We start from the raw sequence: 1,124,706 nt of genomic DNA on the forward strand, positions 1-1,124,706 counted from the left end.
ACCATAGATGATACACTCTCAGGAAACAAAGAGTATTGATTTCTCTCATCCATCTTTGCTTTTACAGCAGTCAAGAATAAAGGTCTGCTTTCCTCTATACAGGACTTTGCAATGCCTGAACAATGTATTATTATGACTGTTCCTGACGTTATCTTATTTTTTCTAACTAATTAATTTCGAGAGATAGCAAGAGAGAGAGATAGCTCAAGCCGGAGAGGGGCAGAGAGAAAGGGATACAGACTCACAAGCAGGTTCCATACTGTCAGCACAGAGCCCAAAGAGGGACTTGACCTCGAGATCAAGACCTGAACCTAATCAAGAGTCGGTCATTTAACAAATTGAGGCACCCACGCACCCCTGTGCTATTTTAGATGGTAAAGATTTCTGATGAGCTTTTTCCTTCAGCATTTAAGGATTTCTTTTGAGAAATTTCTCTTCTATCAAAAGACAAGAGAATCATACATATTTTCCCCTTTCTTTATTTGTGTCTGTGAACTGCTTTGAGTGACAGAAAGTAAGCAAGTTGAGCCAAGGTGATGATTTTTACCCGTCTTCTTACCCCAAATTAATAACTTGTGCAGAATCCAGATCAGGGAGGTAAAGATGACTGGTGATGAATGCATTGGGAAAGTATTTACTTTTTTTGTGCCTGCTTTTGCAAACAAGTAAAGAAAGAAAGAAAGCAGATAAATTAAAACAATGTTAATATAAGTGGGCATCTCATTAACTTTTCTAATTCTTCTTCTTTTGGGAAATAAAAAAAATGCTTCTCAATTAGCCCAATTCTCCTTGTGACATAAACAACCTATAGATGATTGCTGAAGTTTTTCTTTGTGAATATCCCTCCTATCAAAAGGCTCCATAATTACTTGAAGTGGCACCTGAAATGTTCTTGACAATTTGTGATTTTCACAAATAAATATTTTTCTCTATCTTATTTGTTGAACAAATATTTGCTGAATGCTTCCTATGGTGAAACACAATACCAGTCACCAAAGAGGCTCACTATTATGTTTGTTACTGTAAGTTTCTTACTCCAAGTATGATTCGTTGTTACTAAGATTTCTAAACTTAACTGTTATCAGAAGTTTCCACATCAGGCTAGATATAAAGAAAACAAAGCTCTAAGTTCTAAATTGGAAAGCTTCAAACTTTGAGTTTTAAATCGGTAAGAATATGGTTTTTTTTTTTCAGGTCCATGAGTCAGAAGAAAAGGCCAAGTCAAGGATTGTTTTTAAGATCCTACAAAAAAAAAAAAAAAAAAAAGAAAAGAAAAATCTAGAACATAAGTCTTGTTTGGTGGTTGAGATAGTTCTTTTTCCTTCTTAATCTGATTTAAAAAACCTGTGTATTTCTTTATTTCATGTTCAGATTTATTTTTCATGGTTTTTTTTTTCTGAACAATGGCTATTAGTAATGAATATCAAACTGATTGAGGTCATCCTTTTCTTTGCTCAGCTTTGGCTTTTTGGCAGCCGAACTGGTACCCTGGCTACACACAGAAAAATGATGGGAGCTGAAATGTGGAGCCACCACATATGACGACAGAACCTTTTCCAAGGGCAACAAGCAGGCTTCACTTAGCATTCAGCGTTTGGAAGCATGCTCGTTATTTTAACTAGATTAAAAATATACAGGAACCCAAAATATAATTAGGCAAAGCCTGGAGGAAAACATAAATATGACAGGTGAATACAACAAAGATGACTTTGAGACACATGATCTAGTTGATCTCTTTCTCTCCAACATATTAATTGAAAAAAAAAAGGCAGATGTCACATAGTGAACTATTTAACTTTCTACAGCGTACCCACAGCTCCAATAACATTAAGCAATTGGGATACTGAGCAGCATTTGAATAATGCAGCCTTTCCTTATACAAAGTTTCCTTGATAAGGGGCAAAAATTACATTTCAGATTCTGCTCTATCTCTTGTATCTGTGCTATAAATTGTCCTCAGATTAGTGTCATTAATCATATTTTGTGGACAAAGAAATGAGATACACAGTAAGGAATGAGGTTTTTTTTTTTGAAGATCTTAAAAGTTTGGGAGTTATGAAAGATTTTACTTTACCAGCTTCTAATTCTTACTAATTAAAAAAAATCCATTCCCTAAATTACAAAGGATTTATGTAAAAACAACAGTAAAAATTAGAAAATGGTGTCACCCTCACTTGGCTTTCCTTTATGAATAATAGTGATGTATGACGACAGATGGTAGCTATGTTTGTGGCAAGCACAGCATACATATAGGGTTGTTGAATCACTATGTTGTATAGACGAAACTAATGTAACATTGTCAACCATACTCAATAATTAGAATCACCTACTGCTATTGAATCTAACACTTTTATTAGAAAGGCATTTTCATTTTAATGAGAAAGTTATATATAGCTTATGTGAAGACAGAGTCAAACAATTTGGTCGCACAAAAATAATAATTTTATATAGATATCTCATGTTTTTATCTGCAAAGCAGACACTCTCTACTAGGGAGACTTTACCTAAAATCTTATTCTACTCTTTAAATTCTGAAGGCATAAGCAAAATGCTTTCTTGCCTACCAGCAGTCTACTCCTTCACCGTTATGGATTGACTATTGGGCAGGAGGACAAGTTTTAGATCTAACTTCGCAAACCAGCAATTATAGGTAATGTGAATGGGATTATTCACATGCAAAAGACATTCTTTCTGCCACACTACCTAGAAATGTTAGCTTTAGAAAACTACATGAGTATGTTTGCAAGATGGAAAAAACATTTATTTGTAGTTCAAAGAAATAAAAAGAAATAATATACCAGAGGGGTAAGCCTGTGAACTGATGCTGAGTAATGTGTTCCTTGCTTATTGGGAGGCTGAATTCATACTTCCTAGATGTTTGGGAATTAAAAGCTGAAAATAAAATAGTGGAAATTGATCCCAAGGAAAAAAAAAAAGAAGAAAACATCAAACCTAAAGCCAGCAGAAGGAAATAAAATAATATTAGAGAAAAGTAAAATAGAAAAAAAATGAACCAAAAGTTATTTGAAGGATCAGCAAAATGAACAAACCTTTAGCTAGAATGACCAAGAAAAAAACTCAGAAGCCTAAAGTCCATTCCCTAATTCAAAATCCATCCCCTTATCTACAATGAAGTATGAAAATGTGGACATTACTGCTGACCTTACAGAAACTAAAAGGATTACAAGAGAAGTGTATGAGCAACTGTATGCCAACAAATCAGACAACTTGGATTAAATGGACAAATTCTTAAAAAAACAAACAAACCATAAACTAGTGAAACTAGCTGAGGAAGAAAGAGAAAACTTGAATGGCTGTATAACAGGTAAAAAGACTGAATTAATGGGGCACCTGGGTGGCTCAGTTGGTTAGGCGTCCAACTCTTGGTTTTGGATCAGGCCATGATCTCACAGCTAGTGGGTTCAAGCCCCACATCAGGCTCCATGCTGGCAATGCAGAGGCTGCTTGGGATTCTCTGTCTGTCTCTCTCAAAATAAACATTGTTTTAAAAAGATTGAATTAGTAATGTCAAAAACTTCTCACAAAGAAAAAATCATAGCCAAATGTCTTTGCTGGTGAATTACACCAAACATGCAAAGAAGAATTAATACCTATTACGCACAACTTCTTTGAATAATAGAAGACAGGACACATTTCTTAACCCATTCTATAGAGCTCTGATAACAACACCAAAGACATAATAACAAAAGAAAGGTAGAAACCAATTTCTCTTATGAATATAGAGGCAAAAATTCTCAACAAAATACAAATGAACAGAATCCAGCAACATATAGGCCAAGTATTATTCAGCATTATAAACTGAGATTTATCCCAGGATTAAAGGTTGTCTTACCATCAGAAAATTTGTGTTATAACTCATTAATATAATAAGGAACAAAACCACATGGTTACAATAGATCCAAGGAAAGTATGTGAGGATATCCAACAACCTCTATTATAAAAACAGAGTAGGAGTATATGAAATTCCCTCAACATGATAAAGAGGATCTATAGAAAACCCACACCTAACATCATACTGTTGAAAGACTAAAATTCGTTCCCTCCGTGATCAGGTGTGACACAAGACTGTCCACTGTTGCAACTTCTATTCAACTTTGTACTGGAGGTTTTATTCGGGGCAATTATGCAATCTAATGAAATAAAAGGCATCCATCCGGATTGGAAAGAAGTAAAACTATGTCTGTTTTCAGATGGAGTAATCTTGTATATAGAATATCCTAAGGAATACACTAAAATGTTGTTAGAAATAATAAATTAGTTCACCAAAGTTCAAGATCCACATCAATACAAAAGAAGGAAAATTCAAGAGTATTTCTATAGTAGTAATAAACAATCCAAAACCAAAATTAAACCAGGCTTTCATGATAGGTGCTTGAAGGGCTAAGACCATTCTCCTCCATTCATTACCTATGAGAAAGATTCTGTCTTGTACATGTACCAGCTTCTAGATGATTATAAAAGAAGGAGACTTCTGTTTCATGCCAGAGTCCAGTGAGTCTCCTCCAGGAGAGAAGAAGCCAGGAGGAGTTGTAGTTGGCCTGGTAGGTAAACATGTGGAATACATGAAGCTCCAAAAGAATTGGCATGGTCATCCACCAAGTGGAAGCCAAACCCTCTATGTATTTCATCAAGTTTGATGATGATTTCCCTGTCTATGTCTATGAGTTGATGAAAAGGTCCTGTTAGGATAAACTTTGCCACATTTCTGAAAACAAGTGCATACATTGTAGACATGCAAAATAATGTTACTTTTCAGTGTATTGAAAGTTCAAGGGTCCCTGTTAATTCAAGATCTTTGCCAGTATAACTGTTTTGTTCTGAAAAATGAAAATTTATGTGGACATGAAAAAAAATTAAGAAAACAATTACATTTACAGTAACATCAAGAGAATGAACACTTAGAAACAAATTTAGCAAAATAAATGCAAAATATATATTCTGAAAACTACAAAACATTATTGATAGAAATTAAAGGTCTAAATAAATGGAAAGATCTTACACTATCACAAATAAGGCTTAAAATGGTAAGATGGCAATATTCTTCAAACTGATCTATACATTTATTCAACACAGTCCTTATCAAAACACCAGCTGGCTTCTTTGCAGTTGATGAACTGATCCTAAAATTCACATGGAAATTCAAAGGACCAAGAATAGCCTAAACAATCTTGAAAAATAACAAAGTTGGGGTACTCACATATTCAATTTCAAAGCTTACTACAGAGTTACAGCAGTCAAGACAGTGTAGTATTTGCATAGGGACAGACTTATAGATTGATGGAATAGATTTCCGAATATGGAAATAATTCATTATGTGCATTTTTCCGTAAGAGTTTAAAGTATAGTCTCTTCAACAAGTGGTACTTAGAAAACTATCTATATATAAAAGAAAAACTTGAACCCCTGCCTCACAGTATACACACAAATTAACTTAAATAAATAAAACATTTAAATGAAAACACTGAAAGCTGTAAAGCTCTTAAAAGAAAAATATAGGAGCAAATCTTTGTCACCTTGGGATAGGCAAAGACTTCTTAGATAGGACAACAAAAGTACAAGTGACAATAGAAACAATGGATAAATTGGACTTCATCAATATTAAAATGTTTTGTGCTCCAAAGGAAATCAAGTAAGTGAAAATACAATTCACAGAAAGAAGAAAAATTAGCAAATTCTGTATCTCTTAGGCTCTGGTAAATTATTTGCACCCAGAATATATAAAGAGATATATTTCAAAAATAAAAAGACAAACAACCCAATTTAAAAAATAAAAATTTACAAATAAGCAAAAATTGAAAGAATAAGCAAAGCATCTGAATAGATATTTCCAAAGAAAACAAATGGCCAATAAGTACATGAAAAATGCTTAACATCATTAGCTGTTTGGGCAATTTAAATCAAAATCACAATGAGACACTACTTTACATCCACTAAGATGGCTAAAATAAAAAATACAAATAGTAACAAGTGTTGACAAGGACATGGAACTTTTATACATTGTTGGTGGGAAACTAAAATAGTGCAGCCATTTGGAAAGTTCTCCAAAGAGTTGACATATATAGAAAACTAACACTCAGCAACTTGCCTCACAGCTATATATACTCTAGAGAAATGAAAACATGTGTCCTCACAAAAATTTGTACATGAATGCTTACAGCAGCATTATTTACATTAGCTACAAAGTAGAAACAGCCCAAGGTCTATTAAGCAATGAATGAATAAATAAAGTGTAGTATATCTATACAATGGAATATCATCCAACCATAAAAATGAATTTCTCTACTCAATAGTTACCCAACGGGTACAAAAATAGTGATTTGAATGGACACATGCACCACAGTGTTTATAGCAGTGCTATCAACAATAGCCAGGTATGGAAAGAGCCCAAATGGCCACTGACTGATGAATGGATTAAGAAGATGTGGTATATATACACAATGGAATATTACTCAGCCATAAAAAAGAATGAAATCTTGCCATTTGAAACATGGATGGAGCTGGAAAGTATAATGTTAAGCGAAATAGGTCGGAGAAAGACAAGTACCATATGATTTCATTCATAGGTGGAATTTAAGAAGAAAAACAAATGAACATAGGAAGAAAAAAAAGAGAGGAAAACCAAGAAACATACTTTTAGAGAACAAACTGATGGTTCCTTGAGGGGAGGTGGGTGGGAGATGGGTTAAACAGGTGATGGGTATTAAGGAGGGCACTTGTGATGAGCACCAGGCGTTGTGTATAAGTGACATATCACTAACTTCTACACCTAAAGTAATATTACCCTATTACTCTTTATGTTAACTAATTGGAATTTAAATAAAAAGTTGGAAATAAGCAAAAAAAAAAACACAAAAAAAACGACCCATGAATTTCTGATATATGATCTCTAACATGAATAAAACTTGGTAATATTATGCTAAGTCAAATAAGTTGGTCTCAAAAGACCACATATTGCATTATCCTCCTTAAATGAAATGTCAGAATAGGTAAAATAATAGTAAGCACAAGAATGATGGCTGCCTAAAAGAGAGGGATGGTGTAATTGAGGCAAATGGGAAGTGGCTGCTAAGGGGTACAGGGTTTCTTTTCAGGGTGATGAAATGGCCTAAAATTGTTTGTGCTCTGTGAATATTCTAAAAAAGCATTAAATTGTACACTGGATAGATTGTACCATATGTGAATTACATCTCAATAAAGCTGTTTCACAGGTGGGTGCGTGTGCGCATATGCGCACACACACACACACACACACACACACACACACACACACACACACTACAAAGGGCCCAGTTCAGGAATTCTATGGTAAGATTTGGAAAAAAAAAAAAATCTATCGTTCTATCTTTCCTTTCTTTCTTTCTAAAAAGAGAGTGAGGGGGAGGGGTGGAAAGAGAGGGAGGAAGAGAACGGTCCCAAGCAGACTCCTTGCATAACTGGACGCGTGGCTCAAACCCACGAACCATGAGATTATGACCTGAGGCAAAGTTGGATGCTTAACTGACTAAGCAACTCAGGCGCCCCTGGAAAAAAAACCAAATTTTAAAACACCTTGAAGAACCATTTCCATGGCCAAGGGCTTCCAGAATTCTCACAAGTAAAACTTCAGGGAGGACAAGCTCACCGTCTCCAATTACAAAAACACTTGAGGAAACAACACACCAAGGAAAAGTCAATTGCAAACACCACAAATAGAGTATTATTAACCACCAGAGCATCACATATCTGAATAAAGTTTACTCTAGGAATGGAAAATAGTCATTTAAATATAATAGTCAATTCATCTGTTGAGTAACAAATCAAATATAGTTGAACTCATCTCTTGATAGGCCAGCAAACAAAAATTAGTAAGCATAGAGAGGTTTGACAGACTTGGGCTAATGCGTGTTTATAGATCTCTACACACAAACTTTATTTTCCAGAGTATAAGAAACATCAATGAATACTGCACATATCCTATGCCAAAAGCAAGTATTGATGAAGCTGTATTAGGCACAGAGTAGTTCTATAAATCTGCCTAGATCCTTGTCTAATAAACACTGCATTCTGTTTGCACCCAGATAATCTAGCTTGAGAAACCTTCATTTTAATCACCAGATCATACTGGATGTAAGCTAACTTACTTTGACAAAGGGTCCCTGCCGACCAGCCATTACAAACATCATAATTAATAGTTAAGTATCCGATGCCATCCCCTTAAAGTCATTTATACAAGATATCTACTTTCACACTTTCCATTCAAACAGTAGAAAAATACCATAAGAAAACTGAAGGAAATGTACATAGTAGGGGGAAAATGACAAAACTGACACCAAATTGAAATCACGTAACTGTCTACATGTACTATTTACATAGAGAACCCAAAAAACACATTAAAACTGAAGAAAGACATCAGTGAGGTGGAAAAGTTCAATGTAGAAAAACCAGCAGCATTTCTATAACAGTACGAAAATATTAAAATGCCAATTATAATGGATACAAGAACGCTAATAGAACCAAGGAAGAAACCTACTAAAAAGTTCAAACTTAATTAAAAAAAATAACATTATAATTAAGGAATTTTCTTATTTGAGTAGAGTTGACAATGTCACAACAGTTTCAGGTGTACAACACAGTGATTCGACAAGTTGCTACATTATGCCGTGCTCACAAGTGCAGCTACCATCTGTCAGCATACAACACTATTATCATATCATTGACTATGAGCCTTATGCTGTGTCCTTTATTACCATGATTTATTCATTCTATAACTGGAAGCCTGTATCTCCTATCTCCCTTCATCCATTTTGCCCCTCTGGCAACTACCAGTGTTTTTCTCTATATTTACGAGCCTGATTCTGCTTTTTTGTTTGTGTATTCATATTCTTTTATTCCACACACGAGTAAAATCTTATGGTATCTGTGTCAGTCTGACATATTTCATTTAGCACAATATGCTTTCTGTCCATCTGTGTTGTCATCTCATCCTTTTTATGGCTGCGTAATATTTTATGGTATAACTATATCAGATCTTCCTTAGCCATTCACTTGTTGAGAGATACTTGGGTTGCTTCCGTATCTTGGCTATTGTAAATAATCTTGCAACAAATGTAAAGGGGTACGTATCTTTTCAAATTAGTGTTCGTTTTCTTTGAGTAAATACCCAGTAGTGGAATTACTGGATCATACAGTATTTCTACTTTTAACGTTTTGATGAACCTCCATACTGATTCAGTGGCTGACCCAGTTTGGATTCCCACCAACAGTGCACATGGGTTCTTTTTTCTCCATATCCTCGCCAACGCTTACTCTTTCTTGTCATTTTGATGTTAGCCATTCTGACTGATGTGAGATAATATCTTATGGTTCCAATTTGCATTTCCCATATGATATTTCCCATATGATTTAGTGATAGCATCTTCTTCCACGTTCTGTTGGCCATCTGTAGGTCATCTTTGGGAAAATGTCTGTTTGGATTCTGTGCCCATTTTTTAAATTGAAGTGTTTGTGTTTTGGTGTTGAGTTACTAATTTCCTTATATATTTTGCATGATGACTCCTTATCAAATATATCATTTGCAAGTATCTTCTCCCATTCGCTAGGTGGTGAAACCATAAAAATATCAGAAGAGAACACAAGCACTAATTTCTCTGACAATGGCCAAAGCAACATTTTTCTAGATATGTCTTCCAAGGCAAGGAAAACAAAAGAAAAAAATAAACTATTGGGACAACATCAAAATAAAAAGCTTTTTGCAGAGCAAAAGAAACTATCAACAAAACAAAAAAACCTAATTAAGAAATTTTTAAAAAATCACAGTAAATTTAGATATTTACCATGCTTGTGGGTTTAACAATTTAATACTGTACAAGCAGCAATCAATGTATGATGAAACAAAATATCAAGATAATTTTTACAAGAAACTAGACAAACTAAGTATAAATTTATATAAAACAAAATAGAACCAAGAATATGCAAGACAAGTTTTGTTAAAAATAATATAAACTTAAATCACCCTAATAGCCAAAAAAAATGTACTTTATACACTCACACATATTTCCTTTATCCATTTATACACTGACGGACGTTTGTTATGTTTCTATATTTTGACTACGTGAATAATTCTGTAATGAAAAGGGGAATGCAGATGTCTTTGTGATCTTGACTTCAATTCTTTAGAATATGTACCTAGACATGGGATTGCAAGATCATATGATAATTCTATTTTTAATGTTATCAGGAAACTTCATACAGTTTCCATTAGCTCCTGAACCATTTTACATTCCCACCAACAGTGGACAAAGAACTCATCTCTCCACAATCTCACCAATAATTATTTTTCTTGATAAAAATCATCCTAAAAAATACGTGGTGATATATCATTGTGGTTTTGATTTGCATTTATTTATTAGTTACGTGAACACCATTTAATACACCTGTTGGCCATTTCGATGTCTTCTTTGAGAAATATCTATTCAAATCTTTTTTTTTGTTTGTTTTTTTGAGCAAGCGAGAGAGGGGCTGTAAGAGGCCTGTAAGCAAACTGCACGTCCAGCACATAGCCCAATATGGGGTTCGATGTCATGACCATGAAATCATGATCTGAGCCCAAATCAAGAGTTGGATGCTTAGCTGACTAAGCCACACAGGTGCCCCTCAAATCCTCATTATTAAATAGGGTTATTTGTCCTTCACTATGGAGTTGTAGGAGTTCCTTATATATTTTATATATTAGCCCCTTATCAGATAGAGTGTTTACAAATATTTTCTTATATTCAACTGCTTGCCTTTCATCCTGTTGGTTGTTTCCTAAGCTAGGCACAAGCCATTTGGTTTGATGAGGACTCGCTTGTTTACTTTTTCTATACTTGCCTGTGCTTTTGGTGTCATGTCCAAGAAATCACTGACAAGACCAATGTCAAGGACTTTCACCCCTATGTCTTCTTTTAGCAGTTGGATAGTTTCAGGTGTTATATTTAGGTTTTTAATCTCTTTTCAGCTTATTTTTTGTAAGGCGTAAGACAAGGAGTCAATTTCAATCTTTTGCATGTGGAGGTCTATTGTTCCCAGACCATTTATAGAAAAGGATATCATTTCACCATTGTATGGTCTTGGCACCCATGTGAAAGACCAGTTAACTATGCATGCGTGACTTTATTTATGGATTCTATTCTGTTCCATTGGTTTATATATATGTCTTATGCCAATATTATACTGTTTTAATTTCTGTAGCTTTGTTGTATATTTTGACAACAGGAAGAGTGATGTCTCTAACTCTGTTCTTCTCAAGCTTGCTTTGGCAATTTGGAAAACTTTAGGGGTTCCATAAGAATTTTAGGATACTCTCACCTCTTGGTTAAGTATATTCCTAACTATTTTATTTTTACTGATACTATTGTAAATGAGATTTTCTTAATTTTGCTTTTGGGTATTTCCTTATTGGGGTATAGAAATGCAACTGATTTATGTATATTGATTTTGTAACTTGCAATTTGACTAAATTTGTTGGTTAGTTCTAATTTGGGGGAATAGGATACGTTTAAGGTTTTCTACATATGAGATCATTAGTCTGCAAAGACAGATAATTTTACTTCTTTCTTCTCAACTTGGATTTTTATGTCTTTTATTCTCTAATTGCTGTGGCTAGGATTTCCAGTACTATGTGACTGTAAGTGGCAAGAGTACGTGTCTTGGCATGTTCTTGATTTTAGAGAAAAAGCTTTTAGTTTTCATCAGTGAATACAATGTTAGCTGTGGTCTTGTCCTACCTGACCCTTGTTATGTTGAGGTATGTTCCTTCCACACCCAACTTGTTGGAAGTTTTATCATGAAAGGACAGTCAATTTTGTCAAATGCTTTTTATACATCTTTTGAAGTTATCATATGATTTTTATCCTATATTCTGTTAACGTGATATATCACAGTAATTGATTTTCACATGTCGAAACATCCTTCCATTCTAGGGATAAATCCCACTTGGTTATGGAGTATGATCCTTTTAATGAACTGCAGACATCAGTTTTCCAGTATTTTGTTCTGGATTTCTACATCTACATTCATTAGGAATATTGGTCTACAGTTTTCTTAAAAGTGTCTTTGTCTGGCTTTTGGTATCAGGGTAATGCTGCCCTCGTAAGTTGAGTTTGAAAGTGTTTCCTCCTTTTGTAAATTTTTGGAAGATATTGATAAGGACTAGTGTTAATTTCCTAAATGTTTAGGAGAATTCACCAGTGAAGGCTGAGAATCCACTAGTGAATTCTGGTTTTAGAAATGTATTTGTTGGCAGGTTCACGATCCAATCTCAGTAATTGTAGGTCTGTTAAGATTTCCTATTTCTTCATGATTTCAGTCTTGGTAGATTGTATATATCTAGAATTATTAATTTCTTCTCAGTTTTCCAATTTGTTGGTGTGATATTGGTCACAGTAATCTGCTAAAGCTATTTTATTTCTGTGACAAGAATTTTAATATCTTCTCTTTCATTTGTCACTTGAGCCTTCCTTTTTTGTTAGTTGGTCTGGCTAAAAATTGGTCAATTTTGATTATCTTTTCTAAAAACCAACTCTTAGTTTCAATCATTTTTATTTTTTGATTCTCTATTTTACTACTTCTGCTGTCATCTTGATGTTATGTTTATTTATTTTTGAGAGTGAGAATATGAACAAGCCGGGGAGGGGCAGAGAGAGAGAAAGACATAGAATCCAAAGCAGGCTCCAGGCTCTGAGCTGTCAGCACAGAGCCTGACATGGGGCTCGAACTCACTGACTGCAAGATCATGACCTGAGCTGAAGTCAGACAACTGAACCAACAACTAAGCCACCCAGACACCCCTGTGCTGTCATCTTTATTATTTCCTTCCTTATGCTAACTTTTGGATGTGTTTCTCTTTTTCTAGTTCCTTGAGGTGTAAGGTTACATTATTTATTTGAGATCTTCTTTTTTAAAATGTAGGTGTTTATCACTATTAAATTTCCTTTCAGACCTGCTTTGGCTACATCCTGTAGTTTTGTTTCTTGTGTTTTAATTTTCATTTATCTGGAGATATTCACTCATTTCTCTTCTGATTCTTCCTTGACCCATTGGTTGTTCAGGATTATGCTATTTAATTTCCACATATTTGTAAATTTTAAAACTTTTCGACCATATTAATTTCTGGCTTCATTGTACTTTGGTCACAAAAGACATTCAGTGTTATTTCAGTCTCCTTAAATTTGTTAAGAGCTGTGTTGTGACCAAACATGTGGGTTATCTTGGAGAGTCATCCATGAGCACTGGAGAAAGAATGTATCATGCTGTTGTTATGTGGAATATTCTGTATATGTTTCTCAGGTCCCTTTGGTCTATAGAATTGTTTTAAGTCTACTGTTGTCTGACTGATTTTCTGTCTGAACCATTTACTTTGGTTGGAACTGGAGTATTGAAATCTACTATTATTTTATTGCTGTCTGTTTCTTTGTGCAGTGCTATCAATGTATGCCTTATATATTTAGGTGCTCTAAAGTTGGAGATATATATGTATAGTCCTGAGGATATGATCCTTTCTTAATTATGTAATACACAAAATAAATATTTTGAAATCTATTCATACTGTTACATATATAAACTATTCATTTTTAAAGCTGAGAAGTATGTCATTTTACAAATGTATCCATTTACCTGTTGATGGTGTTTGGGTTATTTGCAACTTGTGGCTATTACAAATGAAGCTGTTATGAACATTCAGCTATATGACTTTGTATGAACATATGCTTTCATTTATTTAAAAAAATAAAGGAGTGAAATGGGTAGGCCAAATGATAAATATATTTAACTTGTTTTAAAAAAAATGACTGAAATGTTCTTAATAGTCAGTATGCCATTTTACATTCCTACCAGTATGGTATAAGAGTTCTTTATGGGATTTTGATTTTTGAGTTGATGAATTCTGCGAAAATTGTTTTAGTAACAGTTGCTGAGCTCCATAAATACACTGAAATCCATTTAATTGTACACTTTATATTGGTGAACTATATGGTATGTAAATTGTATGTCAATAAAACTATTACAAAAAAAGAACCTGATTCTTTGAGACGATCAATTAAATTGAACCAACTCTAGCTACAGTGATCAGGAAAAAAAGAAGATATAAATTAATCTTAGGAATGAGATCAATGACATCACCACAACTCTGCATATATTAAAAGGATAATAGGGAAAACAAACAATTTTATCCTGATAAATTCTACAACTTAGATTAAACATAAATTTCTTAAAGACAAATGACCAAGGCTCAAGAAGAAACAAATAACCTAAATATCTTTATAAATAAGAAAAGTAATTTTTAGTTAAAAACTGTTTCATAAAAGAAACCCCAGGCCTAGTGGATTCACTCGTAAATTCTACTAAATATCTAGCAAAGGAATAGCAACACAGATTTTCTTACAGAAAATCCAAATGGAAGCAATAATTCCCAACTCATATTATGAGACCAGCATTACTACCCTGATCCAAAAACCAAAGACGTCACAGAAAACTACAAACCAATATCCCTCACAAAGAGACAGCAACATAGTAAAAAGTAATACAATGTAATGGTTTGATCATTTTGTTCCTTTTTTATAGTAACTATCTATGAAGGCTATGAAGTGTTCTCAAAACAAGGAATTAAACAGTATCCCATTTGTCTTAAATTGTGTTATTTACAGTAAAAAATGCAAGTGGGATCCAGATGGAAGGTGGAAGGTGGAAGGTGGAAGGTCCTGAGCCCACCCCCTCTAATGGTCACACCAAAATCCACAATTACACATATAACAACTATCTCTGAGAACAACTGTGTATGAAGACTAGCAGAACTGATCATATACAACAAAGGTATAAAGAAAAGACCACACTGACAGGGGTACGGGGCAAGAACATTATTTAGCAAGGACCCAGGTACCGGATGTAGTGACCTACAAGCAGGAGTGATATAAAAACTGTAAATGCCCTCACTAAGGAGTTTGGGCCATAGATTGGGCTCCACAGCCCAGGACAAGTGCACAGAGAAGATGAGCATCTGTAACAACGGACTTTGGAAAGCAATGGGGCTTATGTCCATGAGAGCTAGAAGGCAGTAGGAATCTGAAAATTCATCCTTAAAGGGTCCATGCATCATCTCACTTGCTCTAAGTCCCAGCAGGGGCAACACTTTGAAAAGTACCTAGGTTACATGTAAAAAAAGATACAACAACTAATGTGTTGTATGTGCTAGAGAGGCAGGGATCTGTTGGAACATTTTCTGGGGACTGAGGCATAAAGGGCACTTTTTTTGGGTGGGGGGGTCATTTTCCTTCTACCTAGCTCACCCAGTGCTGACAGTTTCCATTTCTGACACTTATCTACTGTGCTGGCATTGCTTGCCCCATCCCAGCATTTCCTGTAAGACTCACCCTGACCAGCTTGCCCATCCAGCCTAAACACCTGTCAACTAGCTTACTACCCCACCACTTCTGGAGTACCCTCAGGTGGTGTCTGATCCCCTCCCAAGTGCCTCTTCACTAATGGGCCAGCCCAGCACACGGAAAGGCCTACCAGAGATACTGCCAGATTTCATAGCAAACTATGCCAGAGAACTTTCCTGCCCATCAGCATGCCTACAGATGTTGTAGCCATGCCTGGTAACCAGCTGAGCTGCAGGCCAACCTTGCATACCAGCATACCTATAGTAGTCATGGCTGTTTTTTACAAACAGTTATAAGGGACAACTATGCACATTGGTTAGTCTACATCAGTCACAACCTAGCCACAAAAAAGAGTGAACACAACTCACACAAGGGGCAACTTGGGACACATGGTTTGGATGACCAGCAGGTTTGTGCTACTGGGCATTGCAGGATAACTTCTGCATAAAATGGTTCCTTCAATATCAGGAGTCATAACTTATTACCTACCAAATAAGAACAAACAGAGAGTTAAACAAAATGAGGAGAAAGATGACTATATTCCAAAGGAAAGAACCAGACAACACCTGGAAAAAGAACTAAACAAAATGAAGACAAGCAAACTACCTGATAAGGAGTTCAAAGTCATGGTTATGAAGATGCTTATCAAACTTAGAATGGATGAACACAGTGAGAAATCCAACGAGAACAACAAAGAAAATATCAGAGCTGAAGAATACAATAAATGAAGTGAAGTATGCACTTGAGAGAACCAACAGTAGATAAATGAAGCAGAAGAATGGATTAGTGATCTAGAAGACAAGGTAGTGGAATCACCCAAGTGAAACAGCAAGAAGAAAAAAGAATTTAAATAAATGAGGATTGTTCCAGAGACCTCTGAGACTATTTTAAGCATGCTAATATTCATATTATAAAGATCCCAGAAGAAGAAAGAGAAGTGGACAGGAAATAATTTGAAAAATTAATGGCAGAAAATTTCTTTAATCTGGCCAAGAAAATAAATATTCAAGTCCAGGAATCACAGAGAATGCCATGTAACATAAACCCGAAAGATAAACACCAAGGTACATTACAATCAAAGTGTCAAAAGTTAAAGAGAAAATCTTAAAAGTAGGAAAATAAAAGCAACTAGTTACATACAAAAGAACTCCATGAGTCTATCAGCTAATTTACCAGCAGAAACTTTAAATGCCAGGAGTAGTACAACAGATTCAACGTTCTGAAAGAAAAAGACGTACAACCAAGAATACACTACCCAGAAAAGTTATTACCCAGTATTGAAAGAGATATAAGGAGTTTCTCAGATAAGCAAAAGAGAAATTCATCAACAAGAGTTTTGCAGAAATGTTGAAGAGACTTCTTCAAATGGAAAGTAAAGGCCATAACTAGAAATAAGGTGGAAAAAGTCTTACTGACAAAGGTAAACATATGTTAAAGGTAGTGGGTCAACGACCTACATAGCTAGTGTATATATTAAAAGTCTAAACCTACAATAATTAGCCAAGGGATATACAAATAAGAAGATGTAAAATATGATGCCAACAACATAAAATATTGGGGAAGCAGTAAAAATGTGGTACTTTTAGAGTGCATTGAAACTTGAGTGATACTTGTAATTGACTGCTGTATACATAGGATATTACATGTGAACCCAATGGTAACAAAATATCTGTAGAAGATAAATAAAAAATAAAGAGAAAGCAGAGCACCTGGGTGGCTCATTTGGTTAAGCATCCAACTCTTGATTTCAGCTCAGGTTGTGATCTCATGGCTCGTGGGTTTGAGTCCCACATCAGTCTCCATGCTGTCAGAGTGGAGCCTGCTTGGGATTCTCTCCCACTCTGTGTGCTATTCCCCACTACAATGCCTCTATCTCTCTCAAAGTAAATAAATAAGCTTTAACAAATTTTTAAAAATAGAGATAAAGGAACATAAACCTAACACTAAAGAAAGTCACTAAGTCACAAGGGAAGACACCAAAGAAGAAAGAGAAGAAACTACAAAAAACAACCAGAAAACAACACAAAATGACAATAAATACAAATCTATCAATAATTACTTTAAATGTACATGCACTAAATGCTACAATCAAGATATGAGGAGTGGCTGAATTGATTAACAAAAAAACAAAAACAAAAACAAAAAAACAAGATCCATATATATTCTGCCTATAAGAGCCTCACATCTAAAGATACACACAGACTGAAAGTAAAGGGATGGAAAGAGATACTCCATGTGAATAGAAAAGAAAACTAAGCTGGGATAACAATACTTACATGAGTCAAAATTGACATTAAAACAAACACTGAAAAAAAAAAGGCAAAGATGGGCATCACATAATGATAAAGAGATCAGTCCAAAAGAGGATATGTAACACTTGTAAATATCTAGGCACCCAACATAGGGGGCATCTAAACACATAAAGCAAATATTAAGAGACATAAAGGAGAAACTGACAGCAATACAATGATAACAGGGGACTTTAATACCATACTTACATAAGTAGATAGTCTAGACAGAAAATAATAAGGAAACATTGGCCTTAAGTGACACATAAAGACCAGATGGATTTAATAGATATATACATTGCATTCCAGCAAAAACTACTAGAATACATTCTTTTTTAAGTACACATGAAACATTCTTTAGAATAGATAATACATTAGAACCACAAGTGTCAATAAATTGAAGAAAGTTGAAGTCATGTCACGCATCTTTTCTGACCATAATGGTAAGACACTAGAAATCAATTTTAAGAAGAAAGCTGGAGAAAACACAAACATGTGAAGGCTAAACATGTTACTAAACCACCAGTGTCAACAAAGAAATCAAAAAAGAAAGAAAAAAAAACATCTTGAAACAAATGAAAAAGAAAAAGTTTCCAAAATTTATGGGATGCAGCAAAGGAAGGAAGAAGCTTATAGCAAAATAAGCCCACTTCAAGAATAAACTATAAAAGAAATTAAGAAGACAATCCCATTTACAATTACATCAAAAAGAATAAAATACCCAGGAATAAATTCAACCAAAGAGGTGAATCCCTGTACTCTGATATCTATAAGATTATTGATAAAAAATATTAAACATGACACAAATAGGGGCGCCTGGGTGGCTCAGCGGGTTGGGCGTCTGACTTCGGCTCAGGTCATGATCTCACAGTTTGTGAGTTAGAGCCCTGCATCGGGCTCTGTGCTGACAGCTCAGAGCCTGAAACCTGCTTCGGATTCTGTGTCTCCCTCTCTTTCTGCCTCTCCCCCACTTGTGCTCTGTGTCTCTCTCTCTCAAAAATAAAATTTAAAATGTTAAAAAAAAAGACACAAATAGATGCAAAGATGTACCATGCTCATAGACTAGAAGAATTAATATTGTTAAAACGTCCATACTATCCAAAGCAATCTATACATTCGATGCAATCCCTATCAAAATTCCAGGGGTATTTTTCAGTGAAATGGAACAATCTTAACGTTTGTACGGAACCACCAAAGACCTGGAATAGCCAAAAATGTTGACAAAGTCGAACAAAGCAGGAGATATCAGACCTACTGATTTCAGGGGCGCCTGGGTGGCGCAGTCGGTTAAGCGTCCGACTTCAGCCAGGTCACCATCTCGCGGTCCGTGAGTTCGAGCCCCGCCTCAGGCTCTGGGCTGATGGCTCAGAGCCTGGAGCCTGTTTCCGATTCTGTGTCTCCCTCTCTCTCTGCCCCTGTCTCTCTCTGTCCCAAAAATAAATAAACGTTGAAAAAAAAAAAAAAACAAAACAGACAGAACAGTGGAACAGAATAGAGAGCTCAAAAATAAACCTATGTATAAATGGACAATTAATTTAAGACAAAGTAGGCAAGAACATACAGTGGGGAAAAGACAGTCTCTTCAACAAATGGTGCTGGCCACACTGGACAACTATATGCAAAAGAATAAAACTGGACCGCTTTTTTATACATATATAGGCAAATATATGTATATATAAAGGCATATATAAAGGCAACAAAAGCAGAAATAAACATATAAAATGTTCATAACATATATTTACATATATAAATATACACATATAAACATATATAAATGTTTATAAATGCATAAAGGCAACAAAAGCATAAATAAACAAATGGTACTTATGAAACAAAAAGGCTTCTGTACAGCAAAGGAAACCATCAACAAGACAGACAACCTACTGAAGGGGAGAAAATATTTGCAAATCATATAACTTATAAGAGGGTAAGATGCAAAATATATAAAAACACGCAACTCAATATTAAAAAACAAACAGTCCAATTAAAAGCGGGTAGAGGACATGAATATGTATTTTTTCAAGAATGACAAATGGCCAACAAACATATGACGAGGTGCTCAATGTTACCAGTTATTGGGGAAATGCAAACCAAAACCACAATGAGATATTACCTTAATTCTTTCAGCATTGCTATTATCAAAAAGGTATGAAAGAACAAGGGTTGGTGAGGATGTGGACAAATGGAACCCTTGCACACTGTTCGTGGGATTGCAAAATGGTGCAGCCACGATGAAAAAGAGTATGGGGTTTCCTCAAAAAAATGAAAAGTAGAACTACCAAATCATCTAGCAAACCTATTTCTGTTACTTATCTGAAGAAAACAGAAAGATACCCCTATGTTCACTGCATCATTATTTACACTAGCTAAGATATGGAGGAAACCTAAACACCCACCAGTAGATAAAAGGAAGATGTGGGGCACCTGAATGGCTCAGTTGGTTGAGCATCCGGCTCTTGATTTCAGCTCAGGTCATGATCTCACAGTTTGTAGGACTGAACCCCACATCAGGGTCTGCACTGACAGCACAGAGCCTGCTTGGGATTCTCTCTCTCCCTCTCTCTCCCTGCCCTTCCCAGTTGCATTTGCACTATCCCTCTAAAATAAACCCTAAAAAAAATTTGTTTAAAGCAAGATGTGGTGTATATATGTGTGTGCACACATATACACATGTGCATGCAGTGGAATATTATTTGGGCATGAAAAATGAAATCTTTCCATTTGCAACGACATGGATGGATCTAGAGGGTATTAGGCTAACACAATAAGTCAAAGACAAATATGCTCTTTCACTTATATGTGGAATTTAAAAAAGAAAATACACAGACAAAACAAAACAGAAATAGATTTATTGATACAGAGAACGATCTGGTGGTTTCCGGGGGTGAGGATGGGAAAGGAATGGGCAAGATAGAGGACGGGGATTAAAAGGTACAAACTTTCAGTTTTAAAATGAATAAGACAGGGGATACAATGTACAGCATACAAAATATAGTTAATAATGTTACAACTTTGTATGCATTTATCTTGGTGCTCACTTTATAATATATATAAATGTTGAGTCATTATGTTGTACACCTGAATGTAATGTTGTTTGCCAGCCACAATTCAGTAAAAAAATAAAAGGAGGTATAAGGAAAAATGCAATTGCATTTTTATTTCTTCCTTTAACCCAAAGTGGCAATCATATCAAATTTTCAAAGTCCGATGAAGATTTTCTTATATTTTTATGATTGTTTTCTATATTTTACTCTTTTTTATAGAATGTGACAGATCGTATTTCTTCTTTTTGGAATTTGTTTACTTTATTGCCTAACATATAGATATTCTATGAATATGCAAAGATAACTTGAATGGAAGATTTTGGAGGGGCCCTCTTTATATTAATTTCCATTGACACCTTAAGAATTTTTATGTAATTTCTAGGTAGTTTGGAAATTTTAGTTATGTTTTTACTACTGATTCTAGCTTAAAGTCAGTGCAGTTAGAGAAGAGATTCTGAATTACTGCAATCATTGGAATGTAATCAGGTTTTCTTCTGGTTCCAGGATATGCTAATTTTAAAAAATATTTTGTGCACATTTGTACAGAATGTAAATCGTTAATTGCTGGGAGATGTGTTATACATATGCCAGTTAGGTCAAGGTTGGTGGTTGTGTTGATTAGAACTTCTGTATTTTCTTCTGATTTTTTTCTGCTTCTGCCAACTCTTGAGAGGAAGGAGTTAACGTTTCCAACTGTAATTTGATCATGGATTAGTCCATTAACTTCTTTTGGTTCTACTAACTTTGGTTCTTCATAGTGTCAAACTAAGTTTTTACACGGATGTCCTCCTTTGACTTTGGCTTATCCATACCTCTAGACTTTGTTGTTCCAAGGAAATGAAATGCTGCTTGAAACTTTCAGGAGCCCTGTAATTTACTTTTAGAACTATCTACATCTGCTACTTACATTACCTCTTGTGTTCTTTCTTAAATCGCTCCAAATGGCACTAAATTTGGAAGACAGAGTTTCCTTCTGTGTTGAAATTGTGGCTATATCCTACTTTCATTGAAGACAATGTTTTATTTTTAGTTTTATTTTTGCAGGTTTTGTAGAGCTCCCATGAGTGTAGACTAGAAATATCTACATTTGATATCATTAGCACCAGCAGTCTCAAGAATAATGGGCTTTAGAGGTATATAGATATAAATGCGAAATAGTCTTCCACTTAGTACCTGATTCATTAAAAATGTTTATTTTTATTTTACCAAACGGGAACGTTCCTCTTAGAGTGGTTTTTAAAGGCAGGAGGGCAGAAGATTGCTAATAGCTGACTCAAGCATTATTGGCAACTGTTGAGGTTTTACGTCTCCAAGATGCAGAGACTTCCGCTTTTGAGCTGTTTGTGGCATTGCTTTTGAGGCAAACTATGTTGCATGGAGTCTGGGCATTTGAGAACTGGTATGTCGTTTCACCACTCTAATGAGGGGGCAAGAATTGTTTAATATAGATCATTATTTAAGCAGCATTCTCATTTTAATCAATTTATAAATTATGTACACGAATTTATAGTCCTATAGAAGAATAGCATGTAGAGATTTATTTTGTTGGTATGAAATCCTAGGGAACAGTGTGCTGCAGTAACATACCTGAAACCATTTTATGAGTTCCTATCCACCTGCTCCAGGAAGAAGCAACAGTTTTCATAATTAGACTTACAATCTTTGCTTCTCAAACCAGAAGTGCACTATTTTGCGGAGTGGGTTCATTAGTGGAAGGTACGTAACATCCATCTTGCAACTAACTTTAGTTAGAACCTTTAATTAATGGCCAAAGAATCTGCTTTATCTTTTAAAAGGATAGAATCTAATTGTGATTCAAATTAAACAGTCCAATGAAAGTGACCACAAAGCAATTGATCAAAACTAATGGGTGAGTAGTTTTGCCTTCATTAAATAAACCTCTTGTTTATTTAGCATAAATGCCTTAAGATACTTAACTCAGGTTATCGATCTATCAGAACCTCTAAAGGAACAATAGCCATTATTGTTGGGGCTATTTCTAAAAAAGAGAATTGAGCTAAAAAAACTTTAAGGTCCATCTTCTCACTTTTCTATTCCACAAACGTTTATAACATTTCTTAAGTATAATATATGTTGGGGATAAAAATGAATAATGCAGCCCAGCACAATAGAAGGCAGAACAGTAAAAAGAACGGTGAATTTTGCCATCTTGAAATGATCATTTTCAATGGATCCTATCCTTCATGCTTTTCTTCCAAAATGTCCTTTCTAAATAATAACTTAATAAAAACTTCTCTTTTTTTGTATTATGGATGGTGTGTTGACTCTCATTATTTTTAAAGCTATAGATTATAATAAGCAGTATTATTTAGCTTACCCTAGTGTTTAGGTCAAAGAATGAGGAGGTTCGTGGCAACTGGGATTTGAATCGGTGGGATAATTTTCAGTAGGCTCCCTCTCTCACTCATATATATAAGTTTATATATAACTTCTATATAAGTTTATATATAACTCATATATAAGTTTATATTCTCCATCTCATTTTCTCACTCCTCAACACAGGAATTGTAAGCAGCTAAAGTTATATGTAGTTATAAGCAGAGCCATTCAAAATTCACCCAAGCTTCAGTTCACAATTTGTTTGGGGGACTAAACAACAGATTAGACTCTTGAAAGACTCTTGAACACATTCTATGGAAATATGGGTGACTACCGAGAATATTTTTTTTAATGACAATATATTTCTCTTCTTGCTTTGCTTATCCCCTCTCCCAAACAAAGTATCTAAACCGTCTCATGGTAGAACAGATAAATTACCATATAAAAAAGCTGTATTTTATTTTAAGATAGAATTCAACATCTCCATGTCTTTTAATTGTAAAAAATATAAGATTATATAGATTATATTTGGGAGAAAAAATACTAACCAAAAATACAAGGAATAAAGTATAAAATTAAAAATGACAGACTGCTTACCACAAAACAAATCTTCAGAGAAAGAATTTATACTAGTTCTGGGTATTTTTTAATTAAAGAGATGGTTGGTCTTTTTTTTTTTTTTTATGAAGTTTATTGACAAATTGGTTTCCATACAACACCCAGTGCTCATCCCAAAAGGTGCCCTCCTCAATACCCATCACCCACCCGCCCCTCCCTCCCACCCCCCATCAACCCTCAGTTTGTTCTCAGTTTTTAACAGTCTCTTATGCTTTGGCTCTCTCCCACTCTAACGTCCTTTTTTTTTTTTTTTTTTCCTTCCCCTCCCCCATGGGTTCCTGTTAAGTTTCTCAGGATCCACATAAGAGTGAAACCATATGGTATCTGTCTTTCTCTGTATGGCTTATTTCACTTAGCATCACACTCTCCAGTTCCATCCACGTGGCTACAAAAGGCCATATTTCATTCTTTCTCATTGCCACGTAGTATTCCATTGTGTATATAAACCACAATTTCTTTATCCATTCATCAGTTGATGGACATTTAGGCTCTTTCCATAATTTGGCTATTGTTGAGAGTGCTGCTATGAACATTGGGGTACAAGTGCCCCTATGCATCAGTACTCCTGTATCCCTTGGGTAGATTCCTAGCAGTGCTATTGCTGGGTCATAGGGTAGGTCTATTTTTAATTTTCTGAGGAACCTCCACACTGCTTTCCAGAGCGGCTGCACCTTAGAGGAGAAAGCAGGAAAAGACCTCTCTGACCTCAGCCGTAGCAATCTCTTACTCGACACATCCCCAAAGGCAAGGGAATTAAAAGCAAAAGTGAATTACTGGGACCTTATGAAGATAAAAAGCTTCTGCACAGCAAAGGAAACAACCAACAAAACTAAAAGGCAACCAACGGAATGGGAAAAGATATTTGCAAATGACATATCGGACAAAGGGCTAGTATCTAAAATCTATAAAGAGCTCACCAAACTCCACACACGAAAAACAAATAACCCAGTGAAGAAATGGGCAGAAAACATGAATAGACACTTCTCTAAAGAAGACATCCAGATGGCCAACAGGCACATGAAAAGATGTTCATGGTTGGTCTTTTAAAATATTATTCTAATAAATCCTTATTTCAAAGTGTTCGCTTTTATGTTTACCTTTTTTCCTGAAAAATTATGAAAAATTCTATAAATTCTTAAATACAATTTATTTAAGTTTGTTTATTTTATATTTGAGAGGGAGAGAGCACAAGTGGAGGAGGAGCAGAGAGAGAGAGAGAGACAGACAGACAGACACAGAATCCAAAGAAGGCTTCAGGCTCTGACCTGTCAGCACAGAGCCCAACGCAGAACTCAAACCCACAAACAGTGAGATCGTGACCTGAGCCGAAGTCTGACACTTAACCGACTGAGCTACCCAGGCACCACTCTATAAATTCTTTATAGAAGAAACAAAAATCTACTGAAAATATGGTAATTTGCTTTCCTTATTTATGTTTACCATATTATAAGTACTTTTCTTAGTCTTTCCTTTAATATGTTTTCCTATGTCAAAGAGAAAGCAAAAATTTACAATAGACTTCCACAACCATAAATTGTTGCTCGATTATTCTCAATAAGTCCCAAGCCACCCTATATGCCAGGCATTGTTGTAGACAGTTGGGATTTGTGAGTGAGCAAGACAAGAATCCCTAACCTGTGGAGCTTATGTTCCAGAAGGACAAACAGATCATCCACAATATATGTGATAAGCTAATAACTTAGACCGAATGTTAGTAATTTTATGCATGTGTGTTTGTATGTATGTTTCAACACTAATGTTTTTTTTTTTAATTTACTTTTTCTTTCCAACTTTTTATTTAAATTCCAGTTAACGTACAGTGTAATATTGGTTTCAGGAGAATTCAGTGATTCATAACTTACATACAACACCCAGTGCTCATCCCAACAAGTGCCCTCCTTAATACTCATCACTTATTTAACCCAACCCTTCTCCACCTCCCCTCTAGTAACCCTGTTTGTTCTCTATAGTTACGAGTCTGTTTCCTGGTTTGCCTTTCTTTTTGTCTTCCATTACACTCTGTTCACATATTTTGTTTCTTAAACTCTACATATGAGTGAAGCTATATGGTATTTGTCTTTCTCCAATTTATTTGGCCTAGCATAATACTCTCTATCTCTTCCATGTCATCGCAGATGGCAAGATTTCATTCTTTCTGAAGGATCAGTACTATATAACAGAATACACACACACACACACACACACACACACACACACACACCACATCTTCTTTATCCATTCATCAGTTGATGGACATTTGGACTCTTTCCATATTTTTTTGTTTATTGTTGATAATGCTGCTATAGACATCAGGGTGCATGTGTCCCTTCAAATCAGTATTTCTGTATCCTTCAGGTAAATCCCTCGTAGTGCAATTGCTGGATCATAGGACAGTCCTATTTTTAACTTTTAGAGGAACCTGTACACTGTTTTCTGGAGTGGCTGCACCAGTTTGCATTCTCACCAACAGGGAAAGAGGGTTCTCCTTTCTTTGCATCCTTGCCGGCACCTGTTGTTTCCTGTGTTGTTAATTCTAACTGGTGTGAGTTGACACCTCACTGTGGTTTTGATTTGTATTTCTCTGACGGTGAGTGATGGTGCATGTCTCTTCATGTGTCTGTTGGCCTTGTGTATATCCTCTTTGGAAAAATGTCTATTCATGTCTCCTGCCCATTTTTTAACTGGATTATTTGATTTTGAGGCATTGAGTTTTATAAGTTCCTTATATATTTTGGAAATTAACCCTTTATCAGATAGGTTATTTGGAAATATCTTCTCCCATTCCATAGCAATGTGATAGGCCATGGGGGCAAAAAAGTTGAAGAGGTTTCAGGAAAGTCAAGAGCATGAAAGGCAGGGTGAGAAGTGACTGTAAAGTGGGGAATCCAAGTAGGCCCTATTGCGAGGGTGCTATTTGGGCAAAGACTTGAAGTCAGTGAGGGTCTAACCTGTGCAGCAGTCTGAAAGAAAAATTTGCCAGGTGAAGGGGCAGTGACTGCAAAGGTTCTTACTCAAAGGTGAGGTTTCCAAGGAACATGAAAGAGTCCAGGGGACCTGAAGCAGAGCAAACAAGAAGAATCACAGGAGCAGAGCTGAGAGAGGCTGTGCACCAGGGGTGCTCAAAACTTTAGTGTGCATAACAATTACCACAGAGCCTGTTCAAGATCCCTAGGACTCCCTCCCAGAGGTTCCTATTGAGAAGCTCAGGCCTAGGGCTCTGAATTTTAACCAGCACAACTCACTCAACACTGAGGATTTGGATATCAGTGCTACTCAGTAAGTACTCTGAGAAGTACTTAAGGGCCATTGTAAAAACATTGGCTTTTATTAGGAGTCAAATCAGATTTCTTGCATGGTTTTGAGCAGACAAGTGTCAGAGCCTGACTTAAATTTTAAACCAGTCATTTTGGTTGCTGTGTTGAGAGTAGGAAATAGAACAATGAAAAGATCCAATAGCAAATAAGGCACTTAAGAGCAATCCAGGTGAGAGATAATGGTGGTGTGGATGAGAATGACAGTAGAGGGGATGGTGAAAGTGCATTCTGGGTAATTTTCAAAGTAAAGCCAAAACATTTGGTAACAATTTGTACGTGGATAGTGGAAGCAGAACAGGCATCAAAAATGATCCCAAGTCTTTTGCTCTGTACAAGTCAAAGTTCGTTGATGTCGGTGGGAATGCAAACTGGTGCAGCCACTCTGGAAAACAGCATGGAGGTTCCTCAAAAAATTAAAAATAGAACTACCCTACGACTCAGCAATAGCATTGCTAGGAATTTATCCAAAGGATACAGGAGTGCTGATTCATTAGGGGCACATGTACCCCAATGTTTATAGCAGCACTTTCAACAACAGCCAAATTATGGAAAGAGCCTAAATGTCCATCATCTGATGAATGGATAAAGAAGATGTGGTTTATATATACAAGGGAATACTACCTGGCAATGAGAAAGAATGAAATCCTTCCATTTGCAACAATGTGGATGGAACTGGAGGGTATTATGCTTAGTAAAATAAGTCAGCCAGAGAAAGACAGATATATGTTTTCACCCATGTGTGGAACTTGAGAAACTTAAGAGAAGACCATGGGGGAAGGGAAGGGGAAGACAGTTTCAAACAGAGAGGGAGGCAAACCATAAGAGACTCTAAATACAGAGAACAAACTGAGGGTTGATGGGGGGGCAGGGTAGAGGGGAAAATGGGTGATGGGCATTGAGGAGGACACTTGTTAGGATGAGCACTGGGTGTTATATGTAAGCGATGAACCACAGGAGTCTACCCCAAAAACCCAGAGCACATCATATACACTGTATGTTAGCTGACTTGACAATAAATTATATTATTTTAAAAAAAAGGCTGTAAACAGAAAAAAAAAAAGATCCCAAGTTTTTTGCTCTGTACAAGTCAAAGTTTGTAATCAACAGAGATGTGAAAAGCCAAAAGAAAAGAAAATTTGTTTTTTTTTTTTTTTTTACCGCAAGAGACTTACTTTATTTTTTTTTTATATATGAAATTTATTGACAAACTGGTTTCCATATACCACCCAGTGCTCATCCCAAAAGGTGCCCTCCTCAATACCCATCACCCACCCTCCCCTCCCTCCCACCCCCCATCAACCCTCAGTTTGTTCTCAGTTTTTAAGAGTCTCTTATGCTTTGGCTCTCTCCCACTCTAACCTCCTTTTTTTTTTTTTTTTCCCCTCTCCCATGGGTTTCTGATAAGTTTCTCAGGATCCACATAAGAGTGAAACCATATGGTATCTGTCTTTCTCTGTATGGCTTATTTCACTTAGCATCACACTCTCCAGTTCCATCCACGTTGCTACAAAAGGCCATATTTCATTTTTTCTCATTGCCACATAGTATTCCATTGTGTATATATATACCACAATTTCTTTATCCATTCATCAGTTGATGGACATTTAGGCTCTTTCCATAATTTGGCTATTGTTGAGAGTGCTGCTATGAACATTGGGGTACAAGTGCTCCTATGCATCAGTACTCCTGTATCCCTTGGATAAATTCCTAGCAGTGCTATTGCTGGGTCATAGGGTAGGTCTATTTTTAATTTTCTGAGGAACCTCCACACTGCTTTCCAGAGCGGCTGCACCAATTTGCATTCCCACCAACAGTGCAGGAGTGTTCCCGTTTCTCCACATCCTCTCCAGCATCTATAGTCTCCTGATTTGTTCATTTTGGCCACTCTGACTGGCGTGAGGTGATACCTGAGTGTGGTTTTGATTTGTATAAGAAAAGAAAATTTGAATGATAAGACCAGGAGTTCCATTTTGGAAATATAAACCTTGAGATGTCTATAGAACATGTAAGTGGGGAGTCAAGCTGACAGTTGGAAACACATCTGAAGTTTGTGAGAGAGGTCTGAATTTAAAAATACACTTTTGGGAGTCATTACTATACAGATGAATGAGCTGAAACAAGGAAATAAATGGAGAAGAGAGGAAGCCCCAAAACTAGTCTTGGGGCTCCTCCACATCTGTCAGAAAGGGAAGACTGGAAGGAAGGGAAGAAAGTAAGAGAACCACAAGAGTACTCTAGGAGTCAAGCAAGAAAAGTTCATCAGGGAAAAGGGGTTCTCCCAAACACAGTGGGAGTCTAGGCTCTGAACTGACATCGGTCCAGTTTTTAGTTTCCTCCCTTAAATCAGAGGAAGCAGACCAGACCTTATTTGCAAATTATTATCCATATCTGTTCTCACTTCTCTGCGGAATATGTGAAGGACTGACACAAGGCATTCTTCTAAGTCAGAACTAAGACAGCAAAGTGGTCAGCCCTACTCATAAAAGCTAAAAGGTGACTGAAAACCCACAGACTCCTATGACAAGAGATGAGGAGCAGAGACATAAACCTCCGAGGTCCAAAGGAGACATTTGGGTGAGACTCTTTGGGAAATTAGGACATTCAAAAACCATATATATGGGCGAATTTAGAAAGCTATGCACAGCCCCGGCAGAACCCACACCAAACACATTATAATGAAACTTTCAAAAGTCAACGAGGATGAGAATTTTGAAAGTAGCCAGAAGCAATTCATCATGTACAAGGGAGCCTCAGTAAGGTGATCAGCTGCGTTTCTCATTAGAAACCTTGGAGACGAGGTGGTCAGATAACATATGTAAGGTGGTGAATGAAAGAAAAAAATCCTATCATCTGAGAATCTTATATCCATTAAAACTTTCCTTAGAAATGAAGGAGAGAGTACTAGGATCTCAGATAAACAAAAAATGAAGGAGTTACTTCTCACTAACCTTGACCTACAAGATAGGTTAAGAGAGTATCTTCAGGTTGAAATAAATGGATCCTGCACTATAACTTACAGCCATATAAAGAAACGAAAACAAATACAAATATGAAAGCAGTATTATTTTAATTTTGGTTTGTAATTACACTTTTTATTTTCTACACTATTTAAAAAAACACAAAAATAATGATAAATGTTATTGGGTATAGTATAAAAAGATGTAATTTGTGAAACTACATAAAAGAGGATACAGCTATACAGCTTTTTTGTTATTATGTGATTGAAGTTAAGTTGGTATCCTTTCAAAATAGATTGTTATTAACTTTAGGAGGTCATATGTAAATCTCATGGCAACCTCAGAGAAAATAGCTGTAGAATATATACAAAAAGAAATGAGAAGGGAATTAAAATGAGTCACTATAAAAAATCAAGTAGGCACCAGCCCTCTAGAGTCTCCAGTCTCCAGGGTAAGGTTCCCCTCCCCCACCATTCCTGCCGTGGGTTCTCCAGGTGTCCACAGTCCCCTCTGATCCACCTCCTGTCTTTCCCCATCCTCCACACCTGGCACTGGTCTTACACCCCACTTCCTGCCTTAGCCCTTCACCCTCCACGGCAAGGTGTCTTGGCCGCAGGTGCCAAGAATGACAGTAGAGGAAAACTTTGGGAGAAAGGCGGTTGGTGTCCAATAGCAGCAGCAGGTCTGGGGTCGTGCCCGGGAAGCTTCCATCACAGGCAACGGTGTCCATACTTGCAACGCGTCGGTAGTCATGGTTGGTGTCGGCCTCAAGGCAGTGGCACTGTGGCCACCCTGTCATTCCCCCCTCCTCCCCACCCCCCATCCAGATACCCTTTCACTCAAAGGTTTAAAGACCCTTGGGGGTGCCTGTCAGCCTCCAGTGGGGGTGGTTGGGCCATTGTGGAGACAGGAGACCAACCCCCAGGCCCTAGGTGTTGGCTAGCAACATGGTTCTTTGGTTCTTGGGGACCTCCAGAGGGTGCTCCCTGGAGGGGAAAAAAATCAACTAAATACAGAAGGCAGTAAGAGAGAAAACAAAGAACAAAAACTATAAGGCCTATCAAATATTTAAATGGCAAAAATAAATCTCTCCTTGTTAGTAATCAATTTAAATGTAAATGGATTATGGGGCGCCTGGGTGGCGCAGTCGGTTAAGCGTCCGACTTCAGCCAGGTCACGATCTTGCGGTCCGTGAGTTCGAGCCCCGCGTGGGACTCTGTGCTGACGGCTCAGAGCCTGGAGCCTGTTTCCGATTCTGTGTCTCCCTCTCTCTCTGCCCCTCCCTCGTTCATGCTCTGTCTCTCTCTGTCCCAAAAATAAATAAACGTTGAAAAAAAAATTAAATGTAAATGGATTAAACTTAACAAAAAAAGACAAAGACAGGCAGAATAGACTTAAAAAAAAACATGATCTAACTATAGTTTCTTAGTTTCTCTATCCCAAATCTTACCTTCCCTCATTCTGAGTATGGGTTGTACGGTTTATAGTGGTATATCAAAAGCTGAGGTCACTGGTAACCATCCAGCAGTTTAGAAGTCACACAATAGTGCTCTGAAGAGTAGCCTCAAGGGGCGCCTGGGTGGCGCAGTCGGTTAAGCGTCCGACTTCAGCCAGGTCACGATCTCGCGGTCTGTGAGTTCGAGCCCTGCGTCAGGCTCTGGGCTGATGGCTCAGAGCCTGGAGCCTGTTTCCGATTCTGTGTCTCCCTCTCTCTCTGCCCCTCCCCCGTTCATGCTCTGTCTCTCTCTGTCCCAAATAAATAAATAAACGTTGAAAAAAATTTTTTTAAAAAATAAAAAAGAGTAGCCTCAAACAATTACCACAAAACATCCTTTCAGTTTCCTTTCTAAAGCATATACTGTAGTCAACCAAAACACAGGACGAACCCCACTGCAACAATTTAATAAAATTATAAGAGCAAAAAGTTCTATTTTCAAAATACCGAAACCTAAAGGCAAATAGTTTGAAAGTGAATGTAACGAAAAATATATTCCATGTAAATAGTGACAACAAGAATGGACTTTAAGTAACAATTTCTTAGAAGAGAAAAACAAGGACATTATATGTTGCTACAAAGTCACCTCATAATGAAAATGTAATAATCATCAACATTACATGCACCAATAAAACAGTGACCCCCAAAATATATAAAGAAAACACTGATATAATTTTAGGAAGAAATATACAGCTCTGCAATAATTGGAGACTTCAATACTCCACTTCCAATAACGTATATAAAAACCAGACAAGATTAATAAGGAGCTAGGGGACTTGAACAATCCTACAAGCCAGCTGGACCTAAGTGATATTCACAGAATATTCTACCCACCAACAGCTGAATACACATTTTTCTCAAGTGCACATGGAGCATTCTCCATGAGAGACCATATGGTAGATCACAGAAAAGCCTTAATAAATTGTTAAAAATTGATGTTATACAAAGTATATTTTCAGATTAAAAAATAAAACTGAAAGTCAAAAACAGAGGGAAACTGGAGAATTCACAAACAGGTGGAAATCTACCAACACACTTTTAAGCAACAAATGAGTCAAGAAGAAATCACAGGAGAAACAGAATGACGTCTGGAAACAAACCAAACACAATATATCAACATTTGTGTAATGCAGCCAGTTGTAAGAGTAAAATTTTTTAATGTAAATGCATCCATTAAAAAAGAGGAAGAATCTCAAATCAGTACCCTAACTTTACACCATAACAGATGAGAAAAGGAAGGATAAACTAAACCCAAAGCTAGCACAAGGATGGGAATGCAGATGAAATGGGTAAATTTCTAGAAATATGCGATGTACCAAAACTCCAAAAGAAAGTGAAAACTGGAATAGATCTATAACTAGTAAGAAGATTGTTCCCGAGAACAACAAAAAGACCTGGACTATATGGCTTCACTGGTGAATTCAGCAAACATTTAAAGAAGAATTATCACCTATGCTTCTCAAACTCTTTCAAAAAATCAGCAAGGAGGGAGCACTTTCTAACTCATTCTATGAGGCTAGCATTGCTACAATACCAAAGCCAAAGACACTGCAAGAAACCTACACACCAATATCCCTCATGATTACTGCTACAGAAATCCTCAACAAGATTCTAGTGCAGAATACAGCAGCATGTTAGAAAAAATATATACCATGAACAGGTGGATTTATTATTGGAATGCAAAGATGGTTCAACATATAAAATATGTCATTATAATATAACACATTAATAGAATGAAGTCATAAAACTGCATAAATATCTCAATTTTTAAAACAAAAGCATTTCCAAAAATCTGACATCCTTTCATGATTAAAAATAAAAATAATAAACCAGAAATAGAAACATCCTCAACATAATAAAGGCCATTTTGAAAAATCCACAGCTAACATATTTAATGCTTTCCCTCTAAGATCAGGAACAAGACAAAAATGTCTTTACTTTTTTCTTTTAATGTTTGTTTGCTTATTTTGAGAGAGAGTACATGAGAGTGCTGGAGGGGCAGAGAGAGAGGGAGAGAGAGAGAGAATCCCAAGCAAGCTCCATGCTCAGTGCAAAGCCTAACATGGGGCTCAATCTGTGAGATCTCTCCCTGAGCCAAAATCAAGAGTTGGATGCTTAACCCACTGAGCCACTCAGGCGCTCTAAGAATGTCTTTACTTTTGGGGCGCCTGGGTGGCGCAGTCGGTTAAGCGTCCGACTTCAGCCAGGTCACGATCTCGCGGTCCGTGAGTTCGAGCCCCGCGTCAGGCTCTGGGCTGATGGCTCAGAGCCTGGAGCCTGTTTCCGATTCTGTGTCTCCCTCTCTCTCTGCCCCTCCCCCATTCATGCTGTGTCTCTCTCTGTCCCCAAAATAAATAAACATTAAAAAAAAAAAATTTAAAAAAAGAATGTCTTTACTTTTGACACATTTATTCAGCATAGTGTGGCTCTGATCAGAGCAATTAGGCAGAAAATAATTAATCAAAAAGAAAAGAAAAAATACATAAAAGTAACCCACATTAGAAAGGAAGAAGTAAAATTACCTCTGTTAATAGATGACATGATCTTATATGTAAAGATTACATATAAGATTGCAGCAAAGTAGAACTCAAACAAATTCAGCAAAGTTGCAGAACAGAAAAACAAAAATCAGTTGTATTTGTATTCACTGGGAATGAACTATCTTAAAAGGAAATTAAGAAAACAATTTCAATTTACCATATCATTAAAAAGAATAACATACTTAGGAATAAATTCATCCAAGAAGGCAAAAAAAAAAAACCTGGTACACTAAAAACTACAAAATTCCTGAAATAAACTAAAGAAGATGAAAATGAAATGAGATTTTCTCTGCTCATGGATCAAAAAACACAATGTTTTCAAAAAGTCTTCCCGTTCCTGTTCAACTTGAATTGTTACATTTCCATGTTTTCATAATTTTATGAAATGCTGGTCAATATAGGACACAAGACTGAAAGTTTCAGCCAAGGCAGTTTGTCATGTTTAAAATGTTATTTTCGTTTGGTTTGGGGGGGGGGTCTTTGAGTATAGCTCACATTTCTTTCTAGTGCTATAGAGTAAATTATACAGGAAAAAACTACGGTCAAAGGAATAGCAAAATTATCTTGGAAAATAAGAGTGGTGACATATGTTTTTGGTTCTCACAAATGCCATCTTAATAATATAGACTGCTAGATTGAATTGTACTGTATATTTTTCATTAAATACATTAGGGGAATTTTTACTATTTCCTTTAAAGATGATTATAGTTTTCATTGAAGTTCTTGTTTTGAAATATATACATGTATATTTAATATCCAAAGTTTCTGCATTATTGAAAAAAAATGTCCATGTTTCTAATGCTAGCTCTAATGCTTTTTAAAAAAATGTAATCTCATGTGTAGGTTTTAATTTTGCAAAGCATCATGCAAGATACACAGAGTAAGTTTTTTAAATTTAGGTAGACCCATTAGATCCTATATGCTATTCAGCTTTACCGTTATTTGAAAGAGTTTACTGGGAATCTTAAATTGTTCTACAAACTTGAGCGTGAAAAACTAATCGCAGAGTCCAGAAGGTATTAGAGAATTTATCAAAGATTATGAGATTTTTGCACACATTTCTCTTTCCCACTCCAATCTCAGCAAAAAGCAGGAGTTTAATGCACACAAACCACTGCCAAGTGACATTCTGTATCTGCTTTCCCAAGTACATTTCAATCTGCCATATGCCAAAGATATTTCTATGCATTAATCCCAATTATGTGATAATATCTATTTGTAGAGTTCAACAAACAGTTCTGTGGGATGAGTAGCCACATTTTGTAAGCAAATTGGCTGCAGAAACAACTACTCATATGAAAATAGTAACAAAATTAAAGCGTGCAGTAACTTTGTAAGTCAGGGAAACTTTAGCATTTTATTATGAGAATTGTGGCTTTCCCATAATATGGTGTCTATGGTTTTAATTTTCAAGGGTCTATACTTTGGAAGTTCATAAATAACAGTAACAAAAACAGAAGAGCACTGATTCATTCCAAGATAGAGGAAAATGAATATCCAACCGTGAACTTATCTTTCCTAATGAGGAATTAAGAAGGAACATGTAGATATTTTTAAGGTACATGCAATAAATGCCTTATTTATACATTTTTGAATAAAGCTCAGAGAGACAGTGGAAATCAAAAGGAGATGAATTTTCTTTTTTGCACACAATTTCAGTCCCTAAATTACGAGAAGCAAAAATAAAACCAATGAACCAGCCTTATAAGAAATGAAGTGGGAGTGGACCTGTCACATTCATTTAATTTTAAGAAATTCCTGAAAGTGATGCTCATTTGTCTGTCTTGTTCTTAAGGTGTGGATCTGTTCTTAAGGTGCAGATAGCAATGAAGGTGCACAATCTTTGAGTAATATGTTTGTAAACTGATTCTTAGTTTCCAATTTGGCAGGTTATTGTCTTACTCTGCTGGACTACTTAGTCTATCACCTCGATACTCAATATTCTCACTCCCATTTATTAAATTTCTTCTTAATTTTTTTCCTTCCTCTCCATAATGTCTCCATAATGTCTGGTCTTTGATATCAGATAATTCTTTTTCTTTCCCATCCAATTAAATTTTTTGCTTCCTTTCCCCCAATAAACTTCCTTTTATGATATAGAACTGTCACATTATCCCATAGCATTTTAATGCTTTTGTTCTCTTCTTGTATATTTTTCATGTTTGTTTGCAACAAGAATGGGCATTTTAGCTTTCAATTTTCTAGAGACTGCTTGCCTAAGTAATGTAACAGGAGTTTTTTAAACAGCCTTATTCTGAATTCATACTCTTTTGGTGACTGTGATTCTAAGAATACTGTGAAATGTGGGGCGATGTGAATTTTGGAATGACTTTTGATACAAAAGTAAGAGAAGATGAGAACTTAGGTTAAGAATTTACTTTAAAAATGTTTTTTTTTTGGAGATACTAGGAAGATGGCGGCGTAGGAGGACGCTGGGCTCACCGCGCGTCCTGCTGATCACTTAGATTCCACCTACACCTGCCTAAATAACCCAGAAAACCGCCAGAGGATTAGCAGAACAGAGTCACCGGACCCAAGTGCAGACGAGAGGCCCACGGAAGAGGGTAGGAAGGGCGGCGAGGCGGTGCGCGCTCCACGGACTGGCGGGAGGGAGCCGGGGCGGAGGGGCGGCTCGCCGGCCAAGCAGAGCCCCCGAGTCCGGCTTGCAAAAGCGGAGGGGCCTGACGGACTGTGTTCCGACAGCAAGCGCGACTTAGCGTCTGGGAGGTCATAAGTTAACAGCTCTGCTCGGAAAGCGGGAAGGCTGGAGGACAAAGGGAGGGTGAGCTGCGGAGCCCCCGGACGACAGAGCTCAGTTTGGCGGGGAACAAAGGCGCTCTCCAGCGCCATCTCCCCCGCCCATCCCCCAGCCAAAATCCCAAAGGGAACCGGCTCCGGCCAGGGAAATTGCTCGCTCCGCGCGAACACCCAACTCTGTGCTTCTGCGGAGCCAAACCTCCGGCAGCGATCTGACTCCCTCCGGCTGCACAGGGCCCCTCCTGAAGTGGATCACCTAAGGAGAAGCGAGCTAAGCCTGCCCCCCCTGCCGCCGTGCACCTTGCCTTCCCACCCCAGCTAATACGCCAGATCCCCAGCATCACAAGCCTGGCAGTGTGCAAGTAGCCCAGACGGGCCACGCCACCCCACAGTGAATCCCGCCCCTAGGAGAGGGGAAGAGAAGGCACACACCAGTCTGACTGTGGCCCCAGCGGTGGGCTGGGGGCAGACATCAGGTCGGACTGCGGCCCCGCCCACCAACTCCAGTTATACACCACAGCACAGGGGAAGTGCCCTGCAGGCCCTCACCACACCAGGGACTATCCAAAATGACCAAGCGGAAGAATTCCCCCCAGAAGAATCTCCAGGAAATAACAACAGCTAATGAACTGATCAAAAAGGATTTAAATAATATAACAGAAAGTGAATTTAGAATAATAGTCATAAAATTAATCGCTGGGCTGGAAAACAGCATACAGGACAGCAGAGAATCTCTTGCTACAGACATCAGGGGACTAATGAACAGGCACGAGGAGCTGAAAAACGCTTTAAAGGAAATGGAAAACAAAATGCAAACCGCCACAGCTCAGATGGAAGAGGCAGAGGAGAGAATAGGTGAACTAGAAGATAAAGTTATGGAAAAAGAGGAAGCTGAGAAAAAGAGAGATAAAAAAATCCAGGAGTATGAGGGGAAAATTAGAGAACTAAGTGATACACTAAAAAGAAATAATTTACGCATAATTGGTATCCCAGAGGAGGAAGAGAGAGGGAAAGGTGCTGAAGGGGTACTTGAAGAAATCATAGCTGAGAACTTCCCTGAACTGGGGAAGGAAAAAGGAATTGAAATCCAAGAGGCACAGAGAACTCCCTTCAGACGTAACTTGAATCGATCTTCTGCACGACATATCATAGTGAAACTGGCAAAATACAAGGATAAAGAGAAAATTCTGAAAGCAGCAAGGGGTAAACGTGCCCTCACATATAAAGGGAGACCTATAAGACTCGTGACTGATCTCTCTTTTGAAACTTGGCAGGCCAGAAAGAATTGGCACGAGATTTTCAGGGTGCTAGACAGCAAAAATATGCAGCCAAGAATCCTTTATCCAGCAAGTCTGTCATTTAGAATAGAAGGAGAGATAAAGGTCTTCCCAAACAAACAAAAACTGAAGGAATTTGTCACCACTAAACCAGCCCTACAAGAGATCCTAAGGGGGACCCTGTGAGACAAAGTACCAGAGACATCACTACAAGCATAAAACATACAGACATCACAATGACTCTAAACCCGTATCTTTCTATAATAACACTGAATGTAAATGGATTAAATGCGCCAACCAAAAGACATAGGGTATCAGAATGGATAAAAAAACAAGACCCATCTATTTGCTGTCTACAAGAGACTCATTTTAGACCTGAGGACACCTTTAGATTGAGAGTGAGGGGATGGAGAACTATTTATCATGCTACTGGAAGCCAGAAGAAAGCTGGAGTAGCCATACTTATATCAGACAAACTAGACTTTAAATTAAAGGCTGTAACAAGAGATGAAGAAGGACATTATATAATAGTTACAGGGTCTATCCATCAGGAAGAGCTAACAATTATAAATGTCTATGCGCCGAATACCGGAGCCCCCAAATATATAAAACAATTACTCATAAACATAAGCAACCTTATTGATAAGAATGTGGTAATTGCTGGGGACTTTAACACCCCACTTACAGAAATGGATAGATCATCTAGACACACGGTCAATAAAGAAACAAGGGCCCTGAATGAGACACTGGATCAGATGGACTTGACAGATATATTTAGAACTCTGCATCCCAAAGCAACAGAATATACCTTCTTCTCGAGTGCACATGGAACATTCTCCAAGATAGATCATATACTGGGTCACAAATCAGCCCTTCATAAGTTTACAAGAATTGAAATTATACCATGCATACTTTCAGACCACAATGCTATGAAGCTTGAAGTCAACCACAGGAAAAAGTCTGGAAAACCTCCAAAAGCATGGAGGTTAAAGAACACCCTACTCACGAATGAGTGGGTCAACCAGGCAATTAGAGAAGAAATCAAAAAATATATGGAAACAAACGAAAATGAAAATACAACAATCCAAACGCTTTGGGACGCAGCGAAGGCAGTCCTGAGAGGAAAATACATCGCAATCCAGGCCTATCTCAAGAAACAAGAAAAATCCCAAATACAAAATCTAACAGCACACCTAAAGGAAATAGAAGCAGAACAGCAAAGGCAGCCTAAACCCAGCAGAAGAAGAGAAATAATAAAGATCAGAGCAGAAATAAACAATATAGAATCTAAAAAAACTGTAGAGCAGATCAACGAAACCAAGAGTTGGTTTTTTGAAAAAATAAACAAAATTGACAAACCTCTAGCCAGGCTTCTCAAAAAGAAAAGGGAGATGACCCAAATAGATAAAATCATGAATGAAAATGGAATTATTACAACCAATCCCTCAGAGATACAAACAATTATCAGGGAATACTATGAAAAATTATATGCCAACAAATTGGACAACCTGGAAGAAATGGACAAATTCCTGAACACCCACACTCTTCCAAAACTCAATCAGGAGGAAATAGAAAGCTTGAACAGACCCATAACCAGCGAAGAAATTGAATCGGTTATCAAAAATCTCCCAACAAATAAGAGTCCAGGACCAGATGGCTTCCCAGGGGAGTTCTACCAGACGTTTAAAGCAGAGATAATACCTATCCTTCTCAAGCTATTCCAAGAAATAGAAAGGGAAGGAAAACTTCCAGACTCATTCTATGAAGCCAGTATTACTTTGATTCCTAAACCAGACAGAGACCCAGTAAAAAAAGAGAACTACAGGCCAATATCCCTGATGAATATGGATGCCAAAATTCTCAATAAGATACTAGCAAATCGAATTCAACAGCATATAAAAAGAATTATTCACCATGATCAAGTGGGATTCATTCCTGGGATGCAGGGCTGGTTCAACATTCGCAAATCAATCAACGTGATACATCACATTAACAAAAAAAAAGAGAAGAACCATATGATCCTGTCAATCGATGCAGAAAAGGCCTTTGATAAAATCCAGCACCCTTTCTTAATAAAAACCCTTGAGAAAGTCGGGATAGAAGGAACATACTTAAAGATCATAAAAGCCATTTATGAAAAGCCCACAGCTAACATCATCCTCAACGGGGAAAAACTGAGAGCTTTTTCCCTGAGATCAGGAACACGACAGGGATGCCCACTCTCACCGTTGTTATTTAACATAGTGCTGGAAGTTCTAGCATCAGCAATCAGACAACAAAAGGCAATCAAAGGCATCAAAATTGGCAAAGATGAAGTCAAGCTTTCGCTTTTTGCAGATGACATGATATTATACATGGAAAATCCGATAGACTCCACCAAAAGTCTGCTAGAACTGATACATGAATTCAGCAAAGTTGCAGGATACAAAATCAATGTACAGAAATCAGTTGCATTCTTATACACTAACAATGAAGCAACAGAAAGACAAATAAAGAAACTGATCCCATTCACAATTGCACCAAAAAGCATAAAATACCTAGGAATAAATCTAACCAAAGATGTAAAGGATCTGTATGCTGAAAATTATAGAAAGCTTATGAAGGTAATTGAAGAAGATTTAAAGAAATGGAAAGACATTCCCTGCTCATGGATTGGAAAAATAAATATTGTCAAAATGTCAATACTACCCAAAGCTATCTACACATTCAATGCAATCCCAATCAAAATTGCACCAGCATTCTTCTCGAAACTAGAACAAGCAATCCTAAAATTCATATGGAACCACAAAAGGCCCCGAATAGCCAAAGGAATTTTGAAGAAGAAGACCAAAGCAGGAGGCATCACAATCCCAGACTTCAGCCTCTACTACAAAGCTGTCATCATCAAGACAGCATGGTATTGGCACAAAAACAGACACACAGACCAATGGAATAGAATAGAAACCCCAGAACTAGACCCACAAACATATGGCCAACTCATCTTTGACAAAGCAGGAAAGAACATCCAATGGAAAAAAGACAGCCTCTTTAACAAATGGTGCTGGGAGATCTGGACAGCAACATGCAGAAGGTTGAAACTAGACCACTTTCTCACACCATTTACAAAAATAAACTCAAAATGGATAAAGGACCTAAATGTGAGACAGGAAACCATCAGAACCTTAGAGGAGAAAGCAGGAAAAGACCTCTCTGACCTCAGCCGTAGCAATCTCTTACTCGACACATCCCCAAAGGCAAGGGAATTAAAAGCAAAAGTGAATTACTGGGACCTTATGAAGATAAAAAGCTTCTGCACAGCAAAGGAAACAACCAACAAAACTAAAAGACAACCAACGGAATGGGAAAAGATATTTGCAAATGACATATCGGACAAAGGGCTAGTATCTAAAATCTATAAAGAGCTCACCAAACTCCACACCCGAAAAACAAATAACCCAGTGAAGAAATGGGCAGAAAACATGAATAGACACTTCTCTAAAGAAGACATCCAGATGGCCAACAGGCACATGAAAAGATGTTCAGCGTCGCTCCTTATCAGGGAAATACAAATCAAAACCACACTCAGGTATCACCTCACGCCAGTCAGAGTGGCCAAAATGAACAAATCAGGAGACTATAGATGCTGGAGAGGATGTGGAGAAACGGGAACCCTCTTGCACTGTTGGTGGGAATGCAAATTGGTGCAGCCGCTCTGGAAAACAGTGTGGAGGTTCCTCAGAAAATTAAAAATAGACCTACCCTATGACCCAGCAATAGCACTGCTAGGAATCTACCCAAGGGATACAGGAGTACTGATGCATAGGGGCACTTGTACCCCAATGTTCATAGCAGCACTCTCAACAATAGCCAAATTATGGAAAGAGCCTAAATGTCCATCAACTGATGAATGGATAAAGAAATTGTGGTTTATATACACAATGGAATACTACGTGGCAATGAGAAAAAATGAAATATGGCCTTTTGTAGCAACGTGGATGGAACTGGAGAGTGTGATGCTAAGTGAAATAAGCCATACAGAGAAAGACAGATACCATATGGTTTCACTCTTATGTGGATCCTGAGAAACTCAACAGGAACCCATGGGGGAGGGGAAGGGAGAAAAAAAAAAAGACGTTAGAGTGGGAGAGAGCCAAAGCATAAGAGACTGTTAAAAACTGAGAACAAACTGAGGGTTGATGGGGGGTGGGAGGGAGGGGCGGGTGGGTGATGGGTATTGAGGAGGGCACCTTTTGGGATGAGCACTGGGTGTTATATGGAAACCAATTTGTCAATAAACTTCATAAAAAAAAAAAAAAAAAAAAAAAAATGTTTTTTTTTTCATGTCCCAAGGAAAACTAAATTCCATTAATGGGACTATCAGTTTAATTATATATTAGGGTTATAGCTGTAAATAACTGAAACCCCAACAGTCATTTAAATAAAGAGAGATATACAGTTAATTTCCTCATATAACAAAAAAGTCCAAAGATCAGCAATCAAGGATGATGCAACTGTTCAACAATGTCATTGATCCAAACTCTTTCCACCTTTTCACTCTTTGATGTGAAGGCCTTAATAATCCTAGATCATTAGCTATGGGCCTTACAGGTCATTTTCTAGACGAAACAAAAAGGGAAGAAGCAGATCAAAGGGAGAAAAGAATTTTCTCCTTGAGGAACAGGGACTCAACTTGGCTGAGTCTCACGATCCAAAAATGTATCCCTCATCGTCTTCACCTGAGTTTTGCCTGGAAGAAGTGAGTATTTTAACTTTCCAGACTCCTCAGTTAATAAAGACAATAAACAAGTGACTTGCTCATGGTTTCTGAGTAGCCAATTCACAGTCCCCTTCTGTTAATGGCAGGTCCATCAAAAACTAATGCCTTCCTTCCATTGTAGGGCTATTGCCGAGAAATCGCTGCCTAGATAGAAACTAAGTATTACTGTTTACCGTCACAATGCTCACTATATTCAGGAGGCGCCATGTATGGAATACAAGCAAAAGTGATGAATGTTACTTTGAGGCCAGCGTTTTGGGGGAATGCTAGATTTATTTTCCATACCCAAGGCTGTCGATTGACCATTTGGGTCCCCCTAGCCCCAAAGGATATGTGCTCTTTCTTCTAAAGGAAACCCCAGAGAGTAACTTGTCCCCACTTGCCATGCGAGGACACAGAGACCAGGTGACTGTCTCTAAATCAGGAAGCAGATTCTCACCAGACACTGAATCTGCTGGCACCCAGATCTCTTGTACTTTCCACCCTTCAAAACTGTGATAAATAAATTTCTGTTGTTTATAAGCCACCCGTTATATAGTAATTTGTTACAGCAGTCCAAATGGACTAAGACACCTGTCCTTCAACTGCCAGGGGGAAAGGATTCCGTGATTTGCGGCAACAGTGGAGCCACAAGATGAAAGAACTGTTGGGTTCTAAATTTCTATGTCTAGGAGAGTTACTGTTGACAGTAACTCTTGCATATGAATATTCTGGGGGTAAGAAATAGTCCTCTATTTCATTAATCCACTGAAAGTTAGGGGTTCTGACAGTTTCAACTAAACACCCCAGATATGTTCTTTTAGGTAGTATGTAATGTTAATATTTAATACGGATTTTATAATCTTAGTAGGGTTTTGTCTTTCCAACGATACCCTCTACTAGCAAAGATTTCTATTCTTCCTTAGTGTTCTACTCATGCTTCATGGTTACCAAGCCAAGATAAGAAATTTCCTTCTTTTGTTTTCCTTGCACTATAACTGAGGAAACCTAATGACAGGTTGGGACTGCATATTTACAAATGGTTATCCTTAAGGTCTATATAATATTTATCAAAGAGTTGCAAATTGTATTATTCACCAATAATGTGGCCTTTTAAGGGGACAATACATACTGCTTTTGCTGTAACCATTCTATTACATACTTTTGTGTTCAAACACAGAGAAAAATGTATCAGTTCTGTATTTCACACACACACACACACACACACACACACACACACACACACACAGCTTAACTTGTAGGTGATGATGGATTGTGTGAAGAAAAATAGATGGAAAACATAAATGTGATATATCTCAGCAAAGATTTATCTTCTAATCTCTGTAATACTGAGCATTGGTTGACAACAGTATACAAGTCATTGGGTAAAACAAAAACTAAAACTACACAAGTCCAAGAAAATCACCAAACCTGGACTGAAAAAGCAACTATCAAAATGATACTAACATATTTAAAACAACAATAATATATGAATTTCTGGGTTAGCATGTGAATACACTTGGTGTCCTTACTGTTAACAACTAAATACCAGTGTCAAATCTGTAAAGATGGTCCAAAAGTTTTTAAAAAATCCACTATTAACTGATATTAAAGATAAAAATACTAAAAAGTAAAAATATTACTGTGCCATAGAAATTAAAAGGATCTTAACAGATTACTATAAACAATTATTTACAGATCTGATACGATAAGAGACATAAATTCCCAGAGTCATGCAATTTATCAAGACTAAAATATGAAGAAATAAAAAATCTTAACATCTATAACAAACAAGTAAAGATAATGAATGAGGAAGCAATAACTTTGCAACAATAAAGTCAAAACCAGATGGCTTCAATGATAGATATTACTTCACCTTTAAAGAATAATTAATGCCAATAATTCTCAAAATTTCCCATAAAATTGAAGAGTAAGGAATACTTTCCAACTCATTTTATGAGACCAGAATTACTATACTATCAAACCCAAACAAAGACATTGCAAGGAAAGAAAACTATAGGCCACTATCTTTGAAGAACATAGATGCAAAAATCCTCAACAAAGTATAAGTAAACGGAAATCAACAACTTGTTAAAAGGATCATACACCATGACCATGTAGGAAGTATCCTTGAGATGCTGGTACAAAAATAAATTATGTGATACATATCATTAACATAATAAAGGACACAAATCACATAATCATCTCAATAGATGCAGAAAAAAGATTTGAGGGGCATCTGGGTGGCTTAGTGGGTTAAACGTCCAACTGCAGCTCAGGTCATGATCCCACAGCTCGTGAGTTCAAGCCCTGCATCAGTCTCTGTGCTGACAGCTCTGAGATTGGAGCCTGCTTCGGATTCTGTGTCTCCCTCTCTTTCTGGTCCCTTTCCCCTCTTGTGTTCTGTCTCTCAGAAACAAATAAACATTTAAAAAAATTTTTTAAATTAAAAACAGAACCATGATATGACCCAGCAATCCCACTGGGAATAAATCTATATATTAAATCAAATAATTTAAATCAGCATCTCAAAAAGATATTAATACTCCCATATTCATGGCAGCATTATTCACAATAGTCATGACATTGAAACAACCTATATGTCCATTGACAAATGAATGGATAAAGAAAATGTGGTATGCAATGGAATATAATTCAACCTTAGAGGGAAATCCTGCAACATGGATAAGCCTGGAGGACATTATGCTAAATGAAAAAATCCAGTAACAGAAGGACAAATCTTGCATTACTCTACTTACAAGAATGATCTACAACAGTCAAAATGCTAGAAGCAGAGAGTGGAATGGTTATTACCAAGGTTGGGAGGAGGGGAAATGGGGAGTTTGGTTCATAAATTTTCATTTGTGCAAGATAAATAAAAGCTAAAATCTTCAGGAAGTGATTATGTCTATGGTTAACAATACTGTCTTGTACATTTAAAAATGTTAAAGGATAGCTCTCACATTAAGTATTCTTATCACCATAAAAACAATTATTTAGAAATCAAAAAATGTTATTTTACTGGGGTACACAGGTGGCTCAGTTGGTTAAGCATCAGACTCTTGATTTCAGCTCAAGTCACGATCTCAGGGTTTGTGAGATTAAGCCACACTTAGGGCTCTGCCCTGACATGTGGAGCCTGCTTGGGATTCTCTCTCCCTCTGTCTCTACCCCTTCCCCCAGGTACATATGCACACTCTCTCAAAATAAATAAACATTAAAAAATGTTATTGCACCAAGCAACTGCAAATTAGTAATTTTATAATAATCACAAGCAGATTAAACAAAGGATTGGAAATGAGGAGAGCAGAAATTAGAAGCACTAAAAAAATACAAAGTTCATCGGAAGTTATTAATGTGCTTTTGAGTTTGATACTTAGAGAAAAACATGGTTGAGAAAAGTTACTAGTAGAAATAAAGGTAGGATTTTTTTTTCAAAGCAAACAGAACATAGCTTCGGTAGAAGGTAAAGAAAACAACTTGAAAATTAAAAAACAGAATTCCTAAGTTCATATAAACACAACTTGAGTTTGTGGAGTACTACAAATTCTTTATCTTATTTATAGCATTGATTACATAACTGTATATGGTTTGCCAAATTGATCAATCTGGACACATGAGGATGAATTTAAATGTATGTAAATCATAGTTTAATAAAACTACTTAAAACATTTATAGAAAGCAAACTGACAGCAAATTAGGAGTAGAAGCAAAGATTTTCAATTTGGTAAAGTATTTCTATAAAAACCTATAACTAACATCAAACTTAATGATAGGAGACTGAAGGGCGCCTGGGTGGCTCAGTTGGTTAAGCATCTGACTTTGGCTCAGGTCATGATCTCAGGGTTCAGGAGTTTCAGCCCTGCATCCGGCTCTGTGCTGACAGCTGGAGCCTGGAGCCTGGAGCCTGGTTTGGATTCTGTGTCTCCCTCTCCCTCTGCCCCTCCCCCGCTCACGCTCAGTCTCTCTCTGTCTCTCTCTCTTTCTCCCTCTCTCAAAACTAAACAAACATTTTAAAAAGTTATAAAAAATGATAGAAGACTGAATACTTTCCTCTTAAGTTTGGGAATAAACCAAGAACCTCCCTTTCATCATTTCTATCCAGTACTATAATGGAAATCTTTGCCAGTGAACAAAGGAATATAAAGAAATAAAAAGTGTAAGGATTGGAAGAAAAGAACAAAAATATATTTACTCTGAAATGATGATAGGGTACCTAAAAAATTCTAATAAAACTACAAAAACACTTAAGGGATAATTTAGAAAGGTCGTACCAAAAAAAGTAAACGTTAAAAAAAAAAAAGACTTATATGTAAATAAACTAGCAATGAGCAAAAGGGAAAAGTAATTTTAAAACTGTATTATTTACAATAGCATTTAAAAATATAAAGTATTTAGAAATAAATTATATAAGTACAGCCTTGAATATTGAATACTTTAAAAATGTAGAGCTATGCCATATTGATGGATCAGAAAATTCAATCTTGTTAGGATTATAATTCACAAAAGATTAGCCAATTGCAAAATTTACATAGAAAATGAAAATGACTTAAAATAATGAAAACTATTGTAAGACAACAAAAAATTGGAGAACTTACACTAACAGATATTCAGAGAGTGTGTTATTAAGAATAAATGGAACGTAAAAAATGAAGTAGAAAGATACCCATTCATGTATAATCAATTTATCTTGAAAAGAAGTGTCATAGCAATTCAACAGGTAAGGGAAAACTTTTTCAACTACTGATTCTAGAGCAACTAGATATCAAACAGAAAAAAAGATGAATTTCTACCTCTATTTCAAACTGCACAAAAGTTAATTTTAGATGTGTCATAGATTAAATGAAAGCTTAAAAGTATCAGACTTCTGGAAGAAAATCATTGGAGGCTATTTCTATGATCTTAGGTTAAACAGAGAGATTTTCTTTTAGGTTAGATACAAAAAACACAAACTTAAAAAATAGAATTTGGCAAGTTGATAATTGGTAAATTTAACATCAACAAAATTAAAACTTGTGCTTGTCAAAGGATACCACTAAGAAAATGAATAGGAGAGCTACATATTGGGAAATACTACTCTCAAAACATCTATCAGGCAAAGGTGTTGTTTATAGGATATATACACACATCTTACAAGTCAAAAATGGAAAAAAGGCATGTAAATTTTTAAATGAGTAAAAGATTTGATAAGGTAACTTTGCAAAGGAAGGTATATAAATAGCCACTAAGCAGAAAAATAAGCACTCAAGATTATTCAACATCAGGAAAGTACAAATTACAACCAAAATGAGATAATCACTCCTCACTCATTAGTATGAGTAGGGAACAACCCACCTGTCCCTCAACAGAAAAACAGATAAAAAGATTTTAGTGTTCATACAATGGAATACTACTCAGGAGTAAAAATGAATGATCAGTCACTACCTGGTACCTCCAAGTATTAACGCATCTTAAAAATATTGCCCAGAGTGAAAGAAGCAAAGGAATTCATATGGTATGTTTCACTTATAGAAAGTTCTAGAATAGGCAAACCTAATCTATGGTGGTCAGAGTAAGAAAGGCAGTTGCTTAGAAGTGGGGAAATGAAGAAAGGGGAGTGAGAGAGCTTTCTAATATAACAAAAATATTCTTTCTCTTGAAAGTATGGTGGGTTATACAAGCTCATATATTTGTACTTATGTTTCATTTATTTAATGACACATAATTAAACTTTACTGATGACAGAGATGAAAATCTACAAGGAAAAAATCTTTACCCAATGAGATGGACAAAAATCCACAAGTGTGGCAATATACTCTTCAGTCAAAGTTGTGGGGAATAGGTACTTTGATACATTGGCACTGAGATGATAGACGCAAATTGTTGTAATTCTTTATGATGGGTAATTTGAAACTATCTGGAAAGCATTCACATGTATTAACCCTTTGATACAGCATCCCTACCTCTTAGATTCTATTCCAAAGATACATTTCCAAAATACAATATGCCTGATGAATGTGTTTATTCATTGTGTATTATTTTTGACAAAAAAAAATTACAAAGAGCTTAAAGCCCCACTCACCAACTTTTGTAAATTACAATAGATTTACACAGGATATACTATGAAAATTCTCTTAACCTATCCTTAAAAAGAATAGAGAGCCATTAACCTGAATAATAGTACAAAGGGAAGGGAAATAACCAAATTTGGGGATGGCTGGGAAAAGATTAAGGAATGCTTGCACTAGGCAAACATTGTATGTTCACACACAATAAAAACTTCTTTCAAAAACATTATAGAATGTTTCCAAACCATATTAAAGAAAATTATAAATTTAAAGTTTTAATTATTTAACATAAATGAACTAAAAGGGCAAGTCTAAATCTAAGGAAGAAGACAATGGCTACCATTAATATTGTAAGAAAAAATACATATTAAACGTAATAGCACAATTACAGAAAATAGTCATTTTGAATGAACAAATCAGGAGACTATAGATGCTGGAGAGGATGTGGAGAAATGGGAACCCTCTTGCACTGTTGGTGGGAATGCAAATTGGTGCAGCCACTCTGGAAAACAGTGTGGAGGTTCCTCAGAAAATTAAAAATAGACCTACCCTATGACCCAGCAATAGCACTGCTAGGAACTTACCCAAGGGATACAGGAGTACTGATGCATAGGGGCACTTGTACCCCAATGTTTATAGCAGCACTCTCAACAATAGCCAAATTATGGAAAGAGCCTAAATGTCCATCAACTGATGAATGGATAAAGAAATTGTGGTTTATATACACAATGGAGTACTACGTGGCAATGAGAAAGAACGAAATATGGCCCTTTGTAGCAACGTGGATGGAACTGGAGAGTGTGATGCTAAGTGAAATAAGCCATACAGAGAAAGACAGATACCATATGGTTTCACTCTTATGTGGATCCTGAGAAACTTAACAGAAACCCATGGGGGAGGGGAAGGAAAAAAAAAAGAGGTTAGAGTGGAAGAGAGCCAAAGCATAAGAGACTCTTAAAAACTGAGAACAAACTGAGGGTTGATGGGGGTTGGGAGGGAGGAGAGGGTGGGTGATGGGTATTGAAGAGGGCACCTTTTGGGATGAGCACTGGGTGTTGTATGGAAACCAATTTGACAATAAACTTCATATATTGAAAAAAAATAAAAAGAATTAATGATACATCTATTACACATCTAAAGAAGAGAAAATGCAAACAGACCAGGAGAACAAATACAGGGGGTATTAAAATCATAAGAGAATCAAAAAAGGATGTTAGAGTGGGAGAGAGCCAAAGCATAAGAGACTGTTAAAAACTGAGAACAAATTGAGGGTTGATGGGGGGTGGGAGGGAGGGGCGGGTGGGTGATGGGTATTGAGGAGGGCACCTTTTGGGATGAGCACTGGGTGTTGTATGGAAACCAATTTGTCAATAAACTTCATATAAAAAAATAAATAAATAAATAAATAAAAACATAAAAAAAATCATAAGAGAATAACAATCATGAGCATGGCTGATGTATTTGAAAATCTTAATAAATATTTGGATTTCAAGTAAAAAAAATGATGACCAAATTTTTAATCAAGAAATTGGAAGTGAACGGATTTTAAAATCTGTCAAAGAACGTCCTCTAAAAGAGTCTCAGCATAATGAATGATTTCTTTCAAATTAAACCTGTAGTTTTAAGGAACATTATACAATGATTAAGTTGCAGCTTGTCATACCCTAACCTAGCACCGGAAAGAAGCCATACTAATCTATGAAAGTGGCTGTTACAGTCCTAAATAACACAAAAAGCTGAAATCCAAACCATTATGTTGCAGGATTCTTTACTTCAATGCCCAGAGTTCCTTGTCTCACCACTTCGAAGAATGAAGAAGTGGACACAGAATAAAATGAGCAGCAGGCAAAAGTTTAATAGAATATGAGGTTAGAAATAAGAGCATGAAAAAATAAGAGTATGAAAGCTCTCTTTGCAGAGAGGGGGCATTTGAAAGGGAATGCCTACAACTATAGGCAAGGGACTTTGTTTTTTCATAGGATACTGGTCTGGCCCCCTTCACTTCCTCTTTGTTCCTTCTCAGGTCCTACCCTAACCATCTTGATAGCTCTAGGTGCTGGGTTGTCCATTCCTGATTGGCTCCATTCTGTTGTGTGAAGAGTCAGACTATGGTCATACTATCCGTCCTATAGCATTAGTTTTATGGCTTACTTATTTTAGTTAGGTATTTTGATTGTCAAATTCCTGAGGAAAACCTGAGAGGGAATAGGTAGTGTCAGTTACATTCTTAAGAGGAATTTTATGCCTGAGGGAGTTTGCTGGAACCAGCCCTTCCCAGAAGAAATGTTTTAAAATAGGTATTTTCCCCTACCCAGGGAACTTCAAGCCTGAACCTTTCTCTCCCTTTCTGCCTTCTGAATCCTATCTTTCCCTATCATAATAATGTATATTAAAGAATAATCCAACATGATCAAATAGGGTTTATCCTGGAGTTGCAAGTGTAACTTTTCTTTCTCCATTTTTCTCCTCTCCTTCTCAAGATATCCTGGCAGAATATATTGGCAAGTGAAGCACTAGAATTTAAAAAAAAAATCACTCTACAAGCAGGTCTCTGTAGGCCATGAATTCTGACAGAAAGGATTGCACTTGAAATGGATTGGATAGGAGATCTTTGGAGCAGCTCAGCCTAGAGGCATACCCTGAACATGGATGCAAAGTGGGTTTGGACAAATCAATAGGCAATAGAACAGTTATAGTCATAATATCCTTAAAAAGTATTCAAACTGTAGCTACCTCTAGTTATGGATAAAAAATCACAGGGTCCACAGAATAAGGGACTCACTAAGGAATTATATGATATTTAACAAAATTTCTGGAAGATGTTTTGATCAGAGACCCAACTTGAACTATTTGTCTCATCACAATCCTTTAGTGTATCCCTAGGCTCAGTTCAGTTTACAAATGCACTGCTTCTTGAAAAGCAAGAAGTTCACTATACCTTATTAAAGATTATACAGAACAAGAATATATTAGGAAAATCCTGCTAGCCTTTCTTAGAGGAATGTGGAACTATTAAATGTCACACTAGTAGCAGGGGAAAAGAAATAACCAAACATTGCCAACGAGTGAGGGGAAATGAGTGGATGCTTCCATTAATGTAGTTGATACTATTTCCTTTGGATTCATAAGTGCATGACAGTCAAGTCCCTCACTCTGGACTACCAGAATAGGAATAGAGTTTTTTGTGATAAATGGAGTTTTGACTAGGACTAGTTTTTAGGAGGCCTAATGTACTCCAAGTTATAGAATGAATATTATCCAAAATCTTGCATAAGTACATGGGATAGATGCCCTGAACAACTGAAAGAATCCCTACACTACCTGCCTCATTCATGGCATAATCCTTAACAGTCTCATAATTTTGTCTGTAAGTAGGATTCAGTGTAGTTCAGCAGGCCAGCACTAAGCAATTACAAGATGGGTATACATACTTTTAGATGATAAGTGTAAGGATGTTGTAGAAGTCACAAGAATTTGGTTAACTAAAATTCCACAAAGAAAGAGCTCTTCTTGTCTGGGCTGATAACTCCTAGCCATTTCCTGCCATTAGAATTTACTGATTCTAAGGGCAGGTGAGAATCTTCTTGACCTAGGAAAGGCACCCTGATTGGGAAAAGAGAAAGCAGCAGAGTTTTGACAATGCGATGGACTGGAAGAAAGAAGACTCCCAAACAAGTGACAGTTTTCATCATGAGATGTTAGCTAAGTTCTAGGATTTGCAAGACACTGAGGAGCAGCCAAGAAATATCATACACAGAGGAAAATCTCCCACAGTGCACAAGAAACAAGTCTTGCTATAGTAGGAAGTCTGACACAAATACACAGTGCTTTTCAAGACATTTGTCAGATCTTGAAGCTGGGTGGGATCAAGCTGAAGCACTAAACTCAAAATCTCCAAAGAACAGAACTGATTGTTATGTAAATTTTAGGGCAAAGGACATGAGACTAACCACAACTCAATCTAAAGCCAAGGTGGGCCAAACCTGGGGAACAAGAATGGACCAGAGTTGAACTCAATTTTAGTAAATACAACAGAAGATGGGATGAGTGAACCTGAAGATAATCTAATTGAGAATGTCTAAAACATAAGAAAGAAAAAATAAAGAAAATATCCAAAACACACACACACACACACACACACACACACACACACACACACACACACACACAAATAGAAAAAAACAAAACAGAAATTAACAGGTAGCTGAATTACCAGAAAGAGAATAAAGAATGAGACAGAAGCAATACTAGAAGAAAATTATTTTAACTCCAATACTGATAAATGATATCAACTCACAAATTCAAAAAGCTAAGGGAATCAACGGAAGGATCTATACAAAGAAAAACACCATGGCCAAGCTAATGAAGACCAAGACCAAATGGAAAGTGTGAAACAGCCAGAGGATAAAAGACCCATCTTCACAGGAGTAGCACCTAGGTATTCGACTGCTTTCACAACAGAGCTATGGAAGCCAGAAGACACTATAACAAACAATATCTTTAAAGTAGTGAAAAAAATGCTGACCTAGAATTCTGTATCCACTGATACATGCTTCCAAAATGCAATTGAAACAAAGATGTGTTCCAAGACAATCAAGAGTGGAGAAACTTTATTTTTAGCAACTGTCAGTGTAAGAAATACTTTAAGAAATTCTTGAAATTAAAATAGTCCCAAATGGTAGCATCAGCTGCAGAATTTAAAGAGGTGAGTGCAATGTTTGGTCTTCCTTTTTCATGTAAAAGATTTGCTGGTTTAAAAGCAGTAGCTAAGAGGGGCACCTGGGTGGCTCAGTCGGTTGAGCAGCCTACTTCAGCTCAGGTCATGATCTCGCTGTCTGTGACTTCGAGCCCCGTGTTGGGCTCTGTGCTGACAGCTCAGAGCCTGGAGCCTGTTTCAGATTCTGTGTCTCCACCTCTCTCTGCCCCTCCCCCACCACTCATGCTCTCTCTCTCTCTCTCTCTCTCTCAATAATAAATAAACAATAAAAAATTAAAAAGAAATAAAAGCAGTAGCTAAGAGGCTGAAAACCTTAGAAAGCAGTGCCTGAATTGCATACCAATGGCTATAAGGAGTACTGGTCATGGTAAAAGCTTCAGGCATTCAACTGGGGTCATGAAAAGGCAATACCTAAGTATAAAGATGAACTTGAAATAGATTTACTCCCAGAAAGACAGAAAACCAACCTTAGTAATCAAGGAATCCCCATTTACTTTAAAGTGAACTGCTTATACTCTAAATGCCTAGAAACAAAACTAAGTTGTCTCTGAGGAAAGACAGCATTATACAAAATCTCAAATTATGTCATTAATTATCCCTCAATTTCAGCAAAAGACAAATAGGCAAGGAAGATGAAGTGATGAAGAACTGCATAAAAAATAGTGAAGTGAAATAGATTCAGAGAAAATCTAAATATTGGAGTAATCAAGCAAAGTTTTTGAAATAGCTATGAATTTTGTCAGGATTGAAAACTCTAAAAAAGAACGTGATGGCAATCCTGAAACAGAACAATGTAACAAATTATGAGCTAAACTGGTGGATTTAACGGCAGATTAGACATGGCCGACACAAATTTGGTGAACTGTATTACAGATATGAAGAAAACATTCAAACTGAAGCAGAGACAAAAGAATAAAAATACAAGAAAGAACATAGGAGTTATGTGGCATATACTTAAAATGTCTTAACAGACATGAAATAGAAGTCGTAGGAAGGAGGAGAGAGGGAATAGGGCAGAATCAATACGTAAAGAGATAATGGCCTAGAATCCTACCAAACTGACAAAAGATAACCACAGGTTCGAGGACCACTATCAACCACAAGTGGAATCAGTAAGAAAAATCATATTTATGCTTATCACATTAAAGTGTTGAAAATAAAAGACATAAAACTTAAAAAGTGCCAGGAGAGGGGTGCCTGGGTGGCTCAGTCGGTTGAGCATCCGACTCCAGCTCAGGTCACGATCTCGCGGTCCGTGAGTTCGAGCCCCGCATCGGGCTCTGGGCTGATGGCTCGGAGCCTGGAGTCTGCTTCCAATTCTGTGTCTCCCTCTCTCTCTGTCCCTCCCCCGTTCATGCTCTCTCTCTGTCTCAAAAATAAATAAACGTTAAAAAATAATAAAAAAAAAAGTTCCAGGAGAAAAATATGCAATATGTGCAAAGGATTAAGAGCGAGACAACTGTCTTCTCAATAAAAGTGGTAGAAGACTGTATCAGTCTGCTAGGGCTGCATAACAAAACATCACAGACTGGGTGGCTTAAACAGAAACGTATTTTCTCACAGTTTTGAAGGCTAGAAGCCCAAGATTAACATGTCAGCCAGGGTTGGCTCCTTCTGAAGCTTCTCTTGTTGGCTTATAGGTGGTGATCTCTGTGTCTTCAGATAGACTTCCTTTTGTTTCTATGTCCAAATTTCCTCTTCTTATAAAGACACCAGTCATATAGGATTAGGGCCCATCCCAGTGACCTCATTTGAACTTAATTACTCCTTTAAATACTGTAGCTCCAAATACAGTCACATTCTGTGACTAGGTACTAGGAGTTAGGGCTTCTACCTATGAATTCAGGGGTGAAAATAATTCAGCCCTTAATAAGGAAAGAAGACAAAGCTATGAAAGGAAAATAACTTCCCATTTAGGATTACAATCCTCCCCCTGCCAAGATATCCATCAAAATGAAGGCAAAAATGAAGAACTTTCCAGACAAAAATTGAAAAGATTAATCAGCAGCAGACCTATGATAATAATAAAATTCTAAAGGAGATCTTCAGACAACAGCATTTACTTTTAAGGTACAGAGAAACAGAGAGAAAGGAAGAGTAAAAGAAAGGATCAACCAGTGGAAAATCAAATAAATATTGACTGTAAAAAAGAATAATCTTAGCTTCCAGCATTCAAAATTTATACAGAATTAAAATATGTGATAACAAGAGCACAAAAATTAAGCATAGTGAATAGAGTTCAAATGTTCTAAGCTCCCTCAATTACAAAAGAAGGGATAAAGTATAAATTCATATTATAACTTAATCAGATAATCATGTTGCAATATTTAGAACTAAGACATGGCAGCTAAGATATATCCATGTTTATAAAATATGTGTCAAGGGACTTTGTATATTCAAATAACAAATTAAAAATGAAATTTTCAAAGGTACCATTCATAATAGCATCAAACATCATCAAATTTCTAAAAATATAGTAAAACGTGCTAGATCTCTCCACAGAAAACTAAAAATATTATTGAGAGAAATTAATGACCTAAATGAATGGAAGGATATACTGTGTTCAGAGATCAGATTACAAAAACTTGCTTTTTCTCCAAACTAATCTATAGATTCAGTATAATTCTAATCAAGATCCGGTAGGTTTTGTGTTGTGAAAGTTGACAAGAAAATCCTCAAATGTGTATGGAAATGCAAAGAGTCAAGAATAGTTGAGACATCTCAGAATATACAGAATAAAATTGAAGGGTTCACTCTGTTGGATAACAAGAGTTATTATAAAAATACAGTAACGAATATAGTTTAGAATTAGTGTAAAGCCCGACAAATAATCATAACACAATACAGGGTCCAGAAATATACTTACATATACCTACACCTATATAGTTACCCGACTTATAGCATGGTTACACAATTATATAGTAGATGAAGAATGACCATTTTAATGAATCATGCTGGAGCATCAGGTTATTTATATGGAAGAAAATGAACTTTGATCTTTACCTTATGTCATTACAAGAATCACGTCCAAATAGCTTATAAATTTGAAGAGCAAAGATACAATAAGAAAGCTTCTGGAAAGTAACATGGGAAGCTGTTTTCCTGATTTTGGAGTAGGGAAAAATTTCCTATATACACATACCCTATCCAAAAGGAAAAATTAATGCTTAGAGTTAATTAAAAAGAACTTTTCTTCATCAAAAGACTCCATTAAGGGGATGAAAGGGCAAGCCACTGAGTATTACGAGATATTTACAAGATGAATACCTGACAAACAACACATATGCAGAATTTATTTTAAAATATTCCTTCAAATCACTAATAAAAAGTCAATCTAATAAGAAATTAGCAAAGATCCAGTAGCCACTCCCCAATAGCGGATACACAAGTGGTCATTAAATATATGAACAGGTGCTCAGTCTTATGAGACGACAGAGAAATGCAAAACCCAGAAACCTAACCTAAGGCACTGCTAATTGGCACAACGGATTACCTCTGAAAAGGGGGAGCAGGCTGATTATGACCGGGATGTGGAGGGTATCTGGGGTGCTGAGAAACCTCTGTATTATTTGTGTGGTGCCTATCTGACTGTATTCACTTTGTGATAATTCACTGAGCTAAACACTTACGATTTGTGCACTTCTGTATTATATTCCCAGGATAAGTTCATTTTCAAATTGTGAAAATGAAGGAACGAGAACCACATTCAGCAACATGAATAAATCTTAGTAATGTAACTAAGTGACAAAAGCAAGTCTCAGAGGAGTATTTGGAGTATGATATTCTCTTTAAACATTCAAAAATGAGAAACACTGCATTACTTAGGCCTATGTATATGTGGGTATTTAAACAGCAAATAACTAAGCAAGGAAATGAAAAGTACAAAAAAAAAATCAGAAAAATGGCCAGCTTTGGGGGATAAGTAGACCATGGGATAATGGAGTTTACATAGTTTAGATGTAAGTTATTGATAACATTTTAGATCCTGAAATGTGTGGTGGGTATATGGATGTTTGTTATTAAAATGGATAAAATAAAAATAGGTAAGAAACGAAGGCAATGACTAGAGATGATGGTGTCATGAAATAAGGATTAATGAGTAAATTTTATGCATTTGTGAGCCAAACGGTAAGAGAATTAAAAACTAAATGCAGTTCCACTAATTCTGAAACTAATTCTCACTTGGAGAGCAAAAGTAGGCATGACTATAGTGAGAAAACCATCTTGCCGAAACCTTTTCAATAACACGTAAAAGAGAAAATGCATATGCCCAAGGTATATCTCAGGAATTCAACAGCACATTTATTAAAGGAGAAAAATTATATAATTATTAAACTCAAAGTAGAAAAAGTATTTGGCAAAACTCAATACCTCTGCAGTATTTTTATGATTATCTCAAAGATAATCTTCATACAAATTATTAAAACTTCTGGGAAGATGATTCAACAGTCGAAAATAAGATCAGTATTCAGAAACTTTATAAGCAACAGTCAGAAAATGTGAATTAAAAAACCTGACACAATTACAATAAAAAATAAATTAGGAGTATATCTTGCAAGAGATAGCAGCTCTTTGAAGAAATTATAAAACTTTATTAATGGACTGTAATAATTTTTTATTACTGCATAACATTACCACAATTTTAGCATCTTAAAACATCAGTCATGTATTATCACATGGTTCTGTATGTAAAAACTAGAGGCAGGCTAAACTGAATTTTCTGCTTAGGGACTCACGTGGCCAAAGTCAAGGTATCAGTCAGGGTTGGCTTTTATCTGAGTTCCTAGGAAAAAAAAATTTACTTCCAAGTTTTTTTAGGTTTATGGTAGAAATGAGCTCCGTGCATCTGAAGGCTAAGCTCTCTATTTGCTTACTGACTGTTGTCTGCCAGGATGGCTCTAGCAACTAGAGTCTGCATTTAGGTCCTTGCTCTGTGGTTCCCTCAATATCAGTAATGAACCTTCCTTACAATGAATCCTGGAATGCCTTCAATTTTTGCATTCCTTTTGTGCTACCAGCCAAAGAAAATGCTCTACTCTTTTTTTTTTTTTTTTTTTTTTTTTTTTGCTTTTGAATCTTTATTTATTTTGAGAGAGAGAGATTGAGAGCAAGCAGGGGAGGGGCAGAGAGAGAGGGAGACAGAGAATGCCAAACAGGCTCCATGTGCCTGATGTGGGGCTCAATCCTACTTACTATGAGATCACGACCTAAGCCAAAACCAAGAGTTGGACGTTTAACTGATTGGGCCACCCAGGCGCCCCAGAAAATTCTCTACTCTTTAAAAAAAAATTTAAGTTTATTTATCTAGAGAGAGAGAGAGAGAGAGAGGAGGAAGAGAGAGAGAAAGCACACACTGGGGAAGAGATAAGGGGAGATAGAATCCCAAGCAGGCTCCACACCATCAGCGCAGAGCCCAGTGGAGGGCTCGAACTCATGAAAGATCAGATTGTGACCTGAGCTGACATCATGACCTGAGCCAAGATCAAGAGTTGGACGCTTAACCACCCAGGCACACAGAAAACTCTCTACTCATATGATTAAGTAAGGGACAACCAGGTATTTTCTCTATATTAAGGTAAACTGATTAACAACCTGATTTATTATTATTATGGCTATTATTATTGTGTGTAAAAAAAACATACTTATGTGGTTAAAGTCACTGGAGCCATCTTAAATTTCTGCCTGCTATGGGGACATTAAAGCAGAAAAATCAATGGACAGATATACCATGTTTATGAACAAGACAACTCAATATTAAAATGATTTTGTATTTGTGATTTGGCCAAGCTATAAATAACAGAAAATTTGGAAATAGAAGAAAGTCACAGAAAAATAAATTATATTTCTTCTGTTTTAATCATATATATCTATCTTTATTTCAATACCATGCTGTATTGATTGGTGTAGTTTTACAAGTCTTGATATTAGATAGTATGAACCCTCAAACTTTATTCATTTCAAAATTGTTTTCGCTATTCTAGAACAATCTTATGGGAATCTAGATTTTTAAAAAAAATTATTTTTATTTCTCTACTCCAGGAGCTAGGACTTCCAGTAAATTTCAAACAGATGTAGTGAGAGTAGAAACTGTTGTCATATTCAAAATCTTAAGAAAATGCTAATATTTCACCATTAAGCAGGATGTTAGCTGTAGGTATCATATATTTTCACTATTTGATGAATTCCCTTCTATTCCAAGAGTCTTATTATGAATGAGTGTTGAATTTTATGCAATGCTTTTAATGTTCATTGAGAAGTGCATATGTATTTTTCACTTTATTTTGCTAATGTGGTCAATTACACTGATTGATTTCTTGACTGTTCGTTCACCTTAATTTCTGGCATAAACCTCATCTTTTCAGGGTATATTATCTATGTATTGCTGCATTCAATTTGCCAATTTTAAAGGATTTTATGTCTATTATTATGATATATAGTGACCTGTAATCTTCTTGTTATATTGTCATATTTTGTCATGGGAATTATGGTGACCTCATAAAACAAGTTGGGAGGCATTCTTCTCTTTCTGAAAGCATTTGTATAAGATGGGTATAATTTCTTAAATGCTTGATGAAATTTATCAGTGATGTCATCTTTTGTGTTTTAAACTGCCATACCCGGCTATGGGTAGCTGTTAAAAATCTAGCTGGTTTTTCCTTGTCTCAACACAGTTCTGCTTACGGCAGGAATACTTCCTTCTCTGCTCATGCCCTGAGATTTTGCAAATATCCCAGCAATGGAAGTGGTCACTGGTCCCTGCTTACCAACAAAAGACTTCTCCCACTCCAGAATTTTGTTAATTTAGACTTTTGTGCATCCACAACTTTTGATGCCTCTAAAGAAAAAACATGATTTTTTTTTTTTAGTTGATCTGGTGTTTTCCTTTTGATGCAACACTAATGAGAACCTTTTGTGACCACGTGTAACTTCTGAAGCACAACTCTCTATTTTGTCTTTTTAGTTTTAACTTCAAGAATTCGATCGCCCAAAATTCTCTGGGCAATCAGATTTTAAGATTCAAGAATTCCTGAGCAGCATTCTCTCTTTGCTGTTCTAGAACAAGTTCCAAAAAAGGGCACGTATAGGCAGACTAACGCAACACTTATAAGTTCAGCTTCTAGAGTCCAACTACCCAGGTCCAAATTCAGGATCTGTCACTTACTAGCTTGGGGCAAGGTACTTAAATTTCCCAAGCTTCATTTTTCTTGTTTGTAGGACAAAGATAGTAATACTATATATTGCATGTAGTAAAAAACATACTCAAAAAGACTAGGAACAGAAAAAGAGTCAATAAATACAAACCAAATTATGAAAGACATTTGGTTAGACCTAAGATTGGATCTGCCTAGGAGTGGTCCTGACTAACTTTTAATTTTCTATGACTTATCATTTTTTAATCTGTGCATTCAATACTTTAATTTTTAATTGCTATTAAATATGGGATTCAGTTGGAAGATCATCTCTACCTACCCACCAACCTCATTTGGCCCTTTTAGCATGAGTCTCTGTTAAGACTGGGCTTTAGAATGACGTGAAATTCAGTCTAGCAGTACCTTGTAGCGATGTTCTACTAGGACTGACGTTTGGAGTGAGATGGCAGATTACTGCTGGTTGGACAGCCACCTACACTATTGCAAGCATCATAAGATTTCAAAGTAATTTTGGTTGCAGGTATTTATTCTGAACTTACTACATGGCTAATGATGAGGATATTACATTTATTATTATTATTTTTTAACTGATAGCTATTCCTTCAAGTGATCAATGTCAAACAAATCACTTGGTTGACTCAAAGGATATTGTTTATATGAGGCTTTTCGCTACCTGAGGCAGAAGAGAAAAGAATAGGATTAGGATCTAAAAGAGATTTGATGGCTATCATTTCCACAATAGGAATGTTGACAGGGGGAATAAATAACTTGTGGAGAGCAACTTGTTAAACTGGGTTAAAAGAAGGTCTGTACGGGCATGGCCGAGTCTGATGCTGCCTCCCAATCCGATTATATTTTATTACTCAGCTGAACTGTATTCCATGATTCAGTTTGTGGTTATCTAAAGGGGTCACGAGCTGCAGTAGCTCATATTTCCTGAACATATTTTGGCAGAAATTGTAGATTGTTTTAAGAGAATGCCAACTAGTGTGAGAGATAAAGACAAAGCGCTTCTTCCTAGTTAACATTATCAAACCACAAACCAAGAAAAGGCAGGTAGCTTCCTTTGTGGGATTCCAGGGTACATTCAGGCACATCAGAAACAAAGAATGTCCTCTGTACCAGAAAACCACACTTTACATCCACACGACTTATGTTTGTATACCAGGAAGCCCTCGTCTTAGAATCCAGTTTCTCTGGGTAACTCCATGTTGGATAGTTCTGAGATCTCCATCCTAATTCAGTTTCAAGAGCCTCCCCTGGGTCTTGTCATCTTTCACTTTTTGTATATTGCTAAAATTATTAAATCAGATCTTTTATTTTTTTTCCCAGGTACCTTATTCCCTTTCTGATCTTACTGTTTTCCAATTCTTCGACTTTTGTTTTCTGTGCCTAAGCAATAGAAGTCTCTTCCTGGGTTCACATACTTACCTATCTAGTCTAGATCTCATAGTTAACCAATTTATTCACCTCCTTACTAGCACTATCCATCATTTTTCTCTCTTAGCCTTTGGCAACAACTGTCCTATCTTGGGTCAATCTAACTATTCTCCTAGTCTTTCCAATACTGAGGCTGCTCATGAAGCTGAGAAGATTGGAGATACTGGAAACACACAAGTACTGGTACCCAAAGCCTCATGCAGATCCCATGATCATTATTCTAAACCTTTACCAATTTTTCTCAAGTTCTTCAATACCATATTGCCCATGTACCCTCCCATGTATGTGTGTATACACACACACACACACACACACACACACACACACACACACACACTTTCAAAAATGATCTCTTTCTTCCCAGGGAAATTAAAGATGATCAGGATTTAATGCTTTCAACTTAGAAACTGCCTCCACTGATGTATGCATATGAGAGGTAATTTAGCAGTGTGATTTCGACCTGGGTCACAGTAGCAGCCAAGCCTGTTCATACTACTGTTTATGTGTGTGACCTTTGGCAATTATGTCACCCTCTAATCTGTGGTTTCCTCAGATATAAATGGATGAAAATAAAGGCACTTACTTTCAAGTATGAGAGCCCTTAGTTACTGCTTACCAGTTAGTGAGTACTCAGGAAATGTTCACTGTAAAAATAATTTGTCACATCTATATTCATCTGTGCATCTCACAGATGCTGTTCTTTGTTATGCCCAAGACTAATTTCTCCATATTCTCATGTTTCACTGATACCACATTCCATCAGCTCTGCCTCTCTTACCCTGTATTTTTCAGTCTCCCAGCAGATAAATTCATACACACAGACACATACACACATGAACATACACATACTCCCTGCAATCCTATATCTTCCTATGCAATCCTAGCTCTGATGTCTTTTCTTTACACAATATACTTCTATAAAAATAGTTATAACTCATTAATTTGGCTTATTCAATTCCTACTGCTCCACAAAAAAATTCACATTTGACAAAATAATAACTTGCACATTGTTAAATCCACAGACATCTAATGCCACTTTCAGATTACCATGTATTGAATTTATGTGCTTAACACTGTGTGATGCAGTTTTGTGTCTATTTGTACATTTAATTCTTGCAACAACGCTAAAAGGTGTCAGTTTGCTTATTTTATATAGGATGAAAGAGAAGCTAAGGGCTGTCACCCTTTCGGTTACCTATATTCCCTGTGTGCACACTATTAAATATTCAATGTTCCTGCTTTCCATGGAGCTTACAGTTTAGAGAGCGAGCCAGATTATAAACTGGTTAACAAACAGGTCAACTACACCAACTGAGATGAACACTGTAAAGAAAAATGGAGTTATGTGACTGACAACAACCAGGGGAAACCTGTTGGAAGGGTCAGGAAAACCTCTCTGAGGAGATGCAGTTAACCTGTTACCTGAAGACTAGAACATGTCTGCCATGCAAGGAGGAGTGGATGAGAGGTCCAGGAAAAGGAGATACTATGATTGAATCTAATGGCATGGTTGGACAAGAGCTTTGGGAGTTGGAGTCTGCTCTAATGGCCCCAGACAAGATTAGCCATCATCCTCTCTATGACACTGTGTGTACTCATTTCCATACTTTTCCACTAGATAATAAGCTACCTGAGAACAGGTATGCAGCCTTAGCTTCTGCTTACCACACAATAAATGACAAACAGTAAAGAAATGTTTATCAAACTAACTAGTGACAATTTACTCGAACAGGCATTACCACCTATTTTTTGGGAAGGAGACTGAAAGCTTAGTCATTTCAAGCAGGGTCTTCATATCCTGTGTGGCCACTGTGTGCTCCTCAGTGCTCTGTTACCTGATCGGTCCAATGAGGTATTCGACTGCTAGTATCTAGGTGATTCAGGAAGCTTAGAGACTGAGACCTGTGGGCTATCTCAGTATGGTTTGAATATTTTCCCGTTACGACAACCATTGGATTTTTATATCAAATGGCACCAATTAGCATCAAAGTTGGGCTGATGAAAATATTGAGAAATGCTAGATATTTTTTTGGGAGACTTATGAATATGCATGTTAGAAGCTGCTCTTCCTTCACTGGAGCCTCTTGGAGAGAATACTAAACTGGAAGGTCAAAGCCCTGAGTTTTCTTCTTGGCTTTGCCACTCACTCCCTCGGTGACCTTGGACAAGGTGCTTAGCCACTCTGCAGGCAACTGTTTCCTTGTTGATAGAGATGTGAGTGATGATAGCTGAAACTGCCTTCCATATAGGGAGGTTGTGAAGATTAATGAGATACTGTTTATAAAGCACTCTGAACTCTCTGGAAGAAAGGTGCTGTATAAATACAGAGTGTTGCTCTTGACGTTCCACAGCATCTTTGTTGCAAATCCTCTCTGTATTTCTTAAAACCTGGGAAGTGTGGTAAAGTCAGAGTGTATGAATTACTTCATCTGGCATGTGCTTGTTTCCACTTCTGGTAAATGGTCCACTGAGTTTGCCTCTATCCTATTTCCTGTTTACAAAAACATTTCCTTGAAATTAAAAATAAAATAAAATAAAAGTTTTACAAATTCTAATGGTTTTAGAGGAAATTATATTAGATGTCTGTTTGTGGACCATTTTAAGGAACCATTTAAGAGTGAAAGCCATGGGGCGCCTGGGTGGCGCAGTCGGTTGAGCGTCCGACTTCAGCCAGGTCACGATCTCGCGGTCCGTGAGTTCGAGCCCTGCGTCGGGCTCTGGGCTGATGGCTCGGAGCCTGGAGCCTGTTTCCGATTCTGTGTCTCCCTCTCTCTCTGCCCCTCGCCCGTTCATGCTCTGTCTCTCTCTGTCCCAAAAATAAATAAACGTTGAAAAAAAAAATTAAGAGTGAAAGCCTAAGATCCAAAGTTTTTATGGTAAATTACTCAAGGGACAAGATATGGGTAATATTTCCTGATTAATGATTATTTCAACCTGGCCCTGCATCCACATTTCCCAAACCAGTAATTGAACAAAGAAGTGGAAACCAAATTGCCTACTCTTATTTTCTTTCTTTTCCCTGAGCTTAAGGGTCCTTTAGTGGAAGGGACAGCAGAAAAGGAAGGGGAAAGCAAGAGAGACAAAGATCACACTAACACTCAATGATTAGACTGAATAATCAAGAATTGACTCTCTTGGCCATACATACTAAAAATAGTAAGACTGGCTGCCTTTCCTTTCATTTGTATCCATTATACTTCAAATACTGTGGTATTCAGAACTAGCTACTGTATTAAATGTGATACCTTAATATTCAGAATGTGTGGAATGTGGGAAAATTGATGTTCCTCTGAGAATCTCAATCTTGCATTAGCAGACTCTTTTGCATTTAATTTTGTCCCTTGTTTATATTAAAGGCAGAAGAGGTTTCCTTTGACATGAGAAATTTTAAAATGTATGTAGGTAAAGACCTTTGGAGAATTCTATTTTTCATCTGCTTATTAGGACCGATGGGAACAGCTCTTTCTCTGATTTTAAAGTTCCAGATGATCCAGGTTGTTAGAAGTGCATTGGCCTTATGGTATATTTGTTTCCAGGAAAGAATTGGAACAAGTAATCTGGTAAATGCATACAGTTGGAGTTATTGTATAAGCTTTTGAAAACTACTGATTATCCCCTAAGACATGTTAAAACTTAAGAAAGAATATGTTCAACTGTCAAAAATTTTTTTGAGGAATTGTTTGAGGAATCCAGCCAGAATTTGATAAAAAGAAAGCTAGAAAATAATGCCATGTAATAAATTAAGGGAAAGAGAAGAACAAAGAGTAATGTTTCCGATTCTTTAATAACCATGGGAGACTTAGAACTAGGGCTCAAAGTTTATAGTTCATCATTCCATTTAATCTTTCCAACACCCTGAAGTCCACTCTTTCTAGTAGGATCAGATCTAATGATGAAAGAAAGAGGGAGGAAGAGGGAAAGGAGGGAGCATATGAAGGAAAGGAGGAGAGAAAGAAGTAAAGTAAGGAGAGAAAGAGGAAGAGAAAGAAAGAAAGAAAAATAGGTTAGGCTATTTTATTCTACCAGTTTTGTCATCAACATTAGAAAGGAGAAACCCTTGGGGCACCTGGGTGGCTCAGTGGTTAAGCATCCGACTTTTGATTTTGGCTCAAGTCATGATCTCACTGCACTTGGAATTGAGCCCTGAGTCAGACTCTACACTGACATCACTGACAGAGCCTGCTTGGGATTCTCCCCCCCGCCCCCACCTCTCTCTGCCCTTTCCTTGCTTGCATGCTCGTTCTCTCTCTCTCTCAAAATAAATACATAAGTAACTTTAAAAAAAAAAAAAGGAGAAACCATTTGCTGTAGGCTGAAAATAGTTCCCCAATAATGTCCATATCCTAATCCTTAGGACCTATGAATATGTTGCCTTATATGGTAAAAGGAAGTTGTTAACAGTGATTCAGTTAAGGATCTTGAGATGGAGACGTTATTCCAGATTATCCTGAAGAGCACAACATAACCACGCGGATCATTATAAAAAGGTGGCATTATAAGAGTCACGGAGAGAGAGGGAGAGAGAGAGAGAGAGAGAGAGAGAGAGAGAGAGAGAGAAAGGATATAAGGACAGAAACAGAGGTCAGAAAGGAGAGAATATACTCTATTACTGGCTTTGATGATAAATGAAGTGGCCATGAGCCAAGAAACTTGGGTGATCTCTAGAAACTTGAAAAGGCAAAAAATAAATAAACAAATAACAAAAAAACCCAACAACGACAACAACAACAACAAAAACCAGAACTCTCTGCTGGCCTCTCCAGAAGGAATGAAAGTTTACTGACATCTTCATTTTAGCCCAGTGAAAATGATTTTGGATTTCTGACCTCTAGAACTGTAAAATAAAAAATCTGTGTTCTTGTAAGCCACTAAGTTTGTGACAATCTGTTATAGTGACAATAGGAAACTAATACATCATCTTAAGGTGATCTAGCCGGTGTCGTTCCTGCCTGAAAGTGAGTTAGGGAGCAGTGTTTCAAGTGAACTGTGAACAGAGGGCAGTAATGTATCCTTGATCCTCATACTTTAGAGGGAGGAAGGAAGCAGTGCCCTAAAACCTATGGCCCAATGGCTAGATTTCTGAGAGCTGGCCAACAGGCCCTAGGGAAGAAGCCCATCATGCCAGGAAACTACAAGGCACTCAGGAAACACAAGACCATGTTCCTTTATTGCCCCAAATTTCTCAGATTTACATAAACCAAAAAGCACAATACTGCTCATCTTGGGATTTTAAAGGCAACTGACATGATGGTAGAATCCTAGAAAAGAGCTCAATAGAAAACAAAGATATTTAATACAAAGACATAATACAGTATGAGTAAACTGTGTGGGAGAATACATGTGGTGGGGCGAGAGAAGCAGATGCTAAGGAAAAATACCTCCCGTGAAAACAAGACGTATATGTATAAAAAAGCACACGTACAAATTCTAAAATATTTACTAAAGGACTCACCAAAACCAGTTTTTAATGATTCCCAAAGTATTCAGGTGGAACTTACAAATATATGTGGCATATATAATTATATGTTATAATGTATATTATATATATATTATAATGCTTTATAATTTTAGTCAATTTCCACTGAAAATAATATCTTAAATTGCTGAATTGAATTTTACATTCGTTCCCTGAAAACTTTGTGAAGGTATTTCATTAATACTGTTTACAACCAGAAGGAATTAAGCATGGTACGGAAGAAAGAGCACAAGATTTAGAAGCAGGAGGATTCCAGTTAAAAAAAAAATAGCACTTAGAAAAATTCAACAATATTGTTGTGCCCTGGTTCCATGTCTTTGAACAAGCTTAAAATTTTCTGAGCCTTGGTTTACTCATCTCTAAATTGAGGGCAGCAATATATCTCCTCCATAGGATGTTAAAATGATTAGAGTAATAAATATTCATCATCTACCTTATTTTTATTTCATTTTACTTTTTTAGTAGGCTCTATACCCAACATGGGGCTTGAACTCATGACTCTGAAATCAAGAGTCGCATGCTCTACTGACTAAGCCAGTCAGATGCCCCAATCTACCTTTTTTTTTTTTTTTAATTTTTCAACGTTTATTTATTTTTGGGACACAGAGAGACAGAGCATGAACGGGGGAGGGGCAGAGAGAGAGGGAGACACAGAATCGGAAACAGGCTCCAGGCTCTGAGCCATCAGCCCAGAGCCCGACGCGGGGCTCGAACTCACGGACCGCGAGATCGTGACCTGGCTGAAGTCGGACGCTTAACCGACTGCGCCACCCAGGCGCCCCACCAATCTACCTTTTAAAGTCTGACCCAGAGGCCACTTAATTTTCCTTTTCAAAAACTTCAGAAGTCAAGAGAGAAAATTTCACTAAATCACAATAAAATAAGCCACATAGGCAGGAGCAAGGATTTGGAATTAGACTAATTAGACTAATTCACTGAATCAAGATAAGGAGAGCCAGGGAGAAGTAACCTGGTTGCAAATGCCCAAGGCATCTTTACCATCTTAAAAGTTAAACATTGCTTCCAGAGGGTCTCAACATTATGCCCAGTTTCAGTCCAGGCAGGCAACATGGAACCCAAGCTGATATAACAAGCTTTGAAGTGTCCACAGAAAGGAAGAAAACAATGTAGAGCTGATACACATCAGGACAGGGGGACAGTCAGGACATGAGGCAAAAACCAGGCAGTTTCCCAGAAAGAAAAATTGAGAAACACCGACCAAGCTCAAATCTGTCTTATAAAAACAGGACATCTCCAGGGGAATGAGGGTCAGGTTGGAGCTTAGCAACCAGATGGAAGTTTGTTTATATCAGAGTGAGAACAGCAACAAGGGGCTCTTATACCAGGTAAAATCCCTCCTGCCCCTGGCCAGGATTAGTCTCAACAACAGAGAAAAGAATCTGGTCTACAGGGGGTATCAAAGAAAAATTGCCCTGGACAGAATTTAAAAAGCAATACTTTATTCCAGACTACTGCAATAGGGGAGAGAAAATACACAGAATTCCACTCAACCAAAGACGGAAGATCTTTAAGCGCTGGGATAAGCAAGGGAAAAAATACCAGAGAATGTTAGCGGAGAGATTAGGCCACCAAGATTTGCTAATTGGTGCTTATGGACATCAGATGCTGAAACATGGGGTGCCATCATTCTTGAGGATTCCATCTCAAAAGGATGGCTCTCAGGTCTTTGAGATAGATGTTCCTGGATTAAAAGTTGCTAGAGGTCGAGAGATTTATACCTCAAAGGGGTAGATAAAGAATTTACAATTGTAATGTTTCTAAAGTAAATGCCAAAGTAAAGGGAGGTCAGGGGCTTACAGTCAGGAAGAAAGCTGTCCCAAGTTTAGTCAAGCTGAGGGGAAGGTTAGACCTCTTTCTAAACAGTAGAGAATAAATAGCTATAGCTATAGGACTTTAAAAGATGGTTCCTGAATAATACCCAATTATAACATTCTAACATGGTGAACTGAAAAACAGAGTGGCCTTTCCAGTGTCTGGTAGTTAGAAGCATAACAAAGACTAAATATAGAAATCGTGGCTCTCCTTTGTTTTTTATAAAGGACTACTCTACTGTCTCTTGAAGATTTTTGTTTGTTTTAATTTCCAGGTCACAGCATTCTAAGTATAAAATGGGGCCACTTCATAGTATTTCCTGGGCATTATTTCCCCAACAATGAAACTTCTGGAACATGTTTTATTCTCTTCCAAGTCTCCACTTTCTTCCCCTGGTGATTTGTAGGAACCCCAAGGGATCTGTTATTGTGTCCTCACAAACAAATCCCTTGAGCAAGGGAGAGGCGCCTCCCACTCTCTTTTCCTCCTCGGATCCTCTTTGGTGATCTGGCAGCCGAGTCCTTGTTCCTGCTCTTGCGGAAGGTCCCTGCCGAAGAAAGTCTGAGACTATGTCATCCCTTGTTCCAGCATCCAACACCACCAGGCACTGCCTCTGGCTGCGGCTGAGGCTATGGGTGATGGATAGTGTCAAAAACCACAACAAACAAGCAAACATCAAAAACAGCACAGACCCCAGCTCTCATTGAAACTGGAGTCATGGCTGGAATCATGAGCTGGAGCCCAGTGTCTGTCAAATACCCAATGCCCAAAGGAACAGAAAGCCTCACTTTCATTGTCATCCAAGATGCTTTGGATTTCCAATGACTGCAACAAGCTTGTGAGAAAATGGCTTATTCAGTTTATTCTATTAGTGCTCCCCTTCCAGGTCTCATGGACATGCAGGTGGGTGAATTGGCTTGGGAAGATACTGGTGACAAACAATGTACTCTATTAAGAGTTACCCTGCTCTCCAATGGCTGAGATGCTTTACGGAGCCAAACTTAACATGCAGGGATCACTCCACCATTAAGATGGGATCTCTCCCAAGAGGGTACTCAATTCTTATACAAGTAAACATTTCCAGGTCCTGACATGCCTGCCTTCCTTGTTACCCAAACAAGTGGTGTTCTTAGTCTGCCAGTGGTGTTCTTAGTCTACACCAGTGATGAGCCACTAGAGTTCTCAGGATAAATACAGCTGGCCCAGAAGGAAGACTAGAAAGAGGACTGTCTTGTACCATGATTATTGACTATGTGTTTAATTTTAACGCCTAGAATTAAGGGTGAAGTTTCATTTTGGCATTGTTCTACCCAGTTAAGCCAATCATTTTACCTGGAGGCATATACCTTACTGTACCATGGTACTCAAAGATACCTATTATCATTTTGAATTCAAGGAGAAAAATAATGTGTCCCATTGACAGTTTCCTCTGAGGTTATTTTGCAGTAAGTGTGCCTACCATTCATTTAGAACCAAGTATCCTCTGCTCACACCTTTGTATTTTCTTAGCAGATTGGTTCTCAATCAATTTGGGGAGAAGGAGAGAAACTTTCAAGAGAAACAGAGCTGACTGAAGAGTCTGGTGCCTTTCAGAGAGAAGTGTTAAGTAGTTCATGGACAGCAAATGTTCCTTTTCAGATCTACTAGAATGTCTTTCCTTTGGACAGTTCAACTAGATTCTCCCCGCCACCAGCCCCCCACCCCCCGCCCTTTTAAGGTTCAGATCATCAGCCTGGGTAAAAGAGTCACAAAATGGGATTGTTTTTCATTATAGAGAGGAAAATATATCCTAAAAGTAATATACTCTTATCTTTAATTAAGCACCCTTTTATTAAGTTGTTAAGAATGAAACAATTGCCTGAGGGTAAGTTAATTTCTAAAGTTACTTTTCTATAGAAGTTGAAAAGGTTGCTGGAAATAACCAATGGGTGATATGCTTACTCATCAGGTATCCCCTCATGGCTATGGTAGTACGTAGGACATAGTAGGTTCTCAAAAAATAATCAATAAAAGCATAGATAAGTGAATGTCATAGATTAGGATCTACAATGAGATGTAACCATTTTAATTTAATAAGATTCATAGCCTAGGGTCAGCTCTGAATTCATCTGGGGCTTACATGGGTCTTTCTCAGTTTGCTCATATAAAGTGCAAGTTTCGGACAAGAAAGCTCTAGGACTCCCTCAAGCTCTGTAAGGCTAAAATTTCCAGTCTTGAGGCTTAGAGGTACTAATGACCAGAAATGAGCAAATCTGTGCTACTTGAATCTCTCCTTTAAATAAATAAATAAATAAATAAATAAATAAATAAATAAATAAATAAATAAATCAAGCAAGCAAGCAAGCAAGCAAGCAAGCAAGCAAGTTGCAAATGGCTTCAGGTCCACCAGGGGGCAAGTGCTGGGACACATCTGTGGTTAAGAAGGACCAGAAATACAAAACAGTACCACGTGAGTTACTGTGGCACAGATATGTGAGCTGCGTAACACTTCACACTTGAACATCACAAAACATTTCACAAGGAAAAAATATTGATCTTCTTTGGCCGGTAACAGAGACCGTGGTGTACTCTGAGCAAACGACTTGCTCCAAAGCACAGACACTTCACCCCAAGTATGGTCTCAGAGTCCAACATCCTGTCTCCTGGCTTTGAACACGGACCATCACCCAGTTGAATTACCGAGCGACAGAACCTTAAAGTTGTCGGCAAACCTAGACATTGTTTCCCCCAACAGGTACCATAGTCTAAGCAACTACGTCATTCATTTTACATCCTACAACACAGTCAGCCACAGACCAGACCGAGGAGCCAAGCTGGAGGTGACCTTCAGGGTGGTTTCCTTTTGAAGCACTCAGAAAGAATTTTTAAAATCAAAGAAGAAAACATCTTGACAAAATTGGCTGCGGGTGGAACTGTCTCTTCCAAGTTGACATCATCAATCAACCAACAGTGTAGGAGAGCTGTCAAATCCCAGCAGCACGAGGGACAAGAGACATCAGCAGACACCTGAAAAATGGAGAGCTGCTTCACAGCACAGCTGGAGCTGTGGGGCTGTTATTTGGGGGGGAGAAAATTGAATGGGGTGGGGGGGAGCAGGTAAGGAGAGGGTGTTCAGGGAAAAAAAAAGCCATCAATTAAAATAGACCTGATTCATAATTTTCTGTATTTCTCAGCAGAATAACTTTCTGCCCCGCTTTCTGCATTGTGCACAGCTTCCCCAGAATTCATTTTTCAGCTGTTATTCATACTTCAGTTGGGTGTTTCTGAATGTATTCTTTCTCACAGTAACTGTTGACAGGTCCAGCCCTGTAACCATCTGGCTCCTGAAGTAATGAGACCAAATGAAATGGAGCTTGAAGAAATTAACATTCTTTCCTTAATCTATTAATAACTGAAAAGTGTTGATTTTGGTGACAGCTAGATACTTTATTATGAGGCATATTGGTTAATTAAGAGCATCATAATGAAGGTTATAGGAATGCATATCCCTCCAGAAATACACATATTTTTAATAAGCATAATTTGATTCTCCTCACAGGCTCAAATAAAGTCAGTGAAAATGTTATGCGCAAAGAAAACCTCAACAAAGAATAAACAGACAATTTTGTATGTTATTGTTATTTTATTAAGTGCGCCTGTGTGTATCAATACAGCTGCTGTATACCAGTAGAAGTTGCAAAGAATTACAGGTCTTCCAATGCCATCGACCTACTATCCCTTGATTCTTCTCTCTCCATCTATTTACTCTCAGATGATGTTTGCATCTTTGTTGGATCCTTGCCGGGGCAAAGGTATCCTCCGATTGGCCAAAATGGAAAATGCTTAGATTTCTAATATTTGGATCATGGATGATGAGAGTTCCTTGCTGTTTCATGTTTGCCAAGATTTCTTACTCCCATAAAAATTTTACAAAAACAGTACCGTGCACACAGAACTGTCATGAATCACAGATTGGGCGTTTCCTCTTTTTTCCCTCACCTTTCCCTCACATCAAGCACAGAGAAGTTGTGGGTTCCCCCTGGTTGCCCTGTTGATGGGCGCCACAGTTAGGTCTAAGAAGTCGCCCCCACGTCTCATCAAAAGACTATTTTTTCCTGTGTCTACAGCTTTGATTCAAGTTTAGCTAATCTCTGTATGCACTTGTGGGGGAAGTTGGGTATCATTTTTATTCCTGACTGGTATCCCATTAAAAAAAAAAACACCCACAAGTAAATCCCCAAGGTTTTCTCTACTGAGTATTAAATCATTTGTGCGTTGTTTTCATGGCACAAGTTTGCTGCGCTCCTTCCTTCAGGTCCTCCCTTTCATTTTGCCATTGTCTTTGCACTAGCTGGGTAAGAAGTCCCCGCGAAACGGTGGATATTTCTCTCTTGCTATTTCTCTCCCAGAACATACAGCACAAGACTGTGTGGAAAAGTAAAGGTCCAGATAACTCAGGCAAAAGGGGGTAATGGCAACCAGGGGTGTGTTTTTCTACTTGAGGTCTCAATTACCCACTTTGGTCATCAAAGTCGAAAAATTACTGAACCAGGACCAGACCTTTAGTATAAATAGTGCCTTTCTGAACAGAGAGAAAGGACTTCCTCCTGGTTTTCCCAGTCTCTTTCTTGGGTTCAGTCTCCATTTAAGTACTTCTTTCTTATTATCCTTTCTGACACCTCCTGTCCCTCTTTGCCTCCATCCTTTGTATTGTTGATGCCGTGTGTGTGCATCTTTGTAGCACTGCGCTCTCAGCATTAGACTCAGGAGGCACAAGGCGGAGGTACTTCCTCGTCCTGTGATAAGCATTTCAATTAGTCTCTGGTGGGTACTTATTCCTGTTTGCTTGGAGGAGTAATTCTATTTTCCAAAATACAGCTAAATTACATTATTAAGCAGAACAGTACAGTCAACTTTACATAGGCTATAGAGCACTTTGGCCAGCCTTCCAGAATCCCCAGCCAGAGTCCTGCATATCAGGATCAGCAGGCTGAGGAACTGGAAACAGATTCAAGGCCATTGTGAGGTCTGGCAATCCTTATCTGCTGTGGCCACAGTGAAGTGTGATTCCAAAGCAAAGGCCGAGAATTCTCCATCTCACAGTCTCAGTTGGGGGCCGGAAGACTCATAAGGCAAAGCCAAGTACCATGCTGCCCAGGTCAGGGTCATGCTTAGTATATTTCACACTCAAAATTGGAATAACAGCCCTCAATAATTCTTTCCAAAGATTGGGGATAAGGAAAAAGTAAATAAAAACTTGGTTGGAAACACTCGGCAGTGGCCACTGCGCAGAATGGATGTCGCTCTCTCCCATGCCTCGGTCCACTTCCTCTGCAACCACGTCTGACAAACCCAGGAGGGCTGAGATTGAGAAGTTCAGTAAATCGACATTGAAAAAGACAGAAATGCAAGGGAAAAATCCACTGCCTTCCAAAGAGATGACTGAACAGGAGAAGCAAGCAGGTGGATTATAATGAGGTGTCCGCTGCTAATATGCACTATCCATCCCACAACCATTGCCTTCTTGTTTTACTTTGTAAGATGCCAAGAGCCTGGACCCAGTTTCAATGACTGTGTTAGCCCCTTTGCGCCTCAAAGAATCCAGAACCACTGACAAGAAAGGCCATGCCTGCCTCTCCCTTCTACCTGTCTGGCTGGCAGGGAAGGAAAAGAACTTTCATGTGGTGAAGGAAGAAGCTGGGCGAGAGGACAGCGAAATCAAGAGTAAAAACCAAGCTGGTCCAAGGTGTCTTGCAGGCTGTAAAATGCAGTTTAATTAGAGCCCCATTCTTTCATTCAAAGGATCTTAATTACTGGAATGCACAATTGTTTTTAATATTTTTTTGAAAGTTTATTTGAGAGAGACCATGGGCACATGCAAGCAAGGGAGGGGCAGAGAGCAAGTGAGACAGAATCCCAAGCAGGCTCTACACCATCAGCAAGGCGGCTGATGCAGGACTTGTACCCATGAACCATGAGATAGTGACCTGAACCCCCACTAGGGGTTGGGTACTTAACCTACTGAGCCACCCAGGCATCTCCACAATTTTTAAATTATGCAAATAAAAAGTTTTAAAAACCTGGGGAGAAAGGAAAACCGTGTTGGAGAAAGTTCTATCTAAATAAGTGACCCATCAATCAATCACAGAGAGTGGATTCAGAATAATCAAAAGCTATGCTCAGCTTTATTTTAGTTGTGCTTTTAAATGGGTCCATCCCTCTCACACAAAAGGTATAGAAGTTCAGCAGCAGGCACAACTCTCTGTCTCTGGGATTCTTTCAGGCTTTTCCACCTTATTTTTTTTTTTTACTACCATCAGACAATACCTATTTTACCCTCTTGGCGCTCCTACCTCTTAGCTTCCGTACCTGCTCCCAGTTTTCACTTTCTGTCTTCAGTTCTCTGTCCTGACAATCCATTTGGACATCCTTCTCTGGCTTGAACCCTCAGTACTACCTTTCAGTCAATATTTTATTATTTTCTTGTAGTACCATAAGCACTTACAGCTAAGGGTAAGGAATGGTTCTGTTATTAAATAAAACTTGAGCTTTATCTCTACCCCATGTGGTAGTAGAATCAGATAGCATTCTCTCTCTATCTCTTTAATTCCAGACTTAAAATACTACTTTACGGTTTGTTTAGATCTTCAAAAATAAAAAGAACCATGTAGCAAACATAAGGCTTTTATATGAGTTGCAGATACTTGGGATAGATGAGTGCTGGGACACATGGTAAAACACCGATGTATTCCTGTAAATGTTTTCCTTATTCCTAGGGTGAGGTGGCAACATTGGGTCACTTCATTTTGTGACAGGTAAAATCCTGTAAATGGAAGTGTGCTGATACTAAGGTAGAAACTTAGAGCCTTGTAGGATGTGAAAATAGAATTATGATAAAGTCTATAAAATTTGCCAAATTCGGGCTAAGAAATGTGAGACCAAAGAATTTAGAACAAATTTAAGACTATGCAACCATAGGGGTTTATTATCACTAGAGCCACATAATTATTTGAGAATTAGAACAACACACCTTAGACATGTAAAACATAACCAGTGCTATCTAAATGAGGGCCTAAAAATAACTGTTAGAACTATTTAGAACTTAGATAAGTTTAATTTCTGTTCCACATTGCAACTTCTATTTTTCTCAAAGCATTTTCTCTAATTATAAAACAAAGAATATATTCCAATACTATAAATGTATAATTCAAGTTATAAAAAGCATAACCTAGCAGGTACCTGGGTGGATCAGTCTGTTTAGTATCTGGGTCTTGGTTTTGGCTCAGGTCATGATCTCAAAGTTCATGAGTTTGAGCCCTGTGTCAGTCTGTGTGCTGACAGTGCAGAGCCTGCTTGGAATTCTCTCTCTCTACCCCACCCCCCGTCTCTCCCTCTTTCTCTCTCTCCCTTTCTGTCAAAATAATAAACTTAACAAAAAAGCATAATATAGCTTTGGCAGAATACCAGTTTACTCAATGGCCAGAATACGTTTTCTTATTTTCCTCTTTTTACAAAAGAGAAGATGTAATATGTTCATTAATTAAAATATAGGAGAGACTAACAAGATTAGGGAATGTATTTTAAATGACAATGTATCACCTTTAAGTACTTGCTATAAGTTGCATTATCTAAATAAGTAACATTAAGGTGAAATTACTATTTTTTCATGCTAAAGATATGTCTATATATTAGGAATAATGTAAGTAGAGAAAATTATTTTTCCTTCCAGGAGACTATTCTAAGATCTTGTTTGACTATAAATTTACATGGTGTGCCCCTCTTTCACAGAGTTACCCTTTGGCTCAATTACTTCAACGTCAAATGAATGCAGCAGCATTATTTGCAGAGTCAATCAGATTTGGCTGTTACAAAAACCTTACGAGGCACCGGAACCATTTATCTTCTTTTCCGAAAGAATGCCAGGGGTCTCACATTTTATATGAATATATACAGGCCACATGTGCCAAGATTCAATCAGGGAAGCCAAGCTCCTAGGAGTGTCATAGAATAAGAGATCTGTTTTATGAATAAGGCTAGACACAAATGTGGAGAAGCTGGGTGACCAGGAGGCCACTGTGGATTGACTCTGAAATGCTGGTGCAAAGAGGCCATTGGGGGTTTTCCAAGAAATCTGGGAAGGCAAGAAGGTCCAGATTCTAGGGTGGGGCCATCAAGGAGGCTTGTGGGGAGGTCTATTTCCACATACAGAGGAAGCCTGTTGCTTCTGCATCTGGTGGCAAATGTGGGGGTCACTGCATGTTCAGGGGGAGAGTGAGGATAAGCTGGAATCCCCAGAGCTGTCTGTCTGTCAGGCTCTCAGACTACCTAGAAGTATAACCTATAGAAGGAGGTGACCACTGCTTTCCTTCCACCTTCCAAATTTAATGTGAATTTCTCTTTTGTATCTTTAACTTGGAAACATGATGAGGAGGATTCTGGGAAATGTAGTTCAGCTTAGCTTTGTTGCTAACAATACAAACCACGGGTCATATAACTCCATTTGGTTTAGTGAACATTGTGTTAAGGGGGTGCACTATTATGCGGAATGCAAAAACGTCCAGCATATATAGCTCGTGTTTAGGAGCAGGACATCATCTTGAAGGAGACACAACGTGGCCCACTCAACAGTGCAAGGTGCCATTCCACAAAGTGTCAGAATGAATGCTACAGCCAAAAATTGAAAATGCTGAAAAATGTTGTCTTAAAAAGAATCATTTTCCATACCAGTTTCGATTCCTACTCCCTACTTCCATCCTCTTAATAGCTTAAAAAATTCTACGTAGGAGAAAAAGAAAAGGGCTACACTATGCACAGAGAGATCTGAATAGCTTGTGTGATTTTATTCATTAGAACTAAAGAATTCATAAACTTTTATGGTTTCAGAAAAACCTTCACTGTATCACATTTGCAGAACATACGCTCTGTGAGTAAATGTGAACCCATTTTGTTGAAAGAATAATGTCTTTTCTGAGTTTGAAACCTTTTCATTGGTATCCCAGAGAAACAGACTAAGAATCTCAGAGTAAACTGCATTGAAATCTGTTCTATTTACCAGATGGGCAATTTCCAAAGCTCTCCCTTCTGATAAGTACCTCAAGGGAGAGGCACATCCTTTGAGAGGGAAGCAGGAGAGAAGAGATCAGTTTGAATGATAATGAGGCCTGCCAGGAGAGACCTTTACCTTTTTTCAATGGGACAGACCGGTTTTTTGATGTCAGTTTAGAACTCCCATTAGCTATGATACGAATTACAGGTTTATCAAGAGAAGAATATACCCCTATGGATTAGGTAGCAAAGGTCTCCCTCTTTGAGCTTCATTATTAGTACAAAAGCCTCATTCATACAAGGCTAATGGGAGGTAGACACATACTTCAGAGAATAGATCTCATGGGATGAAGTACCAACCAGACTACTTTCTAATTCATGCACATATGGAAAGAGAAAGATTGTTTCTGTGTTTTCATGTAAATTGGTCCCCTTTCTACTATTCATCACTACCCTGTCTCCTCCTATCCTCCCCCACCCGGGAAGAGCACACTGAAGTTGGCCACTCCTGGTACTAGAAAAGCCTCCCAGACTCACTAGGTATAGCACGTTGGTCCAGGGTGCTATGGATTATTCTCTGTTCCTAAGAAAATCAGCCCCAAAGATGTATTTGTAGATCAGGCCCTTGGAGCATAATGACCTCCTGGCTGTTTCAATGTTTGGACAACTCTTTGACAGAGCCAATAAGTCTTAGTATTATACTTTATTTGGATTGGGGAATTGGTTGACATTATTTATCACAATGTGGAAAGAAGTTTGGGAGCGTTTCCAAATGACACTCAGGAGAATCACAATGATTTCTTCTCTTTTGGGGCCTGCAGGGAGAGTTCAAAGTTACCACCTCTTACGTAACCACAGTCCAGGCACCTTGTGGGAAGTGAAGGTGGTGAAATATTTAGTACATAGAAAACTTTAAGACAGGAAGTTTCTACCTTCTAGAATTGTTTTACTGAACAAAATTATCAACCCCCCTCCGCCAAATCTCGAAGTAAATGTCTCTGGTTTAAGTGACATACAGTAAGAGCGAAGAGGGATTAGCCTAAGAGTGCCTATCAGAGAGACAGAACTCACAGAAATAATTGGAAGCACAGAGGCCTGAAACACCTGTACATAAAAACAAATATATGATTATTGATGCAAAGATGTTAGCCTGTCTGACACAAGGTTTTACTAACTGGTCTATTAACCGTTGCGTCTGGCTGTGCTCTGTTCTCAGTGGCTTTTTTTAAACCCACTTTATATTTCTGAGTCTGTTCTTTATAAGCCTTTCAAAATAAAGGCACCTGATTTTAATAGATGCTAGCCAGAGCTCAGATTTGGGGGAAATCTCTTGGGTTCTCTCTAAGCGTGCACTCTCTGTCAAGAAAAAGCTATTTTCAAAGGTCAGAAAGGAGATACGTACATTACATGCATTCATGTGTGTCTGTAACTGTATAAATACTACAAATCTATTTTCCAGGAAGACAAGGATCATTTTCTACTTAGCATTTCCCAGAGAGGTGACCAACAGTTGTAGGATGAAAGAAATACTAAAAGATCAATTGACATGGAAGTTTTATCTGAGATTTTTAGGTTTACTCTATGGTTAACCACTACGATCGCTTAAATTATTGTTGAGCAAATATACATCCCAACCTCTTCCTATTGTGGGTAGAATGTATGTCTCTGACCATTCAGTTTGCTTTGACAATGAAATATTGGCAGGCATGACTCAAGTATAGGTTTGAAACATGTTCATGGAGAGGCGCTTAGCTTCTCATATTTCAGACGTTGCCATGAGAAGAACATGTTGGTCCAAAGAGCGTAAGAGACACGGAGAGCAGACCTGGGCTCAATGTCCATCTTGGAGCCAAGGCCATCTATTTGAGCCAATGTGGATCAACCAAATCCCAACCGATCCTTATGTCCATAAGAATTACATAAATGATGATTATGTGCTACTGAATTTGAGGGATCGTTTTTTGGCAGGTGGTAATTAACTGATACAGATATCAGTATCCTCAAATGGGGTCCTTCTGTAAAAAAATAATCCTAAAATACGTGACATAGGATTAGGGTTTAGACAGTGGGGGATGGAGAAATTTCCATGAAAGACCAGGTGAAATGTGATAAAATCTAGAGGAATCTGAGAAAATGGTTATCTATATCATACAGCAGCACAACTTTGGTTAAAGTCACTGGCAGTAACCTAGAAAACAGAAATTATGCAGAAAAGCTCTTCTAATTAAGTCAGATTTTCGGGTAATGATTTTTGGTGCAGTTTGTTAACAGAAATAGCTGAGTAGATACACTATCTAGTAAATAATATAGAGCCCCTTATTTTGGTGGGCAAAATCATTTTTTCTCCTATAGTGTTATAAGGTGGTCTTCTCTTTCTGTGTATTGATATGTTTCATCAAATACAAAGAGAAATGAAAAGTGTGACCTTTCCTCCAACTCCAATTACATGTTAATATTTCTTCTAAGAATTTAAAACATCTGCAAATCAAACTCAAGATGAGGAGAAGAGGTCGAACTCCAGAGCCATATAAAATATTATGAGCATAAAAATTTACAACAGAACGTATACAAAGTACTTTGGTTGCACTCTATACAGTAGAAATAAGGTTCTAGACACCATTTCAATGTTCTCTGGAAAGAGCCAATAGTTACATGAGTTATACTTTAACACAGAGTCAGTGTTGGTGCTTTTGAGGGATAAATGAAAGGTTGCCATAAATCTTGAAGCAAAACTTTCAAACTGTGAAGAGTAACAAATACTATTAAGAGGGAATTTGAAATTAAAATAGCAGAGAAGAGTAATTTTAAGGGAGTTTTCATAGCCATACAACTCAAACCCCAAGACACGAAAAGGGCCTATGAATGTGACTGCAGAATTACCATTCACTGTCTAAAGTCCAAGAGATGTCATAATGTCTTTTGAGAGAGGGTTCAGCCAAAAATAAGAAGGTTACCACAGTTCTAGGAGAAAGTTTTAAAACATGGGGAAATAATGCAGAAACTATAAACGGGAAAGAATAATAGTGGACTCCTACAAAACTGAACTATTTAACAGATGGTATGTGAGAGCTTGAAAGAGAAAACAATCCTTACTAGGGCAGAAACTCTGATGATAGAAATCATTTTATGCTTTTAAGGATACCATCTTTCATAAATTGGAAGAAATCATTGATCATGAGGAACATCATGAGTTTTTATGACATTAAGAAAGAAAAGCATTACCACTTTAGCAATGACATGCCATCTATTCCAAGATTCGTGTCCATTTCAGGTATGTATAAATGTGAAATAAATGTACATCCCAGAGTGGGAGAAATGTAATGTTACTGTGTCTTTTCCAGGAGACCATTCCTTGGGGGCTGCCGGAGGAACAAAGGCAGGCTAGAAGAGGGACAAGAGAATCTCTCCTTATTTTGCTTCTCATTTCCTATTCTTTTCATCATCATTCCAGCAAAATTATTTCTTTATTCTGGATCGGCATTTTGTTTCAGTAATTCCAACTCTTTACAGGTGTACAGCATTCTGATAATCAGCACCGCTGGCCTCTGTCAGAGCCATCAGCACCAGCCACATGACACTCCCTTCCCAGAGGTCAACTCCATGGGGCTTCTTTCTAGGATGTCTGTTTACAGTAATTTCAACTGAATCTATTTTTCTCTCCTAGCCCCACAGCTCCTACTTAGTGAGAAGTGGTCAATATTTGCCTTTTCCATTCTCCAGTACCTAGTTAATGATAATATATATTAAATGATATGCAAAGATAACCCATATTGTTTCTGTCTCCTGCTTATACTCTGATTGATACAACATGTGTGCACACACATGCATGACAGAGGCAGAGAAAGAGGAGTGAGAGAAATAAATGGGTACATTGTTGACCTGGATAGAGGATCCTGGTAGTTTGTGGGGAAAGAGCCTTATATACTGAGTTAGTCTACATGTCACCAGACCGAACCAAATTATAACACTAGACCAGCAATGAAAGCAGCCTCTGCTGGCCCAAAACTGGGTGACTGAGTAATATAAATAACTATCCATGGATAATAATTTGAGTGTAATTATGCCCACATTATATTAAATGTCTACTACAAGGTGGCTAGTCAGAAAAAAAAAATCATCACAGCAAAAGCTATATGTGTATGTGCCTGCTTTGTTACTCTCATATTAATATGTGACTATGAGGAAAATCACTATTATTCCAAGACAGACCCCACTTGGATGAATCTCTTATATAGCATTCAATAAAACATTAGTAGTTCGGAGACTGATGTAATACTAAAAAAACTAAGAGAAAAAATAGACAAAGAAGAAACCCATAGGTGATGGGAAATATACTTTAAAATACAACTATGATTAAAATATTCGGGTACATAAAAGAAAAGATGGAGAGGGGAGCCTGGGTGGCTCAGTCAGTGAAGCGCCCAACTTCGGCTCAGGTCATGATCTCGTGGTTTTGTGAGTTTGAGCCCTGTATCAGACTCTGTGCTGACAGCTTGGAGCCTGGAGCTTGCTTCGGATTCTGTGTCTCCCTTTCTCTCTGCCCTTCCCCCACTCATGCTCTGTCTCCCTCTCTAAAAAAATAAACATTAAAAAAAAATTTAAAAATATAGAGATTTTAAAAGGGAAGTGAAATACATAAAAAGGAATGGTGCAGGAATCCTATACCTGAAAAACATGATTTATATCAAGAATCATATTTAGTGATTAGATTTAATAGCCTATAAGACAAAGAAGGGAAGGTTGGTGAACTGAAGATAGGTCAAAGAATCCAAATTGTAGCCCAGAAAGAACAGAGAAAGGAAATGTATAAAAGAAAAAAGAAGCACAAGTCACATATGAGATAATTATTTAATATGTGTTTAAATAGAATGTTAAAAAGAAAGAAATAAGGAATGGAACATAAGAAGTTCCAGAAGGAATACTGGCCAAAATTTTCTCAAATTCATGAAAGCTATCATGTTACATAATCAAAAGTGTCTACAAAATCAAAACAAGTAAAAAAAAGAAAAATGGAGATACATCTGGCCCAGATTGTATGCTCCACTGCTGAAAGGAAAAAAAAAAAAAAAAAAAAAAAAAGGGGGAGGGAGAGAGAGAGAGAAGAAGAAAGAGAATAGAACAGAAAAGAAAAATCTTGAAAAGAGCCAGAAGGTTTTGACAAAGTAGCAAAGGCAATAAAACTGAGAAAAGAAAGTCTTTTCCACAAACGATGGTAGATGACTTGGGATATCCACATGCAAAAGGAAAAAGAAACTAGACCCATTCCTTACACCCTTCACAAAAATTAACTTAGTGGGGCATCTGGGTGGCTCAGACAGTTAAGCATCCAGCTCTAGATTTTGGCTCAGGTCATGACTCAAGGTTCGTGGGTTAAACCCCACACAGGGCTCTGTACTGGCAGTGTGGAGCCTGCTTGGGATTCTCTCTCTCCTTCTCCCTTTGCCTCTCCCCCACTTGCATATGTGTGTGTGTGTCCCCCCCTCAAAATAAATAAATAAACTTTAAAAAATTAACTTAAAATGGCTCATAGACCTAGGGTCATCAGGGTGACTCAGTCAGCCTCTGACTGCTGGTTTTGGCTCAGGCCATGATCTCACAGTTTTATGACTATAAACCCTGAGTGGGGCTCAGCACTGACAGTGCAGAGCCTGTTTGAGATGCTCTCTCTCCACTTCTCGCTGCCCTTCCCCTGCTCACATTCGCTCTGTCTCTCAGAATAAATAAATAAACTTAAAAAAATAAAAGGCTCATAGACCTAAATGTAAAAGGCAAAACTACACAACTCCTAAAAAATAACACAGGAGAAAATCTAGATGATTTTGGACAGGAGATGAGGTTTTAGAGGTAACACCAAAACACAACCCATGAAAGAAATAGACTGGACTTTAAAACGTGTGCTCTGCAAAAGACACTGTTAAGAGAGTGAGACAGTAAGACACAGGCTGAGAGAAAATATCTGCAAAAGACACACCTGATAAAAGATGATTATCCAAAAAATATAAAGAACCATATATATATCCAAAAATATAAAGAAACATCTATATATAAAATATAAAGAACCATATATATATATATACATATATATATATATATATATATACATATATATATATATATATCCAAAAATATAAAGAAAACAGACAACCCAAATAAGAAATGTGCTGAAAGCCTGAACAGACACTTCACCAAAGCAGCAGCATATGAATAAGTGTATGAAAAAATGCTCTACATTACATGTCATCAGGGAATCGCAAATTCAAACAATGAGATACTACTATACACCTGTTAGAATGGCCAAAATCCAGAACACTGACATCACCAACAGCTGGTGAGGATGTGGAGGAACAGGACCTCTCATTCACCACTGAGGTACACCCCTTGAGAAGATGGTTTGGCAATTTCTTATAAAATAAGCATGATAATTATTTGCCACGGCCTGAAAAAAAACACATGAATGTATCTCACAGACATGACAGAGAAAAATGAGACACAAAAAAGTAACTGCTGCATGATTCCATTTATATCAAGTTCAAAAACAGGAAAACGATGGAAATAATAGTAGCACTTCCTTTGGGACTGTAATGACTGGGAGAAAACAGAGACACTCTGGGGGTGGTAATAATGTTCTCTATCTTGATCTGGATAGTGGTGCCATTTTGTAAAGTTGTATCTAGCTGCACACATGAGATCTGTACACTTTTATGTGCTTGTACTAGGGACACGTGGATGAAATACTACTGAAAGTGCCCAGTGCTATACGATGTGAGGTTTATATTAATATCATTTTATCTTCGCACACATCAAAGTACTTTTAACTTTAGAAAAATCAAAAGATTGCACAGGAAAGAGATGAATTGTGTAAGCTGTTAACATAGTCACAAGAACTTTTAAATAACATTAAATATGGATTTAAGCAAAATGGAAGTGTTTGTGCGACAGTCTAACGCACCTATCCATCTCCTTCCTTATAGTAGTGAAAGCTAGTGCTAGTTTGAAATCTACCTTGGATGATGAGGAAGCAAATGGCCAATGATGCTGTGTTCCAATAAAATTATATTTTACAAAAACAGCTGCCAGAACATACTTTGGTGACCCCTGGGAGAGGAGGACTAATTTTCATTATAGTCACAATATTATTATTTAACTTTTACGTTATGTGTTCCCTTGAAAATAAAAGTATTTTAAAGAAAAAAATCACGTTGTTAGCAAGTTCTTCATAGCACTTATAGCAGCAGTCTTCAAACATTTTTCACGTTTAGCCCTTAAAATTATCTTGAAACTTAAGTATCCTTTTTCAATGATCATCTAAAAATCTTGACAAACCAAGACAAATGCTGCATAATCCCAGTTCTATGTGGAATCTAAAAAAGTTGAACTCCTAAAAGCAGGGAGTAGAATGAGGTCTGCAGGGGCTGGGAGGAGGGGGAAATGAGAGTTGAGAATTGAGTATAAAGTTCCAGTTAGGCAAGCTAATTTCTAGACATGTGCCGTTCACAAACTTAAAAATCTGTTTAGAGGGTACATATCATGTTAAGTGTTCTAACCATAATAAAAATAAATTACGTGTATCCAATAGACTCCAAGTGCCTTAAGAATTTAATACCCATAATTTCAATTAAAAAAATTCATGGCTCAAGGCACCTGGATGGCTCAGTTGGTTGAGCATCTGACTATTGATTTCAGCTCAGGCCATGATCCCAGGGTCATGGGATCGAGCCCCACATCAGGCTCTGTGCTGAACGTGGAGCCTGCTTAAGATTCTCTCTCCTTTTCTCTCTCTCTCTCTCTCCACTCTCTCACATTCTCTCTCTCTGAAAAAAATTAAAAAGAAATTAAAAAATAATTCATGACTCTTATTTATTAGGAAAATTATAGTATTATATTTTCTCCCTCAAATTCTGTTTTATCTTACCTTCCCCACATTTTTATCCTCTTGTAATATATTTTTATTCTCAAGTCTTTTATTACACAATATACATCTGCTACAAAAATATGTATACATTAAAATTTTATATTAAATTTTCTCTGACCATAAGGCTCTAAATGTTCAAAAATAATTTTTCTGGATTGAGTTATGAGTGCTATTAGTGATGTATTAATATAATTAACACAATAAATATATTGCAAACTTGGAAAGTGATTTAAATGAAGAGTAAAGTTTAATTTTTGAATCAGTCTCATGAGATAAGTAGAGCTGTTTTTACTTCAATCAGTTCATGTATTCATGAATATTATTTATGAATTATTATTTATGAATAAGATGGGCCAAAACACTGATGATATTGAACTCATTGTATTTATTGTTGAGAGGCCTTCACCTAAATAAGTAGACAAAGTCCTCATGAAGCCTTAACAATTATTAATTATGCCTGCATGAGGCACTTTGCATAACCCAAGAGATTCAGAAAGAGTTGGAAAAAATCTAAACACGGGTTAAGTGCTTCAATACATCTTTGCTATATTAATGTTTTTGATTAAATGTTTTTATTTTATCCTATGTTTAAATAACTTTTTCAATCCAAATTTTGTAACTGCAGATTGAGCTCCTTCAATTTGTGGAAAATTGGCCGGATACAATCTAATAGGCAAGTCTAGTTTCGTCAACAACTGGTCCGATCCAGCCTCCAGAAAAAGTCTGAATTGATTTTTCAATTCAGGTACATGGCTTACAGTTCATATCAAGGACTGAGAACAAAAGGTCATAAAAATTATAGTGATCTAATGTACTTATGTGCATCACACTCATTTATAAAAATAAGAATTTTTGTTTCTCATCCCTTAGCCTGTTATAATCCAATATATTGTCTAGTTAAGATTATAATTTATTTATGAAGTAACATATGGTGTGCCTTCAGTAAATGTGGTTTAGCATGTATGCTTAGCACGTGAGGATATTTAAGTAAAAATCACATTTTAAAGATGAGATAACAAAATCCATATCCCAAAACATCATAATTGTACTTTCCTTCTACATTTAATGAAGACAAAAAAACTATTGCTAAAAAAACCTGGTTGGGTAGTTAGACTATAACTGTACTTTTTCTAATGAAGTGGGTAAGATTAAACATTTTGTAAAATGAAATAAGTTGATGATAAAATGCACTTATATATGTGCATATATATATATGCACTTATATATGTACATATATATATATATGATATTTTAAATGTTACTTAGTTTTGAGAGTGAGAGCAAGAGGTGGGGGGAAGAGCGAGATAAATAGAGAGAGAGAAAGAGAGAGAAAGAGAGGGAATCCCAGGCAGGCTCCACCCTGTCAACACAGAGGCGGACATGGGGTGTGAACCCACAAACCAGGAGATCATGATCTGAGCCAAAATCTGATCATGATCATGATGCTTAACCAACTGAGCCGTCCAGGAGCCCAATGGCTTATATTTAAATACGAAAAAAAACAAATAATTCGTAGGGTTCCTTATTTCTTACTGGTGATACTTAAAACACACTGTTTTGTTTTTGTTTTGTTTTGTTTTGTTTTGTTTTTTGTTTTTTGGCTTGGTGTTTGTTCCTCCCTTAAATAAAAAGGCAAATTTCCTGTGAAGGTACAGAAGAAGAAACATCAGGGATTTGCCCAGAGATCTTTCAAGACCAGGCCTAGGATGGGCCCAAGCTCTGTGTTCACGTGGTCCTTATACTCTCATAAAATGTGTGACAGAAGGAGGATAGTCCTATCTGCCTCCTCTTTTCACTTAAACCTCCCTTCCTGCCTCATTCCCTCTGTGCTGGAGGGGCCTCAGGCTTTTTGGAAGAAGTAACGAAAGGAAAGGAGAGTTGAGGATACATTTATTTTGGGCTTAATGGGATATTTTTATATTATTCACTTTCAGGTTAGTCACGACCATGTATACTTATTACCCTCCCTGTCCTAATATAGGAATATCTTTCAGGCATACTCCCCTCATTGTGAGATGATGTGAACTTAGAGTACCACCACAGGAACTTATCTGATGAAATTTGCTACCCCAAATTTGTGGATAGCGTGGGAGAAACAAGATAGTATTGGGAAATTCTTCCAAATCTTACAGCTCATATAGGCACCTTATAATGATTGTTCCACATCTGACAATGATCTTGAATAGTCACCAGATATTACCAATAACAGGTTGCAAAGCTAACAGAAAATTTTGTGTGTTATCAATACTAAGATCAAAATTTCCATCAATCACGATGGAGGAAAGAATGATTATCCTTCTAATGCAATATTACCAAATTTAACAATTGTTAAGTGAATAAATGCTCAAAATATATGCAAGCAAAAAATGGAGGGAAAAATATCAGAGCTATTTTCATTCAGGTGGTTAAGAAAATGTTATTTTTCTGACTTTTGTGGTATTTGTCACATTTGTCAAATTTGTCAAATATACATTGGATTTCTCATTCTTAATAGCCACTTTTGTACACAATTTGGTAATAATAATTTTATATTTTTTCACAATGAGCCTTGCCAAGTTTTATAAACCTCAAACCCCCAAATTTGGATGGTTCCTGTTCAAAGAACAGGGCATCCTTTTCCAATAGTTGGGGAATGGATGAGGTGAGATCATTAAGCAAAAATTGCCATTATTCCCAGTATTCTCATACTACAAAGTATTTCATTTCAGAACATCCCAAGAATGATGGAATACTCCATTTCTAATATATTTTTTTTAACAGATATATGTTTGAGACAAGGGGAAGACTGGAAAGCTTATGATTTTGTGGTGACTTGACTGACCATTAAAAGCAGATTCTCCAACACGGTATCTCGAATTTTCTTTTTATTTGGCCCCTGGTTTGTTAACAACCCCCAGGAAACGAATTTAGGAGGGGGAAGGGACAAGCTCTCTTTGATAAATTTGGAGAAGCACCACTGTCAAAGGCAATACAGAAAAGGAGGAAAGGGAACCCTATGTGACATTAATCAGGAAGGAGCCTGAGTGGGGGCTGAATGACCGGGGAAAAGTCACCTCAACCAGTGAATCCCTTGGAAAGTCCATGAATACCTTCCAGGACAGGTGTGCTCCAGTCCCAACTCTTTTATACTAGCTAGACGAGGGCTTTAGACAAATGGTGATCACATTCATAAACCTATGTGCTAGACCCCAGGGTGACACCCAGGTGGCACTACATCTGTCCCTGCTTCCCCTTTCTGCCTGCCTCTAATTCACGTTTTCTTTCACATACGCTCTTTCCTCTCTGGCTTTCCCTTTTGTTCCCCACCATCTGTCCTACTGTTCAACCCTTTGGTTAAGAAGTCCCTTGGGGCGCCTGGGTGGCGCAGTCGGTTAAGCGTCCGACTTCAGCCAGGTCACGATCTCGCGGTCCGTGAGTTCGAGCCCCGCGTTGGGCTCTGGGCTGATGGCTCGGAGCCTGGAGCCTGTTTCCGATTCTGTGTCTCCCTCTCTTTCTGCCCCTCCCCCGTTCATGCTCTGTCTCTCTCTGTCCCAAAAATAAATAAACGTTGAAAAAAAATTTTTTTAAAAAAAAAAGAAGTCCCTCCATCAGCTTCAAAACCTGCTTGCCTCTTCCTTTCACCCCACCACCCCTACGCTTCCTTTCTACCTCCCAACTTCCCCTTGCATTCTTGCTCTTTTAACGTTTTTTAAGTGAGTGCAATGTTTTTAGAGAAGTTTAAGGTTTAGAGAAAGATTGTGCAGCGAGTTCCCATAAACTACGCCTCCAGCCCAACGCACACAATTTCTCCCAGGAATAATACCTTGCATGAGGACATTTGTTACAATTTATATACAATATGGATACCTCATTAACTAAAGTTCACAGTTGACATTAGGGTTCACTCCTAATGTTGTATAGTTCTGTAAGTTTTAACAAATATCACGAATCTACCATTACAGTATCATGCATGATAGTTTCACCGTTCTAAAATCTCTTGTATTCTACCTACTCATTACTCCCTCCTCTGCCCTGAAATTACTTTTCCTTAAAAACATTACGACCCAAACCAAAATTGCCCTATGTGGCCATTAATAGAAAAGAAAATTTATTCATTCAATGCCAAGCGCTTTTGTCAATGTTTAATAATTAATAGACACCATTTATGATTTCATTTATCACAATAAGTATAATTATCTCTACCTTAGGGATAAATAGATTGAGTCTCAGAAAGTCCAAATGACTTTCTCAAAGCTATATGGCTAACTGAAGATAGATGTGCGTGGAGCCAATATCCATATTTGCTGTTGGTTGACCAATGGTGTCTTTACTTCACCACCTCTTAAAAATTCTTGAGCTTTATCAGAGATAATAAATTTGTATTAAGGGGATGCCAGATTGTGACTACTCTCTTTTGAGGATTCTATCAGTCCCTATCTATGACTTCTTTATTAGAAGGTAGGACTTGAGTGGTGGCGCCTGGGTGGCTCAGTCCTTTAAGTGTCCAACTTCGGCTCAGGTCATGATCTCACAGTTTATGAGTTGGAGCCCCCCACGGGCCTCTGCGCTGACAGCTTAGAGCCTGGAGCCTGCTTTGGATTCTGTGTCTTCCTCTCTCTCTGCCTATCCCCTGCTTGCACTCTGGTCATTCTCTCTCAAAAATAAATAAACATTTAAAAAATTTTTTAATAATAAAGAAAAGTAGGTAGAACTTGAGAGCCCATAGAGATTTCAGTGATGCACAGAGTATTTAATGTCTATCTCCAAAAGCCCACTCTGAGTGAACTTTTCAATATTTTACTATTTTATCACCTATAGACTAATTTCTTTTATGCCCAACCTTCCCACCCAGTATTTAGGGGTATATTACGCTTAGTAACGTGTTAGTACGATACATCTTAAAATCAACTTAATTTCAGCTAGAAAACATCTCAGGATTTTTTTGTTGTTGTGGTTTCCATTGCAGTCCTTCAGCTGTGTATTTTTATTTCAAGTTTTTCCAACATTCTGCACCCTGCTGATTCTTTACACAGCTGATAACTTTTTAAACCTGTGTGGAGACAGACATGCTTGTGTTTTAGTTTTTACAAATACACTCTATGTGATGCAGAGAGCACAGTTTTGTTTATGCTGACAGCTGTGTGTGAATATTTTTACTATTTTGAGAAGTGAACAGGTTGACTTTTTGGGTGTACAGGCAAGTTGGTACATTGTTATTGGCACAGTAGCACTTCCTTGCGGATTAATAATAGCTTTTCTTCTTAATTCTAACTTTTCTTCAGTGATACTAGCAGATCATGAAACGTATGATAATGTGTAAGTTCCAAAAATTTTTCACTAAATGCAATCAGGAAAATTTTCCTAAATCTTAATTAGTTAAGTGATTAGTCAAATTGGCAGACAGCATTAAGGGTGGGATGATGCAGGAAATAATATTTGAGCCAAATTCTTATTCCCAACTCGCTTTTTGTTGTAAGCCAGACATCTTGAGGGGTTGCTGTTAATTTTTTCAAGTGATTACTACATCAAAAGGACAGCTAACATGTTGTTTACTGAATGCTATCAATTGGTTATTGTATCTTGAATTTCAGAGTTATACCATGAAAACAATTCAGCGCGTTCTATTAGTCATGGAGCTGATTTCTTTTAATTACCATGTCCCCTGTGATTAGTATTGTGCATTAGCGTAGTGCATTGGTTACAAGTGATAAACCAAATGTGACACATTATTAGTTGAAATTAGGGTTCACTCTTTGTGTTGGACCGTCTTTTGGGTCTTGATGGATGCGTATCATGCATCTATCCTTACAGTATCATAAAGAATACTGCCACTGCCCTAAAAATACCCTGTGCTCCCCCTATGCATGAACATTCTCTGTCCCTGAATGCCTGGCAACCTCCCACCTTTTTACCTTCTCTCCAGTCTTGCATTTTCCCCAACGTCCTACAGGTGGTTATTCTGAATGTAGCCTTTTCAGGCCAGCGTCTTTCACTTAGCAACATACATTTAAATTTCCTTCAAGTCTTTTTTACCTTAAAAGTTAACTTGTTTTCATTGCTGAGGAGTATTCCATTGCAGGAATATACCAAAGATTGTCTATCCGTTCACCTACTGAAGGACATTTTGCTTGATTCTATTTTTTGGTAATTATCCGCATAGCTGCACTAAGTATTTTGGGGGAAGATATTTATTACAGCGTAAGTTTTCAGCTCGTTTGGATAAATGCCCTGAAGTGCAATTGCTGGTTCCAGTTAAGACTAGGCTTAGATTTGTAAGAAACTTCTCAACTGTCTTCCAAAATGGCCATTTTACATTTCCTCCAGCATGAATGAGTGTCCCTCCTCCCACATCCTCCCCAGCATGTAGTATTGTCAAATGTCTTTGGATTCTAACCATTTCAATGATAACAATCCTATCTCATGGTCACTTTGATTTTTATTTCCCTAATGACATATGATGTTAAGCATCTTTTCTCACACTTATCTGCCATTGGCACAACTTCTTTGGTAAAGTGTCTGTTCTAACCTTTTGCCTGTTTTTTAATTGGCTATTTTTCTTATTTTTTAGAGTTCTTTGTATATTTTGAATAACCGTCTTTTAACACATACGATTTTGGCAATTATTTTCTCCCTTTCTGACTTGTCTTTCATTCTCTTAACAGTGGCTTTCACAGAGAAGTTTTAATTTTAATCAAGTACAACATCAATTTTTTCTTTCAAGGTTCATGCTTTGGAAATTTGGTCTAAGATCTCATTGCCAAACCCAAGGTCACCTTTTTTTCTTTTTCTTTTTTACTTTATCTTCTCGAAGTTCTATAATTTTGCATTTTACATTTAGGGATGATCGATTTTGAGTTCATTTTTGTGAAAGGTATAAGGTCTGTGTATACTTTTTTTTTTTTTTTTGCGTGTGAATATTCAGTGGTTACAGCATTATTTGTTGGAAGGATTATCATTTTCTTCCTGAATTGCTTTTGCTCCTTTGTGAAAGAGAAGTCGATATGTTTTTTGGGTCCATTTCTGGGTTCTCTATTCTGTTCCACGGATGTCTTTGTCTGTTTTTTCACCAGTACGGTACAGCCTTGATTACCAAAGCTTTATAATAAATCCTGAAGTTGAGTACTGTCAGACATGTTGGCTGTATTAGTTCTTTTGCCTTTTCATACACACTTGAGAACCAGTTTGTTATTAACCACAAAATAAGTTTCTGGGATTTTGATCGGAATTGCTTGAATCTACAGATCAAATTGGGATTTTTTTTTCCTCTGGTCACACTGGATATAATTTGCTCTTCTTTTTCAGTTTCCTAAAATAGAAACTCAGATTCTTGACTGTAGTTATTTTTTATTTTCTAATACATCCCTTTAATGCTATATGTTTCCCTCTAAGCACTACTATGCTGTATCCGTAAATTTTGATGAATTGCATTTTCATTTCATTTCATTTAAAATACTTCTAATTGATTTCGGACTTCTTTGATCCACGTGTCATTTACAAGTGTGATGTTTAATCTCCAAATATCTGGAGACTCTCTAGATGTTTCTTTTATTGACTTCTAGTTTAATTTCACTGTGGTCTAAAAGCATAGTTTGTATGATTTCTATTCTTCCAGGTTTGTTAAGATGAGTTTTTTGGCCCAAACTGTGATTTTTCTTGGTCAGTGTCCAAATGAGCCTGAAGAGAATATATATTCTGCTCTCATAGGATAATCTATAAATATCATATCCAAATGACTGATGGTACTCTCAGTTCAATTGTCATCATTTTCTGTCTGCTGGATTTGTTAATTACTGATAGTAGGGTACTGCTATCTCCAACAACAATAGTGTATTTATCTATTTTCCTTTCAGTTCTATAGATTTTTGCCTCATTTATTCATCTATTTATTATTTTAATTCCAGTTGTTAACATGCAGTGTTATGTATTTGTTTCAGTTGTACAATATAGTGATTCAAATCTTTCATATGTCATCCTGTGCTCATCATGACAAGTGCACGCCTTAATCCCCATCACCTGTTTAACCCATCCCTCCATTTACCTCCCCTCTGGTAACCATCAGTCTGTTCTCTATAATTAAGAATCTGTTTTTTGGGGGGTGCCTGGGTGGCTTAGTCAGTTAAGTGTCTGACTCTAGGTTTCAGCTCAGATCATGATCTCCCAACTGGTGAGATCTAGACCCTCGTCCGGCTCTGTGCTGGCAGTGCGGACTCTGCTTGGTTTTCTCTCTCTCTGCTCCTCCCCAAATAGTGTGCACTCTCTCCCTCTCAACAAACATTTTTTAGAAAGTCTATTCGTTGATTTGTCTTTTTTTCCTTTGCTTGTTTCTTAAATTCTACATATGAGTGAAATCATATAGTATTTGACTTTAACCAGCTTACTTTGCTTAGCATTAAGCCATCCATATCATGGCAAATGGGAAGATTTTATTCTTTTTTATGGATGAATAATATTCGTGTGTGTGTGTGTGTGTGTGTGTGTGTGTATACCACATCTTTTTTATCCATTCATCAATCAATAGACACTTGTTGCCTCATTTAATTCTCCATTGTCAGGCACAACAGATTTAGGATTGTCATATCTTCTTGGAGAACTGACTCTTTTCTCATTATGTAATACTCCTCCTTAACACTAATAGTGTTCCTTGTTCTGGTGTCTGCTTTGTCTGAAATTAATATAAGTCCATCTTTTTTTAAATTTAGTTTTAATATGGTGTATCTTTATTCAAACCTTTACTTTTAATCTATTTGTTTCTTTATAGTTAAATGGGTTTCTCGTAGACAACAAGCAGTTTGCTGCTATACATTATTCATTCTGAAAGTCTGTCTCTAAATGTGTGTATCTAGATCACTCATATTTAAAGTGATTATTGGTACAGTTGAATTAATATCTTTCTACTTAATTCACAGCTTTTTGGTTCATTGCTTATATTTTTGTCTTCCATACTTTTTTCCGCCTTCTCTGATTTTAACTGGGCATTTTATGATTCTATTTTCTCTCTTAGCATATCAACTATATTTCCTTTGAAAATTTTCTACTGGTTGTCCTAAAGTTTGCAATATACGCTTACAACTAATTTAAGTACACTTTCAAATAACACTGTGTAATTCATGTGTGGTTCGGGTAACTTAGAGTATTTTTAATTCCTCTCTTCTGTCCCTCCTTGCATTGCTGCCATTTATTTTACTTATGCACAAGTTATAATCATTCAATCCATCATCAATATTATTTTTAAACAAACTTATTTGTGGGGCACCTGGGTGGTTCAGTTGGTTAAGCATCTGACTTCACCTCAGGTCACGATCTCATGGTTTTTGAGTTCGAGCCCTCCATCGGGCTCTGTGCTGACAGCTCAGAGCCTGGAGCCTGCTTGGGATTCTATGTTTCCCCCTCTCTCTGCCCCTCCCTCACTCACACTGTATCTCTGTCTCTCTCAAAAATAAATAAAAACATTTAAAAAACAAACTCATTTGTAAGATCAATTAAGAATGAGAAAAATAAAGTATTTTATGTTCATTTATTCTTTCTCTAATGCTCTTTCCTTTATGTATACTTGAGTTTGTAATTTCTCTTCTCATTGAAAAATTTCACTTAACATTTCTTGCAAAACAAGTCTACTTTTGATGAATTCTGTATCCAGTCAAGGTATCCTTCAAAGTGTAGGTGACAAAAGTCTTTTTTTCAAACAAATAAAAAATTGAGGGGATTCTAGTTTAATGGTTTTTTTCTTTCAACATTTAACTCCACTATTTATTACTTGCTAGGTTTCTGAAGAAAACTCTGATGTAAATCTTATTGTTTCTCTATAGGTAAGCTCTCCCCCTTCTCTCTTTTCTCTTTTACTTTGATTATCTGACGTTTTAATTTATTACATTAAGGTGTAGCCTGGATATTTATCCTACTGGATGTTTGAGCTTCCTTTATCTGTGGTTTAGTGATATCTCTCATTAATTTGGGGAAATTACCAGTTATTATTACCTCAATGATTTCTTTTGTTCCTTTTTTATTATGGTATTACCTTTATGCTTATATTTTTCTTCCATAATTGCTTTACAGCTCTTGAATATCCTGTTCCATTATTTTAGTCTTTACTTTTCAGTCTGGGGAATTTCTAGTGACATGTCTGCAGGTTCCCTGTTCTTTCTTCACCCATGTCCAGTCTCCTAATGAGCTCATCAAAGGCATTCTTTACTTCTGTTACTGTGTTTTCAATATCTAGCATTTCCTTTTGATTCTTTTTTAGAGTTTCTATATCTCCACACTCACTTCAGCTATCTCTTCTTGCAAGTTCCCCACTCTTTCCATTAGAATCCTTTGAATATTAATCATAATTATTTTAAATTCCTGCTCTGGTAATTCCAAAATCTCTGCCATATGTGAGTCTGGTTAAAAAAAAAATGCTTAGATTGTCTCTACTAACTTGGTTTTTTGCTTTTATTTTGCTTTGTGTTTTTTTTTTTTGTTGTTGTTGTTGAAAGCTAGGCATCATGCATTGGATAAAAGGAACTGAGGGAAGTAGACCTTTAATGTGAGGTTTTATGTTTAACTGGTCAAGAGTTAGACTGTGTTTACTATTTCCAACAGCCGCAGGTGTTAGAATCTACAATTTCCTTTATCATCCTTGTTTTTGTCTCACCTGTTGTCTTTGGGTTTCCCTAAAGGCTCCTTCTTAAACAGAGTCTGAGCCTGGCACTTCTCACAGCTGTAACTCCTTGTTATTACGCAGGAGCCCTGTTGATGTTGTGGTAAGGTGTACCATCCATGTTTTGGTCCTGTGATAAGGACTCAAGCTTTCCATGGGCCCAGGCTCCTGGGCTGTGACTTTCACAAGTGCCTCCCAGTTCCCTGCTTCCCCCCAGTCAGGTCCCGGAAGAAGGCCAGCGGGATCAAGAGGGGTATTTCCCTTTCCCAATGTCAGCAGGCTCTGCAAAAACTGATGTTGGTTAGATGCTGGTAAAGTATTTTTCTGAGAGGGCAGGTCTTTCTGGGGAGAACAGCACGATCTGGTTGTATTTCAAAATGATTATTTTTCCCCTGCCTTATTGAAAACAGAAGAGAATTTTTCTGATCTTCACCCTGAGATCCCAGCGGGGCTCCAAGGGGTATAACTCATGAAAGCATGGGGGCCTTTAAAGCCTAGAATCCCAGACATTTTTATCTCTCAAGCTGGTTCACAGTCTCCAAAAATTAATCAATTACTGCTTAAGGTTTCCTAACACCTGCTGGCTCCTGGCAGTTGCAGCTTCCAGAAAACTGTGATTCCCACTGTTTGTCCATCTCTCCGGGTTTCAGGGCAGTAATTTGCCCTGTGATCTCAGTTCTCTAATGGATCTAAGAAGATTTTCAGTTTGATGTTTAGTGTGTTCCCATTTTTTCTTATGAGGATGAGAATAATGACTTCTAAGCTCTTTACATGTCAGACTGGAAACCAAGAGTTGACTTTTTTCTTTTATATCAGTCATGGTGCAGTTACATAAAAACACAAATAAACAAAGGATCTGTTTCACCAAGTCTCATAAAATTTTTGTGTCTTGGGGGTCACCATGGATCCAGGATCTCTCAGCTTTTCCAAGCCCAGGAATTTTCTATTATTTGTTTCTTAGGAGATAATGAGTTTGTAGAGAACTTTTTCACATGAACCCCAAGACAGGAAAGACTGACATCTAAAAAAGAAAGCTCATTTATAAAATAATAATTAGGAATGTGGTTGTCATAATAGTCAAGTATTTAGGTTAGCATGGGGAAACCAATCATAAACTAGGTTTATGAACAAAGAACTAAGAAAGAGGGAGTTCTATATTAATTTTTATGACATATTTCCAATAATTGCAACATTCACAAATTACCCATGCCTCTCCAAAGATACTTGTGTTCAGAAATGATCTATACTACCTATACTGGGTCATTTATACCAGAATGCTACTCTCCACTCCTCATTAGTGTTGTTGACATATTACTTTGACATTTTCTGAGCCTTGGATTTCTTTCGGAGTGTTCAATGCAGACTACTACCTATCTGCTAAGGCAACATTCATTTACATAAACTTAATTAAAAAGCAGGTTATCTTATCTTCTCCTTAGTCATGGTTATAAAGGCCATGTCTTTAGGTAATATTTGCAACTCCTTTGCTTTATCTTGACCACATGAATTGATGGGTATTTATTTAGCAACTAGTATTTGCCAGGTTCTATGCAAGTAGCAAAGATGAAGTGGTAAGAGAGACCCATCACTGTCCTCATAGAGTCTACTCTTTATAAACCAATTCTTTCAGATAACTAACACGTCTATTTTCTGCTGCCTTTTGTTACCTTCAATTTTAAAAGATGACTTTTTTTTCCACCAGGTATTAAAATTATGGAAATCTGTGCTGTTTCCTAAGCAATGCCTTATTATGGAGGACCAATCTGTGATATCATATTCCTTTTACTGAGAAATGAAATTGTATAAATTGTAAATTTATCATATAAACTAAATTGTAAAATTGTTTCACTTATTGCATAAATGAAATTGTAAAATGAGGATGATGCCAAATCAGAGGATGGCTACTTGTCTCTCAAAAGGGCAGGGGTTCTCATTCCATCTCTTCAGTTATTAACTTAGGAGTCATCTTGAAATAAAAATTGCACTGGCCATGAAATCCTCTAAAATAGAAACACACCAAAGTTGAAATAAATCACTGATCCAAGAGTCAGAGAAGTACTCCAGCCTCGCCTTTGTGATTGATATTTATAACACATTTGCTATAATTTGTTTCCATTTCTCTGTCAGGAATCATGATGCTAAGAACAGTAACTTATGGATATTATGATCTTCACTTGATAGACACCAAGTATTACGCTTTGTATTAATAGTGCCCTGTTTTGCAAATCTATTTCTTACTTTCTCTAAAATTGAGATAAATGCTTACTGATGCTATATCCTTCTTCCTTTTCATACAGGAAAGGTTTAAAGCATACAGGATTCAGTAGTTTTCCACAAGTATCATAATTTGTCTAATAGAAATAAATGGTTATACAGGGTTCACACTTAGGACAAAACAATTTTTATATACTTTCATTTGGGCTGTGCTTCAGCTTGTTTTCGGGCAGTGAGTCACTTTGATTTGAAATGTTGTTGTATGCCCCAGGAGGGATGGTTGCCAAACCCCAGCTTATGATAGGAAAGCCGTACCTTATTCACTCACCAAAAGCACAGGATAATCCAAGTACAAATGCCAACCAAATTGGAGTCTTTTCCCCAGCTTACAGTGGTTGATGTGGTTAAGCGCAGACTGCGGGGGGCAAAAGTGCCTGATATGATTTCAAAGAGCAATGAAAGAACAAACTAAGGCTGTGATACATCCCATGATATAGTTTCCTCAATGGAAAAAAAATCTAGAGTAATACTGTCCAATAGAACCAGTTCCATAACTGAAATGTTCATGTATTTCAGAGTCAGATAAGTTAGGCTCAAATCTCAGTTCTATTACCTCCTGATTTTGGCAATTCTTAGCCTACTGGGTCTCCCTCAACCTCACTGTCCTACCTTGTAAAACAAACTAATAAATATATTAGGGATCAATAAATTCCCTTTCAGGAAATGTAGCATTTTAAAAATATTTTCCTCTTATGGAATGAAAAGAAATAGCTAAGTAGTTGATCCCTGCAGTTTCTAAAGACACTTTGAAGACAACTTTATTATGATGAATGATATAGCTATACAACACTTAGTACGTTTTTAGAATGTTTCAGCTATATATTATCACAGTAAGTGTATGAATTACCTATTATTACTATTAGCACTATTTTACCATGAGGATATTCAGACTGAGAGGTTAAATAACATGCTCAAGGTCATATAGCTATCAAGTAGTAGAAACAGAATTTGAATTCAAGTCTCTTTAGTTCCCAAGAAAGTGTTCTTTGACATGTGTTTTACTGACTCCATATACTAAAATAGAACTTCTCACATCCTTTCCTGAATAAAGTGTACTAGATAGTTTGGCAATCCCTCCCAATACAACATATCTAGAAACCTGTGAAAAAATACAACAAGGCTCCTATTAAATGCATACCTGAGCATGCATAAATGTCAGAGAAATCCCCAAAGATAAAAACAAACAAACAAAAAACATAAGAAGCTGAAACATAATTGGCAAGTGAAGAAGCAGCCTGATGGATTCCTAAAGATGTTACCTAAAGTATAAGGAATCGAAGAAATTGGACTTAATCAAATTGAAACCTTTCTTGTTTCAAAGGACACTATCAAGAAAGTATAAAAACCCACAAAATGGGAGAAAATATTTGTGAATCTTGTATCTGCCAAAAGATAGTCTTAAAATTCAAAAATAAAAAGACAGTCCAATTAAAAAGCAGGAAAAGGGTTTGAATGGATATTTTCCCAGGGATAATACAAAAATGGCCAGTAAGTATATGAAAAGATGCTCATATCATTAGCCAGTGGAGAATGCAAATCAAAACCACAATGAGATGCCATTTCACACTCACTAGGTTGGCAATAAAAAAGACACTAAATGTAAGCAAGGATGCGGAGAAATGTAAACTTTCATACATTGAAAATTAATGCAATAAATGTAAAGTGATGAAGCTGCTTTGTACAATACTTTGGTACTTCCTCAAAATGGTAAATGTGGAGTTATCGTATGACCCAGAAACTCTACTCCTATATATTCAAGAGAGATGAAAAAAAAAATATGCCCCCATAAAAAAATGGCACATGAACATGTACAGCAACATTATTTACAATAGCTCCAAAGTGGAAACAATGCACATATCCATAAGCTAATGAATGAAAAATCAATATGTGGTATGGCCACATAATGGAATATTATTCAGCCATAAAAAGAATACTGACACGTGCTACAGCAGAGATGAACCTTGAAAACATTACGCTGAGTGAAACAAGCCAGACACGAAAGGCCCCAATTGTGTGATTTATTCATTTAAATATTTAAATTGTTATCTGGATTTATGTCCAGAAATCACTACTCCATAGAGACAGAAAGGAGATTGGTGGTTTGCTAGGAGAAGAGGTGATGAGAAATGAGTACTAATGAGCATGGGCTTCTTTTTTGGGTGATGAAATGTGTTAGAATTAACATGGTGGTGATAGTTGGACAGCCTTGTGAATATACCAAAAAATAATGATTTTACAATTTAAGGGTGCTAAGGTGTATGAATTATGTTTCTACAAAAAAAAAAAAAAAGAAATCACTGACACCTTAAAGACATCTATGGTTCAGAGGAAACACGAAATAAAACCTTGGGAAACTGGAACTGAGATGTTCACATAAAGCCTGGGACATCAAAAGCTACATTTTCAGTGAAAGGGAGGGGGCTTTAAAATACCTACCTACTATCATGCATGTGTGGCCTCACAGAGGTCAAGGCAAGAAATTAATTGTGGAGTATGGTGCCTCAGGAGCCTGGCAGAAGGAAACACATAAACTCTAAGGAAGAACACATCGATGAGCCAGGGCCCTCTGTAAATCCACGGATTGAGATAAGTCCAATTTAAAATCGCAATCTAAAATGACTCAATACTCAAAGGACTTAACAGTGTTGACTGAAAGTCTTCTGAAATAACCAAAGGCATAGCTAGAACCCCAAGGATGTTAGGTATTGAAATTATAAGACAAAGAAATAAGATTGAAATTTACAAGTTTAAAGAAATAAGAGGTAATCCAAAAGTTGTACAAATATCAAGACTGTAAATAGTGACCAAAACAGATGTGAAAAAGAAAGAAATTAAGGATCTAGAAATAAAATATATATGATTTTAAATTTAAAAAATACTTACCCGATAATTAGCAAATTATAATTCTGAAGAGGAAATGTGTTAAGTAAAAGGTAATTATGGGGGAAAACTACTTAAATAAAGCATAGAAAGATAAAGATATAGAAAGAAAGAGACAGTTAAGAGATATGGAAGATGGAATGAAAAAAGATATACCATGCACCTACTTGGAGTTCAAAGGGTGGTAGATGAATGGGGAAGAGAATATGTTAGTTCATGGCTGAGAAGTTCCAAAAATTGATGAGATTAGAAAGCATACTTAAAAAAATAATAACTTTAAAAAATACAGAAAAAAGAAAGCTTGCCCTCTGAGACAGAGCAGTTATCTTAGGAGCGTCTGTGAAAGACCAAAGTGGTAGACTAATACTATCAAAACACTGAGTGAAAATACCATTGAATCAAGAATTCTACTCCATTCTCAAGGACAGATCTCATGATATGGCAGAACTCTTAGCAAATTTAAGAAGATTGAAATCATACCAAGTATCTTTTCCAAACAGAGTGATAGGTAATTAGAAATCAAAGGCATGAAAAGAGCTGGAAAATCTACAAACATATGGAAATGAAACAACACACTCCTGAACAATTAACGGGTCAAAGAAAACATTAAAAGGAAAATCGGAGTATATCTCAAAACAAATTAAAATGGAAACATGACATACCAAACCATATGGGACACTGCCAACCAGTTCTGAGAAGGAGTTTTATAGTGATAATTATATACATTGAGAAATTAAAAAGCTTGCAAATAAATAATCTAACTTTATACTTCACAGAACTAGAAAAAGAAGAATGAATTAAACCCAAAGTTAGCAGAAGGAGGACAATAATAAAGATCAACGTAGAAATAAATGAAATAAAGACCAAAAAATAGCAAAACAGCAATGGAATGAAGAGCTGATTTTTCAAAAAGATAAACAAAATTGACAAAACTTTGTGAAACAGAAAAAAAGAGAGAAGAGTCAAATAAATAAAATCAGAAATTAAAGAGAAGAAATGACAACTGACACTACAGAAATACATAGAATCATAGGAAACTATTATGAACAATTAATTATACAACAAATTAGATAAACCTGAAGAAATAGGTACATGCCTAAATCATAGACCCTACCAAGACCAAATAAGGAAGAAGTATCAAGTCTGAACAGACCAATAATGAATTAAGGAGATGGCATCAGTAACCGAAAACCTCCCAACATAACAAAACCCCAAGAACATATGGCTTCATTGGTGAAATCTACCAAATATTTAAAGAAAATTTAATGCCAATTCTTCTCAAAGTTTTCCAAAAAATTTAAGAGGAGGGAACATTTCCAAACGGATTCTAAAAGAAAATTTTTAATGTTTATTTATTCATTTTGAGAGAGAGAGTGCAAGTGGGGTAGGAGCAGACAGCTCTGCTGATGGCACAGAGCCTGATGCAGGGCTTGACATGGGGCTCAATCTAATGAAGACCGTGAGACCATGATCAGAGCTGAAATCAAGAGTTGGATGCTTAATCAACCGAGCCACACAGGCGCCTTGTTTAAGAAATGATTTTCTACCAAAGGTTCACAGATATTTTCCAATCTTACCTTCCAGGAATTTGATCAGTTCGCCTTTTACATGTTAAGTCCTTAACCCAGGGATTAATTTTTGTCTATGTGTATGGTGTGAGGTTGGGATCTGATCTCATTCTCCCTACATGTGGAGAATCCATTCTCCCAACATTTTTTGTGGGGTAAGACACTTCTCTCCAACACTCACCATGCTGGTGGGTCATGGGCTTCCATTCACGTGGATGCAGCCTGGTCCTGGGCTGTCATCAGTGCTGTCTATCTTAGCACTGTCTCGATGTTTTCTGAACAAAACCCACCATCCTGTGTCCCCTGTTTTCCTTCAGGATTGTTTTAGCTATTCTTGCTTCTTTTCTCTTCCACATACATTTTTCAATCGGTTTACAGAATTGCACACACACACACATGCATGCACACACACACTGTTGGCAACTTATTAAAAGGACTAGACACAGTGATCATGTGGGACTTATCCCTAGAACACAGGGGTGGTTTCATATATGCAAATCAATAAATATGATACACAATTAATAGAATGAAAGATAAAAATTAGATGATCTTCTCAATAAATGCAGAAAGGGCATTTGACAAAATATATCTTTCATAATAAAAACGGTCAACAGATTCGGGATACAAAAACATGCCTCAACATAATAAACATTGTATGTGACAAACCCAAAGGTAATATTCAATAGAGAAAAGCTAAAAGCTTTTCCTTAAGATCAGGAACCAGAAAGAAATCACTCTATTACTTAACATAGTACTCAAAGTCCAAACGAAAGCAATCAGATGAGAGAAAAACATATACGGCATCCACACAGAAAGAGCAAATTTGTTGTTATTTACTCAGATGACATGATCTTTAATATTGAAAGTCCCAAAGACTCAACTAAAAAACTACTGGATCTAATCAATTATTTCAGTAAAGTTGCAGGATATAAAATAAATGCACAAAACCTAGCTGTATTTCTATACACTAACAGTGAAACATCAGAAATACAAATAAAGAAAACTATTTCTTCACAACAGCATCAAAAACAATACGATGCCTAGGAATGAATTTAACCAAGTAAGTGAAAGATCTGTACAATGAACAATCCAAGACTTTGTTGAAAGAAATTGAAGATGACACAAATGGAAAGACATCCTGTACTGATGAACTGGAAAAGTTAACAGTGTTAAAATGTTCATGCAGCCCAAATTCATATATGGATTCAACACAATTCTCATCACTATCCCAATGGCATTTTTTTTACAGAAATAGAAAAAACAAACTTACAATTTATATAGAACTACAAAAGATCCTCCTATAGTAATCCAAACAGTATGGTGTTGGCATGAAAATAGTTACATAGACCAATGGAACAGAATAGAGAGCCCAGAATAAAAACCCTCCATATATGGAAAAATAATATTTGGTGAGGGAGCCAAGAACATCCAAAAGGGCAAAGACAGTCTCTTCAAAAAATGGTACAGGAAACAATGGATAACCACATGAAGAAAAATTAAATTGGACCTCTATCTTATACCACTCAGAAAAATTAACTGGAAAGGGATCAAAGATTAGAATATAAGACTTTCTCCTAAAAGAAACACAGAGAAGGGGCGCCTGGGTGGCTCGGTTGTGTCTGACTTTGGCTTAGGTCATGATCTCACAGTCCGTGAGTTCGAGCCCCGCGTCAGGCTCTGTGCTGACCGCTCAGAGCCTGGAGCCTGCTTCGGATTCTGTGTCTCCCCCTCTCTCTGACCCTCCCCCGTTCATGCTCTGTCTCTGTCTCAAAAATAAATAAACATTAAAAAATTTTTAAAAGAAACACAGAGAAGAAACTCCTCGACATCAACCTTGGTAATGACTTTTGGGATATGACACTGAAAGCACAAATGCCAACAACAAAAAAATCAACAAATCAAAGTAAAAAGTTTCTGCACAGCAAGAGAAACAACCAACAAAATGAAAAACCAACCTACAGAATGGGAGAAAATATTGCAAACCATATATCAGATAAGGAGGTATATCAGAAGTTTATTAAAACTCACAGAACTCAATAGCAAAAAAGCAAACAATCTCATTAGAAAATGGGCATAACGATGAAATAGACACTTTTTTCCAAAGAGGTAATGGCCAATATCACTAATCAAAAGGTTCTCACCATCACTAATCATCAAGGAAATGAAAATGAAATCACCTGATCCCCATTACAATGGTGATCATCAAGATGATAAGAAGTATTGGTGAGAAGGCAGAGAAAAGGAAATCTTTGTCCACCACTGGTGGGATTGTGAACTGGTCCATCCACTATGGGGAACAGTATGGAGAGGCCTCAAAAAACCAAAAATACAAGTACCATATGATCCAGCAATCCCATTCCTCAAAATGTGTCCAAAGGAAATGAAAATAGGTTATCGAAGAGATATATGCACTTTCGTGGATGTTACAGCATTATTCATAGCAGCCAAGATATGGAAACAACCTACGTGTTTATCAATGGATGATTAGCTAAAGGCATGTATGTGTGTGTGTGCTTGTACTATTCATCCCTGAGCAAAAAAGGAAATCCTGCTATTTCCAACAACATGAATACACACAGTGTATCTGTATTATACATGGATAGATGTATCTGTATAATAGTTTATATGGAGTCTAATGTTTATATTATAGACTATATTATAAATACTATACTTGCTAACAGACTAGAACTTAATTGTTCCTATCACTAGAAGAAATGATAATTATGCAATTTAAGAGATGTGCTAACTAATGCTGAAATGGCAATCATATTACTGTACGAATATAGCAATTTTTTTTAAAAAAAGAATTCTGTTCAGGGTGCTTGGGTGGCTCAGTCTATTAAACATCCGACTTTGACTCAGGTCATGATCTCACGGTTTGTGACTTAGAGACCTGTGTTGGGCTCTGTGCTGACAGCTCAGAGCCTGGAACCTGCTTTGGGTTCTGTGTGTGTGTGTCTCTCTCTCTCTCTGCCTCTCCCCTGCTCACTCTTGGTCTCTGTCTCTCAAAATAATAAACATTAAAAAAATAAAAAAAAAGAATTATGTTCCAGTTAAACTATCAAGAACAGTGATAAATAAAGATATTTCAGGCATATAAAAGCATAATATTAAATTATTCTATTACATAAAATTTATTTAATAGAATTTCTAAGGTACGTACCTCAAAATTCCCAGAAATAAGGTCTGAGATGCAAAGCATATTATTAAATTCTTCTATTAAATAAAAATTTAATAAAATTTCTAAGGTATATTCCCCCAAATTCCCAGAAATAAGGTCTGAGATGCAAAAAGCAATGTACAGAGGGGCACCTGGGTGGGTCAGTGAGTTGAGAGCCCAACTCTTGATTTTGGCTTAGGTCATGATCTCAGGGTCATGGAATCAAGCCCTGTGTTGGGCTCTGTGCTGACAGCGGAATCTGCTCAAGATTCTCTCTCTTACTGTCCCTCTGCCCCTCTCCACCCCTTCCTGGCTCATGCTCTCTCTCAAATAATAATTTTAGGGGCACCTGGGTGGCTCAGTCAGTTGAGCATCCGACTTCGGCCCAGATCATGATCTCGTAGTTCATGAGGTCGAGCCCCGCACCGGGCTCTGTGCTGACAGCTCAGAGCCTGGAGCCTGCTTTGGATTCTGTGTCCCCCTGTCTCTCTGCCCCATCCCTGCTTGTGCTGTCTCTCTCTTTCAAAAATGAATAAACATTAAACAAATTAAAAAAATAATAATAATTTTAAAAAGCAAGAAAATTGCTAAACATTTAGGTAAATGAAAATAGAGATACGCACTGCTGGCCTTCCAGTTACATGGATTGATAGGAATTCAATAAGATTTTTCTGTGTTATCCACAGAACTAAATTCTACCCTCAATACTGACATTGGATACCCAGCATAGTCTGAATGTTTTCAGCTTCTCCAATGTTTGTATCTCTGTGTGTATCTGTCTGTGTGTGCATATGTACACACATGCATGTTTTCCAAAGGCCCCTAAATGCCTCATAATTTTTCCATTTAATTCACTGAGTTCATCTATTTCTGAATGGGCAGGACCTGTTCTGTTTCACACACAGGGTCTATCTACTGGATGGTATGACCACTGACAGATATTTCCAGGCCTCTGAAAATCATATCATCCTAGAATCACAAGTGAGAATCACAGTTAGCTCTTCAAACTTCAGACATAATCAGAAGCAAAGACTGTGTCAAAATCCACAGCCTCTTTCTCCTGAGGGATAGCCATTTCATTTTTTTATATTACATATAATTTATTGTCACATTGGTTTCCATACAACACCCAGTGTTCATCCCAACAGGTGCCCTCCTCAATGCCTATCACCCATTTTCCCCTCTCCCCCACCCTCCATCAACCCTCAATTTGTTCTCAGTATTTACGAGTCTCTTATAGTTTGCCTCCCTCCCTCTCTGTAACTCCCCCCCGCCTCGCCTTCTCTCCCCCAAGGTCTTTTGTTAAGTTTCTCAGGATCCACATGTGAGTGAAAACATTAGTATCTGTCTTTCTTTGCCTGACTTATTTCACTTCGCATAATACCCTCCAGTTCCATCCACATTGCTACAAATGGCCAGATTTCATTCTTTCTCACTGCCAAGTAGTACTCCATTGTGTATATAAACCACATTTTCTGAATCCATTTGTCAGTTGATGGACGTTTAGGCTCTTTCCATAATTTGGCTATTATTAAAAGTTCTGCTATAAACATTGGGGTACAAGTGCTCCTATCCATCAGCACGCCTGTATCCCTTGGGTAAATTCCTAGCAGTGCTATTGCTCGGTCATAGGGTAGATCTATTTTTAATTTTTTGAGGAACCTCCACACTGTTTTCCAGAGTGGCTGCACCAGTTTTCATTCCCACCAACAGTGCAAGAGGATTCCCATTTCTCCACATCCTTGCCAGCATCTATAGTCTCGTGATTTGTTCATCTATAGTCTCGTGATTTGTTCATTTTAGCCACTCTGACCGGCTTAAGTAGTCATTTCATTTTTAACATTAACTGATTATTATTACAAACTTCTCAGTTTTAAGACAGTTACACCTTAGACTTGTTATATAGATTATGTAGACACTGCATTTACTTTTTTTTTTTTTTTGGTATTAGCTCAGGTTCCATGATTTTTTAGGGTTAACGATTAATAAAATGAAAAGAGAGGATATTGACTGTTGATGGGAAAATAATCTTTCAAAGTCCACAGAGCTCATGCTAATGTAGATTTTAATGTGAATTAAGTTTTCTTTTATTTACAGTCACTGCTCGGTGCAATGGTTTGTCACCTTCAAGGTGGATGGGAACAAAACAGATGATAAACTCAGGTGGAACTCTTGGCTTCTCAAAAATACAAGTGTGTAACAAAAGGATATGTTCTACTAATTGTCCTAGTTCTGTGATAAGATCTGGATATAAAGTCAGAAATTTCATCAATTCTGCTCTTGGAAAGCCCACTTCCCACCATCAACCAATCTATCAATCAATAAGCAAATCAATAAAGTAACATAGGTAAAATCGACAATTCCGAATGGCCAAGCTCAGTTCAAAGACGTTTCCTTCTAATCAACTCAGACTACTGCACTGTGTTCATGCACAAAGCATTCAGAACACATGGAAAACATTTATTTTTATTAGCCTTTCATTTGTTTCATTTCTTTTGGCAGTTGTGGTTTTTACGGCATAGACGATATGACTAATTTATGTTTTCCTAATTGGACAGCTAAATATTCGTGTATATATTAGTTTTGCACAGTGCCTAGATGATTCCAGAGAACTCTAATAAACTAATTAAATAAACCAACACACAATCCAATTTATGATTCATCCATCATTCATCTGCCACCGATTTCAATATCCACTCACTTCCCTGGTGTGCGTGAGTTAGCAGAATATATAAGGAGAAAAATAAGACTGTAATAATGCCTTGTATTAGATTTCCTGTGCTGGCTGATAATTAATATTAGCAGGTGATACTTGCATTAAAGAAAGAGTTATACAATATCCAATGTGGGGCTCCACACCTTTCGTTTCATATTTTGAGGTAGACTAATATTAGGGTTACCAACTTAATGATAATGGTCAGTTTTCTTACCCTCTACCAAGTTAGGGATAGCTGCCTTCAGGAGTCAGTGTGGAAAAGACCCTCTATCTCTTCTGATTTTTTGATCAGAGAGTGAGTCGGAAGAGAGAAGAACAGTGTTTAGCCTCTCGGTGGTCACGAAAACGTAGATATTTGCCTTCATTAATGCCTCCGTTTAAATTTTTTTTTTTCAACGTTTATTTATTTTTGGGACACAGAGAGACAGAGCATGAACGGGGGAGGGGCAGAGAGAGAGGGAGACACAGAATCAGAAACAGGCTCCAGGCTCTGAGCCATCAGCCCAGAGCCCGACGCGGGGCTCGAACTCACGGACCGCGAGATCGTGACCTGGCTGAAGTCGGACGCTTAACCGACTGCGCCACCCAGGCGCCCCAATGCCTCCGTTTAAATAATGCAACTCTTGCAACAGACAACCATTTACTCCTCTTCCCAGAATCTTAGTGAAAAATTCTGAAATATTTTGAAAATCCACCTTGGAAATGGTTTTACTAACAGGTAGATTATATGAACATCTGGGTAAGTATGAAATAAATTTATCGGAAAGTTTAATAGGACCGCCCCAATTTTTTTGTAATTATTTCTAAAACCCTAGACATAGTGATCTGCTCCAAGGGTTTAAAAATGCTTTAGTTATACTTTCTAATCAACTGCATTCCAAAGAATTACGCTAAAAACAGTAAAGTGAAAACCCTGGCGATTATTATCTAACACATAATCCCCGAGAATTAGAGAAAATGTAGAATTCCCTACAAAAAATTTATTAGAAATACCAATAGATAAAATTTGCTCGCTCGCCTTTGTTTGGTTTAAATACTTCCTTTTCCCAGAGTTTCTCTAAATTGCCCAACCAAATTGCAAACAAATGCAACAATGTCACAGAGAATGGGCAATCAGTAAGCCTTCCGCAAGTCTACATATTGCCATCTGCTGGTTGGTTTTCTGAGGTTTCCTTGTCCAAGCTTCTGAAGGTCACGTTCAAAACACAAGTCTCCTCAAATAAACTTAATTGTACAAGGTGAGAAATGACCCATTTTATTTTATTAATTTAGATTTCCATATCACAGCTTGAAAACTGGACTTAGCCATGTCATAGACATGTAGTAGCTTTATTACATATAGATGTAGTGGCTTGTTAATCTTGTGTCATTAATTATGGCTCTTAGCTTTGAGTTGCTGTGTATTTGAGTGGCCAGACCAACAGTGAACAGACCAGGGACAGGGGAAGAAAAAAAAAAAAGAACGGTTGGCTAGCACCTGTAGGGGGTGACACCATTTATGAGACACATGTCTTGAGGCATTTCAAAGTATTCATGGCAGGTGTATCATAAACAGATCGTCAGCCTATGCTGGGGTGCTTGGCCACTGTAATTAAAGTTACATTATAAAAAGCTCCTGCTGTTTTCTTCTTCTGAAAAATGCTGACAGAGACTTCCTCCGACAACTATGACAATATCTCTAACACCTCTGCATTTGCTATTCCTGGGGCTGCAAACAACACCATCCACCTTTACGTTAGTTCCAATGCAAATGAGAGAGGGCGGCGAGACACAACCGGCATAAATGTCCATGAGACAGGACAGTGTGCCTTTGGGGCAGAGGGCAGCCTCTTCAGAGAGCAACCGAGGAAGGAAAGGCCATTTGGTTTTTTAAAACTTAAAAGGGAAAGCGCTTTCCGAGCTAGGAATAAACTCAAACTAGAATATCACAAGTAAGGATAAAACACAAAGAAGGTAGCTAAAGCTTAGGGATGCGAAGCTTCAGTATGATATCGAAAGAGGTTAGGTAATTTTATTTCATTTTACAGAAATGTTAAAGAATTTAGCAGAGAACTATGTGTCTGGAATTGTTAACTACCTGGAAAAAGAGGAATAATTAAATGACTCTCTCAAGATGTGCTGTCACAGAACTGTAAATGATAAATGCATGTAGTAAAGCTTCAGGACTCTGTATCTAAGCTTAGTAGTTATAAGAACTAAAAATAGTGACAAAAGGCAACAGCTGCCTTTATACATCAGAATACTAGCTTTCCCCATCGCTAGAAGACAATATTAGATACTTTTAAAAATAGTGCAGATGTGTTACTTATGGGAACATGAAACTAATAGCAAATATTCTAACTAGGAATAGGACAGGAAAGAACACTGAGAATTTGCTTCTATAATTCTGTCTTCCCTCCTGTCTTGGCATGGCAGCTTTCCTCTTAGGGAGGCTCTTGACAGACTTACTTTAACTATATGTTCTCAAGATCTTGCCATAAAGAGAATTGTCTTAAATTGTTAAGCATAAGGTACTTCCCATCAGATTAGTTGCTTTAAATAAAGAGTGTTTCCTTTGTCATGATGAGCACTGGGCGATATATGCAATTGTTGAATATTGTAGACCTGAAACCAATATGACACCATATGTTAGCTGTTATTAATACAAAAATCTAAAAAGCCAAGAAATATAAAGTTATGAGGAGCAGCAGCACAAACAGAATATTTTCAGTTTAATAATTTAAAATATGCCTCATTCTTCATCCTTCCGTGCGCTTGTGAAATTCCTTCCAGTGATCACTTATTCATTCGTTCCCACCAAAATGTTTCCTGAGCATCTACTCTCGGTGCCAGAGACATATCAAGTACCGGATACAGAAAAAAATGAACAAGTTGGGGCACCCGGGTGGTTCCGTCAGTTAAGTGTATGACTTCAGCTCAGGTCATGATCTCATGATTCATGAGTTCGAGCCCCACATCGGGCTCTCTGCTATCCGCACAGATCCTGCTTCAGATCCTCTGAGGACCGCACACCCCGCCCCCCCCCCCCGCCCCCTGCCGCCCGTCTTCCACTGGTTCTCCCTCTCTCTCTTTCAAAATAAATAATTAAACTTAAAAAATGAACACAATTTCAGTCAGACATAATTTTTCCCCTCATGAAATGTATTCTAGCGGGCAGCCAGATAATGAAGAATTAAACAATTTGATGAATAAATAAGTAGATGTAAAAATGAACGAATTTGTAGAACAAAAGAAATACTGAACAGAGCTAATCTAGGGTATTACAATTTAAAAGTGTGTACACACAGTCCCACAATAACCAAGCAATATAGCCTTGCAGAAAAACATCAAAGACGCATATATTCACTTGAGTCTAAAGGGGATGGTCTTTGACCCTTAACCTCTGTGCATGAAATTCCCTTTCTGAAAATTTAAGTAATGTTTGCACATACTTTATAACTAGAGTTCTGTGACAGGAATATTCTATTTCATGACCAAAAAACAAACAAACAAACAAACAACACCACAAAAAAACAGACTTAGCCTCCTGGAAGCTATCTACTTTTACCCTATAGAATTTTGACATTGTCCTACCACTATATGTGGGTCCGTTTGTTGTGACCTAGAGTCCCACTGATCACACTACTGTCTTGAGGGACTGTGTGTCTTAACTTTGCATGATGAGGGGAAGGCTAAAATTCTAGACATGACTGGAGAGATGATACATAAAAAAAAAGATAATGTGGGGAGTGGAGGAAGGACAGAACGTACCAATTGCTGGAAAGACAAATGGAACTTCATATCCCATCAGTATCACTGGGATAGAGTCTACCTAACCACTTCAGAAGAGTGAGCGGCAGAACCCAGTGAAGCTGAACGTGCACATACCCTTTATGATCCACCAATTCTACTTCTAGCAAGGTATGCAACAGAAAGAGCATGCATTTTCAACGCATTTCAAAGGCACACATTAGGATTTTCCCAGCAGCACTGCATGTAGTAACTCACAACTATAAACTGCCCAAGGGGCCATCAACAGCTAAATGGATAAACTGTGGTGTATTCACAAGAGGCATTACTACACGGCCGTGAAGAAGAATGGATAATGTGGAGGAGCCTCACAGATGAGTCGAGCCCCGCATAGGGCTCCACCCTGATTGTGGAGCCTGCTTGGGATTCTATCTCTCGTCTCTCTTCTCTCTCTCTCTCTCTCTCTCTCTCTCTCTCTCTGCCCTTCCTCAGCTCTCTCTCCCTGCCCCCAAAGTAAATAAACTTTAAACAAAACAAAACCAAGAAATACTGATGCTTCAGAACGCCTTAATGTCCCTGTCTATCCTCAGAATTAATACCTGTCCAGCCAGCCTCAGTACCACAGTAACTGGATTCTTATCCCTGCATTCCCAGCCCTCTATGAAAAGCAGCCAGTTCTGTAATCATTGGTAAGTTGTTCTTTGCCATTGCCCTTCCTTTACCCTTACCATACTTCATCCATTCACTTTAAAGTCAAACTGTGATAACGATTTGTGACTAAAGATCCATTATTTTAATTGACAAGTTTCCATAGCAGATTGCAGTGTGTTACTATTTCTGAGACTCGATGGGGAGACAGGAGTGCTGTAGGGGCTCTATTAATAGTAGTTTTAGAAATAGCAGGTGAGCAACTCTACTTCTCCTGGGGAATAAATAGTAACTTATGGATGCAACAGCTTTTGGGAATTGGGGGCCATGGTGAGGCGCCATGCCCGAAGAAATGGAATAAACCAGTGCCTTAAAAGAGTCCGCAAGGTTGCTTAAAATGGAAAACCTTTTCTCCTCTCTGATTTCCTATGATTTTTTTCCCCATCAATTTTCCTTCTCTCAGACTTGATTTCGAAAGGTACTTCATGCCCTCTCTCCACAGTCCGGTATGACACTCGAGAGGAACAGTCCTTCTGTTTGGTAATATTCACTTTAGGAGAGGGACTAGCAGTAATCTTTTTATCCTAACAGTTCATACTTTGAACTACAATTTCACTTCTATTTACAAAGATTTCTTTAAGTAGTCTTGTTAAGTTATGAATGGAGAAAATGCCATTTCAGGCTATTTTTCAAGCCATGGGTGTCCAACCCCCATCATTCCCTCTGCCTTCTCCATCCGTTTTCCTGTTTTCTGAAAAATCATTAGAATGGAATGATTGAACTCCAGTCTCACTTCAGCTGGCATCCCGTGAAGTTCTTCCCTATGAGGCTAAACATCTGCCCAGGTATTTCCATATTCTGTTCTGCCTCTGATATTATAGGGTATAACATCAATGTCCCACTAAACTTCTCATTAATGAAACAGCAGTTGACAGATGGGACTGCAGTCAGCAGTCTCAGGGTTCCCATGTATTAGCTTTCCTGCTCTTTTGGGGGATAAAAAGTGATCAAATTGGGACAGTTCGAATTAAAACTCATACCTAATTCTAGAGGTTATTAAAGGTAGTGTTATTGAGGACAGCCTAATATGTGAAAAAAATATGTTCCCAGGTGAGTATTCATACAACCTGTATCAATTTAAGTTTATCTTTTGGGACTAGGATTTGGGTCCACTTGTGTCAACACGACTTAATGGTTTATTCCAGGGAAATAAAACCTTAAATTGATATAGTACTTTACTGTTTGCTTTAAGAAATTCTTGTAAACCAGTTTTTTAGGCTAACAGTTTATTTCTGTGGGCAAATAGCTTTCTTACTGGGACAAGGGATTGCAAACTTGAACAAACAAATCACTGCTCAGTAAACAGTTAACTAATCAAGTCTTAACTGCAAGACCCTTATCTTACTGCATCCACAAATCCTATTCATGTCACAAACCTGTCCAACACCATTTTTCCCCTACCTTGAAAGACTTACCTTAATCCACTTGAGCTCAAACTTGAATCTTCTCCTGACTTCCTACTTCTAGTGTGCTAAGACATTGCCATCCATCCATCTGTCCATCTGTCTGTCCATCCATCCACCCACCCACGTATCTTTCTATCTAGGTACTATTCTTTCTTACTACAGCAAATCTGACAAAATTAGTCTTGCTTACTCATTAAGTTTTTTCCAGTGGTCTCTTTGGAGAGTACAGTCAACAAGCAATAGAAAGGAATGTCACTACATTATTATTAACCCTGGGTTATGGTTATTGATAATAAAAATAATCATTGTATTTTAGCCACAGTGAATGCATGCTACATGAATTTGTTTGTAAGTCTTCACCTTATTAGTTATAAATATTTTAGATGTTAAAAGTTGCTAAATATAAAAGCATCACCCAAAATTTTAAACTTTTTTTTAATGTTTGTTTATTTTTGAGAGACAGAGCATGAATGGGGGAGGAGAAGAGAGAGAGATAGACACAGAATCTGAAGCACAGAGCTGTCAGCACAGAGCCCGACATGGAGCTCCAACCCATGAACCGAACCATAAGATCATTACCTGAGCCAAAGTTGGATGCTTAACTGAGTGAGCCACCCAGGCACTCCATCACCCAACTTTTTAAAGTGTTTGACTAAATTTAAAAAAGGAGGAACTGTTTGATTCTACAGAAAGCATCTTAAGTCAAAAGATTTGTGATTAAGTCAAAATATTAGCATGATTAATCAAAGGATAATTGTTAATTCATTCAATTTCTTTTTACCATGAAATTAGATTACAAAGTTTTTTTTTTCAAATTAAGTCTCTCAATTAAAAAAAAAAAAACACCTCAACTGCACATTTATTCTTAAAATCCCACTCAGAATTGAAATAAAACACAACCCAATGTATCTGTCAGGTAATATGTACTGATAATTTATTTTAACCTCCAAGAAGTGAAAGAAAGGAAAGAAAAAGAAAGGATGAAAAAAAGATTGATTTTAATAAAGTACATTCCTTCTGAAAGTAATGAGACCTCAATTATGCAATTGTGTGTTTCTTCAGAAAACCCCAGGCTCAACTTGGGACAAAATTTAAAGATGGTCTCCTGTCCTTATTCATGTCTACATATCACCCAAGAAGAGGATCCTCAACTCCAATCTAACGTAGGTATCTATTTGCTCCTATATGTATGTGATGTTACTTGAGCACAAGAAGAGTTTTGAATATTTAATGGAATTATGACTAAAAAAGTGTATCTTCAAACATTAGTTCACTGAACAATTATTCTGAGGGGTCTTACTCCTTATCTAGCATGCCACGGCAGTAGATTATTCTTGGGAAGGGTTATTCTAAATACTTATTCTGCAGTTCTCCACAAACAAGCTGATGGCTTGTTCACACAAATATTTGAATGGTACACCTGACATTTTACTACTTAAGGCTCAGGAGAAATGTTGAAGCAATTTCTAGATCACAATGTCAAATGTACCAAGAAATAAGTCCCCATAAAATCTTCTTTTGAAATGATTAAACTAAATCTTTAGGCTCTCAAATCAAGTCCTTCATGGTGATATGATGGAACCTACAACTGTATGTTAAAGAGCTAAAAGAATTTAGATTCAATCAGTAAGGAAATCTATGAAAAACATCAGAATTAAAATTATAATATATATAGGAAGATTATTATATATATAGGAATATTTAGTCATCAAAAATGAACCCATCTTACCACTTGCAACAAGGATGGGCCTTGAAGTCATTATGCTAACTGAAATAAGTCTGAAAGAAAAAGACAAATGCTGTATGATCTTACTTATATGTGAAATAAAAACAAAACAAAACACCAAACTCATAGAAAAAGAGATCAGACTTGTATTACCAAAAGGAGGGGTCAGAGCAGGGCTAAAATTTGAGGAAGGTGGTCAAAAGATATAAACTTCCACTCATATGATAAATAAGTACTAGGGATATAATATACAATATGATGAGTGTATCTAACAAGGCGGTATGTTATGCAGGGAATTTGTTAAGAAAGTAAATCCTGAGAGCTCTTATCACATGGACAAATATTTTTCCTTTATTCTTCTTTTTCTTTTATTGTATCTATAGGAGATGATGGATGTTTGCATTTCCCTAATGATTAGTGATGGTCAGTATCTTTTTATGTACTTGCTGACTTTTTATGCATCTTCTTTAGAGAAGTATCTACTTGGTCACTTTTAAAATTGGGTTGTTGTTATGTTTTGTTTTTTTTGTTATTGAGTTGTAGGAGTTCTTCATATGTTTTGAGCATTACCCTCTTATCAAGTATATAGTTTGCAAATTTGTTTTCCAATTCTGTAGGTTGTCTTTTCATTTTGTTGATGGTTTCTTTTGCTGTGCAGAACCTTTATAGTTTGATATAGTTTTCTATTTTGCTGCTTGTGATTTAGTTATCATATTCAAAAAACCATGCCCAAGACCCATGTCAAGAAGCTTTGTTCCCAAGTTTTCTTACATTTAAGTACTTTATCCATTTCAAGTTAATTTTTGTGAATGGTGTAAGATATGAGTCCAATTTTATTAGTTTACATGTGAATATCTAATTATCCCAGCACCATTTGTTGAATAGACTATCTTTGCTCCATAGAATATTCTTGGCTCCCTTGTCAAATATGAGTTAACCATACATACTTGGGCTTATTTTTGGGTTCTTGATTCTGTTCCATTGATCTATGTGTCTGTTTTTATACCAGTATCACAATGTTTTGATGACTAGATTTACCTTATGGCTTGAAGACAGGATGTGTGGTGACTTCTGCTTTGTTATTTTTTTCTCAATATTTTCTTGTCTATTTGGGGTCTTTGGCAGTTCCATATAAATTTTAGGACTGTTTTTCCCTCCTGTGAAAAGTGCCACTGGAATCTCGATAGAGATTGCACTGAATCTATACGTGGCTTTTGGTAGTATTGACATTTTAACAATGTTAATTCTTCCAGTCCGTGAACATTGGATAACTTTCCATTTATCTGTGTTTTCAATTTCTTTCATCAATGCCTTATAATTTTCACCATTGTAGATATCTTTCATCTTTTTAATTTATTCATATTCTACTGTTTTTGATGCTACTACAAATTGGATCAAATTCTTTTTCAGAAATTTGCTTGTTAGTGTATAGAAACACTACTGGCTCTGTATGTTAACTTTTATTCTGCAACTTTCCCAAATTCATTGCCAGATTACTTTTTTTTTTCAAATCAAATTGCTAACTGACTTAGGCAAATAATTCACTCAGCTCCTTGCTTTGCTTGAAATATAAAGTTGCACTTTGGGGGGGGGATTATTTGCCTTTATTTTTTTATTTTTTAAATTAATTAATTTATTTTTTAATTTTATTTTTTATTTTTTAAAATTTACATCCAAATTAGTTAGCATATAGTGAAACAATGATTTCAGGAGTAGATTCCTTAGAGCCCCTTACCCATTTAGCCCATCCCCCCTCCCACAACCCTCTAGTAACCCTCAGTTTGTTCTCCATATTTATGAGTCTCTTCTGTTTTGTCCCCCTCCCTGTTTTTATATTATTTTTATTTCCCTTCCCTTATGTTCATCTGTTTTGTCTCTTAAAGTCCTCATAGGAGTGAAGTCATATGATTTTTGTCTTTCTCTGACTAATTTCACTTAGCATAAGACCCTCCAGTTCCATCCATGTAGTTGCAAATGGCAAGATTTCATTCTTTTTGATTGCCAAGTAATACTCCATTGTATATATATATATACCACATCTTCTTTACCCATTCGTCCATCGATGGACATTTGGGCTCTTTCCATACTTTGGCTATTGTTGATAGTGCTGCTATAAACATGAGGGTGCATGCATCCCTTTGAAACAGCACACCTGTATCCCTTGGATAAATGCCTAGTAGTGCAATTGCTAGGTCACAGAGTAGGTTTTTAGTTTTTTGAGGAGCCTCCATACTGTTTTTCAGAGTGGCTGCACCAGCTTGCATTGCCACCAACAATGCAAAAGAGATCCTCTTTCTCCGCATTCTCTCCAACATCTATTGTTGCCTGAGTTGTTAATGTTAGCCATTCTGACAGGTGTAAAATGGTATCTCATTGTGGTTTTGATTTGTATTTCCCTGATGATGAGTGATGTTGAGGACTTTTTCGTGTGTCGGTTGGCCATCTGGATGTCTTCTTTGGAGAAGTGTCTATTCATGTCTTTTGCCCATTTCTTCACTGGATTATTTGTTTTTTGGGTGTTGAGTTTGAGAAGTTCTGTATAGATTTTGGATACTAACCCTTTATCTGATAGGTCATTTGCAAATATCTTCTCCCATTCTATCGGTTGCCTTTTAGTTTTGCTGATTGTTTCCTTGGGTGTGCAGAAGATTTTTATTTTGATGAGGTCCCAGTAGTTCATTTTTGCTTTTGTTTCCCTTGCCTCCAGAGACGTGTTGAGTAAGAAGTTGCTGCGGCCAAGATCAAAGAGGTTTTTGCCTGCTTTCTCCTCGAGGGGTTTGATGGCTTCCTGTCTTACATTGAGGTCTTTCATCAATTTGAGGTTTTTTTTGTGTGTGTGTATATAGTGTAAGAAAGTGGTCCAGGTTCATTCTTCTGCATGTCGCCGTCCAGTTTTCCTAGCACCACTTGCTGAAGGGACTGTCTTTATTCCATTGAATATTCTTTCCTGCTTTGTCAAAGATTAGTTGGCCATACGTTTGTGGGTCCATTTCTGGGTTCTCTATTCTGTTCCATTGATCTGAGTGTCTGTTCTTGTGCCAGTACCTTACTTTCTTGATGGTTACAGCTTTGCAGTATAGCTTGAAGTCTGGGATTGTGATGCCTCCTGCTTTGGCTTTCTTTTTCAAGATTGCTTTGAATATTCGGGGGTCTTTTCTGGTTCCATACAAATTTTAGGATTATTTGTTCTAGCTCTGTGAAGAATACTGGTGTTACTTTGATAGGGATTGCATTGAATATGTAGATTGTTTTGGGTAGTATCGACATTTTAACGATATTTGTTCTTCCTATCCAGGAGCGTGGAATCTTTTTCCATTTTTTTGTGCCTTTTTCAATTTCTTTCATAAGCTTTCTATAGTTTTCAGTGTATAGATTTTTCACCTCTTTGGTTAGATTTATTCTTAGGTATTTTATGTTTTTTTGTGCAACTGTAAATGGGATCGATTCCTTGATTTCTCTGTCACTTCACTGTTGGTGTATAGGAATGCAACCGATTTCTGTGCATTGATTTTATATCCTGCAACTTTGTTGAATTCATGAATCAGTTCTAGCAGTTTTTTGGTGGAATCTTTTGGGTTTTCCATATAGAGTATCCTGCCTTCTGTGAAGAGTGAAAGTTTGACCTCCTCCTGGCTGACTTAGATGCCTTTTATTTCTTTGTGTTTTCTGATTGCAGAGGCTAAGACTTCCAATACTATCTTGAATAACAGGGGTGAGAGAAGACATCCCTGTCTTGTTCCTGACCTTAGGGGGAAAGCTCTCAGTTTTTCCCCATTGAGGATGATATTAGCATTGGGTCATTCATATATGGCTTTTATGATCTCGAGGTATGATCCTTGTATCCCTACTTTCTTGAGGGTTTTTATCAAGAAAGGATGCTGTATTTTGTCAGATGCTTTCTCTGCATCTATTGAGAGGATCATATGGTTCTTGTCCTTTCTTTTATTGATGTGATGAATCACGTTAATTGTTCTGCGGATATTGAACCAGCCCTGCATCCCAGGTATAAATCCCACTTGGTCGTGGTAAATAATTTTTTTAATGTATTGTTGGATCTGGTTGGCTAATATCTTGTTGAGGATTTTTGCATCCATGTTCATCAGGGAAATTGGTCTATAGTTCTCCTTTTTAGTGGGGTCTCTGGTTTTGGAATCAAGGTAATGCTGGCTTCATAGAAAGAGTTTGGAAGTTTTCCTTCCATTTCTAGTTTTTGGAACAGTTTCAAGAGAATAGGTGTTAAGTCTTCCTTAAATGTTTGGTAGAATTCCCCTGGAAAGCCATCTGGCCCTGGACTTTTGTTTTTCAGCAGATTTTTGATTACTAATTTGATTTCCTTACTGGTTATGGGTCTGTTCAAATTTTCTATTTCTTCCTGTTTCAGTTTTGGTAGTGTATTTTTTTCTAGGAATTTGTCCAATTCTTCCAGATTACCCATTTTATTGGCATATAATTGCTCATAATATTCTCTTATTATTGTTTTTATTTCTGTTGTGTTGGTTGTGATCTCTCCTCTTTCATTCTTGATTTTATTTATTTGGGTCCTTTCCTTTATCTTCTTGATCAAACTGGCTAGTGGTTTATCAATTTTGTTAATTCAAAGAACCAGCTTCTGGTTTTATTGATCTGTTCTACTGTTTGGTTTTTTGTTTGTTTTTTTTTTTGTTTTTTTGTTTTTTTTGGTTTTGATACCATTAATTTCTGCTCTAATCTTTATTATTTCCTGTCTTCTGCTGGTTTTGGGTTTTATTTGCTGTTCTTTTTCCAGTTCCTTAAGGCGTAAGGTTAGGTTGTGTATCTGAGATCTTTCTTCCTTCTTTAGGAAGGCCTGGATTGCTATATACTTTCCTCTTAGGACTGCCTTTGCTGCATCCCAGAGGTTTTGGGTTGTGGTATTATCATTTTCATTGACTTCCATATACTTTTTAATTTCCTCTTTAACTGCTTGGTTAGCCCATTCATTCCTTAGTAGGATGTTCTTCAGTCTCCAAGTATTTGTTACCTTTCCAAATTTTTTCTTGTGCTTGATTTCGAGTTTCATAGTGTTGTGGTCTGAAAATATGCACGATATGATCTCGATCTTTTTGTACTTACTTAGGGCTGATTTGTGTCCCAGTATATGGTCTATTCTGGAGAACGTTCCATGTGCACTGGAGAAGAATGTATATTCTGCTGCTTTAGCATAAAATGTTCTGAATATATCTGTTGAGTCCATCCGGTCCAGTGTGTCATTCAAAGCCATTGTTTCCTTGTTGATTTTTTGATTAGATGATCTGTCCATTGTTGTGAGTGGGGTGTTGAAGTCTCCTACTATTATGGTATTACTATAGATGAGTTTCTTTATGTTTGTGATTAATTAATTTATATATTTGGGTGCTTCCACATTTGGCACATAAATGTTTACAATTGTTAGGTCTTCTTGGTCTATAGACCCCTTGATTATGATATAATGCCCTTCTGCATCTCTTGATACAGTCTTTAAAGTCTAAATTGTCTGATACACATATGGCTACTCCAGCTTTCTTTTGTTGACCATTAGCATGATGGATGGTTCTCCATTCCCTTATTTTCAATCTGTAGGTGTCTTTAGGTCTAAGATGGGTCTCTTGTAAACAGCATATAGATGGATCTTGTTTTCTTATCCATTCTGCACTTTAATGGAATCTACATGTTGAAAATATCTTCAAACTCAAATATTCTTGATATGTAAGTTGCTTCTATAACTGCTATTTTAGTATTTACAAACTTATTTTTTAATTCCGCTATAGTTAATGCAAAGTGTTATACTAACTGATTTTTAATGAAAGAACACCAACTTTAAGAAATAAATGAGATGATAATAAGTATCTACCCAAGGGCTCTAAAATTTTCTCATATGTATAACCCCTTTATTGTCCTTAAAAGTACACACAAATAGGAAAGGTCCTTTGAATTATTTGCTTTTCCACACTAACCCTATCCTTCTTAGAACATACTAGTGTTTTGATATTTTTATACACTTTCAGCTTACGATGGTCGGCATATACATTTTAGTACTTTTCCCAATAATGGTGAGGATTCACAGCTATATTGAATGAGAAGATGATGGATTTGGTAGGTGAGTGATACTCAAAAGGATAGACATTAGGTAGTCAGGGATCACTTCGCCAATGTTAGTATCATGAGCCTATGTATAAGATTCAAACATGTCCCTGTGTAGAAATGAAGACAGTGTGTTTGTTCAGGCTTCTTTTTTCTATGGGGGAAAAACTATTGTATAAAATAGTTTATTTCTTACTACTTTCCTCCATTTTGAAATCTCTGAGATACAGACTACTTTTCCTCTTCTGGACAAGTAAAATATACTGCTTACAAGAACACAGACTAAATACAGACTATGATCCTTAGGTGTTGTCTCTCTCATCCTATTTCTAGGTCTCATATTTTCTCTTCTCTCAATTCATACAATTAATCAAGAAAACAGTGTAAAACAGAATACCCAGTAGGCGTGTGCAATTGACCTTATGACCTGCTTTCTATTAAATTATAATTTTAGGTCAATATCCTTATCTTTCTATATACTATCCATAGGTGCTATCAGTCAAGACACTTTGGGGCTAATCAAACAAATCTCCATATCCAGTGTAGAGCCACGTTTCTCTCTTTAAAATTCTGTCTGTCTTGGTTTTACAACATCTTGTATTTTCACTGCTTTTAAAATCCTTTATTTTTCTAATTTGAAAGGTAATACATGCTCATTTTGGAAACATAACATTTTTTAAACTTGAAAGGATCATTAATTATCCAATCACTCTAAGATGGCCACTATTAATGATGTATAGTCCTCAAGACTTCATTTCTACCCACATGTACAAACTGAGATCACAGATTTTCATCTGAACATCAACAATCCTTAACACTTTGCCAAAATTGTTTCATCTGTTACTGGTTGGAGGGTGGAGGAAGAAGTCAGCACTAGAGTCTTTGGAAACGAATCCTGGACATCTTTTCAATTTATCCATAAATATTTACAAACACAGCTCTAAAGTTAAGGGATTTTTAAAACCTAAATACAATCCTATGGACCCTGTGACAAAATTAATACATAATCAACACATTATAATCCCTTAGCATCAACTAAAATGCAGTCCATTGATCAATGTAGCCTGCAATTTCAGAAAGGTCTTTTATTCAAATTAGGATCTAAACAAGTGAAAGCAATCTATTCAACAAGCACTGCCCCCCCTCTGCCCCCCAACACAAAAACCACACAGGTGTCTGCTCTTGGCCCTAACTCTGTTTTTCTAGGTCATAGTGCCCTACATTCTCAGAAAATAGACCTCAGCCACAAAACACATTCTTCTCTAATCTGACCACAACCCACACCCCAGATGAGCCCCTGACAAAAGCCCTTCAAGAAACCTGCTCTACCTGGCAAGAGTTGGAGCCTTCCCACACCGCTTGCCCTATCAGCACAGCTGCAACCCTCTCACATCCTGCAAAAAATCCCTTAGAAGGCCCAGCCTGTCAGAAACTCAGCTGACATTTCTCTACACGTCTGGCCCCTCTCCTCCCTTGAAGATGAATATACTCTGTCCTGCTTGTTGCTCCACTCTGTGCAGTTCTTTGCCACCTGCATCACCAGCCACCCGAAAAAGGTACACAAGTTCCATTTTGTTGATGTGTCTCTCAAGGTTCTTTAGTATGTATGTAACAATGCTTCCTTCTTTATTTTTCTCCCTGACATTTATTGGTTGAAAAAATGAGTTATTTGTTCTGTGGAATTTTTCAAATGGTGTATTTTGGCAATCGCGTCTTCATGGTGCCGTAACTTGATTTTGTATCCCCTGTACTTCCTATAAAGTGGTAATTGGATCTAAAACAGGATTTCCATCCCCCCCAAATTTCTTCAATGATGAAAATATTATCTGTGCTTGTGTATGCTATCTGAAATGTTAGCCACAAGCTACATGTAGCTATTAAGTACTTCAAATGTGGCCAGGATGACTATAGAATAAACTCTAAATTTATTTAACTTAAATTTAATATTAAATAGACATATATGTCTAGTAATTTACATATTGGATGGTAGAGAAAGGGCTTGATTAGATTCCAGAGATTCTACATATTCATATATATGATATACATCTGTATATTGCATATAATATAAACATTTTTAATAATACCTTAGAAATAGTATTGTGTTCTTCTAACACATGACCTCAGGACTCCCACTATAAGGATGGTAAGACTGATCAGTGGGGTAAGGCATTGTTAACCTGACCCCTCAACTTGCAACTTTTCAGCCACAGTTCCTGCCTCCTTAAATCGTTGTTACCTAGATCCATTATTTCATGAGGGGTGAAAAAGATAGTGATTTTCTAACTTCATCCTATCTGAATTTATTCATTGTAGTTCTTCTATGAAGGAGGACATTCCCTAGATAATTCCTTGGTTATCATGAAATATAATTTTATATGATATGTAGAAAAAATCCTTGGTTATCCTCTTATTTACCATTTTTTATAATTATGACCTAATGGTTTATTTTTGTTGTGTTTTATTCCATTTCTATGATTAATCTTTTGGCTAGTCAGATTGTTTCATCTTAGATAGGAACTCCTTCTATTGTTTGCCATGTCCTTTTTAGAATACATTTTTTTGCTGTAATGACATATATATGTATTATATACATACTGTATATATACAGTAATACATGTATATGTATATATAAAACTTAGCATTTAACCATTTTTAAATGTACAATCCGGTGGCTCTAAGTGCATTCACAGTGTTGTGAAACCATTACTGCTATCTATTTCCAGAACATTTTCATCATTCCAAACAGAAATTTGTACCCATTAAATGGAAATTCACCATTGCCCCCTCCCTCAACCTTTAATAAATCCTTTTGTGTCCTACTTACTGCAATTAATATAAAACTTTCATGGTTCATTTATGTTTTAGTATTCATCCCACTTTTATTCATTTTTGAGACTGAATAACATTCTACTATATTTATATGCAACTTTTTCATTATTATTTGCTCATCCATTGATAGACACATGGGTCCTTTCCACATCTGGTCTACTGTGAATAATACTTTTATAAACACGAGTACACATCATTTGTTTTAATCCTTTTCAGTCCTTCTGAGATACACCCAAGAGTTGAGTTGCTGGATCATGTGACAATTATGTCTAACTTTTGGAGAACCACGAAACTGTCTTCCACAATAGCTGCACCATTTTACATTCCCAGCAGTGATGCACTAGGGTTTTCCAGTTACTTCAAATTCTTGCCAACAAGTTATTTTTCTTTTTTTAAAAAGTCAACCAAATACTTGTGAACTGGTATCGTATTGTGGTTTTGATTTTCCTTTCCCTAATAACTAATTATTTTGAGCATCTTATGGACGTATTGGTACACCTTCTTTGGAAAAATCTCTGTTCAATCTCTTGTCCGGTTTTTAAGTAAGCTGGTTTTGTTGTTGAGTTTGAGGAGTTCCCTTATCAATTCTGGATATTAATCTCTTACCAGATTTGTGATACAAATGATTTTTCCCATTCTATGGTTGTCTCTTTTCCTGTTGAAACTGTTGATTTTATGCACAAAAGTTTTTAACTTTTATCAAGTCCTATTTGTCTATTTTTTGTTATTGCCTGTGACTTTTGTGTCATACTTATGAAACCACTGCCAAATCAATGTTGTGAAGTTTTTTCCTTATGTTTTCTTCTTTGAAATTTATGGCTTTAGTTCTTCCACTTAAGCGTTTGATCCATTTTTTTTTATTAAAATTTTTTTTTTCAATGTTTTTTTTTTTTATTTATTTTTGGGACAGAGAGAGACAGAGCATGAACGGGGGAGGTGCAGAGAGAGAGGGAGACACAGAATCGGAAACAGGGTCCAGGCTCCGAGCCATCAGCTCCGAGCCTGACGCGGGGCTCGAACTCACAGACCGCGAGATCGTGACCTGGCTGAAGTCGGACGCTTAACCGACTGCGCCACCCAGGCGCCCCGCGTTTGATCCATTTTTGAACTAATTTTTGTGTATATTGTTAGGTAAGGGCTCAAAGTCATTCTTTTACATGTAGACATCTCGTCTTTCAAGCATCATTTGTTGAAAAGACTGTCCTTTCCCCCATTAAATGAATTTAGCATTCTCTTTGAAAACTATTTGACCATCCAGGAATGGTTTATTTCTGGGCTCTCTAGTCTATTCCATTGGTCTATATGCCAGTACCCCACTGTCTTGGTTACAACAGCTTTGCAGTAAATTTTGAGATCAAGGAGTGTTAGTTAACTAACTTTGTTCTTTTTCAAGATTGTTTTGACTTTTCAGGGTCCCTTGATTCCATAGAAAATTTAAGATAGTGGGGCACCTGGATGGCCCAGTCAGTTGAGCATTTGACTTTGGCTCAGGTCGCCATCTTGTGGTTTGTGAGTTCAAGCCCCGTATCAGGCTCACTGCTGTCAACGCAGAGCCTGCTTCAGATCCTTTGTCCCTCTCTCTCTGCCCCTCCCCTCCTTGCGCTTTCCCCAAAAATAAATAAATATTTAATAAAAAGAAAATTTACAATGGATTTTTCAATTTTTAAAATTGACTTTTTTATATGTGTGGAATTTATTTCTGGAATCCCAACATTGTTAGGAGTTTTAATAGGGATTACACTGGATCTCTAAAGTTACTTTAGGTAGTATGAACATCTTAAAAATATGGTACTTTAGGTAGTATGAACATCTTAAAAATAAAAATGGGATATCTTTCCATTTATTTATGCTTTCTCTTAATTGCATCTGATTTTTATGTTGATTTTTAATCCTACTACTTTGCTGAGTTTGCTCATTAACTTGATTTTTTTTTGGGGGGGGGGTGAAATCCTTAGTGTTTTCTACATAGAAGATCATGTCATCTTGTGAAAGGAGACAATTTACCTCTTTCTTTCCAATTTTTTTTCCTAGCTGTTCTGGTTGGAACTTCTAATACTATGTTGAATAGAGGTGCTAAAAGCAGACGTCCTTGTCTAGTTCCTGACCTAAGTGGAAAATCTTTTTCCATCATCTTTCACTACTGAGTATGATGGTAGCTGTGAGTTTTTCATCGATGGCTTTTATCTTGTTGAAGAATTTGTTTTTTATTCCCAGTTTATCCAGTGTTGCTGTCATGAAGGAATATAACATCTTTGAAATACTTTTTCTGCTTCAACTGATATGATCATGTGGGTTTTTTTTTTCTTCTCTTTATTCTGTTAATGTGGTATATTACATTGATTGATTTCCATACATTGAATGTCCTTGCTTTCCAGGAATAAATTCCATTTGGTCTCAGTATATAATCCTTTAACATGCTGCTAAATTTAGTTTGCTAGTATTTTGCTGAGTATTTCTCTATCAGTGTTCACAAGGGATATTGGTCTCATATTGTATTTAAGTTTTTTGTGTCAATATTAATAAGTAAAACTGATGTGTAAAGTTTGTTTATGCAATCTTTGTCAGGTTTCACTATTTTAGCATCAGAGAAAGACTCTGGAATTTTTTCTTATTTTCCTAAAAAGCAATGACTTAATATATATGTAAATAATGTGTTCTTTGTTAGAACCATCAACTATCTTTAAACTATCTTTATGTCTATACCCATTATCTTTCATCCATATGTTTAGAAATTGTTAGTTTCCCATTTTCTCTTGCATTCTCAGAGTTTTAAAATTTATCCTCCATATCATTTATTTATGGATTAATTCTTTACAGTTTCTATTTTTACATCCTCTATATTCTTTTATATTTATCTTTCCTTTGCCCCCATGTTCTTTTCTTACCTCTTTATTTTCCTTTTTATTTCTGTCTGCTTTTGAGCAAACTTCATTTGTTATCTCATTCTAAACCATTATCATCTTAATTTTAACTAATTATAAATTTCAAGTTTCCTTAAATTTTAGCGAGAACAAAGCAGAATTACTTCTGAAATTACTTATTTTCTTGTGGTTAATCTTTTCTCAATTTGTAATCATCCCATGCATCGCTTTTTTGTTGTCTTGTTTTCTTGTTTTAATGTTGCACAATGTTTTTATAAACTTTATGATCACTTAGAGCTTACACAATAAGTCTTTCCAGGTAGAGGATTTTTCACAAACAGCCTTACCTTGTTTCATAAACAGGCTTAGCTTGTTCCCTTTCACTACCTACAAATATTTTAATCTGGAAAGGGTTTTGTGTGTTGTTTTAAATGATAAAGTGTCATTATCAGTTTAGCAAATCAATGTTTTGAGGAGAGTAGATAGAAAACTTGAGTTCATGGATATCTTTGCAGTAAAACATTATTTAAGAAATGCAAAGGCAAAGAATTCACAAGTGACTGAGCAGTTTAAACAGCAACCACAACCTCCAATAAACATACTGTTGAAACACAACCTATTTCTTCCTACCTCACCTCGTGTTTTTTTTTAAATATTTGTTTTTGAGAGAGAGAGAGTGTGTGAGCAGGAGAGGGGCCGGGGGGGGGGGGGGTGGTACGTGGGAACAGAGGATCCCAAGCAAGCTCTGCATAGAGAGTGCAGAGCCCCATGTGGGGCTGGAACTCACACATCATGAGATCATGACCTGGGCTGAAGTCAGAGGCTCCTACAATCCTACAATCCTAGTCCTACAATCAACCCTTTCTCCAGGGAGATCTGCCTCCTTTTATTGGAGAATGGTATTAGAAAATGAGTTCTGGATACAAGGGGTGCTCATTGTTATTGGGCCCTCAGATTATTGAGCAAGAAATATGTATGTATAAATTCTAACGTGTATATGTATTTGTCTATAAATAGGTCTATATGCAACAACTTGTATTTATATTAAGGTAAACATGACTTCATACTGATGTCTCTAAATCTCATCAGCACATGGATCATTTTAGCTATCTCCCCTTGGTTATCTGTAAATTCCCACTTCTGAGGTGTCTTTTTAACCCATCATCCACCCCTTGAAGGAGTCGTGCCTGATCTGCCCTGATGTTGCTGTCATGTGTCTAAGTGAAATCATGAGGACTTTCTACTTGGTGTAGTCACTGCTTAATTCCTGATCCCTTGGTACAGCTGCTTTCAATGGAAACTGACTGTTAGTGTTAAGCATGTAATATGTTGCCAGCCTCTCCAGGAGCCCTGCCTTGTCTCCAGGCCAAAAAGAATGCTGACAGTAATATTCCGTTAAGAAGTACTCTATTGATTTCTGTGATGCTCTTCTAATTTCTCAGGAGATATTGTCTCTTGGTGTCTTATCTGTGGTCCAACCTTAATTTCAAGGTTTATCCCCAGTGATGATGTTGTTACCATAATGGAAGTCTACATATATCACATGTGATTAGGCTTAAAGCAGAATCGGGGTTTTTGTTTGTTTTAATTTTTTTTAATGTTTTTATTTATTTTTGAGATAGAGAGAGAGCACGAGCAGGGGAGGGGCAGAGAGAGAGGGAGACACAGAATCCAAAGCAGGCTCCAGGCTCCAGCCCCAAACTGTCAGTACAGAGCCCGATGCGGGGCTTGAGCTCATGGACCGTGGGATCATGACCCGAGCTGAAGTCGGACGCTTAACCGACTGAGCCACCCAGGCACCTCTGTTTGGTTTTTGTTTTTGTCTATAAGCATCCTGATGCATGTCCCCCCTGGGATGGGTAACATTAAGGGATTGGAATATAGGCAGAATCCCCTCTGCAATGAACCAGCTTGTTATTATCCTAAGTGAAAGGCAAATGTGTGCTGGTGAAATATTAGTTCTTTGACTCTGGAGGTGGGATAGGAAGGTTGGAGACATTCCCAGGTTTATTCTGGGAAGCTACATTCAAATTTCAATTCAATTCCTAGTTAATAAAGAGAAAAATGCATGTGAGGAAACTGTCCTACATTTCAAGTTATATATTATTGGGTGGATTTCTAGTGCTTGTTCCTTTTGCCTCTCAGTTAATCATAGCAGCTACTAGTTTCCTACCTCCTAAATAGCTTTTCTCTTTCTTTGTCCCAGCATATTATTACTTGTACCGGATTTCTCTCATGCTTCTCTCACACAGCTCTAACTCTACTTACCTATTTCTCACTTTCTGGTGTCTTTGATGAACAGGGCATTTTTCTGTTCCCTCAGAATTAATTATTTTCAAGTAAGAATAACTCTTGTAGTCCCAAGGTGCAAGAGAGTAAGGACTCACCATTCCTACTGCCTTACTTAGTTTGGGAAGATTTTATGCTCCCTATTCCTCTGCTTGGTTGCAACACACCATGTGGCTTTTGCTAATGTTGAAGGTAACAATGTGTTTTTAATCTAATTTACTAATGTGGAACAGCTTTCTTCTGAATCACAGTGGTGTAACCATTGACAACCAGAGCTTTGGCTCATGGTGAGTGTGAGTGCGTAGGATCAGGAAATAAAATTTTCCAGTATCTCACTATCCCAATTTAATCTTTATCAATCTTAGTGAATTAATTAGCAAGTAGTAAGTGGTGCTATATCAGTAAACGTTTATGAACAATTATGTAGTTTCTTTGAATGCTTATCATCCAAAAGCCACGCCATGGAGTTCAATCGGGCTTTCATTGTTGTTCTCACTTATTTTATTGGGTTATTTTTAGCCATTCTTCTCCACATCTCCCATTTCACTGTCATGCTAGCAACTGACATTATCCCTTATTCACCTAACACTCTTTTCCCCCCTCCAGATATATGCTCTTATGCTTCTTTTCACGGGAGAGGTGTCTTACATTCTAAAATGAATCTCTTCTATATTGACTGTTTCTCATGAGACCCTTTTGACGGCATCGATAGCATTTCTGTCTCTTCTCTTTTTTGCTTTGATATAAGCTCAAGTCTCCCTTGATTTAGGGGGGAAAAAAACGACTCAAACATTTGACCATTTTGAACTATGAGGCTACCACCTTACACTCCTTTTGTTTGCTGCCAGTCTTTTAAATCTTGGTTTCCTATGCTTCTCCACCCATTTTCTTCAGCGTCCTGAAATCTGGCTTCTCTTCCCATCACTGGACCAATAATACTCCTGCAGAAGTCATCAATGGCGTTGTTATCTATTTCATGACATCCCGACTGCTCATTATTTTTGTCTTGACATTGTCAGATTGACTTTTGGAGGCTCTTCTCTTGGTCGGTTTTCATGACACAAAAGTGCAGTGTTCTCTTTATCATTTCTCCTTTTCTGATTTCTTCTCCTTCTTGTTATCTCCCTACTCCCTCACTATAGCTATTCTAAAAATTAGTTCTCATTAATTCTGCTCTTTTATTTATACTGCCTTGTACATATGAACTCATCCACACTCAACAATTCAACCATGGGGATGACTTAAAGTCTTTGTAGGCAAGACCTATCTCCTGAATTTCAGCCTTGGATTACCAAGTGGCCATTTTCATTTGGTTGCACGCTTCATCTCCAACTGAGAATCTCCAAATTAGAAATACTTTTCTTTCTCTGGCCCCTAAATTGACTCATCTTCCTATTTCTGTATTTCTGATAGGATTTTTAGCATTGTGCTTGATGCACAGGCTATCCAAAATGTCAGACTTTTGTGGGTCTCCATTTCTCTTTCTGTCCATATTACTTAGATATCTTCTTTTCCTTAAATTCTTATGGTTTCCAACATTGCTCATGATTTGGCTCACCATGCCTACCTTATTGCCTTAAACACTAAAGCAAGACCCCTCATCTACAACTTATCTTTGTATCAAAATGCACTTGAGAACTGAGAAGATTCTAATTTTCTTACAGTAACACTTTTATCCCAAAATAAGCTCTCCTCCAAAAGCATGCATGCCTTCTTTATGGCCTGCACAGGAGACACCCAAGTATAAAAGTCTTTGAATGACACATAAGAAAAAAATATATATGGGAAGATTTTTAGGGGTCTTTAACCATGGAACTATGTAAAAATAATGGAGTAAAATATTAATTTGTTTTCATTATATTTTGGTGGATGGATTAGTGGGATTGAGCCTGGAGGCAGTCATACCATCTGGGTGTTATTGTGATAATCCTCAAATGATAAGAATTTAAAATGACATAGTGGAAAGACCAACCCAGGACTAAAAGGAGAAATCATCCAGTGTTGGAGATTGATGTACTGGCTGTGGGGATGAAGGAAAGGAAAAAAAAAACAAACAAACCTAGAAATGACTGCCAGTTTCGAGGACAGGACAGTGGTACGTAAAACTATGGGAAAATTAAATTTCTAGCAAAGTAAGAAAAAGAACTGTATGGGAATAGAGTAGGTTTGTGATTTCTACTTAAAATAGATAGTGCTACTGATACCCTCGAATAAGTAGTCAAACAGACCACCTGAGATACGTTAGGGACTTTTAATCAGGGGATACCTTGTCTGAGCAATTTTTATGCTTTTCTCAAAAGAAAACATCATAGAGCTATACATGGGTAACAGTTCTTGAAGCTAAAGAAGGTGAACTGCCGCACGAGAGGAGGTAGACACTACAGATTTCAATCTTGCCTCAGGTTCAGAAAGAATAATCACAGACAAGAAATTATCAAAATTAAGATAAATATAGGCAAAGATTCCTTTATACCTGAAAGTATTCCCATCTTGTTTCTTTTTGAGTCAGTCAAGGAGGTGAGGAAGACAGGAACTGTTAATTCGTTCTCATTATTTACGTTCCATGAAGTGTCAAGTTTTTTAATGATGTTCACACTTACTACCCTTTCCACCCACTAATTCCTTTACTACTCCTCCTGTTCACTTTGTCTTTATCAGTATTGGGATTTCAATCATGACTCTTTTTTTTTTTTTTTTTTTTTTTTTTTTGGTTAAAGGAATGCTTTTGCTAACAAAATACACACACACAGATCACAGAACTCCATGAAGAGTTGTCACTCTGGCTTTATGTACTCTTTCCAAATTATTTGTTTTTAAGTAAAATTTAAACAATTTTACACCTGCCTAACTCAAGCAGACTAGCTCCTATCTAGGACTCAGGGAATTTCAGCCCGAATTCTAGGCAAAGAAAACTATTTCAAATGTGATACAAGCCCATGATAAAAATTTGGAGTCTAAAGGAAGAGAGTAAGAGACAGAACCCAGGCTCTTAGGGGTATTAACCATTCCACTGTCCAGGAAGCTCCCAAGAACCCTGTGCTCTACACCTGAGTCCTCCAGCCTAGGACACACTCTCTAGGTAGGCTGTGACATACGCCTGGTAACTCTAAGGCTCAAATGTGTTCACTTCTAGGATCCCTTTATGGGGCGCAGGACATAGAAGGCTTCCAATTGCTTGAATAGCTTCAGTAGGGCCATCACATATCTCACTGTCAAAAGTAGGGTTTCTATTTAAAAGAAGTCTCTTTCTGGTCACCAACTCATTTGCCCAACTTCAGTGAAATGGCACAGAAATTCATTTGGAGACTTTTATGCTCATGCATGTATGTGTAGATGTACATGCAATCCCATACCTCATACATGGTATCTTTCACCTGCTTCAAGTAATAGCTTTACTTCTTTATCATTCTATTGTCTTCTGACTATAGATAGCTAGACTCTTTTGCCTCTTACTGTATATTAAAGATAAAGACTTAAGAATAAATATGTTTTAACAGAAGTCATACTTCAAACAACACATAGTCATCCAAATGTCCAAAGAGGAGAAAACAATCTGGAAATGCAACCAGAATCATGTTGTTTTGGGCCTGCCTTCAACAAGATTAAACATTCTGTACCCTCTGAACCTCCCAAACCTTTTCCATCACTGAAACTTAACTGTTCTTTGTCCCATCTTTTGGTATCCAAATAGTATAGTGATATAATAGCCCTAAGATACTGTTAGCTGATAATCCCTTTAATATTTTAACCTCTGAACACTGTATCTTCCATTTGAAACAAGAGATCTTAATGTCTCAATTAATGAAATCGATAATATATACACGTTTGGGTTATTGCAAAAGATATTTAGGTACAAAGGCCATCAATTCCTTTACTCAAACACTCCTAACGTATCAGTTTTACAAATGGTATTGACCTTCTTAAAGAAACATCTTTTGACTTCACTGATTTTTTTTCTCTTGTTTTTCTTTTTTCAATTTGATTGATATCTTCTCTGTTCTTCAAATATAGGTGGCCTCCTCCACCAATGTTTAAGTGAGAGCGTGCATTAGAAATTCAATGACTGCCTTACGTTACCCTGCTCTGAACCCTGTTTAAGTCCATATCTCTTGCTTGCACCACTACATACCTCTCCACTAGGCTAGCGGATAATCAAACAAATACTCGTGTGAATACAACTGTATGCTCATTGAAGTTCATTGAAGGAAGTCAGTTCTGGAGCTTCTCAGGACTCTCTAATCCACTTTACTTATCTTTCCTCTAACCAACTGGGGAGCTTTTGAATATGTCCATGAAAGACAAAAGGCTATCCTGTCTCTTTTCCTACAGGCAATGCAACCAAGTATGCCACTGTCACCAGATAAGAAAATGAGTTTCTGCATATCGTTTCCTGGGCCCACGTTACTGACTTGGTGAACTTTGCACTGGAAGCGAAGCCAACCCAGGATAAGCATAGTCTTACCTCACACTTTACACAGCCAGTAGGATTTCAAATTACAGCAAGGTCTCTCCAGGGTCAAGTTCATCATCATTTCAAATGAAGTTGCACGTCTCTTTCCCTTCAAGTTGAATGAACAAAAAATGTCAACTTCAGATTATTGCTCAGCATCTTTTAAAGAACAAACATAATTACATACCTCTTATGTGTCAGGTACTGCCTAACCATATGCATTATTTTCTCCCATGTTCACAACTTTGGTGGGAGAGGTTGAGTCATCAGGACCCACTTTACATTGTCAAGTCACTTTGTGATCTCAGTAATTTAAAAGAAAAAGACCGATGTACCTAGAAATAACTCTGGAGGTTTTATATTCTGTGAATAGCCCAAAGAACGACATGGGAGGCTGTCAATGCAGATTATAATAAGACTTAGATACACCGCAAAAACCCCTTCCTGTAGCAGAGCATTACTCAGACCTTCTTTCCAATTTCAGCTCTTTGCCAAGACAACATCATAACCACCCACAGCATATGACAGGGCCTGGAAGGATTATACCAGGAGAGACAGGTCAAATCACCTGTCACTGCTCCATTTGTCTGCTACCGGAAAGATGCTGGATCTTCAGGTTGTGATTTCTTAACATTTCTGAAACTGTTTTTACAAGACACTGTAGCACCTGTGACTCTCCCCGGAGCCATCCTCAATTGATACAAATGTCCACAACCACTGAATCCTGTTTACCAAATACATGAAAGGTAAAAAGAATGTTAAGACCAAATGGGAGTAGAGGCTACGAGGAGAAGCCTTTATTGAATGGATGTAGAAAAACAGAGGAATGTATTATTTCTCAAACCAGCAGGGCAGGAAGTGGAAACGTTACTTAAACCTGGAACAGCAAAGATTCCAGATTCTCACTGCTTCAGTGAGAAGCACAGAATATACCCTCAACTCTGATGCAGGCCCTTGATATCAACTTCAAGTACTTTTACGATGACTATAAATGCTCAGTATAATGACAAAAATTCATACAATGTATTTCTTTTATTATTTTTAAAAGTTTATTTTGGGGAGAGAAAGAGAGAGAGAGAGGGAGAGAAGGAGGGAGGAAGCATGAGTGGGGAAAGGGCAGAGAAAGAAGGAGAGAGAGAATGCCAAGTGGGCTCTACACTGTCAGGCCAGAGCCCCATGTGAGGCTCCAACCCACGAACCATGAGATCATGACCCGAGCCAAAATCAAGAGTGAGATGCTTAGCCGACTGAGCCACCCAGGTGCCCTTGCACAACTTATTTCTAAACCATCAAGTGGAATTTTGCCCCAAAGCATGAAAGCTCCATCTGGGTAAGGACTCTCTCTCAGTGAATACTTTCCTTCATACTGAGTTTCACATGAAGTTTCCTTCTGAATTTCAGATTCATCTTGCCTAACATTTGTAATGAATCTTTTTCTTTTATTCCAAGTGCAAACACTAGAATTCTTGCTGAAACTTTTGTTGTCTTTCTCTAGTAAGCACCACTGTATACATGGCATAAACTGATTTAATTTTTTTTTTAATTTTTTTTCAATGTTTATTTATTTTTTGGGGGACACAGAGAGACAGAGCATGAACGGGGGAGGGGCAGAGAGAGAGGGAGACACAAAATCGGAAACAGGCTCCAGACTCCGAGCCATCAGCCCAGAGCCTGACGCGGGGCTCGAACTCACGGACCGCGAGATCGTGACCTGGCTGAAGTCGGACGCTTAACCGACTGCGCCACCCAGGCGCCCCTGGCATAAACTGATTTTAAATACTCACTTGACTTGGGTTGCCTGGGTGGCTCCGTCTGCTAAGCATCTGACTCTGGTTCAGGTCATGATTTCACAGTTCCCTGGTTCAAGCCCCGTGTAGTGCTCTGGGCTGACAGCTTGGAGCCTGGAGCCTGATCTGGATTCTTTATCTCCCTCTCTCTCTGCCCCTCCCCTGCTCAGGTTCTGTCTCTCTCTCTAAGATAAATAAACATTTAAAAAAAAAATTACTCATTTGACTCAATAAATGCGAACTTTGCAAAGAAAAATCTCACCAATTACAGAAATTTTTTCATTTTTCTTCCACTTCCTGTGGTCTATTTTCTCCTCTAACTAAATAAATTAGTTTAAAAAAAATGAGGACATTTCCATGGACCTTTTATTTATACTGTACCCTTGCACTTGGCTGGATATAAAATGACAACCTCCAGCTCTATCTTCCCCTTTACATAACAGTGATATTGTTTCCTTTGAAAAAAAAGGCAGATAAAGCCTAGTGGAACTTGTACTTTGGGGCCTATCTACAGGTGTTACAAAGTTCAGGATTTGAGTACCAGAAGCAAGTTGTGTTACATCCAGTGTTCCAGTCAAGGGATGGTTAAAATGGCAGGTTTTCTGTGTTGTTGGCATCTGTAGACACATGATTTCTGTTCAATTATACAACAGAACTTGTTACAATTCATGAGAATGTTGTTTACAGTTTGGATTGCTTACAAATTTGAAGCACTTATTGGAGAACGAAATGCTACACGTGACATCGTAAGTGACCCTGATACAATGGACTCTTCCCCTACTATCCTGAAGACAGAAATTTGGGATCTCCATCTCAAGTATTTTTTTCTCAGATTTAGCACAGGCTTCATGAAATTAATATGTTTGGGCATCATTAAGGAAAGAAAAGGATGACAGTTCTTATCAGGCATCTCCCTTGACTGGGTAGGTGAACAAGACTGTGGTTTCTCTGTGTCTCCAATAACAAGAGTTTACTGAACGCTTGCTATGGAATATTGGGTGAGAACACTCTGAACCTCCCAGAGGCCCAGAAGGTCACAGTCACCCTTGTATTCCCAGCACCTAGCACAGTGCCTGACACCACAGTACTACTTAGTGATTTTCTTTTAAATTGCTTTGGGATAACTAAGAAGAAAAGAAGACTTCTCTCACCAAGTTTGCAATCTTACTGAATACACTTAACATGTACAAAACAGCGCTTGAGAAAAATTGCGAGGAAGCAGGTGCATCCTAACTGAAGGAAATGGCCAACTTCAAAGTTTAAAAGAAGCTTAGCACATGGACTATCCTTCTGTGGACCAGGTCCTGTCGTTCCTATATCTAACACGGAACCTCTAGAAATGGATCTCTAAGTGGCTTGTGAATGGAACCAGATCAGAATATCAAGATTACAAAGATCTAAAGATCTTTCAAGAAAACATATTATTCCTTTGTGGTAAATAAATGAATTTGAATTGTCAACATTGGACATAATGAAGGGAGAAGGTAACACTTATCGTTACCTTGGAAAGAAATCCAAGAGCTTGTGGCTGATTATCTTTTAGAAGCTTTTGTCTGTTTGTTTGTTTTGGCAAACAAGGGTTTCACTTAATATCCAGACTATCAAATTCCAATGGCATTGGATATTTCTTGAGAAATTTCAGGATATAAAGGGGGCAAGCAGGTTAGACATTAAAAATCTTCTTTCTAAAGAGAAAGAAGTCGAATATGGTAGCTTTAAAAAGTATACATGAAGTAATACAAATGCCCAGAAATGATCTAACATAACCCCGTGACAAATCCATTGTAATTACTTAAAGGCCTTGATTTTTCTTAAGTTTGTTTTTCTTTTAGTTTTATTTATTTATGAGAGAGAGAAAGAGAGCAAGTGCACAAGAGAGGGAGGGGCAGACAAAGAGGGAGACAGAGAATCCGAAGCAGGCTCCAGGCTGAGCTGTCCACATAGAGCCCGACATGGGGCTCGAACTCAGAGACCCCAATCATGACCTGAGCCAAAGTCAGATGTGTTACTGACTGAGCCACCCAGGTGTCCCAAGGCCTTGATTTTTTTAAACAATGCATTTAGGTATTATTTACTGAGATTAGTTAGTTCATACAAGCACAGAATTTTCCAGAACTTTAGTCTCACTCCCCTCCTAGTATTCCAGGGGTACCATCTCCTTCCCCAGCTTTTATGGATTTTTTCAAAATACTTTATGCCTACCCAAGCACATTTACATATGTATACATATACATACAAATCCATATATACATATATATACACACATACACACACATATTTTTATTTTTTTACTTTAAAAATTTCTTTAAAATCTGAAATACTTTGGGACCCTTGGGTGACTCGGTTAAGCATCCGACTTGAGCTCAGATCATAATCCCATGGTTTTTGAGTTCAAGCCCCATGTCAGGCTTTGCACTGACAGCTTAGAGCCTGGAGCCTACTTTGGATTCTCTGTCTCCCCACCACCCCCCTTCTCCCTTCTCCTCCCCTGCTTGTGTTCTCTCTCTCTCAAAAAATAAACATTTAAAAAAATCTGAAATTCTTCAATATACAGAAACTGCATAATATAGTAGATAACCTGCACTTAACACATAGATTTTGAAGCCTAACTTTTTTGTGATTTTCATCTCAAATATAATTATTTTTTTCATTTAAAAAATTTTTTTAAAAGTACGTTTATTTTTGAGAGAGACAGAGCGTGAGCAGGGGAGGGGCAGAGAGAGAGGGAGACACAGAATCCGAAGCAGTCTCCAGGCTCTGAGCTGTCAGCACAGAGCCCGACCCGGGGCTTGAACTCACAAACCACAAGGTCATGACCTGAGCTGAAGTCAGATGCTTAACCGACTGAGCCACCCAGGCACCCCTCAAATATAATTAAAAAACTTTTTTTAAATGTTTATGTATTTTTGAGATAGAGAGAGAGAGAGAGACAGAGCATGAGCAGGGGAGTGGCAGAAAGAAAGAGGGAGACACAGAATCTGAGGCAGCTCCAGGTTCTGAGCTGTTATCACAGAGCCCGACCCTAGGCTAGAACTCACGGACCGGGAGATGGTGACCTGAGCGGAAGTTGGGCATTCAACCGACTGAGCCACCCAGGCAACCCTATAATTTTTTAAAGAAATAGAATGCCAGAGATATAGTTGAATCCGCCAATAACTCGGTTTTCTTTTCCTTCCCTGAAGTTAACATTATCGTGAAATCAATGTGTATGCATGCTATCCAACATTTGGCATTCTTTATGGTGTTTAATACTGGTAACAGTAGTAGAATCCTGCCATCATGAAAAATAAAAAAATATGTTGCATTCATTGAGTGGACAGGTGGTTGGTAGGAAGAAAACTGATCTCACAGAACTGGATAGTGGTGGACAGAATTTTCTAGTGATGAGAAATGGCCTCAACTGCCTTAACCAAACTGATGGTAAAATATGGGTGTTAAAGGACGGCTTAGAAGAAAATGAGAAGCACAGTATAGCGAAAGTCTATGTCATTGGGGAGAAAACAGATCATTATACACAGAATGTTTGGAGAAATATTAATTTTAAAAGCACTGCTCATGAAGATTCAGAAGGAAACAAGGAGGATGTTATTGGAAAATGGAAGAAAGATGATCCTTCCTTCTAGGTGGCAGAAAATTTAGCCTAACTGTGTTCTATCACAAAGAAGTCCAAAAGTATGGCTATACAACGTATTTTAAGTGCTGAAGATATTTAGACACATGGTTCATGGGTTGCTTCAAACATCTCAACAGAAGCCAGGAATTATCCATTTTAGATCTGTGAAGGTCCTTTTTGTCTGGTGATATGAATGCTCATGATACACACAGGGTTCCCTAGAGGGGAAAAAAAGAGATGTGTGTGTGTGTGTGTGTGTGTGTGTGTGTGTGTAGACAGAGAGATAGAGAGAGAGAGAGAGAGAGAGAGAGAGAGAGAGAGAGAGAGAGAAATATGTACATAAGGGATTGGTTCATGTGATTATATAGGATGGCAAGTCGAAAAGCTACAGGGTAGGTCAGCAGAATAAAGACCCAGAATAAGCCTATGCTACATTTCAAGTCCAAAAGCTATCTTCTGTAGAATTCCTTTTGCTCAGGGTGAGGGTCAGCTTTTTGTTCTATAGAAGACTTCAACTGATTAGATAAGGCCCACCCCCATTATAGAGAGTTATCTGGTTCACTTTTTTTTCCCCAAAGTATAGTTGAATTTATTAGTTTCAGGTGTATAACAGTGATTCAACAACTATGTACATTACAAAATGCTCACCATGAGAAATGTAGTTACCATGGGTCACTATACACAGTTATTACAATAGTATTGACTATATTCCCTATGCTGTGCTTTTCATCCCCTTCTTATTTTATAACTAGAAGTTTGTACTTCTTAATCCCTTCATTGATTTTGTCTGTGTCCCTACCCCTCTACCTCTGGAAACCACTAGTTCGTTCTCTATGAGTATGTTTCTCTTTTGTTGTTGTTTGTTTTGTTTTTTACATTCTACATTTAAATGAAGTCATATGGTATTTGTCTTTCCCTGACTTATTTCACTTAACATAAAACACTCTAACTAGATCCATCCATGTCTGTTTCACTGATTTAAATGTTAATCTCATGCAAAAACACCCTCACAGAAAGACCCAGAATAATGTTTGACTAACTGTCTGGGCACCGTGGCCAAGCCAAGTTGACACATAAAATTAACCATCATAATATTATCCCAGAAGAAATAACCTGGACTAAAAGCAACAGACTCAGGACAAAATGCAAGGATATTATTACACTCTCAATATTCAATAGGTTGGAAAAAAGTTGATAAAACTACAAAGCTGCAAACAAATGTTACCTTTCAAGAACGAGGGAGGATAATGTTGAGGGCATGGCCTTGGACTCAGAGGTTAGAGCTGCAGATGCAGAGGTAGAGGCCAGAGTCTCAAGCCCCAGACACTTGAAACCTATTGGAATTTCCCCCATGGGACTAAAAAATTGTGTGAGATTAGTGACCTTTTTATTCCTTCCCTTTTCTGCCTTTAGGAACATAAAAGTCTATAATTAGCATATTACACTTGTCCCATCATTGTAATTTTTCCCCCATCATATTCCAAAAATAGACAACTTCTTTTCCATTTTCACAAGTCCATTGGTGGAGGTCAATTCTGCACCAGGATGTATATATCCTGTCCAGAGTCTCACCCATACCTGATTTGGGTAATTCAAATGATGAGATCTGAGAGTGATGATAATCAGATGAAATTCTGGACATGAGTTGATGCCGTGATAGGCTCAGACTCTTTGGGTAATGTTGGGATGGGTAGATGTATTTTTGACGTGGGAAGGACATGAATCTTTGAGGGCCTGAGCATAGACGATGGGAGGTCAAAACATGGTTCCCACAAAAGACATTCATTCACACTGTAACGTTTGGAACGTGTGAATGTGACCTTATTGGGAAAAGGGTCTATGTCGATATGATTGGGTTGAAGATCTTGCGATAGGGAGGATTTTCCAGATGGTCCCTAAATACAAAACCACACGTTCTTACTGGAGAAGGCAGAGGGAAATTTCAACACACACACACACACACACACACACACACACACACACACACACACGAGAATTCAAGGAAAGATGGGGATAGGGAATAGACGGACACAGCCACAGGCCAAAGAAAGAGGGCAGCCAACAAGAAGCAGATTCTCAGCTAGAGTCCCCAGGAGTGCGGTCTTGCCAACATCCTGATTTCAGGCCAGTGATACAGATTTTGGATTTGTAATCTCCAGAACCCTGAGAAAATAAATTTCTATTGTTTAAATGAAAAACTATAACTTATTACTGAATCTGTGAGAAACGAATATATTTTACAGAATTTCACTGAATTTAGAAATTGAGGATCATTTTTATAATATTGAATCTTCCCATCTATGATCATGCACGTACCAATCATTTTCTTTGATCTTCTCTTACATCCTTTGACTTAGTTAAAAATTTTTCTCCGCTAAAGGTCAAGCATACCTGTTATTCCTACGTTACCTACAGTATTTGCTGCTAACGTGAAGCAGATCTTTTTAACGTTATTTTTCTTTTCAGCATTATCACATTTTCTATTTATTATCTTTGTGCCTGTCAATTTTACCATGTAAGTATTATATCCAGTCTACTCTAAAAACTCATTTTTTCAATGAATTTATAGACTTTTCTGGATTTCTTAGTTAGAGAAAGCATTTTTTTTAAGTTTATTTATTTTGTGTGTGAGAGAGAGAGAGCATGAGCAGGGGAGGGGTAGGGAGAGAGAGGGGAAGAGAGAGAATCCCCAACAGGCTCCACACTGTCTGCCCAGAGTCTGATGCAGGGCTCAAACTCATGAACTGTGAGATTACGATCTGAACTGAAAACAAGAGTCAGAGCTTCACTGACTGAGCCACCCAGGCGCACCTAGAGAAAGCATTCAATGAACAAGTGGCAAGATTTTACTTCCTTATGATTCTTTTCATTCTTTTTTCTTTCTTCTTTAGAACTAGGACAGTACCTAAGACTGCCACGGCTTTGTTGAACAGCCATGGTGATAGAAAATATCCTGTCCCCCCCATGTTTATTTTAAGAAAATACTTCTGTTTCACCATGTACTTCTGTGAATGTACTTCATGTACACCTATGAAGGATACCTATGATCAATTAAGGGATTCTCTTTTATTCTTTTTTTTTTTTTCCACTACGTTTACTAGGTGTTTTTACTATAATTGGATTGAGATCTATCAAATGATTTTTCTGCTTGGAATTGGTTTTTCAAATTACGATTCTTTTTTGGGGCGCCTGGGTGGCTCAGATGGTTAAGCATCTGACTTCGACTCAGGTCATGATCTCACAGTTTGTGGGTTCAAGCCCCACATCAGGGTCTGTGCTGACAGCTGAGTCTGCAGCCTGCTTGGGATTCTGTCTCCCTCCCTCTCTCTGCCCCTCCCCCATTCACACTCTCTCAAAAATGAATAAACCTTAAAAAAATTAAATTATGATTCCTTTTTTATTTATCATGCTTGGGGTTCTTCGGGGTGCCTGGAACTGTGGCCTGGTGTCTTCCATCAGTTTGAAAAAATCCTCAACCATAATGTCTTCAAGTGTTGCTTCTCTCTGCTCTCCCAGAGATCACCCATACTTCTAACTTTGTCTACATATTCTCTACATCTTGTACCCATTATTCTATTATTTGCCATCAGATATTCTATGCTTCATTCTTTGTGTATTTTTCTAACCTATCATCCAGTTCATAAACTCTAATTTATTATTACAACCATTAATTCCGTCCATTTAGTCAGCTCATTGTTTTTTCAGTTCTAGACTTTCCATGTTTAAGTGTCCAATTCTCTGCTCCAAATCTCAATTAAATTTCTTAACTCTTTAACAGCTACTCATTTTATCTTTTAAAACATATTTTCTTGTCTCACTAATCTTGCCAAAAATTTTAGGTTGTGTTCATCCTCCGTATTTTATTTTCTCTATTTCATTATTTAAGATCCTGTATTTGTTATTTTCTTATTACTTTCGTTGGGTTTACTTTACTATTTTACTAATGTCTTGAGTTCAACACTAGGGCACTCATTTTCCAACTTATTTTCTACTATCAATTTCCAAAATTTACTATCTTTAGTATTATCATATGTGATTTCCTATGTAATATATTATTTATTTTGTTCTAAAGGCTTTGAATTTTTCTTTTGATTTCTTATTTTTTTTCTCAGATCTTCCAGTTACAGGTTTTTAAATTTTCACACACATCAGTTTTCAGATATATTTTTATTATTGAATTCTAAGTTATTTTTTACTATGGTCAAGAATGTGTTGTATATTAACTCTTTTTATATCGTTGAAACTCTATTAATGGTCTAGTAGATGATTAAGATGGCCGGTAATGCAGGTGACAAAGAATTGCACAGCGAGTGGAGCAAGAGGCAGGCCAGAGTTTATTCAGTGTCCCAGGGAGGAGAGGGGCCAGACATCTAGAGAGATGTCCACCCCGATTTTCTGTGAGGCTGGGCCTTTAAGGAGTTTAAACTGCTGGATGTGAGAGTGTTGCCGCTGTGCCCATGGTGGGGGGTGGGCAAGGGGAGGGGCTCAACTCTTGGCCAGGTAGAACAGGAAGTGGCAGGTTTCTTTAGGAACTCTGTTGGGAGCTTGTCTGGGATATGCCGTTGTGGTCAGGATAGAGAGGAATGTATTTTGTAGTTAGTGTTTATTTTCTGAGAATGTAGGGCAGCTTGACCTAGAAAAAACAAAGAGCTAGGGCCAAGGGCAGACACCTGTAAGTGTGGTTGCCAGAGGGTGGAAGGGGTGTGTATGCTTTGAATAGATTCCTTTCAATGATTATTTACCATAAATGTCCCTTGTGCTTTAGAAGAATGTGTATTTATGAGGGAGGTTCTACAGGCGTCTGTTGATTGTTATCAGATACCGGCTCGTTAATAATTTTGGATATTCTTGCCCTAAAACTTAGACAGGTATGTTGAAATCTCCCATTGTGATTTAGGTCTGTTCACTTCTCTTTCTGATAGTGGCCATTTCATGTGCTGTAAGGCTAGGTTATGAGAGGCATACAAGATTATTTATAAGGATTTGTCTTTAAAATGGTTTTTGTTGTTTATCTTATTTTGCTTTATTTTCTGCTTTGCCTGATCTTAATAGCCCTGCACTCTACTATGCCCTTCTGTGTGCGCCGGCATCTTTTTCCATCTCTTTACTTTTTTGTCCCTTTACTTCTTAAATTAAAAAAAAAAATAGGCACATGCTGTTTAAAGAGATACATCTACATCTTTCTGGTAGGTCAATCTGTTCACATTTACTGTGATTACTGATATAGTTAAATTCATTTTGTGTTTTCTTTTTATCATGTCTCTTTCCCCCCAATTTGCTGTTTATGATAATGATTAAGTTTTCTGTCTGCCTTTGGTGAGTTGCCAGTTCACCATGATGGGTCTCGATGTGAATTTTTATTTACCATACTCTTCTATTTCAAAATTCAGGGCATTCTGCAATTCTGTATAACTCTCTGTCATTTCATCTTTCCCCCACAAGTTCTATTCTGTCTTTGGGGAACTACTATCATTCATTCAATCCTCCATAACGCTTACCCATTGTTTAGGGCTTGCGTTCTCCCAGTATATATCCCGATTTGTGCGTTCCTGTAAAATTGTGTCTCATCCACATCGTCAAAGTTTCTTTTATTCAATGGCTCAATTAACATCTAGCATTCTCTATGTTATTTTCCAGTCTTGTTTGTCAAAGTGCTCTCATCTATCACTGAGATTTTAGGTATACTTTCTTCATGTCCTGAACATTTTTAAAGTCCTTTTTAGTTTCTTCAAGACTTTTCTCTTTTCTCAAGTTCTTGGGATGTTAATCCATTTTTCCCCCAAGTGGCTGTGTCTTATGGAGTCCTGATTGTCTGCGTTATGGGAATGTCCCAACAGAGTGGTTTTATGTATGCTTCTGTCAGCTGCGCCACAAAATTCACTGGTCCTGCACCCTTTATATATATTCATTTCTCAGCTTGAAGTTTCCTAACCGTGAGGCCACTACAAATGCAAATTCCACACCTTTATGTACCACCTGTTTGGGGTTACAGCTTTTAAGGCACTTTTCTATTTTTAACTATAATCTTAAATGAAGGCAAAATTTCTGATTCTCTAGCTTAAAGATTTTACAGTCTTCTATCCATAAAAGGGCACCAGTTCTGAGATTATTGAAGGGTACGCCTAGCTTATTGACTTGGGTAGCTTAAGGCAATATTGCCTATCCCCACAATGTCCTTAAGACCTCGGACCCACATCCTAATAGCCTACGACTATGTCCACTACGCCCATAGATCATGACAGCTTTCTCAGTTTGTGAGATTTGTAACTTGAATTCCATCTCATCTTAATTTCTAGCACCTGGGTTTTTTTTTTTTCCTCTTTTGAGCTTGCTATGTATAGAAAGCAATTATGGTTACTATATTTTATTCTCCCTTTCTATGTGTTTGGAGAAGGGAGTCCGTTATACCTAAACATGCCTTGTTTTTAAATTCTTAATCCTTTACATAGTCCCACACTACTTTTGACATCTAACAACCTTGTGATTATTCTGTATCAATAACTCCAAGTTGCTTTGGTCTCCGAATGGCTGCACAGTGTCCCGCTGTAATCATGCAGAATAGTTTATATAATGACACTGTTTGCATCATTTTTAAACAAAAGGTTTTCACGGCACAAAATGTGGAAAAGATAAAACATGGGTGTATGTTTCTAGCTCTTTTCCTTTCATATATGATTTTGATATCTAAGCATATGACTTGGTAATCTACACTATCCTCTAAAAATGCTGCACACTTTAATCTTTAATATTCGTTAAATATAAATGATATATGTGTCTATATGTATACAGTTATATAATTTAAATGTATATTTATTAAATTTGTTACAAATTATTCACTAATATTAATATGTCATGATGCACATAATTACATGTAAATATTTTTATGTCTCTCATGATGACTGCTGATTTAGGATTATTGTAATGGATAATCACTTCTAAAATATAAATATTTTTCCTTTTGATACGTATCATGAAATTGCCTTCTAAAATTGTATTCTAAATTGCCTAAAGTCCCTCCAAAAGAATATAAATGACTATTTCCTCATATGCTTTTCCATGTTTTCACATTTTTAAATTTTTGCAAAAATGGTGGGCAAAAAGTTGGCATTTCTTTGTTTTAATTTACATTTCTTTAGTGGAGCTAGGGCTCTCATGTTTACTTTTGTTTCTTCCATGAATTGCCTATTTATCCTTTTACCCATTTTTCTATGAGAATATTTTTTCTTTGTCATAGTCATCATTTGGTTGTCTCTACTTCCCCATATTTTCTGTAAGGGCACTGAGGTGTTTCCTTATGAATGCTTGCATTCCTTAGAATATCTATTTTATTATGTATGATTGACAACTTGCTTGGTATGTAATTCCTAGGTCCCATTGTGAAGCAGGAAAATTCTTCCAGGCTTTCTCACTTATCAGGCAAATGTGTGTTCCCTGAATTCCTTCACACAGTACGCCCATTTGCAGTTATAAACTTCCTTTGCATCTTCAACTGCCAAGCTGATTAATGTAATTTTTGGTTCAGTCTCCACTCAGCTTGTGTACCTATGCATAAAGTCTGTGATGTGGGTTCCCCAAGCAGAGGAATCCTATCTCAGGGCAGTTTTTCCTTCATGACTGTTATCATGCAAAACTGTTGCCCTGCTACTCAAAATTTTGCCCGGGGCTCCATGGTGTCACTTCACACATCATCACTCACATAGTGCTTTGTCTCCCCTCCATGATGCCCTCATGCACAATTAACCTTCCATGAACCACCACCAGGAAAACCCAGGCTTCTCCCCGTGGGTGTGTTCAAATGCACTCCATCCAACGTGGTAGACAGTATTTCACGTCTTATACCTGTATCAACTTGCACCTGCCCCCCCATGTCAGTGGGTATTAGTGAAGCTCTGCTATAACTCTTTTCTCCTTACTCTCCCTAAAACTGTACTTTATTTAGATCCTGAGAGGTCTATCAAGCCTCCTTTGTACAATATCTCACAAAAAAATCCTAGACGTTTTTGGCATAGGACTGACACCTTCCTCATTTTCCTGTCTTGGGTGCAGGTTTTTAATGCATTATTCCTTTGGTCATTTGCTTAGAGATTTGAAAGGAGGAAGTAGAATTCAGACAACTGAATTTTATCATCTCACCAAGAAATGCAGCCTTTGACTTTCTGAAGTAAAACAATGTGGTCAGGTACTGTGACTTTCTGATGTGCACAGAAATTACCAGGGGTAATTCTGTACAAGGCAGATGTCCAGATTCAGACTGAGTATGTCTAAGATGCACCCAATAATCTTTTTTTCTAATAAGTAATTCCCCTTCCAGGTGATTCCAATAAAGGCTCCAACAATGTTAGAAACCCCCCAGGTAAAGCAAAAAGGAATTAAACCAGTGGTTTTCCAAGTGTGGACCATAAATTAGTAAGTGATGCCAAGAGATTAGCTTCTCCTGGGAACTTATTTGGGAAGTAAAATTCTGGACCCCAACCCATAAGGAACTCTGGAGGTGGTGCCCAGCGATGTGTTTCAACAAGCTCTCCAGGAGTTTCTCATGCACACACCAAATTCTGAGAACTGCTAAACTAGTAGGTGAGTCAGAAATCCCACCCACGCTCTCCTCTGAGTTCTGTCTTTAGATAGCTCAGTGACCAGAGAAAAGTAATTCACTGTGTTTGGACCTCAACTTCTCTAAAATATCAAGATGAGAGGTCAGGTATCTCCAAGGGTTTTTAAGGCTTCATTTCAAACTATTTTGTAGTCTCTTGTATGTTCAATTGTATTTTTCATGAAATAAATTGCATTTGGATGAGCCTTGAGTACTATTATTTCTATCACATAGGGATGGCCCTGGATCCAACAGTCAATATTTCCACAGAGCTAATCAATCAAGTCCAGAACAGTTCAAAATACAGGTATAAATGTTAATAATTCTGAATGTGAATTGCCTATAAACACTCAGAGTAGTCCATTAGCAAATAGTTGTTTTTCTCCACCGCCCCCCCCCAACCTCTTTAATATAAAAAGGCTGGGCTCCATTGGCATGTGGTTCACCAGCTCATTTTCTTCATCTGGCTCATTTGATCTTAATTACTAGGGCTGGTTCTTGAATTTCAGCAGCTTGTTTCAAGGAGCATATGGCAGAGGGTGCTAAGCACAGGCAGCAGACAATGTGTTACTAAAAGGAGAAGAAATTTTCCTTTACATAAGAAGCCATATGCCGTCCAAATTTATCCATACTGTATCACTGAAATGTGTATTTTAAAACTTCATGTATGATTTTTCACAGGTATTGGTTTCATCCTTTGCATATTCAACATAGAACCTGTAAAGAACAAGTGAAGATTTTCAGAGAGTCCATTTCAAAACACTCCCAGATTGTTCCTATGAGTAGCATTTGGGGCCACCTTCCATTGCCACCTCTTGCAAGGTTTTGCTGCAAACCTAACACACACTTTGAGGGCATCCTTCCCCTGACAGCAGGCTCGCTCTTCAGATTTCAAGAAGGTCTTGATGTCAAGATGTTTCGTCCTTGAAAGCTGTCACACTCCTGCTTTACAAGAAAGGAAAGCAAAGAGCTGGCTCTTTCTCTCTGCCCTGACTCCCTAATCTCTCTCAGTGAGACAGCAGATCTCTGGAGCTTCTCTCTCTTATCCCTTAGAGAATACCTGTGAAGCATCAAAGCCACGGGATGCGGCAGAGTGCCAGCCATCTGGATGTGGCTTTCTGCAAATTTCCTTCATCCACATACTTCTCCGTTGAAGTCTCGTCTTGAACGCTGCATCCCTTTCCCCCTTGCCTGGCTTCATTTGCTGTCACCCTCACTCAGCAGCAGACCTCTGAGGGCACACATTAGACACTTGGTCTTTACGAGATTTTCTTCTGCAAAAACTGCTCTGTCTCATAATCTTCCTTGGAGTTTTAGATTCCCAACTGTGGCACCTCCAAAATCTAATTGCTTGGCACCACATTTCTGACATCACAGTCTGTTGCCATGGCAAGTGCCACCAATTCAGCATGATGACTTCCCTGCCAGAAGGAGAGGATGCACTGAGAGGGAGACAACATTTGTTTAAGCATAAATATCTTTGATATTTAGCAAAGAGGCAAGAGACTATATGGACGACAACAGAGGAAGCAAAAATTCCAATTTATAGAAGGCTTTGCTTTCAGGGTTCCTCTCCGGTACAAGTCAGGGTTCAACTTTCTTGAGGTCCTCATGTTATAGGAGAATTTCAAGGCGATTACTTCTTTGACTTTTGGGTTCATTGGAAGTAATACTGCAATGTGAAAGCATTTAGAGTTTGAAAAGCAGAATGTCCCTTCAAATGCTACATCTGCTTTTTTTGTGTGTTGCAATCAGAGGATTATCTTGGTAGAAAGATGAGCAGCAGCCATTCTAAATAGAATTGCTCATCTCAGCACAGGCCTTCCAATGAAGCCAGTTTACAGACAATTTAAGCTAGCTCTCCCTCCCGCAGTTCAGCTAAGATGAGGGCCCCCATCTCTGCCAGGAATAAACCCCCCTAATAATGCCTACTGTTGAATTTACAGAGTTTCCATGAACAGTTTTTCCCGGGGCCTTGCCAAAACTCAAAATCTGCTCTCATGGCATAGATATACTTAAGAACATTTTGTCTCGAAACTTACGAAACTTATCGTCTGGTTTTTACCATGATCTAATGGTACACCTTGTAATTTGCTACTTAGGACTCTGAGTAGAAGAGCAAATTTGCATGCATGTGCCTAACTCTCCTTGTCCTTTTCCTAGCTTCCTATTAAAATGAGATTTTTAAAAAGAAGAGATAACTGTATTATTTGCTTGACATTAGATACTCCAGATCTATACCAAGAATTGTGAGAAATTTCTGCAGATGAAACTGAATAGAAGACCAGAATTACTCTGTCCTCTACTGCTTGCATAGGAGGTAACAATGTGCCTGAGAGGCCCTATAGAGGATTTCCACTAACACCCATGAAGTCCAGGCAAAAGTTGTGCATGGAGTAAGCTATGGGTCAATTAGGAAGTTTCTCTCAGTCTCAGCAGGGATGGGAATGCACCAGGCACCACAGGATGTACCTAACAGGAAGCCCAGAGTGATGCTTACTCAATTTTCATTTGTAGAAGAGGTTCCTACTGACAACTTACAAGGGCCCTAAAAGGCAAGTGGGTTGGTGAGGACTATCAGCTGCCACATCAAGTACAGAGGAAGAAAACTTGAGCAGAGAAGGGAAACCCTTGCTTGTGAATCTCTTCTATTCTTACTTCTCACTCTTTCTCACAAGCACAGCCCTTCCAATGAAACTACAACACAACAGTAAACCCACACTTCCCTGCTCCCTTGGTTTACTAGGTCTGGAGTATTCAAACAGGGGTCACGAATTCTGAGAGGAACCATGAAGGATAGCAATACTAACCCTGGATATATCTTCCCCAATAAGGATTCAAGAAAGATTACAGTTTATGTGAAAGAGTCCTCAAGTTTGAAAGCAAGGAACATGCTGAGCAATCGATACAACTGTCTTCTAGGAAATGGTTAATGCAGGAAACAAGAACAATTCAGATGCATTCTAATTCACTTTCCTAAGAAAATCCAAGAGAACGTTTCACCTCATGTCAGGCAATGTAGAGGAGTGGTTAAGGACAGACTTCGTCAAGTTCAAATCACTGCTCTGCTAATTATAAACTACTTATGATCATCGATATATTACTAAAACTATCTTGTCTCCATTTTTCCACTTGTAAAATGGAGTGGTAATAGTATTTACCTGGGGGAGGTGGTCCAGGATGGCAGCATAGGAAGATCCTAAACTCACCTTCTCCAGAGGACTGAAATTATACCTACATACAGAGCAACTTCTGAAAATGAACTGAGGGCTGACTGAGCAGCTTTCGGACAGCAAATGAAAGAGGAGCCACCTAAAAAGGGTAAAAAGATGAAGACACAGTAAAAACATGAATACCGCCCCCCCATGTGGTGACCTGTAGTAGGGAGGGGTATCACTGAGAGGCTCACAGGTAGACTTATTCATCTTTGTGCACAGCAGAAAAAGCAGCAGTTAAAAGGGCACCTAGACTATAAGTGAAGGAATTCTCTACTAACCATGGAGAGTCCACTGAACAGGCAGGTAGCTGACTGAGCTCTCTCTAGGTCAGGGGAACCCAAGCACCATTTTTTAGGTTTTACTTCCGCCTTGACAGTGCAGACCGGAGTAGGGTCCAGGCACTTTAGCAGGCCTGCTAGGCCAGCCCAGCAAACCCTGACCCCTTGGCTGACCCCAGCTCCAGCTATAACCCCTGGGCAGCCCTGGTGCAGGGTGCTCTGGGACACCTCCAGCCCATTCCCTTCCCACCTATTTCTACCCTGCCAAGGAGGCCTAGGTGTAGCAGCCCCAGGACAATATGCCCCTGGGCCACACTAACTCCAGCCCCCACCAAAGCTGTCCTCAGTAGAGCACACTCTAAAACCCCAGTGACTTGTCTGACTTAGCTGCCCCACCAAAGCAGCCCTGGTGTTGTACACCCTGGGACCCTCAAGCCTGGACCTGTTCTGCTCCCACCAGGGCAGCCCTGGACTGTACCAACACCAGCTCCAGCTAACCCATTAAGGCAACCCCAAAAACATGTATCCTACGACTCTCTTGCCAGTATCTACTCCTGCTGCAGCCATTCCATCAAGGTAACCCTGAGGGGGTACACCCAGAGACTGCCTAGCTCAGGCCCACTATAGCTCCAGCTGACCTACCAAAGCCACTAGCCACATACAGTCTACACAGGGGATGCTCCTATACAAGGCTATTCCTTCAACACTAGGATAGGTAGCTGTTGTGTCCAATTCATGGAAATGAACACAGAAAGTAAAATGAAATGAGGAGACACAGGAATATGTTCCCAAAGAAAGAACAAGATGAAACTCTGGGGGAAGGGAGAACAATAAAATGGAGACAAATAATTTAGGTGACAAGTAAGTGGTCACAAATATGCTCACCAAACTAGGGAGAAGAATGTAGGAACACAGTGAGAATTTCAACAAATAAAAAATATAAAGAAGAAACACCAGAAGTGAAGAATGCAGAAACTAAAATGAAAAATTTATGAGGGACAATCAACAGCATATTAAAATACACATGAGAATGGATCAGAAATCAGGAAGACTGAATAATGGAAATCACTCAGTAAAAAAGCAATAAAAAGCAAAAAGCAAAAAATAATTTTTAAAAATTAAGATAACCAGGGGCACTGTGGTGGCTCAGTTGGTTGAGCATCCAACTTCAGCTCAGGTCATGATCTCATGGTTTGTGAGTTTGAGTCCCGCATCAGGCTCTGTGCTGACAGCTCGGAGCCTGGAGCCTGCTGCGGATTCTGTGTCTTCCTCTCTCTCTGCCCCTCCCCTACTTGCGTTGTCTTCCTCTCTCTCTGCCCCTCCCCTACTTGCGTTGTCTCCCTCTCTCTCAAAAGTAAATAAACATTAAAAATTTTTTTAATTAGCTTGGTTAAGAAATCTCTAGGACATCATCAGGTGGAACAACATTTACATTATAAGGGTCTAAGAAGGAAAAGAGAGAGATAAAAAGGCAGAAAACTTATCAACTTATTTAAAGAAATAATGGCTGAAAACATCCATAACCTAGGGAAGGAAATTGACATTCTCGTTCAGAAAACACAGAGTCCCAAGCAAGATGAATCCAAAGAGATATACACAAAGACATATAATTAAAATGACAAAAGTTAAAGAAGGAATCCTAAGGGCAGGCAGAGCAGTACAAATAGTCATATACAAGAGAAACCCCAGAATACTCTCAACCGATATTTTAGAAGGAACTTTAAAGCTTCAAGTGATTGGCAGAATAAATTTAGAATGCTTAAAGGGGAAAACTCAAAACCAAAAGTACTCTATGCAGCAAGATTATTATTTAGAATTAAAAGAGAGTTAAAGAGTTTCCCAGACAAGAAAAAAAAATAAAAGAAGTTCATCACTAATAACCTGGCCTTACATAAAATGTTAAAGAGCCTATTTGAAGCAGAAAAGAAAGGGCCATAACTAGAAATAAGAAAATACATGAAGGAAAAAAAATCTCACTAGTAAAGGCAATTATAAAGACAAAATATTAGCCAGGGAGAGTAACAAGGTAGTGCTTTTAGAATCCGTTCAACATTAACAACAATTGGCTTCAGTCTCTCTCTCTGTCTCTGTCTCTGTCTCTCTCTCTGTCTCTCTCTCTCTCTCTCTCTCTCTCTCTCTCTCACACACACACACACACACACACATATCTATGTCAATATATATGAACTTCATGGTTATTAGATATAAAAAATCTATAATAAATACACAAAAAATAAGAAGAAATATAAAGGATAACCTAACACTAAAGAAAACATCAAACCACAAAGGAAGAAACCAAGACTAAAAGAGCAGAGAAGACTAGAAAAACAACCAGAAAACCATGAACAAAGTGACAATTACTGCATTCCTGTTAATAATTACTTTAAATGTAAATGGGCTACATGTTCCAGTCAAAAGACCTAAGGTGGCTAAGGAGAGGAAAAAAAAAAACAAAAAAAAAGAAAGACCTATAAAAGACTCATTTCAGATCTAAAAATACACAGACTAAAATTGAGGGATGAAAAAAAAGATACTCCATACAAATGGAAAAGAAAAGAATGCTGGACTATCACACACAAGAGATTATTTTTTAAAAAGACTGTAACAAAAGACAACAAAGAAAGGAATTGTACAACAATAAAAAATATCTATCCAACAAGAGGATGTGATACTTGTAAATAAGTATGTACCCAACATAGGGGCATGTAAATATATAAATATTAGTAGATATAAAAGGAGAGATTGACAGTAATAAGAGTAGGGGATTGTAACACCTCCCTTGTATCAACGGATAGATCATCCAGGCAGAAAATCAACAAGAAAACATTGGCATTAAATGATACTTTAGACCAGATGGATTTAATACATATATACAAAGCATTCCATTAGAAAAACAATGAGAATAGAGGTGACTGGGTGGCTCAGTTGGTTAAGTGTCTGACTCTTGCTTTTGGCTTAGGTCATGATCTCATGGTTGTGGAATTAAGCCTTGCAGATCCTGCTTGGGATTCTCTCTTTCCCTCGCTCTCTGCCCTTCCCCCACTTGCTCTCTCTGTCAAAATAAACAAACATGTTTTCAAAGCAGAATACACATTTTTTTGAAGTGCAGATGAAACATTCCCCAGGGGAGATTACAGTTAGGCCATAAAACATGTCTCAACAAATTAAAGAATACTGAAGTCATATTAAACATCTTTTCTGACCACTATGGCATGAAAGTAGAAATCAATTACAAGAATAAAACTGGAAAAAAAACCCACAAACATATGGAGGCCAAACAATAAAAAAGTCAGTGAAGAAATCAAAGAGGAAATGAAAAAGATACGTGGAGACAAATGAAAACAGAACACAACATTCCCGAATCTTGTAAAACAGAGCAAAAGCAATCTGAAGAGGGAAATTCACTGTGATATAGGTCTGTCTCAAGATACTCACAACATCTCAAATAACTAACTGTACACCTAAAACAACTAGAAAAAGAAGAAGAAAGCTCCTAGTGGAAGAAACAGAAGCTTAAAAACAAGAATCAATGAAACTAAACACTGGTTCTTTGGAAATATCAGCAAAATCAATAAACCTATAGCCAAACCCATCAAGAAAAAAAGAGGGTACAAATAAAATCAGAAAAATAAGAGAAGTTACAACTGACACAACAAAAATACAAAGTAAAAGCGACTATCACAATTATATGCCAATAAATTGGAAAGCAAAAAGAAATGGACATATTCCTAGAAACACACAACCTTTCCAGTTCAATAAAGATGAGAAAATCTAAATAGACTGTTACAAGCAAAGAAATTCAATCTGCAATTTAAAAACTCCCATGAAACGTAAGTCCAGGACCAGATGCCTTGACTGGTAAATTTTACCAAACATTTAGAAAAAGTTAGTACTTTTCTTTTTCAAATTATTCAAGGAGGAGGAGGAGGAGGAAGAAGAGGAGGAGGGAGGATGGGATGGGGGAGAAGGGAGGAAGGGGGTGAGAAGAAGGAAAGGGAGGAGAAGAAGGAAAGGGAGGGGGAGGGAGGAGGAAAAGGGAGGAGAAGAGGGAGGAGGGGGATGAGAAGGAGAAGAAATGGTTCCAAACTCATTTTATGAGGCTAGAATTACCCTGATATCAAAACCAGACAAAGACATCCACACCAAAACAAAACAAAAAACTCCAGAAACCAATATCCATGATGAGCATAGATGTAAATAAATTGACAAAACACTAGCCCTAAATTCAACCATACATTAAAAGGAGCATACACCCTCCATGAGATTTATTCTTGAGATGTGTGGATGGTTCAATATTCACAAAAATTCAACACAATATACTGCATTAATGAAACATAGGATAAAAATCATACAATCAACAGTTGCAGAAAAAACATTTGACAAACTTTGATAGCCATTTATAATAAAAATTCTCAACAAAGTGGGTATAGAAAGAAGGGACATACCTCAAAATAATAAAGATCATATATAACAAACCCATAGCTGACATCACACTTAACAATGTAAAGCTGAAAGCTTTTCCTCTAAGTTCAAGAACAAGTCAATGATGCCCACCATCACAATATTTAGTTGACAGAATACTAAAGGCTCATAGCAATTAGGCAAGAAAAAGAAGAGGCATAGAAATTAGAAAGGAAGAAGTAAAACTGTCACTTCTTGCTTATGACTTGATATTCTATATATAGAAAACTCTAAAACCTCCACCAAAAAACTATTAGAATAAACGAATTAAGTAAAATGAATACAAGATTAACATACAAAAATCACTTGTCTTTCTACACAGTAATAATGAGCTACAAGGAAGAGAAATTAAGGAAACGATCCATCTATAATTGCATTAAAATTACTAAAATACCTGGGAATAAATCTAACCAAAAAGGTTAAAATCCTATACATTGAAAACTGTAAGACATTGATGAAAGAAATTGAGGTAGATAAATTTGGAAAAATATTTCATGCTCAAAGACTGGAAGAATATTATTAAAGTGTTCATACTAACCAAAGCAATTTACAGGTTCAGTGCAATCCCCACTGAAGTACCAATGGTACCTTTTACAAAACCAGAACAAAGAATCATCAAATTTGTATGAAAGCGAAAAGCATACCTGATAGCCAAAGCAGTCATAAGCAAGAAGAACAAAACTGGAGCTATCATGCTCCCTGGTTTCCAGCAATGGTATAAAGCTATAAGAATCCAAATAGGATGGTACTGGTACAAAAATAGACACATAGATCAATGAAAGAGAATAGACAGCCTAGAAATAAACTCCTATGTATATGGTCAATTAATCTATGATCAAGGAGACAAGGATGTAACATCAGGAAGACAGGCTCTTCAACAAATGATGTTGGGAAAACTAGATAGCTACACACAAAATAACAAACAAAACTGGACCACTTTTTTACACCACACACAAATAACTCAAAATGGATTAAAGACCTAAATGTAAGATGTGAAACCATAAAACTCAGAGAAGAAAACAGAGACAGTAAATTTTTGGACATCCATCTTAGCAATATATATATATATATTGGATGAGTCTCCTCAAGTAAGGAGAACGAAAACAAAAATAAACAATTGGGACTGCATTCAACTAAAATGCTTTTGCAAAGCTAAGGAAACCATCAACAAAACAGGAAACCTACTAAAAGGAAGATGATATTTTCAAATGATATATATGATAAGGCATTAATATATAATATATATAAAGGACTCATACAACTCCATACCAAAAAAAACCATACAGCCTGGTTTAAAAATGTGCCATAGGACCTGAATAGACATTTTCCCAAAGACACAGATGGACAACAGTCACATAAACATTCTCAATATTACTAATCATCAGGGAAACGCAAATCAAAGCCACAATAAAATATCACTTCACATCTGTCAAACTGAGCGGTACCAAAAGAACAAAAAATAAGGAACCTTTGTGCACTGTTGGTGGGAATGCAAATTGGTGCAGCCACTGTGAAAAATGGTACAGAGGTTTCTCAAAAGATTGAACATAGAAATGTCTTATGATCCAGTAATTCCACTACTGAGTATTTACACAAAGAAAATGAAAACACTAATTTGAAAAGATATATACACCCCTATGTTTACTGCAGCATTACTTAAAAGAGCCAAGATATGGAAACAAACCAACTGTCCATCAAAAGATGAGTGGATAAAGATGTTATATATGTATATAAAATATAATGTTACTCAGCCTTAAAAAAGACCAAAATTTACCATTAGTAACATCGATGGATCTACGTGATATAATGCTAAGTGAAGTAAGTCAGAGAAATACCACTATCATATGATTTCACTTATATTTAACTAAAAAAAAAAAAAAAAAAAAAAAAAAAAACAATGTCCAAAGAAAAGGAGAGACAAAAAACACTCTTTTTTTTTAGGTTTATTTATTTGGAGAGAGGTGGGAGGGTCAGAGAGAGAATCCCAAGCAGGCTCCACACTGTCAGCACAGAGCCAGTTGTGGGCATCAATGCCATGAACTGTGAGATCATGACCTGGGCCAAAATCAAAAGTCAGATGTCTTAACCCACTGTGCCACCCAGCTGCCCCAAAAATGAACACTTAAATATAGAGAACCAGTGGTTGCCTGATGGGAGATGGGTGGGGTTATGTGTAAATAGATAAAGGGGATTATATAATGATGGAATATTACTCAGTCATCAAAAATTGTGGAAAAAATAAAGACTGTGCAGAAATTTTATGCTATGAACACTCAGTCTTCAAACACCAATAACAAGAAGAGAGAGAACCAAGTATTTGGTACTAAAAGTCTAGATAAATAGCTTAATAAACACCAAATGGAGTAGAAATATTACATAAGTCTATGTTAGGAGCAGGCAGTAGAAACTGAGATGCAGCTCCTGAAGAATGAAGGGAAATAAATGTATACCATTCAAGATGGAGAAAATTTATTCTTTCAACCCTTATTTATTGAACTGGCCCTTGTAGAATTGAGGATACAGCAATGAACCCAACCAATCCCTCTTTACTGAAGGTTACATTCTAGTGAGGAGACAGGGTAATTGTTGGAAATGATAGGATGAGGGGATTTTACCAGCTACCCAGTACACGAGGGACTATTTTGACTAATGGAAAGGAGGACGAAGAAGAAGCAACTAATGGGTTTTAGCAAGATTATCATTGAGAAATGAGTGAGAGATGGAGTTTCCCAGACAAACAAAACTCAAAGGAGCTCATCACCACCAAACCAGCCCTATGAGAAATGTTGAAGAGAATTGTTTAAGTGTAAAGAAAAGACCATCAATAGAAGAAAATTATGAAAGGAAACGATTTCACAGGTAAATGCAAACATATAGTAAAGGTAGTAGACTACTTATGAGGCCAGCATGGAGGTGAAAACACAAAAGTAGCAAAATCAATTATACCTACAATAATTAGTCAAGGGACAAATTTTATTTTATACAAAATAAAAAGATGTCAAATGTGATGTCACATACATAACATGGGGAGGGGATACAAATGTACTGCTTTTAGAACGTGTTCAACCTTAAGCAACCATCAACTTAATATAGACTGCTAGCTACTTAAGATGTTATGTGTTATACATGAACCCAGTGGAACCACAAATCCAAAACCTGAAATAGATACACAAAAAATAATTAAAAAAAAAAAAGGAATCCAAGCAAAACACTAAAGACAACCATCAAACCACCAGGGACAAGAGCAAAAGAGAAACAAACAGAAGAGCAACAAAAACATCTAGAAAACAATGGGCAAAATAGAAGTACATACCTATCAGTAATTACTTTAAATAAAAATGTACTAAAGGCTCTGAAAGACATAGGATGACCAAACAAACAAACAAACAAACACAAACCCAAGACCCACCTATAAGCTGTCTACAAGAGATTCACTTCATACTTACAGACACATAAAGACTAAAAGTGAAGGGATGGAAAAAGATAGTCCAAGCTAAATGGAAATGAAAAAAAAAGCCAGGGTAACAATATTACTATCAGACAAAATCAATTTTAAAACAAAGGCTCTAACAATAAACAAATCAAAGCATTATGCAAAGATAAAGGGATGGATCCAATAATAGGATATAACAATTGTGGGCATATCTATGAGCTCAACAAAGGAGCGCATAAAGACATAAAGATAATATTAACATAAATGAAGGGAGAAACTGACAGTGACACAATAATAATAATAGGCAGCTTTAACATCCCACATACATCAACAGATGTACACCCAGAAAAGAAAATCAACAAGGAAGCAATGGCTTCCTTGAATGACACATTAGACCAGATAAAACTAACATATATACAGAAATCCAATTACAAAACAACAGCAGAATACACACTCTTTTCAAGTGCATATATAACATTCTCCAACAAAGATCACACATTAGGCCACAGAACAAGTCTCCATTTTAAGAAGACAGAAATTATATCAGGCATCTATTCTGACCAAAACAGTATAAAACTAGAAATCAATTATAAGACAAAAATGAAAAAACACAAATGTGTGGAGGTTAAACAACATGCTACTAAACAGTCAGTGGGTCAGAAGAAATCAAAGAGGGAATTAAAAAATACGTGGAGATAAGTGAAAATGAAAACACAATAATCCAAAATCTTTGGTGACAGCAAAAGCAGCTCTAAAAGGAAGTTTATACCAATACAGGACTACCTCAAAAACTAAAGGAAAAAACAAAACAAACAAAAAAACTAAACACACCCACACACACACACACACACTCAAACAATCTAACCTTACACCTAAAGAGAATCTTACACCTAGAAAAATAAGAACAAACAGCACCCAAAGTTGGTAGAGGGAAAAAAAGAATAACGTTTAGAGTGGAAACAAATGAAACAGAGGTTTAAAATAATAGAAAATATCGGGGTGCCTGGGTGGCTCAGTCGGTTAAGCATCCAACTTTAGTTCATGTCATGATCTCACGGTTTATGGGTTCAAGCCCAGCGTCCGGCTCTGTGGTGACAGCTCAGAGCCTGGAGCCTGCTTCAGATTGTGTATCCCTCTCTCTCTGCCCCTCCCCCGTTCACACTCTGTCTTTCTCTGTCTCTCAAAAATGAATAAAAACGTTTAAAAATTAAAAATAAAATAAAATAAGTAAATAGAAAATACCAATAAAACCAAAACCTGGTTCTTTGAAAACAAACAAAATTGATAAGCCTTTAACCAGACCTATCAAGAAAAAGAGAGGACTGAAATAAAATCATAAATGGAGAAGGAATAACTGACACCACAGAAATACAGATAATTGTGAGAATACTAAAAAAAATTATATGCCAAAAATTGGACAACTTAGAAGAAATGGATAAGTTCCTAGAAACATAGGATCTTCCAAAACTGAATCAGGAGTAAAGAAAAAAGTTCAACATCCCAATTACTGGTAACAAAATTAAATCAGTAATCAAAAAACTCCCAACAAACAAAAGTCCAGAAGCATATGGACTCCACCAGATATTTAAAGAAAAGTTATTACCTATTCTTCCAAAGTATTCCAAAGAATTAAAGAGAAAGAAATGCTTCCATTCTCATTCTATGAGGCCAGTGTTACTCTGATACCAAAAGCAATAAAGATACCATGATAAAAAAAAAAAACAAAACACAAAAAAAAACCACAAAAAAAACCCCAACAAACTACAGGCCAATATCCGCAATGAACATAGAAGCAAATATTCTCAAACAAGTATTAGCAAACCAAATTCAACAATACAGTAAGAGAATCATTCACCATGATCAAGTGGGATTTATTCCATGGATGCAAGGGTGCTTCAAAATTCACAAAATCCATAGGATACATCACATTAATAAGAAGATGGATAAAAACTATATATAATCATCGAAACAGATGTAGAAAAAGCCTTTGACAAAATACAACATCTGTTCATGATAAAAACTTTCAACAAAGTGGGTTTAGGAGGAACATACCTCAACATAATAAAGTCCATATAGATAAAAACACCACAGTTAACATCATCCTCAAAGGTGAAAATTGAGAACTTTCCCTCTAACATCAGGAACAAGGTCACTCTTTTATTCAATATAGTACTGGAAGTCATAGGTACGGCGATTGGACAAAAAAAAAGTATGTAAATTGGTAGAAGTAGAACTGTCACTATTTGCATATGACATACTACGCATAAAAAACTATTAACACTGATAAATGAATTTAGTAAAGTTGCAAACTGCACAATTCAGTTTGCAGTTTTTTTAATACACAATACTCTTTATTATAAATTCCATACAAATTAGTTCTGACAAAATGTTTTAGCTGATTTTTACCAAATGCTTGCATCTATAACGTTTTGTGCATAACTTTCTTACATCTAGACAATCAAAAAAACAATAAATCAAGCCCAGCTCTGTAGCCATTGCCAATTTCCATGGTGTAAACGCTCTCAAAATAGCCAATTGCAGGTTATCAACACATCACTGAAGGCAGAGTTGGAAAGAGATTCACAGTAACACGTCATTATACAGTATTTCCACCATGCAGACATAATAGGTATAAATAACCTGAGGTGCACAAATAATAATCAAGTAGAATAATTAGGAAGTATTAAGTTTTTAGTATTTATTGCCTTTTAAAATACAACTGATGTACTTTTAAATGTAAATAGATTTTAATAAAAGTTCTGTCAACAACTAGCTTGCAAAATTCCTGAAAATAAGCTTTTACAGGCTATCATCTGGCTCTAGTGCATTGACTAGAAATACCTTTACCTTCCACCACATGAGGAATTCCCAATTTTTCAACAACCAGAATTGAACACATGAAACAAGAAGGACCAGCAGTTTGAGAGAGTAGTATCAGTCAGAACGAACAAGAGGAAAATGAAACTGATGAAAAACAGGGATGAAAACCTGAACTATTTTTTTAAAGGCATTAAGGAGATGTAAGTTCAACACAAAAAATATTAAAGAATTTAGTAAATAAAGAGAAGGAGAAGATGGTCACCACTGAGACATTAATCAATGATCTCGAAGATGAAAATAAAAATCATAAAAAGAGAAGTTAGTAAACTTGCGGGATACAAAATACACAGAAACCTGTTGTGTTTCGGTATAGCAATAACTAAGTAGCAGAAAGAGGTATTAAGAGAACAATCCAATTTATAAATACACCACAGAAAATAAAAACGTTAGGAATAAGTTTAACCAAGGAGATTAAAGATCTTTACTCTGAAAACTGTAAGACACTGATGAAAGAAATTAAAGACAACACAAATGGAAAGATCTAGCGTGCTCATGGATTGGAATATTGTTAAAATGTTCATATCACTCACAGCAATCTCCAGATTCAATACAATCTCTGCCAAAGTACCAAAGTAGCATTTTTAACTTAACTAGTATAAATAACCCTCAGTTTGTATGGAACCACAAAAGAATTCAAATATATAAAGCAATTTTGAGAAAAAAGAACAAAGCTAGAGGTACCACAATCTCAGATTTCAAGATATAGTAATCAAAACAGTATGATAGTCACAAATATCAATGCAATGGAACAGAGAACCCAGAAATAAACCCACACCTATATGGTCAATTAATCTATGACACAGGAGGCAAGAATATACAACAGGGAAAAGATCATCTCTTCAACACATGGGGCTGAGAAAACTGGATAGCTACGTGCAAAAGAATAAAACAAAGCCACTTAAAAAATAAACCTTACATCATACCTAAAAATAAACTCAAAATGGATTAAAGACTTACATATTAAGACCTTAAAATGTAAAATTTCTAAAAGAAAACACAGGCAACAATGTCTTTGATATCAGCGTTAGCAATATATTTACAGATACATCTCTTCAGGCAATGGAAACAAAAGTAAAAATAAACTACTGAAACTACACCAAAACAAAAAGCTTTTGAAAAGCAAACCACCAACAAACCAAAGTGATCCTACTGAATGGGAGATGATATTTGCAAATGATATATATAAGACATTAATATCCAAAACACATGAAGAACCTATACAACTCACCACCAAAAAACCAATGTGATTAAGTAATGGGAAGAGGACCCGAATACACATTTTTTCCAAAGAAGACATACAGATGAGCAGCAGATACGTCGTGAAGATTTTCAATGTCACTAATCATCAGTGAAGTGCAAATCAAAACCACAGTGAAATACCAAATAAGACCACCTCACGCCAGTCAGAATGGCTAGAATCAAAAAGACAAGAAATAACAAGTGTTGGTGAGGATGTGGAGAAAAGGGAACCCTCACACAATTAGCAGGAAGGTACAATGGTGCAACCACTGTGGGGAAATTTCATCTCTAAGAATGATTCCTTAAAAAGTTAAAAATAGAAATACCATACAATCCAATAATTGCACTACCAGTATTTAAAAAACAAACAAATGAAAACAAAAAACAACAAAAAAAACCTAGAACAAACAAAAAACTAAACACTAATTCAAAAAGACATACGCACCCCTATGTTTATTGCGGCTTATTTATCGAAGATATGAAAGCAACCCAAGTGTTCACTGATAGATGAATGGATGAAGATGGGGTATATATACACAATGGAATATTACTCATCCATAAAAAAGAATATGACCTTGCCATTTGCAGGAGCATGGATGGACCTAGAGAATACTAAAGGAAGTAAGTCATACAGACCAAAGCAAAAACTGTGTGATTTCACTTTTGTCTAGAATCTAAAAAACAAAGGAACAAACAAGCAAAACAGACTCATAAATACAGAGAAAAAACTGGTGGTTGCCAGAGGTAAATGCGAGGATGAGCCAAATCAGTGCAGAGAATGAAGAGATACATTTTTTCCATTACAAAAATCAGTAAGTCACAGAGATGCAAAGCAGTGCACAGGGAATATAGCCAATAATATTGTAATAGCGTTTTATGGTGACAGACGGTGACTACATTTACGTGGTGAGTACCGTGTCATGTATAGAATTGTCAAATCACTATGTTGCACACCTAAAGCGAACATAGTTTTGTATGTCAATTATACTTCCATAATAAAATACTTTTTAAGAACCTATTGGGTTGGCTCAGTGTGTGGATACAAGCCAAAAATGAACAATACTGGCTCTAAAGCTATTGTCTTAACCAAGTGATGGAATAGTCTTCTGAGAGCCCAGTGAGATGTCATTTCAGAAAGAATCCACTAAGAAGGGCACTAGGATGTGGTATATACTAGAAATCAATTATTATTGCATGATTCTATGTTCCTAATAGGCAGAAAATATGGGCTGAGGAACAAAAGAATGTAAGGAGCAGTCTGGATGATCATGACTTCCAGTGACCCATCAAAAATCTGGACTTTGTGTCCACACAGCTCTAGCCTCTACAGTTAGAGAGGACCCGGTTCCCAAAGGGAGGCCCTGCTTCTCATAGAAGTAACAGCAAGAGCATCACTGTGCATTAAGCTATAGCAGCTACCTAGACACTTTGGGCTTCTCATGCCCAAGAATGATCTGGCAAGAAGAGAAATCAAAACCTCGGTAGCAGTAACTGACTGGGATCATCAGAAAATCCTTGATAAGATATAACAAAGAGTCTAAATAAATATAACAAAGAGTCTAAATAAACAATAGTAATATTAACTGCATAAATTTATCTGCTGAAAGATTTCTTAGGGCAGACTTCAGAGCAAAAGAAGTCATCTACTGTCCTGAAGAGATACACCTAAATCAAAACTATAGCCAAAAGTTTAAAAATAAATAAAAATTGGTAGGCAGGGAAATCATTTCAATGGTTCAAATCTTCTGAAAAGAGATCTAACTAAAAAATACCAAAATTCCAAATGAAGCCTGACAGAAATATTTAAAGTTGTGTTGTAGCATGCTCAACAATCTAAGAAAAAATATCTCAAGGGTTAAATAAAAAACCTAGATCATTAAAAACCAAATTGATAAAGGGTCTTGGAAACCAAGAATACTCAGAGCAAACGCCAGAATAAAATTTTAAAAATTCAGAGAAGAGCGTGCAGTGGAACAGAAGATGTGGCACCTGAGACCATGCAAGGTAGGTACATGAAGTTGATAGCTCTGCATAAAGCTGGAGACTTTGAATGAAAGAGCTTCACCACCTGTAAAGAAGCTGGGCTAAGGGGAAAAAAAGTCTTCATTAGGAAAATAAGAACCTCTGTCTCTGACATAGTTATAGAAGACAGGGCACTTTCTTTTGAGACCTATAACCGCTGGCTGTTCTCACATGGGTCTAGTTTCACATTTATACTTCCTACAAGGTCCAGGACATCTCAAACAGAGTAACTGAAGTAAAATAGTCCTCAATATTTGAAAATCACCGTGATTCACTGTATTAACAGACTAAAGAAAAAAATGTAGAGAGAGTAATCTCAATTAACTCAGGAAAAACATTTAACAAAATTTGCATTATTTCAAGGAAAAATTCTCAAAAATGTAGGAATAGAAATTACTTAACCAGATAAGAAATATTATTTAAAAACTGACAGCTAAAATCAACCTTCATGGTTAAATATTGAAGGCTTTCCCGTAATATGATAAGTCAAGGGTGTTCTTATTCTTAGCTCCTATTCAAGATTATACTGGAATTTTAGTCCAGCAGAACATAATAAAAAGGCACTTGTATTCAAAAGGAAGAAATAAAAAGTCTTTATTCACATATAATATGATTTTCCATAGAAAATCCAAAATAATCTAAGAAAATCTAAAACCAATAAGTGATTCATCAAGTTCTCAGAACAAAAGGTCAATATGAAAACAATTGTCCATAATTCTGTATACTGGCAATGAAAAAACTGGCATTTGAAAAAATGTTTAAAGTGCCATTTAAATGTCACCCCCCCCCAAATCTTGGGCATAAATATAATAAAATATATATGAAATATGTATATTAAAAACTATAAAAAGCCACTAAAGAAATCAAAGACTCTAATAAATTAGGAGATTTAGCATGGAATGGACAACTCAATATTATTAAGAAATTAAATCTCCCCAAATTTATCTACATATTCAGTTCAATCTCAACAAAAATACCAGCACACTTTTTTTGTAGATGACAAAATTCCAAAATTTCTATGAAGAGGAAAAGTAAAAGAGCCAAAAACTGATTTAGAAGTTTAAAGATAAAGCTGGAGGACTCACACCACCTGATTTCAATACTTACTATTAAGTTACAGTAGACAAGACACTGTGAGATTGGCAAATGGCCAAACACATAGGTCAGTAGAACAAAATAGAGAACCCAGAAATAGACCCACATAAGTATAGACAGCTGATTTTTTTTTTTAATTTTTTTTTTTCAACGTTTATTTATCTTTGGGACAGAGAGAGACAGAGCATGAACGGGGGAGGGGCAGAGAGAGAGGGAGACACAGAATCAGAATCAGGCTCCAGGCTCTGAGCCATCAGCCCAGAGCCTGAGGCGGGGCTCGAACTCCCGGACCGCGAGATCGTGACCTGGCTGAAGTCGGACGCTCAACCGACTGCGCCACCCAGGCGCCCCTAGACAGCTGATTTTTGACAGAGTTACCAAAAACAATTAAATGAAGAAGGGATAGTCTTTTCAATTAGAGATATGGAAAACAATGGATTTTCATATGCATAAGTTAAAAACAAAAACAACCTCCATCATATCTTATGTAACAATTAACTCAAAATCGACCAAATGTAAAACATAGGACTATAATCATTCCACAAGAAAAATTCAGAGAACATCTTTTCAATTTGGGTTTCGCAAAGTATTTTTACGGATAACACCTGAATAAACATCTGTTAAAGAAAAACATAGTACTTTGGATTTGATTTAAAATTTAGGACTTTTCTTCGTGTTGAGACTGAAAAATCAAGGTACAGATGGGGAGAACCTGTTTACCAATTACATTTATGACACGGGACTTGTAGCCAGAATACATAAAGAACTGTCAGAACTCAACAATAAGAAACCACCATCTAAATTATTTAAGGGTAACTTCTCCTTCTGATCAAAATGAAAAGCTTCTGCACAGCAAAGGAAAGAATCAACAAAACTAAAAGGCAACTGACAGAATGGGAGAAGATATTTGCAAATGACATTTTGGATAAAGGGTTAGTATCCAAAATCTATAAAGAACTTACCAAACTCAACACGCAAATAAATAAATAAATAAATAAATAAATAAATAAATAAATAAGTAAATAAATCAGTAAAGAAACGGGCAGAAGACATGAATAAAAACTTTTCCAAAGAAGACATCCAGATAGCTAACAGACACAGGAAAAGACACTCAATATCACTTTTCATCAGGGTAATAACAAATCAAAACCACACTGAAATACCACCTCACACCAATCAGAATGGCTAAAATTAATAACTCAGGACAAGAGATATTGGTGAGGATGCGGAGAAAGGGAAACCCCTCTTGCACTGTTGGTAGGAATGCAAACTGGGGCAGCAACTCTGGAAAACAGTGTGTAAATGCCTCAAAAAATTAAAAATAGAACCACCCTGTGTCCCAGCAATTGCACTACTAGGAATTTATCCAAAGGATACAAAAATGCTGATTTGAAGGGGCACATGCACCCCAGTGTTTCCAGCAGTGCTATCAACAATAGCCAAATTTTGGAAAGAGCCCAAGTGTCCATCAACTTATGAATGGATTAAGAAGATGTGGTGTGTACACACACACACACACACACACACACACACACACTGGACTATTTCTCAGCAATGAGAAAGAATGAAATCTGGCCATTTGCAACAACATGGATGGAACAGGAGGTTATTATGCTAAGCGAAATAAGTCAGTCGGAGAAAGACAGATACCATATGATTTCACTCATATGTGGAAGTTGAGAAACTTAACAGATTAACATAGAGGAAGGGAAGGAGAAATAAGATAAAAACAGAGAGGGAGGCAAAGCATAAGAGACCCTTAAATCCAGAGAACTGAGTGTTGATGGGGGTGGGGGTGGGGACAATGGGCTAAATGGGTGACAAGCATTAAGGAGGGCATTTTTGGGCATGAGCACTGGGTGCAATATGTAAGAGGTGAATCACTGGGTTCTATTCCTGAAGCCAAGACTACACTGTATGTTAACTAACTTGAGAATAATAATTAAAAAAAAATCTAAGATGATATAACAGGAACCAAATTTACCTTCACACAAGAAAGGACAAAAGGAGGAGGGAGAAGGAGATGGGAGAGGAAGAAGGGGGAGGAAGAAGAAAGAAGAGGAGGAGGAGGAAGAAGGAGAGGAGGAGGAGGGAGGAGGAAGACGAGAAGAGGGGGGAAGAGGAGGAGGAGGAGAAGAGGGAAGAGGAGGAGGAGGAGAAGAGGGAAGAGGAGGAGGAGGGGAGAAAGAGGAGAAGAGGGAGGAGGAGGAGAAAGAAGAAAGAAGAGTATCTGAAATAATGGTTTTCTAAATCCTGGATCTCAGGAAACAATATACAGAAATTCCTGAGCAATGAAAACAAAGTGAGCCATAGGATTTTCCAGCTTACTACTTTAAGAGTTTCCTGGCAAGAGGCACCCGGGTGGATCAGTTGCTTAAGTGTCCAACTCTTGGTTTCAACTCCCATCACAAACTCACAGTTCGTGAGATTGAGCCCAGCATCGGGTTTTGTGGTGACATCACTGAGTCTGCTTGGGCTTCTCTCCCTCTCTCTCTGCCCTTCTCTCTCTTTCTCTCCACCTCTAAAAATAAATAAATAAACTTTAAGAAAAAAAGTTTCCTTGCAGTAGTGCAGGGAGTGGAGCTCATCAGACTCCTGAATTGAGGAGACACGGTAGGAAAGTCCAGGGAGACAGAAGCACTTAGAGTTTGCTTGTCAGGACAGAGTACCTCACAAGAAAGAGCTATACAGAAAACAACACAAAGATCTGCATAGGGTCCCCCTTGAGAATTCTTCAGAGTACTAGTTACTGGACTCCTGGAGGCTGGAGGAAACACTATCTACAAGGATTTTAGAAGGAAGAGTAGAACTGACAAAAGACCTGGCTGGAATAGTGCTTGTTTCCGCAAGCCCAACTGGAAAATCTAACAATCCACATGGGGCAACGAGTGTGGTATTCAAATGGCTAATTCCTCCATGGTGGAGAATTAGCCTTAGACTATATTAGCTGTTACGGTCTCATCTAATAAATCTTCAAACCAAGACCCAGAAGGATGGAGCTGTTTCCAAGTAACTCAATTGCATGCCAGGTTAACGTTCAGAAATATTTATAGGAATACAAAAGTATCAGCCCCCTAAAAATAAAATTCTCAAGGTTTTCGTACAATTAAAGATTATCAGGCATGTAAGAGTCAGGAAAATATGACCTGTAATGAGGAGAGTAATTAATAAATAGAAACCAACTCAGAACTGATATTGATGTTAGAGTTATCATTCAAAGACATTAAAATATTATTATAACTATGTTCCATATGTTCCAAGAAGAGAAAAAGCATAATAAATATTTTTCAAAATATAAAAATAGACAAACATATACAGCAAAGATGATGAAAATAGGGAGAACATATAATGAAAACCATATAAAATATATGAATTTAACACAGATTTCTAGAAAAAAAATAAGGCTTCTAAAACAGAATCAAGAGGAAGTAGAATGTCTTTTGCCCAATACATTGTAGAGGCTAACTGTGCAGACTCTGAACAAGATTATCTGAGTTCAGATCCTGGTTCTACAACTTTATCTGTGTGACCATGGACAACTTAATTTAAAATTTCTCTGCCTTGGTCTCCTCATTCTAAAAGGTGGATAATAAATAGTACTTACCTCAAAGAGTTATTATGAAAGATTAAATGAATCTATATAGGTTTGGTATTTAGAATAGGGCCTAACATATAGTAAGAGCTATCTAAGAACTAGCTCCTTAATAATATTACTGTATCAAAGGTCATTGTGCCCTATTGCAAGGAACTCCACTTCTTGATACAAAACCCAGAGAAACGCTCACCCATGCACCAGAAGACATGTGAATGAATATTCACTGCAGCATTAATTTATATTTGTAAACATTTGCCATGTACCGAAATCTCCATCAACACAAAAATGGATAAATTAATAGTGATTAAATTTACTTAACAGTAGGAGGCAGTACATTAAAATGAATAAATGAGAGCTGCAGCTACCATCATAGAAAAGTCTCAAAGACAATGTAGCGTCAATAAAGACTGGAAAAAATGTTGAAAAATATGTATGTAATATGATTCCATAATATCTAAAGTTAGAAGATGCAAAATAACATATGTTTGAGCCCATTTATATACAATATAGAGAAATGTTTAAGAAAGATGGACACAGGGGCACCTGGGTGGCTCAGTCAGTTGATCATTCAACTCTTGATTTCAGCTCAGGTCATGATCTCATGGTCGTGAGATGATCCCCATGTTGGGCTCAGCACTGGGTGGGGAGCCTGCTTGAGATTCTTTCTCTCCCTCTCTCTCTGTCCTTCCCTCACTCTCTCACATTCAAAAGAAGAAGAAGAAGAAGAAGAAGAAGAAGAAGAAGAAGAAGAAGAAGAAGAAGAAGAAGGAGGAGGAGGAAAAGGAGGAGGAGGAGGGGGAGGGGAAGAAAGATGGATTAAAAAAATCAGAAATATGTTCACATTTAGACTTAGAGGGGAAGGGGTCAGTGGAGGGATGCAAAAGAAAGTTGAACTATAGTTGTAAAATTTAGTGGTGACATCTGTGGCAAACTATTATGATTTACTAAAACTTAGTGGTAGCTATACGAACATACATTAGAAGTATCGTATTCTCTTTTTCCTGTGTTTTAAGTATTTTGCAATAAAAACAATTTTCTGACTGGAAGGAACACTTGAGTATTAAAATGGAAAGAGATCCAGAACTGCATACAAAACTAAAGAGAGGAGACAAACATTTAGACATACCTTGATGACATTTTTGAAAATCAAGGATAAAAAGTATTGAAACCATTCAGGCATAAAAAGTCAATTTACCAAGGGAAAAAAAAATCTTAGGGGACCAAAAACATCTCTGCAGCACTAAATGGCAAAAGTCACAGGGCAAAGTCTACAGAGTTTTGGAGAGAGACTGAGTACAAGAATTTCATGCTCATGGCAGTTGATGATTATGTGTAAGGCAACAAAGATATTCTTAGTCATTGAAGGACTCAGCAATTATACTTGAACTCTTCCTGAAATATCTAGTGAAATACATTTTAGCTGAGCAAGAGATAAATCCAAATAAAACACCCTGTAAGTCATGGTATAAAAGAATTGAAGATGAACAATGTAGTCTGTAAAACACAATTAAATCCAAGTAAGTATAGACAAGACCTAATCATCAGTAACAGTATTTGACAAATAGATTCATATTCCAAAAATTCCATAACCTTACGGATCTAAACTCACAATCTGAATCAACAAAAAGTATAAAATTGGAAAGAGAGAAAATGCAATTTGAATTTTCTTACATACAGGGAGAAAAGAGAAACTTCTATCTGGGTCAGTTTGTTTTCTTAATTTTTAGCTTTTAGTAAAATATAACCGAGATTTCTGGTTTCAACTTTAATATTAGATTTTAGAAGTCATTAAACCCATTCTTATAAGAAAAAGTTGGACAAAGTGAAAGTTAATGTCTTTTCCTGGACCTATCAGAGAACTGAGTTTGCAAGTCAAACTGATACCTTAAAATCTGGAAAGACCACTGAATCCTGAGTTAATGCCCAGATCTGCCTAACTGGAACAGAAGCCAATGGAGTTAAAACTGGTAGGAACACTAAAACAGTCATTTGGATGAAATGCTGAAGGCTGAGTATTGACTAGCCCAGGACTAAGAAACTCCTGAGAGGTGAAGTCTTAGAGAAACCCCCACATTTCCTGTGCTTTTCCTTCGGGAATCCTGCCTGCTAGGGAAGACTGAAGAAAGAGCCTTTTACACCTCTTGCAAGGGGAAGGGAAGAGAAAACCTTATGAAATATGCCCTGAGTTTTCTCAAAAAGAATGACCTACTCTCCAGGATGAAAGAATTTACCAGAGCCTTATTCAAGAGCCATGGGGGAGGACATTGTTCTCATTCCAGCACCTTCTATCCCTCCTGTCTCACCGAAGGGAGACAGCAACAATCTCTATGTTATGGGCTGAAATGTGTCCCCTCAAAATTTTTTATGAAGTACTAACCCCCAGTACTTCCGTATGTGACTGGCTTTGAAGGGTCAAAGACCGTAGGGTCTTTGAAGAGGTAATTAAGTTAAGATAAGCTCATTAGGGTGGGTGTAATTCAACCTGACTGGTATTCTTATAAGAGAAAGTTACGACAAGACACATAGAGGCAAGATGCATGGAGATGGCCAAATACAAGTCAAGGGGAGAGGCTTCATAAAAAAACCAAGCTTGTAGACACCTTGATCACATATTTATAGCCCTGAAAATTGTGAGAAAGTAAATTTTTGCTCTTTAAGATCCCAGTCTGTGGTACTTTATTATGGCAGTCTTAGCAAATTAATACACATCCAAAAAGAATTTCTTGTGGGAATGAGAAGTCAGAGACATCGGCTTACTCAAAGACTGGATCTAAGTAGAAAATCATAGAATCCCCTCCTTGTAGCTTACCCCCACACCCACAAGGCTCCAATTTAATAATAGTGGATTACAGCTGTAAGAATTTTAAGAGATTATTTCTGAGGAAGATCTCTGAGGTATCCTCAAAGTTTAAAAGGGAGGGAAAAAAAGGACACTAGAGGAATTTGAAACATCTGGTACATATACCTAAAGACAACATGAGATGAAACCCACCTCCTAACATAAATCAAACACTAGAAATTTATTTACCTCAATTCCTACTACATAATAAAGGTCCAGGTTTTAAACAAAAATTAAAAACATTCCAAAAGGCAGAAAAGCAGTCTGAAGAGGCGAACCTCAGTGTCAGACTAAGCTACGATACAAATTGTGGAATTATTAAACAGGAAATGTAAAGTGACCAGGATTAGTACATTAAGGGCTTTAAGAGAAAAAATAGACAATAGGCCAAAATAGAAAGATAATATAAGCAAAGAGATGGAAGTTCTAAGAAAAGAATCAAAAGAAAATACTAAAAATGAAATACACTGTAGCTGAAATGAGAAATGCCTTTTATAGGGTTTCTGGCAGACTCAACAGGCTAAAGAAAGATTTGTGAGCTCGAAGATAGGTCAATAGAAACTTTGAAAACAGAAATGCAAAGGAAATAATAGTGAAAGAATAGAATACTATATCCAAGAACAATGGGATGATTTCAAAAGATATAATGTGCATAACTAGAATACTAGAAGAGAGAGAGAATGGAGCAAAACAAATATTTCAAGTAAAAATAGCTGAGAATTTTCAGAAAGTAATGATGGGCATCAAACCACAGATTAAATAAAATATAGCCTAAAAAACTGTATGTGGGGTGCCTTGGTGGCTCAGTCAGATGAGTGTCCAAATCGTGGTTTTGGCTCAGGTCATGATCTTGTGGTTCATGATTTTGGACCCTGCATCGAGCCCTGACAGTTTGAGCAGTCAGTGCAGAGTTGGCTTGGGATTCTCTCTCTCTCTCTCTCTCTCCCTCTCCCTCCATTTCTGCCCCTCCCCTGCTCATGCTCCCCTTCTCAAAATAATAAAAAGAAAACTATGCCTGTACATATTATACTGCAACTACAGGAAACCAAAGACAAAAATAGTATCTTGAAAGAAGCCTTTGCCTGTAGAGGAACAATACACTTTGCCTATAGAGGAACAGGGTAATATTTATGGAAGGTTTCTTATCAGAAACCATGCAGGCAAGAAAAATGTGGAGGGAAATGCTAAATCTACTGAAAGAAAAAAAAATACTCAATTAGAATTTTGTCAAAAGTCTATTTCAAAAGTAAAGGAAAAGTAGTCTTTCTCAAGTAGAAACAGAATTCACCACCCTTAGGCCTACCCTACAAGCAATGGGAAGGGATTTTCTTTATGTAGGAGAAAACTATATACATAAAAAATTTGGATATATATAAAAAAGGTAGAGCATCATAAGGAATAAAGGTAAAATAAAACCTTTTACTTTTCTTATTATTAAATGATATAGAATGTAACTAACTATGTCTGAAGTACTAAGAGTGATTATATTGGGGCACCTGGGTGGCTCAGTCAGTTAAGCATATGACTCTTGATTTTGGCTCAGGTCACGATCTCATAGTTCATGGGTTTGAGCCCTGTGTTAGGTTCTGTGCTCAGAGTGTGCAGCCTGCTTGAGATTCTCTCCCTCCCCTCTCTCTCTGCCCCTCCCCTGCTCCACTCACGTGCATACCTACTCTTTCTCTCCCTCTCAAAATAAAATACTTTTTAAAAATAAGGTATAAATATAGTAATTATGGATTGCATTATAGTATATTGATAAGTGAAAAATGAGTGACAGCAATGTCACAAGAAACAGTAAAGAGGATTTAGTAATACTCTATTATAAGGCACCTGCACTGCACTTCAAACAACAGTGTCATTTGAAGATGATCTTACATTAATCCAATTATTTTAAACTCTAGGGAAATCAGTAAAAGTATTTATTTTTGAAAGTGTGACTGATATGTTCAAAAAGGGGATGAAACAGGCTCATATAAAATGCCCACATAAAATGAGAGAAGGCAGGAAAGCAACATCTGGCAATAAGTACAAAGCAAATACAAACATAATTGCTATTAATTCAAATATATCAATAATCATTTAAATGTGAGTGGTGTTAATTGGTTAAATGAAAGATGGATGAGGAGAAAGGGGAACTCTGTTACACTGTCGGTGGGAATACAAACTGGTGCAACCACTTTGGAAAACAGTATAGGGGTTCCTCAAAAAGTTAAAAACAGAACTCTTCCATGACACAAGTGCATTACTAGGTGTTTACTCAAAAGATACAAACATGTTAATTTAAAGGGATGCATGCACCCCAAATGTTATAGCAGCATTATCTACAATAGCCAAAATATGGAAAGAGCCCAAATGGCCATCGACTAATGAATGAATAAAGAAGATGTGACACACACACACACACACACACATACACACACACACACACCCTGGAACACTACTCAGCCATCAAAAAGAATGAATCTTGCTATTTACAACGATATGGATAGAGGTGGAGAGCATTATGCTAAGTGAGATAAGCCAAAGAAAGAATAATTCCATATGATATTACTCATATGTGGAATTTAAGAGACAAAACAAATGAACATAGGGGGAAAGGAGAGAGAGAGAGAGAGAGAGAGAGAGAGAGAGAAACCAAAAAACAGACTCAACTATATAGAACTGATGGTTACCAGAGGGGAGGTGGTGGGGGATGGGTGAAATAGATGATGGGGATTAAGGAGTCCAAGTGTTATGGTGAGCACCAGGTGCTGTATATAAGTGTTGAATCACTAAATTCTATACCTGACACTAACATTACACTGTATGCTAACTAATTGGAATTTAAGTAAAATCTTGGGGAAAAAAAAAGATGAAGATTGTCAGAGGAATTTAAAAGAGAATAAGCCAAAACTCTATGTTGTTTGTAAACACACACACACACACACACACACACACACACACACACAGTAATTTAAAATTTTTTATGTTTATTAATTTTTGAGAGTGTGTGTGAGAGAGAGAGAGAAAGAGAAAGAGAGAGAGAGAGAGAGATCAAGCAGGGAATGGGCAGAGACAAAGAGAGACAGAGGATATGTAGCAGGTTCTGTGCTGACAGCAGTCTCATGTAGGGCTTGAACTCTGGAACTGCAAGATCATGACCTGAGCCAAAACCCAGAGCTGGAGGTTCAACTGACTGAGCCACCTGCATACCCTCCAAACCCACTTTACATAAAGTGGTTAAAGGTTAAAAGCAAAAGGAGAGATATACCATGCTAACAATAATAAAAAGAAAGCTGGAGTAGCTATATTAATATCACACAAAGTTGATGTAACAATCCTAACCATATATGCACATAACAATAAAGGAACAAAAACAGTGCAACAAAAACTGATAGAACTGAAAGAAGAAATAGATACATTATTATATTATAGACTTCAAAACCTCCTGTCAGTAATTGATAGATTAAATAGAGAGAAAACCAATGAGGATATAGTTGAGCTGAACAACACTATCAATCAACTTGAAATAACTGACAATTTCAGAATCAGAATACTCCTTTCAAAAAAAGCAGCTAGACTAACTGTGGCAATCACGTCACAGTGTATATAAGTTTCAAATCACTATGTTGTACCCCTGAAACTAATACAATGTTATGTCAATTGTATCTCAATAGAAAAGAAGGGGCAAGAAAACTCAAAAAAGCAAAAAAAAAAAAAGCAGAATGAATACTCTTCTCAAATTTTCATGGAACTATCACTAAGTCAGACCACATTTTGGTCCATAGAACACACCTTAACAAATTAAAAGAAAATCATACAAAATATTTCCTCAGATCACAATGGAATAAAAGTAGAAACCAGTCACATAAAGATAACTGAAAAATCTCCAAATATTTGAAACTAAAGAATACACTTCAAAATAAGACATTGGTCAAGGAAGTTTCAAAAATAAAAATTTTGTGACTAAATGGAAATTAAATGCAAATTACCAAATTTCTGAGATGTAGCAAAAGCAGCACTCTGAAGGAAATGCATGGCATTAAATGTGTAGATTAGAAAAAGAACAATGTCAACCAAAACTTCCACCTAGGTAAACTAGAGAAAGAAAAGCCATTTAACCATAAAGCAAACAGAAGAAAAGAAACCACCAAAAGGAGAATATAAGTCAATGCAACTGAGAACAGGAAAACAGTAGATAAACTCAATACAACTCAAACTATTTAAATGATCAGTAAAATAGATAAACTTTTAGCTAAGCTAACAAAGAGAGCATATGTGAACCAGAATTGAAAGAGAGGGCAATGTCTACTGATACCATAGACATTAAAAACCTAAAAAAAACTATAAAAAATTCTACACCCACAAATTTGATAATTTAGATTAAATAGAACAATTTCTTGAGAGATGCAAGCTAGCAAAACACACAAGGAGGAAGAGACAACCTAAATATCCGTACATTTACTAAGGACATTGAATAAATAATTCACAATCTTTCAAAAAAAAGAAAAAGACCAGGCCCAGATGGATTCGTTGGTGAATTCTACCAAATATTTACAGAAGAAATTAAACAAATTCTTCAGAATATTTTCTAGAAAACAGAGGCAAAGATAACTCTTCATAACTTACTCTATGAGGCCAGCATATCCCTAAAACCAAACCCAGAGGGGGAAGAAAACATTACAAGAAAGGAAAACTAAAGAGTAGTATCTCTTACAAATATACACATAAAAATTTCCACAAATTACTAGCAAATAGAATCCAACACTGTATAAAAAGAATTCCATACCATGACCAAGTGTGATTTATTCTAGGTATATGAATTTGGCTTAACAAAATCAATGTAATCATTACATTAATGGACTGAACAAGAAAAATTATGTTTGTATCAATCGGCACAGATAAAAGCAAATTTGACAAAATCAAGCACCCATTCACGTTGAAAAACTTCTATCAAACAAGGAATGAAAGGAAACTTCTCAACTAGAAAGGGAACATCTAAAAGAAAATCTACAGCTGACAGCAAACTTAATGATGCAAAGTTGGATGCTTTCCCCCTAAGATAGGAATAACACAAAGATGTCTCTTCTCACCACTTGCATTCAATGCTGCCCTGGGAGTTCTACTAGTGAAATAAAAAATAAATGAGGGGCTCCTGGGTGGCTCAGTGGGTTAAGCGTCTGACTTCAGATCAGGTCATGATCATGGCTGGTAAGTTCGAGCCCTGTGTCGGGCTCTGTGCTGACATCTCAGAGCCTGGAGCCTGGTTCAGATTCTATCTCCATTTCTCTCTGCTCCTCTCGTTTCTGCTTCTGCTCTGTCTCTCTCTCTCTCTCAACTATAAACATTAAAAAATTTTTTTTAACAAAATGATACACTAATTGGGAAGGAACAAAGAGAAGCATCTTTGTTCACAGAAAACATGATTGTGTATGTAAAAATCCAAAGAATCAATTACACTCCTGGAAATAATAAGTGACCGCAACAAGACTTTGGGGTACAAGGTTAATGCACAAAATTCATTGGCTTTCCTATACACCTACAACAATTATTGGAATTTGAAATTAAAACACAATACCATTTATAGTAGCCCCCAAAATGATTTATTTAGGTAAGCACCTAACAAAAGATGTACATGATCAATAAGCCAAAAACCATAAAACTTATTAGAGACTTGTGAAGGGGTGCCTGGGTGACCCAGTCGGTTAAACGTTTGACTCTTAATTTTGGCTCAGGTCATGACCTCACAGTTCATGGTTCAAGCCCCGCATCAGGCTCCCTGCTAACAGTGCAGAGCCTGCTTGGGATCCTCTCTCTCTCTCCCTCTCTCTCTGCCTCTCCCCCACTTGCATGTGCACTTGCGTTCTCTTTCTCTCTCTCAAAAGTGAATAAAGTTAGAAAAAAAGAGGCTTATGAAGATCTACATGAATAGATACTTTTTGTTCTTGGGTTTGAAGACTTAGTAAAGGTGTTTATTTTTCCCAGCTTGACCTATAATTTCAGTTTTTACCCCAGTGAGATCCTAGCAGGCTCATTTGTAGATCTGAACAAATTGATTCCCAAGTTTATTTGGAATATCAAGGACTTGGAATAGCCAACATAATCCTTAAGAAGAATGAATTTGGAAGATTCACAAAACTTGATTTCAAGATAGCTGTGAGTCTACAGTAATCAACACAGTGTTATATTGGCATATAGACACATGCAACAGAATAGGCTCACATAAACAAAATCAACTGACTTTTGAGAAAAGGAATAGTTTGATGAAGAAATTTGTCTTTTTGGCAAAGGTACGAGAACAGTTGAATGTCCATATGCAAACAAATAAAAATAAAAAAATAAGAATCTAGACACAGACCTCATGCCTTACACATAATTCACTCAAAATGGATCACAGACCGAAATATAAAATGCCAGCCCATAAAAATTCTCAAAGATAACATGGGAGAAAATCTACATGACCTTGGATTTGGTGATACACTTAAAAATATCATACCAGTAGTTTTTGAGGAAAACATAATGGATAGCAGAGATTGGGGTGCAAGCTTCTCAGTCTCTGTGGAAGGCTACCGATAAGCAAGGGTTGTAGGCTAAAGTGATTCATATGGTGGTGATGGATCAGACATTGGTATTCATTCATATTTAGATTTATATAGACACAGATGGTCACATACAGAAGTATTGGTAGATAGCCTTACAAACATAGGTCAGTATACACACATACTTCCTTACTCTCTCAGGTGAGAGGGCCTCACAAGTAAGAATACCCTAGCAACAATAAACACACCTGGCAGGCAGATCTTGTTTCCTAAAGACCGTGCTCCAATAAAAGGAACCAGGGCTTTGTGGAGAGAGGCTCGTTCTCAGACTGAGGCAGGGAATGTTCAAGACAACCCTGGAACATTTTGTAATGCTTCAAAGTAAAAAAAAAAAAATACAAAGAAAGAAATGGCACATATAATGATGTGATGGCAGGGTCATAGGGGCCAACTGTAAGAGTTCCCAATGGCCAAAGCTCAAACAATTTAGCATCAAAAACAAGTTAGTACTGGATTACAACCCAAGGCATAAAGCAAATATCTATTCATTTATACTGATATAAATGATTCAATAAGAAAATAAGATAGTAGACAAATCACCTGTGCACAAGATTTCAAAATAATTTCTGTACCTACTCCACACTTAAGGAAGTAGAGCATCATTTCCCACTCCTTATGTGTGGCCTGTGCATAGTGACTTCCCTTTTGAGTATAATGTGGAAAGGAAGAAAGGAAAGAGTAGCTCTGTAATAGAAAAAACAGACAAACTACCTCAACCAAGTGATCAAGTTTAGCTTCAACAGTGATCAATTTTATTTCTAGTACATATTCGTTATAGAATGTGATGAGAATGTCATTTTGCTTCTGTGATCTTCCTCCCCCAAACACATTTTTTCAGTGTAATCTTGAGAAAAACAAACAAATCCTAACTGAGGGACAGCCTATGAAATACCAGTACTTCTGAAAACTTTCAAGGTCATCAAAAACAAGGAAAGTCACATTTACTGTCACAGCCAAAAGGCACCTAACAAATATAGTTGATGAATGTAATATGGTACCTTAGATGAGATCTTAGAACAGAAAACGGACATCAGGGAAAACTGAGAAATATGAATCAAATATGAGGTTTAATTATTAGTAATGTGTCAATATTAATTCATTAATTGTGGCAAATGTACCATATAAATGGAAGATGTTAATAACAGGGAAAACCAGGCACCTGGGTGGCTCAGTTGGTTGAGCATCCAACCTCGGCTCGGGTCATGATCTCGTGACTTGTGGGTTTGAGCCCCACATCAGGCTCTGTGCTGACAGCTCAGAGCCTGAAGCCTGCTTCGGAGTCTGTGTCTCCCTCTCTCTGCCCCTTCCCTGTTCATGCTCCATCTCTCTCTCAAAAAAAAAAATAAACGTTAAAAAAAAATTAAAAAGTAACAGGGAAAACTGGGTATGGGATATATTGCAAGTCTCTGGGCTATCTGAAATAATTCTTTAAATCTAACATTATTCAAAAATTAAAATTTTATTTAAAAATATATGAAAATATAAAAGTATGTTTTTTGTATTGTTTTTAAAAAGACTAGTAACACTCAATCTTGGCGAGGAGCATTCATACTCTGCTGGTGGGAACGTAAAATTGTACAACTTCATACAGTTATTTTACTCTTTTCTTTTTCCCCAGGTACTTCTGCAAATATGTTTAAAAATTTTTTTTCTACTTTTTTTATTTATTTTTGGGACAGAGAGAGACAGAGCATGAACGGGGGAGGGGCAGAGAGAGAGGGAGACAGAATCGGAAACAGGCTCCAGGCTCCGAGCCATCAGCCCAGAGCCTGACGCGGGGCTCGAACTCACGGACCACGAGATCGTGACCTGGCTGAAGTCGGACGCTTAACCGACTGCGCCACCCAGGTGCCCCACTTCTGCAAATATGTTTAATGCACTTAGATTACACAGAGGAAGAGGGAGCAAGAAGGACGTGCTAAGTGAGTCACCCAAAAATTCTTACGAAAGTCCCAGGCTGTCTGCAGCCCCCAGGAACCGAGTCACCATTGACGTTAGAAACTAATAAAAAATTTTACAAAAGTCTGCTCATTGCAGCATTCAGGTACTGGTACAAAAAGAGGGCTCTCTCTACCCTGGTACCTCACCTGGCATGTAGGACCTCAAAGCCAGAGAAGAAAAAAGTAGAGTCAAGGGAGTTCTCTAATGGCCTGCCCCATAGAGCTACCAACCTTCAGGGTTTTTTTTCCCTGCTTTCAACTCAATCTCAAAACCCAGTCCTAATACCCTGAATTTATTTTTAAAAATTTTCTAGCCCTTCAGACTCTTCCTAAGCCTTCCTAGTCCTTACCCTGAAGCATTGTCTTTGGAACAGGAAGAGGAGAGCAGGAAAGCAATTTTACTCTTACGCAATTTTCCAGGAGTGATGAACACATGTAACCAAAAAAGGGCTGAATGCTCACAAGCAACTTTATTCATAATAGCCAAAAGTTGAAACCACTCACGTGCGCCTCAACAGGAGAATAAGTAATTTGCCGTACCTTCTTACAACAGGAGATATTTAGAAGATATTTAGCATCGGTCTCAAAAAAACATAGACGAATCTCACTATCTTGGTTGAGCAAAAGAAGCCAGACACCTCAGAGTAAACACTGTAGGATTCCACTTACATGGATTTCTAAAACAGGCACAAGAACTCTTCACTGAAATGATTCAGAAAAGCTTTGTCTGAGGAGGTGTTGACTTAAAAAGGCCCAGGGGAGATTTCTCGGGCAGTAGAAATGTTCTCCATCTTAATAGGGGTATAGCCTATGTGAGTATATACGTTGTCAAAATTCACTGAGTTGTACCCAAGATTTGTACATTTCACTGTATGTCAACTTTAACTTTAGAAGGAATTGTAAACCAATAGGAAAAGCAATGCCAATGTACCCATTTTGGCTCAGGCCTTGAAATAATGATCCCCAACCATATTTTGATCGTCTCCTTAATGTCAATACTTGCTTCCCAATGCGATTTATGATCTATATTAGGTTGCAGATTAAAAAATAATTTAGGGCATCAGGGTGGCTCAGTCGATTGAGCCTCTAACTTGAGCTCAGGTCATAATCTCACGGGTCTTGAGTTCGAGCCCCGGGTTGGGCTCTGGGCTGATAGGCTCTAGGCCTGGAGCCTGCTTTGGATTCTGTGTCTCCCTCTCTCTCTGCACTCCCATGCTCATGCTCTGTCCCTCTCTGTCTCAAAAATAAACAAACATTTTAAAAAATTTAAATATAGAATAGTTTAAAATTAAGTAATTATCATTTTTAAGTGTCTTTTGTTGTTTTTTGTTTTTTTTTTGTTTTGTTTTGTTTTTAGTATAGCTGACACACAATGTGACATTAGTGTCAGGTGTGCAACATAGCAGTTCCACTCCTCTATACATAATGCTATGCTTGCCACAAGCATAGCTACCATCTGTCACCATACGATCCTATAATTAGCATGTTTAAATGTTTACTATGAATCATCACTAGAGCAAAAACACCTATGAAAAAGCAATTATTACCCACTTCACAGATGAGTAAATTATGGCCCAGAAAGAAAGGGATCTTGGTCAAGATTACTCAGAAAGGAGAGAGGTAAGTTCCACAGACCCCCAGTATTTTGGGAGCTTGCTCTTAACCAGATGGGGGAGGGGGAAACTAAAGCCAAGGTTAATCGTGTAATCCAATGGTGAATTCAGCTGAGTTTTCATGAATCCAGGGCCAAACCAAAATCAAAATGAGATGTGGAGTTTTACCGCCTGATACAAGGAATTAAACCAGCTTGCCAGGAGAAGGATTTCTTCTTCTGACACTAGATTCTAGGGGGATTTGGACTCTTCTGGATTTCTCCCAGAAGTCCTTGTGTAACAGCCATAGAACAGTATCATGCAGTGTCTATAGTAACAGTTTTACAGAAGATGCAGACATGTTCTTGATCTGACCCTTTCTTACCTCGATGTTCCATAAAAACTGAGAACCTGCTGTAGGTACCTTGCTCAGTTAACAATTTGAGTGTTGATATGGCCTACCTAAGAGCTCAGTTCCAGCACATCATCTTTCATTTACTGTAGCCTGCATTAATCAGCCTGTTAGTAATCATGCTAATTGAACTATTTGTTGTGAGTTCAATCTGATCTGCTACTGAGGAAAATAAACATCTTGGTTTATCCATGGCATGTGTTCTCAAGAAACGCTTCACTTAACACCCAGCTGTAAATCCGAATAAAATTGAGAAGAGAAATTTCCACAGACAAATGTTTTGGCTAACTGTCTCCTATGGCATTTCAACTGAAATCTTCTCTTTAAAAAATATAGCTGCCATTTGAACCAATATTTCTTCAGTTTATTCCATTCCCAATTAGTGGCTCAGCTTTGCGTTGGCATTTCTGTCTTAGCAGCTGCAGTGGAATCAATGGGACAAATGCTGTGTTCCTCCTTTTGCCTACATGCCACTTTTGCTGATCCACACAGGCAGAGCACAAGTGCCAGGGGGCAAGAGATGGCCCAGAATATCTAGTGTCCTATTCATTAATGCCTCGATGAGTCAATGACAGCATTAGAATGCAGTTTTGCATTTTCTGAAAAACGTAAATAACCCTGGGTATGGCTCAAATGAAGGGGCTTACTTATAAGCAAAAGGGCTATTAAAAGCAACCACACAATTGCATCTAGAAGGGGAAACAGGCTTTCTTGCCTCCAAGCATCAGGAAATCAGGTCTCCTAATAAAGATGGTTATATTAGAAGAAAATTTGAAGAGTTCCTATTTAGAAAACACAGTGAATCTATTTAGTAAGCATCTCTCAAGTAGAGACTCAGTGTTGTGCTGGTCCCTACAAGTGTTAATCAAAAGTAGAAGTCATTCTTCTGCAGTGATGCTGGAAACATTTGCAATGACTGGATTTTCAGAAGAAATGGACTGAAGTCCTAAAGAGCAACGGACATGGCTTTTGCCTAAGGGTTTGAGGCATTGTTCCATCCCTCAGATACCTTTCTCACTTACTTGAGGATGTGAGAGTCAGAGTATGTGAACTTTATTTCAGAGGATTAAGTTAATTACTGAAGAATAATTCTCGTTTGGGGATGGGGGAGATGGTTGTACTTTTTTCTCTTCAGGTGTGAAGTTGTATGAATACTTAGAAGAAGTAACCTCAGCCCTCCACAGTGCACTGTCCAATATGGTAGCCAGCAGCCAGATGGCCCTTCATCAATCCAAATTTCAAATTTCAAAATTCAACCCCTTAATTGTACTAGTCACATTTCAAGGGTTTTGTCAGCAGGAAATAGACCATTTCCATCATCATTGGAAGTCTTCTTGGATAACCCTACTCCACATAAGTGAAAAGGGTCCTGAAGTGCTGCAGTAGACGATTCTGGTGTTGAATTCAAGATTCTCCCATTACAGAAGACCTTGATACATGACAGAGGCTTTTGATCTGACTGCAAAACCCCTGATACTCAACTGGGGTGAGCTCCCAATAGTCACAGGCTCAGCATGACCATATGCCAGATCGTGTTCAAAAGCAGCAGCATATGAAAAACCTGAATCTTGACCTCAGGAAGCTTACAACTCAAGACATTTCTCTCCCTACTCTCTTCCTTCTTCTCTCCCTTTGTCCATGAACCTATCCCTCTGTCATGTACCCTTCCCTTCTTTCTCTGATTATCTTATGCTTGCCTACTCATCAGTGAAAGAGTTCTAGGCTCATTTATGCCCCCCAAAATTAATGATTTAATAGAAGACAAGCCACTAGGCTTGAAGACAGAAGTTTTGACACAGTTAGGCTGCTCCTGAATGACTTCTTTGCATATTGTTATAAAAATATTTCCATTTCCCTTTTGACAACTAATGGCATCTACCAGGATACAGCGAAATCTTTGGGTATGCGGCAATGTCTTGCCAGACAGATGAACTGGTAACCGTCCGAGCTTATCAAAATGCTATTGTGATGTCAAGACAGCTGCAGGACTGTTTCTGGAAAGCCTAATTACAGTGGCTGGGAGACGAGCTTGAAAGGAGAAAATGCTGTCCCTAAGTAAGATAAGCAAGTGGAACTTTACAAATGTATATTCTCGTCCTCCTTGTCTCCTCTGTTGCCAACAGGCAGCCAAAAAGCCAGCGGGGTTCTTTCAAAGGCTGTCTTTCCATTAGGATTTCAATGGCATTGGCAATAAAAGGTGAGACACAAGGGCACGCAAAATGGAGCTGAATGCCACCCTGGAACCAAGTTATTATGCTGAGAACATACTTGTTGCTATGCTAATGGGACAGGATTATATTTCTCTAACTATTTAAAATTTTCCAGCACAAATGAGGCAGTGTAGTGGGGCTGTTACATCATGTAGTTTCTCAAAGGGCTGATGGCTCCTCTCCATTTACACCTCCTCCTCTTGCACATGGCCCCCTTTCCTGGTGAGAAGATGCTTTTGCTTTTTACAAAGTGGTCTCATTTGCTTGGAAAACATCATGAGACTCACTTAGGATTTCTAACAGCCAGATTTCATCAGGACTCCACAAAGGTAAAGCTGTCTTGGCCACGTTCCAAAAGCGTTCAAGTCCTCATCCTTCTATCTCTCACTACTCCATAGCTGTTCCACCAAAACAAGAAGGAAACTAAGAAATGGACCTTTCAGCTGAAAAAGCAGCGTTCAATTTAAAGGTTTGGTTTAGGTCGTGTTTTGTCCAAGTCCAAATGGGTTCCACTATGTGGATAAGACCACAACAAAAGAAAGCAAAGCTGGGGGGGCGGGGGGAGAAAAAGGAAGAAAAGAAATTTGTGTTGGAGAAGTTTGTCCTTTACTGAGGATAAAGCTCAAAGTCAATGGTAAACATAAAGCACCTGAAACAAAGACCAACTCAAAACTGAAACATATACCCTTATGCCTCTCAAGTATGTCCACTTGCCTTAATTACTACCACCAACCTAACCTAAGCTAGCATCTTCCTGCAACTAGATTCTCTGGTCTCCTAAGAGGTCTGCTGGTCCAGTCTCTCTTGCTTCACTTCAATGAATTCATTCTCCTCTCTGCTGGCAGAGTAATGTTTTAACTTCTGCTTAAGTACCTTTAATAGTCTGTAGTGCTTTTACCATAAAGGCAACCTTCCTTAACATGGTTTGCAAGCTCTATAAATCCCAGACCCTCTCCAGCCCTCTGAGAAGCCTCACCTCCTATCACTTTCTCAACCATAGCCTTCCCTTGGTGTCTCTCCAGTATCAGACTCCAGCCAGGTTCCAGGTATTCATGCATACCTGTCTCCTCTGTCTGGAACCCTCCTTCTTCCTCTCTTCACCTTACATAACTCCAATTTCATCTTTGTATCTCAGCTTAATAGAAACTTCCCTGACCTTCACCAGAAAGCCCTCCCCAACCTAATAGGCAAGAAGCCTTGAACACGGTCTTTGTTTTCTTTGTATTCTGACTTCACCTTTTTAATTGTTATCAAGGTTTCATTTTAACATTCATTGTATGAATGTTTAATGCTTTATCTACACCCTGCCCCCCCCCACCCCACTAGCTTTGTGAGGTCAGGGAACATGTCTTTCTTGCTTATAAATTATATTCTTGGTAACATCTTGGCACATGGCACTAAGTGGCACCTCAAAATTATTTGAGGAACTAAGACAAGGAAGGAGGGAGGGACTTTTCCAGACATAATACAGTACATTCCCTGAAGGCATGGGACTCAGCCCATGAATGTTTCTAGTAACTTCCTGATAAATAATTGTTGCTTTATCTACAGTAGCTAGCAATGACTGATTGACAGGGGAAAGGATTAGGGAGAGCAGGAAAGTTTCCAGGGTACAGCAAAGAACACATCTAGGAGAAGAGAAGTACACATGTGACATGCATAATTAGAGGTCTAGCCTGAATGTGTCTTTCCTTGATTTTGTGGCTTTCAGATGAGATGAGCCAGACTTGATGTGTTCTAAGACACATGGCCAAAGTTCTTTCCTTTGAGGAAATAGACCTTGCTGAATTTTTATCAGACACTGGAGGCAAAAGGATGGGTTACATGGCATCTGCTAAGCCCTCAGATCCTGAATTAAATTGTACAAATGCTACCAGTGAGCTTATAGAAGGGCCAATTGGACAGTGTTAAAAGGTATACCTTGTACAAATCAGACAAAATAGAATATTGAGTCTATAAATAGGAGAAGTTTTAGTTAGCCAAATATGACAAGTAGTATATTAGGGATCCTAGTACATTGTCTGGTATGTTATTACATGATATTTAATTTTTGCTCAATTTGGTGCATATTATATGATGGTATTCTGTTTAGTATTTGCTAAGCCTAAACAATAGCAGCTCCCAAAACTCTCCTGGTTAGGTCAGCCTAGAGTTCCATCCAGATCAGAGTGTTCCCTTTGCAACATTCAATTTGTATTTTGGGATGCATGCTCTTATGTATAGTTAGCAGCTTTAGTGACCCTGAGCTTCTGATAAGATGGATGTTAACTTGTTCCACCTAGATAGTGTGCTGAATGTCACATTTCTGTATTGTCAAGTTGTTATTTCTAAATTGTATGAGCCCAACAAAGATCAACAAAATTTGAACTGAAAAAACGAAATCCACTATTATTCTTCCTTATTACAGCCCATGGCTAAGACAAAAAAAATGAATATAGAAAATTTAACGAAATTCATGTCTGTATGTTCCATTTAAATTCTGGCATTTAGCCATGAATATTGAATATTCATGAATACTGTTAAATAAAATTTTCTATATCAGCTACATGCAAAAGAATGAAACTGGACCATTTCCTTACATCTTATACAAAAATAAACTCAACATGGATTAAAGACCTAAATGTAAGACCTAAAACCATAAAAATCCTAAAAGAAAACAAGAAACTCTTGAACATCAGTTTTAGCAGTATTTTTTGGACCTGTCTCAGGCAAGGGCATTAAAAGCGAAAATAAACAATTAGGGTCACATCAAACTAAAAAGCTTTTGCATAGTGAAGGAAACTACCAACGAAACAAAAAGGCAACACACTGAATGGAGAAGACACTAGAAATGATCTGATAAGGGGTTAATATCCTAAATGTATAAAGATCTCAAAGCACTCAAGACCAAAAAAACCCACAAACAATTTGATTACAAATGGGCAGAAGACCTGAATAGACATTTTTCCAAAGAAGACATACAGATAGTCAACAAACACATGAAAAGGCGCTCAACATCACTAATTGTCAGGGAAATGCAAATCAAAGCCACAATGAGATGTTACCTCATGCCTGTCAGAATGGCATAGTATCAAAAAGGCAAGAAATAATGAGTGTTGGGGAGAATATAAAGAAAAGGGAACCATTGAGCACTATTGGTGGGAATGTAAATTGGTGGGCACTATGGACACAGTATGGAGGTTTCTGAGAAAACTAAAAATAGAACTACCATATGATCCAGGAATTATACTTCTGGGTATCTACCCAAAGAATACAAAATTACTAATTTGAAAAGATATATATGCAACCTATGCTCATTTCAGCATCATTTACAAAAGCCAAGATATGGAAACAACCTAAATGTCTATCAACAGATGAATGGATAAAGAAGATGTGGTATATATATGCAATGGAATACTACTCCACCATATTAAAAAATGAAATCTTAGGGCACCTGTGTGGCTCAGTCGGTTAAACATCCGACTTCAGCTGAGGTCATGATCTCGCGATTTCGAGCCCCACATAGAGCTCTGTGCTGACAGCTCAGAGCCTGAAGCCTGCTTTGGATTCTGTGTCTCCCTCTCTCTCTCTGCCAATCCCCTGATTGCTCTCTCTGTCTCTCTCTCTCAAAAATAATAAACATTAATTTTTTTTTCTAAAAATGAAATCTTGCCATTTACAACATGGATAGACCTAGAGGGTATTATGGTAAGTGAAATAAGTCAAAGAAAGACAGATATCATATGATTTCACTTATATGTGGAATCCATAAAAGCAAAATAAATTAACAAACAAAACAGAAGTACTTACAGAAAACTGGTGGGGAAGGGGTTAGGGGAATGAGTGAAAAACATAAAGGGGATTAAGAAGTATAAACTTGCAGTTATGACATAAATCATGGGGATGTAAAGTACAGCACAGGGAATATAGTCAATAATATTGTAATAACTTTGTATGTTGACAGATGAGCAGTTATTGTGGAGGACATTTTGTAATGTATATAAATGTTGAATCACTATGTTGTACACCTGAAGGCAATATAATATTGTATGCCAACTCTACTTCAATAAAAAAATACTCTGGCTTTCAGATATTGGATTTAATAAATGATTTTTTTGGTAAATTTGTCTGAGTTAAGAAGAACTCCAATTTATTATATCCTTGATTTTTTATTTGGCAATTTATAAAAACATGAAAAAATAAAGAGATGTTCACATTTGTTTACATCACCTTTAGTGGTTAATGATAGTATGAACACCATGATTTTCTACACTGAAATAGAAAAAAAAAAATCCTTAGAGACCTGTTTAATCATTTGGATCTAGTAGTGCAATGTTTATTCATTCATTTTGAGTCCATTAGAGTGTAAATTAGATTTGATTTGCTTGCTCTGATTGGCTTAATTGCCCCAGTTACAGCTCAAGTACAAATAAAATTGTAATAAATTGAACAGATGTTTAACCTACTCTACCAAGATCTTTAATAGTCAATTCCAATTGCAATTTACATTCAGCAATTTAACAAGACCCTTAGGAAACGTATTTGATTATTAAAACAAGCTGTTTGTTTCTATGTGTGATGGAAACAAGACCATTGTGTCCATGCTTTGGCCTGATCCAATTTTTTTTCTATTTAATTTTGTTTATCTCTTGTTAGGGGGACACACACACACACACACACACACACACACACAGCGAATGCATGGCTTCAGAAGTTAGTTTGCCAACTTAAAAAAATGGACACCACATTAACGTTGACACAACAAGGGAAATTTTTCAGCCTTTTGAAATATTTTATGAAGAAACAAATCCTATTATGTTTTCCATGAGCATCTTCACTAATAGCCTTTTTTATAGCCAGTGGGAGAAACTCACCTTAAGTAAAACATCAGTTAGAAAATAATAAATTCCATTGTTTAGATTCTGCCTCTCATTCACCAACAACTCATGTGGGAAAAAAATATCCTTACAAAACATGCATGGCATTGCACTATCTCCAAAATACTTTCACTTTAATTTAATGTGGCTGTTAAGATACTGTATAACTTTTGTGTGATCTGTTCTTAAGAATGCTTGGCAGAAACTGGCAGAAACTGGCACATTGCAGCCCTTGTATTTCCTCAGAAAGGAATTTAGGATGGATTTTATGTCTCATTCTATAAATTTATAATGTGAACTTCCAAAGAGATTTCCAGTTATTATACACTGAGGCCATGTTTAGGTAATAGGAAAGTTGGTTTACCAGGAAGATAAGTTTGTAGTATGGGTATAGACTTACTCAACTGAAAACCAAATAAACATTAAGAATCAGCTAATCCTGGAGCCAAAACTCAAATGCCTACAGGAATCAGGTAAACAGCCTAAATGGGTGAAACTCCCAGTAGGGACAATGGTGAATTGAAAGAGCCCAATGATCCCCCAGTTCTTGGGTTCCAGCCATGCATCGGGCTCTGTGCTCACAGCTCAAAGCCTGGAGCCGGCTTTGGATTTGGCTGTCTCTCTCTGCCCTCCTACCCTGATTCATTCTCCCTCCCTCCCCCTCCCTCCCTCCCTCCCTCCCTCCTCTCACAAACAAATAAACATTTAAAAATTTATTTTAAAAAATGAAGGGACCCATCTCCTTTAAAGAGAATGACCCACTTAGCTTTAGCCAATCATTGCCATGATAGAATGCAAGCCCTGGATGAAGAAGTTCTGAATTTTCACGAGCCACTCAGAATTCCAATTTTTATAAAAACTCTCTTGATTAAAAAATTTGCAACTACTTCAAACAGCAACACCAAAGTCTGCAAACCAAGTTTACAGAACGCTGTTTACTCATTGATCTATCCAATCTCAATATTTGAGAGTTAATGACAGTAAGACCCTGATCATTCAAATTACCATTACACCTTAGTGGTAAAAGAGTGAAAGTATAAATTAGAACCTCTTCTTCAGTATGTTATGGTTTCAGATCCCTATTATGGCCCAATGTAGCTACACGACCTTGCACAAATTACTTAACCTCTCAAATCCTCAATTTTCTGATTAATATGTTAGAGAGAGTAATAATATTTATATCAGAAGCTTGTTGAGAGGATAAAGTGAGGTAATGTGCAAGGAGCACTTAGAGTGCCTACTGCCTGGTAAACATTCAATAAATGGAAATTACAATTGCTGTCATCAGCATTACCATTTGGATCCTTCTGAAAGAAAAAGGAAATGATCTTAATAATATATCCCAATCCTATTGCTAGGGCATTTTATTAAAAACACATTTCAGATAGGAAACCATAAAATTCCTGTAAGAAAACATAGGATAAAATTTCCTTGACATGAGTCTTGGCAATGATTTTTTGGGTAGGATATCTAAAGCACAAGCAACAAAATCAAAAATTAACAAACAGGACTACATCAAACTAAAAAAGCTCTGCAGAGTAAAGGAAAGCTCCTCAATAAAATGAAAAGGCAATCTACTAAATAGGAGAAAATACTTGCAAATCAGATTATCCGATAAGGAAATCATATTCAAAATATATCAAGATCTCATACAAGTCCATGGGGGGAAAATGACTAAAAAATGGACAAAAGAACTGAACAGACCTTTTTTTTCCCAGAAGATGTATGAATGCCCAACAGGTACATGAAAAAGTGCTCAACCTAACTAAGCATAAGGGAAATGCAAATCAAAACTGCAATGAGATAGTACCTCATCAATATCACCTTATGCCTATTAGAATGGCGATTATAAAAAAAAAAGGTAAGAGATAAGAAATGTTGGTGGAGATGTAGAGAAAAGGTAACCCTTGTGTATTGTTGATGGAAATACAATTTAGTACAACCAATATGGGAGACAATACAGAGGTTACTCAAAAGATTAAAAACTGAACATATGATCAAGCAATTCCATTCTGGGGAATATAGTCAAAGGAAATGACACATTATGTCAAGGAGCCATCTACTCCCCCATGTTCACGGCAGCATTTTTCCCAATAGTCAAGACCTGGAAACAACCTAGGTGTCCATCAACACATGAATGGATGAAACGTTGTGGTCACTATATACAATGGAATGTTATTCAACCGTAAAAAAGGCAAGAAAACCTGCCACTTGTGATAACACGGATGGACCCTGAGGGCACTATGCTAAGTAAAATAAGCTAGAAAGACAAATATTGTATGACCTCACTTGTATGTGGAATCTAAACAAAAACAAAACAAAACTCACAGAAAAAGAGATAATATTTGTGGTTACCAGAGGGGGTAGGAGAATTGGAGGAAGGTGGTCAAAAGGAACAAACTTCCAGTTATAAGCACTGGGGATAGAATGTACATCATGATGACTACAGCTAACACTGCCTCATGGTATATGGGAAAGTTATGAAGAGAGTAGATCCTAAGAGTTCTCATCACAAGGGAACATTTTTCTTCTTCTTTTTGTATCTACAGGAGATGATGGGTATTAACCAAACTTATCATTTCAGAACATATATAAGTCATACCATGCTTCTGCGTACCTTAAACTTACACAGTGCTATACGTCAATTATATCCCATTAAAACTGGGAAAAATCTATTTCAAAGTGCTAGGAGTCAGGATACTGAGGAAATGCCTCCATAGTCTCCATTTCTGTGTCACAAGTTAAAGAAACGATATAAAAGGACATAGCGGAAGGCTCCCTGGTGGCTTAGTTGGTTAACGGTCTGACTTCCGCTCAGGTCATGATCTCCCGGTTTCTGTCTGAGTCCCAGCCCTGCATCTGGCTCTGTGCTGACAGCTTGGAGCCTGGAGCCTGCTTCAGACTCTCTGTCTCCCTCTCTCTCTGCCCCATCCCTGCTTGCGCTTTGTCTCTCTCTCTCACACTCTCTCTCAAATAAATAAACATTAAAAAAAAAAAAAAAGGACATAAATGGAAAAGAGGCCAAGGGCATGTCCCTAAGAAACACTGTGTTCACAGACTACCTCAGGAACTATACTCCCACTCCCCGGAGATTCGGCTGCCCTGACCAAACAATACCTCCCCTCTTCTTACCCTCAACACCTTTGAAAAAGACAATTAACAAAGAATTGCTAAGTCAGGGGGGACATGTTTTTCTTACTAGGTGTTTGTGTTTGCCATTATGAGGCAAAGTGAAAGATAAAATGCAATACAAAATCTTAAGCCAACTGTTTATTTGGAAACTGTTCAAATCAGTCACGACCTTTTATTCTATCGAAATCCACAGTGACATAACCCTTACGGAGCCTGCTTTAATTATGGAGGATTGCTTTTTGTTACTATGTAAATACGACACACAGTTTCTTACCATGTTTAAACTACATGAAGCTGAAATAACAGAAGTTATTTCCCAATTATACCCTTCAGTCAAAGGGAAAGAAAAAGCTACACACTATAACTGGAATTTCAAGGGCGATCTTTGGCTTATTCTCCTGATGATCAAAAAGGAGGACGTCTGAGTAAAAGTGAACAAAATGTGCAAAAAGAGAAAAGCACAGAGGAAACTGGGGTATGACCCAGTGAAACTCTTCACTGAAAGCCATCGTTGAAAGTTCAGTTGAGCATTAACTGTGGTAAGCCATAGTTAAAATGGATGAAAATTATGCACAAAGTTTAAATCGGTGTATTAAGAAGAATATTATGTTTTCTCATTAGAAGTGAAACATTTCTAAAAACTGTGGCACTTTTGTAATTAACATCCTAATGCTTTAAAAAAATTTTTTTAACGTTTATTTATTTTTGAGACAGAGAGAGAGAGAGCATGAATGCGGGAGGGTCAGAGAGAGAGGGAGACACAGAATCCGAAGCAGGCTTCAGGCTCCGAGCTGTCAGCACAGAGCCCAACGCGGGGCTCAAACCCACGGACTGCGAGATCATGACCTGAGCCGAAGTTGGACACTTAACTGACTGAGCCACCCAGGCCCCCCTCCTAATGCTTTTTTAAAAATACTTTCTAGGAGCGCCTGGGTAGCTCAGTCGATTGTGCGTCCAACTTCAGCTCAGGTCATGATCTCGAGGTTTGTGGGTTCAAGCCCCGCATCAAGCTCTGTGCTGACAGCTCAGAGCCTGGAGCCTGTTTCAGATTCTGTGTCTCCCTCTCTCTCTGCCCCCCCCCCCCACACCACTCTGTCTCTCTCTCCTTCAAAAATAAATAAACATTAAAAAAATTTTTTAATACTCTCTATGGCTTTGCAAGTAATTCCCTTGGTTTCACCGTATAGTAAAATGAACCAATAACATCTGTAACCAATGACACGTAAGATACGATTTTTAGCAAGATGTGCAATGTTGACTTGCATTAATAAAGAAAGTATACATTCTCCTACTGGCCCATAAGGAATCATCAAAACATGAAGCAACCAAATAATTAAATCACACACTGAGCAAGTAAGCTAAAAATTCACGAGGTTTTTCCTAGCTCCCACTTAAAAATTCATTTAGGTAAAACTTAAAATTTGAATTATAAATGAGAGTTATTTTATGATATCAAGGGATGAAATTGTGGTGAAATGAGTGAACTGGTCTCTTTTTTGGAAAAGTGTGTTAGAAGTCCTATCATACCTAAAATTCCATATGAGTGAAAATCTTGGCAAGAAGCATCTAATTGTGCTCAGTATTTTTGGCACCTTTCACCTCTAGAATACTCTACATGGGACAGATCCAGGGAATAGGACAGTCTGTTAATAAGACGATTTCACAAGGCATTTTCTATGGATTCAAGGAAAATTGGTCTAGGATCTCTTCCCAAAGAGATCATCTCTTGTTTTCAGGTTAGCCATGTGTACCTAGAAACCATTAGTAAGTCCTTTTAAAAGGTTTCTCTAGCTTTTTGTTCCAAATGAGCTCTTAATCTATTTCTGTTCCTCTCTCCTGACACTTTGTCTTCTACTTCAACTCCTGGAAATGTGAGAACTCAAGATGGACAGAAAACATTTTGCATCTGTGGCAAAGGAACCTATTTGAAAGTGTCTGGCTGTCCTTCACCTTGACACGGAGACAGTGCACCCTGCGCCTTTGGAGGCTCCTCCAGATCACCATGCAAAGTTGGACCCTTTGTGGTATCCTTAGACAAACATTTTAAGCCTAAAGTTCAATAGAAAAGACAACAAGGGGCAATTATGAAGGTCTCTGCCTTAATTATTTAAAGGAGTGAATCAAAAAAGCATCCTAAAATGTTCGTTCCTTACAAATTAAGGAGCTGCTTATATACTCCTCCCAACTTAGGTCGATTTACAAAAAAATCTCAAGTAGGCATCAGCCTTCAAGAATTCCCAGTGCTTCCTGGAATGGAAAACTGTGGAGGCCAGTGTGTGTGTGTGTGTGTGTGTGTGCGCGCACAAGTCTATGAGTGTTTACACAACAGAGTACACAGGGTGGTTGGGTCCAGGACTTATTCCTTAAAGGAGCCATATATTATGTTAGCCTATCAATAACGACGAATCTGCCACCTCGAAAATAGGCTTTAAAACTAATGAGAATGTTGTATTAGTTTCCACCTGCAATCATAATGAATGACCTCAACTTTTAGTGGCTTAAAACAAATTTATTATCTTACAATTCTGCAGTCAAAAGTCTCACTGGGCCTAATGTGTCATCAGGTCTGAATTTTTCCCAGACAACAGTAAGGTTTTATTGACTCAATTATGTCCCCCCACCCCGTGGCCCCGAATTTCCTATGGTGAAGCCCCTAACCCTTACCCATGCTGCTGTATTTGGAGATACTAACTTTAAGGAGGTAATTAAGGTCAAGTGAGGTCACAGAGGTGTGGCTCTAATATGATGAGATTGTGACTGTGTAAAAAGAGAAAGAGACACCAAAGAACTTTCTCTCACCAAGCACACACACAGCAATAATGAGAAACCTTCTGCCCTGAGGCCAGGAAGAGAGACTTCAACAGAAGCCAACCCTGATAGTACCTTGACCTTGACCTTCTAACCTCCAAAACTATAAGGAAATAAATTTCTATTGTTGGGGTGCCTGTATGACTCATTTGGTTGAGTGTCCGACTTCAGCTCAGGTCATGATCTCACGGTTTGTGAGCTGGAGCCCCACATTGGGCTCTGTGCTGACAGCTCAGAGCCTGCAGCCTGCTTGGGATTCTGTGTCTCCCTCCCTCCCCCACCCATGCTCTGTGTCTCTCAAAAATAAAAACATCAAGAAAACTTAAACTTTCTATGGTTTAAGCCACCAGCCTGTGGTAATTTGTTACGGCAGCCTGAGGACACTAATACAAGGGGAAAATCTATCTCCTTCTATTTTCCAACTTTTAGAAGGCTGCCTGCATTTCTTGTCCCATGGCCATTATCCCCAAAGCCAATATCACAGCATCTTCCAATAGCTCTGATTCTGACACTCATGCCTCTAAGAACCCTTGTGATTCCATTGAGCCCACCTAGAGAATCCAGAATCATCTACCCATTTCAAGATCCTTCATTTAATCATAACTGCAAAGTCTTTTGCCATGTAAGATTAAATATTCACAGGTGGAGGAGATTAGCATAAAGACATCTTTGGGGATTCATGATTTTTGCCTACCATTATGTTGAAATACACAAAACCACCAAGTCTGCAAACTACAAGTCTTGCTGGTGCAGATCCCTGACTATAAAAGCAAGCCAGGCTCTGAAGCTGTTTACAGAGAATACAATGACTTTAAATCCAAGGCCAGTTCACTTCAGGCCACGTTTGAGGATGGGATCAAGACAAAATTCTTTAGGATATAAACTGAAAAAGCCCCAAGCTTTGTCCATCCCTGAGAAAACTAGGTTGTGTCCACAGTGGGTCCGTCCATCCGTCGGCTTGCTGAAGTGAAAGAGTAGCCTCTCATAAAAAGATCTTCTATGTACACAGGACCTTCAATATTAAGAATAAAGTAAGTTAGTATGTACAGAATCCTTAGGCCTTAGACTAGAACCCAGTCTTAGTACATGACAAATGACTGTTTGCTTTCAAAAACGTCTTGGTGGTGGTAGGTTTGAAGGTTAAATACGGTTCTCCTATAGTTTAATTGTTTCAGTAATCTCTACACCCAACATGGGGCTCAAACTCAAGACCCTGAGGTCAAGAGTCACATGATCTTCCAATTGAGTCAGCCAGGTTCCCCTAGTTCTCCTACAGTGGAGATAATTGTATTTTCTTTACTGTTTCTCCTTAGGGTCTATCTTCCAACTTAAGTTTCTTATTTTCTCCTTTGAGCCACCATCTCTCTCCATCTCTTTTCATTATAAATTGCACAAAATGGGAACCATAATATTGTCAGTCTCCTCCTGAAATTCAGTGTGTATTTTCTTCATCAGTGGGACGGATTTGCCGTCACTCACCACATCGAGGCCCCCTTTTTTCTACAAAAATCTACATATTTGCTCACTAGAGCCAGAGATGAATTTAATGGCCAAGGCATAAAGACATAGTAAGGCTGCACTGTTACTCTGACACTCTTGCAAAATGCCCCACCCTTCTGTATCACAGTTATGTAGGGTTAACTTCCAACTGGCAAAATCTATAGCTTTTCATGAATTCCACCATTCCCACCATCCATATAAGCAGATGAAGAGTTGAGGCTCTTTGAGAAGGAACTAGTCTCGATATACAGGACTTGAAAGATCATCTGAACAACTTTTAAGAAGTTCTATTCTATGGAAAAGCTTCCAGCACATATTTAGAACAAAACATGTGCCGTAGGCATATGCACCAAGTAAAAAGCCCTGCAACAGTTAATAAAAACTCAAAACAGATTTCTTCTTTGATCTGTTTCAATTATCTAGTTTCCTTCATTCCTGTGTTCTGCTAGAAAATTATGTTTCTAGTTTTCTTAAAATACCTCAAATGTGAATTTTAAAGTATTTCAGATACATCACCTCACATTTTCCTCATAATTCGTGTGTTTGTGTAACATCTTCAATGAGATATAACCTACCCTACAATTCATAACCTACAGTACGCCCTACAATTCATTCATATAAAAGCACAACTTGGGGGCCACCTGGGTGACTCAGTTGTTAAGCGTCTGATCCTTGGTTTTGGCTCCAGTCGTGATCTCACGGTTTCATTAGTTCAAGCCCCACATTGCGCTGTGTGCTGATTGCATGAAGCCTGTTTCAGATTCTCTGTTTCCCTCTCTTTAAAAAATAAACACTTAAAATATACATAATACAACTCAGGGTGCCTGGGCGGCTCATTCAGTTAAGCATCTGACTCCTGATTTCAGCTCAGGTCATGACCCAGGGCGGTGGGATTGAGACCCACTCAGTGTGGAGCCTGCTTAAGATTTTCTCTCTCTGCCTCCCTCCCTTTCTCTCCTTATGCCCCACCCCCAGCCCACGATTTGCACCCTCTCTCTCAAAATAAATAAAGTACAACTCAGTGGTTTAAATATAGTCACAAAATTGTGCAGCCACCACAACTTTAGATCTCACCACCCAAAAAGGAAACTTCCTATTTATTAGCAATGACTCTCCATTTCTCCCTAATCTCTCAAGTCCTAGACAACCACTAATCTATTTTCTGTCTATAGATTTGACTGTTATAGACATTCTATATAAATGCAATCATACAATATGTGATTTTTTTTGTCACTGGCTTCTTTCATTTAGCATATTGTGTTCAAGGCTCATCAGTGTTGTATTACAGATTAGTATTTTATTGCCAAATAACATCCCATTGTATATACACTTATTAAGAGATGGATAGTATTTTTAACATTTAATATTATTTTATTTTTTAAAGTTTATTTATTTTTAGAGAGAGAGAGGGGAGCACCTGGGTGGCTTAGTCGGTTAAGTGTCCGACTTCAGCTTGGGTCATGATCTCCTGGTTCATGAGTTCAAGTTCTGCGTGGGGCTCTGTGCTGACAGCTCAGAGCCTGGAATCTGCTTCAGATTCTTTATCTCCATCCTTTTCTTCCCTTCCCCTGCTCATGCTATCTTTCTCTGTCAAAAATAAATAAATGTTAAAAAAAATTTTTAGATGGGAATGCAAGCTGGTGCAGCCACTCTGAAAAACAGTATGGAGGTTCCTCAAAAAACTAAAAATAGAACTATGCTACAACCCAGCAATTGCACTACTAGGCATTTATCAAGGGATACAGGTGTGCTGTTTCAAAGGGACACATGCACCCCCATGTTTATAGCAGCACTATCAACAATAGCCAAAGTATGGAAAGAGCCCAAATGTCCATCGATGGATGAACGGATAAAGAAGATGTGGTGTTTATATACAATGGAGTATTACTTGGCAATCAAAAAGAATGAAATCTTGCCATTTGCAACTACGTGGATGGAACTGGAGGGTCTTATGCTAAGTGAAATTAGTCAGAGAAAGACAAAAATCATATGACTTCACTCCTATGAGGACTTTAAGAGACAAAACAGATGAACATAAGGGAAGGGAAACAAAAATAATATAAAAACAGGGAGGGGGACAAAACAGAAGAGACTCATAAATATGGAGAACAAACTGAGGGTTCCTGGAGGGGTTGTGGGAGGGGGGATGGGCTAAATGGGTAAGGGCTCTAAGGAATCTACTCCTGAAATCATTGTTGCACTATATACTAATTTGGATGTAAATTTAAAAAAAATAATTAAATTAAAAAATAAATAAAATAAACTAAATAAAAAATTTAAAAATAAGATCAGAATTGAATGAAAAATTAATTAATCATATTGTTTTGTTAACTTGAAATCTGTGTAATGATCAACTAATGCATTAAATGTGGCATTTTTGGTACCTCAACAAGTATGAAATTACTCTCCCATATCTGTAATTTTAAATATAAAACTTTCAGGTTTTGGTTAAAAAAAATTTTAAAAAGAGGTTAGAGTGGGAGAGAGACAAAGCATAAGGACTCTTAAAAACTGAAAACAAACTGAGGTTTGATGGGGGGTGGGAGGGAGAGGAGGGTAGGTGATGGGTATTGAAGAGGGCATCTTTTGGGATGAGCATTGGGTATTGTATGGAAACCGATTTGACAATAAATTTCATATATTAAAAAATAAAAAAATAATTAAAAAAATTTAGTGAGCAAGAAAGCACGCATGTCCACACATGAGCAGGGAAGGGGCAAAGAGAGAGGGTGACAGAGAATCCCAAGCAGTCTCCATACTGACAGCAGCAAGCCTGATGCAGGGCTCCAACTCTAAAAACCCTGAGATTGTGGCTGGAGCAGAAACCAAGGGTTGGATGCTTAACTGACTGAGCCACCCAGGTGCCCATCCTTTCATTTCATTTTATTTATTTATTTTTATTTTAGAGAGAGGAAGTGCATAAGAGGCGGCAAAGGGAGAGAGAACCTCAAGCAGGCTCCACACTTACCACAGAACCCAACCCAGGACTTGATCCCATCACCTGGGGTCATGACCTGAGCCAAATCAAGAGTTGGATGATCAACCAACTGAGCCACCCGGGCGTCCCAGTAGAGGGACATTTTTCAAAATGTCTACTTTTGAGCTATTATGAATAATGCTTCCATGAATATTCATGATCAAGTTTTTATGTGGCCATGTTTTCATTTTAAAGGGTATATAACAACTAAGAGTGAAATTGCTGGGTCATATATTAACTTTATGTTTCACATTGTGATGAGCTGTCAGATTCTCTTCCAAATCATCTACACCACTGTATATTCCCATCAGTGGTATACAGAGGTTCTACTTTCTCATCAACACTACTATCTGTCTTTTTGATTACAGCTATCCTGGTGGATGTCAAGTAGTATCTCACTGTGGTTCTGATTCACATTTCCCTAATGCCTACTGGTGTACATTTTGCTGATGTGCTTACTGACCATATCTATTCAGATCCTTTGCCCATTTTTAATTAGGTTATTTGTCTTGTTATTGTCATAAGATTTTTTGTATATTCTAGATACAAATCCCCTCTTAGGTATATAATTTGTAAGTATTTTCTACAATTCTGTGGATTGTTCTTTCACTTTTCTGTCAGTGTCCTTTGAAGTACTAAACTTCCATTATGATGAAATCAAATTTATTGATTTTTCTTTTGTTCTTATGCTTTTGGTGTCACATCTCAGAAACCACTGCCTAATCCAAGGTCATAAAGATACAAGTCCATAGTTTCTTCTAAGATTTTTATAGTTTTAACCATTATCTCTGGTACTTTATTTATTTTCAATTTTTATGTTTAGTATGAGGTAGGGGGTCCAACATCATCCTTTTACGTGTAAATATCCAGATATTCTTGCACCATTTGTTGAAAAACCTATTCTTCCCAATTTGGTCTGGCAACCTCCTTAAAAATCAAGAGAAGGTAAACATAAGAGTTGATTTCTTGACTCAGTTCTGTTCCTTCGATATCTCAGTTTATCCTTATGCCATCATGTATACTAAAAAGGATCTCTTTCAAAGAAATTATAGTGCAAGTCAACCGTTAAGTATTTTAAACTAACACTACCACCAATCAGCGAAATAAAATACAATATCCACCTCGAGTGTTTGCCACAATTCCTACTTGACAGAATAGTAAATGGGTTGAAATATTTAACTGACTGCCTGTATACTGAGAACAGTAAAACCAAAGCCAGAAATAGACTTAGTAATCGCTACGTCTAGGCTACATGGTCTACAGATAATGAACTGTTGCCCATATGTGAGTTATTTTTTACCCACTCATCATAGCCAATTGCTCTTAGTCAATCAGTAAATTAGGTAGAAATATTAAAACAAACACAAAATCTAAACTCAAATATACAGGGAAGAGTAAAAACTCAAGAGCATATTATATTCAAAGGACCAAGATAACAAGCATTTATTGTGAACCAAACCCTCTACCTGCAGTGCTGCATTTAATCAAAATAATCTCATGATCTGGGCAAAGGGAGCTGTCCAATTTACAGGAGATAAAAGTAAAGGTAAAGTTCATTTCTCAACATCATAGATGTAGTTGTGGACTGGGTGGGATTTGAGGCTGGATTAGTCAAACCTCAAGAGAATTGATAACAACTACACTTCTTTATCAACTCTACATGCCCAAGGGCTCCATAATTGTTCAATCCCATGTTGAACCTCCATGTGACATTGACAAGTAAATTTCTACTTTATTTTAATCCAACAATCATATCCAATTGTCATTAATTATGGTGTATAGCTTATTAGCTAGGAAGATTAAAGCCAATTTCAAGCCTAGGTTCAGCCAAGATTTATGGAACTTCTGCACTGCTAGCTAGCTGATAGTCCGCTTAATCCAGGTGTCGTTTCACACACATCCGAACTGATTCTCAGAGGGATTAAATGACTCATTCAAAAGCTCAACATGCTCCTGATGAATCCCAGCACAGATTTCAAATATCGCATTTTTGAAAACTCGACTCCACTGTGCTAAGTAAGCATCTGTTATCAATTACTATTTGATATAATTCCGAGTCACATGCTTTAGGATCTAAAACCTTCAGTCTGTTCTTGCTCTCGAACTTCACAGCAACTGCCACAGACATTGATGAGACACTGACCGCACCCCTGCTTTGGATGACTATTTCCATCCAACCTCCTCAGCCATAAAGTTCTGGTCTTGACCCCTCAGTGAGGCAGCTTCTTTCTATTTTTTCCAAACTACCATTCCAACCCACCCTATTTTATGCGGCTTTCATGCTCACTGGGTGCTTGGCCTCTTCTCTTTCACTGACTTACCCTTCAGTCCAAACACAAAAGAAAATCCCCTGTAATGAAGGGTGGCTCACTAAGTTGCCATCATACTTCATACATTCAAAGTGATATATATGTCATCTCCCCCTGCCTTGAGCTCTGAAAGCCAAAGCTACTTTTTAAGCTTTATTTTAATCAATGTTAGAATCGCCACTTTAACAAAGTTCTTTGCCTTCTGGAGTCATTTTTTCCTATTGAGTTTTTGATGGACAAGAAAAAATGTCTGGCTTAAGCATCTAGGTTTTTGTGCCTATGTATGATAGAAATTTAGAATTAAAAAAAGACTGTAAAATATACTTGACAGCATTTCTTTATTGACATAGATTAGAGAAATGACTCAACTCTGACATTTCTGCCTCTCGTCAACAAAATAGTTAAGTTATATTTTTTAATCATTAACTTTCGTATGGAGATATTATTTTAATTAAGTCACATTTGCATTAGAATAGAAACACAGGACATAAAAACTAGCTGGTTAATTTAGATTTGCAGTCACCTTTCCACCATTTTCCAGTTCATTCTAAAATCTTCTGCATTACAGGTAATACCACTTTAAAAGAAGCAAGCATTTCACTGAAGTGAGATTCCTACACATGGGGAACAACATGGTAAGCTGTGATCTGAGACGACAGTTGGTTTACTCTTACCATTTGATCACAAAATTTCTATGCCATCTGTGGGAAGCCACACAGGCAAATGTGTCATCACATCTAATAATGAAAAGAAAAAACAGACAGAACGTGCTGGAGAAACAGACTGCTTTAATTACCCCCTCACAATGCTCCTTGAGAATTTGGAAAAAAGCATTGTGCAGACAAGCTCTTTATATAAAGAAGTAGCCAGTGCTAAAAACTTTTTTTTTTCAAAAAATCAGGATTAATGCCCTCATTCTAGCATGTCCAGTTGAGAGCAGAAACCAATGTATGGTTAAGATTGAGGGGAAATCTTGGAAACCGACTCGCCAGGAAAATAAACAGTACGATTACCATCTATAGTCCACTATTTATATGCTAAAGTTTCAAAATTATAGTCTTTAAATTAGAATGTATCTTTACCAAAGTTCTACAGCACAAGTACAGGAGAAGGTTGGAATATAAAGACAGCTCTAAGACACAGGTATGTGACCTGCCCAACATCTAATGGTGACATACATTAACCTCCAACAACCACCCTCTCTTCTTTCAAGCCTAGACCAGTGACCCATGTTCCAGGGGTTTTCTTCATCTTCCTATCATAGGTGTCCTCACAAACAGAGGAGAGCATAGGGTGTTTTTCTTTCTTCAAGAACAATAGGAATTGTGTCCTAAGCTGGTAAAAAAAAAAAAAAATAAAGATGGGAAAGACACAGTGACACAGGACTTGACCCTCATCAGTGTAACTACTACAACTCAAGACAATTACAATCACTCTCCTTTCTTCAATCTGAAATTGGTACAAGTTATAGACATTCCCTAACAAAAAAAGAACCATTTCATTTCTGCTCACTTTCTATTCAATTTATGTTCATTTTCCATTTTATTTCTGTTCGTGTTTACCTCAGTTGTCTTTATATTTCCACTAACCATCACTCCTAACTCTCACCGGTCCAGTAATTTCTATCCTCAGCAAGAGACAAATCCTCTCAAGACCACATTTCCAACTGACATTGGGACTGGAGCATTGAAATGAACAGAGAGGAGTTAACAGTAGACCGGGGACGTGATGAATGAGTTGTCTCTAGACACAGTGACAGAAACAGTCAGACACTTGTGTCTGTGTGTCCTGGGAATTCATTCTCATACTAATTCATGCTGCCCCACCTCTGAAACTTTCATCATATATTTATTAACTATTTTTGAGCATCAACAATGAGCCAAGTTCTAGCAGTCCTAGGGAAACAAAGAAAAAAGATGTTATGAATAAGTACTGTTAACCATGAGAATTCAGTCTAGGTAAAGAGAAACATGACAACACATACTTTCCCTGTTTTCCCATTTCTTACACTTTGAAGGCAGTATAGAACCCTACAAACTTCCACAAAGATAGTGTGAAAATATGTGTAAATATTAAAGATGGCAAGTGACAGACAATTGTGTTTGAGTAGAAAATGTTTCCTGCTAGATCAATACATGTTTTAAAAATATTAGGATCTTACAGCTTTTTTTTTTTCAAAAATACTTACTGAGAACCTGCTCAGGGCCACACACTGTTCTAGGAGGCACCACAGATACAAGAGTACACATGACAGAGAAGATCCCTGTCCTCTTAGATATGATATTCTGGTCATCAAGATAGCTAATAAAGGATTTTTTTCCAAGTAAAATGTATAATATGTAAGAGCATGAAAAGTGTTAAGGAAAAACTAAACCATGGGAGGAAGACTGGGGGAGGATGGTAGGGAACATCTTACAATTTAAATGCGAGGGGCCAGGAAAGGCCTCACTGTAAATGTGACTTTTGAGTAAAAACCTGGAGTAAATGACCAGGAATCAAGTATCGATCTGGAGGAAAAGCATTAGTGACATTCAAACTAAGTACAGATAAATTTTGAATTGTTTTCCATTTAACACATGGTACAAGTGTTTCATTTTACTTTAAATTTCCTAAGAAAAAACATAATCTGTCAACACATACATTTAATTATGACAAGTTTGGTTTGAGAACAAAATATATATTAAAATGTAATATAAAATGTAAGTACATGTTAAACACTATTTAAGAAGGCAAAACTGTTTTCACCATCTTAAACTCAGTAGTTTTGCATTTTGTGCCTTAAAAAAAAATCAACAGGTTTCAGACTCCTATTTGTGAGTACGTTTCTGTAAATAACATATTGTGAGTGGGGATAGTCTTAATTCCAATAAATAAAAAAACAAATTGGAAATAGTCATCATTATAGCTTCTCCTTTTTAAATTGGGTTATGAAATATTGCTTTTTGCTGAAAGTTCAACATAAAACACTTGATCAGAGGAGTGTGATTAATGGCTCTTATGAAGTTCATGTTGAGGCAAATTTGTAGATGTCACATCATTTTTATCTCCCTATTAACTTACTGGATTTCAAAACCAGGTTTCTTTGTAGTGCATAGAACTTATGAAGACTGTTATGGATTTAAATTAACAATATATGGCCTATAGTAACAAAAGCACCCAATGTAGAGTTGTATAAAGGTCTTTACCACAAGATGGGGAGTAGGGTTTGGCTGAATTATAAAACATGTGAATTGGTCATGGTTACTGATCTTCAGTAACTGCCTGTCTTGATCATCAATCCTTGGAAACTCTCTAATGAATCAGTTTTAAAGCAAAGAAAAAGCTTAATTATTTTACTGCTTGACAGCTTAAATAATTATTTTATTGCTGAATGGACACCATTATTCTGTTGAACACTCTGAACTGCCTGTTGTATTTTGAGAAAACTTAAGTTGGGAAATACTGCAATTCAGCAACTTGGTCTCAAAGAAAGAGCTATAGTGGAAGGGAATGCTGAGCCCAGTGGGGGCACAGATGAAGGACCCACACTCATCAAAGCCTTCTAAGAATTCCCCTGAATGGTAAGTAGCAAATAGGCAGTGGAAGAAGAGCAAAGAACTTCCACACGAAGACACAAAGACATACAGGGGCTCAGTTTACGAACAGCTGGTGGTTAATATGATGAGGCCAGATGTGAATGAGAGGAAGAAGTTGACAGAAGATGGCAGACTATGAAGGGCCTCATACAACATGCAAAGAAGTCTGGACCTTATCCTGAGCGCGTGTACTGGAGATAAAATACTCTACTTGTCATGATGGAAAGATCACGGGGGGAGGGTAAGGACTAGATACCAACAACACCTTGTTTGCATTGGGCTATCTATGCTAGGGCAATTACAAAATTTAAGAAAAATCAAGAGAAACTTTGCTTAAGGAATACCTTCTTCCTTTTCCTCCACCCTCTGGTATATTCCAGTTACAGGAAAGCATTGTTCTCATGCATTCTTGGTTGAAAATCACTAAACTACCAAATCATTAAATTACCAACATGGGACAATAAGAGTTCTTAGTCTTCAATGTTTCATGGATAATTTTTTTCTTAAAGAGAAGCCAGTGAAGTTGAGGTGAGAGACAGTTTTTGGACGCTTGGTGGTGAGTAGCCCATCCCAGGTAAATAATCAGTCTTTTGAAGTCAGGAGAAAACAGGTGGTCTAGAATTTCTAGAGGTACTAGAATGAGAAAAAAAGATACAAGGCAAGAAATGGAGGAAGGTGGGAAGTTAGAGCTGGGACATGGGAAAGTAGAAAGAATACAGGCCTAAGAGTTTAGAACCCCGAGTTTTAGTTTTGGCTGCCAGTGAATGGCTGCAATTGTGAAGGCTCTGAGATTTTACCCTATGGGCAAGCTACCAAGTTAACCTCCCACTGTTTCAAGGGTTGGCAGAAGACATGAGACTCCTAGATCAGAGACAAAGGACAGTATTTCACTAACAGCAACATCTCAAGTATCATCATTGTTTTGCCCCAGTTCCTTGACCTCCAGTTCCTGTAAGGCAACACAAAAAGGGCCAAGGATACCTACATGTGCAGTGGATTGACCTATGGGAGAGGAAACCTGGGTTAGCAAACTCATCTTTTAAAATGGGCAGCAAATTGTCCCATCTTTTCTCTGGAGGGAGACATTGTCTGCCTGTCATTATAGTTCACTATACAGCATCTTTGAAAGATGGTCCAGAAGACTCTGTCTACAACACATGTAAAAATGCTAAATCTATGAAGAACTGTCTCCCAACAGTGAGTGTACCCCTAAGTTCTTGGTCAGGTTATTTGACTTTACTGTGCTTGTTTCCTTATCAACAAAATGGAGAGATCATTAATTCATGGGGAGTCTGAAATAAAATATTCTTTCAAAGTCACAAAGAACCAAAATGGTGAGTACATAACTTTGTTATATTGTAGCATTTTCCAATAGCCCTGCTGAAAATTTAATTCTCTTATTACTATATATTGTACTAACAATCCCCCACTAACGAAAACACAAGAAATCTCAATCTAGTAAGACTAAAGGGTAATGTCTAAAATCAGAAAAATGTGGAAAGTTAACTAATGGTTTATCTAATTTAGCAACTGTGCTTGCACATTCCTTTTCTGTCTTCACAAATTCCTTTTCCTAAAATAATCTATGAGCTTGCTCTTTTGTCTTCCTACTGGTTGCCTCAGTAGGGAATTATTTAAAAATTTTATCAATGCTAACATATAGGTTTGTTTTAAAAGTCTTTAAATTTCTTTAGGGGGTTAAATATAAATAACTGTCTGAAGGTATCCAGAGCATACCAGGCATTCAATAAATATTAGGCCTTTCCTATTATAGTTCTAACATTCTAGGATTAACTTTAATCATACCAACTTTATTATTTTGTAATTAAAATCACAAAGCCATATTGCTTCCCAATAGCTTTAAAATGATGGCCATTTTTGCTGCTTGCCATATACTTTGAGAATCAATGTAATTTTGATTGCAACTACTCATGAAAAATGGCATTTAAACGCCTCCATTAGCTAAAACACATTTGTAACTGGAGCATTACTTTTAATTATCTCCCATTTGGTGTTCCTTTTCAGTCAGCTGGTTTCTCTCTCCCCCAAATCAGTCTATCACTTTAGTTTCAGAAATGGAGGGAGAGAAGACATAATTCTGGAAGAGGGTGGATACTATTTAGGGAATTAGCCCACCCAGGCCAAAAGAGGAAGGTAAAAATGTCTGCCCATCCCCACCAGTTTTAAGTAGGAAGAAAAAGAGCAACGTAGTTACGAGTAGGAGGCAGTCAGACACATACATGGCTATCTGCAGTGTAAGGCTGGAAACCCAGGCCTGAGGACATGAGTTACCCTGATTAAGGGAAACATGGAGAGCAGAGGAGCTTTGTTCCAGTTCCCTCTTTGGTGGAAGACTTGAAACAAAGGGCTCTGAGCTTATCTCAGCTGGCCTCAACATCCCCAACTGGTCATGACCAGAAAAACTCAGAAGACTGAGTTTGCTAATAGTTTTTTTTTAAGTTTCTTGGGTGGTATGGGCATCAAGGCAAAAGGCAGGGGGTCTCTTCTGGACACCACCATGGGCAGGGCAAGATAACCCCACAGCCAGGCTTGGGGGTGGTCAGCGTGATCCAGGGGCCAAATGATGGATGTGGCAGGGACTCAAAGGAGTCTTCAAAACTGATGAAGCTCAACAGGAGGCTGGGTCATGAGAGAGATTTCTCAAGTCCTGAGACTCTGAAAAACCATATATTGTGCGTGTATACACCAAAGACATTGCTAACAGATATCAACAGGTTACTAACCTAGGATCAGGCCTGGCTGAGTAGAACCACAAGGATGCTAAGTTCACATCAGTTATCACATCCATCCACCTCTCCCTGGTCTTCCACAGTCTTGTGGTCCCTGCCTTACACTCTTGGATGCCATTTTGGAAAACAGCAAGGAGAATATAGGGGAATCTCCAACACTGAAGAGCTATCCTAAAAATCTTTAAACCTAAGGAAACGGATGAAATTATTTTGACTTACTTGTTTTAGATCAGACTAAACTATTTTGTCTTCGCCTCTACCCAACAGATAGCCACTTGATGAGAAAGATCAGTGTGAGTACATTTGTAACCCCACTACATATTTTTTTGCGCTGTTCAAACACTTTCCATTATTACTGGGGGTGGAAGCAGTTAGAGAAGTCTCACAGCAACAGAGGAGCAGTCTTGAGTTTTGCTTTTTTTAGGATGTCAAACTCCAGTATTGTGGTATTTTTTCATACAACATCAACTATAATAGCTTTACAGTGCAAAGTTATAACATTAAATAAAAAGGACTAGGAGTAGCTGTACAAATTGCTCATTAGAGTTGATCACTTTTTTTTTTTATGCCAGCAAAGCTCTGTAGACGAGAAAATAACAGCTGAAAATCCACAAGTGATGTCATCCAAGGCATGAAAAGACTGGTACATACAGCCTTCAGCCTGTCAGCAAATAGCAACAACCTCATCCAAATCAGGTAAGTAAAAACTGCGTCTGACTTATGGGTAATACAAAGCATGGCTCTTGGGAAGACGGAAAGGTTTGTAGTGATTTAGAGCCTGGTCATTTGAAAACTTGATTGTAAGGTAAAATATGCAGAGGTTCTAAGAAAGATATAAAAATGTCATACAAATAGGGGAGCAGTCAGGGAAGAGCTGAGATCAAATAAAATTTTCTCATAAGGTGTGCCACTTTATTTTCATGCACTGAGAGACTATGCTGTGACAGGGAAGGGCACAGGTCTGGAAGCCAGCCTGCCTGGTCTGGAGTCCTGCTTCACTCCTTACTGACCTTCAAACAGTCACTCAACCTCACAGTGTGTGGGTGTGCTCACTCCTAAATGGGGACAAGAGTCCTGGCTTCGCCCGTTGCTGAGGAATGTTAATGCGTGTCAAGTGCTCCTACGAGTGCCTAGGACTAGCCAGCTATGTGAGTCTTAGCTGTCCTTATCCTTGTTATTAGCAACATTACCACAAGGACACCACAGTAGTGGGTGGGGCATAGGGAGCAGGACCCCTGCCCCCTCAGAGTTTGCAGTCTTACAACTGGCATAGATTAGATGACACTGAACAGCCTTAGAGGTTTTCCAGTTAAGAGATCAATAGGTCCAGTTAGGAGATCAACATAAATATGAGTTGCACTTTAAATGTAAAAGTGCAACATGTGTTGAGAACACTGAAAATTACTAGTAAGTGGTTTTCAAATGGTCTTCCGAGAAGCCATGAGGTTTGAGTACTGATGCTTGGAAGGAAAGAGGGACAAGAGGGAGAGAAAGAGGAGAGGAGACGATGAAGCTTTACTGTATCTTTTTAAAGTTCAGTGTCTTTACACAGATCGGCAATCAGCAAATGAGGTATGTGAATAAACAAACTCTAAGGGACCTGTACCTGTGCCTAGAAGTGCTTCGAACATTGAAAGTCTTACTCAGCTTTAGAATTTTCGTTCCGGTCTTACTATTAACACAATTAACAAACCATTTAGATCTCAAAAATAGTAACACGTTCCAACTGACTCGTCTGTGACTACAAATTCCTGAGGTCACATTTTATTCTATGTGATACAACAGCAAGGGCTCCCCAACACATCTTTTGAGAGGAGATGGTGGTAGATCTTGCCAAAAAAGAAAAAAAAAATCCAGTAACGGTGGTGATTCAAATCTGTAACAAACTTGTGTATAGAAATCTCTCATTTAAGGTTTTTTTCCATCTGTTTTCTTGAGTGGTCGGTGCCTATTACTGATAAAATAATAGAATTAATAAATAAGCAGTGAATCGAAGTTAATGAAAAGCCCAGTAGCTGATTGGGCTTGGCTCGTGTTCATAGACACCAGGGCTAGGATTTTGTAGAGCAAATATGTAACATTGTTCTTTTTCCTCCCCAGGACACTGGCAGAATCGCTCATGTGGGTACGTGCCAGAGTCCCCATGACCGCTCACTCTCAGGAGGTCATGCATCTAAGGGAGACTCGAAGCCACCACAGTATATGGTCTTAGAGCTTTTAATACAATCTAACAGAGGACCTAAGTTTTCACACCCAAGAGCTTTCGTGCCAAATCTGCAGGATATTTGAGAAGTTGTTAAGCAACCATTCACATCAGCTGTGCTATTGGTGATCCGTGGCCGCTCCCCCATGGGGAACAGGACTCTGAGAACACGGTATCCAGAATATTGCCTCCTTAGTCTCTAAATGGACAGCAGTTGGACTTCAAAGCACGCTGGAAGAATCTGGAAAAGCATTTTGTAGCTTTAATTCTACGGAGCCTGCCCACCTCCCCAACACCCTTTTCATGATCAGCAAGAAGGGACCGAGTTGTAGGCTAGATCACGTGGCACATGGCACCTCAGGAGAGACGGCCTGCATCCCCAGTCTGCATTGTGACCTTGGGGAAATTAGAGACCACAGTCAGTCAAGCGTCAGGGGGAGTTGATAAGGATGCACTTCTCAAACACACTGGAGAGGAAGTGGGGGAAGAAGGAGGAAATTTTATCTATCCTAAAAATACCCAGTTTCAGCAACCCCTAACAACAAAATAAAGTTTTACTTCCTCACTTCCAGAAATTTGCCCACCTCAGAGACTTCCTGCAGCTTTCTGGAGCATCTGCCAGGGAATCTTCTTCTTGTGTGCCCAGGAACCTGCCCCTCAAAGCTCTTCAATTCCGCTGTCTCTTGCTGGTGGTGACCTACAAGATACCACCTTCCACACTGCAAGGCTGCTGGTTTGGAATGACCTGGAAACAGAAGCCAGAACAGGTTACAGCTTTTACCAGGAATTTCCTATCATCAGGGAATCATTTAAAAGTGCTGTGAGACCTGGCTACTCAAACAGCCTGCAAAACCAAATTGGCCTCGGGTGCTACTTGGAGCCCACTCATTGGTTTCCACTTCGGGCTTCTCACAACTGTTTCCTTTCTTCTCCTCAACTAGGGGTTAATGAGGGCCTCTTAAAGTGCCAATCTGTAACTTTTTCTCAGAGCTTCCAGAAACTGGAAACCTTGAATGTCTGCACCATGAAGTCAAACTAAGTGGGATGCGTTATTTATAAATGCATTTTGAAGTATGAGAGAGAGAAAGACAGAGAGAGTATTATAGGCCAGTACCTATTTCTAAACAGTGTAACATACATGTTTTGAACAGCTAGGAAACCTAAGAGACAATCCACAATCCTGCTCGGTCTTCTCACAAATTTCTGATCTACAAAGATCACAGCTGTGTAAATGTAGATTCTACAGTCCAGGGTTACCCGCACCTCAAACTCAAGGCCAAATTATAATAAACAAGATCTGCAGATTGAGTTTCAGAAAATGATACAGGAAGGGGAGCCTGAGTGGCTCAGTCGCTTACGTGTCCAACTCTTGATCTCGGTTCAGGTCATGATCTCACGGTTCATGAGTTTGAGCCCTGCATCGGGCTCTGTGCTGATGGTGTGGGGCCTGCTGGGGATTCTGTACTTTCTTCTGTCTGCCCTCATCCGCTTATGCTCTCTCTCTCTCTCTCTCTCTCTCTCTCTCTGCCTCTCTCTCAAAATAAAGAAATAAACATTAAAAAATTTTTAAATCATACGGGGAATAAGGAAAGATTTCTAATGTGTGGGATTCATCCACAACACTTTCACATTTTAGAAATGTTAACATTTTTCTTGTTTATTGCCTGTCTCACTCCCATTAGATTCAGTTCTTAGAAGAAAGAAAATACCACTATTTTGCTTATTAATGTATAGCCAGAAATTAGGCCTACCACATAGTTGGCACTCAAAAAAAAAAAAAAAAAAACATTACCGAAATGACTGACTGAAATCTGGGAAGAAGTGAATGGAAAGAAAAATGAGTCCACCTGGTGACTAGGAGGGAGCTGAATAGCGGGTTGGTGGGTGGGCGAGTGCAAGGGCAGGTCCCCATTCTCTGACCAGTCCGCTCAAGAAGGTAATGCCAGAGAGCAGAGAGACAGCTTGGGCATGAGGAATTGAGAATTACAGAATGTTCTAGTCGAAAGGGATAGGAGATGAGCTTAGCGGCTTTTCGGTGCTGGCAAAGCCACCAGGTATCCTAACTCCTGGTTTTAAGTGCCATATTCTCTTCAGCAGCGGCTGCAAACGGGAGGGATGCACATGTCAGAACATTCTGGAGCTACTGGCAATGGACTCTCCGGGCTTCTATTACCTCCTATAGATAGATACAGTGGCCTCCTGTTCCAAAGACTCAGTATAAAGGGTTGAGAAGAGGCAACGTTTGCAGAGTGGATCCCTGAGCTGACCAAAGGCAAGAGGGGTTTGAGGGGAGATAGTGGCAGGGAGGTGGGGGGCTGGAGAAGAGGCAGTGTACCCTGGGGTGCAGGCGGTGGGTTGGCAGGGAAGGTGGTGGGGGAAGGTTCTGGGCTTTGAGGAGCAGCACACACAGAGGGAGTACTGTGCTGTGTTGTTACAGTGGCAGCTGGCAAGTGTGGGAGGGTGTAAAGAGATCACGGAGGGGGAGCTGTGGGAATCACGGCGGCATGGAGAAGCCACCGTCCTCCATCTTCAAGCCCAGTGGGGGGCTGGGTCTCCAGGCACTGGGACCCCCCCCTCCCCCAGCCAGAATCTGGTCAACGGTCCCTGGCACCTGAGACTGCACCCGTGTGTTAGGGCCAAGTGGCTATTTCTGCTTCTCCCGTGTCAGAAGCTGGTCCTCTCTGGGGCCCTTCACCCCATATTCTCAGAAGTCGAACTCAGACATCTGTTCACGATACTGAATTTCTAACTCCACAAGTTTAAAGGCTTCTTCACACCCACTGCTGCTTCTAGTCTAACACTTGCTGCTTAACCTGAAGCCAGATAACTCTGCAGTGACAAGTACAGACATTCCCTTCTGTTTAAGAAAAAGAAAACACTGGACACAAAGTCTGTAGAATGCCACGGTGAGCGAAGGGGACATTTCCACCGCCTTAGCTTCTGCTGGCTTTGTGACAGCCTGGTCCTGCTGATCTAACCTTGAAGCCACAATGTCAACTTGCAAAGTGATTTGTTACCACCTTTGCAAACCTGCCGGTGGCCGCTTGGAAAAGCAGCTGGATTCTGTGGTTACAAATAAGCTGTTTTTGTGCACGTGGCTCTGTCCTTGGACACTGGCTCTATTTTGTAATCTGTGCTAGTCCGATCTGTTAACAGCACCTTGGGTTTATCTGGCAGTACTCTTCAGATATACTTCAGGATGGTCTTTACAAATGTCATTGCTTTATTCTTTTAGGACTTTCATTGAAAAGATTCTTCGAGGCAGGCGTGAAATAAGAAAACCATTCTTTCCTTCAAGAGAGCTCTATTAAGCGTTTCCTATTCCACATTCACACATATTCTTCTTACCTCTCATGTTTGTGATTTTTCTCTTCAGTCTTGTACCTGCACCCACTGTGGAGCTTATCTTCTCTTAGGAGTGTCACTTTTTTTGGCCCCCTGGATTGCACGGTCACTACGCCCTTACCATGTTCCCAGTTTTTTTAAGTTTTAAAAAATTGTTTATTTGGAGAGAGAGAGAACAGGTGAGTAGGGGAGGGGCAGAGAGAGAAGGAGAGAGAGAGAGTCCCAAGCAGGCTCCACGCTGTCAGCACAGAGCCTGAGGCGAGGCTCAAACTCACGAATGGTGAGATCATGCCCAGAGTTAAAGTCAAGAGTAGGTTGCTTAACCGACTGAGCCACTCAGGCGTCCCTCCATTCTTTTCCTTTGCCTGAACAACATCAGGTGGTGAAGATTTCATCACAGATTCTTTCCTCTGGGGTGTGTGTGTGTGTGTGTGTGTGTGTGTGTTTGCCTTCACTTTCTGAAAACCAGATTATGAAAATGTAATTCCAAAGTGAACTTCTGGACTAATTTTCAAAGCCAGTCACTGAGAGTCAGCTGGTTCAACGTTTAAACATATTACCTTGTTTCAGAAAAGCAAGCATCACTTCAGCAGGGACGGCGCATAGTTGCTTAGCATAATTTTAAAAATCAGACTTAAAACTGTTTGATGAGTCATATGTTGTGCTACAGGGATTAATGTTCTTTTCTTTCTTTTTCGTGCTCATCTTCAAATTCTTAGTGAGAATCATGCTCTGTGTAGTCAACAACCTAGTTAATAACAGGTTTGGGGGAATTTCCTGGTTACAAAGTGTTTACAATCTAGTCAGCTACATCCAACCTCTGGGAAAGTACTACCACTTTCTTCCTCCTCCTCCTCCTCCTCCTCCTCCCCTCCCCCTTCTCCTCTACCCCCTCCCTTCTTCCCCTCCTCCCTCCTCTCCCTCCTCCTCCCTCCTCCTCCCCTCTCCCTTTCCCCTCTCTCCTCTTCCCTCTCCCCTCCCTACTTTGCCCTCCCCCTCCTCTTTCTTTCTTTCTTTCTTTCTTTCTTTCTTTCTTTCTTCTTTCGCCTTCGTGTGCAGTCTTTATTACAAATATTTGTTGTAACCTCAGGACAAAAGCAAAGATCACTCCCTGCAGAAACTTAGGAACTATGTACAGAACTTTATAGAACAGAGGACAATACTTTGGCTGAAGCCTGACTGCTGACCAGAGAATGGAGTTCTGAACGGGCTCAATGAAGAAAAGGAAATCAGGAAGGGAAGGTGCCCTTCTGAATGGAACTTCAACTTCTATCAGGGCAAGTCTTGTGATGGCCAAAGATTGGAGGCTGTTGGTGGAAGGTTCAAGTACAGCACAGGGGGTTCCATGTGTCTATTTGGCTACACTGGCTGGCTTGCTTACTTGCTTGCTTCCTTTTCTTTCTTTTCTTTCTTTCAGAGGGAGAGAGAGAATCTTAAACAGGGTCCACGCCCAGGGCAGAGCCTGATGTGGGGCTTGACCCCATAACTGTGAGATCATGACCTGAGCCAAAAATCAAGAGTCAGATGCTTAATTGACTGAGCCACCCAGGCACCCCTATCACTTTTTTCTTAATAAACACATGCATCCATTCTTTGTATTTATGTGACAAAAGAACATTTGTAAGCACCCGCTGTATTCAAGAACAGTGCTGAAGTCTGGTAATATGATGTTAAAGCCAGTCTTACTGTTTCCTCATGGGGGACTAATCTACTAGTCACACTTTTATTTTACTTTTTTAAACATTTTATTTATTTTTTTAATGTTTATTTTTGAGAGAGAGAGAGTACACACAAGCAGGGGAGGGGCAGAGAGAGAGGGAAACACAGAATCCAAGCAGGCTCTAGGCTCTGAGCTGTCAGCACAGGGCACAATGTGGGGCTCGAACCACGGACTGAGAGATCATGACTTGAGCCAAAGTCAGACACTTAACCAACTGAGCCACCCAGACGCCCCTACTAGTCAAAGTTTTAAATCTGCAACTGCAAACTGAGAGAAGCACTCAAAAGGCAAGAGACAGGGCTCACTCTATGAGATCATAGAACAAGGGGGCAAGACCTAAAATAGGAGCAGGTGGGAATCAGACAGTGTCACCAAGGAATAACACTCAACTATGATCCATATGCTGTGCATTCAATCTCTAGAACTTGTTCATGTTCTAGTTGACGTCTGTGCCCTTGGACAACATCTCTTCAGTTCCCCCATGCCCCAGCCCTGGTAATCACCTTTCTATTTTTTTTTTTTGGTTCCACATATAAGTGATAATACATGATATTTATCTTTCTCTGTGTGGTTTATCTCGCTAAGCAAAATACCATCAAGTTCCATCCATTCCCTTGCAGATGGCAGGAGGTCGTCCTTTCTTACAGCTGAATGTTATTCCATGGTATACATATACCACATTTTTATCCAATCACCTTTTGGCAGACACAGGTTATTTCCATATCTTGGCTATTGTGACTCATGCTGCAATAAATGTGGGAGTGCACATATCTTTTTGGTATCCTGTTTGCAGCTCCTTTGGTTACATACCCAGGAGTGGGATTGCTGGATCCTATGGCAGTTGTATTTCTATTTTTTTGAAGAACCTCCATGCTGTTTTCCCTGGTGGCTGAGTCAAGTTACATTCCTACCAATGGACACTGGCATTCCTTTTCTCCACATCCTTACCAACACATGTTATCTCTTGTCTTCTTGATGAAATCCATTCCAACAGGAGTGGGATGATACCTCTTTGTGGTTTTGATCTGCATTTCCCTGATGATTAGCAACGTTGAGCATCTTTTCATATACCCGTTGGCCATTTGGATGTCGTCTCTGGAAAACTGTCTATTCGTGATTTCTAAGAGACTGGAACTTAAGTGTTCTCACCACAAAAAAAGAAATGATAATTATGTGATGTGATAAAGGCGTTAGCTAAAGCTATAGTGGTAATCATATTGCAATATATAAAAGTATCAAATCAACATGCTGTACACTTTAAACTTACAGGATGTTATATGCAAATTATAGCAGTAAAAAAAAGGAAGAATAGCATTTGACTCGACATTTGTCAGAATGGGAAGGGGTTAAATAGGAGAGTGTAAGGGAGGAAGAACCAGTCTGATAGAATGGCTTGCATTTAAGTCCATGGTGTTAAGGGAAGTACTCTAACATTTTGAGAAAAAAAAAAAAAGGCAGTATACGTAGACATGGAGAGTTAAGATGATCAAGCCTGAAGGGCCAATCCACAGAAGCCACGGAGAAGTTTTTTCTTCAGGTGTTGTGGGTTTGGGGTTTATTTTTGTTGATAGGGTCAGGTTTTTAATTGGTGGGGTCAGTTTTTTTTATTTTGGAAACACCTTGGATGCAGTGTAGAGAAAATAGTCAAGGTGGTCCAGAATAGATCAGGTGGGATCTGTTAGAAATCTGCTGGGAATCTAGGAAAATAAAGAAAGTCACATCATCAGGATGATTGTAGTTGAGCTACAAAGGTTTGGATTACTTTCAGAAATGAGTAGAAGATAAATTTGAAAGATTAATAATGGATTGGACTGGAGAGTTAGAGAGAAGGAACCATCAAGGATGGTAGGTGAGTCGTGAGCTTTCACAATAAACAACTGGTACCAGACTAGGAAAATGGGAATATCACACGTTTTAATCTGAAGATCCTGAATTTTTGTATTTTTGAGACAACTGAAAGGAAATATAGAATTGGCATTGGATGAAAGGAACTAGAGTTCAAACAGGTCTGGGATGGAGATATAAATTTGGAAGTCATTAGTATACAGGTATGACTGAAGCTTAGCCCTTACTGAAATTCCCCAGGAGACAGTACTTAGGGAGAAGAAAAGATAAACTATGACAAAACTTTGAGAAAATACATTTAAAAATAGAGAAGAAATCTTAAAAAATACTGGAAAGGACCATGTGGAGGGTCAAGAGGAAATGAGAAGGATGAGGTTTCTTGAAAGCCAGGGTAAGAGACTTTTTCAAGAATAATGGCATCCCCTACTTTATATCATGTATAAGAATTAACTCAGAAAATGTCTAAGACCTAAATATCAGAGATAAAATTATAAACCTTTTAGACGAAAATATAGGAGTAAATCTTCATGAGCTTGGACTAGGCTATAGTTTCTAGATAAGATAGCAAACCTAACCAACAACAACAACAAAATAGATACATTGAACATTAACAAAATTAAAAATGTGCATCAAAGGACACCATCCACAAAGTCAACCCATAGAATGTAAGAAATTTTCTGTACATCATACATTTGATAGGGAACTTACATTCAGAATATATAAAGAATTTCTATAATTCAATAAAAAAACCAAAATAATCTAATTTAAAAGTGGCAAATAATTTGTCGCAACATGGATGGAACTGGAGGGTATTATGCTAAGTGAAATAAGTCAGGCAGAGAAAGACAGATACCACATGTTTTCACTCATATGTGGATCCTGAGAAACTTAACAGAAAACTATGGGGGAGGGGAAGGAGGGAAAAAAGTTACAGAGAGGGAGGGAGGCAAACCATAAGAGACCCTTAAATACTGAGAACAAACTGAGGGTTGATGGGGGGTGGGGGAGAGGGGAAAGTGGGTGATGGGCATTGAGGAGGGCACCTGTTGGGATGAGCACTGGGTGTTGTATGGAAACCAATTTGACAATAAATTATATTTAATATAAAACATAAAATAAATAAAATTTTTAAAAAGTGGCAAATAATCTGAATAGATTTTCTGCAGAGTTTTACAAATGACCAATAAGCACATAAAAGAGTTCCAGCATTAGACATTGGGGAAATGCAAATCAAAACTGAAATGACAGGACACCTCCCAGGATGGACCTACTCCAATCCTAGCTGTCCCAACAAGGCAGCCTTAGCATGCATGCCCTGAGATTTCTCCCAGCCTTGGTTCATTCCAGCTGCCCTGGTAAGGCAGCCATGGCACACTGTGCCCCAGCCTCCCCCTGCTTATGTCTGCTCCAGCTCTTGCCATCCCACCAAGGCAGTCCCAACACGGTGCACCCTGGAACCCCACTGCCCATGCCGACCACAGATCCAGCCAGCCTGCCAAATCTACCAGGTAAACCCAGTCTATAATATTCTGAATGAACCTAGATGCAAAAATCCTCAATAAAATATTATCAAACCAAGTCAACAATACATTAAAAAGATCATATACCACAATTAAGTTGGATTTATTTCAGGAATGCAAGGATGATTCAACATCTGAAAATCAATTAAACAACATTAACTAAATGAAGGGTAGAAATCATGATCATCTCAATAGATGCAGAAAAAGCATTTGGCAAAATTCAAGGTTCACTTTGATTAAAACTCTCAACATAGTGAGAATAAAAGAATGGACTTCAACATAATAAAGTCCATACATAACCATCCCACAGCTAACACCATACTCAGTGTTGATAAGCTGAAAGTTTTTCTTCTAAGAACATAAATAAGACAAGAATGCCCACTCATGTCACTTTTATTCAACATAGGACTAGAAGTTCTAGCCACAGCAATTAGGCAAGAAAAAGAAATAAAAGGCATCCCAGGGCACCTGCATGGCTCAGTTGGTTGAGCATCTGACTCTTGATTTGGTCTGAGGTTATGATCCCAGGGTTTTGGAATCCAGCCTCTCACCGGGCTCTGTACTGAGTGTGGAGTCTGCTTGAGATTCTCTCTCTCTCTCTCTCTCTCTCTCTCTCTCTTTCTTTTCCTCCCTCCTTCCCTCCACCCCTCTCCCACAGTGGTGCTCTCTCTCTCTCTCTCTACAAATAAAAAAAAATTAATTTACAAAAAGAAATAAAAGGCATCCAAATTCAAAAGAAGTAAAACTGTAATTATTTGCAGATGACAGGACACTATATATAGCAAATTCTAAGGACTCTACAAAAGACTTTAGACCTAAATAACTGAATTTGGTAAAGTTGCAGGATACAAAATTAACATACAAAAATTGGTTGGATTTCTCTGCAGTAATAACAAGCTATTGGAAAGAAAAAATAGGAAAATAGTCCCATTTATAAGTGCTTACAAAAAAGTAAAATACCTAGGAATAAATTCAACTTAGGAGGTGAAAAGCTCATACTCTGAAAATTGTAAGACACTGATGAAGCATTGGAAGATTAAATATTGTTAAAATGTCCATACTACATAAAGCTATCTACAGAGTCAATCCAGTCCTCATCAAAATACCAATGGCATTTTTCACAGAACTAGAACAAAGAAAGTTCCCACTAGGGCGAGTGGGATTACATCAAACTGGTAAATTTTTGCACAGAGAAGGAAATCATCAGCAAGGAGTAACTGACCATGCATCTCATGAGGGGTTAATATCCAACATGTGTGAAGAACTTACACAGCTTACTATCAAACAGAAAATCCAATTTTAAAATGGGCAGAGGATTTGAATGGATATTTTTCCAGTGAGGAAATATAGGTCAAAGCCACAGCAACATATCACCTCACACTTGCCACACTGGCTATTATCAGTGAGACAAAAGATAATGAGAGTGGCAAGGCTGTAGAGATGAGGGGACCCTTGACACTGTTGGTTGGAGTGGAAATTGGTATAGCCACTCTGGAGGGTAATGTGGAGTTTCCTCAAAAAAAAAAGTGGAAATAGAGCTACCATATGATCCAGAAGTTCCTCTTCTGGGTGTTTATCCATAGAAAATGAAAACACCAATTTGAAGAGGTATAAGCACCCCTATGTTCACTACAGCATTGTTTATGATGGCTAGGTATGGAGGTAACCTAAGTGTCCATTGATAGATGGATGGATAAAGAAGATATAGATATAGATATAGATATAGATATAGATATAGATATAGATAGATACAGATATAGATAGATAGATAGATAGATAGATAGATATAGACATATAGATACATAGATATGTATGCATATATGCAGTGGAATATTACTTAGCTATGGAAAGGAATGAAATCTTGCCATTTGCAACAACATAGATGGGCATGGAGGGTATTATGCTGGGTGAAATGGGCCAAAGACAAATACCATGTGATTTCACTTATATGTGGGATCTAAAAAACAAAACAAGTGAACAAACAAAACAAAATAGAAGCAGGCTCCTAGATATGGGAAGCAATCTGTTGGCTGCCAGAGTAGGGAGAGGTTGGAGAATGGGAAAAGGGAATTAGGAGGTACAAACTTCCAGTTATAAAAGAGATAAGTCGGGTGCCTGGGTGGCTGAGTCGGTTAAGTGTCCGACTTGGGCTCAGGTCATGATCTCACGGTTCGTGGGTTTGAGCCCCACGTCAGACTCTGTGCTGACAGCTTAGAGCCTGGAGCCTGCTTCAGATTCTGTGTCTCCCTCTCTCTCTGTCCCTCCCCTGCTCATGCTCTGTCTCTCTGTCTTTCAAAAATAAATAAGTGTAAAAAAAAATAAAAAAAATAAAAGAGATAAGTCATGGGGATGTAATGTACAGCATGGGAGAATATTGTCAATAATAGTATACTAACTTTGTAAAGTGACTGATGGTAACTAGACTTACCGTGGTAATCATTTCATAATGTATGAAAATGTCAAATTGCTATGATGTACACCTGTAAGTAGGATACAGCATTCCCATTATACTTCAATTAAATTTTTTTTTAATTTTAAACTTAAATGAGATACCACTACACATCTTAAGGATGGCTAGAATAAAAAAAAACTCAGGTAATAATGCATATGGGCAAGGATGTGGAAAAATCAGAACCCTTATGCATTGTTGGTCGGGATGTTAAATGGTGTAGCCTCTTTGGAAAACCTTCTGCAATTCCTCTAATAGTTAAACATAGAGTTACCATATGGCTCAACAATTCCATTCCTAGATATAAACTCAAGAGAAATAAAAACATATGTCTACACAAAACTTGTGCACAAATGTTTATAGCAGAATTATTCATAATAGCCAAAAAGCGGAAACAAGCCAATTCATCAACTGATGAACAGACAAATAAAATGTGGTCTATCCTTGCAATGGAGTATTATTCAACAATAAAAAGGATTGAAGCATTGATCTATGCTGCAATATGGATGAACCTTGAAAACATTATACTAAGTGGAAGAAGCAAGTCACAAAGGACCACATATAGGATGATTCCATTTACATGAAGTGTCCATAATAGGCAAATCCAAAGACAGAAAGTAGGTTGGTGGTTGCCTAGGGCTGGCAGTTTGGGGATAAGTGGGGGTGACTGCTAAAGGGCATGTTCTAAAATTATTTTAGAACAATGTTCTAAACAGAAAACTGTCTAAAACTGTAGTGATGTTTGCAAAATCTTTTGAATATGCCAAAAAAACACTGAATTTTATACTTTAAATGAGTGAATTATATGGTATGTGAATTATCTCTAAATGAAGCTTTTCATTAATAAAAGAATAATGAAGTCATCAGGAAAGCTAAAGATTGCTGAGAAGGCCAGTAGATAAACATTATAATCTGCCCATTGAATCTTGTGCAAAGGCATCAGTGATGACCTTACTGAGAGCTATTTTGTTTGCTAAATTGGTGTGGGTGTGGGATCCAGATTGGGTGAGTAGGATTACAGAGTGGAAGGTGAAAAATTGAATGCAACAAATACAAAAAGTGTTCATTCACGAAATTTGGCTGTTAAAAAGAAACAGTGTTGCACGAGATGAGAAGTCAATAAGAACAATGGAAGAGATGTGGGCATGTTTAATGTTGATGGGCATGACTTTGTTGAGAAGGAAGAACCGATTAAGTGAGGAACAGAAAGGATAGTTGCATTGTCACTTTCCTAAGAAGGCAGTATAGTGTTGTCATTACCAGACTACCAGGAATTAAAACCTGTCTCTACCAGTTACCAGCTGGGTTACCTTGGACAAGTTATATAATCACTCTATGCCCTAGTTTCCTCATCTGGAGTGTGGAAACACTTATAGGATCTACCCCTAGGATTGTTGAGAGGATTATGAGTAAAGTACGTTGAGCAGAAGCTGGCATATGGGAAGGACATACTGTTCACATGATCATGATTAGGAGCCGAAGCAGAAGTGGACATGTATGTCTTGGAAAGGAAGGACATCCCTTCCAAGGCAACTGGGGTAAAGAAGGAAAAGAAGAGGGCATGTGTCAAGGGTGTGCATGATGAACTGCAGAAAATTAGATGATTTTTTAACTGATGATTTCAATTTTTCCCGAGGAGGAGATGAAGCCATCGGATAAAAACGAAAAGCAAGTGTGTTAATGAATTAGGATGGTGGGGCATACAGAGGATGAGACTGAGGCTGAGGAAAGGTACAAAGTTCAAAATGATTATTCTGGATTGAGGGATCGAGTAGATCAAATAAATGTAATGGGGTATTAAGCAGTGTGTGAGATATGTTTTAACAATTATGAATATTAATGATACTTATCTGCCATTTGTTGCAACCTTCTCCATCAAGTCTCAGTTGGTCATGTACAGATGAAGGAAAAACAGTAAGACCTTTACAAGTAAGTAGTACAAAAAGGAAATCAAGAGGCTTATTTACAAGATTGTTACTGAAAGGCTAGATGTAAGAATCTCTGCTCAGGAGGGTAAGAAAGAAAATAATAGTCCAAGAGTGACGAAGTGTAAAGGTCTCTCTGCTGATTGGGTGTTCCAATGAGACTGAAGAGTAATCATGGTGAAAGTAGTCTAACAAGCATGGGAGAGGAGGAGACAGATGTCCAAAAGTAGGAGGTTTAATTTAATGGCAGTAGAGGTGGGGCAGTTTCTGATGACACAGTATTTAGTGTGACCGCAGGGATGAGTGACCGCATAAAAGAAAGAGCCTGGGAAATGACAATGTCCTGGAACTGAGAGACCAGGATGTCAGAAGGATCATGCACATGTTGGAGTCCTGCAGGATGGTTGTGGGTCTTGGGATGAAGAAGATTGTAAACCAACTGCTAGTCTGGTGAATGACAGTAAGCACTAAAGCGGCAGGATTTTTTCTCTTCCTTTATTTCCTTCCTTTCCTCCCTCTTTTGTTTTCCTTTCCTTTCTTTTTCTTTTTCAAAGAGAGTCAGATAGAAGGAAGCAGGAAGAAATTCAATCCATTGCCAGAATTTAGAACTCCAGCCAACCTTAAAGATGTTAGAAACAACCCGGTATCGATTGGGGAAATTATCTTCCTGCCTTCACCTGAAGGTATAGTGAGTGCAGCTGGTGAATTGGGTTCCAATATCCACCTATCATTGCCACATTGCCTCTTTACATATGCAAATTTGTTACGTCTTTTCTTGTCCCCCTTTCATTTTTGCAACTCAATTCCAATAGTAATTACAACAGTAGTGTAAAGAAAGTTAATCGGTATTTTGGTTTTCTTGTGTGTACTGCACAGATATTACATCTAGGAATGGATCTTATGTCCTGAATAATGGTCAACTAGATCTAGAAATCAAAGTCTGGACTCTTAGCCAAGACTAACGTGGATTTTGGGACACCTGGGTGGCTCAGTCAGTTGAGCATACAACTCCTGATTTTGGCTCAGGTCATGATTCCAGGGTCATGGGATAGAGCCCGGAGTCAGGCTCTGTGCTGACAGTGTGAAGCCTGCTTGGGATTCTCTCTCTCTCTCTCTCTCTCTCTCTCTCTTTCTCTCCCTCTTCCCTTCTCCTCAATGCTCTCTCTCTCAATTAATTAAGTTATGGAGCAGGTGCATACAGGTTTAACGCATGGTGTAGTATAGCAGTTCCGAAAATGCCATATTTCAATATTAAATCTTTTGAGAACCATGGCCAATGAAGTGAATCAATGAAATGGTATTAATGGGATTTCAGGTTTCCTCCAGGAAAACCTAGTGATAGGAAGTTGTAAGAACATGGGAGTAAGAAGAAACATGCTACATAGGATCCTTGGGGAACTAAAGAGATTTCAGCAAAATGGCAGCCTTCCGTGTCCACCCCACCACCATGCATTTTCAGCTTAGCTCAAACTTCCCTTCATTCATGAGTTTTCTCTCATTTCCCTATGGTTAGGAATGCACTATCTAGTTAAGGATGATATGATATACTTATGCCTAACTATACAATAATGCCCTTTGTAACAGTCTCAAATCTGATTACTATACAGACCTCAAATTACAAGAGGAAAATTTTACCTAAGTTCCACAAGAAGACAGCAGACCCTTGCAGATGCAGTTAGATACATGTTGATTTAGAAAACTAAGTTCTTAGGAGTGACAACAGGAAGATGGTGAAATAGGGGTTTTCAGCTGTCATCCCACACAAAATTATCAATTTTGACAACCATCCACAGATAAGAGCACCTTTGTGGGATCCTGGGAGTCTAGTGGAGAAGCTCCAGGACCGTGTTAGGGCAAAAAATCTGAGAATAGACACGTTGAAAAGAGTAAGAATAACAGTTTCATATTACCTGCATCACCCTGCCCCCAAGGCAGCACAGCTCAGGGCCAGGAGAGACCTCTTCAGACTCTGATTTCTCCCACATGGAAAAGTGAGAAAATGTGAGTGAGTACCTTATTTCCCCAGTGGTGTAGGACTCTGCTCAACGTGCCTGCTTTTTTTTCTGGAGGATACCCACTCTTGACACTTCTATTCAACACAATACTGGAAGTCTCATTTAGGCAGAAGGAAAGGAGGGAGAGAAAGGGAAGGAAGGAAGGAAGGAAGGAAGGAAGGAAGGAAAAGAAAGCAGGGAGGGTGACAGGGAAGGAGGAAGGGAGGAAAGAAGAAATAAAAGACATCCAAATCAGAAAGTCAGTAAAATTTTCTTTGCAGATAATCTGATCTTACAAATAGAAAATCCCACACACTCCATTAAAAAAACTGTTAGAATTAATAAATGGTTTTAGGAAAGTTTCAGGATATGAAATTAACATATAGTCATTTATCATTTTATTGAGCTTCACTTTATTGCATTTCACAGATATTATGGTTTTTACAAACTGATGTTTTGTAGTAACCCTGTGTCATTCGAGTCTATCGGCACTATTTTTCCAACAGCATTTGTTCACTTCATGTCTCTGTCACATTTTGGTAATTCTCGAAATATTTCAAACTTTTTCATTATTCCATTTGAATTGCTGCCATCTCATGATAAAACTTTAGCAGATGATGAGTTACTTCTAATGAATGAGCAAACAAAGTGATGGGATGAAATCTTGAGATGGAATGTACTGTTGAAAGTGCCATGAGGACTGCTGAAATGACAACAAATGATTTAAAATATTACATTAACTTAGTTGAGAGAAGTTCTACTGTGGGTAAAATGCTATCAAACAGCATAGCATGTGACAGAGAAATCATTGGTGAAAGGATATGTCAATGTGGCAAACTTCACTGTTGTCTTATTTTTTTTTCCAAATTTTTTAAAATATTTATTTTTGAGAGAGAGAGAGAGAGAGCACGAGCAGGGGAGGGGCAGAGAGAGAGGGAGACAAAGAATCTGAAGCAGGCTCCAGGCTCTGAGCTGTCAGCACAGAGCCCGATGGGGGGTGGGGGAGGGTGGGGCGGTCTCGAACTCACAAGCTGTGAGATCATGACCTGAGCGGAAGTCGGACCCCTAAACAACTCAGCCACCCAGGCGCCCCCACTGTTGTCTTATTTTAAGAAATTGCTACAGCCATCCCAATCTTTAGCAACCACCAGCCTGATCAGTCAGTATCCATGGACATCAGGGCAAGGCCATCCTCTTAAAAAAGATTATAACTCACTAAAGGCTTGAAGATGGTTAGCATTTTTTAGCAATAAAATATTTTTTAATTGAGGTATGTAAATTTTTTAAAACACATGTTCTTGTGTACCAAGCACAAATAATATACTACAAAACAGTATAACTTTTAGATACACTGTAAAACCAAAAAATTCATTTGACTTGCTTTATTGTGATATTTGCTTTATTATAGTTGTGTGAAACGAAACCCACAATACCTTCAAGGTATGCCTGTACAAACATCAATTCTGCAGCTTTTCCAACACCATTTTTGAAGAGACTGTTCTTTCCCCCACTGGATATTCTCATTGCATTTGTCGTAGGTTAATTGAGCATATAAGTGGGCTTGTTTCGGGGCTCTTAATTCTGTTCCATTACTATGTGTGTCTGTATTTTTCTGCCAGTATCATACTTTTGTGATTACAGTGTTTGTGATGTAGTTTGAAATCTGGCTTTGATATCTCTAGCTTTTATTTTTTCTCCAAGAATGCTTTGACTATTCTGAGTCTTTTGTGGTTCCATACAAATTTTAGGACTTTTTTTGTTTTGGTTCTGTGAAAAATGTTTTTGGTATTTTTATAGTGATTTTACTGAATCTGTTGAATGCTTTGGGTAGTATGGACATTTTAACATTAATTCTTCCAATCTATGAGCACAAAATGTCTCCATTTATTTGTGTCATCTTCAATTTCTTTCATCCATGTCTTATAGTTTTTGGGTATAGGTCTTTCACCTCCTTGGTTAAATGTACCCTTAGGTATTTTAGTCTTTTTGATGCAATTGTAAATAGAATTGTTTTCTCATTTTATCCTTCTGTCATTAGTGTACAGAAATTCAACAGATTTCTGTATATTGATTTTGTATCCTGCAACTTTACTGAATTCATTTATTAGTTCTAGTAGTTTTTTGGTGGAGTCTTTAGGGTTTTCTATATGTAGTATCATGTCATCTGCAAATAGTGGCAGTTTTGCTTTTTACCAGTTTAGATGCTTTATTTCTTTTTCTTATCTGATTGCTGAGGCTAGAACTTCCAGTACTATGGTGAATAAAAGTAGTTAGAGAGGACATCCTTGTCTTGTTTCCGATCTTTTAGTTTTGCCCCATTAAGTGGGATGTTAGCTGTGTGTTTGTCATTTATGGCTTTATTATGTTGCAATAGGTTCCTTATATTGTATTGTTGAGATATATTCCTTGTATTCCTTGTGTTGTTTTTATCATAAATGAATCTTGAATTCTGTGGAATGTTTTTTCTCCATCTCATGAGATAATCATAACTATCTTTAATGTGATGGATATCACTGATTGATTTGTGTACATTGAACAGTGCTTGCATCCCTGGAATATATCCCACTTGACTGTGGACAGCTACATGCAAAAGAATGAAACTGGATCACTTTCTTACACTGTACACAAAAGTAAACTCAAAACTGATTAAAGACATAATGTAAAACATGAAACCATAAATCTCGTTAAAGAAAACATAGGCAGTAATATCATGGATATCAGCCTTAGCAATATTTTTCTGGCCATGTCTCCCTAGGCAAGGGAAACAAAAGCAAAAATAAACAATCAGGAGTACATCAAACTAAAAAGCTTTTGCACAATGAAGGAAACCATCAACAAAACAAAAAGGCAATCTAATAGATGGGGATATACATTTGCAAATGATATATCTGATAAGGAGTTAATATTCAAAATATATAAAGAATCCATGACTTAATAGCAATAATAATAATAATAATAATAATAATAAAATCTGATTACAAAATGGGCAAGGGACTGAATAGACATTTTTCCAAAGAAGACATACAGATGGCCAATTGGCACATGAAAGGATGCTCAATATCACCAATAATCAGGGAAATGCAGATCAGAACCATGGTAAAGTATCACCTCACAGCTGTCTGAATGACCAGTACCAAAAGACAAGAAATAACAACTATTGGCAAGGATGTGGAGAAAAGGGAACCCTTGTGCACTATTGGTGGGAATGCAAACTGGTGCAGCCAATGTGCAAAACAGTATGAAGCTTCATCAAAAAACTAAAAAGAGAAATGCCATATGATCCGGCAATTATACTTCTGGGTATTTAGCCAAAGACAATGAAGACACTGATTTGAAAAGTTTTCTGAACCCCATTGTTCATTGCAGCATTATTTCCCATACCCAAGATATGGAAGCAGCCTAAGTTTCCAACTATAGTTAAATGCATAAAGAAGTTGTGGTATATTTACATGATGAAATATTAATACTCAGCCATCAAAAAGAATGAAGTCTTGCCATTCTCAACAACATGGATGGACATAGAGGGTATTATGCTACATGAAATAAGTCAGACAGAGAAAGACACACACCATATTATTTCATTTCTCTCTGGAATCTAAACAGCAAACAAACAAACAGCAACAACAAAATAGAAAAGACTCATAAAGAAGTGGTGATTGCCAGAGGGGAAGAGGGTGGAGGGATAGGCAAAACAGGTAAAGGGGATTAAGAAGTACAAACTCCCACTTATAAAATAAGTCACGGGGATGTACTGTACAGCACAGGGAAGATAGGCAATAATATCGTAATAATTTTGTACAGTGAAAGATGGCAACTAAACTTATATGTATGTAATTGTTGGTTACTATATTGTACACCTGAAACCAATATTTTATGTGCACTCAGTTTAAAAAGGTCAGTTGTGTTTCTATATACCAACAAAACATGACCAAAAAATGAAGAAAACAATCCCATTTACAAAAGCACCAAAAGAATAAAAGCCCTAGGAATAGATTTAACCAAGGAGTTCAGCCATCTGGATTACAATCACCTAGGTGATTCTCTCTGCTAGTGTCACCTGAGGTTGCTCATGGGACTACAGTCACCTGGCAGCACATGAGTAGATAAAGCTGGTTGGTCTAAGAACTTCCTTTATGCGTCTGGTAATTGGTTCTGGCTGTTGGCTGGGAGCTTCCATTCTCTTCCACGTGGTCCTTCCTTCTCCTTTCAAAAGGCCAGACCAGACTTCCTTATATTGAATCATCAGGCAACATTCCACAAGAGTAAGAATGGGGGTTGCACCACTTTTTAAAGCCTAGATTCTGGGACTCGTAGGGCATCACTCCTGCCACATTCTCTTGGTGGAAGCAATTCCAATGCCCAGAGGCAGGGAGAGGGGAAATAGACTGTACCCTTTGTGGGAAGAGCAGCAAAGTCATAGAGCAAAGAGCGCTGCGTACAGACACGGAGGATTATTGCATCCATCTTGGCAAGCAATCTATCAGAGGTGTGTGAACTTCACCGGCAGACTGCTGAGTTGGATCTACAATTACTACCCTGTGAGGTCTAGGGGTGGTCTATGTTGGCTCACTATCTTTCTCAGAGAGCCCTGTTCCTTTTCTTCTGAGTTCCTTTCTCAGTTGGAAAATTATCGACTGGTAAGTGTGATGACGAGAGTAGAATCTCTCCACCCTGGGAACAGAGGCTAGTTGTTTGGGGTTTTTTACGCACTCTTTTATCACCAGCACTTACACTGTTCATATAACATAATGGCCACTGAATAAATTCTGTCGAATGACTGAATAAATAAATGAATGAATGTCAAAGTTATGACAGTGGTAATATGTAAGCTGTATTTTGAAGGATTGTTTTGATTGCATTGGTCAGAGAAGGGCCAGATGAGTATACTAATTCACATGAAAGAAACAATGTGCCTAACACTAAATGGCTCAGAATTCAACATGAATTTCATTCAAAATCTTTTGAAAATGATAATTGGGTACAATTATTTTAATACTTTAATAAAATATACTAGAACTAACAGAAAGTTATTATAGCAGACAAAATTAAATAACCTGTTACAACAGAAAATTACGAAGCATTAATAATGGCCTATATAAGATATTAATAATATACATAATACAATATATAACATACAAAATGAAAAAGCTGAAATATACATTTTAAACTATGAGCATATATCCAAAAGGGAATCTATCATATAAATAAAAAGGAATAAAATCATTCTATTAAAATATGTACCATGGAAATATCTTTAGGAAATACACACTGATCAGCACAAATTAGACCATTACATATCAATGTCTTTGTAACAGCTATGTAAAAATCATAAGTGCTAGCAACTAGCCCGACAGGAACTTTATTTCATAATTAGGTTGCATGTAATATGCAAACACTGAGAAAATAGCCCAGGGTACGTTATATAGAAGAAAAAAAATGCACATCTCTCTCTTAAAGAAATTCTTACAAAGATTCTACCCAAAGAAATTCAAACAGAAAATCCCAGTAATATTAAGGATATCTTTAGCCACAAAATAATCATCATGCTGGAACCTAAGAATAGGAGATCCTTTCATCCTCAGGGGGAAATATGCTATACAAAGGAAAAATAGATGTGACAATTTTATTGAAATGTGGAATCCTATTTGCAACCTAATGGAAAATAAAAGTTTTGATTAATGGTACAGAAAGAAATAATACTCTCATAGATAGGTAAAAAATTATTTTTGATTCCTTTTTGCTAGAATAAATAAGATCAGAGAAATACCGTATGAAGCATCTTTAAAATAACTACATACACACCTGTATGTGCTCTAACTTAATTAGAAGGGAAGAACCGGAAGCAGAACCACCTTTAACTTTTGTGGGACCCAGGGCAAACTGAAAAATGGAGGCCCATATTGCACATGGGAATATTTGGAAGTTACAAATCATGGAAACAAACCATTAAAGAAGTTATTTTTACCCATTTACCTTTACAAATTTTCCTTTTGGATTCTGGGATTCCTCAGAACTCCACAGCAGAATATGATCTACCTATGACCTGCACCCTTGACCTTGTACTAACTGCCCGATCTATGGGACACCACAGGTACCTCATGTACATGCATGTCAATGCCCTAGCTCAAATGTCCCATCCGTTCCATTCATACTCTCTCCAAGTACTATTTCTCGGCCACCCTTTGAGTCTAAAAGCATGAATTCCAACAATAGGACAGACCTGGGAAAGACACCTGCATCGTTCCTGGAATCAGACACAGGGGAGACCAAGCAGATAACATGGACAAGAAAGGGCTGTGCAGGCTCAACGTGAACATCTGTCCCCAGTCCCCACACCACCTCCATGGACTCTTCACACAATAGGGCCAGAGTAGGGCATCGTCTTCCCCAGTCTGATATGGAACTAAGCAAAAGAAAGGTTGGGTCATCACAAACACTCTGGAGTCATGCAAAGAATGTCCTTGATCCTCACTACGCTCCATTTTTCACTTGTGTTTTTGCATAAACTTAAAGTCTTAGGATTTCTGATGTTTAAAGTTTTTAATAGGAAAATATCTGATAATCCAATCTAATTCAAAAATATTTATCAAGGCCTATTGATAGCGGAAGATTGTGCTAGTTGCCCAGGATATAGAAGTGAATAAACATTACTCCTCTTCAAGGGTGAGTAATTTGGCACAGACTGTCACATACCTTCAATTCACTATAATTAAATGTGGTAAGAGCAACAGAATTCATGTGAAATAGTGAAACTACATGACATCCCACCACTTGGATGTGCCCTCTACTACACCAGAGAATGTTTCATTTGTTCACTGGTTTATATACACAGCTAAACTAATGTCTGCCCAAAGTATGTGGTCAATAAATATTTGTTGACTGAGTGAAAGAAAGGGAAAGAGTAAAAACTGGGCATCAATATGTATCAGGAACTTAGATAAATCACAGTGGCTATATTATCTGTTATTTTGAGGATGAGGAACAGGTGACATAAAGAAGTAATGTCTCTGAATTCCAAAAACTGGTAAGTGGCAGAAACCATTCTAGAACCCAGATATGACTTCAAAGCTCATGCTCTTTCCACCTCCTCCATATCAGACCCAATGTTCTCTTTCTGTAGTAATTATTTATAGCATCTCCTTTATTGTCTTGCCATGAAATTCACAGACAATATATATTTGCATATTTAAGTCCAGAAAAATCAGGGCAGTGTCCTGATCGTAAAATAAAGAAGGAATGAAAATGATGGGGTTTTAGAGTATGGAGGGGGTTCAGAGATGACAGCTGAGAAAGAATTCTTGAAGACATCTTTGGTACAAAAAGGTGATTTTATCAAGGCACGAGGACGGGACTGGTGAGTAGAAAGAGCTGCACTAGGGTTGTGAAGAGTGACTGGTTATATACTATGGAGATGGGGGAGGTAAAGTCAAAAGGGAAGCTTCCAGAAAGACATTGATATGCTAAAGAGGATTCCTAAAATGCCTTGCTATTGTCAAGCTAAGGTCATTTTTCCTCTAGTAAGGCATTAACGTTAGGACAGTGGGGGGTTCCTAGAGAAATGTTATACTCTGTACTTGTCTCAAGTATTTGTCAATGGGCTGCAGGTTATAAGGAAATGTAATTCTGCCTGCCATTTTCTTCTTGCCTTTGTTCTCACATCACTATGGAGGTGAGAGTGATATTAGGGGCTCTAGGAAACTGAGTCTCCAGTTTCTGGAAGTGAGGCTACTGATAAAATTGCTTTTTTATTATAATTGACTAAGATATTTATAAACTGATGGAGACTCATGTCCTGCATGACTGTGAACTCTATCAGTTAACCATTGGTTTTCTGTCCTTTCCTTTGTTCTTGGGCAGCCAGGAGTGCCTGAGGAACATCACACATATCCCACCTGGGAGTAGGGGGTGTGCTAGCTTGTTCTTGGTCCTTGGCTTGCCTTATGCTCCCTCATCAAAAGGAATGTAAGTTATGATAAAATAAAACAGACATAATAAAACAGACATAATAAAACAGATACTCGTCCCTTTTCCCAGGTTTTCCACCACTGAAAAAATTACGTGGGCAGAATGAGAGAGGTGACAGACATTGGCAGGTCAAATATCACAACTGGCACTGCCACTGACTCAGTAACATTACAAACAAACCAATGTGCAGTCTTCTCTCAATTTAGATGGCAGCTGAACTCTTGGAAGATTCACTGTACCTTGTTGAGGTTTTGGGGGGTGATAGTTTTGTTCGTGGGGTCAGAAACCCATGGCCAAGAAAGATTCTTGAAGACATCTTTGGCTCAAAAAGGTGATTTTATTAAAGCACAGGGGACAGGACCCGTGGGCAGGAAGAGCTGCTCCAGAACCATGAGGAGAGACTAGTTATATACTAGGAGTTGGGGGAGATAAAGTCCAGGGGAAGTTTCCAATGAGATTTTCATATGCTAAAGAAGACTCCCAGGATTCTGGAGGCCCAGCTATTGTCAGGCTAAGGTTGTTTTTCCCTCTAGCACAGCATTAGCATTAAGACATTAAGGAGTTCCTGGAGAAATGTTTTACTCTGCCAGCCTCAAGTATTTGTCAAAGGGCTGCAGGTTATAAGGAAATTTAATTTTATCTGCCATTTCCTTCTGCCTTTGTTCCCCACATCATACCTTACAATTATGCAGATACTGGACACAGAATACTTCTTTATTGTATGAAGCCAGTTCCCACCCACTGAATGCCAACAATGTCTGCTATCATACAACAAAAACCTCTCAAAGATTTCCAAAATGCTCTGTAGAGAGCAGCACCACTTCCCAAGGAACCATTGCTTCGCTGGTCCTTCTCTAAAGAGCTATGAGAACCCAAGGAAAGAGACTTTGACTCTGCCTTGCCCAGTCTGGGGTTTGGAGGTCGACAAAGATTTCACAGCAAAGGCAAAATGTAAGCTGGGGCTTCTCGTCTGAGGGCTTCTCCATGCTAAGGCCCTGGGAGAACTCTCCAGAAGAAAACCTTCAAGAAAGGCTCCGGCAGATTTCCTACACACCCCCACACTGTTGATCAGAAATAGAATACAGTACAAAGCTCCAGGCTATTGTCAAGTTTGTGTGGGAAAAATGTAATTGTTAACTGGAATAAATTTTAATGACCTCAGCAGGAACAAGGGAAATCACATTCTTACCCCAGAGCAGTACAAGGGTATTAGCAAGTATATTCCATATAAACTGGGGGGCGAGGGGAGGGAGTGTTTTTTCAAGTCTTCTTTATAAACCGATTCGGTGATATAGTTCCTCAGTAACATTATGAGCACCAAGCTTACTAAGCTACAGATCTAGAAGGAGAAGCGTGGCTGACTGTCTGTGTGGAGTGTGTTTTTTCTCTCTGAGCTGGATTCTGTGTCTCTCATGTTTCTGGAACACAGTTTCGGTTCTTTGACACCTTGGGCATATCTTAATCATGATGCTATGCCTAATAAATGTCTCTGTTTGATTTGAAGTCTCATCTACTGTATTGAATCAACATAGCCCTGCATTTGTGCCTGCATGTGTTGGAGATGCTGTTCAAGCATCTGTCCAAATTAGCGCACTTAGCTTCATTTCCTTCCTTGGGGGAATCCTGTAATTTTTCTTACTCTAGAGTTTTTTAAGAGGCCCTAATTGTTTATATTTCTTGTTGTGAATGAGTCCCTTGGAGCTGCTAACAAATGACTCATAATAAGTTGGACTAGATGATCTCTGAAATTCCCTCCTGGTTCCAACATTCTATGATTTTATAAGCGGTCCATTAATTTCCCTAATTTCTCTAGAACTCAAATGTCACAGGCAGATATGGGGAATATAAAGTGATTTTTGGTGAACTGTCACATACTTGCACAATGTGACTGACTACAAGGCACACTGGGAAGGGTGTTAAGGGACAACAGAACTGCTTCAGATTATTAGACCTGGATAGTGTTTGAAAAGATTTCAGAGCAGGATTATCTTTTAAATGTCTGGAGCAGGGAAGACCATCAGCAAAGAGGCTTAAGGAAGTTCTACTAGAAAAGCAGAATGATCTAAAAGAGAAAAAGAAAGCACAAAACAGAGATGTTTGAGAGGTGAAGTTATAGATTTATGTGGCGGACATTGGCAGTTGAACTCCAAAAGTAACTTTGTTTTGGTCCCAGTTATTTACATGTCAACAAACAAAGAAGACAAGACAAAACTTTAGATTGCTTCCAACTCCCCCTCAATGATTAGCTGCTAATAAATGCATCAAAGACCCTGTCACTGTCATCTTAGGAAGATTTGCCTGTTCTATAGAAGAAGACGCCCATGTTTGGGGAGAGGCACCATTTTTTACAATTTTGCCATTTTTCTATTTTCATGAAACATATATACTGATCTAAGTTACTTTTATTTTTATTCTTGTTATTGGAAAATAGAACTGTTACACTTGTTTTTGCCTTTATACATATATGCCAGATATATAGATATAGATATCTAGATAGGTAGATAATTTGTTGGTTTCACAGAGCTATTCTACCCTCATTTCTGAGCTTCATTTTTACCAGATGCTTCATTCCAAAGTAAATAAATACTGAAAATTTACATTTATTCTTTTGATTAGGGCATGAATTTCCAGTTCATTTAACTGATCTTCATTGGATTGCTATATTTCTTCATTTCAGTTGCATTTCCAATTTCCTTTTTACTATGTTCATCTTTTGTCCTGTATATTTCTGAGATTTCCTTAAATGAACATTGGCTTATTCTGTTTCATATTTTGTCATTCACCTAAAACATTCTTCTTTTCCATTTCTTCATTATTTTCATAAGAATTTCATTGGGGGGGGGTGTCATGTTGGCTATTCCATTGGCTCTCTATTTCAGGATCAGCCCACATCTTTCTCTGTCCTTCTGTGCCACTATTTTACTCATGGAGTTTTTTATCCCATTTGGGTTTATGCTGTTGTTTCCTTTTCAATACCCCATTACTGGTATCTTCCCACTTTCACTAATTCTCTCTCTCTCTCTCTCCACACACACACACACACACACACACACCACCGCTGCCACCACCTGCATGTTCCCCTCTGCCATTCACTTTGTGACTCAGATCCATTTGCTACTCCAACATCCAATGTGTAAATCCTTCCTTCTTAATCCAGTTCCACAATTTAACTCTCATCTCTCCTTCTATCCTCTAACCCAACCCCACATTCTCACCTCTTCCTCCTGTCAAGGGATCATTTCAGTAGTGTTTATAAGAACAGACATTTTATTTACCACTTCAGTGAAAACAAAACCCCCCAAACCATGATTCGAATATCAAGACACAAAATGGAGTAGAATGTACTTCTTCATTTAATAAGTATGTGCTGAGTACAGCAATGATGTAGTTCTGGCTCCGGGACAAAAAATCATCAGAGGTGACATCTACCCTCAAGGAACTCTCTGCTTTCTTAGAAATCACAAAATCACAAACTAAATATGATTGCTCTAAAATGCCTGAAATTGGGGAGATTGAGGTCTGAGCTTCCTGTCTAATATGTCTTACGAATGTTAAAATATTTGAGACTGAGGAGACTTCCCTTGGCAAGTGGGAGTTTTCATTAAAGATGCAAATTGGTATTATGGATCTCTGAATGAAGTCACTGCAGACTGAAAAGGAATGAAGTGAAATGTATCCAAGTAGGATGGTATGAAGAAATAACACAGCTTTTAGGGAAACACTAAAACTCAAACCATAACAGAGTATTGTTGAAGATAAAGCAACATACCCAGAACGTACTGATGCAAAACAAAAGAGAAGGCTCGGTAATTATAGATGAAGAGGCTCTGAGAACCCTATTTACTGAAACCAGAGCAGCCAGCCAGCCTCCTTCAATGTCGCCCCTCGTCAGTCTTCAGAGGCTCTGCCAAGGAGAAAGTGTGCTCAGTGTGACCTATCAGAACTGCCCGTAACTTCCCATTACTATCTGCTCTTCTTCCTACATGATCTCAACCCACAGGCAAACTGAAGTCTTCTTAGTGAACTAGTTTCTGGAGAAGGAGGTGTGATCATTGTTCAAGTTAATAACTACAAGGTAGTTACTTGAGAGAATCTAGACGTGATTTCCAAGGTCTGTGGAGGTGGAACCCCATGATATATGAACGAGAACTCTGATCACAGATTAATAGGGTGTCTTGGAAGATAAAACACTTCCTGTCAAGGGAAGGTTTCAAACACGTGTGAAATGACTGCTCAACAGGGATGCTCTAAAGGGCATTCAGGCCTTGCCCAAGAGGTTACATTAAACGACTGTCAGGGGAATTTGTAGAATTCTATTCGTTTCATGGAAAGCTCAGTTTTTCTGCCCTTTATAGGATGAATCTAGGTAAATGAGTTTATTAGATACTGGTTCTCTCATAGTCTTGAAAACTCATTTTGCTTGTTTGTGAAATGGGATTATACTTACGTCACAGGCTGTTACATGGATTAATGAGAAAAGTGCTTACTATAGAGTCAGTCGTAGTCAATAGTTAACATTTTCCTGGACTCTGATGTTTGCATCGTGATGATTTTAACATATATGAAATAAAGGATTATTCATAGAATAAAACTGTGCTTCCAAAGGATTTTCAATAGGACTCATCTGGTAGAACACAGTCATATTTTATACCTGGCACAGGCAAAACTGAAAACTGGCTATCCAAAGAGGGTTTCTAGTAAAACACAAATCAAATCTTACAGGAACTAAGTTTTCTTTCCCAGAATTCTCATGGCTCTGGGCTTCTATGTGTTTTTTGTTGCTGCTACTGAAAATTTGTTTCAATAAACTGTCAATCATAAGATCTTACAGGAAGATTCTCACAGTAAAAAGAAATCTGTGAATAGAAGTACTGTATGCTCTGTTAATATTCTTCCACTGAGAGTGAGAAAATAGAAAAAAATGGAATCCATGAAAAGAATCTGCAATATCCAAATATTAGAACATTGCACTGAGATGAAAAGAAAAAAGTCCATCTGAAAGATTTACGACAGAAAATGGAAGCAAACTGCACGTCATGTGTCCCTTGAAGGAAAAAAAAAAGCTATGGTTATCAAATAAGAGATGAGATATGCCATGATGAGATAACTTAGTAACAAGGATGGGGAAGAAATGGTTATGAAGCAGATAGAAATAAGAAAGAAGCAGAATGAGACAAGGAAAAATGTGATGTGAGGGACAAGCTTGAGTCACTAGACTAGAATGCAGCCTAAAAGAACATTACATTCTCTCTGATTGAATCAACATCACACTTTTAATTATTGCAACTTTAGAACAAGATTTAATATCTGGCTCAGTTATTCATCTTTCCATCTTCCTTTATAACACTTAAAAATATTTTCATATGTTCTTCCTTTTGATAAAATTTTTCAAGATCTAAGAAATAAAAACACCACTGTAATTTTTTTTTCAACGTTTTTTATTTATTTTTGGAACAGAGAGAGACAGAGCATGAACGGGGGAGGGGCAGAGAGAGAGGGAGACACAGAATTGGAAACAGGCTCCAGGCTCCGAGCCATCAGCCCAGAGCCCGACGCGGGGCTTGAACTCACGGACCGCGAGATCGTGACCTGGCTGAAGTCGGACGCTTAACCGACTGCGCCACCCAGGCGCCCCATAACACCACTGTAATTTTAATGCAAACAAAATACATGTAAGTTTGAGGAGAACTTATATTTTTACTTGCATACAGTCCATTTGGTTAAGTGTCTCCATTTATAAGTCTTATTTTATTATTATTTAATATTATTTTGTTATTAAAGTATTATTATTTTTATTAAACATATAATATATATAAATAATACATATTATTTATTGTAATATGAAAATAATAATAATATTATTATTAATAGTATTAAACATTATTAAGTCTTCATCCATTGACTAAGTGGTATGCCTTTTTTCATGTAAGTGCAACATATTCTATTTAATTTATGCCTATGTAGTGTAATTGTTTACCTAAATAAGGACCCTAAAACAACACACTCATAATGGTGATTATTCATGAGTGGGATTCATAACTGGGATTATTCATGCTAATGTCAGAATGGCTTCATCATCTTCATAGTGAATACCATTTTGGAAATTTTATCCAATAAACTAAGACTTCCAAAAAGCAGTGTGAATATAAATATTTAAAATAAACTTATAATGAGCAGATTCATGGAATCCTACTTTCAGGAAAATCAACTGAAACCTACTATAACTAATATAAGAGTTTTGTAAGATAGCAAATTGCTATAGGATTAAATGAAATTATAGATGTAAAGTACTTGGAACAGATATCAATGTTCAATCTTTGAACATTTCCTTTAGCTAGTAGAAAGTATGTTTACCTGCTAAAAAAAAAAAAGTACATATTTGCCCCAATGCCTCAGTGCCTCAATATGGCTAAAATGGGAATTCATGGGCCCATAGATCAGGCATGTCTTCAACCTGACTGGATATTGCCCAATGGCTTACCAGTTTACACTCCCACTAGTAGTTTTTCACGTATTTTAATGTTTATGTGTTTTTGAGAGAGAGTGACAGAGCATGAGCAGGGGAGGGGCAGAGAGAGAGAGAGAGAGAGAGAGAGACGCAGACTCTGAAACAGGCTCCAGGTTCTGAATTGTCAGCACAGAGCCTGACATGAGGCTTAATCCACAAACTTCAACATCATTATCTGAGCTGAAGTTGGACACTTAACTGATCAAGCCAGCCAGGTGCCCCTCTTCATGATTTTAAATAAATCAAGTTACACACTAATTTTTAAGATCGTATTACTTCCGGAAGAGAGACATACCATTCTGCTATGCTACAGTTGAAAACACTTTAATAGAATTCTCTATTTAAACATAATATTTTAACAGAGAAAGTTATACTAACTCTTTTCTATCAAAGATGAAAATGTATCAATGTCCAGTATGACTCAATTGAAGAAGAGTAACTTAAAAATACTAAAAATCATACATTTGTCTTCTGAGTCTATCCCAATTCATTAATATTAGAACATATTTTCTTCTATATGTTATATATAAAATTCCATATATAAGACTCTATAGTCTTTTCTCATTTTTATGTACTTTGTTCATTTATTAGCTCAGTAAAAATTGAAGATTAAAGTTCAGAAGTGCCTAACAATTGTGTGGGGAGAGAAAATATAGGAAAAAATAGTAGGGAATAACTTAAGAGGTAATCAAGAAGGGAGAATATCACTCCCATCAATATTTTATTGAAGAAACCAGAAATACTACAAAAGCAATATAGAAATACAACACAGAAAATTCTAATCTAGAAGTTGATTAAAATGTTGGCTAATAAGCCCCCAAATTTGTACACGATTTAAGTAAAATAATAGTCCACTCATCTAAAGCATGACAAATAGCAATTCAGGCTCTTTTCTGAAAATGGAAGAAAGTTTATCTCAGTGTCTTCCACATGAACCCTGGGTTTTACTACACAGCATCTTGGGATCACAACTGATTAATGTGAAACTATGCCTGTGACCTGTGGTAGTTATGTAGACTTTGTAGGCTGGAAATTTCCCACACTTGAGTAATGTTTTTCTGTGCACTTGAAGCAAGTAGTATGGTAGTCTAGTGGGAAGCACGGGTGGCCAATAGGGAAGAGCAGAGCCTGGGAACCTATGGTTAAGCCTGGGAACCTACAGTTAAGGTGAGTAAATCATGTTTGGAATAAAGTGTAAAAAGATAAATGTGGGCACAGCAGAGATCCTCTGTTAAATTAGAAGCACAGCCCAGGTCAGAACCTGTGTCCCCAATTGCCATTGCAATGCTTTTTTAGCTCCATGTTTGAAGTGAGGCTTAGTGAATGGCTGGATATGGAGTCTGGGAAGAAGGAAGAATCAAAGACGACTCTGAGATTTGAGATGCGAAGAACCATACTACTACTGTCATATAATTATGAATATCAGGAGGTAGTCCTTGCTATGGTTCCTTGGTGAGAAGGGTTAGCTATCACTGGGGAGTAAGCAGGCTCAGATCTTAGAGAAGGGATTTGTCTGTGCCTGGGGCAAGGTATTCTTAGAAGACCAAGCTGGCTTAAAAGTTTAGAAGTCAGAGTGTAGGGATTGCTGGAATGTTGGTGACTGAGCCCTTGCAGGTAGTGGTAAGCCCACAATAGAAGAAATACATAGGAATGATTCGACTGCTCTGTAAGAAGCAAAGTCTGTGAAAAAAATCAGAGTGAAAAGTGCTGTTGAAAACACGATGGTATGTGTATAATATTTAATAAGAATGGTTATGTATAATTTCTGGGCCATAAAGAAGTAATTTAGGGTTTTTTTTTTGTCCCAGTAAATAAATGTACTGCTATTAAAATATACTGCTGGATCATTAGCAAAATTCAATTATTACCTTGGCACAATTACCGGGGTGAGAACAAGTTAAAATTAACAGGTAGAATGTGATCCCATAAGAGCAAGCAGATAAGAACTGAAGTGGTTTCAACACATTTGAGGCTCTCTCCTATCATTACTGAGAAATAGCTTCCAAATTGCTTAAACTTATCCAGCAAGAATGGTTCAAAGTGTAATTGACAAGGGGAGGCCATGGGAGGGGAAGGACAAGGTAGTTAATTATAGGAAAGTAATTAGAAGGTAGTTTGGGGGAGTAATGATTTGAGGTATATTCAAGGTATCTAAATCAGATGTGTGGTTAAAACCCAGAAAGGGTCCTTCAGATATCTCTGCGTAATTCAAAAACTCAGAAAGCAGAAAAGTCCCCTAGACTGTAAGGATTCAATGAAGTTGTCAGCAGCAAGTACCCATGTCGGGTGTCTATGGTCAGACCATGCTGGGTTGTCTCAGGGCTGAGAGACATGAACAAAATGCATCTATTGCCCTCTGGTCAGTATCTGGCCCTATCTGTGAAGTTATGCTGACTTCTGTAAGGAGAAACACAGCATTGAACAGAACTGCATACTCACTTAGGAACATGATCAGGAGTATATATGGAAATTAGTAACAAAGGCTTCTGGAATCTTTCAAAATTTAGGAGGACTGCAGAGGATCAGCTTTGTGAATGATTAGAAACACCTATGAATCTAGTTATCCATGACAAATCCAAAGGCAAAATTAAATAATGATACTTAATAGTTTGAAAATTAAATTAGACCCCAGAAAAGTGGGGGAAATGAAATGTTTGATCTTTTCAGGGAAAATGAATATAATAAAAATGGATTTTCCCTGGAATTTAATGTCTATCTCATAAAAGTGTTAGAAAAATAGCATTCATTTCAAGAGAAAATAATAAACCCAGGACGGAAGGAATAAAAACAAATGGAAACTTATTAAACATTTCAATTGATTTTAAAATGCTATAACTTTTCAATTCAGAAAAGCTATCATAATAGATCATAAATCAGATTAAAAGAGCCCTAACTTGTGTCTGCATAGGGGAAGAACTCACAAAATGAAGCCACATACATTTGCTTATAGAAGAACATTCTGGAAAATTTCATCCATGAACTACTTGAGCTCTTAACCAGATAGCACACATGTCAGCAATTATTCTGTGTGATATTGCTTTGAATCTTCTTTAAATTAATATCACTCTGACATATTTCAGGGAATGGAAAATCTTTACATCCAATAAAACTGATAGGAATTTTAGAAATCATGGTATATTTTCCTTATGCACCCTTCAAAAAAGACATATTACAATATCTGGTTCCAGTGATTGGAATCTGTGACCAAAAAAAAAATAAATAAACAAAATAATAACATAAGTCAACAAACAAAAATTTCATAAATGCGTTCCCTTGACTTTGAAATTAGCCACTTCCCAACATGCAGAGTGTGAATCACGGGTCCTGTAGAAAGGGTGCTTGAGACAATATTTTGTAGTAGGCGTTTTAAAGATAGAAACCTGCATAAGCACTTCCACTTAAGGATATAAGAAAAAGCATGATTTCAACAGTGGCAGAACCTTACTAAACTATTCTGAACATAGTCATTCACCAACCTAGACCACATGATTTTCTTCAAGAGGTCAAAACACTGGTCATTTCTGTGCCTTTGATAATCAAAATAGTATATAAAACAATTTAGCTGATTGGGTCTTTTGCAATTTATGGTAAAAAATGAATATGGTTCAAATGAAACAGTTTGATGGGCAAGGGCTATGTGGAAACAGCCATTGGGGTGGTGAAAATGAGATTCAAAATTAGTTCAATTCAGCAAATGTTTGTTAGCTTTATATGTAAGGCTAGAGAGGTGTTCTAAATCGGAAAGATATGGAGATGAGTAAGACAAGTTGCTTTCTCTCAAAGTCTTCACAGCTTAGAAATGAAGCCAGCTATGTAAACTCTGTAACAGAGTACAAACCATAGTGCTATAATAGACTTACAGTCCTCAGAAAAAATTTCCTCTTGACTAGGAGACCTCTAGGGAGAAGTAGAAGACCTCCAGGGGCAGTAAAATTTGAAGAAGTCCTTCAGTGGAAAGAGATGAGAGATAAAGCAAAGAGAAAAGAAAAGTGCATGTGTTTTCTTGAAATGGCAGGTATTCAAATGGGATGGACACAGAGGGGTGGCAGAGGTGGAATATAAGTCTGACCAGAGTGTTTAGGGATAATTGTGTAGGACTATTAAGCTCTAAGCTTAAGGCTGGCACTTTGTTCTGCAGGCAACAAGGAGACATCATAGTCTTTTGAGCAGAGAAGCAGTGTGATTAGATCTATAATTCAGGCCAAGCATTCACATAGCCATATGTGGAGTGGATGGCAGCCAGGAGTGACTGTCTCGGGAGGCCAGTTCCAGAGATTGTTACAAGATTCTAGGTAAGAGGATATGAAAGCAGCAGGAACAGTAAGTGGGGTATGGCCAGAGGGAAATGAAATGAGGCAATGGGTACAAAGTTAGATGACAAACTGAAACAATAGGACCTGTAACCCTATTAGCTTATAGGGAGGGATTACCGGAAGGGGTAGAAGTAAAGATGCCTGATATTACTGCCTTTACTTCTTATTTGGAAGTGAGTTCAGGCTTATAAAAATATATAAAAATTAATATAAAGAGTTTTTATGGCTCTTCACCCAGATTGCCCAAATGTTAAATTTTAGCATTCTTCCTTTTTCTCTTCCTCTTTCTTCCTCACACACATCACTATATTTCTTGTTCTAAAAAAAAAAAATCCTTGACCTCTAAATACTGAACATATTTGAACCTCTGAGCTTTGAGGTACTAGAAAATTTGCGACAACAGTAATTTAGAGAATGAATATGAAAGAAGAAGAGAAAGATGGGTTGTGGACTATACAATGCAAAAATCTAGGAAACACCACAAAAATGCCCTACAAACCCTTTTTCCTAATGTTTACCTCAACAGTGGGTATTCCTCCTCTGACTAGAAAGCTTAACCTTTTCTAGCAAATGTACAACTCTGAAAAGATCACAGTCAGAGCAGTGACTGAGATGGAAGGGCACTCACCTTGGCAGATAGTTTAGGTAAATGGAAGCTGGTGACCCGATATTGCAACAGATCAAATTGGACATTATACTAGACATCAGTCTTCCTCCCAACTCTAAATCATTCATTTATTTAGTCACTCAACAAATAGTTACTAAGGGCTTAATATGTAAAGCACTTTTATACATACTGGAAATTCAGCAGTGAACAAAACAAAAATCCTTTGCTCTAATAAAACTTACGACCCTAGTGGGAAGAAAGAGACAATAAACAAAGAGATATGCATCATGAGATAATAAGGGCTATGAAGAATAATTGAGCTGGATTAAATAAACCAGGTTCAGGCAGCCACCTTTATTAGGAGGTCAGGAAGGGCTTCTCTGATAAAGTGGTATTTAAGCAGAGATGAAATGAAATCAGAGAGTGAATCATGTAGATATCCTCATAAGAGCAGAAAAGCTCTCAGACATGGCACTGAACTGGGTTCATGTTTAACACATCTGGGAAACATGAGGAAGAATTCTATTGAATTGATTATTGCTTAAAGCAACCATCAAAACAACAAAATGAAGAATTACAGTTCATAAACTGACAGAGATTAAATTAAACCATGACAAAAACAATCCCAAAGAAAGCAGAATAAGAGGAAAAGGGAAATGAGGAGCAAATGGCACAAATAGAAAACAAATAGTAAGATGATAAGCTCAAACATAATCACATTAATAATTACATTAAACATAAATGGTCTAAACACTCAAGTAAAAGGTTCAGATTGTTGGGAGGCAGGATCAAGATAGTACAATAACAACTTTCTGAGCTCACCCCCTCCCACAGATACACCAAAACTACAACTACATATAGAACAACTATGAGGACAAATTGAAGACTAGCAGAACAAATTTTATACAACTAAGGATATACAAGCAAACCTCAAAGATATTGTAGATTCTGTTCCAGACCACTGTAATTAAGCAAATATTGCAATGAATGGATGCAAATGAAGCTTTTGTTTCCCAATGCATATAAAAGTTATGTGTATGCTATATTGTAGTCTATTAAGAGTACAACAATATTATATCTAAAAAAATAATGTATACACCTTAATTAAAAAATACTTTATCGTTAAAAATTTCTAGCCATTATCTGAGCTTCCAGCAAATTATAATCACTGATCATAGACCACCATAACAAATATAATAATAATCACAAATATTAAAGTACTGCAAGAATTACCCAAATGTGGGGCACCTGAGTGGCTCAGTTGGTTGGGCATCCGACTTCAGCTCAGGTCATGATCTCATGGTTCGTGAGTTCGAGCCCCACGTTGGGCTCTGTGCTGAGAGCTTGGAGCCTGGAGCCTGCTTCCAATTCTCTCTCCATCTCTCTCTGCCCCTCCCCTGCTCATGCTCTGTCCCTCTCTCTCAAATATAAATAAAAACATTAAAAAAAAAAAAGAATTACCCAAATGTGACATAGAGACACAAAGTGAGCAAATGATGGGAAACAATAACACCAACAGACTTGCTCAATGCAGAGTTTCCACAAGCCTTCAATTTATAAAAAAACAGTATCTGTAAAGTAAAGCAGAGTAAAGTGAGGTATGCCTATGAAGGAAAAGTCACATCAAGATAGATAAGATGGATGGAGATTCAGTTTAGTTAGAATTCACAACATGAGCATGGGGTGACCAATAAGCAGGAAAAATACCACAACCATAGACACACTCACGTGGGAAAAAGTGGTCAGAGCCCCACATTGGGCTTCCCAGCCCAGGAACACAAGCACCCACAATGTCTAGCTTTGGAAACCAGCAAGGCTGTGTCTGGAAGAGCCAGAGGGGAACAGGAAAATAAGACTTTGCTCTTAAAGGGTGCACACAAATCTCACTCACACTGAGTGAGACAGCAGTTTGAAAAGTACCTGCGTTACAAGTGAAAGAAATTCATTGACTAATTTTAGGGCACATGCCAGAGGGGCAGAGATCTGTTGGAATGTTCTCCAGAGATGGAAGTGCTGTCAGGCACCTTTTTTTTCCCACTCCCCTCTACCTAGTGGGCCTAAGTGCTGGTGGAAACCATTTCTGACATTCTTCATCTAATGTGCTAGCACTGCCTCACCCTGTCTCAGCATTCCCTTGCAGATTCCCCAAACCAACCTGCCAGCCTTGGCCAACATCCCTCCTAGGCAACCTGCTCATCCCACCATACTCAGCAAGTGGCCTCAGCTGGTACCTCATAAGTACCCCACAAGTGGCTCCCTGCACACTAGCATTCTTTCAACAGTTACAGCTGAGTCTCTCAGCCAGACAGCTGGGGGCCAACCCTTCTCACCAGTGCACCCATACCAGGTGTGGATGAGCTCACAGACAACCACACCAGGGGGCAGTCTTGCACATCAGTGAGCCCACACCAGTCACAGTCGAGCCACAATAGGAGGACACATGCAGCTCACACAGGGGACACCCCTGGAAAGTCTGGCTTGGCTGACCAAAGTGGAGGGTGGGTGTTTGCTCTACTGGGCCCCACAGCACAACTTCTATACAAAGCCACTACTTCAAAACCAGGAGATATAACTGACCTAACACATAGAAACAGACACAGACAGGAAAAATGCAGAGACAGGGGAATATGTTCCAAGTGAAAAAATAAGTCATATGGCACTCATCAGACTTGACGGAAGAGTAGATGAACTCAGCGAGAATTGCAACAAAGAGATAGAAAATATTTAAAAAGAACCAATCGGAGGTGAAGAATACAGTAACTGCAATGAAAACTACACTATAGGAATCAAGAGAAGATTAGGTAATGCAGAAGAATGGATCAGGAATCTGGAAGACAAGGTAGTAGAAATCACTTGGGTGGAACAGGAAAGAAAAAAACAATTTAAATAAATGGAACAGTTTAAGGGAGCTCTGAGACAACATCAAGAGTACTAACATTTGCATCATAGGGGTCCTATAAAGAGAAGAACTAGAGAAAGGGACATAAAATCTATTTGAAGAAATAATATACAAAAACTTCCTTAACCCAGCAAAGGAAATGGATATCCAAGTCCAGGAAGCACAGAATCCCAAATAAAAAAAAATCAAGGAGAGCTACACCAAGATACATCACAATCAAAATATTGACATTAAAGATAAAGAATCTCAAAAGCAGCAAGAAAAAAACAACTATTTATATATAAGAGAACTTTCATAAGGTTATTGGCTGATTTTTCAGCAGAAAGTTTGCAGGTCAGAGAGAGCAGCAGGATATATTCAAAGAGGAAAAGACTTACAACCAAGAGTAGTCCACCCAGAAAGGTTATCACTCCAAATCAAGAGAGAGATTAGTTCATCACCATCAAATCAGTCTTGCAAGAAAGGTTAAAGGGAATTCTTTAAATGGAAAAAAGACCATAACTAAAAAAAAGAAAATTATGAAAGGAAAAATCTCATTGGTAAAGGTAAACATACAGTAAAGGTAGTGGGTCAACCATCTACATGGCTAGTCTGAAGGTAAAAAGACAAATGTAGTAAAATAATATAGACCTACAATTATTAGTCAAGGGATACACAAATAATAATACGTAAAATTTGATACCAAAAACACAAAAAGTGGAAGGGAAGAAAAAAATGTACTACTTTTAGAAGACATTTGAACTTAAACAACCATCAACTTAAAAAGGACTGCTATGCATGTAGCATGTTATATAAAACCTCTTGGTGAACACAAACCAAATATTTACACAGATGCACACAAAAAAGAAAGAAAAAACAATATCAGCATAACACTAAGGCGAGTCCCTTAGTGTTTCTTCTGTTTCTTAGTGTTTCTTCTCAAGGGAAGAAAGCAAGAGAATAAAGGAACAGAAAAGAACTGTAAAAAAAACAACAAGAAATAATCAACAGAATGGTATATCTATATGTCATATATACAAAAGTACATATATATCAATAATTACTTTAAATTTAAATGGATTAAATGCTCCAATCAAAAGACACAGGGTGGCCGAATGGATAAAAATGCAAGACCCATCTACATGCTGCCTACAAGAGACTCACTTCAGTTCTAATGACACATACAAACTGAAAGTGAAGAGATAGACAAAGATACTCCATGCAAATGCAAAGAAGTCTGAGGTAGAAATATTTATGCAAATGCAAAGAAGTCTGAGGTAGAAATATTTACATCAGTCAAAATAGACTTTAAACAAAGACTGTAACAAGAAACAAAGAAAGGCATTACATAATGGTGAAGGAATCACTCCAAAAGGAGGATGTAAACCTTATTAATATCTAGGCACACAACACAGGGGCCTAAACACATAAAGGAAATATTAACACACATAAAAGGAGAAATGGAAAGGAATAAAGTAATGCTGAGGGACTTTAACATCCCACTGTATCAAAAGATAGATCATCCAGACAGAAAAACACTAAGACCACCTGGCTTTAAATGACACATTAGATCAGATGGACTTAATTGAAATATACTGAGCATTCCATCCCTAAACAGCAGAATACAAATTCTTTTCAAGTGCCCATGGAACATTCTTCAGGATAGATTACATGTTTAACCAAAAAGCAATTCTCAGTAAACTTAAGAAGATTGAAATCATATAAAGCATCTTTTCTGAATGCAAAAGTATGAAACTAAAACTCAATTACAAGAAAACTGGGGGAAAAAAACTAACCGTGGAGGCTAAACAACATGGTACTAAACAATGAAAGGATCAGTGAAGATATCAAAGAGGAATTATAAAAATACTTTGAAGGGTGCCTGGGTGGCTCAGTTGGTTGAGTACCGACTTCTGCTCAGGTCATGATCTTACAGTTCATGGGTTGGAGTCCCACATCGGGCTCTGTGCTGACAGCTTAGAGCCTGGAACCTGCTTTGGATTCTGTGTCTTCCTCTCTCTCTCTCTGCCCCCCCACCCCACTCAGGTTCTGTCTCTCTCTGTTTCTCAAAAATAAATAAACGTTAAAACAACATTTTTAAAAAATACCTTGAGACAAATCAAAATGGAAACAACAAATAGAAGTTTATAGCAATATAGGCTTACCTCAGGAAACCAGAAAAATCTCAAATAAGCAATCTAACTTTGTACCTAAAGGAGCTAGAAAAAGCACAAAGATCAAAGTTAGTAAAAAAAAAGGAAATAACAAAGATCAGAGTAGAAATAAATGAAATAGAGACAAAAAAATAGAAAAGATCAATGAAACAAAAAGCTTGTTCTTTGAAAAGATAAACAAAATTGATAAGCCTTTATCCAGAACTCCTTAAGAAAAAAAGAGGGCTCAAATGAATAAAATCTGAAATGAAAGAAGAAAAGTTACAACTAATACCACAGAAATACAAACGATTATAAGAGACTACTACTATGAGTAATTAAATTCCAACAAATGCCTCAACCTAGAAGAAGTGGATAAATTCCTAAAAATGTACAATCTTCCAAGAATTAATAAAGAACAATTGGAAATCTGAACAGATTGATTACTAACAATGAAATTGAGTCAGTCATCAAAAAACCTTCAAGAAACAAAAGACCAGAATCAGTTGATCTCACAGGTAAATTCACCAAACATTTAAAAAATGTTAGTACCTATCCTTCTCAAAATATTCTGAAAAACTGAAGAGAAATAAATACTTCCAAACATTTTATGAGGCCAGCATTACCCTGATACCAAACCAGACAAAAGCAACACACACACACACACACACACACACACACACACACACACATAATTACAGGCTAATATTCCTAATGAACCGAGATCCTCAACAAAATATTAGTAATCCAAACCAAAAAATACATTAAAAGGCTCATACAGCATAATCAAGTGGGATTTTTTTCTGGAAATGCAAGGATGGTTCAATATCCATAAATCAATCAATGTGATACACCATATGAACACAAAGAAGGGTAAAAATCATATGATCATCTCAATAGACATAGAAAAATAATTTGATAGAATTCAACATACATTTATGGTAAAAACTCAATAAAGTAGGTATAGAGGGAATGTACCTCAATATAATAAAGGCTATATGTGACAAGCCCAGAGACAAGATCATACTTAATGATGAAAAGCTAAAAGCTTTTTCTCTAAGATACGGAGCAAGAAGGATGCCCAGTCTTACCACTTTTCTTCAACATTGTATTGGAAGTCCTAACCCCAGCAATCATACGAGAAATAAAAGGCATCCAAATTGGAAAGTAAGAAGTAAAACTTTCACTATTTTCAGGTGACATGATGCTATATATAGAAACCCTAAAGTCTCTACCTAAAAATATTAAGACTGATAAATAAATTCAGCAAAGTTGCAGGATACAAAATTAATATATATAAATCTTGTATTTCTATACACTAATAATGAACATCAGAAAGAGAAGTATAGAAGAAAATCTTTCTACAAGTGCATTAAAAAGATTATCTAGGGGGTCACCTGGGTGACTCAGTCAGTTGAGCATCTAACTCTTCATTTCAGGTCAGGTCAAGATCCCAGGATTGTAGGATTGAGCCCCAAATCCGGCTCTATGCTGAGAATGGAGCCTGCTTAGGATTCTCTCTCTCTCTCTCTCTCTCTCTCTCTCTCTCCCTCTCTCTTTCTTTCTCTCTTTCTCTCTCTCTATCTGTCTCTCAAATTAAAAAAACAATATCCAGGATAAGTTTAACCAAGGAGGTGAAATACTTGTACTTTGAAAATCATAAGACACTGATGAAAGATATTGAAGATGACACAAATAAATGGGGAGATGTCCTAAACTTATGGATTGGAATAATATTGTTAAAATGGCCATACCACCCAAAGCAAACTACAGATTCAATGCAATCCCTATCAAAATAGCAATGGCACTTTTCACAGAATTAGAACAAAGAATCCTAACATTTATGTGGAACCACAAAACACCAAAAAGCCAAAGCAATCTTGAGAAAGAACAAAGCCAGTCACGTCACACGCCCTGGTTTCAAACCCTAAACAAAGCCACAGTAATCAAAACAGTATGGCACTGGCACAGAAACAGACACATAGATCACTGGAACAGAATATAGGGTCCAGAAATAAACCATCACTTACATGGTCAATTAATTTTCAGCAAATAAGGTAAGAACATACAATGGGGAAAAGACAATCTCTTCAATACACGATGCTGGGGAAACTGGACAACTACACACAAAAGAATGAAACTGGACACTTTCATACACCATTCAGACAAATAAACTCAAAGTGAATTAAAGACTTAAATGTAAGACCAGAAACTATAAAACCCTCAGAAGATAACATAGGGAATTAAGTTCTTTCACATGGATCACAGCAATATTTTTTGGACTTGTGTCCTCAGGCAAGGACAATTATAGCAAAAATAAACAAACAGAACTACATGAAACTAAAAGGCTTTTTGAAGAAAACCATCAACAAAATGAAAAGCCAACCTACTGAATGGGAAAAGATTTTTGCAAATGATATAACCAGTAAGAGGTTGGTATCTAAAATATATAAACTCATAGTATTTAGTATCAAAAAAAAATCCAAACAATCCAATTTTAAAAAATGGGCAAAGGATCTAAATAGACATTCTTCCAAAGAAGACAGCCAGATGGCCAAAAGACACATGAAAACATGCTCAACATCACTCATCATCAGGGAAATGCAAATCAAAACCACAATAAGATAGAACCTCACACCTGCCAGTATTACTATTGATCAAAAAGGTAAGAAATAACAAGTGTTGTCAAAGATGTGGAGAAAAGGCAACCCTCATGTGCTGTTTGCAGGAATGCAAAATGGTGCAGCCACTGTGGAAAACAGAATGAAGTTACATCAAAAAATTAAAATACAAATAAAATCCAGCAATTCCACTTCCGGGTATTTATTCAAAGAAAATGAAACCATTAATTTGTAAAGATATATGCACCCCTATGTTTATGGCAGCATTATTTCATTATTTACAATAGCCAAGATATGGAAGACACCTAAGGGTCCATCAACAGATATGTGGATAAAGATGTGAGTTGTTAGAAAGATAAGTAGGTAGATAGGTAGGTAGATAGATAGACAGACAGAGAGACAGACAGACAGATATGATGTGCATACACACATACACACACTAAAAAGAAAGAAAGATGGAGTGGCTACATGAATATCAGCCAAGGTAAATTCCAGAATAAAACTTATTTTGTGGGAAAAAGAGGGTCGTTTCATCAAGAGTAAAGGGTAAGGGATCATTTTGTTAAAAAGACATAGTAATCTTAAATGTTTAGTCCTCTAACAACAGCTTCAAAAACTATGAAGTAAAAGCTGATAGAACTGCCGGAAGAAATTGAAAAATTCACCAGGGAATCAGATATTTCAATACCTCTCTCTCAATAAATATTTCAACAAGTACTATATTGAACAAGAACACAGATTTGACCACCACCAACTAACTTGATTTAATTGACATTTAAAGAGCGCTCCACGTGGGGGAGCCTGGGTGGCTCAATTGGTTAAGCATTCAACTTCAGCTCAGGTCATGATCTCACAGTTCTTGGGTTTTCCCCTCCCCCACTCTCTCAAAAATAAATAAACATTAAAAAAAAAGCATGCTCTAGGCAGAATACACATTCTTCTTGAATGCACACAGAACATTCACTGAAACTGGATACATACCTCATTTGCATAACTCAGGTCAAGAGCATTCAACGATTACATGATACCCTCCCTACTCTGGCTCACAGGGAGCCACGTATTTTCTGATGTCTTTTTTTTAATAGATAAAAACAAATACAATCACAAAGTTCTTTAAACAGTTATAATCACAAAGTGCCTACTCTGCTAGGAAAATCTGTGCTCCAGACCAAAATTATAGATCAATCCACACATTGTATTCTCTTAGTCTGCTTTGTTTGGTTAGCCAACAAAACCAAACTCACTGTCTTTCACTCTAAGGTGTGATGTTCACTCTTAAATCATTAAATCCCTCTAAATTAAACTCTGAGTTTGCCCTTCATTGTTTTGTTTGAGGAATTTCCAGCATTCGCTATTAATGGAGTTGCAGTAGACACCATCCATATGAAATAATCCCATTTAACACCGTCAAATTAGTGAAAATGCCATCTAGAATAGTGTTGCTAAATTTAGCAAATAAGAATACGGAACAGACGCCCAGTTACATTTGCATTTCAGATAAACAACAAGTAATTTCTTAGTATAGATACGGTCCAAATATTGCACGGGGCCTACGTATCTTAGATGATCACCCGGAAACTGCAGTTGAGGACCACGTAGTAAATTCTTATGGTGGAGGATTGGAAGGCCACAATGCCTACATGTGGCAGGAAAATGAGTCACTGAGGGATCTAAAACAAAACCAGCCAACAGGACAGAGGGATGATCACAAGCACAGAATCAGAGCCACGTATGTGTGACATGGAAATAACCTCGGTGACTTTCCCCAAGCGGTGTCCATTGGCCCCAGCATGAACACTGGTACAATTAGCCAGAGTGCAGCTCTTAAAGGCTACAATCTACAGTGCTGTATTTGTCTTGAATCCTTCTTATGCTTCCTACATGCAGTAATTAAAGTAATGCTGCTACTGCTATTTTTACGGATGTATATTGCTCTGACTTCCAAAATGAAAGCTTTAATCTATAATCGCACACCAAGGCTCTTGAGCAAAGGTCTTTATTCATAAAACCATTCCCTCAAGTAACCACCCTGCATGGGTTAGATTAAGGGAGAGAGGAAAAAGGAGGGGGACAAAGGAGGAGGAAGCAAGTGAGGAAATATGAATAAAACTGCTTTTGCTAATAATGAACTCGTAGTTATAGGAGGCAAGGAAAATGGACATGCTTTAAGAATTCCTCGGGGCTAAAGCAATTGTTATTTTTACATTTTCAACCTCTAATTTGAGATCTTTCTTATAAAAAGAATAAAGCCGTGAAGTCTTAGAATAGTAGTAGGCTTATATAGCATTGAGCACACTACATTGACTGTAATAACCAAACCTATTGAAAACAGAGACATCAAAACACCATTTGGTCCCCTATCTTCAGACAGGGCTGTTCCGGTATCTCTCAGGCCAAAGAGAATTGATTCTAATTTGCGGGGAGGGACAGGAAAAACTCTTAGGGGAACAAGACTGAACACCTTCTTTGCTAAATTATTTTAGTCTTTCCTGCCAAAACAGGCAGGAAGTTCTTTCTCATAACTCACCCCAATAACTCCTATTGTAGTTCAGATTGACATCCTTTGAGATTTATTAATATATTCCATGGAGAGAAAGAACAGCTAGTTACTATCTTCTGGGCAGTCCTCCTTCAGGCACTGAAAAATCCTGACCAAATAATTCCATCAGCCTTCTCGCAGATTTAATTATTTCAGGTCTTGTAACCTTTGTTAATAAGTCCTATTTTTCCAGCCTTTGTTCATTTTTAATCATTAGTTATACCGTTGCATGAAGATCAGTGCATAAACCTTTTGAAAAAGTGAAAAACTCAAATAATTCATTCCAACAAATGAAATGCTAATGCTGTTGCTATGTAGCAACGCTAGGTTCATTAGATGCCTTTGCTCGGCATACCATCTGCAGATCTCCTTCTTTTATCCCACCAGCCTTGGAACATTTTAAAGGGTGGAATGTGTCATAACCCATTTATTTTGACTAAATACCAAATCACATCTCTGTTTTCTATAAGACAAAAATGAAGCTTGTCACACTTGGACTAATAGTTCTTAATGAGAATTATGTTCTTTATCGTTATGTTTTAACATTCCCCTAAGAGAGACATTTCCAATTTGAGTAATTGTTTAATTAATGACTATCAAGCAATTTGATGCAACACAAATAGCACGTAGCATGAATTCTGAACAACTATGATTGTTAGTTTGAGCCAAATGGACTGAGTTTTCATTGCATCAGGCAGGTCAATAAAATAATTTCTTGTGAGCCTCAACGAGACTCTGGACAAACTTGTGAAATAAAGCAAGTAAATGTGTCCTCTTAAATTCTTATTATTTACCGATGTGTTCTCTCCTGACCTTCTAAACTGTGCCCTCCAACCCATAATAGGCACTCAAAGCTGTCCTGCTCCTTCTGAAAAAACTCCTTCAACTGCACATTCTATCACTACCCTGGGTCAGTGACCCAGATATTTGCCAGATCTATCCCTCCTATCATCTATTTGCCAAAGACTCTGCTGAATTTTGAATAACTAGTCCAATCAATTCAACTGCTCTAGTGACACAAATTCTCTAAAAGAGAAAAATTACAAACTGAGAGAGTAATGTTGATGAGGGGAGCGTCCGTTAACCAATAGAAATATGTGGGGGCCACGATTTTTAACTCATGAATCCACAAATGTATCTGTATTTCCATCTTTTCCCATTGCTTCATCATACACTCCAGATACTACTTTAGCATTTTTTCCAGAGTGGACTTACATCAAGACAGAAAAACGTCTTCCTCCTTTTGCTGGAGGTACTCTATTGTTGATTCATTAACACTGAACGCACAGCCAACACACTAACTCATGCCTGAGCAAAGCAGATCTAACACACATTTTTCCTTGTAAGGTACATCGTAACTTTCTTACACTTAGAAGCACTAGACACAACTTCAACATTATGCTTAGTGTCCATTTTAAACAGCAAAATCGCCAGAAAGCACAAGCATGAAAAGCAAAAACTGTGGAAATAATTGCCACTAAACATACCATGAAAAAGACATGTGTTTACGGTATGAATGCTGAAACAGGAAGGTAGAGTGTTGCCTTGCTCAGCCTCAGCTGGTAGGGAATGGGCACAGGAGGCAACTCACATTATTTGCAGCTCCGTGGTCTCAAAACAGGCACTGATTTGGGGGTAATATGAATAAAAAAGAATAAAATATTTAGGCATAAGTTAACCAGGAAGATAAAAGATCTGTATACCAAAAACTATAAAACAGTGATAAAAGAAATTAAAGGAGACACAAATATATGGAAAGATACCCAGTGCTCATGGGTTAAAAGACTTAATATTGTTAAAATGTCCATACTACCAAAAGGGATCTACAGATTCAATACAATCTCTATCTAAATCCCAATGGCATTTTTCACAGAAACAGAAAAAACAATACTAAAGCAATCTTAAAAGAGAACAAAACTTCATTTCAAATTATGTCACAAAGCTAAAGCAATCAAAACAATATGCTACTGGCATACAGACATATAGACAGATGAAAGAGAATAGAAAGCCTAGAAATAAACAGATGCATACATGGTCAACTAATTTTTGACCAGAGTGCCAAGAACACACAATGGAGAAAAGATAGTCTTCTCAACAAATACTGTTGGGGAAAGTGGATTCCAGATGCAAAAGAATGAAATTGGACTTTTACACCATAGACAGAAATCAATTCAAAATGGATCAAAGACAAAAGAGAGAGGGAAACAAACCATAACAGACTCTTAATGATAGAGAACAAACTAAGGGTTGATGGAGGGAAGTCGGTGGGGGATGAGCTAGATGGGTGACAGTTATTAAGGAGGGCACTTGTTATGATGAGCACTGGCTGTTGTATGTAAGCGATGAATCACTGAATTCTACTCCTGAAACCAATATTGCACTGTATGTTAACTAACTCGAATTTAAATAAAGTAAAAAAAAGTGGATCGAACACTTGAACTCAAGACCTGAAACCATAAAACTCCTAGATGAAGAACATAGGAGGAAATCTCCTTGACAGTGGTCTTGGCAATAATTTTTTGGATATGGCACCAAAGCACAGAAGACAAAAGCAAAACCAAGCAAGTTGGACTACATCAAACTAAAAAGTATCCGCATATGAAAAGAAACAATCAACAAAATGGAAAGGCAACCTGCAGAATGGGGGAAAATATTTGCAAACCACATATCTGATGAGGGGTTAGTATCCAAAAACTAAGGCCAATAAGTACATGAAAAGATATTCAACATCAGTAATCATCAGAGAACTATAAATCAAAATCACAATGTGATTTTACCTTACTCTAATGAAGACGGCCATTATTAAAAGAGAGAGAGAGGTAACAAGTGGTAGCAAGGATGTAGAGAAAAGGAAATTCCCAGACACTGTTGATAGAAATGTATATTGGTACATTCATTATGGAAAACACTATGGAGTTTCCTCAAAAAAATTGAAAATAGAACAACTATATGAACTAGTAACCCCACTTCTGGGTATATATGCAAAGGAAGTGAAATCAGCATTCTAAGAGATCTCTGTAGTGCCATGTTTATTGAAGCATTATTTATAACAGCCAAGACATAGAAGCAGCCTAAGTGTCCATCAAAAGATGAATGGATAAAGAAATTGTGGTATAATGGGATATTATTAAGCCTTGAAAAAGAATGAAATTATGCCATTTCCAACAACATGAATGGACCTGGAGGGCATTATATTTCGTGAAATAAGACAGGCAAATACTGCATAATCTCATTTTAATATAGAATCCAAAATTGACACTCATAGAAGAGAGTGGAATGATGGGTGCCAGGGGCTGGGGAAATGAGGAGGTGATGGATGAAAGGCAGAAGCTTTCAGTTGTACAAGATAAGTAAAATCTGGAGATCTACTGTATACCACAGTGCTGATAGCTAACAATGCTGTATTGTATACTTACAATTGCTAAGAATGCATATCTTATGTTAGGTATTCGTGCATTAAAATAACAAAAACAACAACAATAATGAGGTTAGGGAGAAACTTTGGGAAGTAATGGATATGTTTATGTCCCAGATAGTGGAAATGGTTTCACAGGTGTATATTTATTTCCCAACTCCAGATGTATGCATTAAATATCAACTGCTTTTAATGCATTAATCATACCATTAATTGTATATTAATCATTGACTGTATTATCCTCATTGGAGAGATGAGGAAATGGGTAAATGGGGTAAATAATTTGCTTAAGGTTATCTAGCTAGGAAAATAAGTGAAGTCCACCTTTAATACTTTCTGGATCCAAATCCTATATATAAGCTATTATGCCACAATGCTTTCTATATTGGTTTCATCATTATTACACTGTCCTATTGCATGACATCCTTTGTCTTCTCTCGGTGAAAAGTGAAAACAAGCATCAGATATCCCCAACCTGTATACATCCCAAAATGCTAATATTGTTACTTAGAGATATTCTAGGCCCTGTCTTGGTGACAGAGGAAACCTGTCTTCTGATGCATTTACATTCCTGATGGTACGTTCAGAGCTGGCATTGCAATCAAGTAAGGGTTTTGGAACCATAAATTTGCTAGTTACCCCAGCTTTTCTCTACACTAGTTGTGTGACCCTAAAGATCTCACGTATCCTCAACACAGGAATTGTCATGCTAATTTCATAGGATTATCCTGAAGATTAAATCAGGTAGCTAGTGCAAGGGCCCTAACTCATAGTAAGTGCTTGGAAATAAGCATGTAGTGCTCTTCAGAATTTGTTCTTCGGGGGTGGGGGGCAGAACCTATGCAACAAAGTGACTTTTCATCAGTTGGTTTCTCCATACAGGCTCTTGAAAATCAAAAGTAAAAACAACCGTCACTTCACCACAACTGTGATAATAGCAGCTACATTGCTCTGCAACCCTCTACAGCTCAGCTCTAGCTATGCCCCCCTCTTTGTCAAGGGCAACATAGACGTGTGATACATATATAGTAGCTCCAGGGTGGAGATCCCAATATTCCATCATCAAACGTGGCTTGAAAACAAACCTTAACCCCCTTAGAATTAAAGCTAAGTCTGCCATGAACAGTTGTTTCTAAACTTCCACCTCTTTAAAAAGCACTGTGTTTTGATTTTCAATCCTAGTGCAGAAATCACTCCATCTGGCCTGGCCAATCAGGATGCACAAGAAGCACCGGATTTAGTTTATTTTATTTATATATATAATACCAGAGGATGTGTTAATGTAAAAATGAAACCAGGTTTGCAATAATGCTGGGGAAAAGATGGAAAGATTTCAGGAACATTTCTCCAAACCCAATGGGTTTGGTTAAGATGGGAGACTCGGGTGGTTTCACCAGAAAGGCCACAATAGCTTCTTAAGGAGAGGACTAAACAAAGTTTTAATTCATGGCAGGCAAGGTTAAAAATAAAAATGACAACGCTGTTTTGAAGGATGAACCAACCACACAGAGTACCTATGTTATCTGCGTTTTCCACATATTCTGCATAATGGAAAGATCATGTTTCAGATTTGAACTGCCACTCTTTTACTTCCTTTGTGACCTGTGCAAGTTACTTGATCCCACTGAGCCAAACGTTCCGTTTACAAAAATGGTGGGAATAATATCAGACTCCCAGCATTGTTGCAAGAACTGAAATTAGGAGATACGTGTGAAATTTCCTGCAACAGAGGTCTTAAGAAATCTTAATTTTGTTCTTTAAAGAGGAAGAATTATTGACTGGCAATATAGATTTAAGATGAATTTTTTTTCTTCAAAATATTTCAATCATTTATTCAACTTGCACTGATCATTTTCTGTGGGCCAGATACCATGCTAAATCTTCCAAGTCAGAAATCCTTGCTGTGTGTGGGGGTGGGGGTGTGTGTGGGGGGGGTGTTGATAGAAAAGGAACATGATACTATCCGTGGATGTCTCTTCAGAGATGTATAAATCTTACCCTTTTATGTACCGTGAATTTGACATATTAGCAAAGACTCTACTCTTGTAACAATCCCAAAAGGGAATTAAATGTTACTTCTTCCATTAAATTTTTTCCCTCAACATTCCAAACAGAAGCAATCACCTTAACCTCTAAGTTCTTACTACATCTCTCACTTATTCATTTAACAAGAATTAATGTATCACTTTTCCATTTAATAAGTACTTACTGGACTCGTACTGTAGGTAAGCCATGAAGCTGTAAAAGGGGAAAAGATCTCCTTTCAGCAGGATCAAAGGAGACTTCTTGGAGGATGGGCTTTAAAGGACGGATGGCATTTTGACCAAGAGCACAAAGTAAGACAGGAAAACACAAGTTCTGTTGGTTTTAGCAGTTAGGTATGGCCTTGTGTTGTTCATTGTCTATTCATTTTCACATCTTATCTCCCCATCTACCTGACAGCCACAGAGACTGTGTTTAATCTCCTGTTACTCCCACATCAAATGACACACAAGGTCATATGTACGTGTATCAAATGGCTGGATTTGAAATCCAGATTGGACTAGATTAATTCAGAGAATACATGCAGGTAAGATCTACTCCACCTTCCAGTATTCAAGGAAAGGAACCCTACAACACCCTCAAAGTCAAAGTGTTTCCATTGGGGTCCTACAGCTACCTCCAAATCCCAAAGGATTTAGTTACCGGTCATGACATGTCGGCATGCTAGTACCAGAATATGTTCATGCAAACATGTGACATGTGCCTCTGCTCATTTTCTGTGTTCTTTGTGGCCTTTTCTTTCTCCGGTGTGACAAGACGCTTCAAAGGAATGTTGTCCATCCCTGGCCAGGAGATGGAGTCCTGGGCTTTGATACAGGCAGCACCACTTACCTTCCTTGTTAGAATTTTCTCAGAGGGTCTAATTCAAACCCTGTATCAGGGCTTACTTCATTTCTAAGGCAGTACCAAGTCATAAAGTTACTACAGCACTGAATTAGCATATGCTGTTGCAATTTTTTGGCATGAATGCAGTTTTTATGTAGTTAGAAAAGGTTATTACTATGGTTTTTGGAAAGTAAAAATAAATGGTTGGGGAAATAGTTATGATATCATTTTTTTCAAAAAATAGACATGTTCCAAATTCTCAGCACCTATCTCAGCACAGAAAACATGGCCCTGAATTTCAATGCATTTTGGACAAGGGCCCCAGCTTTCTGTGTATCAGCAGTCTTAATGTCACATCATCTAATTCATAGATGATGTGTTAAGAGAATTGGAAAATACTTTTCACTCCTGGAGATGCTCTAGGATTGTTTTTGGTTTATTATTTTCACACTATCACATTGCTTTTTTGGTTCCTACTGGGGAGCCTAGAGATGAGAACTGATTCCTAAGCCTTGGAAATCTTTTATTAAGGAGGAAAAACCAGTCAAACTATTATTTGAATGGCATATTCTGGTCTTAAGCAAAGTTAACAATCTCACTGAAATCATGCAAATCAAGTTTCTAGCAAAACTTGGCTTTGCTTCTACGTCAGTAAGTAGGTGGCATAGGAAAACCTCATAGGTCAGAGTCCATGTAACCACTACTTTTGGTCCCATAAATATACCACCATAACTGGCAAACATGGCTCATAAGTTTTGAAACTTTTTGCCGAAATCTTAAGTAAATAACAGAAATTCTGGTCCTCTTTCAAAGTACTAGAATTTAAAATGCTACTTTAATCTATTAGAATAATCACTATAGGGGTTCCTGGGTGACTCAGTTGGTTGAGCCTCCAACTTCAGCTCAGGTCATGATCTCATGGTTCATGGGTTTGAGCCCGGTGTTGGGCTCTGTGCTGACAGCTCAGAGCCTGAAGCCTGCTTCAGATTCTGTGTCTCCCTCTTTCTCTCTCTGCCCCTCCTGCACTCGTACTCTCTCTCTCTCTTTCTCAAAAATCAACAAACATTAAAAATTTGTTAAAAATAAAATAAAATAAAACAATCACTATCTGTCAGAGTTAGGAGAAAATCCAGAGCTGGGCTGGTACGATTCTTGCTTTCTCAAGGGGTCATGGCTGGTTGGAGATGCAATAGCTCTCAGAATCCATACTTTCTAAATTAAAGTTCCTGACAATCAGCTAGCCTGAAGCTTAGTAGAGTATCCTAGATGATCCAGGTGAGCTAGTGTGACCATAAGTGTCCTTATAAATATAAGGAGGAGGCATGAGAGTCAGTGATGCTATGTGAGAAAGGCTAAACTGTCTATTGCTGGGTTTGAAGATGGAAAGGGGACATGAACGAAGGGATGTGGCACTTTTTAGAGGCTGGAAAAGGCAGGGAAATAGTTTTTCCCTTAGAATTCTCAAAGGAATGCAGCCATGCTAACATATTAATTTTATCCCACTGAGACCCATTTTGGATTTTTGACTTCCAGAACTGTAAGATAATAAATTTGTGTTGTTTTAAGTCACTGAAGTTTGTCACAACAGTAATAGGAAACTAACACACTGTCTAAGGATGTATTCAGTTCAATTTCCTCTTTAGTGTATAGGAAGGCACTAAATTTGCTTCCTCCTGCTAGGCACAGAGGAGAAAAACTCCCATCAATTATTTCCCCCAGCAAATACTCGACAGCTCAACAAAATCTGTATTTAGGATTTAAGACCCATCTAGCTCCATCAGTCACTCAGTGTTTCTGTACCCACCCTAAGCAGCATAGCACCCAAATAAAAGGTACAAACCACCTTGTATTAGTCAGGGGGTGTAGCAGGGAACAGATGGTTCATTTAAAAAGACTAATTGAAGAGAGCTTATTAAAATGACTATTTGCAAAAGGATAGGCAGAGTTAGAAATAGTACTAAAGAAGGGATGATAAAGTACTCAGGGACGAGCAATAGAGAGAAATTAAGCCTAGGATTAAAAGGACAAGGCATGGAGGCCATTCCCAAAACTCAGGGAGACCTGATGCTGTAGAGAGGATGATCTGGCAAGAGCTATAGGCTCTGACAGACAAATAGAGCTCGAGCCAACCACAGACCATGGAGAGAGGATGCCAGAGGAATAAATACCTTGACCTTTCTCTCTTCCTACACTCTGGTTTCCTACTAGTTCCTCCCATTGGCTGAAACCTAATGGAAGTCAGAAGGCAGCAAGAGTAGTTGATGTAGTCAACAAAGGTCAACCTTCCAGGGCACAGATCTTGGAGAGAAGGGAGAGGCATGAATCTGGAAGACCAAACAGAGAAATACAACATCCTCTTTTCAACTCACTAGACCCTTCTCCCCTTTTCCATGATAGGAGAGGTCAAATGGACTTGCTATTAACTTATATAGTGGAAAGATAACATGTTATGGGAAAATGAAAAATATTTCAGAAGCATTTGGATAAGGCTCTTTCTACTACTATCAATGCATAAAATGGTTTCAGAAAACGTAGATGGTAACAAAACTTCCTTAAAGTTAAGAATATTTTGGCACATTTGAGATTAGTTTAATAAAAGGGCACTACCCTGCATTCTCCTCAAAAAATGTTTGTAAGAACCACCAATGCCAAAGATAAGATGATGGCTGGATGTACCATTAGTCTGACCCAGCATGCCATTTCTTATAGTGCTATGATTTATGGGATTATAATTTTTTGGCCAAGAAATAACAAAAATTTTACTGAAATTTGTTTACTGGGCCTTCTAATGTTGCAGTAGGACAAATGTTTATGAACTTTTCTGTTATACCTACAGAAAATAAAAGATAGACAATGAAATCACCTAAGGACCAAGAATGAATGAATCCAAGGTAGTAAATTTAATACACTTACTAGCATTAAACTGACTAGAAGACATTTACCCTTCCTAACAAAAAACAAATACTTTGACAGCTCTTAGTCAAAAGTGCCATTGATCTAAAGAGATGCTACAACTTCTGACCAACTTCTGTCACATCCACCGTTGGTGTATACTAGGCCACAGTATACAGAATCACTAAACCTGGAATCATCTCAGACTTCTACCCCCACTATATATGCTGAATCCCTTTAGCATTATTGACCTGTACAAAGAGAAGCTCCAGGGGTAGAAATATGAAATCAGTGTGCACAACACTATCACGCTGAAACATAAACCCTGGAATGTAGTCGTTCCACCTCAGCTACTGAACGAAAGCAAGAAGTTCTGCTGCCTTAATCCTCCAATTCCTTCCTTCCTAAATGTTAATAAGCACAAGAGAGAAGCAGCACTAAGATTAGCATGAACCCTGAAGTCTTGGAGATCCTTCATCATCCTGTGGCCATGGTGATGAGTGAAGCCATATCTCATAATGTGTGAACAGCCCCCTGTGGGTTGTAACCAGTGGAAAAGGGCCATAGGTTTAGACCCCTTGCAAAGTACCCTCCAGTTTTACAGCAGTTATTAATTTCCTTGGTGTTAGAGGTTGGACATAGCCTTAGGTATATTTATACATAGTAATAAAGGACCCAGTTCTGATGATGAGAATTGTGTAGGGGGTCACTGAGGACAGAATTTGGCTTGGTATCAAACACATACAAAAAGCCAAGTTTACCCATATTCAATTTCCTAATTATCATTTGTTTCCAAATTGGCTATATTATTTTCATTCTGCCTTTCCAAATAGAAGAATCAACAATATTTATTATCATATAAATGCTAGTTCTAACATTACTAAATTTTCTTTAAACTTTGATTTGACAATTCTACAAGATGTTAAATAATATCTAGTGCTTTGTAGAATGCCTGCATTTCCCATTGCCAAAATATTTGGAGATGATATTCACCATCCAAATATACAACAGAGTAAATAAGCCAGAAAAGAATGTTTTTGTATTTAATACATAAGGTGATATTAACATTAATATGTTCTGAAGGCGTTTGGACCTTCACTTTCTCCCACACACATTGGCATAATTTCAGATACAAAAACTTTTGACATTTAATCTACTTAGCAAAAATCCTAATTTCCTACTAAAGCCTTGGTAGTCATTAGTGCTATTCACATATATTTATAGTTTTCTTCATCCTGGGTACATGGCAAGCTACATGTCCCCCTGAAGTCAGATAAAACCATCTGACTTACTTTAGCTACTGAAGAGTGAGTAGAACTAATATGTATCAATTCTGGGCTGAAGCTGCTGTATGCATGATCTGCTTTGTTCCCAACTCCCTGCCATAGGTACCAGTGATATTCTAGAGGTTGGGTCACCCTCAGCCTGGGACCAGAGTGAGGACAATATGCTAATCTGAAATGAACATGCAGAATGAGTAAGAACCACACTACATGCACTCAGCTTACCTTCTCTGCTCTCTCTGGGAATGACTAAACCTTCCTAAGAATCACACACATACACACAAATGCCCACATGGCCCTAAGGTCTAAACACCCTTTCACAGCTGTGCTATATTTCACAGACCACACTGGCATTTAAGATACTTGAGATTACTGGAGTTATTACCAAGTACAGCCACACCTCTCCTGATGGATAAAAGACAACTTTAAACTTCTCACAATTTACATCTCTCACAACAAAGGGTCAACTGAGTGAAGTAGAGACAGTGTATTTGAGTGAAGGAAGCATGAGTTTCGTAGTCACCTTGATCTGGTTGCAGTAGTCACCTTGATCTGGTTGCAGTAGAGGGTTCATCAGTTATTGTTTATACAATCTTACAAAACTACTTAGATAGTTTGAACAATTTACTTTTCTCATCCATGAAACAAGATAATACTATGTATTTTACAGGATGCTATGAAAGATAAAAGAGATAACTAATTTCAAGTATCTAGCCCAGGATTTGTAGTAACCATCAGTGTCTATTTGTTTCTCCTACTCTGATCCCTTCTGATAACGAAGTATTACTAGAAGTGACAAGATCGGGGTGAACAAATTACAGCCAACAAGCCAAATATGGCTCACTGTGTGGTTTTTGTAAATAAAGTTTTATTGGCTCACTACCACATTCACGCATTTATGAATTGTCTATGGTTTCTTTCACACTAAAATGCAGAGCTGAGCAGCTGCAACAGAGACTGTATGGCCTACAAACCCTAAAAATATTACTTTTTGGATTTTTTCAGAAAAAGCGCGTTGACCTCTGAACTAGATTCATTTATAAAGTGGACAACTGAATTTCTCATACAAATCTCGTCCCGGACTTATTTTCCTAGAACAGGTCAATATTGTGTTGTGTACCAGTGGTAGGTTATGGAAGCTTGAGATCCAACGATCACGGCCTGGTGTGTGACATGACCCAAGATTTTACAGTGAATCATGAAGCATACTAATGGACAGTCAAAAAGGTTGCTTTAAGTCTACTACTTGAATGTCCTAAATAAGCACTTATGTTTCACTTAGTAATTCATCTCACAAGTATGTGTCTAAATACCAGCTATATGGCAATGAACTGTGCTAGGCACTAAGAACATGAAGACAAACAGTGCTGCACTTAGAAGTTCGTGGTCTATCAGAGTGGGAAAATATGCAAATAAATAAACAATTACAATTCAGTGAGTTAACAGCTAATGAATATATAAGCATACACACATAAGCAAACTGTAGCAAGGAGATGAAAGGTGGTATCTGAGCAGAACAGACTGGATTCCTTGACATAAAGCATCCCAGAGTGAAAGCCTCTGCATATGGACATATAGAAACAAAAACAAAGGCACTAAGCAGACCCCAGGGTGGGCAGAGTGTACATTTTCCCTGCTCTTGTTGGAGATTTCAGATAGTATCTTGTTCTGGATCCTATTTGGTTCCCGGCTTTCGCTTCTTGGGAATGTCTTGTGACATTTCTCTTGACCTCAGAGTTGGCGCCTCAATACCATCACAACTTATTCTTTGTTAGACCTGACTTGGTTCTTCTCTTTCAGTTCTGGACTTCCCTAGAGCCATGCTGACGTTTCCATTTAGTTCAGAACCCTCACCCCAAGCTTTAGATCTTCTCTTAGCTGATTCTAATATGCTCACCTCCTTACTTCTGACCTATAGGTGCCAACGACTTGTACCTTTGTCCTATTGTTGCAATCCAAATTTGATACTGTTGAATAGAGTTGTTATGGAAAAGAAAGATTTTTCCAAGGAACAAATGCAGACAGTTATTACAGTTGCATGGAATGTAATGTTTGAAGTTGCAAAGGTGTGAAAAAGTAAGGTGGGTTTAGTTCACCCAAATAAATTTGATATGGATCGTGTATATACTACAGAGCAAAGAATGGCAGAAGATTAAACTAAAAACTAGTAAAGAGCAAGATTGTGGAGGAGCTTGAAAATCATGTAAAGGAGCATGTACTTCATTCGGTGGCTAGTCAAGAACCATTGTCAGATTTTAAACAGAGAGGCATATGATCATCTTTGCATTTTCAAATATTTCTCTGGAAGCAATATGGTACATGATTGGAAGAACACAGAAGCTTAAGGAGAAAGAAAGCAGTTACCTAACCATTGTCATATACCAGGTAAACAATGAGAGCCTAAACTGAACGAAGAGAAGAGAATGAATTTGAGATATATTTGGGATGGGATCGCAGAATTGATGTCTGCATGGATATATAGTGAGGGCAGAGAAGCAGTCTAGAACAGTGCTTCTCAAACTGTCTGAGTGAAGTCCAGTTTAGAGAATTCATGACCACTGTGGAGTAATACCTTTGTAAAACAAAACAAAAGAAAATGATCATGTGCTTGGATGTTGCAGAAATGTCAAATCGCTCTAAGAGTTTCTAATGCGTACTTTCAATTTGTGTGTTTATCTCGTGACAGTGGTAATCTGTGGTCCAACACGTATCCATAGACCACACCTTGAGTAGTCCTGCACTACTATGCCCCCAGGGTTTCTGGTTTGGATGACTAGATGGGTGGAGAGGACTTTAGCCAAGTTAAGGAACAGAGGGCAAGTGGATTTAGAGGATGAAGGATGAGTTTCATTTTAGATATGTTATTCTTGATGTCCCAATGAAACATGGATGGAGAAATCCGTTCAGCTTGTATGCGCTTCATTTGCAGAGAATGTCTCAGATGTGGTAGGTATTTAGTAAGGTTTAAAAAAAAAAACTTTTTTAGTGTTTTATTTATTTTTGAGAGAGAGACAGAGCATGAGCACAGGAGAGGGGCAGAGAGTGAGGGAGACACAGAATTCGAAGCAGACTCCAGGCTTTGAGCTGGAGCTCAGGCTTTGAGCTCTCCAGCACAGAGCCCGACACGGGGCTTGAACCCACAAACTGTAAGATCATGACCTAAGCCAAAGTCAGACACTTAACTGACTGAGCGACCCAAGTGGCCCTAGTAAGGTTTTTTTCAATGCATAGATGGAAGCAAACTTCCTATTTAATTGTCTCCAAAGTAAACACACTATTGGAACAAGCAAGGCAGGATATTGGGATAAAAACCTAATGATACAATTCTACTACCAGACTTCTGCAATTACACCACAACCGGAAAATCTGAATAACAAGACTGTTAAAACAGGGCAGGACATGAAAGGTTGACTTTTTGCACGAAGGAAAATGGTAAAAGGCAGTCAGTTCTTCTCTCTACTTCATGTATTCATCCCTCAGTCACACAGTTCATGTGTCTGCTGTGTGATAGTTAACTGGATCCAAGTTTACTGAGGAATCACAGAAATCAGCCAGGTTGTTTTGGTAGAAGGTACAAATCTGCATACAACTCAAGTGCACAAAGCATGTAATGTTTTGTATATGTCATATTACTTTCTATTTATAACCCATATTCTGCCAGGGGAAGAAAAATTAATCTGCCTTTCACCCAAAGTTGCATCTGGATAACTGGAGTCTTACAGAGTGCTGCCATGGTAGGAGCTGTCTGACTACTGGGGGCCAACCCTGTCTGATTTCTCCCTGCCCTACACTCATTTACTTCAATGACCCCCATTCCTTTGGTCCCCATCATTAATCCACAGCATTGGCCACTGTCACACCCTTTGTTCTGACCTCACAATCTCTCAGTTCAACTCTCAGCCATTTCTTAGCCCTCCTCCATGCCTCGCTGGTCAGGGAACGTCATGGGACTAAGACCTGCCACTAAAATTGTGCTTTTATGTGCTTGAGCAATCATTCCAGTGCTTCCTACACTATACTTTGAAGAATTCATTCAACCATCTCTGCCAGCAAGTATCTTCTGAGCACCTATTATGTTCTGACCCCTTTTCTAGACTCCTGGGAAACTTCAGTGAGAAAAACTAACTAAAGCCTCTGACGTCATGAAGCATGCATTCTTGGATGAGGGAATAAGTGATGAGGGAATAAGTGATAAATAATAAGCATAATACATAAGTCTAACAACACAGTATGCTTGAAGTTGGTAAGTGCTATGGAGTAAAGCAGAGCAGGGCAAAGGAGATTTGGGAGTGCAGCCTAGGGATGGTGGTTTGAAATTTTAAACAGGTTTGTCCAGAATAGAGTTCACTGAGAAGGCAATATGTGGGCAGATGAGAGAAGTGAAGAGGTTCTTCAAGTGGGGCGTTGGGAAAAGGACTTTCCAGGCACAAGGAACAGCAGGTGCAAAGGACTGGGGATAGGAGTGAGTCTACTCAAGGAATAGCAGGAAAGTCACCGTGGCACAGTGAGCAAGGGTGAGAAAATCAAGAGACACATTCAGAAAGGCAATTGGGTTTGGTTTTACTCTGAGTGAAATGGGGACTTCAGGGAAAATTCTGAGCAGAAGAGTGACCACGCTAGTATGTTGAGATCACACCATGAGAGGAAGGTTGAAGCAAGGAGACTCATTTCAGTAGCAGTAGAGGTGGAGAGAAGTTTTTGGATTCTGGATATATTTTGAAAGCAGAACCAAAAGAATCTCTTGTTGGATTGGATACAGAGTGCGAGAAGAAGAGGAGTCAAAGATGATGTCAAGATTTGTATCCCGAGCACTGGAGGAGTGAATTATCATCAGCCTGACAGGGCAAACTATGGGCAAAGAGTTTTGTTGAGCAACATTAGATCCTACACTTTTGCTCTTATCCCAGGTTTCTACACACTGGTATTCCCATTCCCAGATACAGTACCCACCACCAGGTAGGCAGAAAATACATGCTGAGTGAGCAAATGAGTGAATGGATAATTAAATACAATCCCTACAGGGCAGACAACCTGAGGTCGTGCTGCTTGCTGTCAGAAAGCACAAGGCAAAGTTAGTGTCTGCAGATTCCCAAACCATCTGAAGTTCTTTCGCCCTGTTTCACTCCCATCCAGGGATTGCCAGTCTAGTATGGGGGAGAGTACTAGCTCTATTCTCTGAGACACATATCTCAGCTCCATTCCAGCTATCCTTTTCCATCCACCAGTCCAGACAACTTTTGTCTATTTCCAGGGGGGAAAAAAAGCCTAATTGTATAGTCTTTCAAATCCAAAGATTTTATGCTTGTTTTTCAGCTTTGAAAATATGAGAGTTAAAAATCATACTCTCAGGGCACCTGTCTGGCTCAGCTGGTAGAGCCTATGACTCTTGATCTCAGGGTCATGAGTTTGAGCCCCACATCAGGGGAAGAGATTATTTAACAATAAACCTTTAAAAAACAACAAGGAATCATACGTTTATTTTCTGAGTTTAAATCCATTGATCCAAATATGGCAGGATAATATTTTAACGTATTAACCCGTGGCATGCCAGTGACCAAACTGGGGAAAGGCAAGTGGTTCAAGAGAATGCCAGGAATGAAATACACCAGTTAACGTACCAAATATTATGTTATTATTTTTTGATCATTTAGATGAAACAGATTTGCCCCTGGAATAGGCTCTATCTGCACAATCATCTTGTAATTGTTATCAGTTTGCCTATTGATCCAGAGTAAATTAGTGTGATGGTATTTAAGTAAAACAGATACTGTCCACGAAATTATGCAAAACCTAACAATGTTGACACTGGTCATACTGCGCAAGCTAATAATTAGACGTCGTGTATGTCATTTTCTGAACTTTCCGAGAGAACATTAAACAGCAAGGCATTTGCTAATGGTAGAACATTTCCAGGGGAAAATGGCTGGCAGGAGAATTGAGGGGCAGGGATCAACAGTGTGCAGTAAGGAGAATGAAATGTGAAGGGGGCTGAGGAAAGAGAGAAATAGATACTTCAATAACAGGGCAGAGCATCCCCTAGCTTCAAATCCTGCCTGTGTTACCATCCTACCTAATTAATTATTTTTTATAGGTTAATCTCTACCTCCTGTTTATAAAGTTGCCAACTCCTTGTGTGCTTATTAAACAACAGCAGATTCTTTAACTCATGAGGGAGAGTTCCTGAAACCCTTGGAAATTGCAAATTCATAAAGACCATCATGGTATACCATTTTCTCTATGCAATGTAGTTTCATATAACTGCAAAAGTATATGTAAATGATCCAACTCTCTTGATGATCAGCTTATGTCCTGGCTGCAAACACTTACTAAATCCATTTCACAAATCTTGCCTTTTGTATTTTCATAAAGAACATATGGCTGGCTTGTTTCTATCATAGCTTCTAGTCACCAAGGAATTTAACATTTCACTCTTTATCCAAAAGTCTATTTTCTGGCAAAGAACTAATACCTTTTTAGTCTCCTTCACCTACCTTATCATTCTAGACGTTTTCTTTATTTCAGTCAACATATATTACCTTTCAGAAGAAAAATCTTTTTCTACACACACAAGATCGTAAGTTGAACCCACCCCATCACCAAACACGCACATCCTGGGTTGCATACTGGCTTCTGGCCACGTTAGTCTCTAAGAGAGTGAGTCCTTTTCACCAACTTCTAGGATTCAAATTAATCTCTCAGCAAAATTGCAAATTATCTCATGTCATGAACTTATGCATTACCTGCAAAGAGACTACCACAAATGTTAAATTCATGAAGACAAAGGTTTTAGTCTTGTTTCTTTTGAAAATAGAGCAATTTATTTGAAGTGAGCTTACACAAAATCATTGCACAGGCTAAATTTGAAGAGCTCTTCATTCATAGAATCAAAATCCAAGCTAATCTCCTAGGTACTCTGAATCATGCAGAGATGATTCTCTTATGGCCCCTGTCCCCAAAGAGCATATTGTCTGCCTTGAAATTTAACTATGCATTTAACAAATGGTTGTTGAGTAGCCACTATGTGCGAACCACTCTCATAGGTACTGGGCATATAGCAGTGAACAAGATAGGCAGTGCTCTGGGGTGCCTGGGTGGCTCAGTCGGTTGAGCGTCCGACTTAAGCTCAGGTCATGATCTCATGACTCTGTGAGTTCGAGCCCCACGTCAGGCCCTGTGCTGACAGCCCTGAGCCCTGAGCCTTGAGGCTGCTTCAGATTCTGTGTCTCCCTCTCTCTCTGCCCCTCCCCTGCTCGTGCTCGCTCGCTCTCTGTCAAAAATAAACAAACATTAAAAAAAAAAAGATAAGCAATGCTCCTGTTCTACTGCAGGAAGATAAACAATTAATAAACAAATAAAATAGTAGGTAGTAATGAGAGCTATGGTAAAAACATAGTAAGACATTGTCATCAAGAATGACGAGAGACACTTCTTTAAATTAAATCCGAGATCAGGCAAACGATGGTCTGTGCTGAATAATGCCTGTCATCTTGTTTCTGTATGGCCCATGCACTAAAAACAGTTTTTACAATTTTTAATGCAAAAAAGATCACTGGTTTTCCATGAGAACAATTGCTCAAAGCATTGAAGACATTGTCTCTTGGCCCGCAAAGCCTAACTGCTTCACTATCTAGCTCTTACCAGAAAAGCTTGCAGACCCCTAAATCAGGTGACAGGATAGGACTTTCTGTGGAGGAGATGATCAAACTGAGAACTGAATAGCAAAAGAAGAGTCAGCCATGGAGAGATGTAGGGAGAAAAATTGCTAATAAAAAGAAATCACAATGGAAATGGGAATGACATATTCCAAGAAAAAAAAAGAAAGCTAATGTAGCTAGAGGGTAGTCAGTGGAAGAATTCAGAGATAAAGGAGGGGGGTGGATCTACACAGTACAAATCAGGCCTGAGAGAGTTAAGATAATTCAATTTAAAATACACAAGGCGACGAAATGGCAATCCTTGATGACTGCACAATACCTTCACCATGTTGATGGTTCCTAATTTATTTTAACTCTTTTCAGTGGGTGGTACTTCAGCTATTTCCAGATTTTCTAATTTACAGGCAAAGCTTCTGTAATAGCCCCCATGTAAGTATGTTGACAAACTTTTGGAAGTAAATTATTAAGGTAAATTCTTAGCAGTGGGTCAAGCACTATAGGCATTTTAAAATTTGACAGCAAAGTGGATATCATGGATAAGAGTGGGAGAAGGGAAAGAAGAGGGCATTTGTAATAAAAATGATTTGAGCAAAGGCTGAGAGTGGGAACCTCAATGACATGCATAAGATTGAGTGCCAACACCGAGTGGGCTGGAGCAAAGTAAGTGTGTAATTTAACTGGGAGAATGGTAATGTAGGTTTATAGAACATAGAAAAGGTCATGATATCCATGCATCCAGATAGAGTAGGGTGAAAGACCACAACACTTACACGTTCCCTGCTTCTGTGACTGATGTGAGATTAAGAGAGAAGAAAAAGTCATTGTTCTTTTGGGTCTCCTGATGCTATTCTTGAGTTGTCTTATCTTCAGAAGACGGGGACTGATGGCAGTGTGGGGAAATGGAAACTCACCAAGGGGAAAGTGCTTAGAGTGGTTATGTAAATGTAAATGATGACCTTCCTTGACTCTTATCTTCCTCAACTTCAATAGTTTAACACACATTTGCTGAGCTTCTGTTGTGATGTGGAACTGAGTGTTCCAAAGATAGGTGAGTAAATAAACTGAGCTGCTACTCTCAAGGAGCTTCTAATAGAGTTGATTGCCCCAGGAAGAGTTAGTGGCCTCCTTCTTGGTGGGGTCTCAGCCCATCTGTACCCCTCTGTCATAGCACTTCTCACATACACTGTATAACTAATTGTTCAGAAGATCACCCACTCTATAAGCATCTAGAGGGTAGTAACTCCATCTTATATATGTTGTATCCCCAGTAGCATTCCTAGTTGTTGCTATCCACAAGGTGGAAGATACATATTGATTGAATAAATGGACAAGCCAATGATTAAATATAATCCCATGGTCATTCTATCGAGGTTGTAGAGGAGACACACACACCTACTCACTCATTTCCTATCCATGTCTGGCTTTCAGGTGACAATAAAATAACTGTCGACTCAGTTAATGCTATAGGGGCCACGGTTGGGGAGTAGGGATCAGTTCATTAAACTTGTCAAAGTTGATCAATCTCTCCATTTAAACTGCGATTCTAGTTTCACCAGAAGATAAATCTCTCTGGGCTCCAGATTCTCAGCCCGAGAAGCCACATGAGCAGTTGGAATAGCAGGCATTTGGGAGCCACTCGGCCAGGACTCCGAATGCCAGGACTCCGAATTCCAGCCCACCATTACTTCAGGCAGCTTTCTCTGTACCTCAGTTCTTAAGTAAAAGGAGAATCAAAACATCAGCTTCACAGAACAGTGGTCTGGAATAAAAGAGTATATGATTAACTCAGAACAGAACATAGGATATGTTGAGTATATATTTAGTGCATATATTTTCATACTCAACATGTATGCCCTTCTCTATTTCTTAACTAGACTGGAAGATCCTTGAAGGCAGAGCCCATGTATTACAATTCTGTATCCTGTCTTGAGTCATAGAACAGGGAAGATGGTAGATACTCAGTAAATATTTGCTGAATGGGTTTTTGTTTGTTTTAGTTTTAGTTTTGTTTTTTTCTTAAGGAAGAGGGAGAGCAGGGAAGGGGCAGAAGGAGAGGGAGAGGGACAGAGAATCTTAAGCAGGCTCCATGCCCAGAGCAGAGCCTGATGCGGGGCTCAAATTCACAACCCTGGGATCATGGGTTGAAATCAAGAGTCGGACGTTCCACTGACCGAACCATCTAGGCAGCCCTTTGCCGAATGAGTTAAAGAAAGGATTTCAGTAAGCTAAAGAGTTACTTGTACATTTCTTGTAGATCATGTAATTTACCATCATCTAATCATAAAACTAATATATGATCATTGTAGATAATTTTTAAAATACAGAAAAGTATACAGAATTAAAATCACTCATTATTTCAAATCAAGAAACAGAAATAATATCTGAATATATTTTGGTCTATTTACTTCTAGTCTTGTTTTTTTTCCCCTATGCATTTTTTATGTGCATTTTTTTAAGAAAATAGACTCATATTGCTGCTGTTGACTTGTAAGCTGTTTTTATTTCTCTGCTTTGCATTGTACAACAAGTATCTTCAAATGGCTGTTTTTGAAAAACATGATTTTTAATGGGGTAATAATATTCTCTTGTACCATAAATCATTTGCCATTTTCAACTGTCGGACATTTATGAGATTTCTAATTTTTCACTACTTGAAGTAATGCTAAGATGACTAACCCTGTACATAAATATTTAACCACATCTCTGATTATTCTGTGACTTTTATACATTCCTGGGAGGCCATCTAGCATAGCAGTAAGAGAAAAATTCCAGATTCTGAAGACACCCCATCCTAGGTTAAAAGTTGAGCTTTACGGGGCGCCTGGGTGGCTCAGTCGGTTGGGCGTCTGACTTCGGCTCAGGTCACAATCTCGCGGTCCATGGGTTCGAGCCCCGCGTCGGGCTCTGTGCTGACTGCTCAGAGCCTGGAGCCTGTTTCAGATTCTGTGTCTCCCTCTCTCTATGACCCTCCCCCGTTCATGCTCTGTCTCTCTCTGTCTCAAAAATAAATAAACATTAAAAAAAAAAAAAAGTTGAGCTTTACTACTAACTATAGCCATGTGTCCTGAGGAAGTTACTTAACTTTTCTGAGCCTCAGAAATGTATAAAAGGAGAAGACATTTCTATATATGCTTATTTGTGGGTACAAGTTTACAATTGTGTGATATAATTAGTAAAGAGTGAATAGATCATATCTACGTAGATTATGCCTACACACACACTCTACCAGCCCTTGCTTTAAATACCAGGCCACATATTCTTAGTGCAGTTGAAACATTAGTAGGTACACATTCTAGGGCTTTAGACACTTTCTTCAATGTGACTATTGTTTGTGTGTTCAAACAGATGAGTAAAGGTGAGAAACAAGTGGTGTATTTCACTGAGTGCTGTTAATTGAATGATTTTGCTAATTAATATACTACATCCTAACTGTGACTAGACAGAGATGTTAATTGTCTTCTCTGTTACAAAGATGGAGTTAATGCCAAGGATTTGAGACGAATAGCACTTAACTCCCTGAACTCTGGATGAAGAGGGAGATGGATGTTTGCTTTTGATCATTCCAGTCTTTTCATGATCTGAATCAATAAGTACTCCTTATAGCTTTGAGTCATGGTTCTAATTAGTGGTTCTCCTGGTCCTGGTTTACAAAGTAAAATATAAATCAAAAGATTATTTGTAAATTCCAACAAGCTTTCTGGGCTCATGCCATCTTCATAAAATAGTTTAAATGCCACCCTCTTGTTAAAAATGCTTTCCCTATGCCAAAATATTTATACTAGTGAATTCAAATTGCATTTGAAAGGAATGGGTATTTTAAAGCTATGGATGTATGATGTAATGCTATCACAAATAATGGAGGATAGGATAAATAAGTTCATACCTAAATGGAGAAAATGTATTCATACACATTAAGAACTTCAAAGTAAAAATTAATAGGAGAGTGTGATGATTAGGGAAGGATAGTGTAGGTGGCATGTCTCATCCAGAAAAAAATATTCAGAGGAATTTTCACCCACAAAAATCCCTTGCTTTGCCAAGGCACAGAAATCAAAACATAGCAAAGTGAACATTGGCCCTGAGTTTTGCCCAAATCTCTAACATTAAAAAAAAAAGTTACAGGGAACATTTTATTCTAAAATTGTGAACTCCTTTATAGAAGATGGAGGAGGTCTATCCAAAAGGTAGGATTACATAGGAATCCTTCCTTTGCTTGTGAAATGTGGGTGAGATACTTGAAGTGTAGATGACCAGTTCAGTTTAAGAACTGCCAATTCCCCATTCCAGGTATAACCACAGTGCCTACTCCACGTGTTGCTCAAATGAGTCATACACATCTTTAGTGGGCTACATGGTGTGTTGTCAAGATTGCCCCAGCCTCACTAGACCTCGTGGGGGCAGGGATCGGTCATCTGCCTCACCTTGGTAGCTTCAGCATGTGGAGCTGAGTGGGTTCTCAGTGCATATATGTTGCATGAATGAATAAATGCATGAATGAGTTGGTGTGTGTCTTTATTTCACTCTCTCTCCTGTTTAAGTCAGTGAGAAGATGACTTCTATTTCCTGTCTCTTGGAAGTTACAAATTTAGATTCCTATTTTCTGAAATTGCCTCCTGTGTTTGCCCTAGTACTACCCCATTTTGTAATGGACCTGCAATCTGCTTCTGAATAGAAGTCATGGAAGGGATCAAAATAATTGCTCAGCAGCGACAAAGTTTAAAAAGTATATATTAGTGTAGCACCCTGTATTTGTAGTACCTGCTATGAATATCACAATATTATATGTAAGTACACGTAATAGTAATTGAACACCTACAATCTAACAGCTCAGTATAAACTATTAGTATCTTACATCTTTCTGGTATCCAAAGTGAAGATTTTAGGTTTCTATGAGATCTTCAATTCCTACAAGTTACTGAGTGCTGCCCCCTCCCCAGGTGAGTGATCTTCTCATGAGCAGGCAGTACATAGTCACTCCTGCCTGATGTGTGGTTCTGGAGGCTCAGGAGGAATGAATTGCACAGATGTCTAAGTCAGAAACATTGAATGAGCTGGCTTCATGGAATCCCTAGATTTGCACAACGCCAGGAGGGAAACTCCAGGCTCCTCTTTAAAAAAATCAAGCCACTACCACTTTAGCAGCATCATATTTGCTTCACATTCTTCATAGTCTTTAACCTTCTTACACTGAGCATGCACAATAATTAATGTGAACCCTAGCACAGTAAAAAACAAGGGCAGGTAAGCGTGGCATTTCGTTTCTCCCATTCTCTTGCGTCATAGAGAGCCACTTATGTTATGATTGTTTTGATATGTTTCTGAATGTACTTTCATGGTCCAAAACAGTTATACACAGGTATACCCCTGATTTATTTATTTATTTACTTTTTTAACTTTATCAGTTAGCAAAGAGCTGGTGATATCACATTAGTTTGAAGTAAGGACCTGATAGGAATCCTCAGCTTCAGCAGGCGGAACAATGGTTTCTTGGACTCACAGTGGTAGGGAACGTTACCGGGTTGCTTCTTATTTCTCATTTTAGTCTTCACCATGAGATAGTATGTTGCAAAATCATTGCATTCCTTTGTCTTTCAGTCTCACTACCTCTTAAATTAAAATTAGAGTATTCCCCCTTGTGTCACAAGGACTCTGGGGAGACTTAGAGTTAGAGTTAGAAGACTTAGAAGACTTACGAGCTTCTGGAAGAGTTTCTCAAAAGACTACTTTGTGCCTCCAAAGGGCACACCATAGCCTCATAGCCAACAAAGGTGCAGGAATAAATAGTACAGCAAATGAAAGTTTTTTTGCAACTGTCCCAACTCCCACCCTTCACCTTCTCTCAAGTTTCATAAATCTTTGGCTCAATTGGCTCTGTCTGATTCTAATTCTTAAGCTCTCAATTTCATTTCATTATAGAGGGGGCTATGTAGGTTAGGCTTCAGAGTTAGCCAACCCATGTTCTAATCCCTATTCCTGAACACTTAGCTCATGGTGTGACTAGACAAATAACCAATCAAAACCCCGGTTTCCTCATCGGCTAAATGAGGCGCACACCTAGAGGAGTGAAATGATATGCAGTAAATGATAACAATATTCGCATTCCTTCTAAATACTATTAGAGTAAGGAGGGGTAAATTAAAGACATTTTTATTACTACCTAGGCGCACACACACACACACACATATATTTATATATATATATATGTGTGTGTGAAAACAAGTCCCAAGTGAGTGAAAACAATTACATCAGTCTAAGTTAAGGTCAACAACAATGGAATAATTAAAACGTATAACTGCAACCTATAATTGAAAGTAAAGGTCCTATTTTTTTTCTCCTCTACTTTTTAAATAATCTAGACCATCATCAGCTTCATGTTGAATATCTCTACTATATCCTGCTGCCATGGTAACTATAATGGAGAAATACAAATTTGTATAAGGGAGTTTCCCAAAACATAAGATAGGCTGATACACATCAAATAATTAGGGGAAAAAATAACATTTACAATAAGGTGGTTTAGAACAAATTATACTAGTTGGAAAGGACTTTTGGGTTTAAACTTGACCACAAATGGGGTCAGAGTGCTTGAACAAAAAAGGAGGAAGAGTATCCTTAGCAAAAAGAACATTATGACCATAGATTTGGAGAGAAACAGCAACTTGAACCATTTGGGGACATAGGTTGGTAGGGGGAGAGGGGTGCTGACTGTATGCGGATTAAAGGTATGCTACAAGGTTGTGGGGACCACGCTTAAATATGTAGGCTAGGGCAGCACCATGGAGAGCACTGAATGACTGCACCTGATGCATAGGGAGCAAGAGAATAAGCAAATGTTTAAAAAATTACCCATATGCAGAATGGGGTAGTAGCAGAAGAGGCAGAAAGTGGGAAGAGTCCGTTGTGAGGCTTCACTTTTCAAACTCCTATCATAACTCTTTTATGCAGAGAAACTGTACCCCTAAATTTGGTCTTTAACTCAGCCTTTTTATACTGGCATAGCTATCCGTGGAGCAAAGATAAACTAAATGCCGAGTCTGGTTTAAAACACAGTTCTATCTAACCATCTACACAGTCCTTACATCGCTCGCTGAATATCTCTCGGACAATGGCACTCAGCCTCTAAGATCATTTCCATCTCCCCTTCTTTTCTAAGATGTTGTTCAGGTGTATGGAGGGAGGAGGGTGATTTCTGTGTCCCTGTGGAATTGGGGAGGAGGGGAAGAGCTTTGTGTTGGTCCTAGAGTGGGCACTGGCCTGCATCCACTGACTTAAGGGCCAGTCTTTTTCCTAATATGGTACTTCCCAAGCTTGACTTGCAGCTGCAACCTGCCTTTTATGCACCTTGTAATTTGATCTCTCTCAGTGTGCTTAGAACCTGGGAAGACACCCCAGCTCACCTGGCCTCGTTTTTTACTTACTCCAGCCACAAACAGTGTCAGTCAACCATCTACCAGTCTACCTGCCCACTGATCTGTCCCTAACCTCTGCTGCCAGCCCCTCTTCCTACCATGCAGTGCCCAGTGGCAGCCATGGCTTTCTGATCAGAATTTAACCAGGCCAAAGCTAAGAATGGCTCTGGACAGACTATGGAAAGCATGAGAACACTGACTCTCAGATCCTCCCTCTGTCTAATATGTCATGCCACCTAGTTTAGTGTGCTGTGGACACAGTCCAGGTTGACATAAGGCAGCTCTGCCTGCTTTGTCAGAACCTACACTAGAATAGAAAGAATTTGGACTTTAGTTATTTTTTTAATGGGGAAACTTATAAAACTTTATTGAGTGACATTAAAGATGACCAGATAAATGGCATAATATACCATATTCATGGATTTGGCGACAATACCATAAAGATATTAGTGCCAAACTGTTTTATACCTACAATTCAATCAAAATCCAAATACAGAAATTATTCTGTGAAACTTGGCAGGCTAATTCTCAAATGAAACCATCAATGAGTTATTACCCCAATCAACAAATTAGCTAAAAGTAAGTTGTCGGACAGTAATAAATATCAGAGAAGGTATGGAGGAACGCAGTCTCTCAAATACCATGGTGGCAGTGTTCATTGGCACAACCATTTTGGAAAATATTTTGGCATTATCTACTAAAAGTAGATAAATACATATTATGGGTTGAATTGTGTACCCTAAAAAGTTATGTTCCAATCCTAACCTTGGGTATTTGTGAGTGGGAGGTTATTCGGAAATAGTGTCTTTGCAAACGTAATTAAATTGAGGTCATACAGGATTAGAATGGCCCTAATTCAATGACTGATATCTACGTTAGAGTAAGGAGAGAGGGGCTAGAGAAGGGGCAGGGACACAGGCACACAGGGAAGGTCATGTGAAAATGGAAACAGAATGTTATGCTGCCACAAGCCAAAGGTTTCTGACCACCACCAGAAGCTAGAAGGGGCAAGAAAGGATCCTTCTGTAGAGCCTTTAGGGGGAGCACAGCCTTGCTAACATCTTGATTTCAGATTTCTAGCCTCCAGACTATGAAAGAATAAATTTCTGTTGCCTTAAATTACCTAATGTGTTGTACTTTGTTATGGCAACCACGGGAAACTAATATAATATGCATACCCTATGACTCAGCAATAAATACATACCCAATGTCTCTTAGGATATATTGTATAGAATGTATATCTATATCTATATCTATATCTTTCTATATCATCTATCTACCATGTGTTATACATGTGTGTCATGTGTAAAATGATTTTAGTGCATTGTTTTTAACAGCAATAAACTGGAAATGACCCAAATGTTCATCAATACTACACGGATAAGTTTTATTCATTCAACACTATGCATGGATTGCTTCCTATGCACTAAGCACTGTTGTAGTGCTTTGTAGAATTTACATTCCAATTGGAGAAGACAGATCATAAAAAATATACAGGCATAGATCAAGTTATTTACCCTGATAGAAAGTGATCAGAACTCTGGAAATAAAAATGTACAATGCAATGGGAATTGGAAGTACCAGGTTGGTGTAAATTTCAATATTACATCTGGTGGTCAGGTGTTGTGGAATGAATTGTGTCATCTCAAGATTCATATGTTGAAACTCTAACACCTAATACCTTAGAATGTGACTGTATTTGGAGACAGAGACTTTAGATAAAAAATTTTAAATGAGGTCCTTAAGGTAGACCCTAATCCAATCTGATTGGTATCCTTATAAGATGGGAAGATTAGGACACACAGAGACACACCAGGGATGTGCACGTGCAGAGAAAAGACCACATGAGGACACAGTAAAAAGTGGCCATCTATAAGCCAGGAAGAAATGAAACCTGCTGACATCTTGATCTTGGACTTTCAGTCTCCAGAACTGAGAGAAAACAGTTCTGTTGTTGAAACCACTCGGCCTGTGGTATCTTGTTATGGCAGCCCAAGCAAACAAATACATCAGGTCAGACCTCACAAAGAAGACGAGATTTGCACAGATATTTATAGGAGAATCTGGGGGAGGAATGTTTGAAATAGAGGAAACAGCCACAATAAAGAATCCTGAATCAGTAGCTTGCCTTATATATTTGAGGAGTAGCAAGGAAATGAGTTGTCTGAAGGAAAATTAGAGTATGAAGTGGGTTGAGGGAAGTTAGATAGAGTTGAAGAAACAGAGTAATAAGAAACAGTAAGTAGGACTTAGAATATTATTATGAGGACTTTGGCTTTCTCTCTGAATGGGACAGGAAGCATTTCAGGAGCTATGGAGAAATTAGATGCCTCATAAACTGGTAAAGGCAATGCAAACTGTACACCCATTTTAGTTAGAATTGGATTTTAAAAGAATCATTCTTGGGGTGCCTGAGTGGCTCAGTTGGTTGAGCCTCTGTCTTTGACTCAGGTCACGATCACACAGCTTGTGAGTTTGAGACCCACATCAGGCTCTATGACAACTCAGAACCTGGAGCCTGCTTCAGATTCTGTGTCTCCCTCTCTCTCTATGCACCCCCCACCGCCCGCTCACACTCTGTTGTGTGTGTGTGTCTCTCTCTCAAATATAAATAAACATTTTTAAAAAGAATCATTCTTTTCTTCTTCTTTCCCTCTCTTCCTAAACATTTAGTCCAAAGTCATCAGGTAGCACAAAGCAAGGTAGGCATTTATGCCAGCTGAATAGAGGGATAGGGTCATGATGACCCAGAATGGGTGTCAGAGACCAAGTGAAGTGCAAAAGGCAACCACATAGGAAGCCTGCCCAGCACAGGATGTCAGAGATCAAGCATTGTAGGGAAGGCATCTATGTGGAGACCTGGCACAGGGTACTGGGGTCCAAGCAGGATAAGGAGAACCACCACCATGGGAGACCCAGTATGAAGGATCAGTGTCTGAGGGTCTGTAGAAGGCACTTCTACAGCGAGGTGGTCTGCTGTGGGAATCAGAGCATCTGTGTGTGGGAGGCGTGGGGTGCAGCCCAGAAAGTGCTGTTACAGCCCAAGTTGGGTGAGGAGGGTGTCTACGCAAGGGAGCGGATGGTGGTGCAGATGGAATAGTGGTTACAAATAGTGAAATATATTAGAAATAATGGGATCCAAGTTTCTCATGGTTACAGAAGGGAGTTATAAATATGAAGGGGAGAAAGATTAGAGTAAACCCTGTGGTGTTGGCAGGTAATTGGTCAAAAAAATACAACTCTTGCTTATATATATATACATATATATATATATACATATATATGTATATTTTATATATGGTATATTATGTGTATATATGTATAAGTGTGGCCATATAAACTCATGAAAATAATCTAGATGTGGCTATATGTGTATATACACACTTACATGCACACACACTTACATGCACACACACACTCCCTAACTCTGTTCATTGAGAGCACTGGGAACAATGATACCCCAATAGCAATGAGCACTGTTAGCATTAGGATCATGGCTTCTAAATGCTGTATTTCACTATAAGGGCTCCTTGGAAAAGTAGCTGATTCCAACCCCAGAGCAAGCAATACACATGATGAGTCTGGGATATCTCCTTGTACTAGAAATCACAAGAGGTATTAAAAGAATATGTTAAAACAACACCGAAATTAGCTTGAAAGGGTTTCCATATTTGTAGGGGCCAGATATGTGGTAATGTGAGTATGATAATATAACTCATTAAATAAAATAGGAAATCATAAATCCATACATATTAAATGAATAACTATAAAGTTTGATGATAAATGAAATATTTACACAGTTTCACCGCACCTCTTCTTTGCAAAATTCTTGATAATTACAAATAGGAAAAGAGTACTCACTACCAGAAATCAAAATCATGTAGCATCTGAGAAGATATAGCACCATTTCTATGTAATCCTTGACTAAGATGTATAATCTGAATCTGATCATGAGGAAACACCAGACCCTCCAAACTGAGCGACTTCCTAGGAAATGATCTTCAAAAGGTTTATATGAGTGAAAGACAAAGGAACAATTTCAGACTAAAGACTCTGAAAAAGGCATGACAACAAAACACTGCACATGATTCTGCACTGAATCCTTTTGCCATAAAGGACATTATTAAGACAACTGGCAAAATGTGAGTGAGGTCTGAGGACATTATGGTAGTAATATATTAATCCCAGTGGTTGTGTTATGGTTACTTAGGAGAATATCCTTGTTTGTAGGAAATATTTGCTAAGGTATTAGAAGAAGTTGGGGCATAAGGACAGCAACATACTTTTAAATGATTCAGGAAAATAAATAGTTTTTTGTACTGTTCTTAAACATTTCTGTAAGTTTGTACTTGTTTCAAAATTTTAAAACAGTTAAAAAGAGGCACTCAAACCAATACTTGTATACAAACACTCATAGCAGCAATATTCACGGTAGCCAAATGCTGGATACAAACCAAACGCCCATCATTGGACAAAGAGATAAATAAAATGTGATGTATACAATGAGGTATTATTCAACCATAAAAAGAAATGAGGTGTTGATACATGCTACACCTGGTTGAAACTTGTAAACAGTATAAGTGAAAAAAGTCACAAAAGGTCACATATCATATGATTCCTTTCATATAAAATATCCAGAACAGGTAAAACCATAGAGACAGAAAGCAATTGGTGGTCGGCAAGGGGGTAGGAAGAACAGGGATTGGAGAGTAACTACTTAATGGGTGTGGGGTTTTCTGGGGAGATGACAGAAATGTTTTAACTTAATAAAGGTGGTAGTTACAGAACATCGTGAATGTACCAAATGGCACTGAATTTTACACATTAAAATGGTTAGTTTATGTTAGCTTCATCCAAATAAAAAAATATTAATCTCATTCCTTAAAAAAAAAAAGACGATTCCAACTGCTATGTTGAAAAAATTCTCTGTAGTGGTGTGTAAATATGAACTTCAGTTAGCACCCTAAGGCAGAAATCCAGGAGTAATAGCAATGGAGATTGTAAGAAGTAGTTAGATTCTGAGTGTATTTTGAAGGTACGGTCAACAGGAAGTCCTTAGAGATTAGATGTGAGATGTGAAATAGAGTTAGGAATCTCTCATAATTCCAAGGGATTGTGGATTTAGCAAGTGAAAGAATATACTTGCCTTCAATTAATAGGAAGGCTGAATAATTAGAGTTTAGTTTTGGCCAAGTTGAGTTTAAGGCAATTACAACTTGAGTAGAGATTCGAATAGGCATTTGGATGTACAAATCTAGAATTTGAGAGAGAAATTTGGGCTGTAGATATAATATTTGGTAGTTGTTAGTGTAGTGATATTTAAAACTGTTACAGAGGATGAGAACATCAATGAAGACCCAGAAAAGAAGAGGAATATGGACTGAACCCTAAGACATGTCTACATGCAGGAATATGAGAGAAGAGATGTTAACGAAAAGGTACTGAAGAATTATTAATGAGTAAGAAGTATTAACCTCTGAAAAACCATGAGAATGTGTGTTCTGGAAGCTATGTGAAGAAGCTATCAGGGAGGAATGTGTGATAATTCATGTCAAATCCTACTGATCTCTCTCATAAGACAGCAGAGATTTTTAAAGCTACATTATTAGATGCAAACTCATTTAAGGTTTTTATTGGTTTTTTAATGACACTACCCTTTTATCATTTTGAAATGTCCTTCTTGACTTCCGATAAGGCTCCTTGTCTTGAATTCTATTGTCTGATATTAATGTAGCCATATCAGCTTTTTTATAGTGTTTGAATAGTACAACTTTTTAAATCATTTTACTTTCTTTTTTTTTTAAAGTATATTTATTTATTTTGAGTTGGGGAGGGCAGAGAGAGAAGGAGAGAGAGAGAATTCCAAGCAGCCTCCACACTGTCCGCACAGAACCCGATGCGGGGCTCAAACTCACAAACTGTGAGCCGAAATCACAACCTAAGCCAAAATCAAGGGTCAGACACTTAACCAACTGAGCCACCCAGGCATCCCTAAACCATTTTACTTTCAACCTCTCAGTGTCCTTATACTTAAAGTGTGTCTCTAATAAGCAGGACATAGTTGGATCTTGTTTTATTATTCAGACTAACAGAAACTGACAACAGAGTAATCATTCCTTTTGCACCTAATGCAATTGCTGATACGATGAGGTAAGTCTATGATCTTGCGATTTTCTAGTTGACCCTCTGTTCTTTGTTCCTTTGTTCAAACTTCTCTGCCTTCCTTTAAATAAAAATTTTAGTTTTTCCTTTTAGTTTTCTTTTTAACTATATGCTTCTGCATTTTACTCACTGCTTACTCTTAACATTATATGTATATGACATTGTAAGTTTACCTTGAGTTATTCTATCATTTCACTTAAGGAAACTTACAAATTATAATTTCACTAAACCCTCCTATCCTTTGTGCCACTTCTATCATGTATTTTCCTTTTACATATGCAGTAAAGTACATCAGTACAAAATATTCAAAATCCTTTAAAATTACTTCTTATAGGGCACCTGGGTGGCTTGGTCAGTTAAGCATCCAACTTCAGCTCAGATCATGATCTCGTGGTCTGTGAGTTTGAGTCCCGCATTGGGCTCTATGCTGACAGCTCAGAGCCTGGAGCCTGCTTCGGATTCTCTGTCTCCCTCTCTCTCTGCCCCTCCCCTGCTCTCTCTGTCTCTGTCTCTCTCTCTCTCAAAAATAAATAAATTTTTTTAAATTACTTCTTATATTACTTTTCATTCATTTCTGTAGATCTATTCTTCAATTTGGGAATATTTCTCCTTTAGGTTGACAATTTTTCTGCATTAGTTCTTATTAGATTATCTCAACTTACGTTTGTCTGAAAACACCTCTATGTTAGCTTCATTTTAAAGTTTATTTTTGCCTAGTAAAGAACTCTAGGTGAGCATATTTTTTACTCAGTACTCTAAAAAAGTCATGCCATTGTCTTCTGGCTTCCATTGTTTCTGATGAGAAGTCAATCTCATCTATTTGTTGTTCCCTGAATATAGTGTGTTTTTTATTCTTTGGCTGCTTTTAAGATTTTCTCTTATACTTTGCTTTTTAACAATTTGACCAAGATGTGCCAGGGTGCAGCTTTTCTTATATTTTTCTGTATTAGAGTTTGATAAGCTTCTTGAATCTGTAAGTTGATATTTATCATCAATTTTGGAAAATTTTCAGCCATTCTCTCTTGAAACATTTATCTGCCTTATTTTCTCTTTCATCTCCTTCAGGAGATCCGTATCACAATTATTAGACCATTTGTTATTGTCCTTCATGTCATAAATGCTATTTTTTCTCCACTTTTTTCACCCCCTCTTCAGTTCTATTCATCTTCACATTACTGGTCCTTTCTTTTGTTGTGTCCAGTTTGGCCGTGAAGCCCATCCAGTGAATTTCTAATTTCAGATATTGCATTTTTTCATCCTAGAGTATCAATTTGGTTAGTTCATAGCATTTCATTGTTCTTTTAAAATTCTCCATCTTTTCATTGATTTTTCCTTTCTTTTTGTATATTTTCTTTAAAAGAATCAGAATTGTTGACGTCTTTAACCTGTTTGTTCCAATATCCGAGTCATCCATGGGTCAGCTTCTTTTAACTATTTTTCCTCTTGGTAATTTTCCCATAATCATTTGCGTGTCTCATATTGTTTTGTTTTTTTTTTTCTGTATGCCCAGTATTCTGATTACAGAACTGTCGAAACTGGAATACATAGTGTTTTCCCTCAGAGAGGAAATACATTTTCTTATGCCTGGCAACTAGTGTGAGTAACTGATTTCTTTGATCCAAAAAGGAACAACACTGGTTTGAAGCTGAGTTTCTCCATTAGTTAGTTTTGATTCACCTCTGGTTTCAAATGTTTTGAAGGCAAGATCTTCTCTGTGTGTATTGATCTCTCTCTGTCTTCTAGCTCCACCTTTAGCTTCTCATAACAATTTGTGCTCAACAAAATGCTAGAAAGATGTAGAAAAGTAAGCAGGAATTTCAGATAGCTCCACATTCCAATCTGTCCCCAGATGGTTTAAAGTTGTGCTGGCCTCTCTTTACCCCAGAAAGTTCCTCTGCCTATAGCAGACCCTGCTATATATAATTGTCCTGCCCATATTCAGACATGACAATTTGCCCCTGAGATGGAATTGGCTTTATTAACTTGGGAAAGGTTTGCCATTTTGTGTAATGTATTTCCTTTAGATTTCTTTGCATCCATAGTTCTCTGCTAGCTTTAAAATGTAGAGATTTTATAGTTACTTATTCTATTATGGCAGGAGTAATGGTCTGTCATGTACTTTTTAAAAATGTTTATTTATTTATTTTGAGAGACAGAGAGCAAGAGCAAGAGAGGGACAGAGAGAGAGGAGAGAGAGAATTCCAAGCAGGCTCAATGCTGGAAGTGCAGAGCCTGATGTAGGGCTCGAATTCACAAACCATGAGATCATGACCTGAGCTGAAATCAAGAGTCAGATGCTTAACCAACTGAACCACCAAGGTGCCCTCTCATATACTTTTCATCTTAGCTAGAAGATGAGTTTTTGATCTTTATCTTCTTATTTAACTTTGCTCCTTTTCTCTCCCAATTTCCTTCCCACATTCCAGGAAACAGAAGTGTTTTTACATACATCTTTCTTTCTAATTCCAAGTTCCTGCCCAAGCATTAATCACAAATATTTGTATTTTCTATATATTTTCAGGGTATTCTATGACCTGAATCCCTGGTTTAGCAATTTATATGCCAAAATGTAGGGGAATTAGTGCCAAAAGAATTTATTAAATTCCTTTTTAACTAAATAGATAGGCTTACAAGATAATTATCTTGGCTGTAAAGACATATTTTGAATGTCAAAAGCTGACATTATTTCTATACCTGTAACAAATCCTAATCCCCAGCTCCCACAACCAGGAGATGGCTATCCCAGGCCAATTAGAGTCAAATTTTTAGACTTGAAAAAAAATTGGATTACACATTTTAAAATATTAGTTTTGTACACTAGAACCTTATGTAGGGTGGTAAGAACAGAATAAAGAGAGAGAGAGAGTGTGTGGGCAAATACAAAAGACTGCTTTAAAGGCAGATTATTTAGGAAAGTGCGAACTTCCTTTATTTCCTCTTTTTTCAAAAATGAATTTTTATTTAGAGCTGTACCTGGCTGAACAGTGTCCCCCCTCCAAAATTCATATCTACCAAGAAGCTCAGAATGTGATCTTATTTGGAAATAGATTCTTTGTAGATGTCACCAAGTTAAGATGAGGTCATCCTAGATTAGGGTGGGCTCCAAATCCAATGACTAGTGTCCTTAGAAGGAGAGGGAGATTTGAAGATGCACAGAGACACAGAGGAGACACACAGGAAAGAAGGCCACGTAAAGGAGAAAACAGAGATTGGAGTGATACAGATACAAGCCAGGGATGGCAAAGATTGTCAGCAATCACCAGAAGCTAGAAAAGAGACATAGAATAGAATCTCCTTCAGAGCCCTCAGAAGGAAAAAACCCTGTCAACTCCTTGACATTGGAATTCTAGACTCTAGAATTCTAAGAGAATAAGTTTCTGGGGTTTTTTTAAGCCACGCTGCTTATGGTAATTTGTTAAGGTAGCCCTAGGAAACTAATATAGTAGTTAACTCCTTTAAAACAACACAGAGGAGAAAACAAGAAAATTCTCTGGTTTTGTTTTTCTTCTGTTTTTCTGTCTGATAATCGTTAATAATTTATAGTATGGGGGAAGGATCATTTGTATATCTGTTTATAAGAGGTATCAGTAAAGAAGAATCAAATTTCTAACTATGAAAACAAAAATAAATAAATAATAGTCCAAGGTGATGCCAAGGTACGTGGCTGAAAGACTGGCGACAATAAGAAAATGTTCCGAAAATATTAGGTGAAAGAGACTGTCTGACAAATTAGCAGGTTGATGAATGTGTCAGGCCTGAGAGGGCAACATGAAGTCAATGCATGTGAAGAAATTGCACATGGAGTTAGAAACAACACAAACCCGAATCACTACTAATTACAATGATACCATCTATTGAGAACTACCCTGCACCCTGCTAATTGCTTTACATCATCTAATTGGAAAAAACCCTATGCAGTAGATATTATGATCCCAATATTCAAATCAGAAAAGCTGAAGCTCTAAAAGTTTAAACTATCAAATTGAAACATGCATGTCACTGTGGCAAGCGGCAACCCCAGGTTTTGAATTTCAAGTCCGTAGGATTACAAAATCTTTGCTCCAAATCTAGGCTTCTGTGTTCTACTGTCTCATTTCAAGGGAGGCAGAGGGGTAAGGGGAAAGTCCTAGAGTCTTGGTTTAGATGGAAATTTAGGATACTTCTGAGTTTCTTTGGAGATTATAAATGGTTTATATGATCCTTTCGTAAATCTTTCCTGAAGCAATATTTGACTTGATATTTGCTTTTTATTTTCGAATTCTCTTACAGAAATAGAAACCTCTACTTATTATGGGGCATACCAGATTGCTTAATGGATCCATTCTTAAAAATAATTAGGCTGAGTGAAGCTTCTCTGGGTAAGTTGAGTCTGACAAATGGATATAATCAAGCATTTGTGACTATGTCTTTTTGTCAGTGAAAAATTTTGCAAGAAAAAGCTACAATATTTGAAGGCAAGGAACGACTTTAATCAAAACTCAGCTGCAAAGCAGCAATTCCAAATAATCTGTTAGTTTGGAAATCAGATATTCTCACTAGTTGATTCTCTTATTTGGCTTGAAAAGGCAAAATATGGAGGTAGAAGAAGGGCTTACTTTGGATTCCTTTAAATATTCTCAACATTTTCAAAGGAGAAATATCCTTTCAAGTTGTACAAATTACAAAATGCAATTTGTATCTTTTGACCCAGTGTGAGACCTTCTTAAGCCTGCTGAGGATTTCCCCCAGATGGCTACCATGACTGATTGTCAGTCACTAGCCCCGCCTGTACTGATTCAATGCCTCAATTGACCAGACATTGAAACCTGCCACCCTCCAGCCCTGACAAAGGAAAACAAATAGCTGAGTGCGGTCAGTGAGCTGATGATTCCATTGCCAACAACATTTCCTCATTTCCTGCGTGATATCATAGCACATTTTAACCGGAGAGATGGCTGGAAATGGATCCCCTGCGCACTCACTGAGATAGAACCCTCTAGATCAGAAATACCATTGCCAACTGTTATAATGTCCAATTATCTGTGGTGCTTTCTCCAGAGTTTTTACTTCCGTGATACCTAAACGATCAAGCAATTCTATGGGTGCAGAATTCTACCATCCTTCTCGAGCTTAAATAGATGACAGAATTGATTGTCTGAGGTCACACGTAAGGTCAGTACTCAACAATCACCACACAAATACTCGATGGTGTTTGGGATAAAGTCAAGTGAGGAACAAATTGCAGTGTACAAATCTCTGTCTCATGCTTTGCTTAGACTTTGAGACAGACTGCTACTGCAACCCTTCTTCTTGGAAGCATACAATGAGAAATACAATTCTAGACAATTAAAATAATAGTCAATCTAGAGTTATTTAAAAATTAAAAATTAATTTTAAGAAGATAATATTGAGTCCCCCTTTTTTTGCCATTGCTTGCTATATTGCTGTTCTGGTCATTTGAAGATGCAAATCAATACTATATTTCACTTTTTGAATTCTTATCTGTTCATTTGACATTTATTGCTGCTGATGTTGAAGATGTTTGAACAATAGCACATGGTTGGTCTGTTTTATAATTATTTATATTTCTAAGAAATCACTACACTGTAAGAGCAAAGAATGGCCATATAAAATGTGAAGTCAAAATGATTTGGCTGATGATTAATTGACTATTAATTCCTATTACATTCATTTTAACGGGTCCATGAGTTAGTTAATGACTTTAGGTGAAAGGTTTAGGATTAAGAAGAACACATTTTTTTTTTTTCAACGTTTATTTATTTTTTTTGGGACAGAGAGAGACAGAGCACGAACGGGGGAGGGGCAGAGAGAGAGGGAGACACAGAATCGGAAACAGGCTCCAGGCTCCGAGCCATCAGCCCAGAGCCTGACGCGGGGCTTGAACTCACGGACCGTGAGATCGTGACCTGGCTGAAGTCGGACGCTTAACCGACTGCGCCACCCAGGCGCCCCAAGAAGAACACATTTTTAAAAGGCCATCTTTTGCTGAGTTTCATTTAAAATAAAATTCCTTCTATACTGGTCATTGAGGACACTTTCAGCTGCATTAAACAAAATGCAACTCAGAATAGCATAAACAATAAGGATATTCATCACAATCATTAAAGTCCAGAAGTAGGTCTTTTGCATAGTTGACTAACTTGGTGGTTAGATGATAGCAGCAAAGACCTAATCTTGTCTTTTCTGAGGTGATAAACTTGTCCCAGTTTGCCTGGGACATTCGTGGTTTTAGCTCAAAGTCCTGGAAACACCCTCAGTCCTGGACAAATGGGATGGTTGCTCACCCTATTAACCTCTCTATCCTTCAAGCGTTAGCTTTAGTCCTCAGACTACGCTCCTGTTCCTAAAGATGATTACATCAGCTCTAGTTTTTTTCATTCAAATGCATTCAGAGACAGAAAAAATAAAGTCTCTTTCTACACCTGTATATAAGACCAAATGTCTCTTTCTATGCCTCTATATAACAGCAAATGGAATCTGTCCAAAAGACTCCCCCAACATCCCATCAGTCAAAACTGTATAACATCCCCTTTCCTCAACCAGTTATTGGCAAAGGAAATGACAGGGGCCTCATGGGCTTAACCTAATCAAGATTCAGCCTGCTGGGGCTGGGAAGTCATCTTCTCAAAGCACAGTAATGAGGAGAACAATGAAGAAAGGTACAGGGTGCTGAAGGATTTGGGTAGTGTCTGTGCAGCAGACTGCGGGATGCCTGTGGATTTTATTGTTTAATTTATGCCTGCCTCTCCACCCCTATAGATTCCTTGGGGGTAAGGAGGTCCCTTTCCCATCCACATTTTAGGAAAATGGCAGGGGGGGGGTGTGTAGAGGAAAGGAGTGGGACCTCCCTACGTGATTCTAAGACTCCTTCACTCCTCTACATCGTAACTAGAAGCCATAGCAATACAAGCTGGACCTCCATGACTTCAGGCAAGCCTTGCTAGTCTTTTTAAAGTTGCTGCACTCCAGGAAAATCAGACTCTAGCTTGAAAGACTATTATAAATAAAGGAATGCTTGTTTCTTTATATTTCACCCCCATATTTTCATAGTCAGTAGCATCCCTGGCCCTATCTAGCATCAAAAGGTTGAAATGTCACATTTAATACGGTATCAGAGGCAGAGAGGTCATGTGGAGCGGGTGTGGGACAGGCATCTTACACCTGATGTAGTGTTTCTATGAGAAGCTACCTTAATGTTTGTATAATAGAAGGCTAGTCAATAAAAGGCTCACTAGTAGAACCATCAATTTATGTATAAAATATCCTTCAGTTGGGGGAGGGAATGTTCTGCCTTTTCTTCCAGAGCCAGCAACGCTCATTTAGAATTCATCTTCAATCTTTTTTCCCAGATTCTCCATAGCCAAAACATTGGATTTAAGCCTCAATGCTTTTTAGCTGTAGCATTTCAAAAAGGTAGACTGAAGACGCGTCTAAGTTACAGGTTAAAAAAAAAAATTTTTTTTAAACCGAAGGTGTCAAACATTAAAGTAAGTCATTTTTCTGCCTAAACTGGTAGATACCTTTGTGAGATTTAAAAATGACTAAAGTAACACCTCCAATATTTTCAATGAACTGTAATACGATGACCCTGTTCGTTGCTTCTTCAGAACGTCTGTGCTGAGGATTTCTGGCTACACTGAATTCTCCCTCCACAGAGGACCTTAGATACCACATCTGCCATATCACATCAACAGTAGCCAATGTCCTTTGCAAATGCAAATATTTGTAAAATATTCTCAGAGTAGGTGGGGACAGGGTTCGCGGATAGTTTCAAATAATTAAAGGGGCTCCATGTGCAAATGTCAACACAGAAAAAAAATTAACAGACAACGGAGCAAAGTGACAATACAAATGGCCAGATCTCCCTATTATCACTTGCTGTACATCTCACAAGACAGCTGATTCCCTGCTCTGTACGGGTTCCAGCATTCAGTGATTTATTGGGTAATTCAGCATTTGCCAGTATGTCTGCTGCTAATTAAATGCATCGCACTCTATTCAGAAATGTCACAATTGATTTGTCTTCTGCAAGCACTGACTTTATTTCAATCTTCTGAAAAAGATTTTATGAGCCCCGGATAACTTATCCTGGCACATTCATCTCCCAGGGTAGCTTCCGTGTGTGAGGGCAGTAAGAGAAGAAACCCTCAGTGAACATTCAATACAAATACCTTCGCAGACATCTTATTTATCTGTTATGTGCCATATATCTGAGAAATGGCATAGGTATCGTAGAATTACAAACCGCCCCATTAGCCTATAAAAGCATTTAAACATGACAGGAGTTAATGTAAAATGATATTGGCAGATCTTATTGGATGATGTAAGATCAATCCAAAAAAACACGCGCTTTGAAAGTGTGTTATTTATTACGAGGTGTTTACTTATTCACAAATTGATTTTGACTGAACTCAGCTATTAACTAACTTGCATACAAGAGGAAATCACATAATGTCATTTCAGGGGCAAGGGGAGAGAAAAGGAGAAAATGCAATGTGGTGGAGGTTTTTAGGAGACGTAACACATCTCGCCCTCATGTAGAAAAGCAAAGGTGGACGATTGACTAGTAGCCCTTATTTAATTCCAGGTAGGTTTCCCCACTGCCCTCCACCTTCTGAACCTGGATACAGCCTCCATGTTCATTATCTTCATTAAGGATGAACCACAGTAAAAATACACACCTTAGTCCGAGAGAAATAAAAATCCAGTCCCAGTCACTGCTTGTGAATTGATAGTCTGTGCTGCAGAAAAAGAAAGACCATATATGTCCTATTGGAAAAGAACAATCGTTGTATCTATGTGACAAGGAAAAGATTACTCAAAGAGAAGACACTACCCCATCTTTAGCAAGGAAATTTTAGAGGGGATTTTTCTGGAAATGAGTAACTCACTAGCTTGTATTATTCCATTTTGCTCCTTGTTTATATTAACATTTGAGTTTGGGTGCAAAAATGCATCACTGAATAGTAAAAATACCAACTTTCAGAGTTCATTTGCTCTTCTAGTAAAGCCAGTCTCTGTTTTTGAAACTAAATGGAATGCTAATCATAAGGGCCGAGCTCTTTATGGGGTTCAAGTAGATGTTCTATTGAAATGTCCAGTGCCTTTTGGCTTCTATTTTAGGGAAAGTTAAGTCTATGTGAGACTGGTTAATTTATTCAGAGGTCTTCAGAATTAGCCATTTTACCCTGCTTGTAAATTAGTGCAGTCAAATATTTTTAAAGTCACTCCATGGGATTGGGTTTGTAAATAACTAAAATAAATCTGCAAATGACTATAGAAAGTTATTTAGCAAAACACAAAAGGAATGTAAAAGGTAACAGTTCACCAACTAACTTCTTATGCTTTTAAACTTTAAGATATATAGTTGATCCCAGAGCAACAGGAGTTAAGGGCACCCACCTCCCACACAGTCAAAAATCCATGTATAATTTTTGACTCCCCCAAAACTTAAACTAATAGCCTACTGTTGGCCAGAAACCTTATCAAAAAAATAAAGTTGGTAGACACATATTTTGTATATGTTATATATACATAAAAATATATGCATATTTTATATATATTATATACCGTATTCTTACAATAAAGTAAGCTAGAGAAAAGAAAATGTTATTAAGGGGTGCCTGCATGGCTCAGTCAGTTAAGCGTCTGACTCTTGGTTTGGGCTCAGGTCATGGTCTCGTGTTTCATGAGTTTGAGTCCTGCATCGGGCTCTGTGCTGACAGGGCAGAGCCTGCTTGGGACTCTCTCTCTCTCCCTCTCTCTCTGCTCCTCCCCCACTTGCTCTCTCTGCCTCTCTCCAAATGAATAAATGAACTTAAAAAATTTTAATAAAGAAAAAAAAGAAAATGTGATTAAGAAAATAAAAAAGAAGAAAAATTACATTTACAGTACTGAACTGTGTTTATCGAAAAAGATCTGCATATAAGTGGACCTACACATTCTAACTCATGTCGTTCAAGAGTCAACTATAATATGCTTTTCATTGAATACAATAGGAAACTGAGAGGCAGATTCCTTGTGTGACCCTACTTATAAGTATACAAAAAGCTGCAAAATGGCAGAACCTAAACTCAAACAACAGCCTTCCACCTTCAAATTCCACCTCCTTCTGTCATAGCACATCATAACACAGTTGAATCTGTGTTGCAGGGCACTATATAAACAAAACAAAAACATTATCAAGGAAGGTGGATGGACTGACCCAATTATAAACCAGTTGGTTTAATATTATACGTATTTTTAAGTTTATTTATTTATTTTGAAAGAGACAGAGACAGCGAATGGGGGTGAGGGGGAGGACAGAGAGAGGGAGAGAGAGAGAGTCCCCAAAAGGCTCCCTGCTGTCAGCGCAGAGCCCACTGTGGGCTCGAACTCATGATACCACGAGATCATGACCTGACCTGAAACTGAGAGTCAGACACTTAACCAACTGAGCCACCCAGGTGCCCCAATATTATATTTTCTTAGGGGCGCCTGGGTGGCGCAGTCGGTTAAGCGTCCGACTTCAGCCAGGTCACGATCTCGCGGTCCGTGAGTTCGAGCCCCGCGTCGGGCTCTGGGCTGATGGCTCAGAGCCTGGAGCCTGTTTCCGATTCTGTGTCTCCCTCTCTCTTTGCCCCTCGCCCGTTCATGCTCTGTCTCTCTCTGTCCCAAAAATAAATAAACGTTGAAAAAAAAAATTTTTATATTTTCTTAAACACAGAAGCACAGAGGATACTGTGGTATGTTATCCAGGTCTTATTCAGGGACTGAGGAGGCCTTCATTCCCCAAATTCTGGAAGTATTGGTGACTGCATTATTAGGTCAGTCCCTCTCTAAGAACTACCATTAGTCCAAGGTCACATGCCCTTCCAGAGAGCAGCCCATATCCAAAGACTGACTCAGAAATGAGTTATAAAGTCAACCACTTGGGGTGCCTGGGCTGCTCAACTGGTTAAGTGTGGAGTCTTGACTTTGGCTCAGGTCATGATTTTAAAGGTTCATGAGATCGAACCCTGAGTCAGACTCTACACTGACAGTATGGAACCTGCTTGGGATTCTCTCTCTCTCCCTATTTCTCTGCCCCTATTCCACATGCTTTCTCTCTCTCTCTCTCTAAAAATAAATTTTAAAACTTTGAAGGAAAATAAATAAATAAATAAATAAATAAAGTTAACCACTTGCCTCAAGGTGAGAAGACTCCATTTCAGTTGTAGAAGTCCCTGTGGAAATCATTGAAGTCTGAGAAATGACATGAACAAATGGAAAGATATTCCATGCTCAGGGATTAAAAGAATATTGTTAAAATGTTCATACTACCCAAAGCAATCTACAGGTTCAATGCAATCTCTATCAAAACACCAGTAGCATTTTTCACAGACTAGAAAAAAAGAATCTGAAAATTTGTATGGAACTACAAAAACCCTGAAGGGCCAAAGCAATCTAGAGAAAGAACAAAACTAAAATTATTACAATTCCTTATTTCAAGATATAGTACAAAGCTGTAACAGTCAAAACACTATGGGATGGGCAGAAAAATAGATACACAGATCAAGAGAACAAGATAGAGAGCCCGTAAATAAAACCATGTTTATATGATCAATCTACGACTAAGGAAGCAAGACTAAACAATGATGAAAAGACAACCTTTTCAATAAATGGTGCTGGGGAAAATGGACAGCTAGATACAAAAGAATGAAACTGGACCACTTTATTACACCATACACAACAATAAACTCAAAATGGATTGAAGGCCCAAATGTAAAACATTAAACCATAAAGCTCTTAGAAGAAAACATAGGTAGCAATCTCTTTGACATCAGCCATAGCAACATTTTTTCTCACTGTGTCTCTTCAGGAGAAGGGAACAAAAGGAAAAATAAAAACTGGGACTACACCAAAATAAAAGGCTTTTTCACAGTGAGGAAAGCCACCAAGAAAACAAAAAAGTAATCTAGTGAATGAAAGAAGCTATTTGTTTTAAATTGTTTTTAATGTTTATTTTTGAGAAGAGAGAGAGAGCACAAATGGGGGAGGAGAGAGAAAGAGGGAGACAGAGAATCTGAAACAGGCTCCAGGCTCTGAGCTGTCAGCACAGAGCCTGACGCGGGGCTTGAACTCACGAACAGTGAGATCATGACCTGAGCCGAAGTCGAACGCTTAACCGACTGAGCCATCCAGGCGCCCCTGGAAGAAGCTATTTGTCAATGATATATGCAACAAGGGGTTAATATCCACATACATCAAGAACTTACATAACTCAACACCAAAAAACAATTCAATTAAAAAATGGGCATAGGATCTGAGTAGACATTTCTCCAAAGAAGTCATACAGATGGTCAACAAACACATGAAAAGATGCTCAATATCACTCATCATCAGGGAAATACAAATAAAAACTACAATGAGGTATCTCCTCACACCTGTCAGAATGGCTATTATCAAAAATTTCCTCAAAAGAAATATCAAGTGTTGGCCAGGAGGTGGAGAAAAAGGAAAGCTCATGCACTGTTGGTGGGAATGTAAATTGGTACAGCCACTGTGGAAAACAGTATGGAACTTCCTTAAAAGTTAACAATAGAAATACCATATGATCCAGTAACTCCACTACTAGGTATATACTCAAAGAAAGCAAAAATACTAATTTGAAAAGATATATGCATCCCTATGTTTATTGCAGCATTATTTACAATAGCCAAGATATGGAAGCAATTGAAGCATCCATAGATAGATACACAGATAAAGAAGATACGGTTATTATTATTTACAATAGCCAAGATATGGAAAGTTACTCAACCATAAAAAAGAATGAGATCTTGTCATTTGCAACAACACGGATGGACCTAGTGGGTACTATGCTAAGTGAAATAAGTCAGAGAAAGATAAATACTGTATGATTTCATTTATGTGTGGCATCTGAAAAACAAAACAAACAACATAGGCAAAAACAGGTCCATAAACACAGAGAATAAACTGGTGATTACCAGAGAGGAGGAAGGGTAAGGGGATAATCAAAAAAGAGGTGAAATTATGGAATGAATAAGTCACAGGAATGAAAGGTACAGCATAGGGAATCCAGTCAATGGTATTATATCAAAAGTGTTGTATAATGACAGATGGTAGCTACAATTGTGGGAAGCATAGCATAATTATAAATACTTATCACATAATTATATTGTACACCTGAAACTAATGTAAGATTGTAGGTCAACTATACTTCAATAATACAAGAAAAGAAAAACACCGAGGTCTCTGTTGTAACCGCATTGCAGTTGGACTTCTCCATTGATCCAGTTTGGTTTCCCTCACTCCTTTGCAGATAAGATTTTTAATAAACTTCCTGCAATCTAATCTCCATTTCAAGGCCTGTTTACAAGGGAATGTAACCAATGACATAAGTATCCAATTGATCCCAAAAGTCATCAACAATTTTGCATTTGGAGTGTATAAGAACTATGTAGATATAAAATCATTTTTACATATTATTATCTCCCTACTTTCAGTCACATATAGTTTGCACTTATTTTGTTAGCTTTATTTATTCTAAAATTAGGTACAGGGGCACCTGGGTGGCTCATTCCGTTGAGCATCTGACTCTTGGTTTTGGCTTAGATCATGATCTCATGGTTTCCTGAATTTGAGCTTTGCGTCGGGCTCTGTGCTGGCAGCACAAAGACTTCTTGGGATTCTCTCTCTCTCTCTTCCCATCCCCCACTCATGCTGTCTCTCTCTCTCTCAAAATAAATAAACTTTAAAATAAAATAAAATAAAATAAAATAAAATAAAATAAAATAAAATAAAATTAGTACAATCATTATTTGAGTTGTAGGTTCACAGGAAATAAAACAACTCATGCAGATTGTAGCAGATTAAAAATGTAAGTAGGTTTGAGAGTGTAAATATATGTTTTAGGGTATTTCCCATCAAAAGTGCAAGTGGCTTTAATCAGCTTATAAGAATTATAAAATGTGAATTGAATAAACATACTTTTTTTTTGTTTTTACTCATAATACCAAGATAAGGGTTTTCCAGAGGTTTGGGAGAAATATGCAAATAAATTTAAGAAAGCATCAGACTAAGCTATCCAAGTGACAGTAGAGACAGAAAATAAAAGCAAGTTCTTTAAAAATTAATGAGTCTGCAGATAACAAATTTATAAAAAGTAACAGAAATATAATCACCTAAATAAGTTCCAAAAAAGCATATGTGAAAATGTAGTACTTATTGAAGACAACAAAGAAACATATAAAAAATAAACATAGAAGTGACTTATCTAACCTGATAAACAATGTTTCTCCCAAATCCATATTTAATTATGAAATATTCAAGTTTTTCTCAAATTGAGATAAAGACAAGGATGCCTGTTAATATTTCTCCTTAAAATTATACAGTTCTAGCCAGTGTGATAAGGCAAGAAAAAAAAAGCCTAAGAATTAGAAAGCAAGAAATAAGTGTTCATTATTTATAATTAACATGATTTTTGCACATAAAAAATGCAAAAGAAAATAAAGCTATTAGAATTAGTCAGTAAATTCAGTAAAGTTGCTGGTTCCACGGTCAGTATTTTTTTAAAAGATTTCTAAAGATTAGCACCAAAAAATCGAATTTTATAAATTATACCATTTACAACAGTATCACCAAACACAAAATAAGTTGGAGTTAAATGTATGCAAGGATATGCAAGATTTCTACTCTGACGACTTTGAGACATTACAGGGAGAAATTAAACAAGAATTAAGTAAATGGATAAAATATTCCATTTATGAATTATAAAAGCAATATTAAAAAGATGTCAGATAGTAAAGCTGAACATCATCTACCCTATGATCTCACAACTCCACTCTCAGGTATTTACTCAAGAGAGATGAAAATACCCACAAAGACATCCACCTATGTTCATAACATCTTTATTCATAATAGCCAAAAATTGGAAATAACTCAAATTTCCACTGATAGCAGAATGGATAAACAAATTGTGATATGCTTATATATTAAAATATTGCTTAGCTGTTGATAATACCCAAGGCAATCTACATACTCAATGGAATCCCTATCAAAATAACACCAGTGGAGTGCCTGGATGGCTTAGTCAGTTGAGCACCCAACTTCAGCTCAGGTCATGATCTCACAGCTTGTGGGTTTGAGACCCACATCAGACTCTGGGCTGACAGCTCAGAGGCTGCAGCCTGCTTGGGATTCTGTGTCTCCCTCTCTCTCTGCCCCACCCCCACTTGCACTCTGTCTCTCAAAAATGAATGTTAAAAAAATGTTTTTAAAAAATAACATCAGAATTCTTCACAGAGCTAGAACAAACAATCCTGAAATTTGTATTGAACCAGAAAAAACCCCAAATAGCCAAAGAAATCCTGAAAAAGTAAACCAAAGCTGGAGGCATCACAATCCCAGACTTCAAGATGTATTACAAAGCTGTAATCATCAAGACAGTATGGTACTGGCACAAAAAGAGACACTCAGATCAATGAAATAGCATAGAGAACCCAGAAATGGACCCACAAATGTATGGCCAACTAATCTTTGACAAAGCAGGAAAGACTATCCAATGGAATAAAGACAGTCTCTTCAGCAAATGGTGCTGGGAAAACTGGACAGCGACGTGCAGAAGAATGAACCTGGACCACTTTCTTACACCATACAAAAAAATAAACTCAAAATGGATGAAAGACCTAAACATAAGACAGGAAGCCATCAAAATCCTCGAGGAGAAAGCAGGCAAAACCTCTTTGATCTTGTCCGCAGCAACTTCTTACTCAACATGTCTCTGGAGGCAAGGGAAACAAAAGCAAAAATGAGCTATGGGGACCTCATCAAAATAAAAATCTTCTGCACAGCAAAGGAAATAATCAGCAAAACTAAAAGGCAACCGATGGAATGGGAGAAGATATTTGCAAATGGACATATCAGATAAAGGGTTAGTATCCAAAATCTATCAAGAACTTATCAAACTCAACACCCAAAAAACAAATAATCCAGTGAAGAAATAGGCAAAAGACATGAATAGACACTTCTCCAAAGAAGACATCCAGATGGCCAACCGACACATGAAAAAATGCTCCACATCATTCATCATCAGGGAAATACAAACCAAAACCACAATGAGATATCACCTTACTCCAGTCAGAATGGCTAACATTAACAACTCAGGCAATGACAGATGTAGGTGAGGATGCAGAGAAAGAGGGTCTCTTTTGTACTGCTGGTGGGAGTGCAAACTGGTGCAGCCACTCTGGAAAACAGTATGGAGGTTCCTCAAAAAATTAAAAATAGAACTACCCTATGGCCCAGCAATTGCACTACTAGGTATTTATCCAAGGGATATAGGTGTGCTATTTCAAAGGGGCACATGCACCCCCATGTTTATAGCAGCACCATCAACAATAGCCAAAGTATGGAAAGAGCCCAAATGTCCATCAATGGATGAATAGATAAAGAAGATGTGGTATATATATATATATATATATATATACACACATACATACAATGGAGTATTACTTGGCGATCAAAAAGAATGAAATCTTACCATTTGCAACTATGTGGATGGAACTAGAGGGTATTATGCTAAGCAAAATTAGTCAGAGAAAGACAAGTATCATATGACTTCACTCGTATGAGGAATTTAAGATACAAAACAGATGAACATAAGGGAAGGGAAGCAAAAAGAATATAAAAACAAGGGGGGGACAAAACATTAGATTCTTAAATACAGAGAACAAACTGAGGGTTGCTGGAGGGCTTGTGGGTAGATGAATGGGCAAAATGGGTAAGGGGCATTAGGGAGTACATTTGTTGGCATGAGCACTGAGGGTTATACATAGGGGATGAATCACTGGATTCACTGATTTGGATATAAATTAAAAATAAAAATAAAATAAAAATAAAATAAAATAAAATATTGCTTAGCAATAAAAAGAGAACAAACCACTGACAGACACAAAAACATGGATGCCTCCTGAAAGCATTTTGCGTGGAAAAACAGACATGAGATTATATCCTGTTTATTTCCATTTATATAAAATTCTTGAAGGCAAACTAATCATTAGTGACAAAAAGTAGATCAGCTTTTGCCTGGAGTTGGAGTAGAGAAGAAATAAACTGGAAAGGGCCACAGAGAACTTTCTGGTGTGACTGAAATGTTCTTTAACTTAATCGTTGGGGTAATTATACAGGTAGATACTTTTCTCAATACTCAAACCGTATGCTTAAAATGGGTACAATAAATTTTATTTCAAAAGTCAAAATTTTTTTTAAAAAATCACTAGCTACAAGCATATGCAGAAAGAGAACTCATTCTAAATAAACTCAGTGTAAATGATACATAGCAATGGGCTATCTCCCGGAACAAAGAGATTCTGTAAATTTTAGATGGATATTTTGAATTCCATATCAGGAGTCCAGCAAATGACGTGACACACTCAAATTAGACAATTTTCGGGCATCTTAATAAGAGAATTTATTATTAAATAAGATAACTTATTTGCAAGACATGAGCAGAATATAGAGAAAAAAAAAAAACTGCAAGGGGAAGTACCGTAACCCAGAGGGTTATCACCTTAAGACCAAAGTGACAAAGAATGGAGTGGTTTTCAGGACATCGAAGAGACTTTTTTTTTTTTAATGTTTATTTATTTTTGAGAGAGAGAGAGAGAGCGAGAGACCCAGAAGGGGCAGAGAGAGAGGGAGGCACAGAATCAGAAGCAGGTTCCAGGCTCTGAGCTGTCAGCACAGAGCCCAACGCGGGGTTCGAACTCACAAACTGCGAGATCACGACCTGAGCCGAAGTCAGTCGCTTAACCAACTGAGCCACCCAGGAGCCCCAAAAAACACTGAATATTTATGATGCATGTTTCCTGGGTATCTGAAGAAACCAACACTACAGGCAAAAGGCATTTCAAGGACTATTAGAAAATTCAAGTATGGAAGCTGGGTATTGGAAACATAGAATTAGGCTCCTTCTTCTCTGAGAGAAGGAGCATACCCTCTGGGAGTTAAGGAGCTTACGATTCAGGTCCTTACCCTTGACACTTCCTGGAGAGCAGCCCTGAAGATCACAAGAAACATGAGAAATCAGCAAAGTCAAGCTATTCAACTGTTGAAGAGATAAGATGATACAGTCATCAGATAGTCACGGGCAGGGATGTCATCCCAGAAAGGCAGCAGCTGTTGGGTGTATGGAATCAGTTTTGCTCAGTCATCCTTTACTTATTTTTGCCGGGGGAAGCGGGGTGTCTAGGAATAACTAAGAGGAGTCAACTCACTTCCCCGAGTATTTCAACTGCTCCCTTCTTCAATCTGAGACTTTCCATAGAATGAGAGAGGCCAAGAAGGAGGAGAGAAGGAAGGCAGGCACTTGCTCTCAGGTGCTAGGCAGAAAAGTTCCAGACTTTTCCCTAATGGCAAGTCACACGGTCTGCACTTAAGGACTCTCCAGATTAATTTCACTAACAAAATAGAGTAAGGTGAGAAAAAGTCAGCAAAATCCAACATCAGCACAGACACAGTCACATTTTCACAGATGTATTTTTTTGGTAGTACCGAAAACTCTGTTTAAAGTATTCAAAAGGAAAAAAACAGAACTGAAATTATAACATAAATTCTGTAAAGAATGCACTTTGAATTTATTTTTATCTTGAATTCACGTAATAACAGTATGATGCATACCTCATATGAGGAGACAGTTACTAATGCATCTACAATGCCTCCTTTTTCATTTAAATACCACAGTAAGTAGATGCATAACGTTCTTGTATAGGAATAGTCCATAAATATGTTCATCACCAAAATGACAAAAACTGTAAGCACGATTTTAGGTAAAATGACATTTTTTAAATGTTTCTAATTTTCCCCACAATAAGACATCAATTCTTTTAGAAGAGGGGTATTATTAATTCCATGCTCTAATTTCTCTAGATCTGGGTTTGACACACTTGTACTAGGAAAGGATCTGTTTCCATAGACAAAGGCTGGGAGATAAGGAGGGGTAGCTATAGAAATTTCTAAGATCAAGGAGCTTGACTATGGAAGCACAATTAAGTGACGTAGAGGGGCGCATGAGTCAGCTTCTACGGCAGTGCAGAGGAAGCGATTTCTGTCATGTGTCCGTAAGGGTCAAGTCTAGAAGTCATCTCTAGAGCTCAGAAAGGGAGTGAAATTTACCATTTCCCTGTGGATGCTCTGCTCTGTTTCAGGCGAGACCTACCCTAACATTTGCAGGATGGGGAAGAAGGTAACACGTGGAGACATCTATTTGTCTACATGTTTACATATTAAAAATCAGGTTAATAACGAGGAAATAAAATAGGTTCTCCCACCTTAAGAAATACACGTGCATAGTAATAAAATGGAAAAATGCATATAAAGCGCTGGCTTTGATGACACTGAAAATCAGTAAAATAGCAAATGACTAAATTTATTTCTGTATATGTCAGGATATTTTGTTGATGCACCAGTTGGTAATAAGACAAAAACAAATTACATATAAATTATAAATAATTGCATAAAATTTTTCTTATATTCCTTTCTACAAAATCAATAATTATGTGGGTTGCCTGGGTGGCTCAGTCGGTTGAGCGTCCGACTTTGGCTCAGGTCATGATCTCACAATCTGTGAGTTCAAGCCCTGTGTGGGGCTCTGTGCTGACAGCTCGGAGCCTGGAGAGCCTGCTTCAGATGCTGTGTCTTCCTCTCTCTCTGCCCCTCCCCTGCTCATGCTGTCTCTCTCTGTCTCTCTCTCTCTATCAAAAATAAATAAACATTAAAAAAATCAATAATTATGTGGCTATAATGAAGATATTGATCTAATTTTTGTTTGTCAGTAATCACCTTAAGAATTGTTTACTGTAGTGATTTTCAGTGACAAAATTTGAATACATTTTCATCTAAAATGCAAATTAATGTAAATGTAAAATATCCAAAAGCATTGTTTATATATTTTAAAATATATTTTTCTCTAACAGATTAATTAAAATAAAGGGAAAATATAAAATACATTTAATGCATAGCAACATTTTTAATTAGATCAATTTAACTGAAATTTTTAAGCAAAATTCAATATTTATTTATTTTTTGAAAAACATAAATCTCATTAAATATATTTATAAAAAACAAAACTACTTATAATCTAGGGCTCACTGTTCATCTAATTGCCATTGTAAAGAACTATCATGCTTTGCACACATAGACTTACATAGATACAAATTTAAGAGAGGCAGGAACTATTTAACATCACAAAATATTCCTCTGCCAACACCTGTAACTACAGCCAATATTATAAAACTTTGTGAGTATATCCAAAACTGTGGATTAGGAAGGAAAGCTGAAAACTGCACTGAAGGTTCTACAGGGAAATTACATTTATGTGAGAATCTATTAAATTCATGCCATCGTAGAAGAAAAATTTGGTAACTTAATTAATTTGTCTTTCCCTTAATGTAACCTTTCTATTCAAAACCCAGCCCAGCTGCCAGCCCTTTCTGCAACCCAGCATTCCAAAGTCAGCAAACCCACAAAACCCTGAGGGCACTCAAGTGCAATCACCGTTTGTTTTAAGGTCCAAGAATATGAAAAATGGATAAACTTTCTCTGGAACCTGAAGGGTGGTAGTCACCGCAGCAGATGTTCAGGATTATGGAGGTAGCTGTACTGGGTGCTGAGCACCAGCATTTATTTGTGGTAGGTATTTGGGATTACACGGGGTCCCCTAAAGTTCAGGGCTAGAATTTAACTACAGCCTCACTACAACCCTACCCATGTACACACCAAAAAGTTTAAACTAATTGGGTTCACTAAATACACAACTTGTTTTTGTATTAAGTGGAGAAAGGATTGGAGAAATATGGGAAGAAGGTGAAGGGTAACACAGTAGCAATGGTGGAGCCTGTAACCAACTAGGAAGATCATTCCTATCTAAAGGCATTCAATTGCAAACATTTTAGTGTAAATTCTATGTGTTCTCAGCACACACACACACACACACACAAATGGTAACTATGTGAGGGGATGGATATGTAATTAACTTGACTGTGGTAAGCATTTCACAATGTACACATTTATGAAATCATCAAATCATATACATTTAAAAAGACACTTGTGGAGCCCCTGGGTGGCTTAGTTGGTTGAGCACCTCACTCTTGATTTCGGCTCAGGACATGATCTCATGGCTGCTCTGATGGCACGCTTAGAGCCTACCTGGGAGTCTCAGTCTCCCTCTCTCTTTACCCCTCACTTGCTTGCATACACACAGACTCTCTCTTTCTCTCTCTCAAAAATAAATAATAAATAAACAAATAAACATTTTTAAAAACTACTTGGTATGACCTAAATATATACAATTTTTGTCAATCATACCTCGATAAAGTTGAAAAAAAAAATTACCTGGCCAAATTGGGCTGTTGGCTGAAACAACTGTGACCCATCCTATGAGATTGTTATTGGATCATACAAAATAATTTTCTTTACAATAACAATGGTGTATGTTGCATGTTTGATGTATGATGTAATGCTTATAGGTGGAACTCAGGAAATAACTCCCCAGGTTCCCGTCTCAACTGAAACAACACAATTCAACCAATATATACATTTCCAGAAAAAAACAGTGAATGTTTTTAATCATTGCATATATTTGAGTTTTCAAGGATATTACCCAGAAGCCATTACTTTTCATTGTCACTACCCCTGAAATTCAGTAATGTTACTCTCAGGTGGGTGATAATGCCCAGCTTGTGACACCATGTTCCAAACAGCTCAACAAAGCTAATATAAGATCTTTTTGAATATCAACTCTCCTACAATGAAGCTTATGTGGAAGGCACTATCTGATATGATTTATTATTCAGCTAAGATTTAAATAAATTTAAAAATATCCTTTCGGATTATTATCAATTTCTGCTTATATTGACCCTGCTTATATTTCCAGACTTAGGAAACCATTCCTTCATTTACCCCAAAACTTCTTTACTCAAGCTAATCAGTATGTAGCTTAGGTTAAGCTTAACTTAGTGTCAAAGAAAAATGCTAATTCCTGGGTAGTCAGGACTGAATTTTACCTATTACTGTCTTCCCCTGAAGGTGGGAAGATCTTGAGTCATATCTTTTGACTCCTAATAAGCATTGTAAACAATCAAGAGACTTTTATCTAGATTTTAAACATAAACAAAAGCAGAGCATGAATAATAACCCTCCCTCAAAGAAAATATTCAGGAATGCTGTGTGTCAAGCATCCTGCTAAAATGCTCTATTCACTTATTCTCAGAACCATCTTATAAAGTGTATGAAGTGTTATTATCACCTTCATTTCACAGGCGAGAAGGACAGAGTAGCTGCTTTTCTTGCCCAAAGTCACATAGCTAGTAAGTGACTTAACTGAGACGCCCGACTATGCGAGATTTCAGAGCTCATTCTCCTGATCTGTCACTTTTGGCTTGCAGGACATACCTGTACAGGTCTTTGATGTCGCACTCGAAGAGCTTCCCTCCATTAACTCCATTTCTATTTCAATTGTTTACCCATTCAAATTATTATTTTTGTAATTTTTAACGTGAGTACAATGTGCCAACCTATTTATCAAAACCAATGTAGCTTCATCTGATATAGAGTGCCTTTAAAAAAAAGAGAGAGAAACTTTTTTTCTGTATCCTCACATTTGAAGCATATTTCAATAGAAATTAACAAGGAATTTAAAGAGATATAAACATATTTCTCCACAGAGAAGAACTCATAACAATAGTTAATATCTCCTAAGATCAAGGAATGACTTGGAAAATTAATGGAATTAACTTTAAAAAGTGATGAAATTTTCATTAAGTGGAGATTCTCATAAGGTATAAAACAAACTGAAGTATGATTCGATGAATTATTAGAAGCAAAACTTCGGGGTTATTTGAAACTACCCTTAGTCCAAAGAATCCTTCGGCAAAGAAGTAGGAAGGTACATTCAAAGAAAATATTTACTGAGGGGTGCAACAGTCAAGGACCGCTTTAAAGCCATTTTTACTACACGGCTCACCCATTTTTTGACCTGTACACTACTTTCTGCAACTAGACTCCACCAGCGATGTAACCCAGACCAAATGGTTGACCTTTACATGAAAAGTAAATAATAATTTACAGAAGTTCCCGGTTCAGAAGTGACTCACTGGTGACTGCTGTCCATGAGCCCTGTCCCGTATGGATGGACATCTGCTTCATGATTAACCTCTGCTATGGGTTCAGTTGACTTGGAGACGGAGCAAATGATTAATGAGTCAAGAATTTGTTTCTTCCTCTGCGACTTATACTGTCAGCACCAAGGGAGAATGCTATAGCAACCAGAATATAGAGATGTGGCACGATGTGGCTGAGTGATTACAAAAGCATTTTGCAGGAAGTACTGAGGCTATGGGAAAATGAGTACCACACAGAATTTAAGTCTTAGGAAGGCAACAATAAAGGTAAAATCAAAGGAGAGAAAAGAACTCAAGAAAGCTGGGCCTTCAGGAGAAAGAATAAAACTTTACGGACATTAAACAAAACGAGAGAAATTTCTGGATAACACAGAATAAGTCGTAGGAATGACATCCACAATTTAAAGAGTTTTGAGGCCATCAACTAAAATTAGGTATTTTTTCAATCATATTTGAACAGGTGTGATTTGCTAACCGAATGTCATAAACCATCACCATCATCTTCCGGAAGCATCTAGTAAATGTCAGTTTAGCATGGCTGGCGAGGTATTGAGTTTTTTCCAAGAAAATTTCATATTCTTAGTTTTTACCTAGCATGTCACTTTGGTACACATTAAATGCACAATAGTTTGCTAGCTGTTTTGTTAGACTGACAAAGATTATCATGTATAGGAATATAGAATAAGAAAAAAAAAATAACCAGAAATGGCCCAAAATATATCACTGAATAGTTACTCAAATGACGCATCTTGGAAACATAAATGAAGGCATAAGTAATCAGGACAGCATCAGGCAAGGTAGCCACTAAGTTTAACACGCTCGCTGTGAGGGGAAATGGTGAGCTCTATGTTTATCTCTGGGAGGCCTGATGAGAGGAAGAAATTCAAGGGCATTTTAGTGATTGGGTGAAAGAGAAACAACATTGTTTCCCCGGGAGAGGGGAGAGCCCAAGACAGGGCTTCAGCCAACTGAAGTAGGTGTGTTAATGACAGACCTGACCCTCCATGCAGCTGCCTGAGGTAAGTGGCGGCCGTTGCTGGGGCATGAGAAGATGGAGGTAACACTACCTCAACTGCAATATCCACATGGGAGGACAGGCTTTGGCACTGTGGCTTAGAATCTTCCAGAATGTGATGCTCTTCTTCTCTGCTGACAATCTTATTTTCTTGTGGCATGGAAATCCCTGCATTTGAAAAAAAGCATTTGAATTTAGGGGTCAGCATAATTGGGACTATTTAAGGCTAGCCTGGCCCCCAATGAAGTTGGAATATCTAAACAGAAAAGAATAGCAACCAAGGCAAATGCAACCTATGACCCTCAAGGACATCTGGCTTAAGCCCAAAGACTTTAATAGTAATCTTCAAGTCCTTCTCCAATTGGCTGTATGGCCACTCAGGGCAAGTCACTGACTTTTTCCTCAGGGCCTCGAACAAAACACGGCCTGGAACAGCATACATGGAACGGCAGAGAAGCTAACCGAGCATCAAGTCTGTGTATCCACCGAAGCTCTCATTAGCAGCCTAAGGATCCATCCAGAAATCACCAAAGACTGAGTAGGAGCTCCCAGAGGGCCGTGGTAGTCAAATCCACAATGGACTTTCTGGCAGAACAGGGCTGACTAGGTACTATCTGCAAAGATGGGGGTGAGGTTCCTCAAGTCCAGAATGGTCCTCAGGAATGGCTAGTTCTCTCTGGCAGAATCTCAGCCAGAACTGAGGAGGGAGGGAATGTGGTCTCCAGCTGGGCTGATGTCTGGTAATTGGTCTCTAAGAAGCAACAATTACTTTTCAGGTGTCCTGTCAATGAAGACCGGCATACATTCTGTACTCGAAAAATTTCCCAACTATTTGTTATCTGCAAATCCATTAGTTGAAAATAGCCTATAGCTTTTGGCCCTAAAACATGGAGATTCACCTCCTTCCTGCTAAATATCTAAAAAGGGAGGAAAAGGACAATGGAGCAGAATATGACTAACCCATCAGTCAGGTCACTTCTGAGACTATTTCTGCAGACCCTTTGTCCCCTCTCAGTCAGTATTAACTACACAGTCCAATTAAACCTAGTGCTGGTTGTCCACAGGGATTCCTTTCATACAAAAATGCAATTCTCTCCAAGATTCTCGGCATTACCTAATGGGCTGCATAGAGTCAGTTTGATGGCCTCCGGCTGGTTCCCGGGCGACAAATTGATCACCATGGCAATAATCAGAGGCTCTCACCCTATCCGGGGGCAAGGTAAAATCCACAATGCCGTAGAGGAAGCTTATCTGATTATCTCAGAAGGACTGTCTCTTTAGAGGGGCTGCTGTTGCCCATTAGGCTCCTCTACACACACGTGTGGGGCCCGTGCCAGAGTGTGGAACGAGGCATATGGTTGGAGACCCAGTAGGGAAAACATGCCAGCTTCTGAGCATGCCTCTGCTCAGGTGGTCTGGGTCAGGATTCTGTGAGTAAGACCTACTCAGTCCCAGGAAAGGGGACCGATGGGTACCTGCAGAAACACCGCAGGACTGAAATCAGTAAACCACTTCGCTAGCAATACAAGAGGGGGACAACCCAGGAAACATGAGCCCGTGAAACTGGTAGAGAAAGTAATGTGAGCCTACCTGTAATGGTAAACTGTTAGATTTTATAATCCTTCTGTTGAGACTCTAACTACTAACAGAGGAACTCTAAGTACTTTTTCTTCTACGTTGCCCCAAAATAGGTTTGGGACTTTTCTCTAGGACATCCTCTGAAAAGAATTAGAATTATAGAAATAACGGATGAGAGGAAACACACAAGAAAATGTATTTCTGGGGGCGCCTGGGTGGCTCGGTTAAATGTCCGACTTCGGCTCTGGTCGTGATCTCACGGTTTGTGAGCTCGAGCCCCGCATCGGGCTCTGTGCTGACAGCTCAAAGCCTAGAACCTGCTTCAGATTTTGCGTCTCCCTCTCTCTCTCTGCCCCTCCCCTGCTCTCACGGTCTCCGTGTCTCTCTCAAAAATAAATTAAACATCAAAAATCTTTTAATAAAAAAAAGAACATATATTTCTGCATTGTGTAATCTCTGTCGCATAATAAATGCCCGACGTGCCCAACAAGACCAAAAATCTAGTTTTCCACTCATGTGTGAAGTTGGTGCGCTCACGCTGTACAAAGCTGGGATAAAATTGTTCTCGGCAGAAGTTAATGTATGCGTTGTAAGGCACATACATACTTCTCTTTATTACTCTGCACATTCAAAGGCCTCCAAAGCAAGTACTCACAAGCGTGACTTTTAGTGTTGAGAATAATCTAGGGACAGTTCTCTATAGACAATCATGGGGGAAATATATTTTCTAAGCCCTCGTGGACAGGTCCCACCCTTCTACGGTCAGAGGCTTGATGTGTAGCCCCATATGACAGAAAGACGTGGACAAGCAGTCAGACTGTTTCTTGGGGGGCCGGGGGGGAGCTGCGTGCAATCAGTTCTGGGCAGAGAGATGGTCCCTCGCAGGACTTTAATGAGCTTGCTGCAAATCACACTGAACCCGAACACCAAATGATTTCACAATTAGAATGGTCTGTTCTCTTACTTTTCTGTCATATTTTTTGTACCGGGTGTTAATAGGTCCTTCAAACTCTTTTTAGCCAACCCCTTAAATAGACTGCAATTAAAGAATTTCAACCATGCTGTACCATATAGGATAAATCATATCTCTTTTCTGTGAAAATAAAATTCATCATTTTTTTTTCCTTTTCAGAAAACCACTATCTTATGTTAAATTAATTTGCATTAAAACAAGTGTGGGTTTGATATGGCGTTTTGTAGAAATTGTCTTTATTTTAAACTGCTGCCATTTAAAATAAAGAGCAGTCTCTTCTTCCCTGGGATAGTAGTATGGATTTCAACCTATTAATCTCTGATTCTGTTCTCCCAATCATCGAAGAAACTGAGATTTGTGTGTTTATCCCATGGGTTCACAGTAAGGGTTCCATGCTCAGCGCGTAATAGTTTCTCAAAAAATATGAGTTACCGCTCTTTCCTAGTCACTAACAATCTTTTTGTCCCAACTTGATATTAAGTGTCCTTCAATAACACAATTCCATTTTAGTTCTTTCTGTTATTTCATGAATACAAAGTACAAAAGAAATCGTTCTTAAATCCTTGGACCCATAAAGTGGAGAATCTTTGGGAATTCACCAAATTCACTTTGGGACGGAAGCAGAACATACCCATCTCTAAACCTCATCACAGACATAGCTTTCTTCCAGAACGACCACATGTCCTTTCTCCCTCCAAATTTCTTTCATCCTTCTTTATCTTCAATTCAGGGTGTACAGGGACATCCTAAAACAAGTTGCTACCCAAACTAACAGCAACTGAGACCCCTGGGCACCTTTCGTGTGAAGAGGCCTGTTGTTACGTGGGGGCCATGACCTCTGGGGTGAGGCAGACCTGGGTTCAAATCCCCGTTCTCCTGTATTTGGCTGTGTGGTCTCTGGCGAGGTGTTCAAACTACCGGAGTCCCAGTGTCCATAACTGTGCCATCGATTATACACATCTGTCCTTTAGCATTGTCAGAGACCCAGGTGGCTGTGCAGTGCAGCTGAGGAAGCTTCATCTTCAGAGCTGCTCCCTGGCATGCATGTCTCCCAGGCCCTGTACCTCTTACTGTATTTGCACGTCTTATTCCTTTCCTTAAACAGAGCTTCTCAACCTCAGGCCCCACAAATCTTGGATCTATCCTTGTACAATGATTAAACAGGAAAATAAAAAAAATAAATAGCCCATAGCAACGGTCCAATAAATGGTATCATTTCGTCAGACTCACGGGCCATATGCTTGGATCTAGCATTAAGTAAACGCAGAGAAGGCTCCTACGTAATGGTGTTGCTGGCAGGTTATACAGAGGTCAACCCTTCTTACAATATGCCATGCTGAAGCCTGGTGAGATGCGTGCACCAACCTCTAGCAACACATTTGGCTACAACCTTAATATTAAATGTGTAACCAGATTTGGTATATTAGAAAGCTAGGCCCTAAGCAAATGCATCGCAGGATGGGTCAACTTCAATGTCAAAGAACGAGCGTGGAAGTCAAGAGCAAAGGATGCCATCTGCAAGCATCCCAAGGGGAGGGCTCCTGGAGGGTTTGGGGGAGATAAAGAACAAGATTCAAGAATGCCACTCTCCAGGGACTGAGTAGGACACTGTCCAAATTTGGCTTGCCATCCATCTACAGTAGAACCACCTCAGGAACCTCAGTGAAAGCACAATTTCCTCCACCTTATGCCAGCCCACTAAATCAGGACATCTGGAGGTAGGACCCAGGATTCTGTTTTATAAATAAGCTACCCCATCCAGGTGATTCTGAATTCCGTTTAGTTTAGGAACCCCCTGCTTACAACTGAACAGGAAGGAAGTGATGGGGTATTTCTCAGGATTCCACCTATGTTCCTGCCTGGCTCAGAAGTGGACCAATTCTCTATAATCCTTCCCTTCCACAGTTAGAGGTGAGTATATGATTTGTGCATTTTCGTACTATATAGGTCTACTATAATTATAGATAAAGAGCACGCTATTCAGACACAGATATCACTTTTATTGTGATTTCATCAAGATAAGGTTTAACACTAGCTGAAATGTGGGTCTACTGTACAGAGGGATACAATCCTCCCAGAGAAGGTGGATTAGCTCCTGAAAGCTTAAAACAAAGCTTCCAGTGACAAAATGCTTGCTCTCTGGCTCTCTCCTGGTCAACCTTGTCATTGTTAACTTGGATGGAAACCTAGGAAGCATGCTTACAAATATGCAGATTATGCAAAACATGGAAGGAATAAATGCCCAGAAAAGGATAACAGTCAAGCAACAAAGTAATGCCAACAGGTTGGAATGAGAATCAAGGACAAAAAGGATCATGGAGTCTATGGAAGCGTGCGTGAAAAGAAAAACATCAGAACTGTTTCCATAAGATATCATTGGTACAAGTTTTGTTTGAGCCAACAATAAAATTCTGTTTAATACTGTTACTGCCACTCATGTGTACATTTTTTTTCAATTCTTGGAGGACAATAGTTCCACTCTATTCTGTGCTGGTCAAACCATATATATTCTGAGCATGACATTTTAAGAGAAGAAATCTTCAAACTACCATGCAGCCAAAAAAGGGATATATAGCTAGCATGGTGAGGAGTCTACAAACTAACATATACTTCCTATGATAGTTTGGAGGGTGGTGGGGAAAGGACCTTTCTTTAGATAACGGGTTGTCTGTAGACTTACATTGTTGGAACTGGGCAAAACGCTGAGTATGTGAAAGTTGTAAGAAGGCATAATTAGTTAACTATAAGACAAGGAACAGTTAAATAGCTCCAAAAATGCAATGGAGAATTGAGAATGAAAGTGAGCTCCCCATTGTAAAGGTAATCAAACACTAAGTAACGACTCAGTCCCAATTGCTACAAAATAGGTTCTTTCTACTGAAATTGTTTGGAGAGCAGAGTGATAAATCTGAAACGCTTTCAACTCCAAAGAAAAGTTTCTGTGATTTGTTCTATCTCAGCTAGCTCAGGGTTCTAGCAGCAAACTGAAGCAGAAGAATGTGCAGAGAGCAACTAGGAGCAGAAGGGAAAAACAAAAAGGGTATACAGACACTCATTGAAAGCATATGAAACACATACTCAGTGCCAAACTCTTCTAGGTGCTGGAGATGTGGCAGGGGAAGAAAACCAACCCCAACCTCTGCCCTCACAGAGCTTATACTAATAGAAGTGTACTATTAGAAGACACGAGAGGAGTTTTGGCAATTTCCTCTTGCCATGAGAACAGAGGAAAAAGTGAAAGAGACTGTGAGGAGTGAAAAGGAAGCCTAATTGTGCCAAGAAGGACTTATTTGAATGAACACTTTTCAGTCAAAACAAACCCGAAGATTGCTTATCAATGGAGTCTGTTTCATATTAAGATTTCACCGACTTCTCCAAAGCATTGCAATCTGTCCATTTAGACGGCACGTTTTCTGGCCCCATCCTCCTTTTAAACATCCCCAAGTGACCATCTAAGTCTATCAATACTGACTTCTTCACAGAGGTCACCACCTACCAGATGTTACATCCATCACCGCAAACAAGTTCCCCTTGACATATTGATTATTTCATTTTTCTTGTCTTTTGGCCAGAATCTCCTTTCCAATTAATTTATGGTTGGTGCTATCAGCACGTACACCTTGGATGTTCCTGAGACCATACTGTCCACCTGAACCACACATTCAGCTGCTTAAGTCATACAGGTGCTATTTCCTCTCTCTGACAAAATGATCTTCTTGAACACTGGCTCTGTTTACCTCGCTTTAGAAAAACTTCAAAGAACTTGCCAAATCTCAATTCCAGTTTACATTTGTATCTTCTAAGGTAGACTATCTCTTCACTGCCCACAGGCATCTGGCTTTAGCTCTGAGAGTCATACATCATCAGATCAACTCCCTACTTTCTCTCTGCTTTTATTTCTGGTTTCTGCTCGTTTCTGTTCACCTACAGGAACAGAGTTGGGCTCCGGAGGTCAACTGGGAGGGTGTTTGAGTTAATAACCTCGGCAAGCCACTATGCATTGATCTCTAGTCTCCTCGTGCACTCATATTTCTCTCCCTGCAATTAGATGCTCAGCTATCTGCCAGGGGACCTCTTCCCAGACAGTCTCTGATTTGAACTATCTAAGGGCTCCCCATCAAGCTGTTATGGGAGACTAACAACCCACATAGCTCATGCTGTGTACTCCACTTTTGGTGAAGGGTGCTGCATTCTTGCCAAGTAATCAAACCAGTGCCTCAGTCATACGAGATTAATGTCCCTTTGCTTATATCCTTGAAGCAGAGAAATGGCTAATGTGATTCTCTCCTTCATAAAGGCTTCTATGCAGTAAGTGGCCAGGATTAAATTATACAATCACGTCATCTATCTGTTCGAAAGGCTGTCACTCTAATGCTGCATTTGCCAACTTGTCCCTTTAGCGGAGGGGCTCAGCACTGTAAGAAGTGGAAAAGGGAGCATTATGATGCCGGGTAATATAATTCTAAATACCATCAAGGCCATAAAATGGGAAGTAAGTGATAAATAATTTATATTTATCAGAATGACTGAATCTTATTAAAAGTGCAGCAATATGAGATCTTCTCATACAGCACAGACATGCATGGGGAAAGAGATCAGAATTTCAATGGTTTGCTAGAGTTGGTTTGAATTCCTGTTTAAAATCCCATAAACCTGGTGCGAACCTCATGATATTGTTTTCACCTATCCCTGGAAAAGACCATGCTAGTCTCCTAAGAAGGGAGTAAGCAAAAGGAAAAAAGAAATCCAAACCAACAAGACAATTTGGAAAAGATAATATGGCAATGAGCAGTAGGGCTAAAATGCTACCATCATTGATGTTCTTTTCTCCATTTCAACTCTACTAGTATATACCATTCACTCATTCCTTTTTTTAAAAAAAGATTTTATTTTTAAGTAATCTCTACACCCAACATGGGGCTCCAGCTCAGCACCCCAGGATCAAGAGTTGCATGCTCCACCGACTGAGTCAGCCAGTCTCCCCCTCCTTCATTTATTCTTTATTTCTTCATTCATTCATTTACTGTCAAATATCTGCAGTGTATAAGTTACTGTACTAGGAACTGTGAAAGAGAAACCATGAAGAATAGGATTCTCACCTTCAAGGAGTATACACTCAAAAACAGTATCCTGGAACTTTGTTAAACTCTGGGAACCATAACTCCATCTTTATAAAAGGAAAAGTGAGCATATGTCCAAACTAAACACTGATAAATTATATTTTGCTTCGTCTATTTTCATGGTATATGCCTAAATCAGAGCTGTGCCCACTTGAAAATGTTTTCCTGGGACCAGGTCCCTGGTTGGAAATGCAAAAATTCAAATCCACTTTCATTTCTTAAATAGCATCATCAGCAAAAAGTCATTTCCCAAATGATCAATTAGACTTTAACTCATTTTTTATCATGGATGCAGAAATACCCAATGAGCAGAGAGGCATACATTTCTGAAAACAAAATTATCTCCACACACATGACCAAAACTTTAGATTGCCTTTTTATGGCAGGATGTATCTCACATGAGCACAGTGTCAGGTATACAGTTATTTTTTAGTAAATACCTGATAATGTCCTCAATTAATAACATCAACCCCTTTTTCACCTTTTCTGCTTAAGTGTCCGAGATCTGCTCTAAGCAAAGTAATAGTTCAGCGTGTGAACACTCTCCTGACACCTGGCTATCTTTTGTTTTCAAGTAGGGCTCCAAGAGTTTAGTTTGGTCCGAAAGAGTTTACTCGGTAACTTGGGCCTAAGATCAGAATACACTTTCTGTAACATTTCTCTCCATCCTTGCTGCTACAAGCTGCCCTTGAGAGAGGACCAAGTTGGGAAGATGAAGGGTCACAGTATAGCCTCCAGCTACTGAATTTCAGCAACAATGAGCAGAGGTGCTGGGTTGGTCCCCTTTTGCAGCTGTGACATTGAGGGCTTCCGGGCATGTGAGAGAAGGCATTCTTGCTTTATCACCACATTAGTCTGTAAATGTATCCCCTGCTCCGCCATACACATCCTACCTCATTCTTTCTCCATAGCGCTGCTTGAATAGAACCTTGATGGTGAATTAGCCAGTCAGTTGGCAAATCTCCCCCAACAGCCCAGACATACCAAGCTCTTTGTGCCTCAGGTCTGTGTTTGCACTGCTCACTCGACCTGGAATGGCCTTTCCTTCCCCAACCCTCTCCTACCTCCAGAACATTCAAGTGATCTTTCAAAAGCCAGGGCAGGAACCACCTCCCCAGGATTCTTTCTGTGTCCGACCCCACGTCAGTGGAATGAACCCTTGCCCCAGTTAACGTCTCATTGCAGCTGTAACAAATTACCATACATTTAGTGACTTATGACAACCTGAAAGGGCGGACCTACGCCACTCCATCTTGTTCTGTGTCCTCCACCTTGAGGAACTTCCCGATCAAAACACGCCCGGCGACCTGCGTAACAGGACTCCGACCCTTCCCCAGCCAATCGGCTGAGGCCACAGTCATTACCTCACCAACTGCCCCTAGACCCCTATAAAACCTATGTGTTTTTGAAACTCGCTCTCTCTCCGGTATCTCACTGCTGCGTCGGTGCAGGTAGGGGATTGAGCTCGAGCTAGCTCGAATAAAGGCTCTTTTGCTTTTGCATCGGACTCGGCTCCCTGGTGGTCTTTGGGGATCACGAATTCTGGGCATAACAAACCCAAACCCCATCTTACCATTCTGAGGTCAGAAGTCCTAAAATCAAGGTACCAGTAGGACTGTGTTCCTTCTGGAGGCCACAGGGGACACTTGGTTTCCTTGCTTTTTCCATTTATCTGGAGGCTGCCTGCATTTCCTGGCTCATGACCTCTCCCTCAAATCACTGTGACCTCTGCTTCCCTCTTCTTCACAGACCCACCCCACCGCCTCCCTCTTTCCCTCTTTAGGGCCTTTCTGATGACATTGGGTCCACCTGGTAATCCCAAGTAAGCTCCCTATCCCAAGAGCCTTAAATTAATCGTATCTGCAAAGTCCCTTTTGCATGTAAGGTAACATATTCCCAGTTCTGGGGATCAGGACTTAGACTGCTTTGGTCAGGGATGTGTTATTCTGTCAACCACCCCTCCTTTTGAAGTCCCACCCTCCTTTGTCAAATGTCCACGCTAGCTGCATCACACTCAGGTGTATTTTGTATATGACAGTCACCTTAACAGGCTATTGTCTCCCAGAAGAAGATACTTTTGGGTCTTTAAGTTATTTCTCCAGTGCCAAGAATTTTGCTTATTACTCTGCAGCTGTTCAAGAAATCAGATTGAATGTTTGTGGGAAAGAAACTCAGGAAAAAAAAAAAAACAGCAAGGACGATTTAACTTTAAGGTTATTATTTGACAATAAAATACAGTAAATGAATTTTTGCATCGACATGGATGCCAAAACAAATGGTTGGGAAAACAATCAAAATCAGCATTTTGACATAACGTTTCATAGACAATCGCAGAACAATGACATCCAACTGGTCTAGATCAGGGGTTAGCAAACTACAGCCTGTGGCCCCCAGTTTTTGTAAATAAAACTTCATCAGCACACAGTCGTATCCATGTGTTTACATACTGGTTGTATCTGTCTTTGTGTTTCAGTGGCACAGTTGAATAGTCGGAACAGAGACTATATGCCCTGCAAAGCCTAAAATATTTCCTATTTGGCTCTTTACATAAAACGTTTGCTGACTCCTGGTCTAGAAAATGAAAATGATTAAATCAGAATTTTGCTCCAGACAGGTTGGACCAACCATTCTGAAAGAGGAATTCACACATTCACCCATCATGGCAGTTGAACGCCCAACTGTCTAGCTGGGCTCCCTCTTACTTATTAGATGAGTAGGCTGATATTCGAATCCAGTTATGAAACAATAAAGCTGGTCAGCTGACTTATTTTGAATGTCTGCAAACTGAGATACGATAGTAGTGTACCCAATCTTTTATGCAATTATCAAATTTCAAATTTCCCGGGGCGACTGGGTGGCTCAGGCAGGGAAGTGTCCGACCCTTGATTTTGGCTCAGGTCGTGACCCCAGGGTTGTGAGATAAGAGCCCCCAGTCGGGCTCTGTGCTGAAAATGTAAGCCTGCTTAAGGTTCTCTCCCTTCTTCTCCCTCTGCCCCTCTCCCGCTTGCACATGCTGTCTCTCTCTCAAAAAAAAAAAAAAAAAAGCAAATTGAAAAAAATTAAATTTCAAATTTCCTGACTCCTTCCTTATGAACGTGGACTGAGTCGTCTTGTCACTGCTTAACATAGGTAGCATCCCTAGAAAATTATGTCGGCAGCTAAGATGCCTCATTTTTACTTTTGGCTTGCCTCTCTGAATGCGTTCACAGACACTAGAGAGAAATAGCCTTTTGATTCTCCTAGTAGAAACTGACCTATTTGTAAGAAGAAATAAAATGAGGAAGAGAAGAAGAGTCAGGAAGTAAAAAAAAAAAAAAAATCTGAAATATTGCCTTTTAACAAAGATAGCTTTAAGTTAAAAAAAAATAAAAAATTAAAAAAAAAAAACAGGAAAAAAAGCCACCATTTTGGTATTTGCATGAATTCAGAACGTTTAGTATGTTTGGTCCAGGAGAAAATAATTCTTGGTCAAATCAGTTTAGCCACGTCATTTTAAACAATGCCCCTTTAATTTAAAAAAAAATGGAAGATTGACCATCAGAAACCACTATTATGAAACCACTTACATTTAACTTGTCTTCTAATTCCCAGGAATGGCAATTAAGAGCCTCAGGTCTCAATTCCAGTTTTGCCACTGAACTTGCTAGGTGAGATACAAGTCACATACATTTCTGTGGCCTCTATTTCCCCATATGTGAAATTATTACAATATCTTCCTTGCCTAATTCATAGTGCTGCTGTTATGATAAAATGTGGCGATGTTTGTGAATTTGTGCAGGCGCTATACCAGTCAAAGATATTATGATTTTCTGATTGTCGCCTTAACATCTTCCCAAATTGTCTCTGGTATTAAAAATGTTACGGTCATAAACATCCATAATAATGCTCCACAGTTGACTATGAAATTCTCCTTTGTGAATTCCATGGTTTGGATTTTATTTTGATGTAATAAACGAGCATAATTAACTTTTATTGCGTGCATTATTTGTGGGAATGTTTGAACACGTTAAGTAGGACCATCTATCTCAGCATTACACAAGGCTTACCAAACAGAGAAGTGCTATCTTTAAAAATGGGATGATTTCATTTGGAGATCGGAGTTCGGTTTTATTGCTGAAATTAATAAAATGTTTCTGTTTAAAATGAAACTGTTTTCTTTCCAGCACTTCATATTTTTGCTTGGTTAAAGAAACAGCAATAACATGATTAGATGTCAGTAATTAAATATCTTTTTGGAACGGTATCTTAATAGCATATATTTAGAACACAGCCATACCCAAAACATTCAATTACATAGATTCAGCTTTAATATTTAACAGCTTGTTTCTTAACTACCATCCTTCTGGTGAACCGATGTTGACTATGTATAAAGGCAAGCAAGCAGCTTAGTGTCAAATTAAGAGAAGTAGAATATATTATAATGGTACTTTTTATGTTTTGCTATTCTCACATTCAGCCAAGTATAATGTTTTTATTTAATACGTTTAACTATCAATTCATCTCTCTTATTTTTAGCAACAGGAGCCTTTAATTTTCTCTAAGCAAAATGAAGGTTTAACCAGGGACCAAAGACGGGGGAAAAAAAAGTCACTCCACTTAAGCATCGTAGGAAAACAAGCATATGTAAGACGCAAGAGACAGAAACCCGGGGCCACTCCCACCCTCCACCGCAAAATCCCAGAAAGTAAAATGTGGAAGCCACGGCAAGGCATGTCGGGAAGTGGAGAAGAAAGCTACCTCATTCTCTCAAGAGACGGGACTGGCAAGGAAGCCAGGCTCCAGTCAGGAGCCCCTGTGTTCTGCTTTTACTTAATGTTAAGTATGAGTCCGTAAATGAATGGAATCATCCCTAATTTCTTCCTGGTGCACTTTGTTTTTGAAAAGAGCTCAACATTTTCCTAAAATTTTAATTTTGATTCCAGTTCCGTGACTCCTTACTGTGAGTCAGGGCTCAGCTCTTTTTACTAAAAAAAAATGATTACCTGTTCAGTATTGTTTAAGTAGCATGACCTTCAACACTCCGGGAGGGTAGGGATGTGGCTCATACCATTTCCAGATCCCCGTAGTGATAAGGACCAGGGTGGTGCTGAGAGCAAGATGTCTACTCTACCAAGCACCGGTTCATTGCTCTGGTGGAGGTGGAAGAAGAAAGCCAGTCTGTCCGAGTAGACACAACCGAGTCTGAAGTTAACCCACAGGGCTTCCGAGTTTGGTGCGTCCACTTCCTCCCTGTGTGATCCTGGGCACATGGTTGACCATCCAAATCAAAGTCTCTTACCCGTGAAATGACAGCTAATAAAAGTATTTCCTTTGTCAACATGTCATAATGTTGCAGCCTTGTATGCAACTGGTGCTTACTAAATAGAGGAAGAAAGGTAAGACATTGCTAGAGAAAACTCAAGCCAAGAGACAATGTTCTATGGAGAGAGCTCGCCTGTTTGGACTGGAGCCAATCTTTGGGGATGAGGTGGGTAGGAGGGAGTTGGTACGCAGAAGAACAATGGAGAAAACCTCGCTAACAGGTCTGACTCCCTCCTATCAGCTTTGGTTCACGGGGTCACCTGGAAATGAACAGTTTTCTCACTTCAGCGTGATGTACCTCCTCTTGATCTTGGAGCCTTACAATATTTCTCACCCCGTCTGGCCCTTTGAACTTAATTACAACGGCAGCGATGGCGGGTGTAGACCTGGAGCAAACCACATCCTCCGCACGTGAACAGTTGGGCACCACCTTCGTTACTCTGCTTATTAGTGAGGGCTTGATCAACGTTTACTGAAGGGCTAGCTCATCTTCCTGACAATCCTGTAGCTAATCCGCGCCCTCATCTGTGGCGTGTCAAGCACCTGCCAGAGCGATGGAGGAGGCCAGAGGGGCCTCATCTGGCGGATGAGGACCCGGAGGCCCCCGGTGAGATGCCACCGAGTGACTTTGCTCCGTGAAGGCACCAGCGTGTCAGAGGGAAGACGAGCAGGGCAGCCCAGAACGGCCCTCTCCACCCTGCTGCATTCTCTACCCCAGATCAGAACCGATATCCTTTAGCACTGAATGGCTACCAGTGGCTGAAAAGGAAAACAAAACAAAATGCAACTTTATTTCTGTTTCATCTTTCAAGAACTCCAGAGGAGGGGATTTTGATAAGGAAGAGGGGCAAACATGCTCCGCGCCGTGGAGCTGAGTGAGGACAAACACTGCTTTCCTTCAATCTGTTAGGATGGGGAGCTAATGCTCTCCCGAAGAAGCAATATTTCTGTGAAATCCTCCCTGATCATTTCCACCAGGGTCTGCCCGGCTTAAAAGCCACACTATTTAAAAAGAAATAAGAGCGGGTGTTGCTATGAATAATGTGAACGTGTGAAGGGAAAAGCACGGGAGAATAAGTCAGAGAGATAGCATTAAAATGCCTTTTCATATTCGACACAGAAGAAGCTTTATCTTCAAAAAAAAAAAAAAGCCTGATGAATATATGAGCCGCTAATACTCTTCTATATCTGAGATTCCATCTTGGAGGGAAAAGGAATGATTTCATTGTGGTGTTTTGAAAGGAAACCCACAGAGGATGAAAAGGATAAGTCTGGCGAGCGTGATACCGGGTTCTGAGAAGTTGTCTCCTGTCGCCAGCCAAAACAGCATCCCAGGTTCTATAGGATTGGACACAAACAGAAGAGGGGATGCAAAGAAGCACTGTTTTACTTCTGCTTTAAAAACAACGGAGAGGGTGGAGGTGTTGCGTCCATCACAGACAAAGCTGAGTGCTCTTTGTAAGTGAGGAGTTACTTCAAAGTCATCGGGGTCAAAGGACATCGAGCGAAGAGAGATTACCCAAGACTTTCCGTCTGTAGCGGAACAGCGAATCGGCTGTCATCCCATCAGAAGTGAACAAGCTGAAAATCACTTCATTCATTTTGAGATCATTGAAATCCAACCCCCCTGAACGTAATTAAGTGAAAACACGTGGCCCTGCAAAGAAAGATCAGTGTGGTGCAATGCACCATATTGAGGCAATATTCTCCCCCTCTGATACCTTCAACTCACCCTGGCCTGGGCTTTCTAGCTATTGACATTTGGAGCCGGATCATTTTTTGTCGGCGGCAGAGGGTGCTGTCCTGTGCATTGTAGCAGGTTTGGCTGCACCCTGGCCTCTAACCCCTAGATGCTGGTATCACCACCTCCGCGTCGTGACAACCAAAAACGTCTCTAAGACATTGTCAAATGGTCCCAGGTGGGGGAGGGCTGAATGAAAATCACCCCCAGTAGAGAAGCGCTGGCCTAAACCCTGCTCGGCATTTCATTGATCCAGAGTCTGCTGTCCACTCAGATACTGGATAAGGCTCATCTGACACCGGGGCAACTGGGTGGCTCAGTCAGTTAAGCGTCTGACTTTGGCTCAGGTCGTGATCTCACAGTTGGACGAGTTAGAGCCTCTCGTCGGACTCTGTGCTGACACCTTGAGTGGAGCCTGGAGCCTGCTTCGGGTTCTGTGCGTGTGTGTGTCTCTCTCTCTCTCTCTCTCTCTCTCTGCCCCTGCCCCACGCGCACTCTCTCGAAAACAAACAAACATGAAAAATGAAAAGAAAAAACAAGACTCTTGTGACATCATCACCAACTTCTCACGTATCTCAGGCCTCACCTCTAAATGCGTTAATTCATTCCATCCTTAGCGACTCACCCTTTATTTCCCGTAGATGGTCCCTACGCAGACCACATCGCTTTCTTAGGGACTGGGCTGATAACTCCACCAAACCGATTTGAGGTCTTTCCCTAGAGAGTGTGGCCTCAAAAGGGAGAAAGAGGACTCCTTGCAGTTTGCTGGCCCTGGGTTCAAATCCTGCCTCTGCCACCTGGCAGCTGTGAGGTCCACTCTACAGCAAAGGTGCTGATTAACTATTGTATGGAGAGCCCCTGTCAGCGTCTGGAGGTTCTTGTTTCACAGTAGCTTGGAAAGTTAGAAACACATTGCTTAGGCACCGAAGAAACGATTTGAGGGTAACGACAGGAGGTCAGTGGGAACTGAAATGGTAGTTGATCAACTAGGATAAGAATCAAAATCAGCAGTACTGGGAATGACGGGGTGGTCAGGAGAAATAGGGAGGAACACAGGCGGAATCAGATTACCCTGGGCATTTGCAACAGGTTAGTGGTCAGGGCCAGGAAAACACCAAATTTCGGCAAAGATGGGAATAAAAATAGCTGGTGTTGAGCGAGAACACTGACCTGTGCCTACATTTGACACAAATACCTCAAAGGGCAGATCGGTGATCAATCCATTTTGTTTGTGCGTTTGTTTCATTGTATTTCACTCCCCAGCTACTTCTCTCACATTGGTTGTCTTGCTAATTTTGAAATGGTCCCCTGTTTGTAAGAGAACTCCCAATTTCCTTGAGATTAATTTATACCCGCTCAGTGTTTCTCCAAGTGGTTCCTCACCTCAAAAGCAAAACATGCTACTGATGAAATATGACATTTGTATAGCACCTACTTTTGCAATTCATGCAAAAAAAAAAGTGCCTGAAAATGTCACAGTCCCACGTAAAGTCACTCCAGTGTATATTTTAAAAGGGAAAGCAAGTATTAAATACCCAACAAGAATGAGATTTCAGAAACATAATACAAAGTGCATTGCATTATTAAATCCATTTCTAAAATGGATTGATTTCTTTATGTTTAGAATAGTACACTAATGATAATTAGGTCAGTTTGGAAGATAAATGCTTTTCCAATCTTCCCTTTAAGTCCGGTATTAGTATAAAATTTCACCGTTGCTTAATTAGGAGCTGAGAGAGCAGGCCAATATATCCTTTTCTGGAGCAACAGCACTGAGAGAAATTATTGCATACCATCAAAATAATAAAGCAGTCGCTGACAACTGTGTTTTCCTAGCAGAGGCATCCCTAATAGTGCTATACAATCACTATTAGACCAAGCCTCAGAGAGGAGTGTCAGGAAAATTAAAACGGACAGGCACCTCTTTAAGCCACTTGGTGCAATTTAGTTGGGCTTAATAGGGTCTTTCTTTGGGAGTCTGAATAGAAGTATAAGCAATTCCACCCAGATTTTCAGATCTTAACTTGTGTTAGAAATGTCAGCTGCTTTTGATCATGTTAATGATGGGGTCCTCTAATTGGACTTGTATATAAGGCTGGGCTCCTACAAGACATTGTCTTCCTTCTTTACGCACTTAACTGTTTCTCTGCTTTCATTTCAGTGTAAACAAATGTGCATCTGGTAACAAGCCACCGAATGATGAGATTCCTCAAGTCGCTATTCCGTGCACATCTTTTCAGCCATGCGTCTTCAGTTGCTCTGAATGTCTCCACATCCATTTTTAGGCATCATGTATGTTAGCCCTGTTGTATCCAGTTTTGTCACTCTATTTTCGAACAACTACAAAAGAGACCTTGCCTTTATAAAAATTATGAATGGAAAAAACTTATTTTCCATCTTAATAGAAGAGCAAACTTTTGAATTTTATCATCAGATGCCGCCTCTGTTTTAAATGCTTCGGCCAACAATGAGTTTCACTTTTATTGCATTGTCTATTCCATTTTTGAAGACAGTTTAGGGTGCATATCCAGACTGTGAAGCTTTCCATAGCAACAAGATACAAGAAAGGATGTGGCTTTCTTTTGCATTTTCTAGGATAAACGCCTATGAGCTACTTTGATTTTTGCCTTTTAAATGCATTTCCATCGCATTCGCAGAGAGAACAAATCCCAAAATTTATTGCACGTCTCTCAAAACGAACTGAGTAAATTCTATTTTGTAACTACAACTTTAATTGTGACCTCTGCTAGACGCCAAATTTCAGGGAAGCAAAATTCTTGCACTGTGCACTTACATGAGATACGAAATGATTCACTTCATGTATAATCCGGGGAATGGAGAAGTTAGACATGCTTAAGGAAGCCGATCTCTCTCCCTTGCCCTCGCCCTCTCCTTCTGTCTACCCCCCAACACACACAGCTGTGTGATCTCCAGGATCTGAATCATGGCTGGGATTTAGTGAAGGAGGGAGTGAGGTAGAGTGTGTTTGTCTGTTGGGGAACAGGGTGGTCATTGTTGGTGGTGTTTAGCCTTGGGAGAAAGTTCACAAGTTCTAAAATCTTGGACCTCGCTGTTTTGTTTTCCCTACCTCACTAGACATTTTATCTCCTATGAGCTGGGAAGCCTGGCCAACTGCAGTAAAGGTGCCTGATGACTAATTTAACATTTTCCAAAGCTGCAAAATCACTGATCTACCAGTGGGAGACTCCTGGGCTCAACAGTGTGGCCAAGAAATCCAGCCTCAACATCCTCGTAACCTGGTGTTCTTTTGGAGAATAGTTCCTGCAAAGCAGTGCCTAGATAATGATATTTAAAAAATGAATCATTGCATTTGTGACCAAGGGGATGGGGAAGAATAAGGCATAATTTTTAATATTTGTGAATAAAAGAACTTTTGCTATTCAAATGGAAGGAGCTAATAATAGTGCTACAGGATGATGACTTGGAAATCTGGCACCAAATTTCTCTGTTTGCAGAAATGCATGCCTTACACAATCCCTGTTTACTTTAGCAAAGGTACCTGTTACATATTTGTTGATGTTCTCTTACCTTGTGTTGTTGATGCTGTTTTGTTTTTACATTAAGAACTCCCGAGGTACAGGGTTCTGTTTCATGTTTCTCATGAAATGCCTATTTACTTAAACATGAAAGTCTGTAAAGAAAGAAAGAAACAGCATGGAAACACACACAATAGAGGAGCAAAATTTGCCATGTATCAAAATATTATATGTTCCTGACTGGTTTTTAATTGTTTTCATGAAAAACTGATTGGATACAAAGGAATAATTGTAACATGTGTATAAGGCATGATGAATTACACTAAAATTGAGGACCATGAAACCACCACCCAGGATAAGGAATAGAGTGTCCCCCCCCCATGCCCACCCCTTTGAGGGCGCCTATGTGCCGCTCCCTAATGTTGTGGGGCTTCTCCCTGGAGAAAACCACTACTCTGAATTTTGGTTTATCATCCCCTTGTTTTGCTTTGTAGTCTGGCATATATGTTGATATCTTCAAACAATGTGTAGTTTAGTCTTGAATGTGTTGAGTTGATATAAATGGAATTGCTGAATTCTTCTGAAACTTGATTTTTTTTTCACTCAGTATTATTTCCTGAGATGTATCCAACGTGATGTGTATTTTATTCTTTTTCACTGCTGTATGGTAATTTTACATCATTTATTTTTAAAGAAAATGTAAGGAGGAAAGTTGGCTATAAGCATACATCTTCAGTATTTGTTGTTTAAGAGAACTTCTATCTTCATTTCCATTTTAGTGTTTGGTTCAGCTTTATACTTCCCCTAGAGAAGAAGAATGATATACTGGGTTTTAAATTTTTTTCTAATGTTTTTCATTTATTTTGAGGGGCAGGGAGGGGCAGAGAGAAGGGGAGAGAATACCAAGTTGGCTCCATGCTCTCAGCACAGAGCCCAAGGCAGGGCTTGATCTCACCAACTGTGAGACCATAACCTGAGTGGAAATCGAGTCAGACACTTAACCAACTGAGCCACCCAGGTGCCCCAGAATGATACATTGTTTGTTAGCGCTCAAAGGAAACTAGAGATTCTTTTGCTCAACCTTACATAAGGTACCTGTAACTGCCCCCCCGACCCCACTCCCGGTAAACAAAGGGATCCATCTAAGGTTACAGAACAGTCAGGTCTTTGGGCATCTAACTCTCACCTCCTCAAAAGAAAGAAGGGTTCACCCTCTTGCCCTTCTCTTGTACCTTCTCTTTTCTTCAGGAATAATTCATCAAGATACTAAAAAAGAGACTGTGTCCAGACTCACTTCAAAGTGACCACAGGTCTTGATTTTTAGAAAAAAAATACAAGGACTTGATTTTATAATGTATGTGGATACTCTTAAGTACTTGTTCTGTTTTCTGTCATCTAGAAAACAAGCTCTTGGTGGATTGCAAAATTTTCTTTTCCCATTTTAGCAAAAGAAACTATTGAGAAAAGTAAGTTAAAAAAAAAAAACTTTGTAGCTCTCAAACTTTAGTATGTGCAAGAATCTTCTAGAAATTTAAATTCTGAGGCCACACTCAGAAACACTGATACAGAAGGACTACAGAAGAGTCCAGGAATCTTTGCTTTAACAAGCACCCAGATGATCAACACAGTCATCTAGTAACCTTGAGAAAATATACAAAGAAAGTGAGCTTGTGCGCTGTATTGGATGAGTTTACCAAGAATACTCTTGGTTCCCATGAACAGAATTAAAAAAAAAAATACAGAGGAAGAAAAGTGGAAATAATAGGAGCAATTAGAAGCTGGATTTCAGTAAATTTATGCAGGGAGTATGGAGAAGAGCAAGAGTGTAAAATCTATTATTTTCTTTTCTTGAATTGAGGTATAATTGACATAAACATCACATTAGTTTCGTGCATACTATGTAACGATTCGATATTTGTATACAGTATGAAATAATCACCACAATAATTCTAGTGAACACTCATAACCACACACGGTTAGGAAATTTTTTCCTGTGATAAGAAATTTTGAGATCTACTCTCTTAGCAACTTTCAAGTTATGCAGTATAGTATTATTAATTATAGTACACACGCTGTACATGACATCCCCACAACTCATTTATTTGAGAAGTGGAAATCTGGCTTTTTTGACCACCTTCAGCCATGTTGCCCACCGCCCACACCACTGCCTCTAGCAACCACCAATCTATACTTACGAGCTCATTTTATTTTTTTGGTTCCACATATAAGGGAGATCATGTGGTATTTGTCTATCTTGTTTCACTGAGCTTAATGACCTCAAATTTCATCCATGTCATTGCAAATGGCAAGATTTCCTTCTTTTGTGGAGCTGAGTAACATTTCATTTTATACATACCACATTTTCTTTATCTATTTATCTGTTGGTGGTGGACACTTAGGCTATTTCCGTGTCTTGGTTCTTATAAAGAATGCTCCAGGGTGGGAGTGGGGGGTGGGGGGAAACTCCTGCAAGTCAGCAGTGTAGGAAGATCCCGAACTCATGGCCTTCTATGGACTCACCAAATCTATAGCTACAGCTCTGAAAAGGATCTGAAAACTAGATGAATTGCTTCTCCACAACAAAGAATAAAAAGACCATGTCCAGATGGGTAGGAGAGGCAGAGACATGGTCTCAACAACACCCTGGCCCCAGAGTGGCAACCCACAATAGCGAAGGTTCTCATCAGGCACCCCCACCCCTGGGATCTACATTGGAGACATGAGCACCCAAAATGTCTGGCTTGGAAAACCAATGGGACTAATGTCCAAAGGACCCAAAATGTAGTAGAAAACAAAGATTCCCCTTTCACTTTTTAATTTTTTTTTTAAGTTTCTTTATTTTGAGAGAGAGAGAGAGAGAGAGGCGGGAGGGGCGGGTGGGCAGAAAGAGAGGGAGAGAGAATCCCAGCTAGGCTCCTCACTGTCAATATGGAGCCCGATTTGGGCCTGAGACTTACAACAGTGAGATCATGACCTGAGCTGAAATCAAGAGTTAATGCTTAACCAACTGAGCCACCCAGGCATCCCTAAGATTCACCCTTTAAAGGGCTCAAGTGACGTCTCACTTACCTTGAGACCGAGTGAAAAAACAGCAGTTGGAAAAGCACCTAGACTATATGAGGAAGGCATTGGATGGATTGATGATGTACTGATATGGGGATGTGTTTTGTTTTGTCATGTTTTTCTAAGTAGAATAGCTTGCTTTCTTAGAACTTTCCCTTAAAAACAAATTGAATTATAATAATAGTAACTTTATCTGCTTATTTTTTTCTGTTATAAAATGCTTTCACATTATTACAACCCATGAAACTTACTCTATGCCCAGTCTACATTCTCTTTTACAGAGGAGCAAATTGAGACTCAGTGGAGTTCATCAGAGCTTTCAGTTAGTTAAATACTGTACATTTTTAAATTTATATTTAAAATTAAAAATTTTTAAGCTACACTTTTAGAAATTAAGCATTGTCTCTAATCTGCTTTTATGAGTAATGTTTGAAATCTCTGAGCAATACTTTTTAACAATTTTTTTATGTTTATTTATTTTATTTTATTTTTTTGAGAGAGAGAGAGAACTAGCCAGGGAGAGGCAGAGAGAGAGAAGGAGAGAGAAATCCCAAGCAGGTTCAGTGCTGTCAGCACAGACCCGGACGTGGGGTTCAAAGTCACAAAATGTGAGGTCATGACCTGAGCCGAAACCAAGAGTCAGATGCTTAACTGACTGAGCCACCCAGGTGCCCCTATGCAATATTTTTTAAAAATCATGTTAAAGCTAAAAAAAAATGTACACAGATCTACCTTTTTCATTGTTTTAGGACAAACATTAAGATTCTAATGTGTGTTTTTTGTTCTCCAATTCCTGCATTTTTAATTTGTTTTAGCTTTGGTTTGGTTTTGGAAAATAATACCTTCCCCTGTATATTCTCAAATGATGGTTTGATGGACAAAACTACCTTTTTTCAGTAAAGTATTAGAGCATTATTTTCTTTATAAAGCAGGACACACTACTTACTTTTAGACAAGAAATTATACGTCCCAGTTTCAACTGATAGCATTTACGCTTTTATTTTTTTTAATGGTTATTTATTTTGAGAGAGAGAGAGTGAGAGAGCATGTGAGTGGGGCAGGGCCAGACAGAGAAGGAGAGAGAATCCCTAGCAAGCTCCACACTCAGCTCAGAGCCCCATGTGGGGCTCGAACTTACAACTGTGAGATCATGACCTGAGCCGAAATCAAGAGTCAGACACTTAACTGACTGAGCCACCCAGGCGCCCCACATTTATGCTTCTACTCATGTTCCTCTTTCCAACCTCTTTCCAGCCTAATTTACAGAGGAATAAAATTCCTGATGACCTCTCCAAGAAGGCTCGGATTCACCAGGTGACACTAACCCCCAAGGTCAAGAGGAGGTGCACAGTCCAGACTGGGTCGCTGATGGACTGGTCAAAAAGATCCTAAGTGAAAAGTGGCACTGCCACTGCTAGGTCAGAAGCACTGAGAAAGATGTGATGTCCTGCATGGGGCCCTTCTGTTCTGTCCCCAAACAATGCAGAGAAACTGCCCCCAGTCAAAGCAAGTGGTTTTGGAGGCCCGTAGGTTTGGCCAGCTCAGCTTTGAAATGGCGACTTGATCCCATCAGAAGCAACCATGGCACCCCCCACCCAGCTTTCCAACAGTGGGGACTCTCAGCCAGGAAAATGTGGTCTGCCTCATCTTTCTACAGTACAGCCACCATCGCTGGTCCTGCAGGATTCGATCTGGGGGCGTTTACATGCTCAAGGCAACAACCCTGGACATCACAGACCCCCTTTTCCACGTGAAGAGAAATGGGTGAAACTTGGCAAGAGGAAACAAGGTAAGGCCTTTGTCTGTAGGCAGAAAATAGACGCTTTCTTTGTCTAAATACACACTCCTCTTCCTGAATGGGCTGCTGAAGAGAACTTTAAGTACAGTGATGATGTCAATAACAGGTGAATGATTTGTCTACATAAACTTAAAACCGGAACTGATCACATAGTAAACTGGATAAGAAAGCCAAATACTCAGAGGCAGAGGAGACAGCTGTGCGGATAGCGTGATGTTAGAAGAAGTGAAAGACTGAACTGACTGGGTGGTCCAGTCTGTTAAGCATCCGGCTCAGGTCATGATCTGACTGTTTGTGAGTTTGAGCCCCACTATCAACACAGAGCCCACTTCGGATCCTCTGTCCCCCTCTCTGCCCCAACCCTGTTCATTTTCTCTCTCTCTCTCTCTCTCTCTCTCTCTCTCAAAAAAATCAATAAAAACTTAAAAAAAATTTTTTTTCAACGTTTATTTATTTTTGGGACAGAGAGAGACAGAGCATGAACGGGGGAGGGGCAGAGAGAGAGAGGGAGACACAGAATCAGAAACAGGCTCCAGGCTCTGAGCCATCAGCCCAGAGCCTGACGCGGGGCTCGAACTCCCGGACCGCGAGATCGTGACCTGGCTGAAGTCGGACGCTTAACCGACTGCGCCACCCAGGCGCCCCAATAAAAACTTTTTAAAAAGAGAGAGAAATTGAAAGAAAATCTAATTCCAAAATGCTTACTCAAGGTGCCACCACGGTATCTGAAATTCACACCAGCAGACAAATCACAACTTTGGAATAATGAAGTATATCTCTAAGTGTGTTCTCCAGGGAGCATTAATAGTCGTTATACTAAGAAAAAAAATGCACACAGACAGATATTTTCACTAATGTTCATAAATGTGGGGAAATCCCAGGTTTAAATGAACAGCTGTCTTTACTGTAGAACTTACCCGGGTTTGGAAAAACTACAAAGTCTTATGAATCTCCAATAACGGGCATAAATGGGTAGTTTTTCCAAATGTGATTGGCCATAGGACACCCTTTTTAAAAACAAAAAACAAAAAACAATGTACCTTATTAAACTTTCAGGTTTTTCTAAGACTAGAAAATGCATCTTTCCCAGATGACCCATAAGAGTATGCAAATGTCCTAGCAAGATGGACAACTCATGAACTCATTATCATTCATGAATACTTGAGCATGGCTCCCTACTTCCCCGCCCCCAACCCCATCCAACTCAGGAGCTCCGGAGAACAGAAAGTTGCAGCAACAAGGGATTTACGTTTGGGCCTGAAGGAAAGAGAATGAGTGTTACCTAGAGGGGGCTGGCAGGGGTGAGGGCTAGTGTCTGGCCGGTGGACTCAGGTGCAGCACACTAAGAGTTACTACTACCCCTCTCCCAGTGAGGCCAGGGTGCACGATGTGGAGTCCAGACAACGTGGGAGAATCTCCAAACAGACCAGAATGGAAGCGAACAGGGAAAATGGAGAGAGACATTACAGCGACATTTTGTTCGTGGAAATCCTTTGGTTCGGACTACCTTTACCAAGAGAAAAAGTCACGATTTCAATTTCCAGTGGCAGCCAGCCATGATAGGCACCCCTGTTTCAAAGTCTTCCAAATGGAATTCTTTCTGCGCTCAAACATAAGGAGCACAGTGGCACTGTGCAAAATGGCGGAGGCCTCCAGCAACACAAAGTTAATGCCCAACATGCAATAATATACCGTGACCCTCCAACACTACGAACACCAGACGCATTTGAATGCCTCCTTTCTTTTACGGAAAATGGGTTCATTTCACTCTCTTGTTAAGTTTATTTATTTATTTATTTTGGGAGAGAGAGAGTGTGTGTGAGAGGGGAAGGGGCAGAAGGAGAGGGAGAGAGAGAGAGAATCCCAAGCAGGCTCCGAGCAGGGCTGGATCTCAGGAATCATGAGGTCATGCACGACCTGAGCGGAAATCAAGAGTCTGACCCTCAACTGACGGCGCCTCCCGGGCATCCCCCCATTTCACGTTTTGAAAAATCATCGCTCGAAATCACACACTGTTTGTACGGTTTCACTCATACGTAGAATTTAAGAAACAAAATAAAGGAACAAAGCGGGGAGAAAAAGAGACAAATCAGGAAACAGACTCTTAACTAGAGAGAACACACTGATGGTTACCAGAGGGGAGGTGGGTGGGGGGATGGGTGAAGTAGGTGAGGTACCTAAGTACCTAAGGAGTACATCTGCGATCAGCAACCTGATGGTGTATGGAAGTGTTGAATCACTATATTGTCCACCTGAGACAAATACAACACTGTATCCTAACTACACTGGAATTAAATTTTTTAAAAAGAGATATAGAAAAAAAAAAAAAACAAGGGCATCGGTTAAAAGTGTGTATCTGGAATTGTTAGGGAAAAAAAACCCCAATTTTTAATTCTGTATTTTGTATGTATTCTTATGCTGAGAGTTTTAGATTCAGCTCCTAGGGATATTACTTTCTACTACAGGAGATATTGATTTCTACTGAAAAGTGAAGTTTCAGTCAAGGTTTTGGAATTCATACATAAACACCATTCCTATTTTAAAATTAAAGCGCTCAAACATTTCAAATGATTGGGGATTCGACTGAACCTAAGAGCAACTTTTGTGCGTTGCCTCTCATTAGAGCTGAATATAGTTCGCAGGTGGTGACAGGCGCTCTATTTTGGGAGATGAGCATATCATGTCAGGACCATAATTCAAGGAAGACATGATACATGGGTGGACTGTTACTTTGAACGGTATCGTTTTCTAGCTGAACGAAAAAGGTGTCTTGCCATAGTAAGAGAGTTTTATCTCCTCCTTCCCACTTAAAGTCATGTTTTCCACCTTAATCCTCACATTCAATGAAATATTGTTTAAGTGATTTTATTTATTTTGAGAGAGAGAGAGAGAGAGTGTGTGTGTGTGTGTGTGTGTGTGTGTGTGTGTGAGGGGGAGGGGCAGGGAGAGAGGGAGAGAGAGAGTCCAAGCTGTCAGCACAGAACGCGACGAGGGGCTTGATCCCACGAACTGTAAGACGGTGACCTGAGTCAAAATCAAGAGTGAGACACTTAACCGACTGAGCCACTCACACGCCCCCTCAATGTAATATTTTCTTGTGAGGTTTCTGCTGCCCGTCAAAGGGCACAATCTTCCCATTATGTGATGTGCTAAGATGTTTGTACTTTAGCAACTGTTAATTAGAGTGACAGCCTAGCAAGCTTTTTCTTTTTTTAAATGTAGCACAGCTCTTGGTGTCTAGGCTTAGGTTAAAAGTGTAGCCTGACATAACCACTCTCCTTTTACACTTACCCCATGTTCTCCGAATGCTGACAGAAATATTTTTCTATGCTGATAAGTCAGACTGTCCTGTTATCTGAAAGAGGAAAGAAGGCAAGCAAAAAAAATTTAGGGAAATAAACATTTCCATGACTTTCACCCATGCCAGAAGGAAAGTAATAATCCCACCTCTGAGGAGTCTAAGTGATATTTTATTCCTACAGGATTTATTTTAAAATACTGAATTTGCCCCATGTTAAAAAATATGATGTTGTTTTCTATTGCCATAATCAGTGACGTAACAGTAGCTTGTCCTTTTAAATAAATCCCTGATTAATTTCAAAACCTGTATTTTCCACCTTTTTCCTCTTTACTTTTCTGTCTATCCCCAACCTATTACAAAGTCACCTTCATGTAAGGCTGGTTTAGAATCATGAATCTGAGCCACAGGAATGACTCAGGGCGGGTACATCTGCAAAGTCAGGTGTGAGCAATGAAGACCCAGAATAGGTTTTCATGCAATTCGCAGGCAAGAAACAAATCCCGGATGAGGCAAAGGGACTTCTATCCATTCTGCTGATCAAATGGAGGAATTGTACGGCACATTCTCAATAGCACACAGCTGCTTTTTTACATAAATTTTTTTTACATTTATTTATTTTTTGAGAGACATAGAGAGACAGAGCTCAAGCTGGGGAGGGGCATGGAGAGAGGGAGACACAGAATCCGAAGCAAGCTCCAGGCTCCGAGCTGTCAGCACAGAGCCCGATGCAGAGCTCGAACCCACGAACTATGAGATCACGACCTGAGCTGAAGTCGGACGCTTAACAGACTGAACCCCCTTTTTTTCATTGGCCCCAGGGCTCTTAGTTAGTTATCAAGATTCTTTCTGTTTAATGACTGGATCTAGTAGGGAGAGGCTGAGCAGAAGGGAGATGGAACCCATCCCATCGTGGGACACCATGGAGTTGACCAAGGTCCAGCATGACCTATGACCTGCCTTGGAACTGAGTCCTTCTGGGTGCCTGTCCAAGCTCCGGCTCTCCGGATCTGCCCGTCCTACTTCTAGCAGGGAAGCCAGTGAGGCCAGAACGGCCGCCATCAACTTAGCATCCTCCCCACATAACGACCTCACCCCGCACCACACCGATAAAAAGGGGGTCTTTGTGAGAAGTGTCACAGTGTCTCACCAGGAAAAGCTTCGGATCTTTGATTTAAGAAGAGCAGTGAGCCTCTTCACCCCAAATCTGCCAAGCGCAGAACAGTCTTTCTCACAAATACAGAATTTGCATGTTCTGAACATTATAGGATTTTGAGTATTAATGTTAAAATAGCCTTCTCAATATATACCTAGTGTGGACATTATTCCTTGGGGAATTATAATCCTTCATTACAAGGCTGAGGCCAAGTCAGGTTTACTCATGTGTTGTGGAATTTAACTAGCATCCTGTGTGCTTAATTCTATTGTGAAAGAACTTTTATAAGTCACTTCTACCTTATCTGCTATGTCTCGGAGAAGGAGTATCATTAGTTAATTTTCAAGACAAGCTAAATTTGGCAAACCTGTGTTAAGAAATATGGTGTTTGCCATCACTTTGCAATCCTGATTTATAACAGTAATACTTTCCCTACTCTTTGGAATCCTGCATCCAGGCTACGGTGTGGTGAAGGTACTGGAAATATTGAAATATTGGATGCCTAGGTATAGAAGAGTGGCTGCCCCTGGGGCGGGCGGAGTGAGGGTGAAAGCAGAGGGTAATTGAGACCAGAGAGGAGTATGCCCTGGGCGTCTATGGTATTGGTAATGTTGAATGGTGGATTCATAGATGTTTATTACAAGGCTTTATAACTTCCATAAGGTTTATTGAATATATTCTTCTCTATCAATTAAAAATGCCATGTGCCTGATATTCTAACAGGACTCTTAAAGCTTCCACACACTTATGCACCTTAGGTTAAAAAAGATAGTTCTGTATTAAAACGACCACATCATCCTCACATCCTATTACCATGTAAACATTAGAATAATGAAATGCTCTATTTTAAGGGAACTTAAGAAAAAGAATGCCAAGATCAAATATAGATGTTTTCCTGTTACATCTGTTACTATTAACACATTCTAACCTTAATCTCACACATATGCCATGATTGTAGAGTGCTTTCTGACTCACTCACTCTGTTTCTCTGAAGTTAAAACCTTTCTCTGGGACTTTAGATTGTTTGAGTTAAAAGCCCTTTCGAGTTTGCTTATTTCTCTGCGGTCGGTGACTTTTTAAAATCCCAGTGAATGTCCTTTGCCTCTTTCCGAGAGAAGAGAGTTGGATACTAGATTGTTTTTAAGATCTTCTTCTGACTCTAAAAATCTGATCCTGTGACAATCCAGGAACATGTTAGGTTGCCTTTCCAGCTTCCCTGTTCTCAGAGCATCTGGTTCCTTCTTAAGACAATTAAAGAAAAAGAAGCATGGAATTAGGAATGATTTTGCTCCCTGACTTCACTTCACACACACACACACACACACACACACACACACACACACACAGAATATGTATGGGGAGCCTGGCCTCAGAGAGTCTTAAGCTCCGATCTAATGTTGCTTTTGCTGATGTGTGCCACATACTCATTCCCTTGTCTAGGTAACAACAGCTAACATTTCTTGATCCCTTTGCTATGTCCTGTGCTAAGCACTTAACTTGGATAACTGGGTCGTTAGTTCTTAGCATTTGGATTTTGGGGTCAGCTAGTCCTAGACTGATATCTCAGGTCAGCCCTTTATCAGCTATGAGACCTTGAGCAAAAAGAATTCACATGTGTTAGCCTCAGTTTCCACATCTGTAAAATGGGGATTACGTAAACATAAAATCTTAAAAGTGTTTACAAAGGGCTACGAGAATAGAGAGACTGGCACACGGACCGCCATAAATGTCGACGTTGTTTTTGCTATTTTTGTTAGTGTTATTTTTGTTACTATTAACATTAGTGCCAGTGAAAAATACTGCCAGACCACTACTCCTGAGCCCTTGCTCCTAGGCTCCTCACTGGTGACTCTGACGCTTGATTTTCTTACGTCCAGCCTGGGTGTCAGATCCCTTCTGACCTGTTGGACCCTGGGCTTCTCACATGGGTGATTCCCCAGAGGGCTGTACCCTGAGGCCCATCTACACTTTCACACTGTTTCCTTTGTTCTATTTGCTGTGTCTGACTTCTCTGTACTTAAACCCTCCTTACGCCACCTGCCTAGCAAAGTCCCCCAATATTGTTCTCGAGACTCCAGATAAGACACTCTCATAGCCCTAATGCTTATGAGGACTTCATACAAACCTACGGAGGTACAGGATCTCTGCCATCCTCAACACGCAGATTCCATCTCTGGTCCCAAGATTGCCCCTACAGCTCCCATCATCTCCCAGCCAGATAAGGCACATATCAAACCCGCAAAGTCACCTGGCCATGGCCAGCCACAAGAGAGGCTGCAAAGCGTACCTCTAACAGGGTGGCCATGGGGGCGCTGGGTGACTTCGGGGTTTCGGCTCAGGTCACGATCTCATGGTTCACGCACCGGCAGCGTGGAGCCTGCTTGGGATTCTCTCTCTCTCCCTCTCCCCCACTTGCACTGTCTCTGTCTCTCTCAAAATAAAGAAATAAAGTTAAACAAAAACGAAAACAGGGTGGCGACGAACGCTGCTGAATTATTAGGGTGAAAGAAAGTCAGAACGGATCTTCAGGACAGCCAGCAAGCTGCCAGAGAGAGGTATTAGGATTTTCGTTTTATAGAGGGCACCACGACTAAGGGAAATTAAGAGGTCGCACAGTAAGAAAGACAAGGAGCCAGGAACTGAAGTCAGGCCTTTCAGACTCTGGAGCTACGTCTGAAGGTATTGTCACTGGTGCCTCCCCACCACACTGTTCACTGAGAATACAGCTGCTTCCAGCACTCTCTGACAGGCGATTTGTCCCCGATTTCCCCCCATATTCTACCTGGAAGATTGAAGCAAACTCTTCTCTTCAGTTATTTTAGGGTAGTTCTATGCCCTACTGTGTTTTCAGACATCCCAGTATATTGTCACTTCTGTCAATATTTACTAAGTGACACAATCTGGCCAACAACTCACACAGAAGAATTCAAGGACTAAAGTTGCAAAGGTTGTCTTCCCATAGGACAAACTATATCAAACCATGATTTCAACAAAGCTTCTGAATAGCAATTTAAACTAATTCCATAGCAAAAAAAAAAAAAAAAAAAATCGCACAATCATAAAGATCCTGAAATGAAAACAAAGAAATTCTTCATCTTATGTAAAGGAAAAAAAAAGTCGAATTATTCGAATCATAAATTCAAGCCATCCCTTTAACATTTGCTTCAAGTCCACATTGTTTTGTTTTTCAAGACTGAGACAACTACTATTTGGTATTCTTCACAGACACGTATGCCTGGACTTACAGTTAATGAATAGCTTCCTGCTGGGTTTTTTGGATTTAATTTCATTCTCTTCAACTTAGCTCTCAACACCGTATTTATTAGAGATCAATAATCACATTATTGTGTGCTAACAGATGCCTCTAACACTTAAATAATTCTCTCAAGGATTTGGGAAGCCATAATGGAAGCCATCTAATATTAGTCATTAATACTAGCTGGCTAAGGGATAGTGGTTTTTTAATTTGCATACAGAACCGCCCAATTCTCTTACCGGGACAAACACTATATTAATCAGGGTCGACTATCTTCTGTAACAAATGATCCCCACATCTCCAAGGTTTAATACACTTTTCACTGGAGAAAGAATGGAGGATGCGGGGTGGGTGGGGGTTTTTTTCAGGGGCTGCTTCTGGTTGCCACTTCCACTACATCCCATTGGCTGGCACCCAGTGGCAAGACCTCCCCTAACCGCAAAGGGGGCTGGGAAATGTAGTATAGCTACCTGCCCAGGAGAAGGAGGACATGACTTTAGTGAGCACCTAGCCACTGAATAAAATTGAGTCTGTCATAAACACCAAAAGAAATTGTTAGGCAACAGGAAAAAAAAAAAAAAAAAAGGAAATTCAATTTAAAAGGGTTTTTTTTTGGGGGGGTTGGGGGGTACCTGGGTGGCCCAGTCAGTTAAGCGTCCGACTTCGGCTTAGGTCATGTTCTCATGGTTTGTAAGTTCAAGGCCTGTGTCGGGCTCTGTGCTGACAGCTTGGAGCCTGGAGCCTGCTTTGGATTCTGTGTCTCCCTCTCTCCCTGCCCCTCCCCTACTGATGCTCTGTGTGTGTCTCTAAATAAATAAATAAATAAATAAATAAATAAATAAAATTTTGAAATTAATGACGATAAAATTGAACCTTATGACCTTTTATTTATAGTAGGAAATCTAGTGAGAGTAACAGGTGTTCTAAATTCACGTCATCTTTTTACAAGTTACAAACAGCTGTCTCAGGGTCAAAATTTTTTGTTATGGGAAAATACTCGCAACGTGAAATTTCACATCTTTATGTGTGCGGTTCAACAGCATTAAGTAGGCTCACACTGTTGGTCTACTGTCACCACGCTCCACCTCCATTTTTTTCAGCTTCCCAAACCGAAACTCTGTGCCCATTAAACATGAACTCCTCCTTGCCCCTCCCTCCAGCCTCAGAGAACCACCATTCTACATTCTGTCTTCATGAATTTGACCGCTGGAAGTGAAAGCAACCAAAATTTGTCCTTTAGCATCTGACTTATTTCACTTAGCATAATGTCTTCAACGTTCCACTGGATGCACAGACCACATTTTGTTTATGCATTCGTCCACCAATGGACACTTGGGTCGAATCGCCACCTTTTGACTATTGTGAATAATAGTGTTACCAGCATGGGTGTGCAAATACCTGTTCACACCATGTTTTCACCTTTTTTTGGATATATACCCAGACGTGGAGTTGCTGGGTCGTTTGTTAATTCCATGCTTAATTTTTTGAGGAACTGTTCTACTGTGTTTCACAGTGTCTGTAAAGTGGTAACAGTTCCAAAGACCAACTTACCATTGGCTTCTACAAAAGGTTTTAAAGGCTGATTTGTAAAGGGAGAGTCTCCATTAAAAAGTCTCTGGAATTGGGGGATTATGTGTTTTCAATTTAGCTCTTTAAGAACTAGAAAAGTTTTAATTTCATTCTTCCTTTGCCTCTAAATGAAGTACCAAAATATACTGAGTAATTTCTTGTGTTCTCTGGGAGGTATAAAGAATAGGAATTTGATAGAAAAATGTGTGATGAAAGTTCTGTCCTGGCCCTCTTGTGACATTGGTATCTAATAGATCTCCTGGAAATGATGGGACTAGTTTATCACACCATGACTAAAAATTAAACCAAGAAAATCTCTGTAGCACTGTCAACTTGAACTTCCAATTAACAGTTACAACCCGACAGCCACACCATTTACAAACTGATATCATTGGCTGTGCTTTTTTTTTTCTGCTGCTCATCTGATAATTATCTGGCTTACTTTATATTTACCTCTTTGGTTTTTTTTTTTTTTCTTTTTCCCTATAGACTATTTTTGTGTAAATATTTAAAACAACTAACTAAGGTGATGAAAACCTGAGTGCTTTCCAGAAGTTTAACCCAACCAGCGAGGGGTTTGGATGTTTGGTTTTGATTTCATTCTCTCTGCCAATTTAGGGTTTCTGAGTACAAGTACTACCAAACTTCAAAGATACCATGAAAATGAAAAGCAGGTACTGTGGATAGGAGAGCACGTTTGAACTAAACCCTTCGCTGACAGATTGATTTGGAAACCTTTGGTTCCTTAATAATATGATTTTTAACTCAGCTATTTCATCACAAGCTATGGCAGTACATTGATGTTCTAGGTTTCAAAAACTATCTCCAAGTTAAGCTTTTCCAGGAGGAAAGGCTGAAAAATGAAGTTGGGCACACGGCTTGATAACAGATTATCATTTTGGACAGCATAACACCATACAGGACCCCTTTCATCCATTCTTGCCTGCCTATCCTCAAGGCTAGCGGATTTGGGGGGCCAGCACGGGACAATGTTTATTTTAATTATTTTTCAGTAAGACAGCATTTGCTGCTTCACCAACAGTACTGCTTAAATCACCTATGATGTGAAATGGAATCGTACAGTATATACTCAAATACTGGATGACATCAACGTTTTTCACTGTTGCACACTGGATTGCTGTGGATTTCTCTCCCTTTGTTCGAACAGATGTGTTCACAATAGTTGGATAAAATTCCCAATATAAGACTTCTACGTATTAATTGGAAGTTTCCTTGAAGCGATTTCTTTCAAAGAGAAATAAAATCTACACTAGCTTCTCTTTAACACCGTCTTTAGGGAGTCAAGCCATACAAGTGAGAGCCTGCATGTGAAATCCGTCACAAACCTTGTACAATGGGTGCAATGTGGGCGGTGGAGGATTTAGCAACTTCCATAAAGAAAAGCTGACGTCATTTTTAACATGAATCTTGTGTATAATTTCACTTCTGGCAGCATAGACTAGTAAAATGCAAAGCATTATAAATGATGGACTTTTAGTCCTCTCTTTAACAGCCATTGTCAGGTACACATTTATATGGCTTCATGGTTGCAGCACGGGCAATCGAAGGGGTAGCCAGCACTGAAATCTCTCTAGAAGCTTCCCTCCATCCATCTATTCACTAAACAATCTCCGTGTGAGCCCCAGTCATCCCTAGTGATATTGAACTCTCTCAACACTCTTTCCTCTGGAGTTCTTAACCTCTACATTTATTCTTATCTCTCTCACTCTTGGGCCCTATTTTTATTCCCTTCCCTGTTCCTAGGATTTAAGCAGCCACCTCCTTAAGGAACATTGCTCTCCTTCAGTCTTGTCCCCCTGCCTGTCCTTCACCAACCAACTTATAGTTTTACCCTCCTTAAAACACACACACACACACACACACACACACACACACCCCCCTTCATTTCCTTTTCTCTTCTTTTTCTGACTGAAATATATCAGTTTAGTACCTAGCGTCTTACCAAAGTGCCCTGTTCTCTACCGGGAAGGTGTGGTGTAGTGACATCGACCACAGCACGTTCTAGCCCTGGCCTGGCACAAGGGACTTCTCTTTCGGGATCTGTTTTCTTATCTGTAATTGGAAGAGGAAACGATTCCACCACATGTAGGCTGTTCTAAAAAATTATGCAAGATAACCTACACACAGTACCTAGAGGAGGAGAATTGGCTTCAGGAAGTATCATCATCATCATTATTATCGTTAATTACTAAACGTTTACCTTCCTTCCAAACGACACCTGGAGATTCTTGCCATCTGAGTACTCATCCTCTTTTCCCCAGAATTCAGGATAAAATTAATTGAATACAGTGTAATACCTAAGGGTATTGTCCTGTATGGCCGCGACTGTTGCCAGCACTAGGTTTGGTCGACAGGTGCACTCACTTTCCCTAAGCCAGCTGACACTGAAGCGTAGGGCCACTTCAAGCGTCCAGACTCTGCTGGTAAGGATGAGAAACCTCAGGTCCAGGGACATGAAACAATGGACAATCAACCCAAAGTCGCTTTGCGTTCGGAATGATTATCCAAATCCTGTTCAAGATACCAAACTGCCAGTGCACCCCCTCTGATCCGTTATCCTTGGAGGAAGCTACAACAGCTACTAAAGCCTCCATGTTCCAGGCTTTTCTACAGAGACCTGGGGTCTGGGGAAAATGCAGCTGCTTCCTTTCCCCTGGGGGGATCTAGCCCCTAATTCTTTCGACTCAGCTGAACTCGAGGGAGACGAGAAACCTCTCCTTCCGGGATATTGGGGGGCGGGGGGGTATCTACAATAGACTCTCACGCAGAGAAAGTAGGCTTCCAGTGCGGCAGCTGAACGGATCCTGCGGCTACCAGCCTACTGCCCGCTTCAAGGTTAGGACAGGCAGCCGACAGGAGTGAACCCGGACTTGGACGGGCGGCGGGCGGGGCGGGTCCTGGGCCCGCGGGGCGTGACCTAGGGCCGGGTAGGGCGTGGCAAGAGCCACAGGGCGTGACCTAGGGCCGAGTGGGGCGTGGCCGGGACCCGCGGCAACCTGCCCTGGGACCTGGGGGCGGGGAGAAGACTAGCCCCGAGCGTGAAGCGGGAGGGGAGTGGGGAGACCTTAAAGGCCCTGCACGCTGGCCCCGCCGAGGGTCCCGGGGGCGAAGGCTGCGCGCAGCGAGCGGAGGGAAGGTGCGCGGGAGCCGGGGCGGGGGCGTGGGGGGCTGTGAGTCGGGTAGGAAGGGTGGGGTGAGCACGGGAGCCTTTCCGGCGATAGTCCCCGTAGGGGAGAGAGGTTGAAAGCAATCCGCGCTTTGGCGAGCTGCTGCCTTTCTCCAGATGCCCTGCAAAGACGCGCGGATCGTGAGGCTGCGCGAGGCCTAGGAGGCTGGTCTGTGTTGGAAGTGGGTGGTTGGTTACCCCAAAGTCTAAAGTGCAGCGAAGCCTGGCTTGAAACCCGAAGCCGAGAGTCCCACGAGGAGGGAGGCCCCGGGGGGCCTCGCGTGGCTCCAGCCCAGTGTTGCTGGACAGAAATGCTGCAGGGGTTGTCGTCGGGCCGTTGGGCTGGGGTGGGGGGAGGTAGGGGGGAAGGGTGGGGGCTTCTCTAACATGCTGGTTCTCCTTTCCTGAGCTTTGAAATCACACCTCTAAGCCTTGAGCCTCAGCCTTGCCCTTTATTTTACCGTCTCATGGTTCTTCTGTTGTAAAGACATTCCAAACACACGTAAGTGCGCCTCCCTTACAGATAAGAGCGCTGTGTTTACAGCCGCAACGTTGTGATATTTGTGGAGGCGCCTCGGGTTGCAGGGACACCTCCGAGGGGGACACATTTACAGAGGAGAGCTTCCGCCTTGTGTAAAAACGTGTCCATTCGCCCTCAAATCACTGCCACACTGGAGGAAAACGACAAGCGTTTGCTCCTATCCTAAAGGACCATCGCAGTCATTGTCAAATAGAATGAGCGTCAGTGAGAGAAGCGAGCTAACACTTCTGACACCGACTTGGCCAGTTGCGTCTTGTTTTGCATAGACAGCAGGGGTGTTCAGCAGTTATCCTAAAGGCCTGATGTAATTCCGGAAATAATGAACCCCTTTTTAAAAAGAAATCTCAGTGCACGCTGCAAAGAAAAAGGGATCGGACAACTTGCCGTGGAGAGCAAGGCAGCAACTTAATTTCAGAAAACAGGAGAATTGGAACACGAAATTCACAGCGCGCTGCTCTATGAAATTACGTTTTCCATGTGTGGAGGCTGGATGTTGCTTTATTCTTATGGAAGTTACAAAAATGTATGTAGTATAGATTGGGGCATGCATTTTTATTGCAAAATGCAAATGCATGCAAAATGCATTTTATTCCCATTCCTGGATCTTAGAATCGGAAGAGGAATGCCCACACCTATGTTTTTCAACATTAGTGAAAGCTCATCACCAGGGGTCTTCTTCGAGCTCTGTGCCCTAGAAGTTCACACTTTACACTGCTCCTTGAGGTGTTCTCGTGATACTGAAGAGGAAGTTAAGGCATAGGGGTGAGGCCACACTGCTGGAAAGTTTAGGGGGAGAAAACCCATGTCTTTCTAACTCAAAACCTGTGCTCCTACCACTGAGCCCCCGTGTACTTTGTTTTTCACAAGTATGTCCCCTGTCCAACAGGAACTAAAGATACGCGGGTAGAGGGGGCTATAAGACAAGTTGCTAGTTTAACGTACTCAGGACCCGTGGGTGGAATCTCATTGTATTTCCGGTTCCGGCTCTGTGACTTTGCACAAGTTACTTATCTTTTCTAGGCACATGAAAGTAATTGATCTCTAGGTATCTGCTAGATCGAAAAACCTATAGATTTGTGAAAATAATATTCTGCTTTTGCCACTTAATGATATTTTTGGTCACACTTGGTGTTGGAATTACAGGGCGGTCAGGAAGGGTTGGTTTATTCATTCAATAAATGTGCGTTGCGTAGCTGGACACGTACTGGGGCTGCTGCAATACAGAACAGGACAGATGAGGATTCTAGCCTCCAGGGGTATATATTCTGGTTAGAGGCAGGGAGACCTGAGCAAACAAAGAAGGAACTAACAAACAAATTAATTAACCAACAGCTACAAGTTGTGAACAGAGGGCTGTGATAAAGGAAAATGGAGCAGAGAGGTGGGTGGGGCACTTTAGATGTGGTGGTGAAAAGGAGTCCTCACCAAGGCCTGCTGGTTTGGAAGGATGCGAAGGACCTAGTGAAGTTCCTTCCTTGCAGTGGGACCTGCTTGGGCAAAGGAGCCATGAAAGGACTTGGCATGTTCTGGAAATGACCAGAACGTCTTTGTGATGGTGATTGGTTCAAGATGAAGTCGGAGAGACAGGGTGGGACCAGGTCATGCAGGGCTTTGTGCAGCCTGGTAAGGTCTCTAGATGTTCATCTCACAGCAACGGGAAGCCACTGAAGGGTTGTGGGCAGGGGAGTGACGTGAAGGTGGCTATGATGCAGCCCAAGTGAAAGGCAGAGGTAGCTCAGGCTGGGGTGGCAGTAAGAGTATTTATTGATTTTGAGAGAGAGAAAGAGGAAGGAGGAGGAGGAGGAGGAGGAGGAGGAGGAGGAGGAGGAGGAGGAGAAACAGAGGGAGAGAGAGAATCCCAAGCAGTCTTCATGCTGTCAGTACAGAGCCCCACACGGGGCTCGATCTCATGAATTTCGAGATCACGACCTGAACCGAAATCAAGATTTGGACGCTTAACCAACTGAGCCACCCAGCTGCCCCCTGACAAGCATATTTAAAATCACCTGCTAACACCCCTCGAACACCCTGGCATTCCCATCCTCCTGTTCCCTTTAGTTTTCCCGCATACAACTTATTCCCATATGACATATTATACATTTTGTTTATAAATTATTTACTCCTTCCTATAAGAATGTCAACCACTTGAGGGCAGGGTGTGCATGTTTTATTTATGGCTGTTTCTCTAGCACCTGATGCTGTGCCTTGTGCAAAGTGGGCCCTTGATCCATTTGTTGTAAGAATGGATGTGATAAATGCTTTGGATTTTGATTCTGTAGAGCTTGCTGATGAATGGGATATGATAGTGAAAGATAAGGAGAAACCAAGGATGAGTCTCAAGATGCTGGCTCAGAAACTGGGCAGATGTGGATGTTAATTAATAAGGAGAAGGCTAGAGAAAGAACAAATTGGGAATTGGGGGAGGGGAGATGGAAAGTTCCATTTGGTACATATTAAATCCGTGGTGTGTGGATTAGTTACCTATTACTACATCTAAAAAATTACCCTAAAATTTAGCAGAGCAAAACAACAGACATTCATTGCCTCAGGTCGGAAATTTGCGCACAGCATAGTTGGGGAGGTTCCGGCTCAGGGTCTCTCATAACGTTCCAGTCAATCTTTCGGCCAGGGCTGTGGTCATGTCAAGTTTTGACTGGAGCTGTGAGATATGCTTCTTAGCTTCTTCCATGGCCGTTGACAGATTTCAGTTGGCTGTTGGCCAGAGAGTTCAGTTCCCTGCCACGTGGACCTCTCCATAGGGCTACTCATGATGTGGCTTCCCCCAGGGCAAACGTTGCAAGAGGGAAAGAGGACCCAAGATGGAAGCCAGTCTTCTTTTAGAACCTGATCTCAGAAGTAGCATACCATCACTTCTGCTGTGTGCTGTTGATCACACAGATCAACCCTGGTGCAGTGTCAGGGGTGGGGGTGGCGGGGACAACACGGGTGCGAATACTAAGAGGGGTGGGGTTGTTGGGTGTCATTGTAGTATCTGCCTCCTACAGGGTCTATCAGCTGTCTAAGGGGAAATGTCATATGGGCTGGTGGGTGTATTATGCTGTAGCTCACAGGAGAGATCTGGGCCACAGATAATTATTGGGGAATCATTGGAAATGTGTCACAGGATCCAGGGAGAGAATAAAGGTGGAGAAGGGAAGAGGATCCTGGACCCAGTATCGAAGAGCCCAATGCTTAATGGTTAGTGGAGTAGCACCCAGCAAAGGAGGATGGCCAGCACAGCGTGTATTCTGGGGGTGACTTAAGGGAAAGATAGGTTTCACTGGACAAGTTTCCCCTTCCCTGTGAAGGGCAGACAATAGTTTGAATATGGCGGAAATGAAAAGAATTTCTGAAACGATGCAATTTAATACAGTTGAAATGTGAGTAGTTAAACGTTGACCCAGATAGAAACAGAGAAAAGAACATGTGTTTGTTTTAAAGTTTATTTATGTAACTTTGCAGGTGAGGGGCACACCGAGAGCGAATCTCAAGCAGACTCTGCACTCAGCACAGAGCTTGACGAGGGGCTTGAACCCATGAACCATGAGATCATGACCTGTGCTGAAATCAGGTCGGCTGTTTAACCGATCAAACCACCCAAGCGCCCTGAGATGGAATATTTAGAGTTTTGAGAAATCTATGGTTGCATCCTCAGTGCCCTGGCTGGGATTATAGTTGGTAGTGAGCCCCTGTGTAAAGATTTTAGAGGTTGAAGAGAAAAGAATGAGGGGTGTAACATAGGTAGAGCTACTGGCTTTGGAAAAGGCCTACCCTTACTTCCATATGTTCTATAGCATTACTGTATCAGGAGTCTTTCTCCTCAAATGTCTTAAATACCCCAGTGAGCCATACAATGACAATGGGAAAATTAATTCCTCGTTCAGTGGTGTCCTGCTCATAGCCCTATGAACTTCACTGTTAATAGAAGGACCGAAGATGGTTGTTGTACATGTTTTTCACACACCAAATGTGGCCTCGTGCTTCTCTTTTCTTTAGCTGCTCTTTAGGGTGTTTTTTCAGTAATCCATGTTTTTCTAAAAAGACTTTCATTAAAAAAAAACAAAAACCTCTCATTCATAGACATCTTCCCTCACTTCAAAATAATAAATAAATAAATAAATAAATAAATAAATAAATAAATAAAATAAGGAAGATGGAGAAAAATAAAATACCTGCTCCCACCTGGCCACCTGGCATAAGCTGGCTCTGTGGTTCTGTCTGTTCATGAAGGCGGCATCTGCCTGAATACAGATGCCTCTGCCTCATGGCAGTCGTTGAGTGTTATCCATTTCTCTGTCCCCTCCCAGTGAGGTATGGCCATGTGACTTGCTTTGGCCAATGCAATGTGAGTGGAGGGAAATGTCACTTCCAGGTAGACGCTTTAAGAGCCAGTGAGAAGTCTGTCACGCTTTCTTTCCCTCTGCCGGAGGGACCACCAATTTTCTAGATAGTGGCTGTTCTGTCAGCTTGGCTCCTGAAATGAGGGCAGTGAGCAGAGCCCCCTGTCAACCTCTGTTAGCCATAGAGAGAGCTAGAAATAAGCTTTTGTTGTGTTTAGGCCTCAAGATTTGGAGATGTGTTTGTTACCACAGCATAACCTTGCCTATCCTGACTAATGCACTCGGGTAAGGTCTGATCCATGTGCCTCCAGGAATTACTGATTTCCAGTTTAACAGATACAGTGGGAGCCTAAGAGAGAAGGCACCCTGGAAGTCTTGCTGTTGTGACTCATGTTCCTCTTACTGTTGGTAAACAGCAGGGTACTTGTTTCCATAACGCTCAACTCAGCTTCAAGATTTTAATCAAAGGGGGCAAAATGGCATTTAGGTGTTCAATCATACCCTGTAAGGGCAGCCATTGTTAAAGTGTAAAGTACATAAAGGCTCAATGTCCAGAGGAATTAAGGCTCTCATTTCTATTTTGAAAAACACTACACACACACACACACACACACACATATATACATATTATTTTTTTTTAATTGTCAGCTCACTTCCAAGTTTTCCAACACAGAGAAATGTTCATGGGTTCAATGTTAAGAGATAATTCTTCCCAAGTGTCCGTATCCGTGGATGCATTTCAAAAATGATTTTGTCACCAAAGGACATTGGAAATGCCTCATCCATAAGCATTTTTTAAGGCATTTTTAAGGCATTCATTTTTAAATGAATATTTAAGTATGGTTTCCTGGCTATCTTACTTTTGCGCTAAAAGCATCAGACCTGGGTTTTGCTCTCACTGTCCTGGAGGCAGTGTGTTCGCACTTTTACTCTGAGTTAAGCAGAAGTGAAGCAGGGAGAGTTTTGCTTTGGGCAGAGCCATGCGGTGCTCCTAGGGATGTTGGCTATAAATCCATTCTCCCTAGAGGTTAACAATCAAAGTTCTCCCCCTCTCTTACTCAGACGAGTGATATGATGATGATAAATTGCTTGGACATGACTGCCCCAAGCACTAGTGTGATGAATTATGTTGTTGAGGGCATGACCACAGATTCTCCATTGTCAGTATGCCACATTGAATATTGGCAGTATTCATAAATAGCCTCCTGCCAATTTTGGTCACCTCTTTGCATATTAAATTTGCTGCTTTCACAGGTCATGGTTGTTCGTTCTTAATCAACTCTGTCTTTCCCTGAATTCACTTAACTAATCAACCTTTTGTTTTTCTGTTCTCTACTCGCTAAACCGATGGGGCGTTCTCAGAGTTGTGTTCAGTAAACATCGAGTCTTTCTTCACAGAAACTGTTAAAATAGTAATTATTAGTCCTTTTCACTAAATCTAGAGTAATAACAGCTTATCTTGCAGTGGCTTAATTGGGTCATTATTTAGCGTTTGAAAAGCACTTTGAGGAGAATATTGGTAAATACTGTTGTTAATTTAATGTTTCCTTGTAATTGAAAGTCCACTGCACCCGAAAAGTCCTCGGTATTACTATGTACCAACAAGGATTTCTTAGTACTGCTTACTGTTTTCAACATTATCTATCTACTGATTTTTGAAAAATTTTAAATATTGTCATAAATTCCTAAAGTTATCATGTTCACACTGTCCCATTTCTACGTGTGTCATCTACTATATTCATTACACATCTGAAAAGTTAAATGTTATGAGTCGTGCTCTCTAAAGTTTGGAGGAAATAGAAAGCCCAACCCCCAGTGCAGAGGTATGTCACGTGCTATCTTCTACACAATCTGTGTGTAGTATCTGATTAACTTTTCAGCAAGCTGACCTATTATACCCTGACAAATAACTGAGGTAAATAACGCTGAGTCCATATACTGAGCTATCACCTGATTGTCATTAAACTTTGTCGAAAAGGGTTAGATTGAATCACACGTGCCCGGCCAGCCCTTTGAACAAATTTTCTGCTCACTCTAGCCCCAGATTCCCCGGGTGTAACTAAAGACCACTCTGTAGCTTGGATTAGGCAACCTCAATACTGACGGTATGATTTTGCTAGGGTTGCGATAGCAAAGTAGCACCAGCTGGGTGACCTAGACAACAGATATTTACTTGCCGGCAATTCCGGAAGCTACAAGCCCAAGATCAAGGTGTTGGTAGATTTGGTCTCTTATGAGGCATCTCTTGGCTTGTAGATGGCCACCTGTCCCTATGTCCTCCCTTGGTCTTCTCTTTGTCTATGTTGTCTGTGTCCTAATTTCTGCTCGTAAGTATAGAAAATGGTCATACTGAATTAGGACCCACCCCCAAAACCCCATTTTAATGTAATTACTTCCATAAAGGCCCTATGTCCAAATCCAGTTACATTCTGAGGTTAAGGCTCCAACATATAAAGGTGGGCGGGGAGGGGGGGGCGGCACAATTCAGCCCATACTCCTGAACTATAATAATGATCTGTGGAAACTACCAGTTTTGGAGTTATTTTCGTTGCTTATCAAATCTGAGCAGACAGCTGACGACTACAAGCGTTTGGAGGTCTACTCAGTATAGGAGCTTCTTAACGTTACTTGGAGGAGGGCTTTATGCTTGTGACTAAAACAATGAAGTAATTTGACAAACATTGTAGCAACATTAAGTGAGTTCTGTATACTTTATTAAGATGCTAACCGGGCGCCTGGGTGGCGCAGTCGGTTAAGCGTCCGACTTCAGCCAGGTCACGATCTCGCGGTCCGTGAGTTCGAGCCCCGCGTCGGGCTCTGGGCTGATGGCTCGGAGCCTGGAGCCTGTTTCCGATTCTTTGTCTCCCTCTCTCTCTGCCCCTCCCCCGTTCATGCTCTGTCTCTCTCTGTCCCAAAAATAAATAAACGTTGAAAAAAAAAAAAGATGCTAACCTTCAAGTGTACATAATTAAGTATACCTTGCCATCTGAACTATCACCAGCCAAATATTTGTTATAACAACTCGCCAATATTTTTACCCAGAATTTCCTCTCTGAACCAAAAACTTGGCTATGATTAGTCCACATGCTTGTATCATCAAAATGGGCAACAGGATGTAGAGAGCACGGTGGTCCCAGCTCAGATCTCCCCCCTAGAGGGGAACATCTTGCCCTCACGTTGTTAAATGTGTCGAGCATTTTTGCCTTCATGTTATCGGCTGAAAACATCTAAGAAAGCAGGAGAGTTTCTAAGGAGAGATGATGAGCCTAAGAAGCTAGAAAAGCTCTTACATTTGAAAAAAAATATTGGGAACGTGAAAGCATCAAATACCTCAATCTGACTGTTACCTGCCTGCCTCTAGTATGGGTACTATAGTTGTTTCTGGAAAGCTTTACAATGTTCCTTCAGAATAGAATAATAGTGTTTTTGTAATTCTAAAAAATGTCTTTTGTAGTTAATTAATAGCCAGAAACCCTTAGAGGATTGTTATATAGATCTCTAAGAATATGTTAGTAATATTTGGGATAATTAGTTGGTAGTTTTGAATGAGCTGCGGAACATTAATTTTCCCCTTAAAAACTGTTTTCATTAGAATTTATTGTTGAAGCTGGGTGATGGATACCTAGAGGTCCATTATACTGTTCTCCCCACATTTGCAAGCTTTTGAAAATGCTCGTATTAAAAAGTTGAACTGAAATGATTTTTTTCTTAAAAAAAGACATGAATGAAATATATAGCCTCCTGCAATGCACCCATCATGGGCTCAGGGACAAATTACATTTGAATAATGAAGTATGAGTGCATATGTAAGACAATACATGTGTGAGTAGAAGGGGTTTTTTTTACTACCAATGTTGCCATAGAAAAGTATTGTTGAGACCCTTATCTAGGAAAGGCTGTGAGAGTGTCTTTCTTAGTTGTGACCTAGATTATTTGACACATGTTTTTATTTATCACTCCCTGGAGTATGGCATATCTGTCATTTCATGAGTCAATGCCTTTCTACGAGTCATGGAGTTGCCCCGGCCGCATTTTCTCCCAGTTGAGTCTTTTAGCTTCAGACACTTTCCACCTGTAGCTATACAAATCCATTTAACACGGGAATTCAAGAAGAGGGTGCTAGCTTCCAATGTCCCATGCCTGGCGAATACCTTCTGCCCAATACTTTCTATAAAAATGTCCTCTACTCCTGCAAGACGGGTGTTCACAGATTGCCGCTAGGCAAGAAAAGATCTCTGCTGAATGTACTTTGAGGAAAGTTACTCCAAAGCCCCGTCTCCAGCCTGTTGCTGCCACTGCCCATCCAAGCCCCCCCAGCTTCCACAGGGAGGATTAGGGACTGTCGGGACCTCTCTAGTGAGTCTCACTCACATTCCTGCATAAGTCAAAGGCCCAACATTGCTTTGAATTTGCCCCATTCTCATTCAGAGAAGTTCATCTTCAAGGTGTTCCTCTTTGTCTTGCGTAAATATTTTGGAGCAGCTTAGTGTATAAGAAGTAAAGAACCTGCTGTTTTGAGCACTCGCATTACTGAGCCTTTGGCCTTACAGACATATTTGATCTGGTGGGTGTGCGGGGAGGGGAAGGGTCCTGCAAACCACACGGCAATGCTCCCTTTGGACATAATTCATTCCTCCCAGGCATTATTATTATTATTATTGTTGTTGTTATTTTTGCTTTCTGTTTATGAGTAGATTTCAGTAGAAAGCTCAAAATATTTCAAGCTAAGAGAGCCAGGTTTAAAATGATCCCTGTGAAGATTCTACATAGTTCTCTATATTGTCTATTGAATTTCATTTAACTGTTAGATTTAAAATATATAAAAGAACATATACAGCTTCTAGCATTAGGGATACTTCATGGACCTTTGCTACTACTTACTCCTGACACAGTAAAGTCAAAAGGATTAGTTTCTAAATTCCGTTGCTTTTTGATAAACCGAATCAGAATTGTAAAAGGTTTTTTTATATAGAATTTTCACAATGCATTATGTAGGTATGGTATAGTTTCTTGTGAACCTGTCTTCACTTCTTTATGTTTATCTCTGCGTTAGTAATACCTTGGCTAAAATAATATTCATTAACTATTCTTATTTAATGTAATGATTTTATACCATTAGCAGAAAGGAACGTTTCTTTATATGTTGTTTCTATACAAAGAACAATGTATTAAATTTCAGAGTTTTCTCTACTAAAATTGGAAAGCTTACTCAGTAGCTACACCATGTCTGAGCCATAATGCCCCAATTTATATTCTTGATACCATGTATCATATTTATAATTTTAAATCAACCTCATTTAAAATAATGTCAACAATTATAGGACCAAGAAAAAGGTCTAAGAGTGAAAAGTGGATGATAGCTTTCCCTGCCTAATTAGAAGTCATGATTGGGGCACCAGAATAGCTCAGTGGGTTGGGCTTCTCACTCTCGATTTCAGTTCAGGTCATGATCTCATGATTCATGGGATCAAGCCCCACATCAGGCTCTGCACTGACAGATCAGAGCCTGCTTGGGATTGTTTGTCACCCTCTCTCTCTCTGCCCCTCCCCAGCTCACGTGTGCATGTTCTCTCTCACTCTTTCTCTCAAAATTAAATAAATGAACAGAGAAAAAAGTCACGATGACATTTCTGATGAATTAGGAGGATGTTACCCCCAGAACAGAAGTTAGTTCTTTGATAGGCCCAAGAAAAGAAATGTGTTACAAGACACTGTAGAGATATATGCCTTTTAATTTTCACAAACTTAGCATAATATTCATCAGAATGAATGAATTCATCATTCATTAATATTTATCAAGTTTGTCAAATTTGGTTCATTCTCCTATCATTTTTAAAGCATGTTTGCTATGCCCAGGTACTACCTTTTCTAATTACTTAATATATTTTTTTAAAGTAACCCACTTTTTTTGCTTTACCCTTATCCAAAACAATAATCTCCATAAAGTCAGAGGCTTGCAACATTAATACTTTTTTCTAAAACACATTAAAATAAACAAATATGTGTTTAAAACATTGTTTTAATTTTTTTAAATGTCTTATTTATTTTTGAGAGAGAGAGACAGAGTGCGAGCAGGGGAGGGCCAGAAAGACAGGGAGATACAGAATCTGAAGCAGGATCCAGGCTCCGAGCTGTCAGCACAGAGCCTGACGAGGGGCTCGAACCCACGAACCATGAGATCAAGACCTGAGCCGAAGTCAGACACTTAACCAACTGAGCCACCCAGGCACCCTTCTAAAACACATTAAAATAAACAAATATGTGTTTAAAAGACCTTAAATGCCCATATATCACCTAAAATTGGTTTGAACCACCAGTGGGAAATATATCACACCTTCTGAAAACATTGACAAAACCAAGCAGATTATTGACTTTTTTACTTATCTCGCTGTCCACGAGGAAATAAAATAATCATTGGCTGTGAAGTTGGCACAAAACAATTTTCAGAATAGTCTCCGTACTTGTATTGTGATAATTAGAAAATGTGCACACTGTATATGTATGTGTGTATATATGTGTGTGTGTGTGTATATATATATATAAATGCACATATATACACATGTACATAGGTAGATAATGGATCATTTTAGCTGTTATTTGGGAAATAGCCAAGAGTTTTCAAGTGTTTAGATACTGAGCATCATTTATTTGAGGCTAACAGAGCCAGCATTATTTGATCCTGGCGTCTCTACTGTACTGTTAGTCATAAGCATTATAAAGAGTGATAATTTAAAAAGTAATAATCTGACTTGTGAGGTATGTTTATTTCATTCTTCTGTCCATAATAATCTGAAGTTTATAGTAAAGTAAATGCTGTAATGTGGTTAGAGGGTGGTTCAGAAAAAGAATTAGAAAGATATCAATAGGTTTCTCATTTGTCGTATAGAAATGTTCTGTCTGATTTTTGACTATATAAATATCCCCGTTTATCTAATGTCTAAACAAGGTGAAGTCATGGGGAGCCACTGCACGAGTTCTTTACAGGTCATTTACTGCCTTTTTGCCTAGAATCGTGGAATTTGTGTCCGGAAAGAACTTTGGAGATCATCTTGTTTAACTCCTTTGTTTTACCTGGGAGAAAACTGAGGCTCACGTGCTACATTCGCCCAAAGACACACGTTGATCCTATCAACTTTTTGAAACATCTGTGTGCTTCATCAAGCTCTAGCATTTCTTCCTATTGAGGAAATAGTGATATGTTCATAAGAGCGTTCTGTTGCATTCTTACATTTCTGAAATACAGCAGCGGAGCATTAATATTTGGTGGTACTCTAGATATTTAATAGCTATTGACTATTGCTTGTGTCAAATAAAAAATGAACTCTATTGAACATTATCAGGAGTGTTTTCTGTTGCCTTTAATACATTTGAGTGAGAAAGGAAAATGACATTTTCCTAAACAGTGTCAAGATATCTTTTACAAAATAAGTAAGATTTGTGTTCTTAAGGGGAGTACCTTTGGATTCAAACATCCCATTCTTGATTCTTGATTTTTACTCTGTATGTCTAATAACCAAGCAAATAATAAGAAAAACTGGTAATCAGGGGTAATAAAAGTAAATTCTGATATGAATTCATAATGGCAGATGTTCCTGGGAAGAATGAGCCAGAAGATTTAATTACGTAGGATGCCTAACCAAGAGCCCAAGGAAGAATCGGGTGGCAGGTGCCCGTAGACTTTACCTATGAAAATTAAAAATAACTTCTGAAGGAAGGACAGCTAATTTTGTTTATGTAATACGTTTATATTGCTCTACAGCTTGTTGGTAAAAGTAGTTTTGAGCACTCAGAGAGCAATCTTTCCCCTCGTCGTCTTCCAATTAAAAAAGCAGTATTACTTCTTTTCGGATACTGAGCCAGTGAGTAGCTCCAAGATCTCCCAGGCCCGCACAATTTAAGAAAAGGGAAAATAGCAACCTTCCCCCTCAGAATGCTGTGATCTACCAGAACAAGAAGGCAAAGCAGGTCTTTAATAATACAAGAGACATTGCCAGTTGTTAATTCCTCCGCTGTTAATGCCATGGGAGCGCACGTATTCCCAATCTGCTGCCCGTGTGCTCAGACCCACAGCGCAGTGTGTTCCTTCCAGCCGTGTTAATTTACGCATCCGTCCATCCTCAGCGCTTATCGGATGCCTGCTCTGGGCCAGTCAGGGTGCCGAATGCTGGCTGTGACGTTCTCACTCACACACCGAGCGGAGAGGATTCCTTGAGACTTAACGATCATCTGTTTGCAATTCTCCTGTGGTGTCCCCAGACAGTACCAGATGATTAGAAGCCCCTCAAGTGAACACAATAGGCTGCCAGTCTTGCAGCGTGTGCCATTCGTCACTGACACAACCTAGTCATTTAGCCCTGTGGCTTCAACCCAAGGAGAGTAGTAGGGGCTGGGCAGTGCTTTTCCGAGTAGGAGTTTCCTTTTGCTGGCCCTTGGTCTGATGCTTCGGAGACTGTGTCTGCTTATTCTCCTAGCAGTAAAGAACAAGGTCCGGCTTCCATTCTGTCCACCCAGCAGGGGAGATGTGTGCAGAGGAGACGCTTCCTGTCCAAAACCTGTTCCCGCTTCCTCTGGCCAGGAAGCCGTGGCTCTGGCCGTGGCCGCTACTGGTGCCTTCAGTGGCCTGCCTTCTCCGCAGGCTTAGTGAATGCGGAATGAAGACGCCAGCCTGACTCTTAGGAGCCCTGATAACGTGCATTCCATTTCTGTCACGCAGCCCTCATGTTCAGTCTGTTTAACCCTTTATAATTATCAACCGTTTCCCTTGAGGAACACCTTGTGTGGTTTGTTCTCACCGTCTACTTAAATGCCGGTTACCAGAGTACTTTGTTTATTTGGAGCCTATGAATTGCATTGAGCTCTATGCTCTATAGAACTTGTTGCGAACCTGATTAAACAGTAAACTCCTTGAAGACAGGGACTAGGGCTGTTTCTTTCTGTATCACAGAGAGGGACTGACCCAACTGATTACCACTGTTTGAGTCCTGAACAAACAAACACAAAGAAAACCCGAACAAAACCCGTCCATGGTGTGCAAGGGCGTCTGTTCAATTCAGGGTTGTGTTGCAAACCTCAGTGCAAAATGCACGCACTTTATTGCTGAGCATTGCCTTTTTTTTTTTTTTTTTGAGCTTTCCTACCACAATTAATCTTATATGGTAATGCAGTGACAATGAGATGATTTCTCCGGAGAATCTATGCTAATACTATTAAAATGCTCTTACCATGTCAAAATGATTGCAGTGGAAGGCACGTGGGGACCGTGCTTATGTGATTATGATATTATAGCGATGGGCGATTACCATAGGAAACTACTAATTCAACCCTGCAGGGACTTGCATTATGAAGCCATTATAACATGAGATTATAATGACACAATAACTCGGATGCACACTCGTGATGTGAAAACTAAAAGCTAATTTGAATGCGAGTAGTATTTCCATTAAATTGTAATTAAACAGCGAAAGCCATGCTTGTTTAAATTTAAGACGGAGACTTCCAATCCAGAAAAGGAAACTGTGGGTAAAGGACGCACGCCAGGCATGAGCTGATGATGGTGAGAAACCCTTCCCAATTCTGCCCTTTGGTACTTAGTGGGTATGGAAACTCACAACAAAGTGGCCTCCCCAGACTTCTTCTGTCTGTGCTGGCTCCCATTACCCGAAACCAGTATCAGGACTTAGCCTCTCTGGGTAATTTCTTTCAGGTTATTCTCTATGCAAAGTATATACATTTTCTTCTAGGAAAAAAACTGTATTATGCAATGCTTTTAAAACCTACTTCTTAATTCCTTCTATCCCTCTCAGAGTCCAGGAGAATCCAGTTGCTAAATTTTTGTTTGTCTTTTAAAGGTTGGCTCAAGATGGATGATTTTACATGTCAGGAAACTTATATTTGACTATTAGGGAATAGTATTTGGTGGGGTTTATGCCATGCCATCTATCAGGTACAGGGTGATTCGGTAGTAAAATTTTCTGATTCTGTTAGAAACACTGGGTAGTCTGTTAACACTTCTCTCTGTTAGGGAAGACTGGTGCATTTCAGAAGCCAAACATTTCTCGTTTATTCTCCAGTGATAATCACTATCTGGCTTAGGTCAACATAAAGATAGATTATAAAAAGTAAGAGCCACTGCACTTGTTAGATATACACCTGCATTAGCGTGTTCAGATGTTATAAGGACGCACAACAGCTAATATATACTCCCTCCTAATTATGACTAAAAGTGGTTATTACTCCTTGGTTTAAATATAGTGAAGATGAGTTTTTGTTATTAAGCATTTCTTTTGCACTTAGATATGCTGTATGCTTTAGAGTTATTTTTATTACTACTTATTGCAACAGCCAATTTAAGCAGGGAAGTCTAAATTACTCGAGTCCTTATTTTTATAATTAGGAAGAGGAAAGTGCAGTGCAATTAAATGGCCTGCTTGATGGCATCCAGTCAGCAGTGGGGTTGGGATAGGATTTTCTGGTCCCAGATAATTGTAGCTTCTTCCTTGGGCCATTGAGTGATGTCACCTCCGAATAGTACTCCCACGTTAATGGATACCAGGATAACTTAATGTGATGTTTGTAGCAAATATCTCCATGGCTAAAGGAAAGAAACACTTGCCTGTCAAATTGGGGAACTGGGTTCTATCTGGGCTGTCTGGCCTTCAGGAGATCGAGCAGTCAGTGTTTGCACCTAAAAATGAAGTCATTGAATTAAATGATCTGCATGGTCTCTTTCTGCTCAAAAATTCTGAGATCAAATAGCATTTAACAGTCACTGAAATTTACATATGTTAATTATTTTTAAATATTATTATTTTAAAATAATATTTAATAAAATATTGATTTTACTTCTTTTAACACTATTAACCTAAATTCAAAACCATACCTTATTTAGATGCATTTCATAATTCAATGTGTTTTACCAGATCTATAATTTGATTTAAAACTGCCTTTTTTATTTAGGGAATTTGTTATAATTAGTAAAGCTACAGATGTAAGTCTATCCAAGGAGAAGATTAAAATTATAGTCCTTTGGTACACTGGCAATATTGGTAAAATATGTCAGAACTACAGTGAAATGAAATGTATAAGTATATAAATATATAAATGCTTTGTGGGAATTCTTAGGAAGCAGGTAATAGTGATGAGTAAGATTCCAAATTAAAATATAGTGCTGGGGCGCCTGGGTGGCTCAGTCACTTGAGCGTCTGACCTCGGCTCAGGTCATGAACTCACAGTTTGTGGGTTCAAGCCCCACATCAGGCTCTGTGCTGACAGCTTAGAGCCTAGGGCCTGCTTCAGATTCTCTGTCTCCTTCTCTTTCTGCCCCTCTCCCACTCCCTCCCTCCCTCTCTCTCTCTCTCTCTCTCTCAAAAATAAATAAACATTAAAAAATAAAGTAAAATAAAAATAAAATATATTATTGGCTAGACAAACCTTCCTAAATCTTTTAGGGTACCTTACTTTTATGGGGGAAAATACATAAGTAATTACATTCCCTTTATATTTCAATACATATATGTGACTAAGGATTGGTTATTTAAAAATTTGTTGTTTGCCTATAGAAAAATTTCCTAATTTAGTGAATCTTTTTTATCTAGAGAATTCCATTAGAGCATTTCTTCCCCTGCCATCTCAAAGATTGGAAAAGAGAAATTATTGCTGTATGACCCATGAAGCTATTAGATTTGCCCTTGATCCCATTGTAGTAAATCGGCTTTCAGGAGTAGAGATAAGCTGTTTGTTATTTTTAGTGCATCAAATACTAGTCTTTCCCAAAAAAGAGGTTTCTGTGTCAGGTGCCACACTGTTTTAGAACTAGGCAAAATTTGTCATCTTGCCTTCTTCCCTAGTTCCATTAATAAAGACTGTCTTTTTGAGACAATTTTCCTCAAACTTGAGGCTCCACAAGTTGTCATCAAAATTTTTGAATTTACATTTTCATTTTTATGATAAACCAAACAATTTTAAGCATAGTCCGGATCAATATAACCATCATTCAACCAAATATTGCCATAGGATTTCATTATTCATATCTTTGTTTGTTTTTAACACTTCGGTGAAAAGAAATTATTGCCTAAAACAATAACATTTATCTTTTTTCACGATTTTTTTTCCAAACTCGGATGTTTTCCTGGGCGACATGACTGCATTTTCTGGGACATCAGGAGGTGGTTAGATTGACACAGTGGCGTCGTGGTCTGGTAAAGTGGTTTGGGCCCTTTCATTTCCTTTATTAGAAGTGGAGTTGTTTTATAAACAGGAGCCTCTAAGATTACTGCATGCATGTTTGTTTTTCACCATCTGACTTTGGAATCTGTACCGCTATCCGAAGGGTAGAACCGTGAGTCAAGACTTGTCCAGTTTTCTACTCTTCAACATTTTTTCTAGCCCTGCGATTCGTACTGTCTTCAACCTAACCAGTTCTATTCCTTGATCTCCAACAGACCGGTGCCCGCTCTTCTCTCTGGTGTTGTAGGGGGGAAGCTTGGGGATAAGAGTCTATGGAAAGAACTAGCCGAACTTCTGGCCAACCAGTCAATCAAGGTTAAAAGACTGTACATCATGATAAATTGGGATTCTTGTCCTGTGGTTTTTTTGTTTTGTTTTTGATTTTGCAAACGACGGATAATGTATATTCTCTTGGTGCACATTTTAGGTGTTTATTCATAAATGTTGGTCGGCTCTCAAAGGAGAAACCTCAGGGGTCATGGTGTTTGTACAATTTTTAAAGGTCTCCCAGGAAATGCTTACAGAGCCTATGGCATTGTATTTTGCCTTCAGTGAAAATAGAAGATAGCTCATCATCCTCCTCTGAATAATAACCCCATTTCCTCATTGGTGAAATGGGAACAATAATAATCAAAAGTGGGTTTCATCTAAAAGTATGTCCTATGGTCCAGTCTCCTAGCTGGATACTTTCCGATGACTCACCTTCTGCAGATCCCTTGCCAACTTTGCAAGGACATTAGGAGATTTAATTAAAGTGTGTACAGTGCCTTAAGCTCTTCAAAGAAACACACAGCATTATTATTGTAGATAATACTTTTGAAATTCCATAATCTCTTGAAGGTAATGAAACCAACAATATAGAAAGTGGGGGCTTCAATGCAGTTTTATAAAGAACTTCCTACGACATCATATTAATAGTGGCCATCGTGTGGCTTTGAGAATGCAGACTTCAATGACTGTGAACTTTTTAACTGTAAATATTTTGATTTAATGTTTTCCCATCAATAACTAACACATTTGAGAGGTCAATAAGTATTCAAGTCATGATGTTTCTGGCCCACTTTTAAGGCTTTATAAATTTTTTTTTTTTTACTTTTTTTACTTCTTGGTTTAAAGTATGATTAAAAGGAGTACTTTATACTACTCCCAGCATGATATTTTGTAAGTTAGAGAAGGGTGAACAAGAGAGTGCTCTTCCGGGCTTCTTCTGCCCTGACATGTAGTTCTCCTGCTCTTAAAATCCCCCGGGAACAATGAAAATTGCTTTAGTTTCCTAACTCATCCCCTGTCTCCAGCATTCAGTCTATACGCACGCTGCCCATTTACTTACCATCCTAACACAGGTCACTTCCTCTGGATCTGGTGCCTGTGTCAGTGTCTTCACTGTGGACCTGCCATGCATCATGTGTATGAGCCTCAGCGGGCTGCTTACAAATCCCAAAACATGCCTTTCGTTGCTCATGCCCCCAGGATGCCTCCTTGTAAAAACTCTTTGTGCAGCCTTGCCTAAATGCCCCCCTCCTCCAGAGAGCCCTCCCAAACCCTCCAGCACTGATGAATCTTAGCCAGACACATCTTCCCAGAACATCTGCTTGGGACCTCTTTTCCAACGTTACTGCATTCACTTGAACATTGCAGGTGTCCCACTAATATATAAAAAATATCAATCCCCCATTGAATGCTCACCATGTGCCAGGTACCATGCTGGGGGCTCTTTAGCCTCTTACAGTAAGATTATTCCTTTTTCATCTTTGTCTCTCGTAGTATCCTCCTTTGGATGCACTAGATCCTTAGCAAACATTTGTCACATTGAATTGAAATGTACCCAGGTGAAATTTCCAGGTGCCCGGAAAGCAAACGTCTTTATGTTACCTTCCTGTCTTCTGTGAATTTAAAGTCCAAGCTATCCCTCAACCCTGTAAGCCAAAGCAACTTCTCTTACCATTTCAAGGAGAGTAACACTAGCTGGTCCCAAGCCTGCGAAGAGGCTGTGATGTTCATGAAAATATCCAATTGCTTTTGGCTAACCTTGCCTCCCGTCATTGTGAAATTGAAGGTGGATAGAACGAAAAGTGTTCATTGGTTGAACAGACACCCACCGAGCATTTACTTCTTGCCAGTGGCTCTTGTAGCCCAGGGCTGGTACCTACTTCTCCATGTGTGGGGATGGAGCTAGAGAGATTATCAGAACAGAACCTAGTTCTAGAGATGACTCTCCTTTGCATCAGGCATGGCATGGCATTTCTTATACAGCGGACCATGTTTTGGAAGCCACTAGAACAAGACAAGATGGGCCAGAACCAGGCTGGGAGAGCTTCTCGCTCTCCTTGCAGTGGCTCTCAGACCTTTTTTTCTGCATGACTATCCTTTTTAACACCAAACAGGAGAAGCCTTGTCAGGCACTCCTGACACATAAAGCCCATTCATGGCACTGATTCTTCGTAACTTGGAATTAGCTAAGCAGGGTAGCGGAAGTCAAGACTTTTCTAAGAAAATCTACTGTATGGTCTTAAGAATGAAGGACCTGAGATGATTTTGTGGGAAATAGCTTTTAGATACACATTGGTTCATGCAACTGAAGGGCTCTCTGTAATTCGAGGAAGAGTGCTTTAAAATTAAACTACCTTAAAAAGAAATTAATGTGGATGGTCTATACATTTTAAAAATTAGCCTTATGAGTCATTATCCAGTTTTACTCCTTGTAAAGGATGAGCTACTGTCATGAACCACCTGCACTAATTTAGATAGAAAATGTGCTTGAAGATGAAGTCACTTGCTGTTGGTTATTTCTGTGCTCAAGAATCTTGCCCTGGGGTGCTTGGCTGGCTCAGTCAGGGAAGTGTATGACTCGATCTCAGGGTTGTAAATTTGAGCCCCATATTGCATGCACAGATTACTTAAAAATTTAAAAAAAAATCTGGGGCACCTGGGTGGCTCAGTTGGTTAAGCAACCAATTTCAGCTCAGGTCACGATCTCACGGTTTGTGGGTTTGAGCCCTGCACTGGGCTCTCTGCTGACAGCTCAGAGCCTGGAACCTGCTTCAGATTCTGTGTCTCCCTCTCTCACTACCCCTCCCCTGCTCACGCTCTGTCTCTCAAAAGTAAATATATGTTTAAAAAAAGTTAAAAGGGCTCCTGGGTGGCTCAGTCAGTTAAGCATCCGACTTCAGCTCAGGTCATGATCTCACAGTCTGTGAGTTCAAGCCCCGCGTCAGGCTCTGTGCTGACAGCTCAGAGCCTTGGATTCTGTGTGTGCCTCTCTCTCTGCCCCTCCCCTGCTCATGCTCTGTCTCTCTCTGTCTCAAAAATAAATAAAAACATTAAAGTTTTAAAAAATCTTACAAAATTAAAAATTAAAAAAAATTTTGCCCTTATTACTAAGGGAAAGTTATAAAAAAAACTTACATAGTACCATGCTGGGTGCAAAAGAATAAGCTTAAATGGCATGTTCACTATCTTCTGAGAGCATGAAATGCAAAAAAAAAAAAAAAAAGGGGGGGGGTAAGTTGTAAAAACAAACATGGCTTCAAAATCCCAAGCCCCCAAACTTTTGGGAATCCATTTTCCATGCTTTTTAATAATACTTTTAGCTGTTTTGATTTAGGGAAATAATATGAACTGCTGGAAAAGGGGTGTGCTATGATCTCAGAATTATCTGTTGTCAGAAATGTGTTACGTAAATATTCCAGGACAACTTTTTTAGCCCTTTGCCAACAACTGTTAACCTGCTCTTCCTTCTTGGTCCTTCTTCTACTTCGGTGTATAATTTCCACGCTCCTACTTTAATATTTTTTTCTTCGCTTTATGTGTCTTTTGTGCAAGTTACCTCCAGTCCTTTGTGGAAGGAGGCTGGCTCAAAACAAGCAAGCGTATGCATGTTAATCAAGTCCTGACTCTGTGCCAGGCACTGCGGGTGGCTGAGGACTCGCGACTGACCGAGACACGGACTCTGCCCTCAAGGAGGTCAGAGTCTGGAGGGAGAGACATTAACCATTAACTTAAGAAGTGAGTTTCAAGGTAAAGGTCCAAGGGCCAGGAGAGAACTTAGAATCGGCATGTTTCCTGGACTGCCTGAGCCACAAGGCGGAACATCAGGAAAAGCTTCTGATGATGCCAAAAGCCCTGTCCTCGATGCCCAGCAGAAGTGAGCTAGTAGAGAAAAAGGGTGGAGGGGGTTGGGCTTGTGTAAGCTCAGTAAGAAAGAGGCAGGGATGCATTCAAGGACCTTAAGAGAAGCGTGAACAGTCTGAGCCCAGAGAAGGGCAGGCAGTTGAACGTGGCTGGAGCAGAGTGGGTTCTGGGGGCGCCACCAGGCTCCAGGTGTAGATTTGTCTCTTAAGGTTAGCAGGACGACACCCGGGAGAGACCTATCTGAGTCTGTGTTTTAGGAAGAGCACTCTGTAGGCTCGCTGAAAGCGGACCACAATGGCAGGGAAACCGGGTTAGAAGCTCCTAGCAGTAATCCACCTGAGAGAGGGGGGTGGTGGCTGCACTGTGGCCGTGGCTGTGACGGTACAGAGGGACGGAGTGAAGGAGAGATTAAAATGGTGGTGTTTGTGGCATTTAGAAACTCCCTGTGGGTGAGGTGGGAGTCTGGGGTGACACTGGGTTATTTTTTTTTTAACCTAGGCGGAGAGAATTCAGACAATGCACATCTCTAAATTCTGTCTGAGGACTAAATGTGCTTGGCAGGTAGTAATCATCCAATAAGGTTGCTATCGTTGTAACTGTAGGCTAACCTAATCTGGTTAGTTCTAACGGAACTCTCTAGAAAGTGCTGCTCATGATCGACGTGTGCGTTCTCTGAGCAGACTCTGGATCAGATGGCAACTTTCGAGACTCTTAAGTTTCTTCCATTTTCTTGGCCTGTTTCCTCTTATAATATCAACCAGGCAACGAACGTTTCAGTAAGAACTTGAGATAAGAGATATAAAGTTCTTTGTGTGGCACCGTATGCATAATGGGAGCTCAGTAAATGACAGCTTCATACAGGAATGGAAGGCGTCATTGTTGGTTCTCAGCCTCCAGGGGCTGGGGGGCATTCTCTCTCATGGATCTTTGTAACTCTCACAGGCCCTGCCTACCCAGCACAGGGCCTTACTCTTAATGCTGGCCAGTAAATATTTATTGAAACTAGAATAACTGCTACTTCATCTTTTCTTGTCTTTCTGCCAAAGGTGGTTAACCCTCTTTTAAAAAGATTCTTTTTATGGTTTTGCCTTCGCATGGTTTATCTTTACTTAAACTTTATTTCATTTGGGCCCTCTTTTTTCCTTCTAAATGATGACCCACATTTCGTAATTTCTGACGTTCTCCTATAAAATGTCTCCTTGACAATCCCCCATCTGAACTCCTTTTTTTTATTAATTTTTTTTTAATGTTTATTTATTTTTGAGAGAGAGAGAGACAGAGAGAGACCGTGGGCGGGCCCGAGCCAGAGCGCACACGTGAATGGCAGAGGGGCAGAGAGAAGGGGACACAGAATCCGAAGCAGGCTCCAGGCTCTGAGCTGTCAGCACAGAGCCCGACGCGGGGCTCAAACCCACAAACTGCGAGATCATGACCTGAGCCGAAGTTGGACACTTTGGCTGAGCCACCCAGTCACCAACCCCCTGACCACCACCCCCCCCCCCCCCCAGCCATCTGCACTCCTGCCCTCTCACAGGACGGTGTTTGATAGTGGGATCTTGGTTCTTGTGTGACTTGACTGTGATAATTACTTAGAGTGCTAAACCTTTCCTAAAATTCTTACTGGGCTCCAGGATTTCCACTAGAGCCAAAATCGGTCCATTAAGGACTTGGTAAAACAGCTTGAATTTAATCACAGTGAACCATACTCACTGCAGAGACATGTAATTTGATCAGAAATATTTGCACACAAACATACCAAGTCTCAGGCATGGCTGGCAATTAGCGACTCCGTGATAATAAAGAAAAATTTGAAATAGCTCTTGAGCTCACGAATCTTTGCCTGTCTGTGTGTTTTCGTTGGGGAATTCAAAACATATATTCGGTTATTTTACATGCGGCACTGATACAAGCATCGGGTAGGTTTATACTGGTATCATTGGTCTTTTCCCATTTTACTCCCTTTTCCTGGTTATAAATGAAATAGATAAATATAAAAAATAAAAAACAGAAACTTGGAAATACATTAACCTGGGAAATACATTAAACTGTAATGAAGAACAAAATGCCACCCAAACATACACATAACATTTTTGTGTTTCTAATTAAGCTCTACATGTATGTAGATACATATACTCTCCATAAATTTATAGCACTTAAAATACAGTTTTGTATTTTGCTTTTTCACAAGTTATAATAAGAGCATTTTCCTGTGTCATTAAATAGTCTTTGAAAGTATAACTTGAACGTTTGCATAATGTTCTATCATACGTGTAAACATTCCCATACTGTGAGATATTTTGGTCGCTATTCTAAATAATGCCATAATGAAATCTTTGTGCGTAAATATTTTTTACGTGTCTCTAAATATTTCCTGAAGACAGATTCCCCAGCAGCAGAGTAACATTTTGAGACTCTAGATACATATTGCTAAACTGCTTTTCAGAAAAGTTGGGCAAATTTGCACTGTGGCCAAGGCTGTGCGTGTGGGAGGGCCACCGTATCACCGCTCACTGTGATCTGTCTTATCTTCCACAAACCACACAGTGAACCTGTGGGTCAGATTTGTTTTAACTGCCTCCCAAGTGGTGCTTTCTGTCCTAACCCCATAATGTGATTTCTGTACACTTTTAGGACTAGCTTGCCATTTAAAGGGGAAAGCTTTTTTCCTGAAGTGTGAAGCTAGATTTCTATTCATGAAAAATTTCAAATGGTTATTTAATGTTTCCAGTGTGGCAAGTTAAGTTCCTTAAATGGGGCATCCATTTTAAATGTTTTTGTCATTTAGCACCGTTCACCCAAAACTAAAATCAAGCAAGCATCCCTCTTCCCCTCGTCACGTTTAGGGGCTTATCTAGCAGCAGTAATTCCAAATAAATATCCTAGTTAGTTGAGATTTGGACATTTGGACAGCTATTTGAAATTTGGGCAGTTTTCCATTATGCTGAATCCTCTGAAAATTATTTTTGAAAAATACATCATGCTTTATTTAGTTGTAGTTTGTAGGCATGAGAATTTTATGTATGTAGCCACTGCTTTCTTCATTTGTCCCTAAAAATGCCTATTTTAAACTAGATTGTCACATTTGTTTGTATATAAAAGAAGATGTAACTATCGTAGGGTATTCTAATCCAGTGGGATTTCGGGTTCTACATTTGACATGCCCTTTCCACTTGCAAACTTCAACCAAAAAAATTTTTTTTAAATTCTTATTCGCATTTTAGAGCTATAGCAAATTTACTTTATTTATTTATTTATTTATTTATTTATTTATTTATTAATTATTTTTATTTATTTATTTTTTAAGTAAGCTTCACACCCAGCGTGGAGCCCAGTGTGGGGCTTGATCTCACGACCCCGAGATCAAGACCTGAGCTGAGATCAAGAGTGGGACACTTAACCGACTGAGTCACCCAGGTGCCGCTACTTTATTCATTTTAGAATGAAACTTTTGACTCTTTCAACCTCGTTCTTACATAAGGCATAAGCTCATCACTTTCTTTCTGTCTGTTCTGTTCAGTTCAGGTTCACAGATGCAAACCAAATGCTAGATACTATGTAAAGACAAGGGACACACACATACATAAAGACACACAGAGCACATCGTCAGAGACAAATCCCTTACCAGATCGATTCAGTACAACGTGACACGTGCTGAAGCATACTGTTGGTCCCCTTATACGATGTACTCACTTACAAGTGCCCCTTCCCCCAGTTAACAGGTTGCTCAGATAAGCCAATTCTATGGTCTACCCAACTGACCATTCAACAACCAGGTTCCGTTCAAGCATTGCTATTTTCCCTGTGTGGATTTCTGTGCCTGCCTAGCACCCCAGCATCTTGTTTTTTTTCATCTCTGGCTGACTGTTGTAAATATTGATAAATTTCAAGAAATATGATGCAAGTAGATTGCAAACTGAAACTGAAAGCCTTAAAAAAAAGAAGATGCAGTTGTGGTGAGGTCGATGACAGTGATATTGGAAGAGAACTGTACTACATACAAAGCCCAATGTGGAATAAGTTGCATCACAACTGCATAATAAAAGACCTTGGTAGGGGCGCCTGGGTGGCTCACTTGGGTAAGGTCATGATCTCACAGTTCGTGGGTTTGAGCCCCAAGTCAGGCTCTGTGTTAGCAGTTCAGAGCCTGCTTGGGATTCCCTCTCTCCCTCTCTTTCTCTCTCTCTGCCCCTTCCCAGCCTTCTCTCTCTCTCTCTCTCTCTCTCTCTCTCTCTCTCTCACAATAAATAAGTAAACTTAAAAAAAATAGAGGGCCTTGGTAAAAAATAAAGCCTTCAGAGATACTTCCGCAAAGATAGCCTTTTTCGTCACTGGGTGCAAAAGTCAAGTAATGATGTCATTTCACATCATTTTGTCACCCCCAAATCTAACATTCAATTACTTCCTTGTTCTATAATTAGGACATGTTTATAATTATGACTTATTTTTATCATATTTATTTTATTTTCTCATTTGAAATATTGATCGTCTTTTTTTTAATTAAAAAATTTTTTTTAACATTTATTTATTTTTGAGGCAGAGAGAGACAGAGCATGAACGGGGGAGGGTCAGAGAGAGAGGGAGACACAGAATCTGAAACAGGCTCCAGGCTCTGAGCAGTCAGCACAGAGCCCGACGCGGGGCTCGAACTCACGGACCGCGAGATCATGACCTGAGCCGAAGTCAGCCGCTTAACCAACTGAGCCACCCAGGCACCCCGATCAAGTCTTAATATAACTTATTATTCAGTGTTGGTCTCTGTATTTTCTGGTTACCTACTGCTGTGTGACAACCCCAAACCACAGGTTTCAACGACCATTTTATTATCTCTCATAATTCTGTGGGTCGGCTATATTCTCGATTGGCCATAGCTGGGCTCGCAGTCATGTGGAATCGTGGCTGAGTTAAAATGTTCAAGATGACTCATTCATTCATCTGGTGCCTTCTCAGGGACAGCCTGGATTCTGGGGCACCTGCCTCTCTCACTCCCCATGTAGTCTGAGGGCCTCTCCTTCTCCACATTAGGGGTAGCTATACTTATATGGCAGTGCAGGTTTCCCCAAAGCACAAAAGCAGAAACTCCTTCCGAAGATTTGGGTCCCAAACACATCGCATCACTCCCGCCACATGCTATTGGTTAAAGCGAGTCACAGGGAAGCTCAGGTTCCACGTGGAAGGGAGCTGCACACAGATGTGAATACGAGAAGGCATGGTTCACTGGAAGCCATCTGTGGACACCAGCTCACACACTGTATTAAGTGCATTCATTTAAAAAGGCATTTCCAGTACTAGTTACCCCTGGATAATGAGGACCTCCTATAGCTGTAATCGCTTTGGTGGGTCATTTCCAAAAGTCTAATGAGCTGTGATGTCAATCGCAACAGTCAATCTGGTTTTAAGAATCACAGGCCTCAAGTGGAGGAACTAATAAACAGATTACAGCCTCTGATTGATTCGTAAACTTCAGACCCTTACTGTTCGTTTTTTGAAAGAACAAGTTTGGGTTTATTTGCCTAAGGATACTCAGTAAATGTTTGGAAAATAATTCACAGTTTGATGTATATAATAAGAATTTGGAGCATTTGTGTGTGCCTTATAAATTAGGTAGTGCTTTTAGGTGTTACCTTATTTGCTTTTCATTTCAAATCTTGCAATAAGGTATTCCAGTTTTCAAGGGAGGAAACTAACTCATGGTAAGCTGTTCAATTTTTCACAGTTACACAGATAGGAAACATTGGAGCCAGAACTCCAAGTTTAGGATTCTTTCAAACCAGCCATCCCTCCTAGGGTTCTTTTAAACTTAGAAGGATCTCAAACTAAAACCGATTCTTTCTCTCTCCATGTACATGTGTGTATGTATTCACACATATATAAATTATACATTAAAAACACTCAATAGGTACATCCTCCATTGATAGTTAATGAATGAAATTGATAGGTAGTGAATGCAATTCGCCCATTCTGTTATTATATACATATATGTGTGTATACACACATGCACACACACATGCACACATGTTTATAAACTGTACATTTTAAAAATCAGTAAGTACAGCCTTACTGATAGGGAATGAATAAAATTGAAAGGTAATGAATGAAATTCATTCTCATTACATATATAGAGATGTATATATATATATATATATGCACATGTATATAAAATATACATTTTAAAAACCATTCTTAAAATACACCTTCATTGATAGATGAAGATTCTTCACTGAATGATCTATGGAAGGTCATTAATATCCATTTCAAGCTAAAGGATATTACAGAAGCATGAATGTCATCTGGAAGTCATCTGGTCCAACCCATTTATTTCATAGATGGGACAACAGGCTCCGAGTGGTTCAGTTGGTTGCCCCAAATCACACAACTATTTAGTGAAAGAGCCAAGACCTGTTGACTCTGAACCTATTGTTCTTCCAACTAAATCAAGCCACTGAAGACAGCTTCGGCTCAGGTCATGATCTCGTGGTTCTTGAGTTTCAGCCCCGCGTGGGGCTCTGTGCTGACAGCTTGGAGCCTGGAGCCTGCCTCGGATTCTATGACTCCCTCTCTCCCTGCCCCTCCCCTGCTTGTGCTCTGTGTCTCTCTCTCTCAAAAATAAATAAACATAAAAAAATAAAAAAATAAAACATTAACATGTGATTCTCCTGGAATTAAAAGTAATGCAAATTGGGGGCACCTGGGTGGCTCAGTCAGTCGAGCGTCCGGCTTCGGCTCAGGTCATGATCTCACAGTTCGTGAGTTCGAGCCCCGGGTCGGTCTCTGTGCTGACAGCTCGGAGCCTGGAGCCTGCTTCCAATTCTGTGTCTCCCTCTCTCTCTGTTCCTCCCCTGCTCACACGCTGTCTCTCTCTCAAAAATAAATAAAGATTTTTAAATAAATAAATAAATAAAAGTAATGCAAATTGTAAACTCTTTAAGCGACTAAATACAGTTAAGGACCAGCTGTGCAATTTGCTGAAAATATTGTTGTTTCTGCGAGAAAACCTAGTGCTAAGAACCCATGGAAGAGGAAATTTGCTCTGGGAAAAGCTGAGAACTAACTTCAGGGTTGAGTTCTTTATGAAGAAAAAGAAGTTATCATCGTTGTATCCAGTAACTTGTTACGTGTTTTACTCCTAGGATTATGCTCGTAGCAAAATCAAGGAATTTACATCAAACATTCTCACAGAAGTGAGTGTAGAAACTTTCTCTGAGAATGAGGGGTTGAGATGAGCTAAATCTCATTTTTTTTCCAAATGAAGGAAAACATAAAGGTCAGTTCTGTAGATAGCATTCTGACAATATCACACTTGTCCCAGCTCTGATGTTACTATGACAAGTAGTGAGTAATGTTGCATTTTGACCTGAATACAAGGCTTTTCCGCTGTCCTCCTTTCCTCCTTCCACCTCCCCTCTCTTTATCAAGGAGGAAATGTTTTCAATTTGTTGACTAAACAGATAAAGTCAAGAAGCCAATAGTAATTTGCCAAAGTCATAGTGTATGTGACCAGCTGGGACCTGTTTGAGTAAAGAGCCCATTAAAAAATGGGCAGAGAAGGGCGCCTGGGTGGCTCCAGTGGTCAAGCCTCTGACTCTTGATTTCAGCTCAGGTCATGATCTCACAGTTCATGAGATCGAGCCCCTCCTCTGGCTCTGTGCTGACAGTGCAGAGCCTGCTTGGGCTTCTCTCTCTCTCCCTCTCTCTCTGTGCCCCTTTCCTGCTCATGCTTTCTCCATCTCTCTCTCAAAATAAATAAATAAACTTTGGGAAAAAATGGGCAGAGGACCAGAATAGAAATGTTCCCAAAGAAGACATACAGGTGACCAAAAGACACATGAAGAGATGATCAGTGTCACTAATCATCAAGAAAAGGCAAACTGAAACTATAATGAGATCCCCTTATACCAGCCGCAATGGCTAGTATGAAAAGGGCAAGAAATGACAAGTGCGGGTGAGGATGTGGGACAAAGGGAACCCTTGTTCACTGTGGGTGGGAATATAAGTTGACGCAGCTACTGTGAAAAATTCTGGAGGTTCCTCAGACAACGGAAAATAGATATAGCGTATGATCCAGCTATTACACTTCTGGGTGTTTGCTGAAGAAAACAAACACACTAATTCAAAAAAACACATGCACCCCTATGTTTACCACAGCATTATTTACAACAGCCAAGTTAGAGAAGCTGCCCTAAGTGTCCATTGATAGATGAATGGATAAAGAAGATGTGGTATCCATTGGAATATTACTGGGCCATGAAAAAGAGTGAGATCTTTCCATATGCAGATAGATGGACCCAAAGGGCATTATGCTAAGTAAATAAGTTGGACAAAGACAAATACCATATTTCACTTCTATCCAGAATCTAAAAAACAAACCAACAAAACCAGAAACAGACTCATAATACAGAGAACAAATTGGTGGTTGCCAGAGGCAAGGTGGTGGGGGGGATGAGTAAAATGGATGAAAGGGATTAAGAGGTACAAACTTCCAGTTATAAGTCACAGGGATGAAAAATACAGCATAAGGGACATAGTGATATTGTAATAACTGTGTGGTGACAGATGGTAACTATACTTATGGCAAGCATTTCATAATGTATATAATTGTTGAATCACTAAAACTAAAATTACTAAAATCACTAAAATTATTGTACACCTAAAACTAATATAATATTGTATGTCGGGGCGCCTGGGTGGCGCAGTCGGTTGGGCGTCCGACTTCAGCCAGGTCACGATCTCGCGGTCCGTGAGTTCGAGCCCCGCGTCGGGCTCTGGGCTGATGGCTCAGAGCCTGGAGCCTGTTTCCGATTCTGTGTCTCCCTCTCTCTCTGCCCCTCCCCCGTTCATGCTCTGTCTCTCTCTGTCCCAAAAATAAATAAAACGTTGAAAAAAAAATGTTTAAAAAAAATATTGTATGTCAACTATAATTCAGTTAAAAATAAAAATTTTAGGGGCATCTGGGCGGCTCAGTTGGTTAAGTGTCAGACTTTGGCTCACGTCATGATCTATCTCACAGTTCATGGGTTCGAGCCCCCACCGGGCTCTGTGCTGACAGCTCAGAGCCTGGAGCCTGCTTCTGATTCTGTGTCTCCCTCTTTCTCTGCCCCTCCCCACTCATGCTCTCTCTCAAAAATAAATAAAGTTTAAAAAAAGTTCTTTAATAAAAATTTTAAAAAGAGAGTCAATTAAGCCACAGGCCGCATCCTGTCAGTTGAGCAGCCCAAAGTGATTTCTGGCTTTAATAATTACTGGACTGAACTATCATTTTTTTCAATGTTTCATTTATTTATTTTTGAAAGACAGCAGGGGAGGGAGGGGCAGAGTGAGAGGGAGAGAGAGAATCCCAAGCAGGCTCTGCACTGTCAGTGCAGAGCCAGACAAGGGGCTCGATCTCACGAACTGTGAGATCATGACCTGAGCCGAATCTAAGAGTCAGACATTTAATCAGCTGAGCCACCCAGATGCCCCTGAACTGACGTCTCATTTTAGATGAACTCTTGCTCAGGCTCAGGAAGGCCTGTGCTGATCCAGGGGAGGGAATCTTTCCCAGGCACACCCATCTGTGAGTGGCTTTTTCCAGGAGTGTCACCTCTTGGGTATATCTCCATCACCATCTTCATATGTGGGATTTGGGATTTGGAGATATCCTCAGATCATCTCCCCAACTTCCTTAAATAGGGCAAAAAAGGAAAAGGAAAAAAAAAGCTTGGGAATGAAACCCACCGTTTTCCTCTGAATGCAAAATTCAAGGCTGTTCATTTGTATCCGCGAGTGGTTCTGTTTTATTTATGTCACAGTCTGAAGAACTCGCTGGGTCCCATTTTTCCTCTGTGTACTGAAGTGGTTGGATTTCTTTCCCTTTATGCAGGTAGAGTTATTGATGTTTTGACAATGCTTAATATGAAAAGTTATAAGCCTCCATGCAATAGGGCCAACAGTCATATATATGTGGGCAAGCAGACAGTACTGTGCATGGGGAGGAAATCCTGTGTCACCACCGCTCAGCCACCAGACCGATATTGTTTGCGAGAAGACAGGTCACAGGCTTGAAACTGCACTTGATGAAGTATTCAAACGAGCTTTAAGAAATATTATGTGGTTTAAAACATACATATTTCAATGACAAATCAAATGTCAGCCCTAAGTGCAATGTTTATAGGGTGCTGCGGGTCTGTGCGATACAAACCATAAAAAAATAGAAGCACCTGCATATTTGCACCAGACGGCACTTTTTTCTGAGGAGCCCATTATTTGGAGGATACTCTTACAGCATCAGCAAGTCCAGTTAGAAATTTCCAGCACCTTCTGCTGCTTCTGCTTTCCCACCATCTCCACTGCTGTCCTCTCAGACAGCCACTACCTGATTTTTTTTTTTTTCCAGGTTCTAGCAATGCCCTGTGGGTCTCTGCAGGCACACTGGCTCCCCTTCGTCCATTCTCCACAGGGCTGCCTGTATTCAGTTCATATCTTCTCCTGCATAAAGCTCGGAAATGCTTTCCCATTTTTTTTTTAACCGGGGGGGGTTTGATCAGGGAACAAAGATTTATTATAGAGATCGGAAGTTGCACAGTTGTTGGGGAAGTGAGCTGAGAATCAGTGCAGCAAACGTCACTTGCCAATTTAACCAATGCGTCTAAACTTGCAGGGCAGGAACCTTCAGCCGGGTCTAGGACCAGTGAAGGCAGGGACAGGGGCCCCGAAAGGGCATGAGTCTCTGAGATCTACAGGAAGTTCATTCATATGTGAAATTCTCAGGAAGCCCTACCCTCTGAAATGTGGAATGTAACTGAAATGAGCATTCAACTCCAGGAGACAGAAAAATCAAAATGAAGTATAACGATCAGGGTGAAATAGGTGTAGCAAAATCTTGGGGAAAACAAAACTAAAATCGCCCTCAAACTACCCACCCACCACCAAATCTCCAACAATTTGGCAAATCTGCTCTGAATTTTATAAAAGTTAATTCATGTATATGTTTTCAAAAATGACACATCCTACACACTGTCTCTGATTTCCAGTTCAGCACTATAGCACGGATCCCCTGCTCTTGTCTTTTTCTTTCTCTTTTTTTCCTTTAAAGCTTGCGTTCTTATCTGATTCTGTACCTGTTGGAATGAGAAGGCTCATTTCCTCTGACCCGGCTGTGACAGGATTTGCAGAGGAGTCGCGTCAGTGTCTCTGCTCAAATTTCACTTCCGAAGCACAACAAAGCTTTTGGCAAATGTTACAGCTCCTCTCTTTTCCCACCACTGTCTGTTGCAGGTGTGTGCAATGCCGAAGCTTCCCATGGATGCCCTGCAAAATGCCTGAAGCCTGCTTTTTTTGGTGGGGGTCCCTGCGGTCTGTACAGTTGGGCACTGGCAGTTCTCATTGCCCAGAACCTTCCTCCTTAATCTGTGAACTCTTCTCTCTATGGCGGAAGGCCAGTGGTAGCCCCTTGTCTCTACCTTCAGAAGAGAACGACTTTCAGGCTGAATGTTCGTAGGAGAGGGCTTTCTAGCCTCATGGGAATCATGACTGCCACATACGTATTTTATCCCACTAAAAGACACATTCCAGCCTAGAGCAGTGGCAGCTCTGGTTTGTTCTTTAGTCATTTCTTATCCTTTAAGCATGGGTTACATTGTGATCATAGGAAGCACCAACTAGTTCTGCCTGAGGAGTTTCCCACGAGAGATGACATTTCTTAAGTGATTTTTTTTTTTTCACAGATTCACAGGTTGCGAGCTTGAAACTTACTAACATTGCTCTTTCAAATCCGTATCAATTAACCATGCTGTGTGGTACTTTTCTAGTAAAAGTGATAGTGGTTTCTCCCCCTCCCCATGTTTTTAAAAAAACTGAAGTATAGTTGACACACAAAGACAGTGATGGTGTTTTATCAGTTTATCCAAGTTTCTGGCCTCCGTCCGTCAGAAGAAAGGAAAGAACAAATTAACCCTTATGGAAAATGAAATCGATCGTTAGTGGAACTGTGATTTTGTCAACAGAAAGAACTAGCTATGTATTCCTTGCATTCAGTAACAGGGAATAAGGCATTGAACAGTGGGATCCTAGACATCATCGATGAAAATGATTGCCCTGTGCAGTGACTGGCAGCTAGCTTCTGTCACCGTGTGAATTATTTAGAGGTTAGAAGTTTGGCTTGCAGAAGAGTGCTACCTAACGAAAACGAATGGCCATGCTAGCCACACATCCTATAGTTCTCTGCCAAACACTCGAAATCAATTATTTACACATTATAGGCCAATATATATCAAACCCCTCAGCTCCAATGGCTTGATATAAAGCTGCCTTTAGCTCGCTGCTCTCTCTTCTCCCACGCTGGTCTCTTTTCACCGTGTCTCTTGAACATACTACACCCACTGCGAATTGTCCTCTACCCACTGTTCCCCCAAATGATCTCCTCTCTAACCAAAGACTTGGAAAAAAAGAACCTAGGGACTACCTAATAGTTCCTAGAACCAGCATCGCAAAGCCACTGCTTGTTGGCCACGTGCTGTGCCAACCATGTCTACAGGTCTTTTTTAACCTGTGGTATCTCATTTCATCGAATTCTTAGGATAGCCTAGGGAATGTGCATTGTTTTCCTAATTTATAGATAAGTGGTAAATTTATAGATAAGAAAAGTGATAAAGGGGCAGGGATGTGGAGGGTGGGGGGAAATGATTTCAGAATGTCTTTTAAAGAAACAGCTTGAGAGCCTCAAAGGCATTTTCTTTTACCTGGTTCCCAGTCCATTTGTCACCATCCTCCAAATGTGTGTGGCTGGCGGTCTGTGTAGACCACTGTTTCTGGCAGGGGTTTCGCTCTTGGCCATGGAGGTGTTTGTCTTCACACTTTCAGTCGTGCCTTCTTCTTTCCAAGAGAATCCCTTCATTTAGGGAACATACGGAACTGTGGTTTTTGCTGTCAGTGACAGAAACTTGGTGAATCCTTAGTATGTGTTACAAATGAAAGTAAATAGGATAAGTGGAGAGGTATGTACTCTTTTGGGGGATGGCAAATTTCAGCTTCAATAAATTATAGTTGCTTTCATTATAACAAAGGATTTTTGCTTTTAATGATTTTTGAAATGTTTCTATGGGCCCTAGACACAATAAAACTTCTAGAGCGAAGAGGTTTTTATTCTTGTTTTTTTTTTTATTATTGAACCTAGGTGTTTTCCCCCAGTTTTTTTTTTTTTTTTTTTTTTTTTTGGCGGCGGTGGGGGGGAGTCTGTGAAATCATCAAGGTCAGAGAGTTTTGTCTTACGCATATTTGTATCTTCAATTTCTGGCACGTGATGGACCATCAACAGGAGTCTGATAGTAGATTCATGTGGATAGTGAATGAGTAGTAATGGCTAGTGATGACCAGTAGCCTCAGTATATATTTAATTTATCTGAAAAAAATGACAAAAAGTTCGGAGACAAGGCTGGTTTGGGTAAAACTTACTGGTTATGAGTTTTTTTAGATGGAGATTACTGTTGAATTGACCAAGAGTGTGTACCCGTGACTAATGAGATGAAATTAAGCAAAAGGAAAATGTGAGCTGAACACCAAGAAATATTTTCAGTAGATGAGGATGGGATTAAGTCAGGCAGAGGAGTCCCAGTGGAAGTGGCCGGGGGACATTTAACACCATGCATGTCACTTAAGGCTGCGGTGAACTTACACAATTTACTAGAGACTGACTCTGGCTTTGGCAGGGTGATAAATGGGACCATATCTCTAGTCTCATTGATTCTCTTTCTTACACGGGTATACATTCACAGCCTCCCATCCCCTATGGACAGAATTTATGTGTGTGTTAAATTTTCTGATTATGGTTTTCTTTTTTTTCCAGAAAACACTCTTTTCAGAGCATCTCCTGGTATCATCAGAAATGTCCTCCTTAAGTGGGAAAGTCCAAACTGTTTTGGGCCTGGTAGAGCCAGGCAAACTGGGCCGCACTCTGACCCACGAACATTTGACAATGACCTTTGACTGCTGTTACTACCCACCTCCTCCACGTTACGAAGCTACCTCCGAAGAACCTATTATGATGAAAAATTTATTTTGGATTCAAAAGAACCCTTATTCCCATAAGGAGAATCTTCAGCTGAATCAGGAGACGGAAGCCATCAGGGAAGAACTGTTGTATTTTAAAGCCAACGGTGGAGGGGCTTTGGTCGAGAACACTACTGTTGGCATCAGCCGAGACGTGAAGACTTTGAAGTGGCTTGCCGAAGAGACCGGCGTCCATATCATATCTGGAGCTGGATTTTATGTGGACGCAACTCACTCTCCAGACACCAGAGCCATGTCAGTGGAACAGGTAAGAAGCCCCAAGTTGTTCAGCAATGTTTGCACGTAAACTCAGAAAAGCCAGAACTCCAGACGTCGGATTACCCCTGTGTGTCACCTACATTTGGAGAATGTCACTGACTCAGAGGTAGCTGGGCATGCTACAGAAGTTTGCTAGCTAGCAAAGGCATCTGCCAGTTGGGACCCAAATTAGGAACATTTCATTTCGTGAAGAAAAAAAGTGTGAAGGAAGGAGCTCTTAACCCACTGGTCACTGGAAAACCCAAAGTGTGAACGCTTAGATTTGTATGTATTGTGTCTGTGCTCAGTGGTGGTGCCACAGTCTGTTTGTAAACCTCATTTTTCCATTATAAACTTCAGTTATGTAACCTCAATTTTCTTGTTGGATTTTATAATAACCAGCAATAAAAATTCACTGCAGGGTGAAACTTGGCAGGCAGAGACTTGGCGCATTTGCGAATATGTTTCCTTCTTTTACAAAACAGGAGGGGTGGTGCAAGAAAATCCATTCCTGTTTTTGTTATCATATGATCTGAGGCAAGAATGGGCAGAAGGAAGTAAATCTTTCAGAGATAAAAAGAAAGAATTAACCACAAGTCTTTTTTGCATATACATGTGCTCTCTTTCTGTGATAGTAACTTAATGTGTTTATACATACTGTATTCATTTGTACGTGTCTTCCATTATCTGCTTGATAGGCAAGGAATGTCACCCATAGTGTTTGCAAAGAATCAGTCAATTATTAAAATCTTCATATTTCAAAGCTTTATTTGCATGATTTTCCAATCAGCCCGTTATGTTTTTATATGTCTATTATTTGAAGACTATCCTGAAGTCAGCTATCATACATTCTTCCAACCACTCTTAGTAGTAAATATACATATGAACCAAAAAATATGATATTAATATCATGTGCTGTGACTCTCCTATGCTGTATGGGACCAAGGGCTGCATAAATAAGGGAGAACTAAAGAATCAGTTAATACAGTGGACGTATGTTCAAGGGCAGTCTTTTTACGCTCTAGATGTTCCTCAGGTTAAATTACAGTTTGTTTTTTTTTCTCATCTGAATGTACTTGCATGAAGTCACATCTTTTTCCCTATAGCTTTCTAAAGCCCCAAATTTCTTGTGAAATAATCACAGTAAGATATTATTGAGTCTTTGATTTAGAATAACTTGTGGAATTTGAGACTTGGCCTTTCTCATTGGCCAGTATTCGCTGAATGGATGTCGAGCAGATTTTTTAAAGCACGAATGACGAAATGATTAAATTTCATTCCCACACTGTGGTGACTATGGGTTGATAAATTCCACAATCTGTAAAGTATCTTCTTTCCCACTCTTCCTTAGCTTACTGATGTCCTCATTAATGAAATTCTCCATGGAGCTGATGGAACTAGCATCAAGTGTGGGGTCATTGGAGAAATTGGTTGCTCCTGGCCTCTGGCAGAGAGTGAGAAGAAGGTTCTTCAGGCAACAGCTCATGCTCAGGCTCAGCTCGGCTGTCCTGTTATTATTCATCCTGGAAGGAACCCAAGCGCACCATTTCAGATTATCCGAGTGTTGCAAGAAGCAGGTGTAGACGTCTCCAAAACGGTTATGTCCCACATTGATAGGTAAGCAGACTATCTCCAAATAAGTCCCAAGGCACCAGATGATTATGGATGATCAAATAAATAGTATCGTCAGATTAATGAAATACTAATCACTTAGAGAAAACCACTAACTACCTGGATGATAGTATTTATAATGTTTTGCAATAGACATCAATAAAAGTCGTTGCTGCCATTTTTGTGTCCCGACTCTGGGTCTGTTAGTGTCCTAGGTATTTTGTGTAAATAATTCCTTTTAATTTACTGAGTCCTCCCCAACTCTTCATAATAACTGTCTCTATGCACGTTGTCTCTGATATTACAGTAGGTGCCAATTGTACATGCTCAGTATTTGTCAGTTGGGGGATAAATTTCTCTGCAAATATAGAAGGAAGGGAAAGTGAATGGTTTCACCCTGAGAAGAAAACCATAAATGTAAACATTCAAGTTTGCTGTTGTGACTGGTGGTTTGAATCCTCTGAATTTTGCAAATGCAATTAGAAAACATGATAGTAATAGGTATAATGATTTGTCTGGCAGTATTCTTAGTTTTCTACAGCTGCTATCACAAATTAGAAGACACTGGGTGACTTAAAATACAGAAATTTCTTTCTCACAGTTCTGGGGGCCAGACTCTGAGATGAAGGTGCTGGTGGGACTGTACTTGTTCAAAGCCTCCAGGGGAAAAACTACCTTCCTTCTTCCTTCCGTTGTCGGGTTGTTCCAGACATTCTTGGCTCGCGGCCGTATAACTTCAGTTTCTGCCTCTTTCTTCACATGGCTTCTTCCTATCTGTCTATGTCTTCTCTTTTATTTCTTAGAAGGACACATCACTAGATTTAGTGTCTACCCAGATAACCCGGAATGATCTCATCCCGAGACCCTTTGCTTCATCACAACGGCAAAGACTCTTTTCCCAAAGAGGATCATTTTCAGAGGTGCAGGGGTTAAAACATGGACAGATCTTTTTGGAGTCCACCACTCAACCCCCAACACATTATATTAGATGTGTAGGAGCAAGCAGAATAAATGACTATCTGAACAGGTGTTGACCACAGTTTGTTTTATGAAAAGGCCTGACAGTGTTGCAAAGGCTAGACATTAGCCTTTGATTAACGAATTAAATTGATTAAGGAATTAACACAGTACAAATGAGACTAATAATACATTACAATTACTTCTATCTTGTACATTGGAATAAAGCCATATCAACAGACTGGTAAATTCTCATAATCACACCTGGCATTCAGCTATTTAATAAACTCACAGTCCTACAGAATGTACTGAAACAATGCTTCTACTTAATAGAAATATTATAAAAGCCTGTGCTGAGAAAAGTAAGTGATAGCTGTGGCAGAATAGAGAAGCCAATATTAATGGAGAGACTGAGAACATCAAGGTAAAGGCAATTTTCCTGGCAACTGGGTTAGTATCAAGAACAGTACATACGTGGCTATTTTCAAACTCTTCTGGTCATACTGATAAAATACAGGGATGCTTCTAGATCCCCGTCGTAGACATAGTGCACCACAGTATGAAGAAGAGACTCTTTGGACCCAGAGACACCTGCTTTTGAATCTTCACTCTACCATGTGCCATGAGATCTAGGGTAGGTTCATGCGAATTTAAAATAATGTATTTGATCATGTTACCTTTGATGATACAGAACATACGTAGTGTCTCTAATCAAGAAAGATGATTCTTTAATACTCATTAAACAATGTGAAGTATGTCATGCAAACGAGCAAGATATATTTTAAATTTCATAAATATTTCTTAGGTTCTTGGAAACATTTGTATCCTGCTACGATTATGCTCTCTATAGGTCCATTAGACTACAGTTATTAAATTAACCATGTTCAAATATTGTATATTCCTACTGATTTTGTGACTGCCCAACTGATTGATTACAAAAAGCAGTATGTTAAAATCTATTACAGTGGATTTTTAGCTTCTGATTGCGTGTGTGTGCGTGTGTGTGTGTGTGTGTGTGTGTGTGTGTATTTTGAAGCTATGCTGTCACAAGTTTTTTCACCTTCCTGGTGAATTGAAATGTATTTCAATGTATATTGAATTGCTTTATCTCTAGTAATTTGAGTAACGCTTTTTGTTTGAAAGGCTGTTTTATCTGATGCTAGTGCGACTATACTGATTTTTCTGTATTAGTTTTATAATTCAGATGTGTTTTACATAAGGGGCATGTGGCTGGGTTTGGGATCTTACCCAGTCTCTTCTTTTATATAAAAAATTCAGTTTACATACATTGACCATGTTTACTAAAATGTTTACCCCACCTTTTCTTTTTGTCATAGTTTATGTCATTCTTTCTTGATGTCTTTTACTGATTTTTTTCACCTCCTTATTTTATCTTTCCCCTTTAATACTTTGGAAGGTATATACACTATTTCTATCCTATCAGTGGTTATGATAGAAAATGTAACATGTATCAAATGTAACATATCAAATTTTAAATATAATAAATTTCTTACCAACCTTCCTGGTAATACAAAGACCCTAGAACCTTTCAATTTCAATCATCTACCATCTAAGTTTTATACTGTTTTTTTTCCAGAATGTGTGTCTATTTTCTTTTTCTAATCCCAGTGATTAGACACGATTTTACTATCATAAGACATATTGAGGTCACTGTATATTTAGATTTGCCTTTCTGCTGGCAATTTTCTTTGCTCACCATTTACTCTTACATCTCAGGTCTTTATCCTTGAATTTCCTAAGGTACATCATTTGAAGATCCTTTGATGTGTATCTGTTTTGGTAATAAAAACTTAGCATATAGGTATCTGAGAATGCCTTCATTCCTTCATTCATAAGAGGTAATCAAATGGAAAAGGCAATTTATCATAATTAATTAAAATATACAATTCTAATTAAAAGTTAGTTTTTCTAAGCCCTTTAAAGATATTCCATTTTCAACTGAAATATGGTACTGCCGTTCATAAGTCGGCTGAATCTAATTATGCTTCCTTTGAAGTAACGTGCCTTTTTCTTTCTGTTTTTAACCTGTCTCTGGTAGTCTGTATTTGCACTATGATCTATCTCAGTGTGAAATTCTTTTTATGGCGTATGCTTGGGATTCCTGGATATGAAAATGTAGTTTTCATTGTTTCTGGAAAACTTTAGCCATTGTCTCTTTGAATATCACTCTATCTGTATCTTCTTGGTTATTTGCATCATAAACTCCAATTTGATACATGTAGGGTCTTATTACCTGTTCTGCAGGTCTCTTAACATCTCCTTCATATTTCCATCCATTTGCATATTTGAACTATTTTTCTTAAAGTTCTATCTTCCTATTTACTACTTCCCTCTCCAGCAAAATCAATCTGTTGCCTAGCCTATCAATTTGGTTTACAGTATTAAGAATAGGGGTACCTGGGTGGCTCACTTGGTTAAGGGTCTCACCCTTGATCTTGGCTCAGATCATGATCTCACGATTCATGAGTTCGAGCCCCACATCAGGCTCTGCACTCACAGTGCAGAGCCCGCTTGGGATTCTGTCTCTCCCTCTCTCTGCCCCTTCCCAGCTTGTTCTCTCTCTCTCTCTCTCAAAATAAATAAATAAACTTAAAAAAAAATAAGAACATAAAACTTAAAACCGTAGTCTTTTCAAAAAAAATTCTATAAGTTCTATTTGTTTACTTTTTACATCTGCTTGGTTAATTCTGATAATTTCTTTTTCCTTCAATATGTTTACAATTAAATCTTTAAAAAATATTAAACATATAGGGGCGCCTGGGTGGCTCAGTTGGTTGAGCGGCCGACTTCAGCTCAGGTCATGATCTCACAGCTCGTGAGTTCAAGCCCCGTGTCGGGCTCTGTGCTGACAGTTCAGAGACTGGAGCCTGCTTCGGATTCTGTGTCTCCCTCTCTCTCTGCCCCTAACCCACTCTCATTCTTTCTCTGTCTCTCTCAAAAATAAAAATAAACATTAAAAAAATTAACAAAATATTAAACATACCGTATTTACCTTGTAATCAATAAATCTAATTTCTAAGGCCTGATTTTATAGTTTGTTGGTTCTTCTGGCTTTTATTCATGTGAGGTTATTTTCTCATATTAAAAAAATGTTATCGTGATCTTGGATTCCTTGGAAATTATTATGAGTCCTAGGTTAGAAGGTTTTTTTTCCCATTTGTTTGTTTGTTTGTTTTGTTTGTTTCTTATAGGCAGTTAGGGGGCATTGCCAATCTGGTTCTACTTTAGATTCAATTTTTGTAAATAAAAAAAATGTTTATTTATGGCAACATGCTCATAGTATAAAATTTACCATTGTACCCATTTTGAGGTATCAAGTTCAACGGTGTTGTGCAACCAATCTCCAGAACTCTTTTCATCTTGCAAAACTGAAACTCTGTACCCATTGAACAACAACTCCCCACTTCTCCTCCCCACTGGCCATGGCACCTACCATTCTATGAATCTGATGACTCCAGGTACCTCCTTCAAGTCATACAGTATTTTTTGTATGTGTGTGACTGCTTAAACTTTTGACTTGAAGAGTTTCGAACCACACAGGTTCTATGAATTCTGTCCCCTAAACTCAGTGAGTGTGGGCTTGTGGTTATGGATTCTCACTGGAGACATTTTTTCTCACTCTGCTTCCCTTTCACCAGAAGACAATACTGAGAAAGGCATATCACCAAAGACTCCCTCTGTGAACCAGGTTTTTACCTATTCTGCCCACATGGGTAGTGTCTGGGGTGAGGGAGCCCTCCCTTTATGTACTGATGGGAACTGTGTTCTCCAATTTACTTCCTGCCTTATCCAGGCTGGGCTCTGTCTCCCTTTTGTCCATTAACCTACCCCTCTCCCCCACCTGCCAGGCAAATAAACACTCTAGGTCTCCCCTTACCTCTCAGTTTCTTTGCTCCCTTGTTGTTTCTGCCCCATGAGAAAGTCCTTTACTTCCCACCAGCCTAATCAAGCATTTAAAAATATGATTATTTTTCCCCTTTCATTATATTCAGTATTTTACATGCACTATGCTGGAGAGGCTTTCTCTGAACATTTAGTCCGCCATACTATTTGAACCGCCTTATGGTGATTCGTAAAGAAGAATCTTTCTAATTCTCTCTATAGTTAGATATGTAGGTAAGTTAGAAAATTATGCTTGGCCCTAGTAGAAAGTTAGCTTTTGTTGGAAATTGTGAAATAAATCTTAAGTCCTAGGACAGTAGGATAATTTTGCTCATAAGATCAAACAACATATATATGTACATATATGTGTGTGTGTGTGTGTGTGTGTATATATATATATATATATTTTTTTTTTTTTAAACTAACAAAGGTACATTATCTGATTTTCAGGGGTTGCCATCCCAGTGCCTCCCTCTAGAATAGCTCAGGATGGAACTGAGAGGTTGGCCCGGCATCAGACAGATTCAGAGCATCCTAGAAAATCCTGAGACCATTTCTCAAACAGCCACCCATTCTGTACCTATATTAGGGACTATGCAGGGTTCCAGTGCCTGAAATACATACAAGTAGGAACATTTCAGTGAGAGGCAACTGGGCAAAATGGCTTCAGAAAAAGTAGTGCATTTAGAAAAACAAACGGAATAAAGTAACAGAAAAAAAAAATAATCAGGGAGGCAGATGCCGGCAACTTTAGCTTTCTGATGTGGGTGTTCACAGCAAGACAGTTGCCAGGCTGACGTTTGACTAGGTCAGCCTTTCACAGACTCTCTGAGGTCTGCTGGGCTGTGCACGCAATCTGATCTGTACTGAAAGGGCAGCTTTCATAATGGGGACAAATCACAAAAGAGCATGTATTTCCTGCAACAAAATGCACAGACAACATACAAAAAAAGAAGAGCATTCTGAAAACAAGGCCTCCCAGGAAAACAAAACGGAACAAAACACAGAATCATTCCTTTCTCCCACCGTGCCGTTTTCGGCATAAAAGAGACGGTTCTGAACCCACCGTCTGTTCTGATTGCCAGGTAACCAGTAAAGGTGCTGGCTCGGCCCTGTGGCTGCTTTTAGAACACGGGGGTCTCCCCCAGGACTGGCGCTCAGCCTTGACCATGCGTAAAATTGGTGCATTTATGCCCTCAGAGGTAAGACTTCTATCATTTCAGAATACAAAATAAAATATTCCAGCATGGACACAATCACGTTAAAGCAGTGAAATATTTGGAAGGAATATAAATCTTCACTAGCATTCATGCATAAGGCATTTTATCTTAAAATGTATGTTTACACACACACACACACACACACACACACACACGCGCACACACACAATACAACACAACACAACAACAATAGCAAAACTGTTATCTACCTATCCAAAAGGAGCAGTTGGGACCCTGAGAGGGAAGAGTTAATGAATGGCAGACACCTCAGGACACCTCTGAACCACATTGTTGTCATGTGACCATTTGTGACCTGCTTACGGTCATTTACCTGGAGATAACAACCTGACAAGATAAATCTGCTTCGGTGTCTAGGCCCTCCCCTAACCATCTGTTCTCTTTAAGAAATATGGGTCTGTGGATGCGCCTATGGACTGCTGTGAATTTAGCCCTAGGGAACACTGCAGGGGGCTGTCCTTGACAGTTATAGTCACCCAAAGTCAACAGTTATTGGAAAATAACACCAGCACCTAAGTGTTCCTGTTTGGGTTGTTAATCCACAAAGGCTTTATGCCTTTTAATCATTTAGTATAATTTTACTCCCTGTTGAAACTCTATCTACATTTCCAGTTGGCATGTAATCACAGCCCTGTGTCTGCCCCTGGTCTAATATTTGGTGTATATGATTAAAGAGGATACCCCATGGATAGTCTCTTTGCAATTCATCTCCAAGGAAATTTTATCCTTAATGTACTATAGAGTAGCTGTAGGTATTTTTGTGACAACACAATTCTTTCATTACCAGTGAAAGTTGGGTAAAGCAATATGGCTGGAAGGCATTTGGGTACTAACTATTTACTGATTAAAGTTTGAGTCCCGGGGAGGGCAAAAGACAGGTGGCTATGCCTCCATCATTTTTCTACTTGGTTATCTATCTAACAAACCACAGAACTTTGATGGAAATCCAGGGCCCAGAGTCTGATTAGGGGCACAATAATAATCAAGTGTAGGAAAATAGCCCACCTCTCTCTTTGAAAATTGCTCCCTGTGGAAGGTAGAAGAATTTGACCCCAGGGTTCTGAAAGAAAAGGGAAAGCTCAGGGAATGGGCTAATAACACATTTTATTCTTCGTACCTCTGATTATTCATGCCAGATTCACCTCTTTATAGGTTACAATTTTGATATATTTTTTCATGCACTTAATTAGATGAAGTAAGCGGGTAGAATATTACTGCATTCATTCATTTATTCATTCACTCAACAAATATTTATTGAGCGCCTCATTACCATGTACCAGACAGTGGAAAGTAGCAGGGAACAACATATTCTCTGCCTTCAAAACGATTACTGAATTATGGGGCACCTGGGTGGCTCAGTCGGTTAAGCGTCCGACTTCGGCTCAGGTCACGATCTCGTGGTTTGTGAGTTCGAGCCCCGCCTCGGGCTCTGTGCTGACAGCTCAGAGCCTGGAGTCTGCTTCGGATTCTGTGTCTCCCTCTCTCTCTGCCCCTCCCATGCTCATGCTCTGTCTCTCTCTGTCTCTCAATAATAATAAATAAACATTAAAAAAATGATTACTGAATTATAATTATGGTGACTTTTAACCTTAAGGTTGCCTTTGAAAAGCCACAAAAAAATTATCCGGGATTCTTGGAACTGTACACTTTTAATTCCTAGGAATCCTAGTGAATTAACGTGAAACCATTCAAAAACAATTCCAGGCAAATGTTTTGCAAACTTAAATTGAGCAAAACATCCTTATATACTTAAATAGTACGGCATTTTAAAGAAAGAACAATTGGAATGCTATGCACATGAAATGGTTTATAACATTTAGAATCCTGCGTGTACAATGCTGTATTTCTTAACAGTTTATTATTAGCATTATGCATATGCATGCATTATGTGCATAAGTAGAGCATGCCTGAGAGGAATGAGTACACACATTGGATAGTATATACATTGTGCACATTATTTATAGTAAAGAGAACTTATTTAGTCATATTGGCTCAGATCCTACCATGGAGTGAAAAATTAAAGGAAACAGTTCAGGCCACAAAGTAGAGGCCTGACAAGCAAATGACAGTTTTTTTAAAAAGGAAATATTTACTAATAACACACCCCTTTTTAAAATTTACTAATGTCCTCTGATATTTCTTCTGCTATCTCTGTGGCAGATGACAGGAAAGAAAAACTAGAAAAAAGAAAAAAAAATAGATGCTTTGAAAGCATGTCATTATGGCCACATGTATATAACTTGTATGGTTGGGGCTGAATTTTATATCAAAGTCTACATTGGTTTGTAGGGAGCACTCACTGACACAGAAACACATACACCGAACACATATCAGGTTACCATTGTGTGAGGATATCGGCAAGTAACTACATCATCAATGTGTGTGTATCTATTTTCTTCTATATTCTATGCATGGGACAATGGAGAAACGGGGTACGGGCGTCATGTGGCTTAATTTCTAGTTCTGACAACAGCACTTATTTGCTTGGTCTTGAGAAAGTCACTGAAGCCTTCAAGTCCTTCTCATCTGTCAAAGGGGGTTAAGAAAAACTACTTCTAACCCTTAATGCATTATGTGCATTCCTCCCCTGTTATTGTTTACCATGGATTTCTTTTCATTGCAGGACCTATTCAATAAGAAAAAAACAAAGTGCAGACAAATGTTTGACAGATTGAAATGTAGCAGAACTTCTTTTTTTTTTAATACGAAATTTATTGTCAAATCAGTCCCCGTACAACACCCAGGGCTCATCCCAACAGGTGCCCTCCTCAGTGCCCATCACCCACCCTCCCCGCCCTCCCACCCCCCGTCAACCCTCAGTTTATTCTCAGTTTCTGAGAGTCTCTTATGGTTTGGCTCTCTCCCTCTCTAACTTTTTCTTTTTTCCTTCCCCTCTCCCATGGTAGAACTTCTTAATATACACGAGTAATGCCAAATAAAATGCAATTAAGTAATGCTGGTAATTGGTATTTGTGGAGTATCCCAAATCGTACTCTTTACAGACATTTGGGCAGATCAGCCCACGTCAGGGCCAAAGAAGGCATTGGTCAGATATTCTCTCCAGCACATTATACCCACCCAAAGCTCTACCGGTAATTTTTTTTTCTAAAGTAATTTCTCATGACTCTGACACCATTCCCATGAAATGTGACATTTTAACAAATAGGATTGCCATGTCTATGAGATTTATCTTTACTTTTCTCAATACCATCATTCCCTGAACTGTGGACCGCCTTACATGAAAAATGCAACCTCTTTTGTGCTAGGTGGCAGCTGGAAAGTTCATATGGTAAAAAGCTCTTCCTAGGGTATATAAACTGTGAAATGTATTTTAAAATAAAGTTTTAATTACATTTCGCAATTCAGAGCCAACTTCTGGTGTTAGTCTAATTTAAACAAGGGTTTTTCTCTCTTGCAGCCATCTGTTCTTTTTGCGTAAGCCTACCCTTAAGTCATAATATTGAAAGTGTGACGTCATTCCTTCTATGATGTCATTTAATATCTCTGCATGGTGTGGAACCAGGCAGGAGGAAGATGCTCGTTCAGATGTAGGTGACGGGGAATACAATGAATACATAACAATCTGAACTGTTTTTCTATTGCTTTTCATTCCCAGTGGTTTTCTAACATTGAAAAGACTGTGCTGTAAAAGTAATGCCTTAAGACACAAAAAGATAAGTGAATCTTTAAAATTCATACACGGAATAAACAAGTGTGTTCATGTGAATGCACCCTAATAATGGACGGTTTTGAGTTTGTGTGAAACCAAAGTTTCTGGGAAATATTTAATTGAAATAACAAATTATACTTGCTAACCACAGGCAATGTTTAGATCACACATTAAGAATCTGCCTTAGTCAGTAGGAGGCTTGCCTGGTCCCACAAATACATCTCGATAATACAGCAGCATAAATAACCCAGAAAATGACCCAAAGACTACCAGAACGAACTCTACCCTTAAAGGTAGAGAAGAGACCACATCAGAGAGGGTAGGAAGGATGGAGGCATGGTGTGGAACAAAAGGGACTCGCTGTCCTGAGGGGATGGGGGAGGCATCAGCGTGGAGAGGGGAGAGAAACAGACTATGACGATGTCGGGGAGGGCGGGGAGAGCCTGTACAGGGAAGACAAAAATCTCTGCAACACTTGACTTTGAAATCAAGAAGGGCCAACTTTTGTAAGTTCTTACAACCAGAGGGATTTAAAGCCTGGAATTTGAAAAATCAGAGGACTCAGTTCTGGGACAACCAAAGGGAGATAGGAAGCTGACTCCTTGTCCTTAAAGAGACAGCACAACAAGCAGCCCACGGAGATAGAGCCTGGAAGCGGCAGTTTGAAAAATGCCTGCAGCAAATGGGAAGGGAGCGCTATTTACCCATCTCAGAGCACGTCAGAGGGGCAGGGATCACCAGGAAGACCCCTTCAGGAACAAAGGGGCTGTCAGGTTCCATTTCCCACCCCGCCCCCCAGAATAAACACACAACCACCTGTGGGAACAAGCGTGACACTGCCACTGGCCACCTCACTCGCTTACACCAAGCCATGCCCACCTGTGCTTCAGTGGATCCGCTCTTCCCAGTCCTGCTTGCTTTAGTCCCAGTGCTGGGGTCCCCTCCCCCAGAAGAGCATTGCAAGCCTTGCCAACACCATGTCTCCTGACCGGCACACGTTGTGGGGCCTTGGTCCTGGCATCAGCGGCAGCAGGGGCAGCGGCCTGAAGGGAGGCCCTGCAGAAGCCCGAGCCACACTTTGTTAAAACCGTGTGCCCTGTCCATGCAGCCGCGGTTCCCGGCGTGCACCCTGTTAAAAGTGCGTGCCTCACGCCAGCCAGGGGCCCAACACTGCCCACAAGAGGCAAAGAGAGCCTCCGCAGACAGCTGACCTGAGAGAGAGAGCAGCCAGGGCACAACAGCAGGGCACATGCAACACATATAGGAGACACCTCCTGGAACGCCGGGTTCCGGGTAACACGGGACACTACAAGCCCTTTCAAAAGGCCGTTACTTTCAAGGACAGGGGATATAGTTGACTTTCCCAAGACACAGAAACAGATACAGAGAGGGAAACAAAAGGAAGAGACGGAGGAATATGTTCCAAATGAGAAAGACAGGACGACACTACAGCAAGAGATCTGAGCAAAACGGAGATAAATAATATACCTGATAGAGAATTTAAAGTACTGATCATAAAGATACTCGCCGGGCTTGAGAAAAGAGTGGCGGACCTCAGCGAGATCCTTAACAAAGAGATAAAAGAGAATGAATCAGAGATGAAGAACACAATAAATAAAATTTAAAAATATATACTAGTTGGAATAAACAGCAGGCTACAGGAATCAGAGGAATGAATTAGTGACCTAGAAGACAGAGTAATGGAAAGTAATCAAGATGAACAGATAAAAGAAAAAAATTTTGCAAAATGAGAATAGACTTAGGGAACCCAGTGACTCCATCAAGCATAATAATATTTACATAATAGGGGTCCCAAAAGAAGGAGAGAGGAAAGGAGGCAGAACATGTATTTGAAGAAATAATAGCTGAAAACTTCTGCAACCTAGGGAAGGAAACAGATATCCTGGTCTAGGAGGCACAGAAAATGCCTCACAAAATCAACACGAGGAGGTCCACACTGAGACACATAGTAATTGAAATGGTAAAAAGTACTGATAAAAAAAATCTTAAAAGCAACAACAAAAAAGACAGTTACATATAAGGGAAACCCCATAAGGCTATCAGCGGTTTTTTCAACAGAAACTTTGCAATCCAGAAAGGAGTGGTATGATATATTCAAAGTGCTGACAGAAGAAAAATCTGCAGCTAAGACTATTCTATCTAGCAAAGCTATTATTCAGAATAGAAGGAGAGATAAAGAGTTTCTCAGACAAACAAAAGGTAAGGAGTTTATGACCACTAATCCAGCCCTACAAGAAATGTTAAAGGGGACTCTTTGAGTAGAAAAGAAAGACGATAAGCAAAAGTAGGAAAAGTGAGAAACATAAAAGCAGTAAAAATAAGTACATCTGTAAAAATCAGCCAAGGGATTCACAAAATAAAAGGATATAAAATATGATACTATATCCCTAAAACATGAGATAGAGGGAAAGGAACAAAAAAAATGGGTTAAAACTTAAGCAACCATCAACTTAATGTAGATTGCTATATGCTGAAGATGTTATAAACAAACCTAAGAGTAACCACAAATCAAAAACCAGTAATAGATACGCAAAGATAAAGATAAAGGAATCCAAGTATATCACTAAGGAAAGCCAGCAAACCGTGAGAGAGGGCAAGAGAAGAAAGGATCAGAGAAAATCTACAGAAACAACCACAAAACAAGTAACAAAATGGCAATAAAAAATATATATCAATAATTACTTTGTATTTAATGAACTAAATGCTCTAATCAAAAGACATAGGGTGGCAGAAGGGATTAAATAAAACAGAAACGACAACAACAAAAAAACAAGACCCATCTATATGCTGCCTGCAAGAGACTCATTTTAGACCTAAAGAAATCTGCAGATTGAAAGTGAGGGAATGGAGAAACATCTTGCAAATGCATGTCAAAAGAAACTTGGGGTAGCGATACTTATATTGGACAAAATGGACTTTAAAACAAAGACTCCAACAAGAGACAAAAAAGAACACCGAATAATAGCAAAGAGGACAATCTTTGTCCTTCCCGACAAGAAGATATATCAAATGTAAGTACTCATGCACTACACATGGGAGCACCCAAATATATTTAGCCGCTATTGACAAAAATAAAGGAAATAATCAATAGTAATACAATAATAGTAGGGGATGTTAACCCCCCCACTTACATCAATGGACAGATCATCCAAACAGAAAATCAATAAGAAAACAGTGGTTTTGAATGACACACTGGACCAGATGGGCCGAATACATATGGACATAGCATTCCATTCTAAAACAGCAGAATGCACATTCTTTTCAAGTGCACATGGAACATTCTCCAGAAGAGGTCACATATTGGGCCACAAAACAAGTCTCAATAAATTAAAAAATACTGAAGTTATACCATGCATCTTTTCAGACTGCAATGCTATGAAACTAGATCAACCACAAGAAAATACCTGGAAAGCGCACAAATACATGCATGTTAAATTCCATGCTACTAAACAATGGATGGGTCAACCAAGAAATCAAAGGAATCAAAAATCACATGGAAACAAAAGGAAAAGGAAAATGAAGACATAATGGGCCAAAATCTTTGAAATGCAGAAAAAGCTGTTCTAAGTGGGACATTTATAGCACTACTGCCTACCCCCAAAAGCAAGAAAAATCTCAAATACACAACCTAACCTTAAAGCTAAAGGATCTAGAAAAAGAACAAACAAAACCTGAAGCCAGCAGAAGGAAGGATAATACAGATAAGAACAGAGATGAATGGGATAGAAACTAAAAAAACAAAACGAAACCATAGAACAGATCAATGAAACCAGGAGCTGGTTCTTTGAAAAGGTCAACAAAATTGATTAACCTCTAGCCAGACTCATCAGAGACAGAGAGAGAGAGAGAGAGAGAGAGAACTCAAATAAGCAAAATCAGAAATGACAGAAGAGAAATAACAACCGACACCACAGAATATAAATGATTATAAGAGAATGTTATGAAAAATCATATGCCAAACTTTGGATAACCTGTAAGAAATGGGTAAATTCCTAGAAACATATAACCTACCAAAACTCAAGCAGGAAGAAACAGAAAACTTCAACCAATTACCAGCAATGAAACTGAATCATGAATCAAAAAACTCCCAACAAACAAAAGTTCAGGATTGGATGGCCTCACAGGTGAATTCAACCAAACATTCAAAGTTAGAACCTATTCTTCTCAAACTATTCCAAAAAAATTGAAGAGGAAGGAACACTCCCAAATTCTACTCCATGAGGCCTACATTAACCGTAAGGCAAATAAAGATACCACAAAAAAAGAGAACCACAGGTCAGTATCTCTGATGACATAGATGCAAAAATACTCAGAAAAATATTAGAAAACCAAGTCCAGCAATATATTTTAAAAAATCATTCACCATGATCAGCGTGGGATTTATTCTCAGGAGGCAAGGGTAGTTCAATATTTCCAAATGAATCAGTTTGATATATCACATCAAGAAGAAAAAGGTTAAAAACCATATGATCATTTCAACAGATGCAGAAAAAAACATTTGACAAAGCACAACCTCCATTTATGATAAAAAAAACCCTCAACAAAGTAGGGTGAGAGAGAACATACCTCAACATAGTAAAGGTCTTGTACGAAAACCCCACATCATACTAACATCATACTCACTGGGGAAAAACTGAGAGCTTTTCCCTTAAGGTAAGAAACAAGACAAAAATGTCCACTCTCCCCACTTCTATTCCTCATAGTACTAGAAGTCCTAGCCACAGCAATCAGACAACAAAAAATAAAAGGCATCCAAATAAGTAAGGAAGAAGTAAAACTATCATTGTTTGCAAATGACAAAATACTATTTCTAGAAACCCCTAAAGACTCCACCATCAGGCTGGTAAAACTACTGATAAATTAATTCAATAAGGTTGCAGGATACAAAATAATACACAGAAATCCACAGCATTTCTATACACTAATAATGAAGCAGCAGAAAGACAAACTAAGAAAACAATTCCATTTATAGTTGTACCAAAAATAATAAAAAACCTAGGAATAAACTCAACCAAAGAGGTGAAAGACCTATACTCTGAAAATTATAAAACTGATAGAAGAAGGTGGAGACAACACAAATGGAAGATTCCATGCTCATGGACTAGAAGAACAAATATTGTTAAAATGTTCATACTACCTAAAGCAATCTACAGATTTAGTGCAATCCCTATAAAAATAACAACAGCATTTTACACAGAATTAGAAAAAAACAATTCTAAAATTCGTATGAAACCAAAAAAACCCTAAATAGTCAAAGCAATCTTGAAAAAGAAAAACAAAACTGGAGCTATCATAATTCCAGACTTCAAGTTATATTACGAAGCTGTAGTAGTCAAAACAGCATGGTCCTGGAACAAAAATACACATATAGATCAATGGAATAGAACAGACAGCCCAGAAATAAACTTAAAAATTTATGGTCAATTAACCTTTGACAAAGGATAAAAGAGTATGCCATGGGGGAAAAAAACAAATGATGCTGGGAAAACTGGACAGCTACATGAAAAAGAATGAAACTGGGTCATTACAGCACACATAAAAATCTCAAAGTGGGTCAAGGACTTAAATGTGAGATGTGAAAATCCCAGAAGAGAGCACAAGCATCAGTGATTTCTCTGACACTGGTCATAGCAACATCTTTCTAGATATGTCTCCTGAGGCAAGGGAAACAAAAGCAAAAATAAAGCATTGAGACTACATAAAAATAAAAAGCTCCTACACAGCAAAGGTAACAAGAGCAAAACTAAAAGACAACCTACTGAATGGGAAAAGATATTTGCAAATGAAATATCCAGTAAAAAAGAGTTCACATGCAAAATATATAAAGAACCTATACAACTTAACACACACACAAAACACTGCAATTAAAAAATGGGCAGAAATATATGAAAAGATATTTCTCCAAAGGAGTCATCCAGATGGCTAACAGGCGCGTGAAAAGATGCTCAACATCACTCATCATCAGGGAAATGCAAATCAAAACCACAATGAGGTATTACCTCACAACTGTCAGAACGGCTGAAATACACAAAGTCAGAAACAAGTGTTGGCAAGGATGTGGAGAAAAAGGAACTTTCATGCATTGTTGGTGGCAATGCAAACTGGTCCAGCCACTGTGAAAGACAGTATGGAGGTTCCTCAAAAAATTAAAAACAGAACCACCCTACTGAGCATTTACCTGAAGAATACGAAAACACTAATTCAAAGGGATAGCTGCATCCCTATGTTGATTGCAACATTATGTATGGACAATAGCCAAGCTACGGAAGCCACCCAAGTGTCCAATGGATAAAGAAGAAGTGGTGTCTGTGTGTGTGTGTGTGTATGTGTGTGTGTATATATAAATTTCCATTGATGAAATCTTTCCCATTTGCAACAACATGGATGGATCTAGAGAGTAAAATGCCAAGTGAAATAAGCCAGTCAGAAAAAGACAAATACCATATGATTTCACTCATATGTGGGATTTAAGACACAAGACAAACAAACATTGGGGAAAAAAAGAATAGCAAACAAACCAAAAAACTGGACTCTTAACTAGGTAACGAACATGGCTGCCAGGGGCAGGGGTTGAAACAGGTGAAGGGGGTTAAGAGTATACTTACCATGATGAGCACTAAGTAGCATATGGAACTGTTGAAACACTATATTGCACATAGTGTATTGTATATATAACACTGTATGTTAACTACACTGGAACTAAAAAAAAACCCAACTTATTCTATTTAGTTTCTATTTTGGCATTAAAAATAAACGAAAATTATCAATTAAGAATTTCTCAGATTTATTAGGTGCAAGTGCCATTAGCAATATATGAACATATATGAATAGTGTCTTAGAATTGTATTAATATTGAACTTATTAGATTATAGTAATTTATATATTAATTTCTTCAACACATTACATTATATTTAAACATACATAAGTTATTACATGGATAGCTCTCAGTGAGCTTAGGAATTCTCTTAAGGAGTTGTTGAAAAACTCTTATAAAATAATAAAGAATCCCATGTAACATTATCTGTACAAATATCCACTGGTTTTTAAATTGAGGAAATCAGTGGGGACAGAGATTAAAAGGTTATTTTGGGAATTACTTTGGTGATAACTAATTTTTATAATAATCAGTCACTAAAATTCAACATTGTTTTTTAAAACTTTTAAAACATTTTTTATTTATTTTTGAGAGAGAGAGAGAGAGACAGTTCAAGTGGGAAGGGGCAGAGAGAGAGGGAGACACAGAAACGGAAGCAGGCTCCAGGCTCCGAGCTGTCAGCACAGAGCCTGACGCGGGGCTTGAACTCAAGAACCATGAGATCACGACCTGAGCCGAAGTCGGACACTCAACTGACTGAGCCACCTAGGCACCCCAACATTGTTTTTAATAAATAAGTTGTGTATACACACCCACTTATTATTGTATTTCTGTGCCAATTCTAAAAAATTACTTGGTCAAGTTCATTAGTTTTAGCACTCAGTGTATTCTGTGTTTCTCTTGGCATCAGGCCGTGAGCTCGTCTTATCTCAAATTAGCGCTGCCCTCATGGTACTAAGTCTCTAGGCCCAGGAATTCACAGATGGGACTGGCTGATGGATTACAACATGGTCAACAATGCAGTGTAATGGAAAGTGAACTGCAATTGGAGTAGGAATACTTGACCACTCAAAAGATCCAAGCTTTAGTTTCCTCTTCTATATAATAATGATAATATGTGGTAAAATGATTTCACCAGCTGATTGTGAGTTTCAGAACCTGCTCTTCCCATGCTCTTGGTGTCATTTAACAACACCAATATCTAATCGACTGCCCAAGACAGGCCTTTGATTCTCCTTCTCCATCGCTGTCACTATGGGGACAGTGACTCGTGGCTTCCTCTTCCTGCTGTGTGCCCTATTCTGGTCGAACACAGCATTATTCACCCAGGTGTTAAATTCCTCCCTTCCCTGCACCCCCACATGATGAAACCTGTCTACTGTACGAAGATCTCCGAATACAACCCCTCCTATGCATTCCTTCCTTGTTGACTTAATTCAGGCCCTCATCTGCCCTCTGAACTACTGTAATCATCTTCAAACAGGAATCATTCCCTTCGCCTCGCCCACGTGGCCACCAATTTTGATATTTCCAGTGCAAACTGGATTACATTCCACCCTGAGTCACAGCTCTTTAATGACCCCTTCGCCTTCAGTACAAAATCCAGATATCTTGGTCATCTGGCCTCTACCCATCCTTTCACCTCATCTCCCATGGACTCCAGTACACACACCAAATTTGGACCAAGGCCACCCCGACTGTGACCCTGAGTGCCCTGTGCTGATCATTCTTACATGCTTCTCACACAAGCTAGTCCCTTTGCTGTGAATACTCCATTCTCCCTTATCTACTCGGCAGAGTCTGTTTGCAAACACAGTAAGTTCAACAGAGGTTTTCTTCTTAAGAAAGCTTTTCCTGAAGGAGCCAAGAAGGGTTTGTTATCTCCTTCTCTGTGCCAGCCCCGTTCCTAGCAGTACTTTTATTATGACTTGGTAGGTCTGGAAAACAATCGTTTGCATGTCTCTTTTTTCCTAATAGACACTGAACTTCTTGAAGGATGGGACAGTGTGCTGTCTTTGTTTAGCCAACTAATATCTCATCCTGTAAGTTGATGATCAGTAGTTTCTTGGGGTGCCTGGGTGGCGCAGTCAGTTAAGCGCCTGAGTTGACCTTGGCTCAGGTCATGATCTCAAGGTCTGTTGAGTCCGAGCCCCATGTGGAGCTCTGCCCTGGCAGTGCAGAGCCTGCTTGGGATTCTGTCTGTCCTTCTCTCTCATCTCCCCCACTTGGGCTCTCTCTCTCAAAATAAATAAATAAACTTAAAAATTTTTAAGTAATAATTTCTTTTTTTTAATATTTATTTTTGAGAGAGACAGAGAGAGAGCGAGTGAGAGAGAGAGAGAGTGTGTGTGTGTGTGTGTGTGTGAGAGGGGGAAGGACAGAGAAAGAGGGAGACAGTATCTGAAGCTGGCTCCAGGCTCTGAGTCATCAGCACGAAGCCTGATGCAGGGCTTGAACCCACGAACCATGAGATCATGACCTGAGCCAAAGTCGGACACTTAACCGACTGAGCCACCCAGATGCCCCAAAAGTAATAACTTCTTATTGGTGGATGGATGGGTGGCTGGATGGATAGATGGATGGTTGCCTCTTCCCTCATGGACTTTATTATTTTTTTAAGTTTATTTATTTATTTTTGAGAGCGAGAGAAAGAGCGAGAGAAAGAGAGCGAGAGCACATGTGTGAGCAGGGGAGGAGCAGAGACAGGAGGAGAGCGAGGGAATCCCAAGCAGGCTCCGTGCTGTCAGTGCAGAGCCCTATGTGGGGCTTAAACTAAGGAACCATGAGCTCATGACCTGAGCTGAAATCAAGAGCTGGATTCATAACCAACTGCACCACCCAAGCCCTCCCCTCATGCACTTTGGCTCTGATAATTACAGCTTTATCATCAGGAACAGCAAGATTCTTTTTCTTTTTTCTTCTCTTGCCTCTCAGCAGGTGTACTTCATTATCATCCATCCGGCAACACCTGAACCCCACCAACCTTTATCTGAATCATCTTCTATTCAATAGACTCCACCCAAATGAGTTATTCTTTTCATTTTTCTTTCACAACACTTTGTATTCATTTGTACTAAAAAAAACCTTTCAACACATTTAATTGTAATTATTAGTCTAAATACCTATCTCCTTCCCTTTGGCTTTACATTCGTTAAGACAGCAGCTTAAATATCTCCCTCATATCTGTATTCCCAGCGGAGGCTAGCACAAGGTAGGTGATAGTACAAGATAGTAGATGCTTGCTGAATTAATTCATGAAGGTGTGCTTGAATGTATGAAATGAAAGAAGGCATTTGAGAGTTCTTTGAAACTGGAAAGCCCAAGACAAATGTTAGATACTGTTATCATCTTGATCACACCCACGGATCATATTCTTTGCTGCTTGGTTCTTTCGACCCTTGTCTAAACTATCACTTCACACAGACTTCCTTGCTCCCACTCAGAATGCATTTTGACATTAAACTAAACCCCTCAGCACTCGGATAAGATCTAGAGTATAAAGAAGTTTGACAAACAGAATCAACTGTCATGAGATTTAGTACCAGCCTGAAAACACTAGTGAATGATAACCATATTCTGAAAATGAAGATAGCCAAATCGCTTCAGGTACCACTTTGTGGCTGATGGCAATATGTCTGTCATAAATTTACGCCTGTTCCTGATATAGAGAGAATTTGTTTATTAGTTAGGGAGCATAAACATAAAACATGCAACAGGAGAAAGAGTATATATAATATGAATGACAGGAACAAATACTTGATACAAAAATTTCAGCTTCTTCCTGGGAAATCCCAGGATATTTTACAACGACATTGTAACCACTTCATCCACCTTGAACAAGGAACTTTCTCCAGTATGAAATGCGGGAGCCCTTCTGTATCTCAAAATCACCCCACTGACTGCTTAGGGCAAGAGGTGAAAAATAATTACCTTAAAGGCTGGGGAAGATTGGAATAAGAAAGAATATCATTTTCATGGATCTAGAATATGGAATGAGCAGAATTAGAGTTGACACCTTGTATGAGAAGCCCTACGAGATCCCTGATGACCGGGAGGACCAGGACCTCTTTAATCCTCATCTGAAAGACGTCAAGCAGAGTACATTTTCCCAAGGTACCATTCTGACATTTGGGGTCAATCCTTTCTCCAAGTGAAAATATAAAAGTCACTTGCATAAATGTGACTTCAGTAGCACCTTGACAGTCCCTGGAAGTCATCCAACGGAATGTCAGTTGAATGTGGCTAAGTCACCTTGTTAGACATTCATGGTGCAGGGTTACTAGTTTGTGATGGGGTGCACTTCGCCATAGCTGAGTCTCAGCGCCGGCGAGTGGATGGATGTGGGTGCTTCTCCCAACACAGAAGGGGCTACATGGCCTAAGAACATGGATTTGGAGACAGACACAGTCTAAGTTTATTCTCAGTCCCTCAGTCTGGAAGTTGAGTTCCTTAACTTTTCTGAGTCTCAAGTTTCCCTGTCTATGAAATGGGGATGATCAGACCTTCTTCATACAGTTTTTGTAAGGATTAAATGAGATAGGGCTGTTTTAAATACCTGATGATTATTATGTGTTGACTGTCTTGCTTTACCTACTATCCCCCATTAATAGCTTATACCAAATTCTGGGATTTTTTTCAGGACTTTCCTTGAACATTATGCATGATCACTGACACTATTTTCTCCCCGTAGACTTTGTGCAACAGTAAGGAGAATTAAGGTGAATTCATTTCTTAGTCACCTTCACCCTAATGTTCAGTTATCCAGAGGGTGTTATATTACCAAATGTCTGTAAAAATAATAATATGTAATACATAATACGTGATATATAATGTATGATTTCATCTATCTATCTCCTGACATTTTCATGAGAGCACATTTTTCAGCTTCGTTTTTAACTGCATTTTCCTAATGTCCAAAATATCAGCTTTTGTTCCTCTTCTGAAGAAATCTTCTCTCCATGTGACTATGAAATTTTTAAGAGTATTTTATAGGAGGACCATTTGCCTCTTAATCATACTCCTTTCTATGTGCTGTCCTACAGAATAATTCCCACGGATTTACTTCTGAAACTTACATGTGTAGATGAATCTTACTAAACCTGTTAGCCTTCCTCTGGAAAGATATCTTCACCTATAGCGACGTTCTTCAGATAACATTTATAACGTAGGTAGCACCTATATGTAATTGACATCTGGAGAAACGGATTCCTACCTTCCCCATTCCTCTCTTAGATGAGGCGGTTACAAGACCACATCAAAGAGATCAATCATGGCCTCATGGGCCACTGCAAGGCTTTGGCTTTGTCTCTGAGGGACATGGGAAGCCACTGGTGAGTTGTGAGCACTTGAGAGACCTGGTCTGACTTAGTTGTGGTGATAGCACTTTGGTTGCTACATGTGAATAGAAAGTACTAGACCAAAGGCAGAAAAGCAAAGAGAGCAGCTGCCAAAAAGATGGTGGTGATTTGGACCAGGAGGGTAGAGGGAGAGTTGGTGACACGTCCAGATTCCGAGCACATTTTGAAAGTTGAGCCAAAAAGCTGTCCCGGCAGGCTAGATGTATAGTGTGAGATGAAGCCTGTCAAGGACGATAGCAAGGTTTTTGGCCTGAGCAAACGAATGGATGGAGTTGCTGTGAGAAGAGAGAGGGAAGGGTGTTGGGACAGCTGGTTTATGGTGGTCGAGGAGGGGTTTAGTCTGCTATCTATTAGACATCTCAGTGAGGATGGCAAACGGGCAATTAGACATGCAGTTCTGGACTTCAGGAGTCCAGCCTGGGATAGGAGACTCTTAATATGTGCCCCTTAATATTTGTAAGAGGCACAGGGCAATGTCAGGCTCCTGGTAAGAAAGTAAGCAATGGTCATAATTAATATAGTTCCTTCTCCTTCTTTGACCATGTCAGTGAAATTGTCTAATAGAACTGTAATGGTCAAATTCTGCCTACTGTATATATCTACCCTTTGAGCTAGCAAACAAAGAACTCTTCAAAGTAATCCTTTCTTACTTTTCAGGTTTATCATGGCCCAGCTCCCACACTACCCTTTGATGGAAATCCTCCATTTTTTTCTTTTCTTTTTTTTTTAAGTTTATTTATTTATTTATTTATTTTTTTTTTTAATTTTTTTTTTCAACGTTTATTTATTTTTGGGACAGAGAGAGACAGAGCATGAACGGGGGAGGGGCAGAGAGAGAGGGAGACACAGAATCGGAAACAGGCTCCAGGCTCTGAGCCATCAGCCCAGAGCCCGACGCGGGGCTCGAACTCACGGACCGCGAGATCGTGACCTGGCTGAAGTCGGACGCTTAACCGACTGCGCCACACAGGCGCCCCTATTTATTTATTTTTGAGAGGCAGAGAGAGTGTGTGAGAGTAGGGGAGGGGCAGAGAGAGAGGGAGACAGAGAATCCCAAGCAGGTTCTGTGCTGTTAGCACAAGCCCAACATGGGGCCCCATATCACAAACCATGAGCTCATGACCTGAGCCGGAAATTGAGAGTCACATGCTTAACCAACTGAGCCACCCAGGTGCCCCATATTCCCCATTTTTCAAGTGCGTTTTGTGAGAGGGAATTAAATTTCAAAATAAAGATTTAAAAAACCCTTTGTGTGCTACAGTCAGTGTAATTCTGGAAAACGTTCTTTGAGCACAAAATGTTTATCAGTAGAAGTCATATAGATTGAGGGTGAAGATAGATGATTCTAGCACTGAAATGAATTTATATTTCAACACATCACCTTGAATAAGTCTCTAATCTCTCACATCCCAGTTTCCTCATCTGTAAAATTGAGACCAGTGGGATTACGGAGAATATGAAATGGGGTAACAAATATAAAGTGCTTTAGCACAATGCCAGACACATGGTAAATTCTTATAATTTTTAGCTATTATGATGATAAGCAATTTTATTTTTTCTTTTTTTCTAAATTTTTTTTTTCAACGTTTATTTATTTTTGGGACAGAGAGAGACAGAGCATGAACGGGGGAGGGGCAGAGAGAGAGGGAGACACAGAATCGGAAACAGGCTCCAGGCTCCGAGCCATCAGCCCAGAGCCTGACGCGGGGCTCGAACTCACGGACCGCGAGATCGTGACCTGGCTGAAGTCGGACGCTTAACCGACTGCGCCACCCAGGCGCCCCTATTTTTTCATTTTCAGTTGGAACTAAGATGAAAAAGTTTCCTACGGCTTTTCATTTACTACAGGCTTCTCATTGAATATCTACCTTGGTGTGTCATTCAAAGTCTAGAAAACTTAGTCTAAAGACATTAGGCCACAGAAAGAATAAAGACATTAGAAGCAGAAAAGAGTCTGATCCAACATGTTATTGGCCCCTGCATCCCTGGTTTGTCCCCCCCCTCGCCGCCCACCTACCCAGTAATTAACACACTGAAGGAACTGACTCGAAAGAAACACACTAAACTTATCTTTTCCTTCTTATGTTATTTTAATTGTGCATATTTTGTTTTTAAGCATGGTTCTTTGGGGGAAAACAGAATGTGTCTACTATAGAAAAACACATATTCTTTTAGGCAAGTAATTTTGGAAGCAAAAGATGGTCCCCGGGGTAAGAAGATGGAAAAGGAATAGTATTAGAAGACAGCACAGAACTAATGCACGTTTTATAGTATAAAAGAAAGATATTTTAGCCTCCCTGCCTAAAACAACATCGTGAACTCTAAGTTATGCTGAATTGTTGAATAGAATAAAAAGGAAGCAGCTACAATATGACTGCTCAGAGTGAAAGTCAATAGTCAGCTCCTAGGGAGCATCCCGAGACAGCAGAAAACTCTTGCACTCATGACACACAGAGGCTTAATTGGTCCTCCCATGGTTTGGAAGAAAGGCCTTGAAAATACTTGTGACCTCTTAGAAGCAGATTTATAGACATATGATAGTGCTTTAATCCTTGCATCCTGGAATAGCCAAGGTAATAGAATATCAGTGGATAAAAGCCTAGTAAGACAATGATCATCTGATAAATCCCACTCTGCACCAGGCCAATTTGGGATCTCAATCACTTCCATAATCTACACCCTTACCACCCTTCACACAATGTCTAATGGGGTGCACTTTTCCCCTCACATTTTTTCTATATTGTCTCCTGAAGAACAAATCCTTCCTCCCTACCCTACCTCCCTTCCTTCCCTCCCTTCCCTCCTCCCTCCCTCCCTTCCTCCCTCCCTCCCTTCCTCCCTCCCTTCCTTCCTTCCTTCCTTCCTTCCTTCCTTCCTTCCTTCCTTCCTTTCTTCCTTATTTTTCCATGTGTTTGAATCTCTACCATGGTATTTTGGGGGTTGACCTAATGCGTCCCTTTTTACTTATTATAATCTAAATGTCTTGAGATAATCTACTCTTGCTCTGGACTCTGCTCCCCTGTCTGTAGCCTGTGTTTATCTCACATACCTCTCCTTTCCCATTCATTTACACAGTCTTACATCATAAGATAGTGTTATTCTTACTACGATCGCTAAAGAAATGAGAAGATATCCATAAAGATTATCACAAAATAATAAATTCTATTTAAAAATAGGTACACCAGAACACAAATAAATAACTGTAGGAATTTTGTCCCCCTTTTTAAAAAGAAGCAATGACATTCACAAAGGCCTTGGAATTAATTTTGGAACCACCTTATGATCTCCATAAGAAAATCTCCTTACCTTAGCTTCATGTTTTACGCAGATTAGTATTACTCACCTAGTTCACCAGACTGATGCCAAGTTCCCTTTGATAGTTTCCAGAGCTCACAGCTGTTCTGCTGCTATGAAGGATTTCCAAAAGAATACGGAACATATCCTGAAGACAGTTCTGAAGGAGAATTGCAAGATTGTTTTTGAGTAATGGCAACATAATTAAAATGTCTATAGTTCCCAAGCACTTTAGAAGGGAAACTCCCTTTTAGATACGGTAAATTCCCTTATTTCTGGTAACAGGTTGAACTTACTATTTTATAGTCACATCATAAGTGCGGACTCAAACTTCTGTTACTTTAATTATGTTCCAGTACATGGTGTACTTAAAACTTTTAATCTGTATATGTGGAAAATATGCTCTTGATAATTACACTGTGTCTGTCTTATTGCCTCTAGGACTATACTTGATAAAAAGGAACTCCTGGAGTTTGCTCAACTTGGCTGTTACTTGGAATATGATCTCTTTGGGACTGAACTCCTTCATTACCAATTCAACCCGGATATCGACATGCCCAATGATAATAAAAGAATTAGGAGGTAAATATGATGAAATCCCTGATAGTGTTCCCTTTTACCAGTCCTTTTTGATTCATATCTGGGTAGGTATTAGCAAAGATTCGGAAAACAGTGAGCAGGCAGAACCAGAGACTTGCAGAAAAAAATGTATCAATGCTGTTTTGGGGAGAGAAATCTCTATATATTATTTCAAGAAGCAAATGAGTCATCCTAAGTAGGCAAAAGCTTAGCAGAGCCTTAGGAGTTCAGTGCAGATGGGCAGCTGACAAGAAACAGATAATACTTAACCCCTGCCATGACAAAAAGAGAACAAAGATGCTTTCGTCTTTCTATCCCTAATGAAGTAAGTGGTTTCTTTCCCATGTTGACCACACTGAAGTCCTAACCTCCTACAACATGTGTGTGAAATGCTTTATCAAAAATATTCACTGTGGAGATGATTGAAACTTAAATGCTGTAAGTAGAATGTCTGAAGACCAAACATCATATAGAATTTGACCCCTCAAAATTGCCGAAGCAACAAACTGTCCGAGTCATTCTCTGTAACCAAGTGGAAAGTTTCTGGAGTCAAGGATGGATGGTTACCTGGTTTGTCCTGGTTACACGGTGATGTGAACATTGGATGCACCAAGTTAGGGAATCTGGGAGGAGAAACAGATTTGGGATTGACAAGGATGACTTTGGTTTGGGAATAATCTAAGAGTAGCTATCCAGTGGGGCTGTGGATAAGGCTGTGAGGCTCAGGGCAGAGATCTGGACTCAGACATAAATCTAGGCATCTTTGGTTTGTATGTCATGGTTGGCAGCGTGGGAATGAGTGAGATCACTCAGAGGAGAGAATGAGGACAGAACTCTAGGGAACAATGATATTTAAGGAATGGACTCAGGAAGAGTCACTCAAGGACAGATCGAAAAGTTTTCAAAGTGAGAAGAGAATCAGGGAAATATGTTGTTGTGCAAGTAGGTGCAGGAGACTGTTTGGAGCAGAAGGGCTTGGGCAACTGACAGGTGGCCGGCATCAGTGAGGTAAAGGCTGGAGATGCTCACTGTGCAGTCAGTGAAGTCTCCGTAGAAAAGTCTTGAAGAATGAGTAGGGGGTAAGGAAGAGGAGAGAGAAGGTGGGGTTACTCTTTCAAGAAGCTTGGTGGTCAGGGGAAGCAGGGGCATAGGGTCAAAGTGAGAAGACAAGATAGGATCAAGGGAAGGTTTTGTCAAGGGTCCAGCAATGTTTGGGGCACCTGGGTGGCTCAGTCAGTTGAACATCCGACTCTTGATTTCGGCTCAGGTCATGATCCCAGGATCATGGCTGGGCTCTACTCTGAGTGTGGAGCCTGCTTAAGAGACTTTCTCTCTCTCCCTCTACCCTTTTTCCCCATTCACTCTTTCTCTCTCTCTCTCAAACTAACGAAGGGTTAAGCAATGTTTATGTGGCTGAGAGCAAAAGCAGAGACACAAAGAGAACAAATCGCAGGAAGAAGTACCTCTTCTATAGGGTTATGGAATTTATATGAAATAAAGTATGAAGAGTTTTTCCTGAATGTCTGGTGCAGAATATGAAAATAGTCGATCGACACTAACTTAAAACAATCTGGAGAGAGGAGATATAGAGCAAGCTTTCCAAGGAGACAAACAGATGGCAGCTGGGAAGCAAACAGAAAGTTGGTTGAAAGGTGTAAGGCGAGTAATGGGGTGAATGCAGATAGATGTGGTGAGAATGGGAAACCGAGGACATATGACCACCTGTGTTCTGTAGGGTCCCTGTGAAGTCAACATGGTTATCTTCTGCGAAGGAGGGAACAGATTCAGGGCAGGACCTTGTAGAAGAGGAGGAAGGCTGGGAATGGACACTGAGTGAATGAGACAGATACTGATAGGACACGGTGTGTGTGAGACCCCGGTGAGGCTCAAGATCATGTCTGCACGACTGAACATGGGCACCAGTGCACATGACTTGGTGATTTTCCGCCCCCCCCCCAAAAAAAAGTTTTGTATTTTGATAATAAGACCAAAGAAGCTTTGAGGAGAAGCAGAAAACGTGAACAGTTAGAGAGACTGAGGGTTGGGATTCTGTCTGAAAAATGTGGTCGACAGGGGATCTGGGGTGGGGTTGAGTGAGGGTCCTGAGGTCCAAGATGAACAGTAGAAGGTATAGAGAAAAGTAAGACGAGGTGGGAATAACATAGCAGCGGCAACCAATCAGAAGCTTGAGTGAGGGGGGAATGTACCCAGAAGACGGTGAGGGAAAAAGAGAAATGTGACTCATGGTCGGGGTGGGAGAGTGAAAATTGGGATTTCAGAGAGGAAGTAGTCTTCTGGGACAGAGATGGGCCAGAATGTGGTTAAGGGCGTAGAAAACTGTGTGGGCTACAAGTAAAGACACCTGACCTACAGAAGTGATGTCCAGAAACGGAGGCTAACGCAGCAACGGTAGGACATACCCCCACACTGGAACTGAGGGGAAGATCTGTGGCCACGGTCAGGGACAGCCCTCAGCTCTTAGCGTGGGTGGCCAACCTTTACACCTGTGTGCCTTCTGCTGTCCCTGCGTATGGGTACTCCTCCTTCATGACCTCATTAACAGTAAAATAGGCTTCAAGTTCAATATCATCAGGGAGAGCTAGCTGATCCATGTAACGCTTGCTATGTAAATATGGAGATGCTCAGCTGTACAGGAGCAAACTGACCTGACCCATGAAGCTAGGACTTAAAACAAATTTTTTTAAACCACTGAAATCAGCTCTTTAATACACCAATTTATCGTTCCGTTTTTGTTGTTGTTAATTTTGCGTCAGGATTTTACCTAACTTTCTTAGGAGCACCATTCAGTACAGGCAGACAAGTTACCCCAGGGCCCTTCGAGCCTGGGCCATGCTGTGAGGTGAATATTCTTTGGGATTTAAAGTGGGGGCGTAGGGTAGGGCTTTCTCATCTTTCATGATCTCCAAACCCTGTTTCCTGATGAATGCCCTCAACATACGTTTTACGATTCATCTTGGAAATGGGAAGTTTGCTTCTAAGACCCGCTTCCTTTTCCTAAGCCCCTTTGTGGCAGTGAGCTGTACCTTTTGTATCTTCTGAAGCAACCCTATGCCACCCACGCAGCTCCCAGACCTTGACTAAGAGAGAAGGGATCGGCAGAGGGGGTCTGAAGGATATAGGGGGGGAGGATGACCAGCACCTCTCCTCATATTCCTCCTTGATAACTTCTGGCTATTAATTCAAGAACAAGAATTTAATTTTGGCCAGTTTTCATTGAGCCAAATGTAAACATTCTAGATGTCTGGAAATACATCAAAATATATATGCGGTATATGCGTGTTCATGTATATGTATGTATGCTTTATCTTCCCTAAATTAAAATCATGCATAAGGTCACTTGGCTCAAGCACAATTCACGGTAATTACCGAATGACCTTTAGGCAGGGGTGTGTTCCAGCACCCACCCTGGTCCGCCATCTCTTGGGCACTTGATTTTCATCATCCATTGGCAGTCCCTTTCTGAGCCTTAGTCATCTTACATCTCTGAACTGCAAGAACATAGAAGCACGCTTCTGCCTACCTCTGGTTTTCAGCACCAGAAATTCTGTGTCTGACACCTGTTTTCAATCTTACGCTCCATTTCTCAAATCTTATTATATCTCTGCCTTTTCACACTTTGTAGTCTCTCTCTAATATTTGTTTGCAAAACACTAACTCATTTGTATTTCTATAATTACTGTCATTTTTGTCTTCTCATCTACAGTGGTTCCTTCCTTCTGGCAGCGTCTCGGAACTACTGTTCTTCCACACAATGGCACAGCATGAGAGAGGAGCTTTTATTTTAAGACTGGCCAAGTCATATCTTGATTTGATAGTCAGGAGAGAACTGTTTTGTAGAGTCATAGCAGTGTCTTTGTCGTGAGGTAGCTAGTCTCTACGTTCTTGACTTAAATCAGTTCTAAGGATTCTCAGTTTTAAGCGAGTGTCTTAGCCATTATACTCTTTCCTTACTACTTCACAATTGAGTAGCAGTGTTGCAGGAACAACAACAAGGATCTGCTGTTCCATACGATATGCCTCTGACATAATACGGTATCGCTTTTTTTCCTCAGACAAGGGAAAGAGACAAAAACTTCTGGGAAATGCTCAGAGACGATAAGGAGGAAGGCATACCCTAAAATTTCCCATAACGTGACACTCCTTCTCAGTTGTGGATTAAGGGTTGCCACACTAAGTTTCAGCGTGGGCATGCATTCTGTCAAATCTTTCTCTCTTCTCATAAATGACCCTAGAACTTTCTAGGGAATTGCCTCAAAGAGAGTTCCAAAAGTAACTTCAGGTCAGAGCTTTTGGACATTGTACAGATTTACGAGGTAAATATCCATGGTGGCTCAAACAGCATCCAAATACTTACAGGACATGCGTATGAATGACACGAATACAGATTTCTAGACAAAAATGATCGACGTGGCTCTTGTTAGGCACGACCTACGAACACAATGTCTCACCTTCAATTATTATTTTATTTTAAAATGTATGTTCTCAGAGGGCAGAGCTTTGTGTCTGAGGTTTCTGTGCAGTGGCCCAATTTTGCTTACTTTTAGTAGTTACTAAATATGACTCATGCGCTAGGATGCCAAGAAATGTCACAGACACAAAAAGGATATCTTTTGAATAATTAGCCCTTGGAGGAAGGTGCTGTCTGACCATCTAGATTCATTTGGGAATCCAGAGACTGACATGACCATGAAAAGAACGCCAGGGAAGAGCCATTGTCTCCACTTTGCACCTTCTGCCAGTAGAATCCCGTGGAAGTCATGACAGACACTGCCCAGAGTCCAGACACACACAGATGGTGGCTGTCAGGAGGTGACTCACACTATAGATTACAGCATTTAACAAAGCAAAGAGGATTAGATGTTTAGACAGTAGTTGGAAAGCCCTTCTCCAGTCAACTGGCTATAAATTTAAAGGAACGGCTTGGTATTTACAGCAATCTTGTTGAGATAGAAGGAAGACAGAGTAAATTTGTACTGGTTGATTTAATACAGTGCTCCAAGACTACTACTACTAAGTCAGAATTCTCGTAGACTTCAAAGGAACAGATGCTCAAAATACAGAGGTACCCTTCCTGATCTTTTGAAAATGACCATTTCGCTTATCGTATGCCCCTTCCTTTCAAATCAACTGATCTGACTCTCAGAATGTTTTACCTTTGCGAAGGTTCCTTTTGCTTCTCTGTTTTAATCAGAAATTGCCATTGATTTTATTTGCTAGAAAATAAGAGAGAGAGAGAGAGAGAGAGAGAGAGAGAGAGAGAGAGAGAGAGATGGGGCGGGGGGAGAGTGAAGTCTGGAAAATGGGACCACCGAGGGAGGTATTTTAGAGTGGAGAGCTGGATACAAACCTAGAACGAAGTTATTTCGTGCAATGCCCAAGCAGCCATTCACTCAGACTGGCACATCCTATTAGAACTATTTTTAATGCCGTATTGTAGGCACTGTCATAAATATCACAGGCTGGAAGTTTCTGTGTGCATGGAATAAGGATCATGTTCCTACTACGATGCAATATTACCTTTACCATCAGCACGCAATCTTTATTAAGGGTCTCCCAGTACACATGCCATAGAAGAAGGCAGTATCTCTACAGCAAGCACAATAGATTTCTGAGTAAAAAGTTGAAAGCACCCTGATCATTTTAAATGTGAGACAAACGCCATATAATGAGTTGACATTTTTCACAGAGTGCGTCTTCTGGTGGATGAAGGCTACGAAGATCGAATTCTGATGGCACACGACATACATACGAAGCATCGGCTGATGAAGTATGGAGGTCACGGCTACTCTCATATACTTACCAACATTGTTCCTAAAATGTTGCTTAGAGGGATCACTGAGAATGCACTTGATAAGATACTAATAGAGAACCCTAAGCAATGGCTAACTTTCAAGTAGGATGGTGGTCTACAGACTCACACCTTGAGTAGAAAGCTCGCAGAGAACATTTTTCAGTGATTTCAGACCCACAGTGAGATACTAATCAGAGCTATGTAGGACGAAGGACGGATCATTTCCTATTTATGAGAATTAGAAATTTTGCCTTCTCAGAAACCAGCTGGTACATCGGTACCTTTAGGAAGTTACTGACCGAACGGAGCCCTCTTGTTCTGCCTTTAACAAAATAAATACAGAAGCACCTATTTCCAAACAGTGATTTATATTCTGTATCCCCTCTAGCAAAGTTTTGCTTTGTTTTGTTTTCTTAATCTATCAGCTGCACTACTTGAGGAAATTTAAAGTGTTTCTAGTTAAATTACCCCCTTCTGGAGCAATCTAATGTTTCTTGTAATATTGATGATCCTACTAATTATCCTGCTGTTCTTTAATTAATGCTTAATGAATAATATGGCACTTGAAAATAGCTTCTGCAGCCAGGGAAGTTAAAGTTTGAGGCTTTTTCCCCCCCAAAGGACACTGTAATGCAATCACCAATTCACAATGATAAAAATATTGTCGAGGCTTAATTATATTCATTATATATTGTAGAAGTTGTCTACCTATCTATATTGACTGGTAATAAATCAGTTTTGTTGCCTGTGGCTTCCTGGTATCCATTTTTTGCTGTAAAGCTTTGTTAGTTTAAACATTTGTATAAGGGGGCATGAACACATAACATAATACTGAATTATAAAAATTCAATGGTAAAAGTCAAAATATATTACATAATATAGTTTAATGAATCATTACATTTATAATAACAAAGGCCACAGTTTAATTAATAATATATATGCAAAAAAAGAGAAATGTTTGCCATATATATATTCCCTTTATTTCCCTTACCTTTTATTTGTTTTTCCTTGGGTCTAAACAGAGAAAATGATGCTTAGTTATCTGAAGAAAAGGTCAGATCTATTAGAAATGGCATTCTGACTCGAGCCTACTCTTCAAAAGGTACCCACCCCCGATGTTTTGTGTAAATAAAGCCTTTTTAAAACTCTTAGTTGATGTGCACTGCTGTTTATAAATTAATCTTTTGGTTGATTCCTCATTATGCTATTTGTTACAAACAAAAACGAAAACAAAAAAAACCCAAAAACTCCAAACCCCAGCTACCAATTCCTCTTTGATAAATATATATCGTTCAATAGAAATAAATTCGTTGAAACCCCATTATCAGTTATCTAACATATTAGAAAGGCCAAATAGAATTAGTCATTATTCTTGATGAATGGGCTAAGCATTTTTGATCATAGACATCATGACAGTGACTCCGACCAAGGCATTTAAACTAAGCAAACAGCACCTTCAGATGGGAACATCATGCATAACTCTTTTGGAAAGTTGAGGTTTACGAAACACAAGATATTTCTGTGGCTCAAAGATGATCACGCTTTCTGTGTATTAGAACATAAAGTACCCAAGAGGAACGAGCCGGGGGAACAAACTAATTCCTTTAAATGAAAAAATGCAAATGTCCTTCACCAGTAAAACAAGCAGATTTTTAAATCCCTGTTTTTGAAATCTACTTGTCAGAGTCTTCAAAGGCAACCGAGGAGGTGGGGGGGGGGGAGGGAGGGGTGGGGACAGATTTTTCATTGTAACAGTGGAAGTTGTCCGATAGGGAGGATATATCAACATGCATTTTTAATCTTTTTCTTAGATTAAAGAGATGGCTTTTGGCAGTGTATTTTAACCAGAGAGAAATGATTTGCACTACTCTCAGAATCTACTTTACTGTCAGCTTTAATCCACCTGAGAAAAAAGAAAAAAGTGATCATTCAAATGCATATAATTCATAGACATTGCAAAAAAGAGCCACCCGTTTCTGCAGTCCTAATATTAACAGTCTGACACAGAATGCGGTGGGAATATTGATTGGCATATGGTAATAAAGAAGCCGTAGGCTTAATTTACAGACATGTGACGTATAGGGCATTTTAACCTAATAAACTTTACGTTTCTGGGTAGCTCTTAAGAGAGAAGCCATTTCAATTGTTTTGCTATTCCATACACTTTTGTAATCCAAAATATATTTCGATCCAAAATAAGTCAAATAATTTTTGCGTGTTTGTGTGTATATATACACATACTTTTTTAAATTAAATTTTTGAGGCTATACAGCCACTGTGCCTATGGTCTGAAGCCATATATATATTATACTTCCTCTAACATATGTGTGTGTGTGCATGTACACACAAATACATGTATTTGTAGCAGATACTGGTATAAAATATATACACTTTGTTGTCATATTGGTTATACGTGAAATTATTCCTTTTGAAATAACCTCAGGCCAGGACTTGTAGTAACTATTTGAAGGCCTTACTTAGTGTCCCCTTGGTGACCCATGCAGTAGCTCAAATTAAACCTTTGTGCATTGGGTTTATGAAGAATCTTTTGTTCCAAAGAAAGCAAAAGCCTCAGTCTGATTTAACACCAAAGAATAAATTTCTCTGACTTTCTAAGTAAATCTAAACGCATTCTATTGACAAAATGGACACACAGGGGATCTTCTAAATACCACACATAATTACACATTTGCACACTTAGAGGGTAATCCTATGATACAATTTCGATCTCCATTTTTAAAAGATAATCACCAGAAAGGAGAGAAAAGAAAATTCACAAGAAAAAGGAAATGTGAAAATGATCATAGGCTTGGGAATTCCCTCAAATCCAGAAAATTCCAGGTTAAGGCTTGAAGTTGAATCATTCCCAGGACTAGCTCTAAAGTTAACAAAAGTACAAGGCAAACAATTTCTTTGGGGACAAGCAGCATTATTTCAATTAGACCTTCTCCTGCAGGGTAAGATCATTCTCCCCACACTATGAATGGACTCCAAGTATCATCAGAAGCAGGTAAACTCACAAGAACCAAAGCTGATATATGGATCAAAGCAGCAGGGTCACAGAACACCAAAGTATCATAGATACTGGAGAAATAATTCAGTGTCTTAGATTTTTCTATAAAAATTTGTGATCTATATAGGACTTCATTCACATGGACACTAACAATAAGGAGGAGAATTTGCTTTGGCGGTAATGGATAACACATCTGCTTATCTTGCTTTTAATTTTTTTTTTTTTACAGAATGTTTCTGAGTATACAGATGTGAGTCAGGTAGCATTTGAATTCCCCACATATACACAACTGAGGTGCCCCGCAACTGGCATCCCCTGGGATCCTTGATTCAGTGACGTCAGCCATACGAATCCAGTGTCCAAACTCAGAATAATAAGCTTAGTTTCTGCGTTATCAGTCCGCATAAATAATAAATCCAGAAAATGTGCTGTATTTGTTGTTATTTCCTCCGTGTGCTTTCCCGCCATCTAGTTTGATGTAGACTTCATCTCCTGGCTCCAAATGAAGAACCACACTGTTACTGGCATAATCATAATTCTGATCGGCGTCTTGGGCAATGGCACTGGCACGCACCTATGTGAAACAAACAAGAATTAGAATGCGTGGAAGAAAATTCTCCAGTATTCTCTCTCTCTCTGTCTCTCTCTCTCTCTCTCTTTTTTCATCCATTCACAGCACGGTAAGCAGACTTGCTGCCATAGCACAGAATTCAGCATGAGAGAGTCCACCTGGGCCTTGGAGCTCTTTGAGGAGATCTTTGCAACAGTTTGAGCTCTATCACTGGAAAGGAGGAACAGAAAGAAGAAAATGGTGCTTTCCTGAGGGTCAAGGCAGCCGTCTTTTCTTACCTTACGTGGTAAACGATGCACACCAACCTATTCTCTTCCTAAATCAGCACCTTTTCTAATTCCTTGAACCTCTACGCCCAATCACTTCTTGGAATGGAAATAAGGGTAATTTTTTTTGCATTTCAATTCAGACCAATTAGCAATAATCTAAACCAGCTGTTTATGAGTACAGAGGTTTAATCCAAACTTCAGCGGGTCCCCAGGATTTTCAGAAAATCGAGATCCACAGGCAGTTGAGATTCAGAGAAATAAAACAACTCCAGCTCTACTACATAGGGGAAAAAAAATGAAGAAAGCCTTTTGATGTGAGGCTTTCGAAATCTAATTCAAGTAAAGCCTTTTTTTTTTTTTTTTGCCAGAAATCTAACTCACTTAAACGTCACCCAAGTTTGCAGAGTTCATTTTTCTATTTGTGGCTTTTTATTATTTCATTGTGCTGTGTGCACTTAAATAAATTATTTAATTGCCACGTATCTAAAAGTTGTAGAAGGAAATAAGATTTGAGGCCTCTACAATTTCTAAAACTTTTAAATGATCTGATTGAATACCCTTTTATATTTAGGTGATTCTAAAATGTGTGGTTTGCTTTGAGGATAGAAGCTGCCTATAATCCTCTCATGTTCAGCCTGTGACATAGACATCCTATCACATTCTCAACTCTGATTAGGCTTCATATTCATTTAGCCATATTTTGATTCTGCCTTGGAAAAAAAATTTTCCATAGGCAGACTTATATTTGACTTATTTCAGTAAGACATCTTCTACTCTGTGCCTTGTTTCTATTCCATTATAATAGTGCTTCCCTTAATAACAGAGCAAACGACTTAGTGGCTTTGTAAACCTGTGTTATGTAATAATACCTGAGTTGGGGTACCGTGTGCTGGCAAAATGAGGGAAACGAGGCACACGTCAAGAATTTCCAGGTGTTTCTTTCAAAATTTAAGTGATAGGTTTTCAAATTAAATTTTCATGGGCTATGTTCTCACATTAATGCTGAAATGTTAAAAAAGGAGAAGGCTCTTTGACACTGCTGAACTTGTGAAGTAATTTGAGTAATATTTTAAAAATTTCTTTCTCTGGATATCGTATAGCAAAAGGAGAAAGGGGCTTAAAGGATTTAGAATTGCTTAACCCTGGGCTAACTGACACTAATACAGTGAAAGCAATGTACCACGCAATTATGCTCAGAAACACTGACTCAAATGTATACACCGATTCAGCGAGGCGATCTGTGTTGACCATTAAGTAATAATACAATGTAACATCACAGTATTTCCTAGAAATTAATTGTAGGTTTGTAGGAGTTGAATGTTTTGATTCATTAATTTCACCTAGTTATAAATTCCCTGGGGGGGGGGGATCTACGAGGAGGATAGCGCTGTTATGACCTGATGTTTTTCTTAACGTGTGAATTTTTAACGGGTTAGAGAAATTAAAAGACAAATTAGTAATTGGCCATATCAGTAATATATTAATGAATTCACAATCCATAAATATACTATTCAGCTATTATTGATAACCAGACATATTTAGTGCTGTAGGTATTTAAAAATGCTCTGCTCTATGGGTGTTGTGCTTTAACACTGTTCTCTATAGAAAGGCATCTGGGAACCAGGACTCATTAAAATCCCTTGATTTAGAGACAATAGTCTTAAACGTAGTTTTTATTCGATAGGGTATAAGCACAGAACCATGGAAATGTGACCATTTTTATTCTGTAGGTACAACCACGGAGACCTGCAAATGCATTAGTGTGATCCTACAGACTAGAAGGTTACCCTTATGGTTTTTCACTTCCTTTGTCATGTGACTGCTTTTTAATAAAAGTGATTCTCTTGAGCTATTAAGCTATACTGTAGACCGCAAGACTTTCCCAATTAAATAACTGCCATACTCCAGCACGCTTTGGACAATTTCAGAATGTCTGCTCACCTGATCACGCTCGGAAGGTACAATGGCACTTGAAATTTCAAGCTCTAGTAACCAGCTCGGCGACTTCGAACAATTCTTCCTTTAAGCCATCAAACTACTGAGCAAGGTAATGCATCCACCTTGGAGGCTATTTTCAGGTTCCCAAATGTACACAGATTTCAGCATTTTCTCCGGGAATATGATGCATCCTTTCCTCAGCCCTATGTACCCATTTCTGCCTAAAGGTCCTCTAAAATCTTTTCATATCACAAGTTAACTATTTAGATTCCGCTTCATCTGTAGTGCGGGTTTCACAGCTTTTTAAAATGATGGTATTAATTTGGCATTTCATTAATCTTGCTAATAAATGAATATCAACTCACAGACTGTTGTTTCCAATATATCTCATGTTCCTCCATGCTGTAATTCACACATTCTTAGAATAAAAATTGGTCCTGAGTTGTTTTATGGTTCTAATCTGGGGCCAGCTTCAGTGGTTAATACAGTGGCTTGTTACAGGGACATTACAGTGACTGTGCTCACACAGCAATTTTTAAATTCAGGTTTGGCTGCTAAAAGTGTACAAACACATTACAATTATGTTTCCTGTCTCTTTATAAAGCCATTTGAGTCCAACTTTTACCTTTCATATCAACAAATGGTATGATTAGATTTTACGTTGATGGTTTCAACAGGGAATATGAGAACTGTAATCCCTTTAGTGGCATATTTGTGAGAATGTAGCAGCCTGTGTGGCTTTAGCATTATCTTATTAGTGAGGGTTTATCATCGGAGACGATATTTATGGTAACATTTGCTAATTTAATTAATTGCTACTGATGCTCCCATAATTTCATTTTCATTGTACTTCTGTGGGATCATAAACAAAAGGTTAAGTGGTGCATCAGGTTAATTTACCGGCCTTTGATGTTTCCATCTGTGATCCTGCATTCAACACAAAGCATAAATAAAATGCTTCCCATATAGTTACGGTCCAGAGGCACTCCTCTATCCTAGAGTGAACTGCATATTTAGTTTAATTTTTGTGCTTCTCAAATCCACTTAATCCATAGCACATTACACTGACATAGATCTCTGAGTTTCTGTTTTATGAAAACAAATTAGGTCTGCTCAGGGGGGAGACTGCCATGCTAAGAAGTGATCGGACAAGAACATAACTGAAAACCAAGGATAAACTATTTGTTTCATAGTAATAAAATAAATTTCATAAAATAGTTCTCATTTGCAACTCTCTGCAAATCAGACTTTACAAAATAGTCCTGTTCTAGGGATAAAATTCCTTAATGGTAATATTTTAATAGCCATTTTCCAAAAGAGTCCATGTTGAAGTCGAAAATACATTGTGTGGTACTACATATACATATATTTTTTAATTACTTGTTGCACACCTTTTGAAGAAGTCACAGCTTAATAATGCCAATGGAGAGCTTGCTACATGATAAGGTCAGCTGGTTTGCCTTATTTTTTTTTTCCTGATCCTCACAGAATGTGCCTGCTAGGATGATACAAAGGAGCATTCGACTCTCCAAACAATGAAATAATTTTAAAAACAAAATGCAGGTAGCGCATGTATAAGAAATGGTTTTCTTGGAATCAGTACAATATACCTGAGCTCAGCAGTTGAGATAAGAACACTTAAACTAATTAATATGTATCGTTCCCTGATTAGTCATGCAATTGCCATTTCTGGATACTTAAAAGATGTGAGTGTTTTTATTCAGTGGCTGATAAAACTTGGTATTGTTCCATTTTAATTAATACCTCTAAAAACAATCCTTCAGCCCGACAGTAATTTCCAGACCTAACCTTTGAGTCAGAAGAGAGCCAATTTGAAAAGAAATGGGTGCCTCATCACTGTCTGCCAAGGGGCTGGTCATAAACCATTCCCTAAAGGCGACAGAATACCTCTATTTGGGTACGGTGAGTCATGCCCTTTTTAGCCATTTACCTATACCTGGCTCACTGCTCTATAAATGATTTTTATTTATCTTAATATTATTTTTTGTGCATAATAACTATAATAAACAACCCTGTCAGTGCCGCCTGGTGGCCATTTTCCCTTTTTTGTTGTTGTTGTTTGTTTGTTTTGTTTTGTTTTGTTTTGTTTTACCTGTCTTGTGGGTTCCTTGAGCTTTTTTAATTCCTTTAGAAGTGACGGGTGGGAGGAAGGGGGAGGGCAGGATTTTGTGCCCTTCCTTATACATTTAGAGTATTTGTCTTCCACTTTTGAAAAAACTCTGATACTGAATTAGGCCTTTGGAATAAATCCTGCCTTAATGCTGCTTACTAGAGACCTGGGTTAGAACGGAAAAGGTCTGATTTCGAGGGGGCGGGTGATCTGAAGCCCAATGAGCCCTCGTTAAATCTAAGTTGGCCACAGCGGGGTTCCCTGGGCCACCCAATAAGCAACATTAAAGCCAGAGAACCCAGACCAGACTTCAGGCGGCAGGTTGCAAGGCCTTGCCCGAGTGCGGCTGCTGATTCAGCGCGCGAGCCTCAGGTCTGATTACACTTTTAGGCAGTTACAAATACTATTGTCCTCTTCTGACTGAGAAATTAGACACACTTTGTTTTTGCACTGACCGCGAATTTCTCAAGCAAACGGTAAAGTGGCGCCGGCATAAAAGTGGCCACCCGTGGCCCTTGTGGCAGAGCCGACCAGCTCAGGAGACTAAGTCCCAGGGGCCCGGGCGCTGCTCTGAGGCTGGTTCACAGTCAAGGCCAAGGCCACTGCCTCTCGAGAGAAGGCGGGGTTGGAAAGACTACCCAGCCGGCGGCCCGGGGCTCCCTGGCGGTGAGGCCCATCGCCCCAGGGCCGGCTCGGCCTCCTGCCCTCCTTGCCCCCTGCCTGTGCGGCCTCCTACCCCAGCCGGTGGAATAAGGGCTCTGCGTTTGGGTGCGTGTTTTACGGAGTGCACTCACGAGTCTCAACTTTTTTCTTTTGTCATCAACACTCTTTACTTCTCCCCCTTCTTCTGCTGGGGCTGAAATCTAAACAGGAGTTTGCGTCTTGCATTTGACTATATGCTTGTTTCCGAGGTCTGGGACGCCGCAAGGGCCCTGGCGACCGCAAGTCCCCGGTCCCTCTTCGGCTCGGGACGCCCCACACTTGGACTCGCTCTTTCGGGTCCCTTCTTTCTCCAGCGGGCCCCCTTCTCCCCCGAGTTTGCCACCCTGGCACGCCCACTTCGGGGCTCCCCGCTAGCCGTCCTATTCCAGGCAAAGCCTGAGAGCGACCCTAAGCTGCAGAAGATCCCCCGGCCGAGGGTAGCGTCCCGCTCCCGGCCTCCCGGGGCACGGGCTGCCCAGGGGACCGAGCTCCCAGCTCCCCTGCCCTCGAGGGTCGCTCGCGCACTCGCGCGCACAGCGAGCGCAGGTCCCAGCTTGGGAACCGCCCTCTCCGGGCCTCCGGGCGCCCTCTTAGGCCCGCGACCCCCGCCTCTCCAGGGAGTAACAGCGTCCCCTCGGCTCCACTCCCGGGAGCCCGGCTGCCGCGCCCTTCCTCCGCGGGCTCCCACCCCCATTTCCGGGGTCTCCTCCCTCTTGCCTGCACCTTCCCGCGCTCCCTCCCCGCCCACCCAGCTGCCTGCCGGCACTCACCTGGTTGTTCTTGCAGAGATCAGCCCACATGCTGGTGCCGTCCCCTCCGCGCATCAGGACGTGGTAGGTGAAGAAGTAGATGCCCGGGATAGAGCAGGTGAACTTGCCCGTGGTGGGATCGTAGTGGTTACCGAGGTTGGTGACCACGTCGTCGAACTTGAGCACCTCGTAGCCTTCGTGCTGCCGCTTGAGGCCGGCGTAGAAGGCGATCTTGGGCACCGTGCTGTAGGTGGCGGCGCTGATGGCCCCGGCCGCGTTCAGGCCGGGCGCCCCGGGCGGGCCCGGCAGGCCTTGGCGGCCGGGCTCGCCCTTCTCGCCCGGAGGGCCCACGGGACCCGGCGGCCCGGGCTCACCGGGGGGCCCGCGCGGGCCCGCCTTCCCCGGCCTGCCGGCCTCGCCTTTGGGGCCCTGGATGAAGGTGGGCAGGGACTGCATGAGGCCGCGGTCGGGCGTGGCGGCCGTGCTGGGCGCCTTGGTGCCCCCGTAGGGGTCGCAGACCATGCGGCAGGTGCCCAGCATCTCGTAGTGCGCCGACGTGCCGGCCGAGCTCACCAGCACCGGGATGAGGATAACCAGCAGCAGCACCATCACCACCCCCAGCGCCCCGGCGGCGATCAGGCGCCTCCTGCTGCCCACCAGCCGGCTCAGCGCGGGGCGATCCTCTTGTCTGCTTTTGGACAAAATTTTGAAGGTTGGGCGGGGACCTCCTCAGAGCCGAAAACAACCCCCTGCGAACCCCAACTCCCCTGGGCGGGCGCGCGCCGGCCGCTCCCCGCCTGCTCCTGCTCCTGCTCCCGCTCCCCCTGCTGAGGCTGCGGCTGGGGAGGGAGCTCGGACGCCGGGCGACTTGAGCTGAAGTCCCGGGCTGGGGGGTGGGGGCTGGGGGAGGGGCGCGCAGGGCGCCCTCTCGCCTCCCGCGAGCCCCTTGGCACCTGTGGCTGCGCCTCGGGCGCCGGCGCGGCCACCCGGAGGGCCGAGCCAGCCGCCGCCTCTCGCGCCGCCCGGGGCCGCTCACACTTTTATGCGGCCGCTGCCTGCGATCGACTTTTCCGTTTTTGCCGACTGCGCCAGTTCGCACCAACTTTCCGTCTGAAGTTGCCTTTTTCTGCCTCCTCCTCGGCTTCTCTCGCTGGCTCGGTTCGCCCTTCCGCTGCCTGTCTCCCCCTCCTTCGCCACCGCCACGGCAGCCCTAAGAGAGGCGCACCCCCCCGCCCCCCGCGAGCTCGGGCCGGCCGCCCCCCGGGTGCGCGGAGCAGCGGCGGCGGCGGCGGCGGCGGCGGCGGCGGCGGCGGGCACGGTCAGCGCGGCGAGGCTCGGGGCTGGAGCGGAGGGGCCAGTGAGCAGCGGCGAGCGCCTGGCGGCCGGGAGCGGAGCGCGAGAGAGACTGAACGCAGAATCCTGCCCGGGTACCACCTGCCAGGAGAAGAGGAGGCTGACAAACGCGCGCCGGAGCAATTTATAGGCACCCAAGGCACAGAGGAAGGGGAGCCGCTCTGGCGTCTCACTGCAGCATCTGCTCCGCGCATCCCACTCAGAGAGAGTTTGGCATTACTCTGACAATGTGGGATTTTTTTTTTCTCAGCCTCTCTCTCTCTTTTTTTCCCCCTCTGCACATGGATGAACAGTGAGATCGTGAACACTCCCTTGCCGAGCCCAGGTGATGGCAGCTCTCTCGTTGGACACACCTGGCGGGGGGAGGGGGAGGGAGACAGATGTGCAATGGCCTCGGGGACTCGAAGGTCACACCTGAGCCCCCTGTGTCCCCGCGGGGAGCTGCGCGTCTTGGAGGGTGGAGGTGAGGGTTGAAAAGAGGATGGCTCCGTTGACAATATTTCTCTGCTGGCTCACCCACAATCAGCCGGCGCTTCAGGTGTTTTTCGAAATGCCACTTTTAACATAAGAAGGGCCCTTTAGAATTTTCCAGATGGTTTTCTTTTGTAACCTTATGGTTTCCCTCGCCAGTCTTCTAAAATGAAACAAGATGCCACCCAGAGAACAGGAAGGTGTGTTGAAAAGCCCAAGGGCTGTTTTGAATGATTATGAATGATCAGGCCCACCACACAATGGGGTGGGGGTGGGGGTGGGTTCTTTTAACAAATGTGCGACCCCGTGTCCTCTGCTTACAGGACTGCAGTTCTAGCTACCTTTCAGGAGATCCTGCCATTGGATCTGAAGTTGCATGTACTTGCACTACATGCACGAGAGATAATGACTTGTGGGATGTCTTTAAAGGTCTTAAAGCAAGCAGCCTTTACAAAAGTGCTGGGCAAGATCTTTTTGCTGAGATATGGAAAGTGTCCTGTAAGCTCCAGGCACAGTTCCTGCATGTACACTGAGGCATGGGGAAAAGAGGTAACATGGGAGAGCAGAAGGGAAAGCCTGGATTTGTAATATTAATGTAAAACCCCCAGAGTAGGTATTAGGCAAGTTATCCCACTAACAAATACAGAAGGCACGCAAGAACGGCCTTAAATAAACAAGCAGAATTGATTTGTAAATCATACTTTTGCATTCAGGACCCATGGATGTCAATCAAACGTGGATGGCATTTGCTTGTCAATACGGGGATGATGGCTGGGAAGATGGTGACTTATTACATCAGGGTGAGAATCCGAAATGAGCAAGAACAAACAACACCACAGCAAGCGGAACAGTAACCTCCCGGCGGCCTGGGATCTTGTCTGCGGCCACCATAGCACCGAGCGTCCCCTTTTCTGTTCCTTCCGCCTACCTTCCACAGCACCCCGGTTTAGTTCTTTCTTTCCTTCTTCTCGGTTTCAAAAGTAAGGTCAAATGAGCAGGCGGAAGACAACACCGATTCATTGATTCTTTTAAGAGAAATGTCAGGAGCTCCTTCAGGCCTTTCCTGGGAGAATCAACAGCCAACCCGGCCTAGGTCTCCAGGTTTTCTCTCCCTCTGGCTGCTGAGGGGGCCGCTGCTCTTGCTACTGGACAAGAGTCCTTCCCACTCCTCAAACCTTTAACTTTTATTTTCGGGTAGTGGTTTTAGAAACGTGTGTCTGTGTCTTGGGCATAATTATACATGTATTTCAGAATACTTTTACTCACACGAGGAACCTTATTTTCATATATTTGAGCAGCGGACACATAGCAAATTCTCCACTGACCACAATGCCTATTTTCCTAACACACGATCTGGGTTGCTTCTCAAAAGCCACCTTTCTTTTAGGGGACGAGATGGTAAAGGGTGGTAACAGGATGAAGGTTAATGCATTAATCAAACTCTTTTCCGATGCACCAAGTTATCAACATTCAGAAGACTTCTTTATTGCTAAAGAGAGTCCAGGTGGGGGGTAGAGGGGGGAGTTTTTAAAAGGTAGAGTTGAATAAAGAAATTCTCATTGAAAAATCTCAAGATACGTGGCATTTTCCGCTGGAGACTGCTCGCCTTACAGAGGAACCCGGTGAGGATGCCATGAAATGGTAGGGTTGGAATGAATGCGGGCAAGCGAGTCCACACCAGCTCACTTTTGCAGATGTTGTAAGGGCGGGACACAGCTGGGAGCAGAACCGGGGCCGTCCAGTGTGCGTGCTGGTACCCTTTCCTCTACATTGCACCGACGGACCTATGGTACCGTTCCGTTCATGGAGGCTCTTCTCCTTCTCCTTCCTCTAATGCCAAAGCGCAGCTTGGCTTCGTGAGCGAGGGCACTGGCATCTTAAAGTTCCGCTGAGGTTTGGAAAGGTGCTCTGTAGTCCTCCTTCACGAAGAAGGCAACGTTGGCCAGGCCACATGGCTGAGCCATTTTCCTGTTGAGTGCACAAACCCGGGTGGCCCATGGACATTTGGCTTTTCAGCGAAGTAAGTTTAAATTATTGGTCTCCTTCCTTTTCTCTAGAAGCGTCCCACCATGTGCTTTGGGAGAAGCTTCTTGTTGTTGTTCAGGGATGACTGGGTAGTAGGTGAACTAATGGCAGCTTGCAGCCACTTTCCACCACTTGAATTTCTGAGAAGGTTCTCTGGAAAGTTACTCACGCTTCAGCCCTTATTCTGACAGTTTGAATAAGCCATCTGATATGGCATATTACTCATCATCTCTATATGTATATAATAATAGAAAATGTGTCAATTAAAAAAAAAATATTTGGTTCTCTTCAGTCATCATCAGAGAAGCAAGTTATCGCTCAGATTTGATGTTAATCTTGGAGAGGAGCCCTGGGAATCTAATTTTCCCAATCATTTCTCAAGGAAACGCAAGGCTCCGTATTCCCGTTCCTTCTACACCTGGGACTTTGTGACCATTCGGATTATGAAGTTAAATGCAGAAACCCAAGATCCAGGTTGGATGATGGTGCTGTGATTTTCATCTTCCCCACATCATCTCTGTCTCTTTCGGAGGACCCAGCAGATCCTGAGCACGCAACTCCCACACAGATGTGCAGGGACATCATTAATCTTTATTGAGCGCCCACCGGCGGCACAGCGCTACACTGGGCTCTTACAAGGCAAACACATCTTTAGTCATGAGAACGATTTCCAAATGCAGCCACACTTAAACAGAAATAGCATTTATAAGGAGAAAATAAAAGGAGTTAGCAAACCCAAGGACTATCTACAGAAATAGAGATTTTAAAAGTCTGAAAAAAAATCAGACTGGGATCAGCTATTTACCTTTCATTTCTGGGTCTCCAAATCGTATTTCAGGACATATACTCCTTTGGCTGAGGAATTCGAGATTTCTAGAAAGGGTCTGCTTGGAGTAATGGAAGGAGGTAGTAGTGTATCCTTATGGCTTTGGAATCAGATGAGTCTTAATTTGGATGCAGTGTCTTCATTTACTAGCTATGAAAGTTACTTAATCTCCCTGAGGCTCAATTCCCTTTTCTCTAAAATGGGAATAACACAAACACCTAAATTGTAGGGTTGTTGTGAAGACGAAAGTTACTGTGTCAATTACAGTGCTACCCAACTCATGACCAGGGCCCAGTAAATGTCAGTTTTCATGTTTACCTGTTGTAGGACTGCTGAGTAGAACACGTGCATACGGGCTGGACGGTAGGACACAGGCTTCGTAAAGGAAGCTAAAGGGTCAGACTTAAGACAAATGCCATCAAATGGATACTAAGTATCACAGACTTGGACAAAACTAGATAGAACACACAAGTTTTCCAGGAGAGGTGCCTGTGTGTCATATTATATAATATGAAATGAAGTAAGACGAAACTCAAAACAACGCTCACCTTCACCTTTCTCCAAAATAAGAAAAAAAAAACTTTTATAGCAAGATAATTTGAACGCACTGCAGTTTCACAGACCAAGATGTTGGATTTAAAACCTACTAGAGGGGCGCCTGGGTGGCGCAGTCGGTTAAGCATCCGACTTCAGCCAGGTCACGATCTTGCGGTTCGTGAGTTCGAGCCCCGCGTCAGGCTCTGGGCTGATGGCTCGGAGCCTGGAGACTGTTTCCGATTCTGTGTCTCCCTCTCTCTCTGCCCCTCCCCCGTTCATGCTCTGTCTCTCTCTGTCCCAAAAATAAATAAAAAACGTTGAAAAAAAAAATTAAAACCTACTAGGAAGCGTTAAAACGTGCCCCCCCACCCCGTTCCCGGAAAGTTCCCCAATTCAACAGGTTGCAAATGTATATAAAAATCATTGAGATAGTTACTCAGGAACTGTTCCCGTGGATGACGATTCTTGAAAAAGTTAACATATATCAGAGAGGGCTGCTTTGTATAGTTAGCCAGAAGAGTAATCACTCTGAAGGAAATAAGTCATAACCACACGCAGTAGGGAATTTTCAACAAAAAACTCTCCATGGAGGATAGTGAGTTGGAAAGCTGGCTTGGCAGGTCTATTGCCAGAAAACTATTGAATAGCCAGCTGGAAAATTATTGAGTAGCACATTGCATAAGACTTGGTATAATGCATGGCTTCAAGTTGGTCTCAAATTCTTGTCATATCAATCAATGCAAGGATGAAATCTCTAGTATGGATATGCTATTTTATACTTGCTTTCCACGGGTGGAATGTTCAGGCCCTAAGACCCTATTTGATGTAGAACTGAAGGGAAAGTTACCAACAATGAAATCTCAGAGGTCAGCAAGTCCTCCCAAGTGATGGTCATGATAACTCAGCCATATGAGGAAGATGGGCGAGTTCAAGAAACTACTGCCATTAGACTATAGGGAATTTCAAGTAGAAGATATATCATAGAAACACAGCTGTGAAGCCTTATAGCAGACAAGGTCAATTGGTCAGGTCAGATTGGTCAATCAGGCAGGTAGCGATAAGAACTGCGGTAGTCTTACTGTTCTAAAAATCAAAAGCATCATGAATCCTGACAGAGGTTACAGAGAACCACCGACAGAGCCAGACCCTGCCAAGAGCAGCTGCTATTCTAGAATCTGGCTCTAAGAGAAATTGGGCTGGGGTCGACAGAAACATCAAATGAAGGTACATTCAGCCCCACTGCTATATGAGAGTACCCCCAGAGAAACTCACTTTCAAATATGAACAATCTGTCCTGTGGAAAAAAATTACTGCATTCCTTGGGTATTTGTAGATGAATAGACATATCAGCTTTTCCCTAATTCGGGCAACCTCTTGGGAATAGTCTTGAACTATATAAAAATAGATACAGTTTAAAACCATAATCCTAAAAATAAATTGTAATTTAGATCTGTAATAAGCTGGAGGGGAAAAAATTAACTATCGTAGGGAGTTGAATGTTCAATATAAGTAGTTGTACATTTCAGTGTTTCCCATTGAAAGTAGTTGCAACAATTCATAATTTAATTACTTTATATTTGGCTCTGGAAAGTGGAAAATGTAGTAAAAGGTGGTGCTACTTAGATGAGGGTTTGATGTTTTTCTTTTGCCTGGACAGTCCAAGATACAAGAGGTAATCTTTCCACTCATCAACATCCACAAAGGTCTATGGTTTCGCTCAGGCCTTCTAAGACTCATCAGCACATAAAAATATTCCGAGTGTGAGCTGCTCCACAGATGGTAATCATTCTGGGTATTTTAGCCTTTTATTGTCTGCTGCTGCCTTGTTTGGACCATTCTAGCAAGCCAGCAAATTCACCGGGGCAGGAAACAGAAGCAAAATGATTCATTTTATTACCAATGGCTGCTTTCATAAAAGAAAGTTCAAAACTATTTGCTAAATTGAGGATTACTCGAGCATGTCTATTATCCAATAGTTGCCATCATGCATTTATATGTGTGTGTGTATTTGCAATCATATGTATAGTTTCTTTACATTTACTCTTAAGGGTTTGTTAAACCTTAGTAGTTGGATACTGAGAGCCAGATGTGGTCTACCCATGATGGCTTCTCTTAGTTAAAGCCCCATAACATGATTTCGGCACCCCGGAAAGTACGAACATCTGTTCTAGCATTACACAGACCACTGGTTGGCCCTCTTTGCCCATTTCCCTGAGGGCTAAGGGCGGCATGGTCCTTTTTACAAAAGGCCTTGAATAGAAAAAAGAAAAAAAAATTAGGGTTTAATTAAAAGGAATTTTAGACATGTGGTTCTCAGATACAATCACGCATCAGGTCTAAACTACATAATTAACTTTTCCTTCAGAAATTCAGAACAAGCACAGAAGGCCCTAATCTAATGTTTTATCCAGTTTTGACTCTACTAGTTAGAATGAATTTGTTAGATAAGTCACTTCTATTATCTTCTCATTAATGTGTTCCATTTAATTCAACTGAACTGAGTTAAAACCTGCAAGAAAAGAACTGGGCTTTGCTACACATCTGCTCCTCCTGAAGCCTCTCCCATGACTGGACCCCTCTCACGCTCCCATTTGCAACGACCTGCCTCCAGCACCTGCTCAGGGTGGTTCACCATTCTGCCCAGAAATAGCAACACCCTTAGTGTCCGCATGGCCAGAAAGTCCAGGTACTCAAGCTTGGAATGCTGGGCTCTTCAGAAATTGCCCCAAGGCCTCTTTACCTGGCCAGCCTTGATTTTCATACCCAGCCCCCTCTTTATCCATTTTCTGGTTTTCAGTTAATCATGCCAGAAGTGGTCTTGTCATTGCCTTCTCCTCTACTCTGGCAACCAACCTCCTCCCTCTTCTCTTTCCTCCTTCTGCTATTATCCCTCTTTCAGCCCCACCCCACCCATCTGCTAAAACCACCTCCTTCATCCCTTCTCCTGCTGGCTCCCTCCCTGCACCCCCTTGCCACTCCCTGCCTCCTTGGTTCTTCCAGAGCCTGTGGCTTGTCCTGGTTCACAGCACTTCCCTCCCACTGCTTTGGTGGTGGTGGTGCCGGACGGGGGGGGGGGGGTTGTCCCCTCTGTCCCCCTTCTGTTACTGTCAGAAATGCTAGCAGTTTTCATCTTCGGGCCCTATGCCACCCCCAGGCACCACTGGATGTGGTCGGGCCCCTGGGTGGCTCAGACATCTGACTTCAGCTTAGGTGATGATGTCACGTTTCATGGGTTCGAGCCCTGTGCCCCGCGTCCAGCTCTGTGCTGGCAGCTCAGAGCCTGGATCCTGCTTCCAATTCTGTGTACCTCTCTCTCTCTCTCTCTCTCTCTCTCTGCCCCCTCCCGCTCGTACTCTCTCTCTCTCTGCCCCCTCCCGCTCGTACTCTCTCTCTCTCTCTCTGCCCCCTCCCGCTCGTACTCTCTCTCTCTCTCTCTGCCCCCTCCCGCTCGTACTCTCTCTCTCTCTCTCAAAAATAAATAAACATAACAAAAAATTAGAAATCTGGATGTAGTGAACATGCCTGGACTGGAAATTAGATATTTCCAAGGACTAGACTCCCTAAAAGACTGGAAACACTTCACCTGCCAAAAGTGTTAGTTTAAGAAGCAGATTAGTATCAGATCTTTATAAAATCAGCAAAATTAGGAGCTGAGAAATATCCTGTACAAGAATCGGAGGTAGAGATGTATGAGGACCTTAGATGTCAGGCCTAGTATGTGTTTACCTCGCAAGGAGAGATGTGTGCAGGGTTGGCTATGATAGTGGAAAACGACGATTAAATTTGTTTAAGGACTGTATTTTCCAAATGCCTCATACTGTGTGCACGGTGGGGAGCAAAAATTCAACTGTGATTACTGAAAGAGAATATGAATTTCTCAGGGATTTTGGCCCAAGAGGATGGCCATACGAAGCACCTAAACTACAGGTCCCAGGGGGTCTCCTATGGGTTTCTCCGCCCATTTCTTTAAGATTCATGCCAAGGTATTCTGCCTATAGTCTATCTGCTGTCAAGAACTGGAGGCAAGATATTTCTTCTAAAATACAGAATGATAGGGGCACCTGGGTGGCTCAGTTGGTTAAGCGTCTGACTCTTGACTTTGGTTCAGGTCGTGATCTCACAGTTCACGAGTTTGAGCCCTGCATTGGGCTCTGCGCTGACAGTGCAGAGCTTGCTTGGGATTCTGTTTTCCTCTCTCTCTGCCCTTCCCTGACCTGTTCTCTCTCTCTCTCTCTCTCTCTCTCTCTCTCTCTCTCTCTCTCTCTCTCTCAAAATAAATAAAAAGTAAACTTAAAAAAAAAATAAAGGGGCGCCTGGGTGGCGCAGTCGGTTAAGCATCCGACTTCAGCCAGGTCACGATCTCGCGGTCCGGGAGTTCGAGCCCCGCGTCGGGCTCTGGGCTGATGGCTCAGAGCCTGGAGCCTGTTTCCGATTCTGTGTCTCCCTCTCTCTCTGCCCCTCCCCTGTTCGTGCTCTCTCTCTGTCCCAAAAATAAATAAACATTGAAAAAAAAAATAAAGTAACATACAGAATGATCATATTAATTCTTCTAAACTTCACCTAGTTCCAAAGAAGTATTGAAGTTTCTAAAGAGAAAAACACAAAGACATGTAAAACAGCTCCTCAAAAATCAAAATAAGAGAACTATAGCTAGGTGACTGAAAGAAAGGCTGGGGACAAGGGAGAAAGATTTGCCACAGAAGTGTTACATCAAGGGTGGTGGCTGCTGTATAGAAAATACTTCTGGGTTCCCCAGTAGCCAAGGCAAAAAGGAAAACATTGTGGATTACCTTCATCTTGTGATTTATGAAAAAAACATTCCAACATTCAGGGGAAAGAGATTATTCTTATTATAAAATTCTAAGAATTTAGTGAGCGAGAAGTATGGAACTGTATCATGAATAACAGTCAAAAGCAGCTTCACAGAAAATGAAGAAATGTTCCCCAGTGGCAAACTAAAGAAGCCCAAATCTAATGCAGCTTACCAACCCTAGTACATCTGGAGATTCATTCAAAGAAAGCTGACAAACTCAACAAGAGGCAAACAAGACTCCCCGAAAACACACAATTAGCAAGAACAGAATGATATGGGATCGAGGGCAGAGGGTGCGGTTTAAACCCGAATGGGCCACGGCTCATTTTCAAATAAAAATCAGAAGTGTAGTAAATGCTATCATCGGAGTGACGAAGCTCGGCGGAAACGAATGCAAATAAATTCCACATTTCTGTTTCTTTTTAGTATGTAATTTGAAAAGATCAGTCAAATGTGACTAGCTACAGAAAAAAGAAAAGAAGTTAAACCATTTGGCAGATTTGTTCCCAAGTCATGCCTACAATATTTGGACCCGTGCATTACTACAGATAGAAAAGCGTTACTACTCACATTATAAAAACACAATGTTGGGCAGATAGGAAGTGAAATAAATCACACCTAATTCTCCAGTTTTGAAACCAAAATGAATGCATATCCTGCCTGATGACAATATTCATAAACACCAGGAACTATTCATATAAGAGATTACTGACCCCATGTGCCCCTGTGATGTAACAGCAAGCTACTTACAGCAGGTACAAAAATCACTTTTCTCTCTTCACATTCCACTGGTTACTTACAATTAAGACTCTTTATTTCAACCCTAGTAACACCTTAATTAAGCCTATACTAAGTCATTGGATATTTAGTCACAGACGAGTGTACATAAGGTGAAAACATCCCAATACTCCTGAGGCAGCTGATGAATTTTCTGAAGATTGTAGAGCATGCAGAATAGTAGGAATTTTAATGGTTTTCAGCTCCTCTTAGATCTACACGCAAATATAGAAATATGTATTGTGAAATGCAAATGAACTTGAAATGGGTTCAGTGGATGGTAATGCCATCCCCATGATGGGCACATTCATACTCAGGACCAGAAACCACTCAACAAGTAACAGTTTCCCATCAGCAAAAGATAAAAGGCAAACTGCTCTTACAAAGCGATAAACAGTACATAATACAAAGGGGAAAAATAAATACTCTTTCATGACACAAAAGGGAATGGAGCCAGGGAGATAAAAATGCAAGAATAAATATAGGTGGTTTAAACTAGTAAAGGAGAATCTGAATGAGAGAGAAAAAGGACTTGCTGCTTTTCTTTCTTTGAGGATGTTACATCCAAGCTTTCTCTGAATAACTCAAGTTTCAAACATGGCAGCACGTTTTAGTTCAGCGTTTACGTTTCATCGCGGTCAAGCACAGATTTTGAAGCACCATGAGTGTATCTAAAGAATTGGAATCCCTTTGAAATGACAATTACGCTATTTATCAGTGCAATTGGAAATAAGCAATAGGGAGGAAGGAGAGGAACAGTGAAGATTCACCATATAGATGTCTGCCATTTCCTCTGACCAACTCAAAATCTGACATCCTTAGTCGGTGCTCTGATGGCATGATAAACCGCGGTCCTTCATAGTCATCAGGACTTGATGGATGTGCACTATGAATGGATAGCTGGGAGCAGAGCAACTCCAAATTAAAATCTTCACTGTTTTGTTGGCCTGGAGATTCATTTTTGCTGTCATCCCCTCAATACACGCCTCCTTTTGTTTTCTGATTATTAATTTTGGAATCATTAGTGATTTAATTTTTTAACCACAAATGCAATCACTTTAATGATTCATTTGAGTAACATTTTTTAATTGGAAGCAGGAGAGAGTTTAATCTAAGCTGAGTTCTCTGAAATGAAGTGGCCTCTTTACGGAAGCTAGCATATTTTAAAGGGATTTGAAGTCTTTGCGTGGAATTTAACTGCAATCATAGAGCTCAGTGTTATGGGATGGTTAGTGCATACGTACACCGACTTACATAAAATGTACAAGATTCAAGCTGGAAAACTCTTTTCGGGGTGAACTATTCACGGAAGTGGAAAATTACAGGGTTTCCCTCACTAACAAAACTGTTGGTTTCACCAAGATGACATTATAGCTGATCCTGGTGATCATACCTGGTTAAAGTAAACGAGGTAGTTGCTTTGGAAGGGAGGGCCTTGGGTTTGAGAGTTTCTTGTTTACTGTGTGTAATTTTTCATAGTGATGAAGCAGCAAAAGAATAAAAATATTTATAAAGGTTGGGCAACTATGGGGCAAAGAATCCAGTGAAACTCTCAGTTCCCAAATTACTCAGTTTTGTATAAAACGAGTTTCTATTAGGGGACTAGGTATATTTTTAACTGAACATATCTTATCCCCTTTTATAAGTCCCATAGTCTCTATACCAGCACCTGTGCACCAAGGAAGCCCTCAATAAATGTTTGTCAAAATAGGTAAAGAGAACCAACATGTTTGCTGCGTGCACCCTACAAAAAATAAAGATCAGAGCATACACAACACTTACTACGCAATGGAAGGTTCTAGATCAACCACTAAAGAGCTACCATATTTATCTTAGTTAACAGTGCCCTGATTGAGAGGGCAGCTCCACTCACAGCGACTCCTCGCTCTTTGGTGTCGTGGGAAAGACACTGGGGTGGACATCACATGTCCATTCTTTTGTCCTTCAGCCCCCTGTTGCTGTCTCTTTGTCAGCCTCATTTGGCTGAGTAGACTTTTTTTTTTAATTTACTTATTTATTTTGAGAAAGACAGAGACAGAACAAGTGGGGGAGGGGCAGGGAGAGAGGGAGAGAGGGAGAGAGAGAATCCCAAGCAGGCTCCGCAGTGTCAGCACAGAGCCCGATGCGGGGCTCAAATTCACAAAACCGTTGAGATCATGACCTGAGCCAAAACCAAGAGCTGGTTGCTTCACCGACCGAGCCACCCAGGCGCCCTATCTGAGTAGATTCTTGTCTGAAAATGGGCCACTCAGTTTCTCTTTCCTGATTTTTGAGTAGAAAGAGGTGGAAACTGACAGCTCCGTAGAGGAAAGGCCCGCAAAAGCGTCACTGCCCCAGTCTTTGGAGTGGCCTTTGGTTCTTCCAACTGTCCTTCTGATCCTGTAGGATATTTGCTATTTCCCAGGAAGACCCACCACCACCTTCCCATCCCATTTTTTTAAAACTTATTCTACCAACAGTGGATTTCTGATGCTTATGCCGGAGAGAACCTTACTAAACACAACAGGTTGGCCTTTAAGGAAGGGTTAAGCGTTCTTCTATACCAGCACTGTCCACTACAATGTTCTGTGATAACGGAGATGTTCTATGTGGTACTAGGTGGTCACTTGTCACATGTGGCTATTGAGCACTTGAACTGTGGCTAGTGCTAGAGAAACTGAATTTTTTAATTTTGTTTAATTTTAATTAAGTTTAAATAAGCACAGGTGATGTGTGGCTAGGTGTTGGATGGGGCAGCACGATGAGGATGATTGGAATCCTTTTTCTTCATTTACGGATAGAACAAGAAGAATGGACTTCAGCTGAAGCAAGAAGGCTAAGCATTGGCTGTGAGCAAACCGTGAGAAAAAGATGAGTTTTTGGAGCTCTCTGGCATGCTCAGAAGCCGCCAGCAGAATGGAATGGGGCATTAGGGTGCTAGGCTGCTGTAACAAAGTACCAAGAGCCTGGGGGTCTTAAACAACAGAAACTTTTTTGTCTTACTGTTCTGGAGGCTGAAGTCCGAGATCAAAGTGTCTATAGGATTGTTTCTTCTGAGGCCTCTCTTTTTGGCTTATGGAGGGCCGTCTTCTTGCTGTGTCCACACATGGTCTTCCCTCCGACACGTGTCTGCTTCCTAATCTCTTTCTCATAAGGACACCAGTCATATTGGTTTAGGGTCCACCCCAATGACCTCATTTTACCTTAGTTACCTCTTTAAACACCCTGTCTTCAAATACCAGCGTATTCTGAGGTAGTTGGGAGTCAGGACTTCAGTGTATGAGTTTTGGGGGGACACAATCCTGCCCACAACTAATGGTCTAGGGGTGGACATACCTGAGAGACAAAGGCATGATGGACATCCCAACCTCTGGCATGGCCAAGAACTAGCCATCCCTTGAGCCTGGAGGCCTGCTCAGTATTTCCAGTCCAAGTTTGACTGCCTTTTCTGCATTTTAGTTGCAGCACCAGATGAACTATAGATATGGGCATAGCTCTACTCCAGGAAACCATTTCCAGGGAGTTTAAAGAGTATGACTTATTTCACATAACTAAGAGATTTGAATGCTGATTTTGAGTCACTGGATTCTTCCTCTACAATTATCTCTAATTTTGAGTTTTTCTTCCTCCAAGTGCTATCTGAACAACTCTTTAGGACCACACGCCAGGACCCTCCTAAATAGCTTTCTGCATGATCCCCTGGCCTCAATCCAGCCTGTCCCAGTGCTCATTCATTCTACTTAACTAAGTTTAGAGTCTTCTTCCCAAGAGACCATCTTCATTGTTCTTCTTATTTCCTGGAATCTTCCAAGGACTAGTGGTCTTAAGCAAAATCCCGAATTCCTAACCTCAAGCTAAGTGTAATTTATTACCTCACTACACCTTACAGATGACTCTAATTTCTACTGCTACCGAGAAAAAAAAAAAAAACAAAAAAAACAAAAGCAAAACAACGACAACAACAAAACTCCTGAGTCCCCCTTGATTTCCTCACTTCCCGCTGATATAGCTAATATACACTCCATGCCCAAGCCCTCTGTTACCTTATTTGGAATGTCTTCAAAGGCCTTACTATTCATTAAATTAGAACTTTGATTCAAATTTTACTTCTTCAGAAATGTCTTCCCTGTCTAAAATAGTGTTCCCTCCATCCACCAAAAGTCTGTAACCCTGCTTTGATTTTCCTTATGGTGCTGTTAGGGGCTGAACTGTGTGTCTTCCCACCCCAAGTTTATATGTTGAAGTCTTAACCCCCCCAAGACTGCAGGTCATTACTGTATTTAGGATAGGATGGGGTGGGCTCTACTCCAATGTGACTGATATCCTTATAAGAGGAGATTAAGACAGAGGGAAGATGCAGTAAAAACAGGGAGAAGTCGGCCATCTGTAAGACAAGAGGAGAGGGCTGGGATCGGTCCTCCCCTCATGACTCTCAAAAGAAACCAACTCTACCAACTCCTTGATCTCAGATTTCCAGCCTCCAGAACTGTCAGAAAATTCATTTCTGTTTTTGAAGCCACTCAGTCTGTGGTACTTTGTAATAGTAGGCCTAGCAGACTAATAAAGGTGTGTATATAACAACATTTTTGTTTTTGTTGTCCATTTCTCCCCCACTAGGAAGTCAAGTCCGTAAGGGCAGAAACTTAATTTTGTTCATGGCTATCTCCCCATATGTAGAGCAGTGCCTGGTGCATAGTAGGTGTTCAATACGTTGAGTCTGGAATACCAGTCTGTAAGCATGGCTCCCCCCATCTCTGCCTAATTTTGTGGTTTAGCAAAGGAAACCCATTTAACTGCAGATAACATCTACATTCCTCCATACAGCCTTCACGGGTAGTAAAGGCAGCACTCTGCAGGCTTTCTGTTATTTCTCAGTGGGTTCCAAACTTGGACAAGGAGGGGGCAGCTAGCTACTTGTAGTCTCACTCTCTGAGGACCTGAAGTATCTTGCAAATGGCAGGTACTGGACAAACATTTCACCCAAAGATGCCCTATCTGCATGTTGCCCGATATGCCCGATGCAGTTGCCATCCATGCATATTTTCTTTCCAAGCTTCTAGAGGGCAGAGGTTGTCTTCGGTGGTGCCTGCAAGTCTGCCCCTCTGCTTTAGTGGCTCCATAAATCATGGTGAATGGATGACCGTTATGCACATTCTGTGGAGCCCTGGGGGAACATCAGTGAGGCTCCCAACGACTCCCCTTCCCTGAGGTTTTTCTCACTTCCCCACCCTTCATCTCGCTCCCACGACGGACAGAACACAGAGATGAAAGTTGTGAGTGCGCACTGTGAGCCTCTCTCCTCTTCCCCTTGGCCACAGATACTGGACCAGACACAGATACCGTGCCGCTAAAATGACTTCAGCCAGGAATGCGGATTGAGACGGAGACTCATGACAGCCTCTACTGACTGTAACACTTAGACGTTTTGTGTACTTGGGTGATGGGAGGAAGCTGATGGGTGTTCACTTTGTGGCACAGAAGAGGAAAGGCAGTTCACGGAGGAAGCGTTGGGAGTCTGCAGTCAGGCAGAGAGGAGCAGTGACAGGGAGCCCTGAGAGCTTTCCAGGAGTGTCCTAAGGCCACCTTCCACTTCTGCCCTTCACTTCCATGGCACCCCTGCGTCCCAACATCAATTCCCTCTTGTTTGCCTGAGATAGTTTGAGTTTGTTTCTCTTGTTTGCAAAACAAAACAAAGAGAAAACAAAACAAATAAAACCCCCAACCCATTAACTCATTCACCCCTGTGATGATTTTTGGAAAATAAAAAAGGAGGGCGTCATTTCCTACAGGAAAAGAGACATAAAATTCCCTGGCCCCCTCCCCTACCTCTCAAAGCTCCCATTAAAACCCATTTCCTTTGGGGAAAGAGAAGAGCCCTTGCCAAGCATCAGCTAATGTACAGCGTTGGACAGCATTCTTTGCAATTCTTTCCAAATGGAAGAAAGTACACCTGTGCTCCAAAATCTACCAGGAACACTCAAATGTTTTTAAATCTATCTTTTTCTAAATTGCCTCATAAATCCGCACTGTTCTCAGGATCACCTTTCTCCACTACGCCAGCTGAGATCAACTCAGGTGGTCGCCCTAACAGTTCCAAGATGTTAAAACTTAAATGCTAAACAAAGCTCTTCACGGGAAGAAGGCATTCTTTTTTCTTGTCCTTGTGTTTACATGTCCTTGTGTTTACAGCCACACCGTTCAAGAGAAAATCTTAGCGGGGGTGGGGTGGGGTGGGGGAGCGGGTAAACGCTTGTGTATGAAAATTAAATCCACATGGGGCCGAAAGGACCCAATTGTTGCAATCATCTTCAAGGACCCCCACTCATCTTCGTTTGTATCTTATCGATAACCAGCTAGGAGGCGGCTGCGGTTGATCAGGTCAGAAGGTGGCTTGGACCAGGTGGCCTCAGAGGAAATGGTGGTAAGTGGTCAGTGAGGGCTCACTGAGAACAAGAACCCCGGGGGGCGGCAGAAAAGAAACAGATCACAGACAGGGAAATAAAACATAACACGCAAGGATATATTCTGTGAAGAAAATAAAAAGCAGGGGGATGGGACAGTGCCCTGTGGGTTACCTTCGGTGAGTAGTCAGGAAGGACCTCCCCGAGGAGGTGATCTGTAAACTGAGAGCTGCAAAACCAGGTAAGGAAAAAGAAGAACCCAGACTGAGGAAACAATAAGCAAAAGACCCTCAATTATGAACAAGACTGACAGGCTCCAGAACCACAAGGAAGGTCGGTGTGGCTGGAAGAGAGTGAAGCTAGGGGCAGAGGTGTTCAGAGACACAGAAAGGGGGCAGGCCTTCGAGGTCTCTGGTAATGTGCAGCCAGTTGAGGGGTCTTTTTAATTTTTATTTATTTTTATTTTATTTTAGATATTTATTTTTATTTTTAAAATGTTTTTGTTTATTTTTGAGAGACAGAGACAGCGTGAGCAGGGGAGGGGCAGAGAGAGAGGGAGACAGAATCTGCAGCAGGCTCCAGGCTCCGAGCTGTCAGCACAGAGCCTGACGTGGGGCTCGAACTCACGAACTGTGAGAGCGCGACGTGAGGCCCAAGTCGGATGCTCATCTGACGGAGCCACCCAGGAGCCCCTTGAGGGGTCTTTTTAAAAATGTTTATGTAGGATGTGTCCTTAAAAAACCACCAGGTTTTTTTTTTTTTAATTTTAAGAGCAGTTTTAGGTTTACAGAAACATAAAACAGAGAGTTCCTAAGTAGCCCCCTCCCCGCCACATACAGTTTCTCCTATTATTAACATTTGCTGCAACCAATGAACCAATGCTGACTATTAACTAAAGTCCCCAGTTTACATTAGGGTTCAGTCTTTCATTCAAGGGGTCTTAACCTAGGCAGGGGGTGGAGTCGAATTCACAACTCTGGAAGAGTCAGGCTCACAGCTTTGGTGGAATTTCTTCTTTGCCCCAAATTCCTATGAAGTCCTCACTCCTCGTGCCTCAGAATGTGACTGTATTGGGAGAAAGGGTCTTTAAAGAGGCAACTAAAGTAGGCCACCAGGTGGCTCAGTCGGTTGAGCATCCGACCTCAGCTCAGGTCATGATCTCGTGGTTCGTGAGTTCGAGCCCCGCGTCGGGCTCTCTGCTGTCAGCCTGTCAGAGGGGAGCACGCTTCGGATCCTCTGCCCCCCTCTCCCTCTCTCTTTCTCTGCCCCTCCCCTGCTTATGCTCTAAAAAAAAAAAAGTTAAAAACAATAAAAGAAAGAGGCAATTCAAGTAAAGTGAGGTCACTGGGGTGGGTGCTAATGCAATATAACTACTGTAGTGTCCTTGTAAGAAGAGGAGCTTAGGACATGAACACACACAGGGGGACGACCACGAGAGGACACGGGGAGAAGACGGCCATCCGCAAGCCGAGAGAGGCCTCCAAAGAAACAACCCTGTCCACACCTTGTGCTTGGACTTCCGGCCTCCAGAACCGGGAGACAGTAAATTTCTGCCGCGCAAGCCCCCCAGATCTGCGGCACTTTCTTAAGGCAGCCCCAGCAAACTAATACGGCTGTGAAGACGCCCAGTGGAAAGACCTACTGGGTTTCATCCAACCACGTATTTTCCAACGTTTTAAACCAGAGCACTGGCCACTGACGCTCCACACACTGGCATTTTGGAGGTCACACTTTGGGACACGCTGAACCAGAATATAAACTTCGTGAGGGAGAGAACTTTGTTCTCAACCCTGCTGGGTCCCCAGCGCCTGAAATCGTGTCTGGAACTCAGCACATGCTCGTGGAATAAACGCACTCAGCGTGTGACTTTCTGCTGTTCCATGTGCGTATATCACTTGTCCAGGTTCTACTCCAGGTTCTCTTTACAAAGCTTGACAGCACGTGCCCTCAGGTTAAAGCTGAGCATGACTTCAGAGCTTTCCTCTGAAGTTCCTACAGGGAACACCGTATCAACCCAGTCCCATATTAGTGCCTGTATCTTCCAAAGGATCGAAGAATGCCACACACTCCCTGATGCTTCCTTTTCATCGAAAACTTAAATGAGGTTATTTATAGTAGTCTATGGTAGTCGCAACTATAGTGGTCCTGTGGTACTAGGATTATTATTTTTTTAATGTTTATTTTTGAGAGAGAGAGAGAGAGAGAGAGAGAGAGAGAGAGAGAGAATCTCAAGCAGACTCTGCACTGTCAGCACAGAGCCCAAGGTGGGGCTTGAGCTCATGAAACTGAGATCATGACTTGAGCCGAAGTCGGATATTTACCTAACTGAGCCACCCAGGCACCCCTAGGATTACTGTGAAAGAAGGAACAGAGGCTCATTTCAGCAGCTGAAGTAAAAGGGTGTGTATCCTAAAGACATATACAAACCATTGAAAAGTAAGATCTCCTCAAAGACTGGCTTATTTTCTAGTGTCTACGTTCTCTCTTAAGCATCCACTCTTGTTTTCCTGATGTTTTCCTGTGAGTGGGCTCCATTCTCCTCTGTGTCCTAGATGATCATTCTCAGATTATGTGTTCTCAGATTCTGGAGGGACCGAGTCATTTTGCTTGACTATAGTCACTTTGGGCAGAGCCCCTTGTAGGACACCACCTCAAGTCATTAAACGGACTCATAGACAGGCTGCCCAAGACCATCTCTCAGGGCTCAGGAGGTTACGCACAGCAATTCTGGGGCTGCCCATGGGCCAGAGTCTGCTTTTTCAGAAGGAGCTACACTTGGAATGTCCGTGACCATGATGGACTTGTCCACAATGCCTTACTTTCGTAACCCATTCACTTGAATCCTGGTTGCCACCGAAGCTCTATTTCAAGGCTCGCCATCTGAAACGGTTTATAAGCGTTGGATAGAAGCTTAAGACCACAATGATAGTCTCTTCGCTGGTTGCTTTCGTATCTATGAACTTTAATTTACTTTGCAAATTGTATTTCATTTGCGCATAGCTAGTATATGCAAAACCCAGTCTTGTTTAAAAACTTCAAACGCATCTTAACATGGATGTAACATCTTGAGAGTCATTTTTCAATATGTATCTTAACTTGTAAACAGACGCTTGGTAGCAAATATAAAATGTGACAGGGAATACATGGTTAAAACACTGCCAGGTAAATAAGGTTTTAAGAAGCTGACGACGAAACCTGACGTGTCTGTTTCTCTTGCCACATACGTGAGGACATGACGCAGTTTCCAGCAGCAGTGAGCATAACTCTGCCCCTCCACGGCCCTTGTGACTGAAAAAGGACACGCTGTCGTTATACCTCAGACAAATGCCCCCGTCCCAGTCCCTTGGCTTTATTTGAAGGTAGGTAAGGGATGAAAGAGTGTCTCCTGAAAATCAAATTCTAAAGGCTCCAAACACCATCTCAAAGAACCTAATTTATTTTCCAGCAACCTCTCGTAAACCCTGGGGGGCTACATGGATCTCAGTGAAAAAGAAAGTTACTGTACAAGCCAAAGCTTTGTAAAATTATAAAGACATTTAGTCACTTAGTCATTAAAAAACATTAGGTAGTACTTTATAGATACATAAATATCTTCCACGAAATCTTCTTGGTTATTGGAAAGGAAAGAAGCGCCAAACCTGAAAATGGCAGCTTCCCCCAAATGCGTGAACGGGGAGGAAAGCGGATGTGTTTCTCACAGCCTTTGTGGATCCTGTTTTCACTGGGAAAAGGCTGTCCTGTTTCTTCTTTCACTACACACTGAGCAGCACTGCAGCCAGATTTCTTTCAGACGATTGAGGGAGACTGGTGAGAAGCAAAGTATGCGTTTTCCAGCCATTTGGTTGGCACCCTGCTTTAAAAAAATGGGTTAGATCACTTCATATTTCCCCGGAACCCCAAATCATCTATTTAAAAAGAGACGGCGACAAAGACAGAAATCAAGCGTGGCTTTTCCCCCCGCAAAAGGGTACCAATCCCAAGTAGCTGTTTTCCATGTTAACTTGATCTTTGATGGTTGAACTTTGATCTTAGACATGTTTTAATTTTCTAACACGTAGTTCATATAGACTCGGGAGTCATGTTTTTGACTCTTTCTTCCTTCCTTCCCTCCCCTTCCTTCCTTCCTTCCCACCTTCCTTCCTTCCTTCCCACCTTCCTTCCTTCCTTCCTTCCTTCCCTCCTTCCCTCCTTCCCACCTTCCTTCCTTCCTTCCTTCCCTCCCTCCTTCCCTCCTTCCCACCTTCCCTCCTTCCTTTCTTCCCTCCTTCCCACCTTCCCTCCTTCCTTCCTTCCCACCTTCCTTCCTTCCCTCCTTCCCACCTTCCTTCCTTCCCTCCTTCCTTCCTTCCCTCCTTCCCACCTTCCCTCCTTCCCACCTTCCTTCCTTCCTTCCCTCCTTCCTTCCTTCCCTCCCACCTTCCTTCCTTCCTTCCCTCCTTCCCACCTTCCTTCCTTCCTTCCTTCCCTCCTTCCCACCTTCCTTCCTTCCTTCCTTCCTTCCTTCCTTCCTTCCTTCCCACCTTCCTTCCTTCCCTCCTTCCCACCTTCCTTCCTTCCCACCTTCCTTCCTTTCTTCCTTCCTTCCCACCTTCCCTCCTTCCTTCCTTCCCTCCTTCCCACCTTCCCTCCTTCCTTCCTTCCCTCCTTCCCACCTTCCCTCCTTCCCACCTTCCCTCCTTCCTTCCTTCCCACCTTCCTTCCTTCCCTCCTTCCCACCTTCCTTCCTTCCTTCCTTCCCACCTTCCTTCCTTCCCACCTTCCTTCCTTCCCTCCTTCCCACCTTCCTTCCTTCCTTCCCTCCTTCCCACCTTCCCTCCTTCCTTCCTTCCTTCCCACCTTCCTTCCTTCCTTCCCTCCTTCCTTCCTTCCTTCCTTCCTTCCTTCCTTCCTTCCTTCCTTCCTTCTGTGCTTCCTTTCCTTTCCATTCTTTCCTTTCTTTCCTGTTCAGCCTGGTAAGCATTCTTCTATTTTCCCTGGCTTGAGTGACAACATGTGCCAGCCACAGTGTTTCCTCCATGCTTCCTGGTTGTCCAAAGCCACGCTGCTTGTCCACTGCGTTTTCCAACGTCCATGTGCTGCTAAGGGAAAGGGGTGCTGATGGCAAATAGTAAGCTCCCTCTGCCGGCTGTGGGCTGCCTCTGCAGAAATAGATGTCTGAATATCCATTAAGAGCCTGGACCCTTCCTCTGGCCCGGCTATGAAAGCCTTTCTCACAATGGAGGTGAAGACCGTCAGTGAATGACGGGCCTTGGAGAGCGCAACAGGAAAATGCTGGAGCAGGTTCCTCTGACGATTCTCTCCGAGGTCCTCTATGGAAAACCTGGGATGGTGGACCGAGTTAAATGATTAGTTTTTAACTCTGAAAGGGACAGATGGCAGAGCCACCCTGCAATAGCTTTTCCGGAAGAGTAACACATGGTAAATCGCATTAATTGTAATGATCGCTTTTTATGCCTTGATGAAAACTGGCAAAGACCTTCAAAGGTCTTCTAATCATGGCAACTCAGCACAGCTCCGCTTCGCAGTGAAAGAGCTAGAGGGCCGCGGCTTTGGTTTCTGCTCGGAGGCTGCGGGGTTGAACAGAGCATAGGAACCAGTGGCTCAGGAAAGAGATGGGCAGGTGAGGCCCTGGATATACATACACAAGCTGGAGAACGATCTCGTCCCATGAGGGGCCAGGTGGTTGGTACTTCCTGCAGGCATGTATGTGGTTGATTTCACAGTTGCGGCACGGGAGGATTTGGAGAGACTCCTGCCTTTGCAAAATACTGAAAGAGAGGGTTACGCTGGGGCTGCCGTCCTCCCTCAAACTCAGCGCAAGAGGGGAGGGCAGTGGACGGCAAGATTTCCTACAGCGCGTCTGTGTTTTTCGCCTGTTGTTTAACTCACCACGTAACTCCAGGAGAATTTCTATTATTTCGTAAAAGCTTCCAGTTTCCTCTTTTCCATTTCTTCCACAAAGACTTTTATGTCTTTGCTTTACTGCCCCTCTGTAAGGAAGCTGAGTCAAACTTCTGCTTTGTGCGTGGAATTAGTCGACAACTTCAGGAATTTTCCGTTATTTTTTTTTCTTCCAGGAGTACCTGTGTCTTTTTATTTATTTATTTATTTTTATTATTATTCATTCATTCCTTGCAAATGCAAGAAACCTTTATGGAGAACATACTAGATTTCAGGAGTCTACCGGTGCGGGCCACGTTATGAGCCTGTGGGATACAAGGGTTACCTGCAGCTAAGATTTTGTGTTCCATGTGTCATGTGAACCTTTTATCAACATCTTGTTTAATCCTCGTTGCAACCCCGTGAGGTTATGTTTATCATCCCTGTTTTGCCAGAGCGAAACCCAAGGCCCAGAGAGATCAAGCGGTTTTCTCAAAGTCACACAGCTCATAAAGTGGCAGAGCTACGGCTTGAAACCAGGCTGTCCACCTGCACAGCCCCTGTTCTTCGTGATCTACACCTTGAATGACTAAGATTATAGTGGTATGAGTGGGCAAACTGGTAAATGAGCAGGACCAGATGTCAAGATGTCAAGAGCCCTACTCTACATATGCAAGTGTTTTTAGGGCAGGGGTCAGCAAACTTCCTGTCACGGGTTAGATAATGAACATGTAGGCTTTGCAACCCATACCATCCCTGTTGCAACAACTCAAGTCTACCGTAGCGGCAAGAAAGCAGCGGTAGACAATATGCAGATGAATAGGTGGCCGTGTTCCAATAAAACTTTACGAAAACAGTGACGGGCTGGGGCACCTCCGTGGCTCAGTCGGTTAAGCATCAGACTCTTGATTTCGGCTCAGGTCATGGTCTCACGGGTTCGTCAGTCGGAGTCCCGTGTCGGGCTCTCCGTGGAGTGGAATCTGCTTGGGATTCTCTCTCTCCTCTCTCTGGGCCCTTCCCCTGCTCACACTCACTCGCTCTCTCAAAATAAATGAACAACAGTAAAAAAAACATAAAACAAAAACAACAACAAAAGAGGGACAGGCTGGATTTGACCCACAAGAGTGTAGTTTGCCAACTTCTGTGCTCTGTGTGAGGGGATTCCGAGGAATCGAGTACCAATGCTGCCTACAGTGACGGGGAGACATTTGAATCAAGTCTTGGCTGTCAGGCAATAAAGGAGAAAGGCACACCCAACAGACAGACACATGTTTGAGAACGGGGGACATCAGATAGAAAATGGATAGTTTGGGAGCACCTGGGTGGCTCAGTCAGTTAAGCGTCTGACTCTTGGTTTCGGCTCAGGTCATGATCTCACAGTTTATGAGATCAAGCCTTCCGTCAGGCTCTGCACTTGACAGTGTGGATTTGCTCAGGATCATCTCTCTCTCCGTCTTTCCCTTTCTCTCTTCCTCTCTGTCTCTCTCTCTCTCAAAATAAATAAATAAACACTAAAAAAAAACAGTTCACAGTTAAACACTGTGAGGTTTTAAAGAAAATGGATAACTGGGAAAGACGGGAAATTGTTAAGTGGTAAGGGGTGTATGAGACAACGACAGAGAACAAGTTTGGAGAGCGGGATTTGAACCTATGTTAACCAACAGTTTATTGTCAAATAACAGGTTTCCAGGTGTGGTTTATTTTACAGTTTTTGTGGGCCGCTTTTTTGTTTTACTGTGTGAACAACTTGTTTCTCTTCCCCTGATACCACCTGGATATTTTCCTTTTCACTTGCAGCATGGACAATGTCTTCATGTGCAATTTTATCAGCAAAAGAGGAGGAAGAAAAATCATAGAGGGTCTCCCAGCTACACAAAGATTAAACACATGGTCCAAGAAACATGGTGTCCCAGAGACGCAGGACTGAAACATTCTAGGAGACACTCACATAGAAGATGAGGACGCATTTTTGTCTTTTGTCAAACCTTATGGGTATAATTTTGCCATTAGTCAAGATGGATGTTTCAGTGTCGAGACATGAGAAATCTTTGAAACACCAACGGCATAACAAGAATGCTGCAAGGGAAAGAAAGTTGATTCCATCCTTTTTCTTGAGCTGGAAGTCAGCTAAAGTTGCTTATGACAGCTTGCTGATGAAACATGATTTATAATGTTCACAGACACTTGTCCAACTTATTAAGTTTATTAGAATTACTGCATAGGTCTGAAAGCTGTTGAGCATGGTGTTGGATTCTAGTCTCTAAAATCAAATGATCTTCCCGGGAGTGTATCTGGGACAGCTTCTCCCAGCAGCTGAGACTCTCTGTGGGAGAAAAAGTGGGGGCTGGGAGATAGATCGGTTTCCCTTGAAACGTGGGTATGTCCTCTCTACGCAGTCAGGGGATTCCCTTGATTTTAAGATTCCCCATCTGGAAGAAATAAAGTTGCAACTGAAGCACTGAGTTAATTAGATGACAGTCCTAAGTCAGGGGCCAGGCCAAGAGGCAAGTTTTCCCAAAAGAAAAAAACCCCGCAAAGTATTACATGATTTTTTTTTTTAATTTTTTTTTCAACGTTTATTTATTTTTGGGACAGAGAGAGACAGAGCATGAACGGGGGAGGGGCAGAGAGAGAGGGAGACACAGAATCGGAAACAGGCTCCAGGCTCTGAGCCATCAGCCCAGAGCCCGACGCGGGGCTCGAACTCATGGACCGCGAGATCGTGACCTGGCTGAAGTCGGTCGCTTAACCGACTGCGCCACCCAGGCGCCCCCGATTTTTAAGCCCTTACCCAAAATCTAAGGAATAAAAGGGTATAAAAGAGCCCTATTAGGGTACTTTAAGCCTCAGTTCACCACACCCACCCAGGGGAGCAGGGCGGAGGGGTTGTGTCCTGCACTTCAAGACTAGTGGGGCTTCATCACCACTAGAATGATAGACAATGGGGCCCAGTTTACTGGCATCTGGCTCCTACTCCTAAAAATGGGAAACAGGCTGTTTTGCTGAAAGAAGGGGGCTGAGCTGGTAATCACCATGCCTCTGAGTCTGTCAGGAAGACCCACCAGTGTCTCCTAGAAGAAGAAGGCTGCAAATGGGTTGTGTAGGAGAGAGCTGACAGCTGATAGTCTTAATCCAGTCTAACATGGCCACATACAGGAGAAGGGACTTGAGGGGAAAGAGGGTTGAGGTGAATCCAGATTCACAGAGGGTGAGAAAAGAGCCTCAGAGATCAGGGGGAAGAAAGATTCATTCTCCCTCATTAAGGAGTATGGGTGGGACAGCCCTGAAGACGCCTCCAAAGAACCCCAGAAGTACCCACAAGGTAGTAAGTGTTCAACATCTGCCAGGCCCAGAAGGCATGAACTCAGCTGTTGTAGTCCCAAATAAGAAATTTTCTGCCCACCTTCCCCCCTTCACTTTGTGGCTCCTCCCTCTCCTCTACCCCAGTGGGTATTGGAATGTGCATATAGCAACAGAAGGGAGAGGAGAAGAGCAAAGTAAGGTGACAGAGCAGAAGCCAATCACACCTTCTCCCCGAGGGAAGCTTCCAGACTCCACTGGTCCTGAGTTGGGAGAAGGTGGCCAAATATCAACTTTGATCAACTATAGTATTGACTCTTACTTGAAAGTGGACATTGGCATCACTAAATTGACTTCGTGTGTTATGACCTGAGAGTGTTGAGAAGTCATGGGGTCTGATAACATTTTCATCCAAGGTAAGCAATTAAGGAGACTCACTAAGGACATTTAAGCAAATGGCAAATAAAGTTGCTTTGATTTTTGCATTTGTGCTGGTCCCAGGCCTGGTTGCCCCCAGATCCATTTTTTTTTACCCCCCCCCTTCCACTTTGTTCACTATCTCCCAATTCTAAGATGGCCCTCAAGTCTCCAATCATTGGTATACATGCTCTCTACCATCTCCTCCTCGTGAGTGGGAGTGGATTGGGTCCTATTGTAGGAGGTTCTGCCTTAGCAGATGGGAAGGAGACTCTCCTGCCGGCTTGCAAGAAGGAAGCTACTGTGCTGTGAGAGAGCCAGATGGCTGGGGCCTGAGTGCAACTTCGAGGGGCCTTTTTAAACTCCATAGCTGGTGAAAAAACTCAGTCCTACAACCACAGGAGATTAATTCTGTCAACAACCTGAATGAGTGTGGAAGAGGACAGGAGCACATGTAAGACCACAGCCCTGGCCATCACCATGCTTTCAACAGATGAGACCCTGAGCAGAAGACCCAGCTGACCCTGCCTGGACTCTTACCCAGGGAAAGTATGACAAATACATATGTGTTCTTTTAAGCTCCTAAGTTTGTGGTGACATCTTACACATACAGAAAATTAACATAAGAGAGGCAATTCTGGGAAGCAGGTTGTCTAGGCTCCCATGTCATCTAGGCTCCTCACTCAATGAGAAGGGCTACAGACAGACAGAGGTGCTGGAGGGCAAGAAACCAGAGTGTTTTCCCTGCCTCCCTGCGACGGATGAGCACTGGGGTAGTCACTGTGTTTCTTTAGTGGCTCCAGCTGCCATCAGGTGACCAGTCAGATAAGATTATCTTCACCCACCCACAGCACCCCCTCTTTCTTTTCCTTTCTAATGTCAGACACATTAGAAACTTCTATCAGCAAGATCTATCTATCTATCTACTTATATATCCATCCAACCAACCATCCATCCATCCATCCATCCACCCATCCATCCATGTATATAGGTATATATACACCCATATATACCTATATGTGCACACACATATAAATATATATGCATATATGTGAACTTTTTTTGTAGAAGAATGAGCCAAAGCAGATTCAAAGGACTACCACCAGATGCTTTCAGGTTGGTAATAAACTTCAAAAAGAATACACTTGTTTGCATTTAGTAAAATAACATGTTGAAGGCTTTCACAAACGGTTCTTTCATCTAATTGGGAATGCCCAGTCTAGTCTTACCAACTAGTCTATGACATCACAAACCTTTGGGCATCCTCAGTCTTCTGTGCTAGAAGCTGAGCCAATTTCCAGGACTCTGAAGAAATATTCTACCCTTCCTCAACCATCTTCTCATGCCTTCAGTATGAACTTGCATCACTGGCCCCAGGTGACAAAGCTCAGAATTTGCAAGCACTGGAACCAAGGACACCCAGGGTACCCCGGCCATTCAGCAATGTATCTCAAACAAAGTAAAATAAGATGTTGCCAAAGCCTACTTGTTTGGTTATGCTGGGAAATTTTGTGATAAAGTGGAGACACTTCCTCAAAGGGGCGAATTCTTAGACCGTTATTAAAATTTCAGCTTTCTTGTCCCTTTATGGCATGCCATTTCTGGCTTAAATTGATAACAACAAAACAACAAGTAAAGAGGAAGGGACCCTCAGACACAAAGACTCAATGACCGAACAAGTGAAGCGGCCACACCATCCGGTCAGTTAACACCTGCACGTGTACTGAAAGGTCCATCGGTGGCCTGGACTGTGGATTAGGGCTCCATGTTGGCTCTCTGGTTCTCAGAGGGCAAACTTTTACGTGGATGCTCAGTCACTAGACCTACGCAGATGTCTCGCCCATCAATGGCCCAAAGGGAGCATTAGACAGAAAAGGAAAGGATGACTTATGAGCTCTAACTCGTAACAGAGGATCAGCGTAGCCACCTCCTGATAGGCACATTTCATTTTACGCAGGCTGGCCTACCCAGCGTTGCTAGGGAGAATCATCAACTTCAGTGTGTAAATCAGTTTTGCCGTAACTCACCTTGGGCCGTTAAGAGATGCCCTCAGGAATGTTGGGTTACAAATCGCCAGGCAGGGCAGAGCATTTGCCTTTCTGAGCTTTGACTGGGAACGCACAACGATGCTGTGGACACGTAAACCAACAACAATGGGTTCCAACATGAGCCTATTGTTTCTACAGAATGCTTTTGTTGACTTTTGACGAATTCTTGTATCTGGAGCCAAGCTGTGGCTGCAAATGATACATGGGCATCGTGCTGACATGAATGTTGGTTGATATTTTCGTTTATGTTAAAGAGTAAGAGGAAAATGAAACAACAGAGAAGATATACGTTGGGATTTCATTCGTTTGTCAATGACATGAGTGGCTTCTTCGCAGAATCAGGTAATAATTCTTGAATTCTAGAATGCTGCCTCGATTTTTTGTGCTACTCACAAGGGAGTAGTTACACATACCACAAATGTTTAAGTTTTAATCCTCAGGGTTAACTTTTTCTGCATCACTTAATCTGTAGTCTAGAAAAACAACAAAACAATAAATAACTCACATCTGTAGTGCTTATCGATTTCTGTGATGTAAATCTTAGTACATCACCCTCAAGTGTTAATCTCTAAACTGGAAGCCTGATGAGGGCAAGACACATCCTGTCTCCTGTGCTTCATGCTGTGTCCCCAGGTCTTTGTACAGTTCATGCCACATGGCAGATGCTGAAAAGATACTCATCGAAAGAATGATTAAGTCCTCCCTTCCTTCCTTATTCTGAAATAAAGAGAAATAAGAAGCTCCTCATGCTTTATTTTATTAAAATTCCTTGTTTCAAGCAGGTTATGGTTAGTCCTGTTCCCGATTTGTGACAGATCTGGCAATCCCGACAGAGGCTCCAGCGTGCCTTTTAATGCCTTTCCCTTCCTTGGTCAAGAACAGGGATGGTTGAAGGAAAGAAGTGAATCTGAAAACCCAACTCACAATTCTGCTTTGTTCACTATAAATCACTCACTGGTTGAATGTAGATTGTGTAATGAGCAAGAGATTAGTGATCCATTCTCAACTTGCTGCCTTCTTCTTCTCCTTCCTCCCCCTCCCCCTCCTCCTCCTCCCCTCCTCCTCCTCCTCCTTCTTCTTCTTCTTCTTCTTCTTCTTCTTCTTCTTCTTCTTCTCCTCCTCCTCCTCCTCCTCCTCCTCCTCCTCCTCCTCCTCCCTCTCCTCCTCCTCCTCCTCCTCCTTCTCCTTCTTCTTCCTATCCACTATAGTTTTTCTTTCCTATTACTATCTCCATTCTCATACTAACTGAATATTGCCTCCTTCAGGTCTGGTCTTGTCTTGTCTTTTTTCTTTTCTTTTCAGTTCTTTTCTTTATTAAACCACTAAACTTTGTTGTAGTTACTTAGTCATAGGTACTTGTAAATTTTTTTTAATGTTTATTTACTTTTGAGAGAGAGAGAACCTGAAGCAGGCTCCAGGCTCCAAGCTGTCAGCACAGAGCCCAACATGGGGCTTGAACCCACGAACCGTAAGATCATGACCTGAGCTGAAGTCGGATGCTTAACTGACTGAGTCACCCAGGCGCCCCTCAGGTGTTTTCTGAAATACCACTCTGCTACTAAAGTCTAGTAATAATCATATATATATTTCTTCGCCAAAGTACTCTGCATACTATGTACGTTTACTTCCTCATTTTCTGCCTTCCCCTGCCCACCACCAAAATGTAAGTTCCATGAAGATTGGGATTTAAAAAAAGTGTTGGTCTGTTTTACTTATCACTATATCTCCCACTTCTTAGCCAATGTTTGTTAAATAAATGAACAACTATGTCAAGCACCTGTTTTGAGCTATAAACTGTGCTAGGAGATATGTCACTAATATCATAAGATAGATATGATTCTTACCCTTAAAATTTATATTGTCTAGGAAGGCTATTAAACAAAAATCGCACAACGAATCCGTTAATTATAATTTTATGTAATTTAAAGGAAACGTACAGGGGTATTACTTAATGTTCAAGTTATGGAAGGCTTCACTTAAAAGACACTGATATTTAGGGTAAGGCCACTTGATCAGGCAATAGTCAAGAAGAAGACTGTCCCACAAGCTATGACCAAGCATGCAAGAACCTGGGAGCAGAGCGCCAGAGCTATTCTTGAACAAAGTTGCTTTCTGGCAAGACCCAGCTAGTCATGAATTAATAAAAATTAAACCTTTAGAAAACAGGAAAGACACAGTGGGAGAACTAGCCACGAGCACTGAAGGTATTTAGATAAAGGGCTAAGAACAGATATAAATATACTGGGAATTAGGGTTATGACCACAACGAAAATGTTATAAGCCTTGACAATATAAAAACAGTGATATAACCATAAAAACAGGGAGAGGAGGAGAAATCACAGGAGGAAGTACAAGTGATAATTCCCTCATATTTTGTAACAAATAGGAAGCATATTCTGTTAAAATCAAAATAGGTAGTTCACAAAAATCATAACGGGTTGTTTGTATTCTTGAGTTTTGAGAGATCTCTGTATATCCTGAATACAACTATTTTATCAGTTATGTGCTTTGCAAACACCTTGTCGTAATCTGTGGCTTGGATTCTCATTCTTTGTTAACGATGTCTTTTGAAGAGCATAATTTGTACATCTTAATAAAACTGTTTATCACTGTAACAGCCTCAAGCTGGGGGAACCCCCCCCCCCCCCCCGGAAGTGTCCATCAGCAGGTAGTGATAAGCAAATTGTAGTATATACATGCAATGGGATACTATGTAGCAATAAAAGGAAATAGACTATCGATGTATCCAGCAACATAGATGAATCTCAGAGTAATTATGCTGAGTGAAAGAGGGCAGACAAAAAAGAGTACAGACAATTGTCTCACTTAAAGAAAATCTAGAACATTCAAACCCATGGACGTGATAGAAACAGATTCCTTTGAGGAAGGGAGGCAGAGAGGGTAAAGGGAAGAGATTTGCAAAGGGGTGCACAGAAACTATAGGGATGAAGGGTATGTTCACTATCTTGAGTAGGGTCATGTTTTCCTGGGTGTGTATACATGTACAGTTTACCAAGTTGTACATTTTAAGTATGTACAGATTATTATAGGTCAGTTATACCTCAATAAAGCTGTTACAAAGCAATGATTCCATTATTATTTTGTGTTTTTATTACCTTTAGAGGGCTTTTCTAGGAAGTAATATTTGTTATGGTGAAAAACCTTTATCCGAAGTTCAGCTCTTCTTTCAGTTTCCTTTTGGTTTATTTTTATTTTTATAAATTCAAACAAATGTAAAACTTAAAAAAAAGATTTTATTTTATTATTATTTTTAAGTAATCTCTACACCCAAGGTGGGGCTTGAACTTACAACCCTGAGATCAAGTGTCAAATGCTTCACCGATAGAGCCAACAGGTGCTCCCAAATGTAAAAGTTTCAACTTAAAATGCTATGTATAATATAATCTGATTTTAATAAAGTTTTAAGAATTTATCCTGTGATGCATGTAAAAATACACATGAAGTACATTTTTTTTTTTGAGAGAGAGCATGTATGTGCGTGAGTGGGGGAAGGGCAGAGGGAGGCAGGGAGGGAGAGGGAGGGGGGGAGAGAGAGAAAGAGAGAGAGAGAGAGAGAGAGAGAGAGAGAGGATCCCAAGCAGGCTCCACGCTCAGCAAGGAACCTGACATAGCACTTGACCTCACAACTCTGAGATCATGACCTGAGCTGAAATCCAAAGTTGGACGCTTAACTGACTGAGCCACCCAGGTGCCCCCTCATGAAGTACATTTTATTTACATGGCACATGAATTGTATTATGTCTAATATATATTGCTAGGTGTATGTGTGCATATATACATATAAAATACACATATATATTTGTATGTGTGTGTTTATACATAAACAAGGTCTGAAATAAGGTTAAATGTAAATGATAGTTATATCCTAGCGGTGAGTTACTTTTTAAAACTTATATTTTGGACTGCACTGTGTTGCTTGAGTTTCTTTCAGGCATGTGTACTTTTTTGTAAACAAACACAGTTATCATGAAGAGGTAAGGGGGTGAGGAGTGGGGTAGGAAGAGGGTCAAGAGGAGAAGCATTTGATGCAATGAGAGAACTCCGGGGAAATAGCCAGGTTGGTGTGAAAACACACACATACAAAATGGAGCATGAGGGTGTGGCCAGAGACAAGATGGGGGCAGAGAGAGATCCTGATTACCTAGGACCTTGAAGGCTGCTTCAAGGACTGAGGACTTTACGCGAGTTTGAAGCAGGAAAGAATGATGAGATTTGTGAAATAAAAGGATCCCTCCTTTACAAACCTACCGAGGTGGCTGCTGTTTACAGAGGATTAGTAATGGAATATATTCATCGATGGCAAACTTTAAAAGAAAAAAAAAAGCCAGAACATACCAGGAGTTTCACCTGAAATGACGTGAACTTTTTTCAGTCCTGCTGGACTCGTCTATGCAGCCAGCGTTTCCACCCTGACTGGCTTCTGTGGCTCTGAAGTGGGTTCTGGTTTTTGCTTTTGGTTCTGCCGCCATTAGGAGATTACACAGACATAATCTCATCTGTGTTTTCCCGGCACAGCAGAAAAATGGAGCTGTGATTAGTTATAAAAGGTAGTTCCTCACTGAAGACGGACAGAGAGAGGAAAGGGAGGGGGTCCAGGGGAGGGAGAGCTAGGAGAAGTAAAGGAGAAAGAATTGCAAAACTAAGTACAGCTGGTGGAGGCACATAACGGAGCTGAAGGCAGAAAACAAAACAAAAAAACCAAAACAAAACAAAAAAGAAAACAAAAGAAAACAAAAGGAGGAAGGGAGGGAGGGTGGAGAAAGAAAAGAAAGAAAATGGAAAGAATCAATACCAGCAGATGTGGGTTGATCCCTTCAGGCCCCAGCCTTGCTGTAATTATTTAGCTCAATGGGTTTGGGCACAAGAAGGTGAACCCCAAAGGGCTTGAATCAGACCCATCACTGTGATCAATTAGTTTCACTGCATTCCCGGCTATGCCTCAGCCACTTTTGTTCACCTCGGGTCATGTACTTCACTTTCTCACACCTCAGATTATTTTTCCATAAAATGGGAGCAGCAATATTTTTTTCTACCTCACAGGACTGCTTTAAAAATTTTGCATAACTTATTTGAAGGAAGCCAGAATGTCAATATTTGAAATAGAATTCTCGATTGAGAGCTAATGTTTTTGCTTTTCTCAGTTTGTCAATAAACAGAGAGTCACTAAGGGACTACTTTTGTGTTTAAAACACTCTATTCGAAATTCAAAGCTGTGGGGGAGACAAGCGTAGGTGTTAAAAAGAGTCCCTTTTTTATCAAAATTCACAACTTCTGGTCTTCCAATGACAATGTTAAGAACATGAAAAAGCAAGCCACAGACTGCAGGAAATATTTGTCAAATATATATAATGTGTATACACACAGAGACAGATACACACACACACACACACACACACACACACACACACACACACACACAGATGACAAAGGACTACACCCAAAAATATACATAAAGAATTTTATAAGATGAACAATCTAATTTTAAAAAGTGAGCTAAAGATATAAATAGACCTTCACAAGAAAAGATATATGTGTGGCCAGTAAGCACATGAAATGATGCTCAACATCAGTAGCCATCACTCACAATTAAATATCACTATATACCCATTTTAATGACCAGAACTAACAAGACCTGACAATAACAAGTATTGGCAGGTATATGGAACAACTGGTGGTAGGGATATTAAATCGTTCCGCCCTTTTGAAAACAGTTGGGCAGTTTCTTAGGAAGTTAAATTTGCACTTGTTATGCATCCTACCACATTACTACTGCATTTTTTAAGATGTAAAGCTTTCTTTATGTAGGTGACATGATCTCCAATACAGGAAATCCTAGAGTCGACAAAAAAGTCACTAGAACTAATAAGTGAGTGTAACTACTACTGCATATTTGCCCGAGAGAAATAAAAACATACGTTCACACAAAAACTTATTCATGAATGTATAAAGCAGTTTCATTTATGATAAGCAAAATGTGGAGACAAACTAAATGTTCATCACAGAGTGAATGGAGAGTGGATACACATATGTGCTACCTTCACATAACGGAATACTAACATAAACAAGAAAGAAATGAATTACCGATACGTGCGACAATGTGCATGAATTTCAACAGCATTATGCTGAGTGAAAGAAGTCAGATGCAAAGTACCACACTCTGTAAGATCCAATTTCTATAAAACTCTAGAAAAGACAAATCTAATCTATAGTGACAGAAAACAGTTTAGCAGTTGCCTAGGGCTGAGGAGGAGAAGTGACTGGGAGGAGACAAAGAGAACTTTTGGGGAGATGAAAATGTCCCGTATCTTGACTGTGGCAGTGGTTATATCAGTATACAGATTTGTCAAAACTTACTGTTTTAAGAATACAAATGTATTCTTGGGGCGCCTGGGTGGCGCAGTCGGTTAAGCGTCCGACTTCAGCCAGGTCACAATCTCACGGTCCGTGAGTTCGAGCCCCACGTCAGGCTCTGGGCTGATGGCTCAGAGCCTGGAGCCTGTTTCCGATTCTGTGTCTCCCTCTCTCTCTGCCCCTCCCCCATTCATGCTCTGTCTCTCTCTGTCCCCAAAACAATAAATAAACGTTGAAAAAAAAATTTAGAATACAAATGTATTCTTAAAATGGGTGCATTACACACACACACACACACACACACATATATATATACATCTCAAAAACTGATTAACTTTCTAAAAACAAAAAACAATCCTTACACCAAAGGGCTTGCAGCCTAAGAAGCACCGTATATCTTTAGGGTACTTTATTCCAAATTCTATCAATTTGAGGAGGGGGAGAATTTTCTACTAAGGGATCTTAAAGCCTGTTCTAATATTAACATACTTTCTATATTAATGTTACCATCAATCATATCTCAATCTATAAAGTGACAAAGATGCTAAGTAAATCAAATAGCATACCAACTCCCTCTACTGACATCCTGACTATCCTTTATAATGTCATCTGCCCTCAAACAAATCGAATTTTGTCCTAAGAGGTACTATTCATAATATTTGTGCCATCAGTTTTACACTGACTGCGCATGCTGGCTAATAACAAGGTTTTTGAAGCTTAAGAGACTTAAGTGACATTTGAAAAATATCTGAGATGAAAAATATAGTAGATGAAGAATTTCCTTAATCGGTATAATCTCCAACAAATTGATTATCACCATTTATAACTGGTTCATGGGAAAAATGTAAAAGTCTTGGACTATTGTCAAAATAAATGTGTTACCAACGATCATTTATATTATGAAAAGAGAATTCATAATCAAAAGCTACTTTTTCATATTGCTTTTACTCCAATTATTTCCAATTACTGTCACTCATTCTTTTGTGGAACTTCTTGCCATTACCTGTCCATGACAAGTTTGAGCTCTGGTGGGTCCGGTGTATCCACGGGGAGCAAGGATTTTTGTGCCACTGCAGAGAGTGCTGGTTATAGCAAAAATAACGGACTTCGGCTACCCAAGAATGACAATATTTCCTTGCTGCCTTAATCCTCGCAGAGTGTTCCTTTTCTGGTTCAACCTAAAGGTGCTGATCAGAACCGTGTCAACCAACATGTGATGAAATGGTCCCCTATTGTGCCAATTTACAGTGGCTTTCAGTGTGGGGGGATGCAGGGACCTCACTTTCTCCTTGATTTGCAGCCATTAGGGAAACCGAATGCTAAGGATAAACTGAAAGTCTTCTAGAGTTAACCAATATGGAAACCCTACCTGATGTGGAAAATAGGATTTTTGGTCTGGCATCCACCTCTGGTATCTCTTTTTATGTCATACTCAGTAATGGACTTCATTCTTGATTGAGCCAAATTTATCACTACCTTAAAATGAACCAACAGGTGCCCCTTGTTTGTAAGGTGCTGGAGAAAGGGTTTTAATTTAATCCTCTGAACCTCTCTACAAAGTAGGGTTATCTGTTATTTTTTTCCATTTTTCACAAAGGAAAACTGAGACTCAGAGTGGTTATATAATTTCCTCCAAGGACACACAGCAAATAATTAGAAGAGGTAGGAGTCAAATGTAATCTGTCTGATTCCCAAGTCACTAAGGCACGAGACTTTCTTATCAGGAAACTTGGTGGCGACTTATTCTGACATCAAGGACAGTCCAACCACATTCAATGGGAGAGAGATTTTGCACAGAGAATATGAATAGATTCACACTAAATCTAAAAGTCAATCTGAGATATAGTTTTGACCTTGCAATATACTGCAAAGAAATTAGAATAAGAATAGTAGTTACATATATTCATCCTCTACTGAAACTCTACTAATTTATAAGGTTGATAAAATAAATTCATTATTTTAAGACCTAATCAATAAATATTTTGGAGGTTAGATTGGCAGCATCCAACAAAGTTTAGAGTATTTTTTTTTGACTCAGTATTTCTAATTCTAGGATCTGTCTTACAGTAAAACTTATACAAGTATTGAAATATACATACATATATATGTATATATATATACATATATATACATATATGAAAACATATATGTATATATATATACACATAAAAAACATTCTTTGCAAAGTTGCTTATAGGAGCAAAAATTGAAATAGTCCAAGAAGGCATCACTGGGGACTGGTTTAAAACATTTTGCTGCATTTATTCAATTGCATTACCATGTAGGTTTAAAAGAAAGAGGTAGATTTACATGCTGTAGGAGGTTATCCAAAATATATTAGGTAGAAACATATGTTGCATAACAATATGTATACTATTTTTGTAAAAGTAAAAGATATCTATTTGTATGGATAGAAAAATCTGGAAGGATAGATGCTAACTGTTAACAGTGGTTATCCCTGTGGGAAAATATTGATAAGAAGGGAGAGGAATCTTTTGTCACCTTAGGAACCCCGAGATGTTTGCAGTGCTAGTGTGTGTGTGTGTTTAAATAGGGGATTTGAATTTACAGTGCTCTTTGCTTTTTATAACACGTTCATATATATATTCATTAAAATAACTGAAGAGATCAAAATGCTAACAATGGTTATCTCTGGATGGTGGGGGCTAAGATTTACTTTTAATCTTGTGCTCTCCATATTTTTATACTTTAACATTTTCTTTAAGGAATATGCATTAATTTTATAATCATAATAAATTGTTGGGGAAACAGCCTTCTCTCTGGAATTTGGCTTTACCAGCCACCGCAAAATGGGTTAGCTCGAAGGAGTAGGATGTCCTTTACCTCTTGAGGCAAAACAATGCATTGTCAACATTTAGACTGACAAAGCGGACTGCTGTAGTAAACTGAGCATATATAGACATTCTCTTATTCTCAGGTGGCCTAGCAGTGTTTGTTTGAGACTACGATCATTCAGTCACTCAACACAGACTTCTTAAGCATTTGTTGCGCTCAGTAGTCAAGGTACTCTAAACGAATGCAAGAATGAGACACAATACTCATCTTTAAGGGGAAGAGCAGGATCTAACTGAGCAGAGAAATACCCATACGAGAAATAGCAGGCAATCTCCAACACATAATCTGAAGGTTTAAACGGTGTAACAGAGGTCAACAAGCATTACAGCCATCAGGGGGAGTCAGAAGAGACGCCAGTGTTCACGGCATGGCAGCGCATTTTCTTCGTTTGACATGTGAGATGCATCAGCCTTAGGGAGCTAACTGGTGTTACTTAGCAGAGCTCAGATTGACTTCTGTTTCTTGTGCCCCTTCCACTAGGCTGGGTTTTCTCAATCTTGGTGCTATCGACATTTGGGTCCCCTTATTCTTTGTTGTGAGAGGCTGTCCTGTGCATTGCAGGTGCGAGTCAAACTCCACTGCCTAGCTGTAACAATCAAAAATGTCAATGCCGAAAACTACCCCCGGTTAGGAACGCTGTACTAGACCAGGCTGATTTTTGATAGATTATGAGAAAAGAGGAAGCATTTAAGATAGGGGATGAGATGGTCAAATACGCTATCCATTTCGGGGGCATGTGCAGGAAATGAGACAGACTGAGTCGGGTGTATTCAGTACTACACCAATATATATTAGCGAATGGTAGAAAATACAGTTACGTGGGCAAAGTAGGATAAGACTCTGGAAATACAGATGTACCTAGACCTAAAAGGAAATGTAAGGTCTTTGTGAAGTTTGAATAGGGAATTGTCATGATGAAATAACATTTAAGGGAGGCTGGCTTGTGTGCAACATAAGGATAGATTTTATGGGGAACAGACTGGATTTGGGGAAACAAGTTGTGAACAAATAACAATATCCCTGACAGCTAAGGGAGTGCTACTGGGTGGTGGCAACGGTGACGGGAAGGGAGGGCAATAGATTAAATATATTTTAAGGGAACGTGAACTGGGCTTGGCTTGATATGTAAGAAGAGGAATTAATCAAAGATGACAAAGTTTCTGATACCGCGTGACCACAAGAATAAGGCAAAAAGGGACAGTTACGGGAAAAGTCAAGAAAGGAAGCCAGCTTTCATTCATCAGTAATCATGAGTGTCTCCATTATTCGAAGAATTTGAAGTTATGAGGAGACATCCAAATGGAAGTGACCACTAGACAACTGGAAATACAGGCCAGTGTGAAGGTATGTAGTCCACATGTACCAGTCCCAAATGTGGAGATATGATCTCAAAATGGTGAGACCAATGTTGTGGATGGCTTATGGGCTTGCAAATCTCTTTTTTGCAAATGCGAGTGGCACAAAATATAAAGACCTGAACTCACAAACTTAAAGAAAACAAAACAAAAAAACTACCCATGAGGCCCAGACCACAGGTACAAAATGTTTCCAATCCTATTCATTTCTCACTCGGCCATTCCCTCCTGAAGAACATATAGGATACAGGCTGAGAAGACAAGATTATTTCTCTGAGGAGTTCATTTTATGTTTTTAGGTATCATCCACAGAGATTTATTTACTGCCAAATTAAACTGGAGCTATATCAGCTACTGTACAAAGATAACACCGATGTGGTCCCTGGCTTTTAGACTTACTTTTACAGATAGATAAAGTATTCACAGATAGAATACAAAATTCTAAACAACGCAGAAATAGGAAATATGCACATTGGGTATAAGTTGAAAACATTGGAGAGGAGAGTGGTATTGGGGAGAGGATACCACAATCATACAAAATGGTACCCAAAGACAATGCAATATAAAAATGAGGGGGCAGGGGTCCCCCACCACCTGAATAATGGATCTACTCCATGATCTTCAGCAAATAAGTTCAATTCTATCTGCTCAATGCTACTGATACTATCTGTTTGAGAACACACTCATCCCTTTGCTTCTTTAACAAACACTGATTTAATTTTACCTCCATATGCCGGTCCTTATGGGTAGGGAAATGTAAAAATGAAAGCAACATAACCCTTACCTTCACAGGAAGTTGGTAAAATAACATAAAATAGGAGGGGATTCTATCAGTTAGGATGCTCTTGACTACAAGTAACAAAAGGTCCAACAAAGTGTAGCTTAAATAGTAAAGATACTATCTATCTCAGATTAAAAAAAAAAAAAACATGCCTCAAAATAGAAGATTCTGAGGTTGGTTAATTCAGTCAACCAGTGTCATCAATAAGGACCCAGGTATTTTCTGCCTTTCCACTCTGACATCCTCACAATGATGGCTTCAGTATGTAGGCTTGTCTCTATTCATGGATAAAAATGGCTGCCCACAGTTCCAGGCATCACGTCCTGAGGCAACTGAGATTGAAACTGTTAAGTCTAAGAGAAGCAATGCATATATAAAGCATGGATCCTGATGCATAGAAATTACTCAACGGATGTTGGCTATTATTATTTTTGGAATTACGTTACACTATTTAGCGCCAGAGAAAATGCTTGTATTAGTTTGCTACGGCTGACACAACAAAGTATCACACTGGGTAGCTTAAATAACAGAAATTTATTGTATCATAGTTCTGGAGGCTAGAAGTTTGAAATCAGTGTGTCAGCTGGATTGGTTCCTTGTGAAGGAAGGATCTGTTCTAACCTCTTTCCTTAGCTTGCGGATGTCTACTTCTCTCTTGGTCTCTTCACTTTATCTCATTTCTTTGTGTCTTTCTCTTCAATGGCATTCTTTTTGTAGGGACACCAATCATATTGGATTAGGGACTCATCTTGTACTAGTATGACTTCATCTTAGCTAACTGCATCTACAATGCATCTACAATGACCCAATTTCCAAGTAAGTTCCGCTTGGAGATACAGGAGGTTAGGACTTAAACATGGAATTTGGGGGAGAACATATCAATCCATATTACTGTTCATCAATGTGCTTTAGTTTAGGTGTCTTTATTTACTAGTGCTTTAGGGGCACCTGCGTGGCTCAGGCAGTTAAGCATCTGACTTTTGGTTTCAGCTCAGGTCATGAATTCATGATTTGTGAGCTCAAGCCCAATGTTGGGCTCTGCGCTGACAGCACGGGGCCTACTTGGGATTCTCTCCCTCTCTCTGTCTGCCCCTCTCCTGGTCATATTCTCTCTCTCTTTCTCTCTTTCTCTCTCCAAATGAATGAACTTAAAAAAAAACAAAGACCTTTTTTAAAAGGGAGGAAATTAAAAAAAAGAGAGAGGAAATAAGTGGGGAAACAGGAATTTGGCCAAGTGTTCTATGTATCAGATCTTCCTTCCAGTTAGCAAATTCTCTTTCTCTAGGAGTGGATTTATCATACACTGGGAGATGAAAGCAATTGCAGGATATTTCCCATTAACTGAGCTCTTTTTAAAAAAGAATTATATTATCTTTCCCTGGTTTTATTTCCTTTACTCTTTTCATCTCCAACTTCATCTCATTTATTTCCTGTTCTTTTTAAGAAAAAAAAAAATCTGGGTGCCTGGGTGGCTCAGTTGGTTAAGTACCTGACTCTTGATTGCAGTTCAGGTCATGTTCTCACAGTTCACGAGTTCAAGCCCCGCCCTGGGCTCTGTGCTGACAGTGTGGAACCTACTTTGGATTCTCTATCTCCCTCTCTCTCTGCCTCTCCTCTACTAGCACGCTCTCTCTCTCTCTCTCTAAAGATAAATAAATAAACTTAAAAAAAAAGAAAGAAAAAACTTCTGCTTTATTCATTTGCAGACTTCCCAACACGGGGGAAAAGCCCAATGGCCAAGAGACGGTGAGCGCATTCTTGTTTGTTTCCATCCTTTCTTCTCTAAGAGACTGTGCCTGGAATTCAGCCATGGTTGACGCCAACCACAGACTAAAACAAAGCATAATACTTTTTACCAACTTATACATTCTCCTGGGTGCAGGAGGAATTTGTAAGCTATTAAAAGTTGAGTGAGTATTCTCAGCTGCTTGAGGGAAACACCGAGACCATCTGCATGGTCTGTCCTTTTTTCATCTGGGGCCATAGCAACTCTGTCCTTGGCCTGGAGGGAAGATGGATAGAGAAGAGCCCCGGGTTTCATTTCTGGAAAGGGAGAAAAGCTGAGGGCGCACCTAATAGGGATTCTCCCTCCTGCTCCTTAGCAGGACCGCAGGCTTCTTCATTACACCAAGCTGAGAAGCAGTCTGGTCTCAGCTCCTTCTCCTAGCCCAGCCCGCTGTCTCCCTCCCTCTTCCTTCCCCTTTCTTTTCCACCAGACCTACTAGTGTTTGGGAACCAGGGTTTTTAATTTTGTAAATCTGAGCCATCCAACCCAGAGGCACTTCTACTAGCACATTCTCTGCATCCGCTTGGTGAAACGAAGGACTGGGCGCTTGCCCGGCTCCTCAATTAAAACGATCGGGTTCGCTAATTGTGATTACTCGCAGATGCCCTATTCACACTTCCAGGTACAATTTTTAATTTCAAACTAAGCTTCTGAAAACCAAATTAAATACTTTTCCTTTCTTTTTTAATGCTTACCATTAATATTTTGTAAGAAGAAACGAAAAAAAGTTTTAGCATCTCCAACAGTGTGTTCCATGAGTTTCCTGGTGGGAGGTGATAAAGGCATTTTTTTTAAACTGACTAAAAATGGTTAGCCACAGCACCATGAAAATATCTCAGAATGTTTTAAAATGAAAAAAAAAATCTGTGACATGGAAATAGCAATTTAGAGGGGGGTCCAGGGTTTGTTGGCAGCTTTGAATGGCTGATTTTAGTCTTCTCTGGACCTCCCTCATGATTTCCACACCAATTTCCATCTACATCAAAAAAGCAAGCCTCCTGAGGTACAGAGGGGGGAAAAAGTATGGGACCATTTGTTATTTTGGACACAGATGATTCCAACCGAGGGAGGACATTAAAATGTTTCAAGAAACACAGCCTTTGAAATACAGCAATAGATTCACATCTATAACAGACTCTTCTGTAATATAAACCCCCTCAATGGAGTGTGGAACCCTTTTGTGACTCTCTATGCTTCAGATCCCACCCCCTAGGCACCTTTTTAAGCCCTGGAATTTAGCTTTAGCCTTTACTGACGGTTAACAACCACTTGTGCCACACGCAGATCTAGGCATAAAATTATGGCAGACGACATCATTCTAAAAACTTCTACCATTTTAAACTTTCTGGAAATCCACTGCCTTGCTATATATTCCCAGGGGAGGAGGAACACTGCACTTGTAAAGTGCTTTGCATCCTTTAACAAGAGGATTGCGGTTGATGTGGCTGGAAACCAAAAATAATTTAACCTAATTTGCATGTCCAGAATGGAGGTGTGATGGAGGCTCCATTAGTATTTACTGTTACTTCAAATAATACTGAATGAAAACTCCCACGATCCCAGGTGTTAATTCCCCAAATAATTTTATTAACATGCAGATTTTTCATGACCATTTCTCTGCCACCCCTGTCTCTCTCCTCAATGTTATTCTAGTAGTGCTAGGCTTCCGATGCCCACAAACCAGCCTACTCAACAGTTTCCACTCGAACATCTTTCTAGATGCTTATTCATTCTGGTCATTCCTTCCTTTTCATTTACTCAGGCTCCCCCTTAGTTCGGAAGAGCTGCTTAGGGCTGGGAACCTTCTCCTGGAGGAGAAGGAGGATGCCAAGGGTGGCAAGAGAGAGCAGGGGAGACGGAACTACAATTACGATGTTTCTGCGCATCTCGCAGAATGTTTCGGCCATCCTGCAACAGTGAGAAAGGGCACCGAGTGGAGATATGCAAACCTATCATTTAGCACTACCATGTTATGCTGGGATTACTTAAACTTCCACGAGACAGCACACAAAGATCCAAGCACCTGGGAAAATGGGAGATAGTTCCCTTTGGCCTCCACCTCTTTGTTACTTCGGGAAGGAAAGAAATCTAGTCCCGACACGAACACGTTGGTCTACAGAGATCCACTGACAGTGTGTGCCTCTGTTATGGTGGATTAAAATTTTAGTCAAATACAGTCCTCTGCTTTAGGAAGTCTTCAAAATGTGTATGAGACCGCCAGTTTCATTTCACTAGCCCTTGAATGTACTGGATCTTTCTCTTAAGTTTTCCTAACCAACCAGGCTCGTCTTTGGAAGAGTTTGGTCTATTTTTCTCAGCTAACTATTGAAGGGGGTTTGTCTTTGCTTTCCGCCCATCCCCAAACAAATCTCTGGGATTATCCAAATAAACACCTTGTTACATCACATTCCGGATATGGGGGCTTTTGCCACATGGGCCTTGAGCCAGCTGTGATTTGACCTGGGAAGTTTGCCTCCACGGGTGGTGTTAGCACTGAGTTTAGCAGGATTACAGAATAACTGTAATGTCATGTTCTTGGGCTACTGATGATTTGCCTTTGGTAACTGTAAACTTTGCCCAGACATCAGAGTTCTAAATCACTCTGTCACTGTCACTCTTTGGAAGAGGAGTGAGGCGCACTTATGTACGGTGACTATGCAAGTCTTGTGGACCCACCACATGAGCACGCCTTCTGTTAGTTTGTGTCTTGTCTTCTCTTCTAGCATTTTATTTCCCGATCCCTGACTTGTGCCTGGACATCCAGATTCTTGTCTTGATGTGTTAGCTAATTTGCTTTCAAGAAGACTTAAATTTCTGGGGTCAACTGACCTCTCTGAGTTTCAGTTTTTGCCTCCTGTCAAGTGCAGGGATTGGACAAGATGGCTTCCAAAAACCTTGCCTGAACAAGTCTTCCAAGGTTCTCTGACATCCTGTTTTCATGCTAGGATCTTTTTTATTTAAGGCGGGGGGTGGTGGTGATGCATATAGGATGGCAGTATTTCATTTCCCAAAGCTTTGATCAAACTAAGTTGTCTGAGTACAGAACTGGTATCTCCACTCTCGTCTCCATATAAAATGGCATAAGTTGCTAACTATATGCAAGGAAGCATTTCTTGAGAAAATGTGAAAAATGTCAATGTGGTTAGAACTTTTTTACGATGCATACATATGATCTCTACTTTACAAAGTTGGTGATCTCTGTTCTCTTGCGGCCAGAAATCAACAAGAAAAAAAAATCAGTGAGCAGCTAGGGGGGCTGTGTTGCTGCCCTTCGAAGAGTAAAATGGCAAACTAAAAGTTATAAAAGATCATTAATTGACTGAGGGTGATGATTTGGTGCCTAGTATTGTTCTGGTGTCATTATATAGCCCTGAGTTTATGACGGTTTGCTAAATGATGGTGCAATGGGAAACTTAATTTGTGCTAGCTGCTCTTCATGGTGGAATTAAGTTTATTAGGTTATTTAAAAGCAGTGGTCAAGGGGTGCCTGCGTGGCTCCGATGGTTGAGCATCCGACTTTGGCTCAGGACGTGATCTCATGGTTCGTGGGCTCAAGCCTCGCATCGGGCTCTCTGCTGTCAGCGCAGAGCTTGCTTTGGATCCTCTGTCCCTCCCTCTCTCTGCACCTTCTTGGCTCATGCTCTGTCCCTCAAAAATAAATAAACACTAAAAAAAAAAAAGTTAGTGGTCAGAACAATCAGATTAAATATCACCATCTCAGCTTTTGGTTTCCCATGAAGACTTTTTCAGAATGGACAAACCACTACTGTGGAAGAGAATGGCCATCATTTTGAAAATGCCAGAGAAATAAATGGTGGAATTGTTAACCTTTGGTATCCACACAGCAAAGTGGCCTGACAAAGCGTATCACCCAGGTACTACTGTGCCAAAGCACAGTACATCTATTTTTCTGCTTCCTCAAAGTGGCCTTCTAAATATCTACACCAGATCATATGAATCCTCTATTTCAAGTCCTTCTGTGTATTCCTTTGGCACTCATGATGAACTACACATTCCATAAGATGGCTGAAAAATCCCTATGTTTATTTACTGCGTGTTTCCAGTGCTGGGACAGAGCAAGGCATGTAGTCTGCATCTGATGAACTTTTGCTGAATTAATGAAAATCCTGTGTCATCTAGTCCCTGTTCATCTCTCCCCTTTGTTCATTTCCAGCCACTGTGGCCTTCTTACAGTGAGAACTGTACCAAGCTCCTGTTCTGCACAAGGCTACAACTTGAACCCCTTTTCTCTGTCTGGTTACATTCTACCTTCTTCCAGACAAAACATCATTCTCTCAGGTTTTCAGGGATGCTGTAATCACGTCCTTTGTATTGTTCTTTCTTATAGCACCAAATTCTTCAATTTCAGAGGATTACCAAATTTCTTTTTATTTTCTTATTTTTTTAAATGTTTGTTTATGTTTGAGAGAGAGAGATGCAGGCGAGTAGGGGAGGGGCAGGGAGAGAGGAAGACACAGAATCCGAAGCAGGATCCAGGCTCTGAGTTGTCAGCACAGAGCCTGACGTGGGGCTCGAACTCACAAACCACGAGATCATGACCTGAGCGAAAGTCGGATCCTTAGCTGACTGAGCCACCAAGGAGCCCCAAGAGGATCAAATTTCTAATTACATAATTACTTATTTGAATATTAGTTTATAATTTCTCCCATTAGGCTACACAATCAACTTCCATGGGGGCAGAGATTGTGCCTGCTTCAAAACTGTATATTCTGTAAGTAATACTGTCTATATATAGTGCATGCTCAATAAATATTGATTCAAAAAATTATTTCAGAGGAACCACTGGCATGCTAAAATTAAATTTTTATTTACTTATCCTAAATATGTAACACACGTAGACCGTTTTTTTTAAAAAGAGGAGACAGTGAAAAGCAAGTCCCCCAGTTTCTAGCCCCAGAAGTGACTTCTCCTATGATATATGTATCTATATATATGTATCTCCTTCCAGAGATAATCTGTGAGAATAAGCACATATTCATATCCACATTTATATCCAGTAAATGTTCTCTGAGGAATGAATTAGTAAATCACTTCTATTTTCACAAACCCATTATGAAAGTTTTTAGGGGGCACCTGGATGAGAGCTTTTCATTTTGTGCATAAAACTATATAAAATAAGCCTCACCTAGGCAACAAAGAAAAAAAATAATTTAGCCAGCTCAGAAAAACAAGAAAACCTTGTCATATTGATTCTTTTTGTCCTTGTTTATAGCTCTGGATTAGAAAATAAGCATGAATACAGAATGTCACCCAACACCTGTAAAGAAATGAGATTTTTAATGAGGTGACCAAAAAAGTTTTTCATTCCTCAAAAGAGAAAATGACATTTTTAGCATGTTCCCCCCCCCCCCCCCCCGTAGTAGAAACTTCCTGATGAAAGAGAAACCATTCGGGTTCTTAACTGAGGAACTGGAGGCACAGCCAGGAATGAGGTACGGCATCTCCACATAGCACTCCTGGGACTCACAGTCCAAGCTAGATCCTAGGATGTTGGCCACACACGGTTCTGGCTCAGCCAACAACAGATTAAAAACCACATACATCTCTGGTTTGCTCTGGATTCTCCAATCCTACCAGAGGAGCAATCATTGCCGGCCTCACATTCTGTTCTGCGGTCCTCACTGGCCTCTTTGTTCCGAGAAGGTCTGTTCTCAGCTGGTTCCCAATGCCTAGATACGTTTCCTAAAGCTGCTGTCACAAAATACCAACAGCTTGGTGGCTTCAACCAACCGAAACGCACTGTCCCATAGTTCTGGAGGTAAGAAGTCCAAAATCAAGGTGTCAGCAGGCCACGTGCCCTCCGAAGACTCTACGGAACGTTCTTTGTCCAGTTTTTGACGTCGCCAACAATCCTTGGCATCTCTTGCCATCCAGCTGGATCACTCCATCCTCTGCCTCCACTGTCACATGGCCTTTGCCCCACGGTCCCCCCCCCAGTGTCATTACATGGCCTTCCTGTAAGGATACCAGTCATTGGATTTAGGGCACACCTAATCTACTATGACTTCATTTTAACTTAATTATATCTGCAAAGACTGCATTTCCAAATATCATCACATTCTAAAGTTCCAGGTGAGCATGAATCTCTGGGGGACACTATACAACTCAACCTAGCACCCAAGGCTGATGACCTGTGACAGAGGGAGGTGGATGTCAGCGCCCAACTGAACGTCTCCGTAAACGCAAACATGGCGGCTCCCGCCGACTGCAGCTTCTTCCCAGCCCACAGAACCCAAGTTTCTTCACACGTGTCCCCCACGCACCTACAATTAACACCACCACATTCTCACACTGCTTATTTTTAGGTCGAGGATGACTTTTATCGCCTTTCACAAAAATCTTTTTCACTGCTGATCCTCGCAAGACAGCAACAACAAAGCTCCATCCTACACTGGAGTTTTCAATGGTTGAACAATCTTGGAGCTAAGACCTCGCCTCCAGGCAGGGCCTTCCCTGATGGAAACATTGGTCTCGCACTGCGTTGTGATTTAAGAAGTGGCTCTTTGTTAAGATCCCGGTTATACAAGTGAAAAACACACCACCCACACAAGCAGCGAGACTGTCCGCCTGGTGTGACGGGGATATTTTGGGTGGTGCTCTGGGGGAGTTATGAATGGGTTGGGCTGCGTTCCCTATTTTCAACTGTTAGCCGGTGGAAGCCGCTTTCCTCCTGGGGCAGGAACGAACCTGTTTGGCTAACGACACCTGTGCACAGAAAATACCACCTGCAGAGCCCGCTGGGCAGTGTAAACATCGAAAAGACGACACCTCCAGAGACAGATAAAGTTGGCCCACAGTGAATGTGGACACTGGGATGATTTCTGAGGTGGTGAAGCAGAATCCTTGACCCCAAGGAACTGTGTGCGTGGTCATTTGGATAATCAACAGCCTGTTCCGTTCTTACACGAGGGACCCAACGTGTTCTCTTAGGAGCGGTAAAGACCCATTTCCCTATTAGGCGCCTTTCCTGATAGCACCACCACATTCTTATCCAACCCCGTTTCCTCCATTCACCTCCAATTCCTGGCCCTGCAAACTTATTAGAGGTGTCGCCTGATTCTTCAGCAAGTCTCTAAGTATCCCAATAGGAGACACGACCTCACCATTTAGAAAATTAGTATAAACGCTCAGATAAAATAGTAACAAGATGTTTGCACTATCCTGTGTAAACAGCATTCATTCATCCACCGATATTCGAATGTCCAAAATGCTCTAGGAAATCTGCTAGGTACGAGGGCAACAGAGTGAATTAGGTGGGGTCTCTCCTCAGTCTCTGAGCTGCTACAAACAAAGTCACAGGTGGTCTGATCATGTCAGGCCAAAACTACTTGAAAAGAAAACCCAAGGAAGCTTGCCTCCTATTTCGGGAGGGAATGTTCCTTGGGTGGGTCACGTGAGAGAATCCCCTTTGGAGTAAAATAGTTCCTCGTGGAGTAGTATGTGAAGTGCTGCATTTCTGAACGAGATAAAAAAGGCCAGAGCTGTTCTCAGGAGTGAGGCTTTACCTGCTTTGGTCAATACATCACTTGGCCATCAGAGAGATGCTGTCACCTTACCAAGCACGGAGAAGAGAGAGAGTAGAAGCCAGAAGTCAGCATCTAGAGAAGCGGGATAATGCTTCACTAACCCTGCTGTCATCACATACTCACTCGAATGTGTTAATAAAATGAACACTTCAGGAAACCAAAAGCAGCAACTCCAATTTAAGAGATGATGTGAAGGGAAACTGTTGCCTTTTACAGAGACTACAGGAGTCTTGCTTGACAGAAGAGTGGTAATGTCAGATGGAGAAAAGGACGTCTGCTCTAGGAATCAGAAGAATCTTCTCCTACATCCTTCCTCCACCACTCACTAGCTTTGGGCCCTTGGGAAAGCTCTCTCGTTTCTCCGGGGTTAAATTTCCTAGGGAATGACAATGTCCGTACCAACATACTGTGCCCGAGACATGAAAGTCCCTCAGGAAATAAGTTCTATGGGTCCTATGAAATAAATTCAGGAGGAAACGAGGCAATGGCAAATTACCACATTCTATTATGTATGAAATGAGTATGAGGTGAGAAGCAATACCACAAAATATTTATATGTGGTACTAATAGAAACTTGACATTTCTAAAGACCACAGGGATCTCCTCGTCTCCTATTATTATTTATGGAAAGACGAATGACACGTAGCCACATACATGTGGATATATATATGTATATATACTTGTGTGTGTGTATATATGTATATATATGTATGTATATATATATATATACACACACACACACACATATACATACACAGAGAGAGAACATGCAATGACTTACACACATTACACTATATGTACACATATATAATCAAAAATATACATGAATGATTAATGCCTAATTTGAGGTCACAGAGGGTCCAGGGTAACAACAGAGACCAGAAGTACTTGGGATGCTGGTTCTTCTGTCTTTAAACGTCACATTCCAGACAAGTGTATTTTGGGGAACATCCACAGGTTCTTCTGAAATTGACTCACACTGGTCTCTAGAGCACATGGATTTAAATTTTTTTTTAATGTTTATTACGTTTTGAGAGAAAGAGAGACAGAGACAGAGACAGCATGAGTGGGGAGGGGCAGAGAGGGAGGGAGACACAGAATCCGAAGCAGGCTCCAGGCTCTGAGCTGTCAGCACAGAGCCTGATGCGGGGATTGAACTCATAAACCGCGTGAGCATTACTGAGCCATAGCCAGACGCTTAACCAACTGAGCCACCCCAGGTGCCCTTAGAGCACGTGGATTTTGCTTTGGGACCCTTCCTCTAGATGTCTTAACAGGTAAATTAAATGTAAAGTCGTAATAGGGGTATAAGGTCCTTCCGGTTCAAGCTGCTACAGGAGAAATCAATGGTTATTTGGAGACTTTAAATAACCAAGTATGAAACAGTTGGGTCATTGCAAGAGAAACCAATAATTCAGGTAAAAGTTTGAGTTTTTCCAGGGTTGAATAAAGCCTCACCTATAGTATTCAGAGGTTATTTTTCTCTTGTGCAAATTTGAAAAAAATAAATAAAATGGACACAAACCATGCAACAGAAAAGCCTACAGGTATGCCTAAGAATGTCCCTTTCTTTCTTCCTTAGTATTAGCTTTGTATTATCCAAATGGCCGTTATATTGAATTCAATTAAACAAACATTTATGGAGCTCTTAACGTGTACCAGGCATCAGTCTAAGTGCCGGGGACATAATGGAATGGAATAATCAGGTGACTTTTTTGGTGGAGGGCTAAACAGTAAATATGTTTGGCTTTTGGGTCATACTCTGTCATAAGTAGCCGGCTCTGCTGTAGTGGCACCAAAGTGGCCTCATGGAGACTCTATTCTAAGGATGACACAACCAACATTCTGGGGTTAGAGACAGGCAACAAACAAAATAAGTGCAATTTATTTTTTTTTAATTTTTTAAGTTTATTTTCAGAAAGAGTGCGGGGGTGTGCAAGCAGGGGAGGGGCAGAGAGAGAGGGAGAGAATGTCAAGCAGGCTCTGAGCTGTCAGCACAGAGCCCAACGTTGGGTTCGATCCAACGAACCACGAGATCATGACCTGAGCCAAAATCAAGAGTCAGCTGCGTAAGCGACTGAGCCACCCAGGCGCCCCCGAATAAACTGCAATTTAAAACAGGGTGATCAAGGTAGGCCTTATTGAGAAAGTGACTTCGTAACAAAGATTTGAAGTTGGTGAGAGAGTTATATTTGGGAGAACATTTTAGGAAAAGGACTGAAGGCACCAAAGCACTCACATGGGAAGAACCTGGAGGCCAGTGAGGCTGGAATAAAAGCATGTGAGAAAAGAAGAGGAAAGGCAGATAGATCACGTGAGGTCTTGCAAACCATGTAACTGGAAGACACCGATGGAAGATTCTGAGACGTGTGCTCTGATGTCTGTGTTAAAAGGATCACTGCTGACCAGAGATTGTAAGAGAGCAAGAGCGGAAACAGGACGATATTCTGGAAGATATTCTAATAATCCAGGTGAGAAGTCAGAGTGCCTGGACCAGGGTGGAAGAAATGGTATGAAGTCTGCAGTCCTGGTTGTATTTTGAGGGAAGAGCCCAAAAGAACTTCTGAAGGGTACATGTGGGATATTATGACTGTAGAGTTTTACTGGAAACTGCTAAAAACTTAACTTGCAATTGAATATAACACACACATTATTTAGCGCATCGTGGATAAGTAAAAGTAAAAACAGAGAAAGTTAGGGTCAACTTCTGTTCTGTATTTCTAGCAATTAACACTGACACAATGACTGAGAAAACCCAATTCCTTTTAGATTCAAAAAACTTTCATTCTGTATCTACTCCAAATTATCACCATGAGGATTCACCTATGTTAAGTGGTTTCTAAGCAGTTCCTACCCGACAGAGTAAATCTGATGTGACTCTAGGCCAGTTGCTTGATCCTACAGACAATATATCCCAATACGAGTTCCAGCAATTATAAGTGTGGCATCATGCTTAGTGAAAAAGTAGTTCTGTGTCAAATGTTCCTGAATACTTTAGCTCCTTCTCAGAGACTCAAAACACACAGTAAGATGGGAAAGACTCTGTAACCCTGCAGGAAAAAGAGTTTCTTTACCCACAAATCTGTTTAACCCTAACCTTTTTCTCTTGCTTCCACCTTTTCTACTTGCTCCTATCCTGACTGGGAAAAAAAAAATTCCATGGACTCAAGATAAATAGAAGATTTAACTTCTAGCCGAGAAAGAGAAACACTTCTCTTCTAGATCTAAGAAGCATTATACAACTTATTCCCAAATAATCTTGTCCTGCTTATTTCACAAAGTAGTTGCAAATGCAACTACGTACACAGAAGTATTCTGCACACTGTCTAAGGTATCTAGCACATGGGCAAAGTAAGTGTTTTACATAAAGAAGAGAAGTCCAAGGAAAGACGCTTCAAACCAGGAACAAACAAAAATAGTCTGGGTTCCCACACAGGCTTAGAACACTGGAATAAAGGCAACCTTGAGACCGCAAAGCATTCCCAGTGACAAATACTCTCATCATTTTGCTGAAAAGGTCAGGTTATTTTTGTTAAAAAGCTACTCTTTGGAGAGAGTGACATTACCAAGATGGCAACATAGACTGTCCCTGACACTGTTCCCCTTCACAAGAACAACAAATGTTCCTGTAAGAGACACCACTGAGAAAACCCTAGAGCAGACAAAATTGACTTTAAACCAAAAACAGTAAAAGAAGAAAAGTTCATCATAAAATTATAAAGGGGTCAATCCATCACAAAGATTTAACAAACGTAAGCGTTTATGCACTCAAGAACGGAGCACCTAAATATATAAAGCAAAAGCTAACAGAGCTAAAAGGAAAAAGAAACAGCAATACAATAATATTTGGGGGTTTTAATACTACACTCTTTAATGGTGGATAGATAACCTAGACAGCATCAATAAGGTAACAGCACATATGAACACTACTATAAACCAAATGGACCTAACAGACATATATAGAACATTTTATCAGTCAACAACAGAGTACACATAATTACCAAGTGCACATGGAACATTTTCTAGGGGGGAACATGTGTTAGGCAACCAAAACAGTCTTAAGTCTAGCAAATACAAGAAAACTAAAATCGTGTCAACTATCTTCTCTGACCATAATGGTATAAAACTAGAAATAACAGGAGGAAAACTAGAAAACTCATACATAAATGGAAATTAAACAACACTCTCCTGAACGACTGATGGGTCAAAGGGGAAATAAGTTATTATTAGACAAATGAAAATGGAAACAACATACCAACATTTATGAGATACAGCAAAAACAGATCCAAGAGGAAAGTACATAACAATAAATACCCATCTTGAAAAAAATCTCAAAGAAAGCACCCAACTCTATACCTCAGGGAACCAGAAAAACAAGAACTGAGCCCAAATTTAGCAGAAGGAAGTAAATAATAAATATCAGAGCAGAAATAAATGAAACGTAGAGCAGGAGTGCAATTGAAACGATTGACAAACTTACAGTTAAAAAACAAACCAGAGTTGATGCTGTGAAAAGATAAGTTTGGCAAACCGTTAGCTAGACCAAGGAAAAAAACAAAGGACCCAAATCAGCAAAATTGTAAATGAAAGAGGCATTACAACTGATACCACAGAAATACAAAGGGTCATAAGGAATTACTATGAACTATATGCCAACCAATTAGACAACTTAGAAGAAATGGAAAAATTCTCAGAAAAATGCAACCTACCAAGACTGAATCAGGAAGAAATAGAAAATCTAAACAGGCCAATTACTAGCAAGGAGATTGAATCAATAATCAAAAATTTCCCAAAGAGAAGTCCAATACCATACTGCTTTGCTGATGAATTTTACCAAACACTTAAACAAGAATTAACATCAAGCCTTCTTAAACTCTTCCAAAAACTCAGAGAGGAGTGAGCACTCTTGAACTCATTTTATTAGGCCAGCATTACCCTGAATGATAACAAAGCCAGAAGGGATAGTACGAGAAAACGACAAGTCAATATTTCTAATGAATATGGATAAAAAAATTCTCAATAAAATACTAGCAAACTAAATTCAATAGCACATTAAAAGGTTAATTGATCATGATCAACTGAGATTTTAGTATATGTGCTGCCGAAGCAAGCACAATGATCAACTGAGATTTATCCTTGGGATGCAAGGATGGTTCAGTATACACAAATCAATAAATATGATAAATCATGTTAATACAACAGGAGAGAAAAACATATAATTGTCTCAAAAGACACAGAAATAACTTTTGACAAGATTCAACATCCATTCATGATAAAAAAAAAAACACTAAACAAATTAGGTATTAGGTATAGAAAGAACATGCTAACAGAATAAAGGGCATATTTTCATGAAAAGCCTACAGGAAGTCCTAGCCAGGGCAATCAGGCAAAATAAATAAAAGACATCCATACTGAAAAGGAAGAAGTAAAACTGACTTTCTTTGTAGATGACATGATTTTATATATACAAACTCATGAAGACTCAACCAAAACACTGTTAGACCTTATCAATAAATTCAGTAAGGTTGCAGTATATGAAATTAACACACAAAATCAGTAGTATTTCTATACACTAACAACACATTTTCTGAAAAAAAATGAAGAAATCGATCCCATTTATAATAGCATCAAAAACAATAAAATACTTAGGAATAAATTTAACTAAGGAGATGAAAATTTTCTACTCTAAAAACTGCAAAACAGTGAAGAAAGAAATCAAAGAAGACACAAATAAATGTAAAGGTATCCCATGTTCATGGACTGAAAGAATTTTTATTGTTAAAATGTCCATACCACCTAGAGCCATCTATATAGATTCAATGTAATCCCCATCAGGATTCCAATGGCATTTTTTACAAAGGTAGAAAAAACAACTGTAAAATATATATAGAATCAGAAAAGACCCCAATAGCCAAAACAATCCTGAGAAAGAACAAAGTGGGAGGCATCACACATCCCGATTTCAAGCTGTATTATAAAGCTACAGTAATTACATAAAACTATAGTAATCAAAACAGTATGGTACTGATATAAAAATAGATACATTGATCAATGGAAAAGAATCAACAGCCCAGAAATAAACCCATGCATGTACGGTTAATGGATATTTGATAAGGGAGCCAAGAACACCCAGTAGAGAAGAGATGTTGTCTTCAGTAAATGGTGCTGGGAAATTGGATATCCACATGTTAAAGAATAAAACTAGACCCCTGACATTAGTCAAAAAGGATTAAAGACTTAAATGTAAGACAAGAAACTCCTAGAAGGAAACATAGGAAAAAGGCTTCTTGACATGGGCAAAGATTTTTTGGATGGGACACCCCAAGTACAAGTGACAAAATTAAAAATACACGAGTGTAACTACATCAAACCAAAACACTTCTGCACAGCATAAACAACAATCAACAAAATGAAAAGACAACAACATACAGAATGGGAAAAAAATATTGGCAAACTATATATCTGCTAAGAGGTTAATATCCAAAATATATGAAGAACTTATACAACTCAAAAGCAAAAAAATCAAATAGTCCAATTAAAAAATGGGTTCTTCTATTCAAGAGCTTGAATAGACAATTTTCCAAAGAAGATATACAAATGGCCAACAGATGAAAAGGTGCTCAACATCACTAACCACTAACCAGAGAAACACAAATTGCAATCACAGTTAGATGACATCTCACACTTGTTAAGAATGGATATCACTGAAAAAGGTAGGAGATAACAAACACTGGCCGGATGTGGAGAAAAGGGAAGCCTCATGCACTGCTGGTGGGAATGTAAGTTGGTGCAGCTACTATGGAAGACAGTATGGAGGTTCCTGAAAAAAATTAAAAATAGAACTACTATATATTCATCAATTCTGCTTCTGCGAATATATCCAAAGAAAAAGAAAACACTATGTTGAAGAGACATCTACATCCCCTTGTTCACAGCAGCACTATTTTTACAGTGGCCAAGGCAGGGAAGCAAGCTAAGTGTCCAGTGATAGACAAATGAATAGAGAAGACGTGGGGTATATACACAACAGAATATTGTTCAGCCATAAAAAAAGAAAATCCTGCAATTTGCAACATGGATGGACCCCGAGGGTGAAATCAGAGAAATATAAACGCTGTGTGATCTCATTTATTTGTGAAATCTAAAAAACGAAAACAAACCAAACCATAGAAAAAGAGGTCATTTGAGGTTACCGTGGGATGGGAAATTGGATGAGAATACTCAAAAGGTACAAACTTCCAGCTATATGATCACCGAAGTCCTGGGGATGTAATGTACAACAGAAGGACTTCAGTTAACATTGCTGTATGGTCTATTTGAAAGTTAAGAGAGTGAGTCTTGAACACTCATCACAAGGAGAAAACTTTTTTTTTTAATCGATATGAAATGATGGACGTTAAATTATGGTGGTAATCATTTCACAATACGTGCTAGTCAAATCATGACGTTGTGCACTTTAAACTTACACAGTGCTGCATATCGATTATATCTAAATAAAACTGGGTAATAAAAACTACCTTGTAAGCTGTGGATAAAATGTTAATTAGGGTATCAAGTAACCAAAAAGAGTGTGTGGAAAAACATGTGAAAACCCACGTTAGTGACAAGGAAAAAAAAAAACACCCTGAGATTTTATACTATGCTTGAATTCAAATATATGTTATTTTCTGGACTGCTTAAGATATGCATTTCATCTTGGAAACAAATATTTAATATTTTTTGATTACAAAAGTATACATTATCACTATCGAAAATTAAAGTACAGAGTATTTAAAATTAAAAAAAAATAATAGATGATGGGGACTAAAGAGTACAGTTAACATGATGAGCACCGAGCAACGTATACAATTGTTGGGTCACTCACCTGAAACATAACACTGTATGTTAACTGTACTGGAATTAAAATTAAAAAACTGAATAAAAATAAAAAAATTTAAAAACAGTTATTTTGAGAGAGTGCATATGAGAGTGAAGAGGGGAGGGGTGGAGAGAGACAGGGAGAGGGAGAATCCCAAGCAGGCTCTGAACTGTCAGCACAGAGCCCCAGTGTGGGGGTTGATCCCATGAACAGTGAGATCATGACCTGAGCTGAAATCAAGAGTTGGATGCTTAGCTGACTGAGCCACCCAGGTACCCCAAAATACAAAAATGTTTAAAAATAAAATGAAAAAACAATCTTAACCCACCACAGATAATTGATCAACCATAAAATCCTGGTCCATTTCCATTTAATTTTTCTACATGTACGTATTACAAGCACAATTTCCTTTTTATACAACGAGGACCATATATATAATTTTTTAATTTTACTTTTTTACTGAACTGGATAGGACATCTCCCTTTGCCCTTAGATATTGTTCCGTAAGTTTAATGTCTTCAGAAAAGTTTGTCATGTGGATACATGGGGGGTGGGGGTAGGTATTCTTCCAAGAGGGGTGGGGCAATGGCTTTACCCCTCATGTCCACTGTGTAAAGAGTTGAAAGGGCAATTTTCAAACACAGCTCTCTGCGCACATCTCTGACAGGGTCCTCAGGATAAATTGCCGGAAATAAAAATTCTGGGTCCGAGCACACAATTTTGAGGTTTTGCTACATGCTATCAAAATGCTAGCACCTTCCTGGAGAGAAATTTATATTCCCAACAGCAGGTGCCTAAGAACGTTTAGCTCATGTTACTCCCCACCACTAACTACGGCCTTGAAAAAATATTTGCACATTTCTCATTGTTACACATTTTTATTTTTGGTTTGATTTGTATTTTTTTGATTACCAGTGAGCTTGGACGTTTTTTTCATGTTCCTTAGAGAGATTTCCTCTCTGTGAATTTATGTGTACTGCCTACATTTCTATTGAGAGTGTTCATCTTTTAAAGAAATTATTCGTAAGAGTATATTGTGATATTTTTACTAATGCCTTGTTGCCACTTCACTTTTAGACAAAAGTCTTTCCAATCCACAACACAGGCATTGTCTTTCCTCCAGCATTATCAGCTAAAAAATCAATTTAAACAATTCAGGCCGCGGCAAAGATTGCACCTAGAAAACTTCAGTCAGTCTTAACCCCGAACAGGTGAGGACACCTGGGGATTCCTTAGCCCACAGGAATGTTCTATCAAGACCTTTTCCAGAAACAGTGCCTGTGATCCATGGTCTTTCTGATTTAAAAGCCACGGCCAACTCCTAAGTAATTCAGGATTCGTTGTTGCCGTGTTTTGATTCTGGCTTTTCCTACTTCCTGGCAGTCCTGGTCTTGGGGGTTCTGCTGTGAAAGTGAAGGGAGGGGATACAGAGGTAGAGACGCCCCGATCTGACAGCGTTATGCCTTCACACTCCTTTTGTTCCAAGGCACTGGTGTTGGCAGGCCTCTTTAGCACAAGGGTCCTGTGCCTGGGTTTATTTTCACTTACATCCACATGACTGTTGGTAAGAACACAGCTGCCTATCACAGATGCTAAACAATCGGTTGTTTAATGACCCTGCTGCTGCGGTTTCTACCCCACAAGTGGGGTGGGGGGAGCGCGTGCCCGTTTACACAACCTCACTGGCACCATCGAAGCCACGCAGAAGAATGCTCTGATGTGAGATTTTCTGCAGTGATGAGAAACATACTTGAGTTTTTCTCCCTCCGTTTCACAACTTTTGTCTACCAGCCACTGGCAGAAGTCACCATTTCTTCAGCTAAGAAATGCTGCTTTCCAAAATCCTTTGGCAGAGTCTCCCAGAGATTTGTTTTTCTGCTCCTTCCTAATTTAGAAACAGTCTTCAAAGGAAACACACACACACATACACACACACACACACACACACACACCCCAACTAACCAACCTAACAAATCCATGTGAGAAGACACCAACTCTGATGTAATTTTGTATTTCTTTCCCACAAAGTTTCAGAGTTTATCATCTACAACCAATACAATCTGGACGGCACAGTTTGAAGGGAGAAGGTAAACAAAAATGTGTATACCCCCAGAGCATTCTCTATTGAAGGAGCACCATGTGATACAAATTCAAGATTTTATTAAAAATTACTTGTAAGTTAACACAATACCTTGATGGTTAAGGAAAGCTTTTCACAAAGCAAAATAATGAGTTCTGTGAATAAACAGAAGAGCGAACAGTGTTAGTGGTGACATTTAAGTGATCGCATGATTTTTTAATTATTCTTTTGAGAACACGCACCTTAGTGAACATCTATTCAAGGAGCTGAGGTCTGTGCCTCCTCTGGAATTTGCAGTTGAATTAGAGCTTTGTTTCCTGCCTTTGGCAGTGGTAAGGAAACAAATGGAAATGATTTTGGGAACTTATAAAAATCTACCACCTACCAAAAGCATGTTAAGAGGTGAAGTGCTAAGTGCTAGAAGGAGAGAGTGGAAAAGCGACACACACACTGTATTTATTGGTGGCATACAGTAACAGGGAACAGAAGTAATAACAAGGAAGAGGAGTAACGAGAAGTCCAGCCCATGCCAACCCTTTATTTGTTCTTGGCTGTCAGGGGTTTGCGGCTGATCTTTTTCGATTTGTCATTATTTTTCTTCGGCGGTTCTGGGTTCGCCTGCATGTGTCTGCCGTAGAGGCTGAAAAGAGAGAGGAAGAAACGTGAGATACACCTTGCTAACACAGGAAAAGCTTTTACTGGTAGGGCTTTGGAGAACAGATTATTATTATCCAGGAATATTCAGGAAGCCAGAGAAGACTAAAAGACGCCTTCTGCTGTCTCCGGCTCATACCTTTTATTTAGGAATTTGAAATTCTCTTCCACACGCGTGCACACACGCGCAGTGCATGATGAGGTCAATTCTGGACAAGTGTCCCGGAATTTCACGTTCACTGGGCAGAGTGTGACAACACCGAAGGCAGAAGAGATCTGGGGCTGTGAGAACCGGTAATGCTCAGCCCAGCTGTTCCGGAATGAAGCTCTAACGGCTGTGAGCGTTTAAGTCGACAACGACAAAAACTGGGTCGAACTGAAGAGACAGAGTGTCCATTTAGTGAAAAGTGAGCATCACGCCTGGCCGGAAAGCCCAGGGGCTGGATAATGTGACAGAGAGCAATGGTGTCCGAGCCTGCTCAGGCTGCTCACACGTGATTGATGGCAGTGGGACGGCGACCACACATCAATGCCGCGTTAATAAGTACCGTTGATTAAATGTTGACAAAGTACCCGACAATTACAGCGGGTGGCATTCATCCCAGAGCGACGCTAGCCTGTGGCGGCGAGGATTGGACCAAACGGCAGATAATAATTAATCGATAATTTATGAGTGCTTCTGATTAAACAAAATTAAAAGCCACCCTAAAATAAATACGGCTCAATCTTGACCCCCCTTATTTTTTAAAAATTTTTTTTTTTTCAACGTTTATTTATTTTTGGGACAGAGAGAGACAGAGCACGAACGGGGGAGGGGCAGAGAGAGAGGGAGACACAGAATCGGAAACAGGCTCCAGGCTCCGAGCCATCAGCCCAGAGCCCGACGCGGGGCTCGAACTCCCGGACCGCGAGATCGTGACCTGGCTGAAGTCGGACGCCCAACCGACTGCGCCACCCAGGCGCCCCATTAACCCCCCTTATTGATATAATTGTGTCCGAGAGAGAGCCTGGCGTGTGTCTCAGTTCCTCCGGGGAAAGGCAATACCTGATCTGCCTGTTGTGATGGTCTTGTGCCAACTGAATGGGACGGGATGACACAAGGGCTGACCTCCCGGCACAAGGTGTCCCTCGTTCTAAAGTCCACTCAAGGCATCGACACCTCTCTTGATGCTTGCACCCTGCCAGGCAAACTGGTGGCATCTACCAATGCTCTTGAGGACGTGGACAGTGTGGCTGGCAGGCCAAGGGATGGGCCTAGCACACAGAGCTGGCCAACTAATGGAGCAGTTAGGGCGGGTTGACAGGTGATAGTGTGGTCTATCTTCTCCAGAGGCTTCCGAACGTCTCCCTAGAAGTGCTCCAAGCAGGTCCCACCGGCAGTGGCCATGAAAATAGGTCTCTGCTCCCAAGAGTTCAGAATGCAGGGTCTGGAGCTGGCAGCACGGACCTATGAGCAGCCAGGTCCTGGGAATGTTCTCCAGGTGAAGGGGGGGAGGGGGGGGGGGCGGGTGTTGTTAACCACATGCCTGACAGGTAACATTAGAAACTGCAAGCTCGCTTTCAACTTCTGTAGAAACGAGCTTTAAAGACCCTTGCTCCTCTCACGGAGAGGCCCAGTCCTGCTCAGCCTGAGAGCGTGTCCCTACAGGAGAAACACCTCCTTCCCCAGGACAGCTTGTCCTCCGGGAAAATGGATCTTTTTGAAATCCACATGAGCCCCCCTCCCAATGCTCCTCACTTTAAAAAGGGCCACGGATGCCCCTGAAGTCTATGTCACGGACATTCAGACGTCCTGGAGCCCAGGAAAGGAACCACTGGTTTCAGCAGAGAGGAAGTTTCTGCCCAGCTGTCCTGCTGTTGCTGCCCACACCCCATTGATGTCCCTGTCCCAGTTCCTGGGACTTGTGACTACCGACTTACACAGGCAAAGGGGCTCTGTGGAAGCAATTAAGCATCTTGGTGATGGCAAGATTGTCCTCTATTATCTGGGGACCCCCCCCTTCCTTCAGTCCTGCAGCATCTCTCCCACCACATGCATCAAACAGGTTAAAGGAACAGCCACGGTAGACTCATCTATTATATCCCTCAGCTTTAGCAACACATGCCCTGAAACGTACTTCTTCCTCTAACAGCCCCGGCCTAACCCCTCATCCCAGGAGGCGGCTTTCTTTGCGTTAACACAGCAGTGTGGTGTGGGGTGTGCCCGGGAGGCCTCTGCTGTCCAAGCTCCTCTCACCCAGCATATGGCAAAGGTCTGATTCTGGTCTGTGCATTCATAGGTTCCCTCCAGCCTCAAGGATCTCTCCTCTAGTTTGCTAACCCCTACCCCCATAAGGGGGAACAGTATGCATGTCCTTGCTCACAGATAGCATTTAACTTTAAGGCTTACAAAAATCTGCAGAAATAGTTTATGAACTGGGAAACCCGGCAACAGCGACACAAATAAGAGGTCAGAGGAGGGAAAAGAGAATAAAGATCTGATCAGGGCCCCACGTATCAATCACATCCTGAATGAGTAAGAGCCAAAGTGGGCACAGAAGGTTTCCCAGAAGAGGTGGGGGTTTTGCTGGGCCTGACGGTGGTAATCCAGCAAAGTCATTTTAGAAGGGGGTGCAAAAGCTGTTTGGAACTCAGCAAGGCTCCCCTTGTTAGGAAGGAACCAGAATGTTCCAATGTTTCAATGTCTGCCTTTTTATATTCAGACCCCACTGTGCCTGGATCTCCTGGGGCGACACAGCAAGTCCCTACAGAGGGCCAGATCAGAGAGAGCATTCCTGAACTTGACGTTGAAATCCTCCTTTTGCAAGTTATTAGCTGCTGACTCTGGGCAAATGATTAGCATCCCCCCACTCCCCATTCCCTCGCTGTGCCTCAGTTTCTTCATCTGTAAAAACAAAACAAAACAAAAAACAAAACAAAACAAATGATGCTGCTTTCTTAGCAAGGAGGCTGCACTAGTGAAATGAGCCCAGTACCTGGGATGTCTACCAGAAGCGGTCAGTGGATGCTTCCTGAGACACAGGACTGATGTGGAGTTAGAGTCGGAGGGACTAAATAAAGATAATTAAATGATTACTTCCTTAGGATTTTTTGCTCTGAAAAAAATGACATGGTATTTTCTATCAGTGCCAAACCCAAGTGTCTCTAGGAGAAAGGTTTTATTCCTCTCTGAAGAAAGCAACTAAGGCAGAACTAAATGAAATCCCCCCCCCCCACACACACCCACCACCCACTTCCTCGGTGAGTCACTGCCAGAGCCGGGATAATGCCGTGTCCTCCCGGTGATCCCTTATTCCTCCAGCTGAGTGGGCAGAGGAGAGTGGTGATTTACTAAGTGGCCATTCCCACATGGAGACATCATTGGGGCAGAGCGGTAATGACAAGCATTTTAGGGTCCTAAGTCTGGGGTTCCATTCCTGGCTCTACCAGTGATTAGCCATGGGGCTTCCATTGTGAAAGTGTGGTAGGCAGAATAATGGCCCCCCAAAACAGGGACATTCTGGTCCCTGAAACCTGTATCATAAAGGGACTCTGTGGAAAAGGTTAACTAAGGATCTTGAGCTGGAAGATTACCCTGCATTTTCTTGGTGGGCTCAGGGTCATCACCAGGGTCTTTAGAAGAGGGAGTCTGGAAGGTCTGAGTCAGAGAGATCTGAACATGGTACACTGATGGCTTTCAAGGAGGGAAAGGGCTACCAGTAAGAAATGCAGGTAGCTTCTAGAAACTAGAAAGGCGAGGAAATGCATTCTCTCCTGGAGCCTCCAGAAGGAAGCCACCCTGAGGAAACCCTGATTTCAGACTTCTGACCTCCACAACCATAGGAAGATGTATTTGTTTTATTTTCAGCCACCAAGTTCATGGTACTTTGTTACCACAACAGGGACCTAATACAGGAAATGAACCTCTCTGGGCCTCACAGGGCAGCCTGCAAGTGAGAAGTCCGCTTACCTTCAGCAGAGGCGGCACGGGAGACTTCTGGGGTAGCAGCTCATTGAAAAGAATGACAAGTTAAAAAACTGTTTCAAAAAGGACAAAGGATGTCCCAAAGGGGGCAGGGGAAAGGGTGCTGTTTCTATCAGAAGAAAAGGGAACAAGTGGAAAAACTGTCCTCTCTGCACTATAGAAGGATCAGACGCTCCCTGCCCCCTCTGTTGTCTGAAGCTAATGCCTTGGCCCATGTTTTGAATGGACCCAGATTTAACTTCTAGAGGTGAACGAGTGAGACGTGGAGAGGTCAATGCCTTTGAACGAAGCTTCTCAAGGGGAGGGTGCACGCCACACCACACAAGGCCACGAGGGGAAGTACCAGGGTCCATTAGGAGGGAGAAGGAACAAAGCAGGAAGCAGAATCCAAGTACTTCAAGGTGGTTTCATGGGAAGGAAAGGACGGGGTTGAGTGGACTTAGGATTGCACAGTTTGAATAGTTCCCAGGGGCTCAAGGCTGTCACGGTGGTCTCCAGGTGTAGGGGACCTGGTCCTGGGGTGATTTAGGGCAGGGGAAATACTGGCTTGGAGTGGGAGTTTGATACAGGAGGTGGTCAGGTGTTGGCTTTGGATCGGCTGGTTTGCGTGTCAAAGGCAAAGTAGCAGATAAGTTGGTCGCTATCTCTAGGAGTTAAGCTAGCCCTGGAAAGGGCAATGTGTCTCCAGCCAGCAAGACCTCCAAGATGTCAAAACATCATAAAAGACAGAAAATAAACAACATGACTAATCAATGCAGTCACGGCCTCCAGGATGGCTTCTGTCTTCCTGACCCTGTATCTCCCTCTCCTGACACACCTGCCTCTCAGCCTTCCTGAAGATGGCTTCTCTCTTGCCCCACCTGCTAGTTCTACCTCTTTCACCTGGGAAATACCCCACCAGCCCTCAGACCCCGGCACAAGGCACTTCCCAAGCCAGCATGTCTCCCTCATGCTCGGTTCAGGTGGCACCTGTCCGGCCCCACGTGAGCCCATGGCACCCTGCCCGGGGGACCCAAGACAACAGACCTGGGGCTTCACTTACCTCTGCATTCTGGCACCCTGCTCGCCCTCAATGACGTGTGACCTTGGGAAAGTGACTACTTTCCATAGTCAAAAGTCCTCATCTGCAAGGATGAGGGTGAAAATGCCCAGCTACCTTGGAGGGCTTGGGGGAAGATTAAATCAGACACAGAAAAGGTCTGGTCTGTGCAGGTACTTAGCAGATGTTCCAGAATGGCAGCTGCCGCCTTTAACCTCTCACAGGAGGTCCGAGACTCAGGCTAAGCTGGCCAGCCCCTTCCACTTGAGCACACAGTTGCCTTGGAGCACACAGCAGATCCAGGAACGTGGCCCTGCCAGCTTGACAGTGGTGACAAAAGGAGCCTGGCTCAAGGTCACCAACAGTGCAGCCGCTGCAGGTGGACGAAATGTTCGACCCACAAAGTGGGGGGACCCCATGTCACAGAGTCTTAGAAACTCTTCTCTCCCCTGACATCTGAGGTTTATGGGGGGAAACTGGGAGATGATAAAGGAGTGGAAAAAACCAACAAAGAACAATCCAAAGTGACAGGAAAGGTTCCATTATGCAGAGGAGTCTGACGAGCATGCTTCTGTCACTGAAGAGAATCTCAAAGGCTCTCCCATGGCTGCTCTCGGCTGTGGGAGATGAGCAAGCCAGCACCGATCGGCTCCCCGGGGGCTCTCTGCCGGGGGCTCTCTGTTCTCATCTGTGCAGGAGGTGGGGGGTGGGGGGTGGGTCCTGCCCCGAACAGCTGCTGAATTCCTGCTGAAGACCACCCCTGGAGGAATCCTTGTGAAACGAATCCAGGGAGAGCCAGGGTCATCTGATCACTTCGGACGCATCTGGTTACAAGCAGCCTGCGCACCGGCCACTTGAAGCAACTGAACACGCCTGCCCGTTGACATCTGGGACTGCAGCAAAAAATTCCAGCCCACCAGAATCAGACTAAAGTTTGCAACTAATATCAGGGCAGGTGATATGCACACTTTTCAATTACTGCTATGTAAACTTGCCATATGTATATGGGCATTTTCACTGTGGGAAAAGATCCATTCGAGTCTTATCCTTTCTTTTGGATCCCAGGCTCTCTCACAGACCCTCAGTCCCTCCAAGCTGTGGCAGAAGACCGCCGTGGGCCCACCCCATTCCTTCTTGAAAATTTCCTCCCTTGGCTGCAAATATACTATCTTGGTTCTTAGTCTCTCCTTCTGACACTGCTTCAAGTCCTTATGTTTCTGCTGTCATCTTTGTTTTTTCTTTCCTAGAAAGGACATCTAATTTTCCAGCTTCAATGATTACCTCTTAGAAGCACCTCCACGTCCCCACCTGCTACGGAGCCAACCACCGTCTTCAAACCCTGCTGTGCCTTAGTCCCACCTGGACACTGAACTATTAAATCCAACCAGGGCACGGAACAGTTCCCTACCCCGACTTTCACAGGTCTGTCCCTCTGTGTCTCCAGACCTTCAGGATCAAATCACTTCAGTGGTTTTGACACCTGCCTTTTTTTTTTTTTTTTTTTTGGTTATTCCATGAATGAAGTTTGAGTGAAGCTTCCCCTGCAACAGGCATTCTGAGTCTGGGCCCAGGGAAGTATCCAAAACTCCAAGCAAAGCTCTATGTGTTTTTTCAGCAGAAGGAGAACGCAACTTTCAACAGCTTCTCAAAAGGCTCAGTTATGTAACTCAATGGATTAATCAGTCACTTTATGGTGCTTATTCTTATTTTCACAAACATGTGATGTTATCTATTCTCTTTTTCGCCTTCCCGAATAGAGGCCCCTATCAGATGGTCATTAGATTATTATAATGGGTCCTTTCATTCCTCCAATGTGTCCTACGACTGGCAGAATAACCTCTCCTTGGTTTACGCATGGAAAATGGCATCCACTGTCCACCAGGTCGTATCCCCAACCTGGTATGTGTTATAAAGCAGCCACAAAACGTATCATATGATGCTTAACTCCGCCAACCTTGTCTCTCTGTCCACCAGCAGACCAGAGCACAGTAAGGCTGTTCTGGAGGAAGGCAGAGGGGAGCACAGTAAAGGGGAACCGAGGGTGAGCTCTGCCACCTGTTAACTGAGTAACCCAGAGTCCTTTCTCTTTCCCGAACGTGTGTTACCTTAACTGGAAAATGGGAATACGTGCAGTCAGACCGGCTTGGGCTCATGCGTGTGTTTGAAAAATAAAATGGTGCTAAATCGATCCAAGCCCTGGAATTAGCTCTTCCTCCCGGGCAGCATTCCTTTTGGTCTGTTTCTTGCTGATCTGGGTTAGTATCATCAGGAATGCCTGCCTGCCTGGGTCCTTCTCTGCAACTTAGATCCCATCCGTAGTTTTAGGCTTTTCAGAGCTTTCGCCCCCTGCCCCAATTTCTGCCTTCACAAAACACTACTTGAGTTATCAGGATTGCAACATTAAGTCCTTGATGATACACAGGCTCCTGCTCTTGGCTTGTTGGTTTGAACTACCAGCAGAGTGCCGTGATAACGACACGTTACAGTTACGGCTACCAGCCATTCAGCGTTCCTGCCACGACAATCCAGGGAAGAAGGGGCGTTTCTTATCTCCGTTTTTCAAAGGAGGAAACTGAGGCTCAGCAAGTTTAGACCCGGATCAAACCCAGGCAACTACGCCAAAGTTCGAGTCCTTAATGCACTATGTTATCTTGTTTTCCATCTTTTTTTTGGATTTCCTAGATCTGTCTTCTCAATAAGCCTGCCACTTTCTTGAGGGTGGGGACTGAAGAGTTCACTTCTTTTGTATTCTGTATACTCAAGGCACTGGTAGAAGCATGTTGTGTGCTATGTAAATATTGTGTTTCCGAATGCCAGGTATATGAGAGGTACAATATGCTGTTCTTAAGTCATTTGCTCGTGTCATATGCCTCCCTCCTGTTGTTTTGGGTGTTTCCATGGAAAGTCCTTATACAGACCAAGAAAAGAACCAATTTGAGAATCCAAGTTATATGGCCAGTGACAATAATAGAGAGAAATAATTCTGTTTATAATCTGTAATCTTATGGTAGGTTGCTAAATTTAACATGTCTGCAAATAAATCTGTGGACAAAGTGTGAAGCCTAGATTATTAACAAGCGTTTGCAGTATCTTTATTTATCCTATCTAGCAGCTATGAGGGGCTGGTGACAGAACCTTTAGCACAGAAACTGCTGAGTCTTAAAGAAGAAAAAAAATTAATAGTTACCATATTCCCGGGAGAAATCTCATTAATTCAAAAGGCAATGATTTTTTGAGATCAAGCCTCCAAGAGATGGTTCCAAGCAGGTCGCTAATGGCAGTACGTGTCTTTCACGTTTTTCTCCATTACAACCCTCACCGCTCTCCGTTCCCCACACCCAGTGTAAAGGAAAGTATAAACATGAATTTGAAATCCACGGAAATAGCCAAAAGGAATTTGCAGATGGCCTAAGATACAGATTAAGCTATACGACAATATAAAATATAAACCGGGTTTTAAAACACCCTATACATTCTAGACTTACTCTCTGCCCCACTGGAGGGGAGAAATGAGGATTCTGGCAGAGCAAAGCTAACAGTCTCATGCACAAAAGATGCTCATTAAACTTCATCATCCTGTCTACTCTAATGATGCTTTTACTTAATAAAAATTCCCCGAGCAGTTGCAAGGATATTAGGCAAGGTCTTTGGTTATGTATCAGAGGTCCGAGCTGTCACGAGCAAGCATGCAGTTCAGGGGGTATGTTCCCTGGGGAAGGAGCAAATCCAGCTTTCACGGAATACATGCAGAGCAAAATCAATAATTCCAACTTGCTTCCCTGCTTAAGCATTTAAGAAAATAGGTAATCCTTTTAAATTAAACTGTGAAGTGCTAAATGGTGCAATTTCCAGAATAAACTAAAAAGCAAGAGGAAACAAGTCTAAGGGCATTTGTAAGTTTCCCAAACAAGCTTCCTTAATAGACTTCATACCTGGACTGCATATTTTTTATGGAGAGAATTCTTTTTTGATTTCATACTTACCACTTGTAGAGATTAAAAAAGAGACATCCAACCACATATGTGTGTGTCTGTAATACACACATATATGTACAGATTTCACCATAAACACAAAGGAAAAATTATTTTCGTATGTGCAATTCACCCTCTTCAAAAATTACACTTAAAAAACACTACTATTAAAATTAACTAAATGGAATCTGACTCTCAAAAGCTAAATAATAAAGTAATTATATAATGGATCCCTTAATGCGGACAGCTGGATATTAATACTACATAACCGTGAATTATGTGTTGAGATTATATAACTTACTTTTTAAAATTTTGATTTATTTACTCATTTATTTTTGAGAGAGAGAGTGAGCGAGCAAGGAGCAGAGAGAATCTCACAAGGTGCAGAGAGAGAGGCGGGAGCGAGGGCAAGCGTGTGTGGAGCCTGGAGTGGGGCTTGAGTTTACCCAAAGTGGGGCTTGAACTCACGAACCAGATCATGACCTGAGCTGAAGTTGGGTGCTTGACCTACGGAGCCATCCAGAAGCCCCTATATAATTTCCTTTAGAGTTCACGACCTGCCAAACAGGCCTGACTGGAGAGATCACATCAGTTAGGGCAAGAGTGAGGCACCAAGCAAAATCCTGAATTTAAAGGTAAAAAAGACTGTCCAGCTAGGTGTTCGATGTAACATGGACACAAAATGAATCAAAGCATCAACTGGAAAAGTCATTCTGAATATCACCAGCTCAACTCCAATGAGCGTAGACAGTAAACTGACTGATGGCATTAACAAAGCTGGAGAGAGAATCTGTCCCTCAGAAGTGTTGTTTTTGGTCAGCGATACAAACAACGGGATAAATGCTCACAGTGGGCATCTGAGGCGCCTTCTGGAGAAAGGGGAGTTCTGGGCATGCCCGGCCAGGGCTGTCTCTAAGAGGAAGCAGCGAAAACAAACACGGAGCTGCCCCCGCCCTTCACACTCTGAGCCACACCTGTCAGCTCTCTCCCCTCTTCCACTTCTACCCTCCACATTCCCAACCCCCAGCATGTGGGCAAATGGGTAAGGCCCCTGCCCACTTCTGAGGTTTGTACTTGCTATTTACCTGGAATATTCTTCTCTTGGTGTCCCGGAGACAGGCACTATCACCATCTCCGTTTTACAGATGAGGGTGTAGATGCCCAGAGAGATTAAATGCCTCTGAGGTGAATAGCTATGCTGCCTCAGTTTTAGTGTCAAAACACAACTCAGTCACAGGGCGCCTAGATGGCTCAGTCGGTTAAGCATATGACTTCGGCTCAGATCATGATCTCGTGGTCTGTGGGTTCAAGCCTCGCGCTGGGCTCACGGATTCTCGCTCTCTCCTCTCTCTCAGACCCTCTCCCGCTCATGCTTTCTCTCTCTCTCCAGATAAATGAATAAATTTTAAAAATAAAAACATGACTCAGTCTGAAACCTTTCCCTTTTTCTGGGGGACAGTGACTATTCATACATGAGCCTATGGCTAATTTAAGCCAACTGGAGAAAGACAAGGTTTTCCCTCAAACTGCCATGGAGAAAAGTCCTTTGTTTTCTACTTATTTCAGTTAGGAGCCCAGAGCTACTGTCAGACCTGCTGACATCTTGTGAAGAGAGCATTCCTGGGAGAGAAAGCAGCCCAGACAAAGCAGAACTGGAAGACGGAGAGACATGGGTCTGATGACATCGAGCCCTCGCACCACGGCAGGCCTGAAGTTTACCATTATCGCTGATTATTTTTAGTAGAAAATGACCAAATAATCGCCATTCCTCTTAGTTTTGTGTTTCTTGCAATCAAAGGGACGCTGAGTCCTGAAGGACACATCGGTCTCACCTGCTTCAAATGCGAAATCCTAGGGGAGGTCCTTTTGCCCACAATATCCACCACATTCTTTTCCTTCATCTCAAGAGTCGCAATATAATTATTTTATTTATCTGACTGTTTGTTCTTCCCAGCCTCCCTTAACAGAAGGTTAACTGTGGGAGAGTAGGAACCCTTCTGTCTTGTTTGGTATCCTGTGTGACTGGTACACCACGGGCATGAAATGAACACTTGTTGACGGAGCGAATAAAAGCATACATCATCGCACTTACTAGAGTATACTCAAAGTATCTATGTGGGCTTCCTCCCAACTGGATTATCAGTGCCTCTGAAACAGGGACTGTCTTAATCATTTTGTTTCTCTAGGGCCCACCAGCCACTAGTCACCTAATACATATTTAATGGCAGACTGAAAGAGTATCTTAGCCAACGCATACGTTTCCCAATGTCCTCAGTTCCATGCTCCTCGGGCTGAGTATACATCAGCTTCCCACTGAGAGCTGACTACTGAAAGAATATGTGCTATGCAGACCGAGGCAAGTGTTCTGGCCTTTGGAAGCAGCTACCCTCTGTTAAGGAATCTTGGTTTGTACATCAGTTTCCTATGTGTTTTCCTCTGTTTCTGGAGCATTTCTGAGGCTGGAAGGCTGACAGTGCGGCTGCAAGTTCAGTAAGCGCATCACCGCGCAATTCTGTGCGGCCTCTTGGGACCCCAGTCTGCCACCCTCTTGTGGATACTCTCTTCCATAGCACTGTGGCCAGGGTCTGCCATAAATTCCTTTAAAGCACGGTGGACTTTTATTGAATACTAATCCTACCTGATATTAGTAAGAACTCACCGAAGATAGTAACTTTATAAAAAAGAATTAAGCTGAAATGAAAATGATGAAACCAGTGGGTTCCCCCCTGCTTTTCCTTTGGAAAAATTAAAAATCGGAATAAATTTTTATGGTCATGGAAAGGTAAGAGTCTTTGTGGCCACACGTGGTTCCTTCCCGAATGGCTCAAGGTTGTTCGCGACCTCTCACATGATTAAGCTCGTGAGTGAGCACAATAGCAAAACTCATCTAGCACTTACTGTACGTTAGCATTTCTTCAACAGGCTTCTGTGGCATTTTCCATCTAGCAACTCGCGTAAGCTTTAAGCAGTATCACATGAATGACAGAAGCCAGGTGACTCCAAATATAAGTGATATGACAAATGAAGAACTAATGGCACAGGACTAGGAACACTAGTGTTTAAACAGAAGCTTTGCTTTTTCTTTTTTCCATCTTTCAGACAAGGAAAAACGGTAAAAGCAGATTGAGAGGTTATTATTTACCGTCCCCCCCCCCCCCGCCCTTTTCTTTGTGGCTAACAATTTGGACTCTCTGTTCCTGAGACTGTTCCTTCCTCAGTTTCTCTCTGTCCAGCTGGCTTGGTGATTTGGCCATGGCAGGGGACTCATGGCCAAGTCCACGGAAAGCTAGCCATCTCTTTAAATTTAAGTACAAGCCGTGCTCGCTTCGGCAGCACATATACTAAATTTAAGTACAAGCCTATAGGTTCCAGATACAGGGCAAAGAACACTGAACTAGATTCACAAGTCTTTGGAATTAATCTTGTTATCTGGGTAATCTGTTTCCCCAGATGGAAGATGGGGTGTTTGGACCTAAATAGGGGCAGTAACTGTCCAGCCTGGATGCTGCCACACCCCTCACGCAATGACTGAGCACAGCCTGACGGTACCTCAACCCCTGTCCAACTTGAACCGTCCAGGCCACGGCTTCAACCCCCTCAGCGTTGGACATCTGAATGGAACTTGCCGACTTTACACGCGAAGCTTGCGTAAGCACTTTGCTTTTATTAACTTGTCTAACCCTTAAGCAAAATTATGTTAAATGAAACCTTACAGGGCTCACATCTCTGAGGTTCCTTTTCTGTTCTGCTCAGATTAAGGCATGATGCTTGCGGTCTGTAGACCGCACTGTATTACTTGCCCCTACTTTCTGTGCGTGGATTTTCTGTGAGGTGACTCATGTTCTGCTCCCAGACAGAGCCAAGACATTAAAATAAAAAACGAAAAGATGAAAACGAAAAAATAAAAACCAGAAAGCATCCATCTACGTACAGGTGGACTTATGCACACAGTGCTTTATCCAGGAGGCTCTCACCGGAGGGATTTCAGGAAGCGGCAGGTACAGACCAGTAAACGCTGCCCAAATGCCCCAGCCCGCTTCCCTGGCGAAGGAGAAAGCCTCAGATAAGCTGAGCTCTCTCTAAAGCGGCAGCCCCCACCCTTGCAACATGGCCTATCCAGGAACTGTGGAACTGTGCTTTTCATCCATTCCTGATACCAATGTTTGAATCACTGGCCATGAATAAGGAAAGACTAGCAGGAGGGGAGGAGACCAGCTTTTGGTGGCTGAGACAAAGTGGTATTTGGGAACAAGCCAACAACTGTCAAAAGAATAACGGAGAAGACACATATGGGAGCTCGACAGGAGACAAGCCTGTAGGTCCCACCCTTCTTTGGTTACACTTTCATGTTTCTGAGTTTTGTGGAGAAAACCTACTCCCAAAAGGAATGGAACATTTAAAAAATACTTTTAGCCCTGATGTATTCATCAGACTTAGTGTGTGTCATCCATTTCCTCCTAGACTTTGTAAATAAGATTTTTAAGAGTCTCGAAGAAATTTATGGTCTTCAAGGGCAAAAAGGTTAAAAATGAAGATGTCTGTGGTTTGTGCTTGATGTTAAAAATTATATCGAAAGAGCCTAAATGTCCATCAACTGATGAATGGATAAAGAAATTGTGGTTTATATACACAATGGAGTACTACGTGGCAATGAGAAAGAATGAAATATGGCCCTTTGTAGCAACATGGATGGAACTGGAGAGTGTGATGCTAAGTGAAATAAGCCATACAGAGAAAGACAGATACCATATGGTTTCACTCTTAAGTGGATCCTGAGAAACTTAACAGAAACCCATGGGGGAGGGGAAGGAAAAAAAAAAGAGGTTAGAGTGGAAGAGAGCCAAAGCATAAGAGACTCTTAAAAAATGAGAACAAACTGAGGGCTGATGGGGGGTGGGAGGGAGGGGAGGGTGGTGATGGGTATTGAAGAGGGCATCTTTTGGGATGAGCACTGGGTGTTGTATGGAAACCAATTTGACAATAAATTTCATATATTAAAAAAAAAAATATCAAGGATCCATCCATGTACTAGCAATGAATCTGAGTGGGGACCCCAGGAACCTATCAAGAGGAGGAGAGGACTCTGTCTCGGGGCTCAGGTTTTAGTTGTTTGATGCCCTCGACAGGCCTTGTAGACTCAGAGCAAAACTGTGGCCGTGGGCGGGGAGGGGAGAGCTCACGCTTGTCACAACAGACCTCATCCAAGAACCTCAAGTGTTTCATCTAGGAATCTCACCCACAAAACACTCCTGGAAGGTGTGAGAGCATTCTAAATGCAGATGGTGAAAGTCAAAGCAGGAGGTGGAGATGCCAGAGGACCAGGGTATCTGTGGGATACCGCCCAGGGCTGCTCTTTTCTTACGCTTTCCAGGACATCCAGCGGTTGTGGCCACGGTGTGGCCAACAGGATGACACTTGGGCAAAAAATGACAAAGGAAGGGGGGCACAGGAGTTATTTCAAATACTGACAAACTGTCTGCAACAATTGAATCAAACTGACCTATGTTCTCAGGGAAAAATACCCCTGAATACCTGCTATTCAATAGCTATTCAAGATGTCTGCTCAGGACACCTGGGTGGCTCAGTGGGTTAAGCATCTGACTCCTGCATTAGGCTCAGGTCATGATCTCATGGTTCATAAGATCGAGCCCGGCGTGGGGCTCTGAGCTAATGGTGTGGAGCCTACTTGGGATTCTCTCTCTCTCTCTGCCCCTCCCCACTTGTGCATTATCTCAAAAAAAAAAAAAAAAAAAAAAAAAAGATTTCTATCCAATATATTTCCTCCAGAATGGCAAAAGCCCCTTTTAGTCAGTACTTACTATACTGAATACCTAGTGATTCCCCTCATCAATATTTCGGAACGTTATTTTTAAAATCTTATTTTTAAAACACATATTAGTACTTCTAATTTGTAGACACATACTCTATACTTTCATATATCTATAGACTAGCTCTGTCCGAAATATAAAATCCATACAGATAACTTTCACTTTTCTAGTAGCCACATTAAAAAAATAAAAGTAAACAAATGAAATCAGAACTTTGATATACTTTTTAACCCAATATATCTAAAATATGATTTCAACATATAATCAATATAAATGTGAGTAATGACCTATTTTATCCTTAATTTACAGACAAAAGACTTAGCAAATCTATCATATAAGTTTAATGATTTTTTTTTTTTTTTTTTTTTTGCCCTAAGTGTCTTTGAAACCTGGTGAGGATTTCACAGCACATCCTAATCAGACAGGTTAACAATTCAAGAGCTCAAGAGCTGCATACTGTTTGTGGTCACATGCTGCACAACAGAGACAGACCATGTGAATATGGTGGGGTCAAGCCTTTCTTGTACTAGATGAAAGGCATTGTGAAAGCTGATGGGACTCTTTCTTGGTGCTTGGTTAGTTTTTGCACTTCAGCAAAAGGAAGGATGGACACACACACACACACACAGAGTACTTTTTAAAAAAGTAATTCCACTTAGCTAGTAGGTTCTTCCCTGTTTTTAATTGCTTACAACAGTTAAGAGTATGAGTCTTCAGGCCAATACAAGTAAGTCCTAAAGCCCATGAACACTACTTGGCTGGAGAAAAGCATAGTTGGGCCTTCTCTTTCCCAAAAGCAACAACACATAAAAACGGCTTTAGGAGCCAAAGGTCCTGAGCTCACAGCTGACCAGGCTGCACTTTCCACAAGGCCTTCCCTAGCAGGGGCTCAAAAAGAAGCAGGTGTAGGTCATGTGGACTCACGAGTTTTGCCATTTCCCAAGCAAGCCAGGCTTCCTCACTCAGCTGCTTCTTGTGAAGTGGCAAATACCAAGTCTAGACTCCGGCTCAGTCTCCATGTCCGTCTCTGATCTCTGGGCCAGGGAGTCTGGAGGGTGGGTCTACAGAAGCTCACTGCAGATGTCCACGAGGCACGGCATCCGAGTCATGGCTGTGCTTACAAGAGACTGGGGACAAATGTTCAATGTGCTGGCTCTCCCATGGCTGACAGTAGTTTTAAATTCTCCATTCCTCACCAGGATATTTTTTCTATGGAACTCAGAAATAAGAAATTGAAACCTAAAGGAAGGGTGAGAGCCAAAGACTTGTCTACTATGGCGCTCCCAGACATGCCTTTGTCGTTCTTTTGACAATTGTTGACTTGTTGCCAAACGCCACTTGGCTTCTTTCCACCCAACAATACAGTCCCCTTACCCACTAGCCTCTTTGGGTTCCCTTGCCCTGCTCGTGTCTCCCATATTACTGGGGCCTGTCATCATTGTCTTTGGCTAACACTGATGGTGACCGCCTCTTATGGGGGGCACTTTGAAACTGCCCACAGTGAACAGTGTAATACTGGCTAGATATAAAAGTTCCAGACAGAATTAGTGGCTGTGTAGCTTGAACTATTCTAAGCCCAGTTCTTCAATCTATAAAATAGGAATTTTAATCAGACCTACACTGCCTACAATTGTGAGGCATGAATGAAGCAATCATCCAAAAAGCTTATCACCGTGTCTCACCACCCACTAAGCATGAACTATTTTTTTCATTACAACTACTCTTAAGAGAGGTTAGGTCAGTTTTTCAGGATTTCTAGCAAACGAAAAAGGAAGGGCCCAAGTCCCGATGTGTCTGATTTCAAAATCCAGCCAGCTTTTCCAGAAATAGAGAAAGTGAGTGACAAAGAGCCCAAGAGAGTCCAAGACAGTGCACGCAGGAGAGGGAGAGAAAGCAAGAGAAAGGGTAGCTCTCTCTGTGCTCAGCATCTGTGAGGAAGTTAAAACACCTGGCAGACATCAGTCCTGGTTTTGAAGTTCATCTATAACAACTGGCAGCTGGGTAACCTTGGCCAACTTACCTAACCTCTCTGAACATGCTCTGCCATCTGGGCAGTGGGAATGACACTCATAGTACATACCTCATAGGGTCACTAGGAGGATGAAACCAGTGTTTAGCAGGTACCACACAGGTGCTCAGTAAACCAAGGCTGTTATGCACACTGTGCCCTGAATTGGGATTGCCCATTGTAAGCTTCGTTGAAAGCCAGAGCTGAAAAACGGGGTTGTGTGCTACAAGTTTCACACAAAACACAGTCTTGTCCCAAAGAGATGGTTTTTTAAAATGTCACATGTGTGCTTGAGGAAAAAGGCAAATGGCAGAGAAAATCAGGTGAGGACCTTCAATATAAAATGGCTAACAAGCCTGGTCACTTTCTGACCCTGGTCTTCACTGAGTATTACACAGGGCCATGCTAGTCAAAGAGAAGAGAATCATGGCGAATCTGCCTGCAAGAAGGTTCACGGGCTTTTGCTCTGTCCTGGGTCCTGAATGGGCAGCTTCCCAGGACTAAGTGAAAAAAATGAATAAGGGCATTGAGCACATTGTGGTCCTCCTCTTGCTTCAGCTCTCCCATTCACAGGCTAAGCTATTCTCAGATCTATTCAGATGGGAACCACATTACGTAAGAGTCAATAATCTTTATGGTAACTCTGCAGTGAAAGTGTCATTTGTTGTAATGAACACTGATCATAAGTTAAGCCCCTAGCTACTCTCTCTGTTATTTTTCATTATACTGTTCCTTGCTCTGTTATATTTCAGGAGTACTGAGGGAATTCATCCAACTATGTTCGCTAGTCAGCTCTTCGTTACTCAGATTACATTCTGCTAAGATGCAACGAAGCAATTTGCAAACACACGGATTCTCAAGGAAATGCATCAGACGCTGGTTATATGTTCTCCTTGCCAATGCCAGCGGGCACCCGCCCCTCCCTGGTTATTTGTCCCCTTAATTTGCTATTTTCCTCTCTATTTATCTTCCACTCAATTCACAGTATGGTTCTTTGGACCCAAATCTGAGAGACTATTAAACTGTTTCTGGGTAGTTTTTCCTTCGGTAATGACTCTTTGTTCAATTCCACACCCAGAATAATGTTTCCCAAATCATCATCGCCTTTCATGTAGCCCTCACTTGCAAACACCACTCTGCTTACATTACAGTCATTCCCCCCTCCGGCTGCTTTAAAGGGCACTAACTCCAAAAGGCACACCAGTGAGGGAAAGCTGGAGGTTTTCCATTTCTTAAAAGCCCAGTATGAAAAATTCATTTTGCATGGTGTATATTAAGCTCGAGAGTGGAATTTCCATATGCCTCTGTGCTTCGTGCTCTTGGACGTGCTTACGGGTAGGCTGGGAGTCCTCAGAGGGACCACGTCATTGCCATACCTCAGAGGTCCCCAGCATAATGGCTTAGAGACCAGGTGGGCTGGACCTCTGGCCACAAACACTTGCAGGTTTCACCACTCTTACTGAGTCTGAGGCTTCCGTCCATTCCCAGCTAATACTGGGCATCTCCACTTTTTCTGTGGCCATCAGGTTTGATCGTGTTTGCCATGGTGCCAGGCAATTTAATTTAAAATATTAACAATAAAAAAAATGGCACCTGCAGACACCAAAGTTCTGGGTTTGCCACCCTGGATATCTTTTTAGGGCAGACTTGGCTGGGGATGTTCCCTTTTCAGAGAAATCTAGCTCAATGAATTGAAATGGATTCAGACAGGCAGGCTACAGTAATGCCATATTCTCTTTTACTGTACTTTTCTCCGGATACACAGCAGACAAAAGCTGAGGAGAAGCTTTTATTAAAATGTCTACAGCTCTTTAGAAACATTAAAAAATTTTCCCCCAGACATGATACAGTGCTTCTGGTGAATGCAGAAGGCTATCTATTCATGCATATGAAGATAACGTGTACTGCAAACCAGTATCTAACAATCCCGTGCCAGGTGGTACTCCTTGGGAATTTTGTGGTTGTGGGGAGGGTGGGCATAGAATCAAGGCCACAAAATAAGAGTTCAAGAGAAGGGTAAGGAGGCTAATTTCTTTAAAGGTGAGGTGAGCCATATGGACTCTAACATAACGAACAAAAAGGACAAAATTGGTAAACGAAGTTCCCCTCTACTTAAGGGAAATAATCGTGCTGAGTAGTTAATTAACCAAAATCTCAATTTCACATTAGGTGTAACACATGGAAACAGTAAACAAGCAAAAGCATCAGAAAATTTTAGCAGATATAAATTAGGAAACAGCTAGCATTTGACAAGTATAACTATATGCAGAAGCTAAAAAGAAAGCTTGCTTACAATGGTACAGATTTACCCCACGTTCAAGAAGAATCATTAAGGAATCTATAGGCAAACAACCTGTCTGAGGCTCATTTTACTCGTACATGAAAGAGGCATTCTCTGTGCCACCTAATAGGGTTAGTTATGAGGACCTAATGTCAGGTACTCAGCACCTTAATATGGTTCCCCTTGAACATTAAGGGAATAACTACTATCCCAATGGCCCAAAGTACATGTATTTGTTGTCAAATACTAAGAAATTAAAAGTGAATGGGAACGCATAGATGGAAGGATGCTTAAGTAAATACGTGAGGTAACAGTACTGTCATTTAAAAAATGTTCTAGGGGTGCCTGGGTGGCTCGGTCCGTTAAGCATCCAAGTTCAGCTCAGGTCATGATCTTGCGGTTCGTGGGTTCCAGCCCCCCATTGGGCTCTGTGCTGACAGCTCAGAGCCTGGAGCCTGCTTCCAATTCTGCGTCTCCCTCCTTCTCTGCCCCTCCCCTGCTCATGCTCTGTCTCTCTGTGGCTCCAAGCCAATAACTGTTAAACATTTTTTTTTTGAAAAAAATAATAAAAAATGTTCTATACATTCTGCCGGCAAACAACTATCACCGTGGCTTATGTAGCAGTACCAGTCATGTTTCTACTCCAGTCTCGTCAATTTGGTCCAGTTACAAGTCTTCACTAGTGAAAAAGTTGATGGTGACATGGTCCATAATGAATTACCCTTCTGTGACAGCAACATGAATGGCCGCTGTCACAAAAAGTGAACTGATCTAGGCATGCGGCAAGTTCCTCACCCTTTCTTTTTACAGGTAAGGTCGAATCTCATCCCAGAGGCATTCATATTAAAAACCAGTCACAACAGAGGGAGCGGCCCCACCGCCTGCTTCCCATCAGGACGTATTTTGGCTGTGTACCCCAAGGAAGCAGCCTGCATGCTTCCTTCAACAAAAAAGTAGCTTCCTTCAGCTGTCTGCCCCAAGGGACAGCAAATCAGCTCTGAAAGACTGCTGACCCCAGACCCCAGGACACACGTACATTTATCTGTAATGTGCAGGATATGGACGTTTCTTGGCTGGAATTGTAGAGAAAAAGTAACCGTGACAGTAATCTAAACTGTATCTGCCTTCATTTTTAACTTACAAATTTCACTTTTAAAACAAATAGAATATATTACAACCCATTTAGAAAATCAGAACAGGGTTGGGTGCCTGGGTGGCTCAGTCGGTTAAGCATCTGACTTTGGCTCAGGTCATGATCTCATGGTTCATGGGTTCGGGCCGCGCATAGGGCTCTGTGCTGACAGCTCAGAGCCTGGAGCCTGCTTTGGACTCTGTGTCTTCCTCTCTCTCTGCCCCTCCCAGACTCATGCTTTCTTTCTCTCTCTCTCTCTCAAAAATAAACATTAAAAAAAAAAAAAAAGGAATTCAGAACAGGTTGAAAAGAAAACAGCCAGAAGTCTCTCACTTAAACATAAATTCTACTAGCATTTTTTTTGTGAATATTTTTTAAGTTTTCTTCCAGAGTATATATGTTTTAATAGTAATCATCATGGTTTATATTATAGTTAGGTTTTTATTTTTTTTTGAAGATTTTTTGAATAATTTCTACACGCAACATGGGACTCGAACTCATAACCCTAAGATAAGGAGGCACGTGCTCTGCCGGCTGAGGCAGACAGGTGCCCTTAGATTGAATAATCTTAAATAGATGTTACTGCATTAGTATTTGCCACATCATAAACACAACTATTGACAGGCTACCCGTGAATCCATACTGTACGTCATAACTGAAGCAAACATTTCTTTGTTTTGGGGACAGACTGCTTCCAATATTGTTTTTAACAGAATTGCATCTTTAGCAGTGTGGCTTTGGGCAAATCATGTAACCCAGCCAAGCTTCAGTTTTCTCAGTGAAAACAAACAAACAAAACAAAACAAAAAACAGGAATAAATGATATTAACCAGCATCATTCAAGAGAATACATTTAAAACAGTAAGTATCTCCCAAAGACACAGGCCTCCACTGCTGTTAATTACTGGCGGTAACAAATGAAATCATTTCTCACAATGAGCCCATCTGCATCTAAGTCAGAAACACACGAGGGGGGTAAGGGAGATCCAACCTGCTCTTACAGTGAAGGGACCAGGTGCTTCCTGAGCAGGTATCAGAAGAGGCCAGGGCCACTTCCATTTTGGGGGTAGGGAAATTATGGGCACAGTCACAAAAAAACTAAAATGTGGTCACAAAAAGTACAGTATATTTTATATTTTATTTTTTAAAATTTATTTTTGATATATATATATATACACACATATACATATATACATAGAGCGAGAGAGAGAGAGCGCGAGAGTGCGAGCGAGCTAGGGAGGGGCAGAGAGAGAGGGAGACACAGAATCCGAAGCAGGCTCCAGGCTCCGAGCTCTCAGCACAGAGCCTGGTACGGGGCTCGAACCCACAAACTGTGAGATCATGACCGGGGCTGAAGTTGGACGCTCAACCAACTGAGTCACCCAGGTGCCCCAAAAAAGTACAGTATATTTTAAATATACATACTTAGCAAACCGACAATTTAAGACAACAACAACATGACTCATATATAACACAGTGGTACTCAACCAGGCTCGATTTTGCCCCCCACCAGGGCTCTTTTTGGCAGTGTAGAAACATGTTTGGTTGTTGCACCCGGGGGGTGTGTGGCTGGCATCTCCCATCTAGTGGGGGTGTGGTGTGTGTGGCTGGCCGGGGATGCTGCCCAACATCCTATAATGCACAGAACAGTCTCCAAGAACAAAGAATTATCCAGCCCCAAAGTCAATAGTTGAGGTTGAAAAATCCTGGTGTAAACAAAACTTACAAGTCAAATGAAACCAGAGGCCCTTACTGAATATTAAAGCCCGGAAGAAGTGGGTCTGTTTCCCGAACCCCACTCGGCCCCCGAGGACGGAACATCTCCCCCCAAGCAATGTCTCCCAAGGGTGTTCTGTGAGATGATTATGTGTGGAGATTCCAGCTTTAATTACTATGTATGTTTATTAATTGTAAGTGATGCCAACTTATCATCTAGAGTACTGCTAAACCATTTCATTTAAAAATAAATTTAAGAATGAGAATGGATTTAAGGAAAAATATCAAACCTGTGACAACAGAGGTGCTACCCGGCTATGGTGAAAGTCACTCCCTTAGACAAAACGGTTTCTGTACACATTTTATTTTTTGTACAGATACTCTTTAACAGATTCGAGGCTGACAATGACATGAGGTTAGTAAATTTCTCCAAGTTACATAATGGAAAGAGCAGGAAACAGCACAGCCCTACTGTTTCCAAGGTTTCTTTTTCTCTGAAGGGAACTGTCCTTTTAGTGACACTCAGAGATATCAGAACCAGGCCATCAGGGCGGCATGCCAAAGACAGGAACCGTTCGGGACTGTATCAAAAGCAGAGGGTAGGATTCTGGAAAATGCTCCGAGAGTTTCTTAGTTGGGCCAAGCACTGTTCTGGATATCTGGAATTAGTGGAAAAGGCCGTTTATAAAGCAAGGCTGGGCAGGGTTCATGCCCACACACACGTGGGTACAACCAGGATGGAAGTCACTAATGCGAAGAGATGTACAAGGTACGAGTTCTGTGGCAGTGTGACGACAGAGAGGGGGCACACTCAGCCCCCTGAGAGGAGTCTGAATCTATAGACAAAAATGAGCATGTCTAAGGCTCAAAGTTCAGGACTCTTGACTGACAGCTCTCCTTGGATGGTGTGAGGGAAGTGCTACCCAAGAAAGACCGTGAAGCAGGGTGGAGACTTGTGGGACCGCTGCACCCGCCACGGCGCTGGGTCGGGTGCTTTCACGGAGTTGTCCGTTTACAGATTCAACGCTGCAACCTGAGTTTCTAGGTATGAAATTAAGAGAGAATTGAAAATTGGCCAATTTGAGCTTGAAGAACAAACACGCAAACAAACTACTGCAGAAAATTAACACTCTGTCGGGCAAAGTAAAAAAAAAATAAATAAAAGCCTATTACAACTTAATCTTCATATAATCCTTCAATCGCTAGTGATTCAAGGAACTAGAACTTGATGGATATTACCACATCAATGTCAAAAGAGACTCGGAACACAGAAACACGGACGGAGGTTCTGAAGGGCTTCCTATTAAGCCCCTTGTTCTGGGCACTAGTTTATTAAGGAGCTGAGTGGTCCCTTCACGAATACACAGCGCACTGAGTTTGTGCTCCAACCACCACCTCTGCCCTCCAGCTCAGGGACCCAGAAACCTACAGGAGACCACGCCTGAGCCCAAGCGCAGGTACGAGCAGCGCCAACAGGGTCACTCTTTTTTTTTTTTTTTAAATTTTTGTCATGTTTGTTTATCTTTGAGAGACAGAGACATACGCAGAGCGTGAGCGGGGGAAGGGCAGAGAGAGAGGGAGCCACAGAATCCGCAGCAGGCTCCAGGCTCTGAGCTGTCGGCACACAGTCTGACATGGGGCTCGAACCCACGAACCATGACCTAAGCCAAAGCTGGATGCTCAACCAACTGAGCCACTCAGGCACCCCAGCAGGGTCACTCTTAAAACAGCTGGTGGACAGACTGGGCACGGAGGAGTGGGAGCAAATGTGCCAGTGTGCCGCCCGTGACTTCCCTTTCAGGTTCAACCGGCCCTGCTCCCTTCCTCCCCTGGGGCTGCCCAGGGCTCCTCACCCCTCGGAAGTCTCCCACTCCTCTTCGGAGCTCAGCTGTAGTCATCCCAACTCCTTCTGCCTACAACTGTGGTCTGCCAGCTGGTCCTCAAACCTTTTTGTCCATGCCACTGTAACTGGGGACGTGATGCCCTCCCAGCCCTTTATACTGGCGCACTACTGGGACCCCAGCACAGGGAGGACACTGCGTAGAGAAAGCTGTCTCCCACCACACTGCCATGCTCCTGTTCTGCCGCCTTTCCCTTCCCTGTCCCGATATTGCACTCCTCAATTCGGTGGAGACCCTGAAGGCCAAGACAGTATCTTATAAATCTCTGTCCACACAGCCTGGTCTCATACACACCAACTATACTTAATACAAAATTGCTCGTGTGCTGATGGATTAAAAGAAGCTCCGACTCACTCCCTTCCTAGGTTCCTAAGAAGAAATACACCATAAAGCTGAAGGATACAGCTGGCTTCCTAATTAATATTAGTCACTTGGCAGTTCTTAATTAAGAACTCTAAAATAAAGACCCACCTTCCTACCATGCCAAGTAGATCTCACCTTCATTAGTATTTAAGAGCTGTACCACGACTTCATTTTTATGCTCTTTTCTCTGGCCTGCCAGATGGGAACATTAGCTGCATAGTATTTATTAATATAATAAACAAAGACAAGTGCAGAAGCTTGGGGGAAATTCAGGCAGAATTAGTCACCGCACTCCTTTAGCACAAGCTTTACATGGAAGTGGAAGGAAGCCTTCTCTTGTCGTGCAGGAAGCAGCTCTCTGCCCCAGTCACCACCTACAAAGAGCTTCTGTGCCCTGGGGGTCTGGTGTGGGGTCCCCAGGCCCGCCCCCCACCTATTTTTGTGATGCTCTGAGGGGCACTGATTCAAGGCTTGCCTGCCCAAACCACCTGTGCCCTTGGGAAGGCAGGAATGTCAACTTTGCAAACCGGGGAAAGATCTCAAAAGACAAAAAGGTCCCATCCCTTTAATGATGGTCACACAGTCACCGTGGGTAGCAAAGCAGAGTTCCTGTGGGAGCCGAGTCCCCAGCGTGTTCTGACCAGGAAGCGCACGGCATTTTCTAGCTCTGTGTGTGATCGTCAGTCACCAACTGGTGAGTGTTCCCTTCCTCAAACCTCTAAGCTGGGCATCGCTGAGTGACCCACATCCGTGTCCTGCTAAGAAGAGCGTCCGCTTTCATTCTCAAAAGTGTCCTCTTTCGGCCAATCAACTATTTGGTCACCTTACTGAGGAGGAAATGAGAAAGTAAAAGGACATCAAGAAAAGGTGGGCGAGTGGTTATCAACAGGTTATGCACGCTCCCTCCTTCTAACGGCCCAGCTCTAACGAGGTGTGGGAGCTGCTCTCGGCAGTTAAAATGAACTCGAAGCCCAGTTCTGTTTCTCACCGGCTGAGTGACCTTGGGGAAGAGGCTCACACTCAAGTGTCCCAATTTGTGAAAAGGCAATCAACACAATGGCATTGCAGGTTTGTCGTGAACATTAGGTCATGCATGCAAAGCACCTGGCCAAAGGAGATAGCCACAGCCAGGGGTGAGGGTGGGTGTGTGTGTGTGTGGGGGGGGGGGTTCAATAAATCTCACATCGCAATTCTGAGAAATGACCCACAAAGCCTACATGTGTTTTAACGCGGGTTAAATGCAGGGATTCTGGTGTCAAGGACAGTCTGGAACCCAACTTCATTATTTCCTGCCTATGTGCCTTTGGGAAAATGACAGAGGCTTCAGTTGCTACTCGTGAAAGACAGAGATGAAACCAGGGTATCCTTGCCTAATGGGGTGACCATAACCCCCTGAAGACCTTTTCTAGAAATTGGTGGGGGCATTTGTGGTTGTCCTCATGCCTGGAAAGCTATAGTGGCATTTACTGGATGAAGGCTGGGGAGAAGACGTCTTCTGATAAAGCCAGACCTGATGTTGAGAGAGGTCTCCCAGGCCCCAGGAGTTCTCAACGTCCGTGGGACATTCGTGTAGATGGAAATCCTAGAACCTCAATTTGTTTTATGGAGGAACACAAAGTATTTTCTGTCCAGCATCGATGTAGACTGGATGTTCCAGCCATGCAGCTTTTGTGCAAATCGAGATGAGGCCACATTTTGCTATGTTTTTGGAGCTTTGCTAAGATTCGTTCGCCATCTTGGAAAATCACATCACTGACATCGAGACATCTTATAGTATCTGGGTAGCTCATCTGTCCTATCTCTTTCTGCCTGCTTAGAGCTGCCAGATATCCAGATAGGATTTCTATGCACAGCTGCAAACATCTGACCACTATGACCCATCCCCCAGGGTAGCCAGGAGCAGGCTTTTATATATTCAATGAATTCAGTAATAAGCCACACTCTTTTCATTTCTCCACTATGTTACAGTTGGAAAATTACAATGACTTTGAAAAAACTACGCGTGTTGGTTACGGTAGCTGCAAATCTGTTTCAGGACCGCAGTGGCAGGACCCAAACAATGGTCACATAAATGATGTGAGAGGTTTGGGAAACACTGCACTTTCTCTTAGGGCTGCTGGGAATTTAATGTGGTAACTGAAATCGGAGCACTGCACAGAGAGCCTCGCGTGTAGTAATTGCTCAGGAAACGTTAGGGACTTTTCGTATTGGTAACGTTACCAGTAACCACCCCTTTCACCTAACGCTGCTTGACTAGCCACTAGTATAAAATGAAACTCACCTTCTGGTTCTCTGGCTAATTCCATCCAGAGGTGAGACCGGCAATGGTGAAGGGCATTCTTTCCTGCATCAGAGGGAGACTAATAACATATGGCAAGACGCCCAGAAGGGAGAGAGACTTTTCCCAATAGCTCTGACACTCACAGAGGGTACTTCATTAGCCTGTCTATTACAAACCACTTCAGACACATATTTATTGACAGCAATCTGCCAATTGATTAAACATCTCAATATATGAAACTGACTTTACATTAATTAGCAGTTTGGAGAACATGATCCTAGAAGTTAGGATGGATAGTTTTGGAGATCCTGGCAACACTTCATTTGCTTTAACCTTTCTGTAAAATATCAACAACACACTATAAAAACAAGGAGCTGGTAATAATCTTCCTCCATATCACATTATGTACACACACGTATTAACACATTTACATACGTTTCACAGGGGGCTCGATTTATAGTGTCCTCTGTTTATGTTTTTGCACGTAATACTTAATTTTTTTCAATATATATCTTTTTATTTATTTATTTATTTATTTATTTATTTATTTATTTATTTATTTATTTTTGGGACAGAGAGAGACAGAGCATGAACGGGGGAGGGGCAGAGAGAGAGGGAGACACAGAATCGGAAGCAGGCTCCAGGCTCTGAGCCATCAGCCCAGAGCCCGACGCGGGGCTCGAACTCACAGACCGCGAGATCGTGACCTGGCTGAAGTCGGACGCTTAACCGACTGCGCCACCCAGGCGCCCCTCAATATATATCTTAAAACCCTCATTGAACATGTAATATAACTGCCTCTACATGATGTAAGTTTCAATTTTCGCTTGTTAGGTAGAATCCAGTGACTGCAAGAAATGTTACATTTTTCCTGTATGTTCTATAAAACGTTGTGCATTTAAGAAACAGCCACGTGAGACAGGAAGGAAAAACATTCGTTGCTGCATGCTGCGTATTCGTTCTTAACGATAAATATGAGTAATTATTTTACACGACATAGGATTTTTCACTTTGGAGCTGTTTTATAAGAAATACGAACTTTGAGGGGAAAAACAGAGGGCCGGGGAGTCCTGCAATTAGCTCAAAATAATAACCTTGAGAAGTATGGCTTATCACTAAGTTTTAGCCTTCTCTCTTTTTATTAATTCTTACTTTTTACTAATTGGACTTTACTGTTTGAACTCCCAAGCAACCCGGGATGGTTTTTTTTCCAAAGTAAAAACAAACCCGAAAAAAACCCTGTGTTCTTCAACTCCATAAAAAGCAAGGTCCACGGAAAAAGATTTCTCTTTTTCCAGCTTCTCCTGCGTTCAGGTCCTATGCCTTCCTCCTGAGTGTCACGGTCTTCTGTCGCGATTTGAGAATCGTATTCCTCAAATTCTTCACTCCTGGCCACAACACTATTAATGTGGTTATCGTGGCGTGATACTCAACTGTGCTCCTCTGCCAAGTAGCACAGGGTTCACGTGCAGTCCTGCCAGACGTGCAAAGCTTCCAAATTTCTGTGTGCATGGGAATTACCTGGGGGATCTGGGCATGTGCCGATTCTGAGTCAGCGGGTCGAGGGGCCCGAGATCTTCCATTTCTGACACATTACCAGGTGAGGCCCATGCTGCCGGTCAGGGCACTCCACTGAGTATCAGGGGACCTGAGATCGGGTCCTTGTATTAATTAGCGAAGGTTTAAAACAAGACCCATTGGCAACAAGATGATCTAGGAACAGTGTGGCCTCAGTGCACAGTGACACAGAACGTGCAGTAACAGGAAAAACAGAGGGCTACCTGAGTACACGTCTTCCAAGTGATCACATTACAAGTTTCCATCTCATTCCACCCGCCTTGCACCCACCAATTACTGAGCCCCGCCTTTGTGACAGGTGGTGTCGCTAGCAAGCTGATCGGAACATTATGTGACGGTTCTGTGAGTCATATAGAAGCTCTGGACTCCAAGCCCATCTTAACATTCCCTGATGTGTAAACCCAGAGAAGTTCCCTAGTCTCTCTGGGTCTCTATCTCCTCATCTGCAAACGGGGACAGTACCTACATACACCCTACAGGTACAAGGACACTAACAGAACCTCCCTCTTAAGGCTGTGAAGAATGAATGAGATTATGTCTCTGTCAGTCTGGACACATCTAATTACTCATGAAATGGCAGCTGTTCTTAGAAATAGTGACTCTAACCTCAGACAGCACAGAGGATGCTATTTTTGAAATTCAACTTGTCCCAAATGGAAAGAAGTAATTTTGTTTGGTTTTCTTTTCCATTTTGGTAGCACAACTATTAGACTCATTAAACTTGAAAATCACCTTTTTTACCCACTAAAATTAAAAAAAAAAAAAGTATAGATTTTAAAAAATGAGGGTGACCTAAACTCACTTTGGTTAAATGTGTTGTTCCACAGATGAGAAACTGGGGTGTGGTTGGGCCAAATGAGTCGACCAAAGCGACAGGTGGTCGATGGCAGAAATGTGCTCAGAAACTCCCGGAAACCCCAGGCCGGGCTCTTGTCAGTCTGACTGCCTGGCGCTACCCGAAGTCACCCAAAAGGTCTCAAGCGAGTTGACAGGATCCAGAGATAGCCACCTGATGAAACCGCTGTCAGTGTGTGATTATCGAAGATTCAAAAACTAAGGAGTGCAAAATGGTCTTGTGTCCATTTAAGAAAGGAACACGCCCGGTTGGTGATACAGCTCTTGGGCTGTATTAACTTGGTGTCCGTGGGCTCTGTAAGGACACAGGGCTGCTGCAATGCACAGCTGGGAACGGACCCCGAGGGTGGGGCCCATGCTCTCTTTACCAGGATGGGCAGGGCTCCCATTCACATACCTACTTGAAGTAATGCTCAGCAAGTCTCTGTGAACGAGTGAGTGCATGAACGAGTGTGAGAATAAACGAAGACACTCCCGAGCAAAGCCAGTGTTCATGCTGTTGGCTTGGCCCCTGGCCTCATCACCCCTTCATCAGAACGAAAATGCCCATCTCTCCCAGTGCAGGGGTACTCTGCCACCGCCCAGGTTTCCCTGGAGCAGAACTGGGATGCATGGGAGGCTCGGAGTCTCTTTAAACACAGAGGGTTTTCCTCTCTGGCTCATGAGAGGGAGAAGTAAGGTCACTGAGTTGCTGCCCGGTAAGAATTAAAATCATCAAGAAAAGGCTGGTAGAGGCACAGAGAAATGAGATTTAATGAGTGTCATTCCCTTAAACTTCCTGTTCATCATACCTTGCACTTATACCCTGGAAGCAGGAAAAACTTTCAGGAAATTCAACCGAAAGGGTAACTGCAGAAAAATTTCAAAGCCTTTCAAATAGCTCCTTCTGACACAACTGTATCCTCAACTGTGCCAGGGAACAAAGCAGTGGATCTTTATGGACCTGTCTTTGCCTCTGTCTACATTTTTTGGGCTAAGAGTGGTGCAGGAGTGGGGGCACTCGCTGTACTCTGACTTCCCCAGGTAAGGCCTAAAGGCAAGTTTGTTTCTGCCAGACAATCTTATCTGATGATTATGGAAATGCAACATTAGACAAAATTTATTTTGTATATTGTGACTATATATCAGCCACCGAATTTAATAGGAATTATGAGTCACTTCACTTTCCTTGAGGAAAAAACACTATTTAAAAATCCATGGAATCCCCAAAAAAGTACGTAGGGGTGTCCTTTATTTACTCAGTCATTAAAGATGATTCAAGCACATATGCTGGAACGTTGCCTGTATCCTATCAAAAAGCCTTACTAAAGAAAGCCAGCCCATTCACATACCTACTTGAAATAAGACATTTCCTGTTCTTTTCTCTACCTTCCCCACTAATGCTGGATTGCCTTTTTGCAATCTCCCAACAGGTTATCATCCTTTCCAGCGATCAAGGATCTGCTGGCCTCCTCCTTGCTTGTCCCCAACCAGAGCCAGCGACAGCATCCGCCATGCGTCACACGGCCCCATGAAGTACGCACCTGCCTTCATGTCTATACCTCATTAACGTAACCGATGATGAGAAAGAATGACATGGTACCCAAAGCCCGTATTAGCGCAGGCCAACTCCCAAAACATCCCTTTGTGAGCTGGGCAGCTTTGTTCACTACATGATTCCACGCTACAGGTGCGTTTCATGATTCTTTCTCCAGTGCTCATGATCCATTTAATTGAAAATAATTCTTCCCAGGTAGAACCTGCTAGAAATTTTACACAAACCCAGGACACAGCATGAAGTCAGATTGGATAATCAAACTCAGACATTATGAGAACACCTTCCCAAATGTCACCTCAAATTTAATCAATGCCTATTTTTGCCTTTGCATTGAAATATCCAAACTCAAACCCCTCTTCACCGGGAAGTAACAATTAATTAACCACTTGTTCAGTCCTTTCCCCTCGAACACAGGGGGAGAAGCTGTTGGCTCAGGTCACGGTTAACCAAAGCTGCCTGGCTTGATCTGCCTTGCTCTGAGTTGTTCCCCAGGCCCAACCCACAAAAAAGAAATCCTTTCATATTTTATGGTGTTTCCTTTTCACCGCCACCAACAAACATCAACAGATTTGGGTGCAAGGGCCCAGGGGTCCCAATCATAATTAGCATCCAACTGTCTGCCAGCAAACCACTTGTGATAATTAATCCGGCCGTCACAGACAAAACTGTCATGTGCCATGGGAGAGGATCGGAAGACAAGCTTTTGCCTGAGAGCTGCACTGCCGTCATCGGCGAGGGACGGTTCAGACCACGTCTCCAGAGGGAAGAATTTCCAGCACTAAGATGACTGAAGCCGCAAACAAGCTCAGGGCACATCGGTGCTGGGTCCTGCCTTCACGGCGGGGAGCACTCACTCTTCGGAGAGCGCACTTGCCCAGTGCTGTGCACTATCGGGACCTCAGCTGACCCTGTGTTACCATGAGTCTCACAAAAGGAAACAGAGAAGGGTGATTATATATATATATATATATATATATACATATATATATAAATATTTATATATATTTATATATAAATATATTTATATTTTATTTATTATATTATATAAAATATAAATTTTATATTTAAATAAACATATATATATATATATATATATATATGTGTGTTTTTTTTTTACCATGAATAACTAGCACTACCAAAGGAGGATTTCTAGAACTCCTTGAAATCCCAAATGGTCCCCACTCCTTCAACAACAGCTCACTAATCTTAGTTTTCATTTAAAGGTGATAACAGTCATTCGATGCTCATGCTAACCAGCCAGGAAAGAGAAAGGGAACTTCGGCAGGTGGGGCAATTCAGAATCCCCCAGTCGGCCTCTGCTGCCAGTATACTCCTACCACGGTGTTGTCTCCCTGAGTTACATTCACTGTGGGCCCGGGGAACCCCCCGGACCCTCCTTTTACACCCCTAAAGAGTGTGTGTTTCCTGTTTCCATCCCGCACACAGGGGGGACCCCAGCAGTGCTCACTCCCACCATTTTCAAGTTTGGTTTTGGATGGAGTCAAAGAAATGGGGGAAGAGGGAGCCTTCACCGACACTCACAGCAAATGTGACAGGGTGTGTGCTTCTGGAAGCTGTCCAGAGAGGCACTGGAGCTAATCTAATTAGCTTCTGCCTTGACTGACAAGCTCTTCTGCGTCCTCTCTCAGCATGGGTTCTACCCCTAAAAAGGGTGGGTGGGAAATTATTCAATGCCTGTGTCTGTTCTCCTACTATTACACATCAAAACCTGCACTGAGGTCGAGTTTGCCTTCTTCTGACAACGTGAAAAACACATTCACGTGATTTTTCCCCCTTTTGTCTCCCCTACTACAAAACAAAACCCACAAAACAAGCCCTCCACCAAATAACCAACAATGCACCAGATTTCGCAAACTACGTCAACTATGGAAAACAAACTGCTTTCTGGAATGTATGAATAAAGGAGTGAAAACACAAGGCCTTTTAAATCTCTTTGATCTTGACTGCTCACTCTTCTCTTGATTAGAGGTAACCTAGACCTCATTGGTTTATTAGCGAGAAGTTGGATGTATCTTAAAAAAAACCCAAGAGGGCTGTAAAAATAAGTCCCTGTTTAGGATTCAAAGGTGTCTGCCACTCTGAGTTAAGTTACGGATGAAAGCGAGCGAAGAGCAAAGCCGCCAACATCGTATTCTAACCACACACCCCACCACTGATTCTCAATGAATTCTTTCTATGGTGAACTACTTGGCTCCGCTCTAACTCTTCTGTAAGAGCCACGGAGAATATAAATAACTGCAGAACCTCTGCTGCTCATGAAATTAAGACTCTTGCATCTCCCTAGATACCAACAAAGCTGAGTGCCACAGCACAACCCCGTGAACTGTGCTGGCCACCAACGGAAGGGGCTACTGGTGGGCTTGCAACCACTGGCTCCTTTAGTCCAGAGTTTCCCACTCCCACCGCAAAGACCTTTTGGACCAGGTAGTTCTTTGTTGCACAGGGCCCTCCGGTGCACTGAAGGCTGTTCAGGAGCATCCCTGGCCTCTACTCATTAGCTGCACGTAGCATCCCCACATCAGATATGGCAACGATGGGGTCTCCAGTAACTGTCAAATGTCCCTTGGGAACCAAACTGCCCTGGTTGAAAATCACTGCTTTTGCATTACAAATACGTGGACTTTTGAACAGCTATGAAGAATGGAAGCCCAATGGAAGAAAGGAGTCATCTTCAGAGATCAAAGTAAAGGTAAATCAGAGCCACTTAAGAGATGACGGTCCCTGACTGGGGAAAAGAACGCTTACTTGTGTGGTTCTTCACCCCGCTGAGAAAGAACAAAAATAAAATGCCCATGATCTAGTCCCCCCTAGGGAGAGAAACAAAACCAGACAAAGCTGCCACTCCATGCTAGCGGTGCAGATGCTTTTGGCTTTAGATTCTTTCCCCATGTCACAGAAGAAAGGTCCCACGGCACCGGCTCGGTAAGGTTGTACCCTGTGGGCATGTCCTGAGAAGTACGTGTGTCCTACAGCGAATGTGCTGAGGTAGTGAGTTCCAGGTCACTCTAGGTTCTCAAGCAGAGGCTGGCTGACAATCAGGCCAGGGACGCTGTGGAAGGCACTTCGCACGTTGCAAGAGTTCGGCCTGACCTCTAAAGTTCAAATCCAAGATCCCCTATGAATGCCTTTCAAAACCCAGGTCTTTCAGAATCCCTTCTGAGAAAGCAGAGGGCATTCATCTGTCCCTGAGTGGATGAGGACCTCCCAACCCCAGGGCCCCGAGGGGTGACGGGCACTAACTGGCCATTTGCCTCCACTGCCAATCACAGCTTAGTCAAGACTCCCCACTGGCTTGGAGAGGTCTCCCACTGGCTTGTCCCTCCCCTCCCCTCCCCTAATTCTCATTACCCCGAAAGGCAAATTATACAGGAGAATGTGATCTCACACTGATGTTCCACCTGTCTTTTCTAGCATCCTCTATTTATCAGATGGCTTCAACCACGGGAACATGGCGCCCCAGTCTTTGCTGAAGCACATCCTTCACCGTGCAGTGCTGAAGTGTGGGAACAGACAGCTGAGATGTCTCGGAGACATGCAGCCACGTACACGGAAGTCCATGTATGGACAAGATGTACAGAAAGATGGCAATGGGGTGCTCTCTCCCGTCGCTGGAAGGAAACAGAAATGTTCTCTGCTCTTGGCCGGAGAGCGCCCAGATGAGCAGGACACTTGTCCAGCGGTTCTGCAGTAACAGAGGCCGATGTTGCATTCCTCTCATTTCCAAGCAAGCCACAGCAATCCCAACAGTGCACGTGTAGGGAGTTTGTTCTTAAATCACCCAACTGTGTCTCCCAGGATGTACGTCCTAACAAAAGCAAAATGGGAGCTATTCGCAAGCACACAACTTTTTAATATAAAATTCTGAGTTGAATTCTCTGTCACCTTACAACGTTCTCTTCTAAAGACTACATCATTTCCACATGCAACTGTGTGCTTCATATAAGCCTAATCCTTTTGCCTCTGCACCTTACGTTCTAGATTTTCTTCCTGTGTCCTGCACATTAAACGCAACTCAACTCCCGCAGAATAAAAATGTGCAGGTATCAGGCTTTCTGTCTGTTTATGACCATGTGGTTGAATTTCAGCAAAACTCACAGAATGTGGGATCTCAAAAGGGAACTTGCAGATGACCTCGTTTATATCTTCCGTGTAGCTTCTGGGGAAATTGAGTCTGTAATAGTTCGGTGACTTTGCTAAGACTCGGTAATGACTAAGCCGAGACCATGAATTTCTGCTATCTTGCATTTCCCATTTACTATATGTTTATTTTCTACCCAACAGGGTGAAGCATTCGCCTGGTTACTTTTGCAGAACAGCCACTTCAGAAAACTGGCAGTTTCTTTCCAAGTTAAATATATGTCTATTCTACGACCCAGTGATTCTGTTTCTAGGAACCTACCCAGGGGAAATGAAAACATATGTCCATATAAAGACTTGTACAAAAATGCTCATAGCAGCTGTATTCATAATAACCCCCAACTGGAAACAATATTAATGTACAATAATAGGCCAATGGATAAACAAATTGTGGTGTATATATAAACTGGAACATTAGTTATTTTCGCAGGTATTCTGGGCAAGCTCTCCTGATGCAGTGAGCACAAAGAGGCAAGTTCAATGCGCGTGGATTATCACCAGGGTCCTTTGTAGTCCTGGCCATCTTCACTCATTTCTTTGGTACATCCCCTCTCCCACTGCTAGCCGATTTCATACCTTCTTCTCCCAAACCTCAAACACTTTACAACTTCCTCATCCATCCTGTCTCCTCTCGTTACCCTGCATGAAGTGCCTGGATCCCTAGCCAGGGCCAACCCCTCTGCTTGCTTTCTGGACCCCCAGCCCTTCTACCTTCACGATGACATTGCTCTAGAAACTGTCCCCTCTCCTCCATCATCGATCCCTCCCCCACCACATTAACCGTTCACATTAACACAAAACACCCTTTATTCTTGCCTGTCTGGACCCAACATCCTCCTCCAGCTATCGCCCATCCCTGCCTTCCCTCGGAGCCAACTCTCCAGAGACATATCTGTGTTTAACCCATTCTAAGCTAATCTTCCTATTCCAACCTCTTTGTTAACAAAACAAGCTCCTAGTTTTGATGAGACCTCGGCATTGTTAATTCCAAAGGGCAATCTCAAGTCTTATCTTACCCCAGTTTTCCACGGCAGCTGGAAAAACTGATAAATTTCCACCTCTCTGACACCACTAATTTATATGCTTTCTGGAACATTATGCTTTCTTGGCTTGCTTTATGATTGAGGGCTCGCTCTCAGTTCCCTGTACTGTTTTTTCCCCTCCTGCTGCCTCTCAAACACTGGGGAGCCTGGGGCCTGGTCTCTGGACCTCTTCTCTTTGTACTCCCTAGATGATGGTCTTCAGACTCATGACTTTCAGTCATGCTACCCACCCTGGACGCTCACGCTTGGATCTCCAGCCAGGTCCTTGTCCTGCCTCCAGAATATGACAGCCACCTGCCAACCAGCCCCTTCAGCACATCCAAGCTCCCCCACTCTCTCAAATCCACTCCAATCCCAGGATTCCATTCGGGCAATGCCAACTTCTGGCTTTCCATCCCACGTCCAACTCACCAGCAAACTCTGTCAGCCTCTCCCCTTGTGCTGCTTCTAATCCATTCCATCTCAGCCACCCCACCACCACCCTCCTGCTCAGGTTACTGCAATGGCTTTCGAGTTGTCTCCTCTGCTCCCCCTTTCACCCCCCAGGACCAGTGATCCTTCTAAATGATTAACCAGATCTTGTCTTTCTTCCCGCGTGGGTGTACCTGTGCGGACCACCCCTCGCCTCAATTTCTGCACGTCCTTCAGGTCCCTGAGGCCTTTCTTGACACCTCCCACCCTCTCGCTCTCTTGCCGCCATCTAACATTTGTTCACTGACTGTCTCTCTCCACTAGAATGCAAACTTCCCCAGGACAGGTATTGTATTTTATTCCCTGTTGGACCCAGGGCCAGTAATAGGCACTATAAATCTTGGTGGAGTAAACGAATAACAAAAGAATACTACGCTTTGTATTGAGTGGAACACGCTCCTTCTACTTCCTGCAACCAAAGCATTATAAATAAATTACATTAGCAACAAATTAGCTCGCTGAGACCATCCGAGCTCTGTTCTCCAAATCGCCATGAGAGAATCAATAGCAGCGAATCAAACCATGAAGAAATTCAATCTTGCCTCCACGTGAAATCAAAACAGCCTTTATGGTATGCAAAGTTACTTATTAATTTGATAAACATTTCTGAACAGGCAACTGTGAGCATAAACTAGCTGAAGAGAAAAAAATGAGGCGGTTGGAGCCAGAAGGAGGTTTCTTGTAGTGTAGGCTGTCTACATATCTGTACAGCAAGGGATTTGCCGTGACTTTCACTCCCTTTGCCCCCCTCACCCTTTATTTCGAGTTTAAGCCAATCTGGAAAAGCTGAGTGTGGGAAACAGACAGCTAATTATAGGGTTGTGTTAATATAAAGACAAAACTGATTAGGCAATATTAATAACTGACAGCGAGCAGTTAGAAGACACTATAAACACAACTAGTAAAAACCACTTAAAACTAACGCTCAGATCAAGCACATGCTATAAAGATCATTTTTTGCAGTTAGTAATGTGGACCCTTAAAGAAGAGGTTTTCCCAGCATACAAAAGAGTTGGGCGGGAAGAATAAAAGACACAGAGAACGGTGTCCAGACCACTAGAATCTGAACAATTAAAGAATCTGGCACACGGTTTCTCTGACACTCTATTTCCAAAAAGATCAAAGCAGAAAAATAACCGTAATTGGTTATATTTTTTATGGTATTTCACAGCCTTGAAAGTCACATGAACAATCATCATTATATCTTATACCCTGACAAAATTTGTGCTGTAGACAGCACAGTGTAACTAATGTTTAAAGCAACAACAACAAATAAACAAATAAAAACCACAGACCCAAAATGGCATCACTTAGGTTAAGGCCCCATGGCAGTAAATCAAGACTTCCCACTTAACCTAACTGCAGTTTCAACCTTCTAGATATGTAGCCTTCAACGAGTTAACATGCTTAGTACTAGGAAATTTTACTGATAGACCCCTTCGGCTCGGCGTAGGAGGGCAACTTTGCCTCAACAATGCATTTCTTGCTAATACATTCCTTTCTTCTTTTTTAAAAAAAATTTTTCTCTGCCTTTTAAAGCCTTTCTTTTGTGGGTGGCTCAGTCAGTTGAGCCTCTGACTTCAGCTCAGGTCAGGATCTCACAGTTGGTGAGTTCGAGCCCCACGCCGGGCTCTGTGTGGACGGCTTGGAGCCTGGAGCCTGGAGCCTGCTTCGGATTCTGCGTCTCCCTCCCCGCCCCCCCCCCCCCCCGGCCTTCCCCTGCTTGTGCTCTATTTCAAAAATAAACATTAAATATGATTTTAAAAATACCTATAAAAGCCTTCCGTTTGTTGGGCTCCGCGAAACTCCCCTCTACTTGCTGGATGGGATGCTGTCTGATCCACAAATGGTTTACTTATTAAACCACATTATTAATTATTTTTATTAATTATTAATTTAATAATGATTTAATAATTTTATTAATTATTGATTATTAAACCACAAATGGCTTAATAAAGCCAATTACATCTTCAGATTTACCTGACTGAACTTTGTTGAACTCCATATGCTTTTTACATGTTTTATATATCTTGATTTGTATATTTCATAGAGAAAGAAACTGAGGGTAGGACACTTCCAAAAACAAAAACAAAAACAAACAAAAACGCTCTAGGGTCAATAAAGTTTGGGAAATGCTGCACCCCGCATACCCTACCTAGACACCAAAGATGAACACTCACCTATCAGCGAACAGTTTTCCCCCCAAGTTTTCCAAGCTTCTTTGAACAGAATGCCCTTTAACGGGCCTATTAATATCCTTGCAACATACACAGATCACCCTAGCCTCAAGAGTCTCCAATATCACTGGGTGGCCTCAAAAGACTTTCCAGAACTGAGGCCCCAGTGGGTTTGTGATTTAAAATAAAATCTTGATGAAAATGACAAGCATCAACTAGCCGGGTGCCTGCTGTTACAGTAGTCAATCACCAAGTGTGAGTTTCTTTGCTTCTGTGTAAGGACAGGGGCTGGAGGTGTTCTCTCAGGGGCTTGCTGAGAAGCAGCTTGGGGTGGGATGAGACTGTGCTTTCCCTGAGATGACAGTGGCTACCCAGAGGCCAGCACGCAAGGAGGCTCTGAAAAGCCTGAGCTAAAGTATGCCACACGTGCCATTAAGATACACAGAGCACAATCTAGTCCATCTGATAGCTTCTGACATGCACTGAAGCCTGGAGATGCTGGGCTGGAGGAAGAGTGTTAGACAAGAAAATTCTACAATGCAGCATAAATTCAATCCCTTACAGTTTTCCCAACTACAAGGATGGATGTGGACCTCACCGGGTAATCATGCTTATTAAATACACGTGAAATGGTTGTGATACATCTTCACTCCTGTTTCTTAAATCACTTCGTGAAAGCCAGACTTGGCGTCCACAGAAATAACAGAAGGCCGTACAGAATGATCTCATTATTAAAAGTACCTTTGAATGTAAAATGATCTTGGACAATTATTCGGTTGTGATCCTGCAGGACTCTGCTGCTGTTTACGAGTGCTAACGTATGGGGTAAATTATTTCCCTGATATCACGCAAATGGAACTTCTGAATTCATTATGCATAAATTGTTAAGTTATAAAACACGACTGCTAATAAAACCGTGGCTACAAGAAGTGTGATTAAAGTCACACGTGACTGTGACCTATTAAACAATAATGTATTAATTCATAAAGCTGTACGCAGCTTATCCAGTTCCTATAATTAAAATATGCTTCATCACTAATTGCCTTACCAACCCTTAAATTTCCCCGAAACTATTCACAAATGATGGCAAAACAGCAGCTCTTGCTATTATACGTCTTCTGGCATTGGTAACTAAGAAAACACTTGTAATAAAAAACTTTTTATCTCTGTTCTAATGCAATCCTATTGATTAGTCGTAGATTTACGGCTGGAAAATATTTTGGTAAAATGAATGCGTGTTTAAAGGTAGGGGGAAAAATATCCAGGCACAGAAATTGAGGGGAATAACAATGTTTCACATATTTCTGCCAACATATTAACTAATACAGCAAAAAAAGATCCTTGATATGTCATTTGCTGACTGATGCGTGCACAGAGCTGAGGCTCCAGCACGGAATTTTATTGCCGAAGACATTTTCATCTGCAGCCAAATCACCAGGGAAACACTTTGTCAAACAACTTCATTCTGCATGGAGACTTTGTGACAATATTGGCATCCTAAGAATTTGTTCGGGCTTTTCCTATTGTATCTACCTGTCTGTGCCTGGAAATATTTACAGCAACATTGCAATTCATGCAGACGTTTGGTTTTAGCACCGAGAAACAACCTAGCCAGCTCATGTTTTATCTCCCAGAGAGTTTAAAGTAAGTGCTCCGAAGTTATATGTTTTTAACATAAATGAGACAATATATTTTAGGAAAAATTCGTATCAAGCCTCCAATTCATATTAATAGGAACGGATCTGGCATGGGGCACTTGCAAAGTTAGAGACCAAAGTTCCTCTGCAAGCAGCTAATCTTTTTGCTTGAGTTGTACCAGAAAGTTAAATAATTAAGAAAGAGGGAGAGGGAGGGAGGGAGGAAGTGAAGGAGGGCGAAAGAGAAGGGGGAAGAACATAATACATGGCTTGTTGGATTCTAGTTATTTTGAAGGGTACTTTTAATTTTAGACCCTGAATTTATTTTGTCTAAAGTGAGAACACAACCCCTCAAAACAGCCCTGGGCACTTCACCCTTCCTCCTATCCAATCATCACATACATGCTTCCAACTTTTTCCCCTCAATAACTTTCTCAAACTCTTCATCATTCCCTGGTCCAAGCTACACTGCCTCATATCTGGGCCCCTCCTGGGGCCCAGCAAGTGGTCTCTCTACCTCCACCAGCCCCTTCACTCTGTTCGGTGCGCGGAGTCAAAAGCGACCTTTCCGAAAGCGAACCCACTCACACTGCCGCCCTGCCGCACTGGCCATTTTCCCTTCACTCCGGGATAAAAATCCTCAGATGGGCTACCGGCTAGCACAAGGTGGTTCGTGCCCAGCACTGACCTCAGCTGGGACCAGTCTCTTTGCTACAGGCAGAGTCAGCTCCTCACATGAGCCTTGCCCTCTGCTGCCACAAGGCCTTGGCGTGTGCAGCTTTCTCCGCCAGGAATGCCCTTCCACACTTGCTGCTGGACTCCCCTTACCCTTCTCATTCCTTCACTTGTTAGCTCCTGCCACTTCTCACAGCTTTCAAGGCTCTCAGGTCCCCTGCTGCAAGCTCTCACAGCACAGTGGACTTCTTTTCCATACTTAACGAGTTTCTGATACGTATCTATATTTGAGACTGCGTAGAGAGTGACTTCCCTATTGCACTGTACAGTTCACATGGGCAGGGGACAAATCTAGCTTCACACGAGTCCCTATCTTGAATGCAGAACAGGCGCTCAATCAATGCAACTGAAGCAGGGAGCCGAACAATGGGTCCCCTCCTCTCAATATTAGGCAGGAAGCCTACTAGCCTTCCCACCACCACCACCATTGAAACTAGGACTCTGCAGAGCCACACAAGCAATCACCTGACGGGATGGCCTGTCACCAGCAAACTGTTTAGGTTATCAAGGGTTTTTTTCGCCTCAAAGTGGAGGGAAGAATTAAACAAGGCTATTTAAACACACACACACACACTCTCCCCCCCCCCCACAAACACACACACACACACACACACTCTCTCCCACCCCCACCCTCTCACAAACACAAACACACACACACACACACACACACACACACACACACTCCTATATATGGTATGGGCTGTCGTGGACACATCTTTATTGAGACAGTCATAGAGAAGGGCTTGGTCTGTGTGGAGGTGCTCATGGAAATCAGTTTGATTTTAGTCTGATTTTTACTTCCTCCGTCAACTCACACATTACCTGGTGACGGAAAAGCCCACTGACGTTCGCTCTTTAATAAAGTTACAAAAAAGCAGATGGGTGTGCAAACGCAGGTAGGGGAGGAGGGAAAGAAGCAAACGACACGGGAAGAGACGGTTTGGGAAAGCAGTGAATGATCGGCTGAGAACCGCAGACCAACCAGGTGCTGCTCTGTGGAGACCCGGAGATCTGGACAGAAACCGGTGGAAAAGGTAGAAACTGTACCAGTACCAGCTTCCGACTTCGAACTCTGGTTGGCAAGAGAAATCTCCCACCAGCTACGGCATCTGGATCTCTAATTTTTTTCATCGGCATTTTTTTTCACACATTGCGTGCTGTAGGCTGAGGAAGATCCACTTTCTTTTGTCTTAAATTTTCTGGCCATTAATTATATCCAGGATGGCATGTTGTCATACAGTAGATAAACAAAGAAATATCGTGCCTGCATTTGGAGGGATATCAGTGTTATGTAAAATTATATTATTCATAAAACCCATTCTGTAACATTCTTTCCCATTCATACAGATAGACAGTCTCTTCAAGGATGCTGAAGAACAATCGATTAGGTAAAAGCACCAACCTTAAGCCTATTTCCAAAAGACTAACCACCTCATAGAACAACATCCTTGTGAATGCTCCATTTGAAATTTATATACGATTCTTTGCTAGCCTCGAGACTTCAAATATTTATGCTTTTCTTTACTTTTTAAAAGTTATATATATACCAGGTTTCTGGTATATAATATATGCAGCACAGAAAAATCTCACGCTTAATCTTTAAGTAATAAGCCAAGTATAAGCCAAAAGAGAAATTTATCAGTGTGTTAAAATTAAAATGTTAGGGGCGCCTGGGTGGCGCAGTCGGTTAAGCGTCCGACTTCGGCCAGGTCACGATCTCGCGGTCCTTGAGTTCGAGCCCCGCGTCAGGCTCTGGGCTGATGGCTCGGAGCCTGGAGCCTGTTTCCGATTCTGTGTCTCCCTCTCTCTCTGCCCCTCCCCCGTTCATGCTCTGTCTCTCTCTGTCCCCCCAAAAAATAAATAAACGTTGAAAAAAAATTAAAAAAAAATTAAAATGTTAATTCTAAAAGGTAAAAAGTTCTTTTTGGTCAACACATGTGTTTATTGCTTAAGGTACACAGGAGACAAAACCAACCAACCAACCAACCAACAAAAAAGAAACTCTGAACAATATTTTCATAATGAAGGGATGTATAAAACAGGATGGCTATTCAAAAATACTACTATGAAGGATTGTTAAGGATTTGTACAGAGCTCCTTTATTTAAAAATCAGAATGAGATTTTTATGAGAAGCAAATCCAATAACATCTTGCCATGTGAATCATATAGATTTGTCTGGACAACGTCAAACACACAGTGATGATTTGTGGAGAAGGGTAAGGGATGTGATCTGTTACCGAGAAGAGGGTTACCCTTTACCTCAGAGTGGGTTTATTGTGGACCCTTGAAGATGTAAAAATGGTTTTTGCTATGTGAAAAATGGTATAAACTCTTGTTACACCTTACTCCACCTCCTTCCAAGAATTAAAATGACAACTTGTGTCATAATTCACTCCCACCCAAGTAACATATAAAAGTGATAATACGTCAAATGATCCACTTCGTTACAGATCCTGGTACCACCTGTGTTGACCATGTAACCTTGGGAAAATCACCTAACTTCTCTTTGCTTCCATTTCCAAATCTACATAATCCTGACAGGGTTGTGGTTCAGCCGAATTAGAAAATACAAGTCCATCACCTCCCACCTCCAGCCCCTGAGCTGTGCCTTGCACAGCCCAGCCCTCAATAAAGAGAAGCCGTGTCAACGATCGACAACGTGCCCACAACGCACCTGGATGAAGACGACCTACAAATGACACAGGGATTCATGTTTCCAAAGTGAGTTATCACCACAACAGTAACGTTTCCGGACAGTCTAACAGATTTGAATTTAAATAATGGCCTTTCCCACTAAGTACAGCGGGACCACAGTGACAAGGACAGGGTACGGAAGTGGGCTGTCCCACCTGCCAGGTGCCCTGCCCTGGGCTTGCCGTGCGCGATCTCAGTTATTCCTCGCGGCAGTCCTAGGAAGTAGGCAGTATTTCTGATTTTATGTGTTACAAAAGAGGGTATCGACATGTAGGTGAGGTTAAAGGACTTGCTCAAGGTCACACAGCAACGCTGGATCGGAACCACACCCTGTGGGTCTCCAAGGCCTTGGAACTAACTGCCACACAGAGTGCAGACTTTCCGACGTGTGTGTACTGAATGGGTCTGCAGAAAGAAGGGAAGGGAAGGGAGAGGAATTATTTCTGGTGAACTGGAGGGTAATGTTCACAGCACAAAGCACTAGGAATGAGAGTTTTCTCATCGCTATTAACAGTGATCTTACGCTAAAATATGTAATATGATGTATATTTAATTATATTTAAGAAAACACTTGTACTAATAACTGAGCTTCAATTATTTCATGGCATTTTTGCAAGAGCTTATTTGCCATGAAAACATTCCAGAAAATTCCCTGTTCTGGATCTAATTTTATCTACAGGAAAATAAAATCTGGGGAATTGTGTGACAATAGTTAATAGTTCTGAGTCCTCAGCACCCTCTTTCAGGGGGAAAAAGTAATGCTGGAAAGGTTTCAGAAGTTTCAACACACAAATCTATTTCTCCTTAAGCCATCAAACATCAGAACCAATTGGCAAAAGCATGTTATATGGCTTTGTAAAATATCATGTCAGAGTTGCAAATTTAGTAAACATAAATGAGGATTTGAGCTCATTGGGGATGCTGAAAGTTGCTTCTCCTGTACATCTTTTCAAGATGATCTTGGAGTGTCTTTAAGAGGCAGAAGTGTACTAGGTGAGATTTAGTACCAAAAGTGGTTTATCTGTAAGCTCCACAGAAGCTGATCGTTTTCTCCAAAACCATTATAAGTGCTATCAGAAAGAGAACAGAAAACAAAACACCTGAAAATAAATATTTAATCAGGGAAAAGAGTAAAATATTTTACAAAAGAAAAAAATTCTTTTACACACACAAAAGACCCAGGGAGGTCATTTCATATTTCATCAATTTTAGACTACAAATCACACATTTTTCTAAAAGGAATTTTTTTTTGGGGGGGGGTCAGATATCAGTTGGGCACTAAAAGGGATTCTCATGTGCGTTAAAAAAAAGGACAAGTAACACAAGCAGCTTCGGGACCAAATGGACACAGCTCTTATTCAGCTGCTGAGTGAGATCCTGTCCCGTCTTAACAGATATGAGGAAGCACTCTCCCCCATCACGAAGGCTGTCGTAAAGGAGAAAGACACCAGCCCAGCAGTACTATACAAAACTGTCGCCTACAACATTTTGACAGTCAAGAAATCAAGATCCACAATGGCCACTCGTTGTTCTCAAGAGTCAGGAGCTGTGTTTTTCATTCTGATTGCCCCCCTTCTTGGTTCAATGACTGAGACAGAACTGTTCACGGTATAACCAATATGGCCTCTGCCATGTTTTTCTTTCCCCTCTTGATCAGAGCCCTTCTCTCCAGCAGAAGTAAACTCTTCCACCCTTATGTTCCCACTGTTCTGTGTTCATGCTTCCTTCCACCATCGCGCCCCAAAGACTTTACTCCATATATTCGTTAACAAGCATTGTCCTTCCTTTTACCCTGTATGCCACCGAGGCAGCGCCCAAAGCTCTTCTCAGCTTAGGTACAGGCATGGCACACAGTAGCAGATACTTCTGGCTAGTAGTTTCATCAGGTCCCACGGTAGTGAGTACCAGTTTGTAAGATACTCTCCCAACATGAAAACCCGTGAATAAGCACATGAAAACATGCTCCACACCACAGCCAGGATGGAAATGTAAACTAAAACCACAGTACCATTTCACATCCACTAGGATGGCTATCATCAGAGAAGACAAAAAGGAACATGTGAGGGCCAGGATGTGTGGAGACGCCGGAGCCCCCACACATTGCCGGTGTGAATGTAAAATGGCGCACACCCTCTGGAGAACAGTCTGGATGCGAACTGTATGAATATGCTAAAAGTCACTGAACTGTACACTTCCAACGGGTGAGTCGTATGGTCTGTCAATTATTATCTCAAGAAAGCCGTTAAAGAAGCAACAACAGGTGAGTTTTTAGCACGTGACTGTTCTCTGACTGGCCCATAAGCAAGAACTGGAATGGTGTCTGACTGACGCTCTTCGAATCACGTTTTTCGGTCAGGTTCGTAACTTGAGGAACCAGGAAGGACACAAGGGTGAGGGAGGCAGGTATGCAGATGGCGGAGATAGACAACCAACATTCGCTTTTCCCCAAAATTCAATAGAAACTTCAATGATTCACTCTCGTACTTAAAAGCAATGGCTTTTTTTTTCTTTTTTTTTTTTTTTACAGAGAATCAAATGTACCTGGATTCTATACAGAAGATTTCCAACAAGGGTTTCCATAACTGCTGTTGAAAAGCAAGATAATGTTTTCTAATCACTAGCTCTGCTTAACCCAACTATTAAAAACAGGGAACAATGGGGGTAAAAAGTGCTACATTTGTCCAAGTCTTAAGTATACAAGCATTAGTTATGGCAGATGACTTTTAGGTTTCTTTATAAGGAGGTAGTACATTCCTCTTCCTCTTTCCACGAAGTGTCCTCTAAAATGAGATTCTGTCCTGAGACTTCTAAATAGTTAAGGGAAATCCATTTAAATATTTCTTGAAAAAATACCACGAGAACTTTATGAACCTGCTACATCAAAGACGTTAACAATCTCATTTTTATTTTTAATTTATTTTTTGAACCATCAATGCAGCTTTAACTTAAAACGCATTTTCACTCAAATTTATTCATAAGCAAGACAAACACCCTGACAAAATGTAGATTAGGAGGGGTCCTTGTGAATCGCGAAGACACAATACTCAGGGTGTTTGAAAACAGAATTAAATTACTCTCCCTCTGTGAGATACGCATCTTATTCCTTCAATATCCAAACAACTAGGATAACTTATTTATCCAAGTCAATTAACAAAATTAAAAAGAAAAAGTGCGTTCAAAGGGAAGAATCTTATCGGCATTTAAAAAGGAGTACGGTACCTGAAAGAACCCAAGACAGAGCTTTGTAAACCCTAAGAGGTCCTTAAAATCAGAGCTAAGAAAAGAAGACAAAGAGGAAGATTTTAACTTTGCTACATGGGAGAGGCACAAAAAGAAAGAAAAGGAAATCAAAGGCTTTGTTACCACTATCTTGCAAATCACGATAGAGAAAAATGCACCAAGGGGTAGAAACATCCTTTCCTCTCCTCCCCACTAAATTCTTCACAGGCAAGTGATTTCTGTAGGGGGATGGATGGAACACAACTGAGTTCTTCACTGAGCTCAGTATGAAAATCCTCGGCAGGAAAAAGACACAAGGATCTTCACACATCATGGTGGTTGACTGAACGGCCCAATGTTACTGGAAATCACTCCTTAATCTTGATTGAAATGAAATTTGGTAAGACATTAAGGACATTTATTGGAAAAAAACCCATTTACACACAGTGATAAAATGAATTCCCAACTTCATAACCATCAAAAACTTTTTATAGTACTGAACACTAGTTCAGGACTTCTGTTTAAGAAACAAGACCTGTTCTGCTCTCTAAAGCTCTTCCCCAACTCCACTCCCTACAAAGGATGAATTTGGAGCAGGCATTTCTCATCACAAAGTAGCACACCTGTAGAATGCTTTGTCAACTTACACGTATGCAATTATCTCATTACTTTAGACAATAACTAACTTGCTTCTTTCCCTTAGGCTCAATCTGTAATAATGGAGTAATGCTAATACAAAACTAAATTAAAGCACAAAGGCACGGGCATTGAGGAGGGCACTTGTTGGGATGAGCATTGGGTGTTGTATGGAAACCACTGTGTCAATAAATTATGTTTAAAAAAACAAAAACAAAAACAAATGAAACATGAAGGCATGTCCACTCTGTAAAAGCAGAGACCATCTTCTTAGCTCGTTTTGGTTGTTTTAAAGATCCTCTGTATCTGCGGGCACGTCACAAGGTTGAGAAGATAATAAGCAGGCTGGTACTGTTCCATTTATCACCTTCCCGATACAACAGAGGTTTGAATAAAGACTGTATGGTAAGTAGTAGCATAGACAGCAAAGCATGAGTTTAGCAACATTTTTCTTCCTACTCGAAATAATGACCTACTGTCGGTGTTTGTCAAACATGGCACACAGTAGTTGCTTCATAAACACTCGCTGCTACTGATAACCATAGTGAAAAGGGTATCTTTTGAGGAGAGACTCTAACAGACAGGTACCGAAAAGAAAGAGACACGATGGCAAGAAGTGAATTTAAACTAACACTCTGAAAATCAACGACAGGAAGCCCTGAAAGACTTTTTATGTTTTTGTCTAAAAAAGAGAAGGCAGTGAATTTTTCATAATATATATTTCATTCGGGATTTTAATATTTATAACTGATGCATATGATTTATGAACAAAAATGTGAACTATGGAATTTATTTAGATCTGATTTACTAGCATCATCTTTATTAGATAAATTAATTTTTTATTGTCACATATCCAAGATGATTCTCTGCCCATGAATTTTTACTACGAAATAGTTTAAAAATTTAAATGCTATAGGCTATAGTCTAAGTTTTTACTACTGAGCTATCATGTTTCTTTTTATGTTACGTCTAAAGTTTATTTTTCAAGCTGATGTCAAACAAGGCATGTGCGATTGAATCAATGACACGAAATTACCTCTTCATTCTTTTCTTTCTAGGTTAAAAGGTGCTCTCTTCTCTCTAGGCTAAAAGGTGTTCTGTGTTTAATGACAAAACTTATTCACTTATTTTGCCTATTTTTCATCTAAAATTTATTCGAGGAAGAGCCAGTTCAAATTTACATTTGAAGGAAAAATGCCAAATGCTCACCCTTCAAGATTGTATTTTTTACCTTCCTTTAGCATAAGCAGATAAATTCTCCATGTCACTGCTGCTGAGTTTCCCCTGCTATTTTTATTTTCTACTGACAGAATATTCAAAGCTGACAAATGTTGTAGAACAGACATAGTTATTAAAAGCTTCAATTTACAGCAAATAGTGACAGTTTGCTTTTGCTGCTCATAAAGCAAAATCGAATAGGTGTAAATACACAGGGAAGGTAGAACAAACATACTTTCGATCTTTTTAAAACAGTTCCAATAAGCAATGCTCATTTGACGAATTATTCCAAAAGTATTAGTTTAGTCATTGATTCAAAAGATAAAAACAGAATGATGGCTGGCAATGTTCAGTAATACTTTAAAAACCTTACTTATGGTCATCCTTTATATCTAAGGAATGCTTTTAAAAAATCACAGATAAGTGACTTAAAACACAAGACAGAGAGCTCTGTACTAATCAAGAGCCATCATCTATCTGCAGGAGGAAAAAAAAATAAGGCAAATAAGCAAAGTACTTCTTGGTTTGCCTCTGAGATGATTTCCTAAAATTGACAATCACCCAGACTTTTAGTACATTTTGCTAATTTCTGAGGGGAAGGAAGACTTTTGTACACCACAACTATGGAAATTCTGGGTAATGGAAGGGGGGGTCAGATAATGTCAAACACCAAAACGTTTCTGATACGGAACATTCCAAAACCCTTACATGACCTCCGTGGAGGCTGAATCACAGTAGTGGTAAACCATAAAACATACTGCCAGCAGAATTTAGTAATGGGAAGAGAGACCTGGAGCGGGGTGGGGAGAATGGACACAGGAAAAATCATATAGAAAAAGCAAGCAAATTGTCTCCCATTCAAAAGTCATGTCCTCGGCCAAAGGGGCTAATTCAGAAAGTCTGCTGTAAGGCTATGGACGAGGGACAGTCAACGTGAGGAGGTGATGGACAATGCCCCAAAGCAAGAAAATCAAGGAGGAATCTGGAGAAAATGAACCATACCCAAACACAGACAAGCTTCTGCCAAAACTCCCAAGGTGACAGGAATGTTCTATATCCTGACAGGGGGGACCTCGATATATTCATTTGTCAAAACTCAAGGAACTACATGCTTACGGTCTACGCATTATATTATGTAACTTCAATTAAAAAAAAAACTTACAGATGTATTCCAAACATATATTTATTTTATTGCATTAGATGCAAAATTAACAGTCTTCTGTTAGTTTTTTTTAAAACTTTCTTAAAGAGAAGAAAAATATAAAAGGGAGAACTGAGAACATCTGCGGGGGGGGGGGGGGAGATAGAAAAACAGGAATGGAGCAGAGAGATAAACCATCAAACTCTGAGTCACCATTGAAAAAAAAAAAAAAAAATCTTTCCAAAGACTCAAATGGTGCTCCCGGGAGCAAGTGAAAAAAGGGAAGGAACGATGCCTCATATTTTTGTATGACTTGACATACATTATCTACAGTTAATAAAGAAGCTTTTGTTTAATAAACTAGGCGATGAGGAGCATCTCTGTTGTAAAGTCGATGAAAGACACAGAAGAGTTCAGTGATGTGCCTAAGGATACACAATTAGGAACGAGCCAGGATGCAAATAGCTCTCAGACTCCCACACATAACTCATCTCACAAAACAATACTCTGTGTGCATAATGTGTGTGTGGTGTGTAAAACATAAAAAGAAGGACCACTGTTAGCTTCATATAGTAGAGATGAGGCTTTCCGCCTCGCCTCCACACAGGATGGGCGAGTATAAATGTGCTGGAAACTATGCACATGAACTAAAACAATCAAGGGATCTTTTTCTTAAATATTCATTCATTCCGTGGCTTCAAATCTGCAACATTATACTTGGGTATGCAAATATATATCAGCTAAACGCTTAACAGCCTAAGAGCTCTCTGACTAGATATGTTGAGTATAATTTTATTCTCTTAGCACAATTTTTAATTACGATTTGATTAAAGTTAGTTGTACTTGATTTTAGGAGAGCAGGCAGAAGAAAATGCCAGACAAGACTGCGTTTTCCGTGGATTAGTTACCAAGATGTGCTTTTTGGGAATCTCACAGGAAGTGGGAAAGAATGGGACTCTCAAAGGGATTACACAGAAGTTCACTGAGGCCCAAATGTGACACCAGAGGTAATGGATGCCTTGGCTGGTCCTGGAAGCAGTGTTCTCACATATACCCCTTAGCTTCCTACACACACACGATTCTGCACTAGCAATGCCCTTCCTTCCATACGCTCTCTGGTAACCTCAGCTGCCCAGCCTCGGTCACCGCATGACCTCGAAGCACAAATAATTTGCCCTATGTGGTTCACTGCACTTACTCCAAACTTAAAACACACAGCCCCCCCCCCCCCACCAAGAAGCAAATCGGTATAAATTTCAAAATCGCAGTCATTGATGCAACCCACATATATCTTTCCTTCCTAAATAGAAACATACATTTTGCATTCCTCTGTAAAATGTGCAAAATACAATCTACTGACTACTCAGTGGATGTTTCAGAATGTCATATGGGTGCGAACCACCCATTTCAATTCAATTGTGACAATCTGTAATATTAACTCTCAAATGGAGTTTGTATGTTCTTCCACCATGAGAAATGGAGACCAGTTATAGGATGATAAAGGCAAAACCACTGCTAACGTTTAATGACAACCAAAAAAGGGCAACATGACAAAAGTGTGGTGCTTAAGAGCACAGGCTTGAGTCTCAGACTCCTGTTCAGAGCTGGGCTCTGTCACTCAGTAGCTGCATGACTGAGGGCAAAAAATCCAACTGGCCAAAGCCTCAGTTTGCTTATCTATAAAGTGGGGATGATTACATTTTCTTTCAACTTCATAAATTATTCTGAGGAATCAATAAGAAAACTTACATGAAGGGCTTAGCAATAAAACATGTGGCATATATGATCAATAGTTATATAATTGTTATATATAATTTTGTATATGTGTATACATAATAATGCATATATAACTAACTCTGTAACAATTACTTCAACAGTGCTATAATAAAAATGCACTATGTGTTTCCTTTTTTCCCTTAATACTTTACGAAATTTTATTAGAACATCTATTTACATGATGTGACTGAAAATGTTTAGTTGTATGTTGTTAGAGAAAAATCAGACAGTAATAGAAAGCATAAAGAATAGACACCACCTACAATACTACCACTTGCAAAAACTATATATATATATATATATATACATATACATATATATACATATATATACATATATATACATATATATATATATATATGTATGTATGTATATATGTATAGTGTTTTTTTTGAGAGAGAGACAGCGTGCGTGTGAGTGGGAGAGTGGCAGAGAGAGAATCCCAAGCGGGCTCCACTCTGTCAGTGCAGAGCCCAGTGTGGGGCTCAAACTCATGAACCGTGAAATCATGACCAGAGTCAAAATCAAGAGTCAGGTACTTAACCGGCTGAGCGACCCAGGCACTCCAAGAAAACTATAGATATTTAAGGTCCATCCTTCAAAGCTTTTTTTTTTTTTTTAATACAAATGGGCTTGTAAGTATAGGTATATAGCCTGCTTTCTAAATTCATAATATATTATGAAAATTCTCCAAAGCCATTCGTTTTATACATTAAATGGCTGTGTAGCATTCAGTCATATTCCTGCATCATTATTTCCTTAATCATATATGGTGGGGCCTCTGGTATTTCCCATCATTGTTATTATAAATGAGGTTAAGTTTTTGTTGACTTGTTTATTTGTTAAGAGTACTATAATCATGTACAAAATAAAGTGAAATAAAGCAAGCTAAAGAATCCCACTTCTTTTAAGGCTTTAGCCAGTGACTTTCGGGTGGGGTTGTGATGAAGTACAAATGATTTCTTGGTGACTGCAAAACTCCCTTCCATCATGCATCCTTGGCCAAGCAAGCATGCAAACCATATGCCCAATCACGTACTTGAATTAACAGAGGTAAAACTGGAATGATTCACCTCACCTAACAGAAATGGCTCATGATGTACTTCCATAAACACATTATGTAATACACAAAGTAGAGTAGCTTTAACAAAAATGAGAAATTTTACTCAGGGTTTTACGGAAAAAAATTGTGAGAATGTCATTTAATAATGATAAAAAAAATCTCTTGTACTATTTAATCAACAAAATTAGAATCAGCAGAAACAAAATGAGACGCTAAATATCTTAGTAGCTGTCTATAATGTTTTTCAGTACCATAAAAATAGAAGAATCAAAAGGATAAATAATGTTTCAAGGAAAAAACACCCTTGACTTAAATCCTGGAAACATGCAAATACAATACAGCTTCGTACACTCAGGAAACTGGTTCTTTATTCCGCAGAGATTTTTCTGTCAGTGTTACAAGCTAAAAACAAAATATGAATGACAAGTGCACATACTTAGCTGATGGAAAATAGAGTCCAACAGTAACCACATTAATCTCTCATAGAGGTTATGTGACTTCCAGGCAGAAATATTGATTCAGACCTAGTCTCCTGCCACCAAGTTTGACAAGTATTCTAATCTGAGCTGGGAAATTTCTCCCCAAAATGATAACTTCCTGTACTTCCTATAACTCATCTGGCTAACCAGCTAACTAACTTGATGGTCTAGTTTAATTCATGCATTAAGACCTCTTCAATAAAAACGCTGCTGGATAATAAGAGTATGTATACACAGATTTCACAGATACTGAGTTATTCAAAAGCTACCAATTGAAAGAAGCAGGCAACAGTGTCCATGTAGTTATTCTACATTAGAGTTTTAGCTTTGGCGGGGGGGGGGGGGTTCTCTTCATTTTTTTTTAACATTACCACACATCTTAACCATGCTCAACGACAGCAACTATTCGGTAAACAATTCTAGAGCTTGAAATTAGACTTTGGTGCGTGCCTAACTGAGAGTTTGGAAAATTCTCATCCTGCCTCTCCCACAGTTTCCTCTAGTTGCCCCAGGGTCATCCCCACAGACCGCTCGTGAAACCGTGGTTGTCTGAGTCTTCAGTCCTCCTTGGCCCATGTCACGGCACAAGATTTTCCAAAGCATTCTTTTTCTAGTGGATAATCGGGTTTTGCGGCATGAATGTCTTCATCTCAAACACAAGGAGTTCTAGTGGCTTATGCCTTTTCCTTTCCTCTAATCACTGTGCGTCTTGTGTTTTGATTTTTCATTTTGCACATAACTTGTATGTCAAGTTAAATCACAACAGAAATAAAAGCATGATACAGAAGACTATTCCTTAACATTTTCTTTTGAATTTTCTAAACTTGGGGGTTGGGATTAAAAACAAACAAACAACAACAAGAACAACAAAAACCTGGTGTCATCTGGTATGTGGTGAATCTCTCAGCAGATCTTTCTTTCCTCTTGAAAATATAAACCAAATCTACCCCTGTGTTCAAGGTTTGAGCAGAGAATATTTTGGCTTCAAAGATAACTTAGTGCTTATTAAGAGAGCAATGTAACTTTTTTGTTAAGTTACTTTTCTCCTTACATGTGATAAAACGCAAGGAAAGTCAGACTGTATTTGGCTGCCTGGGTCTTGGAAGGGAATAAGATGATGAGAACATGAGAATCCCCTCTACTCTCATCCTTCCCCACCAATAGTACTGCCCCAAATTTTCATCTGGCCAAACTGGTCGACATCAAATGGTATCACTGTGATTTTAATTTCCGGCTCTCAGATTACGGAGGCTGAATGTCTTCTACGTTCATTCACCAGTCATGTTTCCTTTTCTTTAAAACGTGTGTTCATACCTCTGACCTATTGTTATTTTATTCATATGATTTCTTTATCTGTTTTAGATACTAATCCATCGTCAGTGATATATGTTGCGAGATTACTTCTCCCCACTGGGGCTTGTCTTTTCAATTTGTTCAAGATACCCTTTGGGGTGCCTGAGTGCTCAGTTGGTTAAGCGTCCAACATTGGCTCAGGTCATGATCTCATGGTTTGTGGGTTTGAGCCGCACATCGGGCTCTGTGCTGACAGCTCAGAGCCTGGAGCCTGCTTCGGATTCTGTGTCTCTGTCTCTCTGTCTCTCTCTCTGGCCGTCCCCCGCTCGCGCTCTGTCTCTCTCAAAAATAAATGTTGAAAAAAAAGATATCCTTTTGATAAAGCATTTATTTTGCATATAGTTGAATTTATCAATTATTTTCCCTAGCAGTTTGTGTATTTTGGGTTTGGTATGAGAAATCCTCCCCCCCCCCACTTTTTTTTTTTTTTTTTTTGCATTCAGTTTCTTTTATTTTATGATAAGGCTAATTTCAAATCTACATTAAACTAAGTTGAATACAAAGTCTTAGTGCAGGAAGTCTGGTGGTCTCATTTATAAAAACGTATGACCACCGTGCTTAGGTCTTCGAGTTTCAGGAAGGATCCTTCAGACGGCTTTGTATTTGCACGTTTCAGTGCTGGAGCGCAGGGAGAGACCTCGTGTTCACTCGGCTTTCACCAGCCCCCAGCACCTCGTCTCCTCTACAGATCACTTTCAGCTAAAGAAATTATGTCCACAAACTTTCCATCCCCTGGCTTTGCCTCAGGTCTTAAATTTTCAGCCTCATCTTCACTAACACTTTCTGTCATAAGGTGTATGATACAGTCTGAAAACCATGGTTCCATACATGCAGCTGGACAGCACTTAAAACATCACTTTTGTTGCCAGTTTCTTCCTTAAACTCCCAGAGAGAATCTCAGTCTTAATCTCTCTCTTTTTTGGTTCATTGAAAATTCCACAGTTTTGGGGCACCTGGGTGGCTCAGTCAGTTAAGCCTCTGACTTCAACTCGGGTCATGATCTCGCGGTCCGTGGGTTCAAGCACGGAGCCTGGAGCCCGCTTTGGATTTTGTGTCTCCCTCTCTCTCTGCCCCTCCCCTGCTCACGCTCTGCCTCTCTCTCTCTCTCTCTCTCTCTCAAATAAACAAATATTTAAAAAAAATGTTTTTTAATTACAAAATGGAAAATTCCAGTTTTACTTTCTTCTTAAAACTTTCCTCCATGATTTAAAGATTCAACTATTTAGGGGCGCCTGGGTGGCTCAGTCGGTTAAGCATCCGACTTCGGCTCAGGTGATGATCTCCCGGCTTGTGAGTTCAAGCCCCACGTCGGGCTCTGTGCTGACAGCTCAGAGCCTGGAGCCTCTTCAGATTCTGTGTCTTTCTCTCTCTCTCTGCCTCTCCCCTGCTCACACTCTGCCTCTCAAAAATAAACATTAAAAAAAATTTAAAGATTCAACTATTTAATCTACCTGGAACTGACTTTCTGTGTATGTCACAGTCTGGTTTTTTTTTTTCTTCACATGTATAATCTTGTAACTGCATCGTTAATGAACAGTTCATCCTCTCCCCACTGATCTGCAACATGCATTCTGTCATAAAGCAAGTTTGCATGTATGCATGGTACTGTGTATAGGCTTTTTATATAGTTCCAGTGGTTTCTTTGTCTACACCAATACCCTAATTCCATAGTCTTGATTACAATAGTTTTTGTTTTTTAATGTTTAAGAGAACACAAGTCGGGGAGGGGCAAAGAGAGGGGGGAGCAGAGGATCTGAAGCAGGCTCTGTGCTGAGAGCAATGAGCCCGATATGGGGCTCGAACTCAAGAACCGTGAGATCATGACCTGAGCAGAAGTCAGATGCTTAACCCACTGAGCCACCCAGGCCCCCCAGTTACTATAGGTTTATTACAGACCTTGGTCTCCATAAGGCAAGACATCTTATCTCTCCTTTTCTGGTTCTTTTTTGGAAAGGTCCTGGTTATTTTTGACCCTTTGCTTTTCCAAAGAATTCTAGAACTAGCCTGTCAATTTGAACTATGCTTTCTCTTTGGGAGCCTGCAGTACCACCATGATACGTCTAAATATGTATTTACGTTGCTTGTTATGCAGGGTGTTGTCTCCATACGAGCATTCTAAACTTTCAACGTTTCTGGAAAATTCTGTCTTGATACCTTAAACAAATTACCTCTCTGCTACTAGGAAATAATTTTCCACTGGACTCCTATTTCTGCATGTTTTGTGAGCACAGACACTGACAGCTTTGGCTCTGGGATAACTTTCCAAGGATATCTGTATAGCAAACAACCTTAGAAGACAGTCTCCCTCTGGAGCAGAGAGCAGATTTGTTTACTGTCCTGGAGATAAAATAATGTCTCCCTCCTGGCCAAACAAAGAGCAGATTTGCTTATAGTTCATTTTATTTTTATTTTCTCCAAAAAAAATTTTTTTAAAGTTTAGTTTTATTTATTTGAGAGAGAGAAAGAGAGAGAGAGAGAGAGAGAGAGAGAGAGAGAGAGAGAGAATCCTAAGCAGACTCCATGCTATCAGTGCAGAGCTCGATGTAGGGCTTCATCCCATGAATCATGAGATTATGACCTGAGCAGAAGTCAACAGTTGGATGCTTAATCGACTGAGCCACCCACCCAGGTGCCTCTATAGTCCATTTTAAAAGATTGGGGGGTCTCTGGATGTGACTCTGACTTTCTGCATGTCCCACTCTGCATCACCCCCAAGGGACATGGGGGGCAGGGGGAGCTGGCTTGAACACATAGCTCATGCTGCTTACTACGCTGTAATAAGATCCTTCGCGTTTGGCCCAGGAGTCTTGTGTCTTCAAAAACCATCTGTGAAATTGTAGCAAGCTCATTTACTAAAATAAAGACAAAATTTTCCTTATTTATTAAATTGTTATTTGGATGAAGTTTCAGATCCTTCAATTCTGGACCACTCCCTGCATTTTCAAGATTTTAACATCTGGAATTCCAAATGGACATATGTTCCACCTTCTCCTTCTATCAGCCCTCTAACTTACTCCCAACTCTTTCTCACCCGTGCTGTCTCTCTGCCCTTCATGTCAGATGTCCTTCCTAATCTTTGAGGCCATTCACCCCTCTTCAGCTGTGTGTAATCTTCTACTTAACCCACTAATGAGTTTTTATTTCCAACTATTCTTTTTTTTTTCTTGTAATTCTATTTGCTTCCTTTTCAGATCTTTCTATGTTTGATGGTCTCTTATTCCTTGTTCAATTTTGTTCGTATGGACTTCCTGTACATTGGTTTTATATCCAAAGCCAGCATCCCAGTGTTCTTAGGCATGGCGGATCTAATCTGTTTATTGTTTCTGTTGACTTCTGTGAACTATGCCTTGTGTTATTCCCCATTTGGTAATTTCTGGATTTCTCTGTTGAGTGTCTGGCATTTTTTTTTTATAGGTAACCTTGTATAAGTTGAATCTGTAGGACCTTCTGAGAGAACAGGACTGTTAATGTTTTCCTCCAGAGAGGACTTAAATGCTTGTATTTACCAGGTCCAGAGGGTTCTGTCAATCCAGAAACTTGTTATTTAAGTTTCTTAGGCTAGGGTTTCCATGACCTTGCAAGAATTGTAAATTTATGCCCCAGACTCACTGAAAACAAGCTTGTAGTAACAAATGCTCAAAGATGATGACTACAACGTTACTACCTTCCTTCCCCTTAGACCAACAGCAAAACAGTTTTCCTCAACTGCTCCCTTTTCCTGGGGAGCTCATTTTCTTGTCCAGCTCTCACTTGCACCTGCACCTGAGGGTACAGTTTCTGTGAAGGTTCTTGCTCTGTGAGAGTGTTTCATGTTTGGCCTTCCGACTGTACCCAGACCCCAGAACTCCTCGTCTCTTTTTGCCCAAGGCAGTTAAGCTGCGAGTCCCTGAGGCAGGCAGTCCCAGTAGGGCAGTCCTGGCCTCTCTACTGTACCACTTTGGTTTCAAATTACTATACAGACTTTTTGCCTTACAGATTTCCCTTACTCTCTTCCAAGTTGAACAGAACATCTACAAGGCAAGTTTCTCTGATTTTTTTCTGCATCTAGTCTTTCAGGGTGAAAAGGCTTCCAGAATATCTGCTTTCCCATACACTACCATTTACCATGTTTTCTTTTTCGTCCACCCAGCCAAACCATGGTCATCTTTTGTTCTGCAAGTGCCTTTTAGAGATGTTTGAATTTAGCTGACCACGCAAGTAAGCAAGAGAGACTGAAATAACAGCTTTTCTGTAAACTACAACATTTAGACCAAAAGCATTCTGCAGCTCCCATGCAGCTGGTCTAATCTGATACTACATTCATCAGGCTGACGTTTATATGTTCCTGTGAACAAATGCTTAAGACAAAGCATTTTCACTTATCATTTTACCCCCTGTGGCCAGGGTAGCTATAGGTAGCACTTTTCTTTGAGAAACATAGGTGAATTCTGTGACTGAATATCTCATGAAGCTAAAGACCGGAAGTCCTTGTGATCCAATATTTAAGATACACCATAATTTGGCCTGGGTGGCCAGTCAGTGAAGCGTCTGACTCTTGATTTCAGCTCAGGTCATGATCTCATGATTTATGAGTTCAAGCCTCACACAGCACTCTGCACTGACAGCATGGAGCCTGCTTGGGATTCTCTGTCTTCCTCTCTCTCTGTTCCAAGCTCTCTCTCACAAACATAAATAAATAAACTTAAAAAAAAAAAGAAGTATATTTTTGGCTATTGGAAACATGAAAAAAAATCAGAGACTGTAGAGAAGAATCAATAAACGAAAACGCCCTTCAAATTCTGTGTGTTTAAAGCCCAGATGCTTCCAGACATCAATTAGTTAGATATTCTCTGATAGTTCATATGCTAATTCATGCTTACTTTAATTAAAGAAAAAAACTGGAAGCACTTTTTCTTGCCGTTTTGAAATGAAGGGACAAAATAAAGGAATCAAGCAAAAGAAGACTATTCTGTGGCGTTAAAGAGAAGATTAAATTTGAATGTAAGCCAAGGCTGACTGGGATGTTGGCGGTGAGGATAGTTTGGGGGGCATCTCTCAGCAGTCTTTGAAAAGCCCCTCTAAATTTGAAAGCATGAAAGCATATTTACTCATGAAAACAAGAAAGGAGTCAGAAATCATGACATAATGAAAAGCCCACTCTTGTTCCTTGGACTGTTGCCTTCTCTTCACGTGGCCTGTACACCTTGAAGTATCCACCAGTCACCTCTCTATGGATCATGACTAGACTAGCACGCATGTCCACTACTGTTCTGAAACAGGTTTTTCAGAATGGTCCATCCAAAGCCATCCTGCTCTAAACCAGGGGCACTGTGTGTTCACATCCACCAGGAGGAAGAATCATTTGTAACCACCTCCCTCGTTCTGCCCCTTTTTGTGCCCTCCGAGTGAAGAGTCTTTATCTTGGGAAGATGAAGGGATTAAAAATAAAGATGGATTACTATTTTAGGTTATAATTTGTTCATTTGGGGATCTACTCTCTTAAATGGAAAGAGCTGCAAAGCTTCATCAAGACTCTGAACATTTTCTCCTACTGCTCCTGGTAATGGGTTAAAAATATTCTTCAATTAAGCCTCAACACTGCTCTGCAGAGCAAGCCTGCGGCCATTAGCTCTCCCATCGTGTGCTCGGAGCAGGAGGCTGGCAGGCTGGGAGCAGTGCTGACAACCAGAAAGGTCACAAAACTCACCACTCGTGGAGCAGGAATCACCACCTGTGTCGTCAGTATGCAAAGGTCAGCCATTGGTCACTCTCAGTCTCACACGTGGTCTCCATGAAAACACACGAGAAGGACTCCACTCGGCACACCCCACAAGGCAGTGTGACGACAATCTTGTTACTTTAACCACAGATACAAAAGTGCAGCTGAGTGGGAAGGCGAGAGCCTAACCCCATGCTGTTAAAGAGGTGAAATCACTCCTTTTCATTTTTTCCCTTGATGAAAGACTGGCCCCAGACTCAGGGTGGTCAGTATCTCCAACAAAGAGAATGCCCAGGCAGGCAGTGGGGTCAATCTGGGAGGTGGTGAGTAATGGGGCACTTTCAAAGAGGAGCAAGTTCGATTAATATACACTCCAGGAATTCCAAAAGGGACTGGGGTTAAATATGCCCCCGTGAACACTGTTTACGGTACAAACACTGACCTTTCCTTTACTGAGAATTTTATAGAACACACTAAAACATAATAGCTGAGAAGCATCTAATACATCTCCTTTAACACATGACTCTGATTTATAAGGAAGAAAGGGTTCATTTTAATGTTAGAAATTTATGAAATCTCCAGGGAAATTCTACACCACTTCAAGGGCATTCCCTTTTCCGACGGATACGGCTATTGTCCCATCGAGGCATTCAGATAGAGCTGCTCACATTCACTGAGGACATTGCTAGTTCGAGGACAGTCAATAGTTTTCTCCATGACTCTTGGGTGTACAGAAATGTATTTCTAGAGGATTAACAACCACTAGGACATCACATCAAGAGGAGCTAGAAGTGTTATATACTGGATAAGAAGTCACATACATAACACAATGACATCTAGGACAGGTTCAATGAATGTGCCTGTGGATAAGTCAGCATTTTAGTAAAATAGATGGAACACTTAACTTTGAGCCGGAAGACTTGGGTTATAGAGTCTGCTGTCCTAGCTTGATAATCCTGAAGAGGTCACTCAATCTTTTACAGCTGCCTTTTTCATCCACACAAAGAGAGAGGGGATTAAACTAGACTGTCTGAGACTCCTATGAACTCTAGTATAATTAATATTCTCTAGTTTAAAAAGCTTTTATTCTTCTTTCCTCACATCATCTTCTGAGTTTGTACCAATTTAGGGATGTGTTCTCAGTGCTCTATCTGCATTATCTCATAGAATCTTCTTTAATAACCCTGCAAGGCAGACACCATTATCATTCAATACTAGAGATGAGATAGTGCTCAAAAAATTAAATAAATAAATAATCAGTGGTGGGCTTAGGATACGAAATGAAGGCATTTCAGCTCCAGAACTCACCACCACAACTACTGTCACACTGACTGGCCACAGCAACACACGACTCAACAATACCTAAAGCAAACACAGCTCTCCATAAAAATCTACATAAAGATTGCACACTTCTATTTTCTATTATTCTGAAGAATACACATCTTGTCCGAATTTTTAGGTAACAGGAATATTTCGATACCTGAAGATTAATGATACAATAACTTTCCATACTAAATAAAGATTTCTGTCTGAAATACACTCCCTTAAGAAAAAAAAAAAAACAACTTGTGATTTTCCTATGGAGACAGATGATTTCTTCTAAAGCTATGTAAAAGATCACATTAGGCAAAATAGAAATGATAAAATATGTATTTAGGAGATGGTGATACTGAAAATATTCCATGGATCATTCTAAAATTTAGACAAAGTTCTATTCCAGTGCCATGATAAAATGGACAAGATAATATATTGAATCAAGGAACAAGAACTCAACAGTTCATCTGGGCAGCTACGCAGTTATGAATAATTTTAATAAATATGCAAAGCTGGTATTCTGCCACATAAAATAGCTAGGCAATTGTGAATCTGAAATATATTTTTAGACTATAATGTATCTGTCCTTGGAATTAAATAATTGATTGTCACTTTCATGAATACTACTATTTTTGATTTTAGGATATCTGCATTTTGTCTTGTTCTTTCTTAAGATTAATTCTAGTCTCTTCACCATTTTATCTGTGACTATTTTATAGATTAATTTTATAACTCAATTTTTATTCTACAGCTAGGTTTTTGCATACCAGAATACACTGGTGATCACTTGCCAAATGCATTTCTATACCCTAGAGATAACACCGCTGAACTAAGTTCAAGGATATGATTTGAAATAATAAATCCTATCTGCACCACACAAAATATATACACGACGACATGGAATACACACAGAAACAAATGCATCTTAAAGACCAAAGAAAGGACAAAGAAGTACTCACCTCTTGCTGTAACTGAATGAGGACATTAACAACTACACCGCTGAATTACATGCTAATTTGAAAATATTTACTCTAGCCTTTCCTAACGGTCCATACCCAAAAGACTGGTTCAGACAGTTATGTTAACTACCACCGTATCATAAAGACCCTGGATCCATCTTGTTCTCCAGGATAAAACCAACAAGTTTTTCATCCTTAGCAAGGATGAAACTTATACCTAGCTGCCGATCTAGTTAAAAAATCAGCTCTGGAAAGCAACAAATTTTTCCAGATTCACTTTTCTAACTGTATTTAGTACGGGTACCAAAAAGAAGTAGGGAATAAAAGTTAAGAGCCTTGGATACCAGGTGAGACTCTGTCTTGGGTCTCAAGCTAAGTCACCTCTAAGCCTGCTTATAATTAAAGCCCCTCAATTATTGAGTACCTACCAACTGATACGACCTAGGGTGCACCAGGTGTGCATTTTCTCAGAGTTCTTCTAACAATGCAATTGTACTATGGTACCACAGGCAACTGTATGACAGTGCAGTGCAATGAGAATAATACTATAAAAATACAGTAGTAACTCTACATATGAAAAAATATATGCAATGAGCCTTGTATCACAAATATAACATTATAAGAGCAGTAAGTGCCAAGGCAGCCACAAGGTATCTTGACAATAGAAAAGTGTGGTGAGTTGACCTCAGACCTTGAGTAAGACTGCGTTTGAATTCTGGTTCTAGCACATATAATTATATCGCTGGGCAAGTTAGTTAGTTAGTGCCCCTGTATTTCAGTTTCACCCTGTGCAAAGTGCCGCTAACCTCTATCTACCTCATAGAGTTGTTATGATGATTAATTAGTAAGTCTTCAATAAACAGATGTGGGTGCTTTCTTGCTATTGTAATTATCTGATCTTATCAAGGGGTGAGGGCAGTGGGGTAGACTCCTCAGATAAAGGGATCCCTAACTTAAAATTTACAGAATGGTGGGAATTAACCAGTCTGTGGGGGAGGAGGGGTGCTGGGTAGGAGAAATATTTCAGACACTTGAAGAGGTTCAATGAACACAATATGACATGAACTAGCTAGCTAATCTTAGATCATTTAATCATTTGGGGATTCAATTTCATCACCTGAAAAATAAGGAGGGAAATGAGATAATCTCTATGATTTCATGATACTTATACTTCTATAAAATTTGAACACAGTAAAACAACACATTGGCAACAGATTTGAAACAAACAGGTTTTACTCCTTTTTCAGTTCCAAATGTAGCCCAAAAGGCCTTAGATGTAAATTTTAAGACCATTCCCACTTTATCTCCTTTCTACTCCCCTTGTTCTGGTTTCCCTCATTATTAACTTTCCTACATCTGTAAATAAAAGTAATCACGCTGCAGTAACCTTGTTTTCCACCTGTGAAGGTGGTTTACATTTCTCTAACTGTAATGTTAATTTTCTCCTTCAGGAGTATCATCCATCGACATGATTCCAGGTGGCTATGTTTTATCAAAAGGACTGTTGTATATAAATATGGCCGGATGTTTATTATTTTTTTTTTAATTTTTTTTTTCAACGTTTATTTATTTTTGGGACAGAGAGAGACAGAGCATGAACGGGGGAGGGGCAGAGAGAGAGGGAGACACAGAATCGGAAACAGGCTCCAGGCTCTGAGCCATCAGCCCAGAGCCCGACGCGGGGCTCGAACTCACGGACCGCGAGATCGTGACCTGGCTGAAGTCGGACGCTTAACCAACTGCGCCACCCAGGCGCCCCCGGATGTTTAAATTTATGTTTACATTTACCAAATTGCTGATATGACGTTACATATATTTATGACCAAATTTTCCTCCTTAGTTGGCAGGCTGGTGTCTAGTTAAAGGAGAGGCCCTGGGAAGACTTAGCCAAAAGAAAGATAAACTCTATCTCTAGCCTAACTGGCTTCCTAAATTCTAGGACCATAAAACATCATCCTTATTAGATCTCTCTCCATTGAGGGTAGTCCAGAAAAGTCAAATTCAGGGTATATAACACCGAACTCATCTTTCATTCCTTCCTGCCCTGCCTCCTCCCTTTCCTCCTGGGTCCCTGTTGGATAGCACTGGTCAGCACCACGGATAGCTCCACAGGCACTTTCAGCTCCACACTGTGGGATGAAAAAACAATCTTTTACAGCTTGGTGGGAAGAAATGGGTGGAGGGCATGGGATCTGAGCTATTTTTATTATTTTAAGGTCAAATATAATGTAACATGGAGTTTAACAGGAACTATACCCACAACAATTCTATGACAGTGGCACTAATAATTCTTCATTCATTACATTTAAAATACTGTCAACTTTATTTGGAAAATTTTTACCCATACTCAAAAGTCAAGAGAATAATATAAGTCCCCATGTACCCATCCATCCCGTTTCAAAAACTATCTATACAGGGCATGTTCTATTTCATTTATTTTCACTTCTACTTCCCTCCTCCATAACTATGACCAAATCTAAAAATTCCTTACTCTCATCAAACATCCACTATCCAAATTTCCTGATTATCTAATATATCTATCTATCTATCTAGATAAATAGATATAGATATATATAGATATTTGCATTTTGTTTGAATGAGATTTTCTGAAAACATGCTGAATGTGTTTTAATAAACTGTAGTTATTATTCTTACTGATAATTCAAACAGTCCCAGTTTTGGCCAGTGGGACCCTCTTCAACCTGGCATCTCAAATTCTTCTGACACAGTCTTTGATAGCTTCCTTGCTTTCTAGATTGACAGGATATTACAGGCTCCATTGTATATTCTCCTCATAAAGACCTGGAATTAGCTTTTTTATTTTATTTTTTTTTAAAGATCCCAGACTTCTTTCAGTGGGAAATGGTATTTAAAGACACAATCCAGGGGCACCAGGGTGGTTAAGCATCTGACTTCAGCTCAGGTCATGATCTCATGGTTTGTGAGTTCGAGCCCCACATTGGGATCTCTGCTGATCCTCTGTCCCCCTCTCTCTACCCCTCCCCTACTTGTGCTCTCCCCCAAATAGATATTAAAAAAAAAAAAAAAAGACAACAGTCCAGAAGCTAAGAGTGGTATCGCTACTGTATTAGTCATTTTTTTTTTCTAGGTCTCTTTGGTGGTCAGGAAAAAAAAAATTTTTTAAGGGAAAAAAAAATCATTAGTTTTTCCTGTATTTCCAATTCTAATTTATGATTATAGGATTTAACTTCTCTAATTTTTGTTACCTCCTTGCTCTTTTGCTGAAAATTTTAATCCTTAATTACACTAACATAATTACACTTTGCTTTATACTATAATAAATACACAATCATTTCAAAAACAATGAAAATGTTATTACTAATAATATATCTGAAAACATATCACTTCCTCCAGTTCTTTCTGTCATGGGAGTTTAACCTAATAGAATGTAAAACCAAATCACTGTATTTTCAAGTCATTTATAACAGTTTTTAAACTGTAAAAAAGAAGTATTACCAAAAAGTGCATAAAATATATATCCATTTAACAGTGCAAGTTCATTTAACAAGAATTTAAAAATGAATAATCGTGTAACCATTACCTAGGACAAGAATGAAAACAAGGTAGAGCCACTCTCCCTGACATCTCCTCCCTTTCCTCCAGAGTTAATCAGTATCCTGACTTTTGTGACAGATAAAAAAAGATCCAAATAATCATGAGATGAAAACTATAATGAGACAGTTATCAAATTTTAATTCAAAGTAACAAAAAAGATCTAAAATGACACTCAGAACACAGGATTAAACAAACGAACAGAACATAGCTGTGGAACAACTACAAGAGGCTAAATAAAACATGTATAAACAGAGTCCTGAAAAGAGAGTCAAGACTGGGGGACAGGGATGGGGAGGGAGAGTGAAAAAAATATTTGTAAAAACAACGGCTGAAAATTTTCAGATTTGATGAGAACTATAAACCCACCGATCCATTAAGCTCAGCAAACCCCAAGCAAAAAAACAAACAAACAAACAAACAGCGAGGAAAACTACACTAAGGCACATTAAAATCAAATGCTCAAAACCAGTGATAGAGACAACCTTGAAAGCATCCAAGGTTGGGCAAAAGGGTTACATACAAAGGAAGAGAAGGAACACAGCAGATATCTTGTCAGGAACAATTCAAGTGAGAGACAGTGGAACAAAACCTTTAATGAAAGACAAAAAACTGTCTATCCAAGATTCTACACCAGTGAAAATATCATTCAAAAAATAACGTGGAAGAGTTTTGGAGGTATATGAAATCTGAAATAATTCATACATGGAATATCCACACAATAAGAAAAGCTAACAGAAGTCCTTCTAATAAAAGGAAAAATATAGATAGAAATACAGATCTACACAAAGGAGTGAAGAGCACTAAAAATGCATAAATACCTAAATGCATAAATACATAACAAAATGTATAAGATGCTTTACTTCTATTTAGATCTCTACAAAATAGATTTCACTGATATAAAAATAATAAAAATGTAATGTGGAGCTAATAACATTAGAAGTAAAATGTATGACAACAAAAGCATCTGGAGGATGAGATATCCAAGTATATTATGTTAAAGTTCTCCTAACTCTATGTGAAGTAATAACATCACTGTGAAATGTCAAAGATGTAAATTATAAACACTAAAGCACACCCTAAAATTAGAAAAGATTACAACTGGTAAGTCAACAAAATAATGATAAAATGATGTCTTCAAAAATATACAATCCAAAAGGCACAAAAAAATAAAAGTGGGGAAAAACAGATGGAATAGGAAAAAAACATACTAAAGGATAGATTCAAACCTGTCCACATCACTAATCACATTGTGTAAATGGTTAACAAACCCCAATTTTTTTTTTAAATTTTTTTAACGTTTATTTATTTTTGAGACAGAGAGACACAGCATGAACGGGGGAGGGTCAGAGAGAGGGAGACACAGAATCGGAAGCAGGCTCCAGGCTCCGAGCCATCAGCCCAGAGCCCGACGCGGGGCTCGAACTCCCGGACCGCGAGATCGTGACCTGGCTGAAGTCGGACGCTTAACCGACTGCGCCACCCAGGCGCCCCAACAAACCCCAATTAAAAGAGACTGTCATATGAGATGGAAAAATGGGTCCAAACTATATGCTGCCCACAAGAAACTCACTTTAACATAAAGATATTAAAAAGCAAAAAAGGAAAATGATATACCATGCTTACATTAGTGAAAATAAATATGGAGTACAGCTACATTAATATTTAGCAAAGTCGATTTCTGGCCAAAGAATGTTACTATCGCTAAATAATTTCACTTCATAATGTAAAAGGAGTCAATCAACAGGACATAAACAAACTAAATATTTATAAATCTAATTACAGAGCCTGAAACTACATGAAGCAGAAACTGACAGAACTGAGAAGAGAAACAGACAAATTCATAATTATAGTCTGAGACGTCTACCCCTCTCTCCATAACTGATAGAACAAGCAGACAGAAAATCAGAAAGGATCCAGAAAACTTAAACAACATAATCAACCAATCTGCACCCAAATGGGTAGAAAATATTGAATATGCAAAAAAAATATGAACTTTGATCCACACCCCACACCATATAAAATATGAACTCAAAATGCATCACAGACCTAAATGCAAAACCTAAAATTATAAATTTTCTGGACTAAAACAAAGGAGACAATCTTATTAATTTGAATTAGGCAAAGAATGAATACTTGGATAGGACACCAAAAGTACAATCCATAAAAGGACTAACTAGACTTCAACAAAATTACAAATATTCTTCAAGAGACACTGCAAAGAGAATGAGAAATCACAGAAAGACAGAAAAGCTTTGCAAAGTATACAACTGAAAAAGGATTTCTATCTGAACACATAAAGAATCTCAAAAGAATAATAAACTATTAAAAATGGATGGATTTGAAAATTTCACTAAGGAAGATAGAGGGATGGCAAAAACTCAACATCATTTTTCATCAGATAAATGCAAATCAAAACCATAATGGGAACCTACTATAATGGATAAAAATGAAAAAACTGGCCATGCAAAGTGTTGACAAGGATATGGAGGAACAACACTTAGACACTGCTGGTTGGTACAGAAAATGATACCATCATATTGAAAATGGTTTGGCAGTTACTTAGGAAGGTAAATCTATACTTACCATATGATCCATCCATTGCACTCCACATAAAAAAAGAACAGCACATACCCAATCAAAGACTTGCACACAAAAACCCATCACAAGTTTATTTGCAATAGCCTCAAACTGGAAACAACCCAAACATCCACAAATAGGCAGCTGGATAAATGAACTATGGTATCCCCACTCCATGGACTACTACTAACCAATACAAAGAAATGAACTACTGATGCATGCAAGAACAACTCTCAAAATCATTATGCTGAACTAAAGGAGCCAGTTTAAAAAGAAAACAAAGAATACACGCTGTACGTCTCTATATAATACTCTACAAACGTATAGTTAGGAAGTAAATCAGTGGTCACCTGGAGACGGGCTAAAATGAGTGACGGCATGAGGCAGGGACAAGGTCCACACAGGAGCACAAGCAAACTTTTGGGTATGACAAATAAGTTGACTGTCCTGATTCTGGTGACTACTCTACAAGTGTATACCCACATCAAAATGTATTCAGTTATGCACCTTATGTATGTAGTTTATTGTTTAACAACGACTCTTCAATAAAGATGTTAAATTAAAAAAAAAAAATCAAATTGGCCCAATGTTACGAAGCTAGCAAAAGGTAAGAGTGGGATTTGAACCAGGGAACCTGCCTCCGGAGCCAGTGCTCACATCCACTGGTCTCCTGCATGCCTCCTGGAGCGCGTTTATGCACCGAAGCCGCACAGGCTTGATGTTAAGTGACTGAGCCCTCCTCTTCCTGTGTTCCCTCCCAGGTAGTACCAAGAGACATTTCACTGTTCATTTACATTTCCTTTGGGAGAATCCAGAAGCCCTTTGGGTTCAGGAAAATGCTTCTCTAGGGTCCCAAGTTCGCCTGGCAGAGGTGTGCACCTCCAGAAGCCGGCAAGGCTCTGAGCCAGAAGTAGGCTGATCCTGGCTGTGGTTCTGATGGCTGCCGTGCAGCCTCTAGTTCTCTTTTGTAATGGAGGCAGTTACATTTATTTTCGAAAGCAGGAATCTTGGCATAACGTAAACAGAGCGGTGACAATTCTTTCACTCATGTGCTCTGTTTTGGTGGTGCACGTAAATTAAAACTAAGTCACACTGGTGCCGTCTCTTAGGAAAAACACATGCGATGCCATCTTTTTGTCCTTCAACACACAATTAGCAGTAAAAATTTGACAGAATTTTGTTTGCAACCTACAAAACTAATGGAACTTGTGAGACAATTTAATATCAAACTTGGAAGTAGTGCCCTGGCAGAGCGTTCTGTGTGCAGACAAGCCAAATATTTCTACGAGCACACACACTACTCCTCACCCTTGTTGGGAAACTCCTGAGTTCAACAAGTCAGACAGCACATCAGTGACACGGGTGAGGGAGGTAAGTAATGGCAGGCAGCCGACTCCAGGCTATGGCTCCTCTTCAATGCAGCTGATGAGAAGTCGATTGGTTCCCCAAAGCCGAGCAACTACTGAGGGCTTCTCCATACCCTTTCACATCTAGGTTTTTACGTTCAGAGAATGGGCTCTAAGTACTTTTTCTGACCTGTCCACCAAACTTATTTCGAGGGCTGGGGCTAGGGGGGATGAACTATCTCCCATTCCCTTCCTTGGGCTTTGCTATATGTTTCTAAGCAATTGTTATAGTTCAAAGCCTGCCAGTCCACCTTCTACAGAGTCTCTCACACCATCATGATGGAAGGCAGCAGCCACACCTGCATCGTGGGGTGCTCAAGTGGCCAAGAGCTAGGTCCCTCCCACTGACCCCCCACAAAGGTATCTGTTAGAGGATGGAGCCTGGCTGATTCAAAAAATAGGAACACAAACAGGCTCACGGGCCGAACCTAGGTCAAATACCCCCTTGAGGGCTCTGTTAGTTTTTTCCATATTACCCTCAAACATTCCACGTGTGGGGTTTCTTTCAGAGCCTAGCTGAAAAGAGCTACGAGATTTGATGGGGAATGGCTGGCTAGGGAAGGCTGCAGCCTTGGAAACATCACAGAAACATTTATGGTGATGGAAGCGACACTAATAATATCACGAAATCTTAGCAACTCAGACACGAGAAGAAAAAGGGAAACACTTAAGAATGTGTAATGGATGTGCGACAGAAGGTTTTTAAAACTGTTCCTCCAGCAGCAACGTCGAACCTGCAGGCAGCAACGTATACTTGAAAGAAACACCACTCTCATTCACCGAGGATTTCGAGGGCGGAGGGCATGCCAGGTACTGTCTGAGGCTCCTGGCGACGCACAAGTGCACAAAACAAAGTCCCAGCTCTCGGGGGAACCTCCACTCTAGAAGTTACAGGCAGGGGTGCGTGGTGGGGTCTGTTTTAGAGACGGTGATACAGAAGGTGTTTTGCTGAGCTGACGTGTGAGCAAAAACTTGAATGGGATGAGAAGGAGCCAGACGTCATTTGGAGGTTAAATCCAAGAGCAAAACTATGTGTGTTTACAGACAAATATTCGTGCCCAAGAAAACAAAGAGGGTGAACACACATCAGAAGTTCAAAAGGTTGTACTGGTATGTCTTTCCTGCTTCTGTGTTTCTATCTTTTAACCGAATGGGAGTCTATCTAGAAACCAGGTGATCCACACCTTAGTGTTACTGAGCGGCTCACACCTTTGGTTTTTTTCACTATAAAACCCAGAAGGAAATTACTGTTTCTTTCTCTTTTTGGGTGTTCTGGGGATAGCGACAAGGTTTCCTAGACTTCACACACTTAGCAGTTCATTCCAGAACACTTGAGGCCGGGTCAGGAAGCAACTGATGGCATGCAAATGTGGAGTCGCTAGTCACGTAGACGCATGCATGATTTAGTATGTGGCACTTGGCAAAGGGGGAACTGGGTTAATAAACTCCAATAACTGGGTGTCCGGGTGGCTCAGTCGGTTAAGCGTCTGACTTCGGCTCTGGTCATGATCTCGCAGTTTGTGAGTTCGAGCCGTGTCAGGCTCTGTGTTGACAGCTCGGAACCAGGAGCCTGCTTCAGATTCTGTGTCTCCCTCTCTCTGCCCCGTCCTGCTTGCTTGCTCGCTCTCTCGCTCTCTCGAAAATAAACATTAAAATATTTTAAAAAATAAAAATAAACTCCAATAACAGAGTAAAGCCAAGACAGATTTAATGTTCAGGTAAACTGGAATGGTCAACAGAACTGCACGCTCCTTTGAACACAGGTAATTTTTCTGTTTGGTCACTCTAATGGCTGGCAGATCTCATGTCACTCTAACTTTGATGCCTGTTTGGAAGATACATACTTCTGGACCTTAGGTTTTGAATTCTAATGTTAGCTGCCACTTAAAAGAACCAAGACTCCTTGGAGAAAAGTCAGTTCTTTTGTTGAGAATTATAACCTGGGACTGGCGCTAATAAGAAAACTAAGACACAGGGGAGCCTGGGTGGCTCAGTCAGTTAAACGTCCAACTTCGTTCGGCTCAGGTCACCATCTCACGGTTTGTTGAGTTCGAGCCCCACGTCAGGCTCTGTGCTGACAGCTCAGAGCCTGGAGCCTGCTTTGGATTCTGTGTCTCTCTCTTTGCCACTCCCCTGCTTGTGCTCTGTCTCTCTCTCAAAAATAAATAAACATTAAAACATTCTTTTTAAAAAACAAAGAAAAGCAAGCCACAAAGAAGAGATCACAGGGAAAACTTGGGAGGGGCTGTAGCAGCCAATCTGATTTCAGTCGCTGGTACCTGAATGTTATATCCTATGCTTTCAACTATAGGATGGGGATATGGCCCTATAGGGCACTGGGATTTAAAAATTTTTTTCAACATTTATTTATATGTGAGAGAGAGACAGTGCATGAGTGGAGGAGGGATAGAAAGAGAGGGAGACACAGAATCTGAAACAGGCTTCAGGCTCTGAGCTGTCAGCTTGAAGCCCGATGTGGAGCTCGAACCCACAAGCTGTGAGATCACGACCTGAGCTGAAATGGGATGTTCAACCGACTAGGGCTGGATTTAAGAACCAGAAAAGCTGAATGATGATAACTGTACCATTAAGCGTCATACTTTAACTTCCTTTTCAGAATGTCAGTATAATCTCGGCATTTCCTTTCTCTTCCTAAATAATACTCAAAAAGCAACAGGTAGAATATGAGACAGTTTTTTTTTTTTATTAAATTCTTTTTTAAGTGTTAATTTATTTACTTTGAGAGAGAGAGAGCGTGCACGTGAGCGAGCAGGGGAGGGGCAGAGAAGGCTAGAGAATCTCAAGCAGGCTCCACGCTGTCAGGGCAGAGCCCAAAGTGAGACTTAATCTCATACACTGTGAGATCATGACCTGAGCCAAAATCAAGAATCAGACGCTTAATAGAATGAGCCGCCTAGGCACCCCCAGCAGTGCTCTTTTGAGTAAGACTGATGGAGTTTGATGTCTGGCTCTACCACTCGGGTAAACCTTGGTCATTTTACTTCATCTGCAACTCTCCATTTTCACATCTGAAAGCCAGCTGAACTGACACTTACGTCTTACGGAGTCATAAAACTGCAGGAGATGAAGCCTGCAAGGAACCTATCAGGGCCTCGAACACAGCAGGACATCCGTGAATGTCAATTCTCTCTCCTCAGTGTAACTAAGGCGACTTCTCTCACTCACTAATCCACCCGGATGTTAGTTCATGAATAAAAGAAAAATGGAGGAAGCGGAGAGGGTACTGGACATCCTCATGTTCCGAATGTTTCTAGTAAAAGCTTGTATAATGTATTCACGTGCTGGTCTCGAGGGAGCATTTGCCTCGTATCCCATTGTATCTTTCTCTAACCGTGTTTCAGTATCAAAATAATAAAGATAATAAAGACATTTTCATTCAATCAACCTCATGACTGGTATGCTCCCTGTTGATCTTATTAAAAGTTTATATAAAAATAAAAAAGTCTGTTTCAGAAAACTAGAAAAAAAATACAGTTCCAAGATTTTAAGTATTTCAAAGCAAAAACTGTTATTAACAAAATTTGCATTCCTTAGGAATTATCTAGAATTGAGTACCAAAATAAATTCCCTAGTTGCAAGACATAGTCTATTAAAAGATCACCACTCACGCAGTTTCTATTGAGAATGCACAGGAACAGATTAAAAATGCTCATAATCTCACATAAACAGTCTGAAACACACACGTCATCTTAACTTACAGCCAAAAAAAATTAAATGAGAGAGAAGAATTATAACAAAAAAAAATCCATGTCTTATATGGGAACCTGAAGCTTAATCTCATCATCTCATATGTAACGAATTCTTCGAACATCCATTCTTTCTTATTTCAAACTCTCATGACATTTCAAATATAGGAAAAACTTACCTTCAGTCACTTCAACTATAAGGTGGGAAAATACCTCTATTTAAAGAAACTCAGCGCTCAAGTATGTTTTGTTTTTTCCTTATTTTCCTCTGTTACATCTTTGTGAATGACCACCTTTTCCCATCTCACATTGGATTATGACAGAAAAATGGATTGTTACAGATTCTTCCAAGGACGCAGGAAAGCCTGATGCTATATCTGTGATATGTTATAAAAAAACACAGGATTTCACAATACTTAAGCAAAGAATAGGAATGATCACCCTCATTAACTAAGAAACATTCTTTCAAGCTCTCTCAGAGAATCCCTTTCTAAGACTCAGGACTTCTTTCTTCTGAACCTTCTTTAAGAAGGTTTGGGTGTACCTGGTTAAAGAGAGACTGTAAGAAGGGTTCTACTCAACTGAGGCAAATGAACGGAAAAGAGCTATCACAGGAGACAAAAAACAATCACAGGCATGCATTCCTCAGACATAGTGAGAGGGTTTGGTTCCAGGCTCTACAATAAAGGAAATACTTATTTACTTATTTCAATCAGTAAGCCAAACGAATTTTTTGGTTTCCCAGTGCATGTAAAAGTTGCGTTGACATTATCCTGTAGTTTACTAAGGGTGCTATAGTATTATGTCTAAATAAATGCATATTTTTGCTAAAAATGCTGACCATCACGTGAGCTTTCAGTGAAATCATCATCTTTTTGCTGGTGGAGGGTCTCCCCTCGATGTTGATGGCCGCTGACTGATCAGGGTGCTGGCTGCTTGATACTGGAGTGACTGCGACAATTTCTTACGATAAGACAATAATGAAGTTTGCTGTCTCGACTCACTCTCTTTTACCGACAATTTCTCGGTATCACGCGATGTTGTTTGAGCATGCTATTCACAGGAGAACTTCTTTCAAAAGTCAATCCTCTCAAACCCTACAGCTGCTGTATCATCTAAGTTTGGGTAACTGTCTAAACCTTTTTTTGTCATTGTGAACAATCTTCAAAGCACCTTCACTTCACCAGGAGATTCTGCTTTAGGAAACCACGTTCTTTGCTCATCCATAAGAAGCAACTCCTCATCCAGTCAAATTTGACCGTGAGACTGTAGCCATTCAGTTCCATCTTTAGGCTCCACTGCTAATTCCAGTTCTCTTGTTATTCCTACCCTATCTCTCAGGGAAGAGAGGCCAGAGGAGTAGGACAGAGACAGGGGAACAGCCCATCAGTGGAGTAGTCAGAACACACAACATCTATCCATTCAGTTTGTGTCTTAGATAGGCGCGATTCATGGTAGCCCACAACAATGACACTAGTATCATCAAAGATCACTGATCATGGATCACCATAAGAAATGTAGCAATATTGATTGGGATTGCGTTGAATGTATAGATAGCTTTGGGTAGTATTGACATTTTAACAATATATTTTCTTCCAATCCATGAGCACGGAATGTTTTTCCATTTCTTTTTTCTTGCAGCTACAACAAGCAATCCTAAAATTTGTATGGAACCACAAAAGACCCCGAAGAGCCAAAGGAATTTTGAAGAAGAAGACCAAAGCAGGAGGCATCACAATCCCCGACTTTAGCCTCTACTACAAAGCTGTAATCATCAAGACAGCATGGTATTGGCACCAAAACAGACACATAGACCAATGGAATAGAATAGAGACTCCAGAATTGGACCCACGAAAGTATGGCCAACTAATCTTTGACAAAGCAGGAAAGAATATCCAATGGGAAAAAGACAGTCTCTTTAACAAATGGTGCTGGGAGCACTGGACAGCAACATGCAGAAGAATGAAACTAGACCACTTTCTTACACCATACACATAAATAAACTCCAAATGGATAAAGGACCCGAATGTAAGACAGGAAACCATCAAAGCCCTAGAGGAAAAAGCGGAAAAAACCTCTCTGACCTAAGCCGCAGCAATTTCTTACTTGACACACCTCCAAAAGCAAGAGCATTAAAAGCAAAAATGAACTTTGGGACCTCATGAAGATAAAAAGCATCTGCACTGCAAAGGAAACAATCAACAAAACTAAAAGGCAACTGATGGAATGGGAAAAGATATTTGCAAATCACATATCGGACAAAGGGCTAGTATCCAAAATCTAAAAAGAACTCACCAAACTCCACACCCGAAAAACAAATAATCCAGGGAAGAAATGGGCAGAAGACACGAATAGACACTTCTCTAAAGAAGACATCCAGATGGCCAACAGGCACATGAAAAGATGCTCAACGTCACTCCTCATCAGGGAAATACAAATCAAAACCACACTCAGATATCACCTCACGCCAGTCAGAGTGGCCAAAATGAACAAATCAGGAGACTATAGATGCTGGAGAGGATGTGGAGAAACGGGAACCCTCTTGCACTGTTGGTGGGAATGCAAACTGTGCAGCCGCTCTGGAAAACAGTGTGGAGGTTCCTCAAAAAACTAAAAATAGATCTACCCTATGACCCACCAATAGCACTGCTAGGAATTTATCCAAGGGATACAGGAGTACTGATGCATGTTTATAGCAGCACTCTCAACAATAGCCAAATTATGGAAAGAGCCTAAATGTCCATCAACTGATGAATGGATAAAGAAATTGTGGTTTATATACACAATGGAATACTACGTGGCAATGAGAAAGAAATATGGCCTTTTGTAGCAATGTGGATGGAACTGGAGAGTGTAATGCTAAGTGAAATAAGTCATACAGAGAAAGACAGATACCATATGTTTTCATTATGTGGATCCTGAGAAACTTAACAGAAGACCATGGGGGAGGGGAAGGAGAAAAAAAAAAGTTAGAGAGGGAGGGAGCCAAACCATAAAAGACTCTTAAAAATTGAGAACAATCTGAGGGTTGATGGGGGGTGGGAGGGAGGGGAGGGTGGGTGATTGCTATTGAGGGCACCTGTTGGGATGAGCACTGGGTGTTGTATGGAAACCAATTTGACAATAAATTTCATATTGAAAAAAAAAAAAAAAGAAATGTACCAATAATGAAAAAGCCTGAAATATTGTGAGAATTACCAAAACATGACACAGAGATAATAAGTTGGCAAATGCTATTGGAAAAATGACACCAACAGAGTAGTTCAACACAGGGATGGCCACAAACCTTCAGTATGTAAAAAACCTCATTATGTGAGAAGCATAATAAAGCAAAGTGCAATAAAACAAAGCATGCCTGCATACAGCTACATGCTTTGTGGTTTCTTAGCTTCAAGGGCCCTACTGGTTATTCTTTGGTTTTTAAACAATCTGTTAAATAGTGATATTAATATTTAATAGTGTACAAAGTGATACATATTATATATACATGTAATATATGTGTAATATATATATACATAATAAACATGTATGTATATATGTAAACATAAACATCTATGTACACATTGTGTACATAGATACAGAGTGATATAACAGCTAGTAATGGACAAAATAGAACATTCAATCGGTTCCAAATGGTAAAAAGGGAGACTATGTCCTGCCCTGCCTGCCTCTACCCATAAAGTTTCCCTGCCTGGAGATAACCACCTGTACCAGCCGGTACACTACGTCTCTCTCAAAAATATTCCAAATATTTACAACACAACCACACACTCCAGACAGCATGAAACACTCTTCTTGATGGACAAAGAGAAGGCACAAGAAATGAACACAGAGTCTGCAGATTCACATAGAGGAAGGTCTCGCTTTCCAAATACAATTCATTTGTTTGTGAAGTTAAAACACAATTTCATTTCTAATATGGGAGTATGGCGGGAAAAAGAGATCAATAGAAACAATGAAAGACTACTGTGAAGACAGAATCTTCACTCAATACTATACTGTATAGTGAGAATGGATTTTAATGTTTTGACTATTGTTTACTGTGCACAGCAAAAACAAAAACAAAAAACTGTAACTTGGTGCGTTCTAGATGCCAGAAAGGTGCTTTGTTTTTTGTTTTTCTTCTTTCTTTCAGGAATCAGGGCAGCCTATCTGAGGCTCCTCTGCATGAGGCAGGTCATTTATAGAAGACACAGAGGCTATGCCACAAGCAAAGCCCAGGCATGAGGGAATCTTGAGTAATGCTCTCAGAAAGATTACAGCCTCGTAAGGGAAAGAAAACACGTACTCAGTTCCCGTCGCCAACAAATAAAGGCAGTATTCACAGAAATGATCAACAGCATTTATAATGAGTTTAGCACAATGCCTGTCACATGGTAAATACTCAATAACTGATCATTATTATCACTAAAATTGCTACTAAGGAAAAAGAAAAGGCACTGAAGAAGGATGATAAAAGGGATTTGGAATAGCTGGGCAATAGGGAAATAGTCACAAAAAGGTCTCTAAGGAAGCAATATTTGATACTTGAAAAACACTTGGGCATTCAATAGGGAAGTACGGGAAGAAGGAACATTCCAGGCAGAGAAAACAGCACTTAAGGATGTGCGAGGTGGGAAGCAGGTTGTATCTCTGATGGGAAGCAACCCAGCCTCATCTTTTGGGTCCACTCCCAGTGGTTCCGTATTAAGCTCCTCAGTGCAGCTCAGCTCTTCCTTGGGCCACTGCCATGACCCTTCTGTCTTGTAGACAATTGGGAGTCTGGTACCCTCAGGACGGGGCTCAGGTGATGGAAAAGCTCCCCTCCCAACAGCTCATCTCACATGATGAGGATCCAATCTTTTTTTTCCACACTGTCAGAATGGTGTCAAAAACAGTGCCAAGAATACAGCAGACGTAAACCTGTGCCTCATTTCTCAGAAGGTACACGCGGAGCCCGTCCATAAGAGCGGCAGTCTGCCTACTGCTGCCTCCCCAGGCCACTTCGAAGAGTTCAAGCTTAGTAATCTCACTCCGATTGGAAAGGACAGAGCTTGATAGTTCTGAACTTTGGATGACAATGGTAACAAAATCCCAAAGAAAAATGTAGATCCTATTTTAAAATAAATGCTGTAAGCGTATCATTGGAACATGATGTTTCCTACTTTGTCTGTTTAGCATCCCCAGTCCTACAGTCAGACCCAACGGAATATTCTACTGGACAAAAACAAAGAAAAGAGGTTTCACCTAAGAAGGTAATGATCACCCTGCTGATGCTTTGCATGAAATTGTAGGTAAGTTCTCTGATACTGGTTGTAAATATAACACACAACCGACAAAAAGCACAGTCTTAAACGATCCTTTACATGCCACTTTCTCTACCCTATTAAGATGCTCGTTGTTTCTTTGATTTATCTGATAATAAATTTTTGATGACTGGTAAGTCTCATAAAATTGCTCTGGTGCTGACTACACTGATTAATAAGTCTGAAGAATCGAAAGTGTCAGGAATTCATGTGTAGGAATAAGTTACTGCCAAACATATATTAGGTATTCCATAAAATATAGAAGAAAAAGGTTGATCTGGTAATTTTATCTTGTATCCATTTTCCTGTAACAATTTATATTCAGGGTCATCATCATCTTCTGTTGCCTTAAAAAAAAAATCAATGAAGTAAAGCCATATGGGGGGGCAAATTAAGGAATTAAACTAAATTTTTTAAAAATAATGAATATAGACAATAAAACATGTTTCCCAGAGGGGGAAAAATGGAATTAAAAATCATTGCTGGGGGGCGCCTGGGTGGCTCAGTAGCTTGGGCGACTGACTTCGGCTCAAGTCATGATCTCACAGCTCGTGAGTTCAAGCCCCGCGTCGGGCTCTGTTCTGACAGCTCAGAGCCTGGAGCCTGCTTCGGATTCTGTGTCTCCCTCTCTCTCTACCCCTCCCACGCTCATACTCTGTCTCTCTCTCTCTCACTCTCAAAAATAAATAAACATTAAAAAAAAATCATTGCTGGGGCAACTTTGAGATGATCTAGTTTGCATCACTCACTTTGAGATGGGGAAGTTGAGTGGGTGTGAAGAGGCCGTCTGCCGCCGACCAGAAGGTGGGACAAGAAGCCACCTCTAAGGACCAGGACATACACTAAGAACAGACTTCTTTTTCCTCAGGTCAGAGTATGCCTTTGTCTTTACGTCATGGTGCATCATAAGAAAATATGCACGCTATCTCCGATGTCTTTCTCCCTCTGCTGGGAAAGCAAACCTGTCTTAATTAGGTAAGAATAGAACTCCCTCCTTTGTTATGAGTAGTCTCATTCTTGCCTGTAAAGACTCTGGAGATCTCTGGAGATAAGGTAAAGAAAATGAAGCAAAGTTACAAGGGCTCCAAATGTGGTTACCGCAACTCTGAGACGAGTCAGGAAATCCCTGATCCCTTACTGAGTACAATGCTAGGAGCTACCACTCAAGACCACAAAGTCCCAGGGAGAAGATTCCTTACTTACTAGCATGGGTCCCACGGCATGAAGCAGACAGGAGGACAAAGGCCCCCTGCACAACATCTCCCCTCTAGAAGATTCTGTGAAAGAAACAGCATGGGGTCCAGGGGTTGGTGCTCTATGTAAGCCTTCCTTGTTGAATTCTCTAGCCAAATGGGACAAAGGAAGGGGCTGTGTTAGGTGCCTTTCATTCCCAAGGAACGTTCAAATCCTGACCAGTTTCTGTTTTAATGTGGTCTGCTGTTACAGGAAGATGAGCAGTAAAAAACACTGACTCCTCTGCCAGGAACAAGAGCCTATCACATGTGTCCCTGAAATGAAACAGGAGTCAATCTGCATGCTTTGGGGGAACAGAACCCCAAAAGCCAAGCACATTAAGAGAGGCATGGGGTGGGTGGGGGGTAGATCAAGCCTCACACAGTCAGTGAAACATACTAATAAACAGAACATGCCTACGGTGAAGCTATGGGGGTGGCGGAGGAGAAGAATAGAGAAGGTGGTGGACAAATAGAGAACTGAACGCGATTTGTGGGCGTCTGAGTAACAAGAGTGCCATGGGTTAACTGTACCCCTATCCGTTCCCAAACTCATCTGCTGAAGTCCTAGCCCCCAGCACCTCAGAATGTGATATTTGCGTCCTTATAAGAATGGGAAATTTGGACGCAGAAACAGATGAACACGCAAGGAAGATCATGTGAAGACACACGGGGAGAAAATGGCCATCTGCAGGCCAAGGAGAAAGGCCTGGAACAGATCCATCCCTCAGAAAAAACCAACCCCTCCAACCCTTGATCTCAGACTTCCAGCCTCCAGGACAGTAAGATAATAAAGTTCTGCTGAATGGCTTCAACAGCCACAATTAGACAAAACTAGGTATCAGCAGGAAGAAAAAGAAAAAAGCTATGTGCTTATCTGGTAAATGTGACATCTAAAACAACCACATCCTCAATGATAATTTATTTCTTTTCTAAAAACACACTATCTACTTGGATGGAGAATAAGATATACATTTTGAAGGTGATGAAACACCTTGTATGCTACAAGTGAGACGACCTAAAAATTAACTGTTGTGGGGAATATGCCTGAGGAACTCCCGGAGCTTGCACCCATGGGTTAACAAGGCATAAAGAATTAGGAAGCCACAGAATGTAAGCATCCAAGATTAGGTAATCAAGATTACGTATTTTGGGTGACAACGCCCCCCAGCTTAGTACAATAGCTGCTTTCACAGGAGAGAAGGACCAAAATAGGTAAACACCTAAACTGGGCCCTAGACCAAAGCAGGGTGAAATTGCCAGGAGCAGAGCTAATTAGCCAAAGAAAGGTGCCTTGCTGACCCTGAGGTAGCATGCTCTGTCTTATCCCCTAGGCTAGCTAAGATAAAAAGACCCAAAGTGGAGCCTCTTGCCAGCCGAACAACCATCTGCCTGGCTCCAAGATTTTGTTTCGTATTGACCCAACCCCTAACACAGCAGTATCTTCGAATCCATATTTCCCCACACGCGTGAGTTAATGTTCAAGGTTTCACTGTCTCTTTCTGCACATCTATCACGCTTGTAAGCCTTCTGATCCTAATAAAAATGGAGCACGGACCCTCACTCTGGGCTCTTGTCTCCTCCTGAACATTAGCCTCTCTTGCATTTTAATCCTGTGTCCGCTCTCTTGCTGGACAAGAGAGAACTTCAGACCCAGAGTCTACGACAAGCTATTACAGTGGAAATAGTATTTCTTTTTTTTTTTAATTTTTTTTTTAAGGTTTATTTATTTTTGAGACAGAGAATGAACAGGGGAGGGGCAGAGAGAGGGGGAGACACAGAATCCGAAACAGGCTCCAGGCTCTGAGCTGTCAGCACAGAGCCCGATGCGGGGCTCAAACTCATGGACCGTGAGATCATGACCTGAGCCGAAGTCGGACGCTTAACTGACCAAGCCACCCAGGCGCCCCGGAAATAGTATTTCTTGACCACAAACTTTTTGTACCATGAGTCTTTTTTTTTTAAGTTTATTTATTTAGAGAGGGGGTGGGGGAGAGCACACAGGAACAATTGGGGGAGAGGTAATGGGAGAGGGGGAGAGGGAGAATCGCAAGCAGACTCTACACTGTTAGCTGCGGGGCTCAAACTCACAAACTGTGTAATCATGAGCTGAAGTTGGACGCTTAACCAACTGAGCCATCCAGGCACCCTGATACCATGAGTCTTAAAAATATACGTGAAATAATATACAAACAGAAGAGGATAAAATATGAAAAGTTGTTGCCTTAATGGCTGACAAATAAATTGGAACATCAACAAATGCCTATAAACGTAACTCACAGTTGAGTTTTTTATAGGATAAAGCTGATTGAAACTCCTTTCACATTGTAAACATTCTAAACCAGAATAGGTGACAGTACTGAACTCCCAAAAATTTACCAAAAACTCCTCCTCAAAACCCTCCAGTAATTCGCAACCAGAATAGGAGGCCAGGCCTCAATGAAAAGCCCGCATGTAATAAAACAAGGTATTGCTGTGTAGAGAATAGAAACCACAAGGTTTTTCTTTATTATAAAAGCACCACTTATTAATTTATCTCTCAAATAAAAACTGCAAATACAGGCAATAACTCATCTTAGCTGGACAGAAAGCATCAAGCATTGAACTTAAGACGAATGGAAGTTAAAAAAAAAAAGTTGTCAATATGCAAGGCTGATCAATTTCATTTCACTGAGGAGGTCAATACTCAATAGATCAATGTGATTCTATCAAGTGAATACCATCTAAAAATGGAACTCAAAATAGCTCTTGAAGAGGAAGTAACCTGACACATTTCCCTTTCAGAGGGCAAGCTGGGTCTAGGCTATGTTGATTTTCTCCTGTCAAGTGGAACAAATTATCTGTATTCTATTTACCTTAAATTGAAACTGTAACGAATCACGCTGTACATAACAGTACAGCTGTGCAAGACAGGCTTAATGCAACTGGACAGTCAACATACAAGCGAGGAGATGGGGTGGGGGAGGGAGGACATGAAGGTTCTGTTCTTTACAGTATTACATAAAGGTGCGAGGTTCAGAATAAACATCACTCTTCTCCCTTTGTGGAAGCTGTGTTTTTTTCCCATTTATTCTAAATGTATTCAACTTTTTTTTTTTTTAATGTTTGTATTTAGTTTTGAGACAGAGAGAGACAGAGCATGAGCAGGGGAGGCAGAGAAAGAGGGAGACACAGAATCCAAAACAGGCTCCAGGCTCTGAGCTGTCAGCACAGAGCCCGACGCGGGGCTCAAACTCACAAGCTATGAGATTGTGACCTGAGCCGAAGTCGGATGCTTAACCGACCGAGCCGCCCAGGCGCCCCTAAATGTATTCAACCTTTTAGTGGTAAGGACACAAGTGGCTACATAAAATGCAGAAAGACTCACACAGCTCCTGCCCATCGGCCAAACATGCCCGAACCTGTCCCCACAGGGCTGGCAGGCCAGCACAATGTGGCTACGGCGTGACCACATTGGAGGACCACAGCGAACATGGGTATGGGAGGGAAGCTTTTCCAAGTGTGCGCGTATATTCAAGTCAGAGTAAAAAACATCCCCAAATATGTATAAGACAGGGTTTCCCAGATGCGTTCAGGAATAACAGGTAGCATCCTGAAGCTAGTTTGTAAACTCTGGCAAGGTTCAACTTTGACCTTACTATGTTTAGGGGGTAGAGGTTCCCTCCTTTAACTCTCCCAAACTTCAGGTGTACCGGCAATATCGAATGGGAAACACCTTCCATTTAAAAAACCGAACCATTTTGCACAAACTATAAAATAAAATAAAACTAGAAAAATAAAGCTTCACAAGGCATGTAAAAACTTCATGTATTGAAAGAAATGTGCATATGTACAAAGAAAATGGAAAATTACTAATTACCTCTCAAGTTTACCTGAATAATAGCGCTAAATAAGTTAAAAGCAGAAGAGCAAAAATCCTTTTAAATGTAAATTACATTAATCTAATCAAAAAACTTGTAAGAGAGAGAAAATTGTTATGTACTCTCTTCTCACATGATCTGTTTTCTTCCTGTTACCTTAAGAGGGAGGTATTAATTTACCAGAGCAATGAAACGCTCATGGCCACAGACAGCAACAGGTGAATGAGTATGTCAAAGGACGACAGCTGATACTACATCCCAAATTACGTCTGTTCAGTGGAATAACTTGTGCCGGTAACATACTATCTGGAGAAAAAGGAGCGCTGTGTAATTTTACCACTGAAGGTAACATCAGATAAGGGATATGACCTCATACTACCCAAAATATACTTTATGGACAGTTTCCCTTTTCTCTTTGCTATTTCTTAGCGATGTTAGATAAATGCAACATATTTGCATGCAAATAGATCTGGAGATGTCAAGAATTTGAATCATATTTTATGTTATGGTGCAAATGTGATAATATGTTTATTAACAAGAAAAATATATACATATATAACATCTATAGAGGAAATATAAATTACCAGGCACCCAATACACAGTCAACCTTTAAAAATAAAAACAATCTTTTATGTCCAAAGCTTTAGGGGGGAAAAAAAAACAAAACTGGTTCTTCATTTTCACGTCTACTCTAAGGAAATATTGTTTTTCTCTGACTTAATTTGAGCTGTTTTCAGATACAGTAATGAAAGAGAAGTCTACGTTTTTTCTGCATTCCTAAGTCACTATGTAAAATTCACTAACTGCTAAAAAGGTCCTGGAAGTTTAACACTCTCCTTCATCTTTCCATGATATTTATAAAACCATCTGCTAGTTCTGTGCATCCATTTTTATACTTCACCAGGAAATAATAAGGTTTGGAAAGTTTTGTTAAATGGGATTTCCTTCCTGAAAGCCCTGTCTTAAAATGAATGGGTGGTGGTGGGGGGGTCACCTATTAGGTTTGAAATGCTTTAGCCTTTTGGTAGACCAGATGTATCTGTTATCTAAGGATCTTCTACGTCACAGACTCAGCAGGCATTAGAGGATATGATAGTTGTTTAATAAAGCCCATTTACGTCCACTAGAGCCTGTGATAGGTTGGCACACAGTGAAGAAAAAAAGAAAACATTAGTTTTAACTGTACGAGTAAAATAAGTTTGGAGATGATACCCAGAAGATCAAAGTATTCCTCCTTTTAAGCCAAACAGGATGACTTATTTTGCTAGATTTGTAGTGAAAAGAAATTGCTGGCATTTTTCTCATCATTGCCCACCATCCACCAAATACTGCTTTGTTAAAATGTTTCCGAGAACCGGCATGAATAATAGTATGGCCAGTCTCCACTGAAGATTAAAAAAGAAAATAAAGTAAGTGAGTGTGGCGCCTTCCCCTAGAGACAAAAGCAAGTCACGAGACAGGAAAATGCCAGGGAAGCATCCTTTGAGTTATGCCGCTCTGGAAATGAGGCTTAAGGACCGCCATGCTTCACAAATTGCAGCCTTCATGAGGGTGCCTGTTTTCCAAATGCCTCTTTCAACCAACACATTTTCAGCCTAACATTTGTCAAACCTCTTCTTTTGTTAAGAGTTAACTTGTCAGCTTTTAAAATGGCTTGCGGTTCCCATCCACCTTCCTTGATGGAAATGTGAAAAGTGTGAGTTACTCCCTTTCACAAAGAATCTTGTCAAGGATCCTGACTCTAATCTGACTTCTCCTCCTGGAGGTAAAAAAAAAAAAAAAAAATCTACCTTCTGGAAACTAAACAAGTGGTGACTATTCTATCATAATTCTGCTTCACAGAAATAAAAGAGGTCAAACAAGGAGAAAACCACCACCAGATACAGCGTTAGGAGGTGACCCTATGGCCTAAGGACAGCCTGAAAAATGCTAATGTACTTGTAGGGTTTGCTCCTCAAAAACTGGATGAGTGGCTTTTTTTATGCAATGACACCAGCCAATGTGTTCCCCTGGCTGAAAGTATGACAAATCACAAAGAACAGTCCCCACCTGAGAAATGAGTGGGAAGGCATGATGAATGCCCCAAGCGTGTTCTACATACAGCACGCTACCATAACATGCTCCCGGCCACACCTACCCGCGTCTCCCCGGCCCCTGCTCCACTGCGCAAGTTCCTATCTTCCTCGTGTCAAATCCTCTCGGAACATTTTAATTCTTCCTCAACACTGATTGCACTGTTTTGTTTCCAATGTCCGCGGCTCCTCTTGGAGTCCATTAGAGCCTGGAAATCAGATAATCCGTCTTCTCCACCTGTCGCTGCTCTACACTCAGAAGGCCTCTGAGGATGTGCCTGGAACGTGAAGGTCGCTGTGAAAGTCGACTGCAGACATGAATGAAAACGAGACATGCCGGTGAGGTGTTTACTGATCTCACTTAGGAATGGGTCGATTGGTTAGAAAAAAGGAAAATAAGGAAGCAGAGGCGTTGGCAAGTAAGTGCCAAAGCAAAATGAAAATGTGCTTTCATGGGAGTCGTCTCAAGATCGATACACAAAAAAGGGACTTTTTGCTGGAAGGGGTCTATGTGGCTTACACAAAAAAGGACAAGCGAGAGTAGAAACTGCAGCTTTTAGAATGGAATATCTAAGGTGAAGGTGCTGAATGTGAAATTGGCTTTTTTGAAAAAAATATGTGTAATGAATAAACCGGCTCCTTCAAAGTCATCACATGCCCAGCTTTAAAAAAAAAAAAGTAGCCAAGCACCTGCTTAATTAGAATAACATTTTTTCAGGTAGTTGATAAGGATGCAAAAGGTCCTCTAATTAGGAAGTGGCTGCTGAAAAAAATTAAAGAATTAAGTTGGGTTCTAGTTACATGAGGACACAGTAACGTACAGCTATTCATATAAAAGAGGTTCTTCCCTTTTATTTTATTTTTTAAGTTTACTTATTTTGAGAGAGAGAGAGAGAAAGCACGAGTCAGGGAAGGGCAGAAAGAGAGAATCCCAAGCAGGATCGTCACTGTCAGCACAGAGCCCTTCACGGGGCTCAAACCCACGAACCATGAGATCATGACCTGAGCCCAAACCAAGAGTAGGAAGCTTAACCGACTGAGCCACTCAGGCGCCCCAAGAAGACCTTACATTTTAACACTCAGCGAAACATAATGGTGGCATTTTTGTGTAAGTACTATTTTAAAAAAGACTAAGAGTCTGACTTAGCATCTAACTTAGTTAATAGGCCACGTGTTCAGCTAGTACGTTCAGTAAAGGAGTGAACACAGAAGATGTGGGAGAATGGGTGAAGGACAGAAAGCTGAAATACCAAGCCACTAACACTTCTCTCCTTCCTAAGGAGAAGGGGAGAACTCTGAGGGAATTCACCGAGGGTCCCTGCCCTTAAGGAGGTCACATCAAGTGTATCCTCCCAGTTGAGGCTCCCACAGACTCCTCTAAAAGCAGTGAACGTTGTACTAACTGGTCCCCCAAGAAAGGGGGTGATGACTCCCCTACGCTTACTTAAGCTTGTGGATGCTCATGTCACTGTATAAAGGATAACGTCGTTCTCCAGGAGGAAATCAGAACATAAGCCAGTGGGCAAATTGTTTACATTACTCTGATCCTCAAAACTAGGATGCTAGTAAGAGAGACGGGGCCAGAGGCAACAAATATGCTACTGATGAAAATGCTGTGTCATATACAGTCCCTTTCAAAGAGCCCACTAACGAACTCAATCGAAGCCATGAGCCTCATTCATCCAACATCCTAACCATGTTCAAATAACCAGAAATAGTTCGTAACATACAATAGTTATTGAATACTGAATGTGTATGATGGTGATTAGTCAAGGACTTGGAGTTAACACAATATCCATCAATTCAAAACGTAATCTTTTAAAATGAAATTAAAATTAGAAGTGCTTTTATAGGCAATGTGCTCTAATACTCTATAGATTATAAATTAATGGATGATAAAATAAAACAGGGTTATCTAGAATGAAAAACAGAATACTTTCCCCAGTTCTGAGTTCATAAAAGCTTGTTTGTGTATTTTTCTGTATGTTAAGGTATATACAATGATTTTCTGAAAAGATAACCTACAAACGAAGATCTATGGAGACTCCCATTTACTGAGAAAATATCAGACCTCTATCTAAAACTGATGATAGCAATGATTAACAATTTAAGAGGAAAAAAATGAACAATACGCTGCTCATTTGCAATTATATTTTCACACATTTTCATAATGAACTAATTTCCAAGGCTGAGCTATATTCATATTTAAAGACACTATATATATCATTGCAAGTAACTATGAGGCTCATGAAACAATAAAACACATCTTCTACTTCTCTCAGTTTACTCTTGAGGTAAGTCTTGAAAGGCATATTGTAAATGTCACGGTATCATCTTAAAAGAAACCTAAATCGTGCTTTAAGCGGTGTTCACATATGAGGATATGCTATCATTTCAGCAATTTAAGCGTATTTAATTTTAACACCATCGTTCTTCCCGGCTCATCTTCTCTGTGGCTCTGCCCGAGGCACACAGGACTACACCAAGTCCTAGATGTGAGACCAGGAACACGGTACACGGGAGGAGGGTCCAGAAGCACACAGCTGACAATCTACCGGCAGGGATTCTGCCCTGTGGGCTAATCCTGACCTGCTGCCCCAGCACGGACTCAGTGAGGCCTGTGTTGAGTGGGGGGGATTTTTTTAAGCCCCAAAAAGCAAACTCCTAACTGAATGTGACCTTTAATGATTCTCGCGCTCTTCTCTAGTAGCTGGGATGTGAAATTCTCAAAGGATGGTGCTGGACACAAAATCTGATTAAATCAGAGTATGGATTTTTTTTTTTTTTTTCGGGTCTCTTCTGTATTTGTTTAACACTAGAAGGGACTAGATTTCACCATTAAGGATCGGGAAGCACTGAGATAAATGATCATTTCAACTGAGGGATGGGGGTGGGATGAGGGGGAAATAACGTCAGAAGATGCAGGAACCAACAGGGCAAGTGGGGATGGAAGAACTGCAGCTGCCCTTTGACACAATGAGGAAGAAACAGGTGTGGACAGTTAGGTCCTAGGGCTGGCTCCCCAAGGTCGCCCTTGACCCAGGGCAAGGACTTAAGGGATTTTGATGCTGTGACTAAAGCTGGCTGATTCCTCCTCCTCTTTTTCTGCCTTTTCTTTTTCTCTTAGAGAGATTATCATCTTGCTAGAGTAAGAGCTTCTAAAGAATAGAATGATGCTTTCCTAGTATCTCCTCCTAATGCTATAAATAAACTGCTTAACAATTTTGTTCATAACATTTCTTATTCTTTGCATTCAAAGGAGAAAAAAGTACGTGCTGATCTTAATGTGTCTGGTGAATTTCGTTAGTGCCATGAATATGCAACCAATTTAATGCCTTAAAATTTTTCTCAACAACTTTGGTGTGAATTCCCCTTGAAAACGTCAATTAAGAATAATCTATAAATAACAGGGGCAATTACTACCTGTGGTTATTAATAAAACATTTAAAAATACTATAAGCTAACCGCCACCAATACGACAAGGTCATATGATAGTTTTCAAAAATGGCATAATTACAAATACTGTAAAACGACAGTCTACTAATTTAGAGAATCACAGTCTACTTACTATTTGTATGTCTCAGAACGGATATATTCAAACACGTGGGACACACCAAGCTGGAACTGGTCAGCAATGGGGGTAACCCAGGGATTGTTCTCTGCTTTGAACACTTGCTTCTGACCAGTTAAATCCAAGTTTCCTGAAATGATGGAAGGAAAAGAGGAGAGGTGACGTTCATTTCATCTAACACAAACCAGGTCTAAGGAGTCCTGCCCAGTAACCACGGCACAACCCAAAATACCTCTTGGATCATTTGAGTTGATTTTTTAAAAATGTTACTTCAAGTCCTTACTGGAATGCAAGAAATGTTAGTGACAGTACCCTGGCCCAAGATATTAACAACAGAAGGAAGGAAGGAAGGAAGGAAGGAAGGAAGGAAGGAAGGAAGGAAGGAAGGAAGGGAGGGAGGGAGGGAGGGAGGGAGGGAGGGAGGGAGGGAGGGAGATAAAAAGGTAAGAAGGAAGGAAACCTGGAAGGTGTTCTTGCAAATGCAGCATATACTTTATTTTTCTAGGTATTTGTTACAGAGAAGGAAATGACCCATCCAAGACTGAAAGACACAATCCTTTTAGAACCTCCTGAAATTCTATTTGACAATGTATATTATTGCTTGTCCAATCTCATCTAAACCCAATCCAATCAACATCACCATTCATCAAAGTAGACCATGAGTGAAGGAAGATAAGAATGTTGCCCAAGTAAAATTATTGTTGTATTACTCAGGGACCATAAGCACATCACAGAATCGGCACTAAATGAATCTCATTAACACAGAAATGCTGGAAACTCACATCTGTATACTCCTTACCAGCTGATGAATTAGCTTTAAAAACCATTTCTTCATTTGATTACCTACCAATCCCTAAGGTCAATAATTGACATCGCTTATAGATGGAGAAATGGAAACATGGCAAAATTAAGTAATATGTCCAAGATCAGAAAATGTCAAAGTCGGGATTTGAACCCAAGGCTCCTGACCCCAAATCTTGTATTCTTTTTCTACACTGTCTGGTGAAGCTTTCAGGTTACATATTCTAGATCAACCACGGATGAGTTAAGGAAGGTAGCATAACAAAGTCAGCAAGTGCCACCCATCTGAATATCATCTGTTAATAGTCAGTTGACCTTTTCCCCCCCCCGTTTGGTATATTCAAAAATGGTAAAGGCTACGTGTGAAAGAGCTTCCCACCACACGCTTGCCTACGCAAGAGACAAGGACAGCACGGTGTTGGAGCAGCAGCGTATTCAGGTTGCTTGGCATCAGACTCACCAAAAGCCTTCCCCTAAAGGCCCTACTGAGGAAGTCCATTTTCAGACTCCCAGCCTGCAGGACAAGAGACTCACCGATTATTCTTCCCAAGATACATCCAACGTGCCTTGCCTGTCCAGTTTTGAAACTTTACTTGCCAATTGTGTCATAACTGATAACTCAGGATAAGGAAAACACATTCTGGGATGCAAGTATACCATGAAGCACATAATGTCCTAGCTGATCTGAACTTAAGAAATGCACAAACATTTGTACTGGGAAGATGATGTAATATTTCTTCTTAAAACAATTGATGGTTTCAATTTGTCTTCTTCTTGTTATACGAACTTGTAACTATTCAGAAAACTAAAGAAAAGACCAATATAAAAGTGATTACAATTTAATAAAATGCTTCTCAAGAAAACAGATATTACCAAATATAATGAGTAATTCATCATTTTTCCAAAGCTATTTTTTAGAATTTGTTGGTGTCAACTACAAAAATAAGCAGATAAATTTCTCTCCAAGATTATCAATATTGTCAATTTCCTCATCCTAATGGTTAAACATCATTAGTCAGATATTAAATCATTGGGTAAATTAATAGGCTTTATTCTCTAAACCAGGAGTCAGAAAACTGCCTCAGGCAAGTCAAAATCCCTGAGTTGTCCAAATTCTCTTAGCTGCATATCCTACTTGGGTGTGAGCTGTAAGTCCTGAGCTATTTGTTTTTATCTTCTCCTGGGGAGGGGTTTTAGCTTTCTAAGAATAAAAATTTGTATCTTGTTTAAATTCCTCTGTAATTATTTTTTTCTTTTAGGATCTTGTTTGCTGTACTCTATGTCCTCTCTTCCATATAATTCTATTACTTTTTCCAATTTTTTCTTTTCCTAAAAATGAATATAACATCTGAAAAAAAGTCTTCCGTTTAAAAACAATTCTAGGAGTGCCTGGGTGGCTCAGTCGGTTAAGTGGCTGACTGTTGATTTCAGCTCAGGTCATGATCTCACACTTCGTGGGATCGAGTCTCACATCAGGCTCCATGCTGACAGCACAGAACCTGCTGAAGATTCTCTTCCTCCCTCTCCCCCCTCCCCTGCTCTCTCCCTCTCTCTCTAAAAATAAAAATAAAAACAATTCTAAAAGAGACAATAAAACCAATTCCATATTTAAAAAAAAATTTTTTTTAATGTTTATTTATGAGAGAGAGAGAGAGCGCGCGCGCGCGCGCGCATGCGAGCAAGGGAGGGGCAGAGAGAGAGACACACAGAATCCGAAGCAGGTTCCAGGCTCGGAGCTGTCAGCACAGAGCCCGACACCTGGCTTGAACTCACGAACTGTGAGGTCATGACCTGAGCAGAAATCGGACGCTTAACCGACTAAGCTACCCAGACACCCCAACAATCCCGTGTTTCTTAAGTGGCCTGTTTTAAACGTCCAGTGAATATGTTGCCCATTGTTCTTAGGAAGCATGGTCACTGAGGGAAGGCCCCACAGCAGGCAACGGTCACCATGGTATAGCAAATTCACTAATAAGCTGGGGGGTGGAGGCAGTGGAAGTAAACACCTCTCTTAAAATCTTCACCCCATAAACAAGCTATGTTTATCCTGCCTCTGAGGCCTGCCCACTGACATCAGCATGAAATCAACTATGAAAAAATAAATAACAGACATTTGGAAAAATATACATATTCCAAAGTGGCTAAGAAAAAAAGGAAGAGAAGCCACAAAAGGCATGAATTGCATAAGGAAGCAAACCATTTCCTAAACAAGGGGATCTCCCTGTTAGTGGCTACTCTGACCTGAAGATCTTTCCTCCTTGTTCCCCAAATCATCTATCCTACTGAGAAACACAGTCTGAATTTCTAATGGGTATAATTTAATCTGGTGAACATCTGGGACTCCCCAACATTCGCCTATCACCAGGAATTAATTCAACGGGATTGCTTTCTCTTAACATGTGGTTCAGACTAGTCTGCGGAAGAAGAGGGGGAGGACGAGGGAAGGGAACTCGATATCTGGAGCACAGAGCACTTCTCACCATGCTGTGTTTTCAGGGCCCTGGGTCCATGTGAGAAAACTGTGGACCAGGGACAGTCTCCAGGAAAGACCCCACAGGCAATCCTCAGCTCGGGGATGATGACGTCCATGGGACAGTGAGAGAAAGAAGCCTCTCTTTTCTCCTGGGCTGCATCATAAGCTTGCTTCCACCAAGGTCCAAGGGTTGTCCCGAAAATGCGGGAGTACAGGTATGCTATGAGCGAAGCAAATCTTAATGGATCATCTTTGAGCTTGAGATACAAGTACATGTCTCTGTGCGAAGGAAGAGCCTACTTCCTACACCTACCCACTTGGGAATGCACGTGGCCTCTTGTTAACTTATTAGCAGCCTCTTACAAAGCCGGCAGCCTTTTTAGAGGTAATCCTCTGAAAATCACGTACTAAAGTTCTATGCTCCCTGACTGCCACACATGAAGACAGAGCTAGAGGAGTAATGCTAAGAAAGGTCAGCCGTGTTCTCTGGGCCCTTTTGTCTGAAGCCTCTAACCCCCTGGAGATCTGTCAGTCCCTAGCAATGTCTCTATTTAAGCGCTGTCAACGGAGACAGAAGAGACGGAGGGGACTGCTAATGACGTCTGCTAACTGGAGCACGCAGGAGCAGGAGACGCTGGATGCCAGCTAGACACGTACCCTTGGGGAAAAGGAGTGCGAAAGTCGGGGTACAACACAAAGGATCATGGGATATTCATGAGCATTCTCGTTTCTATCACTTTACACTCATCTGTGCATTCCAGAGGGGGAGGGGGCCTGGGGCACCCTCTCCCCCACCCCCATGTGCTTAATTTTAGTATCAAACACAGCTACTGAGTCAGATTCCCAGATCTTCACCGGGCTACCAGAATTGGCAGGGAGTGATTCAAGTTCCCTGGGGGCAGGGGGCGACCCGAAACAGTAGCTCGGTGGCCGAAGCTGCTCTTTCCTTGTAAACAAAGAAGCAGGAAGACCATGTTTAACGTCCACAGCAAACCCTAAAAGCAGACGACCGCTGCAGGTGACAGAGACGGAGATCGTGCAAGCCAAACCCGGGCACTGCCTCTTCGGAGCTCTAACCCGGCTCGGGGTAACAGGACGTGCTTATTTTGCTCTTCAACTTAATGTCATCGGCAGAGAGCACAATACCCGCCTCTGTGCGGCTGGAATCTTCCCAGCCGGCTATTTGTCTCCGGCCTCCCTACCTGCCGGTGTGCCGGCCCAGAATGCAGCAATTTCAGAAGGGGGTTAATATAATTAGAGTAAAGCTGGGCCATTATACGATGTGAAAAGATGACACCCGTCTCATATTGGCCTAGCAACAAGTTACCCTTGCCTCAGCAAAGCTCATCTGTCAGCTGTCGGAGGTAGGTTCCCTTTTAAGTAATAACATGCAGGAAGCGTCTCGCCCCCGCTGTCAGTCAGGATGCAATCCCCCTCACTGCCGCACGCTTCAGTGCGTCTAGTTAGGCGCCCTCGCCCAGCTCCTTTATTAGAAGCCCGAGCGGCGCTCTGGTGGTGTTCTAACAAGGATCAGGCAGCAGGATTAAGCACTGTGACAAAGAGGATCTAATAAGCTAGAAAGTGGTGCATCTACAGACAGGCTGGCTGGCTCCCAGACATAGATTCACTCTGCTCACTCTTCGGTGGGAAGGCCCGGGCCACAGGGGAAGCCAGCCAGCTCCGTGATTAGCGGTGACCCCCTGACCGAGGCTGCTATGAAGATCATATATCACTCAGAGGCTTATTCTGCAATCGCAAATTGGATTTGCCATTTTATTACCTGCAAAAGGACCACATATGCTTCTTTCCAAAGCCGCTGGTACAGTAAGCTTTGCCGTGCCACCGTAATTTTGTAAGCACTAAATCATGCAAAACAATCGTTCTCCTTGCTGGATACAGATGGGATTGAATGCAATAGGCAATTGCGGCCCCATTAATAAACATGGTCATTTTCACTTACGGAAATTGGTTATTTTCATAATCACCCTGTTCAGAATTCTTCCTGTGTACTTGAAATTCTGAAACACGTGGCCGGTAAATATTATTTATCATATATTAGGAAATCCAGAGGATCTGGGCCAATTTTTCACACCATCGAAGCGGCATTCCCTTCTTTCGTAATTCCAAAATTCCACGGAGCGCTTTTTTAAATTAATGCACTCTAAAAGCCAGGTGCTCACTCCCAGAAATCTAAGGCCATGGTCTAACAAGGTAAAAGTAGCAAACCATGGCTGACCGGGCAGTCTATCATTAGTGTACTAGGTTCGCCCAAACGCAGATAATTGATTTGCTCTGGAAGGGGTCTAGATGGGACATTATGACAGCTGAAAGATCACCCCTGCTCCTCAGTGAATCCACACACTGAAGCTAACCACAAATGACTCCAACACAAAATACAAGCTACATTTACGGCTGCTCCATACATAAAGAGATACTCTACACCTAAATCTCTATAATTCTTATTACCACATACCATACCACTCATCGCAAAAGTACATGATTATAGGTAACAACTCAATATGGAAGGCTCCTACTTTTCCCCTTCTTTAGCAAAACACTTTACTGAATGGAAAATGATCATATGGCTCATAAAATAATGCTTACATTGTAAGAGTAAATGTTTGTGGTAATAAAACACACTGGAAACAGAATGTTCACCAACAGGTGAGAAGCAGAATAATGTATGTTCCAGCCCTACAGGTATGGAATGGATTTATTTGCATGTCCTGGCCTAGAAAGAGGTCTACAGTATAATTAAAAATAATAATAATAATGAGTATTCTAAATTTGCTCTTATTTTTGAGAAAAGTACCTCAAAAAATCCCACATATGTGCATGAGTAAATGTTTATGTGAAAAGTAAAAGAAGGCGGCACATACGTCAAATCGTGAATGTGGGTTTCCCTGAAGAGGGGAAGGTAAGGCAGGACAGGGATTTGAACCAGCAGAGCAAAGGATAAACTACTCATTTTCTCTTTTGAGAATTCCATGTGCTTACAAGTATGCATTATTCTTATAAGAAAAGCATAAAGTACCCTGAAAGGAAATGCCAAATACAATTTCAAAATACATGAAGCACATTAATTAGCACAAAGGAGCCCATCTTATTTAAAATGGCATCGTCCATGGGGCGCCTGGGTGGCTCAGTCGGTTGAGCGGCCGACTTCAGCTCAAGTCATGATCTCACACGGCTCGTGCGTTCGAGCCCGCGCTGGGCTCTGTGCTGACAGCTCGGAGCCTGGAGCCTGCTTCCGACTCTGTGTCTCCCTCTCTCTGTGCCCCCAACCCACTCACATTCTGTCTCTGTCTCTCTCAAAAGTAAATACACATTAAAAATAAAAAAATTAAATGGCATCATCCTACTGCAGTGAACACCAAACTTCGTAGATGATGGTCTATAAAGCCGTAACTGGACTGAGAATCTAGATCTGAAGCTGCTTCTCTTTCTGGGCATCATCAATGCAATCAAAGTAAGCTGGGATGTCTCATGACAGCTCTCAAATTTATTCCGTGGGGAATTCGAGGCCACACTGTCATTCTGGCAATTGTCTGCTTAGCCTTTCTGGCAACACGTCATTCATTTAATACACCCAATGAATGCACTGCTGCTTTAGGATACATACCTAAATAGACAGCTGCTCTTCCGATCTTGTGGGGAAGAGTACAATTTAAATTAAAAAAAAATAAATAATATCCTGCCAAATGGCTCCAACAAAGTGGCCTCTGATTTATATGTATCCCTGTGTACAAGGGTTCAGAAACCCTTTTCACCAATGAAGAAAAATCGCATTTTACATAGGTTTCCCTCTGATACTCTTCTTGGCCATTTGAGACCTGTGTTCCAGGGTCAGATGGAAAAAGGGGGCCCTCGGTCACTTATAAACGTGACGGCCCAACAATGGAACCGCAGCAGCCCCAATACACACCACCATGGTTGTTTCTTCATGCAAGGCACCTTCTATGGATGTTAAATAAATAATTCGTGTTTTAACCTGCTGCTCATATAGGATTTCCCAATCATCCTTTCAAGTGTGGGAGGCAATCTCATTTGTGCTTGCCAGATTTCCCTGTGTTATGTAATGCTACCAAGGGTAGACAGAAGCCCAGGAGATCTGGCCAGAGGACCTGGCTCCCGATCCCAAATAGCACGCATCAACTTTGTGACAGACACGTTTGGGGTCAATCTTTGTTCTTTTTTTCTGAGGTTTGCCTTCCTCAGGTGTCCTGTGGGGATAACAGCACCAACTGATAGGACTACAGACAAGAGCCAACAAGTGTACAGAATGGTTCTGTAAACTGGAAAGCACTATGTACACTATGCTCCTCGTTATTATTATTTCAAGAGAAATCTGCAAAGGAGTGAAATGTATACTCAAAAACAAGGTGCCTAAAGTGGGTTTGCTGAATGAATTTATAACCCCCGGAAACAGGAGGTGCCCTAAGTCAGTTATTATCTATGCGGTGACAATCTTACGAGGAAGGGGCCCTGTTGATGATCTTCTCAAGGGTCTGTGATTGAAAGGAGAGGAAAAATAAAATTTAGCAACAATGATTTCATTTCCTGGAAGTCTGAATGATGTCTAAACAGCAGCAGTCTGAGGCACCCTCCTGGAGTCAGTTCCCAGAGTACACTGGGGGCACCCACCATCCCCCTAGCCCTCACTCTCTCCATTCTAATTCCCGAGTTCAGGACATCCTTATGACTGCTTGGGAAGCTAGGAATGTCAACACTGAGGGAGCTTCCGTTACCCTGGAGACTCCAGAAGTCACTAATTAATGCAACATAAACTAAAATAAATTTATGCTCAAAGAATAAGTTTCAGTATAATTTTTTTTAACTTTATTTATTTTGAAAGAGAGCAGGTGAGCAGGGGAGGGGCAGAGAGAGAGAGAAGGACAGAATCCCAAGGAGACTCTGCACAGCCCACGTAGAGCTCGATGCAGGGATTGAACTTGAACAAACCATGAGACTGTGACCCGAGCCAAAATCAAGAGTTGGACACTTAAGTGACTGAGTGAGCCACGAAGGTGCCCTTCAGTATCATAACTTTTAATAGGATTGATAAATATATCACAAACCGGCCTTCACCATAGCTGTTTAAGATAACTGTATACAGAAAGGTCACCTTCTTGATAAAACTTTTTTTTCAGCCAGTGTAGCATTCAGTTCTTTTATCTCAGGTTCCTTCAACAATTCCCTCATTAGCAAGATTTAATATTTATAATAGCATTACCTAATTGATTTGTGATACTGCCGACAAGAACAATTTGTTGTTTTCTTCCTTGAAGGCCCTCTAGTCCCTAGTTAATCCCTACAGGTATATGGGGCTCACCATCACATCCACGTTGCCTAGTTATTTTTGTTCCATAGCACACCTTTAGAAGACCTGCAACTCCCTTTCAATGAAAAATATGGAGTCTTGAAGAAGTAAGGAGCAGGCTGTATAAGAAGAGTAAACTGTATAAATTAACACCATTAGCATGCAAGAAACAAAATCCAAGACAGCATCTACCGTTCATGCTTGTGAACACAGAAGTATAAGGAAACGCAAAGACTAGAAGACAGTGAGTTCTATCCTGTTCACTTGCAGTTCATAAACATCCTCCTCTCAAATTAGTACATATTCAAAAAGACTGCGGCTCCCAGGGTTGGCCAAGGGTAGAGAATTAGACAGTTCCCAATATGGCTGGTCGGAGTACAAAATGGCACCTCTTTACGGAAAGGTAATTTGGCAATATATATTCAGAGCTATAAAAATGTTCATACTGTTTGACCTAGTAATTCCATCCTGGTAATAAATTTATGCTAAGGAAATGATCATAGATATCCCCAATGATTTATGAATACAAATTTTCAACTCAGTGTTGCTTATGTTCCTCCTCAACATCTGTAAACAACTCAGATGTCTAAGGGCTTGGTTAACAAATTATAAACACTCATATTATGTAGCCACATGATTAAAAATGTTTTCAAATAAAATTTAATGACATACAGTGATGATCATGACTTAATACTGAACTGAACACAATAGGCTATTGAACTCATAAAGTATGGTAGGTTTTTTTTTTTTTAAATAGGTATTTACACATACACGTAAGGAAAAAGGCTAGAAAAATACACGTAAGTACCAACACACAAGAACAGAGAAAAGGTGGGAGGGAAGTACACTCAGAATCCTAACAGTGGTCATTTCTGAATGACAGGATCAAGAAAGTTACCCCTTTCTGTGTTTCTCAGATTTTCTAAAGCAGTGGTTCTCAAACTTGGGTGTGCATCCAAATTTCCTGGAGGCCTTATTAGAACTTACAGAGCTTGTGATTTAATAAGACTTGGGGGACACAAGAAACAACAGGGGTTGGTGAGAATGTGGAGAAAAAGGAATCCTTGTGCACTGTTGGTGGGAATGCAAACCGGCACAGCCACCATGGAAAATAGCATGGACGCTCCTCCCTCCCGAAGTTAAAAATAGAAGTACCCTATGATCCAGTAATCACACTACTGGGTATTTACCCAAAAAACAGTAAAACACTAATTTGAAAAGATGTATGCACCCTTATGTTTACTGTAGCATTATTTACAATAGCCAAGATATGGAAGCAGTCCAGGTATCCATCAACAGATGAATGGATAAAAAAGATGTGGTACACACACAGACAACAGAATATTACTCAGCCATAAAAAAGAATGAAATCTTCCCATTTGCAACAACATGGAGGATCTAGAGAGTATTATGCTAAGTGAAATAAGTCAGAGAAAGACAAATATCACAGGATTTCACTCTTACGTGCAGTTTAAGAAACAACACAAAGATAAGCAGAAAGCAAAGAAACAAACAAAGACAAACAAAGAAAAACAGAGGCCAACCAAAAAGATGGAACTTAACTCTAGAAAACAAACTGATGGTTCTTACCAGAGGGAAGGTGGTGGGGCCAAGGAATGAGTGAAACAGGTGAAGGGGATTAAGAGTACACATATCATGATGAGCAATGAATAACATAAAATTGTTAAAAACACTATATTGTACACCTGAAACTAATAGAACACTGTATGTTAACTATTCTGGATTAAAATAAAAAAAAAGTAGGTTAAAGCAATATAGAAAATAAATAAATAAATAAATAAATAAATAAATAAATAAATAAATAAATAAATAAATTTTTAAAAAGACTTGGGTGAGGCCCAAGAGTTTCCATTTCTAACAAGTTCTTACGGGCAGATGATGCTTCTCGTGGAGACCACACTCAGAAAAAAGTCACTACTGATAACCGTAATTAGAAATTAGAAATAACTGTATAATGTGTAGGCATTTTAAATATAAACAATTATATCTGTCAATTACTCCTAAATAACGTTAAAAAAATTTGATCAAAGGTTTTTTTAAATTTTAAATAAAGCAGCCAAAAAGTAATAAATCTTGACTAATGAGAAAGAAATCTAACTTTCAGACAATATTACTAGTACTATTAAAGACGTCAAAAAAAAAACCCCACAGATCAATGAATACTCACCATTACCATCATTTTCATCACTGTAATTACATAATAGCTCTTATTTGCAGAGCGTGTACCATATACCGGTCGTAGCTTCAGGCGCTTTGCGTACACGTTATTCTATGCAGTTACTAAGATCTTGCATGGAAAGTATTATCATCTCATTTAAGAAAAGCAACAACATTCAGGGCGGTTAAGATCCATATCCAAGGTCACATGAGTAGTCACAAGGTCACAAGGCAGAGCTGGGATTCAAAGGCCAATTTATCTGGGCTCTTGGTCTTTCCAGGACAGGACACGCATCTCCTACCGCAAAAAGGTATTGATTGAGGAAGCACTGGAAGTCAATAACTTGACCAGGTTTAATGAGCACCAGGGAGGCATCTGCGGAAATACACTCTTTACCTCCCTCACAGGTCTAGTATTCCATTATCAGAACCATTATCTTAAAGGTTGAAAGCCTAGTTGCCTCTAGATTATTTTCTTTTTATATTAAAACACCCTGGTAGAGTAATGCATTATTAGGCTGATACACTTTCATTAACAGGACAGAGTGACTACTTTTAAGAGGTAGCATTAATACAGACAGGCATGCACTTCCCTATTCGCCGTTTTTACTCAAAATCTGCAACTATGCTTTGAGGTGGCTCATGTACAAATACACGGACTGTAACATTACTTATACGGAAGCTGATCAAGATCGAGATGTCAGTGTAACTCAGAAGCCCATTCAGGGAACTTGGGAGGGAGGGGTCTTGTGGGGATGGAGTCTTAAACGTATGTAGATTTCTATGCAATTTTATTTTCCAAATCATGTGAAAAGAGGAAATGACTGCTTAGATAACTTTATAGGACATAAAAAGCCAGAGAAATATAAACTGATTCAATTAGTGTGAATACGGTCCCATAATCTTAATAATAATACTAATGGTGGGGAGCCTGGTAGCTAGCTCAGTTGGTTGAGCATCCGACTTCAGTTCAGGTCAGGATCTCCCTGTTCTTGAGTTCAAGCCCTGCATCAGGCTCACAGTTGTCAGCGTGGAGCCCACCTCACATCTCTGTCCTCCTCTCTCTGCCCCCCCCCGCACTTTCTCTCTCTCTAAAATAAACATTAAAAACAACAGTAATAGTAATTGTAATGACCTTTCCAAAAGGCAACAACTTGTTTAATGGCTAACCTCAAAAACGGTTACTAAAAAAGTATGGCAATTGTTCCACCAACAGGACCAGGACTGAAGTTTAAGTGTCATTGTAATATATTACCAGGTACTTGCTCATGAGGAAGTATGAAACGAAATTAATTTTATTTTTTATTTATATATAAATACCCCTGAATCCAACTTTATTAAAGGTTAAGTAAGGGATCAATCTACTACACAGAACCTAAACTTAAGTTATATGTAAAAATGGCTTGTTTCGGCTTTGCTCCTCACTCTGGAGCTTATATTTTTATTACTTTGGTGCCAGGTGCCACGCTCTCTGCAGAGGCTGTAGGTGGTAGGAGTGTGGATATTATGTCACATAAAATATGTACTAAGATAATTAAGAATCGTGAGTGACACAAATGCTAAAACTACATGAAAAACTGCAACAATTGTAACTTAATTTCCAGTGAACTCAAAATTACTCATGCTAAAAGAAACCCCAAATGTTTTTTAGGTAATGTACTAACAGCCCATTTTAATAAGTTTTGATGAACTTACTTTTGCTTATTTTCAAGTGTAACAATAATAGCTTAGAACCAAGATGTAATGGAAAGAAAATCACAACTATCTTGAAGTGGTATTTCCATGTGTGTAAGTACACACATGCATGTACGTACCCACATACACACTCACCCTACTGTAGGATCTGACAAATAAAAGAAAAGCAAAGACTACATCCAAAAGCAGAAAAGCCGTATAGTTGTGGAGAGCGGGGGGAAGTTCAAAAAATGGTAAGTTTCTACTTTTACAGATACCTATATACTTCTTTTTCAGTATAAGTGATATAAGGCAAATAAACATCCCAAACTAATAGAAACAAGAGGACCTTACTGTCTGGTGCTAATCCGGAGTCAAGCACAGGCCAAAGATACAAGCTGATGGCTATGTTAAAAAAATTTAATAATAAGCCTTAAGAAACAGGAAAGCCAAAGGACTATACAACTCAAGGTACAAAAGTCTGCCCCACTTCCCAAAGCTCTACTTAGACAATTTGCCATTCCTAATGTACGAAGGAAGTATTAACTATAAATAACCGAGAGAAAATGGAGATCTACCACAATTTGGGATTTGGGTGAGGATGATCACATCATGAATTTGTTTCCAGTATTTTTGGAAAGCCAACTGTCTTGGGTTAAAAATATGAAATCCTGTCACAGTTAACAAACAATAAAAAAGGAAAGTACTATGATACTCTACGCAAGGGAAAAACAATCAACAACTACGAGACAGTTTTCAGTGTGTGAAGGTGTTTCAGAGACTCAATTTATTTACCGAAGAATAGAGTTTGAATTAGCCAAGTCCTGGCTTGGTTCCAGGCAGTGGCACTTTGCGACAAGTGTCGTGATTGCTACTGGTTTACCCAGCGTGGTCTATCGGCAAACTCCATCTTGCTACTGTCAAGAGTCAGACTACCCTGAGAGTCCTTAACCATTATCATCATAAACACTTATCAGATGAAAAGAGAAACAGAATTAATGTCTTTCCAATGACACCACCTGTTTAAAACACAAAATAACCACCTTAACAAGTAAATAATTGATACGAGACATTTTTGACGCTATTTGAATTATCTTATTTGATCTTCACCACCCGGAGACCTAAAGAGATGTTCACAAGGGAAACATTTTTGCTTGGTAGTAAATTTGACATCAACAAATAACAACAAATGGTGTCCTATGGCTTCAACAAGAGCCAGGTCCCTCTCTTCAATAATGCAAATTTATAAGAGTAAGAGGCAAACCTAGAATAAAGTAGGCTCCGCGCAGTGGTCAGAACGGCGGCTTCAATTTTTAAACAACTGTGTTTTACAAACGGTATTGTGGGGGCACCTGGGTGGCTCAGCTGGCTAAGAGTGTCTGGCTCTTGATCTTGGCTCAGGTCACGATCTCATGGTTCTTGAGTTTGAGTCCTGTGTTGGGTTCTGGGCTGACAGCTCAGAGCCTGCTTGGGATGGTCTCTCTCTCTCTCTCTCTCTGCCCCTTCCCCACTTGCACACTCTCTCTCTCAAAATAAATTAACTTAAAAAAAATTTTTTTTTAATCATTCACAGGACATTCATACTCACTTTCCATCAACAATGTATGACTCACTTGGGAAGACCATGAGCAAACATACCATAGTGTTTCTTGCTTCTACACCTACCTCCATGCTTTCTCCCCTGTGCCTCCTGACAAAAACCTCATTCCATGTCACCTCTTCAGGGAAGCCTGCCTAGACTTCTCCACAGAAATCTGAGCCCTATGATTTTTGTCTATCACAGCACTTAATTGTTTTGCAGTACTTATTACATTGTATAATTTTTTCCTCGGTTGTTTTTTTCCTTTGGTCTGTTTTTCCACCTCCACTGGAAACTCCGTGGGCACAGAAGCTCTTATCGACGTTCTTGCTCTGTGAGGTGCCTGGCTCCTCTCACAGCAGCGGCTGCTGTGTCTACACTCCCACTACATAACTAAAGTGGAATTACAACCAAATTGTTTCCGTTTCGGAGTCCTTCATGAAATAGGGTGGGCATTTTGTCTTACACGTTTTTCTTTTCCTGGTGTCTTATGCATAATGGTGATGCGTTTCTCCAACGGGATGAGAGGTGGTCCCTCTCCGGGTGCCTTTCACCTGAACTGGGATAGAGTTTTAAAGGCAACTATACACTTGTCTACCTACACTTCATCCCAGGCCCACCACAGATTGTGACGTGTCCCCTTCTGTCCCACTTGACAGTAATGACTGGCACTGGAGACGTCACTGAGCTGGGCATGGAAAGACTACCCGGGAGGGGGAGAAGAAACACTAACAGCAATGCAGCAGGCTCTCACAGGTACGTCGAATCAGCAGACTATCCGTGTTTATTCCCAGCGTGCACAATGGCTTCAGTGATAAGCACATAATCTGAAAATGAGGAAAATGCTTCTTGGATCTATGCGTCACCAACTAGCCTAGATGCCTCATCCATAGCATCTCAAAGGTGTCTGAGAAGGGGCCACACAGTTAAGGAACAGGAGGTTCAGAGAGGATTCTGTCGTTTCCTGAAGGCGCATGGCAACATTGAGATTCACACCAAGGTCTGCTCCTTCCTACATGCCACGGTCAGTCGTCAGGAAGGACCAGTTTGTCTGTTTGCTCATTCTTGCCCATTTTTCCTCCTTCCTCTCTCTTCCCTTTTCAAGAAAAAACCACGGTGACAATATAAACACACTTTCAAGTATGTTGGGGTCAGCACAAAATAGCCAACTATGCCTAGAACAGCACCTAACCATGGTTGTGATGTAAAACGTAGCTTATCCCATAAATTATTCTAGAAGACAAATAATTATATATACATATGTGTTTCAGAAACACGTCTGCAAATATCAATACCAAGTAAAAATCAAATAGAAAACAGAAATGCACAGAATCACTGAGTACATACAGTAGTTGAATTACACAGATGATCTTCATTTCACAATATAAAACAGTATGTATGATACCAATAAGAACGTTTAGGGAATGAAAACGTCCTGAGTCTTTTACAGCTAACTCAGGTTCAGGTTCAGGAGAAAACCCTCCTTATTTCTTGCTAAACATTTTCTCACGTACTAGAGGTTTCTTATTAAGACTCCTACACCGAAAATGAATTACGCCAAGGACTGCAATTCTCTTTCACGTGTTGTTTATGTGCACACACGCGACTTTAGAGATTACACAGGTTTCGGAAGTGATTTTATATGCCACCACAGTCCTATGCCAGACTGCCGTCCAAAACAGCACAGACTAGGTGCCTTACACAACACAAGGTTATTTTTTCACGGTTCTGGAGGCCAGAAGCCTAAGATCAAGGTGTCGGCAGATGTGGTTTCTCCTGAGGCCTTGCTCCTTGGCTTCTAGATGGCCACCTTCCAGCTGTGAACTCACATGGCCTGTGGGAGTACCAGCCTGGTGTCTCTGTGTCCAAATTTTCTCTTCTTAAAAGATACCAGTCAAATTGGATTAGAGCCCTCCCTAAGGGCCTCATTTTAACTTAATTACCTCCTTAAAGACTCTATCTCCAAAGAGAGTCACATTCTAAGGTGTTAGGTCTCCAGCATATGAATCTTAGTGGGGGTGGCGGTACTGATGGGCATGGAAACCAGTTCAGCCTGTAACAGTCACTGTCTCCATTTTCTTAATGGTCAAGTGGCTGGAGTTTCAGAAAGTCTGCCCTACATATCTGTTTTTGATTAATCAAGGTACTTATCCACTCACAAACACTTGTTTAGTAGAGTTTATGTCCCAAAGAAAACTTGTCCCCAATGAGCTTGTGGTCTAGTGGTTCAAATGAATACAAAACAGAGATAATAACAACACAGTAACTCCCTGATTCAGAGTGGAAATGGAGGCAGAGGGTAGGACCAACACGGGGAGTGACTCTTAACAGGATCTTAGTGGAGTCTCCAGAAAAAGGGGACAGGGGCAAAAAGCAGAAATCACAATGACAACAGGAAGACTGGGAGCTTTGTCTGGAAAGGCAGGCAGGGGGCGCTAGATCACCGGAAGCCTTATCTCGAGGAGCACCTGGGGCTTTATCTGCGTGTGCTTACACCAACGGAAGGTTTAAAGCAGGAAAGCCACAGCTCACATCTCCACAGACTACACAGGTCAGTCATTTGGTGCAAAACAATGGTCTTTGCTGCAGAGGCACTCTGGTATGTGGCATGAGCCCATAGCGGCTTCCTAAGCCATGTCCTACACGGATTTGTTACTGAGAGTCGAATGATTTATAAAATGTTCTTTAAAAATCAGGCTGGATCTGCGACCAGCTCTATAATGTCAACATGCTTATACACTCGGGTGAGAAATGGATGGAGAACAGCCAGTGTACCGATAACCGCAAGAGAAGAAACAATGCTCGGGGCGATCCTTATCCATTTCCATATACGGTATTTCCATTCAAATCCCAGATACATTTAACTAAGGCTCTAGACAGATCACACATGCTCTCCTCTGCATGATGAAGAACGTTAAGTGTTTACCTCCCAGGGTTATTAAGGGACCAGAATGGTTAATAAATGTACAGCTCTCGGAACGTTGTCTAACACACAGCAGTACAACAGAAATATACTCTATTACTACCACAGCGATTGATACTGCTCTACCGTTAAAGACGGTGAGAACTTCTGATCTAGAAAAGTGATGTGACTCTTATGTGGATCCTGAGAAACTTAACAGAAACCCATGGGGGAGGGGAAGGAAAAAAAAAAAAAGAGGTTAGAGTGGGAGACAGCCAAAGCATAAGAGACTCTTAAAAACTGAGAACAAACTGAGGGCTGATGGGGGGTGGGAGAGAGGGGAGGGTGGGTGATGGGTATTGAAGAGGGCATCTTTTGGGATGAGCACTGGGTGTTGTATGGAAACCAATTTGACAATAAATTTCAAAAAAAAAAAAAAAAAGAAAAGTGACGTGAAAAACCCTAAGAATGGACACCCTGGCTTTTACACGGCAAACATATGAAGAGTGGTTTTCACTCTTTGACACAGTTGTGTCTTCGACACAATTCAGGAAGAGAAGAACACTATTTCAAACGTGATGTGATGGACCTATGGGATATCAACGTGGAAACGGTCACGAGGTATAGGGTATAGGGCCTGCATTCTCAGGTAAGAGGAAGAGCTAGCTGGAGATTATGAAGTTGGAACTCATAAGTAATACAATACACAAAAGTTAAGTGTCTTTAAAACAGGCCTGCCTAGCATTTATGCAAGAGCCAAACAGACAACATTCCAGAAAACACAGGTGGGGAAAAAAAAAAATGAAGCTTTCTGAAGAGCGGACTACTTGTATGTAATCCAAACTACTATATATTTATATAAAATATTATGTAATTTAATATATTAATTGACGGGGCACTTGGGTGGCTCAGCTGGTTAAGCATCCGACTTTGGCTCAGGTCACGATCTCACAGTTCGTGGGTTCGAGCCCCATGTTGGGCTCTGTGCTGACAGCTCTGAGCCTGGAGCCTGCTTGGGATTCTGTGTCTCCCTCTCTGTCTGCCAATCCCCCACTCACACTCTGTCTCTCTCTCTCTCTCTCTCTCTCTCAAAAATAAACATTAAAAAAAAAATATATATATATATATATATATATATATATATATATATGAATTGACGTAATGTGAGCTGTAGGAGTAAAAATCTGATTTTGTTATTCTTTTGGCATTTCTAGCTATGGATATCGTTTGGTGGGTCAGAAAGACAAGGAGACTATCAGACATAAAGATTAAATTTCTCTTTAATTATATAATTCTCCATTCCCTGATACTGAAAACCTGTAAAGGAACATAAAGCTAGCCTCATACTACAATTTACCCCCACTGGTGAAAGCACTCTTCTGAGGGAACCCGCCTCAACGAAAGCAGGGGGAGACAGAGACAGGTCAGCAAGAGGCTGGACACGGAAGGGAGGTGGCCCTATGCCAGGTAAATTAGGAAGAAGGCCGAGATGGCACCAAAAAGCCACTGTTTTCCCAATAATGGTAAATCTGCACGATCGGCCTTAGATTTTATACGTACTTTTTCAGGGGCACCTGGGTGGCTCAGTCGGTTAAGTGGCCGACTTCAGATTGGGTCACAATTTCAGTTTGAAAGTTTGAGCCCCGCGTCAGGCTCTATGCTGTCAGCGCAGAGCCTGCTTCAGATCCTCTGTCTCCCTCTCTCTCTCTCTGCCCCTCCCCTGCTTGCTGTCTCTCAAAAAATAAACATTAAAAAATATTAAAAATAAATAAACGTCCTTATTCAAATCCAAGGTAACTTAGGAGACATCCAGTTAACCAGGATGGAGTAAAAGCACTTTTCCATCAGGGGAAAGGGTTTCCCAGAAAAACCCCCTTCCACAGCAAACTACACAAGAGGAGCTGACGGGCGAGATGCAAGATGCCTCTTTGCCCCCTGAGCGGGGACAGGGCAGCAACGAGGGAGCGGAGGCAGTGGTGCCATAGCAGCACTCTCAGAGCCTCCGATCCCACGGCGGGCCCCAAATGGGGAAGGTCTCAAAGGCGGGAGAGATTTTGCTTTAAGCAAATACATAGCTCAAGTGAGAAGTGGGACACAGGCACAGCTAATTCCCATTGTAGGACCAGTGGGAATGAATGAAATACAGCCATATGCGACCACACAGATGAGCCTCTAAACACAGAATAACCTACTGAATGGTGCCCTTTATGTGAAATTCAAAAACAGCAAAACTCAATAATAGTACCAGAAGTTAAGGCAGTGGTTACCTTGGGGCAGAAAGGAAGGCCTTGCATATGACCAAGAGGCCTGAGGGGGACTTTTGAGACGCTGTTGGTTTTCAATTTCTTGATCTATGTAGTTGTTGCCTGAGTTTCTACAGGGTGAGAATTCACTAAGCCATAAGCATATGCCACATGACTTTTATCTATGTGTTATGCTTTAATAAATATAGTGGAGAAAGAGGGAGAGAGAAAATAAGTTAAGTATTCTTATACTTCCTCAGTCAGCGAAAAATCAGACCGGCCTCTGATGTCTGTCTAGCAACATTCAATGTCAAAAGACAATGCCCACAAAGTTCCAGGAAAAGAAAAGGTTATTCAAGAATTTTATACCCAAATTATCTATCAAATAAAACAGGACAGATATTCTCAAGTATGCAAGAACTTAGGACATAAAACAGCCTCTCTGAAAAACAACTACCTAACAAATCTAGCCAATTAAGCAACAGAACAAAAAGCCATCAATCCACTCTGAAAAACAGTTTAAAAATATAATGTATTTACATATAAAACTTTGGTATTTATCTATATCTATAGATTGACACCTAGTGTAGGACACCTCAATATTATCAGTAATTTTTATTTTTACTTCACGTGATCTTTTAGGAATTAATACCTTAATATTCTTGGTCAAGTAGTACAATTTTCCTAATTTCCTCATTTGATTGTCCTTTCTTAAATTCAAATAAAATTTAACATTTGAAACAATATTGTTTTTTACTTATAAATGTAGTTGCCTTTCTACCTCCTGACACACCCTTCTGTCCACATCTGAGACTCGTCTTGAATGACAATCACTAAAATGTAGTAATTAAGTTGCTGAGATTTTTTTTTTAAATGTTGATTTATTTTGACAGAGAGAGAGAGAGAGGATGTACATGTGCATGTGCATGAGCGGGGGAGGGGCAGAGAGAGACGGAGAGAGAGAATCCCAAGCAGGCTCCTCACGGTGTAGAGCCTGACGTGGGGCTTGACCCCACAAAACGCAAGATCATGACCTGAAATCAAGAGTTGGACACTTAACCAACTGAGCCACCCAGGTGCCCCTAAGTCGCTGAGATTTGGAGTGAATTTTTTGACCTTTGCGAATGTTTTAGTTATTTAAAATAATGAACATAAATTATAATAGCAATATGGTGTTTTTTTCCAAATGGAATTATCTGGTACCAAAACTGGTGTCCCTTCATTTTATTCACCACCATCCCTACCCCTACCAAAGACGAGCAAAAGAAAAAGAAACCAGTATTTAATGTACCTAAAAACACAGACCTCAGTATCTATGATTCGTCCCTACTGGACTAAGTGAACCCTGAGTTTCAAGGAAGATCCAGTGCCTCGATGACAAAATAGGATCCCACACAAGAAAAGGAACTGTATAGGATTTGACTGTTTTACGAACCAAATTACCGTGGGGACACCTGGGTGGCTCAGTCCGTTAAGGATCCAACTCTCGATTTCAGCTCAAGTCATGATCTCACAGTTTATGGGGTTTTGAGTTCAAGCCTCACATCGCTCCGTGCTGACAACACACAGTCTGCTTCAGATTCCCTCTCCCCCTTTCTGTGCCCCTTCCCCACTCTTACACGCACGCCCTCTATCTCATCAAAATAAATAAATAAACTTAAAAAAAAAGATGACATACTCTGATGACTGTGATGGCTAAACTTGCTTTCTTGTTGTCAAAACCAACACTCTGCGCTCCAGAACATTTTCTCTAAAAACTCACCTGGAGTGAACGAGGCAAGAGTTTCAAGCAACTGATTACTGCACATCCCTCCCAACGCAAGACGCCAGTCGGCGGTGTCCGTGGAGAGGCCCACCAGAGAAGGAACAGGTTTTCACCCCCACCCCTGCGGTGACAGCAGCCACTGACTTCAGAGGCCACTCATCTGGGAGGCAAGAGTAAAGACGTTCCGCCTGGCGGAGTAGATAACTAAAATGGAGACAAACGGATACGAATCCTCCCAAAGCACCCCATTCAATTTTCCCATTAAACAAAAACCAGCTCTACCTTTTCTGAGATAAATATGTGTTTCTGGTGAATTCACAATCACCGCGAAGGCCAGTTAAAGTTCAAACATAAGCCAGCAAGCATTTTGGAATCCCTTTTCCTTGACCACGGCAGACAATGTGTTCAACTGTGGATGACATCTAAGTATTCCTGATTATGCAGGGGAATAATAGAGCTGGAATTTCAGAGTTCCCATCTCTCAGAAGACACGCTACGTCTCACTCATGGCCACTGTTTTTGGCACAAGTTTCAGGAGACTCTTGAGGAGAACGTTTTGCATTTTTCACTCCAGATCCATACTGTGAACCAGGGACTGAAATTTCCAGTGGTGAAATGAGTAAACATTAACAGTAAAGTGATAAAATAAGAAAAATTTAAAAACAGTATCGAAGACACCTCTAGCCAAGCGGCGTCGTGCTAATGACTTCTACTTTTAGATGACAAGTCGCGCTATTTAAACAACCAAATTTCACTGCAGACATCCTTCAGGAACAGGTACCAAGGCAACCGCACCGGTGCCAGGCTGTGGGGGGCTGCGGGAGGCTGCGGGGAAGCGGGGGCGTCAGAGCGCCTCGATACACTGATAACGATCCAAAACACCGCCACACACTCGAAAAATTATCTGAGGAAAAACTAAAAAACTGGACCTCATTCAACATCCATCTGGCATCCCCAAAAAAGAAATAACTTAGGACTCCCTGTCTCTTCAAAAACTTTGATATTTCAAAACTGCAAGTAAGGAAGAGTCAAGTGTTCTGAATGAGATTATTTTAACGAGGTTTTGTGGTTGACACTTTAGAGGTATTTCTGGACACGCCGTCGTCTTTGGCTGATTACTCAGGTACGGGATACGAAGCTAGCATCCTGCAACTTACTCCTCTCAGAGCAGCTAAAAGCACGACAGTGCTTCTGTCAAAATACGTCATAAAAGACTCCTATTTCAAAAACGGTTTTGTGTTAAAAACTATTAGTCATAATACCAACATGTAGAATGAGGGAAGAAACACAAACTTCATTTCTCCTCGATCTGAATAATGAAAATCAAGTTACACATACACCCACATGCTTCATCAAACTCAGACTCAAATCCCAGGGGAATGAGGATCCTCCAGTCAATAGATACACTACAGACCAGCCAGCTTATGTGATTCTGGAGGATGGGAGGTGGGCCCACCAAGAAGCGGGGAAAAAGAAATGATTTTCACGAAAGCAGCTGCATTCTGAAGCTCTTGTGTACTTTACCAAGTGGGGTATGGAACAAGCATCCCCCAAATATCTTCATGTCCCAATCCCCAGAACCTGTGGATGGCAGCTTCTATGGCAAAAAGGACTCTGCAGATGCGATTAAGTCAAGGATCATAAAATGGGAAGATTACGTGGGTGGGCCTGATGTCACTGCAGTGGTCCCGCTATGAGGGACGGAGGAGCCATCAGTGGGGTGACCACAGACCAAAGAATGCAGCAAACACCGGAAAAGCTGAGAAAGGCAAGGAGCTTGATTCTCCCACTGAGCCTTCTGAAGGAACCAATGCTGCTGATACCTTGACTTCAGGTCCGTGCAACTGACTTCAGATGCCTGACCTCCAGAACCGTAAGAGAATAAATTGTATTGTTTTAAGCCACTAAATCTGTGGCAATCTGCTACGACACCAACAGGAAACTCATACACTGTGAAAAAATATTCTGGGTGCTTAACTACATTAGGACTTGCAGGTATTCATTCACAACATCACCTTTCCCCAAATGCCTCATGATACTATTCACAAAAGGTCTATGAACGTTGTTGCCTCCTGTCACACAAAGTGAGAGCAACATAATACATTTCTATCCTGACACGGAAAATTTCCAAGTTAAATGAAATGTTTTCATTCTTACAGAAGCTATACAACAATATTAGCAACAGTATAAAAACAAATACGTACTTCACATCAGACCCGGGAAACCGGGCATTCCTCTAATAAACCTATTAGCCCTCCATGCCATTTCCATTTGACTGGCTGTCTTCTGCGTGTGTTAGGAAGTTTCAGTTAAAGAGAAAGAAAAATTAGGGGCGCCTGGCTGGCTCAGTTGGTAGAGCATGCAACTCCTGATCTTGGGGTTGTGAGTTCGAGCCTCACACTAGTGGTAAAGAGGACTTAAAAATAAATAAATAAAATCTTAAACAGAAAGAAAAATTACTGGACAATCACAAGCTCCTGGCTACTCTGCCTGGGGAAGGGAGAAGGGAAAGGAAGGCTGGAAAACCAGTGGAAAACTAACTGTATGTCGTTATTGGCTCACTACCTGCCTTCCTACTCATCATGACCAAGAAGGAATATAAGAAGAACTATGATGTTATCAAAACAAATTATTAGGACTCTCAGAGGCTGTCAGATTAGGACTTCAAGTTGATTAGGGGTTTCTTTTAATTTTTTTTAATGGAATTTAAATATCCTTGCTTATGTCAAAGATGGCTTAACAGAAACAGCTGCAGTAACACCCCCCACCCCCATAACCAGGCCCTTATTTCCTTTGCACATTGACCCTGGGCTTAGTCACATGACTTGCTTTGTCCAATGTGACACTAGCAAATGTGAACCAAGCAGAGACTTGGAAAGTGCTTGGCTGACAGCCTGCCAGCCCCCAAGCATGTGAGCGAGACCATCCTTAATCAACAGCCATCAGCCAACGCCCAGTTGACCCAGATCCATGAGAAAGCCAAGTAAAAACGAGCTGCTGGGGCAGTCTGCACCAAGAAGTCTGACCAAATAAAATGGCTCTATTTTTAATCCACTAGGTTTGAGGACGGTTTGTTGTACAGTAAAAGCTAACTTGATATCATTAATAAAGTTAACACAAATAACATTGTAGAAATTTTGAAGAATTAAAAAAAAAGTAGACCAACATACGAAGATATTAGTCAAAAACTTTTTGATTAATTCATTTTACTGTAGCTATCTAAACACTCTCTATAATTAGAATCACACTGCAAATTCAACCTTAGAGGGTACTGATGTTAGCATTTACCATGTCATTTTATATTCCATAATCTACCACGGTTTATTTAACCATGATTTTATCACTGGACTTTAAGGTGGCTTCAAAATTTTCATTATAAATACTGCTGCAAAAAAATTTACATATATAAATTATATATATAGATTTCCCCAGAAAGAAACATACTACAACAAAAGGTGAGGAGCTTCTAATTTTTTTTGTAATTTATTTATTTTTGACAGAGAGGGCACAAGTAGAGGAGGGGCAGAGAGAGAGGGAGCCACAGAATCAGAAGCAGGCTCCAGGCTCTGAGCTATCAGCACACAGCCTGATATGGGGCTTGAACCCACAAACCAGGAGATCATAACCTGAGTTGAAGTAGGATGCTTAACTGACTGAGACACCCAGGCACCCCATGGTGGTGAGCTGCTATAGTGCCTGATAAGTACAGTTAAAATACAGTCTGGGATGACCACACTAATTTACCACCAAACAGCAATGTACGAAAATGTTCATTTCACCAAACACCCACCATCACTTTGTATTACTATATTTTAAAGTCTCTGTTAACTGACATACTTAAAAATGGCAATATGACTTAACTTGCATTTGATTGCTAGTAAGGGTGACTAGTTTTTCATATGGCTGGCCACCCATCGTCTCCTGTGAAACATGTGTTCTTATTAATTTTTCCTATTGAGATATGAAAAGTACGTGCCATTTATCTCCAACGCCTTTAACTAGAGTTAAGATAAGTTGATGAGGTCAGGGCAGAGATTTTTAACCACAGGTGCAATGGTGCTCTGTATAGAAGTTGTTTGTGTGTGACCTGTCATGTACTTCTGTGCCCAGGGCCGCACATACGCCATCGTGGGGGGCTTAGTTAGCTTGTGCTCTGTATCCGGCCTTGGAATCAGAACTGGCCCTTCTGTTCCTGATGCCAAGAGGGATTAACTTGCTTCACCTCCTTGAGGCAGACCAGATCTATCTGGAATAGGTCAGGGAGGACAGAGAAACATGCAGATGCCCAGGCTCCTGAGATTGTGAGATACGATAAAAGAAACAGAGAAAAACCAGCTCACTCAGGACTCCACTCAGGCAAACCTCGTGACTAACCGGAGATCACACACGGGTGGTGCACGTACTGCCCTGGCGGGAAGAGACAGCTGGACGCCCCACCAGAGGGGAGGACGCTCTGCCCGGGACCCTCAATTGCAACTCCCAATAAGCCTGCTCACCGAGGACCATCTGTAGTCAGAAGGTTGGATGCTGGGAGTATCTGATTTGATGTATTAACCCTTCTTTGCTCTTTTCTATACTCTCTCCCTCTGTATGCTTACTTTAATTAATTCCACACATTCCCTTTCCCTTATACTAAAGTTTTCCTCTACAAAACATAAAGTGTGGCTATCTTGAATTACTATTACTCGGAACAAATGGTCAGGTATATACATTTTTTTTCCTAGGATGAATCCACTGCCTTCATCAGCTTCCTTAAGTAGTGCATGGATCTCATAAACTCTGAGAACCAACTGGCCTAAATGGTAAAGAAGAGACAGCATTAACAGGTTTCACCATTGGGATGCTCTAAGTTGTCCAACCAGTCACAGAATCTGTAACTGAATGAAAGGCAGGAGTTCTGCTAGTGATGGAGGAAGATATATGAGGAGACAGGAATGATGGCAAAACCATAGATTAAATGTGTATTTAAGTCCAGAAATTTAATACATGTCACGATTTCCTTTTTTTTTTTTTTTTAAAGGCCAGCTGTATGCTCATCTCTACCTGCTATGGGCTGTCTCATTATTGAAGTCCTAATCACCAACGTGATATTTGGAAGTGAGGCCTTTGGCAAGTGATTAGGTCTTATGGGTAGATAGATCCCTCATGTTGGAATTAGTGCCCTTATAAGAAGAGACACAAGAGAATCTCTCTGTCCGCCATGTGAAGACATGACAAGGAGTCTTTTTGCAAACCAGGAAGAGGGCCCTCACTGGAAACCAAATCGGCCAGCACGTTGATCTTGGACTTCCCAGCCTCCAGAACTGTGAGTTTAAGCCTCTCCATCTGTGACATCGTTGCTCTAGGGCCCAAGCTCAAGTCTTTGTAGACCACCTGAAGCCATGACGGTCTTTGCCTGGGCGCAATCCTATCGCAGTTATAGCGGGTATCCCAGTTTATCAGTCCCTTAACTGTTCTTCAGGTTTCATTAGACTATGGGCTCCGTTAAGAGAGAAGTCTGTGTCTTTCACAAGGCCTGGGAAGATATTAGAGAATACACACTTGATAAACATTTAACTGATTCCTAGCCGCTGCCACGGAACATACATACTGGATGAAAGCAGACAGTCTGACAGACACAGATTCTCCCCGTGGCACTCTGTCAAGTCAGCTCCTCTAGCTTCAGCTTCCTCATCTGTGAATGGGCAAAACAGTAACCCCCACCTCGCGGGAATGCCTTATTTAGGCATAACTATCTGATTTAGAAGAGGTAAATGCTCATAAATCGTAGCTATTAGTATCATCACTATTAGCAGCACACTTTCAAGGTCACACATTTATAAAAACTGCTCAATTTAAGAGAGCAAAATGGCAACTCACGAAAAATCTTACCAACACAGAAAACTCCTTGTTGTTCAAAGTGGTGTCAGCTACAGTCCGTGCGTCGAGGTCATGATCTGACATAGCTAAATCTGCTAGTATAGAGTAAGAGAAAGTTGTGATAAACTGAGGTTCAAAACATTAGGAAGGATTCAAACACAGACCAGGAAGAGTTTTGTTAAAGAAGTAGGTGAACAGCTAAAGTAGCATAAAAATTAAAGAAAAAAGTATACCGAGTGAGGAAAAGTTCTGGAGTATCAATTAAAAGCATGCAAGAAAAGACCAGTCTTGATCTTTTGATCTTCTGGTCACTGTCCTAGGAACACAGTAAGCTGAGAAATCTTCTCCACACTGTTATAAAGTTGGGCAACTCACTTTTCTGCATTCTATTTCAGCAAATTATAGCTAGTGAAGTCTTTCAGATAGCAATTGCTTTTACTTCGGTCAACCGAAATGACCAAACAATGAACCTTTAACACCAACCATTGATCTTGTTAATTGCATCTGCCACTATATTTGTTTCTTTTGTTTCCAGTCAGTCCTCTTTCCAACACTATTCCAACTGTTAAATGGTCAGAACACACAAAGTGACAGATTTACTGCTCCACTGGCAATTTATATAACTGACTGCAACGTTGGTGTTGTAGTGAATCATGATTTATTTGTCTCACATTGCAGCACATAACCTTTTTAAATGCAAGGGGAAAAAGGCAACACCTCCTTAAAGTTTATATATTACCATCTACCACTATAACCTATGAACTAGATTTGAAAGAGAACGGGCCAAATAAGTGATGGATTTCTTTTCTCTTTCTGTAGCTATCACTTTATGCACAAACCATTCATGTATCTTGGGCTCAATATTCTTTATTTGCATGTGACTCACAGGAAGACCTGAGATATACATAAATGATGCCCATCCCAGGTAGCTAATTTAACCTAGAATTAAAGGGTTCAAACAAGGAATACTTGGGATGAGAATTCTAGATTTAAAAGTCCATGCATGGATTGGGGGCATCTTAAAATTCCCCAAGTTATACCTAAAATTTCCTATATTAAAATGCACATTTTGGGGAGAGTAGCTCTATAGTTTTCACTGGTTTCTCAAAGGGGTGATTCTTGAAAAGATTAAAAAGGATGGCTTAAGGGAGCTAGACCTATTGTTGCAAAATAAAAGGGATCAAAGGCATAAAGAAGCTTGTGAACAATGAAATATCCAAAGACATCAAGTTTTACACCAAGGTTATAACTAAAGAAATGAGAGAAATGATTGGTGCTATGGACTGAATTGTTTCTTCCCCCCTAAAATTCATGAAGTCCTAACTCCTAGTCCTTCAGGATGAGAGTATATTCGAAGATAGGGTCTTTACAGATGTGATCTGCTTAAAATGAGATTAGGATGGGCCCTAATCCAATATGGCTATTGCCCTTACGGGAAGAGGAAATCTGAACACGCAGAGTTATATGTGTATGCACAGAGGAAGAACCATGAGGACACAGAGAGAAGGTGGCCATTTACAAGCCAAGGAGAGAGATCTGGAACAAATCCTTTCCGTACAGCCCTTAGAAGGAACCAATTCTCCTGATACCGTGATGTGGAACCTCCAGACTCCACAGCTGTGAGAAAATAAATCTCTCTTGTTGAAGCTAACCACTCTGTGGTACATTTTATGGCAGCTTTCACAAATTAAATATTTGGTCTTATCTACAACAGTGAATTAAGAGATAATTCAAAGAGCAGTTAAGACCAGGGCACCAGGCTGGCTCAAATGGTAGAGAAAGTGACTCTTGATCTTAGGGTCATTAAGTCTGAGCCCCAGGTTGGGCATAGAGTTTACTTAATAAAGAGTAAAAAATTAAAAAAAAAAAAGCAGTTAAGACCAAGAGATTATTTGGGGATTAAAAACATAGTAATACCAAGAGTGAAAGTGTAAATAGTCTTGAGATATTTAAGTAATATGGAAGTTGACAACCATAATACTTCCACTCCTGCTATAGTACCCAGCCAGTGAGTGCAAGGTTGAGCAGATAAACAGTAAAGAACACTGTAAACAGGCAAGAAAGAGGCAGAAAGATATTTACATTTCAACTGCTCACCCTGAAAGTTATCGAAAATTCATACAGACTTCTGCTTCCAGCCATGGTAACGTGACTAGAAAAAATGTATAGTGTTAATTGCTTCTAGATCCTGGACAAGCAGCAGCACCAAACTCATCTTCTCTGAGAGAAAAGAAACAAGTGTGCGGAACCCCACGATCACCCTAATTTTCCCCTGGAAGCATCTCCAGATAGTCATGGAGGAAGTGGGAGATCAAGCAACATGGTGGCGCTGTTGAGCTAAAAGGAGAGAGATCAGAGTTTGAGGCTGTGGAGGGAGGAATAATGAGCCGGGGCAGGGTAGTAGAAACAAAGTAGCTATAAAGAAAAACAGCTCCAGAAAACTGCAGAGGGGATCTTCGAGTCTTTGGCTGAAGAGTAACTACCATGTCCAGGGCAAGGCTCCTCAAGGCTAAGAAAGAAAGATAAAACAAAATAACAAGGGAAAAACTACAGAGGAGACAAAGCCAAATCATCACTGGCATTAGCAGAGGGCTAGGAAACATTCATTTCCACATCAGCCAGAGTGGAGATACCTCACTGAACACCCTGATCATTCGACAGAGATTCCAGAAGCCTTAGGAAAGGACTCATCTAGCCCACAAGTAAAGGTGAGTCTGGACCAACTCCAAGCACGATTAAAGGCAGGCCTTAAAAAAAAAATCAAGCTGGTCACAAAGAAATTGCTTCCTTAAATGAAACTCAGCAGCCCACAAAAGGAGACAATAATATCTCTACATCAAAAACATACTATTCATATCTACAATGACACCATAATAAAATACTAAACACGCAAAGAAACAGAAAAAGGTGATGTATAAACAAGAGAAAAATCAGTCAACAGAAACAGAATCAGAAATTACATCAGTAGACCAAAAAAAAAAAAAATTAAAACATATTTAAAATGTGTCCAAAAATTTAAAGGACAATGTGAACATAATAAGGAAATAAAGAGGAACTATTCATAGAGAAGGGCAATTATAAGAAGAACTATATGGATATAACTGAACTCAACGATATAAGATGTGAAATGAATATTTCATGGGACACATGCTTGTCAGGAGATTAGACACTGCAGAAAGATCTGTTAACTTGAAAACACAGCAGAAGAAACCACCAAAACTGAACCGCAAAGAGGGGCACACGGGTTGAAAAAAACAAAATAGAGGAAAAAGTTCTGGGCAGCTGACTTGTGGAAAACATCAAGTGATCTAACCTAAGTGTAATCTGACTTCCAGAAAAGGAGGAAGAAATAGGAGGTAACTAGCTAAATAGGTAATAAGTAGGTAAATACATAAATATAGAAATAATGACTAAAGTTTATCTAATTTGGTGAACATTACAAACCATATATCAAAGAAGTTCTACACAACCCTTGAGAAGAAGTGAAAGGGCGGGCCTATGCCGGCCGGCTCCATCTTGTTCTGTGTCCTTCACCTAGACCACGCCTCCTCCCTTTGAGTGACCTCCCGCTCACCCATTCAAGCTTCCTGATCAAAACACGCCCCTTCCCCAGCCAATCGGCTGCCCCTAGACCCCTATAAAACCTTTGTGCTTTTGAAACTCTCTCTCTCTCCCTGGTATCTCACCGCTGCGTCGGTGCAGGTAGGGGACTGAGCTCGAGCTAGCTCGAATAAAGGCTCTTTTGCTTTTGCATCGGACTCGGCTCCCTGGTGGTCTTTGGGGATCACGAATTCTGGGCACAACAGAAGAAACAATGGAAACCGCAGGAAGGCACATAATTAAACTGCTAAAAATCAATGATGAAGAAAAAGTTTTAAAGGCAAAGAAAAATAAGACACAGTACATATTACGGACAACAATGGTAAAAATGACACCAAAACAATGCAAATTAGAAGACAACGGAACACTACCTTTAGAGAGTTGGAAGGAAAAAATAAAACTGTCAACCTAAAATTCTCTATCTAGAAAAAAATTCTTCAACATGAAGGCAAAATAAAGGCAATTCAGATGAAGAAAAGCTGAGAGAATTTGTGGCCAAAACAATACAACAAGAAATATAAAAGGAAATTCTTCAGGATGAAAGAAAGTAAGTTACACTCATATCTCTATCAAGGGCTAAAAAGCACTGGAAATGGTAAGTGTGCCTTGAAATACTAAAGATTTTTTTCTCTCTTGTTAACTTTTTAAAAAGATAGCTGACTTAAAAGAAATTATAGCACTGTTACTTGAGGTTTTAACAAATCAACTAATTTGACCTGATATTTATATAACACTATAGGATACTTAACCTTTTAATGTGCATATGGAAAATTCATCAACACAGACAATATACTGGGCCATAAACCAAGGCTATGAACTTTTAAAAGAGAATCATACAGATTATGATTTGTGACCATAATTAAGGTTTAAATCAATAACAAAATGACTACAAAATCTTTGAAAACAAATCATCTCTAAATAACCCACATGCCAAGGAAGAAATTACAAGGGAACTGGAAAATGTTTTTATTTATTTTTTATATAGAGAGAGATAGAGACATGTAAGCAGGGGAGAGGGGCAAAAGGAGAGAGAGAGAGAGAGAGAGGGATGGAGGGAATCTTAAGCAGGCTCCACACTCAGTGCGGAGCCTGACATGAGGCTCGATCCCATGACCCTGGCATCGTTATCTGAGCTGAAAACAAGAGTCAGACACTCAACTGACTGAGCCACCCAAGTGCTCCGAAAATATTTTTAAATGAAATGATGGTTAAAACACAAAATGTGTGGGATGCAGTTCAAACAATGATTAGAGAGAAATACATTTCTTTATTTCTAGAAACGCTTATAGTAGAAAAAGAGTAAGACTGAAAATCAATGATCTAAGCTTTCCCTAAAGAAATTAGAAAAATCAGAGCTAATTGTTCTCAAAGTGAACAGAAGATAAGGAAATCAATGAAATACAAAACAAAGAATTAAGAAATTCGATTAAACACCAGTTTTTTTAAAAAAGAAATAAAATTGATAAAGCCTAGCCAGACCAATCAAAAGCAAAGAGGAAAAAACCTAAATTACTAGTACCATAAATAAAAATGGGGATATCATTATAGATACTACAGACCAACTTAGAAGAAACAAAAATTACCAATGCTAAAAGAAATAGAGAAAACTGAGGAGGCTTATATCTATGAAAATACTGAATTCATAATTCAGAACTTTTCTGCAAAGAAAATTCAAGACCTTCACTAATGAATTCTGTCAAACATTTAAAAATATCAATTTTACCAACTTTATGAGACCAGGATATCCCTGATACTGTACAAAGATACTGTTAAAAAAAAAAACAAAAGTACAGACCAATATCCCTCATGAACTGAATGAAGTGGAAAATCTTTCGAGAAAGTATTAGCAAATCAAATCTAGAAATACCTAAAAGTACAAAAAACAAAAACCACATTATCATCTCAATAGATGCAGGAAATGCACTTAACAAAATCTTAATACCTTTTCGTGATAAAAATCATCCTACAAAGAACAGAGGGCACTTTCTACATCTGAGAAAGGTCATCTACAAAGAACTCACAGGAAATGTACTCAGTGGAAAAAGACCAGCAGGTTTCTGTCTAAGATCAGGAATAAGATAAAAATGTCTGCTCTTGTTACTTATAGTCAACACTGTTCTAGAGGTTGTGGCCCAAGTAGTCAGGCAAGAAAACGAAATAAAAGGCATCTAGAAGAGAAGGGAGGAAGTGTAACTATCTCTAATTGCAGATGACATGACCTTGGACACAGAAAATTCTAAGGAATCCACTAAAAACTAATTAAAACAAACAAGTTCAGCAACATTACAGGACACAAGATCAGTATGAAGATCAACTATATTTTTCTATACCAGCAATGAATAAACCGAAAATAAATTAAGAAAAGAATTTTATTTACAATAGCATCAAATAGAATAAAATGTTGAGAAATACATTTAACAAAGGAAGTGTAAACCATATACTCTGAAATTGACAAACTATTGTTGAAGGAAATTTAAAAAGATCTAAAGAAAAGATATGTTATGTTCATGGATCTCAAATTTAATATAAGACAGCAATACTCTCCAAAATAATCTACAGATTTATCGTAATCCCTATCAGAACACCAGTTGGCTTCTTTGCAGAAATTGATAAGCTGATTGATTCTAAATTTATTTGGAATGTCAAAGGACTCAAAATAGTCAAAATAATGTTGTAAACGAGTAACAAAGTTGGAACTAACAAGTCCCAATTTCAGAACTTACTAAAAAGCAACAGTATTAACAACAGTGTAGAACTTATATAGGATACAACTATATACATCAATAAATAAACATGAGTCCAGAAATGAAATCACATACCTATGGTCAAATAAGTGTTAACAAGGATGTCAAGACTCAATGAGCAAAATAGTCTTTTCAACAAATGGTGCTGTAACAACTGGATAGCCACATGCAAAACAATGAAACTGGACCTTTATCACACCACATACAAAAATTAACTCAAGATGGATCAAAATTCTAAATGTAACTGACAAATAAAAATAAAAATCCTGGGGGAGGGGGGGAATTGTGGAATGATAGCTATAGGGTATTGAGTTTCTTTTTAAGCTAATAAAAATGTTCTAAAACTGTGGTGATGGTAGTACAACTCTGAGCATACTAAAAATGCTGAACTGTATACTCCAAATGTGTGAATTATATGGTATGTAAATTTTATCTCGAGAAAGCTTCCACCCAAAAAAAAAAAAAAAAAAAGGATAAAAGAGTAATACCAAGTGGGATTTAGCATAAAAATACAAGACTGATTTAACATTGAACAATCAATGTCACTTGCCACAATGACAAATGAAGCAGACATATTAGTTATGCACTACTAAAGAACAGAGTACTGCAAAACTTGGAATTTAATACAATTAACATTTATTATCTTAACATTTTCCCAGGGTACGAATCTGAGAGTGACTTATCTAAGCAGTTCTGGATCAGAGACTCTCAGGAAACAGTCAAGTTGCCAGTCTGGGGCTTGTCTAGCTTGACTGGGGCTGGATGATCCACTTCCAAGTTCAGTTAGTAAGGTTGTTCACAATAGAACAACTGGCTTTCCCTAAGATTAAGGGATTCAAAAGAGAGTGAGAGAGACAAAGGACAAGACATCATACCCGAGATGGAAGCTGCAGTGTCTTTTATAATTTAATCTCACAAGTGACATGCTATTATTTCTGCTGTATTATATTGGTCACAGAAACCCATAGGAGCAGACCATACAAGGGTATTAATACCAGGACACAGGGATCATTAGAAGCCACCCTGGAGGATGGCTACCAGAGGAGAAAAATCATATGATTGCCTCAATAGAGGGGGAAAGAAAAAAAAAAAAAAAAAGCTTTTGGCAATATTTAATACCTATTCATAAAAACTTGAAAGAAGCCAGAAATAAAAGGAAACTTTCTCAACCTGATAAAAAAGTGTTTTTCTAAAGACATATAACTAGTATCCATTTAACAATGAACAATAATACTCTCCCTCTAAGATCAAGATAAAGCAAGGATATTCCTTGTCACGGCTTCTATTCCACACTGTAGTGAAGGGCTTGGCTGGTGTAATAAGACAAGAAAAACAATAAAGAATAGTAACCAGAAAAAAAGAAATACAATGGTCTTTTTTGGGAGACAAGACTTCCATGTACATAGAAAATCTTAGGAGATATGCTGTGCTACGCCCTGCCAACAACAACAATGAAAAAGCCAAACAAATAAATAAACAAAAACCCTATGAAAACTAGACTCATAAGAAAATTAAGAAAAATCACAGGAACCAAGGTGAATTTACAAGAAGTTGTTGTATTTTTAAGTACTAGCAATAATTAAAAATGAAATTTAAAAAGTTCCACTCACAATAGCATCAAAAACCGAAAATACTTAAGGATAAATTTAACAAGATATATGCAAGTAAAAACTGTAACATTGCCAAGAGAAATTTTAAAAACCTAAACAAATGGAGAAAGAGATCATGTTCACAGATTGGAAGGCTCTATATTGTTAAGATGCAAATTCTCTCCAAAATGATCTGTCAGTTCAGTCAAATTCCAATCAAAATCCCAGCAGGCTGACTCTGAAATCTATATGCATGTACAAAGGACACAGACTAGCCGAAACAATTTTGAAAAATAATTTACACTACATGATTTTAAGACTTCTTATGAAGCTATAGTCATCAAGACAACATGGCAGTGCTATAAACGCAGAACAAGGAAACATAATATACAATCCAGAAATATATCCACATTTATATAGTAAATTGGCTTCTAAGACCAAAGCAATTCTTTAGAAAGAAGAAACTCTTCTCTACTAATGGTGCCATAGCAATTACTTATACGGGAAAAAATATACATCCCACACATTAAGTTTAATTCGAGCGGATCGGAAGAAAAAAAAAAAAACAGAACGCCATAATAAAAAAATAACAGGAAGGGGCTGGTGAGATAGTGAACGGTCAGGAGAGGGATCACGGAGGAGAAACCACATGTGAGTTGACACCTGAAGGTACCACCTATGCAACTATTCAGGAGAGGAAAATTCCAAGCAGAGTGCAAAGACCGTGAAGGACCACGAAGCAGACACGGAGGGTAGCCCATGAGCAAGGGAGGGGCCAGAGCAGCATAAAAAACAGGGATAATCTTGGGCCTCAAGACTCAACAGGGTACCTTCAAGAATTCGAAATCACAGAAGTGGTCAAAAAAGCACCTGGAGAGCTGTGTGAAGAAGGGATCGGATGGAGCGAGGTAGGAAGCAGGGAAACCAGTCAGGAGGAGGCTCTTGTGGCAACCCCAGCGACAGAAGGCAGTGGCACACTCTTGTCTTCAAGGATGGATGTTCCAGTCTAACACCAGAGCTCGCATTCCAGCAGATTTGGGTATTTATTGTCATTTCTGCTGGTCATTTTCAACCGTTTGTTGTTTCCTTCAAAGGTTCCCTTTATGAGGGAAGGGATCATGTCTATTTCACTTACTGCTCTGCGTCAAACCCAAAAGGTCAGAGGAATACACCGTGTGAGGAGCTGCAGGTCAGGATGTGACATGGTAACATAGACAGGGGCTGTCCAAGGAGAAGAGCCATTCTGCTTACAACAGCAAATATGAAAGGTAACAGAGTACTGAGGTCTATTAAAATCACTACATGAACGTTGACAATGAACATGAGCATGTAGGTTTTGGGTCTGTCACTAAATTTCTGGTGTGGCCAGCATAAAGGTCATCATCCTCCACTTCACCCCATCCCAGCCGTGACCCCCAAAAGACACTCACACAATACCATTCAGGACTAAGTTAGTATAAAATTGCTTTAAAAGAAAATACAGGAATAATGTAATATACAGGAGATGCTTTGAGGGAGATGCTACATAAATGTAAGATATTATATACGTATTCAGGTGATAGGAACTGTATTTACAGATATGCCACTGGAATAAAAAAAATTAAATCTAGAATCTCAGTACTGCCAATATTTCTCCCAGGGCAAGAATACATTTAGTGTCCTATTAAATCAAAGAATGGTCCACTGCAAAGAGTCGCATGCCTTTCCAGCTGGTGTTAACACAGAATGATGCACATGTTCAATCACAGTGAACCTGACATTGGGCTTCCTGAAATTTATAATACGGAATGGAAACGTTTTATGTGTTGCAACTTCCCACCCCCTTTAAGGCAGTAACTCACCAGGCAGAAATATAATTCACTTAGCATTTTTAAAACCCACACTTAGAGCATTTTCTGGGGTTAAAAATTCACTGAAATAGAATATCTAAAATGGAACTTGTTAAAAAATATCATGTAGGAGACGGACAGGAATCATTTTTGATTATCAAGTAAGACCATGGGAATCAAAGAATAGGAAATATTTCCTATGAAGTATGTCAAAAGAATATTAACATCGAAATAAAATGTAAGAGGATGTAATATAATTCAAACCAAAAGTCAAAGTTTGGTGAAGATTCTCTATGCCTCACACTTTATTTTTCAAAGAATAAAATTAAGGCCTATGTTTGGAATCACTATTATCTGCCATCTAAGGATAAATGATGTTCTTCTAATTGGTTCAATACTGATACATGTACAGATATACTATTTAGAGGAATACTTTCGTTTTTGAGGGGGAGGGTTCTTTTAGCTCCTTAAAAAAAGTTTTTTCTGAGTATAGTTGGCACACATTTCATCAAGTTTCAGGTGTACAACATAGTGATTCAACATCTCTCAATGTGAACGCTTTGTTCACCCCAAGTATAGCTACCATCTGGTACCACACAACACTATTACAATATCGTCCATCCCGTAACTGGAATCCTGTATCTCCCACCCCCCTTCACCTATTTTGCCCAGCCCCCCACTCCCCTCTGGTAACCATCAGTTTATTCTGTGTATTTATAAGTCTCATTCTCCTCCTTGTTTTGTTGTTCAGATTCCATGTAGGAGTGAAGTCATACGGTCTGTGTCTTTCTAGGACTTATTTCACTTAGCGTAATACCCTCTAGGTCCATCCGTGTTGTAACAGATGGCATGATTTCAACTGTTTTTATGGCTGTATAATATCCCACTGTACACGTCTACCACATCTTCTTTTGACAAACGCTCGTTTTTGAAGTCGACAGACCTGAACTAAAAATCTGGCTCTGTCAGTAACAAGCTGTGTCAGTAATGGAGCTTGGGGCACGTCACAAGCTCCCTATACACTTTGGTTTGGCCACCTTCAAAAAGTGACCCAAGAACTTTCCTTGCCTACAGTACAGAACCGAGATTAAAGGCTATGGAACCGTTTTGTAAATTATGACATTTTGTGTAAAACTCAGGTTTTTATGTAATTCTATCAAGCCTAAAAGTAACTTCAAAAAAGTGTTTATGATCAACTGCCAAATTCAATTTTGTACAAGCAGCACAATTTATAATTCCATGAAGTAAGTACGTGCCACTCACTACACTACGAAGCTAACTTATCGTGACATCTGGCAACCATTTCACAGACTAACAATTACCTCTTGGGAGGTGCGTGTCTGTTAGCATCCGCTCCAGAGAGACCTTTCCCCTACAAAATGCTGCATTTTTACATTTTCCTGAGTCCTAGAACAGACATAAAGCAAAAGCAGTAAATGGTCCTACCCTTTGATAACCTGGGGTAGTTACCACCGACTGGTGACAGGAGTTCCACCTTCCAGGGTAATTTGTGAAACTATAAGTCTGTTATTACAGAGGGCACCTAGGTGACTCCGTTGGTTGGGCATCTGACTCTTAATTTTGGCTTAGGTCCCGATCTCACGGTTCATGGGTTCGAGCCCCGCACTGGGCTCTGTGCTGGCAGTGCGGAGCCTGCTTGGGATTTTGTCTGTCTGTCTGTCTCTCTCTCTCTCTCTGCCCCTACCCCCCTTGCTCTGTATCTCTCTCTCTCAAAAATAAATAAACTTAAAAAAAATTTTGTTATTACAATTGTGACCATGGAATTGAAAGGACACCAGTGCCAGGACTGTCCCACACCAAGCGTCTGTCACGTGGAGCCACTCCACGGGACCTATACTCTCCTCTATGCGCAGCACCCCCGCATGCCTCTCCCCACACCTACTGTGCTTCTCCTCGGCTTCCACGCCAGAAGCTGATGCACAGCCATTCTTCCACCCACAGGATAAACCAGCCCATCACAGGGTGCCACGGGGAATCTGGATTTTTGACCTTCTCGGTCATTCTTCCTCTCCGGGTGCTCTGCGGTAAGTGCTTCTCCCTGTCAAAAGGGTGGGACTCGGGCAACCCCTATGGTTAGACTGCGTGAGAGGAGCCCAGGCTTCAGAACCAGCCTATAGAGAGTGAAAACTCTACAGTATGAAATCCAGCGTCTGTACACGTACACACACACACACACACAAACACACACACACACACGCACATCTGTGTGCCTGTATTCGTTTACCTAAGGTTTCCTGGGAAGTCGTCCTTACTCCTGGCAAGTGGCTAAATTCTCTGGATGGATTATTCTCTGATGCTCAGGACAGCACTATGAGGTGGGACCACTCTTACCCCCATTCTACACGAGGCGCAGAAAGTAATTTGTCCAAAGTCATAGAGCACTGAACCCAAGCCTGGTGATGAAGAGGTAAGTGTCCACATTCTACTGTACACAGTAAAATATGTGTTGCTGGTTTTTTAGACTTCTGGGTTAAGATAATTGGGAAACAACTGACAGAGTGAAAATAACGCAAAAGACAATGAACAAGACACAGCCTGGGACTTGACTGACCAAAAAGAAAACGGCGTTTCCTTCTTGCCTGCCTCAGTAAAGTATTTTTCTTTAGCTTCTCAACACCATAAAGAAAAGGATTAAGAGGTGTAATACAAAAGAGTTTAGACAGGTCTATTCCCTCTTTCTTAATTCTGTTCCTTCTACAGAATTATAATTGGAGAAAAATTCCCAATTCCTGACATCACTTAGTCTTTGAGTGGAATTAATATTTGTCTCTACTCTTCACAAATATGCTAGAAAGAATACATATACTTCTCCTATTTCTGTAATAAAAAATACTATTGGTTCCTGGCATACAAAGTTGGACACCAGGTAGCCAGCCCCAGGTGTATGTGGCACTGCACACGTCCCTCCTACAGGCGGCTTAAATTGGTGTAGACAAGGTTCCAACACCTAAAACACTTTGCTCTGCTGCATACCCACTGACCAAGGCCATTTCCTTCTCTAACGGCAATTATCTGGGTGACAGATATGGGAGAAGAGGTCCCCGCACTGCCTAGGGGCCAAGAAACCAGAAATGACTCCAGCAAGAGCAAGTAACTGAACCCTGGACAACTGAGCGGAGACCATGCAAAAACACGTAAGTCACATCCTCAGTTCACAAGACAACAGCGGTCTCGGGCGAGAGAGGAAATGCTAGAGCAGAGCAGAGGACCGCCGCTCAGAGAGCACCTCCAGGAGGCTGTCCACTCTGGTGCTCTGTCTGTTCTGAGGACTGCTCGGGGCGTCCGTCTTTCCTTCCTCCCTACCGATGCAGGCCTTTCCTCCACTCCACTCACTCATTCTGCCACTAATTAAAACCGGGTGAAACTTCATTCACTCACATCTCTGCTTTACTTTGAAGAGATTGGCTAAAGGACAGGTCCTGAAGAGACATTCATTTTCAGGCAGGCTCCGGACGAGATTTCGACTGTGTCTGTTTCATGCTTTCACTGGCAGAATTAACTGCACGTGTCAGGAAAAACATTTTTCCTCCGAAGCACAGCATGCCCACTGCACCAGCACGAGGGAGTCATCGTGGAGCCAATCAGGGGAAGCCACAGTCCCCAACCTGGCCAGATACCTGTCTGGGAGTGAGCCAGACACATCCCTCTGGCTTTAGGGTCCAGGAACCGCAGTGCTCCCAGGCTCTATCTTCTACAGTCACACCCGGGGGGTCTCGTCCACTCGGTGGCATTACATTTATGTTCATAACGCCCCAAATCAGATATTAGCCCAGACCTCACTTCCAACTTCAGATCGCACTACCCAGCTGCCCTCTCGATTAGACATCCAAAGAAGCATCTCGATCTTAAGACACCCACAACTCGGCTAATGACTAGCTCCTCTCCTCCCCACGTCTCCCCACCCACCCTTCCTGTTATCTCTCCCATCCTTTTAGCTCCCGGGGTCTGAAACCTCCACTCTCCCCCTCACCCAGGTCATCACCAGTTTCTGTTCGATCTGCCTTTGAAACAGACCCAGAATCTGACCATTATCACCATCTGGATGAACGCAGCTGCATGCCTTCTGGAGGCTTCGGAGGAAAACACACTGCCTTGCTTTCTTCAGCTTCCAGAAGCTACCCGCATTCCCTGGCTTAAGGCCCCCTCCACGACAATCCAACCTCTTGGTTCTGTCATCACACCTTCGACTACTGACTACTGTCTCTGACCCTCCTGCCTTCGTCTTCTAAAACTCAGGTGATTATACCGGGCTCACCTTCGTAATCCAGGATAATCTCTCCATCTCAAGATTCTACATCACACTGGCAAAGTCCTTTCGCCATGTGAGGTGACAAATGCCCGGAGACGGGGGCATCTTTGGGGGCCATTATGCAGGCAGCCACGACACCTACTCAGAGAAAAAGCCAAAATCCTTAACAATGCCCACAAATTCTCATGGGATCTAGTCCCCACTTCCTAACTGAGCTCCCCTCTCCCCTCTCCCCACCCTCCCCTTGGGAGTGCTAGGGACTGATGCACTTGAAGTGTATTATATGCGTCCCTGCTATTCCTCAACACACAACTCATCTCAGGACGTTGGCACTTCCTGTTCCCACTGCCAGGAAAGTCCCCTCCCTTGTTCAGGTCTCTGCTTAAATGACACCAACGTATAGGCAAACCTTTCCCTGTTGACTCTGGTCAACAGAGTAATATTGCACCCACCACAATCTAGACACTCCCTTCCATGCTTATTTTTTTCACAGAGTATTTACTATCTAATATGGTATCCATCTATCCACTCATCCACCTTCCCCCATTGCAGGATCTGTCCCTTGTCCTATCTCCAAGAAACAAGCATGAAGCAGGGGCCCAATAAACAGTTGAAGAGTTAGTGAATTTGACTTTATTGGAAAGTCAGTTCCTTGGAGACAAGACCTGGCCTAAAGTAGGAACTTAATAAATGTCTGAATGGGTGAATGACAGACCTGATTTGTACCTAATTTGCTATATGCATATGGACCAACATGAAATCAAGTGTACTACTTTCTAGGAATCAGACACAGCAGGTAAAGTAACTTATTCAGGGATTTCCAACAAAAGGAAAGTAATAGAAGAACACAGAAAAAACTCCAGCCAAACTCCTGACTTCATTTTGCCGTGTCCCTGAACATTCTTAGACCTGACAAGTCAGAACACATCTGGATTCCACTGCTTGGTTCAAAGACGCTTACCAATAAGGCTTCAAGTTGTTAAACTCCAAATTTATTTTTATTTTCTTTAACGTTTATTTATTTTGAGACAAACAGCGTGAGTGGGAGAGGGGTAGAGAGAAGGAGAGAGAGAAAATCCTTAGCAGGCTCCACACTGTCAGCGCAGAGCCTGACGTGGGGCCTGAACTCACAAAACCATGAGATCGTGACCTGAGCCGAAACCAAGAGTTGGACACTTAACCAGCTGAGCCGCCCAGGCGCCCCACCTCCCAATTTATTTTTAAAGGAAATTTCACAGAAATCTCAAAGGCATTTGCCTTGCTTATGCCGATATGTATAATACGAACATACAGGGGAGAAAGCATCATCCACACTTGAGGGTGCACCCAGAAGTAAGCCTGTAGCCAGTGGGTGTTGTCGGGACAGATACAATGCACTTCAAGCACGTCAGTCCCTAGTGCTTCTCATTAGCTAGGCCAGGGCGACTCCAGACAATCATCTTAGCTACTGTGGACAAGCCAAACCAAAGACATTTCTGCTGTGGCTGTATGTCTATGGGGACAGGGTCGGGTGGACCCAGGGACTATGCAACTTTGGAGGGTCTAGCAGAAGAGCACTGTTTTACAGAGGCCGTCTCATCTGCACTCTGCAGGGTATTACAACCTGCTGCTTACATCCCCGCCCCCCTCCCCATGCTGGCCATCCAACCGCCAGAGGAGAGCAGCTTTTCTCCTGCCACTAGGGGGGAGTGAGCGGGTGCTGCACTTTCTGGGAATCCTTTTGCCGGCTGGAATGGAAAGGAGAACACCACAGTGGGGAGGAATACTGACCTGGAGGACAGCCTGACACGATGCCAATCAAGCCTCTGTGACTCATTAGCTGTGCCCCTACAGACAGTGCTAAGCTTTAGTGTCTTACCTCTCAAAAGTCCGCTGACAAGTCTTATGACAATTACGGGAGCTAGGGCAGGAAAAGTATTCGTCACAGCACCCTAATACATAATATTATAATGATTATTATTACATTACTATGTATTAGATTATTCTTGACTCAAAAAAAAAAAAACCCCACCATTTAAAAATAAAGAATACATCTGTCTTCATCTCTAGTTTCGACCTCTAACAGAAACTCCCAGGGGGTCATGATTTATGATTTATTTCCAGCTAAGTACTTGCCTGTCATTAGGGAAATCTGCCATGAGGCAGATGTTGGGATTAAGCTTTCCTAGGTATGGCTTGAAAAACAGTCATTCAGTGACTTTCTCCTCAACTGTACTCTTGAGTAATATATATATATATATATATATATATATATACACACATACACACACATGTATTAATAATAAGTTATATATAATAACAAAAATTAATATATATATATATATATAATTTGTTACTGGAGAGCTTAACAGAAATGTTAGATAAGTAGGACTAGATTTTAAGCAAGATATTTAAATGGATAAGCAATATGATTTAAGATTTCAAAATATGTAAGGACATAGGTGTTCACTTGGGTTTATCTTCCTAACAAAGTATTACCTGATATAAATCACTGATCAATGCCCTCGCTCGCTTCTCTGCTTGAAAAATGAAATAAAATAACAAAACACACTTCAAAAAAAAGAAAGAAAGAAAGAAAGAAAGAAGGAAGGAAGGAAGGAAGGAAGGAAGGAAGGAAGGAAGGAAGGAAAGAAAGAAAGAAAGAAAGAAAGAAAGAAAGAAAGAAAGAAAAAACAGTTTCTCCTAATCACACTACCCAAGAACGCACGCCAGAAGCATGGAGGGAGCTTTTCCAAATGGCACGAGAATTCGTCTCCTGCAGGAGGATTTTGATTCACCAGGTCGGGGAAGAAGCAGGTATGTGTATTCTGCCAAAGCCCCCCAGGTATCACTAATGCTACCACCCCTGGTCAACAGTCACAGTACAAACCCTTTCTTCTGACAAGGAGTTTTTCGCCTTAAAAACGTTCGCCACGATCTTTCCTTGGTCCCGCAGGCTGCTCCTAAGCGACGCATGACAACTTGTAACCGTGAGGAGAACGTGCTGAGCCTACTTCTCAGCCCTTCAAATTGGCGCAAGTTCCTCCAGACGTTTTACAACGACAAAGTTGACCAGGGAGATGGGGCAAGTGGTGCTGAAACTTTCCATCGTTCCATGAAACCACGGGAATGCTTTTCCTTCACACCAGAACCCCCTGTGATGAAAACGTTCTGTACCTGGGTTTTCCCCGGGGGTAGCCACGAGCTGTACATGGATACTGAGCACTGGAAATGTGGCTTGTGGCTTCCACACGGGGAGCACGGCTCTGGGCAGACGTCAAACTCTGCCTCCGCATGGCCTTCCCAGCACCTTGCCAGGTGAGTCCTCATTTCATTAACTCATTCAGTACCCATTCCTCAAGCACCAACCTGAAGCCTAGAGCATGGCAGGCACGGGGCACCCAGCAGGGAGGGAATATAAAACCCCACCCCGCTCTCATGGAGCTTTCGTTCCAAGTGGCAACCCCTGGCCTCTTTCAAACGGCCGGGTTCACTTGAGGTACTTGCTCAAAGAACTCTGGGTTAGACGTGCGGATTTTTTGTTCGTTTTTTTTTTTTTTTTTTTTCAAATTATGGGATTCTGGAGCAGAAAAGCAAATATTCACAGTTTGAGGAATTCACAGTTCAATGGGTTGAAGGAGTGAGAGAACACGGAGGGTCTGCACGAGAGAAGTAAACTCATGAAACCTTTCCAGAAGAGCAGAATACGTCGGCAACAGAGTAACAGGCTTGGACGTGATTTCCCAGGGACGTCATAAGCCCACCCTGGGCCATGTGAATGAGCAGGCAGAGGACTGAGATTCATCTGCCACAGAAGCGGGACGAGGGAATTCTCAGCTGGAACATATTTAGCAATTCCCATGGAAGTGGAGTCAGGCTAGAACCAAATGCACGATGGCAAAAGGTATCTTCACACAGCCGTAACAAATACTTTATGTGGCAAAAGTTTTCAAGGGATTAAAACTACAAACTAAGAGATTAAAAAAAAAAAAAACACAAGAGTGGTGGGTTGATTAAAAAGTTGTTGGGGTGCCCAGGAGGTTCAGTTGATTAAGCACCCGACTTTGGCTCAGGTCATGATCTCGCAGCTCGTGGGTTCGAGCCGCGCATCGGGCTCTGGGCTGACAGCTCGGAGCCTGGAGCCTGCTTCCGATTCTGTGTCTCCCTCTCTCTCTCTGCCCCACCCATTTGCGTGCCCTGTCTCAAAAAATGAATAAATGTAAATAAATAAATAAATAATTAATTGTTAAAGAAATCATCAGCCAGCAAAGGAGGAGACACAGACAAGACCGCTACGACTACTCTAGGGCTGTTTCCCCCGACCCCGTGCCCGAGCCGAGCTGGGTTATTCTTCATCAGCAGTTTCTCTGGGTGCTCGGGCTGCTGAACACAGCAGCATGCCAGGTCAAACCCTTAACAGCGGAACCCTGGTCAAGGACAAATGCTTCTAGAAATGATCAGAAGGAGCACCTCGGAGGAGGGTGCTTGCCAAGAGGAGAGAGCGTTGCTCAGAACTGCCGCACCGGGATCACTGATATTAATGAAACCCCGAGTTGACATCATCAGCAACCTTACCTAGTTCTGGGGGCAGAACGGTCAGGCGGTTCCCCTGAATGTGGAGTTCCTTAAGCTGAGTAAGCTCTCCGATTTCTTTAGGCAGCGAGATCAGGTCGTTATCCCTAAGGCTGAGCTAAATATAAGAAAACAAGGGGTTGTCAAAACAGTTTTCACGTAAAGAGGCGCTCAACAGAAACTCTCGTCCTTTCCATGCCCTCTCTTCTTTGAAGGCTCAATGCTTTCAATTTATTTACAAGTGCCTACAGATGAACAACAAACAGTATCGGGAGTGGTGGCTGATTCCTACACAACAAACCTCACCCCTGCTCAAATTGACTTGATTCTACTCCTACAAGGACTGCAGAAGTGAATTGATTTTCCAAGAATTTAGATAAATTACTTACTATCTGCAACTTTGTGAGCTTCCCGATATCTGGCGGCAGGATTTCAAAATCGTTGTCACTTAGATAGAGTGCACGCAGGGTGGCTGCGAATTAAACAGCGATATATAAACAGGGTGGCATGAAATCCAACCATTTGAGGTCTGATCAATACAAGGGAGTCAGCTTTGATTAATAACCCCGGCTCGGTGAAAAGCCTGTGACACACCTAGGGCTCCCAATAATAAGAAGCAGGTCAAACTTAGATTTACTGGCTTATTGTGGGGCTGGTGTGGTCAGGAAAACATCTATATCCAAGAGGACTGACACAATTAGCAACCGTGGGCATCGGCAGTTTTTGGCACAGGGTTTCAAGACGCTTTCAGGAAAGAGAGCGACTTTTCTTCTATCATTTCCGATTCACATTTATGCTTTGCGTCCGTATGTATAACAAAGAAAACCACTGTGACATTGGTGTCAACGCTTCAGGCAAAAAGGTTCTGTCGTGTAAATGCAACTATGTTAAAAATAAATAACTAAAAGGCTTTCCGGTGATGAAGGCCATAATCACAGTTCATTGTTTAATAATCGGGCTAATTATTATTAATTGTTTCTCTAGCCTTAACCACAAAAATAAATGAGGACAAAGGAGCTAACAGGACGACATGGGAATTCACAAATAGAGAAACCCTAACCCAGGCAGAATATCAGCGGTCAGAAATTTGTTCACAATATTACACAGCCCCGAACTACAGAAGGAAAAAATCCTAAGGGATCTTTCTTATCGCTGACCAAAAAGAAGTATAATCAGAGGTCTGTTTTGTTTGCTTACAGGTATTCAATTACACTCAAATGTTTTAAAATTCGACAGAACTCTGTGTTAATATACACAACAAAATCTCCTTCATGGCCCATGAAAATATTTTAGAATTGGCTTCATCATGTGCTTGGGAAAATCTGGGGGAGAGAATATGCATAAGGTTATAAATGAAGTTTTGGAGACCAGCTCAGAAAATTCAGAATCTCTGGATGCCATACGTGTCACTATTTGGAGAAGCAGAACACTCATTTAAGGAAAGCAAATCTTTCCTAAATATTTTGTGAGTTCTCAGAAAAATCAGTTTTCCCTCATTTTTACGGGTATCTGCAGCAAGAAATCTGCTTGCAAAGAATACAGTCGAAAAGATAAAGTGTGTTTATCTATGACAATTTCTTGACGTTTGATTGTATTCTATAGATGAAACAGACCACATCATTGACAGTATTTTTTAGGAGGCTTAAAAAGTTCTGTCAGTAGCTTGCTAATGCATATTTTTATATATAATTGGTTGAAATATCTTTGGGGAAATAGCTTACAAAGAGTTAATTGCAACATGGGAGAACACATACATTATTATTATTTTTTTGCATGCTCTTTAAGAAGGAAGTCAAGTTCTTTAGCTAAATGTGAGACTCGATCTCATTTAGGTACATAATCTCTATCCGGAAGTTAATATGACATTACTAAGTCCACTTGAGCTCAATGGTGTCAGCTAACTATATATCAAACATACATACTGCTGAGCTATGAAGGAATATTCAAAAGAAATGTGCGAAGAAAAAAATATATACGTCCAATAATTTCTCTTGGAGTTTGGGCCCTGGCAAATAAATTTCACTTTCAGAACGCAAAGTACCATTTTAAGGAGATTTATAGAATTAAAAGTTTCTTACTAAGGTAGAAGAAGTTTCCGGGAAGAGAGTTTTCATTCAAGTTGTTGTAAGTCAAATCAAGGACCTCAAGAGCTGGGAGAGAGCCAAATCCTCGAGGCAAAGTGTTCAGTCTGTTCATGCTGTGGTTGGGGGAAAAAAAAAATCCAAGACGTCACACACAAAACGTTTATGTTCAGACATCACCTCTGTGTCACAGGCCGAAGAGCCGTGTGTAAGAGACTGAAAACTCAGAAGAGGCCATAATTCTGCAATCACTTTATGTTCTTTTAACCAACACAGTAATTATAGTTAGAGAACCTCTATGCTCATTAAACATCTGAAAATGTCTCATCATTTTCTGCAAGGAAGCTCAGTCCCTGTGTTACACAGAAACTTCAATCATCACAAAGTATCTGTCCATCCAGAGAAAAACTGCCTCACGGATGTGGCAATAATAATTCCTCAAAAGATACAGATTAAGCTTTGTCATTTTTAGACATTTGCTTTATTTCATTTATTTCAATGGAAGAAAAAAAAATCACTTTCTTGTTATGCAATTACTAACATTCAAAACAATCTCCAATTACAACAGTGGTTGCCAGGGGCTGAAGGAGGGAGAAATGGGGAGTTGTTGTTTAATGGGTATAGAGTTTTGCCTGATGAGTAACTTCTGGAAGTTGGTGCACAAGAACGTGAATATACTTAGCGCTACAGAATCATAGACTTAACAATGGTTAAGATGGTAAATCTTATGTGTATTTCTTCATAATTGAAAATTAATATATATATGTATGTATTTCCACTGAAATCTAAAGTAAATATACCGTTACTATCTTTTATTATTTTCTTTAAGACCCTTACTTTTCTTAATGTGGTTCCCTTTGAGCATACTTAAAAGAGGATTTAAAAAAAATTTTAAATATTTACTTTTGAGAGAGAGAGAGACAGAGCATGAGCAGGGGAGGGGAAGAGAGAGAGGGAGACACAGAATCCAAAGCAGGTTGCAGGCTCCAAGCTGTCAGCACAGAGCCCAACACAGGGCTTGAACCCCCGAACCATAAGATCATGACCTGAGCCGAAGTTGGGCACTTAACCAACTGAGCCACCCAGGCACACCCCAAAATTTCTTTAGTCTAATATAAGATTAAAGGTAGGAGAATTGAAGGGTAGGAGGAACTGTGACATTAAAATGCTTCGAGGCCTCGATCCTTCTCATACTAGATACAATCCTGTCCACAGCTGCCAATCACCCACCAACCAGGCCTCATAAGAAAAAATTGATAGCACAAGGGGAAACCGAGGTCAAAGCGATTTCTACCTTTTGGGTAGGAAAGTCACTGGTTAACTTTACACTTAATAAAAGTAACCTCCACGACCCTTTGCCGTAATGACAACAACGGATTGTTTCTGCCAATTCACCGTGTGTGAAGCACATTGACATCAAGTTTCACCTGGGTCACCAGAACGATCGCGTAGTTCAGGCAGGACAGCGCTTACTATCATCTCTTTAGAGCTGACATGAATTAAGTGACAAGGACTTCTGGCTCGCCTGGTGAGGGTGACAGGTATCTGGGAGCACCCAGCCCCTCCCCCCGATGCCTAGATTCCAACGCAAGGATCTGAGGAAACTGAAAGAAAAATCACCAATACTGGACAAAGCACGGAGGTGTACATTGGGTGTTTCTTTACCGCTCTAAGTTACCTCTTTTTGAAAATCACCAATAAAGTTCGTGTTTCCAAACACAGTAGTAGACTTTGGAAAGATGAGGTGCAGGAAAGCGCCAGTCAGCCTTCCTCAGAGCAAAGAGACATCTCCCAGAAGGAGATCTCCATCTCCAGCCCAGAGTGAGCCTGAGTCTGTCCACCTGATGGACAGAGGTGGTTCTCTTTGCTAAGAGAACCAGAGGGGGTTCTGAGCCAGAGGTGGTTCTCCTTGAGACAGAAACCAATACCCCCAGGGTGTCCGGATCACTGCAGAGGCCCCCCGTGCAGTGACAGCAGTGACGGCAGGGAGCTCGCCAACCTGGCAGGCAGAAAGGACGCCCCAACTCAAATGCTTAAGAGGGTCCGGAGGCGCTGCTGGCCACAAACAAGGAGCCACAGGGGCGCACGTGGTCCCCAGCCATCTCCACGCCCACGCGTGGGACCGCAGCTCTGGGGGCCCCTGCGGGTGTCCGTGAGAGGTTACAGCAGGGGCAGACAAAGCTGGGTGACAGTCCGAGTCCAGCCTGGCGCTGCTAGCTGGGTGACCTTGGGGAGGTTGCTTAGCTTGTCTGAGACCCAGTTTCTTCGATGGGAACATGAGGAGAGCAGTACTTTCCGGAAGGATCGCGAGGGGGCTGACAGCTGAGACGTCTGAAGCAGCTCGGAAGATATGTGGCTCGCAAAGGGTCCTCGAGAAAGGAGAGTCATCACTACCACTGGTTTTCAGGAAGCCTGAGAGAAATTTTGACTCGGTTTCCAACAGGTAAGCTCACCCTGGGAGAAGACCGCTGTGGGCAGCCTGAACAACTGAGCAGGGCTTTCCTGTCTGGGTCGCCAGCTTACCCTCAGATCACCTCCAGTGTTTACACACAAAGTTGCTTACGGCGCTCATGCGTGCCATGATGGTAAGAATTCTTCTGTCTGCCCGTGAACCTTGTTTCCAGTGTGTTTTGGAAAAGGGAAAGCGCCTGCACACGATGTAGAAATTTATAAAACCAGGGGGTCGAAGGCTGGTCGGCATCTTTTTTCTTTCTCTTTTTCAAAAGCTAGGAAGGTCCCTCCTAATGCTTCCCTTCTGGAACGTTTTGACTTCCAGAGGTCCTCTTGGGCTCCTCTTGCTTCAGTAAAACCTTCTTAGTTATTAGCTAAGGGTAATAATTCTTCTCACGTCCACGGTGACCCACTCACGCACACAGCCACTCAGAACTGTACTTACTGAAAACTTCTAAGTTTCACATGATGAGCTCCAGCATCTCACGGGGTCAAAAACCATTCCAGAAGAGTTAGCCCACGGTGCTACTGTACTGAGATTATCCCAGAAATAATTACCAGCAAGTAGCCAATGTGGCTTTATATTCTGTAGAAAATGACCACAAAATGAACCACATTTAAACAATCAGAAACATAATAAAACTTTATTTATTCAGAGGGCCTAAAAATCCCTTCAGGCCTTGCCATCATCAGGATAAACAGCAAATACCGTATATAACTTTGAAAGCAACTTCTGGTTGAGCGTGCTGTTCAGAATATGCATATACGTGGCCTAAATGCTGTGCTGTAGGGTCTCGTCTGTGTGTGTATAGACGTCATTTTTATTTTAACTCCAGTACACTTAACACACGGTGTTACATCTATACGTAAGTCTCGGGTGTACAATACAGTGATTCAACGCTTGCATGCGTCACCCGGTGCTCATCCCAACAAGTGCACTCCTTAATGCCCTTCACCTATTTCGCCCATCCCCCCACCCACCTCCCCTCTGGTCACCATCAGTTTGTTCTCTTAAGACTCTGTTTTGTGGCTGGTCTCCGTTCTTCTTTGTTCGTTTGTTTTGTCTCTAAGTTCTGCATATGAGTGAAATCATATGGTGTTTGTCTTTCTCTGACTTATTTCCTTAGCAGCAGGCCTTCTAGATCCATCCATGTTGTTGCAAATGGCAAGACTTCATTGTTTTTTGTGGCTGAGAAGTACGTGTACACATACACACACACCACGTCATTCCTTCATCTACTGAAGGACGGCTTCTATATTTGAGCTATTGCAAATAATGCTATTAACACAGGGGTGCATATATCTTTTCAAATTACTATTTTCATATTCTTTGGGTATGAAAGTAAGACTGGGTACTAATACACAGTAGTGGGGTTACGGGATCATATGGTAGTTCTGTTTTTAATTTTTTGAGCAACCTCAAATGTTTTCCACAGTGACCGCACCAGTTTGCATTCCCACCAGCAGGGCATGAGAGTTCCTTTTTCTCCACATCCTCACCAGCAGTTGGTGTCTCTTGTGTTTTTGACTTTAGCCATTCTGCCAGAGGTGAGGGGATGTCTCATTACGGTTTTGGTTTGCATTTCTCTGATAATGAGTGATGTTGAGCATTTTTCAGGTGTTTTTTGGCCACTGAATGTCTTCTTTGGTGACATGTCTGTGTATGTCTTCTGCCCGTTTCTTAACTGGATTATTTGGGGTTTTTTCGTGTTGAGTTTTTTGGTGTCTCCTGTGTGTCTATTTTTATTCAGACTGCTTCCTCTAAAGAGTCCTCTCTCTATAACTCTCCTTAAACAGGGCTATGCAGGTATAATTCTTTATGCCATTTGAGAACAGAAATATCCTTTATTGAAACTCATGTTAATTCCTCTCCCAGAGAGCTAAGAATTTTTGTTCAAACTTTGACAATTCCATCTATGTAGCGATGTAATTAAATACACAGAAAGTTTTACACAATGAATAAAACACCGAGAGCCAAAAATGCAAACAGCTCCAAAGACAACAGAGAGGGAACTAAGATGCGTTTGACTAAAAAAAGAAAACTTTTTAACTCTGTCCTAAGGTACCTCCAACCCAAGTGAACAAAACCTGAGCTCACGATGTTATTCCCACAGCTGTCCCCATCTTTATTTCTATTTCAGCTGCCCAGAAAGACCCCCAGGCATCACCCATACCATCAGTGACCGTCTTGTGAGTTTTAGCTCTTAAGTATTTTTCACACAAAACCCCTCTCCTGGCTGGGCATTGCCACTGGCCTAGTTCACCTGAAACACTAATTCAGCGTGCTTAGGGGTGTCCTGACCGCTCCTTACCCCAACCTCCCCTCCGCATGACCTTTCCTACAAAAATCCAATCTTTTCTCATACCTCCTGTTCTGCCTGCCGTAAAAGCTCCTCATGGTCGGCAGGATAAAATCAGAGTGCCTTTATTTGGCACCCAGGGCCAAATATTTGTTTATTTGTTTATCGTTGGTTTCCCCAACTGTGATGAATGCTCCATAAAGGTTGGATGGCTACTACCTAGAACAGTGCCTGGCACATAGTTGGGAGCTCAGGAAATACTCAGGAAAGAAACAGCACACACTCGTGCTTCTTTACCTGGCCGCACCTCTTCCCTCACCGCTTCCTGCCTCACACTTTACACTCAGCAACACTGAACAACTTGCGTGGAACACGCAGTACTCTCAGCTTGTAACCATGTCATTCTTTAAAAAAAAAATTTTTTTTTTAATGCTTATTTATTTTTGAGAGAGAGAGAGAGAGAGAGAGAGAGAGAGAGACAGGATGAGTGAGGGAGGGGCACGGAGAGGGAGACACAGAATCCAAACAGGCTCCAGGCTCCGAGCTGTCAGCACAGAGCCCGACGTGGGGCTTGAACTCCTGAACCGCGAGATCGTGACCTGAACCGAATTCGGACGCTCAACCGACTGAGCCACCCAGGCGCCCCATAATCATGTCATTCTTGCAGCCTGGGATGCATTCGCTCCGCCTCTGAGTCAGAGAAATTCATTTCCATGCATCAAATTTTGGCTCAAATACTGCCCCCTATGGGAATTTTCAGACAACCTCACCTGTTGACTAACCCCCTTGGCGGTCTCTCCCACCTGCCTTCAGACAACCTCCAGCATGTCAGGGACGTGGCTGTGAACCGTCACTGCTCATTTACAGCTGGCTCTGCCCCCACACTTCAGGCCAGGGACTGTGATTTTCACCACTGAACCCCAATACTAGCAAGGTTCCTGACACAGATGAGACACTTACATAGTCCTGAAGTAAATGAAACAAGGAAGAAAGTGATGATGACGGCGAGGGCGATGGACACAGCCAACACAATGTACTGCTTACCGCGGACCAGGTACTGTGCCTGGCACCTTATATATAAATGACTCGTTAAACCAATTAATCAAAAATTAACAGTAAGAATGTACCTAGTTTTGTACAGCTAGTATACACATCTAGTTTTAGCTTCTTGCTTACGTACAAATTAAAATCAAGACTTAATAATTCCCAAAACAAAGATATAAATGAGGGATCCTTTCTTTTCTGTTTTACCAGATGGGTACACAATCTCCATATGTGTAGGGGTAAAAGCCATCTGATTTAAGTCATATTCCCCTTTTCCTTTAAGCTCTACTTCCCCTCAGACATTAGGAAAGAGAATGCTCATGGATCTTTCCAAGATTATATCCTAAGCAGAGTGAACATCAAATGAGTCTCTAACCAAACTCCCCCTAGAAAGAATATGCTCAACTAAAAATCCTTCCATGAATAAGATGTTTTTTTTTCCTTCATGATTCCTTCCTATGAATTTGATAAATACCTGGCCAGCTTCTATCACCATTCCATGTAAATCACTAGCTTAACTAAAGCATTTAATGGCTATAATTTAATGAATATGCAACTTCACACAGCGGATGAAGCATGAGTGGACCGCTTCACCTCACAGCTTTAACAATGAAGCTGGGATTCAGAAGCCCAAGTTCTGGTGGCATCTATGGAGTCTCATGGAGAGGGCCGGACCCCAGATAATGGGGTCCTCTGCCCGGCTCGGTCACTAAGCTCAGGGGCAATCAGGAAAGAGTCACTGAGGCTCTCGAAAAGGGCCTGACTTCCACTCCACAAAATGAAAACTACTGCCCGCCCTACGTCCCTCATAATTGTTGAGAGGGTCAAATCCCGGCATGAGGACTTTGAAAACTGGAAAGCAACAGATGTATTATTATTATTCACTGCTACCTGGTTCTGCCACCTCAGCTGAATCGAACCTCCTCTCTTCACCTTTGTATGAAGAAACACACAGGATTATAACCTCTCAGCTACATAAAAGAATTGTAAGAATCAATGGAGCAGTGTTCGGAAATGTATCTTCCCTCCCCCCCTCACTTCTGTGGAAGGAAGACACTTTGTAAACGATTTCTACTTAAAACAGAGAGAAAAATCAACCACACTGCAACTGGTCTGAACAGTTAACGCTATGCAAATAAGTCCCTTTCCAGTCAATGTAACTGAAATAAAATTTTGTTAGAAACCAAATATGACAAAACACACACACACACACACTCCCTTACTGCACCAACAATTAGCTTTGCAATTACTTCTCTAATAGATACGCATAATGCAGCCCACTGAAAAGACATATTAAAAGCAGTAAAACTTTTGTTAAAGTCCTACCACACACAAAGAAATTAGAAGTCAGTAACAGACACGGTCCCTCCTGTGTTCATAGCCTGCACGCGCCCTCCCCCTCTTCCTCTTCTGTTCTTTTCTCCTCCAGGGGGGATACTCACCCCAGATTCAGGTGTTTGAGTTTTTGAAGGCTGCTGATCTGTGTGGGCAGCTCCTCAATCTGGTTATTAAAGAAGTTCAGCACTTCCAAATTCTTCAGCTCTGCTATGTTTGGCGGCACAGCTAGGGAAACAAAGATGCTGGGTGTGAATACAGGAACCTCGCTCTGCGTAAGGAACGCCAGCAACACATTGTGTTTTTCTTGCCCAGGAAAGAGAGATGAAACTCCAGTATGACCATCTGATTCACATATACACACATATTACTTTTTGTAGGTTTTTCTTAGGTTCACAACTCACCATCGAGTAGAAATGAAAACGCTTCTTTAAAGGGCAAGAGAGAATTTCAGGCTGCCATTAATAGCCCATAGGTGAATATTCCAAAGCATAAATTCTTTTATAACTGCCATACGATGCCTCACAAGTACGACTGTTTTCTTCCTTTGGGTTTCCTTGCACCTCTACCTGAAGGAAGACCGCAAATGCCAAAGCCCTTCCTGGTTAATGATACATTCATCAAGGTGTTTCAATAATCTGATATCTGAAGAGCTGTTTTCTTTTTTTAAAGTTCATTTTTATTTATTTTGAAAGACAGAGTATGAGTAGGTAAGGACAGAGAGAGAGAGGAGAGAGAAAATCCCAAGCAGGCTCCCCACTGTCAGTACAGAGCCTGATGCAGGGCTCGAACTCATGAACCATGAGATCATGACCTGAGCTGAGATCAAGAGTCGGACACTTAACTGAGCCACCCCAGGGGCCACATGAAGAGCTGTTCTCTTTACACTGCACTAAATCACAACGTAAGTTCAACCTCAAATGATGAAATATTCAACCAACCTCTTTCATGATTTTGGTTTCTGGTCTTTACACCTTGATCGATCTCTCTCTCTCTCTCTCTCTCTCTCTCTCACACACACACACACACACACACACACACACACACACTTTACATCAGATTAGCAACAGATCAATGCACTGTTATTACACAGAAATATGAAAAGCCAACTCAGTAGCATGATATGAATACTAGCATGCAGATCAAAGGTTAAGATAAACCAATGAGGATCTAAAAGAGTCTTCCTTCCCTAGAGCATATACTTGCAAATATCAACTTGCAGGCCAAAGGCATCTTTACCTCAAAAGTACTAACTCTCCATTGGTAGCAAGGAGATCTGTAACAGATGCCCCCCATCACTAATCCAGCCTTCCTACAAACATTTGATACAAACCGTTGGCTTGTCCACGGTTCATGTCAATTCTAACACCAAGACTACCCATGTTACCGAAACCACTGACATGGGCCTTGGGTACAGCACAACAAAGGGTCATGTCTTATGTCAGTGCCTTTACTTCCCATCCCAACACCTTCCAGGGCGCACTCCGGCAGACTAGGAAAAACCAGGAGCACCTTTACTTAGAACCACTACAAAGGTATACATCCGATTCCAAACAGACATCTGAAATAGTTAGGGAGCCGCTGCGGGAGCTCTGGTGCATAACTCCCAGCGGAACAAGAATAAGGAGGGCAGGCACACTGTTCGTTACAGTTCCGAGTCCTCAATTTCAGCTTCATAAAATGTCTAAGGTATCGATGATCTGACTTCTGTTAGAGGGAAGAAGGCTTGGTAAAGGCAAGGGAAATGCTTTCACTGGAGGAAGGGATTGTGAGGAATATGAATCAGTCTGGATTCAGACACTTGGGAGGTGGCAGCGGTCCCGATGGAAAATGCACAAGGCACAGACAGTTAGTTACTCAAGGGGACGGTTTGGGGAGGAGATAAAAGGGTGGGTTTCCATGGGAAAATTGAGGCAGCTAGAAATTAACCTCCAGAAAGTGTACTCTTGGATACCAACATGAATGCATAGAAGCCCTACCTGTACAATTTGGCCTTAAAAGCACATTTATAGGTGTGTGGTCGGGGAGACACTTTCCGGGGAATCAACGGCATTCACATTGCATAAAGGATCGCAGAGAAGTTCACTCAGGTGCACCTGCTGAGTCGCTGGGTGTTGTCAGCTGACTCTTCTCTCCCCACAACGTTCAGTGTGTAGGGCACAGCTCTACTGATGACTACAGCCCTGCTAGTCAGCCCTGCTCGGGGACCTCACCCTTTTCCCCTGTGCACCCTCCAGCTACCACTAAGCTTCTCTCACCGCATTCATCTGATTAGTTTGAAGAGCAATAAAGAAAGTTAGTGCAACCAGGAGAAAATGATGATCTCAATTTAGCCACAAACCAAGAATAATTCAGCCAGAATTACTGCTGCCTTCCCCAAGTTACTCTGCCAATGCAATTAAATGCTGGTCTGAAGGTATCGCCTTTTTGACAGGATGAGAGATTATTTCACTCTCCTTGCTAAATCAGTCCAATTTAAAACCACAAATTATGCTAAATGTGATTTAGGGCTTTGTTTTGTGGACACAAACAATAACCCTACATTCAATTTACTCTACTTCTCCCAGCCTTTTGTATGCATATGAATTTTGTTGTTGAGACTCCATTCAAGCTAAAAAGGGAAAAACATTACACAGCTAATATTCTCTCTCAATTACCGAATACCCACCACCTGGCCGTAGCAAAAATCAGAAGAAATTAACATTCAGACCTGGCTGGATGGGATAGCATCCACTCTTTCAGCCAGTATTTAGAGAATGCTTATGATGTGTATAGAGCCACACTTTTAACACCTAGCATTTCAATACGTCTGGGATTAAAGTGAGAAAGGTGATCTATTTAAAGAAAGTAAATTACAAAAGAAGTCTCAGAGTAGATAAAGAGAAACAGCTCTTGGGCTTGGAAAACTAATTCTAATGAAATTATACATAAAAAAAGAACCAGTTAACAATATGAGCTGTGCAATAACTAAATTATACACACATGCAACATGAACAAATGCAGTCTTTAGGAAAAAAATGGCAGTAATACATCACCGGTCAGAATACTCTGGTGAAATTTTTCAAGATCTCTGCCTGACACATTAGCATGAAGTATTTCAAAATGTAAGTGAATGGTCAGCTTCGATAGATTTATTTTCTTTAAAGTTTATTTGAGAGACAGAGACAGAGAGAGAATCGCAAGCAGGCTCCGCACTGTCAGCATGCAGCCCAGAGTGGGGCTCGAACTCGGGAACCGTGAGATCATGAACTGAGCCCAAAACAAGAGTCAGAAGCTTAACTGACTGAGCTACCCAGGTGCCCCGATGTATTTCTAATTACGCCCTTGCAACATGCCTTTTCGTCGATCTGTTCTGTTTGTGACTGTGACCCCAGCTGAGCACAAAGTCTAGAGACAACAAGGAGCTGAGTACACAAGGGCAACAGAGGGCCGTGTGCTGTGTGGACACAGGAGTCCTGGCTGGATTGTGACCCTTTCTAAGTTCTCTTCCACCTGGCTTCAACATTCTACGATTCTCCAAAGAGCTGGATTAAGAAAATCAACAATATGGATTTAAATAATGCAACAAATGAGGTCCTCAATTAGGAAGCTCAGTCATGTAGAACTTTGCTTGTGACAGAGCACTGAGTGTCATTTTCTGTCAAAAACGGCTGCTTTGATTTTAAGACTCCAGTTGCCACGTTTGAGAGAGAGGTCCCTGACCGCTCTCAGGTGTTCCCTGGCTCCTAGATGCCACATTCTGCTTTAGTCACAGGATCAGAGGACCACTGGGAACACTCGGGCCAGAGTTCCCGCTGTATTTTAGCAAAGGTGAAAAGATGTGGTCCTGCCACCCCAGGAGCTATACCCAGGGACTAGCCTCAGGCTATCTTCTGACAGTTAACAATTGAGACTAACGAGCCCAGCAGGAGCCTCTTTTCCTTCAAGGCCTCCTAAATCTAGAACCTGGACGTTATTCTCATTTGACGTGAGAAGCACGAGCCAGCCAGACTTAGCAGTCGGCCTCTGCAGTTCTGGGACAACCCGACGAGAGTCGGCCCAAGTCCCGGGGTGGGCTCCCCAGTCAGGGCCGGAAGAGGACCTGCCTAATCTCCTACATTAACACCCCCTGCGAGGCTCCCTCCGGCAGGAATTCTCAGAAACCACAAGCTGGACACAACGGACAGGCCAGAGCGCTCCAACTCTAATCAACAGTTGACCCAGTAGCGAGCAAGAGTCAGCTGTCTCGTGCAACGGAAGAACCCGAAGAAACGACTGTTATGGCAATTGGACCTTCACCTGAGGAGCGTTTTGTTCGGGGATGTAAAATTAACAATTCCGTAACCAGTAACTTGTTTTTAAAAGCCTACTAGTTCATCCACACAATAAAAAAAGTACAGGTACACTCTGGAGCTGGGCTGTCCGAGGCGCAGTCACGACGGAAAGCAGTATGGACGTCCCTCAAAAAATTAAAACTAGAATTACCATATGATCCGACAGTTCCACTTCCGGGTATTCATCCTGACGAAATGAAATCACTGTCTCCAGAAAATATCTGCACCCGTGTTCACTGCGGCATTAGTCACAGGGACCAAGATGTCCACCGATGCGTGGATGGACAATGAAATGGGGTGTGTGTATACACAACGCAACACCGCTCACCCATAAAAAAGGAAATCCTGCCATTTCCAGCAACATGGATGGACCTGGAAGGCATCATGCTAAGTGAAGTAAGTCAGAGAAAGACGAAAACGGTATGATCTCACTCATACGTGGGAGCTTACAACACACACACACACACACACACACACACACACACAAATACACACACAAACTCACAGAAAAAAAGAGATCAGAGTTATGGTTACCAGAGGTGGAAGATGGGGGGAGGGAAGGGAATTGGATGAAAAGTATTACAAATAAAGAAAAAAGAAATTTAAATCTAGATTAGTTGCAATTAGGTACAATTAATAATTCAGTTGCCTGGTCACACAAGCCACATGACAAATGGCTGGTGGCTGCTGTTTGGACAGCACAGATAGAAAACATTCCCTTCACTGCAAAAAGTTCTAGATAATGCTGCTCTAGGGGGGGGTCTCAAACTTTTGATGTAATTCGAGTACATCGGAATTACTGGAAGGCTTCTGACAGCACAGATGGGGGGTGGGTAATGCAAACCACAGAGTTCCTGACTCAGTAGGTTTGGGATGGGGCCCAAGATTCTACATTTTCAACAAGTTTCCAGGGGACGCTGATGCTGCTTGTCCAGGGACGACCACGCTTTGTTCAAAAAACTTTTAACTTACTGGGGACATCAAAATCATTAATCCAGTACGTACGTCCCTTCCTTCACGATATAATGCTAAGTAAGATCACCCAAATTAAGACTTCTCTGTCACCTCAGTAAGCTACTGAGACTCTGACTTGATGAAAAGTGGGAAAAAAAAAAAAAAACCCACAAAAGGCAATCTAGATGGTTGATTGACCCACCCAACCTGGGGGCTATAATCCTATACTTTCCAGTCAGCTTCTGCTTCCCCAGGAAGTAGCATCCACATCCTCAGTTCAGAGGAAAAAAGGAACACTAGAGGTCATATGGCGCCCAGGCACAGCTGGGCCTGGCACACACAGAACCAGGCCCAAGAGGCGGGACTTCCTGCTTATCAAAGGAACAGGAAGTACACAACCCCACTAGCTTACACACATACCCAGTTTTCCTGAGCACCTACAGGCAGCTAACCAGCAACGCCCTCAACACAGAAGCACCAAATGACCCTGATGAAATCTCCAACATGAAGAACGGAGGTATCTTTCAGATTCCAAGTATCTTGGGATGGAACCCCTTCCATGGGAGCAGATGAAGTAGCACCAGAAGTAACTAAGCAGTATCTGTTAACGTGACTTCATGGGCCTCCAATCAACAGCATCCACCTTCTCAGAAGACCCCTGCCTCAAACCGTGCCCTTAAAAATCCTCACTTGTGGGGCACCTGGGTGGCTCAGTCGGTTAAGCGTCTGACTTCGGCTCAGGTCATGATCTCATAATTTGTGAGTTTGAGCCCCGCGTAGGGCTCTGTGTTCACAGCTCAGAGCCTGCAGCCTGCTTCGGATTCTGTGTCTCCTCTCTCTGCCCCTCCCCGCTCACATTCTCTCTGTCTCTCTCTCTCTCTCGCTCTCGCTCTCGCTCTTGCTCTCAAAAATAAACATTAAAAAAAATTTTTTTAATTAAAAAAAAAAAAATCCTCACTCGTGAGGCACCTGGGTGGCTCAGTCAGTTAAGTGTCTGACTCTTGATTTCAGCTCCGGTCATGATCTCAGGGTTCGTGGGATGGAGCCCCACGTGGGGCTCTGAGCTGACAGCATGGAACCTGTTTTGGATTTTCTCTCTCCTCCCCCCTCTCTGACCCTCCCCCACTCTTTTTCTCTCTCTCAAAATAAATGAACTTAAAAAAATCCTCACTTGTAAGCTACTGGGGAGTTCAGGACTTTGGGGTATTAGCCCCCTAACTCTCTTGGGTGGCACCAGACCAACAGATAAAGCTTATTTTCTTCCACTGCAAAAGCTTGGTCAGTTTTTGTTGGTCTGCCGTGCGTCGGGTGGATGAACTCTCATTTGCTTCAGTGACACCCATACAAATCTCTATGGTGCAATCAGTACTGAGGAAAAAGAACAATGTAAGAGGCAAAGTTCTGAATTCCCTAGTTCATCGAATTAAGTCACTTAGCAGCAACTTCATCATGACCAAGCGTGGTCCTATGAAGAGATGCCCCTTGCTACACTTCTGGCTGTCAAAACACGGAGAATTAAATGGAGAATGCTGGGTGGTAATGACAGCACAGACAGACCAGCTGGGGTGCAGCCGATCCGGGGGCTTCTCGAACAAAAGCATCTTGTGGCCCGAGGCAAAGAAACAAAACTGAGAAGAGTGACAGGCTCTGGGAGCAGCAGGCACCCTGCAAAACATAAGGACAGGCGCTCGCCTGTGTGCAGCCCACGGAAGGGCCAGCGGGTCAGGCAGTGGTCTTTAGAGCCATATGGTTGGCACCGACAGCCGGGTCCTCTTCAGCTACAAAAGGGCAGCAATAGACCATGCACCACGTTACCACCCACGGCTGCTGGGAAGCCGGAAGCCGCTCAGAACACATGTAGGTTTTCATCATAAGCACGGGTATGAAATCCGGAGTTGTGAACCCTACCCGCCACCTTCCACCGAACTTCTGAGTACTTAGAACTACGCTGTGCCTAACTATTTTTGCAGAAACACCAGGCTTTTTGTTTTGGGGGGTTTTATTTAATCTGGAGATTCCTACAAAGGAAAGGCACTAGGCTATAGCATGAAGGCCAAGAGGATTCGGCCTGCATGCCTCTTTGTAAAACTGAATTCAGGGCTCAGCCATTGCCTCCACATGGGAAACCAGGGAGGGACTGCCACCCGCCCCAAGGGTCCAAAGAGGGAGACTCAGAGAGGGTTCTTAATAGGAACCACTGCCCACAGCCAGGGCTAAGACCAGCACATGGCCCAGTGGTGGGTGTGCTCCTGGCCCTGCAATGGGTGAAATGCTACCAACTCGCGCCGATCTCCGGAGTGCCACTGACCCACAGGCCACACAAAGCCCAAAGACACCACCATATGGGACAAGGCAGAGCAAAATAAATCAGACAGCACTCCTTCCCCAAACCTTTCCCCAAACCCTATATTTATATTAAAAAGAGACTTGATTGCTATAACAAATGAACATGTTCGGTTAGACTTTGACATGCTTCTGCTGCTTTGTAAGATTTCTTTAACAGAGAAGGATAAGGGAAGGTGGCAGGTAGTTAAATGAGGCCAGTTATTAGATCCCTAAGATAAAGTGCTACAAGAAAGTTATTAGAAAAATTACGAAAACTATGCGAATACATCCAAAGGAGTGAGATTATTCATTCTCCGTACAGTGAGGGAAGAAAGATCACATAAGTGGCGAAAGCAAACGTTTCCTTGCCCCGGTATTGAATGAATTCAGTCCTGGTCAACCACCATCCATCCCCCTGTACTCTGAATGAGGTAAGGTGGGAAGAAACCAAAAGAACAGAAACCACAAGAATATGAACTTGGGGCGTTCCTGGCCAGAGTAAAAGGACAGCCCCTTTAATCCTCAGTAACAGGGACATTCGTCTATTCCTACCACAGACAGGACGTCTAGACTCATTATATAGATGCCAATTCTTCCAGCAAATTAGGAATCACAGTCTTGAATGCCATTTTAATGATTACCTGTAAAGAAGAATCTCTTTAGTCTCGCATACAATTACGCTCTTCAGAATTTTATATGCGAAAAAGGTCATTTGTATTTATAGTGATTAATGACTTTTGTTTTCTGGCCAAAAACACAAGGTGGGTAACGAACTAATTATATCTTAGCCCAAGAACGTTTAGGTCAAAAGTATACTAATGCTAACCAGCTTTACAGATTTCATGGGATTTTCCCCAAAGCAGCTATTAAAACAGTGAATTACAGTAGTTATGGGTTATTTAAAAACATAAAGTTTATGAAACAGTAAAACAGGTTCTCATTTAAAAGGATCTACATGTTCCTCAAGGTAAAAGTAAAATACCAAAATATCTAAATGTCCACCCAATAAAGGCCAACATCCCCCAAACCATTATTAGCTTTACAAACGACAGCAGCAATGCTACTTATAGCTAATCAACAGTATTTACTAAGCACCACACCTAGAGGTACACATTTATTGTATCCTATCACGGGCCTCCTTAAGGTTCTGCAGCTTAAGTAATTTTACTAACCAAAAATATCCTGACTTAATTCACTGCAAAAACAACAACAACAAAAAAAAAAAAAAAAAAAAAAACCAAACCAAAACAAAACAAAGCAAAACAAAAAAACCCAAAACAAAACCCTCCTCTTTCAGCAACATTGAGAATAATCAATTCCACAAAAATCTGGGAAGAAAAGTTACAAGCAAGCGTTACGGCAGATTTTACAGTATAAAGTCAAACATGCAAAAATATATGTCCCTGGGCTATAAAAAATGTGTACGCGAGGCCAAACAAATCTCCTAAAAAGCTGACAAGCACGGATTTCTGCTCCTCTGAGGATGCAAAATTTACTTGATTTCTGAATCTTTTATTAACTGCCCAGAGAGAACCAAGCAATGGTCTACACAATCTTGAGGAGGACTTCCAAAGCCGGAATTCTTTTAGGAACATACCTGGGGAATTACAGTCCAGGGCTGAGACTTCACTGCCAGCAGGACAGGATGTCAGTGAACAGCTTTAAGCAGGGAGCTGGGTGAGAGAAGCAGCACTGGGAGGAAAGGCAGTGGCATTCGATGGTCTGGAAGGGAGTGACATGTAGTGAAGGACAAAGGACAGAGATTTCTCTAGAAAAAGATGCCTAAGAAGTTCTGAGACATGGTGAGAAGGAAGAGAATGTGAAAACAAAACCAAAGTTCAATCAATGCAGAAAGCAAGCTCAGTGTCATAAAAAGAGCTATTCCAGGCCCTTAAATATCATTATATGATACACACTCAATCCTCGAATATTTTTTTAAAATGTTTATTTAACTTTGAGAGAGAGAGAAAGACACAGAGCACGAGTAGGGGGAGGGGCGGAGAGAGAGGGAGACACAGAATCCAAAGCAGGCTCCAGGCTCTGAGCTGTCAGCACAGAGCCCGATGCGGGGCTCGAACTCACGGACCGTGAGACCATGACCTGAGCCGCAGTCGGACGCTTAACCGACTGAGCCACCCAGGCAGATGCCCCTCAATCCTCGAATATTAACATGAAGAGGGAGACATCAAATTCATACACAAACACAACACGCCAACAGTTTGTGTCTTCTTTTACAGTTAAGAATGACTTCAGCAAGAGAGCACGCAGGGCTGCTTCTCTTCTTTCCCCATCTTACATTTCAATGCCGAGGAAGAGAGTAATTACATGAGGAAGAAAGAGAGTGGGGGATAAATGCCCATGGCTAGAAAAATCCACACAACCTGCACCAGTAGCTTTGGGAAGGCCCCCTCTAAGAATAACACCTTTGCCTTTAACTTCTGGACTTCTCCCTACTTTTCCATCTGAATATGTTAAGATCCAGGGCCAAGCTTCCTCCTAGATGGACAGGGGTGGGATATTTAAATTGCACACCTACATCATTGGGAGGGGCAGCAGGGCAGTGGTGAGCACAGAAGCTTGGAGGCCATGAAAAGCCCTCCACCTTCCAGCTCCAGCTACTTGATGGCTCCAGGCCTGTGGCTTCTATCAGACAGGGAGTAGGACGTCAATACATGCTAGTTCTTTGCCTCCCTTCTTTCCACGCTCTAGTCATGATGTATGTAAGGTCGGCCCTTCAGAGTCTAAGAAACTTGGGAGGGCCTTACATGTCATTTGCCACACAGTGCACGTGGTGGGACAGGCGGACTTTGTGGGGCAAGAAGAGAATTCATCTCAACTTTCTGAAGGATGAGTAAGATTTGAAGAGGGGCAGGTCCTGCAGATACGAAGCAGGTGATCAGAAAAGCATATATTCAGGCAGGAGGAAAAGGCTACAGGAAGAGTCAAAAATTAGACAAGAGGGTTCACACTAAAAATATCTGAAAAGGATGTGGATGAGTTTGCTAACTGGTGGCCAATCACATCAGAGTGGCGTTCTGTCCTAGTAGGCTGACTGGCAAAGAGAAAGAAAAATTGAAATGGGAAAGGCATTCATTCTCAAGGTTTTAAGGGAACTGAAATATGTATATACTGTGAAAATTACCAAAGGGAAATCTCACTAAAATGGACTTGGGAGGCCAGCAGGGGAAGCACACACGTCCTACCGCTTGCCAACTGTAGCCCCAAGAGGAAGAGCTGGACCTTGCACACAGATACCACTTGACCATCTCTGCCTGAGGAAGAAAGGCTTACCTCCTCCCCCTGGCAACAGGCCAGCCAATGAGAGACAGTCACAACTCAGCCAATGAAAAACCACTATACTTCCAGCAACCAGTTTACGCCAACGGGCTTTTTGTTTATAACAGCATCCCCAACTTCTCCCTCTCCTCCACAGAGGAGGTGCCCCTCTCCTTTGTTCTCCCAACTTGTCTATGGTTTTGCCACAGCAAATTGCAATTCTCTGCTATTCCCGAATAAGCCCATTTTTGCTGGTAAAACAATGGGTAGTTTTATATTTAAGGTTAACAATATATATGCATTCCACTCAAGATTACAAATTCTTATTTGACAAAATGTAAATTTCAGTAGCTAAAGTAGGTGGAGCTTTTGAACATTTTTTACAAGTTATCAAAAGTGAATTTCACATTGTACTGAAAATCATCTTTTTAGGGGCGCCTGGGTGGCTCAGTCAGTTCAGCATCTGACTTCGGCTCAGGTCATGATCTCATGGTTCTGTGGGTTCGAGCCCCATGTCGGGCTCTGTGCTGACAGCTCTGAGCCTGGAGCCTGCTTCGGATTCAGTGTCTACCTCTCTCTCTGACCCTCCCCTGCTGTCACTCTGTCTCTCCCTATCAAAAATGAATAAAAGTTTAAAAAAAAATTATTTAAAAAAAGTCATCTTTTTAAAGTTTTGTACAATTTTCCAGCAAATATCTCTAAGAAACAGCACCAGTATATCTACAGTGCAAATATACTGTTATATTTCCCCTACTCTAGGGTTTCTAAATCTGAGTTACATGCACCCCTAAAGAATTTATGGATGGTTTTTATAGGATCCACAAAACCTATGTGCATTTTTCTAGGGGCCATTGACACAGTTTCACCCTATTAAAAAAGGCTGGTGAGTTATGAAATATTAAGAACGTCTGTAAAGAATATATACACCAATGAAATGTACCTCCTAGAGTATCTTCTCCCACCCTTCTCCATAGTACACACATGAACGTGTGTGTGCGCGCGCACACACGCGCGCGCGTGCATACACACACACACACAATTATTTAGGAGAAATAGTCAACAGATAATTTAGATATAAATTTTTGCTATTCAATCAATCGTGTTTGAGAGTCTTACTATAAAAAGTAAAACGAAACGCTTTTCAAGATCAGCTTCCCCAGAGAGGCCAGTTATGATCTGCAAAAGGACAGATCCAAACTGCCCCCGCATTTATTTTCTCCACAGCCTGCCACCGTTCTGAAATTCTCATAACTGAAGTCATTCCATTTAAAAATAGACTGTGGAAGAATTAACACACTACACTTCAGCTGGCTTCCTTGTAGCACTGAGTAGGACCCCAAGAGAAGAGATCCTAGAATAGGAACGTATCAGTTTGTAGTGCGGGATCAGTGGGTCACCGTCTCTGAACTAAGGACACGTTGAGAGTCAGCTTCTCCAACTTCACCCAGTGGCCTCAGAGTTGGCTGGTCCCGGACTACAGGGGCAACAGATTCTTCCGCATGATGACCCTGCAGGCTCATTTACTAACTAGAACCAAAAGGAACGACAAACTCCCAAGTGCACGTCAATTTTTTTATAGTAAACTAACCACCGGTATCATCGGATAGATACTGTCTAATTAATAGCTGCTAGACCCCAAGATACTATGTATGTAGTTCTCCAAATCCAATCTTTCAAATGATGGCATAGTAACAAACTGATAAATGTGCACTAATTAAAAAAAATAAGCTATTGATCAAAGCCTCTGTATTATAAATACATTTATACTCTCTTAAAATGCAAACAGCAAGCTGTTTTGACATTGTCACAAGATAAATTCATGACACACAGACGATTTATTTTGCATATTCCCCCTCGATTTAATTTCATACAAGCCATGCACAAGAACTTTTGCATAAGGCATGACAAATAATCTATGGAAGAAGAACTGACTAGAGACTTCAGAACAGAAAGGTGCTGCACACTGGTGAAGGTCATTCTTATGAGTTGGGACAGTTAATTTTTCTCATTCATCTCAACAATCTATGAGCTCTGTAGAAAAGGGTTTAATTTATCAGGCTTTAAAAAAACTGCTTCGTTTTCTTCAATATAATTGGATCTGCATATTCTGAGAATTACGCCATTATTTTCATGTGGAAAATGCCACTTAATTCATGTATAACAACATTTACCTTTAGCTATCCTATCAATACACATATCTACATAAAATTTTAAAACATTGTATTAACCTCTACGTATTTAAAACCTTATCTTCTATAAATTATTGAAATAGCTAAAAAAAAAAAAACCCTAGCACTTCTTATTCATTATAATTTCGAATTCATACATAAGCTATAACTAATAGGAAACAGTCTGTTAAAAAAATAAAACATGTTTCGCCATAAAACTTAGGTTTACTGCCTGACTAGCCATTTCCGATACATTAAATGACAAGATACGGTCACATTAAGGCCTCATACTGCAGGCAAAACTCCTAAAAGCTCAAGGAAAGGTTTTATAGGACAGTTCAGAGTTCAAAGTATAAAAGTGAACAGTTACATCCAGAGATCTGCACTTATGAAAGGTTTACACAGAGCTGGCTATTCAACGTTTACACACAGCAAAATGATATCCTCTGCATTTCTTACACAAAATGATGAGTACTTAAGCCTCAAAATGCATGAGTCATAAAATATAAAACACTATTGTCATATTCAAGGTGCTAGCAATATCTGTATGTGGGTTTTGCTATAAAAATAAAATTGTTTGTAAAATTAAGAAAAGCTTCATGTTAAAAAATTATGCCCAGAAATTGTTTTATCACTGACTCAGAGTGTAATTCATTTCATAAAGCATAGTATCCTTCCCGACACAGTGGTGTTTAGTAGAAGAATCTGTTAAAGTACACACAAAATGCACATTTCCTTGAGTTTTACATGGTTGTTTTTCTCTTTTTGATTCAGATCAAACAAAGTCATTTTAATTAAAACTTCTATTAGGGAAGAAAATATTTAAAGAACTGTGATCTCTTTTAATGTCTCAGATTTGGCAGATTCGAGAAAAATAATACATGCCTATAGTCATCTGTTCAAATGTTTGGAGATTATCAAGATTAAGAATTTATTCTGTAGCTTTACATTTGAAAAAATACATGGTTATTAAAATCTGGTTACACATATACATATTTTAAACTTTCTTCCCCAGGAATAAAATCTCACATGTGCCAAATACAAAATACTACAGAAGGCGATAAAATTCTTCCGATGTAAAGAAGAAAACTTTGTAGCTTGAGAAAGAAGCCATAATAAACACTAAAAAATAGTATGTTGAGACTGAATGATAATTATAGGAGCAAAACAAAAAAATAACATATATCCTTAGAGGGATCTACCTCAATTATGGCACAAGCTGCACCACGTAAATGGCAACAGCAACATACCCTACTGGACACAGCAGAACAGCCTGCAAAAAATTGAATCTGACAGCACAAATTTGGTTTTTAATCTTTGGGCAAAAGACCTGGGGGGGAAAAAATACATATCTCAACAGTGACCTCTGGTGGACAAGTCCTAAAATGACAGCCTCAAAATGAAATTCTAAGACTGAAAACAAAAAGCACTTACAAAGCTAATGCTTCCAAACCACCATAAAAACCAGGTATGAGATTATGGAGCCAAATAAAAAGACTCAGCTTACACTGACTTAAAAAGCAGAGTAATGACAAAGACAAGGACTGGAACAGAGGGACAGACGCACAGGAAACAGCCTTTGAAATCACCGCTACGTTCCCTTCTTCCAAAACACGGAGAGCTGGCAAGCCCTTGGGTATGTCATCTGTCTGCTCTGACTTAGCACAAAGCACAACTCATCACCTGCCAATCCATTAATCAACCAGCATTAACTGAGGGCCCAGCATCTGATGTTCACCATGCTTTTGGTACTTTTCTGAGGGTAGATACAAAACAGCACCCGATAGGGCTCCTCAGCTCAAGGAAATGATAATGCAATTACCTCAATGAAGGAATCAGTAAGTAACCTAGGCCCTTAAACATAGAAAACCACCTTTACGTGTTAGAGGAAGAGGCCCAGAAGCTGTCACATCCGTAAGAGCAAAAGGACGCCCTCCGGAGAAGTGACAGCCAAGTCCAGGGGGGGCCTCTGGGGGAAGGTGTGCCCTTGCTTCCTCCTGACATCAGCGCCAGTGTTCCCACCTGTGGATTCTTAGATGCACCTGAGGGGCGCCCTCCCAGCACCTCATTCCTCAACCAAGAAGGGTCCCTATGACTAGGAACACGATAAGGACATCAATTTCCAGGACACAAGGTAATGCTTTTTTTTTTTTTTTTAAATAAGTTTATTTATTTTGACAGAGAGCAAGAATGAGCAGGGGAGGAGCAGAGGGGGAGACAGAGTCCTAAGCAGGCTTCCACACTGCCGGCGCAGGGCCTGATGCGGGGCCAAATTTCACGAAACGTGAGATCACGACCTGAGCTGAAATCAAGAGCATGGACACCCAGGTGTCCCAGATAATGCTCCTCTAGGGCACTCGTAGTCCAGTAGGTGTTGCACGAACCCACGAGTAAGAAACAGTGTGTGGGGGCCACATCGACTCAAGTCCCCATCCCACTTAGTCCTGACACCGTGCAGTTTGGACACAGACTGCTTGACCTCAGGCCAGCTGTCTCCTGTCAGGACCTCCCTGTCACCTACTGTTCCCCGCTATCAATCATTACTGCTTGACACAGGCAACTGCTGGCAAGCCACCACGTGCTGGGCGACAGGTGTCAAAGTAAGAAACGAACGGTCCCCACTTTGGAGAAAACTTCTGATCTGTCTGGAGAGAGGGAATAAATATCAAGCAGAGAAGGACAAGCGGGGCCACACTGGTGTAAGGGTCTGTGAACAACAGGAGTCTGGGGAAGAGAGATTTCCCACTGCCCAGGGCAGTCAGGGGAGCCTCGGGCAGAGGATGAGGAGGCAAGTCCGCACAGAGTGGAAGAGAAGAGGCAAGGTGGCACAGGTGCAGAGGTAGGGCCGGCCAGGGGAGAGACCGACCCCCCATCCGTCTGATACACTGGCGGAGGACACACTGGCTGGAGGAGGACGGGCCAGATGAGGGCGGGTTCTGAAAATCAGGCGAACTGCACCTTCCCCCAGGGGTGCTTGCTATCACAGCACGAATGCGGTTTCAGAAGGGGCAGCCTGGCGCCATAACCTCATCTTCGCTCTGAAACCAGTCTCCCTGGGCCACAAAGAACCTGTGCTGGGCTCCCAGCTAGCACCTGCCCGATCAGAGCAGAAGGAAAGAAGGGAAAAGACTCACTCATGGCTCTGCCTTTCCTCTGAACGCATCAGGGAGATGCTTGCATCTAGGAGAGTTGTTTCAGGCAGGGTGAGCCCCCCGGACTCTACCAAAACCCGTCCACACTGCCCCAATTCTCCCGGCTCAAATTTAAATAGTGTTGCTGTAATCATGATGAACCTCTCATAGCGACTGGCTTGACAATTTGTATTTTTTGTGAACTCAGGGAAAACTACAGAATCTCGGGCAAACAAAAGGATCATGTGACTGACCACGCCCAGCTTCCCGTGGCCTCACTTGGACCACGTGGATAGGACCCGTCGATGTCAAAACCACCAACAGGGAAAGGAAGTCCGTCTGATGCCATACGGTCCCTGATGGCTCTGCAGACATTGACTCCAGCATCACACGGTGTCCCCAAATCGAGGTCCCGGTCTGTGCAAGCCCGTCACTCAATCGCTAAGTACACAGGTGGAAATGTCAAACAACAGCATAACTGGCAGACTCAGAGAAAAACACAACTACTTTTGCAAGATAAGAGCGGGGCTGAGCGGTTTATCTTTCGTGTCCCACTGGCTTTAATGTAGCAATGTCAGCCAGGTCCTATTAAAAACCACAGAAAGTGAAAGACACTGATTACAATACAAAGTGACAGGAGGGTGTGCTCAGCCTCTTAGATTTCATGCATATTTATATTTCCATCAAATGGACATATTTACTATAAATACTGGAAAAACCATGGCGAAGTCATTCATTTAAATGCCAGAAAAATAGTAAAAGATGCTAATTTGACCTTAGTGGAACAGATCGAGTGTCACTGACACTGCACACAATGGCTTGAAACAGAATTTACCAAGACGATTAATTAGAGTTTACTGGATTAGGTCAAGAGTGTCTCACATGGGGGGGAAAAAAAAGAACAAAAAACAAAAAGCAGGGAAGGAAGAAATCTGAAGTCTGAATCCATTCACAGTCAATGTTTTTAAGAGATACAATTTAACTCCATGTTTTTGCCTCTCTAAACCCATCTTGTCTTAGATGCCTGGAGAAAGAAACAGATTCACCCATCTACAATTTCTGTCTTTGTGGACATGTAAAAAGAAATGAACTACAACTGAAAAAAAATCTCAAAACACCTGAAAGGTTTCTTTCTTTCTTTCTTTCTTTCTTTCTTTTCTTTCTTTTCTTTCTTTCTTTCTCTTTCTTTTTCTTTTTTAAAGAACAGATAAGTTAATGATGTAATAGGAACAAAAAAGCATTTAAATGTAAACTCTTTTCGCTCTACTGATGATGCAAATCTAACCACGGGAACCTTGGCAATTAGCTATTTTTATGAATTGTGCAACAGCTTCAGGAACTTCTCACGCAATCTTGGGGAATTCAGGGGTTACACGGTCCACCCTTCGAGATAAAACTGCAGTACCCTCTAAACTAGGACCATGGTCTCAGTGGACAGCTGGGCTGTTTGCTTTGAAACCATGAAAATGGCAGCATATCAGCTAGTCGGTTAAGCGTCCAACTCTTGATTTCGGCTCAGGTCATGATCTCACGGTTTGTGGGTTTGAGCCCCCATCTCAGGCTCTGCACTGACAGTGTGGAGCCTGCTTGGGATGCTCGCTCTCTCTCTCTCTCTCTCTCAAAAATAAATAAATGAACTTTAAAAAAAAAAAGGTCACATGAGACTTGGAGCCCTTACTTTCAGCTTCTATGACCACCATTACTCAAACGTGACCATTGTGCCACTCTGCCTTGGCCTTACAAATATGTGCTTTTTGCTGAAAAGGAACTAATCTGCCTGTTTCCTGCACACGAGGGGCCTTAACTGCCTTCTTAATTCTCAATAATCAACAGCTCAATGACAATGTCTCGAGCACTATATAATGCACCCCCCCCACACACAGATTCACGACACAAATCCCTCAACATGACACCCAGCTCAATTTCATGGGACTCAGAAAGCTCCCTAACATATTCTCACCACATGATTAGAGAACCATTCAAGTCTGCAGGAGCTAAGGCAAGCACAAGGAAGTGACAGTCAATTAGGAATGAGAAAGCAGAGTGGGTCCCTGTCATTACAATCTTTAAAGGCACAGCTCTAAGAATAAAATGGCCCATTATCACTCACATGAGGTATTGTCATAAAAATAGCTATCAAATGTCCTCTAGGTTAACCAGGCCATGACACCACCCACACCCCCAGAGAATTCCTCTTGGGGACCAGACTCAAAATGTGAAAAATACAGATGCAGATTGATAGAACTTCTACAATTTTGTGGGTTTCCCCCGCTTTGATCAGAGAAGAAAAGTATCACAACAGTTAATTATTCCCCTTTTCAGGAGAAGTACAGAGAAAGCCAGGAACTCTTACATTATTATTTGGTAGTACTTTTTTTTCATGAAATACCAACGAATCTCCTGGCCGTTCAGATCGCTGTAGCACTTACCACCCCTGAATGGAACCATTTCCAGAGAAGCAATGCCATTTTGTCTTCCGTTTACACACGTTAGGCAAGAATTCTCAAAAAAGCACAAAATACAGGGCAATATGCTCATGCATCATAGTGTCACCAAAAACGATTTTAGGTTTCCCCAAATATCATCTGTCATGAGTGTCTTCAAAGGAAACAAAAGAATCTACGGTATCACAATATTACCTCAAAGTCAGAAACAGTCTAACAAACGATGAAGTTAACTCACTTGTTAGCTTGTTATGGCTGAGGACCAGTTGTGTGATGTGGGATAAGGAGACTGTAAAAAAAAACAAACAAAAAATCACAGTCAGTAAATGTACACGAATTATCCCCACACTCCTACAAGGTAAAGCGTTCAATTATTTTCACAGGTTGAAATGCTACCACTCACAAAAATGGAAGCAAGCCTTCATGTAACACTGTTAAATGTTAAGCCAAATTAAGAAAAGTTATACAATTAACACGGCAATTAGCACAGCAAGTTAGAGCTAACGAGATTGATGTCACAGGATCAAACATTACGAGGGCCGACTGGCTTTGCTAGGCGACCTGTTCTGCTGGCCTAGCCTGAGGCATCCATCTCAATAACGTGTGCCAGTCAGAAGAAGGGTCCCCAGAGCCTGAGAGGCACAATGCCTTAGCTGTACTCAAACGAACATCACGGGCGCCTGGGTGGCTCAGTCAGTTAAGTGTCCGACTCTTGATTTCTGCTCAGGGCATGATCTCGCGGTTCATGAGTTCGAACCCCGCATCCGTGCTATCAGCACAGAGCCTGCTTGGGATGCTCTCTCTCTCTCTCTCTCTCTCTGCTCCTCCTCTGCTCATGTTCGTTCTCTCTCTCTCTCTCTCTCTCTCTCTCTCAAGATAAATAAACTTAAAATTTTTTTAAATCATGTGAAGACAGAAAGATCATGTCACAATAAACAGGTAGCACAGTACTTCATCTATGTCCATTGGCAACCCAGAAATTCTTCTACACGCTATCAAGTGACTAATATATCAAAAAAAATTCCTCCGAAATTATTTTGGTTGATGTTGCCACGCCCCTGCACATTGTTCGCCCGTTTCAAATAGTATTGTGAAGTTTTAAACTAAACAAGAACAGACTTGCTTAAAAGAAGGTTTTCCAACCATAAAGAAAGAAAATACACACAGATCCACCAGGAGAAAAAAAAAAAGGCCAAGAAGAAAAGTGACCTGCCTTCCATTTTGGGTTCTAAAGCTCCACAGGATGACCAGCATATGTTTTAAATACACATTATACGTAATAAGCAAACAGATTCAGGCATCTTTCCAATATTCTTTCTCTAAGAACATTATTACATTAATGCAGAATTTCTTCCCTAAGAAGAAGACAAAAATGTTTCTCAAGCAAAGTCTTAGCATGCCTGCAAGAAAATGAATAGATCACTCCTGACCATAACTTGTATTTTTTTTCAGTCCTCAGAAAGTTATAGGAAATTCAAAATGCAGTACAGAGACCTATTTTCCTGCCCTGAACCATTAGAGATTATGCCACAGGCCCGATGGTGCATAAGCTCGGAGTATTCGTACGATGACATCCTATGGCAAACCACAGCACAGCCACCCGGGCCGAGGACTTCCTGTCACCCGTCGGAATCGCCTAATCCTTGGCCCTCACCCGTCTCCACCAAATGTCCCAATCATTTGTTCTAGAGAAAGCAATCCGGTTCACGATCCCGCTGCACGCAGCTGCCGGCCCTCTTAGGTCACCTGTCGCCTGCATTTCTCTCTCCTGGACTTTCATGAGCTTGGCAACTGTGAAGGCTGCAGGCCAAGTTATTCTACACTATGTCCTCCGGGCAGGTTTGTCATCCGTTCTTAGATTTAGGTTAAGCATCTTTGGCAGGAGCGTCGAAGAAATGCTGTGCTCTTCTTCCTATCAGGTGGCACACGATTTCAGTCCGTCCTGTCACTGACGATCTTCCCTCGATCACTTCTGCCTGCCAGGCTTCTCCACTGAAAATGTATTCTTTTCCCCTTTGTAATTAATAAAGGGGAGAAGGGGGGTGAGGAAGGGAGAGTACTTCGTGTTTCACGTTTCCTGTTCCACATATTTCATGATCCCCAACCAGGATAATCCTTACCCTCATGGTACGTCTGGCAATGTCTGGAACATTTCTGATTCTAACAACCATGGCCACTAAGAACCTAAACTTTCCCATGTGGCTCTCACTGCATCCGTATTAGGACAGCACTGGTCTAAAGCAGAGGCGTCTTGAGGGCAGGCGCCAGGACGCTTCTAAGCATCCTACGAGGCACAAGGCAGCCCACTGCCTTGCAGGAACGTCCAGAGCTAAAAAACAGTGTGGGCGCTCCTGCAAAAACAGTTGGGTGGAGCAGGGTTTTAACTACTCAGGATCATCCAGTCCCAACAGTATGGCTGTTGAGACACTGCAACGTACTTCTTTATTTTTGTAGGGCTTTGTGATTTCCTATTGCAGTCAATGGATTATTATCTATTGTTATTATTCATGTCAGTGTTCAGATTGTCTGATTTGGCCACAGGGAGCCCATCCAAGCTGGCTGCTGTCCTTGTGACAGGTCTCCATTGCTCCCTGAGCACCTCCCTGCTTGCTGGCACAGGATATCCCGGATCATCTTGTCCTTTTCTGCCACAGCCCTGAAATCACCATTTCTCTAATGAGCTCTGGGTCCTTTTTGTGGAAAATGGTATTTATAAGACACAATCTGAACACCAGATGTGCTCACTGCTATTTGGGGCTCAGTATTCTCAGCTCCTCTCAGTGGACAGAGCTTGCACACGCATACACATGGACATACGCGCGCGCGTGCGCGCGCACACACACACACACACACACACAATCTATACCGATTCACTATTCAAAACCTTGAGTTCACAACAATACATGCAATTCTAATACAACATCATTCGGTTCATTCTAGCTTTTTCCCTTTCCCTATTTGTAATTTCCTTCTCTAACATGAGCACCCTGGCTTCCATTATCTCTAACCTACTTACCATGTAATCAATAAGCCTATATATAACTGCATGAAATGGAATTCTGTTACAGCTGGGCGGGGACGGCTCTATGTGTATTTGCAGGGGGACCCGGAAATCTGGTTCTGATGCTTGGTTAAGATCGGGACAAACAGGCTAGTTAGAGATGTACAACGTTCAGCTTAAACTTGAAACCCCCCAGGGCCAGCTTGTTTACACTGTTTAGGGATACGGAGGCTGATAGCTTATGCCTGGCTACGAGGTACGTGCCCAGGTGGGCATAAGAGACATTGCTGGACATTTCTGCCCAGGCTCTCCTCAAACACTGATTCCTCACTCACGTCTTGATGGTTCACAAACCTGGAGAGCAACATCCCGAGCAACTAAGAAACGACTCCGGGAAGCAAACCCAGTGAGCTGCTCAGGCCCCAGATGTTCACCAATGCTTTCTCACACCTGGTAAGCCATATCCTGTGCCTTTATTAACTCCTGAGGTGAAGAGCCTCTGTGGAATTGGTGTCCTTTCCACTATCCAACTCAAGAACCAATGAAGTAACCAATCTCTCCTACCTCCCTCCCTCCTTCTGGGACACCTTTGCTTTGCACTCTGCTCAGACTCCCCTGTTCACCTGCCCCTGCACAGCGACACGCTCCTTGTCCCGCTTGGGCTCGAACCTCACGGGCCAGGCTCCCCCACCTGCACAGATGCTCACCTCTCCCCGCACAGGTTCCCACACCCCGTTCTAGGCCACCAGGCCCTCCTGACCCCAACCACCTCTTTTTCTGTCCCACTGACTGGTTTTAGGATTGAAACATTTAGAAGGGGGAAGAGAAAGGCAATGGGGGAGGAGATGAGCATTTTCATAGTTTTTCAAAAGAGTCACAGTGGTGGCTTCTCCCATGACGTTTAAGATTTTAAACAGTGCAAAACATCTTGCACATTTTAAAAGTCAAGATTCCTTGTCCACCAATGAAGCATTCCTTGATCTGAGGTATACAGTCTGATATGGGTGGGTGGGGGTGGGGAGGAGAATCTCAAACAGCTACCCTCATACCAAACCAGATGAAAAAAATTTATAGATGTACAGGTTAAGATTACGGCCACCTTCATGTGACAGCAGGCCACAAATAACAAAGAGTACACACAACGGGGGTTTGTCTCTCACTCACTCGCAGGCGATCCTGTGTGTGCTGAGCAGGAAAACATCAGGGACCTTGCTCAACCATCCCCAACACATGGCTCCCACCTCACGGTTCAAGATGGCTGCCTGAGCTAAGCCATCCAGTCTGCATCCCTCTCAGGAAGACAGAAAAAAGAAGGCTTCCTCCTTCTGAATACTTCTAGGAAGCTGCACATGGTACTTTGACTTGCAAGCAATTAATCACAATTTTGTAATACGGTGAGGCCTCGCTGCAAGGGAGGCAGAGAAACGTAGTCTTATGTTCCAGGTGACCTTGTGGCAGCTAGAAATCAGGGGCAGAAGGTGGGGCAAACTGAAACCAGCAGACAACGAGCAGCCTCACATAGTAGCAGACCACTCCTCTTGAGCGCCACAGGAATCAATCCTGATTACAAAAGAAAATGAACAATCTCCCATCTCTTCCTGTCTTAATGTTTCCTAAAATATCACAACTAATTAGAAAAAAACTTTTTCGGCTCTTTCTCCCAGCCACCATTCACAATGGAAGGTTTAGTTAGGGAAAGCGGATTCTTTTCAATCATTTCCTCACGTCCCTTCAGCAAGCATTTAGCAGGAAAGAAAGTGACAAAGTTTACAAGCTGTTTTTTCTGGTTTAATAAAGAGAAGTGCAGTTGTGGCTTCACCTGATAGCATCGCGAGGACATACTTTTTCTCTCATGCTATTGGGACAGAGCTACATGGTAAAGTAGGTGGGGGGGGGGGGCTTGGGGGGGAATCAGAGCAGTGAAGAGCAAGCTAATAAAAGGTCTTTGAGAAAATATTTAGGGCAACAAAGGACTCCAGGCCGGGTATGCGGGGAGGGCAGTTAAGTTGGACAGAATCAGAATCACAGAATCAATCACAAAGCCTGGAACAGGCAAAGACCGAGTTGCGACAAACGTATTTATACAGTCCGCCACTCCCCTCCACTTGGCGATGGTGAGCTCATTGTGAGTCTTGTATAGAAACTGTGCTGTTAAAAAAGAAGGGAGAAAGGGTCTACCAAAATAGAATAGATTATTTAAAAGCACAAAAGCCGCCATGGTCAAATACATTGGGAAAAAGGAAGCAGGTTGTACCCACCGACCTACCTTGCAGATCTTAATCACACTCTAGGAGATCTTTCACCGTGTGAATAACATACTTTAGCGGTCCCGCTAGCCACAACCCATCAAGCACGAGCAGCACCAGAACAGGGCGAACAAACTGTTATTAAAATTCCTCAAGCAGTATTAGACTATGCCTTGCCCAGGCATTTTCAAAGCAGAATATATTTCAAAAATCAACCAGATGACTACAGAGTGTGTTGACATACACAGTTAAAGCCTGCGGTGTCTTGCCCATCATTCTGCCTCTAGCCTTTAGAAATGGCACTTGGGTGAATAATGTTCTTCAGGCCAGAACGAACAGTGGGAAACAAAATTGTTGTGAAGGAGGTATTAGTGGAGGAAAGGAGGGATGGGTGAGGTTGCTGGCACTGGACACGTGATTTATGACTATTTACTCTCCAGCCAAGAATGGAATCAGCAGGAAAATGCTCAGAAAGGAACTGGCCGGTTAAATAATTTCACAAGAAATATAATCAAGGACTCATTCGGGCACTCAGTACACTCAGAATGCTAACAGGCTCTACCTTGGACATTCTCTACGAAGTACCATCGGCTATGCGTCCTGCTGAGTCTGGGGACGTCTTGGATCATGCGGACTGCCCCTCTCGAAACTGTCCCGGTTTGGATGGCAAACTACATAGTTTCTCACTTCAGGGAACACCAAATATGCCCCAAAATGCTAAAATGGAGGCTATGAAAGGAACAGCGACACAAGAGTAGCAGATTAAAAAGGACAAAAGGTAGTTGAGAAAGAGGTGTTACTTATTATGGGGTGACACATCCAAAAATACTTTAGGGCAGAGGGTATACCTGCAGGACCCAGCAACAGGAGGTTATGGATGCCATCCCAGATTTCCCTGAGCAAACGGATGGAAAACAGGCAAAGTACAGGACTGGATGGGGCAGCCAGTATTTTAATGGAATCAATCCGGAAAACTCAAAGACCTAAATATTCCTAGGAAAAGAATCGTAATTTCTAGATAACACATGGAAGCAGATATTATTATTATTATTATTATTATTATTATTATTATTATTTATAATCAGTTTGGGGGCACCTGGGTGGCTCAGTCGGTTAAGCACCCGATTTCGGCTCAGGCCACAATCTCGCGGTTTGTGAGTTTGAATGCTGCGTTGGGCTCTGTGCTGACAGCTCAGAGCCTGGGGCCTGCTTCATATTCTGTGTCTCCCTCTCTCTCTGCCCCTCCCCCACTAGTGCTCTGTCTCACTCTGTCTCTCTCTCAAAAATAAATAAACATTTAAAAATATATAAGAAAAAACAAAATCAGTTTGGCTTTTTCCTTCTCTCAGCATGAAGTAGGCAGCATAAGAAAAAAACCACTTGATGAGATCCACAGCACCATAAGATGACATTACAGCCTTGTTTTCAAAATAACCTAACATAACACAGTGATGGGCCCACTGGAAATTGTCTCTACGTTTTCTATTCGGCAAATGAGAAGGCAAATGTTTCCTCTGGTAGCCCTTCAGAGAAGGGACAAAGTTGTAACTTCACAGAATGGCATTTCCATCCAGAGGGAAAAAACAAAGCCAGTGTGAACCACAGGGAAGGAGACCTGAAAACACGCAATATGATATGGGACCTGAAGGATTCTGCTATCTTGCTATAGGTCAGAATTGGCCACCTCTGGATTTCAAATAAAAGGTTCTTAACTGGTGACAGAAACTGGACTGGAATTCCCAGTTTACCTCAGAGACTGCGTCCCAAAGGGAAGAAGTCCGAGAGACACTGCTATCACCAGAGGGCAAATGGTTTACCCCTTTCTGACAGTTCTTGTGGAGGTAAAGACTGCCATGTTTGAAAAACTACCATACTTCTGGATATTCAAAGAGGGCGGCCTTGTTTGGCAACTCTGGGGGCATGATTCAAATTCTGTGCAATGACAGATTAGATCACAAATAGTGCCCTCCATTAATTCAATTCCCCCCAAAGTTGTAGGCCAAAAAGAATTGATTTGAACATGAAATATAGGACGGTTCAAATGGTTTTTCCACTTTGGCTCCCCAGTAGGCTGGAAACAGCCACAGCCCTAAATAACCCTGATTCGGAGACTCCAAAGGGATGTGGAAGCCAGCCAGATGTCAGCATCCGAAAGCAATGCTGACCAATTTGGGTTCTGCGTCTCCATGATGCATGATTAAAATGCCTGCCTGTGTCGCATGGCTGAAATTATTTCACCCCTGGTAGTAAGATACAGATCGGATCTTCTTAAATATGCAGCTTTTGCCAATATATCAGAGTGAAGGCAGAAAATAAAATGTTCAATACTAAGCTATAATACAAATATCATATTCATCAACACACCCAGAATCATAAAAACATTTTTTTCTGAATATTGCTCATAACTTAAAACCTAAAAAAAAAAAAAAAAAAACACCAGGATATGAAAGCTTTCCCTTACTTCACAACTAATTATTGAAAGTGAGTTGAAAACTCTCCGGTAGCAAGGTTTTGAAGCTGCTTGACTAAATTATACTATTTGCAGATAACGGGTCTAACAACTGTAATTAAATTGCCCTTTCATTCAACAGGAAAGCAAATGAATGCACGTGACCAAAGAATTCACAGGTGTTGAGAACCCCCGTGAGCGGGTCCCTGATGGGGGGGCTTTCTGCCCACTGGGACATTAAGTGAAGAGATACTAGTCCCGAGTCACTGCGTTATTAAAAAAGTGGAGGCCACACCATTCCTGTTCAAACGCACCACCTCCCAGTCTCTCCTTCGGGAAAAAATACAAAGAAAATCTGTACTTCTGAAGATGGCTGGGAGAATCCAAGAGAAAAATAGGCCAAGTCACCTAGGATGTGCAGTCATTAATTGCTCCTGAGGTGTAAGGAGGGCCGTATTAACACATGCTCAGTGAACTGCAACTGTTTTGCAGGACCGAACTTGGGCAGTGTGACAGGGACAGCACGTGAGTGGGGCACACTGACTGCCCTCGACAAGATTACTCTGTAATAGTAAGGGGATGCAATAGAACACGAGGCCACATTGTGGAATGTAAGTGCCATAAAGGAGATAAGCTGATTTGAAAGTCCCGTGAAAAGGGAAAGGCTTGAAAATTTTTTCAGGGTTAGTAAAATCTTCACGGTCCAGACTCAATTTTATTCTGCATCCACCTACCTACCTACCTGCGTGTTGTTACAATCTACACTACTTTTTCTAGCATAAACCACGTTATTGGTGTAACGAAAAACAGGTGCAGCTTTAGAAGTCAGTTACAGCATCCTAGAAATCAAAATGCTGAAGCCCCTCCCATTTTCTAGGAAACGAAACTGCGGCCCACAGCGGCCAAGTGGTTCTTCTGGGGTCCCGCCGACCAACGGACTTGGAACTAAGACGACAACTGAGGTCTTCAGATTCCACCCTGAGCTGCTTCTTTCCAAGATGGTGGAAATTCCAAACCATAATAAAAAGTATAAACATGAATGGAAAACTCTGTTCTATCATCCTGAATAAAATATGACAGTTACATGAAGGGACTCAAAGCAAAGAATAACCAAATTCAAGCAGTGTGACATCCAAATCGTACTGCCATGAGATCCTGAGAAAATCACTGGAATTTTCTAAGGTGCAAATTTCTCATCTTGAAAATGAAAGGCTGAATTAAATTATGGGACTCTGTGAAAGAAGCAAGAGTGGAGATAAGAATGAACTAGTATTTATGTCACGCTTACTACATCAATGTGCTATGCTGGGCACTTCAATAGCATCAAAACTGTTAAAACAAAATAAGGGAGTGACCACAATAGCTCAGGTTTGCCAAATGCTTGAGAGGTAGCTGGTACCATCCTGGGAACTGTATCACCTCATCCGTGCCTCGCAGCGACCCTACATGCTAGTACTGTTATTAATCACCTCCCGCCCAATTTTAGATCAGAAAAATGAGGCAGAGAGCAGTTAAATAGCTCTGCCATGGTTTCAGAGCTCATCAGCAGAGACAACCCTTCAAAAGTTGTTTCCAAACTAAAAGCTGATTAATTTTCACTCTGGTGTTTATTGGCCAAATAAAGCAAATAAATGTCAATAAGAGGCCAACTGTCCGACATTTTTAAGACATTCAAAAGATTTAAAAAAAAAAAAAAAGCAGCTTAATTCATAGGTTCGTTTTTTACCAAAATCAAGAATGGTTAACATCAACACCACAAGAAACAACGGGTGTTGGTGAGGATGTGGAGAAAGGGGAACCCTCTTACACTGCTGGTGGGAATGCAAACTGGTGCAGCCACTCTGGAAAACAGTACGGAGGTTCCTCAAAAAGTTAGAAACAGAACGACCACATAGTCCAGCAATTGCACTACTAAGTATTCACACAAAGAAAACAAAAATACTAATTCAAAGGGATACATGCACCTCGATGTTTCGAGCAGCATTATCTCTAAGAGCCATGTTACGGAAACAGTCCAAGTGTCCGATGAACAGCTGAAGATGTGGCACACGGGTACAATGGAATATTATTCAGCCGTAAGAAAGAACGACATCTTGCCATTGACAGTAATATGATGGAGCTGGAGAGCATGATGCCAAGCAAATGAAGTCAGAGAAAGACAAACACCATATGGTTTCACTCATATGTGAAAGTTAAGAAACAAAACAAACGAGGCAAACCAAGAAACACAGTCTTCGCTAGAGAACACACTGATGGGGACCAGAGGGGAGGTGGGTGGGGGGCATGGGTGAAACAGGTGATGGGGATCAAGGAGCGCACTTGTGATGAGCACTGGATGTTGTTCCGAAGTGCTGAATGGCTCTCTTGTACCCCTGAAGCTAATGTAACACTGTACGTTAAATAACTGGAATGTAAATAAAAACTTCAAAAAGACCAAGACACCAACAGTATCAAATGTGTGTGCTTTCTCCATTTCAGACAACATGGTGCATTCTTTTTTTTCCTTTTTTAATTTTTTTTTTTTTTGATGTTTATTTAGAGACAGAGCACAAGAGGGGGAGGGGCAGAGAGGGAGACACAGAATCTGAAGCAGCCTCCGGGCTCCGAGCTGTCAGCACAGAGCCTGACACGGGGCTCGAACCCACGAACCATGAGATCACGACCTGAGCCAAAGTCGGACACCCGACCGACTGAGCCACCCAGGAGCCCCCACCATGGCGCAGTCTCAACTTCCATGTGTCCCTGCGGATAAACAGGGAGGTAGGGCACAGGTATTTTTTTTCCTTTCCAGGGTGCGACGGCAGACATTGCTATTTCCTCATTTCTCTGGTTCTCGGCTTCCACTGCAATCTCTGTCCACACGTCTTACTCCCCCCCTCCCCAAGCCCCACGTCTCCCTGCAAAGGCAAGTCCCCTTCAGAAGCAGGACGAGCTGGAGTCCTGCTACACAAGAGCCTACACAAGAGCCATGTGGTTCTCCGAGCTGGAGCGCTAGTCCTGTCGGCCACCAAACACTTGAGGACCCCGTGCCACCTGCTCTCGCTCACACACAAGACTCGATTTGGTCTCGTGCCGGTTCATCTTGTTTTCACTCCTGGCTTTCAGCCTCTCTCTCCACATCGTCAGACAAGGACCTCCGAGTGTAGTAAGGACCAGTCCTGGCAGTCAGCCTCCGGGACAGACCCACACTCAAACCTGGGCCTGTCTCCTGTGACCCAGTACAGCATCTCGCTAGACCTCCCCCTGGCTCGTCATGTCTCCCCACACTCCTGCTCCGATGCACCTTTCCATCTGCCTCCACCCTCTCCATACACGGATCCGGCCAGTGGATGTGTTCCAGGGGACGCCACCACACCCTCCCCTGCGCCCATCACCCCCAAGACCATTCACCTCTTCACCCCCAAACTTCCTGCCCCACCGGAGCTCACACAATGAGATCTTCCCAAATGCCCGAGCCTCAGCTTAACACACACACACGATTTCCTAATTACTGACCGTAACGGCCACCAACTCTGCACGGGGCACTACACAGACGCCGACTTTCATTCAAGGAACAGCATGGTAGGTTTCCCATTTCCCCACTGACAAAACTGAGGCATAGGGACGCCATGAGCTCTTTCTCAGGACACGTTACTAATAAATAGCAACACTGGGATAATTAACCAAGACCATGCCTCCAAAGTCCACGTGCTGAGCCAGGACATGATACTCTTTCCTTAGATCAATCCTCAGCGTGTCGAAATATACCCAAAGAGAGAGCACTGCAACAACGAATCTCTGTTTGCACAGAAGGTCTAAGACTCTAAGTGAAAAAGAAAGGATGGCAGACAGGGCCAGGTGTGAGAGGACCTCTCTACGGTCCCCTTGCCCACGGAAGCCCGTGCTCCCTCACCTGCGCTGTAGCGGCTCTAGAGCAGGATGCTGGGCTCCTGACTAAGAAGCCACTGTCCAGCCTTCCCTCCCGAGGCAAGGAACAGATCATCCCCGAGAGCCCCGAGGAGGGAGTGTGGCTTTGCCAACACCCGGACTTTGGGACTTCTGGCCTCCAGAATTATAAGAAAACCAATCCCTGCTGTCTTCAACCATCCAGTCTGTGACAATTCATTACAGCAGCCACAGGAAACTAATACACCTGAACTTAAAGGAAAACAGTCTTTTCAGCACCTAAGAAGGACTAGGCGTTTATGTAGAAAATAAGACTACCAGCAGACCTGCGGAAAGCAATGCTTTTTGTCAGAAGAAAACAGTAACACATTTACAATACTCCAGGAAAAGAAACTGTGAGTCTTTCTATCTAGTAAAATGGACTTTCAAGCAAAAGCAGCACAGGCTTTTACCCATCAGCAACATGTAAGAATTCTGGTGTTAATATCCTCATGACCCCTACTGAGGAATCTAACAGGTACAAGTTTCAGAACAGGTACAATTGTGCGGGCTCTTCCCAAGGGAACCTGAGTGTCTGCTCTCCTACCAAGCTAAGCTTCGGGGCAATGGCTCTGCTCTCCTACCAAGCTAAGACCTCCAAGTGCTGGCCACCTAGCTCTGAATAAGCGGATGAGGGTGATACCCCAGGTGGCAGAGAAAGGAATGGAAAAGAACGGAGATCCCTGGATGGCACAAGGAAGAGAGATGCCCACTGACCGAGAAGCGCACGCCTTGGACTGTGCTGTGAAAGGGACGCACTTTTTCCGCGCTTTAAGCCACCCACCAACTTTTTGGTGGGTCTTCTGTGCATGCAGCTTAGCCACTGACTCCAGATAATCGCCATTTCCCCTCCCACAGTGAAAACTTCAGAAACCCGCACAACAGCCACATCTGTGTTACAGAACAAGCCATGGGAGGCGGACAAGCGGGGAGACTCCAAAGCTCAGGCTCCCAGAGCGCAGGCTGGAAGACTCAGGTAGGTGCCCGTCCGCAGTAGGACAGAAAGCCGAGCGATCAAGGCCTGGAGCCTGCCAGATTTAAGAACACAGTGTGCGTTCTTGGGAGATGGCAGAAGCCTGGCAGCACATTTTAGGAATCTTGATCCCCACATAAGAATAGAGAACAGACAGCAATAAAAAACCCAAGGACAGGAGCACCTGGGTGGCTCAGTTGGTTAAGCGTCCACTCTTGACTTTGGCTAAGGTCACCATCTCGTGGTTCGTGACATTGAGCCTGGAGTCCGGCTGGGTGCTGACAGCCAGAGCCTGACTGGGATTCTCCCCCTCCCTCTTTCTCTGCCCCTCTCCCATTAGCGTACGTGCACACTTTCTCTTTAAAAAAAAAAATTAAGAAACATTAAAAAAATCTAAGGACATAATTTACAACAAAACTAGAAGATAAAGTAACGCCCAAAACTCCCACATACAAGTGGGTCAGAACAAACACCCCACAAGACCAACATGACATCAGCATCTGTGATGAAAGCAGAGACCGGCAACAGGGAACCTAACAAGCCTGGGAACACTGACCCCTAAAGAACTAACCAAGTTCACTAGAAAGGGCAGTGCACCAATCTGAGGGAAGCAGCCAAAATTGGGGAGGGTCTGTCCACTGCAACAAAGGAGGGCCTGTAAGACCTGACTGGACAGGACAAGCCCAGCCCCTGTGACCTGATGACCCAGCACTACCTTCCAGGACAAGCCTATATTCAAAATTAACCAAGACAGGGAAGAAAAAGGGAACCAGTGCAATATTATGATTTATAATAAGTACTTATTTGGTCTTCCTCCCCTTTATGGAACAGGTGTTAAAATCCTAGTAATTTCTTAAGCTATAAAAGCTACAAAGACTTTTTTTATGTTAATGAGGTGACTTTTGGGAAGCACCTAAGACTGGGTGCGGTTGCCAGTGGATCCAACTATGTGATTAGAGTCTTACCCCATTGACCTCCAGGGGCGGGAAGGGAACTGGAGGTTGAATCAATCACCAATGGTCAATGATTTTTATCAATCATGCCTATGTCATGAAGCCTCCACAAAAACCACAAAGGTGGGGTTCAGAGAGCTTCCAAGCGGGTGAACACGTGGGTATTTGCGGGGAGTGACGCTCCTACAGAGAACATGGAAGTTCTGCACCCCTTTCATCATAACCTGCCCTATACATCTCTTCTATCTGGCTCTTCCTGAGTGGTATCGTTTTATAATAAACCAGTGATCTAGTAAGTAAAACCTTTCTCTGAGTTCTTTGAGCCACTCTAGTAAATTACGTGAAATAAAAGAGGGGTTCTCTGTAACCTCTTATTGATCTCCAGTTGGTCACTAGCACTGGTGACAATCTGGACATGCGACTGGCATCTGAACTGGGAAGGGGCAGGAGGCAGTCTTACAGGACTGAGCCCTTCACCTATGGGATCTAATAGCATCTCACGTGAATAACATCAGAACGGAGTTGAATTGCAGGACCCAACTGGTACTAGAAAGAATTGCTTAATGGTGGGCAAAAGTCCCTCCACATTGTAACTGGTGCCCCATCATAGCTGGGGATCCAAAGTGAAATTGACATCACTGAGAATCAATACCAAGGACAGAGGAGGTTCAGATACAAGTGCAGAGGGGAACTGGGCCAGGTGGTCATCGAAAGCAAGCTACTATATTTTTCCCACTACGTGATAGCAAAAAAAGAGAGAGCTCTGGGATGTTAGAAAATCTATCCAGTACCATGTCTCCCTCTGAAAGATCACAAAAACATCTCATAAAAATGAGCAGCATCATAGTACCAAGAGCAAATCCAATGAAGTCAGTAGGAGAAAAAAGAAATTAAGATGTAGAATACCATCCATCCTTATCGATAATGAAAGCCCACCAACCAGAAAGTTGTGCCCAGAACACAGATCAAAACTGTTACCCACGCTTTCAAAACAAGGGAAAACACATTTTAAAAAATTGTATGAGACAAGAAACGACATAAACCAGAATTGGGAAAACTCAGGAAGGAAAGATCAGAACTCAAGAAAGAACTGAAAGCAAAAGAAAAAAAATCCCAGAAATAAAGATGGAGGAGGACGACCAAGATGGCCGAGTAGGAGGATTCTGGGCCTGTCAACTCCAATGGACACAACAAGGCTACAATCACATACAGAGCAGCTCTGAGAATGACATGAAGATTACCAGAATTGCCAGCCATTCTACAGCTACAGATATAAGGGAAAAACCACAATGGGAAGGGAGGGAGTAGCAGGGATCTGGTCTGGTTGGGACCCACACCCTGACACAGCAACCCACAGGCAGGAGGGATATCACATCCTTCCCGAGGAGCAAGAAGTTCAAGACCCACATCAGGCACCCCCTCCCTGGGGATCTGCACTGGGGAGACAAGTCCCCATAATGTCTTGCTTTGCAAATCAGGAGGGCTTAACTCTGGGAGAGCTAGCGGGCTGCAGGAAACCAAGACTCAGTCCTTCAAAGAACCATACACGAACTCATTCGCTCCAAGATCCAGCACAGGAGCAGCAGTGTGAAAAGTACCTGAGCCAGGTGTGAATATTTATGCCTAATTTTAAGGGGTATGCTGGAGAAACAGGGATCTATAGGAATTTTCTCCAGGAATGAAAGTACTGGGGGGGGGGGGTACCATTTTTCTTACCCTCCTTCTGCCTAGACAGCCCAGCACTGGTGGGTGCCATTTCTGATACTATCCATCCACCTTGCTAGCACAACTTACTCTGCCTTGGCATTTCCCAACAGACCAGTCCCACTAACCCACCAGGTACCCCTTCAAAATGGTTCCCAACCTGCTACACCCAGCAAGTGGCCTCAGCCTGAAACCACTGCCCCACCCAAAGTGGTTGCCACTCAGGGTGGGGATTCCAACCATGCCGACCAGTGGCCTCACCACCAGCCACACTGGGAGCAAACCCCTAAACAGCATGCCCATGGCAGTCATAGTCCAGATATAACAGGGGGATACACAAAACCCACACAGAGGATATCCTAGGAAAGCCTGGGTCTGGTAACCAAGGGGACTGCACTTCTGTACCCAACATGTCATCTTCTACATAAAGCCAATTCTTCAAACAGGGAGCCATAAGTGATTGACACACTACAGAGAAACAGAGTCAGGCAAAATGAGGAGACAGAAGATTAGGTTCCAAATGAAAGAATAAGACAAAATCTTGGAAGACGAACTATACACAAGGAAGATAAACCATCTACCTCATAAAGAGTTCAAAATGACGGTCATAAAGAAAACCATCAAACTCAGGAGAAAAATGGATAAACACTGAGAATTTTAAGGGAAAGGCATGAAGTAAAAAAAAAGAACCATTCAGAGCTGAAGAATACAATCATGGAAGTGAAAAATACAACAGCAGAATAGAGGATGCAAAAGCACACATCAGTGACCTAGAAGGCAGGGTAGTAGAAATCACCCACACTGAAGAGCAAGAAGAAAAAACAAAAAATTAAAGAGAATAAAGAGACCTCTGTGCAACATCATGCACATAACATTGCATTATAAGGATCCCAGAAGTAGACCGAGGGAAAGGGGAAGAAAACTTATCTGAAGAAATAATTGCTGAAAATTCCCCTAGCCTAGGAAGGCAAACAGACATCCAGGTCCAGAGATCACAGACAGTCCCAAACAAGATGAACCCAAAGAGATTCAGATCAAGAAACTAATTAAAATGTCATGAATAAAGATAAACAGAAAATATTAAGAGAGCTTCAAGAGAGAAGCAAAAAGTTACTTACAAGGGAAACCCTATTAGGCCATGGGCTGATTTTTCAGCAGAAAATTTGCAGGCCAGAAGGAAGTACCATGATATAGTCAAAGTGCTGAAACGAAAAAACCTAAATATTCTACCTGACCAGGTTATCATTCAGAATTCAAGGAGAGAGAAAGAGCTTCCCAGGAAAACAGAATTTAAAGGAGTTCGACATCACTAAACCAGTCTTACAAAAAACGTTAAAGGGAAAAAGAAAAGGCCATAACAAGAATTAAGAAAATTATGAAAGAAAAAAACCTCACTGGTAAAAGCAAACGTATAATAATGGCAGTGGATCAACCACTTATAAAGCTTATGGTAAAAGACAGAAGTTATAAAATCAGCTGTATCTACAATAATTGGTTAAGAGTCCACAAAAATTTTAAATGTAAAATATGGTATCAAAAAGAAAATCTGGTAGGGGGGGCATTTAAAAACGTAGTGCTTTTAGAATGTGTTCCAACTTACACAACCATCAACTTAAAATACTTGGGGTGTATACATAGGATGTTATATACAGACCTCATAGTGACCACAAACCAAAGCCTTTACCAGGTACACAAACAGAAAAGAATCTAAACTGTTAACACCAAGGAAAGTATCAAATCTCAAGGGAAGAGAGCAAAAGAAGGAAAAGAACTACAAAACAACCAGAAAACAATGAAACAAAATGGCAATAAGTACGTACCTATCAGAAATTAACTGTAAATAGACTAAATGCTCCAGTCAAAAGACAAGGTGACTGAACGGATTTAAAGAAAAAAAAGACCCATTGATATATGCTGCCTACAAAAAGCTCATTTAAGACCTAAAGATACACACAGACTGAAAAGAATAGAAAAAAATATTCCATACAAACGGAAATGCAAGGAAAAGCATGGGCAGCAATACTTAGGCAAAAAAGACTTTAAAACAAAGTCTGCAGCAAGACACAAAGAAGGACATTACATAATGAGAAAGGGATGAATCCAACAAAAGAATAGGACAATTGTAAATATCTAGGCACCTAACATAGCAGCACCTAAACATATACAGCAAATAACTGACAGACATAAAGGGAAAAACTGACAGTAATAATCATAGTGGACTTTAACACTCCACTTACATCAATGGTTAGATCACCCAGGCAGAAAATCCATAAGGACACAGTGGCCTTAAACATTAGATCAGATGGACTTACCAGATACGTATAGAATAATCCACCGAATAACAGCAGAACACACATTCTTTGCAAGTGCAAATGGCACATTCTCCAGGACAAATCACATGTTAACCCACAAAATGAGTCTTAGTAAATTTAAGAAGACTAAAATTGTATCAAGCATCTTTTCAAAACACAACAGTGTAAAGCTAGAAATCAATTACAAGAAAAGAACTGGAAAAAGCAAACACATGAAGGATAAACATGCTACGAAACAAACAATGGGTCACAAAGATCTCAAAGAGGAAATCCAAAAATGGAAATGGAAACATGCCAAAAATCTATGGAACATAGCAAAGGAGTTCTAAGAGCGAAGTTTATAGGTGCCCATAGTACCTAATATACAGATGCACCTCAAGAAACAAGAAAAATCTCAAATAAACAATCTAACCTTACATCTACAGGAACTAGGAAAACAACAAACAAAGCCCAAAGTTAGTATAAGGGAGAAAATAATAAAGATCAGAGTACAAATATAGGAAACAGGGACCAAAGAAATAGAAAATATCAGTAAAACTAAGAGCTGGTTTTTGAAAAGATAAACAAAAGTGATAAGGCCTCTGGCCAGAATCATCAAGAAAAAAAAAGAGAGGGCCCAAATAAATAAAATCAGAAGTCAAAGAGAAAGTTACAACAATATCACAGAAATAAAATATCATTACAAAAGACTACTATGAATGGATATATGTCAACAAATTTGTCAGCCTAGAAGAAATGGATAAATACACAAGCTTCAAAAATACACAAGAAATACACAAGCTTCAAAGACTGAATTAGAAAGAGATAGAAGGGGCGTCTGGGTGGCTCAGTCAGTTGAGCGTCCGACTTCGCTTCAGGTCATGATCTCGCAGCCTATGAGTTCAAGCCCCACGTCGGGCTCTGTGCTGACAGCTCAGAGCCTGGAGCCTGCTTCAGATTCTGTGTCTCCCTCTCTCTCTGCCCTTCCCCCTGCCCATGCTCTGTCTCTCTCTCTCTCTGTCAAAAATAAATAAAACATTAAAAAAAAAAGTTAAAAAAAAAAAAAAGAGATAGGAAATCTGAACAGACCAATAGCTAGTTACAAAACTGTACTGGTCATCAAAAAACTCCCCAAAACCAAAGTCCAGGATCAAACAACTTCACAGGTAAATTTTATCAAACATTGAAAAAAGAGTTAATACCTATCCTTCTCAAACTATTCCAAAAAGCCAAAGAGAAGAAATGCTCGTAAATTCATTTTACAAAGCCAGTATTACCCTAACCAAACCAGACAAAGACATTACAGCAAAAGAAAATCACGAGCTGATAACCCTGATGAACACAGATCCAAAATCCTCAACAAAATGTTACCAAACCAAATTCAAAACACAGTAAATGGATCATACACCAACGTCAAATGAGATTTAGTCTAGGGATGCAAGGATGGTTCAGTATTTGCAAATTAATTGAGATATACATTAACAAAACAAAGGATAAAAATCCTATCTCAATAGACAAAGAAAAACCATTTATCAAAACTCAACATCTACTTATGATAAAAACTCAACAAAATGGAAATAGAGGGAATATACCTCAACATAATAAAGACCCATGTAGGACAAACCCACAGAAAACATACTCAATGGTGAAAATCTGAAAGCTTTTCTTCTAAAATCGGGAGCAAGACAAGGATGCCTATTCTTGCCACTTTTTTTAACATAATACTGGAATTTGTAGCCACAGTACTCATGCAAGAAAAAATAAAGGAATACAAATTTGGTGAAGAAAAAGTAAAACCGTCACTACTCACAGATGACATAACATAAATAGATAGCCCTAAAGACTACACCAAAAACCTATTACAATAAACTCATTAATGTCGTACAATACAAAATTAATATATACAAATCTGTTGTATTTCTATATACTAAAAAGTATCAGAAAGAAATTTTAAAAACAACCCATTTATAATTGCATCAAACAAAACACCTAGAAGTAAATTTAACGAAGAAGCTGAAAGACCTGTACTCTGAAAATTGCAAGACAGTGATGAAAACAAATTAACACAAAGCAATATCATGCTCATGCCTTGGACGAATATTGTTAAAATGTCCATTCTGCCCAAAGTACCCTTACAGATTCAAGGCAATCCCTATGAAAATAGAATGGCATTTTCTAAAACAAAGAATCCAAAAATTTGTATGGAGCCAAAAGACTCTGAATAGCCAAAGCAATAGTGAAAAAGAGGAACAGTGTGGAGTTATCATGCTCCCAGATCTCACACTTATACTACAGGGCTTTAGTGATCAAAACAGTATGGTAGCAGAACAGCCACAGACACAAAGATCAACCGAATGGAAGACCCAGAAATAAACCTATGCTTATATGGTCAAATAATTTACAAAGTAGGACCCAAGAATATACAATGAGAAAGACAGTCTTTTCAATAAATGGTATTGGGAAAAACTGAACAACTACATGCCAAAAAAAATTAAAGTGAAACACTTTTGTGCACTACATAAAAAATACATTCAAAATGGATTAAAGACCTAAATGTAAGACACGAAACCATAAAACTTCTAAAATAAAACACAGTCAACTTTTGGGCAATAGTCTTACCAGTATTTTTTGGATCTATCTCCTCAGGTAAGGGCCACAAAGGCAAAAATAAACCACTGGGACTACATCAAACTGAAAGACTTTTGCAAAAAGAAGGAAGCCATCAGCAAAACAAAAAGACATGCTGCTGAATGGGAGAAGATACTTGCAAATTATAGATCCAATCAGGGGTTAATATCTTAAATATATAAAGAACTCCTACAACTCAATTCCAAAACAAACAATCTGTTTAAAAAATGGACAGAGATCCAAAATAGACCTTTTGCCAAAGACATACAAATGGCAAACAGACACAGGAGAAGATGCTCAACATTGCTGATCATCAAGGAAATGCAAATCAAAACAACAATGAACTAACACCTCACAAGTGTCAGAATGGCTACCATCAAAATGACAAGAACACAAGATGTGTTCCCAGTGTTGGTGGGAATGTAAACTGATGCAGCTGCTATAGCAAACAGTATGGAGGTATCTCAAAAAATTAAAAATATAAATACCGTATGACCCAGCAATTCCAATTCTAGTATTTATGAAAAAAAAAAAACACTAATAAAAACTAAACCACTAATTTGAAAAGATATATACACCGTGTTTATTGTAGCTATTTACAATAGCCAAGACTTGAAAGTAACTGAAGTGTCCAACAGATAAATGGGTAAGGAAGATGTGATTTATAAATACTTGGCTATAAAGAAAATGAAATCATGCCATTTACATCAACATGGATGGACCTAGAGGATATTATGCTAAGGGAAATCACTCCAAGAAGGATAAATACCACACAAGTGCATATATGAAATCTAAAACACAAAACAAATCAATCAACAGAACAGAAACACACTCATTATTAATATAGTGAACAAACTGGTGGTTGCCAGACATGAGATTGGGAGACAGGCAAAATAGCTCAATGGAAGTAAAAGGAATAAACTTCCAGTTACAAAAATAAGCAAGTCACAGGGTTGTAAAGTACAGCATAAATAATACAGTCAATAAAATTGTAACAGTTTGGAATGATGACAACTGGTAATTAGACTTATCATGGTGATCATTTTGCAATGTGTATAAGTGTTGAATCACTATGTTGTACGCCTGAAACTAATATTGTTATCAACTATACTTCAATCAAAATTAAATTATAATGCAGAGCTTAAAAAAAAAAGATGAGACTCAAAGGCACAGAAGAACAAATCAACATGGGGCACCTGGGTGGCTCAGTCAGTAAAGCATCCAACTCTTGATTTCAGCTCAGGTTATGATCTCATGGTTTGTGGCAACCAGCCCCACATCTGGTGAGTGCAGGGCCTGCTTAAAATTCTCTCTCTCCCCCTCTCTTTCTGCCCCTCCCCAGCTCACGCTTTCTCTCGCTCTTAAAATAAATAAACATTAAAAAAAAAATCAACACAAAAGAATGCCTTACAAGAAATAGGAAGTAAAGTGAAGATTTCTAAAAAGGAAGAAATAAAGAGATGAATAAGATTTGGGAGAAAATAATATATATGAAAGGCAGGCAAGATTAACAAACACAAAAAAATGCCTAAAGAAGAAAACACAAGGTAAGGGAACATATACATATATAAAATAACGTGGAAAAAAAATTCCCTGAAATAAGAAGATTTCATCTTCCATAGTGCAAATATAAAGAGCATACCACATACCTGGGAAATAATCTACAAAGTCCCTTACCAAGACATAACTAAAATTACTGGACTTAAAGGAAAAGTAAGAAATCTGCTCAGCATCTCAAATAAGGAACTATGGTTTATATAGGAAATGAGGATATCAGGTTTTGGGGCAGCAGTGGCTTATGCTAGAAAGAAATGATACACATTTGATATTCCAGGTAAGACACTGTGAGTCTTTATATCCAATAAAACTGACCTTTAAGTAAAGAGGGTACAAATACTTCTCTATCATGAACATGCAAAAAAACAAAAACAAAAAACAAAAAACAAAAAAAACCAACCCTGGAAAATACTCATTTTAGGGTCCTTCCTGTGAAATTTATCAGGGCATGAGGCTCAAGCAATCAACATAGCAAGAGAGACTGACCTGAGGACTGGTGTAAATATATACAGGTAAAAACTATATAGGTATCTGTAGAACAAAGAGTAGATGATAGTTAAACAGGGAGAGAGTATAATAATGGATATATGCCCTAGAAGTTTAGATATGACTCATGTATTAAAAAACAGGGAGACGCACTGTAAGAATTATAATAAAGCTGTATCTGGTTTCTAGGCCAGCACACCAAGAACCTGGAAATCGTTATTCTCATCATCACAAGAAAAATGCTGATTAAACACAATATAAACAACTCATCTTCAATCCATAAGAGAAATGAGGTCACAGAGCAAACGACCACACGGAAAACCGCAGAGCCAGGTGATCGAGAATCACAGCTTCCCAGCAGCAGAAACAGCCAGTACTGTCGGCAACTGGTAGCAACACTTCCAGTGTAATTTCTGGAGACTGAGTCATCAAATCACTTGAGAGAGAAAAACTCCTAGGGCCCCACCGGGGCCCCAGTGCAGGAGCCCACCGGGTTCTCAGACTGAAAAATCACTGAGAAATATCCCCCATTGCTTCTAGCAAGGAAGGGGTAAATAAAAACCTTGAAGGGAGACAGCATTCTGTTTTTCTTAAAAAAGGAGAAACGATGTACCACACCCTAACCAACACGGGAGACAGAAATACCCGAGTCCAGTCTCCTCTCACCCTCCTATCTCACCTAAGCAAAGAAAAATGCTGAAAAGCAGTTTGGAAGGTAAGGGCCCACACCTCTCCACACCTCACCAATAGGGCTCCCATACAGTGACAAGGTTATAGCTGAAAAACTACAATGATCAGACACTACTAAGGAGGAGTCTCTAGGGAAACTCAAAGACAACAGGAAAGACAAAAACAAGGATACTGGAGGAAATTCTAGCCTATGAATCCTGTAGCCATAGAAAACAAACCTTACACTAAAAGCCTTTTTACATCAGTTTTGTTTTCTTAAGACATCATGTCTGGCTTTCATCAAAATTACAAGGCATACTAAAAGGCAAAAAAAAAAAAAAAAGTCTAAAGAGACAAGGCAAGCAATAGAATCAGACTCAGATATGACAGAGACTTCAGAATTACCAGAACGGGAATGAATATAAAATAATTCTCATTGATATGTGAAGTGCAAAATTAGCCAGCATGCAAAAACACAAGAACACATGATGTAGGCAGAGGCGACTCTAAGAAAGAATCAAAGGAAATGTTAGAAATCAAAACAATGTAACAGGTATGAAAAAGGTCTTTGATGAGTACATCCGTAGACTTGACAGTCATGTGAGCTTGAAAATACGTCAACATAAACTTGACAAACTGAGAAAAAAAGAATGAAAATAATAGAACAGAATATCCAAAAACTAGGTGACAATTCCAAAAGGTGTAATATACATATAATGGGAATACCAAGGGGGGGAGGGGAAGGGGACCGCAGGGGTGGTGGTGATAAGGAACATGAAATATCTGAGGTACTAACGGCTGAGAACTTTCCAAAATTAATGATGGACACTAAACCAACAAACCAACATATCCTCTGTAGGTACTTACCCAAAGTTAAGGAGAGGATAATTACCTACAAGGATAATTACCAAAATAACTACACCTAGGCAGACAGTATTCTGCCAAAGACAAAGAGTAAACATTCAAAGAACACATGAAAGAGAGAAAAGAAGACAAAACACTACCTGACAGGAACAATAAAAACTGCCTTGGCCTTTTCTTTAGAAACCACGCAACAAAGGAGAGTACAGAGTGAAATACTGAAGCATTGAACAAGCAAGCCCACCAACCTCCAAGTCTACATCCAGCAAAATTATCCTGGACTTTCTCGCACTAAGAAAAATTGAGAGATTTGTCTTGAAAAAAAAAAAAAAGTATTGAAGTTCTTCAGAGAAAATGATAAAGGTCAGAAACTCAAAACTACGTAAAGAAAGGAAGAGCATTAAAAACATTATATAAAGTTATTAAATGGTCACACAGATAACAGTTTATAATTACAGCAACCAACGTTTTCATTGATTATTGCTTATGGATACGTACAATGAATGACAGCAATGTACTAAGTGACAAGAAATGGGAATGAGGATACTATTCACTAATTCAAAAAGATCTATGCGCTCCTATGTTTATTGCAGCATTATTTACAACAGTCAAAATAAGGAAGCAGTCTCAGTGTCCATCAATAGACAAATGGATAAGGAAGACATGGTCTACATATACATACACACCCACATACTCACACGAAATATTACACAGCCCTAAAAAAGGAGTGTGTTATGTCATTTAAGACAACATAAACAGACTAAAAGGGTATTATGCTCAGTGAAATAAGTCAGACTAGGAAAGACAAATGTTATATGATTCCATTCATAACTGGAATCTAAAAAAATAATCAATAAATGAATAAACAAAAGGCAGAATCAGACCTATAAATACAGAGAACAAACTGATGGTTGCCAGAGGGCAAGGGGGTGGGCAGCGTGGGCAAAATGGTGAAGGGGAGAGGGAGATACATACCAATTAAAAGACAGAGACTGCCAAATAAAAAACAAAATCAACTATATGTTGTCTGAGATAAATAAACCACTTTAAATATGAAGCCACTGATAGTCTAAAAGTAATACAGCAAGATATACCATACTAACACTTAAAAACAGAAAGGAAAAGCCAGAGTAGGCATATTAATTCCAGATAGACTTCAGAGGAAAGAATATTATCAAGGATAAAGAGGGGATTACAGAATAAGGGGGTCACTGATCCAAGAAGACATAACAATCTTCATCGTGCATGTAAATAACACAGCATCAAAATAACGTAACGTAAAAGCTAACAGACCTGCAAGGAGAAACAGGCAAATCAACTATGGAAGTTGGAAATTCAACACCCCTCTATCAGTAATTGAAGGCCCAATAGGCAGAAAAGGAAAAACTAAGCATCGATCAAGCGTACCTAACTGACATTTGTAGAATACTTCCTCAGCAGAATACATCAACAGGAGAATATACATTCTTCTCAGGCTCACATGGAACATTTACCAAGACAGACCACATTCCGGATATCTAACACACCTTAACAAACTTAAAATAACAGAAATCATACAAAGTATGCTCTTGGACCACAATGAAACTGAACTAGAAAATAGTAATTCAAAAAATACCCAGCAAATCCCAATACGTGGAGATTAACAACGTACTTCTACATAATACATGGGTCAAAGAAGAAATCTCAAGAGAAACTTAGAATATTTTGAACTAAGTGAAAATTAACTATGACTTAGTAAAATGTGTGGAATCCAGCAAAAGCAGTGCTTACTGGGAAGTTTATAGCATTGATGCCTATATCAGAAAAGAATGATCATCTCAAACGAGTAATCTAAGCTTCCATTTTAGGAAACCAGAAAAAGGAGAACAAAATTAAATCCAAAGCAAACAGAAGAAAAGAGACAATAAATACCAGAGCAGGAATCAAGAAACTGCAAACAGGAAACCGGTAGAGAAAATCCCTGGGACCAAAAGTTGGTACTTCGAAAGATCAATAAAATTGATAAACCTTCAGGCAAGTTAGCTAGGAAGAAAAAAAGAGACCCAAATTTTGGAGGCAACCAGAAATAAAAGGAAGGTCATCACTACTGATCATATTAATGTTAAAAAGGATAATAAAGGATCATGAAGAACTCTACATCCATAGATGCAATGTAATCCCAATCAAAAATCACGGCAAGTTTATTCTGTGGATGTCAATAAATTAACTTTATAAATGGGTGTCAATAAATTAAGCTTTATATGAAAAAGCCAAAGACCCAGAATGGCCGATAAAATACTGGAGAAGAAAAGCAAACTCAAAGTCAGAAAACTGATACTACCCAACTTCAAAATTTACTATAAAGCCACTGTAATAAAGACAGCATGGTACTAATAAAAGAACAAACAGATCAATGGTCAGAACAGAGCCCAGAAACAGACAGGTACAAATACAGTCAAGTGATCTTTGACAAAGGAGAAAGGCAATTCCGTGGAAAAAAAGGTAATTTGCCAACAAGGGGTGCTCAAACAACGAGACATTCACATTCAAAGAAAAAACAAAAAGAATCTAGACACAGAACTTAATGCCTTTCACAAAAAATGAACTCAAGGTGTATCACAGACCTAAGTGTAAAATGCAAAACCTTAGAATAAAGAAAGGAAAAAATCAAATCAAGGTGGCCCTAGATTTGGAAATGACTTTTTATTCATAACACCAAACACTCTATCCAAAAGCAAAAAGGTGGTGAGACTTCATTAAAATTTAAAACTTCTTGGTGAAAGAAAATGGTAAGAAAACGAATAGAAAAGCCACAGACTGTGACAAAATTTATGCAAAGTAACTATGTGGTATAGGATTGCTATCTAATGCACACCGATTTTAAAACTCAACAATAAGAAAACAACCCAAATAAAAAGTGGACCAAGAAACACCCCTCATCAAAGAAGATACACAAATGGCAAATTTGAAATGTGAAAATACTGTCCACACCTCATGTGATTAAGGAACCGGAAATTAAAACAAGATACCACTATACACTACTACAATGGTTAAAATCCGGAACACTGACATCACCACATTCAGGCAAAAACAGAGCTTTAATACATCACTTGTGGGAACACAAAATGGTACAGCCACTTCTAAAGGCATTTTGTCGGTTTCTTATTAAACTAAATATACTTAATCACCCAAAAATCTGTACATGAATGTTTACAGCAGCTTTATTCATAATTGCCCAAATTTTGGAAGCAACCTAGATGCCTTTCTGTAGGTGAATGGATAAGTAAACTGTGGTACATCCAGACAATGGAGCATTATTCAATAATAAAAAGGTATGTGAAAAAACAAGTGAATAAAAAAGCAAAAAGCAGGTCAGACCTATAAATACAGAATAAACTGATGGCTGCCAGAGGGAAGGGAAGGGAAGGGAAAGGAAGAGGGAGATAAAGGCTTCCAGTTATAGAATAAGACATGAGTATAAAAGGTACAGCACAGGGAATATAGTCAGTGATCCTGTGATATAGTGTTGTATCCTGACAGATGAGAAGTACACTTGTAGGGAGCACAGCGTAAGGTATACAGACATTGAATCACTATGTTGTACACCTGAAACTAATGGAACATTGTGTGTCAACTATACTGAAAAAATTTCTAAGTAAAAAAAAAGATAGGCGCTCTTAAGGCAAGAAAAGACACAGAAGAATCTTAAACGCACAACGCTAAGTTAAAGGCGGCTTTCTGTAAAGATTACATACTATATAATTTCAACTATATGACATTCTGGGAAAAACAAAACTACGGAGACGTAAAATTTCAGTGGTTGCCTGGGGTTCGCAGGGAGGTAAGGGAAGAGAGAGGGAAAAATAAATAAAGCAAGGGGATATTTAGGGCAGTGAAACTCTCCTGCACGACACTACGCATTGGTTAAAACCCACAGAGCCTTACAACACAGAGTAAACAGTAAACTGTGGACTACAGTTAACTTATGGACACTGGTCTGTCAATTTTAATAAATTACCACACTTATGCCAGATGCCAATGACAGGGGAAATGGTGGGGGTTTTAATAATAGAAGAAACTGCTTTAAAAAATAAAGTCCAGTTTAAAAAGAAAAAAAGGAAGGGGGGAGAGAATGGGGGAAGCATACACACAAAACAACTGTTTTCAGCACTATCAGTGGGGACCCTGGTATCGACCAAGTAAGTGAGATATTCCAATTCTACCACTGTTTGTAGCCCCGAGAATCAGGATGCTCAGTGTAGAAGGAAACAGATGTGGAGCGTGAAGAATAACAGCCTTACGGTCCTACATTCGAATTGGAATTCATTAGTATCTTCTCCTTCAAAACATACTCTTCTTAGCCATGTCCATTAAAAAAGCCTAAAAACCACCGATGACCCAGCAGGAAGAAGTACGCGTGGAGCCCAGTTTGGGCCTAAAATACTTCCCACTAAGACATACAAGCAAAACCAGGGTTTCTCAGAGGACTGGCCGATTCTAGGTCTGGGGCAGGAAGTGACAGACACATCGGGGACGGCTTGGTACCTCACGTGGCAAGGAGGTTGGCGGAGACGGTCTTGCAAACGGAAAGGCCATGTCAAATGGATGGGAGAGCAAAGTAGAAGAGGCTCCCACGGGGCAAAAATGAACAACAGGTGTTTGAACGAGGACAATGGCTGCACAGCTATGGTGCGCAAGCAGGCAAACACACTCTTTTTTTTTTTTTTTTTTTTAATTTTTTTTTTTTCAACGTTTTTATTTATTTTTGGGACAGAGAGAGACAGAGCATGAACGGGGGAGGGGCAGAGAGAGAGGGAAACATAGAATCGGAAACAGGCTCCAGGCTCTGAGCCATCAGCCCAGAGCCTGACGCGGGGCTCGAACTCACGGACCGCGAGATCGTGACCTGGCTGAAGTCGGACGCTTAACCGACTGCGCCACCCAGGCGCCCCAAACACACTCTTTTAAGAAGCAAAAATTCTCATACCTGCTTCTACACTCAGAGCTTCTCATGTAATTGGCCTGGGGTGTGGCCTAAGCATTAGAAACTTTAAAGGTCCCCTAGGGTCTAATTCGCAGCCAAGTTTGCGAGCTAATAGCATAGAAGGTATTGGTCAACAGACAAGGTCCTTCTCAGAGACAGGCTTGAGGTGTGGTGTGAACAAGCCTTCTGGGAAGACGGCCTGGCCGGGCCGGGCCAGCACGGTCTGTGAGATCTCATTATGCGTTAACAATGTTCACCCTTTGCCCATCACAGAAGTTTCCAGTATCCTCCCTATTCGGGGAAATCTTGCCTTCCATTTTTACAAGTATGTAAGAGCACATTCCAGACCCAACAATTCCACTCCTGGGTCCACAACCCACAGAAATGACCGTGTGTGTGTTCACCCAAAGGCATGGGCTCATAGGTTTACAGCAGCACTATTCATAACTACCCTCATCTGGAAACGATCCAAATGCCCATCAACAGCAGAGTGGAGGAATAAATAGGGGCAGAACTCACACAGCGGATCCAAACCCAACTTTACGGCATGAATGACTGTCACATGATGCTAAGCAAGAGAATCAGACACTCAAGAGTGTGCACATATAATCCTCTTTTTAATTTTTTTTTTTCTTGAGAGAGTATGCGCAGGGGAGGGGCAGAGAGAGAGAGAAAAATCCCCAGCAGGCTCCACGCCCTGCACGAAACCCAACTCAGGGCTCAATATCACAACCGTGAGATCCATGACCTGAGCCCAAATCGAGAGTCAGACACTTAAAACCGACTGAGCCACCTAAACACCCATATTATCGTCTTTTATTTAACGATGCGCAAAAACAGGCAAAACTATGCCTTCAGGGTCAGGACGGTGTTTATCCTTGAGGGGACAGTGACTGGGAGAAGAAAGGCTTACGGGCGCTCGATCGTGTTGTTTCTCGGTTTAAGAATGTGTCAGGCTGTACAGTGACACGTGCACTTACCCAAATGGTTGCTTCAAGAGTTTTTTGGAAGTGGATATTTTTTTTAGAGTGTGTGTAAGTGAGGAAGAAGAAGTTTCCTGCTTCCTCGGCCCGATCGGCCTGAGCACGGGCAGGTCGGCATCCCCAAATGCGCTCCTACATCGACACCGAACTGTTAGTCCACAGACGGCAGTACCCTGGCATCTACGACAGAACCGGACTGCTAGCGGTCGCTCACTGTGCACCTGCTGAATTAACCGCTCTGTCCTTGTATGTGCATGCGCCCGTCGAAAAGGTTAGTGACAGGAGGCAAGACAGCAGCTAAGAACGCAGCTTCTGAAGTCTGACGGCCTGGGTTCAAATCCTGGCTCTCTTTGTCATTAGCTGTGTGACTGGAAGTTAACTTCTCTAAATCTGCTTCCTCAGCCATAAACTGGATGAGGATGAAGACAACAATCATAATGAAACTGTGGGTTTAAAAGAACTCATCCATAAGGAGAGCTTAGTACAGTACCTGGTGCCTGGTAGGCAATGTGTGTTTGAACATTTGTGTGTGTGTGTATTACTATACTATGTATATATGGCACTGGCTGAATGCGTAAGTTATTTGCCCAGTGTGGTGTTTTTAAGGAATTCTGAAACTGACGGTCTTGAGGTCAGGTCTGTGGCCCCAGTCGGCCCTGGAAATCGTCACTCCTTAACATCTGCGCCAGGCCCTCACTGTACTTCAGGGGTGCAAAAACGTGCCACAGTGTTACAGAAGCGTCCGACACACTGCAGCGTGTACCCCACCACCAGGAACTTATAGACCCTACATAACCTTCCGACTCACCATCTGTAAGATGCTGACAATTACCATGTGCACCACAGGGTGATAGAATTCAAGTGTAACAACCACTCACCCCGACATAAACACGTGTAGATCATTCAGAACCTCTGGTGTAGACGTTATAAGCTGAATTGTGGCCCCTCAAAATTCATATGCTGAAGCCCTAACCCCCGGTGTCTCAGAATGGGGCTGTATCTGGAGACAAGACCTTTAACGAGGTGATGAAGTTGACACAGGGCTGTTAGGGTGAGCTGTCATCCAAGCTGAGTGGTGTCCTCCTGAGAAGAGGAAAGTGGACACGCAGAGAAACACCACACACGTGTGCGCACAGAGGAGAGACCGTGTGAGGACGCAGTGAGGGAGCCACCATCTTTAAACCAAGCAGAGAGGACTCAGGAGAAACCAACCCTACTGACATTTTGAGCCTGGACTTTCGGCCTCCACAACTGCGAGGCGTAAATGCCTGTTCCGTAACCCCCTAGGCTGCGGGGTTTTGTATGGAAGCCCTGGCAGACGAATAAAGCAGGGAATGTTATACTATCATTTGTCTTCCTGGTTTAACCAACACCTCCAATCCAAAGTACTCTTTTACATCGGTAGGCATCACACACGGGTGAAATCCGCCCAAAGGGGGCCCTGCAGATTCCATTTCTCTTGTGTTTCATTGAGAGAAATGCACTGACTGGTCAGCACCTCTCCATTCAGAAGCCCCTGGGTCTCCAATAGGGTTCAGGCCTGCAAGGTAATTATGAAACGTGACAATATTAAAGATACTGGGAATCAGAACATAACAAAGGTGAGGTTGCTTTGACTGTGAAGTTCATGGAAGTACCATAAAGGGGGCTATCTCTACCCAAAGGAGGTGGCATGAGGAGAAAGGAAGCAACCGCCTAGGTAGCACTGGATGACAGAGCAGGAGGAGGTGTAGAATGTCCTGAGGAAAACAGAGGCTCAACAGTGACCTCTGCCGGCCAGACACTTGATCTACATGGGGCAGGAAGTCCCAAGAGAAGCCCTGAGGAAAACACAGTCTCAACAGTGACCCCTGCAGGCCAGGCATTTCATCTACATGGACTGTTCCTCAGCCACATCTTTATGCTGAAATTGCTTTAAAGAATAAAAATAAACCAGGGTGCCCAAACGTGCTATTCAAAGCAAAGGTCATGTAAAGAAATCATCTCTAGCTTTTGCTTGGCAAAACTATAACTATAGGAGTGGATCTCCTATAACCAGATAAAATTTCTTTGAACCAGGTTCCTGTAAATTTATGGAAAGAGGAGATGTGATGCGGCTCTCAATAGTAACCACATCGATTTCAGCACTGATGAGCACGATTAAGAGCTGGCTGTAATGGCAAAGCGGTGGGTGTTAACAGTTTCTGATGCTAAAAATCCAACTACTGCAGATTGATTATATAGTTCACAGTTTTCTTAACATAGCAAATATTAATTTATCCATGGACAGTTTAAAGTTTCAGTAGGTAGGAAACTCCCAGAGACTTGGCTTGGATAGCACCCATCCTGAAAAAATGCTAGGAAGTTCAACACACAGTTACTGGGGGATTTGTGGTACTTCACTTAGTCGAAAATGGCCACCATTTTTCAATGCCTGTCATTCTCCATAGACACAAGCACATCACCACCAACATCCTGTGAAATGCCCTGCTGCCTCCCCAACTACCTCCCACGTTGACCAAGGCTCTGAATTTGCCGTGTGAGGCCACGGTTCTTCCTCCTGACCTTGTCACACCAGACATGCCCATCTAACTTCCTGGCAATTCTCAATCGGGTGGGGAATGAGGCACTGGGTGCCCAGACACCATGCAGCAGAGAGATAAGCAGGCGAAGGTCACTGGAGAAGCACCATTACCGAGAATTCTAAAAGCTAAACAGACACTGCTTTGCATTTTTTTTTACACAATCATGGATAAAACAGATTTTCAGATATTAGAAATAGTGAAGATGAAGACGAATACGTGCCATGCTACTGAACTAAAGTGTGTGGCCCCAAAATTCATATATTGAAACCTAATCCCTATCTGTGATGGTATCAGGAGGTGGGGACTTTGGGAGGTGATGAGGTGAAAAGGGTGGAGCCCTCAGGAACGGGATTAGCGTCCTTGTAAAAGACACCTGAGAGAGGCTCATTCTCCAGTCACCATGGGGAGGTTCTACGAACCAGGAAGTGAATCCTGGAAGCGAATCCTCCAGGAATAATGAATCCGCCCGCGCCCTGACCTTGGACTTCTAGCCTCCAGGACTATAAGAAATAAATTTCTGTTGCCTGTAAGCCGCCCAATCTAAGGCACTGTCACGACAGCCAAACGGACTCAGACATGATGTACCAGATGCCCTACTAGGTACTTTACAGATAATGACTCACAGCGAGTCTCTGAAGTAGCTACTTTACTTTCATCATCCCCACTTTATAGATGAGAAACCTGAGGCGCGGAGAAATGACATGACTTGCCCAAGGTTACACAGCTAGTAACAAAAAAGCTGCTTCCAAAAAATAAGAGGCCAAGGCTGACCGAAGCCGCAACATCAATTGACTCATTATTAAATGTTCAGGCACACTAAAGGCATCATATTTTTTCTTCCTTTATTTCCTATCTGGATGAGACATTTTCCGTTTTTACACTGTCCTAAAATCAGAACTAGAACACTGAGCAGTTTATAGCACGTTCCTGATGGTTGTAACCAGGCTTCCCTCTGGAGAGTCAGGGAGGGGGCCGTGTAGGGGAGTCCTGGGTCGTGTTCCCTCCCCTGCGCTGTGCTTTCTACCCTAGCCTGCAGAGGCACAGCTCTTAGCAGAGAGCAATCCTTCTGGGGGAGCTTTCTCCAAGCACTGTGCCAGGTACAGAGGCAAGAGAGGTGCGCACACCAGGCCCAGAGGAGACATGTAAACCAGGCTGGATGGGACGGTGGGTTAAAAACAGCACCGGGGCGGGGAAGTGGATGGATCAATCATACCGTCTGCCAGCAAGCACTGACAGGGGTACAGGAGGCTGGCTGGGGAGAAGAGGGGAAAGGGCTTCCCAGGCCAGGATACCACAGGGTTAAAAACACAATTGTGGGCGTATCTGTGCAAGTTAGAAAAATAAAAAAGGAAAGGTCTTACTAAGAATTATAGCTAACGTGACATGTCCTCCAGCTCCTTTATCTTTCCTCGAAGACAGCCTATAATGATAAGAAAGTACTAAGGGGGTGACCACGTCCAGGTTTAACAGAGCTTGTGAAACAGCCCTTCCAGAAAACCCATGATTATGCTTGTTGATTATCTTGCATGGTCCTTTAGAAAGACCACTGCCTCGGGGCGCCTGGGTGGCTCAGCGGGTTAAGCATCGACTTTGGCTCAGGTCATGATCTCACAGTTCGTGAGTTCGAGCCCCGTGCCGGGCTCTGTGCTGCCAGCTCAGAGCCTGGAGCCTGATTCTGATTCTGTCTCCCTCTCTCTCTGCCCTTCCTCTGCTCTCACTCTGTCTCTCTCTCTCAAAAATAAACAAAACATGGGGTGCCTGGGTGGCTCAGTCGGTTAAGCGTCCGACTTCAGCTCAGGTCATGATCTCGCAGTCTGTGGGTTCGAGCCCCGCGTCAGGCTCTTGGGCTGATGGCTCAGAGTCTGGAGCCTGCTTCGGATTCTGTGTCTCCCTCTCTCTCTGCCCCTCCCCCGTTCATGCTCTGTCTCTCTCTGTCTCAAAAAATAAATAAACGTTAAAAAAAATAAAATAAAAAAATAAACAAAACATTAAAAAAAAAAAAAGAAAGACCACTGCCTTGAAGGTGAGTTATTTTTCTTTATAATTTATCTGAAAGATATTTTGGCCTAACCTGAAAAGAAAACCACCAAAAAACTGATAAAGGTTTGACACCCAGAGGGCAATACACTTGAAGAGATAAAAAAAAAAAAAAAAAAAAAAAGTCACAAAAGACTTAAATAAAAGAAATGAAAAAAGTCTCCCTGGCTACTAATGGGATTCTCTGCTCCCACAGAAGCTGATTACAGGGCCCTTCAAAAGCAGCTTTATCATCCAGGTGAGGACAGCTGCACACCGCACAGGTCTGCAGCGAAATCTCTTCAATAAAGAGAACAAAATTGCTACCATTACTCTTGGAAGCTTTAAGGAGAATGTGTGTGCAGATTTCATGCCACATAGGAAAAAAAAAATAAGAAGGAAAATAAAATGAGGGAGTAATTTCAAAGAAAGAGCAACCCGAATCTTTAGGAATCCTAGGCCAAAGTGCCAGATGCTTCGGGATCTGTAAAGTTACCACAGAAAACGTCAACACCTGACACAAATGCCTGACCCAGCCTAACGAGCCCGCTCTCCTTGGTCCAGACTGTCGACGGCGACGGAACTGGTTACGTCTGAGGCTTATGGGCTCTATCTGGATATTCCTACTAAAGTCCACATTCACTATATGCTCACGCAGTACCAGGCGCGGTGCTGAGCACTTGACATGCATCAGTGCCCTCGTGGCTAATCCGGTCCTACGAGGTGGGCACTTACATTTCCATGTGATGATGAGGACTCAGAGAGGTTAAGTAGGTTCTCTGAAGTTCCACAGTATGAAGATCTGAACCCAACCTATGCAACTCCAGGGCCCCACTGGTAAGCACTGTATTCTCCCACTTGAAGGCTCGGGGGGGGGGGGGGGGGGCGGGGGGGAGGGCTGGCTCCGCCTAGAATCTGGCTGGATGGAAAACAGTAGCATCTGTCTGATGTCTGTCTCTGGCCCATGAAGACTTCCCCATCAAAGCTTTTGGGACCTGAACGCTTGAAAATATTTTTTAAAGACAATTTACCGTCTCAGAGAAAGCAAAGTGCTGCATTTATAAGACACGATTCTCCCACGCAGAAAGACGGTTCACGCGCTTCAAGGAAGTACAAAACCTCCATTCTTAGTTTCAAAACTTATTTCTTATCTTTTGAGAAACTAAACAAAGTAAAGGATAATGAAGGGAAAACTTGAGACACAATGACCATTCCCTACCCATGCAAATGAATCATTCCCCGTGGTGAATCTTCATGCTAAGACAGAAAACCTCATGGTTACAGTTAAAGTTTTACCAGTAAAGAAATAGGGGAATTCTTATGCTACAGTTTAAGTAACCAGGTCAAACACTTTAATATCTAGATTGTTAAAATATACACAGTAAGCATTATGCGTACTACCAATAAATGAACCCCAGTCAAGAAATGGGCTTCTGGAGGCATCCTGGAAGCTTCCAGACTCCAGGAGTCCAGAAGTCAGGCAGTTACAGCAGAGAGGGGCCACTCTGTGGGTCTCCACACACCCCAGAAGCTGGAGGAGGTCGAAATCTCCGAATTTACTCCCCCAACTCCCCGAGATGCAGCCTTGCTCTTCCTTAAGCTACTTCCCTGGGAGAATAAGGATCTTGCTCTGCACCACCTGATATTACACCGGAAACAGCTTTCTCAGGAAGCAAGTGGCTATCTTTTCTTCTTCAGTAAAAGCCAAGGCTTCAAAGAGATAATGCGAGTGAACCGAAATAGCTATGCCACTCTCCCTACTTATAAATATTACATCAAGAAACGTCTTCAAAGCCAAGGGCTAGAAAGCTCCTCGGCCATGATGGGGAGCAGAAAGCCACGGGGCCACAAGTACAGCAGAGAGAAGCCTCCCGCTCGCGCTCGCCATCCTCGGTTACAGCAGAGCCTCCGGCGGTCACCATGACCTAAGCAGAGCCGGGAAGGGGCAGCACAGGCACACATCCAGATCTCCAACTGCCAGTTCAGTCCCGGGGACAGTGTCTCTGTTGCTGCCCCCAAGATGCCATCACCACTTGAGAGAGGCCGACACATCTCAAGAGGCTGAGATGCTAATTAGCACAAAAGCTAAAGCTGGAGGGCAGGCATCTTAGGGTCACCAAATACAAACACTCTAGGACTTCTCGCCCCCCTTCCTTCTGCAGAGATGGTTCAAGAGCACCAACGCCCATCTGTCCTGGGCACAAACCACACGTTCACAGTAAAGTTGACTCTGCTCTCTCCATGCCTAACCAGGAATCCATCATCTTTTAGGTCTCCTGGATATCTCCCCTCCTTCTCCAAAGTCACGTCCTGGTCTGGGTCTCATCAACTCTCGGGCCTAATCCGTCAGGCTTTCCGTGATCCATCCAACTTTTCTGAGCACCCACTGTGTCCCCGGCACTATAGAGCAGACAAGTATGAGTACCGCACGACAGCGTTGCCCCCACTCTCCAATGTGGACGAGAGACATCTCCATGAAGAACACATCACAGTCCCGTGTAACGAGTCACGAGGCAAGGCATATCCAACTTCACAGGGAAAGGGCGGTGTTTGCTCGACACAGACAGAGAGGGCTTCACAGAGGCTATGACGACTAAGCTGACACTTGACAGATAAGTAAAAAGATGTGGGGGGGAAAGGAGAAGAAGAAAACAATACTTCGAAAGCACAAAGACCTGAAAGAGTGTGCCCTGGTTCGGGATGGGCAATCTGTTCAGTGTGGCTGGGAAAACAAATGCGTGGAAGGGACAGGCACTAAGGTAGGTTTCGGTCAGATTCAGAATGGCTCTGCCTGTCACGCCAAAGAACCTGGAGCATTACTGTTGGTAATGAACAACCAGGAGAAGTGTTGAAGGGAGAAGGTCCAACCTTAAGCCACGTTCTGCCTGAAGAAGAGTTTTATTTCACCTATAAATTATTTTTCAGGGCGCCCGGGTGGCTCAGCCAGATGAGCATCTGACTTCGGCTCAGGTCATAATCTCGCAGCTCATGAGTTCGAGCCCCACGTCGGGCTCTGGGCTAACCGCTCGGAGCCTGCAGCCTGGAGCCTGCTTCAGATTCTGTGTCTCCCTGTCTGTACCTCCCCCGCTCATGCTCTCTCTCTCTCTCTCAAAAATAAATAATAAACATTAAAAAAATTATAAGGAAATTATTTTTCAAATTTTGGAATTGGCTGTCAACATCTAAAACTTAGGAAATTTCATATAAAAATCTGGATTCTTGGCTTCTTAAAAAACAACTCTGGCGGGGCGCCTGGATGGCGCAGTCGGTTAAGCGTCCGACTTCAGCCAGGTCACGATCTCGCGGTCCGTGAGTTCGAGCCCCGCGTCAGGCTCGGGACTGATGGCTCGGGACTGATGGCTCGGAGCCTGGAGCCTGTTTCCGATTCTGTGTCTCCCTCTCTCTCTGCTCCTCCCCCGTTCATGCTCTGTCTCTCTTTGTCCCAAAAATAAATAAAAACATTGAAAAAAAAATTTAAAAAAAAAAACAACTCTGGCAACACTAAATCCACATCCCCAGGTGGTGACAATTGTTTGGATGTGAGTAGCAGGTGTAGCAGCTGCCCCCTTCAGATGAGATACCTCTTATGAAGTCCATGACCACCTTCACCTGGCCCCAATGGACATGCGACTTTGCAATCTCTGGTTTAGAGAGCTACACAGTAAGGTATGTTGCAGAAAAGCAACACTTGAAAACAAAAGTGGGTAAACAGGCTCAGCAAAACTGGAAGAGGGAAAGTTAGGGAGACATCACAGTAGCACAAGAAGGCGGTAACAAAAGCCTCAACTAAGTAGAATAAAGAGCCAAAAAAGGGTAGAGAGTCAAGAAACGTTTAACATACTCCAGGCATAAGAATAGTGATCACATAACTTTTCTGTGGCAATTGTTCAAGGATCAGAGACTGTATTAGGAGAAAGGAAGCATGATTCAAAAATTATTTTCTTTTTTTAATGTTTATTTATTTTATTTTTTTAAGTTTATTTATTTTTCACAGAGAGAGAGAGAGTGAGAGCGTGAGCTAGGAAGGGGCAGAGAGAGAGGCAGACACAGAATCCGAGGCAGGCTCCAGGCTCCGAACTGTCTGTCAGCACAGCCGGACGAAGGGCTCGAACTCACAAAGGGTGAGATCATGACCTGAGCTGATGTCGGCCGCTTCACTGACCCGAGCCACCCAGGCGCCCCAATGTTTATTTTTTTAAGAGAGAGCGAGAGCTTGCGAGCCTGCCCGCAAACAGGGGAGGGGCAGAGAGAGGGAGAGAGAAATCCCAAGCAGCAAACTCAAGAACTGTAAGACCATGACCTGGACAGAAACCAAGAGTGGGTCTGACGCTTAACTGACTGAGCCACCTAGGCGCCCCCAAAATGATTTTCAATTGAAAATAAAGTGGGTATTAAGCACACTGTGTGGGAAATCCACCCAAATGCAGACGATCAGCACTGATAACAATGAGGTACAGCTACACCTATCTGTGTGATTCTTTCCCTGGACTCTCAGGTTCATCTTCCAATCGGAACGGAGCGTAATTCTGATTGCAAACTTTCTGGGCTAAGCTCTCCACAAGCGAGGTTGACAAGCAGGGAGCGGGATGTAAATCTTTACAACCTCTCATACCACGGCCGGCAGCTACTTGGAAAATTTGTAAACCCTCCAGAGGCTCCAAGGGGAAGACCCTGCCCGAGAACTTACACAAGCCGTTGACATCCAGCATGTTGGAGATGCCCCGGTCACTCATGTCCACTTCCGGCTGGTTCTTCTCCCGGCTCTCCTCCACCAACTTTTTCAGAGACTTGGACATGTTCTGTAGCAATGACAACAACAAGCACGTGGGCGACGGTCAGGGCGGTGCAGGGAGAGAAAGGGGAGACGCCCCGGGCTGGCACTGTCCAGTTTTCCCCCAGGCTTGGATGGTGGGCAACGGCCGGCAGGGTCCGGGTGCAGGGAGGGGGCGGGGCGGAGCAAGAGCGTGGGAAGCGTCCAGTACTACTCCGGTGGCGCGGGGAGAGGCGAACCCAAGTACAAACCACACACACTCACCGCGGAAGGCAGCACCTAACAGGTGGGGCGAGAGAACCACAGGTTTCCGCAGGGCGCACTTGAGTGGCAAGAGATGCACTCGTTCGGAGCAAAACGCGGACCGGAACGGGGAACACGCCCTGTCCCGGAGCTCCGCGCAAGCGCACACCCTGCGGCTCGCCGCTCCACGCCCCGCCCGCGCCTGACCCTTTCCAAATTAGGAAAACAGTTTACTAGACGTGGCTCCAGGGTGAGGCTCCGCCCACAAAGGAATGTGTACCCGGGGGCTGACCAATCACGTCCGTCATTTGGCCTGGAGACTCCGCCCCACCCCGAGGTTCGTTCCTCCCCCGGAATGCCTCTGGGTTTGCAATCCGCGCGGACCCGCCTGGGAGCCTGCGCAGTAGTGTTGGCGCAGGCTCGGTTCGTGGGCCGAAGCACTGAGTGCTTTGGGCGGAAGCGGGAAGGTTTGGAGGGGGATTGCGGGGTGAGGGTGTTGTAGCTGGGCTTGGGAGGTGGAGAAGCGAGAAGTTGCCTCTCTTTGTACTTCTATAACTGAGGTTCCATTTATCAGCAGTCGTTGCCTCCCGCTGTATCAGGAGCTCAAACGCAAGAACTGCACGGGGTCTATATTCCCAGCACCCAGCTCGGAGTCCCGGACCTCTGTGTCACATGAAGGGGAATACACACAGATAAATGACTTCTCTTTTCTTATTACTACACTCAAAATTATGACATATTTTAGTTTGCTTTCTATTGAATGATGAGTTTTTAAATGCAATTTTCATTGTTGGTTTTTTGTTTTGTGTGTGTGTGTGTGTGTGTGTGTGTGTGTGTTTACTGGAGTTTCTAACTGCTTTTCTTTTTCTTCCTGTAAGCTTCTTTATCGTATCTCCCGTTGATTTAAATCCACTCAATTCTTCTTGAAGACTTTAGGAACCTACTACCTTTCTGCTCTAACTTAGACTAATTATTTCTGCTCTTCCAGCTGAGAGCTGATCTGTGGTTTCTTTAACCGGGTTCCTGGGTTTAAACAGACCTTTCTTGTATACATCTTGCTGGAGTACCGCTCAAGTAAACTTCTCTGTGACCATGTATAGGAGGCACAAATTTTGAGTAGCTCTGTGTTTTAAAATGTTCTTGTTTTGCCCAACCCTTTCTTATTTGCCTAGCATGGAATTCTAGGTTCAATATCAGTTTCTCTTAGATCTCAAAAGCATAGTTCGATCAATCTATGCTTCCAATGATGATGCCCAGAAATGTGTCAATCTCCTCCAGTCTTTGCGGGAGAACTATTGTTTTCTCTTGGGAAGCTTTTGTGATCTTTGAATTGTTTATCATGTTCTGAAATGCCACCATAATCTAATTGGGGGTCTTTTTAAATTTAATCTGTTTAGCATCCGTTTGGGCCCTTCCAGCTGAAGATTCATTTCTCTCTTCCTCTCTGGAAATTTTTTTCTGTTATTTCTTTGAAATGTCTTTCCAGCCATTTTCTCTGATTTCGCACCTTCAGGAAATCTGTCAGAGGGCAGCATCCTAGGACAATTTCCTATAGGTATCTTGTTTTCCACCTCATGTATTTCATTAATTTATCTTTTTTTTACTTAACGTTTTCGGAGATATCTTAATGTTGCCTTCCAAACCTTCTATTAAAATTTTAAGGAGTTCTGGCTATTAACTAAAAATACTGCCTAAGATCTCCTCCTTGATTACATTAGCCCCGAACTTTTGTTTGATGAGCGCACTCTTCTCAAATATCTCTGAGGATAACACTTTTTAAAAAAAATTTTTTTTAATGTTTATTTATTTTGGAGAGAGAGAGAACGAGTGAACAGGGAGGGGCAGAGAGAGGGAGACACAGAATCTGAAGCAGGCTGCAGGCTCTGAGCTGTCAGCACAGAGCCCGACACAGGGTCTCCACCTAATGGGGCTCCATCTCACAAACCTGGAGTCATAATCTGAGCTGAAGTCACAGGCTTAACCGACTGAGCCACCCAGGTGCCCCTCTGAGGATAACAATTTTCAGATTTCTCTTCTGTTGACTGAATTGTGTTTTCTTGTGCCCTTTTTCTGTTAGGTTATCCAGTGATTTCGCATTCACACGACTGCAGGTCTTCCTGTCTGGTGATTCTTGGTTGTTTTTTCATATTCACGCATGAAGATCCGAGCTAATTTTTCTAGATAGCCAGGGTGTGGTTGTTTTCCTCTTTCATTTGTGATGCGTATTTGTTTCCTTCCTAGGTCAGCATTAATTTTACCTGGGCTGTGGGTTAAATTTCTCCAGAGGAGGTGTCCCAGTTTTGTGCCTGCGGTGTAGTCACATGGCTGCCTTTGCGGGGGCAGGGAGACGGTGAATGGCGTGCTCCGGCTAATACAGTACTTGCATTGCTGGTCTCACCTCCTCACGCTGCACCTGCCAGCCCCATATCCACGTAGTGCCTGGAAAGCCGATTCCCAATTCTGCTGCATATCTGTCTGGAAATTACTTTGGGCCGCAGTTTCTTTTTTTTCTGATTCACTTGTCATCATGCTTTCATTCACTTCCTCTTTTCCAGAAATTTATTTTCATTTCTTCATAATTCTCCTCTCCTTCCCTTCACTTTTGCAAGTACAGCTCTTTTTTTTTTTTTTTTTTTTGAGAGACAGAGAGCACATGCGCATGTGTGAGCGAGTGGGGAAGGGGCGGAGGGAAAGGGAGAGAAAATCCTAAGTAGGCGCCATGCTGCCAGTGTGCAGCCTGATGCAGGGCTCAGTCTCACCACCGTGAGATCATAACCTGAGCCGAAATCAAGAGTTTGACACTTAACCAACTGAGCCACCCAGGTGCCCTTTGCCAGTGTAATTATTAATAAAACACGTCCCTAAGTTCCAGAATTTTATAACACAGAAAAGGGGCCCAGGCTCCTTGGATATGTGACCTGTGCAGTAACACAAAGTTCCATGCTTAGCTGGGCCCCATGTTTGGTTTAATGCTCTGCTGTCACCATCTTGAAATGTCTAATAAGATTTGAACAAGGGGCCCTGAGTTTTCCTTTTGGACTGGGCCCTGCAAATTATGTAGACAGTCATGCATGCAAAAGTTAATATTTATCAGAGCTTAAATCCCTTCCACAACCTCACTGCCAAGTGCTCTGTGCTTACATACAGTCTGTGCTTCAATACTTCCTTCCCATTGGGAGAAATGTTCTACCCCCCACCCCCAGCCCACAGAGTGCTCCAATCAAAGATAGATATGGAAGATGCCTGGGCCACACGAGGTACACTAGATTATGGCAACTAGCAAATTTACATAAATTATTACATGTCATTAATTTAAAAAATGCCTTTTTATTCTCTAGACTTCTATACATTTATGTATAGTTATCAAATTAAAATTTGAAAAACCAATTTTTCATGAAATATCCAATAGTTAATATATCATTTTTCTTCCAATAGCTTCCTCTTTAAATGGATAGCCATGGGGTGATTTGTAATCCCATAGGTAAAAAGTTTTTTTTCCATTATTTTGGATGCTGTTGTATAATCTCTATTTTTTTACTAAACTAACAGCAATTACATTTAAAATTTTTTTTCTAGGTCATATAACAATCTTTTTTAATAACTTTGATAGGCCTATGAAAATACTTTATAATAATATTTAATAATATCTCATATTTAATAAGTTCACACCTACTGCTTCAGGCTGAATGGGAGTCACACTCTTGGGTGGTTGTCAAGGTTAGAATCATAGCTCTGTCACTCAAGTTTTATATAAGTTTTCATACCTCATTTTTCTCAACTGTAAAATGGGGGTGATCATCCTTAGTGTTTTATTTCAATGAGTAATATATGAGAATGACACCTCGCAGAGGGCAAGTGTTACATAGATATTTGTTCTAATTATTCTTTGGGTTTTTTTTTAAGTTTATTTATTTTGAGAGAGAGAGAGAGGGAGCACCTGGGAGCAGGGGAGGGGCAGAGAGAGAGAGAGAGAGAGAGAGAGAATCCCAAGCAGACTTTGTACTCTCAACATGGAGCCCAATGTGGGACTTGATCCCATGAACCATGAGATCGTGACCTAAGCCAAAATCAAGAGTCAGACGCTCAACGGACTAAGCCACCCAGGCATCCCAGTTCTAATTTTTCTTAATATAATGAATATTGTTAGTACTCCTTTGGTAAGTGTGTGACATATTTTTAACAAATTCCTTCCAGTAAACGGAGTTGAAATGTAATAGAAAATTATGGCAAATTATGACATCTCTTAGCCCCCAACTGTCACTGGCCCCGACCATGCCCTAGGGATTCACAAGAATGCCTGGAGTGACAGAATATTCCACTGGGTCCAGAAAGAGCCAGTGGTGGCCTCTTGCTGAGCTACCTCAAGGGTAAGTCTGGCCAATAATGGCTAGACTTACCCTTGAAGACTAAAAGGCATGAGGTTTGTTCTTCCTGCTAAGGTCCAGTTGTTTAGGGAGACAGAGACTCAAAGGGGAAAGAGATCAGGTAGGAGTGGAAGCCTGGCTCGCCCCAGTCCTGGGTTGCCAGATACAAGCAGGTAGGGATGGGTATTACCAGGAGAACTGAAATCAGATCGTGCTGGAACAGGGTCCTAAAGCCACCTTCTATGCCAAGCATCAGCCTTTTGTTTGCTGGATCCTGGGGAGGCCGGAGGGGCGAGGTGGGTACTGGAGTTTGTCTCTTGTCCCCGCCCTGCTCTTCTCAAGTTCCCAATGTCACCTAGAGTGGGATGGGGTCAGAAGGTAACCATGAGACTTTCTCAGTTCGGTGTGTGATCAGTTGTGAACAGTAGAACTTTCCCTTGCTTTACATTTGTACTTGCTTGTATTCCTTCAGACCCACGCAGACTATCACGTTCCATTAACTTCCAAGTAAGACCTCCCCTCACCCACCCCTCAAACTCATTCATTTTATGTTATAGTTTTTTGGATTCCGCTTTATGGCCTGCAAGCAGCATTTGGGTGTATCTCGGTATTTAACAACCAGGAGGCCTGCACCAGTGTGAACTTGTTGATTGTTAGCTCTGTGCAGCGCTGATCGCTCCCGATGGAGCTTCGTGATCATGCAGTTTGGGAGGCAGAAAGTTATCACTTGACCACCAGATCTGGGAAGGTGGCTTAATAGAAGTTTCACCAGCTAAGGAAATTAAAAATTTTGCCTCAGGACAGGCTCAGGAAACCAGACAAGATGGACGTGGGAAATGGGGTTTTTGAAGTAGGAGGACATCAGTTATATGTATGGCTGTCTTGTTCACTACTTTATCCCTGGTTGTTCTTAGTACATGTCACGTAGTAAATGTTCAGTAAATATGTATAAATAAGTGAATTAAAACAGAACTAGCGGAAATTAGATGCATCTTATTAATGGGAGATGATGTGATCTTACATATAAAAAACCCTAAAGATTCTACTAAGAAAACAAACTGTTAGAACTAATTAGTGAATTCAGTAAAGGAGCCGGATGCAAAATCAACATACAGAAATCAGTTGCATTTCTATTCACTAACAACAAACTATCTGAGAGAGTAAAAAAGCAATCCCAATTACAACTGCATCAAAAACAATAAAAAAAGAACACTTGGGAATAAATTTAACCAAGGAGGTGAAAGACCTGTACATTGAAAACTGTAAGACAATGATAAAGAGATTGAACAAGACGCAAATAAATGTAAAGATATCACACGTTCTCGGGTTGGAAGAATTAATATTGTGAAAACATCCGTATTACCCAAAGCGATCTACAGATTCAAAGCAATCCCAATAAAAATTCCGAACTCATTTTTCATAAAAATACAAAAACAATCCCCAGATCAGTCCCCAGAAAAGATTCTACATAGCCAAAACAATTCTGATTAAAAGAAAAAGATGGGGTGCCTGGGTGACTCAGTCGGGTAAGCATCTGACTTTGGCTCAGGTCACAATCTCAGAGTTTGCGGATTAGAGCCCCGCTTTGGGTTCTGTGCTGACAGCTCAGAGACTGGAGCCTGCTTCGGATTCTGTGTCCCTGTCTCTCTCTGCCTCTCCCCTGCTCTCTCTCTCTCTCGCTCAAAAATAAACATTAAAAAAATTACACAATAATATTGCCTATATTTTCTTGAAATCTTTGTGCCTCCTAGATATTTTAATGTACCTCCTGGGAAAGTGCATCTCTCTGTGCATAACTCTTGTGGATACCATTACTCTCATGACGCGACCTGAGATCAAATCCTTTTACTGTCTGACAGCTGCATATGTTTGTCTTGCCTTCAGATAAAATTCCCATCCTTTCACATGTTAGTGTCAGATTTCTCTATATCCTGTACCTTTGTGATTCATTTTCAGGTAAAAGAGCAAAATGTTGTATCTCCCCCTACGGAACTTCATCTTGAGTTTTTGTCCATTGCCCCGGCTCGTCAGGACCCTGTGGATTGGATGGTTCCGTTCGGTGCATTCACGGCTCCGGCCAATAACAGGTTGTCTGTGAAAGTCATGTATCTACCCATAACACAGAGTTCAAGGAAGCGGGAATTGTAAAGGTGAGAATGTTTTATTCACGTGGCTCTGTACTCTGTGCAGAAGCAATTTTTCTGGCACTTGAGTATCCGAGTAGGATGAAGTCACACATTCCACAGCGTCTTCCTTTCACTTTGTCCCATGTTACGAAGACTTAACTTTGCATATTTAGCATAACATGTTTGGTTAAAGGCAGCAGAAAACTTTACAAAAGCGTTGTTAAGCTATGTAGGACTTTACATACAGTGCTGGTAAGCTAGAAATGGGCAATGGTGGGACATATGTAAATGAAAGCTCAGAGAAGTTAAGGAAGCTTCAGCAAGGAGGGCTAACGGTCAATGCAGGCAGCATGGCTCCATAGTTCGTCTTCTGAAGGATCTGCGTACTTCATCCACATGTAAAAATTCAACTTGAAAACCTACACCTGCTAGTGAAGGACTAAATGCTAATGAGTTAAAAATGAGTGCAGTATCATCACGTACAATTCATTACTGTTTATTACCCCTCATTTGACATTCACAGCGAAAATCATACTCCTGTTTTATCATTAACTTTTGACAGTTTCCGTCACGTTTGCCATAATCATTTCCAACTTTTTAAGGGATTTTAGGAACGTTTCGGCTCAAAGTGTTAGAAGGAAGGGTGACAAGCACAGCCAAGGCTAATGAAGCTACATTCTATATTAAAACAAAAATATAATGTATGCATATTGATTCCACACATATGTTGGTGAAAACAAAATTCAGATTATTCCCAGTGGCAGAGGCAGACTCCCGCATCAGGATGGCAGACTTGTGCTCATGCCCGAGGGCCCTGCAGTACAGCCACCACACCGTGTTACATAGTTAGCTGTCCCAAGTTAACCGGATGGCTGATGGCCGCAGTGCATACTCTGCATGAAATTTTACGAAGACCCGATGTGAGGAGGCCACAAAGGGAGCTATGTTCGTGTCCTAAAATTGGAAAAAAAAAAAAAAAAAAGAACCAATTACACGTTTTGCACATTTGAGCATCTTTCTGGAAACGTTAGCCTAGGAAGAAAGTACTACATAAAGAAATTTTGTTGAATTTACATAAACCTGCATATTTTTCTAGAATGAATCTTGCTAAGAATTAATATGGATACCTCAAAAAAGAATATTGGTGGTGGGAGGTGAGGATCAAAGGGAAATGGAGATTAACTGGTAGTGGATACAGGGTTTCTTTTGGGAGAAAGGAAATGTTCTGAAATTGTTTGTGGTGACAACTCTGAACTACATAACTCTAAATCTACTGAAAACAATTGAATGTACACTTTAAGTAGATGGATTCTATGGTACGTGAATTATACGTCAATAAAATTGTCATAAAAGTTGAATTTCCAATCCAACTTTGTACTAAAATTTTAATTTTTCTGACGGAAACACATACTTATTCTTCCAACTAAAACAATCATATCAGTAAAGTGTACGACTCTCCCCTGTTAACATCTGCAGTTTCCTTTTAGGGTTTATTTTCATAACCTTTCTGTCTTCAATAAATGGCACCGTGAAACATGGATATTCGCATACAATAGAACGAAACTACACCACACATAAAAATCAACTCCAAATGAATTAAAGACCAGAGACCATGAAACTCCTAGAAGAACACATAAGCAGTAAGCTTCTTGACATCGGTTTTTGGCAATGATTTTTTGGACACGATACCAAAAGCAAAGTCAACAAAAGCAAATATAAACAAAAGGATCTACATCAAACTAAAAAGCTTCTGCACTGCAAAGGAAGCCATCAACAAAATAAAAAGGCAATCTACTGAATGGGAGAAAATATTTGCAAATTATGTATCTGATAAGGGGTTAACATCCAAAATACATAAAGAATTAAAAAACAATCAAGATATATAAAGAATTTAACTCAATAGCAAAAACAAACAATCCGATTTAAAAAATGGACATAGGACCTGAATAGTCATTTTTCCAAAGAATACAGATGGCCAACAAGTATGTGAAAAGATGCTCAAAATCACTAATCATCAGAAAAATGTAAATCAAAACCACAATGAGATACCCCTTCATACCTGTTAGAATGCCTATCATAAAAAAGACACGAAATAACAAGCGTTGGCGAGGACGTGAAGAAAAGGGAACCCTTGTGCACTGTTGGTGGGAATGCAAATTGGTGCGGCCACTGTGGAACGCAGTATGGAGATTCCTCAAAAAATTAAAAACAGGACTACCATGTGACCCAGCAATTCTACTTCTGGGAATTCATCCAGAAAAAAACAAAAACAACTTGAAAAGATATCTGCACCCCTGTGTTCATCGCAGCATTATTTATGATAGCCAAGATGTGGAAGCAATTTAACTGTCCATCAATGGACAAATGGATAAATATATAGGATCTGTATTTATAATATTATATATTTGTATATTTATAATGTGATGATAAGGGAGTATTATCCAGCCACAAATTGAAGGGAATCCTGCTGTTTGTGACAACATGGAAGGTCCCTGAGATCATTATACTAAGTGAAATAAGTTAGAAAGAGAAAGGTAAATACTACATGATCTCACTTATTTGTGGAATCTAAAAAACAAAATGAAATGAAACGAAAACAAAAAACCAAATTCTCAGATATAGAGAACAAACTGGTGGTTGCTAGAGGTGGGAGGTGGGAGATTGGTGAAATGGATGAAGGTTGTCAAAAGGTACAAAGTCCCAGTTATAAGTAAGCCCTGGGAATGTAGTGTCTGTTTGAACGTTGCTAAGAGAGTAGAGCTTAAAAGTTCTGGTCACACACACACACAAAAAAAATTCATGTCGTACACCTGAAACTAATACGTTATATATCAATTGCATCTCAATTTAGAAAAACCAAACAACTCTTTAGATTTTTAGCTGCTGTAGTCCACTGCCTTATTAATTAGCAAGGCTAATAAATAAAGAGCAGAACGGCAAGAACTGATATTCTCTCTACTGTGGTCACATTTCCCTTACTGGAAAGCTCCGTATCTGCTTTCACATAAAACGAGAAGGTGGCAAGGACAGACGCAAGCAAAATTGAGTCCCTGTCAGAATCCTATCTTGACGTTTAAGGGAGATCTATCACACCAGAACTTTACAAGAACAACTACTAGTTACTAGACCCATTTTCAATATCTCTATTTATTTCTTCAAAGAATTCCTACGATTTTCAACAAGAAGTAGATAAAATGGAGTCAGGTGTCCAAATGGTCTGTAGTTGTACTCATGGAGAAAACAATATGGGTATTCAACCCTGGGAAGTTCATTGACATCACGTATGGAGCTTTTAAAAAACAACGTACGACAGCCCCTGTCCTAGAAATTCTGGTTCAGTGGATGGGAGCGGGCACTGGAAGTCTGGACCCCTACGTGGCTGCCCAAAGCGATTCTGATGCAGTGGAGTCTGGGAACTATTACTATTAATTTAACACAGTGCCCACTAGGTGGCACTCGTGCTCCCCAAATAGAAAGGAAAATCTGGAAACTGCTGAAATTTGCAAAAGGCTTGTGCTTTGTACTTTGCATGTGTCTGCCTTTAAAAGTGTACAGTAAGTTATTTAAAAAAAAATAAATGGGAATTTAAAAATGTTTGTTTTACTCACTGCCCCACAGTATGGTCCAGAGGCTGGAGAATTCGCATCCGGTCCATTGTAGAGTATGAGATAGTTCTGGACACAGTCTCCGGGATCATCAATGCTGACAAAGTAAAAGCCGACAGTGACAGGTCTGCCAGCAGGAGCAATGATGGTCCATTCACAGTGAGTGTTGTTTGGGTAAGTTCCAGGGTAGCCAGGGCTGGTGAAGGAGCCACTGTGTCCGTAAAGAGTTCCACCACAGCCTACAAGGAGACCAACACAGGCCGTCATATTCAACAAAGTGGAAACCATCTCCTTGTGAGGCAGGAAGACAGTTGCTATTTTCTCAAGGTGCTGAGACACTCTGCAAGAACAGAGGTGGCAGAAAGCCCTTTCCAGTTCCTTCTGTGGGCTATATCCCTCCCACTGCCTCAACACCACCTCATCCCACCTTCCCCCACCCCTACCATGTATTCTGTTCCCTGTATATCATGACTTGGAACCACTTCCTCTAAGTCCTTTCTTTGAAAACAGTGGGTTGGGAAAACAAAGAACTTGATAAAATAGCTGTAGGCGAGAGTAATTCAAGTTGTTGTGTACTTTTGATGGCGTAGGGCTCTCCATATGCAGCAAGTTGATGATAATGACTTCACTTGTGAAGTAAAATTAAAAGTGGAATTCCAGGGCTGACCCGAAAGACTGTATCCTTGTAGGTTTTGACAATAATTATTTAATTGTAAAATGACTTTCCTGGGCTTATAACTGACAGTACCGAGAATGACATACTCAAAAACAGAGCCCTGTAAGTATTGGTGTTAATTTGCAAATGCTGTCATTATTTAGACCTGATACCCTGGGCACCCAGATATCCCACTGAACAGAAAGAAACCTCATGGTAAGGTTAAATGGCGCTGGGCTGGGTGTCTGACCCCTGAACGTTTGGTCTTGCTTTTGCCAAAATCTTGCTGTGCATTCTGGAAAACTCATTAACCCCATTTTTATTTCCTCCGCTGCAAAATCAGGGCATCGGAGATCATCTGTAAGCATCTTTAGCTGCCAAGATTTAAGTTATTTCTTGTCCCGCAGTATATTTAAGTCATTTTTATCATTCTTACTTGGAAATTTTTAGATATTTTGAAATACCTCAACGGGACTTCTCATAAAGATATTCCTCCTCTCTTGAGTTAAATATATTAACATGACTTAAATTTCCTTCAGTTACTTGATAACCAACCAACCAAACATGCAGGAAGTTACTTGACTTCCCTGAAAAAATGCACTTTCACCCCCAGGACTGCTGAAAAATGACTGGTGCTATCAAAGGCACAGCTGTTTACCTACACCCAAGTATGTGTAAGTAATTTGGCTTTAGGTACACATTTTTTTTTTTTAATTCTCAGAGAACTACCTTGATGATCAAACCGAAAGTTAAAAATATGGCAAAATCAGAATTTATAAAGGAATTTAAAAATGTATATCATATCTATGCTTTATATGTATGTATATTCATATATCTGTACTCTTTCTATATCTCTTCATATTACAAGAAACATGTAATGTAGAAATAATGAGTGAGAGTAGAATTAAAAAGGATATCTGTACTGTCATTGTTAACAAAAATCTCTATATTTATTGGAAAACAATACAGTATACAGATGGCTAAGAGGTAAGGTCACTTTTAATTGTCCTTTTTTATGAGACACCACCCCCCCCCCTCCAAGTTTTTCCTCCCTTGCATCAATTTCCCTTACAAAGTACAAGTGTCTTACCAGAGGGTGATGAGGTCCAGACAATTTCATATCCAAGACCGGAAGTTGCACCATCACTCTTAAACCGTAGGTACAGTTCATTGTTTTGAGAAAAGATAGGATTTGGCTGCAGGGTTCCACAGTACGTGCCCAGTAAGGGCGAGCTGCTGTCACTGCCGTTTCTTACCTTGAAAAATGAGCCATTAATTATTATACTTAAGCATTTTATTCTTCCTTCTCTGACTTGCCGTTGCCATCCACTGAGACATGAGACCATCTGAGTGACAACCTCTTTTGGAAAAGCTTTGTCTTTTTGTGTACTTAAGAATGAAGAGTTTTCTGAACATACACCCAGAAGTCACGTTCTCTTGCAAAGGAGAGAAACATCCAGCTTGTAGATCAAAAACCATTTGCATTTGAATTCAGAAATATCTGTGAAATTTCAAAAAGATTGGAGGGGGATATTGCCTGCTCCGTTTCCAGTCGCTTCTCTTGTACTTTTTTCATTATACCGTGTGTATGGTTTTTTCCCTTTGAAAATTGCTTGGCTATGAAGGGGCTATGAAAAAAAATCAATGTAGGATGTATAATAAAGTCCAAAACCAAGGAATTTCTGTATAGGAAAAGGACACAACTCAATAAATTTATAAAACTTGACTATTAGGTAATTTTAAAAACATTCTGAAGCTGAATAGTTTTTTGTTTTTTGTTTTTTTTTTTTTTTTAGATTCACTGCTTGGAGGAGAGGCATATACAAAATGGCAATGAGTCAGTGTGTGAGAACGGGTAACCACAGTGAACCTGACCACCTTCTGTTCCCAGTGTTCCTTCTGCGCATTCACAGCCTCCCTATTCGGAGCAAGACTCTTGAGGAGTATTAAGCAAATGGTACCCAGGCAATGGAGAGCTGGAACCAGCTCAACATGTATGAGTGGAGATTTTACTGACATATGTATGCAAAATTCTTGGAAGTTCATCCGTTGCCTTTATAATTTCACAGTTTAGCATTTGGCTAATTGCTGGCTGTCTTAAGTCATAAGAGGCACAATGTTTAGTCTTGGTGTTGATCTAAACTGAGATTCTTTTTAGGTCTATGCAGTAGCCAGTGGGAGAAAACAGTGCCTTTTTGTCCTTTTTGGATTATGCTGCTGAGTGGCCTTGCCATAGTTGGCATAGCCAGTGAACTACCTGCATTCAGAGAAGGCTGCCATATTCAAGAATGCTGGAAGGTCAGACCTGCTACCACTCTATTCTTTTTTTTTTTTTTATGTTTATTTATTTTTGAAAGAGACCACAGCGGGAGAGGGGCAGAGAGAGAGGAGGACAGAGGATCTCAAGTGAGCTCTGCACTGAGAGTGGAGAGCCCAACGTGGGGCTCCAACTCGGGAACCGTGAGGCCATGACCTGAGCTGAAGTCAAACACCCAGCCGACTGAGCCACCCAGGCACCCCTACCACTCTATTCTTCCCTTTGGGTCTCTTTCCTCTGGGCCCTGTTTGAGAAGGCTGTGCTCTGAGAGCGTAAGTTCGATCTCAAGTCCCACTAGCATCCTATTCATTTATCTCTGTAGAGGGGGGATGGGACAATGAGAGCAAGAGGCATCCTTGAGCCTGCAGACGATCCTGAAAAGGGGGGATGAAGGCACTAAAAACAAACGCAGATTCCAAATGTGGTCCAGAGCTTGGCTTTTGTGTGGTAGTAACATGGTCCGAATCCTCACCAGGAAGTTTCTGCTCCTGCCATGGTTAACGTCAATGGGATGGGGAGGTTTGCTGTTACAGCTGCCGATAAGCCCTGCTACGGTCTTGCCATCAAAAACCAGACTTGGCTACACTTCACAGGCCACACTTGCAGTTTCCTGTCTTTGCTTACTGGACAGGAAGTTTCAAACCAACTTCCATGGGATAGGAAGGGCAGCCAGGAGGAGTAGTTCCCACCTCTGGTGCTGGAGAGCTAGCCTGCACGTCCCAGCATCCAGAGGAAAATGGCAACTGTTAACTCCAGTCACTGACGGTCAGCTCAGGCTTGAGGTGGACCCAGGGTAGCTGCACTGTGACTCTGAACGGACGGGATTATTCTGTCCTTTCTCTGTATCCCCTCCTCTGGCTTCTGCCTCACACTTCACAGAAGTGGCTGAGGCACAAAGGTCTGCGTTTAATGCCCTGATTGATGCAAACAATACTGCAGTTCTCTCATTTCCTCCCTGCTACATTCATTTCCTCCTCATTTCCTACCATGACAAGTATATTTGCCATGATAAAGGGCCAGGCTTCCTTCCAGCACTTGCTACACTATAGATGCAGAATATTCATTAGCAAGGGGTACCTATGTGGCTCAGTTGGTTGAGCGCCGGACGCTTGATTTCGGGTCAGGTCATGATCCCAGGATAGTGGGATCGAGCCCCGTGTCGAGCTCCACACTGAGCATGGAACCTGCTTAACATTCTCTTTCTCTCTGCCCCACTCCCCTGCTCTTGCTCTGACTCTCTCTCTCTCTCTCTCTTTCTCTCTCTCTCTCTCTCAAAGAAAAACAGAATGTTCATTAACAAAAGATTTGGATTAATTCTGTAGGGGAGAGCTTCCCAGAATAATAAAACTCCCTAACAGATGTAGAGGAGCAAATAAACTGCTTGGAAACCTTACAGAAGACTCTTGTTTACATGAAACAAAGCTCATTTAGAGCAACTTCGGGTAAGATTTAGATTCAAATTCATTTCATGGAGGAATTCAGCATTTTGTATATACAAGTCTCAGGTTTCACCTTAGTCTGCTCCCTAAGAATGAATACATTTCCAAAAGAGTGTGCAAAGAACACCCGCGTGAGCTCTGGGGTTTTCATGGTAAAACACAGGCGCTGTGCTCCACGCGCTGTCTGTGCTGGTAATGGGCTCATCTTCCTGTGAACAACAATGTAATGGGTCTTCTCACTGAGTGTAGCTGGTGCAGGGCAGAAGGAATGCAGAGGGCGTTCTCATGGTGCTGCTGAAGAATCACAAAAGTGCCAGCCCCCGCCCCAGGAGCGTGGGTCTGCTTCCTCCAGGTCCTTGACGGTTCTCTCTAAACCCACACACCGCCTCCCTCCACCCGGAAGCTTCTCTTCCCCAAACTGCATTAGGTCTGCTGACCGTGCTGATTCTGTTAGTCCTTTCCAGGTGTGAGGGAATTGACTCTTTCCTATCTGTCTTTCCCATGGACTCTGAGCCTCGGGGGCCCTGCCTATGTCTTGTTCCCTACTGGATTTCCGGTGCCTGTACCTAGAAGGATGCTTGGTAAATATTTATGGGATGGAAGAATAATGAATAATCATGAACAAGTAAGGGATCCAAGATTAGAAGTAGCAGAGAAAGAGGGGAAAAATCTTCAGTGATCCATCTTTTAAATAGTTCCTTTAGATGCGATCAAATGTACATTACCTCCAGAAAGTCGTGCGTGCATTCACTTGAGTCCTCGATGCCAAATGAATGAAAAAAGAGGGAAATGGTGTGGTTCTGAGGGGCCGTGAGAGTAACAGTGCAATCCATGTTATTGTTATAATTATCTGGCCATCCCGGACTCTTGAGATTGCCAAATGCCTTGTTATACTCTCTGTTGCAACCTTAGAGAAAAAAAAAATCGCAATTAATGTAGGCATCCCAACTTTTAGTGTTCTTTCAACCTGACAGAATTCAAGATTATTAAATTTGAACACACTTTAGAAAAAAAAGCTATTTCAACCCTCTCACCTTTGGGATAACTGGGGTCATAGGAAGTGAGGTAACGGCATATAGCACAGATGCAATGTGGTGTCTCGTTAACGTAAAACGCCCCCATGAGAAATATGAAATATGAGCATTCTCCTTTGAGGATGAACTTTCTAGAATTCTATGTACTCTTCTGATCACATTTAAGTGGAGTCGGTTGACGTTTAGGCTTTTTTTAGGCACAAAGACTCTGCAACCATGACTGACTTTTGTATGAAGATTTCTATTTATATCCTTTGATAAGTTACTCATTCTGATAGAATTGGTAAATTGTTCATCCTTATCATTTTGGGTGAAACCACCAAAAGCTTTTCTATTTGTTTGTGGTTTGTTTTTAGGCCGGTTCCCACCCAGTTTGGAGCCCAACATGGGGCTTGAACTCATGACCCTGAGATCAAGACCTGAGCTGAGATCAAGGGTCAGACACTTAACCGACTGAGCCACCCAGGTGCCCCACTATGTGTTTGTTGTAATCAAAAGCAGCTTTAGTTTTAATCAAGCTTGAAATGAACATCAAATAATTTCTCCTGGAAATAAACTTCTCAATTGTTCCTGTAGTCAAATAGCCCTTTCAAGACTTGTTGTTTTTTGGTTTTTTGTTTTTTACAAAATAATTTCGTAAGACACAGTGATTTCTATTTGTGGCCAAGTGGATAATTAATAAAATAACTAGTATACATTTAAATTAAATTAAGTACATGGATTTGAAAAATATGCTGGCATTCTAAACATTTTAATTAATGTTATTTTCACTTTACCTCCTCAGAAACCAGCTTTAGTTATCTGCGGACGTGGGCCTGGCTTCTAGTTAAAATTTCTTACCTCGTTGTAGACATGGTTTATGGTAACAGACCCAAATTTGCTCACAGGAGTCCATTCTAGCAGGAATTGGGATGGTGGCAGGTTTTCTGAATAACAGACAAAGTTCCACGGCTCACCTGCAATCTGATACGTGAAACCCACTCTGGAGTTTCTGTCGAGAACTTCGGATTTGAAAACGACAATTGCCGTACTCGCAGAAGAATAGAACGTCGGTACAGCCGAAGCATTTCTGCCACAGAACTGAATTCCTGGATTTCCATCACTCTGAAATGAAATGAAAACCAAATCACACTAGATTGAGTTTCAAAAGAGAATAGACCTTAACAGAAATCGAATGCACATTAAAGGGTGGCCTCAATATTCACCCACAGAAACTAGTTACAGTGTTCCAATCCTGCTTCACCCAGGCTCACGCTGGTCTTGGAATCCACAAAAGTCTCACACTCCCCTAGGGGTGCTAGGAGGAGGCCAAGCTTTTGCTGAAACCAGGAGACAGACACGAAGGACAAGACCCTTTCTCCCTCATGCAGCCTCACAGCCAAAGGCCTGTGCTGTGGCTCTGCACACACCCAGGCTGACTGAGCTCAACACGGTTGAGCTGGGGTTTTCCCATAGTCCTGAACTCCGTTGAGACCAACCCAGGGGCACCTGGGTGGCTCAGTCGGTTAAGCGTCTGACTTCAGCTGGGGTCATGATCTCACGGTTCACGGGTTTGAGCCCCACGTTGAGCTCAGAGCCGGGAGCCTGCTTCGGATTCTATGTCTCCCTCTCTCTCTGCCCCTCCCCAGCTCTCTCTCTCTCTCCCTCCCCCCACCCCACTCTCTCTCAAAAATAAGCAAAAATTAAAGAAAAAAAAAGACCCACCCAGCGCTCCTCCCCTTAGCTCCCAGCTCACCACCCCTGAGCTCATCCAACCACACTCTGGCCACACTGTGAATCCCAGGAGGCAGCCCCTGCCTGCAATGAGGTCCCCATTTCCCCCTTGTAAAACCCGGGCAGCGCTCCTCGCCTCTCCAGATAGTAGGGTAACAGGGTCCAGCACCTACCCATCCTTCCATAAAAGCCACGGGCACCGAAGTTGAGACATTTGTGGCCTCTAACTTCTGGGCGCCTACTGATAGGCCCGCTTCCCGCTCCTGCTCACAAGCTCTTGTTGCTGATGTATGTTTCTCCCCTGCACTGTCTCCTGCTGCTGGTCCTTCCCTAACCTTGCCCGCTACCTCCTCTGAACTCTCACTGCAGTGATAGCTGCCCCCTGTATACATCCATCCATTTCCCCTTTGTGGCCCTGAGTGAAGCTTGGGTCTCCAAGCCTCCACCAGGGGGCTGCAGGAGGCCATTCTTTCCCCATCCTCCACCATTCCTTGAGTAGGACTAGTGGTGGGGGGCTGGGACGGTGGGTGGGGTTCTCCAGGCTGCATCTATCCCCGGACCAGATCGAGCTCTCCCCTGAGGGTCTCCACCTCTGGCCAAAGGTTCCTCCGACCCTTCTCACCATAGCCACTTTCCCCCTGGCGTCTTTCCCTCATTAAAGACTTGGGGTGTCTCAGCTCTTGGCCATCCTCTGCACCCTTCTTCCTTTCCCAACTCATGGAGGTTTCAGTGTCTTTACCGACGATCCACTGAGCACTGTAATCTGCATTCCTCCACACCAGTGCCTTTCTCTCCACCCTCCGTGGCGGCCCCTGCCAGAGCCGGCCATGGTGCCTTTGCCACACGATTCTTCCGTGAATATCCAATGTCTTCCCACTCTCAGACGTGGTGAGAGTTCCAGTTTCTCCTAGTTATCAGTCACTTTCCTACCTCTCCTCCCAATCTACCCACGCTGAAACCCTTTGTTCTTTCCTTTATTCCTTCAGTCAAAGGACATCCTTCATTCATGACAAATACGGGGTCTTACTCGAAGCCAGTCCAAATGCGGTTATGATCCGGAGCTGACCTGTGCACTGGAAGTAGGCTTTCTGCACCCAGGTGGTGGTCTGCTCCGATCCCCATTGTCTCAGCTTCAGGAAACAGTGGGAAACTGAGAGAGCTTTAACCAAAGGGCCTTGTTCCACTTGGCTTGAAGACCCTCTAGGAAGGGTACCACCAGGGAATAGGAGTCTTGTTCTGAAAACCACTACCAGGGGAGTGATGGTAACCTTGCATGCAGACCATGGTGGGAGCCTAGGCTGTGTCTCGCTGTCTGCCTTCTGAAAATTCAGCAAATACGGTATCTGATCAGAAGTCAGCTCTTCTCAGATCTCTCCAATTGGAGTCAGCCAGACTGGATTTTTCTATACCCACCAAGATCCATACGTAAACGAGGGGGCCCTGGATTTATAGTGAGGAGGACCCTGAAGACTCAGGAAGTGATAGATTGGATTCTCTGCAACTGCCAGCCATCGGGGGGTTGAATATGACACTCTGGGAATGAGCTGGGGTGAATTAGCTGCTTCTCAAACTGCTAAAAGATAATCCAGGTATTCCGGAGGGTTCTCCCCAGGTATCTGGTCATGCCTTCTCACTTTACAGATGCTCCCTGAATAATCTCATTACTCGCATTATTGTAGCTACTGATCCATATAATGATGACACCCAAATCTTCAGGCCTTCTGTGAATATTCATGCATCTATGTCCAACTGTCTTCTCAATGTCTTGGCATCTGGGCAATTCTCTCTTTCTCTCTCTCTCTCTCTCTCTAACTAAAACAGCTTTATCTTTTTTTCCCCTCTCTTATTACCATGAATATAGTCCCAAAGGACTGGTGCCAAACGGCCTCGTAACTGACTTCCCTGTGTTCCACATGGACCTCTTCAGTTTGTCGTACACACAGATCCCCTTCCTGCACAAATGTTTCTCTGGGCATGGCCCTTGGAGCACTAATGGCAGAATACTGAAGATGTGCATTGAAAATTTAGGTTCCTGGGCACTATGTAGGGAAAACATTATCTGAGCGGGAGGTGGGGAGCCCTGGGGCACGCACTTTTATCTAGACACCCAGATGTTTCTTGTGCACATGGCAGTTCGAGAGCTCCTCACCTACAAGACCAAGTGCAAGTTTCTTAACACCTAAATAGAGGGTTTTGTATATGGCAAAAATAGAGGGGTTTGTATATGGTTTTGTATATTTTGTATATGTGAGTTTGGGAATTTAATTATGCCCTCATTACTTCAAGTGTTTCGTAAATACTGGTGAAAAGGCCACTAGATGTCACTGTCCTGCATCCTATAATTATTACCTCAGGTGAGTCCTGAAACTCTAAGTAGTTCTGGTCACAGTCTTGTGGGTGCAGCTGCAATGCCCACACAGTGATCTTGACCTGCTGATGTGGAGGGGCTTCGAGGACCCAAGTACACGTGGAAAATGGGATTTCTGGGTCTGATGAATTGGGTGACGAAATACTTTGGGGGGTCCAAGTTGCGTTATATGTTCCACCACAAGGCACTGGGGAAAAAAAGAAAAACTTGTAAGACAAGTTTTACTCATGTCTCTTCATACACACAATATTTAAATTTTTTTTTCAACGTTTTTTATTTATTTTTGGGACAGAGAGAGACAGAGCATGAATGGAGGAGGGGCAGAGAGAGAGGGAGACACAGAATCAGAAACAGGCTCCAGGCTCTGAGCCATCAGCCCAGAGCCCGACGCGGGGCTCGAACTCCCGGACCGCGAGATCGTGACCTGGCTGAAGTCGGACGCTTAACCGACTGAGCCACCCAGGCGCCCCCATACACACAATATTTAAAATTCACTCTTCCTTATCCTTCCAGTCCAAAGAACTCTGTTTACATCATTCTATAAAGAAGTTAGGATATTCTCGACTAAGAATTGTACCAAATGTGTATGACCGATGAAACACAGAGTGATTACCATGGTGTTTAGAAACTGACATGGAGTTTACATAGGAATTAACACTGAGTTTGGTAATGAACATTGAGTTTGGTAATTAACGTTGTGTTTGCATATAGGCATGGCATTATTTTTAGCACATAAATATACATATGTTTCATAATAGTTAAAAATGTCTCAGTTTACTCACTGTCTACAATGGTATAAGTAGCATTAAATCCTTGTCGTTCTACAGTTAGGTCACTGACAAATTGAACCGTCAGGAAGTTGCCAGAAGAGATAAAGGGAGCAGGTACAGTGGAGCCACAAAACATTCCAGCCAAGTTGGCATTTTCACTATCCCCATCATACAACTGAAAAGAAAAATAGTTCATTAGTTCTCCATTACTCCCCAAGAAGCTGCAAGTTTTACACTAAAATGGATGCGGAGTCACAACAGGTCATGATTAAGAATCTTACACTGATGTTGTTAGAGCTAGTTTTAGCTTAAGGACAGTTGCTAATGAGTCGGTGCAATTATAATGATCTTCAGTAAAAACCTGGTATGATGCCTAGAAATCTTTCCTCGCTGCAAAGGTAATACCTGATTCAAAACTATCGTGTCATTAGAGCCAGCAAACGCCTCGCCGTCTTGCCCTGCGTTGCTCTCTCTTCTACTCTGGTGCAAGCCCCTGAAATCGCACGCGTGGGTTCTCACTGTGGGGCTCCCCGGTTCCACTCTTGTCCCTCCCTAGCCTGTCCTCAATATGTGAGCCAGAGGATTCAGTTCTGTACGTATGTATGCATGTATTTATATTTTTTAAATTGGCTTACTCATTTAAGTAATCGCTACACCCAATGTGGGGCTCCAACTCCCAACCCCGACATCAAGAGTCTCACGGATCAAGAGTCCGACTGAGCCAGCCAGGCACCCCCCAGAGGATACAGTTAAAATGTTAAGTCAGCCCGGGGCACTGCTAAAACCTCTCCTAGCTGCTCCCCAGTCACTCACTATAAAAGCCAAAGCCAACACGGTGGCCTTTAAGGCCTGAGAGAATCTTCTGTCCACACCACCCCTGCCGCCTTCCTGTCCCCATGTCATTCTCTCTGCAGCACACTGCTGCCTCATGGCTGTTGAGTTTGTTGTTCCCTCTGCTGGAACATTCTTCTCCTATACACCCATATGGTTTGCTCTCCTTCATTCCTTCACGTCTTTACTCGAGTATCACTGACTCACTCAGGCCTTCCCTGACCACCCTACTTAAAATGTCAACTCTCCCCAAATTCCCTTTCTTACTTCCTGTTTGATTCTTCATTTAGAGCGCGCATTATCTTTACATACTACATATATCACTTAGTGATTGTCTTCCACTCTGAAGACAATGCAGGTTCACGAAAGCACAGGTTGCTGTCTGTTCTGTGCCCTGCCATGTCCCTAGTTTTTAAAGTTTATTTTATTTATTTTGAGAGAGCGTGAGCCAGTGGGGGAGAGGCAGAGAGAGAGAGAGAGGGAGACAGGGAGCTCGAACTCACTAACTGTAAGATCATGACCTGAGCCGAAGTCGGATACTTAACCGACTGAGCCACCCAGGCACCCCTGTCCCTAGTTTTTAGAAGTGTCTGGCACATAAAAGGCACCCAGTAAGTGTCTAATAAATGAGTAATGCTTTGGTTCCTCTCTCCACTACACACCCCTCCCAAACCTATCCTCCCCGTCTTCTTGATACCACTAATCTGCTCAGGCCTGAGACTTTAGTCGTCCTTGATTCCTTTCTCTCACCCCTCCTGCCCCACATCGCTTCCACTCTACCTTCAACATCCACCCCAGAGGGCTCCTCCCCGTTATGACCATCATCGTCCTTCACCTTGGTTATGGTAACATCTTCCTAAGAGATCCGTTTCCACCAAGCAACCACAGTACCGTCTGCAGAGCTGACGGCTGAGCGTTTGCAGACTTAAACCTGATTACACTCCTGCTCGGCCTTAAACGCTCCAGTGGGTTCCCACTGCACCTGACGTGAAAGCCCACGTCTTTATGGGGGTCTGTAAGCCCCTACCTGGAGTGGCCGGTTGCTTGTTCCAGGGCCCCACTCCCTGCCCTATTCTCATACCTTCTCCTGCCAGGAGGGTCTCTGTGAGGCTGTAAGCTCTGTAAGCTCTGGAATTGGGCACCCCCTCCCCCTTGTCATATGGTCTCAGCTCAAATGTCACCTCCTCAGAAGGACCCATCCCATCTAATGTTGCCTGGCCCCCAACATCTTCCTATTCAAAAGGCATCTTATTTGTTGCTTATTTACTTTTCCTGGTCTCTCTTCCAATAAGAACGTAAGTCCCAGGGTGCCTGGGTGGCTCAGTCAGTTGAGCATCCAATTTTGGCTCGGGTCACGATCTCCCAGTTTGTGGGTTCGAGCTCCACGTCAGGCTCTGTGCTGACAGCTCGGAGCCTGGAACCTGCTTCACATTCTGCGTTTCCCTCTCTCTCTGCCCTTCTCCAGCTTCACTCTCTCTCTCTCTCTCTCTCTCTCTCTCTCAGAAATAAACATTTAAAAAAATTAAAAAAAAAATAAAACAAAAGAACATAAGTCCCGTGGGTGGGAAGACTGATCATACACTGCGGTGTCGCCAGCAGCCAGAACAACTCCCAGCCTTGAGGAACCTTCTTCAACAGACACCTGTCCAAATAGTGGACGCCTGAATTCTCTTCAAGTGTGTTACCAGAAAACAGATTTCTCCAGCTGAGTAATCTTCACGGTATTTCCAAAACAAGTATGAGTGTGTATAGCCAAACATTGAATTTATAACACAACTATGATGTGCTATAAACTTCAGAATAGCCGTGACCACAGACATTATTCGAAAATGCTGGGAATATAGAAGATAGAAATAATTTAAAATAAACAGAAAATAAATTTACCACTAGGTGGCACTGTTTCTCCCCCTCACGTGTGAATTTGGTAAATTTAGATGGATAATCTGATCCCTCTCATTTTAGAACACAGCAGATTTGCCAAGTTTTAGGTAATGTACCTTTTCTGGTAAACAAGTTAAAATGTTATTATAATGGATGCCACATTTACTATCACATTCGTACCAGCATTTTTATTCTACATACCGTGTGCCAGATCCTATGTATATGAGGATGTCTAAGGCACTTTCCATACATTCAATTTACTGACTGATGCTAACTAATTGGAGAGATCCATACATTGAATATACACATCTATTTGTGTGTGTGTCAGTTATATAAAATAAAGAAAAATGAGTCCTAGAGTAAATGATGGGGTCAGGAAATACCTCAGACAGACATTTGAACTAGTGTTTAAAAGGAGGTAGAGACCTCCCGGGCCTAAAGAAGAAGAAGGGCATCATCCCATCTGGATGGACCACGGTTGGGGGGCCACAGAAGATGTGAAAGGCAAGCCGTGTCTCAACAATCGCTCAGTGCACGTGGGGTTAAGCAGGTACATGGGACACGACTGTAAAGTTCCATTTGTCTCACGAGAGTTTGCGGCTTCTCCTGTAGGAGTTCTAGGATCTGATTTGGGTCCTGAATAGATAACCAGTAAATGTGATGGACAGAGATTACACAGTGCCTGGCCCCGAGCTGCTGTCACTGCCACAGGAAGATCTCTTGGAATTGAGTTGAATAGATAGCTCGTGGCTTCTGGACAACTGACATGGGCTCCCGGACTCCCGTGCACCCAAAGCTGATATTGTCTGCACCTGCTCCCTTGTCCCCTGATAACGCTGGATCTCCATGGAGGACTTCTGCAGGGTGGCTCCAGAGTGTGTTGGGTGAGATGTACTGTGCAATAGTGGAGATGGGGCGTCATACGGACTGGGATGTAAATGGTGCCCTGAGGACCATGCCCTGAAGGCCTGCACAATCACATGCTGCTATAAATTGCATTCTGGGGGTAGGAGGGGACCCACCAACTGGCATAACTCCTATAGACCTGGAGCTTGAGTTAGGCTCTAAGTTTTATAGATGTAGGTAAGTGCTCAGAAGGATTTTGTGTTTTCTCAGCTGTTAAAACTCTGATAGTGGAGCCTAGGTGCATCTACTTAAGATGCTGAAGGAACTGCTCCCACAAGTTGGTGGAAGGTAGCCTCTCACTACAATGAGTGCCAGCCCCTGCACTTTATCCAGCTGGTAATTTGAGCGGCAGGAGAAAGTGGGGAAGGCAACTTTTGGATTTTAATTTCTGTGAACTCTGAATGCAAAAGGGCAATAAGACAAGAAGGGCAACAGAGCACTTTAATTCTTTTCAAATTTAATGTCCTCATAATTTTAGACCTGGACTTCCTTAGGACTTTATCTTTAATACTTCCTTGCGAATTTGACCGCAGGAGGAGGGTTTGTATATTCTTATTTGGAGCATCCCTACATCGCCATCTTAGAGTATGTTCGTGAATTCTTTGGTTTTATTGAGAAACTTCTGTTAGAGTCTGCTGGACAACATGCCTGGGCATAATTTGGGATGGGAAGAGAACAGAGGGATTTTTCAGATTTGGGGTTGAACACTGATTCATTTCAAAACATTATCGGGAAAAATGTTAGATTTGTCCCAAGGGTCTCGGGAAGAGCCACAAGAAGCAGTGATTAGCATCAGCTCTGCAAATATAGGAATTTTATAGTATTGTTATTATTATTATTATTAATTTTAACTCAGTGTTTTTTCCAGTGCTTAGAGCAGTGTCTGGAATGTAGTAGGTACTCAAATAAATATTTATTGGAACCTGATGCCTTGATACAGTACAGATCTCCCCACACTGTCTGACCACAGACTGAATGGTTAAGCTCAGTGGGTTAAGGCAGAGGTTCTCAGTGGGGGCTGTATCATCTCCCAGAGAGCATTTTTTTTGCAAAAGTGTCTTGTTTTGGGGGTCATCACAATAATTTGGGGCTATGACTGGCATTCAGTGTTTAGAAGCCATCTTGCAGAATCCCATGCTGCAATTCACGGGACAACTTTGCAAAGTGAAGACTGATTCTGTCCCACATAACTTTTCAATGTTCTGCCAGACATTTCTGTAACAAAACTGTTCATTATTGTGTGACCCTGGAACCTAACTCCACTCTCTATATAAACACAAAAACATTTTGCATAATGCAATTACTGTGTCGGTGGAAGGAGGACTCTACTTTGTTTTGTTTGGAACTATTTTTTTTGAGTTTTTCCACTTTCTTGGAAATTCATATTGCAGATGGTGATGTTAACAGCACTTAAGTTGCAAATACAAGCCCCCCCATATTAGTTTAGATTTATGCTTTTGCATTTGCCATGATGCCGCATAGAAGAATCTTGACGACTTTATCACGTGACATAAGGTAGCTGTATCAGCATTTACATATTTAAGTGTGCCCTATTTTATATACTTTCCTTTTATTCCTCTTTCATTGCATTTAGTATGTTAATATTAAGTTTCTGAAGCTATGGATATGGGTAGGCTATAGCGTACATGACCTTGACTTCAGATGGTCAAGGAAGCACTATGAAATACTGGCTGTTCAAATGGGCGGATTGGGTTGAACAGGAAGTGCTCCTCTGCGATATTCCTCCAAAACTCAGCTCAGCCATCGCACAGAGGAAGCCTTTCCCAAACCCCAAAATGACGTCAATCATACCTTCTTCTCTACTTCTGTTCGCGGTTCGTATCTATTGTTTTTGTCACATTGTACGATAATTTATATGCTTATGTGTCAGTCTCCTCCTTTTTTGCTGACAGCTCCTCGAGGAACCCTAACTTTATCCCTCCTTAACGACGGTGTGGGATGCCCGGCACATACTTATGCCACGTGACTCTTAATGGAATGGATGTGATGTTAATTTCAACAGACACGTTCAGTGAAACACACCGTCACGATGTACTGCAGCTATCTTAGTAACTTCCTGAGTCAAACCTTTCAAAAGCAAGAGTGATAGGGAGCCTGGGTGGTTCAGTCAGTCGGGCATCTGGCTTCAGCTCAGGTCATGATCTCTCAGTCTGTGAGTTCAGGCCCCGCGTCGGGCTCTGTGCTAACAGCTCAGAGCCTGGAGCCTGCTTCAGATTCTGTGTCTCCCTCTCTCTCTGCCCCTCCCCTGCTCACACTCTGTCTCTGTCTCTCTCTCTCAAAAATAAATAAACATTAAAAAAAACTTTAATAAAAAAAGCAATAGTGATATAATTATGAATGAATGATGGAATCACCACATTTTCACTTGTATATCTACCTACAGAAATGAATTAAATTAGCTTTTCTAAAAAGTGATTTGATTATAATATCTAAGAAACATTCTACAAGGAATCAAATGCCCCATTTATCACAGAGAGTCGCTTTAACAAAGATACCTCCAAGCCTCCACATTCCAACCAATGTTCTTTGATCTGCCAGTTTAGTAAAAGCTGGAAAAGTTGCCAGTACAGGGACATTGCTTTCCTAAGAAGGAAAGCAAGAGTAGACCTGAACAGAATTTCTTAAAAAAAAAAAAAAAAAAAAAAAAAAGAATAGGAGGAGAGGACATTTTATATTTAAGCTAGATGGTAACTTCTTGTTTTTGATATTGCTATTTTTCTCCCAAATAACTTGAAGAAATTCAGAAAATTGCTAGTTGCTTTAATAACAGTATCAAATCACACTCAGAAAATGATGAGAAGAAGGTCAATTGACCGTTCTCCTAGCAGGACCACACCCAAAATACCCTACATGAATTTACACCTATAATAATTTCTATGTAAATCAATTATCTTTAATATTTTAAGGAAAGGTGATTCCACAGCCAGCATGCCCATCTGGAATTACACAAGCTTGGAGAGGGGGAATAAATTTGTTTTTAAGTTGCATTTCAGACACAGTGCTGAACACTCCAGCATTCATTATCTTTATCCTCAAAATAGCCTTGCAAAAGAGGTATGATTATTTGATTTTCTTCACTTTTTTTTTAAAGCTTATTTATTTATTTTGGGGGGAATGGAGGAGGGGCAGAGAAAGAGGAGAGAGAGCATCCCAAGCAGGCTCCAAGCTCAGCAAGGGACCCACTCGGGGCATTAGTCCATGATCCAGGGATCATGACCTGAGCTGAAATCAAGAGTTGGACACTTAAACAACTGAGCTACCCAGGAGCTCCTTCACTTGTTTTTAAAAAGATGAAATGATGGGGCACCTGGGTGGCTCAGTCGGTTAAGCATCCAACTTCGGCTCATGTCATGATCCTCATGGTTCATGAGTTCAAGCCCCACATCAGGCTCTGTGCTGACAGCTCAGAGCCTGGAGCCTGCCTCTCTCTCTGCCCCTCCTCCACTCGCACTCTGTCTCTCGCTGTCTCTTGAAAATAAATACATGTTAAAAAAATTTTTTAAGTAGGTAAGGTGATAAAGAACTGGGGAGGTGAGGAATCTTGTGGCAAAACTGAGTTAGAGTCCATACTACCTGACTCCAGAGTTTACTACCTTCCTGTAAAATCAGGGTAGCTCTCAAACATTTAAAAAAAATTTTTTTTAAATGTTTATTTATTTTTGAGAGAGACAGAGTGTGAATGGGGGAGGGGCAGAGAGAGAGAGAGGGAGACACAGAATCTGAAACAGGCTCCAGGCTCTGAGCTGTCAGCACAGAGCCCAACGCGGGGCTCGAACTCACGAGCTGTGAGATCATGACCCGAGCCGAAGTTGAACACTCAACCGACTGAGCCACCCAGGCACCCTGCTCTCAAACAGTCTTGAATGTCAGCTTTGTTGTTGTGCGGGCCATCTGGTGTCGTTTTAGAAAAGAATTCAACCCGAACCAACGTCCCTTGTTATCTCCAATCTTTCACCGACTCCCTCTGATCTGACTTCTGTGCCAATGCTTTAGCTAAATGGCTGTCTATCAGTCAGAGGAGTTTCTTTTTCGCCTTTACCTTTCTTGGCCCCTAACTTACAATTTAATGGTATCGACCACCCATCCTTGGTGGACCACTCTTCTCCCTTGACTTCAGGGATCCTCCACTATTCTGGGCTTTTACACGTTTTCCATGACTTGTCTGTTTCTCGTCCTGCGTCTTCTGTCCTCTCTGACCGCCTCGCTGCGTCCCTTTCCCAGAGAGGAGCGGAAGCCTGGCTTCCTAGTTCCATGCTGCCTTCCTGGAAAGAAAACAGCACTTCTTCTGACTGCAGAAGCAGTCCTTTGCTGTCTCCGCTCTGTGCTGCTCTCTTCTCGCTGGAGCCCTGTTCCAGCCTTTGCTCACCTGTCTGCCCTGCTGTCACCCAAACTAAACCCCTACCTTACAACACAGGGTCTTCTCCTAATCGAACTGACATTCTTTGGGCTTAGAGCTTAGCACAGTAAAAATACAACAGTATATAATTAAGTGCCCAATGGGTACTCCAACTATGACTCTTCCTTCCCCCTTTTTAAAGAAAATGACTTCTTTAAAATTTAAGACAAGTTTTAAACTTAAAAGTTCTTGCACCAGCTTGTGATTTCCGTCTCTATACCCTCCTTACCTAACGGTAACCTCTCCCTGGGGTCTTAACTCCAGACTCTCTGCTCACCATCTACCTGCAGTGCTGATTCCATATTAGTCTTCCGTAAATGCTGCTCTCATCATATTACTCAGTGGAAAGCCTTCAATCCTTCCTTATTTTCAACTGCATAAAATCTGAAGTCATTAATTAGACTTTTCAAGATTCTTTGTGATCTGGGTGTATCTCCACGTAGGCGATCTTATTTCTTGCTACTTTTTCACAATATTCCTCTCAAAAAAAAAAAAAAAGGCAGTCCCTTCACCCCTTCAAGAACACACATATGCCAACGTCCATACTCCCCTTCTTTTTATGTGTACTTTGCCCGGAATGCCTTCTCTCCTGAGAATATGCTTTCTGGCACCCTATGAAGCCTTTCTTTTTTAAAAAAAATTTTTTTAACATTTTTTATTTTTGAGACAGAGCATGAATGGGGGAGGGTCAGAGAGAGGGAGACACAGAATCTGAAACAGGCTCCAGGCTCTGAGCTGTCAGCACAGAGCCCGACGCAGGGCTCGAACTCAAGGACTGCGAGATCACGACCTGAGCCCAAGTCGGACACTTAACCGACTGAGCCACCCAGGCGCCCCTGAAGCCTTTCTTGTTCAAGCCAGATCATCATGAACTTTCCTCCCTTTTAAACTTGCACATTGCTTCGAACCTCTATCCAATGCATTATCTGGCCCTTCAATATTGACTGTCCTGAACTGTTTATTGTAGATTTGCACGCGTCACCCACTACTTTAATAATCAGATTTAAGTTCCCTTGGGCACAAATCTTGCCACACTTGTCTTCCACCCCAAAGCGTTGTAGAATACACTGACTGATACTAATTAGACGGTTTATTCTGAAGTCATCTAGCCTGATGGGTACAGTAACTTAATATTAACGAGTCAGCAAAAATTCAGCTTCCTTTTAATGGGATTTCAGAACTAAGTTATTTTCTACATCTAAAGGTCATATGGACAGTAAAGATACAAACTTTATTCTAGGATTTGCCAAAGGTCTTTTGAGTGTCTCTTTCCATACAACCCACCTTTCCACTGATCATCTCTCAACAAAGCATGAATGAAGAGGGAATCTTAAAGCTAATGTTATAAGCCACATGCAATTTCTGGCTCATCCATCCAGATTAAAGATTAACTTGAGATGAAGATAGGACATCTGTAATAATAAATGTTATATCATTGAAGAATATGTCATTTTAACCACTAGCAGTACTCAACATTTCATGACTTCCTCCTGAATGGTGCCAACTGGCATGTATCATATTAAAGTCCGGGTTAGAAGACTCTGTTAAGAAATACAATGGCCTTACCTTTACATAATCATATATGCATCTTTGTGCACTACTTGGTGCCTCCAGAGCAAATGTTTTGAAGGTGAGTTTAATCACTTTGTTTACAGGTGCAACTATGAACCATACACAGTTTAAATTCTTGTCATATCTTCCATTGGAGTCAGAATCAGGAGAGGCAAAGGTATCGCTTGAACCTGTCAGATAACCACCACATCCTTGCTGAGGCCCTGTGTTAAAAACAAAGACACATCACTACGCAGACCAAAGAGAATAGATCTTAAATTTTACAGGGAGGGTTTTAAAAATCATATAGTTTCTAGTTCGGTCACACGTGCATGGACATTATCAGATGGTGCCCGGAGCTTCAGGTGGACGCTATCAGATGGCTTGTGCGGGTGTTGTTCCCACCGTATTAGCTTTTTTGTTCCATATTTCCTTTCTGCTCCTATCACCGACACTTTAGTCCCCGCCTAGTCACCTAGAAAAGTGGGGAATTGTATTTAGTTTTATGGGCATTTCGAGAACTGTGGATGGGATTTATTGAAGTTTTTCCTATCCTTGAAAAAAATCCAAAAAAAAAATCCAATTTTATAGAAAATAAAGTATTTTGCATAACAAAACCTGTGGAAAGCATGACCATATTTTACTTTTATGTTCTGCGTTTATGAACCCTATCAGATGGAAAACTGAATTTATGAAGAATTTACCTAGCACTCCAAGAAAACTGGTTCTCAAGAAACCTTTTACTAAATAATCTGCCAGAAAGAGGCTGAGGGGCATCTCATCTAACACTATCTAACACATACTAACACTAACACATCTAACACTACTAACACTCATCTAACACACATCTAACACTAAGGTCCAGTTTATATTAAAACACACTACATATGTGATTTTTATTCCAAAAAGAAAGGGAAACTGAAAAGGAACTTAATTGGGAAAAAAAAGTCCACTTTGAAATTCATGATAAAAATACAAAAGACAGATAAAGAATACTCTCAAGATGACAGAAAGTTCTACTACAAAAAAATATAGAACGACATTATCAGAACATAGGACTTGGTTTTGTCCATTTCACAGTCCAAGGCAATTACTTCAAAAGTGACGTCAGAAGAGAGTAAAAGGAAGACAAAGTTATTGACGATTTTGAAACCGTGCACATGAGCTAAATTCAAAACAACCCTAGTAGGAATTGGGATTAAGTGGTCCAAAATAATGTTCATAAAGCTTACATTCTGCACAAATATAGATCGTTATTAGTTCCAAAGTTGAATCTCACTGACCCTGGCCTTTCATTTATCCATCTCATTGTATTTATTGATCTGTTAACAGGGAAAGGATTGCTTTCGACATCAGGGGGCACTAATATTTTGGACTTGGAGCTCGGCAGGAAGTGGAAACACAGCAGCCCTCCTGAAATGAGGAGGGTATCAGTTGTGCAGTGTTTCTCAGTACAGGTGCATTATTTAGTAGGTCAGGCTGCCCTGTCCAGAGCTTCTAAGTCAGGTAAAATGATAGATTATTTGCACAGTCAGATGTTTCCTAGAGTTGAAATGCATCCAAAGGCCCAATCCCTGATAAACCCATAGATGGTATCTAGGACAAAATTATTCTGAAAAGAAAGCAATGCCCAGGGCTGAACTGCATATTGCTAATGATTCTGCTCGCGTGAAACAGGCCCACAAACTAAAGAAAGAGCTGGAATTTGCACAGCTTTTGTATCCAATGCGGACTGACTGTTACTTAAGAAAACCACTTAACCTGGGTGCCTGGGTGGCTCAGTCGGTTAAGCGTCCCCCTTTGGCTCAGGTCACGAACCACGGTTTGTGAGTTCGAGCCCCGCGTTGGGCTCTGTGCTGACAGCTCAGAGCCTGGAACCTGCTTCAGATTCTGTGTCCCCCTGTCTCTCTGTCCCTCCCCTGCTCATGTTCTGTCTCTCTCTCTCTCTCAAAAATAAATAAACATCAACAAAGGAAAAAGAAAACCACTTAACCTGACTGACACGCAAAACAGGGAAGAACAACTTCCCCTAACCGGGAAGAGTTAGGGTATTAATGAACTGACAAATGTCATTAATAGTCAAAAGAAATATTGTTTTAATAGTCAAAAGAAACATATTCAACATTGAGGGGGGGGGAAATAAATGGTAGTCCAACAGCAGTGACAAGACAGATAAATGACGATAATACAATTCAGAAAATAATAGGCGCCTTATAAGAGGCAGGAAAGTCTTGTGAGTTCTGCAGGAAGGGAGAGACTACTTCAGGCTGTGAAGGATGTAGAACGTCCAAGAAAGAGGTGACATTTGATTTGGGTCTTGAAGGATAAACAGGACAAGACCGTGTGGAAATGGGATTGGTATTGGCACTTCTAGGTTCCTTCAGAACTTCACAACCAAAGGCGAAGTGTACAAGGATTTGGATTATATGCATGGGAAAGCATGGTTCTGTTAGTAACAACGATAGAGTCCATGAAGGAGAATAACACGACTGGGAAACAGGACTCGCTGTTCTGGAGAGGGCCTCAGCTGTCAAGTTCATTGAGTTTGACCTTGAGAACCGTGTGCATTCTGTGCATAATGGGGATGCATTTGAAAGGTTTTTGATTAGAAGAGTGGGAGGGTCAGAATGCACTTTCTAATCACATCTGATGGAAACCCTATCTGGTGGTAGCATCTCACGCAAAGGAGCAGGACGGATGGAGGAAGATAAGACCAGGAGAGAGGACACGCCAATGGCATGGGCTGGGGAGAAGAAGGGTGTAACACGTGGAGGTTTGTATGTGGGAAACTGGTGTTGCTGGGCTTTATTCTGTTCCTGCGTCAGCTTTAAAAATTAACTGTTATTTTTTAAAAGCTCCAACTGTCTTAGTACCCCTTGTGTATTCATTGTTACTAACGGATTAATAAGGGCAAAATGACGACTGTACTTGGGCGGAGTGGGGGCTCTTATACACACTTAATATTCAGCAGTACTGGTGCCCCCAGGACTAAGGTCATAAGACAGACACACCCTCCCTCCAGGGAACCCAAAAGCAAACACACAAAATTCCTTGGTGTGGGCTGTCACAGACTGACTGATCGAATGGATGATTCTTAACTCTTTAGCCTCTCTCTTTGCAGTTCATTAGAATGGACAGGGTTTACTTCTCTGTGCTCTGATGTGAGGCTTGGCCAAGTGACTTAAGAATATTAATGGGCTGGAAGTAGGAAGGGGTCTGAAGTGGGCTTTGTGGTTTTTGGCTGGTGCTCCTGTGCGCCATCCACCGGGAGCTCACGCCCTAGGTAGCCTCTGGTGAAAGACAAAGCGGGGTCACATAGAGCAGACTTGAACGCGCCCTGAAATAGAAAGCCAAGTGCCGTCCTTCTGCGGCCTGGAACAGGCAGATGACGAGTCTGCTGAGCCCCAAGTGACAACAATAAATGCTGTGGGGATAAGCGCTGAATTTGGGTGATTTGTTATGCAGCATCGCTGTGGCAATAGCCGACCAAAACACAAAAAGCTGGTTCGAGTTATTAAACTGTAATAGAGTGCATTGCTTAATTCACAGAATATACACAGAATTTTAAAAAAGGAGAATTAACACGGTCTTCAGACAATCCTGGCCAAAATATTCAAATAACTGAAGTAAGCATAACATTATGTGAACGAATTCTATGATTCATACTATGTTTGAATAATATTATATACTCAAATATACTATATTTGAGTAATATATTAATATGAGTGAGTATAATTGACATAAGTATAATATATGAGTAAACACCTTTCGGTGTTTGTTTGGTGAAGGAAATGGTTATAGTTGCCCTATCCCCCCACTTTAGTACTTAAACATGGTACAACTGTTCTGTGCTTCTGCTCCTCCTACAGCAAATGGAACCATAAATGTTTGTATTTGGGGAAATATAGAGAGAAATATTAACCAAGAAGGATCCCTTACCAAAAACGTGCTTTGCCACACTACCAGTTCTGTATTTCTTTCTTTTTTTTTTTTTTAACATTTAATTATTACTGAGAGACAGAGCGTGAACAGGGGAGGGGCAGAGAGAGAGGGAGACACAAAACTGGAAGCAGGCTCCAGGCCCCGAGCTGTCAGCACAGAGCCCGACGCGGGGCTCGAACTCACAAACCGCGAGATCATGACCTGAGCCAAAGTTGGACGCTTAACCGACTAAGCCACCCAGGCACGCCCCCCCCCCCAGTTCTGGATTTGTATAGTTCAGCAAAAACATGACATAACACGAAGAACTCTGTGACTGTGAAATAGTTTCATACACAAGAAATTAATATCTGTTTACTATATTCATATTTTTAAATCTCCCTGTCCTTTTTAACTAGTATCAACCCTTAACCTTGACATGTCGTTTAGCACCATAAATCCATCATCTTCCTTGTTACTACACACATTCTACCATCCAGCAAACTCTCATCCATCAGCACCCAGTTCATCAGTCATGTCCTGTCAGAAGCGCTCTATAACGACACTCCCTATGCCCGAGAACAAATGTCACTCCAACCGTCTTCTCCACATTGGAAACACTTCCTACAAAAGAGCTACTTCTTTAGAGAAAGAAAACGTTTGGCTACAGAAATAGTGGAAATACAAACCCATTGTAAGCAGTGAAATGTGGGTTGAGCTCTACTCAATTAAAAATCAGTAACCGAATCCTAAATTATTTCCCTCCAGGAAATTAAACCTCAGAATGAAGCTCAAGCCAGGATAAATCTGACAAAGCAAAATAGTTATATTATCTAAGACAAAACATCTTGAAGCCTTTAGTGGGGACAGATACATTTCTAAATAGTTATCATGAGGATTGACATTTTTGTGGCTGACGTTACATTGTGGCTGACATGCTATGGAGGTCTTCTGGATAGGATCTCTGCCTGCCCCTGGACGGCTACCACTTGGACACATGGCAAACGGGAAGCCATACTCACAGATAAAGACTGGCCTGACTTCAGGCATTTTCCTGTTCCCCAGTGAGCCAGCTGGGGCTTTAGCCGGTAGTTAAAGGAAGCAGATAGAAGCACCGGAAACAGAACACAAACCCTTTAAAGCTGGTGCTTCAGGGAAATGGGCATGTACCAGATTAGCTTCCCTTCAACCACACAGGACACAGGGCTAGCGCTCCAGAATCCTTTCTTGGAATAAATCTCACTGTGATTTTCAAAGCTGCATTATTCAATTGCCCTAAAGCCATGAATTCATTTTTAAAAATGCAGCTAGGTTCCAGATGAACGTGTTTCATCTTTTTCTCTAAAAGCAGATTGGATTTATTTTTCTACCCCCCCTAACCTCAAACAGGCATGAACTTTTAGGTATTATATTTATGTTATACTAGAAAAACAATTTGGTGGTTTTTGTAACACGAATTGTGTGTTTTTGTTTTCATTTGCTTGTGTTTGGTAACGTGACTCAGTTGGACTCATTGTAAAAATCCTGATTTGAGACCCAGCCTAATTTAATTTAGAATATGTACTTAGTCTGGTAATATTTGGGAAGCATAAAACTAAAATACTAAAAGAAGGGTAATTGCAGCAACTAATCAGTAGCTATAGTCACTAGAAAAAGAGTAATACAATGTATAACAAACTTAGGAGAATTTTATCATTATCTTTCTACTAATTTCGCATTATTTAGATATTACTGAAAACACTTTATGTATGCATCATCAGTCTACGTGCATTTCATGAGAATTAGTCTCACTAACTTTGAAATTTTAAAAATGATTTGCTAAATCAAATATTCTGATCATATTATCATGTCAACTGTTGCAGGAAAGGATTTAGTACGATCCGACTTGCTTTCATGATAAAAACCCTCAGCAAACTAAGACTAGAAAGGAATTTTCTCAACTTGACACAAAGTATCTATAAAAATCTGCAACTAACATGATATTAATGGTGAGAAACTACATGTTTTCCTTGTAAGATCAGAAACAAGGCAAGGATACCTTGTTTTCATCACTCATGTTCTACATCATTTCGGAATTCTTGACAGTTAATAGGCAAGAAGAAATACATAGACAGACTGGAGAGGAAGAAATAAAATTGCCACTATTTTCAGATGTAGAACATCCCAAGGAATCTGCGTAAAAATTCAAAAACTAGTGAGTTCAGCAAGAACTCAAAAAACACGAACAATACATAAAAGTCAGTCACATTTCTATATTTGAATAATAAACATATGGAAACCAAAATTAAAAATATGATTGCTCCAAAGAAAACTAAATCCTTAGGTATACACTTCATGAAACATACACAGGATCTATGTGCTGAAAATGACAAAATGATAAAAGAAATTGGAGGAGACCTAACTAAATGGAGGGACATACATGTTCACGGACTGGAAGACACAACATAGTAAAAATGTCAATTATTCCTAAATTGATGCACAGATTTAATGTAATTCTTATCAAACCCCCAGCAAGATCTTTCTGTTTCTATTTAAAAATGCTCACTTAAAAAAAAAACAACATGCTCATTTTAAAATTTAAATGGAAAACTATAGGCCCTTGAATATTTAAAATGATCTTGACAAAGAAGAATAAAGTTGTTCTCCACCTTATATCCCAAAGCATCACCAAAGGATGTGCCGATCAGTCTGTAGCCTCTGAAATGGCATGACCTACAACATTATACGTGTTTCTCCTTCTTCATAGAATGTTTTCCCAATGAATGCCTTTTCACCCTCCCAAGCTAGTACTATTTAAAGCTAAGATTTATTACATGCTAAATGAGTGCCAGGGAATTTTTTAGTCTAACCTTCACCACAACCTTATCTGGTAGTTATTATTAGCCCATTTCAGAGATGAGGTAATCAAGATGTAGAGAGGAAAAGCGTCCAAGGCCAAACTTGTTGGGATGTACAAGAACTGAGTTTGCACCTAGGAAGTCTTGCTCCTGAGCTTACGCTCTTTTTTTTTTTTTTATAATATTTTTTTAACATTTATTCGTTTTTGAGAGACAGAGAGAAACAGAGCGCAAGTGGGGCTGGGGCAGAGAGGGAGACACAGAATCCAACACAGGCTCCAGGCTTTGAGCTGTCAGCACAGAGCCTGACGTGGAGCTTGAACCCACGAACCGTCATGTCCTGAGCCAAAATCGGATGCTTAACAGACTGAGCCTCCCAGGCGCCCCTAGAGCTTACACTGTTAACGATCACACTACAGCTCAGGGTTCACACTCTGTAATGCTTTCTCTAACAATCCTGTGTCCTTTTTACTCAACACCAAAGAAACACAGGTCCTTATTTCTGCCTCCACTGTCCTTGGCACATTCTTCTGTCAAAAAGCATTTATTATCCCAAATTTACAATTACTTACTCTTCTACTTTTTTAAAAAAACGTTTATTTTATTATTTTTGAGAGAGAGAGAAGAGAGAGAGAGAGATGGGGGAGGGGCAGAGAGAGAGAGAGACACAGAATTTCAAAGCAGGCTCCAGGCTCTGAGCTGTCAACATAGAGCCTGACGTGGGGCTTGAACTTACAAACCGTGAGATCATGACCTGAGCTGAAGTCGATGCTTTACCGAATGAGCCACCCAGGCCCCCCCCCCCAACTCCTCTACTTTAAAAAAACACAAAGCTTTATTTAATGAGAAAGAAAGAGAAAAAGAGAGAGAGAGAGAGAGCTCCTGTATGCACGAGCAGGGGAGGGGCAGAGAGGGAGAGAGGATCCCAAACAGGCTCCATGTTGTCAGCACAGAGCCTGATGCAGGGCTCGATCCCACACACCGTGAAATCATGACCTAAGGCAAAATCAAGAGTTGATACTTAACTGCTCCCAGGCACCTCCTAACTTGAATCAACCTCTCAAGAATATGGACCTTGTTCAGTTCATCTTTGTATTTGCAAGAGAAGTTCACTGCCCACACAGCAAGTAGCTGGTGAATACTTTTGAATAAACAATGAAGGAATGAATAGAAAATGTAAATAGTTATTAGGTGGATCTTCGCATCTATGCTGAGTTTACGAGGGGAATTCTTGGAATTAAACATATTTCTTGATTTATAGAGTTGCTATTATATTATAAACACGTATTTGATGTATACAAAACAACGTTTTTGTCCTATGTATTAACCTGTTTTTAAAGCTAACTTAGTTGATTTTTAAGGCATATTTGATTGTCAAGAGACAATTAGCAGGATAACAATAAAACATCACTGAAAGATTTAAAACACCGCCTGAGCAGTGGAAAATGCCTCTGTAGCTAAAAATTTGCAATGATAAATCATGTTAGGTCTATTACTTAAGAAAATTTAATCTCTGAGCATTAGGTTTCAGCAAGCAGAGCAAATTTAATCATTTGTAAAACAGAGGATACGTGAATGTGCAAACTACACTATATAAAAGAAGTATGACTTACACCGAAAGAATGGCTATTAGCAAAAAGACGAGAAAGAATAAAGTATTGGCGAAGATACGGAGAAAAGGGAGGCTTCTTGCACTGTTGGTGGAAATGTAAACTGGTGTAGCCACTGTGAAAAACAGTACGGAGTTTCCTCCAAAAATTAAAAACAGAGCTACCCTATAGTCCACCAATTCCACTTTAGGTATTGATCTGAAGAAAATGAAAACAGTGATTTGAAAAGACACAGGCGCTCCCATGTTCATTGCGACATTATTTAAAACAGCCAAGTAATGGAAGCAAAAGAAATGTCCACAGATGGATGAGTGGATGAAGATGAGCAATACACAGGCAAAGATGCGCACACATACACACACACGCACACACACACACACACACACACACACACTGGAACATTACTCACTCATAAAAAAATGAAATCTTGCCATTTGCAACAATACGGATGGACCTAGAAGGTATTATGCTAAGTGAAATAAGTACAGACAGAGAAGGACAAATGCCATATGACTTCACTTATGGGTTGAATCTAAAAATCAAAATAAATATGGGGCGCCTGGGTGGCTCAGTCGGTTAAGCCGCTGACTTTGGCTCAGATCACGATCTCTCAGTCTGTGAGTTCAAGCCCCACGTCGTGCTCTGTGCTGACAGCTCAGAGCCTGGATCCTGCTTCGGATTGTGTGTCTCCCTCTCTCTGTTCCTCCCCTGCTCCTGCTCTCTCTCTGTCTCTCAAAAATGAATAAATGTTAAAAAAAAAAAACTTAAAAAATCAAAATAAATGACCAAATGAAACAAACAGACTCATAGATACAGAGAGCAAATGAATAGTTGCAGAAGTGAGGGGATTGGATGAAGTGGGTGAAGGGGACTAAGTGGTACAATCTTTCAGTTACAAAAAAAAAGTTAGACATTGGGATGTGAAGCACAGCATAGGGAATACAGTCAATAATATTGTAACAACTTTGTATGGGGACAGATGGTAACTAGACTTACTGTGGTGACCATTTTGTAATGTATTAAATACTGAAACACTATGCTATACACCTGAAACTAATGCAATATTGTATGTCAATTGTTCTTCAATAAAATAATAACAGAAGGATGGCTTTATTTACTTAACATTGACAATTATAAAATCAAAGTCAGAAAAAAATCTTTAAATGTTCTGTTTGGAGAGAGCAGGCTTAATAGCAAAGCACTATTTAACCGTCATAAAATAGATTGTAATATAAAGGAATTTACGGAATTCATAAAACCAGACAAAGTTTCCCAAAGCTTTTTAAAAAATCATTTAAATGGGGACATGGAACCATTTGGTTGTTCTTCTTGATACATTAGCTTGTGCACTGTGCTCGGGATATTTCAACTTTTGTTACTCTGGTGGAGACAAAATGGAGACAAGGATTACTTTCCCACTTCTGCTCAAGACTTGCTAAGTGACCCTGGCAAGTTACGTAATGTCTTTGTGACTTAGTTCCTCAATTCATAAACTCATCTTTATAAGAGTACCAATCAGGGCTAAACCATAAAAATACATGTCCAAATCACTTCATTTTGTCAGAATCCTGTGGTAAGGAATTTCACTAAATTGGAAGGCATAATTTGGGGCTAGAAGGTTTTATTTGTTACACAGAGATTTATTACCCTTACATTCCAATGCAACTGTATTCCACATAACTGTGCTAATTCTTTATCAAAATGCCATGGAAAGCCAATAAAACAGATGTGACATTTACTTGTCAACATCAGAAGACAATGTTATTTTATGGCATATATTCTGTGATATTGTAGAATCATACTAATATAATATGTATTGTGAGCTATAATATGCATCTATTAAATGTATATTGCATATACATATATGTTATATATTCATACATGATATTTCATGTAAACATTACTTATAATATAAACATTACAAATATACAGTATAAAATATATGACTATATATTTATTTATAAATTGTAAATACAGCCTAGTATAACAAAAATATAACTGTTTTAGAATATAAAATTATAATACAAATATTATATAATATTAATCTTATAGATATAATATAATATGATTGCTGTAGTTATACACATTGTTTATGTAATATAGCCTATGGGCTAATGTACTATTCGGGGCTCAGTACAAATTGGAATGCTGTTATTAGAAAGCAGGTGGCAGCAAGAAGACGAAAGCAGAGAAAAGTAGCTCAGTCTACCCCAAACAGGAATTAGAGACATGACCTGCCTGTCAGACAACTCACCCCAGAATCCCTCTTCGTCCCTGGCTATGTTTACTAACTGCCACAGAGCTGATGTGGATTGGTTAGGAAAAAGGCAAATCTGGGAGACAATTACACCTGGTTCAAAGCTTGGCTTTGCCTCTTACAACACGTTGACCACAGACAAATAACTTAATCTCTTAACTTCCTATTTCTTCCTTTGTAAAATGGGACCGTCCCTGTCTTGTGGGCAGTTGTGTAGATTAGATGAGACTATCCAGGGAAAGCCCCTGTGCTACATCCAGAGCATAATGGATGCTCCGGGACAGGTGGCCACTGTCATCACGCCTTGGGAGTTTGTGATGTCTTCACTTGGGAGTGAGCGGAACATACAGCTCCTGCACATTAACAGATTTGTTTGTGTATAAAATGACAAGAAGAATACAGTCCCATGGTCCTAGTGATGTTTTGTTTCTGAACTGATTTATAACCAAAGAATTTTTTTAAGTGTTTATTGCTGACCAGAGATAGTTTGCTTTTATGCTCCTGCAAACGCTACATCAAAGTCAAGCTGATCTGAGTAAGGATAATAATTATTATAGGGGATCTATGGTTACAAATAATGTAACTCAAAGCACCTGGTTTTGAGAACATCTGCGATGAGGCTGGGTTCCATTTTGAGAAGGGCTGATGTGGTTTAGGTTATGCAGAATAATTGCTTTCCAGGTCTTGTGCATCTGAATGTTTCCCAGTGTTATCTTACGGTTTACCACTAACTCAATTTTGTCACTCAGCTTGGTCTCCACAGCACCAACTGGTTTTATTTCCCCAGTGACAGCCCTACTCTTGGAGACCAGACACAGCAATCAGGTCATTGCAGAGGTGGGGGTGGGGGTGGGGGTGGGAGCACAGATTCTGATGTTGGAATACATTTTAATAAAAATCTTTCCTTTCCTTTTACTGACCTGGAATTTTACTCCTGTCTACTTGCTTTCATAAGGTTTTGGTGAACCAAGCATTGTTGTTTTCTTTATCGAAGCCCTGCATTCTCAGCTCAGCAAAAAAACCCTTCTCGGCAAAACCCACCAAGAAGAGATCGCAGATAACCTTGGCTTTGACATCATCTCTCAAGGGAAGTCCAATCAACAGTGAAATTTAGAAGGCTTAACAAGGGCGGAAATAAGCTTAGTCTAATTTTCTACAAATGGGTGTACCATTTCAGCTCATCTCATTCTCAGACTTCATCAGAGGGAGCAAATGACATTAAAAGAACAGACAAACGCCAGTGCTTTTGAGTAATACCCTCATTATTGCTAAACTGAGAGTTACTAGAGCAATGATTTATAAAATTATTCAAGTTGTAACTCAATTCTCTTATTGTATTTGTACTTTTAAAAGTAATATGGTTTGGCAGCTTTTATCAGGCTGTCAGGAAGCACATGGAAACAAACCCATATCAATATTTAGAGTTACTGGGTATACTTAAGTTTATTCTTTTATTGTTTAGCTACAGATTTCTAGAGTGCCTCTCAACGTCCAAACATAACACCAAAACTGTGAAACTAAGAAATAACTAGAAACCAGAGTCTGATTCTGACATGTTGTGATATTTTTCTCCATCTGTTTTGACTATATTTTCCATCTTTGGGGCTGCAACTCTCATTGCCTTTGTCAGTCTCCCTTTCCTTCTTCTCCTGTCCCCTCTTACAAACAAAGTCAAGTTCAGCTCCCTTGGCTCTCTCCCACTGCTCCTGGTGCCTTCTTTCAGCATGTTAGGGAGCCGTTTTCCACACGTTACGGCAGTGGGCAAAAATCCAGAGAGCAGACGCACATGACCCAAAGGTTGAGTGTCATCTAGAAGTCCTGATTCTCTTGGTATGAAAATGATCCAAGTTTCCACCCTGAGTCACAGCTGAACTGTATGAACCATGATTGGGAAGGAGGCGCATCTAGATACAATAATGTAGAGTGTATCATTTATATTACCTATAAGGTACTTGTTAAGGAGGTGCAATGTGCCCATTTATTCTTCAGAACAGTCAACCAGCCAATAGTGGTGGAGTACTATGCGCTAGACCTCTGCCAGGCATTAGCATTTAACCAGAATTTAGCTTTTGATTTCAGATATAGTTACAAAACAAACATTAGGGTTTGCTAGTTAGATTTCAGTGCAAAGTGAGTAAGAACAAACAAAAAGATCAAGGCACCCTGGAGCGGTCCTGTTGATGATAATGACCCCAGCTGTACACACACCTCTTCCCCACCTTGGAGATAGGGTGGAGAAGGTCACGCAACCTTGCAGAAATCCAAGACCTCAACATTACTTTCTGGTGACATAACAGCCTCTCTCTTTGACATCTAAGGAACTGTGCACAGGGATTAGCTACTTTATCTCCATCACATTCTTAAAAGAAAGAAAGTGATAACGTTTCAAACTTTTCTTTTTTCAGTGGATAAAAATGGAGGTCAAAAATGTTATAGGATCTTTCTAAAGCATCTTACTAGACAACGATGCAATGGAGCACTTATGTCATGGCCACCTGCTTTCCCGTCTATGGCTCTTCCCATCTGGGCACATTCCCATCTTGCGGAGTACGATTCATTTTGTCCTTGTTAAACATGCACTTTGGTATTTTTGCCATTGTCTCACAGCAAGGTCTGTGAACCTGACCGTATTGCCACCTGACTAGTTCTCCATATGGTGAACACCCCAGCTAGTGACCGGGAGTGGCCTCATCCTCAGCACGTGGGCTGTGGGTAATGGGGGGGGCTGGGAGATTTAGTCATACATCCAGTGTTCACAGTCTTAGGGGAAGAGAACCTCTTGTCCCCAATCCTGTCATCTTCCCCAGGGTGACGTCTTTGTCCTTCTAGGACATGTCATCCTGAAGGGTCACTTTTTACTCTCTCCTGGGCTACTCGCTGAGCAAAATGCCTACCAACCTCACACCTAATTAGGCCAGGGTCAGTTTTGACCCCAACATTTTGCTGAAGTGTTATAGAAGACATTACTTTAGGGGCGCCTGGGTGGCGCAGTCGGTTAAGCGTCCGACTTCAGCCAGGTCACGATCTCGCGGTCCGTGAGTTCGAGCCCCGCGTCGGGCTCTGGGCTGATGGCTCAGAGCCTGGAGCCTGTTTCCGATTCTGTGTCTCCCTCTCTCTCTGCCCCTTGCCCGTTCATGCTCTGTCTCTCTCTGTCCCAAAAATAAATAAACGTTGAAAAAAAAAATTAAAAAAAAAAAAAAAGAAGACATTACTTTAAAACACATATGAAAGTACCACGGCATTGCACAAGTAAATGTACTTTAAATCCCTGATCTAATCAAGTATCTAGAAGCCTGACGCCTAACGTGACAAGCATGTTGTGAGTAAGACTGACTGAGCGGCACCCTGGCATGAGACCGGGACAGTAAAAGGCAACAGGGGCCTTGATGGTTTAAAAATACATTTGCAAGCCTGAAATGCTTCACAGGACATACATGTGAGCACAGTCATGGCCAAAGCAGCCCCTGGTGGTCAAGGAGGGACAAAAACTCAACTAGCAGAAGTGAACAGACTATAGGGCACTTAAACACATGTCAATTCTGCACTATATACAGCATTCCCATTTCAGCCAAACCCACAGGACTGATGGCTTTTGAAACTTGATAAGATCATCGATACCAGTGACAATCAGAGGAAAGCAATGCACGCTCTTGAGAAAACACTCAGATAATTTCAGAGTTGCACAGATCCCTAAAGCCCAGGATGATCCCTTTCCTGCTTATCTTCTTTCAGGATGAATTATTCATGGAATGCTGGGGTGCAGGGGGAGAGAGAGGAAGGCAGATTAATGTTACAGTTAGATGTGAGCCCCCATGAAGGACCTGCCTTCCTTTCTTTTTACCTTACACCCTGTGCATTACAGGCCTGGAATACAGAAGGAAACTCCGTTTCCCTACACATTTAGTAATTGACACAAACTATAGGATATTTCCCCCAAATTTGTTCTGACCCATCAGCAATACAAACAAAGGAGTTCACCTTATGATCACAGACTTATACAAATGGGGCTCTTTACTGACCTCTGAAACGTTGAAGTAAATTACTGTCAAGTGTATAATGTAAATAGTGAATGTGCAAAACTCCAGTGCGTGTCAAGATGAACAAAACTGGGATGTCAAAGGCTAAAATGGTCTCGTCTTTACAGCAATTATTTACTCTGTGAAAATACTGTTTTCCGGACTGGCCCGCACATCCCCTGTCAAAAATTCAGTTGACTGTTGACTGTCGGGTCCACACAAGGCTCTTTCCCCTCTTTATGGAAAAGTGGGTTGGCTTTCGATGGGTGAGACAGGTGTGAAAGGTGCAGCTTACTGGCTAGTTTTTTTGTTTTTTTGTTTGTTTTTTTTTTTAATGCAGATCTGTAACTAAAAGGTTCTATAAGCCCTAGAATTCAATCTAATGTTATTGCTCTTTCCCCCACTTCCTTACCACAAACAAACAAAAATCAAAATTGAAAAGTTACGCAGAGTGATCAGCAATCTCACCTGTGTGGTCTTGAAAGCTTTGTGAGACCAAAGCAATACCAAAGGGTAATACCGAGGTTTTCAGTAAAAAATTACTATTAAAGATTACCTAAAATTACTTCTTAGATATTTCCAAGTGTCCAACGGCAATTACACAGATGAAAAAGAGGTCAAAGTCATCATCATGAAATGCAGTGGTCACACAACTCGGGCAACTAATGACAGTCCACTTTTTGTTCCCTGCACTTGAACCCTTCCTATAACCGTGACCAGAGGAAAGCAGTCATTGACTGATAGAGCAAAGTGCTCATACGTGAACAGTGCCTCTGACAAGGCAAGAGTTTTCCTCCTGTGCTGCTTCACTCCATCAAATCACAATAAGTCCACAGATGCCTTCTTTGTAGCTCAGAAAAACAACACGGTCATTAACGAGGCTGGGGAACACTGACTAACTCGGGAAGCTTTGTGCAGATGACAACAGCGTGGAGCACTTTAAGACCATTTCAGTGGTCATGTGAGAATATATTAGGAAAAAAGAAACACAACTTGAAAGCAGGTAGCAAGAACAAATGCAAATATATGTCATTTGATTCTAAAGTCTGTGCTAAAGGCAAGAATGTGTGAATTCTTTCGTGTATTAAAAAATAAAATCTCCAAAGGCAAATGAATTTTTCTTTCAAAACAGCCTCTGCGTTTTGCACACCACTTCACGTAGGCAAGTCTATTGAGGCAATACTCCCTGTCTGCCCGTGAGACTGGCTCTCGAGTTATTGTTGATCGAGCCAAGTACGATAGGTGGCAAAGTGGTTTACTGATACAATTTGTCATATGTCTGCATTTTGTTAGGAAGCCTTCACACCACGAACGTCTAATTGCTTCCCTCAAGAAATGCACAAAAAAGCGACACATCAAACGTAAAGAAAGCTTAAGGTAAGCTTTGCTCTGTATCACAGGGATGAAGGTGATCCACAGCATGGGGTAAAGAGAAAGAAAGAGTTTCAATAGTGACTCAGAAAGCTTATTGCAGAAAACGTCTCAGGTCTCTTTAAGTCTTCACTCACAGGGAATGTGATTCGTTTGGTGAGCTGTTCATTTGCAGAACATGAATCACATCTATATCCAAATGGAGGAATCAAAGCACTTTGCAGAGTCAAACGTAAGTTTTCTTAGACTGTGCCATTGACGCTATGAATATAGATAAACAGAATGGATTAACTCATTTAGAGTTTAAATGACTCAAAGCTCTGAGTCAATTTTATATAATTACTTCTCACACACAGTGGGAATAAACGGTCTTCAATTTAACCTCACATCTAGCTTTTCCTTTCACCTCTAGAAGACTTCCAGATCATTCTCTCCAGCCCAAATTGCTTCTCGAGGATCAATTTCCTCCTGTATTTCTCCACTTAGGTATCTCTGAGGCCTCCAACCACAACTGCTCCAAACTAAGTCGAGTATTTCTTCCCTAAATCTTAGCCTCCTAAGGTGCCACTATCCAGAAATCGTCAAATCCTCTCCTCCTGCAATATGTCACCAACTTCCACACTGTACTTCCCATGCACTCTACCTTCTCAGTTTCTCTGAATTCTTACCTTTCCTTCATTTTCCATTCCCACTGTGTCAATGTGAGCCTTCAACCTTTCCCATCCAGAATTCTGCAGTGAGCTTCTTCTTGTCAGGTCACAGGTTCCCTCCTCTCCAGCCTTCCTCCACCCTGCTACCACTATCACCTTTCCAGAAAGAAGTCAAGTCTGGCCATGCAGTTTTTACTTAAAATCCTCCCAAGGCTCTTCATCATTTTAAAGATAAAGGCAACACAGGTCATGAGGCCTTTTTTCCTTGATGGAGCCCTTGCCTGCTTTTAGGCTAAAATTCCACCATTTCTGTCAGTGATAAAATGAGGCTCAGGTCTCATTAGAGATGGTTGTGTAGGTAGAGTTTACCTTTGTATACCTAAGAGGTATATTAGTTGAGTCATTTTTTTTAATGTTTATTCATTTTTGAGAGACAGAGACAAAGCGCAAGTGGGGGAGGGGCAGAGAGAGAAGGAGACACAGAATCCGAAGCAGGCTCCAGTCTCCGAACTGTCAGCACAGAGCCCGACACGGGGCTTGAACCCACGAACCATGAGATCATGACCCGAGCCGAAGTCGGATGCTTAACCGACTGAACCACCCAGGCGCTCCATTGAGTGATTGTTTTTTTAATCAAAATACAGCATATGTAATTTTTAAAACCAAAACTTTATGTGACCTATTCCTCAAAATTTAAATGAAAAGCAACTTTGGTCAGGTGAAAAAAAATAAAGCAGAAAAGTAACAGTCATGAAAAATAGATTCATATATCTACAATTCTTACCCAGTGTCTGATGGAAAGTTATTTTCCAACCTCTTGCTGTTTGAAACGAATCTGTCTTGAATACCAGAAGCATGCTGTTATTGTTGCTCTTAATATTTGGTGGAAGAATGGACCCACAGAATTTTCCAAGAAGAGGATTACTGGTGTTAGAACCATCATAAATTGCCAGATAGTCTTGGGAGCAGAAGGTGGAGGGAACCACATCAAAATCACTAAACCTGTGGAATGAACCTTGTTAATACTGATGTTCTCCATTTGGATTTCCATTACAGTATACCTTTAGTTCTTGTAAAAGAACAAAAGGAACCAAAAAATCAAAAAATAAATAAAAATAAAAATAAAAAAAGACAAAGACAAAGACTAGAAGCAGAATATCCATGCTTTACTTGATAGAAAATATTAGAAACAATATGCTGTGTTACTGATTTGATTGCTATAAGCGAAAACTGACATTTAAGATCACTGTGGTTGTTAACAGGAACTTCACCACACATCCCCAGCTCTCTGCCTTCGTGATGTTTGAGAGAATTGCCCATCTGTGCACACTCTGAGGTTCACCATGGCCCCAAGACTTGCTTTGGCCACAGAAATGTAAGCAGTAGTGATATGCATTACTTTTTGGAAGATGTTTTTAAAAAGTTACTACTCAGTTGGCCATACTGCCTTCCCACTACACTGATGGACCATGGATTCAAATGTACAAATGAAGCTTCTGTCAGCCTGGGCTGCTGAGTGACCAGGCCACATTGGACATACTCATACAGGTGAGGGTGAGAAATGAGCTCATGAAGCTACTGTGCTTTGGGCTTGCTTGTTACCACTCAAAACTATCCTGACAGATACATCCTTAGTTTTACTTTTATGGCCTGAGATAGTATATGGATCTAAGGCCTACACTCTGTCATTTCAAGTAACTAACCCCAGAGTTCCCAAACAATCAAGCCTTTCCACATGGTTTATCTTTAGGATTTTAGGGTGTGTTGACTATAACATGTTTTTTCTTAAACCTATTTGAATTATTTGATATCCTTCCCTCATTGTTTTGGAAGTTCTTCTGCTTTCTCAGTTTTTTTTTCTTTTTGCTAGCAGCTACAATAAATAACATATCGGCAGAATAATTTGAAAATATCTAATTTGAAAATTCCTTTTAAGAGCCTGAAGGAAAAAAAAAAAGATTGGTAAATTCTTTTAAAGCTTTTCATTAGTTCAATTTTTTCCAAGCTGGTGATTAAGAACAAGATGAAAAATTCTTTATTTTCTTTAACCACATGTAATATTTAATGTCCTGATGATGATGATGATGATGATGATGATGATGATGGTGAGGGCAGAGCAATAGCCAGGTCATTTCTAAAAACACTGCATTTATTTTCATCCTCCTTGGATGACGCATTTATTTTCCACAATGTGCATTCACAAAGAAAGATAAAGATGTGAGTCTCCAAGAAGACTCAGAAAGGTTTTGGCTTTTTATGTTGTATCATTTTTCCCAGAGCACAGAAAACATGTGGAAAGTCCCATTGATAGAAAAGTTTATGTCACCAGCACACTTTGGGAGCACTGGTGGAGGAAGTCCTCTTTTACAACTGTCTACAACCTCTTTAATGCCTGAGGTAGTATCTCTTTCATAGGCTCTAGGTTCTTGGAAAGAGCCTAATAAATAATTTTCCAAACATGCTGACATGGACTTTGACTATGATGAGCCCAGGGCCCAGGGAGGAAACAGAAATATACGTTATCAACATATGTAGTATATAGATCAACTATGATCCTGCAGACGTAGAAGCAAATGCCGTCGCATCATGGCAGATGACAAGACTGACTCCTTACACTTCTGTTCATAGGCCTCCTGCTCTGGACCATCTGACAGCTTTGGTTTATTCTTTTGTTCCTAGGACTTAAAGGGCTTTTTCACCCTTTGGGCACAGCTTCGTTACAAATAATCCCAGGGGAGATCGGCTTTCTTCAAGATCCATTCTAGAGACCACTTACTGTCTGCTACAGGAACCCAGTCAGGCTGGGTGAGACTTGTCTTTACGTCCAAAGACCCGTTTGATATATGAGGTCCCTGGAGGGAAACTGCAGAAAGGATATCGTTTTTAGGGATGAAAGTGATCACAAACATTTAGTCGGGGTGGCGGGGGGCTAGGTAGGGGAGAACCTAGCCCGTCAACCTTCTATAAAGAATTCTAGATTGTTGTGAACCACACCAGCTTTCAGAGTTTTCTGCCATAAACTGTATATCACTGAAATACAAGACTTACAAATACGTCATCTCAGATGAATGTGATTTTGAACTTTATCACTTATAACTGGAGGTCGTATTCCTTTAATCAGTCCTGCGGGGAGTAGGTAGGATCAGGGGACAGTTTTACCGATGATATAAGCGATACTGAATAGCACCAGTTTAGAGGTGTTCTGATACGTGGATAGAAATACACTTCTTAAGTAGTCAGGAAATATTTGCCCTTCAAGAGAAATATTAAGGACATGGCTTTGGGAGAAAATGTGATGCGAATTCAGATTTTGAGTCTTCATTTAATAGCATATCACATTGAGAAAGTTATTTGACCCTTCTAAGCCTCAGTTTTCTCATCAGTAAACTGAGTTTAATAATAAATACCTCATATGACTGTTTTCAGAATGAAAGAAGGGAATTAAGTGAAGTGTCAATTAAAGTCCCTTGTGTATATAATAAGTGTCCAACAAATGGATACTACTTTCTCTTGTTGTTCCCAAGACAGGTTTATAATTTTACAACCCATTATACGAGGCTCTTTTGAAACTGTTGGAAAGTTATAATATTCATTTTCACTGGCGGAGTGCCTGCTTTTCTCCCTAATCGCTACTGGCTTGTGTGGGAGGAAGGACACCCATTTCCTGGATTTATACTTCACTCTCAACAAAAACTTCACTCTCCCTTCCTCGAGGTTCCCTTATATACCTCCAAGAAGAATCAGTGTTCTTTATCGTGAAGGACTGTCTTTTCCGTAAATAGAGCTGAACATATTTTAAAGAAGGTACATCTGTCTTACATACTTGAGCTGAATCACTCTGTCCTCTCTGCCGATGATGGTGTACAAACAGTGCATATTGTTGGGGTAGTCTGAATGTGCATAGGCAGGGCTCCTGATGACCCCGATGGAGAAGTTGAACACACCGCCACAGGCTGCAATAGAAAACAGAGAACAAGTATTTCATGAGAACAAGTATTACTCATAGTATGAAAGAATAATTTTGAGATATCCTTTCTATTGTACCTTTTCCCCTAAGAGATATAACAATCATCTGTGTTAAAAAACTCAACCCCCCCTTCATTGTTGTTTACAAATAATATTGATTGTTCCACTGAGCTCAGAGAAAGAGACAGTAAGGGAGTAGAAGCAGGGAAGAATACTTTAAGGCACATCTTGGAATAGAATGAGTCTGAGTCAAATTAATGACCAGGATGAAAATAATGAGAAAGAACATTTCATGTGGTTGGGGTATAACTACCCTTTCCTTTCCTAACGTGTTTTTTTTTTTTAAGTTTTTAAAATTTACTTATTTATTTATTTATTTATTTATTATTATTTTTTTTTAATTGTTGCTAGAGAGAGGGACAGAGCACAAGCAGAAGAGGAGCAGAGAGAGGAGACACAGAATCTGAAGCAGGCTTCAGGCTCCACGCTGTCAGTACAGAGCCCGACATGGGGCTCGAACTCACAAGCTGTGGGATCATGACCTGAGCCGAAGTCGGCCACTTAACCAACTGGGCCACCCAAGTGCCCCTTCCCTATGTTTAACTGACAGATTGAGAGGGATGACAGAGATAACTGGAAGCTTAGAAAAGGCATGCAGATTTGTTGTGAGCATCTGAACCCAGGAAGGATTGTGATCCGGAAATCTTTAATATAGATTAAAGATCTTAAATATAGAGTCTCCTCTGTCAAAGATAGACTATTATAAGGTGAAGTGTTGGAAATAATTTTTAGGACTTTCAAGGTTAGTTCCTTTCATGGGCTCAGATGCATAGCTTTTGGGTCCTTTGTATTTTCATTTAGCTGCGAGACTGGTAAGGACTGTATTTGCCCAAGTTTGGAGTAATGGTCTTTAATTTAGCAAGAATGAAGAGGCTAGTTCTACTCCCCACCCTAACTCCAGCAATCAACAGCCCAGAGCCCTCGGTTATTTCTATTAATCAAAAAACAACAGCCATAAAAAGAGAATCAATTCCCATTATTAAAAATATAAAATTACTATTTTTGCTTGGCCTTACATATAAGGAGGATTGGATTATGCCACACAATGATGGAAAGTGCCCCATTCCTTACAGTGAGAAAGGCTTATGTTTATATTATGATCCCAAAATTACAATGTTAGTATATTTTGATGATATTTCTATGGTTTATATAATGTCAATAGATATATTCCATTTACATCTCTTATAAATGACAAATTACAGCTGCCATTTAAGGTTAGTAAGGTTATTTGTTGGTTGGCTGCTTGCTTGGTTAGTTTATAGACCCTCAGGTAAGCCCATTTTTCAAGGAAGGCAATTCTCTACATGCCCACAAGTATTCACACACTCAGACCTCTGGAGACAAATGTAGTGAATTAAACATAAGATTTGTGTAACCATTATTTTATTTCAGCTTATACACAGTTATTTGGTCTCTGAAAGCTTATCAATGTCCCCAAGCCCCCAAATTTGTACCTTGTCAGAATTTGAAATCTTAAAGTCAACACTCTGTAAATGAGACTCTCATCATAGATACGGTAAAGCTTACCTACAGTATTTTGGGGAAAAGGAGAGATTAAAAACTAGAAGAACATAAAGCAGCATCTAAGTCTCCAAAACACCAGTGATGCCACAAGAATAAAACAACCTGATGCTCCTCTTCATTCAACAAGACAACTGGGGGAAGGAATGCTTACTGTGCCCACACCCATTCTCTTTGTGCCCATGGACCTACGGAACCACACACAGCCACACTTTACAAATGGGGTTATTAGGACTCAGGTCACAGCTAATGTGAATGAATTATAGAAGCCTTTTTCATGAGTCAGTTTCCAGTCTTCTCTGTGGATGGGGGGCAGTGAAAGAAAACGATTTAACTTTAGCAATGATCTTTGGTCAAGTAAAGACATAACAAAACAAAGCTTTGGCCAGATTTGTGTGCCCTTGTTACTGAAACTGGGATGGCATCTTAAAAATGGCCAGTGACCTGACCAAGTTTATTGCAGGAGAGGAAAAGACTATTGAAAATAGGGAAACATAATCTTATGGTTTTCAAATACATGATGAAATCGTCTATAGCGAATGAAAAGATCCTGGTAGCTACCAAGGCCGTTGCTCAATCCATGACATGCCTTTTCACTTTGCCTTTGAAATAAAGAAGTTGCAAATTATAACAGAGTTGAATATATCAATCTTTTCTTTTCCATTAGACCTTATGCTTTTTGTATATTATTTAAAAATTATTTCCGAACAGAACATCACAACGGTATTCTCTTCAACTTTTTTTCTAAATCATAAAATACTGCTTTTCACATTAGCAAAGTGATTTGGAGAAATGAAACAGGTAGCTGGATAGTCCAGGCCAAAAGTCACCTTTGTATAATATGCTAACAACTAAAGACAGCAGGAACGTTAATTCGAACTTAAATTACCAAAATAAATTCCAATCTTCCATTTGGTTTTCAAAGAGTAGTTCTACCCAAAGTTCATTGAAAAGGTCCCCTCCCCCCATTTTTTGTTTTTTGTGTTGATTTTTGAAGAAAATGCCTGAGTATTTGTAGAGCAGGCATCTAACTGATAATTTTTCCCCTTAATGTGTCTGAGTCTTCAAGTGGTGATGTATGAATCACCATTAAAACTCCTTATGGGAATGACTCAAGAAAAGAAGCAAATTCCAGACAATATCATTATAGCTACTCACGGGTTATCTTATAGTCAAGCTTGAATCCCAAGGCAGTGGTGTATGCATTTGAGTAGAAGTTGAACAGCACCGGGCCTACGATGGTGACAGGAGGCAGGATCTCGTCACCACATATGGTGGCAAAAGGCGTGGAAAAGAAGCTGGAGCCTCTGATAATGTGAAGGCCATCACTGTCACAGCTACCCGTTACGGCTGAGCGAGCTGCATAGAGCACGGAACAACCAGCGTTAGAATCAGAAACAACACAGGTGATCAGTGCTATCAATGTTCAGACAAAAATGTAATGCAGATTCATGCAATGTACATAGAAATTAAAAGAAGAGTCAAGAGCTATTTTGGTAAGTCGCTATTTAACTTGGTGTCCTGATGAAACCATGTTTACCCTAGTTATAAAGCAAGCGGTATGAGAAAACAGGTAGATCTCTACAATAGATAAATCCCGCTCTCAAACAATCCAGAATTTTCTTCCTTTATAAAATGGCTCCTTTCATTCAGTGACTATAGACTGAGAATAATTTTGCCTGCCAGGGACACTGGGCAAGACGTGAAGACAACATTTCGTTGTAACGCTGGGGTGCACTAGTGGCATGGGGTGGGGCGAGGCCAGGGGTCCTGCTAAACATGTTCCAGTGCTCAGGGCAACCCACACCTTCCCCTCCTCCCACCACGACAAAAGTCACCTGGCCCAAAATGTCAACCACATTGCTTTTGCAAAACCCTGCTCTAAAAAAATGTCTTCAATGTTTATTTACTTCTTGACAGAGAGAGACAGAGCATGAATGGGGGAGAGGCAGAATGAGAGGGAGACACGGAATCCAAAGCAGGCTCCAAGCTATCAGCACAGACCTCAACACGGGGCTCTAACTCACAAGCTGAGTGATCATGACCCAAGCCGAAGTCAGATGCTGAGCGCAGTGAGCCACCCAGGCATCCTGCAAAACCCTGTTTTAACTTAATGCATATGTACAGATAAGGGACTCCTACCATGGAGAGATAATGAGAAATTCCTTAATATTCACTGAACAACATTTTTAAATATTCACACAAACAACATTAGTTAAGAGTTTAGTGACTGTTAGATATACATATCTATATATCATTGTTTTTTTTCTAATTATATATGCATAGAAATATATACTCTAAGCCATTCCACAGAGAAATGCAAAACACTATAAACAAAATATTTAAAAGACTTATTACTGCACCCTATGCAGTCATTTTTACAGGTTAATGACACTGTGAAAACATTAATGGGATCATACTGAGCATGATCTTTTGTAACTTAATTTTTATTAACATAAAATAACATAACCACACATTTTATGTGATTAAATATTCTTTTAAAACATTGAATTTAATGCATACATAAAACTTTAACATATAGATGTACCATATTAAGTTCAATTAATCCTCCATTGCTTGCTAATTCTATCTTTTCCACCTTATTTTGATTAAAAATACTGTTGAAACAAACACTCTTGTACATAGATATTTGCTGAAGTTTCTCATTATGTCATCAGGATATGTTTTTAGAAGTTGGGTTACTGGTACAAAGGTAAAGTTCTTTTTAGGTTTATCAAGTGGCCCCTTGGAAAGGTGTTTTTAACTTACAGTACCACGGCAACTGAGGTATCTAACATTGTCCCCAGTTCTACATTTGCATTCTCCTGGAGATAAACTCTGCCCCATTAATAATCACTGCTCATTTACCCCTCCCTCTTTACTGCTCTCCCAACCCTAGGCAACCACGAACCTACTTTCAATCTATGGATTTGTCCACTCTGGACATTTCACATAAACAGAATTGTGTCATATGCAGTCTTTTGTCACTGGCTGCTTTTACTCAACGTGATGTTTTTGTGTTTCATCCATGTTGCAGCATGTGTTGGTATTTCATTCCTTCCAAGGCTGAGTAGTATTCCATTATATGGATAGACCACAGTGTGTTTATCCATTCAGCAATTAATGGACATTTGGTTTGTTTCTACCTTTTGGCTATTATGAATCATGCCGCAGTGAACATTCATGTACAAGGTTTTGTGTGGACATATGGCTTCAATTCCCTTGGGTATTTAAGCAGGACTAGAATTGACGACTCATATGGTAACTCTCTGTTTAACATTTTTAGGACCTGACTATTTTCCAAAGATGCTACACCATTTTATCACCCCACCAGCACCATATGAAGGTTCCAGTTTCCCACCCCCTCACCAACACTTGTTATTGTCTGTCTTTATTTAGCTATCCTAGTGGGTACAAAGTGATAGCTCATTATGGTGTTGATTTGCATTTCCCTATGACTAATGACACTAAGCATCTTTTCATGTGCTTATTGGATACTCTTTTTGCATACTCTCTTTGAAGAAATGTCTATTCAGACCCTTTGCCATTTTAAAATTAGGTCATACATCTATTATTGTTGACCTGTAAGAGTTCTTTCATATTCTGGACACCAGCATGGTCGCAAATCTCTATTTCTTTTGGATAAATGCCTAAGAGTGGAATTGCTGGGTCAGAAATTATAATTCCAGGGACTATCATAATCATAATCATTGTTATTATTTTTATAGAATCCCACTATCCTGAGCACTGTTGATAGATTGATTACTTCAAGATAGGATGTCGTACCCAATCTAGACCAATCAGGTGTGTTCAAACTGTAACTGAGTAAGAGGGAGTCAATAGTAGAAGCCACAGATGTTCAACTTGGAAAACATCAGCAGCTGTCTCCTGACATGTGACAGAAGGTCCGCTGCGGTAAGAGAAAATGAAGTTGTCGTGCAGAAAGCAACAAAAAGAGATGGGGGTGGGGCAGGAGTGGGAAGGAAAGAGAGCATTCTGAAGAATTCTTGTTCCTGCTTCCGCTTGTTCTGGAAGCCCATAACTCCCTTCTTATTTTTAAACCTCCCATTTATGAGAGAAGATAGCCCAGCATTCTTCCTATAAACTCTGTATCAATGCTAACCTGAAGATCATCTACCACTTCTAACTGAAATAAGCTTGATAAATGCATTTTCTTTTACATATCTGTATCTTAAAAATCCCCCTCTCCTTTTCAGATGTATTATCTTAGAGAAAAAATTGATGGAGGACATTTGGCTCCCTAGCTATGTTTCTACCCAACTTCAATCTTGAGTATGAGTTCAAGATATTTATTAAATTAACCTCAAAGAATTTCTTCATTTTGGAAATCCTGGAATAGGAATGCTTCTAATTGGAGATAAATCTCCTAGAAATGTGAAAGACTTAACTCCATGACAATACCATATAAATAGAAGCAATATGTTGTTGGGAAAATAGGACAAAAAAAGAAATACATTAAACTCAGATGCATAGTTTGAATTCTGAAAGATTATGTACCCTTAATTGTAACCTCTTAATTTGTGCTCAAGCCACAAAATCTTTATTGGAATTTTAAAAATTCAGAGTAGGTGAGTTTGAGAATCAAAAAATATTATGCATTAGCTTAAAAATATCTTTAGCCATCAACAATATATAAAGTTATAATAGCAAAATCACAGAATGAAAGGAAATATTGCCAATGCTACATTAAAAGCTTGGTTCCACTTTGATCCAATAGTTTGCTATGCAGATATCTGTTAAGTATTAAAGAGTTAGTTTTTAAGTTGTTGACCTAATGATATAGACTATCACAGTGGTGGTTGTCTTAGAAAATTATGGAAAGGTTGTGAAACATGGGTAAAACGTGTCATAGAGTTGATCATGTTTCCAAAATATTAATTAAAGGAACCAGTTCAGTTCTAGAAAGTTTGCCAAATAGCAGTGGTACATCTATAACAAGATACAACTAAAACTCATTAACTGTTCACAAAAGATCTATGTTCAACAATAAGGACATTGGGTAGGGGAGAGGCAGAGGAAGTTGAGAGAGGATTTTATAATCTTTTTGTAGATGGCGAGAGAGTATCAAACAACTAAACCATTCAAAAAAATCTGCTCATCTGCACAGCCTGACTCAATATTATGAAAGTTATGATATTTGGCAAGTTGCTTGGTGGGTTAAGACATTCTTATATCCTTTCCAGCAGTCATTTCTTGAACGTAGGATGTCCTTCTAAATTTTATCCATAAAAAAAATCAAACACTACATGATATCAGAATTTATAAAATTTACCTGAAGTCTAAGAACATAACAAGGATTAGCATAAACAAGGTAAAGTATAAGAAAATGAGATATAACTATCTTGATAGGGATAAAGTAATTCACACATATATATCCTTTCCTCAAGCTCTACTTATCACATCACCACACAGCCTGATTCTTGGTGACAAAGACCACAGTTATCAGATAATAATATTAAACACTCTTAAATAATCATAGGGGGAAACCAATTGAATATACAATAAAAATATACACAAACCTCTCAAATAGAACATAGTTAAATGCAACTAGCATGATCGCCTTCTAGGAAGAGAAAGGAACTTGGTCAAGGCTTGAATAAGTTCTTCAAGGACCAAGGTAAATATCCAAGTTGAGTTTATGGCCAAGAGGTAACATTTATTAGACATATGAGGACTTATCAGGAAGAGGTAACCTGAGATTGAATGATGCATTCTCCTTGGACTAGAGCTTGTATCATGAGAAAAGGAGCTACAGTCATTCTTAATTCTATCTTTAGTAAATAATTTGATGTATATTTACTACTGAAATCTCTGAAGTGTAAAGCAATCCTCCATGATTTGTTTTGATGATTTTCCATCCTTCTAAAAAACTTTGAGATTGTATTGTTTGAAATGGGTAAGGCTCTATCCAATGTATTGAAATACAATTTTTATCACACTCTTCTGACTTTATTACAGAGAAATGTTCAATTCTGAATGCCATTATGATTCCAAGAACTTGGAGAGAACTGAAGGGAAACCAAGGACGAGTAATTCAGCAAATAGTATAAACTTGTAAAATTTAAAAAAAAATTTTTTTTAACGTTTATTTATTTTTGAGACAGAGAGAGACAGAGCATGAACGGGGAGGGTCAGAGAGAGGGAGACACAGAATCTGAAACAGGCTCCAGGCTCTGAGCTGTCCGCACAGAGCCCGACGCGGGGCTCGAACTCACGGACCGCGAGAACATGACCTGAGCCAAAGTCGGCCGCTTAAACGACTGAGCCACCCAGGCGCCCCTAAATTTGTAAAATTTAGATTCAGAGTGCAGTTTTTCTTGAGAGCCATAGATAGAGAGGCAGAGATATCTAAGAGGACTACAGATAGGGAAAAATCATTTGGGTTGGACTATTTTAATACTGTAGATAAGATAAAGTCTTTTCAGTAAAGCAGTGAAGAGCTCTAGGAAAAGGTACATGAAGTAGGGGGCAGCAATGCCTAGTCAACATTGCTCCTAGTAGCTTGGAGACTGGATTGCCCAATGGGGGAATGACCGAGTGGGACCAAGAAGCATGTGCCAGCATAGAACTAAGCTCTACAGGATGTGCAGGCCAAAGTCTTATAACCCAGGCAAGCAGGGAATCCCACACAACTGAACTCTCGCCTCCAGTGCTTGACCAATTTGAATAAACCATCAAGAGTAACTATTTCAAAAGAAGCATTGCCCAATGCTTTCTAAAATAATACATTGTGAAATGTGCCTCCATTCTGATTTCTTTAGAAACAGTTAAGAAAGCAAAGAGAAGAAATGGTTAAGTAGATGAAAAATGCTATTAAAAAATAAAACCTTAGATTATATGGCAGAGGGTAACGTGAACTAAGACAATTGACAAAATCTAATCATTGGGCTTCTTTGTGCGAAAAAGAGCAAAAGGAAAAATCTAAAACTAAATTTTCTTTTCTTTTCTCTTTTAGCTTATATGAGGTATGACCTGTAAACCAGGAGCTCTCAGTAAATTCAGCCAAATATTACAAAGGACTTACCACCTGGCCACTCTGTGAATCTAGCCCTAATCTTCTTGGGGCCTTTTGAGGCCATCTTTAGAGGAGAGTGAGCAAAACATTTGCCTTTCTGTTTGTCTCCAATTTCTGTGCCAAGGTGCTACGCTACTATTTAGTTCTTATCAACTGATCTGAGAAAAACTGAATTTAGACTTTGCCTAGGGGAGCCTAGTTGGCTCAGTCGGTTAAGCATCTGACTCTTGGTTTCAGCTCAGGTCATGCTCTTGTGGTTCGTGAGCTTGAGCCCTGCATCTGGCTCTGCACTGACAGCACAGAGCCTGCCTGGGATTCTCTCTCTCCCTCCCTCTGCCCTTTCTTTGCTTTCTCTGTCTCTCAAAATAAATAAACTTCAAAAAAAAAAAAGAAAAAAGATTTTTCCTAGATTTAGGATTTTTTAGTTAAGAATTTTTAAACTTTTCATTCTCACTAAGGTGAATCAATGTTATAATTGATTTTAATGATAAAAAAATCAAGAAATAGAAGGCCTTCACTTGCCATAGGGTACCTCATCTATAGTATCTCATCTATAAGGTAGAAAATAAATCAATAAAAATAAAAATAAATGGTCTGTCATCTTCCCAGCAATGTCGAGGCATCTCCTTGGGCACATGAATAACGAAAACACAAAACTACACTTTGTGACCATTCAATATTTGGGAAAATTAAATAAATATTTATTTAAGAACATCTGATTCCAAAATAAGTACAAACATTGACAGTTTCTCTCTTACACTTTGTTGTTAGCTTTTGTCTGTTTTTGGTGTTTCCTTTTTGACCAAAAGAAACATATTGAATTTGTCAATTTTCTTCTATTTTACGGCCTTTTTTTTTTTTTTTAAGAGATAGCGCGAGTAAGCAAGAGTGTGAGCAGGGCAGACAGGCAGAGGTAGAGGGGAGAAAGAGAAAATCCCAAGCTGGCTCCACACTCAGCATGGGGCCCAACACAGGGCTCAATCCCATGGTCCCGGGATCATGAGCTGAGCCTAAGTCAAGAGTTGGATGCTCAACTAACTGAGTCACCCAGGTGCCCCTTTTTAAAAATTTTTAAATTTTATTTTTTTAATTTTTATTATTTTATTTTTTTAATGTTTATTTTTGAGAGAGAGAGAGAGAGAGAACACAAGCAGGGGAGGGGCAGAGAAAGAGAGGGAAACACAGAATCTGAAGCAGGCTCCAGGCTCCAAGATGTCAGCACAGAGCCTGATGCGGGGCTTGAACCCATGAACCGTGAGATCACGACCTGAGCTGAAGTCAGACGCTTAAGCAACTGAGCCACCCAGGCACCCCTGGTTTTCATTTTTTATATTTTACAACTTTTAACACCACTGTTAAGAATACCAAGAGCCATTTCAATCTTGAGGTGACATTCAGGGAAAAAAAAATGTTGCCTTGTAAATGCTCAAACAGAAATTTTTCCCATGACTTTTAATTGATTTCACTGCCATTTTTATATTTCATCAGTAATTATATAGAATATATATTATAGAAGATTATATATGATATAATACAGAAGATCACATAACCTCCTGTAGTGGAAGGTAGGTCACTGAACGTTTGCAGTCTCCCGATGGTGAAAGCACCAGGTTACAGTGCAGTAATCAGTATGCTAGCCTGAACAGCAATACCTTCCCTAACCAATTGTCAGTGTTTGGGAGATACAACATGCAAGTATATGGCCCCGTTGTATTTTGTAGTCTGGGATAGCCCATCTTATTTTTGCCAGATCTACCTTTTATGCTAATGACCCACCAAAAGAGTAGATCTAGAACCCTCATCTCTGCCAAGGTCAACAGGGCTCTGTTGATGTGCTAGGCTCAGAAATGCTCAGACAAATGTGGACAGTCTTTCAGAAACAGTTCCTTTGGCCTAGCTAGAAAGACTAAGTCTCCTGAAAAAAAATGAAATGAAACGAAACAAAACGAAACGAAACGAAATAAAATAAAATAAAATAAAATAAAATAAAATAAAATAAAATAAAATAAAATAAAATAAAAATAAACCTGTAGCTTTTTGAGGGGAACAACTTTCCGTTTTATCACAACATATGAACATGAATTCCTCAGGCTCACTTTGGAAGAGGTGGAAGGTTATTTTTACTGTAGCTGATGAATATCTGGCTTGTTAATGATATTCAGTGAATGTCAGCATTGCTATGGTTAGTGATAAGAATCTAATTACAAGATAAATTTGATTAATGTTGCCCTTTTTGGGAATCATCATAATTCAATTAATCTATAGCCGGAAATTACTCAAACATGCTGAGTACCTGCAACACTGGAAATGTCACAAGACATTATCATAAGCCTATCATCTTGTTAAGAAAATCAACCTTTCAATGGGGTGAGGGTTAGCAAATAACTTAATCTGGGAAAAACAAGTATCTGTTCTAGGCAACTCGTGTTAAGTTCTATCTGGAGAGCCAGAATGGTGGCAACAGCAAAAATAACAAAACAGTGGCCACTCTGATATATTATAATTCACAAAATAGGCTTCTACAAGCATTATTTGAGTTTCATAACTACTATTTTATATTTTAAAAAAATTGAGTTTGAGAAAGAAAGGTTAATTTGCACAAAGTCACCTGACTAGTACGTGGTTGACGTGGCATTGAGACATATTCTAATTTTGTTTTAATTTTTATTTATTTCTGAGACAGGAAGAGACAGAGCATGAGTGGGGGAGGGGCAGAGAGAGAGGGACACACAGAACCCGAAGCAGGTTCCAGGCTCCGAGATGTCAGCACAGAGCCCGAAATGGGGCTTGAACTTGTGAACTGTGAGATCAGGACCTGAGCCGAGGTCAGAAGCCCAACCGACTGAGCCACCCAGGTGTCCCGGGATACATTCTAAAATGCTGTGCGCTCTCCCACCACCCCAGGCCAGTGGTCCCAAGGATGCTTGGGGTCAGTATGGGTTTCTTTGTCATAAAACATATACCATTGGCATTGGCAGTGTTTTTGTGGCTACAGTATATGGTATATCTACCAGCGTCTCTTGTTTTAATTCTAAATGATATTGGCAGATGACATTTTTATGATGATGTAATTTAATGAGAACAAAGGCACAATCCAAGCCACGTGCTTTTCTCCTGTTATTAGAACAACTTTTCCCCAATTATAAAAATAATAGAAAAGGTATGAAGAAAATACATATCACCTATAAATCTATGCATAGTGGTAAACTCTTAAAGTACTGCTTTATAGCCTTACGCATGTTATTATTATTATTTTTCCTCTTATAATACTTCTATTTTTTTAATGTTTTTTTCAGGAGTAGAATTTAGTGATTCTTCACTTACATACAACACCCAGGGCTCATCCCAACAAGTGTCCTCCTTAATGCCCATCACCCATGTAGCCCATCCCCCAACCCAACACCCCTCCAGCAACCCTCAGTTTGTTCTCTGTATTTAAGAGTCTCTTACCGTTTGCCATCCTCTCTATTTTTATCTTATTTTTCCTTCCCTTTCCCTTTGCTCATCTGTTTGGTCTCTTATGTTATTTTTAAATACAAAATTGGATCATTTTAGATACACTGTTTTACCTTCCCCTAATACTTCACATACTATGAACACATTTTTACACTACAGAGATGTTGTGCCAGCAAATGCTGAAAAGATACATTTTACTTCATTTTCCATTTTCACAGTGACAGGCATCAATTCATACTTGGCATTTTTTAGCAAACACATGTGCCAAAATTTACAATCTGTAGAGATGTGGGAAAAGGAGGTCATAGAAAAAGGATAAAGTGAGAGAAGCTTTGTATAATTTATCAATGTGGCAGTACTGACATGTCATTCTTATCTTTATGAAACATAAATTTCCTCAATGCTGAATACTGTAGCATATTTCGCTTACTGTAGCTTTTCACGGGCATGGGAGACTAACCCAAACAGAAAGAAATTTGGGTTACGCAGAGGTAGCGTGACAAATCTACAGGCTAATTATAATTTAGAAATGGAAAGTTAATTTTTAAAGAATAAACTTTAAAAAATCTTAAAAAAAAAAACCTCTATCACTAACATGTGCTACCTTTCAAGACTTTTTTTTTCTTTAAGCAATTCGTATGATGCTTCTGTTACATTCTTAAAGCTCTTATGTTACTTTTGTCATATCTGGATGGAATATATAGAATGGTACATATGGTCTTAAAATACCAAATGGAATTTTAATCATGTTTACATCAAAAATACTCTAACATTTTATTTTTTTAATGTTTATTTATTCTGAGAGACAGAGAACATGCCTGCGAGCAGGGAAGGGAGAGAGAGAGGGAGAGAGAGAATCTCAAGCAGAATCCACACTGTCAGCAGAGACCAATTCGGAGCTTGATCTCACATATCCTGAGATCTTGACCCGAGTCCAAATCAAGAGTAAAATGCTCAACTGACTGACCCACCCAGGTGCCCCCAAAATACTCTAACATTTTAAACATTTCCTTCAAGTGATGAATTTATACCACCTCTGGCTCTATTTATCACTCATTCATTTATTAAGAATCTAAATGTAATTTACATAAGAATAAACTTACCTTCCAAGTGGAAAGACACAAAAGTCAGGAGGACCAGGGACAGAGGATCAGCCTCGATGATGTAGGTGCAATTCATGTCGTTGTCATAGTGCTTTGGGTAGTTTGGAGAAAGGATGTAACCTGAAGGGTTGGTGAAATTACCTCCACATCCTATGTGGGAAGAAAAAGGCATAATCAGAACATTTGTTTTCAAGTGTAGGATCTTATCAGCGAGGGAAAGACTCAAGTTCTCTAGAGACATATTTCCTGACATATTCCAAATGAAAGAAACAATAACTAAGGGGATGGGGCTCTGATTTTTAAAATACATATGCAGCCAAAATGAGTACATTCTATGTGTTTTAGAAAATGCTGCAGAGTTTGGGGCTAGGTAGTAGACATTTTACCAAAAATCCATCGCAGATCACTTAATTTGAAGATAATATGGAAAGGATAACTGGGCAAAGATCGAATATGGTTCATGTAGATAAAGACATAAAACAGATGAAGTGATTTGTACACTTACATGGTTTTGTTCATTTGTTTGTTTGTTGTTTTTTAAGGAGGCTCCATGTACAATGTAGGGCTTGAACTCATGATCCTGAGATCAAAAGGAAAATGTTCTACTGACTTGAGCTAGACAGGTGCCCCCATTTAATGGTTTTAAAATATCTTATAATAACATTAGAAAACTATGTTATTTTCATTAATATTGTAATCTGGCCACAAAAGCAATGCCTGCTTTTAAAAATGTTGAATTTACTAATGCCAATTCTTATCAAATTCTCACATGAATGATTCCCTGGTGTCAGAAATAGAGAACCATCCTCTTACTGATGTGGAAAACAAAGGCAAAATAAATGTAGAAAAAAGTCAAATTTGCTTACAATTTGCAGCCCATTGACAAGGACTTACGGCAGGCAGGGTGACCTTCCTCCAGGAACTCATCTGCCTCAATGGTAATACTTTGCTAGGGGCAAAAGGTAACCTTAGCTTGATATTAGCCCCGACCTCCTGTAAGTCTCCTTTAACATATAAAAATCTCTTTGGGGGAGTCTGGGTGGCTCAGTTGGTTAAGCTTAAGTGTCCAAGTCTTTGTTTCGGTTGAGGTCATGATCTCATGGTTCATGAGTTCAAACCCCACATCAATCCACAGGGATTCTCTCTCTCCCCCTCTCTCTCTGCCTCTCCCTCTCTCTCTCAAAATAAATAAATAAATAAATAAATAAATAAATAAATAAATAAATAAATATTTTTTATATTTATATGTATATATTTAGAATATAATATAAAATAATACTATAATATAATATTTATTATATGTAATTAATATTATATATATATATATATATATATATATATATAGCCTCTTTGGAAACTTCCTGTATTTCTAACCACCCTCCCCAATATATAAGTTAGCAATCATCCTGCAAACGTATGGCACACTGATAAACATCTGAAGGGTCTCATGACTAAGGGTTTACTAGACAGTAGTAAATGACCTTATCCTAACAACATCTAGCCCCTCAAGGTCCTGGAAACCTTGCTTCCAAATTCCTTAGAGACTCAGCTATCCCTAACGTCCTCCCAGCCTGAAACTATATAATCAGTCAGTCCTCACAACCCCAGTGCAGTTCTTTCTGCCTACGGGTCCTGTCTCTGTGCTTTAATAAAACCACTGTTTTCGCCCCGAAGATGTCTCAAGAATTCTTTCTTGACCGTTCACTCCCAGACCCCAACATTTCACATCAGCACCACTAAAATGACATTTGTTTGCATATAACCACTAACTAGTTAATCCACATCACTCCCTGACCTATCACATATGAAAATATCAGTATCCTTCTAAACGGATATTGAAACATACAGTCATGCACTCACACACACACGCACAAGAACCAAGCGAAGGAGGACCCGGAATTAGGCCTGGGCCGGCCTTTCTTTCCTCCTTTTCCACCACACTGTCTCTCCTTCGTGTCTGAAATACCTATTCACTGCATCACTCTCTCTAATTGTTTTCATCAGACTTGTTCCGAAACAGTGGTTTGTGTTTAGTGGCTACTCCTCTGAATGCAGCCAGCAGGCACACATCACTGCTTCTCAGACTTGAAACCCTTTGCATTTGTCACTACTCTGATCTGTGAGTAGTCATCACAGAAGGAAGGGAAAATGCTGAAGAAAGTGACGCAAAGTTTACTGACTTCGAGAATCATCTGGGTGAGAGTGAAAACATGCAAGTCCCCACGGGTAGAAATTGTGAGTTCCGGTGGGTCAAGTGAGGCCCGACTATCCAACACTCAGTGGGTTCAAAAAGCCCCAGGGTGACTTCCATGGAGGCCAGGGTGCCGCTCACCAGGCACACCGATTGTCTACTAATTACCAGTCTCCTGGGCTTCCCTAATTCCTGCCCCGCACTGGGTTTTAGGGTCATTTTTAGACATTGGCTGGTGGCACTCAAGCCCTCTCCGTCATCTCTCAGTTGGCCTCCCATTGAATTCAGCTCCAACTCTCACTGGTTTTTGAAAGAAGAGTGTGCTATCAGGATCAGGCGACCCCACCCCCACCGTCTCCCCTTTGAACCCCCAGTTCCAGCCAACCCTGGTTCAGCCCCCACTCTCCCACACGCCTGCCTGCGGCAGCCCCACCCTTTGAAGGGCCACCCGGTTTGGCTTTTAGGGCTACTTACGGCTCACAAAGGATGCAGAGAAGCCCTGAGCCGGGGCTTCCTGAGACTGGAACACGGCTGTGAATGCATTTCTTGGTGTCATGATGGAAGCGGGAGCCACACTGCCACAGCTCGAGGCTAACAGGGCTTTGTCCATTTCCTCAGTTCCTGCCCACACCTAGCAGAGCCATAGACACGACTTAATGCTTGAAGTTTTCCCCTGTAGATAGTCTAATGTGCTTAGGCTGGAAAATTCACAGAATCGGGGTATAATAGACCTAAACACGGTAGTAAATGAAACACATGCAAATCTATAATATTTTCTTTTGAGAATAGTGTTTTTAAGCTGCTTTTTAATGAGATATCCCATTCTTGACTCTTGCAAAGAGACTGACCATTTTCATGTAGCTAGGCCGTGATTTCTAAAAAAAAAAGAAAAAAAAAAAAAATCAACCACTACTCATCTTCTTCTTACCTTCTCCTCATTGGCCTGATCTAGCTAAGATCATAAGGTGTCAAGGGAGACAGAGCACTGATGTGTGCTACTGTGAGGCTTATCATTTGTCCCTGGTAGATGGCAGACCGTGGGCTGCAAGGAGACAACATGTGCCAAAAAGCCCATGGAAATTAATACATTTGTAGAGCCTGAGGAAAAGGGACATGAATTCCAAGTATACACGTAATCATCATGAACTGGAATAAATCATGGAAGACTTCCTGGCAGTGTTCACCTTTAAGGTTCATTTTGAAGAAAGGGTGAGATTCGGCCCCGAGGTGCTATTTACCAAAAACTGGGTTCCTAACTCCCAAGTGGACTTAGGCTGTCATTTCATTGGTCTGGCCACTCTAAAAGGAGTAATTCAGATTTGAACCCACGAGAAAGGTCCTTGCTGAGGAATAAATTGTGAGCATTAAAATTCCAAATCGAGCCAATCCTAACCAGCCTAACCAGAGAAAAATAGTAATCATAGAATCATTTAAAAATTTTTTTAAATGTTTATTTATTTTTGAGAGAGAGAAAGAGAGACAACATGAGCGGGGTAGGGGTGTAGAGAGAGGGAAACACTGAAACAGGCTTCAGCATCCAAACTGGCACAGAGCCCAATACAGGGCTTGAACTCACTAACTGTGAGATCATCACCTGAGCTGAGGTTGGACACTTAACTCACTGAGCCACCCAGCTGCCCCCATAGAATCACTTCCAATGCAGAGTTGCAACCGTGAAAGGAGCTGTCATGGAGCTAGCTAGAGTATATAACAGGGGGCTTCACCTGGGTTGGGGAGGGTGTCACTGCCTGAAGAAGCACCTGTGACAGGAAGGGGCGGGGCTATTTCAAGGAACAGAGAGCAAACTGAATGAGGAGTGAGGAGGGTTGCAGAGTCCCTGCAAGCCTCCAGGCTAAGGTCCTGAAAATGGCAAGGGGCCAGTGGAAAACAGGCTCTAGGACACTTTTGAAAATCATTATGATGTGAAGGGTGCCTGGATGGTTCAGTCAGTTAAGCTTCCGACTTCGGCTCAGGTCAGGATCTCACGGCTCGTGAGTTCAAGCCCTGCACTGGGCTCTGTACTAACAGCTCAGAGCCTGGACCCTGCTTCGGATTCTGTGTCTCCCTCTCTCTCTCTGCCCCTCCCCTGCTCATGCTCTGTCTCTCTGTCTCTCTCTCTCAAAAATAAGTAAACATTAAAAAAAATTTAGAAAATCATTACAATGTGGAAAATAGGAGGAAAAGAGAGAATACTGGGAGTTCCTCCAGGAGAATTCTGCAGTCGTTCAGGCAAGAGATCACAGCAACTAAAATGTTGGGTGACTCAAGGAAAATATTGGTATTAGGTAATAACTATATGTTAGTGGGGAAAAGAGACCATTCAACACGTTTAACCAGGGAAGATCCCCCTCGTTGAGTGAGGCTCAACCAGGAGCAACTGTGCCCTCCCAAGGGGACATTTGGCAGTGTCTGGGGGCATTTTTGATTGCAACATTTGGTGTGGGGGCTGGCACGTAGTAGGGGGCAGGGGCCAGGGGCCAGGGAAACTGTAAACATCCTATAATGCACAAGACAACCCCCATCCCCACCCTCAACTAAGTATTATCTAGCCCAAGAAGGTAAATGGGTTTGGATTAGTCTTACTTAACTATTCAACATTTTCTTCATATCAAATTATATGAATGAAATTATTCATTTAGAACATATTACTTTCAGGAATATTCCTCAAAGAAAGCAAAGAAATAACAAGCCATTAAAAATTATTTCTATGGACAGATCAGTCCATAGGAAGAGGTGTGAAGTAAAACTGATTCATAGCACTGATTTACTATTTCTCAGTTCTTTAAAGCCATATCATTTCCAGTGATTTTCAAACACTGGGTATCCAGCTGTTAATTACATTACTGAAGTCAAATTATGTTGCCAATTATCAGATATAGAAGGTGTCTGTCATGGGAGTTACTAAGAACAAAGGCACAGATATTCTGCCAAATATCTAAAATCAAAAAAAGCATCAGGAGGGGGTGCCTGGGTGGCTCAGTCAGTTAAGCGTCCAACTTCAGCTCAGGTCATGCTCTTGCGGTTTGTGAGTTTGAGCCCCATGTCAGACTCTGGGCTGACAGCTCAGAGCCTGGAACCTGCTTCAGATTCCGTGTCTCCTACTCTCTCTGCCCCTCCTCCACTCATTCTCTCCCCCCTCCCTCTCTCTCAAAAATAAACATTAAAAAAAATTTTAAAGCATCAGGAAAGAATCACACACTTCCAAATTTCTGTAATATATCCTTTAAGATGCCCCTTTACTTTTACTATCCAGGAAAATAGTATACAGAACTTTTCTATTCACATGTTTAAAAATTATAAATATGACTTAATGAGAGAGAGAGATATTTGCATGCACTATTTTTACAGTATTACTAAAAAGGCAAAGTGACAGATAAAACTTTTTATAAAGAATCTCAAGTGCTTTAATTAAGAACTTCAAGAATGATCAAGGGCTTATACTTTCCTGAAGCCATTAATTATGGATCTGACATCCTACCTTTTGGCCCAGGGATGTAAGTGTTGTAATGATAATAATGGCAAAGAGTTATTCAATATTCATTGCTGCCTTGTCAGTCAAGAGCTCATTTCATTGCCCAGATGACCCAGGACTCATCAAAACCATATTGGATCTACAGAATGTCACAGAGCTGTCATTAAGTCAAAAACTTTCTGACTTTTGTTAAGGTTTGTATAATTCCAACTGGCTGTACATGATATCTTATCATTCAAGTAATTTTTTAAAAAAAATATTCCTTACTGGGGTGCCTGGGTGGTTCAGTCGGGTAAGCGTCCAACTCTTGGTTCAGCTCAGATCATGATCTCGCTGTTTTGTGAGTTTGAGCCCTGTATCGGGCTCTGTGCGGGCAGCGTGGAGGCTGCTTGGGGTTCTCTTTCTCTCCCTCTCTCTCTCTGCCTCTCCCCCACTCCACTGTCTCTGTCTCTCTCAAAGTAAATAAACTTAAACAAAATTATTGCCTATTAAGATACCTACAGATTCACATGCAGTTATAAGCTATGATCTAGAGAAATCTCTTGTACACATTTCCCAGTGACCCTCAACCTTGACATCTTGCAAAATTAGAGTATGTTATCATAACCAGGATGTTGATGTTGATACAGTCCACTGATCTTACTCAACTTCTCAATTTTACTTATACTCATATGTGTGTGTGTGTGCGTGTGTGTGCGCGTGTGTGTGTTCAGTTATGTACCACACATTCAAGATGATGAATAATCCCAACACCATAAGGATTCCTAGAGTTGCCCTTTTATAATCATATACAATTTGCTCCCACACCCACATCTTTCTAACCTACGGCTGTCGTTCATTTTCAAGTATTGTTATTTTGAAAATGTTATATAAATTGAACAAAAGAGTATGTAACCTTTGGGTACTGGCTATTTTCACCTGCCCCAATGGTTATCTGTCCAAATGGTTAGTGGTTGGTTTGCTTTTACTGAGGACTTGCATTCCCTGGTAGGTATGTGACAGCTTGGCCATTCACCTGTTGAAGGACATGTGCACTGATTTCAATTTTTGCCTATTACAAATAAAGCTGAAATGAACATTTGTATACAGGTTTTTATGTCAACATAGTTTTCATTCCTCTGGGATAGATGTCTAAGAGGGCAGTTGCTGGATCTTACAGCAAGTGCATGTTTAGTTTTATAAGAAACTGCTGAACCATTTTCTGAGTGGCTGTACCATTTTACATTCCTGCTAGCAATGCGTAAGTGATGACAGCTTCTCCACCACCTTGCCAGGATTCAGTGTTGTGACTACTCTTTATTTCAGGCATTCTGAAAAGTGTGTCGCAATATCTCCTTGGGGCTTTAATTCTCATTTTTCCTAATGGCTAGTGATGTTGGACATCTTTCCATTGTCTATTTACCATCTGTACATCCTCTGTAGTGAAATATGTGTTCAAATCTTTCCCCCATAGTCCAGTTGGATTCTTTGTATTTTTACTGCTGGGCTTGACTGTTCTGTATGTATTCTAGATAGCACTCTGTTGCCAGATAGGTGGTTTGTACGTCTTTTCTCCCAGTCTGTGGCTTGTCTGTCCATCCTCTTCATAGAAGCTTTCACAGAACAAAAGATTTTTAATTTTGATGAGCTAAGTATTTATTTTAATGTTTATTTATTTTTGCGAGACAGAGAGACCAAGCACGAGTGGAGGAGGGGGAGAGAGAGAGAGGGAGCCACAGAATCCGAAGCAGGCTCCAGGCTCTAAGCTATCAGCACAGAGCCCAATGCGGGGCTCAAACCCATGAGCCGTGAGATTGTGACCTGAGCTGAAGTCAACACTTAACTGACTAAGCCACCTAGCCGCCCCAATTGATGAGGTAAGATTTATTAATTTTTCTTTTTATGGATCACTCCTTTGATGTTTAATCTAAGAAATGTTCATCTATCTCTAGGTCCTGAAAATTTTCTGTTATTTTTTTTCCTAAAAGCACATAGCATGTACTTTACATTTCAGCGTGTGGTCTATTTTGAGTTAATTTTTGTATAAGGTGTGAGGTTAAGGATCGCTCACTGGAGCTGGTCCCTCTTGCTGGTTCTGCCCACCCTGCTCATTGTCTCCTGGCAGAAACAGGAGGCTCAGTCCTGGAAGGGAAAGAGTGCTTCCCAGGCCACTTAATTTGAGCAGGGCTCCCAGTGGATTCCACCTGCCAATTATGTTGGCTTTGCCAGAGGTCAGAGGGGTTCCCGTCTGGTCCAGAGGAGAAATGGCCTGGGGTACCTGGGTGGCTGAGTCGGTTAAGTGTCCAACTTCAGTTCAGGTCATGATCTTGAGGTTCATGAGTTCCAGCCCCACGTTGGGCTCTGTGCTGACAGCTCAGAGCCTGGAGTCTGCTTCAGATTCTGTCTCCCTCTCTCTCTGACCCTCCCCAACTTGCTCTCTCTCTCTCTCAAAAATCAATAAGACATTTAAAAAAATTTTAAAAGAGGAGAAATGGGCCGAAATAACTTTTCATATTCCATTTGTACAACTGATGAATGTGAAAGGCTTTATGTATGTCTATGCATTTGCTATTGACTCAATCCCTGAGAGACAGTTCATTTGTTCCATGAAAAAAGCAATTAGGAAAACTCGTATTAAATGTGTTTTATTGTAGACATATTTTATAAAAGTATGGGATTTTTATTTAAACAGCATGGATTAGGTAGATATAAAACATAATGTGAAAGATGATGTAAAATAATAACACCCAACAGTAAAAAGCCACTGCTATTCATTAGGTGGTTTCACATTCTAAGTACCTAGCACTGTTCGTGTTATTATATCATATTACCACTAATGCTTAAGACAGTCCCACTAAAGGGCGAATTGTTCTCTTTATTTTTAGGTTGAGTCATTTAAGGATAAATGTGTAATTAGCTCACAGAAGAACATGCAGGTAGTAAATGCAAGAGACATGAATGAAGTCTAGGCTAATGTGAACTTAAGGCCGATGTCCATTCCATTAACAGGTAGAAAGGTCTCTTAGAGATATAACATATGATATGAAAAATAGCACAGATGGAATGAATTTATCTCACTGTCATCACATTTATAAATCAGTGAAAAGTGAGGTCGGTGCCACCCAAAGTGCTTTTCTAAAGCAGTAACTTTAGAAAAAGAGAGCCTTCCTGACCGCCCCACTGCCATCATTTTAGGTGAGCCTCCCATGTTCTTCTTAGCTTGTGGGCTCTTGAATCCCAGAGTGGGGGCTGACACCAGCCACATCTCTAGCTTTCTGTCATTTTTACAGCACATTTTAAATGTTGCCTTACATTTGTTTTGTCCTGGAGGGTCTATTAGAAAACAAAACCAAAAATGAACGAATGAACGAATGAAAGAAAGAACATAGCAAAAAAAACCTGGCCTTCTTTCTTTAGTTTCCATGGTAAGGAAGAACCCCAAGCGCTCAAGAAGAATTTAATAAAGCCAGAAAACAATGTCCTTAGTTAAGTCACTTGCCTATGTACTCGCAAATGAAAAGTCACAATACGTTGGGTATTGTGGTTCAAATTTTAACTCCAAATAATTGAGATTTTTCATGCTTTTATTCAAGAAACCCAAGCAACAAAATTGTCTTTTTCTTACTTCTAGAGGCAATGAATCATTTCTGGTCTAAATGTTTATGTTCACAAAACCAGTTCGGCTCCCATTAAATAAACAAGCCCACTCACCTTCACAAAGCTGTTCTGACACTGTCCGTCACCACTGGGGATTAGGAAGTTGTTGTCAAAGCTGATCTCCAACTGCTTACTTTCATGAGTAATGACTGTCCAGGAACATCTGCTGTTCTCGGGAAAATTCTGAGGCCAGTGAGGGGATCTGATTGTACCATTGTCTGAATGAAGTATTCCCCCACAGCCTGAAAAATTGTCACAGAAGAAGTCATTAATTTGAGAGGAAAATAACAATTTTAGTAGCCCAAAACTTCCAGAGGAAACACATTTCTCAATGTGAGAGTTCAGTCTATTTTTCCTTACCTGTGAGTCACTGGTCTTCAGGGCAGGTATGCGACAAGAACTCCCCATAAGTGTAAGGGGCACTGAATCCAGAGGAAGCTTCAGCTGTTACTGTTTTGTTACATTTCTATTGAACTCACCCGAGACCACTAATCCTTGCCATAAAAAGGATAGATTTCTATTCTGTTTTCAAACAATAGCACTATTTTTCACTCCCCTTGAAGCTATATAGTATTTGAGTAGCAACAATTCTACGTTCTGTATTTTGTTACTGCGAACACATGAGAATACAAGTCTACACTCATTTGTGATTTTACTCTAACATCCAGGACTAGAGAAAATGATTTTCAGGAGGATAGATTTCTTCCATTAAGGAATCTGCTTCATTCATATTGAAACATTAATGGATGAAAATAAATTACATGGATTGAAAGAAAGAAAATCTAGAATTATTTTATACTATTAAAATATGTCCTTAAGAGATGACAAAAGAAAAAATATGAATTCCAAACAAAACGAAGTTAAGTTAAAGAGTATTCCCTGTTATCTTTTGCTTTTAAACCCTTGGAAAACCAGTGGTGCATCTAAAACTCCCCTATGACTTCAAAAGATTTAATAAGATAAAGTTTGACTCATTCCACAAAAAGCTTTTCATAATAACTCTGACTCTTCTAGAAAGAATTGCCCTGTGTGATGCTGCAAGGCTTTAAAGTAATCCTGACTAAAGTATCCAGTGCAAGTTCTTATGTTTTCTGGGAATTTCCATGAAGTTCATACTTTACATACAGAAAAACTACCCTTTTGAAATCAAATCTATTATATTTTGCCACATACAGAGCATTCACTCTAAATCACAAATCTTGTCACTTTGCTGCTCAACACTCTTCAATGGCTCCCCATTGCTCACGAGACAACAGAGAAGACAAGGCTCTTCGTGATATGGACCACCTAGATTCCTGCCCTCAGCTTACCACCCAGCCTTCTGCCTCCAAGCTCCAAATATTCCAAACTACTTGTGATTCCAATACATATTTTCTATTATTTTCGATTCTCTGGTTATGCCATGCCCTTTTGCCCATTTAGGCAACATGGTGAAGTGTTAAGATCAAAGTTTCTGGGCCCCAGTGACTTTATTCAAATCCTGACTCTACCAATTATTAGCTTCACAACCTGGAAAAATTATCAACCCACCTACCCTCAGTTTCTATCCATGCGAAATGGAAAAAAATATGTATTGATATTGTGTCTTCCTTACGAGGTTGTACACGAGATGACACGGGTATAACATTCTGGGTTCAGTTGGGCAGAGAGTAGTCATAAAATGCATACTTGTTAAATTAGCTAATATATTTTAAGAACCGATCAATTAAAAACACATGTTCCTTTTACCTAAAGTTTGTGTGTTCCATGTAGCATAAAATCCACCATTTTGCACCGAACGGTCCGAGTTAAAAATCACCACCAGCTGGTTGGAACCAGACTGGATCGTCCTGGGGTTTGAACTTCCACAGTATTGTCCTATTAGGGGCGATCCAGGAGAACCGCCATTCCTGACGGTTACAGAGTCCCAAGCACAGGTTGCATGGGCTTCGATATCAAAGTCACTAAACGTAAGCTGCAGGAGAGAAAAAAAGAAAGAATGAGGCACTCTGTGTTGTTCACAGACCTTTTTATTTTGTTTTGATTTATCTAATTTTGTGTTTATGTCTCTTATTTCATTCTCCCCTGCCCTCTTCCCTTTTTCCTTATTGGAGGTTCTACTGGAAATTTTGAGAGGAGGTATTCCTCCTGGAACCACAGTCACTAGAGAGAGCGCCACAGTCCAGCGGGCTGGGATGGACGTTCACATCAAGAATGTGATTGCAGGGGCGCCTGGGTGGCTCAGTCGGTTGAGCGGCGGACTTCGGCTCAGGTCATGATCTCGCGGTCCGTGAGTTCGAGCCCCGCGTTGGGCTCTGTGCTGACAGCTCAGAGCCTGAAGCCTGGTTCAGATTCTGTGTCTCCCTCTCTCTGACCCTCCCCCGTTCATGCTCTGTCTCTCTCTGTCTCAAAAATAAATAAACGTTAAAAAAAAAATTAAAAAAAAAAAAAGAATGTGATTGCACTTCTCTCCTGGGTGGGGAACATCGTCTACATATACTCTCTCCTATGCTTTTGCAAACTAGATTTCTTCAGTAACCGTACACTTGGAGATGCCAATGTCTGTACTTTAACGAGAGAAGACTTGGGGAAGATGATGATCTGATTGCAGGATCAAAACCTATTCCAATTGCTTGCTTATTAAAAGAAATCCGTTTCCACACAGGATGTGGTATTTTTGTTCCAGCACAGAATCAGAACTCACAGTGATGGTATGGCCTTGTGGGGCTTCTAACAACCAGGAACAGTGAGTCGAGCTGTCGTAAGAGGCTGGATAGTTGGGACTTGTGATAACTCCACTCTCACCCAGCTGTATTCCGCCACAGTCTGAAATGAGATTTGTAACCTTCTAAATTAGATACAAGAAAAAAAAAATCTCTGCAAAGCCAAAGTAAGTAGGTCTTACAGCCATGATTTTAAAAAAGCAATAAATGAATAGAAGAAAGTGGAAAAAGCAAAGTAAAACTGGGTAGGAGATTAGAAATTACCAGAATTCCATATAGTGTTAAACAGTATCACACAGTGAAGACAGGACCATTTTTTAACGTTTATTCATTTTTGAGAGACAGAGAGACAGAGCACAACCAGGGGAGGGGCAGTGAGAGAGGGAGACACAGAATCCGAAGCAGGCTCCAGGCTCCACACCGTCAGCACAGACCCCGATGCGAGGCTCAAACTCATGAACCATGAGATCATGACCTAAGCCAAAGTCAGCTGCTTAACTGACTGAGCCACCCAGGTGTCCCAAGACAGGATCATATTTAGTACAAAAGAGAAGGAAGATAATCTGTACCATAAATGGAGAATAATTAGATGTGCATATAACCCACACTGTGTAATAACATTGCCTTGCTTGAAAGAAAACAAGCCACTGAAAATAAATATAAGCTTGAAGAATATGATGCATAGCATAACTAAAGAATTTGTCATTTGATAAAAAGCATTTATGTCGGTGGTCAGCTATCAAAGTATAGATTAGCATGGCAAGTTGAAGAACAGATATATTTTTAAAACACAGGATGGTCTGACATTCTACATGAATAATATTGCTTCCTGAAACCTCATTCTTTTCTTTCAGTTCAATAAAGAAAAGTCAACTGGCAAGTGGTTGACCAATTTTACTCCCTCTTCCAATCAACTGTTTGATTATAACACAAAGAGGTGTTAGATAAAACTATAACCAAAACGTATTTTGACTAATAGGTAAACTTAATAGAAAGAAAGGGGATTTCCAAAATCTATAAAAAAATTAAGTGTAGGGGTGCCTGGGTGGCTCAGTTGGTTAAGCGTCCGACTTCGGCTCAGGTCATGATCTCATGGTCCGTGAGTTTGAGTCCCGCGTCGGGCTCTGTGCTGACGGCTCAGAGCCTGGAGCCTGCTTCGGATTCTGTGTCTCCCTCTCTCTCTGCCCATCCCCCACCCTTGCTCTGTCTCTCTCTGCCTCAGAAATGAATACCTCTCAAATTCTGAGAGGTAATCCTCTACTGAAAGTTCATCAGTTTCAAAGGATGTAGAACGAAGATGTGGGCCCCAGAGATATGGGTCTGAGGTTTTGAACACCTGCACAAGAAGAACATACGGCCTTGGACCCTCACAAAAGGAAGGGTTGGAGTTGAGACTTTTACATAATGTTGAGGGTCTAAAAGAACGGCCATGTTCATAGAAAGGGACTCTAGAAAAACTCTGATGGCCCAGAGAAGCAGCAAAGAACAGTGCTGTCTGTCTTGGGTTGAATTTTCAGATATAAGCAGAATGTCACAGATGCAAATCCAGTACAAAAACATTAGCAAATAATATCTAGTAATATGTGCAAAACACATGTCACACCAACTAGGGTTTATCCTGGAAATTAAAAGATGGTTTAATGAGAAGAAAGTCTTTTAATATACAATTTGCCATATTAATATATTAAAGGAGGAAAACAGAATCATCTCAAAAGATGCAGAAAAATCAGTTGGTAAAATCTTATACCCATTCATAATTAAAAAAAAAAGTACACTAACAATTGAAGGGATTTCTTTAACCTGATAAGAAGTATTTACTGAAAACCTAAGAGAAATCAATAAATTTAACAATAAAAGGTCATAGGCATTCACATTAAGGTCAGAAACAAGACGCTATCACCCCTTCTGTTCAACATTGTGATGGTGGCATAGCCAGTGAAATAAGACGAGAAAAAACATTAAGTTTTGGGGTTGAAAGAAACAAATACTATCATTTGCAGAAGACAGGATTGTTGACACAGAAAAAACACAGATAACCTACAGACAAAATACCAACGCTAGTAAGAGTGTAGTGAAATCTCTGGGCTAAAGATCCACGTGTAAAAAATTTTAAATTCCTGGATATCGGCAACAAACAATTAGAAGACGTAATTTGGAACATCTCATTGACATTAGTAACAAAACTAATAGCAACCTAGAAATGAATCTAACAAAATAGATGTAAGATCTTTGTGGGAAAAATTCTTAACTATTCTATTGCCAGAGTTTGAGAGCTTAATCACAAGTCTTACCTGTAAAAGAATACTCCGCATGAAATCCAACATATTCTACACGTTCATTGGTGACGAAGTGTATCCACACCTGAGGATAAGGTACGACCAGTGGCACTGTAGGTTTTGAAGGCCCACAAAGTCTCCACATCAGAGGCCCATCAGCATCCCCTGAGCAAAATAATACGCCAATTGCCATAATTTATGTAGCTTTTGAGAAAGACATTCCATGAATTCAGTAGGAACAAATAATAAAAAACATTTCAAGGTATTTATTGACACACATCGAAATTCTGATGTAGTAGCTGCCATTTCACAAAGTTCCTTTCTATGTTTGTCAACTGCAAAAGAAAGAGTCCCTCCAACAGGGTAAAAACAAATAACAACAACAACAAGAACAAAAAACAAAGGAAAAAAACCCCATGCTTTTTTAGTATGGGCATCTTTCTCTACTGTAGGTGCCATTTTGTTCCAATTTGTGTTTTCATAACTATTTTAGCATACCTAAACAGAGATACAATTAATTAAAAAGAAAACAAAACCTTTTGGATGTGCCTTTTTTTAGGAAGTAAAAAATATAACACCAACAGTGATAAAATATATCATCAAGATAAAAGTGATAATTAGCTAAAATTTTAATGATTTCTTCACTGCATTTAATCAACTAAAATGAATAGAATATTCAGTACTCAGGCTAAGAGTTGAGAGAGCTGAGTATTTTTACAGAGATTATTTTTCATGGTAATTTGATTAACCTTTTTTTTTTTAAAAAAAATTTTTTTTTTCAACGTTTATTTATTTTTGGGACAGAGAGAGACAGAGCATGAACGGGGGAGGGGCAGAGAGAGAGGGAGACACAGAATCGGAAACAGGCTCCAGGCTCTGAGCCATCAGCCCAGAGCCTGACGCGGGGCTCGAACTCACGGACGGCGAGATCGTGACCTGGCTGAAGTCGGACGCTTAACCGACTGCGCCACCCAGGCGCCCCTGATTAACCTTTTTTAAAACACCTACAGAGCTCACATTTAATCTTCTCTTTATCCTGTCAGATCAATATTATTGATCGCATAAGTCAACAAAATATAGTATTTTAACTGTCTCTAAAATGAGGGACTATAAGAAATTTAATATACAGCTACTCTGCTTAATTCAATAAGCCAGTGGTTTTGAGCCAGGTGGCAGTGGTGTGGGTTTGTCAGAATCACATGGAGAACATTCTCAAACTACAATTTCCATTTTCCTCGTAAGTCTCCTCTAGATTCATCTACCTAGAAGGGTCCAGATGATTCTCCTGCTGAGTCCCTTGGTCTGTGACCACAGACTTTATCAAGTTCTCCCTGAAAATTCTGTCCAACATGGTCTCAAAGTCAGCATTGATTTCAGTAGCCACCGTAGAACATTGCCACCACCTAATTGTACTAGTTTCTGCTGCTTTCAACCTCCTTTAAAAATTTTTTTTTGCAATGACATGGAACTCAGTGAACCTTAAATAGCATAGACGATCTACCATGTTACTTTATTTCTCTTTTTCAAGCCACAGAAAGGGTGTCAATGTAACAATGGGGGCAATTTGATGGATAACCCACTCCTCAACTGCAAGAAAGAACTAAAATGGATTCATCTTCTATGAATGCAGATTTTTAAAAATTCTGGAGACTTATGGTTTACCAAGTAAACCTCAATCCATTTCCATCATGAAAACAAAGACAAACTTGACTCCTCTGGGGATAATTCCCCAAATAACTTCCATGTGCTTCTCCATCTGGTACACTGCAAAACTTCTTTTGATTTCTAAGTAGAATTCCTGTAAATTTAGGATATCACTGATACAGTTCTGACCATGCCAAGTCCCAGTCTCTGAGGAAAGAAGTCTTGAGTACTAAAAGATTATTGAAGGGACCACCTGAACTCATGAAGAGAGAACAGACAGAGGCACCTGGGTGGCTCAGTCGGTTAAGCATCTGACTCTCGATTTCCTCTCAGGTAGTGATCTCACAGTTCCCTTAGTTGGAGCCTTGCATTGGGCTCTGTGCTGACAGTGCGGAGCCTGCTTGGGATTCTCTCTCTCTCTCCCTCTTTCTCTGCCCGCCCCACCTCCACTTGGCCTTTGGCTCTCTCTCTCTCTCTCTCTCTCTCTCTCTCTCTGAAAATAGGTACATAAACATTAAAAAGAGACAGAGAGAGAATACACACAAACCGAGTCTCTCCTGGGTAAGTCTCACATCAATTGAAACACTGGTCTAGTTGTAAACACTGACCCATCTCACTCACTGTTAATAGAGCATGTTACCTCAGCTGGGTGTCCACAGAATTACAGCTTTTTTCTGACCAACAATCTTCTGGATTCTATGTACATATATTGTAGGCACTTGAGTCCCTTCATTGTTGGTGGTCCCCAGGTATAAGAAGAATACCGTGGATAAATGGGAGAACAGTTGGGGCGCCTGGGTGGCTCAGTCAATTGAGCATCCCACTCTTGATTTCAGCTCAGGTCATGATCCCAGGGTCACGATCCCAGGATCGTGGGATCGAGCCTGAAGATGGGCTCTGCACTGAGCATGGAGCCCGCTGAAGATTCTTTCTCTCTCCTTCTGCCCCACTCCCCTGATGCGCTTTCTCTCTCTCTCTCTAATAAAAAATATAAAAAAATAAACTGGGAGAACATGCTCTTTGATTGAACTCACCCACTCGTAGCTCAAGGACATCAAACTGACAGTCTTGGTGACTTTCCAGGTAAAAATCTTCAAAATGAATGTAAATGGATGAATTTCCCTGATTTGGATTGCTGAGAGTCCATTCACAATTTAAGTTTCTTGAGTAATTACTGACTCCGTCATAGCCAGGGGAAGTGAAGTTTCCTTTGGCGGAATTTGTAAGGGACCCACCACATACTAAGAAAACAAGGGGCAACAGAGAAAGTAGCAGTGAGGTCCAGGCCATAACAGAAGATGCAAATAATACAATAACAACGAAAATAACAAGAAGATTTTTATTGCTTTGTTTTTGTAGATGACGTTAAGATTGTGGGTGAAGGGCTGGCTCATGCATGAAGAAGTTTCTGTGAGTTTCTGTGAGTGTCTATGGAAGTTTGTGTGAATTTCTATGGAAGACGTTTCTGAGAGTTTGGAAATATGTGTAAAACTAAACAGCTTCTTTATTTTCCTGTAGGGTAGATTAGGTGGGTTTGTGGGTTTGGCTGGGCATCTGTTTCTCCTAATTTAAGCCTATTGTTCATTAATATTTAATTTGGAGAAATATCTAACTACAGTGGTGGTCTCAGTGGCTTCTCATTAGCAATTCTCCACTTGAGCCTTGTTATTTCATCAAACAAATAACATCATGGGAGTGCCAATGAATTCGCTCCTTTTCATATGGGAATGAATGTTCCTATCAATGAAACAAAGATTTTTTTAAACATTCAGTTCCAACTCTTTCTACTATTTAAAACTCTTAGGTAATAGCACCAATCCAGAAAGTAGGCGAATATTTAGACTGGAAAGGCCGTATCTTGCATAAATTTTCAATACTCTGTATCCAATGTGAACCCTCATTCATTTACACTGGAAATATATATACAGATGGCTGGCTAAGAAACCATAAAATCTGTCTATCTTCAATTAGTCACTTTCTGGGAGTCAGTTACCTTTTTAGAGATAGAAGGTCACTTTCAGCAGAAAATAATTGACCAAGGACTGTGAAATAGGCAACCAGTATTTCGTGGCGACATTATACGGGATTGAGCTAGAAGCTCTCCTAACAGCATTGTTTTTTAATTCACAATGGCAGCTTTCTTTCTGAAAGTATAACTTTTTTTTTTTTCCTGCCTGGCATGGGTTTTCTACCTGGTTATATGTGTTTCCTGCCGTAGAAGCTCTTAGGTGTAATTTTGATCTCGAAAGGGAAAATAGACGGCTCGGTGGCTATTGGTGGTAGCTGTGCGAACATCCGCGGTGCCCGTGATTGAAACAGGTGTATTTATAACGTCTTCTCTTACCTGCATCTTCACTGGATGTGTAGGAAGCACTGAAACCTCCATATGGCCTGGATCCATCAGTGAAAAACACGACTCTCATTTTGTGTCCTGAAGATTTGATCTCCTCGCTTACATTCACACTGCTACACAGTTTCCCTAGCTGGGGTGAGTTACTCCTAATGCCATTGAATATCTGTTGGAAAAATCATTTAACCTTTAGTCACACAGTCCACCTTACTGAATATTTCCTGGGAGATTATATTCACAGCCCAGATACACTTCCTTCTAAGGAAACTCTGGGCTAAAATGAATTACTTCACAGTCCGGGCTCCTAGCCCGGTGCCACAAGCCACTTTGCTGCCCGGAGCACATTCTGTGGCCTCAGGGTCATTTCACTAAAATGAGAGTATTACAGTAAAGCCCTCCTGCCATGTGCTGACAAATGAGAAACTGCTGTACTCTTTGCAACTGGAAACCAAGCTCTAAATGTAAATTAGACAGGCCAACGCTCTTACATCTTAGTTCACAGAGTTCACTGATGGACCATTTTTCTTAACAATGTATCAGGACCTTTCGTATTTGGAATGAAGGCTTAAATGTTAGTCTCTGATGATTTGAAGCCTATAATAACTCAAATATTTTAAAATGCCTTGAAAAGTAACTTTAAAAAATCAATATAATAGTTCTTTCCTAAGTACTTATGGATCCAAAGCCTCACTTTTCTTATTAATTTGAATTTTAAAAAATGGTTTCAAGTAGTGCTGACTCCAAAATATTAAACAATAATTCTAGTTATGCCCATACTTATAATAACTGGGAAGTATTATCCCATTTCTGTGCAAGACCAAGGGAGTTTTAGCCTGCCTGGTTTTCACGGTTCAGGAAAGATCCAGAAGTAACTAAGCAATAATTGACTAATTGAGTAGTTGATATTCCTGTTTTTAACAAGGATTTGAATCATTCACAATTAAGAATAATGATTCAGAGGATGGCACTGACAGAAACGAAGGAGGAGGATGCACTCCATAACAGACGGTGTGAGCTTTTTTATTTACTATCATTGATTATGAAATTGAGCTCTGTGGGCTTCTGGTTTAAAGTGTCTTTTGACTCAAAGGACCAGACACAGCATTTCCTATTGCTAACTGAGCACCAGGCTCTGCTAATAGCCTACTTGTATTACTTGATCCAATTAGCACAATGCCCTCTCAGACATAAAATATCATCCCTGTTTTCCAGATTAAGATAGTAGAATTCAGAAAGGGTTATGCAATTTGCCGAAGTTCAAACAACTAGTGATCATGAAACTGGATTGAAATCGTCCCTCTGATTGCAAACCATGAAGTCATGTAGAAGGCAACAGAAGATGACAAAATTTCAGTAGTACTGAAAACAGGAATGGGCAACATTTTGCCAGAATCAGATTATCAGCAACTACAGACTAATGGAACACGTTGGAAACCACGACCAGTGGCGGTTATCCTTGCGCCAATGTCTGCCTGAACTTAGAATCACAATGACTGATAATGTTCAGGCATCCATTTATAACATGAGCTCCTGCTTTTAAAGGCCACCAAAGTGCTGTTTCCACTTTCCTCCTCCACTCACATATGTACGCAGAAACTGCAACTCCCAGAAAACAATGGCGCAGAAGTAGGCATTTGAGATTCAGGACAAGCTCTAACATTTGCTATAAGCAGGAATAAAATCAGGCACATATCTCATTGTAGTGCATTTCTTCTTTATTTCTCTCTCTTCCTGTCTCTTTCTTTCTCCATCTCTCTCTTTCTCTTTCTCCTTCTTTCTTTTCTTCTCGCTTCACCCCCACCTTTTTCCAGAAGTTCTCAAAGTAAATAAGGTATGGGCAAAGGGCAAGCCACATCCCCTTATTTACAGCAGAGTGAAGAGGAAACAAAACATACAGTGAACCTATAGAAATAGATTTTGAAGAAAAATAATGGGGACATGATATTAAAGATTCATAAAAGAAATTAATTCTGAGAGTTATTGTTGGAGTTTTAACCTCCCCAGGAAAAAAAAAAGACCTGTAGACAGGACATTTGTAGTTTCCCCTCATTGATTGGTCAAGTCCCTCCCCTCCCTACCCAATGAGGACCATAAATTGACAATCCCATGCACACAGAGATTCCAAGCAGCATTTTAGTACTTCATTCTTGAATATCAATAAGCAACCAAGCGCCACCACACATTTAAGGAAACATCTAATGTAAAAGGCAGAGACCACTCAATATACATAAATAGTTAACAGGAACTTGAAAGAAATGGACCCTTCCAAAAGGAAGCAACATAAAACTTTAAAATTATGATTTACGGGGCGCCTGGGTGGCGCAGTCGGTTAAGCGTCCGACTTCAGCCAGGTCACGATCTCGCGGTCCGTGAGTTCGAGCCCCGCATCGGGCTCTGGGCTGATGGCTCAGAGCCTGGAGCCTGTTTCCGATTCTGTGTCTCCCTCTCTCTCTGCCCCTCCCCCGTTCATGCTCTGTCTCTCTCTGTCCCAAAAATAAATAAACGTTGAAAAAAAATTAAAAAAAAAAAAAAAGAAGCAAAGGGTGCTTTTATAAAAAAAAAATAAAATAAAATAAAATAAAATTATGATTTACATGTTTATATCCATAGGTGAATGTATCAAATACGTATGGTATTTTAATGGAGAGAGTATATTCAAAGATCAATGGTAAAATAAGGATAATTCCAGGTACACCCCTTCTCAAAAAGCTTAACATCCATGCCTACGTCCTTATGGAAATATAAGAACATATGCCTCACCAAATTAGGAAATGAGCCAAGACAGGGAAATGCACAAATCATGGAGTCTGGGGCCAGCCCAGGAGAGGAATAAAGGGGCTTGCAAAGTTGCTGGTGAAGGGCATGTCTGGTTTGACAGCTGGCATCAGGCATGTAGCTGATGGAGAAAGGTTCCATCACGGAGAATATCCATGGAGAAAGGATTTTGCTAAGGAAAACGAATGAACTGGTGGGTGTGCTTTACTATACAAGGTGGGGACGTACACCAGGAGCGAGAGCGTGTGGGAGAATCAGTGATATGTGCATCAACACTAAATGTTAGAAAGGACACAATTATTGTTATTACTCAGAAAAAAACAAGAAAATGCTACCATAGTATATTACTTAGCTGGGCTGGGAATGGCATCTATATAATCATAATCTTGTAAACACTGAAGAGAAATTTAAGCAAAATCTGTGACATATGTATTTTGGGAGCAAGTTGGCAGAGGCTATGAATTGTGCGTAGCCCTGTGAGCATTTGGGCTAAGGGGGTTGGATTGTGAAGAGAGCTCAACCCTCATCTTCCAGAGTTGCATGTGGATAGATAATGTCTCAGACTGAAAAGCAAACAAGGAGCAGAATAGGAATATTATTTTGAAATAATGACATATGCACCCAAGAAAAAACTAAAAGAGTTGGAAGTAGACACCTTTGGCATATATGATTCAGAGATGGGAAAATGACATGTAAGATGTGATTCAGAATTTGTGGTTGTTGCTGCAAATTTTATTTTCTTATTCAAGTTCTGAAACTATGACTCTTCATATTATCTTTCCTGCACAGCATGTGAAGATTCTGCTGGTAAGCATCCTAATAACCATTATATTCAATATTTCAACTATGGAAACAATTTCAAAGGGAAATAAGCTGTTGTGTACATCAAAATTTGAGCAATGGATTGGTTGCTAATTGGTTGAAATTCAAGTATTTTTAATATTTTTTATTTTCTGAACTCTCCAAATTTTGTTCAATAGGCATCCATTATATTTATAATCAGAAAAATAAATGAAAATTAGCATGCAAATGAATTATGCCACATTATTACAACTACATGATATATTCATTGACAAGAAAATACATCAAAATATGATATACTGGGAGTGGTTAATTTTTTTTTTTTCTACTTGAACCTTGCCTCTATATGTTCAGTTGTTAATAGGGAGCAAATGTTCCTTTAAAATAAGCAAGCTTACAGGCATCTGGGTGGCTCAGTCGGTTAAGCATCCAATTCAGCTCAGGTCATGATCTCATGGTTCACGAGGTTGAGCCCTGCATCGGGTTCTGTGCTGACAGCTCAGAATCTGGAGCCTGCTTTGGATTCTGTGTCTCCCTTTCTCTCTGCCCCTCCTCCCACTCTCTCACTCTCTCTCTTTCTGTGTCTCTCCCTCAAAACTAAAATTTAAAAAAACATTAAAAAAATAAAATAAGCAAGCTTAGTCCAAAATTCCCTGGCTTTCAGATAGAAGAAAACACCTGGGGCCCCATAATTTTTAATATCTGATAAAACAGATCATTTCAATCTTTCAGGTGTTAGAAGGGATACAGGAGTACTGATGCATAGGGGCACTTGTACCCCAATGTTTATAGCAGCACTCTCAACAATAGCCGAATTATGGAAAGAGCCTAAATGTCCATCAACTGATGAATGGATAAAGAAACTGTGGTTTATATACACAATGGAGTACTACGTGGCAATGAGAAAGAATGAAATATGGCCCTTTGTAGCAACGTGGATGGAACTGGAGAGTGTGATGCTAAGTGAAATAAGCCATACAGAGAAAGACAGATACCATATGGTTTCACTCTTAAGTGGATCCTGAGAAACTTAACAGAAACCCATGGGGGAGGAAAGGAAAAAAAAAAAGAGGTTAGAGTGGGAGAGAGCCAAAGCATAAAAGACTCTTAAAAACTGAGAACAAACTGAGGCCTGATGGGGGGTGGGAGGGAGGGGAGCGTGAGTGATGGGTATTGAGGAAGGCACCTGTTGGGATGAGCACTGGGTGTTGTATGGAAACCAATTTGACAATAAATTTCATACATTTAAAAAAAAATAAATAAAGGATTATAGCTAAACTATAAAAAAAAAATCCTCCAGGTGTTAGAACCTGGAAGCAAAATTTGAAGCTTGAATATGATCATTTTAGGGCAATACAAAGTATTATAGTAACGTACAAAGATGCTTTGTATTTCTGAATCTACTACCCAACAGGAGACAACTAAATTGAAAACAAAAGTGACTTGTCTTTAAAAAAGGACAATGAGGGGCGCCTGGGTGGCGCAGTCGGTTAAGCGTCCGACTTCAGCCAGGTCACGATCTCGCGGTCCGGGAGTTCGAGCCCCGCGTCGGGCTCTGGGCTGACGGCTCGGAGCCTGGAGCCTGTTTCCGATTCTGTGTCTCCCTCTCTCTCTGCCCCTCCCCCGTTCATGCTCTGTCTCTCTCTGTCCCAAAAAAATAAATAAACATTGAAAAAATAAAATAAAAAAGGACAATGATAGGGGTGCCTGGGTGACTCAGTCAGTTAAGCATCTGACTTTGGCTCAGGTAATGATCTCACAGCTCATGGGTTCCAGCCCTGCATCGGGCTCTCTGCTGTCAGCACAGAGCCTGCTTTGGATCCTCTGTTCCTTGCTCTCTCCACCCCTCCCCATCTTGTGCTCTCTCTTCTGTCTCTCTCAAAATAAATAACTAAACTTAAAAAAAAGGGGGGGGGGGACAATGATAGTGCTTCTACTATTCATTCATTCAATAATTACTGTTTCTATTCTGTGCCAGGCACTGGGGACTCCATGGGAATGAAACACAGGGCACATCCTGACGGAGCTTACATTCTGGCGGGGAGAGCAGACAATAAACAGACAAACAAATACATGTGTGGGGAATGTCAGTTGGTGTGAAGTGCTGTGAAGGCAAAAACGCAGGGAGCAGGATGGGCCAGGGTGGAATCGATTTAATGTAGGGTCGCAGGGAGCAGGTCGTTTGAAGAGCAGCGAAGAAGAGAGACCGTGAACAGACAGCCGTCGGGGAGATGCAGGCCAGAGGCCGTAGCACAGGTGCAGTGGGTTGTGGAACATTCTAGCACCCAAAAGGAAGCCAGCGGGACTGGATCCTAGTGAGCAGGACGGGAGTTTGAGAGGAGATGCAGATTCTATAGGGCCAGCTGGGCCAGTGTAACGATCTGGGATCCTCCTCTGGTGAGAGGAGAGGCCAGTAGAGGATTTTCAAGGAGAGCGGCATGATGTGCTTTACCTTTAAACCTGTCCCACCAGCTGCTGTGCTGAAAGTGCAGGGAGACGAGGGCGGGACTAGGGAGACCGGCCGGAAGTTATTAAATTACATCTAAGTGAGCCGTGATGGCTGTAGTAGGGGATATGGTGAGAAGGGGTTAGATTCTGGATCTCCTTAAAGACACAGGCAGTGGGGTTGATTACGCATGTAATACAAGGTGTGAGAGAAAGTTCTCCAAAACAGACATCAATGTTTTTGACCTGAGCATCCCCAAGTTTGAAACTGTTATTTGCTGAGATAACAAGGACTGAGGAAAGGTCGAGTTGGGTGGGGAAATATATTAATATTAATGTATAATTAATCCTGTATGTGTGTATATGTTTATATGCGTATCTGTCATTTAACAATCTTCATTCCCACTCATGGGTCTCCTTTGTTTTCCTTTGCTAAGGGAAGCTAAGAATGCTGACAGCATATCCCCAAGCATTTGACCTTGGCAGCACTGACCTTGGCAGGCAGCCGTGGTCTTCCAAAGGAGTCACTCAGTACCTCAGGCAGAAAACAGTAACCTTGCAGGACCACTCAATCACTCAGAACTTTTGGCGGTGGCCCGTTCTGTGACTCTGGTCCCAGTCAGCTATGTGCTACCCACAGGTTCAGCTTTTCTCCATTTACCCGTTTTGCCATGTGTAATGATCATTTGCTCTTAAAATTTATCCTGCCTATGACCCTGATGTATTTTGTGACAACAAAGAGCCTCCTAAAACAGGTCTTACAAATATCATGGCAGTTTACTGCATTTTTGTTCTGTCTAAAATACTGAGAATGTGTCTGAGGTACAGTTGCACAGATGGGAATATTCCCGACCTACTTTTCTGACTACGATTGATAGGCCATTAAGCTCCTTCAACGATGGAATGTGATATCCCTGACTGCAAGGAGACACTCACTGTCACATGCTCACTGTTGCAGGATGGATGAACTTCCAGCCTCAGGTTGTTAAACGTCAGGGTGACCCGCCTTCCTTCCTGCACTGTGATCCTCCACTCACAGAGCCAGCCGTGAGGATTTGGGTTCGGGAAGTTGGGAGAAGTGAATGTTCCGGTAGGGCCCTGTAGGTCTCCACCACACTCTGAAGGGGAAGAAACCCAAGAAATCATATTCTAATCCGATCAAAATGACCCCTTCCACAGGGAGTGTTCTCTAAAATATTTTCTTTAGTATTCCACGGGATACTAAAATTACGGCTTTTATTTTTCACTATGTGTATGTGATGACTTAACAGAGAACGTTGGTATTCACTTCCTATCTCTAATATTGAACATTTAATTCATGTTTCCATGGATGACAGTTCACTGGTAGTATTCTATCATCATGGCCCAAGAAGCATGAGAGACCAATGGCTGTAGTAATCTCAAGAGTCAGAAGATTCAGAAGACTTTTGTAATTATCCAGTTTTTTTCAGATAAAATCTGTGTTTTACCAAAGTATTTCAGAAAGGCCAATTCTGACAACTGTGGGGCTAATGGACTGGCTTTCTTAGGATGAGTATATGTGTGTGTGTGTGTGTGTGTGTGTGTGTGTATATATATAGTATTACTAATATTATTATATTATCTACTATACTTAACAAATCAGTGAACTTACCTTCCATGCTAGATTCAAACCGTAGTCTAAATCCCGAAGCAGTCAGAGAGCCATCTGTGACAAACCTGACCAAAGCGATATTGCTAGAAGTGTCTATGCTGTCGGGAATGGTGTTTCCACAGTATCTGCCCAATAAATTTCCTGTGAGAGTCAAATAATTAAGTATATACACATTCAGGTGATTGATTTCATTTAACCTCTACTTGAGGTGTTCTACAAGTACAAAGAAAATGATAAAAGACAAGGCTCTGCCCACGAAGAAATGGTGACCTCTGTTGAGAGGAGGACAAACAGAAATAAAACAAACATATTCAAGTATGTGGAGACGTGTAACAAAACTGCAACCAGTTAGGGCAAGGAGGTCTCAGCGCAACGAGGGAGCTCATTTGGTTAAGGAGATGGTTCCAGTCAACAGAGTGACAACTGTCCAACTCACGTGATTTCTAGGATACACACCCTCTCCTCTCCTTACCCAAGAGGATGCCCCTCAAATAACTGCATATGGCCCTGGAAAGTCACAACAGAAAGAGGATGTCTTCACAATACAGTGTTCTCTCAACGTGACCTATAAAGATAAGCTATATAAGGACACCTGGGGCTCCGGACACCCACTGTTTATGAGGGGGAACCCAGGGAGGGAAAAGTTGGCAGAGGTCCGAGCTGACTGCCCTTCTATGCAAAGAATAGATGTAGTTTGGCCTTTCTTGAGGCAACTTCAGAGGTTGAATGAGTACCTGTGAAAATAAACACCCCCAAAAGACAGCAGACGTATTTCACTGACCAGAGGTATGGTTTTCCCAGATCTCCACAAAGTCTTTCTCACAGCCAGAGGAATTCTGAAGGTTAAAGTCTTCAAAATGGATGGTGAGGTAGTGTCCCGAGGGACCCTCCAGATGCCACTCACACAACAAATTGTCTCTATACGGCAGTGTTGGATATCCGCTGCTTTCGATGACACCACTTTGCCCTGTCACTCTTCCCCCACACGGGGCTGCAAAAAAAGAACAATATTCTGTTACAGCGTTGTTGTTGTTGTTGTTGTCGTTGTTGTTGTTGTTGTTGTTTTCTTCAACGTTTATTTATTTTTGGGACAGAGAGAGACAGAGCATGAACGGGGGAGGGGCAGAGAGAGAGGGAGACACAGAATCGGAAACAGGCTCCAGGCTCTGAGCCATCAGCCCAGAGCCCGACGCGGGGCTCGAACTCCCGGACCGCGAGATCGTGACCTGGCCGAAGTCGGACGCTCAACCGACTGCGCCACCCAGGCGCCCCTGTTGTTGTTGTTGTTTTTAATTTAACCAGTGCATTTATAAACTTTCAGATGCCAATTGAATATAAGTTAATGCTTTAAAAATTCTGAAAATGTTTAAGTTAGTGTTTCCCTTATGATTTGAAATCTACTATTGATGTAAAAAGAAATGATACCACAGGTCCAGTCAAATAATGAGAAATGGAAAAGTGAATGGCATATTCTGTAACATCTCATTAATCCTCATGGGACACGATGTAAGAGCTATTAGCTGCAAGAAAGTTTCATTTCAAGGACCCACTGATGGATTGATAGGGCCTGCCTATGACTCTGTGTCTGTGATTCTGAAGACTGAGTGCATGCTCCACTAGAAAGGGTGCTGTGATTGATTAGTGATGCCTACCCTTTAATTATCAAGTAAGTGTTTCACTGGAGTAACTGCTATCTCAGGGCCTGGAAAATTCCTAGTCAATTCTTTCTTATCAGCTGGATGTGACAGTTACATTGAATTATACACAATTTGCCTCAGGCTATAAAACGACCTATGGTGTAGGTTCAATAAGGCTTACAATAAGGCTTTCCAACTTTTGACTCTATTAAATATGTTTGGTTAGTGTTCAGACCCACCAGGTACTAAATTCTATGTAATTGCGACCCTATTACATTACATCTTCAGTAAGCATGTGTATTGCTCATTTTTTAAGTAAGGAAATCAAAACACTGAGGAGACATATTTGTTTTTGTTTAGTGACTGATTTGGCACTAGAGACTTAGGGGGAAAACATTTTCCATTAGTGATGACTTCAAAGTTACTGTTCTAAATATAGTTATTTGAATATATATGAATAGTAAAGTGTTCTACTAGTTAAAGTAATACGATAGAGATGTCATGACAAAAGGAAAAAAAGCAAAAATTTGATTTAACTGAATATGCTTTCACAAACAAGTTAGGAAAAAATACAAAATATTCAAGTCTACTAAAAAGAGTGTCTTAAAATGGAAAGCAAGGTAAAACTTTAAACTGATAAATGACTTTGTGGTTTCAAACATTTATATTTCTTACTTATTTCTATTAAAATTAGGCAAATACAAAATCTCTAAATTTTTTAAATTTTTAATGAGTTTTTATTCTTTTTAATTTTTTTAATGTTTATTTTTGAGAGAGAGAGAGAGAGAGAGAGAGAGAGCGTGGGGGGGGGGGATGGGTAGCAGAGAGAGAGGGAGACACAGAATCCAAAGCAGGCTCCAGGCTCTGAGCTGTCAGCACAGAGCCTGATGCGGGGCTTGAATTTACAAACCGTGAGATCATGACCTGAGCTGAAGTCAGATGCTTAACTGACTAAGCCACCCAGGTGCCCCTAATTTTTAATGAGTTTTTAATATTTTATTATAATTAGTCTCATAACTTTCTTACCATGTATAAAAAATGTTTTTACCTATAGCATACTTGATCTTGAACCCCACATGTGTGGGGCTGTTGTCAGATCGGAATCTCAAATACATCACCTCTCCTGAGGACAACTGGCTGTTGGGCAAAGATGTTCCGCAAACCTTGGAAAGTACCCGTGCATTTGAGTCAGCCCCATCACGCAACTCAAGGTAATTGGATGTGCAGCTACGGTGGAAAGAAAACTCCATTTAATATGTAAAGTCAATAGCTTTGACATATTTCAAAAATAAAGACTTCACCAACTTTCTCCAAGAGCATTATTAAATCATCATTTCTGCAGCAGAAGACACGATGACAGTTATTTTAAATCATATGTCACTTCAGAATACTGCACACTATTTTTCTAATTGTAATACATTCTTTTGTTAGTAGCTCAAAAAGATGGGTTTTACATGTACGACACCAAAGAATATTTTCTTATCTTCCTCCATATTCTGTGCTTGTTTTACAAATATAAAAGTCATTCTCAAATTAACCCCCAGGAATTTCAAAAAAAACAAGTACTTTGTTTCACATGATGATGAGACACATGTCACATGACAAGGAAGAACTCTCTCTCTTGACAGCCCTGCCACCCGGGGTTAATGGAGAGTCATAGCCGGAATCTTCCGTGTCCATAACAGTGAGTATTTACCCAATATTTCTTAAGAAAGTCAGCCAATTAATGCTCACTGACTAGGACAGTGGCATTGTGTCAGGTGCCCATAAATGGTAAGCAAAAGCTCTCATACCTAAGTTTTCTTTCATACATATATTCTTGCAAATGTATATACACGTTTGTTACATGAACAGAAAAATTCAGGTTTTGTCAGCCAGGATAGTTATTCTCTTTGTGTTCAACACAGTAAGACTTACTCCCCAGTTTGTAATCCCGTAAGCATTCTCATTAAAGAAAGACTGGGAAATTGGATTGTCCTTGCATTAGTCCTTTTTCCGACACTGGTGACCTCTAGTGTCACGTAACACAAATGTCCATTTGTTGAACAGGCATTTTATTATTTATGACATTGAGTATGAGGCTGGGAAAATAAATATTCATCTACCAGAGACACTATATTTTTCCTGTGGGAGGAAGAATGGATAACATCAATCTCAAACAGCCATCGTCAGTGTCTCCTGGAGGATGTGCATGGTGTCAGGAGGAACAATATCTGTGTACACAATCCACTCAGCTAATGACAGAGTGGCTGGCGGGCAATGTTTTCAGGCTCGAGGTGTAACGCATGTCCCTTTTCCATCCCTAGATGTTCTAGGCCGAGAAAAGAAGAGAAATTATTCTCGAACACGACGGCTGAAGAAAACTAACTCTGAGTAGGAGAAAAATGAAATAGAGTTGACTTGACATACCTGGGTGTTTCTTCAATATGGAATTGATCTTCAAACTGCAGCCTTATGAGCTTTCCAGGGGGAGCCGCTATGAGCCACGTGCAATCAGCGTGCTGGGGGTAATTGTCAGGGTGGTTGGGGGAGGTCACATATCCAGCAGAATCCGCATCGTGGATGTAGATATTGCCCCCACAGGCTGTTGAGAAACACAATGAAATCAACCTACAGTCTGGAGAAAGAGGATGCAATGCCACTAGCTTCTTCTTCTTTTGTTTTTCTCTTTTTGCACTGTCTTGTGTCTTTTTTTTTTTTAATTGAAGTATAGTGGACACTCACTGTCACATTAGTTTCAGGTGTATGGCAGTGATCTGACAAGTCTACATGATTTCATTTGTATGTGGAATCTAAAAGACACAAACAAATAAACCAAAAGCAGAAACAGGCCCATGAACACAGAGAACAAACCAGGGGTTGCCGAAGGGGAGGGAGTGGGAGGATGGGCAAAATGGATGGAGGGGAGTGGGAGGTACTGACTTCCAGTTATGGCATGAGTAAGTCATGGGGATAAAAGGTACAGCATAGGAAATGCAGTCAATGGTAACAGAAGAACATTGCATGGAGCAGATGGTAGCTACAACCTGTGCTGAACACAGCATAACCTCTAGACTTGCCACTATCATTCTTAAAAGTCTCTTTGGGGTGCCTGGGTGGTTCACTTGGCAAAGTGTCTGACTCTTGACTTTGGCTCAGGTCACGATCCCACAGTGCGTAAGATGGAGTCCCGCATCGGGCTCTGCGCTGACAGCACGGAGCCTGCTTGGGATTCTCTCTCTCCCTCTCTCTGTGCCCCTTCCTTGCTCTCTCTTGCTCTCTCAAAATCAATTAAAAAACAAACAAAAACACAAACAAAAATAAAGTCTCTTTATCTGTATTTCCAATCTCAACGTCCCTTCCTCAAGAATTATCCTCATTTCCTTTTTTAAGCAAATAGACTCTGAATTTGCTATTGAGGGAGCTACCCAGTGTGTCACTTTTTAATTTGCTCAACTGTGAATTCTTGCAGAGAATTTCTCTCTTCCTTTTTTTAAAAAAAAATTTTTTTTAATGTTTATTTTTGAGAGACAGAGATAGAGTGGGAGCAGCGGAGGGGCAGAGAGAGAAGGAGACGAGACACAGAATCCGAAGCCGGCTCCAGGCTCCGAGCTGTCAGCACAGAGCCCGATGCGGGGCTCGAACTCAAGAACCGTGAGGTCATGACCTTAGCTGAAGTCGGACGCTTAACCAACTGAGCCACCCAGGAGCCCCAAGAATTTCTCCCTTCCTTAAGGCCAATAAAATGATGATGGTGCATAGAACATGCAGTAGAACATCATCGAAGCACTAAAACACATTCACCACTTAGATAAGCACGTGAACGCACTAGCACTTAGGACTTCCCACTGACCGTGCAGTTGAATAGAAAGAAGAAGAGCTGTGACCTCCACGTTTAAAAGACTAAGCAGATTATATATATATAATATTGCACAGCCCTGTGGGCATTCGCTCATTATATTTCTGCAGGATTTAGATGCATTTGAAAAGCAAGGGACGAGTGGCATGAGAGAATCTGTTAGCCACTTTCTGTAAGAAGATAAATGAGTTTTTAACACTTCTTTTCTAAAAAACCCAGGTATTATGTAAAAATACTTTCCTTTTATCAATAAGCATTTTTGGGTAATCTCAGCAAACAATCCAGACCAGAGTGAATTGGGTACTTACAATGCCAATGAAATGAGCCTACTAAGTTAGCCTCAGATCCCTGATCTGCTAAACGCTATCGGTATTTATTTATTTCTGCTCCCATTCAGTCACTTACGGTCCTATCCTGAATTTTGCCATTCCCTAGAATGTGTTTAGTCTCTGAAACCCTAAATGGCAGATTCCTCTGACTGCCTTCAATACCCTTGCCCTTGGCCCCTCCCTTAGACTCACCTTGCAAAAAAAAGAAACCAATTTCATGACTGTATGCAACTCAAACCGTTTGTGGAAATCAATGCCAACAAATGTGTGCTCTCCACGCTCGACACGGCCAAGTAACCCTGCTGTCTCACAGAGATATAAAAACCATGTGAGACTTGACTCTGCCCTAAACCTGTATTCTCCCCTCTTTCTTTAGCCTCAGCATGCCAACTCGTGTTCTCCTTTAGAGTGCAATGGGAGAAATCAGATGGGAACGCCTTCATTTTTTACCATCCTAAATGAATTCATCTGCATCGCTGCCTCCTTTATCTTTCTCTGCACACTGTCTTCCTATAGCTCGGGGTCAGTCTCGCACTCCACTGTGTCCCCAGGGATCATGCTATGTGGAAGCCTTCCCCTTACCCTGTGCTCACACTCTCTCTCCCTCCTTCTCCCCTCCCGCACCCCTCTCTCCTTGTTCCTTTCTTCTTTCCACTCACCGTGGGCTCAGGTCACTTAAAGTCACTTTCTCTGACCTCACTGCCCTCTTTCCTCCTTCCCCCTTGGTGCCCCTTGTTGCCTCACCGTTGTGTACCCAAGGATCTTTTTGATCTTTGTTTTATATCCACAGCATTTAACCTGGTTGACCACATCTCTCTACATTTCCGTCCCCCAGCTGCTTGGACACGGAGCTCTCCTCCTCCTTTTATACCTCACACCATTCCTCCTTCCGTCCTTGGGTGTCTCTTTCCGGGTGTTTCCCAGAAACTGGAAGTTTGTGTCTCTTAATCCCCGTCACCTATTTCACCCATCCCCCTGCCCCCTCCCCTGTGGCAACCACCACTTTGTTCTCTGTATTTAAGAGTCTGTTTGTTTGTTTGCTTGTTTTTTAGATTCCCCATATAAGTGAAATCAAATGGCATTTGTCTTTCTATGACTGGCTTATTTCACTTAGCATAATAATCTCTAGGTTTATACATATTGTCACAAATGGCAAGATTTCACTCTGTTTTCATGGCTGAATAATACTTCATTGTGTGTGTGTGTGTATACATATAGTTGTGTGTATATGTGTATATATATGTGTGTACATACACACAACCCACATCTTCTTTATCCACTCCTCTAGCAATAGACACTAGATTTTGAAATCAAAAGAACTGCAAGTCTAATACTGAGGGCAGAAAGATGGGGGGAAGATCATGGCCATACAATTCTTAGATGAAAGAGGGCCCACAAAGGAATAAAAGACTCATAACACCGGCAAATAAACCCTTAGTGAACCTGAATTATCACTAAATTTTGAAATCTGTATTATCCAATTTTGAGAAGCAAAGATTTACTCTCCACTAACATTACTCTTTCTTTTGAAACTATGCTTATTTACTTATTTATCCAATTAAACATTATATAAAAATAAATGCCATAAAACTAAGTCATTACAGTAGAATTAAATATAATTATAATCAAGTGTAATTAAGTAAAGGTAATTAAGTTAAAGTCCACCGCCATAATGTATAATTAAATGGGTAATAACAGAATCCCAGGAATACATGTTCATTTTAAAAGAAAGCATACAAATTATCATAAAACAATGTAATCATCATTCTTACAATGTTTCTATAACTGAACGTAACTTATAATTAGACATTTTATAATAGCAAGGACTAAGGAATTTCAGAGTATCCTTAACATCAGTTTAATTTATACTCGTGGAGAATTTACTTTGCTCATTCTCTTGATAAGAAGGCTTAGAAAAATCTAAGCCTCATTTTACTTATCTGTAGAATGGGAATGATGTCTTCCTTAAAAAAGTAGTCATGATGAGATAGTGAATGTATCAAACATATAGTAAGTAGTATTTAGAATAGGTAGAGTAGGTGGCTATTCTCATTAAGTTATTGATCCTAGTTTAGAAAAGAAAGGCTTGCATATTTTTTTCCTTGAATTTATTTAAACAAGGAAAACCAAGAAACCGCAGGAAAAATACAGGCTTTAGTCTCAGTCAAAATGCTTACCTAAACTCTTTGCCTCATATTTGATTTTAAATCCTTGCCCTCCATTACTGCCATCAGAAATAAACTGAACAAACATTCGATTATCTGAGGTGAACAGAGTGGATGAAGGGCGACTGCCACAAAAACGACCATTTCCTCCATGGCTTCCCAAGGGTGGAGAATAGATATCAGGTCCATTTTTTAGCTAGGAACACAAAACAAAATTGCATAAATCCCTTCATCCAGAGAGAGCTGAAAGCACACAAGTCCTATCAACTTATGTCCCAGGAGAGAAGATTCATTTGTTTTTTGCAAGAAGTCTGCAAAAATAGTAATGCGAAAAGGTGAGAAGCACGACTCACCGCCAAGTAATCGCCCTGGCTGCACGAAGAATCTCCATTTGGAATCTGGAAGGGCTGTTCAAAATGGACAGCAATGGTCAGACCACTCTGAACCAGGACATGCCACGAGCAGTTGAGGTTGGGACCGTAGGTCTCTGGATACTGAGGTGATGTGATGATCCCCCTGTCTGCATGCAAATATCCACCACAACCTTTCCAAGAAAACAAAGGTATTTTATTTAAGTAACATTTGCAATAAGATTTTTATGTTGCCCTATTTTTCCTGAAGATTTTTAAAGCATAGGCAATAGAAACGTGGTTTGAATCTAATTGGGACCAAAGTATAAGAAGCAATCAGGCCAGCAGGCATTTGTTGAGCACACATGACAGGGTACTCATTTTGTGGTTGTTGCTAAGATCAGGATCTAGAAATAAGTAATAGAGGCAAATGATTCACTTTATGAAGCTTACTTTATAGGTGAGTAAGCCATACAACAAATGCATACATAATATGTGGACGGGGATAATTCTACAAAGAAAGGTGAGGGGGAGGGAGAAGGGTACAGCATTGTCTGGGGACGTTAGAGAAGGTCGTGTCGTCACAGAATCACCTCAAGAGAGACCCGGAGAAACGAGGCATCAAGCCAGATGGCGTTGCGAGAGAAGAACATTCTGGTTAAGGAAACGCTTGGTATAAGGCTGGATGTGTCAGTGGTACATCATGCAAGTCAGAATGAATGAGACACGGGGACAGATCCCAAAGGAAGCAGGGCTGGATCAGGCGGGGAAGTGAAAGGACTTACTCTGAGGAACAGAGGAAGATATTGAGGGGTTTGGAGCGTCAGCGTGGCATGACGTGACTTAGATTTTTAAAAGCGTCACTCTGTCTGTAATACCTAGACTGTAAGAGGGGGCAGAGAGAAGCTGAGCAGAGTGTCCGGTCGGAGGTGATTGCCTGGGTCCAAGGAGCGATGACAGAGCCTGGACTAAGACAGTACGGTGGCTGGGGTCTAGATATATTGGGAAACTAGAATCACAGTGATTTGTTGATGGTTAGGACGTAGGGTGTGAGAGAAAGAGAAGGATCGAGAATGACATCAAGATTTTTGGCTTATGCAACTAGAAGGATGCCCTTTCCGTCTATTAAGATTGGAAAGAGTGTGGAATGAGCAGGTTTGGAGGGTGGGAGAGGGTGGGAAGCAAGAGTTCGAGTCCCACGTGTTGAATCGGAAATACTTCTAGATACGCAGCTGTCCAAGATGTAGGTGTGCGCACACACATGTACACATATGTACATATATACATGCACACATACATCTGTCATACCTAAGTACATGAGAGAGAGGCTGGGAGCAGAAGGAGAGAGTGGAGGGTGGGAGCAGGGATTAATTTGCCAGTTGTCAGGGACTAAACAGCTCAGCGAGGGAGTGCAGCGAGATTACACAACTACTTAATCACAGGTGGAAATTTATCTCAGGTCTGTCTGATTTCAAAGCCCGTTCTTTTAAGCAGCCATGTGACCTGCCTCCCTTGAGTGTGAAGAAGATAATTCATCTTCCATTGCTCCCTACTCTATAAAAGACATATATAATAGTGCAGGAAATATTAGATAAATGTTTAATGTCTATATCGAGAGTCGACTTTAAAATTATACCTCTTTGGTTAAAAACATCAGAGTCTTTCAATGTTCCATTTTCCATGAACTGCTTCTTTAATTTTAACCCAGTTTGAGTTTACTGGATTTATTACTGGACTTCCCATTTTATCAAGTTTTGAAAGTCTCGGTCATACTGCACATGATGGCCTCCCACATATCGTGCACATTCTCTGACTCACCCAACTCATATTTTAAGAGAAACATAGTCTTCCTGCCAACCCTCAGATAAGGGATTTAAACCAAAAGATTTCTGAAGACACCTTTTATATTACTTCCGGTATTTCTTAGATTGAAGAGGACTCTGGCTTATTGTTCCTTTGATGGGTGGTGGGTAAGGGCTGTCTAGTTCTGTTCTAGCTGAAGCCCTCAGATAGGCTGAAAAATGTTTTTAAAGATGTCACCCTTTGTGCCTACCATGGATGCACCTCCTTTTGGGGGGAAGATGCCATGCCCAGGGACCTGAAGGTAACGAATCCTTCTGTGCAATCCTGGCCACAGTTTTTTGGACCAGGACTCAGTACCTGGCATAAGGATAGCCAGCCAGAAGCTGCTCAGAGACCCGTGTGCTCTCACTTACAATCTCTGTCCTGGCATAGAAAAATAAGCAGAGTATATTAGAGAGAGAGAGACAGAGACAGAGACAGAGAAAGACAGACAGAGACAGAGGGAGAGGGAGAGAGATGATGAGGTGAGATGATATGACATGACATAAAAAATAATGGAACTTAGTACCCTTATGAAAGGATGCATTAAAGCCCGGTCTGGTGACACTGAAGTCAGAGGTGAACCGGATGAACATGTACTCTCCAGTGGACCGGATGGGTCCAGGGATCTCTCTGCCACAGAGAACCGCTAGCTGCTGGGCCTGGTTATTGTCTCCTATGCCAAAGAAAGGAAATGTCAAGCGTGAAAATATAACGCCTTCAGAATCTCCTCCACCATCATTTGCAACCCAGACAAAGTGGCTCATATGTTTTTTACAGAACATCGCCATTCCTGAGAGATAATGAGATTCTCAAGTACAAGGACGCTCCAGGGGTTACATCATTCTGGCTCCAGCTCATGATCGAACTGCCTACCTTTCTCTTTACCCTTTATGTTAAAGTCTCCCTTGACAGTTCCCACCGTCTTTCTAAAAACGGGGCAACCGTTCCTCCTGGCACTAAAACTCAAAATCGGAGCACATGAGAGTCAGGAATGACGGAGGACCAGTGCTGATGTGTGTTAGAGACCCTGCTAAATTACTCTGATCACTGAAGGTCCAGTATCTGAAAGAGAAGAAAGATTGGCTCTTCGGCAGCAGATCCTGTACTATTGCGGCAAGGTCATTTGCCAAGAAGTGTGCAACTTTTATATGAACCTCAGCTCCAGAGAGTTTTTTGGTTGTGGCTGTGTTTTTTGTGGGTTTTTAAAACTTCATTTGTTTTATATCATTTATTCATGTTGCTATTAAACGAACACACGTATGTCCACCTGTGGAGGATGAGAAACGTTTCAGCCAGGGTGCCCTCCAAGGAGAGAGGCAAAGGACCACTGGGTCACTTCATGGCTCTTTTCCTTTTTACGACTCTTGAACATAAGCAACATGGAACAAAGCCGCAACCAAAGCCAGAATGGAGCAAAGGAGATGATAAAATATTTGGATACTTTGGCTGGGATTTTTTTTCCCCCTAAGGCAAATAATTAATAAACTTCAAGCTGATAAAAACCAAAAAATAGAGTACGAGACATGAGGAAATTTTCCCCTGTAAAACAACAATCAGCAAAATTAATCCTTCCGCCATTGATCGTCACCTAAAACGCACTAGTATTAACTACTCTAGAAAACAAGGTAGTGTGTGGGATTACAAATGCAATGGTATAGCCATAAATAGGAGAGGCTTGAAAGGTATTCTTTGGAGGGTTTGTGGCCTCTGAAAATTTTTGGTACTTTATAATTCAAAAGTTTCTCTCTTTAACTCCTTTTGCACGTGTTATTTTGCTACACATTTTGCCCTAAATTGTTTTGGTGGACTTACTCTCTAATTACCAATGTCACAAAATTTGGAAGTTCATTGTATGTTGTTATTTATTTCATAGGTGCATATTTTCTCTCTCAGTGAGACTGGATAGGATCTACTGATTTGTATTTCTTTTCTAAACTTCACCTCAGACCATGTGATGAAACAGTGCTTATCTCTAAATAATTACTTAGCGATCACCTAACTGATGAGTTGGTAGATAACCCAACAACCGTAAGATGGTTTGTTTCTCCCCACAGTATCCATAATAAATATGGAGGTATGTCTAGAGCCTTCCATGACTTCACCATATGGATGGTAGCAGGGATGAATTTGATCTCTAAGGGGAGGGGAAAATCAAAGGTAAACAGCCAGGGCTAGAAGGCAGTCTGGTGATTCTCTTTCTTTCTAGTCCAGACTCCTCATTTTAGAGACGTGGACGCTGGGGCCCAAGATTACCAGTAGCTGACATTTATCGAGCAATTATTATTATCACTTTGAGTGCTTTACATATAATATCAGACTTTATCATCACAATAATGCTATTAAGTAGGTATTTTTATTATCCCCATTTTGTAAATTGGAAACAGGCTTAGGGAGGATATATAATTTGCCTGAAGGCATAGAGCATAGAAGTCAACAAGGATTTAAAACCCTGGCTAATTAACTCCAGATGCTCAAACTATACTATTATATGATTTCCCTAAGATCACAAAGTACCTTTTATATCTATAAATAGATAAAAGGATTACTGATTTTTGACTTTTTTTTCTTTTTTTTTTTTTTTGCCTTTTCCCCCCTTTTCACTGTTTTTTTTAAAAATTTTTTCTAGGTCCAATGTAGTTTCATGGAACCTCAATTTTGGGGAATCTTGGTATGTAAAATTTGTTGTTACATAGTCTGGAAAAAATTGATTCAGTCTTGAACCATCACCAGCCTGTAAAATGAATAAACAGGTGGGAGAGTGACTCAGGTCTCCCAGGAAGGCTGCAGGGCCCTCTCTGGGGTGGCCCAAGAATGTTCATAGCCAGCCTTGGACCAAGGGACAAAGGCCCAAGGCCTGTGATGACTGGCCAATTGCACAAGTGGCCTGTAAGTATCATTGATTGTGGTTAATGGCTTTAGATATTTCCTTCAGGATGGTATATACCCCTGCTATTCAGAAGAAAAAACCTGGCTGAACGAAGAACAAATAATTGAAATGGGACTTGAAATTTTATTCTAAATGTAGACAAACACTGAGCCAATGAACAAAATACCCACCAACCGCCACATAGTAGGCACTCAATAACCACGTCTTGAATGAATCAATAAACAAATGAGGAAATAATGAACCTATTCAGCACCAACTCATGTTGTAAATAAAAATCTCTTTGGATAGGTTGCACACCAATTTAAAATATTATCATTGTTTTGGCATAGAAGTCAATCTGAAGAGCTCTCCAAGTTCTATGCCTCAGCAAGAACATTCTATAAAGTGGATATGATGAAACCTATTTTAGAAATATCTCTAATAAAGTAAATTGAAATCTAAATTAAGCAATTCCGAATGCTGCATCTACAAAATGCCAGGGCTTTTGCTAGGGAATTTTGTGTTTATTATGTTCCCTAATACAACAACCTCACGAAGGAGACATCAGTCTCTCTTTCACAGACGATAAAGCAGACCTGGAGCCATTTAGCAGTATAGCAAAAACCACCTCAATAGAAAGTGATTTTTCAAAGAGTAGCCACACTTTACTTCATTAATGCAGTTACCTACTGAAGATATTTTTTCAAAGTTTCTACTATATTCTGAACACTCAGCATATGTGTGTAAGGACACACTCATTTCATCACGTGAGAAGTTTTAAATGTTAACATCCACAGGAATGCCTTGATGTGAGAAAAGACGGCAATTTCTCTGAGCAATGCACTGGATGATGGCTGATGGAAAAGGGGGGAAAGTTAAGGTTTCTCATCTCCTGTTTTGTACGACTGACTTGAGCGTTAGTGTCCAGCCTCTACAGAAGGAAAATCAAGCACCTCTGCCGTTTCCTAACTGCCTTTCACGGAAGTCTAGCGTTGAGGGGATAAGGAAGACGCAAGCTTACATGTTAGTAACCTGTGGGCAAAAAGCAAGCACATGTTCGTTTGGTCCAGAAAAGGCTCTGAAGCTTTTTTCATTAATTTCCAAAATTTAACAATTGGGAAATTCATAGGAAATTCTGTATCTTTCACATCTCTTTAAAAAAAAAAAATGGAAGCTAAATAACACTGAGCCTGCCTTCCTAGTAGCTGCCCCTTCAACTCTGTGCTCCAGATTAACACTTTCCTTGTTATGTCCCCTGTTTGTCTAGGTAGGCATGTGAGGTCGCAATGTCTGTATCTTGTGGTTCTTAAACTTTAGAGACCATCATTATCACCTGGAGGCAAGGACAAGGGTCAGGTGAGAGAGGCACTTGCCTCATGGGCAACATTCAAGGAGGTCCCAAAGACCTTAGAAAGCAAGATAAATAATATTTTAGTGCAATAGTTAAAAAACTGAAATTTAATGTAAAATGGTCAAAATATCACCATTTTCAACAAAGACAGAATCCAACCGTGCAGTTTGCATAATCTTGCCTTGCTTTCCTCAACCTAAACGTGGCCCCTGCCTGGAGGGTTTTTTAAATCACAGACCTAAGACCCACTTGGAGAGTTTCTACTTTGGTAGATCTGGGGCGTGGCCATAAGATTGGCATTTCTTCCCTGGTGACACTGATCCTGCTGGTCCGATGACCACACTGGGAGAAACACTGGTCAGAGGACATGGCTTGCCTCTCCTCCAGCCTTGTGAGCCGTGAAGCATGATTTTGTACATGTTGCATATTAGCATATTCTTATCCCCCATCATTACATAGCCATACCACACCTGTGCATAGAGGAAAACATGAAAAAATATAAGCCCTTAATTCTACCTATTCTACCCAGAGATTCAGCAGACAAAGAGAATTGAATACAAGCAATTAAATATCTATAATAATATATAATAATAATAAATATATATAATAATATATAATATATATATTTTTTTCACACTTGTATCTTAAGGTCATAGGTATAAAATATCAAAATTTATCTCCAAGACCTTTCAAAAAGAAGGCAGCACCACCTGGAAACTCAGACCATTATTTCCTACTTAAGCCAAAGATAGTATTTTCTCTTAGTAAGATAATGCTGTTCCTGAGATAGTATGTGCTTTAGTTTGTTACAGGCAATTTAATATTTTCCTTATGTTCTTCAGAAATTGTAGCCAATTCTGGTATGGGATGCCTTCACTGACCATAATGTCAGGGAACTTTCATACAAAACGGATGGAGGCAGTAAATGAGTATCACTATAACTGAACGTAACTCTGCATGTGTCAAGGTTGAAACTCGGTAGTTTTGTGTTTTGTTTAAATGTTTCTCACCATCTCTTATCACAAGTTTGTCATAGTCACATGTTCTGTGAGCTTCGATGTCCAGGGAAAGGATGTTGAGTTCCACGGTAGAATCTGGAGCCTGAATGAGCCACATACAGTCAGCGCTGTTACTGTAGCTTTCGGGCCAGCCTGGGGAGAAAAGAAAGGCTGGCGCATCTCCTGTCCTCAGGAACCCACCACAAGCACCTGTAAAATGAAAAACAACATCTATGAGATACCTCTGATGGAGGAGAATCTAGCACGTTCATTTTAAAACGGCAGCTCTGTACCAAAAGGACACAACCAATTACAACAAAGTTCTCAAAGAAATCTAGAAATATTTTATTAAACCTGCTGACTCACAAAGCTGTGATTTCTGTTCATTTATTTTTTGTGTAAGAAAAACACTGTGTTCTGCTTTTTTCACCATAGCCTTGCCACACGGCCCGTTTATTAGTGTCTTAGTGTCTTTTATTTGTTAAGCACGAAGTTAGTCCACGTAGAAGACCTTCTTTTATTATCATTATTATTATTATTATTATTAATGTTTCCTCTGTACTTTACCTTTTTTTTGAGAGAGACAGAGAGAGAGCAAGCGTGCCCCAGCATGAGTTGAGGACGGGCAGAGGGAGAGAGAGAATCTTAAGCAGGCTCCACGCTGAGCATAGAGCCTGACACAGAGCTCAACCTCACGACCATGAGATCATGACCTGAGCCCAAATCAAGAGTTGGATGCTTAACCGACTGAGCCACCCAGGCGTCCCGCCTCTGTATTCTAATCTTTACTTTTTCAGCATAGCTGTTCACCATGTTATTTATATGTGGGCAATTTGAAATCATTTTCAAATTAGTAAAATGTATAACAACAGCCTTTCTTCATTTCTTATTAATTTTTTAAAAAAATTAGCTTCGTTAAAGTATTCTTTGTGTGTCATAAAACGTACCTTTTAACATCTACAATTCAGGGGCTTTTAGTTATAGTCACAAAGTTCTGTAACCATCAGGGCTAATTTTAGAACACTTTTACCATTCCAAAAAGACACTTTATACCAATTACCACTGATTGCCTATTTTCCACTCTACCAGTCCATGGAAACCACTAATTTACTTTCTGTCTCTGTCTATGGATTTGCCCATTCTTGCCATTTCATATACATATAATCGGACAACATGTGGCCTTTTGTGACTAGCTTCATTCACTTAGCATAATGGTTTAAGGTTCATCCGTGGCATATTTCAGTATTTCTTTCATTTTCCTTCATTCTTTTCATTTCCTTGCTTTAAGCCTGTCCAGTACTCCCCTGTATGGATATATCACATTAAGTTTTATCAGTTGTGCGATATTTGGGTTGCTTCTGTTTTTTCACTATTATGAAGAATGCTTCTATGAACACTCAGTTTATAATTTTTTGTGTGGACTGTATGTTTTCAATTCCATCAGGTATATGACTAGGAATGTAATTGCAGGATCATATGGTAACCCTGTGTTTCAATTTTTGAAGAACTGCTAAACTGTTTTCCAAAGTGGTTATAACTTTTTATAATTTTACCAGCAATACACAGGGTTCTTATTTTTCCACATCCTTGCCAACCCTTGTTATTGTTATTGATTGATTAAAATCATCCTAGGGAATGTTAAATATATATATATTTTTAGTATACCATTTTAATTCACTTGTTCTTTTTTTTTACTATACATACATACATACATATATTATTTTTATTGAGAGACACAGAGAGACAGAACACGTGCAAGCGGGGAAGGGGCAAAGGAGAAGAATGCAGAGAATCTTAAGCAGGCTCCAGGCTCCGCATGTGGCCTGACACAGAACTCGGTCCCATGACCGTGAGATCATGACCTGAGCCCAAATCAAGAGTCAGATGCTCAGGGGCACGTGGGTGGCTCAGTTGGTTGGGCGTCCGACTTTGGTTCAGGTCATGATCTTATGGTTCGTGAGTTTGAGCCCCACATTGGGCTCTGTGCTGACAGCGCAGAGCCTGGAGCTTGCTTCAGATTCTGTGTCTCCCTCTCTCTCTCTGCCCCTGCCCTGCTCACACTCTGTCTCTGTCTCTCAAAAAAGTGAATAAACATGAAAAAAAAAAAAGAGTCAGATGCTCAACTGACTAAGCCACTCAGGCACCCCTACTATGTATATTTTTAAGTTATTTTCTCAGTGGTTGTTCTGGTAGTTACAATTTACATCTTAATTTGAAACAATGTAGTTTGGGTTAATACTAATTTAATTTGAATGGTACACAAAACTTGGCTCCAATAAAATTCTATTTCCATCCCCATCCTTTGATGCTATTTTTGCCATAAAAATTACACATTTAAACATTACAAATCCATCAACATAGTTTTATAGTCATTGCTTGATGCAGCTGTCTTTAAATCAGAGAGCGGGAGAATCACAAACAAAAATGCATTTACAATGTCTTTATATTTACTTATGTCATTATCTTACTGCATGCTATTTATTAGTTGTCAAGACATGCTATGGTACTTTCATTTCAGTCTAAGGCCTTCCACTAGAATTTCTTTTAGAGTAGATCTGCTCACAATAAATTCTCTCCATTTTCATTTGTCTTGGAGTCTTTGAATTTCTCCTTAGTTTGGAGGATATATGTGCTGGGTATAGACTTTTGACTTTTAATCAACAGTCTTTTTATTTCAATACTTTGAATATGTCATTCCACTGCTGTCTGGCTTTCATGGTTTCTGATGAGAAGCTAGGTGAGGACTCCTTTTACATGATGGATCACTTTTTCCTGGTGCTTTGAAGATGATCCCTTTTTCTCCAGCTTTGATAGTTGGTGACTTGTCTAGGTATAGATTTCAGACAGCTTATCCTATTTGGAGTTTACTGGGATTCTTGGGTGTGTAGAATAATATTTTTCATCAAATTTGGGAAGTATTTGGACACTATATTCAAATATTCTTTGTCCCCCTTTATCTCCCTCCTTTTCTGGGGCTTTCATTGTACATATATTAGTATAATTGATAGTTTCTGAGGCTCTGTACAATTTTTTTCAGTCTTTTTCCTTCTTTCCCATGGACAGGCCAATCTCAATTGACCTATCTGCATGTTCGCTGATTCTTTCTTCTATGTGCTCAAATCTGTAATTGAGCCCATCCAGAGAATTTCAATTATTATACTTTTCAATTCTGACATTTCTATTTGGTTTTTTTCTTTTCATAATTTCTATCACTTTCTCGATAGTCTCTGTTTGGTGATACATTATTCCCATATTTTCCTTCAATTCTTTAGACATGGTTCCTTTTAACTTTTCAACACATTTATAATAGCTAACTTAAAGTCTACATGTGTTGGGATATGCCTATAAAGCTCTAGTAGGCAGTTTACAACTCTGCCGCAGTCTTCACTCCCTGCTTACACAGACCCTCAAGATCACATAGAGTTGAGAGATCAGGGCCCTAGCGTCCTCTCTTGGACATGTGCACAGTCCTGCACCTGTGTGTGGCTTTCTAAATTTCCAGAAATATGTCAGAGTTTTCCAAAGCTCCCTATGGGTATCTCATTCCCCAGGATTTTCCTTTTACAGTTGTATTCACCCTCTTGTTAGCTGCACCTGGTATTACTGCCACATATAACTGTGATGTTAAACAGTCGCCACTGACTGTTTTCTACAAACACCCTGGGGATAGGGCTATGGGCACAGAGCAACCACTGAGGCAGATCAAATGAAGACAAGTCCTGAGAATGGAGCTTTCCTAGGAAGCTGCCAGATAGGTCAAATAATGGTAATTCCTTAGGAATAGGAGGTTTTCTGTAGCTCTCCACCTGTTCTACCCCTTCCAGTAGGCACTCAACTACTGGTTTCACAGCTACTCTAGTTGAGGATTCTGTGAGGCAAGTGTAAAGCTGAGGCAAGGGGAGAGATGGAAATAGGGAGAATTAAGATGCCAGAAAGCTGACTATTTTTCTGAGATTCAGCCATCATTCTCGAATAAACACTCTTTAGATTGTTGCGAGCTTTGGTGAATTTCCAGGGTTCTCAAAAGCTGATCTTGACAATTTTGACAATGTTCTCATTGTTTTCCTGCAGGAATGCTTTTTCAGAGGTCCTCACCCCACCATTCCAGAGGTTTCTGACTTTTATACCAGTACATGTTTGAATCTTACTAGGACCACCAGGAAGTGAGTGTAAACTTTTATGGGACTAGGTCCTAATTCTTGTGTCCTATTTCTACACAGGCTACAAAAGTAAAGAAAAAAAGAGACAAATGAAAGAAATTTTCAAGTGGAAGACTTTAATATTACTCAGGGTCTTCAAATGTTAAGATTTTCCTTTATGTAAAATATTTCTTACCTTGAATTTATAAAAGGCAGTTATCAAACTAACTGACTTGGGGTCATTATTCTTTTTGGTCAAATATTCATTTCCCTCATTTATAAACACATGCTGACATTGCAATTCCTGATCCTTTTGTGGTTGAGTGAGGTCATTTGACCAGTTTGAGCCAATGAATTATGAGCAAAATAATTTTGTCACTTTTAAGCTGACCACTTTTGTACTGAGACATGCCAGAGCTCTCCTTCCTCTGGCCATGATCACAGTCAATGTCCCAAACAATGTCAGCTCCAACAGCCTGGGCTATGCAGTGATACTGATGACAAGGCACTTAGTTAATCCAAGAAGAATATGTAACACAAACCAGAAAGAAACTTTATGATTTTTCAGCAACTCAGAGTTTGGAATTGTTTGCTATCGCAGCATAACTGATCATGTCCTGGCTGATATGCTGACTAATCTTTTCCTACTCGATGTGTTTAATTTCCTTCAAATGATCCTCATCCACATTAAGCTCAGTTTCCTTTGCTTTCTTTTCTTCTGCCTGTACCACATGCTTTGTCATTAAATAATTTAATTACTAAATTGTTATTTAACTGACATATGAATACTTTGTCTTTCCCAACTATTTTTAAGCTCCTGGAGAGTTGAGATCAGATCTTTGTCCCTTTACTTAATTGTCTCGGTGTATCTATCACAAATCCTTAATAAATATTTATTGAATTAAACTAAACATATGCATGTGTAAGAAATGATGATGGTACAATGTGCAATATATAAATATACTTTAAAATGTTAAGCTTTTTAAATTTTTTTTTAGTTTTAATGAATCTTTCAGAACGCGATGCCACCCTATCATCTAGGTAACTAGTAAATTATAAAATTCTCTTATCTTCTTACTTTCACCTTCCCTTGTTCTCAAGGAAAATGAAATTTATGATATAATCACTCATCCACTTAACTCATCTAATTACAGAGCTTAAGTATGAGAAGAAAATTTGTCATTTTTGAGTACTAAATTATATTTGTTGATATAATATTTTCCATGAGTAAGTGATTTTTCTCTAACTTGAGATTTGTGGCTATAAAAAAAGCTTAATTCAAGTTTACTTAGAAGAGCTATCCAGAATTAAATGGATAGCTTCAAATTGCATTTGGCAAACTTGCTGATGGTTCTTTGCTCTTAGATAAGTAGATTAATATTTTAAGAAAGAGATTCATATTCAATTTTATGGAAACATCTTGTAAGGGGGGGGTGGAAAAAACATCTCAGAACAGAATACTCTAGGTGCATTAAATGAAAACAAGTATGAATGATACATTTATCAGTTACCTCTGCCAATACAAATTCCCAAGAAGTTAGAAGCAAATAGACTCTAATCTTTTAGGATATATTTAGTCTTAGAACAAGTTCAAAGTTTGAATATTCTTCAATGAGAACCTATGATAATGTGTCTCAGTCAAGTACAGCTGATCCTTGAGCAATGCAGGGCTTAGGGGTGCCAACCCCCAACACAGTAAAAAATCCACATGACTTTAAGTAGCCCATGTGCCCAGCATAGGCTCAAGCTCAGGACACTGCGGTTAAGAGCCTCATGCTCTACTGACTGAGCCAGCAGGTTCCCCCAAAATCCATGTAACTTTTGACTCCCCCAGAACTTTATTATTAATCGTCTACCATTGACCAGAAGTCTTACAGATAACAGTCAATTAACACACATTTTGTATGTTACATGTATTACATGCTATAGTCTTATAATAAAGTAAGCTAGCTAGAGAAAAGAAAATGCTGAGAAAATTGTAAGGAAAAGAGGGGCGCCTGGGTGGCTCATTCGGTTAAGCGTCTGACTTCAGCTCAGGTCATGATCTCATGGTTCGCAAGTTCGAGCCCCACATCCGGCTCTGTGCTGACAGCTCAGAGCCTGGAGCCTGCTTCAGATGCTGTGTCTCCCTCTCTCTCTGCTCCTCACCAGCTCACACTGTGTCTCTCTTTCTCTTTCTCTCAAAAATAAGTAAATGTTAAAAAATTTTTTTAAATAAGGAAAAGAAAACACATTTACAGTACTGAACTGTGTTTATTGAAAAAATTCTCATATAAGATTTTTTCAATCGCCTTCATTTCCAACTTGTGTTGTTCAAGGGTCAACTGTATACCAAGGTTGGCAATATCCCCCAAACTGGGCTGTCAGACTTCTATGACAACCCATAAAAGCCATTCAAAATTGTTTAAATAAAATTTTAAGGAAAAATCAGTCTCCCCAAACACTGCTTACCAAGGGAATTAAGGATGTCTTAAACATAGTCAAATAAAAGTTTAACAATTAGGCTAATTTTACCTTAAAACATGAAGGTTTATGACCAACTAAGGAGAAAGTGAAGCATTTCTGAAGGCACATTTATTTTTTTATTTATTTTTTTTATTAAAAAAAAATTTTTTTTTTCAACGTTTATTTATTTTTGGGACAGAGAGAGACAGAGCACGAACGGGGGAGGGGCAGAGAGAGAGAGGGAGACACAGAATCGGAAACAGGCTCCAGGCTCTGAGCCATCAGCCCAGAGCCTGACGCGGGGCTCGAACTCCCGGACCGCGAGATCGTGACCTGGCTGAAGTCGGACGCTTAACCGACTGCGCCACCCAGGCGCCCCTGAAGGCACATTTAAAATGAAATCTAGAAAAGGGGCGCCTGGGTGGCTCAATTGGTTGAGCTTCCCACTTCAGCTCAGGTCATGATCTCATGGTTTGTGAGTTCCAGCCCTGCATCCGGCCCTCGGCTTTCAGCACAGAGCCTGCTTCAAATCTCTCTGCCCCTCCCCCACTCACTCACTCTCTCAAAAATAAAAATAAACATTTTTTTAAAAACTTAAAAAAAGTGAAATCTAGAGGAAAAACAGTTACTTCTGTCTTCTAGTTGACCCATAATATTGTGTGTGTGTGTGTGTGTGTGTGTGCATGCAGAGCATTTACAAATCAAATTTTCAGAGATCTCTAAAGGAGTCTCTAGAAGTTATAAGTAGAATGCCTCATGGATATCAAACCCCTAATTAATATAAAAAATATAATGGGAAAAATATAAAAAAACCACAAATGTACAGTTTTTACAAAAGGCAGTATTTATGAAATTAAAAGAACACCTGATATATATGGAAGGTTTTAGGGCTGCACTTATTCTTAGTAATTTACATATTTGCCACCTATTAAGGGAAGGCCCTTTGAAAGCTATTCTGGGAAGGCCCATGCAGTGAAACCCAAAAATAGAATTTCATTTATTACCGTTTGGTAAGACATACCTGGAGCAATTGTAGGGGAAGGTCCAACAGAGACATTCATTGCAAACCACTCCAGAAGGAATCCTTTCCCTGAGATTGAAGAGTCAGAAGAAAACTGAAATGTCAAGGAATTTCTAGAGGAGCTAAAAGATTTGGTCTGGGTACCACAGTAAGTTCCAATGAGGCGGGAATGAACACCAAGCCCATCGTAAATCTGCATGTAAAAAAAACAAAAAAGATAATACAGCACTGAATTCAAGTAATTACCTCTATTTTTCTTCATAAAAAAGAAAACTAAAAGGTTGCCTTATGTTATTATAATTTCATCATAATGAAAAAAATAAACAAGTAAACACCGTATGTCAGTTGAAATAGAAAGCACCATTGAATATAAAATATGACTGCAAAAAATTTTAAGGTGTTTTAAAATAATTTCATCTTTGCTGTAGAATTATATTAATACATAAGCTGTATGCAACATAGCTCATTATTTGATCTAGCAAAATTTAGGGGTGGAAAATTAGGAATCAACATAGTTGTACAACAATAGAACTTATTGAATGTGCTTTGGGGCCTCAAAGGAAGAAATTAGAAAGTAACAGAAAAAGCAACAAGAAGAAGGAAAGGTTTAAACAGACAGGTATCGGAAAGTAGAATTAATGACAACAAAAGAGTGGCAGCTTGTGAGGGCTCAACACACATTCAAATCACTCAATTTTTTTTTTCATTTGGTTGAAAATATGAAGTTACCTATTTAGAGACATATTTTTATAGTTACAAACACATAGCATGGAACATATTGTTTTTTTCAGCACGTGTGGAAAAATGCCATCCAACCATATTTCCTATCTTTCTCTTCATTTTGTAAATAATTTGGAACAAGTTCGTTGAAATTGTTATCAATTTCTCTGCCGAAGCTATGAGATAAGCTGTTTTTCAAACTATGTAATAATGATTTCCACACATACGAAGCACCTTAGGTACTGAACTCTAGGTGAGGCCCTGCAAACCCAAGATGAATAAAATGGAATCCTGGCCTTTGAGAATCTGATAACATAGTTAAACTCATAGAAGGAGAAAGTAGAGCGATGGTTTCCAGGGGCTGGGGAGAGAGGGAAATGGGGAAATGTTGGTCAAAGGTTACAAAGTTTCAGTTATGCAAGATGAATAATTCTGGAGATCTAATGTGCAGCAATGTGACTACAGTTAATACTGAAATATATCGTACTGTTTCTGTATTATATACTTGACATTTGCTAAGAGGGTACATCTTAAATATTCTCTTTCACACACACAGACATATACGCACACAAAATCCAAATGATAACCATGCAAGGTGATACAAGTATTAATTAGCTTGACTGTAACAATTATTTCACAATGTGTACATAGGTTACAATATCAAGTTGTACATCTTAAATATACCCAATATTTATTTGTCGAATATACCTGAATAAAGCTAAAAAAAAGAAAAAAAGAATGTGACAGTGTTTTTGAAACTGATACAGTAACCAAAATCTGGATGGCAATAACCACCACAATTTTATATTTATTTATTTAAAAACGATCCTTCAAACTTTTAACACTCTAACATAAGAATACACAAGAAAATGAGATATGAGAGAGGATACTTAACTAAGATATACATATACACATAGACAAAGCCCAAGAGGTAAATTACAATAATGCTAAAAATAAAACTTAGAGAATCCAAAGATAATAAATATAATGACAGAATTACCTTTTCATAGGTAATCTAGAAGAGGTAATCATGATCTAGGGAGGCCACCCCATGTGATTTACAAATGCTTCAACTGACATTAACTTGATTTGTTTTTGCAAATAGAAATTCACCAAAATTTACTAACACTCATTGCCCTTGGATACTCACCCTTAATTTGTCAAAATAGCAGTTTTGAGTTGCTTCAATGTCTATCTCCAAGATTCTACCATGGATAACTTGAGACGCATCCACATTTACTATCCATTGGTAATCAGAGTTGTGGGGGTAATGTCCAGGCCATAAGGGAGAGGCGACTTTCCCATGAGTTCCCACAATATTATCATTGCCAAATACTAGGAGGGAAAACAGAGCAGTAAATCAGAAGTACTTAGAATAGCTCTTTAATCAAATGAAAGAAACAAAAGGCAAGGGGTGTTGAAAAGGATGGACTTTTAATTGGCTGTGATTTCTATTCTGAGCACTGAAAGAAATATTGCTTCCCTTTTGATTTCTGTACTATCTACTAATTCCTTGGAGAACAGTGATTTTGTGAATGGAATTTCATCTCCTAAGAAGGTGGCATGGTGTGAAAAGAGGAGATAACTTCTCATGTGAAAAGGGGTTTCCAGACCCCAGGAGACCTGATGACAAGTGAAGGGGTATTACCAGGCTCATTCTCTATTTTGTTTACCTATTTTCCTTTTTACAAAAGAATGGGACATGTTTTCAAATTTTTGGTAAGAGAAACAGACATATTGGAATGCCATGAAAAATAGCTAATTATGGAAAAGTCAAGTTAGAAAATAAAAATATTAACACTTTATTCTATTAGAAGAAAACCCTGTTGTTATAATATCTGAGCACTTAATTCAATCCTAAAATATACTCAGTGTTTTGAATTTGAAGAATAGAGAGTTTGTGACTTCAAACGAAATACCCTTGGTATCAATATGCTCAACCTGAACTAAACACGTTAGAAGGTTCTGACAAAATATTATGTAAAAAGTTTAATATAACATTAGGTAGAAACGAGCTTAAAAACGATTACTAGAGCCACTCTCCCTTGCTCCTGGTGGGCCATGCACATGTAATTTAGTTTTTATAATATAGTTTAAAATGAAGTAATTCCACAAATACAACAAATCTAGGAGAATAGAGTTCAGGATTCTTCACTTACTGCATTACTAAAAAAATGTGTTATCCTTTCTACTTTGTAGGATGTTCTCTGGAAACCATCGATAAAATAGAAGCAACTTACTGTTAGTAAATGTGGCTTGGAAGCCTATGCCACTGCCTGAGCCATCGGAGACAAATCGGATCCACAGTCTGTGCCCAACAATGGATGAATAATTGAGGGGGAGGACATTTCCACAATATCGCCCCACCAAAGTACCAGTGGCGTTTCCTTCGCGGATCTCCACAAAATCCCTGTTACAGTCCTGAGAATCCTCCAACTGGAAAGTTCTAATTTGAAAAAAGAGAGAGAGAGAGAGAGAGAGAGAGAGTTTTGGAGGATTAAATTGATAGAATAAGCTTTGAGATTATCCCGAAACACCTGCTGGTTTCTTTATAACTGTTCTTTATAAAACTTTAACTTTAATCACGTTATCTTTGAGCCAACTCCAAAAATTTCTTTCCCCCAAATTTGCTGAAATGCCTGTTGCAGAGATACAAAGGCAATTAATACACGGCCTTCAAGGACTTTTCTTTCTAGGGGGAAAGATTGGGCAAGAATACAGGAAAAGACACATTATAAGGTAGAATATCATAAAGTGCCCTCGGAGCTAGAAGGGTTCGAAGATTTGGAGGCAGACGTATCACATCGGATTGTGAGGCTCAGTCACAGCTCAACAGAGAGATTGTTTCTGAGATGGAAATGTAAACATTAGCTGGATTTAAGGTACAGAAATGGTGAGCACAAAACGCATGTCGATAAGAGCACATACACAGAAAAAGGGTGAGGCTTATTTAGAAATCTGTGAGAGTTCTAGTTTGGTTAGAACATTGAGTACTTTTAAGAAAACATTAGGAGACACAGCTGAAGCAGTATCATGGGCTAATTTTGCCAGAGCTTAAGTGACAAAGGCATCTGTACTTAATTTCTGGAAAGGTAGGCTAAATATGGGATTTGTAACAATATAGGCTAGAGTTTGGAAATACGGCCTATTCAACTTGTATTATAATCTGCAGTTATGATGACATGGGAGAATGAAAGATAGGAAACAACATCTACTCAATGATTGCCACAGATAACATTTAGAGTCTGGAACATGTAAGTGTTAAATGAATGCTTTCAGAATGTAGCTTTAGTGCTTTATAAACTTGGACATAATCAAGATGGTGTGAGGGGCGCCTGTGGGGTGCAGTCAGTTAAGCACCCCACTCTTGATCTCGGCTCAGGGCATGATCTCACAGTTCCATGAGTTCGAGCCATGAGTTTGGGCTCTGCACTGATGGCACAGAGCTTGTTTGGGATTCTGTCTCTCCTCTCTGCCCCTACCCTGCTTATGCTCATCTCTCTCTCTCTCTCTCTCTCTCTCTCTCTCAAAATAAATACACTTTAAAAAATTGTTAAAAATCAAGATAGTGCGGTATTAGTGCAAGGGTAGACAAAGAGATGAATGGAACAAAAGAGAAAGTCCAGAGAAGAACCCACCAATACAGCCCAATCCATGCTGCCAACATAATTCAATGAGGAAAAGAAAGTCATTTTAACACGTGGTGTTTCAATTACTGAATATCCTTATAGAGGGAAGAAAAGACAAAAAATCCTCAACCTCTACTTCTTTCCACACACAGAAAGTAATTTAATATTCCTCCTAGATATACACATAAAAGCTAGAACCATAAGGCTCCTAGAATAAAACAGAGAATATCTTTACCACCTTGGGGAAGGCATATATTCCGTAGATATAATGCAAAAGGCATTAACCATAGGATTTAAAAAATTAATAATTTGACTTCATCAAAAATTAAAATTTCTCATTAAAGACATGACTAAGAAAATGAATAGGCAGGTTACAGACTGTGCAGGGGGAAGAAGAGATCATTACAAAACATATATCTAACAAGGGACTCATCTCTGGAATATAAAAGGAATTCCTACCAAGAAAAAAAAAAACATGAAAAAAAACAAATCACCAAGTTAAAAATGACAAGAGATTTGGACAGACACTTCAACAAAAGTTGAGTGAATAGCCAATGAGAATGTCCAAAATATTTGATGTCATTAGTCACCAGAACAGTGTAAATTAAATATCACAGTAAGCTATCATTTTATACCCTTCAGAATGGCTAAACTAGAAAAGACTGACAAGATCAAATGTTGGCAAGCATATACAGCAACCGGAAGTCTCATGTGTTTCTGGTGGGAATGTATACTGATAGAACCACTCTGAATAATTATTTGGCAGTTTCTTGTAATACTAAATATACATCCAGTTAATGCCCCGGAACTTCCTCTCCAAGATATTTACCCAAGAGAAATAAAAAATGCAAGAGCATACTAGTATCCTGAATATAAAAGATCTCTTACAACTCAAAAATAAAAAGACAACTCAAGTAATAGCAAAAGAACTGAAAATGCAGTGCCCCAAAGAAGATATATGATGAATGGCCAATAAGAACATGAAAAAATGCTCAGTCACTAGTTATTAGAGAAATGCAAAGGGAGACCACAATAAGGTAACACTTCACCCCCATTAGGATGGCTATTGTTTAAAAAATGGAAAATAACAAATGGTGATGAGGATGTTGAGAAATTGGAACTCTCAGGCATTGTAGGAATGTAAAATAGAGCAGCCACTGTAGAAAACAATTTGGCGATTCTTCAAAAAGTTAAGCATGGAATTACCATATTCTACTTTTAGGTATGTACCAAATTCTACTTTTAGGTATATACCCAAAGAAATTAAAAGCACGGGCTGAAACAAACGTTTGTATATCAATATTTATAAAAGCATTATTCACAATAGCCAAAAGCTGGAAACAACTCAAATGTCCATCAGTAGATGAATGGAGAAACAAAACGGATAAACAAAAATGTATAAACAAATGACTGGACAAACAAAGCTATATATAGTTATATAATTATATATATTATATATAAATAAAATTACACATAGTTATATATAATTTGATATATATAATGTTGATAAACAAAACAAGATACAGCTATGCATTTATCTATCTATATATAAAATCACATTTTATACACACACTGGATTATTCAGCCTTGAAGCAGAATGAAATTTTGATACATGCTGCAACATACATGAACACTAAAAACATTATGCTCAGTGAAATAAGCCAGACACAAAAGGACATGTATGATTCTACTTAAATGTGAAAACTAGAATAGAGAAATTTGTAGATTCAGGAAGTAGAATAGTTTACCGACGGTTGGGGACAGGGAGTTATGTTTAAGGAGTATAGAGTTTGTTTAGTATGATGGAAAAGTCGCAGAAAAGGATGATAGTGATGATTGCACAGAATTGTAAACGTATCTTATGTCACTGAATACAATAAGCTGAAGAAAAAAAAAACAAAAACAAAAACAAAGAAAAGAAACACCTAAAAAAAAAAATCAGTATTTAAAGTTGCCCACAGATGACACAAAACAGAAACCTGTGCCCAGATGATTTTCTGGGGGAATTTCAAAGCTTCAGTGAAATCAATAGCCCAACCTCAATGTTATGCAAACTGTAACAACGCATAGAAAGGAGTCTCCAACATTTCAAGGTTAGTATAATCTTGAGAACAAAACCAGTCAAGGGAAGCCAAAGAAAGAAAAGTATAGGTCAACCTCACTTAACGATATAGATGAAAAATCCTAAATAAAATATAAGCAGCATGGATCCATCAGTTTGTAAAATATATAAATCTAATCAAGTTGGACTGATAATGCTTTAAGATTAGAAGACCTAGGGGTGCCTGGGTGGCTCAGTTGGTTAAGTGTTCAACTCTTGATTTCGGCTCAGGTCATGATCTCATGGTTTGTGAGTTCGAGCTCTGTGTCAGGCTCTGCACCAAAAGTATGGAGCCTGCTTGGGATTCTCTCTCTCCCTTTCTCTGCCTTGCCTCTGCTCATTTGCTCTCTCTCTCTCTCTAAAAATAAATAAATAAGGGGCACGTGGGTGGTTCAGTCAGTTAAGCGGCCAACTTCAGCTCAGGTCATGATCTCACAGTCTGTGAGTTCGAGCCCCATGTCGGGCTCTGTGCTGACAGCTCAGAGTCTGCAGCCTACTTCGGATTCTGTGTCTCCCTCTCTGTCTGCCCCTCCTCCACTCATGCTCTGTTTCTCTCCCAAAAATAAATGAACATTAAAAATAAATAAATAAATAAATAAATAAATAAAACTTTAAACAATTCTTTAAAAAGATTAGAAGGTCTATAAGAAAATTCACACCACACAAACACACACACACACACACACGCACACACACACACACACACTTAATAGACAAAGATAGATGCAAAATATACTAAGAGAGAACCCATGACAATTGCAGGAAAACATTGGATAAAACTCAACACCCACTCATCATAAATACTCAGAAAATTAGGAATAGAAGGAAATTTTCCAAATGGGATGACAAATGTCTACCAATGCCTGCAGCAAATATACTTAGAAGTAAAAATTTCAAAGCATTTCCTTCGAATCAGAAACAACACAAGGGAGCCTGCTCTCATCACTTTGTTCCTCATTACACTACAGTGTTTTCCAGAGAGACAAGACAAGGAAACGGGGGAAAGGTTGTAAGGATTGGAAAAGAAGAGCTGTAAGTTAATATTTAGGAGAGCTCATTCACTGATAAATACTTATTGTGCACCTTAATGTGTGAGGTCCTCTTCTCGGCACTAAAAATACAGCAGTAGAAAAGAAAGAAGAAAATCTGTGTTATTCTAGAGAATACAATGGTGGCTGGATAAGACATACAGAAATCAGTAGGGATTTCTTATACCAGCAACCAAAAATTTAAAAACTGTAACTTAGTTAACACCTACTCAACAATTTTTACTGTCTTCCATGTTGCCAGACATTGTGGGGTAGGACAGTGAAGAACATAGAGAATTTTCCACCCTTTTGGGAGCTTCTATTCAAGAAGGAGAGATAGATAATAAATAAGTAGACATATAATGAGGTAGTGAACAATTCTAGGAGGAAAAATTAATTTGAGGTGTTATGTTTGGTAAAGTGGCCAGGTTATGTCTGTAAATTTTAACTGGATTCCCTTTGTAGTAGCAGCAGCCAAAAAAAGGTGTCTAGCCATAAGAGCTCTATTTTAAAAAATGTGAGAGTTTAACAAAGAACATAAAAGAAGAACACAATAAATGCAGAAATATTCCAAATTCAAGAATATGAAGAGTCAATAAAGATACTCCCGAAAATTAATGTATAAATTCAGTGTAATTCCAGTCCAATCAACAAGTAGGATTCCATTTCTATAAAACATAAGACAGAAAGCAACACTATGTAGTGTGTATGGAGATTTATACATGCTACTCATATTATACATATGTAATTTAGTATATATAGAAAAACAAAGCTATAAAATTATAAAAACATGCATGAAAGTGATACATATGCAATTCAAGATACAGGGTAACTCCATGATGAGTAAGTCAGGGGGACTTTTGCTACCCTGCAACATTTTATTTATTTAAAATTAATTTTTAAAGAAAAAAAGTAACGGTTAAAAACTGTAGAGAAAGTGTATGCAAACTATTCTTTTTCCAGAAGTAATTGGAAGGAGTTTTTCCTGAGAAGAGGAAAGACAAGATAAAAAGGAGAAAGAATGACCTGGAAAGACTATAGAGGAGAAACTGCCAGAAAGGGGGGCGGGGAAAGTCACAAGAATAGAAAACTTCCTTCTCTATTGTGCGTACTTTTCAGTCAACACTCAACATTTTGTGTTGCAAGATTTCACATGATGGTAAGTAGAGGGTTCTCCTGGGACTCTATCTCAGCTAATGGATTAGAGTGACAGATAACCAGCCTGGAGGTTCTGGGCGCCTCAAGCCCTTCTATGGGACCAGTGTATCAGGCACACCTCTGAGCATTCGCTACCAGGATGCTGGAACAAAGAAGTCAGATTTGCTCTACCACTGCTTCTCAAGCCAGATGCTATCATTGGTAGGTCTCTAGCCAGACCAACAGTGAAGCTGTCGCTCTCACGATCCTACCAAGGTGAGGTACTACAATACAGATCATCTGTATCTATATTCTAGACACAGCTTTAGCAGCAAGCTATGACCCATCACTGAATAGCAGAAGAAATCAAGAAAAATCCACATCAAGCTAACCTAACTCCACATTTGCCCTTAGGCCCATTGTCTTGCTTGACAATTCATTCTTTCTAATACAAAGCTTCTATCTACAATCATTTCTGGCAAGGAATCATTCTGAATCCATCTTTAGGATGACTGTCATGTTTAGCACTTAAATTCAGGCTCAGTGTTATTACCCGTAATATCATCAACAATGTGAAATATGCTAAAACTGTTTGGTTTTGGGTTTGCTTCCCCGAAAGTAAGAAGAGAAGAAAGAGATCATTTTCCTCAGCAGGTGGTTTACATGAAATTGAATCTAAACCTTTCTACTAAAGGCAATGTGTGGTCCGGCAGCACCCGCACTGCCTGAGAACTTGCTGAAATGAAGAATCAGAACCCACCAACCAACTAAATCGGAATGTGGATTTTCGCAAGATCCCAGGTGACTGGTGTGTACATTTCAGTAAGGTCCAATGGTCCAGGGGATTACTAAGTGGAGGTCTTTTCTGTTTGAGTGCCATACTGGTGCCATCAGTGCCAAATTACGGAAAAGACATTTGATCAGAAATGATGGCAGGATGATGCCTACAAGAGTCAAATTAAACTTCTAAAAGAGCTTATTGTTTTCTTGGAAGTCTTTGTTTTAGGCTGGTACATTTTATAAGCAAATCTACCCTCTTTCCAAATACTTTGGCTGAAATCTGTTAGTAAAAATATGATGTGGAACAAAAATAGTACAATCGCTGTTTCTCATTATCCCATTTTGATTCTTGAACCAAGATCAGTCACTTTCTAAAAGTACTCTGCAAGCATAAAATATATTTTCTGTTAATTCATTTAAATATCTGTTTTACAAAAAAACTCCTTTTTAGATTCTATTTCTCCCTCCTCCTTTTCGTTACAGATTCAACCATAATTTCTCCGGTTTTTCTCCCTATTCAATTTCACCACAGGGTCCACAATCCAAACCCCATGGTTTTGAACTTGACGTATTCCATATGCTTCTCACACAACCCCAGGGAATGTTTCCAAGCACCCATCTGGATACAGTTTAGACCAGGGCAGAAATAACTCACAGGCCTTGCCATAAAGCCCTTCTCATTATCCTCTACATAAAGAGGAACATCTTGCATTCTACAAAATTTGTTTTACAAAGAAAACTCAAGCAAGTAACACAAAATAACCAAAATTAACTTCTTATGGATGAGAAAGGAAAAGGCTGAGTCGTTAAGATTTGCCTATATGATAACTGGGATTTAGTGAAATGGATGAACCAGCATTTTGTGTTTATCTCCTATCTTCTAGAAAGAGCTCAGCATCGCCCTTCTTATTTAACTGTGAAATGCCACACAAGGTATTTTAGAAAAGGCAGAGTGAGATCACTTAACATGCGCTGAGCATCTGGTATGCATCAGCCTTGTGCTACACATTTGACATTTGACATCTTTAACGGTGGCCCTGTAGATGGAATGGATCTCTTTAGGTTTAAATAAATAACTTCTTGGCCTGAATTTATTAGTAACTCATCAAGAAATAGGATGTCTATCTTAAACATTCCCTTACCTGGCCCATTCCTGGCACCCACGGAATGTCAGATTAGTCAATGATGTGAGTATGGGAGAGACTAAAAGGAGAAAGACCAAAAAAGAAGCCCATTCATTTGGCAGTTATGAGGCCTCGTAAGCCATGGGAAGGACTTTGGGCTTTATCACAAGAACAATAATCATGTTTTATTCATCATTGTATAAAGCATTGGGCATGGGAGTAACATGTGCTAACTATGTGAGCACACAGTAGGGGCTTACACATATTTGTTGAAGAAAGGAAGACATATGTATCAGGTAAAAATTAGAGAGAGAGATCCTCCCCCCCCCCCCCCCCAAAGAACTTTGAGCTTTTAGCAAAGACAAAAGCAAACAAAAACTTCTTTCCCATGTGGCAGCTTAACCTTGCTTTGCCTTTCAGGCACTCAGCGGGTGTCTTTGTTTTAACACAATGCCACTTGTTCCCTGAAGAGCACTGTCTGATTGATGGACTGAAAGAAAGCAACTTCAGATGTCTGAACATGGCCCACAAATGGGACTGTTCTTTCATTTAAATCCTTTCTTGATGCGCAGTACGGCTCCTCGAGGACAAGGGACAAGACTTTTGAATAAACAGGCCGGTGTCCTCAGAACAATACTTTGCTCTCTACACGAAATTGTTCTATTCTCTTCAAAAACAGAATTAGCAATCCCAAACGATGCCCAATAATGTGGAATACGATATAACAAATAACTTTTCATTTAAAGCGGCAATGTAAACACTGAAATCTTTTCGCTCGGTGTTTGTTAAGTGGTGTTTGTCTACCACTGCTTTGGCATGTCACAGGTACATGTCTACTGATGGATGAAAAAGTCTCATGTCTCTTACCATGTGCTTTTCACTATCTATTTCTAGGAAAAGCACATTATTGCTATTGAATGTAATCTAAGACCACTCTGAATGTGGCAGGATCCTACTATTAATTCCACATCCATAGTTTAATGAGGAACATGCCAATGATTTTACAAACCAACCACGAAGTTCCTAAAAACTTCCAAAATTATTCTTCTGGATGGAGTAGAAGGGTAAGGTGGATTGGGATAGGGACATGGTATACGGGGTAAGGAAGGCTTGATTGTGATGGGGATTCCTGCTGGAAGAAAGAAGGTTAGTACTTCTCTGGAAGATTCTAAATATGTCTGATTCAGAAAAAGATACAGTTACTGTTCTCTGAAAATAGACATGCCACAAATTAATGCACTAAGAGTTTAGGCATATCTTTCTCAGAATGTTAGGCAGCGTTCTAGAACCATTCTCAAGAATTTTAATACCATTTATAACCCAAACTATGACTAAACAGAGGAAATTTGGAAACAGTCTTCTTAAAGTTCCCACCATGTCCTCTAACAGTTGCTTGGACACATGCTATTAGTTGTCCATTCTATTAGTAACCGTGCTTCCTTCCTGCAGATTTATTCACACTGAAACAATACACCATAAAAAAAAAAAGGGATTTACATAAAAGACAGCTGGAGCCGGTTGCCAGGGGAACTGACAATGTTCCAGACACATTCCACGTTAGAGGGATAAACTTCCGGGTAGCCAGGGCTGTTGAAGATGCCTTCAGCCATGTGGAAGGTTCCACCACAAGCTGGAAGAAAAGAGAAACAAAGTGAGTGCCAGAGTGAAGGTCGAATATAAGATACCATAAGGGCAAGGAGAAAGAACTCTACAGGAGCTGTTAGCAGGATCAAAGGATATCCTATTTCCATTTCCAATTAAAAAACAATCCATGTCATATACAATAAGGAAAAGATTATGAAGACTGAAAATAAGCCACAGGATATGGTAGATCAGAAGGAATCTCTGTCGTTTCTCTTCTCAAAGCCATTTCTTGCTGCAAACTATAACTTCATGTAATAAAAGACTTATTTTAACTCCACAACCACTCACTGTTTCTGGCCAGGATGATTTTCAACACCGGCCCTGAAAAGAAGGCAATGTTCCAGCTTTTGTCTCTCAAGAGCACACACACACACACACACACACACGCACACGCGCGCTCATACACACACACACACACACACACACAGACACACACACACACACACACACACACACACACACACATCTAGGTGTTTTGTGCTTTTAACTGCCAATAACCGGGAAGCTGGCAGCTAACAAACAGCACACCCCTGGCCGACAGACCCAGTACCGGTGACTCCTCCCTCCCCTCCTCCCACCATGCCACCATCCATCCTGCCACCAGTGACAATACCCAGACCTGCCTGAGCCCAGCTGCGAGGCCAGGGAGACTGGAGAACAGCAGCTGTCCATTCAGAAGAGATGCCGACGGACACTGCCAGTCAGGGGCTGGCTTAACAGACATGTCACGAAGGAGCGAGCACGCTGGCCATTCCGACATCATCCCAACCCATCCTCCCCACTCCCAGAGCTCACTATTAGCATGAGCCGCAAGAGCCAAGGTAAGGAAGTACCCCAAGCGTCCGCCAGTGGGTGAGCGGATAAAGAGGATGCCGCACGGAGTTTACAAGTTTACTGTTAGAATTTACAAGGAGGTTAACCTCAGCTGGAAGACGGAGAGGTTCGTCCCAGAGGTAGGCTCAGGGAAATGGCTCCCAATTCCGAAGATACGGCAGTCCCAAATAACAAACTGAGGCCTTCTATCACATCCCTCTTAACCCAGTAATGCCATCTGCTGACTCCTCTTACCTGATGATGACGCGGCGTATGTAGCATGGAAACCCTCGGAATTCACTCTAGAATCTGAGACAAACCTCAGCGTCAGAGCATTGCTAAAGGAAGTGATGGGATGCGGCATGGAGGCACCACAGTAGCGGCCTGGATAGGAAAAGGACAAAAAGAACGAGTGATCACGTGGCACATGGCACAGACTGTCATTTCTAGCAAACGTGCGTTTATTAGAACCACAGGAGATGGAAGCAAAAGAAGAAATCACTATTTGGAGAATTTAAGGCAGGGCCGGTGTTTGGGACAGTGCCCGAGAGTTAAATATAAACTATAAAGACAAGCACAGGAGATATGATTTATAAACATTGAAGGATATCAGGGGGAGGTAAGAAAGATGTAGACAACCTGGGTCCAAGCGGAACGAATGCTAAAATCTCTAGCCAGTTATGGACCCGCGCAAGTAAATGCACTAATGCTTAAAAGCAAAGCATTATAGCCAAAAAAAAAAAAAATGTGTGGATGCCGGAGCCAGAATACATGGATTCAACTCCTAGCACTGCCATTTGCTAGAGGCGCGACCTGAGATAAGTCACTGACGTTCTCTGTGCCTCAGTTTCCCCACTGGAGAAAAGAGACTATCAATAATAATGAAAACTCTATCATCAGGGTATGAGGATTGACCAAGCTGCTATTTATAAAGTTCTTAGAATAGCACTCAGCCCAAGTGAAGTGCTATGTAAGTGTCTGTTAAATAATATCCCTTCATCCTTGGTCAAATGCTTACAGATAAACATCCCAAGCAATGCAATCAGGACCGCATAGAGCAGAGAGGAATCGATTGCCCACTACTGTCCCAGGCTCTGCTCTGGGCCCTGGAAATAGAGCAACTAGCAAAACAAAGTCCCTCCTCTGATGGAGTTTGTCTTCTAGTGCAGGATAAGAAACTTGTATGCCAAAGCTCAAAGATGACTACCTCATGGAGAAAGTTTAAATAACCTGAGATGATTTTACTTGAAGATACTTCAGAAACTAGACAGCAGCATTCTTTAATTTCACTGGGATGTCCTGCAATCAGAATTCCCATGTGTGTGTTTATTGCTGTATTTTTTGCTTTGTTTATTTAGTTATTTCTTCCTTCCTTCCTTCTTTCCTCCCTTCCTTCCTTCCTTCCTTCCTTCCTTCCTTCCTTCCTTCCCTTCTTCCTTCCTTCTCTCCTCCCTTCCCTCCTCCTTCCTTCCCTCCTTCCTTCTTTCCTTCCCTTCTTCCTCCCTTCACTCCTTCCTTCCTTCCTTCCTTCCTTCCTTCCTTCCTTCCTTCTCTCCTCCCTTCCCTCCTCCTTCCTTCCCTCCGTCCTTCTCTCCTCCCTTCCCTCCTCCTCCCTTCCCTCCTTCCTTCTTTCCTTCCCTTCTTCCTCCCTTCACTCCTTCCTTCCTTCCTTCCTTCCTTCCTTCCTTCCTTCCTTCTCTCCTCCCTTCCCTCCTCCTTCCTTCCCTCTGTCCTTCTTTCCTTCCCTTCTTCCTCCCTTCCTTCCTTCCTTCCTTCCTTCCTTCCTTCCTTCCTTCCCCCATTGCTTCTACTGAGGACAAAACCAGAAGGACCATGCTCAATTCGAATATAAGAACGGGTCATATACTAACAAGAAATTTCTCACGGAATGCTATCTAATGCCAGGACGGACTGAATTTCATTGCTCTCTAAAGCAGTTGCAACTTTTAAATTAAAAGAAAAATACATAAACTGTTCATGTCCTTGAGTGTGAACAAGCTGTGCTTCTTGAGCCTACCCTTCACTCTTGCTATCCTACCCTCTAACTCTCTTTACTTGGCTTATATTTCTCTTCCTATCTGTTGGAACCATTCCAACCTCCAATAACAGCATATACGTAGGTAAATATATAAATACGAGCCAGCCAGGGCCACAGACGAGTGCGCGAGCGCTGCGGTACCTTGGAGGGGTGCGTCATCATAATTGCCATCCAAAATTTCTAAAAAGTCTTGTGTACACATTGCAGTGCTTTCAAGTCCAAAGTGGCTGAAGGAGAGGGTGATGTGATTGACTGCAAGAGAAGGAGAGAGGACTAAGAGAGCCCTGGCAAACAAAACATACAGGGAGCGAGGTTTTTCCTTTGATCAATTCCTTTGCAGGTTCTCCAGCAGGGAAGCGACGCATTTGGCTCCTCTGAAGAGCGACAGAATCAATGTTTTTTGAAAGTGCTTCCAGAATCTGAAATGCTGATGGTGGTAAATAAGAGGGCCCTGGGGTATGTTCATTCCACGGAGACCACGCGGAGTGCTTGTCGGAATATAGGGTCTTTACACTTTTTGCATCAGCCATTGCTGGCTGACTAGTTTGCTGACTTGTAAATGAGATGCTCCTACCCTCCTGGCACGCACAGCCTAGCTCTCTTAGTTTTACCTGAAGCCCAGAGCCAGGACCCTAGAGGTTTGGAGTCATTTATAAAGAAAGCTTTGAATTACTTGCAAAACAGCAAGTGCCTGGGTGTGTTTTTTCTTTTGCTATTCATCCAGGGTCCCTAATCTTCAGAATAGGATCTTTTCCTATTAATGTCTTTGAACCAGTGAGATCTTTCATCTAAACGCTTTACAACTCATTAGAAATTATCCTTACATGCAAAACCGCTCAGCTCAAGGCAGGGGGCTCCTTATCGAAGGCTTAGTTTCTGGCCAGCTGGCAACTTTCTTTGGCTAAGGATTACTTCGCCAAGACCCCAATCATATGCATGGTAATAAACATATTCTTTTGTTACCTCTTAACATCCCTAGTTAGAAAATACTGAAGTGTTAGAAAATATTGAAGTCAAACTTATCATTTTTTAGATTAGCTAATGGGGCCTCGCTGGCTTAAGTGGATTTGCTTATTGTCACGAAAGTGATTAATCATAAAGCAGAGTAAAGAACTTAATGCCTTTCCTCCATTATGGCTGAAATCATAAATTTTTCCCGAAAACCTCAAGGAAGGGCAGGGCCCCTCTGAAACATGCGGGATGGCCCCGGGATCACCCTCTTTGCAATCATTTCGCTTTGAGTCCTGAGAGGTCTCCTCCTTTTCTCTGTAAAGTGTGGACAGTAATTCTTATCACCAGGTTGTTACCAGGTCAAAAAATATGATTCTAGAATTCTAAAAAGAAAATTATGTAAACACTCACTTAGTGTTTCTTCCAGGCCGTGAGCTAGAATTTTTTGTAGTACATGCATTGCACGAGAGGCCGGGTTTTATAATCAGCTTCCACTTTGATCAAAGATCGATATGCTTATGGCATCACATTCCCAAACTATGAGTTATTAATTTTTCAGTCTGTGGTTCTTATTAATCATTTAGTCATTTGGCAACTGGAATGTGGAATTTAGTCATTTGGCAACTGTGGAATATCTACCACACTCAAGGCACATGTGTCAAAAACTATTTGTCAGTTATTTTTGCTTATCCCCAATTTCACGTGCCTGTCAATACAGCAAGGTTACAGGTTTTTTATTTCTTTCTCCTCTGTTAGGCCTTGAACCTTAAATTTTTTTTTTTTTTTTACTTAAGAATAAACAGTCAAAATTACTTTCCTATCAGATTAGGAAGTGCTCGTTCTTGTGCACATCAGGAATGGGGACTTCCAAAAAAAGAAGAGGAAGGCCATCAATTGTTACCATTGAGGAGACGGGAACATTAGTCATAGATGGACTTTCCCACAGACACCATCCATCCTGGATTCCTTTCCTTTTTTCTTTTTTGTTACTTACATGGAGGCTGAGCTTGAATTATCCAGCTGCAGTTCTGATTGTGCGGATACTTGGCAGGGAACAATGGAGAGGATATAGTATCAGATGAGTCGGTAAGGATGTAGCCCCCACAGGCTGAGGAACACAAACACACACACACACGCACGTCAAATACTTTTGATTTCTACTGACCGCACAAAACAATTATTTGATGAGTAAAAACACAAATGATGTTTTCCTATTTCTGAAACGCATGCCCAGGAAGTACTCTGCCGAGGAAGCTGCACATAAACCATGAGAAAATGGAAATGCACTGTACGTTTATAACAATATTCTTCAATTACAGGAAGTGGGGAGGGGCAGAGGACAAAAGATGAAGTGGCTATGAACTGCTTGAGCCACTGAAACAAAACTCTAGTATGGGTCCACTTACTCTGCCCGCTCATAAATTAGAGGTATAGGGATAATCTGTCTCTGAGCAACTTTATTTATTTATTGTTTGGAAAATAAATAGTCAATTGAACAAGAGTGCGTAGGATGGCTGTGTGCTATCAGAGAAACGCAAAACTCTGTGGCGGTGCAGACAGGAGAGTCTGGCCAGCTGGGGAGCGTAGGGGGTGTCTCCCGGAGGAGAGTGGCTGGAGGAGGAAGTGGGGCTGAGGAAGAATAGTCCAGCAAGAGACACAGAGGAGGGTCGGGCCTGCGACTGTGCAGACTTGGCTAAAGTATGGGGCTCCTGAAGGGTGTTGGGGAAAAAAAAAAAGACTGGGGAAGGTTCCAGGACCCTTGGGTAACATCTGGAGGAATTTGGGGCTCCATTCTCCATGCGATGAAGAGCCAGGACAGATTCACGGAGCACACAAGGGCATGGCTGGAGTGGGGCTTTTGGGGGCTGGCTTTGGAGCAAGATGGGGAAAGGGTGGGTGAGCGGGAGGAGGCTTTGGAATAATCCAGAAGAGACCTCCTGGGGACATTGTTTACTATGAAGCAAACCATAAGTAATTAATTAAATGAAAAATGAAATGCAATAAGAAACTATTCTTTTCTTTGCAGAGTGGCTGATTCATGCACTCTGTCTTGCTCCCAAGTCTACAATGCATCTTTGAGAGACCCCGACCCAGAAAACATCCCTAGCCAGGGCTCTTTGCTGTAGGATACAGGCAAGCTCCAAATAGACCAATGACTAAACAGACCACCCGTATTTGAAATGACAAGGACCATCTGAGTAAAAGTCAGAGGCAAACTGAAGCTGGCCAACAACTCCTTCCACCTTGGGCTCTGTCCCTGACATGGGAATAAAGGATTCATCTCCAGGAACGGCCGGATGAAAGGCAACGGTGAAAAAGTCTAGAAGGATGAACTGAGAAGTGGTGAGTTAAGAACAGAAACAGTGGAAAACAACACCGATTCCTCAGGTGGTTCAGGGCACCACTACCTCAAGGGTTAGTTACCACCAGACTCTACATTGCACGCAAGCCTTGTGATTTATAATTGTCCCAGAAGAAAATTCTGGACAAATGCCAGATAATTTATCTACTCATGAACAAATATGGAGAAACACTTTGTTACAGTGACCCTAGTATTAAAAATGCTCTGAAATATCATTCTGAAAGCTCGAGAGACACACAGATCCAAAGGAAGTTGGCGTCACCTGTTAGACGATCGTAAACTTAAAGGATCAACAGGTGGAATAATTGCAAATCGTAGTTCCTTTGCTCTATTTAAATTGTCGCCTGTTAAGTAGAAAGCTGGGACCGATTTATGAGCACTGGCCTCCTTTTTTTTTTGTGGCACCAGGAAGGGCACTCCAGAACAGACAGCAGGTACCTCAGGGACACACACAGAGACATGCGGCACTTGCCTTGGCTGAAGTGAGCTCGGAAGCCCCTGCTCTGTCTGGAAGGGCCAGACTGAAATCGCAACAAGAGGCTGTTTCCTGAAGAAACGATGGGGTTAGCCAGCGGCTGTCTTCCACACGTTCTGGCAAGGCGGGCAGTTGTGGGGCTTACGCCATCATATGCCTACAAATTAAGACAACGGGGTTAATAGTTCAGAACTTCAGATTTACATCTATAGGGCCCATGGTCCATGGGCTATGTACACATTGGTGAGCTGGTGGAAAGCAATACATTCACCGGATCTAGTGCTTCATGTCATTGTCTCGTCAAATAGCCCATGGGAGTGTCTGAATCATTGGTTATGTCTAGGGAACTTATATGGATTCCAGTGGGAGTTCCTCTGTCGGAGCCCACAATTACATCCCTGGATATTTTACTTTCACAGCCCTCCCTCCTCCCCTGACCTCGGCGCATCACATCAAGTGCCATGCCCACAACATGTACTGAAATGTTTGAGGCAAGAATCAAGATAGGAACAAATAGGTGAGGAAGAAGGAGGAGTAACCATTTGTTTTCAGAAACCCAACCCTTTGCCATAACTTTTTGCTTTCCATAGGATAGTGGTCAAGAAGGAAGAATATTGGCAGAGTTCTTTCAAATGATATAGTGAGTGAGCCTAACTCAGAAAATTATCTAGTTAATAAAACAAAAAAAAAGGACTAGGTTCTATGTCTGCCCAGGGCTATGTTGGGACTTAGCTGACCCTCCAGACGTACTGATGGAATAGAGTTGACATTACATGTACCCAAATCACTGTATGGGTTTGTGAAATTGAAACTTGGTTAATTTCCTCGGAACTCGGTGTGTCTGGTGTGCAGTTTTTAACACAGTTATGTATAAATGGGGGAAGTGAATTCCTTTTCTTTGGATGATAACAAGAATGGCAACCATTCATTTAGTGCTCACCCTCTGCCAGCAACTGGTTCAGACCTTCATGCACACTATCCATTTCCTTTTCCCCAACTGTCCTCCATTTTTTTTTTAAATATTTTTTTTTCAACGTTTTTATTTATTTTTGGGACAGAGAGAGACAGAGCATGAACGGGGGAGGGGCAGAGACAGAGGGAGACACAGAATCGGAAACAGGCTCCAGGCTCCGAGCCATCCGCCCAGAGCCCAACGCGGGGCTCGAACTCACGGACCGCGACATCGTGACCTGGCTGAAGTCGGACGCTTAACCGACTGCGCCACCCAGGCGCCCCTGTCCTCCATTTTTAAGAAGACAATTGCTACACAGAGACAAAATTGTGTGGCCGACTTCCACAATTCCTAAGAGGGAGCAGCTCATGTTAAACCAGACAACTAGATTCTAAAATTCAGAATTGAAACTCTCATATTGTCTAATGTAAGATACCAATTAAGCAGGATAGGATCAACTGTCAACTACCAGAGTGGGATTAAAACATGAAGTTAGGATACGGCTGTTTCACCCAAGATAAACTGTCATTTATATTTCATAAGAAACACTTGGGGAAAAAAATAGAAAATTCGGGGATTGGATGCAAAGAAAGTTCACACAAATTATTTTAAAATATCTAGTGAGGATTATAATCACTGTTCTCTCTAGCACATAAGTATGAGTGGGAGGCAATTCTCAGTTTAGTTCATCATAAGCACATGAATCAAACATCAATAAGATGTTTAACTCTCTACTGAGGGGCTAAAACTTTTACAATACTGAACTTTAAATAAATGTGGTTGTAGAACACCATTTCTTTCTTTTTCCTTTTTCATTGCTTTATTTAATGTTCGTATTTTAAATTTTTTTTTTTCAACGTTTATTTATTTTTGGGACAGAGAGAGACAGAGCATGAACGGGGGAGGGGCAGAGAGAGAGGGAGACACAGAATCGGAAACAGGCTCCAGGCTCTGAGCCATCAGCCCAGAGCCCGACGCGGGGCTCGAACTCACGGACCACGAGATCGTGACCTGGCTGAAGTCGGACGCTTAACCGACTGCGCCACCCAGGCGCCCCAAATGTTCGTATTTTAAATCCACAGGTCCAATAAATAAAACCTTAAAACTGATTTTTATTTAACATTTTTTACAAAATTTTTTTTTAATGTTTATTTATTTCTGAGACAGAGGGAGACAGAGCATGAGTGGGGGAGGGGCAGAAAGAGAGGGAGACATAGAATCAGAAGCAGGCGCCAGGCTCTGAGATGTCAGCACAGAGCCCAATGCGGGGCTCGAACTCACAAACTGTGAGATCATGACCTGAGCCAAAGTCGGCCGCTCAACATACTGAACCACCCAGGCGCCCCGGCCTCTATTTAACATTTAAAGATTGATTACAAACTCAGTTACATTTTCTTAACCAAGTCAAATTATAGTTTTCAATCTAGTATGACTGCTTCTATTGAACATGTTGAACACCATTAATAATAGTCAAAACAATGTATAAATCAAGGGGCGCCTGCGTGGCTCAATTGGTTAAGCATTCAACTTTGGCTCAGGTCGTGATCTCATGGTTTATGGGTTTGAGCCCCACATTGGGCTCTGTGCTGACAGCTCAGAACCTGGAGCCGGCTTCGGATTCTGTGTCTCCCTCTCTCTCTGTCCCTTTCCCCACTCACGCTCTCTTTCCTTGAGTAAAAATTTATTTTACTCAAAAATAAATAAAAACTTTAAAAAAAAACAGTGTATAAATCAAGATTACAAAACCTCGTTACTACATTTATACTTCAACCTACTCTCAAATGTTACCAGCATTGTTTTAATCCAAGACTTTATTTTTGGTATACTTGGCTTTATACTTTCCGAAGGTGATACAGCTAGAACATCCTTAGAGTTCAGTAATGTTAATACTGTCTTGCTTTAAAGAATACCTTCCTAGAACGCCTTGGGAGTCTAGAGAATATGCCAATTGACTCTTGGTCAAGACTATCCACACGAGACTATTTGCTTCTCTTGGGGTGATGTGTTTGTTTAGCACAGCATTTCTTATACTTCAGCAGAACACTGGGGTTCTGTGAGGTATACAGACTCCCCCACCAAAAAAATACCACCAACAAAAACAACACATACACTAAGAGGATTTTTACAAGTCCATACACTCACAAAGGCAAGACTCTTTTAGTCTCCTTTATCTCTCCCCAAACTCAGAGGCCTAGTGAATAAGTAGGTATTGTTCCTTCTTTTCTAAATGGCTGCAATCCTCTTAAGGCAAAAAAGTAAGGTAGAAATTTAGGGCTAAATGGTTCAGAAAGTCATAAGAATGAGCCACTTCCCAGGGGATCCTTTGAATGGGCACATCTTCCAGGATGTCTATGTGTTTCTCAGACCTCCCTCCCCCAGAGACCCTGGAATCAAAGGGCCTTGGTTGCAGTTCATACGGCTGGAGCATTGCTTTTCAGGAAGTGGATCTGAGGTAGAAGGTTTCCAGATGTCCCTGAATCAAAATTATATACCACTGAAACACTACATTTGATTAGCACGTTGTAATTTTATAAGGACCATCAGAAACATCCTAATCTAGTCCTCAACACCATGTGATTTTTTTGTTTGCATGAAGAAAATGAGACTTAGTGTGCTAGCTATTAAAGTATTGCCTCATCCAGTGTAAGCTAGTGACTAATCCGAGTTCATACACACAGTGAGTAGAGTCAGGAACTTACGTCCCCTGTCTCCAAATTCTATATTATATCTTGTCACTTCTCTTTATTTTTTTTTTTTTTTTTTAATTTTTTTTTTTCAACGTTTATTTATTTTTGGGACAGAGAGAGACAGAGCATGAACGGGGGAGGGGCAGAGAGAGAGGGAGACACAGAATCGGAAACAGGCTCCAGGCTCTGAGCCATCAGCCCAGAGCCCGACGCGGGGCTCGAACTCACGGACCGCGAGATCGTGACCTGGCTGAAGTCGGACGCTTAACCGACTGCGCCACCCAGGCGCCCCTTGTCACTTCTCTTTAAAATGCTGGCGATAGTTATTAAGATATATATATCCAGCTGTTGCTTTATGAAAGTGCAAGACCTCAGATTAACAAGGAAACAACTGATTTTTTAAATAGTTTAGAATAGCAATTCTTTTATTTTAGATGGTTCCTAACTCTTGTAATACCAAATAAATTTAACTTTTTTTTTTTGAGAGGGAGAGAGAAAGGGAGAGTGGGGGAGAGGGGCAGAGAGAGAGGGAGGGAGAATCTTAATCGGGGCTCCATGCTCAGCGCAGAGTTTGACGTGGCACTTGACCTGACAACCATGAGATCGTGACTTGAACCGAAATCAAGAGTCAGATGCTTAACCGACTGAGCCGCCCAGGCATCCCCAAATCAATTTAACTTTTAATTTATAAAATTATAAGAAAAAAACAGCAAGGAAGAAAATATGAGAAACCTTGATCCCATTTATTTAAAATTCTAAAGTCATGGAAATTATCAATATGCATTTCCCCTTACTTCCATTTAGTTCCCAAGGCAGACCTAGCAAATTATATTACTATTGGAGACACACATAACAGTCACATAACTTACAGATATATAATTCTTATTTAAGTCTACTGCCAAGAGTTTGTTAGGCCTGAGAATTGGTTTTCTGATCTGTTGCTCAAGTGGTAAAAGTCAGAGAAATATACCACCCGCCCCCCCCGCCCCCTGCAAAACCGGTACATTTCCATTAACTCATTTCTAGATGACATTAGTAAAATTTTGAAGTTGAATCCACAAAAGAAAAAGTAGCCATACCCCTGAAAGCTCCAACTACTGGGACTCTAAAAACAAAGGCATATCTGGTTGAGGGATAACCTAATTTCTACAAGAAGTTAATCGGTCCCTTCACAAAGTACCCAGAGTTTTGTCAAATTTCCCGATAAAAACACACACATTCAAAATGCCTAAACTTATATTTATCACATGAAAATAGGAGACTAAGAGAGTAGACTTGGGCACATAACAGACAGTAAATATTTGATGTATGGATGAGTGCATGAATTACATAGGTAAGAGTATATGGCCTCTAAGAACAGAGGACTAAGAATGAGGGAAAGTCCAGAGTTAGGAAATAGCTGTCCTCCCTCTCATGGATTGGAATGTATAAATGCATAGCAGGCATGACAGTGAGTAAAAGAGGCTATTCACAGTGGGAAAGAGGTCAATTGGGGCTGCTTTCTGGGCAGGCTTTTTACATTTTGGCCCCAATGGGCAATGGAGGAGGGTCTAATCACAGGACATGGCTTATGCCACACACACAACTGCCCAGTGCCCTTCTCACAGGCAGTGCCAATCTTTTGCCAGCACTGCGAGAGAACACGGAAGGCGGAAGGTGGGCAGAGGACATCAGGCCTGTCCCTAGAGCCCAGAGTATTCAGGACACATGACATTATGGCGCTCTTGGGAACCCTCCGCACTCTAAGCTCTAACCAGAAGTTAGAACTGAGCCAAACATTTGTGTACTTGCACAAACATTTTAATACTTGATGCTTTAATATCTTAAGGAGATCTGAGAAACCTTTTTTTTTTTTTTTTCAGAGTTAACACGTGTCGGCTCCGGCATAAAGTGACATTGGGATGGGGAGCCATTCAGGTACAAGACTAACAGTCCTTTGTGATGACATTTATAGAGGCCTGGGTCAGAGTCCTAAGCACTGGTAATTTGAGAAAAGAGAGGGAACTTCTGCCATCCCATGCACTTACTGATGATAGAAATAAGTGTAACTGACACGAGTGTAAAGCTCGGACTGTTCACCAGAATTAAATGAGTACAAAGATACAAAGCCCTCACAACACTTCCTGGCACACAGTACGTACGTGAGAGATATAAGCCTCTATTTGTGAAGGGAGACAAAGAGAAGGATAAATTGCTCTGTATGAAACGAACAAAAGTAGGAAGCTATTGCAGCAAAACCAAAAAGAGGTCTGAGAGAAGGGGTTTGTCCAGCAACACGGATGAGGCTGGAGCATAACCCATGGCTATTACCAGCTGGGACTATTGGGGCGGGGTGGCAGAAGTGGGGCGGTGGGGGCAATTCTGACCTGGCTCCCAGTGATTCATGTCCCCGTGTAGTCACCCCACCCCCACCCTGCCCAGGAGTGCGGGCTGCACCTAATGACTTACTTCTTCCAATGAAGAGATGAGAGCCACGGTGATGGGATGTCACTTCCATGACTAGGTTACAAAAGAGGGACTGTTCCATCTCGTCAGCTCTTTCTCTTGCACTCTGCACTGCCTGCTTTGATGAGTCTAGCCGCTGTGCTATGAGATACCCTGCAGAGAGGCCCTCCTGGAGAGGAGACGAGGGAGGCCTCCAGCCCATTTTCTGCGGGGAACTGAATCCTGCTGCCGACTATGTGAGCCAGCTAGGAAAGGGCCAGGTACCCGGCACCCTCATTCTTGGCTCACAGAAACGTTCAATGTTGTTGTTTTAAGGCATTGGGGTTTGGGGATATTTGTTATGCAGCAATCGATAACTAATGCAGGAGGTGTGAAATGAGGGACCGAGAGAGAAATGAACAATGGAGTCTTAAGGATCACTTTTGAACTCGACTTCTCTGCTGCTATTTGCAGTAAACACCTGCCAGTGCTCCAAATAGTCAAAGTCTACTACACAAAGGAGCCTCAAGATCGTGGTATTTTGGAGAAATTAAAAACAAAGTGTAAATTCCAATATTCTCTTAACAAGGGGGACGGAGAAAGGGAATGGCCACAAGAAGCAAGAGACAGTGGGCTTAAAATGTGAACCGCGGCAAGAAATAGCCATCTGGTTGACCTCCTTCCTTCTCTCTTCACTTCTCCTCTCTCCTCATTTCTCTACATAGAAATCCCTGAAAATATCATGGGAGAATAATGAGTTTCCTAGACCCTTGAGTCTCCTTTTCCTCACCCAGAGTGATCAACCACTGAACACTACTGAGGGAGCAAACATTACTCATGAACTTAGTGACATGGAGGTCACTGGAGGTCTAATGAGTTGTTTGGACATAATTATGGACAGACACTAACTGAGTGGACTGAGCTGTGTGTGCAAAGGGGAGAAACAGAGGACTAAGTGTTGACACCTTCACTTCTCTTTTAACAGTTGGCTCCTCTAGGGATGGAGGAAGGAGCCATGAGGTAATATGTGCTGCCTGGCACAGGAGAAGTACTCAGTGAATCCAGTTATCCTGTTTTCTTTCCTTGTTTCTTCCTTAGTTCTTTGGAAAATACGGCTATCACAAACTGTTTGGGAATTTGTGATAGGATCCATTAATGTACCAGCTGACTTGGAGATAACAAAGTACCTGACCTCTTTGAGGAAAGGCAATGATTTCAAATATGGGTTCCTCCCCAAACACCTTCCCTACAAAACCTTCCCAGCTCCACAACACAGCTTCATGAATACTCCACAAGTGGAGCTCAATGGATGTCCATATCCATGGTTAGTTCAAACCACACTGTTCATATCCCTTCTGTTGCATGGCCTTTGCTGACTGGCTATGCACAGGCTCCAGCCTGTCTGACATTTTCCATCAGATCAACTAAAGCCCAGGGGCAAGCACACTGACCTTCGATTAAAAACACCCGGGAAACACAGGGACCTTATGGTCAGAACACCTGGAAGCATTCTGTTCTTAGGTCCCAACACTTGAGTCCGGGGTCTCCCTCTCTCTCCGCCCCTCCCCCGCTCGTGCTCTGTCTCTGTCTGTCTCAAAAATAAACGTTAAAAAAAATTAAAAAAAAGAATGCATTAGATCTAAATGCATTACAGAGTAGACAAACGTTAAAAACAGAATGTTGAGTGAACAGAGCAAATAGAAGGGTATTGTATTTGCGTTATTCCTTGCTTAAAGTTTTAAAACTTGCAAAATAATATATGCTGTATATGAAAACTACAAAAAAATGAAAAAGTATAAAAATAGCCATGGGCGCTGTAAACCCAAATTCTGATAAGCAGTTTCCTCTGTGATGAGAATAGGGAATAGTGTCAGTGTGGGTGACACATGGGACTTCACTGTCTCTTTAGTAATTCCTTTATTTTGGGGGGAAAAAAAGAACTTGAAGCAACTATGGGAAAATATTACAATTTGGCAAGTCTGGACAGTGAGATGACCTTGTTCTTTATACACTTCACATGTATTATATAGTCTATACTTTTTTATATACTTAAAATATTTCATAATAGAGTGTTCACTAAAGAAAAGAGCGTTTAGATGAAGAAAATAATAGGGAATGTCGAGTCAGATTCACATATAAATATGGTCTTCATAGCACTACGATAATAAAGAAGTAATCAAAATGGTCAATAATAAGCTAGCGGTTAAAGAAATTCTAGTATGTCTATATAATTGATTAAATAGCCAAGGATACTACTTTTGAGGAGAAACGTATTAAGTGTTAAGTGGGAAATGTAGGATACAAAATGATGTGTGGTATTAGCTTAACTATCTATGTGTACGTGTGTGTAAGTGTGCGTGTGTGTGTATGGATAGGTATGTAAGTGTAGGAAATAAGCTAAAATGTTTCAGGGTTTGTCCTTACATTGCAAAATTATGGATGGCATTAATTTCTTTTGTTCTTCTTTCCTGTATTTTAGAAATTCAACATGAGGAGCATGTTAAACTTTTAAATACTGTATATATTTAAAATGTTTAAGTGTGCAGCCAGTCAGACATGTAAGGAAAGAACTCCATACAAAGACAAGAAAATATGTTACTCATATGACAGTGCCGCAGTATCTAAGGCAGATGGCTATTAATGCCACTTAATCTGGTCTTTGCAGCCCGACAAGAATGTAGTTAAACAGATATGGGTACTGTTTTAAGATCTCCAAGGCATTTGCTAGTTGGTTAATATCTCCAACTGTAGTGCAGACCTCTCTCCGAGCTCCAGGCTTATCTATCCAACTGCATTCCAGACACCACTGATCGTGTGGCCCCAGAAACCTTGAGCATCGATGTCTCAAACTGAAGTCATCTTTCCTCCCCTAATTCCTCCTTCACCCTCATTTCTTGCCTCCATAAATGCCCACAGCAGGTTATGCACTTGGTGAACATTTTCAGACCCCTCCCATATTTCCTGAATCCAATGGATCTATGTGTTTTGCCAATTCTCTCTCCGATGTATCTCCTGGACCCATGCCACCACTTTCCCGCAGGGGCTCCTCTGGGTGTGGGACCTCATCACCTCTCCCCTTGGTCACCATGGCGCCTGAACTTTTCCCTGGCTAAATATGTGTCCCCTTTAACTCAGGCTCCAAACAACTGCCACTGTGGGGCGCTCTTCATAAAATGTAAAATCTGATTCAACGAGAAAGCTGAATACCCCAATGATATAAAATACTGCACTAAATAAAGAAAAGTAATTGCTGATGCTGCGCTTTGAGGGAAAGAACAGGTGTCTGACTCGGATGCAGTGCACAGCCCTGAGCCCCAAGCCCCCTCCCCACTGATCCAAATTCTGGCTGATGGAATGACTCATGATCACCTCACTGAAATAGTCAGCACGCACAGCCCGAAGCATATGACCCAGGGGGAAAAATGAACAGTAGCTTCCTCAGTAATGTTTGTATTTTCATCTCCAGAAACTGGAATCTATTCCCTCAGATCGAGTTGGAGAGGGGAAGTGAGAAAATACTTCTACTGTATCTCTAATTTTCTTGTTTTACTAAGTTTCATCTTGCTCGAGGAGGAAATAAACCAACTAAATATGCATGGGCTAAAACTATTACAAACTGGAGGACGAGGAAACTATTTTAATTCAAAAGCAAAAACACACGGTGTGATTTATAATCCGCAAAGTATGACAGTGTTTGGTCTGAGCTCCAGAGTTGAGCTTTCCCTGAGAACAAATCATGAATGTATATGAATAGATATAAATGTATATGAATATGTTTTTATTGTCATTTTCTGCACCACTACTTTTTTTTTTCTGAACTCATTTGTGAATCTTCTGGAAGGTATTAAAATAACACATTTATGAAGTAATAAAATTCGCTGAGATGATATGGTGAAGAATGTGCGAAAACAAATTATATGTTTTACGATTTAAAAAAATATTTTAAGATAAGACTGGCCTTTATAACTAATGATGGTAGTCAACAATGAACTATGAATTATGGATCCAGTTCTGGGTACCTACGGTTCACAATTTTTGAAAAGATGAGACCTTTAACATGGTTTCAGTAGTAACAGAAGCAGTAGCAGGAAAATTGGGGGTAACAATTAACACTTATCTATACCAGACACTATGCTAAATGCTTTACCTTTTAAAAAATCCAATTTTTCTTACAATTCTACTTTACATTTGGTAAAGTTGAAGCTCAGAAAACAGAACTTGCTCACAGCCACATACTAAGTAGTATAGACCAGTAATGAATCCCGTCCATTGGACATCTGATCAATTATCATGAAACCAACTGAAAAGATAAAATCAAGTTTTATCCATGACCTCCAAGAAAGATAATCATGGGAGCTCAGGAAATAGAATGGAAGTGTCTCGTTTATTTAGACCTGCAATAAAGCATTCCTACAGTGGCATTTTAGAATTTGGGGCCCCCATGGATTTCAGAACAGTTGGCACCTGTCATGGATTCCATCCCACTGAACATGCATGGGATTCCCAGCATGGCTTATACAGCACATTGTGTAACAAAGGGCACAGTGTCCAGGGCCAATACATAACCCTAAGATTTCTATCCCTGATTCCTAAACTCAGTTTTATTCTTTTTTTTTTTAATGTTTGGTTATTTTTGAGAGAGAACAGAGACAGAGAGAGACAGAGAGAGAGAGCGTGAGCACGAGGGGGGGGGGAGCAGAAAGAGAGGGAGACACAGAATCCAAAGCAGGCCCCAGGCACAGTGCCCAATAGGGGGCTCGAACCCAAGAACCGGGAGATCATGACCTGAGCACTTAACCCACGCTTGACTGACTGAGCCACTCAGGCGCCCCTCAGTTTTATTCTTAGGTTCAGATCTAAATCCCCTTCTCGTCCTTCTCTGGTCTAAAAAGCCATAACCTGTCTGGTCTAGAATGGCCTCTTCCCTCACCTGGGCCCCAGCTTACTTTGGTTTTCAACCCAGCCTTTATCTTTGACTTCATTTTTGACTCCTTGCAACACGTGTCTACTGCTCTGGGTCGCCCTAAAGATTATCAGGGTGAAAGGATAAGATATCTGGGGTTCAGAAGAGACGGTTTGCATTGCAGGAAAAAGTCAATTTGGAGGATGGGAGTCCCTGAAAGATTTTCACGTGCTGCACATGGTGGTGTAGCTGCTAACAGAATTCCCATTTTGGAATGGGAACTGCTCCAAGATAGAGGAAATATTCAGTGATAGGGAGGGGAATCCCTTAGGAAAATATCCAAGTTGTTAAAGTCATAAGTGTATGTGAGGAAGGAAATGAAAATATTACTCATCATAGCAGCCTTTGGTGGGGGTGGGGGGGATAGGGGGAGGAAGCATGGGGTTCCTCAGGCAGCGGTGTTTGCCAGCCAGGTGTCTCTGAGGTTAAATACCAGGTGACATTCACGGTGGCACATCTCACACATCAGGACTTCATCACCCCTATTCCTTCGTTCTACATTATTGCACTCGGTCCTCAATTTTTACAGATTCTAACCTCGAGCGATTTGTCATCGTTGCAAGCAGGGACTCAAAGATCCTCGGAAATGTCGATAGGCAAAGAAATCCAAGAAGCTCATTTTGTTTTCACAAATAAAGGGGCGCCTGGGTGGCGCAGTCGGTTAAGCGTCCGACTTCAGCCAGGTCACGATCTCGCGTTCCGTGAGTTCGAGCCCCGCGTCAGGCTCTGGGCTGACGGCTCAGAGCCTGGAGCCTGTTTCCGATTCTGTGTCTCCCTCTCTCTCTGCCCCTCGCCCGTTCATGCTCTGTCTCTCTCTCTGTCCCAAAAATAAATAAACGTTGAAAAAAAAAATTAAAAAAAAAAACAAATAAACAAGCATTTAGCGACATTCTGAGCTGAAATGCAAACCGAACAAAACAAAGCCTGTGCCCACAGATTGAGAACTGTGGCTTCCGTTCAGTTAGTCTTTGCTTTGGGGATGTGAATTGTTGGCACCGTTCTTGATGACTAATTTGGCACTGGAAGGCCAGGTTATCAAAGGCAAGTCAGAGAATAAAACATTTTCAAGAAATCCGTCAGAGATAGTCCTCAAGTATCAGCTAGAAACAAAAATGAAACTTCCTGTGGGGAAAAGTGAGGGAGAAAGGGAAGACAGGGAGGCAGGGAGAGGCGGATTCTTGTCATGGATTTATTTGTACAACAATAAATATTTAAAGAATCGCTTCCATCTTCTCTTTGAAGCACTGAGTTCTATTATTCCTGGGTCTGTTTTGGAACAGATCAATGTTTTAAAAGGAAACACATCATGGGTAGTATCTAAAACTAAATAAATAAATCAAGCAAAATACGGATTCTGCGTCCTGTGTCTGCCCTGTTCCACCCAGGGTCTTACAGTGAAACAACCTGCGCAATGAGCAGACCAGACATTGTGGCTTGGGGTGGGGGGAGGGGATCTGGTTTTCTTCAAATCACACACTTTGTTTTCTTTTTCCTGGATGGGGGCAAAAAGCTTCCGAAAGAAAACAGTTACTCATCATGTGCCCTTTTTTTTGTACTAGGCTCGGTTCGCCCGAATGTATATTTTCTCCAAAGCGGAGGCTGGATCTGGACTGTGCTCCGCTTGCTTTTATCTGTTTCTGACTGATTCTCCCAAGGCAGACATTCCACTGTGCTGAGCAAAGAGGATGCTGAAACCAGAGGCGGGAGTCTCCAGGGCCCCGCTGGGGCTGCAGGACCGACCTCTCCCTCTCTCGCACTGAGCTACCACCAGCATTTCTCAGAGATCGATAAGAGCTTGCAGAGCTACGTGGATTTAAGGCTCGGAAGAGAGACTCTAATTAAGCAATTAACTGTCAGTTGGAGGTCACTTTAATACTCAGCCTTCATGAAAGGCAACATAATGGAGCCATTTGCGTGCTGACCATACAGAGTCATGCCCAACCAGTGGGTTCCACTGCTGCCTTAGCAAGAAATACTCACAATGTGTCATTCAGGAGAGCCTGGGGTTAATTACACTAGCCACTCAAAGGGGACAGAGCGGAAAGTGCAAACATATTACCAAATTAGCTGAAACCCGAGTGCCAGGGGAGCTTTCCGATTAGCTCCCCACGATGCCCACCACTTCAATAGAAGTCAGAAAATTCCGTTTCTCTCTCTTTTTTCATTAGAGCAGCATGAAATTCTAGAAAACGGGCTTCTGCGATGTTATCTAAGTTCTCATGCGGCTCAAACTAGTGAGATCGTATATCAATAATTGTGCCAGGGAGTGAACTCAGCACAACACATCCCCAAATGTGTCATCTGCAATTTTTCACTGAAGTACTGACAATTGCGGGAATAGGGACCGCAAAATTCATGCATTCATTTATTCAGCCCTGCACCTATTAGCAATTTGTGTACCAAACAGACTGCTGCCTTTGGGATACAAAGACCACTGCTGTTGGTTGGTCATAGGAAAGAGGATAGAGGCTGTGTATTACTGTTCCATTTTAAGATTTTCATTCGTTTCTTCTACTCGTTAAATTTTGCCTTCAGTTCCACAAAGCCAGAGGGATGGCTTGGGGCTCCCTGTGGGCTCACTCCGCCTCCTTTTAGGACTGCTGGGGACCAGGGCCTGCCACAGGAAGAGCTCTCTTTTGCTCAGCAAGTGGAGTGTGGAGATGACCTCTTCCCAATGCCAGATCTTGCTCCCCAGGGCAGAACCCGAAGCTTAGCCAGTCTGTGCGAATCTGACTGTGACCTCTAGAGCGAACCCACACTGACGTCACCGGACCCTCAGGATCTGTTTTTTCATGTCCACCCTGTGCTCTTCTTCCCACCCACAGACACAACTCCTAACTGGATCCTGTTTCTGTGTGGGTCTCCCAGGCACTCGATTTTGTAAATGGGCAAACTCAGATCCCCCGGCCATGAAAAGAGGGAGTGGTGGAGCCATGCCTGGACACCAGTGCCCAGCAGGGTTGGGCGCATGGTTGACACCGAAGATTGAACGGGTGGATGGAGCCCAGGCCACCTGCCTCCAAAGCAAAGACACCTTCCTCCTCGTATCTGGAATCCTAACACTTTTCCTCATATTGACAGATGAGCTCTGGGTTCATCCAAAAGAGAATGCAAATAGTTTTATTTTTTCTCCCCCGATTTCTCAGCTGCCCGCGAGTCTGCAATTTGGTTCCTTGCGTGTAGCCTGTAATTTTTATATTTTACCAGAATACTACCTCTTACTTTAGGCTTGCTTATGTTTTCATGCCGGCCCTGCTATTAACATCTACCAGGTCTTGATCCTGACCATCCAGACTTCACTTTTCTTATTTTTAAAATAAGAATACCACACACAAAAAAATTGGGATATGGCATTAAATTATCTCTAATCTCTCCCCCTGCAACCTTAACATTCTATGTATCTATGCGTTTGCAACTATTAGCCATAATGTCTGTTAAAATTTATATTTCTACTTCTGACAATCCAAACTGTTATAGGAGTTTTAAAAAACATGATGGCTGGTCCCATCCAACCGTAATTTACCTTGGTATTTAATAATACACTTGGGCTCTATTAAAAATCCCACGAACACAAACATTACCTGGCAGCATCATTGGCAGCTGAATATTTTTCTCTTTGCTAATGACTCTGTCTCAGCACTGGGACCAAGAAATTAATCTGAATTCTCCAGAATGAATGATGGGCTTTGTGTGAACTTAAGCTGCAGAGATATTATGTAAGATACTGGACTGCTGGGTACGTTTCACACCCAGTGTCCACCTAGCTGTAAAGGATAGATGGTTGGTGCCTCAATGCTTGCGTTCATGAGCCCCCTGGACAACTAACCGTAACTTGGAGCCAAGCTTCCAGCCTCACCAGGATACTGCCCTCCTGGTTCCAAGCTCTGCAGGCCTCCTATCCCATAACTGGGTCCACTTGGCAACCACACACAGCAGATCTCTACCCCACTCTACCAGAATAGTCCTTCTCTGCATTACTTTATCTTTTTTGTAACGGTAATTCATAAATGGTACAAACAAAAAATAACTTACGTGTGATTTCTGTAATTTTCAGCGTGAATAAATTTGCAAATAAAAATTATATGGCTTAGCGTCAGTCGCGTGTTTTAATTTCGCATTCTGAAAATATGAAATTTATAGGATCCCTTTGTCTCTTCTTCAGATCGCCACCTTGAACATGACTGCATCGATTATTCCCTTTGTCTCTTATATTGAGCTGCTCCTCTTCCACCAGTGCCTTGCCTTTTTCACATGGTCAAGCTTCTCCACTTTCCATTGGTCTCGCCTTACCTGTAGGTTATAACCTTTCATCCCCTTATATCATTCACTGCCATCACTTTAGGAAAAAGCTAAGAAGTTCCTGCCCCTTCTAACCTGTTGTGATCTAGAGTCTTCTACTACTATGCACACCCATCCTGCTCCTTACGAGGTCATCAAAGACTGAATTCAGTAGCTTTGCTCCAATCCTCTTCCTAGTTGACCTCTGCTGGATTTGATACCTTCGATCACCCACTCTTAAAATTGGCTTCGCCCCACATATACTACCGCTCTCTCTGGTTCTCCACCTGCCTCTGAGTGCTCTTTCTCAGTCTTCTTTTCCTCTGTTTCTCCATTTGCCCCATAAATGGTGGTGTTTCCCAAGGAGTTTACTTGGCCCTTTTCTCTTTAGAAAATACTACTGTAAGTGATCACACCTACTTTTGTGGCTTAACAGCTACCCAGATCTACAGAAATTAATCATACCTACACATCCAGCTCAGATCCCATCCTGAGCACTAAATTCTTATGTCAAACTCTGTAAGGGACATAGTGTAGACCTCTAAACTGAAAAGTTTCTGAATCACACTCACGACGTCTACCCCTTTACTCACTTTCTAGCGTCATCACTCACTCGTTCTTCAAGTGAATAGTCTTCACTTCTTCATCTCTAACACCCACCTCACCCTCCACCATGTCATTAGCCTATAAATTTCAGTGACTATATGACCACCATGAGTTCTCCAATACGTCTCTTTTTCTCCATGCCCAAGGCCACCACCCCTGAGTTTTCCATAGCTTCCCAAATAGCCTTGATGCCATCTTTCTCTTCCTCTGCAACCTAGTCTTCACACAGCTGCCCATTATCATTATAAAACACAGTTTTGAGTTTATGATTCCTCTGTTTTACAGAAAACTTTCATCAACTCATACTATCTATAGGATAATTTCAGATTCAGAGAGTGTAAAAGAGTTTGTCCAGTCCTGAGGCCACTCACGATGTCTTCAATAGACTCTTGGTCTCTGTGTGCTCCCACACATAGCTATACTCCAGGACAACATCTTTCCTATTCCCACACATCTGTGTATATTCACACCTCTGTGAACAATTTCCCCTATTCTTTTTCCAAAGCCTCTTCTCCTGGTCTCACCACCACATTTCCACTGGTGAAATCTGCCACTCAAACGTCGTTTCCAAAGTGAAACCTTCCCTGGCTTCCAGATCCAAATGAATCCCCTCTTCTGTTTTCTCGTGATTATTACTATAGTCAGTGAGTCCAAGGTATAGGAGATGTCAGGTGCTGTGCTAGGAGAAAGATGCCTAACCACGTTCTTGTTTCACTGAGGTCCTGGAGGCCCAGAAGGGAAGCACTGGCCCTTAAGCTCACTGTTCCTTCTAGTATTCCCTGCTGTCCCCTCTTCCAGCGCTCATTGCACACGCCTCTCTCTGGGCACTCACCATCAGCATCATTATGATCAGGACTGGCATGAATCAATAACTTTCTATATGCATAGCAGGTCACTTAACATGATCTCAAATATCCCAACAACAAATCTGACACAGGTACTTACTATCCCTATGTCACAGTTAAAGAAACTGCATCTATATGTGACTGGGTTACTCCAGGGTAACACAGCTCGGGAAGGGCAAAATTCAGACTCAGCTCTAGGTCCACCCCACCACACAGTTAGATTTCTTAACCACGGCACCATGCTATTGACGTGGTTCACTTTTTACGTGTAAGTCTTGCTCCAGTGATTGGGGGCATCTGTTTCCAAATGCTCTATCTGCCCACTTGCAGGGATACCCCAACTCCTTCACACAGGATTCCCTCATTTTGACAACTTGTTTGGACTACTACATTTCGTATGTTACCTTATCTGCCAGACTGAACTCCTCCCAGCACCTGTTTTTGGGTTTATTTTCCTGTCTCCGTGCCTATGACCAGTTCATATTTGAGGTTTTACTTCCTTCTATCTGTTGCCTTCTACTACAGTTTGTTAAGTCAAGCCCAGCTGCATGCTGAGATATGGCAGTGGTTAAGAGAAAACCCCGTCTATGTATTTATATCTCATATAGGTGGAAAACTCTATTCATGACCGTAGCGGGGGGAAAATGTAGCCATGCTGGGCGTGCCTTTGACCTAGGCTTTGTTTATACTCTTTCATAAGTTAAATTCTATGGGTTGTGGACTTTACCAAAGAGAAGAGAAGATACTGTACCTGGCACTAACCCATTTGGGAAAGGAAGCAAATGGTGGAGAATTGCCCACTGCAAGCAAATCAATGAGGTAAACAACTTGTTTCCGGCCCATTTGAACTTCTCCTGAAGATCCCTTTTTGGTTTCAATGCTTCATTTAACCTTCATTCTTAAAGACTATTTTGGGAGAGTACAAAGTTCCTGATTGGTAGTTATTTTCTTTCTTTAGACTGAAGATAACATTCCATTGTCTTTTCTCCTTCTTTTCTGTTTTCAAGTTTATGTATTTATTTTTAGGGAGAGAGAGAGAGAGGGCGAGAGCGCATGAGTATGGGGGAGGCAAAGAGAAAAGGGCAGAGAGAATCCTAAGAAGGCACCATGCTGTCAGTGCAGGGCCCGATGTGGGACTCAATCTCATGAACCATGAGATCACCACCTGAGCTGAAATCAAGGGTTGGACACTTAACTAACTGAGACACCCAGGCACCCCTGACTCTTCTCCTTCTAATTATCACTGTTGAAAAGTCAGAATTTAGTCTGCCACTTCCTAAAAGCAATTTGTCCCCCTACCCACTCCCCTGGCTGATTGTAACATTTTCCTTTTATCTTTAGTTTTTTTTAGATTAGCATGTCTTTCTATTTATTTCTCTTTCTATTTATACTTGCTTAGTTGTTTGGGTTCCTTGGGATTCTTGTTTTTGTAAATGTGACATCTTTCATCAGTTTTAGAGAAGTCTTAATCATTAGCATTTCAAATATTGCTTCTGTTCCATTATATCTCTCACTTTTCCTTCTGGGGTGACAATTAAATGTATATTATATCTTTTATAAGCATACTGTATGTGTCTTAACCTCTCTTCTATATTTTCCATCCTTTTGCTTATTGTGATTCCCTAGATTCCTTTGACTTACTTTCCAGTTCACTATTTTTCTCTTCATCTCTATCTAATCTGCCTAAAAGACAAAACACACACACACAAAAAAAACAAAAAACAAAACAAAAGAAAAAAAAAACCCACTTCCATTGAGATCTAAATTTCAGCTATTCTATTTTATCCAGTTTGGAAAATTTTAGTTGGTTCTCTTCCATATTTGCAGTGTCACCTTTTATAGTTTGCAGTTCCTTGCTGAGAGTTTGAAGTTTGACTTTTATCTCCATGAGCTTGTTTACCAATCATAACTGTTTACCAATATGTGATATTAGTATGTTTGTTTCCATTGTCTGTTACTCATATTGACTCTCATTTATGTTATATCCCCTCCTCATGTACGTGAGTATCTTTGATAGTGTGCCGGCTATTGCATATGAAAAATTATGAATAGAAATGAAATCTAGGCTGATTTTATCCCCCTTTGAAGAAGATTCTAAATTGCTTTTGCCAGATGTACAAGGATGTATTAACAATAGAGGGTCCTCTCTCAGCCAGGGTCCCCCTCAGATTTTGGGGCCACTCAGGTGACTTAAAGCTGGAATACAGTCTCTGTGAAAGCTGTTTTAATTTTGTTTTACCTAGGATATGGTTTACCAGGACTTCCACCCTGTTCCGGCTCTGGCCTCAAACTCTGATCCTCTTTGCCCTGAGAGGCTCACAGAGGTGCTGCCAACCCCTTCTGAATCAGCAAATGCCCTATAGACAAAAGCTATGTGAAATACTAGGCTCACATCTCTCTCAGATATTAACTCAAAAACTTCACATTACCTTGTCAGTTCTTTGCTGCATTTAGGAAGATGTTTTTTAAATATCAGCTTACAAATTTTAAATTGTCTTTTTCAGGAGAGTTGGTCTGAGTTACCTTTATGGAAAGTAGATGTTCTATCCTTTATGTCTGTACAATGCTTTGCCAACTTAGACCCTGAAGACTCATTTAGAAGACTAAAACAGTCATGAGTCAACTGATCTTTTAAGGAGATTACTTTTTAATCTTGTAAAACAGTATCTGAAATCATACCATGACTGCACTACTTTGAAAAATGTGAAACAACTTTTGAGTTTTCTTGAGTTAAATTTGAAAGCAGGCCAATTGGAGTTTGTGTAAGAAACTGTCAGGAAACTAAAATATAAAGTTCCATCAGCCAAGAGAATCTGGTTTATATTTGAGTGCAATGTCTCTAAATACAAATGAAATACGGAAAATCTTTTGTCAAAAAAAACAGGTAACCTAAAAAATCAATTTAAAAACAAAAAGAAAATCTCAAAATACATTCTCATTCACTCCTACATCAAGGATACATCCTTAATTTCAGGTGAGAATGCATTAAAGCTGAAAGTAGTGATAGAAACTTTGGTCATCTGACCAATTAATACCCATCTCTCTTTCCTCCACCCCCATCCCCAAATCTATTCTGTCCTAGGGGACACTGATTTGTTCAAGTAGCAGATCGAGATATCCTGAGCTCAAAAAAAGTAGAACCCTGTGAAAACCCCCGGAGGCTTAATAATAATTGATTTAAAGTAGTTATGATAAATTCATTCTACTATAAATTCCCTAATCTCTCTTGCAGCCAATTCTGGCCAATGATGTATGTAAGTAAGCGGACTTGTGTGAAAATGTTCTTCCTTGATTAAAAAAATACAAAATAGAAACAAATAGAATTATCCCTTCTCCCTTTTTCTGCATCTGTACTCAGACAAGATGTTCAGAGCTACTGCAGCCATTTTTTGACCATAGGAAACAAACACAAGATGACAAATCAACACACGAAGGATGGTAGAACAGAACCTGAGTTGCTAAACAAACCGCGAGATCATCTACTTCCTGATTTGTATTTAGATAAAAACATAAACATCCTTATATTTTAAGTTGCCAGTAGTTGGGTTTCCTATGATCTGACACTGAAAACACCCATAACTAATGTATTTACTAAATATGCTCATATTGTAATGTTTGGGCCCAGGCTTGACTAGAGACAATGCTTGAAATTTGTGTCACCTACCATAATACAAGAGTCCTGAGGTTCAAGGTCAAAGTCAGTGAAGTTCAAGAGAACACGGTGATTTCTTTCCACCCGAATGACCCAGGAGCAGTCGGTGTTACTCCTATAAGGACTGGGGTAATTTGGAGAATGAATCTCTCCATTGGGAGCCTGGAAAATGCCGCCACAACCTGTAAGTAGGAAACCCAGTTCAAAAATGAGAGGAATCCCTGATGGATAAAGCTTTGCCCAATTACCTGGTAGCATAGAACAATATGATGCTTTGTTTGACCACCAGTTTTATGTAGTTGATGATATAATCAGCGTGCAGAACTGAATATCCACCATTAATTCATTCATCCCAACAAAATGAAGGATAAGTAAGAAAATACTTCGAATAACTTAAACACTGGTGCCAAAAATAATTTCTAAAATACTCAAACATAAGTGCAAATAAAGTCATGCTCTCATAAAGCCATAAAATGCTTCTTCTTTGTTCTCTAAAAATATAATATACTGTAAGAATAGCACATCTCCTAAGAATTTTGATAATTTAGTAGGAGATGTTTTTAATAATTTAATATCTGCTTTTTAAAATTTAATATTCTGGACCTGGTATAGTTATTCAGTCTTTTTATTCTTACGATATTATCAAGTAAATACCTATCAACATCTATCTCTATGATTTATCATTTCTTGGGTTTATGATAATATAAACCTATAACGGAAAAATGCAAGTATTTTCTAACAATTGACAATAATTGGATAATCTAAACACTATGTGTATACAATCATATATACAACCCTCACTAAATTCATGCATCATTAACTTTAGGAAAGGCCTAATATAATTTGCTGTATCACCTTAGGGTTCCCAAAGTGGGGCCACAAGGTAGCCTGGGGTCACATCTCTGCTTTAGTATTTTCTACCTATGTGACTTTGGACAAATCACAAACTTCACTAAGTTTCAACTTCCTCATTAGTAAATACATTTCCCTCATAAGGTGGTCGTGAGGATGAAAAGAGGTCGTCCTTGTAGAACAGTTAGATTAGATGCCTGGCACATAGTAATCGTCCAATAAACACGGCTATTCTTAGCAGTGATAGCAGTTAACATCTGCTTAAATATTTTGTGTATTAATTTTTTATTTAAAAAATATGCAACAGTAAATATTTTTACACTGCCTAAGACCCTGGGCAGAAAATCACTATATAACACACGGTAATTCCTTGCAATTCACAAACTTAACTTTTACAGTCTGCCAAGCAGACTTTTACACCTGCCAAGCATCCAAAGATCTACACTATGGCATGAAGTAATTTACCACTTTGCTGATGCCCAAATTTGAGGTCGGTGAATGGGCCCGAGTCCCTTGGAGGGTAAGTGAGTCTATCCAATCGCCCCACTTCTGTTTTCACCATGGACTTGCATACTTGCAAGGACTGGTTTTCACATATGAGGTGACTCTGGAAGTAAATTCTATCAGAGTTTTCAGGGAAGAGTAAATGCCAATGCAGTATGTGCCATTTGAGGAGTCATGAAGTTGTCCCTATGTTGGCCTTTGCACCACTGTCTAATCATTTCATAAAATGTATAAGGGTTCCGCTTAAGTGTCTTGAGATACCTCCTTGGTTTACTCACCTCCAGGGACTGCCTGCCATGTGGCATTGAAGCCTCTCCCATTTATAGAGCTGTCGGTCTTAAAGCGGATGGCTAGCTCATTTCCAGTGCTGGAGACCTGCAAGGGACTCTCAGATGACCTTTGGGCACACAACTGGGTTATTCTGGGCGAGTGGAAATCAGGGCCTCCATAGACCTAAGATGGGATGCAGAAAAAAGGACTGAAATTAAGAGAGAAATTTAAGCAAGGATAACCTTTCCCCTGGCTCCGTTTACCACCATTTCTTGGATTCTATTTTCATTAGAGAGTGAAATCTCAGTCTCCTTGGGTGGGGATGAACTTTAAACTTGAGCTGGAGCTTCAAAGGCACTCCCTCAGCCCTAGGAACACACAAGTTCAACCACCCATAAAATGCCTGCTTATTTTCTCAGTCAGAATTGTAGAGCTGAACTGAACAGACTCTTCCAGAATCTTCCCTATCTCCTCTCTTCCTCTTTCCACATCTTCACAGGATTTCCTGCTTTCTTTGGCAGAGGCATTGCAGATAAAACAGTATCAAGTGTGGCTGTCTAACTCTTCTAGGTGCATACGAATAGTCTGAGCATAAAGCCATGTTGTTTGTGAAAGTCAATTCTCTGAACCCTGCTGATCTCCCAGTTACATTTTGTAGGATCTTCTCCTTTGCACCCTGAATAGTGTATAAGATTAGGCATTTAAAGTAATATTTTGCTTCTCCAGAGAGAGTGGAACATATAACCTCTATCAGCGTGTTCTATGATTTCCTCAAGAGGGGACTCCCCCAGATTCTCTCTGAACCTACCCCCAGAATCCCACTGGTGGGAACATGACCAAGAGCAGCCAACTTCTTCTGGGGAATTGCCCTGGAGTCTGCCCAGTATCAGGATGGCTCCTTCTAGATGCATCTCACATGCCCACAGGTCTCCTAGGCTACTCCAGTTTGCACCCACCTATCTGACTAGGGTCCAGTGCCTCAGTGACACATTCCTCCCAGCAAGTGCCCCTGGGGTCTCACAGCCACATCGTGCAGGCAGGTGGCACCCATCCCAGGCCCCGTCTCTGACTCCTCACACATGGGTTCCCGGTGGGGACAGGGGACAGGAAGATAAGACTCAAACAGTATTGAACCCCCACTTCCGGGCCCTGCCAAACTCGAATTTGTAGAAGAAACACTATTTTTGATGACAGTTTTCAGGCATAATGGTGTCTGGGTCCTTCCCTCTGCCCCACATGGATAGGCTACATAATCCTGTGCTCCGGGTCAAAACCGGACCAGGGAAAGCGGAGCTGGGTGAATTTGTACACAGCGCCCTCACACCTCTGAAATCTGTGCAGCCCTCCCACCTAGCTGTGCTCTCCCTGATTCCCCAGGCCCCCAGGTCCTCACCCACCCTCAGGGCAGCTGTTGACTGATAGGGGGAATCACTCAAGAGTTCTCCAAGAGGAGAGAGGGAGAACAAGAAGCCTACTTTTGGTGAGGAGTGTGTGATTTGAATCTATAATGATTTCTTTGTCTGATTAATTCCCCCCAGCGATGCGAGAAAGGCCAAAATGAATGAAGCTGCTGTTTCACGGAGGGCTGAGCACAAGGGCTTTAATTGCAAAGGAATGAAGCAGGCGGATGGCTTCAAGCTTATTTTCATAGGAGGAGCTATGTTTGTGTGGCCCCCTAAGTCCCATCAAAAGCAGGACTTTAGGAGGAGCCCTGTGTGGCCCTTTACACGTACACATATGCAAATGGCAGAAACAGATTGCTTCTGGTTTACCCCGTCCTTTGCTGTTTGTGGGATCTGCCTGCCCCCCCCCCCCACTCCCCATCCCCCCCGCCCAGAACACAGTCCTCAGAGCATGAAACTGACAGCCTGTGCTGCTAATCAGCCATGCTCAATAAACAGCACACATTTGGAGAGAACACTGAGCACAAGGCTTTAGCTCTGACAAAGAAAACTTGCACGTCGGCAAAATATTCTTTGTTTTCCCTGCCCAGGGTCCCCTTAAGATCACAAACATAACGGGGATGAGTCGGCGGGGCCCAGAAGCCTCCAGAAGAATCAACACTGCCGCTTTCGACATTCTTTGCTTCCACTCTAACAGGGCTGGGCTCACAACGGACCATCGCAGAGAGACCAGAGGGAATAAACTGACCACACCAAGCAATTGTCCTGATTTATTGCCCCAAGGAGTGGATTTCCTTTTCTGCTTTATGCACGTTCAGGCTTCTTTCTCAGAGACTGAAATAAAATCAGCCCAGAGTGTTTCCATGACCCAAACAATAGAACGGTACTTTTGGCTTCCACAAATAAAACCGAGACTTAACGCGTGACTCTTCAAAAGAGGAAAAAGATGGAAAGAATTTCAGGGTGTGGTTCATTCGACTACAGCATATGACTAAACTTCGGGGGGGAAAAAAACCGGGTCTGATGATCAGAGATTAAGAAACGTGTTTTTAGCAAATGCTCAGGATATAGAACATTTCAAAGCCTATGGTTTTAATCTGTTTTGAACATCGCTTTCTGCACTGTTAGCTCCATTTATTGTTACAATCAAGTCAGCATTCCAGGGTTATGAGTAACCAAACGGCTGTTGCTTTAATGCAACTGGCCACTTTCCGCACACTGAGTTTTTAGGGGAAAAAATACCGGCTCTTGGTAAAATCTGGTGAAACCCAGGTAAGCCCCAATACCTGCTGACAGATAGGTCCTACTTGGCTGTGCTCAGAACAGGAGGGGATAGTGTGCAGGCTGAGAAGAGTGGGTCAAGAAAATCAGCAGTCTCAAGGCCACATACCTACCGGGAGTAACATTCTGAAACCTATAGCTAACGTGTTATCAGCAGCTACGGTATGAGAGATGGAAAAAATCATTTTATCATCATTAGTGCAAATTTATTACAGCACTTTCCACCTGCCATGAGCATGTGCAAGGATGTCAAATAAGGGTTTTGAACAAAAGGTAAGGGGGTGACTCATTTCAGCCTTAAGTAAGCTTTCCCAAAACACTTAAGGGGCTCAAGATTTTGATGGATTTTGATGGAACATGGGAGACCACCTTGTCCTAATATAAATAAGCCCCAGGCTGACTTGTCCTAATATAAATAAGCCCCAGGCTGACTGTAGCCTCTTCTCAGAGCCCTTTTTGTGCAGACACAGGACCCTGCCTAAACACAGCTGCCTGGAGACCCTGCTTTGTCCCCCTGTCCCCAAGCCACTTACATTGAGCAGCCCCAGTCTGCTTTCTCACGTAATGGGCGGGACAAAACGCAAAGCACAATGAACCCATTTACATTTTGCCAAGTGGGCAACAATCACAGGCACTTCGGAATATGAAAATGAAGGGTTCGGAACATTTCACATTACTGTGGAAAAGTCTGCTGCCAGCCCTTTGTAAGTGTTAAGGGGTTTTATGCCACCGAAAAATTCCTTGCTGGCAAGAAGGACCATTTGAACCTTCCACATGTGAGTGTTGTTCCTACTCATACTGAGAGTGTGAATTTCAAGAGCCACCTTGTTCCCCTAAAACCTTTCCTCTTCTGAGATGGAGCCATGACTTGGCAACACCCAGTACTTACATGAAGACAAGGGTAGAGGTTTTAACCCAAGGACGTACCTGCTCTGTCTCTGATTTCACTTACTGAGCATTATCCGCCTTTGGAGAGCCTGGCACTGCTAAACGCAATTCTGTGAGTCTGCGTCCACTCCGTGAGGGCACGGTTTGGGAGCCCCACTTCTTTTCAAGGAAGGGACTTGTTTTATAAGTAAAGTTTTTAAACGTTAAAGTTTCCTATGAGGTCTGTGCTGCTCATTCCAATAACTTGCACATTACCCACCTCTGTCTATCTTTACGTACTGGCTTACGTGCAGCACCGAGGAGCGGATGAGCTCAGTTCTTAGCTTTTCCACCCACTATCCTCAGGGTCATGGAAAGATCCATCAATATTTCCAAGCCGCTGTTTGGACAACAATAAAACGGGGACAAAATTCCCTTCATACTCTTGGATTATTTCACATTCAAAGGGGAAAATGGATGTCACAGTCCCTTTGCAAGCCACCACCAACGCACGTTATTATGGCATGTCAGGGATTCGTATGCTTTCATTCTTTCCACAAATATACATCAAGTGTTCACTATTTGCCAAGTACTCTGCGGCAGGTATAGCAGGAAAGCAAAACCGAAGCAAACAAACAAACAAATACCCAGGCTTTCATGGGGTTTAAGTTCTACTAGATATGGAACCTTGCCATGAAACGCTCTAGCAATCTCCAGAGCTGAGGCAATAGGCGCTTTGTCCATAGGAAGCCATTCAGTTTTGCACTCAGTTTCAGTTCCTAATGACCAGGGCCCTGCGATAAATGGCTGGTTGTAACAGATTCTCAAGGTCATCCCAACTATCTGAGATAAACCCTGTGCAGTAGTGTTGCGTTTCGTGCCCTGCACCATGTTGACCCCCCTCAGATTACAGCTGCCCTCTCACCCCCAAGCCCGCCCCTTCTCTACACTCTGCCTCCTCATTGCCTTGCCTAAGGGAGTTTTCTCAGACTGAAATGGAGGGCATTAACAATCCCCAGTGCAATCCATCAATGGGGACAGGAGCTGGGGGACCAGTGCTTCAGACTCTCATCCTTAGAGGCATGGTTCTGACGAGCAGTCCCCAAAGCCCCTCAGCGGGCCCCAGTGGGATAAAGCGCAAGTGGCCCACAGGGGCTCCCATCACTGGCTCTTCCTCCTTCACCCTCCCTCCCACTGTCCCCTTTCCTCCTGCTTTCTGATACCACCTGCTAGTCCAACTGCCTGCCCCCAAGTCCTTCAAGAGTCACTGCTTTTAGGGAAAGCCAAACTGAGATAGTAATCCCATTTGCCCATAAACATCACTCACAAAGAAGTGATACTCATCAAAATGTCTAAAAATAGAACACCACTGGCCCCTGCAAATAATTTGCACAGTGATCTCCAGTTCTACCCCAAATTTGGCATGCGCTGGAAAGCAATCTAAATTCCTACCTCCAGGACGTCAAAGTTGCACCTTGCGTGATACTCCACATCAAAGTCGTGGATGGTGAGCTGAATGCTACTCCCAGGGGCTGTGTTAATGTACCAGATGCACTCCTTGTTGGGGGGGTACGTGTTAGGGTACCCGGGGCTGCTGAAGGTGCCCGTGGTCCCAGACAACTCCCCGCCACAGCCTGTTAAAACAGGAAGGCTCAGTCAGTTCAAAGTGGACACTGGCCATTAGGAAAAACTCAAACATCCAACTACCCAAAAGATAATTGAAAATGCACAATGCCTAATTTAGGGGAAAACTCATAAAGTTATAATAGAGTTATAATTGAGCAGTTATAAAACAATGAGAAAAAAATCATGGCTACAACTTACTAAATTTCTTCCTAAAAAATATATTGATTATAACATTTGGTACAAAAATTCTCCGTCCTTATTCTCACCACATCAAAACTTTGGTAAGATGTTTTAAATAGAATTCCAATTTTTAGATTTTCTTCATTATATTTAGGAAAAAATTTCACAGTAGGAAGTACAATGAACTACGTAAGCAGTGTTAGTGAATACCATGTCTCTCGACCTTCAGTTTCCTTGTATGCAATATGTTATTTCTAAGTCCTTATCAGACCCAAGATCTAGAATACTAAGAGCTAAAAGTTATTACCTTTGTATGGGAGACAATAGGAAATAAAAAAAATAAATAAATGATATGTCCATAGCAGCTTTATTGGTATTGGTAATTGTTTCCACGTGGAAACAACCAAGATGTCCTTCAGTAGCTACAAGGATAGATACATTGTGGTCCATCCACGCAATGGAATATTATTTGACTCTGACAACAAAGGAGCTACCAAGCCAGAAAAAGAGGTGGAAGAAATTCATAAATGAAAGAAAGCAGTCTGAGAAGCCTCCATACTATATAATTTCAAGTCTACGAAATTCTGGAAAAGGCAAAATTGTGGGGACAGTAAAAAAGATAAGTAGTTGCCAGAGGCTAGAGGAGAGGAGAAATAAATAGGTTGAGCATAGATTTTTAGGGCAGTAAAGCTACTATGTATGATACTATAATGGTGGATATATATATTACACATTTGTCAGTCAGGTGGGACAATGCCAAGAGTGAACCCTAATGTAAACTGTGGGCTTTGGGTGATAATGCAGTGTCACTGTAGGTTTACCAGTTGTAACAAATGTCCCCCTCTGGGTGGGGGTGGGGGCAGATGTTGATAATGGGAGAGGCACTGCATGTATGGGGACAGGGGTAAATGGGAACTCTACCTTCTACTTAATTTTGCTGTGAACTTAAAACTCTTCTAAAAAATAAAGTCTATTTCAAACAAAAACAGCCAATCATCAATTCAATGATACAGGTCCTGACCCAGAAAACTTACATCTAAAAACCAACTAAACAGGGGCGCCTGGGAGGCCCAGTCAGTTAGGCATCTGACTCTGGCTCAGGTCATGATCTCGTGGTTCGTGAATTCAAGCCCCGTGTCAGGCTCTGTGCTGACAGCTCGGAGCCTGGAGCCTGCTGCAGATTCTGTGTCTCCCTCTCTCCCTTCCCCTCCCCTACTCATGCTCTGTCTCTCTGTCTCTCTCAAAAATAAATAAACAATAAAAAAAACTTTTTTAATTTTAATTGAAAACCAACTAAACAAATAGAAACTGGGTATGTAAAACCCAAACATGAAGCTTATGTTTTATGAATGTTTACACAGCATGGCTTAGAAAGTAATTAAGGCAAATGATTACAACAACCAACCAAATATTGCAACACACGGTATATAGTAAGAAAAACTGCCACCACGCACTTAGATGTGCTTTACAGCTTTTTCCCCTATTTGAATACTCATAGTCATCATGTGAAGCAGCTGTTATGATTATCTGCATTTCTCAAGTGAGCAAATCAATGGAAATAGAGGTCAAGTGCCTTGCCCAAGGTGACCTGGCTTATAAGTGGTTGGTGCAGGACACCAGTCCAGGAAATCTGATAGTGGCCCAAAGACTTAATTACTGAATTCTGCAGACTCACGTAGTGTGTAGAAATCCAGACAGAGATTTGAGGATGGAGAGGCAGAAAAAACTTTGTGAAAGAAGTAAAATTTGAGGAAGGCTCAAATTTTCATGACAAAATTGGAAAAAAATAAAGGTAAAATTAGGGGGAAAAGATAGATCACTTTTTTTTTTTCCAATAGCAATTTTTGGTGATTAAAAAACATTGCTTGCTCTGTCAACATATCAAAGTCACCTTTTTTATTTTTTCAACATATTCTTTACTGGATGGCAAATTGTTCCAAGTATCTCCTCTTATTCCGTATCAAGGCTTTTTGGGTTTATAAAATGACAGTACCAGGGCACCTGGGTGGCTCAGTTGGTTAAGCCTCCGATTCTTGGCTTGGGCTCAGGTCACGCTCTCACAGTTTGTGAGTTCGAGCCCCGCATCATTGAGATTCTCTCTCCTTCTATCTCTGCACCTTCCCCCCTTGTGCTCTCTCTCTCTCTCTCTGTCAAAATAAATAAATTTTAAGAAATGGCAGTACCTCCTCACTCCAAGATGAACATATGTGCATTATCACATGAGTACAATTAACCTGCCATGACTTAAAACAAGCCCCTAAAGCTGAGGTCATGTCTACTCTCTACCCCATGCAAATGTGCTCTGTACAGTGAGTTAGAAAAAGGATTTATAAAGGATTCAGAAGAAATACTCTCCATACAGAATCTCGACTTAGCTGAAAAGAGCTGAGGAGAATTCTAAGAACCTTGATCTCAGTACAGAAATCTGATTCCAGCTCCAAATGCCACCACCTTCTGGAGTGCCCGTTTCCTCCTTCTAGTTGAAAACCTGTGTTTTCAGGCTTCAAGTTTGTTGCACAGGGTAGTATCTTTCCTGGGGCCTGTAAAGTTCCAACCTTTATTTCTCATTAAAACCTCTTGTGGGGGGGGGGGGGGTAAATAGTTTAAAGTTAGACGCACTGATATTGTTTATAGACTCTGGTGAATGTCACAAAAACATGAATGCCATGAAAGATTAGAAAATATTTTTCCTACTAGAACAACACATGGAAAACGTTCCTGAAGCCAAAATCAGCACACTTTACTCAGCACCACTGCACAACTGTGGGGGGCACCGGTCACAGTAGATGCCACCAAGTGACGCCCTCTGGAGTCTTGTGACACAGTGGCCCCCTAAAAATTATCGGAAGTTGTAACACCTTCTATTAAAATACATCACAGGGAAGCAAAAGTGTTCCGTTACCCCACCCTCTTCCTTTCAGCCTACATTTTCAGCTTCTGTGAATCCTGAGACCGGTTGTATCAGATAAAAAAAAAAAAATCCAATGAAAAAAATCTTTGGAGGAAAATACCTTGGTGGCCACATCGCATAAAAGAGAACAAGGAAATGGAATCTTGGGTATCTCCCAGTTCTCATTTTTATTTGACTCCAGTTCACCAGACAATCTAATTCCATTTTTTTTATCATAGTTGATTCATCTAAAAATCTGCCTGACATTTTCCATTGTCTTTTCCAGTGGTTTTAGGTTACCTTGTAAATTCCTTTGTGAATAACAGGATACGAATACCCTTAAACTAGTCAAGTAAAAGCTGGAATGATAATATCAGGTTCTTGGCAGGAGTGATGCTTTGAAAAACTACAGCACTGATTTTATTCACCCACTTACAGCTCTGGAGACCCACAGTGTACTTTTCCCCAAGATTTAAAACAAACATAAACAAGGTTTATAAAATACAAAACCAGATCGTATTTTTAAATCTGTCATGGTTTCTTCTCATCAATATCACTTATGTGTGTGCCTTTTAAAGGCAAATTCCAGTATCATTAAAAGTACCCTATTGGAAGACCTACCCTATGACCCAGCAATAGCACTGCTAGGAATTTATCCAAGGGATACAGGAGTGCTGATGCATAGGGGCACTTGTACCCCAATGTTCATAGCAGCACTCTCAACAATAGCCAAATTATGGAAAGAGCCTAAATGTCCATCAACTGATGAATGGATAAAAAAAAAATTGTGGTTTATATACACAATGGAGTACTACGTGGCAATGAGAAAGAATGAAATCTGGCCCTTTGTAGCAACATGGATGGAACTGGAGAGTGTGATGCTAAGTGAAATAAGCCATACAGAGAAAGACAGATACCATATGGTTTCACTCTTATGTGGATCCTGAGAAACTTATCAGAAACCCATGGGGGAGGGGAAGGAAAAAAAAAAGAGGTTAGAGTGGAAGAGAGCCAAAGCATAAGAGACTCTTAAAAACTGAGAACAAACTGAGGGTTGATGGGGGTGGGAGGGAGGGGAGGGTGGGTGATGGGTATTGAGGAGGGCACCTTTTGGGATGAGCACTGGGTGTTGTATGGAAACCAATTTGACAATAAACTTCATATATTGGAAAAAAAAAAAGTACCCTATTGGAGGGGCGCCTGGGTGGCTCAGTAGGTTGAACGTCCGACTTCGGCTCAGGTCATGATCTCACGGTTCGTGAGCTCGAGCCCCGCATCAGGCTTTGTACTGACAGCTCAGAGCCTGGAGCCTGCTTCAAATTCTGTGTCTCCCCCTCTCTCTGCCCCTCCCCTGCTCATGCTCTGTCTCTCTCTGTCTCAAAAATAAATAAAAACATTAAAAAAAAGATATTAAAAAAAATTACCCCATTGGAGTGAAAATACTGTGTGTCGAGGAGAGAAAGAAAGTATTGGCACTTGAAAACTATGAAGCTTTCTTTTTATCTTTTGTGCGCTCACTACCTCTGAGGCTTAACGTATCGAAAGGTTAAAAACTTTTATTTAAAAGTTCACATCAAATGCAAACTAGAATAAGTTAATTTGGTGATATTTCATGGTAAAACTATAAAGTACTGGAAAATAAAATTAATTCTGATAATTAAATTTAACTCTGTCTTTGTATTTCTACGTCCTGAAAAAGATAGAAATAACTTTCCAATTACTATTTATTCAGTCAATAAATATTTATTGAGCATATGCAATACGTGATCTAGAAGTTGTGCATATTTAATGTCTCTGGGAAAAAAAAACACACACAGAAAAAAAACAAAATAACAACTCCATTTATAGACCTAAAAAGTGCTATCCCCACATGCCTTTCTGTAAATCACTAAACTCTTTTTGTTTTCCCTTCAGTTTGCAAAGAGTAATTTCAATATGTTTGATTTGGAAAAAACAAACAGTGAACTCTATTTTATCCTTTACCTGTTAATTGGTGGTAAATTACAAAGAAGAATAAATAAATGACAGGGACACCTGGGTGGCTCAGTCTGTTAAGCATCTGACTTCAGCTCAGGTCATGATCTCATGGCTCATGAGCTGGAGCCCCACCTCCGGCTCTGTGCAGACAGCTCAAAGCCTGGAGCCTGCTTCAGATTCTGTGTCTCCCTTCTTCTCTGCCCTCCCTTACTCGCGCTCTGTCTCTGTCTCTCTCTTTCTCTCTTAAAAATAAAAAAATAAATAAATAAACAGACAAAACAAGAATAAATGATCATATTGCATTGCTAAAAGATATTTTAATTTTTGTTAGTTTCAATAGGATAATGTTAGCATAATTCTCTTTTGGGACTTATTTCGAGTCCACAGATGAGAGATTTTAATCAACATTTAGCCTGCTATGCCTCACTTTCTTGGGTTTTATCACACTTTCCTTGATTTGGGGATTCTTTGACAGATGTGTAGATGACATCAGGCAAAGGAAAATCTGTCAAAATATACATTTTAAAAACTGAAAAAATGAATGATGTCTGGGGCTTTTTCTATGCTCTCTTTTAGTGACAAGAGAAAACATTTTCACAAAAAAATTAAGAAAATTTCTATTAGCCAAAAAATTAAATATGTAGTGAATTTATTTGATACTTTCATAAATTCAAGCTATCATTAGGCTAAAAGTGAAACATTACAACATGAACTTGGAATTGTATAATTATGGATGAAAATGGAAAATTAGAAAGTCACACCAAAAGCTGGACTTTTTAAATTATAAATGAAAGCAGGGACACCTGGGTGGCTCAGTCAGTTAAGCGTCTGACTTCACATCAGGTCAGGACTTTGCAGTTCGTGACTTCCAGCCCCGCGTCGGACTCTACTGACATCTCAGAGCCTGGAGCCTGCTTTGGATTCTGTGTCTCCCTCTCTCTCTGCCCCTCTCCCACTCTCACTTTATCTCTCTCTCAAAAATAAACAAACATTAAAAAACTCTTTTTTAAATTAAAAAAAATTTTTTTAAATTGTGGGGTTTTTAAAGAATGTAGAATGTGAGTCTTCCAAATTTGATTTATACATCATTTTCCACTTAATTAGCTGTGGAAAAGGGAGTCAGTTCCAATACAAAAAATGGGATTTAGAACCTATACTAGCCCATCATCAAGGAAAAGAAATATGAAGACAATTCAATAGTCTCACTGTGTGTAATTCTAAAACAGAGAAAATGTGTGCCAGATGCTGAAATGAATCAACAGCTAAGTTTAATTCTGCCTCATCAATCAATATCTTATTCATATTGGGTAACACGGCTGTTCATTTTGATGTACTATTCTGCACCTCCTATGGAAGAGAGACAAGGTGGGTTTTTGTTTTGTTCTTAACAAGGTTTATGGAATTCAAAAATATACCTGTCAGGGAAGGTGCTTTACATCTATAGTTGTTATCAGTGTTGCTAATGTCCAATACTAAAAACTTTCTACACAAACAATTATCCTCAGTTTACTTTCTTGTTAAATTTAAATTTGGGGGGCGGTGGGGGGCCTGGAAGAGGAAAAAACGTTTTGTTCACTGCACTATTTCCCTTGGTGTGGGGCTTAGGTCTTGACAATCTCTTGTTAAAATACACTTTCTCCTGAAAGAATCACAGAAGGAAATGCGTTTCTAAATCCATCCACCCATTCTGGAGACAGAAACAACAAGGCTTCTGGAAAATCGCACATGTCAACATCTCTTTGAGAGCAGAAATAACGGTACAGACACATGTGTGAATATCACACCTGATGCAACTATGGAGAAGGCACACAGTTGTGGGCGACTCTGCGACAATCTAACATCATGTTGTTGTCAATCATGCCCATGATTTTGAGAGGTGATGGCGGGGGGTGGGTGGTCACAAGAAGAGGAAGGAAAGAGAGATGGAGGCCAGACAAGGCTGTAGATTAAGGAAGTCACATCAACCAGTCAATGGCTATCAGGAAGTAATGTAGGAGGTGATGGGTAGACTTCCAGCATCCTCTCCATCATCATGTTACCTGACCAGTCAGATGAATAATAAAATGTGACAGAAATAAATACATTTTCTGTTACCAGGCTTTAGGAATCTCAAATAGAGGACAATGATTCAGGAGAGCATTTCAGGGGTCAACATAGGGAAAATAATAAAGCAATGTTTTAAAAGGCTGACAAAGGAGCAGACAGTGGAGTGATGAATAAAGGGTTTTGACAGAGACATATTTGGAAGAAATAGAAAGTGGCTCTTTGTAGCCAACTGGTAACAGAAGATTTTCGTGGAGGAGACAACATGACTTCAGAGTTGTGTAATTTGCATGCTAAGTTGCAAAACTTTTGAAAATATAATAATATTCCAAGTAAAGCACAGACTATGGCATAAGACCAACCTTGGCTCTGTTACTACTTGGATAACTAACCTTTCTATCCTCAGTTTCTTTATCTGTAACAGCACTAATACTTAATGTCGTAGGGCTGTTGCACAGATTACATGAAATAACCAAAGTAAGACTGTTAGTTAACTGCCTGGCACGTGATAGTCACTGAATACATTCTGTACGTTATAATTTAACAAAAATTCATCCAGATATGAGGTGAGATGAGAGAAAGATTTGGAGGTAGAATCACCATATCAGCTAAATAGCTTTCACGAATACTCGATGAAAGGTAAGAAATCAGTTGTTCATTAAGCTACAGCAAAGATAGTTCATATTTGCAGGGTGGCTCATGGTTTTTCAAACCAGTTTTAATGAGGACATGACGATCTTATCTGACATTCCTAACAACTCTATACAAGAGGCAAGAATGATTGTATCAGGCCCATTTTAGAGATGAACAAAGAAAGTATGGGTGCCCGGGTGGCTCAGTTGGTTGAGCGTCCAACTTTGGCTCAGGTCATGATCTCATGGTGCATGGGTTCGAGTCCTGCATCGGGCTCGCTGCTGTCAGTAAACAGCCCGCGTCATATCGTCTGTCCCCCTCTCTCTCTGCCACTCCCCTGCTCACACTGTCTCTCTTAAAAATAAATCAACAATAGAGTTGAGCAAAGTGAGGCTCCAGAGGGCTACTGGACTCACAGGTCACCTTGTAAATGGCACATTTGAGGCCACCCCCCATCTCTATCCATCCCCCCTCCACCCCCACCCCCACGCCCCTTACTCCCAGTTCTGTGTTCTTTCCACTGTGCCTTTTGGACACTTGAGCCCAAAGGCATCGGAATGGCAATGTTGAACACCACCCTCATTACTGTTCTGTCCATCTAGTGAGGGGAAAATCACCACAGCAACCTGAAAAAAATAAATGAAGCAAAAACTTTTTTCATTTAATGTGAGGCAAATCTGATGAAATCTAATATATTAACATTATTAGACATCAGCTGAACTGGAATAAAATAAGGTCCTACAGAGCATCACATGTTTTTCAGTTTTAATTAGTTAATCTTTCTAAAACTTTTAGTACTGGTGACTGATAATCTATTTGATTTATTTTCCTCCAAACTCCCAGTCATCAGCTGAAAGGAAGTGCTTACCTTATCATCAGGAAGCACGTTGATCTACTGAACTCATAACAAGGAAAAGTTAAAAGCTGTTGCTAAACCTGGTTACTTGTGAAGATCATTTAAATCTTTTTCATAAAAGGACTTTGCTATCACTGTTTTTTTTCCTTGGTCTAAAACAAGCAAGTTATAAAATTTCAGAATGCACACATAAAAATGAGGCATAATCTATGTATGTTCCATCCTCAAAGTTTTGAGTTGTTGTTTTTAAATAAAAAAGTTCTAATAAAAGCAAACCAGCAATGAAACAGGGAAATGGAATCCCAGGCACAAAGTGTTTAAAGCTCTCTCTGTATTTCCCTACGATTGCTCAGATGTAGTTGTTACTTTATACTTGGCATTTTTCTGAAACTATTTTCCATAAACCAATAGCACTGGGAGGACTGTCAGCGTGGAACTGGTGTGTTCAAGGCCCACCGAGGCTGCAAGAAAAGGAACAGAGAACAGATCCAAACAGGACATCTTCACACCCATATCCTTAAATTTCTGAGGGAAACACTTGAGAAGTCAGTGGTCAATGTGAAAAAGGAGCTGAAAAGCCAAAATATGGTAAAAGAATACATTTTACACACAGTAAACCATGATGCTCCATACACTTCATTAAAATAACTGATGCATGTGTTAATTGTTTTTCTATAATTAAAAATTAAAAATGTTCTCTCTGATAATACCTTGAGGGGTGCCTTACTGGGTAGCCCAACTCCCCTCTGACATGCTACAAGGCAGCGTGTGGAGGCAGTGGGGTCGCAGGAGGAAACTGCCAGAATTCTTCTGGTGGGGCAGGTAGGATGTAAAATGGTAACTTAGGAACTCAGAATTTGGGGATGGTCCAACCCAAGGCAAGGTTAAACTGCTCCGTGGACTACAGAGGCCTCACTTCTGTTTCATCTGTGAGATATGCAAATAATGTAGTTAAAGCAATTCCGACCAGAAAAATTTAAGGATGGGGTAGAAGGCAGAGGTAGAGAGAAATGTGAGCTCCCTAAAATGGCCAAAGCTGTTCAAAGGTGCCTATGACATGTAGAAGAGCCACAGAAAGTCAGCAATATCTGGTCTGATTTTACCAGTTAATTTCTCAGTAGTTTAAAAGTGGATGCTGTTCTCCGGGGAGGCAGGAAAAAGGCAAATGGTAGGTATCTATCCTACTAAGAGAAAAACATGAAAATCTGATCACTAGACTCTTTGAAGTCAAGACCAATGGTGGAGCCCCTAGAATCCATCTGATTTTAAGGATATGATCTGATCTTAAGGATGTGCATATTAATTTTCTGGGGGATTTTGTGGGTTAGCACAAGATCAGGCAATCACAGGTGAAACCAGACAAGAAGATCAGTAACAGAGAGACCAAGGAATGTGAGGTTCTCCCGAGAATAAAGGAAGAAGAAAGAAGACAAAGCATGGTGACTCCAAGAGAAGACAAAGTTGTCAAAAGCTGCAGAAGCTCATGTACGAGGGTGAATAGTGTCCCCCAGACATCACATCTACCTGGACCTGTGAATGTGACCTTATTTGGATGCAGCATCTTTGCAGATGTTACTAAGATGAGGGTCACACTGGATTAGCTTGGGGCTGAAAGCCAATATAATTGGTGTCCTCAGAGGAAGACGGAAATCTAGACACAGACCCAGAGAAGGAAGAAGGCTAGATGGAGACAGAGATTGGAGTTATGCATCTAGAAGCTAAGGAAAGCCAAGGGTTGCCGGCAACCAGCAGAAGCTAGAAGTGGTAAAGAAGGATCCTTCCCGAGAGCCTTTGGAGGAACAGCCCTCCTGACATGTGCAGTTTGGACTTCTAGCTTTCAGAAGTCTGAAAATAACTTCCTGTTGTTTGAAGCCACCCTGTTTGTGGTATTTTGTTACATCAGCCTTAGGGAAGCTAATCTACCCCCATTGTTTTCCTGACAGACAGGGCGGCCAAACCCAAAGACAGACGCAAAATGACAGCCGTTCCGAGTGTAACATCTGAAGGAGCATGGGTTGGTAAGCTCTCCCTGCTCCTTCTTGTATCAATTACTTCCCATTTATCACACTGAGGTTTAGATAATGGTTGCTTAAGGATAAGGTTAGAGGATAGAAAAGGTTTGTTTCAGCCTGTTTGGGCTGCTATAACAAAATGTCACAGACCGAATAGCTTATACACATCAGGAATTCATTTCTTACAGTTCTGGAAGCTGGAGGTCTGAGATCAGGGTACCCTCATGGTAGGGTGAGGACCTTCTTCTGGGTCACAGACATCACATGGCAGCGGGAACTCTTAGGACTAATCCCAGACCCCTCATGAGCTGATCACCTCCCAAATGCCCCACCTCCTAATACTATCACCTTAGGTAGTAGGGTTCAACACAGCATTTTGAGAGGACACACACATTCAGAATCAGGAAAGTCTACGGTTGAAGAAGCTACAGACAGACTTAGGGCTCAGTATCACATTAGGAGAAAAGCAAAGCCAAGAACTAAGGATAATGATTTTTAGCACCAAGAAATCAGTAAAGGCTTAAAAAGTTTCCTCTTCCATAAGGACCTCATCCCAACTCCATACTCTGAGATAATCATTTGTCTGACTAATTTCCATACAGCAGGGATCTGTTTTCAATGGTAGGGACAAAAAAGAGAGAGAAAGAATAAAATCATACCACGAAGTTAATGACCTGGAAAACAGATGCAAGGAGCCCAAACTCAAGTCTGTCCATGGTTATAAAATGACTTCTAAATGACAATATAAGATGTCATAGAAATATTCACAATTAAGATTATCGTAGCTCTCTGACTCTCTGAGCTATCCTGAGGCTGAATATTGAAGTATTTTGCCTTAGTACCCCCACTAAAGAGAAATGAACCCAATGGAGCTTTTCACATTTTGGGACTTTTCACATAGTATAAATTTTCATTTCCTGTACATGAAAGGATAAAAATCTTTCATTTTGACCCAGAGAAGTATAGCCAATCTCGTCATCTTTTCATTTTGATTAATATGCCCTTTTTCTTCCTCATCTACTCATTCCAGCCAAATTAAACAATGGTTTCTCAGTAGCAATTCTTTGCTTACAATTCAGGAGAAGTCAATCACTCAGTCCTTTTCTCTTATACAATTTAAATTATTGAAGATTTCTGAACAAAACGTATAAAAATAGTGTAAAATATCTTCCAAGGAAATGAAATGAGACCAAGGTGACTGGACTAATTTCCCCCCAAAAATACCTAAGTAGTCCTGCCTAAGGCTACTAATAGCTCTTTTATGAAATCCCCCACATAAGCAAAGACTGAGGGAATGTGTTCTCTTGATGTGATTTTCCAAGTTTAACACTCATACTTCTATTTAAAAGTATTCATTCTAATCCTGCTTTCTTTTGGTGTAATTGTTTTGGCCCTCAGTACCTTATAAGGAAAAGCTCAGGAGCCTCCTCTCCACCCCCCAGGGCTCCGCATCACCCTCACCACCATTTCTTTCTCTCTCTTTCCTCAACCCTGAAGGATTCCCGCACAGTGAGGGTGCTCCGTATGGACACATGGGCAGATGTGGGAGGGAGTACCATGCCAATGGTGGTCATGTCCTCCAACCATCCATGCTCTGTGAATCGTTTTCTGTAATTATACCAAGGGGTGCAGTCCGCTCGCAGGGCAAATGCTGATTCAGGCATCCAGCCTGGCCAGGAAGTTTCCCTGGAGGAGGGCAGAACTTTCTCGGGGCTGGGCTCCTACATTAACCAAATCAGGGGATCCACTCTGTCCCCCATTGTTGACCTCCAGTCAAACCAAGCTATTTGGGGGGCAGCCATTCTTTTACTCTTCACCTTAATAAAACTCCTCTTGTAAACTAGTTTGGGCAGATAAACCATGGTGACAGATGAGATGATCTCTGTGGTTGATCCCAGCTCAGAAGCATATGATCCCATCAACCATACGTAGCAACTCCAAAACAAGAGCACTTTCTAAATGAGTAACAAAGCAGATATTGTGTTGAAGGACAAATAACATCAGCTATTTTGAACTAGTCATTTGCTAAGTAATATGCTTCCCCCCATTATTGCTCTTTGAACCTGAAGAAAAAAAGGAATTGTGTAGTCTAGTAGAGAGGCCTTGGAACCAGAATATTATTCACTGGGAAAGAGTGTATATGTTCATTTTAAAACATTCATTATCCTCAGTGGGAATTTAGTTGCAAAATTACCTGCTATAAACACTGGCCATTTCTGCATTGCAATATAGCTTAATCTTTTCTGCAATGAAAAGTTGTGGGGAAAACTTTCTTACTAAATAGGCAGCATGAAGCTGTTTATTCATTTTTTTTAAGTTTATTTATTTATTTTGAGAGGCAGAAGTAGAAAGGGGCAGATAGAGACTCCCAAGCAGGCTCTGCGCCGTCAGCATGAGAGCCTGACGTGGGGCTTGAACTCACGATCCTTGAGATCACGACCTGAGACAAAAAAAGGGCTGGCTGCTTAACCAGCTGAGCCACCCAGACATCCCAGAGTGCAGCTACTTAAAACATAGGCTTTGGAGTTCTACACCACACACTGTTTTTGTGTTCGAATTCCATCACTTACTGGAATTGTGAGTTTGGGCAATTTAACTTCTCTAAGACTCCTTCCTCGGTTTTCTTATCTATAATGTGGGGATGATGGCACTTACAGAAGAGAATTATGAGACAAAACATGAGATAATATTAAAAGCACTAATCACAGGTCTCAACGCTTGGTAAATATTTCTTAAAATGATAGCATCAACATTTTCCAAACAACATCAACATTTTTAAAATAATTACTTGGTCCAGCAATAATAAATGAGATGTCAATTGAATTAATGGACCAAGCACTTAAATCACATTTTCGTTTATTCTTTATATGGCAGTGTGGTTTACTTTTATCATAACGTCTTAAAATAAATTTAAAATTACATTACATTTAAGTGTAAAATCTATATATTATTGAGCTTGTGAGGAGTCTGTAGGTATAACTGGGAGAAAAAAATCATGGACAAAATATATTAATGTCATGACTTACATAGAGAATATAAAATTTTATTAAATCTTCTAGAACGTAGTTAGTATCCTACACCAGAGATCCCTTCTTTTTCATGTGAATTAACGCCACTGAAGGCTGGCACTGGTTTCTCTGAGTACACAGTGGCATACAAATAAAATAAGTCTTTGGATAAATATCACAGATAAATATGGCAATATTTAAGTAAATGCTCAAAAAGAGAAACCTCTGGGGACAAAAATTAATGCTCTACACCGAACACTGTGCTTGTTCTGTGCTGGGTTAGTCATTTTTGGTTGCCACAAAATTTGAAACTGTGGAAAAAAAAAAAAGCGTGGTTTCTTTTTTTCATGTCGTATGAAAAAGTGTGGAATCCCCTGGAAAGTATGTGCAATATCTATCAAGGATGTTGTTGCCAGGGAACAAGAACACAAATAGAAGATTCAAGAAAACCCTTCCTTTGGCCCAAATCTGAAGGACTATTATAAATTGTGCAAGATGTGATTTGGGAAGGTCATGGCTGTATGGGGTTGTTTTTTTGTTTGTTTTATTTTGTTTTTCTCTTTCTTTTTATAACTGATTCAAAGAGTAGCAATGGAAATAGAACTCAAAAGTTTTTCAAATAGTAGGGACATGGGAATTGGGATGCAAGGCTGCTAAAAGGCCCTCCCTGGTTGCAAGACTGAGAGCCAACGTTAAATGAAGGTCAACTGTGTGTATGTGTATCTTCTGTTGTCAAGGAGGCAAATAACGTCAGGATTTAGCTTTCCCACTCATTCTGAAATGTCTGCATATGTTTACTGCTGTCTCAGATTATGAGGACCTTGGAGGAAAAGTTCTCAAGCCAATGCAAAAACAGATGTATGGGTTTTTTTTTTAGCAAATTATTATCCCAATTTAACAAACGTGAGTTAATTTATAAACAGATTTTTTTAAATTAGCATCATCCATTAAGAGCTTCTTTGCAAAAAAGATATATGAGAATTTGCCATACATAAAAATAAGACAATGTATCCTAATGCAGAAATCTGTTCTTGGTCCTACACTAAGACTGTTCATATGCTGTGGGTATCACAAAGATAAAAGTTCAAAATACCAAATAGGCTGAACTAGCCAGGGGAAGCAGGATAGGATATAACACACATAAATGTAAAAGAAAGCCTAGTCAGTGTTTATGGAAATAAGTTTTAACTTAAACAGAACTAATGTTTCTTAAAAGCTTCTCTTTTACTTAAATTTCTACCCAAACCGGACAGGATTTATCTTATATCACTCTAAAGAATAAGACAATCACAGAAGCCTATGTTTTTACCCATTTGTCTTTACCAAGAGATTGCTTACTGACTTACTGAATAAACTGCACAGTCTTGATTGTCAATGAGGCTTACTTTAAAGGCAGACAGGGGACGGGTGTTTCAAACCAGTTTCTCTCTACGACATTATATCTATCACCGCCCAACAGGAAGTAACACTATGAAAGCAATTCGTCACCAGCAGAGAGAAAGGCCTCTGTCTCACATTAGGACCAGACGGTGTGATTCACATCCCGGCCTTGTGAGCGTGCCTTGGATCTTTGCTGACCACAATTCATAAAATCACTTTCACTGCGATCATCATACCTCCAGACTGTTGTGAATTCCTTCATCATGCAGAGGCAGGCTTGGGACAGGCCACAGGAAATGAAATCCAAGTTCTTGCAATGGTTCTTATCAACTGATATCTGACCACATCCCCCCATACCACCCCCCACCGCTCCGTGTGGCTCAGTGTTTCCCAACTGTTCATTATTACCCTTCTAGGGAAACTTCCTAGATATTTTTTCCCAGGTTCTCTGCCATGGAGTGTTAACATTACAGATATACTATATGTTGTGTATGATACATACCTGAGCTTTATCCGTTAAGCACAAGATTTTTTTTCACTCTCCTAAGAACCAATTTTCACGCCTTTAGAGTTGACATTGAGAAGCTGTGCTCCAACTGAAATACTTGCCCATTACAAAACTTTGGTGCTATCCCAAGCCTCCCTGCTTCTACTTAGAAATGTCCTCCTCTCCCAGATATTTGTCTGACTGATCAGTTCTGGCTCATTCTTTAAGAGTCAGCTTAAGGGGCAGAGCCTGAAGCCCGCTTTGGATTCTGTGTCTCCCTCTCTCTCTACCCCTCCCCTGTTCTCTCGCTCTCTCTCAAAAATAAATAAACACTAAAAGAAAAAAAAAAGCCAGCTCAAGTACCAAAGCTGTCAGGAGAGACTCCCACACTCCCTCAGGCTATCGCCCATTTCCTCTGCTCCCACAGCATCATGGATTATGGATTTATTTCTACAGTTGGTTTATTTGTCTGTCTCCCCTACTAGATGACTAAAGTCAAGGATGCTCTCTCCTTCTTCTCTGTTATGGCCTGAGCTGTCTCCCCTGAAATTCTTATACTGATGTCCTAACCCACAGTACCTAGAATATGACTGTATTTGGACATAAAGCCATTATAGAGGTGATTAAGTCAAAATGAGGTCTCCTAGGGGTGGGTCCTAATCCAGTCTGACTAACGGCTTTATGGGAAGAGGAAATGTGGATACATGAAGAGACACCAGGATGTGTGCTCACAGAGAAAAGGCCATGAGAGGACATAGAGCAGGAAGACTGCAATCTGCAAGCAAGCAGAGAGGCCTCAGGACCCAACACCTCGATTTTGGACTTCAGGCCTCCAGAACTATGAGAAGTAAGTTTCTACTGTGTAAGCCCACCCGGTCTGTCATATGTGCTCATGGCCACTCAAGCAAACTAATACACTCTCTATATTCTCAACATCATGCGCTGAACCTGGTAGTGAAAACAATATATGCTGGTTGGTTGGTAGGTTGAATGAATTAAAAACACGATCTTGATAAATTCCTGCTTACAAAGGCTACGTGCAATCACTGTAACACGATGCACAATTGCAAATGGTCTGTTCTTTGGAAAGCAGGCCTGGATGGCCTCAGAAAGCCAGGTCTGGGGTGGCTCAGTCGGTTAAGCATCTGACTTTGGCTCAGGTCGTTAATCTCACAGTTTGTGAGTTTGAGCCCCACATCAGGCTCTGCACTGTCAGTACAGAGCCTGCTTGGGATTCTCTTTCTCTCTCTCTCTCTCTCTCTCTCTCTCTCTCTCTCTCTTTCAAAATAAATAAATAAACTTTAAACAAAACAAGACAAAATAAAAAGCCAGGTTTACTCACCCTCGGACACGAAGAGGGATGACCCACCATAAGGCAAATGGATAATATGATCACAAAAGATAAAACAATTGTCCTCAAAGGATAAACCTCCCAGAAACCCCAGTACACATACTCTCAGTCACAAAAGGAATAAAAAATGACCAGTGAGAAGGGATTCCCCTGAAAGACCCAAAGTAAACAAAGACCATTGAAAAGACCATGTGAGGGAAAGAGAAGCGGAGGGAAGGTCAAAGAGAAACACTGCTGACCTCGTGGAGGTGCTTTGCCAGGGCTCTAAAAATACATTCTTTTAAAGCCTTTTCATCCGGTGCCACACGGCCACAGGTACTCAAGGAGGCACTGGCTCATGTTCAAAGCAAGGCAGCCGAGGAGGATTTTGATAAGGGTTTTTAAATGTTTCCCCCCAGCCGATTTCTGAAAACCCTCAAGCCTTGGGAAATCTCGTCAACAGCTACAAAGAAGGTAAAATGGAACCGGCCCCCGTTGGAGAGGCTGATGTCATCTATCTCCCCAAAGAAAAGGCCACACTTTGCTTTGTGAAAAACCAGGGTGACATCACCTCCCGATCACATGCCACTTAGCCCTTCCCCTGCTATTCCCAGCTGAGGGGTTCTCTCCTTTTGCAAATGTCATTTTTTCACTCACAAAGCTCCTTGCCCTTGTCTGTGCACCGGAGTCCACTGCCGGTGAAAGAGGGCCCCCGGGAGGGACAGCCGAAGAGGCGTGGGCTGTGCACGGCCGGCCGGGAGGCCTCTATTCACACAGCTTGCAGAGACCTTAGCAACCCAGATGGAGGCCCCGGAGGCCGAATGCAGCCCCTGGACAATGCTGTCGACACTGAATACCGGGAACCGTTTAGCCAGGCAGGGCAACTGTGGCCATTTCTTTCTTTCCAGAGTGGGATTCTCTTTGATGGTTCGCATAAAGGCGAGGCGGTGCGGTTTAATCTCCCATCTACAGAGCCGCTTTAAATTTGGACCCACGAATAAAGCCCGATTGTAGATCCGTGCTCTCAGAGCAAATAGGAGATCTGTGCAGTTGACAAAGAAGCACATTTTGGAAACAGGCTTATTTATTAATTGGCAAAATAAATGAAGTGTTGGGGGAAGGGGGGGGCACAGAATTCTCCCTCAGTAGCAATGTTCGGGAAAGGATGCCAGAGTAGATTCTGAATTCTCAGTGAAGAGCTTTTGGGGGTTCTTACCACACAGTTTGGAAAAGAGCTGGGGGGCGGGGGCCGAGAGCCTAAAATGAGACATCTCGAAAGAAGAGAGGCTAGGGGTTTAGGGGCACTTCCTTCCAGCCAGGGAAGGAAAAGGAGCCTCAGGGCTAGTGTCAGGCCTGGTGCCCTGGGCCCCGGCCATGTGATCCTCACTCTGACACCTAGGTCGGGAGGGGCTGTGCAGAAACGTACTTCCTGAAATACATTCACATAGGCACGCGCACGTGCACAAGCACACTCAACGGTACTTTCACACTGAGACCAGTTTTTAAACGTGTTTTGGAGTTTGCATCTGTTTCTTTTGCATTTATTTGTATTTGTATCTTAGCTTGTATCTCGAATCCGACAACACGCCATGTTGCTTCGGTGCTTCAAGGTCTTACCAGAACTCCTTTCTCTGAAATCTGAAGGACTTACATGAAAGAGAGGGTGTGGCCCCATCCCAGCCTGAGCCCTTAACTGTGAGTGACCCAAATGCTGTGGCCATGGCTCAGGTCTCCGGCACTCCTCCCCTTGACCTTAAACCCCAGCCACCCCAAGCTTTGAGTCCCCCATACTGACCCTGCTTTCTCCCCCCACAGGGACCTTCTTCTACTGGGAAACCTTTTCCTTCTCCTATTTGCCTATTTAACCCCTGCTCCTTCTTAGATTTTAGTTCATAGGTCCTATTCTCACGCAGGACTTCTCTGACCTCCTGTCTACATCAAATTCCCTTTTCTGTGCTCCCATGGCTCTACAAAACCAGGAACCAGGCCTGCAGGTGGGAGTCACACACTGGCCCCAGCCCCATCACAGCACCTGGCCCAAAACAGCTCCTTAATATCTGTGGACTGAACACGCAGTCTGTGTGTTCACAGACACATAAATCTGTGAAACCAGATTTATGTCTTCAGTCTATCTCTGCTGGGTAAGAAGGGCGGGAGCCTCTCCCATCAAAGAACTCTTCTCTGACCCTCGTCTTTTCTGTTGGCCTCTCTCCTTAGGCTATCTCAAGCTAAAAGACCACATCAAAATGCAGAGTAGAAACTCTGTGTACATGCAGTGTTGTATAACTATAGTATACGATAGTTAATTTTGCACTGATCTAGACTACCAAGAATCCCTTTCCAGAAGGTTCTTCCCAGGGGCACCTCGGTGGCTCGGCTGGTTAAGCAGCCTGCTCTTGATTTTGATTCCCATTGTGAGCTCATGGTTTGTGGGATCAGGCCCCATGTTGGGCTCTGAGTTGACAGCTCAGAGCCTGCTTGGAAATTTCTCTCTCTCTCTCTCTCGCTCTGTCCCTCCCCTGCTAGCACTTCTCTCTTTCTCTCAAAATGAGTAAATAAGTAAACATTAAAAATAAAAAAAGAAGGTTCTTTTGAAGTGTAATTTATGTACAGTGGACAGCATAGAGTTAAAAAAAAAAAAAAAAAAGTTCAGTTCTGGTCCCAGCCATCAAAATTTGGTTGTACAACTCTGATTCCAAGCTTAGCAATTTTTCTGCAATTGGAAGAAAGTTGTGAAATAGTAAACAGGAAGAGAGAATAGACAGAGAGTGTCTTTGACCTTTCCAAAGGAAGACAGATTCAAAATAGAGCTAGTAGAAAAAATTTTCCCAACAAAAACTCAAAGCTTTCAGCAGAGGATTCAACTGTGTCTAGCATGTTGGCTAGAAGAATCCAGTGATACAATAACCCAGTGTAGCCAATAACGTCCTTGAAATCACACTTCTTAGTGTGGCCTTGAGGTAGGATAGCTAGAACAGCCTGGAAGGGAGAGGAAGCAACCCACTGAGAAGAAAGATATAACCAGCATCAACAAAATCACTGCTCCTAAAACCCTCCACCCTAGATGCATTGCAGAATTCCTTAGGGAGGTGTTTTAAATTAACAATTGTCAGGGTCCCACCAAGGATTAACTGAATTCTATCTCTGAAGGCTGAAACCCAGGCATGGGTTCTCTTTACAATTCCCAGGCAATTCCAATGTGTATCTAGGGTTGAGGACCCTAGATAACCCTCCTGGTTACCATTTCCTCCTTTCCACCCTCTGTCTCACATGCAAGCTTTCTCCCCTTTGGATCTCTGAAGCACTAAGGTTCTTTCTCACAGAGGCCCTAGTTCATATCCTCCTGACATTGAGAGATTGATGAGATTTTTCTGCTGTTAGTACAACGAGACCTTGAAGCACCTTACAAGCTTTCTCTAGTCTCTAGAGATGCTGTCTTCCTACCATTTTCTTTCTCCCGCCTTAACATCTGCTCTCGCCTTGTTCCTCAAAGTGTGGTGTACAGGGTGGCAACATCAGCACAACCTAAAAGCTTTTTAGAAACACCTCAGCCTCCTGTATCAGACTCTGCATTTTAACAAGATCTCCAGTGATGCACATGCACATGAAAGTCTGAGAAGCACTGTCTGGAAATATCCCAGCCCTTGAAAATCTGGGTCATTTCTCAAGACGTTCCTGTTTCTTCTAGGTCTTTTCACACTGTCTCTAGTTACCTTAGAATCACACCATTTCTGAATCACAGAATACTAGAGATGGACTACACTACACAGATAAATCAATCCAGTCCCTTCACTTAACAGATCAATAAATTGACCTTCCAAGGTTAAATCTACCTACTTGATGAAGAGAACAGTCCAGAAATCCCACAGGCTTAATTATCATAGCTCGTTCACTTTGGGAATTCATAATCTGTATTTCAAGCTATAAGTAGCATTGTGGATTACCACTGAATACTTTTAAATGCTGAAAGCCCCACACTTCTATTTTTAACAGAAATAGACTCTGTCTCCAGTTCATATTAACAGAACATCTAACACTCAAGTCTACAATAAGGGTACTCACTTATGTACAACGCTATGATTCATATAATAAATGGCCTATGATTTTAACAACACTCAAGAGTCAACCACAATACACATTTATGTGTGCTTACCTTGGGCTCACCCCTGACTTTGACAGCCGGGCCACAGCTTACATGTCTGCATGTGAGTCCTTGTATAATATTGCAACTCTACCAGTGAGCCCTAGGCCCTTGGTTGAGAACTGCTATTATAATATTCACAAGGACTTATTTTGATTTTTTACATGTTTATTTATTTTTGAGAGAGAGAGAGAGACAGAGCGTGAGAGGGGAAGGGCATAGAGAGAGAGGGAGACACAGTATCCGAAGCAGGCTCCAGGCTCTGAGCTGTCAGCGCAGAGCCCAACGTGGGGCTCAAATCATGAATCATGAGATCGTGACCTGAGCCAAAGTCGGACACTTAACAGACTGAGCCACCCAGGTGTCCTGTACAAGGACTATACTTGTTAGGTGCGGATCACTCTGGGAGAGTGGATCTCAAACTTTAATCACCAGGAAGACTAGTTAAGGCACAGATTATTGGGCTTCCACAGGTCTGGGATGGGGCCCAAGAATTTGTATTTCTAACAAGTTCCGGGTGATGCTGATGCTGCTCTCAGGGGACCACATCTTGAGAATCACCACTTTGGGGCCTACTCCCTTTAGACTCAGCCACAAGAGGTCAATCTACAAGTTTCAGAACCCTTGTTAAACATGAATTTTCATCCTCAAAGGAATAATTATCCCTACCTACTTTCTGAAGCACCAGTTCGTAGGCGGGTGGCCCTACTCTGCCTGGCAGGTACAACACACGCCCTGGCTTAGTGCCAGTAAGTTCTCTACTCCTGCTCCCCTCTCAGCCCAAAGCATGCCCTTCCCCTTCTCTCTTGGATTGACTCATTCTTGCCCTTTGATCCCCACCCTTCCTTCTCTGCTAATGTCAGAATAAGCCTGGAATCTCCTTCCATTCCACTCCCCCTGGGAGGCCCCAATGCCACCTTGCCATTTGCTTGCCACACCCACGGACAGGTCTTTCTCCCGCCAGAAACTTCACTCTGCTCCCCTCCTTTCTCTTCGGTGATTTATTGTTGCACTGACTTCAGTAGCTCTCCAAGTGCTGTCCTCTCTTAACCCTGCCGGGATTAAACCTCCAGTGTCTGAGGAAGGTTTCCTAGGCCTTGCACCAGATTGTAACCCAAGCCCCATTATTTGTGGTGGTATCGTTTCCAAAGTGAGAGCTGGGAAAGGAAGAATTCTTGGTCAAGTAGCAAGCATCCAATACAACTAAGATCAGCCCAGGGCTTACCATGAATGAACCACTGCATCTGAAATCCTCTCTCATGGTGACCGACCCCATCGGTGTGGAACAGCACTTGAAGCCTGGAGCCCGTGGTACTCCCTGCAGGCGGTAGGTCAGCTCCACAGTAGCGCCCCATCCGCTGGGGGCCGTCGTAGAGCTGGAATCAAGGAGAAACTTCCCAGGGTGGGGAGCTTTACATGGTGTGTCACAGGGAAAAAGTAAAGTCTGTTCATGTAGCAAAAGCTGTTCCTTGGCTGAGTTTAAGGGTAAATCTGCTAAGGTGGTTTGAACACAGGAGGCTTAATATAAGAATTAACAAATTAAAAATAGGTGATTATATAGAGAGACTTTATGGGTGAGTCCTAAGCCCAATAAATCTGGAAATCCAAATATTAGTGTTTGGTTTTATGTCAGCCTAGCAAGTTCCCTCGAAAGTATAATCCAGGCACAGAATAAGGAAATGGTGGGCCAGATGAGATGTGTTCACATGTTAATGACATATAAGAGATGCTCGTTGAACAGCAATCTTATAATTGAAAGATATATATATAAATATATATATATAAATACTAATTTATATAAATATATATAAATACTAACATAAGCATTTAGACAGCTTAGAGAGCTATGTAAAAAATGAATACAAAATTTAATTCCACTGAAGATAACCACTGTTAATATTTTGTTAATACCGGAAGTTTCTCTTGTCAACATTTTTTTTTTCATTGCTTGTGTATGTATACATATACCTATGTGTCCAGGTATATATGTGTGTGTACAAGCTTGGGCTATACACTTAAGTGTGTTCCTTATTTTTTTCTAAGCATGTCAGCAAATACTCTGTGTAAACATTTTTTTTTTAATTTTTTTTTCAACGTTTATTTATTTTTGGGACAGAGAGAGACAGAGCATGAACAGGGGAGGGGCAGAGAGAGAGGGAGACACAGAATCGGAAACAGGCTCCAGGCTCCGAGCCATCAGCCCAGAGCCCGACGCGGGGCTCGAACTCACGGACCGCGAGATCGTGACCTGGCTGAAGTCGGACGCTTAACCGACTGCGCCACCCAGGCGCCCCTGTGTAAACATTTTTAACGGTGGCGTAAAATGCTTCTAATACTCTATTGTTGTTCATTTAAGGACATTTCCAATTTTTTGCCAATATGAATGTTTGATATTTTAAATGTCCCTCAGGAAAGATTCCTATAAGGGGAATGAATCAGAGAATATAATCTTTTATGGCTCTGGATCTATATTATTAAGTCTCTTACCAGAAAGTTTATACCAATGTATCCCCCAGCAGCAATTTACTACAATGGGACTTTGGCAATTACAACTGCTATTCTTTTTTAAGTTTATCTTATTTATTTTGGAGAGAGAAAGAGCACACACACATGCGTGCATGGGATATGGGTCAAAAGAGAGACGGAGAGAGAAAGAATCCCAAGTAGGCTCCATGCTGTCAGAGCAGAGCCCGATGCGGGCTCGATCCCGCAGACTGTGAGATCATGACCTGAACTGAAATCAAGAGTTGGATGCTGAACACCTGAGCTACCCAGGCACCCCGTGACTGCTATTATTTTTAGAGCTGATACTGATAGGGAAAATATGTTTGGTTTTGTAATTGGCTCAACTTATGTTACTTTGAGGTTGAAGGTTTTTCGTGCTTATTAGGCATTTATATTTCTTCTCTTGGAACTTTTCTGCTGTGGTTTTTGCTCACTTTCCCATTGAGGTATTTGTATATCCTGTCGTGTACCCTTTATCTGCCTCATTTATTCATTTCATCAGATATACACCTCTAAACTAAAAAATAAATAAACTTCTCTGCCATATCTCTTTCAATCAGGAAAGATCATGATAATCCAAAACAATTGGCTTCTCATGACTCAGACCATTATATTTTTCTTTTCCTCTACTAACGTCCACATCATTGTCTACTTTGTTCTGGTTACCCTTGGGATGAACTGTCCATGAAACAAAATTGAAAATACCTGATCATAAACTAACAGACTTCCTTGATTATTCTCCTGTAGAGTACACATATATAAGAGTATGTGTGAGTGCATGTGTTTGAATGAATATGTCTGTAGGTACATGTGTAATCTGGATTCAATAAGTTCCAAATTGGCCAAATTACTTTTATTTACTGAAATGTTATGATATAGTTTGAAACATATTGATGAGAGCATGGAAAACTTTATCATCAAATTCTACAAAGCACCCCATGGAGCCTTCCCTAATCCCTAGGGATTCACTCACGAATTAGTTTTCCTTTGAAACCCCTCAGCTTTTACTCGTGCTTCTTTGTAGAAATGGTTCCATTCCCCTCTGTTCTACTGCCAGCCATGTGGGCCTCATCTCCCCTACTGATTATGGGTTTCCTTAGAGCCCAGAGCACCTCTCCCAGTCTCTGTCTAGTTCAGGGCTTTGTCGAGGGCACATTCCCAATACATCTTCAATGAACAAACACAATGGAACAAACACAATGATTTCCCCCACAGCTGCATTTATTTCAGTGGGATTTAATCTGCCCTATTACTTGAATCCTACATAGTTAGGTACATAGTAGGGTCTTAGAGTCCTAAATTTCAGCATGATTCTTTTAGGCAACAAAGAGTCTGGATCCTTCGTGGGCCTCTCTGTAGAAGGGCTGGTGGCAGGGATCAGGAAGGGCCTTGTTCAAGATCAGAATAAATTACAGATTTCTAAATCTTGGCCTGTCTCATGGAGTTCTCAAAACTAGCTGGTCATCAGTCATACATGCCGTGATATTTGGGGGAAGGTCAGCAGAGATTTAAAGAGAGACATTCAGAAGTCTGTTAGATAACTCGCCCTTAGGTAGTAAACCTAAGCATTTGAAGCAAACGAATAAAGATGAAATTTATTTTTCAGGCTTATCGCTTCAGTTTCCTTTGTCTTTTTTAAGGCCGCTGCTGCTTTGACTAGGTATATTAATTAACAAGTGTCTCCTTCATAGGCTAGTTGACAGAAGCCATAATGAAGGAGCAAAAATTGGGAGAAAGAATAAAGCAACACAAAAAGAGGAGGGAAAACCCAAAGCCCTTCGTTTCTGCTCTCAGATCCCTCCATCTAAGGCGGGAGGTGCAAGTAGGGGAGGAGGGCCATGTTGCAATCTGTTTACCCCTAAGTTACTGCTTCACTGTAGGGTATTTATCCCAGCTTCAGAGGGTTTTTTTTTTTAATTTTTTTTTAATTTTTTATTAAATCCAGTGTACCGATTCCAATCCCAAACTAATTAATACAAAAATAAACATACTGTTCCCAGGCAGAGGTATAATAAGCAAGAAACACTCCACTATTTTCCACTCCAGAACGCTCATTCTTAGCTCTGGGTTGTAGTTCAGTGACCAAAGCTTTAATTATTTCATCTTTATGCCACAAAACACGAGGTAAGATTTCCCCACCACCGCAATCGCTCTCAGCTTGACGGGTCTTCTGAAATGGTAGGCAGTGACATTTTTAGGAAGTGAATTTTAGATTCGCTACAAGGCCGTAAGCATTACAGTAGTTTTGCCTCCCCAGCTCAGCAAGGTTAAGAAAGCTGACATTTTCACATGACTTGGAGGGGACTTTTTTCTCTTCCTTCCGGATAGGATTACCTCATTGAAGGAGAGCCCCTGAATCCCAGTCCTTCTAAAATAACACATTGTGAATGGGATGGTGGGGGGCGAGGGGGGACACAGGGAGTGGGGGTGGGTGGGGGGGAACACTGACGAATGACAATTAGTTTCTTTTTGCCTTTGGAGGGGAGAAAGTGATGCACACTGAAACATCGAATAGACATTGATGAAAATGCTTAAATATGTCAAATAAACAAATGAATTAATTAGTGTAGGACAATACCTCTATACAAAAGCACCCCAACCCCCAACCCTATGTCCTTCTGAAGTTTACACTTAATTAAATCGGGGGGTTTTTTGTTTATATTCACACAGATGGCTAACGTCACCTCAACAATCCATTCCCGCGTAAATTTACCACACAAAAAGGAACAGTCATTGTTCAAAGTACACAAATACTGGTTGCCATGGAAACCAGTAGGTGCCTGCTGCTCCTGATTCTGTTTTCAGAGCAGAAGGCTAACCACAGGACATTCCAGCTGTGACTCATTGCCACTACTGGCGAGCATTCTGGCTTGGTCCCGCGAAGGGTATGATTTCCCCTGCGTTTAGAAAGCCTAAAGATCCACAATATCTAAGCTTGGAATTAAGTCCACAGAAGGAAACGAGTAGAAATTAAGAAAAGAAAGATGGAGATTCTCACTTTAAATATGCAGGTCTAAGTTGTATAACCGTGTGGAAAGGGGTGTTTCTTGTTTTTTTTAAATATCTGCAATGCTGCTTCCACTTTCAGGTTGGCGGTTCAACGTATCTTCAAATGTAAATATGTGTATATATTACAACCTCCTGTGTAGAATCCTTTCAATTATTCTCTTAAGGAGACTGTTCGTTTAGGATTTATGTGGTGTAGGTCTCTGCACCCCCGCTCCACCCTCAAGTGGACACGCAGAGAGGAAGGAAATCTCTTGCCTAAGCCACATTTACCAATTTCTATCGACTTCCTTTGCATGGGTTTGATAATTTGGCACATGCCTAGTTTCTTAGACCATTAGGGACTTCAGACTCCAGGTGCAATATGAAATGATCCGTGGACTCCTTCTAATTAAGAACCATACATGCAAGGTAGAAGATATAAAACTGAGGATGCCTCACTGACAGAGATTGAATTTTTGTAAGAGTAAGGATTTTGTAGCAACTCTGGAACTCGAGTCCGGAGGAACCCAGTATCAGCTAACATGAACCTCAACCTGTTCTCTCAATGGGAATCAGCTTGATGAATTGCCAAGAACTCTCAGAACAGAAATGTGCTTTTGAAGTACTTCTTTGCTGCTAAATTTCTTTTATGATTTTGAATATTTGTGACTTTGATGAAAAAAATTATAATTATTTCATATATTTATAAGCATGGGATGTATAGATATACTACCTTTGTAAACTCACTTTAGCATTACGGGGAGTAATAACTAGAATTCAGTTCTTTCTATTTTAGATTGACATCTAATTCATACTTTTTCTAATTCATACTTTTTCGTATTTCCTTGACATTTTTCTGAAATAAAACTTGCTTAGAGTGGATCATTAATTTTAAGAATTAAATATAGACCAAATAGAGAAATTAAATCAAGGGGCTCTTGGGAAGATATTACTAAAATATGGAGAAACTTCAGGAAAAAATTTTGGTCCCCTTCTACTACAAATCTTTAAAAACAAAAATAAGGTTATCCTTTAGAGTTTAACATGTATTGAAATATCCCACCTGCCACGAGGGAGAATTTTAGGTGCCGTAGAGAATCACCTAATGCTTATAGAAAGAACACAGTTAAACCTTCTGAGACCTATACTCAATGAATTTTTAGATTAGCTTTGTGAAGCCAGTGTCACCAACAGATTGTATTCAAAATGAAGCCAGGAAGTAATTTTATTGTAAGAGCAGACTAGAGATATTAATCGTGATCAACCTGTGGGTACACAGTCCAGTCCAGCTCTAAACTTTCCTTAGAATGTAATCTTGTGAAAAGTCCTCACCCTCTCCTAGCTACAATTTCTATATAAATTTGGCACCATAATGGCATTTATAAGGTTGGTGTAAATAGCAAATGAGACACACCATGTAATTAGGTTGAGCGTGAGACTTGGCATGTGGAATGCACTTAAAATGTTATTCTAACTCTTGGCATTTTTTTTTTCCCAAAGAAACCACTCTAGAAATAGTTTTGAGAGACAAAATATGACGGGTGTAGAGAACTCGAGCTGACTCATGTAAAACACTTCACAGAAATCATCCCCGGCAGAGCAGATGGGAAAGCAGTGAATCAATGAATCACTTGTGAAGAGATGGACGGCCAACATGAATCGCTTGCAGCGTGTTGCTATGACAACCTGCTTCTGTGTGGACCCTGAGGCCATTCCCAAGTGTGGGGTGCGTCGCCCAGAGCAAACCATACCGTGGGGGACAGCGTAAGCCTGGTGCGCGTGCCGGGGTGGAGGGAGGTGGTGGATCCTAATGGGATGGTGGTAGAGACAGCGTTAGGAAATCTACCTACCAAGGCTGCGCTGGCGAGGTGGGGAAGGGAGAGGCGAACGGTAGGGAAAGCGTCTCTGCACGCGTTTCCTCGTGTCACTGCCTCCTCTCCCATGACAGTCCAGCCAGCCTGCAGCTCTAGCTGCTTAGCCACGGGCGCTCCAAAAGGGTGGGAATTGGTGAATTCTTGGGGCCATTCTTCAGATTTTCCCCCACCCCCGGAAAACAGCTCTAAAGGGACCCATGAAAAGTGCCTCATGAGAGTAGTTATTAAGAGCGTTTACACATAAATCTCTCGGATAAACCTAGAACCTTTTACATTTACTTTAAATCTGAAGGGCTTCATAATATTCCTGGAACCACAGTAAAAGCTTCCAAACAAGATTTGTGGAGTTGGGAAAAAGTTCCCCTAGTGGATGAGAAAAGGCTAAGGCAGGGGTAAAAACGTAATCAGATTGTGGAGGGTAAATTAGGCAAATGTTAAAGATGAAAACTAAGAAGCAGAGCCTGGTAGATTGTAGATGGCTCCGCGACGGCCCCGGGAGGCAGCGTCTCCACCAGACACGTGGCCACGCAGTGTCTGATATACAGGCACACGTCTTCCCCGCAGCACAGGAAAAGCCATGCTGCCATGTGCTGACAGGGTGGGGCAGGAAATATGAAATACCCGTCTAAAATTAAACAATTACTCAGAATTCTGGGCTTTGCATGACAGCAAGAAACCCATCGAAGACCACGTTCTGAGTTATTCTGTGTCACTCTGAATTAGATGTCGGTCTCACGTCCAGATGAGATCGTCTCCTTCCCATGTGGCAGCTAGCCCCTGTTCACTCTTAACAGTGCACTGACACTTCTGTTTCTGCTTTCTATACATTGCTCGTTTTAGGAGCCACAAAGGCTGATTTGTTTTTTTTCTTTTTTGGCCTTTGTTTGTTTGTTTGTTTGACTTTTCAAGTCATTGTCTACACATGTATATGTGCACAGATTTAACTACAAGAATGTTTATCTCAGCATGGCTCATAATAGTGGAAATTTGAAAAAAGTTCTAAATGTTCCACAAGAATAGGTGGCCGTATCGTGATGATGGGATGTGCAATGTCATAAATCATGTGGCCTAGCGAACAACACGGACAAACATTCACAAGCTAGTGTGATCTGGGAAAAAGTCATTATAGGATAGTTGTGTCCAGAAGATCCCCTTTGCATATTAAAATAAAATATATAAGGAGCGACTACAGGAAATAAATACCACCAGAAATTATTAGGAGTGATGTTATTATTGAGATCATTTTTATTTTATCTAACTTCTTCTATATTTTCCAAACTTCCTGCAATGACTATGTATTCCTGTGTGATCAGTTTATTTTTTCAAGGATTATCTTTGGGGACCTATTGACATAGCATTGCATTGACATAGATATGCGTTGGTAATGTTTTTCCACTCTCAGAATTCCATACCCTTTTAGGTTCCATAGCCAGCTGGTCTACTAAAAACATTATACTGTCTATTTCTGTAGTCTTTTATACGGATCTCAAGTTTATACATGAAAATTAGCCCATTAAAATGTTATTATATAAGGTAATCTCCTTCAGCATTAATTTAAAACCATATTTTGCCCCTAATGTTTCCTTTTTTAAAATCGTAACTAGGTTTTTATGATTAATTAGACTAACTCTTTATTTAAAAAGAATTCCTTCCGCTGTTCAGGGACTAAAGACTTCTTACAAACGTAAGTTCTGAGAGTCGCTGATGGAGTAGTAAATGCCTAATTCCCTCCCTGGTGGTAGCTGAGATGCACTGAGAGCCAAGCCTACTCTCCTGCGTGTACATGAACATTTAATTCCATGAACCGAGGAGTTCCCTCTGCCAACTGCATCACTACAGCGAAACATTGAACTTTTCTTAAAAAAATTATTCTGCCGCCTAAAAGCCTCACCATCTGCTAGAGATGGACTCAGAAACAGGGAGAAATCTGCTTCACAGAACAACATGAAGTCATTGAACCTTGAGCTGGAAGGATCTAGAGTGCTGCCAGGCAGACTTTTCCCAGTTCAGGGAAGAAGAGGGGAAAAGCCTGTTAAATAAAGAGTAAATATAAGGACCGAAGGGTAAACATGGCATTTATTTTTTAATTCTGAAATGTTGCAGTTGAAAATCTTTCCTATTTTATTTATTTTTTTAACGTTTATTTATTTTTGAGAGAGAGAGAGTGAGAGAGAGAGAGAGAGAGAGAGAGCATGACCAGGGGCGAAGCAGAGAGAGAGAGAGGGAGACACAGAATCCGAAGCAGGCTCCAGGCTCCAAGCTGTCAGTACGGGGCCCAACACAGGGTTCAAACCCACAAAGTACAAGATCATGACCTGAGCCAAAGTTGGACACTTAACCGACTGAGCCACCCAGGTGCCCCTCTTCCTTATTTTACAAAGTGGACAATCAAGCTAATTAATGAAAGTCCACAACAATAATCCCTAATTTTAAAATTTAGCATTCTGAGCTATGGGTTCTCATTCAAGCCACGTGCCCCTTAGATGGTAGAAGGGAACTTCCATGCACTTGCTGATGGTCTGAGGAGAGAGCTAGGTGAGGTCCCCGAGGGAAGGAAGTGTGGATAGGGCAATTTCAATTTTTAAGCCTCTGATGTACTTCTTCCTGTCTTCAGGGTAGAGTGGAAGTTATCTGTAGGTCTGATTATTAATCATCCTCATTCTGTCTTTCACATTTGAGAGAATATTGAGAGGGGAAATACACAGAATTTCTTTGGAATACAAGAGCAAAGGCAATCTTTTGAGGGCTGGTGTGTCTGCCTCATTAACTGCAGCAAATTCATGCAATCACATGAAAATTCTTCACTGTGAGGGATGGCCAGGAAAGATCAGCATTTCCTTCTGAGGAAAGGGATTTTGATTGCACTGAGATAAATAGCTCTCCTTTTAATTTTTCATGATTAAAAAAAAAATCACCCTTTGCTTGGACAACACCAGAATCTTAAATTTCTTGTAAAATGCATCTTGTTACTCTTAATGATAATATGAAGTATGTGGCTTAATAATCAATGAATACACTGCATTCTAAACTTTTGCACCCAGATCATGACTGGTACAATGCAAGATTCATATCTAGTACAGAGACATAAATTGAATTGTTCGGTATATTGTTGTCAGTTTTTATGAGTGTTTTGGGATGGCAGTTGTCCTCAGAATTAAAAGAGCTTATCTCTGAATTCTAAGCCAAATGCGAGGTGTCCCAGAAGCAAACTTCCTCTGACAGACAGTTAGAAGAAGCGTGACTCATCTGCCCAGGAAGTGTTTAAGGAGGTGCCATGATGATGAAAGTCGGCTCAGACCCATTGTTACTAAGACATAAAATCTCAAATGCTTTTCTCCTGTTGGCAAGTGGGATACTGACTACCATACTTCTTAGATTCAGATATAGAATTCCCATGGCTTTTGTAGAAAAGCTGAGAGGCCAGGAGACAGAAGCCCTGCTTTCAATACATGGGACCAATCTATCCTCATCACAACTGGGAAGGCTGTTTTGGAAATCATAGCTTTGCACAGACTGCAAAATATTTTAGATAGCAAAAGTTAATCCACAAAATCGTGTTTATGTTGAAATAATAATAAATAATACTTAGTAGCATTTAATAAGTAATATTTATTAGTGGAGTATTATTCTAAACCCTTCACGTATGTTTCCTAAATTTAAAATTCCTAGCAGCTCTATAATGTAGGTATACTGTTCTCCGCATTTTAGAGTTCTGGAAACTGAGCCATGTAGAAGTTTAGTAATTAAAGTCCTCAAAAATAATTTCTTTATGTTTTCTTCATGGGTAATTATATTTTAAAACAAGAATTGTCAAATTCAAGGATACAATAAAGTCCTTATTCTCTGTAATAATAGAGAAAACTAAAAATAATTTCTAGGGACACCTGAGTGGCTCAGTCGGTTAAGCGATCAACTTCAGCTGAGGTCTTGATCTCATGTTTTGTGGGTTCGAGCCCTGCATCGGGCTCTGTGTTGACAGCTCAGAGACTGGAGCCTGCTTTGGATTCTGTGTCTTCCTCTCTCTCTGTCCCTTCCCCACTCTCTGTCTCTCTCTCTCTCTCTCTGTCTGTCTCTCCCTCTCTCTCTCTCTCAAAAATAAATACACATTAAAGAAATAATAGTAATTTCTAAATTATAATGATCACATGCAAAACTCCATTAGTCAATGGAATCAACATATTCTTTGTTATATTTAACAGAGCTTCGAGTGAAGTAAGCAGACTAAAATGTTGGCTTTATCATTTATCCTTTGTGAGAAGTGCCAAATGCATCAGTGACGCCAGCTGCAGACAGAAAGCAAGAGGAAACTCAAGTGTCTTAAGAGATGAACCATTAATTATATCTCAGCCTTGTCTTCGCCTGGACCAGCCCCACTCCCATCCAATCATTGGTCCACTTCTGCTGATTTTACCTCCTCGGTGCTCTCAAATCCTTGTATCGCATTCTCCCTCCTCAGCTTGCAAGGAACTGGTTCTCTCTCTCTCTCTCTCTCTCTCTCTCTCTCTCTCTCGCCTGGGCTGCAGCGACCCCCTCACTGGATGTCCACAGTTACTTTCACCTCCCTTCCATTTTCCCTTAAAGCCACAGTCTTTAAAGGTGCCAATCTGAGCAGGCCGTTTCAGGCTCACACTCCTGAAAGACCTCTTGCTGCTCCAGGGGAGGTCCCTGAAACTCCTCATGCCCCCTCAGTGCTGGGCTATGCTCGCTCGCTCGCTGGCTCGCAGGGTCCCATCCACCCAGAAGCCCCACACTCAGCCTCAGCCACACCGGACTTCCTTCAGTTCTGACAAGGATTTTCTCCTGGGCTCGACTCTAGCCAGGCCTCTCCGAACCTTCTTCCTGACTAGGCCTCAACCTTGGCCTACAAAAAATGAGGACTCTGGGCACACGTGCTTTCATCCACTCACGCCCCCCATATTAAAAGACTTAAACACTAACATGGTTTCTAACAGCTCAAGGTCACATCCCCAGGATGACCCCTACCCCGCTTAAAGTGCCTGCCTGAGAAAAGCTCAAGGCAACCGGAAGAATTGATGGTTTGTTCCAGCCACACCTGAGGCTGGGCCCCTGACCACCCTTTCTTAGAACACTTACTAAAAAGGGCTTATAGGTGTGAATCCTTCCTCTGTCCCTTTGAGATGTACGTGTGCCTCCTAGGACTCAGGAGTACTTTCTCAAGATCTGAGAGCCATGCTTTTGAAATGTAATCTTCGGGAAGGATGGGACCCTGGCTCCCAGTCTGTGTGGGAGGGCAGAATCCTAACTCCCATGGCTGCAGCCAACAGCATGCTGCAGCTGGCCTGGCCACAAGGACACGGACTAACCTTTTGTCATTTCTCACTTCCCTGAGTGCTCGGGCTGCTGCCCCCTCCCAGCTCCCTCATTCTCCCTTTAAAACGTCCAGTCGCCTCCCTACAAAGCGAAGGGAGTGCGGTTCGTGCTGGATCCCACTGTAGGAGCACATGACGGATTAAACTCTACCTTTGCCACTCGAACTCGCGGCTGCGTTAGCTCTGACAGCTCCTCCAACACAACTTCTCTTTGAACTTGGTAAGTTATTCTTCCTCGGGGAAGACAAGGAAGGGACACAGTCTATGTGTCTGAAATGTATTTGAATGACCAGATGAATGGATATGTGAATGAATAATGCATATTTAGGGTGGTATGGCTTGAGGACATACCGCAGCAAATGCGGAACAAAACAACAACCCCTATTTGACTGTGTTTAATTTAGCATTTCTCAAACTGATATTTGTAAAACATCTATCGACATTTGCGGCAGAGAGAGGTATAAAGGCTTCCCCAAATCGACTTCCCTTTTGTCTGGGTTCCTGAATCACCATGTGCAAGGCAAGGAACACATGCATGCTCTCCAACACAACTGAGAAATAAACTTGTAGTACACGAAGCATCTGAGAACGTATAACAACAGCTCGTGTTACCTTAACTAATCACAATATCACCCGGGCCTGGTGTTTCACAGTCGCGGTACGGAAAATTGCATGGCTCAGGCCGCAGACTTAGAAAACACAAGTGTAGGACTTGAAGACCCAGTTTGGGTCCATTCTTTCGCTTGAAATGCATGATTTTGTAATTGGAAGAGGACACTGGAGTGTAATTAACAATAATATAAACATCTGGTGGACAAGATGACATCAGAGAGAGGATTTGGCAAGAGATAACATCAATCTTATGAAGACTGGGAAATGCATTGGACAGAAGTCACTGACATAATCAAGAGGATTTGAGAAGGGGAAGGACCAGAAGGGTATACAGAAACGAGCTGGAGAAAAAAAAAAAAAAAAAGAAATGAGCTGGAAGATGATAGTGGCAAAGGTGCCAAATAAACACGGGTGGGGGAGAAAAGTTTCGAATCAGAACACAAAAATCGCAAAGTAAAGCTGACGTCTTTATATGATGAGATAAATATAATGATAGTATCACTGCGTCTTGGTGAGAAAAAGATGTGATTCATCTTATAGGAATGGACAAGTAAGACCTATTGAAAGAGAAACATTCAATGATAGCACTTGAAGGGACACATTAAGTAGATACCTATTAAAAATATTTATAACTCCCCGAAGAGAGCTTTGAAGTGAGGGTAAAATGTGCTGTCAGAGTCAAAGTGGGCTGCAGACAGTGATCTCAAGTGCTGGCCCAAGAGCTCGGTGGGTGGGGGGGGTGGGGAGGTAGGGGTGGGGGGTGGGGGCAGTGGTGAGGTCTCTAGTGAGATTCCCGGAGACTTTGGTTAAGTAGGTCTGGGGTGAGGTCTAGGAATATGTTTTTCTAACAAGATCTCCAAGTGACTCTGGAATGCAGCCAGTTACAGGGGCTTCACCTTCACATGGGCTTCTTCCTCAGGAGAGATTCCAATTTGTTCCCAAGGAAATATGTGGACACTAGTGCAGCGCAAAGAGACACGCAGGGGTGGCAAAGGGGAGATAATTTCAGCCATCTGGACATCTCTCAGATGTCTAAACTGGAAAAAGCATGGAATTTGATGAATTCTTTAAACGCTCTCCTCTCTCGAAAAGTAAAGTAAACAGTGAAGAGAAATGCTCCTCTGGATTAATTCTGGACAGCAGAAAAGTGGTTGTTAATGTAGAACAAAACACTAGGAGAGGGGCGCCTGGGTGGCGCAGTCGGTTAAGCGTCCAACTTCAGCCAGGTCACGATCTTGCGGTCCGTGAGTTCGAGCCCCGCGTCGGGCTCTGGGCTGATGGCTCGGAGCCTGGAGCCTGTTTCCAATTCTGTGTGTCTCTCTCTCTCTGCCCCTCCCCCATTCATGCTCTGTCTCTCTCTGTCCCAAAAAATAAATAAACGTTGAAAAAAAAAAAAAACACTAGGAGACACTGATCGATGTCCCTGGAGACTGTGATACTGACTATACCAGCCATGGGCCTAAGGTTTTAGGGAGTCTAGCTTCAAAAGGAGATATGAGCTCATGGACCAAAACAATTCAAAATTAAAGAAAAAAGAGAAGCAATAGAGAAAAGAAAGAAAATTCAACACAGATGACAAATTCTCATAAAATTAAATTCTGCCCACAAAGTCAGGAATAACTTTTGGGGCAATAAAAAGGGAAACCTCTGAAGAAATCAATTAAGAAGGAACAATGGAGCTTATATAGTTTTCTGACCATTTTATGAGCACACAAATTGGCTCAACTTTGGGAAACTGCACAGTTAGAAAAAATGTCTACTTTCTAAAGCTAAGATTAGGGCAAATGAAAGATCAAAATATGAATGGATCGACACTTTCAGAAAAGAGCATAATGTGATGAAGGGAAAACAGAAACACATCTAGTATAATTTTGAAACTAGACGAAGAGACAATGAGATCCAATTTACGTGATAAGGCAGTCAATTCCTTTAAATGAATTTTTTGGGCTTGATTGAATTATATCTTGCACTACAAAAAGGTATAGTTACCACAAATTAATTGTGTAACCTTACTGAATTTATGAGTGTTAAGAAATGTTTTAACATGCCAGCAGAAACCATGCCCCCACACACAATCTATGAGCCACACTGGCCAGAGGACTGGACTTCACTTCTCCTGGCCAGAGCCGGTCATACTGCCCAGAGGGGCATGCATCCACAAGTGGGCCAGATCCATGCCTTTACTGTCAGGCTCAAAAAGATGAGACCCCGGGGCACCTGGATGGCCCAGTTGGTTAAGCATCTGACTCTTAGCTCAGGTCATGATATCACAGTTCATGAGACTGAGCCCCATGTCAGGCTCTGCATGCACTGATAGCATGGAACCTGCTTGGGATTCTCTCTCTCCCTTGCTCCCTGCCCCTCCCCTGCTTCTTCTTCTTCTTCTTCTTCTCTCTCTCTCTCTCTCTCTCAAAAATAAATAAATAAACATTAAAAAAAAATATGAGACCTCCGTGCTGGTAACTGGTCACCAAGGGGAAGCCTAGTTGGTTGTAAGAGCTCGAGGCAAATGGTCATGTGGAGTCATGGCTGGGGTGGCCATATTGAAGGTAAAGTTCTGAGGCTGCAGAAAAGCAGAGGAAGCTTTTGGGAAGACAGATTGAAATGGAGTATACATGTGCAAGGAGAGGCCACTAAGCTGCTTTTGTTCCTGCCCTTTTCCAGCTTCTTAGTTTATCCTGGGTCATGAGGCTTTTTACTTTCCTCAGAGGACAACCCTTTCACAATTCTAATGGTTTAGTTCAAGTGTGTATCTGCAACCAAGAGCATAAAACACAACAATGAAAAATAGTAGAATGGCCAGAGGTCTCAAGGAAAATGTTTCAACTTCCAAACTGAAGAAAAGATTTATTCTAGAATCTCATAAGATTGACAGCATTTTTTGGAAAAATTCTAAATTGGACACTAAAAATAGTTTGTCACTATGTAGCAAAAAAAAAGGTGATTATAATAAATGACCAGTGCTTATCTATGAAGAAGTGTCCTAAAATAATATAGACTTCTCTCTGTGACAGTATTATGGTAAATCTACGGGCTCCATGGACATCTCCTCGTGTCATCTCTGAAGGTGACAGAAAATTGTGAGTGTATACAGAGAGGGTGTGCAGTGTCATAACTAAAAGCATTGGCCGTGCCACAGGGCCGGTAGAAAGCCCAACTTCAACACCTCTAATGTTTATGACTGTGGACATTTGCCTCAACTGTCTCACCTGTCAAATGGGGTAATATATCTTACATTATAAGGTTGCTGTAATAATTACCTAGCAAATAGTAAGTGTTCAAGAGAGGTCAGCAATTACTATTATCAAGTTGTTTGAATAGTGCTATCCCAGAAGTGTCCAACAATACATCATCTTACCAAAGAAAGATGTCATTTTGGAGTATTTGAAACAGGCGCCATCTTTTTTGACATTTTTATCAACTACTTTTGAAGAACTAGTAGGCCAGAGGCCAGTAAGTCTATATGCAAATGGATAATTTACAGACCAAAGAAGCGGGGTTTAGAAGGATCATAATGAGTTCAATTCGCAGGCAAAATAGTCAAATGTAATTTAGTAGGAATGATATCCTATGTATGGCTCTGAAGCCATTACAGTTCGTATAAAAGTGACCTGGAGAATACAGGTATTCATATAGTCCAATATTATAACTTGACTAACAATAAGCCCGTGTAACCTCAGCCTACGTACAACACCAGAAGTATATGAGCCAGATAATACAGTCCCAGCAGACTTGACCCTGGCCAGCTTCACTGGAGTGTTGAATCTAACCCGGGGCCACATTAGAAGAGACACTGACATACAAGACAAAATGCAGAGGAGGGTGTCTTCTGAGAGCTTGCCTCATGAGAACGAGTTAGGGAAATGTAGGATGAGGACTGGAGAAAGAAGCTAGGACTTAATGCCATTTCCTTGAGAGAACTCAGACAGTGAATTCATGGACTTAAACCTCTGTCTACGCTCACTCTCTGCCCTTTGCGCTTCTTCGTACTGTGGTCCCACTCTTGCTCCCCCTCCCCCCAAACATCACTTTGCGTGGAGTCACAGTGATCTCCACGGGACACTTCTTAACCCTGAGATCCCCCTTGACCCCTGGGGAGCCTCTCCCCCTTGTTGATCACTGTCACCTTCTTTATACTCTCTGCCCTTAGCCTCCATGGCACAACCACCTCAGAGTTTCCCTCTTTCCTCTACACGCCACGAACACATGCTCCCTGTCGACTTAATACAGGCTCTGACCTTCCTGCACATCTCTGTGCTGTTGTCTCCCAAACCCATCACTTTCATTTCTACACTCAATCAGCTATTAGAAATCTCCTCCTCTGTGCAGAGACTCAGACTCAGCATAAAAATTAAGAAGTGAAATCAAGTTGTGGGATGCACAAAGAATCCTTAAGGTTGACTTCCCATAACTGCATGGACAGTATGGTCTTATTTATTCCTTTAGGCAAGTGACCCTTCCTCCCATTGAATGTTTAATTTCCAAATCTGAATCATTTTGTTTTGCCCAGAGGACAAATAATAAAGGATGGTTTAGCTTCCCAATGGGCTCTCTACCAACCCACACCCCTCAGCAAGGTTGGGCACAATGTCCGACCAGCACCTAATCGAGTCCTTCCATAATCTCAGCTTTATTGATTCAAAATAACTCAATTCTGGCTGCAGTAACAGTCACTCAGCTGGGACCTGGCTCAGTTACTTGAAAAACCCTTTAACTACAAGTTATTAAATTAATGGAAACTAGATTTTGTGTTTGTGGCTTTTCTCTTCTTAAGTGGTTATTTGTGCTTTTAAAATTTTCATCATAGACCAGCCATTGTAGCAATAGCTCTGACCTTGCCCCTTGGCTTACAGAAGCGGAAAAAAATCTCCTCCCTCTGGCAACACTGTCATTCTTTGGAAGCCTGTGCTGAGCTTTTGGTTCTCATTCTGTGCTTTTGCTGCTTTCACCATCAGTGTTGCACAAGATAAATGGCATATCTCTCACGTCATCGATGAAGGGCCTTTAATTAGTGGCTCTGTGGTTGTTGGAAGAGGCATTTTTTGGTTGATGGTTTTCAAACACTTCCAAAAATTATCTGATGGGCCTTTCTGTTACCTTTCCATCTTCAAGTAAGCCCGAAGAGGTGGAGTCCAGTCCCTGGAAACATTTCATCTCATTTTCTCCCCATTCTTTCTTCTAAAGCTTCCTTTAAGGTCCAGGTTGGAAGCTTCCCCCCTTCTCCCCCCCCTCCCCCCCGCAGCTTCCTCCATTGTACTTTTATCAAATCACTGCTACGGTGCCTAACATGTGCTTATGCACACAGCGCTCTCCAAGACCATGACTTGTCTTTTGCTTTGTGCTCAAAGTAGTAGAACTGCGGTGAATGTGTAGGAAATGGAGAAAAAGTTCAGTTTGGAATTCAGTCCTTTCTCATTAATTAACAGCTATCGTCAGGCTGATGCTAATATATGGCAGTGATATTCAAGTTATAGTGAGCTCACTGGATTCCTATAGGTTCCCAAATCCATAATCAATGCCTGGGTCACAAATTCAGTAGAAGACGGCTCACACCTTCAAAAAGCTCATAGTCCAGTAGAACATGTGGGCACCATCACAACTGGTAAAAATGTGGTAAGGTAACTTGCTGTGTTTGAAGTATGAGCAAGGGGCTTTGCGAGCAAATTTCCATTTTCTCTACAGAATGCACAAGATCTTACCACGTGAAGAAAATAAAAGGATGGCTACTCCAGGTAAACGGAGTGAGACAACCATGCCGTTATTAAGCCTGTGAAGACCATCCGAACACTAGATGAAGAAAGATGACTTTAAAACCATTGTCAAGTTCATGTTTGTAAGTTTGATGTTATATCATACTTCCTTTGAATACTAGTAAATATAACTTTCTAATGGGTAAGCACCATGGCTGCGATTTCAAAACTATCTGTTTTGAAAAACAAAGGGGCTATTTGGAAAAGTTATGTTAACCTCAAACAGCCTCAATCAGTGCTAATTTTTTTAAAGAACTGGTGAAAAGAAGGTTAAGAAACTTTTACAAGGATGAAGTTTTCCTAAGACTATGTCCTTAAAGTTACAAGTGCAGAATCTATGTGGGATTCTCTCTCTTTCACTCTCTCTGCTCCTCTCGGGTGTTCTCTCCCTCTCTCTCCCTTTCTCTCTCAAAATAAATAAATAAGCTTAAAAAAAACCCAGAAACCCACTAAGTCACTAGGTGGCACAGAGGGAATGAGGGGAATTTCATAATGTTAGCAGAGTGAGTACTTGTCACTCAAGAAAAGATTTTTAGTGAAAACCTCATATGTGATTCAAAAGTATTATACACAATGTCAATGGATATAATGATGGTATTTTAGATGGGCTCAAAAGGGATTTTATTAATGATGAAAACTTGACGTCAAAATATATGTCAGTGGCTCCAAATTGTTTTACGAAGTGTAAAAGCAGAAACGATCATTTCTAAATTAATATAATAGTTTATAAGCCATAAAATTTTATATATGAATGCATAGTTACATTAATAAAGTAAAACAAGTAGGTCCCTAACGTTTCAATCTGTAGCCCTAAAAAGCCACATACGCAAATCAGCAAAAAATCTTTTATAAATAAAACATCTTATTGTAAAAACAGCAGATTACCTGATATTTTGGGTTGGCCAATTTTCAAGCAAGTTTCATTGAATAGCATTGTATACAGAGTTGAATAAATGCCACAGGTGGTCATTATTGTAACAAATAGAAATTTCTGTTTTACCAAAAGAAAAATGAACTGAAGTTTAAAAATAAAAACAAGAATCAAATCATGATTTCTAGTTATCGGGCAAATTCGTTATTAAATAAAGCCATGGCACTCAAACATTTTCTGATCTCCTGTTTATAGGGAACAAAAGTAACAAAAAATAGAAGTTATTCTTTTACGTCTGGGATTATTTAAATAACATGAGGTCAATCAGTCCAGAAGTTACGTTGAAACCTAAAAATATAGATAATCCTTTGTGTATATAATTTAGTGGATTAAATATCCTTAGTATTAATATGATGCAGTGAAAGTGACACAAAATATACCTGTTCAAATACCACAGGTGGTTGGCATATCACAGATGTGTAGGGCAGGGTTGGAGATTCAGTTCTATGAAGCACAAGAGTTTGGCTTGCCTACCTGAATCTGAAGATGCAGTAACTTATTTAGGTTCAGAATACATACCTCTAAGTAGTCTGTGGAGCAGTTTGTGTGAGTTTCCAACTCAAATGCTAAAAATGTATAATTCACCGTGTTGCCCGCTGTCGCTTGGATGGTCCAGTTACAACGCTGATTGTCAGAATAGGGATTTGGATAATGTATACTCTCTAAGAGGCCATAGGATCGGTTCACAATTACCACGTTCTCACAGGCTGAAAAAAAACACCCATGATTATTAAGAACCACTATCATGTCTTTCATAATTGCCCCAAGATGTGTGAGATTTTCCTTTAGGAAAAGATCTAGGTTAAAGTATATAGTTTATATATTTTATATTTGTATGTTATGCAAATGTGTATGCAAATGTATATATGTGTGTCTATATACATAGTACAGCGTTTTACAGTGAGTCTCCATTTAGAAAAGATGAGAAACAATACTTAAATGAACTCAGAAAGTTTAAAGTGCCATGAAAATCATCGATTCCCATAAAGAGGCATCCAATTCCTGTGAACTGGTGAAAACCAGGATAGCTCAGCACTACTCAGGGTGCAGTCTGATTTGTTTACAGAAGTGTATTAAATATTCTATGCTTCTGTTTTTCTAACTTTAACGTTTGAAAGAACAGAAATCCTGACCTTTAAATTCAACGGTTTAAAAACACAAAGTTCTATGTGAGTGCTAAAAACGGACAACAACATGGCTTTGTTGAACATTCAGAAGTCAGCATGAAATTCACAATAAAGGCTCCCTTATTCCTCTGGTGAGTCATCAGGAAGTCCAGAACGAATAGAGGCAATGTAAAGGATTGGAAGAAGAAATGAACATCTCAAGTTCTGAAAAAAAAAGGCTTCCATTTTGAAAATACCAAAAGCTGGTATTTTCCTCAGCTGAGTTTTCCACCAAAACTGTACTAGGTACCTCTAGGGGTGGCTGGTCCCCGGAGTCAGTGCCAAATTCAGCCCAAATTAATGACCTGAACAAGGCATATACATGCCTTTTCCTAAGCCTTTTCCATGTTATCTCCATGATGTGTGATAAAAGAGAACGAGAGGATAAACACTATATTGAAAAAATGGTCTCTGAAAAAGGTGGTTCATAGATGCATTTCTGCTACTATACTTTTTCTGACAGGTGACTAGGACAGCGTTGATAAACTATGGTATGGAAAAGTATACATTTGTGTCTCCTCAGAATAGTCCTTTGCTGGAGCAAGGGAATACTCAGGCTATTTCTCTTTAGGTGACCTTTTTGTCCACAAAGGAATTCTAAGTAATAATTTTGTGGGTTTTGATGCCTGGGAGAAGTTACAGCTATGCAGCACAGAGGTATCGTGTTCCTCAGTGACAAGTCAGGGCAGAGGAAAATATACTCGCCTAAGCCATATGGCTGCTCTCTGTGCTCAGAAATTATTCTGTCTGCAAACCTCCAATTTCAAATGGCAAATTTTACAGAAAACCTCACTGGTTAGCTCTGATTTTTGCCTTTAAGGACATATATCCCAACTGCACTGAGTTACTCCTTCAGTGTTCTGAAATTATGAGGGAAAATAAAATATCAGGGGAATAAAAGGGAGGAATCCTTAATAAACAATCTGACTATAAGCAAGAAACAAATTAGCACAGCAATAATAAAATTAGAGAAATGATTATATGCTCAACCAAAAAAATGCATCCCTGAGAAAATTTAGGAGAGTTTTTCATATACTTGATGGATTTCTCCAGAATAAAGTTTTTCATAATTAAAACTCAGTTTTCAAAACTATATAGAATTCAGCCTAACCCCAAATGTAGGTGAATGTGAATATTTTCAAAATCACACCTAGTCAAGGTCAAACATTAATATGCCTTCAACTAATTCAAAGGGATATTGTATGTTCCCTTTAGATCTCAAGACTTTCAATTCTATTTTTAGGTAACTGTGTCAAAATATGGATACATTTAGGTTTAGTGGGGAAGGTACTGCGCTTTCAAAAACACAAGTGTTTACTAAATAACAATTCAAGGAAACTCTTCTTAAATGTCCACTTTGAAACTAACATTAGAATGTATTAAATTCTAGAACTAGAAGGGAGATTTCATAATGGCCTTATTTAATCTCCTTTTTTAAGAGAAGAAATCATAGAACCCCATGGAAAAGTGACCTTCTCAGGGGTCAGGGGCCAGGGACAAACCCCTGGGGTCCTCGATTCTTTGTGCAATATTCCTTTAATTCTACCATGTTGCCTCACAGGAAAGTAGATTTTAAAATGGCATCTCTACAATGACCGGATTTTTCCACGGTAAAGAATGTGCTTATTCTCCATATGACTTACAAGAACTGCAGTTTCCCTTAATAAAAATTAAGGTAACTTTTGATGTACAAGACCAAAAGAAAAACCAAAAACAAACAAACAAACAAACAAAAACAACAACAACAAAAAAGCCCAAAGTGTGGGAGATGCTACGTGCAGTGGAATGTCTAATTAGAAGACTGTAATGTTTGATACAAATGAAAACCCATTAGCCGTTAACCTGTTACACTGATCTTTAACTGAATGGCAACTCTCCCGGCATATTAAATACTCTATTTTCTAGAGCTTACCACACGCTTTTGTTTATGGCATTACATTTAATGCTAAGCATTTTTCTCTCAAATAGAATTAAATCTTTCTCATAAGGAGCAAAGATTTATTTCAATTGCTCAATCCAATGGGTTATACTTATTTCAGTCTGTTTCATTATCAGGAAATTGAAGACCCACTACGGGCACTAGCCAGCCAGTCTACATACTTACTCTGCCGGTATTTGGCCAGGAAGCCACCTCCTTGTTGACCTTCATCTGTTCTGAGTTTTAAAAACATGCTGTCTCCACTAGAACGGATGAGAGGCGGTGTTTCATCCCCACAAAGCTGACTGAGCAAATGAGAACTGGTACTTGAGCCATCATATACCTTTAATGAAACATTTTAAATGTCAGATGACCATGGCTATAAACATCATCTAAAAGACTCTACCTCTTGGGGCGCCTGGGTGGCGCAGTCGGTTAAGCATCCGACTTCAGCCAGGTCACGATCTCGCGGTCCGTGAGTTCGAGCCCCGCGTCAGGCTCTGGGCTGATGGCTCGGAGCCTGGAGCCTGTTTCCGATTCTGTGTCTCCCTCTCTCTCTGCCCCTCCCCCGTTCATGCTCTGTGTCTCTCTGTCCCAAAAATAAATAAACGTTGAAAAAACATTTTTTTAAAAAATAAAAGACTCTACCTCTTAAAAAGTGGGGAAGAAATACATAAAAATACAAGAAATACATGACAGAACACAAGAATAGCCCTGAATCACAATATCTTTTTTTCTATTTTTTTTCAATATATGAAATTTATTGTCAAATTGGTTTCCATACAACACCCAGTGCTCATCCCAAAAGGTGCCCTCCTCAATACCCATCACCCACCCTCCCCTCCCTCCCACCCCCCATCAACCCTCAGTTTGTTCTCAGTTTTTAAGAGTCTCTTATGCTTTGGTTCTCTCCCACTCTAACCTCTTTTTCTTTAAAAATTCTATTTAAATGTCTATAAACTTGGACCATGAACTTGAGCCACTTAGACAGGGCTGTGTATGGAGGGAAGGATGGGAACCCAGGCTGAAATCTGGAGATTAAAAATGAAAGACTAACACCTATTTTTGAGACCATAGCTGTTATCAGTAGTTCTCCTTGCTTTTTTATTTCATAGTTCATAATTTGTGACATTCTAATGCATTTTTTTATTCAGATTTTTTTTTTAATGGACAAGGGTCAGTTGCTGCTACTATAAAAAGTCCCACCTTGATGACATCAAGTACCTTCTCCAATTACCAGTATAGTCCTCTACATGGCTAATTTTCAGTGCATATATATAAATTACATAGGTAATAATGATAGAGCTCATAACCCCTCTGGGGAGATTTTAACCATCTCTTAACAGTTCATATTCAATATATTTTAAATACTTACAAGCTATTCAGTAATACATGCCATATTCAGAGGGCTGTCATTTTCATCAAATTTTCTTTTTATTTCTTCTTTTAAGTTTTTTATGTGGATGTTTTAAATGTTCTCCTTTCCCGAATTTCAAAGATAAAAATAAATGCATTTATGTGTGTGGGTGAGATGGGAGCAGTGAAGGAAACAACTGAACTCTATACATACGGCCAGATAATCTGAAGTACAGTTTGGGTGGTACTCCAAGTGAAAGTCTTCAAATTCCAGCTCAAATGGGCTGCCGTGGTTGGATTTCAACCACCAATAGCATTCGGAGCTGTGGTAGTAGGGCATCGGGTAGTTGGGAGATATGAACATGCCAGTGGGGGTGGTGAGATTACCCCCACAACCTACAGGAGAAAGAGACCAGGTGACACATTTCCTTTTCCTTATGGTAAAATGGAATCTTCCTGTCTATATCCAACTGGGGCTACTGTTACTCTCCTTTTAACCAGGTCGCAAAACAAGACTGCGTCACCAAAGAGTGGCTAGCCCCTGTCAATGTCCTTTCCTTCTCTTAACCAAGACCACCAGCTTGAGGTAATATACCACGAAACAAGGATATTTCCCCTTACTTTGTCCTCCACATCAAAACCCAAACAGCGCTGTTATTCAGGAATATTTTCAGTGTTTAAGTTTAGTATAAACAGTAATGATAAAATATAGCTAGGAAAAAAAAATGGATAACAGCATGGCAGTCTAAGAATCAAGAAACCAGTCAGACTGGACTCTCCAATAAAAGACAGCTCTTGGCCACTTACCTGTTAACGATCCATCCCAGTAAGCTGAGAATCCAGATGCTGAGCCAAAGAAGTCACTCTTAAATTTTAACCATAGTTTGTTACTATGAGAGATGATTCTTGGAGGTGGATTTGAGCCGCAGTATTTTCCCAGGGGTGGTGAACTTTCACTGCCTCCATCTCTGGGGCAAGACACAGACGCGGTCATTTACTCATCACTGATAATATTACTGTATAAACATTTAATATTATTTGAACTTTGAGACTGCAAACAGATCAGTTTAGGTCGGTCCACTTTTCTTAAAAATACTCTAAATCACAATTTCAAGTCTTCAATTTTTCACCTGATTAAAAACATTTGAGTAGCTTAATAAAGAACATCATTTATGGTTTGCACAACATTTTATATAACCAATCTCAAGCTGAGAGGAAGAGTTTAATCTTCTCTCTCTCAAATGAAGCATCTGGTAAATGTGTCAGAGAACATGGGATAAAGAGATCATAATTATTAACAGTATAAACAAATGTTGCTTCATTTTACAGAGAAAACTTAAATGTTTGTCTTCTAACTTGAATTTTTTCAAATTTAATGTTGTATTTGACATATTTAGCAACATTTTGAAAATAATTCTTCCCCAAGGACTTTTAGGGTCTTAAATCTACTTTGTAATCTGTAGCTTTTTCAAGCATAAAAAAAAAGGACTCACTCAACATTCAAATCTAATGATTAGTTATTATAAATCAAGAAAATTACGTTATTTTGCCATGATATGATACAACTCTGATTTATTTTAGTACCATACCTCACATTATAGAATAAAGTTTATTATAAAAGTATAATACTCTAGGCTTTTGAAAGGTCAAATAAAAATCTGAAATAAATACACACCAAGTTGTGTGTGTACAAAGCCTAATTTATTTCTATGTAAAATGATCTGCATAGATGGCAATATACAGGTCAACTTACCTTTACTGCAAATATAACTTTTTAAATTCATTTTCTCTAAATACCAAAGCATTAAAGAAAAAAGTTCTCACACTGAAATTCACAAGCCTAGACTTTTATTATTTGAACACAAAAAAACTTGGTGAAAACATTACGGTTCTTATCATCATTTTTTTGGATACGATTATACCAAATGGACAAAAAACAGCCTTAAATTCTAAATTGATTTTCCATAAAGAAAGTAGGTATTCCGGGACACCTTGGTAGCTCAGTCAGTGAGGGGTCTGACTTTGGTTCAGGTCACATCCACAGTCGGGGAGTTAAAGCCCCACATGGGGCTCTCCACTCTTAGTGTACAATCTACTTTGGATCCTCTGTCTCTCTCTGTCTCTCTCTCTCTCTGCCCCTTCCCCCCTCTCAAAAATAAGTAAACATTAAAACCATTTTTTTAAATGCTTGTTTAAAAAAATAAAAAAGAAAGGAAAAAAGAAAGAAAGTAGGTATTCAATAATTGCAAGTATCTAATTTCAGAGGAGTAGTACATCTGTTTACTCTGCCCAAATAAAATCTAGAGTTTATTTTCAAATATTCCCCATAAAATAATCACTTCAAAATAACCACTGAATCTTAGGCAATTTTCTGTTTTTCTTCTGTGAAGTCGGGCTCCACATGACAAACTTTGTATCTTGCAAGAAAGAGCACAACGGGGAGCTTTACAGAGAATTTCCATGCGTTTTCCTTAACTTTTCCAGGAAAGACTATGAATGAAAACAAATAAGGAAAAAGGTGATAAAATAAAGGTGCTTACCTGATTTCCACAAAATCTGCTATGCACTCTCCACCAATGGCCTCCTCCAAGGAGAAGTTTGTAAAGTGCAATGCAATCTGTTGGCTGGTTTCCACCGTGATCCTATAAATGCATTTCCAGTTGTTGGGGTAATTATTGGGGAAGTTTGGAGAAGTAAAAGTCCCAGATTCTTCTGTATAGTCTGTCATGCATGCTGTGAAAAGAAACAAGAGCATAAGAGAGAAAACAGAAAACATCACACTACATTTATAAGACATTCACTAACACACACTTCATTAATTTGTGCCAAGGGGCTTGATTTTCAATAGGCCATTCTAGAATGCTAACGAACGATTTCCTTTCAAAACAAAGTTGTTTTTTTTAATCTCAAAGGCAAAAACAATTATTAATAGCAAACGTAAGCCATGTAGTGGAAACTGTTACATATATCATATCTTTCTAGATCTTGGAGGTGTTATAATCTATTAATCAGTGCACATTACCATAAACATTAAACATTTAGGCTGCACCACAGAAATCCTAGAGGGAACCTAGAAATAGCTCAGCTCTGTTCTCCTTTTCCTAACCTTCCTTTAAAATGGTTTTCACCAAGCATGCATTTATGACAAATGACAAAGCAGCACCTCTGCCACGTGAAGAACAGAAGGTAAGTGTCGGGAATCAGACGGACCTTGAATCAATGCCTAGTTCAAACACTGACATGCTGTGCAACCATGAGCAAATTACTGCATCTCTGTGAGCCTCATCTCTCAAATGGGGATGGTAAGTATCTTTATCTGTACATGTAAGGGTTAGAGATAATGCAGTGAAGGGGCTTGGCACTTGGTATGTAACTCAATAAATGGTAGTGATCATTATGTTGCAAAATAATTCAGAAAAGTGTATGAAAGTAGAGCATAAATGATGAGGAATAAATCAGATCATTCATATAAAACATTAAGATGATACTTGGACAATTTTATATTGCAAGTAAATATTAGCTTCTACTTTAAGAGTTTTAACTTTACCCATTCTGTCCATCAGACTCCATATTTACTAACCAACCCGCTCAATCTCCTGTGTCCTTCAAATCTGAGATATTTTCTAAAGAAAATCTTGTTTTGGGGAGCCTGGGTGGCTCAGCGGGACAAGCGCCTGACTTCAGCACAGGTCGTGATCTTGCCTTCCGTGAGCTGGAGCCCCGCGTCGGGCTCTGCTCTGACAGCTCAGAGCCCGGCGCCTGCTTCGGACTCTGCGTCTCCCTCTCTCTTTGACCCCATCCCCTACTCCCACTCTGTTTCTCCCAACAATGAATAAATGTTAAAAAAGTTAAAAAAAAAAAAAAGAAAATCTTGTTTCAATGCATTTTTAATGTACTGTATCTTTGATCGTATCTAGTAATAACATAAATCTAAGGTCCAGGAGTAGACACAAGCCTCCTAAAAGGTGTTGAGGGAGAATGAACTATTATACTTCATTATAAGTAAAAGAAAAAAAGAAAAGGAGGATGTTTTGATGTAGAATTTCCCCTTTGCTTTGGATGATCACACTCAGAAAAGAGGCAAGGAGCCACTAGCATTGACAGCAGGACGCACAGAAAATAGTCCAGGCTCCACTACCTATGTATAATGTTCAAAGTAAGAGGCACTCATCAAATAATTGGCTCCCTCTATTTTAAAACGTTTATTTATTTCTTTTTGAGAGAGAGAAGGGGGAGGAGCAGAGAGAGGGGAAGAGAAAGAATCCCACTACCAGTGCAGAGCCTGGTGGGAGGCTCAAAAACTCACAAACCTTGCGACCATGACCTGAGCCAAAATCACGAGTCAGACGCTTAACCGACTGAGCCACCCAGGTGCCCATGGTTTACTCTATTTTAAATAGCAAGCAAACAAGGCTTTACTTTATTGAAAAAAAATTTGAAAGTGATATTTAACTTCAAAGATGAATATTGTATACTTTTATGTTTTTCTATAGTCTGCCAAGAAATATCTCTTCAAAGATCAAGGAAGGCAGGAAGGCAGGAAGGGAGGAAGGGAGGAAGGAAGGGAGGGAGGGAGGAAGGAAGGGAAAAGGCAAGAAGAAAGCGGGGGTGGGGGGTGGGGAGGAAAAAGAGGGGCAGAGAGTGAATGGGGTTGTAGAAATGGCATATTAAGTATTTCATATTCGGAATGAATATTACTAAGATAAAAATTCATGGATCAAATGGACATTAAATGAAGGTTATGACCCAGTCTCCCTGAGCTGACAGAACCAGCAGACTCGTTGACCACCCCCACATTCACATAGCTTTAGCCAGTCAATTAAACGTCTAGAGCAAATCTGTTTGTCAACTGTTCTTAGAGATAATGTTCCTTCCTTACCCACTCTACTCCCAGAAGGGAAATACAATTGTATTGAGTATTTCTAGTGCAACTTGCAATTAGTCTGCAGGAGAATGGTTTATATAATCAGAATCTCATGTAAAGGAACCAATTCAACAAATATTTGAGAAGTAATGATGCATAATTTCCCTGTACCTTTGTCCATATGAAAGTATCTATTGTGGCACAATTGGTTGTTTTTCATTTCAGACTGAAATTCTGATTTATTCATTAAGTTTCTTTTCTTTTGCTGGCACAAAAGTAAACACAATCCCTTATGAAATGGTCCTCACACTGTTTACTTTGTTTGAAAGTCTTTATCTAACAACTTCCCGTTCGACCCCAACATGCCACTAGACAAATAAGCTCACGTATCATTTAAAGCCAAATTCAATACCACCACCTCTGTGAAATTTTTCCAAATCGAGCAGAATTAATTTCCTTGTGCTCGATAAACCTTTAGGCAAATAGCAATTGGAGCCCCCGAAATATCACACTGTAATTGTTTTATGTGAGTACATTTCCTCCACTATGTTTGGAGCAATTATTAGCAATTATTAACTACCACTTACTACATTATCTGGCCCATATCTAAAAAATATTTGTTAAAATTATATTACGTAATGTATTGAAAACTGAGAGGATAGGACAAGTATCTAATTTCTTCCCATTCTCTCTACCTCCATCCTTTTACCCCCTCCACTTTTCTTACCTCCTTCCTATCCCCTCTCCTGGGTAGGCTGAGATTCTTTAATATTTTATAATGCTTATTCAGTCTAAACTATAGACATCTCTGCTTCCAGCCATGACAAATAAACTAGTACTAAACTAGCCCCTCTCCATAAAAACTGTGAAACTGGGCAAAATATACGAGGCACTGGGCAATGGGCAGTTCAAGATTGTGATCCTTGGCACAAAGGAGGTGGGACTCTACTTCCTTGACTCTTTACCTGTGTGGAATTTTCTGATCCCAGCAGTTTGCTGAAGTCCAAGTAGTCAATGACAGTTCCGCTGAGCTGAGGAAGCAGGGATCAGAATTTAGGGCTGTCAAAGGAGCTGGAACTGCAGGGACATATTCCAGCAAGGAAGAACTATACAGAGAGGAGGACCAGACATCTGTGTAAAGTCCCTTATGAATTCTTGCGTGAGCCCGGGCTGGGCAGACATGAGGTGAGACTTCGAAAGCCATGCCAGAGGGTAGCTGCTAATAGGCTGGAAGCTACAGGACAGGCAATGCTCCATGGGAGACTATGGAGTTCTCCCACCATCAGAATCCCCTCATTTACATGCCAGGCACCCAGTTGAGACACATGAAAGGCCACACCTTAGAAATAAAGACCATGACCAACAGTAAGGCTTTCCTATCAATGTTTAAGTCTTAACAAGAACTTGCAGGAGTGATAAAACTTAGAGCTTGAGACCTACGTAGTTTGAAGGGATTAGGAAATACCTAGGTATTTTTCACAAATACACCTTAACAAATAAAAAAAAATACAAATCTACACAAGTACAAGATAATCAGCTAAATATTGAACCGACGTAAACTTCAGAGAAAGAGAAGAGAATCCAGAGTCTTCATATCATTCACCATATCCAGTATAAAACTCAAAACCTGCCACTAATACAAATAAACAGAGTAATAGAAATCATGGTCAAGAAAAAAGTGCAACCTTGTGACTTGAAGACGGCCCAGATAATTATATTAGCAGACAAAAATTTTAATGCAACTACTAGAAAAATGTTCAAAGCCTTAAAGAAAAATATAGCCTCAATGGTAAATAGATAGGGAATCTGGGCAATACAAAGGAAACTATTAAAAGAATCATACAGAAATTCTATAACTTAAAAATATACTAACCTGAAACTAATATAACACTGTATGTTAACTATATTGATTTTTTAAATTTTTTTAATTAAAAAAATGTTTTAGTGTTTATTTTTGAGACAGACAGAGCATGAGCTGGGAAGGGACAGAGAGAGAGGGAGACACAGAATCCAAAGCACAGAGCCTGATGCGGGGCTCAAACTCACAAGCCATGAGATTATGAACTGAGCTGAATTCAGACACTTAATGAACTGAGCCACCCAGGCGCTCCTATATTGAAATTTTAAAAAGAGTAAACTAACTGAAATTTAAAAATGCATGTATGAGCTTAATAGAAACTTTGAAGTAGAAGAAAAAGTGTCATTAAGCTTGAAGGTATACCAATAGAAACTGTTTAATCTGAAAAAAAAAAAAAAAAGAAAAAATGTGCAAAAAACAGATTCTCAAAAACCTAGGAAAAAATACCAAAGAGTCTAGCACACATATAATCAGAGACCCAGAAGGAGAATAGGATGAAAATAGTAAAATAAATAAATAAATAATATATATATATATACATAAAATATATAAATATAAAATATATAAAATTACATATATATATATATACACACACACACACACACACACACACACACACACACACACATATAGGCTAAAATTCTCCCAAATTTGGTTTAAAAAATCAAATTAGCTATTAGCTACAAGGAGTTTAGTCAATCCTAAGCAAGATAAATAAAAGAAAATCACACTCGGGTACATTAAACCATTGAAAAACAAATACAAGAAAAATAAAGGAGTTAGAGGAAAAATGACACACTAGATACAGAAAAACCATGATATGAATAGTAGCTGGATTCTAATTAGAAACAATGGAGGCAAGAAGAATATGGAATACATTTTTACAGTGTTGACAGAAAAAAAAACATTTAATTATCCCCAAAAAAGTATTTTCAAAATGGGAATGCAAAAAAGACATCTTTAGACAAACAGAAGCTGAGAACATTCACCCCTAGAAGTCCTATACTACATGATACTAACAATGTCTGTCATGCCAAAGGAAAATGACACCAAAGGTAAACATATATCTAGAAGAAGGAATGAATAACACCAGAAATGGCAAACAATTGGATAAATGGAAAGACTGCTCTTCTTCTCTGATTTCTTGAAAAGAAAACTAATCATGTAAAGCAAAAACAATAGTAAGGTGGAGTTTATAATGTAAGTAGAATTAAAGATACAACTGAAATAGCATAAAGAAGAGGGCAGATAGAATTCTACTGTTGTGAGGTTATTACATTTATAAAGAGAGAGGGGCGCCTGGGTGGCGCAGTCGGTTAAGTGTCCAACTTCAGCCAGGTCACGATCTCGCGGTTCGTGAGTTCGAGCCCCGCGTCAGGCTCTGGGCTGATGGCTCAGAGCCTGGAGCCTGTTTCTGATTCTGTGTCTCCCTCTCTCTCTGCCCCTCCCCCGTTCATGCTCTGTCTCTCTCTGTCCCAAAAATAAATAAACGTTGAAAAAAAAATTTTTTTAAATAAATAAATAAATAAATAGAGATGTGTGTGAAATACAGTGTCATTTATAAAATATAAGGTGTGCAGTGTGAAGTAGCAGCATATTTACTCTAAGGAGACTTACCGATAAGCTAACAAAGTATTTTGTTAGCCTCTGAGCAAACACACAAAAAAGAGGTATAATTAAAAAGCCAGTGAAGGAAATAAAATGGAATATGAAAAATATTCTGTAAACAAAAAAGAAAAAGTAGTAGCAAAAGAAGAAGGGCATCTATGAAAAACCCAAAGCTAACGTGATACTTAAGTAATAAAGGACTAAATGCCTTCCTGTTAAGATTAAGAACAAGGACAATATGTTCATTCTCATCTTTTCCATTCAACATTAGGTGGAAGTCCCTAGCCATTGCAAGAAGGCAGAGAGGGACAGAGAAAGAGAGAGAAAGAGAAAGAGAGGGAATGAAAAGGAAAAAATATAGCTGTTCTTATTCACAGATATGACCATCTATGTGAAATATACTAAGTAATCTATTAAAATGTACTAGAACTAATAACTGAATTTAATAAGATTACAGGATACAGGGTAAATATAGAAAAATCAGTTTAAACATTTCTTTTAACGTTTTATTTATTTTTGAGACAGAGAGAGACAGAGCATGAACGGGGGAGGGGCAGAGAGAGAGGGAGACACAGAATTGGAAGCAGGCTCCAGGCTCTGAGCCATTAGCCCAGAGCCCGATGCGGGGCTTGAACTCACGGACCGTGAGATCGTGACCTGAGCTGAAGTCGGACGCTTTACCGACTGAGCCACTCAGGTGCCCCTAGAAAAATCAGTTTAAATGGCAGATATGAGACAAATTGAAAATAAAATTAAAATATCAATTATAATAACATAAAAAACATAAGGTACTTGATAATAAGTTTAATAGAAATATGAAAAAAAACTATAGTGCAAACTTTAAAGCATTGCTGAAGGAAATTTAAAAATATTTGAGTAAATGGAGAAGTAAAATATTTTTATGGATTGGAACACTCTATTTAAGATGCTCTTTGTCCCTTATTTATCTATAAATTCAATATAACCTCCATCAAATTCCCAAAAAGTTTTATTTTGGTTTGGTGTGGTTTTTTTTTAAGTAAATAAGGGAAAGCTGATTCTAAAATGTATATGGAAATGTAAAGGATCTAGGATAACCAAAACAATTTTGAAAAATCTGGAGAACTCATACTTCCTGCTTTTAAGATACACTATTATATTACATAAATATTGTAATATAGTGTCCTATGGGAGAAGAGAGATTCCAGAAGCAGACCCAAACATCCATGGACAATTAATTTGCAACAACAATGCAAAGGCAATTTAGTGCAAAAAAAGGAGAATCTTTACAATAAATAGTATTTGAACAATTAAACATGATTCATTCCCTTAGACACATAATTCACATGGCATAGAAAAATTAACTCAAAATGGATCATAAACATAAATGTGAAACTTCAAACTATAAAACTTGTAAAAGAATGCATAAGAAAAGAAAATCCTCACTACTTTCGGAGGCACAGATTTCTTAGACAATATACAAAAAACACTGACCGTAAAAGGACATAACACACTGCTACCCTTCAAAATACCATTAAGAAAAGTAAAAGGCTGCCTGCTATGCATTTGCAATGGATTAATCTGACAAGGGACATAGTTATATGCAGAATAGATAGCATAAGACAAAATAAGGCAAATAATACAAACAAAAGTGAACAGAACTATATAATGGACACTTCATAAAAGAAGATATATAAATTGTCAGTAAGTATGTGAAAACGTCCTCAGCACTATCAGTCATCAGAGACATGCAAATTAAAACAACAACGAGGCACTACTACACAACGAGTAGAGGTTAAAAATGAAAAGATTCAAAATACCAAGTGCTGGTAAAGATGCGGAGAAAGTGTAATTCTCATTTGTTGCAGGTGAGAATACAAAATGGTATAATCCCTTTGGGAAAAAAGCCTGATAGTTTTTCATAAAATTAAACATAGAATTATCATATGATCCAGAAATTCTACCTTTAGGTATTTTATCTAAGAGAACTGATGATGTAAGTCCACAAAAAAACCTGTACATCAAAGTTCACAGGAGGTTTTTTCATAAGAGTTAAAAACTGGAAACAATCCAACTATCCAAAAGTAAGTGAATGGATAATCACATTATGATATATCTGTACAATGGAAGGCAATTCAGCAGTAAAACAAAAAGAACCATTTATAAATAGAACAACATGAACAGATTTCAGAAGCATTATGCTCATGAAGAAGCCAGGTATTTGCTTTTGAACAGAAAAAACCAATCCATAGTGATAAGAACCAGATCTGCAGTTGTTGAGGTGGAGCATGGAGAAGGATAGATCAAATGGCTAACAGATGCATGAAAAGATGCTCCACATCACTCATCACTAGGGAAATACAAATCCAAACCACGATGAGATACCACCGCACACCTGTCAGAATGGCTCACATTAACACAAGAAACAACAGGTGTTGGCGAAGCTGCAGAGAAGGAGGAACCCTCTTGCGCTGCTGGAAGGACTGCAAACTGGTGCAGCCACTCTGGAACAGTATGGCAGGTCCTCAAAAAACTAAAAATAGAACTACCCTATGATCCAGCAATTGCACTACTAGGTATTTACCCAAAGGATACAAAAATACAATTCAAAAGGGTACATGCACCCCAATGTTTACAGCCGCAGTATCAACAATAGCCAAAGTATGGAGAGAGCCCAAACGTCCATCGATTGACGAATGGATAAAGAACATATGGTACATATATACAATAGAGTATTACTCAGCCATCAAAAAAAACCCCACGAAATCTTGCCATTTGCAATGATGTGGAGGGAGCTAGAATGCATTATGCTAAACAAAATAAGTCAATCAGAGAAAGACAAATATCATATGATTTCACTCATGTGGAATTTAAGAAACAAAACAGCTGAACATATGGGAAGGGAAAACCAAGAAAAAAAAGAGAACAAAGAGAACCAAATCACAAAAGACCCTTAACGATAGGGAACAAGCTGAGGGTTGATGGAGGGAGATGGTTAGGAGATGGGCTAGATAGGTGATAGGTATTAAGAAGGGCACTTATGATGAGCACTGGGTGTTGTATGAAAGTGATGAACCACTGAATTCTATTTCTGAAACCAATATTGCACTGTATGTTAACTAACTAAAATAAAGATTAAAAAAATTTAAGAGATGCCTGAGTGGCTCAGTGGGTTAAGTGTCTAACTCTTGATTTCGGTTCAGGTGATGATCTCATGGTTCATGGGATTGAGCCCCATATTGGGTCCCACACTGATCGTGCAGAGCCTGTTTGGGATTCTCTCTCCCTCTCTTTCTGCCCCTTCCCTGCTTGTGTGCTTGCTCTCTCTCTCTCTCTCTCTCTCTCTCTCTCAAAAATAAGTAACGTTAAATTTTTTTTTTAAAAAAGGGACACTAGGATACTTTCTGGAATGATAAATTTATTCTATAAATTTAGAACGGTGTGATGATTACATGCATATACATATTTGTTGAAACTACAGAAGAATTTTACCTGAGGAAATTATGAAATAAAATCTATGTTTTATTAAAAGTTTGAAAGTTCCATGCAAAGACAGGTTGAGTTCTCGAAAGGAAAGCCAATAAATAATTCAGATATCCAATAAATAATAAATAAAACTAAAATAGAGAAATAAAAAAATATTTTGAAGGTACATCTGCTATAAATATTAAATAGAGTATTTAATATTAAAGTTTGATTGTAGCTTCATGAGATTCACATGTCTTATTTTGTGAGAAAAAACAAAGGTTTTCTGAACTTATCTATTTCTGGAGAGGTTAGTAACTCCTCTTACCTAACACTGAAGTCTACACAACGTTTGTGTTCTCTTCCCTTGACTGTATAAATGTCTCTTTCTAGAATAATATTAATCCTGAATATATTTAATGCTAGGCTTTGGTTTTGTCTTCCACTTTGCAGTAATGCACAAATAATTAAAATTGGATAAATTTCCACAGAAGGAAATTCATGTTTTGCCTGATGTTTATTATATCTGGACAAAATGCAGACACAAAAATGTCTGTTCTTTATAGCTCATGTTACCAAAGGAAAACTCATATCCAATGGCAGTTTGCTTTTTATCATGGTCTCACATTGAGAAAGAGATGAAGGAGAAAAAATACATTTCTTCCCTCAACTGTTTTCCACTGAGCAAGCGATGGAAAAGCACATCTCTGAAAATCAAAAACCACTACCGACAGACCTCACCTATCTTCCTTTTTGACCAACACCAACACCAACCAAAACCAGTGAAGAAAGGAAAGGGAAAACACTACAAATGTCTTCTGTGAACCATTACAAAATCAGAAAACTACTTTTCTAAAAATGTATCTCTGCCTCCACTAAGCATTTTCAAGTACGTTTTAATAACGTAGCATTTGGTTCGTTATCAAAAAGGAAAATCCAAAACATACATAATCCTCCAATCCACAAAGCAATGATGACCTCCGCCCCAGAGGATCTGGGATACAGGAAGAGGATGAACTGATCCTGTGGACAGAAGCACGTTTACCTTGGGAGACCCTAGATCAAGGGTAACTGCTCCACCACCTCCCTGCCTTGCCATTTGCAATAACTTACGATTATCCATTTATATCAGGGATCAATCTACACATGGTGCTTTCTGATATCATTTATGAGACTTCTGTGTCTGCATGAATCCATATGACCTTAGACCTTCCCAATATGTGCTAAATAAATAGTCAGCCTAGGAACCTTCACCTGCTTCCATTGGCATATTTGGTTAACATTCTTCAAAGTAAAGACTTCAGGGAAGAAAAAAACTCGTGTTCGCATTCTCCTGAAGAAAAAAGAAGCCTCCTTAACCAAATTCTAACGTTTTGCTACAATTTGCTCCTAGGTGGTCGCAGCCATGGCTTTTTCTTTTCACTCACAGGTGACTAGTTTCAATGAATATGAATGTAAGTTAACTCACTGACACAGCTATTGTGAAATTGTACTTGGGCCTCAGCAATTCTATTTTAAACAAAGAACAGTCATGGTGCTTTGCAGCTGTTATGTAATTTTCACACTGAATGTCTCAGTTAACCTTCCCCAACTATGTGAAACAGCCAGGCGTCCCAACGTCCACTTTTTAGAGAGGTGTAGAAAAGGGATCTGAGACTCCTGGAGGTCAAGTTCTGAACACCACTTAGTTCAGACATGACAAAGATAAAATGCAAACCCAGTCCTCCCTTTCCAAATCCTGTGCTCTCCCACAATCCCTGGTTCCTCCACGCAGGAAATGTCAATTTAGACATTAAGGTGCGCAGAAGACTAGCAATATCACAATGTTTCATTTAGCATCTTCATTCTAAGGATGAAGAAACATAGTAGCTTAAGAAAAATCCCCTGAGCTGTAAAGTGCTGGGATACCTGCGTATACAAAAATATGAGCACACAGTGACCAATGAGAAACTAAATCTTTAAAAGATCAATAGACTTACGAAACACCTTTCCCAGAGGGAAAACATCTGACTATCTCATAGCAGAAAACACAGAGTTCAAGGTGGATGGAAAGAATAAGAGAACTGGGTACTTCTCCAAAGCAGCGTCAAGGCTGGCCTGGAAGCACGACTCGTGATTCCGCCATCAGCCTTTCTGTACCGTGGAAAGTACTTTCTGCCATGAGCGTTCCAGTCCAATTCCCACTACATCTCACTTGTAACTCTATGGCAACTTATGTGCTAAGACTTAACTTCCAGAGTCTCTGAAGAACTTCAACGTTTTATTAGAACCACCTGAATTGGTGAAAACCCACCCTAGACATACGTGAACCAAAGTGCTGGGGTGGGGGTGGGGGTGGAGGGGGTGGGGCCCTGATACCTGAATTTGTAACCAGAAAATCCCACTCCAAGTTTCTTATAAACACTAGAGTTTGAGAACACTGCTCTACTGGACTGAAGTTTGAAAACAGAAACAGTATTCCCTATTGATTTCTTCTGAAGAAACCCTCTTTTGCCCTTTTGGTCATCACTTCTCAACTTCTCACTCTTATATGCCTCTTCTGGGCTCATTCCAGGGTGACTGATGAAAAACAGCCTTAAACATCTGCCTTGGGGTGGATGGGAACCCTGAACTGGGAAAGAGGAGGTTGGGAAAGCCCACTTTTAATCCTATGTTGATGTGGTTCTGATACTTCCCGACCATTTCCCCAGACAACTGTAAAATCCTGCCTTTTTTTTTTTTTTTGCAGAAAATATTAAAAGCTCATTACAGTCCTACCATACCTCTCTGAGCTGAATGCTACCAGCCACACCATCCACAGTTCATCCAGAGCATTTCAAGAGCTAATCAGGACGTGATAAGACAAATGGATTACATGTTGGAACTGGATTCTTTTGGTTTGGCTTCTAAACCCACTCGCTGTGTATTCTTGAGAGGACTTCACTTTCTCTCATTTAAAAATAAGAAATTAAAGTGGATTTGTGTTTGGAATTTTCAGACACACCATAGAAAAAAAAAATACATTTACATTGGAGGCCCTGGATGGCTCAGTCTGCTAAGCATCTGACTCTTGACTTCGACTCAGATCATGATCTCACAGTTTGTCAGTTCAAGCCCTGCGTGGGTTCTGCACTGACAGTGGGGAGCCTGCTCTCTTTCTTCTTCTCTCTCTGCCCCTCCCCTGCTCAGTCACTCTCTCTCTTTCTCAAAATAAATAAATAAACCTAAAAACAACATGCAAAAATACATTTACATTAATTGTGCACACACACGGATATTACAAACAGATTTCATGAGGGAACACCAAACTTTGTATAATAAGCTGATACTTTCTAGTCTATTCTTTTCTATTCCATACTTTGAGCAAATTTCATGACTGACTAATGAGTCATGAATGTTTTAGTGTTTGAAAAACATTGGAATAAGTGTTATATGGGTTTTTGTCTAATGTTAAAGTAGAAAATGAATCAAGTACATTTGTCTATTCTCTTGTCCCCTCTTGGTAGGATTATATTAATGCATACGCAGTAGATGCTAATATAATATAAAATTGCAATTTAAATTAGTAAAGTTAGCTAATCAACTACATTCTTTCAAGATTCAAATATCTTGTACTTTAAGAAAACATTTAAAACAGTCTCACAATCAGCTACTAAGAAATTCTTCAGAATTTCTACCTATAAACATTTTACTTGTTCCTCTTTTTCTTTGTACTTCCCAGGCACATCTGGATGCAGGCAGAAACAGTGATGAGGGAGGGAGTCAAAGTAATAACCAGAAACTGATCTCTTTCCTTCCAAACACATATTTAGGGGCTGACATCATAGCCCCGTGGCATGAAATACAGATGGAAAAGTAACAGGATTCAAGTCAGGAAATTTAACCTTTATCAGATAAAGACAGGAAAGCCTTCAGCAGAGAAACTCACACCTGCTGTGAACTAGAAATCACCAGCCGAATATTGTCATTATTGCTCCGAAAATAACTTTGGCTAGAGCAATAAAATAGGAAGAGGGCCAGTGATTAAGCCTCCACTGATGCTTTTTCCTGATACTGTTTTCTTCTACGGTAAATACAACAAATCAGACAACTGAAAAGAAGGCATCCCAACACCTTCTAGTTGCAGGTGGGCAGCTCCCTGGGACTCGGGCTGCCTGGAGGGTGAGCCCACTGGCTAACCAGCAGGGGCCCCACATCAGCCTCCTGTGCCCAGCCCCTCTCTGAGCAGTCCTGAGGGGCCACCCTCAACAATTCACGACAGCCAATCACTCACATCCTGCCGTATGGGAACCTGAGACAGGCTCTAAAGTGGTAAGTTGAGTCTGCCATATGGCTTCCTGGGTCCGTGGTCTGATTGCTGTTTAGAATATCTGACTGTGTTAGTCAGACCGATGAGTTCATCCAGTCAAAGGCAGGAGCACAGGGGCCAGCCGCGCTTGGCGAAGAACGGAAAGCAAACACTCCCTTGTCTGTGATTTCAGCCCTGTCTGGGCCAAACAGAGGCCAAAGTAATGATTATCACACGGGGAGGCAGATCGAAGAGTCTTTTGAGTTTGCCATGTCAGGGTCCCTTTCTCATTTTGTCAAATCTCTTTTCTTGTGTTGTCTTTCTTTGTTAGTTTCTTTTCCTCTCCAGTTTGCTTTTTTCCCCCCTTTTTCTCAACTTTCTTTTATTTTACTGGTCTCTTATCTCTCTGAAAACCTTTTTTAAATTAAGGTCTAGCTTCAATAGCCTTCCTGCTAGATTATTTTGATCACTCTTGGTTCTTACTGCACTCGCTGTTACCCTATAAGCAAGTGTGGCTGTGTCTTACTTTGCATATCGTTACAAAGATTTCCATGGTATTTTCAGGAGGCCCCAGCAGCATTGTATGTTATCTAAGACACAGCTAGTTTATTCATGCAGCAAATTAGACTTGTGTTCACAGTTGATTACGGCCAGGAGACATCACAAAGATGATCAAATCCAATCCCTTAATTTTACAGATGAGAAAACTGTGGCCCAAAGAATTCAAGTGGCTTGCTCCCAATCCTAACCTAATATTCAGTGTGGTTTGGGCCAAATGTATGAGACAGATAAAACTACAGACGTATGGAAAATTGTGTGCACCCTGTAATTTCTTAAAAAGCCAATTTTGGTCAATGGATGTTAAACCCTTGGACAAAGTCCAGTGAATATATCAATTGCGTAACATAACCTATCGTAATTGCTGGGGATTCAACTCCCCTGCTCTCGAGCTGGATAATAAACTGTCTCCGAGAAAGGGGCCCTCAGGACAGAAGGGTGTATGATTCACTCACACTCAGGTTTCTGGAGAAATCTAAAGCCATACTACCAAAACACAGAACTTCAACTACCAGAGAACAGCAGTTTTGCATGGAATACAGAATAGTGGCCAGCCACTCTGAAAAGAAATAACTGAGAAATTGGGAAGGGATTCTGAGTGAATGTTTTTTTAAAAAAAATATTTATTCATTCATTCATTTATTTATTTATGAGGGTGGGGATTTTAAAAGATAAGCACCTAAAGATCTCTGGAGGCAAGTCTATGTTACAGGGAGCATATCCTGCACAGGAAAAGCTTCCAGTACTTTCTCAAAAGAACATCAGTGAATCACATCATGCTGTTGGGGCAGCTCAGAGGCTGTGGGATGCGTGAGAAGCTCAGCCACCAAATGTATATTCTAGAGCTACACTGGATGGCATTTTTGTCCAGTAAATAGCTTTCTAAATATGATGCCAAAGACCAGACTCTCTAAAAGGGCACACATCCCATGTGGGAACATGAGCCTAATAAAACATGATACCCTCATGAATTCCTTGTGCTTTTGGGGCTGGGGGCATCTCTGGTTTACAAACTACCTCAAAGACCCTGCTTGCAGAAGATGTTTATTTCCCACATTGCACTTGCAAAGAGCAAAGTTAGGATGAGAACTAAATAACAGGAAAAATAATAAAAGAAATAAATGCTAAAAAGGTTCATTTTCATTAAGTCAAATTTAGAAATACATTTTTGTTAAGAAATGTTCCATTTCCTGCCACAGGGTTTCATGCTTATGTGCTGCTGTCCTTTCTCTAATTTCTTTTTCTTCTAAGTTTTTTTTTTAATTATTTATTTTGAGAGGGAGACAGAGAGAGCACACGCACATGAGTTGCGGAGGGGCGGACAGAGGGAGGGAGAGAGAGAATCCCAAGCAGGCTCCACTCTGTCAGCACGGAGCCCAGGGCAGGAAATTATGACCTGAGGCAAAACCAAGAGTCAGATGCCCAACTGACTGAACCACCCAGATACCCCCCTTTCTCTAATTTCTTAAAATTAGTATTTAGTCTCTTAAATAATTTTTAATTTTGACAGAATATTAAGCTTGAAAGTTTAAGAACTAGCTCCCAAATTCCTCTCACCTAGATTTACTACATATTTGTATTTTGCTCTCATTGCTTTATCTCTGTCTCTTTCTCCAACTTACTCCCTTATTATCTGAACCAATTGAGAATAATTTGGAAACACACAATGTCTTTACCTCTAAAAACATCAATGTATCATTCCTAAGAAGGAAAACATTCTCTGACAAAACACTGTACAATTATTATAATTAGAAAATTTAACACTGATACGGTACTCTGGTCTAATCATTATTTTTAAGAAGGAAGGTACTGGAGTCACCACACTCTTTTCTACATCAGCTTTCATTGTGCACCACGGGTTCAAAGATAAAGTATTCTCATAGTACTATTTTGTAAGGAACCAAGTTGGTACCAAGGAGACGAAGCTGTTTTTTTACCTGCTGACACGTCAATTGCTTCATAGTTTATTAAAAAGCCTTCATATGCAAGGTCAGAGTCAGCCACAAATACAAGCATTAATGCATTGGTACTGCTGGTAAGAGAGGGCGGGACTGATTTTCCACAATATCTGTGCGAAACCAAGAAGGAACAGAGGTTTAAATTTTTTTTTAGTATACTTGAAATGAGGTACCAAATATTAGGACATGTAAAAATAAAATAGTATCCCCTATTAACCTTAAAAACCAAATATATTTCAGGCACAAAACATTCACAAAGTTGCTGAAGCTCATCGTATTCATGATTACTTCCCTGAAATGGTTTTAAGTGTTATACTTACCTGTGTGGCTTGTCGTACATAAGAAGTTTAGTGAAATGAGATAGCAGAAGCTCTACTAAGTCACTGTATATCATATGAATTAACTTCTTAATAAAAATGTAATAAACTTACACAACAGAGGGAAACCATATACCATAAACTACAGTTTATAAACTACAGTCAACTCCATCATTGGAGGCATTATGACTTTGAGCAGATGACTCAACCTTGGCACCTCAGTTTTCCCTTCTCTAAAATGGGGGTCATGATAGTAACTACTTCATAGAATTTCATAGAATTGCTTTCAGAATTTTGAGTTAGTATACTGTATAGAAGAGGCTTAGATCAGTGCCTAGAATAGTGAGCCCTATAGAGGTGGACTCTATTATCTTTAAACACCTGGCCTGTGCACAGGTAAAAGTTTGATTACTGAGCCATGTTAAATTTTTGCCTAGTAGAACCAATGTGACTCAGAAAAACTATTCTAATAATGCTGAAAATAGAGAGTAATGCTCATATTAGTGCTAAAAGATATTCCAAGAGCTTATTTCTAGAGAAACACCTATGAGAGTGATTAGAAAATAGAAATCTCAAATCAAAGCAAATTAACCAAATGGAATCAAAGTAAATTAACCAAATGGAATCAAAGCAAATTAACCAAATGGAATGGCATGGGAAAAAGATACAAAAACAAAAATAAGAGGTAGTGTTGAATATGGGAAATAGATGAGTTAAGTTCCGTGGGAGGAAAAGAAAAATCTGCATTGTTAAAGGATTTAATATCTCGAGCAAAACAAAGGTAAGTGAATGAAAAATTTACATGTCTTTTTATATGCACATATTTACCAGATTTGGGCAAGATTATTACAGCTTATGTCACTCATCAAAAATTATATATTTTGCAGTGACTATGATCAAGTCTCATAAAAAAGAAGAAAAATTGTAAAATGAAAGATTAAGAGTAAGAGAAAAAATGAAGAGGGAGAAAAAACTAGGAGAAGAAATAAGTTTAAGAAAATAATGAATAAAGGGAAAATGTTTAAAATAGATGAGAAAAAATAAAATGAAATGTAAGAAGAAATAAAAAAGAAATCATCAGATCCCCATTTCCAACAAAGATGTAATAACAGGGGCTCGATATAAACTTTTACATGAAACAACTAAAAATGTGGACAAAATATATAAAGCAATGGATCTCAAGACACTGGATATCAAACAAGAAGGACAATGATTCTTCAGAGACAACAAACAAGTGAGTTTGAAAGCAAAACTGGAAATGATTAAGTTGTTCCCAGGTAACTTAATATATCCTTAAAGAAAGCTCAACATATGTGGAATTTAAGAAACAAAACAAACAAGGGGTGCCTGGTTGGTTCAGTCAGTTGAGCATCTGAATATTGTTTTTGGCTAAGGTCATGATTCCAGAGTTGTGGGATCAAGCCTTGCATTGGGTTCCACACGGAGCATGGAGCCTACTTAAGACTCTCTCTCTCTCTCTTTCTCTCTCCCTGTCTCTATCTCTAGCTCTATCTCTATCTCTTTCTGCCTTCTTCCCTACTCACTCTCAGAAAGAAAGAGAGAAAGAGAGAAAGAGAGAAAGAGAGAAAGAGAGAAAGAAAGAAAGAAAGAAAGAAGCAAGCAAAGGGGGAAGAAAAGGAGTGAGGCAAACCAAGAAACACACTCTTAACTATAGCGAACAAACTAGTGGTTACCAGAGGGGAGGTGGGTGGGAGGATGGGTGAAATAGATGATGAGTGCACTTGTGATGAGCACTGGGTGTTGTATGGAAGTGTTGAATCACTATATTGTACACCTGAAACTAATATGACACTGTATGTCACTAACTGGAATTGAAATAAATACTTAATAAAAAAATAAACCTCAAAAACACATATAGGAATACAATACTGTCCAGTACACAAAAATACAAATTTGAAAAAATATCTGGCATCTTATCAAATATTACCAGGCATGAAAAGTAAGAAAGTAGAATCCATAATGAGAAGAAAATTTTATCAATCAGAACACAGCAAGAAATGACATAGATGACTGAATTAGCAAACAAAAATATTAAAATAGTTATAACTGTATCCCAAAGGTTTAAGAAGCAAGAGGAAAAAAATAATGTGTAGAGACATGGAAGATATAAAGATGGCCCTAATTGAATTTCCAGAAATGAAAACTATAATGTCTAAGATGAAAGATACACTTGGTAGGATTAATAGCATAAGAGACACTGCAGAAGAAAAGATTAGCACACTCGAATACACAGCAATAGAAGCTTTCCAAAACGAAACACCCAGAGAACAAAAACTCAAAATCTAATGAACAGAGTTCATGAATGAATTCTGGGAAATATCAAAGGGCCTAAGACACCTATAACCAGAGTCCCCAAAGGGGACTAAACTAATGGCCCCCAAATTTTTCAATTTGATAAAACTACTGTATTTCAAGAAAAAGTATTTCAAGAACTAATGGCCAAAAATTTTTCAATTTGTTAAAACTATAATCGCTCAGATCCTAGAAGCTCAACGACAAAAAATTATGCTAAGAAAAGCCAGACCCCCCAAAAAAGAATACATACAATATAATTCCATATTTATACAACTCCAGAATATGCAAGCTAATTTACAGCAACAGAAATGGTGGTGCTTTCCTAGGGGTGGGGATGAAGGATGGAAGTTAAGGAATTATAATAGTCAGAAAGTTATGGGAGTAATGGATGTGTACATTATCTTGATTTTTGTAATGTTTTCATGGGTATGCTTAACTTACACAAAACTTAATGGCTGAAGACTAAGGCTACAGAGTAGTAAGTAGTGATGCAGAAATGGTCATTAAGAAGCGTGTTGATCTCATCTGGTTTTTATAACACAACATGGTACATTTTAACATCCTTCAACACAATAGGAAAGAAAGAAAGCAGGAAACTTTTGTGTTAAGAAAAATAAATAAAAACAAAATATTCTCACCTCCCAAGAAATGTCCCAGAACCAGTGTCATAAACTTCCAAGTAGTCATTTGTGCAATTGTAATGAAACTCCAGATGAAATCTCCTGAATATCAAATGAATCAGGTAGCCAGGTTCGACTAATATATGCCAAGTACAGTTGATGCCATGAGGGTAGATATTTGGGTGGCCAGGACTTTGAATGATTCCTGTTGATTCTGTGAGAATTTTTCCACATGCTGTTGAAATAAAAATAATAATCATTATTAGAACCAGTAACCAACAAGCTACCTGAAAATTCAAACTAAAACAATTGGACCATAACCTCTTAAAAGCTGAAAAAGAAAAATGTTCCCCATATGCCACCTAAGTGAACTTAGTTCCTCCCTTATTAATGGAAATCAGTTAACTATTGATATGTACTCATTAAGAAATATATTTTTTCTTTGGCTTTGAATGTACTTTAAAATTTTTACAATGTAGGGGTGCCTGGGTGGCGCAGTCGGTTAAGCGTCCGACTTCAGCCAGGTCACGATCTCGCGGTCCGTGAGTTCGAGCCCCGCGTCGGGCTCTGGGCTGATGGCTCAGAGCCTGGAGCCTGTTTCCGATTCTGTGTCTCCCTCTCTCTCTGCCCCTCCCCCGTTCATGCTCTGTCTCTCTCTGTCCCAAAAATAAATAAACGTTGAAAAAAAAATTTTTTAAATAAAAATAAAAAAAATGTTTACAATGTAGATAGCTACACATCTACAGTGTAGATGAATTTTCTATAATAATTTATTTCCACTGTTTACTTTTTCTGCCAAGAGACAAAGCAGGAGAAAAAATCAGTATCTTACCTAATTCTGCAGTACTGAATTTAGCCATGAAACCACGATTTTCAGTAGAAGAACTTTTCACAAATATGACATAAAGAAAATTGTACACAGATGTTATAAATGAAGGTATGTCTGTGCCACAATATTTTTTATTTTCAGGAGAACCCAAAATGGAACTACTACCGATCTAGTAAAAAACAAAAAAAAGATATATTTAAATTTATTTTGTTAGGTATTATTTTTGAAAATTGCTTTGAAAATAATTGTTTTTGAAATATTTTTATCAATGCAGTAAAAATAAATTGTAGCCACCACCAAAGAAACTCTATATCCATTAGCAGTCTTTCCCCATTTCTGAACCCCAGGCTCAGATTGTCCATTCTGGGCATTTCAAATAAATAAAATCACACACTACATGGTCTTGTGTGACTATCTTCTTCCACTCCATCTGTTTTCAAAATTCATCCATGTAACATGTGCCATTTCTTCATTCCTTTTTAATGACCTATAATATTCCATTATATGGATATACTACTTTTATTAATCCATTCATCATTTGATGGAAATTTATATTGTTTCTACTTTTTGGTTACCAAGAATAATGAGTATAGTCATTTATGTATGAATTTTTGTGTGGACATGTATTCATTTCCTTTGGATATACACCTAGAAGTGGAATTCTTGGATCAAATGATAAATGATAATTTCTGGATCAAATGTTTATTTTTTTGTGGAACTTGCAATTGTTTTCCAATGTGACTGTACCATTTTATATGTTTACTAGCATTGAAAGTGTAAAAGATTCCAATTTCTCTATATCCTTGTCAACACTCATTATTTTATGACTTCATGAAAGTCATCCCAGTGCTTGTGAAGCAGCATCTCATTACGGTTTGATTTGTATTTCCCTGAAGATTAGAGATATTGAGCTCTGTTTCATATGATTATGCGGTATTTGTATATCTTCTTTGGAGAAATATATATTTAGATTATTTACCCATTTTAAAAATTAAATTGCTTTTAATTTTGATGAAGTCAAATTTTTCTATTTTTTCTTTTGTTGTGCTCTTTGTGTAATATCTAAGAAGGCTTGGCCTAACCTAGGTGACAATGTTTTCTTCTAAAGTTTCATTGTTTTAGCTCCCACATATAGGTCTATGATCCATTTTTAATTAATTTCTGTGTATGGTGTAAGGAAGAGGTCTGCTCTCATAATTTTGCATGTGGATATTAAGCACCTTTTGTTGAAAATACTATTTTTTCTCACTGACATGTTGTGGCACCCCTTTCCAGAAACATAAAGGTTGCTGGCCGCAAAGGTATGGATTTATTTCTATATTTACAATTCTATTCTATTGTTCCATATTTTTGTCCTTACTCAACTAACATACTATCTTTATTACTGTAGCTTTGATCCAGGTTTTGAAATTGGTCAAGTGTGAGTCTTCCAACTTGGTTCTTCTTTTCCAAAAATACTTTCTGGAATTTCCATATGAATTTTACAATCAGCTTGTGAATTTCTGCAGAACGTGTCAGCTGGGATTTTGATAGGGATTAAATGGAATCTTTAGATATATTTGGGGAGTACTACCAACTGAACAACATTAAGTCTTCTAATCCATGAACATGGGATGTCTTTCCACTTATTTAGGTCTTTAATTTCCTTCAACAATGCTTTGAGAGCACAAGTTTTACATGTCTTTTTAAAGACGTATTTCTCAATGTTTATTCTTTTTTTATACTATTGTAAATGGCATTGTCTGCTTGGTTTCATTTTCAACTTGTTCATTGCTAGTGTATAGAAAAGCAAATGACTTTCATATTTTGATCTTGTATCATGCAACTTGCTGAATATGTTTGTGTGTGTGGATTCCTTCTAATAGTTTGTGTATATGTATGTGTGGATTCCTTTTGATTTTCTATATACAAGATCATGTCACCTGTGAAGAGAGTTAGTTTTACTCCTTGCTTTTCATTTTGAATGCATTTTCACTCCTTTTATTTGCTTAATTGCCCTAGCTAAAATTTCCAGTATAATGTTAAAAAGAAGTAGTGAGAACAGACATCTTTGCCTTTTTACTGACAATAAGGGCAAAGGATTTAGTGTTTTATCATTAAATATGATGCTAGTTATGGGCTTTTTATACATGCCCATTTTGGGATTAAGGAAGTTCCCTTCTATTCCTAGTTTGTTGAGTATTTTTTATCATGAAAAGATGCTGAATTTTGTCAAGCACTTTTTTTGCATCTATTGAGGTAATCATGTGGAGAGTTTTTCCTTTATTTTAATTTACATCACTGATTTTTGAATATATACCAACCTTACATTCCTGGGGTAAATCCCACTTGGTCATGGTGTATATTCCTCCTTATATGCAGCTGAATTCAGTTAGCTAGTATTTTGTTGAGGATTTCTGCATCTATATTTATAAGAGATATTGATCTATACAAACTAGTTTTGTTTCATATAGCTGATCTGAGGATAACATGACATAATATTTTTAATTATATTCCGCCAAATACAAATATCCAAAGTTATTTCACTCTTACCTCAATATAATCTGTATCACAGTGGGCAGAATTTCCTATTTCAAAGGCAGTGAAGTTGAGAATAACTACTTGGCTTTGGGGTTGGTAGATTGTCCACCTGCAGACCCTTTCTCCTGGGTACACATTAGGATAAAAAGGTGAGCGAATGACCCCTTCTCCAGTTAATTCTCCTCCACAAGCTGTAAATATGAAAACGATAGTAGAGTTTGTTCAGAGATAAACGATTTTTGCCTTCACGCTCATTGCGAAGTTTAATTCTGCATAGAAATATAAAGGAATGCGATCTTACTATTAGAATTTTTTCCTTGCCACTAAAGGACATAAAAATGACTATATTATTTCAAGAAATTAAAATGTTACAGTCAGACAAATTAGAGACTTAAAAATTTTCTTACCAACTTGATAAACAGCTCTGAAACTAGCTCTCACAACTGAAACATCTACTTTAAGCCTGATCCAGATACTATTAGTAATGGATTTAATCTGAGAGAGAGTTTCATTGCCACAGGCTTTTCCAAGCAAGGTTTGATCATCTCGAACCTAAAGAGAAAAATAAAACAGATCTGTAACCCTAATCAACAAAATTACCTTGGCAATGGTGGATTATTTGGAGATGAAAAAATGGCACTTTCAAAATAAGTTATAATCTAACTTGGGTTACATATTTATATTATTTTTGAAAGTAATCAATGGGTCATTTTTTAGCACCATGCAATAACATTAAATATTGATAATATCTTAAACCAAAAACAAATCCAAAAGCATGTAAATATTTAAACTGTTCTCCTAATAATTTCTACAATGTCAAAAGGGATATAAATGTACAACTTCTGATTATTTAGAAAACAACAAAATGTGAGAATATGATATACCAAAATATGCGAGTGTCAGCCACATTTGTAATTAAAGTAAGTCAAAGACTAAACTGCTTTTATTAATGAAAGAAAGAGACACAAATGTAGATTACAGAAAGAAGATTAAAGGAGTCAACTTAAAAAATTGGCAACAGGTATTAAAATGAGGGATAATAAAGTAAAAGTGAAACCTAATAAATAAAATACAAAAGAAAATTGAATTCAAGAATACATTCAAGAACTGTATTGGGGAGGTAGTTTGGGGGATGGGGATATTTAAGACATATCTTTGTCAATAAAGATAAAAGAAAATAAAGAAAAAAATAAATAAACACAAATACACAAATCCAAAATGAGAAAGATGATACAAATACACAGATACTGATACATTCCTTTCCTATGAATAATAATTCTTTGTAAAACTCTATGCTAATACAGTCGAATGTTTGAAATAATTATTTACAGAAAAAATAGAAATTACTAAAATTATCTCAAGGAGAAGGAAAATAAAATCTGAGTAGACAATAAACCATGGATTAAACTGAAAACATTATCAAATAGCTACGTCCCACCGCCCCCCAAAAAAACTTCCAGGAGATGCTCTACCTTGTCAATTATTTCAAGCTTTTAAGGAGCAGATAATTGTCACATATAATTTGTTCTAAGGTACCCTCACATATGGAACAATCTCCAACTAATTGCTCTCAGAACCATCTTACTAAATTCCAACAGAGAATAATACAAATGAAACTATGCATTGATCTCACCTATTTACACCAATATAAAAATCTTAAACGCAATTCTAGAAAAACAAATTCGCTTCATCGTTAGGCTTATAAACCAGTCATATGTGGGAATTTAAATAATGCATGGCTTATGTGAAATTACAAGTTATAAATTAAGCTCATCAATGGATCCAGTAAGATAAACCATCTGTTTCCATAGATGTAAAAAAAAAGAAAGGAAGGAAGGAAGGAAGGAAGGAAGGAAGGAAGGAAGGAAAGAAAGAAAGAAAAGAAAAGAAAAGAAAAGAAAAGAAAAGAAAAGAAAAGTCAGCATTCTTGTTTATTAAAAGCAAAAGTCTTAGAAAGTTAGGAAGAAAAGAAAATTTCCTTCATACAATAAAGACCACCCGTTGTAAATCAATAGTCAGTGTCTTATATTGGCCATAAGCACAGTCTGTGGAGTCATACAGACCAGGCCAAAGCCTCTGCACTCTTGAGCAATCTACTAAATCTAAGCCCAACTCACGGGCTTGTTCAAGCAAATACATGAAACACTAGGATAAATTCCTTAGCAAAATGCCTAGTAATAAAAAATGTGAACTGAAGAATAGCTATTGCTATTGTTGACATTTTTAGAGGTGAAACAATAGAGGGTCCTCACAAAACCAGGAATTGTTCTACGAATATAGATACTACTCCTGTTACATAGAATTCTTTTGAGAGGTCTAGCCATCCAAATATTAATTCATTTCCTCAACTAACATGACCAAGGCATCAGAAAGTGCCAGGCCCTGTGCAGGTGACGGTGCTGTGAAGGACAGTCAGCACGCTCAAGGATTCTAGAATAAGCAAGCACGTTTTTCTAAGAGCATTAGTGTCATGTTTGGGAAAGTACAAGAGGCTATATTACTACTTAACACGACGGTTCTCGATAGGTAGTGAGACATTTGAGAAATCTGTGAAGGCATTTTTTTGTTTTTGTTTTAATCAATCAACACAATAGTGGTAAGGCATTATTGCATTTAGTGGCTGGGGACCAAAGACACTAAACACCCTGAAAAGTGAGAGACAGACACACCCCAAAATTCTCCTATTTCCTGTGTGACCTTCACGTAGTGGCAGTTCTGTTACTAAGTATAAAACCTAGCTCTATTTTACATACTAAACCCAAAATATTTTTGCCCAATTTTAATACACACTGAATTTTCCAAGATTATAAGTTTTGTTTTGTTTTCCTGGAAATCTGACAAGAGTTGGTAGCCATTTCAGAAGATCTGTCACCAGCCTACACAGCCACGTCAGCCTGGGTTTGTACGGTGGCATTCACAGTGATTCAAAGAGAACATTTAAGGTTTCATTTTGTCTTCTAGTGCAGCTTGCCCAGGCTTTTAACTTAATGACATAAGGAAATGTATATTTTACATTATTTCTCCTAAATCATATACTTCCAGCTTTATTTTTTTATATATATGTGTATTCAGGCTATATCATCTATGATTTTCATTTCAGAATAAAGAAACGGGTAACATAAAAAGGCCTTAAGGAAACTGACTTTACCCTAAAACCCTGAACTCAAACAGGGCATCATAGAATATTTGTCAGTGGAAATAACCTTTAAATTGAGATTTGAAGGATTACCCAGGCTGAGGAAAATGGGCAATAAAGGGAAGATTTTAAAAGTCTGATACTCAAAGTGGAGGGCAAGGGGAGGGATATGGTTGCTCCCATCCATAACTGGTGGAAGCATATATAAATGTCTGGAAAATAATTCAACTATGTATCAGGAGGAGTCTTCAAAATGTTCATGTGGGACTCAGTAACTTCACTCCTTAACATCTATCATTGGGAAATCATTCGAGATACAGGCAAAGACACACAAGGATTCCCATTGAAGTTGCTCTATAATTAGAATATTGAAAATACTCCCAGTGTCTAATAATAGGAGGGTGATTAAATAAATTATGGAACAGCTGTATGATAGAATCTTACACAGATGTTAAAAATCACATCCCTCTCCACTGACTCATAACCAAACCAGTTTGTTTCTATGAGCCGTAACATGAATTTTGCATATTGTCTTAAACTTATGCTAAATATCTCTCTAACCAAACAGATCTCTGGGGGAGGAGATAACGTCTGTCATGCCTTTAGCATCTAACAGACCTCTGCAAACAGGTATTTGACAAACGTTTGTTGATTCATTAATTTTAAGGTGTGGTATGATGGTTCAATTTTTGTTAGAGACACAAACATACTGGTTCTTGGAAACCAAGAAGCATGAAACACAGAGTAATATATCACCCTCCTCTCTGATCCTCTGGGACTCCATGCTCCTCTGTTCCGACTGAAGTCTCTCTTTTGCATTTTGCCTGTTAGAAGATGACAAGAAGGGAGAAAAACGGCCAAATAGCATCAGAGCAAGCTAAAGTGGGCCATTCCCCCGGGACCTTGCTAATGAAATTCAAGGATTTTAGCAAGGAGAAAGGCAGCTGCAGTCCAAATGTTTTAAGAGGAACTTATAGGGCTCAAGGGCCCTAAACCTCAAAGGTACAATTGATTTGGGCTGCATTTCTCTCTCTCTGTGGAAATGAAACCTTATTAATTCTGAATGGCAGTATTCTCTGTGGATCCTGGACATGACAATATCTTAACCACAAATCCTTTGAAAGAGACAAATAAAGTTCATCAAATGTTCTAAAGTGATCCCCAATATTTGTTGCAGCCCATTCTGCATTCAATATTATAGGACTTGTGAATTTGCATGCCACCACCCCCCTACAAAAATACACTCTTTTCTTTGTGCTTAGGCACCAGGATAGACTGTATTCTTTTTCCTAAATATTTATATTCCTCCCTGTAAGGGGATCTAACATCTCTGCTCATTGCCATGTAACTTACAGCACCTTCCCATGGAGAATTAATACTTATTCTTTCTATTGACTGGGCTTGGCCTTAGGGTTTGCTTTGCCCAGCATAACATGAGCAGAAGTGATAATGCCATCTATCTCCAAGCAGAAGCTTTGGGAGTAACTGAAGGATTCAACCATCTTTTGCTTTCCTTTATTATTTTTTTTAATGTTTATTTATTTATTTTTGAGAAAGAGAGAGAGAGCACATGAGAGGGAAGGGGCAGAGAGAGAGAATCTCAAGCAGGCTCCGTGCCACCAGTGCAGAGTCTGATGCAGGTCTCGAACTCATGAACCGTGAGATCATGATCTAAGCTGAAATCAAGAGTCAAGACGTTTAATCGACTGAGCCACCCAGGTGCCCCTTTTTCTTTCTTTTCTTATGAGATCAAGAACCTGGGTCCCAGGGACAAATGGAACAGAGTGAACCGCCTGGCAACAGAACTGTCACTGACCCAAAACCAACATGGTTATGTGGGCAAACAATAAATGTATGCTGCTGTAAATCACAGAAATTTTTGGTTTATTGTTTTTGATTTGTTGTATTGATTGCTATAAACAGTTTGTTATTGCAGTATAACGTACAGAAAAGTGATATGTATTTAAATCTGGATTATATCGGGGCGCCTGAGTGGCTCAGTCGGTTAAGTGTCGGACTTCGGCTTGGATCATGATCTCACGGTTCATGAGTTCAAGCCCTGTTTCAGGCTCTGCACCGGTGGTGCAGAGCCTGCTTGGGATTCTCTCTTTCTCTCACTCCACCCCTCCCCTGCTTGTGCTCTCTCTCTCTCAAAACAAATAAACTTAAAAAAAAACTGGTTTATGTTAAGAGGTTTTTCTGAACAAGTCAGGTAAAGCCCTGAGCCATCAGAACAAATTCATTCTTTCCAGTGGATCACATTTGTAAAGAAATGACTAGGGCCAATTCAAAATTCCAGTGTTCTGTGGACCTGGCCCAGGTTTCTCTTTGATTGCCTTACTTATCCAGCTCAGACTGACTGTTTCAGGCCCAGAGACACAGTGTATAACCCATGACCCATGATCTCTAGCCTATGAAATAACCCAAATGGCTTCTGATTTCTGCATTCATCAGATCGAACTAGTTCTTGGAGAGAAACTACTCATTAAGACAATAACAACACAGAGTTCTTACAAACGAACTATTTCCTGGAGAGAAAGCTAAAATGAACTGGGCCGAGAAACACAGTTCATATGAAATTGAAGTGTAAGCCCTTGGAGCCCAGTCAGCAGTAAGCTTTAACATCTGCAGTGGACCAGGTCCCAAAGCCACATCTCAATCCATGTGCTCAATGTGTTTGTATCTGCCATGTATCCAGATATGTTTTTATATAACAATTTCAAAAATCTATTTAAAGTATTAAATGGACTTAATTCAAAACAACCAAATATGCGGGCATGTAAGCTCAGCCTAACTAAGAGCTGTAGACAGAACCCTCGCATGCAGCAGTGTTTGAACATGCAGCGTCTTGTGAAAGGAGCTTCAGGCTGAAATGCCCCTTAGCTAAATAAAGACTTGATCCTGCAGACCAGTCTCGGGTTAATTTGGGCATGTAGGAGGGGGATGTGGCCCCACTGCAAATGAGACGATAAAAAGGTGAGGAATAAGAAATGAGAGAAGCTACGCAGGGATTAAAAGCTATTTCCTTATGTTATTACCATTCATTATTTGTTATTATGTTTCATGATTTCATTTCATTTATTTTTTTTTTATTTTTCTTATGTTTATTTTTGAGAGAGAGAAAGAGAGAGAGAGAGAGTGAGAGAGACAGAGCATGAGCGGGGGAGGGGCAGAGAGAGTGAGACACAGGATCCGAAACAGGCTCCAGGCTCCCAGCTGTCAACGCAGACCCGGACGCGGGGCTCAAACCCATGAATTGTGAGATCATGACCTCAGTGGAAGTCAGATGCTTAACCGATTGAGCCACCAGGCGCCCCCTCATAGTTATAATTTTAAAGTGTTGTATGCCTCATGAAACAGTGCCCTTTCTAATATCTCTATCAGTACAGTAAACTTATCCTTTATCTAATTTTTTAAAAAATCTCCTTTCCCCAAATCAAGAAGACTTGACTAGTTTCACCTAGAAGTGAGAACCTACATGATCTCAAACTCCATTATGTCACCTTCTCCTCCCTTTTTCTTCTCCCCAACATCACGATCATAATCATCCTCCCGTTAACTTTTAGTAACCATTCACATGGATGCCAGGCACTGTGCTGAAAACATTCTAATTGTTTCCCTTTCCACTGAGCCAGTCTGTGTTCTTTACCTCCATCTACAAAGCCTTACAAGGTCTACCTCTTGCCTAATTTTTTTCTCTCCCTCTTCTTTGCGATTCCAGCCACATTAGTCTCTTTACAATTCTGAGTTTGTCGAGATTTTTTTTTTTCTCAATTCACTCTCAAAAGTTGTGTTGGCATTTCCAGCTGGAATCATCCTTCTCTTGACTCGTGGCACTCACTGCTAACTCCTTCTCATCCTCAGACCCAAAATGTGACATCTTTGGGGAAGATATTTCTAACCATTCAATTGAAGTCATCAGCCCTATGATTTTCTCCCATGGGACTGTTTCTTTCCTTCATGGTATGTTTCCCAACCTGAAATTACATAGTTGGGTGCTTGCTTGTTTAATATCTATTTTTTTTAATGTTTATTTCTGAGAGAGAGAGAGACAGAGAGAGAGAGAGCGAGAGAGCAAGAGAGCGAGTGGGGGAGGGGCAGAGAGAGAGGGAGACACAGAATCCAAAGCAGGCTACAGGTTCCAAGCAGTCAGCACAGAGCCCGACATGGGGCTTGAACTCATGAACTACAAGATCATGACCTGAGCTAAAGTCAGACACTTAACTGACTGAGCCACCCAGGTGCCCCTAATATCTATTTTAAACACCCATTGCCAAGCACAGTGCCTGGTATCTAAGTCGTTTGATAAATATGTAGAGAATGAATAGATAAATAAATTGATGAGCCTTTTAATTCTTTTCAGAAGACTATATTACTATTCCTATTATAGATGAGGAAAACTGAGGCTTGCAGATGATACATATCTTGTCCTTAGTAAAAGAGACAGTTGAAGTCCTTTTTCATGTTTCCATGCAATATTGTGTTTGTTTATATCAGAGAGAACTGGCCATCCTCTCGATTTCTCCAGATGGTTTGTAGCACTCCAGATAGGTGCCCTTTCCAACACCCTCTGCATCTCCATGTCCCATTGGGTTTGCAATCTCCCCATGAGCATGCAACTCCTTCACATACAGCAAGGATCTGTTCTGTACAATGCCTCACACCTCCCAAACTAGGTGGGACTACCATCTCACTCTTTTCCCCAGCTCCCACTACACCAGGCTACAGGATGCTTTCACCTGAGCAATGGCGTGTTTTGTCACTCCACGACAAAAGACCAGGATGGCCAAGCAATTGTGGAAAGACCGCGCTAACCACAGAGCTAAGATAGTAACCCAGTGTTTCCAGTTGCTGCCAAAACCCTAAATCCAATATGCTCAAGAAGGCAAGCTATTGAATATCACTTCATTTCCTCTTTTTTCCTGCCATCTCTAGAAAGACTATTTCTCTGAGCTAAAATTAATTTCAACATGTGCTTAACTGGAGAACAATACTCCTCGGCCTCCACTCGTTGTTCTCTTACTGCAGCTGCCTTCCGGTTTCAGTTGTCAGAAGTCTTTCTCTGCCATTCGGGTTTTTACTCTTAAGAATTATTCGGTGAGTCACAGCCATGAGACTGTAACCAGCATGTTCCCTTGAGGATAACAAGTGTCTTCAGGCGGACCAAATGTTGTCGTAGCCCTCCCTCAACCAACCTCAAGGATGGAGATGAACAGCTTCAATGCCTAACAAAAAGCAAAAGGAAGTCTTGTGTGGAGATGTGGGAAAGCTGTGTGGGGCCAGCTGGGCAGGGTGGGGGAGGGAAGGAGTGGGAAGAAGAGGGGGAAGTGATAAAAGATCAGAGGGAAGATAGGTCTCCAGTCTTTCAGCTTGTTGTACTCCCTCACTCTTCCAATTTTTAGCTCCTTCTTTATAAGCTTGAAGATTTTACCTGGACATTGAGTTTCATCATGTCTCACAGATTTTGATACCTAGCATTTTCTCTTTCTTATTTTCTACATTGTCTTTCATTTCATTTTCTATTTCCTTCCTTAACCCAGTAATTATTTAGGAGAGAGTTTATAGATTTCCAAGTATTTGGACATTAAAAAAAATTTTTTTATCAATAATTCTAGTTTCATTACATGGTAAAGAGATATGCATACAATTTTTGTTTTGTGAATTGGCTGGGATTGGCAAGAGGTCTAAAATATGGCTAATATGGGGGCGCGTGGGTGGCTCAGTCAGCTAAGAGTCCGACTCTTTCTCTCAGCTTATGTTATGATCTCATGGTTTGTGAGTTTGAGGCCCAAGTCTGGTTCCACACTCACAATGCAGAGCCTGCTGGAGATTCTCTCTCTCCCCACCTCTCTCTCTGCCCCTCCCCTGCTCGTACATGGAGCTCTCTCTCTCTCTCTCTCAAAAATAAATAAATTAATTAATTAAAAAATAAAATAAAACATGGTTAATGTCATTCAATGACACTTGAAGAATAGGTACACATTCCGTATATTTCAGACAACAAATTAGTATAACTTACTTCTCTCTATCTTATTAGAGTCTTCAACTCTTCTGTGCCATTGATCTCTGTTTGCTTTCCACTTCTAAGAAGGAACAACTTTCTCAGAAGCCCTCCTATTTCCTCAGAAGGCACTTCTGCTTCCCCTTCCCTTATCTGCCTCTCTTATGTGGTTCCCTTTCCACTTACCAGAATTCTTGGCTACCCAGGGGTCAGAGGATCCAGGACTGGTCAAGGAGATTCTATTCGTTTCTTTCTATATCCCATTTCAAGCCCTGTCCTTAGCATCATACAGGCTTCTAAAATTATTATTCAGCCTACTACTTGCACTCTCTGGGATTAAAAATTAAACTTTCATGACTTCCTTATGTGTCCTTCACTTAGAGTTCTGACGGCTTAAATCACTTATGAAATATTAATGAGAGGTGCTGCTTTTTTTCCTGGAAAGATGCTTCTGCCCGATTCATTGATTTGTTCCATACAATGTAAAAGCTCTCTTTGCCAAAAACAGATGAACTAACAGTTGATCTGTTCTTGCTATACTCATTATTTTGTTACCAGCCACATTACATCACCCATGGGCAATGTGTGTTTTTAAAAGCAGAAACTTTAGTTGAGAGAGAGATATAAATCCAAGGATTAATTCATAAATGTGTGCTTCTTGTTAAACAAAAAGAAAAATAAAGATATGCTATACTGGGTCTGGCCAATACCACACTTATTATCTTCTATAGTTAAATTTTATTCCCAATAAAAGTTTTACAGAGCTCTCTTATTGAGCAAAAATTCTTTCAAAACTACACTATACATGAAAAAAGATAGACTAGGCAATAACATCTTCATTTAAAGGATATATTCACATGGCAAAAGCCAACTGGAACTACATAATGAGAAGATCTAGGATTTTTAGAGGGGCATCTATTCCTTCAAAAGAAAGTTTTCTATTATCATTCTCCCAGATCTCTCTAGAATTCCCTCTCTGCTTTTCACTCTTTCTAAAATTTTGGGTGGTCTTTTCTCTCTCATAGAGTTAGTAAATGGCAAAGTCATCTGCTCTCCAAACCATTAATGTACCTAAAATACCATTATTCTTTTTTTATTCCTTTGCTTAAACATTAACTTTTTAGATATACCTTTAAAAAATGAAACCATCATTTCAGGGAGCAATATATTGATTCATAATAATGCCATTTGAATTTGGTTCCAGCACCACTTTCTTCCATGCCTACTGTCTGAAGGACATGAAAAGAAATATACGTACTTTTTAAAAATAAAATGGGTTAATTCACAAATTACCCCAATAGAGGGATATGATTTACTGGCAATAAATTGATATGAGTCAACATATGTCTATCCAGAATCCCATGAAGGTACATCTAAATCCTATTCTGACAGTAACTAGAGTTTGATCTTTGTGACCTCAATTTCCTCATTGGTAAAATTAGGAATTTAAATTAGATGACCTCTGAGGCCCTTGCTGGTGCTAAAATTCTATAAATCAATTGATTGTATTCCTTTAGGATGGTCAAGGACATAATAGAAAATCTATTCAATTATTTAAATTACTATACATGTCCTGTCCTTCTAATAGCACTCTTGTATTTTTTTCCATCAAGAACCCCTGAGGGAAATCTGATCAAGACTTTGAGTGTGTGTGCACATCAGAATGTCAATACTTCAATGGCCAGCCATGAAAGGTCTTATCAGCTGTCTCTGAACTGATAAATTCAAGGCAGGAGTTAGAAATTTGGCCTAGGAAAACCTTGCATTCTTATTATGTTTTTAATTGCTGACACTTCTTTTATCATTCACTGCCTTTACTTATTATCACAAAGTTTGAAGGATAGGTAGGGCATCTTGTGGAAGTAGAAACTGAAACATCCAGATGAAGAATTTTCCAAGCTTCTACAGTCATCAAATGACTGAAAAAAATAAATAAGAACTTAGATAAATTAACTATAATCGTCTTCTGGCCATAAAACATTCTCCCACTCTGTTTTATAAAATTAACTCTTTGGATGCTAGTTGTTGTTTTTTTTAATAACTTTCCACAGCAATTCAGAATTCATGTAACGCCTTATGGAAATTCAGTTAGAGAGCACTGCAATGCCAGAGAGGATATATCATTCCAGATGCTTTGATGACTGCTTCGAGTCATTAGAACCACCACATAGCCCCTAATAGAAAGGTACTCAGATTTCCCTAAAAATTAGAATTATAGTTCTTCCTGTCTGAGAAAAGCGTTGTGCCTGGTTCCGTATTATAGTCCTGTGACCAGGGAGCCACATATGGAATTGGGAAATTCATAAGAGCTTCCTTCTTACGGAAGGTGAGCCACCTTTTGTAGTCATAGCTACACAATTGTGTTTCTGTTCTTATCAGAGAACAGTACAACTGGAACGACTTCAGCGTCCAGCTCCCCTACTCCACAGACATGTAACCATGGGCAAGTGACAACTTCTCTGGGCCTCAGTTTCCTCATATCACAAAGGAATAATAACAGTTGTTGTGAAGATTCAATGAATTAACTCATGTAAATGAGTTACTACTGTCCAACAGACAGTAGAAAGTTAGTAATGGTTATCTACTTAATTTATTAGTGTTTTATAGTAAATCTTATATTTATATTTATATTTTATATAAATTTTATAGTATTTTAAAGGCTTAGAATAGCACTTGGTACATAGTAAGTAGTCTCTAAGTGCAAGCTATTTTTACTGTTCTTAAAGTTAAAAAGCAGATGTTGGAAATTTAATTTTTATTTACATAAATGTATCTAAAATAGATAGCATAAAACTTTAACGTACTTTATGAGATACTTAAGAGAACATAAACGGAATGAGTATACACGTTTACCTCACCATCTAAGTCAAAAGTCTCTGGTTTAAAAAAAAACAAAAAAACAAAAACAAAAAAACAACTATGTTGCTGAATCCAGAGAAGCAGTTTAAGATGACAGCATAGAAAGTTCCTGAACTCACCTCCTCCTAGGAACACAACAAATCTACAGCTACATACAGAAAAATTCCCTCTGAAGACGGCCTGAAAAATACCTGAACAAGCTCCTCCACAACAAGAAATAAAAGGGGCACATCAAAATGGGAGACACAGTCTCTCCAAAAACACCCATCTCTAGTACAGCAGCCCACAGTTGAGGCATCTCACAATCTCCCTGAGGAGCAAGGGGGTTGTCCCCACATGAGGGACCCAAATCTTGGAACCTACACCAAGGAGATAAGAGCCCAAAAATGTCTGGTTTTGAAAACCAGTGAGGCTTAGGTCCAGGAACCATATGGCTGTAAGGAGTGGAGACCTCACTCTTCAAGAGCTCACACACAGACTCACTCACCCTGGGACCTAGTACAGAAGCAGCAGTTTGAAAAGCACTTAGACCGTAAGTAAAGGAGATTCATTTACTGTTCTTAAAGCACCCGCCGGAAGAGCAGGAGCCTAAGAAGCTCCCTGTGGGGACAGAGATACTGGCAGGTACCATTTTCAGCATTTTCCTTCTAACCTGCTAGTGCTGGTGGGCATGCTCAGACTTTATGTGCTGCACCCCATGAGCCCGTCTAAGGTGGACAAGCACCCCACTCCTGTACACCACTATTCAGCAGTTTACCCAAAGTCAGCTAGGTGAGTGCCCCACCCTCATATGCCACTCCACCTTGGCCTTGCCAATGATGACCTAGTGAGTGCCCCACCCCTGCATGCTCCTTCACCGTGGCACCACCAAAGCCAGCCAGCTGATGCAATCCATACAAGGAATGCCCCATGAGAATCTGTCTGGTTCTCATGGCCAAGGGGGATTGGGCCTAGGTCCTATGGGTCTGAAACAAATGGAAAGAAAATTCTTGGCAGGCTATCACCATAGGGCATTGCACAGACAGCAGACTGAAACACATTCCCAGACTTGCTGTGAAAAAGTCCTATCTACCTGACAGGAATTTCAGGTTACGAAAGTGTTCTTGGGAAACAGAGGCTATAGGAAAGCATCTTTGAGTTCGTACTTGATCTTACTACATCTCAACAATACCTCCCAGAAAAAAGTCCAAACACTCATATGGAGCCTTGAAATTTGCAACTGTTGCTAAGGGGACACATCTAGATCACTTGAACCAGAGCCAGCAGAGGGTACAATTGAGGTCCCACAGGATTGTATATATTTGCATACCATAAAAGCTGCTACCTGAGGATCTAGCTTCTAGTCAGCCCGAAACTAAGTGCTGACTGAGTTCGCCTCTCGGGAACACTCATAGGTCTTGGCATACCCTCAATAACTGGGATCTACCAAGAAAAAGCCAGGCTGCTTAGACAATCACAAAGGTTTGAAAGACACCGAAGGCTTAGGGCAAGGTTAAATGATAAGGTTTATTTCCTACAAAAGATCATTCATATAAGACCTGGAAAGATAGCTGTTTTTACACCTGATACATAGAAAGGGACACAGAGAGATAAACAAAATGAGGAGACAGAGGAATATGTTCAAATGAAAGAACAAGATAAAACCCTAGGAGTGCAGGGCGGCGGGGGGGGGGGTGGTAAGGAGGCAGGGAGGGAAATACCCTAATGAAACAAAGATAAATAATTTACCTGATAAAGAGTTCAAAGTAATGGTCATAAAGATGCTCACTGACCTCTGAAGAAGAATGGATGAACACAGTGAGAACTTCAACAAAGAGACAGAAAGTATAAGAAAATACCAAACTGAAGCCACAGAAATAAAGAACACAATAACTGCTCTGAAAAATACACTAGGAGGGTTCAACAACAATTGAGATGAAGCAGAAGACAGAATCAGTAAGCTGGAAGACAGGACAGTGCAACTCACAGAGCAGCAAGAAGAAAAAAAATTTAAACCAAAAATAGCTTAAAGAACCTATCAGACATCATCAAGTAGAATAACAGTCACATTATAGGGGTCCCCTAGGGAGGAGAGAGAAAGGGGAAGAAAACTTATTTGAAGAAATAATGGCTGAAAAGGTCCCTAATTTGGGGAAAGAAAGAAAGATCCAGATCCAGGAAGCCCACAGAGGTCCATAGAAAATGAATTCAAAGAGACCCACATCAAGACACACTATAATTAAAATGTCAAAAGTTAAAGAGAGAATCTTAAAAACAGTGAGAGAAAAACGTGTTATGTATAAAGGAACCACCATAACACTACCAGCAGATTTCTTAGCAGAAAATTTGCAGGCAAGAATTGAGGAGCATATGTTCAAAGTGCTGAAAGAAAACAACTTCCAACCAAGAATACTCTACTCAGCAAGGTTATCATTCAGAATTGACAGAGAGATATAGAGCTTTCCAGATAAATAAAAGCTAAAGGAATTCAACACTAAACAAGTTTATGAGAAAAATTAAAAGAACTTCTTTAAGCTAAAAAGAAAGGGTGCATATCAGTTACAAGCCCAAATATGAAAGTAAAAAATCTCACTGGTAAAGGTAAATATATAGTAAAGAGTGAATTAATCACTTATAATATTAGTAAGAAGATTAAAAGACAAAAGTAGTGAAAAAAAATAATGATAACCACAATAATTACTGAAGGGATATACAGAATAAAAAGATGTAAAATGTGACATTAAAAACATAAATTGTAGTGGGGGTAGTAAAAATGTAGAATTTTAGAATGTGTTAAAATTTAATTTGCTGTCAACTGAAAATAAATTGTTATAAATATAGGCTGTTATATGTGAGCCTCATGGTAACCACAAAGCAAAAACCTATAGTAGATACACAAAAGATAATGAAAAAGGAATCCAAGCATACTACTATAGACAGTCACCAAACCACAAGAGAATAAGCCAAATAGAAGAAAAAAGGAACAGAGAGTAACCACAGAACACAAAGAAAACAATAAGCAAAGTAGAGTAAGTACATACTTACCAATAATTGCTTTAAATGTAAATGTGCTAAATTCTCCAATACATTGAGGGGCTGGATGTATTAAAAAAATAAAAATAGAAAAACAAGGCCCATCTATATGCTGCCTACAAGAGAATCATTTCAGATGTAAGGACACACATGGGTTGAAAGTGAAGTGATGAAAAAGGATATTTCCCACAAATGGGAACCAAAAGAAAGTTGGGGTAGCTATACAAATATCAAATAAAATAGAGTTTAAAACAAAGATGCTTATAAAAGACAAAGACAGGCATTACATGATGATTAAGGGGTCAATCCAACAAAAGGTATAACATTTATAAGTATTTATGTACCCAACAGGAAAGAACCTAAATATGTAAAGCAAATACTAACTCACCTAAAGGGAAAAATTGACAATAATAGAGTTATAGTAGGAAACTTCAGCACCCCATTTACATCGATGGATAGATCATCCAAACAGAAAATTACTATGGAACATCAACCTTAAATGATACATTATACCACATGGACTTGATAGATATATACACAACATTCCACCCCAAAGCATCAAAATATACATTCTCCTCAAGTTCACATGGAACATTCTCCAGGTTGGATCATATGTTAGAACAGAAAACAATTCTCAATAAATATAAGAAGACTGAAATCATATCAAGCATCTATTCCAACTACAGTGGTATGAAACTAGAAATCAATTATAAGAAGAAATCTTTAAAAATCACAAACGTGAAGATTAAACAACATGCTACTGAAAACCAATGGGTCGATGAACAAATCAAAGAATAAATTTTTAAAACTACCTGGAGTCAAACGAAAATGCTAATACATCATACCAAAATGTATCGAATGCAGCAAGAGCAGTTCTAATAGGCAAGCAAGATTTAGGCTTACCTCATGAAATGAGAAAAATCTCACATAAACCACCTAAACTTACACCTAAATGAACTAGATAAAGAAAAACAAATTATCTCCAAAATTAGTAGAAGGTAAGAAATAATAAAGATCAGAGTGAAAATAAATGAAATACAGATTTAAAAGAGAGCACAAATTAATCAATGAAACTAATAGCTGGTTCTTTGAAAAGATAAACAAAATTGACAAACATTTAGTGACACAAACCGAGAAAAACAGAGGGCTCAAACAAAAGAAAACCAGAAATGAAAGAGGGGAAGTTACCAGATACCACAGTAATACAAAGGATCATAAGAAACTACTTTGAAAAATTATATGCCAACAAATTGGACAAACTAAAAGAAATGGATAAATTCCTAGAAACATACACCTATACTGTATCATGAAAAAGAGAGAATCTGAATAGACCAGCTATTAAAAAAGAGATTGAGTCAGTAGTCAAAAATCAACCAACAATCAAAAGTCCAGGCTTCAGTGATGAATTCTACCAGACATTCAAAGATTTAAAACTTATCCACCTCAAAATCTTTCAAAAATTTGAAAAGTAAGGAATGCTTCCAAACTCATTTTCTGAGTCCAGCATTACCCTAATACCAAAACCAGACAAAAACACCACCAAAAAAAAGCATTCTAAGCCAATATTCCTGATGAACTTAGATGCAAAAATCCTCAGCAAAATATCAATAAACTGAATTCAACAATATATCAAAAGAATAATGTACCACAATCAAGTGTGATTTATTCCAAGGAATGCAAGGATGTTTTTGTATATCCAAATAAATTATTGTGACATACTACATTAACAAAATGAAGGATAAAAATCATACGATCATCTCAATAGACAAAGAAAAAGCATTCGAATAAATTCAACATCCATTTATGATAAAAAGCCTCAACAAAGTGGGTATAGGTAGAGTAACCTCAACATAATAAAGGCCATATATGACAAGCCCACAGTTAACATTATTCAGTGAAGAAAAGCTAAAAGCTTTTCCCTTAAAATCAGGAACAAGATAGATGCCTATGCTTGCCTCTTTTATTTAACATAATATTGGAATTCCTAGCAAGTGAATACACAAGAAAATGAAAAAAAGGGGGCAGGGTATCCAAGTTGGAAAGGAAGAAGTAAAACAGCAACTATTTGCAGAAGACATGATTTATATATAGAAAATCCTACATAGCAGACCAAAAACCATTAGAACTAATAAATTCAGTAAAGCTGCAGAGTGTCAAATCAATATACAGAACTATGTTGCATTTTTATATACTAGTAACAAGGTCTCAGAAAGAGAAATTCAGAAAATAATCTCCATTACAACTGTATCAAAAAGAATAAAATAAATTTATTCTATAGAATAGAATAAATTTAACCAAGGAAGTAAAAGTCCTGTACATTGAAAACCATAAAACACTAATGAAAGAAATTGCAGAAGACACAAATAAGTGTAAAGATATTCTGTGCTCATAGACTGGAAGAATTAATGTTGTTAAAGTGTTCACGTTACCCAAAGTGATATACAGATTCGATTCAACCCCTATCAAAATTCCAACAGCATTTTTCACAGAAAGAGAACAAACAATCCTCAAATTTGTAGAGAATCACGAAAGATTCTAAATAGCTAAAGCCATACTGAGAAAGAAGAACAAAGCTGGAGGCAGCATGCTCCCTGATTTCAAACTATACTACAAAGCTAGAGTAATCAAAACAGTATAGTATTGGCACAGAAACAGACACAAAGATCAATGGAACAGAACAGAAAACCCAGAAATAAACCCAATTATACTGGGCTTATTATTTACAATGGAGGCAAGAACGTACAATGGGGAAAAGAAATATCTTCAATAAACAGTGTTGATAAAACCAGACCGCCCCATGAAAAAGAATGAAACTGGACCACTATCTTACACTATTCACAAAATTAACTCAAAATGGATTAAAGTCTTGGACATAAGACCAGAAACCACAGAACTCCTAGAAGAAAACATGTGGGAAGCTCTTTGACATTGGTCTTAGCAATATCTTTTTGGATCTGACTCCAGAAGCAATGGCGACAAAAGAAAAATGAACAAAGACTACATCAAACTAAAAAGCTTCTGCAAAGTGAAGGGAACTATGAACAAAACAAAAAAGCAACCTAATGAATGGGAGAAGACATTTGCAGATCATATATCAAATAAATAGTTAAAAACCAAAATGTATAAAGAAATCAGACAATTCAATAATAACAAACAAAATCTGATTAAAAACTTGGCAGAAGATCTGAGCAGACATTTTCCAAAGAAGACATACAAATGTTCAGCAGACTCGTGACAAGATGTTCAACCTCACTAATTGTCCAGGAAATGCGAATCAAAACTGCGATAACTCCTCACACCTCTGCGAATAGTTATTCTCAGAAAGACAAAAAAATAACAAATGTTAGCAAAGATGTGGTAAAAAAAAAAAAAAAAGGAACCCTTGTGCACTGTTGGTGGGGGTGTAACCACTATTGAAAACAATATGGAAGTTCCTCAAAAAATTAAAAATACAAGTACAATATGATCCAACAATTCTACTTCTTAGTATTTAACCAAAGAAAAGGAAACCACTAATTTGAAAAAGATATATGCACCTCTATGTTCACTGCAGCATTATTTACAATACCCAAGATATGGAAACAACCTATGTGTCCAATGATAGATGAATGGACAAAGAAGATGAGGAAGAATGAAATCTTGCCATTTGCAACAACACAGATGGACCTCATGAGTGTTACGCTACAAACTTTCAGTCATAAAAGAAATAAACCATGAGGAAGTAATGTACAACATGGGGTCTATAATCAATAATACTGTACTGCAAATTTGAAAGTTACTAAAAATGAAATTTTAAAAGTTCTCATCATAAGAAAAAAATGTTACTTTGTACGGTTACAGGTAGGTAAATACACTTATGTGGTGATCATTTTGCAACGTATACAAATGTTGAATCATTATGTTGTACACACTTGAAACTAATGTGATGTGTATCTCAACTGCGCTTCAATAAAATAAAGATTGCTGTGGTGCCATGGTCAGTGTACTTCATTTTTCAGCTAAATCCAGATCTTATGCTAAGATTTTTTGTTTCCTCACTACACATAAAGGAGGGAAGAGGGCAAGGGGTTACAAAGGTTTTTCCTGGAAAAATAAATTGGGTCTAACTCCATGAGCAAACAAAACTGTCAATGCCTCTCTGAGTTTATATAAAGTGATTGCACCCAACAAAAAGTGTTTTGTCTTTCTTGCTAAACACTTTAATTTGTGGCTTGACCGATAATTAAGCAAAAGAAATACCAGGCCAGGCAAACAAAAACTGCCTTTTTGTTTCAGATATTCTTTGTTATTACAATAATTACACACACTTAAATCAGAGCTAAAGTTTTTTGAGAGAGCAAGTACTGCTGATGAAGGAAAAAGAAACTAAACTCCAAAACAAGGGCTGTTCAACACCCTGACTTCTCTGCCACTGAATAACCAGCTCACCTGGGCAAATCCTTTTCCTTTTCTGGGTTGAGTTTCCTGGACAATCCATGAAAACGATGTCTTATTAGTACAACTTATTAGTCCTTCTTATTTGCACTCACCTTAGTTATTAAGGGTCAGTTTCATAGCATCTGAGTTCCTAGTCTCAGCTTACATTTCTGTCCTTTGCTATTTCATTACCAATCTCCTGTTTCACCAACTATAGATCTATTTTTGGCAAATTCTTTCCTACTCTCTAGAACAGTTGTTCTCAGACTCTAGCCTGAGTCACAATCACTGGGACGGTTGGGGTGCAGATTACTGGGCATATATCCCAAGAGGTTCTGATTCAGTAGGTCTGAGATAGGACACAGAATTGCATTCCTAACATTCAGATCATCCAGAGAATCTGCACGCTGCTGGCCCTACAACTGCTTGAAAACCACTAGACTGTAGAGAACATAAAAATGTTGATAAACATCATCTAAGGGCCTAGGAGTAGTAAAAGTTACCTCAATATAACTCTGAGCACAGCCACTCTGGCCTTCCAGCTCCACCTGGGTGAAGTTGACCTGTATTTGTTCTCCCAGGGGCTGCTTTATAATATAGATGCATTGTCTGTTGTGAGTGAAAGGTCCAGACAAGTCAGAAAAGAGAAGGCCCTCTGGGTCTGTGTAGTTTCCTCCACAATGTAGATCCGCTGAAGAGAACAGGGAAGAGAAGGGAAAGGTCATGCGAATGGCCATGCCTGTGGCTCTCAGGCATTACATACCATTTTTAGAAACTCACACCCATACACACACAATCATATATCCACCTAATTCACCCTGTACAGGTTTATGTCTCCAATTATATTTTCAGTTTGTTGTGTGCTTGTGGAACATCCATGTAGAGCCTAAAGAAATAGATACAGAGATGCGTAATCTAACTTCCAATCTAACGTCCTCTTCTACAAATTGCTCTTTGATTGTTTTAAGTTTATTTATTTATTTTGAGACAGAAAGAGAGAGCATGAGCAGGGTAGGGGCAGAGAGAGAGAGGGAGAGAGAATTTCAAGCAGCCTTGAGCCCACGAACTAAGAGATCATGACCTGAGCCGACCTCAAGAGATAGATGCTTAAATGACTGAGCCACCAAGGTGCCCCTACAAATTGCCTTTTATTTATTTATTTATTTATTTTTTTTAATTTTAACGTTTATTTATTTTTGAGACAGAGAGAGACAGAGCATGAACAGGGGAGGGGCAGAGAGAGAGGGAGACACAGAATCTGAAACATGCTCCAGGCTCTGAGCGGTCAGCACAGAGCCCGACGCGAGGCTCGAACTCATGGACCGTGAGATCATGACCTGAGCCGAAGTCAGACGCTCAACCGACCGAGCCACCCAGGCGCCCCCAAATTGCCTTTTAAATACGTTTATGTTCTCCTTCATTCCAGAAAGATTTGAGGCAGTTTATAAAAGACATGTGACAAAAAATATATATACAACTAGACAAATGAATCCAGTTAAAGGAATAATGAACAGAGAAGAGCAGGATGTGCTCAGGGGGGAGTGACATGCACAGAGAACAAGTATGCACCGACCACACAGATTACAAAAAGTTTACTATAAATTCAGCCCAAAGGCAGAGTGAATGAAGAAAGGAGACCTGTGGAAGGTGTTCACTGTTAGTTTTCCTGATATTGAGACTTGAAAGGTGTTTTTCCTGTGAATTCTCATCAGAGCACAATGATGTATGTTAAGAATAAAAGCCCCAAAGTAAAAATCATAGAGGGGCCACCTGGGTGGCTCAGTGAGTTAAGCATCCAACTTTGGCTCAGGTCATGATCTCGCAGTTTGTGAGTTCAAACCCCGCGTCGGGCTCTGTGCTAACAGCTCAGAACCCAGAGCCTGCTTCAGATTCTGTGTCTCCTCCTCTCTCTGTCCCTCCCATGCTCATGCTCTGTCTCCCTCTGTCTCTCAATAATAAATAAACATTAAAAAACTTTTTTTTTTAAATCAGAGTATTTTCTTGTTTTTCATTGTTTGCTGATTTGTTTTAAGATGTCAACACAAGCTCTAAGCATAAAAGCATAGCACAGTCCCTCACATTCATATGAAGCTCCCAGTTGTTCAGGTTACTTACATGCTGATGTTAAGTAGGTGATATGGAAGCCTTGGTCATTAATCTGGTTGTCAGAATGAAAATGAATTCTGGCAAAGGGACCTGTGGTCTGCAGTGGTGGTACAGAGAAAGTGGTGCAGAACTTTCCAAGAACGGGGTCCTGATACAGAGGACCATCTCGAATCTAAAACAAAAGAACGAACCATTAAGCACAAACAGGTCAGATGTTGACAAAACGAGTCATTTTGTACCTTAACTTCAGAAAACCTGTCATTTGAAACTGGTGGCTCTTACAGGTTTTCCCATCTCGCACATATCAGCTGCAGCTCACTACAGGGTAGTCCCCTGCACCCATCATCCCTGATGCCGTATCTTCTGTCTAAATCTTAATTCCAAGGCTAGATGTGTACTTTGAAATCTTCTCATGAATCTTTCTCTATGTTTTCTTTCCTAGGTTCCCCCCTCAACCAGGTGTTTGTTTTGAAATGATAAATTAATTCCTAGTAATTGAGAAGGAGAAAATGAATATATTGAAAGAAAATAGAAGAAGGAATGCTAACAATGTTGACTGATTCACAACTTGTTTCAGAAGGATCAGAGGTGGAAAGGAAGTGAAGTCAGATCAGACACAACATAAAGACAGTTTAAATGTATTTTAAAAGTATATAATCCTAATACTAATTAGGTACTGTGATAATGATCGTATGATCTGAGAAATTCTTTTTAATTGTTGGTTTTTAATTTCTTAAATAATCACGGTAACCTCTCTATAACTGTTGTAACTGCAAATCCTGTACATCATAGAACACCAAACATCAGTGAACAAAATAATATTTTAACATGGCGAATTCCGTCCACTCAAATTACTTTTTCTATTGGCCGCAAAGCTACAGGACAGCATTATTCTATTCCTATATATAACTAGTTCCTTGAAATATTGTTGAGAAGTGAGAAGCATTTCAATATTATCAGAATGATTAATGCTTTCTATTATATATGTATCAAGGAATTATGTAGGAGCAAAAAACAAAGCCTCTAATTTTAATATGATGGAACTCACTGAAATTAATTTCAAAAAATCCATGCTACTGTCAACATTTAAAGGATTATGTTGCTGAAATTTTCCAGGGAGGGGTAGATCTTCCAGTCATTCCCAAAGGTTTCAAATCCATTACAACTGCTAAATTACTAATGACTTTCATTTGTGGAGATCCCTGTTTGTCAGTCACACCTTTCTATCCTTTGTGAGTAATTCCAAAGCCCTCCATTCTCTAACGGACTTGGAAGGGCATATTGTCTTTTATCACTACTGCAAGGACTACTGTGATTTATGGTAACAAAAAGATAAGAGCAATGTAAAAACTCGGTCTTCTCAATGATCTTTTCAGTCTATAAATGCAGAGCAACATTTCGGATATACCTATACGCTTAGGGCATTTGAATACAACAGCCCATTTTTCTACTTGTATAATTTAAACTTTTGCTAATGGTAACCAGGAGGGACACAGATTGGCTCTTCTCCCAATGACAATTATGAGTATATTCTAGGCTCACCCTTTAGCAATGCATTACAACACAATTGCTCTTAAGTTATTTTTCTTCATGGAACACTATAGCCAGCTTGTGAAATAACATGTTGGGTTCCCATAGATAACTGAAATCTTGATTCTGCATTGGAAAAGATACCCGTTACTGAATGTTTATTTTGTTAATTCTTCTATTCCCTTATTAGGGGACTGGGCTTCCAGGAAATGACAGGGAAAAGTAAGGCAGTCTATTTCCCAGATTCAAATGAGACCCAGAAGAAGCAACAAGCTGGCACAATTAAGAATAAGGAATCAGCAAAGGCTCAGACATTGGCTGCCTACTGAAGACTATATCTAACTATTGCAAGGAAATTGAAGTCATCCACAGGTAGCACCAAACCATAGCTCTTTGAGTTCTAACCATATCATGACATGTTCTATCTAATTACATTTGTTTACCTCAAGATAATCTTTGCTGCAATCATCATGGTGCTCCAGACCCAAGGTCCCAAAAGTAAATGTTATCAAGAGGCCAGGACTGGTTATAACTTTCCAGACACAGTCTCTTCCTGAAGGATAGTTTCCAGGATATCCCGGAGACTTAAGAGAACCATACGTGCCTGTCAGTACACCTCCACACTCTAAAATAAGAGGAAAAAATAACTTGACATTTGTATGCATGTTACAATTTAGATAGCGTTACGGAAGCCTTTATTGCAAGAAGACAAGCTTTGTTGAAATATCTACGTACAATTTGGGACACCCTCATAAATTAAACAAGGCTTTCAGTTTTCCAATTTGATACAGTTATAAATCTAGGAATATTAACTGATAAATGAATGAGTCACATGCATTGAGCTCTGTGCTTATCAGTATTACATGGTGATATGATTTTAAAATACAGTGCTGAACTGTCTGAGGGATGAATAATGAGATAATAGATATATTGTTTTCACTTTGAGGGAGATTAATTTCTGCATAACTTTTACAAGTTCTGGTTCTTAAAGAGTTCTCTTTTTTGTAAAGTTTTTTCATTTGTTTTTGAGAGAGAGACTCAGAGCACGCATGCTCAAGTGGGGGAGGGGCAGAGAGAGAGGGGGACACAGGATCTGAAGCGGGCTCTGCACTGACAGCAGAGAGCCTGATATGGGGCTCAACTCATGAACCGTGAGATCGGAGCTGAGCCGAAGTCGGATGCTTAACCGACTGAGCCACCCAGGTGCTCCAAAAAGTTATTTTTAACTCTTAAAAAGTTCTAGAACTTCCGTTACCCCTATGTCTTTCAACAAACCAGATTGTTTCATACATTAGAATAGTTAAGTGCTACATACTTTTCATGTGAGAAAATTTCTTAACACTAGGATAATAGTTAAACTCTTCATTTTATAAATTGAACATATTCAAATATGCATGGGCAGTTGCCTTGCTCAGGAATGGAGTGAAAGAAAGGTGGGACCAGGCTTTGTGACACCCACTCCACTACCACTCCATTAATTACCCCCCCCCAGAGTTGTATGTCAGTGACTGGAAGAATCTTTCCTTTATTAATACTCACATTTACTTAACGAAGAGTCTGTGATGGCTTATAAGAAATACTAATGTAAAATTGAAAAATAGAGATACTAAATAAAAATCTAGACTGTACTAAATATAAATTAGAAAAAATAAAATAAGGTGGTATCTCAGATATGCAAGATGTGGGATCTACATAACTACGCAGGTAACTTAGTAGACAAGTCTTTTGCCAAGGCAAAAAATGAGACAGGTTAGTTACATGATTCTCACTGTTCCTAATACAAAAACACCTCAGTTGCTCAAAGGCAGAGAAGTTTCCTAAAATTTGGAAGTTCAATTACCATATGGGTAAAAAGAATTATAATTCCATAAGCAAAGTAAAATGTTAACGGAGACCTGGGGAAAAAAATTCAATATGTAATACAAAGAATTAACATCTCTAATATATGAAGAGCTTCTAAAAGGAGTCGAGACATAAACAAAGAGTTCACTGGTAAAAATTCAAATGTCCTTCTACGTGGAAAAGATGTTCAGCCTCACTCTCAACAAGGGACATACAAATAAGAACTTTGCTGAGACACCATTTCTTAGCTCTCAGAATGATAAATATCCAGAATATTGAAAACAAATTCTGGCGGTGCTGTGGGGAGACAGGCACTCTCATACATTGCTGATGAGAACACAAGAGAGTAAAACTCTTACAGAGGAGACTATGGCAAAGTCTAGCAAAAAGTTAGGCATTTATTTTTTGACGAAGCAACCACACTTTTAGAAATTGATCTCAAAGATACATTGGCAAAAATGCAACAAGACAAGTTCACAAGGACTTTGTCGCAGTACTATCTGGAATTCCAAAAGGCTGGAAGCAAGGCAAATATCCGACGAGAAAGTCCTGGTTGAATAGACAGTGTGTGAGATGTCTATTAATGGCACACTATGGTCTAGTTATGGACTAGTCTCTATGACACATCAAGTGAAAAAGCAAACTACAAACCATTGTATATTGTATGTTACCTTTTTTTAAAGCAAAAAATATGATTATATGTGATTATCTGCTTATAGTTTTGAAATGGAAGGATAAATCCAAGACTAATACAAATTGTTACATTTTTTTAAAATTTATTTATTTGTTTTGAGAGAGACAGAGACAGCTCTAGTGGGGGAAGGGCAGAGAGAAAGGGAGAGAGAGGGTCCCAAGCAGGCCCCCCGTTGCCAGCACAGAGGTCAATGCCAGGCTCGAACCCACAAAGCCAGGAGATCATACCCTGAGCCAAAACCAAGAGTCAGATGCTTGAGCTACCCAGGTGCCCCCAAAATTGTTACCTTTTAGAGAAGAAAGGAATAAAATGGAAGGGACAAGGATAAAAGCTAGACTTCTCTAAATTTACCATGAAGTTTGATTTGGCTTTGGAACTATGAATATGTTTCACATAATGATAGAGCAAAATTCAATAAAAATGAAAAAGTGAAATCTTTAAACTCACAAGCAAAACGAAATGACTATATTAAGCTAGCACTTTAAACAGGGAGAGGAGAAATATTCCAAGACGCTTTGAAACACTGTAAAGTTTGACTGCAGAACTGGAGTGAAACATATATTAAGTACAAAAAGAATAATTGAGAAATACTAAATGGCTTTCAGTTATCACGTTATTAGTAATAATATTAGTATTGTTATTTTGAAAATTCACACGGTAAGATTAAGTACATAGGTAATATGTGAATGTCACCGGGAACTCATTTCACGAAGTGAGAAGAAGTACAAACATAAAGTTAAAAAACCTGTAATTTCAATATGCCAATATTTTGGAAGATCACTAAGAATACATGATAAACCTTTCCTTTAAAAATAATAAAAATATTTCCCAGTTCTTTCCACTGAAAGTTCTAGAGACTTTGTTCAGTCTAGTAGCAATAGCCACTCCTAGCACCCAGGTTATGAAACCTAAATACCATTTCCCGGTAGAGGAGTATGAACTGTTCCAGTCCTAACACAATAAATATGTATGAAGAACCTGGAAAATCTTTCAGGGCAGAAAGCAAGAAAGTTTCTAAAGATAACAGAAACTTGGGTTTCTATTGGGTCAAAGAGGCTTAGAAACTATCAGTTCTCCCACTAGCCAAATATGGAACATTTTAACATTAAAAAGTCTAGAATGGATTATATCAAATATGATAAAACGTGTGTTCCTGAGTATTAAAATCAATAAAAAATAAAAGAAATAATGACTAATTGTTCATTCTGGAGAAAGCTAGGAAGCCAAGTCATTAATTTGAATACTGGGGAAATATTAGGAGAAAGAATCAAGCATGTATCCTATGTTTCCTTTATGATCTATATGGGAGCGTAACCAAATAGTTGACATGAGAAAGATCAACTCTATTGAAGAACTCCAGACAATAAATAAAGAAGAAATGATAAAATTCAACTGTCATCATTTTGAAAGCCCCAGTGAACAACTAACCTAAACAATGAACCTAAGGGTTGCTAAGACCATTACAGAAAGTGTGAAGGTTTCTAATGGAAATATCAACCAGGGACAGTCAAAACACTCAAATCAACGCTGCAGTCATAACAGGGAGACAAGTGGATATCCAGTACCTTCTAATGTGATTATTTTTGTCTCCTCAAAAATAAAACTTAACTGGATCGAACCTCTAGCTTGATTTAACTACCTGTTTATAGCATGAGGAATGGCACATGGGATATAAACAGCAAAATCTAGACTCTGGGATAACAGCAGTTTCTGTAATAAATAAATGTGAGCAATGATTAGGATTCTGTAATTGTAAGGAATTATTGTTTGTTTTAGTTTTGTTTTCAGGCAAACAGTGAAGCAAACAGTGAAGGGCTGTGATCTTGAGGGAAGGGAAGGGCAGCACATGTGATAAATCCCATGTTCCTTCCAGGATTCTCCCTGCAGGCAGCTTCCAAATTACACACAGCACAGGGCAGTGGGAGTCCAAGGAGCAGCAATCCTCTTACTGGGTGAAAGAAACAAAATTCAGAATTTGGGGCTACTAGAGTGGCTGGGATTTTCGAATAAGGTACTATAGAGAAGACAGCTGCATGACAATGGCACCCCAAAAAGGTATAGGAGTTTCTTTGGGCCCTTAGCTGAATCTTAAGCTGTATATGCACAGGGAAAGACTCTAGAAGGCCTAATAAAAAATATAAGAGCTACGAGACATAGTCAAAATCTCCAGCATATGTGTAATTTGAATCCCAGAAGGAGAGGAGAGAAGAAAAATAAAAGAAGCATCATCTGATCATCTCCATAGATTTAGAAAAAGTATTTACTATACCTCAACATCCATTCATGACAAAAACTCTTGACAAGCTAGGGATAAAAAGTAAGATGGTTTAAAAGCATTCAAAATATCTTTGACACTTCTTCCATTGAGATGGGGTCTAGGTCTCCTCCCCTTGAATCTGGGTGGGCTTATGAGTGTTTCAACCAATTAAAAGAATGGCAGAAATAACAATATGACTTCCAAGATAGGTCAGAAAAAGCCATGCAGCACCTGCCCATGTCTGTTGAAATGGTTGCTCTAAGAAAAACCAAGGATCACGAAAGAAGTTCCACTAGTCTAAGACCAACATCACAGAGGGGCTACATGTAGGCACTCAAGTCAACAGCCTGGTTCAACTCTTATCCAAAAGCCAGCATCAACTGAGCGAGCTTGGGTTTCTAGACTCACTGAGCCTTTAGATGACTACAATCCCAGCCAACATCTGGTAATAACTGCTCACCAAATCAAATGACAATTGGTCTCTTTCCAAATTCTTGGTCCACAAAATCAGAAACATAATAAAATGATAAATGTTCTACAACACTAAATTTGTGGGTCATTTATTATACAGCAATAGTAATTTGCAGCAAACTTCCTTAATCTGATAAAAGTTATCTACAAAAACTTACAGCTAAAACATTATATTCAATGGTGAAATAGTGAACATTTCCCATGAGGTTGGGAACAAGATGATAATGCCCAGTCCACCACTTTTGTTCAGCATTGTACTGGATGTCCTAGCCAGGGCAATAAATAAGTTGAGGGAAAGAAAGAAATAAGTTACAAAGATTGGAAAGGAAGGTGTTACAAGGAAAACCACAAGCCCAAAATGGTGCCACTTAGGCCAAGTCCTCAAACTTGGGCTTAATACCTAGTCTAATTGTACTTTCAACCTTCCCCGGAAATATAATCTTAACCTGTCAGTCAGGAATTTTCCACTCAGCGCCATGAGTCTGCCATATGGGCTTTCTCCATCTCCCAAAGGAAGATGAGGTAATCTGCATGATCAGACCCCTTACTCTTCCCCCTAAGGGAAGACCTTGCCTGGATCAATCTTTTTCTTTTGCTAATAACTTCTTGCCTTGCCATTCCTTCCTATAAAAACTTTTCATTTTATATAATTCCTTAGGGCTCCCCTCTGTTTGCTGGATAGGATCCTGACCAATTCAAGCATTATTTCATAAAAACAATTAGATTCAAATTGACTCCATTAAATTTTGTTTCTTAACAAAGAAAAACAGGCTTTATTCATTGAGAACATAGCTGTGTATGTAGAGAAATCCAAAAGAATCTACTAAAAAAAACTATTAGAATTGATTAATGAATTTAGCAATGTGGCTAGATTCAAAATCAAATATGTTTTAAAAATACATCATAATTCTATATACTAACAACAAATAAGAATGCCATTTTAGAAAACGGCATCATTTTACATAATATAAAATATTCAATATCTAGAAAAAGACAACAAAATATATGGAATTTATAAACCATCACTAAGATAAATTATAAGAGGGCTAAATAAATACAGAGATGGTCCATGTTCATAAATTGGTAGGATCAATATTTTTAGGAATCCCAGAAGATTGGGGAGGGGGGAAATTAAAAAATTGATTCTAAAATTATAATATATATATTTATATATATAATATGTAAAATATAATATATATATTTAAAATATGATATATTTTATACATATAATAAATATGTATATATTTTTAAAAATTTTTTTAGAAAGAGAAAGCAAATACACGAGCAGCAGAGAGGGGCAATGGGAGAGAGAAAGAGAATCTTAAGCAGGCCCCATGCTCAGCACAGAGTCCCCATGGGGCTTGATCCCACAATCTTGGAATCATGACCTGAGCCAAAATTGAGTCGAATGCTCAACCAACTGAGCCACAAGGTGCCCCATACTGAGTGTATTATAAAAGACAAAGTTGTAAGATTTACACTACCAGATTTCAAATTTCAGTAGTTAAGCCAATGTGCCACAAGGATAAATAGACCAATAGAAAAGATAAGAAATTCCAGACATAAATGCACAGATTTATTGATGAATGAATTGGAGCTTCAGTGTACTGCTCTCTTTACTTTTTTACATGTTTATAAAGTGTATAGTAAAAAGCTGAAAAAAAAAAAGTAGAGCTCCAAAAGGCAAAATACCAACGCAAAGAATGAATTATCAAATGGTCACTAAGATAAGGAATACTAAGTGAAGGAGTAGACAATGTCATCAACAATATCCCTGCAGTAATTTACTAGTAAAGTTTATAAAAATGTTGTTCAGTAATTTCATAAGGGGTCCATTCAGATTCATGATTTCTCATCTTTTTCATTCATCCAAATTTTATTATCTCTGAACACAAAATGAAATTTCAATGCATTGCAGGTTTATTTGATGTGAAAGGAATTACAAAAGTATTATATAATCCTTAGATCTCAAAACATGTAATGTTATCCACAAGTCTAATACTAATCAAGAAAATTTACTGATCTCAAGATTTTGCTCTATTTTTCTTCTTGTTTACACTTACCTGGTTGCTGTGTTTCCCATCTTATTGTAAAGCCTCTCTCATTTCTTAAATGTTCAGAGTAGAGATGAAAATAGAGGGCATTGTCACTACTGAGGAGTTCATGAGGGGGAACAGAGCCACAGAATCTTCCAAGTTGAAACGCCGCAGAGGAGTCTCCGTCGTGAACCTGAAGAAACTCGTGTGGACAATTGTTCACGGATTCTAACTGGAAAAAAGTGAAAGTGATACGCAGCACCTAAAAACATAAAGGTCACAATACATTATTTTTCACTTCCATGTCAATTCTAAAGCATTTCTCCCAATAAGGAAGCATTCATATTAATTCACCTTTCAAGAGACAGATCTATAATTTCCCAATTATCTGCAAACACATACGACAACCCTACATATTATTAAATAACTTGTGTTAAAAATTGCTTAGGCTTCTGCCAATATCAAAATATATCAAAAATCTTGATGTTAATGAAATAGATTTTTAACAGCTTTATTAAGGTATACTTGATATACAAAGAACGATACATATTAAATGTGTATAATTGGATGAGTTTGGACATATACCAACACCTGTGATGCCATCACCACAGTCAGTGTGTTAGGCATATTCAACACCTCCCAGAGTTTCCTTGCGTCTCTCTTTCTTTTTTTCTTTTAGTGGTCAGAACACAACATGAGATCCACTTTCCTAGCAAATTTTGAAGTGCATGATATCGCGCTGTTAACTATAGGCACTATGTTGAACAACAGATCTCTAGAACTCACTTATCTTGTATAACTGAAAATACCCACTGAATTGTTACTGAATCGGTTAATGAAATATTTGTACCTAGATTTAACTGTCAAGTCCATTAAACGTAGGCACTTCAAATGTAGAGCTGACAATCACGCTTCGAAATCAGTAAAATACAATGGACATCTAAAAAACCTACCTTGAATTAAGTTTAACTGACAAATATTACCATTCACAAGAATGTATACCCTGAGCACCTGAATAATCTGTAGTGTGCAGCATCCACACAAATGTTCACTGATCCCCGGAAATGCTGATTCCTGAGGGTTCTCTGAAGCTCCTAATGAGATACTAACAGACTGACAACTTCAGGTATAGACTGAGCTAGGCATGGTATAGATATGTGTAAAGTCCCCAAGTCTTCAGTGGTTGGATATCATTAAGAGACGGGTGACACCAAGAGTGGAGAACAGGGAAAAAGTAATCTGAAGTGTTCTGAGCATACAAGTAGAAGAGAATAAACCCAAACATACATTTCCAAGTTAAAATGTTAGAATGTACAAACTCAAATATAATGATATAATTCATATAATAAAAATTTTTTGGATAGTATCATTTAAAACAGCCAAACTGCTAAAAGGAAGCTGTTGAATTTGATATCCATCGTGATCTAAAACAACAACAGCATTCAGCTAATGAAAAAGGATATCAGGATATTTTTGAAATTCTATGCTAGGGTATTTTTAAGATCTGTTACCCAACATTACATCATTTTTGTCCTTGAAGAAATTTCAATAAAAATTGAATAAATGTTCATGAACTGAACTATCCTGAGTTCTATAAAATTTCTACTATATTGTGCAAATTGTGGAGATAAGATTTAAAAATCAAAACAACCAAGGAAAACAGCTGAATTTATTTCACAAATCGATAATAAAACTATTAACATTTTTTCACAAAATGACTTTTCTTGAAAGAAAAATGTTTTCAATGTCAGGAAATAGAATTCATGAACACTAAATGGAAGGAAGGAAATTCACATAACATACCCACTGGGAAATTGATTTTGGAGTTTATGCTATTATAGGGTCACCAGGCTCCAAAGAATCCTCCCTTCTCAAGGGAAAAAATGTGTTGTGACCATTGTACAATGACCCCCTGTAACATCAGTTCACAGGGAAAAGTTCACAGAATTGCAAGGGAACACCTTATCTATCCAGACACACAAGTTCATTTTAATGAGTCCAGGAGTTGGTTGAGAAATAAATATTTGGAAAAGTCTGAGTAATGAATGCTGGGGATAGAAGAACTAAAAACTTCAGGGTCAGATCTGAATTTGAGGAGTGTTCATGCAGCAGTTCAGAGTCATCAGAGTTGAGTGGCCTGGGTTTGAGTCACTGCAGGCCACTTACAAACCATGTGACCCTGGACAAATTCATCAGCTGCTCTAGGCTCCATTTCCTCATAGTAAAATGAGAGTAACAATTCTTATCTCTCAGGGCTACAAGGGTTAAAATACAATGACACAATGTCTGTGAAGCAATTAGCACAGCACAATGGCACACCCAATGGCACAAAGACGCACTGATAAGAAAACCATCTTAATAGCAGTCCCTATTTTTGCATAATAATCAGCAGAACACTGAGTGGTCTTCCTCAAACACTAGTGTCTCAGTGAGCAGGACTTTACAAATTCCCTGCTTGCAGTCAGCCAATCCCTGCAGAGAATTATCCATACTGGACAAAGCCTGGACTTTGAAGCCAGACAAACTTGACTTTGAAATCCTATTCCTCTAATTACCAGCTAAGAAATGCTTTTAAAAAATTACTTAGCTTCTCTTAGTTTCCCTTATCTTATCTACAAAATAAGGACACTATATTACTTTTTTCAAAGAGTCAGTGTAAGGTTTAGGATAAAATATCTAGCCCAAAGCCTGACACTGAGCAAGTCCTCAATATATGATAGTTGATTTACCACTATGTGTATTTTATGGAATATATACACATATTACATGTTCACATAGATAAATGAAATGTGCATTTAGACAGGAGCTATTACATTTACCTTTCCCTCTTCAGTTCGGATAACCCAGAAGCAGTTAACATCATGCACATAACCAACATCAGGGCTTTTATAGCTGAAGCTTCCATTCATCCCAGAGAGGGACCCTCCACAAACTGCCAAGGGAAAGATGAACTGTTCTTTACAGAGACTCTGAAAAGGAGGAGGCTAGGTATTTCTCTCTAACCTTGCTGCTGAAATATTAGAGAAGTCTGAGTGATTAACATTGGAGACAAATGCCCTGTGGTTCTCTCTTCCCCCCACCCCTTTGTCTTTGGACACCCGCCTAAATCCCACCTCTTGTTTGAAGTCTACTTGGGATTTCCTTGCCCCCACCACGAACCTCCTCTGCCCCTTTTTGTTTTCTCTGGCTCCCATTCTCTTCACCTCCGTGATACTTGATTTGACCCCAAGCAACTTAGTTCTTATCTACTTCTTGTCTCTCCTCTGCCATTTTGGATTAGATGTGCCTCCTCAACCAGAAGATCAGCAAGTAATATGTGGAGATAGTGTTTTATGCTTATTTTCCCACAGCATCTACCATAGTCCTGAACACATAGTGAGGTCTCAGTAGACGTGCTGATTCAGAATCAAGAGTTCTGAGAGAGGACGAGTAATCAGGAGAGGCTGGATGAAGGAGATTGAAGCTTGAAGGTGAATTACTCCTGAAGGACAGATACATTTGGATGTGAAGCATTGGAAGAATTCAGAGAAGTATGGAGAAATAAATATCTCAAATATTGGAACACAGCATGGTGGTACATGGGATCAAGTGACAAGAAAAGATATCTAGATTGGAAAGGGGGTATTATTAGGAAACTAGTGAAAAATAAGGTTGATTGTATAGGGTAAGGCCTAGTTATAGAGGATAATTGAGAAACAGTCCCAATCTTTAACAGGCAACGGGGAGTGACTGTATGTTCTAGAGCAGGAGAGTTAATCAATTTAATGAGTAATATTATAGGGAGATTAAACGGCTGCTGTAGAGAAAACTTCCCTTAGAAAATGACAATACCTTAACATACTCTGTTTTCAGAACAGACGTAATAAAAATGGCAAATACCAATTTACTTCTTCCTTTGAAGGAAGGTTCTTCTTGGCCTAAATTGAGATAAATACTTACCTTGTAAATTCTATACTAGTGCTTGAAGGAAAGACTTAGTTGGAAGCATTTGTGCAACTAGACAAGAAAGTGGAAGAATCCGCAGCAGGACTCACTGAGGAATGATCCTTCTAAGCTGTGGCACAAGAGACGCTGAGCATACCTTGCTGGGGAATCTGACACAGAAATCCAGTCCAGAAACGTGTGCATTCACAACTGAACGCATTGACGCCATCCACACAAGTTCCCCCATTCAAGCAGGGGTTGCTCAGACACTCATTTATATTTTCTGTACAGTTGATGCCGGCCCAACCTGATTCACACTTACAAAGATAACCAGAAACCGTTTCCTAGGGAAAGAAAACCATAATGCCATGAAACAGATCAATGGACGATAAACGTTGAGCCAACTCAAAGAACAAAGAAGGGTTATGTGATGTATGTAGCAGGTGTTGAGCCACACACACCTTCTAGAATTCTTGTAATAATTCATTTAAATGGTAACTGCTAAGGAAGGAAGAACAAGGACTCACAATGCATTGTCCATTTAAACAGGGGCGGTTCGAGCAAACATTACTGAGCTGCACGCATCCATTTGGCCCATAGCCATTTCCAGTATATCCCGGGAGACAAGTACAGAGAGGTAAAGAACCTGTCAGAAATAAAAATGGAAGTGTAAATACAGGTCTCCTTCATTCAGACCCAGTAACAAAACTCAGGCTCTGTTGTCTAGACAAGGAATTGCCAAAATCAAGTCTGCATATCCCTAGGGGCAGACATGCCAACTATAAAGAGGAAGTATTAGGATCTTTTTCTATGTTTCATCTTAAAAATAAAGAAGGCATTACATTCCAATACTTGGTGCACAAATTGACGTTGGTGCTGTCAGTCCATATGTCACAGTCCTGAGTTGCGTACAAATGTGAGGTACGCTAAGGGAAAAAAGAGTTTCTCACGGAGGGGTTGAGAGAAAAGAATATTCTTATGAAAAAAGACGGTATCTGTTGCAAGCACTGGCCCTGTATGGACTGTAAATAGGTACTCTTTTAATGCCCGTTTACAGATGGGAACAAAACACAAAAAGGTTAGGTGGCTTGACCCAGGACACACAGCTGGAATACAGTGAAGCCAGGGAGAAAATCAAAATCCAAGCATTATTTTTCTAGAATCCATGTTCTTAACCATTTCAGTATGCTCTGAATCATTTAATAAACATTTAAATAGTCATAAATGTACATGTATGTGTGTGTATACATCTATATTCTTTTACATATGTGCTTATATATATATATCACATATATCACTCGTAAAAATAAAAGTAGTATTTGGAAATAGCACGAGATATGATACTTTATTCAATAAATGAAGTTGGAGCCACCCATTTGAACAAAACTATCAAGCAAAATGTTTGATGCCATAGATACAAATAAATCTTAAAAAGACCCAAGATCTTAATGTTAAAAATAAAAGAAAGTATAAAAGAACAAGCACCTGACTATTTTTAGAGTTCGGTAGGAAAAGCCTAATTCTAAGAGGAGAAAATCCTATAAAAAAAAGATTTAACTTTTTGACTACATAGAAATTTTAAGCTTCTAAATAGAAAATACCACCACAAAATTAAAATAAAAACAATATGCCAGGGAAAATACATGTAAACCATAAAACAGATAATGAGATATTATTCTTAGTACATAATGAAATTTTACACATCAATGAGAAAACAGATGAACAAAGGACATAAAAATCTGGAAAAAAATAAAGGCAGTAAAATATAGAAAGTATTAATTATTAGTCATCAAAAAGGTAAGTTTGATGTAGTCAAAATCAAAATAATAGGAAGGCAATTTTTGCCTGTAAACTTGACCAAAATGAAAAATAACAGTAGTATCCATTATTGCCAAGAGTGGGAAACATGTAGTTTTCATACACTGTCGGCAAGTATAAACTGATACATTTCTGTGAGAAAATTTAGCAATATATATTTAAAAAACTTTTAATGCTTATCTATCTTTGAGAGAGAGAGAGTATAAGGGGGGGAGGGACAGAGAGAGAGGGAGACACAGAATCTGAAGCAGGCTCCAGGCTCCGAGCTGTCAGCACAGAGTCCTATGCGGGGCTCAAACCCATGAACTGTGAGATCATGACCTGAGCCAAAGTCAGATGCTTAACCAACTGAGCCACCCAGGTGCCTCAAGCAATATATATTTTTTTAAATTATAGGAGGTGAAACTTCTTTTACACAGCATTGCAAACACTGTTGGTTATCCCCCTAGATCCACTTTTCCATTCTTTTGTAGTGAATTCTTTTTTAACTGAGGGCATAAGCTCCTGAAATAAACTACATTTCCCAGCCTGACTTGCAGCCAGGGTTAGCAACAGGGCTCAGTCCTGGCCAATAGCATGTAAAGGAAAGAGGCCTTAGAAGGAGTTGACAGGTGGTCCTTCCTCCTTTTCTCCTTCCTGTGTGCTCAAACACAGTCATAAATTTAATTAGCTGGCTTGATTATCTTGGGAAATATTGCTAATTTAGACCAGACCACAGAGAGCATAGCCTATCACATTAAAAAAAAAAAAAAAATCCAAACGTATAGTTTTAAAACATGGATTATTTTTGGTTTGAAGATCAAAATAAGAATTTTGAGGTTAGAGGATTGTTTTCAAAATGCTGATTTGTTTCAGAAGGCCATATTGAAATATCCCAAACCAGAGGCAGAGGGGAGTCATTACCTAGAACTGAGGAGCATGACGCATGTGGGTGGCAGCCTCCATTATCGACCAAGCAGACATTGACGAGCGTGCACACTCTTCCATTGCCTTGGTACCCTGATCACAGAGAGAACAGGGCATGACAAACAACATTAAGAAGGTGGAAGAAGAATCCCAATCCAAGAAGCAAACATCATGAAATCCAACCAGAGAGCTTCTATCATCACAACAGAAAAGGTAAATATGAAGTGCCATAAACAAATTCCTATCGTTAAGAAAAAGGACAACCATTTGGGAAACTGACTGCAGAAACCATGTTCTAATGGTGTTTCTAAGGACAAAAAAGGAAATGAATAAAGATGAAAAGATGCATGAGACTACTGGTAGACTGAGACAGTTGCTGACACTCAGCAAGTTGACATTTTCTAATTACAGTGACTTTAATGATCTAAGAGCTAAATTACTGTAGAAGTCCCAAGTACTAACTTAATAAAGCAAATAGGGTTTCAGTTTATCCCTTAGAACTCCATGAACTTCTTGGATAGTCACTCAGTTTAGATCACAGAATACCAGTAATGACTTCTTTCCAGAAGAGAAGAGAAACTCTGAACAGGTATTATATGCCTACTAGTCTGCCTGTTACTGAGTAAACTTTATGTGCAAAACATCTCATGAGTATTTGTGGGAACAATGGAGCTGTAGGTCTGTGATCCACAGAGAAAATTTTTCAAATTCTGCATTATCTCCAGAGGCTATTTCACAATTTGTAAAGTTTTGTTGTTTTCCACTGGTATTAAAAATATTTGTTATTGCTTTTTATAATAGAGCTGACCTAATGTGCCCTGAATCTGTAAGTTAAATAAAACTTTCTGCACTGCTCAGTACATCTCCTTAGACAGAGTCATATTTAAAATGGAGCACAAGGGGCGCCTGGGTGGCGCAGTCGGTTAAGCGTCCGACTTCAGCCAGGTCACGATCTCGCGGTCCGTGAGTTCGAGCCCCGCGTCAGGCTCCGGGCTGATGGCTCAGAGCCTGGAGCCTGTTTCCGATTCTGTGTCTCCCTCTCTCTCTGCCCCTCCCCCGTTCATGCTCTGTCTCTCTCTGTCCCAAAAATAAATAAACGTTGAAAATGGAGCACAAGACCATGTTTCCAAATGTATGTTTTGCCTATAATGGTGTTGGGAAATTTGGCGTAGCACCTGGTGGACAGGCCTGACAGTGGTAAGACCCAAATGTATTCACACACGTAACAGGTGGAACCACAGAACAACCGCCATTATTTATGTCACATTCATTGATATCTTGGCAACTGTATCCATTTCCTTGCCAGCCTAGAAAAACCAGAAGATTTGAAAAGTTAGCTCTATAGACAAGTTAACAACGAAGAAACGCATATAGCCAAAGATACATAAAAATTTGCTTCACTCTAAGAAACTACATATTAAAATGAGATTTTCATTCTTAAAAACAAATTCTGGCAAAGAGGTGGGCAAGTGAGGTTCTCATATGCTTTTAGTCAGAAGTCTATAATTAGTAAAACCTATCTGGAAATAGATCTAGCGGTACTCATTAAAATTTTTTAAAATATATACCGTTGGGGGCATCCAGGTGGCTCAGTCGGTTAAACGTCCAACTCCTGATTTCAGCTTTGGTCATGATCTCACAGTTCGTGAGATGGAGCCCCACACTGGGGCTCTGTGCTGACAGTGTGGAGCCTACTTGGGATTCTCTCTCTCTCCCTCTCTCTGCTCCTCCCCAATTCACTGGTCTCTCTCAAAATAAATAAACTTTAAAATATATATATATATATATATATATATATATATATATATATATTTGACTAACAAGTCCACTTCTTTTTTTGACTAACAAGTCCACTTCTAAAAACTCTCTTGCAGTGATAAAACTGTCAGCATCTACACATGTAGGCAAGCAGAGGTCTACTGCAGTGTTGTTTAAAGGGGGGGGGGGGAACCCTCTTGATCATCAATATGATTAAATATATTAGGACTCATGTTTACCGTCGAATACTATACAAATATTTTAAATAACATGCACATATTTAACGGTTTTCAAATATATACATTAGCTAATAACACAAACTTTTAGAAGAATATGCAAAGAATGATCCCAATTTGGAGAAAGGATTTTTTAAAAACCTGCATACGTGTCTATGTGTTTGTAGGAGAGAAGGAAAGGGAAGAAGAGGTGAGAGAACATGTGTTCACAGTGGTCTCGTTCAGAGCATGAGACTGAAGATGAAGAGAGTGTCATTTTACTGTTGGTATTTCTGCTTGTATCCATTGTTACCTTGAGTTGTCTTACTCCTATCATAACGATTAAAATTATAAGAATGTTTAAAACCTTTTACATTTTTCAAAAATATTTCTTTTCATTGACTGAAACAGTCCCTCTCTAAAACCCTACCTAAGAAAATTATTGTATTTGTGGGTGAAGAAATGAATACACAGAAGAAAGCTGGAAGGAAATACATCCACATGTCAATGGTGGCCCTCTGAGTGATAAGACTATGGGTATTTTTTGCTGTTTTATTTTCATATTTTTAAAGTTTCTTTATATTTTATAAGCAGCATGTATTACTTTAATAGGCAGGGAAAAAATAAGGTCATTAACAGGAAAACAAAAAGCTTTTGTTTTTCTTTTTTCTCTACAACGATATAAAGAAGAATCCTTTAATTCAAATAATTTATTTTTCCGATTTCTAGTTTTTAAAGACTGTCACTGGCAAATTACCTTCAAGAATGTGGTTATTTGCTAATTTTATGTGCCCCTGAGACCTAAGAGGGAAAAAGTCTTCATGCGTTTTTTTTTTCAATTTCTTTCTAGTTACACAAGATCTAACCATGTACCATGAAGAAAGTCACTAAACCAACAGTCACAAAAGGAAGCAACGTGTGTGTGTGCTTCCCTTGATCAGACAGAACAATGGACTATTCAGCAGCTCAGCTCAGATCCGCAGATCTGGGTTTGAATCCCGACTACGGGATTTGGGACAAGTTATTTACCTTCTCCAAGTGTCAAGATCCTATCATTTAAAGTGGGAATAATACTATTTCCTAACATTTCTTGATTTTGTCACAGTTGCAAGAATCGAAATTTGCCTAGCACAGTGTCTCAGTGAGGTTTTCATGGAAGAACAGCTGCTATTACGTTCTCTTACATGTTCCACCTTCTAACAACACACGAGAAGTGCCAACGGGCCTTGGAGACTCCCTGAGGTCTGGTAAACTGCTTACCCGTGCACCCAGCAAGTGCTTTCTTTGCTCATAGTAGGCTCTACAAACATGCACTGAGTGGATGATAATGATCTCATATGGTGAGAGATGAAGCGTGGACTCAAGCCCAAGCAGTCTCTGAGTCCAGAGTCTATGTTTTCAGTGACTTGGTCTGGAGATTCGGTCTCTGGGGGGCTGAGCTGGAGTCAGACATCCCTCTTACAGCAAGGCCACAGGGCCTTCCAGTGACGTGCCCTGGTGAGAACTACAGGGGCTCTAGAGGTGACACTAAGAGGTCAACTAATCTGCCTAGTACAAACACCTGGCCAGTAAGGTGGGACGAGAGCAGGTCTAGTCAGCTGATGGCCTTAAGGATCAGATGTCTGACCCCACCACCTCCCCGGCTAACCCTGCCCCCCAGCGTTTGGCTCTGGCCCTCTGATTTCTGAGGCTGAATTCTTACAGAAGGAAGACGGCCTGCAGTGCGATGTAGGGAAATAGAACCTGAGATGGGATTGGGATGCTTCCTAAGAACGGTCTCCTTATCTTTTGGCCGGGGAAGGAAAGCTGTTCTGGCCACCTTGCCTGGCTGGGCGTGGCCGAGCCCACATACCTGTCGGGCAGGCCCCGCAGTAGAAGGAGCCTGGGGTGTTGAAGCACTGGGCAAGTGTGGAACACGGCGCAGGCTGGAGGCTGCACTCGTCGATGTCCAGCAGGCAGGCCGAGCTGTTCGGCGGGGATGTCCACCCCGCGTCACAGATGCAGCTGTACATGGGCTGGCAGAATGACAAGAGTGTGAATCAAAGCAATCAGGAAAATAAGCAAGAAAAGCTTTTGAAAATCTCACCAAGCCCCCGACTGTTTATCCTCTAGCGTTCATTTCCATAAGGCCAATTGAGTGGCTTCTCTTTTTCTTCCCATATGATTAAGCATTTAGACCCGACCACGCAAAAAGAGAAACATCTTTATTTCAGAGTAAGGAAAACCTATAATTTGCCCCAAAGATGCCAGGGAAAGAGCAACAACAATCAAGAACTGTAAGTCAATATAATTAAAGTCAATCCACTCAGCCTGCTATGTTTTTAGAGGGAAAAACACCCATGGAGGCACAGACCTTGGAAAATCCATTCTGTTTGTTTCCTTTTTGAAAGTCTTTCCTTCCCCTCCCAGCCACTCCCTCCTCCCACCATCACTGGAAAGGAACCATTTTCTATCAATGCGTTTAAAAATATACAGAGAGAGAGAACTAAAAATAAAGGCCTGAAGGTCTCATACAAGGCCAAGCGGGCCTTGTATGCTGAGTGCTGTTGAGGGTCAGGAGTCAAGGTTGTCAGGATCCAGAGAACAGGGAGAAGTCAGGCAGTCTGCAGACAAACTCAGGGTTGACAGCACTCAAAGGTGCTCCGGAGCCAGAAAGAAATAGAGACCCCTCAGAACTGCGTGCTGCCACCAAGAATGGGCCTTGGTGTTTCCATGTCTCATCACTGTTATAGCTCGCGAGGCCAAGAGGAGGTCATGTCCCACAGAGAGATTTATGAAGTAAAAACAAAAAAGGCAGTAATTTCTATAATGATACCACCTCTGGGTCCAGTTTTCTGTGTATTTATGGACAACTCTCATCTTTTTCCTCACCTGTGCCCCGATGAGAGCAGGAAGTACCTTCCTCTCTGGAACACTGCCAGAACGATGCTCCTCTACAGACATGCAGGCTAAGGGACTAATAGCAACCGTGACTCCCTCCACGAAGCCACGTTCTGGGAGGGACTCACCTCTCCAGCCTGCACTCGGGCTAGATCCTCACAGATGCCGTGGACGCAGAGTGCTTTGGAGCCCCCTTCACAGTCATTGTATTTGGATGCACACTGGGGGCCGTGTGTCTCAGGGGAGCATAGACACCTGTTGGTTACACAAGAGCACAATGTCAGCGCCTGTGCCTCAGCACAAGTGCCTGTTTCTTAGCACCAATTAAAGAAAAGTAATAAGTCCGACTACAAGTCAATGACATTCACGTGGAATCATAAACTAGAAAACCAGATCTACTGGCTGGAGTCTTAGAGGAAAATCACTCTGCTCCGCTTCAAGCAGTGGGTTGAGTGAATGCGTTATCTCTCTCAAGAAGTAAGAGAGGGGCACAACTTACTATCTGGGCAAGACTGCCACCATAAATTCTTCTGTTATCAGGTCATCAAATAGCACTTTCAAAGGTCAGACATTCATAAACTAAGGGGGATGGAGTTCCTTGGGGATGGTAAAGGGAGAGATCAACAAGTCCATTCACCATCCATCCAACCAGACCCTCCAGTAAGCACAGGTGACCTTGACTGAGCTGATATATTCCCAAAGGTTCTCTGGGATTGTATAACTCCACAGACAATGGTACGTCCACATCTCAGAGTATGCAACCCATATTATCGTATTACAAAGGGCAATAGTTCCATCTGTTAGAGATGTAGCTTAGATAATAACATTTCTTTCATAGCCACACTTTAACTCACAAATGCAATTTGACATAATACCCAAGCTTGCAGTGGGTGTTTTGCTTTGAGAAGATTTCAGTTCAATAACAATCAAATAAGGAAATTTGTTTTAAACTATTGTCATCCTTCAAATTGCTGAGTTAGCTTTCTATCTGTACTGCAGCTTCCGAGGGAATGTGGAAGGTATGGGAAAGGCAGGTGGGACTGGGAAGGACACAGAGGGGTCACAGAGCCTCAGCCTACTTTTGCAGGTTTGAGGGCATCCGATGGAGTGGAGAGCCAGGCCCGGAGTCGCCATTTGTCTGCCTTGAGCAGCACTGGCCCTCATGGGGGAAGGTGACCATAGGGGTCGAGGATCAGAGACAAGGAACACGGAGTGCCTGCATGACCATGAACTAGAAGATGTTCCGAATCACACATGTCCAAAGATGAAGACACATGTGTGATTGACAGTGTGGGAAATGAGGGTCTGGCTGTTTGAGAGGCATCCAGAGCCACACTCTGGGCACAGAACTTGATGGGCCCATGGAGGGCTCCAGAAACAATTGCTGGGGTGGCACCTTTGAGTGGGTTCTAAGGAAGAAGACATCACTGAATGTGACCAGAGACAAAGAGTAAAAACATGGACTCACTCACGCACTTCCATACGGAGTTGCCAGACCCAGCAAATAAAGACACGGGATGCCCAGTTAAATCTGACTTTCAGACCAATGAATACTTTTTTGGTATGATTAAGTCCCAGGCAGCTTTCAACATCAGTATATCATTGTGTAAAACCTGTTCATTAACAAATTGCATTTATGATCATTCCAAGGTTGCCTTTCTCATTAAGACAAGCCCATAGGGGCGCCTGGGTGGCGCAGTCGGTTAAGCGTCCGACTTCAGCCAGGTCACGATCTCGCGGTCCGGGAGTTCGAGCCCCGCGTCGGGCTCTGGGCTGATGGCTCAGAGCCTGGAGCCTGTTTCCGATTCTGTGTCTCCCTCTCTCTCTGCCCCTCCCCCGTTCATGCTCTGTCTCTCTCTGTCCCAAAAATAAAAAATAAAAAATAAAAACGTTGAAAAAAAAAAAAAAGACAAGCTCATAGACTAACCACAATAGATGATTAAACTTAAAACACTTTTCAATTATTCATTCCCTATGTATAAGTATTTATCTTCCTCTCATCTCTCTCTTTCCATACTCTCCCTCTCATACCCCCTTCCCTTTTCTCTTCACTCGCCCATCCTTACACAGAATATTCTTTTGAGAAATTTCATTAGATTCTTGAGATAATAGAACTTCACATTAGCTCATATATTTGAGCATTTGATCCAGCTAGCCTCCTTGCTGAAAGTTTATTCTACCACCACGGCCAGCCACCAAAAAAGATTTTTAAAAAATCTTGAAACCAACTTTACTAGCTTTCTGAGCCTATCGTATATAAGAGATCTGAGTCTCCGAGACCAGATGGGACAAGACTGCCTGGATTTAAATACTGATACTATCTCTTAACTGTTCGCCTTAGGCAACATCATAACACCATTTCTTATAAAATAATAGTGCCCATCTATGAGCACTATTTTTACCTTGGGGTCATGTAAAGACATTTTCTGGTAGGAAGCGCTCGGGCAACTGTGTTTATCTTATCAGTAAGTGCTCTACTATTGGAAAATGACTTAAGATTTGAGAGGAGATTCTGGTTCCTGGACATGTAGGTAAATCCTATCTCCTCCTTCTCACTTGGAGAAAATGAATGAATTTTAATCGCACACTTTCTGCTACATAACTACAAAGTATATTTCTTTCATTTAAATGTAACTTAATGTGAGAAGACGGGGTGGGGGGGCGCGGGGGGGTAGGCAGTGAAGCATATCACCAGCTTCCTTGCTATGATCCTCAAAGACAAGTATTAACTTCATTTTACTGGCAAGGCTCACGTTGCCCAAGGCCACGGAATTAGAAACAGGCACAAGATGAATTAAAACCTAAGTCTGTGTTACTCTTGCTCCAATGTTTTTCTGTGTCACATTCCCACGTTGTGAAAGGTAGTTAGTTAAAGACTTTCCATTTCTGTGTGTTTTTTAACATAACAGTGTTTGCATGTAAAATATATTCTCAAGGCGGCTGCATGTAACCTTTAAAGTAAAAGAGTGACCATCTATATACCTCCCCGCACAAGTCACTTGCATAATGGCTTTCTATTGCTGATTTAGTTCTGGCGGAACAAAACTGGGCTTGTCAGTCTTCAAAAGCACTGCGAGGGCCTTTGGCAATTGGGAAGAGGTCAAATACACTTTCAAAGTCATAGTTTAACTTGCATTAGAGTCCATGGTTCAATATTAACGTAACTGACTCACTGAAAGAGGTAATGAGTTTAATACCTAACTACCATCCGAGCTAAAACCAGATTGTCCTCATCATTTAAACTCTGCATGTTTTAAAAACCCACCAGTGATGACAGTGGAAATAAATAAAATAAAGTGTGCTAATCATCACTGCACTCCTGGAGAAAACACACACACAACAAACTCGGCGGGTTTTTTCTAAAGAGCCTTCTAGATCTGAGTGTATATGGCACACACCATCCATGCTTAGCAAATCTGCATCCCAAGCGCTGTCTTCAATCCAGAGTAAGCAGGAGGATGATAAACATCAATTCTTCAGAACAAAGAGGCAATAGCAGAATCAGGAAGTGGCAAAATATTGTCTGTTAACTCTTTGAAGCTTTTGGGGGCAAGACTTCAGCCACGGGAATTGCTGGAAACAGAAAATGGTCTCCTTGCCCTAGTTTCATTACTGGGGAAAAAAGTTTTTACCAGAAAATTTCCTAGGAAATAAGGCTTCCAATTAATTAGTATCTGCATAGTGCTTTATCTTTCAAAGGTCTTTGTAATTAGGAATTATTAATCTCTTTAAATAAAGACTCCTTTGTCCTTCCCCAAGTAAATGGGTTCGAAGAGTTAGAGGCTGAAGTAGGTCCCAAATCCAGAGCAAACCCTTTGCCATGAACACATTTCTGCAGGTCCAGACTATTCAACAGTGGCTCATTTCCCTTTAGCAAATGTGTACTGAAGATTCCCAAATAGTTTTCTAGCCTCAGAGAAGCTACTGATTAAGGGGCATTTAATCTCACGTAATTAATAGCACACAAGAAAATATCTAAATGTTCTCTGTTTCATTACACAGATTCCACAAAGCAAGCATTTAGTCTTTCGCTCATACACATTTTTCTATTTTCTGATATTCCTCCAAAAATTCTCCATCAAATGCCTGAATAGGAGTCTTTAGTTCGTAGATATCAACTGGAATTCATGGAGCTTCATGAACTATCCTCACATCAAGAAGAAGAAACCAGATCTAAATGTTCTGTTCTTAACTGCAAATCGATGAAGGACAGAGGCTAGAAACCAAAACCATTTCCAGAGTCAGCATAGTGAGTTCTTGGGCATTTTTACAGGAAGGTGCAAGAGAGAATTCAATATTGCTCATATAAAGTTGAATTTTCCCTTTAGGTAGCTCTCAACAAATAAAAATGGTTCTCTCTCTTTCTCTCTCTCTTGTTTATGCCTGGAAAAAGAACTCTACTCCTTCACATGCAGCAAATAGTTACGTTATGGTATATTTTTTTCTTTTCCATTTTTCAGGAGTAAAAATAATTTACTGGGGGGAGAACAAAACAATTTTGGCTTGGTCTCTGGGTCTTCCCCCACCTGCTACACATCTTTGTTATTCTATTGGCTTGTGAGACCCCACAACACGTGATGATACAGGAAGACCAGGAGTGAAATCTAATCTCCAGGACATTCCTCAACATCAGGAAGACAGGAAAGTATTAGTTCTAGGAATAATTTTCCTCCAGTGTCTCCAAGAAGCAATTCTCGTTGATAAGTGCCCATAAACAGACATCAGGAGATAATGCTTTCAAGGGAATGAAAGATTAGATCTGCATTTTGGATCTCACCCAAACTTGAATGCTCATAAAAGCAGGAGTCAGGGGGTTCACCAAAATGGGAAACAAAGTCCTGAACGCAGAAGTCTCTGTAATAAAATAATACTTAATTTAAGTCAGAGGTGATTGATTTTGGTTCTGCACAATGGTGAAGCTCATGAAAAAATCAGAAGTTTGAATGAATTCAGTTTGCGACTTGGAATGAGCAAAAAATCTTAAGATCAGATCAAAAGAACAAAAGGATCAGTTAAATGAAAAAGAGAAAGATTGTGACTGCCTTTTTTGACAGATGATGAGAAAATAACAAAATTACTGCACTCATTTTTGCTGGAAAGAATAGGATGGATATTGTTACAAGGGAATGGAAGAGCAAGATAGCAGAGACATTAGTAAGAAAGCAAACAATTGCTCTTTACTCCAGTGAGATTATACCCCTGAGGACTGAAAGAATGTGTTCATGTTATAACACAATCAACTTTTTTCACCTTTTAATAATCACAGAACATAGGAGCCCAACCAAAATATGGGGAAAGATCATGTCTAGAGTTCTTGAGTTTTTTTTTTTTTTAAGTGACTTTAAGGAACTACACAAAAGTAAGTTTGATGTTGATCTGCCAAAAATTTCTAGACTTGATGAAAAGATAATGTGTCAGCCACTATAGTTTTAATAACCAATACTCGGACAGTCTGATGGGAATGTGGAGGTGTGGTTATGCCTAACTCAGCTTGTAAGGGAAGGGACGTTTTCTTAGGGTGATGCCTGAGCTGAGCAGGAGGACTCTCTAGACAGAGTAGGTCAGAAGATAGGAACTCCGTGATGATTGTGGTAAGGGGCCTCACAGCTCCTTCAAGACAGGCAATGAGAGGTAACTACGTGGAGAAAACCTCAGTTCAGTCTCTGGTCTTGTTATGGTCAACATTTTACATAGCACTTGACTGAAGATATCCTTACTCAAGCTAGCAGCTCACTTCTCCAATGAATGAGTGCAGCAGGGGCTTGTGGGTATGGTGGGGTAGCCCTCTTCTGCTTAATGCTCTTCAACGGCAGCCCCTTCAGTGCTCTGACTTCTACTAAGTCTTCAACCTTGTCTTCTCCATGCTGTCCCTACTCCCTGTGCCAGCCACCGGGTCCTTCTTCCCATTCCTCCGGGACTCCAGAGAAACGGGGTAAGAGTTCATGGGGTAAGAGTTGAGGACGTACAAGGGTTTCTTCATCTAAATAAATAGTTGTGTGTCATTAAATAAGAGTCATATATTTCTCATGGATGCTCTTGACTATGGGATGTTTAAGTCCTTCAAAAACATACCCTAATGTTAAGAAAGACAGAGAGAGGGGGGTGGGGAAGGAAGGAAGGAAGGAAGGAAGGAAGGAAGGAAGGAAGGAAGGAAAAAAAGAGAAGGAAAGAAAAAAGAAAAGGAAAAAGGAAAAGAAAGAAAAGAAAAACATTACCTGTAACTGCCTGCTGTATTTACACACGTAGATCCATTCTGGCAGCCCAAGGGTGTTTCTGAGTAAATCTCACATTCGTTCACATCAACTGAGCACAGAGGACCCTGCATTCATGTAAAGAATGAAGTCAGATGCCATGGGTCACAGAAGCATCTGGGGCCAATATTCATACGTTATGTTTAAGGATTTATGTATCCACTGAAGTCCTCAGTCAAGCGAAATACAATCACGCTAATGCTAATGCTAGTTAATATCCAGTTATCCTTCCTCTTGAACTCAGATTTGGCCTAAGGGAGCCAAAGAGCTCTTGGTAAAATCACGCCAGTTGCACAAGAAGAATCCTTTTACGGGGGCCTGGGTGGCTCAGTTGGTTAAGTGCCCGACTTCGGCTCAGGTCACGGTCTTGCAGTTCGTGTGTGCAAGCCCCACACTGAGCCCCGCGTTGGGCTCTGTGCTGACAGCTCAGAGCCTGAAGCCTGTTTGGATTCTGTGTCTCCCTCTCTCTCTGCCCCTCCCCGACATGTGCCCATGCTCTCTCTCTCGCTCTCTCTCTGTCTCTTTCTCTCTCTCTCAAAAATAAATAAACATAAAAAAAAAAAAAACTTACGCAAATCCTTATACAAAGTAATCCTCATGTGACTGTGAAGCTATGCCTGGAAATATTCACTTAATTTTTTTTTTAATGCACATGTCAGGAACATTTTCGCCCCTAGTTCAGGGTCTCTGCTGCCATCACCGAGCTGGCTTTGGATCCTCTGTCCCCCTGTCTCCTGCCCCTCTCTGCTTACGAGCTTGAGCACGCATGCATGCACTCTCTCTCTCTCTCTCTCAAGAAACAATTTTTTTAAAGATTCATTTAGTACTTTCAGTGCTGAACAATTTAAATTGATGCTAGCCAATATATCACACCCTCCCATGTAGCTATGCAGCCAAGTGATCCCCTCCTTTTTTTTTAATTTTTTTTAATTTTTTTTATTTTTTTAAATTTTTTTTTTCAACATTTATTTATTTTTTTTTTTGGGACAGAGAGAGACAGAGCATGAACGGGGAGGGGCAGAGAGAGAGGGAGACACAGAATCGGAAACAGGCTCCAGGCTCTGAGCCATCAGCCCAGAGCCCAACGCGGGGCTCGAACTCCCGGACCGCGAGATCGTGACCTGGCTGAAGTCGGACGCTTAACCGACTGCGCCACCCAGACGCCCCAGTGATCCCCTCCTTAAGACGGCTTAATGTTCAGTGGGTTATATAATCATGCTCACCACCGTTTGGATTTTGGCATTCTTGGTGTAAGTCATTTGATTCAGGAGACCACAGAATCCTAGAAACTTCAGATGGAGAATGAAACATGTCTGAATGCTTCCAAAGAAACCACTGATGCTGACTCACCAGCATTTTCAACCAAAGATGGAGTGACTCACCTCCCACTGTGAGGTGCAGATGCAAACAAAGGAATTGTGAAGATTGAGGCAGGTCCCACCATTTTGGCAGGGGTTGCTGCTGCAGACCTTTTCGTCGACCATCTGAAACAAAGACAGGGCAGTCAGCGAGACCATCGTACTCTCAGCAGGCAGCAAAGAAAGGCATGTTTCAGGGCAGGTGCGCGTGTAAAGCACATTCCACTCCTCCTCCAGGGAGACTCAGCCTCCATACTTTAAAGCAATTACCCAAGTTCTTCTCCTAATCAACTCTCTCATGAAAAACAACAGCAACAACAAAGTGTTTCACATTTTCAGTCTACGCATGTTCCTTCGCTATTTAGAAGCATTTAGCCAGGGATGGGATGAGGCACAAGGGGAGAAGATGCTCGCTCCACTCTTTGGAAAAGCACTGTTCACCTGGGAAACATACGTTGGTGGACAAGAGTCAAGATTTCAGACTGGGAATAATAATGGACATTCCTATTGTACTAAGAAAACCAAATGGAAATTCCGGTTCTTTTTTTGTTATTCTTATCTTTGGTACCTCCAGATAAGCATGTGAAATCTGATCATCTTTTGCTGTCACCCGTCCTCCCATGGGTAAAGATGGCTGAACTCTTCTCACCCTGAGTCCCTTTATTTGAAATGCGGGCTTATATACACCCTCCACTCCTGTGCCCACGTGACGACTTTCAGACCAGAGTCACAAACAGACCTGCCTTTGTCTATATGACCTGGAGAATCTTCCCATATGTCAGCTACCAGTTCCAATCTCATAAACTTTGTAATACCTCTGGGGGGAAAGAAAACTTCTTTAGAGAGGACATGCGATTGTGCAAGAAAACCTATTTTATTAACTTCGCCTAATCATAGTCTAATTCTCTAAAAATGGGGCGAAAAAATAAATTTTTAAAAGTTAAAGTTTTTAAACAGGGGCAAAGTAATTACTACATTCTTTTTTTTTTTCAGTGACTCACAGAGAAAGTCATGTCTGTTCCCCTCATTTTACAGATGAAACTGAGAGCCAGAGGGTTGCCCACTGACTAAGCACCATTTATAGCCAAACCATCTCTCTCTTCCTTTGTCAAAAGTCAGGTGACCATGCATGTGGGGGTCTCTTTCTGGAGTCTGTTTTCTTTCATTAGTCCATCTATCTTTGTGCCAGTACCACAATTAGCCCTCTTTGTCAGAGGACACTCTTAAGGAAATTAACCACAACTCATTAGAAGTTTTCTGGCATACAAAAGCAACGTTGTCTGGGGCTTTAAAACTCAAAAGCCTATGGGGGCCCAGCAGGAAATGGAATCAGTAAGCAGCCAGGAGGAAGACAATGGGGAACGATGGCTAACTATTGTACCCAGAGAGCGTTGACCTATTGGAATGCATAAAAGGCATTTATATCCAAAAATCATTAAAAAATTCCTCCTGGGGGGTGGGGAAAGGGACACAGTCTGAAGTAATTTGACCATGGCCTCCAGCTCTTGACCTTTCACAGGAATAATGAAGCACTCTAGGAGACTGGAAACTCTAGCACTGTGTCTTCTGGACAGGTATGATTCCTTGCTTGTTTCATTCATTCAACTACTCCCTAAGAAGATAAACGTTGAGGGGCAATTGATTATCAAGATCAGGAAGAGAATACATACGTGAACTTGCCTGCCAAATTTAAAACACCAAAGTAGAGAGCAGCACTTGAAGCATCATCACAACAGACCCAGAATATTAGAACAGGGATTCTTAACCTGGAATCTCCTTACTTTATTTTTATTTAAAATTTTTTTTAACATTTTATTTATTTTTGAGAGAGAGAGAGACAGAACACAGTGGGGAGGGGCAGAGAGAGAGGGAGACACAGAATCTGAAGCAGGTTCCGGACTCCAAGCTATCAGCACAGAGTCCGATGCCAGGCTCGAACCCAGGAACCATGAGCTCATGACCTGAGCCAAAGTCGGATGCTTAACCGACTGAGCCACCCGGCACCCCTGGAATCTCTTTACTTTTATTCAAAAATTTTAATATGGGGACGTTCTGTGCATTTCTCTGGGTAGAAGGTTGTAGCTCCTATGAAAATCTTAAAAACACCAGCCAACTTCAGAACAGGTGAGAAGTCTAAAATTACAAGGACTAGTTTACAAACATGTACTAGTGAAGTCATGGAAGGGTTGCTCGAAGAAACTGCTCAAATTTAATTACCAGCAAATGTACCTGTAAGAAAGTTTGAACTATTTTGTTGATACACCCCAAGCCTCTGAGTTTAATGTTGGAGAAGATACACAGCCTTTCAACACATCAGCAAGTTGGGTGGTCACACTTACGCCCACATAACATGGTCAAAGAATGACAACGTTAAGAGGCAGAGCACGTGAAATGCTGAACTCAGAAGGTTTCACATGCTCACATGCTTCACATGCCCAGGTACCCGGGGCCCGTCACTTGATGTGATGCTTGGGTTCCTCATCTATGTCCTGGGCGGCATAAACGGCGATGAGAATTGGATCACGGGAAAGAGCCAAGTCCTTGATACGGATCACCCATCTACCCTCAGGTGAGAATGTAGCTCCATCAGTGGTACCAGCACATTTCCAGTGAAAGATGTCAGCCAAGTGGTAGTTATGGGACTTACCTGCTGTAGGCTTTGAAATTTTCTCTCCAGATCCGCAAGCTAAGCGGTGAGGAAGAGAAAGCATCGGTTAGCATTTCACATGTGCTACTGTCCCCTGGCCTATTTTCCTAACACCCTCTGCTGGGGGCTGGCTTGGCCTGTCTGCTCCTTTTTTATTGCTTTTCCCCTCCCCATCCCTCTCTCCTCCAGGCTTCCCTCCTTTCTGCTCTCTTCTATCATATACATTGTTTTTTTAAGGCATTAAAAAAAAAATTACAACCCACTGATGAGTTGATTCATTGCTCCTCTGCACACAGTGATGGGATTTTCATAAACGACAGTGATTCATCCACTTCACCAATAAGAAGCTTCTATCAGAGCGGGAGCAAGACTTACATATGCGACAAGTTCTTGTCACAGCATTGTCAACCTTCTGCCCATCGCTACATCTACGTGCCCTGTTAGAGCTGTGTCATTTAACCAGAAAGTTCATCATCACAATGCTAAATTTCTAAAGAGGACCCAAAGTTGGTATATCGCCTGCAGAAATGGATGCTCACAAAGTTGAATGAAGGAGAGCTATTTACTCTAATGATGCAGATGTCAGACTTACCTTAGAATTAAGCTGATGGATTTGACTGGAGATATTCTGAGGCAGACTGACAGCACTCCTTTTTAAACTTGTAATATCATCTTTGTTTTTCTGGATCTAATTTTAAAAAGAAAAAGGAGAAGGAGAATGCTTGCTAGCGAAAAGATCATGCGTATGTTACAGATACAAAATTTTTAAAATTTGAGTACCGTTCTATTTTAAACACTAAGATCTTGCCCATCATTATAAAATTCAAAACAATACCATTTATAATAAATTCCAGACTAAAATAGCCATGGCATAATTCCATTTACCCCTTTCAGGAACAACATTATCAAGGTACTTTCCATTTGCATTTTTTCTCATAACAATTTGGAGTGCTTGTTAAGAGGCCTGGCGTGGAATCAGACTGCTTGCGTTTGAAATCTTGACTCAGTCATTTACTGGGTGTCCTTGGGCAAGTTGCTGTGCTGCTGAAAGTTTCCTTTACCTCCCTTACAAATGGGGTGATAATAAAGCTGGGGTCTCCTGGGTGGCTCAGTTGATTAAGAGTCCGACTTTGGCTCAAGTCATGATCTCATGGTTCGTGGGTTTGAGCCCCGCATCAGGCTCTGGGTTGACAGCTCAGAGCCTGGAGCCTGCTAAAGATTCTGTGTCTCCCTCTCTCTCTGCCCCTCCCCTGCTCATACTCTTTGTCTTTCTCTCTCTCAAAAATAAATAAACATTAAAAGAAAAATATTTAAATAATAAAGCCAAACTCGTAGGGTAGTGGTGGGGGTTGGAGGAGGTAATGCACACCAGTGCTGAGCACAATGGATAGCCCATAGAAAGCTCTAAATAATGTCAGCTTTCAACATTACAAAGGATATACCAGCATGATTTACTAAACAATGAACACTGAAAACACTCAGTAAGGCAAGAGAATAATTGACCAATTCTGTTCTCTGGCAGAAGTAAAATGTCACATCCAAACCTTTCTCTGGCCCCTCTCCTTCCTTGATCCTCATGAGAAGGAGTCTCCTGTACCACCCTGTGTACCTTCTCTGGATTAGAGGACATAAACCCACCCAATGAGCCACTTCCTACTAGAATTACTCCTGCTCATCATTAACCTTAGGGCATTGTTTCTTCACTAGGACTTATCTCACCTCTGGTTATGTTCCCTGGGCTAAAGATTTAAGGTATGGATTCATATAGACCTCTTGAATTAAGTGACCATATGCAGATATACAAAATTACTTCAATATATTTCCATTGCATTACCTGATGTAAACATTGGCCGAGGTCTTCATCATTTAATTTAATTTTTCCCAGGGATCCAGTTCGAAATTCAATGTTTTGAGCAGACCCTGTAAGAAACACTAGATTTCCATTCTCTGCAGCCATTCGAGGCCTATATAAATCAAACCAGAGAATGCATCAATAATTAGCATATAATTTTAAACAACAAAGTTTCTCACTGAATATACATAGACTGTATACACATTTGCCATGTGGTCAACTCAACCACATTCTCCCTGCTCACCTGCCATTTTTTTCCCTGCAAATTTCCTAGAGACATCTACTAATTGCATACTTGCCTTGTTTGCAAAATGGTAAGTGAATAATATACGTACAAGAAGATAATCCCATACATCAGTCTCAATGTTCTTCCCTATTTGCTTTTAACATCATTGTTTTCCTCAAGAAAAATTATACCTTTGCTTATCTGGCTATTTGTGGAAACTAATGACCCCACTGCCCTACACCCTCAGCAGCAATGATGCACGTGTCTACTTACCGTTGGAGGTCAGTATTTCTTTTCTGTCTCTGCAGCACGAGCTCTCCAACTTCCCCATTTGATTCAGCAAATGTCACCAAAATAACCAAACTCCATAGAAAAGGTGAGGACATATTCCTCACCAACCCTCCTAGGTTGTCAGGTAAGAAGGAAGCCAGTCCAGCCAAGTGTGGGATTTTAGAGAAAGCAAACCAGGCAGATGTACTTTGGCCTGTGGAATATCCTGCAACTTTTCAGTCCTCTCTTCTTTGCCCTGCAAGGCTGTGTTACTTTTCCTTCCTGAGGGAGGTAAATGATCTTAGATCTTCAGTACTCTTCAACTTGTGAGAGGTCAAAATCTACCTTTAAGTGATGCACAATTTAATCATTATCTGTGTGACCTTTGAGACAGTAACGAACTGCTTTGGAAACATCCACTAAAACAATCCTTGCTTCAGAAGCAGCTACCTTTAATAAACATTAAAACAAAGTAGACACCCTTTCAGCAAATGATACTAAAACAACTGGATATCCACATGCAAAAAAAATGAGGTTGGACCATACTTTACACCATATACAAAAACTGACTCAAAATTAATCAAATCCCTAAATACAGGAGCTAACACTCTTAGAAGAAAACAAAGGGGGAAAGCTTCGCGACATTTGACTTGGCACTGATTTTTTTTGGATATGACACCAAAAGCAAAGGCAACAACAACAACAAAAAATTGATAAGTTGGATGCTTCAAAATGAAAAAAAAAACAAAAAAACTTTTGTTTCCCAAGGGACACCATCAACACAGTGAAAAGGCAACTCACAGAATGGGAAAAAATATTTACTAGTTATATATATGATAAGAGGCTAATATCCAGAATGCATAAAGAGTTCCCATAACTTAACAAAAACAAAAAATAACCTAGTTTTGAAATGGGTAAAGAAAATAGGCATTTCTCGGAGGAAGATGTACAAATTGCCTAAGAGCACATGAAAAGACCACCAACATCACTATTCATTAGGGAAATGTAAATCAAACCCACAAGGAGACCCTACTTCACGGCCATTACAATGGCTACTACCAAGACAAACAAACAAACAAACAAACAAAACAAAAGTCTTGGTGAGGATGTGGAGAAAGCTGAGCCCTTGTGTGCTCTTCTTCGTGAGGATGTAAAATGGTGCAATCACTACAAAACAGTATGGCAATTCCTGAAAAAATTAAACAGAATTACCTCATGATCTAACAATTCCACATCTGAGTATGTACCCAAAATAACTGAAAAAAAAAAAAAGACAGAGAGAGACTCAAAGAGATATTTGTACACCCATGTTTGTAGCAGCTTACTCACAATGGCCAAAATATGGAAGCAACCCAAATGAACACCCACTACAACGCAGGTGAACCTTGAGGACATCATGCTAAGTGAAATAAGCCAGACACAAAAGGACAAATAATGTATGATTCCATTGCCACAAAGAACCTCAAGTAGTCAAATGCATAGAGACAGAATGTAGCACAGTGGTTCCCTGGGGTCGGGGGAGGGAAATGGGGAGTTATTGTTTAATGGGTACAGAGTTTCACTTTGGAAAGATGAAAGAAGGTTCTGGAGATGGATGCAGGTGACCAGTGCCCAACAACGAGAATGTATGTAATGCCACTGAACTTTAAAAATGATTAAAATGATAAATTTTATGTTATGTATATTTTACACTTAAAAAGAATTGAAACCAGGGGCGCCTGGTAGGCTCAGTTGGTTAAGCATCTGGCTCTTGATTTCACCTCAGGTCATGATCTCACAGTTCATCGGTTCAAGCCCCACATCTGGCTCTGTGCTGATGGTGCAGAGCCGGCTTGAGACTCTCTCTCTTTCTCTCTCTCTCTCTCTCTCTGCCCCTCCTCCACTCATATTCTCTCTCTCTCTCCACCCCCCCATTTCCGCCCCTCTCTCTCCCTCCCTCAAAATAAATAAATAAACTCAAAAAAAAAATTGTAACCAGAATTAGAAAGATGGAATGGGAATCTGTTGCTATAGGAGAAATAAAAGGCTGCTTTGCATGTAGGCTCATTGTTTTCAAAAATTTAGAAAAAGAGTCTGTGAAAAACTTGGGGGTGCCATCTGAAATTTTAGATAGTATCTACATAAAACTGCCCCCTTAAAGAAAGCGGTATACTTGATACTATGAAGAAACGTAACACTGCTTCACACCTGTTCTATTCAAACATAGCCACAAAAACTAACTGGCAAGATGTTGTTTACTTGAGACGGGTACTGAGGTCACGCAATGAGTTTTCTTGTTATTTTGTTTGTTTTAAGCGAGGGGCATAATACAATAAATGGTATCTCCAGTTGAATACGTTCTTTTAAAGTTACATTTGTCCCAATTTTGTTTAAAACCTCCACAACTTGGGGGTAGGGGTAGGGGGGAAGCTTGACCTGGTGAAATATTTGTCAACTTAGAACCAGACGAAATAAGACGGGTTCCAATCTTCCAACACAAAGGACATTTCTGTTCCACTGAGCTATGAACATAACTATTTTCATGATTGTATTTTCCTGAAGATCATTGTACTCGGCAAATCTTTTCTTGCAATCGAAAAGGTCTGCAGCATGATCTCGATAAGAACTTCCTGTTTTATAGGATTTTCCTGGGGTACTAATGTGCTTATTATTAAACAGAGTAAAGATAATTTCTTTGCTCCCGATCTGGGCATACAATCCTAATCGTCTCTCACTATAGGAAAACACACACACACAACAAAAACAGAAACAAAACAAGAAAGAAATATCCTCACAAGCTCTGAGGGACTTGGTGAGGGGGAATTTTACTTCCAGCTCACCTACTCAGCTCTAGCTGAGATCAGTAGACAAGTCAGACCATTTGCATATGATGACTTGGGGAAGCAATATAAAAATATAAAAATCAATTGCTGTTTCCACAGCATTCGCATGCATTCTATTTACTTGCCTTATTTGGAATTTCTTCAGGAAAGAGAAATTAAAATAATCTTAGAATCCAAGACCTTCAGACTCAGAAGGTGAATAATCACCCCTCTTCCCTCCCCCAAGGTAAACTTTCTATGGACCTGAAACCCTGTCTTTCATTGACTAGCAAACCTCCCATTTCCTCCCTAATCCAGAATGCATTCCACAAAGCCTAGGTGTGCCCTTTACGTATTAGCCACACTATAAAAACGACAGGAAAACAAATGAAATACATTGTGGATTCTTCCCTTCACAGTCATATCTAGGGGGACACCATGTGGTTGAAGGGTTACGAACATGGGGTCTGAAGCTCACTCATCTGGGTTCAAGGGCTCCATCGCTTCCTAACCATGTGGCCCCCTTTCTTCATCAGGAGAAAGATAATCATCATAGCACTGGAGGTGTATAAAGTGTTTAGCACATTCAGTCTCTTGGCACATAAATACTTCTCCACTAAATAGAAAGCGCTATTGCCATGTAAATAAATATAATAATACCTCTCCTTCCTCTCCCACCACTTGGGTTTGGGTTCGTTAAAATAAGAAGTGATAGAAGAATTCACAGTCGATTTTAAAATCTTGGGTACAAGGAAAGTCAGTGGGGTCTCATCCCTCCTCTTTTGGAAGAGGATTCCAGAACAGAGACATGCATCGGTGACCTCGAGTGCAGTCTATGGAGTTAGGAGTGTAGCATGCTGTGTGGCGTGCAGCTAATCCACACCCCTCCCAAACCTGCCTCGCGGTCTGGCTTCCCTACCTCTCCCTAGGGCTCCACAGCAATTCTTACAGAAGTCTCACCTCCCTCTTCTCCCTCTTTCTCCCCTGACGGAACTGCCAGAATCCAGTTGTAAGACTCAGAACTGTCTTTTCCTTTCTTCCTCCTTTAACTTCTCCAAGACGTACAACCTTTGTTCCTTCTGTGTGTCATCTGCTTCACCCCCTTCTTCTATTCTGAATCCTCAGTCCCCACCCTTCTTAGTAATTCCCAACACAATACACAAACGAAAACCCTGTGGTCATCAAAAACATACGTGGAGGGAAAGCTCAATATGCTAAAATTTCACATGAGGAAAACTGCTGGTTAACAAGGGATCACTGTAGTCAGGACACTGATAAGGACAAAAAAAGAAAAAAAAAGAAAAAGAAAAACACTAATAGGAAAGAGAATTAACTCTGCCTGGGAAGAGCAATGCAGGTTTCCCTGGAGACCAGCTGTGTCTTACAGAATGAACAGTTCTCCAGGCAAACTAATAGGACTGGGAGTTTCAGACAGAGAAAATGGACACCCAGTTAGAAAAGAAGTCAACTTTTCTAAGTTAGAAAAGAAGTCAACGGGACCAGAGCAGTGTGGGTCTGTGGGAGATGAAATTTCTAAAATGGACCAGAAGTCATATCAAGAAGGACTTTGAAATGTCATTGCAATGAGCCCCATTATTTTAAATAATGAAGAATTATGAGAGTGTTTTAGGCAGGAGATGAATTAACATGGTCACGTTTGTATTTAACAAGCATTCCCGCAGAGACAAGTCTCGGACCCAGAGCTTGTGAGGACGATGGTGTACAGTTAAAGAGCCATGAACTGCGAAGGCCCCACTAGATGCAGTGGCAGAGAGAGCAGGACACAGTGCAATAAATATTTAGGAAATAGAAGTACTGGGACAGTTAAGGGGGAGGGGTTGGTGTTCAGGTTTCTTGTTTGAGAAATTAGAAGGACAGAGGTGTTGATAATTGAATAAGAGAGAATAATCAGGGGGATGAGGTTTTGGAGAGAATACCCTGAGTTCAGATTTGGAAGCACAGAGATCTGAGGGACACCTGCCATGCACTGCTGTCCCACGGCTTCACTCTGCAAGTGGTTTAGTCATTCGCGATGGGTGCAGAGAAGATCGATCCAGAGACGGCCCAAACTACAGCCTTGCTACTTAGTCAGAGCGTGATCCACAGACCCAGCACAGGTATCAGCCAGGAGCTTGTCAGAAATGCAAAACTCTCAGGTTCATTCTTGGACTCACTGAATCTGAATCTGCATTTTACAAAGATCCTCCTTTCCTCCCCCAGGGGGGTGAGGGCATCTTCACTCAATAAGGAGTCACGTGGTCTCCAAATGCACCTTTATTTCCATTTTCCAATCTATTTCTTAGATTGACCTAACTTTTCATAACTTTCTTTTCTATTTTCTAATTCTTTATCTTCTTTGGTTCTACGTCATGAAGTTTTTTGGATTTATCTTTAAGATTCTTATTTTAAAAACTTTCCTATTTTTAATTTTAAAAATGCTTTCTTATTCTTGTTTCATAGTTATAACATCTCGTATTACTTGAAAAATATTATAGTTGCTTTTCTGAAGCTTTCTCCTGTTTACCACATGGTCTTTGGTTTCTCTAAGCTCTTTTTCTCCTATTTGCTTGTTAGGTCTTTCTATTCTGTGTTGGAGGCTTTCCTCAAATACCTATTGATCCTTGTGTGTCCATTTAAATTTAAGCATAAAACACTAAAGAGTGGATGATAAGCTCTGTGTGCATGGATGGTGTTCGTAACCAGTAAGTTTTAGCATGGGGGTGACCAACAGCAACCTGAGGTAATTTCACGGAGGAACTCCAAATGTCCATTTTTGAAGGTATTTTTCCCCTGGGGACATTCACTTTCTTCAGAAAAAACAAATCCTCTAGCTTTATACAGGGATGAGGAAAGTTGGCGGGAAATTTTACTGCTAAGTGTATAAACTTTATTTAGACCCTTGCTTTCTACCTTTTCTCCAAATTCCTGGAGAGCACAATGCTACGTTAATGTAATTCTGCTGTTACTTTATATACCGAGGCTCATTTTTCATTCCTACCAGCTTCATCCAAATTCCATTGTTTTATAGTCTTAATAATGCTTAATAAGCACTTACTGCGGACATTATGACATTCTCAGCAATGAGGAAAATTCAAAGAAGTAAAGGACATGACCTCCTGTAGTTTGTAATACAGGCATATGTACACATCTAGAAAGCTCTAATAGCACAACATTATAAAGATGTGCATGACAACGGGGACAAAATATATACCAATATGCTATTAGAGAAACAGGATGTACCAAACTGAAAGAGAGGTCCTAAACCTAATCTAGGCAGACTTATAGACATAGAGGTTCTTTCTCTTTTGGAGAAAGGTGGCTGGGTAAAGGTGGGGGCATTGACTGAGGATCTCAAGTAGCAGGTTGAAAATGTGTGATTTAATCCAGAGAGCTGCTCTTATGTCTTGAGTGAAATAACACTGGTGTGGTGTTTCTGGCAGGCCAGCTGAACTTATCTGTGGAGGGCTTGATCAGTGTGGGAGTGAGGAGCGGGGTGAAAAACAGAGGTCTTTGGAAGAAGGGCTAGATTCTCACATCCTGTGTCTCGTTCCCATCTCATTTTATAGCTCCAATCTGCCTTTACTGCATTCTTTGGTCCCTTTTAATTTTCATATCAGTTTAAAAGAAAACACTGTAGAATTAATCTGCATTTTTAGCCATTAATGGAAACACTGGTGAATATAATGATCTCTTGTAAGCTTTACGACACTTAACTCATTCTCTTTTTCAGGGACATAACTTTGCTTAAAAGGCACATTTACATATGCTAGTTTTGTGACTTTCTACAAAATTTCAAGGCAATACAATATTGTTCCAATTGTCTATTCAATTTTCATGAAGGATTACATAAAACAATTATGGAAATTGGTGTAAGTTTAAAACCATTCATTTGCTCATTTTATGGGAAATGCATTACCTCCCAGGAAATTACCAAATCCACTACTGTGATGAACTGATCTTTTTGAAAGCAGTGTGGTCTTGACTCAGGGAACATAATCCAGGCATTTGTTCTCCACACTCATTACGATGATGGTTGCAATTATCCTTGAGTAGAATGGGAAAGAATTATGAGTTAATCATTACCATTTGAATAATTCAGGTTTGGCAGAGATTTTCCTAAGAAGGTAGATTTACACATTGTTGAGAGTTCGGAAGACTTCCCTGGGTTGGTTTTTGGTTTTTTTTTTTTTCCAGATTTTTTAAAAGTATGATAATCCCTACATAACCAGGAAGGATATTACAAGAAAATTCATATCTAGAGGAAGGAATGTAACACAGGACTACAGCTCCAGGGGTGTGAATGACAGAGGCACACACACACAGACACATACAATCTGCATGTTAACTCAACCTCGTGTCACCTATTCTAGAAAATGTAAAATATGTACGAGGGGCTCTTGTGTCCTTGTGAGATGAGGACTGGTCAAAGATAAGGCACATACCAGAGGCAACATAAATTGCTAGGATTGGTGCCTCCAAAAGCCACTGAGGAAACAACACAGCTTTCTCTACCTTCAAAAGCCTCTACCTACCAGGATTTCAGCACGTCACTGGATTCATCTGAACTTATTTCCATGAAGGTGTGAAGCAGTGACATGGAGGTTACCTTTGGTGAGTACCATGGGTAAACCCTCCTGACATTCCTTTTCCAAGGTAACCTAAAAAGAACAAAATAAGTTTTCTAATTGGTGACTCCTGAAATTCCCTGAACAAGGCAGCGGAGTGGAAGATTCAGACACCGTGGTTCATACCACTGTCAGAGGAAAATGCCAGATTGCACCAACAATGGATGTGAGGGACGCGTAGGCGGCAATTGCAACTTGCATTGGGTCCGATCCTTTGAAAAGGGGGAAATGCAGTTTTGTTACAATATTTTGTGTAGGATGGAGGAGGAGAGCAAGTGAGGTGAGCCTGTCACCACTGAGCAGGGGCAGGGAGAAAAAGACGACTTTGGGGACATTGGCACACTACAGAATTCCGCCTCTTGTACTTCTAATCGTGGAGAAGCACACAGAAGCATCTTTCTCTGGCAATGGGAGGCTTTGCTTCATTGATGTGATTTATCATGGGAGGAGTGTTTTCACACGGCTGATGCCTGACCAAGCACCATCATTCCCAGGAGATTCGTTAATTGAAGTGCCACACAGATCTGTGGGAAGATACAAAGTGTTGTCATCCGGGCAGGAAGAAGGATGAGATGACCTCACCTCTCGGTCTTTTTCAGTGCCCTTATTCCAAGATCTATAAAAATCAAAGCCTTTGTCCCTTTGTGTGTGTGTGTGTGTGTGTGTGTGTGTGTGTGTGTGTGTGTTTTATAGAAGCTTGGGCTATATTTATTACAGAAATACTGCTAAATCAGGTTTTGTCAACAATTCCTAGACTATGTTTATAGGAGGCATAAACAATTCCCTAGGAGTTTTCTGGTATTAAATACTTTTCATATAAAACCTAATGTGTTTTTCTTATTTAGGCTGACTGACAGAATGATTCCAATGATTCCCCAAGTCATCAAAAACCATAATGATTCTGCTGTGAAATGCAGCACACTCATATTCAAGTCAGATTAACTGGACAATTATTTATTAGGGACCCACCATTTGTCAGCAGCTGAGAGAGGTGCTGAGGAAACAGAACAGGTTAAGATGCAGCCTCTGTTTGAGGAGGAGAAAGGGCAGGGGGGAGTCTGGGGAGGAGACTGTATTATGCACCATCACAATGCAAATGAAACAGTGAGCAGTGACTTCCAAGCCAGCTTAAACGACCAGACTCCACGGTTGAGACTTGGAATCAAGTACTGCTTTTGAAATAAAGAAAGTTTTTAATTATAAAAGTAATGTAACTGTACTATATTCAATTTGCAAAGTATAAACCAGAAAACTTAGAAATTCAATTACTCTCTTGTAACCCTTATCTATTACTTGATTGCAGTCTATTTTCAGATGAATCATTTCATAGTTATAATCATAGGATATACAAGTATAGAATTGTGTCTTCGCCTCTTTTTTCACATGAGCCTAATCCAGTGTCACCACCTAGTCTCCTTAACAATAACCATACAAAGCTGCATAAAGTTATATATACTCATGTATTATTTATATGCTAAATTCACATACCATTTTCCCCCTTGCAAAAAGAAAAAAATAATAAGACAATGTAAACAGTGTGAACAGTTAAAACAACATTTTATCCTCTCACTTATTTAAGATGGTGATTTATAAGTATTTGAAATCTACAATAAGAGAGTGAACTCCATTTCCAGGGCTGTTCTCGCTTCTGTCATATTAGGTTGCTATATTTACTACATGCTTTTGTTTTATGTACTATGTTGCTTTCACAAAGTGGTCTCTTCTTCTGTTGTAGCTTTTTCCTTAAGAAAACTTTTTTATTATGAAAAATACCAAACATATAGAATTACAATAATACATTATATGTTTACCACAACTATATTTAATCTATTTTATTCTTTTGCCATATTTGCTTAATCTATATGCATGTGTATGTATTTTTTTCTAAACTATGTAAAGGAAGTTGCATACATAACATTTCACCCTTTCATAGTCAACCTGATCTCCTAAGAATAAACCTGCATTCCCCTATAGACTCACGATGCCATTATAACATCCAAGAACACTAACAAAAATCTTCCAAAACCATCTAAAATCCAGTCTAACTCCATATTCAAATTCCTCCAAGTGTTCCCAACATATCTTCAGAGCTTTTTTTAAAACCAGGATTTGATTAAGTCTTTTTAGTGTCTTTTAATTCTTCTTTTAAAAGATACTAATGTACAGATACAAACATTGTACAGATGTTTATTTTTTTTTTGAGAGATAGAGAACAAGCAAGGGAGGAGCAGAGAAAGAGGGACACACAATTCCAAGCAGGCTCCACAGCTGTCAGCACAAAGCCCACATGGGGCTCAAACCCACAAACTGTGAGATCATGACCCAAGCTGAAACCAAGACTCACACGCTTAACTGACTAAGCCACTCAGGCACCTCTAGCATCTTTTAATTCTGAAAATTTTTCTCACCCTTTTCATGATGCCAACTTTTTTTTGGGGGGGGGCAAATTTTAGAATTTATTTATTTTTAAATATAATTTATTGTCACATTAGCTAACATACAGTGTATACAGTGTGTGCTTGGTTTCGGGAGTAGATTCCTATGATTCATTGCTTACATACAACACCCAGTGCTCATCCCAACAAGTGCCCTCCTCAGTGTCCAACACCCATGTTCCCCTCTCCCCCACCCCCATAAACCCTCAGTTTGTTCTCTGTATTTAAGAGTCCCTTATGGCTTTCCTCCCTCTCTGTTTGAAACTATTTTCCCCCTTCCCTCCTCCCATGGTCTTCTGTTAAGTTTCTCAAGTTCCACACATGAGTGAAAATAAATGACATCTGTCTTTCTCTGACGGACTTATTTCACTTAGCATAATACCCTCCAGTTCCATCCACGTTGTTGTAAATGGCAAGATTTCATTCTTTCTCATTGCCAAGTAGTATTCCATTACACACACACAAACATACACACACACACACACACACACACCCCACATCTTCTTTATCCATTCATCACCTGATGGATATCTGGGCTCTTCCCATACTTTGGCTATTATTGATGGCACTGCTATAAACATTGGGGTGTGTGTGCCCCTATGAATCAGCACTCCTGTATCCTTTGGATAAATTCCTAGGAGTGCTCTTGCTGGGTCATAGAGTAATTCTATTTTTTATTCACATACCATAAAGTTCACCTTACTTAAGTGTGCAGTTAAATGTTTTTTAGTGTTTTCAGAGTTGTACCATCATGACAACTCCAGAACACTTTCACCACCTCAGAAAGAAATCCTACACCTCTCCATTCTCTTCTTTCTGCTTCCCCTGGAAATCACTAATCTACCTTACCTATTCTGGACATTTCATATAGACTGAAATTGTATAACACGTGCTCTTCTGTGTTTGACTTCTCTCACTTAGCATGTTTCCAAAGTGCATCCACGTTTTGGCATGTGTCAGGCTTCATTCCTTTTTAAGGCTGAATCCATTGTACGGACAGATATACACACTGTGTTTACTTGTTCAACTGGTAAACATAGAAGTCTGTTCCATCATGAATAATGGCCCTTTGAATAATGGCCCTTATGAATAACGCTATGAACATTCATGTACCAGTTTGTGTATTTTCAATCCTCTTGGGTCATATGGCAGTTCAAGTTTTTGAGGAATTGCCAAACTGGTTTTCAAAGGGGCTCCATCATCACGTAATGTTTGGGTTGGTTTCATCATTGTCTTATTGTTGGACATTTAGTAGGCTTCCAGTTTTTCTGGGTTTAATATCTTCATTTCTATAGCCTTTTGTCCTCTTGAATTACATCGTTAAGGTAGATTTCTCTCGTGATTCTTGCTTTTACCATCATGTTTACTTTCAACCCACCCACATCACTTAATTTGAAGTGAGTTTCTTATAAATAGCATGTAATTAAATGCTTTTTTTAATCCACTCTGCCAATATCTACATTATAATTACTGTATTTTCACCCATTATATTTGAGGTAATTATTGATATGGTAGAGCTTGTATGCCATTCAATCACTTTTGTTTGTTTCCTCTGCTTCTCAGTCCTATTTCCCATTTCTTGCCTTCCTGTGGGCCAATGTTTTTTAGGATCCCAACTTGATTTAGTTATGGTGTTTTGAGTGCATTCCTTTGTGCAGTTTTTGCAGTGGTTGCTCTGGGTGTTACGATATACATCTACGACTTATCACAGTCTCCTGGTATCAGCATTTTACCACTTCCCACGAAATAAAATCTCACTTCCATTGAGGTCCCTTTACCTTCTCTTTTAAATATCATCTTGCGTGTCAGATGGAATTACAATTTTTGCTTCAATTATCAAATGTGATTCATAAAACCCATGAGTGGCATGTTTATTGTATGTATTCCTAATTCTATTCTTTCCGTTGTTCTTCCTTTCTGATGCTCCAAGCTACCGTTTATCATTTCCTTTCTGTTTGAAAAACCCCATTAGCCATTGTTTACGGGTAGGTTTGCTAGCAAAAAATTCCTTCAGTTTTGCTTCACTTGAAAATATCATTATTTCCCTCTTCATTCTTGCAGGATAGTTGGGAGGGGTATAGAATTTGCAGGAACAGTTCTTTCTTTTCTTCCAGAACTAGAAAATGTTGTGCCATCTCCTTCTGGCCCCCATGGTATCTGGTGAAAATCTGCTGTCATTCAAACTGTGTTCCCCCTTTACTAATATGTCACTTCTCTCTGGCTGCTTTTGATTTTTCTTTCTTTGTTTTTAGTTTTCTTGTGTTTTAATTATGATGTATCTTGGCATGGATTTCTTTAAGTTTATTCTATTTGGTTCACTCAGCTTATTGAACTTTCACAATTGTATCTTTTGCTAAATTTGAGACATTTCCATCCATTGTTTCTTTGCATATTCTCCCAGCTCTATTCTTTTTTCTCCTCTACCTCTGGGACTTCAAATATACGAAAGTTGACACTTTTATTATTGTCCCACTGATCACAGAGGTTCATTCCCCACCCCCTACAATCTTTCTTCTCTCTGTTATTCAGATTGAATAAACTCTATTGGTTTATTTCCAAGCTACTGATTTAATCTGTCATTTCTGTCATGAAATACTGTCATTTCTACTGTACCATTCATTGAGTTTATTTTGGTTATTGTATTTTTCAGTTATATAATCACCATTATTTCTTTTTCTAAAAATTGGGATATAACGCACACATCATTGTGATTCTTTTATTAACTTTTAAAAACTTTTTGCTACCTATTTCTTCACTGAAGCCTTTCTATTTTTTGTTCCATGAGAATTTGTAATTATTTGTAGAGGCATTTTTATGATGGCTGCTTTAAAATCCTTGTCAGATAATTCCAACATCTGATTCATTTTGGTGGTGTCATAAGTTTACATTCAACTTGTGATTTGTTCTTGGTACGACAAATAATTTTGGGTTGCATCCTGTATATTTTGTCTATTATGTTAGGAGACTCTGGGTCTTATTTCCATCTTTTATTTTAGCAAGCAGCTACTCTGTTTATGTTTAGCATGCAGATCTTGGCCTACTTTTTGATTTTGAAAGTTAACTGCAGTGGCAGTTTAACTTTCAGAGCGTTTTGGTCTGCTTGGTTTATCTGTACCACTGGGGCTCCATGTGGTCCTCGATGGTCCTACATTAGGGGGAAGAAGTTCTCACCAGGCCAACTCACTGGCACCTATAGGTTAAGGTAAGGAGCCTCCTGTCCATGGTGATGAAAAGGATTCCTGGATCAGGCCTTTTGGGGTGGGATCCCCTTGCCAGTGTCCTCTGGCTGTCCAGTGTCTCAGTAAGTGAAAGGAATCTCAGGCCTTCCAGAAAAGTAGAGTGCTTCCCCTGGACACTTGTCAGTGGGGATCCCTATATATTGCACTTGCTGGTGATATCAGACTCACCTGGTGTTGGCAGCAGGACCCCAGTTCCATCTGGGATAGGAATGAGCCATGCTGGGTTCCCATGTGAGGTTCGGAGTCAGGAAGCACCCAACTTGGATCACCTCCTTCTGTTGGATGGGAGACTGTAAGACATCCTGCAACCATGTTCCCTTGCCAGTCTTGGGATTACCTAGCTGGTTTGTTTTCTCTTCCCTCCTTTAAGAGTTCTCTTTCTGATGCCTCTTGCATTATTTTATAAACATACTTACCCAGAATTGATCACTGTACTTAGGAAGAGCAAAGAGAAATGAGCCTGCCCTCTTGTCCAGACAAGAAGTCAGAGTACAATACATATTTGTTTAAATTTCTATCTGCACATCTTCCTCAAAAGCCAAAAGATCAAGCCCTATCCTAGAATTGTTTTTTAAATCATGTGTTCCAAAGTTGAGTAAATTTAGCTATTCCCCTAAGTATGGAGGAAGTGGCAGTAACAGAAATAGTTCTCAGGAGAGTGACTCTGTTTAAATTCCACAGTGTGACGGCCTTTAGACAGCTTCTATATCAATCCAGTATGGTGGCCATAGTCACTCATTTAACAAATATTTATTAAGTGCTCGCTGTGTGCCAGGTACTATTTTAGTCCCTGGGAAGGTAGCAGTGGAAAAGAAAAATCAAAAACCCCTGCCCTCCTGGAAGTCTACATTCTCCAAAACATGGGATATTTTTCACTTAAAACAAATTCGAATCACAGCAACTATCCAGCTCATTGTCTAATCGTCTGTAGCATGAGCTTTTTGAACAGAAAAGTCAACTTATATCTACTATCTAAGGACTCTCACATTCCATCAGGTATTTTCAATCATTTGTGTGTGTGACATTTAATTGTACTTGTGTAAGGAACTGAGTAAAATAACAACTATCTTACTAAAAGTGATATTCATTCTAGATCAAATTCAGAAGGCTGAAATTTGCTCAATGTCCAAGTGTTGACTCAAGCATACAAATCTGGTTGCAAACGGGCATATATGTCTTTAAGTTTCAAAGTGACTTCTTCTGTTTTCCTAAAGTGAATCATTGTGCAGGGAAGGCCTTCTGAGGAAGACTACTTTATTAACCAAAGCTGATAAATGGAAATAGAGTGAGAGAAAAGGTGATGATGACCTTGAGTGATGAGATTTGAATTTGGGAGACTGGGAGAGAAGCAGTGTGGTGTCATGATGAGGAATATTGAAATTAATCATGAGTGGAACTGATTTTTAAATGGAGGACGATTCACTGTTTTCAAATATGCTAAGTTTGATGTGACAGAAAGATACTCAAGCTAAAAATATCCCAGCACAAAAATTCTAGAACAGGGCTGAGGAACAATATCAGATCTGGAGTTACCTGGGTATCATGGGCAAAAAAACCCAGAAGTTGTAGGAAAGGGTGAGACCTTAGAAAAAATGGCTTGGATGGTAAAGGGTAGGGAGGCCTGAGGACTGAATCGTCAGTAATGGATAAGAATTCAACTCCAGACCTCTGCTCTCCCCTCTCTCTTTAGACTCTTCAGGTGATCTCATCTGATTATAGAGCCAACTTGGCTAAATAAACATGTTCCCTACTTGCGCGCTTATAATTTAAATCTGCCCTGATATGAATAGGCATAAAGGTGCAAACAAAATAAAATACAGAGCAAATCCTTGAAGTAAACAATGGAACCGTGCTATGTACGAGCAAAGAAATGAGAACATCCCAGAGCTATGCAGAAGAGCTCTTTGGGAAAATTACCTTCCTATCTTCTCCTTTGTGAAAATTTCTATCTAGGTTCGTATTAGTAGGAAAAATAAGTTTGAGAAAGCTTTAGGAATCAGATACAGCGTACTTGAGAGAGAGCTCTCAGTGCTGGATGTAGTTGAAAATAAGACTCAGAACCTCTGGTGACTATAACAAATTTATTTGAGTAGTTTGGGAATCAGAAGCCAAAAAAGTTCTCTGCACATGTTCATATTTACTGAACAAATACATTTAAAAAGGAATAAACTCACAAATCAAGACAAAAATAGTGAAATTGTTTGGGTCATGGTTGCAAACGATTTTGAAGAGCATGACCATCTTAGTGTAAAATGTTCTTAGAAGTCCTAAAGAGAGAAACAGACACACAGAGGTTAGGACAATGTTTTTGTTTTTGTTTTTAAAACTGAAGGTTTAAATTTTCAGTAGCAAAGTAAAGGAATGACAGGAGAGGACAGGAAAGGAAAAAATGGTGCTGACAGCTTGACTAGTATAAACTGAAGTTGAGGAACATGTGTACGATTCTTACTGCTTTTCAATAAAATGTGCAAAGGGGCATATCTAGATATCTGGGTGAGTCTGCTGAATGGAGAAAGAGGATTGGATGGGAAGTGGATGCAAGAAAAACAAATGTTAAGAAGTTGACAGGAGAGTTGTCTGCGGTGCACTTTGACACTGGAAGCTAAGAGGGAGAGAGTTCTGGTCCAGGAACGTTGAAAGGCTGTCTTGAAAAGTTACATGAGTTCACAGGCTATAAGAAAACTGCTGAGACCATATGACCCTCACTCAATTTCAAAGTCCAAAGCTATCTGTAAATCAGTCTACCACTTGTGACCTAAAAGACTTGTAGTTCCAAGCTGAAGGCCAAATTATGAAAAGTTAGCCTTCTTTTCAATAACACAACAACCTGAGGAAAACACACTTTAACTACTTTGTCTATATGGGCTTCAAATTAGATCCTTATTACGTTATCTTGGCTTATTTGGGAACTTCTTGATTCTCAATTCTGATTTTAAACTATAAACGTATCCCCTCCACCCCCCCCATTATGAGATTTGTAATAAGGTTTGTCTTTAAACACATATACATAATGTAGACGTGAACACTGATACATATACACATTGGCCTATGTCCATATTTATGAGTTTTTCTGAAGAAATGGTGGTGAGGTATGACTTTTTTTATTTAAATGTGATAAGATGTACATAACATAAAACTTGCCATTTTAAGGATTTTTAAGGATACAGTTCAGTGGCATTAAGTACATTTCCATTGGTGTGCAACCACCACCATTAATCATCTCCAGAACTTTTTTACCACCCCAAACAGAACTCTGTACCCATTCGATGCTAACTCTTATTCCCCAGGTACCCCGAACCTTGGTAACCCTTAGTTTACTTTCTATCTCTATGAACTTGATTCTTTTACATACCCCATGTAACTGGAATTATAGAAAATTTGTCCCTTTGTGTCTGGCTTCTTTCACCGACCATAATGTCCTCAAGGGTCATCCATGTTGTTGCATGTATCAGAATTTCTTTGTTTTCATGGCTGAATAATATTCCACTGTATGTATACATTATATTTGGTTTATCCAGTCTTCACCCAAGTATGTTGGCTCTTTCCTCTTTTTGGCTATTGTGAATAATGGTGCTATGAACATTAGTATACAAATATCTGTTCAAGTCCTTACTTTCAATCCTTTTGGGCATATACTCAGAAGTGAAATTGTTAGATCATAAGGTTAATTCTAGGTTTAATTTTTTTGAAGGAATCATCATCTTCTTTCTACAGTGGCTCACCATTTTACATTTCCACCAGCAATGCACAGGGTTCTGATTTCTCCACTTCGAAATGATTGTCTTTTAGGAATAAAAATATTCTGTCTGCTGTCAGCACAGAGCCTGCTTCAGATCCTCTGCCCCCCTCTTTCTCTGTCCCTCTCCTGCTTGTGTGCACTCTCTCTCTCAAAAATAAATAAACACTTTTTAAAAAAAGAATGAAAATATTTTTTATTTTGTGATACAATTTCTGGTCTTATTTCTTTTCATTTCTCTTCTTTCTGTCACTTGCTTTTATCACTGAAATAAAACCACAGGGTTTATAATACAAACAGTCTGATAAGAAACCATAATTCCAAGAAGTCTGAGAGAGAAAGAGAAAGTTTAAAAAGCTAATTCACAGAACAGTCATATAAAATGGGGTCGGAGAGCAGAATTTCCTCCCTAAAATCTGAATGCCACACTACATTCCCTAGAATGTGATGCAAATTCAACTTACAACAAGAAGCTAAGAAGGAAGACAAAAGCAAGCTCTGATGACAGCAAAGTAAAAGAAAATATTTATAAATAAAGAACGGACAATGAAGTTTTGCATTTTACATGGTGGTAGAATTAAAGATAATTGGATAATGTTTACCTACATTCTCTGTAGCTTCCTGATGGAGACATAATCAAGAATTTAGGGGGCGCCTGGGTGGCGCAGTCGGTTGGGCGTCCGACTTCAGCCAGGTCGCGATCTCGCGGTCCGTGAGTTCGAGCCCCGCGTCAGGCTCTGGGCTGATGGCTCAGAGCCTGGAGCCTGTTTCCGATTCTGTGTCTCCCTCTCTCTCTGCCCCTCCCCCGTTCATGCTCTGTCTCTCTCTGTCCCAAAGGTAAATAAACGTTGAAAAAAAAAAAAAAATTAAAAAAAAAAAAAAAGAAAAAAAAAGAATTTAGGATTATTTTTTCTGACACTTTCTTCAGACGGCTGTGTAACACTGAATAATGATAATTTGGTCTAAAACATTATATGCATTTGTTTAGATATAATTAAGAAATGTTTAAAGGATGGAATTCAGTAAACATTCAATATTTGAAACAGGCCAGAATTAGAAGCATCATTTTAAAATCAGGAATAATCAATCTGACAATAAAATAAAATAAAATAAAATAAAATAAAATAAAATAAAATAAAATAAAATAAAATAAAATAATAGGATTCATAAAGCAATTTGTTTAAGCAACATAAAAAAAAATAATTTCTCAGGTTCACTATACTATGTCTATCATGACACTTTGTAAAATATTCATGTAGATATTCAAACTCCAATGCTCCTAAATTTGTATATACCATAATGTTATAAAGAGAATATTTTACATATATGTTTAGCAATTTCACATGAAAATATATTCTTGTAAAGCATAATAGCAATTTTTGCTTTACAAAATACAGTAATATAAATTCTTTTAAAAATCAGCATTTTTATGATAAATCCAAATTTCTTTTTAAAGAGAGATAAAGAGAGTTTAGTTAAATTTCAAGAGAGATAAAGAGAGTTTAGTTAAATTTCATCAAAATCAATTCAAAATAGAATTTAAGAATTACTATCTGGATATGAATAAATAATGTGACCATCTTTCAGAGTTATTTTTAAATTATTCATATAGGATTTTGATTAGTTTAGCTACTACATGCACATTGAGACTATTTCCAAGTAGACGATAACGCTGTTTCACTGTTATCTTCTCAGGAAATCCTAGAAAAGAGAGATAATAATTTACAAGACAATCATTTATAATACAAACTTCCAGAGACAAAAGAATGCATCCTTTAGTAGGAGCACAGTGGTCATTCACATAAATAAGTCCCTAAGGTCTCCACGAAGTTCAATTAAGAAATTGGAATCTGAAGCCAAAAATATTATCTAAAATTACAATGCCTACACCATGTGACATTATCCTATCATATAACATATATTATGCTCAGTGCACACATAATTACACACATACCCCCCGCAAAACTCACAGAAATCTGTATATCAACACACTTTAGGAAAAACTGTGGCTACCATTATTTCACAGTTGTTTTCCTTTAGTTAAAAACCACTTTATGGAGATAAAATTCACCCTTTTAAAATATACAAATCAATGGTTTTTAGGACAGTCACAGAGTTTTGCATACATCTCCACTATTTAATTCCAGAATATGTTTATTGCCTCACAAAGAATGTGGCCCACAGCTAATAACATACTCAAAAGTAAAAAGCTAAACATTTTCCTCTAAGATCAGGAATAAGACAAGGATGCCCACTTTTGCCACTTTTATTCAACAAAGTATTGGAAGTCTTACCCACAGCAATTAGGCAAAGAAAAAGAAGTAACAGGCATCCAAATTGCAAAAGTAAAACTGTCACAATTTGCCGATGACATATTATACACAAACCCCCCAAAGACTCCACCAAAAAAGCTGTTAGCACGAATACATGAATTCAGTGAAGCCTCAGGATACAAAATTAATATACAAATATCTGTTGTGTTTCTACACACTAACAATAAGCTATCAGAAAGAGAAATTAAGAACACAATCCCAGGGGCGCCTGGGTGGCGCAGTCGGTTAAGTGTCCGACTTCAGCCAGGTCACGATCTCGCGGTCCGTGAGTTCAAGCCCCGCGTCGGGCTCTGGGCTGATGGCTCAGAGCCTGGAGCCTGTTTCCGATTCTGTGTCTCCCTCTCTCTCTGCCCCTCCCCCGTTCATGCTCTGTCTCTCTCTGTCCCAAAAATAAATAAACGTTGAAAAAAAAATTAAAAAAAAAAAAAAGAACACAATCCCATTTACAATCCCATAAAAAAGAACAAAATACCTACGAATAAATTTGATCAAGGTAAAAGATCTGTATGCTAAAAACTGCAAGACACCAAAGAAAGAAATGAGACACAAATAAATGGAAAGATATCTTGTGCTCATGGATTGGAAGAATTATTATTAAAATGCCCAGTATCCAAAGCAATCTACACAGTCAATGCAATACCTATCAAAATTCCAAGGGCATTTTTGACAAAAACAGAATACACAATCCTAGAATTCATATGAAACCACAAAAGATACCAAACAGCCAAAGCAACCTTGTAAAAGAAGAACAAAGCTGGAAGCATCATGTTCTGATATACAAAAATTAACTCAAAATGGACTGAAGACTAGAATGTAAGAACGGACACCATAGAACCCCTAAAAGAAAACAGGCAGGAAGCTCCCTGACATCAGTCTTGGCGACAATTTTTTTGAATCTAACTCCAAAAGCGAAGTCGAAAAAGCAAAACTAAACAAGTGGGACTATATCAAACTAAAAACCTTTTACACATCAAAAAAAAATCATCAACAAAATGAAAAGGCAACCTACAGAATGGGAGAAAACATTTGCAAATCATATATCTGATAAGGGGTTAATATCCAAAATATATTGAGGGCATGTATATTAATTGTGCAGCCGCTATGGAAAACAGCATGGAGGTTCCCCAATGAATTAAAAATAGAACTACCATATGATCCAGCGACTCTACTTCTGGGTATTTGTGGGATAAAAATGAAAACACTAATTCGAAAAGATATATGCACCCCTATGTTCCCTGCAACATTATTCATAATAGCCAAGATATGGGAAGAACTTACACACACACACACACACACACACACACACACACACACACGAATTATTATTCAGCCATAAAAAAAGGAATGAAATATCACCATTTGCAACAATACAGGTGGACCTTGAGGACATTATACCAAGTGAAGTAAGTCAGAGAGAAAAGGACAAACACTCTATGATCTCACTTATAATGTGGAATCTAAGAAACAAAGCAAACAAAGCAAAAAAAATATCACACTCACAGATACAGAGAATAGACTGGTGGTTGGGGGGGAGTGGCTAAATGGGTGAAAGAGGTCAAAAGGTATAAACTTCCAGCTATAAAATAAACAAGTCATGGGAATGTCATTTACAGCATGGTGGAGACTACAGTTACTAATACTATATTGTGTATTTGAAAGTTACTAATAGGTCTTAAAAGTCCTCATCACAAACAAAAAATGTTTGTAACTATGTCTGATATATGGCAATGGACGCTGACCACACTCTTTGTGGTGATCATTTCTCAATGTATACAAATATCAAATCATCCCATTGTATACCCAAAGGTATTATAATGTTACATCTCGATATTACTTCAATTTTTTTAAAAAAAGGAAAGCTGGTACCCATTAGCAATCACTCCCAGCTCCCCTCCCTGCCCCTGAAGCACTAATCTACTTCCCGTATCTATGGATTTGCCTATTCTGGACATTCCATATAAATGGAACCATACAATATGTTGTCTTTTGTTTCTGGCTTCTTTCACTTAGCACATTTTCAAGGTTCATTCATTCATCACAACACGATGTAGCGATACTCCATCCTCTTTTTAACTAAATAATATTCTATCGCACGGATATGCCACATTTTATTTATCCACTTATCCATTGATAGATATTGGGTTGTTTCTACTTTTTGATTATGAATTATTCTCTTGTATACATTTTTGTGGAGACATGTGTTTTCAGTTCTCTTGGATATATACCTAGGGGTGAAAATGCTGACTCATACAGTAACTCTATGTCTAACATTTGAGGACTTGCACACTGTTCTTCAGAGCAGCTGTACCATTTTATATTCCCACCAGCAGTGTACAAGGGATCTGATTTCACCACATCTTTACCAACACTGTTATTGTTTGTCTTTTTGTGAAGTGGTATCTTATTGTGGTTTTGATTTACATTTCCTTAATAACTAATGATGCTGAACATCTTTTCATGTGCTTATTGGCCATCTGTCTATCTTCTTTGGAAAATATTCAAATCCTTTGCCCATTTTTTAATTGGATTATTTCTTTTTATTGTTGAGTTATAAGAGTTCTTTATATATTCTGGATACAAGTCCCTCACAGTTGTTTTTTATATTCTGCTTCCACAAATGGGCTTTCTCACATTGGACTTCTATTTTGCTACATTCTTTTTCAAAACAAATGGCCCATAGATACAACATTTGCTAGAACAGAACCTTGCAAGTATCAACATAAAAGACTGTCCGTGAAGTATACCCTGTAAGGTTAGTTACCATTTTCATATTCAGTATCCTCTGGCACAGCAATTAAATAAAGGAAAGGCAATTTAGATAATAAGATGGAGGAAATAATTAAAAAGTATTAAGAAAAGCAAAATACATATTTTGTGAGGACCAGAAGGTAGAGTTGACTGTGATAAAACTGCTTCATCAACACTTTACATTATACTTACTGCAATAAAAGAAGTGGTCACATAATAAAATTACATATGCAATTGAGCAAGATCATAAAATTGCCATTATAAAGATAATATGTCTTAGGCAAGCACATTAGTCATCTAAAAAATTATTTCATTCAAATGAGCCAAAGATGCAACTATATCACAGACTTTTAGAATATCCCAGGGATGACCTCGTGTAATATTAAGATTATATCACAGGGCAAGAAATGTTTGAAAGCAAACAAGTGAGATTTGTAAAAATGACATATATGTAAGGGTGCTTGTGTATTTTATATACAGGTACAGCTTTTTTTAAATTAAAAGGTGACTTTTTAGAAACTTAGGTACACTAAAAAGAATAATGATGCTCAAAAACACAGAAACATAGCATTAACAAGGTCAAGACAGCAGCTTTCATTCTGTAAGTGTAGGTCAGTGTCCGCTTCCCAAGCTCACTATCTCACGAGTTCATACCACTAGTGACAAAGAAAACCAGCACACGATGTACGGAAGGATCGATGCAAAACCCTCGTTAACAGTGCAGCTCAAACAACGCCCATTTCAGATTCAGACTCGATAATGTTGGAAGCACACGGGAAGGACATTTCTGTCACAGTGCTGCTCAGGGGTGACGTCAGGTCAATACTGATCATACAAATATATCACATATTTTAAAAGAAGGTGAAGTAATTTAAAGACTTTCGTGTATGCGCATTTGCAGAGAGCTTTGAAAAATTCTAACTTACATATGTGAAATTTTCAAATGAGAAGTATTTATGAAGTAAAGGCTATGAGAGCAAATAAATGTCCGTTGTTTTACAAATAAAAGCTGACATTTGAATTTGATGTTGAATGTCAGAAAGTGTGTAAGCATTTTACACGTTACCTCATTTAACTGTCACTAGGACCCTCTGACACTGGCGCTGTGATGACCCCCACTCCACACATGTGTAAACTAAAGCAGGGAGGGGTTGAGGTGCAGCTAGGACTCAAACTTGGCCAGTCTGACTCTGGGGTCCCTGCTGCCTTTTAGTGTTACCACAGTGACTGCTACTACTGAAAGAAACGAGCACTCAAAACGTAGGAATTTGTTATTAGACACTCAATTTCTTTTCTCTCTTTAGTACTATGGAAAGTACCTTTGATTGTTTATCCTAAAAAAGAAAAAAAAATAGTAAGCAAATGAGCAGACTGGGAATTAATTTCTTGAGTCCAATTCTCAGCTCTTTATTTGTTTTATGATGTTCTCACTTTACTGTGTGACGTAGACTAAGACAAGGAAAGTTTGTGTTTTCCTTAAATAACGCTCCCCAGGATATTTGTGACTGAATGAGATCACCAAGAAAAAGGCAGAGAGTTACAAAATAAACCTGGTTGCCGTGACTACCCTTCAAGAACCAATTACCAAGAGGACAGTCAAATTATATAGTCAGTTTCTTCCCAACGTACAGAAGGATGTGCTCCAAAACCTCATCTGTAAATCTACCATTTAGAATTTAAAACATGATCTATTTAACCCGTCATCTGCTTCAAAAATAGTACTGTATTAATATTACAACAATACTGGATTTAGACAAGTTCCACTTTTCTGCTTTCAAACTCCCAGAGTTATCAAAAACACACTGTGTCCTTGTGTAGTCCTGGAACACGTTAGGGAGGTCTGTCTCTCTCCGGTCGGCGCGAGCCAGGTACTGGGAACACAGCCACCCCAGCCTAAGACACTGACGGTGTCAGTATGGCCGAGAGCACAGGCACCAAGAAAGTGGGATCAGGGATGGGGCAGGGACTCTGCAAAGCCAAAGCAAAGACAACGTGTCCAATCTCTTAACAGCATCCATCCCTGGATTTGCTGGACTACGAAGGAGCTAGGACTTTGTCTTTCTCACTCTGTATCTGCATTTTTGTTCTTGAGATTCCCTGCTTTAGTTTAGACTCCGTAATCTTTGGTCACTTCTGGCAGCTGTGCTCCTGACCCACCCTTTCTTTCCACGAGGAAGACTCCCTCCTAGACCACCTCTCCACCTTCTCGTTTCTCTCCTTATAGGGAGGACAAAAGGTACATAACCGGTAAGAATGTATCTCTGAGAAGAAATACAAATACACTTACCACCAAGAAAACAAATTCCTCAGCCACCTTTTAATTTCTTCACAAAAAGGACAAACCGACACATTATTTCACAAGATCTATGTGGGGTTATTAGAACAGGACCTCTGGTATCAAGAAAGTAAGTTGGAGAAGGACATGCTATTAGCAACCATCGGTGGGGAGAGGTGAGGGATTGCAAATTTGGCCCTTCTCCCCTGAAAACCACTTGGGACCATGACTGGAGTAAAGGGAGAGAGAATGGAGCCTGAAAGGAAGGGGCCGAGGCAGGTTATGAACAGAAGCAGAAAGAGGAAGGAAGGGAAATGTCAAAAATGGCACCATCAGGAAAGGAAGAAGGTTTCTTACGTCCATCTGTCTGGGCAAGGGTCTATTCATCAAATACACACAAGAGTCCTTGATGAATTCTGGGACCTTAAATGAAAGCTGGGGTCTGTGTATCTCACATACCGAAGTCTGGAGGAAATCCAAGGAGATTTGCTATTTCTTTAGGAGTGAAATACCGAAGTTTAAGCATTGATAATTCTGTTATCTTTTCTTCTTGTGACAAATTGGTGAGGGATTTGTAGACATTCTCAATCTGTAAGAAAACAGCCAGGATAACTGATAAAGTAGAGCGCAAGCAGATTTGTTAAGATAAGATCATCTCTTGTGATGCAGTTTAAAAAGGATGAACATACATGTATGTATTGTATGTGCTACAATACACGGGAGCAAAATGCACAGGGCAAAATATCCCCTGCAATAAACTCTATAATTGTTTCATCAATGGCAATGTAAACTTTGAAATCGTAATGTTTAAAAATGAAAAGCTTAGGGGCGCCTGGGTGGCTCAGTCGGTTAAGCGTCCGACTTCAGCCAGGTCACGATCTCGCGGTCCGTTGAGTTTGAGCCCCGCGTCAGGCTCTGGCTGATGGCTCAGAGCCTGGAGCCTGTTTCCGATTCTGTGTCTCCCTCTCTCTCTGCCCCTCCCCCGTTCATGCCCTGTCTCTCTCTGTCTCAAAAGTAAATAAACGTTAAAAAAAAAAATGAAAAAAAAAAATGAAAAGCTTAATGTTGAGCAAATCAGGAAACATTCAGTTTACCTGTCATTTCTGAGCCCTCAAAAATGAAACCGTAAGAAATAAACAATGGCAATAAGACGTGAAGAAATACAGTGAAAGACGAGAAGAAACCTGATCAACCAAGGAAATCAATTTCATAATGCTAATAAGTGGATCATTAAAATGTTCAATGTTTATGATCAATTTCATCAAATTAAGATATTTTCTTAAAATGATAAAATACATTTGGTAAATTTAACTTCTCAGATTCATTCATTTGCCTCTGATAGGATTTTTACCATGGGTAAATTGTACTAATGGTAAGTTCAAATCAGGATAAAAGAAGATAATGTGATTTCAGTCCAAAATTATGCAAAAATATGAGATATTTTTGCAGTAAGTATATCAAGCTTGTTTGTTTTTAAACTATCTTTTTTTAAAAGTTTATTTATTTATTTTGAGGGAGTGAGAGAGAGAGAGTGCATGAGCAGAGGAGGGGCAGACAGAGAGAGGGAGAGAATCCACACTGTCAGCACAGATGCCAACATGGGGCTCGATCTCACAAACCACGAGGTCATGACCTGAGCTGAAATCAAGGGGTAGATGCTTAACCGACAGAGCCACCCAGGAGCCCCTCAAGCTTGTTTTCAACCATGATGCCATGAAGAGTTTACAAGTGAAGTATTAATGAAGAGTCTTGCTGAGATGTAGATTTCTGTCCCTAAAAGGCAGTTTTATAATGTGTGATCCAAAGAAAGCCTCCAATATTAAAATATTTGTGCATAATTTTAGAGAACATTAACTACTGTATGCTGCATTTCAATTTACTCCTTATGGAATAAAAAGAATACCAAAGGTAAGAATAATAACAGAGAAAGTGAAACAAAATATTCTTTGTACATAAACTCATCTAGCAACGAGAAACAAAAAAGATTTATCCTATAGTAAAGAATTATTGTATACACTATATTATATGAAAATATGAATAAATAACATGTATATTAATTCTGAATTAGACATGTAAAATTATTTTAATATTCTCAGATCTTAAGTCTTAAACATAGTTTTCAAGTATTTTAGCTCTAAAGCATATACGGTACCTGCACGTCCTCTGAGGTCTGCAACACAGATCCTGTCCCTTCTATGTAGCTTCCATAACTGAAAGATTAATATGTATGTTATGTAGCATCTGATGTACTTGTTGATGTGAAATTTCTTAAATATTTCTTGAATGAATTAATCAATCTAAATAGTTACATCCTTCTGAAATTGTCTGAAACACATCAACATGGTTTGTAAGTGAAAAGTTGCCAGATGAGACACAAGATAATTCTATTTAAATTTCTCAGACACTAAATTCGGCATAGTTTTTTGAGTTGTGTAAAAACAACGCTGAGTCATGCATTATTACCATTTCTTTGTATTAACTGTCAATTTCTTACTGTTCATCATAGAAAGCATGAGTTTGTTAGGACTTTATATCCAAAGGCTATTCAGTATCAACACTCCTGGCACGTTAAACCAAATGTTATGTAGGTGAAAACAAATTGTCACTATTTCTCATAATGCCTGAACCATCACTGCTCCTCATGAGCTGAAAACCACACTCTCCAAGACCACGACAAACACAGGCCCACTGAATGTGCGTCTCCCTCTCACTGTTAACGCAGGTTTGTACTTTTTCATACAACAAAGAGACCACTGTATAAGAAACTGTATTAAAAGTACAAAACCCTACAGAAATGCAAGTTATTAGTAATATTTCTTCCCCTAAAATCACTGCCAAGCTAGCTGTTTAAAATATTATCATTATTTTTTTCCCTAATAGATAAAGTGAGAGAAAGTTACACCAGGAAGAATATTTTTGCAAATCTGTTTTCTCACATATCATGTATGTGTGTGTGTAGATAGATAGATAGAAAGAAAAATGTTTATACTATTTACACTAAAAAATACTTTTATACTAAGGCTTCCTTTATACCATCTTTATAATTACAAACGAATTTCAAGGTTGTTTTTTATTACCAAATTGATAAGTCTTGTCTTATCGGACTTGGAAACAGACAACAGCTGAGTACAGTCTTTGAAGGCAATGGAAAGTAATAAACCTGTTACCCTGGAAGTCCAAGGGCAGAGCATGATAAAAATCAGAATAAATCTGGTATGGTTTTATCAGGAGCAGAGTGTGCATGAAAGCTAGCTAGCTAGTGGATGAAAAGAGAAGGCCTCAAGTTTCAAATCATACGGTTTACTCATCCCCAGGAGTGGAGTTAACAAAGCAGAGATAGGGGTCTTTTACAAAATTTTCTGGAAAGGCCTAATTTTCCCCTTCTTTGTAGGTTTTAAAACATTGATGAAAAATATTCTAACATTCAAAAAATAACCCAAAGGTAACCAATAAAAGACACTGTGATATATATACCATGAGAATAGAAAGCTCTTTATGTATTCATGTGTAAAAATATCCAGTTTATATTGCATAATGAAAAAAGTACATAATAATAGATATAGTATGTTACCATTTACTTAATAAGGTGGTAAAAATATACATGTATATTTAAATACACCCTCATACATAATACCTTGGGAAGATTCGACAGCAAATTGAAATCACTAATTTCCTGCATGTAGGCAGGAAAACTGGATAAGCCAGAGATAGAGAAAGGAATTTCACAATCTTTGTACCTTTTGAATTTGGAACCATAAAAATATATTACTTATTTTAAAAACTGAATGAAATTTAAATATGCTAATGTGTATTAGATGAGTTAACTTTATTTCTTGATATTAAAATTTAATGTCTTCTTATACATTTGATGAGAGTGGACATAAATTTTGAGGTCTGATGTGCCATAAAAAGAAAGGTGCTAAAAAGTAGCAATTCAGTATCAATAGAAACCGTGTTTCCACCATGGGTAATTAAGCTCTTATGAAGGTCACCAAACAAATGGCATTGTGTTTTATGAGCACTTTTGTGGGCTGTGCACATAATGTTCTGCCAGAAGGAATTTTTACTCGTGCATTCTACTGGAACACGAAAGCAGGCAATTAAGGGCAAAAAAAAAAAAAAAAATCATTCTAGTAGAAACATTTTCTAAATGGTCCTTATTTTGAGAAGAACTAAAAGAAACAATAACGATAAAAACCTGTCTATTTTGAATATCCCATTTTAAAAGTCTCTTTAAAACCTACCCTTTGGTAAAGCATGTGGACCTTCTGCAAGTGGGCTTAACAATGTCTAACAAAAGAGCGTATCGCAACAGTGACTTTGGTGGCAAAAAATACTGATTCGTGTCAATGTCATCTTCAAGAAAATCTTTTAGCATCTGCACAGAGAGATCACTGTCCTGCTGATGTTTCCGGTCAATTTCTTCTATAGTTTCAAGCTTAAAAAGAATGGCTTCTTTTCCAGAACATTGTCTGCCATTATCAAAGCAAATATTTGGTTCAATTTTCTTTCTTTCAATTTTATTTTCTGCAACTATTGTATTTTTTTCTGGATGTTCAGATTCAAGTTTGGGGAACTCCTTCAGCACCTGGCATTAAGTAAAAATACATGACCTGTTAAAAGCTTTATTAAAAAATAAAAGATAAATTAATAATGCCCCAACAACATTATGCAAAAAAACCTCTTTAGCCTTTACAGAGTTGTCAACAAAAATACAGAAACTGGATTTACTTGTATGTATACAAGTTATTATTATAAGTTTTTCATCATATAGCTGTAGTGTCCTCAGGCTACAGATGATTTATTTCCTGGAGTTACTGTTTCCTATATTTATTAATGAAAACATTCAACAAATAGGAAGTATGTTGAATACAGATACAGTATCATATTTTAAAAAGAAGTTCAGAAAGCAACTTTAGTTACAGAATGACTAAGTCAGCAGAATAAAAGGCATAGCATTTAAAAAAATAAAAAGAAAAGAGAGACAGCAACATTAACATTTCCAGAAAACGTGCACTGGATCAAAATTTGCCATATTCCTTCATTAAAAAAGAAAAGCTGGAACATACCCATGGTCTACAGGGAAACTAGTAATTACGAAAAGGAAAGCATGTTTCCCCCTGAAAGGTTATTTCTCTTTGTGAGTCCCATAGGAAAACTTTGTTCCTGCAAAACATATAACCATACATAATGTCCTATTTTGTGAAAGAAAAATAGTTCCCAGAATTTTTAATGATGATGTCTTTGTGAATATAGTTTACATACCATTTTGGGAACTGACCACCACGGAAAGGCAGATGTATTGGTATCGTATTGCAAGGGATCCCAATGACACTATTGACCCCCTGCTAGTAGGACGTGGCTTTTGAGTTCTTACCTGTGATTGTTAAGAAGAGCTTCACCGAACCAGTGACACTCCCTGTTTTCCACAGCAATTTTAACAGAAATATGTACAGTGGTTTGCACAGTTAGAGATCCTATCTATAGCACTAGAGCATTTTATTCTGGCTTGTAGTAATCACTGTATTTTAATTAATGAAGGCTATATAGCACTGACCTCAAAGAAAATGCAACCAATGTGTTAGAATGCTGTTAAGCCAGTTTTAAGATAGTATAATTGAGTTTTATCTGAAATAATCAATGGCTTCTATTGGGGGGAAAATGATAGACGCAAAATAGTCAATGGTCAGAAGGGAAATTACAGGGGAGAAAAGGAGGATAACAGCACTAATAATAGTTTTTTCAACCTTTAACTTCTATTTTCTTCTAATAATGAAAGAAAAGTTTTTATTTTTTGTCTTGTTTAAAGCAATAAACGGCATCGGGAGAGGAAAAAGGTCTAGGAGTTGGACCTAGGTGGTGGTCTATATTATAGGCTCAACAGGACACATGTAAGCTCCTACAAAGTCATTCTTGAAATAAATTAGCAGACTGAAATAAACTTACATAATAATAATAATAATAATAATAATAATAATAATAATACCACCTGACCAGGAGCTTGAAAAGGCAATGGTTCTGACTGAAGCTTTGCAATGAGGAAATACCGTAGCCTTGAATTTGGAATGCCGAGCTGCAAGTAAAGCAAGCAGTTAGTTACTTAAAGAGACATGAATCAACTGTGAGTACCCAAGTAAAAAACGACTCACACAGGAATGCATTTAGTTTCTGTCAGAAAAGTTCTATTATTGATTTGTGGAAGATATTTTTGGAGCAAATTCTCAAACCTTTTAAGTTGCTTTGTACCTTTACTTGAATGAACAGAGATTGCATGTGATGAGTCATAGGTCTCTGAGTCACTTTCATTTTGTAATTCCCAGGTAAGAAATTATATAGACATCCTTACATTCATTATTAATAGTAATCATAAAAAGTAACATTCGACTATAGCTATTTTTGGCAATTTATTACCTCCTTTTATTAAAAAAGGAGGATACACTAATTTTAAAGTTAAAAGGCAGTAAATATGAAATAAACCTAATGAGACCAGACATAATGCCAATTTCCATAGACATGTACTTTTTAAATGGGTTTTCTTTTAATTTCAGGACAAATAACTGTATAATAGGCTAAAGATAATAAATAGGAGGTTAACAAACACAATGGCAAAAGAAAAAACAGACGGTGATACTTGTAATATAAAAGATCTACCAAATATCTTCTCTTAACCACCTACTTTGATTTCATATCCATGAAATAGAAGTCATGTTTGCATTTTGTTTTATTTTAATTCAAGTCTAGTTAACATACAGTGTTATATTAGCTTCTGGCGTACAACACAGTGATTCAACACTTGCAAACACAACGCGGTGCTCATCAGGGTAAATGTACTCATTAATCCCCATCACCTATTTCACTCATCCCCAACCCTCATCCTTTCTTGGTAACCATCAATTTGTTGTCTGTAGCTAAAAGTCTGTTTCTTGGTTTATCTCTCTTTTTTGTTTTCCTTTGCTCTTTTGTTTTGTTTCTTAAATTCCACATATGAGTGATATCCTATGATATTCGTCTTTCTCCGACTTATTTTGCTTAGCATTACCCCCTCTAGCTCCGTCCCTGTTGCTGCAAATGACAACATTTCACCATGTTTGCATTTTAGTGATATGTCCCCAAAAGACTACCTAGAAAATTATCATCTGTTCATTTTGCTTTCTATTTTGGATTATTTTGAAGCATTATAAACTACAGTACACCCAATTTGGAAATACCAAATGTCACAGATTTCAAAACACGGTATCCTTTATTTTCTGTGTGGAAATAAATTTACATTTTCTGTGAGCTTCAAGCTATATAATATATATTTTCCATAAAATATGTATATAAATGAATCTATGTGCCTGTACTACATTCTTCAGAAAGTAAGACCCATGTCTGAACTAATTTCAAGATTTACATAAAATATTCAAAACAGATCCATTCTTTTTATTGAGTCAAATTCCCTTTGGGAAAATTTATAGAAAAATTTATAATTTTGGTACCTACAGAGGTTGGAGATAATAGAAATTCTTGGTACTGAAAACCGCAATTTTCTATTGTTTGTATTAACAGGTCTCTGAAAAGACAAAGACAAAAATAAAGAAAAAAGAAAAGCTTTCACTCTGTGGTTCGAAATGGGGTTCTTATACAATAAATTATACATAAAACTTCATTTTATGTGAAAACTGTGTCGCTACCCAAATTGTTTAGGAAGCAAATGATCCTAGGTCTTTATTAAGTACAGTACTTGAAAAATTACATTTCTCAAAACAAGATAGAGATAATTTCTATTATAAATAAATAAAGCTGCCAGACAATTTATCCCAACTGGTGAGAGCTAGAATCACTAGTCTACTGATGATATATTTGCTATGGGGATAGAGCTCTGTCTGTAGCAAATCAGATGCGGGAGCTGTTACATACAGACAGTAGCTGATTCAAGGACACAGATACTTTCCCGCTGGGCTACCATCTGAAAGGGCTCTGACACAGGGCTTGCTTCTCCTAACTGGAGGACACAAAATGCCTGTCAACAGGGACATGTCTCACTGAAAACATTCCTACTTCTAAAGAAACAGGCAACAATATAAGCAGCTGAAATTGAGAAATACCATTCTCATTTAAATGCGTGATCATTCTGCAAAAATTCAAACATATCAAAATGGGAATCAGGCGAACCTAAGTTTGTGAAACTTTACATTATTAATTAGTCAAAATCTGTATTACTGAACAAAATATACAACATATATAAAATGTCAGAATGTATGTGTTTATTTTTAAGATCTTTATTTCACAACGGCTCCCACAATATACCAAGTTTAAGATGAACACAAAGCAAACACATTTTTACCTTGTAGAAGATACTTCAAAACCTTTAACATTTTCTAAAAGAATGTATTTCGGTAATTTTTGTAATCTAAAAACAAAAACAAAAACAAGTGGAATTCTGCACGTCATTACTAAGAAGTAACAAAGAAAATCCTTACTTGGAGATATGAGGTAAGTAATTTTTCTGAATTCTTTGTTTTCATAAAAGAATTTTAGAGGGGGATAGAGGCAATTCATATTTTATTCATCTTCCCCATAAAAATGGCATACCTAATGAAGCTCGCATTTGAAATGTTAATTTCCAGTGAAGTTTATCAGAAAACATGGGTTCACACAGAGGCTCTGGATTGCACAACTTGCAAAGAGCTATCGTTTACATAGCATGGCAGCTTCTAGGGTTGGCCCCACGTTCCAGGCCATGGGCAACAGGACTCACCAATATTAGCCTTGTTTCCATTGGTACTGTAAGGAGAGGTGATAGAATTTAACTATTAGACTCTCATTCCCTGTCACTCACTGTAGTGGCAGCCGTGGAAATGGCAAACATTTGTGTGATTCTATCAATCGTGGCAGAAGAAATAAATGACATGCAGAGCCTCTGAAAGTTGCATGGATAAGCTGCTAATCTCTACAGAATGACAAATGCCACATTCTTCCAGATCCAAAATTTTAAAGTTAGGGTAAGCTGGTAAAAAAAAAAAAATTAAATTTTTACCTTGGGAGAATATCTAGAATATGTAAGAGGCTATTTGTCCTTGGATCAGTCACATCACCTTGCAGGCCAATTCTAAAGGATAAAGAACGTTCAGATAAAATTCACCATGAATCTTACTTACAGAAAGATACCAAGTCACTTTTAAAACATAAAGACTGAGAACACTAAAATTAGGTGGTCTTCACAAAAAATACGATCATGTTTGTTACTACAGGGAACAAAATGCATTTATTCACTTAATTAAAGAAAAAAGCCTTACCAATCTAATAAATACATTTCTTATAAAACAGTATTCCAAATGACTTACATGAAACAAAGAACAAATAACCAATAAAGACTAAAATCAATTAACCTGTTAAAATCACTGTTTAGGAAACACACACACACACACACACACACACACACATACACACGCTGGCTGATGACACCTTTTGCTCTGTCCCAGATGAGACAACAATAGTTCAGATGAATGAGCTGGTTGGGTAGGGCGGCAACCATAGAGGAATGGCACTGATAACTAATCATTCAAGCAGACCATAGTAGGAAAGACTAAGACAATCTTGTCCAATATACATTGGAGAGACCTGAATGCTTGGTTCTACAAGCAGGAGTTGCAACTTGGTTAGACTAACTAGGTCAGAACAGGTCATGGAAACAGGCAGTATTTGGACTAGCAATTAGATATTACAAGCAAGGTTCAATACGACCAAGAATCACGCAGAAATGAAGACTTGGATTGGGCTTAGGTGGTAGAAACAGAAACAGGTTTAAGACTTTGGTACTTATTAGCTCCATTGCCTTAGATGAGTTGCTCGATGTCACTTGTCAGTTTCCTCCTGCCTTCCAGCAAGGCCAGAACCATCCATGGATGTGAGGCTCAGAGGGACACTTACAGTGGACTTGAATACAGGCCTCAGAAATCTTGGGTTCTTCTCACTGTGGCCCTTTCCTCTCAGCGCTCCAACGATGGCAGTGTTACCGAATCGGTTACTGCTGCCATCGGCAGCTGGAGATGGGCTATTACAGTTGGGAGTGGTAGTACGGAAGACACAGGGGGCCCAGGGCAATAACGTAGGAGGCTGCACAGTGCTGGGCTGCTTTCTGTTCTGTAGCTCTACTTACTGTAAGTTAAACAGGCCTTATGACCGCATATGCTTGGAGGCATTTTTACATGGATTGCCCTCCGCCTTCTCTGATAAATTCCCAAACTGCTTTCAGATACAGTTCAGGTATTGCCTCTAAAAGAATTCCTGTCTCCTGACAAAAAAAAAATTGTCAAAATCCTGTCTCCTGGTATGCAGCAAGCCATTTTCTCCTCTGTGCTCTCATGGCACTTCCAGCATTCACTTATTATATAGCTTATACCACCTCATAAGAGAATTCTTTGTCAGTCATCTCCCTTAGACTATAAGCTCCTTGAGGATGGGAACTATGGCATCAAAAGCAACGTCTGGCTTCCAGGCACACAATAAATCCTTGGAGAATTAATTTCCTAGAGAGTTGTTTATTAAAGCAAAACTTATGGGGTAGCAGAGTGGCTCAGTCCATTAAATGTCCAACTCTTGATTTCGGCCCAGGTCACGAACTCATGGTTTGTGAGTTCGAGCCCCACATCGGGCTCCATGCAGATGGTGCAAAGCCTGCTTGGGATTCTCTCTCCCTCACCGCCCCCCCCCGCCTCTGCTCCTTCAGCACTCTCTCTCTCTCAAAATAAATAAATAAACTTTTAAAAAATAGATAATAAAATAAATAAAGCAAAACTTAGCTGGACATTAAGCATGAAAATACTCATTTAAATTAGAATATTTATGATATGTGATATCCCACTTAAAATTATCTTACACATTGAAATAGAAATATATAAAAGAATTGATAAATCTTGCTCTGACATTTTCCAATTGTACGGCCTTCAAAAAGTTACTTAACTTTTCTATGCCACAGTTTCTCACCAATAAAATGATGATAATAGTAATGCCTATCCCATAGGCATGTTAAATTAAATGGCAAACTCCATGTAAGACAGAGGATTATCCTTATTATTTAAAATAATTGAAAATATCTAAATGTAGATTGCTCAAGATTTCATCTAAGATATAATTTCCTGAAACACACAGCCAATAAATACAATAAAAAAAATGAATTTCAACATAGCTATAAAAAGTCACGATTAATTATTCAATGTATATATGAATTGAGAAATGTAAAATTTACTAATCCATTCTTGATTAGCTTTTAAATTTTATAGTTATTTAAGAACTGAATATTTATTATGAAAACTTACTTTATTAATCAGTTAAAAAGATACTCTTGAATGCTCATGAGTTTAATGTAGGTACTTTGGGTCAGAAAAAAATATCATATCTTAGGTAAGTATAAATGAGGTCCCATATAGTCTCTGCATATCTTCTACTGACTGAATTACTTTGCTCATTTGGTAGTAACTGCTATTTCCTTTTGGATTAATTCTGAATTATAAATGAGTAGATAAAAGGCACTATTTATGACAATTTTCAAAATTATGAAAATGCAGCTGACAGTCTTCAAAGTGTCCATGCTTGAAACTATGGTATAATTTGATTTAATGAATCCCTCAAAAGTACTCTTCTTCAACAGAGAAATATTTGTCATACATACCTGGTGAATGGCTGACAGGGAGGGCTCATTAAAATCATATTGAAAGACAATTTGTCAAACTCTTCTAGTGTAATGCCCTAAGGAATGAACATGTGAGGAAAATATATAAAAACATGCATAGAATGGGGAAGAAGGAAAAATGCTAACTAATTACAACTAAATATATCAGAAATTATAATGCTTAATAGTTTTATTTAAAACACTTAAAAGTTTATTTTATATATATGTGTGTGTGTGTGTGTGTGTGTGTATTATATATAAAACAAACTTATACACACACACACATATATATATATATATAAAACACTTACCACTTTTCAAATCAACTTCAGTTAAACTAACTGCCCAAAGCAATCTTATGAAGAAATTGGAGAAGTAACACGAAGCTAGGAAAAGCTTAGTGACTTCCCCTAAGTCTCAGAGCTGGCCAGAGCTGAGCTGGAATGCTCCCTGAATCCTAAGCGTTTCACACCCCTGTCATACCTAAAGCCTAGCACTGCTATGTTTCTGGAGCCAAATAGGGAGAACTTCATTTTACAATTAATGAATCTTTAGCATAGTGTCTAGGAAAATGTTCAACACCTCTGTATCAATAATATTTTTTATTTAGTAAATGTGACCGACCAGTCACCATCCCTTCCAAGCATGTCTCTGCTAAAATATCACCAGATGAAAAAACGTCCCATTTTCAGGTATTCACAATTATTATATTGTTTTACAGTTGTGTGTAGTAAAACAAAACTTTAAAATCTTACAGATAGGATCAATCAAAATAATCCCTATTGGGCTAAGTAGTTGAAAAATGTGTTATTTTGACTCTATTTTATGTATCAGAAGATAAATAGGGTAGAGTAGTCCTCCCTTATTTCACTTTCACTGATTTCACTTTCCGGTTTCAGTCAACTCCAGTCAATCAGGTCCTCCTTCTGACATAGGGTCAGATCAGTAACAGCCTAACCCTGCAGCCACAACGCCTGCGTCATTCACTCCCCTCATCTCGTCATGTAGGCATTTTGTTATCTCACGTCATCACAAGAAGGGTGAGAGACCACATTCACCTTTTATCACAGCATATTGCTATAACTGTTCTATCATTAGTTATTGTTGTAATCTCTTACTGTGCCTAATTTATAAATTACCTTTATCATAGGTATGTATGTATGTATGTATAAGAATAAACATGGTATATACAGTGGCTTTGGTACTATCTGAGGTTTCAGGCATCCACTGGGGTCCTGGAATGCATCCCCCATAGATAAGGGGGTCTGCTGTATAGAGAAACAAGGCATGGGCTTTCCAATCTTCATGAAGCTTGGCCAGAAACAAGCAACAAGCCTAGGACCACAACCTTCCTAAATATGACACATTGCTAAGAAGTTCAAGTACATGAAAAGGACAAGCTATATTCCAAGTTCTGTAAAGAGTGAATTAACCTGGAGAACCAATCAGTTGTCTCTACTGTATGAAAAGCATAAATATATGTGCCTGTCATTTTTAAATCACGGGCTTTTAAGTAGTTTAAGGTATATATGTAAAATGAAATCAAAATTAAATATTGAAAAGTTCCTAAAGCACCTCTGAAACTCTTGAGTTCTAGGGAAAGCAGTCTGTAAATCATACACTGACCAGTCTGTCAGAACACACGGGGCAATGCAGTACAATTAGCACATCATACTCAAGTTAAAGAGCCTGTGAGCACAAGACTATTGTGATAAGCAACTTACTAATTTCGTAACTGAAAGCAGATGGATTAAAGCTAAATTCCTAAAACTAAAGTAAAAAGAAAACAACTACCTTTTACATCAGGAGCATCCTATGTCTAAAATCTAAAGGAAGTAAACAGAGTTACTGCCTCCAATACAGCTTGGCATAAAAACTTACAATTTTAAAGTATTCTTCAAAATAGTGATTTTTTAAAAATCAAATGATAGGGCAATATGCAAGAAATAATTACTCAATTAAGCCATTTACAACTTTATTTAACCTGGCATTCTAGGTCATTAAATGTGTCAAAATTCAAGAAAGTAGTTATGGAGATACACAATTATCTTTAATAATCTTATGTTTGAAAGCTGATGGAAATCTATTCTTTTGCTATAACCAGGCCATAAAGTTATGAAAACACCTTTGCTTTCAGAGAACATTAGGTCAACTCAGTGCAGTAACACTGTTTATCACCCAATGATGAGCAGTTTAATAGTTCCCCTACTAACTTTATTACTTCTTTTTGCAGAAAGTCTCCTCTCTGTTCTTATACTTAACTTTCATTTAAACTTTAGGAATAACTTGGTAGGTTAGAAAACTTTTGACTATTTTTAGTAAATTTATACTTAACCTAAAGAGAACTGAAATTTGTACACTATTCATACTTCCATTTTTCAAATCTTTTATTCCCATGTGGGTCCTGCAGATTTCTTAAGTTTATTTCTCGGTGTTTATAAGTTTCTTGTTGCTACTATAAATAGGAACTTTCTTCTATTATATTTTCTCACAGGTCTTTGTTTATATATATAAGCTACTGGTTATCATATGTTTTGTAACCAGTCTCCTTATTAAATGTACTAATTGTTCCTCATCGTATTTTTAGCACAGTATGTTTTCTGTTTTCCAGGCCTACACAATTGTTCTTTAGAATCCTCCTTGATAGTTATATGCTATTTCCCTTGTGTGAGTATATTACCTAACATCTACAACAATATTAAATAACAATGTCAATGGTGGACATCCTTGTTTTATTCATCATTTTAGCGAGAATGCTTTTAAAGTTTTACCATGTTACTGGACTTGGAGATATATGTGTGTGTGTGTGTGTTTAAACAGAAATATACACGTGCACACACACACATAAAGCCACTAAATAACGTACGTGTCTGTAGTAGTACACATATGTCCTAATTTTATTAAGGGAGGTTAAAAACCCAAATGCAGAAAACCCTGCATTTGGTCAACTATTTTCGAATACATAGTTTTGCTGTTTCCCATTATTAACATGTTGAAGAGTATTAATAGAATTCCTAAGTGCTACTATTATATTCCCCAAAACAAAATCCATTTTGGTTATGCTACATTATTCTTTTAATGTGCTTCTGTCATATTTTACTTAGAATTACTGTGTTTATATTCATAAGACAATGATTTTCCTGTATTGTGGCATATGGTAGGTATTCAATAAAAACTGAGTGGATATTTCCTACCATTTCCTGTTCTGTGAACTCTCATGTTATTTTGTGCATAAATATGACAATCCTTCTTGAAGACCGTCCTCATCATCATTATAAAGTAACTTTCTATGACTCTTAAATGCTCTGGCCTTGGAATCCATTCTAACTAATACCAGTTCTGAAACTGTTAGCCTTTGTTTCCATTTGCCTGGTATTTGTCCTCATTTTTAACCCAATATGTTGCTCATTCAACAATGTTCAGAAAGTAATCCACCAATATTTCAGAGGATCTACCCTCTGCCAGGCACTGTGCCGAGTCTGCGACAAGGAACAAACCAGACAAGGTTTCTGCTCATGTGAAGTTTATACAGTACTGACTACTAATTCCTCATTTTCTACCTAGATACATTAGCCTGCAGTTTTATTACTAGCTGTCTTGATAACTGAAGAGTCCTGCTCCTGGTTCTAAACCTCTCTGTGATTTTTGGGGCCTGACTGTGGGCAGTTACAAAGGCTGCCCTTCCCACTCCAGACTCCGAACACAGCCAGCACGTCGCAGGCTCTGCGAGCTGTCACAGTCGAGGATGCAGGCGCCCTGGCCAGCACGTTCTTCACAGATTTGCATGTCTAGGTCTCTTCAAGCAGCTCTGTCAAGACCTCCTTCCCGGAGACGGTGGTGGAAACCTCGAAGACGCTTCTCCCCACTCTGAATGGTACTCAGCACTTGGCATTCCTAGCCCTCCCCTCTTACAATTTCCCCAAGGCCGGGGCTCCCTGGACGGTGAGCTGACCCCCACATCTGTGCTGACACCCCCGGCTCTGCCTCCGTACGCTGTCGCATGGGGAAATGCAGCAGGGGGCCCTGGCGGTTCCTCTTATTGCACAGAATTGCTTATACCACCGCAGTAAGTGAAAAAGGCTTCACTCTTTCATTTTCGCCTTGCTGTTTGAATAAAAACTACTCTGACCCCTGAGAGCTCAGCTGTCTTTCCCAGCCCAGCTAAGCTCCTAACACTAACATCATATAATGTCCTAAAAATCCACACCTTCATTTATCTTTCAAATAGACATATTTTTTGAGTCTCACTGTCCTACTTCAATCACATTATTATCTCTACAGCGCAAAGATTCACACAGTTTTACACATCTGTTTTCTAACCCTAATGTCTTTCCTAACATGGTAGCTTTATTCCTGGGTTCTCTACTTGGATTCATCTCTTGGTTAGATTAAGTGAGTCATTTTCTCAATAAGGGCTCACAGGTACTATGGCTCATGAATTGCTGTAGGTTTTATTTGGGGAATTTCCCCCTCTGTTTCTGTTAATATTTTTTTCCCATTTGTCTTACTGTCTTCTCCAGAGGTTCTAATTACTTTTTTTTTTTAACGTTTATTTATTTTTGAGACAGAGAGAGACAGAGCATGAACGGGGGAGGTTCAGAGAGAGGGAGACACAGAATCTGAAACAGGCCAGGCTCCAGGCACTGAGCTGTCAGCACAGAGCCCGACGCGGGGCTCGAACTCACGGACCGCGAAATCATGACCTGAGCTGAAGTCGGCCGCTTAACCGACTGAGCCACCCAGGCACCCCGGTTCTAATTACTTTTATCTTAGATCACTTTTGTCTTCAGCAGTTACCATTCCTTCTGCAAATTGTGATCAGTATTTCTTTTCCGTTTTAATTTGCTTTATTTTTCTCAAGCTCTCTCCTGCACAATTCTGGTTGCAGCCCTGTACACTCTATTTTTTGCTACTCTGACATGACTTTCATTTTTATCATGGTTTTATTTTTCTCCTCTTTTTTTCCCAGACTACTGGTAACTTTTCCAGCCCCAATTATTGTCTTACTGCTTTTTGAACTGTTGTATACATCTGATTGAATTCTTGGGTTTTTTTTTTTTTTTCAAGTTTATTATTTATTTTGAGAGAAAGAGTGCACGTGTGAGCAGGGGAAGAGCAGAGAGGGAGAGAGAGAATCCCAAGCAGGCTCTGCACTGACAGTGTAAAGGCTTGATCCCACCAGTGTGAGATCATGAGCTGAGCCAAAATCAAGACTCGGTTGCTTAAGTGACTGAGCCACCCAGGCACCCCAAGTTCTTGTTTTGAAGATGTGTTATTTAATGCTTAAAGCTCATAGAGGCATGTATGTTTGAAATTTCCTTCTGCTTCTTAATATAATTTTCTGTTGTATATTCTGCTTTTTGTTTACATTTCTTACCTTATTTTAAAATTACTATATTAATATAGCCTCAAATAGGTCCCTAATTTTTTTTTTTTTTTTTTTGCGGAAGGGGGAGGGGCAGAGAGCCTTAAGAGAGAAACTTAAGTAGGCTCCACACTCCGCACAGAGCCCTAGGCGGGGCTTGACTCAGGACTATGAGATCATGACCTGAGCCGAAAGCAAGAGTTGGATGCTCAACTGACTGAGCCACACAGGTGCCCCTATTATTCATTTTTTGACGCAGGCCACGTGAATGGAGGAGTCTTCTGGGAAATAAGGTGAAACAGATACATGGCTGCCACACCGCTCCCAGGAAGGACCTGCAGTGGCCTCTACCCTAAGGGCTTGCCTCTGTCCAGAGTCCACGATCTCGCATTCAGGGCCAGCAGGAAGTCGGCCGCGGTTACCACGGCACTTTCCGCCAGTGATCTGGGTTTTTCCAATGTCTCCTCTCCTGACTGAGAACAAACAATTGCTGGTGCATTTGGTCCTCTCCCTTGCCATTCTTTCCGTCTTGATTCTGCACAAGACACGCAAAGGTTTGCCTGCAGCTGTGCCATCTTCAGTCAGTTCCGTCTCATTTCCGTGACACTGGACACTATTCTTCATAGTTTTCTTTCTTGTTTTAGCTTATGTCTAATCCCTACATTCACTAATAATGGTTTTTCATTCCCTTTTTCCCCTTCTTTTCTTCTTTCTATCAGGAAAAGGAATAGAGTTATGTAATAGAAGTATCTTCTCAATGCCACATTTGATCAGAAATCCCAAAGAAAACCATTTACAAGTTCAAGTTCTGTACTGACCGATAAATTCTTGAAGGCAAAGACTATAGCTTCTTCAGATCTGTGCTCTCTCCAAGGGCTCAATACCCTGCATGTATTAAATGCTCAAATGATCAATATATGTTGTTTTATAAAACTGAAAATCCCTAGAGCCTCTCATCACTCCTAAGTTTTCCATTCAATTTCTACCCCCTTTTGAAACATGACTCTCAGCATGGCTCCTATATATTTGACCTAGACATGATAACACTCTCTCCACATCAGACCAGGGATATAAGGAATACCAAAGAAAAAACTGAAAGCCATAGGAAGGCAAGCTTTTTTCTTACAGACAGACTTATAGACCTTACAGACAGTGAGCTGGAAGTACCTACCTCCATTCTTCCCTTTTCCTAGCCTTCTTAGATCATAAGCAAATAATATGACTTATTATCATCTATTAAAAGTGGTAGTGAAGTATAATTAGCACTAAAACAGGGCAGAGTGCTAGAAAGCAGGAAGCTACACAGGGAAAGAGAGGCAGAAATCTGCATGGCATTCACTTTGAGTGTCTGGTTGGATATCAATCTATGAGTGCAGGGGACATGCCATGAGGGAGGGCAAAGAACTACTGCTGGGAAAAGCACAATTAGTGGGGAGCTGTAAGCCAAAAAACTAGGACACCCAGAGTAGGAAGACCTAGTTGAGTACGTGCGCTATTTTATTATTATTATTATTATTATTATTATTATTATTATTATTATCGGAGTGTAGTTGGCGTATGATGTTATATTAGTTTCAGGCATACAACACGGTGATTCAATGAGGGTTCATTTTTCTCCACATCCTTGCCAACGCTTATTACTATTTCTTGTCTTTTTGATACTAACCATTCTAACAGCTGTGAGGTGATACCTCACTGTGGTTTTGATTTGCATTTCCCTGAGGATTAGTGATGTTGAGCATCTTTTTCTGTATCCATGAGGTATTTAATAGAGATCTAAGAAAGGTCATATCTTAGTAGTGGGATGAGACTAGCCTCACAGTAAAAGCTATTCAAGACCCACTTTAAAAAAAATGCTTAAAAACATACCCTGAGAGAATTAAGCTGATCTGCAATTAACTGCCTGTGAGAACAAAATCCAATATTCCTTAAAGGGTTACAACAAACTGGCTACAATGCCAGGCTCCTAATAAAAAATTACGAGAATGCTAAGAAACAAGATAATGTGACCCATAAGCGGGAAGGGGGTGAGGGGCAAGAGGTGGGGGTGGGGAAGCTCATCAATAGAAAGAAACCCAGCAATGAGAGAGATGATGGAATTAGCAAAGGTTTTAACAGTCAAAAATATCATCAATTTTTTCAAAGGCCTAGAGAAAACAAAAACATGGAGACAAATTGAATACATGAAAAAAGTTAACTGAAACTTCTAAAAATGGAAAAAAATCGAAACAAAAAGTTACGCACTGAAAAAAAATAATAACTTGAAGATATAACAGTATGGCATGTTCCCAAATGAAGCTCATAGAGAAAAGGAGAGTAAAAATGAATACCTTCAGTGACCACCAGGACAATATGAAGGGATCTAATATATGCATAATTTGAGGTAAAGTGAAAATAGGAAACAGAGAAAATATTTGAACAATGGCTAAAACCTTCCCAAATTTGATGAAAACTATAAACAAGAAAAGCACAAGGCCCAAGCAGAATGAATAAAGAAAAACATACAAAAACATACCAAATAACATTTCTGAAAACAAGTGATAGGGACAAAATGTTAATTGTAGCCAGAGAAACATATAATATATTAAGAGAAATGAAAATAAGAATTATTAGACTTCTAATCAGAAATTAAGCAAACCAGGTAAAGATGGAAAGTGCTGGAAAACTGTTTTAATTAATAGAAAATATGAACTTATGAAAACATCTTTCAAAAAATGAATGCAACCAAGGATTCAGTGAAAATTCTATTTTACAATAAAGACAAAATAAAATACTTCTGCACTCACAAAAAACTGAGAAATTTGTCACCTGCCAAATGCTCATGACAGGAAATGCTAAAGATTTTTCAGGAAGAAGGAAATTATACCACATGCAAACTTTGATTTAAAAAAAAAATGAAGAGTGTTAAAAATAGCAGATGATATGTAAATAAATATGAAACATTTCAGGTCTTTTTAAAACTTTTAATAAATATTTGACTACTTAATCCAAAAACACTAACAATATATTTGAGGTTTTAATAAACATAGGAGTAAAATGTATGACAATAATAGCAAAATATTCTGGAGAGTAAAATGGATGTATATACTGTTGAATTAATTTATGAAGTGCTATATGTTATTTGAAGGTGGGCTTCCGTAAGTTAAAGATGCATACTGTAAACCCTAGAGTAGCCACTAAGAAAATAAGACAGATACAAATAGTAAGATATACCTAATAGCCATTAGTGGAGAAACAGACGGAAAAATAGAAAACAAATAACAAGGTAGTAGAATTAAAATAATATTAATAACAAAATTAAATGTAAATGTATTCCAATTAAAAGGTAGAGGTTGCCAGACTGAATAAAAAAGCAAGACCCAGCTATACACTGTCTACAGCAAATCTAATTTAAATACAAAGATATAAGTAGGATAAAATTTAAAGGATGGAAAAAGATAAACATGCAAACATTAATCATAAGAAAGCAGAAGTGGCTGTATTAATATCAGGAAAAGTAGACTTCAGAACAAGAAATACTTCCTAGGGTTAAAAAGGAACATTTCATGATGCTAAAGGGGTCAATCACAAAAAAAATTATAAAGTATGTACACTTAATAACAGAGCTTCAAGATAAAATGAAGCAAAAACTGACAACACCGAAAAAAGAGACACATTTATGACTGTAACTGGAGATTACAACACCCCTTTCTCAGCACCTGATAGAAAAAATCAGTAATAATATAGAAAAATTGAACACTAACAACCAACTTGACCTAACTGACATTTACCGAGTATTCCACCCAACAAGAAAAGAATACATTCTTGGGGCACCTGGGTGGCTCAGTCAGTTAAGTGCCTGACTCTTGATCTCGGCTCGGGTCATGATCTCAAGGTTTGTGAGTTCAAGCCCCACATGAGGCTCTGTGTTTACATCGCAGAGCTTGCTTGGGATTCTGTCTCTCGTTCTCTCTGCCCCTCCCCTGCTGTGCTCTCTGTCTCTCTCAAAATAAATAAACTAAAAAAAAAGTTAAAGAAAAAAAAAAGAAAAGAAAATAATACATTCTTTTCAATAGCATATAGATAGAGCATTCACTAGACAGAATGAATTCTGGCCTATAACAAAGTCACAACAAATTTAAAATAACTGAAATCATACACAGTATGACCAAAATAAAACAGAAATGAGAAATCAATAACAGAAAGCTATCTGGAAATATCATGAATATTTGGAAAGTTAAACCCATACTTATACGTAATGCAGGGGCCAAAGAAGAAATCAGAAGGCAAATTGGAAAATATTTTGAACTGTATGAAAATGAACACACAACATATGACAGTTTGTGAAATGTAGTCAAAACTTAGGAAAATTTACACTAAATGTTTATACAAAAAAAGGAAAACAATCTCAAGTCAATCATCTAAGTCCCACTGTAAGAAGTATTAAAAATTTCAATGCAAAGTAAGTAGAAAGAAATAATAAAGATAAACAGAAATTAGTGAAACAGTAAACAAATGAATAATAGATAAAATCAATTGCATCCACAGCTGGTTACTTAAAAAGACCAATAAAATTGGTAAACCTCCAGCTTCATTAGCAGAGGAAAAAAAAAAAAAGAAAAGATACAAATAACTAACATTAGGAATGACATAGAGTTCACATGTAGAAAAAGGATATAAGGAAATATGAAAAATGTCAAGCCAATACATTTGACAAATTAGGTAAAATGGATAATTTCTTCAAAGATCACAAATTTCTAAAACTGAACAAAAAAATAAATAGAAAGCTTTACTGGTATTGTAACAATTAAAGAAATTAAATTCATAGTTTAAAATCTTCCCACAAAGAAAACTCTAGGCCCACATAGCTCCATTAACTAAATTCTATCAAACATTTATAGAGGAACTAATACTTGTTTTTCAAACTCTTCCAAAAAGTATAAGGCTAATATGACCCTAATACCAAAACCATACTAAAAAGCTGAGGAGAATGTAAAAATATTTAACAAAATATTAACAAATTAAAAGCAAACAAATTTTTATTACATAAAAAAGATAGTAGATCATGACCAGGTAGGATTTATCCCAGGAATGCAATACTGAGTTAATATTCAAAAAAAGTTATTGATATAATCACTGTATTACCAGAATAAAAGGGGAGAATGCTATAATCATGCCAAAAGATGCAAGAAAGGTAGCATTTGAAAAACTAAAAATCCATTCCTCATAAAAATTCTCAGAAAATGTAATAAAAAGAAACTTAATAAAATGCATCTATAAAAAATCTACAACTAACATCATACTAAATGGTGAATGACTGAAGGTTCTGCCCCTAGAATCTAGAAGAAGGCAAGGATACCCAAGGCAATCCTATTTAATCAATACTGTACAGAAGACCCTATACAATGCAATAAGAAAAAAGTAACACTGATTGGAGGGGAAAGCAAAACTCTTTATTCTCAGATAGTATTTGTGTGTATGTGGAAAAATCCTAAAAAATCAAAGCTATCAGAATAAATTAATATAACAAAGTCACAAGATACAAGGTGAAGGTCAAGAAACACAACTATGTGTATTCTTATATGCTAGCAATAAACAATTAAAAATATATTTTTTAACAAACACCACTTACAATAGCATCAAAACCCACAGGTATTTAGGGATTAATTAACTAAAATGTGTGTAAGACTTGTACACTAAATAGTATAAAATATTGCTGATATAAATTAAAGAACATCTAAATAAATGAAGAGAGATACCATATTCATGGACTGAAAGACTCAATTTTATTAAGATATCAGTTCTTCCAAAACCAATCAGTGCAATTCCAATAAAAATGTCTTTTTTTTTTTTTTTTTTACTCATAGAAATTGGCAGGGTGATTCTGAAACTTACACACAAATGTAAATGACAGTGTAACCAAAATAATGTTGAAAAAGAAAAACAGAAATTCGAGAATTTACACTACCTGAATTCAATACATATTATAAAGCTATAATAATCACAAGAGTGTGCTATTAGTGTAAGGAAAAACATACAAATACTACTGAAGAGAGTCTGGAAATAGACTCACACATTTATGACTTAGTTTTTTAATAAAGGTGTCAAGGAAATTGAGGAAAGGATAATCATTTCAGAAATGGTGCCAGGACAATGTTTTATGCACTTGGAAAAAAATAAATGACTGCTACTTCAAATTGCACACAAAAAGTAACTCTAAATGAGTCAGAAATCTAAATAGAAAAGCCAAAACCATAAAATTTCTAGAAGAGGGAAAAATAGGGTAAACAAAGATTTTTTTTTAGAACACATAAAAACGTGACCCAAAAACAAAAAAAAGATAAATAACACATGCAATTTGATGAACACAGTTAAGGAAATGAAAAGACAAGTTACAGAACTGGAGGAAATCTTTGTTATATATATTCTGACAAACAACTTGAATCCAGAAAACTTAATAAGCCTTTCAACTAAATGATGATATTACAAACACACCAAGTAATAAAAATTGGGCAAGAAATTTCATCACCGAAGAAAACACAGAAATAGCCGAGAAGTACATGAAACGATGCTCAACCTTATTAGCCAGCAGGGAAATGCAAATTGGAATCAGCACACACGAAAGAATCACAATACCTCTATATGCTCACTAGAATGGCTACAATTTTAAAAATTGACAATATCAGGGACACTTTGGTGGCTCAGTCTGTTAAGTGTCCAACTTAGGTTCTGACCCTGATCTCGTGGTTGGAGTTCGAGCCCCGCATCGGGCTCTGTGCTGACAGCTCAGAGCCTGGAGCCTGTTTCAGATGCTGTGTCTCCCTCTCTCTCTGCCCCTCCCCCGCTCTATCTGTGTGTCTCTCTCTCAAAAATAAATAAACATTAAAAAATGACAATATCAAGCGCTGTAAGGATGTGAAACAACTGAAACATGTACGTGGTTATGAGACCGTAAGATGGTATAAGCACTAGAGAAAGCAGTTAGCATTTTCTCATAAAATTAAAGAAACCTACTATATGACCCAGAAATTCCAGTTCTGGGTATTCGTCTACAAGAAATGAAAACAAAGGTTCACACAAAAACTTGGACATGAATGTTCATAGCAACTTTTTTGTAATGGTCGAAAACTGGAAACAACCTAGATGTCTAACATCATGTGAATGGATACATACCCTGTAGTGTAAAATATTCCACTGTACAGAATATGACTCAGCAATAACAAAGAGCAGACTACCCATATGCACAACAACATGGGTGAATTCAAAAAACATTATGTTACACAGAAAAGTTACACCCAAAACACTCACCCTCATGATTTTATTTGTGATGTATTAGAAATGGAAAATTTAATCCGTAACGACAGAAAGATCAGTAGTTGCCCGGGGTTGGGGCACCAAGGAACACTGTAGGGGATGGGCGTTCTAAGTCCTGATTGCGGTGGTTACGCACTTGTATGTACTGGTCAAAACTCAAACTACGCACCTTAAACGAGTGCAGTTTATTGTGTATAAATTATGGCTTCATGAGAAATTCATTGTAAAAGTCGTCACAACAAGAAAATGAGAGAAAAAAACAATTTCATATTATTTTTAAAATAACTATTATTGGGGCGCCTGGGTGGCGCAGTCGGTTAAGCGTCCAACTTCAGCCAGGTCACGATCTCACGGTCCGTGAGTTCGAGCCCCGCGTCGGGCTCTGGGCTGATGGCTCAGAGCCTGGAGCCTGTTTCCGATTCTGTGTCTCCCTCTCTCTCTGCCCCTCCCCCGTTCATGCTCTGTCTCTCTCTGTCCCAAAAATAAATAAAAACGTTGAAAAAAAAATTAAAAAAAAAAATAACTATTATTTACTAACACTATTTAAAAATAGTTAAATAGTGTTAAATACCTCTGCTGAGTTCATCACGTGTACTTTTAACCTTTAATTTTGACAGGCTTGCTAAAATAAGAAGCATTCAATAAGTAATAGCCAACGACTGCCTCTCTCTGTCTCTCTCTCTCTCTATATATATATACACATACATATTATAGTATGTGACTATTGCTTGAAAGTAAAGAATTAATCAAAGTTTAATGCTATTAGAGAACCATGAATTTAGGAGTCAAACATATTCTTACGTTTCATTCCCTTGTCTCAGAAACCAAAATACTGAACTCTCTCACTCTCACTCTCTTAAACTGAAAATTAAAAAAAAATAAAGGCAAAATAGAGCATGCCATCTTCCGACAGAACAGAAAATGTCGATGCCCTTCTCCTAAACTTCTCATTCGTATATAACTTATTCTCCAATTAACACACCATCGATCAGTATCATACAGTGGTTTTCAATCACGTTTTCCTCGCCATCTACTCATCAAAGCAATAAGCATGATTACTCACTTCAATTGTCTTGGCCAGTAACTGAGTGTGAGGAAAATTGTACGCGTACACTTCATTAGCGACAGTGTTTACGTCAATGGCAGCCACCACTTGTGCAGGAATACAGCTTTCTGTAATGATAAATGGAATATCTTAAAATGCAAAGTCCTCAGTATCAACGTGTTCACTTTACAGAGAAGTCAAAGTAGCAGAATTGTGCAGCACGTTTCCTCACTAGCCAGAGCTCTGATTTCCGTGGCTGACCAGGCTGTGGGAGTCGGGCACGAAGTGAAAGACGTGCATACTTCTGGCTTACTACTCTAAACAGCATTCTGAAGCTAAAAATGAGAATTAAATGTGCCAGTCAGTATTTCTGACCTTTGCCTTCCTCACTCCATTAAGATACACACTTACAAGTTAAATAGAAAGTTCTCGTAAGTTCAAACAAACCAAAAATAGGATAGTTAAGTATATTCTTAAAAACTGTATCACGCGGAAGTTTATATAAATAAATTAACTACCATTTGCTCTTCACCTTCTAATGTTAATATAAAGCTGCTTCCCAATATCACTACAAATGCTTTTAGTTAAATTTGGGGGATTTCTTTAACAATAATATTATTGAGATATAATTTACATTCCAAAAAAATTCACCTGTTTAAGGCATAGGCAAGTTTTGAAATGAAATGAACAGTTAAGCGGTGTCCAAATGTATAAAACACATAGACTAAAAAAAAAAAAAAAAAATCTTGACAGCCTAGGACAGAATGTAAGAAGAGCAAGGGAAATAATTCCAAGGGCATGCCTTCGCTGCTAAAAAAATAATAATAATAATTTTCAGAATGGTATCAGATTCAGAGTTCTGCTATAGCCCTTCACTGACAGTCAACAATGAGGCTATGTAAACACACATAGCTGCTGTTAGATTTTGCAATTACCACCCCCTTGCACTCTTTACTCAAACACATACAAAACTAATCATGTATATATACTGACCTAAATCAGGAGAAAATGTGAAGTTTTAAAAATAATAGTATTTGAGACTTCTGAGGAATACCATAAGAAAAAATATTACAAAATTGCATAATACCTCCAAATAGCTATTTCTTTAATAACCATTTGCTGTTAATAGTTAGCACAGGTAGACCAAATATCAAAAAATGAAAAGAAAATTTAGTGGTGAGAAGCTAGGGCTCATGCAGCAGGCACCAGAAATAAAACCCACATCACAGAAGATGGAGTAAAGAGGAAGGCTCACACACACTCAGAAAATAATCACAGCCATTCACTGAGGCCTAAAAGTGAAGATGCCAGACACAAAACAAGGGCGTAAATGTCTTTAAGTACATATTTGCTGAAGACACTCGGCCAGGACCAGCTATCTCCTAGGTATATATCACTGGAAACTCTGAGGTCCGGTGAGTAATATCGTATAGCTGACTCCAACCGAGTTTAAAAGCAGTAACTAGTCCCTTGCCTTGATATTAACTTGTACATAATATCTTTGTCAAGGGCATCAGAGAAATCTTGAAACACAAATCAGGAAGGCTTTTAAACAAACAAGAAAATTAGTATATAAGGATCATTTTGCAAAATCACAGACCTGTTATAATTCAGGTCAAGAACTAAGTTACTACTAAGCACTGTAAGAGAGCTCAGAATTAAATCAACTTTATTGAACTATTTTACTGTTCTGCTGAATAAGATATCTTATGAGCATGATGTAGCCTGCATGCATTTCCACAATATATGCAGCAAACTGGGATTGCCTGGAGTTGATTAATATGACTTTTCTCTTTTTTCAGGCTGACTGACAATCTACAGTGATGTGCTGAATCTGTACCACAATCAATAATTAATTTTATGTTCTTGCATCATGTGCCCGAAAGACACAAAAACCTACAAAAAGTAACTGCCAAATAAATGTTTTATGTGGCTAGCTAAGAACTGATGAACCGAAAATTCTCAGAAAACAAGAGATTTTAAAAGTCAATAAGCAAATGCACTGTTTACACATTACTGTGGATTATTGTAAAATTAGGATCCACTGCATGACCTAAAAAGTTACTTCCGTGATGAGAAATGGATGTACCAAGATATTGCTGACAGTAATTCAACTTGCTTTTTCAAAACAGAATTGTTCTGGGGTATGGACATGTTTCTAAGGAAACATTTAGAGTTATAAATAACAATTTAAAAAAGCAAACCTGTCAATTCTGTCAAAATCTGGACTTGAGATCCAAAGACAAGTTGACTAACATTTTCTACTATATACTTGAAAAATCCAAAAATCTTTGTCAAGCCACATACACATATTTTGAAAATGTTTAACAGTATCTAAGTGAATATAATTCACTTAGTGAGTTTTGTACAAGTGAGCTAGATCTATTACTTAAATCATGCAGGAGCAGTGATTCTTGAAAAGGGAATTGGGGAAAGGGAACCCATCAGGATCTTCTAGTGGGATGGAGCATGGGATGTGTTTTCAGCACTTTGGTCTATTGCTTTACCTGGATTTTATTCATGATATTTCAGTTATTACACTGGACTGTGTACGTATCAACAGGAAACATGGGTATAAAAGGTGAGACACTCTAGTTAGAGAAATGCAGTATAAATGCTGTGAAAATATTGTCAGATCAGATGTACAAGGAAAGACAAGAGGTATCATACTATTTACATGAGGACTGAATTGAAAAAGGTAGATTTAGTTATACCAGGAGAGATTTCTAGGGAAATGTAAGAAATGTCACTGACAATACATGCATAAGTTCTGCTCTCAAATATGTCTCAAGTAGGCAAGAATCTCTCTTTCCCTCTCTCTCTCTCTCTCTCTCTCTCTCACACACACACACACACACACACACACACACACACACCCTATGTGAATAGCAATAATTTTCCTTCTTTTTCTGATCACTCTTTCTGGAGAAGTTGTAGGAAAAACCTCTGGTTGGTAGTAGTGAAAAGGCACAAGTTCACGCTCTACCTGCCTTTCCTAACCAAATAAATCAGAAAGTTTAATTGTGCATAGTTAGTAAGGTGGGGGAAAAATTCTGTTTTTAAAAATGTAAATATAAAATTAACCAGTCCACTTGGAAATAAGAAAAGTAGCTTAATTTTTCTTTGTTTTCTTTATCATTTATTTTCTGACTTGTACCTTATATGGGTGAGTAATTATTTGAATGAGCTCATTATAATCACACCTGAGACACCGAATCAGGTATGTTAATACTGACACCTAGTTGTGAAATGAAAGGTGAGTTGAACATATCCAATGTCTATTTCCTTTCATTCAAAGTGATAGCTTAAGAATAAAAAAGTACTAGGGGCGCCTGGGTGGCGCAGTCGGTTAAGCGTCCGACTTCAGCCAGGTCACGATCTCACGGTCCGTGAGTTCGAGCCCCGCGTCAGGCTCTGGGCTGATGGCTCGGAGCCTGGAGCCTGTTTCCGATTCTGTGTCTCCCTCTCTCTCTGCCCCTGCCCCGTTCATGCTCTGTCTCTGTCTGTCCCAAAAATAAATAAAAAAAAAAAAAAAAAAAAGAATAAAAAAGTACTATGCAAAAACAGACCTGAATGGATTCTGGATTTAAAATGATTACTAACGAGGCACCTGGGTGGCTCAATGGGTTAAGCATCAGATTCTTGATTTTAGCTCAGGTCATGATTTCACAATCATGAGTTCGAGTCCCGCATTGGGCTCCAAGCTTAGCATGAAGCCTGCTTAAGACTCTCTGTCTCCCTTCCTCTGCCCCTCTCCCCCACTCATGCACTCTTTTTCTCTCAAAAACGTAAATAAAATAAATAAAATGATTGCTAAGTGTTTTATCACTATTAGCAAAGTATATTTCTTTTCTTTTTAAAGATTCTTGCATTTCAAAACTTGCAAATAAATTCTCTGAATTAAATAAAATTTAAAATAAGTCTCAATTTTTTTACAAAGTCCATTAATTTCCTTAGAAAATCGCCTTAGAAGTTTAGCCAACAGTAAACCAAAAAAACTTACTTTCGGTCAAGATATACACTAGATCTTTGTTACTAAGACCTCACTAAATACAAGAGCTCATCAACCAGAAAGTAGACAGGAACCGCTTGAGACCTATGTACAGACCAGAGCTGGGGAAGTGGGACAAGAGAGAAAGGTGCCAACTAATATTTAAAAAGGAGCACACTGAATTTACATGGAAAGAAAAATAACGATGCTATGCCAGATAACAGTGCAATGTGGAGAAGAGGAGACAATGCATTCTGATTAGGACCTTGAGAACGGAAATGAAGATGTTAAGAAAAAAGAAGAACGTGATAGTTTGTGCTCTCTGGCCTTTCTACTATCGGTTTGTCTCTACTGTGGAAAAATAAATGTAATGGCTGCACTCTAATCACCATGTTAGTCCATGAAGAGAAGGGCCGCTTTCCAGGCTGATGAGGCAAAGAAGGAGAAGGAGCGGACGTCCTGAAGGATTTCACAGAGTCGCTGTAGCAGCCCTGGATTACTACGTCTAGACATATTTTATGTGAGAAACAAATTTTGACCTTTTGGACACTATTATTTTGGATGTCTCTATTATGGACAGTTGAACCTAATCCTAATGAATGCATGAACCCAATCCTAACAGTTACCCCAGCTGTTCAGCCAGGGTGTGTGTGCACACGCGCGAGGAGGGAATTTCAGGTTCAGTTCCTATTTAGACCGGATCAATGTACTTGGGCAAACATTTATTGAGTCGTGTGTGCAAAACATTTTGTAGACCCACAGGGATGGATACACAAAGTGTATATTTATGGAGGTCAGGGGAGTCTTAAAATTAAAACATTGTTCTTCTCTGAAGTACAAGAATCCCTCCTTTAATGTAAAGTTTTCCTTATGAAGGGGATTCCTACTAAGCAAATACTTTCTTCATTATTTTTTAATTTTTAGTACGGGATACAATATTAGTTTCAGGTGGACCACACAGTGATTCGACAATCCTGTACATGACTCAGTGCTCACCATGGTAAGTGAAGTCACCATTGGTCACCAGTTAACACTATCTCTTCATTATTTGTTAAAAGTCACATGTATGTTTCCCTGAGAACAACTCTGAAGACTTGATTGAAGGAAATATAAAAAATTTAGAAAACTAAGCAAAATCATGCATTAAATAAACAACTCAAAAATCTAATACGGACAGCATTCCTAGCAATACCAGCACCATGATATACCTCAAAATCTCAAAAGCAAAACCGCTGAAACTCTGCAACAGTCATAATCAACCTCATGTATTTTCTAACCTCAGTAATCTCTCACTGAATACTTGTGCACAGCAAGACTTCCTCAGATGAGTTATCATAATACTGATTAGAAGGTGACACAATAGCTCCCACTAAGGAAGTTCTGGTTTCCTTTTGGAATGATGGCTTGAGTGTTACCCAACAGCCTCTGTGGCTCTTGACATAAAACAAAGGTCAAACTAAAAATATTGATAATGATTACTAAAGAGGGGACACAATCATAATTTCTTTAATTTCTCAGGCTTTCATGCAACAGATCTTTTAATGATTACAAGTGTTCATAAGCCCTTTTTATAAAAGGTGCTTGGTATTTTTAAATGATTTCTTGTCCTAATATTAAGAAATGTCTCCTTCTGGGGTGCCTGGGTGGCTCAGTCGGGTAAGCGACCGACTTCGGCTCAGGTCATGATCCTGCAGTTTGTGAGTTCGAGCCCCACGTCGGGCTCTGTGCTGACAGCTCAGAGCCTGGAGACTGCTTCGGATTCTATGTCTCCCCCTCTCTCTACCCCTCCCCTGCTCATGCTCTGTGTCTGTCTCCCAGTCTCTCAGTAATAAACATTAAAACATTAAAAAAAGAAAAAAAAAGAAATGTCTCCTTCCAATTGAAGTTTGATAACTTTTTAAAACTTGGGAAGCAATATCAGATTGCTTACTTTTACATTGTTTTTTTTTTTAAAGAAAAATAAACCTTCATTTGCTTTTGCTTCTTATAGAAAGTCTATATTTTAGAAACTTTATTAAGGGAGATGGTCAGTGTTCAACAGACATGTTTATTTATAAGCTACACACATCAATACATGTAACACTTGATGTCAATTTTTAAAAAAACATGAAAGCTGCTCTTTTTTCTGAACTCCTATCAGTAAATTTACACTCATGGGGTTTCCCAGGATTCTTCCTAGGTTCTAACGAAGTCATTCTACTGCTTCCAAGTTATCTGGTACTTCACCGCTGTCTACCCGATAAAATCCACACTTCTTAGTATGATCTCATGGTGCATTGCTGTCTAGCTTTCTCTCTTGACATTGTCCCTCAATCAACCACTTTCTTTCAACTCATACCCACCACACTCATACACATACACTTTTCCCCGGGTAATACCCAACTACTTATCATGCCCCAGAGGGGCCATAACTTCTCGATCCTAATGCTTCTGCACATAGTTTAAAAGCCTATCCTACCCTGCCCCAGGTCACCATCTTTCTGGTCCTAGATCATTTTTATTGGTCCCTCAGGACCCATTCAGCTCAGGCATGACTCCTCCAGGGGGCTTTCACTGAGCCCGCCGGATTGAAGTGGGGGCCGGTCCCTCAGGCTGTCACTGCACTGGGTAGTTCACACGGTCAGCACATTTATCCCAGGACACCACCTCACTAGACTCTGTGATCTGATAGAGCCCATGCCATGGCTGGTGCATCCCAGCCTGACTCACAGCACCCAGACATTTCTGCAACTGGCACCCAATAGGCCTTCAGTAAACATTTGAATGAATAGTATGAAAATGAGTGAATTTGATCTCTAACTTCAACCTGATTATTGTTGATTACCCTCTTCAGTGTCCTGTTCCTGGGAACAGGACTAGCTTAAAAGCCTTTAATAACCCTGTACTTGAGTGTTTATCGATGTCTGAAAGACCGTGTTTAAGTAGATTGTTTGACATTCGGGTAAAATTTTAACCTCGGAAACACAATGAAGTTTCCAGAATGGCCTACAAAATTCTATTCATTTTACAAATATGTTAAAGAATAGCACCAATAGGGCTAGCGTCAGGCAGTTATAAACATTTGTTAGAGTACGTATCGTGTACTAGGCACACGAGATGAGTGGACACCTGTGTTGTACTTTGCCAGCATCCAGTACCCTTTTTTCTGGCAATAGTCCCAGAGTTTCTTTTGGGGATCTCACCTCACTCACTTTCTTTCAAGTGGTTCAGATAGCCTCAGCCCCTTCCCCTAGTTTCTCCGAAAGCGCGTGTCAGATGCCTGAGCCGAGACTTCCAGAGTGGGTTCAGGAAGGGCAAACAAGACAAAATAAGCAAGTAGGCACAAGAAGAGAGAACACCTGACTTTTCCTTGGGCAACTAGGAAGAGATGCTTGCTCTTTCTTACTGAGTTTAACCATGGAAGGGAAGGATATTACGTGCAGCAGCAACTACAGCCTTCTGATGCAGTAACGGGAGCATGTATATAAAAATGCACCCACTCTAGACACAACAAATTTGAGATAGATATACAGAGAAAGAAAACTGGCTCCTGGTAACATGATGCGAGCCCCTTTAAGCTGCATCCCAAACCAAGCCTATATTCGATCTCAGTCATTACATGAGTATTTACGTCTTTTATGTAAACCAGTTTGCATTGTTTTTTGTAACTTGGAAACAACAGTTCTAATAGGCATTTAAGAGAACACACTCTGAAATATCACTTGTCACTCTGAAGAAATGCATTTCAAATTCCAACTTGGCAAGCAGAACAACATGAACTTTACCAAAAGCCTTGTGAATGAGAAATTAATTAACCAAACAGAACCAAAATTAATTTACCAAACAGAAGCACATCTCTTCATCAAACACTCCTCAGGTGTCCTAAGTTGAGGCAATAATCGCAGGAGTCCCAATTTGGGGGGCAAGGACTTCATTATAGGGTTACCTAACTACCTTACCCTCTACGTGTATTCTAAAGACAACAAATATGTAGAGAGCACCTGTAAGCTGTATCTCCAAGCTCTTTCAAGGAGCATATAATATTTTCAGTTGAACGGTCTTAACAATTCCTGCAAAATTCAAGTTCTGAAAGTAAAAGCAGTCAAATAGAAATTTCAATTACAGGCAATTCAAAATAAAGAATTGTGTATGATCTATTAACATATAAAAGGATGCTGCACTTCACCAATAATGACAGAAATCCACATTAATCAGTTTTACTTATCAGATTTAGGAAAGGTCTTATAAAATGAACACTGTCTAGTGCAAGCAAGTGTTTGGAAAAATGTGCCCCTCCTCTTGTTGACCATAGTATTCATGGATTCAACTCTTCTATCACTAGTCCTAGTGATTCTACTTGTGACAATTTATGCTAAGAAATATTTGGACAATGTAAGTGTAAGACTGCATAGATGTATGAGAACAACCATATTAAAAATGATACCCATATATACTAATGTGGAGTGACAGAAATTTTTAAGGACAAAAAAGTTACTAAATAATCTTGTTCAGTAATAATTCAAGTTTTGTAAAGTGTATGTGTATGTACCCATATTAAGAAAAAAAAAACAGCAAATGTCTACAGGGGCTATCTCTTTTGGTACAGAGAATTGGGGGGTAATTTTTATTTCTTCCTTTAAACCTTTTTGGATTATTTGGTCTTTTTCTTAACAATAAGAATAGAATGCTTTTGTAATCAGTGAAAAGCAAACAAACGTAAAACTATTTTTATCTTGGAACAAAAGAATTCAAAGCTTCTCTTGGTTGTGACCCTGAGAAATCACAAAAGGAAGGTATCAAGGACAGACCAAAAAGGTTTGGATACATTCTCAAAACATGCCCAACTGACTGTAAGACCCCCCCCCCACACACACACACACCAGTAATATAACTCAATGTATTATTTATCCCACAAACTCAACAACAGAGATTAACAAGTAAATAGCATATGGCCAAAAATGTAGAGTTGAAAGCTATCTATTTATATATTTAGAATTCAAAGGATATAAATCTAAATCTGTGTTCTCCATTTTCCCATGACATTTAAGCCTTCCTATTAATCTTTTAAAGGCATGAACATGTTTAAAAACATTTATGTAAGTAGTTAAGAAATAAGCAATATAAAGCACATGTTATCCACCCTATTACAGGTTTAAATAACAAAGACTTTGTTTTCCATAAGTTTGCTTTGAATGAACAAACCTCTATGAATGTTTCATCACTATAAAAATGTAGAAAATTCTTTGTTGAGATTTTCTTACAATTTAAAAGATCATTTCTGATACACTCATGGAAGTCAATGAAGAAATGATGTATGCATTAGTACTCTGTGCCTAACCAACTATGAATGAAAAAAAGAGTTGTAAAACTATTATCATGTTATCAATCATAAAAATCCCAAAGATTAAACTAAAAACTCTTCTCTAAGAAAGTTAAAAATAAAAAAAATAAAAACTCCTCTCCAAATTTGTCCTGCTATTCTGAGCCCCTCTTTGCTTTATATAAAGTAGACCTTTCTTAGAGCTTATTCTTTTCATTATTGACTTCATAATGTTTTAAACCCTATCCTGAATTTCTGCTACAGGCATCTCTAAAAGGATTAAGTTTTACAATTTGGCACAGAATCAGAAAGTATAAATTAGCCCTAAGACCTCAGGGGAAAAAGCACTTCAATTATCTCATTCCTCATTTTCCTCTTCTGCGTCTCCTCCTGACTATATATTTCTTTGCAAACCTTTTTCCATTAAGCCACGGGGTATTCAACAAATACTGGCTATCATTTTTTACTCAAAACTCTCATAGGCACACCCTACCGAGATCTTTTATTCAGAGCGTGTATGTATGTGTGTATTCACAAGTCCTCAGAAAGAAAGATTTTAGGATATGGACATCTACTTATCTAGCTCTTTCTCAGCTGTGTTTGAAGTTTAGCTCTACGAATTCCAACTATGTGACTTAGGCAAGTTACTTGACTTCATTAAGTCTCAGCATCTTTATCCATGAAAGTGAGAGAACAGAGGTAATAAAGTACCTACGTCAGAGTTTTCTGAGGATTAAATTAGCTAACACCTATAAAGCTCTTATATTTGTGCTGGCCATGCAGTAAGTACTTAATAAATGTTTTCCACCATAACTATCAAGAGTTCAAAGATTTTTTTTAAATAAGAATATGGAATATCAAATGCTAGAAAGGACTAAGTGTAAGGACCTCTCACTGCAGGTGTATCAATCGAGGATTCAGTGTTTGAGAGGGCAGTTTGGCAGTATGTATCTAAAGCCTTCAAAACTGCTTTGGCCTTAGCGATTTTATATCTGGGCACATATCCTAAGATGTGGTAGGCAGAACAGTGACCCCCCCCCAAAATCCATCCCCATCCTAATCCATGAAACATATAAAAATGTTACCTTACATGGTAACAAGGACTTTTGCAGATATGATTAAAGATCTTAAAAAGAGGAGATCATCCTGGGTTATGCACGTAGACCCAGCCAGATCACAAGAAGGATGGAGGAGGGTTAGAGTTAGAGGAGATGTGATGAAGGAAACAGAGGTCAGAGAGAAAAACTAGAAGATACTGTATTTGCAGCTTTGAAGATGGAGGATGAAGTCATGAGCCAAGAAATGCAGGTGACCTCTAGAAGCTGGAAAACACAAGGAAACACACTGTCCCCTTGAGCTTCCAGGAGGAAACAGCTTGGACAAAACCTTGATTTTAAGATGTTTGACCTCCAGCACTATAAGATAATCAGTTTGTGTTGCTTTAAGCCATTGTTTGTGGTGATGTGTTACACCAGCAATAGGAAACCAATATGTAAGGCAACAATAAACTAACATGAAAGATTTATATACAAAAAAATGCTATTTTATTTATAATAGCAAAAGATTATAAGCAACCTAAATGTCCAAAAATAGTTAATTGCTTTGAACAAGAACTTCCATAAAATGGAATATTACACAACCATTAAAAAACAAGTTGGCAAATATATTTAATGACAAGGAAGGAAAACTTCAAGATATTCTAAGTGAAAAAAGAAAGCTACAGTTTATTTTAATGTTCATGAACACATGTTGAATAAAGATCGAAAGCTATAAATCATGCAGTGTTTATTACTGCATGAGCAAATTTTTATTTTTAAATTTTCTTCTTCATTTGTGTAGCATCAGTTTTCTCAGTAAACCATAATCTCTGGAGAAAAAGAATACAGCTGTCTTGTTACTGCTGTATCTCCATTGCACATCAGAGTAACTGACACAGAAACCACTTAAAAATTACATGCTGGATGAATGAATACATTTTCAGTGTTTCCTAGTTCCATCCCCCACCTCAAGACTTCTGGCATTCTGGCAGAGTTATGGTTCCCAAGTCCAAATAGTACACTCTCTTACTACAATGGAAGATAAGTCTTGGTGAATCCACTATAAATGCCACATTAATGTGTACAGTCATGGGTTTGGATTGGTTAAGTGGGGGATAGCTTAAAAGTGCAAATTATTTTTTTTATTTAAAAAAAATTTTTAATGTTTATTTATTTTTGAGAGAGAGAGTGAGACAGAGTGTGAGCAGGGGAGGGCCAGAGAGAGGGAGACACAGAATGGAAAGCAGGCTCTGAGCTGTCAGCACAGAGCCCCACGTGGGGCTCGAACTCACGGACCACGAGATCATGGCCTGAGCTGAAGTCGGACGCCCAACCGACTGAGCCACCCAGGCGCCCCAAAAGCACAAATTATTAAATGGGTGAGATGAGGAAGTATTTCCTAATTTTTAAACAAATGTATTATATAAACATAAAATGAACAATAAGTGTAAAAATATGTGTAAATATTCAACTTCACTAGTAATAAAAAATTAAAATAACAATTTTACGTAGTAAACTATATATAGTTTTAAATATTACATTGGCATATTTGTGGTCAAACACTATTAGATATAAACTGGTACATCCTTTTAAAATGCAAGCTGACAATAACATCAGTCTTTAAACTGTTCGTGCTCCATGACTTAAACACTCATTCAACATCTGCTATGCAACAGGCACCATTCCAGGTACCAAGGATACAACAGTGAACAAAACTGAATAAAACAAAAAAATCCTCACCCTCCTGGACTTACATTTTAGAAGGGGAGGCAGTCAATCTTTAAAATAGTATGGTAAGCAGAAATAAGTGTTGGGGGGGAGGGGAATTAAACAGGAAGGAGGACAGGGAGGCAGAGCAGAGAATGTAATTTTTTTTTATTTTTTTAAAATATTTATTTATTTTTGAAGGAGAGAAAGACAGAGTGTGAGTGGGGGAGGAGCAGAGAGAGGGGGAGACACAGAATCCGAAGCAGGCTCCAGGCTCTGAGCTGTCAGCACAGAGCCTGACACGGGGCTCGAACTCACAGACCGCGAGATCATGACCTGAGCCGAAGTCTGACGCTTAACCGACTGAGCCACCCCAGGCTCCTGAGAAAGTAATTTTTGACAGTGGCCAGGGCAGCCCTGAGTAGGTGACATTTGAATAAAGGCAAGGGACTAGTCATGTGTCTATCAAGGAGACAGCATTCCAGGCAGAAGGAACAGCACAGTGGCTCTGAAGCAGGAATGCTCTTGGTATGTTTAAGGATAGCAAGGAGCCACTATCCCTACACGGAGCTTACACGGAGAAGAGGACAGGGTACATCCTTATTGGCCTTTGCCTATGTCCAAACTCATGTCCATTACACACACACACAAACACACACACACGCATTCTGTATATACACTATATATACAAATATACATTGCCCAAGTATAAGACAACTAGAATGAAAGTCAATACCCAGGGTCTGCAGGAGAATATCCAAAATTATGTGGATATGGCCATTTTTGTTATACAGATGATGACAAGACATAGCTGAAATATTCAAGTGACTTCATTTTACATAATTTCTTAATTTAGTTATGCAAATATATATATATATTTTTTTAATTTTTTTAACATTTATTTTTGAGAGAGAAAGCGACAGGTACAGACCGTGAGTGAGGGAGGAACCGAGAGAGAGGGAGACACAGAATTAGAAGCAGGCTCCAGGCTCTGAGCTGTCAGCAGAGAGACAGACGTTGGGCTCGAACCCACAAACCGTGAGATCATGACCAGAGCTGAAGTTGGACATTTAGCCAACTGAGCCACCCAGGCACCCCTAGTTACACAAATATATTTTAAATAGCACTATCTCATTAGTCCATCTAGAAATACTGCTTTTTCCACTCAAATTTCATGGAATAATTTTATTCTACTTTCTCAGCTGCATCTTTGAGATCGGAGTCTTTATCATCAACAGTCACTTTTAAGTCATCTAACAGTTTTCAAGAGCACATCAACTTCCCTTCCGCGTTCCTTGAGATCTAGCACTTTTTGAGTTCACAAATGATGATGTCACTGGAAACTTTATACCAACCTCAAATACCCATTAACTACTTGTGATCTCCACAAAGTAACCCCCTACCATATTACTCTGAAAAGTAATTTCCAGGTTTGTTTCCGATGATATCTAATCCATGTAACTGCAAGGTCATACTCCTACAAATTACTTCTAAATCTTTTAATTCATCGGTATGATTTTTCATCAATTCCATCAAGTGACTTCAATAAGCACCCAACAATGGTATGACATTTTTTCAGGCTAATGTAACTTATCTAAGCAACATTTTATTACTTTGCTCTTCAAAATACAGTAATTGGGGAATATGAAGATCCTTCATGAAAACTAAGATATAAGGCCATATTCTCTTTTCAAAGCCTAACATTTTGGGGAAAAATGAATATACTGTATCGAAGAATTTATGACAAATATGTCTATAAAGGCATATGTATACAGGTTTGAGTTTTGTTTTTTGGTTTGGTTTTAAATAATAGAATCACAAGCCCTTTGTTTTTTATAATCACAGGAGAAATGCAAAAGATAATCTCTTCAAAGAAGCAGAACTCTGGATTTTATGTTTCCCTTGGCAAATATAAAAATGCTAACCCATAAGACAGTCTAGTAAAATGATAGATTCACATATTTTCCCCCAAGCCATGGTTACCAACATTCTGACATTTCAAATTTAATAGCAAGGGACAGACAAATGGTCAGGATTAAGTCAAATCAACAGACTGCCATTAAGTTTAAATATTCAAAGACCATAATTTAAACAACTGACTCAGCAACAATAACCACAAGAGTCAATTGAAGCCACAAGAATAAAACGCTTCTGAAGAAGCAGAGAAACTCTGCTACTTTATTCGCATTTAAATGTCAGGGTTTTCAGGAAAAATGTAAGCAAGGCGAAACTACTTACTTAGTATGTCTAATTGGATCTATGAGAGTTCAAAGTCTAACTAGATTGTATTAACTAGAAGTCCTTCATATTCTGGGTTCTTCCTGGACCAAAATTCTCCTATAATTAAGGAACATGCCAAAGCCTATGAAGGTCATGTACATGCTAAAAGGCTCAGGCACTTGTTTCTTAAATTAAGTCTCACTCACTAAGGGATTATTAAATTCACTATTTTGTTTGAACAAAAACTTACTAATGGATGCTGAAGAACTATGACCAACTTTCTGATGGAGTTGTTTTACTTCAGTCCAAGGTTTTTTGCTCAGTTTGTGGCAATTTAAAATCCCAGAATGAAAAGAATTCATGGATAACAGTAAAAGCAACTATTCGTTCACATAAAATAATGGTATTTATAGTATTTTTTTTTTTTTAGTCTCAACTATATTCTACCTACCCTGCAAAAATGAGATACAAATCTTTTGCTTTTAGGCAGGGTGAGAGCCAACTGGCACTATTTCTGAAAAGCACTTTTTGGGGGATATTACTGGATGGTCTTCCATGGGCAAAGCAAAAGGCCAAAAGAAATCCTAAAAAGGCTCTCAACACCAACAAATACCAAATTCTACATGCAACCTTAATCTCCCTGTTCTATGATAATAATCCTTCTGTAATTACTTACAGATTTGCTGTCATGTATCAACCTCTTCTATTCAATCTTCCATACAAAGAGGTAATGTTGCTTGACATGAATAAAAGGATAAAAAAAAAAACACTTGAACTTCATTATTTTCACCATAACTCACTTTAACATATGATTAAAATTCTACAGTGAGTTAAAACCAAACACTTGTTCCCAATACACTTGACTCTTTGGAGAAAATTTCACATTTTATCATGTAGTACAAAAAAAAATTATCTATTAAAATGTCACATATAGTCATGAAAACCCTTCAGGATTCTACTTATTTGTCCACAGTCCAACACATACACACACACACACACACACACACACACACACACACACACACAAGCACATACTGGTTTATCTCCTACATAATTCCTATTAACATCCTTCAAAATACTATCCATGGACCACACTTTGAGAAATGCTGACTTAGCTCATTCCCGCAAAGAAAAATGACCTTTGTGACTCAGACTTAATACCTAAATTTAAACTTATCACAGTACAATATCTACTTCAACCTATGCATATTTCATAGCAAACATGACCCTACTACATTTATTCACTTATTCATTCAACAAATAGGTATAAGCAATGTTCCAGACAAAGGCTATCTTATTATAAAATTTACATCCTTGTGAGGTGGGGGAAGACAAATCATAAACAAATAAGTATATAATATGTCTAACAATGAAAGTACTATGGGGGCAGGGGAAAAAAAAACAAAACAGAGTAAGCCAGATAGTATAGAAGGGATTGGTTCTATTTTTATATAGGTTGGTTAGAGAATGTTTCAACAGCAAAAACCTGACGGAGATGAAGGAGCAGGAAAATAGATATCTTGAACTTTCTAGAACACAGATGGGAGCATGCTTGTTTTGTAAGGGGAACAGCAAGGAGACCTGTATTATGGACTGAATATTTGTGCCCCTCTTCAAATTCTTATGTTGCAAGTCTATCTCCCAATGTGCTGGTATTACGGGATGGCGCCCCTGGGAAGTAATTAGAATCAGATGAAGTCATGAAGATGGGGCCCTCAAGAATAGGATAAGAACCCTTGTAACAGTCATGAGAGAGCTTACCTCCTCCCTCTGCTCTCAGCCATGTGAAGATACAAGGTAAAGTCGGCACTCTGAAACCTGGACAGGGCTCTCACCAGAATTCAACCACACTGCCACCCCGATCTTGAACTTCCCAGCCTCCAGAACTGTGGGAAATAAATTCTACTGTTTAGAAGCCACCCAGTCTGTGGTACTCCTTTACAGTGGCACAAACTTACTAAGACAGCCAGCAAGTCGGGAATGAAGAAAGCAAGGGGGTAGCACAAGAAATGTGCTCAGAGACGGAAAGGGGCTGGCTCTAGACCAAGGAGGATTGAAGCTCTCATTGAGTGATAGGAGAAACCTCTCAAAGGTTTTAATCAGAGGAATGACTTGTCTAATGCATTTCTAAAGGATCACACTGACAGGGTGTTGAAAAAGAACTGGAGGAGACAGAGCAGAATCAAGGACAGCAGTAAAAAGGCTGTTGCAATAACCTTTTGTCCAGGTTTCCTAAAAAAGGACCCAAGGCGAAGCTTCGCAGCAGATGCTCTTTCTGGGAGGGAAAACCCCAAAGTAGCAAGAGTACAGGACAGTGAGGCAGGGAAGGGGGAAAAGGAAACAGAAGGCAGTGCATCACTACACCGGCCACAGCTTCACAGGAAAACCCAGCCAGCTGCTCTCTCGTGAAGGACTGGTAGGGCAGGCTGTGTGGACCACCACTCCCCACAGCTGCAGGGGGAAGGATGTATTGAAGGTGACAGGAGCCCTGCAGTAACGACACTATTTGGTTTAAAGCAACACTTCCACATCCCCACATGTATCTGAGCAGGGAACACTGGTGGGGAGACAAAGACAGAGGATGTACCTGCTGACTCCTTCACCATGTCTCTTCCTGATGAGAAGTCATCTCATGAGGCACGTATAGGGAAACACTCCTGTGGTTCTCCTTTACTCACACACTACTACTATAGTCACAACACTTCTGACACTAGGTGGATATCCACAATTCACTTTGACACTAACCAGAGTTAGCCAAGGCCCCTTAAGAGCCCAGACCCACAAGACTTCCCCAACGTCAGACACCAAGGGCAAGGAGTAGGTCTCTAGGTTACCGATGACTCCGTCTTACTTGGCTACAAATCAAAGGTTCCCACAACCCCTTCCTTGGATTCCATCATTTGCTAGAACAGCTCAGAGAACTCACAGCGACACTTATGTCTGACAGTTGATTACATAATAAAGGATATGATAAAGGATACAGATGAACAGCCCACTGAAGAGATACATAGGGCAATGTATGGAAGAGCCCGGAGCACAGGAGTCTCTGTCTCCATGGAGTTGGGGTGCACCGCCATTATGGCACGTGGATGTGTTCACCAAGCCAGAAGCTCTTTGAACCTATACTAGTAGGATTTTTATGAAGGCTTCATCACATATGCACGATCAACCATCAACTTCCTCTCTAGTCCCTCTCCTTCCCAGAGAATGGGAGTGAAGCTGAAAGTTCCATGCTAATTACCCTTAGTCTTCCCAGTGACCACCCCCCATCCTGACGCTATCCAGGAGCAGATCAAGAGCCGCCTCGTTAGAACAAAAGACATTCTTACCACCTAGAAAATTCCAAGGGATTTAGGAGCTCTGTGTCAGGAACCAGGGTCAAAGACCACATATGAGAACAAAACATGCTCCTAGTGCTCTTATCACTCAGGAAATTATAAGGGTTTTAGGAGCTCTGTGCCAGGAACTGGGGGCAGAGACCAATATATAAGTATTTTCTATTGTTGCAGAGGCATGACTCTTCCTCTCCTCTCCACTTCAAGCTGTGTTATCCGACCCCTCCAGGCAGCTTCTGGAGCAACATTTCAGTCTGGATACTGGGGGTGGAATGAGCATTCTGGAAGTGTTAGGGAACGAGGCAACAGCGGAAGAGTTGGGGAACAACACTGAATAAGCAGCTCAGGGGCCAGGGGGCAGGTGGGGCCAAGTGAATCTGGGGTGGCACGCAAATTAAGGTTGATAAAACTTAAAAATGAATCCAGAGATTATGGATGAGGTGGTAAAGGTGAGGCTAGAGAGGAAGGATGGAAGTATAAATAGAGTTTGAAGGGAGATCCTGTGGCATTTGCAGAGATGAGTAAAAGAGAACAAACAAAGATGGCCCCAAGACACGGGTGTGGGCACGAGAGAAAAGGAGACACCTGATATGAGGATGAGGAAGGCTGAAGAGGGAAGGAGAAGCAGGAGTTCAGTTTTGTACACCTTTAGAAACAACAGAGATAATGGGAACATTACAAAGTCTGGCCTTACAGAAAAATTGCAGAGAAGCTCACTTTAGAGCCAGTCAGTGTTGTCAGCATCATCAAAGGTAATGCACATTAGTCCCTGCGCATCACCCTGGCACTTCTCAACTCACCAACCCACTGGACCTGGCACCTTCTCCCATGGCACCATCAGGGCCCTCCTGTTGCCCAGAAGGCATTTCCCAAGACGCGCTCTAAGGAACGTTATCTTACAGGATGCTAATAAGTGTGACCCCCTTCCACACTTAGAAAACAAAAAAAAAAAAAATGTTCCTTACTCAAATACATATGGGAAGTGTGGATTTAAACCACACAGCACCCTTTTTGCAGGGCTTCTCAACACTTTTGGTCTATTAACGTGTCCTGAGACTTTCATGGGACAATATCGTATGAAGAGCTTCCTAAACTTATTTGACCATCAAAGCAAACTGATTAATACCTCTCAGAAGGCTACGACGTAGGATACCAGCCAGGAAATGGCAACTAACCCAAGAATACATTTTAGTCTTTATTTTACTTGGCTTTTAATATCAAATCACTCCTTAAAATCCTCTCCTCCGTTTATTTTCATGGCACAGTGTTCTTTCAGTCCTCCTTCTCGCTCTCTAATTCTTTCTGCTCAGTTTCGCTCTGTGAATACATCTTCTCTACCTGGCCACACGAAGTCGCTGCCCCCCAGCATTCCATCTTGTTGGTCCTCTTCCCTACACTCAACACATACACAGAAACAAATCTTTATTTCTGGTCTCATCGACCCCTCGGGCCAAAATTGACAAGCAGCTGCCCATGTGGCATCTCCATGGGTGGTACAGACAACTCAAAACTCTGCAAGTCTAAATTGGAACCTATTATTGCTCTCCCACCTTGACAATCCCATCTGATAAACTACCCACGTCATAAACCTAGGAAACTGACACTCAAATAACTACCAGGTTTTGTTGATATTTAGATCCTGTATATAATCTAAGTCATCGTCTCCATTTATTGGCTCTGCCTAAATTCGTGATCTCTGGACAATAATCTCCTCACTGGCCACCATGCCTCTCTGCTCCACTTGCCACCACTACCACATCATGGTCACCCAAAACAATTTCTGGAACACAAATGACAGTTTCATTAACTTAACTTTCATTTGCTAACCAGACCTAGGAGATAAAAATCCAAGCATCTTATCAGGTTGTATGGCGTCGCATGATTTGGTACCTCATAAAAATCTATTTTCTAATAGCATTTATATTGCAATGATATTTTAATAATTGTATGTCTCCACACAGACCACGCTATCTCACGTCTGCGTGTCTGTACAGGATGTTCCTTCTGTCCAGTATAACTTTTCCTTTCTTGACTATCTGAAAAACTGTATCTTCCAAAATCCTGCCTGGAAAAAATATCATAACAAAATGGAATAGCAAATCACCAATTATAAAAAAAGAATAAACCAATGGCAACATGAACACATCACAAAACAAATACAAATAACAAGTATATGAAAATGTTCGACTTCCTAAGTAGCATCAGCAGCATTAGTTATGACATATTATATACTAGGAACTATACCACCTCTATGTATACAGTTCTATCAAGTCCTCCTACCAAGCCTGTTAGGTTAGTTATTATCCCGATTTTATCAATGAGGTCATCCAATGCAATTAAGTAGGGAAAGTCAGCTACAAAACACTGTGGGAAGAAGAAAAGGTGCTAAGATTTACTCGGTACCTACACTGTATTTCCTACATCCGCTGTTCCATTTAACATCATTCACAACACCCTGTGAGAAGGTATGACTGCATCCGTCTCACAGAGAGTTCAGGCTCAGAAAGTCACACAACTTTCCAGGACTTACACAGCTCATACTTGGCAGTTCGGTCTGACTCCTAAATAATGGCATTCATTTTGTCACTCAGAGAAATATATGGAGTAGTTCCAAAAACATTGAATAGGAGGCCAGGAAAATGCACAAAGTAGATCCAGTGAGGAAACCTATTCCCTAGTGAATAAGGAAGCTTTCTAGAGAATCAAGAGGGCGAAACAGAATTTTCTGCTCTCTTCATTGCCCTTCTCTTTTACCTCTTCCTACATATTCATTCCATATCATCTTCTATAGCTATAAATAATTTCTTTTGCTGATCTAGTCCTGCAGAATTCAAATCTAGTCTGAAAGCTCTTTGACAACTTCAAATACTTAATAACCAGCTTTTTCTAAAGGCCATTTTTAACAACATGTAATAACTTTCTATAACTTTAGTATTTTTGGTAATAGCTGCCCGTATTTACTGAGCACTTACCACATTCCGAGCACTAGTGACGCGCTTTGTGTTTATTAATGTATAATTTTCATACCTCCGCTTTGAGGTAAGTACTATAATTGTCCCCATTTGATAGAAAAGGAAACAGGCACGGAAAGTTTAGTTTTTGTCCAAGGTCACAAAGCTAGGAAGTACCAAGGCCTTCTGACAACAGAACCGTGTCCTGTCGACGAGGAGATGAAATGGTCTCTCCCTGAAACTGTCCCACACAAACACCGTCTGATGCTACTATCTCCCAGTGCCAAACACAGGAGGATTTAAGACCAAGCTGCTACAAAAACAAACCACCGTATTTCAAATTATGCGACGCTACCAAATAACTGTCGGGGACGGTTTAAGTATCAAATATTAAAAGGCTGAGAGAGCATTTGAAAAAGAGAAAAACCGTGACAGCTGAAGGATTCCTACAAGCATCTGGCATGTGAAGCGTACGTGTTCCTGCTCCTGATGTTTCTTCCACGTGAGCGCTTTCCGTTCATTTTAAACCCCTCCCCCATCCCAACCCTTCACCACTTCCATGGGAAGGAAGAGTGACGGCTGTAATCAATGGGCTAATTTGAGAAGAACCAACTGGGCCTGCTGGCTCGGCTCCACCCGTCTTCCTCTTGGGAATAAGCTACCCACAGGCAACACGTGTTCTGCCTGCTTCTCCAGCTGGGCCCAAAGGTGTGCTGCCTGATCGTCTGGCTGAATGTCAGCTGACCCATCTGGCCCTCTCACTAAGCTACATCCTCCGACGCAGACTTCATCAGCAATAAAAAGCATACAAATCCTTATTTCCTGTTTGCCTTCCTCCTGTTTTATTTCTCTCTTTGTTCAGAAGTACGAAGAGGGATACGGTTTATTGCGCCCCTAAAAGCCCCAGTAGGTAGGTCACAACACAAATTAAACCGGTCATCTACACGTTAGGACAGGGTACAAGATCTGATCTGTGCAAAACAGTAATACTCTGTGGTGAAGTAAACGTGCATTTTCAACACATAAACGATAGGTACGTCTATCATTCAATGGAAAGTTAGGGTTCTCCTCTGTTGAATATACAAAATCCATCCTACATATTTCATCTTTGTATTTCAAGTTTGGAAAAAACAATCTGATAACTTCTATAGATAATAGAGAACCAATGATAGATATTTTCAAACGGGACAAATTTTTACGTCACTTCACTTTAAATCTGGTAAAAAGTCATAAGAGTAAATGGGGAAATAGGCAAAAAAAGAGGACATTTTTACAATCCCAAAGACAATAAAAGAGAAAAAAAAATTAAGCGGCTCAAATTCTAGCCCCTTACAGCTACTGCTCCAGAAACATCCCCAGGTGACATTCAGACCTACATTTAATAATAATAAACTTGCCAGATTCAGTTTTAAGCACACCTAATTCTAAAGTGGTTTGGGAGAGTCCCAGGTTGGCATATAAGTCATTGAGAAATGAAGATAAAGAAATTCAGAAAATAACTAAAGACTGACAAATGGCTTAACATTTTAACAGAAAATATTAAGGCTGAGTAACTGCTACTAAATATGATTAAGTGTTATGTAACTAAAACTCAAAATCAACACCTTTAGAAATTATTTGGTAGAGCAGGCCTTTTTACTTTTAAGGATGTCTCAGTGGCTGACTCTCTCTCTCTCTCTCTCTCTCTCTCTCTCTCTCTCTCTCTCTCTCTCTATGTAAGCTAAGTGTCCATGTGTTTATTGGTCATCTGTGTATTTTCTGTGGAGAAATGTCTATTTATGGCTTTTGCCCATTTTGGAATTGGATTGTTTTTTATTCTGTTGTAGGGGTTCTTTATATATTCTGGATATTAATCCCTTATGACATATATCCCTTAATCCTTAATGATATATATATATATACATATATATATATGTATATATATAGCAGCTAGAGCTTTCCTTTATTCAACACTTTAAACCACATTTTACTTTTTTCCTGATACCACATTTTATGAGAGAAACAAAATCTTATTAACAAATAAGATTTACATCTGCAGGTAAATCTTATTTACATCTGCAGCTTGCCTTGCAGGCCCCACCAACATATAACTCGCAAAACAACCTCTCCCACTACTTTCTGAATGGAGGTATTTTCATTTCATTAGCCAAGACTTTATAGACTGTGTAGGCATAAATAATGTCAAAGCAGTAATAAGTGGACCCTATACAGTGCAACATATTTTAAATAATGTGAAAGATATTTGTTATACTTGTGGCCATCTAGAATCTCTGCCTGTGTCTTTTATGTTTGAAAATTTTACCATATTTTGAGTCCCTTCTTTCCAAAACAGAACCCAGAACTCACTCTCCCAGCTTTCTTTGCTGGCAATGGGATGTAATGTGCACCAATCAACTGCATCCATATACAGCTTTAAATCAGAAGTAGCAATGTGAGGAAGCAAATGAAAAAAATCCATCATTTTGGTGACAGAGATGGTAGAAGCATCCACCCTTCAGGGGAAAACAGTGATGACACTTCTCACAAGTGGCCCCCAGCAGTATTGGGGAAAGCGGTGATGTCGGTATGAAGCTGTGTAGGAGCAAAGCCCAGAATGTTGTTTGAGAAGTGCTCCTATTCACCTAACCTCTTTGCTGGGTGTTGTGTAGATTCTGTGAGCTTCCAAATGTGTGTGTGCGTGTGTGTGTGTGTGTGTGTGTGTGTGTGTGTGTGTGTGTATTTTTTTTTTTTTTTTGCTTATGTTAGCTAGAGAATAGATTATGTGGTTTGTAATGAAGAGTTCTGTATTATATAAAAATTTGGGCTAAAAAAACCATGCTTTTATCAACATAATGGTAGAATGATTACCAACTCAATAATGAACTCAACAGCCAACCACACACAACCTGTCACAAGTGTAGGACTGTGCTAGAAGCTATACAGGAACACAAAGAAATACCAGAAGATATGGAGTAGGTAAACACATGGACATGCAGATAAAAAATAAAGTTAAATGAAACTCAGAAGATAAAGAAGTATCTACATAGTGACTGCAACAATATAAGAGCACACTGCATTTCCTTCGTAAGATGAAAATTTCAACTGAGGTATTAAAATGTGCATTGGTTTTCACACAAAACTTTCATGCTGCCCAAGCAATTAAATTTATCTTTTAAAATTCAGTTATGTGGAAGCAAGTATCTGCAAATCATATATGTCATAAGGGATTAATATCCAGAATATATAAAGAACCCCTACAACAGAATAAAAAACAATCCAATTCCAAAATGGGCAAAAACCATAAATAGATATTTCTCCAAAGAAAATACACAGATGACCAATAAACACATGGACACTTAACTTTAGTTGTTAGAACAATCAAAATCAAAACCAGACTAGAATATCACTTCACACCCTTTAGGATAACTATTACCAAAAAAAAAAAAATAAATTAATTAAAAAAAAAATATATATATATATACACACACACATACCCATACACATACACACACAAATATATTGGAATAAGGAATCATTTTGATAGATGGAGAAATTGGAACCCCCCCCACATTGCTAGTACAAATATAAAATTGTGCAGCCACTGTGGAACAGTTTGGCAATTATTCAAAAAGTTAAACATAGAATTATCATATGCTCCAGCAATTCCACTCCTGGGTATATATTCAAAAGAACTGAAAGCAGGGAATCAGATACGTTGAAACCAATACCCACAGCAGTATTATACACAAGAGCCAACAGGCGGAAACAAACAAGACCATCAACAGAGAAATGGATAAACAAAATGTGGTATATGTATATAATGGAAAACTATTCGGCCATAAAAAGGAATTGAAGCACTTCTATGTTACAAGATGGATGAACCTTGAAAACATACTAAGTGAATCAGATACAAAAGGGAAGAGATGATGGGGAGTCCTTGTTTAGAGGGTACAGAGTTTCTGTTTGGGATGATGAAAAAGTTCTGGAAAGGATGGTGTTGATGTTTGCACAACACTGTGAATTTAGTTAACGCCACTGAAGTGTACACTTAAAAATGGTTAAAATGGTACCTTTTATGTTATGTGTATTTTACCACAATAAAAAAATGTTTCGATCATAAACCTTATCTAGAAATCTGAAGTTATTATTCCTCTTGTGCTTATTATTATATAAACTGTAGATTCAAGTAGTGGATTTAAACATAAAAATGGCAGCACAGCATGGTTAAGAGGTCAGGTGCAGAAACCTGGGTTACAATACTGGCTTTACCACTAACTAGTTTATTAAATCATTAACATAGAGCCTGACATGTAAAAGGTCCTTAATAAATACTGCAGTTAGCGCTCTTACCTTTGGTCTTTCTTACTGTATAAAAACCACATGGGAAACAGCAATTCATTTTATTACAAAAAAATTTTAAACTTTGGTGCATCAAACAAATGAACACCAGAATACAAACATGTGGGGCAAATATTTGCATCAGATATGATTAAGAGTCAATACTCCTTATAGGTAGACCTGAAACCAAAAGGTGAGAGTCCATCAAGGTGGAGACACAGCAGGAAGGCTACTTTAAATCACAGGGTCAGCCACGGAAGGCTACTCTGAAGGGGCCACATGTGAACTAAGACATGAGACATGAAACGCAGCTGCAGCGGAAGAGTCTGGGATTAGAGCACTCTGGATAGAGACGACAGCAAAAACAAAGGCCAGAACATAACAGGAACCTGGAGGGTTTGAGGAGCCCAGAGAAGGACCAGTGAGTCTGGATATGAGAAGGAGGAGGACAGTGGCACATAAGGTTGAAGACGCAGACAGAAGCCAGATCTCCAAAGCAGAGAAGACAGGGCTGTGATTCTAACCTCAAAGGGAAGCCACTTAAGCAGGGAAGTGACATGATCTGATTTACTGTGCAAAAGATCATTCTCTTTTGTGGAGAAAGGGTAGAGCAGGGAAGAAAAGTAGAAGCAGGGGAGCAATTGGGAAACTATTTTAATAAAGCTTACATTCAGGATGGTAGCAGTGGTAACAGATATATGTGTACAAATTCAGGTTGCAGTGGTTAATAGGAGAAAATATACTTATATTTCATTGAACAAAAAAAACCGCAAGTTAAAATTATACAATTTCTCCTATCAAATTAGCAAAGGTTAAAAAATGGATATTACAATTCCTAATGAATATGTAGTTCAGGGAGGCACTTAATTTGCTATATTATCTATCAAAAAACCTTAAAAAAGATTCTCATAATTTTACTTTGTTAAGTGGCACACAGTCTCTTATTGTTAAACAAATTAATTTCACTTTTAGAAAAAACGGTTAAAGAGAAAATTAGAATTTATGCGCAAGGATGTAATTGTAGCACATTTATACTTGCAAAAAATTAGGGGATAATCTTATGTTCAACCCTTGAAGAGTAGTTGAGTTACAGTTTATGATAAAGTACAAAACAAGCTTTAAAATTATGTTCATTAAGGGTTTTCAAAACAAGGGGGAAAATGCTGACATTATAAAATCTTACAAAATTAACTAAGAGAATAGATAGTTCTAGAATTTTCTCTTTTTTGAAACTTTATTCATTCATTCGTGTTAAGTGATCTCTACACCCAACATGAGGCTGGAACCCACAACCCCGAGATCAAAAGCCCTGTGCTCCTCTCTGACTGAGCTAGCCAAGCACCCCTAGAATTTTCTTTTGTTTTCAAGCTAGTAAATTTTGATAAGAGAAGTGAACATTGAGAGCCAGAAAATAATTGTAAGTAATAAAAATTTAATAATCACTGACCTCATCTACAACCAAATATATATGCTCAGAAAACTGATCATGCTCAACTCATTATATATTCTCTGTATCTTACAGTAGTCTTTTCTTACCCTCGAAACTAAAAAAAGGAAGCAGGCAAGTTTCAGTTTTGTGGTTGTCTTAGTAATTTAAGAATAAACACGCATGCTCCAAGTCTATTTGTCACGCTGTTTCTCCAGTGCCTCGACAGTACCTGGCACAGTACAGGAGCTCAAGAATTATTTTTGAGCAAACGTCACCAAAAACGAAACCTTTCAGCTCCAACTTATCACTAAAGAAATTTAAAATCTCAAAATCGAAGACGTACATAAAAGAGAGGTACTAATAATTTATAATGCTTTGAGTGGCTACAATGTACCACGCACTATTATTAAACATTGCACTCGCCTCATCTCTAATCCTCACAAGCCTTCTCTGAAAACAGATTATTTTTCACATCTTAAAACCAGGAAACATGTTCAAAAATGTGAAGGACCTAGCCCAAGGTCACAACGAAGTTTCAACTCCGCTCTCCTGGCGCCAAAGTATCTAGACAAGACCAGCTGTTTCTTTTCAAAGGCCAGAAAGGAGCAGGTTTTGACTCAATGCCTTCTCTCCACAGTGTATTTAGGCTTCCCTAACTTCGACCTTGAACTGCAGCTATCCCTTCGAAAGTCCATCCCCTCACCGGCCAAGACCCCCAGCGACCTCCCCTCCCTCGTCTCCACTTCGTCCAGGGCAAAAGCAGCAGGTGTCCACGCCTCTAGGTGGCAGCCACACTTAGAACTGGGGACCCGCACCAGGCAGGGGCTCGCCTCTCCCCCCTTCGCGGGTACCATTTTAGTTTGAGTTTCTAGCCTGGCCTCGCGGATGAGCACTCACAAACGGAGTCCTCTGAGACGTGGGGCCCGCCCTTCAGGCATCGCTCGGGGCGGGAGGAAAGGAGTCTCCGCCCGCAGCGCCGGGCGGGGACGGCGCGCTGGGGCGGTTTCCAAGACAACCGAGCGCCCCCTCCCCCTCCATTCTCCGCCCCCAGCGTCTCGCCGCTTCGCCCCTCCCCCGCACCTAGGCTGTGAGCAGCGCGGAGGGGTGAACGGAGGGAGAGGCGGGGCGTGCTCCTCACCTCTCAGCGCCTGGTGCATGCCCCCAATGCCGCTGTACAGCTCGAGGACCCGCAGGGGCTCCATCTCCACGCCGCTGCCGCCGCCGCCGCCTCGCAGCTAGGCCTGCCGGTTCCCCCCCCCATCTCGTCCTTCCTCCGCCCGCGCTGCTCCCTCGCCTCTGGTTCCGCGGCTTTTCAGTTCCCCCTCTCCCGCAGCTCCCGCGCTCCGAGAGCTTCAAGCAGCTTGGGAGCCCCGGGGGTGACAGGGGTCAGCGGGGGGACAACGGACACAAAACAGTACGGCCTCCCAAGTGAATAGCAGCCTGATTTACGCTCCATCTTCCTGTCAGAGTGCATTCAGGGACTTTGGAAGAAAACACTAAGCCGGAGCTCAGTAGACGGGCGAAATCTACCTTTGCCTCAAAGTGAATGAACACAGACAGGTTAGAACCCAGAAAAACCCATTTTCCAGGCTCGATGCTTCACTGTCACTTGGAAGCCTTAAGTGTCCAGACCTCACTAACGTTGGTTTTGTGCACGTACCACGTGCCAGGTTTTGTGGCTGTGCTGGGGTGACAGAGATAAACCATCCTCCTCCCGCGAGCGGGTCCCAGAGTTAGTTACAAGTTCAGAATTCAGCGGCCATGCAGCAGAGAGCCCCTGTGCACGCCAGGACAGAGGACGCTTGCTGTAATTGTTAGTGGGGTTCGTTGTACTTTAACGTGGAAAGTATCCTGAACAGAGGATCTGCTGTTAATATAACGCGGAAGTATTTATGTCCCTCCAAGTGCCGGGGCCTTGCTTCGCCAAGATGCTCCAGTGACCACGTCGTCAGAAGCCGGATCACAAAGTAAAACATGGCCATGTGCAAGGGAGGAAATGATCTCATGGTGTGGTGTCATATTGTTCCCATTACCACCACACGTTAACTTTTGTTAGGAAAAACTGGGGAGTGCCACTTGTAATAAGTTAAGAACTGATTTGTTAGAAACTTTGCAAGTGCCCCAGTGTAATGTTATAAACAAAAGTATGACTACCCTATCTGAATTATGGAACTGCTCCATTTTGATGTTTCCTATGAAACTTTTTCATTGTAAATGTGTATTGGCCTTTAAATGTTTTTGTTGGTCACTTATTTCAGATACGAAGGGTGGCAGAAAGACAGCAGAGAACAGAATCTTAGCCCTGGCATTGGCAATAACTGATTATGTGACTTTGCATTGAGCCTGGTTTCCCCATCTGCAAAATAAAAGGGAAGGAAGCAGGAGAAATGGGTGCTGAGGGCCCTGCAGCTCTAAGATTCTAAGCCTGAATTAGTTTTTGAGAAAGCGAGTCCCCTTTTGGCCACATGTTTTTTTTTTTTTTTTTTTTAATTTTTTTTTTCAACGTTTATTTATTTTTGGGACAGAGAGAGACAGAGCATGAATGGGGAAGGGGCAGAGAGAGAGGGAGACACAGAATCGGAAACAGGCTCCAGGCTCTGAGCCATCAGCCCAGAGCCCGACGCGGGGCTCGAACTCACGGACCGCGAGATCGTGACCTGGCTGAAGTCGGACGCTTAACCGACTGCGCCACCCAGGCACCCCAGGCCACATGTTAATTATCTGCTCAAATTGAAATTATCCAAGACATTTTTTAAATCTGGTGTAAACAAATGTACTCTTTTTTTTTAATTTTTAAAAAATATTTATTTTTCAGAAAGAGAGAGTATGTGAGTGGGGAAGGGGCAGAGTGAGGGGAAGACAGAATCTGAAGCAGGCACCAGGCTCTGAGCTCTCAGCACAGAGCCCAACGCAGAGCTGGAACTTGTGAACGGCCAGATCATGACCTCACCCGAAGTCAGATGCTCAACCGACTGAGCCCTGTGTTCAGGCACCCCTGAACAAAGGTACTCTTAAGCCAACTTAATTTATGGAAATCATATATACACAGTAACATCACAAATATAATGCATGAAACAAACTTTTCTAGTATTTGTTACATAATATTAGTACAATAAACATATCAGCACCTATAAAGGGAGCTATGTAGTCACAATGATTTATATACGGTCAACAACCAAAATGTTACACAAACCTAGAATCTGTTTAGCATGGGTACTATAAATCACAATAAATATGACCAACGATCTTACCCTGTAGGAGAGAGACAGGCCAAAACTATGTGGACGAGTTCGTGGAAAATGCCAATCTCCTGAGAGGGAGGGAGGTAGACCCCCATTCCCACACAGGCTGATTACAAACTGTTCACGCTGATCCTTAAGGGTCTTCACAATATAGCCCCCGACTTATGTTTCTTTCTTAACTCTGTTTTCTCTCCTTCTTCAGCTCTGCTGCAAACTGGAACAGTGGGCATTCCCCAAACATCCTTCGTGTCTCAGTTTCCCCACTCGCGTTCCTTGCTCATGTTCTTTATGTTGCCCAGAAAGGCTAGCCTTCTTCTCTAAATTCTCTGTCAAACGGATTCTTCTTTCTAGAATCCTAGGCTAGAAACCCCGACGTGTTTGGTTCCCTGATCCATACCTTGCCAGCGTTCTGAAAGAGAGATCCTACCTGTTCCTAAAAGCAAACTACAAATGTTCTTAAAGGAGAAAAACAGCTTTCTAATCCTACAGTTTCCCAAAAAGTTATCCTCAGTGACATGTCCCACAGAGCTTATATTCTAGTTACAGAAGCTCAACACACTTTCTGACAATACAAATATCAAAAATCAAACTTGAGGACATTCAGTGTTGTTTTCCCTCAAAACACACAAAATACACTTGAAAAAAAAAAAAGCCAAAATGCTAGTTAACATCTGGCACAAAGGAAGCATATCAGAAATAATTAAGGAGCACAATATAACACTAAGACTATGTTAAAAAAAATAACAGCATATCTCAGTTATTTAAGAGCTCATCGTATAACTTGAAATCTATCATATTTTGTCCTTCCTCTCCTGCCTGCCATTCCCGTGAACATTAATATCCAACAGAACTAAGACAGTCCGCCAAATGTTTAAAATACTTTTGGCAATCATCTTTGAGTTTCATGATCCAGGCCATTCTTTATTCCCCAGTGAAACGTGATGTGGATTCTTACACAGCCTGGCCGAAGGGAGAGAATACCCTGTTTATGCAAATTTGAGTGATGAATACATTACATTCTGGTTTCACCCAGCAAAAAGAATGGTCTTTATGAATTGCATGGAAAATAAAAAAAAAAAAAAGTAGTCATGTGGGAGTAAATTGGCAATAAATGTCCTCAAGAGAGGAAATTGTATTCAGAAGGGATCTGAATCAGAAAGGCCCTGAGAATTCATCTTCCACTTGCAACCTCCTGCTTGTTCAAGAAGGCCTTTACATCACAGTACCGATGCGCCAGCATTAGGCCTCAGCTGTGAGCTGTTCCTGAGGGGCACAGCATACTTCACAGAGGGAGACGTTTGCAGTGAAGGCCTTAAATTAGTAGAACATCTTTGTTTACAGTCACCTAAAATCTATTCTTTCTGCACTGATTTTGAAGACCTGTCCCTCTTCGATCATGAGAGCCAAAGAGCGTAAACAGGAATCGTAGGTCTGCTGCTTCCTAGCTATGCAACTTTGGGCAAGTCACTTACCCTCTCTGAGCCTAAGCACGTGTCTAAAATATGTACAAATAGGACATGTGGTGGCTGTGAGGGCTAGAGGACAATCTGAAGCGCGTAGCCCAATGCCTAGCACAACATAAAAGTGTGTTTCATAAACAGCATCTATCGGATGACGTCGTCTAAGTGATTTCATTCTCGGTCCCTTCAACTGTGTCCAACAGCGTGATTCTGACCCCTGCAATTGCTCATCCCCCAACTGGGTGATGCCGGTTTTAGGAGCCACAACTGAACAAGGTCACATCAGCACGCTGCAGAGAGGTGCTTATGGCCACAGGCCTCTCAGGGCCCTAAGTGGGGGTTGTGGATGGCGTCTAGGAGTGGTCTGGCTTGGAGAAGTATGGATGCGAGGCTGGAAGTCTGCAAGCCAGAGGCATGACCGAGGGGGTGCGGAGCCTAGGAGCGCTGGAAGTCAGTAGACAGCAGCACACATAAGTGTCTCGCTCTGAACTCCCACCAAGACCCAGGCAGCTTGAGACCCAGGCAGCCACATTTGCTGATTGAAGTTTAAATTAGCTTAATTAATATTGAAAACGTAGTTTATTAGTCACGCTAGGCACGCTCCAAGTATTTAATAGCCACATGTGGCTGATGGCTACAGTACTGCTCAGCCAAGAGAGAACACTTCCATCATCACAGAAAGTTTTATTGGAGAGAGTTGCTTGAAAGTCAGTCTCGTGAAGTCATGACCTTAACAGGTAGCCCATCAATAAATGAACAGTGTTGAAGTGTGCAGCAAGTGCTTAATTATTGTACTATGAACACTGATTTAAAATAATTCCCCCAAGGGGCGCTTGGGGTGGCTCAGTCGGTTAAGGGTCTGACTTTGGCTCAGGTCATGATCTCATGGTTCATGGGTTTGAGCCCCGCATTGGGCTCTGTGCCGACAGCTCAGAGCCTGGAGCCTGCTTCAGATTCTGTGTCTCCCTCTCTCTCTGTCCCTCCCCTGCTCATGCTGTGTGTGTGTGTGTGTGTGTGTGTGTGTCTCAAAAATAAACATTTAAAAAAATAGAAAATAAATTAAAAATTAATAAATAAAATAAGTGCCCTAAACCATAAGAGACTCTTAAATACAGAGAACGAACTGAGGGTTGATGGGGGTGAGTGGGAGGGACGGGGAAAATGGGAGATGGGCATTGAGGAGGGCACTTGTTGGGATGAGCACTGGGTGTTGTACGTAAGTGATGAATCATGGGAATCTACTCCCGAAGCCAAGACTACACTGTATACACTGTATGTTAGCTAATGAGACAATAAATTATTCAAAAAATCACAAAATAATTCAATTCAATTCAATTCAATTAAAAAGTGCCCTAAAGATATAGAGGAAAGGAACTCACACAATAGCAAACCTTGTAACCAAATATTTCATTTCTTCCTCTGATGTCCATTCATCTTATTCACAAACTGTCACAAAAGAAAAGAGGCAAGAAACAACAGGTGTGTTCTTTCAATGACACGATGAACTTCCAAGAGAAAAAGAACAGATGGAAAATGATGAACTTCATGGTGTCTTGAAGGAATAGTACTTTTCTTTTATGAAGTGTACTCTAGGGACTTCCAGTTGTAAATACTATCTTATGCTGACCTCAGAAGAAGGAAGAGAATGAATGTTTTTTTTTTTAATCAGAATCATGAGGAAATGTAATTCTAGATTTTTCTGCTGAAAAGCATAGAAACCATGCAGTTGGCCCTATAGCTTACCATCTCAAAGTACTCGGTCACAGATTTTTGACACCGATTTTTCTCTTTCAGATTATATCTGAAATGTCTAATTTAAAAATGTTTGGCAATAAATGTTAAAGATTATATTTCAGTTACATTAAAGATAGGGGGATTCTCTATCTTTAAAACTGCTCTCCTACACCCATGGAAATTTAGAGCCAGAAGAAATCTTAAGGACTATTTGCCAGTGTTTTTCCAACTATTTTTAGATGTAGAACCTTTTCTTCAAACAAAATTTCCTCTAGGATCAGGCACAGAGGGTGTGTTCAGACACACACACGGATGCACACAGCTGTTGTGTTGTTAAAGCATGGGTAGTTGTTAAAGCATGGGTGAACTCCGGATCACCTCCCCTACCCTCACCCACCCCTGCAGCTGCCTCTAAGTGACCCCATATGACCCTGATTTCACCCAGTCTTCATCTGACCTCCAGAAAGTTGAGGTCACTTGCCCAAGCCCATGACAACAGGGAACCTGTTATTTGGTTTTCCTTCAGAGGTCTTTCTAGGGCCAGCTACATCACAAGTTAGTACAGAAGACACTCAGAAGGCTCAGCTGTCCCACGCCTGCTGGGCCTCCACCCCCAGAAGGAAAGCCAAGGATCCAAACTAAAGCGGCCCTGATTCCCAGAATACACTGCTTCCTGAGAACAGGTTGGCCTGAGGAATAAAGGCAACTTTTGAGACCCATGAAGGTTACCTTAACTGGTAGGGCAATGCGTTTTGTAAAGATTAAACAAAAAGATTAATTCTGCTTCACAAAAAAGGGACAACCTCAAAGATGCATGACTAAAATGTGTAATAGATTCTGGACCCAGTTATTTCTACAAAGACACCTTGATGCAGTGCAAGGAACATGGTCCTTAGAATAAATGAGTCAATATGAATCCTGCCTCTAATACTTTCTTCATTTATGTAACAAGGGTAATATTTGCTAGCAAGGTAATGTCTGTATTTAATCAATAATTAATCGACACAGGTAAAGAGAGTGAGAGAGAGAGAACCTCAGTAACGTGCCTAGAACAATGAATACCGGTTTCCTTCCCTCTCTGAACAACTGTGTCATAATGTAAGTTACATTTCATTCTTTTCTAACAATTACACACAGAGAACTGTTTTCCTGGTTGGTATGCTTTCAAAAAGGGTATATTACCAAGATACTAATTTGCATTTTCTCTACAAGATGTCTTTCCTTATTGTTTTCTACGATAGCCTTTCCTTATTGTTTTCTATGATAGCCTTTGTTATGTCAGGCAGGAAAACAAGACTCATGATGGGAATAGAAGAAATAAAAATGAAAGAGAGCTATTCGTACTTTGCTCCTTTTCTCTGCTAATTCGTCAAACCTTCAGAACTGTTTGAAGTAACCAAATCCCCCTAGCCAGATCCAGCAAGGCCAGGAAGAGGAAAACATGTACACACATCCCACATTCACCACACATACACACACGCTCTATAAAATACTTCATTCTTCTTCGCAGCCTTTTTATTTTTTAATTGCTACTGTTGTCAATGCTGACAAATTAAAATCCAGATCCAGAGAAAAATCATATAAAAGCATTTTTCACCTTACCCTTGCTAGTCAGGTACTAGTTTAGATACACGACAATATCACTTGGGATCGTTATCACACAATCCATTAGAGATAAAAATAAGCAAAATATAATAACATTATTACTAGGTCTATTCACTCCATAAGAAAAAAAAAACTCAACTTTGTATTTACTTAAAACTGTTAAAACTGATCTTACAGCCTTTCAAAGTCACTTCAGTAAACCTGATACAACATAAGTACCACTTAACCCCAAACTTTCTATTCACGCTGGAATGCCCCAGAAGCCATTAACCCTTCTATTACAGGTTACACTGACTCCCGAAGATCAAGATTGAGTGTTCCATTTCCATCTAAGGTAATTACTGCGAAGTTAAAATATAGTACAAGTCCCAAAGGGATTTGCTCTATGTTTAGTCATTCAGAGAATACAGAGTGACCAAAATAGACTATATTTTAGTGGATGGCAAAGTATGCTTTAATAATAGGATAGTATCCATCATACACATTCACACAGGCCTGTACATTTCAAAGAACTTTATGAATGTTTAAAATGCTCATAAATCCATCTAGACCCTATCTGTTTTCTTTTTGAATATTCAGGTGTTTTTTTTTTTAACAAAGAATCTAAAGAAGAAAACTTCATATGATTTGCTGAACATCCCATAAATCAATATTCCCCAGATGAACAGATTTATTTACAAATCACCAAAGTGCTTTTTTTTTTACAGAAATCAGAAGATAGCATTAATTTTTTTAAAAAATCTAGAAGATATCAAAGGGAATGAAAGAAGAGAGCTGGTATATATTTTGAGGGGGAAAAATCACATTAGGAGTTAAAAATCATTCTGGTTAGGAAAAAATGTCAGGAATCTGCAGGGCCCATCTTTTTTTACTCCTTTCACTTTATGGCTCAATCCTACAATAGGGTGGGAAAAGAATGAAACCAAGAGCAGTATTTATGCACCCTTGTAGAGCTCACAGTTTGAAAACCCAAAAGCTTCAGACCTCAGTTCAGTCCCATTACCTGTTCCCTATAGAGGTGAGACATAATTATTCGGAAAACAAATTTTTGTTTATCACCCAAAGTGAAAGAGACCTAATAAGCATATATCAGAAATGCCCAGAGTATTGAAAGCCCAATCCAACTATAAGAGAATAATTCTTTCTCTTTTTGCACTACTAATAAAATATTTATGCCCATCACACGTAATCTGGAAAACAGGAAAATATATGAAAAAAGAAAATTTTAAAAACTACAAGACATAACTATGGCCAACATTTTAGTATTTCTCTCTCTAGTCTTTGCACTAATTATGTTTTACCAAAATCATAATCTTACTGCATTTGTGTTTTTTTAATGTTTTTTCATGTTTATTTTATTTTGAGAGAGAGAGAGAGAGAGAGCATGGGCAAGGGAAGGGCAGAGAGAGAAAGAGGGACACAGAATCTGAAGGAGACTCCAGGCTTTGAGCTGTCAGCACAGAGCCTGATGCGGGGCTTGGACTCACAAACCGCGAGATCATGACCTGAGCCAAAGTCGGATGCTTAACCGACTGAGCTACCCAGGCGCCCCTGCATTTGTGTTTTATACCTTGTTTTTTTTTTTTCATCTAACATTGTATCATGACCAGTTCTCCATTTTGATCAAAGAGATGTATCATTCTTTCACATGTTATCTTTAGTTTTTCCCGAATTTTCTAAATAATGCATGCTAATTTGGAGGGGTAAAGCAAATCACAAAAGTAAAAGGAGGAAAAAGACATACCCTTCTAAAAAAAAAAAACCTTGATTTCATCCCTACCCCTAAAAAACAACCACTTTTAAACTGTTCCCTGGGTATCTTTCCTTCCTTGTTTCTGTAGTCCATAAACAACCATAATTTGTGTTCCTAGTCTGTCAGTATTGAACATTTAAGAGGATTCAGTTTTTTGCTACCATGAACAGTACATGAATATTCATGCATATAAATATTCAAATGCTCTGATATTTTCATCAGCTAGAGTCTAGAAGGGGGGGTCACAGGTGAAAGTCATAATTATTACGTAAGTTCTTGACGCATATTGTCAAAACTCATTTCCAGAACGATTAGAGTCCAAACTCCCATCAGCAGTGACTGAGAACATTCACCTCCTACATCCACATGAACAAGTGATGTCATTTTAAACCTTTGTCTATCTTGTAGGCCAACAATTAGGGTGTCATTTTTATTTTCCCCTTTTTTGGTTAACATTGAGCATGAATTATCACATCTTTATGGGACATCTGTAATTTTTTCTTTCGTCAATTATTTTTCACATTTGTCCTTTTGCTTCTGGGATGATAGGAGTCTCTTATTGAATTACCACAATTTTATTTTTGTTGTTATAAAGCCGTCAACCACGTGTATTGTAAAAACACTTCCCCGTTCATCAGTTTCCATTGAATTTGGATTATAATATTTTATGACACAGAAGTATTAAATTTTCTGCCATCAAATACACATAGTTTTCCTTTGTGACTTATCCTACGTCTCTGTATGTGCTTCTCTTCCTTACGTTTCGTTTTTTAAAATCCATTTTGATATGGGGTGCAAGGTGAGGTTTTAAACCTAACTTTCCCACAAATATCTAGTTTTCCCTTCCCTGGTGGTGTGTAACACTTTCTCTTTCCTCTTTCACCCACTATATTCTAAGTTCGTACCATCCCCATGGGGCCTCACTCTTCTTGGGATGCGTCTGCTATGCTGGCTGGCGAACCACACTTGCAATTACTGGAACTTTGTCGTACATTATCACACCTAGTAGGAAGTTCCACAATGCCTCTTCTTTTGCAAACCTTTCTTAGCTATTCCTTCCTGTTCTAAGGTCATTTTGGTATCCCCTCAAGATTTGTTACCAGTTACCCTCCCAGCTCTTTTTGGTGGCAGAGTGGCAGAAATAGGATCCCAGGCGCTAGGGGAACACATTAGATGTTCCCCACACAACTTCTGGCTAAAAGGAGTGTGATACGAGCGGCAGTCTAAACCCTTTCAGCTTCACAGGGGAGCTTTTTAGAGTCTCAAGTTCATCTTGAGGCTTCCAACTTATTTTTATTGTATTTTTTTAAGTAAGCTCTATGCCCAAGGTGGGACTTGAACTCATGACTCCCAAGATCAAGAGTTGCTTTCTCTACCCACTGAGCCAGCCAGGTGCCCCTTAATGCTTCCAATTTATTAAAACCTTTCTAAACCTTGTTAACATACACACACATACACACACACACACACACACACACACACACACACACGTTTTGCTTTGTCTAATGTACAGCTCCTCTCAGCTCACCATCTTTGTATCAACTTTGATACACCATACAGTGAGTTGCCACGCTAAATCCTGTTTAAATTACAGTGTCACACGTGGGGTGCATGGGTGGCTCAGTCAGTTAAGCTGTTGACTCGATTTCAGCTCAGGTCTTGATCTCACGGTTTGGTGAGTTCGAGCCCCACGCTGGGCTCCAAGCTGATAGGGTAGAGCCTGCTTGGGATTCTCTGTCTCCCTCTCTCTTGGCCCCTCCCCCACTCACACTGTTTCTGACTCTCTCAAAATAAATAAATAAACTTAAAAAAATAAATTACAGTGTTGCACAAGATTTAGAAGCATCTCTTTCTTTCTTTCTTTCTTTCTTTCTTTCTTTCTTTCTTTCTTTCTTTCTCTTTTTTTGACTCTTGCCTCCTTATCTTCAAACTGGCTCAAAGTTTGACAGACCCAGATACTCTTTCCAAGTACCATCATCTCCCCTGAGCACATCCCCAGATATCTGGGAAAACAAGAAAAGGAAGACACAGGGAGAACAGGGAAGACGAAATGGGAGGACAGGAAAGAAAAGAACACTATGGTAGAAGGCATTGCCAATATTTATTTTAGTACAGAATTCTAATATTTTAGAAGTCCCTTTGGGGCACCTGGGTGGCTCAGTTGGTTGAGTATCGGGTCTTGATCTCAGGGTTGTGAGTTCAAGTCCTACGCTGGGCTCCACGCTAGGGGTGAACTTAAAATAAACTAAACTAAACTAAAATAAAATAAAATAAGCCCCTTGGGTGGATGGATGCATAGATGAGTATTTAGTCATTATGTTAAGGTTTTGCTACTCTACTACGCCAATCAAGCCCATTTGAGAAAATAACCAAATTGATATTAAGAATTATTAGACAAATACCTACCATACCCAATTTTCAAATTCCCAGCAAATTTTGAAAGGTCCATATAATTTTCACAATAGCATCTGGTCACTACAAAAACACATGGAAAAATGAGGCTTACGTGACATTCCAAGTCCAGGTTCATTTTCTTAGTGTACTAAGACACCCACCCCCAGAAGTACCACAAGACAGAAACAGACATTTGGGGCCTGAGTTCAGATCATGATCTCATAGTTTCACAAGTTCGAGCCCCGCGTGGCTTCTGCTCCGACAGTGCTGAGCCTGCTTCAGAGTCTCCTTTTTTCTCTGCCCCTCCCCCACTCACACTCTCTGTCTCTCTCAAAATAAACTTTAAAAAAAAAAAGATAAAAAAGAAAAAGTTATGCCTGTAATGCAAAAAGATAATTTAAACACAATACATAAAATTTTTTGTTTGTCTCCAGATGAGTTTAAGTAGAAGTGGGAATTGTATTTAACAACTGATAAAAGTTAGCAGTTTTTTAACTTCAGCTGAACACCATTTTTAAACACATTTTTAGCTCCCAAAACAATAAGAGAAGTCAGTTCAAGGGTTAATAACGTAAGACAGGAATACTGTAACTCAGTCACTTTAAAAAACAAAAAGCTACCTATGAGGAAAAGATGAATATCTAAAAAAAAAAAAAAACCCTTGCTCACATTTAAAGCTTAACTTTGGAATTATGTTGTGATTTGGGCACGCAGGAGGTTCCCAATTACATTTGCACGGACACACCATTTTCTCCCTGGCAGCGACCACAATTCTGGGGTGATTGAGGAGTGAGAGCAGCCCCAAAGTGGTCCTTTCCCTTTTTACCTTTGATAGGAGTTAAAGCAAGTTTCATGTAAAGTAGCAAAAGCAGTAGAAACCACCTGCCAAGGTGAAATACAACAGTACAACGCAAAGGAAGGGTTCCACAAAGAGTTACATCAAACTCTTACAACCAGCTATGTATCTATGTGGAAGGTATAAACAAGTTGGAGATGGTTGCAGAGGAAAGTTTTCGGAGAAAGTTGCCAGCGTGCTGTGTGGACTGACCTTTCTGCCAACAAGATCTTTGGGGCTGTTTGCTACTCACCTCAGGTCCAAGGCAAAGAGCGTCACAGGACCACCTGGGAGTTTAAAACTCTGCTCTCATCCTCCTCTGAGTTCTGGTAGGTAAAGTATTTCCCTTGGACCAGATCTGAGCCATATAGGGGAGAACTTGCTGTTTTAGATTCTGAGGGAGGATGAGCCCCTGGAAAGAAGTTACCACAGCAAAAAGAAGCAGAGTGTATTTCCGAATGACTTCTTGGGACTGTGGAAGACAAATACGAATGCACCTGTGCATGTCAAGGGCACTTTGGGCAAGACAGCCCAACGATGAGAAGTTCCCACAGAAACACCTGCTAAAAAAAGGGCCCATTTCAAACACATGCCCAATGGAGCGGTGTAAACTCTAGATCACCAACAATAGTTGTCAAGAAAGAACTGTCTTTTCCCCTTCACCTCTTCTCAATGAGCCCTAACCCTAACCAGCAAGAGACCTTAGTCAGCAAGGTAGGGAAGGACGAGGAGAAACACTTGGTAAACAGAGAGAGAGGCGGGGAGGGGGAGAGAGAAATTCAGTACTCCCTTTTCCTTGTATCTAGCACACTCAAGCCTGGAGAGGGAAGAAACAGAACTTTAAAGCAAAACCGAAATGTTGATTATGAAGTAGACGTGCAGATTATAAATCACTATATTAATTTTCTCTATGAGCAACCATCAGAGAATTGTTTGATTTCATAAGCGTGACCAGAAAAGTCATGGGACCTGAATTTTCATGTGCCAAATGGTCGGGCCATTTCACAAGCTGCCTCCTTGTCTTCTTATTTTCTCCTTCCCTCGACTATTCAGACACATTGCCCCTCTTCAAGCTATCATTTCATAACAATACAACACTAATAACAACCCACATTATCGAGTGCTTACCATGTACCCCTCAACTATGTATTTTATATACATCTCTCACTTCGTCTTCGCACGCTTCTGTATTAGCAACACCTTCCTTTTACATTGGAAGAAATGGAGACTTATCCACGACCTGTGAATTTACCCAGAATCTGCCATCGTTCCCCGCAAGAATGAGTGAAATGTAGTCCCTCGGTTCAAAGGATAAAAGATATCAGGCTTGCTTTCCTTAATAAAACATATGCGGATCTCTCTCGTCTCATGAGAAAATGAAAACATTCCACTAGAGGAGAATTAATAGAAAAGTAAACATGGGTATTTTTTGTAATCATAAAATCTGCTGACATACACACTTATTCCAAACTCCTGGATGTCATTATGTCAACAATCACAAAGCCTCCCAACCCAGACACAAAATACCAACAGTCCTAACAACAATATCTAAAATGTGTAATGTTTGACCTTTACAAACTGCATTTTCATATTTTAATCTAATTTTATTCTCATAGCAATCCTCTGAGTAGGGATCACAAATGCTACATTTTTGTTGAGGGAACTAAGATGAAGACCTTTTAAAAACCGTGATTTACTTAACATCAAAAACTAATACACGACAGAGCCAGCAGTCAAGGAGGTGTATGTCAAAGGGAAGTTGAAATATCAATCCTTTTTTGTATCAACTTCTAAACCACCTCTTTGCCATCAATATCTCTACTCATCATTCTTGATGCTTATGCTTCACATTTTTCAATAATCAAAACACTTCACACATCCTCTTACAAATTCTGAATCTCTGACTTCATTCTGATGAGATCATTTGTGGCAATTAACAACGCATATGGTTTTCAGTTAGAAACTGTGGCCTCAAGATGCAAATGAATTGGCAAAGCCAATGGAACACGAGAGTCTTCTAGGATTTTACACACCTGGGTTGAATTTATGTCCTAATATAGAAAGCCGTGCCTTCTCTCACGAGAGTTTATTCTAGAATTTCAGAACCATGCCAATATATTTCACAGTTCCCTAGTCATCAGATTGCCCTTCCCTGAGAAAGCAAGGTTCTTGCAAGCAATCAGTCCCCCTAATTAAATTCCAGGCTTTTTAATTTTCTAGTCTTGAATTCTAAAAGTTAAAACATTCTTTTCTATTTATTCTTCATTTCCTCATAAATGAAGAGTCATAAACATTGCCTCTCCAGCCACTATATTGTTCATGCTCTTCATGGCCACAAATACTAAGAATTCACTAGCATAGTGGTTCTCAGACCTCAGCCTTCCTCAGAATCATCTGGAAGTCTTATTAAAAACCAGATTGTTGGGCCTCTGCTCCAAAGTTCTGATTCAGTGCATCTGGGGTGGGGACTGATGGCCTTTCCAACGCCAGGTGATGCTGGTATTGCTGGTCTGGGTACCACACTTTGAGAACCACTGGACTAGTGGGTCCCCTTAAAGGGGCCCCGCGGAAAAGCGCCCAGGCACTAAGCCTCATGAATCACACAAATGGTGCTCAGTGCCCTCGCCTCACGCTGAAGGCTCCTATCTGGAGGAAAAAGAAATGGTTGTCATGACTCATTGTCTTTTCAGGCTTTTCCAGCCACAAAATTAAAAACAGAAAAGGGCTGCATTAAAAGCAAAATGAAAACAGCTAAATTTTGAGACTCCCAGCACGATTTCTGGGGTTAGAACAAAAGATGTAATGAGGACCCAGGTAAGCCCTGTGCTGACCACACTGAAGGTTGGAGCCACAGAAATTACCAGGCAAGACACCTGGCTCCTGGTTTTCTTTGCCTGTAGGAAGTTCTCCCATATCGTTCTCCAAACACATTATCGGCCTATAACTCTTTGAATTAATTCATTTCTTCTGCAACTTCTTTACTATATTTTAATGCAGAGAAATATCAATTGTCAATAAATACTGTTGGAACATCTTTCAGGTAGACAGTTAACCTGAAAGGAGAAGCGGGCAAAGGCGTTTCCTTCAAGTTCCTTTATTTTCATAATTATCATCTCCAGACGACTCTCAGTGGAGACTTTAAGTCCAGTTTTTCATCTCCTTGAGGGACAACTATGGCATTTTAGGTTACGGTGCAAAGTACCTCAGTATTTTGGTTTACTTGCCAAAAGTACAACCAGTATTTTGAATAACAGTGTTGCGTTAAATAACAAAAAAGTAACCGACAAGAGATGTTGTTAATATAAGATATAACACTTCTGCTTAGAAAATAGGCTTTAGTTCTACATTTAATATAGCAATATATTGCAAGAACTACTGACCTTTTACTCTGATCACCACTGAGTCCGTTAAATTTCAAAACATGAGCCAGCCAGCGAATAATATGCTACTGAGTAATAAACCCATGCCATCCAAATGAAGCTTTTTCTGTCCCCGTCCAAAGAAAAAGGAAAACAGAAGCATAATGGTAAGGTCACCGAAAACACAGATTTTGAAAGAAGTCGTTCTGTACGAGCATGAGTCACCAAAACTATTTCCTTAGTGATAAAAGTTGTCAGAGCAACCCAGAGGCCTCCCTATGCTAACAAGTACATGGGCAGTGTGTTGAGTTTCAAACCCACCAGTCATTTCCTTTACTTAATTGCTAACTGCTCTTCACCGGCTGCATTTGGGGCCTGTGTTTTATGCAGTCACCCGGCAACTAGTTATTATGCTATCTCTTATCAGGGAGAACAAAACAGTAAACTTCATATTTCCATGGATTTCAGGGTAAAAGTCGATGTTATTTCACCAAAGCACTTTGAACCTTGGGTGGGGGCGTTATGAAACGGCTGAACTAGATCTCAATGTGGCAGCACAATCATGCAAAACTGAGAGAGAAGAAGATTGAGCAGAGAAGAGAGAAGTATTTTGGGTGCCCCCTGTGTGCAAGGAAGGTGTTTTATTCATTTCTGTGTCCTTTGCACATAACGGGGATTCTGGCACATACTAGGACTCAAATACATGGAAGGAAGAGGGTCACTGGTTGTCTTCAGAATAATCCAATCTATTAAAGTAACTGTGCCACTACGGAGTTAAGATTTCATCCGGTTTATAATACTCACATGCATTCTTTTCCCCTTGGATCTACAATGGGACTTTCTTGCTCTTGCCCTTGTACATGTGTGATGCTTTAAGGATGCTCTATTTTAAAAGAACTGATGCTGATGAGCATTACTTGGAAAAACCTGATATGCAAAAGCGATAAGATTATTATTGCGCAAGAAATGTTTTACCTGGCTAATAAGCTTATATGTATCCTCAGTAACACTGTTTAGTCTGGCCTTGAGAATCTTGGTTGTCAGGTAATCACTGAATCTCCCATATTTCAAAACTCTCCCATTATTCTTGGCCTATGCAATGTTAGTACCCCAAACGTTAATAAATCTCCCTAAAATTCAAACCAACAAGACAGTAAGTCAAAGATGCTCTTACTTACAGAGGCTACGTGTTCCAAAAACGTTGGTTCATTTCTTCTCCACCAGCAATGTGGTTGAGGATTTTCATTCTTGTAATTGTATGCAGGAGTCATACGCCATAACTATCAAATCATTCTGGTAGGCTGACTCAGAACTAAAAACTGAGATCTCCACAGAAAGTCCCTGAAAATGTCCATGGACATCCTGATGATTCATTAAGGGCACCATATTCTCTGAATCAAAAAGTGTTCTGTTGCTGCATCAGAACAGGAACAAAAGAAATCCAAAGAGATAGGACAGATAACATGAAAAGAACGCAAAGGGTCTTGGGCACATCACCAACTGTAGTGCAAAAATACCACAGTGTGTGAGGTACTGCCTTACAGTGAAGTTTAGAGTGTGGGATCTGGAGCCAGAAGTCCTGGGTTCAAATCCCAGGTCTGCCACTTCCTGGCTGTGTGAGCTTGAGTAAGCTACTTAACGTCTCCGTGTCTCAGTTTCTTCATATGTATAGTAGGGCTGTTGAGAGGATTCCGTAAGTTTATACATGGCAAATAAGTTTACACTTGGCATACAGTAGGCACTCAAAATAAGCAAGGTCTCATGATTACCATTAGTTTTCCAATCTGGGCCAGACTCCAATTTTAGTAATGATATCATGGTATGTCTGGTTATTATTATCATTGTTTAGAGTCCACGAGTCAAGAACTGTGAAAAACAATCCAGAGTCAGCAAAACAAAAACTGTGATCCTGACATGTAAATCTCTCTGCACTATATTCTGCTCACACATGTCAAAACTCCCGAAGTTCTGGAGATGACAGATGAAGAAATTACAATTCTGTATCAGAACAATTTTTCATGATTTATGATATGACGAAAACATATTTAATCTATATTAAGCTCAAATTCCATAATATTTTTGTACTGATTCCATATATCCACATGTGTCCCATTAGAGGGCATGTTTCCAGTACTTAGCTAATCAGAAATACGAAATCTTACTCAATATTTTGGAAACCATTGCAGTAGAATTATGGAGAAAGCTGTCAACTCAAAATGGTCTTTCTTAGTTATTTGTCATAAATTTAATGGGTTTTCTTAATCTTTTGCCTTACATAGTTTTATCATTATGCCATCTTATATTTCCTTCCATTTGCATTTAGGGTTACTTTGATTTATGTGTTTACTGTTTTTCTGTTACTTTGTCTTTTGACTTTCATTTCTAATCTCTACAAATCATAATGATCTTTGTCAGCACACGTAGAGACCAGTGTTTTATGGGGCATATTTTAAACACTGAGTTTATCAAACATATCTAAAAGTAAATGCAATAGTCATTGTTTCTGAAGAAAATAATTTTGCTGGCAAAGTGAATGTGATATGCCAGAAATAAAACATCTCCACATTTTTGGAAGGATTGGTCAATTAATCAGTCAGTTTTGAGATAAGTGGGACAGAGTTCTTTGATTGGTCTCAAATATACAGGAAAGACATTGTGGCTATCCAGATAATCAATATACTTCTGTTCCAACCTCACAGGTTACCACAAAGACAAATCAGAACTTGAAAAAAAATTTTTTCAGTTCTTGAAAAGAAAACGGTGCTATTCAACTGTTACTATCATTAGACCATTAATGAAATATCTCCTGAAAAAAAAAAACTTCCGCCCCTCAGGAACTAGGTGACCTCAAAATAGGCAGAATGACTTCCCAAGATGTCAATGCGCTTGGCAAATGTTCTGGTGGTGATAAGACCTTCTCTATCCCGAAACATGGGAAAAACATTATTACAGGCCACAAGCGAATACTGCTTGTTTTCAGGTAGTCTCACTTGGCCAATAACTAAACTCTGACAGTATCATTTAGGTCTCTTTCAAATAAGGTCTGGTTTTTATAACTGGGCTGGTTTCGTTCTGTATTTTGGATCCAGTAAAGCAATACGGAAAATCTAGCTTCACGCATTTGTCTCACATCAACTTGAGTTTTTTGCACTAGGTTTTCCCTCCATCTGTTAATTAATGTCTTTCTCTCCCTCCTACATACTCACCACCTTCTGTCTCCTTCATCGCAGACTGTACATTAGATTTTGATGAAGCTGTAAGTAATAAATAGCTCTAGGGGGAGACTATGATCTGCTTTTATTTCCCCCAAAAAGATTCAGAAAGATTTCTAGGAATGTGTCTTAAAGCTTTTTCTCTGACTTTTAGAAACTGTTCTAGAGGGTACTAAAGAAGTCCCCAAGTTTACAAATCTGTGGAAACCAGACCAACATACTCAAATCAGATAAGGAACAATATAAGGTAATTGGTATTAACTCATATGAACAGGCTAGAAGGGCCATAAAGGGTAAAACGGCATGATCCAGCTTATATCTCACCTTCCTCCTGCGGTTTTATGTTATTGTTTTTTAAAGTTTATTTATTTAGGGGCACCTGGGTCGCTCACTCGGTTAAGCGTCCGACTCCGGCTCAGGTCATGATCTCGCGGTCCGTGAGTTCAAGCCCCGCCTCGGGCTCTGTGCCGACAGTTCAGAGCCTGGAGCCTGCTTCGGATGCTGTGTCTCCCTCTCTCTCTGCCCCTCCCCTTCTCCTGCTCTGTCTCTCTCTGCCTCTCAGCAATAAACAAATGTTAAATTTTTTTTTTTAAATAAATAAAGTTTATCTATTTTGAGAGAGAGAGAGAGAGAGAGAGAGAGAGAGCAGTGGAAGGGCAGAGAGAGGGAGAGAGAGAGAATCCCAAGCAGCACAGAGGCTGACAAGGGGCTCAGTCTCACGAACCGTGAGATCACGACCTGAGCCAAGATCAAGAGTCAGACGCTTAACCAACGGAGCCACCCAGGTGCCCATGGGGTTTTACTTTACATCAACTACAGAAGGGAAGATACTTCCAGGTAAGAGGATACAAGTGAATTCTCTTTCACCTGAGATTAATTTCCCACCACATATTTTTTCTTCTGTGTATACCGCATCCATTCTCTCAGTTCCTGTCCAGAAAGTTCTGAGCCCTTTGACAAGCATGTCTTCTCTCTAACTTCATGGTCTGGAACAATCATCCCCCTGTGCCATCACAGGACACCCGCCTGTCCCCCTTCAAGGGCAGGCTCCTTTTACCATGCACCTGATCTACGGCAAACAGCCCTCAAATCAGTCTCCTCGATTCATCCCCCAGATGCCACAACAGTCTTCTTCCTAAAGCACAGCCACAAGCATGCCTTTCTCCCAGACACAAATGGCAGTGAATTCTCACTGCCCACCACATTAATTATAAACTCCTCTCTCTCTGGCATTTCATCCTCCAACGCACGGTCCCGTACTAGCTTTTGATGCCCTTTCTCCCCTACAACAGCTCCACAGTCGGGCCATACTGGGATTCTAGTCTTCCCTCAATGCCCCCCCGAAACCCTGCCCTCTATGCGATTTTTTCTTAGTGGGGTTCATCAGTTTCGAACATTCTTTCTCTACCACGATAAGCTATAAAAATTGTACCCATTCTTCAAATACCACCTTTTCTAAATATATTTTCTGGTCTCCCCCAAGGGGATATGATCGTTCCTCCTGAAGCCCCTAGTATTTCATTCCTATCTCTATGGGAGCACTCACCACATTCCACTCTGCATTACAGATCTTTATGTGGTTCCTAATCCTTTTACAAGGCTAGGAGCTTCCTGGAGCCACAGGCACTTTCTTACTGACCTGAACTAACAAGCATTGCAGAAAGTGTAGAAAATGAGGACACCTGTCTGTTGAATGGAATCTGAGAAAAGGCCTGAGCATGGGGAAATGTGGTATATTCGTGGAACAGAGAGCAGCTTAGGGCCCCCCTGAAACTGCTGTCCGGGGAGGAGCAGTGGAAAGAAGGATGGATGTTCACACCGGGCATGGCTTTCCAAGGACACAGTTGAATGTTATGAGCCTCAACCGCTTCCTTTAAAAAGGTTTTATTTATTTTTGAGAGAGAGAGAGAGAGAGAGAGAGAGGGAGAGCACAAGCGGGGCAGGGGCAGAGAGAGGAGGAACAGAGGATCTGAAGCAGGCTCCATGCCAACAGCAGAGAGCCTGATGCGGGACTCGAACTCATGAACCTCAGGTGAGACCAATACCTGAGCCGAGGTTAGACGCTGACCTTATTGAGCCACCCAGGTGCCCCAAGCCTCAATCTCCTTTGCAGCAAGACTTCTGTTTCTTTTGTCATCTTTATTACAAACTGTAATTCCTTCCTTTGTCCCTTTACCTGAGTATTGCATCTCTGGGTCACGTATGTGCCCACACAACTCAAGTCTACATCCCAACCAAGGGTGCCTTGCTCACTTTCCTCAGTGTCGAGTGGAGCCCCCGGCACATGGTAAATATTCAATAAATGTATTTTGAGAAAGTGGATGAAATCTGTGGATCATAATACACTGTAGAGATTAAATACAGTCACACGTGAAGTCACTAGCACAATGCTTGAACATTGAATAGAATACTAGAACATTGAATAGAATACTAGAACTAGAACATTGAATAGAACACTACAATATTAGCCTCGTCTCTCCCTTCTTTCCTTCCTTCCCTCTTCTGTGAATGGCTCATGCGTTAATCCATGCACTCAACAAATGCTCCAGGCTTCTCTAGGCACTGAAGATAGGCTAGTGAACCAAAGAGAGAAAAATCTCTGCCCTCATGGAGGGCATTCTAATGAAGGAACGAGTGATTCACTTTGGGTCTTCAGGGAGTCTTGAGAATGTAGTTATTAAGAAGAGGTTGTGGCTCGAAGACAGACACGTTGGGAGGGGCGCGCAGAGCCTGGGGGGAGGACAGCCAATTCCAGCATCGCAGGGGTGAGACACAAAATGACTCGGATGAGTGACGGCCACAAAACCGAGGAGTGGATACAGGAAACAACGAGCCAGGACGCCCCCTGGATCCGAGTGACCTAAGAGTAAGCAGTGGCCATGGTGATGACGGTTTCCAATCTGGGTAACGTGCCATGTTGCCCTGGACTGGGAAGTTAGGAGGGGAAGCCGTTGGGGTTGGGGGGTTCCAGGGTGTGAGACGAGCTGTGTCTGCTTTTGGATATGATGCTCTGAAGAGATGGAAAGATGGAAAGAAACTGAGGTGAAAATGTTTAACTCTCAAAATTAACGATCTAGGGAGCGAGTGAAAACCAAACTCCCTTCGTATCTACTAGGAACCACTGTTCCATCCCCTGAATAACAGAAAGCATCATAGTCTCAGCACCTGCCAAGCTCCTTTCCGAGTCCTGCTACTTCACAGCGTAATCTGATAATTAACCTGCCTCTTCAGTTCCTGGAATGCAGAAAGGCCCTAAATAATATGTGTGAATTGGATTGCTTGATAGTAAGCAAGATCTCACCCTCGAGGAAGGCGGAGAGAAAAGAAAAGTGCATTTGGAGTCTGAAAGGCCCCAGGAGGAAGTCTTGCCCCCTCTCTCCCTCCTCTCTTAGTCACGGGGCCATGAGCAAATTGTTAGCCCGCCTCTCAGACTCCTCAGCTGCAAAATGCACAATCAAACCCACCTTGCAAGAGGCTGAGAGAGCATTAAGTAAAATGCATGCAAAGTTCCCATCACCCAGCAGGCACAAAAATTAAAGCGCTGATGACATTGAGTATTATTATCTTTGTTACCACGCCTTCTTGGCGTTGCCAGGTTTCTCACGGCTCGCTTTATCCACCTTCTCGCTTCTCACATTCCATGCAGGCGATCCCGCTAGCGGCTGTCCTCCTGGCGTGGCCTCCCGCCAGCCAGCTTTCCGAAAGCCCCCACGGGCCCTAAGCCCGTCTGCACATGGCTGGCTGGTCCGTCAGTTCAAATCGCCCCAACTCAACTGACATCACCACAGCTTGCAAATTCCAAAATCGCTGTGAGTGCTTTAGATTTGGTCATGTTTACGCCTGGTCTACAAGTTCTACGGCGGTGTCCTTCTTTATCCACGACCGGCACCATGTTTGAAGCAGCTTCACGGTCTGGCATTTGAACACACCGCTGAGAGAGGCTGGCGTGGCCCTCAGAAAACACATATGAAGTGAGAAAGCTACGTCTGCATACTGTTTACTTCCAAAAGGTGACTGGGAACGCGGGGTGCAGAGATGGCAGGATTACTTGTCACCCTTGAGAAAGGTGGTTCAGACAGAGGGATCGCCCACACGGATGACTGACCCACTGGCTGAGGCACTGCACGAGGCACACGTATCTCTGAATGAAGTTGATTCTCTAAGTCTCACGCGTTCTACGTGAACGATTAAAGTGTTTTTGTAATCTCCACTTTTCCACGCCCTACAGTCCGCCGCTAACTATGGCAATTTCTAATAGGAAGGACATACTGGATATTGCATATCTGTGTGTGTGTGTGTGCATTCTATGCCAATCTATGCCAAATGCCACGGATGGATAGTTTGTGCCCTCATCTCCAATGCAACCCTATATGGAGACAGAGCCTTTGGGAGGTAATTAGGTTTAGATGAGGTGTTGATGGTGGAGCCCCCATTATGGGATTAGTGCCCTTTTAAGAAGTGGAAGAGACCACGGTTTGTCTTGGCTTCGCCACATGACGACACAGCAAGAAGGCAGCTCTCTGCACAGGAGAAAGCAGGTCCTTATCAGACACCGAATCTGCTGGCACTTTGATCTCGGACTTCCTGCCTCCAGAACTGTGAGAAATGAGCGCTTGTTGGTTAAGCCACACTGTCTACGGTATTTTGTTATAGCGCCTGAGCTAAAACAGCCAGAGAACATACCACGGTCCTGCCCGCAAATACAGATCGCGGACGGGTTAGAAAGGAGAAGGGGTACCCTAGAAATGGTGAGGAAGGCCAGAGTCCACCCCAGAGGAAGTCACCATAACCCCGAGGAATTTGCTGTGGTCACCGACAGGGCACCGTGCCACACCACACCAGAGCCTTGCCCTCATTTTCCATGGTGACTCAGTCAGCAAGCAGCACCACCTCATTGCCCTGGGATCAGCATTTTAGGTGGGAGTAGGGCCCACCCTCGCCTCCTCCCCTGGGGAGATGGCTTTTTTCTCATCCTAAAAATGCCAGGCGCACTCACAATGGTGACATTTGCTGAGCAATGGCTTGGATCAAGAGCTCTCATGGAGCAAGAATAAAGGAAACCCACAGCAGGGGAGCTATGCAGCAAAGGTCCTGCACCTTGACCTTGGCCGTGCCACTTGCCAGAGCTCTCTGAAATGAGGTCAACAAAATATTACCTAGCAGAGGCTTGTACAGAGAAGCTGGGATAAACCCTTAATTTGGTCCCAAACTATTTTTCTTAAATGCCGGGTAACCTCCAGTACCACACCCATAGCCTTCACCCACCCTCCCACTCCCCCCAGAAAAAGGGGGAAGGATTTTACCATTTTTCTCCAAACTATCCACTATAGACTTTTACGGTGGTTTTGCAGTGAATCCATCTGGTACTCAATGTGTCCTCTAAACACACAACAACAACCACAACAAAATTCCATGATGTTTCAATTGCTGCTTAATTAACCACAGTAAGACTGTCGGGCCTTTCCTCCCTTCATCTCCCTTTGGGGGTAAGCACTGTATTCTGCATTTACTAATACCGCAACCATGGCCCTTTACCTAGAAAGATTTGGGCGGCGGAATTTGACACTCCCTGGTGCCCTGGACCAGAAGGTTTTTGCTCTGTTTGCTCTGTAGACAGTTTTATCTCCCTCACTGGAAGACCAATTGCACTAATTCTTGGAAAATAGGCCAAAAGGACCGGTGACATTTCCCAGACAAGTCCCCAGAATCCCGCAATGTGCCTCGCTGAACCAAAATGAACACATAAATCTATTTCCCCCAAACATTCTGTCATTTGAGTTATATAATTGCCTTTCATTAATCAGGTCGGAGCTTTAAAGCAACACCTAATTAATTCTATAATTGGCACAGATTATGCCTTTAATGACTTCCACTATAGCAGAAAAACCAATGATCTCTCAATTTGATTTTGAAACTACGGACGGACGCCGGGTTTCCTCTTTCACCCAGAACTTTCAGATCTTGTTAAAACTCGGGTGTGGTTTCACGGGGGTGGGGGTGGGGGCACCGAGGGGAGCCCAGAGGGAAGGGTGGGAGGGAACTTTGCAAGAAAACCCTTCCCCGAGGGCGTTCGTGATGCCAGAGACCGGTGTTTGGCAGCTCTCTGGGGTCTGCAAGAAGTTCCCTATTAATGGGAAGTCCGCGCATTTGGAGCCAAATCGGGCTTGCGCGAGTTCTTAACAACTTAGGGCTGCTCTAGGATCCTCGCCGGCGAACCGCACACAAGAAAAGAGGAGGCCCGACTAGAAGTTGGGTAAAACTTAGAACCAACAGGGCGTGCGCGGCCCGAGGAGACTTGAGTCAATCTCGTCTAACGGTTTCCCGAACCGCTAGGAGCCCTCAACCTCGGCGGGCAGCAGGGCTCCGGTGACTCACTGCCAGTGACTCAGCGACCCCACCCCTCTCGCCCCCCTCCCCCCCCCGCCCCTCGGGCTTTCCTCGGCCGCAGCCTCGAAGCTCGCGCCCTCCAAAGCCACACCGAGCCCGTTAGGTCCCTGAACCTAAGGAACCCCCAAGACAAGAGGCTGGAAAGATTCGTGGGCCAAAGCGGGCGGTGCGCCAAGCCTGCTCGGGACCCCAGCTCCGTGTTCTGGGCTGTGCGCGCCCCCATCGCCCGCTCCAATCTCAGGCGTTCTTTGTTCCTTTCTCCGCGCCTTCCACGCCTCGGGATCCCCCCCTCTTCCTGCCCCTTTGCCCGCGGGTCTCCCCACCCACCAGCCCCGAGCAGAACACTGGCCTGCAGCGGAGCGCCCCTCCCACCCGCCCGCCTCCTCCCAGGCCTCTTTGGCCCAGTGCCTGGGGACCCCTCCGGTCCGGTCCCGGGCAGGGTTCCCTACCACCGCGCGACCCCGCCTTTTTCAGCACCCACTGGGAGCAGAGCTCAGGCCAACATCAGGAAAGCCCCCGAAAGTCCCAGCCCACCCAAAAAGTAACGGGAAGGTGCCCAGTCCCGGGCTGCAGAGGGGCGGAGAGGAAGGCTCGAGGGCGCCCCCGCCCCAACCCCCGCCCACCCTTCCCGCATCTCGTCGGGTCCCCATTGGCTGGCGCTCTCCGCGGCTGGGATGGCAGTGGGAGGGGACCCTCTTTCCTAACCGGGTTATAAAAACTGCGCCCTCGGCCCGGTCCGGTCCTCTGCCACTCTCGCTCCGGGGTCCCCCGCGCCAGAGACGCAGCAGCGCTCCCACCGCCCACACCCACCGCGCCCTCGCTCGCCTGTCCTCCCCGAGCCAGTCCGCGCCGCCGCAGCCGCCCAGCCCACCGCCACCGTCTCAGCCATGTCCACCAGGTCTGTGTCCTCGTCCTCCTACCGCAGGATGTTCGGCGGCCCCGGCACCGGGAGCCGGCCGAGCTCCAGCCGGAGCTACGTGACCACGTCCACCCGCACCTACAGCCTGGGCAGCGCGTTGCGCCCCAGCACCAGCCGCAGCCTCTACGCCTCGTCCCCGGGCGGCCCGTACGCCACGCGCTCCTCGGCGGTGCGCCTGCGGAGCAGTGTGCCCGGTGTGCGTCTGCTGCAGGACTCGGTGGACTTCTCGCTGGCCGATGCCATCAACACCGAGTTCAAGAACACCCGCACCAACGAGAAGGTGGAGCTGCAGGAGCTGAACGACCGCTTCGCCAACTACATCGACAAGGTGCGCTTCCTGGAGCAGCAGAACAAGATCCTGCTGGCCGAGCTCGAGCAGCTCAAGGGCCAGGGCAAGTCGCGCCTGGGGGACCTCTACGAGGAGGAGATGCGGGAGCTGCGCCGGCAGGTGGACCAGCTCACCAACGACAAGGCCCGCGTCGAGGTGGAGCGCGACAACCTGGCCGAGGACATCATGCGGCTCCGGGAGAAGTAAGGCGGCGCCCACCTCGGGGCTGCGGGAGGGAGGGAGGGGGGTACGGGGCCCCCGCGAGAAGCCGCCACGCCCTTGGGGATGTGGCTCGGGCGGTGGCTGTCTGGGGGACAGCGGGTGAGCGGGGCGGTGGCTTCGGCGGCGCAGCCCCGCCCTGCACCCAGACCTTGCAGTTCGCATTTCCTCTCCCCTCCCCCCCCACTCATTGCCCAAGAACACCCCGCTTCAGGTTACAGATTTCTTAAAACTACCACTTTGTAGCCGAAGGCCCTTAAAAGCAACGAGCGCGATCTCCCCCAAACTTTTAGAAAGTTTCCTGGCCCCTTCTGGCGTGCGGCCATCATGGGGCGGGAGAAGGGAAGAGGGGAGGGGTGTGGAGGCAGCGAGACAAAGGGATTGCAGAGGTTCCTCGGAGGCGGGGTGGGGGCGTTCGCCGTGCAGGTTGGCGTGGCGGCCGTGATTGCTTTTGCACACTGCGGGCCGAGGTCCCGCCAAAACTTGCGGAGAGCGGCAGTCCTAAAAGCCGCAGTCGCCGGCTGCCCGCAGAGGTGGCGCAGCGGATCTCGTCTCGCGGCGTCGCGACGTGGTGGTTGGGTGTGGCCGCCCCACCCCTGGCGGGGTCCCAGTTCCCTTTTGGTTAATGCGCGACTGTTTCAGGTTGCAGGAGGAGATGCTTCAGAGAGAGGAAGCCGAGAGCACCCTGCAATCTTTCAGACAGGTTTGTAGATTCTGTTCCCACTTGCACAGCCACCGGACCCCGCCCCATCAACCCACGGGCAATTCTCAAAAGTTACTCAACCCAAGTCTAGAGAGCGCAAAACTTCACTTCTGTGCGCAAAGCCCCCTAGCGGCAGAAAGACCGCAGATCGGAAATTGTCCGAATAAAAACCCTTGAATGGGGTGAAGCCTTTCCTTAGGACATAAAGTCTTTGATTTTTTACTTTGTTTCGACGTTTTTTTTCAAAAAAAATTTTTTTTTTCCGTTTTGTTTTTGAAACACATTGACATTCAGATTCTGAACAGTTACAGTTTGATGTAGATAAAGGTTTGCTAAAGTCAAGTTGGCTAACTTTTACAAGGCCACCAGAAAGCACAGTTATGCCCTGTACTTTAAAATGTAAATGTACAGGGGGGACAAGAAACTTAGTTTCACTGGATGGAAGCCAGCAAGTGTCTTTTCTTCTCTGCAAGTTCCATGGCGGCTTTAAAGTTATATGGAACTATCCCCGGGCACAACTATTTTGTGATCTAATAAGGGTGAAAAGGAGCCATCTGTCCTCTGGGCTGAAAGGTATTAATGGTTTCTACGGGCTTCACTATGGAATGTAGATACAGACATTCTGGCAAGTGTGGTGGCTCAGGACAGAAATAATAGGAGTCTTTGTGTTCCCAGAGAAGCTTTGCAACAGGCTGCATTCTTATTGAATATGTAATGATGTAAGCACAGTCCTGGTCGGACACAAGTATTTGCTAACATCCGTTATCTAATCTCTGGCCCAGACTTGTGAAGTATATTCTTAAAGCTACAATCATAATTCACATTTTGAAAGGCCTTTCTTGATTTGGTTTCTTAAATTCTTTAGCACATCCTCCGCAAGAACCTAAGGCTGAAGAACGGATTTTCAGTAAAGGACTTTTTGCTCCAAAGTTAGATAGACTTAAAGGATTTTTAGCTTGAAATTAGAATTCAAAAGCCGGAAGAGCTGCCAGCATAGTTTTCTTCCCCTGAACACTTACTGGCATGGCTATAAAAGCTCTCCGAGGAATAGTCTAGAATAACATTTTGAAGCAGAAATACACTTACCAGATTAAGTTAAACACTGCAGTGTGTGCTTCATTTTAGTAACCGAGCATTTATGATCATCATATCTATAACGTTTTCTGCAGAGCAGTGAGTTAATATGAAACAATATTATTAGGAAAGATCTCCTGTTTAGGGATTAGGTAAAATCCCTCATAGTCTCCTCAATGAAGTAGAATGTCCCCCGTTGAACTTTTTTATAGAGGGCAGTAAATTATCTTTTGCATCTCTTTTAGGGCTTAACAAGCAAAAATGAATTTTGCCCAAGCCTGTTTTTTTTTTTCTTTTTTGTTATCACTCATTCCTCATTCACGTTTCCATGAAGGTGATAGAGGTGTCTTTGAAGACTGAAATGCTATAAACCATACACTGAGTACAGTTGCTTACAAAATAAGAGGTGTAAAGATTCTCGGGACGTTTCCTCGAGGGGACATAAAATCTTTGGGACGTAGCAGGTTACAAGTGGTGGAAACAGAAGAGAGCCAGAGCGGCAAGAATTTTTCACATAGTTTCATTACATGCATTTTGAGCAGTCATTCTGAAACAAACCTAGTAACAGAATTTACACCGTGCTCAGCGGAAGGGATGGACACACCCTTGTAGGATGTGCTACGAGAGGAAGCAGAGAAAATACAGTCCAGAATTTACATTTCGTTTCCTTACGTGCCTGAACTGAATCTTTGCCAGGGTACATCTTGAGTTGGAGTATAAATCTAGCCTGTAACCTGAATGCCAGATGACTACACACTCACTTTGAATTCTAAGGATAAGGTTCAGAAGTTTGAGTCGAGAAAAAATAGAGCTCATGGATACACTGACACTTTCAAAGCACAAATTTCTGTTCTGCGTACTCTCAGGTATAAATGAAGTGAGATCTGGCCAACCCTATGATCATCACGTTATCTCGCGACATGATAAAAAAAGAAATCTTAAAAATGCTGTCACGTGGATTTTAATGACCGATGAAGTACGGTTTGCCCTGTGCAGTTTAACATTTATCTGCATCCAAATTGCTTATCGGCCACCTAGAACACAACACAGTGGGTCACAATTCAAATTAGTTAACGAAGCAAAGAAAGTAGAGTATGTTATAGTACTGGGTGACTTACGGACCTAATGCAAAAGTCATAAAATCTGTCAACAATCTCTTCACAGTGAAGAGACTAAGCTCATGTGATTAATTTAAAATGAATCCACGAGACAGGCCTTGGGCTTCAGCAGCCCCCCCAATGCCTGTCTCTTCTCTTTTCCAACCAGGATGTTGACAACGCTTCTTTGGCACGTCTTGACCTTGAGCGCAAAGTGGAATCCTTGCAGGAAGAGATTGCCTTTTTGAAGAAACTACATGATGAGGCAAGTGGAGCCCCTTTTTGTGGGTGAATGTGGGTGAACGTGGGTGAAGTTGTCCCCAGATGTGGCACGACCGACCTCCTGTCTGTTCTTTCTTCAGGAAATCCAGGAGCTACAGGCTCAGATCCAGGACCAGCACGTCCAAATCGACGTAGATGTTTCCAAGCCTGACCTCACCGCTGCCCTGCGGGATGTACGCCAGCAATATGAAAGCGTGGCTGCCAAGAACCTTCAGGAGGCCGAAGAATGGTACAAGTCCAAGGTAGGACGCTAGTCCGTGTGGCTAGAACAAAAGAAGAGCATTTTGCTCTGAAAATGCTTGCACCCGTCTGTGATTCCTATACATACCCATTAGCTCCAGTCAGAAAGCTGGCTTGAACGTCTTCAAACTTCTTGAACTTCTTGTTCAAGTTTAATTTGTTGCTGCAGCCTCCCCATCACTCACGCCTTCTCTTTTCCACCCCTCCTTCTTAACCCTACATCAAAGTAACTCCCAACACCATGCCCTTGACCTCCACCCTTGAACGAGGGCAGTAGATCACGTCTCTACTTGAAAATATCAGTGTCGGCATTCCATCACTCCCCCTCTGCTTTTCAGAACAGAAATGCAGATGTATTCTGAGAGACAAGGAGATTTGAAGTTAAAAATACGGAGCGTGGTTTGGATTATGTGTCGTTTATTTGTTTGGTCACCATCTTTAAGATCTGCCGTTTTTCTGGGGAAGGTAGAATCTTAGAGGATTGGAAACCAAGTCACTTGGGGGGGTCTACATTTTTTATTTGTTTTTTGACAGTTTGCTGACCTCTCTGAGGCTGCTAACCGGAACAATGATGCCCTGCGCCAGGCGAAGCAGGAATCAAATGAGTACCGGAGACAGGTCCAGTCCCTCACCTGCGAAGTGGATGCCCTCAAAGGGACTGTGAGTATCAGACCCCCGTAAAAGAGGAAACATAACCAGTCTGCACCATCCACATGGACCGAGCTAATGGCGATAGCTGAACAAAACTTCAAATGAAGAAAAAGTGATTTTTTTAACCCAAAGACCATGAGTTGTCAGGACGGGTTCAAAAAAGCACTTTGGGAGGGGCGCCTGGGTGGCGCAGTCGGGTAAGCGTCCGACTTCAGCCAGGTCACGATCTCGCGGTCCGTGAGTTTGAGCCCCGCATCAGGCTCTGGGCTGATGGCTCAGAGCCTGGAGCCTGTTTCCGATTCTGTGTCTCCCTCTCTCTCTCTGCCCCTCGCCCGTTCATGCTCTGTCTCTCTCTGTCCCAAAAATAAATAAATAAACGTTGAAAAAAAAAAAAAAAGCACTTTGGGGTCTGAAGATTTGAGCTTACATGGGCCTTATCGTTCTAATACTTGAGCTTTTCTTCCCCCCCTGCAGAACGAGTCTCTGGAACGCCAGATGCGTGAAATGGAAGAGAACTTTGCCGTCGAAGCTGCTAACTACCAAGACACTATTGGCCGCCTGCAGGATGAGATTCAGAACATGAAGGAGGAAATGGCTCGCCACCTTCGCGAATACCAAGACCTGCTGAATGTTAAGATGGCTCTTGACATTGAGATCGCCACCTACAGGAAGCTGCTGGAAGGCGAGGAGAGCAGGTATGGCACGAGGGCTTGTGTGCCTGAATTAATAGCCACCGTGTATTAGGTATTCTGTCACTCATTTGACATTCCTCACCTCATTTCATCTTGGGAACATATCTTCAAGGTAGCTACTGACCACTTTTTATAGATACGGAACCTTCGGTCAGGAGGTTTAGTAACTTGCCCTAGTTAGAGTTAGTCAGGGGCAGAGCTGGGATTTGAACTCTTAACTCTCTGAGCGCCAACGCTCTTCCCACTCTGTGATGCCTCCAGTTCACGCCCCTGTGGAGAAGATACTTGGGGTAAAAGATTGTAAATGTACTAATGAGGCCACTCATAGGTAAATATGTTTGAAGCAAATCCCTCACGCCACGAACTACAGGAATACATTGTCTCCTTTGATGAAAACAAGAAGTGAATGAATTCGTGCCTTATTGTTTGAGCTGTTTTCCAAAAATTTTACTGTTTTTATCTTTTTATAGGATTGCTCTGCCTCTTCCCAACTTTTCTTCCCTGAACCTGAGGGGTAAGCATGTGATTGCCCTTTTTTGAAAAATTTTAGCAGCTTTGTAACCAGTCTGTTCATGATAAAGCACTCATTTGTTAAATGATACTTGGAAATGCCATACAAATTAAAATCCTGTAAAATATCCATAGTTTTTAGATCCAAGTACTGGCTTACAGTCTGTGCTTCCAGTTAAATTTAAACCACATTGACTTCTTCCTTTGGGGTGTAACTGAAATAGTCCATCTTGATGCTGGGCTTTCAAATGGGTATTAAGTCTCTAGAATTCTTTTGGGCACTTTGAGCAATTATGAACCACAGTCATAATTCTTTGGCCAGTTACTTATTTTTTTCAAATGTCCTTTTTCCTCATTTGGGGCTTTTTTCTTTATTCAGAAACCAATCTGGATTCACTTCCTCTGGTTGACACTCACTCAAAAAGAACACTTCTGATTAAGACGGTCGAAACCAGAGATGGACAGGTTGGTATCTTTCACTCAAAATCGGCATCATCTCAGGCCGGCATTGATAGCCTTGTGAATTACTAAGTCTGTATCTCATATACACCTGGTTAATTGGGGGGGGGGTTCCGTTTCACCCGTGACCCCTCAAAAGAGAATAGGCCTCTTCTCCTGGCATGACCCCCAGCCAACTAGTTATTTGGTTCCTCAATGTGGAGGTGAGATTGCAATCTACCTATAATCCAAAATAAAGGATTTCTTTCTATGGTCCTTAATTTAAAATGGGAGCACAGCCTCTTTCCGTTACTTTCTAGACTCGCTTCATGAGCTCCTTCATTAGAACCTCAATCCCAGGAATGTTTTGATACTGGACATATGGCCTTCCCTACTGACTGCCTCCTCAATGCTCCTGTGTCCTTTGACGTAGTGCAGGGACATGCCCTACGATCACTTCGTTTCTTGTTCGTTCCCTATGCCATGAAAGAAATGGCCGAAATCTATTGTAACCTTCGTGGAATCTTCCCTTGCCTTGCCCATAAACTTCAAGTGTACGTTCTGTACAATTAGAATGCCTTCATTGCTTTTAAACTTTGCTGCGTAGGATGATCACAGCATCCTTCAGAAACATAGTTCAGTTTTCTTTTCTTAAACCCTAACATTCCATCGGATACTTAATCTGCTTGTAGGTGAAGAGCGGCTTACGTACGCATCTGTCCCTTCTAGCTGGGACCCTTCTTGTGTATAATCAACATGACCTGCCTGTTTTCACAATAAATTCTATCTCGTAGGGATTTTTCTTTGTCGTGCTCAATGGGGTAGCTGAATCTTTAGCATGTAGTACCGTATTTGATTTGAATTTGAATTTTTTTCACAGGTTATCAATGAAACTTCTCAGCATCACGATGACCTTGAGTGAAGATTGCACAGACTCGGTGCAGCAATATATTACCAGCAAGAATAAAAAAAAAAAAGAAATCCATATCTTAAAGAAACAGCTTTCAAGTGCCTTTCTGCAGTTTTTCAGGAGCGCAAGATAGATTTGGAATAGGAATAACCTTTAGTTCTTAAGAACCAACACTCTTAAAAGATTTAGAGAAAAGTTTACAAACATAATCTAGTTTACGAAGAAAACTTGTGCTAGGATACTTTTTAAAAAGTATTTTTGCATACCATTAAAACTGCTTTTTTCCAACAAGTGTCTGACCAACTTGTTTCTGCTTCAATAAATCTTTGGAAAACTCTTTGGCTGTGTTACTTATTTGATAATATCTCCACAGTTCTCCAAAGTTTATGAGGATATATGTGTTAGTCAAATACTTTTTAGTCCTACTGGTTCATTTGTCACAAAAATCTAGGCTAACTTGATAAATCCAACTTATCTATGCTTGAGGTATAGTTCTTAACTGAGTCACTTACAGGTAGACGTCACTTCTTTTCAATTACATTATTTGAACTTAAATAGACGATCTATCATAAAATAACTTGTACGAAAATGACAGGTCTTTTCACAAGATGAGTTCAGCAGGGTCCATGTCCAGGTGTGATTTCATTCTAGCAAACAGACTTTCTAAACCCAAAGACTTAGGCTGAATGAAAACTTCTGGGGGAATGCAGCATATGGGAAGCTCGGACTCCCCCATGGGAGTTAGAATATATGGCAATGGCAGTGCATCGGGTGCATCTCTGTTAGCAAGAGGCAGGAAGGGACAGGTCCATCAAGTTTCAGCGAATGACACTTGCATTTCTGTGTCTAACTATATATGTATGATATCTATAAGTGTACTTTTTAAATGTTGGTTTATTTTTGAGAGAGCGTGAGTTGGGAAGGGGCAGAGAGAGAGGGAGACGCAAAATTCAAAGCAGGCTCCAGGGTCTGAGCTGTCAGCACAAGAGCCTGACGCGAGGCTAGAACTCACAAACCACGAGATCGTGACCTGGGCTGAAGTCGGATACTTGACCGACTGAGCCATCCAGGCACCTCTATCAATAGATATTTTTAAAGACTTTGGTGTTTGCAGACAGAAAATAAGGGAAAATCCCTACCTTCTGGCTGAGGGGTTTAATACTTGTGAATCACAAGGTAAAGTGATGCTAACTAAGCGTAATGAGCTTGCAAAACCTGGAACAGTGAGAATAAATGGTACAGTCGGGAGAAGCTTCAGGACCCAGAGGATGGAGAGAGGGATAGAGTTGAGATAAAACAGGACACAGAGGGTTGGAGCACCTGGGTGGCTCGCTCGGTTAAGCATCCAACTCTTGATTTCGGCTCAGGTCGTGATCTCATGTTTGTGGGATCAAGCCCCATGTGGGGCTCTGCACTGACAGCACGGAGCCCGCTTGGGATTCTCTCACTTCCTCCCTCTCTTCCCCTCCCCTGTCCACACTCTCTCTTTCTTAAAATAAATAAACTTAAATTGGGGGCGGGGAGGCACCTGGGTGGCTCTGTCAGTTGAGCGTCCGACTTCGGCTCAGGTCATGATCTCATGGTTTGTGAGTTCAAGCCCCACATCGGGCTCACTGCTGACAGCGCAGAGCCCGCTTTGGATCCTCTGTCTCCCTCTCTGCCCCTCCCCCAGTTGCACCCTCTCAAAAATAAATAAAACATTACCAAAAAAAATTTTTTAATAGGGGACAGAGGGTATTGCCTGGAGGTAAAGGAGTCATAATGGTTGGTAGTGTGTGTGTTCTGGGGGGAACTCCTTTGGGTAAAACCCTGTACTTCTCGACCTCCCGGATTTCCTCTATAATATTATCCCCTCTCTTCCAGGAATGATGTGGCGGGCGTTTGCTGTAACGTTCAGGCATTCGCCTCTACCTCTCTTGAGTTGCCAAGGGGAATAGTAGGTAGTGCATGCAAAGCCCGCCTCAGTGCCAGACATTGTGTGCATCGCTTTTGTTGTGGGGGCCGCGCACAAGTGAAGAAAGGATTGGCTGGGGAGATGACCCCCAGCTGGGGTGACTCTACATCCCAGTTTGCCCCATGGTCTTGTTGTTTAAACATTATTTATGAAGACTGCCCTATTCAGACTCCTAACTGTATTCATTCAGTAAATCTTTTTATTTATTTTTATTTTTTTTTAACGTTTATTTACTTTTGAGACAGAGAGAGACAGAGCATGAACGGGGGAGGGTCAGAAAGAGAGGGAGACACAGAATCCGAAGCAGGCTCCAGGCTCTGAGCTGTCAGCACAGAGCCCGACGCGGGGCTCGAACCCACGGACCGTGAGATCATGACCTGAGCCGAAGTCGGACGCTTAACCGACTGAGCCACCCAGGCGCCCCTCATTCAGTAAATCTTACAGAAAAGGGTGTTTACCCTGAGAATCCTTGAGCGTGCCTGCCCCTCCCCCAACCCCCATATACGCACAACTGGTGTGTCGAATGGTGCAATCCACGTTAACACAGCAAACATCCAAGACTTCGGGCCCCGAGAGGCTTTTGCTATTGGACTCCGGGTTTTGTTTTCTGTCTGTTAGCCATTCCTACCACCATGCCCCCAGCCTCCTAACCCTATTTTTCATGCCTCCTCTGTCATTTCTCCTCCACCTCTGGCTCAGGAGGGTCATCCAGGGAAGACATAAGCCCCGTGTTGGTCTTCTTCAAACATGTGACCTTTTATTATTATTTAAAAAAAAAAGTCAAGCTATGGTTTTTGTCCCCGGGAGGAAAGGAACCAGGGTAACAGGGAGTTCTGCCCCTCTACTTTGAGACTCATGGGCTCCCCAGCCTTCAAAATCCCTTCCAGCTCTTTCTCACATCACCTCCCCAAAATGGCAAAGATGGGCCAGCGTCCCTCATCTGGGACTGTCAGAAATTAGCCTCTAATGAAAAGCCTCGTAGGGGCCCACCTCATAGGAATTCAAATCTATTTAAGCCTTTTTTTATTTTTATCTTTAATTATACTTCTAGCATTTTCCTTATCTTCCACTTTGAAAAACTAATAAAAAGAAACTATTTTCTCACCACCTATGGTGAAACAAAGATTAATGCTCAGTTCTTTGATATTTAACATTAATCCGAGATTAATGGAGATAAAAAAAAAAAAGGAGGGGGCAGGGTGAAGGAAACAGTGACATGAAGTGAGGGCTGGGAAATTTACCCGGGAGGGGGGGTGCTGGGAACCCCACAGAAATCAGGTGATAACTGAGTCCTGCTAAGTTGTCTCACAGTCGTGACGGATGGAAGAGACGGCGGGGAATGAGAAAAACGTTTGATTTAGTCGCAAGGCGCCTAATGGAGGATACGGCTTCCGGGGACGAGCCTCTGACAAAGCACTGGAACCAGGAAACCTCACTGGGCTGTGGTGACACGTGAGTGTTGCCTGGTGATGGGGGAAGGGACGGCATGGAGAACACCGGCTTCCCCTCCTGTTTTCCCGAAGAAAGCGAGGAAAAAACCAAACACTATGCCTGCAAGAGGGCTTTCTCTGCAGGCTGCCAGGCTTCAGCTAAAAAGAAAAGGGTCTGTTTTCAGCTGTGATGGCTGCCATAACAAAATGCTACAGACTGGCGGGGGGTGGGCCTTAAACCACTGACATTCATCGTCTCCCAGTTCTGGAGGCTGGAGCTCCAGGATCAAGGTGTTGGCAAGCTTGGTTTATTCCGAGGTGGCTCTCCTTAACTAATCTCTTCTTACAAGGAGACAAGTCACGTTGGATTAGGGACCGCCCATATGACCACATGTTACCTTCATTACTTCTTTAAAGACCCCATCTCCAAATACGGTCACATGCTAAGGTACCACCATACTGGGGTTCGAACTTCAACATACGACTATGGAACTATAGGGGAGGGGAGCCTCCCGGGGAGGGGACACAATTCAGCCCATAACAGGGTCCCAGTTAAACATTTGGAGAACATTCTCCTCGTCTGTCTTCAAAATAAAGCCTGTGAGAGAGATTTTCAAAAGGCCCTAAGTTTCCGAAGTCACCGATGGCTAACACACTGATGACAGATTTGTGGCCGTCTGGGACTATTCAACTTCTTCACCTTTTCAAATCCCCTCTCTAGGAGGAGAGCGGTGTGAGGCAAATCCTTCGGAGACTTTCTACAAACAGCTATCGTGTAAGGCAAGCACTTCTTTAAGGGCACTGTAGGAAGTGAACAGGGAACTGTGGAAAGCCACAGCTGTGGAAGAGGCAACAGAACCATTTAGTAGGCTTTCCTCGGAAGCTTTTCCACAGTCCCAGACCAGTATAAAGCTACATTCTCTTGGAAAGTTCAACTCTCCTGGGTGGATCGGGCACTGTGTTGGGCACTGGCTGTACAACCACAAAGTCAGCCTCTTTACCGAGTTCATACATAGCCTATCAGTGCAGCGAAGAAGAACCGTGCTATTGACTGAAGACCGGTGTGCCCCCAAATTGCATATGTTGAAATTCTAAACCCCAGTGTGGTGGCATTAGGAGGTGGGGCCTGGGGGAGGCAATCAATTAATTAATTAATTTGGGGAGGTAATTCATGAGGTAGAGCCCTCGTGAATGGGATGAGTGCCCTTGAGACAAGACACCAGAGGACATGCTTTCCCTCTCCTCTGCTTTCTGCTCTGTGAGGTACTGTGTGAGGTTGCTTTCTGCAAACCAGGAAGAAGGCTCTCACCAGACACTGGATCTGCTGGCACCTTGATCTTGGACTTCCCAACCTCCAGAACGGTGAGAAGTGCATTTCTGCACTTCTGTTCAATTTAGTTCTCTTCAGCTGGAGTCAGCATGGAGAAGGGGCAAGTTCTGTCCTCGGAGTTCAGACTGGGGATCCTAATCCTGATACTGGTCATAGCACAGTGTGGGCCTTGTCTCTCCAGCATATGAAAAATTTCCGGTCTTCTCCTTTACCTTCTTGGTTATATGAATTGTAGTTATAGATATTTTTTCGTCCTTGTCTGCTAATGCCAAGACATGAATCACATGTGAATCACATGTGACTTTGTTCATATTGTTTGTTTTCTCTTTTGGTTTGTGATTATTTGGTGCTGTCCTTAGGATGCCTCATAATTTTTTAACTGGATGCTGAAAATCTTTAATGAATACTCGTTCAGGCTCTGGACAGCATGCACATCCTCTAAAGAGGAAGAAAAGTTTTCTTTGTACAGACAAACAGAGTATCAGTGGATCACCTTGATCCTGGGAAGGGTTAATCTTAGCCTTTGTGAGGGCTGGTGTATTTTAACTCCATTATCTTAATACTGTTGCTTACCTCTCAAGTGTATCTCTCAGCGCTAGTGTGGGGGACATTTCTGAGACTCAACTTTGCCATAAACTGTGTTTATGAAAGCCCTCCCACCTTGGCAGAGCTTAAACTCTAGCCTACGCTTCTCCAGCACTGAACTCTCTGCTCATTTTTTTTAGCTTCCCTCCTACTGTCTCTGGTAGGCTTCTTGGTGTCTTGTCCTAAATAAATGCAGCTTCTGAGATGGCCAACAACTGGAATGAATCTCTGTCCCCTTAGCCTAATGGGAATCCATTCCATGTTTGAGTTCTCCCTCATTTAGAAATTACCCTCTTAGGAAAAAATGAGTGTGGATTTTACCTTGGATACTTTTCTTCTCTTAAGGATTATAGCCCTCAATCTCAATTCTTGACCCTGTTGGTTGCTCTCAAACATATTCAAAGAGGTGTGTGTGTGTGTGTGTGTGTGTGTGTGTGTGTATTCCAGCTATTATACTGGGGGAGATACTCAAGTTGTCTATTGGCACTAGGAAGCATACACCTGCAAAACTCAGCTTAAACCAACAATATGTGGTTCTCTGGGTTGACTGGGCTCAGCTAGGGAGAGTTCACTTGGGATCATTTATGCAACTGCGGTCAGTTGGTAGCCGAGGCTAGGTCATCTGGAGGCTCAACTGGACAGGACATAGAAGATAGCATCTTGTTATTATGCCTCTTGCCTCAGTGCTCCTTGGTTTCTTTAACTACCCTCCTATGGTCTCATAATCTGAGGCGTGGGCTTCTCACAGCATAGTATCAGGATAGTATCCTTACAGTGTGACCCACTGCTAAGAGGTAGGAAACAGAAATGGCCAGTTTTGATAAGGGCTGTGTCTGTAAAATAACACGGCATAGCTTCCAGTATAAACTATCAGTGAAGTAAGTCACAGAAACCACCCAAAGTCAACAGTGGACAAATAGACTCTATCTTTTGGTGTGAGAGTGGCAAGGTCACAACACAGAAGAACACGTGGAATGAGAGATACTGTGGCCATCTTTGGAAAATACCATCTGCCACACAAGCTCCTCTGTTAGGGTTGAAATGGGTAGTCCCAATACAACTTAGCTCAAGAAGATACAGAAAACTTGAGGTTTTTCTTGAAAGAAAATATCAAGAACAGATCTCCCAACAATTGAATTCTACCAAGCATTTAATGTACAGATTCCAAAGCATCACAACAAACACTTTGAAATCATAGAAATGAAGGAATATTTTCTAACGCAGTGTATGAAGAGAGCACAACCTTAATTTTAAAAGTAGGCAAAGATACAAAATAGGACATGAATAAATTTGCAGATCAACTTTATTCATGGATATAAATGCGAATATCTTACTGAAACATCAACAAACCAGATTAGGTTGGCTAAGTTTCTTTGAAAAGCCAAAGGCGGGACGAGCTGTACAAGACACGTGTTGTGAAGGAGAAATGGAAAGACATAGGAATAGACGGGTGAGCCCTTAGGCTGCACTATAGGTCTAACACCAGAGAAAGGAGAGGACTTTCTCAGAAGGACTGACTAATAGGAATAGTGTCAGACTGCAAGGCAGATTCAAGAAAGTTCCAGCAAAGCCTATAGGGTGCTCCTCAAGTCAATCACTGGCTAGATGAATCCTATGTGCCACAGGAATGAATCAGTATTATTTCAGTATGTTCAGTCATTGGTTTGGGAGCAAAAGGTTGGCAGTGGGGCTATCACTCAATTACGCTTTCTGAAACAGCAGATGCAAGTGATGTATTTCCTTGCCACTACACAAATCTAGCAATATATTTTTAAAATCCATATATGTATTATAAATGTATAAAAATATAAAGATAATAAATGCTGTGTATGGCTCAGGAATACAAGATTACTTAAATAGTAAAAATCAATTAGCATAATTTAACATGTTAACATATTAAAGGGGAAAACCATACAAACAGCATAACAGGTACAGAAAAAAATTACGTAATATGCAACATGTAATCATTATAAAAACATTTTAAAAACAGTAATATAAAGGACCGTTCTTAAATTGATATGAGGTAGGTAGAAGAAACCAGGAGTAAACATAAAAAAAACAGTGGTGAAATAACATAACTATTCCCTTTAAGACCAAGAACAAGGATACCCTGTTCCTATCCAGCATCGTGCTATCGGAAAACATAAAGAACTAAAAAGCAATGTAAAGGAGAGGGAAAACTGTCATTAATTGCAAATGATAGTGTTGCTTTTTTGGAAAACCCAAAACTATCTACACACAAATCATTTACAAAGAAACGCAAAGGGCTGAGAAGAGATGAGACCCTCTTTTCGATGAGTTGAGTGAGATGAACGTCAAGACGGGAAGATATCTTACCACGTAGGGAAATCGTAAAATAGAATAATGTGCTATTGATGCAGAGATAGACATCAAGAGACATTAATAGAGTACCCCCAAATAACGCAGGTACCTTAGAGAGTTCGGGCTACTATAACAAAATGCCATAGACTGGGTGGCTTAAACAACAAACATTTATTTCTTGGTTCTGGAGGTTAGGGGCCTAAAAACAAGCTGGGACTGGTGAGGGACCACTTCCTGGTTTTCAGACAGCTACCTGCATGCTGTGTCCTCACAGTATGATCTCTTCTTATAAGGGCACAAATCCCACTGTAAGGACATCTCTATCATGATCTCATCTAAGCCTAATTACCTTCAAAGTCTCCCCGGTACCAAAGACCCTCCCAAATACCATCAATCACATTGGGGTTTAGGGTTTTTAACATATGAATTTTGAAGGGACACAAACATTCAGTCCCTGACACCAAACATACGGAAATTTGCTCTATGATAGAGTTCGTATTGTTCTAAGACGCATAACCGGAAGAAAATCATTTTGAGAAAACCACTTAAAGGTGTTGGGAGAGGTCAGCGAGAACACGTGACTGCTAATTGACCCGAGCTGAACATCAGCCATCAGAATCTCCTCCCTCCCTTCCCTGTCCTTACAATGTACATTCTGCTTGCCTTCCCTACACCCAGAAGCTTCCTGAAGAGTACGGCCTTAAGAGAGTGATGTGGTGTTGAGATTATCTGATGGTATATCCAGTTAAGACCTCTGTATAAACGTTCAAGAGTAGTTGACAGGCAGGTGTGGAGATCTACTCCTCTCGGGGCTCCCAAGACAAGCCTTGTACATAAGTTCCCTTGCTTATTAAAACTGCCACCTACGAAGCTGATGTGGTCTGCCTCTCTTTGTGGTCTCTCCCTGCCCTCCACGCATGGGTGCTGGTTTCAGATTTTACCTAGGAAGCTTGGGAGGACAATGCAAAGCAACATAAGGGGAGATGACACCATTATGTATCCAAAGATTTTTCTGAAGGCTTTTTGTACAATGGACCCAATGTTTTCTTTTTGGCCACTTTCTTGCTGAACTTGAAGGGGTGGGTGCCTCTTTGAGAAAAGAGATGATGATTGGATGGTTTTAATGTCTCTTTATGTCTTGCCAAAGATTTCTTTGACAATGCACAAATTCCATATCTAATTGCTCAACATCTATGAACAAAATTTATTTTCTATAAATATATAGTCTAACCTTAACTCTAGGAAGCCTACATTATGTTTGACAGTCTCAGAAGCCTTTCGTTCCTATTCAGTGTCTATTTCACCACACCACACAAATCCCATCTTTCAATTCCAATTAGGTATGGATAATGCAAACTACCTCCATATAATCTCACATGTGTAGGGTTATGGGTGCAGTCATAATTGAGTGTTCTCCCCACCACCTCCAGATAAACTCTCTTCCCCTGTGTGATTCACTGATCATAAAATGGTTTACTGCAAGAAATAAAAATGGATATGTTGAAGCTGTCTCCAGGTGGTAGATGGGATGAACTGCCCATGAAACAATGCAATCAGCTCCAGGCAGAATGCATTTCAAAATGTTTCTCCCTATGGGATTTGACAGAAACAGGCAATTTTTTGTTCCAGTTGCCATGTGCTTCAGCAAATCATTCTGGCTGTTCTGAGTAGTCACCTTTAAAGCCCACGAGTGACCATTTGAGTTCTTTTTTGCTTCAAACTGACAGAGCAATGCTGAAGCAGAATGTCATCCATGAAGTTCCAGTCTGTTCTGCTCAAGAATTGGATACGCTCAGACCTATGCTGGCTTTCCGTACCATGGGATGATGACATTTTTTGGCTTGACTGGAAAGTCCTCTTGATAATACTGGGTTGATGAGATTTTATGGTTTCCAGTGAAAGCAATAACAAGTGAGACTGTGTGACGGGAAGAACCATCTAAAATGGCTGATCACAAAAATGACGAGGTCGCTGTTCCAAAGTAACTCTGCATTCACATGATTTGGCTAATCGACCTTCGTTGAAAGAGATATCTGTAAAGAAGGTTTGGGTTCATAAATTTTGAGTCGATCACAGTAACACAAAGTTGAGTTTCGAATAGTGTTTTTCGGTGTGTCCTAAAAATAGGTTGTAAATATGTTCCTTCCAGGGATGGATTACTATCTTTAGGCCAAAGCTTAAGAAGATGAAGGAGAGCTTTCAGCCAGCTGCCCAGAAGAGAGAGAGGCATGCATTTTAAGGACACGGGATGCCCAAAGCTACCAAGTGGCCGAGGGCAGTCAGACTGTCTTGAATGTACTAATCAGATTCAGCAGTAGCTGGACTGTTGTTGGGAAAGGTATCCATGCAACCGGGCCCGTGTGTAGCCTCGAAGCTTCCATTGTGGCCACCCTATTCATGTGTCCATGGTTCTAGTTCCAGAGTGATTGATAACCATGGTTGGCTAACGTCAACTGGCTGAATCATTTTGTCTACTCGGTTGTTCAGTGTCTCTTTTGGTGGTGAGATGCTTTGGGGTGGGCATTAATATGGGCTACAAAAATCTTCACACTTTGTGCATCTCTATCCCAGCCTCTTTAATCGTCCAGACCTTCTCTTTCTAGGCCCTCGGCCAGCCAGCTATGCTATTGGTCTCAGTCTCTAGAGTCAATATGTTTTAGACCTTGAACGCTGGCTCAGAAGTGAGCGAGGCGTCAAAACTTTTTATTGGGTGATTGCCTTCTGCTCCTTCATTCTTGCCTCCTTCCGGTTGTAGAAATTAAGAAATACGCTATCGGCTACTTTGCCTGTAAGGAAGCCAGGGTCTGTTAACCATTTCCACAGCCTCCTGTGGGTCAAGCCACTGTGGCTGCCCTCCCAACTTTACCAGTCATTATGGTTAACTCTGGCTCCTTGGCTTCTAATGGTTGAGGGACCCCTCGTGGCCCCATCCCATATTAAACATCCCATATTAAACATCCCATATTAAAGGCCCGGTAACAAAACCAGCTCTGTGTCTGTCTCACCTACCATCAGTCCCGCCCTGCAGAATTCATCTTCCCACCTGTTTTCTCTAACTCTTCCTGGTCCCAACTGTCTGTTCAGGTCTTCCAAGAAGTAGAAGCCAAGACAGGATTAGGCTGGCTATAGCCTAGTGGCAGCAGTGGTTGGGAATGAAGACAGAAGTGGGTCCCAACGTGTGACAGCCTGAGACAATCAGCGATGTTCTATAGCGAGTTTTCCTGAGGGGAGTTCAGGACCTCCATGGTTCACCTCACCCAGGACCACACAATAATTCTTGTCGAGGAAGAACCTTTCCTCAGATGCCACAGAATCTGCAAAGATTCTTCTGATCCTCCAATGAGAAGAAATGAGCTGAGATTTGAGTCCAGCTCCAAAGTGTGTGCTCTCAACCATGACAGGAGGCTAATGGAAACAAGAACAACAAAACCCCCAAATCTGGCTGCTAAATTGGTAAGTTCTGAGAAATACTAAACTAGCTCCATCTCCGAACTTCTCGAGTGGGATGGCTCTCACCATCAATCTCCATCTCTGCTTAATTACCAACCAGGCGTTGTGAATGATGTTCTAGCACTCCTAAATTTCCCAGCCAACAACTGCTTACATCCTCTTTTGCAAAGTACAACTGTTTGCTAATCAGGCCTCAGGAGGGCTTAACTGTTCCACGCAGAGTATCAGAAATCTAGAGAACCATTAAGTCATTACCTCGTGCCAAAGTGAATGCTACAGCATATTTTTCCGAGATTTTAACCTGTCTAGCATCTAATGACTCAGAAAGTGTGTCTCTTATTTAACCCCTCTCAAGATGCGTTTCTCACCAAGAAGCTACTAATGACCTGCCTTGTCAGGGGAGTTAGTCCCTTCAGGTACCTGTCAAATGATTTTGTGTAGTTAATCTAAAGCAAAGGTAAAAAAAAAAAAAGAAAAAGAAAAAAAGACAGTGGCAGAACGAGTCTGGAAAGCAAACAAGAAAAAGCTCTCGGCTGGGAAAAGTCTAATTGTTATTAGCACATGCACTCCTGGCAGGGGCATGAAAAAGCCACACAAATCAAACACCAGCGTCTAAAATCAAATGCACGTCGACTTAAATCCTAGTCTTCCATTAACCTGATAAATTATTCAGCCTTCTTACACATTTAATAAAGCTGAGAAACAGGCTCCAGAAAATATTTGCATGTAAGATATTATTCGAGAAATAAATAAAGCCTTGGTGGAAGGCTATGGTCTTACCTGACTAACTGACAGAAGTACTCAAAGGGAGCTGTCTGTCCCGCAGGTTTCTAAGTCACTTTCTTCAGAGGGCAATTCTTTTTGGATCGGTGCTTAGCATGGTGGAAGTTGCTTAACTCCTGGCGAGTGGGGTCGGCTTGATTTGCCAGCCAGAGGTCTTGATGAAATCTGGCTTTAGTATCCTCAGATGTGTTTTCCCCACCTCTGAACAGAAAGATCTCCTTGGGAGAAAATCCTCTGTTTGAGTCTTCCTCATAAAAATGTGTGTGTGTGTGTGTGTGTGTGTGTGCGCGCGCGCGCGCGCGTGCGTGTGAGAGAGAGAGAGAGACAGAGAGACAGAGACAGAGAGAGGGAGAGAGATACACAAAGAGAGAGAGACACAGAAAATCCTGTTTAGGTCATGAACACCCTTGGCGATACCTAAGAAGAATCCTCCAGCCAAGTAAAATGTAGAAGAAGGGACAGAGGTCCCTTCTTCAAAGACCATCGATCGCTTGGACAAAGAAAGGTGAGGCAAAACCTAAGAGGTCATTGCGGTGTCCAAAGAAATACTGACATCTACTGGTGGGTCTAGAAGTCACAGGACTTTTCCAAGGGCCACATTTAGCTGTAATGGGATTGGAGGGATTAAAAGCCAACAGACAAAACTCAGAACTCTTTAAGTAAAACGTAAATTTGTTACAGCTATTAAGTATAGTTTTCAACTTTTCTGGTATTTGTTATGGTCCTTTTGTTGCCAGATAATCATTGACTAAATCCGTTCACCTGAACGTTCAGCCAGCGAGCAGCACAGCCAAGGCAACAGTAAAATAAACCAAATTCCTTTCTTTCTCGTGATCCCAAAACGTACCTCCTGAAAACGGTGCCTTAAAAAGCAGCAGGAATGACGGGAAGTAGTGTTGCTTAATCAAAAGATACACCTATGTTTCCGGTCTAGAAACCACCATTTGGCTTTGTAATTTCTACTGCATTACTTACTCTCTCAGAATGTCAGTCTTCTCAGCTGAAAAGAGGATTAAGAATGCCTCCTCCCCAATGGTAGTTTGAGGCAATTAACACAAAATGCTTTGCTCACATAAAATACTCCATGGGGTTGTCATCATATTTAAATAATAATACAAAAACAAAACAGGAAAAAAGTGGGACCATTTGGCTCTTGATGACCAAGCTATGATTTCGGAGAGCGCCTCTCAAACTTTAATTTGCACACAAATCACGAGGGAATCTTGTTACAATGAAAGTTCTGACGCGTCAGTCAGGGAGGAGTCTTTCATACCAGAGTTCTAGCAAACTCCCAGGTGATGGAGCTGCTCCCGCGGGACCACGGCGAGTTGCAAGGACACATGTGTCCACTGCCCCCTGGTGGTCAGGAGTGTCGAAATGGCCTCTCTCCACTGCCGCCTTTTCTGAGGGACTTTTTTTACAGAAGGGTAAATCGCTCCGAAACTTGCAGACATCCCAGTACATGGAGGAAGAGAGCACAAGAAATCTCTGGGCCAGGAAGAATTTGGCTGATGTAGAAAAATGGAAAACGTTTCTTCTCGTGCCTTTCCAATGTATGGATTCTGCTGCTTATAAGAGAGACGAGGCATGTGGGGTTCTGAATCAAAACCACCCTTTAAAAGGGGGTTCTGTGACTGAAAGCCTAGCAATTAATTTGTTGGGGTGCAGCTCAAGGCTTTCTGCAGGCTCTGACAATGATGAGCAATTCAGAGTCACAGGTGAGTTTGCCTATTGGCTTTGCCACCTGCCACCGGTGAGGTCACGGGCAAGTTCCCTATCTTGTCTAGGCCTTAGATTTCTCAGCCTATATTGGGAAAGCTAATCCAGGTAACACAGATAAGGCCTTAGCACATGTGCTGCTCAATACGTGATAGTATTATTACTGTTCTCATGACAAAACAGCCCGGTTCTCATTTCCCTTGTTTTTTAATTTTTTTTAAATTTTTTAAGACGTATATATTTAAGTTTTTTTATTTATCTTGAGAGAGACAGAGAGGGTGCAAGCAGGGGAGGGGCAGAAAGAGAGAGAGAGAGAGAGAGAGAGAGAGAGAGAGAAAATCCCAAGCAGGCTCTGTGTTAGTACCACAGCGCCTGACATGGGGCTCGAACCTATGAAACTGCAAGATCATAACTTAAGCCAGACCAAGAGGAGGACGCTCAACTGCCTGAGCCACCCAGGTGCCCCTCCTTTGTTTTTTTTATATATAGTACTGCTACTTTAGGGAACAGTGTGTTAGAACAGGCAGTGGGACATCACAGAAGCAGGTTTGGGAGGAAGCAAGATGTGGGTTCAAATCCTAGTTCCACTACCAGCTGAGATCAAAGCTATACACCATCTCCGGGCCTCTGGGTCCAGCTGCACAAGAGGAGAATTCTAATTTACTGGGCTGCTGGGAAGACTAGAAATGTGAGTTGAACTGATACATACTAAGGCCATGAAATCAGTTGCTATTAATATCAGTGAGAGAAAAAAACAACAACACCACACTGTATCTGAGATCAGACTTGAGCTGTAGAGCTCTTTGTTCTCCTGAGTTTTCTACCTACACACGGTCCCCTACTTACAATTCAACTTATGATTTTTTGACTTTAGGACAGCGTGTGAGCGATACGCATTTAGCAGAAGCTGTACTTTGAATTTTGAATTCGGATCTTTTCCTGGGCTAGTGATATGCGGGAGGATCCTCTCTCTCGTGACGCAGGACAGGGCAGCAAGCCACAGACCCCAGTCAACCCGCCAGCGTGGGGGCAAGTGACTGGTGGGCTTATGACCATTCTGTACCCATCCGACCATTTTGTTTTTTATGTTCAGTGCTGTATTCAACAAATTACATGAGATAGTCAACACTTTATTACAAAATAGGCTCTGTGTTAGAGGATTTTGCTCAACTGTAGGCTAATGTAAGTGTTCCAAGCACGGTTAGGGTAGGCTGGGCTAAGCAATGATGTTCAGGAGGTTAGGTGTATTAAATGCAATTCAACTTAGGATATTTTCGGCTTAGGATGCAACCCCATCATAAGCTGAGGAAGATCTGTAGATACACCTCGTCTTTTTTTTTTTTAATTTTTTTTTCAACGTTTATTTATTTTTGGGACAGAGAGAGACAGAGCATGAACGGGGGAGGGGCAGAGAGAGAGGGAGGCAAAGAATCCCAAACAGGCTCCAGGCTCTGAGCCATCAGCCCAGAGCCCGACGCGGGGCTCGAACTCACGGACCGCGAGATCGTGACCTGGCTGAAGTCGGACGCTTACCCGACTGCGCCACCCAGGCGCCCCAAGATACACCTCATCTTAAGCAAATCAATTAATCTCACTGGGCTAATAAAATACAAAATGGAGGCAGGAATTGTGCTCCTTCCTATAGGTCAAAAGGTAACTGTGAAAATTGGGGTTTTATTTTGCTTATTTTTTAAGTTTATTCATTTTGAGAGAGAGAGAGAGAGTGTGTGTTTGTGAGCAAAGGAGGGGCAGAGAGAGAGGAAGAGAGAGAATCCCAAGCAGGCTCCATATTGTCAGCATAGAGCCCAACATGGGGCTCAAACTCACAAACCCTGAGGTTATGACCTGAGCCAAAACCAAGAGTCAGACGCCTAACAGATGAAGCTACCTGGTGCCCTGAAAATCAGGTTTTAAAAGCTCATTACTGGGGCGCCTGGGTGGCTCAGTCGGTTGAGTGTCCGATTTCAGCTCAGGTCATGATCTCATGGTCTGTGAGTTCGAGCCCCGTGTCGGGCTCTGTGTTGACAGCTCAGAGCCTGGAGCCTGCTTCAGATTCTGTGTCTCCCTCTCTCTCTGACCCTCCCCCATTCATGTTCTGTCTCTCTCTGTCTCAAAAATGAAATAAGAAAATATTTTTTAAAAAATAAAAGCTCATTATTATTATAACCAATTAATTATTGTAACCAATTAAGTTGTATTTTAAATTATTTTAAAATCATATGTAATTTTTTAAAGTATGCAGAAGGCTTTCCTTACACACCATCACAATTATTCTGTACGACAATGTCCTACGTGGGCAGGTGGGCATATTTGCATTTTTGTGCAGGTAGAGTAAAGGAGGCTCAGAGAGTAGGCAAGTTGTTTAGGTCCACGAAGATGGCAAAACACACCAAACAAAAACAACAAGTTCATCTCTTGGAAATTGTCAAAGAGATTTGTGGAGCAAAAAAATACTAGTTAAGTGAGCTACATTAACAAATGCTCCATATTTTCACTGCTGAGACTGCAACCTAACATTGAAGGACTGTGACTCCATGACTGATAGATACGGGCACTCTTGGTGGGCTCGGAAGACAGGAGTTCAAGTCCTGACACTGCTACTTTCTGGGGGTGATGCTGGGCCAACCACACTTTCCCAGAATTTCACTTTAACTATAAAAGGGAGACTTTGAGCTAGATAATGTCCAAGAGTATTCTTTTCTTTTAATTGGGCATCAGGGTGGCAGTCACCGACAGAGGAAAAGAGACGGTATGAAATGTGAGAATATATTACATTCTCCTTCGTAGCTAAGCTTGTCCTTGAGTGTTGGGGATATATGCCATCCAAAGGGTTGTCCAACATCCAAACTACCCTTTTGTTAGCTCCCTATCCTCCCTTTTAGGAAATCCCCCATGCTCTGGAAATCTTTCTACTGACGTCACACACCCAGATCTTTCCTCTTGCTAGCGAGGAGCACTCAGGGAACCAAGACTCAGCTTGGAGGTCAGGTCCACAGCGAATGATAGGAAAGAACAGTCGTGGCCTCATCACTGGCGATGTCAGCATCCCCTTTGCTCTTTCTTCTTTGCTAAGGCTGCTGCCAAAATTCTTGGGAATACAGAGCGAATACAGTTCAAACTATAGTTCATAATGGTGCAAGTTACAGGAGGACTAAGAAAGGCAGGGTAAGGAATTCAAAAGTAGTTACTCTTCCTTTCAGATGCTTAATTTGAATCCCGCCTCACTCTCCGTGAATCGGGCATTAATGCCCCCTTCTAAAAATGTACCACATTCATAAATGAAATTCTGTTCAGTAAGATATATTTACGCACATGACTGGCACCTCGCAAGACCGTGAGCTAGTGGAAAAGTGCTATGTGCTTCGTGAATTTAGAACCACATTTCCTAAATGTCAAGTGTTTCTTACCTGGAAAAAAGAAAGGAAAAACAACTCTGCATTTTAAAAATGTTCTGCGGCTTCCTTGATGAGACGTTTTAAGGACCATTAGCTGCCTCAACAGAAATGTGCTTTAGGGAGGGGAAGCATGTGAAAGATTGTTCTCCAGTTTAAGATTATACCCTCCACCTTGCAATAAAGCTGTAAACTCAGGGCGCCTGGGTGGCTCAGTCGGTTAAGCGTCCAACTTCAGCTCAGGTCATGATCTTGCGGTTCGTGGGTTGCAGCCCCCCATCGGGCTCTGTGCTGACAGCTCAGAGCCTGGAGCCTGGAGCCTGCTTTGGATTCTGTGTCTCCCTTTCTCTGCCCCTCCCCTGCTCACGCTCTGTCTCCGTCTCTCAATAATAAATAAATGTTAAAAAAAATTTCTTTTTTAATTTTGAAAAAAAAAGCTGTAAACTCAAGCAGGCCTTTTGCACCCTGGTTATTCCAAATCATCTTTCTCTCTTGCCCTTAAACTTCTTTCTCCCATCGAAAGACAAATGCATATGAAGGCATTCAGCACAGGGCCAGCCTCAAGCGAGGCCTGAAGAGGTGTGATTGCCTGAGCCTTTTCTTTTACTTCATGTGCAGGGTAAATGCTGCATCTATAGCCTAAGCGTTAAAAAAAAGTTCACCTCTGAATTTCACGAAGATGGCATATCTTACGCATAGCTTATGGGGTTCCCGGAAATGGGTTTGGTCGGAAGGCAATGATCATTTTGGAAAAAAAAAAAAAAAAAAAGAATTCTGCCCAAGATTTTCAGAAAGGGTAAGAAGATAAAAAAGTATTGGTTTTTCTATCTCTGGAAAACTAGCAAACTGTTCTTCATCTGATTTCTTTTTCATCTTTTCTGCTTTAATTTAGGACCCCAGGGAATAGAAGCATCTAATCGTCAAGCGTTTGCTTCAGAGTTTCCAGGCCTCAGAGAAGTTCAGCTGGTTTTTGGCATCAGGATGTAGGATAATGGACTACCTTTCATCAGTTACCTCCTTCATTTTTATTTCGCTTTGCTCTGTGGAATCCGGGGTGTAAGTACGCTCAGAGCTGATATTTCCTGGGAATTAGTGTCAAGAGGTTAATTCTGTAAGAGGCGCTTTCACAAGTAGGAAACATCAAGGAGAGCCATCTCTAACGGACGTGTGCTTTGTTGTAAGAACACTCACGGATGAGTAAACAAATAATCCTTTTGGAGGAAGAAAGCAGTTTGAACTGGCTTCTCTTGACCTTACTTTTGTAGATTGCAGAGCTGATTTCAGAGTGGTCCCGCTAAACCTCCGAAACTTTTCTGAAGTTGGCACTTGCTGCAAGCAACTGGAAAGTCTTCCGTCACTTGCCACTCAGGCAACATTTCCAACACCTACTATGCGTGGAAAACAACAGGGTAGGGTGCGGAACTTTACAGTGGTGACACACGTTTTCAAAAGATGCCAAAGTTCAACAACAGGGGCAAAGGGCGCTTGTATCACAGCAACTGAGGCCCTAATAGCCCTTAGGAAGAGAGACAGGTTAGCGGCAAGAGGCAGGAAACCTCTCTGATGGGACTATCAGACAAAAAAGAACACGTTAGCCGGCCGCGTTCCCAGAGAGGCAATGGTCCATCCCCACACTGGGAGAAATGGCAGATTCTCGAAGCGGGAGCATGGAAATCAGTCAGCTGGTGAGGAACTTGGTCGCCAATGGTACACGGTTGGAGGATTAACTACTTTAGCAGCTGTGGTAGTTTCAAGGTCAGCAAATTGTGCCCTTATGCTTCCACATCAACCTAGTATCTCAGGTGACTTGTTGGCTCCCCTCAAGACAGCTATCTTGGCTTAAAGAATTCGGGGTCTTCTGGAGAGTCTCTGGTGCAAAGACGTCTAGTTCCTGGACCACACTGAAAGCTGAAGTAGAACCCTCTTGTATGAGATAGCAATACTCATTTAGAGGAAATGCTTCTAGAAAACCGAAGCCTTAGTTCTACATCTAGAGTGATTAACATAGATTATATCATTGCTGGCATTTTAACTGGACATCTTAAAAACCTAACAGGTGGAATAAAATAACGATGAGCCTCAAGGTCAGAGGTCCACACTGCTCCTGGCTCTGCCATTCACCATCTGTGGGGCTGACATGGGGGTCACCAAACCTCACTGAACCGCACCTTCCCCTTCTACAAAATGGAGAAGGGCACCCCAGTGGGCTACATGAGATGGTGATACATGTAAAACCACTATGAAAACAACAATATTCCACTCACCGATCAATGCCTCATTTATTATTGATGACCAATAATTTGGAAAGAACAGACTCTGATATATGATCCACTGAGAGTGAAAACTCAGAGGGAAATTAATGGGGAATAAAATTTTACATAATCAAGAATGGAGAGATGTGCCAGGGCAGGCAACCTTTTATGTTCCTTGCGAGTTCCATGTGATTGTGATACATAAAGCCACCCAGAAATGCGATGAAATCCATTTCGCTGAGGGGTTATGCAGGGAGGGCAATTATTTCCTATGAAACGCACATAACAAAGCCGGGAAGCTTCACTTCCCCTCAGAACACACCGCTGCTCTATTAGCTGGATTAATTAAAATGTTTTCTATCTCAAAACACTCCTGATATAAAAAAAAGGAAGCAAGCATGTTTTATTATGATAGTGCCGGTCTTAGGGCGTGAGTAAAGAAGGATCAATATGAATTCTTCTTTCTTCAAGAAGAAAACGTTCATTTTAACCTGAGAAATAAAAACCACGTTACCATATAATCTATAGTTAGCCTATCAAGAACGCCATAAAAATATGCAGTTTTGAAAAAAGCTTTAAAGCATACTGCATAGTAAACCCCATTGCCAGAAGATTAAATCCAAATTACAGCCTTATTCAGAAACTGTCTCAGTCAAAATAGCTCTTTCCTGCCTAGCCCCCAAACCCTCTGATTGCTTCCTTAACCTTAACCTCTAAAGGAGCTCCATTCGATTTATGATGATGTTTTTATGTAAAGTTGATAAGAAACGAATTTTGAAGTTTGAATCAGACGCTCTTACGATTCCTTCCCACTCCTCATTTTGCAGATGGAGAAAGCCCAGTCTCGTGACAGGACACACATCCCCACTCTGTTTCGATACCTTCAAAAGACGATCACATAGAACAACTCCAAGTGAAATGACAATGCAGCCTTGTTTACTCAGAAATGTAAGCATTTTCTAACTTTTTTATTAAAGGAAATGAAACTTGTTATCCTGTTCTTTAAAATTCATCCTGAAATTCATCCCACCTATTTCCAATTTAATGTTAAAACTATATTTTATTCTTATTTTTGTTGCTTTCCAAATCTGAGGTCATAGCCACTCGTCCATCTAAAAATAAGACACAACCATCCCCTACTGATCTACATCTCTTTGTTGATTCTTGTTCCTTGCAACTCTCTTGAGCTGCACGTCTAAAAATCTCAGGTCGATGGGTATCTCAGATTTAGAGGTAAATTAGCACTGCATAGGACTGTGAAATAATTTGGCTTCTGCACACGCAGCACGGTATATATCATTTCTCCAACAGAACTCTAAAATACCTATGACTCTAGTAGATCAAAGTTATGGAGTCCATTTACGCTCTTGCATTTACTTCAAATCCATTCAAAAGACCTTAAAAAATATGATACGTTGCCCTATTTCTTTCTTACCAAACAGACAGGGTCACAATACTCCTAGAATGCTAACCTCATTACAGGTTCCACTTTTATATATTTATTCCTATTAGAGAAAAAATGAGTCATGGTGAAGTTTCCTTGGAAACCTGAAAAAAATTACTTTTCAGGATCTCATCCCCAAGACTTATATAAATGCCCTCAAGGGTGTTACTTACTCTCTCTCCTTTTACACCAGATCCTTCCTGTGTAAATTAAGGAATATTTTGTACTTGTTGCTTATTTTTCCCTAACTAAGCAATAACTACCCAAGCCTCATGGGCTCTCCTGTGAAAATAAACACTGGAAATGATATCTTTGAAGTGATAAAGCAAAATGAAGAAAAATAAGATGAAACACAATAAAGCAAGAGAAATAAATGAAAGCTTTATTGAGAAATCAGATACATAGAGTCTACTCCCTTCTTGTTTTATTAACATCTGAAGTTTGATATGCATATTAATATCCAGTGAGAAGGTTCTCTGTGGCTGCAGGAAAACATTAGAAAACCAAAATACATAACCCAAAATGTTAAAGCGAGAGCAAGAAAAATCACAAGAATAAAAAAAATCCATTCACAAAAATTCAAAAAATACTTCATCCCTACTGTGTGCCAGGCAGTATTTTCAGTGACAGGGATACACTATGAATGAGACAAAGACCCTGCCCTCTATGGTCACTTAATATTGCTCATATAAACTCAAAAAAAAATATTTCATTCTTACTTATTCCTTTCTTAGACTATAAGTTTGAAGGGAAATTTTGGAAAAAAATACACTTATGGAGGTGGACAGCAACAATATGCCAATTCTCACAAGTGAAATACCTCTCCAGGAATGAAATCTTTTTTCTATATTAACCATCTGCACCAGAAGTACTCACCCTGGTTAAATGCTCATCTGCGAGACTCCTGTGATTAATTGCTATTAACTAATTCATTGAGTGTCATATAAAAGATGCCGTCAGGTGCTAGAACAGATGCACTCAAAGTCAGATGGGATAGGGTCCCCAGTTTTTTTTAAAAAAAATTTAATTTTTATTTATTTTTGAGAGAGGGAGACAGAGCGTGAGTGGGGGGGGGGTGGCGGGCAGAGAGAGAGGGAGACACAGAATCCAAAACAGGCTCCAGGCTCCAAGCTGTCAGCAGAGCCTGACGTGGGGCTCAAACCCTAGAACTGTGAGATCATGACCTGAGCCAAAGCTGGATGTTTAACCGACTGAGCCACCCAGGCACCCCAATTTTTAGTATCTCCACTTTTTAAGGCACTTGGAATTTACATGTATGAAAAACAAACAAGTAAATCTAGAGCAAATTAACATACAAACCCCAAGTATCTTTCTAAATCATATAAAGCAGAAGGTCTGCTTTGTAGATGAATGATGTATTTTGACTTAAGGTTTCTGTTTGCCTCATCCGGTTGAAGGTAAATAGGCCAGCGTCTCGTAAAAATTATGGCTCCAAAACATCTCGCTGGTCCCCATCTCTGCCTTCAGTCCCTTCCCATTTCTGCCTCGAGAAAACTCCATAATGTTCTAAATTTCAGGCACCCAGAATGCTGTTTTTCATTTCCTCCCCACTACCCAAATCGGGAAGGTTTCCACATAAAGGAGAGACTCTGACAAAAAGCGATTCACTCTACAATGTTTGCCTAACCCATTACTGCCTTTTCTTTAAATCTCATATCCTATGTCTCCCCTGGCCCCCATCTCCCTCCCACTGTCCCACCGCAAATTTCCAACAAAAAAGGTAGAACATTTTCAGGATCCAAGGGACCCCTGAAATCACATCAAGGCCTTTCAAGGGGTCTCAAAGGAAAACCTGATGTTGGCTTTTTGACCAACTGTCAGGGGGAGAGTCAAAATGCAACTGGTTTTTATACCTCAATTTTTATATCCTGCAACTTCTCTGAATTTGTTGATTAGCTCTAATGGTTTTCAGTGGCGTCTTATGGTTTTCTGCTTACAGGATCATGTTACCTGCCAACAGGTAATTTCAGGATGTGCCCCCATCAGAGCTGAAGGAGGCTAGTTCCTGTTGCTAAAAGAGAAAGGTACTGGGTCTCTTCATCACTGACACCTTTAAAACATAAAACAACAACAACAACAAAAACAAAAAAACAAAAAAAACCCAAAGCCTAGGTAAGCAGTTTTCAATTTTTGCCTTTTCAGCTGATATTCGTGGTTGAGATGGGCTGTGTCCATAACTCCCCTCACTCTCAGGGTTACTTGGGAAACACAAATGCTGCTTGAGAGCTACAACTATCTCTTTCCCAAAGAAAGCATACCAGACCTGTTCATGGGGATGATCTTGAATCCACCCTATTTTATTTTTCAGAAAGTAAATCGTTTGTGAGCTTGAGCAATTTGTAATTGTAAATTATAAATTTACAACTGTAAATTTGTTTTTTGGGTTTTTCAAAGCTTATTTTGAGAGAGACAGAGATAGTGTGAGTGGGGGAGGGGCAGAGAGAGAGGGGGAGAGAGAGAATCCTAAGCAGGCCCACTGCTGGCAGTGCAGAGCCCGACGTGGGGCTCGAACCCACTGAACCACAAGATCATGACCTGAGTCAAAACCAAGAATTGGATGCTTAACCGACTGAGTCACCCAGGCACCCCCACAATTGCAAATTTATAAATAGTAACTTGTAAATACTGTTACTAGTTATGACTTAATCAGAATGAACCTGACAGCTAATCTCAATATTTCTATTGAGAGCTCCTATCCCTAATGAAGTGTTCCGCAAACTTCTGGAAAGGGCTAGGTTGCAAATATTCTCACCTTTGTGGATCATAGAGTCTTTGTGGCAACTGTTCAACTCTGTCGCTGAAGCGTAAAAATGCCCAGAGATGATACCTAAAGGAAGGAGTGTGCTGTGTTCGAGTAAGGCTTTATTTACAATAACAAGGAGGCTGGATTGGGCCCTTGGGCCATACTTTGCTGGCCCTGCCCTGCCCAGCTCTTGCCCCCTTCACAGGCTCCCGGGACCCCGCCCTAGGGTCTTGGCCAGTCTCTGGTGGCTTTCTCTCCTTGAATGCTATACACTCTCCTCTCCCTTCCCGACAAAACTTCTCAATACAGATTTTATTCTTTCTTGAACTTTTGATGTGATTTTACTTCCTTTTCTTAAACCGCTGTTTTCCTTCAGTCGGCTATCCTGAAACATATTCCTCTGTCTTCCATTTTATTTATGACCATGGTAATACATAGTTTTGACAGAGAAGTACATTTCCCTTCATTAAATGAAAAGTGCACTTCCTCTGTTAAGAAAGAGCACTACTGCATTTATAAATTTTCCAGTCGGCAGCAATTATTGCCAAATAGAGCTAGGCTTCTAATTAACAAATTCCAAATTCAAATGGTGTGCCAGTCTACTCCATTGTATCTGTTGCTTTTTAATTCCCTCTCTGGAAGTCTCGGGCTTGGCTTTATCCCCGCCGTCACGTCTTGTCTTTAGCCTAATCTCAGTTGGACTCTGGGTCACGTTAATTATCTCCACTAATTTGTTTGTTTACCTAGGGTAGAGGACCTCTTAGCCTGTGGAGTTCAGGGAATGTCAGAATCACTCTGACCCACAGTTGTACTCATGTTACCTCCCAGGCAACAAAAGCAACACCTGACTATGGCTTTGTTTGCTTTGCTGGTTTCATTCTCTCTCTCTCTCTCTCTCTCTCTCTCTCTCTCTCCCCCTGCAGTCTCTACATCTACAACCTAACAGAACACTAAAATTCAAACAAAATGACACAGAAGAATAGTAAGTACTGCAGCGTCAGCAGAGAATGAAGTCCAGGAGGTGAAGGTGAAGGTACGTGCTAGAGAGTGGCAGGTGCAAGGCTGAAAAGGGAAGTGACGAGGCAATTAGCAAGGTGGCACCTTGAGTGCCTTCCTGATGTCCTCGCCTCTTGACTCCACCTTCCAGCTGTTTCTGTGCAGCCTGGCACCTGTTAGCTTTGAGCAGGCCTGGAGGACACGTGCAAAGTCTCCGTGCAGGTCAATAAGAGAAAGCTTAAGCGCGACTTTTTTTCCTCTTGATGTGGGGTCAACTGTATGTGTTTCCTGTTACTGCTGTCACAAATTATCATCAGCTTAGTGGCTTATGGCAGCACAAATGTATTATCTTAGGGGCCCTGGGTGGCTCAGTCAGTTGACCGTCCGACTTCAGCTCAGGTCATGATCTCACAGCTCGTGAGTTCGAGCCCCACGTCGGGCTCTGGGCTGATGGCTCGGAACCTGGAGCCTGCTTCCGATTCCGTGTCTCCCTCTCTCTCTGCCCCTAACCCACTCGCATTCTGTCTCTGTATCTCTCAAAAATAAATAAACATTAAAAAATTAAAAAAAAATTTATTATCTTACAGTTCCAGAAGTCAGAAGTCCCAAATGGGTCTCACTGGGCAAAAATCAAGGGGTCAGGCAGCAGGGCTGAATTCCTTGGGAGGCTTTGGGGGAGAATGTGACTCCGTGTCTTCTCCAGCTTCTAGAACCCACCAGCGTTCCTCGGCCCCTTTATCCATCTTCAAAACATCACAGCAGCATCGTCAACCTTTTTCTGACTCTGACTTTCCTGCCTCCCTCACTCACATATGAGAACCCTAGTGATTATACTGGGCCCACTCAGAAAATCCAGAATAATCTCCCCATCTCAAGGTAAACTGATTAGCAAGCTTCATTCCAGCCACAACCCTAACCCTCCCCTTGTGATATAATGTAATATATTCATAGGTTCGAGGGATTAAGACACCGTTGACAGTCCAATATTCTGCTTGTGGCATTAACTGAGTCTGGAGTTCAACAAATGAGGGTTCCAGAGGTGTCCCTGTGCATATTCTGTCAGATTTTCGGCATTCTAAAACTAAAGTTTTACAGGAATTTAGACAGAAAATATAATAATTTTACACACACTCTCTCCTATCAGACTGGCATTAAGTTCATCTGTAGAATGAACGTGGAAGAGGATGGACATCTGCCGACTTGTGGGGTAAAGAACACCCTTGCAGGAACACCTGGGTGGCTCAGTCAGTTAAGCTTTGGACTCTTGGTTTCGGCTCAGGTCATGATCTCACTGTTGGTGGGTTCGAGCCCTGGGTTAGGCTCTGCGCTGACAGTGTGGAGCCTGCTTGGGGTTCTCTCTCTCCCTCTCTCTCTGCTCCTCCCCTGCTTGCACTCTCTCTCTCTCTCTCTCTCTCTCTCAATAAATAAATAAACTTAAAAAAAAGAAAGAAAATAAAAGCACCCTTGCAATTCAAGAAACATGTCTCCATCTAAGACATCATTCACGCATCCTGGAAGGTAAAGATATTTGTTTATGGATATGGAAGGATTCCAAAAATACATATTCCATGAGCCTCATCCAAGGACAATATTATTCAAGAAAAAACTTTTAGGCAAGCAAAAAAATATTCACAAAAGACCTCAGAATATAGAAAAATATGGAAAGAGAAAAGAGTGGTCAATAATGAGCTCTGAAATGCACAAATCATTAAATCTAAGGGAAGAATGGTCATATCTGAAGATTAAAAATTAGAGGCTTACTTTATTTGACTGGTCTTAGTAACAAAAATATAATTCACATTTTTAATTGATGAGAAGCCCTGGGAGAAAAACTAGTCTTGATGACACAGGTCTTCAAGGGTTATGTTGCTATGCTTTTCTTAGCAAGACAAGAAAGAGAACGATGAAAAATATTTCCATCCTGGTGACGCCCACAGTCCTCGAAACAAGCAAACAAAGCGACAAACAGTGCTGGGAACTACCCAGAAGGGTCCGCGGTACGGAAGATTATACTAACTCGGAGATGCCGTCGTTAAATTTACTCGCAGTTATGAGAAAAAGCAGGGCTTGTTGAGAAATATAAGCACTTGACAATCAGGCCTGTGAATATAATGGTTTAACCACAAAGCTTGAAAACATTGTTATAGGAAATTGATTTTGTTCACTTCAGCTGTAAATTAACTCATCAGACTTGTGATAAATAACCTACCACTCAGGATGTGAACTTTCTGGTCTTGTGAAAGTGAATCCACCACTCTGCACGTTCTGTTTTTCAGAAGGCTTTGTGTGTTTTTTTTTTAACCAGTTCTCTTCCCAACAGCTAATCAATAGAATAGAACTATGTCAAGCTGTCTCTGATAGATCTGATCCACACACAACACAGAATTTCTGTCTTCCACACACTGTAAGTGAAATGCTAATAATAGTCTTGGACTAAAAGTTCTAAATTCAGCAAGACCTAGGAATTGAGGGAATGGGAGAAGATTAAGTCAAGTTAGAAGTATCTTCTTTCTGGCTGTATGGAGGAAAGCAGTGGAGAAATCGTGTATCTGAACCATAAAGGAAAAATATCTTATCTTCACATAATAGTAAAGAGATGATATTTGATTATGAATGCCCTTGTTCACAAAGAGAAAAAGATGAAGACATTTCCAGAAGTTGAAATTTTAAGGACCACGTTCTTTGATCATAATCAACTGAAATTAGATTAAAAAACACACATATGCCTCTATTCCCCCGAAAAGCAGAAATTCACTTCTAAATACATCTTGGGTAGAAGAGAAAAATAAACATGAAATCATGAACTATGCAGAGAAAGTAGCAAAAGGAAGAGCACTGCATTCTAAAATCTCTGGAACACAGTGAAAAGTGTACTCAGTGGACAATTATAACCTGGAATGATGTCTCTGGGGTTCCCAACACCACCCACAGACTCAACGATTCATGAGGACTCACAGGACTCAGAAAAACTATTATACTCACAGGTATGGTTTATTGCAGGGACAGGGTATGGATTAAAATCAGCACACGGTGGGGCGCCTGGGTGGCTCAGTCAGTTCAGTGTCCGACTTCGGCTCAGGTCATGATCTCACAGTCCCTGAGTTCGAGCCCCGCGTCGGGCTCTGTGCTGACAGCTCGGAGCCTGGAGAGCCTGCTTCGGATTCTGTCTCCCTGTCTCTCTGCTCATCTCTCTCTCTCTCTCTCAAAAATAAATTAACATTAAAAAAAAAACAAAAACAACAATCAGCAAAGGGAAAAGGTGCAAGGGATGAAATCCAGAAGAAGCCAGATGCAAAACTTCAGTTACTGTCTCCCAGGAGAATTACAAAGATGCACTTAATTCTCTCAGCACTGATGTGTGACAACACGTGCAAAGTGTGGTCAACCAGCGAAGCTCACCTGGTCTTGGTGTCACGGGGTTTTGCTGGGAGGCAGAAACATAGGCACACACAAAATATTCAAATCACACACACACACACACACACACACACACACAAATTCACACATACACAAAAACTCACACACACAAAAAATCACACTGTTAGCATAAAGCATCTGATTAAGCTGGTTACACATGGCCCAAGGCCTCAGGCATGCAAAACACTCTGATCAGGCAGAATATTCTAAGGGCTCAAAGCTCATTTCCCAGGAGTCAGCAAAGGGCCAACCCTGAAGACAGGTTTTTCTTGGCTCTGTGCGGAGTTTGAGCAGCCAGGCCTGCTGAGTTAGAACTTTCCTGCACAAATACCATTATGATTATAGAAAACAAAATTTAAAAATGTAATGCTAGTTTTAAGAAATTAGAAACAAAATAAAGATAAAACAGCAGAAAAAGGACTCAAGATAACAAAAAGAAATAGAAAAGAAAAACCCAAAATAGATGGAATGTATCTCAAAGCCAGTTCTTCCAAAAGACCAGTCAAATAGACAAACTCTCATGGGCTCAGTCAGGAAAGAGAATATACACTATAACTGGTCCCACAGAAATAAAAAGGATAAGAGACTATCATGAATAATTATACGCCAATAAACTGGGTAGCGTAGAAGAAATGGATAAATTCCTAGAAATATACAGCCTACCAAGACTTAATCATGAAGACACAGAAAACTTGAACAGACCAATAATCAGTAAGGAGACCGATCAGTAATCAAAAACAACTTCCCAGCAAAGGAAAGCCCAGGACCAGGCGGCTTCTATGGTGAATTCTACTAAACATTTAGAAAAGAATTAATACCAATATTTCTTATACTTTTCCAAAAAAAATAAAGAAGAGGAAACATTTCCAAACACATTTTATGAGGCCAGCATTACTCTGACACCAACATCAGATAGATACTACAAGGAAAGAAAACTATGGGCCAATATTCCTAATGATGAACATAGATGCAAAAATCGTCAAAAAAAATACTGCCAAAATGAATTCAACAGCATGTTAACAGGATCATACACTATGACCAACTGGGATTTATACCTGAGATGCAAACATGTTTCAACATATGCAAATCAATTAAGGTGATACACTGTATTAACAGATTGAAAGATAAAAATCACATGATCATCAAACTAGATATGCAGGAAAAGCATTTGATGAAACTCAACATCCTTTCATGATAAAGTCTCTCAACAAACTAGGTATAGAAAGAATGTGCCTCAACACAATAAAGGCCATGTGAAAAGCCTACAGCTATTATCATACTTAACAGTGAAAAACTGAAAACTTTCCCTCTAAGATCTGGAGCAAGTCAAGAATGGCCACTCTTGTTACTTCTATTCAACATACCATTGGAAGTCCTAACCGCAACAGTTAGGGGGGAAAAAGTGATAAAAGGCATTGGAGTTGGAAAGGAAGAAGTAGGATAATCTCTGTTTTTAGATGACATGATCATATACATAGAAAGAAAATCCTAAAGACTCCACCAAGAAATCAATCGATCAATCTTAAGACTAAATAAACAAATAGAGTTAAGTTGCAGATATAAAATCAACATACAAAAATACATCAACAACAAACTATCTGAAAAGGAAATTAAGAAGACAATCCCATTTATAAGAGCATCAAAAAGAATTTAAAAACTTAGGAATAAACTTAACTAAGGAGGTAAAAGAGTTTTAAAGCAGTAACCACAAATCAGTGATGAAAGAAATTAAAAACAAATAAATGAAGGGACATCCTGTGTTTGTAGATTGGAAGATTTAATATTGTTAAATGTCCATACAATGCAAAGTGATCTACAGATTCAATGCAATCCCTATTAAAATATCACTGGCATTTTTAAATAGAAAAACCAATCTTGGGGCGCCTGGGTGGCGGAGTCGGTTAAGCGTCCGACTTCAGCCAGGTCACGATCTCGCGGTCCGTGAGTTCGAGCCCCGCGTCAGGCTCTGGGCTGATGGCTCAGAGCCTGGAGCCTGTTTCCGATTCTGTGTCTCCCTCTCTCTCTGCCCCTCGCCTATTCATGCTCTGTCTCTCTCTGTCCCAAAAATAAATAAACGTTGAAAAAAAAATTAAAAAAAAAAGAAAAACCAATCTTAAAATTCCTACAGAACCACAAAAGACTCTAAGTAGCCAAAGCAATCTTGAGAAAGAGCAAAGCTGGTGGCATTACACTTCCTAATTTCAAAATATATTACAAAGCTATAATAATTAAAACAGTATGACTTGAAACTAATATAGCATTTTATGTTAACTACACTGAAATTTAAAGAAAAAAAATAAAAAACAGTATGGTACTTGTATAAAAATAGATATAGACCAATGGAACAGAATATAGAGCCCAGGAAAAAAGCCATGCATATTTAGTCAACTGATCTTTAACAAGGGGGCCAAGAATACACAATGGAGAAAGGACAGTGTCTTCAACCAATGCTTCTGGGATAATTGGATATCCATGTGCAAAAGCATGGAATTGGATCCTTCTTGTACACTATACATAATAAAACCAACACAAAATGGACTAAAGACATAAATGTAAAACCTAAAACCCTAAAAATCCTAGAAGAAAACAGGTGATAAACTTCATGAAATTGGTCTTCGCAATGATTTCTTGGATAAGACACCAAAGCATAAGCAACAAAACCAAAATTAGGCTTGTGGGACTATATCAAATTAAAATTTCTCAGGGTGCCTGGGTGGCTCAGTCGGTTAGGTGTCCAACTTCAGCTCAGGTCATGAGCTTTTGGGTGAGTTTGAGCCCCGCATCGGGCTCTGTGCTGACAGCTCAGAGCCTGGAGCCTGCTTCAAATTTTGTGTCTCCCTCTCTCTCTGCCCCTCTCCTGCTCATGCTCTTTCTCTCTCTCTCAAAAATAAATGGACATTAAAATTAAAAAAATTATTAATTAAAATAAAATAATTAATGCTTCACAGCAAAGGAAACAATTATCAGAGTGAAAAAACAACCTATGGAATGGGAGAAAATATTTGCAAAAACTATATATCTGACAAGAGATTAATATCCAAATTATATAAGGAATTCTTATAAACTCAACAGCAGCAAAAAACCCGAAGAGCCCACTTAAAAAAAGTGGGCAAAGGAATGAGTAGACATTTCTCCAAAGAAATGGCCAAAAGGCATCTGAAAAGATGTTCAACATCCCTACTCATCAGGGAAATGTAAATCAAAACCGTAATAAGCTATCATCTCATACCTGTTAGGATAACTATTATTTTTTTATTAAAAAAATTTTTTTAACATTTATTTATTTTTGAGAGACAGAGAGTCAGAGCAGGAGCAGGGGAGGGGCAGAGAGAGAGGGAGACACAGAATCCGAAACAGGCTCCAGGCTCTGAACCGTCAGCACAGAGCCTGATGTGGGGCTTGAACTCACAAACCATAAGATCATGACCTGAGCTGAAGTTGACTTTTAACCGCCTGAGCCACCCAGGTGTCCCTAGGATAACTATTATCTAAAAAATGGTAACCAATGTTGGTGAGGATGAGAAGTTGGAACCCTTGTAACACTCTTTTGGGGAATATAAAATGGTTGTAGCTGCTATGGCAAACAGTATGGTCGTTCCTCAAGAAATTAAAAATACAACTACCATAGAATTCAGCAATCCCACTTTTGGGTAGTTAGTTATTCAAAAGAATTGCATTTGAAATATCTCAAAAAGATATTAGCACTCTTAGGCTCACTGCAGCACCTATTCACACATAGCCAACATAGGGAAACAAACTAAATGCCCACTGATGGATACATGGATAAAGAAGGTGTGGCATATACATACAAGGGAATATTAGCCTTAAAAAGAAGGAAATCCTGCCACAGGCAACAACTTGGATGGGCCTGGAGCACATTATGCTAAGTGAAATAAGCCAATCAAGGAAGGACAGGTACTACCCGGTCCTACTTACATTAGGTATCTAAAACAGCCAAACTCGTAGAAGCAGAAAGTAGATTGGTGGTCATGGGGAGCTTAGGGGTGGGGGAAATGGGTAGTTGTTGTTCAGTAGGTATAAAGTTTCAGTTATCCAAGATGAGTAAGTTCTAGATATCTATAGGTACCACCTGGTGCCTGTAGTTACCAATATTGTATTGCACACTGAAAAGTTTGTTAAGAGAGTAGATGTAAAGGGAAGTGTTTTTTTTTTTTTTTAACCACACACACACACACACGCACACACACACAAAAGATGAGGTAGGGCTAAAAGAAAACTTATGAATGTGATGAAGATATTTATTACCTTGACTGTGGTGATGGTTTCAGAGGTATATGTATATATGTTCAAACTCGTCAAATGTATACATTAAATATGTGCAATTTTTTTGTAAATGAATTATGCCTCAATAAAGCTGTTAAAAAATCAAATCAAATAAAGAGCTTTCAAGAGAAAGAAAGAAAGAAAGAAAGAAAGAAAGAAAGAAAGAGGGAGAGAGACACAGGAAGGAAGGAAGGAAGGAAGGAAGGAAGGAAGGAAAGGAGGAAGGGAGGGAGGAAGGGAGGAAGGGAGGAAAGAAGGGAGGAAAGAAAGAAGGGAACAAAAATGCACAAGATTAGGACTAAGAAAGAAAACACGAAAAATAGATAACACAGATGAAGTCATTTTAAGAAAATGTTAGATGTAATTCATAGCAATCAAGTTCAAAACCTAAAGAAAACGTATTTGAGCAAAATATCAACTGCCAACATTGATCCCAGAAGCTGTGAATACCACAAATAAAGAAATTACTATAGGAGGGATTGTGAAGATGAGTAAAGATTTACCGTACAAGAGACAGCAGTGCCAGAAACTGTCACAGCGGAGTTCCAAAAATAAAAAGTCTAATTTTGGTGTTAAATAAGTCTAGAACAGAAGTAAATATTAAAAACTCCCAAATTCATTTTATGAAGCTATCATAACATCTATTAAAAAAACTGATGAAGGTGACAGAAGAAAAAAGAGGAACATCTTACACAAATATAACCAACCTTACATAAATATAAAATGCAAAACATTCTACTAGAAAACACAATCCATCAACTTTTTCAAAGGAATAATACATTATAATCAAGATTTGTTTCACAATTTCATGGGTGTTTTACTATTATAATATCTGTCAACATAATTTATTATGTTAACAAGTTAGAAGAGAAAAAGCATATATCATGACAATGGGTGATGAGAAGTCAGTTGATAAAATTAAACAACTTAGTCTAATAAAATTCTAAATAATGTAGGAATAGAACTATATAAGTAAGATAAATTCTGTTTACAAAAAACAAAATGAAACATCATCCTGAATGATGTAGTGCTAAGGCCATTTTCATTAAAATCAGGACCAAGGTGAGGATACTGGTTATTCACATTAATATGGAATGCTGCATTAGAAGTCCTTATAAATAAAAAAATGCCAGAAAAAAAGTTGGTAATGTACCTGAAAAGAAGAGATGAAAGTTTTTGCTGTTGATAACACTGCATACCTTAAAAAACAAAAACCCTAGTTGAAAAAAAAATCTGTTAGATTAATAAGGGAATTGGGTAAGGTGTATAGGTACAGAAAAAATATTAAAAAATCCCTAGAATAATAATTATGTCTATACCATAATAACAGCTAGGAATTGCAATAGGGGAAATTGCATTCACAATCATATCAATAATTGAAAATATGTAGAATAAATTTATTCTAACAAAGAACCTATAATATAAACTATGAAGTTTTATTGAGAGATGTAAAGCTAGAACACAACAAACTAAAGATATAGTATCAGGGGGTGTCTGGGTGGCTTATATCATGATCTCGTGGTTCGGGAGTTCAAGCCTTGTGTCAGGCTCTGTGCTGACAGCTCAGGGCCTGGAGCCTGCTTCGGATTCTGTGTCCCCCTCTCTCTCTGCCCCTCCCCTGCTTGCTCTCTCTCTCTCTCTCTCTCTCTCTCAAAAATAAATAAACATTAAAAAATTTTTTAAAGATAAAGTATCAGAAGTCATGAAAATGTCACCCCTTGAACAGTTCCTTTGTAATTGCAATTCTCATGTATGATTTTGTAATATTTAATTTAGATAAATCACCTAAAGTTTACATGAAAGAACAGTGTTTAAGACTAGTCAAATATTATTAAAAAGAAGAATGAGATGAAACGTGAGTAAGTATTTTAAAGTTGTTGTAGGGGCGCCTGGGTGGCTCAGTCGGTTAAGCATCTGACTTCGGCTCAGGTCGTGATCTCGCGGTCCGTGAGTTCGAGCCCCGCGTCGGGCTCTGTGCTGACAGCTCAGAGCCTGGAGCCTGTTTCAGATTCTGTGTCTCCCTCTCTCTCTGACCCTCCCCTGTTCATGCTGTCTCTCCCTGTCTCAAAAATAAAATAAACATTAAAAAAAATTAAAAAAAAATAAAGTCGTTGTAATGCAAATGTTATTATTTGCATTTGCTTAGACAGATTAGGGACACAGAATAGATTTCCCAGAGATGTATACATATATATATTATATATATATATATATACACATATATATGCATATTACATATACACATAAACGTATATATATAATTGGGTTGGATATACGGGAGTTTAATATAACATTCAATTCACTACAGGGAAAAGATGACTTAATAAATAAGTAATTTTGGCCGTGTGTCAGTTCTGGGTCTGTTTGGTCTCAGATTCATTCCTTGCCTTCCGGCTGCTCTGCTTTGAATGGCATGGGCTGACACCTGCAGGCTGCATTTTCCTGTCTCCCTTGACCAATGGCCTGGCTGGGTACCAGTCCGTGGTAGACTATGAGGGGGTGTCCGGAAGTCAAGACGAAAGGAAAAGACAAGGCATTCCTCCACCTCGGGTGGCAACTCCAGCAGCAGCTGTGTCTTTTCCTCTTTAACTTCAGCTCCTGTGTGACTGGTCTTCTGGGGAATCAAGCTCCAATCAAGAAAATGTGTCAATAGACAATTCCTCGAGGATAATACAAATGACTAGCTTTCGGGCCAGGTTCCCCCAGACATAGACTCTGGGACAAAGATTCGGGTGCAAGTGGCTTAGTTGGGAGTGGGAAAGTAAGACAGGGACGTTAAGGAGCCAATGAAAGGTACACCTTTAAGTAAATCACCAGTTTTAGAAAGTGGAGCGTAACGTTGCTGGGGAGCTCTGGGGAAAGGTTGCGGACGTGCACTTCAGAGTTACCGCACTCAAGTTAGCACCAGTCACGGGTGGAGGGTTGCTTCCAGCGAGCATGAACTCCCCAGCGTTTTGGTTTGTCACGTGTAGGGCTGACTGGATCCTAGCGGCCAAACAAAGCCAGAGATAGGTCAAGACATTAATATCATCTGCTACAACCATTAAACACAAAAATCTGTCCCGTTGTCCTGGTAGACAGGAAAATGCAAATTAAAACCATCGATACCACTGCACCCCACAATACCGGCAAACTACAAAGAGGAGTGACAGACACCTACCTGCTGGGGGCCCACGGGAGAGAAGGTTCTCTTACACTTGGGAGTAGCAACAGGAATTGTCGCGATCTTCTGAAGAGCAATCTGATAAGATCCACTACGAGTCAAAGGGCGTGTGTGTAGAATTGTGTCTATACATAATTTACATGAATATAAATGGTTGTAGCAGTCCCAATACTGGACTGCATCTCAGCCATTTCAGAAATAAGCGCCATCGTCTATAGGAATATATGTCCAGAATGATTTTAAAGCAACACTGGGGAGGTTTAAAAAAAAAAGTAAATGCCCATCAATAGAAAATGGTCGAAGAAATACTGACACCTCCATACCATTTACACTTGTGCCGCCATTTAAAAGTGGTAGCAGGAGGATCAAGTCAGGAGTCTCTCAGTGCATTAAGTGAGAAAGCTAAGATATGGAGAAGCATGTATGGTATGATTCTTCATTTAGTAAAAACCAAATTTAAACATTATATTTGTGTATATGTTTATACAAAAGCATGGAGAAAGGTACTGAAGATTATACAACAGGTTGTTATGACAGTTACCTAGCTGGTTGTGGAAAGAGATGGGAACAATACCAGTATTTGGGAGGTGAGAGAGAGAGAGAGAGAGAGAGAGAGAAGGAGGTGCCCATGATTAAATAATATGTGTGATACTTATGTATTGTTCCATATATGTATGGGTATAAACAGATGTTTGAAAGGAAAGTCTCCAAAATTAAATGGTGTAGGATGATGGAATGTCAGGTGATTTTAAAAGAGGGATCTTCTTACCTTTTTTGAGTATCAATTTTGATTAATATGTGTTGTATGATTAGAATAAAACAAAATGTTTTAGAAATAAAAGAAAAACAAATATATACATCTATGTATATAGAGGGGCATGTAGGACATTTTACCTTCTTCTCTAGTCCAGAATTTCTCAAAAAAGACTAATTCTGTGAGGTATTTACATAGGTGTAGCTGAATTAAGAACTCCCTGATCAAGGAAGCTTAGGAAACACTGAAATAAATGAAATTCAAAGTCTTTCTTTGGAATTTTCAGAGCCTTCCAAGTGCTAATGTTATGGTAAGTCCCCAGTGTAGGATATGGTGCAAAATGTTTCTTGATCTTATTTAACCACAAAATTCCCTGCCATTTTAGAAGTAGGGAGCACTGTGAGACTCTAGTATTCCTAAGGAAAGCCACTGAAAGTTTTTGAGCAAGTGAATAAATGTTTTAGGAAAATTAATGTAGAGTGATGTGCTAGATACTAATGGCTTCTCCTCTCAAACTCATAAATCCCAGCACAGTGGTTGAATATTTCACAGGCTGAGATCATTACTGGAACATTTTTTTCTTCACTTTGTCACTTAGCTGCCCCTCGTGATTTATGTAACTTCACAACCTTGGAGTCTATGGAATAGGGAGTAGGGGAGAAAAGGGGTTAATATAGACTAGCTGCTAGGATACCCGGCAGGAAAGAGACCTCACGGAATCTCACCAATGAATTTTGCTAAAATTGGTGTTGAAATAAATGGAGCATCACTAGAGCAGTCTTCATGAATGATATTAGCATTCATTATTATAAACCACTCATACTTATTTTTAAGTACACCAAAGCCTTTATTTTTACTGCTGTCTATTTTGTAGAGGTCCAACGCAAAAGGCCCCTTATCTGTGCAGTCTTTCCTAATCCCTACCAATGAATGGACTGGTCTCTTTTCTGAATCTCCAGAGTATTTTAACTTCAAATACCAGTTCCAATCCTCCAGGAAAGATACAATTGGAACAGCAAAAGATTTAGTAGGAGAATCACCTGTGAAAGGTAAGGAGGTGAGGACAAGTGTAGGCAGACTTCAGGCTGCGATGGGAGTCTGGCACCCGTGAAAGAAAAGGAAGGAGGGCTGGCTAGAAGAACCCCAGAGTGCAGGACAGCTCTGTGGAAGTCTCACCAGGCTGGGGAGCTGGGGGGCCCTAGAGCAAAGATGGCCGGTTAAGCATCCCACATTGGGCACGAATGGCTGTGCTCCAGGACCCCATCCATCCCTCGGGTGGGTCACCGGCCAGGGAGGGCATGGCCTCAGACATCAAGCCACGCCACCTGCAGCCCGTTACACTCCCCAGCCACAGATTCCTTCCAGAAGGAAGATCTGTGCAGCATACCATGGCGGACACACCTCGTATCTCACATGCCACATCTCACTTCCCATCTTCGTTAGAGTTATTAACTATGTACCTTACTTCCCTAACTAGCTTGTTCGGTTCTTGAGCCTAAGGTCCCCATCTGATTTATTCTTGGAAATGTGCCCAACTATGGCATACTTGGAAGGGCCCAGAGACTCGTAACACAAAACAAGTCATCAGTAATTTATTTCTGCAGTAGTAATCATTTCTCTAATATGTAATGCCTCATGGCACGAAGTCAAGACTTCCCGAGCTACTGCAATTATTCAATTGGTTGCCCTTGGCACATTTTGAGTACAGCAGTTTACTATCCTGACAGCACTCTCTTATTTACTCAGGAATTAAAGTTTTCACCTGTTTCCCAAATACTTTTCCTTCTTTGACAGTGGCATGAGGTTAAGCTAGTCCAGTAATCTATAGTAGTCCACACCCCATTGCCAATCCCTTCGGCACATTCCTTCTGACGCCATGCTTGTGAAACGTTCATTTCATACATTTCCCAAATTTACCGTGCACCTGGTAAGAGTTCAAGTTCGATGTAGAGTTGGCACCGACTACAGAAGGCACTCGATAAATATTTCTACTTGGAATAAACCAGATTCAACTTTTCCTTCTTCTTACATGGTTGGGTACATAATACGAACAGGCAAAAGCAGACTACTGCTCTGTTTACTGGGGGCAGGTCCAAATTCTCTTCCTCTTCGATGCTTTTGAAGAAAAATATATGGGGTCACTACTGCTGCAGTGTAGAGTTTTTTCCTTTTAAATGAAAATAGAAACATTATTCTTTGGCAACTCATTAAGAGCCGACACCTTGAAGACGTCATAAAAAAAATTGAAGGACAAGAAGTCATAATTCTTTTTTATAATCTCATGTCAGTGTTACTCTGGTCAAGTGGCTCCTTTTTAAAAATTCTGCTTAATGTTTTATTTTTGAGAGACAGAGCACAGGTGGGGAAGGGGCAGAGAGAGAGGGAGACACAGATTCTAAAATGAGGTCCAGGCTCTGAGCTGTCAGCACAGAGCCTGACACGGGCCTCAAACCCACAACTGTGAGATCATGACCTGAGCTGGTCAGACGCTTAACAACTGAGCCACGCAGGCGCCCCTGGCCAAAGGGCTCTTTGTAGCACAACTATTAGTGTTTTGCCAGTAACAGAATCAGTTAAAAATACAGAAGGAGGCTTACATACCTTCAAACATGCATATATACACAGAAAGAAAAAAATAGTTCCTGTGAACCACTATATTTTGGAATGACAGGTGCACCACAGGGATTAACATCTAGCCTGAGAAAGAAGGGAAGAACTCCCTGTTTACTGAGTGCTATTTTATTTAAAAAGAAACACTTATTCTTTCATTTTCCCCAGTTGCTCGCATCACATTATGAAATTATGAATCAATAAATATTTTTTAGCTCCCACTAAATCATTTATAACGCAGAGGACCCACTTCATGAAAGAGATCCAGGCTAGAATTTTTTAAATTGTCTACAATAAAGATCCCATGGGCTGAAATTTATGAACACCGGAGGTTTTACAAGCCGAAGCCGGAGCAAGTGAATCGAAGCGTCTCTTCTATTGCACATTTATTTGAGGATGTAAAACTGTCCCCATGGCGAGGAGGTGAGGATTTCATTTTATCCCACTGAACAAAAAGGGGCATCGAGCCCTGAGTAAACCAACGGATCCTCAGAAACCTTTGCAAATCAGAAGGCGCGGGTTCCCACTACTTCCAAGTCACCATTTAGCTCGGTCTAATCCTTAACGAGCCCCATTGTGGTGATTTCAGGAGTGGTGGTGCAAAGGTTTAGGCCATCCAGAGTTGATGGCTTGTGAGAAGCATTCTGTGTGCGAGACAGAACCATCCAGTAGAGCAGAGCTGTGTCCACGAGGCCGCCAGCATTCTGCATTCCGCTGGACACCTCCGCCTTCCACAGGGTGCCAACCAGCCTCACCTCTTGTAAGCTGCAGAAAATAGAAGCTTACATCAAATGGCCATTTCAGCACCTGCAATTCCCCGAATCCTTCATTTCGGTAGAAGAGCAAATCTGATTTCGCCGCAGCACAAGTTATTAGGGGATAGCGGGGATTATGAAACTTCCATCCCCTGATAGCTACTCTCAGCTTAAAAAAAAAAAAAATAACAATCCTTTAAGAAAATAGGACTGCACTCCCTTCCTCCGCCCTTCAAAGTATCTGTTTTGTGCCCAGCGAATGAAGTCAAATAACACACCGAAGAAAATCTCTTGACGCCAAGATTGAGCTGTAGACCTGTGTGGCCTGAAGCATTATCACTTCACCTCTCGTTCTTGGGTCTGATTGAAATGAGCTTTGGAGAGTGTGGTGCAGTCCCTAGAGGGCCCTGCAGGACAGTAAATCTATATCAAGAAGTCATCGTAGGTATGAATTCGTGCTGATTTTGTGGGACAGCCTGTTTCCATTTTAGACGGGTTCGAGCGCCACGGAACAGAATCCCTTCTTGCCTCCTTGGACGATTAAAAGTGGAAGCATTTTTTGAACGGAGTCTCCCACGTGGTATTCCCTTTATTACTTTTGTTTTCCCGGAATCATGCAATCTTTGTGTCCTGATGACAGCAAACCCTTCACCCTCCGTCACCTTCACTTCTCCTTGCAGAGAAGAAGTGTCTTAACTAGGAAACTAGCTGGCTCAAAGCACGTTCCTTCATTTTGGTTACAAAGGAGAATTACAAGGCTCCAACAATGAATCACCAGGCTCCAGAGTGTCATCTCCTGGGAAACTATATTGTCTACTCAGTGAGCCCTCATATTTCTGCCTACCAATGAATTAAATATTTTTTTTGTATTTAATTTCTGGGAAATCCAAATGGGTTACATGGAAAAGTAAATTAAAAGAAAGGCTTTGAAGTCTGACTTATTTCTTTGGTGTGTATTAACGTGGGAAAAATCCTAAAGGAGAAGATTAGTCCATTGAAAATTTATTGAAATCTCTAAGAACAATTGTTATGACAATGATTATGACAGTAAGGGCTTATCTGTTCATTTAGGATTTATACACACCTGAACCCAGGTAGTGAGAGCAGAAGACAGTCTTTCAAACAACTGCTGATTCATACTCTCCACTGTAACCTGAGCAGCAAAATTCAACATTATGGGCTTTGGAGGCACACAGACCCGTGTTGAAATCCGGCTGGCGTCTCCTCTTATAAACAGTTTGGCTAAATTATTCATCTTCTCAATGTGTTTCCTTATTTTTGGAAAGGCCGTTGAGGTATATACTCTTTTAGGGCTTTTGTCGAGCCCACAATAGACCCTTTCTCGGAGTGTTCCCCTCCTCGGACTCGGGCGGGCAGAAGTGGCCGTGTTTTGTGCTGTCACCTGGAATGGACGCTTGACCCAAACCGGGACCTTCATATTTCTTCCCTGAAAGTTATCACCGTGATACAGTCGTAGACATTGTCTCTGCTTGTGGGCTGGAACTGGACAATGGCAGAAGGGAAGGTAGTGTGTATAAGGAGAGCCAGAGAAAGACAGCAAAGAGAAAGGACACTAGGACCAGACGTAGCCCTTGGCTGAGCTCACATTTGAGACCAAATCGCACTTGAGTGAGATAGTAAATTTTAGTAAATTTCCTTTTTTTGTTTTACACAGTGAATTTCCTGCAACTAGAAATCAAAATAACCATGCCGGCTATAGAAATAATTGTACCTGTGGAAAAGGGCAACTGTGAATGTTAAATACGATAGAAGTAAAATGTTAGCTCAGGGTGCCTGGGTGGCTCAGTGGTCAGTTAAGCCTGTGACTGGATTTCAACTCAGGTCATGATGTCCCCAGTCCTGAGATCAAGCCCTAGATCAGGCTCTCCTCAGAGTGTGGAGCCTGCTTAAGATTTTCTCTTTCTCTCCCTCTGCCTCTCTCCCCTGCTCATGCTCTCTCTGTCTAAAATAAAAAATAGGGGCGCCTGGGTGGCTCAGTCAATTGAGCGTTCCAACTTTGGCTCAGATCATGATCTCACGGTTTGTGGGTTCAAGCCCCGCATCAGGCTCTCCGATGACAGCTCAGAGCCTGGAGCCTGCTTTGGATTCTGTGTCTCCCTCTCTCTCTGCCCCTCCCCTGCTCGTGCTCTGTCTCTCTCTCTCTCTCTCTCAAAAATACACATTAAAAAAAATCAATTCAAAATACATTTAAAAAATTTAAAATGTTAGCTCAATTACATTCAGTAAATGGGAGCTATTATTAGGAAATCACTTCTCCTATGAGTAAAATGAGAACACACTTAGCATGAAGGCAAATATCAGAGATAGACTTTAAAGTATGTTAATGGGGGAAAACACTAAG

General features: G+C 40.1%; 6 protein-coding genes and 2 long non-coding RNA genes across 25 annotated transcripts; 2 read left to right on the forward strand and 6 right to left on the reverse strand.

Annotated features, from left to right (window-relative positions):
- Positions 1-384,398: 384,398 nt before the first annotated feature.
- On the forward strand, positions 384,399-418,241 carry PTER (phosphotriesterase related). 2 transcript variants are annotated; one of them, XM_047066235.1, is made up of 4 exons: positions 384,399-384,863; positions 386,205-386,470; positions 411,941-412,081; positions 417,786-418,241. In XM_047066235.1, the coding sequence occupies exons 1-4, from the start codon at positions 384,432-384,434 to the stop codon at positions 417,994-417,996; spliced, it is 1,050 nt and encodes a 349-aa protein (XP_046922191.1). In that variant the 5' UTR covers positions 384,399-384,431; the 3' UTR covers positions 417,997-418,241. The 2 variants fall into 2 exon arrangements, with proteins under 2 accessions (XP_046922191.1, XP_046922190.1); XM_047066234.1 differs by lacking the exon at positions 411,941-412,081 and having other exon boundaries at positions 384,432-384,863.
- Positions 418,242-419,771: 1,530 nt separating this feature from the next.
- C1QL3 (complement C1q like 3) lies at positions 419,772-428,178 on the reverse strand. Its single transcript, XM_047066521.1, has 2 exons — positions 427,285-428,178; positions 419,772-421,477 (listed from the first exon to the last, which is right to left on the reverse strand). Exons 1-2 carry the CDS (start codon positions 427,870-427,872, stop codon positions 421,298-421,300), a joined length of 768 nt encoding a protein of 255 aa, XP_046922477.1. The 5' UTR covers positions 427,873-428,178; the 3' UTR covers positions 419,772-421,297.
- Positions 428,179-447,390: 19,212 nt separating this feature from the next.
- On the reverse strand, positions 447,391-448,552 carry LOC124502078 (uncharacterized). Its single transcript, XR_006959829.1, has 2 exons — positions 448,084-448,552; positions 447,391-447,733 (listed from the first exon to the last, which is right to left on the reverse strand). It is a non-coding gene; the product is annotated as an uncharacterized LOC124502078 (long non-coding RNA).
- A 38,233-nt stretch (positions 448,553-486,785) lies between these two features.
- On the reverse strand, positions 486,786-689,504 carry RSU1 (Ras suppressor protein 1). 5 transcript variants are annotated; one of them, XM_047066515.1, is made up of 9 exons: positions 689,394-689,503; positions 689,046-689,157; positions 650,329-650,379; positions 631,587-631,707; positions 624,347-624,465; positions 622,658-622,740; positions 622,272-622,386; positions 576,889-577,021; positions 486,786-487,365 (listed from the first exon to the last, which is right to left on the reverse strand). In XM_047066515.1, exons 2-9 carry the CDS (start codon positions 689,152-689,154, stop codon positions 487,263-487,265), a joined length of 834 nt encoding a protein of 277 aa, XP_046922471.1. In that variant the 5' UTR covers positions 689,155-689,157; positions 689,394-689,503; the 3' UTR covers positions 486,786-487,262. The 5 variants fall into 5 exon arrangements, with proteins under 5 accessions (XP_046922471.1, XP_046922472.1, XP_046922475.1 ...); XM_047066517.1 differs by lacking the exon at positions 486,786-487,365 and adding an exon at positions 510,344-510,359 and having other exon boundaries at positions 689,394-689,504; XM_047066518.1 differs by lacking the exon at positions 486,786-487,365 and adding an exon at positions 559,277-559,316 and having other exon boundaries at positions 689,394-689,504.
- On the reverse strand, positions 614,506-621,804 carry LOC124502077 (uncharacterized). 2 transcript variants are annotated; one of them, XR_006959828.1, is made up of 3 exons: positions 620,425-621,804; positions 619,576-619,648; positions 614,506-614,854 (listed from the first exon to the last, which is right to left on the reverse strand). It is a non-coding gene; the product is annotated as an uncharacterized LOC124502077 (long non-coding RNA). The 2 variants fall into 2 exon arrangements; XR_006959827.1 differs by lacking the exon at positions 614,506-614,854 and adding an exon at positions 616,670-617,855.
- A 6,838-nt stretch (positions 689,505-696,342) lies between the features above and the next one.
- Positions 696,343-973,229, reverse strand: CUBN (cubilin). The gene is made up of 67 exons (XM_047065967.1): positions 973,066-973,229; positions 972,549-972,678; positions 971,307-971,402; positions 970,715-970,753; positions 968,092-968,193; positions 966,674-966,777; positions 960,587-960,713; positions 959,431-959,593; positions 956,781-956,912; positions 955,603-955,698; positions 953,409-953,527; positions 953,039-953,225; positions 951,777-951,889; positions 948,985-949,219; positions 942,101-942,282; positions 940,137-940,299; positions 938,525-938,712; positions 919,005-919,149; positions 918,610-918,788; positions 916,081-916,246; positions 915,267-915,483; positions 911,975-912,105; positions 895,979-896,171; positions 894,246-894,406; positions 893,653-893,834; positions 892,269-892,425; positions 889,518-889,705; positions 870,234-870,384; positions 847,898-848,079; positions 842,903-843,077; positions 841,281-841,450; positions 820,859-821,018; positions 819,019-819,132; positions 817,215-817,325; positions 815,291-815,419; positions 814,076-814,208; positions 805,020-805,225; positions 803,930-804,114; positions 802,060-802,252; positions 794,467-794,664; positions 789,766-789,912; positions 787,398-787,588; positions 787,057-787,240; positions 783,122-783,296; positions 781,761-781,939; positions 779,857-780,066; positions 779,076-779,216; positions 778,379-778,560; positions 771,416-771,587; positions 770,106-770,312; positions 767,443-767,592; positions 765,133-765,254; positions 764,178-764,403; positions 762,504-762,691; positions 755,816-755,972; positions 753,151-753,300; positions 742,714-742,914; positions 739,832-739,961; positions 736,793-737,010; positions 719,365-719,573; positions 709,776-709,938; positions 708,975-709,180; positions 705,869-706,016; positions 704,604-704,785; positions 701,213-701,378; positions 699,471-699,706; positions 696,343-696,816 (listed from the first exon to the last, which is right to left on the reverse strand). The coding sequence occupies exons 1-67, from the start codon at positions 973,176-973,178 to the stop codon at positions 696,709-696,711; spliced, it is 10,863 nt and encodes a 3,620-aa protein (XP_046921923.1). The 5' UTR covers positions 973,179-973,229; the 3' UTR covers positions 696,343-696,708.
- A 14,997-nt stretch (positions 973,230-988,226) lies between these two features.
- On the reverse strand, positions 988,227-1,068,900 carry TRDMT1 (tRNA aspartic acid methyltransferase 1). Of its 12 annotated transcripts, none has more exons than XM_047066656.1 (12): positions 1,066,457-1,068,900; positions 1,066,083-1,066,205; positions 1,065,300-1,065,405; positions 1,022,629-1,022,738; positions 1,006,274-1,006,345; positions 1,005,581-1,005,646; positions 1,004,737-1,004,806; positions 1,003,244-1,003,327; positions 1,001,499-1,001,842; positions 999,407-999,464; positions 997,714-997,843; positions 991,379-991,599 (listed from the first exon to the last, which is right to left on the reverse strand). In XM_047066656.1, exons 4-12 carry the CDS (start codon positions 1,022,682-1,022,684, stop codon positions 991,499-991,501), a joined length of 981 nt encoding a protein of 326 aa, XP_046922612.1. In that variant the 5' UTR covers positions 1,022,685-1,022,738; positions 1,065,300-1,065,405; positions 1,066,083-1,066,205; positions 1,066,457-1,068,900; the 3' UTR covers positions 991,379-991,498. The 12 variants fall into 12 exon arrangements, with proteins under 12 accessions (XP_046922619.1, XP_046922612.1, XP_046922610.1 ...); XM_047066654.1 differs by lacking the exons at positions 1,065,300-1,065,405; positions 1,066,083-1,066,205; positions 1,066,457-1,068,900 and adding exons at positions 1,008,908-1,008,984; positions 1,061,097-1,061,165; positions 1,062,173-1,065,251; XM_047066663.1 differs by lacking the exons at positions 991,379-991,599; positions 1,065,300-1,065,405; positions 1,066,083-1,066,205; positions 1,066,457-1,068,900 and adding exons at positions 988,227-988,429; positions 1,008,908-1,008,984; positions 1,050,035-1,051,415.
- A 6,774-nt stretch (positions 1,068,901-1,075,674) lies between these two features.
- On the forward strand, positions 1,075,675-1,083,277 carry VIM (vimentin). The gene is made up of 9 exons (XM_047065164.1): positions 1,075,675-1,076,327; positions 1,076,986-1,077,046; positions 1,079,387-1,079,482; positions 1,079,580-1,079,741; positions 1,080,274-1,080,399; positions 1,080,865-1,081,085; positions 1,081,553-1,081,596; positions 1,081,972-1,082,057; positions 1,082,911-1,083,277. Exons 1-9 carry the CDS (start codon positions 1,075,765-1,075,767, stop codon positions 1,082,950-1,082,952), a joined length of 1,401 nt encoding a protein of 466 aa, XP_046921120.1. The 5' UTR covers positions 1,075,675-1,075,764; the 3' UTR covers positions 1,082,953-1,083,277.
- The last annotated feature ends 41,429 nt before the right edge of the window (positions 1,083,278-1,124,706 follow it).

The sequence above is a fragment of the Lynx rufus genome, unplaced genomic scaffold (assembly GCF_022079265.1).
Source record: "Lynx rufus isolate CCGP_SWC_20201006 ecotype Redwood Valley unplaced genomic scaffold, mLynRuf1.p SCAF_7, whole genome shotgun sequence".
In the NCBI taxonomy this organism is placed as follows: domain Eukaryota; kingdom Metazoa; phylum Chordata; class Mammalia; order Carnivora; family Felidae; genus Lynx; species Lynx rufus.

What these genes read in the sequence shown, in the direction of transcription:
- PTER (XM_047066235.1), top strand. Translation starts at nt 384,432, where the DNA reads ATGTCCTCCTTAAGTGGGAAAGTCCAAACTGTTTTGGGCCTGGTAGAG. An exon ending in GAGCCATGTCAGTGGAACAG is followed by an intron (nt 384,864 to 386,204) that starts GTAAGAAGCCCC and finishes ACTCTTCCTTAG; the next exon opens with CTTACTGATGTCCTCATTAA. An exon ending in GATAATAAAAGAATTAGGAG is followed by an intron (nt 412,082 to 417,785) that starts GTAAATATGATG and finishes CATTTTTCACAG; the next exon opens with AGTGCGTCTTCTGGTGGATG.
- C1QL3 (XM_047066521.1), bottom strand. Translation starts at nt 427,872, where the DNA reads ATGGTGCTGCTGCTGGTTATCCTCATCCCGGTGCTGGTGAGCTCGGCC. An exon ending in ATCTCTGCAAGAACAACCAG is followed by an intron (nt 421,478 to 427,284) that starts GTGAGTGCCGGC and finishes TGTTTCACATAG; the next exon opens with GTGCGTGCCAGTGCCATTGC.
- RSU1 (XM_047066515.1), bottom strand. Translation starts at nt 689,154, where the DNA reads ATGTCCAAGTCTCTGAAAAAGTTGGTGGAGGAGAGCCGGGAGAAGAAC. An exon ending in CGGAAACTTCTTCTACCTTA is followed by an intron (nt 622,741 to 624,346) that starts GTAAGAAACTTT and finishes TTTAATTCGCAG; the next exon opens with CCACCCTGCGTGCACTCTAT. An exon ending in AGCTCACAAAGTTGCAGATA is followed by an intron (nt 622,387 to 622,657) that starts GTAAGTAATTTA and finishes TCTTATATTTAG; the next exon opens with CTCAGCCTTAGGGATAACGA.
- CUBN (XM_047065967.1), bottom strand. Translation starts at nt 973,178, where the DNA reads ATGTCCTCACCTTTTCTATGGAGTTTGGTTATTTTGGTGACATTTGCT. An exon ending in CTGCGGGGCCTGCCCGACAG is followed by an intron (nt 956,913 to 959,430) that starts GTATGTGGGCTC and finishes TGGTTTTTCTAG; the next exon opens with GCTGGCAAGGAAATGGATAC. An exon ending in CAAGATCAAGTATGCTATAG is followed by an intron (nt 780,067 to 781,760) that starts GTAAAAACATTT and finishes CTTTTTTTGCAG; the next exon opens with CCCCGTGTGGGGGAAGAGTG.
- TRDMT1 (XM_047066663.1), bottom strand. Translation starts at nt 1,050,098, where the DNA reads ATGGAGCCCCTGCGGGTCCTCGAGCTGTACAGCGGCATTGGGGGCATG. An exon ending in CTTTTCAAGCTCCTGGTCAG is followed by an intron (nt 1,001,843 to 1,003,243) that starts GTGGTATTATTA and finishes ACTTAATGCCAG; the next exon opens with GTGCTGAAGGAGTTCCCCAA. An exon ending in TGGATTTCCTCCAGACTTCG is followed by an intron (nt 988,430 to 997,713) that starts GTATGTGAGATA and finishes TTCTCTCTTTAG; the next exon opens with GACTTCTAAGAACATTTTAC.
- VIM (XM_047065164.1), top strand. Translation starts at nt 1,075,765, where the DNA reads ATGTCCACCAGGTCTGTGTCCTCGTCCTCCTACCGCAGGATGTTCGGC. An exon ending in ATCATGCGGCTCCGGGAGAA is followed by an intron (nt 1,076,328 to 1,076,985) that starts GTAAGGCGGCGC and finishes CGACTGTTTCAG; the next exon opens with GTTGCAGGAGGAGATGCTTC. An exon ending in TGGATGCCCTCAAAGGGACT is followed by an intron (nt 1,080,400 to 1,080,864) that starts GTGAGTATCAGA and finishes CCCCCCCTGCAG; the next exon opens with AACGAGTCTCTGGAACGCCA.